General features: G+C 41.7%; 3 protein-coding genes, 4 non-coding genes and 1 pseudogene across 12 annotated transcripts; 4 read left to right on the top strand and 4 right to left on the bottom strand.

The window, feature by feature from the left end:
• Window positions 1-31,496: 31,496 nt before the first annotated feature.
• Window positions 31,497-295,560, top strand: LOC124621879 (von Willebrand factor A domain-containing protein 8). The gene is made up of 33 exons (XM_047147344.1): window positions 31,497-31,982; window positions 32,144-32,339; window positions 54,295-54,375; window positions 61,658-61,899; window positions 82,575-82,742; window positions 83,309-83,473; window positions 85,019-85,177; window positions 89,664-89,885; window positions 93,493-93,699; window positions 106,158-106,318; window positions 117,530-117,705; window positions 123,633-123,742; window positions 135,099-135,292; window positions 136,086-136,290; window positions 143,523-143,671; window positions 157,253-157,409; window positions 165,838-166,018; window positions 175,034-175,239; window positions 187,871-188,022; window positions 197,329-197,564; window positions 203,501-203,703; window positions 207,864-208,031; window positions 208,821-208,960; window positions 225,880-226,192; window positions 234,432-234,565; window positions 247,498-247,682; window positions 249,023-249,222; window positions 254,581-254,736; window positions 259,749-259,857; window positions 262,549-262,669; window positions 276,272-276,461; window positions 287,947-288,185; window positions 295,213-295,560. Exons 2-33 carry the CDS (start codon window positions 32,150-32,152, stop codon window positions 295,319-295,321), a joined length of 5,628 nt encoding a protein of 1,875 aa, XP_047003300.1. The 5' UTR covers window positions 31,497-31,982; window positions 32,144-32,149; the 3' UTR covers window positions 295,322-295,560.
• On the top strand, window positions 36,008-36,124 carry LOC124623318 (annotated as a pseudogene).
• A 35,111-nt stretch (window positions 295,561-330,671) lies between the features above and the next one.
• On the top strand, window positions 330,672-508,673 carry LOC124622082 (protein cramped). Of its 2 annotated transcripts, none has more exons than XM_047147659.1 (16): window positions 330,672-330,968; window positions 331,326-331,622; window positions 365,900-366,193; window positions 375,508-375,711; window positions 389,108-389,298; window positions 391,670-391,900; window positions 396,817-397,045; window positions 411,392-411,693; window positions 412,904-413,086; window positions 437,557-437,673; window positions 452,022-452,207; window positions 474,259-474,577; window positions 476,067-476,330; window positions 500,637-500,743; window positions 502,875-502,985; window positions 508,179-508,673. In XM_047147659.1, the coding sequence occupies exons 2-16, from the start codon at window positions 331,328-331,330 to the stop codon at window positions 508,287-508,289; spliced, it is 3,144 nt and encodes a 1,047-aa protein (XP_047003615.1). In that variant the 5' UTR covers window positions 330,672-330,968; window positions 331,326-331,327; the 3' UTR covers window positions 508,290-508,673. The 2 variants fall into 2 exon arrangements, with proteins under 2 accessions (XP_047003615.1, XP_047003614.1); XM_047147658.1 differs by having other exon boundaries at window positions 476,064-476,330.
• Window positions 430,525-430,599, bottom strand: Trnal-caa. Its single transcript has one exon. It is a non-coding gene; the product is annotated as a tRNA-Leu (tRNA).
• Window positions 508,674-560,919: 52,246 nt separating the features above from the next.
• On the bottom strand, window positions 560,920-1,149,627 carry LOC124622161 (glycine receptor subunit alpha-3). Of its 5 annotated transcripts, none has more exons than XM_047147803.1 (11): window positions 1,149,554-1,149,627; window positions 829,047-829,175; window positions 778,538-778,611; window positions 773,861-773,960; window positions 720,628-720,782; window positions 707,875-708,003; window positions 682,785-682,928; window positions 633,132-633,361; window positions 606,384-606,524; window positions 579,047-579,247; window positions 560,924-561,800 (listed from the first exon to the last, which is right to left on the bottom strand). In XM_047147803.1, the coding sequence occupies exons 2-11, from the start codon at window positions 829,100-829,102 to the stop codon at window positions 561,696-561,698; spliced, it is 1,335 nt and encodes a 444-aa protein (XP_047003759.1). In that variant the 5' UTR covers window positions 829,103-829,175; window positions 1,149,554-1,149,627; the 3' UTR covers window positions 560,924-561,695. The 5 variants fall into 5 exon arrangements, with proteins under 5 accessions (XP_047003761.1, XP_047003759.1, XP_047003760.1 ...); XM_047147802.1 differs by having other exon boundaries at window positions 560,929-561,800; window positions 579,047-579,238; window positions 707,850-708,005; XM_047147801.1 differs by having other exon boundaries at window positions 560,930-561,800; window positions 707,850-708,005.
• On the top strand, window positions 658,367-658,441 carry Trnat-cgu. Its single transcript has one exon. It is a non-coding gene; the product is annotated as a tRNA-Thr (tRNA).
• Window positions 662,453-662,525, bottom strand: Trnav-aac. Its single transcript has one exon. It is a non-coding gene; the product is annotated as a tRNA-Val (tRNA).
• Window positions 662,684-662,756, bottom strand: Trnav-cac. The gene has a single exon. It is a non-coding gene; the product is annotated as a tRNA-Val (tRNA).
• Window positions 1,149,628-1,151,071: the final 1,444 nt, after the last annotated feature.

The following is a 1,151,071-nucleotide window of genomic DNA, read 5'->3' as shown; positions in this document are numbered from 1 at the left end:
CGTCAGTTTGTTTGTTAGCGATGCTCATCATAGTTCCTATGCTGATTCTGTCACTATGACGCCATCGTTTGCTTGGTTCCTAACAAGGAGGTGCACCAGTATGTATTAAAGTGTGAGATCCAACTTAGGTTAAAATGTTAGATGTTGTTCAGTATCACAAGGTATCTTGTGCTACTAGTGCTTAGACTGAGGCATGATGTGACATGACTGGGTGACTCCTGTTCCTGGTTGTTGGGAGTCAGTCAGTTCTTGGGGGGAGGACGACCTGGCAGCTGTGCAAATGCAGCCCCTACACTGCAATGGACAGTGACTTGCCAAACAACAACAATAATCACAACAATCATAGCAATGGCAGTGCTCTGTACTCCCATCTTGCTCATAAAGTCATGGAAACCCCAAATCAGGATGACCAGATGTGGGTTTGAACAATTGTCCTCCCAAACACATGAGAGTGCTATGTGCCCTAATCGCTGGCGACTATAACAACTGTAGGATAAGGACATACTACATCTGTGTGTCATTCCCAGACGCCTCCTGTGGACATGAGTATGGATGTTAATTGTGTGTCTCCAGTGCTTACAAATCATAAAAAACTATTTATCTAAGTGCAAGTGAGGTACAAAATGCTCTGCCTACAAGTGGACAATGATGCAGCCATGATTTAACTGAATCAGTAAACTTATTTGGACTTGAGGTCTGCAGCGTTGACTACTGGTACACGACATTTGGTAATTTACAACTAGCAGCATATTTCAATTTTGGGGCAATTTATTGCTCCCACTGTTCATAAGCCTGTGGTTTGTTATTTAACTTTCTGGTAGCGGATGATGCTGGCACTACAAATTTATTTGGGATGATATTTTCAATGCTTTTGGTTTCTGCATGTCAGATAATGTGCGCCTTTTCACAGACAGAGTCCCTTACCAGCAGTTAGATTGCTTTTGTTCTGATTTCTTGCCTATTTTCTCTGATGGATTAGGTTGTGCCACTAATTATGTGGCGCACATTACCCGGAAACCTATGGTGCAGCTGCACTTTTTCCGTGCTCGCCCTATTCCAGTGGCTTAGCGTGATCAAGTGAAATCGCAATAGGTGAGGCTGACGTCGTTACAGGTCATACAGCCTATTACACTGAGTGAGTTTTCTACCCTCCCACCCATGACTGTTAAAAAACCAACTGGTCATCTTTGGCTCTTTGGTGACTATGTTTCAGGTAACGCTCAATCTATCAGTGACACCTATCCTTTGCTGCATCCAGACGAGTTAATGGCTAAACTCGACAGGGGCCAGTTTTCTCCAAAACTGATTGATCTTAAATCTATTTCCGTTGGATGAGGTCTCTAAACACCTCCTTGTGATTGACATGCCCTTTAGTTTGTACCAATATTAGCACCTCCAGTTTGGATAGGCTAGCACCTCAGCGATTTTCCATCATCTTTTCGCTCAACTGGTGATGTCCATTCTGTGGTGCACCAACTGTCTCAATGACATCATCGTGATGGATGCATCCACAGAAGAACATTTACGTAATTTATGCACCTTGTGTACCATCTTACGTACTGCAGGGTTGAAATACAACTTGGCCAAGTCACACTTTTTCCATCCATTGTGTATTTCAGGTTTGAGGTTTCCCAGGATGTCATCAGTTCGCCACGGTCACAGCCCTGCCTCACCCTACATATGTCAAAGAACTATAAGCATTTTTGCTAAAATTGTTTACTATCACAAATTTATTCCAGGTGTGGTCACATTGGATCATCCCCTCCATGAGTTGCTTCACCAGAACGTTCCTTTTCAGTGGACGCTGGCCTGTGCACGCACGTTTACGCTTTTGAAATGTAAATCACATTCTGCTTCTTGTTTGGCTACTTTCTATCCAAAGTTGGGCCTTGCATCTGTCTTGCTAGAACTATGAAAAACAGTTTCGGCCTGTGGTGAAGCATGTCAACGCTAGTGCACTGCCCATGCTTCTGATGGGGCTGGATCCTACTTTTGATCAAGATGAACTCTTTTGTTTTCACTTATATGTTAATGTGTAACTTACAGTGGAAGCGCATCCTATTACAGCCTCCTGGATCACAGCAGCTGTCGCCGCCAATCTGGTTTTGAATCATGTTGTTCACCTCATTCAGCACTGTTGGCCAGACAGGACATGAAGCAGGGCTTCTCATCTTCTGGTAACTATTTTGCCTTCTTTCACCGTCTTTTGGTATTTGATGGTGTTGTTCTCTTGTCTACAGACAGGCTATTGCCTATTGTTGTGGTCCCGGCCACCCGATGGTGGGATGTGTTTCAGTTCCTACATCAGACTTGGGGGCATCTTGTACCAACTTATTGGTCTGTCAGCACACGTTTCAGCACTGCATTGATAGTGACATTGTCTTTATGTCATGGCCTGCTCTGAGTGTTCTACCCAACAGGTAGTGTTATGGGCAATGCTCTCTCTGTGGCCTGCATGCATCCATGTTGATTTTGTGGGGCCCTGACTAAAAGCTTACCAGCTATTTGTGATTCCTCATTTCTCTGAGTTTCCATATGATATCCACTGTACTTCCAAAACTGTTTCTATTGAGGGATTGGCTCGTATGCTTGAGACTGGATAATGGTCCATATTTTGTGTCTCAGGGCTTCCACGATTTCTGCTCCTGTCAAGGCATTCGCCACATGACTGCTCTTCGTTTTTACCCCCAGTCTAATGGTGAGGTGGAACGTTTCGTCTGCTTGTCAAGGTTCAAACAAAGAAGTATATTGTGGAAACCTCCACGACGATGTCTTGAAATGCTTCTTGGGTTCCCACAGGTTTGCGCCAGTGGAGGATCAGAGTCTGGCTGAGATGCTCCATGGTTGCCAGCCACACACCCTCCTGAATCTCCTCATGTCACCCCACCAATGCCTGTTGGCGCAACCATCGTTGTGGTTCACTCCTGGATCCAGGGTCTGGGCTTGGGGTTTTGGCAGATGACTAAAGTGGATTCTGGCCATGGTCCACAGCTGCCGAGGCCACCACCTCTGTATGGTGTGCGCCAGTGATGAGCTGGTTGCGCGACACCATGACTAACTGTGTCCACATGCCACAGCGAGGACCACGGAGCCACTGCCACCACTTCTGCCTTCTCCCTCAGTGACTGTCCCAGCCTTAGCAGGCATCCCTGCTGCAGGGTCAGACCCACCCTCCTTGTGGATGTCGCTGCCTCTGGCCTCTCCTTTGGGGTCCAGTCCCCCAGCGCCTGCTGTGTGGCCTTCCCACATTGCATCACTGCCACAGGCAATTGTGCCTCTGGCTGAGCTGGTGTCTTTGGATACTTCAACACCGGCATCCCCAGCATCCCTGACTGAATAGCCAGTGCCATCTCTGTCAGGATAGTTCCACCACTTTGAGGGACTGGATGTCAAGATCTACCAGTGCCCTTATCACTGGTCATCTTCTATAGTACTTCACGAGGGTGCTGCCGCTGTGCGTCCCCATGGACGTGATACTTCCATCCCTACTTGCTGGTTCCGGTCTGGAATCTCTTTCTACCACTGTTGTCACCACCTGCAGCATCAGCTGCAGAGGCCATGGATGTTTCAACAGCCACCCCGACATTTGCGTCAGTGGAGTGCCCTTTCCCAAAGGAGAATGGATGCTATAAGCCTGCACGTAATGGTTGGACATATGCCGCAGCACCAGGCCACTAATGCCCTCCATTTTGCATATTCCACCAGTGGCATCTGTGTAGGCTGGCTACTTGAGGTCGCCTGTGGTCAGCCACATGACACAGAATGGCACCCACCAAGCTGTCTATCTGAGCCCTCCTCTTTATAAGCACAATGCAGGTGGCACTCGCTCTTGTATTGTGATCCTACTTATTGTCAGCAACAACTAGTATCTGTATCTAGATTTTTTTTATGTTCTCAACTGTTGTTTACTTGCATGTGGATGAAGAATAAACTTTGATTCCTTGTGACTGTGTTGTTGTTTGTGACTTACTGTATGATTCTCAAAGTACTGAACTACAAGTGTCTCCTATTGATGGATTTAAGTCACTGTTGAACAGGATGCACAATTTATTGAAATAAACTCCTCCAAATGTTCTGCTGCCATGCACAGTCGTCTGCCTGACAATATGTTTTTATAAATAGAGAAAGAGAGCACAGCTTTGCAAGAAGTCAACACTGGATATTTATGCAGCGAGATTGTTCTAGGAATAATATCCTCTGGGGTTCTACAATTTCACTATTAAATAAGTGAGACAAAATAACAAAAAAATGAAACTTCCTGGCAGATTAAAACTGTGTGCCAGACCGAGACTCGAACTCGGGACCTTTGCCTTTTGCAGGCAAGTGCTCTACCAACTGAGCTACCCAAGCACGAGTCACGCCCCGTCCTCACAACTTTACTTCGGCCCGCAAAAGGCAAAGGTCCCGAGTTCGAGTCTCGGTCTGGCACACAGTTTTAATCTGCCAGGAAGTTTCATATCAGCACACACTCCGCTGCAGAGTGAAAATCTCATTCTGGAACAAAAAAATGGTTCAAATGGCTCTGAGCACTATGGGACTTAACATCTGAGGTCATCAGTCCCCTAGAACTTAGAACTACTTAAACCTAACTAACCTAAAGACATCACAGACATCCATGCCCGAGGCAGGATTCGAACCTGCGACCGTAGCGGTCACGCGGTTCAGACTGATGCGCCCAGAACCGCACGGCCAAATCGGCGGCACAAAATAACAAGAATTAAGTATCCAGAGTTCTTTATTCAGCACAGATTGCAGTTTACTGGAAACCACATGACCGATTTCACCTAGTACAACACTGACCTTCCAAAATGCATCTTCCATTATTCCCACAGACTGTTTAAGAATCTCCAGTTTCTTGATACTGTTGGAATCCATCTGAAGTTACTTGCAATGTATGAAATTGAATTGAGCACTTTAGAATTGTTGACTACTGATGAGGATCCACTCACAGACACTGAAGGGTCACAAGAAAAATTCTCCAGCACTGACTTCACAGCTTCAAAGTGCTTACTATAAAAAATTTCTGGTTTAGTTCATGTTACCCATTTTGTTATCACTAGCCCCAAAGGCGGAGGTACATCCCATAGCTGCAGCTGTAGCGGTGAACAAGATAAGGACATTTCAAGAAAACCTTCTTCATTGGTTGTTTCAATGTATTTACTTCTGGGAATTTATGAACTGATATATGACTGTCTATGCCACTCTTTGTAATGTATGAGCTGTACATGTAACATGCACTCGATAAAATACATTAAGGGATATCCCCACTTTCAACATTTTTGGAGCTGGATCTGTGTATGTCAGTAGGACTTTATCATCTTTTATGCCATCTGGCCATAGTCCTGTAAGTCCATTATTAATGAATCTAGCAACTGTTGAACTATTTGCTACCTCCAAAGCTTTACAATAACTTAAATAGGGGTTAGATACAGCCTCAGACTTCAACTTGCCCATACTTAGAAATGGTCTACAGCACTCATCATTTCATCAGCAGAAATCCATATAGGTGATCTGTCAATGCAAGCCCCGAATTTTTATAACATATCCACATGGCAAGAATCCAGGAAATTCTTCTTGAGACTGGACTAGTTAACAATGTTGGAGTTGCAGTATTTCTTTACGAAATGTTTAAATCCAGGTACCTGAAGTTTGTTCCATGGTATGCTCCCTGCAACAAATGCAAAACACAGTTCATTGTAAAATTCAGTATTAGATGATGCTGCCTGTCTCTACAACTGTGTAAGTAGAACCTGTTTCTTTGAAGAAATCTGTTGTTTATTCCTAATATGCAGATTGCTTTGTAAGTGTTATTTAGTTTGATGTTTCATTGTACAACCTATATGTTTATCACGTTTTCCAGAAGGCTTTTTTTTCCATCAATGGTTAAATACTTGGTACAGAAATCCACATTTGCAGTTTTAATGACAATGAAGACACAACCAGTGCTATGGTTAACTTAAATGCAGCTGATTTTACACATTGTGAAGTGATTTACACAAGAAAGGAAATCGTTAAGCATAACAGGATTGATGATAGTATGAGAAACACAATAATAAAACTTATTTTTTTTCCTTTCTAACAGTGTAACGAAAATGTAAGGGACACAGAGAAATGTATAATAATTCAGCAATAGTCTTAAACTATGTAAAATTATGTTGTATAGTGTGAAATATGTATTATATCTTAAAATATTTAAAAATTGTAAGTTAAAACTTAGAAGGAAGGCTCCTTTCTGTGTGATACGTCAACATTTTAGTTTTTCATATAACTATATATGGAAGAACAGAGAACATAATTACATAAAATCTGGGCTCTAATGAGATACAATCTTTAAACTTGAACTACATGCATTTAGATTAAAATACTTCTATTAGGACCATAATAACTGTTAATTATTTCACATTATTTGGGACTACAATGTAGAATTGGCAGCACAGCCACAGGTTGTGGTGAGACACTATTGCCAAGGCAAGAGAGATACGATGTTGGGGGTTGCGAGCAGTGTGACTTAGCAGCTGACAGCTTGGTCTGCAGGCAGACAGTGCGACTGTGAGGGTGACAACATGGCTCGTGTGCTACAGCAATGATAGGTGAGTGACATCAACTTGTGGACTGTACCGCTGGGAGATGGCAGGTCATGACCGTCGAATGGGCTCTGAGAAATGCTGACTCACACACAGTGCCCATGTGAACAACGCACTGCCTCGCTGCAAAGCCCATTGAAATCAAAGCATGACACGGCTTGTCCTGACTGGCAGGCAACACTTTGCAGAAACTGACTTTGGCACCTATGGCAGTAGAATGTGCAGATGCAGCATGTTCTGGACGGCACTGCCAGTGTGCTGCTACATCTACACAGTGACATAACAGCAGTGATGTTTTCTCACCTTGGTCACACAGAACTGAACATGAACGAATGTTTTGCAGACTCCCTTAGAACTGAATGGTGCGGTATACGAACTTCTGAAACCAATTTGGGACAGGTGCAAGAGGACGTGTTCTGGTCAGGATGAAGAGAAGAGAATCACAATGGTGTGTTTTGAAATAAAATAATGAAATAAAGTAAACTTGGATTATATTCCGACGTTTTATGTTACAGAAAGGCTCGCCCAAGCATGAATGTAGGGCAAGTCAACCAGTATGGGTGATAATTTAACACAGGACTAGGAAGAGGGAGAGGTGGTTCAAATTTGAGGTAGCTAGTGCTCTCTCAGGGAGACCAAAGACAGAGGCAGATGGAGAGAAGCCACCTGCTCGGTCTGAAAGCTGGAATGTAAGAGAGCAACTCTACTGTTCTCTAGTCTCCAAGGCATGGCCGCAACTATCACACCCCTTTCACAGGTCTCCTGTTGGCAGCAATTGGACGTCTGTGACTGGTTGATTCAGCATACTAGGTGTGATCAAAAAGTAAATGAATTTTTTAAAAAAAGAATCTTTATTTATTCATCACCTTCAGATATAAAAAAATTATGCTGGCGTTTTTCGCAGAGCCTGGAAGCACTTCTGGAACTCAGTTATCGTTATGATGTTCGGCTCCCTCAGGGATTCTGTTTTTATCTCCTTCATGGTTATCCTCAGCCTTGGGAATAGAAAAAAGTCGGAGGTTGCCATGTTTACAGTGGTTGAGGGAACATAACGGTTTTGCTTTTTGCCAAAAAATCACAAACAATCATTGAGATGCGAGTAGGAGTATTATGGTGATACTATTTTCATGGGCGGGTTTGCCACAAATCTGGTTGTTTTCTTCAGATTGCTTCTTGCAAACGGCGCATAACTTCCAGGTAGTATTCCTAATCGACCATATGGCCATCGGCAGAAACTTATGATGCATTGTAATTGAAGAAAGCAGTGATCGAAATTATAGAGTTTTTTTGTCTTGGCTCTTCAGGCAGTTTCCATTTGGACGATTGGACTTTAGTTTCGACGTCATACCTGTGGACCCAAGTTATAACCTTCTTTAAAAGTTCTGGATCGTTGACGAATTTATTCAGCAAAAAAAAAAAAAAATGGTTCAAATGGCTCTGAGCACTATGGGACTCAACTGCTGAGGTCATTAGTCCCCTAGAACTTAGAACCAGTTAAACCTAACTAACCTAATGACATCACAAACATCCATGCCCGAGGCAGGATTCGAACCCGCGACCGTAGCGGTCTTGCGGTTCCAGACTGCAGCGCCTTTAACCGCACGGCCACTTCGGCCGGCATTTATTCAGCAATTCTTGATAAGTGTCTACATGATGTTTTTGGTCGAAATTCAAAAATTTCGGAAAAAAGTTTTGCTGCTACACGTTTTACACCCAAAACATCCGAAATATTTGTTTGGAATGAGACAAGCCTCAGAGATGTGGGTGGTACTGGGAAACGAAATATCTAGGGTGGAACAAATAATAACTTAGGCCTAAACCCATTGTGTTTGTTCTGGCATCCAATGGTTCGTGGTCAGCATCTGTTCACCACTTTGGTACAGCTGCTACAAATATTTCTTAATGTCAATACTCAAGTCTTTAACATGTCTCCAAAAGAGATCACCACAATTACCTTCAACTTGAAAAAATCGTTATGGAACAACAGGAAAAATATCCACTACCCCAGGCCCCAGTAAATATAATGGTCTCTCCTGGTCATCGGATTGTGATGGATGAGAAACATCATGAGAAAGAGCTGAATCGGAGCTTCCAAATACCTATTAGCAAACACTATACTGGCATGCTCAACACAAATATGCTGGTCAAGACAGGCTAATTCAAACAGCTTACAGATGTTCTGGAAAATTTTCACATCAAAATCCTTGCAGTACAACAGATGTGTTTCACAGATGAAAACCATTTGAAGACAGAAAACTACAGAGTATACAGAGGAAAACCTGCTGTTAGAAGAGGTACACTGACAATGTTTTGCACAGGATTTGCGATTCACAAATTAGTCATAGACAACATCGTAGATTTCAATTCAGTATCCGGATGAATCTCTACAATAACCTTCAAATCAGAAAAAAAATATTCACAGTCATCAATGCACATGCACCAACAAACGATCACGACAGAAAGAAACCGCAAGACTTTGAAGAAATAACAAATAAAATTCCAGAAAGACATGTTAAAATTGTATTAGAAGACTTCAGTGCACATCTAGGCAAGGAGAAGAAGTACAAGCAAATCACAGGCCCATACACAAAACACAAACGCACCAGAAAGAATGGGGAACACGTCATGCTTTACTGTCAAAATTTTAGCTTAAAAATTATGTCAAAGTAATTTCAGTAACCAAAACGAAAACTCACAAAGAACAAACTGTATTTTTTCCAATGTAAATTCTTATCAATATGGATACCGAAGAACTTTGGAATCTTCACCCTATTTATTATTTCCTCACCATGTGTTGCACTTATCATTGGTGTAGAACCTCTAGATGAACAGAAGAGAATATGTCGTGTCTATTTAAAACTGAGGGTGAGACCAAATACAGGGCTATTACAAATGATTGAAGCGATTTCATAAATTCACTGTAGCTCCATTCATTGACATATGGTCACGACACACTACAGATACGTAGAAAAACTCATAAAGTTTTGTTCGGCTGAAGCTGCACTTCAGGTTTCTGCCGCCAGAGCGCTCGAGAGCGCAGTGAGACAAAATGGTGACAGGAGCCCAGAAAGCGTATGTCGTGCTTGAAATGCACTCACATCAGTCAGTCATAACAGTGCAACGACACTTCAGGACGAAGTTCAACAAAGATCCATCAACTGCTAACTCCATTCGGCGATGGCATGCGCAGTTTAAATCTTCTGGATGCCTATGTAAGGGGAAATCAACGGGTCGGTCAGCGGTGTGCGAAGAAATGGTTGAACGCGTGCGGGCAAGTTTCACGCGTAGCCCGCGGAAGTCGACGAATAAAGCAAGCAGGGAGCTAAACGTACCACAGCCGACGGTTTGGAAAATCTTACGGAAAAGGCTAAAGCATAAGCCTTACTGTTTACAGTTGCTACAAGCCCTGACACCCGATGACAAAGTCAAACGCTTTGAATTTTCGGCGCAGTTGCAACAGCTCATGGAAGAGGATGCGTTCAGTGCGAAACTTGTTTTCAGTGATGAAGCAACATTTTTTCTTAATGGTGAAGTGAACAGACACAATGTGCGAATCTGGGCGGTAGAGAATCCTGACGCATTCGTGCAGCAAATTCGCAATTCACCAAAAGTTAACATGTTTTGTGCAATCTCACGGTTTAAAGTTTACGGCCCCTTTTTCTTCTGCGAAAAAAACGTTACAGGACACGTGTATCTGGACATGCTGGAAAATTGGCTCATTCCAAAACTGGAGACCGACAGCGCCAACTTCATCTTTGAACAGGATGGTGCTTCATCGCACTTCCATCATGATGTTCGGCATTTCTTAAACAGGAGATTGGAAAACCGATGGATCGGTCGTGGTGGAGATCATGATCAGCAATTCATGTCATGGCCTCCACGCTCTCCGGACTTAACTTCATGCGATTTCTTTCTGTGGGGTTATGTGAAAGATTCAGTGTTTAAATCTCCTCTACCAAGAAACGTGAGACAACTGCGAACTCGCATCAACGATGCTTTCGAACTCATTGATGGGGACATGCTGCAGCGAGTGTGGGAGGAACTTGATTATCGGTTGATGTCCGCCGAATCACTAAAGGGGCACATATCGAACATTTGTGAATGCCTAAAAAAACTTTTTGAGTTTTTGTATGTGTGTGCAAAGCGTTGTGAAAATATCTCAAATAATAAAGTTATTGTAGAGCTGTGAAATCGCTTCAATCATTTGTAATAACCCTATATGTATGTTTGGACTGATTATGATACTAATGTCTCTGCAAAAAGAGCTAGTTCTGCTCGTTATATACTAGATGGTAGATCGTTTACATAAATGAGGAACAGCAGTGGACCTAAAATTGAACCCTGGGGAACCCCATATGTGATTTATCTCCAGTCAGAATTATGTCCCTGGAGTATATTGCTTGAATTACTAAGTACAACAGTCTGCATTCTTTTGGTTAGATATAACATTATCCATTGGTCCTGTATACCATCAATCCCATACAATGTCAATTTATCTAGAAGAATACTGTGATTGACAGAGTCAAATGCCTTAGAGAAGTCGCAGAAAATAGCAGTCGCCGCTATTTTATTATTTAATGCTTTTGAAATCTGTGAGTGAACTTGAAAGTGGCATTCTCTGTAGAGCAACCCTCCTGGAACCCAAACTGTGAATTGCTAAGGTTACTGTTGTTGCTAAGGTGAGATAATATTTTAGAATATACCACCATCAGAATTGATTTGGGAAACTTTTAATATTTATTTTGCATTTAGCGTGAGTACACTATTTAGCCATTAACAGCTGAAAAAACTGGAATTTCTTTAACTTGGAAATGAAATTAATTTCTTCAGTATTTGACAAACAAAGAAAAGCTTAAATATTAAACACTAGTGATCTCTATAGTATAGAGATCCCTGCTAAACAGTGGAGTACACACCAAGAAAAATTTTAAAATGTCTATACCTTAAGATTTAAACGATTTGTTAAGTTGATGATAATTGCACCTTGTCTGTAGTTCTGTGGTCAGATTTTAAAATTGCTCACAAAAAAAAGCTTATCTGACATCGAGGCACAGGCCTGCCATCCTTTATTAGAAGACTAATACTGCTTGTTGGGAATGGAATCCTAAGATTTTTAACTTCTCTGACGAATTGTTCTCTACATTGTGCTTTGGGTAGGCAATGATTAAATGATGAACATCCAAAACATCTGACTTTTTGTATTCACGAGTGTCAGAATTCCTAAATTGTATAGAAGAAAAGCTGTCATGATTAAATGTTATTCTTGATTGTAGAAACAGCTCGGTAGTGTACAGGTATGTTGTATAGGTAAGATGGGTATGTGGGTATGAGGGATTGTGTCCAGATATAATATTTTCCTTTATTTATAGTTGTGCTTCCTATTGCACTTTCCACTGGGATGTGAGTTCTAGTTTTAGTTGTTATAAAACGTTAGTGAGGGGTCTATGTATCTAAGAAGTCTCCAGTTATAGCAGCTTCCATGGCGAACGGATCTACAGTTTTTTTATACAAAATACCTGTGTGGGCTTTAATCCAAAGTAAATAAATATGTAGAGCATTCTGTTATTTCATCATCTTACTCAATAACAAGTTTACTGCTGTTTTTCTCTCAATTCCTGCTCTCTATAACACGAAGACTCCTTTTTGACTCATAGATTATAAAAATCCTTTCATATCTAGGTTAAATAGCGCTTAATTGCTTTCATGATTGTTACTGCTTCTGCCACATAAGAAGAGACTGACGAAGGGAGCTTATACTGTTCAAAGTAACCCATTCTTTGACTTAAGGTGGAACACCAGATGTTACCTACTGATGTGATTCTTGAGCCATCAGTGTATGTGCATAGAACGGTTTGCTCCAGTTTTCAAGGAGGTTTATGTTGGCTATCACATTACGTTTGCTGTCAGAGTATACACTAAATTCCAAGAAATGTTCTGGAGTGGAGGAAGTGCAAGCAAAAAGACCACTGAGATACAGGAAGACTTGCAATAATTTTATATATATGTTTCAGCGCCTGAAAACTTATAAAAAAAGTCTGGAGGTTGATATAATGTTCTGTTATCCAAGATAGCGTGCAGCATTTCACATTCGTTAATTACTGGTAGATAATGAGCGCTATCCTTTCCAATTTATATTTGCTGGCGAGGCGTTGATGCCAAAAGTGAAGAGGCATTTAAGTGTCTCTACTAAGAACGCATTTGTAACAGTTTGTGTCAATGCCCCAAGACAAGTCGAGATAACAGCTATGTACTGAATCATATTACTTTTCTTTCTTTTCATTTCTTTTCTTACATAAAATATATATGTAAACTGAATGTGCAATAACCAAAGGTAAATTAACTAGTTGTATTGTGTCAAGGATAATATTGTGATACATCGTTAAATATCTGTATGAAACAAAGTAAGAAATACGCTCTTCATTTTTTAAATTCATGTATCTTCCCTTTTGTTCCGGAAAGTGGTAGCTTATGGACATATACTTGGATCCGTTATACTACCATTGCTAAAAATGTGTATTTTAACCATCCATTAAAAGTATTATAAAAAATAATTAGAAAAGGAATATTTATTCCCACAGTTATAAGTTCAAATCCTGTCTCTTCATCATTTCACTCGCTGGCAAGAGCCTGCATCAAGAGGTGTGGTGCAGACAAGAATAATTCACACGATATCTGGAGGAGTGTTCCTGCATCAACACTGTCACACTCCAGATTAAACACATTGGAATTAATGTGTAGGTAATGATTCAGACTTAATAGGCATCGATAAAACATGGTTTACTTATACTAAAAATATTGTGCTTCATTTGACAGATCAACAGTTTCAATGGTTGTGGTAATTATTTGGTACCACACACTACTGGAAGCAGCAGTACATAATGCAATTTATATTTATTGACCTTGAATGTAATGATATTAAAGGTCTGTTGATACTGGCATCAGTTAAAGTTCACCCAAGATTGTGCACAGATTCACAAATTACCTTCAATTTTTTTCAGCTATTCTTTCCAATCAATTATTCCAATTATTCAAGCAATTATTAATTCAATTCTATTTCCACATCACTAGTCAATGGCGGCCGTTGAAAGGACGACTTCGAGCGAAATATGAAGTAATCTTTCAATTGCTGAGATAAAAATTTTTGAGATAAATGATTCGCATTATTGTGACAAGGAACTAGTGAAACTTTCGTTTTATTTGTTACATGTCCACAAGACTGGGAATTATAAAACCATTGAAGGAGCAAATTAAAATTAAATTCTGCCTACAAACGAGATGCGCCGGGAATGCTGATTTCGGCAATAAAGCTAGGAAGCTGCTATGCTGAATGTTTATGTGGCTACACTTGGCGCCATCTCTCTGGCAATAGATTATATCTTTTCCTTCAAATTAATATCTTTAACAGAAAGTGCATTTCTACAGAATAGACGAAAATATGTACAAAGTTATCATTAAAGTACAATATAAATCTTTTAAATTATATAAGATGTTCAAATGTCTGTGAATTCCTAAGGGACCAAACTGCTTAGGTCATCAGACCCTAGATTTACACACTACTTAAACTAACTTACGCTAAGAACAACACACACACACACACACACACACACACACACACACACACACACACACATACCCGAGGAAGGACTTGAACCTCCGATGGGAGGGGCGCGCAGTCCGTGACAGGATGTCTCAAACCACGTGGCCACACCATGCAGCAAATTCTATAGACTGTGTCAGATAATAACCAGGTTCAAAAATGGTTCAAATGGCTCTGAGCACCATGGGACTTAACATCTGAGGCCATCAGTCTACTAGAACTTAGAACTACTTAAAACTAACTAACCTAAGGACATCACACACATCCATGCCTGAGGCAGGATTCAAACCTGCGACTGTAGCAGTTGCACGGTTCTGGACTGAACAGCCTAGAACCGCTCAGCCAATCTGGCTGGCTAACCAGGTTCATTAGTGAATATTCACCTAAACCTACCTTAATTGAAAGGTACCAATACAGGCAAAATTTCATTTTTGAGGAGTTTTATTCATAATTTTGTTAAAACCTATTCACAATGGAGTCAAAGAAAATGGCCATTGTTGAAAATTCATAACAAAATGCAGTATTCCAAGATGTTGGAAATCCGAGCTTGGCAACCATTGAAGGTAACGAGCCAACTAGTTAACTAGCCAATGACAACCTAAACAATGAGCTTAGTGTCCCACTACCAATAAATGACGACACTGGTAATATAACAAATCATGATGGCACTTTTATGATGCTCAATGAGACAATTTGTCAGTTCTCACCAGGAAACATTTCTTCAAATAGTGAAACTGAAATGCACAACAGCAAAAACTCTTTTGATTACATGCTCACGACGTCGCGAACGCAAAAACGGGAAACTGTTCATAAAAACAAGGCAAATACTAATGAGACACACGATTTCACACAACTCATGCAACAAATAACACAACAGTTTATAAATCAACAGGAATTTCAGGAAAGTGTAACACAAAAACTTAAGGGTATGACACAGCAGTTCACAAAACATTAGGAAAATATAGGACAACAGTTTAAAAAGCAAAATCAGGCATTTAGTGATTGTGAGAATAGTATTAGTCAACAGTTCAGCGAGGTGAGGAAAACTATACACACTGAATGTCAATTTATATAGAAGAATACTGTGATTCACAGAGTGAAATGCCTTAAAGAAGTCATAGAAAATAGCAGTCACCGGTATTTTATTATTTAATGCTTTTGAAATCTGGGAAGTTGACATAGCTAGGTAATCAACTGAAAGAAGAAATAATTACCAGCAACTCCCACAATATAATTACGTTAACAGAGAAGTATCATCCATAGACGATAAACAGAAACAGCTTGCATGTGAGTTACAACACCTTAGTGAAGCATATTCTCAAATTCAGGAGATGCAATCCCAAGTTGATGTGTTGGTAAAAAATGTTACGGACAGTGTGGCGACATAAATAAAAAAAGTTAAATTTATTGGTTTTTTGAAAAGAGGAAAAATTATGGACATGGAAATGTAAGTCTAGAATTTTTGAAAGGCTTTTTTTACGGATTGTATTGACCGGCTTGAATGCGGACAAATTCAATGCTGCATGTAATTTGCCTGTAATATAATTTACAAGTCTGATTAATTACATTTTTGAATTCTATGTCATTGTTAATTTTATCAGAGTTCTCACCTTAGACATAGAATTAGTCCTTCTGCCACAATATTAATTCATTAGTCGCCATCGATGTTCTTCTCTTTGTTGACAGTGTGTATCTTCCTGAGTCGGCATCAGTTCACTTCACGAAGTCGGTGGAAACCAAGGTATACAATGCTACTTCACTTTAAATAACTCTCGTAAAACTTAGATACCTCTCACTATTTTCTTTATTCACAACACAATAAGACTTGCTCTGCTCGTCGCACAAACCATAAATACTAAAAAAATATGGCTGCCATTCCGCACACACCAAAAATTACGTCCATCTTCTACAAGGCAACAATCGAAAGTGTCTCTTAACTCCTTCATGGAATATGAGACAAAAGAGAATCCAATGTGAACAGTACAAAGATTATAATATACATGCCTCTCAATTTTATCTTTGGCGCAGCCTTTAAGTATTGTATGTCTCTGTGTCGGAATGTGCCATGACAGGATGCATTCGGCAAGCTGCATGATGTGTGCAAAAACTTAACCAAACTAGCATAAAGGTTAAGTCAAAGACCGGAGCAGTTAAGTTTAGAGTGAAAATTTGGCAAAAAAAGAGAAATAAGATGTGTGCAGATGTAAAGGAAATAACTGAAAAAGCTCAAGCAGGGTTGCTGGATAAGGAGAGCACCCTTGCTGAAAATCTAGTGTCAGAGTGCAAGATTTATGTAGATACAGTAAATGAAGTTCTAAAAGAGAAAGAAAGTCCGTTTCTAGCTAAAATAGATACAGGTTTAAAGGAAGCAGAGGAAAGGTTATGCGCCAGTATTGCTAAAATTACAAACATTCCAAAAAACATTTGACAGAAAAAACCTATGCTTTTAGAGAAGTTAGATACTTTCACTGATTACCCACATTATGTGGCTATACCATCGAAGGAAAATAGCGAAGGTTGCAGAATGCAACAACACTAGCTGGCAGCTGTAACTGTCGAGCAAGTGCAGTTCCAATGCACTACGCCACAAGCGAACATAAACAAGCCTGCCACTGATTGCACGGCGTGTTTGTCAACCTTACTTGCAGATGAAGGATTACTTAGGCATCTATAATATGCTGCACAGAGTAGCCATGTGAGGCACGTTGTCATGGTCTGTGCGGCTCCCCCCGTTGGAGGTTCCAGTCCTCCCTCGGGCATGTGTGTATGAGTTGTCCATAGTGTAAGTTAGTTTAAGTCAGATTAGGTAGAGGGTATAATTATGGTCTGATGACCTTAGTAGTTCGGCCCCATAAGATCTTACCAAAAATTTCAAATTTCATCAACAATTTCCGATATTTACCTCTGAAGGGAAAAGAACAAATCTGGTGATCTTTATCAGAGCATTTCGAAATGTTTTACTTCATACCTGGACCAAAGCCTAAAAAATTTGATTTGTTGCTGGATTCACACAGGGTGGCGTCCTGCTATTGGCTATGGTATGGACATGGCGGAACATTGCCACTGCTATGAACAGTTTGAGAGAGCCTTTCTATATAAATATTTGTCTGAGAGACTCAGCTCCATTCAATAGCAAACATGGAAGCTTAAGGAACTATTTTGAAAAATACGTGAATAAAAACAGATGCTGGACGAACCTGGTATCTCAAGTAGATGTGCTGAAAATTTTAAAGAGCCATCTACCTGCCCTCATTAGGGAAAAACTCATTACCATTCTGGAACCTGACACTGAATAATTTCTATCTGTAATGGACTCAATAGATTTGATATATGAACAGAGACCAACACAGCCCAAGCCTGTTAATATGCAGATAGTGCCACAGAGATTTATGGACCAAGAAGGGAAATGCGGATTCGTAGTACACCCAGACCTATAGTAATGGTAATGGTAATCACAATGGCAATGGAGAATGCCATTAATTAAAGGGTGGATATAAAAGAAATGGGTAAAAATTTAACAAAAACAACTACAATCGGCAAGTAGCGTGTGATCAGCCTCTACAATATGTACAATGGCAATAATCAGCCAGTAGCCTGACAAACACAAAACAGTACCAGACAGCCGAACAATCCACAGACAGACGAATTCAGTCAGCAAAGTAACGCACATATGCCATATAACATGCAATGGCAAAGAGAATTTCAGTTGAGGGCCTCACAGGATACTAACTGGCGTAATCAAACAACAACAGCCCAAATGATAGAAGTTACACCTAACCCAGAGACGGATGCCACCACAACGCCAGACAATGTAAACCAGTCATGGTAGGCCCTCATTCTGTCACCTGAGAGGTGACTGGGCACGAGCTTGATTGGCACTTACTTCATCAGATACGACCAAGGTAGTGATGTGAAAGATGATCTGTATCAAAGTAATGAGGTTCCACAGGAATAGTTGAAAGAGGGCAAGGTACAAACTGCTGTTAAAGCCAAAATATTTGACTTTGACGTACCCATTGTGCTTGACACAGGTATAACGACTAATTTGGTGTCACAGGGTTTCTTTCAAGAACTGAAGAAACGTGGACATATACCTACACTGCCAGTGCAAAATTGCAAGGTACAAACTGTGACTGGACAGAAATCGAAAGGATTCAAAATACAAGCTTTAATTCCTGTCCAATGAGGACAGTTTTCTGTAGGATGAAATTTTTTGATAGTAGAGAAATTAATAGTTGACTGTTTAATTGGTATGGATACATTTAGGACATACCAAGTACAAACTGACATAGGTAAGGGACAATGTCATTTCACAGTAAATAACCAATTATTAGCAATAGACCTAATCAGGGAAAGTACTGATATATGTAAAACTGAAGTTGCTCATAACTTTGAGGTCCAATTGGTAAACCCCATAGCTATGTTTATCTACACATACAACAACGAACAGTCGGTAGCAGAAGAGGTAAACGTCGACACAATAAACTCGATGGTACGTGAAAGTTCTTAGCTCAAGAACAGCAAGTGGAACTTAGAGAACTGATACTTGCTCATATATGTCTATTTGAAAAAATTCCAGGTATCAATAAGGACTTTGTGTACAAGATGGAAGTATATCCTCACAAAACTTTTTGTCCTACTTCATACCCTATCCCATGGAGAAACAGGGAAGTAGTAAGAGAAGAAATTAACAGGATGCTTGAATGGGGCATAATACAATCATCATTTTCCCCTTATTGTAGTGCTATTTTGGCTGTGAGTAAGCCAGACAGCAAGGTACAGTTGCTCCTTGATCCACGTAACATTAATAATATTATTGAACCAGTAGGAACATGTCCAGATAATTTAGAGGAACAGCTTATGAAATTACATGATGCTAGATTTCTTACTATAATCGATCTCTGGTCCTCTTAATGGCAAATAAAACTACATGAAGAAAGTCAGACTTATACTTCCTTCGTATGTGGGGGCAGGAGCTTCGAATTTCAAGTATTGCTATTTGGATTGAACATAAGTGCAGGTGTAGTTATCTCTGCTCTGGACATAGTGCTAAGATCCAAACTTTTGAGTAAGATAACAGTATATGTGGACGACTTTTCAGTCACCACACCCACTTGGGTAGAACACTTAAGTTTAATTAAACAAGTATTGAACTGCTTTTCCAGACATAGAGTAACAGCAAATCACAAGAAATCTAATTTTGGAAAAGAAAAGGTAAAATTTTTAGGACACATAATCTCTTCAGAAGGTACACTGTCAGCTCCTAAAAAACTTGAAACCATTAGGAAGTGTCCTGTTCCTCAAAACAAGAGTCAATTAAACGCATACTTAGGCCTAGTCTCATTTTTCTGGAAATTTATCCCTAACCAACTGACGAACAGTGATGCTTTGCTCAATCTTCTCTGTAAGAACAGATCTTGGTTATGGGACAAGCAACGTCAAACTGATTTCGAGAACATAAAGCAAATCTCATTAAATGCTAATATTCTATCTCAGCCAGACATGACGAAGGATATTTGCTTATACACCGACACGTCTTCTCAGATTCTGGGTTCATGTCTTTTTCAAATAGTAGAAAAAGAGGGAAAACTAATTCCTAAAATAATTAGCTTCGCCAGCCACACATTATCCGAAGCTGAACGTTCATATTCAGTTGTGGAATTGGAGGGTTTGGCTGTTATTTGGTCCTTTAAAAAGTTTGAATATTTCCTTTGGGGTAAACACACAAAAGTATACTGTAGCCATCAGTCCCTAACGTTTTTGTCAAATTGTAAATTGCTACACCAATGGTTAGCCAGGTGTTGTTTGTATCTTCAAGAATTCGATTTTGAAATAGTATACATAAAAGGAAACCAGAGCATAAAAGCTGATGCTCTTTCTTGATTACCACAATGCTTAGAGAAATTTAACGATCTTTTAGAGCAGGAAGGTGAAATAAGAGCTATGTTGATGGAAGATAAAACACTCTGACCATGCTATGTCCACATGTGTAAACACATGGAGCAATTACAGTACAAAGACACACTATGGAGTAAGGTAAGAACGAAACTTACACAAAATGGTGAGGAAAAGTTAAGAAGGTTTCTCACTATTCACAATGGTATTCTGTTCCATAGGGACCATCTCAAACCAGAACAATGGCACATGTGTTTGCCAGAGAGATATGTGGATGATTTTATCTTGCACAGACACACACAACACTTGGGGCCATTGTGGCAAGCAAAGGGCACTGACAAAATACCTAAATATTGTTATTTCCCCAACATTAGACGAAGGGTACTACAGGTGGTAAGAAAGCGTATGTCTGCCAGAAAGCAAAACATTTAACATCTCCAAAGACATTGAACTACATCCCATTGTGGCTAAAAAAACCCGTTGACAGATATCTTTGGATGTGGATGGACCCTATCCCAGAGGTAAAGGCGGTGTAATGTTTATAGTAGATCTATATGATATTTTCACAAAATGCATAAAATTGTATGTTGTACAGAGCTCTACAGCCAGTTCACTTATAAGGCCAATCAAACAGGATTATTTTGCAAGAGTAGGAAAACCAGAAGTCATGTTAAGAGATAATGCCTCGTATTTTTATAAGTTGTTAACAACCTTCCCCATACATCAACTGGATTTACACCAGATGAGCTGATGTCCAATTGCAAAGAAATAGATGAGTGGCAGAAATCTTTGCCAGAGATACTGATACAAGAATTATCACTGGAGGATAAAATGAAACAAGCAGGGCTCAACCTTGAAACCTGGGCTAAATACGGGAAAGGAATTTATGATAGCAAGATGAAAGATACAACACAATATTATATAATACAAAAGGTATTTCTTGGAAGACATTCTAAATCCATAAAAATTGGAAAACTGAGTCATAAGTGGCAACTATTATACTCCAGGCTATACATAATTGCTAAATCCCCTACCAGGGAGCATACAGATTGGTACACATGAACACGGGAAAAAACAAGGGCCTTTACCCACACAAAGACTTGAAAACCTTTATATATTGAAAGAAGGGCTGTATACGCTCTAAGTTGTTTATATGTATAATAATATTAGATTTAGATTGCTGGAAAGTCACATTCCAGAATTTATGCTGTTAGTTATTAAGGAAAATTTTGTTTGTATTTTTTATATGTCAGATGTGTAAACGTTAAGATGAGTGGTTGTAACAAGCAAGAATTTTACTTTTGTGTGTGTAGAGACGATGTACTCTAAATACAATGCTTCGCCTTGAACCTAGCCCAGTTCTAAACAAATAAATGAACTTGTGAAATGCACAGTGGCGTGCAATGCAATACACAACTCGCCGCAACACAAGTTATATAAGAGCAATGCAGCGCTTGTGCATTGGGAAACAAGCTGGTCAACAAACTGCAAGTGCATGCGCGCCAGACAGGCACAGCTAGAAGTGTAGGAGCGCCAAAAACAAAACAAAAAAAAATCTGATAACCTACAGCCTGCACTAGCATTTGTAAAAACTTATCAAGTAAACAGAGACATAGAAAATCAAGGGACAGTCTATACTACAACTTCGACTATGTACACAATACACACATACTAAGGTAAGCTAACGGGTTATATACACAGGAAAAGGATGTTAAACTACGAGATACTTACTTAAGTTATGCTACTATATACATTATACCTACATATGTACAAATTTACAGATTTAAGTATTGAAAGTGCACACACTAATCATACTTGATAGAGGAGAAAGGTCTTGCTAAAGGTAATCAAGCCAGTACAGTATAAGTGCCGAACCGAATAAGAAGTCGCACCACACCTCCAATACACTTTATCTTTCAGATTTATAAGGTAAGTAGAGATGCACACATGACATAAAGTAAGTTTTGTGTTAACACAACTGCACACTGAAGTGAATGAATATATGAAGAAACTATTAGTAACCATCCGGCCACCATACACTTATCTATGAAGATTTAGTTTTAAGTTAGTATTAAGTTTTTCTTCCAGGGTATGACGCAACCTAAAGTGAAGGAAGATAAATGCTTGTAGTGTTAGGTACCATATAAATGTAAGAAAGGACCGCACCGCAAGTAAATACAGTTCTGAGTTTATGATACACATGAATGTGATAGTGTGGAAGTATGTGAAGAAGAAAACAGTTGCAGTATGTCACATATCATGATGCTGCACTAAGGTTGAGTTCTACCAAATAATTAAGGGGCCAAAATCTAACTACTGTGAGCATCAACTACCCATGAAAGTGTCAAGCACCTGAATTACATTGAAATTTTTATCCCATTTGTTACTAATGTAAACATTGTTTTACACTCATTATACTTAACATAGTGTATTGATGATACAACTCTGTAAACCTCAGCACATAAAATGGCTATCCTTTATACAATGAACATAACAAGTAAATATTGAGCTGCACTTTCAAACTCTGAATAAGTATTTGATACCATTGGTATCATCATATTTGAATTGTGCTTTGAAACAACAAACTATTTTGTTCTTGGGATCACAGTTAAGTCTATTAATTCTATGCATAATTATCTGAGCGGCGTGAAGTAGCTATTATAACGACTATTGTTTACTTCTCTGATTCTTTTTGAATTGATAAATACGCAATTTATACTATAAATGAACACAGAATCTACTGTTGTATAAATGTTAAATGAAGCATGTATAACCAAACGAGAGTAAAATGTGTACTCATATAATTGGAATCGAATAATGTAACGAAATTGAAATCTGACAAAATGTACTAAAACCAAATGACAAGTAATGACCCTATATATAAAAAGGGAAGAGAATAAGTTACAGACTATAATGTATATAGCGACGATAATGGCATGTCAGCAAATGACTAGGATAAGTCTATTTCGTAATTGTATTTGTATTTCATTATGTTAAGTGTTCAGTATGTGGAAAAGGACACTACAGAATCTTAATGTAATGCAACTGTCTCAAAGATGCTCAAAAACAAAGCGCAAAAACATACGAAACCTGGCTGCCAAGTGTTAAATGTATATGTGTTGAAACAATACGTCGGTGTGCGCGTGGTAAACTAAAAATGGTAATACTTCTTGTAACATGAATTTTCTGTGCTTGGCAACGTTGTAAAAGCAGCAAGGAACTTACCTTGTCGACAGATGTCAGATGTACACCTGGTCTTCCCACTGAATAAATGAGAGCAATGAGGTGAAATAAATTCCTCGGGCCGCTGATATGGAAACCAGTCGTCACCACATCGAAGATTTCACAGAGGATCGCGCCGCTGAACACGAGCTTCACGAATTTGTGCCGGGAAAGCCACTGTAAATGCACGACATGGACACTCTGGCACTGTACTGGACATGTGAGCACGAACTGTGGTGGTGTGCGTGTACTTAGCAAGTGAAACACTGTATGGATGCTGACTTACAATAATGGAACTATGCTGTTACAGCATGCACTTTGTTAGGAGATAAAACTTATAGACACACATCAAAAAAGCTTTGCATCACCTCTGTTCCAAGAGTTCCAGAACCTCTATAGAAAATTGGAATAGACATCAACATAAACATCATTTCTGCCTTTTTTATTGCTGATGAAAACCACACATTGCATATTGTACCACCATACAGTGAGACCTTCAGAGCTGGTGGTCCAGAGTGCTGTAAACACTGGTACCTCTAATACCCAGTAGCACATCCTCTTGCATTGAAGCATGCCTGTATTCGTCGTGGCATCTATCCACAAGTACATAAAGCCACTGTTGGTCCAGATTGTCCCACTCCTCAGTTGCGATTCGGCGTAGAACCCACAGTATGGTTGGTGGGTCACGCCTTTCATAAATAGCCCTTTTCAATCTATCACAGACATTTCCGTTAGGGTTCATGTCTGGAGAACATGCTGGCCACTCTAGTTGAGCGACGTCGTTATCCTGAAGAAAGTCATTCATATGATGTGCACGACGAGGGTGTGAATCGTCGCTTATGAAGACGAATGCCTCGCCAGTATTCTGCCGATAGAGTTGCACTGTCGGTCAGAGGATGGCATTCACGTATCGTACAGCCATTACGACGCCTTCCATGACCACCAACGGTGTACGTCACCCCCACATAATGCAACCTCAAAACAGCAGGGAATCTCCATCTTGCTGCACTTTCTGGATAGTGTGTCTAAGGCGTTCAGCCTGACCAGATTGCCTACAAACATGCCTCTGACGACTGTCTGGTTGAAGGCATATGAGACACTCGTCGGAGAAGAGAACTTGATGCCAATCCTGAGTGGTCCATTTGGTATGTTGTTGGGCCCATTTGTACTGTGGTGCATGGTATCATGGTTGCAAAGATGGACCTCACCATGGGCGTCGGGAGTGAAGTTGCGCATCATGCAGCCTATTGCTCACAGTTTGAGTCGTAACACGATGTCCTGCGGCTGCATTATGCAACATGGTGGCGTTGCTCAGAGTTCCTCTGAGCCATAATCCGTAGGTAGCGTTCATCCACTGCAGTAGTAGCCCTTGGGCGGCCTGAGGAAGGCATATCATCGACAGTTTAGTGTCTCTATATGTCCTCTATGTCCGATCAACATTCCTTCACTCCGAGACGCCTGGACACTTCTCTTGCTGAGAGCTCTTCCTGGCACAAAGTAACCATGCGGACGCGATCGAACCACGGTATTGAACATCTAGGCATGGTTGAACTACAGCCATATAAATTGATAACTATTCAGGATAACTGCAATGGCCGAAAATAAATGCTCTGCCTGTACTGTGCAGGATTATCAAACCACAAAAAGGGAAATAAGCTCAGCCACTGTGCACCTCCATACGACGTCAGTGCACAGTGGGGGTCAATTGCACTGAATCATATTATTTTTCTTACTTTTCTTACACATAGACCATTCGTAAACTGAATGAACTATGAAGCAAAGGTAAATTAACGAGTTGTTTTGTGGCAAGAATAATATTTCGATACATCATTAAATACATGTATGAAACAAAGTAATAAATACACTCTTCAGTTTATTAATTCATGTATCTTCCCTTTTGTTTCGCGAAGTGGTAGCCTATGGACATATACTTGGATCTGTCATACCACCATTGCTAAAAAAATGTGAATTTTGACCATCCATTAAATGTGTTATAATATGTTATTATAAAAGGAATATTTATTTGCACGATTAGAAGTTCAAATCCTACTTGTTCATCATTTCACTCGTCGCTGAGATACTGCATCAAGAGGTTCGGAGTAGACAAGAATAATTTTCACAGTAACTGGAGGAGCATTCCTGCATCAACATTGTCATACTCAAGACTAAACACAATAGAACTAATCTGAAGGTAATGACTCAGACTTGATAGGCACTTATTGAAGATGGTTTACTTGTACTAAAATATTATGCTTCTTGTGACAGATCAACAACTTCAATGGTTGCATTGATTATTTGGTACCACACACTACTGGAAGCAGCAGAACATAATTCAATTTATGTTTATTGACCTTGAATGTAATGATATTAATGGTGTGTTGATACTGTTATCAGTTAAAGTTCGCCCCAGATTGTGCATGGATTCATAAATTATATTCAAATTTTTTTCAACTATTCTTTCAGATCAATTTTTCCAATTATTCAAGCAATTATTAATCCATTTCTGCATCATTATCCAACCTAATTTACACATATACTTGATGCTGACATTAGCATGTACCATGCAACCACACTCAGGCTTGCTCCTAATTAACGCCTTATATATGGTCAATAGAACTTTATAGTTTGCATCCCACCAAATTCTGGTTATAGAACTTATGATTTTCATGTTTTGACGACAGGAATTAATGATGGACTTGATGTGAAGAATACATCTGAGCTTGGAATCGAACGACATCTCCAAGAATTAGGCTGATGGTTTAATTTAGAATGAATAATTCCTTGTGTGCATTTCATTGTGATGTACATGTCGTCTTCAAAAAATTATAACTGAAGACTTTGAAGAAGAAATTTGAAGGCATTTGCATGTAACCAATCATGTACTTTTATCACTGCCTCTATTAGCTTGCCGATTGCGGAATCCTCCATGGAACCAGACGAATATAAGGTTATATCATTAGTGTACACCTGGACGAATAATCTCATCGAGACTGCTTGAGTAATTTGATACTTTTCAATATGGCGAAAAGTGAAGTTAGCAGATTATGTGAAACGTGTAAGAAAATAGTAAAACAAACGGACATAAGTGTGATTTGTGGATTATGGTGTGGGAACTTGTTTCACCGTGAATGTGTTGAACTTACCAACAGTGAAGATCGCCTGGTAAATAGTTCAAAAGGAAAAAATAAGTTCTGCTGTGGTGCATGTGAAGTTAGTTTACACAAAGGACCTTTGAAAATGGCGTCTACAGCAAAATATCAACAGCTTGTTACTGGAACCAGTCATAGCAGCAGTGAAAAAGTGAAGGTAGGTGACGATATAACAGTCAGTGATGAATGCAAAAGTTCTGATCTGCAAGACAACTCACGAAAACAAACCTGTAAAGGACGTGGAGTTGAACTGCTAGAAATAGAAAATAGTGATTGTGATGTAAATAATACGAAAAACCATCTGAGATTAACCAGTGCAGTTGAAGGTTTAACGAAAACAGTAAATCAACTAATAAAAGACAGTTGGAAAACGAGAATACAACTCAGTACAACGATCGCCACAAACTGTAGATTAGGAAAGCTAGCATCACATCTGACAATATCATCTCGCAAAAAAAGGTGGAAAACCCCGAAAAAATATCACACTGATTGCTAAAAATAGCAACATTAAATGTCTAATAGCAAATATAGGGTCGACTACTGAGCCTGTAACACACAGCTCTGCTCCATTTATTCGAAATTCAAATGTAAGTTCGTCAAACCTCCTGTATTACTTGAAAAACAAAGTGAGTGTGCAAACGAAAAATAAATTTAACCACAATAGGCGAGTTGGAACAAATAAACGACAGTAAATCAATAACCCACAGTGTAAACCAGAATTTCTGTGTGAATACTTCCAGTATTTCCTCTTACAAAACAAAAACAGGGCAAGAAAACATTCCAACAACGACAGATGCATTTAACAAATCGGAACAAATAAATAAGCCTACCAATAAAGAGCTTACAGTCCATGAAGCGACAGAAGATCGATGTGTTCGCAATACTTCTTTGAACAATTCGAAAATTGGAGCCAGTATAGATGAAACCAGTCCCTACATCTTCGCCAGACCTTCAGACGAGAAACCTTCACCCAATACAGATACAAATTGTCGTGATGTACAGCGTAGGAAAAGAACTTTTCAATCTACAGATCAGCAAGTATCATTCATAACACGAAAACAACAACATACACAAAGCGAAGCAGAATGCATCTCCACAACCAAAAATGCTGTATGCAACTGCACGAAAGAAAAGTGTAGATGAAGAAAGACCTCAAGCATCTGCCATAGCATCAGTCAGAAATTCAAGTACTAGAGAAAGAAAAAATCAGATAATAGGCACTGGTGAAGAACAAGGAATGCTATATGGCGAGAAAAGAGCATTGTTTCATTTAGTAAAAGTGAAAAACGCCACAACAACTGAAATAGTAACCAAATTCCTTGAGAAAATCTTTCCAGGATATAGAAACTTTCATGTAGAAAAACTGGAAACAAAGGGTGTGAACAGCAGCTTCAGGATTGGTGGAAGGAGAAGGTGATGGACACAACACTATAATCAAGGAATATTGTTGTCAGGCGTTTTTTATTCCGGAGATCGACCAGTGCCCCAGTAAAATAGTGCCTGAAATAATAACCCAAGGCCCCATAATATCGCACAGAAGTAACAGTAGGGATAGTTATAGCAGTTATTAATATACAGTGTTTAAGAACCAAGGTGGACGTACTATCATTCTTTGTAGAAGAAGTCGAACCAGATGTTTTATGTATCTGTGAACACTGGTTAGATGAAGCAGAAGGTGACTATTACAGAGCCATTGAATATTTGGACATGGTAAATTCATGGTATCGAACTACTAAAATTCATGTTGGTGTATCTGTATATGCAAGCAAGACTCTTAGTGTAAAGGAAATAGACTTAAAAAAACTTTTCCACAGACCTAGATCTAGAATTAGCTTCACTAATGTTACAGATATTGACCTTATTATTATCTCTGTGTACCACTCAGCAGATGGTAATTTTTAAAACTTTATAGCACAAATGGAAACCTGTTTGTCCTACCTAACACGTCTTAAGTCTAAAATTGCACTGTGTGGAGATTTCAACATACAAATAGGTGGTGGAAGCACTAAAGAGAGAGTCTTCATGACTTTGATAAATAGCTATGGGCTGTTTGTTGCAAAGCGACTGCCAACAAAAGGCGATGCCTGCCTTTACACAGTTACCACTAACCTCAATATCTGGGACTATAATATCAGTGTAGTTGAACCAATGATTGCTGACCATAGTGCATTAGTAATAGAAATAAGTTTGAAATGCTCGAGTCAACTGCAACCAAGCTCATGGCACTCCAGTTACACATTTAGTAAAAGGATCATAAAAGAAGAAAGACTAAATGATCTTAAAATAGCCCTGTCAAGTGTAAACTGGCAGCAAAAAATTGCAGGAATGGGGGCCAGTGTCTCATTCGAATGTCTGTTCCAATCATTAAAAGCTGAATTTGATGATTTATTTCCAGGAATGCACAAGAAGTATCCTACAGGCAAAGCTAAAGGAAGGGACAAACCTACTACAGGGAAGATGTGGTATACCCCTGAGCTAAACAAATTAAAATGCATTGTGCTAATTTTCAGGGACCGTATGAAAGCAGATAGAGATCTCCCATCTAGAGACCTGCTTCATTGTAACTATGTAAGAGCCAAACGAATTTACAGAAAGCAAGTGGAGGAGGCAAAAAACAGATACAATGACAGGTTGGAATCTGGTAAACGAGTGCAGAAAAAAGCCCACCTCAGCCTTAAATTCCGGTAGCCCTGACACCTTCAATCAGTACTTTGTTAGGATAGTGAAAGACACTATTAATGAAATACCTGACTCGGGCTTAGTCCCCATAAGTAACATGAGAAACATAAGCAGTAGCACTTTTGAAAACTGGAAGGAAGGGCATCCTAAGGATATCGTAAAAATAGTTAAGTCATACAAGAGCTCAGAGAGCGAGGATATCTATGGTACATCTTGCACAATGCTGAAGAAAATTATTCTAGAGTCTGCTCAACCATTATCTATAGCAATTAACAAATGCTTATCCTCTGGTGTCTTCCCAAAATTTCTTAAACTAGCACGGACAGTACCAATCTACCAAAAAGGTTGATCCGTGTGAAGTGTCCAGCTACATACCAATTTCTATCATTCCTATTCTAGCTAAAGTTATGGAGTCTGTTATGAAACCCCAGTTGCAGAATTATTTTAAAGTAAATAAGCTCTTCCAGGACGCAGAGCATGGCTTTCGCAAGAGAAAGTCAACGTTTACGGCAGCACTGGTTTTAGCCAGAACAATAGGCAAGGATTCAAAGACAGAGAAAGTGTGGCACTGACACTCTGTGATCTTAGCAAGACTTCTGACTGCATTTCCCACAAGATACTGCACAATAAATTGATGTGTTACGGTGTCGGAGGTGTTGTTCTGGCAACTTTTCAGTCTTATCTGGAAAACCGGAGACAAGTGGTATCAATTCATGGAGCAACATCACAAGAACAAAATCTGGTCATGGAGTACCCCAAGGGTCCGTCATAGGGCCTCTCCTGTTCCTTATTTATGTCAATGATATGGGTTATAACAACAATATGTTACAGATTTCTGATGACACCACCCTTTTTGCCAAAGGAAGAACTGCTGCAGAATCACTACAAGAAACAGATGTACTCTTCCAAAACATTAAAGAATGGTTCATCAAAAATAAAATGAAAATGAATGAAGAAAAAAAAACTCAACATCTGATATGCACCCTTAACAACATCGGATGCCATGAGAATATAGAGGCTGTCAAACTGTTGGGCTTCATAATAGACAGGAAACTAATAATGAACGAACACAGAGCGTATGTGTGTTCCAAGCTCTCCCATGTAATAGAGCTTCTGAGGAGGCTGAAAGGTGTATTAAGTGACCAATATCTCATAACAGTATATTATGCCCTATTCCATAGCCACATAAATAATGGCCTATGTTATGGGGACATTCTGCAGGTTGTAAGGATGTGCTAATTCTACAGAAAAAAGCTCTCAGAATAATCACATCAAGCAAAAGACAGGAGCACTGCAGGCCTATATTCATGCAGTTAGGAATTATGACAGACTTCAGCCAGTATGTGTTTTTATGTCTCGTCAGCGTGAAAGAAAACCAAGGAGTCTTCAGCATGAGGCAAGATATACACAATCACAATACCCGTAACAAGAGGAGCATCGAAATACCCAGGTGTCGACTGACGGGAACGCAAGACAGCTTTCCAGTGGTTGCCCTAAAGGTGTTCAACTCACTGCCTCAAGAAGTGCAACCCATGCCGCTAGGAACATTCAGAAGGAGAGAAGCACAGGATCTGAAAGAACGCCCATTGTACTCCATTGGTGAATTCTTTAACAGTGACCAAAGTGAATGGACAAACAAATATTGTTTCTATTAAGTATACATGTCTTAATTTTGTGAATATTTTTTAAATGTATATATGTAATTAATCTTGACGCAGTCTGTCCAGTCATGGTTGGTAAACGACACAGATCTAGTAATAAAGTAATAAGGATTGCTCCCTGGAGTAAGTCTCTGGACAGAACCAGAGGTTCTACTAACTGTTTTCGGCGTTCCGTTCCATCATTTATGAATCGATCTTGACCATTAAAGCTTCTGAATTATGGAAAAATAAGTAGCGCCATATGAACAGTACATATATGGCAAGTTTGCACCTGCCACCAATGTGAAAGGGACCTTTCACTTGCTATATTCGCGAGTGCTGTTGAAACGCTTAATCAATGATTACCCACGCATCCCAAATGAGCAGAAACATCGACCAATTGACGAAATATTTTTTTGCGTTATTGAACACGAAGTCAGAAAATTGGAATAAAGTAATGAAATCTCAAAAAGAAAATTGCTGTTAGTTGATGGCAAATTACCACTACGTTCCCAGCATTCAATTTTAAGTTCAGATCCACATGTAAGTTCGCTGTCTATGCTTCGACAGAAACGGCGAAGAGAACTTTAAATACATAGTAGCCAGAATTAGAATAAGAGAAATATCACGTGGCAAAAATTTCGTAATATAGAGGAGATAGTGTCTCTGCCGTCAATGACATAAATGAAAGACAGAATGAAATTTTTTATTGTAGTAGCAGAGAAAGTGTTTAAATACAATATCAGACTCCGCAATCATATGACTTATGTAATAGAAATAAAATGCCTGTTATGTTTTCGCAAGCAGCAAATGTTGCTGCATTTCGTTCCTCATTATTTAGCGCGTCTTTTAGACATTGAGTTCGTGATGTTAAGCTGGCAACAAAGAAGCGGAAGGGTGAAACGAGTTTGTTTTTTGAGCGAGGCTATTTCGAAGTAAAAAGTCCTGATGAAGTATCTTTTTCGTGTCTAGCTGTCAGTTTTGAACGTGACAGCGCAGTGTTTCCGAGAGTAACCAAAATTGACCTTTAACCCTTCTGTCCAACATTATGAAATGAGTGCCGGTAGTTGTAATATGCGACTGATGTAGGTCGACAGCATTAGCTGCGATGTTCTGATTAATTATTGTATTTCGAAGGAATGTAGGTCTATTCAATAAGTGAAATTGTCATTTCATATCCATAGATACACAAACAAAATCCCGACACCAAACTAAGGTTAGTTGAAAATTACTGAAGTACCTTTTCAAGGCTCATTTAATGTTGGTTCTGTACTGCTGCAAACTATGTAATTTATATGGCATCAGCTTCAGATTTGTTTTATAGCTGACCGAGTTGATACATTTGAGAAATGTTAATGACACTTAAATGAATTACAGGGACACATGAGTATTTTAAGGTATGCCACTTGGAACAGATGTAAATTAGGACCAACATTGAAAGAAATGGGTAGGAGTACACGCATTTTCGCATCTTCTCCCGCACAAAGAAGAATTGGAGTGTTATGTCGAATCCTAAGCCCGCCTCATCCAAACAATGTTAGCGCTAGCAACCTTCGTAGAAATTCATCAAGTGGTGAGTATTGTTACATGTGGATCATATAGTTTATAAAATGGAATTGGAAGTTAAGTCCGATTCCTCGCAAATTGTGCAGTAAATTCATACCTCTGACCAATTCTCTTTATGAACCGTCTCATGAGGATGAAGTCATGTCTGTACTATTCTGCTCGTTTATTCACCCTAATGGCTTTGTTGTAGAGGTACAAGTGAAATGAACAATTAGCAGAGCTGCACCAAATTTGCAGTACGTCCATTTGATCTGTCAGCCTCATAAACACTTTTCAAACTTTTAAGATCATTACTGAACAGTCACATTAATTGAGTCTTAGCATTTGTGTGTTGATACTGACTGTGGAATGTTCTAGTTAACTAAAGTTGGATTAGGCTGTTACAGATAGTGCTATAATCAGTGCAATGATCAGTTTTGAAATGTGCTGCCACGGAATCTATAATTTATTTGTCCAAACAGTATTTTTCATTGAGGTGTGGTAGTCTACTTCAGACATTAGGTCCAAGAATGATGAATATGAATATGATCAAGACAAATTATGTAACACACTCTTCATTGCATTTATATAAATTTTCCTCACTGTTCAGTATGGCTATCAGCATACAAGTCTACATTTTTTTGCAATAGCTTGTCAGTAAAATGGAATTTTGAAAAAGAACTGTGGCATGTGTTTGATATGTGACAGAAACTTGTTACCTTATTCATCTGTTTTCCTTATTCCATTCATTCTTATATATTTGTGCCATTCTTTACAATCCAGCAAATGTCAGAATTCTTCAAGTGCTTTTGTTCCTGTTTTTTTGTTTATAAATCTACTGAAGAAATTGTTTAATGTCTGTCACAGATAGCTCCAAGAATTTTTAGATGGAAGTACAAGGGTGGGCTGAAAAGTAATGGATGCCTCCGAATATTTTATGTAAACTCTTACAACTCTTAAAATGAAGCAAACTTTATTAACAGTCTACATCTCTAATCTTCATGTCTACATATTTATTTCTCAACTTAGTCACTCTGGTGACGCACACGTGTCTTCCAATGAGAGTTCGATTAGTTGATACCGCCACAGTAGCATGTTTGACTTTGTTGATGGAGCCACATCATCACCTTTGCTTGCACTATTTCTTCCCTGCCAAAGTGAAGTCCTCGAAGTTGTTCTTTATACTTTGGGAAACATCTTAAAATAGGATGAGGCCAAGTTGGGATTCGAGGATGATAGAGACAGTGAACCCAATACTTCGGATTGTTTCAGATGTTGCAGTGCTCCTGTGGGACCTAGCTTCATCTCCATACATAGCTTTCATTCTTCTATAGATTTCAATTGGAGGCATCTTTTCTATGGTTAGAAACTTGCCTCTAGCACACTGTTTCTAAAACACCAACATAGTTATGCTACACACTGCCATGTTACATGCTACAGTTCGGAGGTCTCTAGCAGCAGAGTGTTGCCACTTGTGTCATCGAAGCAGGAAGTTGACTGAGATAGGTGCTAACCATTTAATACCTCAACCGATATTGAGAACAGAATAAAACATTACTTTTCTGCACTCCCTCATACATAAAATGAGCTCACATTTGCTTGTAGCAGCCCATAACTTTGAATCAAAAGCAGTAACAGTGTAATTTTCTCATTTGTATTTTCACAAGAGAACAGTGACAGTGTAATTTTCTTCTTTGTATTTTCATGAGAGAACAGTGGCATTTATGTGGTAGATTTAATGGCTATTCAGAATATTCATAATTTAATTATGATCATATTTGAAGCCCCGAAAAATTCCTGCATTTAACTTCATGTTTCTAGCTGAGAAAGGTTTAGATTTTAAATTTACTGGTGGCCATTGAAAGTGAAAGACAATGAAGGTGGCTTGCACAAATATCAAATTGTCATGATGTCTACTGTATGAAAGAGGGTAACGTTTTAGTGCAACTGCACAAAACAGGTAGGTATAATGGAATCTACGTTATGTATGCTAGGAAAGATTGAGCACTAGGTTTCTCAATCAGGAATCACATTTATTTGTGAGAAGATAATGTTGTGCCCTGTGTAAGAAGTAGAAACATCCAACAGTGTCTCTTGGCATTTGGCAGTGTGGGATCATGGCCTATGGAGACTGCAGGTTATTGTTACATGATATTGGTGCTTGCATTGGTTGAAATCCCGCCACCATTGTCATGCAAATAACATATTCATGGGTTCAGGGAGAGGGGAGGGAGGGGGGGGGGATGAAGGGCATACTCAATGCCATGTAGGATCTCAATGGCCCTTCAGGACTTCCACCTGAAAGGAAAGATGCATTTGCTCAGCCATTCAGTATCGCAAAGCCTATCACCTATGCCTGGGATCAGGAAATGGGATTCTTTGTAAGGCGACAAGTATTGACAAAGACACTGTGATGATGTCTGGAGTCCATGAGCTGTCAACACGGTGATCATTGTTGGGGCTTCTCTGGACAAGACATCTGATGAAGGTGAGCAGATAATGGGACACACAACTAGAACTCTGGACGTAGGGTTACCATCATGTTGTCGTTTTAGACAAGTGTTGGTTCTGTGTACAGTAGCACAATGGACATATCTGTATGTGGAAGCTCCAAGGAGAAGGAACATTGCTCGATTGCATTTGTCACAATCATCTGGGCCAGCACCTGGTTTAATCGTATGGGTTGCTACACAACACATCACCTTTGGTTCACACAGCTGGTAATGTGGACAGAAGTTGTTATATTGTGATGTGTTAAGGCTAGTGTCAGTGCCCTGTCTTTGACATCTCACTGATATTACTCTTCAACAAGATAACACATAGGCGCATGGTGCCTGATAACAACAGTGTTAGGCTGTTACCCTGGTCAGGACATTATCGAGATCTGTCACCCATTGAGAAACACGTGGTCATGGCATTCTGAGAGACTGGCAGGCTGCCAGTCACTATGATGTACCTGTATGTGCTATCCAAGCTCAGAAGGAATTTTTCACTCTTCAGCAGAGTGCACACTGATATGGAACATCCTCACAGTTTAAAACTGTTTCCAGGCCGAGACTTGAGTTTGGGACCTTTACCTTCAGTGGGCTAGTGGTCTACCAACTGAGCTACCCAAGCACAACTCATGGCCCATCCTCACAGCTTTACTTCTGTCAATACCCTGTCTCCTACCTTCCAAACTTATTTGCTATTGGTGGCAGCAAATCTGCGAGGACAGGTTGTGAGCTGCACTTTGGTAGAACACTTCACTGGCCATGAAAGGCAAAGGACTTGAGTTGAAGTCTTGGTCCAGGACAGTATTTCTTAAGCTCAGATGAGCTCATTGCCCAGCCAGGTTACAGCCATTATTGCTGCCAGAGGTGACAGCTCTGTGTTCTAAATTTTGCACAGTTTATACCCCCATATCACATACAAATTTAAATCGTGTAATCTTTGTACTACACTGTTTACATGTGATAACTAGAATTTCATTATCTATCCTTCCTAGTGTTTCAGTATCAATGGCCAGCAGTGTGTATAAAATTTCATCACATGACAACAATTTTAATGCAGTTTTTTATCTAAATGATGCAATCACCTGAATGAAGATGCTACAGTTTGGTTCTCAACTAGATATAAATGGTAGAGTAGTCGTTATTCATTGCATAATGGATATATAAGGTTTTGAATTTTTTGACATCAATTTTATACCATTGAGGCAATGGCCTTGCCGCAGTGGATACACCGGTTCCCATGAGATCACCGAAGTTAAGCGCTGTCGGGCGTGGTCGGCACTTGGATGGGTGACCATCCAGTCACCATGCGCTGTTGCCATTTTTCGGGGTGCACTCAGCCTCGTGATGCCAATTGAGGAGCTACTCGACCGAATAGTAGCAGCTCCGGTCAAAGAAAACCATCGTAACGACCGGGAGAGTGGTGTGCTGACCACACGCCCCTCCTATCCGCATCCTCAACTGAGGATGATACGGCGGTCGGGTGGTCCCAGTGGGCCGCTTGTGGCCTGAAGACGGAGTGCAAATTTTATACCATTTGTTATGCAATGAGTAATTCAGTTTGATCAGTTAGGATGGGGAAAGATTTTTACATCCACATCTCCATCTATTCTGAGCAAACCACAGTGTAGGACATAGAAAAAGGTTCTTTCCATTATACTGCTCCTTCTATTCTGTTCGGATATGGACTGCAGGGATGAAGAATGCTTAAAAGCATCTGTTCATACCATAAGTAGTTTCATCTTGTTTTGACAGTTGGTACGGGAGCCATATGTCTGAAAACTGTACTGTCCTCCTAAATCATTCAGTGGTGCTTTTTTTATTTTTATTTTTTTATTAGGGGATTCTCCATCCCACCCAGATAATGAGAGCTGTAGGAGACCACAGGATATTAGTGTAAGATCCAAAGCAATGCCCCCCCCCCCCCCCCCAACAGATGAGACTATTAAAATACTAGTAATTAGCTGCCACAGCATTCACAACAAAATTCCAGGGTTTGGGGCACTCTAAAGTAATGGTGCTTACACAATACTTTGTACAGAAGGCTGGCTAAAACCTGAAATCGACACCAGTGAGATTTTTTGAATAAATCATATGTACATATCAACTGGATAGGCTACTGGGAAACGGAGGTGGTGTATTTACTGTTGCGTTTATTGCAGTGGACAAGAAATTCAAATCCACAGAGAGAAAAATTGAAGCTGCATGCTAGATCATGTGAGAAAGACTGCAAGGCTGGGCATAAACTTGTAATTGAGTTCTCTTTTGACTACCAATCTCATCTTCCAGTTGTAACTGGAAACTATAGAGAAAACCTCAAATTGCTACTGCATTTGTTCCCCAGTCATACTGTCATCATTAGAGGAAACTTTCATTCATCCAATTATTCACTTCAGTAATAATAAGGCATTAAGATAGATACTGCAAAATAGTATTAAATGCCTTCTCTGAAAAATACGTAGCACGGATAGTTTGAAGTGTTGTAAGAACACTATCTTTGTACATAATTCTAATGTAATCTACTATAATTAATAAACATGTTAAAAAGCCATCATTGTTTTTGTTTTATCAAGTAGCCTATATGTTTAAGAGTAAATTAAAACAAATTTGAGCATTCTATCAGGTCTGAGACTGTAGATATTGCAATTCTTATAAAACAAAACATCCGTTAAATAAAGAAAAAAAAATACATACATATATTTTTTTTTCATAGAAAATATTAATATATTTTAATAGTATCATTTTTATCTTCAAATATGTATAATAAATAAACTTGCTGCAAAAATTCATGATGTTATCTAAAAGAGTTTTTAAGATAAGCAGTTTTAAAGTTTTGAATACAAATTAAATTTACCATTTCCAAAGGTTCGGAAAACGCAAAACATAAAAACTTTAAAAATTTATAAACAAAAAACCTATAAGAGATACAGCAAAAAAAATTTGCAGGTGTTGTGAGGATGGTATTAGAACCATTTGAGCCAAATTTCATGAAAATCTAAGGAGGTGGGTGTAAAATTTATTTTTTATTGGGTGATTTGATATGGAATGAAATTATTCCATTATGGAAATATATTAGATATGATGGAAACAAATAGGCCTGCCTTTGAGGATATCCACACTGAAACTGGTTACAGTGTCTAGAAGGCAATTTTCATAATGACGATTAGCAAAGTATGAAAGTATTATAACCTTTAATCACCAATAATTGCGTGGATATTCAAACACACTCACTTAGAAACAGTAGCTCATTACATGATAACAACTCAGTATCTCTTATTCGACTCCCGTGCCGTGACATGCGGCCAGCGCCGTTCGTAGCTAGCTGGCGCTCCCGCGCTCAGCCGAGTTGCGGAGCGCCTCTATCGCCGTTTGCGCGTACTGTCGTGCGGCACTGTTAAATGTCGTGGCACTGTCACAACACTTTTCCCCCCTTGAAAAAAAAAAACACTCACTTCCTTGGAGACATGGACAGTGCGGAGACATCCATGGCCTCTTGTGAGGTCCTGAGAAGATCCCGCGCAGAGACAGTAGAGTATGGTCAAAAATGTCCAGGACGGAAGCTCGTGCGTGGAACGTGCCTCCTGGACGAGATGATGGCTGAAAACTCCGGAGCATTCATAGGTGCCGTGGACCTGGGGGTGTGCTCCAGCGAGGTGGGTCCTGGAGAAGGCGGCGTCGCGACTGGGGCCGGTTCCGGCGTACTCGGGAGTGGTAGCGACGTCGGCTGCATCAACACGTACGGTAGATCGGCAGCAGTGACAGGACTGGCTTCTCGGGCTGGTGGAGGCGAAGGAAGGGGTGGTGGCACCGGCGTGGCCACCACTCGTGGGCGCATCTGGTCGTAATGGTGAACAACCATGCCGTCGTCCGTACGAATTTCATAAAGCCGGTGGCCGCGAAGAGCCTTGACCAACCCTGGAATCCATTTAGGGCGAGATCCATACCCTCGTGCCCACACGTCGGTGCCCACCGAGTATTTTCCCGCACTAGGGGGGACAGCACAAGGCCTGACAGGGTGAACCATGTGCAGTAGAGTGCGCGGTTGGCGGCCATGTAAGAGTTCAGCAGGGCTGCGATCACCCAGAGGCGTGAAGCGATAAGAACTCAGAAATTGCAGCAGAGCGTCATCTGTGGAAAAATCACTAAGGAATTTTTTCATCTGGCTTTTGAAAGTGCGGACAAGGCGCCCGACCTCCCCATTCGATTGCGGATGGAAGGGCGGTGCTGTAACATGATGAATCCCTTGTCCAGTACAAAAATCACGGAAGGCCTGTGAAGAGAATTGAGGGCCATTGTCCGTGACGATCGTGGATGGAAGACCTTCTAGCGCAAAGATTTTGGACAAAGCCAGCGTCGTCGCCGCAGTGGTGGGCTACGGACATCGAACAACAAACGGAAACTTCGAGATGGTGTCAATCAACAGTAGCCAATAAGTACCGAGGAAGGGGCCGGCAAAGTCAGCGTGCACCCGTTCCCATGGCTGCGTCGGATCAGGCCACGGAGAGGGCATTCTACGAGGTGCAGCCAGTTGTTGAGCACACTGACCACACCCAGCAACCATGTGGGCGATGTCCAAATCAATACCGGGCCAATAAACGTGCCTGCGGGCCAGGGACTTAGTCCGAGAAATACCCCAATGGCCTTCATGCAACAGTTTGAGAACATCTTTGCGAAGAGAGGCTGGCACCACGACCCGTGGAGATGCGCCATCCGTGGCCAGAAGAACAACACCATCATGAACAGACAGACGAAGGCGCAAGGCATGGTAGTTGCGAAGGGGATCCGATGCCCGGCCCTTGGTCCTGTCCGGCCAACCCCGTTGAACAAAACCGATCACCTGAAGCAGGACCAGGTCCCGCGCAGTAGCCGACGCGACCTGCGAACCTGTAAGTGGAAAACCCTCGACCGCACGACGTTCTTCCTCATCAATGTGGAAACAGAGCAGTTCATCACGATCGAAAACCGGGTCGGGGCCCATCGGCAATCGCGACAATGTGTCAGCGTTGGCGTGCTGGGCCGTCGGGCGATAGTGAATCTCATAGTGAAAACAAGACAAGTATAAGGCACAACGTTGCAGGCGGTGAGCTGCCTTATCCGCAAGCGACGCCGATGGGCTGAACAGAGAGACCAGCGGCTTGTGGTCGGTGATGAGGTGAAACTTAGAACCATACAAAAAAACGCTGAACTTTTTTAGAGCATAAATGATAGCGAGCGCCTCCTTTTCGATTTGAGAGTAACGCCGTTGCGCATCGTTGAGGGTCTTGGAAGCATAGGCGATGGGTTGTTCCGACCCATCCTCATACCGATGGGCGAGAACAGCCCCTAGGCCATACTGTGACGCGTCAGTCGCAAGAACCAAGTGCTGATCCGGACGGAATGTGGCAAGACAAGGCGCCGACTGCAAATGAGCCTTCGGCGGACAAAAGCCTGCTCACACTCGTCAGACCAACAGAAAGGGACGTTTTTACGTAACAGCTGATGCAGAGGATGAGCTACCGCCGCCACGGATGGAATGAATTTGTGATAATAAGCAATCTTGCCTAGAAACACCTGAAGTTCTTTGACCGTAGACGGCCGGGTTAGAGCGTTAATGGCCGCATCGTGCTGACATAGAGGACGTATACCGTCACGGGACAAGTGAAAACCAAGATACACAATGGAGGTTTGGAAGAATTGTGACTTGTCCAGATTGCACCTCAACCCAGCCGAATGCAAAACCCGAAACAGTGAACGCAAATTGTGAAGGTGCTCCTCAGTGGAGGCCCCCGTGACAACAATGCCATCCAGATAGTTTATGCAGCCGGGAACGGAAGCCGTGAGCTGTTCCAAAAACCGCTGAAAAATGGCCGGCGCACTAGCGGTGCCAAATGGTAACCGCTGGTACTGATACAACCCACAAGGAGTGTTGATGACGAGAAATTCCTTGGAAGAAGCATCCAACGGCAACTGATGGTACGCCTCCGATAAGTCACGTTTGGAAAAGAACTGGCCCCCAGCGAGCTTGGTAAATAACTCCTCAGGACGGGGAAGAGGATAAGTGTCAATGAGGCTCTGAGCGTTGACAGTGGCTTTAAAATCACCACACAATCGCAGACTCCCATTTGGTTTAGAAACCACCACGATTGGCGATGCCCATTCGCTGGAGGTAACAGGAAGGAGAATCCCTGATGCTGTTAACCTGTCTATCTCAGCCTTGACAGGTGCACGCAATGCCACCGGAATAGGGCGTGCCCGGAAAAACGTAGGGCGAGCTGTAGGTTTAAGAGTAATGTGGGCTTCAAAATCCTTGGCACGACCCAGACCAGCAGAGAACTCAGACGAAAATTCAGAACACAATCCATCCAGCTGTTGATACGGAATATCCTCAGATATGAGGTGCACATCATCATCAATGGAGAACCTGAACAACTGGAAAGCATCATAACCGAACAGGTTTTCAGTGCCCGCATGATCCACCACATAAAACGTGAGGGGCCTAACAACAGACTTGTAAGCAGTGGAAGCATCAAACTGGCCAATGATAGGAATTTTCTGTTTATTATAAGTTCGCAGATTTCGCGTAACTTGAGACAAGCGAGGGGAGCCCAACTCCAAATATGTGCGAGAATTAATGAGAGTTACTGCAGAGCCAGTGTCCACTTGCATGCGAATGTCTTTATCCAGAACACGAACAGTAACAAACAACTTATTTGTTTGAGAAAGCACACAGTTAACATCCATGTCCGATGCCTCGTCCTCGTCGACAGGAACTTTAGGGGACTGACACACAGAAGCAATGTGGCCTTTTTTCCTACATGAATTACACGTGGCCCAACGTTTTGGACACACGGCCCTGTCATGCTGTACGAAACAACGTGGACAAGAAGGAGGTGCGGAACGAACCTGCTTCTGTGGTTGCTGTTTTCGCTGCGAACGTTGCGGCCCAACGCGACGTTGTTTACGCGAGTGAACTGCCGCCACATCTTCGTTCTCCTGTGAAACAGGCAAATGGTTCGTGTCGAAAGTTGACTGTACAGCGCCTACATCACACCACGCGACTATTTGCGTGCCAGCAGCGTGAGACACTTCAAAGGATTGAGCGATGCTTAGAACTTCTGACAACGATGGGTTTGGCAGTTGTAGGGCACGTTGCCGAACTTCTTTATCAGGAGCAAGCCGTAGAATAGCATCCCTAACCATTGAATCAGCATAAGACTCATGATGAGTGTCCGTGACAAACTGACATTTCCTACTCAGACCGTGTAGGTCCGCCGCCCAAGCCCGGTAAGATTGATGGGGCTGTTTACGACACCGGTAGAATGCCACGCGGGCGGCAACAACGTGGGTGTTTTTTCGGTAATGGTTAGACAATAAGTCACACATTTCTTGGAAGGACAGAGAGGCAGGTTCCCGCAGAGGGGCTAACTGAGATAGCAGCTGATAGATTCATGGGGAAATCCAAAATAGAAGTAACGACTTACACATAGGAGCGTCGACAACGCCGAAAGCCAAGAAGTGTTGCAGCAAACGCTTCTCATAATCCTCCAAATCTTCAGCGGCCTCGTCGTAAGGAGGGAATAGAGGCAGAGAAGAGAAAGACAGACGATGAGTAAGCGACGTCGACAACGGCTGAATAGCAGCCGTCAGCTGTGTTTGTTGTGCCTGAATAGCAGCTGTCAGCTGTGTTTGTTGTTCAATGAGCGCTTGCATAAACTGTTCCATGTCTGCCCCGTCACGAACACAAATCCACAACGCAGTGAAAATATCCCATCCTCGTCGCCAAAAAGTATTATAACCTTTAATCACCAATAATTGCATGGATATTCAAACACACTCACTTAGAAACAGTAGCTCGTTACATGATAACAACTCAGTATCTCTTATTCGACTCCCGTGCCGTGATATGCGGCCGGCGCCGTTCATAGCTAGGCGGCACTCCCGCGCTCAGCCGAGTTGCGGAGCGCCTCTATCACCGTTTGCACGTACTGTCATGGCGGCACTGTTAAATGTCGTGGCACTGTCACAACAGAAAGGCAATTGGAAGAAGTAGGAAGATTGACATGTTTAGTAAATTAGATGAAGAGGCAGCATTGTAGTATCTCATATAGAAATTGAAACATTTAGTTCTGAGCAGTAGCATGTAGGTAACAGTTGTTCAATTTCAGGAGAATAGTTGACCAAGCAATGAATAGATATAGATGTGGTAGATCAGTTCATGATGTGAGGGATACTCTGCGGTACACAATCTCATAAAAAAAAAACTTCTAAAGACTCAGCGACTACTGCTCAGCATGTGTAAATAGAGAGATGCTAAACGAATTGCATTTAATTCTCAGAAGCACAATATATGAAACATTCAATGACTACTGTAGCAAAATCTTATTGAAAGACCTCTCACAAAACATAAAGAAATTGTGTTTATGTGTAATGGCATCTGTGACACCAAAATTAGTGTACAGAGACTTGTGGATGCTGTGGGAACTGAAATTGAAGGTAGGAAAGCAAAAATGGAAAAGTTTAATTCTGTTTTCAAATATTCTTGTACAAAGGAAGATTCAGTAGTAAAGGCCCAGTTCCTTCCTCCACCACTACGGAGCTGTGTGATACAGGTATTAGAGTCAACAGCATTGAGAAACAGCTGAATTTGTGTAATTGAAGGAAGCTCCAACCTAATGGAATGCCTATTAAATTCTGTGTAGAAGTTGTGGCTCATTTAGCTCCTCATTAACCATACTGTACTATGTGTGTTTGAATAGCTCAGGACTTGCCTGCAAAAAGTAAAGTTCCCAGGTCTGAGTCTCAGTTTTCATCTGCCACGAAGTTTCATACTATACTGTAAATCACTCAAATGAAAAGCTGTGCTCAGTGGTTGGAAGAAAGCACAGGTTACACTGGTTACAAGAAGTGATCTGTGAAACTAACATCCAGTGTCGTTAACATCCACCTGTCGTAGAATCTTTGAATGTATTCTGAGCTGAAACATAACGAGGTATCTTTAACAGAATCACCTCCACCATGCCAACCAGCATGCATTTCCAAAACAAAACCCAGTTCACACAACCTTTCTCATATAACATTCTGATAGAGAAGGGAAAATTAATGTGGAGATATTTAAAAAGGAAGAAGTAAGTATATATTTGAAAAAAATCGTAGTGAAAAGAACGCTTACATACTATTTGCCAGACAACAGTAACAACTATTGGATTATTCTGAAACAATTTGTCTTAAAGAGAAGAATAATTTTAAGAAACCACAGGTAAAGAAAACATGCAAGAAGATGGAAGAAAGAAAAAATATAAAAATTCTGCCTTAGAGGTAGGTAGAAAAAGATTTAAGGTTCTAAGTCATCAGCTTCAAAGATAAAATGATAAAGGTAGGGGGGAATGGCTTCAACAGGGATTTGATGAACTACAAAGGAAGGGGAAATATGATTTGATGTATGGGGAATAAATAACTTTGACTCTGGAAAAAGAAAGGGGAAGGCATACACTATGTTGTTGATAAAAGATGATGTTACTGGAAGAATTATGAGGCAAAAGGTCGTCCAGATACTTTATGCATGGAGATAAAAAATCTCCAGCAATTATGGAAGACGTAGAGATGGTCTTTAAGGGAATAATAATGAAAAAGCAACTGGCAGAGATGAGATTCTGATTGAACTCGCCATAACTTTAAGCCAACGAAAGGTGAAAAGACTGCATTTGTGCAGCGACATGTTTGAGAAAGGCGAGTGACCAGATAGTGTCACAGAAATGGTGATGGTGCCAATACCAAAGAAAACTAATGTCACTAAATGTATGGAATATATTACAAAAAGTTGACTAACTCATTTGACAAAAATTTGTCTAAGAATATTGAATAAATATTTGCAATCTAAAGTTGAGGAACAACTGGTTGTAGAACAGTTCAACTTCAGAAGGTGCAAAATTATGAGCTATCCAATTACATTGTTACAAATAATTGGGGCAAAATACGTAGAAAAAGGTCAGGGAATCTGTACAGCTTTTGTTGACGTGGAAAAACCATTGTGAGAATTTGGCGGACTAAACTTTTGGTTTTCCTGAAGCAAATTGGAGTCAACTGAAAAGAAAGGAGGCTAATAAGCAATCTATATATGATGCAAGTAAAAGTAAGTAATGCTGTAAGAGATTTTTTAATCATGCCGCAAGCATCAAAAACTGCATATAACGACAAATAGCGGATGAAATTCATAAAGATAAAATTTGTAAAACTTAAAATTGTGTACCAATGTACATGTAACATATAATATTGTATAGGGCTAAGACATTTTTAACCGAAAGCTGGACACATCTAGCGCAGTTGGAGGTAACCTTCACAAGCTCCTCAACAGTGAAGATGCTTGGACATAGTTCGCACTGCATAAGGTGGGTAAAAGTCTGCTCATGGCCACAATAGCAGTGGTTTACGTTTGTTTCTTGCAGTCTTTTCAAAGCTCTTCACAAGCCCACTCATTTATATGTCCTGGGCAAAGTTCTTCCCTTGATACTGACCATTCTTGCATTTTTTTCTGGCCACATTTCTACTCTGGCTTCTTGTGATGTATTGCTGAGATTTTCTGTGTGTGCAGGAAACTCATCAATTTAAGCCTATAATGGTATCAGAAAAGAGAGTGGACCATAAGTGTAAATGATTTAGTTTTTTCCTTCTTCACATCTGACATTAGTGGGAGTGATACCGGCAATGCAGTATGCTTGTCAGTTGGTGTTGGTCTAAAACAGCCTACGATGATGCAACATGACTCATTGAGTAGTATGTCCACTTGTTTGGCATGATTGGAGTTATACCACACAGGATATGTGTATGCAGCTTAGTAGTGCAAGGCTAAAGCTGTCGTCCTTGCTGTCCTAGGTTGTGCACCCCATGTAGTCGGACAAAACTATTATACCACGAGCAGAAAAATGGGAGGCATACAACCAGCATCAAATGGTAAAAAAGGTTCAATCACCCACTACATCATCAAGCCTGAGATGATCGTATGCCAACAGAATGGGAGACGTTAGTTCAGTACCTACTCAGAACTATGTTGCCAGGTGATACAACAATGGAAGACACGGAGTACCATCAGCATCTTCGCTCTGAATTACTAGAGCAGCATGTGAATAGTAGTGTTGTGATTCCTTACCCAGGAGGAAGTGAGGCTGGCAGTGATGAAGTTAAAGAAGAAGAAAGCACCAGGGCCTGACACATTATGGCAGAAGTGTTGCACCGGATATTAGACCTAGTTGTACCATATATAACAGAGTTATTAAACATATGTTTCTTACAGGGATCAGGACCTGGAAAATCTGCATATCATTGTACTAAAAAAAGAGGAAGAGAAAGCATTAAGAGAACCAAAATCTTACAGACAATTTATTTGGTAAATGCTCTAGGCAAAGTACAGGAAAAACTCTTCTGTTATACTACCTGGCCATGGAAGTTTTCAGCTGCAATAAGAATGTGCTACGATACAACCTTAATTATTATTTTGGGCTGCAGGTCGAGTGTTTGGGCTCATGGAGATAAGGACAGCATGGACTCTATGGCAAGCACAGAGAAGTTTACTCCAATGCCTGACAGGCACGTAAGCCATAAGAGAGGTGTGCACAGTTCAAAATGGTTCAAATGGCTCTGAGCACTATGGGACTTAACTTCTGAGGTCGTCAGTCCCCTAGAACTTAGAACTACTTAAACCTAACTAACCTAAGAACATCACACACATCCATGCCTGAGGCAAGATTCCAACCTGCGACCGTAGCGGTTGTGCGGTTCCGGACTGTAGTGGCTAGAACCGCTCGGCCACCCTGGCCGGCGGCGTGCACAGTATTGGCTCAAAAGAGGTGAGTATGAAAAGGCAAAAGGAAATACTGAGAACAAGAGCCACATTGAGTAAGGAGATAATGGCAAGTATTGATAAAGAATGTCAAGGAATCTGGGAGTGGGTAGAGACAGGGAGGAGAACTTACCAGTTATTTCCTTCTGACCAATACTCTAGCTGTCGGGGTTTGGTCCCTGTCTGAGCTCCTTACTGGAAATATAAGAACGCACCACAGACAGTTGTAAATGTGAAACAGTCACACCTCAGACACATCATCTGAGGCTGTCCCAGTAGACAAGATGTTACAGACCAACAGACCAGGATAGGAATGTCTTTGGTAACACAGCAGTCTGTAACATAATAAGGAATGAGGAACTGTGGCATAAGCTGAACTCACTGATAGTTGAAATATCAGCTTATGAACTGCAAGCCTTCATTGCTGAGAGACAACTAGGAAGAGGCCATACATCATGACAACGAGACCCACCATGGCAGATCATCCACGTACAGCCGCCTTCTGTAAGTAGTGAGGAGATAAGCCTCAGGGAGGACCAAAAAGGATTCCCTGAGACCCTAACAGCCATCTTCCAATTTCTACCCCCTGGGTGGCACAGTAGTACATCCCCTGTGAAACCTGAGTTGTGCTTTAGTGTGTTGGGGGCTAACTATTGAGACAAATGAGAAATGTAGCTTGGTTGTGGTACCAAGTACAGTAGTGTAGTGTAGTTTAGTGTAACGCTGTATAATGTAGTGTTCTATTTTAGTGTTGTCCAGAATTACAAATTATACAATTTACGATTCTGCAGTGGAGTTTAGTAGAGTAGCATGTGTTTTCTCGGTTCCGAATGGAGGTATACATCTACATCTACATGGTTACTCTGCAATTCACACTTAAATACCTGGTAAAGGGTTCATCAAAACACTTTCATACTACTTCTCTACCATTCCACTCTCAAATGGTGCGTGGGAAAAAGGAACACCTAAATCTTTCCGTTCGAGCTCTGATTTCTCTTACTTTATTATGATGATCATTTCTCCTTACGTAGGTGGGTGTCAACAAAATATTTTCACATTCGGAAGAGAAAGTTGGTGATTGAAATTTTGTAAATAGATCTCGCCGCAAAGAAAACTGCCTTTGGTTCAGTGACTGCCACCCCAACTCGCGTATCATATCAGTGACACCCTCACCCCTATTGCACGATAACACAAAACGAGCTGCCCTTCTTTGCACTTTTTCGATGTCGTCTATCAATCCCACCTGATAAGGATCCCACACTGTGCAGCAATATTCCAGCAAAGGACAGACAGGTGTAATGTAGCCTGTCTCTTTAGTGGGATTGTCGCATCTTCTAAGTGTTCTGCCAACAAAGCACAGTCTTTTTTCCCCCTTCCCCACAATACTATGTATGTGGTCTTTCCAATTTAAGTTGCTCGTAATTGTAATTCCTAGGTATTTAGTCGAATTGACAACCCTTAGATTTGTGCAATTTATCACATACCCAAAATTTATCGGATTTCTTTTAGTACCCATGTGGATGACCTCACACTTTTCTTTGTTTAGTGCCAATTGCCACTTTTTGCACAATACAGAAATTCTCTCTAGATCATTTTGTAATTGGAATTGATCGTCTGATGATTTCACTAGACGGTAAATTACAGCATCATCTGCAAACAATCTAAGGGGGCTGCTCAGATTATCACTGAGATCATTTATGTAAATGAGTAACAGCAGAGGGCCTATGACAGTACCTTGTGGAATGCCAGATATCACTTCTATCCTATTCGAAGATTTACCGTCTATCACTACGAACTGTGACCTCTGTGAGAGGAAATCACGAATCCAGTCACACAACTAAGACGATACTCCATATGCACGCAATTTGATTAATAGTCGCTTGTGAGGAATGGTATCAAAAGCCTTCCGGAAATCTAGGAATATGGACTCTATCTGAGATCCCTTGGCAACAGCACTCATTACTTCATGGGAATAAAGAGCTAGCTGCGTTGCACAAGAATGATATTTTCTGAATCTGTGTTGGTGACATATCAGTCATTTACTTCAAGATGATTCATAATGTTAGGGTACAATATATGCTCCAAAATCCTACTGCAAATTGAGGTCAGTGATATGGGTCTGTAATTCAATGGGTTACTCCTATTTCCTTTCTTGAATATTGGTGTGACCTGTGCTACTTTCCAGTCTTTAGGAACAGACCTTTCGTCAAGTGAGCAGTTGTATATGATTGCTAAGAAAGGCACTATAAGGCACTATTGTATCTGCACACTCTGAAAGGAACCTGATTGGTATACGACCTGGACTGGAAGACTTGCCTTTCTTAAGTGACTTGAGCTGTTTCGCAACACCTAAGATATCTATTTTTATGTCACTCATGCTAACATCTATTCTGATTTCGAATTCTGGAATATTTACTTCATCTTCTTTCGTGAAGGAATTACAGAAAACTGTATTTAGTAACTCTGCTTTAGTGGCACCATCATCGGTAACATTTCCATCGCTATCGCGCAGTGACAGTATTGACTTTTTTGCCACTGATCTACTTTACATACGACCAGAATCTCTTTGAGTTTTCTACCATATTTTGAGACAATGTTTCATTGTGGAAACTATTAAAATCATCTCGCATTGACGTCCGCACTAAATTTACCTGTTTGCCAAGTGGACAAAGAGTTGTAAGTAGAATTCTTCTATTCTCTTTTGTTATAAATTATTTTTAAAAATGTGCATCCTCCCCTCCCAAACCATAATGTATAGTTATTCTAACACGTTTGAAATTATGTTAAAATATTATGTGCTGTATTCATGCCAATTAATGTGCAACATTTGGTCTCTTCTATTATCTTGATAATACTAAAGGAAAATTGCAAAAAAAAAAAAAAAAAAAAAAAAAAAAAAACCGTGTAGTGCCTGCTAGTTTGTGCATGTTGTTGATTCTAGCAACTACTTTATGCACTGTGTTCATACAATGTTTCCTGTAAGTGATTGCTTTATTTATTATCACACCCAAGTGTTTTGTGGTAGCACAATGCCGTAGAAGTATTCCGTCTCTGCTACTTATAGTGTTATTGATGGCTGTCTGTTCCTTAGGTGAAAAACATGGGTTTGGATCTTTGAGGGGTTAGGTTTGAGGTTGTTTTTCTTGTGTTAGACAGCCAGTTGTTCAAGGGCTTCTGATAGTTTCTTTCCATTGGTCTCAAACTTGTTTGCAGAGGCTGCAGTGGCACAGTCATCTGTATGTATAAAACTTTGAGTGCCTTCTGGGAGTGGCTGGTCATTGGTATAAATAAGTACTGAAAAACAATAGAGCCAGGAAGCCATTCTTTTGTGTTCTCCACCAGCTTCTTTGCCACTGAAAATTGATAAAGAATCTTTTATTTTGGTGAAAAGTTCCAGTCATTTGTCTCGTGTTATAATCTTTGCTTGGTGCGTACACTTTCCAAAATAGTAATTGGTGGTTGACTGCATTATAAGCAGTTGATAAATTTAACAGAGGCCCAGCACTTCTTCTTTCCACAAATCCATCTTCGCTGTTGATTGGCGACTCCATGGAGTGCTGTGTGCACAACGACCATATATGTTAAATTAAAAGGAAGGTCAGCGTTGGTCATAATATTGATGTTTTATTGATAGCAGAATCGATTTTCGATCACATAGTGATCATCTTCGGTGCTGTACACATTAAACTCAGACACTGGTATCAAGTTATCAATAACCAAAACTGAGAAGCAATCACAATCAATTGTGATCATCTTCAGTGCTGTACACATTAAAATCAGACACTGGTATCAAGTTATCAATAACCAAAACTGAGAAGCGACCAACGCATCTTCACTGTGTTGTGTTAGTTTCAGTACCTGCAGTATGCAACATTTACCAATTATGAAGCTGGCGTATTGCGGGATTTGCAGAGTCTCCATCACTTCTGTGAGGCTGAATATCGTCCTTTCAAGAATTTTATAAAGATGATATAGCAATAAATCTGGCCTATTGCTGTTAAGAACATATGGTTCTTTGCCATGTTTTAAAATAGCTGTGACCCGGAAATTCCTCCAGATCCAGATCTTTGGCATTTTGCAGAACATCAAGCAGTTATTCACTAAAGTGTGAAAACGTTTTTGGCCATGGGTCCACAATTTTTTTATCTTATCCAGCCATATGGCAGCCTTGCACATTTTGCACTTATTGATTGCCTAATATGGTCTGTCATACTGAATAACTTCAATATTTCATTTTTCTCATGTGTGGCCTCATTCTGTTCTGCTGTTTTTGATGTTTGTGTTGCGTTTATCGAGAGGCCTTCCATTTTTTAGCAGCTGATGTGCAGTTTGATCTGATTTTCCATGAGTATGTTTTGTTGTTGCTGTGGGGTCTCTGGCTAGGCAGTTGAGAATTCTTACACGTATTGTAGCTGCTTTGATCCATACCTATTTCTTCCATTAACCTGACAGATTCTCTTTTGCATTGGATATTGATGAAATGAAGAAATATGCATCTGCAAGAGCTTCTGCTCCAAAGGAGTTCCATTTGAAAAGAGTGTAATATTGGTCCAAGAGTGCAGTTGTGTCGGAGCAGGCCCTTTTATGTAGTTAGAACAACATCCTCCCATAATGGATGGTCTAATGCAAGCCCCAATGGTGTTTGTGAAGCGATCATATTCTTCTGGGACTGGACTGATCATTATCAACAGCCAATCAAACCTGTCTCACTTAGCCTTCCGAAAATTATGTCACCTCCTAAACTGTGCTTTTTGTGGTTGGATAGCTGGTAGTATTTGGAACATTATTAGTCAGTGCTGTGAGTTTGGAATTGGACAGACTGATCTGAAACAATGCTAAGCTGCCTTCTCACTCACGAAAAGGAGGTCAAGACTGTTTCTGCAGTGCCTCCTTCTGCTGTTGAACATCAGAAGCTTGTTGTGAATAAGTGGCAGTCAGCTGGATTCTACCCATTTCAGGACAGCTTCACCATGTTAATCCTCCTTTGCATAACCCCACATGTTGGTTACTGTCAAAGTCACCAATGATGAAGAGTGCTTTTTGTTTAACAACGTTTCCTGGCAATTTAGAGCTGAAATTCTGTTTTGGAGGCTTATACACTGAAGTCAGCATGTCCGTGAACTCGACCATGATGTCAGTTCTATTCCCCTCAGTGCTGCATATGTCATCTTCCTGCAACTAATTTCATTTGTGGAACTTTGGGATGTCGGTCTATATGCTTTTCTTACACATGGAGTATGTCTGATTTATTTGATTGATGTAACTTGTGTAGCAGTTGTTCTTTGCAAGATGAAATACTTTCACTGTTCACAGAAATGATGGCCGAAACTGATTCTGATAAAAGCTTTTAGAATCGTTGAAAGGCATTTCAAATCACTGTACTAACTGTGATGCTTCTGGTTGGAGAGAATTAGCCAGCTATAGCTGTTCTCCAGGGGATTTCCTGAGTGTAGTGGTACACTCTAGAAGGAGGCTTCTCTCATGTTACCCAGGATGGGAGATGTGGTGACAGAAGAAATTAGAATTGGGAGATAGGTTAGATGAAGCTGTTTGTTGCTTTTCACATATCCTTTTAAATGATTTAGTTAAAAACTGCTTCCAACAAAAGAATGGCGTGACAATAGAGGAAATGTTAATTACATCTATAAGATTTGCTAATGACATTTTATTGATAAGTGGAAATGAAAAGGCAACTAAGAATATAATAAAAGAACTGAATGCCATCTCTGAGGAATATGGAATGAAAATAAAAGTGAAAAGACCTAGCCAACGGTTTTCAGGAGGCAGCCAAATAAGATGTAGAGTGAAAAATTGTGATGAGTTATTAGAACAAGTTGATAACTTCAGATATCTAGAATGCAAAGTAAGCAGTGAGATCACATGACATCAAGAAACAAAAATAAGGGTAGCTATTGCAAAAGTAGTGTTTTATAGGTGGAGTTTATTTTTGTGCTCCATTAAATAAACAGTTCAGGGAAAGATTAATGAAGTGTTCTGTATAGAGTGTTGCCCTGTATGGTGCTGAATCATGTACACTGATGGATGGAGGAGAAATGCTTAAAAGGCTTTTGAGATGTGGAGTTTGAGAAGAATAGAAGTTGTCAAATGGATAGATAAAATAAAAAATGAAATGACTTAAAAAATGAAGGTGGATGAGAAAATACAGATGCAAACAGTTAAGAGGAGGAAATGAATTTTGCTGGGATATTGGATGAGGAGACATTGATGGTGGAAAATGGGAGGACCTGCTTGGTAAAAGTGCATTTCTAGTGTCCACATTTATTGCACTGCATGATGATGTTGATAACAACCTGCATGATGAATATAGGAACTGGATATGATGAATCATGAGTCAGTTGTTGGTAGCCAGTTAGAATGCTCGTTCTTGATCTCCTGTTGTTCTTAAATAAAGTTAGCTGATGTTTTGTTATATTAGGTTAGAATTTTCACCAAAATTGGAAACAGGACATACAAGTAGGTTACTGCAATGGAAATACTGTGTGGCTAGGGCCGCCCCGGTGGTTAGACCATTCGCCTGGTGCAAGTCTTTCGAGTTGATGCCACTTCGGCGACTTACGTGTCGATGGGGATGAAATGATGATGATAAGGACAACACAACACCCAGTCCTTGAGTGGAGGAAATCTCCGACCCAGCTGGGAATCAAACCCGGGCCGGTAGGTATGACATTCTGTTGCGCTGACCACTCAGCTACCAGGGGTGGACACTGCAATCATGAATGTGTATCTTGGGCTTCACTACATGTCAGTCTACTATAGCAATTGCATTTCTGTATTGAGATTTTTTGGGTTTAACTAACTCACAGGCAAACTATCACATTCCAACCAAACCAAGGCCTTGACTGTGTTACTGGTCTCTCTGAAGCACACTCAGTTTTCTTTCTGCTCTCCACATGAAAAACAAATGTAATCGATTTGTATCTTATGCTGAAAGAAATTGTGAGATTCAGTGATTCTACTGTATACTATTATCCAATTGGCAAACAACACAAGAACAGTAAAGACCGAAGGTGCACTTTTAACCACGTGCTTTATGGGCAGAACACTATCATTGTCACCACCACCACCACCACCACCACCACCACCATCATCATCATCATCATCATCAACAACACCACATATGCTAATCATTCTCTCTATGTTACTCTGCTTCCAATGTCCCTATAATGGTGTACATGCGGGAGCATTAGTTTATCCTACATGCCGCTCTGTTCAGTCTGCCATACTCTTCTGATTGCCCTTCATTGCTCCGCTATAAGGATGTGAAAATCAAGACTATCAAAATATTGAGTTTTGGAGCATTTATTGTATAAAGAAATGAAAGCTTTTCGTTCAGTAATACAATTTTTCATTCTTGCCTGACTGCTTAATTTTGATTTCAGATTTTTAATAACTGATAAAAGAAAGCTGTTGCAAAATGTGTCACTAATTGAAATGTACAGCTCCAAATAAATGTCTTTCATCACATAGTAAACGTGTTCAGCACGTCCACATTTGCTGAACAAATTATTATAACTTTCATTATCATTTTTGCATATTCTGAATTTTAACTATGGCTTTGTGCGTGATATTCAAGACAGTTATGTAACTTTATTAATATTTTTAATTTTTAATGATAACTATAACATGCAGAGTTTTCATGAAATTCACTTTTTTTCCAGATGTGGCTCATATCAAAATAGGCAATGTCTCCAAGCCATTGAGGCCAGCAAAATTAAAGCAGTATGTTCCAGTTAAATACTGTAAGTAGTAATTGAAAGTAAACATATCCGCGTGAGCTTAAATAGAGATATTTTTGTATGCTAGAAAGAGGGAAAAAATATAGACAAAAATCAACATGTTAATTCATAAATAATTAGAATTAGGAAATTAAGATCAGAGCTGAAAACTCGTGCTGTTTTAACCATAAGTGTCATAACTGCACAATATAACTATATTAATATTGGCATTGTAACAAAATTATATTGGCATTATAACATCATAGAGAGAAAGCAACAAAAGTCAGGTTTTCAAAAGCGAATACTCTTTCTTCAGTTTGATAGACAATAAGGAAGATAGATTCTGTGTAAATATTACAAAATGGCAGATTAAATTATAAATAACTCGCATAGAAAAATGGAAAAAAGTTCTTTTGGTGGTGAGTGTCTACCAGTGAAGTGGGTGACAGGAGATTCCCGGAAAATGGTACTCTTGTTTTTTCTTCTTCGTTTACATTTCGAGAGAGTACACTGCAGTCTACTGCCATTCCGCACTGTGAATTTCCATGAAAACTTGTGCCCTGCTGGCAGGGACAGATTTACAGATAGCAGTGTCTTAGGCCAGATCCGTATTGGAGCCCTCCCCCACCTCATGATCCCCTCCACCAGTCCATTAACTTTTTTTTTATATTTATAATTTTTGTATACTTTTTGTTCCCCTGCCAAATTAAGATTCCATGTTACAATGAAGTTACTTAAAAGAAATGTATCATGCAGTCCATATGCATATTCACTGCCAAAATTTTTACATGTATGACAATGCCCTTTTTTTGTTCAGTAATTTGCTACTGATTTCGAGCAACACTTGGATTCTTCATGATGCTCATCATATTGAATGAAATGTAGCTGACTTGTGCAGTGATGACAACTGACAATAAAAACAATGTTCACTTGCACACAAATTGATGTGAAGAACGGCTATACAATAGTTGTGGCCAGAGTCATTAACAACCTTTCAACTGAACTCAGCAATGAGCTAAACATTTTCACAAGATGAAGAAACTGCAACAGTTCCTGAGGCAGTACTGTTTGATTATTTACAACCAGTTTCAGAATAATGTAATGCCATCTTCTACACCTACATCAATACTCCATATGCCACCCGACAGCGTGTGGTGGAGGATACTTCTGTTGCTGCTAACTGATCTCCCTTTCTTTATTCCACTTGTGAATGGCATGTGGAAAGAATGATTGTCAGTATGCCTCTGTGTTATTTCCAATTTCTGGAATTTATTCATCTTGGTCTTTTCGAGAGATGTATGTGGGAGGAAATAATATGTTGTTCGGCTGTTCCTGGAAAGTACTCTCTCAAAATTTCAATAGTAAAACTCTCAGTGGTGCACAACGTCTGTCTTGTAGCTTCTGCCACTGATGTTTGTTGAGTATCTCTTAACACACTCACACTCACTCTCACTAAATAATTCCATGACAAAACCCACTGCTCTTCATTGGATCTTCTCTATCTCTTCTGTCAATTCTACTTAGTAACAGTCCCAGATTGATGGACAGTACTTAAGAATCGATCGAACAAATATCTGGTAAACAACTTCTTTCGAGCTTGACGTACATTTCTTAAAGATTCTTCCTATGAATCTTTGTCTGGCACCTGCTTTTCCTGCTGTTTGTTTTATGTGGTGATTCCACTTAAAGTCGCTCTGGATACTTACTCCGAGGTATTTTATGGTATATACTTTTTTGAGCAATTTGTCATCAGTGGAGTAGTTGCAAAGTAGTGGATTTCTTTCCTGTGTATAGGCAATATGTTACATTTACTTACATTCATGGTCAACTGCTGGGACTGCGCTATTCATCAATCACCTGTAGGTCATTTTGCTAATTGATACTGTCTTCTGGCAGTGCTACTTTCTTATAGACAACCACACCATCTGTGAATAGTCTTAGAGAGCTTCTGACACTTTTTAGTTGATCATTTATGTATACTGTAAACCGTAACGGAACGGCCCTATCACGCTTGAATGGGATACTCAAGAAATTGCCTTTACATCTGTCAGTTTTGTTCTATTAAGAGTGATGTGTTGAGTTCTTTCTGCAAGGAAGTCCTGAATCCAATTGCAAATCTGGTCCGATATTCAGTAAACTCATAGTTTTTTCACTAGACAGCAGTGTGGGACAATGTCAGATGACTTTCTGAAGTCAAGGAACATGGCATCACCCTCAGCACTGGATCTTGCTATGGATCTTGTGGGGGAACAGAGTGCTGCAGAGTTTCGCAAGATCTTCATTTGTGGTCTCCGTGTTGATTTTTATTTTTATAGAGGAGTTTTTCGGTTTACAAAAAATGACCCATTTTCTTGAGCATAAAACATGTATAATTCTAAAACAGACTGACATCAACGATATAGGCCTATAATTGTGTGCATCTGTCCTGTGACCTTTCTTAAAAATGGAAATGACCTGCAATTTTTTTCAGTCACTAGATACCCTTTGTTGCTCCAGCGTACTACGATAAAGTGCTGCTAGAAGGGGAACAAGTTCATTCACATAATCTTGTAGAATTTTACAGGTATCTCATCTAGTCCTGATGCCTTTCCATTATTAAGTGATAGCAGTTGCTTTTCTAATCCATGATCAGATTAGATGAGAAATGATGATTGAAAGGAGAGACCATATTAATGATTTTCTGCAGTGAAACAATTTCAGAAGACCAAATTCAGTATTTTGGCCACCTGCCTGTTATCTTCTGTTTCAATACCTTTATGGTCATTGAGTGACTGAAAAGATGATTTCAGCCCGCTTACTGATTTTACAGAAGACCAAAACCTATTGGGTTTTTAGTCAGATTGTTTGACAGAATTATACTTTCAAAGTCATTGACTGGTTCTCTCATTGATATTCTTATGCTCATTTTCACTTTGTTCACCTTTTGTTTGTCTGCTACATTTTGACTTCTTGAACCTGTGGTGGTGCTCTTTTTGTTTCCATAGCAATTTTCAAACACAGCTATTAAACCGAGGTGGGTCTTTCTCATAAGGCTTACTTGGAACATGCTTGTCTGAGGCATGTTGAATGATACTTTTGAAATTTTTGCATTTATGCTCCACATCTTTGTCTTCAGCATTGAATATTTGTTGCTGGCTACTTAGATGCCCTGCATTTTGTATCCAGTCACTCTTGCTGTGCATGAATATTTTCCTACCTTTCTTGACATTCCTTGTAGTACCTGTACTGATAGTTGATATCATTGCCTTATCATCTCTGATACCTTCCTTTCATTAACTGATTTGATAAGTTCAGGTCTGCTGGTAGCTAGGAGGTCTATGACATTTCTTTCTTGATTTGGTTCTCTAATTATCTGCGCTACGTAAATTTTGGATGAGACATTCAGAATAATGTTTCTAGCACCAGTTATGACCCTCCCAGTCTGTACCTGGCAAGTTTGAAGTCACTCTCTATTACAACAGCGTGATCAGGAAAGTTATTAACAATATTCTGCAAGTTCTCTCTGAAGTGCTCTACCACTACAGCTCCTGACCCAGGCAGTCTATAAAAGCATCTAATTACAATTTTTTGACCGACCTTTGATGCTTAATTTCACTAATACTTCTTCTGCCATACAATAAAGCATAAAAGAACTAAGGCTGTCTTCTACCCTATTTTGTCTGTGGAATGGAAGTTCCATGTCCTCATTTATAAACTAAGATCCCAATGGCAACAACTATCTTGCTTATCTGACTGTACTAACAGGATTTTTCCTGTTAATATGGCCAGACGAGCAAGATGGTGGTTGCTATTGGAATCCTGTGTTCCCTATTTTATAAACTGGGACACTGAACTTTTGTTCCACAGACAACGTAAGGTGGAAGACAACCTTATTTGTGGTAAACCTTATTGTATGCAGGAAGATAAAATTAAGTTATTCTAAAACTGGTCATTAACAATAGAATAGTATTGGTTCAACAACTGTTGCACTTTTCTTTATTTTGTGGAAATGGAAATGTGCAGTTGCGGTGCCCTACAAAAAGAACTCTGTAATGAACCAGACACTAGCTGGCTACAAGTTTGCGTTCTATATTTTCCAGTTTTTTGCAAGGTTTTATTTTTATTTTTTTTAATTTGTGAGTGTGAATGTGTCAAAATCTATGCCTGATGGTTGGTCAAACTATTTAGAAATACCACCTATGGTATCTTATGCATGTTCAGTAGCCTCACTAATAAGCCTATGGATATTATAGCTAATTCCTTATAATTTATGCCCTCTGTTGTGTGAAATGTGCTATCTAGACACTTCTGAATTTTGGGTTTATGCTTTGTAGGTCACTGTTGGGCATATTATCTGTAACTGTTTTCTGAAATTATGATGCTACTGGTGGATGGTCATTGGGCCTAAAGCGCACAAACAGGTGGAACACTATGCAGTGTCACAGAATTGACACTGGCAGAGCACAAGTCATGAGGCATATTTGCAGTCTAACTTCACTATCCAGTTGTTTGAACACAAACATATTATTTGACTTTTGCAAGTGTGTTTTCATTTTTGTAGATGATTTAATTTGTAATAATAACCCAAAATGTACAGTATTGGCCCAAAAATACGCCACCACTGCGTTTAAGCTGCACCCCGAAATTTCGATGAAGAAATAAAAGTAACAAAATATTTTGCACAAAAATAAGCTGTACATTGACTGAGAGGAGAAAAAGTACCAGAAATTTATTTATACTTATATGTAAGTTGTAGGTATGTACTGTAAACATTTCTTTTGTCATTTTATACAATATATTGGCGACATATTTTGTCTTTCTTACTCTCGGCACCATCAGTACCACTATTCATTACTTCACTGTCACTCCTATCATTTCCTTCATTCTCTTCCCACAGTATGTCATCCTGACTGCTATCCAGTGCATTTGATATGCAGCATTTTTTGGACCCTTTAATGATGGACTCTGATGATATTAAAAGGACCATGAAGCAAGAATCCATTTGCACAAAAAGGTGACTGGTGAATTCTTAATCTTACTCTATAAGGACATGGTTTTCTTCCAGGAGCTAAACTGAATACATTTTTCGGCGGTTGTCATTGAACAGTTTATTTATGGCTACATCTTGTACCTACAGTTTTGAAGTCATTCCTCCAGGTACTGTGACAAGATCTGTCTTTTACGCAAGTTCATCTTTTACTTCAGCTGTTAGATATTCCATAATAGCATCCAAAGCTAACAAGGCTCTCTTAGCAAGCAGTGCTCCAGGTCTGTGAGATTCCAAAGAGTAGACAACCCGTCTACCATCAGCTGTGTTATTGCTTGCCCTTTTCTTGGTAGCGAATCACTAACCCCATAGGAAAGTTTTGTTTGGGTGTGGTGTTTCTCTTTGGAATGAGATAAGGGACTAACTCTCCCTCATCAGGTGTAACAGCTAACATCACAGTTGTTCTTCATTCCCACTTTCCCTCAGTGATATACTTTTTGCCCCTTTCATGTCTACTGTTGTATTGCTTGACATGTCAAAAAATACTGGTGTCTCGTCAGCATTGCCAATATGATGAAAAGGGTATGAGTGACACTTTCGCAACTGGGTGATGTAACACTGGAAGTTGACTTGCTTCTCCTTGAAATATGGTGGCATTCTTTGTGCTAGTGTGGCACTTCGTCGGAGAGGCCATTTTTCCGCATAAGTCAACAACACCAATCAATACTTGGCCAAAATTCTTCTTGTGGCGTGTTTAAGATTTTTGCAATTTCCAAGGCCTTCAGTTGTGTAATTTATCAAGAGATGCGCATCCCATATTTCCTCTTGTCGTGCACATGGGAAAGAATGATTACTTCAAGTTCCACATACTTGCCATATTTCGGTCTCCTAAACGATTTTCTCATTGAGACCACCGTCTTCCATTTTTCTTCTGAAACAATCCAACGTTGCACGTTACATTTGTCCAGTCCATACTTATTTCCTGCCTTTCTGTTGGTTGTGGTTTTGTCATAACACACAACTGTAAGTTTGAAGCTTGCTTCATAACTATGCTGAATTCCTTGGCTTGATGATGCTTTTCACTCCGAATGGTAGTTGAAGTTCATATCATCGCTGTTCCAAATATGAGCAATATGGATTTGATACATTTCTCCAGAATCTTATAAATAATGGATAGTTCCAACAGAGCATAGCGAGCTGCAAGTGTAATTAATGTTGCTTCATGCACCTACACTTGGCATTTCATTTAGTGCTCAGCTGGTTTTGTTCACCGATAGTCAACAGCTTTTTCTGAAAATTCTGAGCAGATCTAAAAATGTTGCAAAGCTTTGGTGACACTATATTACCCAGTGCCTGAATGTCTGAACGTTGTTTGCTGTTTTGGAAACACCTTAAACAACACAAATTATGGATTATTAAAAGACACATTGACCTCCACAAACAACACAATATGTAGCACACATGGATAAATAAAATACGTATTTACCTCCACAAACAATGTAATATGGGAGTGCAGTCCCTAGGTATTTTGGTGTGAGCTAAAATGTATATCATCTGGGAGTGGACAAATGTTTTTCAGTATCAGTCATGAAATTAATATCATGTCTAGGAAAGCACTGCAATCTCTACAATCATCTTTGGGTTGAGGAAAACTGCCTTTGACTTCAGGCTGAAGAAGTGTGATCAGTTCTACAATAGTTGTGCAATTGTGTCTGGTTTCAAAAATTACCGTCTGGAGTTTGTCATTTGTCACTAGAAGGGAACATGTACATAGATGTAGCAGTGAAATTTCTTTATGTCTTTAAAACTCCATTATTTATTTTTTGAGGTGTGAATAATTTATTTTTATTTAGGAATGTACATTGGAGCAGAAGAAGTGTGGCATTGCAGGCAGTTAGAATGTCAGTAACCTTACAAGGCCTTGGTCTGATACGGAGATGTATTGATGGCCAAGACCAGTTGATTTCTTGCTGCTTAATAGGTTATTTATGGAATCAAATGAGGTTATGTTTCAGCATTGTGAATGAGTGAGGTGACACAGTGATTAACACATTGGACTTGTACATGGAAGAGTAGTAGTTCATAATATCATCCTCAAATTGCTGAAAGCAAATGGCAGGATGGCTCCTGTGAGTAGGACACAGCAAGTCACCCTCCTCAAGCTATAAGGCTGCATTAGCACAGTAGTATTGCTGAAGAAGACTAAGATAGATAGTCTTCGTGTTGATTAACTATATGAAGTCAGTATTGATTTAAAAATAGCACCCAACTATATCGAGTGGTCTGTGATTCAAATTTAACTGATGACAGAGCACTGATTTCATTTTCTTTCTTTCACAGTAGAGGAAAATATTCCACAGGACATGCTTGCACACCTCCGGTGGATGCTGCAGAAGGATCTTTTGGGCCAAGATATATTTTTGATTGGTCGTCCAGGTCCTCTCCGTAGACAGCTTGCGATGCGTTACCTTGAAATGACATCTCGTGAATTGGAATATGTTGCTCTCTCTCGGGACACAACAGAGGCTGATCTGAAGCAACGCAGAGAAATCAGAAGTGGCACTGCCCACTATTTTGATCAGGTGGGCTGTTAGATAAAGCTGAAATTTTTATACTTTTATTGCATTTACATGGTTCTGAAAATGTGTTAAAAAAAAAAAAGAAATTCTGCCCATGAAAAACAACATTCTAATTGATGTGATGATAAAATGTATCTAATATGTTCTTTATTAACTTTCTGTCCTTATTTTTGAGTGCTGTAGAAGTTCAGTGTATATGTATAAACTGGGCATTTTTAAATTAAATTGATTGTGTTGTATGTTCTTGTTTTCTCATAAGAAAGAGTTATTGGCCTTCCATTCTTGTGTGCCTATGCAATTCTCATAAACTCATGCAGAACTACAAAATCAAACAATACAGTACACTATTTTTGATCATATTGAATAGTTTTTTAAATATACACTAAAAAACAAAAAAAGTTTTGGAATTGATTATGTGTTTATTTTTCATTGTCAGGTTTATGAAATTGTCAGTTATCTATGTACTTGAGGAAATGTTGTAGAAGTACTACACTTAAAAAAAAATGTATTGTGAATGTGGTAATTTTCTTTTGTGTTTGCTCTTCTCTTAACAGAACTGCATAATGTGTGATAATTTTCTAATTATAGGGTGTTCAGAAATTCCCATTACAAACTTCTACTGCTTGCAGAGGGGAGTGACTACATAAGATTTTGAATAGAAACCCATGTCCAGAACCATATTGTTTCTGTGTTGCAGCTGTTTGAAAACATGAGTGCGAGGTAGATATGCAACAGGGTAGTTGTGGTTGGGGCTGCTTGTGTCGAATCGGATGATGTCATTTGAGATCTGTCCTACCTCCCTGAATTGGTTCGAGCACCATTTATGTGTCTGTGAGAGTTATAGTAACACTGTTGAATACACATTTGCAGAATACACCGACATGATCCTTCCAAATGGAGAAGCTCATGCTAATGGAAGAGCTGCTCATTGCCTTTATCAAGATCATTCTCCGCAGTGTTGGACTCCATCGCATACCCTTTTCATCAACAGCTTTGAGGAAGAATATCTTCCTGTCAGCAGACATGACTGTGGTGCTCCAAGGAGATGCCGCACTCCTGAATTGGAAGAGGCCATACTGCATCATGTTGAGGAGAACCTGTCGACAAGTACATGAGCAATTTGTTTGGCTAATAATGAATGGAACTTTAAAACAAGTGATGTACTGGGTCATTCCTATTCAATTACTCGTAAAATTGGTTGCGTTTTCAAATGGTTGTAGCATGGAAATAGTATGTTTCTGGGACATGGGCTCCAATTCAAAATATTATCTACTCACTCCCCTCTACAAATCTTAGAAGTCTGTAATGTAAATTTCTGAACACACTGTATAACAGCAGCTTTTCTCATATTTTCATCTCAGTTGCCTGAAGTAGTTCTGTCCAAATGATATATAATTTTTTCCACTCATTTCTGCACTGCAACGAGTTAATCTTTAACATTTGGCAGTTAATTTTAAAAATGTTCATTCTCTTATTAAAGGCATGTGTAATATGCATGCATCAAATACTGTAGGTATTCTTCCCTAGTACTTTATTTCTCTCATCGGTACTTGTATAAGAACAGTCTGTAGTATACAGTGTGTAAACAACAACTGTTTATGGTGTATCACGTTGGTGTAATGGACGCCAAGATAAAAAACTTTATTAGGACATTTGTGGTCCATCAAGCCATGAAGCAGCCTCAAATTGGCCTACAAAAGCCACCTAAACTACAGCACTTGCATGAAACCAGATGATTTTCAGTATGCTCTCGCTTTCTTATGCCACTGGCTTAGTTCGCCATTTCATTAACAGTATTAACTTAAACTCTCTATGCGGGTAATGAAAGAAAAAAAGGCTTTTGTAAACTTAATGCAAAAACTAATTAAATTTACAGTTTGGTCAAAGATTAACTTTTACAGGCACAGTTGTTTCATAGTAATAAGACAAGACAAACAAAAGATTTAATTGTTAATTTTATGATGTTAAAACTCACAATACTTCAAGGTAAAATTTACACAAACATCAATTTTACGTTTTGTAAGTGTAAGAACAAGGAATTTTTAATATTCTGTGACGATTTTAGCCAAAATCTCTTGTGGCACACATCAGTTGTAGCTGAGGTGACTTTCATGGGCCAATTTGAAGCTGTTTGCTGGCTTGATAGACTACAAGTGTCCTGTATGGATTTGTCCACTGTAACTTCACCTACACCATTTTAGTATGTTGTATACAATTATTGTATAAACCCTGTATATTGCTTTATATCCTCTGTACATTATATGTTAACAAGTTTTAATTTATGTTTTCTTTCCCCATGGCACATGGGTGTAAGTGTATGAATCAGTGTCCTATTTAACAGTTCAGCTTCAAATATCTTTCAGTACTTCATTAGAGTGCCTGTTTCAGAGTATTATTGTTCAACAAGTCATGTGTGGTTTATCTTTTAACTTGTATTTATCAGACCAGAAGGAGAAATTTGAAAAATATTACAGAAAAAATTATACACTATTAAATACAAAAGATAACTGAAGCATTTTAAATGAGTAGAGAAATATGTGTATGAAGAGCATGCTTGCAACTGGACTTCCACATTGACAGTTTGGCCTGAGGTATTAGGCTTTTACAACGTCTTTTGTCTAATGGAGTTTGATATTTTGACAAAATTAACTGTCCTTTATCCTGAAGAAGTTGTAACTTGAACTCATCATTTCAAGTGTAATCTTCATGCTCTGTCATCAACAAAGTAAACTAACTGCAATTTTTTGTTTATTTGTGCAATGGACCTGTTGATTGATGACATTAACTCATCATCAGTAGAATAGAACAGATTTTCTTTTTTTTAATTTGTCTTTCATACAATTGGCTTTGTCAAAGTTTACAGCAGTGTCAAGTTATGAACAATAATCAATTACGTATATAGAAAATAAAATAGAAAATAGCTACTAGCATCTTTAAGAACTAAAAGATTTCCTTTATCGCTTGGGGGGGGGGGGGGTGAGTTTCTAGGTATTCTTCAGTTGAATAGAATTCACTGTATTTTAGCCAAGTTTGTAATATGCTGGTACTGTATGGGCTGAATGTGGTACCTTATTGACAAATTTTATATGGTGGTGTGCCCATGCACATCATTTCTCATGTTGAACTTTTCCAGATTTTCTCTGCCGAGGCATTTGAAGTGGTTTCAATGAAAAAATACACAAGCTAGGGTGCTGTACAGATAATTTGTGTGTTCTTCCCTAGAGAGCTTTTGGTCTATGAGCTGTCCAAGTAGATTTAGTGATTTTTCATTTTTGTTTACCCTTAGATAAAAAATTATTTCTTCAGTTTTTGTTTGGTTTATGCACAGCTTGTTGGCATGACACCAGTCATTAGTTATTTGCATCATTTCTCTGGTGTTAGCTAGCACACTTTGTAAATTCTTGCATGTTGTTGTTAATGTCACATCATCAGCATATAGTATATTTCATGGTATACCATGTGAAAAGTCATTAATGTAGCAAATAAAAAGGAAAGGCCCAAGAACAGAGCCTTGGATCATTCCTCTTTCTATTGGGTTTTTATTGGGAGTATTGCTGACCTCTGCTTATTTGTATAAATAAGCTGTAAGCTGTTGCTTAAATAAAATTTGAGTAAACTGAGTGATTTACTTTCTGTGCTATAATGTTCTAAATTTATGATGATTATCTCATATGATACTGAGTCAAATGCTTTGCTTAAATCAATAAGTGTTCCAGATCTTAATAGCCTTTTTCACACCCTTCATAAACATTATTCACCAAAGCATAACTGCTTTTTCAGTTGATAGATGAGACTTGAATCCAAACTGTTGCTCATTTAAAGTTTTGTTGCTTTCAAGATAGCTATGGATCTATTTATGTATATTTATTGTCTTGGATATGATTGGCACTATTAAAATGGATCTGTAGTTACTTGGGAGGTTTTTATCACCTTTTTTTATACATAGGTAATGTAACTGTGAACTTAGACATTCTGGGAAAATTCCTTCATCTAGTACTCTGTTAGACAGTGAAAGAAGTGGCATTTTTATTTCCTTTGCTGAGCACTTTATGATGAAATTAATGAGTGCAAAATAGTCTTCAGTTTTGGAAGTGCTTAGCTTGTGTATTGATTTATGAATGATACTTGAAATAATTAGTGTCCACATAAATCTCTCACTTGTTTGTTTAGCATGAGCTTTCGCACCTAATGTAGAATTATTGAGTGGAGTGGTAGTGCTGGCAATATCTGCAAAACATTCATTGAGTGTGTCACTGTCAATGGGGATACTGTTTTCTTCATTGATATTATTAATTTCCCTTTTGATGATACTCTAGGCAGCTTTATATTTATTTTTGGAATTTAAAATATCCTCATCATTTGCAGTGCTCCTAGCAGTTTTTAAATGTCGGAGTTTTCTCGTATTTATGCAATTTTTCTTGTCCTGATCAGTTTTATGAGACATATCTTTTAGAATTAATGGCAGTATCTGAGTTTGTTCAGTTGTGGAGTGTACCAGTTGTTGATGTGATGCTACTTATCTGCCATATCAGTTCTATGAGGTTCATTCAAATGAAACCTGGTCAGTGCATCTATTCTTGCCTTACGCGTAAGGTTGCACCACGTAACTGCGGGTATGGTGGCGCCGTCTATGGTAGAGAGACTGACACGTGTGCACTGTTTGATGTTGCATACCGCCAGTGTGGTTTCATGCCGAAGAGAAGGTGGTCCCACAAGTTATCGTCCACTACCGAACATGCAGGCAAAAAAGCAGGAACAATGAGGAGGGATTCGATTTTTGGTGGCGGAGGGGGCTGGAGGCTGTCAAATGTATCGACGGATGAAGGCTGTGTACAGCGAGTACAGTGTTGTGGAATGGCACAGATGATTCCTTGAGGGACGCAAGTCAGTCTGAAAAATCTATGCGCAGTGGTTGCCCCACCAGCTGACCGCAGAACAGTTCAATACTCGAGTGCCGCTGTCTTTGAGTCATCTGTAATGTTATTATGAGGAGAAATACGGCTTTCTGTCGCGTATTGTCACAAGTGATGAAACATGGTGTCCCCATTTTGAACTGGAAAGCAAGCATCAGTGCAAGCAGTGGAAACATGCAACTTCACCCCTTCCAAAAAAATCAAAGGCCATGCACACCAGTTCTGGTAAGATCATGATGTCCTATTTTGACCACAAGAGGTCGCTGCTTGTTGAGTTCCTGGAATGGGGAACTACCATCAATGCTCAGCGTTATCAAGCCACTTTACAGAACTTTAGATGAGCCATCAAGTTGAAATGCCGAGCCATGATGTCCAATGGCGTTATCCTCCTACATGATAATGCCTGCCCACACACTGCCAATGGGGTGAAGAGGACACTGCAGCAGTTTCGGTGGGAAACTCTGGAACATCCACTGTACAGTCCTGACCTTTCACCGTGTGACTTTCATGTGTTTGGACCTATAAAACAAGCTATTGCCGTACATCGATTCGCAACGGATGACAAAGTGTGTGACTGGTCCAGGCCTGTATCCGACAGCAGCCTACTAGCTTCTACAGGGATGGAACTGACCGGCTAGTGTCTCGAGGGGATAAATGTGCCAACAGTTTTGGTGACTATTTTCGATTAAGTGTACTGTGTATAACTACATTTTTGAATTAATTAATTTGTAACCATTACTGTTCACTAGTGACCGGGTTTCATTTGAATGCCACTTATGTATCTGTTCATTACAGAGGGGCATGTCTTTTCTACTATCTACTTAATCTCTGTCAGGAAACTGGGAAAGCATTTGTCGTTACTTTTGTTGTTATTCATTATATGAACCAAACCATTTCCTTTAACTGGTCTATCATATTGTGTACATTGGTTTCTCCTAGTAGTCTATATGTCACTTCTCTTCCTCCAGTATCGAGAGGTGAATTTTTGGTTTAGCCCTGCGTGATCTGGTATTCCAAATTCTATAATGTCACATTCAAGAGTGTCTCTGTGGGTATTACTAATTTGTTATCAAGAACTGAATTTCAGTTTGGTGGACATTTTTTCTCTTTGTACTTATATTTACATTAATATCACCTACAGTTACAACTTTATGCTGTTTGTATTCAGACAACTTATATTGTCTCTCTTTTATTTCCTTGGTATTAAAGTGTTTTGATTTTAATGTAAGATGTGGTTGGGGTCATTTGGAAAAAGGTAAAGGTTATTTAATACACTGTTGGCATTGCGTATATTCTGCATGCATGTAAGTGCGATAATCAGAGATGCTACGCAGGCAAAAATAATAGTAAAAATTGGTACAATTTTCCTTGTAATGGTTTAATTACATTATCCAAAATCATGGCTAGCCCAAAGATAATCAGAAGTAGCATAAAACTATTACTATTATTGCCCAGTAAATTAACTGTTGTGAAGAGAGAGGCGATATAACCACCTGTGTGGTTTCACTTATATCGTACTGGCTTCAGTTTGGTTAAGCATTTACGTGACAGTAATAAATTCAATTGGAAACTCAAAGATATTGTGAAGGAAACATAAGCTTTGTTGCCTACTGCAGTTAAATTTATCCAAGCAATTCTGTAACAATTTTGATAAAATGAACTTTGCAAATATTAATGCTTGAAAATTATTATCAGTATTCAAAGTATATTTTATGTTAACTTGAGGGTGAAGCTCAGTATTTAATATTTTAATTAAATCCCACATAATAGCCGTCTGTGCGCCATTATGACAAATGAAGGCCAGATGAGCAACCATCTACAAAACTCACTTTAAATAATTATTTTCACATAGCTATTTCCCCAGGGAGGGTGAGGGTTTGCATAAGAACAGGAGCAATTCACTTTTTATCATATATTGTAACAGAAAATATGTACATCAAATACTTAGTGTTTTGGAACAGCTAAGCAACTTAATTCTTCAATAGTAGAGACCAAAGTAGTGTTAAATCTTTGAACCAACTCTTTTTAACATTAATGAGACAGGATTTCCAAGGTTACAAAGAATGTCTTTACATTGTTTAGTTATTCTTTGATACTAAAATACATTTTAATTGACATTTTTAGCACAAAAAAATATCATATTAATGGGTTGTAGGTTTATAATTATCTGTGGAAAACACGGATCTATTTCAGACTCTTTCACACAGTGTTCATTGATACACAAAACACTGCAATTAATTGTATCAAGCCAGTATTGCAGTTCATGTGAATGAGGAGGATACTGTTATTAATACAGGAGGGTACTTTGATTTCATTGGGCCTTGCATGTTCATTTATTTTCACTGGGTGATCGAAAGCAGCACAATTATCTGAATGAATTAGTCTGCTGCAGTTCCCTCTTAACGTAGTTTCTACTCTTCCTTCCCTTGCAATGCCATTTTCCATTTAAAAAAAAGAGGAGGAAGAAGAAACACCAGGCACCTTAACATGTACCGAAAGACTATTTTTTAAAACAAGTCTGTTGTGTTTGCAAATTTCATTTATAATGTTGTTTATCTCTTGACACAGAAATTTCTTGCCATGGTAATTTGGACGTTCACCATGTTCAGTATGCAGGGTTTTCTGTAGTCAAGGAGAGGATGCAGATTTATGTGCAGAAATGAAAGACATGGCAGTTTTGCAATAGAGATCTGCATCTCTCTCTCCTACCAACAACCCATAATCATAGCATACCAAACAAACAAGCAAGAAATGCCTTGCCTCACATGCTAACATTCCATATTACTGAAACATCTAATATGGTTTTCCTGCATGTTGCTTGTTATAAATACTGACTGATATAGCCAGTGTAGTCCTCAGTTTGCACGGACTGAAACCAAATAGTCTTTTTCTTGCCTGAGGACAACACACACACTGTCATTATCAGCTAGAATGACAAAAAATTGAGATAAAATGGTGAAATCATTTGTCTAAAAGTAAGAAATAAAATAGATAAGAGTAACATTGATATGACTTTGGATGATGCTGTAAAAAATGTACAGCAAATGAGATGCCAATTCAGAATGCACATTCTCATTCCTATTGTTTGAAGGATTATCTATTGAAAAATTTTTGAGGCTGAAAAATTGTTGGAACTTTTTTGCACACCTTCAGGAATAGGTGATAGAAATATGTGAAGGTCACACAACAGCAGACTGCAAGCTCTACACGGTCCCCCAGACAAATATCCTCTGGTACTCTTTAAGATTGTCCACATATGTAGCTGAGTGGTTGGTGCAGCTGGCTACCATATGGAGAATCTCGGTTCAGCTCCCATTACTGCTGTCATTTTTTCTTTCATGGTTGAATTTGAAGAGGGAGCTACTTGAATGAGAAATAATAGCAGTTCTGCTAAACCAAGGACTGGGAGAGCAGTTTGTTGACCCCCCCCCCCCCCCCCCCCCCCCTCACCCCTCTGTGCCACATGCAGATGATCAGATGATCTCATTGCTTGAGGATGACATGGCAATTGGTTGGTCCTTATTGGATTGCCTGTGGCCAGAATTGCAATGCTTTTTCATTAAAATACCAAGACTCACAATGATCTTTAAATTCTCAATTGGCACCTCATTTGTTGTGCATGATTCCATGCATCATTCAAAGGTATGTAAAATGTTTCTCTAATCTGTTTTATTTCTTACTTTTAGACAAATCATCTTACTAGTTGTCTGACTATTTTTAGAGTTTCGTACCTCAGTTGGTAAAAGCGGAACCCTTAGAAATCACTTTGTTGTCTGCCTGTCCGTCCATCCATCCATCCATCCATCCATCCATCCATCCATCCAACTGATCAGAACTCTTTTTCTCAAGTATGGGTAGACTTATCAAGCTGAAATTTTTCTCCTATGTTAAGATCTACGGTTCCTTGGTGATGTAAAAAATTGAAGCTTCTAAGTCAATGCAGTCAAAAGATCCAGCCATTTATGTCACATATTTTATGTCCTCAAACTCACTCACGAAAACCTACAGTGGCCTTTGACCTATAATCATGAAATTTACCAAGAAACAAGATTTCACACTACAACCAAAGGAAAAAATCCAAAAATTGTTAATTTGCACCTAGATCACACGAAAAAAAGTTATTTGTTATCAGAATGTGTGTCTGTCCATCTGTTAAGATCTCTTTTTCTCGGAAACAGGTGGACATGTCAAGTTGGAATATATGTCACATACTAAGGTCTATGGCCCCTTGGTGGTATAATAAATTTACCAAGAAACAAGATTTCACGCTACAACCAAAGGAAAAAATCCAAAAATTGTTAGTTTGCACTTAGATCACATGAAAAAAAGTTATTTGCTATCAGAATGTGTGTCTGTTCATCTGTTAAGATATCTTTTTCTCGGAAACAGGTGGACATGTCAAGTTGGAATATATGTCACATAAGGTCTATGGCCCCTTGATGGTATAATAAACGTTAGCTTCTAAGTCAATGCAGTCAAAAGATACTGCCATTTATATCATATTTTGATACTCACAAACTCACTCATCAAAATGTACAAGGTTGTTCTCATTGATGTAGAACTGTGAAATTTTCCAAGAAGCTAAGTTTCACAGTACAATCATAGGGAAAAATCTAAAAATTATTGAAACTTCCTGGCAGATTAAAACTGCAGGAGAGCTTGTTGAAGTTTGGAAGTTAGGAGACGAGGTACTGGCAGAAGTAAAGCTGTGAGGATGGGTCATGAGTCGTGCTTGGGTAGCTCAGATGGTAGAGCAAAGTTCCTGAGTTCGAGTCTCGGTCCGCAAACAATTTTAATCTGCTAGTAAGTTTCATATCAGTGCACACTTCTTTGCAGAGTGAAAATTTCATTCTGAAAATTATTAATTTGTAATCGTTACTCACTATATAGTGGAGAAGTTGGGTTTCAGACAGGCGGCACAACAAAAAGACTACTGATCACATAAGCTTTCAGCCAGAAAGCCTTCTTCAAAGTAGACAAACACACACACACACACACACACACACACACACACACACACACACACATATTCTCAAAAATTGAGCTCACATACACGTGACCAATGTCTCTAGCTGCTGGAGCGACTGCAAGCAACTGCGCATGATGGGAGAAGCAATTTGGGTGGCTGGGATAGCTGGAGCAGGGAGGGGGGATGCAGAGCAGGGTACAGATGAGAGCCAGTAAAGTGGTTTTTGTGGGAGCATACATGGACAAGGTGGAGAGAGGGTTGGGAGGTTAGATGGCGAGGAGGGGACGGAAAAGAGGGGAGTAAAAAGACTGTGGATGCGCTTGTGAAATAATTGGTTGTGGAGAACAGAGAAAGGAATAGGTGGGTGAAAGACAATGACTAACAAAAGTTGAGGCCAAAAGGATTAGGGGAACATAGGATCTACTGCAAGGAGAGTTCCCACCTGCGCAATTCAGAAAAGCTGGTTTTGGTAGTAAGGATCCAGATGGCACGGGCTGTGAAACAGTCCTTGAAATGAAGAATGTCGTGTTGGGCAGCGTGCTCAGCTGTTTCTTGACCACAGTTTGTCGGTGGCCATTCATGCGGATGGACAGCATGTTAGCTGTCATGCCCATGTAGAGTGAAGTACAGTAGTTGCAGCTTAGCTTGTAGATCTCATGACTGCTTTTGGAGGTAGCCCGACCTTTGATAAGGTAGTAGGTGATGCTTGTAACCAGACTGGACTAGGTGGTGGTGGGAGGGTTTGTGGGACAGGTCTTGCATCTAGGTTTATTACAGTGATATGAGCCATGAGGCAGGAGGTTGGGAGTAGGGTTGTGTAGGGATGGATGAGGATGTTGTGTAGGTTCAGTGGGCAGCGGAATACCACTGTGGGAGAGGTTGGGAGGATATTGGATAGGAGATTCCTTATTTCATGGCATGAGATGTAGTTGAAACCCTGGTGGATAGTGTGATTCAGTTGCTTCAGTCCTGAGTGCACTGCAATACGTTGCAACAAGATAAAGGTGCTTACATTTAAAAAATGAATGCCCATTATGTTATTTATAGGGAATCATGCTTTCATTAACTCAAACTTTTGACCAATGACATGTTAAAATAAGTTAGGTCTTTCTGAGAATGTAATTAGCTGATCATATCATGTAGGCTTGCTTAGCTTGTATGTATATTAAGCATCTATGAAGCATAACATCCTATAATGTCTCGTGCAGCAGGAGAAGATTAGGTAGGTGGAAAATTATGCCTGAGCCTGTGACCTAAAGTCCAGGAAGTGTGTGTTAAAAGTAGTTAACAATCTGTAGCCACCATGTGTCTAGGTTGCCTTCCAGTGAGACCTGCCATCAGTGCAACTGAATTTATGTTGGGTAGTACAACAAAAATTACTGTTGCATGCTGTGAATGTATGCTGATGTATTCTAAATGCCAAGATATTTGTTGACACTGTCGAGTACATCAAGACGAGTCTTCATGAAATTACAGCCTTCTTTCAACAAGATTTCTTGTGCTCTAAGAGAAGAGTGGCAGTCACATAAAATACCTGTGAAAAGCCGTTTGCTCTATAGATAATAAAACCTCTTAATATAAAGGATGTTGATAACCAAGATGTTGAGCACCCTAAACAAATAACAACATCTTTAATAGGACATAATAGCTCCTACTTCTTGTACATACAAATATATCACAGACAGAGTCATGACCAATTTTTCATGGTGAACTGAAGGTTATGGATTTGGCAGTTATGTTGAGCTGTGTTTCTGTTTATGTATGGATGGGGATTTCCTCATAATACGGACGTACAAGAACAGCTTCATCACACGAATAGTGCATATTTTAGTATAGAGTCCACAGTGAAATTGGATTGGGACAAGAAGTTACTTTTTATGGACGAGACAAATGCTGTATATTTTAAATAGGCCCATAGAGATTTGAATCACGATAGTAATAGTATCTACAACCAAATTTGCAACTTAGTGCTCAACCTCTTTGCATTTACATATGTCTGTCTGTGTATGTGCGGATGGATATGTGTGTGTGTGTGTGTGTGTGTGTGCGTGTGTGTGTGTGTGTGTGTGTGTGTGTGAGCGCGCTCTGCCTTAAAACCCACATCCTTTCGTCTTTCCCTCTCCTTCCCTCTTTCCTAATGAAGCAACCGTTTGTTGTGAAAGCTTGAATTTTGTGTGTATGTTTGTGTTTGTTTGTGTGTCTATGGACCTGCCAGCACTTTTGTTTGGTAAGTCACATCATCTTTGTTTTTAGATATATTTTTCTTACGTGGAATGTTTCCCTCTATTATAACCACATATATATATGTCTGCTTGTGTCTGTATATGTGTGGATGGATGTGTGTGTGTGTATACCCGTCCTTTTTTCCCCCTAAAGTAAGTCTTTCCACTCCCGGGATTGGAATGACTACTTACTCTCTCCCTTAAAACACACATCCTTTCGTCTTTCCCTCTCCTTCCTTCTTTCCTGATGAGGCAACAGTTTGTTGCGAAAGCTTGAATTTTGTGTGTATGTTTGTGTTTGTTTGTGTGTCTGTCGACCTGCCAGCACTTTCATTTGGTAAGTCACGTCATCTTTGTTTTTAGATATATTTTTCCTACGTGGAATGTTTCCCTATATTATAACCATATATATATATGTATATATATATATATATATATATATATATATATATATATATATATATATATATGATATCAATATAATGGAAGGAAACATTCCACGTGGGAAAAATTATATATAAAAACAAAGATGAGGTGACTTACCGAACAAAAGCGCTGGCAGGTCGATAGACACACAAACAAACACAAACATACACACAAAATTCAAGCTTTCGCAACAAACTGTTGCCTCATCAGGAAAGAGGGAAGGAGAGGGGAAGACGAAAGGAAGTGGGTTTTAAAGGAGAGGGTAAGGAGTCATTCCAATCCCGGGAGCGGAAAGACTTACCTTAGGGGGAAAAAAAGGACAGGTATACACTCGCACACACGCACATATCCATCCACACATACAGACACAAGCGGACATATTTAAAGACAAAGAGTTTGGGCAGAGATGTCAGTCGAGGCAGAAGTGTAGAGGCAAAGAAGTTGTTGAAAGACAGGTGAGGTATGAGTGGCAGCAACTTGAAATTAGCGGAGATTGAGGCCTGGCGGATGACGAGAAGAGAGGATATACTGAAGGGCAAGTTCCCATCTCCGGAGTTCGGATAGGTTGGTGTTGGTGGGAAGTATCCAGATAACCCGGACGGTGTAACACTGTGCCAAGATGTGCTGGCCGTGCACCAAGGCATGTTTAGCCACAGGGTGATCCTCATTACCAACAAACACTGTCTGCCTGTGTCCATTCATGCGAATGGACAGTTTGTTGCTGGTCATTCCCACATAGAATGCGTCACAGTGTAGGCAGGTCAGTTGGTAAATCACGTGGGTGCTTTCACACGTGGCTCTGCCTTTGATCGTGTACACCTTCCGGGTTACAGGACTGGAGTAGGTGGTGGTGGGAGGGTGCATGGGACAGGTTTTGCATCGGGGGCGGTTACAAGGATAGGAGCCAGAGGGTAGGGAAGGTGGTTTGGGGATTTCATAGGGATGAACTAACAGGTTACGAAGGTTAGGTGGACGACGGAAAGACACTCTTGGCGGAGTGGGGAGGATTTCATGAAGGATGGATCTCATTTCAGGGCAGGATTTGAGGAAGTCGTATCCCTGCTGGAGAGCCACATTCAGAGTCTGGTCCAGTCCCGGAAAGTATCCTGTCACAAGTGGGGCACTTTTGTGGTTCTTCTGTGGGGGATTCTGGGTTTGAGGGGACGAGGAAGTGGCTCTGGTTATTTGCTTCTGTACCAGGTCGGGAGGGTAGTTGCGGGATGCGAAAGCTGTTTTCAGGTTGTTGGTGTAATGATTCAGGGATTCCGGACTGGAGCAGATTCGTTTGCCACGAAGACCTAGGCTGTAGGGAAGGGACCGTTTGATGTGGAATGGGTGGCAGCTGTCATAATGGAGGTACTGTTGCTTGTTGGTGGGTTTGATGTGGACGGACGTGTGAAGTTGGCCATTGGACAGGTGGAGGTCAACGTCAAGGAAAGTGGCATGGGATTTGGAGTAGGACCAGGTGAAACTGATGGAACCAAAGGAGTTGAGGTTGGAGAGGAAATTCTGGAGTTCTTCTTCACTGTGAGTCCAGATCATGAAGATGTCATCAATAAATCTGTACCAAACTTTGGGTTGGCAGACTTGGGTAACCAAGAAGGCTTCCTCTAAGCGACCCATGAATAGGTTGGCGTACGAGGGGGCCATCCTGGTACCCATGGCTGTTCCCTTTAATTGTTGGTATGTCTGGCCTTCAAAAGTGAAGAAGTTGTGGGTCAGGATGAAGCTGGCTAAGGTGATGAGGAAAGAGGTTTTAGGTAGGGTGGCAGGTGATCGGCGTGAAAGGAAATGCTCCATCGCAGCGAGGCCCTGGACGTGCGGAATATTTGTGTATAAGGACGTGGCATCAATGGTTACAAGGATGGTTTCCGGGGGTAACAGATTGGGTAAGGATTCCAGGCGTTCAAGGAAGTGGTTGGTGTCCTTGATGAAGGATGGGAGACTGCATGTAATGGGTTGAAGGTGTTGATCTACGTAGGCAGAGATACGTTCTGTGGGGGCTTGGTAACCAGCTACAATGGGGCGGCCGGGATGATTGGGTTTGTGGATTTTAGGAAGAAGGTAGAAGGTAGGGGTGCGGGGTGTCGGTGGGGTCAGGAGGTTGATGGAGTCAGGTGAAAGGTTTTGCAGGGGGCCTTCACCTGACTCCATCAACCTCCTGACCCCACCGACACCCCGCACCCCTACCTTCTACCTTCTTCCTAAAATCCACAAACCCAATCATCCCGGCCGCCCCATTGTAGCTGGTTACCAAGCCCCCACAGAACGTATCTCTGCCTACGTAGATCAACACCTTCAACCCATTACATGCAGTCTCCCATCCTTCATCAAGGACACCAACCACTTCCTTGAACGCCTGGAATCCTTACCCAATCTGTTACCCCCGGAAACCATCCTTGTAACCATTGATGCCACGTCCTTATACACAAATATTCCGCACGTCCAGGGCCTCGCTGCGATGGAGCATTTCCTTTCACGCCGATCACCTGCCACCCTACCTAAAACCTCTTTCCTCATCACCTTAGCCAGCTTCATCCTGACCCACAACTTCTTCACTTTTGAAGGCCAGACATACCAACAATTAAAGGGAACAGCCATGGGTACCAGGATGGCCCCCTCGTACGCCAACCTATTCATGGGTCGCTTAGAGGAAGCCTTCTTGGTTACCCAAGTCTGCCAACCCAAAGTTTGGTACAGATTTATTGATGACATCTTCATGATCTGGACTCACAGTGAAGAAGAACTCCAGAATTTCCTCTCCAACCTCAACTCCTTTGGTTCCATCAGTTTCACCTGGTCCTACTCCAAATCCCATGCCACTTTCCTTGACGTTGACCTCCACCTGTCCAATGGCCAACTTCACACGTCCGTCCACATCAAACCCACCAACAAGCAACAGTACCTCCATTATGACAGCTGCCACCCATTCCACATCAAACGGTCCCTTCCCTACAGCCTAGGTCTTCGTGGCAAACGAATCTGCTCCAGTCCGGAATCCCTGAATCATTACACCAACAACCTGAAAACAGCTTTCGCATCCCGCAACTACCCTCCCGACCTGGTACAGAAGCAAATAACCAGAGCCACTTCCTCGTCCCCTCAAACCCAGAATCCCCCACAGAAGAACCACAAAAGTGCCCCACTTGTGACAGGATACTTTCCGGGACTGGACCAGACTCTGAATGTGGCTCTCCAGCAGGGATACGACTTCCTCAAATCCTGCCCTGAAATGAGATCCATCCTTCATGAAATCCTCCCCACTCCGCCAAGAGTGTCTTTCCGTCGTCCACCTAACCTTCGTAACCTGTTAGTTCATCCCTATGAAATCCCCAAACCACCTTCCCTACCCTCTGGCTCCTATCCTTGTAACCGCCCCCGATGCAAAACCTGTCCCATGCACCCTCCCACCACCACCTACTCCAGTCCTGTAACCCGGAAGGTGTACACGATCAAAGGCAGAGCCACGTGTGAAAGCACCCACGTGATTTACCAACTGACCTGCCTACACTGTGACGCATTCTATGTGGGAATGACCAGCAACAAACTGTCCATTCGCATGAATGGACACAGGCAGACAGTGTTTGTTGGTAATGAGGATCACCCTGTGGCTAAACATGCCTTGGTGCACGGCCAGCACATCTTGGCACAGTGTTACACCGTCCGGGTTATCTGGATACTTCCCACCAACACCAACCTATCCGAACTCCGGAGATGGGAACTTGCCCTTCAGTATATCCTCTCTTCTTGTCATCCGCCAGGCCTCAATCTCCGCTAATTTCAAGTTGCTGCCACTCATACCTCACCTGTCTTTCAACAACTTCTTTGCCTCTACACTTCTGCCTCGACTGACATCTCTGCCCAAACTCTTTGTCTTTAAATATGTCTGCTTGTGTCTGTATGTGTGGATGGATATGTGCGTGTGTGCGAGTGTATACCTGTCCTTTTTTTCCCCCTAAGGTAAGTCTTTCCGCTCCCGGGATTGGAATGACTCCTTACCCTCTCCTTTAAAACCCACTTCCTTTCGTCTTCCCCTCTCCTTCCCTCTTTCCTGATGAGGCAACAGTTTGTTGCGAAAGCTTGAATTTTGTGTGTATGTTTGTGTTTGTTTGTGTGTCTATCGACCTGCCAGCGCTTTTGTTCGGTAAGTCACCTCATCTTTGTTTTTTTATATATATATATATATATATATATAAAAATAATCATTACCTTTGTTGACTTCAAAAAGGCGTACGACTCTATCGACCGGAAAACTCTCTTCAAAATTCTAGCAGGATACAAAGTAGACAACAAAACACGGGCTACCATAGAGCAAACTTTAACCAACACGACCTCCAAAGTAAAGTTCTGTGGGGAACTATCAGAGCCCTTCGAAATTCGCACAGGTGTCCGACAAGGCGATGGCCTCTCACCTCTCCTTTTCAATCTGATGTTAGATAAGGTCATAAAAGAATGGGAAACATCACAACAGGGGATAACCTTAGGAAACCTACAGATTAAATGCCTGGCTTTTGCAGACGATTTGGCGATTGTCACGAAAGGTATAAAGGAAACAAAAGACGCTATTGAAAAACTGCACGAAATCGCTTTCAAAACTGGACTACAGTTCTCTTACGAAAAGACACAGCTTATGAGCACAAAGAAACTCTCATCTCTGAACACAAAGTATGGCACGATTTACAAAACAGCAAACTTCAAATACCTCGGTGAAACACTACAAATGAGTGGACATAACAGAGACTCAAATGAAGAAAGAAAGACTAAACTGGACAAGGCATACAAAGTAGTGTGGAATCATTACAACAAGAAGTCTATCTCACAAAAAGCCAAATTACGCCATTACGACACGGTGGTGCTCCCCGAGGCACTATATGCAGCAGAGACCACACTAATCCGAGGGCATTCACGTATCAGACAATTAGAAAAAGTAGAACGGAAAATACTTAGGAAAATATTTGGCGCAACTAACAACAATGGAATATGGATCAAGAAACCTACAGAGGAACTGTACAAACATACGGAGACAATCACAGAAAAGATTAGAAAACGCAGACTACAATTCTATGGACATCTATACAGAATGCCATCACACAGGCTGACCAAACAGATCTTTGACTGGGTAACCACTAGAAACAACAAATGGGTGGCAGAGGCAGAAAACGACCTGAACCAGCTCAACATAACAGCAGACACAATAAACGACAGAATAAAGTTCAGAAACATCATTAAGAAAAGTAAACTACATGAGATACAATGCGACAAACGAACAGGCATAAAATGGACCGAAGAACGAAAGCAAGATCACAGCCAGAAGATGAAAGAAATATGGGCAACCAAAAAGGCAATCAAGATGAAGCCGAAGACACGAAGCCGACAAGAAGCATGGACAGAGGACCGGAAACAGAAACACAGCGAGCGAATGAGGGAAGTTTGGGCAGCAAGGAAGGCAGCAAAAGGAACTGGCCATGTAGTTTAGTCCAAATGCGCTCTTTAAGGGCAAAACACCAATATATATATACATATATATATATATATATATATATATATATATATATATATATATATATATATATATATAAAAATAGAGGGAAACATTCCACGTGGGAAAAATATATCTAAAAAGAAAGATGATGAAACTTACCAAACAAAAGCGCTGGCAGGTCGATAGACACACAAACAAACACAAACATACACACAAAATTCTAGCTTTCGCAACCAATGGTTGCCTCGTCAGGAAAGAGGGAAGGAGAAGGAAAGACAAAAGGATATGGGTTTTAAGGGAGAGGGTAAGGAGTCATTTCAATCCCGGGAGCGGAAAGACTTACCTTAGGGGGAAAAAAGGACAGGTATACACTCGCACACACACACACATATCCATCCACACATACACAGACACAAGCAGACATTTGGAGGCATGTTTGCGGAGGGAATGTAAATAAAACTTAATGGGGTCGTTGTGAAGGTGTTGTGAGGGTGACATGGTACTAGAAGGTGGAAAGTGGAACACGAGGCTGAAATGAAAATGAGAATAAATATGAAAAAATATATGGGGAGAGATAAAGGTAAAATTAGAAAGCAAATGGAGATCTGGTGTGAAAAAAGGCGAAAAAGGGTTGGTTAGGGCTGGGCTATGTTGATCCTGTGGTGAACTTGTGTAGGTAGATAATGATGTGCATAAAGGTTAGGTGGTTGTGTTGCCGCCAAAACACGTTAAAGGGTGGAGAAATTCGGGAAAATTTCGTAAAAACTACGTGAGGATGTATTAAAATGAGTGGTTTGGTGGTGGCAGATTATGGAAATGAAGCTAACAATTGTTTGATGAAGAAATAATGACGTTAAAACCTGTGGGAAGCGGCTAAAAATGATCGGTGATGTGAGAAAAACGGAAATGGAAATAAAGCAAAAGTTATTAAAACTGCCGAAAGGGTTGTTTAATAGCTGAAAGGAACTGTTTGTGGACTGGAAACGGTGGATTTTATAGCAGCAAAGCGGAAAAAAAAATTTTTTTGGTTATGGTTTGGAAGTGATTTACGTATTATTACGTATTATTGAGTGTATATCGACGGGATAAAATTGTATACTGGATTACGGTAAAAAAGGAGAAGGTGAATAGAAAGTGATGGCAAAAACAGAAGGAGGAAATAAGACGACAGAAAAGACTTCGAAATGTAACAGTGACAATAACAATAACGATAACAATAACAAACGTGATTGTTGGCTTCAAATTAATGATATGAATATAATAGAGGGAAACATTCCACGTGGGAAAAATATATCTAAAAAGAAAGATGATGAAACTTACCAAACAAAAGCGCTGGCAGGTCGATAGACACACAAACAAACACAAACATACACACAAAATTCTAGCTTTTGCAACCAATGGTTGCCTCGTCAGGAAAGAGGGAAGGAGAAGGAAAGACAAAAGGATATGGGTTTTAAGGGAGAGGGTAAGGAGTCATTCCAATCCCGGGAGCGGAAAGACTTACCTTAGGGGGAAAAAAGGACAGGTATACACTCGCACACACACACATATCCATCCACACATACACAGACACAAGCAGAAATGTCTGGTTGCGAAAGCTAGAATTTTGTGTGTATGTTTGTGTTTGTTTGTGTGTCTATCGACCTGCCAGCGCTTTTGTTTGGTAAGTTTCATCATCTTTCTTTTTAGAGATATATATATATATATATATATATATATATATATATATATATATATATATATATATATATATAAAAACAAAGATGATGTGACTTACCAAATGAAAGTGCTGGCAGGTCGACAGACACACAAACAAACACACAAAATTCAATATATATATATATATATATATAATGGAAGGAAACATTCCACGTGGGAAAAATTATATATAAAAACAAAGATGAGGTGACTTACCGAACAAAAGCGCTGGCAGGTCGATAGACACACAAACAAACACAAACATACACACAAAATTCAAGCTTTCGCAACAAACTGTTGCCTCATCAGGAAAGAGGGAAGGAGAGGGGAAGACGAAAGGAAGTGGGTTTTAAGGGAGAGGGTAAGGAGTCATTCCAATCCCGGGAGCGGAAAGACTTACCTTAGGGGGAAAAAAGGACAGGTATACACTCGCACCCACGCACATATCCAAATATATATATCCTCTGGAAACTACCCAGTAGATTTCGACAACCACCATATATAACTGCTCAAAATGTAAAATGCTGGAAAAGTATTAGTCTGGACAGGATTATCCAAATTGTTTATAAAAGATTATGAATTTTGTACGTGCAAATTTATCAATTTCCTTGCATGTGATACACACTTCTTCTTGAGCTGTAATAGTAATGTTACACAAAAGCACAGAAAATGGGACAGTACACGCCCACATTTTTCAACCACGGTCATTGTGGCAGTGTTACATGCTATTCTGAGATCTGAATACATTAATTTACGCAACTGCTGCTTGGTAGACATCTTCTTAAGTTTTTAACATACAGACTTGCTCCATAGTATGGATGCCCAACAATTAAGTCTTGGCTGTAACTGAGATGATTGGATCATGGGCTTAAATTTAGTGTGTTTGTGACGGCTCACATTAATTGTCCTGCAGTAGCATTGTGGTGTAACAGATGTTGTCCTACATCTTAGTTTCTCTTTTGTCGTAGAGTGCAGTAAGAGCAGCCATTAAAGGACGAATACTTGTGTTGGAGGGCATTGAAAAAGCTGAGCGGAATGTTCTGCCTGTGCTGAACAATTTGCTGGAGAACAGGGAAATGCATCTTGAAGATGGACGATTCTTAATACCAGCAGATCGTTATGATAAGCTGCTTAAGGTAAAAGCATCATTTGAAAGACTCATTGGTATTATGGATAATGTAAATTTAATTATCATTAACAATACTATTAAACATGCAATTTCATTGTCTTTTTTGTGATAATAATTAACAAATAGACATTCTGTAGCAAAGTAATAGCCAGAAAAAAAAGACCTTACGTATTCAAACTACATTTGCCACATAGGGTTGCATCCTCCATAGGGACGTATGAAAATTGCTTGTGAAGAAATGCGGTGATGGACTCTTCCTTGAATCTGTCTATTTTCAGTGCAGTTTCAACACTGCAAATATTACTCTGGTACTTGTAAGCTAAGATGTAGCACTATTGATGATTCTGGTTTCATGGCTCTGGAACCATTGTGGAGATACTCCAACATTGCCTGCTCTGTCAGGTTTGGATTAATTATTCTTTTGTATTCTGTTAAATTACTTCATTGAGCCTAACATCAGTTATTGTGAAAAGAAATCAATTCATAGTTTTCATTCTGTGGCATCTTGCTAAGATGTATGGGCATTATATCTGATTATAGCCAGATATTATCTTATTTTGCATTTAATTATAGGAACACAGTCAGGAAGAGCTCGACCGTTGGCAGTTGGTGCGAGTGAGTGAAGACTTTCGTGTTGTAGCACTGGGTCTTCCTGTACCACGTTATGTTGGAAATCCTCTAGATCCACCTTTAAGATCACGTTTTCAGGCTAGAGATATAGGAAACCGCAGCTTCAAGGTATGAGCAGAGCAGCCTATACATATGTATCAATCTTTACTGTATCTTTGTAGTAAAGCTTTATTTTCTTTTATTGAATTAATTGCTGTCATATGAATTTAAACAATGGAATGAGTAAAATAATGTCACACTGTTTAGTGGAGACAATGATTAGTAGACAGACACATAAACCAGGTCTTTAACAATATTAGCCAGCTTAAAAACACACACACACACACACACACACACACACACACGCACACACGGCTTTGGCTGAGGTAAACATTAAAGAGACAAGGGTAAGGAAGCTTCCCCAAGAGCTACTCAGAAAAGAGGATAGGAATATAATGAGCCATTTGGGCACTGAAATCACTGACAATAACTCTAGGTGACTAAATACCAGACTATTCCTCAGTAGTATGGTTACTAATTTAATGTGTGTTTATATGTACATGAATTTATTAAATGGAATTTTTTTCTTGGTAGGTTGGATTTTATCTGACAATACAAAAGCACAGAAAAAACATTTTTTTGTTATGTCTTGTAGCTTTGAATGTAGTACATTTGATGTTATTGGGTTGTGGCTCTGTTTTGGTGGCCTTCTGGGACTTAAGTATGCATGGAGTGTACCATATGTTTTGAACATCCTAGAAATGCTAAATTTTATATTTGTTTGTGTAACAGGGCACTTGCAGTCATGAGATATTAAAAAAATGTCCAATGAAATAAGGTTGTGCAGGAAAAATTTAACAACATAATATATGTGAGGAAAAATGGTGTTATAAGATATTAGTCAAGAGAAAAAATTAGAAATGCTGAAGAGAATTTTCAGGCAACAGAGTTCTTGTTGGGCTCAATGTGGTTGTCATGAGAAATGAAGCTCTTCAGAATAAATACATGACATATTTAATACAATTTAACAAGTTTGAGAGTAGAATAACAGTCCAAAGATTAAAATGATCTGACTTCAGCTAGGATGTTGATATCCATACCATTTTCATCAAAATGCATAAAGTATTTAATGTAGATCAGACTGTTTTTTGAAATAGTGCCCCATGGGAAATGGGCACCTGCAAACCAATGTCAGCTTTCATACAGGCAGGTGCAGGGTATATAGCCTAACTACCATGTGGCCATATTGCGTGGCATTCATGCCTTGTTGTGTTGCATGCGTGAGCTGTTTGCCCACCCCCGGCTCCAGGTGCTCGGCTGAGATGTACCGTCATATTAGCTATGGCCCAGCAGTCTGACTGCCCGCAACTGATTTGTTTGCCCTCTTCTGTGTGGGCAATCGAGATATAACAACATGATGTAGATGTTATAAATAAATCAAGTGTACTGATGTAGTCAAATTATCCCTAGAATAACAAGAATGGTATAAAATAGAATTGTTTTTATAACAATAGTATGATGTACTAGTCTCTTATGTTTCCTTTTTATATTGTTTATTGGTTAGGTTTTTGTAATCCTATTACTGTAGATTATGCCTATGATTGGTTTTGAGGATAGAGTGTTAGTAATAATATTGATCATCATCTAATGTATTAACACACTTTAAATCCACAGGAGCAGCTGGAACACCTGAGATCACTGACATCTAATGTAGATCCAGCACAGATATCTCAGCTTCTCTCCTGTTGTCATGCACTGCTCTCACAGGAATCTGCATCGCTTGGTCTGCCAGATTTCCCTGCAGACAACCTACCTGTTGCTGTGCGTCTCTTGGTATGTAGATTTCACAAAGTATCTTTCAAGTGTACCAGAAGGTCCTTCTCTGATACATTATTATTTTCATAGTCAATCAGATAGTATGATGGTGCTTCAATAAGAATATACGTATTTCGAAAGCATATATTTATTAAACTGTAAGACATACAACTAACAGAATCGGGACCTTCAGTATATTAGGACATGTTTCTATAAAACAGGTATGCCTCGTCATATTTAAAGCATATAATTTCACATGTATATCAATAATACTTTACATAATGGTCTATTTTATTGTTTTAAGCTGTAGACAGTTTGCTAGTTGTATTTTTTTTCCATATTTTGCTGCAGATCTGAGGATGGTCATTGCTGACCGCAGCCAATTGTCTGATGACCTACAAGTTTGTGACCATAGATGTGAAATAAAAGAAATTTTTTTAATGTTTCTAATAACCTTTATGAAGATCTGAAGATAGCAACTTAGTTTTACTTATATTGGTTATCTACAATAAAATTTTTATAGCGATCTTGGCTAAGAAGTTCTTCTTCTTCTTCTTCTTCTTCTTCTTCTACTAAGTAATGACAGATATAATTTCATCATGGACATCAGTTTCATTTCGTTGTCATCAGATATCAAGACAAACTGGATGGTAATTGTGATAAAAACAACTAGTACAGAACAACACAGTCAATAAAACAGGCTCCAGCTCAGTGTTTGATTTAAAAGACAAGGCTGAGAACTGGCAATATATACAAATGACAACAGACTCTGAGTAAGTTCAAAAGTTTGGTAGCAGCATATACCACATGCCATGCCAGAGCATTAAGCTCGAGAGAAACTTTAGGGAGTGGTGATGGTGATGGTGGTGGTGAGGAAGTAAGCAGTGGTCCATGGTAAATTATAGTTGCTGTGGATCACTGCAATTTGTGTTGCTTCTCAGAGTGAACCACAGGGCAGAAAGGCATCAATTTGTACCAATATTGTATAGGAAGAAACTGCTGGATAGAGCACATGGTATGGTCAGTCCTGTTCACTATCGATATCTCCTAGCTTGTCGAGGGTGAAGATACTAGATCCCTCAACATGAAGTGGCCTAATTCTAATTGTTCGTCTATGGAGGGTGGGGGAGGTGTGAAGTCTTCTGCAGATCACTGCAGTGAGGCTTCTGCTGACAGTGGCCCTTCCTTATAAACCCCTGGACATGAACTGGAATTACTCAAAGAGTGTATGTTGCTGACATTACGCTAATTGCATTCAGCAACTCTGTGCTGGGTTGGAGTGGCCCCAGCTATTAAGGCATCACTTTTAAGTGAGGAATATAGTAAGGAAAGTTCTGGCAGGATGTAAATAATTTAGGTGTAAAGGATACCACTCGCCAAATAGCAGAATTGGTGAATCTTCAAGAAGAGTGCAAGCTAGGAATGCAAGAGGGAGGGGGTGGCAGGAGCACAGGCTAGGCACGTGACACATGGGTACTGGACCTGATGAGCTGTGGTGTGCATGGTAAAGATGATACAGAGGCATAGATTGGGAGGGGATGACAGAACAGAGGAAGAGGAGCTGTTACATAGAGGGGTATGGGGTCTGAGGGTGGGAGGATTATGTTGTACTGTAGCTTGTCAAAGAATTTCTTATGAAAACAGCAAAGTTTTCATTCAATTTTGTACGTGCCTTTTGATGAGTCAATGCCTCTGCTATTTGGTGAGTGGTCTCCTTTACTCCTAAATTATTTAAGAGGAGTTGCATGATTCATCTTCCAGTCCAGCTCTTATTTGGAGTAGAACTTTTCCCTGCAAGCTTCCTCCCACTGTTCTACCTTTACATACATCTTCTTTTAGTGATACTGTTGGTTCACTGTTTTCCACAGGTTGTTTCTTGTGACAAAGTCACAGCTCTTAAGCTAAATTTATCTATATTACTCCAAAAACAATTGCATTGGGTCCTTGGTTGTGAAGATAAAGGGATTAATAACCCTGCTGTTGAGTTCCTTGGAAACCCCATGATGTAGCACCTCTGTACTCCTGATGATGGTTTTTTCCCAGTTACCATCATCATTATGCTATGCTGCTGGAGGGAAGTGCTGAGGATACATGGATATTGATGGTCGTATGTGTGGATGAACATTGTGTCCTCTGGGTGGAATGTGTGCTGTGCTATAGAATATGGTTACTGGTCTATTGGGTAGAGGAACAAGAGCAATATCTTTGGCTGGTAACTGTGTAAGACTTGATCTCACTCTTGCTCTTTATTAGTGTTGTGTGATAATATTCAGGAAGGTTGCATGTCATATTGCAACCCAATTCCTGTGGTTTGAAATTCCATACAAGTCTTTCACCTATATCATTCATTGAGAGCATCATTTACAGCTACATCTTCAAGCTTAATCTGCAAATCACACTTAAGAACCTGCCAGATGGTTCATCGAACCACCTTCACAATAATTCTCAGTTATACCACTCTTGAACAGTATGCAGAAAAATCGATCACCTATACCTTTCTGTGCAAGCTCTGATTCCCCTTATTTTGTTATGATGATCATTTCTCCCTATGTAGGCCAGCATCAATAACATATTTTCGCATTTGGAGGAGAAAGTTGGTGATTGAAATTTTGTGAGTAGATCCTACCGCAACAAGAAACGCATTTGTTTCAATGGTGTCCTCTCCAAATCCCTTATTGTATCTGTGACACACTCTTCCTATTTGTAGATAATATGAAATGTGCAGCCCTTCTCTAAACTTTCTCACTGTACTCCATTAGGACTATCTGGTAAGGATCCTACACTGCACAGCAGTACTCCAAAAGAGGGCAGACAAGTGTAGTGTAGGCAGTCTCTTTAGTAGATCTGTTGCATCTTCTGACTGTTCTGCCAATAAAACACAGTCTTTGGTTCACCTTCCCTACAACATTTTTTTAAATGTTCTTTCCAATTTAAGGTGTTTGTAATTGTAATTCCTAGGCATTTATTTGAATTTATGGCTTTTAAATTTGACTGATTTACTGTGTAACCAAAGTTTAACAGATTCCATGTAGCACTTATGTGGATGACCTCACACTCTTCACTATTTAGGATCAGTTGCCAATTTTCACACCATATGCATATCTTCTACAAATCTTTTTGCAATTTGTGTTGGTCTTCTAATGACTTTACTAGACAAGATAAATCACAGCATCATAAACAAACAACCTGAGATGGTTGCTCAGATTGTCACCTAAATCATCTATATAAATAAGGAACAGCAGAGGGCCTATAACATTACCTTGGGGAATGCTAGAAATCACTTCTGTATTACTCGGTGACTTTCTATCAGTTACTTTGAACTTTGACCTCTCTGACAGGAAACCACAAATCCACTCACATAAATGATACAGTATTCCATAAGCACGCAGTTTGATTACAAGCTGCTTGTGAGGTACGGTGTCAGAAGCCTTATGGAAATGAAGAAATATGGAATCAATTTGAAATCTCTTGTCTATAGCACTCAACACTTCGCGTGAGTGTGTTTCACAAGAATGATGTTTTCTAAAGCTGTGTTGACTGTGTGTCAATAGTCGTTCTCTTTGAGGTAATTCATAATGTTCAAACACAATATATGCATATCGGTGTTAATAATGTGAGCATGTAATTTAGTGCATTACTCCTATTGTCTTTCTTGAATACTGGTGTGACCTCTGCAACTTTCCTGTTTTGGGAACTGATCTTTCGTTGAGCGAGCAGTTGTATATGACTGTTAAGTGTGGAGCTATTGCATCAGCATGTTCTGAAAGGAACCTAACTGGTATACAGTCTGGACCATAAGACTTGCTTTTATTAAGTGATTTAAGTTGCTTCACTACTCCGAGGATATCTACTGTACTTCTAAGTTACTCATGTTGACAGCTGTTCTTGATTCAAATTGTGGAACATTTACTTGATCCTCTTTGGCGAAGGAATTTTGGAAGGCTGTGTTTAGTAACTCTGCTTTGACAGCACTGTCTTCGATAGTATCTCCATTTCTGTCACACAGAGAAGGCACCGCTTGTTTTTTGCTGCTAGCAAACATTGCATACAACTAGAATCTCTTTGAATTTTCAGCCAGGTTTCTATACACAGTTTTGCTGTGGAAACTATAATAAGCATAGTGAGGCCTTAGCACCCAAAGACAGTGACCATATGTGTGAGTTGTGCTGGAGTAAATGTGTGAGAGTTTTCTACTTTGGAAGGACTTTGTCTGAAAACTTGAATATTTTTACCATTCTTTTTCACTCTGTCTGTCTGCAACTCAATACCTTGTGTAATGATCAGGATGCTGTTCTTTCCATATTGTGGTTATTCCATCCTGGACTTTACATTGTTTAAAAGTAACACTTGAAATTTTTTAAAAATTGGAAATGAAGAACAATAAATTTCAGTAAAATAATTTTGCATTAAACAATAACATTTTATCTGAGAAAAGTTATAGTAAGTTTATAAAATATTTGTTATTTTGATATGGACCAGTCTAATCAACATATGTTTCTCACAGGATACTTTTCCAACTATGACAGCATCTGAGGTGTTGTACCGCCTGTATCCATACAAGAGTTTCCTTCCTGCAGAGGGAGTTTCTGCTGTGGAAGATGTGCTCCAGACATTCCAGATGTTGCAGCAAAAGACTGTTCCTTTAACTGTTGAAACTGTGACCCCAACTGGTGGGGATTCTGCCCATATCAGGTTAGCTGGTGGTTATCACACAACTGATGTTGAGGTGAGTGTTCTAGTTAACTGAATCAAAGTAGTAGCTTTCTTTCTCATTTATATAGTTAAACTTAACTGGAATAAGCATTGAGTGCTATGGTGATAGTTTATTGCCTGTACTGTTTTCATATTGTTTGTAATTTGCTTGTCTATAGTTACTGTTTGCCTTGGCTTGTTCCACATCCTTGAAGATTCCCCTTCTTATTGAGATCTTGGGAGTGTTATGAATTATCAGTGTGTTCACTGATGTCAACATTAAAAATAGAACCATAAATCAGGCAAAAATGGACAGCAACTCAGAAAAGGGAAAGAAGGCCAATACATTATTCTGATTGGGGAAAGTATCAGAAAAAGCATCTGGTTTATTGTAAGGAAGTCCAATAGAATTCTTGCTATTCGCAGTATTTTATGAATGAATTAGCAGATGCTGTTTACAGCTGACACTGTTCTACATCTACATCTCCATCCATACTCTGCAAATGACCGCAAAGATCACGGCAGAGGGTACGTTCCTTTATACCAGGTATTAAGGTTTCCATTCCATTCATAAGGAGCATGGGAAGAACAATTGTTTGAATGCATCTGTGCATGCAGTAATAATTATTCTAATCTTATCCTCAAGATCCCTATGAGAGCAATATGTTAGGGGGTTGTAGTATATTCCTAGAGTAATCATTTAAAGCTTAGTTAATAGACTTCTTTGGGATATTTTAGGTCTGTCTTGAAGAGTCTTCCAGTTCAGTTCCTTCAGTATTTCTGTGACACTTTGGATTAAACAAACATGTGACCATTCTTGCTGCCCTTCTCTGTATATGTTCTACACTGAAGCACCATATCCTTTGTAGATTGATCGCAGTTCCCAAGTAATCTGCCAATAAACCAAAGTCTACTACCTGCTTTATCCTAGACTGAACCTATGTGATCATTCCATTTCATATCCATATATAGTGTTACACCCAGGTATTTGTATGAGTTGGCCAATTCCAACAATGACTCATTGATATTGTAGTCATAGGATACTATGTTTTTTCCTTTTGCAAAGTGCAAATTTTTTACTTTTCTGAACATTTAAAGAAAGTTGCCAGTCTCTGCTCCACTCTGAAATCTTATCAAGATCTGACTGACTATTAATGCAACTTCTTCATTATAGATTACTGCAGCATCTGCAAAAACCATGATTTTACTATTAATATTGTCTGCAACATCATTAATATACAACATGAACAGCAAAGGTTCTAACACACTTCTCTGGGACCCACCCTAAGTTATTTCTACATGTGATGATGACTCTCCACTCAAGATAAGATACTGTGTCCTCCCCACCAAAAAGTCATCAATCCAGTCTAAAATTTCAGTTGATATGTCATATGATCATACTTTTGACAATAAGCGTAGGTGCGGTACTGACTCAAATGCTTTTCAGAAATCGAGAAACACTGCATCTACATGACTGCCTTGATCCAAAGCTATCAGTGTGCCACATGAGAAAAGTGCAAGTTGGGTTTCACATGATTGATGTTTTCAGAATCCTTGCTGGTTGGCATGGAGAAGGTCATTCTGTTCAAGGTTCCTCCGTTAGATTTGAACTCTGAATATGTTCTAACGTTCTACAACAAATCAGTGTCAAGGGTATTGGATGGTAGTTTTGTGGATCACTTCTACTACCCTTCTTGTAGATGGGTGTGATCTGTGCGTTCTTCCATCTACTGGACATGGTTTTTTGTTCGAGGGATCTATGATAGATTATAGTTAGAAAAGGGATTAACTCAGCCACAAATTCAATATAGAATCTGTTACGGATTCCTTTAGGTCCCGGTGCTTTGTTCAGTTTTAACCATTTCAGGTGTTTCTCAACACCTCTGATACTGATATTGACTTCACTGATCTTTTCAGTGTACAAGGATTAAACTGTGGCAATTCTCCTGGGTTTTCCTTTGTAAAGAAAAATTTGAAAACAGAGTTAAGCATTTCAGCTTTTGCTTTGCTACCTTCAATTTCAGTTTTTGTCTCACACTGGAAACCGGAAACTAACTTCGGTGCTGCTACAGCTTTTACATATGACCAGAATTTCTTTGGATTTTGTGAAAGATCATTTGACAATATTCTGCTACGGTAGTCACTGAAGGCTTCATGCGATGTGCTCTTGACAACCAAATGTGTTTCGTTCAGCATCTCTCTGTCTATAGCCCTGTGCTTTGTTTTATACCTATTATGTAGTAATCTCTGTTTCTTTGGAAGTTTCTTTACATTGAATTTATATTATGGAGTAACCCCCCACTATGAACTGTTCTATTAGGTACATGTCTAAACTTGAGCCATAGGTCCTATACATGTTCATGGCCTGTGCCGAACATTTCATTATAAAAATGCATAGTTCGGCGGTGGTATGTACTGATAAAATTTTCTCGGGCTTCCAACCTCCACTGCTTTAAAATTCATGAGTTTTCAGCCAAGTTCTCCTCAGCCATTGTCAGGTGGTGACTGTCGGATGATTGCTGCTTTTGTCCCTATATAGCTGTTTTCATTGTGCGCTTGCCATGCCCGCTTCAACTGTCCAATGGCTACCGTCTTTATTGAGGGTGTTGTCAGAAATTTTTAACTCTATCACTTGTTTTATAACACTGTCCCAAAAACTAGTACTCCGTATAATAACAGATGTCTTAGCAAATGCAGTTCAGTGTCTGTTTTCTAAAGCATGTTCCACCACCGCTGATTTCTCAGGATACCGTAGGTATAAACATCTCTCGTGTTCCACATGGCGCTGTTCAATAGTACGTACAGTCTATCCAATATACAACTGTCACCACCTACATGGTATTTTATATACTCCTGGCATTCTGAGTCCAAAACTGTCTTTCACAGGCCTCATTAGCTGTCAAATTTTAGCTGGTGCCCCAAAAACCGTATTGATTTTATGCTTCTTTAGAAGCTAGCTGATCTTTCCTGTTATAGAGCCATAGAACAGCAAGAACACAAGCTTCTTCATGCCATCCTCGGATGTTTTCTGCTTATGTTTCTTTGACAAAATGGCTTGTGGAATCTGGCAGTTGTCGTAGCCATAAGTGGCTCTGTTCCTTTTGAAGGCTTTCAGCATCTGAAACGGCTTCCGCTCAGTGCACGAATGTCCTCAGAACAGAACTTTTCTTTGGAGAGTGGTGATTGCTGGTAGCATGCAGCTTTTCCTTGATCTTTATCTGGTGTTTATGTCTGCTTACTTACAACCACTAAGTCATTGAGCTTAAGTTCTTTTCCCAGTGATATTTTGGTCATCTGTGTTTTAGTTTCACATGGTAATTAATTACAAATAACTGCTAGTCACTTATGAAATATTTGCTTATTTTATAAGTGACTGATCCCAGTTATCAGTATTTATGTTCAGTTAATATGCAGTCATGGTGTTCTACAATATCCGTAAGGGATAAGCTTAATGTAAAGTCTTATGTACTGTGAGCTATTAATTTTGAGATGTACTTAAAATCACTGTCACGGTTTTGCATATCATTATCATTGCTTGTTACTCATCACTTAGCATAATATTTTCAATGTGGCTGTCAGGCGAGAATAAAATCCATGCCAATGTATTTATTTACAATTTAGGATCACAAAATTTGTTACAGGTGGTTCATGGTAATGGAAATAATGTTCCTATGGCTGCTAGTTTCATCCCAACACCCTACCAGGAGCAGCTGGTGGCGCAGCTTCTGCAGTCTCACTTTGCCTCTGATCTGTGCTTAGTGGGACCCCGAGGCTGTGGGAAGACAGCTACTGTGTCCAGGTTGGCTGGTTTACTGCGATACCATGTAGAGCCCATTGCTCTGTATCAGGTAATAGTTGTCATGTATGTATGTGAAAAGACACATTCTTTGCAGAGAATGTATCATCTAGGAACACACAAAATTTTATGCCTATACAATGGTTTATATAAATTAGGGAACATAAGGACAGCAATAACTACCACAAAACATAAAGCAATCGACAAGACAGCTAAATATGTTGTTATCACAATAGTGCTGCACAAAAATACTACATGCAAATTTAGGGCAGTGTTATCCAATTACCACATGTGCTCTGCTAACAATAATGTTTCTGAGAGCTGGACAGCAGTTAGAGCTGTGTAGGTGAAGGAAGTTAGTGGGATAAGCAGCTTGGCTGAACTGTGTCAAGGCACTATTTATCTGACTGGCTGCAATGGAGAGCCATCTGCAGAGTAATAATACAATTAAACTCAAATTGTCTCTCTTAACACACCATTCGTTAGATAATTTAGACTTAACATTGACTTAGTTCCTCCAACGCTAAACTGTATATCGGGTAACAAATTTCCTTGTGCGAACTTAATTAGCTGCAGGTTTTCAGCTTCTTTCCAGTTTATGTCCATGTGTTGAAGATTCTTTATAAAAATTTGTTGCCAGGTGTTACGAAGTCTTCCTCTACTTCTGTATCCATCCACAGCTTCCCCGACAATGCTGGTTTTGGGAAGTCTTCCATCTTTCGTATGTAGAACATGCCCTGAAGGCTTCAGTTTTCTTTCACCAACAGTTTTGTGCAGACTGTTGCAGTATTTAATAACTTGAAACACAGAAACTGATCTTCCAAATTTTTTTCAAGCATTGATAGTGAAAAATGTTGAGCTTGAGTGCTAAAAATGGAAATGAGCATACGGCATTGTGGGCTGGGGAGTGTGCTGATTTTACTGAAATTTTCCAGTTCTCACATGAATATATGGTCACTGGTAAGATTCAACATTTGGAAAATACAGGATGGACTGTAACAGTACTATGAAAAGTATAGTTTCTACTCACCATATAACAGAGATGCTGAGTCACAGTCAGTCACAACAAAAAGACTGTCAGAAAATGAGCTTTCGGCCAACAGGGCCTTTGTTAAAGATAGAACATATACACACCCTCATGCAAACACAACTCGCACACATGTGACTGCAGTCTGCGGTCGTGTGTGAGAGTTGCATTTGCGTGAGTATGTGTGTATGTATATTCTATCTCTGACGAAGACCTTGGCCAAAAGCTCATTTTCTGACAGTCTTTTCGTTGTGCCTATCTGCAACTCAGCATCTCTGCTAAATGGTCATTGGTAAAATGATAGAGGAATACAGCCAAAACTTTCTGGACATACTTTTGCCATATGGATCACATGTACTGGAAGAGTGCAGAAGTTTTCCCAGTTCTGCTGCTGATGCCTATGTGTGTGTTCCCATTATTACAATTAGGCTGATCAGATTTGGAAGTTGGTCAACATCTTGTACTTTCTTTTGCACTATAATTTCAGTAAACACATTTTCACTGTTTATGTACATTTCGTGCCTTATCACTGTTTTTTACTAAAGTCCACCTCATGTTGGAAGGTGGCTCAGTTTTCAGCCGTTCTGCGCATCTCCCTCCACTAGCCACTGGCAGCCAATAATATTCAGTCTCTTTTCGAGCAGCTACAAGTGAGTTACAGGTAGACAGAGAGAATCTCGCTAGCCGTTCTGCGCATCCCCCTCCCCTAGCCTCTGGCAGCCAATTATATTCAGTCTCTTTCCAAGCTGCTGCAAGTGAGTTACAGCTAGACAGAGAGAATCTCGCTGCTACATGCTTCACTGTTGCTGTACTTCGTGACAACCAAATTATTCATTCAGCTATCAGGTTTTTGTTTTATTATTTTTTTTTTTTTATTCGTGTAGCAGTATAGTTGCGAATCTGTATCTGTAAATGTTTAAGTGTAATTAAAAAAAAAAAGAAGCGAGGTGACGGCAATAAATCTGAAATATTTCACAAGCAGGCGAGAGGGATTATTTACCGCATTTATAATTTTTTTGAACGTGAATTTGAAAGCAGGTCTCCTACTGTTGACATTTGAAGACAAGCACGGACTCTTAGAACCATGTGATATCAACAAGAGAACTGTAAAGAGAATTGCAAACGAAAGTGTCAGAGCTGTTGGAACCGTAGAAAAAGTTGATTTTGTTTTGATTGGAAAGCATCTAAATTGCAAGGAACCTGTAACACAAAGGGATGGTTTTAACAACGTTGTTTTAAAATGCTCCATGTCAATGATGAATGCCTGACATCACAAAAACGTGTTACAGTTTTGCAGGAGAAAATTAGTTTCAATGATAAGCGCTTCATCAATGTAAAGAATTTTAAAAGAGGTTGGTTCCTGATATGGCAAGAAGAGAGTTTTTAGTTCAAAGAAGTAACTTAGGTGCAGCACGAACTACATCCCATATAAAGATTCATGATACAAGAGGATGAGGTAGTTCAACAGTGTATTATGTTGATGAAACATGGGTCAGTTAGAACTGTTCCAGGAAATTTCTGGAAAATGAGTGATGGTACTGGCAGTTTTAGAGTTTTCATAGGAATAGGTTATTGGATAATTATTCTGCATGCTGACTCTTCTTCTGGTTTTGTTTCTGAGAGTAAACTTGTGTTTACGTGTAAGAAAAACAGTAGTGACTACCATTCGGAAATGAACGCTGTCAGTTTTGTGATGTGATTCACAATTCTTGTCATACCTTGCTTCGAAGTCAGTCATTGCGAATTATACTTCAACTGTAACAGAGAAAACACCAAGTATAAACACCAGAAAAGTGGATATTTTTCCCTGGCTTAAAAATAAAAATATTAAGCACAGTATAAACCAGACTCGTGCTGATCTCCTGCAGGTCGTTAATTTATACAAGTCACATGACAGAACGTACAAACTTGACTTCCTTGCACGTGAATGGGGTCACACAGTTTTGCGTTTGCCCACGTGTCACTGTCAGTTTAGCCCTGTTGAATTAATTTGTGCAAAGGATAAGGCTATGTCAGAGGTGGGGGGGGGGGGGGGGGGGACATTCAGGATAACATTCACTAAATCGCTTATGCATGAGGCAGTAGGCAACATCCCATGTAGTGTGGGCAGAGTCTGTGCGGCATGCTGAAAAGCTTCATTTGATGATGGATACAAGCCTTGAACCTATCATCGTAAATTTACCATCATATTATTCGGAAACGTATTCAAATAGAAGTGATGGTCGTATTGCGATGTAGACTTTGGAACAAATTGATAATATTTCTTAGTTTTAAAGACTCGTGGTTTAAAAAATGTGTTTGTCAACATATCAGTTGCATACATAATAATGAGAACTTCTTAGCCTTTTGATTAGGACTTTTATCCTTTGAATTATGCAGATTGTAATGTTCAACATATTGCCCAAGGAGAAGTTAAGTGTCTCCCGCCAAGTTGTATGCTCTAATAACATGCTAGAAAGCAGCTGGAAAAATTCGTCAAAAGTCTGACATTTCCACATGGGAACCCCCGTCATTTTCAAGCCATGAACTGGATAAGGCGCTAAAATGACAGTAACTGTTACTTTTCGAGATATCTTTGGTCTTCGATGTTACCAGTTATCATTCCCTGGAGTTATTCACAGATCATGGTTAATTGTTTGCTTGTTCAATGGATTATAAATGTGGTCTCTCACTGTAATGTCGAACGAGTTAGTTTACACTCATAATGACTGTTAACAGCGAAAACTACAACTTCTTTATGATAGTCTTTCCATTAGTCTTTTTTACCTCTAATTCTTTTTTATGCACAGTGATCATGCTTGAATACAGTCAGACACACAAATACACATACGTTATATACATTTTTAAAAATTCTATTGAGTAGAAGCAGTTGTCAAGCAAATATCATGATTTCAGTTTGTGCTCGAAGTTAATTTTGTTGTGTATTAAATTTTTGCTTATAATAGAATTCAAATCACAATAAATGATAATTATTGCAAGCAGTTTCAATGATCTTGCTGTTAGACAATTGTCATTTTTGAGAAATGTACTTCACGTCTTCACAAATGTGTGTCAGCTGTTCTCGCCTCCCTACTTTATGTGGAGTAAATCTGTGGAGCAATGGACACAATGTCATCAAGACTTGAATTAATATTTCGCTCATGATGACTGGTCAAAATTGGTTTTAATATTTACTATTCCCCTCATAGATTTGAATGTATAATACTATGTACTATAGGCAAATGAGCCTGACTTGTCCGTAGCAATGCAGTTCGCCAACGTGGTCTTTGTTTGCCCGCTCTCTGCTGCCGTGCATGCCCATTTCTCATCACTTCACTGCTCTGCCTGTATGTGCGGAAGCGCTGTCTTACATGACGTGAGCTATAGCCCTACATAACTAGCCATTCCATATAACGAGGTTGACATTAGTTGTAAACCTTGTGGTGTTTCTGCCAGAAGAAAAACCAGATCTGTAAGCACAGAGTGCTCATTCTATCATGCTCATTCTATCATATCTCTATGTTGGAGTTGTACATAGTTTTTCTCATTATGAAATCTATGAGTAATATGAAAAAGAATGATCACAAAAATGGATCCTTGTCTGATACCTGTCAGAATGCTAAAGAAGAACGTGTTCCTACATTCGGTTCTTATGCAGCAACTCAAGTGTAGATGGAAGTTTCTGAAAATATCAAAGAGATGTGACTGTAGGAGTATCAGTATGACTTAGACAAAATTTGTAATTGCAACTAGCTCTAAATATAGAAAAATGTAAGTTAATGCCTATGAGTAGGAAATGTAATGTTTGAATACAGGATTATTAGTGTACTGCTTGACACTGTCATGTTGATTAAATATTTAGGTGTAATGTTGCAAATGATATGAAATGGAATGAGCATGCAAGGATTGTGGTAGGGAAGGCAAATGGTTGACTTCAGTTTATTGGGAGAATTTTAGGAAAGTATGATTCATCCATAAAGGAGATTGCATATAGGGCACTAGTGTGACCCATTCTTGAGTACTTCAGAAGTGTTTGGAATCCACACCAGATCAGATTGAAGGAAGACATTGAAGCAATAGGTTTCAGCAACATGAAGGTATTATGTAGATGCTTTGGGAACTTAATTCGGAATCCCTGGAGGGAAGATGACATTCTTTCCTAGGAACACTATTGAGAAAATGTAGAGAATGGCATTTGAAGCTGACTGGAGAACAATTATACTCCACCAATGTACATTTAGTAAGGACCACAAAGATAAGATGAGAGAATCTGGGGCACGTATGGAGGCACATAGATAATAGTTTTTCCCTTGGTTTGTGAGTGGAACAGGGGAGAAAATGACTGCGGTATAGCCCTGCTTTTACGTTCCCAGAATTAATGTTTTCCCACCGTTTACGACATTTTTATCATTCCTGTCAAATTTCCTATGGCCATAATGGTAATTTGCACCCGATTTTGTGTCAACATATTTATAATTTTCCCGCAATTTACGCAAATGTTTGTGGAGAAAAAATGACACTGGCCATCCAGTAGTGTTTACAAATATTATGTGGTTAAGTTTCTTGACACCAAGGCACTCTACTCAGCGGATTTGAACCAGTAAACATGTAAAAGCTGGAACAATTTGTGCCCTATCTCCCACTGCTGCCAAGCTTTACTTGGCTTGGTGGCTGATGGGAGTAACTAGGTTTGTTTGAATGAAGATATTATGACCAATCACAACCATTTCCAAACTGTCTCTACTGCTCAAACACAGTTTTGTGATCATTGTGATCATCATGACACCTTTGTCGAACTATATTTAGCATGTTTCAGTGTTTGGCCACTTGGAGTGCTAGTTGACACCATCATTCACTTTGTGTTGCCCAAATGTTTTTAGTCTCAACACAGTGCTGGTTATGAATTTTTTTCATGCTGAGAAAAATGTGTTTCAAGGATTTATTCTTGTTGTTAAGTGCAGTATTTACATATGTGTTTTTTGTGATGCACAAACAAACAATGTGAGTGATATTTTGCTTGTGTGTGGTTTTCTACATAACTGAAGAGGCACAATACGTGATAACCTCAAAAAGACGACTGCAGTGAAAGAGACACAGAAAAACACATATTTGCACTTGACAATGAGAAAAAATTCTTGAAATGTGTCATGCTAGCATGAAAAAATACATAATTAGTGCAGTTTTTCATTCTTTAAATGATGAATGACAGCTGCAGGCTTTCAGAAACATTGATTATGATGTATGAAATTGAATCAAACATTCCTACTTCCCAGACAGTTATCAGTTCCAGTTAGATCAGCAGTTTTTATTAGATAGTAAACCTTTATTAGATAATGAACAAGGCCCTGACAAGTCTTTTGAAGGGTGTTATGTTCGTATATCGTACCTAAAGCGCAAAAATGCAAGGGGTTAACTTATACATAACTTTTACAACTTAAAACATTATTTCCCACATTTTACATTTTCCCGCATTTTACACTTTTTTTTTTTTTTAAGTCCCTTGAACCCTTGAAAAGTGTAGAAGTGGGGTTTCACTGCAGTAGTAGTACAGGGTACTACTCCACAACACACCATGTGGTAGACTGTGGAACACGCATGTAAATGTAAATGTAGGTGGTCAGGAAGGAACTCCATGTAGGCTTACAACATTCCACAAATATTCTCAGTGTATATTGTCAATTACTTTTTTAAAATCAGTAAAGTTTAGGTGCCATGGGCAGTTGAGTTCTGTGCCTTGTTCTATTATCAAACAGTGGAAAGTCCAGGATGGAATAACAATAATACTATGAAAAAGATAGGTTGCTAGGCACCTCTGTGTGGTGAGTAGCAGTCTATTCTTTCCATTGTCATTGTTATGATATGTTTCAGAGAGCAAATATTTGTTCAGGGCAGGAACTCCCACTTCGAAAGCTTGTCTGTTCTTCCATTAGTGAACAATCTGCTGTTTCTTGTATCCTTTTTTAGAAGAATGAGGCAAAAGACATCGCTTTTCAGTGAAAGAAACATAATATATCTCCAATTTGTACATTCTATTAGATTCACTTTCTTCAGTTCTCTTCCCACACCGCTCAGGCACTTAAGAAGCTCCTCTTCATGTCTAAATAAAAACAATTCTTAATCAATTATGGGACAGAATTATTGACCAGTACTTACCTTCTGGAAACAAAATGTTATTACTGTTGATACACACGTAAAAGTACATAAACTATCCTAACTTTCAGAACTAATGGCTAATGATGTAGTGAGACCACTACATGTGGGTCTGTCTCATCCTTTTCTTTTAACCATACACAACCTGTCCCTCTCCTCCCCAAGAAAGGAACTAAAAATTCTGAAAACTGGGATTGCGTTGTCACTTTTACTTTTATTGTGTGTATATTAACAGAAGTAAATATTTCAGCTCCTGAACGTAAGTGCTGATCAGTAATTTTATCTCGTAATGTGCTAGTTTTTGTCTGTTTAGTATTCCTTTGATACAGTTGAATCTTACTTCCAGTTTGGTGATGAATTTGTAAATACAAGTTTATCAGATAATTTTAGGTCAGTAGCTCATATTTCTGAAATTTTATCATTTATTGTTAAAATGTATTTATTGTTTCACTTTTAAGATAACTGTAGTAGCATCTCCTTTGGAAAGCAATTGTGCATGTATACTATAAATGCTGATGTGTAACTAAATAAAAGTGATGTTTTGACAAGTTCCATATTCGGTAAATCATTGCGTGGAACCAAATAACTCATATTAAATAAAAAATAAAATAAAGGGGCTTATGGAATGTAAATGTTCACACCCATGTCCACTTCCCCCTGCCTCATAAGTAAAACTTGGGAGAACTTCTATACTTACACAAATTATAAACTCACATAGCTATTTCTAAGTTTTAGTCTTCATAAGTAAAATTCATTCTTGTGTGTATTTCAAAACTTTGAAGTCATGGATGCAAAAATGTGCACTCCTTCTTTAATCGTTGTATAAACATTATGCTAATGCAGAACTTATACTAATAATTTTAACAAATAAAACTTGTCAGATTATTTCCCTACCGACTTTCTATGGCTACATACCATGTGTAGATCATTAGGTCATTCTAGGAAAACTACATGCTTGTGCTGTTGAAGGGAGTCTCTTTTGCGTGGATGGACCCATATCTGAACAATAGAAAATGGAGGGGTACAGTTAACAAATGTCACAGGAAGAAAACCAAATTTGGATTGGGGAGTCTTTAAATATTATGTGTAGCAAGATTAGGTACTTGACCTGCTCCTATTCTTGGCCTATATAAATAATTTACCAGTGACATTGAAGGATTCTTCTCCTGAAGCCAGGAGAATAATGGGAGAGGCTTACAAATGGCTCACAGCAAGCATAATCTTGCAATACTGGTTTTATGCAAGTCCAAATAAACAAAAACCATAGGTAGAGGTTAACGGACACACTGGATGGGACAGCATGGGTGAGGATCCTGGGCATCCATATGAAAAATAAACTGTGGTAGCACTAGCATGTGGGTAGGTAAACCAGAGAGATCAGTTTTACCTGCTTTACACTTAAAAATCACTCTCATTGTGTTGACATGCAGACAGGATTGTTAACATAAGTGGCATACTTCCACTTGGTATTGTCCTATGACGCATCCTTCTGGGGCAGTGCAGTTTCAGTCAAAAAAGCATTTATTTCACAGAATCATATACTAAGATTATTATATGAAGTTGATACCAAACATCCGTCACAACACTGTTTAGGGCCATATGCTCCCTAACAGCATTTGTGATTAATAATAAAAAAGTGAATTTAGGCTGAATTGTGAGATTCACAACCACAATACTAGAGGTAAAAATAATTTCTGTACCTATCATGCATCTTTGTCTAGGGAATTTTGTATTATGGTTCAAAAGTTTTTAACAGGATGCTGGTCGACATCACAGAGGGAACAGTGAAGACACAACTGTTCAAAAACAAGGAAAGAATTCCTTACAGCTACTCCTTGTATCATCTTCTACTGCTTCTTTTTCTGTGTTATGCAAGTTCAACATTTCTGGCAAGTTTCTGGCCACTCCTTTTATAATTGAGTGAAATATTTGGACCCTAGGACCTAAATTCCAGATAACGCTAATGTTCTGTTAAACACTTTTTCAGATTGCAAGTAAATTGTAGCATTCACTGTTGTTGTCACTTTTTATTTTATTTACACAGATAACCAGTTTGGTCTTTACAGCCATCAGCATAGTATTTACAAGAGGTAAATAAAACTCAAGATATCTCAGAATTTATTTATCATTTGTTTTTGTTTTCTTCTTGTAGATTTGATGAAAATTGTAAATTGGTTATGTATACAAATGAAGTAAAATGCAACCAAGACAGAATGCTATGATTTATTTAGGTGTAGATGTCAGTGGTCTCATCCAAACTAAAAAGTGATTTCATTTCATTCTGAATATTTTATGATCATTCAAAACAGATTTCATGATAGGTAGCCCAGTCAACAAAGACCGAAAAAGGGGAAAAATTTGTGTAGTTGCAGATTTTTATACAGTGGCAGGAGGCAGTGCCATGGACAACATATTAAGTCTTGATGAGTGGGGCATGAGCGTGTGGGTGGGGGAGTGTTTTATATATTGAAAATCACTGCTTCTAACAAAAGTGTTTCCCAGGACAATATTAAACTACATTAAATATCCTACAAAAGTTCCTACTAATGTTTCATATTATTAAAAATGACATTTTAATGGCATAAAATTCATGTTTATTGTTAAATGAAGATGGTTAAGTGTAAACATTAAATGTATATACTACATCCAAGCATATTAGAACCATTTCAAGGAATAAATTGTATTCTGCAGGTGTGCATTTATTAGCAATGGGACTATAGGCGCACACATCCCTAGCCCATCATCCACTCACGCCACAGCATCAATGTGCACAGCTCGACTGGTGCCATAAGAAGATCATTTAGATGATGGAATGATGGACCATGGTCTTCAATGATAAAAGCAGATTCTGGCTGCACATAAGTGATGGTCATTTGCATATGCAATGTAGACCCGATGAGCACTATCTTGTAGTGTGCATTTGTCGAAGACACAGTGGCCCCACCCCAGACCTTATGGACTTGGTGCGATAAGCTACAACTATTGTTCAACTTTGTTATTTCTGGAGGGGTGCTAACCAGCACTGGTATGTGCAGGATGTTGTTAGACCTGTTCTTTTGCTTTTCTTTCAACAGGAAGGTGATGTCTTGTTCCAACAGGATATGCTCACTCACACACTGCTCGGGAAAATCGACATCCTCTGCACGGCATACAGCAACTTTCTGGTCACCACGGTCTCCAGACTTGACTACAATCGAGAATGTGTGGGATGTGATGGGATAAGAAGTGACTCGTGCGACTCATCAACCAGCAACCTTGACAAAACTACATGAACAGGTCGAGCAAGCATGGCATAACGTATCCCAGGACAGATTTACCATCTGTATGATACACTGCATGTCAGGTCTACCTGCATTGCCACCCATGGAGGCTACACCACCTATTAATATGGATGTTTCAGTATAGATTGATACCTGTTATCTCAGAACCACTTGCAGTCTGTAAACGTAATCATTTCAGTTACTCCACATGCACTGTTGCACAAGAAATCTTGAGTGGATCTGAATCCTCTAAAAGAGTGTACTAATTTTTTTCCAGCAGTACATTTCACATAAAAACTCAATTAACATCTGCAAATAAGTACACATTTAATAAACTGAAAATAACTCTTCTTTATAAACATGAGCACTGTGAAGATATTTTGTCTACTAACCTAGGAGAACTGGACACAAAATGCTGTGGAGGTATAGTTTGTCTGTAAACTGAAAAGTGAGCAGCACTCATGCTGCGGTAAGTTGCTCTTCCTGAAAGAACGATACCTTTGCCTTATACTGTAATTAAGAATCAATGTCCCCTCTCACTGTTCTGAACAGGGTGCAGAGATTTATATAGATTCTGTCCATATGTGTTTCTGATAACTTGCATCTGTATACCATGTAATGTTAACACACCTTATGGATAGTAAACATCCCCAGGCAAGTCTGCACATTGCACTGCTAGTGATTCAAAAGGCAAGTGGCAGAAGGTTGAGAAACACTCTGTAGTTGCTTCGTGTGATGTAGTTTGCAGACCTATGAAGGAGGCAAGTGCATGGTCACAATCCAGCGACCTGCAGTCCCTCATGCATCTATTCCCCCCCCCCCCCCTCCCCCCTCCATCCCTGCTCCTCATGATCATCGCACCCCCAGAACACAATTTATCTGTTAAAAGGGTTCTGCTGCACTTAGATGTGGTACATATATTTAATATTTGTTATTAACCAATGTTTTTTTACAATAAACATGAGATTTGTAACATTAAAATGCTGCTTTTAATAATTTGCAATTTTTCCAATCCCTGCAATGTGGTAGAACCTTCTTTGCAAGAAATTTTGTCCTGGGAAATATTTTTACTAGAAGTTGTGGCTCTTAAAAAGAAAAGGTTATCTTTAAATGCTCCCTCACCCCCATGTTCACACCCCACTGGTCAAGATGTTTTAGTATGCCACTCATGGCACTGCCTCCTACCACTGTGCAAAGATTTATGGCTAAACAAATTTTTTCCCTTAATTTTCCTATGACTGGACTAAGCACTCATTCAGATTTTCTGCTTTTGTGGATAATCCCCTTCATTATTGGGCTGTTTGAGAATGCCTCCACACTTAACTCAAACTTTGTTCCTGATGTTTCCAAATAAAACAATTTTATTTCCAGTCAGTTATTACTAGTTTATTTTCGAATCACGTTCAGATAGCTGGTCTCATTGTGGACCTTTAGAAGTTGATTAATAGCAGCACGTTCAGCTGTGGGAAGTTACTGAAGATGCCACCTCCAGGCAGATCAAGAACCACAATAGGACTGGTTATCCAAAGAAGACATAAATGTCAAACCTTGTGATAACTGTTGAAGTTGTTCTCAGTTATGGCTCAGGATAAAACTGTTGTATAATAAGTAACAATTACTGATTCTCAGCCATCATATGGATAATTTAAACATATTATGTTTGTATTGTCATTTGTCTGAAGCTTCCACCTTATCTTAAGTAGCTGCCTTGTTCAGTCTGAGATTTTCTATTATTTTGCTTGCTTTGTAAGTGCAACATCTCTAGCTGTTTGCCTTTGTATGTTTGTTAAATTATTTCTTGTTTCACCTTAGCCTATATAATCTTCATGTTCTTAGTCTGAACTTGTTACTTAATTTAACCTTGTATAGATCCTTATTCTTAAATAAATTATCGTAATTTACACTTATGACTTCCATCTCCCTAAGTTTATTTCTGCCTTCCCCCCAAGTTTATTTCTTTTTGAGTTTTTATCCTTTTTTACTCTCTTTCCTTAGAGGTCATGATCACGTTTTATATAGTTTCGTAATGTAGTAAGACTATATGCATTATCTAAGCTGAATATTATATAAAAAGTTGACGTTTTTACATTACAGGACATGACCTCACGTGATCTCATTCAGCAAAGGACAACACTTCCTAATGGTGACACAGTGTGGCAGAATTCCCCTTTGGTAACAGCAGCCTTGGAAGGGAAGTTGGCCATTCTAGATGGAATTCACAGGATTCATCCCAGTACTCTGGCTATTGTTCACAGGTAAGAAGAGTTAGTCAGAACTTTATTATTGAGCGTAGGTTGGTGTGTAGGAAGAAATACAAAAAGGAAATAGATTTTTATATAACAATTCTGGGTATTATTGTTGACTGCAGGGACAGGAGGTATAGAGGCAAAACAACTAGACAGCATATGAAGATGTGAGTTTTGGAATAAGGTGACAATTGTAATGCTAATGTTGGAATGAGAGACAGAGACAAAGAGGGATAGAAATAAAGAGAGAGGGAGAGAGAAGTAAGATGAATTGTTTTTGGTTTTCAAGATGGACACCAACCTGATGACCTTTGTTGTGGAGGGGATGTATCCGACTGCCAACTGTACACCTGGACTAATCGTAAATTACGTTCAGCTTTTTCCCCCACCTGTGTTCAAAGTGTATGTGTGTGTGTGTGTGTGTGTGTGTGTGTGTGTGTGTGTGTGTGATATTTGAACATAGGTGGGGAAAAAAGCTATATATATATGTATGCATTGAAACATGCAGTGTTCAGTAAATAGTAAATGGAGAAGCAACTTATGACTATATTTTTCAGCCTGCTCTGAGATGTGGTAGTTTTGCAATTAGGAATTGGTCCTGTCAATAAGTTCTGTATTCATACTGTAATTCATGACAACAAATGGCTTTTGTATGACACCATTCTTTGAAGTTATTCCTCAAATGCGTCATTATGGAATGTGCTGCCCATGATGACATCTTCCGTGTCCTTCCATTACACTGTCAACTGCTTGTTTCTGTATGCCATTGCATTGTATTAACATCATCAGTATTCTTACTTGTTAGTTTATCAACTAAATCTGCACTTGTGTATGTGTTATCAATGGAAATACTGTAACATTTTCCAAGAAAATTATGAGCAAGCTCCAAACCATTTGAGAAACTATTTTCTCGTCAGTATAAAGACTGCCATAATTTATGTCCTCTCAAGTATTAACAATAAGAACTGAAAATCTGCTACGTTTTGGAGGCATAAAGTGCTCCAACCAAAATGTCCTTTCCAGAGCAGTTGATGTTTTTCGATAGTAATGTACTGTGTGACGTATGTCTTTATGTGCACCTCAGATGTTCCATAATCAGTTCTAATTGGAATAGTTTTGTGCTCACAGTACCATGGGATGTTTTATGATACAAAGTGGAGCATTTCAACAAAAGATGAAACCGCTTTTCATTCACTAGTTTCTAAAGAATGGTGTATGCCATCCATGAAAAGTACTGTTTGTGTCTGCCTTGTGCAGAATTCCCTGAAGAATAAATAGTCCAGTCACTGTCTTCACTTGATCATCTGTGTGTCTTGCCAGCAGTGGACCATTTACCTTGCTGCTGAATTTGGAGTAGGAGCTATAATTTATTGGGTCAGCTGTCTGTTGCTGAAAGAATCTTTTTACAAAAGACTGAAAGGTGCACCTTTATGCCATTCTTACCAGTTAGATTAGATTAGATTAGATTTACTTTCATTCCAATTGATCCGTAGTGAGGAGGTCCTCCAGGATGTGGAACATGTCAGAAAAACAACAATACATGACAAATATTTAAACTAAAACAAATAAGCTAATGTACCATTCCACAGGTCCCAAGTGGAGTGATCGTCATTTTTTAATGAACACTAAGAGTCATTTTACAAATACTATTGCACTGAATTTAAAATAAAAAAGTTTTATATTTATTTATAAGGTAAGAAACATGTAATACAACTACTGTAATACTTATTTACAATGAACACATTACTGCACTGAAATGGTGCAGAAGTTAGATTATACTTACACACACACACACACACACACACACACACACACACACACAAATTTTCAGTGAACACATTACTGCACTGAAATTGTGCAGAAGTTATGTTGTACTTATATACAAATCAGTTGGTTTTCCTCAGAAATTCATCAATGGAGTAGAAGGAGTTGGCCACCAATAAATCCTTTAGGCTTCTCTTAAACTGAATTTCATTGGTTGTTAAGCTTTTTATGGCTGCTGGCAAGTTATTGAAAATGTGTGTTCCTGAATAATGCACACCTTTTTGTACAAGACTAAGTGACTTTAAATCCTTGTGAAGATTATTCTTATTTCTAGTATTGATTCCATGAATTGAGCTGTTGGTTTGAAAAAGTGATATATTTTTAATGACAAATTTCATTAAGGAATAAATATATTGGGAAGCTGTAGTTAGTATCCCTAGTTCCCTAAACAGGCTTCTGCAGGATGTTCTTGAGTTCACACCACATATAATTCTTACTGCACGTTTTTGTGCCCGGAAAACTTTAGCTTGGCTTGATGAATTACCCCAGAAAATAATCCCATATGACATTATGGAATGAAAGTAAGCATAGTATGCCAGCTTTTTCATTTTTATATCCCCTATGTCTGACAAAATTCGCATTGCAAACAGAGATTTGTTAAGACGCTTCAGCAGTTCTGTGGTGTGCTCCTCCCAGTTGAATTTATTATCAAGCTGTAATCCCAAGAATTTAACACCGTCCACTTCTTCTATCTTCTTGTCATCATATGTTAGACAAATACTCTTGGGACACCCCTTACAAGTTCTGAACTGCATGTAGTGTGTTTTTTCAAAGTTTAGTGACAAAGAATTGGCTAGGAACCAGTGATTAATGTCTACAAATATTTTATTGGCTGATCTTTCTAAGACTACACTTGATTTGCTATTTATTGCAACGTTTGTATCATCAGCAAACAAAACAAACTTGGCATCTGGTAATGTTACTGATGAAAGGTCATTGATATACACAAGAAAAAGTATGGGCCCCAAAATGGAACCTTGTGGGACCCCACATGTAATTAGTTCCCAGTTGGATGATGCCTGATAGCTTGATACATGTCTCTTTCCTAATAACACCCTTTGTTTCCTGCCAGAGATATAAGATTTGAACCATTTTGCAGCATTTCCTGTTACACTATAATATTCTAGTTTACTTAAAAGGATATTGTGATTTACACAGTCAAAATATACCAGTTGCCTGCAATTTTTTGTCTAATGAATTAAGTACATTTTCACTGTAAGTGTAGATAGCCTTCTCAATATCAGAACCTTTTAGAAATCCAAACTGTGACTTTGACAGTATGTTATTTGAGATAAGATGGTTATAAAGACGACTGTACATTACTTTTTCGAAAATTTTTGAGAATGCTGGCAACAGTGAAATTGGACGGAAATTTGATGCTATTTCTTTATCTCCCTTCTTAAACAGTGGCTTAACTTCAGCATATTTCAGCCATTCGGGAAATATTCCACTGATAAACGATTGGTTACACAGATAGCTTAATATGTTACTTAGCTCAGAATCACATTCTTTAATTAACTTTGTTGATATTTCATCATACCCACTAGATGTTTTTGATTTTAAAGATTTTATGATGGACATTATTTCTGTTGGGGTAGTGAGGGTCAAATTCATATTATGGAAGTTACTTGAAATGTCTGGTCTGAGGTAATCCATAGCAGCATCTACCGAACCTGACAACCCCATCTTTTCAGTAACAGTTATAAAATGTTTGTTAAAAAGTTCTGCAACACTATACACATCTGTCACCAATGCATCATTTACTCTTAATGCTATTTGTTCCTCTTCATGTCTGGTTCTACCGGTCTCCTCCTTCACTATATCCCATATTGTCTTTATTTTGTTATCTGATATGACTATCTTTTCCTTGTAGTATATTTGCTTTGACATCCGTATTACAGTCTTTAATATTTTGCAGTATTTCTTATAATGTGCTATAGCATCAACATTGGAAATGTTTCGGATTGACAGATACAGTTTTCTTTTTGTTTTACAAGATACCCCTATTCCTCGAGTGATCCATGGCTTCTTTGTAGACTTTGCTCTAACCTTGGTAAGTTTTGGGGGAAAGCAGTGTTCAAATAAGGTAAGCACTTTATTAGCAAAAATGTTATATTTTTCATTCATGCCATGAGCACTGTAAACATCAGTCCAGTGAATGTCTCTGAGGAGTGTCCTAAAATAATCAATTTTTGGCTTACTGATTACCCTCTTGAGCTCAGATTTAACAGATTTTATATCCTGTTCAGTATTAACATTTAACAGAAGGAACTGCATGTCATGGTCTGAGAGGCCATTGACTATTGGTTTTGTAATATAATTTTGTTCATTTGACTTTTCTATAAAGATATTATCAATGGCTGTTTGTGAGCAAGTGGTTATCCTAGTGGGGAACTTTACTGTGGGAATTAAGTTGAATGATAGTGTTACTAACTCAAATAGGTTCTTATTGGGAGAGTCTTTAAGGAAATCTACATTGAAATCACCAGCAACCACTATTTCTTTGTTTTTGGTTGTTAAATGGGCCAGTACAGCTTCAAGGTGGTTTACAAACAGATTAAAGTTACCTGCAGGTGCTCGATATACACTTAATATTATGAAAGATTTTTTGTGAAAATCTAATTCTGTTGCACATGCTTCCATATGCTGTTCTAGGCAAAATTTATGAATGTCTATGTTCTTAAATTTATGACAGTTCCTGATGAATGTGGCAACTCCTCCTTTCTCCATTTCTGATCTACAATAGTGAGATGCTAACCTAAACCCTGTAACACTTAAAAGTTCTATACCAGTGGTCACATGATGTTCAGAGAGGCAGATTATGTCAGCTGGGTTTGAAGACTCTAATTCATCTATGCAGATAGTTAATTCATTAATTTTATTTCTCAGTCCTCGAATATTTTGATGCAATAAAGATAGCTGACATTTCACATTGACTGACTTAAAATTGGATGGAGTTAAAATATCTGCTGACAGTTGAAAATTCTTAACCAATGGCTGTTTATGTTGATGTAATAAGCTGGAATTATGTTTTTTGATTTCTTTCTCAAACTGAAGGTTTGTCTCAGTTCTAACCTCTCTTAAAATTTGTTTTCTTTCTGTCCTCCCTACCCTAAAAAAGGGTCTTTTCTGAATCCTATAACCACTGGTATTTTACCACTCATGACAGTGCCTCCCCCCTTTAACTTTCCTGCTATTTCCCCAGCCAATTTACCCTTCCCCTTCCTGTTGAGGTGAAGGCCATGCCTAGTATAATCCCACCTACTGACAGAATCAACATGAACCACACCAATGTGTGACCCCGCACCCGACATGAGCAGCCGTTCCAGCTCCAAATTAACTCTCTTGACAGAAGAGTTCAAATGAGGTCGGTCATGGCGCCCAAGAACAGATACAAACTCAACACTGGTATGCCTCGATGCTGATGCAATCTTCGCCAGGTCACACTCTATGCTGTACCCAGGATCTCTGTCAATACTGTTACCTGCCCCACCCACTATAACCACGGTGTCTTCCTTAGTGAAATCTTTGCAAAGTGATCCTAAATCCTCTGTCACCTGCTCCAGACCAGCACTAGGTTTAAAAAAATTGGTGACCTGGTATTCTGATCCTAGTTCATCCTGCAAGAGTTGGCCAACACCTCTTCCATGGGAACTACCTAACAACAACACTTTCTTTCTCTTTACTGATTTCCCTACATTCTTACTTTTCAATTTGCTGCTGAAAGTTTGTTGTGCCCTGTCTACACCTGTAACTGCTTGAGGCTCACCAGCTTCTAACTGAAGCAACAGGTCAAATCTATTTTCCACATTCACCATAAAGCTGTCAGACAAAGTTCTAGGCCTGTTCCTCCTGTTGCCTGTTGCCACTTCCCACCTCTCTTTACCCTTCTCCCTCCTTAACCTGTCAAGATCTCCCCTGGCCTTGTCTAACTCAGCCTGAAGGGCAGCAATTTTCCCCTCCTGTTCCAGTATCTTCCTATCTCTACTACAAATCCTACAAAACCACTGATGAGTCTCATTTATTTCCCCTATTCCCACGCCACTACAGTCACCCACATGGAAAAAACTACAGCACCCATCACACCAAAGCCCCGACCTAACAATTCTACGGCAAGTCAAGCACTTTTCACTCATGATAAACGTAATAATTTATTAAGAATAAGTCAGTTAAATTACAGATAAACACGAAAATATGGTTACACAAATTTGGCCTATACGCAACTGTGTGTAAACAAAAACAAAAGTGCAAAGTTTCTGAAACAACAAGTTAAACTTTACGCTACTTTCCGGAAATGCTAGTTAAATAATGAAGAGGTACGCTAAGTTAAATTGCTGGAGAGAGCAAGGAACAACTAAACGAAATTCTATAGATTTGCTGCAGCAGAACGTAAACAGAAAATACGACTGTACGGTCTTTTCGCGTTTTCTGCTATATTAGTTGGCTGGTGAGCTGAACTAGCATGCATGAAAGCATATTGTAGCATCTGTTGTAGTGCTGTTTTGTCATCATATTATTCAGTACCCTTATCACTTTCATTTTCCTCACCATCTGTCTCTTGCCATCTCTCATGGCTTTCAACAAAGACAGCATCACTTGCTAAAAGCACCCATTCTATTTCTGAATTTGACACTGACTTCTTTCTGCCAAAGTATCATCCACTAGCTACTCATAGCAAGAAGAAAACAGTGAGAAAATCATATTTTTTGGCTGTCACTAGACATTTAAATTGGAGTTCAGTCTAGTTGAGTGGGTGTTTTGACTGATGGGAGAGTCTTCATAGATCATGAATATGACATTTCGTAATGATATGGAATGTTTCAGTTTAACATAAGTTTTTTTTTACAGTTACTACTTGATATCTAAAAGTTCATCTGTTGAGTAAAATGAGTTGTCATTCAGAAATTCTTTTAATTTGTTTTTAAATGTTGGTTGGCTATCTGTCAGACTATTAATGCTATTTGGCGAATGACCAAAGATTTTTGTAGCAGCATAATTCATCCCTTTCTGTGCCAAAGTCGGTGAAGATAATCCTTTCTTCTAGTGTTGTAGCTGTGCAAGTCACTATTATTTTTGAATTAAGGTGGATCATTAATAACAAATTTCATATGTGAATACTGCATTTACTCGAATGTAAGCCGCACTTTTTTTCCGGTTTTTGTAATCCAAAAACCCGCCTGCAGCTTAGAATCGAGTGCAAAGTAAGCGGAGGTTCTGAAAAATGTTGGTAGGTGCCGCCACAACTAACTTCTGCCGTCAAATTATGTAGTGCTACACAGGCATGCTTTGCAGGCACAAAGATAAATACTGGCGACAAAACCTCTGCATCAGTAAAAAAAAAAAAAAACAAACGAAACTACTAGAGTGAGACAACAGCAAAAGCGGAATAATATACATATAATGTCATGTTTATATTCGTATTATTCTTATGCCTAATAGTGATACAGTCAGAAATGAAGCACGGCAATTGACAAGATTTTTAAATCTAAGATGACTAATTTCTGTGCAGAATGTAATGTACTACAGAGGTGTCTGCAAACATTTTCAAACGGAGAAAACTTTTCGCTAAACTCTCGTTCAGAACATCTTCTATCATACGCAGTCTATTATCTGGTTCTTGTTGATCATTATCAAAGAAAGCAGCAGTGTAAGTAACAACAATTAGCAGTCTTTTGCCATTGTTTCGCTAATGAGATGATTCCTCTCTCTCTTTTTTTTTTAATTATAAGCGGCGGTAGTGTGCACAAAAGCAAGCCATGCCACGAGCGGTGATAGGTCATGAACACTCGTCATCAGAATGCGATGAACAATGCATGACACAGTACAGTAATGCATTTTCAGCTTAGAGTGAAGTAAACACCTATAACAAAGTGAACGGCACTTATCAGGTCAAAGAAAAATAAGGAATCAATTCAAACCAGACGAAGCACGTGAAAAAGTAATGGTACCGGTATAAATACGGACAGAGCACCTGACGCATAGCAATGGCTACATGGTAAAGCTTAACTGCTAAGCATAAGACTTGAACCAAACTACGGTAGCTGTATCGTCATTCATTCAACCTAAATTGTGTCTCATGTTACAATGGACCAACTTTGTTTTGATTTGGAGGTGCAGCCTAAAACTTTTCTCTCCCCTTGAATTTCGAGTCTCAAATTTCAGGTGCGGCTTAGATTCAGGAAAATTTTTTTTCCTTGATTTCGAGTCTCATTTTTCAGGTGCGGCTTAGATTTGAGTAAATACGGTATATCTATTGCGAAGGTACTGTGAAGATCCTGAGTTCCTTAAATACATGTCTGCAAGGTGATCGTGGATGGGCTGCAGCTACTAATCTGATTACACAGTTTTATGCAATGAATACTTTTTCTCGTAATGATGAATTATCCCAAAATATGATGCCATATTAAAGCAGTGAATGAAAATAGGCCTGGTAGGCTAACTTACTGATATGTTTATCGCCAAAATTTGCAATAACCCTAATAACATATGTAGCCGAATCATTTCAGCAGATCATTAATGTGTTTCTTCCAGTTCAATTTCTCATCAGTGCACACACCCAGAAATTTTGAATATTCTGCCTTAGCAACAGACCTCTGTTCAAAGTCTATATTTATCAATGGTGTTGTGCCATTTATTGTACAGAATTGTATATACTGTGTTTTCTCAAAATGCAGTGAGAGTCCATTTGAAGAGAACCTATAATAATTTTCTGAAAGACATTATTTACAGTTTCCTCAGCTGATTCTTGTTTGTTGGGTGTGATTACTATTTTGAATCATCAGCAAAAAGAACTAACTTTGCACCTTCATGAATATAGAATGGCAAGTCATTAACATATATCAAGAGCAATAAGGGACCCAAGACTGAACCCTATGCGACACAATTCTTGAAACCTCCCCAATTAGAGGACTCTGCTGATTTCTGCAGAGTATCTGAACTGTTAATTTCAAACTTCTGCATCTTCCAGTTAAATATGAATGAGACCATTTGCACATTGTCACACTCATACTGCAATACTTAAACTTATCTAGAAGAATTTCAGGATTCACATAGTCAAAAGCCTACTAGGCACACAAAAGAATACTCCTGGAGTGATTTACCTTTGTCTGTGCATTTGTCCCTATTGGTGTACTGATAATTTTGTTTTAAGCAATAAGTGTACACTGCCTTAGCAAATGTCACGAGATAGTGGGGCACAAATGGCGCAGATGTGTTGTATGTGCACCACACGCCACCTGTGCCAACTGCTGTTGTGTAGGAGACCTTCTGAGAAGGTTGTGCAAGTGATATGTGTAACATGCATTGTCACTGTGAACTGATGCCGTTTGAACAGGGTATGGTGATTGATGCCCGAGGAATGGCAATTTCGATTTCAGCAGTGGTGCAAGGATTTGACTTCATCCATTAAACTGTGTTCAGGGTGTAAAGTGAATGGTTGAATGAGGGTGTCACAGTCTACAACACATGAAGTACTGGCCGTGCAGCACCCTCGATGACCATGACCAACGACATCTGAGATGGATCGTCAATAGTGACAGAAGGGCAACAGTGGAACAATCACAGCTCAATTCAACATAGTATGTGCTAGACATGTTTCCCAGCAGACAGTCCATAAGAACATGGGTTTCTTCGGGTATAGCACTGCACAGTAGTGCAACTGTTAACCCAAAGTAAATGAGCGCAACTGCTTGCATTGGTCACCAATCACCAGGGATGGACCCTGGAACAATGACGTAACATGATACGATTGGATGAATCATGTCAACTGCACTATACCAAAGGGAGACACCGTATGTGAGAGCAGACCGCATGAATTGATGGATCCTGCCTGCCAAGAAGATGTGGTCCACAACAGTGGTGTCTCTGTTATGGTCTGGAGTGCATTTTCCTGGGTATAGAATGGTCCCCCTAGTTGCTCTGGAAGGGACTTTGAATGGTCTGAGGTATTTGAGCTGATTGGGGACCATCTCTGCTCATTTTTGACCTTCCAACAGCCTGCTGGTTCTTCATTGTTTCAAAATGATAACACGTCACCATATCACTCGCACGTCAGACTGAGATGACCACACTGAAGCCCAAATTTGAACCCCATCAAGCATATCTGGGATGTCATGGAACACAGGCTCAACACCATAGATCCTGCACCCATTAACAGACCAGAGTTGATTGCTGCTCTGCAAACAATTTGGTGTCAGCTGCTTCCAGAGGAGTACCAGGAGCTTATAGATGTACTTCCACAGCACCACTGCAGTGCACACAGCCATAGGAGGCCCCATGTGGAATTAGGTGCCTATCCCATGACATTTGCTTAGTCAGTGTACAGTGTATTACATGTAATATGAAGTTCTTTTCCCAATTCATATCATGCTTTCTCTGTCAAATCCCTCCTGCAGTAACCTGGGAGCTTGTAGCTGTTTTCCACTTCCCTTACAAAGCTAATGTTCACTACCTGCTCATGCCTCTTCGGGTGAAAGCAAGGCAGAGCTGTGTTTGAGGACACAACACAGCAGAGATCGCCTGGCAATGTGAACACCGAGTGACTTGTAACAGGTTGGTAAGACATTGCAAGTGATTTACTGGTGAGTCCCTGTACAGTCACGCCATCTGTGGAACCCTACACAGGAAGAGATCATCATTTGACTGTGTACCAACTCACATCATCAGTGAATCTTATTCGTGTTATTTCGTGTACAGGGGCCTTAGTTTTATAACTATAATTCAAAGAATGGAAAATCCAGGATGGAATAATGACAATATCATGGAAAGAATGGGCTGCTACTCACCATACAGAGAAGACGATGAGTTGCAGACAGGAACATAGGCCTTCTTCTAAGCTAGAATGTGTGATGACCACTGTCTCTGGCCACTGAGGCCAGACTGAGATAGTGGTCATACATGTGTGAGTTGTGCTTGTGTGAATATGTGTGTTTTCTGCTTTAGAAGAAGTCCTTTCAACTGCTATCTCAAATGTATAGCAATCTATTCATTGTGCCTTTCTGCAATTCAACAACTTCTTTATATAGTGAGTAGCAACATATCCTTTTCATAATATTGTAGTTCAAAGAACTTTATTGACAGCAATGACTGACATACTGAAAGAATTAATCTGTAAATAACTCTGGTTTTGAAAGTTCCTGACAGATTGAAATTGTATGCCAGACAGAGACTCAAACTCAAGACCTTTGCATTTTGAGGGCAAATGCTTTGCCAACTGAGACACCCAAGCATGACTCATGACCCATCCTCATAGAAATGCTGCCACTCTGGTTTTGATATATATTTTTAGCTTGCAACATTAAGTGTTCTGTCGTTTAAGTAATTTCAGGCTGTTGAGGATTTATTTTGTAAAATATTAAAAATGTTTCAAAGTTTGTAGCCAAATTTTTTTTGCAACAGGTTGGTGCATGATAGAGAACTGACACTCCATGATGGGCAGAGACTGGTGCGACATGATCGGTATGATGAATACAAGAAGAGGTATGGACTAACAGATAGAGATCTTCAGGAATCTGGTGTCTTGCGGATACATCCTGCATTCCGCATTGTCGGTCTTGCTGAGCCTCCTGCTGTTGGTGAGCCAAAAGCTTCCTTCTCTTTGTGGTACTAATACTATTGTTACCAGAGTATCTGTGATGCTATCTCTGTGAGCAGATTAAAAGTAATTTTAATGTGTAGGATTTTATATTTATTGAAACTGCTGGCTTGTTTCTATTAACATGAGCAGGGATGTAATCAGTTAGGTTCTCAAAATTTTTTCTATAACAGATTGCAACTTGTCTTACCTCTCTGCTCACTTAAAAGTATTCTATGTTCATCTTATCTTTATTGTATGGAATTGGATGGGGTCTGGAGCTGTCTGGTGAATTTTATAAGCCAACACTGGGCACCTGATGATGGTAGCATGCTACTGAAACATTTCATGCCAAACTAAACACTGAAACAGACTAAACATTGAAACAGACTGCTTTTTCTGTCAGTGGATCTCTTTTTCTCCTTTTCTCTTTTCATTCATGATTTTCTATGTATCACACTATGCGACTGACTCACCCCTTAATGTGATGGCAGTTTATTTTATATGCAGAATATTCCTCTCTCTTACGTGTGAGGGAATTGTACATCACTAGAAAACTTTTTTATTAATTTTAAAGAATGAAAACTCCATTTAGCTACAACAACAATGTAGGAAAAGGTAGATTGCTACTTACTGTAAAGAAGACTCCTTAAGTTGCAGACAGCAGAGTTAAAAGACACTTAAATAAAGTTATCAGCCACTGCCTTCATCAGTAAAAGAGAAACACATATCATTCATAAACACAAGCCAGCAACTCGTGCACGCATTGCTACCAACTCCAGCAGCTTGGACCGGAGCAACTATCTCATGGGATACAAGCAGCAGTCTGGAGGGAGCAGGGAAGGAAAAGGGGTAGTAGGGTATGGGTGGCTGGATAGATGAATGCTGTATGGTGAATTGTGCAGGGGCTAGAATGCCAGTAGGTGTAGCATCAGGAGGTAGTGGGGCTGGCAGTTAGTGGAAAAGGAGTGGAATGGGCAAAGATGGATGGGTGCAGTGGCAGGGGTGGCAAACAAAGAGGGTGGGGGATCAGAATGAGGAGAAGATGAGAGGACAGTGGGGGTTGAAACTGCTGGGTGGAGGGTATGGGGACAGTAAGTAACAGTAGGTTGAGACCGGGTAATTGTGGAGAATGTGTTGTAAAAATAACTCCCACCTGCACAGGTCAGAAAAGCTGGTGGTGGAGGAGAGGATGCAGATGGCTCGGGTAGTGAAGCAGCCATTAAGCATGTTATGTTCAGCTGCATGTTATGCCACAGGGTGATCTACTGATGGAGTAGGATAAACCCGTGACAGGTCTGGAATAGGAAGTGCTGGATGGGTGGATTTGGGCAGGTCATGCACCTGACTCTTCCACAGGGATATGATCCTTGTGGCAAGGGGTTGTGATTGGGAATGGCATAGGGATGCACTAGGGTATTGTGGAGGTTGGGTAACTTTGTGACAGAACACCATTTCAGGAGGGGTGGGAAGGATCTCATGTAGGATGTCCCTCATTTTGGGCATGATGATAGGTAACCAATGTCCTGGTGAAGGATGTGGTACATTGTTCCAGTCTGGGGTGGTAGTGGGTGACGAAGGCAGCACTCCTTTGTGGCTGGTTCTTGGCGGTTGTGGGAGGATTGGGGGTGTGAGGGGAAACGGCACAGGAGATTTGTTCGTATACTAGGTCGGGTGGATAGTAGGTGTCTGAGAAGGCCTTGTTGAGACTGTTGTCATACTGAGAGGGATAGCTCTTGTCACTGCAGATACGCCATTTGCAGGTGGCCAGGCTGTGTGGTAGAGATTTTTTGGTGTGGAAGAGATGACATCTGTCGCAATGCACATAATGTTGGTGATAGTAGATTTACCATGTGTAGAAGAATGAAACTGGAATTTCCATATAGATGATGCTAGCCATCATTGTAGGGCCCATGAGAACATGTCTGCAGTGCCATCTGCTTTCTGTAACTGTTGACAATGAATGCCAACACACAGTAAGCCAAATTCCATACATCAGTATCTGTTTCAAATCCATAAACATGTTGAATTTTGTGCCTGCAAACTACGATTTGCGGACAGAATTGGTTTTCTGTTATCATTTGATGAAAACTGGTGCAGAATTGCATTGATTGCTTGTTGAAGCATTCGGCGAACAGGTTCTTGGGAAAACGCAGTGTTTCAAGTGGTTCAAAAAATTGAAAAGTGGTGATTTTGATATGAGAAACAATGAGTGTGGGAAACCACCAAAAAAATTCAGAGACAATGAATTGCACGCCTTATTGGATAAAGATGGTACTCAAACTCAACAGGAACTTGCGGAACAATTGAATGTGACACAGAAAGCCATTTCTCTTCGGTTAAAAGCTATGGGAAAGGTGCAGAAGGTGGGGAAATGGGTTCTGCATGAACTTGGTGAAAGACAGCAAGGAAATCGAAAGACCACTTGTGAAATGCTGCTTGCCAGATACCAAAGAAAGTCGTTTCTCCATCGAATAGTGATGGGTGATGAAATATGGATATATTTTGAGAAACCTAAGTGTCGTAAATCATGGGCGAATCAAGGCAGACCATCAACATCCATTGCCAGACCAAATCACTTTGGAAAGAAGTTTGTGTTCGATGGGATCAGAAGAGAGTCATCTATTATGAGCTGCTAAAATCTGGTGAAACTGTTAACACTGATCGCTACCAACTGCAGATGATCGATTTAAATTGAGCATTACATGGAAAATAACTGTAATATGGAAAAAGGCAATACAAAGTCATATTTCTCCATGATAATGCCCCATCACACACAGCAAAATGGGTCAGGGAAACTGTCAAGGCGTTCAGTTCGGAAATACTAGGGCATGCGGCTTATTCTCCAGACTTGGCTCCATCCGATTATCATCTGTTTGCATCTATGGGACACACTTTCACTAAGCAATACTTCAATTTGTATGAAAATGTACGAAAATAGTTCGCTGACAGGTTTGCTTCAAAAGAAGAACTGTTAATTTTTTTTTGCTTAGCATTCATAGGTGGCCAGAGTGGTGGGAGAAATGTATAAATAGCAATGGAGATTATTTTGAATAAAATATTGTTTACCAGTTGCAAACAACAGACATGTAATTGTTGCAACAAAATTCTGGCTTCATACTTTTACACCTGCTATTGTGGACAAAGGTGAGATGGAGCCATCAAGAGGAGGTGGTCAATGTCTATGAAGGTGGCATGCTGTGTTGAGGACCAAATGAAGTGGATGGTAGAGAAAGTGTTTTGGTTGTGAGGAAATAATGATAGGTTGTCTTCGCTCTGGGTACATATCATGAAGATATCATATGAACCTAAACCAAACTAGGGGTTTGGCATTTTGGGAGTCTAGGAACGGCTCCTGTAGATGGCCCATAAAAAGGCTGGCATAGGAAGGTGCTTGCAGGTGCCCATGGCTGTGCTGCAGGTTTGTTTGTATATCTTTTCTTCAAAGGAGAGTCCAATCCCCTATGCTACCCTGCACATCCACTTTATTCTTGCTCCCCAAAATCCACAAACCCAACACTCCTGGACGCCCTGTTGTGGCTGGTTATTGTGCCCCCACTGGAAGAATTTTGGCCCTCATTGACTAACACCTCCCTTAATCTAGCCTTCCACATCAAGGACACCAACCACTTCCTTCTCAAACTCTCCACCATCCACATCCTGGAATGCTACTTGTCACTGTTGATGCCACCTTCTTATACACCAGCTGCCCACGGTCTTACTGCTATTGAACATTGCCTTTCCCAATGTACTTCAGACTCCAAACCCACAACCTCATTCCTCATACACCTTACTAACTTTATCCCAACCTACAATTATTTCTCCTTTGAAGGGAATGTATACAAAAAAAAAGAAAAAGAAAAAAAGAAGAAGAAGAAGAAGAAATCCATGGCACAGCCATGGCCACTTGCATGGTACCCTCCTATGCCAATCTGTTTATGAGCCATCTAGAGGAGACCTTCCTAGCCTTCCAAAATGCCAAACCCCTAGTTTGGTTCATGTTCATTGATGATATCTTCACGATCTGGACTCAGGGCCAAGACACCCTATCATTGTTTCTTCACAACCTCAGTACTTTCTCTTCCATCTACTTCACCTGGTCCTTCTTAACCCAGTACGTCACCTTCCTAGACATTGACCTTCTCCTCTCTGATGGCTTCATCCTCACCTCTGTCCACATTAAACCCACCAATCGTGAACAGTATCTGCATTTCAACAGCTGCCATCCTTTTCACACCAAAAAATCTCTCCCATACAGCCTGGCCACCTGGGATGGCGTATGTGCAGCGATAAAAACTCCCTTGCTCAGTATGCTGATGGTCTCTCTAAGGCCTTCATGGACAGGCACTATCCCTCAGACCTAGACCACAAACAGATCTCTCCCAATCCTCCTACCACACGCAAGAACCAGCCGCAAAGGAGTATCCTCTTGTCCCACAGTACCACCCCAGACTGGAACAACTGAACCCATCCTTTGCCATGGCTTTGATTACCTATCATCACGCCCTGAAATGAGAGACATCCTACTCGAGATCCTTCCCATCTCTCCTAAAGTGGTGTTCCTCTCCCCCCCCCCCCCCCCCCTCCCCTCCAACCCCCAACCTCCACAACATCCTAGTCCATCCCTGTGCCACTCCCAACCCCAATGCTTTGCTACAATGATCATATCCCTGTGGAAGACCCAATGCAAGATCTGCCCAAATCCATTCACCCAGCACCCCAGCACTTCCTGTTCCAGTCCTTTCACAGGTTGATCCTATCCCATCCGGGGCCAAGCTGCCTGTGCAATGTCATTTAGCAGCTCTGGTGGAAACATTGCACAGCTTTTTATATCCACCAGGATGAACGACCACCGCCAAACTGTGGCCAAGAGCAAAGTAGATCACCCTGTGACACAACATGCAGTTGAACATAACATGCTTCATTTCAGTGGCTGCTTCACTACCCGAGCCATCTGGTTCCTTCCCTCCACCACCAGCTTTTCTGACTTTGCAGATGGGAGTTATCCTTACAACACATTCACTGCCATAATTATACCAGCCGCAACCTACTGTAACATATTATCCCCGTATCCTCCACCCAACAGTTTCCACCCCCTCTGTCCTCTCATCTCCTCCCCTTTCTCATCTCCCATCCTCTTTGTTCGCCGCCCTCTGCCAATGCTCTAACCTACACTACTTCTTTTTTACTCCAGTTTTCCCCAAATTCCTGCCCCACAACCTCCTGACGCTGCACCTGTTAGCGTTCTAGTTCCTGCACACTTCGCCAGATAACATTCATCTCTGTGCCCACCCATTCACTACTATTCCTTTCCTTCCCCGCCCTCTCCAGATTGCTGCTTGCATCCCACGTGACAGTTGTATTCTAGTCTGAGCTGCCAGAGTTGGCGGCCATGTGTACATGAATGTGCTTTTGCTTGTGAGTATGACTGGTATGTGTTTCTCTTTCACTGATGAAGGTTGTGGCTGAAAGCTTTATGTAAGTGTCTTCTGATTGTGCTGTATGCAACAGAATGTGTCTTCTTTATTGTAAGTAGCAATCTATCTTTTCTTACATTGTTTGTACTAGTTTTAATTTATTTATTTCAGCCTGAACTTCTATATCCATTAAACACATAGCTACTGGTCTGTCAGATTCATTAGTTAGAACACTGAATTTATGTTTGGCATGGTTTAGTTTAGATACCTATTTGACTATCAAAAATGATGTTATGGTCTCCCATTTCAGGGAGATGCTCAGATGGCTACTGAAGAAAATTTAGTAGTTGATTTCTACTTTGTCCATCTGAGCTGGATCTCCATATCTAATGATCTTAATGTTGATAACAGTTAACTCTGGTTGTCTGTCCTTTCTGTCAAATCCCTTGTCTGAATTAGATGGAATTTCCTTTTGTGCCACTGTGATGGGTAAAAATTTGTGTGTTTGCAGGTTCACAAGGTCGAAATCAGTGGCTGTCGAGTGAGTTATTAAGTTTGTTTCTGTTTCACGAAATGCGACCCCTCTCATTGGAGGAAGAACTACAGATCATATCACATCTGGTAAGTATATTTACGTGGTAATGAATTGTATTAAGTACTTCTTTATGGAAACAGAAACATTGCAGGAGGTTGTTTGAGAATTTGTTATTTCTATCAAAAGTTTGCAGAATTTCTTGTAGTATGTAATCACTCATCCATTTGATGGATAAGTGCAACATATTCTGGAAGTTCCAGCACTTGCATTATGAATGTAGTTATCTTTATTGTGTTTAAATAATTTTCAAGCATATGATATACGCCAATTTGAATTATCAATGGGTGTATCTTTTCAATTCATTTCTGCAATGGGATTTAAGATAGCTGTCATATCCATTACTTATTTGTGGATGTCTGAATTAGAGTGACACCCATTCTAGTTGTATTTTGAGACCAAAAAGTAATCAGCTGGCAGTAGGCTTCAGACATATCATTTGTTCAGGGAAACTCATTGACGAAATCATCGTGGGTTATCAACAAGTATCAGCAGTAACCCAAGAAAATTTCATTTGTGAAATTCAAGGAGAGAGCCTGCAATCACATCATGTTACTCACTTATTTACCAAGTTACTGTGATCATTACCATGCTGTGTAATAAGCACTTGTCACTGGAAAGGATTTCATTATTATAATCATTAGTGCCTCTCTCAATTTTAACCCCTATATTTTCATTGTGCCCTTGCCATTTTTGATATTTACTGGAATTCTCAGTGAAATTTATAGCTTTTAAAGTATCAGTCAGTTGTTTTTTGTTATAAATTGGGAAAAAATGTGTGTGAAAGTTGTGATCCCTATATTGCATATTAATATGTGAGCAGTACCCATAATACTACTTCTACCTTGAAAATAGTATTCTCATTGGTTGTTGTATCTGCATTTTAACTGGTAATCAGGCTTTTTTGTGAAACTCATACCATGTGTCAGAGGACCACTATCCTGCACAATATTAACACCTTCTCTCCAGTTCATTTCACTTTTCTCTCTTCGACTCTATGTGCTGTCATTTTTCGTGTCTTTTTTCCTCTGCCACTCTGACAGGTCCATAAGAGCTCCTGTTCATTATAAGCTGACCAAGAGACAACAATACATGTACTGGGACAGCTGCTACTCCTTCCACTCCAGATGATCTCGTTGCAGGGGGTTGACGCATCTGCCATCCCTCTGCCAATATACTGATAATTTGCCAAGGCACTACCACAAATACTTGGTCCAGCTTCACTTACTAACCAGGCGCAGATTAGTATACCCTCATTATGCAGAAAGTAATCTCGTTTAGGCTATAAAATAAAATACTGGAACAGCAAAAATACCGCAAAAATTGTACACCTATACCTTTGCATTTTTCGTCTTCTCATGGTATTACAACCTGCGCAGGTCTTAGCTTGTATTTTTCTTCTTCTCATGGTGTTAAACCCTGCACAGGTCTTAGCCTCTTCAAGTTTTCTCCATTCTGCCCTCTTCAGCACAGCTCTTTATCATCCTCTGACTCTGAGAGATTTTATACCTTCTTCCTTGTCATTTATCCACTCCTTCCGAGTTCTTCCCCTCTGTCTTCTTCAAGCTGGCCTATATTCATAAGTATTTTTAGTTGTTCTTCCAGTATCAACCCTAAGGACATGTCCAAGCCAATTTGTTCTCCTCCTTTTTAATGTTTTTATAATGTCAGCTCCATGTACAAGATGATCCAGCTCACTGTTCGTTCTAGACTTCCAGAAACCATTGTTATCCTGAACAGCCCTACATATCTTACACAGAACCCTGCATTCAAACAACCTAAGCTGCTGTACATCAGTACTCATTAATGTCCACATTTCACATTTGTAGATTACAACTGGCCTGATCACGACTGTATAAATTTGCGGTTTCATTTGTCTGTTTAATAACCTAGCGACACGAGAAAGCATCTTTTACCACTTAGGGTGCACAGTTTCATTTCAGTTGACATGGAATTAGACATATTAATTTTACATACCAGTTATTCAATGTTCGGCACATGTTCCAAACTGAGACTTGTTGCTGATAGTTTATCCAAGTTATTATTTTCCTTCTTGGTGGAATGCATGTACTTAGTCCTCATTTCATTAAGAGCAAGGCCTCTAGGTAGTGTGCCTTCTTTCAGCTCACCTATTGTTCTCTCTGGTGAAACTCTTCTCTTCTAATAAGTTCTGTGTCATCGGCATATCTGGGTTCACTTTGTGCCTATGTAACCAGGTATTCAAAGCTTTTGAATTCCTGCTTCAAGAGCTAGCTTAAAAAGCATAGAGTGGACATCCCCTTGTCTGACTCCTTTATTAATATCTGATTTGTTGTTGAACTATTAGGCTGAAATCCACACTGATACTCTCCCAGTATCCCTTCTGCATATGGAACTAGCCTTTTGTAGATAATACTGGAGAGAATCTTTTAGGTTACATACAGCAGGGTAATTCCTAGGTAATTTAAACAACAATCTCTGTGTCCTATCTTATGGATTGCTTGGATTACACCTAAGGTCCACTCTTCCAGAATTCTGTCCTGATTCCATATCAATTTGATAAGTTTGTGGATTCACTTATGGAGACCAATTCCCCTATTTTTCAAGTGTTCTGCAGTTATTCCATCAGTTTACCTTCTGTACTTCCTGTAATATAGGTTGTTCTATCTCTGGATCTGCTGTGGAATAGAGTGGCTGCTCGTTCTTGGTAGGTTTGCCCTACAGAATTCCATTGATGTATTCTGTTCATCTGTCCAGAACATCTTGTTTGTCTGTCAGTAAATTTCCCTCTTTGTCCGTACATACTGTTATTATTTGTCTATATTCTTGACTGCCCTCTTTAATTCTCTTATAAAATTTTCTGCTCTCATTCCTTTGGTGCTCTTCCATCTTCTCTAACTTTCTCCTTACGGCTTCCTTTTTTTCCTTCTACATACCCTTGCTGCCTGTATTCTCTTTCTATTATATGATGCCTGGTTTTATCTTATATTTCACTCTGAGCACTTCAGTCTTGCTTCCTTTTTCTGTTCCACTGCATGTCTAGATGTGTCATCATTTTTAAGTCTCCTTGTTTCCCTCATTATTTCATGTACTGTTGTCAGAATAATTTTTTAAAAATTTTTTGAAAACGTTGTCAGCGATCTTATATTAATATAACTGCTCAATTCAGCGGCATGGATCGGTGTAGCCTGCTCCACAGAAGTGGAAGTCCACCTGCTGTTCTGGAGTCTGAAGATGATCCTTAAGGTTTGAAGCTGGTCACTCCTATTAAAAGACATTTGCGATCAAGACTGTTCTTTTAATTATCATAATTTTTTAAATTGAGTTCCATTCTTTGTCTGTATAGTCTTCACCATCTTTTGTTTGTAACTCCTGTCACAATCTCTTCTGATACCCTTAAATGGTAGACCCATTTTTCAGTTGTTCTGTATTTGATTCTTTACTCTGGTACTATTTCCTTTGTCTGTCATAGCAAATTTTTGCTCAATTTGGCTACTACTAGACAATGGCCAGAATTGGAATTAGATCCTTGGAAAGTGTGCATATTTTCCATGTCGGGTGCCCACCTCTTCGATAGCAATTTATAGTCTATTTGGTTTGCTTCAGTTTATTTGCACTATTTTCTAGGTCCCTTTGTAGATATTTTTCTTAGGGAAACAGTTACTTACTGCCTTCAACTTGTTCACAGAAGCAAACTTGACAACCCTCATACTGTTATGAATAGTTTTATCACACAGACTTTCCTAGCCAGACATGCTTCTGAAAGCCTCTTCTTCGCCCAGTTTGGTTTTATAATTGGCAGGCACTGTTATGGAGCTATATCTAGGTATTGTACCACAAACCTCATGTAGCTGACTCTGCTGTTGGTGCATGTACATTCACGAAGGTCACATAGTGGAATTTGTCTTTGATACACAGAGTAAATATTCTGTCATTAAATGGAGTGAAAGCAATAACAGATCTATGCATATCCCTGGAGGCTCAACTTGTCTTTTGTCCTTTCCTGACTAACATAGGGAGAATTTGTGCTTATGAATCTTACCGCTTCCATTCAGCCTGATGTCCTACAGTGCAGCAACTCCCATTCCATACCTTAGCATCTCTTCCGCAATACTATTCATAGTGCCTGCCTGCAGCAATGTATGCACATTCCATTTTCCAGATTTAAGCACTGTTATATCTGTGTTCATGTTCCTTGGCACAATTCTCCTTTGTAAGGATAGTTCTTGTTAAATTTGTCATGATGATAGGCTTTTTACACGGCAGGGGTATCGACTGTGCATTCAACCCTTAACCTGGATGACTGTGCTTTCATTTCAGTGTTAGCTCCCTGAGAGTAGTTGATGACCCAATCTATAGAGCCTCCTCCCCCCCCCCCCCCCTCCGCCCCTCTCCACCCTATGGTATGGGACATGCTTCATATGGCTCCTCTGCTGGGGCTCACAGCATTGATGGCATCACCGCTTTTTTCTTGATATGACCTGCTTTGTGTGTCACCAGTTGGGGCACCTAGCAAGTGTCTATCTCAGTCAGTATGCAATAATAACAATGGCCATCAGCATTTTGTGTGCCTTCTTGCCAGTGCCCATAGCAGCAGCAGCAGCCAGGATGCACAAGCTTATGTTACAACTGGAAATGGAATGGAGCAACAATTGATTTTCAATTGGACACAGGGGCAACCGAGTCTCTGGTTAATGTGGACACCTACTGGCGCATTGGCTCCCCACAACTGTGCCACCTTTCACGGAGTGGTGGTGTACAATGGCCAGTCAAGCCCATTGTGGGGTCAGATTGTAGTCCACACTAAGTATAAACATGTAGCTCGGCAACCACCCTTTTTGGTAGTCAGTGCTTGGGTGGCAACTAACATTTTTGGCTAATCTGCTTTCATGGTGTCTGGTTTCCAAAGACAGTATAAGTGAACCTCATTTCAAATGTGATACTATTCACAGAACTTGATACATTATGTGCACAATACAAGCAACTGTTTGAACTTGTATTAGATTGTGCAACTTGTATTTGATTGTGCAACAGGTTTCTTAGATCATATATCCTTAAAGTAATCAGCAGTGTCTAAGTTTTGTAGACCACACATCCAGTGACGTTCACTATGAGTGATCAAGTTAAAAGTGGAACTTGATAGATTGCAAAGTATGGGAATAATATCCCCAGTGTCATCTAGCCAGTGGGTAATGCCCAGGGTCGTAGTTAAGAAGCCAAGTGGATCACACAGAATTTGTGGTGGTTTTAAGTCTACCGTTAATGCTCAAGGAAATGTCGCTATGTATCTAATTTCTCATATGAAGGAATTGTTGGCAAAATTGGCTGGTAGCCATTATTTTTTTAAGAGGGATCATGTTACTCATATTTTACAAAGCATTTTATCATTAATATGCTGTTCACCATGTGTCATTTAAAAAGTTGCCATTTGGAGTCACCATTGCTCCTGCAGTATTTCAAGAAACCTTTAGCAACTCATTCAAGGTATTGCCAACTGTGTTTTACTGTTTATATGACTTGCTAATTACCATAGCCACACAGAAGAAGCAACTATGCTATCTACAGGCGTTGTTTGAGCAGCTCCAAACCTATGGTCTGCAGTATCGCTTTGACAAATGTAGTTACTGTGAGCCAAGTATAAGATACCTAGGACATACATGAAGTAAAAGAAGGTCTCACACCCACCAACCCCTAATGACATCAAAGAACTTCAATCGTTACTGGAAAAAATTAATTATTATGCAAAATTTATTCCCAGTGTGTCCCAGATTCAACATCCATTCAATTAGTTGTGTAAAAAAGGTGTTAAATTTGTTTGGTCAGAAGTATGCTGGATGAATTTCTCACAACTTAAAAAGTGCCTTGAATTAGCTCCGTATTTAGCACATTCCATTCTGGCAAACACTTCGTGCTTGCCACTAGTGCACCAGAATGTGACATTAGTACAGTGCTGTCACACAAATGTGCCAACAGCATGGAATAGCCCACTGCATTTGCATCTAAAACGTTAAATGAGACAGAGAGAAATTATGTGAAGGATAGATTGCTACTCACATAAAGATGACAAGTTGAGATGCAGACAGGCACATTTGAGCAGTCGGCCAAAATCTTCTTCAGAAAAGAAAATATTTCCCCCTCCCCACCTCTTCCCTCCCCACAGCTTCACAATGCTGCACCTGGCAGCTTTGTCCTGGCACCATCTATTCCCTGCACAATCTGCCAGATGGTGCTGACGTTTCACTATCCCTCCCCCTTTTCCACCCCACTCCAAATTGCTGCCTCCATTTGACACAACACAGTTGCATCCTGGCCAAAGCGGTCGGAGATAGTGGGTATATGTGCTTGCTTATGTAAATGTGTGTGTTTTCTTTTATGATAAGGCTCTATCTGGAAGCTCAAATGTGTAACAGTCTTTCTGTTGTGCCAGTGTGTCATGTTTATGGTGAAAAGCAATCTAGCCTCCTGATAATATTCTTGATGTTCCAACCTGGACTTTCTATCATTTGCCACAGAGGATTTATTCACAAATTCAGAAAGAGTTGTTGGCTGTCACATATGGACCAGGAAGTCTCATGTGCATCTCTATGGTTCTAAGTTTCACCTAAATCACCAATCAGAAGCTCGTCATTTTGCAGTTAAATCCCTATTTGAAACTACCCGATAAGAGGGCACAGAGGCTGCAATGATGAGTGTTGTCCCTGCATAACTATACCTACAAGATCGATTAATGGCACACCGTGCAGCACTCAAATGCTGGCACAGTTTTCCACATGCTATGCTGCCCAGGTTCAGAGTATGACAGGCACGAAGTACTGTGTTTTGCTTAAGATGAAAACCAGAGACACAGACTTTACTAATTCCTGATTACGGCATGCAATGTAACATCAGAAATGGGCTATGATCCATTTCTTCGCAGGGTGGTGTTTGCTGTACAGCAGGGCTGCTAGCACCTGCCTAAGGGCACTGACCCAGACTGACACACCTAGTTTTCATTATGGCACAGACTTAATATCACTGATGGTGTCATATTCTTGGCTCCAGTCGATTCTGAATGCCAGTTGGTAGCTCGTTCCATGCTCTGCACGTGTATTGGCCTAGTGTTGACATGACCATGTACGCACTGTCTGGAACTTACTGGCCTGCACCCAAAGTCAGTTGGCACCTGCACAGTTTCAGTCCTGGGCCATGCCCCAATCACCTCTTGCAAAGAGTGCATGTTGATGTCGAATAATTGCCTTTGATTTATTGAGAGAACTTTTTTAGAAAGTGTGGTTCATCTGTAAAGTAGACTGTGTATACAATACTAATGCAATCCATTCTTCAGTACTGATCGAGTTCTCGGGATTCCCACCAGGTCAGATTAAAGGACAACATAAAGCATTCCAGAGGCTGGCTTCTAGATTTGTTACTGGTAGGTTCAGTTAACATACAGATATTATGGGCGGGAATTCAGATGGAATCCCTGGGGGGGGGAAGGTGACATTATTTATGAGTAGTATTAATGAGACAATTTAGAAAACTGGCATTTGAAGCTGACTGCAGAATGATTCTACTGCTGCCAACATAAATTTTGTGTAAGGACCACGAAGATAAAATAATAGAAATTAGGGTTTGTACGGAGGCATGTGGACAGTTGTTATTCCCTTGTTCTGTTCGTGAGTGGAACAGGAAAGGAAATGACTAGTAGTGGTGCAAGGTATCTTCAGCAATCCACCACATAGTGGCTTGTGGAGTATGTATGTAGATACAAATCAATTCATGGAGTCTGTGCTTCAGGATTTTTGTAAAAAACTTGAACTTCAACATCAGTCAATGCAAAATCAATGCCACTACAAAAATACTGATGGACCGTGAAATATATCAATAATCTTTGTAGTATTGACATTCACACTGTAGTCAGTCTCTACATCTAAAACAGTCTTGTAAATAGTAGGATGCCACATCCAATTTGGAAGCCAACCAGATGGTCAGGACCTTCAAAATCCTGATGCACAAGTTAATGATCAGAGCCAACTCCATGGAATCATTCACCAGCTTCCTTACCATGTGCTGGTCAACATCTGTGAATGGATGTAGTCCAGCCAAAACTTTACGTGACTGCAGGTCCTGCACCCTTCTCAACTTGCTGTGCATGTCTCACCATACTCATGCACGCATGCACGTGCTCACACACCCATCCAACCCCCCCCCTCCCCCTCCCCCCCCCCCCCCCCCCCCCACACACACACACACACACAGAGCCTGCGTTGAGAAGCAACAGCCTTCCAAATCCCCATCTGACCATTCACTCTTAGACTTCCCATTACCAATTATGTAGGTGAATGCTGGGTGGCCACAAGGCCTCGTTTTTGGCCATAGGGGGCATAAAAATGCTTGAGGTTTGCAATCAGTCAGGAGGATCTAGTTAGGCATCAAAATCAGTTCTGCCCACTATGAGACTTACCATCCCCCTCCCCCCTTCCCCTCATCTGCTGGCTGGGTATGAACTAAGTGCCAGGGACAAGCCTGGCTGCTGTTGTTAACAACTTCCACCCTCATGTTAACCATCAACAAGAGGTTGACAATCACTGATGATAGGAGCTGAAGGAGATGGAACTGCTTCCACCTCGTAAACCAGTTCTAGCTCCCACCACCTGCAGTGAACCCCTCACCACACAATCAATGGAGTTTGAGCATTTCCAAACTGAGGTGCCCATGCAGGCTGCCCTCTGTCCCCATCTCCGTCATGAGCAGAATCCACTATCCTGCAGGCTGGGTCAAGATGCACCCAAGAACCCATTGACTGGTTGGAACTTTCAAAAACAGCTTTGGCTTCTGTCTCAGATGATCACATTGAGGAACTATCATGAGAGGCTCTCTCTCTGTAAAAGGGGGGCGGGAGTGGAGAGTTAATGTCCAACAGATGTGGAGTCCCGACCCAGACCAAGTATCAATATGGAAGACAGTCAGAGATACTTGGGCTTCATACTCCAGCTGCAGCTTGCTCTAGCAAGGGACGCTAACACAGCTGCAAGTATGTCATTTGGAGCCATGTGCTGAGGCAAGACTGCCCTTAAATACCAAAACCTGTACCTACCAGTCAGTCGGTTGTTAGTCATTGAAGCTGAAGCCTTCAGTGCTGCTGGATTTGCTCCCTGGACTGTTTGTATAAGCATAAGACAATTTGCTACACTCTGGTCTTGTTTTTGGTTTACTGTTCACTTCATAAACTCTGCCGTCATTGACCTTAGGAACCACATGTTTGTTCCTCCAGTCTCCGTGTTGCTGCCAATGTGAGGTATCGTAAACTGTGTTCTGTCTAAACAGAGTATGACAGAAAAACATTCTGTTTCTATACAGCATAGATTTGTGTTGAATGTCAAAAACTTTGAGATTTTTGGCCACTAAAAACATATTACAAAACTGATTTCACACTTAGAAGGATTTTTAATTTGGCTGCTCGTTTTAAAGGGTCTACAAGTGAACCAGTAGTAATGTGACTTTCTCGCTCCTTCATCTCTTTTTCATGCTACATGAAAGCAAATATTACCTAATGTGTAGTCTTTGTACAGTACTACCTGAGGCTGGAACAAATGAGTTGCATCTGTCACTAAGGCATTGACTACTAATCATGCCATGAAATAATGAGTATCCTGCTGACTCAAAATTCACTATTGTCTTGAAAAGTGCTATTCTTTTCTCTGTTTAACATACGAAACATCCTGTCCCATCCTTATGCTGCTGCCGTTACCACCCTTTTGCCACACAGGTCATGTGTGTTTGAAATATCCAATTGAAGGACTGTCCATCTAGTCTGGGCCTGGCCTGTATTGAGAAGCAATAGCCTTCAAATCCTCATCTGGCCATTCGGTCTTAGGCTTCCCGTTACCAATTATTTAGGTGAATGCTTGGATGTATCCTTAGACAAGGACATGTCCAGCTCTCTTTCCTTCCCTATCCTGTTAAAACATGTCTTCTGTCTGTGATGCTCTTATTGTAATTTACCAATTCATAGAGCAAGCCCATCCTGACCAGTCTGGTCGCATTGTATCCCATCCCTTAAAGAGGCAGATCACATGTAAAACCATCTGTGCCATATATCAACTTTACTACAATCACTGCTTAGCATTTTATGTGGGCATAACCACCAGTCACTGTCAATCTGTTTGAATGGCCACCTTCAACCTGTAACTGAGTGTAAGCATGACTAGTCATTTGCAAAACATACAGGTTAACAATGTGCTCATTGTCTGTGGCCACTACACAGCTTTATTACTTAGCAGCTGTGTCCCCAATTGCACCACCACCAACACACAGCCCTTTTCGTACCCTACATCAGTATCTTAGTCTCCACTAAGACCTGTCAGCCACCTGCTTTTGTCCCAGTTACCTCTCAATTCCAGTGATTGCTTGGGACTACTGTGTTGTAATAACCATTACATTTCTGTTGAGTCCGCCCTGATAGCTGAGTGGTCAGCGTGACGGAATGGCTGCGCTAAGGGGCTCGGGTTCAATTCTCAGCTGGGTTGGGGATTTTTGTCCACTCAGGGACTGGGTGTTGTGTTGTCTTTGTCCTCATCATCGTGTTATGTTGTCTTAATCATCCTATCATCCACCAGGGTGGCGACAGGAAGGGCATCCGGCCACCGCTTCGATTAACCTTGCCAAATCAGAGGATAACCATGCCAACCCTGCGGAAGTGCGGGACACAGACACAAGGAAAGAGAGGGAGAGGGAGAGGGAGAGGGAGGGGGAGAGGGAGAGAGAGAGAGAGAGAGAGAGAGAGAGAGAGAGAGTACATTTCTGTTGAAACACTCTCCAGAAATGGCACAGTGGTTTCTCAGCAGTCAGTAATTTACCTGTGTTTTTCCTCTGTGACCAGATTTAAATGATTTTTGTGGTGTGTGTGTGTGTGTGTGTGTGTGTGTGTGTGTGTGTGTTAGTTATCAAAGGATTCGCTTGAAAAATGGGAACCATGTTCATAGAATTCCAATGCCATACACTTTCTTTTGTGTTTCAATACCTGTTTCTCCATTTGTTAGTGTTCGCAACTGACATCTGTGTGATGGTAATAGCATAATATTGACCAAGCATAGCAGATGACATAGTGGTAAGACACTGGAACCACATTCAGGAAGATGGTGGTTCATATTCCTGCGTGATCCAGATTTATGGTTTCTGTTGATTGCCTAAAACTCTTAATATGAATGCTTTGGTGGTCCCTTTGAAAAAGGACATGGCCGCTTTCCTTCCCTTTCCTGAACTCTATTGACCACTTCATCAGCAAGACTTTATACCTCTATCTTCCTTTCTACACAGTGTTGTGTGATTACTCATGTTATATTTTTGCAATGTCTGAAAATAATAGTGACAATTTAAGAAAGTCTGTAGGTTGAAATTGAACTGAAAATAACATGTCTTTTGCAGTATGGCACACAACAGGCAAGGTTAATGTCTGGCATTATAGACTTTGCACATAAACTACGCAGTTCCACAGACCCAACATTAAGGTCATTAGCAAACTCATTGTCAACACGACAGCTTCTGAGGATAGCACGCCGTCTGTCGCAATACCCCATGGACAGTCAACGAGAGAGTATTCATCGTGCATGCTTGTCTAGGTTAGTGGTTTGCTTTGTCAGAATGTGTGATACACGGGACATGAATTAATATACAAAAATATCTTGGTTGATGTTTAAATAATAATATGTGTTTGTATATATGGGAAATGTATTTCCCAAACTCTAATAGATGAGACAATAACGGAAGCTTGTATATTTGCCTGTAAAGCAGTTGTAATTAAAAATTGCTTTAACAGAACAGCACATCTCTTAACAGTGTCACAAGGTAGTGGTTGTTAGGCATTACTAATATCTTTAATTATTGCATTCAACCACATGACAGTGTTCTTCTTGTTGAGCTGTGCATTTTGAGAGAACAATCTCCCACCTACAAGTTCATTGCAATGGAACAACATTGAAAGTTGTCCCTCCAGAAAAGCATTTCTAACATAATGTGGTCGTCAATTGTCCCACAAATTGTTAACAGTTGTCCTGTCCACACATAAAAAAATAGTCATACTATATTTTTGTAATACTTTAACATAGGACAGCATTCAAAAACCAGTACATATTACTGACATGCAGGTGACACAGATCTTCCTCCAACCACTGCTCATATTGGCAGCATGTAGCAGCAGCCTGATATCTCATTCTTCTGCCAATCATCACAGTATTGGGAACCCACAGACCAGATACACTACTATACCATGGTGCTGCAAGCTGTGTGATCATCCTGAGCAGTGCTTGGAAGAAGTCCTGTGTGGCCTGCATGTCAGTAACATGTGCTGACTTACGGATGATGTGCTGCTACTTTCAATTAGATTGTTATTGAATGACTTTCCTAAATTTTTAGGTTTTTGCCTCCTTTGGCTAGGCAGATATTGGACACAGCACTAACAGAAAATGGATTCCCAATTGAACAAGCTGAAATGGAAGAATCAGCTATTAAATGTGATGTGGATGAAAATGTGGTGCAGATTGGTCAAACTGTTGCACCTCGATACAAGACAGCAGCAAAGACGAAGATTCCAGACATAACATTCTTCAACATCCCTCAGGTAAGCCACGGTGGACCCATTTTCAGTATTGTGTGTAATATGAAGCAGGAAGAGAGGACTTTTGAGATATGGAAATTAGTCAATGATTGTTGCTATAAAACTGCAATCTTAAAAATCTGAATTGTAATGTTAGGAAATGGAGAAAAATAATCAAGCATTTCAAAAATGAGATGATAGGAGAGTCAGGATAATATATAAAATAACATGGGTGAAGGTGAGTAAGAAAAGGTAAGCCAGATGTGGTCATTGGATGGTTTTATAGCCCCTCTGTGTCAGGAGTTGTAATGGCAGAGTACTTCAGAGATAGCTTGCAGAACATCATAAGTTTCCTAATCTATATCTGCATCTGTGCAATTACTTTGCAATCAACACTTAAGTGGTTGACAAAGGGTTCATAGAACCTCCTTCTCACTGTTTTTCTATTGTTCTACTCTGAAACAAATATATAGGTACAAATCAACAAAATATTTTGACTTTCAGAGGAGAAAGTTGATGATGGAAATGTCATGAAAAGATCTCATCACAGTGAAAAAGGCTTTTGTTTTAATGATTACCATGACCGTAAACCCCCACACCTTCTCCGCAATTTCATGGTATTGCTGAATGAGCTGCCTTTCTTTGAATTTTTTCAATATTATCCATGAGTCGCATTTGGTGAGGATCCTTTACTGCACAGCATTCAATGAATTTGAAAATATAATTTAACTGATCAGTCTGAATGAAATGGCAGACAATAGAGAAAAGTCAGAAATACTGAATTCACTCTTTCAAAACTGTTTCACTGTGGTAGGTCATATTATGGTTCTTCCTTACAATCATTGCATGAACATCAGAATAGCGACTTTTGAGTTATATAATTGTGGAATAAAAAATGAATTAAAATTGTTCACTGGTGAAAAAGCATGTGGACCAGATGAGATATCAGTGAGATTCTACCAGAGATTATGTGTAAGAACTTGCTCCCTTTCTAGCAGTAATTTATCATAAGCCAATCGACTGACCATTTTCAAGAAAGGTGGTAAGAAAAATGCACATACTTATATGCCTGTATCGTTGAATCAGACTTGCTTACACATTAGAATTATTTTTGAGAATGGAAATATCTTCTACAAAAATCATCATCAATTACACAAACGGAGATCTTGCAAAACTCAGACTTGTTTACACATTAGAATTATTTTTGAGAATGGAAATATCTTCTATAAAAATCATCATCAATTACATAAACGGAGATCTTGCAAAACTCAGCTATCACTGTTCACTGATGAGGTGTTTAGCATTGTAGACAGTGGTGTTCAGGTTGATGCTGTGTTCCTTGACTTCAGGAAGGTGTTTGATACAGTTTGACACTGTTGTTCAGTGAACAAAATATGAACTTGCCAAGTATTGTACCGTGTTTGTGATTGGACTCAGGATGTCCTTGCAGGTAGAGCTCAACATGCTGTTCTTAGTGAAACTAAATTGGCAGATGTAAGGGTAACTTCAGGAGTACCCCAAGAAAGTGTAATAGGACTTACTGCTTACAGTATGTATAAATGATCTAGTGAATAACATTGGAAGTTGCAAGATCTCTTTCACAAATGGTGCAGTTGTGTATAGGGATGTATCAGTGCCATAAGACTAGTGATTTGCAGGAAGATGATTGGTGCAGGAACTAGTAGTTTATCATGAATGTAAATAAAGATAAAATATTGCTCATAAATACGTGAAGAAATCCCCCACTGTTCTATTACACTATTGTTGACAAATAACTTGATGGAGTAGCTAGGAATAACCATCTGAAGTGATCTAAAGTGCGATGATCACATAAAACAAATTGTAGGAAACACAGATGACAGGCAGAGATTCATTGGAAGAATGTTAAGGAAATGTAATTCACCCACAAAAGAAGTTGCTTAAAAAGCACTTGTTCAACTTATTTCAAGTATTGCTCTTTAGTAGGGGAAATTTACCAGATTGGATTAATAGAAGATATAGAGAAGATGCAATGAAAAGTGGCACGTTTTTTCACGGGATTGTTTGGGTGGTGGGAGAGCATTCTGAAGATGCTCAACAAAATACAATGGCAGACATTACAAGAGAAGCATTGTGCACCACAATGAGGCTTGCCATTGAAATTCTATTCTTCCCATGCACAATTCATGAATGGAACATGGAAGGAAGGCGTGCGTGCATGCGTGTGTGTGTGGTCTCTCTCTCTCTCTCTCTCTCTCTCTCTCTCTCTCTCTCTCTCTCTCTCTCTCAGGATCTCCCAAATTCCTGGACTGATTTCAGACAAATTTGGTAAACTCCCAGCTCCAGTGGTAGCAGAGATAGGGACGAAAATGTTTCTCAGCCCTTGCCATTTAGGTTGCCATGCACAACAGGCATGTTCTGTGGAAAAAGTGTCAAACTACTGTATTGACCTGCACTAAACGTTTTCCAGCCCCTGACCTGTACGATGGCCTTCATGACAGGCGTGTCAAGCGCAAGTAGTATCGGCTTGCTTTATCGACCTGGTGTGCAGGGCAGCCTACACATCAGGGGCAAGAAACAATTTTCCTGCCCCCAATGTGTATGCTGCCCTGCATGAGAGTTGTGTTGGAGTAGTATCAACCTGCTTTGTTGAACTGCAGGGGCTATACCTGTGGATGGGCATGGCTGGGGGAAGGTTGAGATAAGTAATGAAGGGGATGGACACAGAGAGGAGGCAGGAGCAGATGGATGGGGAGGTGGGGAGAGAGCAGGCAAGAGGGGATGGACAGAGGGGGGGGGAGAAGGAAAGGGGGAGTTAGAAACAGGTAAGGATAATGAAAGGAGAAGAACAACAAAGAGGGTGTGGAGGAGGAGGTGGTGGTGGAGGTGGTGGCGGCTGTAGAGATAGATGGGGGACAGAGGAGATGGACAGTGGGAGGGGTAGGAGGAGATGAAAAGATGAAGAGAGTGGTGAATAGAGGCTAGACAGAAGTGGGAGGATGAGGTGGACAGAGAGGCAGAGGGAGGAAGAGGTGGATACAGAGAGGTGGGAGGAGGAGGAGGAGGTGTATAAAGTGTATGTGTTGAATGCACACGTGGGTGAATCCACAATGGAAAGGCTAGTGTACCTATAAATGACAACCAACGCAAACTTGTATATATTAATTGTCACACTATTTTAAGAGAGACCCACAACAACATAAGTTAAATTAACCTAGTCCTTAAATGGCATTTCTTTGGAAAATCTTGTCATGGTATTTTATGTCAGTGTATAATAAATCAGATATGTACCTATCGGCTAGCCAGCCAAATTGCTTAGATACGAGTCTTGTTTACTGCCAATGAGATTACAGTGAACTTGGATATACTGGGTAACTTCTGGCTTTTTCTTAGTCTCTCTCATTTGTGTTGTGTGCATTTGCTATTTCCCTGAAGTTCATGCCATTGTAGTTTTGGCAACTCATATGCAGACTTTACAGCAAATTTCTTGGCCAACATATCGGATAATACTTTAAGGTTGGTCATTTATCAGAAATAACCAGTTAGTTTTTAAAAGATATTTAATTAACATAACTGGAATATTTGCTCATGGATAGGCCAAATGGCTCATGGCTTTTTCATAATTCCACTGTTGCCACTTTTCTTTTGAGTTTTAACATCTACATAACAAGGAATTCGTTAGAGATGAAGCTGTAGTTTTGATTATAGTGGGGAAAGAAATTGGCTGTGGCCCATTTTAAGGAATGTTAATTTGATCTTCATACTGTTTTAAATCATTTAGAAAGAAAATTAAAAGTCAAGCTTTCTTATACAAATTAGAGTGTGCATGCAGTTTGTTCACAAGAAGAAGAGCGAAATATGAGAGAGTTGCAGGGATCAGAATAAGCAAGCCCCACCCTCCAACTCCCAGCACATAGCCTGCCTGAAGGGTGAGGGGCACTGCAGAGGGGGAGGAACAAGCCCCACAAACATCAAGCATTGCTGGCAACACTCTTGCGTTCACATACAATTTGTGCGCCAAACAGCAGTGACATCTGTTAGCTGCCACTGTAACAGCTGTCAACTGCTACATGTTGCACATCTGCGAAAAACAGGTGTAATTAAAGTTAGAGGGTTCATGAAATCAAAATTGATAGTTTCATCTTGAATGATGGTGGTTGTGGCTACTAAATCTGTATCAGTTCTCATAGACAATTCAGAACTAAAGAGAACCAGTCGTAAAATTTATGTTGTGGCAACAAAAAGAGAATGAGAAAATTTTGAACATTTACCCACATGTGTAATGATGAACTGTATTTAAATGTAAATCACTCAGTGTCAGTCTTATTAAGTTCCCATCTGTGCATGATGCATTATTGTTGCTACTTCTTGATTCAGCAGTACCAGTATTAATAATAATTTCATGTATTGTGAATTCAACGACACTGTCGTGCTTCCAGTAATCTCCTTCCACTTGCTGGCCCTTCCTGCTTTGTGCTTCCCACTCATCAACAGTTACTGACAGAAGAGATTCACTTGCAATATTCAACAGATTGTCTTTGGCCATGTCCCTGAAATGTTGTGCTCCCTAAACAACGTTTTACTTTTGCCCATGCCAGTTCTATCGCACTCAAATCACAATTATAGAGTGGCAAGCGGACAACCGTGTAGCTTTTGTCACTTTCCATTTCTTTGATCACATACATTTTTTAGCAGATCTGTGTTATTGAATTAAAGCAAACAGAGCCTGCATCCTCATGCTCTCATTACGGGCAACATGTCTCGTTTGAGCCATTGCAAGATCTTCGTTTCGGTATTGTACAGTGTGGGTGTTTTGTCCACCAGTTTCTTATGAAGTGTTGTCCATCACAGTGAACAATGTTGGAGAAAGACTTGGGAGAACCATATTTGCAAATGTTTGATCATGGTAATCACCTTTTGTGGATGTAGCTCAGAATTTTAGTCGGTTCTCCCAACGAACTCCTTCTTTGATCCAACACTCCAATAGTAAGTCTCTTGGAGGAGTTTTCCCACTGCATAATGCTGACAACATCCTCCTTCCAATGTTTAACAACTGTCATATTACTGTGTATCCAAGTTTCATGCAGGTAGAATATTTTGGTGGCTGTTTCCCAAATGTTTGATTTATACTGTGAAATGCAACCACCAACGAGTACTGTCTCCACACTGTAGCAGTAAAAGCTCTTATTCTGCACTTTTTTCCATGTGAATCCCATTGGCAACAAAATGTTCCACAGAGATGTAACAGCCTGAGTCCAGTCGATTTCCTCGAGTATTGCTCAAAGTTTCTGCAGACTGGGACCTACCTTCTGTACCATGCAGAAGTTTTCAATTTCTTGTTTCAAGACACCCTGTCAAAGTTATCCAATTGGATTTTCCCAGCTGATCTTGGCCTAAGTGAAAAAGAGTTAAAAAATAATGTCAGAAAGTAGGATTAAATTTTATGTAGAATGTATAGTTACAAGTAACAAGGAGAGGTCCCAAGTGGAAGACTGACTTGTTGAAATCACTTATACAGTAGTGTTGGTTATGCTCCCAGATGTCTCATGATGCAGCCGTAGTTAATTGAATAACAATAATGATGGCAGTCATTTCTTTTACAAAAGACCATATAGTGACAGCAGCCACTGCTTGGAATATTGAAAACTCTATCAGCTGTACTAATATGCTTTGTCATTGGACTCATTTATTTTATTTATTAGACTTCAATAAAAAAAAAAAAAAAGGATTTTCACACAGCTGAAGTGGTTTTCTCTTTTCCAAATGTATTTCTGTTATGATGTGGATGGAACAACTCTGTATTTTTGCTTGCATGATCACAACCTTCAGCAAAATATTAATTAGTTTCCTTGCTCCACTCTGTAATGTACTATCCATTGCCTCTCTCTGAGGAGTGGGAGTAGTATTTGATGTTGCCCATGATAGGCCAGGAAGCACTTCGTCACTCAACAGATGTACTACTTATCTACACAACAAAACAGCACACTTCACAATAGCTACATATGCAATGTTCTGTGTTAGATGCTGAGGCTGGCATAGCTGGATGCAAAAAGTGAGCAGACTGAAGTTGACCAACTCCTACTGACTTTTGGTGATTCATAAGTAGGGAGTCCTTGCCCCTCTCTTTGTGAGCAAACTGTACATATTTCAATGGCATTATAGTGTCTCAGAGGAAAAATTTTCCAGTAATTGCACTATTACCTGGGATCACCCGGTTATAGACTTTAACAATCTTACAGAGGCTTCTCCTTACATCATTGAAGACTGTCCAATTTGTACAGCTGTTTATAATTTGACAAGTTACATGAACTGATTGAAAGTGCTGACTTGTTTCACAGTATTTAACATCAGTTTGTAATTAAGTGTAATTTATCTGGGCTTTTTTGTAACTGCATTTGTTTACTGAATTACGATGTAAACTATGACCTCCAAGACAACGACAATAATAATAATAATAATATGCGGACACTTTAACGTAGCAATGTTATGTGGGGGTGGGGAGTTTGAACTGTGGTTGTGAGAGGTACTGGTAGAGGTTGGGACTGAACTATTCAGTGTATGACACTTCCAACTTAAGTGAGCAATAGTACAGCAGCTGTTGCCACTTTGTTTTGGGTTGTGCATTGCTTGTTGTTTTCTTTTCTTATTTTGAAATGAGTGGAGAGACTAATCCTGGTCCAGCATGGGATTTAGTATGACATTCACAAGACCAGAATGTATCAAAGATTCCTATGACAGTGTGTTACTAATAATAATAATAATAATAATAATAATAATAATGTGCTGTGGTTTTATCATTTATCTACTGTTAAACACGAGTTTAAGGGCATATCACCATTCACTCTTGATGGGGGCGTGTGTGTGTGTGTGTGTGTGTGTGTGTGTGTGTGTGTGTGTGTGTGTGTTTTAAAATCTTTTTGCTGTAAAGAAAAGTGAAAGCTCTCAATCCATGCAGCAGACATCTTCTATACGCCATGATCTGAACTAGAAATATATATTTGTAAAACTGGTTTTTGGGTTTGTAACTCGTCACCAGTGGCATCTGATACAGAGGAACAGATACTGTATGTACATTGATTTCTGCAAAATGATAACTTATATATGGCTCATGGTGTATGGAAGTGTCCTTTGTTAAACAGCACCAAGCATTCAAAACATCATCTTTATTTATTTTCAGTATAAGATATTACATTATAGTAATAAATGTCTTTTTGTTTAAACCTTTAGACAGCTTTTTGGAGTCCATTGTTATTATACTTTACGTGTATTTTTTGCAGCATCTATCAGTACTGGAATGGATGCTACAAGATTTCATGCTGGGTGAACACCTTCTCCTTGTTGGCAATCAAGGTGTTGGGAAGAACAAGTTGGCTGATAGGTTGCTCCAGCTGCTGGGCAGACCGAGAGAATACATTCAGTTGCACAGGTACATTTCTCCAGCTTCCTGCAAAGAACTGGGTACAACATTTTAGGAGAACAAGACAATTATCTTCTAACTAAGGCATAATCTTAAGTATTAAACTGAAGGGTGTGGCTTAGCTAAATAGAAGAATGAAAAATAGTATATATATAAATTTCAGTTTGTACTCCGGTTACTTTTGTTCTCTTGAATATTTTCCTTGAATATTTTGTTTTATATTCTCTTGTCTTCCAAACTCTCTAATATTCTCCCATATGGTCCTTAATCGAAGGGGTCAGCCTCTTCCATACTCTTGAGTCATTGAAACTAGAGAGATGACATGTCACATGTAAGAAGAGAATTTTTAATATTAAACGGCATATTTGTGACAATGAACATTTTTGACATTGGACTACCAGCAGTGGACACTACCTGTGAACAGCATGGTCAGTGTTTGATACACAGTTTTAGCATCTCAATAAGCTTCATATCACTAGTGGTTTCCTTTTGAGATGCTACAGCTAATGACAGGGGATATGCATTCTGCATACTTTGCAGTCACTATTCCCTCTAGTTTCATTTATTGTTCTGGAGGAAAAGTCTAGTAAGTGCCACTTATCCTTTATTACTGCAACCTTTGTGCATTCTCTTTAGTGAATGCCATTAGTTGGATTTTAATGTACGATAAAGAGCAAAGATCTTGTTTCTGTCGACTTGATCATGAAGAAGGCATTTAGAGAAAAACCTGGATGCCAAGATGTAACAATACCATAGAAGGAAAGTTGCTACTCACCATATAGCGGAGATGCTGAGTCGTGATAGGCACACTAAAAAGATTCACACAATCATAGCTTTCGGCCATTAACACACAACCACACACACACACACACACACACACACACACACACACACATGGTTTTTGTAGATGTTGAAGCCTTCAATGTTTCTGTACTTACATCGACATTACACAAGCAACCATACATTCTCTTGGATAAAGTACATGATACACCAGTGTTATCACCACCTCACTATCCACTCATGTTGGCATTCATCAAACAATGGAAAATCCAGGATGGAATGTAACAATAAGAGAGAAGGAAAGTTGCTACTCACCATATAGAGGAGATGCTGAGTCGCAATAGGCACAATAAAAAGATTCACACAATCATAGCTTTCGGCCATTAAGGCCTTTGTCACACACACACACACACACACACACACACACACAAAGCGCAACTTGCACACACGTCTGCAGTCTCGGAGAGCTGAAACTACACTGCGAGCAGCAGCACCAGTGCATGATGGGAGTGGCGACTGGGTGGGGGAGAGGAGGAGGCTGGGGCGGGGAGGGGGAGGGATAGTATGGTGAGAGTGGCGGGCAGTGAAGTGTTGCAGTTTAGATGGAGGGCAGGAGAGAAGGTACGCATGGGGGAGGGGGTAAGTAGTGGGAAGGACAGAAATAAAAATAAAAATAAATTAAGACTGGGTGTGGCGGTGAAATGACGGCTGCGTAGTGCTGGAATGGGAACAGGGAGGTGACTAGGTGGGTGAGGACAGTGACTAACGAAGGTTGAGGCCGGAAGGGTTACGGGAACGTAGGAAGTATTGCAGGGAAAGTTCCCACCTGTGCAATTCAGAAAAGCTGGTGTTGGTGGGAAGGACCCATATGGCACAGGCTGTGAAGCAGTCATTGAGATGAGGGGTATCATGTTTGGCAGCGTATTCAACAATAGGGCGGTCCACTTGTTTTTTGGCCACCAACTTGAATACAGTCATGAACCTTTCCTCCAGAAGCCTTAGCCCCAAAGAAATATCAGTGCTTTCCAAAGGTCTCACCTTTTGCCCCACTCCCAAATTCAACCATGCAGGACTAGTTAAAGACCTTCTCTCCTTCTCCCGGTCCCTACAGTGGAAACACTTTTTTGCCACCAACCCGACCAATCAGACTCAACCAAAGACCAATATTGAACCTTGTCTAACTCAGTTCACTCCGCCATCTAACCCTGAGCCACCCCCACTGTCTCCAAACCACCCCCTGTTAACTTTCCAGAATTTCTTATCCTCGAACCTTGCCTCACCATCATTCCCCAAATCCCTCAACATGCATACTAACCTTACACCCACAGAAAGAACCGCAGTCCACCATCAAAAAACTTATCCTGATCTTATAATCCTGCCTGCAGACAAATGCTCCACCTCCGTTGTTTTGAACCGCAAGAATTACTTGGCAGAAGGACTCTGTCAGCTGTCAGATACTTCCTCCTACAAACCATGCCATAGTGATCCCATTCCAGCAATCCAGCAGGATCTCCAGTCACTACTCAAATCCTTAGGCCCATCCCAGAACCTCTCCCCAGAGTCCATCTCTCTACTTACCTCTACCACTCCCCCCACTCCCACCTGCTTCATGCTTCCTACAGTCCATAAACCCAACCACCCAGGATGCCCCATTGTGGCTGGTTACTGTGCCCCCACTGAGAGAATCTCTTCTCTCGTAGACCAACACCTTCAACCTATTACCCGGAACCTATCCTCCTATATAAAGAATACCAACCATTTCCTCGACCGACTCTCCACAGTTCCTTTCCCTTTACCACACGGTGCCCTACTTGCCACTTCCCTGTACACTAACATTCGTAATGCCCATGGCCTTACTGCTATCGAACACTACCTGTCCAGACGCCTTATGGATTCCAAACCAACAACCTCCTTCCTAGTCTCCATGACCAACTATATCCTCACCCACAGTTACTTCTCCTTTGAAGGCATTACCTACAAACAAATCCGCATTACGGCTGTGGGCACCCGCATGGCACCATCATATGCTAACCTATTACGGGGCCATCTAGAGGAATCCTTCCTAAAAACCCAGATCCTAAACCCCTCACCTGGTTCAGGTTCATTGATGACATCTTTGCTATCTGGATTGAAGGTGAGGACAGCTTATTCATATTCCTCCTGAACTTCAACAACTTCTCCCTCATTGGCTTCACCTGGTCCTACTCAACCCAACAAGCCACCTTCCTAGATGTTGACCTCCACCTCAGAGATGGCTACATCAGTACCTCCGTCCATATCAGACCTACTAACCACCAGCAGTACCTCCACTTCGACAGCTGTCACCCATTCCATACCAAGAAGTTCCTTCCGTACAGCCTAGCCACCCGTGGTCGTCGCATCTGCAGTGACGAGCAGTCCTTCTCTAAATATACCGAGGGTCTCACTGAAGCCGTCACTGACCGTAATTATCCTCCCACCCTTGTACAAAAACAAATCTCCCGTACCTTATTTTTCCAGTCTCCCACCACCTCCCAAAGTCACACAGTCTGGCCACAGAGGAGCATCCCCCTCATAACTCAGTACCATCCGGGACTGGAACAACTGAATTACATTCTCTGCCAGGGTTTCGATTACCTCTCGTCGTGCCCTGAAATGAGAAATGTCCTACCCACTATCCTTCCCACCCCTCCTACCGTGGTATTCTGCTGTCCACCAAACCTACACAATATACTCGTCCACCCTTACACAACCCCTGCTCCCAATCCCTTACCTCATGGCTCATACCCCTGTAATAGACCTAGATGCAAGACCTGTCCCATACATCCTCATCCTCCTACCACCACCTACTCCAGTCCAGTCGCTGACATCACCTATCCCATCAAAGGCAGGGCTACCTGTGAAAGCAGTCATATGATTTACAAGCTAAGCTGCAACTACTGTGCTGCATTCTATGTAGGCATGACAACCAACAAGCTGTCTGTTCGCATGAACAGCCACTGACAAACTGTGGCCAAAAAACAAGTGGACCACCCTTTGCTGAATACACTGCCAAACATGATACCCCTCATCTCAATGACTGCTTCACAGCCTGTGCCATATGGATCCTTCCCACCAACACCAGCTTTTCTGAGTTGGGCAGGTGGGAACTTTCCCTGCAATACATCCTACGTTCCCATAACCCTCCTGGCCTCAACCTTCGTTAGTCACTGTCCTCACCCATCTAGGCCCCTCCCTGTTCCCATTCCAGCACTACACAGCCGTCATTTCACCGCCACACCCAGTCTTAATTTATTTTTATTTTTATTTCTCTCCTTTCCGATACTTACCCCCTCCCCCCCTGCGCACCTTCTCTCCTGCCCTCCATCTAAACTGCAACACTTCACTGCCCGCCACTCTCACCATACTATCCCTCCCCCTCCCCGCCCCAGCCTCCTCCTTACCCCCACCCAGTCGCCACTCCCATCATGCACTGGTGCTGCTGCTCGTAGTGTAGTTTCAGCTCTCCGAGACTGCAGACGTGTGTGCAAGTTGCGCTTTGTGTGTGTGTGTGTGTGTGTGTGTGTGTGTGAGACAAAGGCCTTAATGGCCGAAAGCTATGATTGTGTGAATCTTTTTATTGTGCCTATTGCGACTCAGCATCTCCTCTATATGGTGAGTAGCAACTTTCCTTCTCTCTTATTGTTACATTCCATCCTGGATTTTCCATTGTTTGATGAATGCCAAGATGAGTGGATAGTGAGGTGGTGATAACACTGGTGTATCATGTACTTTATCCAAGAGAATGTATGGTTGCTTGTGTAATGTCGATGTAAGTACAGAAACATTGAAGGCTTCAACATCTACAAAAACCATTTCTTATCAACTCCAAGGCAGCACACAAAAATAGTCATCCATATAGATCCCTTATAACATATTCACTTGTATTATGTTCCACTCCTGTGTTGCATCACCTTTTAGCAGGATAAGCTAAAAAAAATAACATTTTTAGTTAGAGGAGTAATAGAAGTTCACCTCTTGACTCTAAGAAGAAATACCTTCGGTTTATTACATCCACATTTTATACAATAATAGTTGCTTTCTTCGACCAAAATACATTTTACTCTCAGTTTTTCAAAGTTCTCATCCTGTTTTGCAGTTAGGTGGCTCTCTTTTACTACCTATGTAACCAGAATTGTTCCCAACCTTCTCATGCACTGATGTGCCAAAAAATTATGATCACCTGCTTAGTCCGGTATTACACTACCATATTTATTTATCAAAGAAATTTGATAGTATAATAGGGAACCTCACTGTAGATTTGATCATAAAAGTCATTTGTCTTCTGTTCACTACAGTGTGAAATGTAACTGCTCAGAATGCTGGCATCGCTACAGCTATTTTACATCTGTAGTGTGTTTGCAAACATGGCTGAAAAGTTTAATTGGTGTGTTCCTTTGACTCTTTTTAAGAATTTTACCTTGATTGAGTGGGGGTGAGCAAGAGGCACAGTCCATGCTATTAATCATGTGCTGGTAGGAAGATCAGATATGCTGCAGGTGACTTCAAATCCACAGTCACAGCTACAGCCATCGACCACTACGTCTAGAAACATCCAAGCAGCTTTTCAGCAAGCCAGAATAGAAGAGGAGGGCACACTCTAAAATGCTGATAACAATAAAAAAATTCTTAACTCTCCATTCTACTTTGTCTAATTTTGAATTTTGGATGCCGCAAGTTAAAAAGTGTTTCATCTTTTTCATACTTTTATTAGTTTTGTAGTTGTTTGTAGTTGTTGAAACACTAAATTATTCAAAAATAAAAATATTTTTGATGCCCATATAGTGTACTAAACATTTATCTTTCTTCAGATAATGCTCTGTCAGTGCTTTATAAATCACTTCACACATTTGTGGAATTGTTTTGGTTAATGTCCACTGTAGTATTCGAGTGCCGTATTGTTAGCTAGAGTAGCTCTCTCCTGTAGTAGGAAACTGCAGTGTTATGGTGAGCTTGACTTCTGAACGTACAGATTTTCTCAGCTGAGTATTCTTTTTTTTAGTATGATGGGCCACTTAACTGAACAAACACTAAAACACACTCTCATCCATTCATAAGTAAATTATGTAGGGCTTGATGTCCTCCACTTGCAGCTCGTGTAACAAATTTTGCTGAATGCTTTTATTATCTTGACATAAAACCCACAGCTTCACTCAAGTATGTTACCCTTTTTTTCTGCTGCTGCAGCTCCAAATGCTCACACAATGCAATTGTGGTACAAGCAACTGCATCACATAATAACAAATTGTTGTTATCTGCCATCTTGAAGCTTGATGAAAAACACGATGTCAGTGTAATACCCAAAGATCTTAGTCACAGAAATTTGATGAATATTTGATCATATTTCTTTGTCAAAGAAATATGATAGGTGTTATGCCATCCATGTAACACAAAACAGCAATTCTGTGTGACATGAGTTTGGCAAATCCTTGGTAGGTTTCTGGAGTATGTGGCACCAGATCTCTGCACACAGATCAAGCAATTCCCGTAAATTATAGGATGATGGTTTGTGGGTGTGGAACTGTCACCCAGTAATGTCCCAGGCATGTTCCATTGGGTTTAGACCAGCCAATTTTCTGGCCAAGACGTTAATGTAAGCTCACTATCATGCTCTTCAAATCACTGTAACACAGTTCTGGCCTTTTGACCCTATCATCAAGCCCAAAGGTGTCATTGCCATCGGGGAAGCCATCAAGTTGAAGCAGGTGGTTCAGAATAATGTTCACATAGTCTCAAGCTGTCCTGCTGCCTTTGATTAGTGTCACAGGTCCCACAGATGTCCAGGTAAATGCTCCAATAGCATAATACTACTCCACTGGCCTGCGTTAGTGGTGCAGTGCATGTTTTGAGCAGCCATTTGCCTGGATGTCAGTGTATCTGGATTTGACCATCAACTTTGTGCAAGAAGAAACATGATTCATCTAGTATCAATGATATCATGTCTCCTGCAGCTATAATTGAGAATGTCATTGAATTAACATGGAAACACACAGTAGGGATCTCCTGCTATGGAGCCCCATGTTCAATAATTTGTGCTGAACGGTGGTCCCTGAAACACTTACACGTGCACCAGCATTGTACTCTGCTGTAACATCTGCCACAGATTTGCTTTATAAGAGCAGTCAAGCCTCTGACCTCCACATTCTCTGATGAGCCATGGACTCCCAATACCTTGTTGCCTACTCTTGGTTTCACCATCCTTCATCCACTTTCCGTAGTCACTGATGACAGTAGCCCACAAATAGCTGTACAGTTTCACCATTTCCTAGATGTTTGTTCCTAGGCATTGACCCATAACAAATTATTGTCAAAGTCACTTATGTCAGTGGATTGCCCTATTGTTTGCACCTGTATCTTCCCCCTGTTTCTCTGCTCTGCTTATATGCTCTCATACTGTTATCACATGACCACAACACCACAAAGTGACATTTGGTCTCACAGTGGCCTGTGGTCATAATGTTTTGGCTTGTCAGTGTTTTTCCCCAGAGCATGTCAACACAAATTCACAATAATATTATGAAAAGTCTTTTTATTTCTATACATTGTACCACCTACATCTCAGATTCCATTCACAGTTATAAAGTCATATTTCAAAAGCAATGTCATGACATTGTGCCCTCATAGTGATGTTCCAAGCTGTTAACTATCCACAATTAACAGACAGAATGTGTCAACCTGAACATACAAGATGCTCCGAAGACATGGTTCTTTGTTTTCCAGTTGTCTACCCTCTTTAAAATAATATTCGTATTTTTTTTAAAATCAACATGCTCACATACAAATTTTGGCTCATTCACAAATAACCATAGCCAGAATGGCTTCACATCTAAATAATCTAAGTACACTGGATCACAACAAGACGTGTACAGTCCAGTGTGGAGATTATGTGACTCATGCTTTCTATCCTTAACACCAGCAGGTCGCATGCCTACTGAAACCAAGCAACGTCTTTAATTTCAGCAAGAGATTGTTCATTTCTAATGTGTAGAAACTTTTTCCCAATGATTTTTACCCTTACACAGCACAGAAAAATACATGTATATGTACTGCTAAAAGAGCCAAGACCATTGTCTCCAATGAAAATACATTTCCCAAAGAAAATGCAAGCTTTCCATATATTCTTGCTGTCCTGTAACTAACATGCATAACTCAAATTGTGTTGCTGTCCACAGCTTTGCTGTCTTTGACACACAAAGGAGAAAGAAAGTGGAGGAGGGGAAGAAATAATCTCATCAAACATGAGAGGGAAGAGTAACATTATTATTTGATAGTAGTGATAGTTTCTCAGATATTGGTGCTGGATGGTTAAGCACAACCCACAAAGTGCCACAACTCCTTCCCAGCCTGTCACTCGAACATGCCATTTCAGTACCAGAGAAATGGAAGGATAAAGTTAGACTTCATTGATAGACAATTCTTATCTTGGTATGAAACTTGAATGATACAGAGCTGATGTGGAGAAATTAAGGCTCCAGATGCAGAGAAGCACTCTTTGCATCTACTTACAAAAGATCTATTTTGTACCTGACAGTGTCTCTGTGCGTAAAGATGTCTGTAAGAAGAACAATCTAATTTATGGAGCAAGATGAAGAGAACATAGCTTTAATTACTACAGAAAAACGTCATTCGTCTCCTGTTTCCATCGTCACAGACTCTAGGAGATGGTAACTGTGTGTTCAACTGTATTTCATCCCCTCATCTCCAAAAGTAGTCATTCAGGGTCTCTTTCAGTATGTTGTCCCCTCAAGACATTACAAGATGGCGGCAAAGTTGAAAGTGTATAATGTGCCTCCACGAAAAAATGTAAATTTCGGTAGTAAAAGGAAAACGTGTGCAACTTGTAAGACTGAAATACAGAAGCTGAACGGATATCCAGTCTACAGTTTACAACAGATGCTCAAAAGGTGGAAATAAGTAAACTACAATCTGAAAAACGCGAGACGCTAATGAAGAAAGAAGACTCGGTCTCGGGAAAATGGAAGAGAATGACTGAAGGAAGTTGTACTCATAAGGTAAAAGATGTGAAAGACAGTGAAAATTTAGTGCAAAAAAACTTTTTTGAAGTGCTTTCTGCTGTGGATTCAGTGAACACGTTGGTAAGGGTTGAAAAATTGGAAAACAAAGTAGGCAAACCGTTGCTCATTGTAAGTAGGTCAAACAGTGAAAATACTGCGTCAGGAGATATTCCAAAAACTCCGAAAATAAGTGCGCCCACCTACACTACCACAGACTTCAATGCAACAAAGGAAACTACGTTAAAAAAGTTATCTCCAGCAAAACTGCAAACTGAAGAACATTTAGAACACGTGCGGCAAAAAAACAACACTAGTCAGGTGAGAAGAAGAATCTTAAATCCTCCGGTTACAAAAAGTGCGAAACACAAAACAATCTGTGTGTAAGGTGATAGTCACGGCCGTGAAATTTCCGCAGTGTTGATGAGAACATGTAGTTTCAAGGCATCTGGTTTCATAAAGCCAGGGGCTCCATTGAGTGAAATAACGGACCTAACAACATCAACTGACGTAGCTAGTTTGAATAAAGACAATTTCGCCGTGTTAATAGGAGGATCAAACGACGTCTATAGAAACGAGACACACAAGGTGATTACAGAAATGAGGAAATGTTTAAATAATTTAACCCACACAAATGTACTCATTGTGAATATCCCACATCGTCATGATTTACCACCCTGGTCGTGTGTGAACCGCGAAATTAATGTTGCAAACGAGTGTATCACTGAAATATGCACTAACTTTAAGAATGTCGACATTGTAGACATAAACAGATTGGAGCAAAGGTTCCATACAGTCCGTGGACTTCATTTAAATACGCCAGGAAAGAAATTACTAGCCGAAAAAATATGTACTCGCATTTCGAAGAAGAGTGAAGAAAAAAGTATAAGTGACAAACAAACAGAGATTAAGAAGTGTTTTAGACGAGTTCCAAGCTGTGCCATCGGCCAAACGCGAATTACCAAGTGGTTCAAACCGATTAGGCAAGAAACAATCAATCAAGTCGTCAGTCAAATGAAAATTACGAAATGGTTTAAACCGAAGAGGACAGATGTAGATGAAGCAAAACTTATACAAGCTCCAGAAGTTAACTCACCTGCTGATTGCCACCAGCGAACAGAACCCACACACAAGAAACATACAGAAAATTTTTTAGGGTAAATGCTGTATTAGAAATGCCATTAGATAAAGAATCAGAAACCGTTTCAACTAAAGTTACTAAGTACCCAGATTTTGCTATACTACACCATAACGTTCAGTCACTCACAAATAAAATTTCCATGTTGGAAGCACTACTCCAGTATGCACTAAACATAGATATAATTTGCATTACTGAACATTGGCGACGAAATGACAAAGTAAAATTAACCTCAATCTCAGGATATAGATTAGCAAGTCATTTTTGCTGAGAGTTTTCCAAACATGGTGGCTCTGCTATCTTTGTGAAAGAACAAATAAAGTTCTGTGATGTCAGTAAAAATTATATTGACTCAATGGAAAAAGACTTTGAGCTTTCCATTACCAAACTGCCAGAGCTTAATTTCATAGTTATTAACATATACAGAGCACCAAGTGGAAACCTGTCAGTTTTCATGAATAAACTAGAGGTTCTGTTGAACAAGATCAGTACACTAAATATGAAGATAGTGCTTTGTGGGGGTTTCAATATTGATTTTTCAAAAGACAGCAGCAGCAGAGATGCTTTGATAAATATGACCAACACATTCAATACGATCCCCACAATACACTGTCCAACAAGATTAACAGAATGTACAAATTCCATTATTGACCAAATGTTCATCTCAGAAACAACTTACAGATTCACAAGCAGAGTACTGAGCATGGGTTATAGTGATCATGAGGCACAGCTGCTTTGTATAGAAATGCCAACAAGTAGCATCAGTTCCGGAAAAGTAGTTGAAAAAAGAACCTTTTCTGAAGATAACATTAGAATTTTTAATCTCTTACTGGCGAAGGAAAACTGGGAAAGCATCGCCACTCAGAAAAATGTTGATAGCATGTACATGAGTTTTCAGAGCATCTTTGTTCACTATTTTAATGTAGCATTTCCGAAAGTAGTAAAAACAGTAAAACCTAACAATAATAAGCAATGGGTAACTAAAGGCATAAAAATTTCCAGTGAGAGAAACAGATTTCTGCAGTACTCTTGTAAGAAATATAGAGTAACCCAAGAATTCGCAGATTATTCAAAAGCCTACAAAAGAATCTATGGTAGAGTAGTCAAAGAGGCAAAAATTATGTGGAATGATAATTTGATAAGAAACTTATCTAAGAAAATGAGATCCACGTGGAGAGTTATAAAGAAAGAAACTTGTAGTTCAGTGCCAAAGAAAAAGAATGTATCATTAACACTAGAAGGCTCAAAAGTCACAGACCCAAATTCAGTTGTGGAAAAATTCAATGAATACTTCACCTCACTAGCTGAAGACCTCATTCAAGTACACTGTCAAGGTCCAGTCTCAAGTTTCTCCAGCAAGTCAGTGACCTTCAATGCTTCTATGTATGTGTATGAAACAAACCCCAATGAAATTATAAGTAAAATTAAATCATTAAGCAATAAAATGTCAAGTGGTCTTGATGAAGTACCTGATTTCATATTAAAAGCATGTGCCCACCACATAGCAAACCCCTTGGCAAAAATTTTCAACCTCTCTTTAAAAACTGGTGTATTCCCAGATATTTTTAAAATAGCAAAAGTTTCACCACTGCTAAAAAAAGGTTCTTCTGAAAAAATATCAAACTACCGACCCGTGTCACAGTTAAGTTCCTTCTCAAAAATTCTAGAAAAACTCTTTTATGACAGGCTTTTAAGTTTCATAAATAAATATGCACCTCTTACAGTACAACAACATGGTTTTAGAAAGTCTAAATCTACACAGACAGCAATTTTCGAATTCTTAGACTGCATTTTAAAATCCCTTGATCAACATAAATTAGCTGCAGGTATTTTTCTAGATCTATCAAAAGCCTTCGATGCCCTGGACCATAACATTCTGCTCGAAAAATTAGAAAGACGAGGAGTAAGAGGTGTATCATATAGCTGGTTGTGTTCATACCTAAAAAACCGCAGGCAGAAAGTAGCACTTCAGTATGAATTCAACAATATGAATAAAACAAGAAACAACTCCTTTCTTTCTAGGGAATTACCAATAAAATATGGTGTACCACAGGGCTCAATCCTAGGTCCACTACTCTTCTTGATTTATGTGGACGACTTAGTTGAATGTATGAGTCCCACAAAAACTGTCCTGTTTGCCGATGACACCAGCATATTGCTCACTGGATCCAGTCCAGAAACTTTGTGGTCCACAGCAGAAAGTTCTATGAAAAGACTCTCTGAGTGGTTCACAAAAAACAAACTCATTATAAATACTGAAAAAACTCTGTGTGTCGATTTTCTTTTAATTCCTCCAACTAATCGAATGTCTATTCAAGCCCAATTAAAAAATGATCCCCTAGAAAATGTAAGTGTCACAAAATTCTTGGGTCTTTGGGTTCAGGAAGACTTAAAGTGGGACACACATATAAATAACTTGTGTAGAAAACTATCTTCTGTGTGCTATGGCCTAAGAATTTTAAAGGCTACAACAAGCAAAACAACAGTACTGCAGGCATACTATGCACAGTTCCACTCACTAATCCGATATGAGATCATTTTCTGGGGATACTCAACTCACAGTGTAAAGGTTTTCAGAATGCAAAAAAAAAGCTTTAAGAATAACTTGTGACCTTAAAAAGATGGAGTCCTGTAAATCCCATTTTACTGAGCATGGTGTTCTAAATGTTCCAAGTTTATTCATTTATGAAACTATCTTGTTCACTAGGGACTACCTCCTGAAAACAGGCAAACTGCTACAGAACAAAAGTGTACACAACTATAGTACCAGAAGGGAATCAAATATACATCAAAAATATCACAGAACAACCACCTATCAGAGGAGCATAATTAACATTGGTGTAATACTACACAATAAGATACCAGAGGAAATAAAAAATGCTACTCATCCAATATTTAAAGCTAAACTAAAGGCATTTCTAATAAAGCACTGTTTCTATTCTGTCAGAGAATTTCTGAATAAGTAACAAAATTAATTGTAGTAGGTACCTAATTTTAATTGCTAATACTATGTATTATTGTAACTTATCATTGACCTGTCCAATATCAATTGTACAATTTGTGCTATATGATAAAACTGGACCAATAAAAAATCAAATCAAATCAATTCTGTACTAAATTTACATTGAAGCACCGCTACAGGTACTCTTTGCTTTCAGCATCATTCAGTTCACAGTCACATGCAGGCTCTGCTCACTGATGAATGACTGTCTGCCTCCATTTATTGACTTCTATTTATTTAGCAAAGAGAACACAACCCAAAAGTAAGCTGCCAAAATAGATACACAACAGGGTACATTACAAGTCATTGACAGCGTGTGTGTGCTGAGAGTGTGTCTAGGACTGGGTGTGTCATTTCACCAGTATGATGCACAATTGTTGTTACTACCATACAGAAGTGTCACAAAATACTACTTTTCACTTGGGATGTTAGTTTTCTTTGCTCTCTGACGTGAACTGTATAACATATTCATAAATGGTGCGTCCCGGTCTTACGTAGGATGTTTGGGTAGGATATTTTCATTAAGTTCTTTTTTATGTTGTCCCTTTGTTCAAACAGAAAAAAATTATGTTGTCTGTGTGGTTACAGTTATATATAGTAAAAAGCCTTATTTGTGTATCTGTGTTCTTTCCTGCTCCTAGGGACACAACAGTACAAACATTGACCCTGCAACCAACAGTGAGAGATGGTGTCGTGATATATGAAGACTCTCCATTAGTACAAGCTGTGAAGAGTGGTCATGTATTGGTTGTAGATGAAGCAGACAAGGCTCCCACGCATGTCACTTGCATTCTGAAGGTATACCCACACTTTTCAAAACAACAATATAAAGTACTCACTGTCACTGTGTTTACTACTTTTGCGTGTTAAATTAGTTCTGCAGCCAGTCTACTAATGGTAAACCCATGGACTATTGGCTTCTATGTTCACTTTACATTGCCAAGAAAGTAATTGGTTACACACCCTTAACACACACTTTACCAAATGCATGCTCTGAAGATTAATGAATAAAAATAAAATGCAGTCTCAGTAATTTTTCTAATTAAAAGAAATAATATACTCAGATCAGTACACAAAAGAAATGAGAATTAACAAACAAGATACTTCCCATTTATGTGGCCTCAGTGTCCGTAGTTGCTGTACAATTACTTAGGTTATTTCAAGCCCATTTTTACAGCTAATAAAAAAAAGTGTCTTTATTGCACTGTATATGTTTCATTTGATTCATTTAAAGCCTTCAGTGGCAGCATATACCTGGAAGCATCATCTACACATACATTTTCCAAATAATCCTGCATTTGACACTAATGGGTATAATTTCACTTTGGTATGCAGCACTACACTTTTCTTAACAGAATGTTGCACAACTGTTTCTTTAAGTTCTCAGCAAAGATCAAAACATTGCTCCACTATTGTTTGTTTATGTTTTGCATGGATAACAAATTATTGCAGAAGCAATGTTTATTTATTTTATCTTCAGGGAATGCAAATAAACATCAGTGGTGCAATATTTTGTCATGTATTATGTCTAAAAATGTGTATTGCTACAAGTCAAACTGACATGCCAAAAATGTCAGTGTCAAATGCAGGACTATCTGGAAAATGTGTATGCAGTTAACACTCCCACATATAAGTAGAAATCAGATGAAAGTTCTACTAAAGACAATGTTTTAAATGATTGAAACACAATGCATGTGGTAAAATAAGTGTGCATTTCTTATAGTAGTTGGAAAGATGTTTTGAAATATCTTCAATAAGAGAATTTCCGTCTACATGGGACATGCTGTCTCACCGTATTCTAGCACATGAAATGTAAGCATACATCAGTGGCCGAATTGTTTCACACATTTGCCTGCTTTTTGCTGTGGTTATACTAATTTTACAAGCATTCTCTGTTTATCGTTCTTCATTGTCTGTCAATATTCATCATGAATTGGTCTTTTTTGTGCTTATGGCATTAGATTATGAACAAAATAATCTAATCACGTAACAGTTGCATTCAGTATATGAAAACCATCATCCTAACTGTCTGATAAACTTGTGCCAGCTGGCTCCTACACCTGATGTTGAACTACAACTTCTTGTCCACCTGTGACTGACAGCAGTTTGCTGATCTTGCCCAATCAAGATAAAAGAATGAGAAGTAGCAGAAATGAGAACAGTGAGAAACTTAACATCAGGATTGATGGTAATGAAGTAGATGAAGTTAAGGAATTGTGCTACCTAGGCAATAGAATAACCAATGACGCACAGAGCAAGGAGAACATCAAAAGCAGACTAGCATTGGCAAAAAGGGCATTCATGGCCAAGAGAAGTCTGCTAGTATCAAACATAGGCCTTCATTTGAGGAAGAAATTTCTGAGATGCACGTCTGGAGTACAGCATTATATGTAGTGAAACATGAACTGTGGGAAAACCGGTACAGAAGAGAATCGAAGCATTTGAGATGTGGTGGTACAGACGAATGTTGAAAATTAGGTGGACTAATAAAGTAAGGGATGAGGAGGAGGCTCTGCACAGAATCGGAGAGGAAAGGAATATGTGGAAAACAGGGATAAGGAGAACGGGCAGGATGATAGGTCGTCAGTTAAGACATGAGGGAATGACTTCCATGGTACTAGAGGGAGCTGTACAGGGCAAAAACTGTAGAGGGTAAAAACTGTAGAGGGCAAAAACTGTAGAGATTGGAATACATCCAGCAAATAATTGAGGATGTAGGTTGCAAGTGCTACTCTGAGATGAAGAGGTTGGCACAGGAGAGGAATTCGTGGTGGGCCGCATGAGACCCGTCAGGAGATTGATGACTAAAAAAAAATTCCTAACCACTCATGGGATCTGTGTAAAGCCTCTTCCATTATCTGTGGTTCGAATGGTCTGTGGTCTCTTGGGCAGTGTTAGCACCCAAACTCCAAATAAACGTCATTTGGCTAGTCCAACAGTTGTCTGTAAATGTAAGAGAAACCAATGCTACTAATGAACCACATCCTGAGGTGGATAATGTATTTATGTTTGTTAGATGTTTAGGAGGTTCCTTTGAAAAATTGTACGTCCGTGTAGCTCTAGAGGGATTGGCAAGGCAACTTAAATCTATCAAGAGTCTGTGAAATGACACACTCCTGATCGAGACACTGAAAGCTACACAATTAAACAAGTTGTTAAATGTCAAACTGTTTGGAAATATGATACTAATTGTGAGCTCCAGACTGGGCTAAGTTTTTGTAAAAGAGTTCTAACATGCCGGGACATTATGGATATAGATACCAAAGAAACATAATACAAATTGGAAAACAAATGTGTCACTGACATACCAAAATTCATGAAAAAGGTTGATGGTGAACTTCAAAAGTCAGCATATTTTATCCTGATAATCAATCTGCCGAAGTTGCCTGAGTGTACTGCATCAGGCATACTCCAACTTAAAGCTGGACCATATGTGCCTAAGCCTATGCGTTGCTGTGTCACTACTTTGGTCACACCACCATGGATTGTAATGGTCAGGTAATGTGTGGAAGATGTGACTTCCCACAAACCATGTATTCAAATGTACTTTCCCACCCATGTGCATCAATTGCTCCCAAGCCCATCCAGTTTGTAGCAGGGAATGTTCTGTCTTCGTGGAAGAGATAGAAATACAACAGATTAGACACCCAAGGCATATCCTATTCTATTGCGAAGGAGGTATTTAAAACCATACAGCCACACACTTCCATGAAATCATTTCCCTCCACATTGAAGTAGACTGTTCAGAAGATTAGTGTTGGCACTGAACTGTGACTATTGTGCAGAGCTCTTCAACCTGCACCAATAAATGCAGCTGCAATTGCACACTTCTGGCCCCACAACCAAGCCTTCCTACCGCTGAAATACTGATGGTTGCCAAGTTAATATCGGAAAGAATAGCACACTCTCATGAAAGACAGTTGAAGAGACCCAGCAAAATGTTTCTGTTAAAATGTCCATGATGCCATCCCCAAAATGCAGGATGGGGGATGAAAATCAACAGCTAGAACGTTCAGGTCTGAAACCATCAGTGTAGGTGACCTTGTTCATGTTTGACGGTTTAGGCGATGACCATACTATCCATGATATTGACATTGACAACAGCCTGAGGTCAGGTTACCTCCTGAAACCACATTTTAAAGTGACTAAGAAGCCATCTGGATTCTAAGATCCAAACAAGGTCTTTCTCATGCAGGTACCAAGGGCAAAACTACAATAGTTACTCAGCCGTGTGTGGTCGTTGCTACGCTTTAAAGTGGAATTGAAATTGCCTCTTGCCAGAAGACAGGAAACTGTCCTGACACCCAAATGAGGTTAGAAAGAGTGAAAAAATTTCTTTGCTACACACTGTGAAGTGTTATTACGACTGTAGTTTACCTGACCGCATGGTGTATCATGAGCTGCATATAATGCAGAATCCAGCTCCCACGTGGAAAAGAGGCAGTTGTATTCTTCATCAGTGGTGGAACTGAAGTCCTAACTCAGCCATTCTGTGGTCTTGGAAAGTTAAAATCCTGACTGACATTGGTGCTAACTCTGGCAGAATAGGCTGCCATAGACTGGGCAGCATCTTGTGGGTTGGTCTGGAGACTTCCATTTCCCACATGCTGTGATGCAGTAAAGAGCTATTGGACACCTCACTCCTCTCCCAGGAATCATCCTAGTGGTCTTCCATATGCGTGATATAACAGTACTCTTAGGAGAACAGTTTACAGTGGACATGAACTGGTGCGACAATCTCTTCTTGCTCTCTCTAATAATTTGGCAACATTTTTGCTCACTACCAAAAAGGCTGCAAGATTCTCTGTAGTTTAGTTGGCACTTGAACCTAAGCAGAGCTGTTGGCCTGGTCCTGATCGCAGAGCGGCATTTCGCCATGGCACAGGCTGCCTTTTCAGCTGGCATGAATACTGCAGAATGGATGCTTCAGTGGCATAATGGGTCATGTGGGTAATATCATCCACCCATACCTGGACACCTTCACAGTGTTCAGACACATTAAGTGGGCTATAAAGTGTCTAGTATGCCCTACTGCAAAACCGTTGCACTGGCTTTAGTTTGGGCACCATCCTATCTGATAGGCAAATCCAAACAGAAAATGATCATGAGTTCAAGTCATCAATCAGTTCCCACTGAATAGTGTCTGAGGGCGGATAGCATAGTGACAGATTAATAGCAGTGAACAACCCAATTGCAATGCTGAAGCACATGCTCCATCCCACCTTTAACAAACATGCACATGAGGATATGAGAACACTCTTCTTTGTTCTACCCCTGGAGCAGGATGTTGCAGAGTCCAAAACACATTGTGTGTGTTAAAATCACCACATAGGATGAAGCGATATGAGAACTGAGTAAGGTGGTCATGGAGAGGCTATTCATGTAGCACCTCATTTGGGGGCAAGTCGAGTGAGCAGATTTCAGCATATTATGCACATGAACATGCACTGCTACTGTGACTGGTTTTTGGCTTATTGTGAGGGAGAGAAGCGAGAAGTGGTAGATGGTGTTTATGCAAATAGTCACTCTTCCTTTAGCTCTCTCTTCACTAATGTCATCCTTTTTGTGGAGACTGTAGCCACATAGCTCAGGGCCATCAGAGAATTTAAATGTGTCTCTTGAAGGCAGACACACAGTGGACTACCCTGACCAATAGACGTAGTTCCTCCAAATGTGTCCTCAACCCATTCAGTTACCAATGAAACTTGGAAGCCTTCTTAACAGTGGCATTTTCCTCCACCTTTCCCCCTGACATTCCTCCGTGTTGAGGAAATTTTGCAGTGGAGGGGAGAGGGATTACTTGACAGACTTAAGGATTCCCTCAGGTAGTCATTGACGTGCATACCATGGATAGTATGGTCATCACATAATCCATCAAACATGACCAAGTAACATACACTGATGGCTTCAGACCTTATTGTTCTATTCTATTGATTTTCATCCTCATCGTGCATTTTGGGAATGGTGGAACAGCTTTTGTAACAGAAATATTTTGCCAGGTCTCTTCAAATGACTCCCATGAGGGTCTGCTATTCTTTCTGATATTTAATTTGTAGGAAGGCTTGGTTGTTGGACCAGAAGTACAGCCTTGCAGCTACATTTATTGACATGAGTTGAAGTGCTCTGCTCAGTTGTCAAAGTTCGGTGCCAACACAAATCTTCTCAACAGTCTTCTTCAATATTGAGAGCAGTGATTTCTTGGAAGTGTGTGGCTATGTGCCCTTAAATCCCTCTTTTGCAATAGAGTAGGGGATGCATTGGGTGACCAATCTCCTGTATTTCTTTTCCTTCTGTGAAGACAGGACATTTATTGTTAGTAACTGGATGGGCTTGGGAGCAATTGATGCACATTGGTGGGGAAATACAAGGGTCACTCCAAAAGAAATGCATACTATTTTTGTAAAAATACAGTTTTCACTCTGCATCTGTGAAAGTTTTACAGTATGTAGATACATCCTTCCCGCTTGTTTTCAAACTTAGTTCAACCTGTTCCTGTGAGTGGCACCATCACAGCATGTCTTCAAGGTGGCTGCTACACTTGACGTTCGTCAGAAGCAACGTGCTGTCTTGAATTCCTGTGCTGCGAAAACAAGACAGTGGGAAACATTCACAAGAGGCTGAAAAAGGTGTATGGAGATGCTGCTGTCGATTGCAATACAGTTAGTCAGTGGGCAAGCAGGTTATGTGATGAAAGTGGGCACAACAATATTGAGGATTGTCCTTGCAGCGGCAGGCCTCGTACTGCACACACTCCAGACAATGTGCAGAGAGTTAACGAATTGGTGACTGCTGACAGATGCATCACAGTGAATGAATTGTCACGCTATGTTGGGATAGAGGAAGGAAGTGTTTGCAGAATACTGAAAGTGTTGGCATTAAAAAAGGTTTGTGCCAGGTGGGTTCCCAGGATGTTGACAGTGGCTCACAAAGAAACAAGAAAAACAGTATGCAGCGAACTTTTGGAACAGTACGAGAATGGTGGAGATGAATTCCTTGGAAGAATTGTGACAGGTGAAGGAACATGGCTCCATCATTTTTCACCAGAGACGAAGAGGCAATCAATGGAGTGGCATCATGCAAATTCACCCAAGAAAAATAAAATTCAAAACCACAACTTCTGCTGGAAAAGTTATGGCTATGGTGTTTTTCGATTCCAAAGGACTCTTGCTTGTGCACATCATACCAAGTGGAACCACCATAAATTCTGATGCATATGTGAAGAAACTTCAAGCTCGACTGAGTAGTGTTTGACCACATCGGCAAAAGCAGGATGTTTTTCTGTTGCACGACAATGCATGGCCACATGTCAGTCAAAAAACCATGGAAGTGATCACAAAACTCAGATGGACAACACTGAAACACCTGCCTTACAGTCCTGACCTGGCTCCATGTGACTATCATCTCTTTCGGAAACTGAAAGATTCTCTTCGTGGAACAAGGTTTGAAGATGATGACTCCCTTGTACACGCTGCCAAACAGTGGCTCCAACAGGTTGGTCCAGAATTTTACCGTGCGGGTATACAGGCGCTGTTTCCAAGATGGCATAAGGCAGTTGAGAGGGATAGAAATTATGTGGAGAAATGAAAATATTGTTCCTAAAGGATGTGTCTATACACTGTAAAACTTTCAAACATGTAGAATAAAAAATGGATTAAAAAAAATGGTGTGCATTTCTTTTGGAGTGACCCTCATACATTTAAATGCATGGTTTGTGGGAAGTGGAGCCACATCTTCCACACATTACCTGACCATTACAACCCTAGGTGGTGTGACCGAAGTGTTGACACAGCAACACATAGGATTAAACACATATGGTCTGACTGTAATTCAGAGTAAGCCTGGAACAATATACTCCGGCAATGTCGGTTGATTGATTATCAGGATAAAAGATGCTGACTTGTGATGCTCATCAGCAGCCCTTTTCATGAAAGCATACAACAGGCTTTCCTGCATTGGCAGAACATTGTCGATATATTTTTTGATGTTGTAAAGGCCTACGATACTACTTACAGTTAAATTATCCTTGGACAGATATGTGAATGGGGTTTTCAAGAATGTCTTCCTGTCATAGGTCCTTCCTCTCACTACACTATTTTACATACTGAGTTGGTGATATCCTCTCTGAGTGCATTGAGCAAGAGAACAGTGTCCCTCAGGCTAGTGTTTTAAGTCTGACTGTCTTTACCGTAGCTATTAATAGTATAATGTCAGGAGTTAAGTGTCCTGTTCAGCGTTCTTTGTTTGTTGATGACTTTTCTGTCTTCTGTTCTTCCTCAGGCAGTACAGCGACAAGTCACTGGTTGCCACTAACTCTTCCACTGTCAGCTGAATGATCAGAGCAAAGGGATTTTTATTTTTCAATGGAAAAGTCAGCAAGTGTTGTTTTTAACCATTTGTATTCAAACTTACAAGGTTTCCACACCTCATGGGCCTGAAAAGGCAGTCCCAAAAACGACTAGGTATTTTAAAATGTCTTATCTGCAGTTCATGGGGAGCAGACCAAACTTGTTTGCTTCAGTTTTACAGGGTCTTTGTGTACCTCAGCTTGATTATGGGTACACAGCTCTGTGGATCTGCACAACCTTCTTATTTATAAAATTATGAAGGAATACAGCTGGGAAAGGGGATCTTTAGAACCAGCCCCATACTGTGCCTTTGCACAGAGACTAACAAGTCACCACTTCACATCAGGCGATGACTCCTCGTAGTGTGACAGGCATATAAAATGCTGTTGCTCAGTCACAAATGGGAAAGTTCTTTTATACTCAACACTGAACTATCAGGTTCTATTGGATTTGCATGAAGGGTTGCCTTTTAGAGGTAGGTGTGGCTGTTTTTAACATTTTACATCAAAGTTGGAGCAGATTTCCACCATGTCTCGTACAGAGGCCCAGAATTGTTTTAGACTTGACAAGTTATAAGAAAGATTGCACTCCAGATTTTACATTTCAGCATCTGGGATCATCATCATCATCATCATCATCCATTCAGACTTACAAGGGGCTATTCATATTAATCCTTCTGCTGTGACATTTTGAAAAAGAATTTGCTAATTTAGAAGTTAAAGAAATAGCACATTCTGTTTCTGTGTTCTTGACATCCTTTAGTTTCTGAGGGTAGGTGCTGGCATATATTGCTTACTGTTGTATAAGCATTGTTCTGTGATTGTGTTAAGTGTGAACAGAGGGCTTCAAATCAATTAAACATTGTATCATGTCTGTTTCAGACACTAGTAGAATCTGGTGAAATGATTTTATCAGATGGCCGCCGTATTGTGCCACATGGTGATCCAAGAGTACAGTCTGCTGGTGCCTCGGTCATCGCTCTGCACCCAGACTTCAGGATGATTGTACTGGCTAATCGCCCAGGGTTTCCCTTCCTAGGAAATGATTTCTTCGGAGCCTTAGGTAATGTAAGCATGCTAATACTGAGTGTAGAATAATACAATGCAATATATTGAAGTGATTTCTCACCTTGTTTTGATCTATGTTGTCACTGTAAGACATATTCTTCAGCGTCTGTATTCTATATGAGAATATTACCATTATATCCTTATTTTCCATTGGTTATTGTGTTCAATTTATCCATGTTTCACATTGGTTGTAGTTGTAGCCATTGTCCACTTACAGGTGGAAAGATTAAGTAAACATGAGTTTTAGAATACTGACAAATATTCATATAGTATTGTCATCATTTTGATGTGTAATGATCAACAACATTCAAAAGTTTAGGCCTAATGTGTTAAGAGAATACAGGTGTAGACTTACATTCTGTTTTACTTAAAGCGATGCCATTATTTGCAATGCTAACCATGCTCCCTGAATCAGTTAATGCCTCAAACATAATCTGAAGTACCTCAATTAAGACCTGGGGCTAACAGATCTTTTTTGGGCATTCTATGTGTTCCTTGAGAAGAACATTTTTTAATAGTTCTGTCGTATTTGTAACAATGATCCTTGGCAGTCATTCTATTGATGACAGTCAGGATCCACTACTCACCTTTTAGTGTTTTCCTCAAATCTTGTTCATGTAGTGCTTCTCTCTTGTCTATTTCTCTTACAGATCTTTCCTTCATAATACCATGAATTTTCATCACTTCATGCAGCTCTCCATTTTTTAATTACAAAGTTCCCATTCCCTACCTCTTCATGGTAGTAATATGGATTTGATTCTTCCATTGTGTTGAACCATATCTCTGTGCTTTGCAAACGTCCAAAGTTTAGGTAGTATTTCAGTGATGGTAAGCATGACAAATGAACAATTGTTATTTTTACTAACCATCATGAAAAGGAAAGAAGAGAAAGAACAGACAATGAGTAGAATAATAGTTTAGAGAATAGTAACAAAGGAAAACATCACAGGGTTGTGGGATTATTAACTATTTGTTCTTAATCTCATCCTCCAGGTTTTTTAACTTATTTGTAGACAAGGTGATCACAAACAGTCTGAAAAGCTTGTAAGGATGTTGTAGGGTGAGATGTAATTGTTAAGAAAAAAATTCAGTATGTTAACACCGCTTCGAAGTTATTAGCATTGAAGTTAGCCAATCAGGCCATTGTGTGTGCAAATTCAAGTGGTTTGCCAAATACAAATAGTGTTAGTTACTCTTATAACATAGATGATATCACACAAGACTTGTAGTCCTTTAGCTATGGTTCAATTCCTGCTACCAACCCATGTCCAATTTTTGAATCATTCTCTTTTCCGATTTTAAGAAACAAAACAAAAATCTCATTTGGTGACCTTGTCTCTGTCAGGCCACTTGAATTTGCATGCACAATGGCCTAATTGGCTAACTTAAATGCTAATTATCTCAGAAATGACACAATTATCAAATTTTTTCTTAGCAATTATTTTTCACCACAACCTACCCTGAAACACCCTTACAAGCATTTCAGACTGTCTCTGACCAACCTGTATACGTATAATTAAAAGTAGTCTGGCTGACTGCTATATCCCCTATGATAGTCAACTGGACTAGTGACTTAATTGGAAATGCTTCTGTGCCTCTTATCACCAGAACTTTCTTCTGGATTAGATGTATGTACCAAATCTTTGTGATTGGTCTACATCACTCAGTTCAGCACACGCTTGCCCCAACTGCATAGCAGCTCCTTTGAAATTCTAATTTTTCTGCATTCTAGCTGTGACCATGACAGTGTTCCCAGAAATGCTCTTAGAAATAATAGCAGAAATGTATTGTCCTTAGGACGAGTTATGGGAAATTTCTGGCTCTGCAGTTTCAAAATATATCGGATCTTCTATAATTTTCTTTCGTTGACTTCCTTCCCATCAATTGACCTGATTTTAATCCTTTGTGTATATACATGACATTTAACTGCTACCTCTGTGTATATACATGACATTTAACTGCTACCTCATAGTGATATTTTTCAACCTGGATCAATTTACTCCCTACTTCAGCTGACACCTGCTTTCTTGCTAAGTATTGACCTCCTAAACTGTCACTGACTACACAGGCAACCTAAGCTATTTACATTTGTCACAGTTTACTGGTGTTCATACTACACTGAGGTGACAAAAGTCATGGGATGCCTCTTAATATCATGTCAAACATCCTTTCACCCAGCACAGTAAAGCAGTTCAATTTAGCATGGACTCAACAAGTCATTGGGTGTCCCCTGCGGAAATATTGAGCTGTGCTGCCTCTGCAGATGTCCATAATTACGAAAGTGCCGCTGGTGCAGGATTTTGTGTGTGAAATGACCTCTCCATTATGTCCCATTAGTGTTTGATGGGATTGTTATTGAGCCATGTGGGTGGCTAAATCATTTGCTCACATTGTTCAGAATGTTCTTCAAACCAATTGCACACAATTGGAGCCCGGTGACATGACATTGTTGTTTGGGAACATGAAGTCCATGAATGACTGCAAGTGGTCTCCAAGTAGCCCAACATAATCATTTCCAGTCGCTGATCTGCTCAATTGGACCAAAAGACTCGGTTCATTCCGTGTAAATGCAACCCAAACCATAATGAGCCACCACCAGTTTGCATAGTGCTTTGTTGGCAAGTTGGGCCCATGACTTTGAGGGTTCTGCACCACACCTGAACCCTATCATCAGTTCTTGCCAACTGAAATTGGGACTTATCTGACAAGGCCACAGTTTTGCAGTCATCTAGGGTCCAACTAATAGGGTCATGAGCCCAGGAGATATACTACAGGTGATGTCTTGCTGTTAGCAAAGGCACTCTCATTGGTCATCTACTGCCATAGTTGATTAAAGACAAAATTTGCCTCATTGTTCTGATGGATATGTTCAGTGTATGTCCCACATTGATTTCTGTGGTTATTTCATGCAGTGTTGCTTGTCTGTTAACACTGACAACTCTGCCCGAACGCCGCTGCTCTCAGTCATTAAGTGATTGCTGGTGGCCACTGCATTGTCCATATTGTGGGGTAATGCCTGAAATTTGATATTCTCAGTACACTCTTGACTCAGTGGATCTTGGAATATTGAATTTCCTAACAATTTCCAAAATGGAATGTCCCATGCATCTAGCTCCAGCTGCGAGTCCCCATTCAAGGTCTGTTAATCCCCATTGTGCAGCCATAATCATGTCAAATATATTTCGTATGAATCACCTAAGTGCAAATCACAGCTCTGCCACTGCATTGCCTTTTAATAAACTGGTGTCCAAAATTAAAGCAACAGACCAGTATTTCCCCGTTCTATGTCTAATTAACGATACAATCATACAAACTGTCAACAGATGTCTGTACGATTGTGTCCTGCATGGAAGGTGGCACTCTGGTCAATGAACAACCAGACCAGTGATGACATTAGGGCACTTATCAACTCCAATAGTGTTTGCTGGGTAGTCCCACATCACAGTTGCTTTGTACACAGTTACCGTGGTGCAGTATGGTACAGAGAAGATGCCTACCAGGCTCTCTGCAGTGGAGGGCCATGGGAAGAATAGAAGCAGGACAGTCGCAAACTGATGTGGCCTGATGGCTTAATGTGAATCGTTCTGTTGTTTTTTGGATGTGGCAACAGTTTGTAGAGATTAAAATTGTACCGCAAAGACAAGGGCGGGGTTGACCAGTGTAACATCAGAAAAAGAGGATCGCTATTTGTGTGTGAGGGCATGATGGTACCGCCTTAGTACTGCACAGCAACTAGATGTGTTGTAGCGAGGCAAACGGTGTACAGAAGGCTTTGGCAGAGTGGCTTTTATTGTTGGAGACCTGCTGTATGTGTATCTCAGACGTTTCATCACAGAAGGGAATGTCTAGAGTGGAGCCTTCAGCATGCAAGGCCAATGTTCTTTTCACAGATGAGTCCCAATTTGGTCTGAACAGTGATTCTCGACGGATTCACATCTGGAGGGAATGTAAAACATGATTTTTGGGACCCAATCATTGTGGAAAGAGACATAGCGAGGTCAGTCCCTAATGTGATGTGGGCAGGGATTATGTTGACCACTCGGAACACCTCTTTGTGAAATTGTATCGTTAAATCAGCAAGTTTTTTCTGCTGTCAAGTATCGTGACGAGATCTTGGGACCTCATGCGCAGTTGTTGCAATGTGCTGCGCGTGCAGACTTCGTATTGCTGGACGATAATCCTTGACCTCATAGAGCATGCATGGTTTATGTTTTCTTGGAAACAGAAAATATTGCACACATGGCATGGCCTTCTCTCTCTCTTGATTTGAATCCCAGAGAGCATGTCTGGGATGCACTACGGACACGGGTTGCATCACCTCAGCATCCACCAACAGCTCTCCAAGACTTGTGAGTGGTGGTGCAGGAAGAATGGGCATTATTGCCTCAACATGAGATTGATGACATCATTCACAGCATGTCCTGTTGTTTGCCACGCCTGTGCTGCTGTCGGAAGTGGTTACACCCCATACATAGTGCATTAACCAGTTGTCGGAATGTGCATGTAAATCCTTAAGTTGGAAAAAACAAAGAATATTTTTGTCTAATGTTATGTAAGTTGCAGTTGTTTAATTCTGTTTTCTTTATATTATTTATACTTTACTATCACGGGATTATACTGTTTTGTGGAAAAATAAATGCAACCTTCCAAAATTTTGGTTTGTTGCTTTAATTTTGGACACCAGTTTATCTTGTATACATGGTACTACTGCCACCTGTGTATGTACATATCGCTATCCCATGATTTTTGTCACCTCAGTGTACATCCCTGTTATGAAGCAGCTCTCCATTTCATTAACTCTGTTTGGAAATAATTTCACACCATCCACTCAAATTTAAACTGTTAATATTTTTCTTCATTGTATCTATTTTAGTAGCCAATGTGTAAGTTTAAGGGGATCACTGCTGTCAGCTGCAATGGGACAATAGGTGGAATCAGCAGCTACGAGTGAAAATGTGTACTGGACCAGGATTCAAACCCGGGACATATCTGAAAGAACATGTCCAAAAAACAAACGCAGTGGGTTCATATAATTGATATGCCTAGCTGGGCAATGGCTCCACATTCTTCAGTGTGGATGCACAAATACATCTGCTCCTTGTGGGAATCTCAGAGTAGCGAACAATGAGAGAATGGACAGGGACTGTGGATAGGTGGTGCTCAGGGGGAATTTGGATCAGCTGTGAAGTTGCTGAGGTAGTCTGTGCAGTTGCAATAACCCTGTGTCCTGGGTGGCACAGTGATTAATGCAACTGCCTAGAAAAGAGGAGATACCAGATTCGAATGCTGGTCTGGTACTCATTTTTGCTCATCGCCACTGTTTCCGGGTAATGTCCTACTGCAGCTGAGAGCAGTGATCCCGTTACACATTGATGTAATTGGTAGCCAATGTGTTTGTAGTTGAATCTATACCAAGCTTAACAGGTTCTGTCTTTGAAATCTGTTCTACCTTAGGAGATAATTCATTTTTGTTTCAGCCTGAACACAGTCTGCCTTTGAAGTCACTGCATTAATTCACTCAATCATCTGAGAAAGCTTTACCTACAATTGTCTGATGCATTCAGCACTAAGGTTCCATTGCTAGTTTATTCTAGCAATAACACCTCAACCAGTTTTACTTTCTCAAATATTTCAATAAACCAGCTAGTCTACAAATGGTAACTATCAGTATACTCAGATACTGCTACAAATTAATTCCGAGGCTGTCAATACTGTCATCTTAGAAACTTCTGCATTTCTATATATAGAACCTCCCCACCAATCTGTTGATGACAGTGGTGATTCTGTATAGAAGAAGTGAAGAATGCAGTCTACCTGAACATATTATTTTCCCTGCAACTCTGGTCCCTCGCCATCTCTTTACTGCACATGAGCACCTGACACCAAGTTATCTACATCTACATCTACATCCATACTCCGCAAGCCACCTGACGGTGTGTGGCGGAAGGTACCCTGAGTACCTCTATCGGTTCTCCCTTCTATTCCAGTCACGTATTGTTCGTGGAAAGAAGGATTGTCGGTATGCTTCTGTGTGGGCTCTAATCTCTCTGATTTTATCCTCATGGTCTCTTCGCAAGATATACGTTGGAGGGAGCAATATACTGCTTGACTCTTCGGTGAAGGTATGTTCTCGAAACTTTAACAAAAGCCCATACCGAGCTACTGAGCGTCTCTCCTGCAGAGTCTTCCACTGGAGTTTATCTATCATCTCCATAATGCTTTCGAGATTACTAAATGATTCTGTAACGAAGCGCGCTGCTCTCTGTTGGATCTTCTCTCTCTCTCTCTCTCTCTCTCTCTCTCTCTCTCTCTCTCTCTCTCTCTCCCCTATCAACCCTATCTGGTACGAATCCCACACTGGTGAGCAGTATTCAAGCAGTGGGCGAACAAGCGTACTGTAACCTACTTCATTTGTTTTCGGATTACATTTCCTTAGGGTTCTTCCAATGAATCTCAGTCTGGCATCTGCTATATCGACGATCAACTTTATATGATCATTCCATTTTAAATCACTCCTAATGCGTACTCCCAGATAATTTATGGAATTAACTGCTTCCAGTTGCTGACCTGCTATTTTGTAGCTAAATGATAAGGGATCTATATTTCTATGTATTCGCAGCACATTACACTTGTCTACATTGAGATTGAATTTCCATTCCCTGCACCATGCGTCAATTCGCTGCGGATCCTCCTGCATTTCAGTACAATTTTCCATTGTTACAACCTCTCGATACACCACAGCATCATCTGCAAAAAGCCTCAGTGAACTTCCGATGTCACCCACAAGGTCATTTATGTATATTGTGAATAGCAACGGTCCTATGACACTCCCCTGCGGCACACCTGAAATCACTCTTACTTCGGAAGACTTCTCTCCATTAAGAATGACATGCTGCATTCTGTTATCTAGGAACTCTTCAATCCAATCACACAATTGGTCTGATAGTCCATATGCCCTTACTTTGTTCATTAAACGACTGTGGGGAACTGTATCGAACACCTTGCGGAAGTCAAGAAACACAGCATCTACCTGTGAACCCGTGTCTATGGCCCTCTGAGTCTCGTGGACGAATAGCACGAGCTGGGTTTCACACGACCGTCTTTTTCAAAACCCATGCTGATCCCTATAGAGTAGATTTCTAGTCTCCAGAAAAGTCATTATACTCGAACATTATATGTGTTCCAAAATTCTACAACTGATCGACGTTAGAGATATAGGTCTATAGTTCTGCTCATCTGTTCGACGTCCCTTCTTGAAAACAGGGATGACCTGTGCCCTTTTCCAATCCTTTGGAATGCTACACTCTTCTAGAGACCTACGGTACACCGCTGCAAGAAGGGGGGCAAGTTCCTTCGCGTACTCTGTGTAAAATCGAACTTTTGAGCGATTTTAATTGTTATTAGCTATGCAATATGTGGAGGTTCACTTTCAAATTCCTGTCAAGTACCAAGGCTGCCAAGTCCATTTCTGTCGTGGCTCTGATGTTCTATAATGCTTTCCCACACCTTTTCAGTAACACTACCTTGTCTACACACTGAATACATCAGTCAACTAGTGGCTGTTCATTACAGTAGTATAAACTTCCATTGCATAAAATCTATCTTTGGGATAAGGTGCACAGCCTCACAGATGATTTTTAATTGTATGTCAAATAATTATAAGTGATTTAAATGATAAGCTTCTCTGTTGTCAAGAGTTGCTTCATTTCACTAGAACCATTACGATTCCGTGTAACTCATTTCTTATTCACCTTTAATCTAAATACCACTTTTAATTCTATTTTTGTCATATTTACACGACTGTTTAGTGCTGGTGTGGCACAGTAGTTGGGCGGCCTTACACTTATCCTTGCTAGATGCCAAAGGCATCGTTTCCTCAGCTGCAGGGGACTTCACTTTAGCATAGGTCAGCCAGTTAGCATGAAATATTTGTAAATTATACACATAAACCTTCTTCATGAATCGCTCTACCTGTTATTGCAAACCAGATCAAATTCCCCATAGTACTGCCGGCCGGGGTGGCCTAGTGGTTCTAGGCACTAAAGTCTGGAACCGCGCGACCGCTACGGTCGCAGGTTCAAATCCTGCCTCGGGCATGGATGTGTGTGATGTCCTTAGGTTAGTTAGGTTTAAGTAGTTCTAAGTTCTAGGGGACTAATGACCTCAGAAGTTAAGTCCCATAGTGCTCAGAGCCATTTTTGAACCCATAGTACTTCCAGAGATTTTTGATGCATTATGAATGCAATCTAAGTTTATAATGCCAAATTTTTTTGTGATATAATTACAAATTAACAGTAGTCAGATTTTTCCTTTACTTGTACTGTGAAACCTTGCTTCTTGCCATATTTCATGATTCTAGGTCAAGAGGGAGCACATTATAGTTCATGATGAGTAACTTTGTGTGTACCAAAAATTACTGTATCTTTTGATTGCATTGACTTAGAAGCTTAAATTTTTTACACTATCAAGGGGCCATAGAGTTTAGTGTGTGACATATTTTGCTCATCTAGATCCTCTACCTGTTCCTGAGCAAAAGGGATCTTGACAGACAGGCAGATAGACAGCAGACAGACAGGTAGACATGAAAGTCTTTCTATAAGAGTTCCAATTGCAGTACAGAATTCTAAAAATGATTTTTTTATTTAAAAAATGTTTTAATACAGAACATTTGTACTATGATAATCAACTAAATGTAAGTTATACTTTAAACAATAGGAACCAGAACAAGAATCATAAAAGAAAGTTGACATTTCATAACAGGAAAAAAATGTAGTATGGGTGCTAAGAGTGATATCAAGGGAAGTGGATCAGTTCCACCTCATTACATTTCAGTCTCTAGGGAGTAGGGAGATGAACTAAAGCTAGTTAGCTGCCACTGAGGACTCTGCCAGATGTTCACAGAGTTGGTTTTGAAGAAACATATTTTCATTTCTTTATTATGCTGAAAGTTTAGGTACTAGAGTAAAAGTATATTCTGTCACCATTTCATGCATTCATTTATTTATGACAGGTGACTTATTCAGTTGTCACGCAGTGGACAATCCGAGCCCCCAGTCAGAAAGGGCTCTTCTGAAGCAGTATGGTCCAGATGTCCCAGATGCTGTCATTAATCGTCTGGTAAAGGCATTTGGGGAACTGCGCTCCATGGCAGACCAAGGCCTAGTGCAGTATCCTTACTCTACGAGAGAAGTTGTCAACATTGTGAAGCATCTGCAGGTAAGTCACTGTTCATTGTACTACTGGTGTGTCACTGTGTATATGAAGTAGTCCAGTAAATCAGCACTATGCTGCAGCTTTGACTGACTGCTTTCAGCTTAATGCAGTGAATAGTTTGTTGTTTCTACTAAACTTTTCTGTGTGTCATCAGGAAAAATCTCCTACTGTGAGACCAGTGTACTTTTTGTACTCACTAGCGAACCAAGCAATGCTTTGCACTTGATAAATATGTGTGGGAAGTGGATATATAGCCTTAACACTTTCCCCCCTCTCTCTGCCCATTTCCTCCTCCAACCTCTCTTTGTCCATCTCCTCCTCCAACCTCTCTTTGTCCATCTCCTCCTCCTTTACTGCAAACAAAGCCTTGATTGGGAATCAAAATCACTTAAAATTAATGGGTAAATCAGTTGGGATTATTGTACACACATCGAAAAAAGTTTTGCGTCACCTCAGTTCCGGAGTCTGTACAGAAAATTGGAATGAAGATCAACATTAACATCATTTCTGCCTGTTTTATTGCTCATAAAAACCACACATTGCACATTCTACGACCATACAGCGAGACCTCCAGAGGTGGTGGTCCAGATTGCTGTACACACCGGTATCTCTAATACTCAGTAGCACGTGCTCTTGCATTGATGTATGTCTCTATTCATTGTGGCATACTATCCACAAGTTCATCAAGGCACTGTCTGTCCAGATTGTCCCACTCCGCAACAGTGATTCAGTGTAGATCCCTCAGAGTGGTTGGTGGGTCACGTCATCCATAAACAGCCCTTGGCAATCTATCCCAGGCATGTTCGATAGGGTTCATGTCTGGAGAACATGCTGGCCACTCTAGTTGAGCGATGTCGTTATCCTGAAGGAAGTCATTCACAAGATGTGCATGATGGGGGCATGAATTGTCATCCACGAAGATGAATGCCTGGCCAATATGCTGCCGATATGGTTGCACTATTGGTGGGAGGATGGCATTCACATATCGTACAGCCGTTACAACGCCTTCCATGACCACCAGCAGTGTACGTCGGCCTCACATAATGCCACCTCAAAACAGCAGGGAACGTCCACCTTGCTGCACTCGCTGGACAGTGTGTGTAAGGCGTTCAGCCTGACCAGATTGCCTCCAAACATGTCTGTGACAATTGTCTGGTTGAAAGCATATGCGACAGTCATCAGTGAAGAGAATGTGATGCCAATGCTGAGCGGTCCATTCGGCATGTTGTTGGGCCCATCTGTACCGCGCATCATGGTGTCGTGGTTGCAAAGATGGACCTCGTCATGGATGTCGGGAGTGAAGTTGCACATCATGCAGCCTATTGTTCACTGTTTGAGTCATAACACAATGTCCTGTGGCTGCACAAAAAGCATTATTCAACATGATGGCGATGCTTTCAGGGTTCCTCCGAGTCACAGTCCATAGGTAGCGGTCATACACTGCAGTAGTAGCCCTTGACAATTCCTGTCTCTCTGTATCTCCTCCATGTCCAAACAACACCGCTTTGGTTCACTCCGAGATGCCTGTACACTTCCCCATTGTACTATTAATATTATCCGCAAGGTCATTAATATACGGTGCCAATGGCCTTGCCACATTGTTAACTTGGGTTCCTGTCAGATTTACGAAGTTAAGCGCTGTTGGGCTGGGCTAGCACTTGGATGGGTCACCATCCGGTCTGTTGGCAAACGGGGTGCATTGAGCCCTTGTGAGACAAACTGAGGAGCTATTGCTTGAGAAGTAGTGGCTCCTGTCTTCGAAACTGACATACGGTCTGGAGAGCGGTGTGCTGACCACATGCCCCTCTATATCCGCATCCAGTGATGCCTATGAGCTGAGGATGACACAGCGGCCAGTCAGTACCATTGGGCCTTCATGGCTTGTTCGAGAGGAGTTAAGTATAGTTTTTTCATTAATATACAACATGAACAGCAGGAGTGCTAACACACTTCCCTTGGGCACACCTGAAGTTACTTCTACATCTGATGATGACTCTCCATCCAAGATAACATGCTGTGTCCTCCCTACTAAAAAGTCCTCAATCCAATCACAAATTTCACTTGGTACCCCATATGATCATTGACAATGAGCATAGGTGCAGTACTGAGTCAAATGCTTTTCGGAAATCAAGAAACACTTCATGTACTTGGTTGCCTTGATCCAAAGCTTTCAGTATGTTATGTGAGAAAAGTGCAAGTTGGGTTTCTCACTTTGAGGTAACGGGCGAATTATGGCACCCTGAAAATATTCTAAGATGTGAGTTGGCATGGCCGGAAGGGCCGCTCGGCCAGCTGGGATCCAGCAGCAAACACGTGATGCTGAATGTTAGCGGGACGAGAGGGGTAGCCCCAGCGCATGGTCCAGCCGCGTGGTTGGGAATTCCATTGTGACACTGTATCGATGAAGGAGACACACTGAGAGTGCCGAAGATGGTGGACTTTGTGAAACCTTAATGGCAGACATTTCACATTTTCTATAGAAATTAATAGTAGTCAGATGAATCATGATACCTCAAAAAGAAACATGTACATTACCATTATTTTCACGACGATTCTGATGGTGTAAACAGATTTTCAATATCTTTATTAGTTTAAAGTTTAGTATCTGATGGTAAATTATAAAAGTAACACCCAGCAACAAATTTCCAAAATTTAAATGCTTCATCCAATTTCGTCAATCGACATGTCTTTAGAGAGCTATTAATGTAAATCTAAATTGGTATAAATTACAGGCAAGTAACTTAAATAGTACATGAGTTATTGGAGGTCAAAGTGGTGGAATACTATCGATCACATCAGGCCATAAGTACTCCACAGTTACACAAAGAAATGGTAGCTGCATGCTTATAAATATATTTATTCATCTATGTCTTTGTTTATATCCAATGTATACTATTCATGAAGAAACTGGTCAGTTATTTACTGTTTGTTAGAAAGCACAGAGACGTTAGGCTACTGGCATACTTTTTCTTGCTATTCCTTTGATATATGTCTATTTAATTTGTTTATGTATTTTATAATGTGTGTTAGAGAGTGTTTATGGTCCAGCCATAGGAATATTTATCTAATTTCAAGTTATTTAAATGTAAATCCAGTATTTCGTATGTGTCTCAATATGTTTGTGAGTGCACGTTGGCTTGGAGACATGGAGGGAGCGCTCTAGCCAATCACAGTGCTCGTTACTAAGAGAGACGTATGGAGGTTGGGGAGGAGGATCTTTTTGAGAGAGGACACGAGGGCAGTTCGGAGAAAGGTGGCAGTGCTGGACTGTACGGCACAGGACAAGGGGGTCTTCTGGATAGTACGGCACAGGACGAGGGGAGTCTTGGACAGTATGGCACGTCGGACGCACAGTTGTGGGAAAGACTTGGAGAGTGTGGAGCAGTTTGCGCGTGATCACGAGAGATAGAAATACTTTGGAGATCCGACTTGTAAACTTGTGAGATTTCCGTGGCTTCTACAGTGAAGACTTAGTGTGCATTCAGAAGTGAATATCTCGCAAACTATGTTGTCGTTCATAACTAATTGCATGCAGTAGGAATCTATTGTTTCCCTGTCATTCAACTTATGTTTTATTTAATTTTTGGACCATCGACACCAATAAGTGTTTTGCAGAAATATACCGCATTCTCAAAAGTACTTCTACTATTGTACTCATCATTTAAAACAGTACCTGCAGATTTTATTTAATTGCAATCTTTCATTTATAAATTTATATGTTACTTTATAATTCACAGTTGCCGAGTTATAGAAACCTCCAACCATTCAATTCATGTGTGAATTCTTATTGTATAGTGTAGACTCAGCAGTATTTGGCATGTAATGTGGCAACTACGTATCCCAGCCCATAGACAACAAAACCAGCCAAAACTATTAATATTGCAACTCTGAGTCGGAGCGAACGTAGTTGAGGGCCATCACACCACCTCATTTCTTTTGTTATTTTCAAAGCCCACAACATGATCAATGTTTTCGAAATCCATGCTGGTTGGCATTGAGAAGGTTATTCTTTTCAAGATACCTTATTATGTTTGAGCTCAGAATATGTTCTAAGATTCTACAACAAATTGCTGTCAGGCATACTGTTTGGTAGTTTTGTGGATCACTTCAACTACGCTTCTTGTAGATGTGTGTGACCTGTGCCTTTATCCCAGAACTGGGCATGGTTTTCTGTTCAAGGGATCTACAATAGATTTTAGGAGAAGAGGTGCTAACTCAGCTGCAAATTCAGTATATAATCTGACAGGGATTCCATTGAGCCTTTGAGCTTTGTTCAGTTTTAATGATTTCAGGTCTTTCTCAACACCACTGGCACTAATACTCATTTCATTCACCTTTTCAGTGGTACAAGGATTGAATTGGGGCAATTTTTCTGAGTTATCCTTTGTAAAGGAACATTTGAAAATGGAGTTAAGTGTTCCAGCTTTTGCTCTGCTACCCTCAATTTCAGTTTCTGTCTCATTCAGTAGGGACTGGACACTAACTGTGGTGCCACTAAGAACCTTTACATATGCAGTAATCTCTGTTCCTTTAGAAATTTCTTTACAGTGACTGTATACTGTGGAGGTCCCTCCCATTCTATGGCTGTGTGCGTTTACCGCATGTCGCTGTGTAAGGCGGGTGACCTTGAGCGGGACTTAGCCGCTGCGCGAGGCTGTTGCGCAACATGCGTCCTAGTATTCCTAGACGCGTGTTGCAGAATAATTCACTTCCGGTCCGCCATTGCTCTCTGGGAGCGCGCTACTTCCTGCCGCGCCCAGGGCCACGCCCTGATAAGCTTATCGCTCTGACGTCATGGGCCTGTCGAGTCTCGCTCGTGAGATCTCCGTTTTGCTCATTCGACTCGAGGCAGCCGCACGAAGCACACAGCCATGCCGTCCCGTCGCAGAAGATACTACAGGAGGCAAAGGATGCCAGTATATAAAACCGTGGATACTTTTGGTTTTGTTCCCAATGATGTTGTTCAAGAAGAGCTACGGAGTGGTCCTATTAAATTTGTAGGATCTATCCAGTACATGGTCAACTATTAATTTAAACTTGAAGCAGGGTTCCTCTACGTGCTCCTGACCTGTGTTGAAAATTTGAAGTTCCTTGTTAAGATATGACACTACTGATTTTCTATCTAGTTTACTGAACATATATATCTTTCTGCTTGCTTTAGTTGTCCTTTGTTCTTTTGTAATCATTGTTGCAAAACCTTGTCATGCTCATTGATATCACTTTGTGTGGACATCCTCAAAGACATCAGGTCTATTTGTTGCCATTAGATTCAATAAATTTCCCTCCTGAAAGTGGGGTGCTTCCTACTTACTAACTAGTTTAGCTCAAGGACATCTGTCGTTGGCCAATGGAAAGCAGAAAAATGGAATATCTCATTCCCAGAATGACATTTCTCTCTTCACTAAATATCTGATTCTAACTGTTCAGACACTTTTCAGTTTTTTTGCCTGTCATTCTTGCTAAGTAAAAATATTTTTCTAACTTTCTGTGAATTTTATTTTACTCATATGTATAGCCATTGATGCTATGACAGTTTTAAGGTAACTGGTGCTGTCCTCTATATTAACTGATTCTAAAAATTTAACCCTTTTAGTTACTAGGAAATCTAAATCACCAGAAAATTAGAGAATTTAACAAGTAAATTTTCTGATGATGCTATTGTAATATGGGCAGATTTCAGTTTGCCATCTGTAGAGTGGTAACGTGATTAAAATGTGAAAGGGATAGGCATTCAAATGAGATTATTCTGCAGATGTTTCCAGAAGCACTCTGCCACTAAATCCTCTGCGGTATCTTTTTATAAAAGCATTCAGTTAGCTTGTTTCACCCATGTTTGATGCTTACCTGACTGCTGCTGCTGATTATGGGATTAGGGACTAATCATCTAAGGTTATCATTCTCCTTTCATCCCCAGGACAGAATCTATGTACTCCATCTGCATCTAGAGTAAATTCTGTGTGCAAGTGTGAGTAAGTTTTCTAAATGTTTGTGTAGCATGTATCTGAAGTGGAATGTAGGTACCAGCCCCGTATTCACACAGTGGAATGTGGTAGACCACCTAAAATCTACAACTGACACTTGAGTTTAATCCGCCGGGCAGATTCGAACTGGGGTGGCGTGCACCTTCCTGTGTCGGAAATGAGTTCTTTAATACAGAAGGCTGTCTGGGTGAGTTTGATGCTTATCACCACTCAAATAATTTCACATTAGGAATCTGAAACAACTTTACTAGATATTGTCCAATTCTTTACAACAATAAATAGTTTGCAATCATTGGTATTTGACGTTGTCTTGCAATAAATATTCCAATATAAATTTAAGACTTCACTGCAATTAACTTCCCATTTCAGCTAGCTTCTTCTTTCTACACAGACAGTATTACCTGTAATAAGTGAGATAATTCTGTACGAAAGTTCTGGTAGAAAATAAATACTTTAGAAGTAAATGAGACCAATTGCTGAAAAGCAGACACGGAGTAGTCGAGGACACACACACACACACACACACACACACACATACACACACACACACACACAAAGAAAACTCATATCAAAGGATCACTCCGTAAACCATCAAGTTTCCATAATTTTTTTGGTGCACCTGTTGATGACTCAACACTTCTGCTTTTTGGTGAGAGTTTTCTGTTACTGGTAAAGTATTTACATTCTACTAGAACTTTTCAACAAAATTTACCACCTGGTGGCTTCCATCCATCCTAAACCTTGTGTCATCCATCCTTTGTTATTATCTCGTAATTTATATCTGCTTTTCCTTTGCTGTATTGTCTGACCACGTTTTTCCTATGCTTTCTGTGTTGTCTTTGCTAAGTACATGCTTCACCAGTTCCAACCAATGTGATTGTGCACAACTTTTGTGACACCCTATAGCTCTGGTTGCAGCCATTGTCATACATCACATCCCTAGCTCATGCATGTGGCATCCCTTCCTCCCGAATTCCTAGCCACCAATATGACTGCCTCATGAGCCGCTAACCATCTAGCCTCAACCCTCATCCCTGCCTTCCACCTCTCTCTCCCTCTATCCATTTCACCTGACACAACCACCATTCCAACCTAGTCCACCTGCCAAAATGCAGCAGTGGTATCATGTCTCCAGCTGGTGCTGTGTGTGTGTGTGTGTGTGTGTGTGTGTGTGTGTGTGTGTAGTTGTGATTGTAACCTCACTTAATAATTGAGGGTAATTCGGGGACCTTGGATGCTCCTGCAATTAAGTAATTTTATACTCCATTTTCTTTGTCCTGTTTGCAAGAATGAAAGTTCTTGTGTGGTATTAACATGACTGATCTACTCATTTCTCTGATTATGGCACGTGATTCATCATCAACCTTACGAACTGGTTCCTATAAGCTCAATAAAAACCCATATGGCTGCCATGTGTACTGTATCACTTGGGTAGTCACATCCTTCATCTAGTGAATACTTCCCCTTTTTAGGGGTTAAGAAATCCCATTCAAGGAATTCTTAAAATCATTGACTTTTTCTCTCGGCTCTAAAATACTAAGACATACTTCCATTCTGTGTGTACTGCTAGCTGTCGTCAATAATTTAGCCAGCCCTCTAAAAGAACTAATTTTGGTCTGAGAATCTAGACAGCAGGCATACTTTATGCTGATATGAAGTACAATTTGCAGTGAGTGCAGTAAACAACTGCCATTGAAGCCTATTACATAGCTTGGATGAGAGCTTGATTTCAGCTGTGGTTGGCTTTGGATGGAAGCTATGCTAGGTCTGGAAGCTTAAAGAGGGAGGCCAAGGTGACCTTGTTGGATAGGAGGAGGGGAAGGTGGTGTTAGGGGTAGTGTTGTATATATTAGCTGTAAGAATGCATGAGAAAGAAACCACTTTAGAGTTATTTGAATGAAAGAGTGGATAGCTTTTCTAGGATGTAGACCCAGATCTGGGGGCTGAAAAGTGGAGTACTATAAACAGATTGCAGCTGTTGGAAGTGATTTTTGTCAGAGACAGTGTTTATGTCAAGGACATGGTGGGTACAGTTTGAAGACTGAACGGTTTAGGATTTAAGGAGTAATTGGCGGAAATATGTATCCAGAGATGGGAAGTTTTAATGTGAGACTTTTAGGGGAATACCAGATGTTAAACAGGACTTGAAGGCAAGTGTGAAGTTCTGTTTGCATATGGCAAGAATATATTTGTGGAAGGAAGGTGGGCACTGAGATATAGGATTAGGGTAAGTGGATACAAGAGATATGACTTAGAGTGTGAAAGAAAAACAAGAGCAGAACAAGGCAAAGAGCTTCTGAAAATTGGCCACTAGGGAAATATGCACAAAATAATTTACTGTAAAATAATGTGACAACAAGAGATAGTTGTTAAATATACCATAAAGATTGTTGAAAAGCAAGTAAGACTACAAGGAGACAGGAGAAAATCACTAGATGGTGAGGAACAGTAGTTAACCCCTTCACCTAAAAGCCCCAGTCATCTCACCTGAGTATATCCGGCAACTTAAGTAAAGACCTTCAAATAAATAAAACTCAACTTATGTCCATTTCAGCACTGCTAAGTGTTCCGCCACTAGAAAGCATCTGGTACTACATTTGTAGAGTGTCTGTCATGTTTTGGTTGAGGTCATTACCACTTGATATTGTCTTTACTGTGTGCAGCTTTGGATACTTGACAACAAAATGCATGCTTTCAGACACTCTTCTGTACTGTTGTTAGGCAATGCTAGAGTGATCCTGAGTTTGTCATTGAATTTAGTGGCTCAAAATATTAAAAAGAATTTAATGTTACTTCATTGGAGACTGAAAGTGATGACATTTTGTCAGTTGAATGACAAGTGCTCACCAGTAGTATGAGATAAATACATCCACCGTGCTCCAGCCAGCTCCTCCAAGATTGATGTTCACAGGAAACCATTGTGAAATACATGGTTAGACTTCGTAGTTACTCAGAAACTAAAAAAGATTAAAAAAGATGCCGAATTTCAGGATATTTCACTTGAAGTCCAGTGCATGAGTATACTCAGGATTTGATTATTGGTGATCTTCAAAATTTTGTAACTCCTTATTTTGAGTTTTAAAAGCTGTCTTTATATGTCTGCATGTAATGTCATTCATTACAGGGTGTTTTTCATTAATAAAAAATGTTACTTTAAGCAATTAATACAGAAAATAAATTATTGAGAAACAAGGAAAAATTATTGTCACAGAGAAGGAGAGGAGATTATTCAGTGATGGAAGTAAGTTGCCAAACAGTGAAAATAGTGTCAAGTATTAAAAACAGATTGCATAACAAATAAAAATATCACCAAATAAAGAAAAGCAATTGCTGGAAAAATCACCACTTGAACCTGAAGGATTTTTCCCTTATTTTTGTTTTTTCCTTTTCCCCCTTTTTCTCTATGTGTGTGTGTGTGTGTGTGTGTGTGTGTGTGTGTGTGTGTCAGCCAAGTACTCTGAATTTTTGAGTGTTATATTTACATGCACATCCATACTCTGCCTACTCCTGTGAAGTGCTTGGCAGAGGATACTTTGCATTGTACCACAAATTAGGGTTTCACCCCTTTCCACTTGCTTATGGAGCACAGGAAGAATAATTGTTTACAAAGGTGGTATGAAAAGTTCTCGGAAGCACCATGAGAGGTCAGCACTAGTGCAACGAGTTGTTCACCTGATATTCATTGGAAAACACGTGCCATGCCTGTAAACACATGCCACATCAGTGCTCGTGGAAGAGAGCTGTGGCAGTGACGTGGCTGTATTGTTGTTCCTGCGCAGTGATTTGGGAAGATGGAAAAAATCAAGATTTCAGCAATGATTAAGTACTTCGTAAAGAAAGGTATGAAAGCAAAGAACATTCATGCTGATTTCCAGAATACATGGGTTCTCTGGTCCTTCACATTCAACTGTTGCCACGTGGACAAATGAATTTAAATTTGGTTGGGAGAGCTTAGATGATGATCCGCAACGTGGTCGGCCAAGATGTGTCACTGCTCCAGAAATCATTGCAAAAATGCACAAAATGGTCATGGAGGATTGCCAATTGAAAGTGTGTGAAATTGCTCATGCTTGCCAGATGTCATCTGAAGGGGTATATCACATTTTAACTGAAGAATTAGAAATGAAAAAATTATCTGCAAGATGGGTGCTGCGACTCTTGATGCTGGACCAAATACGTGTGCTGTCGCCATGGAAAATCACTTGAACTATTGTATAAAATGTTGCCACATTCGCCTTATTCACCTGATATGACTCCGTCAGACTTCCATCTCTTCCCAAAACTGAAAATTTCCCTTGGTGGATGAAGATTCACTTCAAACAAAGAATTGATAGCCAGAGTTGAGAATTAGTTCGCGGGCCTGGAGAAAACTCATTTTCGAGGTGGGATCAAGGCCCTGGAACATCTTTGGACCAAGTGCATTAATATACAAGGAGACTACATTGAAAAACAAAAAAAAGTTTCAGTGAAGTACTTTTTTTCTATTCCGTTCCAAGAACTTTTTTCAAACCATCCTCGTAGATACCTATGTGTTTACTGTAGTCTGATCAGGCGGTACATTTCAGCTCTTCTTCTATAGTAGGTGATGCTAGTTAAATTTAACTTAGAACATTAGGAGATCATATTTGATTTTCTTTCTGCCATGATGACAGTAACTTATGAGGTGAGATAATACAGTGCTTGACTACTGACACCTACAGAGGGCCGGATGCATTAACTGCAGCGAAGCCTGTGCATGAACACTAAGTTTGCGTTTGACAGTTTAATCCTATGGCATTATCTTGTGGGGTAACTGTAGTCACATACATGACATCCTATTATTGCAGAAGAGAGCCATTAGGATAATTACAAATTCTTCACATAAGGCTCACTGCAAACCCTTATTTACTAAACAAAAAATTATGACTGTAATAAACCTCTATATATACAATGTCTTAATCTTTACGAAGAAGAACCTACAAGATGTGAAACGTAGAGAAAATGTACATTGTTACAACACAAGAAGCATCAAACACATATACACGCCTTACCACAGACTATCAAAATCAATAAATAGCTATGAAGTCACAGGGCACAAGCTATTTAATAAGCTGCCACATGCCATACAGGATCTTCCTGAACATACATTCAAAGAAAGACTGCATGAATGGTTTATTGCCCACCCGTTCTATGATATCAATGAATTCTTCAACTGTAAAATGCAATAATCCAACAGATGACCCACTGTACATTTATTGTAATATAAGCTAAAATATTTCAGTAGTCAATACCTTATCACGCTGTATTATAAATTGTAACTTCATTTGACGTTGTCAATTGCTGCAATGGCCTAAAGACAATAAAATCTTTATTATTACTATTATTATAGTATGGTGTTTGACGAAGGTTGTTGTGGAACTGATTAGTGCAACATTCTGTGCAGTACAGCAACATGTCTGCAAGACATCATTTGAGTGCTTACGAGTATGACATCTCACTCCTAGGCAGATTGCTGCAGACCTTGTGATTGCTACCGGTCCAATTGTCTCTGCCAGAGCCATTTTGCGGTGATTAAATCAGGCTGGTCTGCATGCTTGGAAGCCTGTCAAATAGTTCCCATTTCAACCACGTCAGCGTCGAGAAAGAGTTCATTGGTGTAGGGAGCATGTTACTCAGGGTCGGCATCAGTGGTCCAGAGTGAAGAATCCCACTTCACTATGGCAACTGATACTGGCCACTAGCTGGTGTGAGAGAAAGGGTAACATGTTACCCACCACAAAATGGTTCATGAACATAAAGGGTATGGCCTAGATGCCATAGTGTGGGGAGGCATTGTGCACGATGGCTGAAGACTGCTTCATATCCTTGCATGAGGTACTGTTAAAGCACAGTGGTATCGCAGGGAGATTATTGTTTATCACATTCGTCTGTTTAGAGGTTGCAGTAGGTCCTACTTTCTGTATATGGAAAACAATGCCCACCTACACAGGACTGCTGAGGTGTGGAATACACTGGAAAGTGAAGATTTGGAACATATGGAATGGTCTGTGTAGTCCATAGCTGTAAACACTATAGATTGTGCCTGGGGTGCTCTTGGCAGATGTGTTTGTTAATGAACACTGTGTCCTCAAACCGTGCGAGAAGTGAAAACCATCTTGAGAAGGGAGTGGGACAATATCACCCAGTAGTTTGGTAGCCAGAATGAATAACAGTTGCAAAATGTAATTTTATTCAGTAGAAGCAATGTATAGTAGTTGTTCACTTTTCAGCTTTTTTTTTTTTTTTTCTTTTGCTTTTTTTTTCTGGACTGATAGCAAAATTGTTTTTCCCCCCTCATATTATCGTTCAATCAACAATTTGGGCAAATGTCCTCAAAGTGAGGATGCATTCTGTAATACTGTAAAATAATGAAATATATCTCACTTATTTTAATTTTGTCCATTGTGTGATCACAGTTGTAAATTAATAATTTAAGAGTGTACAGGATAGTTCAGCTCAATCACAAAAAACAAAAACTGCATCATTTGCATATATTTTTGTTGTTCAGTACATTGTTAGCTGAATTGCCACTAAAATATGAATGTGTTGTGAAATATTAGTTGCACAATTTAAAATGTAGTAAGGTCATCGAAGGAAGTAATTTAGTATTCAACTGAAATTTTATTTCTGTGCAGGTTTTCCCACACGAGGGCTTGGTAAGTGTAGTTCGCAACGTTTTCGACTTTGACAGCTACAGTCCAGAGGCACAGGAGACTGTCATACAGATACTACAGAAGCATGGAATTCCCATGGGTGCCAGCCCATCAGACATCCGTCTAGCAAGAGAGTAAGCAATTCACTCAGAAGGTGGCTGCATCAAACAAACTGAGAGAAAGTGTCTGTGCTTCACAAGAGAGTTTGAAAATCCATTGCCCATTCTCATATTTCCTACCACCTACTAAGTGTTGATAAAATATTTGCTTTTGTTGCAACAGTTTTTCTGTGTAATATTTCTCTTTGTATCCAGTATTGTGTGAAATGTGTCAATAAAATTTCATAAACTCACTTTTCCTTAAATCATTTTTTACTTTTTTTTCTCTTTTAGCTCATAGTCATAAACCAATTTGATGTAATAACAATAATAGAAAAGTCTTCCATTCAGTACCCAGTAACTTACTTATAAATATTTTGGGGAAACTGATTTTACAAAAATACGTCTCTTATAGCACATAACACCCACTTTTGCCCTGTTTGTGGATGCCATTGGTAATGGCATGGACATGTTCTAAATTCTCCATTTCTCTCATATAAATTTGTGATACCTCATAGTATCCTATATTTTTTTGGCATCTTGTCCAGTATTTGCTTCTTCTTCCCTGTAATTCTGTCACTGCCAATTGTTCTCATTTATTCCTCTAGTTATTTGCCATATATATGAAATTTCAGCTGTCTTTCTGCCGTTCGCCTCCTCTGGTTTTCAGATGGTGTCTGTTTTCCTTTTGCTAGTTTTCAAAGTTAACATTTTCCTGCCTTTTAGTATGTATTTGTCTGCTGCCTGTAAAATGTAAGCCTTTTATATCTTTATTTAATCATTTTAATTTTGGGTATTATTTTCTTACAGATCCCAAAGATCTAACAACCCACATATAACTAAGTGTATGTTCCATTCGTGTTTCTGGTGTGTGGTGCTACACGGATTTGAAGGATGACAAAACACAAAATACTCACTCCAAAGAATAAGTTTTGTTATTTACAAGATTTTTCAGTAAGATTGATAGGGTTTCCAACTGAGTTAAAAGAAAAATTTTGCCTGCTGACCTAATTATCTTCAGATTCTCCAAGCAGTGATTTTGGTCTGTCCCCTATCTGGATTTGAACCATGTTAGTTGGAGTCCATGCAGTGTGCACAAATAAAATCACTGTTCAGGATACCTTAAGAAAATGCCTAGATTAGTATCTGAAATATTTGTATGCAAATTAGAATTGCCAGTTAACTGAAAACCCAAAAACATACCATCCAGATTTTCGTATTTGTAAGTATATTTTTGACTCATATCACAAGTTAATTTATTGATGAGCAAAACCACAAGCATACACAGTGCTGCTCAGTAATTCATAAAAAATTTATTTATAACATAGTACAACTTTAACTTGGTTATATGCCATTCCATTTCTCATCATTATATTACCACTTCTGAACTGAAACGTTCTGTCATAGTGGTGTGTGTACTGATGTTGGCTAACCTGGCAAACTAATACTTGGAGATAAGCAAATGCAAATATGTGTTATGAGGAGGATTTGTATACTCTTCTCCAGTGGCTTATTTTGTTAAGCATTCCCAGAAAAAATGAGTTTGAATTTATGTCAAGTACACAGTTCTTATCTGCCTAGTAAGCTAAATCATAACAAAGAAATTGACATTGTGCAAAATAAAGTGAATTGATTCAAAATATGCTTTTTATAAGAAAAGTAAAGCGGGTCATTTTCTTTAACAAAATAAAACAAACGTTGATAGCTGCAAAGCGTATGGTTACAGTGAACTGACGTCTTCTTGGAATGTCAAAGAATGCTATTCAAGGAAGAAAAAATTAGAATAATTGCACAATATGTCACAGAATATAAATTTTGGATATATTGATGGCTAGCCATATCCATTGTTTGATCTGAATGGCTTGTTTAGAAATTAGATAATAAAAGAATAAAATTTTGAATTTAGATTTGAAATGGAAAATGAAATTTGGAACTTGATGTTCAACTAGATGTATAGTTTTTATTTTCAGACAGTCACTTACTTTCTACAGTCTTCCACATTTACATGTGATTAAATGCAGCTTATCATTCAGTAACTAGACACGACATAGAATGTATGATAAATTTTAAGGAAATATCTTTCATCTATTGATGCCAGTACATGAACAGTAGATGTTTTTAAACTCTGCCATGAAGAAAAAAATTACATTTACTCTAATCAGAACAAATGAGATGTGTCGAGCTTCAAAGCGTTCATAATTGATATTCGTAAAAAACAACTGATTTTACTCCTGACTACCTCTAAATATCAAGTGCTACAAAGCTTTGCGATTAAGAGGGGATTTCTGCAGCTGAATATAATGCATCCTCCGTGCAATATGGCTAGTTTTTTCAGTTACAGCACTAGATAATAAGTGATTTTGTGTAGCATATTTATTCTTTCTGTGAAGTTCCTTAGGTTTAGGGGTGACCATAGTTTTAACTGTTTTCTGTCATGGGCAGACAAAAGTGGAAGAGGTTTAACCCATGACAAGACCTGCCATAAAGCAAAATACCATACAACTACTACTATTCTGTCATTACATGCCAACTAAATGATCAATTGACAACAGTATTTCATTTCCAGAGTGGTTCCAGAAGAAATAAACAAGCCACGTGCAAAAGCGCATGTTGGCTTTTCCTTCCTCCTGTTTTGCTTCTGCAAGTACTTTGTGCTAAAGTCTGCTGCACTTGAAAAATATACACTGTGTTTCAGAAGTGATAGTCAATATTCAGGGATATGACAGGAATGATCATTCAAACAAAAAGTTCAAGTAAACATGGGCTCTAAAATTCTATGAGCAATTCTTGATCTTTGATACTGTGAAACAAATCTCTTCTAATGCAAGCTATTTGCTTTCCTTATTTTGGAAAGTGGTACTATGGACCAAAACAAGAAAAAAATGAACAGTATACATGTGCTGTAAAATGTATACAGTTAGAGGTATGAGCACATGCTCATCTTCACTACTTTGGAACACAACTCTTTTAATGAACAAGTGCTCATACCTTTTAAGGTATGCATTATAGAGTACATGTTTACTGGACATTTTTTTCTTGTTTTGGTCCATACCACCACTTTGCAAAATATGGAACGCAAAGAGCCTGCAGTAGAAGAGATTTGTTTCACAGTATCAAATATCAAGAATTGCTCGTAGCTCTTAAGATATGTGTTTTAGAGCCCATGTGTACTTGACTTTTTTGTTTTGAATGATCATGGGTTCATATCCTTGAATATTGACCATTACTTCTGACATATCCTGTAGAAGACTACATTGTTCTCATTATAAAGGGTCTAATTTCTAAAATTTTAAGTGCTGGAACACACCTCTTCAACCCCTTGTGGTTTTTGAAAACTTGTGATAAAAAGTATAATGAGAAATCATTTTTTACAAAATACTGTTGCGAAATTCAGGTTTTTAAAGCCTAATTTCTTATAATCAGAGCAATAGAACCACAAGATTTAATATGAAAAACAGGTGCTATGGTCTGTCCCTATAGCAGTGCCGCTTTGCTCCCTAGCTGTGCTTGATACATATCGGCCAGCACTAGTCAGTAGTCTTCTTGAGTGTGGCATCATGTTTTCAAATGATGGCCTGCTTAGTGAGCTGAAGTTTTGGGTGTAGGCTTGTGTATCTAGAAATGAAATTTCTGAAAACTTAAATTTTCTCATTGAGATATTCCATACATTAACATGTTTTTCTAGTTACACAGTACCTTGCCCATGCTCCTGTTCATCGCATCACGTTGGTCACCCATTACCACGTTCACTGGTGTAAATTATAGTTACTTTAAAATTTAATACATGTATACTATTTTAAATCTCTGGTGGCGATTTGTTCTAGTAAGTTCGAAAAACTTCCGTTGAGGTGCTGAAACACCATTTTGGCCAAAATTATGCTTCGATTACAAGCATTGATAAACTGTAAACATATGACCAGATGTCAGAATGGTGTCTCCTATTTCAAATTCTTGCAGAATGCTATCTTATTGATCAATAAACTAACAGCATAACTGACAATGTTTTTTGTCACATTATTGTGTGGTAGGAATAATGATAACATTATGCAATATTGCAGTGCCTGTGTTATTCCAAACTATGGTGTAAAGTTCCTTTGGACATGCATGCATGTCAGAAGGGACAGGCACTGTGATGACTACAGCCATCATGAATTACATGAAATGTATTCACAGTTATGAATATGGACTACCACCAGCTGTACCAGGTGTACCGGTATGAAATGAGCGTTAAGATACAAAATGTGTCAATAGGGAACATTTGTTGTGAACGAGCCTTAATTAATTTTTTTTTTTTTGTTGGTATGACATCTGTCAAAGATATTTAGTATACATCAAGTCATGGAACAAACAACATCATATGTTTTCATTGTGTTAACAATGTCGGATTTTGTACCAGAAAGTGATGATATGCGGAAATCATTAATTTTTTGTTTTCATTTGAAAAAAAGTGCTGCAGAGTCGCATCGAATGCTTGTCGAGGCATATGGTGATCATACTCTATCAGAAGCAACATGCAAAAGACAGTTTCAACGGTTCAGAAATAATGATTTTGATGTAAGAAATGAAGAATGTGGAAGACCACCAAAAATGTTCGAAGACGCCGAATTGCAAGCAATATTGGATGAAGATGATACTTTGAGTCAGAAGCAAATGGCAGAAATGCTAAATGTTGCACAACAAACAATTTCTGACTGTTTCAAAGCTATGGGAAAGATCCAAAAGTGTGGAAAATGGGAGCCACATGAATTGAATGAAAGACAGAGTGAAAACTGAAAAACCATTTGTCAAATTTTGCTTCAAAGACATGAAAGAAAATCAATTTTGCAGTGAATTGTTACTGACGATGAAAAATGGATTTATTTTAAGAATCCTAAATGGGAAAAATCATGAGTTAATTTGGGACAACCATCAACATCGACTGCAAAACCAGATCAATTCAGCAAGAAGACAATGGTCTGTGTTTGGTGGGATCAGAAAAGTATGGTGTATCATGAACTTCTAAAACCTAGTGAAACTGTGAATACTAATCGCTACAGACAACAAATGATCAATTTGAACTATGCATTGATCGAAAAAAGACCAGAATGGACCAGAAGACATGGCAAAGTAATTTTTTTACACAACAATGCACCTGCACACAAAGCAAAACTGGTTCAGGATACAATCAAAACACTTGGCTGGGAGCTGCTACCACACCCACCGTATTCACCAGACTTGGCCCCTTCCAACTACCATTTGTTTTCATCAATGTGACACGCGTTGGCTGAGGAAAACTTCGATTCCTACGAAGAAGTCGAAAATTGGGTGTCTAATTGGTTTGTTTCAAAAGACGAACATTTCTATTGGCGTGGTGTCCACAAATTGCCAGAAATGTGGTCAAAATGTATAGAAAGCAATGGTCAGTACTTTGAATAAAATGTTTTTACTTTTCAATTCAAAATTAGTGTTTCATTTTCACAAATAAACGCTCATTTCATACCGGTACATCTGGTATAATGGAATGACGACAATGAAAATTTGTGCTAGACTGGGACTTGAATTCGGATTTCTTGCTTATCGCAAGCGTTCACCTTACCATTTAGTTACCACAACACAACTCGTGTCTAGACCTAAACTTTCATAAGTCGTCAACCATGTGTCAACATCGTGTACTTGTACACCCATTATGTATATTCCCACACAGGGGAGACATTTTACTTGAAAGTTGTTTACCCAGTGTCAGCAGATAACTATGCAGTGCGTGTGTTATTCCGAATTACGGTGTAAAGTTCCTTGGAGCATGCATACATACATAAGATACATAATGGTTGTACGAGTCCAGGATGTTGCCATATGTTTGACAATGCATGGTAGTTTGGGTCAGGCCATGAGTTGTGCACGGGTAGCCAATCGGCAACATGACCGCTCGTGATAAGCAGGAAATCCAGGTTCAGTCCTGGCCCAGTACAAATTTCCATTGTTGTCATTCCATTATACAGCTGATGGCAGTCCATAATCGCTACTGAAATAACATTTCATGTATTTAATGACAATATTATCAGTGCAAGAAATGTTGCATAGGTATGTGATACACATCACATTGAGTTTAGACTCTAGTAACTGGCATGAGAGATAAGGTTTTCAATTAGTTCATTTTTTGCCGTTTTTTAGAGAAAGATAGTAAAATAGTGGTTGTGAATGATATAAGGGCTCATCTCTTCATAAGTAAAACAAAAACAAATTCACTTTAATAGATATAGCCCCACTCTCTATGTTGGAAAACGTTTATTACTTCCATCTGCCAGGAGGTTGATGTTCCACTTAATGGAATATGATGAAAGGAATCCATAGACAGTATGGGATATTGGCATTACCCTTTAAACTGACTGATTCAGTGATTACAGTTATACAGTCATAGTGATAGGAAAAAGACACTCATTGAAGACATGCAGGGAAAAATGGGCTATCTCACAGTATTTATAAATGGAGAAAAATGGGGTAGCGTAAATGAGGCTGGAAGAAAAATATCGATCTACTGAATTCTTATGTTCTGAATGGAAATCCATGCAGTAGGACCAGTTATTGTGTCTGATCTGTCATATCCTTTATATTGGAATGTAACATGAAAAATAATAATTAATAAAGAAGTACAATAATACTTAACTGTAGTAAAAAGTACTGTAAAAGGGGAAAATTAGAGGTAACACATCACATATGGCTCAACTAGATTGAGCTAATGGCCACTATCATATTCTGATGTTGCAAAACAATGCACCTATTGATGAAAATAATGACCATAACAGAATTATAAGTTTTTGAATATTATGAGCCCATTTTCAGATTTTCGTTGGCAGTAGTAGACTGTTTAACCGGGAAGTTCTGTTTTGATTCTAGTTCTTTCTTTTTCTGACCATTTTTCTCACATGAAATTCACATCTTAAGGTGATAACAAAGCCAATATTGAAAAACTGTTGTTGCTGTCTTTGCACCTATCTTGATAAAGATTGTACATTTTACTAATGTTTGGATCTGCACACAGATACGTGATATTGGGATTCTTTTTCCTGGATTAGTGACTTGACTGCATAGGAAAACTATTTGCTCATACGTGAGTCCATGCACATTTTTGGTCCTCCTTGTTGCATTTATTTGGGCAATTGTTACGTCTCCCCACTTATCCACTTTAAATAAAATATTTAGCCTTTAATGTCAAGTTACATACAAATTTATCAATGTGAGTGTGTGTCTGGTGTTTTTTTTTTTGCCTAATGAAACACAGAAACTAACTTCAGGAGTTCCAGATGTTTTCTTTTGTTGATTCACATGGAATAGGTGTCCACTGCTTATACCGAAGATTACTAGACAAGCTTTCTTACAAATCTGAACATCTACTTCGCCTACAGTAACCTTATAGATGTTGGCTGTCTGTCGCCCACTCCTGTCTGGATCATCAGTTTACCTCCACTTCACAGGATACATATTCACACATCCAGACATATAAGAATTTTGAAAAATCATTGTTATTTAGATTTTAGAAATAACAAAACAACTTCTCCTGTGTACCTGCAGGTACAACCTCAAAGCATTTTCTTGTGTAGGCTCAATCTGTATCATGTGATTTTACCCTTTTCACTACACCTTTATAATTACTGTATTCTTTACCACTGTTTTGCTTCTTGTTCTCAACTTCTTTGTGCCAGTTCTTTGGTTTACACTTCCTCTTTTGACTATTTCCATTGATTTTTCACACTTTCATCATAGTTTCCCATTTCTACATCCACCATGTTCATATTTTGTATTCAGTACTGAATGTGCCAGCTGAACACTTCAAACATGCTAAAATAGGTTCATAAAGTGATTAATATTATATATTACACAAGCATTATATTTCGTGTTTACACTTTTATTAATTCCAATGTAATCTTTCTTAGCCCCCAAACCTTTTCAAATTACAGTTAATTTTTTGTTGTTTGTTTATCATATAGCACAGTATTGGGTATCCTGTTACTCAGCTATTCAGCTTCTTTCCTGTGGAGGGAAGCTGGAGTGCAGCAGAAGGTTAGCATATTTTTGACATTACAGAAATCGTATCTGGTGAAATGCAAGAAATTCTCTGCATTGTATTACATCCTAATGTGATAATTAGGGGTGATACCAATGTCAGTTTTGATAATTCCTATACCAGCAACAGATGGTAGCACTTATCTCTAAGTTTTTACATTTGAGGGTTAGCCAGTTTTCCTCCACATGTCTTCTATTGTAGCATTGTGCTTCTAAATGGAAACCTTAGATTTCATGATGCACGCGTTAATAAGACACGCTGGTAGGAATCCAGGTAGGATGTGTAGGAACATCTATTATTTCCTCCAGATCTTGCGAAATTTGGTTAAAGCAAATTTGCTACTCCATTGAAAAAATTATACAATGGAAAATCCAAGATGGAATAACAGCAATGTTGTGAAAAGGGTAGTTTGCTACTCAGAAAATAGAGATGATGTTGAGTAGCAGATCTGTACAACAAAAAGACTGCTATACATTTTATCTTTTGGCAACAAGGCCTTCTTCTAAATTAGAAAACACACACACATTTCACAAGCACAACTCGTACATACATAACCACTGTCTCTGGCCACCTAAGTGCCGGAAGCTTAAATGTATTGCAGTCATTTTGTTTTGCCTCTGTGACTCAACATTACCTTTATATGGTGAGTAGCAATCTTTCGTGCTCCAATGAAAAAGTTTGAAACATAGTACAAGAACATTTGAATGCAAAAAGGTAAATCCATGCCCTTTCATGACAAAAGTGCAGTCATTCATGTCTGCCAAACCTTAATGCAAACTATCTGCAAATTTAATATAATGAATATTATGACTTCTGATTAATTTTTTTTAGCTTAGCTATAGTCTTACAATGGACAAGACACCTATCTTGCATTCTGTGGTTGTATGAGGCTCGTAATTTAACAATAAATATTTGATTTCATAAATAACACAGAAATTGTGTAGGAAAGTAAATTGTGCACATCATTTTCAGGTAAATAGAAGAAATGGAGTCAGTGCCTTAAATATTGTTGTTCACATGAATGTAATTAACTTTTTTTTATCATCTTGTGGAAGTATCATCTTTTGTGAACATAATAGAAAGAACATCCAGTGGAGCCTGTATAGCAGCAAGTAATATGATGGACTACACAGTGACTTAAAGAGTACAAATGTATAAGTGTAATCGGTACAAGTCTCAGTTTTCAGATTGAGAGTAAATTCAAAATTATATAGAAGATGTCATCAGTTTTTTATTAATTACATGTTGTAGTGAGACTACTTTGCTTCTTAGTTATGTGAAGCAATGGGGAATTGTTGCAGATTCCCAATGTCAGCACCTCAACTTACTGGGGAGTGGAGGTTATTGTCTTCTGTTGGTCGACAAGTATCTGTTGAGGAGCATTTTGTGAAGACTGGACGTCCGAGCCGAGTGGCCACTCGCACATATCCCTTGGATGTTGTGCAGGCACGTGGTGCAGTTTTCACAGAGTTGCAGTCATACTGGGCTTTACCTTTGGAGGAAACTAGCATTGTAGCAGGGCTCACAGTTACCAAAGGTGAGTACACCAGCACTACATCTTCAGGGTAAAAAGGCATTTTGATAAAAACAAACCAAAGTAATTTGTAATTTTTCCCTTTTCTGTTCCTTTCCATCTGTCTCTGCTACAATGTTTCTAAAATTAAAAATATTTCTGTATGATCTTCATTTCCTAAGCAGTTGACTTTGCTGCTTTATTTCACCTGGTGGACCTCAGTGTTCTTAAATATACCATATTCTTAAGCTACATTTCTTACCTTCTTGCTTAGTGAATCTGTTTCTCTGACTTTTTGTTGTGTTCCTTTCTAATTTTGTGTCTGGCTTTACTCTCCCTTTTGTTCCTGAGTGCTTTAAGATTGCCACATCCTATACAGTTTGCGTATTGTTTGATAAAATATACCCTAGTATATTGTTAGTCCTATCTGGTATTTGACAAATCTATTTTCTGTTTAAAAAATGGTTCCATTCCATGCTGGGCGCCTGGCACAGCAACTGATTATGAATTTCTTGAAATAATGCAGTCTTTTTAAAGTATTTTCTGTTTGTTTCCTTCTACATACATACATTCTGAAGTCTTATGTTAAAGACAAATGTGTTCTTCTCTGCAGTCTCCTGTTTTATGATGTCTGTCAAGTCAGGCTGGTTGTGTGGTGTGATGTCTGCTGTCTTAACCAAACTTTTCCACTGAAGTATATTTCCTTTGGTGTTTGCCCTACTTTCGTATTAAAATTTCTCATTACACTGGTCTACAAATTTATACTTTGCAATGTTGCATCATTTTTGGTGATTCTCATGTTTTTCTTTATATGTTAAGTTCAATAGTAGTGTTTCCCTCTATCACATAAGGTTTCTCACAAAGTAATGATGAGGATGCTGAAAATTTGTATGAAACACATACTTCCATGAAAGCGTTAGTGGGGGAGGGGGGAAAAAAAAGTGGAAAATAAGACATTGCCAACACTACAATCAAGTAGGCATAAATACAAAGGCATAAATCTTAATATCTCTTTTTTTCACTCAAAGCTCCATTTTGAACTTATGTGCACTGCCTGAGAACTCTCCCTGTGCAACAACCACCAATAGTCAGCTGTCACAATGACATCCCATTGGCCCTGGTACCTTCATTCCATTTTTTTAATGTCTTGATGGAACCTTTCTCCCTGTTCCTTACTTGTAGCACGTTGGTTTTGTGGAAAATAACTGTCATTGGAACCCAGGCAGTGCTTATTTCCCAAAAATTATTTTCATCTTATTTACAGCGTATCCAAGCTGATCTTTTTATACCTTTCATTTGTTTTCAAATGTTTTATCTTTCATTAGTTTCTTCCAGCCGGTGTGGCCGAGCGGTTCTAGACGCTTCAGTCTGGAACTTTGCGACCGCTACGGTCGCAGGTTCGAATCCTGCCTCGGGCATGGATGTGTGTGACGTCCTTAGGTTAGTTAGGTTTAAGTAGTTCTAAGTTCTAGGGAACTGATGATCTCAGATGTTAAGTCCCATAGTGCTCAGAGCCATTTGAACCATTTTTCATTAGTTTCCAAATGTCGGGGCTGATGAAAACTCTTACTTTCAGCATTGTTTCTTATTGATGTGGAAACTTATTTGTCACATACTTGAAACTGTCACTGTCTTCAGGTAAAGCTTTAATAAATTATTTTATAATACTAAATGTTATGTGAAGTGGAGGCAGGAGATTTCACTTGTCCACAAAAGAATCAAATAATATGTTTTCCTTTTTAATGTTACACTTGAATAGATTTTGTAAGTCCACTGCTTGTCTTTTGTATGATTGTCCAATTCACGTAGGATGCTGGACTTCTTGGTACAGCCTCTTTGTAATTAAGCTTATCCAGAATAAATCTTAAAGGATCATACGTCTCTTTCAAATTTACTGAAGATCCAAGAGGTGTGGAAGCACATTTGTTCCCATTGTACCGGACAGCTTTGAGACTTTTTTTGTGAATAATGGATGAAGAATATCCAATCTTGTGCCTCGTGCTGAATTCCCAACTTTAGCATCAGACCAGGGAAACTCAAGCAATATACGAGGTCATCTTCTTTAGAAAAATGAGAAACAAACTCTTTTTCTCTATTTCTGAATCAAGACAGAGAAGTTCCAATGGCCAACTAGCACTTTTACTACAATCTAGAGGATAAAAACTGTTATGTTTTTGGAATGACTAGATAGGGAAAATGATTTTGCCTCACAACATTCCTTGACTCTGTGAAACCAGCAGAACTGTCATGTGTCTCATTCCTTGAAAGTGGAAGCACATCACACATCATTGACTCTCTCTCTCTCTCTCTATCTCTATCTCTATCTATCTATCTATCCATCTATCCATTTAGTCATTTAGTCAATTCTGACTCTTTGTGATCCCATGAACTAAGACACACTAGTTTCTTCTGTCCTGCACTTTCTCTCTCTGACTTTCCAGTTCAGAATCTGTTACTTCTGTGCTGCCATTGGTTCATCTCATCCTTTGCTGCCCTCTTCTTCATGTGTCTTCGATATTACCCAACATTAATGTCTCTTCCATCGAATCATGTTTCCTCATAATCTGTCTGAAGTATGTCAGTGTTTGTTTCAGTTTCAGCCCTTCCAACCAGCAATATGGTGTAATACTGACCTATTCATTCGCTTTGCAATCTGTAGTATTCCAAGAACTTTCCTCCAACACCAAAACTCAAAGGTGTCTATTTTATGCTGTTCAGCCTTTTTTTGGGCCAGGTCTCACATCTATACATCACTAGTGGAAACATAGTAGCCATTACTATTTGGATCTTTGTTTTAAAGTTACGTATCTACTCCTTAAAACATTGTCAAGGTTAGACATTGCCTTTCTGCAAAGTAACAAGTGTCTCTTGATTTTATGGCTGCAGTCACCATCAACAGAAATCTGAGAGCCGAGGCAACTGAATGTAGAAACTACCTCCATTCTTTCTCCTCCTATATGCAATGAAGTGGTAGGTGTAGCTGCCATCATTTTCATTTTCTTGACATTTATTGTTAGAGCGCCTTTGCACTTTCTCCTTTCACTTTCAGTAAGAAGATCTTTAACTCTTCTTCGCTTTCTGCCATTAGTATTATATCACCTGCATATCCAAAATTAGATTATTTTCCAAAGAGTTTTTTCCATAACAGCAAGGTTAGCTATTCATGTCAGTTCCAGAGAGCAGAAATAAAGGCATATGCAATGTATCTTATACACTTCTCATAGTGTAAATCAAGCTTTGGTGATGTTTAACTGAATTTGCTATCTTTGAATCATAATGACTGTGGGATGCTAGGAAAATTGTGAAGCATATACACAGTACTCAATTCCTGTGTTTCAGTTTTGATCTAACTACCTTCTAATAATTATTTTAACTTAGTCTCCCTAAATTTTTGTTGCTTTATATTCTTGTTCTCAGAAAGTAGCAAGGCCACTTGTTCAGAATATGAAGAAAGTAAAGGACAGAAATAGACATGAAAGCTGTCATAGGGAAGAATAGGTTATTCACTTGCTACATTCAACAGATGGAAGCTTCTGTTAGTTCTTACCACACTTTTGTTTTCAGTATCTCCTGTACTCTTTTGTTGGTTCTTTTATGAATGCACTTGTCACCAAATATTATTGCAATTTCCTTTCATCCTTTGTTACTTCCAGAGGAAGAAATCTTGTTCTAAAAAAAATATAATTTTGTATAATTATATTACCCCACCCTGTCAAAGCTGTCACACCTTTGGGTTGCAATATGTCATTTTGATGTACCAAGACAGGCCACACAGAATACACTGTAGTGCAAAACATAAGGACAAAAGAAACTTTCACCAAGTAACATAGCTCAATGAAACTTCAACCATGTATAGAAAACACAGCTACAGTATAGTACGGGAGGTAATAGAAATAAATATGCTATGAGACAAGACAATGATTATACTGAAGTCACCATGATTCCTGATGGTTTGTTGAACTTTACAAAAGGTGGGACATGATTCTTTATATGGTGTGTGGTCATCACTGGTGACAGTCCATGCTGCAACATGCTCCCATGCTAGCCACAGTGTCGTTAAGGAGTTTTAGAGGTAAGGCATTCTATTCCTACACCAGCACAGTTGACTATTACTATATTGTCATTGGTGTGTGTGTGTGTATGTGCTGCCGTATCTCTCTCCAATGCATCCCACATGTGACTGATGGGGTTTAAGTCATGGGAACTGGCAGGCCGAGTATCCTCTTGTTCCGAGAGCTCCTCCACTTGCACTCTTCGATGCGGTTGCACATTGTCAACCAAAAAAATGAATTCAGGGCTGAATGCATCCCTGAAAAGACACACATGAGGAAGGAGTACAGTGTCACAATAATGTTGATTGATGAGTGCACCATGTTCAAAGATTTGGAGGTCAGTGCCCACATGCATTGTAATGCCTCCTCACACAATCACACATGGACCACCAAAATGATCATGCTTAACTGGATGTAACTAAATATGGTTAGAGGTGGGCACATGTAATGCATCCAGAAATGTAGTGTAACATGATCATTTTGTAGGTACAGGTGTTATTATTTGGGCAGCCATAATGTGACATGCGTGTACTGACTTCCAATTCGTCGAACATGGTACACTCATCAGTCAACATTGTTGTGACACTTGCCAATGTGCATGTTTTCAGGGATGCATTTAGTCATGAGTTCCTTTTTAAGGGTGACAGTGCTCAATCACATCAAACAGTACAGGTGGAGGAACTCTTGGAACAAGAGGATATTCAGGGATTGGCCTGGCCTTTCCATTCCCCTGACTTAAATCCCATCGAGAACATATGGGATGCATTAGGGAAATGCACTGCAGCACTTCTGCATGCACCAGTTGCATCTTTCTTTCAGTTACGTTACATATTATACTATAGCACTTCTTTCTATGAGTAGTCCAAATTCCATCATGCTGTGTTGCTTGGCAGTGACACATCATACAAAACTTATTTTGTCCTTAAGTTTTACACACTGTTGTATATCCAGAATGAGTAAGTATTTCGAGATGTGTACCTGAGTCATGTGTTTGCTTATATTTGAAACAGTACGACAGATGTGTGTGGAACCTCTTCTCATGGTCGCAGACAAAAATTGTGGTGTTATTACCTTGTTACAATTTTATCAAGTTCCACACATGTTGTCATCATCGAAATGCATTTTGCAGACCCTTTGCAATACCACAGTAACAAGTTACATAGCTACAGCAAGATTCGGAATCATAATTTTGCAGCAAAAATTTTAAAAATTACTTGCATATATCAGAAAATTTGCCACATTTTCCATTATAACTTAGGGTAAACGAACTCCTGATATATTTACTCATTTGAGATATATTAGAAGTATCCTTTTGAGGTGCCTCACTTTGTAGAATCCGTGAGTTCTTGCTGTAATGAGCTTCCATGAAAGGTTGTAAGCTGAAGAAGGGACATTAGAGATTTAATGCCTTGCTAACATTGACAAAATTAAATGCAGTATGAGATCAACAATGTTTAGGAAGAAGATCATCTGTGACATTTTATAAAGAACATTTATGACATTTGTTTCAATGATTTAGGGAAACAAAGGAGAAACTGTATTGGAATACACAAAATTGTGATATGAACTCCATTATCTTCACTACTGAAAAGTCACTTGGTAACTGGACTCTGAAATTTGATCTTTGACTTTGACAGCTGATGTTTTATAATCAAGACAGTAGGAACATCAGCTAATGGAGAGCTTAAGTAGATCACTGGACATTAAAGCCAGAGATCTAGCTAACAATGTTGTTACAGCTCACACTTTGAAATTGCTTCAGATGTATTTATTATTAATTTCTGCTAAATGTGAATTATTAATACATGTTTGTGGCCATTTTTTTCCTTTTTGGAATGTGTGCCTCTTTTTAATAATAATTAAGTATATTCCATCATTTTTGTAACAAGTATATTATGACATTTTCAGATTCTGAGGACAACATGATGCATGACCATATTCATGCTCTACTGTCGAATCCACTGAGGCTGATGACAATGCAGCCAACAGGCAGCACAATCAGTGAAGTACCCTTGCAAGGTACCATCACACCAGTGAGGGGTGCAAGACCACAGTACACACTTGCTCCCGTGTGCACCACAGGCAACTATGTCCTTGTGCATGAGCAGTCAGTGAGTCATCCTCAATCTCAACTTCTGTAATTTATATCTTTTGTACATGTGGCATTATTGAAGTATTGATGAAACTATTGATTCTATTATACACCTAATTCTTACTAGCAACAAATTCTGTTCCTATATTATCCACTTCTCTAAAGAATATTTGTATCCTATCTGTGCTTTTGTATAATCTGACAGTATTTTGAAAAGTAATGATATCAATATAATAGAGGGAAACATTCCACGTGGGAAAAATATATTTAAAAACAAAGATGATGTGACGTACCATACGAAAGCGCTGGCAGGTCAATAGAAACACACACAGACACATACATACACACAAAATTCAAGCTTTCGCAACAAACTGTTGCCTCATCAGGAAAGAGGGAAGGAGAGGGAAAGACGAAAGGATGTGGGTTTTAAGGGAGAGGGTAAGGAGTCATTCCAATCCCGGGAGCGGAAAGACTTACCTTAGGGGGAAAAAAGGACGGGTATATACTCACACACACACACACACACACACATATCCATCCACACATATACAGACACAAGCAGACATATTTAAAGACAAAGAGTTTGGGCAGAGATGTCAGTCGAGGCGGAAGTCCAGAGGCAAAGATGTTGTTGAATGACAGGTGAGGTATGAGTGGCGGCAACTTGAAATTAGCGGAGATTGAGGCCTGGTGGATAACGGGAAGAGAGGATATATTGAAGAGCAAGTTCCCATCTCTGGAGTTTGGATAGGTTGGTGTTAGTGGGAAGTATCCAGATATATGTCTGCTTGTGTCTGTATATGTGTGGATGGATATGTGTGTGTGTGCGAGTGTATACCCGTCCTTTTTTCCCCCTAAGGTAAGTCTTTCCGCTCCCGGGATTGAGATGACTCCTTACCCTCTCCCTTAAAACCCACTTCCTTTCGTCTTTCCCTCTCCTTCCCTCTTTCCTGATGAGGCAACAGTTTGTTGCGAAAGCTTGAATTTTGTGTGTATGTATGTGTCTGTTTGTGTTTCTTTTGACCTGCCAGCACTTTCGTATGGTAAGTCACATCATCTTTGTTTTTAAAAGTATTTTGAAAAGGATAGATTGCTATCCTCACACACACGTGACCACTGTCTCTGGCTGCCAGTGCCAAACTGCGAGCAACTGCACATGATGGGAGAAGCAGTCTGGTCGGTGCGGGTAAGGAGGAGGCTGAGGGGAGGGGCAGGGGGGGGGGGGGGGGGGGGGAGGGGAGCAGCGTATGGGTGGTGGACAGTAAAGCACCATTTTGTGGGAACATATAGGGATAAGGTGGAGAGGGGGTAGGGAAGCCAGATGCACTCAGAAGGTTAGACATAGCGTGGGATGGGGCAGAAAAGAAGAAAAGTATACAGGCTGTAGATGTGCTTGTGGAATAGAAGGGTGTAGAGTGGGACTGGGAAGGGATAGGCAGGTGAAAGACAATGACTAACAAAGATTGAGGCCAGGAGAGTTACAGGAAAGTAGGATAAATTCCAGCAAGAGTTCCCACCTGCGAAATTCAGGATGTGAAGCAATAATTAAAATGAAGAACGTTGTGATGGGCAACATGCTCAGCAACTGAGTGGCGCAACTGTTTCTTGGCCATAGTTTGTTGGTGTCCATTCATGCAAACAGACAGCTTGTTGGTTGTATTGCCCACGTAAAACAAAGCACAGTGGTTGCAGCTTAGCTTGTAGATCACGTGTCTGGTTCCACAGGTAGCCCTGCCTATGATAGGATAAATGATGCTTGTGACTGGACTTGCATAAGTGGTGGTGGGAGCATGTATGGGACAGGTCTTGCATCTAGGTCTATTACAGGGATATGAGTCATTAGGCAGTGGGCAGTAATGTGATGTTCACTTATGGTTATCTTATAGCCTCTCCAAGGAATCGGGCATTTTAAAAGCATCATCACAATAAATATTTTCACTTATGAAATTCATCATAAATAATTCATCACAATTTGAGAAGAATAGTGATACCAATACCTACAACACTAGAGGGAAAACAACTTTCATTACCCATTATTAAAGCTGTCAGTGGCTCAGAAAGGCATTCAATATGCAGCAGTAAAAATTTTTGATTGTTTGCTCAATGTCATAAATGTTGGAAAGATAGCAAATCAAGTTTTAAAGCTCATCTAAAATCATTTCTCCTGTAGTGGCATGAGGAGGACTAAAAAATAATGTGTTCATTAATGTTAACACTAAACATGTATACGTATCATGTAAACTGACTTATTCCACATCATTATCACAAAAGAATTGTCCAAATTATCAGTTGAACATATAACTAACCAACTAACTAACTACATATCTCAGAACTGAAACACTTTACATAATACCCTACACTGCTGTCAATTGGAGACTATTGGTATTTTATTTTATTTGCTTGTATTGTTTCTCAAAATGATGTAGCTAGATTCAGTGAATTTGAAAGACAAAGAACGTTTATATAGAAAGATCCCTAAAGTGATATTACACTGTCCAATCTCATCAATGTGACCATCTATTAAAAGCCTGAATAACGACCTTGTGCAGTGTGAACCACTGCAAGATGTGCAGAAAGAGAGTCAGTGAGGTTCTGGAGGGTACTGGCAGGATTTCTGTGCTAGGTTTCTCGGTTGAGGTTCCATGGCATGATCGAGGTGGCCCCACAAATTCTCAGTTGGGTTTAAATCCAGGGAGTTCGGTGGCCAAGGGAGTGTGATAATATCATTCGGGTGCTCTTCGAATCATGTACGTACACTGTGAGCTGTGTGACACATTGCATTGTCCCCCTGGTAGATGCCATGATGCAAAAGAACAGACTGCATGTAGGGGTTGACATGGTCTCTAAGGACAGATGCAGACTTGTGTTGATCCATTGTACCTTTCAAAATGACAAGATCGCCCTTCCGACAATTGTTGCAAGGGGTTTGTTTTCAGATATTTCACACCAACATCTGAAAAGGCCACCTGTTGCCTCTCAGTTGATGTCCAGTTGCAGCCTTCATCACCAATAAACAGCAGTCATCATTGGTGCAAGAACCAGGCACCTGCTGCATAGGCCATATGCAGCAACATTCGCTAAACAGTCATTAAGAAGGCACTGTTGATAGCCCCTTGGTTCATCGGGATGGTCTGTTGCTCAACAGTTGCTCATCTATTTGTCCATACACATTTCCACCATGCGGGTTCACCCCTGTTGTCTATGACCCATGGTGTACCACAGTTGCCTTGGTGCCGGCTTTGGATAGCACCAGTTTGCCGTGCATAGTATACTTTAACCACAGAGTTATGCAAACAGTTTACAAACTTAATTGTTTTGGAAAGACTTCCACCATTGGCCCGAAAGCCAATGATCGAGCTCTTTTAGGCATCAGATAAATCACCCCATTTCCGCATTATGACAATGACTGCACCGTTTTTCACATCCCCCCGACACACTGTATATACCCTCCAGTGCTAGTACTGCTGCCCCTGCACCCATGAAGGTTTATTGCTTTTTGATGCTGAACATAGATGGTGGTCACATCAATGTGACCAAACTGTGTATTTTTATAGTGTACAATTAATCTAAGCATGGGACATCCCTGGCTTCACTGTGATCTTCCCTGACCTTACTGGGAGGTTATGCCGTGTGTGTTGCTTAGAGGTGTGCTGGAGTTGTGATGTAGCAATGCTAAGCACACTTCTATGATTGAAAGTCTCTAAGGTGCGAACACATTGTAAACTACACTATGAAAAAAAACACGGCATGATTTGATAGAGAAATGACCAGAAATTGATTGAGGAGGTTGCCAGATTTTGTGACACCTGCAAAGGACAACAGTTTTTTAAGCACATTAATAATACTATCATTTAAGGAATCAACATTAAGGAAATGTTACATAAATTTTAAGAAATTACTTGAAACGTCATTCAGATAATGTAATTTTTTAATATTGTATCATATTTTACACTGTCAGTCACTGACAAATGCTGCAGCCTGAATGGGAAGTTTAGTGTCAGTCACCAATGAGTGACATGGCACCTAATGTATTAATGTACATGACCATATTGACTGTACATTAACTAAAGTCATATGTATTTGAAATACTCAGAACAGCATTAAATAATAGTGATAGTTAAATGTTAATAGTGGGAAAGTTTAATTGATTCCATAGTGAGAATAATGTACTGTTTCCAGTCAAATGGCTTAGTGCTGGTAGACTGGTCTGCGGGTGAGATCCACAAAGTGCCACTTTCCGGCAGCCCAGGTGACCGAGGTGGTGCTGGAGGCTTCTTTGGTCTTGCATCTTCGAGTGTGGGCAATTGGAAGATGCTCCCAGCTCTGCTTCATGACATGCACACTGCTGTAAGTTCTTAGTGGTGTGCTAATTCTTGCTTTAATAAATGTGTGGAGATTCTCCTGACCAAGTTTTCTGTAGAATTAATTTTTTTATTATCATATTGTAAACTGTGTATTACATGCCATAGGAATTACAGCACTTTCAAAAACTTTTAACGTGAAATTAGTAAAAGACCTGAAAAATTCTGCTTAAAATTTTCCACAAGCTACAGTGCAGATGATAAAATCTGAAGACTTTAATGATTCTTTATGTAATTAAGTTAAAACAGAACATTTCTGTCATGAATACTTTGAATTTCAGTAGCTAATAATTATTCCAAACTAACAGAACCTTCATCACTCTTTAAACTAAGATATTTGTGCATAAATACAGGAATAGGTGAATAACACAGATTTATTCTTTGAAAACAACAGCACAAATTCCAAGGAAAAACCTCAAAATCACAACCATGAGAATCCAGATGCTACATTAATGACAGGAATCAGCTATTTTCTTGTTTATCTTATCCTACACATGGCCAGGCAGTAATTGAAGTAGAGCTCTTCTAAGCTAGTAAGGGTTCTGTTCCCTTATCCATTAAAGTGAAAAAATGCTTTTAGTTACATGAAACCTTTGCAGTTTGTTTTTACCTAATGGGGAACCAATGTTTAATCACTTTATTTATAAATCATTTATCATAACATTGATCATTGGTCTTAAATTGAGAGCTAAATCTCCAAAACTTCTTTGTGACTTTTTTGAGCATATGCTGCTTTCTGTATCTCCTGACATTGAAATGCAAATCTTTCTTTCAGGTGTTCTATGAGGAAGGAGGAGAAAGAGCAGAGGTTGTGAATTTTCAGACGTTCATGAGATACAACATCACATTTCCTATGAATGTCATTTCTATACATATACCTTCACCTAACCATTGGCTTATAGAATGTGAAGACAGGTATGCATCACTGTAATTTATAACAGTAATGAAAGTTCCTGGATGGAAAAATATGTAAAATCCGGGAAAGGCAAATGTAAAATCCGGTAAAGGCAAATGTAAAATCTGGGAAAGGCAACCAGTGCATGGCTCACAGATACACATAATAGGAAACAGTTAACACTAGCTTTCAACCTCTTGAAAACACTTAAAACTAGCTTTCAAGCTCTTGCGCTTTTTCTAGTAGGAGTAACACACATACACAAGTGCGCGCGCGCGCACACACACACACACACACACACACACACACACACACACACACACACACACAAATGAACATGCTTGCAGTAGCAGCGAGACTGCAAGCACGTACTATAAGGTGTCTGCATGGTTGTGTGCATGTGTGACTGTGGTACTGCTACTAGAAAAGAACAAGAGCTCAAAAGCTAGTGTCAGCTGTTTTGTATTATGTGCTCCTGTGTGCCACACACCAACTCTTATAATTAACTGGTTGCCTTTCCTTATTTCACTGTAATTTGTGTTGCTTTACATATTTAAATTCTTAGGAGGATATACTGTGCTGGCTAAGACATTAAAGCACAAGATATTATATTCATGTGAAATCTGATTAATTTTTATGAAACTCCAAGTGTATGTGTTTGTGAGTGTGGCTGTGACTGTGACTTTTTGTTTCTTTTTTTAATGCATGAACTGAAAATATGCTAAAAGAAAACTGAAAACAATATCTCATGCTGATAGATTTGATATGATTTAAAGAAGACATTCCATACTTATTTAAGCATTTAGTGACCAGATATTCTATTTATACCCTATTGTAAAAAGGATAGTTGCTACTCACCATATAGCAGAGATGATGAGTCACAGGTTGTTGTTGTTGTTGTTGTGGTCTTCAGTCCTGAGACTGGTTTGGTGCTGCTCTCCATGCTACCCTATCCTGTGCAAGTTTCTTCATCTCCCAGTACGCACTGCAACCTACATCGTTCTGAATCTGCTTAGTGTATTCATCTCTTGGTCTCCCTCTACGATTTTTACCCTCCACGCTGCCCTCCAATGCTAAATTTGTGATCCCTTCATGCCTCAGAACATGTCCTACCAACCAGTCCCTTCATCTCCTCAAGTTGTGCCACAAACTCCTCTTCCCCCCAATTCAATTCAATACCTCCTCATTAGTTATGTGATCTACCCATCTAATCTTCAGCATTCTTCTGTAGCATCACATTTCGAAAGCTTCTATTCTCTTCCTGTCCAAACTATTTATCGTCCATGTTTCACTTCCATACATGGCTACACTCCATACAAATACTTTCAGAAACGACTTCCTGGCACTTAAATCTGTACTCGATGTTAACAAATTTCTCTTCGTCAGAAACGCTTTCCTTGCCATTGCCAGTCTACATTTTATATCCTCTCTACTTCGACCATCATCAGTTATTTTGCTCACCAAATAGCAAAACTCCTTTACTACTTTAAGTGTCTCATTTCCTAATCTAATTCCCGCAGCATCACCCGACTTAATTCAACTACATTACATAATCCTCATTTTGCTTTTGTTGATGTTCATCTTATATCCTCCTTTCAAGACAATGTCCATTCCGTTCAACTGCTCTTCCAAGCCCTTTGCTGTCTCTGACAGAATTACAATGTCATCGGCGAACCTCAAAGTTTTTATTTCTTCTCCATGGATTTTATTACCTACTCTGAATTTTTCTTTTGTTTCCTTTACTGCTTGCTCAATATACAGATTGAATAACATTGGGGAGAGGCTACAACCCTGTCTCACTCCCTTCCCAACCACTGCTTCCCTTTCATGCCCCTCGACTCTTATAACTGCCATCTGGTTTCTGTACAAATTGTAAATAGCCTTTCGCTCCCTGTATTTTACCCCTGCCACCTTCAGAATTTGGAAGAGAGTATTCCAGTCAACATTGTCAAAAGCTTTCTCTAAGTCTACAAATGCTAGAAACGTAGGTTTGCCTTTCCTTAATCTTTCTTCTAAGATAAGTCATAAGGTCAGTATTGCCTCACGTGTTCCAATATTTCTACGGAATCCAAACTGATCTTCCCCGATGTCGGCTTCTACCAGTTTTTCCATTCGTCTGTAAAGAATTCGTGTTAGTATTTTGCAGCTGTGACATATTAAACTGATAGTTCGGTAATTTTCACATCTGTCAACACCTGCTTTCTTTGGGATTGGAATTATTATATTCTACTTGAAGTCTGAGGGTACTTCGCCTGTCTCATACATCTTCCTACCAGATGGTGGAGTTTGGTCAGGACTGGCTCTCCCAAGGCTGTCAGTAGTTCTAATGGTATGTTGTCTACTCCCGGGACCTTGTTTCGACTCAGGTCTTTCAGTGCTCTGTCAAACTCTTCACGCAGTATCGTATCTCCCATTTCATCTTCATCTACATTCTCTTCCATTTCTATAATGTTGTCCTCAAGTACATTGTCCTTGTATAGACCCTCTATATACTCCTTCCATCTTTCTGCTTTCCCTTCTTTGGCTAGAAGTGGGTTTCCATCTGAGCTCTTGATATTCATGCAAGTGGTTCTCCTTTCTCCAAAGGTCTCTTTAATTTTCCTGTAGGCAGTATCTATCTTACCCCTAATGAGATAGGCCTCTACATCCTTACATTTGTCCTCTAGCCATCCCTGCTTAGCCATTTTGCACTTCCTGTCGATCTCATTTTTGAGACGTTTGTATTCCTTTTTGCCTGCTTCATATACTGCATTTTTATAATTTCTCCTTCCATCAATTAAATTTGTCCGCCCCTGGTAGCTGAGTGGTCAGCGTGACAGACTGTCAATCCTAAGGGCCCGGGTTCGATTCCCGGCTGGGTCGGAGATTTTCTCCGCTCAGGGACTGGGTGTTGTGTTGTCCTAATCATCATCATTTCATCCCCATCGACGCGCAAGTCGCCGAAGTGGCGTCAAATCGAAAGACTTTCACCAGGCGAACGGTCTACCTGACGGGAGGCCGTAGTCACACGACATTTCATTTCAATTAAATTCGATATTTCTTCTGTTACCCAAGGATTTCTACTAGCCCTTGTCTTTTTACCTATTTGATGCTCTGCTGCCTTCACTACTTCATCCCTCAGAGCTACGCATTCTTCTTCTACTGTACTTCTTTCCCCCACTGCTGTCAATTGTTCCCTTATGCTCTCCCTAAAACTCTGTACAACCTCTGGTTTAGTCAGTTTATCCAGGTCCCATCTCCTTAAATTCCCACCTTTTTGCAGTTTCTTCAATTTTAATCTGCAGTTCATAACCAAAAGATTGTGGTCAGAGTCCACATCTGCTCCTGGAAATGTCTTACAATTTAAAACCTGGTTCCTAAACCTCTGTCTTACTATTGTATAATCTATCTGATACCTTTTAGTATATCCAGGATTCTTCCACGTATGTAACCTCCTTTTATGATTCTTGAACCAAGTGTTAGCTATGATTAAGTTGTGCTCTGTGCAAAATTCTACCAGACGGCTTCCTCTTTCATTTCTTAGCCCCAATCCATATTCACCTACTATGTTTCCTTCTCTCCCTTTTCCTACACTCGAGTTCCAGTCACCCATGACTATTAAATTTTTGTCTCCCTTCACTATCTGAATAATTTCTTTTATCTCATAATACATTTCATCAATTTCTTCATCATCTGCAGAGCTAGTTGGCATATAAACTTGTACTACTGTAGTAGGCGTGGGCTTCGTGTCTATCTTGGCCACAATAATGCGTTCACTATGCTGTTTCTAGTAGCTTACCCGCATGTCTACTTTTTTATTCATTATTAAACCTACTCCTGCATTACCTCTATTTGATTTTGTATTTATAACCCTGTATTCACCTGACCAAAAGTCTTGTTCCTCCTGCCACTGAACTTCACTAATTCCCACTGTATCTAACTTTAACCTATCCATTTCCCTTTTTTAAATTTTCTAACCTACTTGCTCGATTAAGGGATCTGACATTCCACGCTCTGATCCGTAGAACGCATTTTCTTTCTCCTGATAACAACATCCTCTTGAGTAGTCCCCGCCCGGAGATCCGAATGGGGGACTATTTTACCTCTGGAATATTTTACCCAAGAGGACGCCATCATCATTTAACCATAAAGTGAAGCTGCATGCCCTCGGGAAAAATTAAGGCTGTAGTTTCCCCTTGCTTTCAGCCGTTTGCAGTACCAGCACAGCAAGGCTGTTTTGGTTAGTGTTACAAGGCCAGATCAGTCAATCATCCAGACTGTTGCCCCTGCAACTACTGAAAAGGCTGCTGCCCCTCTTCAGGAACCACACGTTTGTCTGGCCTCTCAACAGATACTCCTCCATTGTGGTTGCACCTACGGTATGGCCATCTGTATCGCTGAGGCACACAAGCCTCCCCACCAACGGCAAGGTCCATGGTTCATTGGGGGGGAGGGGGGGGGGGGGGGAGTCACAGGTAGGCACAACAAAAAGACTGTTGAAAAGTGAGCTTCAGCTGCCAGAGGCTGTGGCCAAGTGCCTACGAGTTGTGTGTGTGTGCGTGCGCGCGCGCGCACGTGTGTGTGTGTGTGTGTGTGTGTGTTTTTTGATGAAGGCTTAGCTGGCCTCTAGCTAATCCTATATGCGACTCAGCTTCTCTGCTACATGGTGAGTGGCAACTACATTTCCATAATGTTGCTATTTATACCCTAGATATACAAGATGTTTTCAAAACTCTTTTCCATATTTGGAGAGGTAATAATATGGATCAAAACAAGAAAAAAAATGTCCAATAAACATGGGCTCTGAAATGCATACTTTTAGAGCTTCAGGGGCCACTCAAAAATATGGGAACACTGCAAGAAATGCATCCTTGTACATAAATGCACGTGCTTCCCAAGCCTGCAGGGTGTGCTGTTTTGTTTGACCAAGAACAGCACTTGTAAAATGTCCTCAGTGCTTTGCAAGTGTCAGTCAGTAGGAGAACAGTATCCTGTATAGTTGTGAGTGGATTATGTCTGAGCTAGATGAATTCAAACATGGGAAAATTGTTGACGTTCATATGGTGGATGCTTCTGCAACCAAGGTAGCCAAAGTGTTTGGTGTTTCATGAGGCACCATATTGAAGATTTGTACTGCATACAGGGAAAGCAGAAAAACATCATCCTGTAAGTCACAACGTAGATGAAAGTCTGTGTTGAGTGATCGTGATGGATAATCATTGAAAAGAATTGTGACAAAAAATAACAGGATGTCAACTCAAAAAAGTCACTACAGAACTGAATGTCCTTGTGAGCAATGGGGATGAATTGTCGTATCTCTCCTGGCCAACTGTCCCCATATCACAAAATTATTGAGTCTTTGTGGTCTACTACGGAGAGATGCATTCGCGATCGCTAACTACCTCCATCATCGTTACCAGAACTTGCCACAATTTTGCTGGAAGAATGGTACAAGATTACCTTAAAAGCCATATGGGACTTGCATTTATCCTTCTAAGATGACCAGAAAGTTTTTGGATACCAACGGTTTTCCTACACCGTATTAGGTATGGTAATGTGTTATGTTTTTAGTGTTTCCATATTTTGTCCACACCTCTATAAGTATTTGTTTATCTTCACTGCTGTCAAAAACATCTCTTCTACTGCAACTCTTGTTATTATGAATGACCTACAGAAAGCAGTAAACAAATGAGAAAGCATTATTCTGTTATTCTTAAAAAGCAGAACTTCTAATGTAATCTGCTAGGTATCACATACATCCTATAGTTGTGTGTCATCAATAAAAGTAGTGTTCGATGTAGTGTCCGTTCGTAGTACGTCATGCTTCTGTCCAGTGTCTTAGGGAATCACACTCTCTCTGAAAAATCCATGTTGGTCACAGATGCACTGACAGGTGTTCTTGTAGTGTTTTCACAATATTAATGGGGAATACATATATCAAAGATTCCAAGAGTCCCTACAAGCAAAACTCCAAGAGATTAAGATCAGTGGAATGAGTTTGCCAAGGTATTGGACCTCCCAAACCAGCCCTTTCACAGAAATATTGAAACACAAACTGGTTCCATTAGTTCAAACGTATGCGCTGCACTTACCCAGAACTGTAACCACACTAGCAGATGTTTATTGCATGCTGTATCAGTGTATCCTCATTTGTGTACTGCATTCTGTAGGTCATTTGTAATAGCAAAGAGCTTGTAGTAAAAGAGATGTGTTCCACAACAGTTACTGTTGATTAACAAGTGCTCATACTCTTAAGGTATGCATTTTAAAGCCCATGTTTAGTGGACTTTTTGTCTGGTTTTGGTCCTTACTACCACCTCTCGAAATATGGAAAACTTTATTTTTAACACCTTGTATATTGTGACAGGAATGTGTTGTTTTCATCTGTTAGCACTGAGTCAGTTCCAGTTTTCACTAAGAGTTAGCACCACAGAAGATTTAGCAGCCATTGCTTATAATTCTCCCTGTAATGCCAACGTGTGTACTGATGTCTCAGCATCAGGGGTCAGGAAGAATATTAAGAAAGTGACAGTTACAATGAAACATTAGTTATCATGCAAGCAGACTCTGCATCTAAAGGTGATGAGACTATGAAGGAGTAAAACTAATATCATCCACTTCAGTTATCATAACCCAGTTATCATGTTATCTTAAGCAATTTTTGTCTTATTTTATTTCATTTCTTCCCTACATCTGTAATGTAAACTGAGATTGAGATCTTTGGATTTTCCAAACAACAAGTGGATGGTTATTTTTTAATTAACTTCAACATTCAATTTTGAATAATACTTCCATATATTCTCAACTTCATGGTCCAATAACTTAGGAAATTATATAACTGCATGCCCTTGCATTCTGCATACTCAACCACAACTTTTTCCTTTGCATGTCATGCTACAGCTATGATTCAAATATCTTCTGCCAAAACTCTCAATACAATGAAAATCAAAGATACAAGTTAAATATGAAAGTAGATGAATATGATTTTTGTGAGTTAGCGAATAATAATAATAATTTTGTTTTAAGTATATCATAAAATTATTGCAATCACTTACTTGTAAGAAAATTAGTTTTGTAAAATGAAATAATTATTTTGAAACCTTGTAGATATAATAAGCAAATAAAAATTACTAAGTCTGGTTTTGGAAGCTACAGGATGTCACTCTTAATCATTATTCACACAAATTGTACTTTAAAAATAAATCTATGATGATTTATCTGGATTTTTACATATGAATATGATAAATGAAACTGGTCAATATCATGCCATGACATAAAATGAAGAGACCGATATCTACTAAAATAAACTCTTATACCTTTAATATACTGCAGCATACATTTGCAACTGTTCTTTGCAAACTGTCTTGCTGTGTGTAGCAAAGGGTGACTACATAGAACTACCATCCTCCAACCTCAGTTGCAGCCCCTGTTTCCCCTCCCCCTCTCCTGCCCACTCCACCTCCCCCCCCCTCTCTCTTCCTCCCCCCCAGCCCCCCTTTTCTCCTTCTCTTCCCCTCTTCCATAGTCAGTTAAGTTATCCTTCCACAGTATATTTCTGGTTGCGCAACATCTGACTGATTTGTCCTCAGTTAACCATGAATGGCAGACAGTGGTGGGTTTTCGTTAATCTAGGATGAGGGTGAAAATGAGAACAGGCTGTGCAGACTGCTCCCTTATTCCTTAGCAGTAGTTATGAGGTGCTGTCCAGTGTTAATGGTACAACTGAGTCAGTGTGGGATACCTCATCTGCTGGGCTAATGGCCTCAGGGAAATAGGAGGTAGGTTGGGAAAGAAGCCCATTGTCCACTCAGTATGTTTGGTGGGAGCTCTCATCCAACAACTGAACGCTTTGCTGACAGCCATTGAATGCACTGGAAGCAACCAGATGCAAATCATAGATCATGTTGGCATAAATGACACTTTGGTTCTGTGACCATCCTCAGTTCCTTCTGGTGATTAGCTGCATTGGTGAAGGTAGCTAGCACTGCCTGTAGGCTGCAAGCAGGGTTCACTATTTGCAGCATCATACCCAGAGTTAATTTTGCTCCTTTGCTTTGAAGCCAATTGAAAGTTTTAAATCATAGGCTCATATGATTCTGAGATAATCTCAGATGTGAATTTCTCAATCTCTGCCTATCAGGTGGTGAATTGTAGGGTCCCCTCCTTAAGTCAGGCATGCACTACACAAAGGAAGTGGCTAGTCATATAGTTACAGTACAAGGGGTAGATACATGGCTTCTCATTTACTATCTGTTACAATTTGCAGAATAATCACAGAAGGTGCTATATGAAGAAAAGCGTATGGTGTGATTCCTTTTAATTAAATTGCAGTCAGCTCAAGATGGATAACCTATAGTAACAGATCCAAACAGCAAAAAGATCCAAAATTTTCAAATTAGTTAGCATAGAGGAGAGCATCAGTGGTCATAGGACTGTGAGAGCAGCAATGGTTGTGGGCGTTGCAAGGAAGTCAGCTGCTGCGGAAGATGGCCACGCAAACAAACATATTATGGCTTTTCTTTGTTTTTAGTTAGAGGAACCATTCCTTAGGATTGATGATGAGTTTCCGCCACAATCAAAGATAGAACAGCACATTACCCCCAGAGAACTTTCTTCCTTGTAGATCAGAAAGAGAAAAGTGTAGTAGCCACCAGAAAGATCACGGGAGGCGCACATTGGCACGGCGCTTCACAGACCGCAAGTAGAGTCCCGTCCACCAGAGGGCACGCGAGAATTCGGACGCGACCTGTGCCGGCAGGACAACAACAACAACAACAACAACTCCGGCAGCACGGGCCGTGCCCAGTCAGTGAACATCGGGCAGGCCTAGGACACAGTCCCGGTCTACGCTAAGTGAAACGTGAACAGTGTTACAACACAATTGGCGACGAGTAGGGTCGTTCTTTCGTGTGTTGCGTCATTGTTCCGGTTTCGCAGCTTCTCCACGGCATGGAGGATTTGGTGCAAATTTTGGTTGCGCAGCAGACGGAACTCATGGCCACCATGAAACAAGTGCTTCCGGCGTTGCTCTCCACGCCGTCTGCTCCGGCGCCGTTCCCTCCTCCCTTTCCCCCATATGACGAGACGGCGGAGGATTGGGACACATATGAACATCGCCTTCGGCAGCATTTCCAGGTGTTTCATGTTGCCGATGCGGAGGTATGTCGTGCTCTCTTCTTGTCTTGGATATCTCCCTCGCTGTATCATGTTTTGCGGCAGCTAGCGCCTTTGCAGGAACCCTCGTCCTTGTCTTTTGACGCATTGTGTTCATTGCTGTCTTCATATTATCGCTGCCGCACGCATGTTGTGGCGGCTAGGGTTGAGTTCTATCAATGCAAGAAACAGCCCCATCAGTCTTACCGGGCGTGGGCCACTACCCTGCACGGTCTCAGTCGCAAGTGTCATTTTGTCACGGAGCAGTCGCAAGAGTCGTACGCCCACATTATGGTACGCGACGTCATTGTTCGTTCGGCCCCTGATAGGGAGGTCCGGCAACGGGCCCTGCAGTTAGAAAACCCTTCCCTCGAGGAAGTCCTGTCCATTGCTCAATCGTATGAAGTCTCTCACGCAGCAGGTCTACAGCTGGAAGCGTGGTGCGACGTCGCGGAGGTTCAGGGCGGCGTGGCCACGTCCACTGTGTCAGGGGTGGACGACGTGCGAGCGGTACAATCCAGCCGTTACGGCCGCTCCCGCACGGCGCGTAAACAGAATTCCGGCCACCGGCCCCTGTTGCCGTCCTGTGTGTCGTGCTATATACATCATGATCGGTCAGAGTGCCCCCAGTGTTGGGCCGTTTGTCGCCAATGTAATAGAAAAGGTCACATTGCTAAAGTTTGCCGCTCAGCCTCAAAAGAATCGAAGGAAGCAGGTACAGAGGACATGGACGTTGTCATTCAGGAAGTGTCATCGGGCCAGGCTCCCGACGCATCGGCACGCAACTCTTTATCGAGGTGTCGGTTCAGTCGCGCCGGTTACAACTGCAAGTCGATACGGGCGCGGCAGTTTCATTGTTGAATGCACAAACTTATTCCGACCTTGGATCACCCCTGTTGGCGCCAGTTTTCCGGCGTCTACGCGGTTATGGTAAACAGTTCATTCCCCTACTGGGTCAATTCACTACCGACGTGACTTACAAATCAGTCACTCGGCCTATTACTTTTATTATTGTCAGTGATGCGAGCTCAGCTAACCTTTTTGGCCTGGATGCCTTTCAAGCTTTCGGTTTTTCTATCGCTGACACCATACAGTTGGTCTCCGAAGACATTCCCTATCAATCATTGGAATCTTTGATCTCCGACTTTCCAGATATTTTTGAGGAGGGCCTGGGGCGTGTTTCAGATTTTGAAGCTCACTTAACGTTGAAGGCGTCAGCTCGCCCGCATTTTCTACGCGGGAGGCAGATCCTCTTGGCTCTCCGCCCTGAGGTAAAGGAAGAGCTAGACCGGCTGACAGCCCTAGGGGTTGTTCTTCCCATTTCTTCCAGTGAGTGGGCTTCACCCCTCGTTATTATAAAGAAGCCCTCGGGAAAATTATGTCTTTGTGGCGATTTCAAGGCCACCATTAATTCCCAATTGGTGGTGGACACCTATCCTTTGCCTCGTGCTGATGAATTGTTCTCCTCCGTGGCGGGAGGCCATTATTTTTCGAAAATCGATCTGTCGGAGGCTTATCATCAGATACCACTGGATGAGGACTCCAAACGGTTGGCGGTAGTCAACACCCTGTTTGGCCTTTACCAATACCAGCGGTTGGCCGTTGGAATATCCAGTGCCCCGGCGATATTCCAGCGTTATCTTGAGCATGTCACGTCGACAATTCCTCATTGTATTAATTACCTGGATGACATAATTGTCACAGGCCACAGCACGAAGGAACACTTGCACAACCTTCGCACCCTCTTTCTCAAATTCAGGTCTGTGGGCTTGTGTTGCAACCTGCATAAGTCAACCTTCTTTCAATCATCCATTGAGTATGTGGGCTACACCATCTCTCGGCACAGTATCCAGCCACTAGGCAGTTTGGTCCAAGGTATCATCAACCTTCCTCGGCCCGCTTCGCTGAAAGAGTTACAAGCTTTTTTAGGCAAGATAGCCTATTACCACCGGTTCATTCTCAGGGCTTCCAACATAGCCCGCCCCCTGTACTGCCTTCTGCGCAAGGGTGTTCCTTTTGATTGGTCGCCTGCACACGAGTGAGCGTTCACCTCGTTGAAGGGCCTCCTCACGTCAGCTCCTTGTTTGGCTACTTTTGATCCCCATAAGCCGTTCGTCCTGGCTACAGATGCTTCGCAGTATGGGGTGGGGGCGGTCCTGGCCCGTCGCAACCCAGATGGTTCCGAGCAACCACTGGCGTTTGCGTCTAAAACGCTTAGTCCCGCGCAGGCCCATTACTCCCAGGTGGAAAAAGAGGCTTTGGCCATTGTCTACGCTGTCACCAAGTTTCACCCTTTCTTGTATGGCACGAAGTTTCAGTTAATCACTGACCATAAGCCGTTAATATCGTTATTTGGCCCCGCCTCTCAGATTCCGGATAGGGCGGCCCACAGACTACAGCGCTGGGCCTTGTTCCTCTCTAAGTACCATTATGACATACATTTTCGCCCTACCGGACAGCATGCCAACGCCGACGCTCTTTCCCGTCTTCCGGTGGGCCCGGATCCTACGTTTGATCGAGAGGAGATTATGTGTTTTCATTTGGATGAGGCGTCCCGCCAAGCGGTTGATGGCTTCCCGATCACTAGTTCTCGAGTCGCCAGGGAAACGGCAGCTGACCCGGTTCTCCGGCAAGTAGTTCGCCTCATTCAGCAGGGGTGGTCATCCCGCCCTCCGGGCCGGGCCTCGGACCCTCTTCGTACTTATTTTCTTCTACGGGACCGCCTCTCGGTCTTGGAAGGCATTCTCCTTCTGGCTACCGATGATACAGCTCCTCGCGTGGTTGTTCCTGCAAGTTTACGACGGGAGGTCCTCATGTTATTACATGCGGGGCACTGGGGTGTTTCCCGTACTAAAACCTTGGCTCGCAGACATGTGTACTGGCCCGGTATTGACAGAGAAATTGAGCATTTGGTGGCCGCCTGTTCCCAGTGTGCGAGCCAACAAGCATCTCCCAGGGCAGCGTTCTTTTCATGGCCGCCGGCAACCCAAGCGTGGGAACGTGTTCACATCGATTTTGCGGGCCCGTTTCTCAACGATTTTTGGCTCATTGTCATTGATGCTTATTCTCGATTCCCATATGTGGTTCGCTGCTCCTCAACCACTTCAGAAGTTGCAATCCAGGCACTAGCGAAAACTGTTTTCTGTGGAAGGTCTGCCAATCACCCTGGTCTCGGACAATGGACCGCAGTTTATTTCGCAGACCTTCCAGGATTTTTGTAGGCGCTTCGGTATTCGGCACGTTTGCTCTCCCCCCTTCCATCCGCAATCGAATGGGGAAGCCGAGCGCATGGTGCGCATATTTAAGACGCAGATGAAAAATTATGTGCACGAATTTCCTGCGGAGGAAGCATTGACGTTTTTCCTGACGGCATACTGGACCACACCAATGGGAGAACGCAGCCCCGCAGAGCTCCTCCATGGGCGTCAACCTAGGACTCTGCTGCACCTCCTCCGGCCTGGTCCTCGCCAGTTTTCACAAAACGGAGTACCTGGCTTTCCACTGGGTATGTCGGTCTGGGCCCGTGGGTTTGGTCGCAATCCACGTTGGATACCTGCGGTGGTCCTGTGCCGAAATGGCCGCCGGCTCTATACCTTGCAGGCGGGGGACCGGGTGGTACGTCGTCACCAAAATCAGCTACGTCCACGTTCGGGCACCCACCCTCCGCCCTCTAGGACACCGGCGTCCCCATTGCCGGCACCTGTGTTGGTTTCACAGGGGACGTTGCCTCCTCTCCCCGCTGTGCCTCTGCCGCACTGCAATGGTTCTCAGCCTTGGCAGCCTCCAGTAGCTCCAGCACCGGCATCGCCATCGTTCGAGATGCCCCAGCGAGAGCCGGCCCCCCTAGCAGGCCCGGTTTCTCAGGAGGTTGGTTCACCTGTGGTCGTCCCTTCCCCTTCGTCCCCGCCACTGGGTCTTGCCCCTCCCGGGGTGGAACAGGATCCAGAGTTCGACAGCTTGTCGCCCGTTCTGTCCCGGGCTCTGGTTGTGGGACGACGGGGGCCTCTTCGTGTGGGTCACTTCCAGCCGTATTCGAAGGTTCCGCCTCGAGGGTTGGCAGATCCCCTCGACTCCGGCCATCCAATGGATGTGGTCATCGCTCCTGCTCGACGCTCCACCTTCCGACGCAGTGGATCACAGTGGCTTCACCCCCCGAAGGAGGAGGAGTGCAGTAGCCACCAGAAAGATCGCGGGAGGCGCACATTGGCACGGCGCGTCATGGACGGTAGTTGCCGCAAGTAGAGTCCCGTCCACCAGAGGGCACGCGAGAATTCGGACGCAACGTCTGCCGGCAGGACAACAACAACAACAACAACAACAACAACTCCGGCAGCACGGGCCGTGCCCAGTTAGTGGACATCGGGCAGGCCTAGGACACAGTCCCGGTCTACGCTAAGTGAAGTGCGACGTAAACGTGAACAGTGTTACAACAAAAAGGTTAATGTGCTGTTAGTAAACTGCAGGGCCAAAAATTATAAGATCTCAGATTTAGTATCACTTATTAAAGTTAATGATGCTCGGATAGTGTCAGAAACTGACAGTTGGTTTAAACTGAACAGGAATAGCAGAAAAATCCTAAATTGAGATTTGGATTTTTATCACAAGGATAGGTTAGGTGTCAGGTAGTTATAGATCAAGGGGTATACACATGGCTGGTAATGCATTTATTGCCGTAAGGAATTCAGTAATATCTAGTAAGGATACAGAATGTGAAATAATGTTTGTGAAGTTAAGCCTGAAAGGTGAGTCAGATGCTTTTATGGACTGCCTGCATCAGAAGCTATAGTGGCAGAGCCCGTCAGTAAGAACATGCACAATATTCTGGAATGAATTTTCACTCTGCAGCACGTGTACTGAATTGAAACTTACTGTCAGATTAAAACTGTATGCTGGCCTGGAACTTACCTGGGGTCTTTGCCTTTTGCGGGCAATTGCTCTCCGTACTGAGCTATCCAAGTAGGAGATAGGTATTAGCAGAAGTAAAGCTGTGAGCACATGTCGTGGGGTGATGCTTGGATAACTCAGTTGGTAGAGAACACTCAATAATGAAAGGCAAAGATACTGTGTTCAAATCCCAGTCTGGCATACGGGTTTAATCTGTCAAGATGTTTCATGCAGAATATTGTAAGTTTCCTGATCATGTTGTTTTAACAGGATGAGAATTCAGTTTACCGAATGGGAGGGTCATGCCATCAATCTGGTGCCAGAGACAGGATTGTCCTGAATGTCTTTTATGAGAATTACTTTAGGCAGTTAATTAGAGAACCAAATCATGAGGGCAATGTCTTAAACTTCCTACAGCAAAAAGATCCAAAATTTTCAAATTAGTTAGCATAGAGGAGAGCATCAGTGGTCATAGGACTACGGGAGCAGCAATTGTTGTGGGTGTTGCAAGGAAGTCATCTATTCACTTGGACAGTGACCGTAGTGGCCTTGAAATGGAAGACAGCATGGAGAAGGCCAAAACACTGAGCTTGGTCTTTCGAAACTGCTTCACTGTGGAAGATTATAATACAGTTTGTCCTACGAACAATCCTGTAGGAGAAACATCCGCAGCAGAGCATTGTACCAGAGGTTGAAAATACCGCTTCAAATGTAAAGTTATTTTATTATTACACGACCAGTTTTGGCTATTATAAGCCCATCTTCAGGTGTTGTAACTTGGTGCTGTGGCCCCCGAGTGCCGTGGTGGATGTGTACTAGGCACGGTGTGCTACGTATGAGCGTCGAACAGGGAGTTAGGTAGCACACCGTGCCTAGTACATGTCCACCGCAGCGCTCGGGGGCCACAGCACCAAGTTACAACACCTGAAGATGGGCTTATAATAGCCAAAACCGGTTGTGTGATAATAAAAGAACTTTGCATTTGAAGTGGTATTTTCAACCTCTGGTACAGTTTGTCCTTTCAGTCATTGCACGATATTGATATAAGTCATCAGAGAATAGAGAATCAGTTAAAATCACTCAGTAGTGGAAAGGTGCCTTGAGTGAATGAGATACCTGTGAGATTCTAGAAAAATTATGTGAAAGAACTGTCTCCTCTTCTATCAGTGCTTTATCATAAACTGCTCGAGCAACAAAGGGTACCTAGTGATTGGAAAAAAGTTACAGATTATTCCGTTTCAAGAAGAGTGGTAGGACAAATGCACACAATTATATGCCTTTCTCACTTGGCCTTTGCCAGTCTGTTGTAGAATTATGGATCATGTTTTATGCTCATGTATTATGACATTTTTGGAGGATGAAAATCTCCTCTATAAAAATCAACATGGACCCCACAAACAAGATATTGTAGAACTCAGTTCACTCTGTTCTTCCATGGGATCTAAAGCACTGTGGGCAATATTGCCCTTATTCATACCATGTTCCTAGAGTTCAGGAAAGTATTTGATACCGTTCTGGACTATTGTTTTGTAATAAAATAGATTTCAAAGTATCAGACTAATCTCATTAGATGCAAAACATCCTCACAAGTAGAACTCAATACATTGTTCTTAACAAAACAAAACAAAACAAAATCAACAGATATAAAGGTATTTCAGAAGTACTACAGGGTAGTTTAATAGAACTGTTACTGTTTACAATGCACATAAATGATCTAATAGATAACTTTGAATGGTCCTGAAGGCTGTTCACAGTTGACGCAGTTGTCTCAACAACTGGTGCAGGGACTGAAAGTTGACATTGAATATAAATAAATGTAATGTATTGTTCACAAATAGGTGAAGAAATAGTTAGTGGTCACTTACACCATCGGCAACACATCATTAAAAATGGTAACTACTGTAAAATACCTAGGAGCAACCATATGGAACAATCTTAGTAAATGATTCTGATATCCCGGCCTGGCACATTCGAATGCCCGCCAGATGGTGTGGAAATCAATTATGGCTGTTAGGTGGTGCAGCTGTGTCTGCATACGCTGGTGTGTCCGCTGCGAGTGCCACTGCCTAGACACACCCACTGTGCTGGCCTGATTGTGATTCCTCTGTGCTATGGTACTGATCTCACTATGTATCATTATCTTGGTTCTGAATTTGCTGTGTCTTAGTTTTCCAATCTTGATTTGCTAACTGGACTTGTTATTCTGTCATGCCATCTCTATTGCCTGTCTTTCTCTCATGTTGTCCATCTGTCAGTTTTGGGGCTCACTGTCAACACCCTTGGCCACTCTTTGCTTGTTTTTGAGTTGTTCCCAGTTTTGCCTGATTCCAGTCACTGTAATGAACTCATAAAACAAATAGTAGAAAAACAGATGACAGGCTGAGATTTTTTGGAAGAACAGTAAGGAACTGCAATTCATCCACATTTGTTCGACCAGTTATTGAGTATTAGTCATCAGCTTCAGACCCCTACAAAGTAGGATTAATAGAAGAGACAGAGGTGGTCAAATGAAAAGTGACGCATTTTGTCACAAATGCAGATACAGGCACTAGAAGAGTGATTGTGCACATCACAGAGAGATTTACTATTGAGGTTCTGAGAGTGTATGTTCTGAAAGAGTCAAGAACCTTATTTTCTTCCTCTCATATACATCTTGTGAAAAAACTACAATGAAAAAATCAGAAAAAGGAGAGGTAATATGCTGGATTACCAACAGTTTTTGCTTTGCACCATTCGCAAATGGAACAGGGAAGGGAGGATCATGTAATGATGCCAGAAGTGCCCTCCACCACACGACGTAAGACTTGCAGTGTATAGATGTAGATAGCCTTTGGAGAGCCACTACTTTATTTCACTTAGTTGTTTTAAAATTTATTATGACTTTTACCTGTATTTACAAGCATGTCAATATGTTATGTTCCAGGAGATACGTGCTAACATCATCTTCACCTTCAGACCCCTGCCCAAGCCTGCTGTCAGAAATTCAAGAAACAGGCTCTGCAAATGTATACACTGCAGCATGTGGTTATAAGACAGTGCCATCAAATATACTATCCCAAGCACTGGGTCAATCACTATCTGTACCGTCACGTTTGCTTGCACAGTCTGGCTCAGCAGTCACACTTGCTGTTGGATTTCCAGATCTTTCTCAGCAGGAACTGTACACATGGCAGTCGAGCAACAGCAGATCCACACGCAGTCTGGGACATCCTTTAATATTCTCTGAGCACGGACAGGTACTGCATATTTTCTGTATATCAGTACATTATGTACAGGACACCATAACATATTGTTGTTGTATCAGTTTACTAGACTAACCATGGTGGTAATATTTGAATCTGAATTATACACGTGGTCTTCCATATATTGTAATTTTTAAAAATACAGTAATTACATCAAATATAACAATATTAGAGAGGGAAGTTGCTACTCACCATATAGCAGAGATGCTGAGTCATGATAGGCACAACAAAAAGATTCACACAATTATAGCTTTCGGCCATTAATGCCTTTGTCAGCAATAGACAGACGTACACACACGCGCGCGCACACACAGTCACGCAAATGCAACTTGCACACACGTCTGCAGTGCAAGTGCAAGTTGTGTTTGCGTGAGTGTGTGTGTGCATGTGTGTATGTGTGTGTATTGCTGACAAAGGTCTTAATGGCCCAAAGCTATAATTGTGTGAATCTTTTTGTTGTGCCTGTCATGACTCAGCACCTCCGCTATATGGTGAGTAGCAACTTTCCTCTCTAATATTGTTACACTCCACCCTACATTTCCCATTGTTTGTAATAAAGTCAAAAATTCATCAAAATAAAAAGATTTATTTTTTTATTTTCATCTATATATACACTCCCATTTAAGTCCAGAAAATTATATCAGGCGCTGCACAGGGTAGCCGCGTGGTCTATGATGCCTTGCCGTGGTTCGCGCGGCTCCCCCTGTCGGAGGTTCGAGTCCTCCCTCGGGCATGGGTGTGTGTGTTGTCCTTAGCATAACTTAGCTTAAGTTAGATTAAGTAGTGTGTAAGGCTAGGGACCAATAACCTTAGCAGTTTGGTCCCACAGGAACTTATTACATATTTCTAAATTATATCAGGCATATGTCCACCTCCACAGTCTCGGCAGGCAGTTACTTAGTCTGTGAAGTTCATAATAACTCTTAAGTTGGAGAACTGTATGTGGTTTGTTCTCGTAGCCCTTGGAATTCACATAATGCCATAAAAAGAACCCACATGGAGTAAGGTCACAAGATCTGGGAGGCGATTCCAGTTCACCATAAAGTGAGATCACAGACTGATGGAGTAGGGTTATTGACTCATGGGATGTGTGACATGTGGGCCCGTACTGCTGAAGGCACATAGTGGCTGTATCCACTTCATGCAGAGCTGGCCAGAAGTTGTGTCTGACCATTTCACGATGATGCTCACTGTTAACTGTTACTGCATTACCATCAAAATCTTCAAAAAAGAAGGGACCGATCACGATCACACCACCTGCTCATAAGCCACACCAGGATGTACTTTGCAGTGGATGCATGTGGATATCTTGGGTCACTCTAAGGTTATCTTGACCCCAAATATGGCAATTTTGTTGGTTAACGAACTCACACAGGCGAAAATGTGCCGTATCACTGAAGATCATTCTTTTTGGAAATTATTGTCCTCTTCTTGTTTTGTGAGAATCCATTTGATGAAATTTGTCCATTTAAAATTATTTGTGGATTTAAGACATTGTGTCAACTGAATCTTCTATGGGTGCATATGAAGATCCTTTTTCACAGTTCTTTGCAAAGAGGCTGTCGAAATTCCCAGTTGTTGGGAATGATGTTCGAATCGACTTGTGAGGCCTCACAGCCACACTATCCTGCACCAATGTTGTGGCTTGTTCCTTACAAACCATACAGTATCATCCAGGTGATTTGATGGTTGCAACGGGCACTATTCCCTCAAATTTCTTTTTCAACCACAGAACTGTTGATGTTATAGGAGAATTATTATGTCCGTAGATCCCACGAAGTGCAACAGTCTCAGCATAGCAGTTGCCAATTCCGTAATGAGTTTTCACAATGATAATACTTTCCTGTTTAGACAAGAGAATAGAAGCTTTCAAAATGTGGTGCTACAGAAGAATGCTGAAGATTGGATGGGTAGATCATGTAACTAATGAGGAGGTACTGAATAGAATTGGGGAGAAAAGAAATTTGTGCCGCAACTTATACCTCCATTGATATTAAAAGTAATAAATACAGTGCTGTAAACGAGAAAAAAAAATTATCAGTCAATTTAAAAACTGCATAATATATGAAAGCCCATGTATTTGTATATAATTGTGTTCATATGTGACATGTCTATTCAGTCACACACAGTAAACTGACACTCTGATTGAGATGCTGAACTTGTATCCAGATCAGACATTGATCACACCCTGTGCCGTCTTTCATGTTGCAGAGCCTAGTGTCACATATGTGTGAGTTAAATGTAGTGTAATTAACTGGCCCACCCATCCCACAACCATAGCTTGTATCCAGATCAGACATTGATCACACCCTGTGCCGTCTTTCATGTTGCAGAGCCTAGTGTCACATACGTGTGAGCTAAATATATTGTAAGTAACTGGCCTACCCATACCACACCCATAACTTGACAAACAATATAAGTAAGTATGTTAAATTTGTATTATGTCATGGCCCTCTCCTTCTTGTTGCAGTGTGTAGTACCCAATGATGGAGCAGTAGTCTCCAAAAATAGCCATTCTTATAAAATATTATTTACAACTGAAAAGGATTTCTCGATCTTATCAATATGACCCTCTGTTGTTCACGAAATCAGACTTTGACTACTATAACTCTTATGAAGTACTGGTATAATTAAAACATATAACTAGTCAGATTGACACATTAGTATAAAATCTTAGAAAGTGGATCCAAACATAGATTAAAAATAACATAAGGAGCAGGAAACTAGAGTTATGGTAAAAAAGTGGCATCTTCTTTGAGGAAGGCTGAAGAGAAAAAGAAAAGTTTGCATGGGACGGTTTAAATAAAAATGTGAGTGCAGAAAAGTCAATAGTAAGTCTGCTTTGTAGCTTCTGGGCTATCTATGTATTTCCAAATTCATTCAAATTTTTCTGTTGGTTGTGTTTTATTTGTGGTGCCATTACACATGGTGATCTTCATAATTACAGTATTCTTCACTGATAGACATTAAAGCTCAATGAAAAATTATCATTTTACATTTTTAATTCATTCTTGGTTGAAAATTTAATCTTTGTTGAACTTCAATCATTAAAAACTGAATCAGTATTGGAACATAAGATGGATCAATTCATAATGTGCCACCGTCACATTCCTCAAATAGTCCATTCCTGAGACAAAGCTGTTTGTAACATGGCTCCAAGTTACAGTACTGGATGATTTCCCACTCAAGCACTTAATGGAGCCATGAAACATGCATGCACATAAAAAAAAAATGATTTTACACTGCCTACTCAGAGGCAGTTTATACACGTAGCACATGCAACAGACCCTGTGCTGTCAGAGCCCCAACAGCCTTGCTGATCAGTGTTTCAGCAGGAAATTATATGCTAGCAGTTTTGAACCAAAATTAGTATCCTTCATAGGATTATATGCACACAATTGCGCAGCACAGGAAATAACAGATGACTCATGTAACCACATTTTAAGTATTGCAGATTTGCGCGAGAGTTTTATTTATGTGTTATGAAATTCTCTCACAATATTATTGACAGAGATTATTTGCTTTACATTGTTAACAAAGCTTGCCTAAAACTCACTTGGTGTTATACTTTCACAATGACATAGATCACTGGGGAATCAGTCAGACAATCAGAATTCATTTGGATTATGGTTACAGACAATCTAGCTAACTTTATGTAATTATTGTGGTCCTGTTTTATGCTCCTGTCACTAATTTTGGGTCCAATCAGTGTGCCTTTATAGTTGACTTGTCTCTCATGTTTCAGTGCATTTCTGTAAAGTTTACATACGAAGAATGGAAATGGAAAACATTCTAAGTGTCATTTTTCACAAAATGCATTTTCAGTGCTACTGTGTTCTAAGTATTCTGTTGCACGTCCCTATACTTGACCCAGGTATCAAACCATGGAGAAACTCTTTCAAACTTGCATTAGTGGGTGCCACCTAGTCTTTGTGATAAGCTGTGCTTCCCTATGGAGTTGCAAATTTTGGAAAATATGAGGCTTGGTGAAATTTCTTGCAGATTAAAATTGTGTGCCAGACCAAGACTTGAACTTGGGACCTTTTGCTTGTGTGGGCAAGTGCTCTCCCGACTGAGCTTCCCAAGCATGGCTGATGACCCGCCCCCACAGCTTCAGTTCTGCCAGTACCTTCTCTCCTACCTTCCAAACTTCGGTCCGGCACACAGATATGATCTGCCAGGAAGTTTCGTATCAGCACACACTCTGCTGCAGAGTGACAGTTTTATTCTGTGAGAAGTGGTTTTTGTTGACTTCAGTTCTACTAGTTAAAACTGTAATGTTGTACTTATGTACGTGTATTATCACAAATAAAATGTATTGTCTCAGTATTAATGGTGCTTGGAACAAAAACTTTCTTCCTACTATATTTTGTCAAAAAATTTTGAGACCTTGACAGTGTACAAAATTTCAAGTTGATTCTAACAAAGAAGAAAACGGCAACCAGCCATAATTAAGAACACTATTTATTTAGACAAATGGCTCTGTTACCGATTTTGAACTGACTCGTTGATCTTCAGAGGGCTGTTCGCATTTATATTAATTTCGTTGTTGTAGTTTATATTACTTTTGTTGTTGTTTACATTAATGTTGAAAAAAACTACAGCCAACAACTAATGTAAACAACAACAAATGTGAACACCATCTGAAGATGAAACTATCTGTTCTAAACAGGTGTACATAAATAACACTATTAACAGTGGCTGGTTGCTGTTTCCTGCTTTGCAAAAATCGGCTTGTAAAAGCTTTTGTATTGGCACTTAGAACCAATCAGTTTCCTGCTATGATGTGAGAATGTTCTGAATAAAGTATGAGGTGTGATCAAAAACTACAGTGAATGAATTTTTTTAGCTGCAACTACTGATGCTACAACTATTTTATGTAATATGTCTGACAGCCTGATCCGTTGAGACACGCAGTGCCAAGTGGGAACGCATTCTGACTTGTCAGTCACCATCCAGAGACGTTAAAGTGAGGTTATGTTTACTGCAACTGTCACATGTCATAGATTTTGAACAATGCCTGAACATTAAGTTCTGTCTCAAGTTGGAAGAAACAGCCAAACAGACTCGTGAAATGTTGAAATTGGTGTATGGAAATAATGCTGTAACTCTGAAGACTGTTTGCAAATGGTATGACCAATTTAAAAGTGGAAATGAGTGGATAGAAGATGAGCAACATTTTGGACGTCCATTAAACTCAAAAACAGAAGAAAATGTGCAAAAAGTGGCAAAAATTGTTTGTTCATAAAGATGAATAATTATTTGAGAGCTTACTAAGGAACTTAGCTTCCTTCTTCCCTATGACAATGAGTCATGCATCTTGCATGGGCCCAATAATTTACTAATAAGATGAATGAGTGCAAAATTTGTTCCCAAAGTTTTGGGTGATGAACGGAAGGAAAATTGTGTGTCAGTTTGCACAGAGTTATTGTTTACAAAAGACAAACTAGTGCTTGAATTAGTGAGATAACATTTTATTCAACATCACCTCACAATTTATATTGGAATAAAGTAATACACTACAAAAAAGAAGCACATGTTGCTGAATAGAAGCCCTGCACTTTATCAGTGGTATGTGCATGGTGCAGCCTTAAACCATTCACGAACACACACATCCCTGGTTCTCCTCACATGTCAGAATTTCATGAAACTAATGCAATGTTTTCATGTGCTCTGCTTCTCAACCTACAATTGTCATTGCATGACGATAAACATTTTTCAGGTAGGCTATTTTTCTAGCACTAGAGCAACAAGCTGTGATCTGGGCATAGTGGTACATGCCTTAGATTCTCCTTGCATGCTCTCACAAAAGACACAAACCACATAAGCATAATTGGGTGTGGCTGCAAAAACTTTCCTGAAGATAGCTGAAGTGTCTTCAGTAAACCAGTAGTTCAGAAATATGAGTAGTTTCATGCCACATCATTGATCAACTTTTCTCAGTTTGACATGATTAAGGCCACACAATTTGTGCAAGATCATACAATATCAAAACTGCAAAGATGATCCATTATGTATACTGTTGCAAAACAAGAATCTGGAGGCTAGAGATTGCAAAGATTTCACAAAATTTGTTAGCAACTTATATTGGAAGCCTGATAGGAGTTCAAAGTCATGTAATCATAGTGCAGGAAATGATTTTGACTTCAGCAAGGAAATTACCAGAAGTAATTAACGAGATGTAGAAATTATGTGATGGACAAGCCAGTGTACTGAGCTTTGATGCTACTCACAAGTGTCAGTGTAAATTAATTCAGTAGATTATTGCAAATGAATGATGCAATTTCATTGATGTTCCATGATGGCACTAAAAAAATCTATATAATACTCTGCAACTTTAGAGTCACACAGATAAATCACAAAGATTGTATCACTAATGCTCAGTGTGTTGCCCTTTTTATTCTCAGAGATCAGCTGTATGACCTAGTAGATCTCACACTTGATATAAAATATCCCTATCAATATGTTTGGAAGTAATGTTGAATTGCACTCATAAATCCACTTATTTCTAAATAAAGGCAGATGAAGGAAAAATTATGAAAGGTTCAGTAGAAAAATAAACAGCAACAACATTTTTTGGAGGATGTGGATACCCAGAAATGTACCTTCTAAAAAATTAATGAATAGTAGCCACTTTAGCATTTCTTAATTAAATTGATAGGACGTGTTAAATGGAAAATCCAGAACCGACAGAATATAAATACAAAGCTGTACAAGCATACATGACTATGAGAAAGATAGATACTGCCTTTAGAAAAATTAGTGACTTTTGGGGAAAAAAGTTGGTGCACAAATATAAAGAGCTTAAATGTTGAGCCAGTACTGTCAGTAGAAGGAAAGACTGAAAGATGTAAGAAATAAATAGAGGGGCTGTACAAAGTAAAAATAGTTGAAGACAATATTATGGATATATTGATCAAGGAATCACCCTCTCCCCCTTCCCCCAGTGACATTAGTATAGAGAATACATATAACCTTTGACAGGCTTGACTTCAGTCTGCCATCAGCAATGGAGGGTGAATCTTTGGGAATGCCAGCCAGTAATGTTGATGAAACATCAGAAAAGACATTAAATAAATGTTGGTCAAAGGTCCTGAGACAAACGCCAAATGGCAATACATCAGCAAGTTTCTACCAATAATCAACTATTTTGTACCGAGCGAGGTGGCACAGTGGTAGCACACTGGACTCGCATTCGGGAGGACGACGGATCAATCCCACGTCCGGCCATCCTGATTTAGGTTTTCCGTGATTTCCCTAAATCGCTTCGGGGTGGTTCCTTTGAAAGGGCACGGCTGACTTCCTTGCCTAATCCGATGAGACCGATGACCTCACTGTTTGGTCTCTTCTCCCAAACAACCCAACCCAACCATTTTGTACTTCCTGAAAGTATTTGTGTGAAGTATAACTTTGCGCCGAAAAGAAATATGAATAATGAACAGCACATACAGGAAGAAACCTGAAGTTTTTCTGCAGTGATGCTTCTGAAGAATTCTGAAAATGATATTGGTAGCTCAGATAATTAATGTAGAGATTCTGGATTGAACTGATAGACACAACTTGACTAAAGGTAGGGATAGGTTGATAGGGCACATCCTAATGGGGAGGGGGGGGGGGGGGGGAATAGTCATGTAGGTAACGTTGGGAAGTGGAAGTGGGTGGGGAGCAAGGCTTGATTGCAATAAGCAAGTTTAACTGTATGTTGATATGAGGAGATAGGCTAGATTAACATGGGGAGCTGCACCAAACCAGTCTCCTGACAGAGATAACAACAACAGCACCAGCAACAACACAACACATTCCTATGATAAAAAATATTGTAATGTGAAGCATGTACATTAAGAGTGTTTTCAATTAGGCCATGCACACATTGGGACTTAGCCAACTGAGGGAAGCCAGGGCAGGGCAGGACAGCAAAGGAAGTACTTTGCAACACATTGTGCACCCATATTGGGAGGCATTGTCTCACCCACCCCGTGAGAGCATGTGGTCTGTATGCCACCCGTCAGCTGTGTGGCCTTCGCACAGCAAGCTGTTCCAGACACTGTGCTGCCTTGCCCTGTTCTGCCCCATCCTCCGCCTGTTGCATTTACACCTGTGAGTCACAAAATCCTGCCCTGCCCTCTGTTAGTCACCCGCATCCCAATATTTGCCTGGCAGTAACAGTAAAAACCCCATAGTGCTCCTAGCACTACTACTATTCTTTACATAATGTTCTTGCTTTTTTTTTCAGGTAATTAGGAACATTCCTGCATCACAAGCTCCAGAAGATCTGGCAGATCCTAAAAAATCTGTGCCTGGTGCAACGGGCTTTCTCGAGGTGACCGACATTGTGAGCAGAAAGCAGAGATACATTCCTATTCCACAGTGAGTGTTAGATTATATAAACCACACATTTTGGAAAAAAATGGTCACACATTATCAGAAATTCAGCTTATGATACTTGAAGTTATCTCCAGCTCATTATTTCCCTATCTTTCTTATTCTTCGTCTTCTTAATATTATTGTTATTGTTGTTATTATTATTATTGCTGCCTGCCATATACACAATTCTTCATTATGCTATTATTCCATGATCACACCATAACACAGGGGTCTAATGGCATAAAAAAAAGTTGGGATTAAAACTGGCGAAGTTGCAAACAAATATACATTAAACAAATTTATCTGTACTGTAAAGGCAAATAATTACTTCCTTGTCCAAGATACCAACATATTTGGTTGTGCATCCCATGTAACAACTACATGAAATTATTCTGTACAACAGGCTTATGAGGTAGTATTTCAATTCTGTTGTCCTGATAATACTGTGTTTACGTAATGATTCGAAAGGGATGTCATTATAGAAGAGGTCAAGGAAAACCATAATACAATTACAATTTTAGCTACGTAGGATATTTTGACAGTCAGAGCTTCTTTTGTTACATTCTATTTAGCAACAATATTTACCAAAGTGCAAAGATTTATATTTTCAGCAAACTATGTGAAGGGGCAGTTGGGTCATAAATCAATACTGGACTTGAAGAAACATTTAGCTCTGGCCAGGATGATGTAGAACTATAGCACAAGTTTAAAAGAAATTTGACCAGGTGCTGGATAGATATGTACTTAGTAAAACCATTTATGATTGAAGGGACAGTCCATGGTGTACAGTAACTGTAAAGAAACTTCTAAAGATAATATTATGAAAAATATAGTTGCTCCTCACCCCCCACCCCGGCAGTGTAGTTGTTTATGAAGCTGATGGCCTCTTCTTTCAATGAAAATTTCTGTCCTCTGAGCTCAACTTTTAGCTGAGGGAACAAAAAAAGCTTGCTTGTGGCTAGATCTGGTGAGTCAAGCAGTCCAAACAGCAAGTCATGGAGTTTCCCCAGGGCAACTGATGGGGTGTGAGATGGCACAGAGTGAGCAACTGTGGCACCCAGAGTGCAGTCAGTTTTCTCATCCCTAAATTTTCAGTCAGTATGTGACAAACATGTTCTTCAGATATGCCCATAGCTTCTCATATCTCTCACGGCATAATTGATGGTTGTCTAACGCGATTTGGTGAACTTGATCGATGTGATCATATAGAAATTGACAGGGAAAAATAAGAGGAGTGGAAGAAGATAGAAGTATTAAGATTAAAAAGGGGATAAGGTAGGGAATCAGTTTTTCTCCTCTGCTGTTCAACCTGCATAGAAAAGAAGGAAATTCAAGAAAGGTCCAAAACTGGGATTAGTGTGCAGAAGGCAAGGATATCAATGATATCATTCACTGATGACTGGTAGTGAAGGAGAACTGCAGGTGCTGTTGTATGGAATGGATGCACAGCTAGATCAGAATATGGGGTGAGAGTAAAGCAAAATAGTCGAAAGTGTTTCAGGGTGTATTTGACCCGGAACAACTGGGAGATCTGGAAAAAACCCAGGAATTTTTAATCGGGGAGAAAACTGGGAAAAACCTGGGAATTTTTTAGAATTCCAGGAATTTTTCATTGTTTTAGTTTTCAGTTAAATTTTTGTAATTTTGACTGGTAAGAACCAATACTTTAACAAAGTATATTACTGTATCCTGCTACTGCAGACTAATACTGCAGCATTAAAATATGAACGAGAGAAAAAAATGAAAATATAACTGAAATTGCAAAGGAAATGTGCCATGTAAAATAACACAGTGCTCGTACAAGTGTCTGCCAACAGCAAAGTGTGTCAAAGGCTTTTGGAAGACTATGCAATGCTTCATAACAACAAATTGCCTCCGGTGAACGTGATGTCACAACTTCTTCTTCTTGCGTTACGGCCTCTGTAGGACCACGGGTAGCCCCTTCGTGGACTGCATTTTCCTCTTCTTCTCCCAGAACCTCTTTATTCTTTCTCTTCTTCTCTCCTGCTCTTCCGTTTCTCCTGTCGGCTCCACTGGTGACACTCTAATCTTTTCCTGTATTCATCTCTGTCATTGATCTCCGGCATATTGGTCGGTGTATATTTGTTCCTCCAATTTTCCTTTCCTTCGACCTTGATTCCCAATTCCAACCAGTCCTTCTGAAGTTCAACAACCCACTTGGTTCCTGTCTTTCCCCTTGTCCTCCCTGTTGTTTCCCACTCTCTCTTCGTCATTCTGTCCATACTCATCCTAACTACATGTCCAGCAAACCTTGCCCTTTTGAGTCTGATTTCCCCGGATATTGTTCTCATGTTCTGGTACAATTCTTCCCTAGGTCTTCGCATCTACCTCTCTCCACCTCTTTTGGGACCTAGTATTTTTCTCTCTTCTTTCTCCAGTTGTTCTGCTCCATTTCTTCCTAGCGTCATCGTCTCAGCAGCGTATAATACTGCATTCCTCACCGTTGCCTTGTAGTGGCGTATCTTTGCCTCTGTGGATATATTCTTTTTATTGTACATGTCTCTCATCATGCAGAAGGCTGACCTCATCTTCTTTATCCTCTCTGTTATTCCCTCCTTGCTCCTGTTCCTTCCTGTTATAAATTCTCCCAGATATTTAAATTTGTCCACCATTTGCACACTGCCTTCCGGTGTTTCCCAGTCTGCAGTGGTATTTAACGTCTTTGTCTTGTTATAGGCGATCCTCAGTCCCACCTTTCTGGCTACCTTACTTTAGTTGTCGAGTTGTGTCTTTGCATCTTCTTCCGTCTCACTTACTATTGCTATGTCGTCTGCAAAGGCTAGGCAGTCCACTTGAGCCCTGTTGTCCTTTTTGTCCCCCGCATGGGTCTTTGGTATTCCTATTTCCTTGTTTATTGCTCTTCACTGCCTGATCACTTCATCCAGTGCTATGTTGAACAACAATGGTGAGAATCCATCTCCCTGTTTAACACCAGTCTTGATCTCAAATTCTTCTGACAGTGCTCCTCTGAATCTCACCCTTGCTTTTGTGTCTGTCAGAATTTCTTTTATGAGTTCTTGTGTAATGTTAACATTAGACTCATTTAATCAGTTATGAGTGGGCTCATGCACAAATACGGTTGAGTCTTGTATGAGTAGTACCTTCTCCCACTTCTGGCTACAGAAATGTGACTGTTGGCTGTGTAAGCAGCAACCAGCCACATGGTACCTGGATGAATTTTACTGGCGCGCCCAAGCTGCCAGAGTCACACTTGCGCAGCAGGCCTGGATCTAAAGGGGGGGGGGGGGGGAGGTCAAACCAGGCGGCAGTTTCGGGGGGGGGGGGGGGGGGGGACAAATTCATATTCTTGAGGAAAAGAACCTTGTTTCACAAATCACCTAGAAATAAACTTTCCTGCAGATAAAATGGGATGGAGCTATACGAGCTGAGCGGAATAAAGCCGAACTGGTGAATGCCAACTGCTGCTTGTTTATGTGGTTGATTCAGTTTTCGAATGTTCACCGTTGTTATGATTACTAGCGAAATCCATAGATTCAGACTACTAGAGTGGAAATAAACAACTAACAGGAATAACAGGTCAGAAAGATTACGTATTATCTTCTCAGTGTATCCAAGAAAGTGAAATTGTGACAGAATATTTTTGGCCAGATCGCTACACTAGACAGGGCCAGTTGGCTAGCAGCCGCTTAAGTTCCATTCTGAGAGTAGCGCGGAAAACGCATTGTACGAACACATAATAACACCTAACCGGAGAACAATCACTGGATAACTAAACCGATGATTGTGGTAGGGTTAGTAAAGTTAACCGGAGAATGAGTTTTGACAGTGGTAGGAATAGTTACAGAATTAGTGATGACAAGACTGTTTGTTAGAATGTGAAAGGAGAAGAAACGGGGACATCACACAAATTATGGAAGAATATGACGATTCCAAATTTATACAAAAATTTCGTTCTGCTACTTTTCGGTCTCGTGCATGAGAAACTGGAGTGTATGAATGAAATGTGAAACTATTTACTAACTTAAAGCTTTTTGCTTGTAGTAGGCTAAATAGGTATTTCGTGTTGGTATTTTGTGAATTTTATTCTGTCGTATTATAAAGATGATCATTATTGCCAAAACAGTCTCGCTTATTTGGTGTATGTTACAACTGCTGCAATATTAGAAAGGACTATTTTGTTTTATCCAGCACACAGTGACAAAATAGACGTAATCAGATCGAGAATCCACACCAGTCTTGGGTACTGTTTGTATTAACAGCTTTTTCAGTATTAAACAATGACATTTCTATTTTTCAGGTAGCAAAACATTTGACGAACTTCGATGAGGTAATAGTTCTTTCGCTGAAAGGAAAGCATGCCATGTAAAGCTGTAGCAGGATTAGAGAGGAAAATCGCTAGGACCTAAGGACTGAAGAAATGTGTACTGTCTTGCCTGTCTCTTGTCTTCACCGGTTTTAGGTATCCTGTATTTAATTTTAAGTCACACAGAAGAGCAAGTTATTAACTAATAAGCAATAAAGAGTCCAGATTTTCTGAAGAGTTCTTGTTCTCCTGGTTACAAATAATCCTATCCAATATTAATCGACTGGGAGCAGGAGAGGTACTACATTTTAATTTCCACTGTCCTTACATATTTTGATGGCATCCAGTACAAAATATACACGTTTGAGTTCCACAGAGCGAAATCCAGTAACGTGCAGTATAAGAATGTTGTTTCAAGAGGCGTGGCACTGCACTGTACACTTAAGACCAAATAACGTGTCTTACATTTACTCGAATATATGTATTATGTATCAGACTCTTCAGGAAGATGTGTGCTACAAAATCAACTTATTCTTGAGAAGTCTTTTTTTTTTTTTTTTTTTTTTTTTTTTTTTTTTTTTTTTTTTTTTCAGATCTATCTGAGTTATAGTGGGGCAGGGGGGTAGTAGTGTCCACGTGGCCCGTGTTTACATTTAGTGATTTTTCTGTTTCCTCTTCGTTTACTGCGGTCACATCAAATGAAAACAAGACGGATTTGTGTGTCCAGGAGCTATCAAGTGAATTATAATACATTCACATAATTACGGAAGGCTAAAATATGTTACTAGTTTCAGATTTTATTTTATTTTCACCTTTCTGACCATCAAGCATTAATCACCTTGCAGAACAATAAACCTATTTTTGTCGGTTTGCTAAAGAAATTTGGTTTTTATTAAGCTTTCCTGCTGAAGCAGTCAATTTATTTGAAGCAAAGTGTTTAATTCCACTCTGTTGGCTAGTTTCAACTGTTTGCTGCATTTCAGGTGCACATTGCCATCTTCTAGCACGTACGGCATTATGCCATAATAAAGAACCGAACATAAGATAATACAGTACTGCTACTCCAAGAAAATTTATGTCCCGAAAACCACACTGAAAAGCTTCACATCAGGTCGAGGCCTATGTCATTGGGAATCTGGACGTACGAATGTGCATTTTAAAGCAAACTGTGCATTTTAGTATGGTTCACGAAATTCCAACACTCTTGGAGTATCCTCTGATGTCCTGTTTCTTTTATTACATTATGTAAGATCTTTTAATGTTTTACATATATGAACATATGCTCTTCCTACGTCACCGTAGCTGCGCAAGCGTGGTGATGCCTCTTATGTTACGCTCTCTAGCAACTGCTGAAATGAATCTATTTCTAACAGGTCCCAGGAAAATATTGCGAATTGTTGTTCAAAAAGCGTGATTTTCAAATTAAATTTCCTTTTACGCAAGATGAACTATTTTTAAGAATGTACAATGAATTTCTTAAATCACAGAGCGTTTGCTCTCTCTTAAAAATCAACTCTTTGATGACAAGTCATTTAGAAGAATTTCGAGCCCAGAAGATCAGAGATTTATGTCGGTATTAAAAATTTTACTGGCATATTTGTGTGATGTATCTTAATGTGTAACATGCGCTAAACAGATCAACATTATATGTGAAAGCTTAACTTCTCTTGTAGCTTATTAATCTTCAATACAAATATTATATGTGAAAGCTTTGATTTTCTTGTAGCAACACTATATATATTAATGTAAACCATTAACTTTTCCTGTTGGTGGAATCTGAATTTATACTTTCGTAATATGAAAATATGCAGCTTACCTGTTGCTGCACATCAAAGATCTTTCCAAAACGTGTTTCTTCCCCCTGAGTTTCGTTTTCTAAAGTGCCAGGAAATTCTACGCTGATGTATAAAACCATATCCATTCAAAGGATAAGTTTAACAGTTCCGAGGGAAAGTATAGTGTCACTTTTAGGACGGAAAAAGTGTATTTTCACCCTGGAGAAAACGTATTTTTAATCGGGAGATCCGGAAAAATACTGAGAATTTTTTTCCTTGTCATGTGTGTGAGACCTCACACCATTGGACAGTAGGCACCACCTCGTCGAGGGAAGGGTTTTCTAATTGGAAGGCCCATTGCCAGAATTCCTTATAGCATTGTGAACCATGTCATCTGCATTACATTCTTTTGATGTGGGTGTGACAAAATGGCACTTGAGACTAAGGCCATGGTGAATCACAGCCCAGACACAATAAGACTGATGGGGCTGTTTCTGGCGTTGGTAGGCTTCAAACCTAGCGACCACAACATCTGTGCAGCAGCAACAGTAGGCAGACAACAGTGAGCATAAATTGTGAAAAGACAATGAAGAAGGTTCCTGTAATGGGGCCAACTGCCACAACATGTGGTAAAAGGCGGGAGAAATCCATAATAAAAACAGTGCACAACATACCCCCACATCCGTCACATATTCGTATACATCCGAATTTTCCACCACCTCAAACAGCAGGAATGTAGGAGAAAACACAGCTGGAGGAAAAGGTAGAGAGAGCAATGCTGGCACAGCTTGTCACATGACCGTAAGAAGTTCAGTCTGCTGTTGCATCAAAGTTTGAAGCAGAGCTTTCACATCATAATAAGAAAAACCCAATGTGAAAAGCCATTGCACAATGAAACACATGAAAACCCAATTGTATCCTTGTTGCCAGTGTGTTCTGTCTACAAGACACACAGATAATAATGATCACAACACTTTATTACTTCAAGAATATAGGTACAGCAAAACACTTGCCACAGAGTGGCTGGCATACTACTTCAAGGCACATCGGCTAAGAGTAAACATAGGACTGCCAGGCCCAACTCTATAAGCCCTCAGCTGGCTGGTATACTGTCACCACAGAGAGGCTGTGCGTGCGACTGAAAGTGGGGGCCTCTGCCAGTGCTTGTGTCTTACGATTTCTGTGGTGCGCTGTACAGCTGCTTGCCCAGATCGTGGGATGGAATCTTACGTGGGTCACTACTGGTTTATTTGTTTATTTTCTTTCTGCAAAATTGTTATGCGTCAACCTCTTGTGTAAGTTATATGAACTTTGGGCACAAAATATTTTTTCTCTCTTTCTTTATTGTTCATTTCCAACTGAGAATTGCCATAAATCGGTTTTCCTAGTGTGTTACTTACAGTTTTGCTGTTTTTGTGGGTGTTTTTCCCCCTTGTTTGTATTGAGGTGTCGCACTTATTACTTTCATCATTTTCATTGCATGTGCATTTTATAAGATTTGTTCACCAAGCACAGAGTTTCTGCCACCATTACCTGTTGTTATAGTTTTGCGGTGTTCATTTGTTTTGTGGTGTGTTTGTTTTAGATGTGACATGCATATTTGAAGTGCAACATTCACAAGATGCTTATTTGTACACCAAGTCATGTATTTTTCTTGTGCCAACCTTAAACTTCAAAAAATAATACTTAATGTAAAATTCAACAAAGTTTGTTTGGCGTATAAAATAATACCCAGCTTTGCAATCATAACTGTAAACAACATGACATGTGCAGCACAGTGAACAAAACATAAAGCCAAAATCATGTGGGTGAAGCAAGAAATCTGGTATCTTTATTTCAAAAAACAAGCCTTGAATGTTGTACTATACAGATTGCATGTAGAACTAGCATATGATATAAATTATAGATGATTCTTTGATAAGTTAATGCACAGGGTTAAAACATATGCAGAACCATAATGGAAAGAAAACCGATAATCCAACAAAATAAATGCACAAAAATGGTAAGTCACACAAATGCCCATCGTCACAACATCAATATAACAAACAAACCTTTCACAAAAGGGTGATTAATCTAACAGACATAAATTTATCTCAACAGGAATGCACCCTGCTTGGAAAGGGTCCCAAACATAACATAAACAGTGGTGTCCCACAGAACAATAGAGAGTATCGTGGCAGAAACTGAATACATCAAAAAGAAACAAGAGAGACTGAACACATCTGAATTCAATGCAACTTAACAAGAGAACTATTCACCACAGAAATAAAACACATAATCCAAGAGAACAAAACTACCTTAAAAGAAAAGATAACAACAACTGAAGATAAAATCTGCAGAAAGGTACACAAAAAATTAATGTAGGAGAATGCCATTATCACAAAATCTGATAAGAGCAGTTCAACTGTACTCATAAAAGAAAAGGAATACGTTGACAAAACATTAAAATTCATCCAAAGCAACATCACATGATTCAACAAACCGATACTAAAGAAACATGCATGTTTCTCCTACAACTTCAGAAAGCAATTCCAATTCAAAAGCTAGCAAAGTAAAGCTCTGTACCTTTTGTGTATGTATCTGTCGATGACGCAGCACTTCTGCCTTTTGGTGAGTTGTCCCCTTTAGTCCTAAATAATTTGTTATACAGAAAATTCTGAAAAACTTAGAAACAAGTTTCATAGACATGCATGTTAAAAAAATGATACAGAAGGACTCTGAGGTCCATCCCTCTAAAATCATTGCCTAAAATTCACAAATCAAATATCCAGTATGTCCACTGATAAGCTTTACCAATGCACCGACAGACTACTTAGCCAAGCAGACACACACAATGCTACAAACAATATACAAAAAGATTAAAAACAGAAACGTAAAGAAGCCAAGTGACTTAATAGAAAAAATAAGAAACGAAAACGTACCAAACACAGAAATATTAATTTCATTTTACGTGTACACACACATTTCAACAGAAAAAAACCACCAACTTCATGGAAAGAAAGTTAAGAGTACAAGGAAACATCCCTGCAAAAAACATACAAGAAATATCAGCCATAACCAAATTCATCACAGGATAAAACTACTTCATATTCAATAACAAGTTTTACTCTCAACTAGACAGACTATGTATTGGATCCCCAGGCTGTGCCTTCTAGCTGACATTTTCATCAATCCCACAGAAAATGAAATCTTCAACAAAACAAATAAACCAAAGCAGTACAAGATAAAATATTGGTATAGATATTTAGACAATATAATTTGTGTAATAGACGAATCACAGTCTTATATAAAAGAATTTCACAAGGACATAAACACTACTCACCCACAAATACAGTTCACCATTGAAACATAAACAGTTGAAAAACTCAATTTCTTAGACCTCTCCATACACAGAGAAACAGCAAACATGAGTTCACAATTTAAAGGAAACCAACAATTGTGAGCACGGTCATTCATAAACAGCCTAATCACCCCATACCAGTTTCATATGCTTACTACACAGACTGAACAAAACATGTATAAGTAAACATGACTACACAGAAGAACTGAGCAAAACAAAACAAGTTGCATAAGGGAATGGGTATGATGCAATGACAGTACATAAAAAAAAACAATTAAATACAAAAACAGGCAACACATAATCTGGTAAAACAAACACACACACACACACACACACACACACACACACACACACACACACACACAAAGCTAAACATCACAAACATCAACAACACTTCAAATCCTAAAAAACATGTAACAAAACAAATGAACACGGCGCAGCCACAGTGCTTGGTGAACAGATCTTACAAAACGCACGTGTAACAATAACAGCAAAAGAAATAAGTGTTACCTCAACACAGACAAGGGAGAAAAATACCCCAACATCATTAGCTGTAAATAACATGCTAAATAACCTGATTTATAGCAGTTTTCAGTCAGAAATGAACAATAAGCAGAAAAATAAAATAAAAATAGTTATTTACAGATGACAAGCTGTAGATTGTTTATTAGATTTAAAGCTACCAGCATAAACAATGAGTAGCTCATGCAAGGTACTTAAACACGTGTATATATTCACTTTATTTCCAAACTTACTATAAAACTAAAACCTTTAGACATATTATAAAAGAATGACATGGCAATTGTTGATGGTGATAATTCTTCATTCCTCAACTCATTCAATTCATATGTGCCTCAAGTCTGTACTGTATGCCGACTAATGTAAAATGCTCGATAATAATTACTCATTTTACAACTGCAAATATTTTGTGCCAAACATTCATATAACCACACAAGGAGTTAACATGTAACAACAATTTTCAGAGGAGCAGGGAAATTAGAACTGTAACATTTATGAGATGATTTAGTCATTCATCTCAATAATAGGGGATGTGAACATGTAACAATGAGCTCTAAAACGTATGAGATTAACTAGTGAGTAAAGATACCCCTTTGCAGAAGATGATTATAAATTCTGTATTCTTATCAATGCACAATATTTCATTAAACATTGAAAAATACAGTATGGAATGCAACAGTATTATGAAATGTTTTTTTGACAAAGTCCATGTTGATCGAAAGGTTATTTTGTGTCAGTCTTTTTGTTGTGCCTAACTGCGATTCAGCATCTTTGCTATATGGACAGTTGCAACTATCCTTTTCAAATATTGTTACATAATGTTTTGTTTTGAGAGTCATTGACATACAGGCATCAGAAACATGTTTGGTGTACCAAAAATGGTGCCCAAGACACTGGACTAGCATTCAGGAGGATGAGGGTTCAGAGTGTTCTTTGGCCGTCCAGATTTAGGTTTCCCAGGGTTTTCTATACAAGTTAGGCCATTTCCGATGATGAGTCTTATGAAAATTCCAGGGCCAATTTCCATTCTCATCATGTTCCCATCGGAGTTCATGCTCTTTCTCTAATGATCTTCCTTTCCTTCCCTTTGGTATATTTGAAGATGGCCGCAAACTGACCTGAAGTAGTACACCCTAATATTTATTGTACGAAGATTAGGCACCTTCAATTGTGCAAAAATGACCCAGATGATGCAGAGAGAGAGATAGAGAGAGAGAGAGAGAGAGAGAGAGAGAGAGAGAGAGAGATATTGAAACCTAAAATGTGACACAGTTTCTTGTGTACTTAGCTTGAAATCCTCAATATTGCTGGCAATTGTTGATGGTGATAATTCTTCATTCCCTTTTGCAGAAATAGTCCAGGATTATTCTTCTCTCATTTTTGTACATACTTTTGAAATAAATGTTCACATTCAGGTCACATATTTATCTCTTTTATTAACAATTTTGACTTCCAGCAACTCGTATGCTTATCACAATTGCTGCACTTGACTACTCCCCACATTGGCCTAACACTGGCTCTTATACAGATTCGTGACACGTAACACTGCCTAATTATTTTAATCTTGTTACAATTCCAATTTTTCATAATTTATTATGTAAGAATTTTGTTAAAATTAATTTAAATGTGACAACATATTCAGCAGGATGAGCAAAAGATTTTAAATAAATTGTTTTTCAAAGCTAAAAGTTTTTCTATCATAAATTTCATTAAATAAATCATTCAAAAATTAATGTAAAAATATGTAAGTTTTGATTTAAAACAAATTGGCATTCCAGTTACCTACTGTAATGTTGACTACATTCTCAAATCTTTATCACGTTATACAAGTAATGATGCTCCAGTGTTAATGATTTTGGTGAAGATACACAAACTTCGTAAATTATGAGTAAGTTCTTCTAAAATAATCAATTATTGATAATAATAATTAAATGGATAGATAAAAAGTCTACTCACCAAGCGGTGGTGGGGGAACACACACACAAAAGGATTTCACTATTACAAGCTTTCAGAGACAGTAGCTCCTTCTTCTGGCAGAAGAGTTGAATGGGAAGGAAGAGGGGTGAAGGAAAAGGGCTGGAGAGGTTTAGGGAAAGGGGTACAGTACAGAAAAACCACCCAGAACCCTGGGTTGGGGGAGACTTACTGGTCGGGATGAGAAGTAAAGACTGATTGCTCTCCCCCGACCCAGGGTTCTGGGTGACTTTTCTTAACTGTACCCCTTTCCCTAAACCTCTGCACACCTTTTCCTTCACCTCTCTTCCTTCCCTTCAAATCTTCTGTCTGAAGAAGGAGCCACTGTCCTTCTGTATCATCCGTTTGTGAATATGACAAGAAGAAAATGTATTCTGGAGTACGATCACATTTTTGGAAAAAAAAAAAAAATGCTCTGATCCACTCAACAGTTCATAAAAAGCCAGTTTTTAAAGGTTTGAGGGGAACAAAACTTCAACATTCATCCTTGTTAAGTGCGAGCAAAACAGCTTCCTGAGTGAAACTTAATGTGATTCCTGGAAATTCCCTGTGCCCAAATTGTTACTCAAAAATATTTATTGTGAATCCAGAACAGAATCATGTAACCTTGTTAATGACATTTATATTCCCATTGAGGAAGCTATTAGCAATTTTGACTTTGCATGTTGAAATTTAGAGGTATCTCCTGCTTCGAAAATAAGAAAATTGAGTAGCATAAACAGAAAAGCAGCTATATAAAGCAAGGTGCAATGAATTTCAGACTAAATAAGAAAGGACTTAGAATCACACTTTAATCATTTAATTAATAATTCTGTTAACATATTTCTTCTGTAGGTCAGTTATCTTCCATTATAAAGTGATTAGTTTAAGCCAAAAATTAAGACATAGTCACGAATATATGTTCACCCAAGAAAGTTACAGTGTATTGCAGTGTTTATTAAAGAGACATATTATGCCCTTCACTTGGTGAATCTCGGTCTGTTACATAACAAAAGACATGAAGATGAAGTAACTTTCCCTGGCTCCTGCATTTTTTTTATAGGGCAGTAACAGTCTCTCCTTTGATGGCATGGCTGTATGCATCCAATGAATTGCCAGTATATATTGCTGCAACCAGTGAAAGTGGAGTTGCTACACTTGATGCAGGAGGCTGTATTCGTCTTTGGGAAACATCACTAGTTAGCCTGGCAAAATCTTCAGCAGCATGGAAAGAGATGATAGGACCAGGTAAGTGGATAACCTTCAGTTTGGTTGAACACTGTTAAAAATTTTTATTGTATGTTTTTCTCTAAAGTATTTTATATGTACTGTAGTACTATGAAAATGTTGACAAAAGTTTGCTCTAATTTTTAACAATCATGCAGATTGAGGTCTTAAAAATAAAAAATATATATATAAAAATCCAAAATAGAAACATTCAACTCAATAAAATCTCTCTTATCTTTTTGCTTAGTACAATTTTAGGTGGTTGATTTATCATCTTACTCCCAAAGCAGAGAACTTGGCCCAACTCTTTTATATAATTGTTTTGAGAAAAAGGAAAAAGAAGAAAAGATGGAAGACCACATGTATTTAAACTTTATAGAGTATAAGTTCCTGTGCTTGCATCCTTTTACATGCAAAAAATTGCTTTTCTCATTCAGCTTTAACAATACAGTGAACTTAACTCAAGATCCTCTTCCTCTATTAACAGTGTATTTGTAGTGGTTTGCTGCAGATTGAAAAACTGTGGTGACTAGCTCCATGGAGCTGCACAGATATTATGGTAGTGTGTACATGACATGGAGTCTTGTTTTCATTGACTGTGCTTAATGTGTCCATACTGAGTGATGTGGCGCAGGGGCTACACACTGGACTCACATTTGGGAGGATGACAGTTCAAACCTGCATCCAGCCATCCTGACTTAAGTTTTCCTTGATTCCCCTTAACAGCTGCAGGCAAATTCTGGGATGTTCCCGCTGACAAAGGGCATGGCTGATTTATTTCCCCATCCTTCTCTCAACTGAGCGTGTGCTCCCATCTCTAATGACGTCTTTGTCGACAGGCTGTTAGACACTAACCACCACCACCACCACCTCCTCCTCCTCCTCCTCCTCCTCCTCCTCCTCCTCCTCCCCCTCCTTCTCCTCCTCCTCCTAGTCTGTCCATTGTCTCTATTTCTTAAGCAGGAAGCTAGGACATTAATTAAAGGTAATGAAACATCTTACATAGAATAGAATAGAAGTTACTTGTCTCGTAACATACAATTTCAAGCCATTGACTTAATGTACAGGAGGCTCACCAAAACACTTCAAACATTAAAGAGTGTAACCCACATCATCATTCCTAATGCTTTAATACATGAGAGTTTTCCAGCATCACGATTATGATTGTTGGAGTGTCAAGTCAGCTTAAATCTGTTAGTCAAGAACATTGCCTAAGAACATGCATAACTTAACTGATAAAGAGTTCATTACAATACACAACTCACCTCATGTTATTGTAAGCCTTACATCATTCTAAATACAATGTTGTGTAATTTGTTTTTGTGAGTTGGCTTAAAACATTATAAAGCCTTTTTCAACAGGTAGGGAACACCTACAGATGACACTAGACCGACCTAGTAATAAGGATGTCACTGCACCAAAGCATGGCAAAGTTGATGAAACTGGGGCTCCTCATGTGGGTGGTAACACTTGGGCTGGAGGCACTGGTGGGCGTGATACAGCTGGCCTGGGTGGTAAAGGAGGACCCTATCGGCTAGATGCTGGCCATAATGTGCATCAGGTAAGTCAGTAGCGGAACTCTCTGTGTAAGACTGGATCTGTAAGAGAGCACAATGAACTCTACCTGACAAAAGAAGTGAAGCACACATAAGGGGAGGAGAAAATCTAATGAACTTCACAGTTTGAGAGGGTACATTACGCTATTGCAGTGATTCCAAAATGGAGACAAATTGACAGAGAATGTGGCAGTATAGGCCCACTTATCAGTATGACATTACACCCCCTCTGGCCGGGATATGTGCATTGCTTCTGTTGGGAAGTGTGTTAGAAACCCATTGTCTCTTGTCCTGAGGGAAGCTGGCCCACAGCTGTTGTAATTGTCATCGGTATCCTGGATACTTGTGCTGGGACACAGTTTGAATCTGAGCTGACCCCACACATATTCTATTCATTAGATTTGAAGATCTTGCTAGCCATGGGAGTATCTTAACAACTGTTTCAGCATCATGATCAGCCTCATCTTAATGCTGCTGTTAGTCGTGTTAACATGGGACTGGAGAAGGTGCTGATGACAGAGGGCATGGCTCACGTTGCAGTGATGCCAGTAGGGTCTATCAGTAGATCGGCTTTCATTAGACATGGCCTGCACCTCATTAGGTATGGGAAGGGGAGGCTGGCAAAGCTTATAGGTGACAGTGTAGTGCATCGTGGGAACACTCATGGGAAAATTCCTGTAGTAGTTGGTGTTACAGCTGCATCTTTTTTTAGATTGAAGTCAGCTGATAGGTATCCCTGCTTAAATGAAGTCCCTCTAACAAAGGAAACAAAGGAATTACCTTCAAAGGAGGTCAGGAATCCAAGCAGTGGAGGAATTAGCATATTTCATCAAAATAAAAGAAATTGTAGAGATAAAGTTAGTGAACTGCCTATAGATGTTGACTTTGACATTGGTGGCATATCGGAGCATCAGTTAAATAATTTGACAATTCGGAGGCTTCCTTTACTGGGATACAGATTAAGTGGCTGTTTTTCGAGGAGTTCTTTGCAGAGTGGGGGAGTGGCCATGTAGGGGGGCGGGGGGTAGACGTATTCCATTTGACTCCATAGGCATATCACAGCACAACACTGAATAGGTATTTGAATGCTGTGCAGGGTGAGTTGAATTTAGTGGTACTAAACTTCTAATTGTTGTTGTTTATAGGTCCCCTAACTTTGACTTCAGAGCATTTCTGCCCAAGCTACAGCTAGAGAGGGTTCTTTGTCCGCTTTAAAGGAAGTACCAAAAATTATTTATTTGAGGTGACTTCAGTATTAATTTTGTATGTGACTGTGCAAGAAAAAGGATGTTGGAAGATCTCCTAAATTCATATGATCTGATTCAGATCGTGTTTCTTCCAACCAGGGTGCAGGGGAACAGTGGCACTGCCATAGACAATATTGTTATTCATTCTTCATTACTAGATGGCCTTTCTGTTAGTAAAACAGTGAATGGCCTTTCAGACCATGAAGCACAAATTTCAATGCTAAAAGCCTTTTGTAAGGCTTTTGTAAATATAATTACAAACTATGTAGGAAAGCTAATCCAAAAGGCAATAGAGAGCTTTTTAAATCTCGTTAAGGAACAAGGTGGTGGAATGTTTGTAGTGCCGATAACATAGGTGACAAATATAATGCTTTCCTTAATGCATTTCTCATGGTCTTTGAAAGTTACTTTCCATTAGAGCATTCTAGGGTACTAGCAGTAAAAGACAGCCTGGGTGGTTGTCTAATGGGATAAGGATATCGTATAGAACAAAGTGGGAATTACATCAAAATGTTAAAAGTAGTCACAATCGAGCTACAGTAGCCCATTACAAACAGTATTGTTATGTGGTACACAAATAGAATAGCTAATTCACAGGATAAAATTAAAACTATATAGTCAGTCATAAAGGACCTGTCTGGTCAGCAGCACAGAGTCAATGATACAAAGTCAGTTCATAATAAAAATATTTCTGTTACTGATCAAGTCAGATATATGTACAGTATTTAACATTCACTTTCTGAGCGTTGTTGGTGAATTAAATAAAAACTTAGCTTTTACAGAGAATCATAACTCTCTGGAAAGTGCCCTTCTGAGACTGATGTCTGCAATACTCCTCTGTGATACTGAGAAGAGGGAGATTGAATCAATAATGAAATCTCATGGATATGATGGAGTACCTAGCAAAATATTGAAGTACTGTGTTGCACATGTTAGCCCTGTTTTTAGCCATATTTGTAATTTTTCCTTTAAGAATGGTCAGTTTCCTGAACGATTAAAGTACTTGGTAGTAAGGCTGCTTTATAAAAGGGGAGAAGGAGATAATTTAGACAGCTTTAGACCTCTTTCTATGCCATCGGTGTTTGCTAAAGTAATTGATAAGGCTGTGTATGTAAGGATAATTGATCATTTTATTTCACATAATTTGCTGTCAAATGTATAGTTTGGTTTTAGAAGTTGTTTAAAAACCAAAAATGCTATTTTTTTCTGTGAGTTACTGGATGGGTTAAACTAAAGGTTTTGAATATGAGGCACCTTTTTTGATTTAACTAAGGCATTTTATTGTGTTTATCACAAAATATTGCACCAGAAGTTGGACCATTATGAATACAGGGAGTAGCTCACAATTGATTCACTTCTTACTTAAACAACAGACAGCAAAAGGTCATTATCCACATTGTTGAGAATGGCTGCAATGTGGGGTCTGAGTGGGGCATGGTCAAATAGGGGATGCCTCAGTGATCAGTGCTGAGGCCACTCCTTTTCCTTATTTGTACCGAAACAAAGAAAGTGGTATAAGCATGCATATTAAAATACAGAGATACGTAAACAGGCAGAATACAGTGCTGCTGTCAGCAACACCTGTATAAGGCGACAAGTTTCTGCGGCAGTTTCTTAGACCAGTTACTGCTGCTACAGTGGCAGGTTATCAAGGTTTAAGTGGCGTTATAGTCTGTGCATGAGCGATGGGACAGAGCATCTCCGAGGTAGCAATGAAGTGGAGATTTTCCCTTACAACCATTTCATGAGTGTACCATGAATATCAGGAATCCGGTAAAAACTCAAATCTCTGACATTGCCACGGTCAGAAAAAGATCCTACAAGAACAGGACCAATGATGACTGAAAAGAATCATCTGTTACGACAGAAGTGAAACCTTTCCACAAATTGCTGCAGATTTCAATGCTGAGCAATCAATAGGTGTCAGCGTATGAACCATTCAGTGAAACATCATTGATATGGGCTTTCAGAGCTGAAGTCTCACTTTTGTACTCTTAATGACTGCACAACACAAAGCTTTACGTCTTGCCTGGGCCTGTCAACACCGACATTGGACTGTTGATGACTGGGGACATGTTATCCAATCGGATGAGTCTAGTTTCAAATTGTATCAAGCAGACAGACGTGTACGAGTATGGTGACAACCTCATGAATCCGTGAACCCTGCATGTCAGCAAGGGACTGTTGAAACTGATGGAGGCTCTGTAATGGTGTGAGGCATGCGTAGTTGGAGTGATATGGGACCTCTGATACATCTGGATATGACTCTGACATGTAATACGTACGTGCCCCGTCCGAGTATGCATCATCTCCGTATCCTTTACACTCAACGTCTGATGCTGTTTGTGTTCCTCTACCAGAAGTTGAAACAACATTAAACATGAACAGCACTAATGCACTCTTGTGAGTGTTCTACCTGTCATAGAGAATTGCAACTGTAAATCATTTACACGTCTACCAGTAGTGATATGTGTACAAAGTGACAGACATCCTTGAGTTCTGGGCGCTTCACTTTTTTTGTCAGGCAGTGTATATGATTCCTATAACTAAATAAAACATAGGGATGATTAGGGATTAATACTGTTTTTAAATAAAATCAGCAGAATGAATAGAGATAAATGTCCATCATATAATGGAGACATTGCGCAGTGGATTGGCTCATACACTAGAACTGGAGCCCAATATCAGAGCTAATAAACTTCTGTTCTCATTCTTCCACGTGAATGTACACTCAGACCTACATTGCTATGGCCCTGTAACTTGAGTGGTATGAGATGAGGAAAAGAGGGGAAAGGAGAAGAAGATAGGAATATACCACCAGAGAAAGCTCGCCCTACTGCAGCCTGGAATGCTTGGCCCCTTAGCTTAACTCTCATTGTGTTGCCCTAAAGACAAGTGTGTTCTGTTATTTAATATATTCTAACTCCCTGCTGTTGTGGGATTATCTTCTCAGGTAGTACACCTAAAGTGTAAATAAAGTATTAATTCATTGGAAGCAAGCAATAAGAATATTGAGTGAATTAGGTAAGTACACACCTTGCAGAGACATTTTCGAGGATCCTGAAACACTTGATTTAAGTTCCCATTACATTTACTCCTTAGTGTTTTTTCAATGAAATTCAGTTTCAGCAGGACTGGATGTTACCTCCTTATTGAGAGTGCAGTTACGTGCTCTGCAAAACTGTTCAACAGATTTCCACCTAATGTAAAGCAAGAAACTTGGAATCCAACTGGTTCAAAAGCAAATTAAAAGCACACCTAATTAACCATTATTTGAGCATATTGTCATAATCTCTATATTCAAGTAGCAGTATTGATTGTAAAGCTGCACGATAAGTAGTGATGTGTTGTAAATCGAACTCTTATTTACAAATGTAGGTAACTATATTCTTTGAAAATACCAGTGTAATCAATGAAATACTAAGTTACCAATAGGAGATAAACAGCAACTATGTAACATAACTGAGGAAGTGGCAGCTTTTCTCAGTGTAGCAACTTTCTCTCTGATTTATTCGATTTAATTCAGGTAGCATAAACATGAAAAACATTAAGCAAACTATTGATAGTTTATTGTTAATGCACTGTTCAGATTCAGTTTCTTAATGCAGTGTTCAGATAAAGTTTCTATGATTTGCCTCTCATTTGTTAATATATACCATGACTCAGTCCTCATCCAAGAAGGTTCTCCTTTAGTAACAACTTTGAAACCATGTTATTGTGTGGAGGAGTGGGGAAGGAGTTGAACTCTTTTGAATGGAGACACAATTTGAAAATTGTGGCTTAGTATACCGATGTATTAAAAAGACTTTAATGATGTTTTACATATACTAACATTAACTAGAAATTTAGCTTAGTCAGTTGTAAAAGTGGCTATTGCAGTGGCAAAAGCATTTACTTCAAAATTTAAATGGTCAATATTGCAAGGTTTAAAAGTGCTTCTCTGTTTCTACTTTTAGCAAGAAGTTAATGTTTAAATCCCCACAAATTATCAGTTCCAATTTCATACAACTTACTTTGTTTAGCGGTAATTTGTATTTATTGAAGAATAATTAATTTTTGAACCTGAATAGTAGTACTAATGATAATAGGCTAAGAACTATAATTTTGTTCTGTTAGGTTAGCCAAGAAGAGAAAGATGCAGTACCAGAAGAAGTAAAGAAGGCTGCCAGAGAAATGGCCCAGAAGGCATTCAAACAGCGGCTAAAAGAGATTCAGATGAGTGATTATGATGCAAAACTCTATGGACAATTCTCAGAGGCAATAGCCCCACAGGTATGTTCCAGATAAGAATTACATCAAAGAAATAGTTAATTAAGGTTTCAGATTTGTACTGAAAGGAAGAAAAAATTTAATTATTGATAGTATTTTCTATATACAGCATGTCCAAAAAAATGTGTACACTGTTTTTGTGGCTGTAAAATTAATATTTATTGAGATTTAAAAAAATCAAAATAGTATGAAAAAATGTAGAAACCACATATTTATAGAAATTGTTCAAATTATTGGCCATTGTGGTCCAGACACAGCTGATAACACTGACTGATGGAGTCTAACACTTTCCTGATAGTTGCAATTGGTATATTTGTCTTCAGTGGCTACTGTCAGCTCATTGATTATAGCTGGTCTTGTGCTGTAAACATTGTGCTTCATATGTCCCCATAGGAAAAAGTACATATGGGTCAAAGCTGGTGACCATGGAGGGAACTCTACTGCCTCCTTATCGAATATACTTCATTGTCCTATCCTTCTGTCCGATAGGTGTTTGTCAAGGTAACCCCTTGTGTCATGATGCTAGCCGCTAGTCGGGAGGGGGGGGGGGGGGGGTTGCTCCATACTGCTGGAAATACCATTTTCCATCCCATAACGTCTGTGTGATGCATGACACTGGTGTATTCATGTAGTAAGTACAGGTAATTTACAACCAGTCACTGTATGCTCAGAAAAGAAAGGTCCAATCAAACCAAATGTTGGTAAACCACACCACACTTGTAACTCCTGGTAGGTTCAGAGGATGTTCCCCTGCCTTGTGAGGATTCTCAGCTACCCAGTATTTACAACTGTGATGATTGAATGAACCATTCGACTTAAAAGTGACCTCATCACTCCAAGCAACCGTATACGGGAATTTTTTCTCCTGTGCACATCTTGCTTGATACCACTCACAAATGCAATTCTTCAGTCAAGATCAACCTCATTCAGAGCATAGAGTAATCCAGGAATAAAACTTCTCCATCCGAATGGAGGACTATTCCACAATCTTTTGCCAATTGAGAGATTGTCATGACATTTTTTCAGTTACAGGCCACATGTCCCGTGGATACACACCCAAAACCACAAACCCCTCACCTGGTTCAGATTCATCTATGCCATCTTTCTGATCTGAATCGAGGGTAAGGACACCCTATCCACAATCCTCCAGAACCTCAACATCTTATCTGCCAATCACTTCACCTGGTCCAACTCAACCCATCAAGCCACCTTCCTAGATGTTGACCTACTCCTAAGGGTACATATATCAGTACCTCCATCCATTTCAAACCTACAAGCCACCAGCAATATCTCCACTTTGTCAACTGTCACCCATTCCATAATAAGAAGTTCCTTCCACACAGCCTAGACATCAGTGGCTGCCACATCTGTAGTGATGAGCAGTCCATCTTGAAATATGCCAAGGGTCTCACTAAGGACTTCCCAGACCATAATTACCCCCCCCCCCCAACATTGTACAGAAACAGATCTCCTGTGCTTTATCTCTTGAGTCACCCACCACCTCTCGAAGTCCCACCATCCAGCATAGGGGAACATTCCCCTTGTGACTCAATACTGCTGAACTAGAACAACTGAATCACATTCTCTGCCAGGGTTTCAACTACCTCTCGTTTAACCTTGAATGAGGAATGTTGTACCCAATATCCTCCCCTCTCCTCCCACAGAGGTATTCCACTGCCAATGAAACCTGTACAATATTCTCATCCATCCCTACACAACCCTTACTCCTAACACTTTGCCTCATGGGTCATATCCACATAACAGACCTAGATGCAAGACATGTCCCATGCATCCTCCCGCCACCACTTACTCCAGTCCAGTCACAAGCATTATCTATCCCATCAAAGCAGGGCTACGTGTGAAACCAGTCATGTGATCTACAAGCTAAGCAGCAACCTCTGCACTTCATTCTACATGGGCATGATAACCAACAAGCTTTCTGTCTGCATGAATGGCCACTGACAAAGTGTGACCAAGAAACAGCTGAGCATGCTGACCAACACAAAGTTTATCTTAATGATTGCTTCACACTCTGTGCCATCTGGATCTTTCCTACCCAAACCAGCTCTTCCAAACTGTCTGACCACCTGACTGCACCTAGCTGCCCTACTGTCTCTCCACCCCGTCCCTGTATGCTCCATAAACAGCACTTTACCATCCCCCACCCTTACTTTTCTGTCCCTCCCTCTTCCCACCCTAGCACCCTCCTTACCCCCACTACCCCAACTGCTTCTTCTGTCATGCACAGTCGCTCGCAGCCTGGCCTCGGCAGCCAGAGGCAGTAGTTGTGTGTGTGTGTGTGTGTGTGTGTGTGTGTGTGTGTGTGAGAGAGAGAGAGAAAGAGAGAGAGAGAGGTGAATTTGTGTTAAGTGTGTGTGTATGTTTTCTATTTCAGAAGAATGCCTTGTGGCCAAAAGCTTACATGTTTAGTAATCTTTTTGTTGTACCTGTCTGTGACTCACTGCCTCAGCTATATGGTGAATAGCAATCTGTCCTGTTCAAAATAAAACTTTTCCATTGGACGTGCTTCAAAATGTGATGGATGCTCATTTTTGGAATTTGTTTCACAAGCTGCTTGCCACATAGACTTTCTAACAGATTGCTGAAACCTTTCAATGACTTCTCTTTCCCTTGTGGAGCTGGTGGATGATCATGGTCTTCTGGAATGGTGCTCATGGGCCTTCTGGATAGTTCCTTCTTCCTCAAATTTATCTCACAGATCAGTGGCATTGGTTCATCTCATTGCAACTTCATTCTGAACCAGTTTTGCACTTCAGTTACAGTCTCAGTCTTTCTGCAGCACTTCAGAAAGGACTTTTTTCCTTCAAGGCTCAGCCTGCCTTCAGCCAATTTTCAAGCCATCACACCTGTAAAAGAAAAAAAAATACTGTAGTTATGAGCTATAAAAGAATATATACCTGTACGTTTTTGGGACCCCCTACATGTGAAACGTTATGTAGCAACTGTTACAGAATTGATTTTATTTTTTGAGAGTGGACTTAATGATGTGGAGCTGAACAAAAACTTTAATGATGTGGCTCTGAAAATAACCACTGGTATATCGTGTTTTTTGGCCTTCATTCGAAACGATGGCTTAATTGGCTTAATTCCATTCTGCGCGCTAGTCTGTCCTGTGTTAACATCTTCGTCTCTGCATAATTACTGTAACCTAAGCCCACTTGAATCTGCTTACTGTAGTTAAGTCTTAGTCTCCCTCTACAATTTTTAACCCAACTTCCCACATACATTTGCTTCCATCAGTTACCAAACTGATGATTCCTCCATGCCTCAGGATGTATCCAATCAATTGACCACTTCTTTTAGTCAAGGTGTGCTATTATTTCTTTTCGCCCCAATTCAATTCAGTATGTCTTCATAAGGTATCTGATCCACTGAGGCTTTATTCTCTTCTTGTCTGTACTATTTATTGTTCACATTTTCCCATTTTCAAAAACAGTTTTCTTGCTATGGCCAGTCTGCATTTTATATCCTCTCTACTTTGACCATCATCAGTTATTTTGCTGTCCACATAGCAAAACTCATCCACTACTTTCAGTGGCTCATTCAGGGTGTATATGCCCCAGGACAGATGGGAAATCCAGAAAAAATCTGAGAATCTTTTTTGTTCAAGAGAAACCCGAGAAAAGAATTTTTTCATATTCTGGGAATTTTACATTGTTTTAGTGTTTTTTTCCCCAGCATTGGCTAGTAACAACTGATATTCTAACAAAGAATTTTAGTTTAACCCTTTACTGCAGAATAATACTTCAGCAGTGAAACATAAACGAGATAATAACACCAAATAAAACTTTAGTTACAAAGAAAATGCGCCTCTTGCAACAATGAAACACAGTGCACACACAAGCATTTTTTAACAGCAAAATGCCAAAGGCTTTAGGAGAAAAACTATGCCATACATTGTGACAACAAACTGCTTTCGATAAATGTGACGTCACAACTGTTTACATTTATAACAGGTCGCGGGAAAATATTGCAAATGGTAGTTTGAGAAGCATTACTGTCAAAGCAAATTTCCTTTCACATTAGATGAATTATGTTATGTGTGAGAATGTGTGATGAATTTCTTAAATCACAGAATGTTTATCTCTCATTCAAAACTTAACACTTTGAGCACCAGTCACTCAGAAAAATTTCAGGCCCAGCAGACCAGACATTTGTGTCATTACTTAAAAATTTACTGGTGCATTTTTGTGTGATGTATTTTAAAGGGTAACACACGCAAAGGGTAATGCCCTATCGTCACAGCTTTACTTCTGCCAGTATCTCGTCTCCTACCTTCAAATTTCACAGACGCTCTCCTGTGAACCTTGCAGAACTAGCTCTCCTGGATGAAAGGATATTGCGGAGACATGACTTAGCCACAGCCTGGGGGATGTTTCCAGAATGGGGATGGGGCGTGAGTCGTGCTTGGGTAGCTCTGGTGGTAGAGAGCTTGCCCGTGAAAGGCAAAGGTCCTGAGTTCAAGTCTCGGTCCGGCACACAGTTTTAATCTGCCAGGAAGTTTCATATCAGCGCACACTCTGCTGCAGAGTGAAAATCTCATTCTACACCCACACTATGTTTCTAAATTGTGAAAATAAAACAACAAACTTGTTATAATCCTTTACCAATTTTACTGCGACAGCTGTGCAGAGCAAACATGATATTGCAGCTCTTCAGTTCTGTAATAACTGGCTTGGATGAGCACATTTTCTAACTTTGTTTTCAGTATAGATAGGATATTTTGATTTCTGCACAAACAGCTAATGAAGAAGAAGAAGAAGAAGAAGAAGAAGAAAAAGGTTAATGTCCCTTCAATGATGAAATCGTTAGAGATGCATAATTAGCAATTTCTTGGTATTTACTTAATCTACAAACTGTAAAGGTATAGTTGATTGTTAGATTTTGTTGCATGAATGAGGCATCTTCTAAAAACATGTTGTATTTCTTTTGAATAGTATAACTTTAAAATTAAATGAGTCAGAAAATTTTCCAATATAGTTTCATTTTAACAGGTTCGGAGGCTTAGAGTCATCCTGAGTAGTCTGCAAGCAAAATCCAAGGAACGACAATGGCTGCGCCACCAAACAGCTGGAGAACTTGATGATAGCAAACTCATAGAAGGTGGGATTAGCATATTGACCTGTAAATACACTGACATCACTACATTTTTCTGAATTACCATGTGCGCTAGTGACTATAAATTGCAGATATGGAAAACTGTACTTTTGAAAAACATACCGGGTGATCAAAAAGTCAGTATAAATTTGAAAACTGAATAAATCACGGAATAATGTATATAGAGAGGTACAAATTGACACACATGCTTGGAATGACATGGGGTTTTATTAGAACTAAAAAAATACAAACGTTCAAAAAATGTCTGACAGATGGCGCTTCATCTGATCAGAATAGCAATAACTAGCATAACAAAGTAAGACAAAACAAAGATGATATTCTTTACCGGAAATTTTCATTATGTCCACCATCATTCCTCAGCAATAGCTGTAGTCGAGGAATAATGTTGTGAACAGCACCGTAAAGCATGTCCCAAGTTATGGTGAGGCATTGGCGTCAGATGTTGTCTTTCAGCATCCCTAGAGATGTCGGTCGATCACGACACACTTGCGACTTCAGGTAATCCCAAAGCCAATAATCGCACGGACTGAGGTCTGGGCACCTGGAAGGCCAAGCATGACGAAAGTGGCGGCTGAGCACACGATCTTCACCAAACGACGCGCGCAGGAGATCTTTCACTCGTCTAGCAATACTTTTTTTTGTTGTAATAAAACCCCATGCCATTCCAAGCATGTGTGTCAATTTTTACCCCTCTATCTATATTACTCCGTGGTTTATTAAGTTTACAAATTTATACTGACTTTTTGATCACCCGGTACTTTCATGTCACTATTTTCCTTCCATGGTTTTGTAAGTAATCCACTCCTGTATGGCTAATATCTTGGTTATACTGCTCTCAAAATTGACTATACAAGTGCAGTGGAGAGAAAAAACTATCGAGGAAAAGAAGCACTAAATTGCTGCAATAACATTGTTAAAGAAATAATGCTGATGATTTTACCTGGTTTTCTAATGCTTCATATGCTGCACTGGACAGTATTCTAGCAATATTCTTACATTCTGTAATGATGTAAATGTTTACTTTCAAACATACTGATCCAGTTATGATACATAGATATATGCTGCTTCCTGCCTTTAATTGATTCATTTGAAAAGTTTTCTTTGCTAGATTAGGTTTTTATTCTGAGAGGGAATTCTGTTTTCTTGACATATTAATTTTGTTTAGTAATAGAAAATTGTCTGACCTGATATCTGCTCTTTGATAAATTTGAATAAGTAATGACAACCATTCACTGTGCGGTGCTAGAACTGACTTGTAGATAGACACATAAATGAGAACTATAACATGGCAGCCCAGCTTAAATTTTCTTCAGCTACAGACATACAAACATAGCTACATTATTAAGGCACTACAGCCTGACTGAAGGAACAAACTGTTTTCAGAGAAGGAGAGGGGGCTAAGTAACTGTGGGGAGGGAGGTGGTGCAAGGTGCGGAGGGACAAGGGCAGATAGAAATGAAGATGGACTAATAACTAATGAGAGAATGAGGCTCGGCAGATCTTGGAACCAAAAATGGTTTGGGATAAGTGGTTCTGGTATATGCAATTCAAAAAAGTGGTGTTGGTTGGAAATAGGTGGAGGGTTCCAGATGATTTGGATCAACTCATTGAAACCAACATTTTTGTGCTCAGTGTCATGTCTGCCATTAGCTGGTAAACCTTGCCCCCCATCATAGTTTTGCTGTGGCCAGTCATCTGAATGAATAGGGCATGGTTGATTTATGGCATCATGGTGGTGATGGTGGTGGTAGTGGTTGTGGTGATGATTGAAATGAAACACTATGCCTGAGTATCACCAAACGAAGGCATTGGAGCCAGAAACTTTGACAGAAAAATACTGATAGGTCCAAAAGAAAAAATGGAGAGATGGAAATTATACATGGAAAATGGTGTCATATTTGAAAACACGCAAAAGTCCTGTTATAATCAAAATTTTTGCAACCACAGCAAAGCAAAAATTTTCAGAACATCAGGAAAGTGTTTCCTATTCAGTATTGTTGCCATATTGTGTTGAGAGTCATGGAAAATTTGGTTAATGTTATATGGACTTCAATGACAATCTAAAAACAACAATAGAAACATTTTTGAGGTGATATAATTGATTAATTGTTTTCACTTCCTCATATCCACATAGATGAGTCTTATGAAAGATTCTGTAAACTGTTTATATGGATGTTTCTGTTAATGTATTGCCGACTAATACCATATCCTTAAAGCCTCTCCGTTATATATACTTTCCTACTTTTCAAATTGTCACCCAAGTAATCCATAAGAGAAGATCCTAAATACTTTTCTTCATATTTTGTGACAGTATTGAGTAAATTAAATAATTTGAATTTACTTTAAATCAGTTTTAGGTTTACTCTGCATCAAACTGGAGATGCTAAAATTCCTCTTGTAATTGCACCAGTATTAATTTCTATCATTTTATGAGTGGTACTACAATATCTATTCTCTCTCTCTCTCTCTCTCTTTCTTTTTCTTTTTCTTTTTCTGATCATAAAAGTGAACCAGTATGATTTATCACATCTATTATATCACACTGACTGACATAGTTGTATATGTAGTAGTTTTCATAGTTTTAGGACTGATTCTGATTTGAAGCTTTTATCGAAGCTGAACTGCATACAGATGCCTATTTGAAACATCAGTGTACATTAAAAGTTTTATTCTTAGGTCTTACTGGTGAAAAGACAATTTTCAGGAGACGAGCAGAGAAGGAACCAGAATTAGGAACACCTCAGTTGAAACCCAAAAGACTCAAGTTTGTTGTTGATGTCTCAGGAAGCATGTACAGGTAAACCATTGTAATACGTCTTGCATGTAGTGCATATTCTTACCAACAGTCCACACTGCAAATGTGATTTTAATTTGTTCAACCAACTGTTGTACTTTTCAGCCTTGACTCTGTTTTGGCCTGAAGTTGCTTTCATAAAGTGGGCTTCATATGAAAGTCACATGTGGCTAACAGATCATTAAATTAATTACTACCTGTAATTTCAGTATAACACACTGCGCTCTGTGGTCAGAAGAGGCAGACAGATTTCTATAATTCACATTTACTGCATCTGTGTATCTGTATTTATATGTTGTATAAAGTAAGAATTTACGCTTAACTGCTGTGTAATTTTTACTGAGTTAAGTGTATTGGAATATATGTTTTGTCTGTGCTATATAGTCTATGTTTTAGATGTTAAGCTTATGTTTTTCTGCTATACAAAATGTTAATAAGTTGTATTCATCAAAGTAAAAATATTTTAAACCACAGTTCATGAGACCAGCATTCACTGCCCTGCAATAATTGATGGACGTTGTTGCTTATCTCAGTGCCATATAATTGCCATTGATTCAAAAACTTGTGGGAAGGAAGGATTACAGCACATACCACATCTTAATAAAGACGTTCCTAGTACATGAACAATTATGTAGATGCAGCATGTGAGAAACAATAGATAAACAAAGCTTTAAGCACTAGATCCATCACATTATGTGTATGTCAGGAATATGACAAATGCACAAGGACTGTAGAATTAACAGAGAGATGTCACACTCTTAAGAAGACGACGCTTGTAGCGAAGCCTCATTATGACATAACTAGAACATTATTCATGCATGGTTGTACACATATCAAAAGATATTTTTTACTTCCAACAGGTTAAATGGATTTAGTTTGATGTAAAAGTTGAATGAGATGATTCTATTCAATTTGAAAAAGTCTACTTTTCTTGCCATGGTAGATTTGACTAAGACACACTTACTATAAGGAGTAGAGGGAGACATGTGATGATTCTTCTGATGTAAAAGAATGGTCACTTGAATGAGGCATGTCATGGTCTCAGAGGGTCAATATATCAGACGTGGAATAAATATGGCTGTATAGCAAAGAACTGTCTGAGTAAAACTAAGAATGTCCGTAAGTCACAGGCAAAAGCAGCAACAGATACGGCATTCTTCATGACACCAGCATCAGATGTTACCATTGTAACAGGCAGTTGCGCAGATATTCTGATGTATCTACATGTATTTAAAAGCTCCTATGTGATTTAAATTCATCCAAGGGAATCCTTAGGTAATAAGTTATTGCAGCAACAAGGAAAATATACATGTAGAAGGAATCAGTTTCACACATGTTTATGTCCTTGTTGGTGTTGCAAAGAGAGAAATTTAAATTACTGGTGTATTTTAAATACCAAAAGCGAGTACAAATTTGCTTCCATTAAGTAGAATAAAAAAAAATAATGTGTGTTTCATTTTATTTAAATAATAAGATTGTCACACTCATGAAGTAGTGCATAATCTTGTTGCCACAGTACTGTTAACAATAGAATGTGTAAACTGGGTGGACTGTTGAACTGACTCATTGAAGCAAAAGTCAGCATTATTTTCAGATGGCAAAAAGAGGCTGGGATATTTGCAATCTGATGCAATGGAAGCTCAATGTATATATTTGTCAGAAGGTGTTATATGAGGGACACTCAGAAAGTAACACAATAATTTTTTTCTCCCGTGGTATTGCTGCTATAATGTAGAAATTTCATGATGATATAATTTGAAGTTTGCACTTTTTTATGTGCAGCTCTAGCACAAGAAGTCTGAACTACAAAACAAAAATGGTGTGCATGTTACTGTCATCAGCTTGTGAAGAGCAGCGAAATGTAGTTCAATATTTGTGGGCCAAAGAGTACAACCCAAGTGAAACTCACAAAGACCTGCCTGGCTCGTATGGGGACAACTGTATGGTCCATAGCAATGTCTCCAGCTGGTGTGCATTCTTCCAAGAGGGCTGTGTGAACCTTAATGATTCGCCACAATCCAGGTGGCTGGTAACAGCTACAAACCCGCAGATTGTCAGAGCCATTGAGGCAGCAATTTTGAACAATTGGCATGTGCAACTGCAGAACTCATCACAGCAGTTCAGCATTTCCTATGGTGTGGTGTATGATATTGTTCGTGACTCATTAAAATTTCATAAAGTTAGTGCTTGCTGGATGCCTAAGAATCTGACAGGCGACTACAAGGGCCTGCAAATGATGACAAGCTTGGATCACTTAATGTGTTATGCCACAAAAAGACTTGACTTAGTGAAAGGAATCATTACTGGCGATGAGTTGCGGGCATACCACTACACACCCAAAACAAAGCAGGCCTCTATGGAGTGGAAATATGCTGGTTGCCCAGTACGAAATAAATTCAAAATGACTCAATCTGCTAGAAAAGTGCTTATGACAGTGTTCTGGGATGTGTGTGGTATGTTTTTAGTGGACTTTATTGAACATTGGACCATTGTGAATGCTGCAGCCTACATTAAAAGTTTGGTTAATTGCGTCATGCACTTCGTGACAGTCATCACAACATTAATGCTCACAGTGTCAAACTTCTTCATGAAAATGCTCACTGACATGTTGCTGGTCCTGTTTGTGAGAAAACTGCCAAATTTGGGTGGGAGGTGCACCAGCATCCGCCATACAACCTGGGCCTTGCACCATCGATCTTTCATCTGTTTGGTCCCATGGAGAAATTCCTGTCCAGCCAATGCTTTCCAATAGATGCAGCAGTGAAATCATCAGTCTGTAAATGACTATACTCCAATCAAATGAACTTCTATGAACAGGGCATATTGAAATTGGTACCACAATGGGAGAAATGTGTTAAGAAATAGGTAAAAGATATAAGTTCATTTGTGATTTTTTTTGTTTTGTTACCCATTCATCTTTTCGGTAATAAACTTATTGTGCGTTACTTTCCAATCTTCCCTCGTATATAAAGCAGCTGTCAGCACTCCAGTGTAAAGTACTTAGAAAGCTAGCATACCAAACTTACTTCCAGTCTTCTATCTCTTGAGCTAAGAAAATTTTTGAATGATTTCAGCTGAATCTGTGTGAACCAAATGAATACATTATCAGCTGGAGTAAGTAGATACTTCTTAACAATAATGAATGATTACTGGAGAAGTTTTTCTGATAAAGTTAAAAACGAGAATTAGATGCTACAGGTCATTCTAATTCTTAAGAAGACTGTTGAAAACAACTGGAAAAAGGATTCATATCTTATGCACCCATAAAGGAAAGAAGTTTTTAAAGACACTCAGACAAACTTCCTGAAACTGAAGGAGTTAACTTCAGACAACCGTACTTCATGCCCTGTATTATGTGGACACTACATCATGGCAGTTTTAGGTGGAGAGTGTTTTGAATAATGGTTACGTAAGATGCCTGCAGAGATCGGGCCTAAACTACCACTGCCAATCCCAACAACCAATTGCGCTGTAGCCATTACCAAATGCTTTATGTACTGCAATTTGCTTTGCATTTTGGATTGCTTGTACTTTTTTCCCCTTATCTTGAAATGACTGAAGGGACTAATCCTGGTGCATAAAGGGATTCTAATGCGACTGTCACCACAAGAAAGAGAATCGGCAATCTCTATGACAGTTATGTCAGTGCTGTTTTCATGGAAGCACAGAATGTGGACACAGGATGGCAGCCCTTGGAGAGAGAGATGGGGCTTATTCCCCTGCACTGCTCCTCTCACCTCAGTCAGTCACAGTTCTTGTTTGTTTATACTCATGGCCAGCTGCCACGATAAACTGTCCACATAATACCAAAATGTTGTTGCCAATTATTGCAACAAAACCACTGCCGAGAAGGGCAGTGCCTACTCTTTGAATTCAACTTATGCACAGAATTCTGGGCAATAGGGTCATTTCAGCAATGTAGCTCCTCAACAGATCACCTACAAAGATTCTTTGGAAGATGATGCTCAAAGAATAATGATCATAAGGAAAGAACTTTGACACTGAAGCATATTTTGCTAAAGGGGCATTGCCTATCTATACAAAAAATGAGTTTAAATGTCAGGCTCTTCAGGCCAAGGAAAGTTGTGTTGAAGGGCTCCTTGAATTGTGTTCCAAACATCAGAAAACACACAAGCTAGTAGTACTTAAGCTTTAAAGGCCACCATCAGGAACTATTTTGAATTTTACCAAACAATAAGAAACAGTTTTAATAATGTTATGCAGGCTTAACTACAGAATCATTGTTTGTGGCCAATTTAATGTTTATTTTCTATTATTTAACACCTACTGAGAATATTTAAAGTTGTTGATGTCCAATTTTGGACTATTTCCCACAGTAAAAGTCCCCGTGTTGATTGAAGGAAATAGTCCAACACTCATTGGCAGTTCACTTTTTGACTGAACTAGCTATAGTGACTTAGCTGTAAAACTGATAACTAGCTATGAAACTTCCTGGCAGATTAAAACTGTGTGCCAGACCGAGACCCGAACTCGGGACCTTTGCCTTTCGCGGGCAAGTGCTCTGCTGTGAGGACGGGGCATGAGTCGTGCTTGGGTAGCTCAGTTGATAGAGCACTTGCCCACAAAAGGCAAAGGTCCCGAGTTCGAGTCTCGGTCCGGCACACAGTTTTAATCTGCCAGGAAGTTTCATATCAGCGCAAACTCCGCTGCAGAGTGAAAATCTCATTCTGATAACTAACTGTTTATCTGACTGTGATAGCTGTAAAAATGATAGTTAATGGTTTATCTGATCGTGATAGTCGAATGTTAATAATAAAATGTGCTAACCAGCTGGGTTCAGAACACATGAAAATGTATCACAGGATCTGAACAACGATTAATTGTTCTTGGTGCTTAGAAAAAAATGGGAAGAACACTTAGAAGATACTTGTAGAGCAGATGGTGTAAACGGGGAAATTTAATGCTCTCTTCAAAATATTGCTGAAGTGCTTTGTCCTTTGTCTTGTTTTCCCTTGAAACAAACAAAAGTTAGATTAAATAAAAGCAGGTACCAGGAGTGAATAATTAAGGGTATTGTTCTCGGAATAGAGAGCCTTGCCTAATCCAGATATGAGCAGCAAGAGATGAAACTCTGCTACCACTAGTATTGCAAAATCTACTTGTCTGGTATCAGAAAAGAAAAACGAGAAACATATATACTTCAAGCATAAACCAAAAATAATCCATTAAATTTCGGGCATGCAGCTGCGCAAATAAAATTTCCTCCTCTGATATTTTGGCCGCGTATCGTCCGGCCATCCTCAGAGTGAGTCACAAGACTAACAACAAGATGCCAAGTGCGGCCTTATATGCTCCACTGTGGTGGTACTGCGCATGCGGGTCACAGATGCTGGTTGGTGGCAGAGACATACGCTTACACATGCGCCGCCTGTGGCGAAGGCGCACAGACATTTGATTCGCTTATCGATGTATGATCGGCAGCGATGACACGATGACGACTTCTTTGCAGTTTAATTACTCCAAGAGCCGGATTCCATGCTATGTCCAAATTAAAACCATTTTCTCTATTTATTAAATTATTAAATAATCTAATCTCTATACCTTCCTTGAAGACAGATTCCCAAAAAGAAGAGGTGGATGTTAAAATCTTCACATCACTGTAATTCATAGAATGCCCTGTATCAATACAATGTTCGGCCACAGCTGACTTGTCTGGCTGTAATAAGCATGTGTATCTTCGATGCTCTACACACCTCTCATGAACGGTGCGTGTTGTTTGACCTATGTACGACTCCTCACAATTTCCACAAGGAATCTGATACACACCCGCTTTACGAAGCTGTAAATCGTCCTTCACAGAGCCGAGTAAAGCTGCAATCTTCGTGGGGGGCCAGAAGATCACCTTAACACAGTGTTTCTCAAGAATACGGCCTATCTTCGAGGAAAGAACACCCACATGGGGCAAAAACGCACTAGATCTGAAGGAATTACTATCTTTTTCCCTATCACATACCTGCTTTTTAGGTTTTGCATCGATTGCTCTAAGAATTTGTTGCTGAGAAAATCCATTTGATTTAAAAATACTCTTGAGGTATGTGAGCTCTTCTTGCAGATTGTCTTTATTGGATATACAGTGCGCCTGATGCACTAAGGTCTTAAGGACACCTATGGTCTGTGAAGGGTGATGGCAGCTACTGGCATGAAGATATAAATTTGTGTGTGTTGGTTTCCAATATACGGCATGCCCTAATGTGCCATCACCTTTACGGCGAATGACAACATCCAAAAAGGGGAGGCAGCCGTCTTTTTGTATTTACATAGTAAATTTAATGCTAGCATGGATGGAATTCAAATGCTCAAGAAATCGATGTAATTCATCCATCCCATGGGGCCATACCATGAATGTGTCGTCCACATACCTCCAGAAGACCGTAGGTTTAAAACTTGCTGAGTCCAGTGCCTTGTCCTCGAAGTCTTCACGGAAGACAGGCGGCGCATGTGTAAGCATATGTCTCTGCCGCCGTCCAGCATCTGTGAGCCGCATGTGCAGTACTGGCACAGTGGAGCATGTAAGGCCGCACTTGGCATCTTGTCGCCAGTTTTGTGACTCACTCTGAGGATGGCTGGACGATACGCGGCTGAAATGTCAGTGGAGGGAATTTTATTTGCGTGGCTGCATGCCCGAAATTTAATGGCCGCCGCCGCGAGAAGTTGAAAATGCAATCCACAAATAGTTTGTGTCATTATTAAATGAGAAGCAAATAATAATGGCATTGTGAATTATTTTTAGGCCTCAGAAAGCAACTGTGGTAAAAATGACAAACGGAAATAATTGGCAACAAAATTCAATAATTACTTCATCACCGAAAACATTGCGTCCACCAATAAACAAACAAAAATGGATGCTTTAGCTTTACTTCCCCAGACAGTGCATGCACCACTGACTACAATTAGTAGACATAGCTCGTGGTTTCCTTGCTGGTGAAGGCTGTGTTCATTTATCAATCGGAAGTAACCTAGACTTCAGGATACACTACAGATAAGTCTTGTCATTGCAACCAAAATTTCAGGACTGGGGGGGGGGGGGGGGGGGCAGTACCACATTCTAGCCAAATGTTTACATACTGTATCTTCTTTCTGTTTCATAATCAACTACTAAATAACATGAAGAGCTAACTCCAAGGCAAAGTGTATAGGCAGCTTATTTACCTCCCAGTGTCACATTTCCCAACAGTTTACTGCAATGTATCATACTCAAAAAGGCATTTTGGAGAGATCTTGAATGCGATGTATGTTAGCTTCACTGCATGCTTAAATTTTTTAGTATTTTCCTTCAATGTTCTGTGCACTCAAATCATGATCATTTGAGTTTGTGAGTTTGTGTGACGAAACAATGATGTTTCCATGACGTCACCGATCTTGTGCTGTGACTGACTGACATGAGCAACCGCCATGGTAATTTACACACCGTATTTCTCATATTTATACTTGTGTATTACAGAAATATGCATTTTAATTGGTGTAGCACACACAGCCATTCAGCTGCATTGTACATTGCTATGTTAAAATTGCATGTATACCTGTGTCTGGATTTACACTGTTTTTGTTGTCAATTCATATTTACATGGGTCTGGGGGCACCAAATTCCTTCACTTTCTTCCTGATCACATGCTCCAAAATTTAACCTGATAAACTGCACCCTGAATTCATATTGCATTGTTTTTGAACTCATAGTATGCTGATGTTTTTAGCAAGAAAGTAAAACTCACTTAACTCATGCATAATACAGTCTGAAAAAGATACTTGCTAATAAGGCATGTCCGGTAGCAAGGAAATTAAAATAATGGGACATATTTCACACAGGGGTATGTTTTGCACACGTTTCTATGTAGTCATTTTGAAACTCTCTCTAAGTGGTGATACTTATGTTACTGTACACTAGTGCATTCTGGTGAGACATTTGCAAACTAATTAGAATAGTGTATAGCATAGCCAGTGGCAGAAACAAAAAAAAAAAAACCAGTCTAAAAACTATCAAAACAATAATACTAAATGGAGATTAATGATGCATCAGAGCATAATAGAGATATACAGAGAAAGGTATTTGATAGCAAAGTTTCGGCAATTCTGTTCATTCCCATATGATGTGAGCAATGGAACATGAAGATTGTGTGTAGGTCGATAGGACGTGCTTAGGCTGAAACACCGGAGTCTTCAGGACACCCATAAGAGCTGTGCTCCAAGGAAGCCACACCCCCAAACCTCTGCTATGCAGAGCTAAGCAGCATTTGTAGTTGAAGTCGTAGGACTAGCTACCACCTATTAGAAAAACATTGCTTGATATCATGTGTTAACAATTCCAAAAATGTTGCTGGCGTTGTTGAAATATGTGTGGGAAATGTGAAATGGGTTCTGATGATTTAAGTTTTGTAGTATGTTATTGAGAAATTTATTTTAATATATATTTTGGAGTGGCTCCACCTCAGAACCTGTTATTACAAGCCGTGCCAGATTCAAAAGAAAATTTGTAACAGCTAAACTACAAGTGCAAATAGAACTTGATAACTGTGTGTGTGTGTGTGTGTGTGTGTGTGTGTGTCACAGTCTGTTAGGAAAGTGCATTATGGCGGCTCTTGTGAACGCTAAATACACTATGACTTAAACTTCTGCCTTCCATTTTGAGACCTGAATGTGTAATGAAGGACCGGAAATAATACATACATCTCGATTGATAGAAACATCACTACACAAATTGTGTAGTAGTTGTGACCCATATGCACAATAACTACTACTTTACATTTTGTAGTGCTGTGTTGGGTCAAGAGAAGAAGGTAAACTTACATGGTCCATTCAGTATGATGTTTAATTATAATTGAATTTTCCCCTTATACATTGCTTGACAAAGAAAGAAAGCACCCAGAATGGGAGGAGGAAACAAAATCATGGTCTGTGAGGATATGTGGAGTTATTACAGTGGTTACAGAATCAAATCAAACCTACAAATAACTTGGCAATGTAAATCCACTCTGGCCTGGATACATACACTGATATTTGATGTTTGTGCTGTTCCTACTCATTTTCTTTTGGGGGTAGATCTGGGGATCTTGTTGGCCATGAGGTTACCTTGACATAATGCTGACAGTTCATAGAAGCACATGCTGTGTGCACACGCATTGTACTGTTGAAAAATGATAACAAATTTCTGTTGCATGAGAGATGACACATGAAGGTGCAGGATGTTCACGATGTACCATTGTTCCGTCAGACTTTTGTCAATCACTACCAGCTGTGACCTCAAGTCGTATCTGATGGCATCCCAATTCATGACACCAGAGTAACACTGTTGTGCCTCTCCAAAACAAAACACTGTAAGACTGGAACTTCTCCCCAGGCCATTGCCATACTTGCTGGCAGTGGTCATTCAGGGTAGTGCGGAACCATGATTCATTACTAAATATGATACAGTGCAACGCCATTATCAGCAGTCCATGCTTCCCAGTCGCGACATTACTCCAAACACAGCCATTTATCTGGTGGTGTTAATAGCGGCCTATGCATAGGACAGTAATTCCCTTGTCCAGTTGCAGCTAGTCTCGAACCAATGGTGTTGGATGATGTAGAAAGTTGCAGGGAGTCCATTAAATGTTCTTGGATTGCAAGTGCAGATGTAAAGGGATTACAATGTGCTTGGTACACAATATGGCAACCCTTCCTTGTGGTGGTGAGACATGGTCTACTGGACTCTTGATGATGAGGGTACTAGTCCTCACATTCCCGTGCAGTTCAACATCTGGCCACTGTCATGTCTGAATGCTCCACAAATCTGCATATTGCACAATTTGGGCACCAAGTCAAGTGGAAACCCACAAAGAAGACACGTTCAAACTCTGTCAAGGGTTGGCACCATTGTCTCATACAAGTACAGTGCATCACCATGTCTTACACATTGATAATGCAACCTCTGATGCTGTTCATGCCCTTATGTATCTTGCCAGGCCTTAACAATGCGGTAGCTGCTTTACCTGTTACAGAGAATTGTATGAAAAGGATACAGTGCTACTCATATGGGGGCATTGAGGTGCATCCAGGCACAACAAAAAGGCTGCTGCACATTTGAACTTTCAGCAAAAATGCCTTCTTCTAAAGTCGAAAACATACACCCATTTAGACAAGCACAGCTCACATACTCATGACCACTGTGTCTGGTAGCTGAGGCCAGACTGTGTAAAGCAACTGTGCCTTATGGGAGAAGCAGAGAAGCAACCTGTAGGTGGTAGGGGTAAGGAGGGGGCTGTGGCATGGAGGGGGAGTGATACAAGGGCAGAGGTATGAGAAGACATAGTGCTGCTTGTGGGAGCATGCAGGAATGTGACAAGGACAGGGACAATTAGGCCAGGGGGGTATTGGGAATGTATATATATTGCTAGGAGGGTTCCCATAAGCAAATTTAGAAAAGCTGGTTTTGATAAGAAGGATCCAAATGGTACAGGCTGTGAAGCAGTCATTGAAGTGAAGCACATTGTGTTGGGCCGCATGTTCAGCAACTGGGAGTACCAGGTGCCACAGTTTGTCAGTGGCGTTTCATGCAGACAGCCAGCTTGTTAGTTGTCATCCTATGTAGAAAGCAGCACAGTGGCAGCAGCTTAGTTTGTATATCATATGATTGCTTTTACAGGTAGCCCTACCATTGATGGGATATGTGGTACCTGTGACTGGACTCAAGTAGGTGGTGGTGGGAGGAAGTATGGGACAGGTCTTGCATCTAGTTCTATTGCAGGAATGTGAGCCATGAGACAAGGGGTTGGGAGCAGGGTTGGAGTAGGGATGGACAAAGATATTGCATAGGTTCAGTGGATGGCACAATACCATTGTGGGAAGGATAGTGAGTAAGGTATTCCTCATTTCAGGTCACAATGAGAGGTATTGGAAATGCTGGTGAAGAATGTGATTCAATTGCTCCTCACCCCTACCATTCTCTGCACTCGTACCTTCTACATTCTTCGTGAAGTCCTTAAACACAATCACCGAGGACGCCCCCTTGTGATCAATTACTGTGCCCCCACTAAGAGAATCTCTGTTCTTATGGAGCACCTATTATCTGTAATATAACACCCCCCCCCCCCCCCCCCTGCGCCACAAATCTGCATATTGCACCACTGTCTCACACAAATACCCCCACCCACATAAAAGACAACAATTGTTTTCTCCACTGACTCTCCACAGTTCCTGTTCTTTTACCACACAGCACCTTCCTCATCACTGTTGATGCAATGTCCCTCTTCCCTAACATCCTTAATGCCCATGGCCTTGCCGCTATTGAACACTGCCTTGCCCTTTAGCCCACTGTTTCCAAACCTACAACCTCTTTGCTGATCATCATGACCAACTCCGTCCTCACCCACAATTACTTCACCTTTGGAGGCATAATCTACAAACATATCCATGGTACAGCAGTGGCCCCTGCATGGCACTATCCTATGAGAGTCTATTCATGGGCCATCTAGAGTAAGCCTTCCTAACCGTCCAGAATTCCAAACCTCTCACCTGGTTCAGATTCATTGACATCTTCATGATCTGGACTGAGGGTGAGGACATTCTATCCACACTCCTTCAGAATCTCAACCCCTTGCTTCACCTGGTCCTCCTCAGCTCAGCAAACAACCTTCCTCAGCATTGACCTCCAGCTCAAAGATGGCTGCAGCAGTACCTCTGTCCTTATCAAACCTACCGACCACCAACAATACCTTCACTTTGCAGCTACTACCCATTTCATACCAAAAGGTGCCTTCCGTACAGCCTTGCCACCCATGGCCACTGCATCTGTAATGACTAGCAGTCCCTTCACAAATGTACCAAGGGTCTCACTGAGCCCTTCACACATTGAAATTACCCTCTCAACAATGCACAGAAACAGATTTCCCAAGCTTTGTGTATCCAGTCACTTACCACTTCCCACATTCCCACTTCATGGGCACAAAGGAGCACTCCTTCATGACTCAGTATCACCCAGTACTTGGACTTACTTTCAGCAGAAGCTGAATTCAGATTCTTGTTCAGCTCTCCAGATATGGATTTTCTATTACTTTACATATTTTTCCATCTAGAAATTTCCATTATTGTTATGAATTGTAAAACATTGTTATATGTTTATAAAACAGACATTTGCAGAAAATGCTTAAAATCTTACCTCAACTGGTATTGCAAAGACACATTAATAATTTGATATGATATTTAACCTTCTAATTTATTTTCAGCTAGCATTACACTAAGGTGACAGAAGTCATGGGAAGCAATATACACATATACAGATGGTACTAGTAGTATCATGTACGGCGGTGGTAGTATCGAGTAAAAAATGTATAAAAAGGCATTGCATTAGCAGATCTGTCATTTGTATGCAGGTGATTCATGTGAAAGGGTATCTGATGTGATTATGGCCTCACAACGGGAATTATCAGTCTTTGAATGGAGGATGATAGATGGAGCTAGATGCGCGGTACATTCGATTTCGGAAATCATTAGGGAATTCAGTAGACCAAGATCCACAGTGTCAAGAGTGTGTCAAGAATACCAAATTTCAAACATTACCTCTCACCACGGGTAATGCAGTGGTTGACGCCCCTCACTTAACATCTGAGAGCAGTAGCATTTGTGCAGAGTTGTCAGTGCTAACAGACAAGCAACACTACTTGAAATAATTGCAGAAATCAATGTGAGATGTATGATGAACATACCCCTTACGTCTTGTGGCAAAATTTGGCATTAATAGGCATACAAATACCTTTGCTAACAGAACAACATCATGTGCAGTGCCTCTCCTGAGCTTGTGAACATATCGGTTGCACTTAAGATAACTGGACAATCATAACCTGGTCAGATGAGTTCCAATTTCGTTTGGTAAGAGCTGATGGTACGGTTCAAGTTTGTGCAGACCCCATGAGGCCATGAACCCAAGTTGTCAACAAGGCACTGTGCAAGTTGGTAGTGGCTCCATAATGTTGTGGGCTGTGTTTACATGGAATGGACAGGGTCATTTTGTCCAACTGTACTGATCATAGACTGCTAATGGTTATGTTCAGTTACTTGAAGACAATCCACAACCATTCATGGATTTCATGTTCCCAAACAACAATGGAATTTGTATGATGTCAATGCGCCATGTCACTGAGCCACAGTTGTTCGTGATTGGTTTGAAGAACATTCTGGACAATTCTAACAAATGATATGGTCACCCAGATCACACGACATGGGACCTAATCGAGAGGTCAATTTGTGCACAAAATACTGCACCGTCAACACACAATTGTGAGCAGCTATATAGGCAGCATGGCCCAATATTTCTGCAGGGGACTTCCAATGACTTTGTTGAGATCATGCCACATCGAGCTGCTGCACTATGATGGGCAAAAGGAGGTCCAACATGATATTGGCAGGTATCCTATGGCTTTTGTCACCTCAGTGTGTGTCATCCTAATGTTAGCATGTAAATGACTACAGTTAGTTCTTCACTTTAAATAACGAAGACATATTCCACATGTGCATAAGTAATAGAGAAAGAAAGAATTCATATGTATTGATCTTCTGTAAGTACTTGGAAGGAATTAAAGTTAAACCTGTGGCTAAAACTTTATCTTTTCATTACAGGTTCAATGGTTATGATGGCCGTTTAGACAGAGAGATTGAGGCAGCTGTAATGGTGATGGAGGCATTTGAGGGTCATGAGTCCCAAATACAGTACGACATTGTTGGTCACTCAGGTGAAGATGCAGAGATTATGTTTGTCAACCACAAATCCCCACCAACAGATAACAAGAAGAGATTGGATGTCGTCAAGGTAGTGTACTTTATTTTAATCTTCCTGGTGACAAAAACTGTTCTATTCCTAGTTTTTCAACTTGCATTGTAGCAACACAAAGTTCACAAATGTTTGTTTTAACCAGAGAGCCTGTAATATCACAGACACCTTGTTATATTGTCTGTCCTCATATCCCAAGATTAGGGTGCAAATTAAGTTCAAACTTGTAGTAACACTGTTCACTTTTACGTCGCACTTCACTTAGCGCAGACCGGGACTGTGTCCTAGGCATGCCCGATGTTAACTGACTGGGCACGGCCCGTGCTGCCGGAGTTGTTATGCCGGCAGAGGTCGCGTCCGAATTCTCGCGTGCCCTCTGGTGGACAGGACTCTACTTGCAGCAACTACCGTCCATGACGCGCCGTGTCGATGTGTGCCTCCCGCGATCTTTCTGGTGGCTACTGCACTCCTCCTCCTTCGGGGGGTAAAGCCACTGTGATCTACTGCGTCGGAAGGTGGAGCGTCGGGCAGGAGCGATGACCTCCACATCCATTGGAAGGCCGGAGTCGAGGGGATCTGCCAACCCTCGAGCCGGAACCTTCGAATACGGCTGGAAGTGACCCACACGAAGAGGCCCCCATCGTCCCACAACCGGAGCCCGGGACAGAACGGGCAACAAGCTGTCGAACTCCGGATCCTGTTCCACCTCAGGAGGGGCAAGACCCAGTGGCGGGGACGATGGGGAAAGGACGACCACAGGTGAACCAGCCTCCTGAGAAACCGGGCCTGCGAGGGGGGCCGGCTCTCGCTGGGGCATCTCGAACGATGGCGATGCCGGTGCTGGAGCTACTGGAGGCTGCCAAGGCTGAGAACCAGCGCAGTGCGGCAGAGTCACAGCGAGGAGAGGCGGTAACGTCCCCTGTGAAACCAACACAGGTGCCGGCAATGGGGAAGCCGGTGTCCGAGAGGTCGGAGGGTGGGTGCCCAAACGTGGACGTAGTTGATTTTGGTGATGACGTACCACCCGGTCCCCCGCCTGCAAGGTATAGAGCCGGCGGCCATTTCGGCGCAGGACCACTGCTGGTATCCAACGTGGATTGCGACCAAACCCACGGGCCCAGACCGACGTACCCAGTGGAAAGCCAGGTACTCCGTTTTGCGAAGACTGGCGAGGACTAGGTCGGAGGAGGTGCAGCAGAGTCCTAGGTTGACGCTCATGGAGGAGCTCTGCGGGGCTCCGTTCTCCCATTGGTGTGGTCCGGTATGCCGTCAGGAAAAACGTTAATGCTTCCTCCGCAGGAAATTCGTGCACATACTTTTTCATCTGTGTCTCAAATGTGCGCACCATGCGCTCGGCTTCCCCATTCGATTGTGGATGGAAGGGGGGAGTGCAAACGTGCCGAATACCGAAGCGCCTACAAAAATCCTGGAAGGTCTGCGAAATAAACTGCGGTGCATTGTCCGAGACCAGGGTGATTGGCAGACCTTCCACAGAAAAGATTTTTGCTAGTGCCTGGATTGCAACTTCTGAAGTGGTTGAGGAGCAGCGAACCACATATGGGAATCGGGAATAAGCATCAATGACAATGAGCCAAAAGCCATTGAGAAACGGGCCCGCAAAATCGATGTGAACACGTTCCCATGCTTGGGTTGCCGGCGACCATGAAGAGAATGCTGCCCTGGGAGATGCCTGTTGGCTCACACACTGGGAACAGGCGGCCACCAAGTGCTCATTTTCTCTGTCAATACCAGGCCAGTACACATGTCTGCGAGCCAAGGTTTTAGTATGGGAAACACCCCAGTGCCCCGCATGTAGTAACGTGAGGACCTCCCTTCGTAAACTTGCAGGAAAAACCACGCGAGGAGCTGTATCATCGGTAGCCAGAAGGAGAACTCCTTCCAAGACCGAGAGGGATGACCACCCCTGCTGAATGAGGCGAACTGCTTGCCGGAGAACCGGATCAGCTGCCGTTTCCCAGGCGACTCGAGAACTAGTGATCGGGAAGCCATCAACTGCTTGGTGGGACGCCACATCCAAATGAAAACACATAATCTCCTCTCGATCGAACGTAGGATCCGGGCCCACCGGAAGACGGGAAAGAGCATCGGCGTTGGCATGCTGTCCGGTAGGGCGAAAATGAATGTCATAATGGTACTTAGAGAGGAACATGGCCCAGCGCCTGTAGTCTGTGGGCCGCGCTATGCGGAATCTGAGAGGCGGGGCCTAATAACGATATTAACGGCTTATGGTCAGTGATTAACTGAAACTTCGTGCCATACAAGAAAGGGTGAAACTTGGTAACAGCGTAGACAGTGGGCAAAGCCTCTTTTTCCACCTGGGAGTAATGGGCCTGTGCGGGACTAAGAGTTTTAGACGCAAACGCCAGTGGTTGCTCGGAACCATGTGCATTGCGATGGGCCAGGACCGCCCCCACCCCATACTGTGAAGCATCTGTAGCCAGGGCCAACGGCTTATGGGGGTCAAAAGTAGCCAAACAAGGCGCTGATGTGAGGAGGCCCTTCAACGAGGTGAACGCTCGCTCGCATGCAGGCGACCAATCAAAAGGAACACCCTTGCGCAGAAGGCAGTACAGGGGGCGGGCTATGTTGGAAGCCCTGGGAATGAACTGGTGGTTATAGGCTATCTTGCCTAAAAAAGCTTGTAACTTTTTCAGCGAAGCAGGCCGAGGAAGGTCAACGATACCTTGGACCAAACTTCCTAGTGGCTGGATGCCGTGCCGAGAGATGGTGTAGCCCACATACTCAATGGACGGTTGGAAGAAGTTTGACTTATGCAGGTTGCAACGCAAGCCCACAGACCTGAATTTGAGAAAGAAGGTGCGAAGGTTGTGCAAGTGTTCCTTCGTGCTGCGGCCTGTGACAATTATGTCATCCAGGTAATTAATACAATGAGGGATTGTTGACGTGACGTGCTCAAGATAACGCTGAAATATCGCCGGGGCACTGGAGATTCCGAAGGCCAACCGCTGGTATTGGTAAAGGCCAAATGGGGTGTTGACGACCGCCAGCTGTTTGGAGTCCTCATCAAGTGGTATTTGATGATAAGCCTCCGAAAGATCGATTTTCAAAAAATATTGGCCTCCCGCACAGCGGAGAACAATTCATCAGCACGAGGCAAAGGATAGGTGTCCACCACCAATTGGGGATTAATGGTGGCCTTGAAATCGCCACAAAGACATAATTTTCCTGAGGGCTTCCTTACAATAACAAGGGGCGAAGCCCACTCACTAGAAGAAATGGGAAGAACGACTCCTAGGGCTGTCAGCCGGTCTAGCTCTTCCTTTACCTGAGGGCGGAGAGCCAAGGGAATCTGCCTCGCACGTAGAAAACGCGGGCGAGCCAATGCCTTCAATGTTAAGTGAGCTTCAAAATCTGAAACATGCCCCAGGCCCTCCTCAAAAATATCTGGAAAGTCGGAGATCAAAGATTCAAATGATTGATAGGGAACGTGTTCGGAGACCAACTGTATGGTGTCAGCGATAGAAAAACTGAAAGCTTGAAAGGCATCCAGGCCAAAAAGGTTAGTGGAGCTCCCATCACTGACAACAATAAAAGTAATAGGCCGAGTGACTGATTTGTAAGTCACGTTGGTAGTGAATTGACCCAGTAGGGGAATGAACTGTTTACCATAACCGCGTAGATGCCGGTAAACTGGCGCCAACGGGGGCGATCCAAGGTCGGAATAAGTTTGTGCATTCAACAACAACACTGCCGCGCCCGTATCTACGTGCAGTTGTAACCGGCGCGACCGAACCGACACCTCGATAAAGAGTTTGCGTGCCGATGCGTCGGGAGCCTGGCCCGATGAAACTTCCTGAATGTCAACGTCCATGTCCTCTGTACCTGCTTCCTTCGATTCTTTTGCGGCTGAGTGGCAAACTTTAGCAATGTGACCTTTTTTATTACATTTGCGACAAACGGCCCAACGCTGGGGGCACTCTGACCGATCATGATGTATATAGCATGACGCACAGGACGGCAACAGGGGCTGGCAGCCGGAATTCTGTTTACGCGCCGTGCGGGAGCGGCCGTAACGGCCGGATTGTATCGCTCGCACGTCGTCCACCCTAGACACAGTGGACGCGGCCGTGCCGCCCTGAACCGCCACGACGTCGCACCGCGCTTCCAGCTGTTGACCTGTGGCGTGAGAGACTTCATACGATTGAGCAATGGACAGGACCTCCCTATCAGGGGCCGAACAAACAATGACGTCGCGTACCATAACGTGGGCATACGACTCTTGCAACTGCTCCGTGACAAAATGACACTTGCGACTAAGACTGTGCAGGGTAGCGGCCCACGCCCGGTAAGACTGATGGGGCTGTTTCTTGCATTGATAGAACTCGACCCTAGCCACCACAACATGCATGCGGCGGCGATGATATGAAGACAGCAATGAACACAATGCGTCAAAAGACAAGGACGAGGGTTCCTGCAACGGCACTAGCTGCCGCAAAACTTGATACAGCGAGGGAGATATCCAAGACAAGAAGGGAGCACAACATACCTCCGCATCAGCAACATGAAACGCCTGGAAATGCTGTAGAAGGCGATGTTCACATGCATCCCAATCCTCCGCTGTCTTGTCATATGGGGGAAAGGGACGAGGGAACGGCGCTGGAACAGACGGCCTGGAGATTAACACCGGAAACACTTGTTTCATGGTGGCAATGAGCTCCGTCTGCTGCTCAACCAAAACCCGCACTAAATCCTCCATGCCGTGGAGAAGCTGCGAAACCGGAATGACGACGCAACATGCGAAAGAACGATCCCATCCTCGTCGCCAATTGTGTAGTAACACTGTTCACATTTACGTCGCAGTTCACTTAGCGTAGACCGGGACTGTGTCCTAGGCATGCCCGATGTTAACTGACTGGGCACGGCCCGTGCTGCCGGAGTTGTTGTTGTTGTTGTTATGCCGGCAGAGGTCGCGTCCGAATTCTCGCATGCCCTCTGGTGGTCGTGACTCTACTTGCGGCAACTACCGTCCATGACGCGCCGTTTCGATGTGCGCCTCCCGCAATCTTTCTGGTGGCTACTGCAAGAGTGATAGAGCCAGGTGTAAGTGAATGGTTAACACAGTATTTAAGTAAAGATCTTGTGGTGCTGTTGATGTACTAAAGTATTAATTGGGATTTTACAATTGCATTTTTTTTCCTGACGCTGATTCATATTAAAATAGAAATATTGACCCTGGAGCATGATTTGTTTTAAACACAAGAATGTCTCTCCAGGCACGAATATACATGACAGTACATGTAACTTTAGTACAGATACCAGGCCAAATTGGCAATATGTAAACCAGTTCATAGTGAGTCGTAATTAGCACTGTTACTGTCAGTTCGAATGTAGTCTGTCTAGCTTTCAAGGTTAGCACAGTGCATAGCTTGAATGAGCAGTATCATTGGCATTGAACACAAAGTGCTCATACGGTGACAGCAGCTTTTAAATGCTGCGTAGCGCACCATATGTCGGTGCTGCCCTCTGATGAGAGACGGTTCCCTATCACGTGTTCACCTCTGGCTGGATATTGATGTCCCTACCTAACACCATACCTGTGTCCATTCCATCCTCTCCCCGTCCACTTCAAGCCTGGGTATGGTATCTGGCTGTGGTACATAACTATGATACATACGGTCTCAGGGGGTATGGTCTAAGGGGGCAGAAAGGCATTTGTTAGCATGATACTGAGGCTTGACTGTCTCAGAGACCAGCAGAGTTAGTGGGGAGGCTGCAGTTTGTGCACCTGTTGGGTATATGGCAGTGGATGGAGAGGTAGAGGCAACCAAACCACTGTGACCATACTCTATTTTTGGATCGCCATTGGGGGTCTTTCCCAATGGTGATCTCATTCATAAGGTGGCTGTGAGAGATTACCAGTTGACTACACATGCCTGGGGGGTGCTTCATGTGAGTCTGAACTTATCTAATGTGAGGACGTCTGTGATGCACTATGCACTTGGTGCACCAATGCTTTTTCCGTTTCATGTTCTGTATGAATTTCAACTTGCTGGGGAAGTGTAAACGCTTAGATTATCTGTAATATCTGATTGAGATAAGGGCCGTGCAATTTTAAAGCTTTGCATACTACAGAATGATATGATGAATAAGAGAGTCTGGATGTGGTGCCTGACATTATCTACATCTACATCTATGTGATTACTCTGCTATTCACAATAAAGTGCCTGGCAGAGGGTTCGATGAACCATCTTCATGCTGTCTCTCTACCGTTCCACTCTTGAACGGCACGCGGGAAAAACGAGCACTTACATTTTTCTGTGCGAGCCCTGATTTCTCTTATTTTATCGTGATGATCATTTCTCTCTATGTAGGTGGGTGCCAACAGAATGTTTTCGCAATCAGAGGAGAAAACTGGTGATTAAAATTTCGTGAGAAGATCCCGTCACAACGAAAAATGCCTTTGTTTTATCGATTGTCACTCCAATTCACGTATCATGTCTGTGACACTATCTCCCCTATTTCACGATAATACAAAACGAGCTGCCCTTCTTTGTACATTCGAGTGTCAGACCGTCAGCGAGAGTGCACCGCTAGTTCCTGCTACTAATAAGACGAGTACACCGTTCGCTTGTTACATATTTTTACGAGCTCCAAACAGGAGCGACTTATTTTCAGTTATCTGTGTAGTTACTAGTTTATTTTTGTAATTTCTTGTGTGTTCAAGTGCTTACTAGGAACAACCTTTTATTTCAATAACAGTGTAGTGTACAGTACCAATTGTTGCTATCGACCTTTGTATCGACTCTCGTGTCGTGCACGGTTTTGTTTGTTTGGGTAGAACAGCTCAGAGTCGGTTAGACCATCAGCGAGAGTGCACCGCTAGTTCCTGCTACTTAATAAGGTGAATACACCGTTCGCTTGTTACATATTTTTATGAGATTCAAACAGGAGCGACTGCAGTAATGGATAGGAACTGTGATTGTTGTGTACAGATGCGAGCTGAGCTGGCGACCCTTCGCTCACAGTTTCAGGCTGCATTGGCTTCTGTCAGGCAGCTTGAGGTTGCTGCCAAGGGGCGTCACTGTGGGGGATCACACGTGGGGATGCGAGGGACGTTGAGCACATCCCACGTGTGCTCCGATCGGTCCACTGCTGTGACCTCCCCAGGTACTGCCTGCACTGAGGTTGACTCCTCACCCGTGGTCGAGTGGGAGATCGTTCCAAAGTCTGGCAGGCAGAAAAAAACTTTCCGAGGAGCCGATCGTAGGGCCATCCCAGTTCATTTGACGAACAGGTTTTGGGCGTTACCTGAGTACATTGTAAACATGTAAAGCTGCATTTACATCTTAATTCCTGCAAATTTGTTACCTCTGCCTTGTAAGATTAATTCACACTTTTGCACATTTGATAAAAATTTTCTGCCACAGTTTGTGTCTGCTGGCTGTAGAATGCTATAAGTAAGTCCAAACTTCCACAAATAACACTGTATGTATCAGCTGCTGGGTGCAGCTTAGGTGGCAAAAGAAGCACATCTAGTACAGACTGTGAGAAAAAGAAAGTTTTATGGCTGTGCATGTCCTTTTCCTTATAAACTTCAAAATGTTGCCACAATTTCTTGATGTAGAACTCCTAGTTCTCTTTGCCATTCTCAAACGGTGAGAAAGCTGGCAGCCGCATAGTAGGCAACACCTATGTTGTAATAAGTTTCTGCTGTGGTTGCAAGCTCCAGTCTCACAATTTCTGTTGTCGCACCAACTGTTTGTTCTCTTTTTCCTATAGCTGCGTTATTTACAGTTCATGCAACATCATTTGTCTTTGCCACAGTTGTAAAAAGTCAGTATCTGATCCATTATTTGCTAATCCACACATAAAGTCCAATTCACCTTATCCCTAATGAAATATCAGGTTTGGGGGAATGGCTTACTTTAAACATCCACATTTCATTATGCCTCAATGAGTGAGACTGCCGAAGTGGCAGTCTGTAAATCATCTCACAGCAAGTTGTTAATACCAGAATCACTGTCAATCCAAATAATATCCACAAATGTAATGCAGGTAGATCAGTGGTTTGCATCTGTGGGCAGTTGGGGCAATAGCTTGAGTAACCAGTACGAAGGGCTCAGTCTTCGAGCTGGCTATTAACAGAAACATGGTGCCGCACAGAACTCCCGTCCCCCTTCCTCTATACTTGGTGTGACCTATCCCACCATGACCAGTAGTGTGCTGTTCACTGGCCAAAGCCCACCACAGGTGGTGTGTTCGTCTTTGGTGAGAAATTGATATTGTTGTGCAACACAATAACAATCACTTCTCATGTACATTCTGAAATGCCTGTTTTTCTATATGTAAATCGTTCTTTGAGGTTATACTGGTACCATTATACTTCACATTCATTGTGTTCTTCCATTACCAAATCAGTCCTCCAAAGCTGGCATTTCTGTTCTGGCTGACTCCTAATTGTTAAAACAGTAGTTTTGGCAGTATATGCATAGACACAACACAGAACATCTGCTCGTCTTGGCAGTTCACTATTTCAGCAATATTCGATTCTGCCAAATGAGCTGTGTTGTAAAATATTGTGAAAATCAGTCATTTCTTCCATTATATTCCCTAGAATACTCTGTTCATCTATAATACTACAAAACTGTAACAATTACATAATTCATTGCTTCAGCTGCATACATTCAAATTATTTGTACCAGTTGTGTTCTGTTATGAGGTGAAAAGTAAGTATCAATAAATAAGTATCAGTAAACCCCCATTAAGAAGCTCCCTTTAAAATCTTGTCCAGTGTAAAACACTTCTTGATTCAAGTTCTGTGAAAGATTCCGGAAAAGGCTACACAAAGTGTTTCCTATTTAAAGAGTCCCTCTCCCACATAAGATATGTTGTTTCTCCATCAGTGGAAAATTATTATATGGCTGTGGGAGCCTCACAAAAGGTGGTTAGCAGGTGATGGACATCTTATGAAATAGCACAAGGGAAAGGGTGGGTTGTTGTTAATAGTACCCCTCACTGATTGTTACACACTGGGTGAGGTGGCACAGTGGTTAGCACATTGGACTCTCATTTAGGAGGATGATGGTTAAAATCCTGGTTTAGGTTTTCTGCGATTTCCCTAAATTGCTATGGGCAAGTGCTGGGATGGCTCCTTTGTAATGGCACAGCTGATTTCCTTTCCCATCCTTGCAACATTCTGTGCTTATACTCCATCTCTACTGATCTCAGTGTGAACGAGATGTTAAACCCTAATCTTCCTTCTTTCCTTGGTTGTTACTTTCCTGAGTTCCAGTTGCTGACTGCATTCTTCATACAGCTAACATAGTGTGAGCTTTCCCATCACCCACTCATTTGTGACAAACGTGTGTAGCCACTGAATAGTTTTGCCATTTGTACACAGTAAAATGTCTAGAGTTTTGTGTAATGGCTGTGCAAAATAGTAAGCAAGCATTTTCGTTGGTCAAAAAATTGCAAATTGGCCAAAAAATTGCAAATTATGTGGAAGTACAATGAAAATAAGACATTCTCAAAGAGAGAGTGTCTCACATGAATGGAAGTACACTGAAAATAAGACATTCTCAAAGAGACTATATCTCACAGGATACCATCTTTGACAATACAAGTGAAAGTTCACATGTAGACGGACCTTCAACTATTGCTTCATAGTATCGGAAAGTAAAAGTCATGAATTGTGCTGAGCTGAACATGTTTTAATTCAGTGGATGTACCAAACTGGATTTGCATCTATTACTCAAAGTGACAAGTCATGATGTTCCTTTCTGGTAAAATGTTGTTTTTAAAAACGTGGCAGTACTATATGAAAAGGGTGACATATTTAGTGTAGGAAAATTTTGAATGACTTATGAGCTCATGCCATACAAGTCTTACATTGTACAAAATGAAACCTGCCATGGTGGGAAGCCTAGAAAAGACAATTTAACAATACTCACAACAGTGCTAATAGAAAAGAGAAACTAAAGTTGTTTGTCACTGGTAAAGCTGCGGATTCTTGTTGCTTCAAAAACATTTGTAAACTGTCACGTTACTACATGAATTAGTGACAAGCCTGAATGACAGGAGTACAGTTTGTCACATGGCTAATAGAGTTTGATCACAAATGACCAATCACTGGAGTGTGAAGATGAAATGGAGATGGAATGCAAATCAGTCCTGTTCCTCTGAAACAATCAGTCTGAATGTTGTCTGATCACAGACTCATGCTTACACGAAAAACTGAATTGCCTGATGTTGTTAACTATTGGCTGTACCACATAGAAAACTATGCTTAAATGCCAGTGCAGACAGAAGCAACTGACGCTTCATCAGTTTTTTAAATGTGTGGTTTCTGAGCTACAAAAAAGCATTTTTATGTCTGGGATGCTTTTATGTATATTGCATTTTCAAGTTCTGTATACCTCTTAAATGCCAAACACAAGTTATCTGAAATGATGTTATCTCATTAATATATATGGATATTTTCCCTCCTTCCTCTTCTTCTTTTTCTTTTTGCTAATTTTCTTCTTTTCAGCCTATAGCCAGAAGTTTGAAGTTGTTGCAATGTTTGCTTGTGTGTCTGTTTTATGGACAGTTATCATTATCTGTATGCTTCTGTTGTCCACATTCTTTTATAGATTGTATGTTGGGTGGAAGTTATGATCCGAAGTGAAAGATCATCTAAAATCTATGCTCAGGTCACCAGGTGTGGCAACCCTTGATCATTACACATTTCCTCATCTCATGCCTGAGTTCATTTTTCCTTCAAGAAGCAATTTATTTAATATGCTACCAGTCAGTTTTTGCATTTTCAAGTTTATTATGCTTATAGTAGTAATTGACGGTATTGTATAGCTCTTAAATGCCAAACACAATTTCTCTGAAATGTTGCTACCTCATTGACTCATGCTTGATTCTTTGGTTCCTGTGTGTGTCACTGTAGTGAAAGAGTTTCTATGTCATAAACTGTTTAAACAGTTGAACTTAAAAAAATATTTTTCTGGTAATATATCCTATGTTGTTTTTTCTTGTACCATAAATGTGGTATGGAATATGAAATTGTTACACAGACACACACACACACACACACACACACACACACACACACACACACACACACAACCACGCACACAGAGTCACTGTCGTCGACTTGGGCCCAGAGACAAAAGTAGTTGTGTGTTGCTGTGGGTTTTTTCGTCTGTATCTGATGATGGATTTAATCTGATAGCTTAACAATTTCCCAAAATCTACTTTTGAGTGTCTCTTTTTGTAGATCAGTACTTTCTGTGTTTCGTAAGTAGCGACCTATCCTAATTATATTGTTGTTATTCCAACCCACCAACCCAGATTTTCCATTATTTGAAATCATACTTGTGCTTGTCTTGAATTTTATTAAATTAAATTCAAATGCCATGTTATACTAATACTCAGTGATAATGGATATTTCAGCAGTAGTCATGTTGTTTGGTCCACTGCTTCTCATTTCATATTAACAACTGAGGCTGAAAAGTTAATTGTTTGAGCTGTTACATACTGTTTTTCATTCCAGACAATGCATGCACATGCACAGTTCTGTATGTCGGGAGACAATACATTAGAAGCAACAAAGCAAGCTATTGACTCACTAGCAAAAGAGGACTGTGATGAGGCAATAGTTGTTTTGTTGTCAGATGCGAACTTAGAACGCTATGGCATACCACCACAGAGGTTTGCTGCTGCCCTCACATCAAATGCTGATGTCAATGCATATGCCATCTTCATAGGCTCTCTTGGTGACCAGGCTGAAAGGTGAGCTACAACAAGCATTTATTTGTATGAGAATAATAAAGTTTAGTGTGAGATTTCATAATCATATTCTGAAATTGCTGAACTAGAAGAAAATTTTTAATGAAAAGGATGTAAAAGTTTAGTTCTCAGATTTGCATAACTTTACAATGCAATTTGTTTTTGTTAAACTTTTTCAGATACTATAATTTTTCTATTGTCTTTATTTTTCTTACTTGGTCAAGAGATCCTCATGCTGTATGTTTGAAGCAATTCTTGTGACCTCTTGTAGGTGTCTCAGTGTTGTGAATTCACTATGTTACTTCCCAGTGGGGAAAGCTTAGACTAACTTAAGGCTGGGTCAGTAGCAAGGGAATAATAAGGTTCAGTTCCTCATTCTTCCATATGATATGCTCGGAATCATAATGAATTGCTGTTTTATTCTTATGTAGGTGCAATGTAATCTCACAAGGGAATGGTCAGATTTATGATGTTTTAATTTTGTTTTCCACTTGCAGTTAAAGTCACATAAAATTCACATGCCAGATTTCAGCTACAACTGATCTGAAGAAAATCTCATTTCAATGCTTTGTTAACCCTCAAGTGGAACGTTTGTGCATAAAGTGCACCAACCACAAAGAAAGTGATTTTGCGTTGCTCCATTGTTGTTACACAATTTGAACCCATACCAATTCCTTCATTATTGCTTCAATTAACATGTTGTGTTGACATATGTCCAAGTGAGTGGCAGTAACACAAAATATAAAATATATGATATGGTTATAATAAAGGGAAACATTCCACGTAGGAAAAATATATCTAAAAACAAAGATGATGTGACTTACCAAATGAAAGTGCTGGCAGGTCGACAGACACACAAACAAACACAAACATACACGCAAAATTCAAGCTTTCGCAACAAACTGTTGCCTCATCAGGAAAGAGGGAAGGAGAGGGAATGACGAAAGGATGTGGGTTTTAAGGGAGAGGGTAAGGAGTCATTCCAATCCCGGCAGCGGAAAGACTTACCTTAGGGGGGAAAAAGGACGGGTATACACTCGCACACACACACACACATATCCATCCACACATATACAGACACAAGCAGACATATTTAAAGACAAAGAGTTTGGGCAGAGATGTCAGTCGAGGCGGAAGTCTGCTTGGGTCTGTATATGTGTGGATGGATATGTGTGTGTGTGCGAGTGTATACCCGTCCTTTTTTCCTTTTTTCCCCCCTAAGGTAAGTCTTTCCGCTGCCGGGATTGGAATGACTCCTTACCCTCTCCCTTAAAACCCACATCCTTTCGTCTTTCCCTCTCCTTCCCTCTTTCCTGATGAGGCAACAGTTTGTTGCGAAAGCTTGAATTTTGTGTGTATGTTTGTGTTTGTTTGTGTGTCTGTCGACTTGCCAGCACTTTCATTTGGTAAGTCACATCATCCTTGTTTTTAAAAATATAAAATATAACTAGATAAACTAGATATAACTAGATAAAATATAAAGCAAGGTAGACAAGAAAAAACTTTACGATCCCTTCAAGAAAGTGACCCAGATTATGAGCCATCAGCACAATCTAACAATGAGGCAGTTGTTTACGAGAAAATTAGTAATGGAATAAGCAGTTGGCTGGGATATACAACTGCACTGTTTAATGCTTCAAGTCGTCCGTGGCACCAGAGTGATATAATAAAAGATTTACTTTATTATTGTTTAATAAAACAGTGCATTAGCTCATATTATGGAAGTTTATTTTACTGTTGTTTAATTAAACTAACATTAAATTATGATTTGCTCATACATATTTACCCTGGTAACATAAGGACAGCATATTCTTTATATGCGTACAAAGTGCGCCATGTGACTGCTCATGTTATGAAAAGCAGCACACCCACTCGAGAGTTAAAAATTAATATTTATGTATTTTGTCTATCCATTAATTTCATGTAAGCATTTGAAAATGCTCTGTTTTGACTTACCTTGAGCTTCAAAATATGTTCTCAACATTAATTCTCACTGTGCAGGCGGGGGAGGTCTGAGAATGTTTTAGTATTTGTTGTAGACATTCACAATAGCTATCCACTGAAACCACCACAGAAAATAAGTGTGAAAATTATAAAATGTGTAAAATATTATTATGCTTTTGGCTGAGCATTTAAATAGTGCAGACATATGGTTAGAAATGACTGAAATACTTGATGTTACAAACGGCAGATTCAGCAAAAGAGAAGAAACAAACTGAACATCAATATTCTCGTGGAAAGTGTATGAATGATAGTGCTACATTTATCACCTATCTCAAAAAGAGTAAGAAATGTCCACATATCAGTACCGAACAAGAGAAATTTTATTTTGCTTGTTCTGAATGTGAACTGTATTAATGAAAAAATGAAATTGCACATCAGTATAATAGTTGATTGGAAATAATGATGATGTTGAATACAGGTTTTTTAAGCTTTTTTCTGAAGTCAGTGAAAAGTCATTTAATATCACCAGTACAATCTTGCGTGACTGGGCTTGAGATATTGCCAACAATACAGGCACAAATGAATTTCCAAGTTCTCCAAGATGGATTCCATTCATCAAGGAATCTCAAAAATTTATGTCAAGGAACATGTTGAAAGAAAAGAAGTCATTCAAATTGAAATGATATAAGATTTTTTCCGTAAATAATGTAAGAGACCTGGTTTTTGTCAGTCTCATGTTTCCAATGCAGATAGTCTAGTTTTGAAAAAGAAATGCATGCTAAAAGGCAAAACTAAAGGAGGTAACCGATGACTAAACAACCCAAGTCTTCACTTACACATTCCTACACAGAAGTGCATGTGATCAGCCTAGATGGATCACTTGTGAAAAGCTGAGGCGGAAGACTTACTGAAGTGTGTAAGAATGGAAAAAGAGAACATTTCTCCAAGTATTATCTTTTTTGTCTCTGTCCACTTGTCCTTACAGATTCTTGGTCAAGTCATGAAATTTCTGAATCATTATGAGCTTATTTTAGAACATACCCTGACAAAGAAGTACAATATTTCGGATTTCACTTGGCATGATGAATGTACTTCAATCATTAGACTGCGAATTCATTCTGTTGGTGAAAGATCTTAACAGAGAAAATTATTGTGTACAGATCACTGCAGTTTCCATCCTACTACCATGTCAATATTCTTAAATTACAATCGCTAATGCACGATCAGTTTTCCTCTGCTTTGTTTAAAAAACTGATTAAATATTCATGCCCTAAAGTGTGCTGACATTAGGCTGGATGCATTCCTAACTCCAGCTCAGTTTTGTGTAGGAACGTCAAAGGCATTCTGCAAAAGATGAGCACATAAAATTCCAATTTAAAAACCATTTTGTTTGTGACAGGTAACAAACCTATGCTTTCTGTTGATAATGGGCATTGCATGAAAGACATCATGAGCAGTGTTTGTTTGGTCTGACGGCAGCTACACACTGCAAAAACAAAATTGCAAAAAACTCTGCTGAAACACCAGAGAAAAAAATCCTGAACAACTCTTTGGAGCAACACTTGGTGGAGCATTGCATCAGTATTTCACATTTTTACAATACTTGAAACGAATAAAATTAATGTTGACGTGATGAGAATCTTGTATTTATTTGTACATACTCCTTACCGGTTTGGAAAAAATTGTTAGCTACATGTATTACTATATTGAATTCCACCCACTGCATTTTTCTGTCAGTGTGTGAAGGTTAACATCAGGAACTGTTGTAGGGATTTTGATACAGTTTACACTAACAGATAGAATGATTCATGAAGAAGATTTTTGTATGTAATCTATGAGGTGTGTTGAATAAGTAAACAAAACTTTTTTTCTTGGCCAATTTTGGTGGAAAAAATGTGGAATTTGTTGTGGGACATCATGGAAAATTCCGACTTCAGCCCCTATAGTTTCATGAATTTTTGATACGCAGCAGCACTATATGTAGCCTTTGAAATGGTGTCTGTAACAGAACTGTGTTCCAAGCAGAGAGCTGTCACTGAGTTTATTTTGGCAGAATACTGGAGCATTGCAGATATTCATAGGTGCTTCCAGAATGTGAACAAAAGCACAGTGAGTTTTTGGGTGGGGCATCCGTTGTCATTGCAACAACATTGCGCAAACCTGTCTGATATCCCACATACCAGCCAGCAGCACACAGCTGTGACTCCTGCGGTGTTGGAATGTGGCCACAAAAATACAAAAGTATTTCTCCTTCTCTATGACATTGCAAGGCCTCACACAAGTCTGCACACCAAGAGGAATTCACAAAACTTCATTGGACTGCTCTTCCTCATCTGCCCTACAGCCCAGATCTCACACCTTCTGACTTCCATCTGTGTGGTCCAATGAAGGATGCACCCTGTAGGAAGCAGTGCATGGATAATGGAGAGGTCATTGATACAGCAAAACATTGGCTCCAACATCGACCAGTAGAGTGGTACCTTGTGAGCCTACAGGCCCTCCCAATAAGTTGACATGAGGCCATCGCAAACAATGAACTCCATACATGAAAACATAAAGTTTACCATGGAGATAGAGAAAGATGGTTGTCTGCCATTTTTAGACATCTTGGTGTGACGGAAGAGGGATGGCACACTTGGTCACTCGATGTATAGAAAGCCCACTCATACAGACCTGTATCTACAAGCTACTAGTTGCCACCATCCAGCACAAACAACGGGCATTCTCAAAACCTTGATCCACCGTGCCCATACTATCTCTGACACCGACAGTCTTCAAGTGGAACTGGAACACCTAAAAAAAGTATTTTTGAGGAATGGCTTTTCACCTAGCCAAGTGAACAGAGTGATGAAGACCTACAAACGACGGAACAAGGACAAAGAAGAGGCCTTCAGGTCGACTGTTTATCTACCATTTATTGGGAATATTTCTTCACAGAGAGGCAGAATATTGAGAAAGTATCAAGTGAGAGTAATCTTTCGCCCTCCTTCCAAAATTTCATCACTGGTGGGATTTGTTAAAGATGACCTGGGCCTGCGTAAACCAGGTGTTTACAAAATTCCGTGTGATTGCGGGAAATCATATATAGGGCAAACAACACAAACTGTGCAGGAACGCATTGTGGAACACCAACGGCATACTCGCCTTCTCCAACCCACCAAGTCCGCAATCGCCGAACATTGTATTTCCACAGACCATTCCATGAATTACGACGACACAAAAATTTTGGCCCATACATCAAACTTTTGGAGCTCGATTATCAATGAGTCTGTGGAAATAAGATTGTCTGACAATGAGACTCTCATCAATCGAGATAGTGGTTATCAGCTAAACTCTGCTTGGAATCCTGTTATAGAGAAACTTCGTAGCCGACGTAGTTATCTGCATAAAGATGGAAATCGACCTGATACTGATACGCCAGGCTTTCACAGTGGAGGGCGTGAGGCGCAGCGCACGTTATGAACGCACACACTGAGCAGCGCATGCGCAATGTCACCTCAGAAGGCTTTAAATAGTGGAGCTCAGCGCGTACTCGCCAGTACTACTACAGTGGCACTCACCTGAAGATGACTCTGCACCGAAATATCATGGCAGGACGTTACTGATATCCGGCAGTTCTCCTGTGTTTTTATGGAACAATGGAGGCTATGTTGAAAAATAGGTCTTTATAGCCAAAAGAGTGGGGAATAATATGGTGTCTTGTAATCCTGAATAAAACCAATCTGCTTTCAAAAAAAGATGTTGCATTCCTTATTGAATGCTCTTCAAATTGCTACTGCATCAGACAGGAAAGGAAATGACAAGTAGCAGTACAGGGTACCCTCTGCCACACACCGTACAGTGGATTGTGGAGTATCTTTGTACATGTTGATGTAGATGAAGAAGTTGTCCAGCCATAGCTGCTTAGTGCTACCAACGCGAAAATGGAATGGGTCACTAGTAAAATATAAATTGCATTTCTTTATAAAATTGAGTTATATTGTGATCACTTTTAACTAGTGATTCTGTGCTCACTTCCTAAAACAATAGGAGCAGTGTCAAGAGAGCTCTGTGTCACTGTGAGAGAATTCAGGGTGGTGCACCAAGCAGATTGAAATGCAGAAACAATGTGAAAAGTGCCATGTTTCATAAATTGTTTTGAGTAGCTTCAGTGCATATCCACACTGAAATTTAACATCTGAATTCGAAGTGATCTTTGCTGATAGTGATGAAAATACTAAGGCAGGTTTTTACATGACAAGTCTGTTATTCTGGGGTCCTACTCTGTTACATGACTTGCCAGATTTCTTCCTTTATTACTGGCTGATAGGAATTTACCACTGATTCATTCACCCAGCATAGACTGTAACAATGGTTTCTGAGACTCAGTGGTCTATCTTACACCCTAACTTCATTGTACTCATTTGCAATATCATAATTTTCTGCTGAATTATAGTTTCTAACAGTTGAATGGATGGAAAAAATGTACGCCATGGTCACTTGACCACAACGTTGTCACTGGCATTCCTTACATTATAGCAACTGTCTTTTATGAAAACAATAAACATAAACAAAGGAAGAAAACCACTCACCTGCAGCTTGTTAATGGATGGCACACTATATGTATAAAACCACGTGCATTTCATGAAAATCATTTGTTATTTTCATCGGATTATTGATAGCCATTGAACCATACTCTCAGTAACATCAGGTTCAAATGATTGAACACAGTGGACCTAACAAAATGTCTGCAGTCTTTAAATATGAAAATTTAATGGCATGTACAATGCTCACTCATTTTACTTAACTCGCTGTAAAAACTGTAAGTGATTCCAAGAACTGGAAAGGTAACAGTTTTGATCTGCTAATATCAATTCACATATTTCAACAACATTGGGGGACTTGAAATCTTCTATATGTTATACTGTATTTCATGTTAAATTTTTCATTGACTATCACTATTTCAGTGAGTGAATGTTTGTCATTACTGTAGAGAAAAATATTTGTCATTGGTTCATAGCCAATTTCACAGTGTAACATGTCCTACATATTAAACTGAGCCAAAAGGAAAAAAACTGATTTAAGGTATATTTCCACTGTGTTTCAGGTTAGTGAAGCAGTTACCTTCAGGGAGAGCATTTGTCTGTCTTGATCTGAAGAACATACCCCAAATCCTGCAACAGATATTTGCTTCTTCTTTACTAAGTGGCAGATGATAAAAAGCCTTACAACGTTAGTTTGAATTAAACAGAACCATATTTGTAAATCTATGTAAAAATAATATGCATCCAAACTTTCATGATACATGTAAGTGATATATTGCTCTGCAAGTCCTGACACACTGAAAGCTGTAATTAATATTGTCACATAGTTCCTTGTTACACTGACTTACTCTTATAGTGTACAGGCTTATAACTTTTGTAAAATTGTTCATAATAAATTCACATACTTATTACCCTTCTCTTTTACTATAGTGCTACCATTGCCTTCAACTTCATCTTTCATCTAAAAGAAGGATGTCATAATTTCCCATCATCCTTTCGTTACCCACAATTTGTTCCTTAAGAAATCTGAAATAAGCTTATTTTACACACGTACCTGTACTCCAGTTACTACAATATCTTTTCTAGTCACGTAGGCTATCTGGAAAATAAATTCAGTTTTGTGGGAAGTAGTGGAAGTAAGTAGGTCAGTGTGCTTAGAGGAAAGCCACAGGACTCTCTGTTCACCTACAGTAGTTTTGTAATTAAAATTTCCACCAAATGTGAAATCTGTTATGTAATATGGTTTTTAGTGTAAATCATTTAAAGCTGATGATATACATTGCAAAATTAATGCTGCATACTTGCCAAATTTGATGAGTGAAAGTATTGTGAATCAATAGTGGTGTTCGTGCACGAGTGAAGGGACAAATGTTTATGAGGAGGGAAGTATCCATATATTCATCTGTAACCAACAACAAACCTGTACAGAAAATTGATGAAAATATTTGTGAAAAACAGTCTAGACATGTCTCGATGCAGTTTCCACCTCTTCACTACTATGAAAAAGTTGCTTAGCTCTCGATGCTTTGAATCTGATGATAAACTTCAAGGCATGGCTGAAATTTGAGATAAAACAAGTAATTTTAAGATATTATCTAATCAGTTTGTTTCACATAATCAAATGTTTTATTTTTGGCTAATTTAGGTTATTTACCAGACTGTCCTCTTACAATAAATTGTTAGATGTTTATTAATTAGCCTCTCAGCATGTTTACCATGCATCTGGATTTGTCAATTGAAGTTATAAATCTACAAGTACTCTTTAGTTACACTCCTGGCCATTAAAATTGCTACACCATGAAGATGACATGCTACAGATGTGAAATTTAACCAACAGGAAGAAGATGCTGTGATATGCAAATGATTAGCTTTTCAGAGCATTCACAAGGCCTATCGTGATTGCGGTTTATCGTATCGCGACATTGCTGCTCACATTGGTCGAGATCCAATGACTGTTAGCAGAATATGGAATCGGTGGGTTCAGGAGAGTAATACAGAACGCCGTGCTGGATCTCAATGGCCTCATATCACTAGCAGTCAAGATGACAGGCATCTTATCCGCATGGCTGTAACGGATCGTGCAGCCACGTCTCGATCCCTGAGTCAACAGATGGGGACGTTTGCAAGACAACAACCATCTGCACGAACAGTTCGACGACATTTGCAGCAGCATGGACTATCAGCTCGGAGACCATGGCTGCAGTTACCCTTGACACTGCATCACAGACAGGAGAGCCTGCGATGGTGTACTCAACAATGAACCTGGGTGCACGAATGGCAAAACGTCATTTTTTCGGATGAATCTAGGTTCTGTTTACAGCATTATGATGATCTCATCCATGTTTGGCGACATCCTGGTGAACGCACATTGGAAGCGTGTATTTGTCATTGGCATACTGGCGTATCACCCAGCGTGATGGTATGGGATGTCATTGGTTACATGTCTCGGTCACCTCTTGTTTGCATTGATGGCACTTTGAACAGTGGATGTTACATTTCAGATGTATTACGACCCATGGCTCTACCCTTCATTCGATCCCTGCGAAACCCTACATTTCAGCAGGATAACGCACGACCGCATGTTGCAGGTTCTATACGGGCCTTTCTGGATACAGAAAATGTTCGACTGCTGTCCTGACTAGCACATTCTCCAGATCTCTCACCAATTGATAACATCTGGTCAATGGTGGCCGAGCAACTGGCTCATCACAATATGCCAGTCACTACTCTTGATGAACTGTGGTATCGTGTTGAAGCTGCATGGGCAGCTGTACCTGTACACTCCGTCCAAGCTCTGTTTGACTCAATGCCCAGGCGTATCAAGGCCATTATTACGGCCAGAGATGGTTGTTCTGGGTACTGATTTCTCAGGATCTATGCACCCAAATTGCGTGAAAATGTAATCACATGTCAGTTCTAGTATAATATATTTGTCCAATGAATACCCGTTTGTCATCTGCATTTCTTCTTGGTGTAGCAATTTTAATGGCCAGTAGTGTAAATACATATAGTAGTGGGCACTTACAAATTGATGATTCTCATTACGTAATGTACCTACTAGGATATCTCATTACATATCTACACAATTATCTATGAATAAACATGCCAACTCTCCCAGCATATGTCTGCATATTACAGAAATACACCCACTTTCTTCCAGTTTCACATTATACATCGTATTTTACATTTTACGTGAATGAAAAAGCGTATTATGATTATGTGCATGAATTCAATAAGTGTTCAGGTATGATATGCTTATTTACTAATAGTTAGGTTTTTTTCCTCATTACATATGTCCTTTGCATTATTTTGAAAGCATTCTTCCACTGAGTAATATGCTAAATGTTTAAATCATACCTCTAATACTACATTAAATTTAAAAGAATGAGATTTTTTTACTGATTGTAGCAGTTTATTGTATATCTTCAGACTTATGTGTTTGTGGTTGATATGTACCAGTGATAGCCTTTAATACGTGATTCATCTAGAAAGCAGTTGTTTCTTGTACTGTGCATATGTTCATTCAGTCTCAGAGAAAATTTCAGTATATTTTCTTTAAAAATGTAATGTACCTGGATAGATAAAAGACCTACACGCCAAGTGGCAGCAGGAGAGCATACACATATAAAGGTTAAGAAAATTTGCAAGCTTTTGGAGCCAGTGACTCCTTCTTCTGGCAGAAGGGCTGAAGGGAAAGAAAGAGGTATGAAGAAAAATGACTAGCTAGATTTGAGAAATGGGGAGAACTTGGAAAAGTCACTCAGAACCTTGGGTCAGGGTAGACTCACCAGGTGGGATGAGAAGGAAAGGCTAATTGTTGGGGACTGCCCTGGAGAAGATTTGAAAATGTGAGTGAGAGCTTAGAGTTGGAAGATACAGTAATACACAAGACAGAGATTACTGACAAAACATAATTAATAAGAGCAGAAAGCTAAAATGCATTGGATTTAGTAGGGGTTCGTGGAGGGGAGGGGGGGGGGGGGGGAGACAGGTCAGAAAATAAAAGATACAGAAAACTGAAAGGGAATTAAGAAACGAATATTTACTGAGAAGAAATGCCGAGTCCAGAGAAATTAATGTAAATTAAGACCAGGTGGGCGGCAAGAACCAAGCACATGTTGTGATGCCAGTTCCCAACCACAGAGTTCTGAGAAGCTGGTGTCTGGGGGAAGAATCCAGATGGTACATGTGGTGAAAATCATCGAAATTGCAACTGTCCAGTTGTACAGCATGCTGTGCAACATGATAATGTATGTTGCCAGTATACACCTTCTATCTATGACCATTCATCCTGACTGATAACTTGCTGGTAGTTATGCTGATGAAAAGCCAAATAGTGTTCACATAACACCTGATTCGCAATGTGTATCATTTCACAGGTGGCTCTGTCTTTGACAGTATATGATTTGCCAGTTATGAAAACGGTATAGGTGGTGGTGGAAGGGCATATAAGGTAAGTCTTACAGTGGGCATGGTCACAGGGGTAAGAATCATAGAGTAGGGAAATGGGTGCAGAAAGGGGGGGGGGGGCAAAAAGCTATTGTAAGTACGATGGGCAAAATGTTGGGCTGAACAGACCTCATTCCAGGGCATGATTTTAGGAATTCATAGCTCTATTGATGTAGCTAATTAATGCAGTGAAGGCCAGGACAGTACTAAGTGACAAGAAGTGTTCTCCTAAGCTGCTTCTTGGAGGGATTAGTAGTACCAAGCTTGGATGTGATGGCCCGAAAAATCTACTCCTGAACTTGCCCAGTGGAGTAATTACACCCAGTGAAGGCTGAGGAGAGGATGGTGATGTTTTATAAAGAGTCTGTGTATGAACAAATACATTTGCCTCAAATGCCAAGGCTTTATGGGAGGGAAAGTTTTATATGTACCAGAAGGCAACTGTCAAAATGTAAGTACTGTTGTTTGTTTGTAGGTTTAATGTGAACAGAAGTGTGTAGCTGACCCTCAGAGAGGTTGAGGGCAATAACCACTGTGGCAGAGTCTCATCTGTGAGAATGATAATAAGGTCTGGATTGATTTTCAGGTTGTGGGTAGCTGTGTGTTCCTTAGGAGTGATGTTGGACTCACTGAGGAGGGCTTTGGGAAAGGAAGGTAAGGCCGGGTTGGATGTGAATAATTCCATAAATTTGCCCATTGTCTTTAAGGGCACCAACTGCAAGCAGTACCTCCACCGTGACATCTGTGATCCATTCCATATCATAAAGTGTCTTCCATAGAGCCTCACAAACCTTGAACATTGCATCTGCAGTGGACAGCAGGAGCTGTAAGGCATACCAATAACCTTACCACAGTATTTATTGATAGACAATATCCTATTCAGCTCGTCCATAAACATATCTCCCATGTCATCTGCTCACCTGACGCCAATAACCCTGTTAACCAGGTATCAACCAGCACTTCTATAACCATCCAGTATAACCCTGGCCTTGAAAAGCTCAATTACATTCAGCGTCAGAGCTCTGACTGCCTTTCATTGTGGCCCGAGATGTGATGCACACATCACCCAAAGTAATGTTCCGCTGGCCATCCAACCTACAGAATATCCTTGTCTATCCATACTCCAATCTTTCTCCCAACCCCGGACCCCATGATCATTCCCTTATGGTCAACCCAGGTGGAAGACATGTCCCTTACATCCACCCACCACCTCCTACTGCAGCCCAATCACAAGCATATCAAACCCCATAAAAGTCAGGGCCATGTGTGAAAACAGCCATGTTGTACAGGGTGATTTTTTTCCACCATGTACAAACCCTAGGTACTGACTGATGAGAGGATACAGAACAAAAAAAGCTCTAACAAACTTATGTCTGGAAATGCATGGTTTCTGTGCTAGAGATCATTTATTCAATCATACATTGTTGCAGAGACTGCAGTCTAATATGCACTGTACCATGCAGCCACAGGTACAGTATGTATTGAAAATGGTTTCCATGTGCCTCAACACATGCATGTATGTGCCATTGCATGTTCTGTCTCACACATTCACAACGGCCAGCCTGCATCCAAACAGTGCCGAAGGCAGCATGAATACACTGTTCCATTGTCTCCACATTTGGAATGGGCTTTGCATACATAATACTTTTGTGATGGCCCCATAACCAGAAATCGCATGGGTTGGGATCCAGTGAACGAGCAGTTTGTGCAGCTGGACACCCTTATCTCATCCATCGATCAGGGAAGACACGATTGATATGTGTCCAGACATTGACAGTGAAATGGTGAAATGGGCTGGAGCACCATTGTGTAGCAGCTAATAATCCTATGAATCATCAATGGCACTTCTTCGAGCAGGGGAGGCAAAGTCACCCACAAGAAACACTGATAGTTCCGGCCTGTTACGTGACATGGAAGGAAGACTGGCCCAAACATATGGTCACCAATTATCCCGGCCCACACATTCCAGCTGCACCAATGCTGATGATTCCCTGTCACCATACCATGGAGGTTCTGCATACTAACTCACAGATGACTGTTAATGAAAGTTGAAGGTGGCCTCATCTGTGAATAGAATGGATGACACAAGTTCCAAAATTGTGGTTGCCTGGTGAAGAGACCAGTGACTATACTGCTCCCAATGCCGAAAGTCTTCACTAGTAAGCCCTGTGCATGCTGCAAGTGATAAGGGTAGTAACAATTAACACAGAGAATGTTCCACATGGTCACCAGGCTTACCCAGTACGGGTAGACCAACTGCCTGGTACTGGCATGGCAGTCACCTTCCACAGTATTAATCACATTTTCCTCCAAGTCTGGTGTCCAAACATTTTTGGGACATCCTTCATGGTTTCCTGCTACCTGAAACAAAACTGACTTAGACAAACAGCAAAACACTGTTGCAAGCATTGAATGCTGTGGTTGTTGTTGGCGGGGGACAGGTCTCCTGATACAACCTTGCTGCTCCCTGCCCATTGCCATTTGTCTTTCTGTAAGTAAACAGCATGTCGGCAAGCTCTCAATTCTAATACAGAACTGTTGTATACAATGCTGTATCACATCCACTACAAGGTGAGTCAGCAGGAGAAGTGAATCAGATGCAACATTGTCAATTACTACGGCAGGAGAGGGCATTAGGGCATGACATGTGATGAACAGTACCACCCTGTAGGAGGAAACCATGCATACTGTAACTGTGGCTGCACGGTACAGCATTCTCTGGAACAAAGTATGATTGTATAGATGGTCTCTAGCATGAAAACCATGCATTTCTAGACATAAGTTCATTGGACCGTTTTTTGTTCTTTATCCTCTCATCAATCAATCCCTAATGTTTGTACACGGAAAATATCACCCTGTATATCAACTATGTTGCTAATACTGTGCATCATTGTGTGATGGCATGACAAGAACCAACTGTTCACCCACATTATTGGCCACATGGCAAACCGAAAACTTGACCACCCAGTTGCTGAACATGCTGTGCACCACAACACTAGAGACTTTAACAGCTGTTCACTACATGGGCCATTTGGATACTCCCTTCCAGCTCAAGTTTCTCTGAACTATGCAGGTGGGAACTGTATCTCCAGTGTATCTTGCAATCACCTGACCTATACCTCTGCTGACTTGTTTCGCACTTCACCTTCTTTCTTCTGCCCGCATCACATCTTGTCCATTCAGATCACGTACTTACACTAGTTTTCCTTTCCCCACTCATGTGGTTTTTCTCTCTCTCTCCCTCCCCCCCCCCCCCCCACCTCTCTCCCCACACCTTTCCCCCACACCATTTTTCCACCCCTCTCCCTTACACTCTCCTCTGTTTGTCTCCTTCTTCACCACAACTTTCCTTTCCTCCTCTCCCTCCCCCCTGTTCCCCCTCCCTTCTCTCCATCTCTCTGCCCCGTATACATTCTACCCTATGAACTCTAGAAAAGCTAGTGTTATCTGTTTTCTATTACATTTTCCCATGTGCCACACACCACTCTTATATAGGTAAGTGGCTACCTTTCGCTTATTTTACATGTTTCCCATTTAGGAATTTCAATAACTGTTATACAAATCCAGACATATTATTAACATGAAATCTGGACAATGTCAAGAAGAGATAAATGTGTGACAGCTGAAAAATTATTTTACTATTTTTCTTTCAGCTATTGTCTCATTTGTCTTTGCAAATCGTAAATATACAATATATGGGACCAAAAGTACATTCTAAGAAAAAAAGAATGATGCACAACAAAGGAATTATCCAAATCAGATGGAAATTGGTAGGTGTGTGTGATGTACATGTACAGACAAATTAATGATTATAATTTCAGAAAAATTGGATTATTTATTCATCAGAAAGAGCTTCACAAACTGAGGAAATCAATAATGCATTGGTCCACCTCTGGCCTTTATGAAAGTAGTTATTCAGCTTGGCATTGATGTATAGAGTTGTTGCAAGTCCTCCTGAGGGATATTGTGCCAAATTCTGTCCAACTGGCACATTAGATCATCAAAATTGTGAGCTGGTTGGAGGGCCCTGCCTGTGATGCTCTAAACATTCTCAATTGGGGAGAAGCCTGGCAACCTTGCTGTTAAAAGCAAGTTGTGGCATGCACAGAGACAAGCAGTAGAAACTCTCACCGTGTGTGGGTTGGCATTATCTTGCTGAAATGTAAGTCCAGGATAGCTTGCAATGAAGGAGAACAAATTGGGGCATAGAATACCCTCTATGTACCACTATGCTGTAAAGGTGCTGTGGAGACAACCGAAGTGGTCAACTATGAAAAGTAAACATCATTCCTAGTTGTTAGGCCATAAGTTGGGTGACAAACAGTCCCGTTGGCATCCCACAATTGTCTGGAACGTCTACAGACAGGTCTTCAGCCTGGAATCTCATCGACTGGAGTAACAATGTCCAGCAAAGATATGGGTGGAATTGCCCAGGATAGTGGCGGGATACCAACCTGACTGAACCAACATACGGCCTGACGACCAGGAGTGATGGTCTGGGGTGCTGTTTCTTTCCGTAACAGGACCCTTTGGTTGTCATCCATAGCACCCTTACAACACAGCGGTATGAAGATGATATTCTATGCCTCATTTTGTTGTCATCCATGGCAAGCCCTCCTGGGCTTACAATACAATGCACACCAGCACACAACAAGAATTTCTACTGCTTGTCTTTGTGCTTGTCAAATCCTACATTGGCCAGAAATGCCTCCAGATCTCTCTATATTGAGAACCTTTGGAGCATTATGCACAGGCCCCTCCAACCAGCTTGGGATTTTGATAATCTAAGGTGCCAATTGAACAGGATTTGCTGAGCTGAATAACTGCTTGCATAAGGGCCACAGATGGACCAGTGCATTATTGACTTTCTCAGTTTGTGAAGCTCTTTCTCTTGAATAAATCGTCCAATTTTGCTGAAATTGTAATAATTTATTTGTCTGTACTTGCACATCAAATCTACCAATTTCCATACCATTTGGATAATTCCTTCATTGCACTCTTTTTTTCTTTCCCTAGAGTGTGATCATTAACAGTTATAATAATCAACAGGTCACACATAGTTTTTTTTTATTAAGACTATGAAGTTATACTACATGAATTCTTTGATGTAATAGTGGCTGTTTTCCACTATTTTGTTAAGGAAAATTCCGCTTAGGGGGGAAAAAAATATTTATTCAACAGAAGTTTCCAGTAAGAATGTAAGTTAATAACTGAGAATATTGTAGGAACTTCTTCAGGGATCTTGAGTTCTTACACTCATATTTACTTGAAACTGCTCCTCACTACTACCTCTACCTCTTTTTTTTTCTCAATCACTACCATTTAAATATTTTAAATTAAATTTCATCAAAAAAAATCAGTTAAAATTTTTGTTATATACTTTTATCTGAATAGAGTGTCCATACATACATTCAGTAAATTATTCAGATTTTTTGTCTCATAATCATAATGTCTTAGATACAAAAGTTATGTATGTTCTCATAATGATCTAACAACTCAAACTGAATAAGAAAGCTACATACAGTAAATTGGTATAAATTAATAACAATTTTTGCTTTATTCCATCCCCCTGGTTGGCATAATTTTTTATGAGGTGATACTTAGACAGCCTTTATTCCCTGTTTGACAACAGCTGGCAGTAGGGTTGGGCAGCCACTACCTTTCACTGGCTGCATCCTACTGCCCTGTTTCCTGGATACTGCAAACATAATAAATCAAGAAACAGTATTACAACATGTAAAATATCTAAAAGCCTTATTGTAGACTTATTATAAAGAAGGTAGTTTATTTCCATTTAAGGGAGGTACAGATGTGGTGAACCGAGATGAAAAATGATCGTCTTTTCATGGCTATAAAAATCGCACAACTGAAAATTTAGTGACATGTTATTACACATAACACCCTTATAGATGAATAAGATGTAATGAATGTGGCTCTACACTAATATTTGATGCACTGTTACTTGAACAAATCAGAGTATCAAGTATAATACCACATTATTGCCTGGTATGGAAAATTCCATGAACTTGGTTTTCACTAGCTTTTAGAAAGCAATTCATCACTAACATAAATTGAGAACTGTGTCAAAAATATGGTGTACCACTTATCTCAATACCTTAAAATTTCATTATTGTTTACAAGCAAAATGTTAGTGTCAGTTCTTGGCAGCATCAGCTAATGCTTCTGTCTAATTTCTTTTCTTCTCATACAGCATAGTGCTTTGTCCACAACTTTACCTCCAGGAACCATTAAATATGCTTAAATGCTTACTAATTCAACCAAAATCTCTTAAATTACAATACTGAGCTCATTATTTCCTACCATTTATTAATGATATTTAACATCCTGACATCTTGAAAACTGTCTCAACTGAGTATAAAATTCGACAAATCCAGACGTAATTCTGTCCTTTTTAGATGCACAGTAGTACAAAAAAGTAATACCATTTACCTCCTCCTGGCTTAGATTAAAATGGGGCTAGTAAGCTTCTTTAGTAATGACACTTTAAATTGAAATTGCTTTACACTTAAATAAGATTAGATTCAGTTTTCATTCCATAGACCCAAAAATGAGCAGATTGTCATGGGTGTGGAACAAATCAGAAAATATAACATAAAAAGCATAAAACATTAGCATATAACATTCCCTACACTGATCATCTGTCAGGAGACTGACAAAATAGTTGAATATATTACAGTAAACTGGAACTGCTAATATTTACAGAATTAATACACTGTCATAATGAAACATAGTTAGGCACTTTTAATAAATTAATCATACACAAAATACTTAATCTTGACTGTTGTGACCAAGTGATATCTAACCGACATTTTTATGTAAGCTGGTCTAAGAGTCACTGTTAAGATATTCATCTATAGAGTAGAAGAGGTTGCCTATCAAAAAGTCTTTCAAACTCTGTTTAAACTGTGTTTTATCTGAAACTAAGTTTTTAATGGTTGCTGGCAGTTTATTGAAAATGTGTGTTCCTGAATATCAGGCCCCTTTTCGGACCAAGGTAAGTGATTTTGGGTCTTTTTGGAGATTGTTCTCATTCCTGGTATTGGTACTATGTATTGAGCTATTGGTTGGAAGTAGAGATATATTACTTGCAACAAATTTCATTAATGGATAACTATACTGAGAAGCAATAGTTAGAATACAAAGTTCCTTGAACAGGTTTCTAAATGTTCTAAATCTACCCATTTATTGTCAAACTTTGACATATATTTGACATTTTGGAAGATTATTTCTATTTACTGTGCTCCAGGTGGTGGGAGGGGGGAGAGACAATGCTACATATGAACAACAGGCAGTAAGAAAATAGGTTGGTACTCCAAAATTAAAGAAAGAAATGAAACAATAGACTGTGGGAAACTACAAAAGAAAGATGACAGATACCAAAGATTTAAACTGCTTCCACCATCACCAGCAGAATAAGTGATCAACAGGATGGGTAGAGAGTTGTTCGTCAATCCTACAGAACTATGACTGCTAGCTTTCCCTTCCAAAACACAAAGAAGTTGTTATGGCTCCCTTAATGGGAACCTTCAGCACTGGCAATTATTTCCTCTTACTACTTTCAAAAATGTAAAAGAACCCAGCATCTGAACTGTTTCATGGACGAAAGATAAAGCAGTAGGCTCATACTCAAATATAAATGAAACAGTAAATAGTTTTACTTCATATATAATTATAGCTACCCTTCCTTGAATAAAATGCTTACAAACCCATTAAAAATGGCCAGCTACACAAATGAGATACTGAAATAAAACTATTGCTTGAACATATTACTTCATCAGGAATGTGTAGTTGACTATGGACGCTAGGTCATTTCATCATGCATACCACTCTTTCTTTATCCTGGGTTATCAAGTTTCAACAAAAATGCTAGGAACTACAACATCTCCTACCTGTGCTATGTCTACTTACTCAGCAATGAGATCCTCACTCCATAATTATAATGCCCTTTTCTATACTCCTTTCGCATCCATGGTTGCTGTGTTACTCCTTTTTTGTACCCTCAAATCCTTTAATTGCCCTCACTCCAGTCATCATCTCTCTTGTTTTCACTACTAGGGTAAGGCCCTAATATTACAACCTCCCCCTCCATTTTCCCTGTTGTACACTCTTAAGACTTATTAGTAATGCCATTTAAACTCAATGTGCCACTCTAACGTTGCACTTGGAGAAAGTAATTTGTGAAATGAAAAGGAAAGGCAAAAGTGTAAAGCTAAATGGGAGAACACAGTTATTGGGATATGCCGATGACATTGCAGCCATAGCGGAGTCAGAATAGGAGATCTCAGAAGTGTTAGAAGACTTATAAAAGAATGCCAATAAGATTGGAGTGAGGATTAATACAGAGAAGACTGAAATGATAGAACTATCCAAACAAGCACATAATACTGCCCCATTACAGGCTGGAATATGGAGAATAGCCAGAGGGGAAAATTTTAAATACCTTGACACCTGTTTCAATAGGTATAATAAGCTCAAATAAGAAATTAATTGATGTATTGTCAATGAATCAAAAACTTATTTCTCTCTGAAGCTGATACTATTACCAAAAACTGTGCCAGTTAAGACCAAACTTAAAGCCTATAATGCAATAATAGTAATCATGTTGTTAATTGGGACAGAAACCATAAGCACCACAAAAATGGTGAAAAGAGTCTGTTGATTTTGAACAGAGAATCATGAGAAAGATCTTTGGACCAATCTGTGAAGAGAACGCCTGGAGATGTAGGGATAACTGGGAACTGTGCAGCCTGATAAAGAACTGAACATAGTGCAGAAAATGAAAGCATTGAGAATAAGCTGATCAGGGCACATTGCCAATAGTCCGGACATACGCTGGACAACCTGATGGAACTAGTTCAATTGGAAGACCAAAAACGTGATGGGAAGATGAAGTGCAGAAGGACTGTCAACAGATGGGTGTCCATGAGAACTATCCTATGTGTGCAAGAACTCCATCTATGGATGAACATTGTAAGGTTAGCACAGTAACCCGCTGGGCTACCACCTAGACATCAGGCGCCAGCCAATGTCTCTGTCATCGCATGACTGGCACGTATCACGTGACAGTCACATTGTGTTCTCTACTGCGAACTGTGGCCACCAGGAGGAAATACTGTGGCAGAGCGGCCATGCCTGTCAGCTGTGCAGGTGACTGCAAGCACCAGTTCTGACATGCCATCCACGTATGCAGTTACTGCCCGGCAATGCCTTCAGTCTGTTTTCACTCATTGTGCTGTGTACTATTAGATAGAACTTGCTGTCAGAATGAAATTTTCACTCTGCAGCAGAGTGCGTGCTGATATGAAACTTCCTGGCAGGTTAAAACTGTGTGCTGGACCGAGACTCAAACTCAGGACCTTTGCCTTTCGCGGGCAAGTGCTCTACCATATGAACTACCTAAGCACAACTCACAGCCTGTCCTCACAGCTTTCTTCCACCAGTACCTCGTCGCCTACCTTCCAAACTTCACAGAAGCTGTCCTGCGAACCTTGCAGAACTAGCACACGTGGAAGAAAGGAGCACTCGACCGCGAAAGACAAAGGTCCCGAGTTCAACTCTCGGTCTGGCACAGAGTTTTAATCTGCCAGGAAGTTTCAGAATTGTGCTGTGCCTGTCTTGCCATGTGGCTATGCCATACATTGTATCTGTTGTGAACTATTGTCCTATAAGGTTGTTAAATATACCTGTTCCAGAGGTACCAACTCGTTTTCTTTCTATGTTGTGAGTTACAAGATAACTGGCAATGATTGTGGGCATTTTTTATCTTTGTTACATAACCATGGGCACAGTGCAAATGGCTACCTTAACTGGGCGTGTTGATGGAAGTTGTACCACAGCAATTTATGCAACAGCAGTTAGAGGGACAGAAACATTAGAAGCCCCATTGCCCACGTTGCTCTTCTGGCCATCAGCTGCAAATCCGCCACTCTTTCAACCTTAAGACAAAATGGCAGAAGAGTGAGAAGTATACAAGAAATGCTTCTGGCAGAACTTTGCTGCATTCCTTGTAACAGATCCAGTTGTGGTGAAATCACTTTTCCTGTTGTGTATCTCACCAAGTACATACCAGCTTTTGTGGAAACTGGCCACTCTCAATCAACTGGCACACCTGGCCTGTGATGAAATGTTACTCTATTAACTACACAGTTTTACTGACAATGCATTGCGTCCTGTGTAGAATTTAATCAGTGTCTTAAACAGCCAAATCAGTCACACTGCGCATGCCTGGCTGAACTGCAGGACTCAGTAGGAAATGCCACTTTGTGACTCCAGTAAATAAGGTATCATATGCAGAGGTGATGATCAAGGATGCGATCATTTGGCCAGCTCTGGATGATCAGAAAGTTTGATGATTTGAGGACCTTACCTTGGAGGACTTTTAAAGATTTTGAAGTTCCCAGGCCACGAGCTGTCAATTAGAATTCTGGAGTCAGGTAACAGCCAGCTCATCAGACCTGGGAGAGAAATCCAATTTTGCCGACACAGCAAATGCAGCAACAATAGAGTACAAACACCGCCAACTCTGGATCCATCTCATAAACATGGAAAGAAGTCTTTACCCTTGACTGACACTCATTTCCATTGTGCCGGATTGTTTTCAAACACATGGCAGAGAAATCTGCCTCAGCAGGTGAGAATAGTGCAAGGCATTGCAGAAGAATGGACATCTCACATCTGTCTGCCATGCTCTGAACAAAATACATTTGCCTTGACAGGACCTATTGGACATTAATGAGATTTTGTCAGAGTATCTCACCACAGTGTTGTAACCTAAAAAAACTGGCCACCATGCTCGATTTGCACAATAAACAAGTTCAGCTATAGGTTGACACCAATACCTCTGCACCAGTGTTAAACTATAAAATGTATTTCCAGCTGAGAGAACGGCCCCTTCAATCCACTGCCATTTGGTGGCATGTGGCAAACAACTCATTCCATTCAAAAGAAAACTCAAGATCATGGCACCATATAAAAATGTTGTAAGACACTTCACCTTTCTTTTTATTCACAGCATGGATATGGAAAATCTATGCAGCCTTGATGCTTTGTCTTCTTTTGCATTTTTCAACTGTGACTCTGTCCACCTGGTTGCAGAACAAGTATAATTTCAGGGAATGAAAACCTTCAGTAAGGAGTATGCTCATATTTTCTCTGGCCAATTGTTCATTGGAGACAAGGGTATCAGCAGGAGTGCCCCAGGGAAGTGTGATAGAACCACTGATGATGCCGTGATGTACGGTAAGGTGTTGAATTTGAATGACTGTAGGAAGATACAAGACAACTTAGACAAAATTTCTAGTTGGTGTGATGAATGGCAGCTAGCCCTAAATGTGGAAAAATGTAAGATAATATGGATGAGTAGGAGGAACAAACCTGTAATGTTTGATACAGTCAAGTCATTTAAATATCTGGGTGTAACATTGCAGAGCAATATGAGGTGGAATGAGCATGTGAAAACTGTGGTAGGGAAGGCAAATGTTTGACTTCGGTTTATTGGGTGAATTTCAGGAAAGAGTGCTTCACCTGTGCAGGAAACCGCATACAGGACACTGGTGTGACCTATTCTTGATTACTGCGTGAGTGTTTGGGATCCATACCAGGACTGAAGAAAGACAGGGAAGCAATTCAGGGCGGGCTACTAGATTTGTTACTTGTAATTTCGAACAACACATAAGTTTTACAGAGCTGCTTCGAGAACTCAAATGGGAATTCCTGGAGGGAAGGCGACGTTCTTTTTGAGAAACACTATTGAGAAAATTTAGAGAACCGGCATTTGAAGCTGATGAATGATTCTACTGCCACCAACATATGTTGCACATTAGGACCATGAAGATAAGATATGAGAAATTAGGGCTAATACAGAGGTGTACAGACAGTAGTTTTTCCCTCCCTCTATTTGCAAGTGGAAAGGAGTGGAATGACACCATGCATTTTACAGTGGCTTGCAGAGTATCTATGTGTAGGCTGCATAAATTATCTAGATGAAGGGGACTAAAACAGGAGAACACCTAGGGAACTTACAAAGGCTGTTCCACACCCTCCAGTTCGCAGGCCTCAAATGCAATCTTGAAAAACCTCTCTCTCTCTCTCTCTCTCTCTCTTTCTCTCTCTCTCTCTCTTATTCTTTCAACCACCAATGGAATACCTAGGGCACATCATCTATCTCTTGCAAAGGCATTAAGCCTACACACAAGCTGGTCAAAGACATCATCACACTTCCTAGCTCCACAAATTTAAAGGAGCTCCAGTTTCTCCCCTCTTGAGGAAAAAAGTATTACAGAAAATTTATTCCAGGTGTGCCCTCAAGTGTGATGCTGCTCAATAACCGGTGGAAGAAGTGTGTGCCTTTTGTAGTTGGAGCCATGTGAACAGGCTACTCCAGAACCTGAAGCAGGCCCTCCTATCACCACCATGTCTCATCACATTTCAACTGGGAAAAGGTAGTAGAGAAACAACTGAAAGATGTGGAAACGAGTAAGTCACCAGGTCTGGATGGAATCCCAACTCAGTTTTCAAAGAGTACTTTATGACATTGGCTCATTACTTATCTTGCATCTATAATGAATCTCTCATGCAGTGCAAAGTCCCAAGTGACTGGAAAAAAGCACAAGTGATCCTTGTGTATAAGAAGGGTAAAAGAACTGATCTGTTAAATTACAGACCAATATCCTCAAGGATATTATTTGCTGCAGAATTGTTGAACACATCTGAGTTTAAGTATAATAAATTTCCTTAATACCAAGAAGCTTATTTCCCCAAATCATCATGGTTTTATAAAGCACTGCTTGTTCAAAACTCAGCTTGCCCTTTTCTTGCGTGATGTACTGTGAGCTGTGGATAAAAAGCAACAGGCAGATTCTATATTATCAGATTTCTGCAAAGCATTTGACACAGTGACCCATTGCAGACTATTAAGAAAGGTATGAGCATATGAAATAGTGTCTTAGATATGTGAGTGACTCAGAGCTTTCTTAAGTAACAGAACCCAGTATGTCATTCTTGATGGCGAGTGTTCATCAGAGAAAATGGTTATTGTTAGGCGTGTCCAGGGAATTCTGATAGAACCGTTATTGTTCTGTATATACATAAATGATCTGGCAGAGAGGGTGGACAGAAATCTGCAGTTGTTTGCTGATGCTTCTGTGGTATACAGTAAGGTATCGAATTTGAGTGACTGTAGGAGGAAATGAGATGACTTGGACAGGATTTCTAGCTGTGGAGGTGAATGGCAGCTGGCTCTAAACATGGAAAAATGTTAATGCAGATGTGTAGGAAAAAGAGACTCATAATTCTCAGATACAGCATTAGTAGTACCCTGCTTGACTCAGTCATGTCATTTAAATATCTGAGCATAATTATGTAAAGTGATGTGAAATGGAATAAGCTCATGATTACTGTGGTAGGGAAGGCGAATGGTCAACTTTGGTTTACTGGGAGAATTTTAGGAAAGTGTGATTCATCTGTAAACAAGACAGCATGTCAGATATTGGCGTGACCTACTCTTGAGTACTGCATCAGTTTTTGGGATGCTCACCAGGTTGGATTAGACATAGACCTGCAAAGAACTTCAGAGGCTAGATTTGTTACTGGTAGGCTCAAACACCTCCTCCCATGAACCATGGACCTTGCCGTTGGTGGGGAGGCTTGCGTGCCTCAACGATACAGATAGCCGTTCCGTAGGTGCAACCACAACGGAGGGGTATCTGTTGAGAGGCCAGACAAACGTGTGGTTCCTGAAGAGGGGCAACAGCCTTTTCAGTAGTCAAAGAGGCAACAGTCTGGATGATTGACTGATCTGGCCTTGTAACACTAACCAAAATGGCCTTGCTGTTCTGGTACTGCGAACAGCTGAAAGCAAGGGGAAACTACAGCCGCAATTTTTCCCGACGACATGCAGCTTTACTGTATGATTAAATGATGATGGCGTCCTCTTGGGTAAAATATTCCGGAGGTAAAATAGTCCCCCATTCGGATCTCCGGGCGGGGACTACTCAAGAGGACGTCGTTATCAGGAGAAAGAAAACTGGCGTTCTACGGATCGAAGCGTGGAATGTTAGATCCCTTAATCGGGCAGGTAGGTTAGAAAATTTAAAAAGGGAAATGGATAGGTTAAAGTTAGATATAGTGGGAATTAGTGAAGTTTGGTGGCAGGAGGAACAAGACTTCTGGTCAGGTGAATACAGGGTTATAAATACAAAGTCAAATAGGGGTAATGCAGGAGTAGGTTTAATAATGAATAAAAAAATAGGTGTACAGGTAAGATACTACAAATAGCATAGTGAATGCATTATTGTGGCCAAGATAGACACAAAGCCCATGCCTACTACAGTAGTACAAGTTCATATGCCAACTAGCTCTGCAGATGACGAAGAAAGTGATGAAATGTATGATGAGATAAAAGAAATTATTCAGGTAATGACGGGAGACGAAAATTTAATAGTCATGGGTGACTGGAATTCGTCAGTAGGAAAAGGAAGAGAAGGAAACATAGTAGGTGAATATGGATTGGGGCTAAGAAATGAAAGAGGAAGCCGCCTGATAGAATTTTGCACAGAGCATAACTTAATCATAGCTAATACTTGGTTTAAGAATCATGAAAGAAGGTTGTATACATGGAAGAATCCTGGAGATACTAAAAGGTATCAAATAGATTATATAATGGTAAGACAGAGATTTAGGAACCAGGTTTTAAATTGTAAGACATTTCCAGGGGCAGATGTGGACTCTGACCACAATCTATTAGTTATGAACTGTAGATTAAAACTGAAGAAACTGCAAAAAGGTGGGAATTTAAGGAGATGGGACCTGGATAAACTGAAAGAACCAGAGATTGTACAGAGTTTCAGGGAGAGCATAAGGGAACAATTGACAGGAATGGGGGAAAGAAATACAGTAGAAGAAGAATAGGTGGCTTTGAGGGATGAAATAGTGAAGGCAGCAGAGGATCAAATAGGTAAAAAGACGAGGGCTAGTAGAAACCCTTGGGTAACAGAAGAAATATTGAATTTAATTGATGAAAGGAGAAAATATAAAAATGCAGTAAATGAAGCAGGCAAAAAGGAATACAAACGTCTCAAAAATGAGATCAACAGGAATTGCAAAATGGCTAAGCAGGGATGGCTAGAGGACAAATGTAAGGATATAGAGGCCTATCTCACTAGGGGTAAGATTGATACTGCCTACAGGAAAATTAAAAAGACCTTTGGAGAAAGGAGAACCACTTGCATGAATATCAAGAGCTCAGATGGAAACCCAGTTCTAAGCAAAGAAGGGAAAGCAGAAAGGTGGAAGGAGTATATAGAGGGCCTATACAAGGGCGATGTACTTGAGGACAATATTATGGAAATGGAAGAGGATTTAGATGAAGATGAAATGGGAGATATGATATTGCGTGAAGAGTTTGACAGAGCACTGAAAGACCTGAGTCAAAACAAGGCCCCCGGAGTAGACAACATTCCATTAGAACTACTGACAACCTTGGAAGAGCCAGTCCTGACAAAACTGTACCATCTGGTGAGCAAGATGTATGAGACAGGCAAAATACCCTCAGACTTCAAGAATAATATAATAATCCAAATCCCAAAGAAAGCAGGTGTTGACAGATGTGAAAATTACCGAACTATCAGTTTAATAAGTCACAGCTGCAAAATAATAACGCGAATTCCTTACAGACGAATGGAAAAACTGATAGAAGCCGACCTCGGGGAAGATCAGTTAGGATTCCGTAGAAATGTTGGAACACGTGAGGCAATACTGACCCTATGACTTATCTTAGAAGAAAGATTAAGGAAAGGCAAACCTACGTTTCTAGCATTTGTAGACTTAGAGAAAGCTATTGACAATGTTGATTGGAATACTCTCTTTCAAATTCTGAAGGTGGCAGGGGTAAAATACAGAGATCGAAAGGCTATTTACAATTTGTACAGAAAGCAGATGCCAGTTACAAGAGTCGAGGGGTATGAAAGGGAAGCAGTGGTTGGGAAGGGAGTGAGACAGGGTTGTAGCCTATCCCCGATGTTATTCAATCTGTATATTGAGCAAGCAATAAAGGAAACAAAAGAAAAGTTCGGAGTAGGTATTAAAATCCATGGAGAAGAAATAAAAACGTTGAGGTTTGCCGATGACATTGTAATTCTGTCAGAGACAGCAAAGGACTTGGAAGAGCAGCTGAATGGAATGGACAGTGTGTTGAAAGGAGGGTATAAGGTGAACATCAACAAAAGCAAAACGAGGATAATGGAATGTAGTCGAATTAAGTCGGGTGATGCTGAGGGAATTAGATTAGCAAATTAGACACTTAAAGTAGTAAAGGAGTTTTGCTGTTTGGGGAGCAAAATAACTGACGATGGTCGAAGTAGAGAGGATATAAAATGTAGACTGGCAATGGCAAGGAAAGCGTTTCTGATGAAGAGAAATTTGTTAACATCGAGTATTGATTTAAGTGTCAGGAAGTCATTTCTCAAAGTATTTGTAATGAGTGTAGCCATGTATGGGAGTGAAACGTGGATGATAAATAGCTTAGACAAGAAGAGAATAGAAGCATTCGAAATGTGGTGCTACAGAAGAATGCTGAAGATTAGATGGGTAGATCACATAACTAATGAGGAGGTATTGAATAGAATTGGGGAGAGGAGGAGCTTGTGGCACAACTTGACTAGAAGAAGGGATCGGTTGGTAGGACATGTTCTGAGACATCGAGGGATCACCAATTTAGTATTGGAGGGCAGTGTGGAGGGTAAAAATCGTAGAGGGAGACCAAGAGATGAATACACTAAGCAGATTCAGAAGGATGTAGGTTGCAGTAGGTACTGGGAGATGAAGAAGCTTGCACAGGATAGAGTAGCATGGAGAGCTGCATCAAACCAGTCTCAGGACTGAAGACCACAACAACAACAGGCTCAAACAACACACAAGTGTTACAGAATTGATCCAGGAACTCAGACTGGACTCCCTGGAGGGAAGGTGACATTCTCTTCGAGGACCATTATTGGGAAAGTTTAGAGAACTTTACAGAAGCTCTCCTGCGAAACCTGCACAAGAAAGGCAAAGGTCCCGAGTTTGAGTCTTGGTCCGGCACACAGTTTTAATCTGCCAGGAAGTTTCATATCAGCACACACTCCGCTGCAGATTGAAAATCTCATTCTTTCATACAGTACTTCATTATAGGCAGGTGCATCATCTGCAGAAAGTCTGAGATTACTGTTGATATTGTTCACAGTGTCATCGATATAGTAAGGATCCCAAGGATTGCTGAGCGCACCTGAAGTTACTTCTACATCTGAAGATAACTCTCCATCCAAGATTACGTGCTGTACCCTCCCTACCAAAGAATCCTCAATCAGATCACAAATTTCGCTTGATACCTTTAAGATCAATTTTTGATAATTAGCATAGATCTGGTACCGAGTCAAATGCTTTTTGTAAATCAAGAAATTCTGCATCTATTTGTCTGCCTTGATCCATGTTTTTTTTAATGTGAGAAAAGTGTGAGTTGGGTTTCACATGATTAATGTTTCTGAATCAATGCTAATTGGCATGGGAGAGGTCATTCTGTCTGAGATACCTCATAACATTTGAACTCAGAATATGTTCCAAGATTCTGCAACACATGGATGTCAAAGATACTGAATGGTAGTTTTGTGGATCACTTCTGCTACCTTTTTTATAGATGGGTGTACCGTGCTTTCTTGCAACTACTGGGAATGGTGTTTTGTTCAAGGGATCTATGGTAGATTATAGTTAACACGAGGGCTGGAAATTCAGTACAGAATATATGATTGCCATTGGGCCCTGGAGCTTTGTTCAATTTTAACAATTTTGGCTGTTTCTCAATGTCACTGACACTAGTGTCTATTTCACTCACCTTTTCAGTGATACAAGAATTAAATTGTGGTGATACTCCTCTGTTTTCTTCTGCAAAGGAACATTTGAAAATAGAGTTCAGCATTCATGTTTTCGCTTTGTTACCCTCAGTTTCAATTCCTGTCTCATCCACGAGTCACTGACCAATAGCTTCAGTGCCACTAACAGCCTTTATGAATGACCAGAATTTCTCTGAGTTTTGTGAAAGATTTTTCAGCAATATTCTGCTGTGGTAGACACTGAAAGCCTCACGCATTGATCTCTTAGAAGGAAACATATTTCATTCACCAATTCTCTAGTTATAGCCCTCTGCTTTGTTTTATACCTATTATGCAGCAGTCTCTGTTCCTTTAGGAATTTCTTTACAGTAACTGGTCTCTCCCATGACAAGCTGTTCTGATGGGTAAATATCTATCCACTGCATAGTCAACTATTCTTTTGAGCTTGAGTCATGTTCCTCTATAGGCTGCTGGCCTGAGCTAAAATTTCAGATTTCTCAATGAGATATGACACTACTGCTTCTTTATCTACTTGATGGAACACACAAATCTTTCTACTTGTTATAGTTGCTCTTTGTAATTTGGTAATTATTGTTGCTACAACTGTGCCATGGTCATTGATATCAGTTTTGTTGTGGACGTACTCAAAGAGGTCAGGACTGTTTATTGTCATTGGATTTAATATAGTTCCACCATGACTGGGGTTCCAAGCTATCTGTTCTAGGAAGTTTTCACAAAAGGCATTTAGTAAAGTTTCATACACAGGATGTCTTGTCATTCCCACAACTAAGAAAACTATTATTAGTTCAGTTGATGTTGGATCATTAAAGTCTCATCCACTGAGTACAATACGACTGGGGGTAGTAGTAGTAGTAGTACTAGTAGTAGTAGTAACTTTATTCATCGGTAGATCTCTTTTTACAAGGATATAGGACATGTCAAAGTATTTACAATTTTAGATCAATTTAAAATAAGCTAATTTGTATACACATATATTTACAGACTTCTTATTAGAGACAATCATTAGATTTACTGCTGGTATGCAATACTTTTTTACAGAAAACTTATTAAATAATGTAATGCCACATTGTTCACTCATGTCTCACTATTAGTCACTGCACACACTCTACACACAAAAAAAATTTGTTTCATAACACATCGTTCACTACACAAACACACACACACACATACACACACACACACACACACACACACACACACTGGTGACCTCTGGGCCATTTTCTGTACCGCAACTTCCCATTTGCTATCCTGAAAAACAGAGTCAGCATTCCTCCATAATGAGTGAGATGTTGAGCTCAGAAAGAAGAAGAGGTGTTAGTATTGTGCCATGCATAGCTTGAGGGTATGTATTTCTAGAAAGGAAAAAAAGAACGAAAAAAAGCATAAAGTGAAGGTGTTATGTGGAATGTTGCATATTTTATAATCATTATTGTTATTATTAGTATTTATTTCTGTAATATTTTTGTCAAACCCATACTCTGTTTCAGCTAAGTAATCCTTAAATGTATGAAATGTATTGCATAATAGGTACTTTTTAGCAGCCTTTTTAAATAAGTGTATTTTTGCAATTTCTTTAATCTCTTTTGGTAATTTATTGTAAAGTTTTATTCCTTGGTAGAAAATGCTGTTTTGAGTTTTATGTTTATTTTTTCTTGCCAAATGTATGTTAAGTCTATTTCTTGTTGCATGGTCATGGACAGAGCTGTTTGTGCAGTAATTTACCAATGTTATTTTTGATGTGAACAACTGACTGGTAAATGTATTCACATGGAGCAGTTAAAATCCCCAGTGTTCTGAACAGATCTTTACAATGAGCTCGACTAGTATTTTTGGTTATTATTCTTATGGCTCTTTTCGGGATTTTGAAAATTGTGTTCATATTTTGCTCATTTGTTCCCCAAAAAAGAATGCCATAGCTAAGAATTGAGTGTACATATGAATAATGAGTAACTAAAAGACACTGCATGTTACACACTGATGATAGGATTCTGATGGCATAACATGCTGATGACATTCTGCTTGCAAGTACCTTTGTGTGTTCACACCACTTCAACTGAGAATCAACATTCATTCCTAGAAATTTTGCATTTGTTACACAGTCTATAGAGGTGCCATCTACATTTAATTTAACATTGTCATTTTTTCTCTTCAAACTGAAATTCATGACATTAGTTTTCTTTATGTTCAATGTCACTTTATTACTTATTGACCAATCATAAACTTCCTTGAGAGTTTCATTTGCTTTCTCGGCAAGGAGTTCTCTTGTTTTCTCAGTGACTGTAATATTGCTGTCATCAGCGAAGAGGAGTTTTTCACAATGAGTATCACTACTGGGAAAGTCATTGATGTATATCAGGCACAGTGTTGGTCCTAATATGCTGCCTTGTGAAACCCCTATATTAATGTATTTTGGATCTGATAGGTGTTTTACTAAATGTTTATATCTATCTGAAGTATGTGTTATCTATACTCTTTGTACCCTATCTGTTAGGTATTATCGAAACCAGACATTAGCTACCCATCTCATTCCTAATGCTTCTAATTTATTTAATAGGATCTTGTGGTCGACTGTATCAAACGCCTTAGTAAGATCCAATAATATGCCTGTGACACACTCATCTCGATCAAGAGCATCAAGTACAACTTTTGTGAATTCTACTATGGCTGACTCAGTTTTTTTGCCACTTTGGAAACCAAATTGTGATTCGCTTAAAAGATTGTATTTATTCAGGTAATTCATTAATGTGTCTTTCATAATTGCTTCTACACTAATGGCCATTAAAATTGCTACACCAAGAAGAAATACAGATGATAAACGGGTATTCATTGGACAAATATATTATACTAGAACTGATATGTAATTACATTTTCACTCGATTTGGGTGCATAGATCCTGAGAAAACAGTACCCAGAACAACCACCTCCGGCCGTAATAATGGTTTTGATATGCCTGGGCATTGAGTCAAACAGAGCTTGGATGGAGTGTACAGGTACAGCTGTCCATGCAGCTTCAACACAATACCACAGTTTATCAAGAGTAGTGACTGGCGTATTGTAATGAGCCAGTTGCTCAGCCACCATTGACCAGACGTTTTGAATTGGTGAGAGATCTGGAGAATGTCCTCGCCCCATGAACCATGGACCTTGCCATTGGTGGGGAGGCTTGCGTGCCTCAACGATACAGATAGCCGTACCATAGGTGCGACCACAACGGAGGGGTATCTATTGAGAGGCCAGACAAACATGTGGTTCCTGAAGAGGGGCTGCAGCCTTTTCAGTAGTTGCAGGGGCAACAGTCTGGATGATTGACTGATCTGGCCTTGTAACACTAACACTAAATGAAGCAGGCAAAAAGGAATACAATCGTCTAAAAAATGAGATCGACAGGAAGTGCAAAATGGCTAAGCAGGGATGGCTAGAGGACAAATGTAACGATGTAGAGGCTTATCTCACTAGTGGTAAAATAGATACTGCTTACAGGAAAATTAAAGAGACCTTTGGATAAAGGAGAACCACTTGCATGAAGATCAAGAGCTTTGATGGAAACCCAGTTCTAAGCAAAGAAGGGAAAGCAGAAAGGTGGAAGGAGTATATAGAGGGTCTATACAAGGGCGATGTACTTGAGGACAATATTATGGAAATGGAAGAGGATGTAGATGAAGATGAAATGGGAGATATGATACTGTGTAAAGAGTTTGACAGAGCACTGAAAGACCTGAGTCGAAACAAGGCCCCCGGAGTAGACAACATTTCATTAGAACTACTAACAGCCTTGGGAGAGCCAGTCCTGACAAAACTGTACCATCTGGTGAGTAAGATGTATGAGGCAGGCGAAATACTCTCAGACTTCAAGAAGAATATAATAATCCCAATCCCAAAGAAAGCAGGTATGGACAGATGTGAAAATTACCGAACTATCAGTTTAATAAGTCACAGCTGCAAAATAATAACGCGAATTCTTTACAGACAAATGGAAAAACTGATAGAAGCCGACCTCGGGGAAGATCAGTTTGGATTCCGTAGAAATGTTGGAACACGTGAGGCAATACTGACCCTATGACTTATCTTAGAAGAAAGATTAAGGAAAGGCAAACCTATGTTTCTAGCGTTTGTAGACTTAGAGAAAGCTTTTGACAATGTTGATTGGACTACTCTCTTTCAAATTCTGAAGGTGGCAGGGGTAAAATACAGGGAGCGAAAGGCTATTTACAATTTGTACAGAAAGCAGATGGCAGTTATAAGAGTCGAGGGGTATGAAAGGGAAGCAGTGGTTGGGAAGGGAGTGAGACAGGGTTGTAGCCTATCCCCGATGTTATTCAATCTGTATATTGAGCAAGCAATAAAGGAAACAAAAGAAAAGTTCGGAGTAGGTATTAAAATCCGTGGAGAAGAAATAAATACTTAGAGGTTTGCCGATGACATTGTAATTCTGTCAGAGACAGCAAAGGACTTGGAAGAGCAGCTGAACAGAATGGACAGTGTCTTGAAAGGAGGGTATAAGATGAACATCAACAAAAGCAAAATGAGGATAATGGGATGTAGTCGAATTAAGTCGGGTGATGCTGAGGGAATTAGATTAGGAAATGAGACACTTAAAGTAGTAAAGGAGTTTTGCTATTTGGAGAGCAAAATAACTGACAATGGTCGAAGTAGAGAGGATATAAAATGTAGACTGGCAATGGCAAGGAAAGCGTTTCTGAAGAAGAAAAATTTGTTAACATCGAGTATAGATTTAAATGTCAGGAAGTCGTTTCTGAAAGTATTTGTATGGAGTGTAGCCATGTATGGAAGTGAAACGTGGACGATAAATAGTTTAGACAAGAAGAGAATAGAAGCCTTCGAAATGTGGTGCTACAGACGAATGCTGAAGATTAGATGGGTAGATCACATAACTAATGAGGAGGCATTGAATAGAATTGGGGAGAAGAAGAGCTTGTGGCACAACTTGACTACAAGAAGGGATCGGCTGGTAGGACATGTTCTGAGACATCGAGGGATCACCAATTTAGTATTGGAGGGCAGCGTGGAGGGTAAAAATCGTAGAGGGAGACCAAGAGATGAATACACTAAGCAGATTCAGAAGGATGTAGCCTGCAGTAGGTACTGGGAGATGAAGAAGCTTGCACAGGATAGAGTAGCATGGAGAGCTGCATCAAACCAGTCTCAGGACTGAAGACCACAACAACAACAACAACTGGAGAGTGTGCTAGTCAGGGCAGCAGTCGAACATTTTCTGTATCCAGAAAGGCCGGTACAGAACCTGCAATATGTGGTCGTGCATTATCCTGCTGAAATGTAGGGTTTCACAGGGATCGAATGAAGGGTACAGCCACAGGTCGTAACTCATCTGAAATGTAACGCCCACTGTTTGATGTGGCGTCATTGGGAACAAGCGGTGACCGAGACGTGTAACCAATGACACCCCATACCATCACGTCAGGTGATACGCCAGTATGCCAATGACGAATACACGCTTCCAATGTGCGTTCACTGCGATGGCGCCAAACACGGATGCGACCATCATGATGCTGTAAACAGAACCTGGATTCATCCAAAAAAATGACGTTTTGCCATTTGTGCACCCACGTTCGTCGTTGAGTACACCACCACAGGCACTCCTGTCTGTGATGCAGCGTCAAGGGTAACCGCAGCCATGGTCTCCAAGCTGATAGTCCATGCTGCTGCAAACATCGTTGAACTGTTTGTGCAGATGGCGGTTGTCTTGCAAACACCCCCATCTGTTGACTCAGGGATCGAGACATGGCTGCACGATCTGTTACAGCCACGTGGATAAGATGCCTGTCATCTCGACTGCTAGTGATATGAGGCCATTGGGATCCAGCACGGCATTCCGTATTACCCTCCTGAACCCACCGATTCCATATTCTGCTTACAGTCATTGGATCTCGACCAACACAAACAGCAATGTCACGATATCATAAACCGCAATTGCAATAGGCTACAATCCAACCTTTATCAAAGACAGAAATGTGATGGTATGCTTTTCTCCTCCATACATGAGGCATCACAATAACTTTTCACCAGGCAACGCTTGTCAACTGCTGTTTGTGTATGAGAAATCAGTTGGAAACTTCCGTCATGTCATCATGTTGTAGGTGTCGCCACTGGTGCCAACCTTGTGTGAATGCTCTGAAAAACTAATCATTTTCATATCACAGCATTTTCTTCCTGTTGGTTAAATTTTGCATCTGTAGCACGTCATCTTCGTGGTGTAGCAATTTTAATGGCCAGTAATGTATTATTTTTGAGAATGCTGACAGTAGGGAAATGGGCCGGTAATTTTCTCTGTCTTCTGCATTACCTTTCTTAAGCAAAGGTACAACTCTTGCCTGTTTTAACTGCTCTGGAAATGTCCCTGATGTGAAGGATTCATTTATTGTATTTGTTAAGGGGTCTTGTATAATCCCTATGCATTGTTTCCGTACACACATTGGTACTTCATCTAAGCCTACTGACTTTTTATTTTTTAGTTTTTGAATTGTAACATCATTGTATGTAGTGCAACATTATTTACAGGGGGACTTATGTACTAGTGAACTGTGTTACTGTCTTAAGTTTTTGGTTTCATTAGGAGGTGAGCCAATAAAGGATCCAATCATAGTTTTATGTCCACCCCTGATACTGAGCCTTGCCCAAACAATCCTTCATGCAGTTTCAATTTCCATCTTCTGGATTCGAGTTATTTATCTACTGCAACAAATACACTACCTCCATTTCTACATCTACATCTACATCCATACTCCGCAAGCCACCTGACGGTGTGTGGCGGAGGGTACCTTGAGTACCTCTATCGGTTCTCCCTTCTATTCCAGTCTTGTATTGTTTGTGGAAAGGAGGATTGTTGGGATGCCTCTGTGTGGGCTCTAATCTCCCTGATTTTATCCTCATGGTCTCTTCGTGAGATGTACGTAGGAGGGAGCAATATACTGCTTGACTCCTCAGTGAAGGTATGTTCTCGAAACTTCAACAAAAGCATGTACCGAGCTACTGAGCATCTCTCCTGTAGAGTCTTACACTGGAGTTTATCTATCATCTCCGTAATGCTTTCGTGGTTACTAAATGATCCTGTAATGAAGCATGCTGCTCTCCGTTGGATCTTTTCTATCTCTTCTATCAATCCTATCTGGTAAGGATCCCACACTGCTGAGCAGTATTCAAGCAGTGGCCGAACAAGTGTGGTGTAACCTACTTCCTTTGTTTTCAGATTGCATTTCCTTAGGATTCTTCCAATGAATCTCAGTCTGGCATCTGCTTTACCGACGATCAACTTCATATGATCATTCTATTTTAAATCTCTCCTAGTGCGTACTCCCAGATAATTTTTGGCATTAACTGCTTCCAGTTGCTGACCTGCTATATTGTAGCTAAATAATAAGGGATTTTTCTTTCTATGTATTCGCAGCACATTACACTTGTCTACATTGAGATTCAATTGCCATTCCCTGCATCATGCGTCAATTCGCTGCAGATCCTCTTGCATTTCAGTACAATTTTCCATTGTTACAACCTCTCGATATACCACAGCATCATCTGCAAAAAGCCTCAGTGAACTTCCGATGTCATCCACAAGGTCATTTATGTATATTGTGAATAGCAACGGTCCTACGACACTCCCCTGCGGCTCACCTGAAATCACTCTTACTTCAGAAGACTTCTCTTCATTGAGAATGACATGCTGCATTCTGTTATCTGGGAACTCTTCAATCCAATCACGCAATTGGTCTGATAGTCCATACGCTCTTACATTGTTCATTAAATGACTGTGGGGAACTGTATTGAACATCTTGCAGAAGTCAAGAAACACGGCATCTACCTGGGAACCCGTGTCTATGGCTCTCTGAGTGTTGTGGACGAATAGCGCGAGCTGGGTTTCACACGATCATCTTTTTCGAAACCCATGCTGATTCCTACAGAGTAGATTTCTAGTCTCCAGAAAAGTCATTATACTCAAACATAATACGTGTTCCAAAATTCTACAACTGATAGACGTTAGAGATATAGGTCTATAGTTCTGCACATCTGTTCGACGTCCCTTCTTGAAAACAGGGATGACCTGTGCCCTTTTCCAATCCTTTGGAACGCTATGCTCTTCTTGAGACCTACGGTACACCGCTGCAAGAAGGGGGGCAAGTTCCTTCACGTACCCTGTGTAAAATTGAACTGGTATCCCATCAGGTCCAGCGGCCTTTCCTCTTTTGAGCAATTTTAATTGTTTCTCTATCCCTCTGTCGTCTATTTTGATATCTACCATTTTGTCATCTGTGCGACAATCTAGAGAAGGAACTACAGTGCAGTCTTACTCTGTGAAACAGCTTTGGAAAAAAACATTTAGTATTTCAGCCTATAGTCTGTCATCCTCTGTTTCAGTACCATTTTGATCACAGAGTGTCTGGACATTTTGTTTTTATCCACCTACCCCTTTGACATAAGACCAAAATTTCTTAGGATTTTCTGCCAAGTCCATACATAGAACTTTACTTTCGAATTCATTGAACACCTCTCACATAGCCCTCCTCACACTACATTTCGCTTCGCTTAATTTTTGTTTGTCTGCAAGGTTTTGGCTATGTTTATGTTTGCTGTGAAGTTCTCTTTGCTTCCGCAGCAGTTTTCTAACTTGGTTGTTGTACCACAGTGGCTCTTTTCCATCTCTTATGATCTTGATTATCACATACTTATCTAACACAAAAATCTTCCTACCTTTTTTAATACTTCTATTTACGGCAGAAATCATCGATGCGGTAACCACTTTATGATCGCTGATTCCCTGTTCTGCGTTAACTGTTTCAAATAGTTCGGGTGTGTTTGTCACCAGAAGGTCTAATATGTTATTGCCACGAGTCGGTTCTCTGTTTAACTGCTCAAGGTACTTTTCAGATAAAGCACGTAAAAAAATTTCACTGGTTTTTTTGTCCCTGCCACCCGTTATGAACATTTGAGTCTCCCAGTCTATATCCGGCAAATTAAAATCTCCACCCAGAACTATAACATGATGGGGAAATCTACTCGAAATATTTTTCAAATTATCCTTCAGGTGCTCAGCCACAACAGCTGCTGAGCCAGGGGGCCTATAGAGACATCCAATTACCATGCCTGGGCCTGCTTTAACCGTGACCTTCACCCAAATTATTTCACATTTCGGATCTCCGTAAATTTCCTTTGATACTATTGCACTTCTTATCGCTATAGACATGCCTCTCTCTTCACTGTCCAGCCTGTCCCTGCGGTTTACATTCCAATCTGAATTTAGAATTTCATTACTGTTTACATCTGGTTTCAGCCAACTTTCTGTCCCTAGTACTATGTGGGCATTGTGACCATTTATTAATGAGAGCAGTTCTGGGACCTTTCTATAGATGCTCCTGCAATTTACTATTAGCAGATTAATATTGTTATTCCCTGTTGCATTTTGCCTACTCCTACCTTGCCGCGTCTCAGGAGGCGTCTTGTCGGGCCTAGGGAGGGAATTCTCTAACCTAAAAAACCCACATGTGCACTCCACACGTACTCCGCTACCCTTGTAGCCGCTTCCGGCATGTAGTGCATGCCTGACCTATTCAGGGGGACCCTACATTTCTCCAACCGATAGCGGAGGTCGAGAAATTTGCACCTCAGATCTCCGCAGAATCATCTGAGCCTCTGGTTTAAGCCTTCCACTCGGCTCCAAACCAGAGGACCACAGTCGGTTCTGGGAACGATACTACAAATGGTTAGCTCAGATTCCACCCTGATGCGAGGCTTTCCACCTTTACCAACTCCATCAACTGCCTGTATGAACTGAGGATGACCTCTGAACCCAGATGGCAGGAGTCATTGGTGCCGATATGAGCAACAATTTGCAGTCGGGTGCACCCATTGCTCTCTATCGCCACTGGCAGGGCCTCCTCCACATCTCGGATGAGACCCCCCGGCAAGCAGACAGAGTGAACACTGGCCTTCTTCCCCGACCTTTCCGGTATTTCCCTAAGGGGCTCCATCACCCGCCTAACGCTGGAGCTCCCAATCACTAATAAACCCCTCCCCCCGTGTGCCGGCTCGGACCTTGCTGAAGGAGCGGCCACATGTCCACTCACAGGCAGAGCGGGCGATGCCACATGGCCAGCCTCCACATTGATCCTCCGCCTCGTGCGCCGCTGAACCCGCCACTTCGCTTGGGGAGAGGGTGGCCCAACCGTGCCCGGTACCCGCAAAGATGTCTCGACAGCAGGGACAGTGGGTGAAGCATGTAACACCTGGGATGTACAATGTGACACACCAGACTCCCCACTGCCACTACACTCCGAGGCAGCAGCCTGAAGACAGCCGACCGCAGTCATCAACACACTCAGCTGTTCGCGAACAGTGGCCAGCTGCTCCTGCATCTGTACACAGCAGTCACACATCCTATCCATCCTAAGAAATCAATTTACTGTAGAGAGTTAATCAACCTTTAACTAGACTGCTAATTCACTAAAGGCGGCTGATAGTTGACTAAACTGTGGTTACTAGACACTTCTTGTAGAAAACAATGAAAATAGCACTACCTGTCTCTGGACTGTATTCAAAACAAACACTAGCACTACCGGCACTGCGGCTGACGAAAGGGACTCTGTGACTGTATTCAAAACATGAAATCTATGGAACACTATTACTAGCACTCGACAATTAAAGTTTTCTAAAAGCAAAAACACACGGAAGAAGAAGTGACAAGTAAGAAAAATACAGTTACCACTTAAATTAACGTAGCTCACTGCACAGCAGACGTGAAGCAGACGGCAGTTAGATGACACTGACACTACTGGCACTATGGCTGACTAAAGGGACTCTCTCTGACTGTATTCAAAACAAACACGAAATCTATGGAACACTATTACTAGCACTCGACAATTAAAGCTTCCTAAAAGCAAAAACACATGGAAGAAGAAGTGAGAAGTAAGAAAAATACAGTTAATACTTAAATTAACGTAGCTCGCTGCACAGCAGCCTATACACTCTTAAATGTCCTGCAAAAATCTCACTGCTGTCACCTTTGGGTTTTATGCAGCTTTCTGCACCTAGTATTATATGATCCCCATTGCTTTTCAGTAGTGCTGACACTTTGTCTTGAAGCAAAATTTGTGACTGGATTTAGAATTATAGAAACTGATGAGAAGCCAGATCCTTCTATTTTGGAATGGAAGATTATGGCTATGTGAGGTATGCTAGAACACCTCATATGGAAGAGAACATGTTATAGGTGATTTGTGAGAATCAAGCCACCAGTATTCAGCACAGCGCACAAGCTCTGAACACAAATTAAAAGGCCATCTTTAGAATCTTACACGAACAAATGTTGCACTTGTGTCATTCAAAGAAGGTGCATTGATTGAAGTCAACAGGCTTTTCATGTCGAATGAAGTTAGCAAATAGCTTCCTACAGCACTGTGCAGAAAACAAAAAATTTTTTGCTTTCACAGTCTCTGCATAATTTGATTGGACCTATGTACTTCCCATAAACTGAACAGAGTAGTGTATGAACATTTCTTCAACATTTTCTCTCACAGTTCCTAGAAAATGTTTCACTAAGAATTCTTCAGTTTTTGTTTCAACATGATGAGACACCAACACACTTTTTACTCTGTGTTAGGATCCATATTGATGTTCATTTTGTATAACAATGGATTGGTCAGGGTGGTCCTATTCCATGGTCAGCTCTGTCATCAGACATGACATCGATGGGCTTCTTATAAGGCATTGGAAGAGTCAAGTTTATGAGACTTTGGTTGACAGGATAGTCACAGCCACAGCATGTAATACAGTTAAAGGTCCATTGCCTTACACTCTGTCATGATCACATTGGTCAACAGTTTGAATTATACCTGTAAGGGAAGAGTTCTGCATTTGTTACATAGTGCACTGTACACTATCAGAACAAATTGAACACACAGTGATGAAAGAGTATGTGAATTTCATTACATCGCTCTGTGTTTTGTGTTGTACATTTTGGTGATTGCGTTTTACAGTCTTTTTCACTGTTGTAAGGGTATTGCCATTGAAACAAGAGCATTTGTGGTAAAAAATCAAATGAAACATAACTATGTTATTACTGTGTGGTTACAAAGCTCCCTTACGCCAATATTGTCCGAAAATATCCATGGAAAACTTCTGAAACGTTTTTGATAGAGTTGGAGTTCACCCTGCATAAAGACAAAACAAGCAGCAAGAAGGGGCCAATGAATGAATGGTAGATGATTTTCTTATGGGAATGCAGGTACAATATCCTTCACGGAGATATAGGCAAGTCAATGACTGTCTGCAAAATTATATTGTTCCTCTCTTTTTGAATCTTATGTCAAACTTTACACTCTAAAGCCTGGATACACACAAGGATGAAATCATTGGATCTTATGCAGCATTTAATGCAATGCAGTTTCTTAGACTTTATCTCTGAAGCATACAAGAATGTATTATGCTTTTATTAGATTGCCTACAATTCTCACTTCATAAATAAAGCGATCTATTGTATAATTTTTTCATAATGCGAGAATGTTGTTTACAATTTGAAAATAAAAGTCTTCAAAGGTTCTTAGTAATAGAGATGTGGGTATTGTGTTTGGAACTACATAGAAAATAGTAGTATACCTTATATCTGGATACTGAATTAGCATTAATAATCATTTTTCAGCAAAAAAGATCTATAGCAAGTACAGATAAGTCCAGAAAATTGTAATTGGGGGGGGGGGGGGGAGGCGTGACCACCCCCACCCCCTGAAGCTCACAGATTTCGGGGGGGGGGGGGGCCGAAATCTGTGAGCTTCAGGGGGTGGGGGTGGTCACGCCTCCCCCCTCCCCCCCCCCCCCCTCCCTGCGTCTTGCACCTAGGTGTGGGTGCCCTTGAGAATCAGGTTCAGGATCAGCATGACTGACTGAAATTGAATTCTGACATTGAATAACTTGTTATTTTCAAACATTCTGTATGTCTGGTAAAACTCTACTTTCTTTGTTTCTGCTTTTCCCAAATTTCCTCGTTCATGTCTCCATTTGGTCTGGGCTTTCAACTGTGCTTTTCATCACAGCAACTGCTGTTTCAAATACTGCCGCTCACAGTTTCATCGTTATCATAAACTCATGGATAACATCAATCGCTGTCGTTTTACATGCTAAATGTAATTGTTGATATCTTTTAACGTCTTGTTCTTTGCCCAGATCGCGTTATTAAATATTACCACCAACATTCGATTATATTGAGTCCGAGGATCATGAGCTGTATTTATCATTGACTCTAGCGTACTCGCGGTACGTTTTGACAAATTTATCTTGCGCTCAGTCTACGCATCTTACATCGTTTGAATATTAATATTTTTATTCTTATATATTTCTTAAAAATAAAGAGGAATCTATAGTTTTATTTGGGATTTAGATGAAAATTTGCCGACAGCATCAGCACGCAACAAGGGACTGGACGAAGATTTCGCAATCAGAGTCATTATAAATACTTATTTTAAGACGCGCGCTCTCCTGGGGGCGGATTCCACTCTTCAGTCGTTGCGAAATAGTTCCAAAATATTTTTCGTGCATTTTTTATTGACTCTTCTGTTGAGATAATAGCGATGGGAGGAGGAAAATGACAGCAATTTATATCACTGCTGTCAACTTTGGTTTAACCTACAGTTATACTGCGGTGTCAAAGGGAACCGTAACAGGTTTTGAGTATTGCATTGTTTACTTTGTGGTAAAGAAGTGGTGGGCTCTTTTTTGAGCATACGGAAAATAGATTTTTCTTGTAATGTGAGCTTCAAAATTTGGGACATTTGCACCATGACGTTGGCAGCTGTCCACTGTTTTTGAGAGGGACTATGATTTTTCCCGTACTGGTGAACAAGGGGATATTGACATGATGTAGCCCTTGTAAAAGTTTGTTTTCGCCGTTTACAGAGGAGTGTTGTGTGTTAGTAATCGTTGTACGAATGTGCGTAACTGCCAGCAAGGTAAGATTTTCTACTTTAAGTCAGGAAAAAGGAGATAAACGGTAATATATAAGCGAGTGTAATTACAGACCCGCCATTTGCAAGGAATTTGTTTTGGCAGTCAGTAGCTTCGTGAATTTTTGTGAATTTGATTTTAATACGCGAATTAGTAATATGTGTTACTCGAAGAATATGAAAGCCGTAGTTTCATTTTTCAACTGACTATTGTATTGTCAAATAGCTATAATCTTGTAAACATTTGTAGGATTCGAAGATATTCTTCAGGTCGTTCATCCACGGCTTTGTAGTTATGTTGAAAGTTCCTAATTTAGAATTCATTGCATTCTGCGTGTTGCTGCTATTGCCCTAAATTTCTAGGTATGGATGTGTGTGAACAACTTGAAAAATATGATAGAGACTGTAGTGCTTCGCCAAACGCTGCCACTCCCACAGAGAAGAGTTCTGAGGGTGACTACCCAACCGAAGAAACTGAACAGCTGGGCTCCGTTACACTTAGCCAGGAGTCTGATGGAACACCCACAGGTCTGCAGATACGGTCCAGTGCGCGAGTATCAAAGAAGATGCGACTTGATTCCATTCCGCAGTCAGTTCCTGTTGTCTCTGTGGCGCCTGTTTCTGTACCTTCTGCTTCTGCTGTCGCTGTCGAAAAGAAAGGTACGCCGTGTTACATTCGCAGAATTAAAAAAATATTTAATGGCATACAAGCTAATTTCAGTGACGACTTCAGATTGCATCCAGGTGATTTGTTGCAAGCCTTTTTATCTGAATTGTAAGGGTCATTATGCTGGATTGTGTTTTTGTTGCCTTAAAAAAATAGATCCGTTCTCAATGTCATTGCCGTTGCCGGGTTCACTAGTTAAAGGACGCCTATGTAGAAATGCTCTGACTGCAAACAGATTTGGAAATGATGACTGCTGTTCAGTGATTATCAATAGAAGTGTGACATGGGATTGAGACTGTGTAAAATGAAGTGGGTACTCTATACTTGTAATTGTATATTTTGACATCTGTGAAACATTTCTCTTTCTTAGTGCATTTTTAAAAGCTGTATCATATGCCATGGCAACATTATGATCTACCATCCATCAGTCACCTTTAAGTGTGTTTAGAGTCTTGATTGTGAGGGATCATTGTTACTAATAAATGGTTTTGTAATCTTGGTCACAACACAGATAACTTGTGCTAAAATGCACAATTGTCGTCAGTTCTGAAAGAAATTACTGTGTCTGTTGTGCATCATTTTTGAGAGTCTTCATGTTGCGCTGTGAACACTTTCCCGACATTTTGAAACTGTACAATGTGATTTATTTCTCATGATGGTACAGTATTAACTAGCAGAGTGGCTGTGCCATCACCTCATATTCCATGATCGTGCAGTTATGGACTTTTATCATATGTCTCTGCGAGTAATAGTTGGTGTCATTTATCAATTGCATTTTTTAAAGCAAGCTACAACAAAAACTCTAAAAATCTTGTTTGCTATAATGCATTTTTGGTTGAGATGACGTGTTTTAATGGTAAATTAACATTTTAATCCCAATCGTAACTGCAGGCTACTCTGTAGTGAGTCAATTGAACCTACTGATACCAGCTTTGACTTGTGATGCAATGCTGCTGTGGTTTGTGGCATCATACACATCCATATGGAAAAAAGATAGAACATTGACAGTATTTGTTTTGTATCTGTAATTTTTTTTCAGTGTACGTTTTGGCGACACTTTGTATGTTAGGTTGAATTGTGATAGTTTTGTTCTGTATTTGCAAAGCCAATGAATGTAAATACAAAATCTTTGCTGTGGGGACATACTAATCTGTAGCATAGCCAAGGTTGTAGGTTCAGTTGAAAGAAAAAGAGTTGGTGAAACCAATGAAAGTTATGCCATGAGAATAGCTACGATACTTGTCATCTACACCTAACATACATACTCTGCAACCCACCATACAGTGCATGGCAAGGGGTCAATGTACCACTACCACTCATTTCGTTTCTTATTCCATTGGTGGATAGAGTGAGGGGAGAAAAGATTGTCTATAAGCCTCAATATGAGCCATAATGTCTCTTATATCATCTATGTTGCTCTTATATGAAATGTATATTGGCCGCAGTAGAATGTTTCTGCGGTCAAGTTGAAATGCCGCTTCTCTAAATTTTCTCAGTAGTGTTCCTATAAAAGAATATCACCTTCCCTCCAGAGCAAATGTTTTGCATATTTGATTTCGGTGAGTCGCTTATGCCCACCAGTTTGATGAGGTCATTGATCAGAACCAACAGGCTATTTTGAAGACCTCATCGAAGCCTATTATTGCTAGCGGAACAGGTAATTACAGTGTATTTGAAGCTCACTGATAGATAACCAATAAAAGTAACAAAGCAAGAGAATCGATGTCTAAGTTACATTAAAGCTGACATTAATTTTGTTCTGGGCTTAATGCTGGTGAAATTTGTATACACTATAGAATGTATGATGGTGTATCATCATCTCTAAAATTTTCTAGTCTTTTATAGGATGTCTTTGTAACAAATGCCTAGTTAATTTCTTCTATCCTCCTACCATCTCTGAGTCCATTTCTGTCCAATGTATCTCACTTATGCACTGCTTCCTGCACTCCCTTCAACCATTCGGGTGTAGGCTTCACATCAATCACAAGCTTCGGTATCCTGTATGTGCCCAGGGTTTCTTTATGTGCCCATATCAGTCCAGTCTTACCTTTTATCTTTCTTTGCAAGTGTTCTTCGTATAATGTTTTCATGATAGTTGTTTCTTATTCTGTCCACAGTTGCGTCTTGTGTGCTGCTCCCCAGAAATTTATTTTCACTTGCTTGTATTTAACTCTTTCCTTCCCTCCATCAGCCATGTCTCTACTGCATATGTCAATACTTAAGTGTAGTATGGTAGTATATCAGTCTCTAGGGATATTTCTTTGCCTCTGATCATGTTTCTGATGGCTCACACTTTATACTCTCAGTCACTAATTTCTTTATAATTTTCCACTCTGCTGAACAGCATTCCCCAGTCGTGAATTTTACCACTTTCTTCAGATTTCTGTTGCTTTCCACTCAGCCTAATCCGCTTTGCCATCTCCTGGTCTCCTAGTTGTGATAAATATGTGTGTTTTTGTGCTGTGCAAAACATCATTTCATAATATTATACTTCTTCCTCTAGTGCATCTGAACTGCTGTTGGGCTTCCTTTTCATGCTTCCATCATATAATCTCAAACAGAATTGCTTTTTTCTTGTCTTCTCCAATCTTCTATGCTACTCTTAGCTGCAGATGAACAATATTAAAATGTTTATACCTAGATAGTTATTTGAAGAAATAGACAATAAAATATTGTGAATAAATTATTTGTGGATAAAGAGATTATTCTTTTGTATCAATACCAAAAAGTAATTGGTAGACTATTTTTTGTGTGGAACTTGACTAACGTAAAACAAAGTAGACACACATTTTCTTCGGTTAATTCTCAATCTGCACTATACACAACCAACTAATGTTTGATTCTGTGATTCATCTGCATACATAAATTCTCTGCAAACCATTGTGAATGGCATGACAGAGGTTAATTAGCAAAGGCATTTTTAATTGCCTATGAAGTGGGGGAAGAAAGCTTAAATGTCTCTGTGTGTACTGTAATCAGTGGAATCTTGTCTTCAGTATCCCTGTGGGAAAGATACAGAGGGGGCTGAAGAATATCTACATCTATATTCAGAAAACCACTATGAAGTGCATAGCAGTGGGTACATCCCATTGTACCAGTTATTAGTTTCTTCCTGTACCATTCACATATTGCGTGTGGGAAGAAAGATTGTTTGAATTCTTTTGAGCTACTGTAATATTTCTAATCTTCTCTAATAGTGAGCCATTGATATTGCTGTCATAGGATACTACATTTTTTCATGTTGTGAAGTGCACAAGTTGTACGTTTTTGAACATTTAAAGGAAGTTGCCAATCTTTGCACCACTTTGAAGTCTTATCAAGATCTGACTGAATATTTATGCAACTTCTCACAGAGAGTATTTCATTACAGCTACATCACCTGCAAAAATTAATCATTTAATCCTAATTTGTGAAATTTTGTAAGTCATCTTTCATGAGGTAATTTGTGTTTTGTCTTAATCCTCTAGGATCCACAACAGTTAATATTAATTGTAGGTTGTTCTTACCAGAGTATTATTTACAGTTACCAATATGTTGGAGGACAAATGTACAACTTTTAGCATTTTTTCATTTTTGAGTTCTTTTTTACAATGCGTTACACATATATAACATTGGGATTCAAAGTAATGATATCGGCATGGGTAAGAAAAATGTATAATCACACTTTTGCATTCTGAATTAGTTTATTACAAAATCTCATACAATAATGTAACAAGAAACATACTTACATACATTTCTTTTAGTAGTGGAATCTTCTGAAGCAGTTTCTGTCTTTGTTGAAGTACAGAAAAACTTTGCATTTTTCGCATTGGACAAAAGTATTCTGTTTCTTGCAAATTTTGCACCTTCCTTGTGTGTTATTCCACTGGTGAAAGTGGACAATTTTGTCCTTTTGGCATTCTAACACTGGTGTTATTGTAGTAACAGGTTTCTTGAATTTTTTGGACTTATCTTCAGTACTTTGACGTCCCGTATTGAATTTTCTTTGTCCAGCAGATATCAATGCACTTGCAACATTAGCTTGAAACTACCTGAAAGAAACATGTTTTTCAGACAGAGCCTTGCAGTCTTCTCTATATTTCAGCAAGCTATTGACAACAGCTATTGTTGTTGCATGCCAAAAGATATACAAATACCATAATCTGGATTTTATGGGACTTTTGTATAGCAATGTCAACATATCGTGAAGATCTACTCCTCCAATGTTACAATTGTACATTTGAACAGTGGATGATCTTGGGACAAGAATATGTTCTTTCTTAGTCCTATCCTATCTTTTTGCCATGTCCTTTCGCTCTACACCTGTTAGCGAAGATAAAAGTGTAACACATTTGTTATTGTACCATTTCACAATGATGAACTTGTCCGTTGTGTCAACTTGTGAAGCTGTAGTACTGTCCCCTTGCGCTTTCATCTGCTTTTCGTCGGGAAGAGTATATTGCTTGAATCTTTCAGCTCTTATTGTGCCTGTATAATAAATACCCCTCTTCAGTAGTATCTCACAACATGATACGATGTGAGGAAATTGTTTGCATAAACCCTAAAAAAGGGACTGTCTTCCAGTGCTGCAGTTAACTTCATCACAACTTTGAAACCAAGAATTTTTGCAGATACATGCTTTGTTGCCTAAGGAGCTGCACCTTGGTAATTGTCATAATCATACAAATATCCTGAGGAGCCCACTTTTTGAATCCCTATCTTCTTGGTGTATTTTGTATATATTATCGAAGACCACTGAATACTTTGAAAGGGATTATTATTTCGCCAACAGACTGAGTCTCCTGGGCAGTTTTCTCAGGCAAACTTTTGAGAACAAAGTAAATGTGAGAATAAAGTAAGCCAAGGTCGAATTTTCCGTACGTTATCTTCTTTCTGTGTTAGTTCAGTAACAATAAGATTGTTCTGGAAATGCAACAGAGATACTAGTTTATGAAAGCAACTTCGAGCCATTATATCAGAAACCAGATTATACGCTATGTGTTTTTCCCAATAACAAGGCACACTAGGCATTTGAGCCAAGCTCATTCTCAAATAAATACCCAAAAGCTGCTCCAGTCAGCTAGGGTAATGTCAGTAGTTGTACTCAATTTCTGAATACTGTAAATATTAGTTTGTCAAACACACAGTTCCAGCATTTCACATGTCACAAGATATCTGAAGAACTGCAAAGGGGTGAGCACTTCTTCAGGTTCATCTTCTGGAAGCTGCACATATGGATGAATTTCTGGAGTAAAGTCATCATCGATCCAACACAACTCTGTATCTTGTGGAACATCCTCAGGATTTACTGAATCAAAAACAGCCAACTCTTGCAACACCTCTGGAGTAGAATTTTCTCCACTGTCATGATACGTGCTACCATTAGTCAGAATTTCATCATCATCCTCATCATCAAGTTCAGAAAAATCACTTTCATCGGGATTATTTAGAACCTCAAAAATGTCATCAGTTGTTAACTGGAAGTAAAAGAAAATGCCTAAATGTCACAATATGAACATCCATAAATACAGCCCTAAATGTCCACTGGTGCACATATGTAACATGAGTTCATTTCAACATTCCTAGAGTATTTCAATAAGCAGAACCAAAAGAATAAAAATAACTGGTCCACTAGTACTTACTTAAAGAGAAAATATTTAATATATACTGATTAAAAACATATTATCCACACAAACAGAGGATCCCACATACCTTGTGTGACATGATAGCAACCAACTTCTGCCCTGGAGCACCTAAGAAGCTACAGACATGGTCAAAAATAATATCTCTACAGTAGTTCCAATTATTCCTCATAGAATGTGCTGCATGGCTTGTACAAATGTGTAACAGTGGGCATTGGTGTACTAAAATTGGCTGAAACCCATATAAAATTGCCGGCCACGGTGGTCTCGCGGTTAAGGCGCTCAGTCCGGAACCGCGCGACTGCTACGGTCGCAGGTTCGAATCCTGCCTCGGGCATGGATGTGTGTGATGTCCTTAGGTTAGTTAGGTTTAAGTAGTTCTAAGTTCTAGGGGACTGATGACCACAGAAGTAAGTCCCATAGTGCTCAGAGCCATTTGAACCATATAAAACTTATGTTACATATATGTAACCAGAGGTACTAGAGGGTTAAAAAGTCTACCAGTTTTACGTGTGGAGTTCACATATGAGGTAGTCATACCTGGAACTGGTTGTGGGAAACTGTTACTAAGGACACCATCAGATATTGCTTCTTACGTACAGATGTATGGGATGTAAGATGCTATAAGCTTAAAGTTTTTTTTTAGTATGATGCAAGTAACAGAGGTACTTGAAAATGCCCAAGGGGATGAAGTTACCTAACTGTTAAATCATGAAATAAAGTTATTATTTCAGAACAAAACAGCCTGCATGGGGAAAGACTTCCCTCAAGAAACGCATAGCAGTTGTAGACTCATGTCTACAAAAAGACTATTGATACAAAATACCTACAGCTGAGCCTTTGTAATCATTCCATTTCACATCCTTACAAATTGTTACTGGCATTTGTCAATGAAAATAATCAATTTTTTGAAAATGAATGTATTGGATAGATACAAAATCTGCTCACCAAGTGGCGGCAGGAGAACACACAAATAAACTGTAATACCTTTTTGTGTGTGTCTCCTCCTGCTGCCGCTTGGTGAGCAGATTTTTTATCCATCAAATTATTTACACTGGTATTTGTGTGTGTTGACTTATTCTAATTGTGGATCACTGACATTGATTTACATTTGTTCATTTTGTGAAGGGCACGAACTTAAATTTCTGAGCACTTAAAGCAAGTTGCCGATCTTTGCACCACTTTGAAATCTAATCAAGATCTGATTGAGTATTTATGTAGCTTTCTCAGACAGTGTTTCATTATAAGTAACTGCATCATATTTGTTAATACACAACATGACAAGCCTGGATCCCAACACACTTCCGGGAGGCATGCTGAAAGTTACCTAAACTGTTCTCAGTGACTCTCCATCCAAGACAAAATGCTGCATCCTCCATATCAAAAAATCCACAACTCAGTCATAAATTTTTTTTGATATCTCATATAACCATATTTCTGTTCATAAATGTTCCTGTGGTACCAAGTCAAATATGTTTCGAAAAGCAAGAAATACTACAGCCACCTGATGCCTTAATGTATAGCCATCAGGATGCTGTGTGAGAAAAGTGCAAGATGGCTTTGACATTATTTGTGTTTTCAGAATCTGTGCTGGTTGTCATAGAGGAAGGCATTCTGTTTCAGATACCTCATTGCATTTTCTGTTTGATGAATGCTGTAGGATGTATGTAGGAATGTGTGTCATTGGCTCAGCTCTAGACAAAATTTTTTCTGTCACTTACGTAAATTGATATAGAAATCTTTCTTTTTCTTGCCTTTACTCCTTTGTGTTGTAATTACCTGGTGGTGATTATGGGTTCTGGAGTATATTGTTGTTGTTGTGCATGTACTGGTTAATTAATAAAAAATTATTTCAGAATGCTTTCGCATTTATATTAAAAAATGCTCAAGAAAAGGTTGTGGGCCCAGGCACAGGTGTGAAGATAAGGCTTTACATATGTTAAGATCGAATTGTGCGTGGAAATCCAGAGCTAGTTCGGAAGTTACAAGTGTGCCAATTATTCATTTTTTGTCAGTTGACCATTCGTGTGTGCAAACTGCTGATATTCTTTTTTTTTTTTTTTTTTTTTTCACTCAAAGTTAAAAATGAGTGGTGCAGCCCCAAATGGACTTCCACCGGTTGGAAAGTTGATCGTATGTGAAAATTATTTGACATGGAAATTTGTCATGAACAGATATTTGGTCCATGACGAACTGTGGGATGTTGAAAACTTTTTCAGATCCGACAAGATTGTTGGAAGAACAGAGACAAAAATGCGCATTCCCAGATTATTCTTTATGTGGAAAAGATGAAATATTTCGATATAAGGGACACAAATATGGCAACAGAAGCCTGGACGGCCTTGGAAGACTCAGGACTTGCACACAGAGTGGGCTTGCTTAGAAAATGAATCACAGCAAAAGTAGATAAAAGCAAGTCAGTGGACGACTACTGCAGTCGAATGTGACACTTGAAAACAGTGGCAGATGTGTCAAGGGAGATTTTATTAAAGTGAAACTGCTACAAGTCATCAGATCCGAAGAGGTTAACGGAAATAAAGAATTGGCTGTGTATACAAATAAGCAGAGGCCTGCAAAACATTATTAAATGCTGAAAGTGCAACAAGCTGAATCATATTGCTAAGTATTGTTCTAGCAAGGACGGAAAAGGAGGAAGCTTGTCAAATAATAATGAGGGCTCATACGTATTTAGGAAACAGTCACGACAAAATAAAGCTATTCTTGCAGCTGATGTTAAGCAGTCTCACGGAAAGGATATGTGGTATTTAGATTCCTGTGCCTTGGTTCACATTACTAATGATGGAAGGAAGCTTCATAATGTTAAGTCATATAATACTCCAGTGGTCAGTGTGGGAGGTGATATCCTAGTAGCAGAGACTTCTGGAAGTGTTGATTTGACCTTCTATACGGGTGATAAAACTGTAGAAGCAGAAGCATCTGATGTCATTCATATCCCAAACTAACCTGTAAATTTGCTCTCTGTCAGTAAAATTGTAAGCAAAGGGCATGAAGTGACTTAACAAAAAAGGTGGATTCATCTACAATGCAGAAGGTGAAGTAATTGCCAAAGTAGTGCCTAAGAGTCTCCTCTATTGCTGGAATACAAATGAAGTGAAACACTGCTATTATACAAAAGATAGTGGATTCTCATGCCATCGCAGGCTAGGACATATCAATCATGAAAGTATGCTGAAATTGTCAAAGGATGCAGCGGGACTAAATGAAGATATTGTGGTTAAGTATCCTTGTGAGTTGTTCATCATGGGAAGACAGTTACGTCTTCCATTCAAACTTAGCAAAAGGTATTGTAAACACATCTTAGACATAGTACATTCTGATTTATCTGGGCAAATAGAGACACCGTCAATTGGTGGAAATCATTATTTTCCCTTATTCATTCATGACTTTTCAAGATTGAAGTTTGTTTATTTCTTGAAGAAAAAATCAGAGGTCACACAGATGTTTAAAAACTTCAAAGTCACAGTGGAAAAGAAAGGCAGGCAGAAATATTGAAGAAGTTGCAGTCTGACAATGGAAGGGAGCATGTCATTGATGAACTAAAAAGATATCGTCCACCAGCTTACAGAATATTACAGTCCAACAGCAAAATGGTGTTTTCGAGAGATCTAATAGAAAATTGGTTGAAAAAGATTGTTCCGTGATGTTCGGTGCTAACCTACCAAAGGAGAATTGGGCTGAAGTTGTCACTACAGCTGAATACCAGTCAAATCGTTTGCCAGCCACCACACTTGGAGATAAGACACCAATGAACTTGATCATAGGAGAAAGCCTTGTTTATCACATTTGAGAATTTTTGGATGCAGTGCAATGGTTCACATTCCAAAACCCCATTGCAGGATGTGGGATAAGAAGTCGCAGAAGTTGACATTTGTAGGCTACTGTCAGGCAACCATAGTTTATCAATTTTTCAATAGGTACACTGGATAGATATTGTCAGCAGGGATATAAAATTCCTGGAGGATGAGAATTTTTCAAGTTCAAAGACAGAGGAACGCAAGACCACAAATGCCGTAGGATTGGAACAATGAGGCAGTTCGTCGGGACTCAGTACTTCGCAACTAAGGGAGAAATTAAATCAAATGAACCCTTATATGGCTTTGACAATGATTCAGTAGAAAATGAAGCTCAAAAGACTAGGGTCATGAGAATCAAAACATATTTCAAGAGATTACACCTTGAAGGTCAGAGAACCAAACCCCAAGACATGGCCTGATAATGTTACTATTTGAAAGAAGGACTTCCAAGTGAATACATTGATGTCAAAGAGGCCTTGGAACTGACAAATAATGAAGAGTGGAAAAAACAAAAAGAACTAATTCTCATGTCTAGTTCGTAATAAAAAATTAAAGAAGTAGAGCTGCTCATGGGATACTAACTACTCAAGAGTAAGCGGGTATTAAAAGCCTGGGACTAGCAGTATACAAGAAATGTTTAAGACACGTCTAGTGGTGAAAGGATGCGCTCGAGCTCAAGGTTTTGATTATAAGGAAACCTTCGCACCAGTGGTCAAGCATTCATCCATTAGATATCTTGCATGTGGCAGCTCGAGAGAACCTGGAGATTGATCATGTAGAGATCACTACTGCTTATCTCTGTGCAGACTTAAGTGAAGAAATTTATGTCATTCACCAGAAGATCTTGCAACCCCTGGAACTGAAATCAAAAAGTGTTGAAGTGTTAAGAAAACTGAAGTTGAACAGATCAGACACTGATCCATGTGTCTATTTACACAGAGATGGCACCAAACCAGTCTGATAGCTTTATATTTTGATGATATACTATTATTCTCAAATGACAGAAGTGTTTTGGATCAATTAAAAAGTTCTTTGAAGAGCTTTTGTGAGATGGCCTTTGAAGCAGTTGAATCAGATGATATCAGTGTACCCTAAAAATGTTATTTCAGAAAGCTTTCACGTTTACATTAAAAAATGCTCAACAGCTTATCAATTCTTTCACCTCTAGCAACAGCTTATCAATTCTTTCACCTCTACTAATGAGAGAAATGTCAGGTTTGCTGTTTGGCTTTGATGTCCAAATTAGCTTTAGGGTAGGTTGAATTTAACTTTAGAGTAGGTTGAATTTAACTTTAGAGTAGGTTGAATTTAACTTTAGAGTAGGTTGAATTTAACTTTAGAGTAGGTTGAATTTAACTTTATGATAGGCTGAAGTTAAAGTCAGGCTGAAGTTAAATTTTGGTCTATAACTGGCTAGATAAGTAAATTAAAGGATCAGAAGAAGGCAAGGACTCTGTCTAGTTAAGTACTGTAGTATTCAAACCAACCTTCTGATTGAGAGCAGTATTACTTGCTTTTGCAGTATAACAAATGTAAAATAAAGAGTTTCGTATCCAAACAATGCCAACATATGAAAACACTATGTCTAACTAGGCACACATAAGAATGCAGCCAACAGAGACTCTAAATTGCTATACCTTCCTTATTTGTCCCAAGATTACTGACGCTATGGGATGTTTGAGTCAATATAATTATGAAATTATTGTGTGTTTGTAGTGCTACAGGGTGAGTGAACAAAGTAAGATCTGTATGACTGATAACAACTAACATAAAAAAACTGAAAGTCAAAAGTCTCTTAAAACAGCGACATCAAATGGCTTGTATGATAGTGAGTCACAAGTGGGGCTAAAGTTTTAATTATGATCTCAAAAAAAAAAGAAAAGTTATGTAATTAATTTTTTAGAGGTACATGCCTGTAATCCGTACACAGTTAAGTCCCCACACCACTGTATCGTAACTCTGCACTCGAGGATCCAAAACAAAATGGTGCACCCCATCTGCACTTCAGCCAGTAGGCTGTGCCATTTTGTTCTCTCTCATCTAGTATCATGATACAGTACTACGGCATGGAAATTCCAGTTTGTGCAATCACTATAACCATTGCACACAAATAAACAAACAAAAAGTCATTAAGTGATTTTATTTTTTCAATGTGATAATCATAACTTTATGACTATCCCTTGAATACCATCATCATTGATCCTACTTAATTTCACATTGAAAGTTCGAAAGAAAAATTTATGCCATTTGCATATTAGTTGTTCGCATAAGGTTGTTTGATTGAAAGGAATTTGGAGAGGTTGAAAGAATCAGCCAACTAGTTTGTTCCTTCAACCTCTCCAAATTTTGCTGCCATTCAGTTGACGAATTTACAGCCATGTTTAATATTTTTGAATGGAAGTTCCAAATCAGCATAAAACATTTTGAGCAACATAAAACAAATTTGTAGGAATCAAGCTGTTCAGTGATCAAGAGAGGTTTACAATGAAATTGATACATAGTAGACAGAGAAATGTTGAACAAATTTAAAGTGACTCTCAACCTATCTTGTCGCCGAGTCTTTGAAGAATGACATTGGAGCCTTTCACTTGACTCACTCAAGATATGGAACACTACTGCAGATTGTGAGCAAGGGTGGTCTTCTCAACATTCTTTTCCAGTTGCAGGAATTATCCAAGCATGACCTTGAAGCCCAGATGACGGGCATCATTTTTATCAATGTGTACTGCAATCTGCGGTTGATTACATCCTGTTTCCTCAGTCTCTTCAACACATTGAATAAGGCTTACAGGCATACACAGTGCACCAAGGGGCTCCTTCTCAGTCCTGGTTTCTAATTCCTTAAGGGGCACCATTGTTCACTTACATTTGAACTACTGACAGTTGACAACCTCTGCTGTTCTGTGCTTGGATCCTTCTGACATGTGACACAGCAGGCTTCTCAAGGTATGAAGTTTGTTGTTCTGGCTCTGTTTCGGTGGAAGACAGCCCCCTACGGGGATGAATGCATCACTCTGACTCTCTTTAGCCCTTGCTTCCTCTGTACAATGCCCCTAAACGTACCGCTACATCTCAATAACGGTTGAGCTGACAAGTAGTGATAGGTTCTGTATTTTCTGTGGAGGAGACTGTATTTAGAGAGGAGGATAGTAGTTGTGTTACGTTTGGTATCTTTGGTTCATGACACTCAGCTGTTTGCCCAGCACACCATTCGCAGCAGTATCCAACACTTGACAACAATCGGGGATGTTTCCAGCTTGTTACAAACAGTGCTTGCTTGTCCAAGAACTGCACTCACAGCAGGGATGCAGTGTACCTGGTACAAGGTTGATGCAAACATCAAGCAAATAACTTCAAATTAACATCAGTGATTTGCTTTTAATTTTGGGATTCTTTGCTTTACAAGGATTAAAAGTTCATTTGCAAAACTTAAACCACAGCTCTCAAGTTGGTGTTGTAATAAGATAAACCTGAGATAAAATTTACTGATTGCGTGAAGCTACTCAGAATTTTGTCTCGAACTTTTGTTTTATTAATGTTTCACTTACATAACGAACTCTAAAATGGTGGAAATTTATGACAGTAATAGACAACATTAATTATTGTTGAAGGGGGAAATTAACTGGAACACTACACGCTGTTATACGTGGGTAGGCTGAAAAGTAATGCACACATTTGTAGAATACAAACAGAAACAGTTAGGAAGATTGGGTAAAACTACATTAAAGTACAATTATTAGGTTTCAAAATTACATACTTACATTTTAACCTAGTTACTGTTATGACTAACAGATTTCTCCCAACGTGTAACAATTTTTTTCATTCTGTCACTGAAAAATTCTTCTAACTTTTCTCAAATTCAAGACTGGATAGTTGCCTTCACATCATGTCTGAGGTGTAATGATTACCCCTGCGGTCTCTCTTGAGTAAGGAAAGAAATAAAAATCACAGGCCATGGGATCGGGGGAGTAAGGAGGGTAAGGAATCGCTTCACACTTTAGGTGTCTTTCACATAGTGTCTTCCGTTGTGCATGAGGTGTCCGAACAAGCGTTTTCATGTTGCGAGATTATTGTTTAATAATGAAGCCAACACATTCCTTTGGATGTTCCAGTATGGTTTGTGATATGCTTTTGAATGATTTGCCAGTCATCTTGAATCAAATTGTAGGTGAATTTGCAATGTTTATAATCTGTGCCAGTGATCAGACCCTGTGTATTTCATCAATAATCATGGCTTTTTCAGGCTTGCAACCAGAAAATTTTATTATCTATCAGTTTACAGTAGACATATCAACATCATCATCACCATAAACAACATTTAAACACCTATGAATCTCAGCAGTTGTAACTATATCAGCAGTTAAAAATTCAATAAGAGCACATTGTTAAACTCACAGTGACATAGCACTAAAACACATCTCCATACTTCTGCCACTCAAAATACACCAGATGAACACAATATATTCAAACAGTTCATGCAAATGGATGGGGAAGTTAGCTTCCACATGCCTCATGGCAGTTTCTCTTAAGTCATTTTGTTCACATTCTAGAAACATGTGTGCATTACTTTTCAGGCTACCCTTATAATACGTGTGAAACAAGATGTTACACCACACCAGTCAGCTTTGTAAGAACTATGTCTACGATACAATCATAAACTTTAAAACACTTCCTTTGAACAAGAAAAAAAATATTGCACTAATCGTGTAAGTATCTGCACTGATATTGTTACCAAAATTCATAGGACACACAACAGTAGCTCCGTTCAAATTTATGTATACCAGACACGGCCAGGAGAATAATGGAATGGGCTTATGGCTGTTCACAGCCAACAGCTTGGGCTCACATTATGTGGATTCCAAATAAATAAAAATGACTTCCAGATACCAAATAGTGGAGATGCTGAGTCGCAGACAGACACAACAAAAGACTGGTAAACAAGTGCCATGTGTGTGTGAGAATTGTGCTTGCATAAGTGTGTGTGTGTGTGTGTGTGTGCAGTCTAACCTTTCCGTAATATTGTCATTATTCCATCCTGGATTTTCCATTGTTTGATTTTACAGGTACCAAAAATAGATGAACAATCAAACCCGCACTCCTTTAAAGAATCAAACCCCCATGCATAAAACAGCTTCAGACTTCTGATTACTTTACAAATGGAATTAATATGTTAAATTTTTGACTTTAAGTGTGCAAATGAGAAAAAATTTAGAAAAGGTTTGAAATTATGTTTAAAATTTTGTTGGAAGCCAGTAAGTGCTCTCATTATCAAACATTGAATGAGTATAGTGTAGGTAATTTGCACTCATCTGTAATCTAAAGCCAGTTTTTAATGCATCTCAAATGTTTTTGACATCAGATCTCCTGAACTATTTGTTGTACAGTTATATAATTTTCCAGGTTCATTTAGTGGTATATATAGATACCAACTGCAAAATGTAATATGAATAGAGTTGTTAATGAAGAAATAGTATGAGGGTGAATCAATTAAACCGGAATCCTTTTTTATAAGTGTATTTAAGCTTCAGAAAAATTTATACACACAAACTTTCTTTTCGACACTGATGGGGAAAAAAGTCGTAGCACGAAGAAGGAATTGTGTGACATAAACAAGAGTTGGTAGATGTGTTTCTACATGTGAAAGATGATGCAGATCAGCTTTGCTTTAAATAAATACTGTAGTGGTTGTTGAAATCTCCCCTCCCTCCCTGCCCCACCCCTTCGTCCTACCACAGAAGCAAGGAATGGGGATACTCTTTGGAGCAGGGGTAGCTAGGGCACAAGGGTCCTGGAGTAGAAGGTACTAGGTACAAAAAATGAAATTTACTGTACTGATAAAATCATATTTCGGTACTTAAACAGTGCATACAGTTATTAATAAAAACAACATACAATTGGGGCATTAGCCACATTACATAACAATATATTCCAGTTTTCAATTTAATTCAGAAAGACACTACTATTCAGGGTTATTAAGTTTCAAATGGCCCAAGCCACCTTTAAAAAAAATAACACAAGCTAACAAGTGATTCAAATTCAGCTGGCCTTGAGTTACTGTTTAATTACAAGACAATAGGACTTAATATTCTTCACAGTCATCAGCAGTCTTATCTAAAAGGATCATTTATGATTGTCTGTTCCAGTTGGCACTAGCTGCTCTGTGGGAATAACTACATAAGTCATAGAATCATTCAAATCAGCAATGGCTCTAAATGTCTGTTGTGTTGCCATTCATGAACAGCTTTCCAACAGGTGAATGCTTCCCCACATATCACTCATTACACAACAATCAAAATACTAAAATTTTGTTCAAGGTGCAGCCGCCTTAAAACCCTTAACTCGACTTCCCTACTTGCACCGGAAGTAGCCGCTTAAATTGCAAACTACATGCACCATAAAATAAGGTAAATTTACCAATGATCTAAAAGATTGTGCAGATAAACAAAACACAGTGTTTCATGGCAATTAGCCAAAATTGAAGGCACAGTCTGAATCGGCACAAGCCATTTAAATTTTCAAACTAAATAAGTAGTTAAATAATGGAATTCCCACTGTGCTCTAACTGTTTTAACAGCTTACACAAACAGATTCAATTGTAAGTTTAACTTGGAGCTTAGCATTCTTTAAATTCTCAAATGAATTTATCAGTTTGAATTGGCACTAGCCGTTTAAATTTTCAAACTAAACGAGAAGTTTAATACTGAAATGCCCATGGTGCTAACCATTTTAATAGCTTACTCAAACATATTACATTTTAGGTTTAACTCTGTGCTTAGCTATCTTTATATTCTCCAATGAATTTACCAGTTTGAATTGGCACTGGCCATTTTAACTTCAAAAATACACCAAACATTTTTAAATCTGGCCCTTGGCCACACATATCACCAAACTTTTTTTTTTAAACAACTTCGTGGCTCTAACCGCCAATAAATTTAGCTTATTAACAATTTTCTTGAGGAATGTCAGGTGCTTGGGAGTTTCAGTTCAAAGCACTATTGGAGCTAATTGTCTAACAGGACATCCTCAAACATAGGCCTTGATAGACACAGCATGTGAAAACAATACTTGCATTAACCAGTGGCTTCAGCAATGATGACACACACCAGTACACGTTAGTCCAACTGTTCCCATGAAATGATGTGGACATTAGCTGCTTGATACTTAATCATAAATAAGGTTATGACTTATCAGTGAAGAAGCCGTCAAATCCTGCAGCATAACAGGTGGGAGGTTTTAAAAGTATACAATGGTAACAATTTGAACATAAAGGAGCGATTGGAGGTTAGACGTAACTATTTTACTCTAAAACAATGCATATGGCAGTACTGCCAGAACATGTTAAAGATTGCCATATGAATAACAACAGAGAATATCTCAGCTAGGGGGCTGTAGCCACTCGCATGTCAGCCAATAGCTCATATGCAAAACTTCCTTTGTTAAAATAGTTCTCTGTCCTATGTTGGTTCGGAGGAAGGCAATGGCAAACCACCTCACATTGTCCTCTGCACTCCCCGGAGTATGGGACATCATCATCATCATCATCATCATCCTATGTTGGTCTCAAATGTTTAACTTGAAAAATATACTCAGAACAATTCAACACTAGCTCAGATGTACACTGCTTGTTAATTTTAGTCACAGTGATTTCATGTGCCCGCTAAGATTCAGCTCAGGAGCATACCCCAAGACTGCCATATTTCTAGCTAAATCTGCATCAGATTCTGTACAATCAATGCCTTTCAGCACGTAACAATGTTGAGGTTTATGAAAAATATGTGATAAATTCTCCAGGAACAATAACTTGACGAGGATGTCACCACGGATCTAGGAGTAGTAGTTCCTGCTTTGCACTCTCAAACCTTCGGGACTCCAGTCTTGATGGATTATTCCGTCCTCACTATACAGTACCACAGCAAACCACCCTGCTCTCAATGTTCGTTCACTCGCGCCCTCCACATTTCCACAACCCAACTCCGCTGCACCGTATCACATGCCATGTGCTATCTCATCCACTGCTCGCTGTGTTTCTTCCTCTCACAATGGCGCACCACTGTCCTCCTTAAAACCGCACCCTTGCAACCTCTTGCTCCCCCCTAGTCATGCAGCCATCATTGCGACTATCACGGATGTGAATTGATTGCTAAAGAAATCAGTGGCACGCATCAGTCATAAGTGCTCGTTACAGCATAGTTACCTTTGAGATTGGATGTGGTAAGTTGATGTTAGTCACGAATACCTTTAAGGCGATAAAGACTCCATTGTCAAACCTCACTATGTTTGAATGATGTCACGTAATAGGGTTACGCGAAGCTAATGTTTCTTGCGATATTGCAGAAAGACTTGGCAGGAATGTAGCCACTGGACATTATTGCTGACAGTGGTGTTCATGAGAATGTACAGTCGTATGAAGACCGGGCTACAGGTGGCCATGTGGCACTTCTGGGAGGGAAGACCATTGTGTTCAGCAGATGGCTCTGGTACATCGTACTGCATCTCCAGCAGGAGTTTGCACCACAGTGCACAATGAACAGTTACATATTGGTAACTTCAAGGACAGCTCCAAACCAGACACTCAGTAGTGCACATTCCATTGACCTCCAACCACTGCCATTTGCGACTTCAGTGTTGTCAAGCTAGAGCTGGTTGGAGGGCAAGGTGGAGGGCTGTTTAATTTCGTGGTGAAAACTAGCTGTGCCTTGGTGCCAGTGGTGGCTGTATGTTGGTTAGTAGGAGGCTGGTTGAGAGCCTGTAACAAACCTGTCTGCGTGCTAGACACACTTGGCCTGCACCTGGAGTTATGCGATTTCCTATGATGACAGGAGCACTCCTGTGGTTATCCCATGCACCCTGACTGCAAATTTAGGTGTCAGTGTGGTGATTCGACCTGTTGTGTTGCCATTCATGAACAGCTTTCCAACAGGTGAATGCTTGCCCACTTATCACTCGTGTAACCCAACGTGCTCCACAGTGTTGACGTATTGCCTTGGCCTGCTTGATCACCAGATACTGTCTCCAATTGGGCACATGTGGGACATCATTGGATAATGACTGCAACATTATCCACTAAAAGCATTACCCATCCCTTTATTGACCGATCAAGTGAAACAGGCATGGAACTCCATCCCACAAACTGACATTATCTGGCACCTGTAAAACACAATGCATGCACATTTGCATGCTGAATTCAACATTCTGGCAGTTACACAGGTTATTAATGTACTAGCATTTCACATTTACAAAGGCTTACATTAACCTGTATTCTTCGTTGTTGTTAATCACTTAAATATGTCATGTAGACAAATGTATTCCCAAAATTTCATTATTATACATTAACTATTTTTTGGTGCTGCAATTTTTTTGTCCTTCTGTGTATATAGTCTCCTGAAAAGGAAATGCTTTACTGTCTTCGTATATATAGTTAAAGGCTACCCAGCTATTGACCTTCATCTGTGCGAATGTGCACAGGTTGCTCAAACTCTTACGGTAATCGCCAAAGTGTGCGCGAGTAATGAGTGGTTGGGCAAATGTCTATAAGGTACAATACATATGTAGAATTATGGACCGTTGGGAATGTGAGTCTCACGGGAAGCGTGCAAGGGATAAGTCCCTGCAGTCGCGCTATTCATCTGTGTCTTGGTGGCTCAGATGGATAGAGCGTCTGCCATGTAAGCAGGAGATCCCAGGTTCGAGTCCCGGTCAGGGTACACATTTTCAGCTGTCCACATCGAGGTATATCAACAACACCTGTCGGCAGCTGAGGTTTTCAGTCATCATTTATTCCAGGGAAAAGCTGCACGGTCATCAACAGTAAATGTTCTTTCAAGAACAAGTTACTGTCTTCGTATATATGGAAATACTTTTTTCTCAGCAGACAGGCTGTCACTTAATCCAGTTTCTGAAAAAGAAATGTGACTGTGGTAGCAGCCAGTTGCACATGACACCTTCAACAGAGCCATTGTCATCAAATCTGTGTCCTCCGGCTGTTTCCTTTAACGGTCCAGACAAATTAAAATCACTGGATGATAAATCTGGACTTGCAGGAAGGATGTTGTAGTGTGGCCCAGAACAATTTTTGACTTTTTTTGTTGAGTGTGGGCAGCTGGTGTTGCGTTGATTGTTTTGATGAAGCAGGATCACATCCTGGGTTGTAATTGTGTGCCTTTTCTGGTGATATGCAGGTCTGTTATGATCCAAAAGTTGGCAATGGTATGCAGCGTTCTTAGTGTGGAAATCAGTGGGAACAAATCCTTTAAAATCAAAAGAGACTGTTGCAAGAACCTTTCTCAGGGTGAGATGGTTTTGGCTTTGACGAATGCAGATGCGCCCTTTTGTGACCATTCCAGGCTGCTTTTTTCAATTTCGGGTTGTTATGGTGCACCCTTGTTTCATCACAGGTGACAGTCTGGTGCAAAAAATATTCCTCTTCAGTTTTTTAAGCATGTTAGTAGCCTTTTTTTTTCCACACATCAAGACAATGCAATTTGTGTTGTGCGGTGAGAAGACAAGGCACCCATCATGAGGACTTACCAAAATCCAAGGTTGTCAATAATGATCACTTGAGCACTACCGTAGCTTACACCAACCTCAATAGCAATTTCAGAAATTGTATTTTTGACGATCATCTTCAGTAAGCTGTCTAACAATGTGAATGTTCTCCTCAGTCATGCTGGTCCTAGGACATCATTTACCTGCATTCTCAGCTGTTTCTGTGCCTAGTAAAACTCTTTGGGCAATGGATACACTTCAGTCTTTTTCAGAATGTTGTCTCTGAACTATACCATAAGTCTCTTCAAAATTTCAGACGGTTTTATGCCCTATGTTGCGAGAAACTTGATTATAATGCATGGTGCAACATCTGATGATACCTCATGCTTGGACATTGTGATTCTGACTAAAGAACCAGTATAACAACATTCTAGTTATGCGCAACATTCATCGTAAATGAAAGCAACAGTGAACAGAGATCACACTGCTCTCTGTGTACAAAAAGGTATGTAAAACAATTCCAGTTTGTATTTGATTTGCCATCATAAATTAAAAACATCATGCCTTATGCGGCAGTTTTACTACACAAACAGCAAAAATATAGTTGGCGATAAAAATATTAAGTGCTCTAATTCATAAATACTGGCTGGCTATAGTTTGGGTATTTGTGCACCGTTTGTCACTTTCCCTGGAAGAGTATACATGGTTCCTATCTGTAATACATGTATTACTATGTTAAAGATTTAACATATGATTCTATCTTTTAGTGACTGAATAGGTTATGACAGCATTTGAAGTTTTTAAATTCAGTCCATAATTATCAGTGTGATCCATATAAACGTGAAATACTTGAGTCATAACATTTGAACCAATAATGGGACATGTTTGCAATTCTGGGAGACAGTAACACACAATTGGAAGATTATACAGGGTGTCCCACTTATCTTCACCACCCTAAACAATTGGTTGTCCAGATGAAAATTACGAAATGTTTCAAGCAAATGTTTTATAGCCGTCAGGGGGACATCAATCAGCATGATTGCCTTAGTTGTAGCTGTGTTTTTTACAAAGACTTGAACAGCAGTATGACTTTTTTAAATGGCACCCTTATTTTTTTATTCGGTAATTCATTTCCTCTTCTAAAGACCCATTCAAAAATGTATCACAGTGTTATTAATTACATAACACAACATTGACTTTGAGACCAGGATCACGAACTTGCCCACTTGCTGGAGTTGTCAGAAAACAAATGAAAACCAAGTAAAACATAACACAAAATTGACTTTGACTCTCCCGTACCATTGCCCAGGAGTAGAACATTCAAAGGTGCTTAAAGTGGTGACCCTGGACACCGATACACTGGTACACTCGTTGAATGAAAGAATTATTAACTGCTTCCAGTGTTGCCTGCTGAAGAGAATCACAAGCAAGCACGATACATTCCTGCATGTCCTCTGGAGTTGTTGGAATATCGCGATAGACGTCGTCTTTAATGCATCCCCAAAGAAAAAAGTCCAGAGGATTCAAATCAAGAGACATAACAGGCCGAATACCTGTTCCTCCTCGACCAATCCATCTGGCAGGATACCTTTGGTTCAGAACACGACGTGCACGCAAGGTGTTATGTGCTGGACATCCATTGTGTTGATACCACATAAGCATTCTGGTTCTTAGCGGCACTTCATCCAGAAGAGGAGGAAGAATTCGTCTGAGGAAGTTGGCATACGCTGTGCCGTTTAGACTACCATTGATGAAATAAGGGCCAATAATTGTAGTACCATGCATCCCACACCAGACGTTAACTCTCCATTGATGCTGATGTTCCACCTTCCTAAGCTATTGTGGATTGTTGCTGGACCAATAATGCATGTGCCTTGTATTTACCTCTCCTTTGTTTGAGAAGGAACATCCATGGGTATATAGAATCTCAGAGAAGTAGTTCCAGTTGGTGAGGATTTGCTGCTGTGCACACTGACAGAACTTTACATGATTCTGGAAATCATTCCCATGCAATTTTCTGATGTAGGTGTACATGGTAAGGATGGAACCGGTGATTTGTAAGAATATGATGTACACTGGTTTTAGGAATGCCAATCTCGTGTTCAAGCTGTTGTGTGCTCACATGTGGATTCATAGCAACAGAAACGAGAACAGTAATTTTGGCAGCTTTGTCTGTGCAAGTGCTATGACGATTGCGTTGTCGTGGGTTGAAACTTCCCGTTTCCTGAAGGGTCGCAACAAGACGAGGAAACATCCGTCGGGAACGTGGGTTCTTGTCGGTTATCGCTGTCTGTACAGTTCCGCTGCCTGCGTAGCATTTTGCCTACCTTCAACAACAACAATAAAAGAAACATTATCTCGATGCAAATTGAAGGAAGGACCGCCTTTACTGTATGCCTCCTCTACACAACAGTATTTAAAAGAAATAAACTACTGTACTAAATGTACCCGTACATAAGAAAACAGATTGCAATTACTGTTTTGCTAACTTACATTTCCCATAGATGAGTAGCATTTCTACGTTATCTTCGTGGGTGTACATTCTACTCGCACAACCCTTCAACTGACAGTTGTTTACGGAATGGCGTCTGTGCATTCTACTTATGTTTACATTTGTCCTCTGTCAACATCAGTACGTGGATGTGTTCCATTATCCCGAGTACCTGCACTAAGTGCTGGGAGTGTCAAACGTCAATGTTGTGTTATGTTTCAGTGAATGGTACACTGTGATAGATATTTGAATATGTTTTTAGGAGAGGAAATGAAGTATCAAATAAAAAAAAATACAGGGTGCCATTTAAAAAAGTCATACTGCTGGTCATATCTTTGTAAAAAACAAAGCTACAACAAAGGAAATCATGCTGATTGATGTCCCCGTGATGGCTAAAGAACATTTGCTTGAAACATCTTGTAATATGCATCTGGACAAACAGTTATTTAGGGTGGTCAAGATAAATGGGACACCGTGTATGTGTATATACATACAAACAAAGTCCTCACAGTAAATGTTGGAAGTGCCCTCCACCACGATCGAAGTACGATTGTATTCATCTCACCACATACCATGATGTCCTGTGAATGGTATCTTTGCCAATGTTGCTTATTTTGTGTGTAACGGCCTCAGAGTTCTGCAGTTGTCTGTGGTCCATTTTTGGGCACTTGGCTTGTAAGATACCACCACAAGAAAAAAAAACTGGAGGGAGTGAGGGCTTAGGTCAATTGGCCGGGAGGTTGGGGGACATAAATTTCTTGGGATTTTCTATCCCCAAAGAAACTGGTTACAAGTTGCACAGAAGTGTTAGACATATGACTTGTTGCTCCATCTTTTTGGAAATAATCTTCTGTAAGTTCAGCGTCATCCAGGTGCTCCACAAACTGAAGATGCCAGTATAAACTGTAGTATCTATGGTCATATCAAAGAAAATGGGACCATCAATCGTGGAAGCTGAGACCATGCACTACTCTCCAAGCTGTTCATCATGCAGTGGTGTTTCGTACGAGGATTTACACCTGCTGTTTTGTGTCTTGATGTAACTTGATGGATGGAGCCATGACTTATCTGTAAACAAAGATATGTAGAGTGTGTCTGGACACTGAAAAGAAACCCTCGATAACATCAACAATAACACGTTCTGTTCTCATGATTTACGATCCTACTTGCCGGTCATCTTCTGTCTTCAGGAAACAAAGCTGCATCCCCATGACCGCTTTGTTCTCCCCCATTTTCAGTCCGTCCGATTTGATCTCCCCTCTGTTGAAGGCACTCCAGCTCATGGAGGACTCATGATTATTCTCCATGATACTCTCCATTATCACCCAATCCCCTTAAACACTTCCTTCCAAGCTGTCGCTGCCCGTCTTTCCCTTTCTGGATATACCTTTTCTCTTTGTACTGTATACATTCCATCGTCCACACCAATGGCACGAGCTGATCTCCTTCATCTTCTTGGTCAGCTTCCACCCCCCTATTTGCTGGCTGGGGACTTCAATGCCCACCACCCGCTTTGGGGATCTCCACATCCTTGTCCACGTGGCTCACTATTGCTAGACGTCTTCCACCAAGTGGATCTAGTTTGCCTCAACACTGGGGTCCCTACATTTTTGTCTGCCTCCACGACAAATTTCTCTCATTTGGACCTTTCGATTGGTACTGTTCGGTGCTTCGAATGGTTCGCCCTTGATGATACACACTCAAGTGACCACTTTCCATGTGTCCTTAGACTGCAGCCTCAACTGTCATATATGCGCCCGCGACGCTGGAAGTTTGCCCAAGCCGATTGGACACTTTTTTCGTCTCTAGCGACATTCGATGACCGTTACTTTCCTAGCGTCGATGATGAGGTCACACATATTACAGACGTTATTCTTACAGCTGCGGAACATTCAATACCATGCACCTCCGAATTGCCCCGGCGCCCCCCAGTTCCTGGTGGAACGAGGCATGCCGTGACGCAATACGTGAGCGGCGACGTGCTCTTCGTCTTTTCCACCACCATCCTACTTTGGCCAACTGTATCCGCTATAAGCAGTTCCGTGCGCGATGCCGTCGCGTCATCCGCGATAGCAAGAAGGAAAGCTGGAAATTCTTTATTAGCTCATTTAACACCTTCACTCCCTCCTCGGAAGTTTGGAGTCGCATTCGACGGTTATCAGAGGCGCGCCTAGTTTCTCCCCCGTCTCTGGGCTCACCGTCGCGCATGATACATTAGTGGACCCCGTCGCAATTTCTAACTCATTGGGTCAACACTTTGCTGGGATTTCGAGCTCTTCAAATTACCCGCCAGCGTTTCTCCCGAAGAAACGTGCAGCGGAAGTGCAACCTCTTGCTTTCTTCTCTCAAAATCGCGAAAGCTATAATACTGTTTTCTCCATGCGGGAACTCCTACGTGCACTCTCTTCTTCTCGCTCCTCCGCCCCAGAACTGGATGGTATCCACGTCCAAATGTTGCTGCATTTATCAACCCATAGTCTGCGTTACCTCCTTCGCCTTTATAATCGAATTTGGACCGACAGTACTTTTCCCAGACAATGGCGGGAAGCTATCGTCGTTCCTGTTCCGAAACCTGAAAAGGACAAACATCTCCGCTCTAGCTATCGCCCCATTTCTCTCACAAGTAGTGTATGTAAGGTTTTGGAGTTTATGGTGAATTGCTGTTTAGCTTGGTGGCTGGAGTCCCGCAGTCTTTTAACACCTGCCCAATGCGGATTCCGAAAGCATCGTTCTGCAGTTGACTATCTTGTTGCTCTCTCCACTTATATCATGAACAATTTTCTCCGGAAACACCAAACAGTAGCAATATTTTTTGATCTGGAGAGAGCATACGATACCTGTTGGAGGACAGGCAACCTCCGCACACTGTTCTCTTGGGGCTTTCGGGGTCGGATGCCCCTTTTTCTTCGCGAATTTACTTTGCAGCTCTCTGACAGGTGCCATATGAAATGCATAACTCCTGGCTCAATTGCCACAACAATTTCTTTGGAGAGTACTCAAATTGTCTTCGAACATTAATAACCTCTGCACTCAGTGATGGTCTGTATTTACCACTGTCATTGTTTGCTTCACTAGTTGTCTCTGGCTTCCTTACAATCAATAAAATTGTTGCCTTTATTAGAACGCCATGCACATGCAATTATCTCCAGAATGCCAATTGTGTTTTAACCATCGAGTCTGTCTTCAAGTATGTTTCCACAATAAAATCCCACTCCCAAAGTCTGTACTGCATGTTTCTGCCAGCTAAAGACTGTGAATGTATCGCTAATTTGCTCGTTATTGTCATGTGACCCAAACTACACTCTCACAGATTCACAAACTGCGACCAACGAGGCCAAGAACGGACAACACAAGACCAGCAAGCGCAGAAACAACCACCAACTTGCCAAGAACAGGCAGCACTTCTGATTCTCCCAAAGCTACTGAGGACATTAAAACAACTTTCTCGTTCTAAGAGTTATCGGAGGGAAATTATGAGCCATTGAAGTAGTTCAGGCTTATATGGATGACCTGGGGTATCCTTATGAGCCATTACACACAATATAAACAAATTGGCAAGGATACACTTCACAGGATGTTGCCAAACATGGTGAAACAAATACAGTTGTGCATCAATACTGATGGATGATGTGTCCAACATTTGCTATCTGGACTTTGTATGTACAGTAAGTAAGTAAGTATGTATGTATGTAAGTAATCTCCCAGTTTTGCTGCTGCTGCTGCTGCTGCTGCTGTTGTTGTTGTTGTTGTTGTTGTTGTTGTTGTTTTCAGTCCAAAGACTGGTTTGGTGCTGCTGTCCATGCTACTCTATCCTGTGCAAGGTTCTTAATCTCCAAGTACCTACTGCAACCAACATCCTTCTGAATTTGCTTGGTGTATTCATCTCTTGGTCCCCCTCTACGATTTTTACCCTACACGCTGCCCTCCAGTACTAAATTGGTGATCCCTTGATGCCTCAGAACATGTCCTACCATACAATCCCTTTTTCTAATCAAGTTGTGCCACAAATTCCTCTTCTCCCCGATTCTATTCAGTACCTGCTCATTAGTTACATGATCTACCCATCTAATCTTCAACATTATTCTGTAGCACCACATTTCGAAAGCTTCTGTTCTCTTCTTGTCCAAACTATTTATCGTCCATGTTTCACTTCCATACATGGCTACACTCCATACAAATACTTTCAGAAACGACTTCCTGACACTTAAATCTATACTTGATGTTAACAAATTTCTCTTCTTCAGAAACGCTTTCCTTGCCATTGCCAGTCTACATTTTATATCCTCTCTACTTCGACCATCATCAGTTATTTTGCTCACCAAATAGCAAAACTCCTTTACTGATTTTAAGTGTCTCATTTCCTAATCTAATTCCCTCAGCATCACCTGACTTGATTTGACTACATTCCATTATCCTCGTTTTGCTTTTGTTGATGTTCATCTTATATCCTCCTTTCAAGACACTGTCCATTCCGTTCAGCTGCTCTTCCAAGTCCTTTGCTGTCTCTGACAGAATTACAATGTCATCGGCGAACCTCAAAGTTTTTATTTCTTCTCCATGCATTTTAATACCTACTCCGAATTTTTCTTTTGTTTCCGTTACTGCTTGCTCAATATACAGATTGAATAACATCGGGGACAGGCTACAACCGCGTCTCACTCCCTTCCCAACCGCTGCTTCCCTTTCATGCCCCTCGACTCTTGTAACTGGCATCTGGTTTCTGTACAAATTGTAAATAGCCTTTCGCTCCCTGTATTTTACCCCTGGCACCTTCAGAATTTGAAAGAGAGTATTCCAGTCAACATTGTCAAAAGCTGTCTCTCAGTCTACAAATGCTAGAAATGTAGGTTTGTCTTTCCTTAATCTATTATCTAAGATAAGTCATAAGGTCAGTATTGCCTCACATGTTCCAACATTTCTACGGAATCCAAACTGATCTTCCCCGAGGTCGGCTTCTACCAGTTTTTCCATTTGTCTGTAAAGAATTCGCGTTAGTATTTTGCAGCTGTGACTTATTAAACTGATAGTTAGGCAATTTTCACATCTGTCAACACCTGCTTTCTTTGGGATTGGAATTATTATATTCTTCTTGAAGTCTGAGGGTATTTCGCCTGTGTCATACATCTTGCTCACCAGATGGTAGAGTTTTGTCAAAACTGGCTCTTCCAAGGCCGTCAATAGTTCCAGTGGAATGTTGTCTCCTCCTGGGGCCTTGTTTCGACTCAGGTCTTTCAGTGCTCTGTCAAACTCTTCACGCAGTATCTTATCTCCCATTTCATCTTCATCTACATCCTCTTCCATTTCCATAATATTGTCCTCAAGTACATCGCCCTTGTATAAACCCTCTATATACTCCTTCCACCTTTCTGCCTTCCCTTCTTTGCTTAGAACTGGGTTGCCATCTGAGCTCTTGATATTCATACAAGTGGTTCTCTTATTTCCAAAGGTCTCTTTAATTTTCCTGTAGGCAGTATCTATCTTACCCCTAGTGAGACAAGCCTCTACATCGTTACATTTGTCCTCTAGCCAGCCCTGCTTAGCCATTTTGCACTTCCTGTCGATCTCATTTTTGAGACGTTTGTATTCCTTTTTGCCTGCTTCATTTACTGCATTTTTATATTTTCTCCTTTCATCAATTAAATTCAATATTTCTTCTGTTACCCAAGGATTTCTACTAGCCCTCGTCTTTTTACCTACTTGATCCTCTGCTGCCTTCACTACTTCACCCCTCAGAGGTACCCATTCTTCTTCTACTGTATTTCTTTCCACAATTCCTGTCAATTGTTCCCTTATGCTCTCCCTTTGGTTTAGTCAGTTTATCCAGGTCCCATCTCCTTAAATTCCCACCTTTTTGCAGTTTCTTCAATTTTAATCTACAGTTCATAACCAATAGATTGTGGTCAGAGTCCACATCTGCCCCTGGAAATGTCTTACAATTTAAAACCTGGTTCCTAAATCTCTGCCTTACCATTATATAATCTATCTGATACCTTCTAGTATCTCCAGGATTCTTACATGTATACAACCTTCTTTTATGATTCTTGAACCAAGTGTTAGTTATGCTCTGTGCAAAATTCTACCAGACAGCTTCCTCTTTCATTTCTTTCCCCCAATCCATATTCACCCACTATGTTGCCCTCTCTCCCTTTTCCTACTCTCGAATTCCAGTCACCCATGACTATTAAATTTTCGTCACCCTTCACTACCTGAATAATTTCTTTTATTTCATCATACATTTCTCCAATTTCTTCGTCATCTGCAGAGCTAGTTGGCATATAAACTTGTCCTACTGTGGTAGGCGTGGGCTTCGTATCTATCTTTGCCACAATAATGCGTTCACTATGCTGTTTGTAGTAGCTTACCCGCTTTCCTATTTTCCTATTGATTATTAAACCTACTCCTGCATTACCCCTATTTGATTTTGTGTTTATAACCCTGTAGTCACCTGACCAGAACTCTTGTTCCTCCTGCCACTGAACTTCACTAATTCCCACTATATCTAGTTTAACCTATCCATTTCCCTTTTTAAATTTTCTAACCTACCTGCCCGATTAAGGGATCTTACATTCCACGCTCCAATCCGTAGAATGCCAGTTTTCTTTCTCCTGATAACAACGTCCGGTGATCCGAATGGGGGACTATTTTACCTCTGGAATATTTCACCCAAGAGGACGCCATCATCATTTAACCATACAGTAAAGCTGCATGCCCTCAGGAAAAATGACGGCTGTAGTTTCCCCTTGCTTTCAGCCGTTCGCAGTACCAGCACAGCAAGGCCGTTTTGGTTAATGTTACAAGGCCAGATCAGTCAATCATCCAGACTGTTGCCCCTGCAACTACTGAAAAGGCTGCTGCCCCTCTTCAGGAACCACATGTTTGTCTGGCCTCTCAACAGATACCCCTCCGTTGTGGTTGCACCTACGGTACGGCCATCTGTATTGCTGAGGCACGCAAGCCTCCCCACCAACGACAAGGTCCAATATATAGATTGAATAACATCAGGGATAGGCTACAACCCTGTCTCACTCCCTTCCCAACCACTGCTTCCCTTTCATGTCTCTCGACTCTTATAACCGCCATGTGGTTTCTGTACAAATTGTAAATAACTTTTGCAGTCAACCGCTGCCACCTTCAGAATTTGAAAGAGGGTATTTTAGTCAACAGTATCAAAAGCTTTCCTTAACCTATCTTCTAAGATAAGTCGTTGGGTCAGTATTGCCTCACACGTTCCAACATTTTTACGGAATCCAAACTGATCTTCCCCAAGGTCGGCGTCTACCAGTTTTTCCATTCGTCTGTAAAGAATTCGTGTTAGTATTTTGCAGCCATGACTCATTAAACTGATAGTTCAGTAATTTTTCACACCCGCCAACACCTGCTTTCTTTGGCATTGGAATTATTACGTTCTTCTTGAAATCTGAGGGTATTTTGCCTGTCTCATACATCTTGTTCACCAGATGATAGTTTTGTCATGACTGGCTTTCCCAAGGCTATCTGTAGTTCTGATTTCCCAAAATTGCAAATGTGTCCCATCATTGGTTCAAGTGTTATGACTCATTAAAGTAGTTTGGTTTTATATGGAACACACTGTGTTAAATAGTGAAAATAAAATTTTCATACTTTGTCAGTTCTGTCCTATGGTGTAATCTTCTAGGGTATTGCAGCAACAATGAAAAAAGTGCTATACTACAGACTTTAGATCCTTACACTTACCTGCCAATACATATACTACCTAACAGTGTTTGTGGTTAATGACAGCAGTGAATTTAGGATGAATTCAGCGATTCACAAGTTCCATAATACAAGAAGTAGAAATAATTTCTGTGTAGACTGTGTATCTCTGTCAAGAGTTCAAAATGAAGTTTTATATTCTGGTGCAAAAGCTTGTAACAGAGTGCCAGTGGACACCAGACATCAAATTGAAAATTCCCAAAAATTTTAAAACAAAGTAAAAGAAAAACCCCTTCCCCCTCCAGTGCTCACAAAAAGAGACTAAGGATTAACAAGGAGCGGTATGTGAATTGGCCCACTCTGCTTGTGGGAAGCTTGTTTTCCTCAACTCAAGACTGTAAAAGCATGCTGTTGTCACAGTGGTAATTCATCCAAGTAGCATCATAAAGAAAGTACTATTACTGAACTGGTGTGACATGGGTTATGTGTCAACTGTGCACTTGGTTCATACAGCTGCTGACTACACAGCTAACTCAGCAGTGGAGTTTTTGCTGCAACTTTGCTATGATATTCTATGATCTCAAAGTCTGCTGAATAGGTGCTGAGACAAATACGCTATTGGAATAGAGGTTTCAGATTTTTGCCAGTTTCTGCCAACTGAGAACTGGAGTGAAACTGTTGAAGGTGGAGTGCTTCAGTTATTTAATAGAATAATAAGTGAAGTGGGACATAGATCTCACATATAACATCCCATTGAATCTCAGTTTAATTTCCTGTTAGCAATGTCTTAAATGAGAACTCGATACTTTGTTTTGCAAAATATGCAGCAGATTTTGGTGTCAAGTGTAGCAGAAATATTGGCACAGCTGAGCTAGTTAATGAAATAGAGTCTTTCAAATTCCAGTAGAAAGAGCTAATTAAGGAGCATTGACACAGCTTTCCATTTAGGTATTGTGAAGCTTTTTTTTAAAAAGTATAGGTTATGAAATGCTTGTTCAAACCTCAAAATAGCTATGAGGATATTTGCAACAATTTCAGTGATTGCATCATTTTGTCAGCACAGTTTCAGCAAGTTACAGATGGTAAAAAAGCCACTTAGTCGAGTGTAGGTGGAGTGGAGTGTCGAATTCAGCTGACGTGCCAATAGAATACGACACAGCTGCTTAATTTGACTTCAATGACATAACGAATGAGTTTGCTTTGCCCAAAGCCACGGAATGGAAACAAAAATTATAATAAAAAATAATTCTATTCTGATTATTTAAGATTAAATGAGATGACTCACAGAAAGGCAGAAGCACTGCGTCAGTAGGTACACAATCAGAAGATATAGAGCCGTGCTAGCTTTCGGAATGCACTTCCTTTTTCAAGCTTGTAGGGGAAACACACACACACACACACACACACACACACACAGTCACTTTGAACGGAAAAACAACCTCAAAACCTCTCCCATCCACTTCAACTGGTCCTCCTCCACCCATTGTGCACCTTCTTTGATGTCGACCTCCTCCTCTCAAATCACTCTATCCACAACTCGGTCCACATCAAACCCACCAATCACCAACAGTACCTCTACTTTGAGAGCTGCCATCCCTTCCACACCAAAATATCCCTCCCGTACAGCGTGGCAGCCACCCACGGTAGGTGCATCTTCAGACATGAGAAATCCCTCAACCAGTATGCTGAAGGCCTTACAAAGTCCTTCACAGACTGGCAGTACCCTCTGCCCCTAATTCACAAATAGATCTCCTGTGCCATATGCTCACACACACCTGATCCTCATAGCCACCTCAAGAACCAACCATGAAGAAATGAAGAAGTGACCCCCCCCCTTATGACCCATTACCACCCCAGACTGGAACGATTGGTCCATGTCCTTCGTCAGGGGTTTGGTTGTTGATCATGTAACCCTGAAATGAGGGACATCCTACCAGAGATATTTCCAACTCCTCCCAGATTGGTATTCTGCAACCCACTTGAGCTCCACAACATTCTAGTCCATTCGTTTTCCACTCCCAACCCCAGTCCCCTGCCACAGGGATCATACCCCTGTGGAAGACCCAGATGCAAGACCTCCCAACCCACTCATCCAGCACCCCCTACTCTGGTCCTGTCACAAGCTTATCGTACCCCATTACAGGCCGGGCCACCAGTGAAAGCAGCCATGGTACATAGCAGCTCTGCGGCAACCACTGCACAGCGTTTTACATTGGTCAACTCGAATGAATAGCCACTGTCAAACCGTTGCCAAAAACATGGTGGACCACCCAGAGGCACAATGTGCAGCAGAGCAAAACATCCGAGATTTCAATGTCTGCTTCACAACCCATGCCATTTGGTCCTCTCCACCACCACCAGCTTTTCTGAGCTGCACAGCTGGGATCTATCCCTACAGCATATCCTTCACTCCCGTAACATTCCTGGCTTAAACATAAGGCAACTCACTGCCCCCCCCCCCCCCCCCCCCCCAAACACCCTGCCCAACTATTTCTAACCAGAACTCTATTCTAATATTATATTTTCTTCTTGTTTGAATTGCCTTTGGACCACGTTTCAATTCCATACGAGACTACACTTCACACAGTTTGCTCCAGAAAAGATTTCCTAACACTTAGGATTATATTAGATGTTAACAAATTCCACTTTTCCACAGATGATGTTCATGCTATTGCCAACCTGCATTTTATTTCTTCTGTACTTCGACCATCATCAGTTATTTTACTGTCCAAATAAAAAAAACTGTATACTACTTTGTGGCCCATTTCATAATCTAACTCCCTCAGCGTTGCCCCCCCTCACCCTTCCCTTTCAGTTCTTCTGTCAGAAAGAGGAGCCAGTAGCTTCAAAAGCTTGCATACATATTACCTTCTATGTGCATGCTCTCCTGTTGCTTGTGAGAAGATTTTTTTATCCAACCAGTTACATTATGTTTTCAAAAATTGACTACTTTCATCAATATCTCCTTAGTTATCAAAGGATTTCCACTAGCTCTTGTCTTTTGTCCATGTAATCCTCTGATGCCTTCAGTGTTTCTACATCTACATTATTACCCTCAAATTCACAATTAAGGGCCTGGCAGAGTGTTCATTGAACCACCTTAAGGCTATTTCTCTACTGTTTCACTTTTGAAAAGTGCATGGGAAAAACGAACACTTGTATCTTGCCGTGTGAGCTCTGATTTCTGTTATTTTATTATGATGATCATTTCTCCCTGTGTAGATGGGCACCAGCAAAATATTTTCACCTTCAGAGGAGAAAGTTTGTGGTTGAAATTTCAAGAGAAGAATACACTGCAATGAAAAATGCCTTTGTTTTAATGATTGCCATCCCAATTACATGTACAATGAAATAGACACACAAGTGCTACACAAGACCTGTGAAATACCTCACCAATTTGGGAAAAGATTTAGCTTAACACATATGTGACAGTGATTATAGGGGGGAAATAAAGAAACGAGAGAGTCAGAGAAAGAGAGACGTGGTTGATAAGTTATAACTTGTCTATTGCATCTATAATTCTTGTCTGGTATTACAGTCTCTAATGGTACTAAAAAATAAGTGAAGCAAAGTGCATCTGATGAATGAACTGAAGATTCAACATTTATTATTGTGGATCTTACATAAGGGAATGGTACATCCTCCAGTTACATGTTACGTGTATTAGTAATAAAATTTTCTGAAGTACTTCTGCAAGAATGCTTAATTTACACAACTTTTGTAAATGTACTTTCAGTTTTTTTTTTTTTTCTTCACTGTATTTAAGAATGTGCTCCTGAACTTGCGTAGAGACCTCACTCTCATTCCAGTAAATTTTAAATTATCCTTGTGCTGCCCATCCCCATCCTATTTCCTGGAGGCCGGAGAAATGACTAAAATGTCTTTTCAGATGTTCCATTGATCTAATGAATAGTTACTTTATATGAAACAAATGTAGGACAAATACATAATTCCCCGTTCAATTTATTTTTCAGGTGAGTGTAGTAATAATGACTTTTACACATGCACAGTGCAAAAATTATGTATAAAAAAGATAAAATATTTTCATGTTCCAGAGTCAGTCTCTCTCTCTCTCTCTCTCTCTCTCTCTCTCTGTGTGTGTGTGTCTGTCTGTCTTTTTTTTTAATTACATTGTGTAAATATGAAGCACACAAGGCTCCCAGACTAACATTTGTCTTCACTTGCAGCTATATCCACAAATGTCACAGATCAAAGTAAAGATGATGATAAGCAAGATGGTAAACAGACCACAGAGCCGAAACCAAAACGGAAACCATCTGAACTGTGGTCACCTGAAGATAAGAATACATTTTTTGAAGCACTCAATGAATATGGAAAGGATTTTGATGCTATCCAAAATTACTTTGCTATGAAAGCAAGGAAACGAGGAAATCCTGAACTAGCTAAGAACAAGGACCAAGCAAGACATTTTTATTATCGAACATGGCATAAGGTTTCAAAACATCTGAAATTCCCTGAAGGTAAGACTTTTCTTTACTCTGTTTCTGCATTTCTAATTAATGGAAATTAACAATTAAAACGATAAAACCGAAAAGCTATAGTAATACAGTTTAGAAGTGTGGATCCTTTTTATGGTTGTGGATGGACTGAGGTTTGTCTCAGGACTTCCTCAGAGAGAATTCCATTCTGAAATTTGCCTCACACAGAGAGAATTCTCAGGATATTTAAATATAAATTATTTGACAAGGCTCTGAAATTGTTCTTTTTAGAGCGTAATAGGACTGTGCAACATTTGTTTCGATTTTATTGATATGGTAACCTAACTGGATTATTTCAACATCCTTTTTTAGAGTGAGGGGGGGGGGGGGCAGATGGAAAGTGGCTAAAGGGGCTGCGTAAAGAATGAAAAACGTAAGGATTAATTCTTTTGTCAGTTGACATTGAAATTTTATGTGAAATTGTTAGTTGAAAGTAATTACTAAGTGGGATGTAAGGTGAATGTTGTAACTAGATGTTTGTACTGACTGACTTTCTAAAAATGGAGAGAACAACTTGTGGAAGATTCAGTTCTTTCGTTTCTTCTCTAATTGTGACATACTGTTTAGGAGAGGTTATTAAATCGGAAAATCACTGCCTTCATAAGGTGACTACTTCTGAATGCATTTTTCTAGCAAATGTGTTAAAGATTTGTGTGCATTTTATATAACTTATATTTGCAGCAGGTTTGCTGTTAAGTTTCCAAGTTTTTAATAATGCAGGCATTGATGTGGGATATTGCTCCAGTAGCAAATATAAAAATCATTGCAGGCCGTGCGGTTCTAGGCGCTACAGTCTGGAGCCGAGCGACCGCTACGGTCGCAGACTCGAATCCTGCCTCGGGCATGGATGTGTGTGATGTCCTTAGGTTAGTTAGGTTTAATTAGTTCTACGTTCTAGGCGACATGACCTGAGAAGTTAAGTCGCATAGTGCTCAGAGCCATTTGAAAAATCATTGCAAGACATGTAATTCATTGAATCTGGTCCACTGGAAATGATCATTAGTTATTATTGCTTGAAAATAGTATTACTTGAAAATCTACCTTTTAAAGTAACATGGTTAATGATTTAGATAATGGAAATTTTTTATCACTTGTTCTATTGAACAAACTTTCATGAGGCATGTCCCCTCGTAGGATGAAAGGAACACATTTGGTCAAACCATTGCAGAATGTTACAATAAAAAATTGGAACAAGCTTCCTCTTTCATTATTACTAGGGCATATATTTGTTTTAGATTCGATGTAGATCAGGAAATCCAGTACTCCACACTATGTGTTATCATACCTTAAGTACCCCAATTTTAATGTAGTGTACCCTGATGTAATCAAGATTAGGGTCATTAGAAATAGAGCACATGCTTGCCGTACCTCTCTCCCTAGTACATTTGCACATGCTGTCATACATTTGAAGGTTTTATTTTGAATCAGATACTCTTGCTCTTTCTGATTTTTTGTAAGATTGGTAAATAAGGAATATGTATTTAAAAATTTCTTCCATTAATATTATTTAATTATTGTGTGCTTGATCGAGAGTTAACTATCTCATAACTATTGAAAGGAAAGGTTCTGTAAGCTTTAGGCTGACTCAACAATAATAATTGTGTAATATCCTAATAGCCTAGATGTTGACTGCTGTAAGTTCAACCAACAAATCCTTTATGGCCATTTTCTTATTAATTGAATACAGGAAGTATAATGGTGCACTAATACAAACATTAATACAAAAATTGTCTGTGTGCATTGCAGTTTATTTCTTCAAATGGAAAATGTGTTATGGCATATTGTTCTCAGATCTGTCATAAGACAATAATGGTGCACTAATACAAACATTAATACAAATATTGTCTGTGTGCATTGCAGTTTATTTCTTCAAATGGAAAATGTGTTACAGCATACTGTTATCAGATCTGTCATAAGACAGAAAAGGAGTAAACATGATGTACATATTATTTCACATATACTAGAATGGAGATGTGGTCACAAATTGATGAAAGAAAAATGCAGTACTCCACTATGAATAGTACACACTAAAAACTTAAAAAATCAATATAATGTTTTAAGTCAAATTGTACATGATCATACCGAATATAAGGTGATACTGGTGGTAGCAAAATCACCTAGGATTGAGCAGAGAGAAAGTCAGCTTCGTGAGTTATTGTAGGCGAAAGATAGGTCCACGAGATGCAGGGGAACTCATCTAAATGGGGTGTACAAAAATATGAGAAAACCTTGAGAAATGCTGGATTGAACATGTATGCAGATGGTAACTAAGCCTACAAGTTGCACTGTTGCATTTGGCCACTAATGGAACCTGTCCAATGTCATCAATACATTGCAGTTGTTAGTCATGACGAGAACAGTGTTCTGTGTAGTTGTGAGTGCATAATGTTTGTGCTTTCTGGTAGGTGCTTCAGTAAGAAGGGTAGCCAAAGTGTTTGGCATTTCAAGAGGCACCGCACTGAAGATTTGTAGTGAATATGGGAAAACAACATACACTACTTCTCAACACGGATGAAAGTATTTGTTGAGTGATCAGGACAGATGTAATTGAAGAGGATTGTGATGAAACGAACAGGTCTACAACTGCAAAAGTCAATGCAGAACTAAATGTCGTACTTACAAAAACTGTCAGCACACAACATGAAGGGAGCTCAATAAGCTAGCGATTCCAGGGTGAGCTAGAATTCCAAAACCACACTTCAATGATGCAAATTCCTGTATTGGGAAAACATTGTATCATAGCCATAAAACCTGGACAGTGGAGCAGTGGAGAAGTCGTTGGATCGATCAAGTCTTTTTGTCACATTGTTTCGAACTTCTGGCCAAGTTTACGTCCCAAGAGGGAAACGTGGTGGAGGAGGTTTGGTGGTGATTTGAGAGTCCTGTTGTGATAGTCCCCACTTCCATGGTTACTCTGCAAGGATTATGTGACCATTTTGGCTGATCAGGTACAATGTTTGTTTCCCAGTGGTCGTGCTGTGTTCAGAGATGACAGAGCCCCTGTTGAAACAGCACAAATCTTCCAGGACTGGCTTTGTGGGCAAGAGAATAAATTGTCGCATCTCCCCTGGTCACCAGTTAACAGACCTCAATACTGTTGAACCTTTGTGGTCTGCTTTGGAGAGAAGGATGCGAGATAGCAACTCACCTCCATTATCATTATCTAAACATGCCACTATTTTGCAGCAAGACTAATAAAAATTCCTTTGAAAACCATACAGGACCTTTATTTATCCATCTCAAGATGACTGGAAGCTGCTTTAAATGCCTATGGATTTCCTACACCATGTTAGGCATGGCAGTGTATTATGTTTCTCGTGTTTCCATTATATTTGTCCAGACACTGTAGTTTTCACGGCAAGGTTAGGCAACTTAGTTTCCTTTCTTTGCCTCAATTTTCATGTTGCATACCAAACATATGTTTCCTTGTTTAAATCTACTGCATCACACTTTTGTACTTATTTAAAATCAAACAGTGGAAAATACAGGATGGAATAATGCCAATATTATGAAAAGGATAGATTACCATTTATCATATAGTGGGGAGGTTGAGTTGCAGATAGGCACAAGTAAACTTTCGGCTAAAAGTCCCACACACACACACACACACACACACACACACACACACACACACACACACACACCTCAGGGGAGACTTACTGGACGGGATGAGAAGAGAAGACGGGTAGTTGGGAACTGCACCAGATGAGATTTGAAAACCTGAGAGCTTAACAGTGGAAGACAGGTAATATGTGCGACAGAGGTTACTGCTGAAACATCGTGCGTGAGGTAATAAGAGGGAAAAGCTAAGTATGTGGTATGTAATAGACGGGGACAACTTAAAATAGACAGATCATAAAATGAAAGATGTAGAAACTAAAACAGAGTGAAGAAAGTAGTAGTTACTGTGAAACAATCCTGAGACAGAAGAAATTAACATACGGACTCATGGTGATGCTGACCTTTTAAAATTCCTGGAATCTCTAAATACCTTCTCCCAATTAAATTTCTCTTGGTCCTATTCTGAATCCTATGCCACTTTCTTAGATGTTGATCTCGTCGTCACTGAAAGCCAGCTAGTACTTCTGACCACTTTAAACCTACTAACAATCAATATAGTGCTTAGATTTTGGCAGTTGCCATCCTTTCCATGTCAAGTTTCCTCTCCCATACAGCCTTGTCATTCAAGGAAAACTTATTTGTTCAGATGCAGACACCACCATTCTCATCTCAGCCTTCACTGGACATAATCACCCCAACAGACTAATAAAAAAGCAGACTTCCTGGGCCATGACATCCAATTCTGGTACTGTTGATTCCTCTAAAAAACAATTGCAGGGCACACCATTTGTCATTCAGTATTATCCTGGTCTTGAATGTGTCAGTCAGGTACTTCGACAAGGTCATGACTTCCTAAAATCATGCCCTGAAATGAGATCCATTCTGTCGGAGATTTTGCCCACAACACCTAGAATAGCTTTTCGTCACCCTCCCAGTCTCTGCAATATTCTTGTCAGACCCTGTGCTCCTTCTGCACCCATCTCCCTAATCTATGGCTCCTACTCCTGTGACCGACCCCGCTGCAAGACTTGATGCACCCTCCTCCCACTATCTCTACCAGCCCTGTAACTGGCGAAACATACACTATCAAAACGAGAGACACCTGCGAAATGGCACATCAAATACCAGCTGTTACGTAAATACTGTTTGGTGTTTTACATCGGCGCAACCCTTGCCACAGTGGCTACACCGGTTCCCATGAGATCACCAAAGTTAAGCACTGTCGGGCGTGGTCGGCACTTGGATGGGTGACCATCCAGGCCACCATGCGCTGTTGCCATTTTTCGGTGTGCACTCAGCCTCGTGATGCCAATTGAGGAGCTACTCGACCGAATAGTAGCGGCTTCGGTCAAGAATACCATCATAATGACCAGGAGAACAGTGTGCTGACTCCACGCCCCTCCTATCTGCATCCTCCACTGAGGATAATACGGCAGTCGAATGGTCCCAGTAGGCCACTCGTGGCCTGAAGACGGAGTGAGTGAGTTTTACTTCGGCATGACTACCGCCAAGTTATGAGTTAGCATGAATGGGCATAGGCAGAGGGTATACACTGGCAACACACAATATCCTGTTGCAGAACAAGCTCTGCAATATGGTAGTCATGGCTTTGGTGCCTGTTTCACCACAATTGCCATCTGGATTCTTCCCCCAGACACAGTTTCTCAGAACTCCACAGGTGGGAACTAGCACAACATGACCTTGGTTCTCACCAACCACCTGGCCTTAATTTACATTAATTTTTTCTGTCTCAGCATTTATTCACAGTAACTACTCCTTTCTTCTCTCTCTCTTAGTTTTCTACATCTTTCATTTTCTGATATGTCTTTTTTTCCTCTGTCGCCCTCCCATATCTGCTACTTATAGTGTACTTAGCTTTTCACTCTTATTACCTCATGCAAGATGTTTACCAGTAATCTGCATCTTGCATATTACCCTGCCTTCCACCTTTAAGCTCTCAGGTTTTCAAATCTCATACGCTGCAGTTCCCAACAATCAGTCTTTCCTTCTCATCCTGTCTGGCAAGCCTCTCCTGACCTGGGGTTCTGGGTGACTTTTCCGAACTCTACCCCTTTTTCCTGAACCTCTCCAGTTCCTTTCCCTTCACCCCTCTTGCTTCGTCTTCAACTGTTATGCCAGGAGAAGGAGCCACTGGCTCTAAAAGCTTGCATAAGTAAAACCTTTTTTTATATGGGTGTTCTCCTGCCACTGCTTGGTAAGTAGGTTTTTATCCATCCAATTAGATTATATTGCCAAAAATTGATTGTTTTCATGTAATAGAGTTGGTAGCAAATAAGTAATAAAATTAAACGTCATACATGCAGACAGCTTTTTCATGCATCTCAGTATTTGTGATATTATGTGTCCTAAGCTGTGACAGGTAGGTAGTTCTTACTCCACACTGATTGTTGCCTGACAGTAAGGGATATTTTACAAAGTTTGGTTGAAATCGGTCCAGTGGTTTAGAAGGATATGTGGAACCTAGACACAAATGTACATCCATTTTTATAATAGATATGGATGGATTTCTTACTTGTCTTTTGTATGAAAAATGTTTTTTGTGTCTTTATTCTAATAACGTCCAATTCTTACAGAAATTCACGTTTGGTAAAGTTTTATATGATTTATATACATTTTTACGATTAATGCATACAAATGTGATAATTTTTGCTTAATGAAGTAGGGAAACACAAATGTAAAATATATTTTTAATATAATTTTTGTTTCAGTTGTGTTTGCGCCTGTTATATTTCTGTTAAAGTAGAGTGTGCATTTCTTGCGTTATGAGCTGCTCCTGGTGATGACATACAGTTTACTTTTCTCACCTGTGATTTTTTTACACCAGTATGTGTTTTTATTTGGTACAATCATAAACTATTTGATGTAATACAATGTATTGATTCTTCAGGTTATTGGTATGTTTGAGGGCGTGCTGGAAAGTAATGCCTCTGAATTTCGTATTTTGTAAAGTTTTACATGTCATACATTTTACCCAGTTGTCTTTCCCAATTTGCTGTTGCAAGTTCCAGCCCTCTGCTGCTAAATGGCTCAGAGTTGTAGTTTGTAAGAGTGCATTGTGCAGTGTAAGTGTGTCGAGACATGAGAAACAGCGTGCAGTAATCGAGTTTCTAACCGCAAAAACCATGCCTCCAGTGGAAATCTGTAGAAGAATTAAAGTTATGTGTGGTGGTGGTGATATAGTGATAGTAATGAAGCAAATGGTGGTCCTGACCTCAAAGAGTGTGAAACGCTCGTATCGGATCACTGTGTACAGTAGTCAACGAGAATCATCGGAATCAGGTTGATGAACTCGTCAGAGAAAGTCTACAGATAACACAGACACAGCTCTCAGGAAAGTGTGGCATATCATGAGAGTGTGTACAAGCCACTATTGAAGAACTGCAGTTCAGAAAACTGTGTGCATAGTGGTTGCCTCGAATGGTTTACTGCATACATGAAACAGAGGAGAAAGGAGTGTGAGGGTGATGGATTCCTTAGCAACATTGTGACAGATGATGAAAGCTGGGTACACTACTTGACCCCTAAAACAAAAGAACATCAACAAAGCTCCACCACAAAGGATTGCAGATGCCAAAAATATTCAAAAGCATACCATTGGCAGGTAAAGTCATGCTCAGTGTGTTCTGGAATGCTAAAGGTGTGGTGCATTAGGAATTCATGCCTAAAGGCACCACCATAAACTTTTAAAGATACAGTGAGACCCTCATAAAACTGAAAGCATGCATTCGAAGTGTTCCTCTACACATGGACCACCACCTTCTTCAGCGTGAATTCCAAATCACATACAAGCATTGTGACATTTGCAACAATCTGACATTGATCGTCCTACATACAGTCCCAACACCGAGCAAGTTGGCGCAGTGGTTAGCACACTGGACTTGCATTCGGGAGGACAATGGTTCAAACCTTCATCCGGCCATCTTGATTTAGGTTTACCGTGGTTTCTCTAAATCGCTTCAGACAAATGCCGGCATGATCCCTTTGAAAGGGCACAGCCGACTTCCTTCCCCATCCTTCCCTAATCTGATGGGACCAGCGACCCAGAGGTTTGGTCCGTCTCCCACAAACCAACCAATCAATAGTCCCAACTTTGCCACAGTAATTCTCATCTGTTTCCAGAACTGAAAAAACACCAATTATTACACTTTGATAGTCATGAAATGGTGCAAGAAGAGGTGAGGTTGCGGCCCTGCCAACAAAGTTAAACATTCTGTAGTGATGGTATCAACTAACAGGTCTCTTGTTGGGAGAAATGTGTTCGTCACCAGTGTGGCTATGTTGAGAAATAAGTGTGCGGATATGAAGAATAAAGATGTAGGATGTTAATAAAGCTTGCTTTATTTAAAAAGCTTTAAGAGTTTTCACATAAAAATCCAGAGGAATTACTTTTCAGCACGCTCTTGTATCTTTCATACCTATATACTATGTTTTCCTTTCATCCATTAGTGTGTGCATCTTTTTTCTAGTAATGTGTGAAATAATACATATCCTATGTTCATTCCTGCATTGTTTTACAACAGATCATATGATGGCAGTGTGCCAGTATGCATTATCCATTTGAAGAAATTACGTGTGTTGTAGACTATAATTTTTGTATAATTTCTGATTGAAAGTATAAGAACCAATATCAGTAGTAATAAAATGAAAACAAAAATACAGTTTTCAGTTGTTCCTTCAGGAGGAAATCAGAAACTCATCACTGCCATTTGTTACCTCATACCAAAATATATTTCAGTTGTCATATTATTTGTACTGCTCCAGTAGTACTTGTTCTACAGTTCTAAAAAGATTGTGTGGGATACATAGGGAAGGCATTAGAGTGAATAATGAACCTTGCCCAATATTTAAAGTATGAAAAATTCAGGATATAAACAAAGTGAGGTAACACAATGCAAGAAGCCAGATTTATTTATTTATTTATTGCAGGATTAGGGTTCAAGTCTCCATCCAACTGTACTGATTTGAGTTTGCAGTATTTTCCCTGAATTACGCTCAGTAAATTTCAGTTTTGAGTTCAGTCAACCATGTTTATAGACTGTAATATTTGTTGTTTCTCTTCTGTACTGAACTGTTTCTCATTTTATCTTGATTTTGTTTTTTGCATTGAATGATTAATACTAAGGTGGTTTCTTCCATACTTTTGTTAATAGCTGTAATTGTAACCTTCTGAATGTTTCAGAAGCATTATTGTATTTGTGATAAAGGTAACCATATATGCAATGTAGTATTGGTGTAGAAGACTTAGTACCCCGGTACATTAGCTTAAGAAACCATAAAGTAAATAGTTTGGTGTGCCACTTGCTTGCTTTTCTTTTCAGTGTTTTGTATCCATCCTTACTCGTAACATGCCGCCAATCCCAACCCCTTTGCTTGTCTAATCACTATATTATAAAAATGACATACATTTTAAAATACTAAGTTAAGCGTCGGATTATTTTTACAGGTCCCCAAATAAATTTAATAGCTTTCCCTTATTGCAGTAATAATATGATAGTGTTTATGACTGCTTTTGTGATACTGAAAGGTTGTGTTTCCGTAAAGGGTTCCAAAATTTTCCACAAGATGGAAAAGATAATTTTTGCTTTTATCTTGTGATATAAATGGTACTACAGACTAATGTTTGTTATAAATGGTGTGTATATTCTCAAGTAGTGGTATCAAGACTACACCTGTGAATGTTCGCATATTTTATAATTTGAACAATTCCTTTCCAGGAATTCAAAAAGTGACTCAGGAACTTTATGCTCTCATTAACTATGGAGAGATGCGCAAAAAGTTAAGTTGCATTACTGAGAAGACATCTGTGAAATTGAATGAGCTAATTAGCAAAGGTCACACCCTGATACGGCTCCGTGGAAAGACAATTCGTATCCGCACTCCACTGTGCCGAGCTCTGCGCAGGCTTAATCATCTTGATGGTTTGTCTTTATTTTTCTAATTTCTCATTTTACTACATTACTGATTACATATTTGGTTTAACAGTGCTGTAGAATTTGTTTGGGATCAATCTTGATTACTTTCTTTTAATGTCAGCTGTGTTTCAATTATGTATGTTCTGGGTTGTGTCTCATCCTTCTCAGTAATGGCTCAGATCTTTTTCGTATATTTATCAAACTCTAAAAACTTAATAATGTAATGTCAGTGTCATGTGCGTATATTATTTTGGATGTTGCAAGAGATGGATAACAATTTTTCACTTTTAATCTATTTTGTCCATTTTCACTTATTGCACAAAGTCCTGACCTCAGTCTCTGCTAACCCACTGCACCCACACCCACTACCCAACATTCTCCCCTTCCTCTGTCTGATCACTCTCTCCCAGTACACACTTTGGCACCGTTGTCGTCATGCTCAGTACGAACTCACTAATGTCAATGCCCATGCATCCACTGCGTCTTTCCCCCTAATAGGTGCTTTCTCCCCATCCTGTGTGTGGATCACTGTTAAACATGCTAAGTAGTAATGCTAAGTATGCCAAGTAGTAAATTACTGCTTTTCATCTCCAGATTGACCCACTCCTTTGCTCACATTGCCCCTTTCGTAAACTAACGTGTGTTATTCATACTCCCTCCCTCTCCCCTCCACTGTTGACAAATATCCTCATGTTACAGAACTATCCTAAACCTCTCAGCACCATATCTTCAGCCTTTTTAGTACCCATACCTGCACCTTAACTAGGTATTGCAGAAATAAATCTTCATGACACAGGCATCCCAGAGTCACCTCTGCCTCCTCTTCAAAGCACTATTCCTGTGCTTCCAGCTACTTACATCACATCTCCCAAATCAAAACCCTTGCCCTCCATCACCTGGAAGAGGACTCCCCACACCACTTCCAAAAATTGTCAGATTTATTGACATCCTACTCTCACCTCAGAACACCATTACCATTCAGTGCCTGTCCCACTCCATTGGACCCTCTAATCAACCCCAATTAGTACCTAGACCCATCTTACTGACCTTTTCCATTTACTAAACCCTCCAAAACTCCATCCAGCATTATATAAAATCCAGAACCTAAACAAATCCAAGACACTGTTGCCAACGTATCCACCAAAAACCTGAAGCCTCCAGAAGTTTCGTTCCTATCTGAGGGCCTCACCTTCAGCTTCACACACAAGTTCAACCATACTGGACTCATGAAAGACTTACTCTCCTCCTTGTGATCTCTGCTGCAAACACATCATTGCTACCAGTCCATCCAACCAAGCCAATCTTTCCACTGAATGTCTCCCTCATCATCCCCAATGAAACCCTGCACATCCACCTTCTAAGTGCATCCCCTAATCCATAAATCCAACAATTCTGGATGTCTCATTTAGCTGGTCACATTCCCACTGAAAGAATCTCTGCTCTTGTCGACAAACCCTCCAACTACTTGCTCATAGCCTAGCACCGCATATGAGGGATACAAATCACTTCCTTCACTAACTCTCAACCATCCCCACCCCACTGCTACTGGGACAGCACCTCCTATACATCAACATCCCTTGTGCCCATGGCCTTGTGACTATCGAACACTACCTCTCCCAGTGTTCTGACTCCAAACCCACTAGCGCATTCCTTATACACCTAGCCATATACATCTTCTCCTTTGAGGAGAAGATATGTAAACCAATACATATCACAGCCTTGGGCACCTGCATGGCCCCCCTCTATGACAATCTGTTTATGGACCATCTGGAACAAAACCCCTTAGCATCCCGAACCCGTATCTGATTCAGATTCTTTGGCAATATCTTCATAATGGAGGCCCAAGGCCAAGACAACCAACACAGTTTCTTTTACAGCCTCGACAATTTCTCTCCTATCCACTTCACATGGTCCTCGTCAGCCCATTGTGCCACCATCTTGGCCACTTATCTCCACTGCTCCAAGGGCTCCATCCATACCACTGTCATCAAGACCACCAATCATCACTACCAGCATTATAACAACTGTCAACCATTCTACATCAAAAAATCACTCCCATTTGGTTTGGCCACCCATGGATGCATATCTGCAGTGATGAGTATTCCTTTGCCCAGGATGTTGAAGGTCTTACGGACAGGTACTACCCCAGAAACCTTGAAACCTTGTCCGCAAACAATTTCCCATGCCATATGATAACTCCCCCTGCCTTAACCTCCTTCCTCCTGCCCAGTGTGACCCCTTGTAGCTGCAAACAGCCTGGACATTATTGATGGTGTCAGAACACAGATGGGGGTTAGTGATTATGCAGTAATCAGTGACTACAGTTACAAAAGTTAATAAATCGGTCAAGTATATTAGGAGAATGTTTCTGCTAGAAAGAGCAGATGAGCAGTAGTTAGTGTCTCACTTACACAATGAATTGGAATCATTTATTTCCAGTATGATGGACAAAGATGAATTATGGGGAAAATTTAAACAGATTGTAAATTGTGCTCTGGAAATGTATGTGCCTAGTAAGTTGGTTAAGGATGGAAAAGACTCACCATGGTTTAGCAATGAAATTTGGAAAATGCTGAGGAAACAAAGGCTGTTGTGTTCTCGGATCGAAAGACAGTGTGCAGATGACAGATAAATGTTAGTAAAGAATCATGCATCTGTGAAAAGATCTATGTGTGAACCACACAACTGCCACCACCATCATACCTTAGCAAATGATCTGGCTGAGAATCCGAGAAAATTTTGGTCATTTGTAAAATAGCTAAGAGGGTCTAAGGCTTCCATCCAGTCACTTGACGACCAGTCTGATGTGTGGCAATTGAAGATAGCAAAACAAAAGTTGAAGTTTTAAATTTCCTGTTTAAGAAATCAACCATTTGGGAGATTCGTACAAACATACGATTGTTTGACTGTTGCCCAGAGTCCTGTACAGACAAGATAGTAATAAGCATCCCTGGTTTAGAGAAACGACTGAAAGAGTTGAAAACAAATAAGTTGCCAGGTGCTCTTCGGCATGGGCCTTTACTTTGTATTTATCGTGAATCTCTCACACAATACAGAATCCCAAGCAACTGGAAAAGAGCTCGGGTGACTCCTCTGTGTAAGAAGGGTAAGAGAATGATATCTAAAATTACAGAATGACATCCTTAATATCAACTTGCTCCAAAATTCTAGAACGTTTTTTGAGTTCAAATATAATAAATTTCCAAGAGACCGAAAAGCTTAGAACCGAGTGAGGCGACGCAGTGATTAGCACACTGGACTCGCATTAGGAAGACAGTGGTTCAAACTCCTCGTGGGCCATTCTCATTTATGTTTTCTATTAATTCTCATAATTGCTTCAGGCAAATGATGGGATGATTCCTTTGAAAGGACATGGCCAATTTCCTTCCCCATCCTTCCCTAATCAGAACAAGTGCTCCTCCCTCTAATGTCAACAGGACGTTAAACATTAATCTCCTCCTCCTCAAACCTAACGTCCATTAATCAGCATGGTTTTGCACTTGTGAAACTTACCTTGTCCTTTTCTCACATGATGTACTGCCAACTTTGGATCGAGGAAAACAAGCAGATTCCGTATTTTTACATTTCCAAAAAGCATTTGACATGGTACCCCACAACAGACTGTTAATGGAGCATGTTCACCAGAGACAATGTTATAGTCTGAAGTGCCGAGGGATGTGTGACAGAAGTGCTATTGTTTTCTATATACATAAATGATCTGGCAACAGGGTCTGCTGATGACGACTACATCTACATCTGAATGCATACTCTGCAAACTACCACAAAGTGCATGGCAGAGGTTATGTCCCATTGTAGCAGTTATTAGGGATTCTTCCCGTTCCGTTCACATATGGAGCTTATGGAGAATGATTGTTTGAATGCCTCTGTGCGTGCTGCAGTTGTTCATATCTTGTCCTCACAATTCCTATGTGAGCAATATGTAGGGGGTTGTAGTACATTCCTAGAGTCTTCATTGAAAGCCGGTTCTTGAAACTTTGGTAGTAGAGTTTTTCAGGGTAGGTTACGTCAGTCTTCAAGAGCCTGCCAATTCTGTTTCTTCAGCATCACTGTAACACTCTCTCATGGGTCAAACAAAGCTGTAACCATTCGGCTGCCCTTCTCTTTATACATTCAATATCTGCTGTTAGTCCCATTTGATACCATCGCACACACTTGAGCAACATTCTAGAATGTGTCACATGAGTGATTCGTAAGCAATCTCCTTTGTGGACAGGGTCCCAACACACTTCTTTGAGGTACACCCAAAGTTACTTCTACATCTGTCAATGATAGAAATCCAAAATAGCATTCTGTGTGCTCCCTACCAAAAACTCCTCTATCCAGTTATAAATTTCACTTTTAGCCCATATGACTGAACTTTTGACCATAAGTGTAGGCGTGATACTGAGTCAAATGCTTTTCGGAAGTCAAGAAAGACTGCATATACCTGACTGCCTTGATCCAAATCTTTCAGTATGCCATGTGATAAAAGTGTGAGTTGGGTTTCACATGATTAATGTACTGATTGACATTGAGTGGGTCATTCTGGTAAGATACCTCACTGTGTTTGAGCAAAGAATATGTTCTAAGATTCTAAAACAGTTTTATGTCAAAGATATTGGACCATAGTTTTGTGGATCACCTCTACTACCCTTCCTGCAGACGGGTGTTATGTGTGCTTTCTTCAAATTACTGGGCATGTTTTTTTGTTTAAGGAATCTATGATTACAGTTAGAAGAGGGGCTAACTCAAGTGCAAATCCACTATAGAATCTGATATTGATTCCATTGAGCCAAGGAACTTTGCTCAATTTTAACGATTTCAGTTGTTTCTCAACACCATGACACTAATACTAATGTCACTCCTCTTTTCAGTGGTTTTGTGGAGTAAATTGGGGGCAATTCTCGTGTGTTTTCCTTTGTAAAGGAACACTGGCAAATCAAGTTAAGCATTTCAGCTTTCTCTTTGCTGTGGGGTTTGGGAAGGTGTCGAATTTGAGTGACTGTAGGAGGATACAATATGACTTAGACAAAATTTCCATTCGGTGTATTGAATGGCAGCTGGCTCTACATGCAAAAAAAGTGTAAGTTGCTGTGAATGAATGAGTAAGAAAAATAGACCTATAATGGTAAGGTACAGCATTTGTAGTGTCCTGCTTACCACAGTCAAGTTGTTTAAATACCAGTGCGTAACGTTGTAAAGTATTATGAAATGGAACAAGCATGTGAGGATTTTAGTGACTTTTGTTCATTAGGAGAATTTTAGAAAAGTGAGATTCATCTGTAAAGGAGACGACGTTGCAAGATACTGGTGTGACCTATTCTTGTGTACTGCTTGAGTGTTTGGGGTCACATCAGGTTGGAATAAAAGAGGACGGCCCTCATGCCCATGGTCTTATCACTGTTGAACACTACTTTTCCAAATGCCCTTCAGACATCAGACTCACTACTTCATTCTCATACTGCTTACAAACTTCATCCTAACTCTCAAATACTTTTCCTTTCAGGGGGGTTATACAAACAAATCTGTGGCATAGCCATGGTCACCCCCATGGCACCCTCTTATGCCAACCTCTTTACAGACCATGTAGAGGAGATCTTCCTAGCCTCCTAAAACACCAGACCCTTGGGCTGGTTTAGGTTCATTGATGATATCTTCATGATCTGGACTCAGGCCCAAGTCATTGACCTTCGTTCCATCGCATCCCGAACACCTTCTTCCCTATCTCCTTTGCCTGGTCCTCCACAGTGCAGCATGCCACCTTCTTGGATGTTGATCTCCGACTGTTTGATGGCTCCATCCACACCTCTATGCGCATTAAACCCACCAACAAACTACAGCACCTGCATTTTGACAGCTTTCATCTCTTCCACACCAAAATATCCCTCCCACACAGCCTGGCCACCTGAGGATGGTGTTTCTGCAGTGAAAAAAACTCCTTTGCCCAGTAGGCTGAAGGTTTCACCAAGACTTTAAGAGAGAGGCACTATTCCCCAGACCTAGTCTATTAAAAAATTCCTTGTGCCATTTCCCCATATATCCCCAATCCTACCACCACCACCACCAACACTTCTACCCAGCCACAAAAGAGTGCTCCCCTTGTCACCTGATACCATCCTGACTGTAACAACAGAACCACATCATTTGCCAGGGCTTTGATTACCTATCATCATGCCCCGAAATGAGGGACATCCTACCCATCGTCCTTCCCGCCCCTCCTAAAGTGGTGTACTGTCGCCCACTTAACCTCTGCAACAACATAGTCCATCCCTGTGTCACTCCCTATCCCAAACCCTTGCCACAGGGGTCATATTCTTATGGGAGTCCCAGGTGCAAGACCTGCCCAAACCACCATCCGAGAACTTTCTATTCCAGTCCTGCCACAGGTTTATCCTACCCCTTCAGAGGCCAGGCCACCTATGAAAGCAGCAATGTTGTACACCACCTCTGTCGCAATAAACGCTCAGTTTTTTATATTGGCTGTTCACCAGGATGAATGGCCACTGCCAAACTGTGCCCAAGACCAGAGTAGACCACATCTTGGCTCAATGTGGAGCTGAACATAACATGCTTGATTCTGGTGGCTGCTTCAGTACTTGAGCCACCTGGATCCTCTCTCCACCACCAGCTTTTCTGAACTGCACAGATTGCAGTTATCCATACAACACCTTCGCCATTACTGAAATTATCCTGACCTCAACATACAGGAACCTACTGTCCCCATACCCTCCACTGTCCTGTCACCTTGTGTCTGTTCTCATTTCCCACCCGTTTGTGTGCCACTCTCTGCCAATGCACCTTCCCATCCTCCCCCCTCTTATTTTTCATTCCCCGTGTCTCCCCTCCCCATCTCATCTCCCTGCCCACAGCCTCCAGACACTGCACCTGTCGACAGTCAGTTCCCTGCACTCTCTGCCAGACAGCACCCTACTCTCCCCCACCAATTACCCTGCTACTCCTTCCCCTTCCCTGCACCCTCCAGATTGCTGCTTCCATTCAATGTGACAGTTGCATTCCAGTCCAAGCTGTCGGATATGGATGTTGTGTAAGTGAGGAGTGCTTGCTTTTGTGCATGAATGTGTGTGTGTGTGTGTGTGTGTGTGTGTGTGTGTGTTTGTGTTTGTGTTTCCTTTTCTTGCGAAGGCTATGGCTGAAGGTTAACGTGAAGTGTCTTTTCATTGTTCTTGTCTGCAGGTTAATGTGTCACCTTTACATAACTAGCAGGCTTTTACCTTATATTGTTGATATTCCCGCCTGTAGTTTCCATCGTTTAACTTCCTAGAACAGGTAGCTCAGGAACCCATTCACTGTGGAAAATCTGTAGACTCAGCTATAACAATAGACCTGTCTTCTTTGAGGATGTTCATAATGAAACTGACATCAGTGACCATGAGGCAGTTGTAGCAAAAATGATTACTAAAGTACAAAGGACAGCTAAAACAAGTAGGAAGATTTGCAGTTTAAGTGATTTAGATAAAGAGGCAGTCATGTCCAATCTCAGAAATGAACACAAAACCTTTACCTCTAGGCAGAAGCATGTAGAAGAGTTGTAGTATTGTGCCTCAAATTTAAAAGAATAGTTAACATCGCACTGGATAGATAAGCAAGTACAAGGTGTACAACTTTGCTTCCATTGTTTTTTCCCCAACATTTGATGCTTTAATTAAACAAATTGGTTACACATGTATCATTCAAAGTATTTTCCATCGCTGGCCACTACTTTCTACCATCTTTCGGGCAGTGTACGAATCCCGCGTCGAAAAAATTGTTCATATTTTGAAGTAATCCACAAATCGATCCAATGTGTGACTTCTTCATGAGGTCAGAAGTGTTTGTCAGCCAGGCCATGCGCCATTGATCTAAACAGGTGATAGTCAGAGGGAGCAATGTCTGGAGAATACGGCAGGTGGGATAGGACTTCCCATTTTAACATTTCCAAGTACCTTTTGACCTCTTTTGCAATTTGGGATTGAGCGTTGTCATGCTGCAAAATCTCTGTATTGTGCCTCTCGCTATATTGCTGCCATTTGTCTTTTAATGCTCTGCTCAAATGCGTAATTGGATTCGGTAATGAGCACCTGTGACTGTTTCACTTGGTTTTAACACCTCATAGTACATGATGCTGAGCTGGTCCCACCAAATGCAGAGCTTGATCTTGGAACCGTGAATATTCGGTTTGGCTGTCGACGTGGAAGCATAGCCGGTATATCCCCATGATTTTTTGCGTTTAGGGTTATCGTAATGAAACCATTTTTCGTCCCCGGTCATAATGTGATGCAGGAATTCCTTCCGTTTTTGCCTCGGAAGCAACTGTTCACGAACACAAAAACACCATTCAATGTCTCTTGGTTTCAGGTCACACAGGACCCAAGTTCCTTCTTTCTGAATCATGCCCATAGCCTTGAGACATTTTGAAATGGCTTGCTGTGTCACTCCCACTAATCGTGCCAATTCTTCTTGAGTTTGATGTGAGTCTCCAATTCTGTATCTTCGAAAACATTCTCTCTTCAACCTCTATGCCGGTCTAAGACGTTAAAATCACTGTTCTTGAAGTGTTGAAACCAATGTTCCATTACTATAAAAACTGCAGACATACTTTCACAATTTACTTGTCACACTGTTGTGAAGGTGAATGGTATAGATATTCTCTGTGGCATTGGGCAGTAGCTAAGAGAGCTAAATTTAAACAAAGCTCAAGGGTGTGCTTGGATCCTCTCAAGAGTCTGTACAGAATTTGTAGCTGAGCTAGCTCCCATTTTTACTGTAACATTTTGTAGATCCCATGAACAAAAACCTGTGCACAGTGACTGGGAAAAAGCACAAGTCACTCCTGTCTATAAGAAGGATAACTATGACAATACGGTGAAACCTCTATATAACGCTTTTCAAGGGACCACAAATTCTGAACACTGTATAGAGGAAAACACTATAAAGATGAAGGCTTCCAAATAATAATTATAGGGCACTACTGAAGATCGGGATACCACTAATCAGCTTTGACAAATGGTGATGACATTTTAAATTCTCACAAGACTGTAATATGATATTCATTCCAAATGATCAATGTATCAAATGATTAGTTTTTTGTAATTAAAACATGGAGCGCGGTAGGTGGATGGGTGAAAGTAAATAGATCAGTTTGTTCTGTAAAAAGTTATAACAGATTCTTAAGATATGACATCATTGTCCAAAGCTGACAGGTGGTATCCCATTCTTCAGTTGACCCAATTATAGAATATGAGCCAAATTTTGTTTATACTGAACATATTACATAAAAACACAGTAAATGGTACAGATCAAAAAATTAAATTATAAAATGTAACTAAAATTTGCACAAAACTCTAGGAACCTATGCAATCTGAAAATTACATACCTATGATTTTTTAAAATATTCAAGCAAGCATGTTTGTTTTCTATTTCTCCCAGACTCTATGGCAATCATTTCTTGCTCCAAATGAGCAAGTTGAACAACTGTTCTGTCCTCAACTCTATGGGCCATCATATATCTCGTGAATGTTTCAAAAGCTTCAGCTGCCTTAGTATATGAGGGCACAGGGTCATCTTCCTTGTCACTGTCACTTTCACTACCACTATTATTCTCCAAGATTCTCTCTGCAGTCAGCTCCTCAATACTTTGTACTCCTGTGGTTGCCACATTGTCATCCACAGCCACAAAGTCCTCAACAGTGACAGAATCACTGCCTATTAATTCCTGCCGCTGACATATGAAACATGCTGAGTGTGGGCTTTCCGAGCCGGTGCAAACTGTGAATCCACAGAACGGAAAACGATGCGTCTACATCCAGTCACTTAAACATTATAAAGAGGTAAATAATTGACCTTGGTTCCAAAAATGTGAGCGTTACCTGAAGGAAATTGTAATATAGAGGAAATGCAGTAAAGAGGAAAATTTAACATTGTTTATATGGACTTTTAGTCGAGACTGAAAAAACAGACGTAACATAGAGGAAAACATTATATGGAGGAACGTTATAAGTAGGTTTCACTGTATTATGAAAAGGGTAGTCGCTATTCACCATTTAGTGGAGGTGCTGAGTTACAGGGGTACAACAAAAAGTGTGTGTATGTATTCTGATGAAGGCCTGTTTGGCCGAAACCTTCTTTTGACTGTTTTTTCGTTGTGCCTATCTGCAGTTCAGCATCTCCACTATATGGTGAGTAGCAACTATCCCTTTCATAATATTGTCATTATTACATCCTGGATTTTCCATTAGAAGGGTAACTATGTGATCCACAAAACTATCATCCAATCACATTGACACTCAGCTATTGAAGAATCCTGCAGCATATTCTAAACTCAAACATAATGGGGTATTTCAAATAGAAGGATCTCCCCCATGTCAACAGACATGGCTTTCAGGAAGCATTGACGTGTGAAACATGATTGTCTCTTTTCTCACTTAACATCCTGAAAGTCGAGGGTCGAGCCTTTCAGGTAGGTACATTATTACTAGGTTTGTGAGAAGCATTTGTCTCAGTATCACACCTCTTGTCAAAAGTATGATTGCATAGAATAACAAGCTAAATTTTTGACCGAATTCAGGATTTCTTCGCAGTTAGGTCGTCAACAGATGAAGTAGTAACTTCAGGGATGCATGAGGGAAATTTATTAGGACCCTTGCTGTTGTTATATATTGGTGACCTCATGGAAAATATTAATAATACTCTGAGCTAACCCTCCCCCCGTCCCCTTGATAAAATTTCGAAGTGGTACAAGACAAGAACTAGCATTTTTCTTTAATATTCAGAAATGTAAACATTATGTATTTCACTAAATAAAAAACATAGTATCCTATTACCACAATATCAATTATGAAAATCAGAATCAGTCAATTGACACAGATACTAGTGCATAATAATTTGTAGGTGCATGAAATGGAGTGATCACATAGGCGCATTTGCAGATAAGACAGGTGCCAAACTTCAGTTTGTTGGCAGGATACTGGAAAAATTGCAGTCTACAAAGAAGACGGATTACAAATCACTTGTGTGTTCCATCTTAGAATATAGCTTAAGTGTTATGGGAGCTGCACCAAATAAAATTAAAAGGCTACTGAATATATATAAAGAAATGTGACACAAATGTCACTGGTATGTTCGGTTTATAGGAGTGCACTAGGAAAATATTGAAAAACACGTATTGAGAGACTGTTGAATGTACACGCAAATCATCCTATGAAAGCCTTCCTATCTATGTATGCAGTTGTGTGAAAGAACAGTTACATTAGTAGCGGTACTAATGCTGTGGAAGGAAACCTCATTTCACCACATTTAAACAGGTTTTCAATTACTGCATACTTTGAGTAGTTAGACCTACTTTAAATAATTTTTGGAATCCAAACTACCATTAACTCAGATGATTGTACAGTATTTCTGCCTATCATTATCACATAGCTAGTGATGCATAACCTGTGGTGTACAGCTATTTATATTTTTACCGTGATTGGTCTGCCATTATTCGTGTACATAAGCCAGCAATAGATATCTTGCCCTGTAAACTGAATGTGGTGCATGCAATATGTCTATTGGTGATGGAAAATATTCAGCACACAGTACAAGTGACCAAACTCCAGTGCCCTAGCTTCACTGTCTGTGAGATGACCTTCCCATTACAGCACCCCTTCCTTCATCTGCACACTATGATCAGATCTAATTCTCCACCTTTTACAAGATTTACTATGGAGGTTCTCCTCTTTTATGTGTAACCCAACCTCTTTTTTTTCTGTTGTTGGTCCACTACACCTCATATGTCATTAACCTAGCCATTTATTTCCAATTATCCCGCACTCATTTTTTACTCATTATTGTTTATACCTTGCTTTGTTGCTTGCTCCTAAGCAATGACATATTTATACAGGGTTGCCACAAGTTCTGGAAATCAGGGAATATCACAGAATTTCAAACGTGTCAGGGAAATATCAGGGAAATTTGGAAAAAACTCTAGAAAAATCTTGTTTTTGTCTAAGTAGATGAAATGATTTGTTTATGAGATGTCGTGCATCGTTGCTGGCTGGGTGTCGCTTCCCTACTCCCTCATTCTTACTGCTGCTGCCATTCCTACCACTCCCCTCAGCTTGCAGTCAGTGCTGTCATCACTTCTTGCCACTAGCCTAGCAGCTGTCGATGAGGCAGGGAGGTGTGAGGAGTGGTTTGTTTGGATCTGATTCTCAGAGATTGTTGATGCAATGGCCAGAGATTGTGGTCAAGTGTGCATGAGTTGTGTCTGAGAGATTGTGTGATTGTGTATGTGCTCATTTTCTGACAAAGGCTATGGCCAAACATTTAGTTGTGAGAGTGTGGTTCTCTTTTTCTACATGCATGTCTGCAGCTCAGCGATCATCTTTATGGTGAGTTGCTACCTGTCCTCATTAGTACTTTGTCTCAGAGTATTTGCGCAAGTTATCTGTTGCATGGATTGATCACTGCACTTTTATTTCATCAACATGGTGTCTGTGACACGTGAAGAGCTGTCCATTTCTGCCGATATGAAACCCATCATTTCCCACTAATGTGCAAGTTTATATATTAGAAAGTATGAATGATAAGAAGATGAAAATTGTGGCAGTCGCTAGCGGTTTGTATGCTATGTACACGTATATGCCGTGGAAGAAAAATCATATAGTACCTGTAAAATAATAAACATAACACAGTGGGTAATAACTGACAATAATGAACATAGTAGAACCAACATGTTATTGGCAGTCACCTATAGTGTTGGTTTACACAACTCTTCCCCACCTTATACACTTCTTCCAAGACACTTACATTTTTCTGAGGTTATTTCTAAAATCAATGAAGGCATTTTAAATATGTCTTGCAACTCCACCAAATGTGTCTCGTTTTATTGAAATAAAATAACAACAGTGGTCTTAATGAAACACACTTACCATTTGGCTTGCTTCCTCCCCCTAAAACCAGTTCATTACAAAAGATGCTGATATTAGTACTTAAAATTTTTGCTCACGTGGGGGAGAAATAGAAAAGTCCTTACATTTTTTTTGTCAACTTATGTCTTTACTTACCAGTACTCTTGATCTCAAAATTTATCAGGGAAAAAAGCTAAAACTTGTCTTGAAATCAGGGAAATATCAAGGAATTTCAGTTGGGGAAACTTGTGGCAACCTTGTTTATAGCTCTTTCCTTTCCTTCCCTTCCTTCCACAGTCCCAAGGTTCTTATATTATGTTCTCTCTCTCTCTCTCTCTCTCTCTCTCTCTCTCTCTCTCTCTCTGTAGTGTGTTATGCATTGTATGCTGTATTGTTGAAGACATGTAGTTATAGTTATTAAATTACACATCATAGTCAACAGCTGATTTAAAAACTTTAATGTAATATTCCTTCTCATTGATTCTGCTTTTGTATTAGATATTGTCTTGTTGCAGAACTTCAGGATGAGTTGAAATTGCCTAACCGTGTGATAGTGGAGTTGCGTCCTCGTGACAGCAAATCGTGGGCCCGTGTGCAGTCTGTTGCACAAAACCCTCGGGCTCGCACTAGTTTACCTCTTCAAAGACGTCTCTCCACACTAGTCAACTACCTTCAGTATAGGTGGCGACCAGAACATTTGAAGCATGTATCCTTACTCATGCATCATGATTAAAATGAAAGTAATATTGTTGCACTCCATATGAAAGGAATCTCAGTGTTGATGGTTCTTTTTTCTCTTTAGACTCGTGTAGTTTCGCTGCACTCGAAACAGCAGTATACATAACTTCCATTGCAGCATTATTTGTTCCTCATTATCTGCCAAAATATGTTCTGGTGCAGTACACATTTACTGTTGGATAGTCAAATTGCAACATGAGGAAGTAAATGTGTATATGCATTTAGCAAGAACATTACATGATTAAATTTGTAGCTAATCTGGGGGTGTAAAAGTTGTGAAATTTAGTACAGAGATCCGCAATCCCTGACAGTAACAAAGATTGCAAGGGGATGTCGGAGATATGCACAGCTATGAGGTTTGACACATCTAGAAATGTAAAGGCTTCTGTCCAAATTACTAGCTATGTGAGCTGGAGGTGATCAGTCTGTGTACCCAATGTCACCTCGCACCATCACACCAGGTGCTGGGCCTGTATGATGATGATAATGACTAATGCAATCTGGTAATGGTTGTTCTCCTCAGAAATTCTAGACACGGATATGTCCATTGTGATGCTAAATGCAGAACCTATACTTGTCTGGTAAGGTGATGTGGTCCCATTCCTGTGTCCAGTGTTGTTGTAGGGCATGCCACTGCCAAAAAATTGTTGCCTTGATGGAAGTCTTTGGTGCTCCAAACATCACACCCGTTTCCTTGCTCAAGGTATGCGATGTTACTGGACTATCATGCACAACCTAATGAACAATATGTCTGTCCTTCTGTCAGGCACTATAATTTGGATTAAAATTACTTTGTAGCGACACTTCTCATGTTGGAGATCTCCATCTATGTCGTTCTCCAATCAGAGTGCTAAACGTCATGCGTGAATTTTTTGCCATTGCCAGAGTGCCACAACAAAGAGTCAGTTCACTTCCAATTGCTTGTCTTGCTTTTTTCTTGTTGTGTTTGGATCCCAAATCTTGGGTCCTGCCCTTTTACCTCACATTTCATCGCACATGATAAACACCCCCAAAACAACACACAAAATAATGGCGATGAAATAACGCATGTTTCGTACGCACCACTACTGGATTCTTTCACCCAAGATGCGACTCGGCTTTACATATTCAATTATCATCACATAGATTGGCCTACAGTTTGAAAACTTCATACGACATGATGTGAAATCGAATTTTTTGGAGGCAGCAAATGATTGTTGCTTTTAAAGGTACACAAATTTAACAACAGAATCTAAAGGTCTTCTGTAGTGCAGTGGTAATGTTAATAAGAGATACAGAAGGTTGTGAGTTCAAATCCATTCAGCCAATATAACTTTTTTTATTTTTAAATCTTTTATCAAAATGACTTTGATTGTTATTATTGTCAATTAATAGGTTTCAATGTTTTTGTTTTTAACATTTCGTCGCATCATTTTCAGCATTGTATTAACTTTATTTGTTCTTATTTTTCTTCATATCATTCTTTTTTTCATTTGGAATGTACCTGTATTGCCTATAACCTGTAAATGAGTTACAACCAGTACTGGTCATTGGTAAGTATTGCGTCAGCTCCAGTAGCAAAAATGGGGTGTTACAGTTCACTTTTAGTGCTGAAACTGAATTTTTTGTCTTGAGTTTACTTCTGCAGGTCAGCTTTAGTTGCTGTGAGGAAAGCAAGCATGATTAACAGTTCCGCCGCAGGTTGCTGACAACTGTTTTCTCGAGTACATTGCTTATCAAGAGGTTGCAGTTAGGACACAAGTGTAAATTGAGGGCTACAAAATGCTTTGCCTGCTGCAGCTCAGTCATTGGTCATTTAAAATCATCTGTGGACAGAGAAACTTATGTTCCTGTTGTATCTGATGGCAACAGCTTTCAACACATGTTACATGTACAGCATTTTAGCACATGTGAAGTGATCAGCCGTGTTTGCGTGTCACCTTTAACTGAACGGTAGGCAATATGGCAACACTGCAGGACCAAGGGACGGGCATCAACTATCAAGTAATTTTAAAGGAACTATAGTCACATGGGTCCATCTGGCATTGTATTGGGTACAGCCCTTCTGAACCCATTGATTCCATATTCAAATGACATTTGATAGGATCTTGACCAAACTGAGCAGCTTACTCCCAGTTGACTGTCAGGTGTGTTTCTACACCACAGTGGCAATAACTTTGCTGCCAACTTTTAGGTCACTCGACCTTGAGCTACTGGTCAGCCACTTACAATCTTGAGATAAACAGAACATTGAACATTCTTCTTCCTACCTAGAATCTCTTGTAGTAAACTTCTGAAGTGACAGTTTGCAACACTGTCTCTCACTGAAACTATGTTCATTTCCTTAACACTTACCTCAGAGAGATCGTCTTCTCTCTTCAGTTAATGCAGAAGAACTATCACAGCCAGTTGCAGATTATTGCAAAGAAGAAGAACCTCTACTGAGGTTGGCACCTCCACCAGAAACAGTCATCAGCACTCCTTCCATAAACCTCAGTGAATATTTGACGTCTTCAATACTCTGCCTCAGTGCCTATGAGGAACGCCTAGCTAACTGGCCTTCGGATCCGGCTACAGTAAAGACTGCTGGTGTGAGTATATTTATGTTTCTGAATATTATTTTGTTTGAGAAATCACAGTTATAGAAAACTTAATTTATAATAATTAAAATCATCCATGAATATTTGAAAGGTTGGTGAAATTTGTATTTCTTTATTAGAAATCATTGTTAATTTTATAATAAACCATAATTTTAATAAGGTAGGTAGAGTGAGTCTGCGAAGTCACCTCTGCATCAATGGTAATTGTGGCACTGTCGGACAGGGAAGAACTTCTTTTCTTATTAACTGTATTGGAAAAAGCAAAAGTGGAGGATTCATTTGTATGATAGATGCTCGATGTCTTGAATTAGAAATAGCGTAGAAAACCTAAAAGTTTATAATTGGTGTTGAAAACTTTTCAGAAATATGTGCTGGATACATGAAAATGTGAAAAGACAAAAGTGCAAAGATAATTATACATGGTTGCTGCAGGTATATTTAGATGATAAACACTTAATTTACTTTACACTAAGATGAAAAAAGTCATGGGACAGTGATATGCACATACATAGGTGGCAAATCACGTTCATTAGGTATAAAGGGTTAGTGCATTGGTGGAGCTGTCATTTGTACGCAGGTGATTCATGTGAAACAGTTTCCAACATGATTATGACCACATGACGGGAATCGGCAGACTCTGAACACAGAACGGTAGTTGAAGCTAGACACATGGGAAATTACATTTCAGAAATTTTTAGGGAATTCAATATTCCAAGATCCACGGGATCAAGAATATGCAGAGACAACCAAATTTCAGGCATTACATCTCACCGCGGACAACTCGGCACCATTTGCATAGAGCTGTCAGTACTAACAGACAAGCAAATCTGTGTGAAATAACTGCAGAAATCAATGTGGGACATGGTTTAGTTTCCATTTATTTCCAAAATACTGAGGTTGATTATGTAGGGTGTATCCATTAAGACAGTGCAGCAAAATTGGCATTAATGGGCTACAACAGTAGACGACTGATGAGAGTGCCTTTGCTAACAGCATGATATCACCTGCAGTGCTTCTCCTGGACTAATGACCATCTTGGATGGACGCTAGGCAACTGGAGAACCATGGCCTGGTCAGCTGAGTCCCGATTTCATTTTGTAAAAGCAGATGGCATGGTTCGAGTGCAGTGTAGACTCCACAAAGCTATGGACCCAAGTTGTCAGGAAGACTCTGCGCAAGCTGATGGTGGCTGTATAATGGTGTTGACTGTATTTACATGGAATGGATTGGGTTCTCTGATCCAATTGAACTGGTGGAAATGGTTATATTCAGCTTCTTGGAGACCATTTGTGGCAATTAATTGACTTCATGTTCCTAAACAGTGCTGGCATTGTCACTGGTCACAATTGTTGACAATTGATTTTAAGAACATTGTTGACAATTCGAACAAATGATTTGGCCGCCCAGGTTGCCAGACATGAATCCCATCAAACATCTTTGGGACATAATCAACAGGTGAGTTTGTGCACAAAATCCTGCACCAGCAACACTTCCACAATTATGGGTGGCTATGGATGCAGCATAGCTCAATATTTCTGCAGGGGACTTCCCAACGACTGGAGTCCATCCCACGCTAAGCTGCTGCACTACACCAGGCAAAAGGAGCTCCAGCATGATATTAGGAGGTATCCCATTACTTTTGTTACGCCAGTGTAGAATTACCAGAATTATTTTGAACTACATTAGGAATATTTGTCGGTGTATAATGTTTTATGTATTCTGCGATATTCCTCACAAGCAGCTGCCTTGAGGATATATTGTGGGGATCCTCACAGGCAGCTGCCTGGAGGATTCACAAAACGTGATCGGGCGACAGACGTAACTGACACACATTAAATGTAACTGCCTGGAAGGCCTGAAAGTCACATCAGTACATTGTTTGTCATGAATTGGTAGTCCCCAGAGACTCGCCAGCCATTAACATATGTTAACTAACTGTAGATTCGTGTGCTTGAACACACTTCTTGCTCTATTACACATTAGACGTGCAGGTATATGTAATAAATACCAGGTATTGGGTGTACTTTTCGCCCTGCTTTTTAAAGAAATGAATTAGGAAATGTTAATGTACACCTGAAACACACATGTAATGCAGAACCCTTATGGGGGCGAGATGGATCATTTTTAGCGTAGTCAAAGTTTGTGTCTCTGAGTAAAATATGTTTTACACAGTTTTGTGTACATCCATGCTACAAACTACTTAATCAGGTATATTTTAGCACCTTTTTATTTGTAGCTAAACAGTTGGATCTCTTACACAGGAGGGTGATTTCATGGAAGTCACAATTTTCTGAAATGCTTTAGAGTATTTAATCAAAAGTTTAATTGTTCCCAGATAAAGCATGCCCATAAAAGAAACAAACTATCTTGTTTGTGTCTCTCAGTATTACTGAAATAAAAAAACGATAGACTGAAAATGTTCATGCCTACCTCAGTTTTTTCTTCTGCTCGTTTTCTCCATTTGCCTTTGTCTCCATTTGCTCTCTGTAATTTCTCTTGTGTTTAGCTCTTGCTCACAACCTGTTGATTACCACTAGCTCATTATTTTTACTTCGTAATTTGAATCTTGGCTGTTTGTGTCTATTTCAGTTTCCATGGATTTCCAACATACTGAGGTTCATTATGTAGGGTGTTTCATAATTCATGTTACACACTTCTAGATGTTGTAGAGGGGATGTAGTAGATAAAGCTTTACAAAGCAACTTGTGTCTGGAAGTGTCATCCTGTGATACTACAGAGCACTAAATTTATAGTTGCTGGCACCTCTAAATATACGTACTTGCAGGATGGTTCCATGATGATGATGATGATACAAATATTCTAGGATAACAATAAAAACAAGCTATTAATGACACAAGCAGTTAATTGGATGGATAAAAAATCTACTCACCAAGCAGTGGCAGAACACACACATAAAAAAGATGGTTGTAATTGGCTAGCTTTCGGAGCCAGTGGCTTCTTCTTCAGACAGAAGGGTTGAAGAGGAAGGAAGAGGGGTGAAAGAAAAGGACTGGAGAGGTCTAGGAAAACGGGTAGATTTTGGGAAAGTTTTATGGAGAAGGATTAATTTATCCATTTGGCGGTAAGGGTCCTTGTAATGGAAACGAACAAGCCGAAAGTTATAAGCGAAAACCGTTCTGATACCTCTGACAGTGGAATACATGCATGGGCACTGTTGTTGATAAGTTTGAGGGGTAGGCTAATTTCTAAGGTGGTAGTATGGACCAAAACAAGGAAAAAATGTCCAGTATACATGGCTCTAAAATGCATACCTGAGGAGCTATGAGTACTTGTTCATCTTCGCTACTGTGAAAAGATCTCTTCCATTGAATAAGTGCTTATAGCTCTTCAGGCATCCATTTTACAGCCATGTTTACTAGACATTTTACTACCACCTCTGAAAGATGCCTATCCTACAATCTGAGCACCAACAGTACCAGTAATGTATTCAACTGTCAAGAGGTATCGGAACAGTTTTTGCTTACAACTTTTGACTCATTCATTTCCAGTTTAGAGACTGTTAGCTCAAACTGTTACATTTACCCTTCTCCATCAGCCTAGAAATTTTGTAACATCATCACGGAAACACCCTGTATATACATACATTTACACATGTCAGTGCCTATACCTTGGATGCTCTGTAGCGTCGTTGGATGACATTTCTTGGCATGGTTCCATGTGTAAAACTTGGCCTACTAAGTCCCCTCTACAACCTCTAGAAGTGGGTAACATCAGTGATTGTAAAACACCCTTTATATGTTTTGGAACAAATTGTTCTTTCCTCAAGTTCATGTACATTTTGATTTTATTTACCATTTTCTTGATGGAGTAATCATGCTCTTGGCAATAGACGGCATTAAATTAACCTTGAGGAATGGATTTGTATGCGTGCTAGATCTTGAACAGTCTTGTTTCAAAATCTGCTTCTGTCGCCGGTGAGGTAACCAATTTTCCATACAACATTGGATGAAGGCATCCCATTTCAGACTTCTCCCTATGTTACAGCCATCAAACAAACGTAGTGCATCTCATTTCTGCGATGAGTAATGTCATTTGTTATCACAAAGAGTGCACTTCTTATCAGCACCTTCCTCAGAGTTTAGAGGAAGGATGTAGCCACTGGAGCTACAGATTTTGTCTACTACAAACTTAGGATGCCTTTATTTCACAAGGTTTCTTCTTGAATTGACTGGCATAATTTATTTGAGGACTTTATTTATAGTAGTTACATTCTCAGTATCCCTGTAAGATCTTGCTGTTGTGTTTTCTACTGTCTGCAGCATTAAGTATTGCTCAAGATGAGAAAGTTTCATTATTGATGATGCGTTTTCGGTGTGACTATGTGAATGGGTATGTTCATGTCATGCCAATGTTGACTGCTTCCATAATTATTTAAGAAAATTTTTCAAAAATTATTTCCTCTGCGATATTCCCCCTTTTTGCTTAAAGGTTAAAAATTTCGTTTTTTTATAGTTTACATGTGCCCCTGGGAAATGTTATTTGTTGTGGTTTTCAATTTATTTAGTCACTAGCATTTTTTAATCATTTAAATACTTTTAAAGGCAATTCGAATGTTTACTTGGAAATATACTCCCAGCACTACTAACAATATTGTTTTTCCCATCTCTATTGCTTTAAGTATGCAGAAAGTGCATGGTTTTGTCTTCAGCTGAAAATTGTTCATATAATGCTTAATGCAATTTTTTTTCTGTAGCTGAAGTTATAGATTTATGACTTAACAGGGTCTGAAGTATTTGAGAAGGACATAAAAATCGAAAGCCAAAGTATCAAAATGCTAACCAAATGTATTTTTTCTTTGTCAAACTTAATTTGCATGATGTGATTCAGTTTTGCTATAACTAAAATAATTTTTATATTGTCCTGATACTCCCATAACTTTTGCACAGGGTGCAAAGAAGGCAGCAAAGCGAAATACAAAACAAAAGGATGTGGCTCCAGTCGTTTCAAATGCTGCTAGTCAGTCGGATGAAAGGCAGTCGGCATCTGTATCAAATCCTGACCCAGCAGGCATACATGATGAGAATGCCTGTGATGTCGACAGTGGACATGATTCACCTGCACCCAGTAGCCCCACACACATGGCTATTAACAATATTCTGTCATTGCAGCAAGAGGGTATGTGTTACTAAATTACATGACTAAAACTTTAAAATTAGTTGGACACCTCAAACAAAGAACTATATACTAAAGTGTCAGTATGTTGAGATATTATAATAATTAAATCTTGGATGTAAATTGCTCCTGGTAGTACTGCAAAGCATGGCACTAATCACAAATTGTGAAAAATAGCAAAATATTAAAGAATACAGAACAGTTTAATTTGTAAGACCTTTTAACTTATATGTAACAGATTATATTGTTAAGACATGTTAGTCTGCACTGAGCATTCCATGAGAAAGCATCTGCAGTTTTTGCAACTGTTTTCACATTAACATATTGAAAACAATTTCAGCAACTGATATTCCTCCTGGATATAAACAATGCAGAGCTAACTAATGCTGTGCTACCAACTGACTACATTTGAATAAAGTAAAAGCATCCAGACTGAGTGGATTTTTTTGTGTGTGTGTGTGTGTGTGTGTGTGTGTGTGTGTGTGTGTGTGTGCGTGTGCGTGTGCGTGTGTGTGTAGTCACCATACTAATGACCAATCAGTGACAAGGTCCACAAATCACATAAAATAGTATCTTGTGCTGAGGTGAAATAAGAAACATAGACTCAAAATTTTGCTGACCAGGTGCAGGGAACCCCAGTGTTTCATGGTTCTGAGATGTAATGACAACTAAACACAACAAGAAGGGGTTCTGGCAAACACCCATGAACACAGTTAACCATTTAGTCCTGAAAGGTGTAGAAACAGTTAGGATGATTTCTGATACTGCTTCTGTTATCCATAACAGAAGACAAATGCCACGATATACTTGTGGAGAGGGCCACTTGTTACCTCACTTTAAAAAAAGTAGGAAATATTTCACTTTCCCTTCTTACAGAAGCTAAATTCCTTGCTGGCTGAAGAGGGAGCAAATCTAGCAATAAATTTTGCGACATCTTGAAAATCAAATGAAGTATTCCTCAAAGTGCTTAATTTTTAAAAAACCCTCCAACTGGTGGAGAAAAGCAGTTTGATCCCTCACATCAGACCATTGAGGAAATACAGTTGCCTAAGTAGTTAACACAAACATTTACTGAAGGCCTTTCAAGAAAATGGCCATTAGCCTGATATCCACACTCTAGAAATCTCCTCCCCCCTCCTATCACGGGTGTGCGTGTGCACCCCCCCCCCCCCCCCCCCACACACACACAAAACACACACCTGTTTGACATTTTTCTTCAGCAAGGAGAAGGCATGCAACAGATGAGTCATAACACGTTCAAGCAACTACATGGATCGTGATTTAATGGATGCCTCTTCTTATTAATACAGTCTTCCTACTCATTAATTATTAAGTATTTTGGTGGCAGTTATGAATAAGAGTGGTAGCCCAGACCATGTTTTAAGTGTGTCTCTTTGCTGTTACTAGTAACACGTTGACTTCCACTTAGTAATAGATGTTTCACCACTGGGCCAGGCACACAGGCATGAGAATCTGCTGTGGCAGTTGGTGGCCACATGGTGTCAGGTGTGCAGTCCTGCTGTGGCCGCCACCACCACACAGCAGCCAGTGTGTTAATCATTGATTATGGCGAGAGCACATTGGCTCCAATGGTCTAGTTTGCAATGTGATCAAATTTATTATGGAGCACAGTGTATGAATTAGGAAGGCATACACACTTGAAAATTTGTGCATACATTGTTCAGCTTGAGACATCAGACTGATCATAGAAGTTTACAGAATAGAATAAATTCTCTGTGATCAGTATTGAGTTGAGGGGAGAAGATAATTCTGAGCTAAAAATCTTTTTGGTGGAGCTAATTAGAATGTACCTTAGACATCCATAATTACCGATTTATTTCTTTTCCAGTGTAGACATTTGATGTGCTACCTAACTACTGTAGCAGGTCATTTTACATTTGCTATTACATCGCAGTTCTAAACCACTGTACATTCTTGGGTCAAATGGTATCAGGGTAGCAGTTAGCTATGTTAGACTGCCGTGTTAGAATACTTCACATTTTATGATGTAGTGGTATGTGGGTGTAAGCTTGAACTTATATACTATTGCTGCATCTTAAATTAAGACACAAAATATTTGTGTAATTAATCCTTGAAGAAGCTAGTGAAAGCCTCCTACTGTATACTGTTTAAGGCACTGGTTGTCATTTCTGGAATAAGAGGGAGAGATAGCTCATAGTAAACTCAGTTTCACTGCGTACAAGGGGGCTGGGGCTAGGACCACATATCTCCCCCCCCCCCCCCCCCCCCCACACACACACACACACACACACACCCCTGCACACCTGACGAAATCAAATTAAAGATCTTAAACTCATTTTCTCCTCTTATTAGGATGATAGGATCCCCAAATCTCCGACCCTGCAAATCGGCACTATCATTCTGGTCTTGTATTGAACACCGATTTGATCAGATGTGCATAAGTACATTAAGTAGAAAGCAGGGAATCTCCGTTCACCTCTCCTTTCCTCATAAGTGCATGTCTATATTTTTCTTCACTTCAAGCTACCATTCTTGGTAGCCACCATTTCAGTTCCTTTAGGCCTTGGAGACAGAATCCCCAAGATTACTATTCTGCAGGTCTCCATGACCACCAGGGATTTGTACTCATGACAACGTAGTAATAGTATTTAATAGCTCAGAAATTTAAGAATAATGTCATATTTTTCCGTTGGAGACCGAGAGTGATGACATTTTGTCAGATGACTGACAAATGCACGTCAGTGGTACAAGCTAGCTACGTCTCCTGTGCTCCAGTCAGTTCCTCCAAGGTTTCCACGTAGAGAAAACCATGTGCAATACACAGTTTGAATTCATATCCATGCAGAACTGAAAAATGACTCAAGTTTCTGGATACTTCAGTCAAAGTCCACTGCACGAGTATACTCAGGATTTTATTAATGGTGATCTTCAAAAATTTAAAACTTATTACATTGAGCTTTAAAAGTTATATTTATGTGCCTATAAATAATATCATTCATTACAAGACATTTTTCGTTAATAAAAAATAGTATTTTGTGGAACAAAATTTATTAAAATATCAAATTGCTCAGGTATTTCTGTATTCCAATCTTCTCTTACCGTATTTACTCGAATCTAAGCCGCACCTGAAAAATGAGACTCGAAATAAAGGAAAAAAAAATTTCCCGAATCTAAGCCGCACCTGAAATTTGAGACTCAAAATTCAAGGGGAGAGAAAAATTTTAGGCCGCACCTCCAAATCGAAACAAAGTTGGTCCATTGTAATACGAGACACAACTTAGGTCGAATAAATGACGATACAGCTACAGTAGTTTGGTTGGAGTCGTAAGCTTAGCAGTTAAGCTTTACCAGGTAGCCATTGATATGCGTCAGGCGCTCCGTCCGTATATATAAGGGTATCCTTCCTTTTTCACGTGCTTCGTCTGGTTTGAATTGATTGCTTATTTTTCTTTGATCTGATAAGTGTGGTTATCTTTGTTATAGGTGTTTACATCACTCTAAGCTGAAAATGCATTACTGTACTGTGTCATGCATTGTTTGTCGCATTCTGATAATGGGTGTTTATGGCCTTTCGCCGCTCGCAGCATGGCTAAAAAAAAAAAAGAGAGAGAGAGAGAGAGAGAGAGAGAGAGAGAGAGAGAGAGAGAGAGAGAGGGAGAGAGAGAGAGAGAGAGAGAGAGAGAGAGAGAGGAATCGTCTTTTAGCAAAACAGTGGCAAGAGACCGCTATTTGTTGTTACTTACACTGCTGCTTTCTTTGATAATGATCAACAAGAACCAAATAATAGACTGCAGATGATAGAAGATGTTCTGAATGAGAGTTTAGCGAAAATTTTTCTCCGTCTGAAAATCTTTGCAGACGCCTCTTTAGTTCATTACATTGTGCACAGAAATTAGTCATCTTAGATTTAAAAATGTAGTCAACTGCCGTGCTTCATTTCTGACTGTATCACTATTAGGCATAAGAATAATACGAATATAAACATGGCATAATATGTATATCCTTCCGCATTTACTGTTGTCTCACTTAAGTTTCGTAGTTTATTAGACAGACAGGATTTAAATGAGATAGCAGCAAACACGAAAGAATACATGGCAAAATGTTTATATTCACATTATTCTTATGGTGAAGAGAATACTGCATGTAATTCACAATTCATAAAAGTTCCTATTAGCAACCATCTCTTCTCACAGGTAGGAAAAAATTCAGAACGTAGAGTTGGCCATATTGACGAACATCCCAAACAGTCTTGCGAGTCGGATTTTCGTAGTTCATTGAAATGCTGCTACATTCGAAGATGAACAATATGGAATTTGTATTTACTTCATTGGATAATGTAGGAAATGCAGTGGTCGAAGCTTGGGGCGGAGGAAAAAAAAGCTCGTCTTCCACCTTTTTTTAAATTTATTTACTGACGCAGAGGTTTTGGAGCCAGTATTTATCTTTGTGCCTGCAAAACATGTCTGTGTAGCGCTACATGTATTCGACGGCAGTAGTTTGTGGCAGCACCTACCAACATTTTGCAGAATTTCCACTTACGCTGCACTCGATTCTAAGCCACAGGAAAAAAAGTGCGGCTTCGATTTGAGTAAATACGGTAATCGATCTCCTCCTCCCTCCACACTCTGCCCCTTCCTCCTGCGCCCCCCCCCCCCTCCCGCCCCTTTTCCCCTGTTCGTCACCACCACCACCACCACCTCCTCCTCCTCCTCCTCCTCCTCCTCAGTGGGAGGGTGTTGCTTTTTCCTACAACATTATCATTTTCCCCGGTAGCAAGTAGTATGTGTTGCAAGTTGAAATTGATCCAGGCGCTTAGGAGGAGATGTTGAATGTATGTCTGTATGACATTTATTGCACATAGATGTGATTCCCCTTGTTTTACACCAAACAATTCCAGAGAGGATGTAAAATATCTGTGGTGTTCAGCTGTGTGGTTTAATATTAGGTTCAGAAACTCGTTGATAAAATTATTAGCTAACTGCAGTGCTCATTCTCATGAATTGGTTGACACACTGGACTGCACAAATAAGAGGAAAATTGCACTTCATACCTTTTTAAGTATCCCAAGTCAACTAAATACAGGAAATAAATATCAACAATTGTTTTCAAATGTTTGTATGTCACAACTTCTCATCCACACCCTCCCACTCCTACTGGTTGGAGGAATCTTACTCCCCCTATATTCTCATACAAATGAGAAGTCATGTACCTAGCAAATGTGATTGAAGTCACTCCAAGTGTTTCTGGGATATGCTTCAATGTCGTGTCCTTTTCCTTTCCTCCCTTGCAGGATGTATGTGGTGCTAAACCCAACAGTGCTTCTGTCCAGATAGTAAGTAATCAGTTAACACCTGATTGTTTAAAACTTGTGATTACTTTCCAAACTTGTGATTTCTTTCCAATTGATTTTAATGTGTAAATATTTGACTTTTAGCATGTAAACAAGTAGTAGTTTAGAAAATGTTTGAAATTATGTTCAGGGCTTGTTGGAGGTCACTAAGTGCTCTCTTCAAATGCTGCCTGGGTCTAGTTTGGTAATTAGCACTACATTTTAAGAAAGTTTTTCATGCATTTGGGTGCTTATGAATGATGTCTCCTGAACCGTGTGTCATACAGTGATATAATTTTGCAAGCACATTTAGCTGTAATTGTGGATATTATCTGCACAATGGTATACTGATAGTATTAAGTAAAAATAAATTAAAATGTGATGCCTGATATGGCAGTTTTACTGCGTGAATGAAGAAAATGTAGTAAGCGATAATATTATTTTCCTTTCATCATTTTGTGACGGGTGTCAGCGAGAAAATGTGATGTGAATGTTTGAATTTATGTATAAAGTTTGTTGCAAGTTGCTATGTGCTTGCATTCTCAGATACTGGATGAATATTGTCTGGTTATTTGCATTTGATATGTTTTGCTTCTTTTTCATGATCACCCACAACCCAATCCCTTTGGGAGGTAGGTGGTGGTTCTTACTCCCACAGCACTTCTTTCCAGATATCAAGTGATAAGTGTGTAAAGTTGGTTGAAATAAATCCAGTGGTTCAAAAGTAGAAGATTTTGAACATACAAACCTACAGACACAAATACATAATTTTTTATATTATTATGAAAAGGATAGATTGCTACTCACCAGATAGGGGAGATGATGAGTTACAGACAGACATCTTTCAGCCAAAAGGCCTTCTGAAGTAGGAAATACTCACACATTTATACAAGCACAATTCACCCACATATGACCCTTGTCAGGAGCCAGAGATTGGCTGTGCATGTGGGCTGCGTGCCTATGAATGAATATATGTTTAGAAGAAGGCCTTTCGGCCAAAAGCTCAAATATATAGCAGTTCTTTCCTTGTGCCTGTCTACAACTCAACGTCTCCGATGTGTGACGAGTAGTAATATATCCTTTTCATAATATTGTCTTTACTTCAAGCTGGATTTTCCACTGTTTAATACAAGTTTGTGATATGCTGGCGAACCCACCAGTGCTTCTCAGCTGCAAAAAAAAAAAAAAAAGGGGGGGGGGGGGGGGGGCGGGCGGGGGGAGGGGTTCGGGAATTGTACGTGTGTTCAATCTACTCATCCATTCTTTCTCTGTCTGTCTCCTCTTCCCCCCTCTCTTTGTGCGTCTCCTCCTCTTCCACCCTTCCCTTTGTGCGTCTCCTCCTCTTCCACCCTTCCCTTTGTGCGTCTCCTCCTCTTCCACCCTTCCCTTCCCCCCTCTTGCTGTCCATCTCCTAGCCCTACCTCCTTTAATCTCTCTCTATCTCCTCCTTCACCTTCTGTTAATTTTCGTCGGCTCCCCCTCTCTGTCCACCTTCTCTTTACCTCTCTCTCTATTATCATAAGCCTTTTCTATTGTTACTGCAAATGGAAAGTTAATTGGGAAATGAAATCACTTAAAATGAATGGTTAACTTGTTTGGGCTCATTTGTATAAGGGGTACTGGAGAGACCTTTCCAGCTGCTGGGACTGTGAGGATAGTAACCTCATTCACAGTATTTCTCATAGTTTTAATCTGTGATTGGTCAGGATAACAAAGTTTTTGATGGTACATACTTGATAGCAGTATTCTAGTCATAAATCGATAATCCATAAATACAACTTCCTTTTTTCCTCTTAAAATTGACTGCGAGGAAGAAAACATAACAGAACACTGTTGAGCATACAACTTTTGTTTAGGATTTTATATAAGGTGATAAATATGTGTGGAGGAAACAATTTGTGTAATGTTTTAAACGTCCTGCCATGTAAGTTAAAATTTGACTGCCAAAAACATTTGTGGATTTTGCTAACAGCCTTTGTATATCCTATCTGATCTTTTATTACAGTATTGTAGAATAATTTAAAGTAAGAGCATTTAAAGATTTTTGGTAATGGCCCTAAACTACGACTTTACTTCATATGGGGAGAGAGAGAGAGAGAGAGAGAGAGAGAGTGTGTGTGTGTGTGTGTGTGTGTGTGTGTGTGTGTGTGTGTGAACTAGAGTATTGTGTAAAAATTTGAAGTAGGTCTGTCAAGAATTTGATATTTGTAACAAAGTTAAACTAAGACTTGTCTTTTATACAGGGTGTCCGAAAAGTCTTTCCCTGATTACATAAATTGATAACTCAGGCTAGAAGTAAGATACAAATATGAAACTGGTGTCTAATTGTTTACAAACTATCAAAGTTTTTTTTCACACATCAGTAAACTTCCACATGAGCACACTTGGTAGCACGTAGCACATCTAGGCAATATTCAATTTCTGTCCACGCATTAGCCAACATCACTGGAGGAATCGATTGAACGACTGTGGTTATCCGTTGCCGCAGGGTTACAAGATCTGGTACATGTGTTCGGTAGACCTCGTCTTTGACATAACCCCATAAAAAGAAGTCTAATGGGGTTATGTCAGAAGAGCATGGAGGCCAAACCATTGGCCCATCACGACCAATCCGTCGCACAGGAAAGGTCATATCGAGATAGGCACAGACGTCCAAACTCCAATGAGGCGGTGCACTGTCTTGCTGAAACAAGACATCGGGGTGATATTGAAGCAGCTGAGGAACAGCATATAGTTGCAACATGTCCAGATAACTGCAGGTTTGATGGTAGCCTCAGCGAAGAAGAATGGCCCGATAATTCGATCGTGCAATAGCGCGCACCAAACATTCACCTTTGAACTGCCTCTGGTGCACTCCATGACCTCGCCAGGGGGTTGTGAGCCCCAAATGCGCACATTATGGCGATACCTGACAAAAAAGGTCACTTCGTCGGAAAAGGCAATTCGTCTGAGATAACAATCATCGTCCTCAATACGTGATGGCATTTCGACTGCAAAGTCGTATCGATGTGTACTGTCATTGGGCAACAAAGCCTGAACGATTTGCACTTTGTATGCACGAAACAATGAACGTTTGTGTAAAATGTCGTGGAGAGAGCTTTTTGGCATCTGTAATTCTCGTGAGGCCCTGCACGCTGATTTCTTCAGACTTCGCAGAAAAGACTGCCTTATAGCTTCCACCCTGTCTGCTGAGGTTCTTGGTCGACCAGACCTCGGAAGGTCAGCAACCAATCCTGTGTTCTTGAACCTCTCGTACCAGGCTTTAATGCTCTTGACATCAGGTGGATTCCTTCCAAATGTTGTCTGGAAGTGTCTCTGCACTGTGGTTGGTGATCGTGTCTCATGGTACCACAGGACACACTGTGCCTTCTCCTGATTGGTTAACATGGCTTCTTGGTCACTGCACCTCATCCACTACTTATGTACTGCAAACCTAAAACAGAAAAAAAACTTTGATACTTGTAAACAATTCTACACAAGTTTCATATTTGTATCTTACTTCTAGCCTGAGTTATCAATTTATGTAATCACGGAAAGTCTTTTCGGACACCCTGTATAACAGTATAGATAGAGACTAAGGGGTTAAGCCACTGATGTGTCTGATAGTTGTACATGTTGTTTGGGCACTGACACAAAGAGCATTCTGTGTTCAGATGTCTTTTAGTATACAACATTTTTGGTGTGTATAACACTATACATTCTAAGCAACTTGTTCAACAATTTGCAGATAAAATGTCTTGTCATGTTGAGTCTTATCAGACTGAAGCTGTATCCAGTTACAGGAGCTACCAGTGATATGGCCATGATTTTATTCTACGAATTGAGTTTGGTGTTTAGCACTACTTTTAATGTTGTACCAGAATTGTCTGGGCATTTTAGATGAAAGTGTTTACCCCCCAACATCAGTGACTGCATTTGGAAAGTTGTACATGGTGTATAAATAATTTAAAGTTGTTGTTGTTGTTGTTGTTGTTGTTGTGGTCTTCAGTCCTGAGACTGGTTTGATGCAGCTCTCCACGCTACTCTATCCTGTGCAAGCCTCTTCATCTCCCAGTACCTACTGCAACCTACATCCTTCTGAATCTGCTTAGTGTATTCATCTCTTGGTCTCCCTGTACGATTTTTACCCTCCACGCTGCCCTCCAATACTAAATTGGTGAGCCCTTGATGCCTCAGAACATGTCCTACCAACCGATCCCTTCTTCTGGTCAAGTTGTGCCACAAACTTCTCTTCTCCCCAATCCTATTCAATACTTCCTCATTAGTTATGTGATCTACCCGTCTAATCTTCAGCATTCTTCTGTAGCACCACATTTCGAAAGCTTCTATTCTCTTCTTGTCCAAACTGTTTATCGTCCATGTTTCACTTCCATACATGGCTACACTCCATACAAATACTTTCAGAAATGACTTCCTGATAATTAAATCTATACTCGATGCTAACAAATTTCTCTTCTTCAGAAATGCTTTCCTTGCCATTGCCAGTCTACATTTTATATCCTCTCTACTTCGACCATCATCAATTATTTTGCTCCCCAAATAGCAAAACTCCTTTACTGCTTTGAGTGTCTCATTTCCTAATCTAATTCCCACAGCATCACCCGACTTAATCCGACTACATTCCATTATCCTTGTTTTGCTTTTGTTGATGTTCATCTTATATCCTCCTTTCAAGACACTGTCCATTCCATTCAACTGCTCTTCCAAGTCCTTTGCTGTCTCTGACAGAATTACAATGTCATCGGCGAACCTCAAAGTTTTTATTTCTTCTCCATGGATTTTAATACCTACTCCGAATTTTTCTTTTGTTTTCTTTACTGCTTGCTCAATATACAGATTGAATAACATCGGGGAGAGGCTACAACCCTGTCTCACTCCCTTCCCAACCACTGCTTCCCTTTCATGTCCCTCGACTCTTATAACTGCCATCTGGTTTCTGTACAAATTGTAAATAGCCTTTCGCTCCCTGTTTATTTAAAGTATTTGGAAAATATCTTCAGAATGCACTCACGTGTTGTACTTGAGGGTAATCGCGCAGCACTTTGGTAGTTGACTCCACAATTGTTGCAGTGGTTATGAATCCTATTGTGAATGCCAGAGCCTTATTTCGGAAACTTCTTGTGGTTTCCATGAACCTGTACCATATCTTATTTCATCAATTGATGACCCTTAAAAGATTATATTAATCCATCAACAAAGACTGTAGCTACTTGTCTATTGTGCTATATAAGGAAGTTATGAACAGTAACCATATGGCAACACACTCTTCTCTTTGCGTGGTATCAGTTGCCAAAATTTTGTCTCGGTATATCAAACCATTTATGAGATACAAGGGTGTTATGAGTATTTCATTGTCACTTTATGATCTAGGCATATGAGTGGAAAAATATATGATCCATTTTCTTGAGAATGGAATGAATCATAGATTCCACCCCAAAGTTTAAAGAAGAGTTCAAAACATTAACTACATTTGGTATGCAGCAATATGTGACCTAACATGCACCAATGACAAATTCATAGTGGCCTCTCTTCTTCATTGCAAACTATTCAATTTTATTGCTGTAGCTTGCTTAATTTTGAAATGTCACAGTAACCATAATGATTAACAAAATGATAAGCCATTCATCATGAAGCTGACAAAGAAAGCTATTAGATATGTGAAAATATTTTTTTTTTCTACTGAATAATTTCTTCAAATCCATTTGGGAAAGATTGCAGATTGGTCGACTTTCACATTTGCCGCCCACACAATCGAGCTAGCCTGCCGGCTGCCTCACCGCTCCCTGGCTCCACTGTACTTGGGTATGAAGCAGCACTGTGGCAGCTGCTCGACATGCAGTTCTGTTGTGCTCTGTTGCGCTGCTCCAGTGTAATCTCCGACTTACTCCCAGTGTTCTGGATAGGAGTAGTCAGTTGAGCTTCATTTCCAGGTTCCTCATTAATTGGCTGGGCTTAAGAACTACAGAACATCGTGGCTTATCTGTAAGTCCTTTCTGCTACTTCAGTGCATCATACTCATAGAATTCTCTCAAAAGGGGATCCATAGAAATTCTATGTCATCTGTGACTGCCATGCACCGAACTTTGTCTTCTGATGTAAAAAAACATATCCAGATACTTCAGTTGGTGAACCCAAAGGATGACACAGGTTCCTCTCTGATTCAACTATCATCATCCATTGTATTGATGCCTTCTGTTCTACGTTGGATTCTTAGTGATGGCAAATAAAGTTCCACAAAAACCTTGTGATGGCAAACATCAGTTTAGAGACAGTAATGCAATCAGATTATATTCTGTATCTACATGATTACTCTGCAAGCCACAATGAAGTGCCTGAACTATCGTCAAGCTATTTCTTTGCCGTTCCACTCTCAAACATTGTGTGTGTGTGTGTGTGTGTGGGGGGGGGGGGGGGGGGACGAATAATTAAATCTGTATGTGCAAGTTATAATTTTCCTTACTTTATGATGATGATTATCACGTCTTCTTATGTAGGTGGGTGTCAATAAAATATTTTCACACTCTGTGGAGAAAGCAGGTGATTGAAATTGTATGATGATGTTGGTGTGGCACCCTTCCTTGTTCTACAATATTTCTGGAATTTAGAAACAGTGGGGATCACAGAGGACCAAACAAGAAATCTGAATATGGATGAACTGGCCTTACTGCAAGATTTCTCAAAATTAAACTGCTTTGCAGACAGAAGAAGAGTGGTTTCTTTCCCCAAAAGGCCCAATATTATGATAGCTAATAATCTTCAGCAAGCAGGCAGAGAAGAGATTTATTTCAATGGAAAAAAAAATTCATGAAGGACAGCAACCTGAAACACATTTATGAGGCACAAGTGATAGACCACATCAAAAATAAATATGTAGAAGTTACCCAGACATTGTGTGATACATTTTATCTGCAGCGTGCAGTAAAGAAAAGGGGGGAGGGGGTTACAAGTCATAAAATGAGGCATTGTATTAACAGTTTATCACATGAGAAGAATGCACATTCATTGAATGAAACTTTAGAAATAGATCTTAATTTACTCCCTGACATTCTTTCAATACTGAGATTCCATCTATATCCATTGGCTACATCAAGCAAGCATTTCTTATTAGTTCTTCACAGAAAAGATGAGATCTCACAAGATTTTTTTACAAAGTAATCATAGATCAACAAGGATCAATTACAACTGAAATGTTCAGCATGTAACCATATGTACAAATTATTTTATGATGTGAATGTAAAATGACTCATTTCACATAGTTATGATTTATCGTGTAAAATGATCCATGGAACTGAAAGGATTACATGCTGCTTCATTTGGCTACCTTTTGAGCTTACCTGCAACACATTCCTTTTTGCAAGACATGCTGAAAGAACTTGCTACAAAATGAATTTTTCTTGAGCTGCTTTACTTGTTGAAGATAACATGTACATAGCTGACATTGCTGTGATTAACAGTGCTTGATTGCTCCGGTCAATCAGTAAATGAGGTCTGCCTGGTCTTTGTTTAACTTTGGTTGTGCCTTCGTGTTTCCTCTTGGGAATTGTATCACCAATGATCACCTCAGGCTGATTTAGAAGGGCTGAAATCTCCCTGATGGATTTGTTACTGACGTGACAGCCAATGAGTAATCCATGTTCGAAGTCACTGAGCACTCTTGACTGACCCATTCTGCTGTTACTGCTTCTCTACTGACAACATAATGCTCCATGTTTGAAATTGCTGAGCTCACCTGACTCAGGGTTTGTACGTTTCTTGAAAGTGCTTAAAAGTACGTAATTTCAGTATTGTGCAATAAAAGTCGTCAAAAGTGATTATTTTGTCTTTTTTAAAATTATTATCCGTATAAGCCCTATTTTTGTCTTTGGAATTATATTCAAACTTAAGGTTAACTTGTTGAGGTTAAAGAGTGTGGGGAGTGGGGGGGGGACTGCGTGTACAGGTCGAAGGCCTAGGCAGTTATGGGGGTTGCTCAGCTGTGTGATATGTTGGGCAGGAGGGATAAAGTCTCAGGCATGTAGAGTAGAATGGTAGTGGGGGTTATTGCAATTACACGCACTACTGGCAGCTGACACCCTTTGCTGTATGATGTAAACTCATTGCTGCAGTGCCGGCAGTCGGAGATACTATATGTTAGCATAAATGGTAAGGGGCACAGAAACCTTAACCAAATAGTACACCTGCGACAAGGAAATATCTGTGACAAAGTATCAGTCTGGCATTTATCGGCCATTTCTACTTGTAACAAATGTTTGGTGGAAAAACTGCAGAACAGGTGTATTTTTTAAAATTGTGATTAAAATGCCTGGAAAGTGTGTGTTAAGCCAACTATGCCATGATAAGATGAATATAAAAAATGGCTATTGCTGCCAAAAGACTTTCACAAAGGAAAGTGTAAGATTTGCCTAATGGACATTGGTATAGTGATGATGGGAGAAGCGGCCTATAAGTCAAGACCCCTTCTTTCCCTCCAGTCAACGTTCATCATTTGCCTCGCCCTCTCCTCCTGTCTTTTCTCTCCAACCAACAAATGATTCTACTACTTCTCTGTCCATTTTTCCCTTGCCCACCTCAACAACCACCCCCTCCCCCACCCCTTTTTCGGTTCACTCATCTTCACATTTCTTGTCACTCCCTCTGTTATCAACCCTTGCTCACCCTCCTCCTACCCACGTCTTCTACTATCCCATCCCCACCCCTTATCCTGTTACATCTTCTCACTCAGTTCTTCCACACATGCCTCCAACAATCAGATTTATGCTGTCATTTCCATTCTCTCAGGTTCTTCTCCCCTCCCCCCCCCCCCCCCCCCCCAAATGCTCCTCCGTCATCTGACCTATGCTCTTACCGCTTCCATACCGTACCACCTCTGCTTCCCTACCCTGACCTTCTCAACACCACTCTAGATTCCCTAGGAGCTAAGTTTATAACAGGATTTCCACTGTTTCTCTCAGTCAATTTTATTGCTGCACCTCATGAAAGTAACTTTTAATCTATCTGAAATTTCTCTGTCTGTTGAACTTTTTTGTCCCCCTCTGCAGGAAGCCCATTGGCTGCGCATAGTCCATCACAGCCAAGTGATAAAAGCAGTGTATTCACCGAGGCAACAGATGCAGATGTCATGGAGTGTTCGCCACCAGCTGAGCAACTTGATAACAAAGAAGACCTCTCCAAAGTAATAGAAAGTATGTCTGAGGTAAGCTCTCAGAAAGATTGCAATGCTGCAGTGGGAGAGCAGACAGAGTCCAAAGAGGATTCCTCCAAAGCCACAATAGAAAAAGTTCGTGAAGGATGGACACAGAAGGATGCTCATGCTGTTACTATAGGAGAACTTTACCTAATGGTAGGTGTACAAAAATTAACATTATCTTTTTGTCTCTGTGAAAGGTATCTCTGTTGGGTATTTGTTGCTGGGCCAACTCGGTACTCAGATGACTAAGTTTTAGACAAAAATCATTTGTACTTAATTCTGTGTGTAACTTGTAGCACATGATTATTGTGACACAATAACAACCCACTTTTTCTGCACTATTGGATAAAGTTCTCTTCCAGACATATCCACATCTTAGTCTTCTGCTGTAAACTTGGTAGTTTTCTGCAGATGGTATCAACTCATCTGCCAGTGTATCATGATGTAAGATATTCTTATGATCCATTTATTTGTTGTCCTGACTCTCTGCATTATTACTGTCATGTATCTTTCTGTTGGATGTTGGGCACAACGCTCATTTTTGGATGTTTTGTGTGTAAAATCAGTGTCTCATTGTTTGAGGTTGGCACATTGTAAGCTTCTCATTTCAGTCACATTAGAAACTTACTTTAGAATATTGATTTCGGTTTGAAAGAAACAACTAATTAAATCTAGTTAAATCTTTAGGATTGTTGATGGAACAAAACAGTGACATCAATTGGGAGGGTTGTAATGACAGTGTATTATCGATGTTTTCCAAAAATTTGTAGTCAGTATTTACTGAATACAGCACTTGTCATTGATACCAATTAACAGTATCATGAACTTCACATAAGACTGAAGTACCGTATTGAATCTGTTATGTAGCTATAATACCATATTTTGTGATTGTAATTAAGTCTAATTGAGACCAAATATGTTTCACTTTATTTTGAAGTATCTTCAGGGGTCTTTTTTCCTTAAAATTTCAGTGTGCCAGGATCATGAACAGTTTTCCTGCTTTAACTTACTACTATTTACAGTATTAATTATTATCTGTTTTTTGTCTCTTATCTCGTTCTTCTATACACACATGGTAGATTTTAGCACACAGTTTTAACACTTTATAAATAGGAAATGTGGGATTGAGATGATGACATTTGTGAGGGTAAGAGGTGCATCACAGTATGCATTTATGACAGAATGACTGTAAAAATATAAATTGTAATTAAACAGGAATCAGGAAGGAAGCATAAAAAGGGAAAAAAGATACTGTGGGAATGTAAAACGAAAGGATGATAATAGGACTAAAAAGGAATTTTTACGGTGCAGAAGAGGAGTTTAGTAGTGTAACATAGTACTATAATAATTATTTTCTTTTCAGTTTGGCAGTGAAGGTAAAATACAGTTGGAGTACTGGTGGGAGGAATCCACACCTTATGTAAAGGTTGAACCTGCTACTGAAGTGGAAAGTGCAGTACAGTCTTCCATATCTGCAGGAAGTCCAGTGACACTAATCTTACAGAAGCTTCTGTCGATTGCAAAATTGAACTACAAGAAGAGCAAGGTTAGTCCTAAAATATTCCATTCTTACTATATCAAAATCATTCGTATTGGTAAATTATGTGCTGTAAATGCCTTTCAAAAGGGTTAGTTTACATGTGCACAGAGTGGTTGTTTTACTTGTGTGTACGTGCGTGCGTGCGTGGGGGGGGGGGGGGGGGAAGGAGGAGGAGGAGGAGGAGGAGGAGGAGAACATTAACTATGTCCATATTTGTACACACAACTTGTGTGGCTGGCAGGGAAAAGGGGGTAGAAGTAAATTACTGTGCTATTCAAAAAATTTTATAACTAAGCTGTTCTGAAAGTCAATTTGCACTCACATAGATTTCAGTGGGATAATTATTGTAGGTGTAATTCACTGATTAATCGTGCATTACCTCTAGGAGGAAAGGTAAAATTTGTATTGTGAAATAATTCAACTTATGGCTTATGTAATAATGTGATGGAAGCAGTAGCTGTAAGATGTTTTCAGTCTCTGTGTGAGAACGTACATAATCAGTAACACGGCATTCGGTGCTAAACAAACTATACAAGGTGCTCAGAAACAATCTGAAATGCTTGTAAGGGTGTTGCAGGATAAGCTGTGCTGAAAAATAATGTTTAAGAAAAGAAATCAATACATTGTGCGGTCTCAGTGTTAATTAGCATTGAAGTTAGCCAATCAGGCCATTGCACGTGCAAATCCTAATGGTCTGCCATGTACAGCTAATGTCAGTTATTCTCATAGCATAGATGATAGTGCATGAGACTACTCAGTTTGAGCCTTAGTTCTGTCTCATGTCCAATTTTTGTACCACTCTCTTGTTTGGTTTTAGGAAACCAAATGACGAACACGTATGAAGACACTGTCTCTGGCAGGTCGTTTAAATTTGAACGAACGGCAGCCTGATTGGCTAACTTCAGTGCAAATTAACTCAGAAATGGCACATTGTGTTAAATTTTTTCTTAACAATTATTCCTGATAACAATCTAAAACACCCTGCAAACTTTTCGAACTGTTTCTGGATATAACAACATTATTGCATGAATAAAGGTTTTTGTTTTAGCTGTCTGTCTGACCCACCTGGCTTCAACCTTTGTTAGTCATTGTGCATCACCCACCTATCCTCTTCCCTGTTCCCACTCTGGCACTGCACAGCCACTATTCCACCAATGCACACACAGTATTTTTACATCTCTCCTTTTCCACTCTCCCCCCCCCCCCCCCCCCCTCCCCTCCTCGCCCTGCGTATAACCTCCTTACAGCATCTGCTATCTGTCCCTCTCTGCTATCCGTCCCTCTCCTCGCCTCAGCTGCCTCCTGAACTCCACCAACCAGATTGCTTCCCCCATCATGCACAGCTGCTCACAGTCTGGCCTTGGCAGCCGGTTTTTGAAAGAAGGCCTCCATCCAGAATTTTCCATTGTTTGATTCCGTCCAACAGTTCTTTATTCTATCAAGGCAGTAAAGTGTCTAACAAGCAGCAATTACCAAAGCAATTGTTCTTGACATTTGGATCAAGTATGTCATAGATCAGCCCTTGTGTAAAGGAGGCATTAGGAGTTTCAGATTGGCAATTTGCATAGGTGTGCAACAACTTCATGGACCTCAAAGTGAACATGTTTAATCAAGAGAGTTTTATGTAGCACTGTCTGTATTTTAATTGAAGTGGAAGGAAGCAGTACCCATGTTTGTTTATGACATTCTTAAAAGTACAAGACACAGCCTGCATTCAAAAAATGTGTTTGTAGAAATGAATTGCTGTACACGAAGTAGTCTGAGAGAGGCAGTACATATAGATTGGCTAATTAAAACACTTGGCTGTCGAAACCACATGCTAAGGAAGCCTATTTAAAGTCATTGGCTAAATGCGGGCAGGCCATTCATTAAAAAAACTACAGCATTGTGCTGTGCATTCCTTGTAGAAGTGTCATGGTCCCAGCCAACAGCAGGTGTTGGATGAAGTCCATGACATCACAACGAGGGATGCACAGTACAATGTAAGGTTATACAGGAAATACACTGCACCATGTCTGCTGTGCCTTGTTTCTCATTTCTTCACTGTAACCATTCGTCACTTCACTCCATTTTAGTTTTCTACATCTTACTTTGTCTTACCCGTCTATTTTTCACTGCCCCCATCTCACCTCTGTTATGTACAATGCACTTAGCTTTTCACTCTTATTAACTCATGCATGATGTTTAAGCAGTTATCTCTATCTGCATATTGCCCTGTCTTCCACCTTTAAGCTCTCAGGTTTTCACATCTTATCTGATGCAGTCCCCAACAATCAATATTCCCTTCTCATACTATGCAGTAAGTCTCTCCTGACCCACGGTTCTGGGTGACTTTCCTAGACCTCTCCAGTCCTTTTCCTTCACCCCTCTTCCTTCCTTATCAATTCTTCTGCCTGATGAAGGAGCCACTGGCTCTGAAAGCTTTCCAATTATAACAGTATTTTGTGTTTGTCTTCTGATGCCGCTTGCTGAGTAAACTTTTTATTATCTAATTAAATAAGTTACAGTTTAAGATTGGTATGGAAAACACTCACTCATCTGATACAAAATAGGTGTTCTTAATTGCTTTTACCCAATTGCTATTAATATTTATGATACTAAGATGCAACGTATGGTTGCTTCCTGCTTGTGGCATATTTTTTCAGAGCTTTCAATTTAGCATAATGAATGAGATGACAAATCTTACAGATGTTCTTGTCATTGCGTAGAGAGCAAACAGCAAAATTTGGGAAACTATTGTATCTGAATCAGCACAGTGATTCAAGGATTTTTCTCTTTCTGTTCTTTTTTTTGTTATTGAACACTCTGTTTCCATGAAAAGCATAAAAATTCTACTCAAACTAAAACATTTTTTTTTCCAACCTTGCGTCGAAGACAGAATACCTCCACGAGCTATAATAAGTATCCAGTCTGTATTTTGCTTTCCTGCGTCACTTTTTGCTTCTGGACAACCCAGTAATTTATCAACAGATTGGCACTTTAAGAATGGAATATAGCCTTCAATGATTTCACTTTACCTGGAGGAACATCAGAGATTGCAGAGTCGCTGCACACTGTTATCGCTTCTGTTATCAAACTTTTTTTGAAGTTCACAGCCTCTGGCATATCTCTTATTAGCGCTTCAACAACAATATTTGCACAGCTTAGTGTTGAGGATTATCAGGGGTTCAGAGTCAGTCAATTTCATATTGAGAATATGCTGAATCTAGCTCATCGGTAACTGAAATGTACCCGACAAATAAACATCTCCTCTGTATAAGGAAACATACATTGTTCCTTACGTCATGTGGTATAAGGTTTTATATCATCCTTGTACTTTGGAAAGCAATCTTCATTTAGTCTGTAAATTGATATACACCTGACTTTAATACTTAAAAGGCATTTCAAAAGACAAAAGAGAGATTTTATTGACGTAGTGAAACTTTTTGGAAAGATAACAGCCATCCTCTATCATCAACTTCATTGCTGACCATATGTCTAAGAATATCTGTAGAATACTGTCCTCAGTTATAAGATTCATTTCAAATTCCTGTGCAGAGCTGAACGTACCCATTTTGGAAACTTTAAATCCAAGACATCAGAGATATTGTTAATGAGTTCAATGAAATTACTTTGATGTCTCTGTGAAGAACATATTTCAAGGTGCAAGTTGTTGGTCATGAGAATAGGTGTGTTACTTCCTTTCATACTTCCTTGTTCACTAGTTAGCTGTAAGTTTGCTTTGGTAATGTTATGTGTTTTTCAATGTTTAAAACTTATTGCTGCTTTTTGTTATTTTGGAACCTTCATGTTCTTGACCTTGGAAATGGTTCTGCAACAACTTGAACAAATGTAGTATACCAAAGAAAACCCTAACAACCTTTGATCTTTTTTTAGGTTTGCAAAAAGTTTTGTTTTTATCTATGCACACTTACTTTCAAACTTTTATAATTTTATTCCACTTGTCTTGCATATCACCGCTACAACTTGTATTACTGATTTTTTGACAGCCGTGTTAGTCTTCTGAAGCATACTGCTATCAGGGTGGCTAGCAATCCTTGAATCCTTGAAAACCAGGAATTAGCCATGAATCTTACATAACCTTGAAAAGCTGGGATATTCAAATGAAGTCCTGGAATTTAAAACATTCTACTCAGTTATTACTGTTGTTTAATAAATAATAGTCATTATTTTCTTTTCTTATTAACAGTTATCGTGCAGCTGGCATTCTCTTATGGTGCTTGCAGAGGAAAGGGAATATGCAGGCGCACATTATATTGCCGGTTACTATGATTTTCCGCAGTGTTGAATGTATATTTACAGCTCCCGTAAACTCCTATGAGGTCTGCACGCTTCGTAGTTTCTGCTTTGATTGCTAGATAGCAGTAGCGGTATCGGCAGAAAACTACTTCAGTTTTGAAACCTTCCTTATTGTTTCTTGTTTCGCGGGCATTAGCTGACGTTCAAATTGCCTATGTTTCAAAATGTGCAGTGAGGAGGAGAAAAGTTTGCAGCAAATGATTTACACAAGTCCTTGATGAGTCTGCTTATGATGGAAGGGAACCATTTGATGATAATTCAGATTACAAATCATCTGAAAAGAGCTTTATTTCTAGACTTTTTGAGGATGAGTTGCTGCATACGTTTATCATATTATTTTCACAGACTGGTGTGTTGTTCTGAAGGATACTCAGCAGGTATATCAGCAACTGAATCGGAGCATATGAGTCCAGTTAGTGTAAAGTTGGACTGTGTATCTCTCAATGTTTCAGTTTATATCACACTGTACTCCTCTGTGAACGTTAAGTTTTGCTTTGATCATGTGTTCTGTGTGTTTCTGTAGACATAAATGTGCTGTATCACATGTTTGTGTATGTATTTCAGTATTATAACTATTATTAAATTGGAGTTTCATCTGTGTAGTCAGGTTTAACACTAGCGATACCAAAACATGTTTATTTAAAGTAGAAAGTCCAATAAACCTAAAAATTTTGTAAAATTCCAACAACATATTTGAAAACCAAATTGTAACTTCCTAAAAATCACCTATTTTAGCCAGTCTACGTCTACATCCATACTCCGCAAGCCACCTGACGGTGTGTGGCGGAGGGTACCTTGAGTACCTCTATCGGTTCTCCCTTCTATTTCAGTCTCGTGTTGTTCGTGGAAAGAAGGATTGTCGGTATGCCTCTGTGTGGGCTCTAATCTCTCTGATTTTACCCTCATGGTTTCTTCGTGAGATATACGTAGGAGGGAGCAATATAGTGCTTGACTCTTCGGTGAAGGTATGTTCTCGAAACTTCAACAAAAGCCCGTACCGAGCTACCGAGCGTCTCTCCTGCAGAGTCTTCCACTGGAGTTTATCTATCAACTCCGTAACACTTTCGCGATTACTAAATGATACTGTAATGAAGCGCGCTGCTCTCCATTGGATCTTCTCTATCTCTTCTATCAACCCTATCTGACACGGATCCCACACTGCTGAGCAGTATTCATGCAGCGGGCGAACAAGCGTACTGTAACCTATTTCCTTTGTTTTCGGATTACATTTCCTTAGGATTCTTCCAATGAATCTCAGTCTTGCACCTGCTTTACCGACGATCAACTTTATATGATCATTCCATTTTAAATCACTCCTAATGCGTACTCCCAGATAATTTTTGGCATTAACTGCTTCCAATTGCTGACCTGCTATATTGTAGCTAAATGATAAGGGATCTTTCTTTCTTTGTATTCGCAGCACATTACACTTGTCTACATTGAGATTCAATTGCCATTCCCTGCACCATGCGTCAATTCGCTGCAGATCCTCGTGCATTTCAGTACAATTTTCCATTGTTACAACCTCTCGATATACCACAGCATCATCTGCAAAAAGCCTCAGTGAACTTCCGATGTCATCCACAAGGTCATTTATGTAAATTGTGAATAGCAACTGTACTACGACACTCCCCTGCGGCTCACCTGAAATCACTCTTACTTCGGAAGACTTCTCTTCGTTGAGAATGACATGCTGCGTTCTGTTATCTGGGAACTCTTCAATCCAATCACGCAATTGGTCTGATAGTCCATATGCTCTTACTTTGTTCATTAAACGACTGTGGGGAACTGTATCGAATGCCTTGCGGAAGTCAAGAAACACGGCATCTACCTGTGAACCCGTGTCTATGGCCCTCTGAGTCTCGTGGACGAATAGCGCGAGCTGGGTTTCACACGACTGTCTTTTTCAAAACCCATGCTGATTCCTACAGAGTAGATTTCTAGTCTCCAGAAAAGTCATTATACTCGAACATAATACGTGTTCCAAAATTCTACAACTGATCGACGTTAGAGATATAGGTCTATAGTTCTGCACATCTGTTCGACGTCCCTTCTTGAAAAAGGGGATGACCTGTTCCCTTTTCTAATCCTTTGGAATACTACGCTCTTCTAGAGACCTACGGTACACCGCTACAAGGAGGGGGGGCAAGTTCCTTCACATACTCTGTGTAAAATCGAACTGGTATCCCATCAGGTCCAGCGGCCTTTCCTCTTTTGAGCGATTTTAATTGTTTCTCTATCCCTCTGTCGTCTATTTCGATATCTACCATTTTGTCATTTGTGCGACAATCCAGAGAAGGAACTACAGTGCAGTCTTCCTCTGTGAAACAGCTTTGGAAAAAGACATTTAGTATTTCGGCCTTTAAGGCCCGTCCACACGCAACAATCTGTCTGCACAAATGTCTGCGCACATCACATCTGCGCAGACAGATCGTTGCGTGTGGACAGAAGATTTGCACCAACCTGAGGTGTGTATTGCAAACCTGGAAATTGGAGTTGGAGGTTTGAGCGAAACCTCTCAATCTGTGGGTTCAAACCACATCTGCGCAAACAAGTTGGAGCGTGTGGACAGGAGATCGTCGCAAATCTGGCGCGAAACAGCTGTTTGCTCGGTCTAGTGTTTGTATTTGTGTGCACAGGGCATTAAAATGGCTGATACTCGTCAGTGTTCTTGAGAGTATGTAAGTGAATTCATTGAAATATATATAGAAACCACCCACATTTGTGGAAGATTAAAGTAAAGAATATAGAGACCGAGACAAAAAGACAGCAGCATACAATGCTCTAATTGAAAAATTGCGGGTATTATTTCACTCAACTCTTGTTTCGATATTGCAGTTGAAAATTCCAAATCCTTGTAGCTCCTTCCTGTTGCTAGGAATCTTAATGTTACCGCCAGCCGTTCATGAGGAGAAATTGCTCTTCTCTATACAAGTATTTTTTCTCGTAATATGAGGGGTTACAAGCTTTAAGTATAAGTTTCGACATCCATCTGCAAATAATTTCGCCAGTTGTTAGGTTCGCCCTGCAACTCTCGCAGTAAATTTACGTGAGAAAACTGCTTTCGCTTTAGCAGCCACTGTCTGCACCATTTTGACCGCTTTCTCTGTTTCCTGCAATTGGTCTGAATGTTTTTTGCAACACAAGTTGCGAACACAGACCACAACAGAACTTCCTCCATTTCTATATTTCAAAAAAACTTAATTAAATTTTTGACGTTTACTGGGAGTGTAGTCGCTTGCCACTGATATTTCTTTTGTATGCCGACAGATGACGGGCGAGTAATAGATTGGGGTTTGTGTCGTGTGAACACACATCATTTGCAGCGATCTTTTGCATGTACAGACATCTGCGCAGACAGATCGTTGCGTGTGGACTTGGCTTTAGTCTGTCATCCTCTGTTTCAGTTCCATTTTGGTCACAGAGTGTCTGGACGTTTTGTTTTGATCCACCTACCGCTTTGACATTAGAACTTTACTTTCGAATTCATTGAATGCCTCTCGCATAGCCCTCCTCACACTACATTTCTCTTCGCGTGATTTTTGTTTGTCTGCAAGGCTTTGGCTATGTTTATGTTTGCTGTGAAGTTCTCTTTGCTTCCGCAGCAGTTTTCTAACTCGGTTGTTGTACCTTGGTGGCGCTTTTCCATCTCTTATGATCTTGCTTGGCACATACTCATCTAATGCATATTGTACGATGGTTTTGAACTTTGTCCACTGATCCTCTACACCAGGCTGTTCCATCTCGTCAGCTCCGTTGAGAGCCGCGGAGCGCTCCCTGCTCCAGGGAGCCGTGTCGCTCGCTGTGACCATTCGAGTGGGCCGGCACACCGGTACGTGGCACGGCTGGCTGAGGTAGGCAGCAGGGCAAGCGTTTTGATGTGCCCGCTGTGTCTTACAAGATCGACAACCTCATACTCTTGGCTGCTAAGACGTGGGACGTGCTACACCAGGAAATACGATGTTCAGGAAATAAATAAGAAACAACTGTTTCACAAGAAATTGCATACTAAATTTATTGGGCCTCTGTAGCTTGACATTTTCTTTTCATTACAAGATCGGAAATATCAGATGTCAAAGTGTTCGCAGCATTAATGGGGAGGATGGCCTTCATTGTTGCCACCTGAAGAAACGATCGTTCCTTACTGTTACTCTTTTCATTGCTGAGAAAAGCTGCTCACAACAATACGTAGATCCTAACATGCACATGTTCTGAGCGGCATTGTTGTGAAGCTTGGGAAATGTTTTTTGCTGTAACGATACCATCGTGACAAATCCAACGTGTTGTAGCACCTCTCTTTTAACAAAGTTGAATTTTGCAAATCAGTAAGCTGCAATTGAAGTGACGATGACAAGTCATCGGAGGAAACTGAGAAAGGAGTGCTGAACACCTTAAGTTCCATTTCCAAACTAGTGAGGTCTCGGAATCGTGTTTCAAACGACGTGATGAGCTGCTTTAACTTTGCTTGGTAATCGCCGAAAGTAGTACCTTCAGGTAGTTTTAAAGAAGCAAGACGATTGAACATCTGTCTGGAGCTTATCCCACGGCAAATTCATATTGTCCACTGATTCACAAACCGCTTCAAAAATGTCACGTCCTGTTGCGGTGTAATAGAGTGGTACCACATCCAAGAGTTCTTCAGTTATGTGCAGCTCCATGTCGACACCACGCACAAAGACTGCAAGCTGAGCACAGTCCGATATGTCAGTGCTTTCGTCAAGTGCTAGCGAAAATGCAACAAAGCTCTCCGCCTTTTTCCTGAGCTGTATCTCTAAATCCGCTGCCATGTCCAGGATTCGACAAGACATTGTTTGCTTCGACAGGCAAACCGCTTCAATTGCCTGCACCTCCCTTGGAAACAAACATTCTGCAACTGCTACCATGCACGATTGTACGAGTGGTCCCACCCAAAACGGCTTGCCACTCATCGCAATGATGTGAGCGACCCTGTAGCTTGTTCGAATTGCAGATTCAGTAGTGTTTTCTCCGCTCTCCTTCACCTGAAAATTACAAACGCATTACAGAACATGAAATGTGTTGCATGTTTTGATACCTTCCGTATTATGAAACCGTTTTTAAACTTACGTCTCCTGGTATGTCGTTCTTAAGCCTGGCTACCAGTTCTCTGCGTGCAACGTCTTCTACCTGATCGTAGTGCGCTGCGTGAAGACGTGTATAATGTCGTCGTATGTTGTACCGCTTCGCAGAATTAAATACGTTATGACGTACAAGACACTGCGGACGAACATCCCTCTCAATGAATAGGAAGGTATCCTCCAATAGGGGTACAGGGCTCCCGTGGCTAGTCATAGCTGTCATTGAACACGGATTATTGCGTCAGTTGCGGCTGCATGCGGCCAGGGGGCAGTGAGTTCGCTTTCCCCCTCCACGCGGGCTCCGAGCTGCCGCAGTGAGCGTTCCGGAGCGCTCCGGCTACCTGGCGCCCGGCTGGAACAGCCTGCTCTACACTATCTGTACTTGAGACAAAACTTTTGTGTTGAGCCGTCAGGTACTCTGAAATCTGCTTTTTTGTCACTTTTGCTAAAAAGAAAAATCTTCCTACCTTTTTTAATATTTCTATTTACGGCTGAAATCATCGATGCAGTAACTGCTTTATGATCGCTGATTCCCTGTTCTGCGTTAACTGTTTCAAATAGTTCGTGTCTGTCAGTCACCAGAAAGTCTAATATGTTATCGCCACGAGTCGGTTCTCTGTTTAACTGCTCAAGGTAGTTTTCAGATACAGCACTTTAAAAAATTTCAATGGATTCTTTGTCCCTGCCACCCTTATAAACATTTGAGTCTCCCAGTCTATATCCAGCAAATTAAAATCTCCACCCAGATCTATAACATGGTGGGGAAATCTATTTGAAATATTTTCCAAATTATCCTTCAGGTGCTCAGCCACAACAGCTGCTGAGCCAGGGGGCCTATAGAGACATCCAATTACCATGTCTGAGCCTGCTTTAACCATGATGTTCACCCAAATTATTTCACATTTCGGATCTCCGTCAATTTCCTTCGATACTGTTGCACTTCTTATCGCTATAAACACGCCTCCCCCTTCACTGTCCAGCCTGTCTCTGCGGTATACATTCCAATCTGAGTTTAGGATTTCATTACTGTTTACGTGTGGTTTCAGCCAACTTTCTGTCCCCAGTACTATGTGGGCATTGTGACCGTTGATTAATGAGAGCAGTTCTGGGACCTTTCTATAGACGCTCCTGCAGTTTACTATTAGCACATTAATATTGTTATACCCTGTTGCATTTTGCCTACTCTTACCTTGCCATGTCTCAGGAGGCGTCTTGTCGGGCCTAGAGAGGGAATTCTCTAACCTAAAAAACCCACATGTGCACTCCACACGTTCTCCACTACCCTTGTAGCCGCTTCCTGCTTGTAGTGCACGCCTGACCTATTCAGGGGGACGCTACATTTCTGCACCCGATAGCGGAGGTCGAGAAATTTACACCCCAGATCTCCGCAGAATCGTCTGAGCCTCTGGTTTAAGCCTTCTACTCAGCTCCAAACAAAAGGGCCGCGATTGGTTCTGGGAATGATACTACAAATTGTTGGCTCAGATTCCACCCCTCTGCCAACCGCCTGTACGAACTGAGGATGACTCCTGAACCCAGACGGCAGGAGTCATTGGTGCCGACATGAGCAACAATTTGCAGTCTGGTGCACTCAGTGCTCTCTATTGCCGCCAGCAGGGCCTCCTTCACATCTCGGATGAGACCCCCCGGCAAGCAGACAGAGTGAACACTGGCCTTCTTCCCCGACCTTTCCGCTATTTCCCTAAGGGGCTCCATCACCCGCCTAACGTTGGAGCTCCCAATAACTAATAAACCCCTCCGCCCGTGTGCCTGCTTGGACCTTGCTGAAGGAGTGGTCACATGTCCACTCACAGGCAGAGTGGGTGAAGCCACACGGCTAGCCTCCACATTGACCCTCCGCCTTGTGCGCCGCGAACGCCGCTGAACCCGCCACTCCCCTTGGGGAGAGGGTGGCCCAATCGCGTCCGGTACCCGCGAAGATGTCTTGACAGCAGGGACAGTGGGTGAAGCATGTAACACCTGGGGTGTACCACGCGATGCACCAGACCCCCACTGCCGCTACACTCCGAGGCAGCAGCCTGTAGACGGCTGACCGCGGCCATCAACACGTTCAGCTGTTCGCGAACAGTGGCCAGCTCCTCCTGCATCCATACACTGCAGTCACACATCCTATCCATCCTAAGAAATCAATTTACTGTGGAGAGTTAATCAACTTTTAACTAGACTGCTAATTCACTAAAGGCGGCTGATAGTTGACTAAACTGTCCTCGGGTAATGGCAGCTACCTACGACATCAGCACCGTATGGACTAGGGAGAGATCGTCATTATTATTGCGAACTCATGAGATGTAAAAGAAAATATTGTACACCCTCTTTGAAGTGGCAGTCTCAATACATTTACATCTTCAGAACTGTCATTCTTGACAATGCATTTTCAATGTAATTTTTTTGACAGTAGAAAGTTTGCCTATCTTGCTCATATTGAGGACAACTTGTCTAAGATCATCATTGTCAAAATCTTCTAAATTCATGACGGGCATCTCATGACTGTGATGTTTCCTTGGTGATCTGAAAACTGGGCTTCCACTAGCCTGAACAGAGAAATTACCTCCATTGCCAGTTATATGAATGATTCTCAAGCTGACGCCACTCACTTGTGCAGTGCGATCCTGAGATCTGACATCATCTGTGTGAGGACTATCGTTTTCTGCTTTGCGGTTGAAGAAAGCAAGTGCCCTATAAATTATGTCTCTTGTTTCTTCATGGAGAATTTGTTGCTTACCACCACCATCAGCCATGACAATCTGCAAGAAATAGAATAAAAATTCATGAAATAACTCACTAAAATCACATGTAACATTTGCACTGGCCAAAATGTTCATGACAGACTGCTCAGAAATCAAGTGAACGCTCATTGGCTGTTGGGGACTGCATGACATCAGGTTTTTAGTAAGAGCCTAAACTCGACTGCCTTAGAAAACTCAAGGCTGAATTACAGCTTTTATGACGTCAGGTCTTGAGTTGGCAGTGAGGCAGCAGATTCATATACAGATTTAAATCAAATTCAACTTGTGCAATTGTGTTTTCTCATATAATTAACCACAATTTAAATGGTTTGCATTCATTGTCCTTAAAATACCATTACAAGATTTCCAGTAGCGGTACATTTGAAATTCAAAAAGTAAACGTATAAGGACAGAGATTATACTGCTCAGTGTTTGTCATACATAGGATACATGTATAATGCATTAAAGCAGTTTGTAATTACTTTTTGCATTACTACATGATTTAATATTGCGTTCATTCATAATATACACATACATACATAAAGAAGAAATGGTAAAATCTACATGACAAAATATGTTGTATAAGGTTCCTTTAGTAAATTACATTTTAAATTAATATTGGTACCTATGCCAATAAACACTTATTATTGTCCTTAAACACTTCAGTTTTCACTTGTTTGTCTTTTACCTATTACTCTAGTCTTGAAAGGGAACAATTTTTAATACTGAAGTGTGTCACTATCACCACAGTTGTATAAATATTGAAGCTTTCCTAGGTCTTTTTGCAGCTACGTCACAGTCAGCTTTTTTTGTGATTTTGTGGACTTTCTCTTCAACACCAGATTTTTTTTTCTTTTGGAATAGTTATTTAGCAGCATATTCACCCAAATGTGTAAGCTATTGCCAGAAATTTCCATTACAAATTTACCACATGACGGGGGTTATTTTAGAGTAATTCCAACCTATTGAAAATCAGTGCCTTCAAAAATCCCTTGGGGGGGCTTTCAAAATTGACAAATGTTGTCCCATATTTGTGTGAAACAATAACCTGAGATATTTGGCACATACAGATTCCATTTTCAGATGAGAATTGGGAGGTGTTGTGGGGCAGCAAGTTGAAATAATTAATTATTGCCATCTTATTCACACGAGCCTGACAACCAATTTTGTGGTCAGCCCGAAAGCGAAGGGAAATGTACTGACCTTAGTTTCCATCTTCACGGCCACATTCTGGTCCATCTCACTGAAAGAAAAGTTTCTATTCTCCTATTTCCTTGCGTGTTCAGGATTATGATTTTAAATAAAAGTATAAAGTTGCAATCAAAATTTATATTACATAAAGTTTCTCACATACAACACTAGGAAATTCACTATGTTCAATTGAAAACATGTCTTTCTGTTCTAACAGCACATTTAGCAGTTAGAGGCGACCTCTACGGTACGCTCCTACCGGATTGTCGTTCACCCTGACTAAAAATACTCAACTGGAAGTTTGCAATAAATGTTCAAAGTTAATGCTCACCATAAAAGTGGAAATAAAGTCACCACTTGCCACGCGGAGTTGTAATTCACATGGACGGCACACTAACAGTTATTTTGGTGAATTTTAAGCGATCCAGGATGGTGTACAGTCCTCGGGAATTCACTATCTGTTTTTACCGCAAAATACGCGCTTTGTCACAGTTCAGGTCTGATGTCATCCAGGGCAGAGCGCGGTCCGACGTTTAACAGTTGTGGATCTTACAGTAGCTGAATGTGCAGTGAAGTTCTCTACCGCCTCGCGGGCTGTATTTATATAAGTGCCAGAGTGGACGGCCAAGGGAACATCTGTTGTCTACGTTTATCTGCATACTGCAGCAGCCTCAAAACGACCGCTTTCTTGGGCACATAATCTTCAATAACATATTTACAAACTACTTCAGAAACTTCTTAATTTTTACTTGGTTACAGTTAAGTTGTTTGAAGTCACAGAAAAGTTTCAGCTTGCTAGAATAAAAACTTTGCCTTCTAGAATTTTTATAGTGGAACTAATGGTAGATTATTACCACTGAACCATACCTTTACTAGAACTTACATCGACTGATATTAATACTACAATTCTTTATTTTGGTATAGCTCTATCATTTGGTATGTTTTATCATCCACTTTAACCAAAATTCTCTATCATTAAAATTACAGGTACTTAATCCACAGCAATTGAGTACATTTCAGTTACAAAATTGGTTTTTACTTAATTACTCAAAAACTATAAGAGGTAGCTTAACGTAGTCTTTGTTATCAGATTTGGGGTGAACTGAAGCATAAAATAAATTTTCATGTTTCTAAGTCCAGTATTTAGCGTCTCTGATTGTTCCTAAAAATGTGCATTCTGGTGTCAGTTTTTGTTCTATGGTTTTGGAAATCTGCACCACTTATTCATGAGTTCTAAAGCAGGGACAACCGGGAGTCCAGGAAAAACCTGGGAATTCTTTCATCCGGAAGGAAACTGGGAAAAACCCGGGAATTTTTTAGAATTCTGGGAATTTCACGTTATTTTAGTTTTCAATTAAATTTTTGTAATTTTGACTGGTAAGAATTGATACTCTAACGAAGGATTTTACTGTATCACACTACTGCAGAACAATACTGCAACAATGAAACGTGAACGAGAAAAAATATGACAATAAAACATAAATTGCAAAGGAAATGTGCCATATACAACAACAAAACACAGTGCTCACACAAGCATTTGCCAACAGCAAAATGCGTCAAAGGCTTTAGGAAGACTATGCAACGCTTCATGACAACAAATTTCCTCTGATGGGCGTGACGTTACAATTGTTTATATTAGATTCGTTTTAGCAGTTATGAGCGGGCTCATGTGCATGTGCAGTTGAGTGGCGTACGAGTTGTATTTTCTCCCCCTTCTGGCTACAGAAAAGTGGCTGTTGGCTGTGTAAGCAGTCGCAGCAAGCAGCTAGATGCAACCGGAAAAAAATTTACTGCCGCGTCCAAGCTGCCAGATTAACACATGCGCAGCAGGCCCGGATCTATGAGAGGGGGAACAAACCGAGGTATCTGACCCAGGTGACAGTTGTGAGGGGGGGGGGGGGGGGGCAAATTCATATTCTTGAGGAGAAGCGCCTAGCATCCAGTGCACGTTGGTCTATCGATTATTCATATGATTTTGAAACGCATCCTTTTTGGTTTTTTGACACACTCTGTAAGTTGATTTCTGAATGAATCGTATGTTGATTTTTGTATGCGTGCATAGTGTACGTGATGACTATCAGGGTAATCCTAGTCGCAACTAGAAATAGACTTTCCTTCAGGCAAAAGGGGACCGGGCTATACAATCTTAGTATTGCCCCGGTTCGAAAATATCGTAGATATGGGGCTGATGCGCAGAGCAGTCCGAGTTATAGTGGGGAAGTGTGTAGTCTCCACGTGACCCGTGTTTACATTTAGTTATTTTGCTGTTTCCTCTTCGTTTACTGCTCTCACTTCAAATGAAAACAAAACGGATTTCTGTGGCTGGGAACTATCAGGTGAATTAAAATACATTCACATAATTATGGAAGACTAATATACGTTATTAGTTTCAGACTTTACTTTATTTCCACTTTTCTGACAGTCATGCATTAATCACCTTGTAGAACAATGAAGTTATTTTTGTCGGTTTGCTAAATAAATTAGTTTTTTATTAACCTTTTTACGCTGAGGCTGTCAGTGTGTTTAAAACAAAGTTTTTAGTTCCACACTATTGGCTAATTTCAACTGCTCGCTGCATTTTAAGTGCACATTTTCCTCTTCTAGCACGTATGGCATTATGCCATAATAAAGAATCAAAAAAGAGTTAATACAGTACTGATACTCCAAGAAAATTTACATCCTGAAACACACACTGAAAAGCTTAATATCAGATCAAGGCCTACTTCGTTGGGAATATGGATATACGAATGTGCTCTTTAAGTATACACTTCAAATGTGCCATTTTAGTGTCATTCTTGAAATTCCGATGCTCTTGGAGTATCCTCTGATGTGTTGTTTCTTTTATGACAGAATGTAAGATCGTGTAATGTTTTACACGTACAAACATCCGCTCTTCCTGCATCATAGCAGCTGCCAAAGCGCGGTGGCGCTCTCTGACGACTACTAAAACAAACCTATTTCTAACAGGTCGCGGCAAAATATTGCGAATGGTGGTTTGAAAAGTGTTACTTTGAAAGTAAATTTCCTTTTACGCAGGCTGAACTATGAGCGAGATGGTACGATGAATTTCTTAAATCACAGAGCGTTTGACGACGAGCCATTTTGAACCCAGAAGATCAGACATTCATGTCATTATTATGAGCAAATTGATGTAGTGCTACGGGAAGCTCTCTCTCCTCTGCGGTAGCTAATTTATTTGTGGAAAGCTTCAAGGACAAGTCACTGGACTCGGCAAAAAATTTTACTGGCACATTTATCTGATATACCAGGTGATCAAAAAGTCAGTATAAATTTGAAAACTTAATAAACCACGGAATAATGTAGACAGAGGGGTAAAAATTGACACACATGCTTGGCATGACATGGGGTTCTATTAAAAAAAAACTAGACGCAGGAAAGATCTCTTGCGCGTGTCGTTTGGTGATGATCGTGTGCTCAGCCGCCACTTTCGTCATGCTTGGCCTCCCAGGTCTCCAGACCTCAGTCTGTGCAATTATTGGCTTTGGGGTTACCTGAAGTCGCAAGTGTATCGTGATCAACCGACACCTCTAGGGATGCTGAAAGACAACATCCAACGCCAATGCCTCACCATAACTCCAGACATGCTTTACAGTGCTGTTCACAACATTATTCCTCAACTACAGCTATTGTTGAGGAATGATGGTGGACAAATTGAGCATTTCCTGTAAAGAACATCATCTTTGCTTTGTCTTACTTTGTTATGCTAATTATTGCTATTCTGATCAGATGAAGCGCCATCTGTTGGACATTTTTTGAACTTTTGTATTTTTTTGGTTCTAATGAAACCCCATGTCATTCTAAGCATGTGTGTCAATTTGTACCTCTCTATCTACATTACTCCATGATGTATTCAGTTTTCAAATTTATACTGACTTTTGATCACCCGGTATGTTAAAGTGTGACACCCGCAATGAAGATCAGCATTATATGTGAAAGCTTAGCTTCTCTTGCAGCTTATTAACCTTAGAGACCAATATTATATGTGAAAGCTTTTCTTTTCTTGTAGCAACACTATGTATATTCCAGAATGAGATTTTCACTCTGCAGCGGAGTGTGCGCTGATATGAAACTTCCAGCAGATTAAAACTGTGTGCCCGACCGAGACTCGAACTCGGGACCTTTGCCTTTTGCGGGCAAGTGCTCTACCAACTGAGCTACCGAAGCACGACTCACGCCCGGTACTCACAATTTTACTTCTGCCAGTACCTCGTCTCCTACCTTCCAAACTTTACAGAAGCTCTCCTGCGAACCTTGCAGAACTAGCACTCCTGAAAGAAAGGATATTGCGGAGACATGGCTTAGCCACAGCCTGGGGGATGTTTCCAGAATGAGATTTTCACTCTGCAGCGGAGTGTGCGCTGATATGAAACTTCCTGGCAGATTAGAACTGTGTGCCCGACCGAGACTCGAACTCGGGACCTTTGCCTTTCGCGGGCAAGTGCCCTGCCAACTGAGCTACCGAAGCACGACTCACGCCCGGTACTCACAATTTTACTTCTGCCAGTACCTCGTCTCCTACCTTCCAAACTTTTTTCATTGCTGTGTGAATTTGCCTTATGCTGGTGTGTAAGTAGTGTGACCTTGAAGTGGACTTAGCCGCTGAGCGAGGCTGCCGGGCTACACGGGCCCTAGTATTACTAGGCCCGTGTTGCTGGAAAATCAAGATTGCGCATCCCCCAGGCTGTGGCTAAGCCATGTCTCCGCAATATCCTTTCTTTCAGGAGTGCTAGTTCTGCAAAGTTCGCAGGAGAGCTTCTGTAAAGTTTGGAAGGTAGGAGACGAGGTACTGGCAGAAGTAAAATTGTGAGTACCGGGCGTGAGTCGTGCTTCGGTAGCTCAGTTGGTAGAGCACTTGCCTGCGAAAGGCAAAGGTCCCGAGTTCGAGTCTCGGTCGGGCACACAGTTTTAATCTGCCAGAAAGTTTCACTATGTATATTAAGTTAAAACATTAACTTTTCCTGTTTGTGTATATGCGCTACTTAACTGTGATGTTGCTATTAGCTGATTACATCACGTGTCCTGTGGTCTACATAACTGCTGTCATCGACTGGCAGGATCATGTGACATGAGTTATGACTGGCTTACAAAAGCACATCTCAGTCTGGACTACAATGGTTCAGAAAGTAATATGCGGTGTTTGGTGGAATTCGAATTTATACTTTCGTAGTATGAAAATATGCAGCATACATGTTGCTGCACATCAAAAATCTTCCCAAAAGGGGTTTTCTTCCCTGAGTTTCGTTTCCTAAAGTGCCGGGAAATTCTACGCCCTTGTATAAAAACATAACCATTCAAAGGATTGACAAGTTTTACAGTTCGGAGGAAAAATATACTGTCACTTAATAATACGAAAAAAGTGTGTTTTCATCCGGGAGAAAGTATATTTTTAACTGGGAAATCCGGGAACTTTTTTTTTTTTTTTTTTCTTTTTCTTTCCCCCCCCCCCCCCCCCTTCCCCCTTGTCCACGTATACACCCTATAAAGACACCTTCTGACCAAATTCTGGCTTTCTAGCTTTATTATGTAGTGCCACTTATTTTTCTCTGTAAAATGGTATTTTGATGTAAACTGTTAAGTCTAGAACATTAAGACTTCATATCTGAAACATTATAACACTAAACTCTATTTTAGCGAAGTTTTAAACGTAAGTTTTGATTTTTAATTTCATACTTAATTTTGGTGCAATACTTGCGCACTACGTGCAGACAAGTTAAGGTGACGTGGCGCTACTAGCAGTGAACTGGAGTAAGTCCCGACACACTCGTTCGCCTCTGTATCTCACACATTATACAGCGCTTGCTTTGCTTCAGTGTATTTTAGACCTCCACTGTTCAAACTTTGAAGGTAGCTTGCTTCTGCCGCCAGTTGAAAGGTATGAGCTGAATCCTTCGTCATAAGTTTTTTACATGTCACATATGGTAATCTGTTACATGTCTTAAAGCAACGCATATCCAGCAATAATTACAATCACTTCTAAATTACAGGATTCCATATACATTTCTACAGCTTCTGCTATTAATTCATCAGTTTCCACAGAAAGATAGGGATCAATATTTACACCCTGTAAAGAGGATACATTAATATCCTGAATAATGTCAGACCCATTCAGAGATTTGACTTGCTTAGACTGAAATTTTAACAAAATTTTTACTTTTAATTTTCTTTCAGATTCTACAGTCTGCTAAACTTGACACATTGTAATTACAACCACTCATTCTTATATATTTTCCAAATCTCTGTTTTAAATTATCTTCCTGGAATGTTCCTAACATTCCATAACATCCCAATGTTGTAAGCAAGTGCAGAATGACTGCAAGTACTTGATACTTTCTTGATCCATGGTACTAATGGTATCAGCATACTTATCTCTTAAATGAACCCTCTTTTTAGAATGCTTAACATTAACTGCATCCACCAATTTTTTATTATTTGTAACCATTCTGCAGTGCCCTCACCATCAATCCCTACTAATGTTGATACAGCAACTATTATTTTCTCATCAAACAAAGGCACAAGAAGACTAATGTTTTGCCTTTCTTAAACTATTTGGATAACAAACACTGAATGAAAGGGTAGGAGCATCATTTACAATTTCTAGTTTTTGTTTCTCGTATATGGGTTGGATGTGGTTGAAGTTACATTGTTGTATGTTATTTACATCTGACACAGATGGCTAAAGATAGGTATTATTCTTTTCATTCAATCTTTTTGAGTAAGTGAACTGTATCAAAAAGAAGAAAACTGGTTTACAGCTGTGAAATGGACGACTTATGTGAGCGTGAATTGTTGTATGGCTGTATAATGTTTATGTACCTTGACATTGACTTTATTATTATCAGCAATGACAAATATAACATTATAACCACTTTCATGAAGTATTCTAAGGATATTCACCATTGTTGTGTGTAAAAATTCAACATCTAAGTTTTTTTTTTTTAAGGAACTAGTGTCACAAAATTTTTGTTCTTAGACAAAATTGATTTAATCATTAATGTCTGAATGGTAGGAGCTGCTTTCATAGCTGTTGAATTACTGGCCATCCCTACCAGTCTATTGTCCTTGTATGTAATTTTTGGCTTGACAAATATTTCGCCCAGTAAAAGGCATGCAAAATTTTCATGTGATTCAAGGGCTTCATACTTAGTTAGCAAATATTTTTAAGAGACTTGTTTATTCCACTGCTAATGCCTGATTAATTAAACTTTTCAAATAATGTGGATGTGGCAAAACAATAATTTTCACCTTCCGCAAAATTTTATAAGCTACTGGGAATGAAAAGTAAAAACCGCATGCAGTAAGGAACAACAGTTCTGAGGAATAACTCAGCTGTTCGGATGGGAGGCATTGCAGTTGCTCATTTATGAAATTAAGACCTTCTTCGTCTTCTTCTTCTTCTTCTTCTCCTCCTCCTCCTCCTCCTCCTCCTCCTCCTCCTTTTTCATTTTTTTCCATGCATTCAGCTAGTAGCGTCTGAATTCTGCGTGTGTTTTCCTTAATGCTAATTTCTTTGCTTAATGCTAATTTCTTTGCTCTCAATATTTTTCACCACAGTTAACTAGTTGTACAATTTGGCATATGTATTACAAAGAAGCTGTGATCCTAAAATCCAATTAAACCTAGTAGTGTGTATGTTAACATTACCATACACTATGTGAGTTTCAAAATTGTTAAAGGTCAATACATTTCTAACTGAAGGGTATTAATTAAATTCTAAAATCATAAAGTATAAACAATCATTGAGCTTTATAATTAGCTAGTCATTATGGTTGAATCTGCCTTGATTACAAGGGTCGTTTGAAAAGTTCTTGCAATCACCACGAGATGACAGCACTAGCGCAATGAGTTGTTCACACAATATTCATTGGACTGTTACCTGCAAACACGTGTCACAACAATGGTTTTGGGAGAGAGCTGCGGCAGTGTCATGGGTCTGTCGTTCCCGCATAGTGGTTTGCGAAGATGGAAAAAATTGAGATTCAAGCAGTGATTAAGTGCTTCGTAAAGAAAGGCATGAAAGCAAAGGACATTCATGCAGATTTCCAGAATACAGTTGGAGACTCTGCTCCTTCATATTCAGCTGTTGCCAAGTGGACAAATGAATTTAAATTTGGTCGGGAGAGCTTAGATAGTGATCCGCACAGTGGTCAGCCAAGGTGTGTCTCTACTCCAGAAATCATTGCAAAAGTGCACAAAATGGTCATGAAGGATCACTGATTGAAAGTGCGTGAAATAGCTTGTGCTTGCCAGATGTCTTCTGAAAGGGTAAATCACATTTTAACTGAAGAATTAGAAATGAAAAAATTATCTACAAGGTGGGTACCGCGACTCTTGACACTGGATCAAAAACACGTGCCATTGCCTTTCTTGGTGGACGAAGATTCACTTCAAACGAAGAATTGGTAGCTGGTGTTGACAATTACTTTGCAGACCTGAGGGAAACTCATTTTCGAGATGGGATCAAGGCACTGGAACATTGTTGGACCAAGTGCATTCATCTACAAGGAGACTACGTTGAAAAATTAAAAAAAAGTTTCAGTGATGTAAGTACTTTTTTTCTACTCCGTTCTGAGAACTTTCCAAACCACCCTCGTATTTTTAATGTCGTCCAAATTCCAGAAGTTGTCTTCTGAGAGTATATATATATAGGGAAACATTCCACGTGGGAAAAATATATCTAAAATCACAGATGATGTGACTTACCGAACGAAAGTGCTGGCAGGTCGATAGACGCACAAACAAACACAAACATACACATGAAATTCAAGTTTTCGCAACAAACTGTTGCCTCATCAGGAAAGAGGGAAGGAGAGGGAAAGACGAAAGGATGTGGGTTTTAAGGGAGAGGGTAAGGAGTCATTCCAATCCCGGGAGCGGAAAGACTTACCTTAGGGGGAAAAAAGGACAGGTATACACTCGCGCGCGCACGCACACATATCCATCTACAAGCAGACATTTGTAAAGGCCTTCTCCCTTAAAACCCACATCCTTTCGTCTTTCCCTCTCCTTCCCTCTTCCCTGATGAAGCAACCGTTTGTTGCGAAAGTTTGAATTTCGTGTGTACGTTTGTGTTTGTTTGTGTGTCTATCGACCTGCCAGCACTTTCGTTCGGTGAGTCACATCATCTTTGTTTTTAGATATATCTCAATTTTGAGTTTTTCGTAAACTGTATGTAAACTTCTGGGTCAGTGCCCTCGGGCACATCAGGGGAGAACAAATACGTCAGTAAATTTGCAAATAGAAATCCAACTTTTGAAGAGGAACTGCCATCACAAACCTAAAAAAGAATAAGCCCATCTTCAATACCAAAATCCATGCCTTTTGTACTGTATAAAAATATTTTGTAAGCTATTAATAATTACTTACCATCACGTCGAGCTACTCTGATTTCCCAAATAATTTGATCCTCAGGAAAATGTTTGATGCAAACACCTGTTCTTTGTAACTATCGGGTTTTTCCTCAGAATTTTTTTTCATCCAATCTTCCTCTTTCCTTCATCAGATGGGGGAAAAGAACACTGGTACATGTTCCCCTTTATAACAACTGCACTTGCAGCCAGGGACACAACAGATTCTAGACATTGTACAAATAGAAAAAACCAGAAACTTCATATAAATACATGCTCGCCTGCACACTCCACGAACTCGCTGAAACAGCTGATTGTCTTCTTCCCACCAGTTCTTTGCTAGGGCCTGTATTTAGTATGAAGGCAGTGTCCCAACTATAGCATTATCATAAGGTTACTGTCTTGCTTCTGGTGGAATGAAGCTGAGCTCTTGGCTGGAAGTTATATGTGCACACTGTTCTTACCTCCATGTTGGTCATTTTCATAGTAACAAGAATCAAAGATCTGTTTATTTTGAAACTTTCTTCTTTCTTATTAAAACTGTCATTTGTTTATGAATTCCCATGGGGTCCCTGAGCAAACAGGTTGTAGTTTCTCTCCACAGTGAGAACCTGCATAGGGGCAAATTTAAGAATTTTACACATTGACATATTTTGTGATCTTTCTAAGGCTTCTAAATGTTTGTTACGTGAAACACTCCTTGAAAGTATGCCATTATTGGAAGATTTTCAGCACTATGGAATCCTTCAGGAGTTCTGTCCTTGGCCCACTGGTGTTCCCCTACAAATCATGCAAATTCAATGTTTTTTTATAAGGCTAACATTCTGTAACAAAATTTCTGCAAGTCTAGAGGCTTTATGCCGAGAAATTGCTTTCATTGTTAATTAATGCAAACAAAACAAAATACATACAGTTTTATTGTTGTTGTAGAATTTCTTGGTAATCTGAGAGGAAGTTGGCTACTTTAGATACTTTCACCTTGCTTTATGTTATGGAGTTGAGCTAATTTAACCATATCAAAGAAAATTCTGTTAATTGTTTTGTAAATAAATATTCATCAAATTGTATGCATAATGCCCCTCACGTAACTTCTGTTGTATCCTTTATGAGTTTTTAAAAAGTTCATATACTTAACATTTACACCTTAAGAAGTGCCATTCTTGACAACCTTGCAAACAATGAAAATATGCCATTATTGCAACACAAGAAGTAAGGCTGACCTGTATAGTCACCTAAAGAATACAACTCTGGTATGAAATAGTGTAGATACAGTTGTATTATAACAGACCATCAGAGTTAAATCTTTATATAATGAAAGTGCATTTTAAAGTAAAATAAAACTTTTTATATTCGGTGGAATTTTTTCATTTAGAGAAGATTTTTAAGAGAGACTCATTTTATTTCTTGCATTTCTCATTTACTGCAGTCTTTGTTTTCGAATTGTTATGTTGCAGACAGTAATCCATATATTGATAATTTTCTTTGCAATTATGTCTTAACGTTTTCCTCATCCTAATATCAAATTGCCACAAGTAGGTCAAAGAAATTTGCATATAAAGAAATAAGTGAGCAAATAAAATGTTAGAGGTCTGCACTATTGTGTAAATTATCCATTTCTGAAAGAAGGTAGTACGCAAACCTGTCTGCCTTTGTCATTACAATTATGCCTTTTGAAATAAAATGGTTAGAAATAAAGACTGACTTTTTAGTTCATTTATTAATTGTGCCGTTAATTTTTATCCTGACAATATTTTATCTTGCTGGCATTATACTTACAGGTAGCATGCCCCTGTGGACATATATGTGGTCTCCCAAACAAACTGCCAACAGTAACTAAGACAAGGTTGCCACAGAAGACGAGACCTGTTGTAACTACTCCCGTTGACAGTGCAGAGGTAAAGAGACTAAAGTTCATTGAAGAGATTTGGTTATGTGTCGTAGTTGAATCATTTTTTAAATTTCTTTCAGGACTTAAAAAGCTTAAAATTGTGGCTAGAGGTTCCCCATATTGAATTTGGCTTCTGAGATACAAAGCCATGAATTTCACAGTTCACAAATTCAGACAAAATTTGTCATCACTATAGAAATATTTTTTATCAGGCTGAGGAGGAGGAGTAGGAGAAGAAGAAGAAGAAGAAGAAGAAGAAGATGATGTCCATGGAGGCATCAGAATAGTCTTCAGTCTGGTAGGTCTTGGTACTGTGTCAACTAACGGGGGACCTCAGCTGTATCTTACTTGTGAAGGCAATTGGAATTAGTTTACAGGCTCATGCTACTGCCCACAAACTATTGATCGTAATACAAAAGGGATGTTATCATGTAAAGTGGTACAAATATGTCGTTGAGCAATGATGGAAGGTTTCCTGGAATGACCTTGCTGTTCGGTCCCCTCTCCCAAATCAACGGACCAACCATGATTTGTTTCAACATTGATGAAAATATTATTCTTCAGTCCAACATGTGCTGCTATGTTAAGTAAGGAGACAGAATAACTGACCTTACTTTACATCAGGAGACAAAATTAAAGTACAGCTGGTAGGTGCATTGAAATTATCCACATCCCTGCTGTGCTTAACACTCGAGCAGGCACACTGTTGTAAAAAGTACAACAGCGGCAGTTTTTATGCCTAATCGATGCCTTAACCTTGAGCTATTGCGCCATTGCTGCCATGTATTCCATTGTTGATGTTTTCTCGACAATGTTAAAGTGCCTTCAGTTCATTTGGTTAGCTTTCTCAGTTTGTTTTCTGAGTTGTAAGCAACAACATGTTGAATGTTAGAAAAAGTACAACGCGTGCCTGCGCCTGCTGGTATGACAGTTGCAAGCTTTGTTCCAGCAGTCAGTGTCCAGAGGAAAGTTTACTAAAAAGTTAACTATATTTCCTCACTTTTTTATTTTTGTTATTTTTTAATGCACATTGAACGTTACTTTGGTTACACCGACATCTGAATGATTTTATTCATTTCATTTCATTTCATTTCTTTGATGTTTTGTTGCAATTCAAAGGGTGTATCAGATGAAGAAATTTGCAAACTGCTTGAAGAAGAAGATGATGATAAAGTCTATCTAAACTTTTCAGACTTGGGGGAAAGTAAAGTAGATTTGAGTGATGAAAACACTGAATAGGATGATGGCAATGAATCTGAACTGAAGGTGAGGATGGTGGTGATCCTGAAGAGACTGCAGATGTATGAGGGTTCTTTATTGAAAAAGAGTTTCACATTCGTGTAAAACTGAGTGTGGTAAAACATCAAAAACCAACAGAAAAAACATTGTGCAGATTCCACCAGATCTGAAAAGAAAGGTGATGGGTATAACTGATGAAGTTAGTGCTTTTTCGAAAGTAATTGACCTTGACTTTATTGATGAAATTGTAAACTATACAAATATCTATATAAATAAACAGGGGAAGACAATCAATTCTCGCGCAAAAGGGGTAATAAACTGACAAAATAATGGCTGTGTTCGGGTTTTTTTAGAAAAAGAAGAAGAAGAAAATGCCATCATGTTGATATGCTGGAACTCTGGGCAGCAGACAGAACTGGAATGCCGCTGCTTAGGACTGCAACGAGTTAAAATAGGTTTCTATTTTTTCTAAGCTGTATGCGATTTGTTGATATGGAAATGAGGAATGACAGGAGAAAAACTGATAAGTTGGTTGCAATTCATACAGTATTGGATCCTTTTGCTGTTAACTGTCAATGTTCTTACAGCCTGATGAAGTCACCAAGATAGATGAAATACTTCACTCCTACGGAGACCGCTGTAAATAAATTCAGTACATACCCAGCAAAACAATATGGGCCAAAAAGTTTTTCTCTGTGTGATGCCCAAACATTTTATTGCAGTAATCTGAGGTTTATTGCATCATGTAACCAAGACAATGTCGGGTATCTAATGCTCCTGAGGACACCATGAAAAGATATGTGGTGAGTATAGAAAATTCTAACTGGAACATTACAACTCACAATTGGTACACAAGCTACCTCCTTTCTGAATATTTGCTGCAGAAGGCTATCACTTGCATTGGTACAATGACGAACAGCAGACACGAAATTTTTCCAGAATTTCTCCCAAACAAAACAAGGTACATTGGAAGTGCAATGTTTGGATTTCAGTAGGATAAGACCTTGGTTTCATATGTTCCTTTAAAAACTATGCTATCACAGTTTTATATGCCGTACATGACATAGCGACAGTTGATGAAGAAACACACAAACTTGAAATCATAATTGAGTTCAACATGACAGAAGGTGGAGTTGACATTGTAGCTAAAATGTGTGCCTGATACTCCATTTCAAGAAGTACAAGGAGATGGCCATTGGCTACTTTTTCATTTTTCTGAACATTGCTGGAATTAATTCGCAAACAAATTGTCTGTGAAGAATGTTATGAAAGTGAACATATGTCAAAAAAACAGGCTACATTGTTATTTAAAGAACTAAAAGAGTAAAACTTTTTCTTATAAATGTGGAGGATAGTGAATATGAACTGTTTTCTTGAAAAAATACATTAGTTTGTTTAAGGCAAGTTTATTTTACTGACAAATGACTGTGTTGTAAATTTTACAACGTGCGACTACTCGTGTGACAACAGTAGGCGCGCCTACCGGAGGTTTAACCTCTGATAACAGTTCCCCTTTCTCTCCCCACCTTACCAACTTAAATTTCAATCATCATTATTTTTTTAATTGACAGTATTTCCTTGTTTACTCACCTTTTATCCCCTTTTTTCTCCCCCTCCCCCCCCCCCCCCCCCTCTCCATTCTCTTTATTCCGTTACTTTTTCTCTCCCCCTCCCCTCCTCCATTCTCTTTATTCCATTACTTTTTCTGTCCCCCTTCCACCATCCTCCTCCTTTTCTGCTTCCTCTGAATCCATTTTTATTTTCACTCAGTCATATCAACATGGGACTGAAGCTGGCATGTTGTTTGCCAATAAACCTACTGTCTCGCAGACACCTGCTAATTCAAATTTACCTTTCCTTGTCGTCAAAGTAGGTGGGTCCCTCACAGCTTTGGGTCTGAGTGACCTACCCCTCCTCCTAAACCTTCCAGAAGTTAGTAACAGTTCCTTCCACTTCTAAAGGTATGTGGAATTTCGCTTTTAATGGCAGCTCATTCTGTATAGCAGAGTTGATCAGTGTCTGTTGCAGGGAACCACTGTGGTGATGGGACGAGATGACTGCAATGCTTCTAGCAGCTGTCTGGGGCGATGATGCTGTGGTAGATAGTATCTACTCAGGTCCACTGTAGTGAAGCAGCCAGCAGCAAGTGCTGTCGGCAGTGTGGGAGGTGTAAATCAGTCGGCATAGCCCATGTCGAACCCAGGATTTATGGAGACGGTAGCACAAGGTGCTTATGTGCATTGAATGGCCCCCTCGGATTGGACCTAATTCGATGTCAAGGAGAGCATCAGACCAGTTGACACCATGACCAGGCCCATGACTGCATTTAGTAGCCCATGCGGAGACTTTTGGCTGACACTGAGAGTACATCAGTGCAGAGGCTGCAGTTGAATTTAGGACTGAAGTTGAAGTGCATGATGGAACTGGCTGTAGCCTTGTCAGAAGCCCATTCTGATTTCAGGACAAGTCCGATGTCAGGAGACAAGCTCCCAGTGCGAGTCATATTCGGCTGGGCTGTAGGTCAGATACACTCGTCCAGACTGTGATGTGACACAAAGTCCTGCTTGTTGTCACATATGCCTGAATATCGCTGCCCCAGGCAGTGATGTGATCAATGTGGCCCATTGTAGGGCAACTTGAGGAGTGCGGGTTGCCCAGGTAGCAGTATTACAGTGACTCACTTGCCTTTCATGGCTCGTCTGAGCCTGTGCCTCAACAGTTCATAAGGTGTGCTAGTGCACAACACTACTTGTTACTGGATAAATGAATATGAATGTACCATTTCAGCTCTTCAGATCTAATATGCTTTGAATGAGAGATTGAAATTTATTCTGAAAACTTGTTAGTCAGTCAGTCAGTCAGTCAGTCAGTCAGTCAAAGTCATCATATTATGGTAGAGGTTATGAAATGCTAAGGAGAGAGAATTGCTGTACAGTACTTACCTTCAGGAGGCAAAATGCTAGGTACTGTCAATACACACAAGTAAAAGTAAAAGTAAAGATCCTGTGTCGCTTTTAATTTTGTGTGTGTTTATCAGCAGTACTAAGCATTTTGCCACCTGAAGGTAACTGTTGACTAGCAGTTCTGTCCCAGTAAGAAATAATTAAGATTAGCCCTCATAAATATGATATTGTAAACAAGTCAGTGCACCTGTGCACAAATTGGCCTTTATGTGCAAATTGCACAAGCTGATTTTCAAAATACATCCCCAACTACATTCTTCATATTAGGCCTCCTGTGGCAATTGTCTGTCTCTTCGGTTCAATAAATTGCTCAGTGCGAAGAAAATTTTCTCATGTAATTAGATTATCTGTACTGTAAATGATTATTAAGTGATATTGGAAACAATGTCTTTCCTGAGGAGGAAAATAAATTAATTTTTGGTAAAAGTAGCCTTTTGAAATAACCATTCATGTCGGGAAATATTTTTTTGGTCTTGTAACAAAATCTTTTTTCTGGACGTATGAGTTAACCATCATAACATCTACATATACAGCTACATCTTTAAGGGTTTCTTCCTTTTCCATTCACGTATGAAGCGCAGGAAGAATGATTGATTGAATGCCTCTGTGCATGCAGTAATTGTTGTTGTTGTTGTTGCCTTCAGCCCTGAGACTGGTTTGATGCAGCTCTCCATGCTACTCTATCCTGTGCAAGCTTCTTCATCTCCCAGTACATACTGCAGTCTACATCCTTCTGAATCTGTTTAGTGTATTCATCTCTTGGTCTCCCTCTATGATTTTTTTTACCCTCCACACTGCCCTCCAATACTAAATTGGTGATCCCTTGATGCCTCAGAATATGCCCTACCAACCGATCCCTTCTTCTGGTCAAGTTGTGCCACAAATTTCTCTTCTCCCCAATTCTATTCAATACCTCCTCATTAGTTATATGATCTACCCATCTAATCTTCAGCATTCTTCTGTAGCACCACATTTTGAAAGCTTCTATTCTCTTCTTGTCCAAACTATTTATCGTCCATGTTTCACTTCCATATACGGCTACACTCCATACAAATACTTTCAGAGACGACTTCCTAAAACTTATATCTATAATCGATGTTAATAAATTTTTCTTCTTCAGAAACGCTTTCCTTGCCATTGCCAGTCTACATTTTATATCCTCTCTACTTCTACCATCATCAGTTATTTTGCGCCCCAAATAGCAAACCTCATTTACTGCTTTAAGCCTCTCATTTCCTAATCTAATTCCCGCAGCATAACGCGATTTAATTAGACTACATTCCATTATCCTTGTTTTGCTTCTGTTGATGTTAATCTTATATTCTCCTTTCAAGACACTGTCCATTCCGTTCAGCTGCTCTTCCAGGTCCTTTGCTGTCTCTGACAGAACTACAATGTCATCGGTGAACCTCGAAGTTTTTATTTCTTCTCCATGGATTTTAATACCTACTTCGAATTTTTCTTTTGTTTCCTTTACTGCTTGCTCAATATACAGATGGAATAACATCGGGGATAGGCTACATCCCTGTCTCACTCCCTTCCCAACCACTACTTCCCTTTCATGTCCCTCGACTCTTATAACCGCCATCTGGTTTCTGTAGAAGTTGTAAATAGCCTTTCGCTCCCTGTCTTTTACCCTTGCCACCTTCAGAATTTGAAAGAGAGTATTCCAGTTAACATTGTCAAAAGCTTTCTCTGAGTCTACAAATGCTAGAAACGTAGGTTTGCTTTTCCTTAATCTATTTTCTAAGATAATTCGTAGGGTCAGTATTGCCTCACGTGTTCCAAACTGATCTTCCCCGAGGTTGGCTTCTACCAGTTTTTCCATTTGTCTGTAAAGAATTCGTGTTAGTATTTTGCAGCTGGGCTTATTAAACTGAGAGTTCAGTAATTTTCACATCTGTCAACACCTGCTTTCTTTGGGATTGGAATTATTATATTCTTCTTGGTGTCTGAGGGTATTTCGCCTGTCTCATACATCTAGCTCACTAGATGGGAGAGCCAAGCCTAACAAAACTCTACCAAGGTTGTCATTAGTTCTAATAGTATGTTGTCTACTCCAGGGGCCTTGTTTCGAATTAGGTCTTTCAGTTCTCTGTCAAACTCCTCACGCAGTATCATATCTCCTATTTCATCTTCATTCTCTTCCATTTATATAATATTGTCCTCAAGAACATCACCCTTGTATAGACCCTCTATATACTCCTTGCACCTTTCTGCTTTCCCTTCTTTGCTTATTACTGGATTTCCATCTGAGCTCTTGATATTCATGCAAGTCATTCTCTTTTCTCCAAAGATCTCTTTAATTTTCCTGTAGGCAGTATCTCTCTTACCCCTAGTGATATGCGCTTCTACGTACTTACATTTGTCCTCTAGCCATCCCTGCTTAGCCATTTTGCACTTCCTGTCGATCTCATTTTTTAGACGTTTATATTCCTTTTTGCCTGTTTCATTTACTGCATTTTTGGATTTTCTCCTTTCATCAATTAAATTCAATATCTCTTCAGTTACCCAAGGATTTCTATTAGCCCTCGTCTTTTTACCTACTTGATCCTCTGCTACCTTCACTATTTCGTCTCTCAAAGCTACCCATTCTTCTTCTACCGTGTTTCTTTCCCCCACTCTTGTCAGTCGTTCCCTAATGCTCTCCCTGAAGCTCTCTACAACCTCTGGTTCTTTCAGTTTATCCAGGTCCCATCTCGTCAATTTACCACCTTTTTGCAGTTTCTTCAGTTTTAATCTACAGTTCCTAATTATCCTAATCTTATCCGCATGACCCCTATGTGAATGATACGCAGGGGGTTCTTGTATATTCTTAGAGTCATAATTTAAAGCTGGTCCTTAAAACATTGTAAATATATATTCTCGGGATAGTTTACGTCTATCTTCAAGAGTTTTCCAGTTTAGTTTTTTCAGTATGTCTGTGACACACTCCCATGGATCAAACAAACCTGTGACTATTTGTACTGTTCTTCTTTGTATACGTTCAACATCCTCTGATAGTCCTATTTGGTACAGGTTCATCAAACTTGAGCAGTATTCTAGGAAGGGTAACACCAGTGATTTGTAAGCAATCTCCTTTGTAGGCTGATTGCATTTCCTCAGTATCCTATCAGTAAACCAAAGCCTGCAACCTGCTTTACCCAGGTAGCCTTTACCTTTAATTTCAGTTCCTGTCTCATTCGCTGGGGACTGGAAATCAGCTTTGGTGCCACTAAGAGCTTTACATATGACCAAAATTTCTTAGTATTCTGTGTAAGATGATTCGACAATATTCTGCTACAGCACTCATTGAAGGGCTCACATTTCCAGACTCATTGATATTATAGTCATAGGACACTATGTTTTGTTTTTTTTTTTTTTTTTTCATTTTGTGAAGTGTCCAGTTTTATATTTTTGAACATTTAAAGTAATTGCCAGTCTTTGTGCACCACTTTGAAATCATATCAAGATTTGACTGAATATTTATGCAGCTATTTTCAGGCAGCACTTCATTATAAGTAACTGCATCATTTGCAAAGAGCCTGACGTTACTATTAATATTGTCTGCAATGTCATTAATATACAATGTGAACAACAAGGGTCTCAGCATGCTTCCCTGAGCTACAACAGAAGTTACTTCTACTTCTGACAATGATTCTCCGTCCAAAATAACATGCTGCATCCTCAATCCTGTCACAAGTTTCACTTGATACCCCATATGATCATACTTTAGAAAATAAGCATAGGAGTGATACTGAGTCAAATACAGTTTGGAAATCAAGAAATACAGAATTTACATGGTTGCCGTGATCCTTCTTGTAGACGTGTGTGATCTGTGCTTTTTTCCAAGAACATGGTTGTTTGTTCAAGGGATCTAAGATAGATTATAGTTAGAAAAGGGGGGGGGGGGCGGCAACTCAGCTACAAATTCAGTATAGAATCTGATAAGGATCCCTACGGGCCCTGGAGCTTTCTTCAGTTTTAACGATTTCAGCTGTTACTCAGCACAACTGACACTAATATGTATTTCATTCATATTTTCAGTGGTACAAGGATTAAATTGGGGCAATCCTTCTGGGTTTTCCTTTTAAAGAAACATTTGAGAACTGAATTAAGCATTTCAGCTTTTGCTTTTTTACCTTTAATTTCAGTTCCTGTCTCATTCGCTGGGGACTGGACATCAGCTTTGGTGCCACTAAGAGCTTTACATATGACCAAAATTTCTTAGTATTCTGTGTAAGATGATTCGACAATATTCTGCTACAGCACTCATTGAAGGGGTCACATGTTGTTCTCTTGAGAGCCAAATGTGTTTAATTCAGCATCTACCTATCTATAGCCCTAAGCTTTTTTTACATATATTATGCAGGGAAAAAGAAGAAATGCGTTTATGATATTACAAGAAAATTATGCAACCCTGCTTGTGTTGTGTGATACAGAGGGAAGTGTTATGTACTGCCTATAACCTGCTTCCTTGTATCCTATTCTAAAGGATGTTTCAAAAAGATTCATCCAATTTCGCAAGAATTTATTTCTAACATGAATGGAGATGGACTCAAGGTAATAAATTAAAAGTTATTCATAGGACTAAACAGTTTATATTTTCAAAAGAACTGTTTAATTTCCAAAATTGTATTTTTTACATCCGTGCACATACAACCTCGGGGTACTTTTTACAGTTGCATTTAGAATATTCAGTGTTCACTCTGCTGCACAAATGACACATATCCTAACCGTAGTAAAGCATGTCCAGAGTTACTGCATTAACTGCTGTTGCTATGCATAATTGCGGTTCACCTAGAGTTGTTGGAAGGGGTAGCACATAGATGGAGTATTTCTCAAACTCCCACAAAAAAGTCGTATACTGAGAGATCAGGTGATCCAGGAGGAGGCCAGTGGTGTAGTGAGAGATCCATACCCCCTTACAGCTGTCGGTCATTGAAGCACCTCATTGTTAAGGAATGCAGGTGCCAGTGGAGGAGTCCTTTGTCCTGTTAAAAAAGGATTTTTTTTCTGCATTTTCTCCCAACTTTGAAAAACCTAACATATCGAAGTGTGTGACTCCTGTAACCATCTTTTACAAAGAATAATGGATCTTAAATCTTTTCTTGAGAAATGGTGCAAAGGACATGGAGCTTCGGGGGAAAAAAAAAGGTGGTGTTTGGGGAAACTTTTTGGCTAGAACATTTGCTTTAAAAAAATCCAAGTTTTTTTCCCAAAATGGCCTTTGTTTTCTTCTTTTGGCTGTATTTAAGCTTTCAACAATTGATCGTTGTGTTAAGAAGCAGCAGCATTTTCCTGCCGGTAAACTGAATATGTCTCTAAGGTGTTCCTCAACTTTGTTTTTCTTTTCTCTCCCAATTCGATAGTTACAAAATCAGTAGATTATAAATTTTGACCTATCATGAGCATTCGTAGCTGTTCTACCAGTATTTTGCAACACTACTGATAGAACCGACAAGGCACTAGTGTAGAAGCAGATCAGAAAATAACTCTATTTGTACTTTCGGAGAAGAATTTTGGCATGGTCTAATTTTGCTGACAGGTTTTGTTTTCCTAACACTGTATATCGCCAGACAATTGCCAGCATAAATAAAGAGGTGAAGGGGTGTGGGGAAAGAAGCCTTGTCTCCCTCTGGCAGAGAACTAGTCTACACTTTTGTTCTGCTAAAGCAGAACTAACATAGGGATTGCCAATACCTTCTGGTGTTATGAGAGTCATAATCTAAATCCGTGATGGACCACAATTAGTCTTTTCACTCATTTCAGAATAAGAAAAGAAAACGACGGCTACTACACAATTGCTTGCTGCACAGTGTTGTAAACAAGGTACTTCAGATCTGACCTCTAGTGGTATTTAATGCAACCCCAGTTCAGAACTCCTGCCACATAACATTACATATTAAAAGTTTCTACATTATATCAAATTTTGAACTTCAGCTAGCAGACAAACGTATGTGTTTCTTTGTTCTAAGATGCTAGGTCTCACGGCTGAGTACTACATTGCATTACATGATGTGTATCTTATAAAGACCAATCTGCCATCCACAGTTAGTGTGACACTTTGTTATACCCATATCTTTCTAAGATAATGTGTCACACCAAGATGATGTGCAACACCACAAATCAAAAATTTGACATGTTTTCAGTATTTATGTACAAAAAGTAAAGTAAATTCTAACGATCTCTGATAAAATAGTTCATTTTGATACAATTTGCTATGAAACAGCGTTGTTGGGTGATTTTGCATTTATAGAAAAATGTGAATTTTTCCAGTCGTTAGAAATTATCCTCTGTCACCAAATTTAGGATAAATTCACAAAATTCTGCGTATTATTGTTGTTTACCATCATAAAGGAATTGTAGTAATTGAACCTTGTATTGTCTGAAACTCAAAGACAGCCACAAAAACACACCAAATGTACGTTTCTGGATTGCCTAAGTCTCAGCTGGCACAATGAGTAGACTTCTGTGGGCTGTGTGTAAAGCTCTGTTGAATGCACTCTGTTTTGAATGAGTACATAACAGATAGGGGCGGCGAGGGGGGGGGGGCTGTATGGCTTTCACCTTATACGAACATCCCGTGTTTGAAACTGCTGATGCCATCGTGAAGTGCTTTGAGCTGTAAGAGGGGCATTTGTTCTTCAAAGAAAATCACACACACAGTTGTAACTGAAACGCACCTGTAAAATGGAGAACACAGGACATTTTTTCCAAACAATGAGTCTTTTGCACCAGACTTGTTCTCTTAATAGAATGGAACTCCTTCTGTTGTTTTTTAACACTATCTTGTTGACTCTATGCACATCTTTATTACTAAGCGACTATCCCAGAAGCCAGTACAGTATTGTCAATAGTTCGAGTCTCGATAGTTCAAGTTCCCAATAATCCGAGCCTCTTTTTTTAAAAGGTTGCAACGATCTACTTTCTTTTTTTTACTGACATGATAAATAATGAAAACATCATTGCAAAAGATAGATAGGGAGAGTACAGCTCAGTGACAAAGCAGACGACAATGCAATCAACACCGGCGATTAGCTCGCTGCCCTGTTGCACAAACATCTGTTGTCAGTATGGCACGAAATACCCCGACTGCTGCCGGCTGCTACCGATCAAAACAGGGGAGTTCATAGGCTGCTGTAGTTCCCAGTACCTGTACTGTACAGTGTGTGTTCCGTTGTACACCTTACAAAGATGAGTGCTGTAACAAAAAAGAGGAAATTTGTGCCTTTGCGTCTAAAATTAGAAGCACTAAGACGACTTGACAAAGGAGAAACAATAAAAAAACTTGCTCTCGAATATGGTGTCGGTGAAGTTACTGTTGGTGGCTGGTGAAAAATCCGACTTAAAATGGAACAGTTTTCTTCACAGAAATGCTCACACGAATCTCTCAGTTGAAGAAGTATAAAGAAGTCAGACTTCGAAAAAACAAGTGAGGCATTGTTCATGTGGTTTACCCAACAGAGACAGAATGGTGCTCCGATTTCTGGCCCAGTCTTGCAAGAAAAAGCTTCGTTTTTCTGAAACCAGCTGCAGGAAGGAGATGACAATTTCGCCGCTAGTGTGGGCTAGCTCGACAAGTGGAAGAAGAGGTATGGAGTGCGTCAACTAGACGTATGTGGAGAAAAACTCTCTGGTGATGCTCAGGCAGTTTCAAAATTTATCGTCGAGTTTAAAAAAATTGTAACTGACGAAAATTTGTCTAATGAAGAAATATATAACTGTGACGAAACTGGGCTAAATTATAAAATGTTACCAGAGAGAACACTTGCTTCTTGTGAAGAAAAAAGTGCTCCTGGGCACAAAAAAAGCAAAGAGCGGCTCACAGTTATGGCAGCTTCAAATGCAACTGTAAACCACAAACTAAAACTAGTTGTGATTGAGAAGTCTGCCAAGCCAAGAACATTCAAGAATGTATGCATCTCAGCTCTTCCGGTTGTCTATACACATCAGAATAATGCCTGGATGAATCAGGAAAACTTCAAGAACTGGTTTTTTAACTCATTTGTACCTGACTGCAAGAATTTTTTAAAAGAAAGGGGACTGCCATGCAAAGCAATTTTCCTCATGGATAATGCGTCCTCAAATCCAAGGGCAGGAGAATTGCAGTGCGATGGTATCTGTGCCTTGTTTTTCCCACCAAACGTTACCTGTCTCATTCAGCCCATGGATCAGGGCGTTCTGGAATGTCTAAAAAAAAAAGTATCGACGGCGATTGCTACAGTCAATCCTGCATTCCGAAGACAACGAAAGCATTGTAGGAGCTTTGAAGAAAGTGACTTTGAAGGACGTCGTGTACTGGATTAGCGAATTTTGGAGCGAAATAAAGTCGGACACAATTTCTAAGTCATGGAGGAAAATTCTACAGGAAAGTATGCCAGACATAGAAACTGAAGATTTAGCAGATGAGGAAGATCAACCATTGTGTAATTTAATCAGAAGATTGCCAGGGTGTGAAGAGGCAGAGGAGGTGTAAGTAGGTGAGTGGTTAAATTCGGACGAACAGTTGGAAGTGACAGACTCTTCTATAATTGACATGGTTAACATTCCATCGCAGTGTGAATGTGACGAGGATGACGAGGCAGAGGCTGCACCGATGATGAGTCACACCGATGGCTACGCTGCTCTCGAGGCCGCCATGTGCTACGTGGAACAACAGCCTAAGGCGACACCAACGACCTACTGCTCCTGAGACGATAGCGTGACATTGCCGCGAGGAAACATTGCAGCTTCACCAAACAAAAGACACTTCACTATTACTTGTCTAAATAAATAATTATTGTTATTCTGCCAATGCAAATGTATGTGTAAATACTTTTATTTTAATAAAGTTCATATTTTGACCTGTATTACTTACAATATCATAATATTTCTGTTTCCCATTTAAATTTCGATAGTCTGAGTTTTCCATAGTTTGAGGTGGTTCCGGTCCCATTCACCTCGAACTATCGAGACTCTACTGTACCGGTTGGTTGCCTATCTAATGGCTTCCGGGGGTAACAGAAACTTGATTTTCAGTATTTCACATAATTACTGACCAAATTCAAAATTTTAAAATGCTGTCATAATGTACTCATTAAGAGGTATATCTTATGTTAAAAATTTAACACAATAAGACAAATATTACAGTCAGAAAATGTGTTTGTCTCGAGGCATTTAATTGATGATGCGAAAATACTCTTAAATTCATTCATCCAGTATTTCAGAATAAGAGCACTTAGCAACTTCCAACAAACTTCACATATAAACTATCTCTGGCTGACACCCCCCACCCTGCGTGCACGCTCTCTCTCTCTCTCTCTCTCTCTCTCTCTCTCTCTCTCTCTCTCTCTCTTTCTCACACACACACACTCACTCACAAAATGATGAATGGAAAAAAGAAAAGTTTATCATTTACTGCCTTTTGACAGTTAGTGCAGTCATACTTTAGCATCAGGCGTGATGTTTTAATTTGTTACTTCTTTACCATAACGCTATTCACGGTACGCTTTGTAGACAGTATTTACATACATTACTGAAAGAACCTGCAAAATGATATCATTGTATGAGACGTAATCCAGGAGATGTGATGTCATAAACATTGAGATGTGTAAAAAACTTGGTATTTATAAAATGGAGTGCAAATTGCCAAGATTATATTCATCCAGTGTTTCATAATAGGAGTGCTTAGTGGCTTCCAACAAACTTTAAGTATAATTTCAAACATTTTTCTAATCTTTCTATTGCTTACATACTTGATGCCAAGCACTAAACATATTAACTCATTTGTAAAGCAGTCAGAAGTTTGAAGCTTTTTCTGTAAATAGAGCTTGATTCTGTAAAGAATTGGGGGTTTACTAGTTGGATTACAAACGTGTAAGCTAGGTGCACCAGGGTGACCTCTGTTGGCAACCACATGAACTGCCAACTTAAAACTGTCACCAAGGTAATCTTTTAGTTTCAGTGCTTAAGTTAAAATCTACCAGTTTTAATTATCGCAGAAATTCTTTTGAAATCAAATTCTTTTGAAATCAGATGTTCTTTAAACACCCTGTGTTGTGAAAACAAAAGTAAAAAGAGTCATGTTTCTCTTGAGCACATTCAAATAGGTAAAGTAGAGAAGAGTTGTTTTTGTTTAGCAGATGGTTTATTTAAATCTTGCATGTGGTTTTAATTGGTTAACTTTTTACAGCAAAAACACAGTACAGGGTTGTTGGTACCTGAAGCAAGTGTGTCAAGGCCTCACCTGCTTGCAACTACAGCAGGTGTGACCAGCTTGCACGATGGCGTTTTCCGCAGACCACTGTTGGCACCATCACGATACAGAATGCTGCCAAAGCACGGCTCGGGTCTTGTAGATACCAAACCTCAATTAGAAGTAAGTAATGAACAAATGTCCTGCAATGTTTGATATATCCATGTGAATTAATCATAATTATAAAATTTAAAAAAACACAGTGCATTTGTAAACAAAGTGTTTGCATATTTTTTACTTTAAGTCAGCTTGTAGCATTTTTAATTTATTTGTATCTAAAATGACTCATGAGGCCAAACACTGGTAGGAAATTTACTCTCTACCTGCCCCCAATTTTTTCTCATTATCTTGGGTATTACAATGATTGTAATGAACAGCATGTTAACCTTGCAACCACAACTGGGCAAAATTTACTTGAATTAATTAATAATTTTCTTAGTTTTCCTCGTGGTGTCTATGAGATTTCTGTTCTCTCCAACACTTTTTAACCCGCTCTTGCACCTTACCCTGTCTTTCCAACTCACACCCTCTAGTTTCCTCCATATCCACATTTCCGACACTTCCAGCTTTCTTTCCTTATCTTTTTGCAGTGTACAAATATCTACACCATATGAAACTCTAATCCGTATACGGGGCGAGTTACCTAACATTACCACTGAAAACATCTCCCAAACCACAACAAACACTTGAATAACCAATTCCACAGACCAAAAGTGAGAATGGGGGTTTGTGGAATTGGTTAATACCAACCATTGAGAAATGCACGGAAGTATGATTTTCCACACATACTTACTTTAAAAAAAAATTGAAACCTGTTGCTATTTTTAGCACAACTGAAAATAGAAAAAAATACTTAATAAGTATATATAATGTTAATAACATTTTACATTGTAAAATGTTAAGTACATCTGGAGTAATTTGTAATGCAAAGTTGATGCTTGAAACCTCAGATGTTCAGTCACTTCTTGTAACAGTCAAGATCTGTAGGGGTATCTGTTCGAAGACTACGATGTTTACGAGTTTGGCTGTCTCAGTGTCTGCATGTAGCACTTGCTGAGTTAGTCCTTGTACTCAGAATAACTGTAGTACACTGTGTTACCAGACGTCTGTGATAGTGTGCTGGACACAAGCAAGAATAGAACTACGCTCAGTAGGAATGTGAAGAGGTCGCAAGTACAACAGTGTGTACAGTGTTGTAAGAACTGTGAAAATGGTGTATTCTAACTCTGAAAAGGCAGAGATGGTACTCATCAATGGCGAGTGTAGACAAAAGGTGACTACAGCCTGTAGTTGTATGCAGAAAGATACCTGGACAGACATCATCCAATGCGCCACACATTTGAAAGCATTGTATGCAACCGGTACGGTCACAACTCGCAAATCGGTCCATAACAAACCCATTATACGAGAATCAGGTTCAGTTGGTGTGTTAGCTGCTGTTGCTGCAAAGCCGCACGAGTTCATGTGACATCGCTAGATGCAGTGCAATGTGTCACAGTAGTGTAATGCGCATACTTTGTCACAAATTCCACCTGTATCATGTGTCGCTGCATCAGCAATTATATGGAGATGACTCTAATAATTGAGTGAATTTCTTTTTATGGGCATTAACAGAGAATGCTTTGCAGTTCTACCTGTTTACCGATGAAGCAGGTTTCACAAACCCCGGTGCAGTGAATTTACGAAACAATCATTACTGGTCCGTGGACAATCCTTGCTGGCTTCGACAGGTAGAGCGACAGCAACCGTGGAATTTAAATGTGTGGTGCAGAGTACCAGTGTAATGAGCAAGATCCATCCACCAACTCCCAGGTCATAAGCGGATGAGGGCAGAAAGGCAGCATGGGGGGACAATCCATGCTAATGTCAAGCTGTGAGGGCAACATACTTGTGTTCACATACACTTTGTGCTCCGAGCAGCATTGATACTGCTGTCTACTAGCTGCTGCTGTAACAACTTTTGGCTGCTACATATTGTGCATACATAAAAGTAAAAACTGTGAGAGACGTAGTAAAAATTTACAGAATTTGTGATATTTCAATTGATAGTTTCGTGTTGAATGATGGTGTTTGTTGCTACTAATTCTGTATAAATTGGTGATTTCATGTTGAATGATGAGGTTTATTGCTACTAACTCCAAATCAGTTATCATAGCTTGAAATTAAAAAGAACCAATAGTAAAACTTACATTGTGGCAATCGGAAGGAAATGAGTATATTTTGAACATTTATTGACGTATGTAATGCTGAATTTGGGTAATGCTGAATTTTATGGGCACTTAAAGCACTCAGAATCACTTGCATACTCATCATCTGAGCATAATGCATTACGGTTGATACAGTTGATATTCTCCGATTCAGCAGTATTAATAATAATTTCATGTATTGTGGGTTCCGAATAATCTTCTTCCAGTTGGAACTTCCTGCAGTATACTTCCCAGTTCTCAGCAATTATTGACAGAAGGGATTCACTTACAGTCTTCTGAAATGTTTTACTCTCTAAACAACTGTTTTACTTTTGCCCAAGCCAGTTCTACTGCATTCAGACCACTGTAACAGAGTGGCGAGCAGACAATTGTGTGACCTTTCTCTTTTGTTGATTTGTCAAGCACGTGTTTTTTAACTGGTCTATGTTCTTGAATTAAAGTGGACAGAACCTGCTTTCTAATGCTCTTATTACAGGCAACATGCTTCCTTCGCAGCCATTCCTACGTCCTTGCTTTGGTATCGTGCCATGTGGATGTTCTGTCCACCTATACGCTCTTATCAATCACAATGACTGACTTTGAAGAAGATTTGGGAGAATCATATTTGCAAAACACTTCTCAGAGTTTCCAGAATTCATTTGACCACAGTAATCACCTTTTGTAGATTTAGTCCAGAGTGGTATTTAGGCCCCCTCTGACAGATCCCTTCCTTGATCGAACACTTCCATAATAAGACTTTAGAGAAGTTTTCCAACCCTGTAACTCTGACAACATAATCCTTCTGACAGCATTTACCGACCTTCATATTACTGTTTGTCCAAGTTTCATCCAGACAGAATATTTCTGTGGCTGTTTCCCTAATATGTTTCATATCTACAGTGAAATGGTCTGCCAGTCAGTAATGTCTCCACACTCTAGCAGTAAAAACCTCTTATTCTGCACATTTTTTCCAAGTGAATCATATGGAGAACAAAATGTCCTGTGGAGATGTCCAGCTGATCTCTTCCTTGACTATTGGTTGAAGTTTCCTCAGACTGGGAGCGATCTTCTGCACCAAGTAGAAGTGCAAGTTTGTTGCAAGTGCCCCCACCCTGTTGACGTTGCCCAACTGGATTTTCCCAACTGATCTTGGCCTAAGTGAAGAGAATTTTAAAAAAGTAAAAAAGTTAAATTCCATTTTATGCAGTACAGTTACAAATAACAAGGAGAGGTCTCCAGGGGAAGTATCGACTTTTTGTAACCAGTTACATTATGTAGGTTATGCTCCCAGGTATCACAGGATGCAGGCCACAATTAACACTTTGCCATCCGCAAGTCTCGTACAAATTTATTCGCTTGGCGCCAGCAGCACTAATTCGGATTACTTGGCTTGTCGCCAGCCATTTTTGACATTATCGGGAGATTACAAATTGTTACATTTTACTAATCTCATCGTTAGTTCTCACAAGTTCTCAACCCTGTTCCCCTACTTTCATGAAATTTCGAAGTAAATACAGATTTTGTTTGTTTCATGTATTTCTTTATTTGCATTGTCTTTGGTACTTAGTATTTCTTTATCATCAGTCTCCAAGATGTAACGCAAATCCACAAGACTTGCACATTAAAATTGTTGTTCTTTTTTTGCAACATACATGGCTGTTTCTTTGTTTTCATTTATTTGTTTTGGAAATACGTTGGCATATAACTTGATGTTTCTGTATGTGATTGGAAAGTCTGTCAACTGGATCACGATGAGACATATGCGATGTAGTGGCAACCTCCAAGTTTTGCTCCGCGCATTCATCATAAATAATCATATCGTCTCTTTTGTCTGCCATGACGAAAGGGCAGAAGTACTTATAAAAACAAAGGACTTGTTGACGTGTGTAACTTACTGTTATCTAAACAAAACACCAACAAAATGCAAAAGATACTAAAGTGCTGTCGCTGCCCACTGCGCGGTACTATGCACATGACACCACTGTGGTGTTGCCGGCCATTGACTGTTATTTCGTGCATGACACCACTGTGGTGTCGCCAGACGGCAGTGTGTTAATTGAATAAAAATACTGTGTGCAATCATATATATTAAGCTGTAAAGGAGAAAAAGGAGAAATTTGACATGCGACAGGGCTCATGCCCACTGCCTTCAGCACACCAGTCAAGTATCTTAACCATTATGCTACAAGAGGGATTCTGAATAATAAACTTTGTTATTGCATGTTCAACCATCTACTAGATGATGAGTAATTCTTTTATACACAAAATAAAATGACCACTTTAAAGGAGTCCAGACAAAGCAGAAGGCAGTAACAAAGCACTCTCAAAGAGAAAATTTTGAACTGGAATTTACCTCTTTTTGCTGTGAGTTTCTGGTGGTTTCCCAGGTTTATCTTTATAAAAGCTGTGAATTCCTTTCACAGAGCTGAAGCTTTTCCCTATGTCAGCTAAGAGAAAGGTTGGAGCAACTCTTTATTTTTGTTCACCTGCTCACAACATTCAGTGACATTATTAGTTTTATTGCTCCCTATGTAATGTACTAACCCTTGTCCTCCCCTGAGGAGTGGCAGGAGTAGTATCTGGTGTTGTCTGTGATGTGCCAGCAAGACTCATCAAGAGATGTATTACTTTACTATTTAACACAACACAGCTCATTAGTCACTTCATAGTATACGAGATTCTGTATTAGAGCCCTGAGGTTGGCAGCGTCTGGATGTGAAATATGAATGGATCAAAGTCAGCCGACTTCTGACCAACTTCTTCTGGTTCAGTGCTAGGGAGCCCTCATTCTTCTCTTTGTGAACAAATTGTACACTCTACCCTTCTGCTTGCTGCATACTCTCCTATGACAGTTTCCAGGTAGGTGTTAAACAGCCCATGTGAAGGTCAACATCCTTGCTTGACTCATCGTTGTATTCCTATTCCTTCCATTAGTTCTCCACTAACCCTGAATGTAGCCTTTAGCTTAAGGTACAGCTCCTTAATAAATATTCTTTGTCTCCAGCTGACACAGTTTTTTCATGGGGTACACACGAATCTACCCCACCTAACCCTATTGAAAGCTTTCTCCTGGTGATGAAAACTGCTTGACTCTTCCTATTCTTTTAAGTGTACCTCTTTACTAGGACTTGTATTAAGTCTGCATATGGTATCAGACTGAAGTCCTAGGTTTCTAACATTTCTCCTTTTGTTTTTCCTTTGTAGGGGTACCAAGATCGTTTCCAAGAAATCATTAGACCACTCTTCATTCAAGAGTATTTCCTCGCATATTCCGAAAAACACAGTAGCTCTTTCTTTCCTTGTCCATCTAAGGTTTTTGGTATTTCTGTTGCCAGCTTGTCAGTTGCTATGACCTTTCCAATTTTCATTGCCATAAGAGCTGGTCTCGGGGTAGTGTCTGTGATTACTAATCAAAATGTCATTGGTCACAGTTTCAAACCCCACCACTGTTTAAATTTTGAACAAAAATTATCAGCAATGGCGGGCAAAGACTTCCAGTATAAAAAGTCACCCTCATTCATCTAGCGGCCTTGTTAAAGAGGGCAGTGGACTGGAGAGAAGTTCAGGGCACTCTCTTGCCTGTGGGGTGGGAAACTGCCCCTAAAGGCAGAAGAATCAGGAATGAACAACAGCATGAGGATGCAGAAGGCAATGGAAACCAGTGCATTAAAGACATAATGTGTATCCTCAGGACCTGTGCCCTGTAACTGAAAAAGTATCATGATGATTTCTCCATTGGCAAAAGATCCCACACTAGTCCCCCACACAGATCTCCAGGAGGGGACTGCCAAAGGGGGGGGGGGGGGGGAGGACTATGAGAAAAAGATTGAATAACCAATGAAGAAAAATGCTCTACAAGTCGGGGTGTGGAATGTCAGAAGTTTGAATGTGGTGTAAATCCTCATTGCCAGTTTTGTAAAGACCTTGTCGCTACTTCTGTGGAGGCAGGATTGCCGCTGTTGTTATGGTAGGCTGAATTTGTGAGTTCGTGAAACGGCTCCTGGTGTAGTACACCACTAAGACAGTTCTCCCTGCCATAATTACACAGCTGTGCCCCAGGGTCAGGTAACAGGATAGCAGAACGTAGGTTCTACAACACTCCAACAAATTAGTAACAAAGTCACACAAATGAGTTGGAAAGGTTTACTTACCTTTGTGACTTAAACGACGTTCCCTGTCTTATGTCAGCCCTGGACGATGTCTATAACCAAGCAGGTGAGAGTTGCTCTTCTATCTTCTGAGTAGGCTTCTGTCCTTTGTCATCCAGTCATTGGCAGATCGTACTCAGGTGGCAATTCGCCAAGGTGAAGTCAATATCTTCTTCCTCAGCACCCCCTGTGGCACTGGTGGAACTCAAGCAAGTGGTGAGTCGCCATCGCACTGGCACCAGCTTGCATCTTTATGCCTGTGGTGCTTTTGCCGTGGCTGTGTCATGTTCGGACAACACAGCAGTAGGGAAGCTACAAAATCTGAAAAGGAGAAATACTGAGGCTCATTCTAAATACAGTGAAATTCAGTAAAGTGAAATGGAAGGGTAATATCAACAGCAGCAGAGAATAGTATAATGGGAGTATGATTAACATCTACTTGGAAGCTCTCATAGGAAAGGGGTAGAGTATACAGTTTGTTCACAAAGAAAAGAGTGTGAGGGCTCTCTAGCTTTGAATGAGAAGAAGTCGGTCGATTTCGGGCCACTCGTGTTTTGCATCCAACCTCAGTGGTTTAATACAGAATTTTGCGTTTATAGCTACTGTGAAGTGACTGATGTGCTGTGTTGTGTCACATAATAATGTAATACATCACTTGATGAGAGTTGCTGACACGTCACGAACAACACCAGATACTCCTCCCACTCCTCAGAGGAGGACAAGAGGTAGTAAATTACATAGTAAAGCAAGGAAAATAATTAATAATGTCACTGAATGAATAGGAAGCTAGGATAGAGAGTGAGTTACTGTGAAGAGTTAAATGAAAGGGTTATTTTCATCAGAATTTACAACCAACCATTGCCAACAACAATAGATCAGGTATACATGCCAATGTTGCAAGCAGAAGATGGAGAGAGAAAGTATATGAGGATATTGAAGCGTACTTCAGTATTTAAAGAGAGATGAAAATCTAATATTCATGGGGGATTTCAATGTGGTTATAAGGGAAGGAGTAGAAGAACGGGTTACAGGAGAATATGGACTTGGTACTAGGAATGAGAGAGGAGAAAGACTAAGTTCCGCAATAAATTTCAGCTAGTAATAGTGAATACTCACAAGAGGCGCGGCATACTTGGGAAAGGCTGGGAGATATCGGAAGATTTCACTTAGATTACATCATGATCAGGCAAGAGATTTCGAAATCAGATACTGAATTGTAAGGCGTACTCACGACCACACACAGACTCAGATCACAATTAAGTAGTGATGAAAAGTAGGTTGAAGTTCGACTAGCCAGGAACAATCAGTGCACAAAGAAGTGGGATACAGAAATACTGAGCCATGCGGAGATATGCTTGTACACTACTGGCCATTAAAATTGCTACACCAAGAAGAAATGCAGATGACAAACGGATATTCATTGGACAAATATATTATACTAGAACTGACATGTGATTAAATTTTCACGCAATTTGGGTGCATAGATCCTGAAAAATCAGTACCCAGAACAACCACCTCTGGCCGTAATAACAGCCTTGATACGCCTGGGCATTGAGTCAAACAGAGCTTGGATGGTCGTATTGTGATGAGCAAGTTGCTCTTCCACCATTGACCAGACGTTTTCAATTGGTGAGAGATCTGGAGAATGTGCTGGCCAGGGCAGCAGTCGGACATTTTCTTTATCCAGAAAGGTCCGTACCGGACCTGCAACATGTGGTTGTACATTATCCTGCTGAAATGTAGGGTTTCGCAGGGATCGAATGAAGGGTAGAGCCACGGGTCGTAACACATCTGGAATGTAACGTCCACTGTTCAAAGTGCCATCAATGTGAACAAGAGGTGACCGAGACGTGTAACCAATGCCACCCCATACCATCACGCCGGGTGATACGCCAGTATGGCGATGATGAAGATACGCTTTCAATGTGCGTTCACAGTGATGTCGCCAAACACGGATGCGACCATCATGATGCTGTAAACAGTTCTTAGTACATGAAAAAGACCCAGAATATGTTTCGATTATAGCTACAATGTTAAAGATGTTTAAAACTTTAGGATGATTAATGAGCCTGAAAGTTCACTTTTTGAGCAGTCACCTTGATTGCTTCCCAGACAATATGGGAGATGTTAGTGACGAGCAAGGAGAGCATTTTCACCAGGACATTAAAGTGATGGATAAATGCTACGCAGGTTGCTAGAACACCAACATGATGGTGGACTACTGTTGGTCACTTCACCGAGAAGTTCAGCAAGTGACTCATTGTAGAAAAAGCCACACAAGAAGCTTCAAAGAAAAAAGAGAAAGAAAATACAAACCAATTCCAGCTGACAAGTGAAACCTCTATTAACTCATATCATTGTTTTAAGTAGCTTACTGTAAATACAAACCATGCTTATGTTGTAACAAAGCGTTTCATTAATTTCCTCATTTACTGTATAGCATAGGATTTTTATAGTATATAATAAAAAGCATATTGCTCGAAATCTATGGGTGATACAAGAAAACTAAGGCTAGATTTGGATTCAGCTCATAAAAATCTATAAAGATCAGCTATCAAAGTAAAAAAAGTTTTTAAAAAATCATTGGCCCATGTAATGAGAGGGGAAAAAAAAGGAATGTGGATAAGCTACTATTAACAGCATAGTGAACGCATTATTGTAGCCAAGATAGACATGAAGCCCACATCCACCACAGTAGTACAAGTTTATATGTCAACTATCTTAGCAGATGAGTTGGAGACTGAGGAAATGTATGATGAGATAAAAGATAGTTAAGGAAGCCAAAAACGTAGTAGTCCTAGGGACTGGAATTCAATAGTTGGAAAAGGAAGAGAAGGAAAAGTAATAGGTGAATGTGGACTGGGGGAAAGGAATGAAAGAGGAAGCATGTGGTAGAATTTTGCACAGAGCATAGTTTAATCATAGCTAACATCTGGTATAAGAATTATTAGAGAAGGTTGTATATGTGGAAGAGACCTGGAGGCACAGGATGGTTTCAGATTGATTATATAATGGTTAAACAGAGGTTTAGGAATCAGATTTTAATTTGTAAGACATTTCCAGGGGCAGATGTGGACTCTGACCACAATTCAGTGGTTATGAGCTGCAGATTAAAACTGAAACATCTGCAAAAAGGCAGGAATTTAAGAAAATGGTACCTGGGTAAACTGAAAGAATCAGAGGTGGTATAGGATCCCAGAGGGAGCATTATGGAATGATACACAAGAACAGATGAAAGAAATACAGTAGAAGAAGAATGGGCACCTTTGAGAGATGAAATAGTGAAGGCAGCAGAGGATCAAGGAGGTAAAAAGATGAGGGCTAGTAGAAATCCTTGGGTAACACCAGAGATATTGAATTTAACTGATGAAAGGAGAAAATATAAAAATGCAATAAATGAAGCAGGCGAAAGGAAACACAAATGTCTAAAAAATGAGGTTGACAGGAAGTGCAAAATGGCTAAGCGGGAATGGCTAAGAGGACAAATGTAAGGGACTAGAAGCATATATCACTAGGGGTAAGGTAGACGCTGCCCAGAGACCTGTGGAGGAAAGAGAACCACCTGTATGAATATCAAGAGCTCGGATGGAAAACCAGTCCTAAGCAAAGAAGGGAAAGCAGAAAGGTGGAAGGGGTATATTGAAGGTCTATACGAGGGAGATGTACTTCAGGGCAATCTCATGGAAATGGAAGAGGATATAGAGGAAGATGAGAAGGGAGATAAGATACTGTGTGAAGAATTTGACAAAGCATTGAAAGACCAAGTCAAAACAAGACCCAGGAAGTAAACAACATTCCATTAGAGCTACTGATAGCCTTGGGTGAGCCCATGACAAAACTCTTCCATCTGGTGAGCAAGCTGTGTGAGACAGATGAAATACCCTGAGACTTCAAGAAGAATATAATAATCCCAATTCCAAAGAAAGCAGGTACTTACAAGTGTGCTAACACAAATCCGTTATGGAAGAATGGAAAAACTGGCAGAAGTCAAAATTGGGGAAGATTTTGGATCCCGGAGAAATGTAGGAACATTTGAGGCAATACTGACCCTACGACTTCTCATAGAAGATAGGTTAAGGAAAGACAAACCTACATTTATAGCATGTGTAGACTTTGAGAAAGCTTTTGACAATGTTGACTGGAATACTCTTTAGAATTTTAAAGCTGGCATGGGTAAAATACAGGGAGTGAAAGGCTATTTACAATTTGTACGGAAACAAGATGGCAGTCATAAGAGTAGAGGGGCATGCAAGGGAAGTAGTGGTTGAGAAGGGAGTGAGACAGGGTTGTAGCCTATCTCTGATGTTATTCAATCTGTATATTGAGCAAGCAGCAAAGGAAACAAAAGAAAAATTTGGAGAAGGAATTGAATTCCAGGGAGAAGAAATAAAAACTTGAGGTTTGCCAGTGGCATTATAATTCTGCAAGAGGCAGCAAAGGACTTGGAAGAACAGTTGAATCCAATGGACAGTATATTGAGAGGAAGATATAAGATGAACATCAACAAAAGTAAAATGAGGATAATGAGATGTAGTTGAATCAAATCAGGTGATGCTGAGGCAATTAGATTAGGAAGTGAGACACTTAAAGTAGTAGATGAGTTTTGCTATTTGGGCAGCAAAATAACTGATGATGGTCGAAGCAGAGAGGATATAAAATGTAGACTGGCAATGGCAAGAAAAGAATATCTGAGGAAGATAAATTTGTTAAAATTGAACATAGATTTAAGTGTAAGGAAGTCCTTTCTGAAGGTTTTTGTATGGAGTGTGGCCATGAATGGGAGCGAAACTTGGACGATAAACAGTTTGGAGAAGAAGAGAATAGAAGCTTTTGGAATGTGGTGCTTCAGAAGAATGCTGAAGATTAGATGGATGGGTCACATAAGTAATGAGGTGGTACTGAATAGAATTGGGGAGAAGAGAAACCTGTGGTACAACCTGACTAAAGAAAAAGGAATTGGTCAGTAGGACACATTCTGAGGCGTCAAGGGATAACCAGTTCAGTACTGGAGGGAAGCATGGATGTAAAAATCATAGAGGGAGACCAAGCGATGAATATAGTAAGCAGATTCAGAGGGATATAGTTTGCAGTAGGTACTCGGAGATGAAGAGGCTTGCACAGGATGGAGTAGAATGGAGAACTGCATCAAACCAGTCTTTGGACTAAAGACAAGAACAACAACAACATGCTAATCAACATGTATCTAATTGTCATTTTTATGGAAGATACACATCATCTTATTTATAATTACATACCACATACAAAATCCAGTTTGCATTACAGATATATAGTAGATCCTTAATTACTGATCACTTAAAAGGATTGTTAATTAAGGTTATTTAAAAAAATCATTAGAAATTATTTTTTTGTCATTATGCATTTTAAGCTTCTCAGAAATGCTCACGGAACATGTACATTTGTTTAAAAATTTGCCATTGCGAGGAACGAGATGTGACCTCCACACATGGCAGGGAAGCATTCAAACACAGAGCCACATGGCCCATCAAATAATTGATCTTGCTTTATGGTATTAAAGATGCAGAGAAAACTTCAAAGTCGTTTCCCTCATTAGAATTGTTTTGAACTGTTTTGGCTGAAACCTTCATTTACCCGGTGCATGACGTCTACACATTGCTTAAAATGCTCCGCTCAAACCTGAAAATCATGTTATTGCTGAACCCGAAGATTCAACATCACTCTCTCCAACTCCACAAAATTACATCGGAAGGTTCAACCATCCTTGACCCCTAAGATATGTACTTGCTACTGATATGGTGCATCTAAATCCAATAAAAACTTGTGTTTTCTATCTGTCACTACTCCTACTAGACTAGATTCCATCTCTACATCTGTACTTGTTGCATCAAAATTTACAGGGAACTCTGTGCAGTGGGATATGAGGCTCCCTCTTGCATTTTAACACGTGCTTATTTGTTCCTTGCATCCCCTTACTGTTCATACAGTCTTATTGGTGGTGTCCACCTACACCACACCAAATCTGCTTCACTGCGATTGGCAACATTGTATTTGCACATGCCCCATCCTCCAATGTCTGTAGCACTTTATGTTAGCAGAAAATACTCACCTCTTATCCTGTGTTGCTGTTGCTACATCAATTTATTGAAACTCTGGCTAATCTGACCACAGAGTACAAATCCTTCGCAGTGGTGGTGGTGGTGGTGGTGGTGGTGGTGGTGGTGGTGGTGGTGTGTTGGGGCTTATGGGCGCTCAACATCGAGGTCATCAGCGCCCTGACACACATTAAAAGGAATGAATGTGGACAGACCTAAGAAAACTAAAGCACACACTCAAAGAAAGCAGGAAAAGATGGAAAATGCTACATAAGAAAGTAAAACCTAAGGAAAGGGGAAACATAGCAACAAGAATGTCACAGGAAATTGTTATTGGCTGGCCACTTACATAAAATATGGGCGAGCTTGTCACACAGTGAGCAAATTAAAATCCTCTCCCTAAAATCTTTGTAAAAACATTTGACAGGGCACAGAACTTTAAAACTTTAACCACATTCGTCCGAGTGTTGCCTAAAAGAGACGGCAGGTCCGCTGGCAAGTCAGCCGCGACCCGCTGGTCAGAAAATAAAACGCAATCCAATAAAACATGGCGCACAGTGACCTGGACGCCGCAAGCACCACACATTGGAGGGTCCTCTCGCCGGAGCAGGAAGCCATGCGTCATAGGGCTGTGGCCTATTCGAAGCCGAGTGAGGAGAACCTCGCCCCATCGATGGGGCTGAAAGGAAGTACACCACACACGCGTTGTGGGCTTGACTATACGGAGCTTATTGTCAGTCACTTCCAGCCACTCATCCTCCCACTGACGCATGACCCGTGAGCTCAACAGCGAGGTGAGTGCGTGCAAGGGGATAGCACACTGAGATACTTGTGGGGCGAGACACGCCTCCTTGGCTGCGAGATCTGCCCTTTCATTCCCAGCAATGCCAACATGCCCCGGAACCCAGCAGAAAGCTACAACCTTCCCCAGTCGCTGTAGTCGGAGGAGGGCATCCTGGATGGTCTGGACAATTTTGTCTGCCAGATACAAACGTTGCAATGAGTGAAGGGCACTGAGTGAATTGGAACAGACAAGAAATTTAGGAGAAGAAGAATGTCTCATGTGCTCTAGTGCGCGCGATAGCAAACAATTCTGCATCAAAGACAGTAAAAGCCTGAGGCATTCGGACCTTGAGGACACGATATGGAAAAACAACTGAGCAACCAACAGAATCCCCTTGTTTCGACCCATCCGTAAAAACAGCTACATAGTCGTGGTGCTCAGATAAAATGGCAGAAAATGCTGCATTAAAAACGGTGGCAGGAGTGCAATCTCTCTTGTACTGCAATAAATCTAAAATCACTCCGGGCCTCTTCAGTAACCAGGGTGGCAGGCGGTTAAAACCTTGGATTTGGGGTTGTACAGACTCCACACCGAGGGACTCTAGTACACGTTGCACACGGATCCCAAACGGCAACGTAGCCCGGGGACGGCGGGAAAAAAGGCGGTCCAGAGGTGGATGGGCAACAAGACGTTGAGCAGGCGAGCTGGGAGCTGCAAGAAACTTACAAGCCTGGCGCACCAGCAGGAGCTGCCGCCGGATGGTAAGTGGCGGTTCGCCAGACTCAGCACAGAGGCTGGGTACGGGACTGGTCCAATAAGCACCCGTGGCCAGTCGGATCCCAGCATGGTGAACAGCGTCAAGGATCCGCAAATAAGATGGCCTCGCTGACCCATATACTGTGCACCCATAGTCCAGCCGTGAACGCACAAAAGCTCCATAAAACTGTAGGAGACGCGCCCTGTCCGCGCCCCAAGACCTGTGGCTGGGACACTTGAGGATGTTCAGTGCCTTCAGCGTTCTGGCTTTGAAGTCACGTAGGTGTGGCAGCCATGACAACCTGGAGTCAAAAATTAGGTCCAGAAACCGCACTGTGTCTCTAAAATGTAGGACAGTATCCCCCATATGCAAGGCAGGCAAAGTAAAAAGATGATGAGAACGATTAAAATGAACACAAACACACTTATCGGCAGAAAACCGAAAACCCGTCTTTGCAGCCCACTCCTCTAACCGCCGCACTGTTAGCTGCAACTGATGGCTCACGGTTGCAACACTGGAGGAGGAACAGAAAACAGCAAAGTCTTCCACAAATAAGGAGCACTGTACTGGACTCCTCACTGTAGACGTTATACTGTTGATGGCTATGACAAAGAGGGTAACGCTTAAAACACTGTCCTGGGGGACATCGTTCTCTTGCTCAAAGCGATCAGACAGTGTGTTACCAACGCGGGTCCGAAAAAACCGCTGAAACAGGAAAGACGGAATGAAAATCGGGAGGCAGCCACGAAAGCCCCATTGATGCATTTGTGCAAGAATACAGTGTCTCCAAGTAGTATCATATGCCTTACTGATATCAAAGAAGATACCGATACAGTGATGCTGACGGAGAAAAGCCTGCTGAATAGCCGCCTCTAGGAGGGTCAGGTTGTCGACCGTGGACCGAAATTTTCGGAATCTACACTGAAAGCGGCTAAGGAGCTGTCTGGTCTCTAACAGCCAGACCAGACGCCGGTTAACCATCCGTTCCAGCGTCTTTCCGACACAGCTTGTCAAGGCGATACTACAATAACTACCAGGACATGTGCGGTCCTTTCCTGGTTTGAGGAGAGGGATGAGAATTGCCTCCCTCCACGAGGTGGGGAACACTCCTGTCTGCCATATGAGATTAAAACATTCGAGGAGGATTTCCTTTGACGCCGCTGGCAGATGTCGAAGCATGGAGTACCGGATGCGGTCGTAACCTGGTGCAGTGTCAGAAGTCTCAGTAAGTGCCGATTCAAGTTCCCACATGGAGAAAGGGGAATTGTAGGCCTCAGAACAGTTCGACCGAGAGTCCAAGGTCGCTCTTTCGACAGTCGCACGGTAGCGACGAAATGCTGGATCCTGATTTGCAGTGGCAGTACTTTGTGCAAAATGCTCTGCCAGCGTCTGAGCAATGGCTATGGGTGTCGTTTGGAGGCATCCCTGGTTCAGGACTGCAGCGATTGGTAAATGGCTGTGTTTACCGGAAATCCTCCGGATGGCTTCCCATACTCTTGTGGAACAAGTGGAACGGTTGATGGAGTCCAGGAACTCCTGCTATGACCTTTTCTTGCTCTTTAATGACACGGCGTGCCCTGGCTCTCGCGATTCGAAAGGCAGTAAGATTGACCGCTGTTGGGCAGCATTTAAATCGGCGAAGAGCCGCACGCCTGTCCCGGATGGCTGAACGGCACTCTTCTGTCCACCAAGGCACAAGGCGCCGCTTAAGAGTGCCAGAAGACTGTGGTATGGACAGGTCAGCAGCATGATGGACCACAAGCGTGATGTGATCCACCCATTCCTGTACGTTATTGTGGCGGTCAAAGACAGCCAACCGAGTGAACAGTGGCCAGTTAGCCCTGCCAATCATCCACGGTGGTGGCCGCTGCTCCAACAATACACCATCCAGGAGATGAATGCGGATAGGGAAGTGATCGCTGGAATGAAGGTCGTCAATGACCTCCCAGTGAACAGAGTTGGTGAGGGTTGGAGAGCAGAAAGATAGGTCAATGGCTGAGAATGACCCTGTAGCAGTAGAGAAATGAGTCGGAGTACCTGTGTTGAGGATGCACAACACTTGAGATGTTAGGAGGCTCTCCAAAATTCGACCTCGAGCGCAAAGAGAAGTGGAGCCCCACAGGACATGATGGGCATTTAAGTTCCCCGGAGGAGAAATGGACGGGGGAGTTGGTCGATAAGATCTGTGAGAGCGTCTAAGGTCATTGCATCCAGAGGGGGTAAATAAAGGGAGCAAACGGTAAGCCTCCAAGGTGAATGAATTTCAACTGCAACTGCTTGCAGGTCAGTATCCAGGGGGAGAGCAGAGGAGTGGTGGTCATTATGGACAAACGCAGTGACTCCGCCTTTGGCCCTGTCTCCAGTCAGGTCATCTTTGCAATATGACATATAGCCCCTTAGTACAGGAGCATCGGATGGTTTTAAATGCGTTTCCTGTAAACACAAGCACAGGGGGCGTTGCCGTGCTAGGAGGTTCAGTTCTTCCACATGTGCCCGGAATCCATTCATGTTCCACTGTATAATGGGAGCCATCTATCAGGGTGGGAGGACCTTCATTCTCACTTTCTGTCGGGGAGGAGAGCCCACAACAGGTGGAGGCTCAGTTTTGGGGCAAGATGATTGCCCCAGTCTGACATCAACCTCCATTACCTCAGAAGAGGAGTCGAGAGAGAGACGTCGGAGAGAATGACATCCACATCAGGAGACTGTATAACTGCAGTCTCCTTTAGTGGGCGAGTCTTCACCTTTGTCTTTGGCTTCGATGTTCTGGCCTGAGGTGGCATTGGAGCCAAAACCTCAGAAGCAGTAGGGGGTGTAGCAGTGCTGGGCAGTGCACAAGACTGGACCCGGGAAGGGGCAGGAAGTTTCATGATGTCAGCTACCAAGGCCTGCTCAGAAGGCCGGGGGGGGAGCAGCAGGCTTCACAGGAACGGCAGCAGCACACGTACATTGAAAAGCGCAGGTGCTAGTGCTGACAGTAGCAACCTCCGTTTGTGTAGCGGCATCGGTATGAACGGAAGAAAAGGAAGCAGCGAACGTGGGTGGCTGCATGGACTTGTAGATTTTCTTCACCTCACCATACGGGGTGCGTTTTGTAGTTTTTAGTTCCTGGATCTTCCGTTCCTCAAGGAAAACTCTGCATTCCCTACTCCACACAGGGTGATCCCCAGAGCAGTTGACACACTTGGGAGGAGAGGAGCAACCAACTCCCTCATGGGCGGCTTTACCACAATTCCCGCAAGTGGCTTCCCCTCTCGACTGAGAGTAGTGTGTCCTAAGTGTTGGCATTTAAAACACCGCATGGGGTTGGGGTAATAAGGCTGTACATTGAGACGTAGGAAACCTGCCTTCACATGCTCTGGCAATTTGGTGCTGTTAAATGTAAGGATAAATGAGTCAGTCTTTATGAGAGCACCATCCACCCGTTTCATAATGTGTTGCACGTCCACAATTCCTTCCCGGGACCATTCAGCCTTCAGTTCGTCTTGGCGAATGTCAACGAGATCTCTGCAAGTCACAACACCCTAGCTGTAGTTCAAGGTGTTGTGAAATTCAGTCTCTATCGCAAACTCCCCAAGAAATTGTGCCTTCTGAAGGTTCTGGACTTGCTGGAAGCTAGATGTTTCAACCAACAAGGTGCCATTTCGCAAGCGCTTTACAGATTTTAATGTGCCAGCAATACCTTCTAAGCCCTTCTGTATATAAAATGGCGAAACTTTTTCAAAACTCCCATCTTTTCTTTTAATTATGAAAAACACTTTCTGCGAAGCAGCATGCGTTCTGTTACTACTACCTGAATCAGGAGGACTGGCTACACGAGCCCTCTTGTTGGATTGGGTGTTAGAACCCACCAGCGGTCCACCCTTTCCGCTGGCAGGAGAAGAATAAAAGTTCGAGGGTTCCATCTCAGTCCCACGAGCAGCTAGGGAACTAGAAGTCCACCTAGACAGAGCCCCGCGTGCCTAGGTAAGCCTTATACAACTGGGGTGTGGCAGGTGCCCCAGAGGTTGCCTGCTTGCGACTGTTCCACCCCAACAGCCATGCATCTTATAGGCGCGCAGCACACCGTAAGATTGAGGGTTTTTTATAGAGGTTTACCTTCCTCGCAATCCAGGCAGTCAAGCCAAGATTACCATTCCCCACAGCACACAACATTCCACCGCCGCGCCATGCAGTGGTCGCTGAAGCATGAAGCATGTCCGGGGGTTACGGTGACAGGAGACTGGTGGCACTGACCAGTCCCCAGCTCAAGACCCCGGGGTCGCCAAGCCCGTACTCAGCAAATGAATGCTGAGCCCCTGGGGGGTCCTTCGCAGTACCCATTCTCTCCCTTCTGGACATATTGTGTGTAAAACCACTTAAAAATGTGTCCAGTGCACTGTTCCTCTTCCAGGAGTGTGGCTTCATTTGCCTTGTCACTCTTTTCTAATTCATCCCTCTTCTGACACCAATCGGTAATGATATGGGCTGAGAGAGGCTGCTACCGTACAGAGGTGGTGGAATGTTGAGGTAGTGGTGCTGGCTAGAAAATCTCGGCTTCAGGGTAAGAAATCTTTATTCTGCCTTGTGTTACAATGTTCGAAGTGCTGCAACGTGACGGACATGCCATATTGCGGGTGTGCGGTGTGCTGGCTCCTCCATCAGCTGCAGGAGCTGTGGCAGCGTGCTGGACTGTTGGCTTCAATCAGCAGCTTATACCTCAATTAGCACTGTGAGGCTGTGAGCGATAATTGCTACTGATGCGAATGTCTGGAGTGATTCTTGTAGAGATTCATTGCTACCAGAAGAGGAGCTCACCTATGGTGCGAGTGGGTGGTGGTGTAATGCCGTGGCCTCAAACCGATGTCCTCCAAGGCAGAAGTTAGGCTGCTGCTGTAGAGCGTGAAGATGGCTTATCGGTGGTACTGCTCCATGTCCATGGGTGTGGACTTAACCATTTGAGCTTGTCTGTTGGGATGGTTGCCCAGACCGGTGTTGGCTGCTCAGTGGTCTCACAGTGTGGGTTGCCTGGCCGTGGTGTCATGGAGAATGTTGCCAGATTGTGCATAACTCTGCTAGGATCAAAGGGGCTTTATAGTGGTTAATGGCACATGGTTAATGGCACATTAGCTGTGCTGATATGTTGCTTCCAGGCATGCACAGATCAATACCTTCATGTTTTGTAGTCCAATTTTGTGGAAACTCGTCTTAGATCACTTCATAGTTGCACTGGTTTTCTGCGATGTTGCCAATTGTGCAGCTTGGGGTGGCTGTCTAATGGCTTGTTTATGAAATTGCATATTAGTCCTACTTTAGGCTTGCCTCGCATACTACCGCTGTGGAGTTACTTTTCTCACATTAATCCCCAAAATTAGCAATGGGGTTTCAATTCTTTCCATCTCTCCTTTGTGTGGGTCATTCACCATCTCCGTGACATTCTTTTTGCTGTTCCTTCTCATGCACCAACCTATCACTTTTTTGTACCTTAAGTCATTGCTGCCATCTCTATGCAACCAACCCAAGCTTGTACTCCATCTCTAAAGACCTCATTGTTGACAAGAAACTAAATCCTAATCGTGCTTAGACTTCTTACAAATCCTTTAAACTCATTCTGAAAACACCACCTGTTATCAGTAACTGTTGCAATGGTTCTTTTCCCATCTAAGCTGAGTTATCTGAAATTGTGACTATGCAATCTTTACTTTTGACCAAATGTCTACAATAATTTTATTTTGGAAATTTGTTTCTGATGAAAATTGTTTACTTTATGCTACGTTTCCTTCAAGAAATTAGTTTTATGCCATAATCTTAAATGTTTAAAGGTTCTGCATTTTCATTAAAAAAAATAATTTTCAACAGCATTCAGTGGGATTGTGGTATTGATGAAACATTAAGCAGATGTATCTTGCAAAACACTCTTTAGACGATTCATTACTATTTGTGTCTGTGTGAGTTTTGTTTCTTCTTTATGCTTTAACATAATGCTGTTTAACAACTTACCACATTTTCATTTTAAATGGCTCACAGTGTTTGACATTCAATTAGCATTTCCCTTTTAATTCAAAAAATTCTAGTTCTGAAACCCGGACACATAGCCACAATAGATTTTCTGTTTAAACTTTTCAAATTTACTCTCGAGGAGAGCCACTGGCAACAGTGTAATACTTTTGAGTGCAGGATCTTAAAAGCCTTATTTACACTAGAGCGGATGGATGTGACACAGGGGTAAGATTATGCAGACAATCTGCTAGTATTCACTGCCATTCAATTCCGTCTTGCATCTATGAATAAAGTGTTTATATGATGGAGGGAATGGGAGAGAACTCAAGAGCAATTGCTGCATTATGGACGTCTGTCTCCCTTTTCTTAAAATGTCACATGACACAACACACATCTGAAAGACTTGGTGCCATGTATACAATTAAGATAAAGATGGCCAATGATTCCTTCAGTTCAGATGCACACCAACCTCGAACTGTTACGGTAATGGTGCTTATGAGCAGGGGTATGTGGTGTAAGTTGAGGTGTAGGGACTGACAGGAAGTGTGCTATGTTAGTCCATGCAGTTGTGGTGACCATTGTGTCTGGATGGCATAGTGGTCAGATATTTTCAACTGGCCTGTTGATATAAATCAGTGCCCACTCGCAGCTAATGTCTTTTAGTTCCTTTTTTCTTGATTCATAGTGGCTGCAGGCTCAAAATGGCGTCTGTTCTTTCTGACTTGTCTGAAAGAGCAGACACCACATGTATAAGTATACAACCTATCTCACAGGTCACCAGATAAAATCTGGTATATAGTATGTTGGAGAGAGATTGTGTAATGGAAGGGGAAAAAGTCATTAATTTGAGTATTACAGCAAAAGCTTCTGACATAATTTATTTTTCTGTAATATAGTTACAGCTATGCAAGCCACGAGAAGCAGTAAGGGTTTTGTATATTTTTAATTTTATATCAGTCAGTGTAGTAGATATCCATTCATTTGTGCTTACATTCAAGGAAATTTATTGTGCTGTTTTTTTGTAATTAAAAAAGCACAACACCTTGTGCTTCTTCAGTGTTCCTGACAGATGGAAGCAGATAATGAATTTCTCACTTTCTAATATCCCCAGTTGTACATTTGAGTACTATCCAATTTCTTATCAAGCATACTTTTCGTTGAAATGGTTCATGGGTGAACTATGTCAACATGAAATACGCTTGGAGAAGCTGAGGAATCACAAACTTCTTTTTGTTGGGCCTTTTGTTTTGTTGATCTTTTGGATCCCACAAGCACCTAGATATTTACATTTTTCTGTTGGCAACATTACATACTTTTCTGACTACTCTATCTCTCTCGCCCAGATAATATACAGTAACAAAAGCAGTTTGCACTCAAATCAGCAGACTGCAAAGTAAATGCTCTCCGTGCTGCTGACATTGAGGTTATTGCCAAAATGGAAAGTGCAACAACTTACTTTGATGTCTGGCTGGAAGACAAATGAGCAGAGTAACACCAGGAGCACCTACAAATGTGAACAAGAAGTGGCCAAATGCTGTGTGCTCGTGCTTGCGTAGCATTTAGACATTGCAAAATGCAAGTTGCTTGTATTCGCTCCGCTACAAACCAAGCTTAAGCTCCATGACGTTATCACTTTAAGATATTTAATACTTAATATTACTCAGTGATTGTAATGAATGTCCTTGTCATTGGAATAAGCCTTCACTAATCTGAAGCTATTTCTAGCCACAGTAAAGTTGTACAAAAATGGAAGTTGTGATGGAAGCCTTGTACCATAATAATTCTTTACAGCTTATGACAGCAAAATATTATGCCCCATAACAAACTGAACGATTTAACTATTCGAAATCACGGTCAAGAAGGGTCATCTTAGAGTTACTGCTTGCAGGTTGAATTCATTTGACAAAAAATTATGTTGCATTTTTATAAAATCTTTATTAATTTACGACTAACTCACCTAAGTTAAAATAACACATGCAGAAAAGTTAGTGAACAACTAATGGATTTCTGTAACCAAAATAACTCATTTAGTTAGAGGATTCTAACTGCTGTGAACAATGTGTATTAATCTTAAGCAAAGTAATTAATTCTCACTTATCATTATTAATATTTTATGAGAGCTTTTTACATGTGACAGGCAACTTTGTATTGGTGCTGTTCAAATACAGTTAACATTTCAGTACATTTAGACTTGTGCCTGCTATAGTTGCTTCTTCCTTCCTGAATTTTCCAACATGCTTTCATTGCAGAAATTTCAATTACGATATTGCAATCGTCGAGGGAGGTCAGTTCGCCCCAAAAATGTGGTGGTACAACGTATGCTTCCACTGCTACCAAAGGCTCCAAGTGGTCATTCTGTGGTAACTCTAAATGTCATACAGCAAACCAGTCAATTACCTGGTGAATTTTTGCCTTTCACTACAACAACACCCACGACTGCAGTTCAACATTCTACATGTCATCCTGTCCTCCTCAAGCCACAACCACAACAGACAGAAACAGTGTGCTTGCCTGATCTCACAGCTGCAACGGTTCCAGTTACTGCAGTTACCACACCAGCAAGCACAGGTGAGCTGGAAGACTGACTAACTGTACTAAATAAGAGGCCATTGCATTTGATAAAATGGTCTCGGGACTTCATTAACTACATAAAATTTTCTGTACGAAAAAGTAAATGTGTGATTATATGTTTTAGGTGAATAATTAGCTACAGCCCTATACTCTAATATATTTGTACTTTTTCTGTAAAATTTTTTAACCTGAGTATTTTTCCCCCATTTAGTGTAGCATAATCTCATGTCTTCATATTGACTGTTTGGTAGTACTTGTTATGTATGAGTTGTGTGAGAAAAATGATGAGACTGATTTTTTATCTACCAAAGTTCGTATTTTTTTCAAGCAACAATATTGCCCCCTTCGAAGTAGTTCCCTTTAGTAAGTATACACTGGGGGAGTTGTTTGTTTGTTCCCAGTCACAGTACTAGTCCTGAAAGGCTTCAACTGGTAGGGCCTGTAACATGTTCATTACATTCTTTAAGTCATTTTTCAATTTTAGGAAAAAAAAGGTCACAAGGACTCGGATCAGATGAATAGGGAGGCTAACAGGACTCTCTTTTGGCTTGAAAAATTCCATGATGGAAGTAGTTGTATCATAAGGGGCATTGTCATGATGCAGCATCCACTTGTCAACAATATCTGGTCTTGCTCAATTCACCCTTTTTCTGAGCCTTTTGAGGCCATCTTTGTAAAACACTTGGTTGACAGTTTGGCCAACAGTAACAAATTCTTTATGCACAATACTCATACTGTCAAAAAACAGATCAACATTGGTTTGATTTGCTCATTCAAGCTCTTTTTGCTTAAGGAGATGTCTCAGTGAGCCACTCCTCACTTTGCCACTTCATCTCCAGATCGTATTAAAAAATGCAGGATTCGTCACCTCTCGAGATAATTAATTCACATGTTTCTTCGATTGCCCTTCTGCTCAGTTTTGAAGTTTTTGGCACCATTTTGCCACAGAAATTTTGCATATGCAAATCTGTTGTCAAAATTTGGTAACCTTTATCTTTATTGTTAATTGTCTGTCTCATCTGACAAGAGTACACATTCGATGTTTTCATTGGTTTTTTTAAGTTCATTTTCAACATGCCATCGAAAAACTTGTGTTGTTGATAAAGTATGTTCCCCATACGCCTGTTTCAACTTTTAAAAAATCACACTTACAGATACCCCAAGTTTAACACAAAACTAGATTGCATAACATTGCTCTAAATTCTGCTGTTTCATTTTCGTAACACACAACAAAGACACAACTTCACTATTGGTGCTCTCATGTGATGGCTTTACGAAGATGAAACTTGGACTGAACATTTGGAAGGGATGAACACACCAGTCTACACAAACAGATCACCCACGGTGTTGTCAGTACCATTTTTCTCACACACCTCACACAAAATAAAATATGGAACCAATCCATTAATTTTGAACATGTTTTGTTGAAAGAAAAATATGTATTTCCTTTTGGTGTGTCATATGTATTAAACACTTTCCTCAGCAGACATGTGTGCAGCCCTCCCTGTGGAACCCACAGTTCTGTCAGCAGAGCCCACTCCAAACACAGATGATTTGTCAGGTCTGTTGAGTCTTGATCTCTCAACACCACCTCCAACACCAGCACCTGTTTCTGCATCATCACCTCTTATAACAATTGCAGATGGTATTGACATAGCAAAGAATGATCACCAGTTGTCACCAACTACTACTGCATTACCTAATGGATTTTCTGATGAGTGTGATCCCACTGCACCCACTGGCTTTGGGGGTAAGTTTCAAGTAATGATTAACTACAGTATTATGCTCTAATATATTTATTTTTATAATTCTTTTTAAATTAATACTAAAAATTTTTGTCTATTGTCAAACATAGTCTCATAATCATTGTGTCCCCAATAGTACAATGTATTGTTGAGTTTATGCACAGTATGAAAGTGCTACATAAAGGAAAACATTTAAAATTCGTATTTGAAAATCTGTAAAAACATTAGATAACTAACATTGTGATGGAATACATGTTTTCCTTTCTTGAGGAGGAGGAGAGATCTGTTAGAAACAGCAGTTTGTGATAAGTTCAGAAAGAATATATGTAAGACAGATGCTTGTTGAGTCAGTTGTGTATAACTGTTTATTCTGAGTGCATCGGTGCCTATTTATTTTTGTATATCGTAATAACAATTAATAATAGGTTCTCAAGTCTTATATTTCTTGATCAACAAATTTAATGCGTGCTTGTGCTTGGAATATTATGCTACTGGCCATGAATTGGTGCCAACATTAAACCCTTACAAAAAGAAGTAGCATTAAGGAAAGCAATCTATATCGCAGTGCAATTGATCTAGGACATGACAGATACAGACATTTTAAGTAACGTTTCACTTCAACCACCAACAGTCTCACTGCAAACCTGTATTGATGGTTTTTCACAACTATAACACATGGATTCTGGACAATCCATTTATGGACGTTACTAGTATTGAGCATTTCATTTCTGGTAAAACAGGTTACATCTGAGAGAACTACGCACACAGGAAGGCAGGGATCAATAGTACAAAACTGCAGCACCCACTGAATCGGTACATCAGTGGTGTGAAGTTAGTAGGAGTTAAAACTTGCAGTGTCTGTTAGTGGTCATGGTATAGCTGCTACTCTCACATACCTTCTCATGTAGTGCTTAGCATTCTGTTAACTTTGCATGCCACTGATTGAGTGTTGGTTTCAGACTGAGCGTCCATGTGAGTAATCACTGCTTCTTCTAAGATGCGAATGTAGTTTATTATCCCTCTTGTTGGTTTTATTGTTCTACCACTTGTCGCATCTCTTTTAACCACTGGAACAGGTTGTGAAACATGGTATTCACTGAATGTCTCTTATGTGGATGCATGGCACAAAACATTCCTTTAGCAACCGTATATTTTCTTTTTATTTCTTCATTCTTGGAAAAAGTAATGTTTGCTAAAATTCAGTAACCAGTAAATCACCATTTCACTAGGACTGGCTGACCGTACATTTCAACTTGTAAGTATAGATTTCAGCCCCACAAACCCATATCAGAACTGACCATGTCCAATGTTCACATCATGCCATCTACTGTGCATTTGTTTTGTTCCACTGGTTTTGTAGCTTTATACTCCATTCTTCTAGAGAAACTGATACATTTGCCCTTGTTTAGCATCACTGAAAATTAGTATGATAATAAAACACCCCGTAGAAGAGTATTGTTCAGTCATTTTGAATTTGGTTGTGTGTATTTGGTACAGCTGTTGTAGTATTCTGCAGCATATCAATTATTTGATTTAATTTCTTGACTTACAGAAGCTGTTTTTAACTTAAATTGATACAAAGAATATGTCATTAATGATTGAGGCTGTCCTAAAGCTTCACAATAAATTTTTTTTATAGTCCAGTCCATGCATGATCCTTCTTGCCTTTTACTATACTAGCAATATTTTTTGTCGCGTGCACGTGTGTTTGTTTGTGTGTGTGTGTGTGTGTGTGTGTTTCTGTCCAACCCACAATTCTGCAACAAAGTTAAGGAAGGGCTAAATTGTCACAAAGTAGCCAGTTATTTGGTTAGTGATTGTATTTGACTGCTTCCTAAGGAGGTATAAACGACTGTTGATTCCCCCCAGATTCAATAGTAATATGGTTCACCCAGAGAAGATTTTTGACGAGTTAAACATATTTATAGTCCATCAAGTTCAGCATACATTACTAACACTCATTTGGTTGGAATTGACAGTGTTAAATATCAGTGGTGCAGATTATTAGCATTCATATTGAGGCTCTGATCATTCATATGTTGCATTATTCCTGTTACGTCATTAGCACAGTAGACTCCAACCATTTATTCTCTCTGCCACAGAATAAGATTGTGGTGTCGTTTGCATAGCTTACTACATGGAAGTCATGGGATGTCATTAATATGTGTATGGGGGCAAAAAGGATCCATAATAGAGCATTGATTTGCATCTTGTATTACTGATTTGCTGGCAATTAATAATTTATAGTCTTTTATATATCAATTCTGTACACTCGTGGGGGCCCTACATGATATTAGGCAGTTGTACCAGTTTCTTTGTATAAGCAGTACACCTCGTGAAGAAGGTACTGAGATGAGGCAGGATGACATTTCAGATTACCCAGTGTGCAGTTTGTAACTTACTTCTTTTATTTTTTCATACACTTATTTGATTATACTTTTATTTAAGGCAGTTACTTAGGATTTTCCTATAATACCACAATTAATAGAGTTGCCAGGAAGTTTAAGTATTTGTTTAAATGTCCGCCCCCAGTAGCTGAATGTTCAGCGTGACAGATTGTCGATCCTATGGGCCCTGGTTCGATTCGCAGCTGGGTCGGGGGATTTTCTCCGCCCAGGGACTGGGTGTTATGCTGTCATCATCATCATCATCATCATCATCATCATCCTGTCATCCTCATCGACTGCAGGTCGCCGAAGTGGTGTCAAATTGAAAGACCGGCACCCGGCAAATGACCTGCCCGACAGGGGCCCTAGCCATACGATTAAATAAATAAATTTAAAAAAAATGCACACTTTAGTAATTGCACTGTATATTCCATCTTGTCCAGTTGAGCATGTATTTTTAGCACTGGTAACATATTGAGTGCTTTCTGATCATCCAGCACCACAGCTGCACACATAGAAGGTGATGTATCGTCGTGACACACATTTTTAATTGCATTCAGAATTTTTTCCCTTTAGTCTAATGCTTACAGATTCACTGTCCATCTTCATGGTGCTTTTACAATATCTGGCAATTAATTCTCAGAACACCTTATATTCACTCATGAGCAATTGAATTGCAGAGACTTATGTACCATTCTGTAAGACCCCGTTTTTTTCTGAGTGTGGTGGTGGTTGTTCTGATACGTTGCCATGTCATGGACTTCAAGAAATATAACAGTGTTGTGTAGCCATTCTAATTTAAGATGCTTATCCGCCATCCGCAACTTGTGAAAATTTATCTGAGCTTGGCCTAATGTGCGTGTATCTCACGCGAAGGAGTTTTATTTGCATTCAGTAGGACTGAAGTCAAGTGACCTAGGAGGCAATACTTGGTACCTCAATGTACAAGTTAAGACATAATTATAGCATTTATTTGTAATGATCACATATCGATCGTACCACGGATGTGGTTGGATTCCAACAACTGTACCGATATCAGAGTTATGTAACTGCTATACAAAGTAAATTAGTCCAGGCAAAACAGCATTTATTTTTTGTAACTGACATGTCTCAACACCCAACTCTTAAGTTACATCATTAATCTGTAGAGACAGAACTGACTTCCATCAGTGATAGTCACATTTAATAGTAAACTCTTGTGCAGAGTGTCCATAGCCACACTGATGCACTATGGACTGTGGCAGTTCCAATCCTTGCAGGCTGTTTACGGCACAGAGTATTTCGATATGACAGTTTCTAACTTCAAACTAACTCTGCTGAAGGAATTTGTCAAAAGCAGGTGACTGTTCACACTAGACAAAACTCACTGAAGACTGCTCGCTGAAGACAGTCGTTCAGTCTGCTGGATCACGGATTATATTGCTACATGGATTGCTACACTGAATCCATGAAATTGATTGCTGCCGCTGCAGATCATGTGTTCCTTGGCTGTTTGCATGTCCAAGCGGAATGATGTCATAATTGCATCGGGTTGCCGTTCGTGGACGTGGCAAAGTTCAGCTACGTGGGTGGCATCTGCGAACAACCGCTGCAGCTCACACGGCTCCTGTCGTTGCGTGATGCAAGCTGTGTGAAACATCACTACAGGGGAGGGGAGGCCATGTCAGCAGGGGTAGTAACTTGGGACACCACTCCCCTCACTGAGAGAGAGAGAGAGAGAGAGAGAGGGGGGGGGGGGGGGTGAAGCCTCTTCTTCTTCTTCGGCTGCTACCTTTGGTGTTGGATGAAGTCCATATCAACCCCGGCCTCTGCACTAACGCTGCTGGGCTTTACTTTCATTGGCTCACGTGATGGTAGGACTTCGGCACTGGGAGGCTGCTACTCTGTTGAATCTCCTCCTTCACCCTGCAAGAAAAATAAGTTATTGACACTTGTAAGTGAGAGGGCTATAATTACTGGAAGGGAGAACCTTCTTGACATGGGGTCGGAGTTGATTGGTGTGTTTTCAAGATGTGTCTGCATCTGCTATGTATATGATATACCGTATTTACTCTAATGTAAGCCGCACTTTTTTTTCTGGTTTTTGTAATCAAAAAAACCGCGTGTGGCTTAGAATCGAGTGCAAAGTAAGCGGAAGTTCTGAAAAATGTTGGTAGGTGCCGCCACAACTAACTTCTGCCGTCGAATATACGTAGCCCTACACAGGCGTGCTTTGCAGGCACTGGCGCCAAAACCTCTGCATCAGTAAATAAATTTAAAAAAAGGTGGAAGACGAGCTTTTTTCTCTGCCTCGAGTTTCGACCACTGCATTTTCATACATTATCCAATGAAGGTAAATACAAATTCCGTATTGTTCATCTTAGAATGTACCAGCATTTCAATGTACTACGAAAATCCGACTGGAAAGTCTGTTTAGGATGTTTGTCAATATGACCAACTCTACGTTCTGAATTTTTTCCTACCTGTGAGAAGAGATGGTTGCTAATAGGAACTTTTATGAATTGTGAGTCACATGCAGTATTCTCTTCACCATAAGAATAATACGAATATAAACATTTTGCCATGTATTCTTTCGTGTTTGCTACTATCTCATTTAAATCCTGTCTGCCTAATAAACTATGAAGCTAGTGAGAGAACAGCAAAAACGGAAGAATATACGTATCATGTCATGTTTATATTCGTATTATTCTTATGCCTAATAGTGATACAGTCAGAAATGAAGCACGGCAAATGACTAGATTTTTAAATCTAAGATGACTCTTATTTCTGTGCAGAATGTAATGTACAAAAGAGGCATCTGCAAAGATTTTCAAACGGAGAAAAAAAAAAAAAAAAACCTCTCATGCAGAACATCTTCTATCATACGCAGTCTATTATTTGGTTCTTGTTGATCGTTATCAAAGAAAGCAGCAGTGTAAGTAACAACAAATAGCAGTCTCTTGCCATTGTTTCGCTAATGAGACAATTCCCCTCTTTTTTTTTATTGTAAGCGGCAGTAGCACGCACAAAAGCAAGCCATGCTGCGAGCGGCGACAGTTCATAAACACACAGTATCAGAACGCGACAAACAATGCATGACACAGTACAATAATGCATTTTCAGCTTAGAGTGATGTAAACACCTATAACAAAGAGAATGGCACTTATCAGATCAAAGAAAAATAAGCAATCTATTCAAACCAGATGAAGCACGTGAAAAAAGGAAGGGTATCCGTATAAATACGGACGGATCACCTGACACACAGCAATGGCTACCTGGTAAAGCTTAACTGCTAAGCTTACGACTCGAACAAAACTACTGTACTGTATCATCATTCGTTCGACCTAAATTGTGTCTCATATTACAATGGATCAAATTTGTTTCGATTTGGAGGTGCGGCCTAAAACTTTTCTCTCCCCTTGAATTTCGAGTCTCAGATTTCAGGTGCGGCTTAGATTCGGGAAAATTTTTTTTCCTTGATTTCGAGTCTCGTTTTTCAGGTGCGGCTTAGATTTGAGTAAATACGATACTTTGCGTAGCACAGACTGCTGTCCCTGGGGACCCTTTTTTCTATACCAAATCTCTGCATATGAGACCTTGGCATTGACTGCACACTATCGTTGTCTGTTGCTGAATCTGCAGGTGGCAGTGTTGTCCTAAAGGCGTGACGCTGTGAGGGACAGGAGGGTACTCATCGTTCAGTCATGCAACATCTCCCCCAGAGATGCATCGTTATGCGGAGTGCTTCTCTAAGAACAGAGAAATTTTAGTAAAATGTTCTCCAATGCGTAGTCACTTCTTTGACTGTCGAATCGAACCGTTCAGCAACCTTGTTTGATTCAGAATGAAATGTCAAGCTACAGAGGTGCTGGATCCCATGGGCCATGCAAAAAAGAGTCAAACTCGTGGCTCGTGATCTGGGTGCCATTGTCTGTCATGATGAAACTTCCTAGCAGATTAAAACTGTGTGCCCGACCGAGACTCGAACTCGGGACCTTCGCCTTTCCCGGGCAAGTGCTCTACCATCTGAGCTACCGAAGCATGACTCACGCCCGGTACTGACAGCTTTACTTCTGTCAGTATCTTGTCTCCTACCTTCCAAACTTTACAGAAGTCTCCTGCGAACCTTGCAGAACTAGCACTCCTGAAAGAAAGGATACTGTGGAGCCATGGCTTAGCCACAGCCTGGGGGATGTTTTGAGAATGAGATTTTCACTCTGCAGCGGAGTGTGCACTGATATAAAACTTCCTGGCAGATTAAAACTGTGTGCCTGACCGAGACTCGAACTCGGAACCTTTGCCTTTCGCGGGCAAGTGCTCTACCATCTGAGCTACCGAAGCACGACTCACGCCCGGTACTCACAGCTTTACTTCTACCAGTATCTCGTCTCCTACCTTCCAAACTTTACAGAAGCTCTCCTACGAACCTTGCAGAACTAGCACGCCTGAAAGAAAGGATACTGCGGAGACATGGCTTAGCCACAGCCTGGGGGATGTTTCCAGAATGAGACCGAGTCTCGGTTGGGCACAGAGTTTTAATCTGCCAGGAAGTTACATATCAGCGCACACTCCGCTGCAGAGTGAAAATCTCATTCTCGAAACATCCCCCAGGCTGTGGCTAAGCCATGTCTCCACAGTATCCTTTCCTTCAGGAGTGCTAGTTCTGCAAGGTTCGCAGGAGAGCTTCTGTAAAGTTTGGAAGGTAGGAGATGAGATACTGGCAGAAGTAAAGCTGTGAGTACCGGGCGTAAGTCATACTTCGGTAGCTCAGATGGTAGAGCACTTGCCCGGGAAAGGCAAAGGTCCCGAGTTCGAGTCTCGGTCGGGCACACAGTTTTAATCTGCCAGGAAGTTTCATCATGACAGACAATGGCACCCAGATCACGAGCCACGAGTTTGACTCTTTTTTGCATAGCCCATGGGATCCAGCACCTCTGTAGCTTGACATTTCATTCTGAATCAAACAAGGTCGCTGAACGGTTCGATTCGACAGTCAAAGAAGTGACTACGCATTGGAGAACATTTTACTAAAATTTCTCTGTTCTTAGAGAAGCACTCCGCATAACGATGCATCTCTGGGGGAGATGTTGCATGACTGAACGATGAGTACCCTCCTGTCCCTCACAGCGTCACGCCTTTAGGACAACACTGCCACCTGCAGATTCAGCAACAGACAACGATAGTGTGCAGTCAATGCCAAGGTCTCATATGCAGAGATTTGGTATAGAAAAAATGGTCCCCAGGGACAGCAGTCTGTGCTACGCAAAGTATCGTATTTAATCTTTTGGAGTCTGTTTGTAGTAGAAAGTTGCAGCCATAGAAATAGTTATGGAATTTTTTGATGGTGAAATAAGGACTTCCTTTTCAATTTGAGAGTAGCTGCACATTCACAATCATCGTTTTGCATTCAAATGCAGTGGGCTTGCCTGCTGTGCCCACCCTGTGGGCTGACATGTACCCAGTCCCAGTGTCTGAAACATCTGTGGCCACCATGGGTCATAGTGTACCAAACACTTGGAGTCCTGGAGGGTCCCTATCAGTTACTCGAATGCCCGTTGACATTCGTGTGACCAATCCCAACATTTGCCATTCCTAAGCAATTACTAAAGGGGCTCTGCAATCATAACTGATGTAAGAAAGAACATATTGTAAGGTTGGATTTGTCTGGGGACAGATCAGCAGTGTTTCTTGTTGTTGGAAGCTTGATGCCAAGCAATGTTCTGGAGGTGTTTGGTTGTGGGATGGATGCCGTCGACTGATGGGATATGACCGAGGCACCCAATTTTGTCCTGGAAAACAGAATACTTGTCCGTGTTCAGCGGGAGGCGTGGCTGATCTAAGGTGTCCAGTAACTCGTCCAAGTTGTAGATATGATCCTCAACGGTGTTTATGGTGACAATAATGTCATTGAGGTAATTGGTGGTTCCTGGAACCTTGTAAATCAGATGCTCGAGATACCTATGAAGTAATGCTACAGCTGAATTGATACCAAAGGGGAGTCATTTATACTTGTAAAGCCTTAAGCATGTATTGACTGCCACCACCTGTTGACTCTCCTCATTGAGAGGCAATTTCAGATATGTGTCTGTCAAATTGATGCGTGGGAAGAATTGTCCCTGACCGAAATTCCTTCTGGCCCTGAAATGGGGCATGTATCTGTGACAGAGGTTGCGTTAACTGTAGACCTGATATCCACACATAGACAAAGATACCTGTATGGCTTCTCAACAATGACAAAGGGGTTAGCCCACAGATTGTTGGAAATAGGTTCGATGATGCCATCCTCCTCCAGCTGGTCCAACTCAGGTTTAACTTCGTCCCATAAAGCATAATGAATGGGGGGGTGCCTTACAAAAGTTAGGGAGTGGGTCAGGACACAAGGTGATTTGCTCTTTGTAGTATTTGAGTCTACCATGGAACAAAAAAAAAAGCTCTCTCTTCATCTGTGACATGTATGTGATTTGCTAAATCTCAGACCATGAAACTAAGCATTTGAAACAGATCCAGTCCAGTGGTGTTGGCATCTGTACTTGATAGTGTTACTAGAAGTGGAACCTTCACCTGTTTATTTTTTGGCCTTTGATTTGAATTGTCTGATCACTATAACTTGTTAGCATTTCATGTATTTTGAACAACTGTGGGGACCCACTTAAACCATATGTGGCTCCGTTTGGTAGTTTTAGAGGAACCAATGTCAAGTTGAAACAGAATTACAGGTACATTGAGTTCAATAGCCACTAACACTGCTTTACCACCTTGAAAAAGAATGCTGTACACATTATTTTCAAAATTTTCATCATTAGAATGGAACCTATTCACCATAATCTTGACATAATTCATGCAAGTAGAGTATTTGATGATGTGGCATGATATCTGTAAACAAACATCTGCCTTACGATCAAGTTTCTGACAGTATAAGCACTTCATGCATTTGTAGCAGCATGACTGTAGTATAAGCACTTCATGCATTTGTAGCAGCATGACTGTCTACCATGAGCTATGAAGCACTAAGCATAAGATGTGACTTAAAAAAATGTCCAAAGGAATTTGATTTTGCCCTATTCCGGAGTGCTGTTAGAGACAGCTTCGACTATGCCGTCTACCTCCAGCCAGTATCACTCCTCCAAAAACTGTCTGAAAAACCTCAGTTCTTCTGTGTTAGATGCTTTCTCTGTCTATTTAGTTTATTACAAGACTTGAATAACCAGTAAACACTCGGTAAATTGTGGGATTATCGTAATGCATAAGAGCATTACGCAGTCCTGTGTCCGGAGTATGAATGATAAGCACATCTTTGACCATTGTATCAGCATAAGACAGAACACAGTCCTGATTTTCGCACTTGAAGTGACAGTTGCGAGTGTGACCGTGCGATATGGCAGCCATTCTTTAAATGACAGTACATATTTCTTTTATGCCCAATAAAATTTATGGCATACTGCTGCAACTAAAGTTTTATTCTGAAAACATTCAGCTAGCTTTGGATGCGCTCATGTAATCTACAATCTAAACTGCTACCACTGTGCTGCTTTCTACATGGACATGACAATTGACAAGCTGTCTGTCCGCACCAATGGCCACTGCCAAACTGTGGCCTAGAGACAGCTGGACCACTCAGTTACTGAGTGTGCCACCCAACACAATGTGCTTCATTTCAGTGACTGTTTCACAGCCTGTGCCATCTGGACCCTCTCTACCAACACAAGCTTTTCTAACTGTACTGATTGGAACCTTTCATGCAGTATATTTTGTGTTCCTGTAAGACCCCTGGCCTCAACTTTTGCTAGTCGCTGTCCTACACTTACCTCCTTCCCTGCACCCACTCCAGCAATGCACAGCCTTCATTCTGCCATCGCATCCACTAGTAATTTTCCCCTTCTCAACTCCTCCACACCCCCCCCCCCCCCCCCAAAAAAAAAAAAAAAAAAAAAAAAAAAAAAAAAGAAAAAAAAAAAAAACTACCACTGGACCTAGGTGCCCTCCCCAGTCTCCACTGTCACTTGTTCCCACAGACAGAACTTCATACCTGCACAAGATTCCTGCTCGCATCAGGCACAGTTTCAGTTCACAGTCCAGAGACAGAGGGTGCACCCACCCTGTGTGTGTGTGTGTGTGTGTGTGTGTGTGTGTGTGTGTGTGTGTGTGTGTGTCCTGCTTCAGAAGAAGGCCTGTTGGGGGAAACCTTAAATGCATAGCAGCCTTTTCGTTGTGCCTATCCGTGTCTCGGTGTCTGCTCTACATATTGAGTAAGAATCTATCCTTTTCATAATAGAGTTTGCAAAGAGAATCACCACTATGTTTACTATGAACAATTGCTGCCCAGCAGTAATTAGCACCATGCAGTAAGCACATTGTATTGTATCCTTGCCAGTGTGATCCACTTGGTGTCATTGAAGTATATCCACTTCAAATGCTGCTCATGAATGCCCTTGTGTTTGGTAATACCTGGTTGACTATGAATGATATGTACAGTTGTCGTCTTGAAGGGAGTTCCCATCATTATTAATCACACACTACCAACTGCATCACTCTTGTTACGGTTATGGTATTGCTCATGCCATGGATGTGGTTGGTTTCCAACTACTCTTTCAATCTAATAGTTTTGTAACTGCTACACAAAGTAAATCAGTCCGGGTACAAGAACCTACTTATTGTAAGTCACAAATAAATTAACACTGAACTCTACTTACACATTTAATCTCTATGTACAGAAAACAGTTCTATGAGAGGCATGGCAAAGTAGCCTGGCTACTGCAGACAGCCTCTGTGAGCAACTGGAGTTCAAACTGCTCGTGGCCTCGCCATGGTGGATGCTGTGCTGAACACTACTAAAATGGAGGCGAGGCCTACCCGATGGGGCTAGGAGTGTGGGACACAACATATTCACTGATGACAAACCAGTTTTGAGGCTCATACAACAATGAAAACAACCAGTTATTGACAGAAGTATTTAATATGAATATAATAGAGGGAAACATTCCACGTGGGAAAAATATATCTAAAAACAAAGATGATGTGACTTACCAAACGAAAGTGCTGGCATGTCGATAGACGCACAAACATACACATCCCCCTAAGGTAAGTCTTTCCGCTCCCGGGATTGGAATGACTCCTTACCCTCTCCCTTAAAACCCACATCCTTTCATCTTCCCCTCTCCTTCCCTCTTTCCTGACGAAGCAACCGTTGGTTGCGAAAGCTTGAATTTTGTGTGTATGTTTGTGTTTGTTTGTGTGTGTCTATCGATCTGCCAGCACTTTCGTTTGGTAAGTCACATCATCTTTGTTTTATTTAATATGATAGATAAAAAATCTGCTCACCAAGCAGCGGCAGAACATACACATAAAAGACGGTTGTAATTGTCAAGCTTTTGGAGCGAGTGGCTCCTCCTTCAGGCAGAAGGGTTGATGGGGAAGGGAGAGGGGTGACAGAAAAGGACTGGAGAGGTCTAGGACAAGGTTTGGGAAAGTCACCCAGAACCGTGAGTCAGAGGAGACTTACCATACGGGATGAGGAGGACAGACTGATTGTTGGGGACTGCATCGGACGAGATTTGGAAACCTGAGAGTTTAAAGTTGGAGGACAGGGCCATATGCAGACAGAGATTACTACTTAAACACCATGCATGAGTTAATAAGAGTGAAAAGCTAAGTGCATTATTCATAACAGAGATGGAAGGGGGGCAGTGAAAAATAGATGGGAATGTTAATGAAAGATGCAGAAAATTAAAACGAGGTGAAGTAAAGAGTAGTTACAGTGAAGAAATGCTGACACGGAAGAAATTAACATAAATTAAGGCGTGGTGGGTGGTGAGCACCAAGGATGTGTTGTAGTGCTAGTTTCCACCTGTGGAGGTTTGAGAAACTGGTGTCTGGGCGAAGAATTCAGATGGCGCGTGTGGTGGAATGTGCACCGAGGTCTCGAATGTCACATTGTAGAGCATACTCTGCAACAGGATATTGCGAGTTGCTTCTATACACCCTTTGCCTGTGACCATTCATCCTAATTGATAATGTGGTGGTAGTCAAGCCGATGTAGAAGACCGAACAATGTTTACATAACAGCTGTTGTAAGACGTTTCGTTTCACAGGTGGCTCTACCTTTGATAGTATATATTTTGCCACTTACAGGGTTGATATAGGTGGTGGTAGGAGGGCACAACAAAGTTGTTATCTGCAGGGGTCAGCAGTACCAGGATTGGATGTGATGGTCTGGGAAATCTGCTTTTTAACTAGGCTACTGGTGTACTTATGTGTAGTGAAGGCCGAGGTGAGAATGATGGTGTATTGCTATAGAGTCTGCCTCAGATGCCAAGGCTGTATGGAAGGTAACGTTTGTCATGGAAAGGTCGGCCACTGTCAAAATGTAAGTATGTTGATTGTTGGTAGGTTTTAATGTGCACAGAAGTGTGTAGCTGGCCTTCGGTGAGGACAGGATCAACATCAACGAAAGTGGCATGGAACTGATTGGGAGAAGGTACTCAGGAATTCCAGCAGGAATTATAGCAGGTCAGCCTCACCATGAGTCCATATGGTAAAGATGTCATCAATGTATCTAAACTAAATCAGGGACTGAATACTTATGGATCCCAGGAAAGCCCCCTCCAAGTGACCCACGAAAAGGTTGGCATAGGGAGGAGCCATCTTGGTTCTCATGGCCGTACCCCTGATCTGTTAGTATGTACGCCTCTCAAAGGTGAAGTAGTTGTTGGTAAGTATAAAGTTGATTAAGGTGAGTAGGAAGAATGTCATAGGTTTGGAATTAGGTGAGCGCTAACTGAATAAATGTTCAGCAGCAGGCAGACCATGTATGTGGGGGACGTTGGTATAGAGGGAGGTGGCCGATTATTAACTGAGTGAAAGCTGCTTATTCTTGGGAATAAGCTAATATTCTTAACAAGAAATGAGAGTAGGGAATTATATATTGAGAGGCGAATGCAAAATACCCAGACTTGTGAACATGGGTCAACAAGAGGTTTGTGAACTTACACCACTTACTGCCCAAACTGCCTGTTTCCGAGCCAATAATATTCTTTTAGAATGGGAAGAATTACCCCAAATTATGATACCATGTGACAAAAGTGAATGAAAATAAATAAAGTAGACTAATTTTCGTGTCAAACTATCACCCACTTCAGATATGGTTCGAATAGTAAAAATGGTAGCATTAAGTCTTTGAACAAGATCCTGAATGTGGGCCTTCCATGACAGCTTACTATCTATCTGAACACCCAGAAATTTGAACTGTCAGTTTCACTAATCCTATGCCTATTCTGTGAAATTAAAATGTCAGGTTTTGTTGAATTGTGTGTTGTTGTTGTTGTTGTTGTGGTCTTCAGTCCTGAGACTGGTTTGATGCAGCTCTCCATGCTACTCTATCCTGTGCAAGCTTCTTCATCTCCCAGTACCTACTGCAACCTACATCCTTCTGAATCTGCTTAGTGTATTGATCTCTTGGTCTCCCTCTGCGATTTTTACCCTCCACGCTGCCCTCCAATGCTAAATTTGTGATCCCTTGATGCCTCAAAACATGTCCTACCAACCGATCCCTTCTTCTAGTCAAGTTGTGCCACAAACTTCTCTTCTCCCCAATCCTATTCAATACCTCCTCATTAGTTACATGATCTACCCACCTTATCTTCAGCATTCTTCTGTAGCACCACATTTCGAAAGCTTCTATTCTCTTATTGTCCAAACTGGTTATCGTCCATGTTTCACTTCCATACATGGCTACACTCCATACAAATACTTTCAGAAACGACTTCCTGACACTTAAATCTATACTCGATGTTAACAAATTTCTCTTCTTCAGAAACGATTTCCTTGCCATTGCCAGTCTACATTTTATATCCTCTCTACTTCGACCATCATCAGTTATTTTACTCCCTAAATAGCAAAACTCCTTTACTACTTTAAGTGTCTCATTTCCTAATCTAATCCCCTCAGCATCACCCGATTTATTTCGACTACATTCCATTATCCTCGTTTTGCTTTTGTTGATGTTCATCTTATACCGTCCTTTCAAGACACTGTCCATTCCGTTCAACTGCTCTTCCAAGTCCTTTGCTGTCTCTGACAGAATTACAATGTCATCGGCGAACCTCAAAGTTTTTATTTCTTCTCCATCGATTTTAATACCTACTCCGAATTTTTCTTTTGTTTCCTTTACTGCTTGCTCAATTTACAGATTGAATAACATTGGGGAGAGGCTACAACCCTGTCTCACTCCCTTCCCAACCAGTGCTTCCCTTTCATGTCTCTCGACTCTTATAACTGCCATCTGGTTTCTGAACAAATTGTAAATAGCCTTTCGCTCCCTGTATTTTACCCCTGCCACCTTCAGAATTTGAAAGAGAGTATTCCAGTTAACGTTGTCAAAAACTTTCTCTAAGTCTACAAATGCTAGAAACGTAGGTTTGCCTTTTCTTAATCTTTCTTCTAAGATAAGTCGTAAGGTAAGTATTGCCTCACGTGTTCCAACATTTCTACGGAATCCAAACTGATCTTCCCCGAGGTCCGCTTCTACCAGTTTTTCCATTCGTCTGTAAAGAATTCGCGTTAGTATTTTGCAGCTGTGACTTATTAAACTGATAGTTCGGTAATTTTCACATCTGTCAACACCTGCTTTCTTTGGGATTGGAATTATTATATTCTTCTTGAAGTCTGTGGGTATTTCGCCTGTCTCATACATCTTGCTCACCAGATGGTAGAGTTTTGTCATGACTGGCTCTCCCAAGGCCATCAGTAGTTCTAATGGAATGTTGTCTACTCCCGGGGCCTTGTTTCGACTCAGGTCTTTCAGTGCTCTGTCAAACTCTTCACGCAGTATCTTATCTCCCATTTCATCTTCATCTACATCCTCTTCCATTTCCATAATATTGTCCTCAAGTACATCGCCCTTGTATAAACCCTCTATATACTCCTTCCACCTTTCTGCCTTCCCTTCTTTGCTTAGAACTGGGTTTCCATCTGAGCTCTTGATATTCATACAAGTGGTTCTCTTATCTCCAAAGGTCTCTTTAATTTTCCTGTAGGCAGTATCTATCTTACCCCTAGTGAGACAAGCCTCTACATCGTTACATTTGTCCTCTAGCCAGCCCTGCTTAGCCATTTTGCACTTCCTGTCGATCTCATTTTTGAGACGTTTGTATTCCTTTTTGCCTGCTTCATTTACTGCATTTTTATATTTTCTCCTTTCATCAATTAAATTCAATATTTCTTCTGTTACCCAAGGATTTCTATTAGCCCTCGTCTTTTTACCTACTTGATCCTCTGCTGCCTTCACTACTTCATCCCTCAAAGCTACCCATTCTTCTTCTACTGTATTTCTTTCCCCCATTCCTGTCAATTGTGCCTTATGCTCTCCCTGAAACTCTGTACAACCTCTGGTTCTTTCAGTTTATCCAGGTCCCATCGCCTTAAATTCCCGCCTTTTTGCAGTTTCTTCAGTTTCAATCTGCAGTTCATAACCAATAGATTGTGGTCAGAATCCACATCTGCCCCTGGAAATGTCTTACAATTTAAAACCTGGTTCCTAAATCTCTGTCTTACCATTATGTAATCTATCTGATACCTTTTAGTATCTCCAGGATTCTTCCAGGTATACAACCTTCTTTCATGATTCTTGAACCAAGTGTTAGCTATGATTAAGTTATGCTCTGTGCAAAATTCTACAAGGCGGCTTCCTCTTTCATTTCTTAGCCCCAATCCATATTCACCTACTATGTTTCCTTCTCTCCCTTTTCCTACTGACGAATTCCAGTCACCCATGACTATTAAATTTTCATCTCCCTTCACGACCTGAATAATTTATTTTATCTCGTCATACATTTCATCAATTTGTTCATCATCTGCAGAGCTAGTTGGCATATAAACTTGTACTACTGTAGTAGGCATGGGCTTTGTGTCTATCTTGGCCACAATAATGCGTTCACTATGCTGTTTGTAGTAGCTAAACCGCACTCCTATTTTTTTATACATTATTAAACCTACTCCTGCATTACCCCTATTTGATTTTGTATTTATAACCCTGTAATCACCTGACCAAAAGTCTTGTTCCTTCTGCCAGCGAACTTCACTAATTCCCACTATATCTAACTTTAACCTATCCATTTCCCTTTTTAAATTTTCTAACCTACCTGCCCGATTAAGGGATCTGACATTCCACGCTCCGATCCGTAGAATGCCAGTTTTCTTTCTCCTGATAACGATGTCCTCTTGAGTAGTCCCCGCCCGGAGATCCGAATGGGGGCTATTTTACCTCCGGAATATTTTACCCAAGAGGACGCCATCATCATTTAATCATGCAGTAAAGCTGCATGTCCTCGGGAAAAATTACGGCTGGTGTTTCCCCTTGCTTTCAGCCGTTCGCAGTACCAGCACAGCAAGGCCGTTTTGGTTAATGTTACAAGGCCAGATCAGTCAATCATCCAGACTGTTGCCCCTGCAACTACTGAAAAGGCTGCTGCCCCTCTTCAGGAACCACATGTTTGTCTGGCCTCTCAACAGATACCCCTCCGTTGTGGTTGCACCTATGGTACAGCCATCTGTATCGCTGGGGCACGCAAGCCTCCCCACCAACAGCAGGGTCCATGGTTCATGGGGGGGTGTGTGTTAGAAACTGTAAAAACTGAGTCTTACTGTGATTTAGTGTTAATTTCCTACAAGCCATGAACTTAGGTCATGAACTGCACTATTTGAAACCAAGCCAATGTTGCATACAACATCCTTTACTACCAAGCTAGTGTCATCAGCAAACAGAAATATTTTAGTTGCCCGTAATACTAGAGGGCATATCATTTATACAAACAAGGAACAGGAGTAGCCCAACACTGATCCCTGCGTCACCCCCCACTTGACCATACCCCACTCAGACCCCACATAACAGCCATTCTCGACATTGTGAATAATGACCTTTTGCTGTCTGTTGCTAAAGTAAGAGGTGAATCAATTGTGAGCTACTCCCGTTTTCCATAACGGTCCAACTTCTGGAGCAGTATTTTTTTATCAATACAATCAAATGCCTTAGTTAAATAAAAAAAAATATATGCCTAGAGTTCAAAATCTTTTGTTTAACCCATCCAGTACCCTCACAGGAAAAGAGAATATAGCATTTTCAGTTGTTAAACGACTTCTAAAGCCGAACTATACATTTGATAGCAAATCGTGTGATATAAAATGATCAATTATCCTTACATACACAGCCTTTTCAATAACTTTAGCAAACACTGACGGCATAAAAATAGGTCTAAAACTATCTACATTATCCCTTTCTCCCTTTTTATAAAGCGGCTTTACTACTGAGTACTTTAATCATTCAGAAAAGTGACCATTCCTAAAGGAAAAATTACAAATATGGCTAAATACAGGGCTAATAATTGCAGCACAGTACTTTAATATTCTGCTAGGCACTCCATCAAAGCCATGAGTCATTAGTCATCAGTGATTTAATTATTGACTCTATCTCTCTCTCTCCTCTGTTTCACAGAGGAGTATTTCAGACATCAATCTCTGATAGTCATTTGCCAAGAAAGTTATATGATTCCCTGTGGAAACTAAATTTTTAATTAATTCACCAGCAGTGTTCAGAAAATGATAGTTTAATACTGAACGTATATATGATTTATTGGACACAGAAATATTTTTACTGCGAACTGACTTTATATCGTCGACCTTGTGCTGTTGACCAGACACTTCCTTCACAACTGACCATATGGTTTTAATTTTATCCTGTGAATTAGCTATTCTGTTTGCATACCACATACTCTTTGCCTTCCTAATAACATTTTTAAGAACCTTACAGTACTGTTTGTAATGGGCTACTGTAACTTGATTGTGACTACTTCTAACATTTTGATGTAATTCCTGCTTTGTTCTACTAGGTATCCTTATCCCACTAGTCGGCCACCTGGGCTGCCTATTACTGCTACTAACCCATTTAGAACATTCTAATGGAAAGCAACTCTAAAAGAGCATGAGAAATTTGTTAAGGAAAGCATAATATTTATCATCTATGTTATCGGCACTATAAACATCCTGCCACTCTTGTCCTTGACAAGGTTTAAAAAACTCTCTATTGCTGTTGGATTAACTTTCCTACATAGTTTGTAATTAAATGTGACATTTGTTTGAGTACTAAAGCCTTTAAGTGTTAAAATTTGTGCATCATGGTCTCAAAGGTCATTCACCCTTTTACTAACAGAACACATTCTGTATCAGATCATATGAATTTATGAGATCTACCAACATCCTTTTTCATGCACCATCATATACAAAATGTATATTGAAGTCACCACATCTAACTAATTTCTGGTACTTCTTACAAAGTGAATCAAGAACCCTCTCTAGCTTGAGCAGAAATGCTCTGAAATCAAGAGTTAGGGTACCTATAGACAACAACAATTAGAAGTTTAGTTTCACTAAATTCAACTGCCCCTGCACGACATTCAAATATCTGTTCAGTGCAGTGCCATGATATGTCTATGGACTCCCCCACCCTGCAAGGAACTCCTTGAAAAACAGCCAGCTAATCTGTATCGTGGTAAAGGAAGCCTCTGAATTGTCAAATTATTAAAGTGGTGCTCTGATGCTCCAATAATTTGAGAGTCAACATCTATAAGCAGTTCACAAACTTTATCTCTAATACCTCTTATATTTTGATGAAATATGCTAATTCCTTCTCTGCTTGGAAACATTATATCCTCTGAAGGTGGACCTCTAGTTAGAGGGACTTCCTAAGCAGGTATACCTATCAGCTGACTTAAATCTAAAAAAGGTGCAGCTCTAACACAAACTCCTACAAGAATTTTTCCATGGTGTAGACCTTCACTAACATACTCCTTTCCTTCAAGTGGTAGATCCTTTGTCTGCTAGAATATAATGATTTTGAGGTATTGGTGGTGGATAAGTTGGGATCACAGTCTGAAGTGTTCAAGGCAGTGCTCAATGTCAGGTTTGCTGTTTAGCCTCAGTATCATATTACATAAGCATACATCACATGAGAATAAGGACACCACCTGGGCATCCGCTCTGTTGACAAGTTGCACATCATTTCACAAATTTTTCAATGTAACCTTGTTCTACTATCATCAAGTAGCAATGTATATTGTAACACCTTCGCAGGCATGCTATCTTTTTTTGTGCATTGTGTCCAGTGGCATTGTTCATTGACATGTTCCTTGTGATGTGTGATTTTTAGAGGTGCATTTGTGGTTCATTGGTTTCTGTATCCTTGGCCAGGATATGGTTCTGGTTAGTAAGACTGCTGACTTTTTGATGTCTGAAAAGCGATAGTCCACTTTTGTAGACAGCGATAATTGAAAACATGCTTTGTTGTTAACAGTTTTCCCCTTACACATGGTTTGTGCTTTACACAGTGGCACATGGAAAGCTATTGCCTGCATAAGCCTGAAGAGAGAAGTGTCCCAGGTACGAGATAACCATGGTATTCTCGCAATCAAATGCGTGTATGTTATGTGCTAGTCTGGCATGCCAGCAGTCAGACTGAAGTGTGATAACCTTGTCCACATAACATACCACGCTATTCCATTTTCTGTGGTGACAGAGAGCTATTTCCAAACACAAATCTTCTGGCAGATTCTGTTGCTCACGAATTTTCAGACTATTCAGTTGCTTTGACATCCATGTTTTTTGGACATTTGCTATGGTTCTTCTTCTTTTTTTAAAAGGCATTCTGAACTTCATTCTATTTTTCCTTAAAAGAATGTAGCTATGTTGCTGTGTAAAGGATTTTCAGATTCTTTATATGTCATTTATAGATCATACTTTGCAGAAGCGTCTTAGTCTCGTGACATATTGATGTAGTACCTTTTGATTTTTTTCTTGATAAGGCGTTAATAATCATAACTTTATTTTATGCAATTTGAATATTATTGAAGCTGTGACTGACTTAAATTCATAAAATATAAAGGAAAAACATCTACTTTGATTCTGTGATCATATAGCTTCCTGTATATATAGTTATCATCCATTGATTATATATATATATGGAAACATTCCACATGGGAAAAATATATCTTAAAACAAAGATGATGTGACTTACCAAACGAAAGCGCTGGCACGTCGATAGACACACAAACATACACACAAAATACTAGCTTTCGCAACCAACGGTTGCTTCGTCAGGAAAGAGGGAAGGAGAGGGAAAGACGAAAGGATTTGGGTTTTAAGGGAGAGGGTAAGGAGTCATTCCAGTCCCGGGAGCGGAAAGACTTACCTTTTATGGGGAAAAAAGGACGGGTATACACTCGCGCGCACACACACACACATCCATCCACACATATACAGACACAAGCAGACATATTTAAAGACAAAGAGTTTGGGCAGAGATGTCAGTCGAGGCAGAAGTGCAGGGGCAAAGATGTTGTTGAATGACAGGTGAGGTATGAGTGGCGGCAACTTGAAATTAGTGGAGATTGAGGCCTGGTGGATAATGGGAAGAGAGGATATATTGAAGAACAAGTTCCCATCTCCGGAGTTCGGATAGGTTGGTGTTAGTGGGAAGTATCCAGATCAGATTCTGAATATGGCTCTCCAGCAGGGATACGACTTCCTCAAATCCTGCCCTGAAATGAGATCCATCCTTCATGAAATCCTCCCCACTCCACCAAGAGTGTCTTTCTGCTGTCCACCTAACCTTCGTAACCTCTTAGTTCATCCCTATGAAATCCCCAAACCACCTTCCCTACCCTCTGGCTCCTACCCTTGTAACCGCCCCCGGTGTAAAACCTGTCCCATGCACCCTCCCACCACCACCTACTCCAGTCCTGTAACCCGGAAGGTGTACACGATCAAAGGCAGAGCCACGTGTGAAAGCACCCACGTGATCTACCAACTGACCTGCCTACACTGTGACGCATTCTATGTGGGAATGACCAGCAACAAACTGTCCATTCGCATGAATTGGACACAGGCAGACAGTGTTTGTTGGTAATGAGGATCACCCTGTGGCTAAACATGCCTTGGTGCACGGCCAGCACATCTTGGCACAGGGTTACACCGTCCGGGTTATCTGGATACTTCCCACTAACACCAACCTATCCGAACTCCGGAGATGGGAACTTGCTCTTCAATATATCCTCTCTTCCTGTTATCCACCAGGCCTCAATCTCCGCTAATTTCAAGTTGCCGCCACTCATACCTCACCTGTCATTCAACAACATCTTTGCCCCTGCACTTCTGCCTCGACTGACATCTCTGCCCAAACTCTTTGTCTTTAAATATGTCTGCTTGTGTCTGTATATGTGTGGATGAATATGTGTGTGTGTGCGCGCGAGTGTATACCCGTCCTTTTTTCCCCCTAAGGTAAGTCTTTCCGCTCCCGTGATTGGAATGACTCCTTACCCTCTCCCTTAAAACCCACATCCTTTCGTCTTTCCCTCTCTTTCCTTCTTTCCTGATGAGGCAACAGTTTGTTGCGAAAGCTTGAATTTTGTGTGTATGTTTGTGTTCGTTTGTGTATCTGTCGACCTGCCAGCACTTTCATTTGGTAAGTCACATCATCTTACGGGAAAAATATATTTAAAAACAAAGATGATGTGACTTACCATACGAAAGCGCTGGCAGGTCGTTAGAAACACAGACAGACACATACATACACACAAAATTCAAGCTTTCGCAACAAACTGTTGCCTCATCAGGAAAGAGGGAAGGAGAGGGAAAGACGAAAGGAAGTGGGTTTTAAGGGAGAGGGTAAGGAGTCATTCCAATCCCGGGAGCGGAAAGACTTACCTCAGGGGGGAAAAGAGGACGGGTATACACTTGCGCGCGCGCGCACACACACATATCCATCCACACACATACAGACACAAGCAGACATATGTAAAGACCAAATATGTCTGCTTGTGTCTGTATATGTGTGCCAGCGCTTTCGTTTGGTAAGTCACATCATCTTTGTTTTTATTTTTATATATATATATATATATATATATATATATATATATATATATATATATATATATATATATATATATATATATATATATATATATATATATATATATATATATTTTTTGCAAATAAGAAGAAACTGAAGGTAGTTCTAACAGGTCCAGTCTCTTCCCTTTTGTTTCTGACTGAAGTACTGTGAGGCTCTCATGGGTGCCATTCAGTATGTATTTGTTTCTGGTGTATGTGGTTAGTGATTGTGGAGTTTTCACAGTGATTTAGTCTAAACACATAAACACATAAGTGTGTTGTTTGACAGGTCCTTCATCCCCCCCCCCCCCCCCCCCTCCCACACACACACACACACACACACACACACACACAAAATGATTTAACATTTACAAGCTTTCAGAGTCAGTGGTGCCTCCTTCTAGCAGAGGAGTTGAAGGGGAAGGAAGAGTGGTGAAGGAAAAGGACTGGAGAGGTTTAGGGAAAGGAGTACAGTTCAGAAAAGTCATCCAGAACCCCGGGTCAGGGGGAGACTTACTAGATGAGATGAGAAGGAAAGACTGATTGTTGGGGACTGCGCCAGACGAGATTCGAAAACATGAGAGCTTAAAGGTGGAAGATGGGTAATATGCAAGACAGAGACTCCTACTAAAACATTGTGCACGAGTTAATAAGAGTGAAAAGTTAAGTGCATTGTATGTAACAGAGGTGAAAGGGGTTCGCCGAAAAATAGATAAGTCAGAAAATGAGAGATGTAGAAAACTGAAATGGAGTAATGAAAGGAGTAGTTACTGTTAATAAGTGCTTAGATGGAAGGAATTAATGTAAATCAAGGCCAGGTGAGTGGCGAGAACCAAGAACATGTTGTATCCTGTTTGGGGAGGTGTTGTTTGTAAAGGAGAATATTTTTAATTAAGTATACAAAAATAAGTTGATAATTTTTTTGTGACACTGTACCTATGTATGATATTCTTGTATCAAATCTTTTCTGTGCCTTTTTCTTCTGTTTAGTACATTCATTACAAAAATTGAATTATTTTCTAGTTTCCTGTAGATTTCAAAATTTTGGTCATGCTGCTCATTGACAATCATTGAGTCTAGAAAATTTAAAGACTGACCAGTTCCATGTTTTATTCTGAACTTTATATAGTTGTGAAATGAATTAAATACTGAAAGAAGTTCAAGTTCTTGTTTGTTGCCAATAAATGAATTGTACAGTCAACATAGCTTTTGTAATAATTATTTAGGGAAATCCATTTCTTTTACTGAATTGTGGGCCCCTCCCCCTCCAGATAGATTTAGTGGAGTATACAAATTATGTTGCACCAGTGATACAATTTGGGGGAGGGGGAAGGAGAGTGGAGAAACTCAAGTAAATTTCTCCAAAGATTTTGCGTTACTGTCTTCTGTCTTGTCATAGCAGTAGGTAATTAGGTGTGTTTGATTTGTTGTCCCAGTCTTTGGCCCAGTAAATGCAATTGATAGCTTCCTCCATTTCCCATTGATTTCAATCAGGGCTTGGTCTTGTATGTGTCCCCCCCCCCCCCAACCCCCACCCCCTCCCTCTGTGGTTCTAGAATTCATTAGCTTATGCTTCAACTAGAAAATCTAACAAGCAGGAATACTTCAATTTCTGCATGCTTAATAATTATATGTTGACTTGCCTGTTGCTTGACAGTAAATTCTATGTTTTTCTCTGCAAGTTTTCTGTTAATAAGTAGCTCATAAAACCCGTTACAAAATATTTATCTTAAAGTAATGTTTGATCTCTCATAGGGAGGCATTTTTTATGATTGCAGTCTATACTTACACTTAGTAATAAAAATACGCTACATTGCCAGTGAAAGTTATGTTTTGTGATAGCTGGGACCACATTTAACATTGTAAAATAGTAGGTAGTGATAATGGCTTCTTGTGTAATACTTGCACTATACAGGTGTCATTTGCATACAAGGGCGTACTGTAAGAAGTAATTTTTTTTTTTTTTCATTCCACTCTCTAGTCATCTTTAATATCATGGGTTGTTATTTTTAGGTGGCCTGCTTCCAGCAGATGATGTCTTGGAGACGTCTTCAACAAGATCACTGCCCAGTCCCACAAGGATCCTTAAGGAGGATGACAACCAATGGCTTAATTCTGAGGTAATAGTAATTGCCAATTTCAAGACAGTGATTGTAAATTTTATTCAAAGGGTGTCAGACTGTCATGGCATCAGTCTCATTCTTGTATCTTTGTGTGTGATCATCTTATCTTAAATGGGTTTTATTCAGTTTTTTCCCTAAATAGTATGTATCATGCTTAAAGCTGCAGATTGTCAGTTTCATGTTTGGAGTAACAAGCAGATAGAAATTGATACTCCTTGAGTCTGTAATTTGAATTTTTCTCCTCATATTGTGACTTGTATTTGATTTGGTTTTATTCATTAACTATGTTACCCAGTAACAAAAATAATTACAACCTGCACTATAGTCCTGTGTGTTTTTGTGTGTACACACACACACACACACACACACACACACACACACATGCACGCACACACACGCACCGTTCAAGCACAGGCATGGGAAGTTATGAGCACTGCGTGATGATGTGGAAGAATGGATTGGAAGCAAAGGCTGCACTGTATAATAATGTGGGATATGGATTGCGATGGGGAGATAGAACAGAGGGTGTGTGGGTGTGTGTGTGTGTGTGTGTGTGTGTGTGTGTGTGTGTGTCTCCATGCATGCAGGGCGGGTAAACCTGTTTGAAATGTGTGAAAGATGACAGTTTTGTACTGTAAATGTAAGTCCAATATACGCCATGAGGCTATCTCAAGTAGCAATATAGCTCTTACAGTGACAAGTGATGCTGTTAATAATTGGGTCTGAGTTGTGTAGGAAATGAATGTCAAGTCTTCTTCCAATACTGCCGACCAAACAGCATCTTGAAACAAGAACTGTGAGCAGCAATGCGCTTCCTGAGAGCATTCCAGACATCTGTGCATTCCAGACAACCTCTGAAAGATTCATTTTGAGAGATGAACTAGTCACACATTTGAAGGCTTGCACAGTCACAAGTCCCAATCATAAAATAGCGAGATTTATGTCCATTCCTACACAAAGTAGTAGTCTTGTCCAAAGACATCCCTTTCACAGTTGTTTACACATCTAATCTCACTTTGTGAGGTAGACTAGAATCTACCTGTGAAGAGGATTTTAAGTATAGTGTACATTTTGGCCTGCCCACTGAAAATGCTCTCTGTATGACGAGCCACAGAGATATGACTTGACTCTTTGCATACATATTACCTTAATTAAGCAGTCTTTTGTGTAAGATGGTAGATAATTTTGACACTTGCACCACAAAGAACAAACTAATTGGGATTGTCTTTCAGTCGTTTTCCTTACTCACTGAGATGTGCCTCAGTGGGAACACACTGGGTTCATATTTGAGAGAGGGGTGGTTCAGATCCCCATCCAGCGATCATGGTTTAGGGTTTTCATGATTTTCCCAAATTGGTTAAGGTGAATGCTGGGAAGGTTCTCTAGAAAGGGTATGGCCAGTTTCCTTTCAAAGTCTTAGCCTGTGCTTTATGTCTAGTACCCTTATCATTAGTGAGATACTAGGCCATAATCTTTCTTCCTTTTATTTTTGCATTGACAGAAGTTTAATATCAAACATTGGCACTTTATTTTGCTTAGCCTTCTAGCTTTTTAGAAATTGTTAACAGAACTGATTGGAAAAAAGACAAACATCATTCCACTTAGCTGTCTCTTTATAAGCTTGTCATGCATCCAATTTTCCTTTAAGTCACATGCCTAGGCTATAAACCAGATTCTTCTCTTACTGTCACAGCTGCAACTTTTGCTTTGCACTCAAATAGATAATTTCCTACTGTGTGCAGTTACTTAAAAGAGATTGCAGGACCAGTTTAGAGTTTTTCTTTTGATAGTCATATGCAGTACTATTTGGCCATCCATCATGAGAGAGAGAGAGAGAGAGAGAGAGAGAGAGAGAGAGAGTGAGTTTGGGGAAAAGGGGGGGGGGCAGGTGGTGGTGGTGGTGGTGGTGGTGGTGTAAATCATGTAAGTGGGACAGTATGTTGCCGTACATTTCACTGAGAAAGAGTTCTGTAATTTTAAATTTCGTTCATTCAACATAATAGAGTTCAGTCATGACCCATAAAACATGCAAATAACTTGCGTCATTTGAATGGTATTTTTTTAAGCGTGTTAAGTAAATTTCTGGGCATGAGGGTAAAATTAAATTTTTGTTTTTTCTTTAATCCAGGTTGCTGATTTCTCTTTGAGCAGTTTTCTTGGCCACCTAGAATCTCCAATGAAGAATCCATGTGTTGGAACAGTTGTTCCAGTTGGAGAAGAATCACGTATGTCATCAGATGTAAGTATTCGTGTCATTCTGTGTATTCATATCTTTTTGATTACAAACAAGAGGGACTTGAAAATGCAGCATTTATTTTTGGCAAAATTAGCATTTATTTTTGGCAAAATTAGCATCTATTTTTGGCGAAATTAGCATCTATTTTACTTCTGTGAATGATTAGGTATATAAACTTAAAAATTTGCCATGCTATGTTGCTGAAGATGAAACTGGCTTAAATAGTGATTTAAGATAAAATAATAATAATAATAATAAAACAGAATGGTTTTTATTCTCTATAATAAGTGGAATGTTTCTTATGCAAAAACTTCAACAGTTTTGTTCCAAAATGGTCTGCTTTAGCATATGGTTTGAGCTCCGAAATAAAAAACTGCAAGTGCAACTTCCTTGGCACTACAGTAAACAACTTCGCGTACTGTGTAACATTCCATTTGGAATTTGGGGGTGCATAATGAAAACATCACATTGAAACATCACTTTAATTTTTTCTTCACAGTATTTGTTAAATGAAGGTCGTGTGATTGTGGGAGAAGTAGCATGTAATGGGATTCATAATTCGAAGTTGATTTCAGAAATTACTAAACTCTTATTCAAATTGTAAAAAGTCTTGTGCATATATACTGTAGAGTTCCTTTTGAAAAACAAAAGCACAGAAAACTAACATGAAAAAACTGAAGCTAATAATGTGGGACTTTCATTGACATTTTTAGGAAGACTGAGAGAACAACAAAATTGAGTTCTTCACGTTTTCCAATTAACAAGAGAGATAACCCAATGAACTCCGCATCCAAGATGCACAAAAAAATCAATTAACTGTGAGCTCAAAACATTACACTGGCATTTTCAGACTGCGCAATTAGAATGAGATAACAACCAGGAAGTGACAGATTAGAAGTGTAAGTTCTACAAGGGTTGAATGAAAATTAATGCCTCCACCTTCGTTAATTGGGTTTGGATGGGAATATTTTAATAAATCAAATGCAGAAATGAGCCTTAAAATGTAATCTTTAATTACCAATATTCACTTTTCCACATAATCACCAGCCAATTGGATACATTTCTGCCGACAATGGACAAATTTTCTGAAGCCATCACGGAAGAAGTCGACACAACTGATGTTTCGTCTCGGAGTCGTAATTGTGTACCCAAGTTTCGTCTCCTGTCACTATTAACTGGAAAGAGGCGTCACCTTCATTCTCAAAACGCGAGAGGAGTTCCTGGCAAATTTTCAAGTCTGTGTGCTTCCAGTGTACCCATTGTGCACAGATCTTCCGATAGCCAAGCAAAGCATTAATGTGACCCACACGTTCTTGTGAAATGCTGATTGTGCTTGCAGTTTATCCCTGAGTGATATGACGACTGTCCTGAATCAGTCTGTCAACATTTTGCTTGTGAAACTCGGTGGTTGGTGTCACAGGACATCCAACTCTTTGCTTGTCATGAAGGTCAGATGTTCTCGCCTCAACATCTTTAAACATACTCGCCCAATGACGCTCAATACTCACATCAACACAATCACCATAAACTGCTTTCATTCTCTGATGAATCTCCTTTGGGGTGACACCTTCTGCTGTCAAGAATTCAGTGACTGCACGTTGCTTAAATCGCATTGACTGACCGAACTTCTGTGTCAAAGCCATATGTGACGTGTATCCTATAGACCATTCAGTAGTCCACAGACTCCAGAGCATTAATTAACTTATGATTGCTCTAGTATGTCATTGCATTTGTTCGTAGGTGCGTTCTCTTCCCAAATTTGGCTGCACCACACATTGTGGTATATCAGTAACTGAAAATTGATTACTTTTTTAATATTTATACCCAGAGAATAAAAAAAAATTCAAACTATACCTGATAAAATATTTCATCTTTAAAAATCCACAATAAAACGGCATTTATTAGGTAAATTTGTATTTTTCTATTTTGAAGCACAGTTCACGTCTATATTTGCCTTTATCACAAATGTGAATTTTTGAGGTCCCTACTAATGAATTGAAACCATGGATTTAACAACATAATTGTTTTTGAGCTACAGCTTAGGGTACTTTCTTATTCATTTTTTTATTACAAAATGTTCCTACAAAATGATTTGTCAGTATTTTTTTGTGAGTTACTTCTCACAGGAACTCTCACAGTAACTCTCACAGTTTGGTACAATCAGCAGACATGGAAACTTGTAACACTTGAGACAGTATACACAAGGACATAGATATAAACTACCCAAATTTCATTGCTACAAGGACAACAGTCCTAAATCATGGCTTTAGTTTTTATGATTCTCATATTTGCTATTGCTGTGGACATTCTTTCAATTAGGGAGAATAACACACAGCATGCTGAGTTGCTGTCTCTCTTTTTTCTCATTCTGTAGATTACTTCTCTTATCACTTTTTTCCTTACTTTTTGTCATTTCAGTTGGTGTAATATTTGTAAAGAAGAGAGGAAATTGCAGTATGTCCACTGTTCTTCAAATACCTTTGACTATGGTCTTAACTGTAATATCCTGTCGTAATATCCTATAACAATAATAATCCATTGTTACATCACTTTCTGCACTCAGAAATTCATTGTTTCATAAGCTTCAGTTCTGCTATCTTGTCACACCTATTTGAGAAATTTATGAGCAGTTTGTAACTGAAGAAGCAAATCTGTCTTCTCTATACAGACTGCCTATGAGTCACCTGTGATGGAACAGGTATAAAAGTCCTGGCAGCTGCATATGGTCTTAGACAGCTTTGTACATGTGACGTAAAGGAGCATGTGTCCCAATTTCCACAATTTCGATTTGTGACCATATTTGTAATACCCAAATGCTGCTTCATGTGCCCGTTTAACATTGCCTAAATCAGTCATGAGCAGGAGGAGGACTGCTGCTCCTATTCCACAAATGAAGCAGTGTACAGGTATTACAAATGTAGTTGTAAGCTGAGATTGTGCACCTGCACCTTTCAGGTATGGAAGGAACTATTGACTATTCACCACACATTCTCTGTAAAAGAAATAGCCCAGAATATTCTAGTCTCTTTTCTTTATGAATACAGAATTATTTGTCTTTCTGCATGTGCTACAGCAGAAGAGAAAAAACTATGGAAATTAAGTATCATACTTTGCTTCCAGTAGGTTTCCAGATGGCTGGTATTTTCCCCTGGAAGCAGTTTTCTAACGGAGGAAAAGGTGTGAATGTAACACTGAAGCAGCAAATAATTGAAAATAACCATTGAGTCATGTTTAATTATTCCCAACATGATGAACGGATTGACCAGTACTGGCCTCTTAAAGGAAATAACTCAGTACTCCTCTTCTTCACACTACAAGGCAGGTCCTCCTTAAACTAGGTCCTAAGTGACCTGGATCTCCCTACTGCCTCTGGCTAACCTTCCCAGCTATTTTATTCTCTCCTGTAGAAGAAAACTTATTCAAAGGCAAGGAGTGCTGTTGTTTATGTATTGGTTGTATTAGGAGTGATCTCCCCTGAATATAAGCACTGCCCAGTCCATTTCTCCTTAGAATGTAACAAATTTCTGAATAGATGTTCCCATTTTGTGCTGTAGCAGCCTTATTGGCTTGTTTGTCGCTGTATGTTAAAAATCAGTCTTGTTGATCATCTATGTTTCCTCTTAAACTTTTGCTTCACTTTCATATAGTGACTTTATATGGTGTCATACTTCCCTCCAACTTCTTTTTTGGTTGATTGCTCCTTTTCATTTGTTCAGAAAAATTTTGTGCTTGTTGAAGGTTTATTCAGTTTCGTCTGCCAGTGATTTGTCACTGGGTAGTGAGGTATTTTTCTGTGAATAATACTATTTTCTCTGCTTGATAACCTTATGCCATGATGTGTTGTACTGGGGGACCTTTTTGCATCACTTCCTTTGTCGACCAGTTAGCTCTGAAGCCCAGTATGGTGAACTGTTTTTTGTAATGTGTTTCTCCCAGTTAAGCTTGAAAGGAGCTATGATATCTGCTCACCTCAGTTAGCTTCAGCACATTAATCCCCATAAAGGCAAAAAAAGTAGAAGAAAACCTTTCCTGATTTCTCCCAAACTGTTCAAATTTATGTCGGTATTACTTGATTTTTCAGCAATCTTTACAGTATAGTCTCTCTCTCTCTCTCTCTCTCTCTCTCTCTCTCTCTCTCTCTCTCTCTCTCTCTCTCTCTCACACACACACACACACACACACACACACACACACCTTTCTTCCACATATTTTTCCTACAGTCCTACTTAATCTTTGGTATTGCTCCCAAAGACCTTACATTAAAAGTTCCCATCTCTGGTTGCAACCCATCCTTTCACCTATCCCTCCTTAAATTCCAGAGTGATCAGTCCTTAGCCGTCCTCACATTGTTGCTTGCTTAATACATTGGCTCTACCAACCACGACTTTCAATAGCTTCAGTCTCTCATTAAAATCCTTCACCTTTCAGTCCTTGAATGTGTTAGCACAATCAGTGCAACTCTCTTGTAGTTAGCCATAAATTTGTACAAAATACGTCATACTACCAAGAGAATCTTCAGCTTTTTAGTCAAAAAACTCGAAATTACTGTATCTCTTTCCACCCTCACATGACCACTATCCAGAACACTGCCATCTCTCGCCACCAGCAAACAAGCATACTCTGCCCTTCTTATTTACCCTTCCAACCATGTACAGTTCTCATCTGAGCCCAACAATAATGCTAACCCAACTCCAACATCACACAACCCTGACCCCCATTCAGTCCTTGATATGTAATGTAGATCTCTCTCCAATACTGAGACATTGATCCTTTCCAAAGGCCTAACCTTTAGCTTCCACGCACAAATTCAAGCACACTGTCCTTGTCTAAGGTCTCCAGTCAGTCACCAGTCTATCCTTCTCTCCTCCCAAGAAAGCTGCTGTTAGTTCTGCAAGCTGAGATATGTATCACTTTTACTTTCATATCGGCAGTACTACAAATTTCGCCTTTCTGGTGAACTATCATACAACTAAATTGTATGATTGTTATTTACAGTGGACACAAAGTGTGGATTGGAAAGTGTTATCAGTGAAAATATGAAAAAGTAAGACACCAAGATAATGGGAAAAGAAATCATTTCATTGCATCTGATATTGACAGCAAACAAGTTTGCTAATATATTGTAATTAACATTGTAAAACTGTCTCTGGACATCTAATATACAAGTGTGTTACTTACTTTGTGTTAACTTTGCAGGTGGAAGCACAGTTGCAGTGTTTGATGAGTGAGAATAGTGTGGATTACATGGCAAAGTTTGCTGACCTGGCTGCTCAGATAGCATCTGATGGAGCTGTTAGTAAAAAATGAATGTCTCTGGTAAAGTTGCACAAACTAATGTAAGCGGATGACAAGTGTGCCAGAAGAAACTTTGCTTCAGAAAGTTAAAGCGTGTGCTCTTGAGTGTCCCATTCATCACAAAGTGCCCATGCTTAATTTATTCTCTCTTCGCACTACTTATCAGAGGTGTGTGTGTGTGTGTGTGTGTGTGTGTGTGTGTGTGTGTGTGATTTTTGAGTTATTTGTTTCCGTGAAAAAGGAATTGTCTGTGTGAATTTAAATGTAAGTGCATCGAAATCATGTAGAAGCAGAAGTGCGTTTTTGTACTGTCTATTTTACTATAACCTTGGCACATTTTTGTGCTTTATTTATTTTATAAACATAAGTTCATTAATAGTACAATGGCAACTCATTTTTACATCATATTATTTGATAATTCTTCTCTCTCTCTCTCTCTCTCTCTCTCTCTCTCTCTCTCTCTCTCTCCCCCCCCCCGTCTCTCTCCCCCCTCTCCCTCCCCCTCCCCCTCCCCCTCTCTCCCTCCCCCCTCTCCCTCCCCCCTCTCCACCTCTCTCCCCCCCCTCTCCCCCCCTCTCCCCCTCTCTCCCCCCTCTCTCCCCCCGTCTCCCCCCCTGCCTTGTCCCCCCCCCCTGCCTTGTCCCTATACTTTTGCCCCTCTCTCCCCTCCACATTCCCTTTATTTGCAGCAGATAGTGGCAATTCGGTTCATAACATCAAGCATTTTGTTAACTTTATCTGGTTGTTTGCAAAATTCTTATCTCATCACAAAATTGAAGGGCATAGTTAAAATTTGATTTTATTTCGTTTTCATTATGTGTATGTTTGTGAAGAAGGATAACAAACATACTTTTTTGCATATTTTAGTTCATGTTGTGTAAGATTCATCATTATAGCAACTCACATTTGTGTGGCTACAAACATGTCATAAGCATTGGCAGTTTTTTTCCCTACAAAATCCCATAAACTTTCTCTTGTGTTTCCATCTTGGAGGATACATCCAAATTTATTAAACTAACTATATGAAATTCAGAAACATTTTTTTATACGTAATCATTGTGTGGGTGGGAATAAATTGTTTTTATTGAGTTTGAAGAACATATTGCAAATACACGGTAATTATAGTTGTTCACTCTGCTGACTTATGTGCCAACATAAAGTTTCATTACAGTCAAATCCAGTGAGCTAGAGAGCTTAGGCTTGGGCACTTAAAATCTCAAGTATAGCCTTAACCTTTCAGTTTCTCAAACCTAAGAGACATATTAATATGAGGCCCAAACCTGCCAGGCACTCTCATCCTCGCATGGAAACTAGGATGTGCCACCAAGACCATCAGTCAACAGAAAACTTGCTCTGGGTACTGACATCTGCCAAGCAGTTCAAATATCTTGGCTACAGTACCATCAGAGGTGTGATGGAGGAGAAAACTAAGAAGACATGCTATTTAAGAGCTTGAAATCTCCAACTTGAACTACATCTGATAGTTTGAAGGCCAAAGATTTGCATTAACTATATTAATAAGACTCATTCTGAGTCACACTGGCAAGCTCATCATTTTCATTCAGCACAAGCCTGGTAATCACATCCATAATAAACAATTTGGGGACACCTCAATTGAATTTTGTCGTCAAAGCAGTTAAGTCTTCTCCAGCCCACCCCAATACCCAGTGTCTCTCTCCACTTCATCTGTTAAATAAAGAATTATCCCTTCCAAAGTCTGATAAGGAATGTATAAGCCAGGCTGTCAGCAAATATCAACACAGATGAGGCTCAGATAAATGTGCAAGCATTTCTACTAAACTGAGCAGTACCCTGCTGATGTTTTATCTGTCCCAACAAAAATAAGATTTATTTACACTGAAAAACTGGACTTGTAACTCATTACTTCAAAATACCTATAGCAACAGATATTTGTCATCTTGCTTGGCTCAAGAGCAGGACTGTTGATGTATTGATCTGAAAAGGGCTGGCTCCCTAATGGGCTTCACAATAGCTAAATTAATGAGATACTATGCTTTATCTGTAGCATCCTTAGGTGATTGACAATAATGACCCAGTTGAACTTAAAAGTGAATGTGGATTTTATGATTATTGGTCCCTGCGTCACTGACATCATAGGAGCTAGTCACTCTCTCTCTGTTAGATCATATAATACAATCCTATGCATGGGACTTTCTTACCAGCACCTGCTTTTAAGGGCTGGATGGAAACCTGCACTGAACATGTACGTGCTGCATTAGCATATTTGTAGCATTGCAACGAGTTAATCCAATCAGTAGAGCATCCCCAAACCACAGGCTGCAGTGGTATCATGGGGCACTTTTCTCAAGGATTTCTTAACCACTTGCATGGTGGTAGTTACAGCAAAGTGAGAAATCCGTATCAGCTGCTATTTATGTGCCAAGTCGACTACCAATGTCTCAATTTCAGTGAAGAAGGTAATAAAGACTTCTACTGACTCAGCAGTGTTTGACTGATGTAGTACCTATGACAATACTGTGATTAGGGCAGTTCCACATTGTATAATAATGATCTTTGTTACTACTTTGACCCACAGTGTCTACATGAGACAGGAATTGGTTGATAGGTGCTGTTGTTCCTCCCACACTCAACAGAGGTGACAATATTACGCCAGTATGCTGACTAGGGCATTTTTGTCAGTAAAGTATTCTATCAAGTTACTTTCTCATCGGGTTGTATCTTTCTTTGGTACTATTCAAAGTTAATAAAAGGTCATATTGTGATTGACTAAATTATCCAACTGCTTGTTACATAAGTGTTGCCTGAAGATAATTATACCCATTCTATCTCAGTGTATAGGACCACCACCTATGGATGTGCGCTATGAACTGCACTTCAGAATTGTCAGAATCAGACTAGCACACAGTATTCTGCTGTCTTCCAGTCATTGCCTGCACTAAGCCCTCATCATGTTTCACAATGTTATCTATTGTTAACAAATACACCGTTACTGAATAATTACGAAAAATAGAGAAATAGGCTTACTCAGTTACTTGCAGCTGCAAATTGTCACAAGTTGCTAAATTGTATGTAATTGTAAATGTGTTTTTGTGTGCAGAATTCCCAAAAGGAAAGGCAGTTCCTGCTCACATAATAAATGTCACTCTGTGAGTTGCTGTTGATTACCATATAATGATGTAAATGTGATCACAGAGCCTCCACTGCTTCTACCCCTTACCACACAAGGCCTAACAACTGAAAGCTGATAAAGTTGTTGCATGGTGTCAGTTTAGAAAGTGAAAAATAGAAAGTACAACACAAATTCAAAGTAATTCATGAGGACCTGACAAGCTTTCCTTGTTATTTTGTGCCTCTTTTCCATTAACCTTTTGACATTTGGGTTCGAGGGAGGGGTACTATATTTCACAAGGTTGATTAGAAAGAGACGCTGTGTGCAGATTTTCGAGAAGTTTTGCTCAATTTGAACCAGCTGTGTCTTGCTGAAAGCAAATTTCGAGCAACAAGTGTCTTGCAGCATTTTTTTTATACATCCAAGAGGTTTGTCAATTTACTGATCCTTCGCTTGTGTTTCATTGGTTTTACTTTTTTAAGCATTATGGTATCCTCCAGTACTACTACTGTATGATGATGTGATTATGTACAAACTAAAATAATAATGGCAGTTGGGTGTGTAACAACTGTTTAGTGGATGTTATCAAAAAGACTTTGAATACAGATCAAATGCTTGGAGTGTGTGTGTGTGTGTGTGTGAGAGAGAGAGAGAGAGAGAGAGAGAGAGAGAGAGAGAGAGAGAGAGAGAGAGAGAGGGGGGGGGGGGGGGGGGGCAATGGGAACAGGTATACCAATTTTCAGTTTCTTCGTACTACCCGAGTGTGTCCACATAAAGTCGACTGATGAACCTTTTTTTTTTTTGCTTAAGGCTCTGCAAGACTTTTATTTATTATGTTTTAACATCACACTGTGTGTGTGTGTGTGTGTGTGTGTGTGTGTGTGTGTGTGTTTAAGACTGCAGATTCATTTTTCATTATAATTGTTGTTCCAGTCATTACGTTGTCATTAAGGTGTGTGATATACACGAGTAAAGTAGTGACCTGTATAGTGCCAGTACTTACTCATATGCTGTTATCATTGGAAGTCACCAATGAATCTGTGCAGATTTTATTGTTGTATGTACAAAGTACAAGATTAAAGTATATACATATTATACCTTTTCATAAAGCTTTACACTTTGCACATTTAATGATGGAAAACTGTTATTTTTGTATATTATTCATATTAATATAATAATTCAGGTACATTTGTTACACTGCATAATTTATTCTGTGTCTTGTTTTGAATATTCTGTTTGACATTCAATGTAAAGCAGCTCTACTTCACAGCTTATAATGCTGTGCAATATTAGTTGTTTAGTCTCTAGCAATGTAAAATCACCAAAACTTTTAGACTGTACATTCTTTCTCTTACATACCAATTATGCTGAGATGGATGTAGTCCCATCTGTTGTGTACCTGAGGTATAAAAGAATGACTTTGTAAGAGTGAAATTGCTCGCTAAGTTTAGATTTGTACTTTTGTAAATTTGTGAGAATACTTCTGTATTAAAACATAATGTGGTACAGTTAGAAATTTGTGTGAAAAACACTATGCTCTGCAACATGTGTTCATTAGGGTAACTTTTTGCATAATTTTGTTAAATATGTAAGCAACAGACAGTTAAAAATGTATACAAAGTTACAGTGTCATAGCCAGTATTTATTAAACTGTGTGTTCTTTCTTTCCTGTCTTTCTTTATAAAGGTTCTGGAAAGAAATTTTTAAGGATGGCACATTTCTGTGATGAGATATTGTAACATTAGGTCAGTCTTAAATTGCATCTATATTAAAGAAAGTGAATGAAATGACTGTCAACTGTATTACCAGTTTCAGATTTCTGGAGACTTTTCAAGATACACAGTTCCTCCACAGAGAATTTCATAATCTACATCTGTAACCTGTTTTCACGTGGAGAATTTTCAGTGGTAAATTTATTGCATAAAAGATCAATATTAAACCTTTTCACACATATGTAGCCTGAACACTGCCAAGTTTAAAAACAGCTTATGCTGTGAAATGTTAAATAAGAAATAACTGCTCTAAACTAGTAAATTGTTGCCTCGACAAAATTTTTATCTTATAAACTTGGGTGGGCTACAGATAAATATGCCTTTAAACGCTCACACTACAGATGATGTTATTATTTGTTAGAAATTTTCATTTTCTTTTGAGCTACTGAGGCATGTTCCATGTTATATTTAGGTGGCAAAAGTAATTATTCTCCAAAAACTTGGATCATTGTAGAGTGTATTAATGGCATAAGTAGCAAAAATAAAATGCCAGTATGTACCACATGTATTAAGGGTCGATTGTTGCAACATATGAAAATGCACATGTGGTGACTGGTCACTAGTTCACAATGTGTTATTCATGTTAAATATTCATATTGCTATAGCTGTAGGGCACTAGTAAACAGCTGAATTAAACAAATTTGCTGTTGCTTATAGCACCCCAGTTTTCCTAGTGGCCAAAGCAACTAACAAAATGAAATGAAGAGCAACTATACTGAAGAGCAACTATACTGAAGTCCCAGATGTCAGCCAGGGTGCAGTCTAAATTGCACCCTTTCTCATGTGATCAGTAGGGTTGAAGTCATGTGGCCTCATGAGTACACAAATAATGACCTCACTTTCATGGATTGACAGCATGGTACATTCTCTGATTTTGGAAGGTATTGGCATATTAAATGTGAATAAAGGAGAGCATAATCTGTTAAAAGATTCTTCAGCTCCTTGTATGTATTTGTATGCTTTGGAGGCAGTGTCCATACCAAAATACTCTTACAAGAAAGTGGTCTGATCTGACATGGCTAAACCTAACATGAAATTTTACATCATCATCATCATCATCATCATCATCATCTAAGACTGATTATACCTTTCAGCGTTCAGTCTGGAGCATAGTCCCCCTTATAAAATTCCTCCATGATCCCCTATTCAGTGCTAACATTGATGCCTCTTCTGATGTTAAGCCTACTACTTCAAAATCATTCTTAACCGAATCCAGGTATCTTCTCCTTGGTCTACCCCGACTCCCTCTACCCTCTACTGCTGAACCCATGAGTCTCTTGGGTAACCTTGCTTCTCCCATGCGTGTAACATGACCCCACCATCTAAGCCTGTTCGCCCTTACTGCTACATCTATAGAGTTCATTCCCAGTTTTTCTTTGATTTCCTCATTGTGGACACCCTCCTGCCATTGTTCCCATCTACTATGACCTGCAATCATCCTAGCTACTTTCATGTGCGTAACCTCAACCTTATTGATAAGGTAACCTGAATCCACCCAGCTTTCGCTCCCATACAACAAAGTTGGTCGAAAGATTGAACGGTGCACAGTCTTGGTACTGACTTCCTTCTTGCAGAAGAGAGTAGATTGTAGCTGAGCGCTCACTGCATTAGCTTTGCTACACCTCGCTTTCAGTTTTTTCACTATGTTGCCATTCTGTGAGAATTTGCATCCTAAGTACTTGAAACTGTCCACCTGTTCTAACTTTGTTCCTCCTACTTGGCACTCAATCTGTTTATATCTCTTTCCCACTGCGATTAATTTCGTTTTGGAGATGTTAATCTTCATACCATAGTCCTTACATTTCTGATCTAGCTCTGAAATATTACTTTGCAAACTTTCAATCGAATCTGCCATAACAACTAAGTCATCTGCATATGTGAGACTGCTTATTTTGTGTTCACATATCTTAATCTCACCCAGCCAGTTTATTGTTTTCAACATTTGATCCATAAATAATATGAACAACAGTGGAGACAGGGTGCAGCCTTGTCTTACCCCTGAAACTACTCTGAACCATGAACTCAATTTACAGTCAACCCTAACTGCTGCCTGACTATCTATGTAAAGACCTTTAATTGCTTGCAAAAGTTTGCCTCCTATTCCATAATCTCGTAGGACAGACAATAAATCCCTTCCAGGAACCCAGTCATATGCCTTTTCTAGATCTATAAAGCATAGATACAATTCCCTGTTCCACTCGTAACACTTCTCCATTATTTGCCGTAAGCTAAAGATCTGGTCCTGACAACCTCTAAGAGGCCTAAACCCATACTGATTTTCATCCATTTTGTCCTCAACTAATACTCGCACTTTCCTTTCAACAATACCTGAGAAGATTTTACCCACAATGCTGAGTAAATAGATACATCTGTAGATGTTGCAATTTTTTCTGTTTCCATGTTTAAAGACTGGTGTGATTACTGCTTTCGTCCAGTCTGATGGAACCTGTCCTGACTCCCATGCCATTTCAATTATCCTGTGTAGCCATTTAAGACCTGACATTCCACTGTATTTGATGAGTTCCGACTTAATTTTATCCACCCCAGCCGCTTTATTGCACTGCAATATATTGACCATTTTCTCCACTTCCTCAAATGTGATCCTATTTCCATCATCATTCCTATCCCATTGTACATCAAAATCTGAAACATTACTCATCGTATTTTCACCTACATTGAGCAACTCTTCAAAATATTCATTCCATCTGCCCAAGGCATCAACAGGATTCACCAGCAGTTTTCCTGACCTGTCCATAATACTTGTCATTTCCTTCTTACCTCCCTTTCGAAGACTGCTAATTACACTCCAGAATGGTTTTCCAGCAGCTTGACCCAAAGTCTCCAACCTGTTTCCAAAGTCTTCCCAAGATTTCTTCTTGGATGCTGCAATTATCTATTTGGCTTTCTTTCTTCAACATACCTTTCTCTGTCTACCTGAGTTCTAGTATGTAGCCATTTTTGATATGCCATCTTTTTCCTTTTACAGGCTGCCTTGACTGTGTCATTCCACCAAGCTGTTTGCTTCATCCTACCTTTACACACTACTGTTCCAAGACATTCTTTAGCCACTTCTAGTACTGTAACCCTGTACCTTGTCCATTCCTTTTCCAATGACTGTAATTGCCTACCTTCAACTAACTGGTACCTTTCTGAGATCACTGTTATGTACTTGCGCCTGATTTCCTTATCCTGAAGTTTCTCCACTCTTATCCTCCTACATATGGACCTGACCTGCTGCACTTTTGGCCTCACAATACAAATTTCACTGCAGATTAAATAGTGATCAGTGTCATCAAAGAATCCCCTGAATACACGCGTGTCCCTCACGGCCTTCCTGAATTCCTGATTTGTTGTTATATAGTCAATGACAGATCTGGTTCCCCTGCCTTCCCAAGTATACCGGTGAATGCTCTTATGTTTAAAAAATGAGTTTATGATTACTAAGCCCATACTGGCACAGAAATCCAAGAGTTGTTTCCTGTTCCTGTTGGCCTCCATATCCTCTCCAAATTTACCCATAACCTTTTCATACCCTTCTGTTCAATTTCCAATCCTGGCATTAAGATCACCCATGAGCAGAACACTGTCCTTGTCCTTTACTCTAACAACTATGTCACTGAGTGCGTCATTAAAACTATCCATCTTATCTTGATCTGTCCCTTCACAATGCGAATATACTGACACAATCCTAATTTTCTTGTTAGACACTGTCAAATCTTTCCACATCAGTCGTTCGTTTACATGCCTTATTGCAACTACGCTGGGTTCCATTTCTTTCCTGATGTAAAGCCCTACACCCCATTGTGCTATTCCTGCTTTGACTCCTGACAGGTAGACCTTGTATTCTCCCACTTCCTCTTCTTTCTCACCCCTTACCCGAATGTCACTAACAGCTAAAACGTCCAACCCCATCTTACTTGCAGCCTCTGCCAACTCTACCTTCTTCCCAGAGTAGCCCCCATTGATATTAATAGCTCCCCATTCGTTACCATTAGTTTGCCGAGTCGTATCTTAGGAGTCCCGGGTTTGTCAATTGGAGGTGGGGCTCCATCACCTCCAAAGGTCAGAGGCATTTTGCTCTGATTGTTGCCAGCATCATATTTAAAGTACCAGGGAAGCAGGTTGCTAGCCTTACTTGCCACGGGTCCCATTGGGCTTTACCCGTAACGGTTGAGGGACTAAACAGTGGATTTGGTAGTCTGTGCCGCCTGAGCACAAAGGTGACCACGACTCAGAAGATGTCCGAAATGCCCAGCCTTATTCCAAAGTAACTGGTATCCTGACTGTCAGGACCACTTACTTGGCCACTCATACGTTGCCCGTGGTTCATGAACTAGGACATGACAACAGGACCCCCCCCCCCCCCCCCCCCATAAAACTATGTAAAGAATAGCATATGAAAAAACTGTTATTTATGAAGCTACATAACTTTTTGTGCACTGGCTAATTTAATTAGATTTTGCTACTCAGCATTATCTGTAAGTTATGGTAAATATTTGAGTTGTGAAATATGCACTGGTTTAGGCAATTTAAAAAGCTTATGAACCGTTTTATACATCCATATTGCAGTACCTTAATTACAAGCACAAGCCTGATACTGAAATTGTGGTAAATTACGCAAAAATCTTAATTAAAGTCATAATCTATTACTGAAGGGTGTCACCTGGTTCATAAAAAATGGAGCAACACAAATGTAGTAGTCAAAATTGAAATCCAACAATCGCTGTGGACAAATCTGCAATGGAAATTTAGTATGTTCCTAACCTTTAATGTTAATTATTTCACAACTTAATTAGCTCTGTCAAAACTGAAATATGTTACCGAGAAGTTGGAATGCCATCTTTCTCATGGTATATTTTAATTTATATGGGGGTTAGCTCAGCAGAAATGTCTCATGATGAAATTTCGTATTATTTCTAATTAGTCATATCTTGTGATAACAGATTATCCAGCAATACTCAATATGACATTAGAAGTGGCACACTGAAAATAGTACCTTGAGTGATAAATCTAAGGGGGAAAGTTAGTTAATGTTTTGAAATTTTTTAACACCTACCATATTTATGTTAGAAAATGTATGAAAATTGAGAAATAAGCAAAGGGGAAAAAATTAATATTATCACGAGTTGAAATCATAACAGATGGACAAACTGTTCAGATGTACTCTCAATTCTTATCTACAGAATTCTTTTCAAGAGGACAAATGTACTAAATGTGAACTATGGGAAAAGCACGTAGAATGAGTATAGTAATTGGACTTCTTGTAAAAAATATATTCGGAACATTTGGAATTTAAATTATAGCATGTCAGTAAATTTACCAATCTGTTATGCATATAAAAAATAACCGTGATAATTATTGCATAAACAGCTCTGCTTATGACCATGAAACAAGATCTGGACTGAGCTTACATTTGCCAATAAAGAAAAACCTCAAAATGGCATTTTCTACCAAATAATAAAATGTAGAAAAAATTGCCTAAGAGGATTAGAGAGATTATCAAAATCAACTTATTTCAGATGGCACTTAAAAAGTACCTGTTAAGCATTATATTCTGTACAGTGAAGGGTTACTTAGGTAATACAGAGTAAGAGTGTGAAAATGTAACACAAGTAAATAATAACACCACACATCTTTTATTTCACAACACATTTGCAGGTTCATGCTGAGTATTCTACATTCAACATCTCACTACTTATGAAGTAGTGCCAACTCAATTTTTCAGGCAATGCAGATGTTGCAGTGCATAACGTGGAAACCAATAATAATAATAATAATAATGATAATCATCACCACCATGATTGTCTTTGCCAGCTGAAAGTGAACAGCAACTGATGGTGAGAAACAAATGAACAGTGTAGCATTAGCTCTTTAAAGTATGGAATAACTTTTTTGCAAGTACTGATAACCAAGGAATATTGTCTACCAAGAATAACCAGAAGGTTTGTGCCTTCTTTATGTTGGCAGCCCTGCAGCCAAGCGACTAGCGCGAGGTTTGGTGTTCTCGTAAAGATAAGTTATTTTAGATTATAAAACACATAGATTAGTACTGATTACGTGGTAAATAAGTGTATTAGTGTGCCGTTTAAGTGTACCATTAAAGGTTTCATTTCTCATTACGTAATATAGCAGAAAACGCGAAAAGACCGTACAGTCGTATTTTCTGTTTACGTTCTGCTGCAGCAAATCTATAGAATTTCGTTTAGTTGTTCCTTGCTCTCTCCAGCAATTTAACTTAGCGTACCTCTTCATTATTTAACTAGCATTTCCGGAAAGTAGCGTAAAGTTTAACTTGTTGTTTCAGAAACTTTGCACTTTTTTTTTGTTTACACACAGTTGCGTATAGGCCAAATTTGTGTAACCATATTTTTGTGTTTATCTGTAATTTAACTGACTTATTCTTAATAAATTATTACGTTTATCATGAGTGAAAAGTGCTTGACTTGCCGTAGAATTGTTAGGTCGGGGCTTTGGTGTGATGGGTGCTGTAGTTTTTTCCATGTGGGTGACTGTAGTGGCGTGGGAATAGGGGAAGTAAATGAGACTCATCAGTGGTTTTGTAGGATTTGTAGTAGAGATAGGAAGATACTGGAACAGGAGGGGAAAATTGCTGCCCTTCAGGCTGAGTTAGACAAGGCCAGGGGAGATCTTGACAGGTTAAGGAGGGAGAAGGGTAAAGAGAGGTGGGAAGTGGCAACAGGCAACAGGAGGAACAGGCCTAGAGCTTTGTCTGACAGCTTTATGGTGAATGTGGAAAATAGATTTGACCTGTTGCTTCAGTTAGAAGCTGGTGAGCCTCAAGCAGTTACAGGTGTAGACAGGGCACAACAAACTTTCAGCAGCAAATTGAAAAGTAAGAATGTAGGGAAATCAGTAAAGAGAAAGAAAGTGTTGTTGTTAGGTAGTTCCCATGGAAGAGGTGTTGGCCAACTCTTGCAGGATGAACTAGGATCAGAATACCAGGTCACCAATTTTTTTAAACCTAGTGCTGGTCTGGAGCAGGTGACAGAGGATTTAGGATCACTTTGCAAAGATTTCACTAAGGAAGACACCGTGGTTATAGTGGGTGGGGCAGGTAACAGTATTGACAGAGATCCTGGGTACAGCATAGAGTGTGACCTGGCGAAGATTGCATCAGCATCGAGGCATACCAGTGTTGAGTTTGTATCTGTTCTTGGGCGCCATGACCGACCTCATTTGAACTCTTCTGTCAAGAGAGTTAATTTGGAGCTGGAACGGCTGCTCATGTCGGGTGCGGGGTCACACATTGGTGTGGTTCATGTTGATTCTGTCAGTAGGTGGGATTATACTAGGCATGGCCTTCACCTCAACAGGAAGGGGAAGGGTAAATTGGCTGGGGAAATAGCAGGAAAGTTAAAGGGGGGAGGCACTGTCATGAGTGGTAAAATACCAGTGGTTATAGGATTCAGAAAAGACCCTTTTTTAGGGTAGGGAGGACAGAAAGAAAACAAATTTTAAGAGAGGTTAGAACTGAGACAAACCTTCAGTTTGAGAAAGAAATCAAAAAACATAATTCCAGCTTATTACATCAACATAAACAGCCATTGGTTAAGAATTTTCAACTGTCAGCAGATATTTTAACTCCATCCAATTTTAAGTCAGTCAATGTGAAATGTCAGCTATCTTTATTGCATCAAAATATTCGAGGACTGAGAAATAAAATTAATGAATTAACTATCTGCATAGATGAATTAGAGTCTTCAAACCCAGCTGACATAATCTGCCTCTCTGAACATCATGTGACCACTGGTATAGAACTTTTAAGTGTTACAGGGTTTAGGTTAGCATCTCACTATTGTAGATCAGAAATGGAGAAAGGAGGAGTTGCCACATTCATCAGGAACTGTCATAAATTTAAGAACATAGACATTCATAAATTTTGCCTAGAACAGCATATGGAAGCATGTGCAACAGAATTAGAATTTCACAAAAAATCTTTCATAATATTAAGTGTATATCGAGCACCTGCAGGTAACTTTAATCTGTTTGTAAACCACCTTGAAGCTGTACTGGCCCATTTAACAACCAAAAACAAAGAAATAGTGGTTGCTGGTGATTTCAATGTAGATTTCCTTAAAGACTCTCCCAATAAGAACCTATTTGAGTTAGTAACACTATCATTCAACTTAATTCCCACAGTAAAGTTCCCCACTAGGATAACCACTTGCTCACAAACAGCCATTGATAATATCTTTATAGAAAAGTCAAATGAACAAAATTATATTACAAAACCAATAGTCAATGGCCTCTCAGACCATGACATGCAGTCCCTTCTGTTAAATGTTAATACTGAACAAGATATAAAATCTGTTAAATCTGAGCTCAAGAGGGTAATCAGTAAGCCAAAAATTGATTATTTTAGGACACTCCTCAGAGACATTCACTGGACTGATGTTTACAGTGCTCATGGCATGAATGAAAAATATAACATTTTTGCTAATAAAGTGCTTACCTTATTTGAACACTGCTTTCCCCCAAAACTTACCAAGGTTAGAGCAAAGTCTACAAAGAAGCCATGGATTACTCGAGGAATAGGGGTATCTTGTAAAACAAAAAGAAAACTGTATCTGTCAATCCGAAACATTTCCAATGTTGATGCTATAGCACATTATAAGAAATACTGCAAAATATTAAAGACTGTAATACGGATGTCAAAGCAAATATATTACAAGGAAAAGATAGTCATATCAGATAACAAAATAAAGACAATATGGGATATAGTGAAGGAGGAGACCGGTAGAACCAGACATGAAGAGGAACAAATAGCATTAAGAGTAAATGATGCATTGGTGACAGATGTGTATAGTGTTGCAGAACTTTTTAACAAACATTTTATAACTGTTACTGAAAAGATGGGGTTGTCAGGTTCGGTAGATGCTGCTATGGATTACCTTAGACCAGACATTTCAAGTAACTTCCATAATATGAATTTGACCCTCACTACCCCAACAGAAATAATGTCCATCATAAAATCTTTAAAATCAAAAACATCTAGTGGGTATGATGAAATATCAACAAAGTTAATTAAAGAATGTGATTCTGAGCTAAGTAACATATTAAGCTATCTGTGTAACCAGTCGTTTATCAGTGGAATATTTCCCGAATGGCTGAAATATGCTGAAGTTAAGCCACTGTTTAAGAAGGGAGATAAAGAAATAGCATCAAATTTCCGTCCAATTTCACTGTTGCCAGCATTCTCAAAAATTTTCGAAAAAGTAATGTACAGTCGTCTTTATAACCATCTTATCTCAAATAACATACTGTCAAAGTCACAGTTTGGATTTCTAAAAGGTTCTGATATTGAGAAGGCTATCTACACTTACAGTGAAAATGTACTTAATTCATTAGACAAAAAATTGCAGGCAACTGGTATATTTTGTGATCTGTCAAAGGCATTTGACTGTGTAAATCACAATATCCTTTTAAGTAAACTAGAATATTATAGTGTAACAGGAAATGCTGCAAAATGGTTCAAATCTTATATCTCTGGCAGGAAACAAAGGGTGTTATTAGGAAAGAGACATGTATCAAGCTATCAGGCATCATCCAACTGGGAACTAATTACATGTGGGGTCCCACAAGGTTCCATTTTGGGGCCGTTACTTTTTCTTGTGTATATCAATGACCTTTCATCAGTAACATTACCAGATGCCAAGTTTGTTTTGTTTGCTGATGATACAAACATTGCAATAAATAGCAAATCAAGTGTAGTCTTAGAAAGATCAGCCAATAAAATATTTGTAGACATTAATCACTGGTTCCTAGCCAATTCTTTGTCACTAAACTTTGAAAAAACACACTACATGCAGTTCAGAACTTGTAAGGGGTGTCCCAAGAGTATATGTCTAACATATGATGACAAGAAGATAGAAGAAGTGGGCGGTGTTAAATTCTTGGGATTACAGCTTGATAATAAATTCAACTGGGAGGAGCACACCACAGAACTGCTGAAGCGTCTTAACAAATCTCTGTTTGCAATGCGAATTTTGTCAGACATAGGGGATATAAAAATGAAAAAGCTGGCATACTATGCTTACTTTCATTCCATAATGTCATATGGGATTATTTTCTGGGGTAATTCATCAAGCCAAGCTAAAGTTTTCCGGGCACAAAAACGTGCAGTAAGAATTATATGTGGTGTGAACTCAAGAACATCCTGCAGAAGCCTGTTTAGGGAACTAGGGATACTAACTACAGCTTCCCAATATATTTATTCCTTAATGAAATTTGTCATTAAAAATATATCACTTTTTCAAACCAATAGCTCAATTCATGGAATCAATACTAGAAATAAGAATAATCTTCACAAGGATTTAAAGTCACTTAGTCTTGTACAAAAAGGTGTGCATTATTCAGGAACACACATTTTCAATAACTTGCCAGCAGCCATAAAAAGCTTAACAACCAATGAAATTCAGTTTAAGAGAAGCCTAAAGGATTTATTGGTGGCCAACTCCTTCTACTCCATTGATGAATTTCTGAGGAAAACCAACTGATTTGTATATAAGTACAACATATCTTCTGCACAATTTCAGTGCAGTAATGTGTTCACTGAAAATTTGTGTGTGTGTGTGTGTGTGTGTGTGTGTGTGTGTATGTGTGTGTGTGTGTGTAAGTATAATCTAACTTCTGCACCATTTCAGTGCAGTAATGTGTTCATTGTAAATAAGTATTACAGTAGTTGTATTACATGTTTCTTACCTTATAAATAAATAAAAAACTTTTTTATTTTAAATTCAGTGCAATAGTATTTGTAAAATGACTCTTAGTGTTCATTAAAAAATGACGATCATTCCACTTGGGACCTGTGGAATGGTACATTAGCTTATTTGTTTTAGTTTAAATATTTGTCATGTATTGTTGTTTTTCTGACATGTTCCACATCCTGGAGGACCTCCTCACTACGGATCAATTGGAATGAAAGTAAATCTAATCTAATCTAATCTTATCTGGCAGTCCTGAGTTAGGTTTCCTGTTGTTTCCTTAAATTACCTCTGTCACTGAGACATTCAGTGCTTGCTTGATTTCAGAAAGGCAATAATACCGTATGCATTAGGTCCCAATCATGTCTTCAAATGAGTTGGAGTCTAATCTTCACCATATTGTACCTGATCCTCACCTAGCTGTAGGAACGAATGCTGACATCACAATTAAATACAATGCTTAACCCCCTTTTGTTGAGGCAAAAGAAGCACCTTTCCTATAAAATAAGTTACGTCAGATTCAGTTCCTCATCAGTGCCTAATTGGAAAACAGTCTGTTTTCCTTTTATTGTGCTTTTCCTTCCAGTGTGTGTCTGTTTGCTATGGAACATCTTTCTAGGAGATTTCCGCAATCTTTTTGATCACCTTGACTAGTAACTTGAATAAGACATTTTTCTAGCTTAATTTGGTAAACAAGCGAGAACTAAAATTGTTGAGTCCAGCTCATGAGAAGTATGTTCCACACTCATTATAATAATAAAAATTGTGTGGTTCATTCTGATGATAATTGTTCAGCCAAGCCCCACTAAAACACTGTGTGATGCTTCTCACATGAATATTAAAATCCTTGGTGGTGCCTTCAGTTTGTTGCAGTTTTGCCTGGTTTGCATGAGTGAGTTGTGATGGTTTGCCTTCTTTATTTCTTCGTTGTTTGTTCTCGGTGTTGACGTACTTTGCTGCTTCACTGGCTGAAAAATGGGTTGTGGAAGTACAACACTGACTACTTTAATTGATGTAGCTGACAGGTGCACATTTGTGTTTCACTGTATTTGACTTTCACTGTTCACAACCCCCAATAATGCACAGTTATATGGTCAGTGCACTATTGTTTAATTTTCAATAAACCTCATTAGTAGGTTGCAGTTGAACATCCACAAGCTGCTTCAATAGTTTACTGTTGTACCTTTACGAGCAGTAAAAACCTAACCACACAGTTCACAAGTCTTGCAGAATATTGCGGTACGTATTGAACAGACACTGTCATTGTTTTAACCCACGGCCTAATTGTGTTACTCTTATTTCACAGTTTTGATACATTGTTGTTGTTCTAACCAACACAGGTTCCTCATCTGAAACTCAGCTGTGGACTGACTGTCTCAGGACCAAAAATCAGGCCCTTATATATCCTCACAATAATAGGTGCTGAATCTACACATTGTTCGAAGTTTAATGCACAGAAATCACAATTAAAACTTAACTCATTAAATTAACTGAATACATCGAAAAATTCATTCCTTGTAACAGTTTCTTCTACTACAAGGGTCATGCCAAATTATTTGTTTAAGTGATGAAATTAACAAATATCATTACATAAACAATGCTTTTGACAAAACTATTAATTACTTTGGAATTAATTAAGGGCTGGCTTTGCTAACATGTGTTCGAATAGAGCCAAATAAATACTTAAAGAATGCTATTGTTTCATCTCCCAAATGTTTATAATTAGTACAGAATTCATATTTGTTTATAAGTAAACAACAGAATTTAAGTTACGAAACAATTACTGATTTCGTCCTATAGCAAAAGATACTAACTTGGAATAGTCAAAATAAATCAGAAAATCAATTACATACAGAAAACTAAGCACAAAATTAGATCTGGTGTTATATTCTTTAAGACTGAGGGTCAGTCTTTCACTTCTGTGAAAATGCAGATTGTCCTTACATATGTCAATGGTAATTATTTTTTTTTCAATTTTAACTAAACGAATTTAAAGAGGCAAATGGCAAAGCAAGAGGGGAAGTAAAATTATCCCTGCTTGCTTCATCACATAGTGAGCTAGAATTAACCAAATAGTCCATAATAATGTGAAGACAGTGACACTACCAATAATTGTGTATTCACTAAAACTGATCATAGCATCTGTCAATGCTTGCCTTGCATTTTGTCTGTTATGGGCATACCATCAGCAACTTTGGTCACTCAAAAACAAAATAAAGTACAACCAGACCATATAAATACCAAATGCTCATTCTGAACATTTCACTGAAGATCATCACTACTTACTTTAAAACAAGTAACTGCATAAGCTTATAATGTAAAATGAATGTATAGTTAAATCACTGGTAAATTCTGGACGCAATAAGTTACCATTTGTTTACCACTAGAGGAGTTATTGTAAAGTCAAGAAGAAAACTTTATTTCCACAAAGGCTGTTCAATTAGACTAAATTATTTTATTTTAGTCTATTCTGCATTACCAGTCAGTTTTATCATTTGTGCAGTTTTCAGTTGCATCTGTTACATAACAATGAACTCGAATAGTACACCGCTCAAAATATAAACTCTATACAACTAAATACTGTAGATCAGGAAAATCAGTAATCTTAAACGGTTTGCTAGCTAACATTGGCAGCTACTGAAAACAAGTGAATAGCATGTAATATGTGCTGATTTTCCCACAAATGACTCGACCAGTACGAAGGTTTTTTTCTTTGTGGTCGAGCTGTATAAATGCTTACAATGAGATAAGTCGATTCCTAAGTGCTGTCTTGGAGGAGTGAGCTGTATGTGTTGCAGTTATGTTTGGTTAATGCAGTGACCATTATTTGAATTCACTGTCATTTCCAGAGCACTTTGAAACCAATCAATTTCCAGCTTATGTTTTTATTTTTTGTGTGCTCTCTGTGTAGCAGCATAGTAGTCTGCATCAAAACGTCTCAACGTAAAGACAATAATATGGTGGTAGTGCCACTCTATGCATTATTTGCATCACACACTTAATAATAACGACAGGTTATGGGCCCAGCGCATGACACTGGTGAATGTTTTTGAGTTCAACCAGAAAAAGAACACTATCGGAAGTGATGAAGATAATGTACAAATGATAAGTTCAACAAATTCCTAAATAGTTTTAGCTATTATTTTGAACTTTGCTTTCCACTCCATAAAAAGACAGTAACAAAAAAGGATCTGAAAATAAAATGGGTCACAACAGGGATACAAATATCTGTGAAGAAAAAGTGATTACTTCATGAAATATCTAGACAACACACCACATCCCCAGAATTTGATTCCTATTTTAAGAATTACAAAAAGATTTTAACTTAAGTCAAAAAAGAAGCAAAAAGAATGGCAAATAGTTCCTTCATAACAAATGCACAAAATGGGACATTGTAAGACATGAAACAGGAGTAAAATGGAGAGAATACAATAATATCAAACTGAACAAAAACACTTCTGTAATATCTGATCCCCAGTAGATAGCAAATAATTTTAACTCGTATTTCTCCGAGGCAGCTGAGATTCTGGTGAAGCAAAACTTTCAATATGCTGTCACTGCAAATCAGATTAAAACTGTCCCTAGTAACAAGTCTCTCTTCCTATACCAAACAGATGAACAAGAAATGCTAAAAACAATAGGGGAGCTAAAATCAAAATTTTCCTCTGGTACTGACAACATACCAGACCATATCATTAAATAATGTGCACCCTTAGTAGTTAGGTCCATGGTAGACATATGTAATAGTTCACTTTCTCAGGAAATCTTCCCAGAAATGTTAAAAATAGCTAAAGAGAAGCCATTGTACAAAAAGGGTGAAAAAACAGACATAACAAATTATAGGCCAGTCACCTCTACTATCTGTTTTTTCTAAAATAATTGAAAAAATCTTTTATAAAAGACTCGCAGATTTCATTGAAAAAAATAAACTATTCTCAGCTACACAGCACGGTTTCCAAAAATGTAAATCCACTGAGACAGCTATTATCGATTTCTTAAATGAAGCTTTAAATGCATTAGATAAAAAAGAACACATAGCAGCAATATTCCTAGACCTTTCAAAAGCATTTGACATCATTAACCATGGTCTATTGCTTAGAAAGCTAGAAAATGTTGGTGTCGGAGGCCCAGCCTGTGAGTGGGTAAAGTCATATCTACAAAACAGATACGAAATAGTTGAAGTCTTGTACTAAGAAGGAAAAAATTTAACTTCCTATCAATAAGAAAAACTGTGTGTTAAATACGGTGTGCTGCAGGGTTCCGTACTGGGACCAATCTTGTTCTTGCTGTTTGTAAATGACCTGGAATCATCCAGCCCTAACTATAAGTACATTAAATATGCCAATGATACAAATATACTTATCAAAGGAAAGACCCCAGAAGAGCTCCAAAATGAAATAAAAAAGAGCACTTCACATGTATCAGAATGGTTCGCAATGAACAACTTAATAATAAACTCACATAAAACAAACACTATGCATCTACACACAGTGCAGAATAAACAGCCTTTAACTGCAACCATAGAACTGTTAGGCAAAAGACTTGAAATTGTAAATAGCACCACATTTTTGGGAGTTTGGATCCAAGATGACCTAAGATGGTAGAAACACACACAACACCTATGTAGTAAATTAAATACCATTTGTTATAGTATAAAAATTCTTGCTGGATGCACATCAACGCAAGCCATAAAAAATGTGTGCTATGCCCAAGCAGAATCACTACTAAGATATGGTTTAATTTGCTGGGGAAATTCACCAGCCAGCAAAAGCTGTTTTATTGCACAAAAAAGAATTATAAGAGCCGTGGAAGGCTCAGCACCTCGATCTTCATGCAAACCCTCGTTTAAAAAGCTTCATATTCTTCCATTACCATGCCTACACATCGTAGAAACAATCATGTTTATAAGGAAAATCGTATGTGAAAATAGCAAGATTGCTAGAAAAAACCAAAATATCCATACATACAACACAAGGAATAATCAAGATTTACATATGCAGTTTTCACATACAACACTAAAACAAAAAGGACCCTTGCAAGCAGGAAAAAAACTGTATAACAAACTTCCTAAAAAAATTAAGGCAGTAACTGGCATGCATAAATTCAAAACTGCAGTGAGTGACTACTTGCTACAGAATTGATGAATTTTTATCTACAGTGTAAATATGTGAAAAGTTTAAATAGTTTATACTATGAAGGCCAAAATAAGAAATTTGTACATGTAGATTCATCTGTGCATTATATGTGGTCTATTACATGTATGTGTGTGTCTGTATAATCAAGGCCGAAAGTATGAAATGTGTGCGTGTAAAATTTATTTCTGTATTTGTGAAATGTTATTCCCATATGTTAGAGCCATATTGCTATATGCTGAAAACCATACAACAGTTTTTCTGTTAAACTTTATTGCAAATTATTTGACTTGTCCTATATCATTATGTACCCCTGTACAGTGTATGATTCACAGGACCAATAAATATACAATATAATGTATCTGAGGTTCTGCAATAGCTGACCATGAAGAAAACAATTGAGAATGATGGAAACGTGTATGAAGATTGATCCCCTGCCCAGCAACAACTATTTTGTTTGGTCAGTCCATGTTCATTCACTGATATGGCATTGTGGGGCATGAGATGTCATAGAACCTGGCTTTGGAATAAATTATGATCAATTGGATGCAGAGAGAAGGAAGAAAAACAAGACAGCTTTGCCCATCATTCTAATCCAGGTCAAAAACTGCTGCGTAGAAACGACTGGTACTCTTAAACTTGTGAAGGAAGTGTGGGACAAGCTCATGAAGACGTACTACAACAGTGGCCTACTTAAGACTATATCCAATATGAGAGACTTAGTAAACATCAAGAAAAAAGACTATATGGCTATGGACAGCTATGTAACGAAGATACTGGCTGCCAATAGATTACTGAAGCAGTGGAGCCTCATCTTTTGATAAAACAGTTGCAGGCTTCATGCTTGTTGGGCTGCCTCCGGAGAAGTATGAAGGTCTCATAAGTGGATTAGAAAGAGAGAAATACAGATTGACCAGGGACATTGTTATCAACAGATTAGAGTTAGAAGAGAAGCGTCTGGAACCACATCCAGAGTCCACCAAGGGCCGAGAAGAAGCCAAAGCACATTAGTCTAAGATCCTGACACAATCTGACCTTCCCTCATTTAATTTCCTAATAAAATGTATATATTATAATGTATAAATAAACAAAATGTGTCACGATTCCTACCCCATATCTGCGCACAGCTGTTTTTAATTAAAGATCATGTAATTAAATTTTTTTGAGTATTTACTTACCCTCATGCAGTTTCTTAAAAAAAATTGCCATCAATCAGAAGTAATAAATGTAAATAAAACACCAAAGTCAGGTTGATTAACCTTTTGCAGGCAGTAATGAAAGGTTGTCAGGTCCAAACAGGGAAGTGTTTAGGAGTCAATTACCCTCATCAAGATTCCTGATACCATCATATATAGCAAAAGTGAGCCTATCCTAGGGCTTTCATGGTTTTAAGTTTCAATAATTGAGCACGAGAATGTGGCACAGGGGGCTGAGTACAGGTCTGACATGCCAAAACCTCAGAGAATTGAGCTAGCTCTTTATTCAGGTGACACAGCACTCATTGTATGCAGTCTCAGTGTGCACATAATGAGATGTCATCCGCAAGGAGCAAGTGATAACCTTGGATGTTGGACAACCAAATGGCGACTCAAGATGAACACGGCCAAGAGCCAAGCCCTAGTCATCAACAGGAAAAGCTCTCTTCAGCTTTAGTACCATTTCCTATCCTGTGAGGCCCATACCTTGGTTATGAACTGGGAAATATCTCAGTGTGACCCAAGATTGGCACATGACCTTGGGACCCCACATCCACGAAGTAAGAGGGAAAAGCGCTGGGTCACCTACGCATGCCGTACCCAATCTTAAACCCAACAACGATGCTATCTACTCAATGCGGACTAACACTACACTTGGCCCTTATTAGGCCCATTTTAGAATACACTTCTGTTGTGTAGGGCAATGCTGCCCACGTCCACACAGAAATACTACAGAAAGCGCAGAATAAAAGCTCTCTGTCTTGTCCCGCACTTTCTCAGATACCTCCCCACTAGGGACCTTCATGAGCAGGCTGGTGTCCCTATTTGCACGCAATAAATAGCAATAGTGTAACAAGACTGGCACCTGGAGCAGACACACCAAAAAGAGCAGATTTAACAACCGAATGAAAAGAGCAGTTAAGCAGCAATGCACTACAAGCGCTGGAGCTACGAAAGGATCAAGATGTAGAGATCTGCAAAAGTCACATGGTACATGGTACGGTGGGAAAACACTGAATGTAGAAATATATACGAGAGAGAAAGATGCAGAACAACTGCTGCATGTGAGACAGCTGCTGAGTAAAAGATATAGAGGGCATGCTCATTTCTCTGTGTAACCAGAGTCTGAGATAATGAGTAATTCTTTTCCCGTAGTTTTCTTGCAACAACTACTTCTGCCTAGTGACTGGCATGTATAAAAACATTGTGAAACGGTTGTGTATTGCATATATGAAGTGTAGAAGCATGCTCAAAAGGCAAATCTGCACTCAGCTAATAATCTTACTTTGGATTCCATATGTGCAAGTCGAAGATGGGCTCTCGAGCATAGTATGAGAAGAAAAATATTGACTGTTACCGAAAAGAATCTTGGTTTGTCACAACAAGAATATAAACCATATTCTTTGGAAAAAGGCAGAATAAGGACACATAAAGGAAGTCATCACAGTATTATTAAAACTATTAGAAATATCATTAATCTGTTTGATGACAGTATTGACAAAAATGTTTTATTTAATATTTCTGCAGGTAAAGCGACATCATCCAATGTTACTGGTTTCCTTCTTACTGCTAAGTAAGTTGTAAGTCAACAAAAGTTAACTTTTCTTTCTCAATGTGATTCTGTTATAGGAAGATTTGAGAAACAGACATCATGAAACAGAATTCTTAATTCTACGTCACATTGTGTCTCCAGATCTTAGGTGAATAAACAGGCAGTACTAAAAATGGAACGAGGCATCTGTGGTAAGCTACTGTCAATTAGCCTTGATAAAAACTAAGTGTAGAACATCATTTAACATTACCACTACTACCAGTGCTGCTGCTCTTTTCTCGTGTACTGCTGAAATGCTCCTTCTCACACATCTTTGATAAAATAACTGCATCTGTTCTCATAAAACTTTGTTTAAGTAATACATATTATATTTGATTGCTATTTAATGCTTTCAGTCGAAGATTCTGAACATCAGAGTCGTCAAGGATTTGAAACAGTATTCTGTATATAAATACAGGGCCTCTGCAACCCAGTCCGTTTTTTGGAAAATCTTAAGAATTATCATTCTAAGAAGGCTTTGGTACAGTTCTTAGCCTATTATTGGGAAATGACCATATGGCATCAATAATGAGAACTAAGAAAGTCTTCATAACCATTGGAGTTCATTGCTACTCTTATCAAATAAATGAAAATCATGTTGTAAAAACTGAAGAAATTAATTATGACTGTCAACATGAAGAAGCAGATATGTGGATTGAGTTTCATGTTAGCAAAGTTTTAATCACTTTACTGGCCAATGTGCATAAACTTTCTGGATCTGAAATTTGGTTGACTGGTTTAGATGCTAAGACAAAAAACAGTATAGGAAGGCCTTCTCTGTATCAACTGCGCAGAATTAGCATCAAAGTCAGGATCTCCATCACGTCAAAGACTACCAACATTCCACACATTTACAGGCTGTGATTATACCACTGCTTTCTGCAATAAGGGAAAATGTGAGACCATTTCAAATATTTGCAAAAATCTAATCTGCAAAAAAAACTTTTGCATTATTCACAGATGACTGTACGGATAAATGATGATGGCGTCCTCTTGGGTAAAATATACCAGAGGTAAAATAGTCCCCCATTCAGATCTCCAGGTGGGGACTATTCAGGAGGACGTCGTTATCAGGAGAAAGAAAACTGGCATTTTACAGATCGGAGTGTGGAATGTCAGATCCCTTAATCGAGCAGGTATGTTACAAAATTTAAAAAGGGAAATGGATAGGTTAAAGTTGGATATAGTGGGAATTAGTGAAATTCGGTGGCAGGAGGAACAAGACTTTTGGTCAGGTGAATACAGGGTTATAAATACAAAATCAAATAGGGGTAATGCAGGAGTAGGTTTAATAATGAATAAAACAAAAGGAATGCGGGTAAGCTACTCAAACAGCACAGCGAACGCATTGTTGTGGCCAAGATAGACATGAAGCACACACCTATGACAGTAGTACAAGTCTATATGCCAACTAGCTCTGTGGATGTTGAAGAAATGTATGATGAGATAAAAAAATTATTCAGATAGTGAAGGGAGACGAAAATTTAATAGCCATGGGCGACTGGAATTCGATAGTAGGAAAAGGGAGAGAAGGAAACGTAGTATGTGAATATGGATTGGGAGTAAGAAATGAAAGGGGAAGTCGCCTGGTGGAATTTTGCACAGAGCACAACTTAATCATAGCTAACACTTGGTTCAAGAATCATAAAAGAAGGTTGTATGAATGGAAGAAGCCTGGAGATACTGACAGGTTTCAGATAGATTATATAATGGTAAGACAGAGATTTAGGAACCAGGTTTTAAATTGTAAGACATTTCCAGGGGCAGATGTGGACTCTGACCACAATCTATTGGTTATGAACTGTAAATTAATACTAAAGAAACTGCAAAAAAAGTGGCAATTTAAGGAGATGGGACCTGGATAAATTGAATAAACCACAGGTTATACAGAGTTTCAGGGAGAGCATAAGGGAACAATTGACAAGAATGGGGGAAAGAAATACAGTAGAAGAAGAATGGGTAGCTTTGGAGGATGAAGTAGTGAAGGCAGCAGAGGATCAAGCAGGTAACAAGAAGAGGGCTAGTAGAAATCCTTGGGTGACAGAAGAAATATTGAATTTAATTGACGAAAGGAGAAAATATAAAAATCCAGTAAATGAAGCATGCAAAAAGGAATACAAACGTCTCAAAAATGAGATCAACAGAAAGTGCAAAATGGCCAAGCAGGCATGGCTAGAGGACAAATGTAAGGATCTACATCTACATCTACATCTACATTGATACTCCGCAAGCCACCCAACGGTGTGTGGCGGAGGGCACTTTACGTGCCACTGTCATTACCTCCCTTTCCTGTTCCAGTCGCGTATGGTTCGCGGGAAGAACGACTGTCTGAAAGCCTCCGTGCGCGCTCTAATCTCTCTAATTTTACATTCGTGATCTCCTCGGGAGGTATAAGTAGGGGGAAGCAATATATTCGATACCTCATCCAGAAACGCACCCTCTCGAAACCTGGACAGCGAGCTACACCGCGATGCAGAGCGCCTCTCTTGCAGAGTCTGCCACTTGAGTTTATTAAACATCTCCGTAACGCTATCACGGTTACCAAATAACCCGGTGACGAAACGCGCCGCTCTTTTTTGGATCTTTTCTATCTCCTCCGTCAACCCGACCTGGTACGGATCCCACACTGATGAGCAATACTCAAGTATAGGTCGAACGAGTGTTTTGTAAGCCACCTCCTTTGTTGATGGACTACATTTTCTAAGCACTCTCCCAATGAATCTCAACCTGGTACCCGCCTTACCAGCAATTAATTTTATATGATCATTCCACTTCAAATCGTTCCGTACGCATACTCCCAGATATTTTACAGAAGTAACTGCTACCAGTGTTTGTTCCGCTATCATATAATCATACAATAAAGGATCCTTCTTTCTATGTATTCGCAATACATTACATTTGTCTATGTTAAGGGTCAGTTGCCACTCCCTGCACCAAGTGCCTATCCGCTGCAGATCTTCCTGTATTTCGCTACAATTTTCTAATGCAGCAACTTCTCTGTATACTACAGCATCATCCGCGAAAAGCCGCATGGAACTTCCGACACTATCTACTAAGTCATTTATATATATTGTGAAAAGCTTATCTCACTAGGGGTAAGATAGATACTGCCTACAGGAAAATTAAAGAGACCTTTGGAGAAAAGAGAACCACTTGTATGAATATCAAGAGTTCAGATGGAAACCCAGTCCTAAGCAAAGAAGGGAAAGCAGAAAGGTGGAAGGAGTATATGGAGGGTCTATACAAGGGCGATGTACTTGAGGGCAATGTTATAGAAATGGAAGAGGATGTAGATGAAGATGAAATGGGAGATATGATACTGCATGAAGAGTTTAATAGAGCACTGAAAGACCTAATTCGAAACAAGGCCCCGGGAGTAGACAACATTCCATTAGAATTACTTACAGCCTTGGGAGAGCCAGTCCTGACAAAACTCTACCATCCGGGGAGCAAAATGTATGAGACAGGGGAAATACCCTCAGACTTCAAAAAGAATATAATAATTCCAATCCCAAAGAAAGCAGGTGTTGACGGATGTGAAAATTGCCAAACTATCAGTTTAATAAGTCATGGCTGCAAAGTACTAACGCGAATTCTTTACAGAGGAATGGAAAAACTGGTAGAAGCCGACCTCAGGGAAGATCAGTTTGGATTCCATACAAATATGGGAACACGTGAGGCAATACTGACCCTACAACTTATTTTAGTAGCTAGATTAAGAAAAGGCAAACCTATGTTTGTAGCATTTATAGACTGAGAGAAAGCTTTTGACAATGTTGACTGGAATACTCTCTTTCAAATTCTGAAGGTGGCAGGGGTAAAATACAGGGAGCGAAAGGCTATTTACAATTTGTACAGAAACCAGATGGCAGTTATAAGAGTCGAGGGGCATGAAAGGGAAGCAGCGGTTGCGAAGGGAGAAAAAATAAATACTTTTAAGGTTCACCGACGACATTGTAATTCTGTCAGAGACAGCAAAGGACTTGGAAGAGCAGTTGAACGGAATGGACAGTGTCTTGAAAGGAGGATATAACATGAACATTAACAAAAGCAAAACGAGGATAATGGAATGTAGTCGAATTAAGTCGGGTGATGCTGAGGGAATTAGATTAGGAAATGAGACACTTAAAGCAGTAAAGGAGTTTTGCTATTTGGGGAGCAAAATAACTGATGATGGTCGAAGTAGAGAGGATATAAAATGTAGACTGGCAATGGCAAGGAAAGTGTTTCTGAAGAAGAGAAATTTGTTAAGATCGAGTATAGATTTAAGTGTCAGGAAGTTGTTTCTGAAAGTATTTGTATGGAGTGTAGCCATGTATGGAAGTGAAACATGGACGATAAATAGTTTGGACAAGAAGAGAGTAGAAGCTTTCAAGATGTGGTGCTACAGAAGAATGCTGAAGATTAGATGGGTAGATCACATAACTAATGAGGAGGTACTGAATAGGATTTGGGAGAAGAGGAGTGTGTGGCACAACTTGACTAGAAGAAGGGATGGTTTGGTAGGACATGTTCTGAGGCATCAAGGGATCACCAGTTTAGTATTGGAGGGCAGCGTGGAGGGTAAAAAACATACAGGGAGACCAAGAGATGAATACACTAAGCAGATTCAGAAGGATGTAGGCTGCAGTACGTACTGGGAGATGAAGAAGCTTGCACAGGGTAGAGTAGCATGGAGAGCTGCATCAAACCGGTCTCAGGACTGAAGACCACAACAACAACAGATGATGCTGACATTCTCATTGATGAAAAAACTGAGGTGGTTTAAGTGTTTGCTGCTCTTATGTATGGCATAAAGTAGTGCAAAAGTGTTAATGATAGAGATTTTGTATTTTCCAAACGAATTATAAAGAAAAAAAATGAAAAATTTATGAAAATATTAACAGCTTCAAATAAAATATGATTCCACCATTCTGGAAATCAGTAAACTAAAAAATTTTTCATACAGCATATGTAAAATTTATGTGGCATAATGCTACTGACCCTTATTCTGTAAAACTACTTTCTGAATCTTGTGGGTGGTACATGAATGACTATTTAAAGCCAGTCCTTGGGGACTGAACACCCTTAAAAGTTGGCAAAATTTTACAGTTACCGACAGGGATAGTAATGACAACAATCCCTCAGAATTTGATTTCAATATTTCAGCTTGTGATGTATCAGGTTCTGAATAAACATCAGTATTTGAAGGCTGTGTAATTTAAATTGTACAATAAATTAAATTGTTTTTGTTGTCAATTGGTTTTTAAAATGTTGATTTATTTCCTCAATTTATCAACCCTATTTTATAAATAAGTACATAAAATTTGAAAGATAAATTACTATATTGTGTATTTATGTAACGGAAATTATTGTGTGCTTCAAAATGTGAAACAATGAGTATAGATTTGCTTTTAGAGTGTGATTATACATGCCAGTTGCTTGGCAGTGCTTCAGTAGCAGTTGCAAGAAGACTATGGGAGTTTTGTGACTCATTGTATTGGACTTTGGTTACAGGGAGGAATGACACTGGCTAGTCTCTTTTACTTGGTGATTGTTAGACACAGAGTTGTTATTCTGTATCTTTCTCTGTCGCATAGGTATGCATGTTCAGTATTTCTCTATTGTTCCATGCTCCCATACTCATTTGTTGGAACTTACACCTGTGCTGACCCTAAGATAGGCCCATTTTTGCTAGGGCAACCCTGTACCATCATGTTAGCAATAAAATTATCCACATTTTAAATGTGATTGTATAAGGAAATTTGATAAGCGTAATTTACTTCTACACACTTACCTGTTTGCACGTGATAAACTTTCATTATTGTCTGGGAGAGTTAAGGAACCTTGCTTTGATGTTACATTTACTTTTGATTGATAGCAATTGTCTTAAGAAACTGCATGAGGGTAAATATATATAAGAAAATGATTAGACAATTTTAAATTAAAAATAGAAGTGCAGAGATATGGAGCAGCAACCCTTGTATGCTTTGTTTATTTGTATATTATAATTCATAAAATGTACATTTTTGACAATATAATTTAATTGGATAGATAAAACGTCTACTCACCAAGTGGCAGCAGAACACACGGAAGAAGTGACTTTTCTCACCCTGTCCAGTAGGTCTCCCCTCAATCACAGTTTTGGGCGACTTTTCTGAAATCTACCCTTTTCCTAGACTTCCCCAGTCCTTTTCTTTCTCCCTTCTTCTTTCCCTTCAATCCTTCTTCCAGCTTGCAGAATTTTAAACTTATTTTATGTGTGTGCTCTGCTGCCACTTGGTGAGCAGATTTATTATCTATCCAATTACATTATAAAATATACATTTTATTATGAAACTTGATGAGGGAAGGTCAGTTTAAGTTGGGGTATTAGACTACATACAGGTCAGAAACAACACAGGTTTGTCTGGAGTTGCTACAAGATCATAAACAAAACCAAAAAGGGGAAAAGAACATGTTCAGCAGAAACAGACTGTTTCTTCTGTGATGAAGCACACCACATCTCCAAGGAATGACCACATTTCCATGAAAAACAGGTAGGGGCTTTTCCGAGCAAGCAGAGTATTCCCAAGAAATCAGCATGCAGGGTAAGTAGGTGCTAGCTCAGCAGTGCTACAAATGATTCAAACAGTGAAGACTCATCAAGTGTAAGTGTGAAGAGCCGGCCACATTGGCCGAGCTGTTCTAGGAGCTTCAGTCCGGAACCGCGCGACTGCTACGGTCGCAAGTTCAAATCCTGCCTCGGGCATTGATGTGTGTGATGTCCTTAGGTTAGTCAGGTTTAAGTAATTCTAAGTTCTAGGGGACTGATGACCGCAGATGTTAAGTCCCATAGTGCTCAGAGCCATTTGAATCATTTGAAATAGTGGCTATGAGAATGAGTGGAAGAGGTGCTGATGGGAAAGTGTGGGTTCTGGATTCCGGAGAGGCACATCATGTGACTTGTCACCAAAAGATGTTACAGAACTTAGAGATGGGTAACTTTGGAGAAGTGCAACTGGTTGAAGGGAAAGCTACTAAAGTGGCAGGTAAGGGAAATGTTATCATGAAGGCAGTAAAATCAAGTGCTTCTAGTGAAAGAACTGGATTGGAACTTGATTGTTAAATGGAACTAAAGACTTGAATGCAGAGAAGTTTGCCCACAGTACACTGAATGCTACGTACAAAGAAAAAGGTACTACTGAAACTGGTACTACTGAAACTGGTACATAGTGATGGATGTTGCATTAGACAGACTTCCTTGGTTGAGCACATTATTATGCTACATACCTGAAAAACCCCTCAAGGTATTCAGTAGTGAAAGTGCTAAGCAGAAAAATGATGTGTGTGAGTTTTTTTGTGGAGTTTAAGGTATGTACAGCATGTGAGACAGGGAATAAACTGCAGAGTTTCCAACTGGAAAATGTGAAACTTGCTGTATTTGGACAGGTTACTCCTGTAACCGAAATATCAGATCCGCAGATGATTCTAAAGGAACCAAAACCAGTCATATGAATAAACATTTTGCAATCAAGACGGATTAAAAGTTACATTGTAAAATCACTGATTGCAGCTATCCTATCAGACATTATGTCTGTTTTTGCCAAGGTTGTTGTGACTGAGCACTTGAATTACTGAAAACTGTGCGCACATTGGGTACCAAAAACATTGATGGATGTGCACAAAACCAAATGTTTGGATTCTGTATTGACTTTCCTTGTGTGGTACTACAATGACAGTGATTATTTCTTAAGCCAAATTGTTACGGGCAATGAAACATTGGTGGCCTACATCACAACAGAATCAAAGCAGCAGTCCATGGCATGGCAGCATTCAGATTCACCCAGAAAAGTGAAGTTTATACAAACAATTCCTGTCCGGAAAATCATGTGCACAGTTTTTTTGGACAGAAAAGGAGTATTGCTTGTGGAATTTCTGCCTCGTAATGAGACAATCAATGCAGCAGCTTACTGTAAGACATTGCATAGTCTGCGCTGTTCAATTCAGAACAAAAGATGTGGCAAGTTGGGCAAGGGCATCGTTTTGCTGCAAGACAATGCCCGTCCGCATGTGGCGAATCAGACCAAAGATCTCATCACATCTTTTCAATGGGAAACTCTAGATCATCCTCCGTACAGCCCCGATCTTGCGCCCAGTGACTACCATCAGTTCCTGCACTTAAAGAAACACCTGGGCAATCAGTGTCTTCAAGACAATGACGAAGTCAAAACAGTGGTGATGCAGTGGTTAACAAGTCAGGCAGCAGACTTCTATGAGGAGGGTATTCAAAAACTGCTACAACATTATGACAAGTGCCTCAATATTGACAGAAATTATGTAGAAAAGTAGATCAAGATACAGGCTTTCACATAAAAATAAAATTATTGAGATATCTTAGCACATCTTTTTTTAATTTCAAAATGGTGCTTACTTAAAAAAACACGCCTCGTATTTGGCTGCAAAGTCTCGACAAGCATATTGACATCTGACAAACTCAGGGAATGAGCAGAAGAATGTGTTTATCTTGGAGTGGAAGCAAGATCAAAAGGATATCACCTGTGGTGCCTTGGACAGAGACAAAGACCTCTTGCTACTGGAAAAATCTCATACGAAGCCTGGAAGCAGAAAGAATTTGTTAAAGAAGATTTGAAAATTCACAAGTTATTTGGCTGTGGAGCCTTGACAAGCACATTGACATCTGACAAACTCTGGGAACAAGCAGAAGAATGTGTTTATCTTAGAGTGGAAGGAAGATAAAAAGGATATTGCCTGTGATACCTTGGATAGAGAATAATCCTTTTGAGAAGAGAGAATGTTCCTTCTGGAGGCTACAGTAAACGAAGAACTGTGTCTTCTGGGGCAAGCAAACACAAAACAGAGTACAACAGCTCATCCACACAGCAATGAGTTGACAGCAGTTAGTTAGGCTTCCTGGATCTATCAACAGATGGTGATAACACACCACCAAGGAATGCAAAACCAGTAGCAGATGATACAGATGAGTCAGCAAGCATTTGAGGTGATGGGGGCCAATCTGATGTCAGAGAAGAAGGTAGATACAAGGCATGTTTTTTAGGTAAGTACTGTTTTGGAAAGAAAGTCTTTTCTTAGCAGTACTTTCCTCTACTTTTCTACATAATTCCCATCAACAGTGAGGCACTTATTGTATCATAAAACCAACTTTTGAATTCCATCCTCATAGAAATCTGCCTCCTAATTATACAATCATCGCAACCTGGTTCTGTACCAGTTGCATAAAGCGCACTTCTTGACACTTGAGGAAATGCTCCACTTAATGCCAAAATAGTAAAGTGTCTGTTCTCTCTCACTGTTTCATCAAATTTCTGCACCAAATCATCAGTAATGACTGAAGGTAGCCCGCTTCATTCCTCATCATACACATTTGTACAGCCATCTTTAAAAGCTCTCGTCCATTCCCATACCACCCCACTGCTCATGTTTTCTCCATACACATCACTGAACTGATGATGAATTTCAGTACTTTCATGCCTTTAGCATAAAGGAAATGAATCACAGCCCATATTTCACACTCGGCAGGATTCTGAATTGGAGGAAGCATTTCAAATACTCACAAGTAAGCGTAAATATGCCAAATGACTCTGTGGTGTCTGTGGCTTGCAACAGAATGTGGTACACAGCACTTATGCCCCAAATGCTGACCACCGAGCTGCAGTGGTGATGTGTGTGTGTGTGTGTGTGTGTGTGTGTGTGTGTGTGTGTGTGTGTGTGTGTGTGTGTGTGTGTGTGGAATAGGATGCAGTGTTGGAAAGTGAAATTTCCAGTGCAAATAACAAAGTCTTTGTCTCTGTGAAACTAAAAAACTGTGGTTCATGTGTCTTTGCATGTTCTTCAGTTACTGTGTGTCAGGCAAATCTGTTTGATCCAACATCAGTAAAAGAGGCCTCAGCCTCAGTTCTCAGGGACAAATGGCATGCAGCTATGGAGTCAGAGACGAGTAGCCTAAAACGCTATAATCAGTCGCACAGTGAGGGGAGGCAAGGAGGTCTATCATGCTCTGGGTGCCACTTGCAGAGGGGCACCAAATTGTCTGCAATACAAACAGATTTTGTTGAAAATATATTATTGTTAGAGTAAATTCTATGTATTATCTTACTATATGAGTTTCTGAAGGGGCTGTGCCAATAAAGTACACTGAGTGCCAAGGAGGGTGGAGTGGGAGATGGGGTGCCAATAAAATATTAGTCCTGCGGGGCTGATGGGGATGGGAGGGAGGGGGGGGGGGGGGGGGGCACCAATAAAGTATCACTCTCCAGGTGCCAGTTATGTTTGCTAAGCCATTAGGTAAAATACATGGCAAGTTGTTGACAGATCAAAAGCTGGTCATGTTATAGTAAGCAAGTGGATATTTACACTGAAGTAAAACAGAGAAGGTGATATTACTAAATTTGTAGTAAGGTTAGTAGCTTTGGGTTATAGCCATAGCCAGATATTTGAAGTAGATTATTGGGAAACCTACAGCCAAGTGATGAGGCAAAGTAGCTTGTGGATTCTGATAGCAATAGCATTAATAAGGGGGTGGAAAATCAAACACATTGATGTAGACACTGCTTATCTGAATAACCACATAAGTGGCTTCGCTTTCATGCAACAGCCAAAATCGTCTAATGGGGGGAATAAAGTGTGTTTATTGAACGAGAGTTTGTATGGGCTTCACCAGGCAGCTAAGGATTGGAATGATTTTTTGCTCTGAGATGATAAATTTATGTTTGAAGTAATGTAAAAATGATCCTTGTGTATTCTTCTCTAATAATTTGATCATTAGGGTTCATTTTGATGATGATGGTGTAATAGGTGAGGAAGAGAGGATTGTAACATTCAAGGATGTTTTTGAAATCTCAAATTAACATTAAAGAAATGAATGGCATATTGCTTATTCTAGGACTTGAGAGTGAATAGTCTCAAGGGCAGGTAAAATTAAACCAAACTAGCTACATTCAGTAGATGCTAAGAGAATTTAAAATGCATGACTGCAAGGGCATAGCTACACCATATACGACAATAATTTTGTTTTAGAGGAGGATGGTAAGTCAACTGACCAAAAATTGTACCACAAGGCATTCGGTTGTTTGCTGTATATCTCATGTGTACTCAACCTGATATTGCCTTTATTGCAGGAAGGTTGGGTCATTCAATTCTATGCCATGTGTTTCTCACAGAGCCAGAGTAAAATGGGTGTTTTACTATCTGCAGCGAACTAAAGATTTGTATTTATGTTTTGAAGCCCGTTGTTCTGACACTAGCGCATTCAGTGATGCCAAGTGGGCAAATGACCCACCTGACAGTGAGTCTATAACAGAGTACACAGTTGTGTTAGCTGGAACAGAAATCAGCTAGAATGGCAAAAAGAAATCCATTGCGGCAACCTCCACAGTAGAAGCTGAAAACATTGCCATGTTTGAAAAATGTAAAGAGGTGGAACGGTTTGTAGATTTTCTACATGAGAAGAAGTGTTCTGAATTTGTTAGACTGCACCTGCAGGTCATTGCTGACAGCACAGGTGCCAATGAGATTGTGAAGAAAAAAGGTGTGTCAGAAAGGAGCAAACACTTCAGGGTATGCTCTCATACAGTCAGGCAAACTGTCTTATATGGCTTTCTTAAGTTTAAGTATAACAATGAAAATAATCAGGTCTTTAAATATGTCTGCTTGTGTCTGTATATGTGTGGATGGATATGTGTGTGTGTGCGAGTGTATACCCGTCCTTTTTTCCCCCTAAGGTAAGTCTTTCCGCTTCTGGGATTGGAATGACTCCTTACCCTCTCCCTTAAAACCCACTTCCTTTCGTCTTTCCCTCTCCTTCCCTCTCTCCTGATGAGGCAACAGTTTGTTGCGAAAGCTTGAATTTTGTGTGTATGTTTGTGGTTGTTTGTGTGTCTGTCGACCTGCCAGCACTTTCATTTGGTAAGTCAAATCATCTTTGTTTTTAGATATATATTTCCTACGTGGAATGTTTCCCTCTATTATAACCAAATGAAAATAATCAGTTATTGATAAAATCGTTTAATTGGATAGATAAAAAATCTACTTACCAAGCGGCGGCAGAATACACACACAAAAGACAGTTGTAATTGACAAGCATTCGGAGCCAGAAGTGACTTCTTGAGGCAGAAGGGTTGAAGGCGAAGGAAGAGGGGAGAAGGAAAAGGACTGGAGAGGTCTAGGAAAAGGGGTACATCATTACAGGAAAGGCACCCAGAACCGCGGGTCAGGGGAGATTTATCGTACAGGATAAGAAGGAAAGACTGATCATTGGGACTGTATCAGATGAGATTCAAAAACATGAGAGCTTAAAGGTGGAAGACACGGTAATATGCATACAGAGATTACTGCTTAAACATCATGCATGAGTTAATAAGAGTGAAAATATAAGTGCAGTGTACATACAAAGGTGGGAGTTGGGCGATGAAAAATAGATGGGAAAGACAATGAAAGATGTAGAAAACTAAAACAGAGTGAAGCAAGGGTAGTTACAGTAAAGAAATGCTGTGACGGGAAAAATTAATGTAAATTAGGACCATGTGGATGGCAAGAACCAATGACATGTTGTAGTGCTAGATTCCACCTGTGGAGTTCTGAGAAACTGGTGGCTGGAGAAAGAATCCAGATGGCGTGTGTGGTGAAACAGGCACCGAGGACATGATTGTCATGTTGTAGAGCATACTCTGCAACAGGATATTGCAAGTTGCCAATATATACCCTCTGCCTATGCCCATTCATTCTAATACATAATTTGGTGGTAGTCATGCCGATGTAGAAGGCTGAATAGTGTTTACATAACAGCTGGTATATGACAGGTGGCTCTCCCTTTGATCATATATGTTTTGCCAGTTACAGGGCTGTTAAGGTGGTTGGTAGGAGAGTGCATAGGGCAAGTCTTGCAGCAGTGACAGTCACAGAGGTAGGAGCCATAGGGTAGAGATATGGGTACAGAAGGAGCATAGAGTCTGACAAGAATATTGTGGACATTTGGAGCGCAACAGAAAGCTATTCTAGGTGTCGTGGGCAAAATTTCAGACAGAATGGACCTCATTTCAGGGCATATTTTAGGAAGTTATGGCCCTGTTGAAGTAGCTGACTAACACATTCCAGAACAGGATAATACTGGGTCACCAATGGTGTGCCCCGAAGCTGCTTTTTGGAGGGATCAGCAGTACCAGGATTGGATGCAATGGCCTGGGAAATCTGCTTCTTAACTAGGCTGGTGGGGCAATTATGTAACGTGATACCACATACTTATACGTTTGTGACTATTACAGCGCCATCTATCACAAAGCGAAAAAAGTGGTCCAACTAAAATATTCATATTTCTTTACATATAATTATGTGCAGCGAAGGCTAAGGTGAGAATAGTGGTGTATTGCTGTAAAGAGTTTGCATCTGAACAAATATGTTTGCCTCGGTTGCCAAGGCTGTATGGGAGGGAACATTTGATATGGAAAGGATGGCAACAGACAAAATGTAAATACTGTTGTTTGTTGGTAGGCTTTATGTGGACAGAACTGTGTAGCTGGCCTTCATTGAGTACAGATCAGTATCAAGGAAAGTGGCATGAGTTTCAGAAAAGGACCATGTGAAATTTAATTTGGAGAAGGTAGTCAGAGTTTCCAGGAATTTTAGCAGGTGAGCCTTACCATGAGTCCATAAGGTAAATATGTCATCAATGTATCTAAACCAAGCCAGGGGGTCAAAATTTACGGATCCTAGGAAAACCACCTCCAAGTGACCCATGAAAGGGTTGCCATAGGAAGGAGCCATCCTGGTTCCCATGGCGGTACCCGTGATGCGTTTGTATGTCTGCCCCTCAAGGTGAAGTAATTGTTGGCAAGTATAAAGTTGATTAAGGCGAGTAGAAGGATTTCATAGGTTTGGAATTAGGTGGGCGCTGACAGAGGAAATGTTCAGCAGCAGACAGGCCACGTACATGGGGGATGTGGGTAAAGAGCGAGGTAGCATCAATGATGACAACCAAGGTGTGTGTTGGGAGTGGAATGGGCACAGATTTCAGATGATCTAGGAAATGTTTGGTATCTTTAATGTAGGAAGGGAGTATTTGTTCTATGGGCTGCAGATGTTGATCATCTAAGGCAGATATTCTTTGGTGGGCACTTTAAAGCCAGAGGCAATAGGACAGCCAAGATGATTGGGTTTGTGGATCTTAGGAAGAAGGTAAAATGTTGGTGTGCGTGTTTTGGATGGGATGAGAAGTTCTATGGATTGAGGTATTAGTCCTTGTGAGGGGCCTGAGGTTTTAAGGAGGGACTGCAGGTCAGATTGAATTACAGGGATGGGATCTTGATGGCATATGCTGTATATAGAGGTGTCAGACAACTGGCATAGACCTTCACTAACATACTCCTTTCGATCAAGTACTGCAGTGGTAGATCCTTTGTCTGCTGGGAGGATAATAATGGAGTCATCAGCTTTTAGGGAATGCAGAGCCTGGAGTTCTGCCGAGGACAGATTAGGGACCTGAGCAAGGGTTGTGAAGTAATGCTGGATGTGAGGAATTCTTGGAAGGCTTGTAATGGATGATTTTGAGGTAGTGGTGGTGGATCAAGTTGGGATTGGGGTCTGAATTGTTCAAGACAGGGTTCAATGTCAGGTTCGCTGTTGGAAAGGTTTTGGGATTTGGTTGCAAAGTGTTATTTCCAATGGATATTAAATGTGAAGGAAAGTAGGTCTTCATCAAAGCAGCATGATCAAATACAGATTTGGGGCGGAAAGTGAGGCCCTTGGATAGTTACAGAGGTTGTCGTTGCAGTTTGAAGTTGGCTTGGCAGATGATACCATTCAAGGAAACATGAGAGGCAGATAGCTGTAAGATTTTGTAGAAGGAGAGAAGTCTGGTAGAGTGGAAATTGGCTGATGAGGCATATTGGACACAGATCAGCCAGGTAAGAGCAAGAGATTTCTGTATTTGGAACTGAAAAGGAGCCTGGTGTAGGGTAGGATTGCACCCAGAAACAGGGACTTTCAATGTTAGGTTTCTTTGAGTAACTCAAGAAACAAGCAGGTTTCAAGAAAAACGCTTTGCCCGTACATCTTTTCTAGTACTGATTTCCATGCTCTTGGACAGGTCCATTTTTATTTGCATATAACATTTCAATTGTTATTTACAAATTTTCAGTCTACAATTTATGATGGTTCATTACACAGGATGGCATTCTCCCAAACATCTTTCACCAATTTATTCGCAAACTTGACAGATGTTTTCTTTCCCACCATCCCCTTACCTTTTTTATATGTAATTCTTCACGTTTTTGTACATTTGCTTTTCGGCAAACCGTACTGACTGACTTTTGTTGCCCTCATTCTCATATGAATTTTTCTAATTTTTCTGACTTTTTTCCTTGATTTTCTTCCGTTTTTCTGTCTTTTCCGCCCTGTGCTTATTTAATTATTTGCCATTCCCACGATTTCTAACTCTCCATGCTGCCCTCTCTTGCCATGATGAATCTCATCTCATCTTACATCCATTCTTTTTGAAAACATGCTTTTGCACTATTGAAATCTGCTTGCCCCTTGGAGATGCTCCAAAAGGCCTAACATTGAATGTCTCTGTTTCTGGATGCAATGCTACCCTACACCTGGCTATTTTACGGTTCCAAATACAGCAGCCTCTTGCTCTTACCCACCTAATATGTGACCTGTATGTCTCATCATCCAATTTCCACTCTACCAGACTTCTATCCTTCTACAAAATTCTACAGTTATCTGCCTCTCATGTTTCCTTGAATGGTATCATCCACCAAGCCAACTTAAAGTGCAACAACACGCCAGACTTGACCTCAGAAAGCAGTTCCAGCTTCTCCTAAACTACCTGAAAAGTGGTGTTTCCCTTCCTGTCCCTCTGCAGCTCCCTAAACAACCACACCATCAGCCACCACTCCTCTCCTACAGACCGAGCTTGGCCAACCTCCTTAACATCTCACAGCCTTCACCACTGCCTCCCAGACCAAGAATAACCCATAATCCGAAGAACCAGTCACAGCAGTACAATGCCCTTAACTGCTCATTTTTTTATTTTATTTACATGTCAAGTTCCATAGAAACAAAAAGGAGCAAATCTCCAAGGTCATGGAACACGTCAATACACACAATTACAAGTTAAAAGTAATAACACATGAAAATAAAATATTTATGAACCCAAAAAAAGTCAGTCCATAAGTTTAAGTAAATGCAATCAACAATACAACAAGAATCAGCTTAATTTTTCAAGGAACTCCTCAACAGAATAGAAGGATTGACCCATGAGGAAACTAGTTTCAATTTGAAAGTGCATGGATTAATACTAAGATTTTTGAATTTGATTGGTAGCTTATTGAAAATGGTTGCAGCAGTATACTGCACACCTTTCTGCACAAGAGTTAAGGAAGTCCGATCCAAATGCAGGTTTGATTTCTTCTGAGTATTAACCGAGTGAAAGCTGCTTATTCTTGGGAATAAGCTAATATTGTTAACAAGATATGACTTTAAGAAATATATACATTGAGAGACCAATGTCAAAATACCCAGATTCATCTAAAGCACCTTCCCCTCGTGAATTACCTATATTATTTAAGGGTCTCTGTTTCAGCCCCAAACCTGCATTTGATCATGTTGCTATGGTGAAGGACCTACTTTCCTTCACGTGTAATATCCATTGGAAATATCACTTTCCAACCCAATCCCAAAACCTTTCCAACAGCAGACCTGACATTGAACTCTGCCTTGAACAATTCAGACCATGATCCCAACTTGATCCACCACCACTACCTCAAAATCGTCCCTTACAAGCCTTCCAAGAATTCTTCACATCCAGCATTACTTCACAACCCTTCCTCAGGTCCCTCCAATATGACCCTAATCTGACCTCTGCAGAGCCCCAGGCACTGCATCCCATAAAAGCTGATGACTCCATCATCATCCTCCCAGCAGATGAAGGATCTACCACTGCTGTACTTGACTGAAAGGAGTATGTCTGCCATAAGTATCCCACCCCTGTGATTCAAACTGACCTGTCGTCCCTCCTTAAAACCTCAGGCCTCTCATAAGGCTAACACCTCAATCGATAGAACTTCTCATCCCACCCAAACCTCGCACTCCCACCTTTTACCTTCTTCTTAAGATCCACAAACCCAATCATCCTGGTCGTCCTACAGTTTCTAGCTTCAAAGCACTCACCAAAGTACATCTGCCTTAGCTGATCAACACCTGCAACCCATAGTACAAAGACTTCCCTCCTACATCAAAGATACCAACCATTTCCTAGATCATCTGAAATCTGTGCCCGTCCCACTCCCACCACACACCTTGCTTGTCACCACTGATGCCACCTCCCTCTATACCAACATCCTCCACATACATAGTCTGTCTACTGCTGAACATTTCCTCAGTCAGGGGCCACCTAATTCCAGACCTATGGCATCCTTCCTATTCACACTAATCAACTTTATACTTAGCAACAACTACTTCACCTTTTTGGGGCAGACATACAAACAGATGATGGGTATGGCCATGAGAACGGGGATGGCTCCTTCCTATGCCAACCCTTTCATGGGTAGCTTGGAGGAGGCTTTCCTGGCACCCATAAATATTTAGCCCCTGGTGTGGTTTAGATACACTGATGACATATTTACTGAGTTGCTAAAAAGTCCTGGAATCTCTGAATATCTTCTCCCAATTACATTTCACATGGTACTACTCCGAATCCCATGCCACTTCCCTTGATGTCGATCTCATCCTGATCAAAAGCCAGCTACACACTTCTGTTCACATTAAACCTACCAAAAAACAACAGTACTTACGTATTGTCTGTTGCCATCCTTTCCATGTCAAATGTTCCCTCCCATTCATCATTGGTATACGAGACAAACATATTTATTTGGATGCAGACTCTTTACAGCAGTACACCCCCATTCTCACCTCAGCCTTCACTGCACATAATTGAACCTCCAGCCTAGTTAAGAAGCAGATTTCCTGGGCCATCACTCCATCCTGGTACTGCTGATCCCCCCAAAAAGCAACTTCAGAGCACACCATTGGTGACTCAGTATTAGCCTCGTCTGTAATGTGTTAATCAGCTACTTTGATAGGGCCATGACTTTCTAAAATCATGCCCTGATATGAGATCCATTCTGTCTGAAATTTTGCCCACCATACCTAGAATAGCTTTCAAATGGCTCAAATGACTCTGAGCACTATGGGACTTAACTTCCGAGGTCAACAGACCCCTACAACTTAGAACTACTTAAACCTAGCTAACCTACAGACATCGCACACATCCATACCTGAGGCAGGATTCGAACCTGCGACCATAGCGGTCGTGCGGTTCCAGATTGTAGCGCCTAGAATCGCTCGGCCACCCCGGCCGGCGAATAGAGTTCCATCACCCTCCAAATCTTCACAATATTCTTGTCAGTCCCTATGCTCCTTCTGCACCCATCTCCCTGCCCTATGGCTCCTACCCTGTGTCTGTCCCTGTTGCAAGACTTGCCCTATGCACCCTCCTGCACCTTAACAGCCATGTAACTGGCAAAACTTATACTATAAAAGGGAAAAACACCTGCAAAACGACACATCATATACTAGCTGTTATGTAAACACTGTTCAGCCTTCTACATTATACAACTACCACAAAATTATCAATTAGGATGAATGGACATAGACAGAGGGTGTACGAGGTTTGTCCAGAAAATACATATAAAAGTAGAATAATGTCTTTATGTTACAAGTTGCAGTCACCGCCAGGTGGGACTACTGCTGTAATCAATCCCATCAACACTCAGTTCGAGTCAGAGCACTCTGCTTGAAGGTGGGAGTGTGCAGCAGCTTGTTGACAGTTACCCTTTTTCACCTGCCATCGGCATGGAGCTCTCTCTGATTGAGGAACAGCGCGTCAACATCAAGTTTCTTGCAAAGCTAGGCAAGAATGGCCGTGAGATTTTTGAGTGTTTGAAACAGGTTTATGGAGACAATTCTCTGAAGGAACCAACTGTGAACAAGTGGTTAAAAAGGTTCCGGGATGGCTGAGAAGAAGTGAACGATGACCCTCGCCCAGGATGCCCATCGACAGCGAGTTCTGATGCAAATGTTGAACGAATTCGGCTTGTGTCCTTAAAGACCATAGATTGACAGTCAGAATGATTGCTGATGAGCTGTCAATCCCCAAAATAATTGTTCACAAAATCCTGGCACAAAAACTTGAAATGAAGAAATTGTGTGAGAAAATCGTACCGAAGCTCTTGACGCCAGAACAGAAAGCAAAGAGGGTTGAGTGCTGGGAGGATTGGTTGGAAGCAGAAGAACGAGGGGACTTTCTCAACCGAGTCATCACTGGAGACGAGTCCTGGTTTTACCAATTCGATGTGGAGCTCAAATCTCAAAGCAAGGAATGGAAACTAGCAGGAGAACCGAGAACAAAAAAGTTGCGAAAATCAAGGTCCAATGTGAAGACAATGTTGATTGTTTTCTTTGATTCTAGGGGCATTGTTCACAAGGAATTTGTCCCTCCCTGCCAGAGAGTGAACGGAAATTTTTATGTTGAAGCTCTGACACGTCTCAGAGCTCGTGTGGCCCGAGTTCAACCAGAGTTGGCAAAAGGGGGCAGGTGGATCCTTCATCATGACAATGCGCCCACTCACACATCGCTCATTGTGCGTGAGTTTTTGGCCCGAAGCTCAATCACCGTGACAGACCACCTGCCTTATTCACCCGATTTAGCCCCGTGTGACTTCTTCATGTTCCCAAAATGCAAAATGGTGCTTTGTGGGTGGCACTTGGGAGATGTGGAAGCCATCAAGGTGGAAATGACACGGCAACTGAACAACATCACAACTGAAGACTTTCAGCAATGTTATCAACAGTGGAAACGGCATTGGCAGAAGTGTATCGCGTCTCAGGGAGAGTACTTTGAAGGAGACCATATTGTAATACCTGAATAATTGTAAAATAAAGTTATTATTCAACTTTTATATGTATTTTCCAGACAAACCTCGTATACTAGCAACTGACAATATCCTGTTGCCGAGCATGCTCTACAAAATGGCATTCGTGACCACGGAGCCTGTTTCACCACACATGCCATCTGGGTTCTTCCCCCAAACACCGGTTTTTCAGTACTCCACAGGTGGGATCTAGCACTACAATATCCTTGGTTCTCGCCACCCACCTGCCTTTAATTTATGTTGATTTCTTCCTTCTCAGTGTTCTCCTCTGTAACTACTCTTTGCTTCACTCCATTTTAGTTTTCTACACTTTTCATTGTCTTTCCTGTCTATTTTTCACCGCCCCTACCTCCCACCTCAATTACGTACAATGCACTTAGCTTTTCACTCTTATTAACTCATGTTGTATGTTTAATCAGTAATCTCTGTCTGCATATTACCCTATCTTCCACCTTTAAGCTGTCAGGTTTTCAAATCTCATCTGATACAGTCCCCAACAATCAATCTTCTCTCCTCATCCCGTATAGTAAGCCTCCCCTGAACCACAGTTCTGGGTAATTTTTGTCAAATGTACCCCTTTTCCTAGACCTTTCCAGTCCTTTTCCTTCACCGCTCTTCCTTTCCCTTCAACTCTTCTACCTCAAGAAGGAGCCTCTGTTGTTAATTATAACTGTCTTGTATGTGTATGTTCTGCTGCCGCTTGGTGAGTAGATTTTTTTTTTTTTTTTATCTATCCAATTCATTAAGTTCAAGTACATATCAACTTAGCCCACCTGGTTAGCCATGTGGTCTAATGCACTGCTTTCCAAGGGGGAAGGTGTGCCGGTCCCCGGCACGAATCCGCCCGGCGGATTAGTGTCAAGTTCCGGTGTGCCGGCCAGTCTGTGGATGGTTTTTAAGGCAGTTTTCCATCTGTCTTGGCGAATGCAGGTTGGCTCCCCTTATTCCGCCTCAGTTACACTATGTCGGTAATTGCTGCGCAAACACTGTCTCCACATACGCGTACACCATAATTACTCTATCATGCAAACATTTGGGGTTACACATGTCTGGTGTGAGATGTTCCCGGGGCTACACTTGTCTGGTGTGAGATGTTCCTGGGGGCCGAACAGCACAGTAACTCTGCATTCAGTGTGGGATGGAGGTGGAGAGAGTGGACTCCTGTAGCCTGTTGTGGGGTTGTGAACCACTGAAGGCTATGGTGGCGACGGAGCCTCTCCGTCATTTCTAGGTCCCCAGTTCAATACAATACAATACAATGTATCAACTTATATCAATGTGGCAGACATTTTAACCAAAGGTCTCAGTGATATTAAAACTGACAGATTCAGAGACATGTTAGAATTAAAATAAGTATTATTTCCTGTTGGACAACCTACCAGTTAAGTTCTTATATTTAATACTGGAATTTAGCAGTGTTAAACTATTAAGTTATTCTCTTATGATGTCCTAAGAGCTTGTATTGCAATACTGTTTGATTAATGCAGTGACTATCATTTGAATTCAGTGCCATTTGCAGAGCACTCGAAAATCTAGGGATTTCCAGCTTATGATTCTCTTTTCTGTGTGTGCACTTTGGCGCATCGTAGTAGTTCACACCAGAACATCTCAATGTAGAGACAATAATGTGATGGTAGTGCTGTACCATACATTGTAAGTGTGTGTTTATCTGCAATATAGTTTTAACGGTGACAATGATATGTGTGTTATAATTCAATCACCTATCCTCATCCACTCCAATTAAAATTACTATAGTATGCAGATATCTCCAATTTGCTCCATAATCATCCAAAAATTCTGTCCAGCTCATCATTGATAGTAAGAGAATAACACAATACAGTAATTCACTGATTTCCTGAACAAAATTGTAATCTGTAAATACTAATGACTTTATAAAGAAAGCAGAGCTATGAGCTGTGAGAGAGGACGGAACATTTTATCTCATATCGACAGAGAATAAATAAAACAAATGGGCATAAAATAGAAATAAAAGCTTTATGTATTCCATTTTTATGTGCATACATGCAACTTTGTATGTAATACAGACTACAATCTATAATTTCATTTTAACAAAGACAGATATGAAATAAGGCAATAACTATAATTTTATATAAATTAGAAGTATTCTTCATATAAAGATAGAGGAATATTTTTAATGCGTTCTTTTCAGTCATCCGTCATTAACAGAATGACTTGGTCCTTCAAAACTACCTTCGCATAATTTTTTAGATGTCTAACAGAATTTTAAAAAACTGATGTCTGATCACCACATAGTTCATTTTTAGATTATCACAGTATTATCATGTTCCCTTTCCTGTACAGGTTTTCTTTCTTTCAAATGAGGCTGAACATATTTTTATATTTCTTGATGCACAGTAGTACCAGATTAGAAGAAAAATTTCTCTATGGCTTTGTTAAATATCAGCAGTAGACACAAATATATTGTGTAAAGAGTGTGTACCTTCTATAGCACATTGGTCCCATTGTATATGTTAACTCATTGGCATCGGCAGAAGACAGTCTTGTTAGTATCTATGTAAGCTTAGGTTATTTAGTTAAGATAACCCAAAAGTGTGGTTTTTCATGAGATTAAGAATCACCGTGTGATATTGGGTTTCTTGCTGTATGATTTCATTTAGTGTGCACATCATTTCAGAAGCTCCCTTTTATTCCATGGCAGTGTTATGTTTTAAGATGTTACATACACTGAGAAAAATTATGAAACCATAAATTTCAAAATATTTTATTACTATGTATCTGTGATAGCTATTCAGTTATCCAGTAAATAAATCTATCAGGATGGCTGTGTTAGTCTGTTACATAGACATAAAGAATATCCCTATTCACATACCATCTTTAATCACCTTATTGTCCACAGGACATTAAGCCCCTACATTCCTTTCATCCTTCTGTCCAAATCAAGCACGTGTAATATGATTATTTCCACATGAATTAAAACCGATCAAATAATAAAAAATATGAAACAGAGTCTGCTTAAGTTCCTTTTAACACCTCATGAATTAAACATCTGTGCACAAGTAAACAGTTTCTTCTATAGTTTGTGTTCAGTGCAGTTCTGAATAAGTGTGAATTTTAAAAAAATCTAAAAAACTAAATAATACACTTCTGATAATATTTGTGGAAATAAAGGAGAAACAGCTTATTTGCCAACAAATCAGAAAATGCCGTTGGGGGTTAGATTCAATTGGAATGACCAAAGTAAAGTATTTCTCTCTTGTATAATACTGCAGTTTAATTAAACAATGTTTGCAACTTTGCGTAACAGTTCTCTGTGTTGTTAGTATGAAATATACAATCCTCAGTGCAGGCCATTAGTGACTGTAAAACTTTCAGTATTTTGAATGGCTTCTGTTCATGTCTTTTCTAGTATGTAAGGAACAATGTTTTTAGCAGCATCAACATCATGTGCTGCAATTAGACAACACACTGTTTTGTTACTGGATCCCATTTCTATGAAGGAATTGTTAGTGCTGAGAAATTAACAAGACAAGGCAAAACAGGTGTTAATATAACATTAAAACTGTTTGTAACACAATCGCTTAACAAACAGAAAAAAATACGTGCTTGCTTTATTTCTATACAGCACAAGTCAAAATGGTCTTTACATTGTAGGAATGATATAGTAATTTACAGAGTTAACTCACAGAATCAGTAGATTGTCATTTTGTAGCAAACAGCCTCCGCTTTGAATCACTTAGTGCATCGGTACGCCATTCCATCGCCAGGAGTGTCAGTGTAGTGCACATTTAAAATTGCTTCTTTCTGTGGAAGGGAGCACGCTCACTGTGTGTTTTGGTTTCACGAAACAAACTCTGCAACAACTGTTCAGTGTAAATTTCACATGAAATACACTAGAGTACCTCCAAGCAGGCCTACAATTTACTCTTGGCACAAGAACTTTGTTGGGACAAGTTGTTCACTACGATGTGATAAATCACCAGGTCGCCAGCATGTTGAGAATTATGTTGAACAGGTTAGGGAGAGCTTTGTCTGCAGTCCACAAAAATCAACGCAATGTTCATCTCACAAGACTGGCATTCGACAAAAGGCTGTTTGGAAAAATGGTACACCACCTCTTTCCGTCATAGAAGTTTGAGGTTTCCTTGCTAATTGCTTCCCAGATCAGTGGGTTGACCATGAAGGGCCAATGGCATGGCGACCTCGCTCCACAGACTTGACACCATTGGATTTCTTTCTCTGGGGTTTCATTAAAGACCGTGTGTATGTTCCTCGGTTACCAAACAATTGAGCTGACCTAAAACATGGAATCTACACTGTCTTTGCACAAGTTACACCCAATTTGCTGCAATGAGTGTGGGAAGAAACTGACTACCCATGGGATGTGTTTTCTGCATCACAAATGATTGTCACATCAAACCAAAATGACACTTGACACTTCTATGTGAAACTTGAGGTTGTTTGCTACAAAATGACACCTATCTCAATAAATTTTTGTTTCGTTTCAAAGTTGTAAAGTCCTTTTTGAATCACCCTGTTTTTCAGACAATTTTTTTTCCATCTTCTTTTCTTGTCTTTGTCTTCATGTAATACCACTGTATTCTTTGAGTTGTCTCACAGTACAACCATTGTACAGAATGTACTTTAATAGGACCAAATAAAAATCATATCAAGTCAGTTCAGCTAATTAGTCCCAACAGAATCGAATTTAGGTGAAATCATAGTAAATGTAACATTGAGATTTGCAGATGAAGTAGCATGCTTTACACTTCTTTAGTTTCTAGATTATAGATCCTATATTTTAGTTGTTTAGAGATAAAATACCAAAAGGACATCACACACACACACACACACACACACACACACACACACACACACAGAGACAGAGAGAGAGAGAGAGAGAGAGAGAGAGAGAGAAATGCAAAATAAGTTATGCCCTCATAACCAAGGTGAAAGTATAAGGAGAAAGGGGACTTCTTATTTTACGTACAAGAATAGGATGAGCTGGAAGCTAGTTATGAAATGCTACAAGCAAGATCTGAAAACTAGAGAATGTAGAAGTTGTAGCAATGACAATTGATGAGCAACAGGGAAGGATAAATGAAGCAGGAAAGAAGTACACATATGTATGAACAGGTAAAAAGAGACAGAGAGAGAAGTTTGGGAAATGAAAAGAGGAAAAGGAGAATAGAAAAGGATATTTCACCATCCATCTTTCTCCTCCTCTTTTTTTCCTTCAAGTTTAATCATCAAGTGTTCTTTCTTTCCCTTGCACTGACTGCATCTCCAGCTTCTGTTATCCTCTTTTCTATTGGACTTCCAGTTTAATGTTCATTGTTTACTTTTTACCACCTCTATCAATATTTATTTCTTCTGTGCTTCTTGTCCCAATTTATCTGCCCTTATTTCCCATTTATTTTATTTTCTCAAAAAGGAAATGAAGGTATTTTTCAACTGGGAACTAGGATCTGCAACAAAAACAATGACCTCTTCATTTTGAGAAGCAGCAGTAACCTCCTACATTGTGTTTCACTTGACATGAAATTTCTAGAAGAGCAGAAGCCCATTAGATAATCTCTTGTCTTCATATTTTATAGCTCTGTCATTACTGACCCAAAATTTTTCCCAAAATTAATAAACTAATATCCACTGAAGTATCATTTTATTTTCAGAGGGCAAATGAATATAACTGTGAAATTTTAGAAAAAAGAGTTTTTATATGGATGAACCAATTTTATTTCACTGAAGAGTGTAGAAGCAGTTATTGAGAGACTGTGATTGTTTCAAGAGACATAGTGCTTAAGAGAAGAGAAGAGAAGAGAGGAGGAGAAGAAGAAGGAGGAGGAGGAGGAGGAGAGATGATAAGAGAAGTTGACAGGAGTTGAGGGAAGGAGACACAAGAGAGAAGGAAGGAAATTTGGGTTTCAGCATCCTGTCGACAATGGGGTCATTAGAGATGGAGCACAAGCTTGGGTTGTTTTCAAGGATGGGGAAGGAAACTGGCCATACCCTTTAAAGGGCACCATCCCAGCATTTGCCTGGGGTGATTTAGAGAAATCAAAGAAAACCTAAATCTGAATGTTTTGACACAGATTCGAACTATCGTCCTGCCAAATGTGAGTCCACTGCATCACCCCACTTGGTTAGAAGAGAAGAGGAGAAGGCAGAAGAGAAGAGCAAAATGAAGCAACCTCCAACTTTTCATTTTCCCTTCTAATGTTTTCTACTTATTTTTTATCACTTCTGTCAATGTTAGTCTTTTCTAAATGTCTTGTCCGACTTTACCTTCCCTTATTTACCATTTATTGACTACCTTGTCAATCACTAATAACTTCGCACATTTTATATCTTATGTAGTGCACTATCGTATCAAATCTATCCTTTCCTTTGTATTGCAATATGCCTCTCCTTCATTTACTATTCGTTGGGAAGACACTTTTCATCTATACTGTTTTATTAAGTTACCCAGGCCAGGTGAAGTTCTATATGTTTACCATAGTGCAAAATTCTTTTATGTCTATTTGTATTACTGGCAATCATCTGACACCTTTTGGTCTGAAAGGCAGCATTTTACAAAACCTAGTACTGCTTGCTAATACTCCACTCATTGTCTGGCACTAGCAGATTTAAAACTATATGGGTACTTAAATTTCTGATTTTTCTTCCATTGTTCTAATTATTACTATCATAATCTCTTTCAAATTACACTCTCCTGCTATTTAAATAGCTAGGTGAGGGAACTATTACTGAAAAGATACTGCTGATATCTTCGTGAAAACAAAATGAGAAATTTTTCAACAGAGATGTAGGATATACAAGAAAAACCACGACGTTTTCATTTTGAGAAGCAAAATTGACCTCCTACATAATGCCTCACTTGACAAGAAGTTTGTAGCAATACAGAAGCACATCAGAATGTCTCCTTCCTTCATATTTGGTTTCTCTGTTGTTACTTATTCAAGATTTTTTCCAAAATTAAAGACAACCATTATCAACTGAAACATTATTCCTTTTGGAGAGTTAACAAAAATAAATGTGAAACTTCATGTAGTACGATTTTTAAGCAGATAATTTAATTTGACTTCAGCGAAGGGTGTTGGAGCAGTAACTGAGAGACTGTGAATTTGGTTATGAGTGTCTCAAGAAATATGGGGCAGAACTATGAGAATCCATAATATAATAAAGGAAAGCTAATATCTTGTTTGCACATTAATTTCATAAATGTGCAATGTCTTAAGTTGAATATGAGATGATAGATGTGCTCATTCTTTCATCTCTGTAACAAAAGTGAGGGGCTTTTAGGTAATGCAATAATGGACTAAGCTAGTAAGGCAAGAAAATACATTACTGTAAGAAAGAATGATATTACACACAGGTGGCAAATCAAAATAAAATTGTATAATGTTGCATACTATTATTAACAGTAGTATACAAAATTAAGAACATTAAGTTTTCATAGGGGGATGCATCAACAAGAAGTGGTCATAATATAGTCAAACAATGGAAAATACAGGATGGAAAGTAACAGTATTATGAAAAGGATAGTTGCTACTCACGATATAGCAGAGATGCTGAGTCGCAGACAGGCACAACAAAAAGCCTGTCACAAAATAAGCTTTGGGCCAACAAGGCCTTTGTCAAAAGTAGTGCGCGCAACTCACACACACATAACCACAGTCTGTGACAGCTGAAGTCAGTGTGGTTTCAGCTGCCACAGACTGTGGTGATGTGTGCATGTGAGTTGCACTTGCATGTGTGTCTGTCGTCTATTTTTGGCAAAGGCTTTGTTGGCTGAAAGCTTATTTTGTAACAGTCTTTTTGTTATACCTATCTGCTACTCAGCATCTCCACTATATGGTGAGTAGCAACTATCCTTTTCATAATATTGTCAGAATAAAGTCGAATTTACTGTGTGGGTGAGATTGTGCCCTGCATATTAAATTAAGAGTTAACAGAACCATTCAAAATACAAATGTCCATTCAGTGCTAGAGACTGCCTAGTCTGCTAATTTGAGAATTGAAAACATGAGAAAGAAGCACATACACAAAAGTGAAGAAGGAAAAACTAAAAAGTGGAAGTGAAAGATTACCTCTCTCAGGTAAAGGGCTTATGGCAACTACTTGAGAACTGTGATTTCGAATACAAGATCTGGGATCTTTTAGTTAATGGCATCTGTGGAATTATTTTGAGATACATTAGGAGGTGCTGTCTAACTCCCTTCCCTACTTCCTCGATATCAATTTCTCCATTCCATATTCGTTATACATGATGTAACTTTTTGATATCACCAGTATCGAGATACTATACTAAAGCCTGAAGATCAATTTAAGGTCTGCAAGATTCATACATGCACAAAGCAAAATACTATATTCAAGATGTTTGTCATAATGGTCTAACGTAGGCTGTTCTAGCTCAAATGCCAGCCGGCAGGCAGCTGGGTGGACACGGGTATAGGTGGGCACGAGCCTGCAAACAGCTGATGCTCTGGTTGTCCAGCAGCCAGGCCATAGCCTAAACGATACTAATTCACTGGTAGAATGCATAGAGACATTGGTAGCCATGCATGTACCGAATGTGTGCACAAATGGGCCATGTAGTAGGTAACCTGTATCAGTTACGTGTGCTCGCAGCAAGCTGTGGGGCACCCAGGTGCCTGTGTCCTATGGGGTACATTGGAACCACCTAATCTAACAGATATGCACGTTTTTCACTGTGACATATGTAATCCAGCAGATGTGTTCAGTAACCAGAAGAATGAGTTAACACTTTTAACAGAATGTTCTTAAACCGGAAAGTGAAGGTGAAACATTTCTTGGTAAAGTGATAACTAGAGAAAAAAACTGGCTTCCACTAATATAGTCATATTTGTTAATCAAAACATGAACAGAACTATAAGGAAAATTTGAATGAATGTCTGTGTTTTATGCAACACAATTTTCTTCTTTTTCTGATCCCTCACTGATTAGTGTAATATGCACTGCAAATTTCTGACACGACAAATCAAGGGGTAAAATTTCTAAAGGCATTAAGAAAGGCATTCTATGTTATATTGTACTTATTGATCCTGCACACCAACAGTTCACTTCTTCCAACAACAGAATGTGAGAACTTTGCACAGAAACTACAATATTAGTTCATCTCCACCTACCTCGTAATCCTGACAATGGATTATTTTTTATTGTTTCTTACACTTGATGAAACACTCAAAAAAACAACAGTTTAACACAATTGAAAGCATAATATAACTCTGGCTGAGTCTTGAAGATCTGTTTAAGGACTGTTTTCTGAAGTGGGAGGACATATGTTGCTATATAATCTAACATTTTCCTTGTAAAATCAGTCATACAATCTTTTAAACAAACCTAATTTTGTAGGTCATTCATCCAGATGTTGTTTAAGCAGACACAGACATTATGATAATAAATAAAATTCCAAGGAACATGCCACCAGCTCTCAGAAAATTTGAGTTCCAAAGTGGTGGTTATTGTAATGATGCTATCATATTACATGTTTTATGTTATAATATTACATGTTTTCATAGTCTTTTGCTTCTTATCTATATACTAGAAGAGACTGCAAGACAAATCTCACTCACAATCTTTAAAAATGCATATCACAGGAACACTTTGATTTTATATAGAGTGCAACACTTTTCAGCTATATTCTCATCTCAAACATTTTCTGAACAGTAACCAAAGAGATTTCTTTATTCACACCACTGTAGAACAACCATAATTTGAACATAGGCTTGAAAGATCAGTAATTTAGAGCTACAATTATTTACATTGATTAAAGGCACAATATTCACTACTTATCACATTATTTTAATCCTCATAATCTGGCTTATCACTCTGATAAAACATCTTTCAGTATCACAGCCAGTGACACATTGCAGTGTGCTCTTTAGACATTCATGTCTGTGCAGAAAGGGCTACAAGCCTTTCCTCCAGTTGACTTTTTCAATAAACTCTGAAATAGTGAAAGAATCTTGTCATCACTGAGTGTTAAGACTTCTTCAGCAGCAATATGGGCCAGTAGAAAACAACAAACAGCAGGAAGAATGCTGGAAATATTGTACGTGAATGCCTATCAATCTCTCTCCACAGTACCTGAAAAATATGAATGTATATTAGTGATTATGTTTGTTTGTGGTTGATGTAACTGATACAGAGAATCATCTACTGCTGTTACTATTTTCTTGTATTGTAGTGAGATATTTTAAGAAAATTTAGGGCATCATATAATGTTTTCCTGGTTAGATTCAATACTGAAATTGACAGTCCTTCCATATTTCTTTAAAATTCACTTATTTAAGATGTGACAAAGTTAGTACTTTAAGATCTTCTTAATTTGAACCAGAAATGTTTCATTTCCCATAACAAACATGTAAGTACCAGTCAATTTAATGTGGTTACTCTAAATCAAATCCACAGTCGTCCATGTGATATGTTGATGGCTAATGTTACAACAAATGTTTTGATTTAACTAATGGTACATGGTGAATTTCTAACAATTATAATGAAAAACATTTCTATGGCCTACATTCTGTAAAACAATGCTAATGGAATAAGAAATTATAGATTTACTTGGTGTGTCAGATATGGGTACAGTTTTAAGCTTTTCATGAAATAGTCTATCATCTTCACCAGGAACAACTTATTGTCATGCCAACAGCAGCAATCATGACAGTTAGTTGTCCTTGATTAAGGAAACAGACTATTTCATCAAAATGTCAAAACCATTCCCAGATCTGATGCGTCAAGTAAACTAAGAATATTTTATACAAGGATGTCGCCCGAGAAACTTTGATCTCACTGCTAACTGAAAATGCTTTATTGTAATGTGTACATAAATTATATCAATGTGTGCAAGTCAACTAGTGTAATTTATCACTAGGAATTTATAAGTGGTGTTCAAAAAGAAATGAGCCGGAGTCTGGAATGCACAAACCAGTGACAGGAGGGTATTATCGTGGCGTGTGTAATGAGGTGAGGTTGCCACCAGAGTGTGGAAGTTCACAGCCTGTCATTAGAGGGCACACATGCACATCACATGAATATATAGAGCTAGCAGCAGCATGCATCAATCATCAAACGCTGTCAGTCGCATTGCAAACAGTGACATGGAGGTGTCAAAAGAAGAGCAAAGAGGTGTTGTTCGTTTTATGACAATGGAAGGAGTAGGAGGAACAGACATTCAACGACAAATGTCACAAGTGTACGGTGAACACTGCATGACCCTTTCAAGGGTCAAGGTGTGGCACAAGCGCTTCAGGGAAGGATGGGTGTTGTTAGCACGGTCTGGAGCACCGCACTGCATGAGCGATGACATTGTCCAGCTGGTGGATACACTCATTACCCAGGACCATCGAGTGACAGTGAAAGCCATAGCTGCCCTGGTTGGATTGAGTGTCGGAAGTGTTCACACTATCATGAAAGAACAACTGCACATGTGCAAAGTGTGAGCCCAATGGGTGCCCCACAGGGATCAACCACACCAGGAAGCATGTTGACTCTGCTCGGGAAGGGAATGTGTTCCTGGCAAGAGTGGTGGCTGGATACGAGTCATGGTATCATCACTTTGAACGAGAATCAAAAGGACAAGGTCTCCAGTGGAAGCATCCAGGGTCACCACCATCAAAAGCAGCCAAGGCCATCCACACGAGTGCAGGAAAGGTTATGCTGACGTTCTTCTTTGACCAAGACGGCCCCCTTCTGATTCACTTCCTGGAGCATGGGACAACAGTGAATGCCCAGCGTAACTTGCAAACCTTGGCCACCCCTTGCCAAGCGATCAAATCAAGGCAACCAGGCAATCTCGCCTGTGGGGTCATTCTGCTCCACGACAAAGCAAAGCCTCATACGGCCAAAGCAGTCATGGCACTCCTGCATAAATTCAAACGAGATGTTCTCGGCCACCCTCCATATAGTCCGGACCTCTCTTCCTGTGATTATGCCATTTTTGGTCCCCTTAAAAAGGCTCTGAGGGGCAAATGATTCACCTCGGACGATGATGTCCAGCAGTACATGTGGAACTGGTTAACATCACAGCCCCGGGAATTTTATGAGACAGCCATTCATCACCTTGTGTCTCAGTGGGACAAGTGTCACAACAGCCAGGGTCAATACTTCTAACATGCAGATACTGGTTTCTGTAATTATGCCTCTGGCTCATTTCTTTTTGAACGCTCCTTATACAGGGTGGTCCATTGATAGTGACCGAGCCAAATATCTCGCGAAATAAGCATCAAACGAAAAAACTACAAAGAACAAAACTCGTCTAGCTTGAAGGGGGAAACCAGATGGCACTATGGTTGGCCTGCTATATTACATATTCGTGTAGTATGTAAAGAAATATGAATGTTTTAGTTGGACCACTTTTTTCGCTTTGTGATAGATAGCGCTGTAATAGTCACAAACGTATAACTACGTGGTACCACGTAACATTCCGCCAGTGCGGACGGTATTTTCGTGATACATTACCCGTGTGAAAGTGGACCGTTTACCAACTGTGGAAAAGGTCGATATCATGTTGATGTATGGCTATTGTGATCAAAATGCCCAACGGGCGTGTGCTATGTATGCTGCTCGGTATCCTGGACGACATAATCAAAGTGTCCGAACCGTTCGCCGGATAGTTACATTATTGAAGGAAACAGGAAGTGTTGATCCACATGTGAAACGTCAACCACAACGTGCAACAAATGATGATGCCCAAGTAGGTGTTTTAGCTGCTGTCACAGCTGATCTGCACATCAGTAGCATACAAATTGCGCGAAAGATGGGAATCTCAAAAACGTTGGTGTTGAGAATGCTACATCAACATCGACTGCACCCGTACCATATTTCTATGCACCAGGAATTGCATGGCGATGACTTTGAACGTCGTGTACAGTTCTGCCACTGGGCACAAGAGAAATTGCGGGATGATGACAGATATTTTGCACGCGTTCTACTTAGCGATGAAGCATCATTCACCAACTGCGGTAACGTAAACCGGCATAATATGCTCTATTGGGCAACGGAAAATCCACAATGGTTGCGACACATGGAACACAGTGACTTTGGCAGGTTAATGTATGGGTGGCTTTATGGGAGGAAGGATAATTGGCCCCTATTTTATCGATGGCAATCTAAATGGTGCAATGTATGTTGATTTCCCACATAATGTTCTACCGATGTTACTACAAGATGTTTCATTGCATGACAGAATGGCGATGTACTTCCAACATGATGGATGTCTGGCACATAGCTCGCATGCTGTTGAAGCAGTATTGAATAGCATATTTCATGACAGGTGGATTGGTCATCAAAGCACCATACCATGGCCCACACGTTCACCGGATCTGATGTCCCCGGATTTCTTTCTGTGGGGAAAGTTGAAGGGTATTTGCTTTCGTGATCCACCGACAACGCCTGACAACATGTGTCAGCGCATTGTCAATGCATATGGGAACATTACAGAAGGCGAACTACTCACTGTTGAGAGGAATGTCGTTACTCGTATTGCCAAATGCATTGAGGTTGACGGACATGATTTTGAGCATTTATTGCATTAATGTGGTATTTAGAGGTAACCACGCTATTACAGCATGCATTCTCAGAAATGATAAGTTCACAAAGGTACATGTATCACATCGGAACAATCGAAATAAAATATTCAAACGTACCTACATTCTGTATTTTAATTTAAAAAACCTACCTGTTACCAACTGTTCATCTAAAACTGTGAGCCATGTGTTTGTGACTATTACAGCGCCATCTATCACAAAGCGAAAAAAGTGGTCCAACTAAAACATTCATATTTCTTTACGTGCTACACGAATACGTAATAAAATTGGGGGTTCCTATTTAAATAAAACGCAGTTGATTTCCATTTGACCTATGGCAGCGCCATCTAGTTTGCCAACCATAGTGCCAACTGGTTTCCCCCTTCAAGCCAGACAAGTTTTGTTCTTTGTAGTTTTTAGTTTGACTCTTATTTCGTGAGATATTTGGCCCAGTCACGATCAATGGACCACCCTGTATATAACAAATACTAATACAAAACTGCAATAGTAAGAAAGAAAAAGAAACAGAAACAAGTAAAAAATAAATGTGTGTAATTGGAGGTAACCATTTCTAGATATTGCCTCTCCCTCCCTCTTCTTCCTGAATCTGGAGTAAAGATATTTTATTAATTACAGAACTTCATACACTTCTGGAAGTGATTTCCCATTGTTCCACTAAACCTCTAATTTATCCAATTATTCTTCTAGTGTGACATGTCTTGAACCTGACCAACACATATATACAAGAAATCTTCAATTTTAGAATCCCCCCCCGCCCCACCTCTCCCCACTGGACAAATCTTTGCAGATGCCCAAGACCGTGCCCTATAACGAACTTGACAGTCATGAAAACTGAGGGAAGGGGCAGTGTGCTGAAGAAAATCATGTGTGCCAGCATCAATTAAAACACTCAAGTCCAGTCTGTAATTCTTAAAATCTGGTTATCAATTGTAGGATTACAATTAAGTGCACCAAATGGATATGAACTGGAAACTAATTACTGTTGAACTGGAAACTAATTACTGCAGAACAAATATAAAAGGTGTAGCTCTTTCTGTTGACAAAAAATTGAAACTAAGTTACAAAGTTATAACTTTAAATGATCTTTGTATAGAAGCAAACTTTGAGTCTGCAGTGGTGTTGTTCCCAAAACTAGAAATAATTGTTGTCTCTACATCATCTTCCAAACTACAATAAAAACTTGTTTGTAAAAACTCTTGAAGAACCAATAAAACTGTAACATAGGAGTAAAAACTGCAAAGTGTTAATGTTTGGTGACATTAATATAGACATTACGTATCAAAGTGAGACAATAAGCTACTTATTAAATACATCAACTTCATTCAATTTATACCGTATAAATGACTATCCTACCAGATTTACAGCATGCATGGATAACGTAATATGCAGCTTTCAATTACACAGAATGCAATCAAATACTACTGATCTAGCTATCTCAGCTCATGAAGGGCTGTGGTATAGACTATCTCTAAATAATAAATAAAATAAAATAGAAAGAAACATTCCACATGGGAAAAATATATTAAAAACAGAGATTCCATGACTTACCAAACGGGAAAGCGCTGGTAGATAGGCACAATAAAAAACACACAAACACACACACAAAATTTCAAGCTTTCGCAACCCCCGGTTGATTCGTCAGGAAAGAGGGAAGGAGAGGGAAAGATGAAAGGATGTGGGTTTTAAGGGAGAGGGTAAGGAGTCATTCCAATCCCGAGAGCGGAAAGACTTACCTTAGGGGGGAAAAAGGACAGGTATACACTCGCACACACACACATATCCATCCACACATATACAGACACAAGCAGACATATTTAAAGACAAAGCCCAAACTCTTTGTCTTTAAATATGTCTGCTTGTGTCTGTATATGTGTGGATGGATATGTGTGTGTGAGCGAGTGTATACCTGTCCTTTTTTCCCCCTAAGGTAAGTCTTTCCGCTCCCGGGATTGGAATGACTCCTTACCCTCTCCCTTAAAACCCACATCCTTTCATCTTTCCCTCTCCTTCCCTCTTTCCTGACGAAGCAACCGGGGGTTGCGAAAGCTCGAAATTTTGTGTGTGTGTTTGTGTGTTTTTTATTGTGCCTATCTACCAGCGCTTTCCCGTTTGGTTAATAAATTAAATAGCTGTTCCACTGAAAGTGGAAGACTAATCTGAGTCATTAATCATCACAAATTAAATCAGCAACTAAAAATTCACCCAAACAGGCTATGAAGGCACAACGGTACTGACTGGCCACTGTGTCATCATCAGCTAAAAAGAAAATTAAACTTTATAAACTGGACTATAGCAATCTTGCAGGATATGAAAGCAAATGAGTCAGCAACTGCATTAAAAAGACACTAATGGAAACCTTTAGTGAAATCTGTCCTACATATTACAAGATTCACTGCAAATAGAAACCATCTACTAAATCTAAACGCATATGGAACTGGTATACACCACAACTAAGCAATAAGAATCATGACACTCCTGTGCTATTATATGTTAAACAACAGTATAGCTTATAATGAAATGTTCACAACAGTAACAAGGCATTATAAATAAGAAATCAAGTTAGATAAATGTGACTCAAATGATGAACGTATTCTTAATGCAGAAAACTGACACAAGGCAGCTTGGGAAGTCAATAAAACAGAGATAAATTGTCAAGAGAAAACCAGTGTTATAACTGCACCACCAGATACATTAAACACACATTTTAACAAACCCCTCTCAGGCATCAAGGTAGAGGAATATGTGAACAAATACATAGCTCTACTGCAAACTAAAAACAATAATACAAAAGGTAGTCTTAGCTCAACTAATGAAACTAGTAGACAAGTCGATGAAACAATAGATAACACACAACCTGCGAACTTCAGTTTGTTATGGAATCTTGGACTTTATCACCAAACAAATAAAAAAAAAAGAAATTTTAATACCACCAACAGATATTGTAAACAAGATATTAGATGGAGATGACTGCCCAGAATGCTTGAAAATCTCTATAATTAGGCCTGAAAAAAAGTTGAAAGAAGAACTGCAAGGAAAATACTGGGACCTATAAGTAACAGTGATGGTGAATACAAACTAAGATCAGAGAGCTCTATTTGTAAATATAAAAGCTACCTGATGTAATAGGGAAAAGAAGACTGCAGTTTTATGCACACACACACACACACACAAAATAACAGACTAACCAACCATATCTTCAACATACTAAACGGTTACAATACCAAACCTACATGGTTCACTGAAATTGACAAACAATTTGAAAAATTGGAATTAGAATGAATACTGGAGTGGGGTGGAGCCAGGAAGAAAAGGAATGACACTTTCAAAGGATGAAAAATGTCTGGGAGCAACAAAAATTAAATGCAAAGAAGAGGAAACAAATGCTGATTTCTCATACCATTCATAGCGATTGCTCAAAGAAGTAAGTAATAAATCTGTTTATAAAAAGTGAAAACCACATCACCAGACAATTACCGATCCATTCCCACTTGTCTCAATAATGTCTGAGGTAATCTTGTATTGTATGCAACAACAGCTTAGCCAGCATTTTCAACACAGTTTACTCATTTTTGCACAGTACGGTTTCTGTCTGGCCTCTCTACTATTAAAACAGTTGAAAGCATTACAGCAAAAGTGTATAACTGCTTTGAGAATAAGTCAGTCAGTTCTGCAACAGTACTTGCCCCAGTAAAACCTTTGACCCAGTCCCCATAACGTGCCAATTAAAAAGGTAGGTCACTGTGGAATAAGAGAGAATGCTTGTAACTTACTAAAATCCCACATGAGTAACAGGAAGCAGCTTGTATGTCTAGTCAATTGAAAATCAGATTGTCTACCAGTCATAAAAGGAATGCCTCACAGCTCAATTTTGGGCCATTTTTATTTTATACTGTATATTTGAATGACCAGACCACAGTATTACTGTGGAAATCTGTGTTCTACATGGATGATACTATACCAACTGCATATGGCAGCAGGATAGAGGAACTACAACCATATATAGTCACACTAATACGAGGGCAGTTCAATAAGTAATGCAACACATTTTTTTTCTCGGCCAATTTTGGTTGAAAAAAACCGGAAATTTCTTGTGGAATATTTTCAAACATTCCCGCTTCATCTCGTATAGTTTCATTGACTTCTGACAGGTGGCAGCGCTGTACGGAGCTGTTAAAATGGCGTCTGTAACGGATGTGCGTTGCAAACAACGGGCAGTGATCAAGTTTCTTTTGGCGGAAAACCAGGGCATCTCAGATATTCATAGGCACTTGCAGAATGTCTACGGTGATCTGGCAGTGGACAAAAGCACGGTGAGTCGTTGGGCAAAGCGTGTGTCATCATCACCGCAAGGTCAAGCAAGACTGTCTGATCTCCCGCGTGCGGGCCGGCCGTGCACAGCTGTGACTCCTGCAATGGCGGAGCGTGCGAACACACTCGTTCGAGATGATCGACGGATCACCATCAAACAACTCAGTGCTCAACTTGACATCTCTGTTGGTAGTGATGTCACAATTGTTCACCAGTTGGGATATTCAAAGGTTTGTTCCTGCTGGGTCCCTCGTTGTCTAACCGAACACCATAAAGGGCAAAGGAGAACCATCTGTGCGGAATTGCTTGCTCGTCATGTGGCTGAGGGTGACAATTTCTTGTCAAAGATTGTTACAGGCGATGAAACATGGGTTCATCACTTCGAACCTGAAACAAAACGGCAATCAATGGAGTGGCGCCACACCCACTCCCCTACCAAGAAAAAGTTTAAAGCCATACCCTCAGCTGGTAAAGTCATGGTTACAGTCTTCTGGGATGCTGAAGGGGTTATTCTGTTCGATGTCCTTCCCCATGGTCAAACAATCAACTCTGAAGTGTATTGTGCTACTCTTCAGAAATTGAAGAAACGACTTCAGCGTGTTCGTAGGCACAAAAATCTGAACGAACTTCTCCTTCTTCATGACAACGCAAGACGTCACACAAGTCTTCACACCCGAGAGGAGGTCACAAAACTTCAGTGGACTGTTCTTCCTCATGCACCCTACAGCCACGATCTCACACCGTCGGATTTCCATATGTTTGGCCCAATGAAGGACGCAATCCGTGGGAGGCACTACGCGGATGATGAAGAAGTTATTGATGCAGTACGACGTTGGCTCCGACATCGACCAGTGAAATGGTACCGTCAGCATTCTGTGCTGCTCTTTGCCACGTGTCCAGTGTTTATGTGCCTTAACCTAGATATGACTGTTTCCTTCAGGAAGCATTTTTACAGAGGAGCTTAAAACCACTTATCCTACTTGTTTATCCTACCTTGCAACAGATGGCATTAGTATACACTTCAAACAGCTGACCCTTGTTTAAAACAATATTTAGCTTTCATTGTTGGCTCACAATTATTCTGTGTGCATGAGAAATCTTGGTTTGCTGAAAATGGATTATCTGCCTGAAGTTCAAGTTGATGGGTAAGTATAACTTCTCCGTGTGCTTAAGTATTAGAGATATAACTGTACACATATTCTCTCAGAATGTCATATTAGTATAGTAAATGATAAATGGATATTTGCAATTTGAATATATCCTCAGTGATTGCCAGTTAAAGCACATCCTTCTATAGGGACATTAGCTTTATGCATACAAAAATCAGACACAATGTTTTATGACATTTCTCTTTTGCTCCAACATAATTACATGTGCTTGTACAATACTTTAAGAACAAAAGTATGTACTCTGCTTTAAGTCACTAACATTTAGATAATACACTCTTATGCATATTTATCATCATTCAAATTTTTGAATTTTTGTTGTTTGTTGTATCAGAATCGAGAAACCAAATTTACGTTTTGTTGTTTCACTAAAAACCAATATAAAAATTCTGCTTGTGAACATTTGGTTTGTAAGCCACACTTTTTCAATAGGATTGGTATTATTTCATTATATGAAAATCAAATGCAGTAGTAAGAACTAAACACTATTAAAGGTAATGATGATATAAGCAAAAACTTACACTTCCTAGACTTTTTGTTTTTTTGCATGGAATGGTTGATATCGGATGAACTTTATGAAATTCTGGAGAGTACTGATGATGACTTGCCTGGAAACGGTTTGGATGTTGCTTTTGTAGCACTCATGAGTGCTACAGATGATCTGACAGATGAAGATTCTGATCATGAAGAAGCACCAAATATTAACAATGTTCCAGCAAGTCAGTTGAAAGCTTCAGCCACAATTTGTGATAAGGATATGTCTAACAATATAAAAATTCTGAAGCCATCAATTTTGACAAATTATGGGGGTATTGATTGTTTAACTTTGCTGCCTTACACATCCACTGCTGCAGTGTCCTATGCACACCAAAAAAATCAGCCACACCAAAATGAAGAAAATCAACTAAAACATCTCATAAGTACAACTGGGTATAACAGACACTTCCACCTACAAACAAAGAATGTCCACAAATGAGTACTGTAAAACATTCATTGAGTGCACCATTATAATATTTTGAACTATTTTTTTACAGGGATGTTATAAGAATGATGGTGAAATACACCAACCAATTTGCTACAAAGAACAGTTTTGGAGATTGTTCTGAAAAGGAAGTGAGGTGCTTTTAGCTAGTTTGCTTCTTAGTGGTTATGTCAGGGAAAGACATGTATTGGGAGATGTCAATTGATGTACACAACATTTTAGTTTCTAATGCAATATCCAGGGACCGCTTCAAGTTCGTTATGTCAAGTACTTACATTTGCTACAATGATCAACTTGATGGTACTGAGATATTTTCTAAGGTTCAGCCTCTTATAAGCTTGATAAAGGAAAAATGCAGAGAACATACACCTCACGTGCAAAACCATTCAGTTGACAAAAGCAGAGTTCCTTATTCTGGGTGTAAGGAGCAAAACAGTTTATTCAAGGCAAACCTATAAGATATGGGTTTAAGTTCTGGTGTGTAGAGTGAAGTAATTGATATCTGATATGGCTGGAACCATACCAAGTAGCTGGTACATTGTCAGAAAAATATGCACACAATGATTTTGGATATGGAGTAGCCATGACATATGTTGACCAGCTGGAAGAGCTGCCGTATAGACTGTATTTTGATAAAATATTTACTTATTTCATCTTCTGTGTAACTTGCATCTAAGAAATATCCAGGCCAAAGGTGCAATAAGAACCAACCAAATTGGTAAAGATTGTAATCTACAGAAGGGAAAAGAAATGGAAAAGAAACCTAGAGGGACAGCTGACTTCAGATCTAAGAATTCAGTCAGCATGTTAGTGGCTTCATGGGATGATAACAACATGGTAACAATGGCAACTAACTTTGATATTATAAGCCCAACTCATCCAGTAATGCGATATTCATATCAGCAGGAAAGATGGATCACAATTCAACAATCAAGACTCATTTACCATTGCAATAAGTTTATATGTTGAACTGATAGAGCTGATCAAAATATTTCACTCTATAGAGTACACGTCAGAGGTAAGAAATGGCATCTCCCCATCATTGCACATTTTGTCAGTAAAGTGAGCAGAACACATGGCACCTCTACAGCAAAGATGCTGGTAAACTGGCCCACATGACGTTTCGTCAAAGACCTGTCACTGCAATTCTGGAACCAAAATGTGGTGTTGCTATGCAAAGAGGAAGACCATCTACAATGGCAAAAACTGATTATATAAATAACAAGCTGGAACATTATATTGCAGATTTTCCTCTGGATCCTGTTTTGGAAAAGAAGAAACGATGTCACTGTCACCAATGTAAATAAATAAATAAAAATCATTAAATTCAGTGTACCAGTTCATCTTTCTTGTTTCATACTGTTTTATTCAAAATTGTAAGACAGTATTGATCTGAGGATTAAATGCTGACAATGTGTTAAGTGAATATTAATTCAGCTGAAGTTATTTCAGAAGAATGGGCCATTTTTTCAAAAGCTTTGCAAATAAAAAGTTTTAAACTATCATATAAATGTACTTTGATTATAATTAAGTGATTAATTACTGTTTTCATTAAAATACAAACAAAAATAAGTCAGTCTTATCTGGTTGAAGCTGACACTGTTTCTTTAAAATATTTTATTCACAACTCTTAAAAAGAGAATGTGAACTAAACTCACAATGAAATTGATATGAATAACTGTGGTAACAATCAGCTCAAATTCCATGAGTGATATGGTCACACAAAGAGAAACGGACAGGTTTTGTTTCAGTAATGACATTACATCGTGACATCTGATGTGGATTCTGAAAACATTGATCACATAAATGCAACTCACGCTTTTCTCACATGACATACTGAAAGCTGTGGGGGAAGGCAGACAGGTAGATGCAGTATTTCTTGATTTCTGAAAAGCATTTTACTCAGTACTGCACCTATGCTTATTGTCAAAAGTACAATTATATGGGGCACCAAGTGAAATTTGTGATCGGATTTAGGATTTCTCAGTAGGGAGGATGCAGCATGTTATCTTGGATGGAGAGTCATCATCAAATATAGATGTAACTTCAGGTGTGCCCCAGAAAAGTGTGTTGGGACCCTTGTTGTTCATATTGTATATTAATGGCATTGCAGGCAATATTAATAGTAACCTCAGACTTTTTGCAGATGATGCAGTTATCTGTAATGAAGTACTATCTGAAAGAAACTGCATAAATATTCAGTCAGATCTTGAAAATATTTCAAATTGTGCAAAGATTGACAACTTGCTTTAAGTGTTCCTAAATGTAAAATGTGCACTTCAAAAAATGAAAAAACATAGTGTCCTATGACTATAATGTCAATGAATCACTGTTGGAATCAGCCAACTCCTACAAATACCTGAGTGTAGTATTCTGTAGGAATGTGAAATGGAATGATCACAAAGACTCAGTTGTGGGTACAGCAGGTGGTAGATTTCAGTTTATTGGTAGAATATAGGGGAAGTGCAATCAGTCTACAAAGCAGATTGCTTACAAATCACTCATGTGACCAGTTCTAGACTATTGCTCAAGTGTGTGGGATCAAGGATGTAGCCAAAGGGGGGATCCAAGAGGTCTGGACCCCTCCATCACCTAAACAAAATTACCCTAGTTGCCATGTTGTGAAATGGAAATATGTAAGGAGCCATCAGAGAGTTTCCACTTGCAGGCATTGCTGCAGCAACACAGAGTGACCCCGAATTGGGTATATACCCATCGACATGTGAGCAAGGCACTCAGACATGCATGTGGTAAATACGGAAATGTGCACTATGGTGATATTATGAAATGATCCAAACAGGACCAATGTGTTGTTATTCTCTTCTTGGCATCCATCAGAAAATAAAGAATGTGTGTGGAGTAGAATGTGTGTCACAGACCACCATTGTGGAGTGGTTGACAATGGGCGCTGCTGCTTCATGATAATGCTAGTCCCTATATCAAAATGTCACATTGCAGAAGTTACACCTGCCCAAATGGGAGACACTCAAGTGCACACCCTGTGGTACTGATCTCTCCCCCATGCGATTACCATGTCTTTAGTCCCTTGAAAAAGAACTTGAAAGGTCAATTATTCCTGTCAGATGAGGATATACAGCATACAGTTGCGCATTTATTCACACAGCAGGACACAGCGTTTTACCAGAAAGGTGTCTTCAACCTGATATGTCAATGGGATCATTGTGTCAATGCACAGATGATTTTGCCTGAGTGACATACCAATTTTGGTCTGTACAGCCTTCGAACAGTAATTTCTTGATCACCCCCTTCAACAAGGTCATCAACAGATTTAAGATATCAATTGCACTATTGGCTATCACCTTTCCCTACTGTATTTATTTATTTCTTACTCCATTGATCCATCTGTGATAAACGCACAAGGATATAGAGTGTGTCAGTAAACAATCAATACGAAGGTAGTAGTAAAGCAGTCAATCAGACAAAAGTAATACTACATGTTTGCTATACACAAATGTCATAAGAGTGACAGATTACACCAAACATTACACATACAAAGTGAAAACAAATTAAAAACCAGTGAAAATGACTATGAATGTTACATGGGTATGGTACCTACATCATTGCTCAGACTTAAACTATGGTGTATCACACTCAAAATATCTGGTCCATACACCTAGGTGGTTTTTTTCATTGTGGCTAAAATACTCTTCTAAACTGTAAAATGACCTTTCCAGAAGAAATTGCTTCAGATGCTCCCTAAAGGAGGAATGGTTATCATATTTGTTTTTAATATCTGGAGCGAGAGTCTGTCGCCAACTGTTGTACATTGTTGGCCTTACTCGAGTTCAGTTGTTATTTTGTTAATCAGTTTAGTTCTTACTTGTAGATGAATTTAATGTAAGTACTGCAATTTATTGTCTTTGTATTGTGCTCTATTCTGATAGTTTTTTAGTTTGTATATGTTTGTAACAAGAAAGAAGAGGAAAACTGATTGTGATTCTTCCACTCTTGTTATGGTAAGTTAAAGATACTCGTATGGATGCTTTACTGAAATAGTATAATTACCTACCTACAGCATTTTAATGTTAGCACTGTAGTCATTATTTGGGGTTGCAATACTTCAATATTTTACGAGGATGTGGAGTGGTATACAGTATTACAAATAACATTAATATCAGTGCATAAAAATACACTTGGGTTTGTGTATGTCACCCAAAAGTCTTGTTGATCAACAAAAATAGAGTCAAAATGGTGAATGTTACATTTCTTTAAAAAATCTGCTAAAAATTCTATCATTATTTGTCCAAATGGTAAGATATTGCCCAGTCTGGCCACCTGGGTGGTACTCAAATTATGAAAACCGTTCCAATACAGAATGATGGGGAAGGGTTGGAGAGCAGAAGCGGTATGTGATGACAGCACATTCTATAGTTCATTTGTTTCTAAAATATCTTTTCAGTGGGCTGCTTAAATCTGTCCACACCACCTGTGACCTGCAGCTCCGCCTCTCCTTTCATCCAAAATTTATTTACACTTTTGTAATGTCACAAGAACTGAAGCCACAAATTCCCTGCACCATCACACCTTAAAATGCAAATACGACAATGCAAGTGATATGACTGGTACTTACTCTGGTCTCCAAGCTAGAATTAAATAAATCAACCCTCTTGCTTTGTATATTCTGCATGCAGCTGACTTCTTAAAGTTATAAGGAACCCCTTGAGTGTGAGGTCGCAAGTTCTTCAGGCTCATTTGAAAGTAATGAACAATTACAACGGGAAAAATATTAGCTGCTAAGGACTGGCCATGTGCATCATGAGGGTGACGGGAAATGAGTGTCTGGGAGGTGCAGAGATCAATCTTCTGTGGGATGTATTTATTTGACCTCACAAAATTGACCTCATCAACGTTCAAGAAATGTTCAAAACAAACCATTAACTTGCACTATGAACACCAAATGGAAAATAATGTGCCCTGGTGACTACAAAGGTTCGCACCATCAAGATTGAAGGCGAACTCCTTGGTAGCTACAAAACGTGCAGTATGTTCAGCTATGTATCCACTCTTAAAGAGTTCATATAGAATCATTTTGGTGTTATGTGGTGATTGAACTGATGGACTGTGATAGCATAACTGAACGTGAAACAATCTGTTCTCCAGCTACCATGAAACTGGTTATCCTTTAAGGTGTCGTTGCAGAGAGTATGGTAATGTGTTTTATGGCCGTGAACAAAGAAATATCAAGAGGCTGGAATTGTTCCATGATTCCAGGTGGGAAGAACTGCAATGTCACACAATTTTTGGGTCAACCAAAGCGTCCGATCGCACCCGTCGGCTTTGACCCGTGACGTAAGGCTGTTGTGGTGTGTGTCGTCACGACGGCACGGAACTTAGTTTGTGAGAGTGGCGTGTATGTAGGTGTCGTTTTGATGTGATCGGTGGTGTGTTAGGTGATGTTTTTGGTTTAGTTTGCGAGTGTGGCGTCGTGTGTGAATTTTGGTAAATTGCTTTTTTTATGTCTTTGGTAGGTATGGATATGACTGACGGGGTCAACAGTTTTCGGTTGTCGGCTATGATGGGGGACAGTGCATTGTCTCTAATAAAATTTCTTCAATTATTCGGATTTTTGGATGAAGTAGTGAAGTGTTCAGCATGTCGTGAAGAAATGAGGCTTACTTAAAGTTCCGGCGTCTTGGACCAGGGATGTCTGTATGTGGAGATGTCGTAAGGATAACAGGTCAATTATGGGATCGGGAGCTGCTGTTGAGCTATATAGGTCAAGGGAAGTGTCCGATTCCAGAAGATATTGTGTTTGGTGGTATTTGGGGAGTTTTGTGATGTCGGTTTTTTTCGTCGTTTTGCGTATTTATGGGGTCGGGAGCTGCTGTTGAGCTATATAGGTCAAGGGAAGTGTCCGATTCCAGATGATATTGTGTTTAGTGGTATTTGGCGAGTTTAGTGATGTCGTTTTTTTCGTCGTTTTGTATGGCGGTGGGTGTCTAAATTTGTTTATATTTAGTTTGTCCCCACCCAAAAGCCCCCTATTTCCCGCGCTTGTCCCGTTAGTGTCATTAGGCTTTTTGTGAAATGTGTGTGTGTGTGTGTGTTTTTCGATGTATTTTCGTCCTCATAATGTCTACGTAACGACTTTATATGCGCCATATTGGAATCGTGGTTTATTGTCGTTTCCGCCATATCTGTGACGTCATGGGTCAAAGCAGATGGGCGGGATCGGACGCTTCCGTATTTCCCAATTTTCAGTTGGGATAGTTTGCTCTAAATGAGTATGATTTTTCTACACAGACCACGAATCAAGCTAAACCAAGTTATTTTGGCCAACTATTGCAGTGCTCATACCATAGTTGTAGTTGTAGTTCTCTTTTGCCAATTTTCCCACTCTTGCTTGCTATGACATAAAGAGTTCCAACTGGCCTTGCAAATCACGCACACGAGAAAGAATCGTAGGGGGCAGAGCACATCCAACTTCTCGCAACACAATAAATAACTTTCCAACCTATTTACCATCCAGATTAACAGCGCTGTCAGTGTCGTCATTTAAGTTCAAGTGCTATGTTACAGCCATTATGGACATTGCAGCAGCCATGGTCATTGCAAATTTTGGTGATAAACATCTTAGTAAATTAGCTTACTACGCCTATTTTCACTCATTGCTTTCATATGGCATCATATTTTGGGGTAATTCATCACTGAGGAATAAAGTATTTATTGCACAAAAGCGTGTAATCAGAATAATAGCTGGAGTCCACCCAAGATCATCCTGCAGACATTTACTTAAGGATTTAGGGATATTCACAGTAGCTTCTCAGTATATATACTCTCTTATGAAATTTGTTATTAACAACCAAACCCAATTCAAAAGTAATAGCAGTGTGCATAACTACAATACTAGGAGAAAGGACGATCTTCACTATTCAAGATTAAACCTAACTTTGGCACAGAAAGGGGTGAATTATACTGGCACTAAAGTCTTTGGTCACTTACCAAATAGTATCAAAAGTCTGACAGATAACCAACAAGTATTTAAGAAGAAATTAAAAGAATTTCTGAATGACAACTCCTTCTACTCCATAGAGGAATTTTTAGATATAAATTAAGAAAAAAAAGAAAAAAAACAAAAATATTAAAAATAAAAAAAATAAAGAAAACAAAAAGACACAAAAAAATAAAGTTGTTATATTAACTTAAGTATGTTGTTAAATTAACCTAATTATGTCATGAATTGGAAAATTCGACTCGTTCCACATCATTACGAAATATCGTATTCATGATCCATGGAACTAGTATTAATCTAATCTAATCTAATCTAATCTAATCTAATCTAATCCACTGCAGAGAATGTGAGCATACCTTCTCCCGGCCCGTGGTGTGGTCCCGCCAAGACGTCTGCAGCAGTGGTCGGCCGCGCATGCGCAGTACGGACCCGACTGAGCTGCGCCGGCTCGCAGCAGCTGAAGACGCCTGTGCCTGCTGCCCGGACTGTTGGCCGGCCGAGCCCGACTCCACGTCCCAAGCGGACATGCACGGCGATTTCTCCATCGCCTGGATGCGCTGCAACCCGTTAGACTTTTCACGGGGGCATTGTAAACGTCTCTCAGGAGAGAACAGGGATCACAAAACGAATGTCAATTTGCGCATTGCATTCGGGATCAAAACTGCATAGTACGAAAGGTTTATAAGCTGCGTAAAACGAAAATAAGTCCATCTGATGTTCTACACAAAAAACGGTAATTTCCAAGAATGATTGTCTATCGACGTTGCTGGGAACAAACGAACATATCGAACGTGCGATCGCAAATCGATCATGTGACTCCGGTGGCGGGCGTTGTGATCAATTATTTGTGATCGTCGTTTTTATCTGTTTTCCGTCGTTCCCTTACTTGCTCTAAATTACATCCCTCCGCCAATTATTTGTGAGTTGCTAGGAAAACCCAGACGATTTATGTCATTAGTGAGTGGGATGTCCGGTGTTCTTGATGATTCTACGGCGGATTCTCTCACATGGAAGAATCTAATTCCATGTTTATCCAGCGCAGAAAACTGTTCGACTTTTTGTCGCAAGTATGGAGTACTACCGAGCGAAGAAAGAAGGCACTGTGTAGACTGTGGTGGTGCGAAGTGTGTAAAACTTCGTAATAACAGTTTCGATGCTGAAATACTGTTACAATTTCAATGAGGACAGTGCGGAAACGAACGAGTATCAAGAGGAATACATGGTTCGACTCTTCCAAATTACCCATCCAGACCACCGTAATGGACTTTCACAGGGCGATAAGACCAACGACGAGTGAGGTAATTGTCTCCTTTGCAATTACAATTACTTTTGTAACGTTCTTCTTTTGTCGTTCTGTAGCGACCACCGTAAACATACTAATAACGCCAGAGTCACATGATCTATTTACGATCGCACGTTCGATATGTGTCGTTTGGACCCCACGATTTCGATAAGCAATCATTCTTGGCAATTACCCAGAAAACGAATCATACGAGTTTGCTTGGATAAGTCTGGTAATAAACAAGGTCACTTGAGTACGAGGGTAATCCCAAAAGTAAGGTCTCCTATTTTTTTATAAGTGCGTAGATCTGTTTATTTCTACAATGGTTCAAATGGTTCAAATGGCTCTGAGCACTATGGGACTCAACTGCTGAGGTCATTAGTCCCCTAGAACTTAGAACTAATTAAACCTAACTAACCTAAGGACATCACAAACATCCATGCCCGAGGCAGGATTCGAACCTGCGACCGCAGCGGTCTTGCGGTTCCAGACTGCAGCGCCTTTAACCGCACGGCCACTTCGGCCGGCTTTCTACAATGGTTTACAGCTTGAACATTTAGCTATTTTTCGACATAATCACCATTTCTGTCGATGCATTTTTGTAGGCGCCGTGGCAGTTTTTGTATGCCCGTGTCATACCAGCTCGCCGCCATGCTGTTCAGAAAGTTATGAACTGGCGTGATTGTCTCAGGTGTAAAGTGGTATGCCCAGGTTTCGTCACCCGTGACAATTGAGTGCGGAAAGTTGTCCTGTTCGGCTGCAAGGCGGTGAAGAAATGCGCGGGAAGCATCAACTCGTTTCCGCATGTGGTCCTCAGTCAGCATGCGTGGCACCCATCTTGCGCACACCTTCCGCTAGTTCAATGTTTCCGTTATTCTATGAGCGGTGCTTCGGGAAACCTCAGGAACCAACGTGCAGAGACCATCCAGGGTGATACGCCGATCTTTACGCATGCTTTGCTCAACATTCAACACTGTCTCCTCAGAAACTGAAGGTCTCCCGCTCCTTTGTTTTTTTTTTCTTTTAAGCTGATAAGAACAGATACTACACTTTTTTTGGGGGGGGGGGCTCCTTCCTCCCCTATAGCCCTACCTTTTCCTCTCCAAAAATGCCGCCATCCTCTAGTGTCGACGCAGCACACAAAGCAGGGCGCTGTTAATAGCAAGACTTATTGCCATAAACCGAAAATAAAAGCGGAGGAATACTCTGCTATGCCTCAGGGGGCGACGACACACTACTCAGAAATACACCTCTCTCTGCAGGTGTGAAGCAAGTGATGAGTTTAGAAACTAAAAAGGAAGAAATAAATAAAGACAGAAATGAAGGCAAATTAAAAACTGTGACGGCAGCACACACAAATGAAAACGAAACTGGCGAGATAATCCCATCGCCCATAGAATTAACGAAGTAATAATCCTCTAAGATAGATTACGTGTTTTCTAATTTTCCAATAATTTTTCATACAAGGTTCACACAATTCCCATGTTACCAATTGCCATATTATCAGTATCATAGAACAGTCGACTCTAGTGATGCCCAGAAGGCTAATGTCAAATCTTGGGTATAGGCAAGTCAAGGGTAGTTTGAAAGTCCGAGTGACATAGATCCAGGGGTAAACTCAGGCAATTCCTGGACGAGGTGCCTTGGTCAACCCGGAACACCTTGTGATAACCATGAACCATTGCAACTTTCAGAAATCTTGCAAAAGTAGTGGTATAATTCCGGTCAGATTCCGCCAGGCGATGCTGGCTCCACAGGTAGTCCATGAAAGAGACAGCATCGGTGAGGGAAAGGTCATAGATCGTGAAAATGGTGTGGCCCAAGAGCCACACCATTGCGTTACGTCGTGGTCGGGGGTTGGTCTGAATATCAGGGGTAAGGAACCAGTCGATTGACACATTGTCTGGTGTCGTCCCACCAATCAGCGCTAATAGCGCACGTGCAAGGTCCCACACTTCTGTGACGTGAGGGCCGTCGTGAATTTCGGTCCGACCAGCTGCAAACTCTCTACACCACTTACGAACATTTTTGACATCCACGCACGACTCACTTCCGCCAATTGTCGATGGATTTCAATCGGAGCAGTGCCCCTTGCGTTCAAAAACCAAATAACTGAGCGCAATTCGCACTTGGCGGTAGCATCCAACGGGAGCTCCATTCTCAACGGCTGCCAAGCCGAGACTGAGCGCCTCAGCGCGGCGTGCGCATGTTTACACACAACGCGTGAAGCACTCTTCATAACAGTGTGACCAACTGCCACACAAACAGAGTTCTGTACTTATAAAAAATTGGAGACCTTATTTTTGGTATTACCGTTGTACAATACAAATGAGGCGCTGAGAGACATAAGCACACTGTCTTTGACGCCCCCCCCCCCCCCCCAACTAAGTGAATATCAGAGAAACCAGTGAGACAGCCTTTCATGAGTGTTCAAATATATGTTCAATGTGGGCCTCCAGTATAGATAAACCATAGCATAAACAGATGTCAGAAGCACGAATAAATGCTGCAGTCTCACAATTGACGATGATGCACTTTCTGGTTCTCAGCGCCTCAAATGGATTACTCTATGATAATATCCAAAACTTTATGTACCGTATCTCATTCAGAATCCCACAAAATAGATTTATCTCTCAGTATAACTACACTCCTGGAAATTGAAATAAGAACGCCGTGAATTCATTGTCCCAGGAAGGGGAAACTTTATTGACACATTCCTGGGGTCAGATACATCACATGATCACACTGACAGAACCACAGGCACATAGACACAGGCAACAGAGCATGCACAATGTCGGCACTAGTACAGTGTATATCCACCTTTCGCAGCAATACAGGCTGCTATTCTCCCATGGAGACGATCGTAGAGATGCTGGATGTAGTCCTGTGGAACGGCTTGCCATGCCATTTCCACCTGGCGCCTCAGTTGGACCAGCGTTCGTGCTGGACGTGCAGACCGCGTGAGACGACGCTTCATCCAGTCCCAAACATGCTCAATGGGGGACAGATCCGGAGATCTTGCTGGCCAGGGTAGTTGACTTACACCTTCTAGAGCACGTTGGGTGGCACGGGATACATGCGGACGTGCATTGTCCTGTTGGAACAGCAAGTTCCCTTGTCGGTCTAGGAATGGTAGAACGATGGGTTCGATGACGGTTTGGATGTACCGTGCACTATTCAGTGTCCCCTCGACGATCACCAGTGGTGTACGGCCAGTGTAGGAGATCGCTCCCCACACCATGATGCCGAGTGTTGGCCCTGTGTGGCTCGGTCGTATGCAGTCCTGATTGTGGCGCTCACCTGCACGGCGCCAAACACGCATACGACCATCATTGGCACCAAGCCAGAAGCGACTCTCATCGCTGAAGACGACACGTCTCCATTCGTCCCTCCATTCACGCCTGTCGCGACACCACTGGAGGCGGGCTGCACGATGTCGGGGCGTGAGCGGAAGACGGCCTAACGGTGTGCGGGACCGTAGCCCAGCTTCATGGAGACGGTTGCGAATGGTCCTCGCCGATACCCCAGGAGCAACAGTGTCCCTAATTTGCTGGGAAGTGGCGGTGCGGTCCCCTACGGCACTGCGTAGGATCCTACGGTCTTGGCGTGCATCCGTGCGTCGCTGCGGTCCGGTCCCAGGTCGACGGGCACGTGCACCTTCCGCCGACCACTGGCGACAACATCGATGTACTGTGGAGACCTCACGCCCCACGTGTTGAGCAATTCGGCGGTACGTCCACCCGGCCTCCCGCATGCCCACTATACGCCCTCGCTCAAAGTCCGTCAACTGCACATACGGTTCACGTCCACGCTGTCGCGGCATGCTACCAGTGTTAAAGACTGCGATGGAGCTCCGTAGGCCACGGCAAACTGGCTGACACTGACGGCGGCGGTGCACAAATGCTGCCATTCGACGGCCAACACCGCGGTTCCTAGTGTGTCCGCTGTGCCGTGCGTGTGATCATTGCTTGTACAGCCCTCTCGCAGTGTCCGGAGCAAGTATGGTGGGTCTGACACACCGGTGTCAATGTGTTCTTTTTTCCATTTCCAGGAGTGCATAACATATATTGGTGTCCGATCTAATTTTAGCATATAGTGTGTGAATTTGCATATCTGTGGAGTGTGCTACCACCTAGCGGTAATTATGGCAAAAGTAGGTGAAAGTCTGCTGCAGTGTGCACCCACCTCATGGCACTGACGTAAACTGGTAGTGGCGTACCTTGCAGATGATCAAATCCGTATGTATTTGGCCTGTAAGGCAATTACGTCACCCCAGTTGCGCATACACAGAACCTGCTTAAAATGTGCACAAGTGTAGGTGTGCTCACGACCCTGATGCAGTGTTTCACAGAGTCTAGTGGTGCAATGGGTAGCACAGTGCGGTAGATTTAGTACCACATATTTCAGATTACCGCATGTACATTAAATTTAACAGCATTCAAAGAAAAGAACCAATAAATCCACAAGGTGTCAAAAGTTAGGTTGTTCACGTGCTCTTGTGCTCTTACATAGCAGTCGCCACTGATTATACTTTGGGAATATCAACAAATAGTGGCCATCACCTTACCAGCCGACAAAATGGTCTTTGTCTTCTTTGGTGGACTTTCACCGGAACTTATCCTTTGTTTTGACTGCCGTTTTTGCTATGGTGTGTAGTGACGGATCCGGTTTCATCAACAGTCACAAGTCGGTGCAAAAAGTCTTGCCGATTAAGATTAAAAATCGCCAGATACTGCACTGAAACGTCGTACTGGATGCGCTTTCGGTCGAATGCGGGCGATTGCAGCACCCACCTCGCACACAGCTTCTTCAAACTCAATTCTCGCTGCAGGATATTACGCAATCGTCCAGTTGAGATGCTTAAAGTCTCAGCAATCTCACGAATGTTTATTGTGCGGCCTTGCATTAGCATATCATGGATTTTATCAATCATTCCTTTTGTGGTGACCTCAACTGGGCGACCGGAGTGTGCTTCGTCTTCGGTGCTTGTCCGACCATCTACATTTACATCTACATGATTACTCTGCAATTCACGTTTAAGTGCTTGGCAGAGGGTTCGTCGAACCACAATCATACTATCTCTCTACCATTCCACTCCCGAACAGCGCGCGGGAAAAACGAACACCTAAACCTTTCTGTTCGAGCTCTGATTTCCCATATTTTATTTTGATGATCATTTCTACCTATGTAGGTTGGGCTCAACAAAATATTTTCACATTCGGAAGAGAAAGTTGGTGACTGAAATTTCGTAAGTAGATCTCGCCGCGACGAAAAACGTCTTTGCTTTAATGACTTCCATCCCAATTCGCGTATCATATCTGCCACACTCTCTCCCCTACTACGTGATAATACAAAACGAGCTGCCCTTTTTTGCACCCTTTCGATGTCCTCCGTCAATCCCACCTGGTAAGGATCCCACACCGCGCAGCAATATTCTAAGAGAGGACGAACGAGTGTAGTGTAAGCTGTCTCTTTAGTGGACTTGTTGCATCTTCTAAGTGTCCTGCCAATGAAACGCAACCTTTGGCTCGCCTTCCCCACAATATTATCTATGTGGTCTTTCCAACTGAAGTTGTTCGTAATTTTAACACCCAGGTACTTAGTTGAATTGACAGCCTTGAGAATTGTACTGTTTATCGAGTAATCGAATTCCAACGAATTTCTTTTGGAACTCATGTGGATCACCTCACACTTTTCGATATTTAGCGTCAACTGCCACCTGCCACACCATACAGCAATCTTTTCTAAATCGTTTTGCAACTGATACTGGTCTTCGGATGACCTTACTAGACGGTAAATTACAGCATCATCTGCGAACAACCTAAGAGAACTGCTCAGATTGTCACCCAGGTCATTTATATAGATCAGGAACAGCAGAGGTCCCAGGACCACGTTTAAATTCTTTAATCCAAAAGTAAATCGTCTTCAATGATAGTGCAGAGTCCGCGTGAACTTCATCCAGTTATGTGCTGATCTGTGCGGCAGTCCAACCCTACAAATGAAAATGTTTAATAACATACGAAACTCTGTTCCCTACATTTTTGATCGCTGTCGACCCACTGAACAATTCAGACGGCTGTCAATAATGAACTGTACGTTGTACATCATTGAAATTCTTTATACGATCCTTGGAACAATCAAGCTTACCAACCACGAAGGTGCAACAAAATTGTTCCAGTCTTTCATGCAAATTCACCAGACTTATCAAACAACTCTCATTCTGCCAGACAGAAGACCATTCCTGAACGTGAACGTTAGTGGACAAATTGTAGTGCTAACTCACAGATTAGGACCAACTGCGGCAAATCCCAGTCCGAATTACAGAAATGTTTTCTAAAATACGAGGTGGAATCCAAAATTTTCGGGACTGGTGCTGCCATCTGGAAAGCGCACCGCTAGGTGACGAGAGCTGCATAGCTGGTGAGTCAGTGTGCGGAGTGTTATTCAGCTGGGAGGACATGTTGCGTGTCCACAGTGGTTTCCATAATACTCTGTGTTTGGTGTGTGGCGATTTTACGATGGCACAGCGTGTTGAAGTCTGCACGGACCAGTGTGCGATTTGTGTTTTTACCAGTGGGGGGGATGTCTTAAGGGGATAGTATAATTACATATGTTACTAGCTTGGACCGTGGCGTTACCCATGGTTAAACAGTTATTTATAAATAGATGTTAATGCCGAAACTCACTATTCACGCGTATGCACTATCAGAAAAGCCATTCCCTGTTATATCTTTAAAAGTACATTATAGGTAAAATCATCTACATACAGGTATACGTCGGCTGTCCGTTTGGCAGAATGTGGCCGAGCGTTATCTTGCTGCAGGATGACACCTCTTCACAGTTTTCCACGACGTTTGGATCTGATTGCAGGTTTCAGTTTCGCACGCAACACATCACATCCACCATACAATGCAGACCTGGCTCTAAAGCCTCGTTTACGCTGGGGCGACGTCTTGCAACATTGCGGCATGCTACGGAAATGTGGCGTGCGTCGGCTTGTAGCATGCTACAAAAGGCAACATCTTGCGGCGTATGTTGCATGCGGCAGGTTAATTTATACCAAAGCAACAGAATTTGTGCCACACGTGTGTCGGTCTTGCAGTATAAAGGATGATAAAGTGATCGCAGCGGCGGCCTACTTGGCACTTGCACATGCAGCTAACAACGGAAATGAAAACCAAAGAAAATGAAAACGGTGGTGGAAGAGAAGAGTATTTAAAGAAAGTCCACGAAATAGTCCAGGAGATAGTGTCGGAAGTTCCATGCGGCTTTGATTCATTGGGAGAGTGCTTAGAAAATGTAGTCCATCAACAAAGGAGGTGGCTTACAAAACACTCGTTCGACCTATACTTGAGTATTGCTCATCAGTGTGGGATCCGCACCAGATCGGTCTGACGGAGGAGATAGAGAAGATCCAAAGAAGAGCGGCGCGTTTCGTCACAGGGTTATTTGGTAACCGTGATAGCGTTACGGAGATGTTTAATAAACTCAAGTGGCAGACTCTCCAAGACAGGCGCTCTGCATCGCGGTGTAGCTTGCTCGCCAGGTTTCGAGAGGGTGCGTTTCTGGATGAGGTATCGAATATATTGCTTCCCCCTACTTATACCTCCCGAGGAGATCACGAATGTAAAATTAGAGAGATTAGAGCGCGCACGGAGGCTTTCAGACAGTCGTTCTTCCCGCGAACCATACGCGACTGGAACAGGAAAGGGAGGTAATGACAGTGGCACGTAAAGTGCCCTCCGCCACACACCGTTGGGTGGCTTGCGGAGTATAAATGTAGATGCAGGTGTAGTATCCTAGGAACTGGAAGCAGACGATGGTGGGTTATTTAGTAATGTGTGCTTTCGTCCCAGGCGCATTAGTCCGCGCCATACCGTTGCCCAAAGTTGGCCTAACGGTAAATGTTCGCACAGGTACCGGGCCGGTCACCACCCTCTGTCAGGGCCCAGGGTGGGATTTTCAGCCCCCAGCTCACCCGACTCTGCCGTACGACTGCTGCGGTATGACTGCCACACTACTTCCCCGCAAGCTCGCAAGTAAACGGATGACGCACCTTAAGCCGTCGGCACACGGACCGTACTGTCGAACGTTAACGTTGAGCGTGCCAAGTTCAACGTGCTGCTGAACACTCAGGAACGATGCGACTCGTGCATACGGTACGTGGGCCCCAACGTGGTATACGCGATCGCAACGCACTCCAGCGGCAGTTGAGCGATGTTTCTAGTTCGTAAATCACACTGTTTACTCAACGGGCGCGCGTAAAATTCCCACGTTAGCACTATTAAAACGCACATTTCCTCCATCGTCCACGAAAAGGAAAGTACCATGTCCAATCAATAAGGACAGAGACATATAAAAGTTCCATTACAAACAGTGTGTTACAAATTTGGAATACTTATCCGCATAAGATAAACATTATTTCATCATTCCCGCATTTTATTAAAACCCCAAGGTCAGTCTTACTCAATCACTGTTCCTACCCAACAGCAGAATCTTTGCAACATGTGAATTACGAAGCGAAAAAGAAAAGGAGCAAAATATCTTTATGGAAGTAGCGCAAGCTGTCCTGTAGATTAAGCCAATCGAACAAAGGCACCCCTCAAAAAAAGGTGAACTTATATTTACATAATATCAAATATCATAGTATATACTTATATTAAACTAATAATGAAGTATCAGAACCTAATAAAAACGCTAATGTTAAGAAATGAAATACGGTAGTGTCAAGAAGCGAACCACCGCCCCAATTATCAACTAAATACCAGACAGTTACGCTACTCATTACGCTAATCCAACAACACGCAGACACTCCTCGCAATTAATCCAAGTATGTTACCCGTTGCAGAAAACGTTATCGTAGATACGTTACTAATTGAAATTTAATTATAACAAATTGTACAAGAACAATGCGTTTTGGGTGGATCATCCTTGCGTCACTGCCTTCAAATAGCCTACTCTCATAATACGCAAGTTACAATAATTCTTTTGCCATGAATATGATGTTTCTCGTTATTTTATTGGAACGAATCACAGAATTAACAACGGGCTTTCCAATGATTCTCAATTTGCTGGTGCACAGAAACGGCATATATACATATAGGCTTGAAATGAACGCCAATATGGCGCCTCACAATTCTGTACTGAAGGAAGACGGCGTGCGTGTGACGTAGGTGGCGTTGTGCCATCTCATTGGTCAACGCTCAGACCCACGCTCAGAATATCTGACATGCCAGATATTGCTCTGCACGTTCGGAAAGACTCCCGAACGTGCTATTCCACGCTATGACGTCAGAAACTCGGCACGCTCAACGTTCAACGTTCGGATGCACGGTCCGTGTGCCGACGGCTTTAGACGAGAGCAGCAATGACAGCATGAGAATGATGATTTAGTTCTAAATGTTTTGAAATGCTTAACTACTACATAACACCTTTTCAAAATTAATAAGCAAACATATTAATAGTAAGACTGTATTAAAAACTATCAGTGTTCGGCTCCACAAATTTAAATTATATGTAAAGTTTTACTCCAGTGCGTGGGAAATAAACATCCTAGGTTGGGATGCATAAACTAAAGCCAGAGGAGGGTATGGTCTGATGCAGAGGGGGGAAAATCCCCCCCATCCTCCCCTGCAAATCGCACACTGGCACGGACCTTCGTCAGAGCGCATCTGATGATCCAACCTTCTTGTCACAGGTTACCACCTGCGACGAGAGCTGGATTTACAGTCATGACCCAGAGATAAAGCATCAATTGGCCCAGTGGAAGAGCCTGGGCTCTCCAAGACCCAAAAGAAGCGAGACAGGTGAAGAGCAAAGTGAAGAGTATAATCATCGTTTTCTTTGATACCCAACCAAACAGTGAATTCCGCGTACTACTGTGACGTTTTGTGACGGCTCCATGAAAACGTGTGGCGATGACAACTCGAGCTTTGGCGTCAAGGGAACTCGCTGCTGCATCACGACAAGGCGCCCTGTCACACGTCCTTCCTCACCAGGACCTTTTTGGCAAAAACAAAATGGCGGTTGCAGCCCACTCACCGTACCCGCCAGACTTGGCACCTTGCGACTTCGCGCTATTCTCAAAACCGAAACTCAAGATGAAAGGCGGTCGGTTCGACACTCTAGAGAGGATTCAAGAAGCATCGCTGGCGGTGATAAACACCCTCAAATAACAGGACTTCCCGAAAACGTTTGAACAGAGGCAGAAGTGCTGTGACCGGTGTGTACGTGCGGATGGGAACTACTTCGAGGGTGATGGTGACCATTAGTCCAAAGGTAAGGTTTTCAACAGATGGCAGCACCAGTCCTGAAAATTTTGGATAGCACCTCACAGTTATTTGAAGCCGTAATTAGGAACATGACATACTTTCTATGTAGTAATTAACGGAAAACCAGATAAAACGTGTTTCCTGTTGGCATGTTCATTGTCGTGGATGGACAATTGCAACACGTCAGCTTCATCTGCGTTGTAGGCCTGTGTCATAGAGTAAATATCTCTGGAGTGAGCACTCACATGCGCAGAACAGATTTTGTGTTGTCAACATACATTGCCGGCCTGGCCACGTGATCTCGGGACGTCGTGTGTTTGTTCGTATAGCGCCCCGTATATTTAGAATGTCACTACATCCCTAGTACAGACGGATTCTTTTCGTACGAGTCGTGGATTATTTATATATGTTGCGGAGACATTTTAACAGTATCCATTTGATACCGGGAATAAACCAGCTACGTAACTTTTAAGGGCAAGTGATATTACATTCAGCTTCTTTGCAATAGGTGTAGCTCAGATGCACTCGATCTTTGGTAGTTTTTGGTATGATACCGCACTTTATAGTATTACAGAGCCTGAAGTACATTTTTGCAATGATAGTCCTGCAAAACGACTTGACAGTACGTTAGTACTTTCGCAAGTGTCCGAGAAACACCGAATTTACCACACATTAGTGATTATATCCCTGCTAATTTGTCCTTTTTTTCTTGTATTTCTGCGTATTTATTTTCTCGTTTTTGCGACCTAAAGCACAATTTTTCTTACTGGTGGCACTTTGAGGTATTTATTGAACGCATTTTAAGTACTTGCTCCCAGTTCATTAAATAAATAGTAGACGGAGTAATCTATATACATAATTGACAAGTCACTGATAAATGCATGGAGGATAGTATTTACTGAAACAACTAACCTTTCCCTTTCCTGTTCCACTAGCAAATTTACGAGAGGAAGCGATTGTTTGTAAGCTTTTGTACGAGCCGTAATATCTATTATATAGTCATAAAATCGTAGAAATATAGGTCTACAGAATCAAGTCTTAATTATAATGCGTCTCGAAATTTTTAAACGTATACAGTTTCTCTTACTAAAATGAAAACTATAATTAGAGCTATATGGAATGTACCCATGAAAAGTTACTATCCCTCCTTTTACATATTTTTCTCTCCATCTGTAGCAACAACGTAATTCACCATCGCTATTACACTATCAACAAACGGTGAAACACAACAAAAACTCTTGGTATTATAAACTTCAAACGCTGCAGAAAGTACACAGGCACAGCAAAATCCCGAGATCACGTGACAATCCTGGTTTAATGTTGACAACATGCGCAGAACGCAATGCTCACTCCAGAGATATTTACTCTATGGCCTGCGTCAAAGACAATTTCCCCTATTAACGGGCTTTAATTGTTTATAAAATGGTTCAACACTTGCAATGCCAGCACTTAAACTTTCTCTGTGCTTCCGATAGGGGTTTTCACAGAGGTGAACGCTGTGCACATGCAGATCAGGGATGTGGTTTGACCAATTCAGTTTGCTGTCAATATGCAAGACTAGGTATTTTGAGGTATCCACCCTGGTTATCACCCGCTCGCCTATTTTTACTACTACTTCCTCATCTTTGAATGTTGTGTGGAACTGAATGTAGTTTGTTTTAGTGTAGTTTAAAGAAAAGCCATTAATATTAAACCAGTCCACTGTTTCACTTAAAACCTTATTTGCTGATTCCTCAAGTTCATCCACTGAATGATCAATAAGTAGTGTAGTGTCATCAGCAAAAATGGTGAATCTACAATATTCTGTAGAGAGAGGCAGATTATTTATAAACACAATAAAAAATAGGGGGCCCAGAACTGAGCCTTGGGGCACTCCACATGTGATGGTACCCCATTCTGAAGATAAGGGGACTCCATTTTGACTATTCACTACAATTTTATGTTCCCTGTTTGACAGGTATGAGTCAAGCCATTTCCCTGATGAACCACTTATACCGAGATGAGCTTTCTGTAAAAGAATCTGGTGACTGACACAGTCAAACGCTTTTGTTAGGTCACAAAAAATCCAAACCACCTTTAGCTTTTTGTTGACAGATTCCTGTGGTCCAACTGAACCGATCTTTGACTGTAAACTGTTACGTTCGGCTACTTGGAGACCATTTGCAGCCATTAGTGGACTTCGTGTACCAAAACATGTCATCGAGCCATAATTGTTCACGTTTGGTTTGAGGAATATTCTGGAAAGTTCGAGTGAATGAATACGCCACCCAGATCGCTCGAAATGAATCCCATCGAAAATATATGGGATCTAACCGAGAGGTCAGTTCGTTCAAAAAAAACCTGTACCGCAAATACTTCCACAATTAGGGACGGCTTTTGAGACAGGATGGCTCAGTATTTCTGCAGGGGACTACCAATGACTTGTTGCGTCCATGTCACGCCGACTTGCTGTACTAAGCCGAGCAAATGGAGGTCCGACACTGTTTTAGGAGGTGTCCCATGACTTTTCCTACCTCAGTGTGACGACGGTTACAGATTTTGAACAGCCAATCAGTGCTAGCGTCGAAACCTGTTTGCCGTATTTTATCTGGAAATCTTACAGCTGCGGCCTGAAATTGGCCTGTTCTTACAGAATTCCGACAGAACGTTGCTGTTGCTATCAGGTGTACAATCATCAATCCTGGTATAGTTGCCGGTTTTCATTTTCTATCTAGATCGTCTTTATTAGCACAAAGTCAGGAGTCAGATTCATTCTTAATATTGTATAAGGTCGACTTAACACTAGAAAATTGTCATAACACTGTGGGCAACAACACAGGCTTACATTTTATCAACCACTCTCGTTTTATCTTCTAATCTTAACGGTTTACAGAAACTCCCAACAATAATCTTGGTTACTGTGTTGTAGTGTATGACACTTTAATATACTTTTAAGCGATCACAGAGATGGAAGTAAACACAACTCGTGATTTGGGCTTCAGCAAGCGAACTGAGCAGGCTCTTCGACCTTACTGCGTACTTTTGACCAACAATGATTCATACGTTACTCGTTATTAGCCATGGCTCAAAGATGAGGAGGGAGGGGATGCGTTCAACATCTTCTTTATACATACAAATTAAGCATGTGTATGGTTGTGCTCGCAAAACTCGAAAATCAGTCGGTAGATTGGCTAGACATTTTGAAAGGACCTTGCATTCGAAAACACTCATGTTTTTGTATACTAGTACCGAAATGGCTCTGAGCACTATGGGACTTAACATCTATGGTCATCAGTCCCCTAGAATATATATATATATATATATATATATATATATATATATATATATATATATATATACGGGGTGTTCAAAAAGTCTCTCCGCAGTGCCGTATGATTGTTAGCCGCGCATGCCGTATGATTGTTCGCCTGCCTGGGTACTCTCCGAACATTCCACTGTTTCGTTTATCTCAGCCTGCGACGGTAGTAGCGTTGGTGTGTGTCGTTACTTGTTGACGTGAACGTTTAAGTTTAGTTCCTTTGTTCGTTTGTTTCGTTTTTATCATTGTTAAAATGCTGGCCATTGAAGAACGTGTATTTTTAGTCGAACAAGTGTTCAAAAGCTGGCTGTAAATACACAGTTTCAGATCGTCAAACATTTAATTCAGTTTTCCCGGAGACAACACTCCCACATCGCGATACTGTGCGAGATTTGATTAACAAATTTCGAAGTACGGTTTCAGTGACGGATGTACCGAGAAGTGGTCGTCCTAGCGTCTTCTCTGAGGATAAACTACTCGATATTTCCGATAAAATGGCCATGAGTCCGAACAAGTCAGTAAGAAAACTCACCCAGGAGATCGATGTTAGTGTCGGAACGGCCCACACAGCTGTAAGGAAAAAATTAGAACTTTTCCCATACAAAGTGACAGTCATGCAAGAACTGAAAAATACAGATCATGGCAAGAGACTGCATTATTGTCAATTGTTCAAAAATTTCGTTCAACTAAATGGAAGCAATATTCTTAATGAAACGTTTTTCACTGATAAGGCGTGGTTTCATTTATCCGGGTACATGAACTCGCAAAATTCTCGTATGTGGAGTATTGCAAATCCATTGTGTTACAGAAGAAATGTTACAGCTTGCGTTTGGAAACATGATTAGACGAAATGAATTGTGTATTCAACATAGTGTGCTATATATGAAGGGGAAATGTTACCAAACTCTCGAAAAGTTCTTGACAGATTTACTTAAAATTTTACACGATATGCTACGGAACATTCAGAAGATCAATAGGCTATACCGGGTGGTCCATTGATCGTGGCCGGGCCAAATATCTCACGAAATAAGCGTCCAACGAAAAAACTACAAAGAACGAAACTTGTCTAGGCTGAAGGGGGAAACCAGATGGCGCTATGGTTGGCGCGCTAGATGGCGCTGCCATAGGTCAAACGGATATCAACTGCGTTTTTTAAATAGGAACCCCCATTTTTTATTACTAGTACGTAAAGAAATATGAATGTTTTAGTTGGACCACTTTTTTCGCTTTGTGATAGATAGCGCTGTAATAGTCACAAATATATGGCTCACAATTTTATACGAACAGTTGGTAACAGGTAGGTTTTGTAAATTAAAATACAGAAAGTCGGTACGTTTGAACATTTTATTTCGGTTGCTCCAATGTGATACATGTACCTTTGTGAACTTATCATTTCTGAGAGCGCATGCTGTTACAGCTTGTTTACCTGTAAATACCACATTAATGCAATAAATGCTCAAAATTATGTCCGTCAACCTCAATGCATTTGGCAATATGTGTAACGACATTTCTCTCAACAGCGAGTAGTTCGTTTTCCGTAATGTTCGCACATGCATTGACAATGCGCTAACGCATGTTGTCAGGCGTTGTCGGTGGATCACGACAGCAAAAATCTTTCAACTTTCTCCACAGAAAGATATCCGGGGACGTCAGATCCGGTGAACGTGAGGGCCATGGTATGGTGCTTCGACGACCAATCCACCTGTCATGAAATATGCTATTCAATACCGCTTCAGCCGCACGCGAGCTATGTGCCCGACATCCATAATGTTGGAAGCACATCGCCATTCTGTCATTCAGTGAAACATCTTGTAGTAACATCGGTAGAACATTACGTAGGAAATCAGCATACATTGCACCATTTAGATTGCCATCGATAAAATGAGGGCCAATTATCCTTCCTTCCATAATGCCGCACCATACATTAACCCACCAAGGTCGCTGATGTTCCACTTGTCGCAGCCATCGTGGATTTTCCGTTGCCCAATAGAGCATATTATGCCTGTTTACGTTACCGCTGTTGGTGAATGCAGCTTCGTCGCTAAATAGAACGCGTGCAAAAAATGTCATCGTCCCGTAATTTCTCTTGTGCCCAGTGGCAGAACTGTACACGACGTTCAAAGTCGTCCTCATGCAATTCCTGGTGCATAGAAATATGGTACGGGTGCAATCGATGTTGATGTAGCATTCTCAACACCGACATTTTTGAGATTCCCGATTCTCGCGCAATTTGTCTGCTACTGATGTGCGGATTAGCCGCGACAACAGCTAAAACACCTACTTGGGCATCATCATTTGTTGCAGGTTGTGGTTGACGTTTCACATGTGGATGAACACTTCCTGTTTCCTTAAATAACGTAACTATCCGGCGAACGGTCCGGACACTTGGATGATGTCGTCCAGGATACCGAACAGCATACATAGCACACGCACGTTGGGCATTTTGATCACAATAGCCACACATCAACACGATATCGACCTTTTCCGCAGTTGGTAACCGGTCCACTTTCACACGGGTAATGTATCACGAAAATACCGTCCGCACTGGCGGAATGTTACGTAATACCACGTAGGTATACGTTTGTGACTATTACAGGGCCATCTATCACAAAGCGATAAAGTGGTCCAACTATACCATTCATATTTCCTTACGAACTCCACGAGTATGTAATAAAAATGGGGGCTCCTATTTAAAAAAAAAAACGCAGTTGATATCCGTTTATCCTATGGCAGCGCCATCTCTCCCTTCAAGCTAGACGAGTTTCGTTCTTTGTAGTTATTTCGTTTGATGCTTATTTCGTGAGATATTTGGCCCGGTCACGATCAATGGACCACCCTGTATATATATACGGGGTGAAGCGAAATTCGCACACTCGGGCATCGCAGCGTGACTCCCCACAAGCCAGCGATAAAAAATGTCTGTCACAAAATTTCGTACAGCGAGTACATCCAGCAGGAAAAGGACATTAAAGGGTGGCAGTCTGGCAACACTGTAACCATATGTATGGTAGCTACCTCTGTCAGCACATCCTAATCGTGCTGTACAGTGGGTGCAGGGGATAAAGTCGCTTCAGGAACACTCTTCTGAGTTTAAACACTTCCGCTGGCCACCACACTCCCCAGACATGAACATTATTGAGCACATTTGGGATGCTGTTCAACGTGATGTTCAGATGAGATCTCCACTCCCTTGTACTCTTACGGATTTCTGGACAGCCATGCAGGATTCATGGTGTCAGTTCCCTCCAGCGCTACTTCAGACATTAGTCGAGGCCATGCCACGTCGTGTTGCGGCACTTCTGCGTGCTCGCGGTGGCCCTACACGATATTAGGCAGGTGTAACGGTTTTGGCGTTTGGCTGGCGCGTTACGATACAACCACACGAAGCACAACACAGTACTGCGGGTTGCCTCCGTGTCAAGGCGCCCGCAACTCTGCGGCAGCCCATTCTGCCCGCGACAGCCAGTGCAGTATTGGGGACGCCACATCCGCCGAATGCAGTGCTGCAGTGCCGGCACTGTTCGCTTCTGCGACCCGCGTGATACTAGCGTCACCTTCTAACATTCCTACGCCGCACGGCCTTTTAGGACGCCGCCCAGCACCCTCCAGCAGTGCGAATTGCAGTCTCGACCTCGAAGTGTCGATTTGACATCGACAGTGCAGCCAGTTTATTCACCAGAGGGCAGCTCTGACCAGTGATACCTAAGACACCGCCAATGCCTCCTACTCTGACATGTCTGTGGCCGTGTTTCTTGATAGTGACAGACAGATTACTCAGATTGTAAAATTAAAGAACTGTTATTGTGCTGGTTTAGATTAGATTACATCAATTATTCATTCCATAGACCCATGAAAGAGGGAATCCTCCTGGGTGTGGAACATGTCAGATAAACACATTACAAAAATGTAATTAGAAAAATTTGAGTTTCATTAATGTTAATGATCCTCAGTCAATAAACAATAAAATTATGTACATGAATTAAATTTAAACTTCTAATATTTACAGGTTTAATACTTACATCTGCTTTAATTAAATACGTCATTCAGACATTTGCTAGTTTCTTGGCTATTACAACCAAGTATTGTCAAAAATTAAAGTAAATTATCCATTTCAGTGATCCTCAGTTAAGAACAGTCAGTTTATGTACGAGATTTAAAATTAAACTTCCACTATTTACAGACTTAAAACATACATCTGCTTCCCATACATCCATCATTCACACAGTAGGAACTTGGCTGTTACAACCAAGTATTGTCAAAAATTAAAGTATAATAAATTTTCATTAAAATTGTATACTGCACTTGTTGAGAAACTCATGGATGGACTAGAAGGAGTTGGCCACCAAAAATTCTTTTAAATTATGTTTAAATTGTGCGTTGTCTGAAACTAAACTCATAATGGTTGCTGGTAACTTATTGAAAATATGCGTTGCTGAATACTGGACTCTTTTCTGGGCAAGAGTAAGTGATTTTGAATCTTTATGTATATTGTTCTTATTTCTAGTATTGATACTGTGTACTAAGCAGATAGTTGGAAAACGAGATGTATTATTTACAACAAACTTCATTAAGAATAAATATACTGAGAAGCTGTGGTTAATATGCCCAATTCTTTGAATCGGTTTCGACGTGATGTACTTGGATTCACACTACTCATTATTCTTATTATACGCTTCTGTTCACTAAAATTTTTTCTCTGTTTGTGGAGTTACCCCAAAATATGATACCATATGACATAATGGAGTGAAAATAAGAAAAATATGTTAGTTTTTTATATTTATATCTCCTATGTCTGACCTCATTCGCATTGCAAACACAGACTTGTTTAGGCGCTTTAGCAGTTCGTTAGTATGTTGCTCCCAACTGAATTTATTATCAAATTGTAATCCCAAGAATTTTACACTCTCAACTTCTCCTATTTCCATGTCATCATGTTTTACACACACACCAGAAGGAAATCTCTTGGAAATTCTGAACTGCAAATAGTGGGTCTTTTCAAAGTTTAATGACAGTGAATTGGCTATGAACCACTTATTAATGTCAGTAAAAATTTGATTAGCTGCCCTTTCTAAATTTTCATCAGTTCAGGACGATACTGACATTACCTTTACTCGGAAGCTGTTTCAATTACTGCCTACTTCCCATTTTAGTAATAAAGTTGTGTTGTTTTTGAAATAAGACAGTCTCGGTTGCTGTGCAAGGCATTCAGCATGGAACGGAACCAATTTTAAGTTGTGTTGTTTAGTTTTCTTCTGTGCGTGCGTCGACTACAACGGGGGATACTACATGCCCGTATTATTATTGTGCTATGCCTTTGTTTTATCTCAAGGCCTATATTTCCACAAGACAGCGGATGAGCACCTACGCAACGTTTTATGTTCCTTTTCAGGGCCGGGGATATCCCTACTTTCTTGGCTTGCCCATCCTTGAGACTTATTTAATGGACATATACACTGATGGCTAAGCAGCTTATGTCCACGAATCAGCATAGTTTTAGAAAGCATCAGCTTGTTCTTTTCTCACATGATGTACTGAGAACTATGGACGAAGATCAACAGGCAGATTCCACATTTCTAAATTTCCGGAAAGCATTTGACACGATCACCCGTTGCAGACTGTTGACGAAGGTACGAGCATATGGAGTAAGTTCACAGATATGTGAGTAGCTCGAAGATTTCTTAAACAATAGAACCCAGTACGTTGTCCTCGACGGCGAGTGTTCATCAAAGACAAGAGTATTGCCAGGAGTGCCCCAGGGAAGTGTGATAGGACCGCAGTTGTTCTCTGTATACACAAATGATTTGGCGGACAGGGTGTGTAGCAGTCTGCGGTTGTTTGCTGATGATGTCGAGGTGTACGATAAGGTGTCGAAGCTGAGTGACTGTAGGAAGATACAAGACGACGTAGACAAAATTTCCAGTTGGTGTGATGAATGGCAGCTAGCCCTAAATATGAAAAAATGTAAGTTAATGCAGATGAGTAGGAAGAACAAACCTGTAATGTTCGGATACAGTATTACTAGCGTCCATCTTGACACAGTCAAGTCGTTTAAATATCTGGGCGTAACGTTGCACAGCAATATGAGGTGGAACGGGCAGTAATGATTTACACCAGTGACAGTGTATGAGTGCGCTAAAAAAAAAAAAAAAAGTGCTGTGGTAGAGAAGGCAAATGGTCGACCCCAATTTATTGGGAGAATTTTAGGAAAGAGTGGTTCCCCTGTAAGGGAGACCGCATATAGCCGGCCGCTGTGGCCGAGCGGTTCTAGGCGCTTCAGTCCGGAACCACGTGGCTGCTGCGGTCGCAGGTTCGAATCCTGCCTCGGGCATGGATGTGTGTGATGTCCTTAGGTTAGTTAGGTTTAAGTAGTTCTAAGTTCTAGGGGACTGATGACCTCAGATGTTAAGTCCCATAGTGCTCAGAGCCATTTGAACCATTTTTTTTTCTTTTTTCTTTTTTTTTTTTTTGTAAATCGTTACTGCCATGTACCCACTGTTCGCCTAAATGGACTGGCAACCCCTCAGACACAGATGCATCACGGGTTTGCATATGTACAAGGCGTTGCCTTCCCAGGACTCTGTCGATCATAACAAGGACGACAGACGTCAGGACAAGCATCACCAGAGATCCTTCGTGCCTAGGACCTATTTCCTCCGCCGTATCACGTGCGTGGAACTGGATCGGCACGAATTCCTCCGCGCCCTTGCTACCTAGGACGACGCAAGCCAACAGTCCGCTCCGCCGGAACTCTGGGCCAATTTATGCGCCGGCTCTTAGCAGCCCATCAGTGAGTAGTCTCCGCAACGGAATCTACGACTTTCCAGCCATATTCCGAGACGTACCTGTCGGCCAACTACGCCGAGTGCTCAACTTCCGTCGTTAGCGATTGTCAGTGCCATGGTCTTCAAGGCCCACTACGGTTATTCACCGCGTGTTCAAGGCGTAAGCCTCTTAATGTCTGAGAAGTTATTTTATTTTTTGAGAAGAGTTTTCTTTTGTTATTAAACCTCTCTACTGTGGTCGCAAGAAACCCTTGTTCTTGTTTACCTGTGTCTTATTATTTCTTATCAAGCATCTCCCCGTGGGAGATACAGCAGTTACCACGAACATCAACTTTTGGTTTAGTAGTGAGGTCAGTAACACTCTTAAGAATTCTGAAATCTTCAGAGCCCATTTTACAGAGTGAATTGCTGAAGCCATGGAACGTGAGGCGATATTGGGACATTCCTTCAAGAGCATATGTATGGGAATTGGATATACGCCCTAATCTCTTTCTCTCTCCTGTCTGTCCATCTCCTCCTCCTCCTCCCTCTCCCTCTGTCCATCTGGTTCTCCTTCCCCCTTTTTCTATCACCTCCTCTCTCTGCAACGGCCGCTACCTCTCCTTCCTCTGTCCATCTTCTCCATTGAGCTATCTTTCATTCGTATACCTCTGTCCATCTCTCCCCCCCCCCCCCCCCATCCCCCCTCCGCCCTTACCACACGCTTTGGTTATTGTAAATATACTTCCAGATTATGTAGTAGAATTCTAGTCGTAACCGATATTCCAGAAATAAAACTTTCCTGTTTTCTATTAAAACTGTTTGTGAGGTAGAAAACAGAACAACACATCGTTCTGTACACAAATTATGTTGAAAAATACATGTAACAGGGAAAGAATATACATGACAGAAAAATATTGCTAATGGTTGAAATGTCCCGCTATCGTAATTAAAACAGCCTGCGACGAAGGAAACAATGCCGCCCATATTTACAGCAGAGCATTTTCCTTCTCGCAGTCGGTTGTAACAGAAACCTTGTACATTGTTGTTTAAAAGATATGTAATGGTTCAAATGGCTCTGAGCACTATGGGACCCAACTGCTTTGGTCATCAGTCCCCTAGAACTTAGAACTACTTAAACCTAACTAACCTAATGACATCACACACATCCATGCCCGAGGCAGGATTCGAACCTGCAACCGTAGCGGTCGCGCGGTTCCAACACAAACACTTAGTCATTTCGAGACAGGTGAAAATCCATGAACCCGCCGGGAATCGAACCCGGGATCCCATGCTCGGGAAGCGAGAACGCGACCGCGAGACCAGAACTTAGAACTAATTAAACCTAACTAACCTAAGGACATCACACACATCCATGCCCGAGGCAGGATTCGAACCTGCGACCGTAGCAGTCGCACGGTTTCGGACTGCGCGCCTAAAAGATATGTAGTCTATGTCAATCCGCATAGAGCATCGTTTAGTATTTGATCGGTCAACAACGTTTCGAGATTTTTGTTAACACCGTATCACTATTACATATATCGTACTCAAGAGCCAAAGAAACTGCTACATCTGCCTAATATCGTGTAGGGCCCCCGCGAGCACGCAGAAGTGCCGCAACACGACGTGACATGGACTCGACTAATGTATGAAGCAGAGTTGGAGGGAATTGACACTATGAATCCTGTAGGGCTGTCCATAAATCCGTAAGAGTACGAGCGGGTGGAGACCTCTTCTGCACAACACGTTGCAAGGCATCCCAGATATACTCAACAATGTTCAGATCTGGGAGTTTGGTGGCTATCGGAAGTGTTTAAACTCAGAAGAGTGTTACTGGAACCGCTGTGTAACAATTCTGGACGTAAGGCGTGACGCATTGTCCTGCTGGAACTGCCCGTCTGAATGCATTATGGACATGAATGGATGCAGGTGATGAGACTGGATGCTTATGTACGTGCCACCTGTCGGAGTCGTGTCTAGATGTGTCAGGGGTCCCATATCACCCCAACTGCACACACCCCACAACGTTACAGAGCCTCTTCCACCTTGAACAGTCCCCTGCTGACATGCAGGGTCCATGGATTCAAGAGGTTGTCTCCATACCCGTACACGTCCGTCCACTCGATACAATTATAAACGAGACTCGTCCGACAAGGCAACATGTTTCCAGTCATCAACAGTCCAATGTCGGTGCTTACGAGCCCAGGTGAGGCGCAAAGCTTTGTGTCGTGCAGTTATCAAGGGTGTACGAGTGGACCTTCGACTCCGAAAACCCACATCGAAGATTTTTTGTTGAATGGTTCGCACGTCGACACTTGTTGATGGCCCAGCATTGAAATCTATAGCAATTTGAAGGACTGCACTTCTGTCACCTTGAACGATTCTCTTCAGTCGTCGTTGGTCACGTTCTTGCAGGATCTTTTTCCGGCCGCAGAGATGTCGGAGATTTGGTGTTTTACCGGACTGCTGATATTTACGGTACACTCGTGAAATGGTCGTACGGGAACATCCCCACTTCATCGCTACCTCGGAGATGCTGTGTCCCATCGCTCGTACGCCGACTACAACACCTCGCTGAAACTCACTTCAATCTTGATAACGTGCCATTGTAGCAACAGTAATCGATCTAACAACTGCGCCAGACACTTGTCTTATATAGGCGTTGCCGACCGCAGCGCCGTGTTCTACCTGTTTACATATCTCTGTATTTGAATACGGATGCCTATAACAGTTTCTTTGGGGCTCAGTGCATATTTATACACTATGAATATTAAAAAATATATATCCTATATTCGTCGAAATGTTTATCGTAGCAATGTGAAAAAATTCGAAGTAAAGTGGCGAAGTTCCTTTTGAAATTTTTGGTATCAATGTTTACCCTTTATACATTACAAATGTACTTAGATATTATATGTATTAAAAATATATAGCCTAATGCCCGTCTGAATGTTAGAGCATCGTGACCGCGCCGTTTGAGGCAGCGTGTCACGGACTGCGCGGTTTCTCCCGCCGGAGGTTCGAGTCCTCCCTCGGGCCTGGCTGTATGTGTTGTTCTTAGCATAAGTTGGTTTCGGTGGTGTGTTAAGTCTCGGGACCGAAGACCTCAGCAGTTTGGTCCCTTACGAACTCAAACACATTTGAACATTTTTTTTAGAGCATCTCGTAGAATTTAAAGTGACTCTGTTAAAAACGTTTCGACATTCTTCATAACAATTTTCCCCCTCTATTCATTATATATACCGTGTATTTATATATTATATTTATCGAAAATATACACCGGCAGTCTATAACTGTCCAAATGTCTACAAGGGAACTGTGTAAAAATCTGAAGTATATCGGCCAAGGAAGTTTCGAGATTTTCGGTAACAACATTTTCTCTTTAGATGTTACATATTTATTTATAAATTACATATATTCAAAAATAGATGCATAAAAACATATACATATTCACATGCAACGTTGTGTAAAGATTTCGAAGCAGTCGACCGGCAACCTTTCGAGTTTTGGAAGCACAGACATACGAAGGCTCAGTATAGCCAGTGACCGTTTCTACAGCAGTGGCAATTTGTGCTTTGGGCCCTTATGGAAGTGAATATAAGAGAAACCAGTGAAACAGCTTTTAGCAAATGTTCGTTATAAAGTATAGGATTAGAGTACTCACAGAGCTCGCTCACAATAAGATCAACAGATGTCAGGAGCGTGCTTCAATCTCAAAATCTACGGCGGTGTGTTTTAGGCTGGGGATGGGAAAATTTTTCGAGCTGTCGATATATATTTTATCGATTTTTTTTGTAAGACATAGATGTTATTGAGACGAAAATATCAGTATTTTGCTACATTGGTATTTTTGACCCACATCCATGCGAGAGACGTCTCGAGAGTGTAACATTTCCGCTATGTGTTCTTCTCAAAAATATTGTACTCAACATAAACATAGTAGACAACAAGAGTCCATTTTCCATTAAATATCAGTTGAGTAATGTGTGTGACTTTTGTGCCGAGTCTACTTTAGTTTTACAGTACGTCTATCTTTTCTTGACTCAGGAACTTAGGGGGTAGGGAAAGCGCACATTCTGCCTCATGGGTTGGAGCAGGGAGTGGTAATTTCCACCATTCTTATACAGTGCTGTCACCAAACGTGTTCGTTTTACACCTTGTACCTATCATTTGTACTGGTAGAAATGAGGCACGGAAGTAACAAACTCTCCTGGATATGCAGTACAGATACATTCTGGTTCAAATCCGGTGCTCATTTATAGTACTGAATATCAAATTAAACTGAGCCCTCGTAAGGCACTTACTGTTGGAGTGCAAAGGTTGGTAGTAGGTGGAATGGGCTACAAATCTTCCGATGAGAAATATACGAGGAGCGTTTGAAAAGTCCGTGCAAAAATAAAAACTACTTAAGTGTTTGGGGTAAACCTTTTCTTATTTTTCGACATAGTCTCCTTTTAGACTTATACACTTCGTCCCCTGTTATAATATTTTGATCCCTCCCGAATAATAGGAATTGTCCACGCCTGCAAAATAGCTATTAGTTGCTGCAATCACTTCCTCGTTTGAATAAAATCTTTGTCCCGCCAGCCATTTCTTCAAATTGGGGAACAAATAGTAGTCTGAGGGAGCCAAGTCTGGAGAATAGGGGGGATGTTAAAAGAGTTGGAATCCTATTTCCATTAATTTTCTGACTACACCTGCTGAGGTGTGTGCTGGTCCATTGTTGTGATGGAAAAGAACTTTTTTGTGGTCCAATTGCCGGCGTTTTTCTTGCAGCTCGGTTTTCAAACGGGGAATAATATGCACTTGTAATACTTTTACCCTTTTCCAGATAGTCGATAAACATTATCCCTTACGAATCCCAACGCCATAACCTTTCCAGCTGAAGGACTGTCTTCGCCTTTTTTGGTGCAGATTCTCCATTGATAACCCATTGGTTAGATTGCTGTTTGGTCTCAGGAGTATAGTAATGTATCCATGTTTCATCCACAGTGATGAAACGATGCTTTAAGTCCTGCAGATGCTTCCTGAACGGCTGCAAACCATCCTTGCAACACTTCACACGATTCCGTTTTTTGTCAAGCGTGAGCAATCGCGAAACCCATCTTGCGGATAGCTTTCTCAAGTCCAAATGTTTGTGCAAAATATTATGTACCCTTTCATTCGAGATGTCCACAGCACTAGCAATCTCACGCACCTTAACTCTTCTGTCATCCATCGCCATATCATGGATTTTATCAATGATTTCTGGAGTCATAACCTCCACAGAGCGTCCAGAATGTTCAGCATCACTTGTGCCAATATGGCCACTCCGAAAATTTTAAAACCAGTTATAAACTGTTCTAATCGAAGGTGCAGAGTCACAGTAATGTTTATCAAGCTTCTCTTTAGTCTCCTGAGGCGTTTTGCCTTTCATAAAGTAATGTTTAATCACCACACGAAATTCTTTGTCGTCCATTTTTTGACAATCACTCGACTTCCTTGATTCATAGGAATGCCAAAAACAAAGAAATAGACCAATATGGCTGAAACTTGGTGTGCGTTCTTTCCAAAGATGCTACTAACTAAACATGACCTCGATACGCGCCGGTGGCGCCATCTCTCGGACTTTGAATGGACTTTTCAAACGCCCCTCGTAGTGTCTATGAGTCAAGGAAAGATAGACAAGAAATATATCACATTCGATATTTAATATTTCATATTGATTGACTGAAATATCGATTACTTACATATTAGCGACTTGTATACTTCTTGTAATGTTAAAATCAACATTTAGCTATATCGATATTTTTGGATGTACCTACTTTAGGCCCCTACAGTTCTCAGCGCCTCATTTAATGATATGTTCATGGAAAAATGTAGAGCGATTAATCTTGAGTTTATTAGGAAGTCCGCAGTATTTTGCGGGAAGGAAGGAAAATTGGGTTTAACATGGATCGTGTTAGGGAAATCACGGAAAACCTAAATCTGGGAGGCCGGACGCGAGTTAGAACAGTTTGTCTCCCGAATGCGAGTGCAGTGTGATAACCACTGCGCCGCCTCGCTCCGTTATGTTGTAGGAAGCGCAGGTGTTGGCGTACATACCATGGGCAGCAGGCGTGGCAGGTTGACGCCGCGGTGCGACTTCTCTCGCTGGTAGCGGACCTCCAACACCTTCACCACGACAAACTCGCCCAGGGCCGCGAAAACAAACACCATGCAGCCGGCCATCCAGAGGTCCAGCGCCTGCGGGCACACAACCATACTTGTACCTGTCATACACTGAAGCGCCAAAGAAACTGGTATAGGCATATGTATTCAAATACAGAGCTATGTAAACAGGCAGGATAGGGCGCCGCGGGCGGCAACGCCTATATAAGACAAGTGTCTGGCGCAGTTGTTAGATCGGTTACTGCTGCTACAATGGCACGTTATCAAGATTGAAGTGAGTTTGAACGAGGTGTTATAGTCGGCGCACGAGCGATGAAGTGGGTATTTTCCCGTACGACCATTTCACGAGTGTACCGTGAATATCAGCAGTCCGGTAACATATCAAATCTCCGACGTCGCTGCGGCCGGAAAAGGTCCTGCAAGAACGGGACTAAACACGACTGAAGAGAATCGTTCAACGTGACAGGAGTGCAACCCTTCCGCAAATTGCTGTAGATTTCAATGCTGGGCCACCAACAAGTGTCAGCGTGCGAACCTTTCAACAAAACATCATCCATATGGGCTTTCGGAGCTGAAGGCCCTCTCGTGCAACCTTGATGACTGCATGGCACAAAGCTTTACGCCTCGCCTGGGTCCGTCAACTGTAAACATGTTGTTTTATCGGACGAGTCTCGTTTCAAACTGCATCGAGTGGATGGACGTATACGGGTATGGAGACAGCCCCATGACGCTATGGATTCTGTATGTCAGGAGGGGACTGTTAAAGTTCGTAGAGGCTCTGTAACGGAGTGGGGCGTGTGTAGTTGGAGTGATATGGGACCCCTGACACGTCTAGATATGATTCTGACAGGTGACACGTACGTAAGCATCCTGTCTGATCACCTGCATCCATTCTGACGTACTTGCGCAATTCCAGCAGGACAATGCAACACCTCACACGTCCAGAATTGCTACAGAGCGACTCCAGAAATACTTTTCTGAGTTTAAACGCTTCCACTGGCTATCAAATTCCGCAGACATAAACATTATTGAGCATATCTGGGATGTCTCGCAAAGTGCTGTTCAGAAGAGATCTCCACTCCCTTGTACTCTTACGGGTTTATGGCCAACCCTGCAAGATTCATGGTGTCAGTTCCCTCCAGCACTATTTGAGGTATTAGTCAAGTCAATGCCACGTCGTGTTGCGGAACTTCTGCGTGCTCGCGGGGCCCTACCCGATATTAGGGAGGTCTACCAGTTTGTTTGGCTCTTCATTGTATTTAGTCCACATTGGAGTGAGATATTGCTCTGCTTCCAGCATTAAAAACAGTTTTGTACACAATAATTCATAACTTGAAGTGCACTAAACATAAAGTGTCAAGCGACCTAAGTTTCCACTGCAAACTCTCCAAATTAAGTGATGTAGATTTCTTAATTTCGAAACATCCCAATAACTATGACCAATGTAGGGAAATGAACCACTTTATTATCAAACCACAATGTGAGACTATAAAGTATGAAAGCACCGAAGTTTTCAACCAAATAGATGACTTGATAAATATTATGAATGTGACATTGTGCGTTTCATTACTTTTGTGCAGAAACAAAAGATTTACCAAATCACCAATTTCAGAAGTAGATGTAGCTTTGCTTTATTTGCATAAAATGTTTTTATAGAGGTGCAACATCATAGTCTGTTTACCAATAACTGCGGTTCTATGTCTTTTTTTCGGCAAAGTTCAATCCAACTGCAGATATGTACAGGATTTATGTCTATTGGACCAACTCGTTGTTGTAAAGTATTCACGAAAGTTGTATACTTTCGCAGATTATTTCGAAACATGCTGAAACATTTTTTTGTATCTGTCATTGTAAAAGTTTTTAGTCATAAAAATTAGCTATTCTATAGATTTCAGTTGATATGATTTATTATAAATGCCACATCATTCAAATATTTTTCCGAATGTGATTTATGTAATATTTCATGGAAATTTATTGTTCACTAAACAGAAAACTATTACTTTGTTCTGACAATGCACTTAACTTTATTCTAAATAGGTCAATGCTTTGTAAAGGCTACATACACTGAGGTAACAACAGTCATGGGATACCTCCTAAGATCGTGTAGGACGTCCTTTTGCCCGGCCCAGTGCAGCAACTCGACGAGGCATGGATTCAACAAGTCGTTGGAAGTCCCTTGCAGAAATATTGAGACATGTTGCCTCTATATCCGCCCATAACCGCGAAAGTGTTGCCGCTACAGGATTTTGTGTACGAACCGACCTCTCGGTTATGTCCCGTAAATCTTCGATGGGATTCATGTTGGGAGATCTGGGTAGCGAAATCATTCACTCGAATTTTCCAGAATGTTCTTCAAACCAGTTGCGAACAATTGAAGCCCGGTGACATGGCACACTGTCATCCATAAAAATTTTGTCGTTGTTTGGGAATGTGAAGTCCGTGAGTGGCTGCCAATGGTCTCCAAGTAGCCGATCATGAACATTTCCAGTCAGTGAGCAGTTCAGTTGGACCAGAGGGCCCAGTCTGTTCGATGCAGCAGAGCCCACACCATTATGGAGCCAGCTTGTACAGTGCTTTGTTGACAACTTGGATCCATGGCTTCTTGGGGTCTGCGCTACTCTAACTCTACCATCAGTACTAATCAACTGAAATTGGTACTCATCCGATCAGGCCACGGTTTAATGTTCTCTGGGGTCCAATCTAAACTCATGCTCATAAATTAAGGATAATGCTGATACATGGTGAAACAACGCTCTGGTGGGCGGTTTGTGGGTTTAAATCACCTCGGGGTATGACCATGCGGTGCATTTGACCTGCGATCGTCGCATGGTGGTGCTGGCAGCAGTCTGCATATGCAGAGGTTTGTTGGTGCATGTCAGAGTACGGTGCAGCGAGTAAGTGTGCAGAAGTTTTCAGACGTGCTAATGGTGACTGTGCCGGCCGCTGGTGGCCGAGCGGTTCTGGCGCTACAGTCTGGAACCGCGCGACCGCTACGGTCGCAGGTTCGAATCCTGCCTCGGGCATGGTTGTGTGTGTTGTCCTTAGGTTGGTTAGGTTTAAGTAGTTCTAAGTTCTAGGGGACTTATGACCTCAGCAGTTGAGTCCCATAGTGCTCAGAGCCATTTGAACCATTTTTTGAATGGTGACTGTGTGTTGCAAATGGCTCACGTTATGTGGGGTAGAATACTAGGGCGACTGGAGGCTGGTCAAACAGCAGATCGTGACACGGGCCCTTCGTGTGCCACAAAGTGTGACCTAAAGATTATGGCAACGATTCCAGTAGACAGGAAACGTGTCCAGGCGCTACAGTACGGGATGTCCACAGTGTACAACACCACAAGAAGACCGATATCTCATCATCAGTGCCAGCAGACAGCCACGGAGTACTGCAGGTAGCCTTGCTCGGGACCTTACCACAGCCACTCGAACAGTTGTCTCCAGACACACCGTCTGTAGACGATGAACAGACATGGTTTATTCGCCCAGATACCTGCAAGGTGCATTCCACTGACCCCTGGTCACAGGAGAGCCCGTAAAACCTGGTGCCAAGAACACAGTATATGGTCATTGGAACAGTGGTCCCAGGTAATGTTTACAGACGAGTCCAGGTATAGTCTGAACAGTGATTCTCGCCGGGTTTTCATCTGGCGTGAACCAGGAACGAGATACCAACCCCTTAATGTCCTTGAAAGGGACAAGTATGGAGGTCGTGATTTGATGGTGTGGGGTGGGATTATGATTTGTGCACGTACACCCCTGCAGGTCTTTGAGAGAGGAACTGTAACATGTAACAGGACAGGTGTATCGGGACGTCATTTTGCACCAGTATGTCCACCTTTTCAGGGGTGCAGTGGGTCCCACCTTCCTCCAGGTGGATGATAACGCACGGCCCCACCGGGCTGCCATCGTGGAGGAATACCTTGAAACAGAAGATATCCGGCGAATGGAGTGGCCTGTCTGTTCTCCAGACCTAAACCCCATCGAGCACGTGTGGGATGTTCTCAGACGATGTATCGCTACACGTCTTCAAACCCCTACGACACTTCAGGAGCTCCAACAGGCACTGGTGCAAGAATGGGAGGCTGTACCCCAGCAGCTGCTCGACCACCTGATCCAGAGTATGCCAACCCGTTGTGCGGCCTGTGTATGTGTGCATGGTGATCATATCCCATATAAAACTTACCAGCCAAAACTGTCCAATAAATCGCGGGTCTGACCTGCGGTGTGAGGTCTTGCATTGTCATGGAGAAGGACAATTCTCTTTGTCAGCACGCCATGTTTTTGTTTTGAATCGCTCTGAATAGCTTTCTCAGGCTTTGGCAGTATGCTTCTGCATTGATAGTGGTTCCTTGTTGCATGAAGTCGACCAACAAAACACCATTCATATCCCAAAACACCGACGCCATGATTTTGCGCTGGGACAGAGTCTGTTTGGCCTTCACCTTTACAGGCGAGTGTGTCTGCCTCCATTCCATGCTCTGTTGCTTCGATTCGGGCGTGATATGCGAAACCCATGTTTCGTCTCCAATTACGATCTGATTCAAGAAGCCGTCACCTTCTTCGTGATAACGAGTCAAGAACTTCATCGCACACTCAGATCTTTGGTTTTCGTTGTCCTCTGTTAGGAATTTCGGGACCCACCGGGAGCACAGTTTCCTAAACTTAAGGTGTTCAGAAACAGTGTTGTAAAGCACTGATCTCGACACGTCAGGAAATTCGTTTGAGAGACCTGTTATTGTGAAGCGTCCGTTCTCACGAATCCTAGCTTCAACTGAAACCACCAAATCGTCTGTAATCAAAGAAGGGTGACTGGTGCAGTCCTCATCATGCACGTTGTCACGGCCATCTTTGAATTCCCATACCCACTTACGCACTTTGCTTTCACTCATAACAGTATCACCGTACACTTCGCAAATGTGTCGATGAATTTCTGCAGAGACAGGTTCCTTGCTGACAAAAACCGTATCAATGAGCGAATCTCACATGCGGCGGGCGAGCTGATAGTCTTAAACATTTTAAAAGCACAGAACAAGAGCCGTACAGGTTAGCTACAGAGCTGTAACTGAGCAAGTTGTTCCCGAGACATGCCAGTCCACGACGCCCGCGCTCGTTGTGGTATGAGCGCGAACTACTAGTGTCTACAACAAAACGGACGTTACTTAAAAAACACGCCTCGTAAAATAACGTTTACCATTATTTTATTCCTTTGATTTTTTGCACGTATCAAAACGTAAGTTTAAATAAAATTGTTAATAATAGAAAAACAGTATGTCATTGTAATCATTAATCTGTACAATTCATTTTGTAGAATGTACTAGAAGTTAATGTTTTAATATATGGATTCGAATAAGCACCAAATTATCTTTCAATAGTTGGCAGTCAATACGTGCAGTAGTCTTTGTTTCAGCGAGCCTACAGCATGACTTCTTGTCTCATAAAGGCGCGAGTAAAAAGCTCTCTTTAGTGCTAACAATCTGAACGAAGTATTTTTACTGTTGTGCCACGTCAAAATGTGAAATAAAACATGTGCTGTCATATCGTGAAAAAGTGTGTTCATTTGTTAGGAGAACGTCCGACGCCTGAAATCATCGTCCAGCAAAACGATGAGCATTGCATTAAAGATATCCAAAATGATGAGAACATCTTTCTTTAAATTATTATTCATCGAAATTTTTACTAAGTGTTCTCTTTCTTTGAACTCTAAAAATTTATTACATTAGCAATTTATGATGCTAGACGTGTACGTCATTCAGATACAAAACTGTAAGACATGTTTTTCACGTAATTTTGGAAACTGGATCATTTAATCTCCCTCCAGTCTCGCCTGTTGCTTCCCAACCGTGCAGCCTGCTTCGGCCGACAAAGCTCCGCTGGTAGTGGTTCTGGCTCAATGAACAGGCAACACAGCGAACCCGTGGAACAACTGTGATTGGCTGACGCAACGCTCCTGCCAATCGACTCACTGAAATGTCAATTACAAATTTATTGTATTCGGACTGATCTGCCTGCAGACTGGGCGAGAGGAGGTAGGAACACTAGATTTAACATCTCGATGACGTCACTCAACAGCGGAAAGGCCAATGCACCTGACGGATACCAATACGATTCCACACAGAATATGCGAAAGACTACTGCAGCTCCTCTTACAGCAGCACTGTGCCATAGGTCCCTGGAGGGGCGAAGTGTTTCTAGTGTTTGGAAAAAAGAGACTAACGTTGTTCAAGTTTTCAAGAAACGTTGTTCTTCTACACTATTTACAATAGTATGCCAACGCTGACGTAACTTTTCGATTCAGGGACTGTAAAAACCAGGTGGTTTTAGACAAAGAACACGTCGAGCTATGTTCGGAGCGCGTTTTCATCTAAAAAGCAAGCTCCTTGAAGGTTGTTCCTTAGAGGACGAGAAAGATGAAAACTGAGGGCGCAAGTCCAAATGAATAAGCTGGTTGCGGAATTACTTCCCAACCCAACTTCTGTTCAAATGGTTCAAATGGCTCTGAGCACTATGGGACTTAACATCTCAGGTCATCAGTCCCCTAGAACTTAGAACTACTTAAACCTAACTAACCTAAGGACATCACACACATCCATGCCCGAGGTAGGATTCGAACCTGCGACCGTAGTGGTCGCGCGGTTCCAGACTGAAGCGCCTAGAACCGCTCGGCCACAACGCCGGCTAATTGATGCCGACCAAGCAGATTAAAACTGTGTGCCGGACCGAGACTCGAACTCGGAACCTTTGCCTTTCGCGGGCAAGTGCTCTACGAACTGAGCTACCCTAGCACGACTCACGCCCCGTCCTCACAGCTTTACTTCTGCCAGTACCTCGTCTCCTACGTTCCAAACTTCGCAGGAGAGCTTCTGCAAAGTTTGGAAGGTAGGAGACGAGGTACTGGCAGAAGTAAAGCTTTGAGGACGGGGCGTGAGTCGTACTTGGGTAGCTCAGTTGGTAGAGCACTTGCCCGCGATAGGCAAAGGTTCCGAGTTCGAGTCTCGGTCCGCAAAACAGTTTTAAACTGCCAGGAAGTTTCAGTACAGAGTAAATTTGGTAACAGCTGTACTGCACGTGATTGTAATTTTGGTTTCTGGCTTGTAGGATTATTTGAAAGTGCATCCTGACCAGTAACTAGTTGTCAAGTAAATAAAAGTGAAATTTGTAACTTTAATTGTTTTCCTTTTGTACGAATTTCATATGTTAATTACGTTGTTTTGAGCAAGGAGAACTATCAATAACTTCCACAGGTAAAAGAGTCACTGTACGCGAATTTTCAGTTTGATAGCATTAGCCATTAATTATTTAGTTAAAATCCACAATATGGCGGCTAGTGAGAACCAGCCCTTGTAAAGTTCGAGTGCTGCTACTTCGTTAGAAGCTCCACTCCACCACGCACAGTGGGTGAGAACTAGCCGTTGCAAGGTTTGAGTGCTGTCACTCCGTTAAAAGTTCCCCTCCACCACGCGCAGTGGGTATCAACTGAATGGCCCATCGACGGTGCCTTCCGGATACAGGGGTGGATACAGGCCCTGCCATAATCCTCGCTAGAGAGTTAGTAACATGCACTCTTAGGCAGTCTCCTCTGAAACCTAATTAATAAAACTGCGACCACACATCGCCAACTTCATTCTTTGCCTACGCTTCGTCCGGATCAGATCGTGTTGGGGACGAGTTGTACTGTATAGAACCAAGAAGATGGTTCGTTACAAAAATTGTTCAAATGGATCTAAGCGCGATGGGACTTAACATCTGAGGTTATCAGTCCCCTAGACCTGTAACTACTTAAACCTAACTAACCTAAGGACATCACACACATCCATGCCCGAGACACGATTCGAACCTGGGACCGTAGCAGCAGCGCGGTTCCGGACTGAAGCGCCTAGAACCGCTCGGTCACAGTTGCCGACTGGTTCGTTACACTGACTCGTTAGCGTATGGTATAAAGCTTTGTTCCGATACAGACGTGGTTAGCAAGTATTGGCGAGCCGAGGAAGTGAAGCATTCCTCTGCGCAATAAGCCATGATTGACGGAATATTAGTTTCACCAACAGTGCCACGATATTTATAATTCACCGCCCCCGAGGCCGCAGCAACGTCTGTTGCCGCCGCTTCCTATCCAGAACTTGCAGCCAAGCCAGGTAAATAACATACGAGATCTGTTAAAAAAATTCCTGAACATTCGTAATTTCGCACCAATGGTGTGTTGGAGCGAAATGCTAACATAAGGAAAAGAAAGGAGTGATTGAACCCAGACAAAACAGCAGCTACCCGTACAAAGACCTGCGCGCATCCAGAAAACATAATGTAATGCATCTGGTGGAACAGCAACGTTGTGGTGTGGAATTGCTTCCGCAAGGTGTGACATCACTGGTGACATTTTTACTGTCAACAAGTGAGACGCGTTGCAGACGCAGTTCAGGAACAACGACCGGGAAGGCTACTCCAAGATATCTCCCGCCCGCTTTCTACTAGACTGTGCTACTGACAACATGACTCGTGCTTATGATGTTATTTATCTACACTCCTGGAAATGGAAAAAAGAAGACATTGACACCGGTGTGTCAGACCCACCATACTTGCTCCGGACACTGCGAGAGGGCTGTACAAGCAATGATCACACGCACGGCACAGCGGACACACCAGGAACCGCGGTGTTGGCCGTCGAATGGCGCTAGCTGCGCAGCATTTGTGCACCGCCGCCGTCAGTGTCAGCCAGTTTGCCGTGGCATACGGAGCTCCATCGCAGTCTTTAACACTGGTAGCATGCCGCGACAGCGTGGACGTGAACCGTATGTGCAGTTGACGGACTTTGAGCGAGGGCGTATAGTGGGCATGCGGGAGGCCGGGTGGACGTACCACCGAATTGCTCAACACGTGGGGCGTGAGGTCTCCACAGTACATCGATGTTGGCGCCAGTGGTCGGCGAAAGGTGCACGTGCCCGTCGACCTGGGACCGGACCGCAGCGACGCACGGATGCACGCCAAGACCGTAGGATCCTACACAGTGTCGTAGGGGACCGCACCGCCACTTCCCAGCAAATTAGGGACACTGTTGCTCCTGGGGTATCGGCGAGGACCATTCGCAACCGTCTCCATGAAGCTGGGCTACGGTCCCGCACACCGTTAGGCCGTCTTCCGCTCACGCCCCAACATCGTGCAGCCCGCCTCCAGTGGTGTCGCGACAGGCGTGAATGGAGGGACGAATGGAGACGTGTCGTCTTCAGCGATGAGAGTCGCTTCTGCCTTGGTGCCAATGATGGTCGTATGCGTGTTTGGCGCCGTGCAAGTGAGCGCCACAATCAGGACTGCATACGACCGAGGCACACAGGGCCAACACCCGGCATCATGGTGTGGGGAGCGATCTCCTACACTGGCCGTACACCACTGGTGATCGTCGAGGGGACACTGAATAGTGCACGGTACATCCAAACCGTCATCGAACCCATCGTTCTACCATTCCTAGACCGGCAAGGGAACTTGCTGTTCCAACAGGACAATGCACGTCCGCATGTATCCCGTGCCACCCAACGTGCTCTAGAAGGTGTAACTCAACTACCCTGGCCAGCAAGATCTCCGGATCTGTCCCCCATTGAGCATGTTTGGGACTGGATGAAGCGTCGTCTCACGCGGTCTGCACGTCCAGCACGAACGCTGGTCCAACTGAGGCGCCAGGTGGAAATGGCATGGCAAGCCGTTCCACAGGACTACATCCAGCATCTCTACGATCGTCTCCATGGGAGAATAGCAGCCTGCATTGCTGCGAAAGGTGGATATACACTGTACTAGTGCCGACATTGTGCATGCTCTGTTGCTTGTGTCTATGTGCCTGTGGTTCTGTCAGTGTGATCATGTGATGGATCTGACCCCAGGAATGTGTCAATAAAGTTTCCCCTTCCTGGGACAATGAATTCACGGTGTTCTTATTTCAATTTCCAGGACTGTATATTTGACGATGCTGGTGCTGATTTTGCATTTAACATTTGACGATGCCACTATGGCTGCAGTACATTAGGACTTTGTTTTTATAAAACAGATCTGATGATGGTCATTATAGACCGAAACCGGTAATCTGTTAACAAAACATTTGTGACCATAAACGTAAATTAAAGGAAATTTATTGTATATACGGGTCACTGTTTTATTCGCGACAATGTCGCAGCTTGTGTCACAATTAAGTGCCTGGCAGAGGGTTCATCGAACCACCTCCACGCTATTTCTCTACCGTTCCACTCTCGAATAGCGCGCGGGAAAAACTAAAACTTAAATATTTCCGAGCGAGCTCTGATTTCTCTTATTTTATTACTACGATCACTTCTTCCTATGAAGATGGGCGTCAACAAAATATTTTCGCATTAGGGGGAGAAAGTTGGTGATTAAAACTTCGTGAAGAGATCTCATAGCAACCAAAAAGTTTTGTTCTAACGACTGCCACCCTAATTTTCGAATCATATGTGTGACGCTCCCTCACCTGTTTCACTATAATACAAAACGAGCTGCCCTTCTTTGAACTTTTTCAATGTCCTTCGTCAGTCTTGTCTGGTAAGGACCCCACACCGCACAGCAGAGTGTAGGCAGTCTCTTTACTAGATTTGTTCTGTGCTGCCAATAGAAGACAGTCTTTGGTTCGCCTTCCCCTGAAAAGTTTCTATGTATCGTTCCAATTTAAGTTGTTTGGAATTTTAATCCCTAGGGATTTAGTTGAATTGACAGCCTTTAGATTTGTGTGACTTATAGTAGAACAGAAATTTAATGGATTCCTTTCAGTACTCATGTGGAAGACCTCATAATTTCCTCAACATGTAGGTATCTCGTCTAAATCATTTTGCAATTGGTTTCGGTCTTTCAACGACTTTACCAAACAATAAATGACAGCATCATATTCAAAGAATCTAAGAAGGCTACTCAGAATGTAGAAGGCTTATCAAATTTCTTGGGAAGCCCCAGATATAGATTCTGTTTCATTAGATGACTTTCCATCAATTACTGCGAACTGTCACCTTTCTGACAAAGAATCGCGAATCCAGTCGCACAACGGAGACGATATTCCGCAGGCAAGCAGTTTGATCAGAAACTGCTTCTTTCATTCTGGAACTCTGGAAATATAAAATAGCTTGAGATCCCCCGTCAATAGCCCGTACTACTTCTTGTGAACTATGTGCCAGTTGTGTTTCACAAGAACTACATTTTCTGAATCCGTTCAAAATGGCTCTGAGCACTATGTGATTTAACTTCTAAGGTCATCAGTCGCCTAGAACTTAGAACTAATTAAACCTAACTAACCTAAGGACATCACATACATCCATGCCCGAGGCAGGATTCGAACCTGCGACCGTAGCGGTCACGCGGTTCCAGACTGAAGCGCTAGAACCGCACGTCTGAATCCGTGTTATGCGTCAACAGACCGTATTCTTCGAGGCAATTCATAATGTTCGAACACAGAAGTAAGTTACTATCCTACTGCAAATAGACTTTAGTGATATTTTCCTGTAATTCAGCGGATTACTCCTATCTCCTTTCTTGAGTATCGTTGGGATCTGTGGAACTTTCCCGTTTTTAGGTAAAGATCTTTCGTCTACTGAACGGTTGTATATGATTGATAAGTATGGAGCTATTATATCAGAATACTTTGAAAGGATCCTAATTGGTATGCAGTCTGGACCGGAAGACTTCCATTTATTATGTGATTTTAGTTGCTTCGATAACACAGAGGATATCGGCTTCTAAGTTTCTCATGTTGTCAGTTGATTCTGATTAGAATTCTGGAATATTTACTTATTCTTTGATAAAAGAATTCCGGAAAATCGTGTATAGTAGCTCCGCTTTAGTGGCACTGTCATAGTAACAATTCCGTTGCTATTATACAGTGAAGGTATTGATTGAGTCTTGCCGCTGGTGTACTTTACATACGAACAGAATCTCTTTAGATTTTATATCAGATTTCGAGACAGAGTTTCGTTGTGGAATCTATTAAAAGCCTCTCGCATTGAAGTCCGCGCTAAATTACGAGGAACAGTAAAACATTGTTAGTCTTAGAGATTATGCGTTCTTTTAAGTATGGCATGTTTTTTCGTTGCTTCTGCAATAGTGTTCTTGACTTATTTTGTGTTACATGGGAGATCACTTATTAATTTACTAGCGAGATCCCTGCGTTGCCAGGATACATATTTATTCTAGTCGTCCACTAGTCCATCACTTCTCTCTCCTCCTCTTCTCTTTCTGTTTCCACTTCCTCCTCGTCCTCTCTCTGTTCATCTCATCCTCCCACTCTCTGCCTACCTCTTCCTCCCCCCCTCTCTCTCCATCTCCTCGTCTTTCCTTTGTCTGTCTGTCTCGTCCTTTCCCCTTTCCGCCTTCTTCCCCTTACTACGTGCATTACCTACCTGACGTAATAATGAGAGCGGTACTTTTCAGGTATGCCATTTATTGTAATAAATGTGACAGTCTGATCTGTGATAAGGTGTTCCCTGATATTTGTAGTATCGTGGTATTACTTCGCATTTTGAGTTATTGCGATACAGAGCAGTGTTTTCTAGTGGTGACTTGATGGAACCATTGTCAATAGTCAAACGACTGTACCGAGGAGCGATTAGAGGACCTGCTAGACAGCTGCGTTATGCGGGTTGCATGCGAATCAGGCGAAATGCAATTCAGCTTTTTCGGATACTTTGGAATAGAACTGTACATACATACATACATACATACATATGTACCTACATCCATTTGTATCACATGTACGGATTTGATATGAATCTCTCAACTTCCGTGGATAGTATTTCTATGAATTTAAGCAACTTCTGCTCTATCATACATAGTCTGACAGGAGTGTAGATGTTAAGCTGGTTTGTTGAACCTACTATCTGGGTGCTCGCTTATTTCCTGCTGTGCAATTATTCCAGCCACGGACGTATACCGAAACGACACTCACATGCGCGGAGGTAAGAGGTGGATCGAACTGCCAATTGCCGGCAGTGTAGCAAATAACCACAACCACCAGGTGACCTAGTACTTACGTAACGTAATAACGTCAGGTATCCAAGTAATGCCCAGTTGTTCAGCGTGTTCGCAACACCACCACACTGCACTGAATCTCGCGGTAGTCAGTGACCGTAATGCTCTGAGTCGTCGGTGTACCTACGATTTTCCGTTTGAAGGACAGATGTGGTATTTTTTGGGGAGCCTAACTTGGCCGCGCATTAATGGACTGTACGCCGGGCGATCCGAATGGTGACCCACATGGAGCGCCGCCTGCTAACGAGGAAACCCGACGAGGGAAGCCTGCGATCGGCACCGGAAATTGCGCCCTTGGCGGCGGTAACGCCGCTCCCGGCGGCTTCTGACACACGCCAAGAGAGAGGGGGAGGGGGAGGGCCCGCTGGCAGGAAGCACACCACCTTCGCTGAAACTCCCATGCCTTCGTAAGCAACACGTTGCGGCGCGTAGCAACAAAGACTACGCTAGTGGTGAGCAAAACCAATACAACCAGCTGGCCATTAAAATTTCAATACCGGGAAGGTATTTTACTTATTGAGCGCGTACAATAAAGCTGGAATAATACATAAAATTTGCATTTGATTTGCGGGTATATAGACTGCGAGATGTATTGATTGGTGCATAAGTTCGTATCGTTCCTCAATAAGTTTAACAAACACAGTGATACACATAACAAAGCTTTAATCATCACTAATACACCACTGGCCATTGAAATTGCTACACCACGAAGATCACGTGCTGCAGACGCGAAATTTAACCGACAGGAAAAAGATGCTGTGATATGCAAATGATTAGCTTTTCAGAGCATTCACACAAGATTGGCGCCGGTGGCAACACCTACAACGTGCTGACATGAGGAAAGTTTCCAATCGATTTCTCATACACAAGAGCAGTTGACCGGCGTTGCCTGGTGGAACGTTGTTGTGATGCCTCGGTAAGGAGGAGAAATGCGTACCATCACGTTTCTGACTTTGATAAAGGTCGGATTGTAACATATGGCGATTGCGGTTTATCGTATCTCTACGTTGCTGCTCGCGTTGGTCGAGATCCAATGACTGTTAGCAGAATATGAAATCGGTGGGTTCAGGAGGGTAATACGGAACGCCGTGCTGGATCCCAACGGCCTCCTATCAGTAGCAGTCGAGATGACAGGCATCTTATCCGCATGGCTGTAACGGATCGTGCAGCCACGTCTCGATCCCTGAGTCAACAGATGGGGACGTTTGCAAGAAAACAACCATCTGCACGAACAGTTCGACGACGTTTGCAGCAGCATGGACTACCAGCTCGGAGACCACGGCTGCGGTTACCCTTGACGCTGCATCAAGGAGCAGCCTGCGATGGTGTACTCAACGACGAACCTGGGTGCACGAATGGCAAAAAGTCATTTTTTCGGATGAATCCAGGTTCTGTTTACAGCATCATGACGGTCGCATCCGTGTTTGGCGACATCGCGGTGAACGCACATTGAAATCGTGTATTCGTCATCGCCGTACTGGCGTATCACCCGGCGTGATGGTATGGGGTGCCACTGGTTACACGTCTCGGTCACCTCTTGTTCGCACTGACGGCACTTTGAACATTGGACGTTACATTTGAGATGTGTTACGACCCGTGGCTCTACCCTTCATTCGATCCCTACGAAACCCTACATTTCAGCAGAATAATGCACGACCGCATGTTGCAGGTCCTGTACAGGCCTTTCTGGATACAGAAGCACATTCTCCAGATCTCTCACCAATTGAAAACGTCTGGTCAATGGTGGCCGAGCAACTGGATCGTCACAATACCTCAGTCACTATTCTTGATGAACTGTGGTACCGTGTTGAAGCTGCATGGGCAGCTGTACCTGTTCACGCCATCCAAGCTCTGTTTGACAATGCCCAGGCGTATCAAGGCCGTTATTATGGCCAGAGGTGGTTGTTCTGGGTACTGTTTTCTCAGGATTTGTGCTTCCAAATTGCGTGAAAATGTAATCACATGTCACTTCTAGTATAATATATTTGTCCAATGAATACCCGTTTATTATCTGCATTTCTTCTTGGTGTAGCAATTTTAATGGCCAGTAGCGTATATTTTTCTTCGTTATTTACAGTAGTCTGCCAATGCTGGCGTAACTTTTCAATTCCTCCACTGCAGAAATCACGTGGTTTTGAGGAAAAGAACTCGTCGAACCATATTCGGAGTGCATTTTGATCCGGAAAGCAAGTTACACAGAGCGCGGAAAAGGTGAAAACTGACGGCGCAAGTTCAGGTGAATAAGCTGGGTGCGGAAAGACTTCCCAATCCAATTACTGCATAGCGTTTTTTGTCAGTCAAGAAGAATGTGGGAGGGCGTTATCGTGGATTAGCATCACTTGACGCAGTCTTCTTGGTCTTTGTTCCTCAATTGCGGCTGCAACACGTCTCAGTTGTTGACAGTAAATGTCACCAATGATGTCACACTTTGGGGAAGCAATTCGAAGTGCACAACACCGTCGCTGTTTCCCCAGTTGCATAACATTATCTTTTGTGGATGCTTTGGGGCCTTTGTATGGGGGAGTTGCTGCTTCTTCTGGGCTCAACTGTTGTCTTCTTTCCATTATTTTAACATAAAGGTACCATTTCTTGTTACCAGTAACGGTACAGGATAGGAATGGTCGGTGTTGTTCACAAGCCAATTGATGACGAGCAAGCAGAGATGCACACCTTGCCACCTGTTAATTTTTGTGATTTTGGCTTAAAGCATGCCGTATCCGTACACCCGATGTTTGAACCTTCCCTATTGCATGCAAACGTCGCTCGATCGAGGAATGATCACAATTCTCCAGTGCGCTGACGTGGATCATTGTGGATTAATGCGTTTAAATGATCTTCACAAACCTGGAAGGTCTTCCTAAACGTGGAGAGTCACTAATGTCAAGAAGATCCTCCTTAATCGAGCGAATGGAAAACCATTTTCTTGCCGTGCCCTGTCCAGTGGCATACAAGGCGCAAATGTTTCTGACTGCCTCCGCTGCTGGCATCCCTCTATTGAACTCAAACAGAAGCATACGTACCGATTTCTCCACTTGGCACTCCATTTTCTAGCTTCCACAGCTCCGCTCACTACCTCCAAATACAAATGCAAAATATAAACTCAAATAGCAACAGTAAACTACAAATAAACAATCACAAGTCATAAATAGATTCATAGCATCCGGAATACCAATGAAAGAGAAAAACGCTACGACTTATGCACCAGTGTATTGTATAGAGAGCAGCTACCTCTGGGGACAACATGGCGAAAACCTGCTGGACATCGAGCCGAACTAACCTTGTATTTCAGATACCATAAGAGGTGTCAGCCTGAGACTGCGCCATCTTTTCTCATATTAATTCATCTCTTAATGGCCATATACTGATTTGGGAATTAATTAACTCAACTTATGATTAAACGGATTCTTGGACATCGACGAGTGGTTGCGTCATCCATCCGTCATTTGACTTCGTCTACTTTTGTATTGTCGCCTGGAAATGCTAAAAGTACTAAATAAACATTTTCTTGCGTGTGAGAAGACACGAAGTGACAAAAGCAAGAAATCCAATGCGCCCTAACATTCTACAAGATTTTATTTTCAATAACAAATTTTACTTATAAATTTGTATCAATTTACGTAATATGTGTGATGGGTTTCAACGTCTGCTGTTATTTATGTCCTATTACGCAGCAAGGAATTCAAGAACACATGGTGTGATTGACCGCAGCTCTTTTTTCTAGGCAAAAGTGGGCTAGGGCACTGTCTGGTGGGTTGCCATAACTGCTTTATCGTCCTGCACTTCATTTCAACCCCAAAATTTTAGGTTTGCCCATAAGTCCTGGCGTTTTTCTGTAAGTGAAAATTTTATGTGAAAAATGTTTCGCAATGTTTTGAATGTTATTCGACAGAAAATTACGTGCTCTACAAAACAGTGCGTTTAGTTTTTGTATACTGATATGCTTTGATGAGATCTTTTCAGATCATTCAAATGGAGTGTCACATGGACACGAAAGAGCATTTTGGACACCTGCTTTTTGCGTGTAATCGAGGTGCCAAAGCCATAGAAGCTGGCTGAGACATTTGTGAAGTATTTGTCGAAGAAGTGATGCCTCTTAGGACGGCTCAGAATCACCCAATTCAATAAAACAATACCGATCGTCGTTATTTAGGTTTCGACGATACACTACGTCATCTTCAGGCCTGCTTCAATCGAGTAACCTTCAGAATCAGTTTAAGCGATTTAAGGACGTAAATTTCGACCTCAAAGACATGCACGATCTACTACGAATTGCTTGATCGAAATCAAACAGTGAAAGAGGAACTTAATGTCTAACAAATGCAACGAATCAATAACGTTATCCAGCAAATCCGATCTGATGGGTAACATGGCGTTCTCCTACAACAGGACAAGGCCCTCACATCACCAAGGAAGCCTTGAAACGCTTGGTTGTGGCGTGCTGCCACATCCTCCGTATTCTCCTGACTTATCGCCTACGGATTTCAATTTCCTCCGATCCCTCTCGAAAGCAATGCGTTGCGTATCGCTCAGTAATGACGTAGAATTGAAGGCTTGAGTGGACGATTTCGTCGAGCGGAACCCGGGTGATTTCTACAGTTGGAGCATTGAATAGTTTGTTGAACTAAATGAAAGTGTATAATTCCAAAGATCTCTCAAGTCTTAAACATCGAAAATGTACTGTATATCTGCAGACCGAAGTGACGAATGAAAGCGAGCTGAGACGTGAATGGGAATTTGGACTGAGGAGGGAGGCGTGCTAGGGTAGTCCGTCCAGTTATGCCCAGCCACTGTGCCAGGGTGGCGTAGTGGTTAGAACGTCTGCCTAGTGAGCTGAAGATGCGGGTTCGAATCGTGGCCTTGGTACTACTTTTCTTTTGTTCAAATGGTTTAAATGGCTCTAAGCACTATGAGACTTAACATCTGAGGTCATCAGTCCCCTCGACTTAGAACTGCTTAAACCTAACTAACCTAAGGACATCACACACATCCATGCCCGACGCAGGATTCGAACCTGTGACCGTAGCAGCAGCGCGTCTCCGGACTGAAGCGCCTCGAACCGCTCGGCCACAGAGGCCGGCTTTTCATTTGTCGCTTCAGTTTGCATTTATACGTCTTTGATGTTTGAGGCTTGAAAAAGTCTCTGCAATTACGAGATGCGACAATAAAGTAATGAGACTGATGCGAAAAAAAAGAATGTTGCTTACCGTTTTAGTCAAGTTTAGTGTTGTCTCCTTCAAAGTAGCTCCCTTCTGAATGCACACACTTTTTCCAGCGCTTCTGCCATTTCTGGAACTCAGAAGCTGTAATATTATCCAATACCTTCGTCACCGCTATTTGGACATCTTGTGTTGTTTGAAAATGGTGTCCCTTGACCGCCGTTTTGACTCTTGGAAATAGAAAAAAGTCGCACGGAGCGATATCTGGTGAATAAGGTGTCTGTGGTAGTACTGAAATTTGTTTTGAAGTTAAAAATTGCTGTACTGACAGAGCAATTTGGGATTGTGCATTATCGTGATGCAGAATCCAATTATCAGCAATGTTGACACGGACACGAAGAAATCTTTTACGAAGTCTTTCTAAAATTTCTTTGTAGTAATATTGGTTAACTGTTTGTCCAGGAGGCACCTACTCTTTATGAACAATTCCTTTGGAAACTAAGAAGCACACAAGCATGCGTTTCACTTTTGACTTTGACGTGCAAGCTTTTTTTGGTCTGGGTGATCCCTTTGAACACCATTGCGAACTTTGGCGTTTTGTCTCTGGATTGTACTGAAAAAACCAACTTTAATCACCAATGATAACCCGTTTCAACAATTCTGGATTGATTTCCGTTTGCTCTAACAGATCGGCTGCCACATTTTTCCGTATTTCTCGTTGTTGTGGTGTGAGATTTTTGGGGACTATTTTTGCACAGATCTTTATCATACCAAGATCTTCAGTTACTATTAGACGAACTGTTTCTCGATTGATGTTCAGTTCTTGTGCAATCAGTTTGACGGATAATCTTCGATCAGATCGTACGAGTTCACGCACCCTGGCCAGGGTTGACATCTGTCCGTGAGGTTAATGGTCGTCCACTGCGGTCTTCATCTTGAACATTCGTTCTGCCTTCACTAAACATTTTATGCCAACGAAAACCTTGAGATGTTGACATAACCTCCTCTCTAAAAGCCTTCTGAAGCTTACTGGACGTTGTCGTAACATTTTCACCCAATTTAGCGCAAAGAAAATGGCATACTGTTGCACAATATTATGTGGTTCCATTTCCGTGATGAGAGACACAAACACGTGTTAACTTATTACAGCACAACTCACGACTGAGCAGTTGCATCGATGTGCTGCTTGGACCAGAAGCAGCTTATAGAGCAAGGTCAAAGATATTGTGCCTACGCAAGCCTACAGGGTTGCCATGTCTTTCAAAGAAAATCAGTCTCATTACTTTATTGTCGCACCTTGTATATAGTAAAAAAAAAAAAAATAAACTGACCAAAGTGTTCAACCATGAACTTCAAGTGGTGTTATGTGACGTCTGCCCAGACCAAATGAGGAGAACAACGAGGAAAAATTGGAAATAAAATTTTAAAAAATATAAAAGATGTGAACAGGAGACCTAGTTTTAAATTCCAGCCTTTGTACAAATTTTTATTTGTAGCTTCAGTCTGCATATGTACACCTTTGTTGTTTGAGACATCAAAAGGTCTTTGTAATCATATAGTTTCATTTTGATTAAAGCACCTATGCCTGGGTTTCACACAGGATTCCCCATTTCGTTCGATACTGAGGTGCTATTCCAAAACAGTTGGAGAGTTTCTGCAATGGTGTTGGAGTTTAGGTGGAATGCGAAGTAGGCGGAGGGGTGAATGGTAATTTTGACTGAGGAAGGAAGCGTTCTAGGGCAGTCGATGCAGCCGTGCGAAGTCACTGTGCCAGGGTGCTGTAGTGGTCCGTGCATCTGCCCAATGAGCTGGAGATCTGGGTTTGAATCCCGGGCTTGGTACAAATCTTCACTCGACGCTTCAGTCTATATACATACAGCTTGAAGGTTAAACTTTTTTTTGGGTCATCAGTCTTCTGACTGGCTTGATGTGGCCCACCACAAATTCCTCTCCCGTGCCAACCTCTTCATCCCAGAGTAGCTCTTGCGACCTATGCCCTCAATTATTTTCTGGATGTATTCTAGTCTCTGCCTTCCTCTACAGTTTTTGTCCTCTACAGCTGCCTCTAGTACCATGGAAGTCATTCCCTAATATCATAACAGATGTCCTATCATCCTGCCCCTTCTCCTCGTCAGTATTTTCTACGTATTCGTTTCCTCTCCGATCCTGTGCAGAACCTCCTCATTCCTTACCTTATCAGTCCACATAATTTTCAACATTCGTCTGTAGTACCACATCTCAATTTCTTCGATCCTCTTCTGTTCCGATTTTCCCACAATCCATGTTTCACTACCATACAGTGCGATACTGCAAACGTACATTTTCAGAATTTTTTTTCTCAAATTAAGACCTATGTTTGAACTAGCAGACTTCTCTTCGCTAGGAATCCCCTTTTTACCTGTGCTCGTCTACTTTTGAAGTCCTCCTTGCTCCGTCCGTCATTGTTATTTTGCTGCCTACGTAGCAGAATTCCTTAACTTCATCTACTTCGTGACTGTCAATCCTGCTGTTCAGTTTCTCGCTGTTCTCGTTTCTGCTACTTCTCATTACGTTCGTCTTCCTTCGATTTACTCTCAGTCCATATTCTGTTCTCATTAGACCATTCCATTCAGCAGATTATGTAACTTTTCTTTACTTTCCACCAGGATTGCAATTTCATCAGCGTATTGTATCATTGATATCCTTTCATCTTGAATTTTAATTCCACTCCTTGAGCCGTGCACGGCTCATGTTCATGCCATTTATTGTTTGTCATCTTCTATTACGGTACTGCCGCCTCGTTTTCTTATTCCATTTACTGGCGTTACTAACTTCCTGCCCTACTTGCTCATGAGTGGCAGCAGCAGCGTGTATCGATAAGTACGCTGTCGTGCCATCTATGGAGCTATTCTATCGCTTGTGCCTTTGTCCCACATCTTGCGCAGGGTTGGCGTGGTTAAATCGGATTTGGAATGTTAATGTGAAGGGGTGGCCAGATGCCCTTCCTGCCGCCACGGAATCAGAGAACCCCATCTGTCTGCGTTGAGTTAAATCATGGAAAAGTGCGGATGTGTTTCAAATGTCTGCGAGTCGTGTAACTGATACGGGACGTGGGGACCAGCCCGGTATTCACCTAGAGGAATGTGGAAAACCGCCTAAAAACCACATCCAGACTGGACGGCACACCGGTCCTCGTCGTTAATCCGGCGGGCGTTAGTCCAGGGCCGGCGCGCCTACCCAAGTCCAGGAAGCAGCGCTCTCGGCTAACCTGGACGTACCATCTCTGGAGCGACCGATTGTATTTCCTGGTCGTCGTGTGTCAGGAGTTCAGTTTGGAGTTCAGTTGGAGACGGAGCAGGAGAGCGCTTGAGACGCAGTAGCATTGCAGTTGGGGGCAGAGCCCCAGTGAGGTCCGCACAGCCAGTAAGAGGAGGGACGAGCGTTGGTTGATCGTTTGGTCAGCCGTCTCATCGACGACGTCTAGTTGTGTCGGTACCTTCCTGTGCACAGACGTCGGTTGTGTTACTTCTGCATGGTTGGGTCGGAGGCAGTGTCTCCAGGACGTCGTCCATCCGAAGGAAGATAGTCAGTTGGAGATGAACCAGCAGTGCAGTCGCGACGGAGCAGCAGTCACGGACGGACCAGCAGAGTTCGATGGCTGAGGCGTTGTTGGTCGTTGTGGGCGCCAATATTCTGTGTGTCGTTGTACTGAAATCTTGTGGTTGTTTTGCTGGTTGTGTCGTGCGGAACTGATTTGGTTGATTGGTCGGTCGGCTGTCTGTCGGTTGGGCTGCCTTTTGATTAAGAGATTGTTGGTCGGGCTGCCTGTCTCGCCTAAATGGGCGTTAGTATTACAATTCCAGGCGGACCCATGGAACTTCGGAGCGCTGTTCCATGTCTGTTACATAGTAACTTCCTTGTTGAGCTTTAGTTATTTGGTTGATGTGTGGCCTTCAGCTGAGTGTTATATATCCTGAATTAATGTTCTTGTGTTATCCTTAAGGCATGAGATTGTTGTTCTTATTGGGGCCTTCAGCCGAATTTTACATCAAATCTTTTAAGGCCTTAAGCCGTTAAATTATTGTGTTGATGTGTGGGCTTCATCCAAGTTTTAATATCTCTTAAATTAATGTTCTTGTCTTGTCCTTAAGGCATACGGTTGTGATGTTTTCGTAAGGGGCCTTCAGCCAAATTTGCTTCAATTATTTTAAGATTAGGCCTTCTACCATTGGAGTGAAACACTTCTTATTGCTTAATATGCGGCCTCCAGCCGAGTTCCATTAAAATTAAAGTGCTAAGGCCTTCAGCCTGTTTAGATTGAAGATTTAGAAAGTATTCTTGGACGAAACCTCCAGAAGAAACTTGTATTTCAATTTTGCTTAGGCCTTGTGTCTTGGATTTTGAATGTGGCCTTCAGCCGATCTAAAGTTAATCAAGGAGGTCGATTAAAGTTTTGAGTGTTTTGCATTCTTGTGTAATACTTTGTGGAGACAAATAAAGTTTGTATGTTGATTGCAACTGACAGCAACCTCATTTTGGCCCCTTTCCACAACATAATCCGCTCTGTCCTGCTGGCGCAGGCATTTCACTCCTGAACCTTTCTTTTATTTCCATCGTTTCTTTTTCGATGTACAGGTTGAACAGTTGGGGCGAAAGATTGCATCCCAGTCTTATACCCAGTTTAAGCACTTCGTTCTTGGTCTTCCACCCTTGTTATTATTCCCTCTTGGTTCTTGTACGTACATATTGTATGTTACCCATCTCTCTCTGTAGCTTACCCCTATTTTTCACAGAATTTCGAACATCTTGCACTATTTTACTTTGTCGAAGGCTTTTTCCAGGTCGACAAATGCTATGAAAGTGTCTTGATTTTTATCCAGTGTTACTTAAACTTACATGTCAAAAGAAATGCTAGAGCTTATGGGCCATCCCAGCAATTGAGCTAAGGCCTAAATGCGTAAGGTTCCGAATTTTACAGAATTTGACTTGGTTCAAATGGCTCTGAGCACTATGGGATTTAATCAGTCCCCTAGAACTTAGAACTACTTAAACCTAACTAACCTAAGGACACCACACAACATTACAGAATTTGTTGGAACTATAAAGGATATCTGGTTGAGCAGATGCGTCCAAAAAAAAAAAAAAAAAAAAAAAAAAAAAAGACAGGTACGTTATCGGGACATTTCGTTTCATCTACATCTGCATCTACATGGATACTCTGCAAATCACATTTAAGTGCCTGGCAGAGGGTTCACCGAACCACCTTCACAACTTCACAATTCTCTATTATTCCAATCCCGTATAGCGCGCGGAAAGATGAACACCTATATCTTTCCGTACGGGCTCTGATTTCCCTTATTTTATTTTGGTGATCGTTCCTCCATATGTAGGTCGGTGTCAAGAAAATATTTTCGCGTTCGGGGAACAAAGTTGGTGATTGGAATTTCGTGAGAAGATTCCGTCGCAACGAAAAACGCCTCTCTTTTAATGATCCTGTATCATTTCTGTGACACTCTCTCCCATGTTTCGCGATAATACAAAACGTGCTGCCTTTCTTTGAACTTTATCGATGTACTCCGTCAGTCCTATCTGGTAAGGATCCCATACCGCGCAGTAGTATTCTAAAAGAGGACGGACAAGCGTAATGTAGGCAGTCTCCGTAGTAGGTCTGTTACATTTTCTGAGTGTCCTGCCAATAAAATGCAGTTTTTGGTTAGCTTTCCCCATATTCTCTATGTCTTCCTTCCAACTTCAGTTGTTCGTAATTTTAATACCTAGGTATTTAGTTGAATTTACGACTTTTAGAATAGACTGATTTATCGTGTAGCCGAAGTTTAACGAGTTCCTTTTAGCACTCATGTGAATGACCTCACACTTTTCGTTATTTAGGGTCAGCTGCCGCTTTTCACACTATGCAGATATTTTTTCTAAATCTTTTTCAGTTTGTTTTGATCTTCTGATGACTTTATTAGTCGATAAACGACAGCGTTATCTGCAATAGTAAAATAGACGTTACTACGAACTGTGACCTCTCTGACAGGAAATCACAAATCCAGTCACATAACTGAGACGATATTCCATAAGCACGCAATTTCACTACTAGCCGCTTGTGTGGAACAGTGTCAAAAGCGTTCCGGAAATCCAGAAATACGGAATCTATCTGAAATCCCTTGTCAATAGCACTCAACACTTCATGTGAATGAAGAGCTAGTTGTGTTTCACAGGAACGATGTTTTCTAAACCCATGTTGACTGTGTGTCAATGGACCGTTTTTTTCGAGGTAATTCATAATGTTCGAACATAATATATGTTCTAGAATCCTGCTGCATATCGACTTTAACGATATGGGCCTGTGTAATTCAGTGGATTATTCCTAATACCTTTCTTGAATATTGGTGTGACCTGTCCAACTTTCCAGTCTTTGGGTGCGGTTCTTTCGGCGAGCGAACGGTTGTATATGATTGTTAAATATGGGGCTACTGCGTCAACATACTCCGAAAGGCACCGAATTAGTATACAGTCTGGACCAGAAGACTTGCTTTTATTAAGTGATTTGTTTCACTACTCCGAGGATATTTACTTCTACGTTACTCATGTTGGCAGCTGTTCTCGATTCGAATTCTGGAATATTTACTTCGTCTTCCTTTGTGAAGGCATTTCGGAAGGCTGTGTTTAGTAACACTCCTTTGGCAGCACTGTCTTCGATAGTATCTCCATTGCTACCGCGCAGAGAAGGCACTGATTGTTTCTTGCCGCTAACATACCTCATATATCACCAATTTCTCTTTGGATCTTCTGCCAGGTTCCGAGACAAAGTTTCGTTGTGGAAACTGTTATGAGCATGTCGCATTGAAGTCTGCGCTAAATTTCGAGCTTCTGTAAAAAATCGCCAATCTTGGGGGTTTTGCGTATGTTTAAATTTGGCATGTTTGTTTCGTCGTTTCTGCAACAGTGTTCTAACGCGTTTTATGTACCAAGGAGGATCAGCTCCGTCGTTTGTTAATTTATTTGGTATAAATCCTCAATTGCTGCCGATACTATTTCTTTGAATTCAAGCCACATCTGGTCTACACTTATATTATTACACTACTGGCCATTCAAATTGCTACACCAAGAAGAAATGCAGATGATAAACGGGTGTTCATTGGACAAATATATTATACTAGAACTGACATGTGATCACATTTTCAAGCAAATTGGGTTCATAGATCCTGAGGAATCAGCACCCAGAACAACCACCTCTGGCCGTAATAACAGCCTTGATACGCCTGGGCATTGAGTCAAACAAAGCTTGGAGGGTGTGTACAGGTACAGCTGCCCATGCAGCTTCAACACGATACCGCAGTTAATCAAGAGCAGTGACTGGCGTATTGTGACGAGCCAGTTGCTCGGCCACCATTGATCAGACGTTTTCAACTGGTGAGAGATCTGGAGAATGTGCTGGCCGGGACAGCAGTCGAACATTTTCTGTATCCAGAAAGGTCCGAACAGTACCTGCAACATGCGGTCGTGCATTATTCTACTGAAATGTAGGGTTTCGCAGGGATCGAATGAAGGGTAGAGCCACGGGTCGTAACACATCTGAAAAGTAACGTCCACTGTTCAAAGTGCCGTCAATGGGAACAAGAGGTGACCGAGACGTGTAACCAATGACACCCCATACCATCATGCCGGGTGATAAGCCAGTATGGCGATGACGAATACACGCTTCCAATGTGCCTTCACCGCGATGTCGCCAAACACAGATGCGACCATCATGATGCTGTAAACAGAACCTGGATTCATCCGAAAAAATGACTTTTTGCCATTCGTGCAACCAGGTTCGTCGTTGAGTACACCATCACAGGCGCTCCTGTCTGTGAGGCAGTGTCAAGTGTAACCGCTGTGAACGCCGGTCAACTGCTGTTTGTGTATGAGGAATCGGTTGGAAACTTTCCTCATGTCAGCAAGTTGTAGGTGTCGCCACCGGCGTCAACCTTGTATGAATGCTCTGAAAAGCTAATCATTTGCATATCACAGCATCTTCTTCCTGTCGGTTAAATTTCGCGTCTGTAGCACGTCATCTTCGTGGTGCAGCAATTTTAATGGCCAATAGTGTGATCTGGAAAGAGTGGAGATTGTCTCTCAGGAAGGCGAATTTTTATCTGTTGATTTGAATACGCATATTTCTCGCTTATTTTTCGAAGATTTGGGGATTACAATATTCAATCTCGCTACGACAACCCTGTGTTCACTTATCGCTGAGTCGGTTTTGATGCTCGCTATTTACTCAGGATTATTTGTTGTGTCCGCAGAGTCCGGTCGGATAAAAAATGGTTCAAATGGCTTTGAGCACTATGGGATTTAACGTCTGAGGTCATCAGTCCCCTAGAACGCAGAACTACTTAAACCTAACTGACCTAAGGACATCACACAGATCCATGCCCGAGGAAGGATTCGAACCTTCTACCGTTGCGGTCTCGCGGTTCCAGACCGAAGCGCCTAGAACCGCTCGGCCACAGCGGCGGGCCCATGTTGTACCAGATGGTTGGCGCCGCTGGCGTACCTTGACGTAGGCGACGGGTGGGATGTCGGACTTGAGGCCGGTGAACATGGTGACGAGCGTCAGCATGGAGGTGACGAGCAGCGTGACGCGGCCCGGGATGGCGTCCAGGCCGATCCAGAAGCTGAACCACGACAGCATCACCACCAGCGAGCTGGGCGCGAACGTCTGGATCAGGTGGTGCCCGATCTGCCGCTCGAACCGGAAGTACAGCACCAGCCGCGAGAAGTTCGCTGCAACCGACCACCAGCACGCGGCTGTCACTGATGAAGCTCTGTACAGGGAAAGCACGGCCGACTTGCCAGTGGCCGCCATTTTGGGCCCACTGCGCCGCTGGTGATACATTGACTATAGCAGCATATTTAGCCATGCATATTAAAGAAATGCACTGCACCGTCTAATTCACTGCTAAAACTGATCAGTGGCTTCAAACGGAGCATGTCGGATATTTAGCAACAAAAAATCTCAACAAATTTAAGCTAAATGAGTCGGAAAGCAATTGTTGTGGCGAGCATGAAACACGGTTTTTTTCCTGCTATCCTTTACTACGAGGGTAATCCCAAAAGTAAGGTCTCCTATTTTTTTTTTCAAGTACAGAACTCTGTGTAGCAATTGGTCACACTGTTATGAAGAGTGCTTCACGCGCTGTGTGTAAACATGCGCACGCCGCGCTGAGTCGCTCAGTCTTGGTTTGGCAGCCGTTGAGAATGGAGCTCCCGTTGGATGATACCGCCAAGTGCGAATTGCGGGCAAGTATTCGGTTTTTGAACGCAAAGGGCACTGCGCCGATTGAAATCCATCGCCAATTGACGGAAGTGTATGGTGAGTCGTGCATGGATATCATACATGTTCGTAAGTGGTGTAGAGAGCATGCAGCTGGTCGGACCGAAATTCACGACGAACAAAGGAGCGGGACACCGTCAATTTCTGAGGAGACAGGGTAGAAGGTTGAGCAGAGCATGCGTGAAGATCAGCAGATCGTCTTGGATGATCTCTGCACGTTGGTTCCTGGGTTTCCCGAAGCACCGCTCACAGAATTTCAACGGAAACATTGAACTAGCGGAAGGTGTGCGCAAGATGGGTGCCATGCATGCTGCCTGAGGACCACATGCGGCAACGAGTTGATCCTTCCTGCGCATTTCTTCACCGCCTTGCAGCCGAACAGGGACAGCTTTCTGGACTCAATTGTCACGGGTGACGAAACCTGGGCATACCACTTTACACCCGAGACCAAGCAACAATCACACCAGTGGCGGCATCCATCTACGCCAAAGCCGCGGAAATTCAAGCAAACACAGCCTGCCGGTAAAGTCATGACAACTGTTTTTTTGGGATCGGAAAGGGGTATTGTTGGTCGACTTTATGCCCACTGGGACCACAATTAACGCTGACAGGTACTGTAAGACTCTGAAAAAACTCAAACGGGCTATTCAGAACCGGAGAAGAGGAATGTTGAGCAAGGGCGTACACATTCTCCATGACAACGCTCGTCCACACATTGCTCGGCAAACCGTTGCTCTCCTGCAACAGTTTCAGCGGAACATAATCACCCACCACCCTATAGTACTGACTTTGCGCCCAGTGACTATCACCTGTTCCCTAGGTTAAAAGAACATTTGGCCGGAAAGGGATTCAGCTCCGACGACGAGGTGAAAGAAGAGGTTCATAACTTTCTGAACAGCGTGGCGGCGACCTGGTATGACGTGGGCATACAAAAACTGCCACAGAGTCTACAAAAATGCATTTACAGAAATGGTGATATGTCGAAAAGTAGCTAAATGTTCAAGTTGTAAACTGATGTAGACCATTGTAGAAATAAACAGGTGTATGTACTTATAAAAAATAGGAGACCTTACTTTTGGGATTACCCTCGTAATATCAAAAACAGATTTCGCAGTTCTTGTTACGGTATCGAGTTTGAACACCTGTTTTCGTAATTAGCGTTAAATTGGTCCTATCCGATAGTCAGCATGACGAAAGGGAACCAATATTAGTTCGCAAGAGCAAGGAAACATCCATCGCTAAAGTAAAGCTCTGTATGGACATACTTCTTGTTCCTGCTACTCGGTACTACGAAAATGCATCCAATCACTTTTGTTATACGAAATAAAGCATTGGATTCAAATATATATGCGCGGTATCTTAGTAAATAGATCCGATAAACATGCCTATATGATTACGCATGCTTTATATTTTTGTTAGATCTATCTCATAAAATTTTGTCCGCGAATTGTGTTCTAATAAAACTAGGCCTCCAATCAAAAGTAGGCTGTAGGAAACAGTAAGAACTGTATTCGTATTAAGACAATGTAGATTAGCGGACAGGTTGCAACAGTAATAATAGTCTCCTCATAACGTTAATTGTTACTGAAAGAAAGGTCGTAGGTTCGATACTTGGCCTTTTTTTTGTACGTTATATCGTGTGGAACAAAGTACAATTTATTATTGTGAGCATCGTAAATATAAGTTTAAACCATCCTGTACAGTCAATCACGTCAAATTTTTTACCAGTCATGATAACTTTATACGGCACCATCTTTTTAAATTTTTGCAGATGCTCAAAAACCGAACTACTGAAGCACTCAGGTAAGTCTAAATAATTCACCCCTGATTAGAAACTTTTAATACGTCACAAACTCGGTTTACTTTCCGACGCAAACGAAAACTTGAGAACTGTGTCTATCAGATATTAAATTAAAACGCAGAAACACAAGAATCTAAACTATCAAAGCACACATATGAAATTATACAATTCACTCCTGGCTAGGAACTCGTAAGAGACATAAAATCTGTTACTTCCCTGTTGCTGCTTCTGTCTCGGATAGCTGGTGCTACCTGAGTCGCAGTAATCTGTGCCAGGTAGATTGACCACCAGAGTGCGTTAATGTTGTTCATGTTTTGTGTTGTTATGAGGCCTGGTAGGCTGTATAAAGTACATGAACAGCGTCAGATGTCGTGTGTTCACTGTACAGGACAGGGAGATGCCGTGTACATGTGTGAAACAGCTTGATCAGCACCTGACAAGAGACTGAAATGGGCCGCATTGTGAGTCGGTCGGCAAGTCGAATCGTGTAATATCCAGATTTGTAGGACATCTACATCTACATACATTCTCCGCAATCCACCCTACGGTGCGTGGTGGAGTGTACCTCGTACCACAACTAGCATCTTCTCTCCCTGTTCCACTCCCAAACAGAACGAGGGAAAAATGACTGCCTATATGTCTCTGTACGAGCCCTAATCTCTCTTATCTTATCTTTGTGGTCTTTCCGCGAAATATAAGTTGGCGGCAGTAAAATTGTACTCCAGCCAGCCTCAAATGCTGGTTATCTAAATTTCCTCAGTAGCGATTCACGAAAAGAACGCCTCCTTTCCTGTAGAGACTCCCACTCGAGTTCCTGAAGCATTTCCGTAACACTCGCGTGATGATCAAACCTACCAGTAACAAATCTAGCAGCCCGCCTCTGAATTGCTTCTATGTCCTCCCTCAATCCGACCTGATAGGGATCCCAAACGCTCGAGCAGTACTCAAGAATAGGTCGTATTAGTGTTTTATAAGCGGTTCCTTTACAGATGAACCACATCTTCCCAAAATTCTACCAATGAACCGAAGACGACTATCCACCTTCCCCACAACTGCCATTACATGCTTGTCCCACTTCATATCGCTCTGCAATGTTACGCCCAAATATTTAATCGACGTGACTGTGTCAAGCGCTACACTACTAATGGAGTATTCAAACATTATAGGGTTCTTTTTCCTATTCACCTGCATTAATTTACATTTATCTATATTTAGATAAATCTATGGATAGATCTATATTTAGCTGCCATTCTGTACACCAATCACAAATGCTGATTACAATAGTAAGCAACACATTGCTGCTCCTGAGACCATCACGTGCGATCAGAACATAGATAGTTTGACAATACCTGAGCTACAGGGCAAAATTTATTGAATTAGCAGCACATATACAACTGAATTAAGAAAAATACAAGCAAATGTAATTCAAGATGTGGAAATGTTCTCGTCTACAAGACTAAAATCCCATCGTTCCAGTTGGCCGACACTCTTCTTAATGCGGCCTGCTTCGAATAATTACTGTTGTCGATGTTAATAACTGTTACTGTTAATGTTCATAATTATTGGTGTTAATGAAAAAGCGTAATCACCATTTAGAACCGCATCTTATAGCATGCCGAGTGTTCTCGATTGAAATGCAATATTTATTCAATATTCATCTATATGTATCATATGTAATTTCAGTTCTGGCGGCAGTGCGTCATGCATTACAGTAGCTTTATTCCTTATCGCATAATTAACTCTCTTTAGAAGAAGCGTGAACAATTCTGGTGACATTCTAAGATAGTTAAAATTATTTCAGCAAGGATGCTGAGCAACCGAGCTGACGTCTTTTCTTCATCCAGTCACGAATCGAAACACGTTTCTTATTTTTTTCATATGCAATGATTCCACACAAGAAGCTGTAACTCCAAAACAGATCGTGCCAAAACTTTCATTTCAGACACGACTCAGGAACCCACAAAACGACGAAACTGAAGTGTATACTGCTTTCGCCGTGTCTGCAGTCAAACATGAAACGATCTGCGTGCAAAAAAAAAAAAAAAAAAAAAAAAAAAAAATTGTTCAAATTGCTCTGAGCACTATGGGACTTAACTTCTAAGGTCATCAGTCCCCTAGAACTTAGAACTACTTAAACCAAAGTAACCTAAGAACATCACACACATCTATGCCCGAGGCAGGATTCGAACCTGCAACCGTAGCGTAGCGGTCGCGCGGTTGCAGACTGTAGTGCCTACAACCGCTCGGCCACCCCGGCCGGCATTTGCGTGCAACTCATTCCACGCAACGAGTGGCGCAACCAAGCGTCGTCGTGTAAACTAGGCTTAAAGGTCAAGGCTGGTAGCGACTAAGGAAACTGTGACGACACAGATATACGTCTTGTGTATTATCACTCCTGTGGCAGTATCATGGTACCATTTTTTAACAGCGCAATGCTCGTGTGCACACGGCATGTGTATCTATGAACTGTCTGTGTGAAACAGAGATATTCCTGTGGCCAGCAAGATCACCAGATCTATTCTATCGCTATCGCTTGCGCCTTTGTCCCGCATTGTGCGCGGGGTTAAATCGGACTTGGCATATTAATGTGAAGGGGTGGCTGGATGCCCTTCCTACTGCCACCCCGTACCCCCCCCCCCCCCCCCAGAACGGAATCAGAGTACCCCATCTGTCTGCATCCAGTGTAAATCATGGAAAAGTGCGGATGTGTTTCAAGTGTCTGTGAGTCGTGTAACTGAGGCGGGACATGGGGACCAGCCCGGTATTCACCTAGAGGGATGTGGAAAACCGCCTAAAAACCACATCCAGGCTGGCCGGCACACCGGTCCTCGTCGTTAATCCGGCGGGCGGATTCGACCCGGGGCCGGCGCGCCTACCCAAGTCCAGGAAGCAGCGCATTAGTGCTCTCTGCTAACCTGGTGGGTTAAGATCAGCAGATCTGTCCCCGATAAAACGTGTGGGTCCAGCTCGGACGTCAGTTCCGTCCCATTCCCAGTATCCACGTTGTTAAGTAACAGTTACAACAATTTTGGGCCGGCTTGCCTCAGGAAAGGGTGCAACGACTTCATGGCACCCTTCCAAACTGAATCAGTGTCATGCATCCAGGCCAGAGCTATGCAACGTCATACTAACAAACGGGCCCAAACTGCCCTCTTCTTTGTGAATTCCACTCGTTTGGTAGTCATTGAAACAACTTCGAATGCTCTCTCAAAACGCGAAGTTCCATTCCGTCTTCTCCTCCTCTTCTGGGTGATTCACTTTTTTGTCAGACGGTCTAGCTGGTAAGCCACTACAAACAACACTGAAACGCCATTTCTGAATGAGAACAACGGTGCGAAATCTTCCCTTATACACAGAATGTAGATGACATTGCGCCTGCTTTTTGCGGCTGCCCTGAAATTGATAATCATTTACGTTTCAAAGTACTAAATTTGCTGCAAGTCAATTTGATGTTTGTTCCAGTTCGCCTTGATTGTGTTGCAATTTTCGTGGCCGACGGAATATTTCGCAGGTTTAGTAGCACCTGCCTTGTGCCTGCATATTCTTCCTTGTATTAAAATCAATTTGGGTGTGTTAAGTGTGCTCTTAGATACTGAAATTTATACATTGTGTTAAAAGTTCATTCTCCTGTAAACAGAGGAGTATGGTCTTGCTCAGACCATCTACATCTACGTGATTACTCTGCTATTCACAATAAAGTGCGTGGCAGAGGGGTCAATGAACCACCTTCAAGCTGTCTCTCCACCGTTCCACTCTCGAACGGCACGCGGGAAAAACGAGCACTTAAATTTTTTTATGGGAGCCCTGATTTCTTTTATTTTATCTTGATGATCATGTCTCCCTATGTAGGTGGGTGCCAACAGAATGTTTTCGCAATCGGAGGAGAAAACTGGTGATTGAAATTTCTTGAGAAGATCCCGTCGCAACGAAAAACGCCTTTGTTTTAATGATTGCCACTCCAATTCACGTATCATGTCTGTGACACTATCTCCCCTATTTCGCGATAATACAAAACGAAGTAGGCTGTTTAGGTTTTTTTATTGGTAACGCCACCTCTGTATAAAAATCACTGGCTGTGCTGTGTGCAGTCTGTGTCTAGTTTGCATTGTTGTCTGCCATTGTAGTGTTGGGCAGCGGCAGCTGGATGTGACCAGCGCGTAGCGTTGCGCAGTTGGAGGTGAGCCGCCAGCAGTGGTGGATGTGGGGAGAGAGATGGTGGAGTTTTGTAATTTGAACTGCTATATATATTATGACTATCAAGGTAAATACATTGTTTGTTCTCTATTAATATCAGTAGTTAGTGCCTTCCGTAGTTTGAATCTTTTATTTAGCTGGCAGTAGTGGCGCTCGCTGTACTGCAGTAGTTCGAGTAATGAAGATTTTTGTGAGGTAAGTGATTTCTGAAAGGTATAGTTTAATGTTACTCAGGGCCATTCTTTTGCAGGGATTTTTGAAAGTCAGATTGCGTTGCGCTAAAAATATTGTATGTCAGTTTAAGGACAGTCATGTATAATTCTTCAAAGGGGACGTTTCATAATGTCTGTGACACTATCTCCCCTATTTCGCGATAATACAAAACGAGCTGCCCTTCTCTGTACTTTTTCGATGTCATCCGTCAGTCCCACCTGATGCGGATCCCACACCGCACAGCAATACTCCAGAATAGGGCGGACAAGCGTGGTGTAAGCAGTCTCTTTGGTAGACCTGTTGCACCTTCTAAGTGTTCTGCCGATGTACCGCAGTCTTTGGTTTGCTCTACCCACGATATTATCTATGTGATCGTTCCAGTTTAGGTTATTTGTAATTGTAATCCCTAAGTATTTGGTTGAATTTACAGCCTTCAGATTTGTGTGACTTATTGCGTAGTCGAAATTTAGCTGGTTCCTTTTAGTACTCATGTGAATAACTTCCCACTTTTCCTTATTCAGGATCAATTGTCACTTATCGCACCTTGCAGATATATTATCTAAATCATTCTTCAAGTCGTTTTGATCATCTGATGACTTTACAAGACGGTAAATGACAGCATCATCTGCAAACAATCTAAGACGTCTACTCAGATTGTCTCCTATGTCGTTAATATAGACGATCCTATCACCGGTATTCGGTCTTCCTTTCAATAATCTGGAAGTCGTTTCTTTACCTGTTGCATGTAAACTTCTGACGTATTTCGCATCCTCGTCCTGGTTCAGTAATACAATGTCCTTTGCATAGTTTACTTGCCAGTAAAGTCATTTAAAGTTTCCAGAAGGTTTCATCATCTGAAGACGTCACAAAATCCGAAGATAACATTGTTGTTGTACAATAAATAAAGTGTGGCACAACGGGGTAATCGGGTTAGTGCGAAACGGTAGGTAAAGTAAGGAAAAAGGATATTTCAATGACGCAAGTACTTTCCCAACAGCCTGTGTACACAGAATTGTATGAAGAATATATTCAGTGACGTGTACGAGACATTTACGTAAATCTAGCCGAGTACCTGGCGTCGTTTTGGGCACTTATTTGAATGCAATCTTCTACTAGTCCATCTCCTCCTTCCTTCTCTCTCTCTCTTCCCTCTCTCTCTCTCTACATTTCCTCCTCCCCCTCTCTCCATCCATTTTCTCCTCTCCCCTGTCTCCTTCAACCTCCTTCTGTTTTTGTCCATCTCCTCATCCTTCCCATTGCAGTCACCTCCATTTCCCTCCCTCTGTCCGTCTGCTCCTCCCCCTACGTGTGTTCAACTCCTCCTTACCCCTCTCCATGTCTCCTTCTCCACCACCATTCTCTGTCCATCATCCTTACTCCAATATTAGGATGGTGGATCGAACCTGTACAGTATTTCTTTCCAGACAGCAAGTAATATATGTACCAAGTTTGGTTGAAATCGATCCATGGACTTATGAGGAGCTTTTCAACCGCGACTTCGCCCCTGTACGTATAAGTTTCGCATATATTTAATGTATGTCACACATGTTTGTAGACATATTTTACTTGTATTTCTAGCGAATTGCGCCCTGCAGTATCGTTTTCACACACTTCAAAGATTATGACGCTGTATTTCCTGAACCATGTGTCGTACAGCGATATAATTTTGCAGGTACATTCAGTGGTACACGTGGAAGCAGTCTACAAAAGATGTTGCTAATAGAATTAGCAGTAAAAATAAATTAAAAAGTAAAAATGAAAAAATAAAACTAAATTAAAACGTCATGCATGATGCGGCCGTCTTTCACGCATGTAAGTGTTTATGACATCATATCCCTTTAACTATACGTCATACAGTGTTATAATTTTGTAAGTACATTTAGTGGCATACGAGGTGCGGCAATAAAGTAATGAGACGGATGTGAAAAAAATGTTGCTTACCGTTTTAGTCAAGTTTAGTATTGTCTCCCTCAAAGTACTTCCCTTCTGATTGCACACAATTTTTCCAGCGCTTCTGCCATTGATGGTAACATTTCTGGAACTCATCTTCTGTAATATCCCCCAAGATCCTCGTCACAGTTTTTTGGACATCTTGTGTTGTTTGAATATGGTGTCCCTTGAGCGCCGTTTTGACTCTTGGAAATAGAAAAAAGTCGCACGGAGCGATATCTGGTGAATAAGGTGGCTGTAGTAGTACTAAAATTTGTTTTGAGGTTAAAAATTGCTGTACTGACAGAGCAGCATGGGATGGCGCATTATCGTGATGCATATCTTCAGTTATTATTAGACGAACTGTTTCTCGATTGATGTTCAGTTCTTCTGCAATCATTTTCACAGATAATCTTCGATCATATCATACGAGTTCACACACCCTGGTCCACTGCGGTCTTCATTTTCAGCATTCGTTCTGCGTTCACTAAACATTTTATACCAACGGAAAACTTGAGATCTTGACATAACCTCCTCTCCAAAAGCCTTCTGAGGCTTACCGGAAGTTGTCGTCGCGTTTTCACCCAATTTAACACAAAAAGAAATGGCATACTGTTGAGCAATATTATGCGGTTCGATTTCCGCGACAAGAGACACAAACACGTGTTAACTTATTACAGCACAACTCACGACTAAGCAGTTGCATCGATGTGCTGCTTGGACCAGAAGCAGCTTATAGACCAAGGTCAAAGATATTGCGCCTATGCAAGTCTGCAAGGCTGCCACATCTTGCAAAGAAAATCAGTCTCATTACTGTATTGTCACACCTCGTATGTGGATACTACCTGCAAAATGTGTCTCGATTCGAGTTAGTGATGAACAAGCGATAAATTAAAACGTCATGCCTGATGTGGCAGTCTACTGCACGAACCACGAAAATATAGCTAGCAATAAACTGTTTTCCTTTCATCGTTTTGTTGGAGTTGCCATATACAAAAAAATTGGTAAAGTTTTGAAAATATGTACGAAGTTCGTTGCTAGTCATTAAGTGCTCTCATTCTCAAATACTGGATGAATAAAGTCTGAGTATTTGCGCCTTGTGGGCTACATTACTTTTTCACCCCCCACCCCCACCTATGATAGGTAGGTGGTTCGTATCCCACAGCGTTTCTTTCCAGACAGTACGCGACATGTGAACCAAGTTTGGCTGAAAACTATCCAGTAGCTTTGGAAGAAATGTCGAACATATGTATATACACTGCTGATCATTAAAATTGATGCACCACGAAGATGACGTGCTACAGACGCGAAATTTAACCGACAGGAAGAAGAAGCTTTTCAGAGCATTAACACAAGGTTGGCGCCGGTGGCGACACCTACAACGTGCTGACATGAGAAAAGTTTCCAACCGATTTCTGACACACAAAGGGCAGTTGGCCGGCGTTGCCTGGTGAAACGTTGTTGTGATGCCTCGGTAAGGAGGAGAAATGCGTACCATCACGTTTCTGACTTTGATAAAGGTCGGATTGTAGCCTATGGCGATTGCGGTTTATCGTCTCGCGACATTGCTGCTCGCGTTGGTCGAGATCCAATGACTGTTAGCAGAATATGGAATCGGTGGGTTCAGGAGGGTAATACGGAACGCCGTGCTAGGGCCCAACGGCCTCGTATCACTAGCAGTCGAGATGACAGGCATCTTATCCGCATGGCTGTAACGGATCGTGCAGCCGCGTGTTGATCCCTGAGTCAACAGATGGGGACGTTTGCAAGAAAACAACCATCTGCACGAACAGTTCGACGACGTTTGCAGCAGCATGGACTATCAGCTCGGAGACCGTGGCTGCGGTTACCCTTGACGCTGCATCACAGACAGGAGCGCCTACGATGGTGTACTCAACGACGAACCTGGGTGCACTAATGACAAAACGTCATATTTTCGGATAAATCCAGGTTCTGTTTACAGCATCATGATGGTCGCATCCTTGTTTGGGGACACCGCGGAGAATTCACATTGTAAGCGTGCATTCGTCATCGCCATACTGGCTTATCACCAGGCTTGATGGTATGGGGTGCCATTGGCTACACTTCTCGGTCAACTCTTGTTCGCATTGACGGCACTTGGAACAGTGGACGTTACATTTCAGATGTGTCACGACCCGTGGCTCTACCTTTCATTCGATCCCTGTGAAAACACTTCAGCAGGATAATGCACGACCGCTTGCTGCAGGTTATGTACGGGCCTTTCTGGATACAGAAAATGTTCGACTGCTGCCCTGGCCAGCACATTCTCCAGATCTCTCACCAACTGAATATGTCTGGTCAATGGTGGCCGAGCAACTGGCTCGTCACAATACGCCAGTCACTACTCTTGATGAACTGTGGTATCGCGCATGGGCAGCTGTACCTGTACACACCATCCAAGCTCTGTTTGACTCAATGCCAGAGGTGGTTGTTCTGGGTACAGATTTCTCAGGATCTATGCACCCAATTTGCGTGAAAATGTAATCACATGTCAGTTGTCGTATAATATATTTGTCCAATGAATACCCGTTTATCATCTGCATTTCTTCTTGGTGTAGCAATTTTAATGGCCCGTAATGTATATTTTTATACTATGTGTGATGTGGATATATGGATTAAATGAACATTGGCAATTTAAAATGATAATTTATTGCCCGTAAAAATAGAGCACTAGCAGTTGTAATTAGTTTGTTCAGACACTCCTTTTGGGATCTGGGTGCCCCGCAGACAAAGCAATTCATTCAGTCGGCCGCAATGCAAACTGGCGCAACGACCTGAACGAGCCTAATAGCTGCCCGCTTTGTTTGCAGACGCAAATCATGGCCGAAACCCGAGACGGGCGCCCACTCTGCCGTCCGCTGAGCTGTCGCCGCGTGCGCATGCGCCAGCCAGCTCCCACACCAGGGCTGCCACCATCACAGCCACTGCGCCTACTACTGTAGAGCAGATGTGGCTCAAATCCAAAGAAATAGTGTCGGCAGCAACTGAGACATTTATACCAAATAAATTAACAAACGACGGAGCTGATCCTCCTTGGTACACAAAACGGGTCAGCACACTGTCGCAGAAACAAAGAAAACAACATGACAAATTTTCAACAGACGCAAAATCTCTGAGATTGGCGATCTTTTACAGAAGCTTGAAATTTAGAATGGACTTCAATGCGAGATGCTTATAATAATTTCCACAACGAAACTTTGTCTTGAAATCTGGCACAAAATTCAGAGATTCTTATCGTATGCGAAGTATGCTAGCGGCAAGACACAATCAATGCCTTCTCTGTGCGATAGCAATGGAGATACTGTCGAAGACGATGGTACCAGAGCATAGTTGCTAAACACAGTCTTCCGAAATTCCTTCACCAAAGAAGAAGTAGTTCAAATGGTTCAAATGGCTCTGAGCACTATGTGACTTAACTTCTGAGGTCATCAGTCCCCTAGAATCTAGGTCTACCTAATGACATCACACACATCCATGCTCGAGGTAGGATTCGAACCTGCGACCGTAGCAGTCGCGTGGTTCCGGACTGAAGCGCCTAGAACCGCTCGGCCACCACGGCCGCCCGAAGACGAAGTAAATGCTCCAGATTTCGAACCATGAACAGCTGCCAACATGAGCAGCGTAGAAATAGATATTCTCGGAGCAGTGACTCAACATAAATCATTTAAGAAAAGGAAGTCTTCCGACCCAGATTTTTTTCCAGTTAGGTTCCTTTCGGAGTATGCTGATACAATAGCTCCATACTTAATCATATACAACCATTCGATCGACAAAAGATCCGTACCCAAAGACTGGAAAGTCGAACAGGTCATACCAACTTTCAAGAAAGTTAGTAGGAGTGCTCCAATGAATTACAGGGCCATATCATTATCGTCGATATGTAGCAGGATTTTGGAACATATATTGTGTTCAAACATTTTGAATTACCTTGAAGGAAACGGTCTATTGACACACAGTCAACACGGATTTAGAAAACATTCTTGTGAAACACAACTAGCTCTTTACTCGCACGAAGTGTTGAGTGCTATTGACAAGGAATTTGAAACTGATACCGTAATCCTGGATATCCGGAAGGCTTTAGAATCTGTACTACACAAATGGCTTGTAGTGAAAGTGCGTGCTTATGGAATATCGTCTTTGTTATGTGACTGGATTCGTAATTTCGTGTCAGAGAGGTCACAGTTCGTAGTAATTGACGGAGTACACCGATAAAGTACAAAAAGAGCAGCACGTTTTGTATTATCGCGAAATAGGAGAGAGCGTGTATCTGAAATGATACATGATTTGGTACGGACATCATTAAAACAATGGCGTATTTCGTTGCGGCGAAATCTTCTCACGAAATCTCACTCATCAGCTTTCTCTTCGGAATGCGATAATATTTTGTTGACGCCGACATACATAGAAAGAAACGATTAGCATGATGAAATAAGGGAAATCAGAGCTCGTACGGAAAGATGTAGGTGTTCGGTTTTTCCGCGCGCTATACGAGATTGGAATAATAGAGAATTGTGAAGGTGGTTCGATGAACCCTCTGCCAGGCCCTTAAATGTGATTTGCAGAGTATCCATGTAGATGTAGTCATAGTACAACCATACGCAATCTGAGAATGCTCTCGACGCCGTTATCGAGCGAGTTGGCGTAGAGGCAATACACTGGACGCATATTATGGTGGACGGCGGTCGAATTCCCGTCCAGCAATACAGTTTCATTTCTCGTGACATCCCTAACTCGTTTACGCGAATGCCGGGATCGTTCCTCTGAAATGGCACTGCAGTATTTGCTTCCGAAACCCATGCTTGCGCTCCATCTCTAATGACCTCGTCGTTGACGGAGTGTTAAATCCTGATCTTCCTTTTGTCCTTCCCGAAATAGTCGGCGGAAATCGCTGGGTAGATAGTAATCCAACGGCGTAGACCAGTATCAATTGCTTTCTCGTAGCTGCTAACAAAAGCTACCTGAGTACGCTCACACCATACTGAATACGTCGATATCAACAAAAGCAGAAATGATACGCAGAGATAACATTCAGTTTGATTGTTAAACACAGTTTGTGTCAGTACACAGAATTTATAATACGAGGGACACTCCAAAAGAAATGCACTCTATTTTTGTAAAAATACAGTTTTCATTCTGCATGTGTGAAAGTTTTACAGTGTGTAGATGCATCTTTTCCACTTGTTTTCAAACTTATTTCAACCTGTTCCCGTGAGTGGCGCCGTCACAGCATGTCTTCAAGATGGCTGCTACACTTGACGTTCGTCAGAAGCAACGCGCTGTCATAGAAATCCTGTGCTGTAAAACCGAGACAGTGGGAAACATCCACAAGGGGTTGAAAAAGGTGTATGGAGATGCTGCTGTCGATCGCAGTACAGTTAGTCGGTGGGCAAGCAGGTTATGTGATGAAAGCGGGCACGGCAATATTGAGGATTGTCCTCGCAGCGGCAGGCCTCGTACTGCACACACTCCAGACAATCTGCAGAGAGTTAACGAATTGGTGACTGCTGACAGATGTATCACAGTGAACGAATTGTCACGCTACGTTGGGATAGGGGAAGAAAGTGTTTGCAGAATACTGAAAGTGTTGGCATTAAAAAAGGTTTGTGCCAGGTGGGTTCCCAGGATGTTGACAGTGGCTCACAAAGAAACAAGAAAAACGGTATGCAGCGAACTTTTGAAACTGTACGAGAATGGTGGAGATGAATTTCTTGGAAGAAATGTGACAGGTGATGAAACATGGCTCCATCATTTTTCACCAGAGATGAAGAGGCAATCAATGGAGTGGCGTCATGCAAATCCACCCAAGGAAAAAAAATTCAAAACCACACCTTCTGCTGGCAAAGTTATGGCTATGGTGTTTTTCGATTCCAAAGGACTCTTGCTTGTCGACATCATGCCAAGTGGAACCACCATAAATTCCGATGCATATGTGACGACACTGAAGAAACTTCAAGCTCGACAGAGTCGTGTTCGACCACATCGGCAAAAGCAAGATGTTTTGCTGTTGGACGACAATGCACGGCCACATGTCAGTCACAAAAAACCACGGAAGCGATCACAAAACTCGGATGGACAACACTGAAACAACCGCCTTACAGTCCTGACCTGGCTCCATGTGACTATCATCTCTTTGGGAAACTGAAAGACTCTCTTCGTGGAACAAGGTTTGAAGATGATGTCTCCCTTGTGCACGCTGCCAAACAGTGGCTCCAACAGGTTGGTTCAGAATTTTACCGTGCGGGTATACAGGCGCTGGTTCCAAGACGGCGTAAGGCAGTTGAGAGGGATGGAAATTATGTGGAGAAATGAAAATATTGTTCCTAAAGGATGTATCTACACACTGTAAAACTTTCAAACATGTAGAATAAAAGATGTATTTACAAAAAAATAGTGCGCATTTCTTTTGGAGTCACCCTCGTAAATATAATCTGAAATGTACTGACGACCAGGTGATTATGATTTCAGAAAAAAATTGCGTGATTGAGTCAAGAGAAAGAGGTTCACGGACCGAGCAAGTCAATAACGCGTTGGTCACCTCTGGCCGTTATGCAAACAGTTATTCAGCTTGGCATTTATTGATAGAGTTGTTGGATATCCTCCGGAGGGATACCGTGCCACATTCTGTCCAATAGGCGGGTTAGATCGTCAAAATTCCGAGCTAGCTGAACGGCGCTGCCCATAATGCTCAATTGGGGAGAGATCCGGTGACCTTGCTGACCAAGACATGGTTTGGCAACAACGAAGACAAGCCGTAGAAACTCTCGGCATGTGCAGGCGGGCATTATGTTGAGGAAATCTAAGCCCAGAATGGCTTGCCATGAAGGGCAACAAAGCGGAGCGCAGAACATCTTTGACGTATCATTGTACTGTAAGGGTGCCGCAGGTGACAGCCAAAGGGGTCCTGCTATGAAAACAGGTGGCACTCGAGACTATCACCGCCCGTCGTCGGACCGTATAGCGTGGCGACACTCGCGTTGGTATCCCACAATTCTCCGGAGCGTCTCCAGACTCTTCTTCGGCCTGGACTCTCCTTGACTGGAGTAGAGTTGTCTTCAATAATTTCTTCATGTATGGGTCGACAGCCTCAATGGATTGTCAAAATTATGGAACCATTTTAACTACCGTAGGCTGTCAGTTTTCCTCCTATAATGCACCATGCATATTAATTACCTTAGGCCTTCATCAAATGTTTGATATTGGTGTTGTGTATGTCGCATTTTTAAAAGAGTGGAACTGACAGCCTACAGTACTCACAATGGTTCCATCATAGACGAGGGCGTTTCAAAAGTACGCGGAAAAATAAAAACTACTTACGTGTTTGGGGTAAACCTTTCTTATTTTTCGACTTAGTCTCCTTTTAGACTTATACACTTCGTCCAACGCCGTTCTAATTTGTTGATCCCTTCCGAATAACACGAATTGTCCAGGTCTGCAAAATAGCTATTACTTGCTGCAATCACATCCTCATTTGAATAAAATTTTTGTCCCACCAGCCATTTCTTCAAATTGGAAAACAAATAGTAGTCCGAGGGAGCCAAGTGTGGAGAGTAGGGGGGATGTGAAACGAGTTGGAATCCTATTTTCAATAATTTTACGACCGCAGCTGCTGAGGTGTCTGCTGGTGCATTGTCGTGATGGAAAAGGACTTTTTTTGCAGTCCAATCACCGGTGTTTTCCTTGCAGCTCGGTTTACAAACGGTCCAATAATGATGAATAATATGCACGTGTAATAGTTTTACCCTTTTACAGATAGTCGATGAGGATTATACTTTGCGAATCCCAAAAGACAGTCGCCATAACCTTTCCGGCCAAAGGAATGGTCTTCGCCTTTTTTGGTGCAGATTCTCCCTTGGTAAACCATTGTTTAGATTGTTGTTTGGTCTCAGGAGTATAGTAATGTATCCATGTTTCATCCACAGTGAGGAAACGACGCTTAAAATCCTGCGGATTCTTCCTCAACAGCTGCAACACTTCACATGAATCCGTTTTTGGTCAAGCGTGAGCAATCGCGGAACCCATCTTGCGGATAGCTTTATCATGTCCAAATGTTTACGCAAAATATTATCTACCCGTTCATTCGAGGTGCCCACAGCACTAGCAATATCACGCACCTTAACTCTTCTGTTATCCATCACCATATCATGGATTTTATCAATGATTTCTGGAGTCTTAACCTCTACAGGGCGTCCAGAACTTATACCCATATCGCCACTCCGAAAATTTTTAAACCACTTATAAACTGTTCTAGTCGAAGGTGCAGAGTCACCGTAATGTTTTTCAAGCTTCTCTTTAGTCTCATGAGGACTTTTCCCTTTCATAGAGTAATGTTTAATCACCACACGAAATTCTTCTTCGTCCATTTTTTGACAATCACGCGACTTCCTTGATTCACACGAATGCCAAACAGAAAGAAATAGACCAATATGGCTGAAACTTGGTGTGCGTTCTTTCCAAAGATGCTACTAGATGACGTCGATACGCGCCGGTGGTGCCACCTCTCAGACTTTGCATGGACTTTTCAAATGCCCCTCGTAGAACTGTCTTCCAGTGATGAGCCCCGTTTCGACGTGAGCCCCGGGGACCAGCAAGGCGTATCTAAGGACGACAGGGCACTGGTGGGATACCAAACTGACTGTCGGTCGCCATAGTCCCGACCATCAGGAGTGATGGTCTACGATGCCATTTAATTTCGTATCAGGACCCATTTGGTTGTCATGCGTGACACCCCTACAGCACAGTGGTACGTCGACGATCCACGCCCCGTTTTGTTGCCCTTCATGACAAGCCATCCTGAGCTCACATTTCAGCAAGATAACGGCCGCTCGTTCACCGGGAGAGTTTCTACTGCTTGTGTTCGCGCTTGGAGCATTATGGGCAGGGCTCCCCAGCCATCTCGGGATTTTGAAGACCTAACGCGTCATTGGGCAGAATTTGGCACGATATCCCTCAGGAATACATTCAACACCTCTATCAATCAACGACAAGCCAAATAACTACTTGCATAATGGCCAAAGGTGAACCAACGCGTTATTTAAACTATATATGAAGATAGTATCTGTTCCCGGAAGAACAGATATCATTGATGACCGTGCAGCTTCTCTAGAATGAAATGATAATTAAATCGATACCCTAGCATTTATATGATGTATATCACCGCCTGTTTGCAGCTAGGGTGTCGATTTAATTATCATTTCATTCTAGAGAAGCTGCACGGTCACCAATGGTATCTGTTCTTTCGGGAACAGATACTGCCTTCTTACACTACTGGCCATTAAAATTGCTACACCAAGAAGAAATGCAGATGATAAACTGGTATTCATTGGACAAACATATTATACTAGACCTGACATGTGATTACATTTTCAAGCAATTAGGGTGCATAGATCCTGAGAAATCAGCCCCCAGAACAACCACCTCTGGCCGTAATTACGGCCTTGATACGCCTGGGCATTGAGTCAAACAGAGCTTGGATGGCGTGTACAGGTACAGCAGCCCATGCAGCTTCAACGCGATACCACGGTTCATCAAGAGTAGTGATTGGCGTACTGTGACGAACCAGTTACTCGGCCACCATTGACCAGACGTTTTGAATTGGTGAGAGATCTGGAGAATGTGCTGATCAGGGTAGCAGTCGAACATTTTCTGTATCCAGAAAGGCCCGTACAGGACCTGCAACATGCGGTCGTGCATTATCCTGCTGAAATGTAGGGTTTCGCAGGGATCGAATGAAGGGTAGAGCCACGGGTCGCAACACATCTGAAATGTAACGTCCACTGTTCAAAGTGCCGTCAATGCGAACGAGAAGTGACCGAGACGTGTAACCAATGGCACCTCATACCATCACGCCGGGTGATACGCCAGTATGGCGATGACGAATACACGCTTCCAATGTGCGTTCACCGCGATGTCGCCAAACACGGATGCGACCATCATGATGCTGTAAACAGAACCTGGATTCATCCGAAAAAATGTCGTTTTCCATTCGTGCACCCAGGTTCGTCGTTGAGTACACCATCGCAGGCGCTCCTGTCTGTGATGCAGCGTCTAGGGTAACCGCAGACACGGTCTCCGAGCTGATAGTCCATGCTGCTGCAAACGTCGTCGAACTGTTCGTGCAGATGGTTGTTGTCTTGCAAAACGTCCCCACCTGTTGACTCAGGGATCGAGACGTGGCTGCACGATCCGTTACAGCCATGCGGATAAGGTGCCTGTCACCTCGACTGCTAGTGATATGAGGCCGTTGGGATCCAGCACGGCGTTTCGTATTACCCTCCTGAACCCAATGATTCCATATTCTGCTAACAGTCATTGGATCTCGACCAACGCGAGCAACAATGTCGCGATACGATAAACTGCAATCGCGATAGGCTACAATCCGACCATTATCAAAGTCGGAAACGTAATGGTACGCATTTCCCCTCCTTACACGAGGCATCACAACAACGTTTCACCAGGTAACGCCGGTCAACTGCTGTTTTTGTATGAGAAATCGGTTGGAAACTTTCCTCATGTCAGCACGTTGTAGGTGTCGCCACCGGCGCTAACCTTGAGTGAATGCTCTGAAAAGCTAATCATTTGCGTATTACAGCATCTTCTTCATATCGTTTGAATTTCGCGTCTGTAGCACGTCATCTTCATGGTGTAGCAATTTTAATGGCCAGTGGTGTATATAGGTAAAATATGGCTACCCGGCCATTGACCTTCTTGTGTGAACGCACACACTATGCCCCAACTGGTACGGGACTTGGTAGATTAATCTGCCACAAGAAATGAGTGTGTTGGGCAAACATCAATTAGGTGCGCTACGAATGTAGTGGTGTGGACATTACGTTGGGAATGTGGGTCTCACGGAGAGCGTGCAAGGGATAAGTCCCTGCAGGTGCCCTATCCTCTGTGCCCTCGGTGGCTCAGATGGATAGCCGGCATGGTAGCTCAGCGTTTTCGGTAAGAGGGCTGCTAGCCCACTGTAATAAAAAAAAAAAAGAACTGAGTAAAAAAGAATCAACGATCAACTTGAACGGATGTCTTGTGACGTCCGCCCAGACGAAACGCAACGAACAATACCGAATAAAATGAGAAAAAAAAGATGGATAGAGCGTCTGCCATGTAAGCACGAGATTCAGGGTTCGAGTCCCGGTCGGGGCATACATTTTGAAAATGTCCCCAATAATGTATATCAATGTCTGTTTGCAGTTAGGGTGTCGATTTAATTATCATTTCAACTTGTTATTGGGTAGCTTAATTTGTGATGCTCTTTATGTAGAAGAAATCATCAAACTTTTCTGAAATTGTAATCATCTGTTTGTCAGTACATGTATGTGTCTAGCGATTACCGTCCCATAATTCCTTCGTGGTGTCCTTTTTTTCCTTAGAGTGTAATAAATAGAAAGAAAGAGAAGACAGGACCAACAATGATCAACATAGGAATGCGACAAGGGTGGTGCCTTTCACTTGCTATATTCAGTACATACTTAGACGACGCTGGTAGTGGAAACGGGAAGTTAAAAGAGCAGTCTGGCTGGTATCAAGACATACACAGATATAAATACTCTGCAATTGCCTATGGCCAAGTAAATATGCAAAGGAAAGAAAATGATTTCCATTTTGCAATACATCACCTAAGTCAAACATGTAAAGCTGTCATCTAAAATTTTCAGGATAAAAAACTCAGTATTGGCCTTCAAAGTGAAATTTGCTCTAAGCGCTTAAATAGTGCTAGATGGAAAATCGATATAACAAATGTCACATTTTCAGCTGTTAGGCTGTGACAGTAGCTATGAATTTGACATTGACGTCACCAGTATATTAAATAAGTTTCAAATGATATGTGACACAATACATAGGAGGCTGCGTGACATGACAAACAATGGTACGAAGCCGAAATTTAAGAAATTAGTTGCTACCTTTATAGTAGCATGTAAAATGTAGAAGCTAGTTTTGGACAGTAACTAAGAAAGGTAAAAGTAGAATACAGTCGACAAAAATAAAACTTTTAAGGAAAGTAGAATGCTGTACCCTCAGAGAAGAAACATGAGTACAAAACAATATTGTGAGTGAAGAACATATAAACAGGGTGAACACCAATAAAACCGATAAACTGCAGAGACGGGCTCCTGGCTGTAAATGAAGGGGAAAAGGTCCTACGAGCATGTGTCCGGTAATGCACCGTTACCACGGTAAACGAATGAAAGTTGTTCTGGCCACGTGCCGTGTTTGTAGCCCACAGCTGACGTTTATGCAGACTGATGATGGCAATTCTGGTAAAGGCATCTTCTCGGTAAAGAGGACTAATGACAGAATCCCAGAATTGTAATGCTCTGGTGCAAAAACATCAGTCTGGAACCGCGGGACTGCTACGGTCGCAAGTTGGAATCCTGCCTCGGGCATGGATGTGTGTGATGTCCTTAGGGTAGTTAGGTTTAATTAGTTCTAAGTTCTAAGGGACTGATGGATGGCCTCGGACGTTAAGTCCCATAGTGCTCAGAGCCATTTGAACCATTTTTTTGCAAAAACCATCTACAAAATCCATCCCGTAAAGGGAAATCAGCTGCTGATAAACCTTGCAGTTATTGTTCGTGATAGGAGTAGTAGTGGTTGTCATGCAGGGTACACATAATCATACTTTGGCTTACACAGTGCTGGCGGGCCAATTGCCAGGAGCTTGTACTAGGGTTCGTCTCAACATCCTGTAGAAGCTGGTCCTTCATATCTGATGCACGCACAGTCCGTCGCCTCCCTGCACGTTCGTCTGTCTGAAAGTACCCACTCCGTCTTCAGGCCACGTGTGGCCTACCGGGACCATCCAACCGCCGTGTCATCCTCAGTTGAGGCTGCGGATAGGAGGGGCGTGGGGTCAGCACACCGCTCTCCCGGTCGTAAGGATGGCATTCTTGAACGAAGCCGCTACTATTTAGTCGAGTAGCTCCTCAATTGGTATCACGTGGCTGAGAGCACCCAGAAAAATGGCAACAGCGCACGGTGGCTGGATGGTCACCCATCCAAGCGCCGGCCACGCCCAACAGCGCTTAACTCTGAAAGTACCCATGATCACACAAACTCCAAATAAAGGGCTTGAAATGTGCGTGACGTGGTTGGCGTCTGTGAGGGTAATTGTACTGGTACAGCCGTGCTGACTCTCGACCGTTTCCGTCTGTTTGCCGTACACAAACACCCTCTCGGCTTGTTCCCGACATAAATACCGGGCAATTCTGTTGTTTACAGTACACTGCGTCAATCACAAACCTGCAATACACGGCATGTGATCCGAGGAACTTTGATTTGTCAGCGCCATCTACCGTGGCAACGGTGCACTTCCAGGCCACATGTTCATAGGATCTTTTTCCTCCATTTGCAGCCAGGAATCCGTCCATGCAGTTTGTCGATTTTATTAATGTTCACCTCATATACTGCATAAACGAATGAAACAAAGCATGGATGGATAAAATGGAAATAACATATCAATAGAAAGGACAAAGACAGGTTAATTAAACAGAAATCCGTCCATGCAGTTTGTCGATTTTATTAATGTTCACCTCATATACTGCATAAACGAATGAAACAAAGCAAGGATGGATAAAATGGAAATAACATATCAATAGAAAGGACAAAGACAGGTTAATTAAACAGAAATTAATTATAAACAAATAGGAAAGAGAGACGTAGGACAATCGAGGAACAGATCGCCTCAGTGAAGAAGAAACGGGCTGCAAGCCTGTTCTGTCCCCCCGCCTCCCCCACTTCGTTTTTCCTCTCCTCCCCCCCCCCCCTTTTTCCCAAATCTGTCCAGGTCCCCCCATCTGTCGTTGGGTGTGGTGTGTCATCTTCGTGCCAACTTTTTAGGGCAGTGTTTCAAATGAGTGTTAAGTGTTGTACGTCTTTTCCGAAGTGTTGCGAACGGAAATCATCTGGTCGCTGGGTGTGATTTTTATATCTCTTGCGAACAGAAACCAGACTGTCGCCGTGTTTTTTTTTAATTGTATGTCTACTATTTTAGCTGTCTGCTTCCTGTGTATTTTATTAGCATCGCCAACCCTTTGTTTTATCTTTTAACTTCCACAATTTTCCGCCATTTTACAATTTAAGTCACTGTTTTTATCGCCTGCTTTCATTGTTTATTTTCTTCTTCGTCTGTTTTAAAAATGCTGTAGGCTGAAGAGCGGCGTACTAAGCTGCTGTCAGCCCCGAAACTCAATAAAGGAAAAAAAACCTGCTCTGTGAAGTGAAGAAGAAGAAGAAAAAGAAGTAATTTCTGCTTTTGAATGCCAGGATTCATATTCATTGCAACTGCTATTTCGATCATTCTACATTTTAAAGTTATTACGCGCGAACTGAGATAGAATATAGCTGTAAATACAATCACTATTCTGAACTACAAAGTAGTGGACCATAAAACAGATAAATGTCCACAAATCCACCACAAAATTTCAACAATAATTCGTCTATAATCGTTCTCTCGTATTGGCTTGCTTGACTGTAAGATTACTAACTAGATCTGTTGCACTTTCGTACAGTTCAGTCAACAATGAGCGGTGACTGCAAACCCCAAGAAGCACTGAAATATCTTGCTGATTATACAGCATTTAAATGCATGCATATTCACAGTTCCTTGTGTCCAGTCTGATAGAAACTTTTTCCGGATGCAGATTACATCGCCGGTAATGACTGGATCTCCGTAACCTCCGCAGGTGGACTCTCACTTCTCCTTCAACTGACTGGTTCAATAAAATAAAAGAGTTTGAAGCGATACTTTGCAGTTTTCATGGGCCACGTGTAGCTAAGTGTGACGGAGTGACACAAAAGTTAATTTCTATACTAAACTCAAAGATTCCCGAAATGCATCACAAAGTAATTTCTCTTTCTGTAGAGATAAGAATCTTCATTAGAGTAAGGCATCTAAACACAAAAGCTGAAACAGAAAACATAAAAAACTTGCCGCGAAGAACAATCTTCAGTGGGCTGCGTCGTCAACTTCCTGAACCACAGTGAGTATTCATGAAAAGAGTAAGATGGTCTAACTCTTAATATTAAATCTTTGAAGATGGCTTTTATTATACCATACAAGTGTTTATCTATTATTATTTTAGATTTAAGTGGATGCTTAATAATAAGCGGCAGCACTTAACAGCACACAATTCAGGACGCTGGTGTTACAAACTCTGGCGGTGGAACAGTACCACCGATGACTTAATACGTGTTAGCCAATAGCAGCGCGACCCACGGAGTGGCAATCTGATAGTTTCCAGTTGCCTTGGGAACGACCTGCCACGACAACCCGTTTGCGAACTTGTGGCCAGTACGGCAGCACGATGCACGTTGCAGAGCATGCATCCACGTCTGTGGTGACCACACACCCAGTTAAGAACCGTGTCACGCCTTATGTAATGTCCAGGGAACCATAAGAAACGCGGTGATTTTAATTTTTGTCTTTGAATAAAAGTGTCAGTTTTTCATTTAATTTTTGTCTCTGAATAAAAGTGTCAGTTTTTTTCGTCTCAGGGAGTATTTCTTTCAGTTATCTTCTGTACAATATTTCAGTTACCCTCTGTACTATACTGTAATAGTTCTTTCTACGTATGGTCCAAGAATCATCGATCTAGGTAACTTGCCAGTGAGACATGATGCGCTACTCACTATCGTCTTTAAGTTTTGGGCATGCAGAGTAGTATTGTCAGTAAACCATAATCGAATGCTTATCAGAAAAATACACTGATGAGTCAAAACATTATGACCAGTTCCTTAGTAGCTTGAAATGATAATTAAATCAAGACTCTAAGCTGTCGACAGGCGTTGATATACATCAACATGGACAGTTCAAAATGTGTGCGCCGACCGGGACTCGAACCTGGGATCTCCTGCTTACACAGCAGACTCTTTATCCATCTTTTTTCCATTTTGTTCGTTCTTGATCGTTGTGTTTGGTCGTTGCGGACGTCACATGACATCCGTTCAAGTTCGTTTGTTCATCCTTCTACTCAGTATTTTATTGGAGAGGCCAACCAGCTCTCTGACCGAACACGCTGAGCTACCGTGCCGGGGTGCCCCTGCCCATTACACTCATTACTTGCGGCAGAAATCTTACCGACTCCCATAAGAGTTTGGGCAATGCTTGTGGACCCAGCACAGAAGAAGCTTAGGGTCTTAATTTAATTATCATTTCATTCCAAGAGAACTGCATGGTCACCGATGGTATCTGTTCTTTCGGACATGTCCATATGTAGTGTGTGGACATTACGTTGGGAATGTCGGTCTCACGGGGAGCGTACAAGGGATAAATCCCTTCAGCTGTACTGTCCTCTGTGCCCTCGGTGGCTCAATTGGATAGAGCGTCTGTCGCGTAAGCAGGAGATCCCAGGTTCGAGTCCCGGTCGGGGCACACATTTTCAACTGTCCCCGTTGATGTATATCAACACCTTTCAACAGCTTAGGGTCTTGATTTAATTATCATTTCATTCTAAGAGAGCTGCATGGTCACCGATGGTATCTGTTCTTTCGGACATGTCCGAAAGAACAGATACCATCTTCATAGCCTTAACAGCTTGTTTGTCCGTCTTCTGAACGAAATACACCACTGATTCTGCGTATTAGGAATTCGACAGTTCGTTGGTAGGTTTGCGGAGGTATGCGGCCTTCGGTGTCTACGCACAAGTCATGTAATTAGGATAAATAACGGGCCGCTAATTTGCGCACGCGATGATGGCAACCGATGCGGATTCTATAGGACTTCCATTAGGTGAATTTGGTCGCCGAGACTTCAACGAGAGTTCACTATAACGCTTCTCAAACCACTGTAGCACGGTTCTAGCTCCGAGGCACGGACAATTAACGCTGCTGAAATAAGACGTTGCCGTCGGGGAAGACATTAAGCACGAAGTGATGCAGATGATTCGCAGCGTGTCTTCGATTACAACCACAGGTCCCATGCAAGCGCAGGAGATTGTCTCCCGTAGCATAATACTGCTCCCACCATCCTGCATTAGTGGCGCGCTGCACGTTTCGAGCCGCCGTTCACCTCGATAACGGCGTTTGTGGAGACGACCGTCGATCAAACGTAACAATGTGTGATCCATCCGAAGAGCCGACGAGTTTCCACTGATCGACTATCGAATCCCGTTGGTCCCGTGCCAACTGTTATCGTAATTGACGATGTCGTTGAGTCAACATGTGAACACGTAGGGATGGTTTGCTGCGGAGCTCAGCAATGTACGACGAACTCCAAAACACTTGTGCGTGGACTGTGTTGTGCTCTCTGGGCAGAGATGCCACAGATCACAATCTGTCCTACTTTGCAGAGCAAACAAGCCTCCGAACGTCACGTTCAGTAAAGGGATCTCAAGTTGATTCCGTATTTCTAATTTTCGGAAAGCTTTTGACACCGTTCCTCACAAGCGACTTCTAATCAAGCTGCGGGCCTATGGGGTATCGTCTCAGTTGTGCGACTGGATTCGTGATTTCCTGTTCCCCAGGGAAGCGTCCTGGGACCTCTGCTGTACCTGATCTATATAAATGACCTGGGTGACAATCTGAGCAGTTCTCTTAGGTTGTTCGCAGATGATGCTGTAATTTACCGTCTAGTAAGGTCATCCGAAGACCAATATCAGCTGCAAAGCGATTAAGAAAAGACTGCCGTATGGTGTGGCAGGTGGCCAGTTGACGCTAAATAACGTAAAGTGTGAGGTGATCCACATGAGTTCCAAAAGAAATCCGTTGGAATTCGATTACTCGATAAATAGTACAATTCTCAAGGCTGTCAATTCAACTAAGTACCTGGGTGTTAAAATTACGAACAACTTCAGTTGGAAAGACCACATAGATAATATTGTGGGGAAGGCGAGCCAAAGGTTGCGTTTCATTGGCAGGACACTTAGAAGATGCAACAAGTCCACTAAAGAGACAGCTTACACTACACTCGTTCGTCCTCTGTTAGAATATTGCTGCGCGGTGTGGGATCCTTACCAGGTGGAATTGACGGAGGACGTCGAAAGAGTGCAAAAAAGGGCAGCTCGTTTTGCATTATCACGTAATAGGAGAGAGAGTGTGGCAGATATGATACGCGAGTTGGGATGGAAGTCATTAAAGCAAAGACGTTTTTCGTCGCGGCGAGATCTATTTCCGAAATTTCAGTCATCAACTTTCTCTTCCGAATGCGAAAATATTTTGTTGAGCCCAATCTACATACGTAGGAATGATTATCAAAATAAAATAAGAGAAATCAGAGCTGGAACAGAAAGGTTTAGGTGTTCGTTTTTACCGCGCGCTGTTCGGGAGTGGAATGGTAGAGAGATAGTATGATTGTGGTTCGATGAACCCTCTGCCAAGCACTTAAATGTGAATTGCAGAGTAATCATGTAGATGTAGATGTAGATGTAGACCGTCCAACCATTTAGCGCCTAGTGGTAGTTTCGCTGTCCTACCTCTTCCCGTAGATGCTTACGACAGTAGCACGTGTACATTCGACTAGCTGTGCCGTTTTCGAGGTACTCGTTGACAGGCTCTCCGGAATAATGATCTGCCCTTTGTCAAAGTCGCTGATCTCAATGGATTTCCGCATTTGTGGCCCATATCTTCGCTAGGGTGATCCTCTTTCCGCGTGGGCCGGCCGCGGTGGTCTCGCGGTTCTAGGCGCGCAGTCCGGAACCGTGCGACTGCTACGGTCGCAGGTTCGAATCCTGCCTCGGGCATGGATGTGTGTGATGTCCTTAGGTTAGTTAGGTTTAAGTAGTTCTAAGTTCTAGGGGACTGATGACCACAGCAGTTGAGTCCCATAGTGCTCAGAGCCATTTGAACCCTTTCCGCGTCTGCTCCGCTTACATACTTTTGTGACCGCGTCACGTGACCGCAACGGCACATGGCGGCATCCAACGCCGCGGTGAGCAGTGGTCAAAATGTTTTGGCTTATCAGCGTCGAGGGTTAATTATAATTTTATAATGAAACATAAACGCTGCGTTATAGGCTTTTTATTCAAATACTGTGCTATTGGGTTTAGAAAAAATCGCTCCTGTGAAACACAACTAGCTCTTTATTCACATCAAGTGTTGAGTGCTATTGACAAGGGATTTCAGATCAATTCCGTATTTCTGGATTTACGGAAGGCTTTTGACACCGTACCACACAAGCGACGCGTAGTGAAATTGCACGCTTATGGAATATTGTCTCAGGTATGTGACTGGATTTGTGATTTCCTGTCAGAGAGGTCACAGTTCGTAGTAATTGACGGAAAGTCATCGAGTAAAACAGAAGTGGTTTCTGGCGTTCCCCAAGGTAATGGTTATAGGCCCTTTGCTGTTACTTATCTATATAAACGATTTGGGAGACAATCTGAGCAGCCGTCTTCGGTTGTTTGCAGATGATGCTGTCGTTTATTGACTAATAAAGTCATCAGAAGATCAAAACAAACTCTAAAACGATTTAGAAAAGATATCTGAATGGTGCGTAAAGTGGCAGTTGACCTTAAATAACGAAAATTGTGAGGTCATCCACATGAGTGCTAAAAGGAACTCATTAAACTTCGGTTACACGATAAATCAGTCTAATCTAAAATCCGTAAATTCAACTAAATACCTAGGTGTTGCCTGCCGAAGTGGCCGTCCGGTTCTGGGCGCTGCAGTCTGGAACCGCGAGACCGCTACGGTCGCAGGTTCGAATCCTGCCTTGAGCAGGGATGTGTGTGATGTCTTTAGGTTAGTTAGGTTTAAGTAGTTCTAAGTTCTAGGGGACTAATGACCTCAGAAGTTGAGTCCCATAATGTTCAGAGCCATTTGAACCATTTGAACCTAGGTGTTACAATTACGAACAACTTAAATTGGAAGGAACACATAGGAAATGTTGTGGGGAAGGCTAACCAAAGGCTGCGTTTTATTGGCAGGACACTTAGAAAATGTAACAGACCTACTAAGGAGACTGCCTACACTACGCTTGTCCGTCCTCTTTTACAATACTGCTACGCGGTCTGGGGTCCTTATCAGATAGGACTGACGGAGTACATCGAAAAAGTTCAAAGAAGGGCAGCACGTTTTGTATTATCGCGAAATATGGGAGAGAGTGTGACAGAAATGATACAGGATTTGGGCTGGACATCATTAAGAGAAAGGCGCATTTTGTTGCCTCGGAATCTTCTCACGAAATTCCAATCACCAACTTTCTCCTTTTGTCACCGACCTACATAGGGAGGAACGATCACCACGATAAAATAAGGGAAATCAGAGCTCGTACGGAAAGATATAGGTGTTCCTTCTTTCCGCGTGCTATACGAGATTGGAATAATAGAGAATTTTGAAGGTGCCAGGCACTTAAAGATTTCATATTTGATGAAGGTGAATACGAAGGTTTCGGGTACAGATGGTAGCAGATGCATGTTAGTACGTCTTGTTGAAAGTGATGAAAAAGTGTTTCCGGCCGGAATCGAATCGGGGACCTTCTGCGTGTTAGGCAGACGTGATAACCGCTACACCACGAAAACTGCTTCTGTGCACCATACTTCATAGATAACTTGTAATGAGGTTGCCATCGTAACTTAAAAATTCAAAAAATGCGGTACTTGCATAACGAAGCTACATGCAGCAGATCCACACATGGCGTGGCTCACTGCAGTAGAATACGACATAGGCAGGAAAATACTGTTTCCGCCAGGGATCGAACCGGGGACCTTCTGCGTGTGAAGCAGATTTGATAACCACTACACTACGGAAACGACGGACGCGCTGAGTCCATCCTTGTTCACTCGAAATTGCCGCAATCTGTCTCTCGTCCGCGCATGCACACACGATAGTTCTTTTGACAGCCTGAAACCCATCACAGTGACAAGTGTAGACAAGTGTAATGTGCTGCGAATACATAGAAAGATAGATCCCTTATCATTTAGCTACAAAATAGCAGGTCAGCAACTGGAAGCAGTTAATACCATAAATTATCTGGGAGTACGCATTAGGAGTGATTTAAAATGGAATTATCATATAAAGTTGATCATCGGTAAAGCAGACGCCCTAGATTCATTGGAAGAATCCTAAGGAAATGCAGTTCGAAAACAATTGAAGTAGGTTACAGTACACTTGTTCGCCCACTGCTTGAATACTACTCACCGGTGTGGGATCAGTACAAGATAGGGTTGATAGAAGAGATAGAGAAGATCCAACGGAGAGCAGCGTGCTTCGTTACGGGATCATTTAGTAATCGCGAAAGCGTTACGGAGATGATAGATAAACTCCAGTGGAAGACTCTGCAGGAGAGACGCTCAGTAGCTCGGTACGGGCTTTTGTTAAAGTTTCGAGAACATACCTTCACCGAAGAGTCTAGCAGTATATTGCTCCCTCCTACGTATATCTCGCGAAGAGGCCATGAGGATAAAATCAGAGAGATTAGAGCCTACACAGAGGCATACCGACAATCCTTTCCACGAACAATACGAGACTGGAATAGAAGGGAGAACCGATAGAGGTACTCAGGGTACACTCCGCCACACACCGTCAGGTGGCTTGCAGAGTATGGATGTAGATATAGATCACAGCCGAGGGCTCAAGAAGTCTTCGGGGTATTCGGGAGGGTGTCTGCCGTAGCACCCTGAACGAGATAGCGACGTTTCGCACAGTCGTTATTGTAAGTAATATCACCAGAAACAATCACTTTCTCAGCAGCAGTCATTGCGAGCCCAGCGGCAAGGCACTTAAATGTTATTTTCAGAGAATCCATGTAGATGTAGATGCAGACTGACCACCCGCACCTGAGGTGCACAGTAGCACTCTATGAGTCCGAAGTATGGTTGTGGCTGTGATGGTGGGAAACGACGGCCGAGAGTGGATTTCCTGCAGGCACAGTGACCGCAGAAGCGCGGGACGTTTAATTAGGCTGTATGTGTGAGTGTGTGTGTGTGTGTGAACGCGCAGGTCGCGCGGCCAGGAAGCCGCTCGTTGGCCGCGAATGAGCAGTCGGGCGGCGCGGCGCGGCGAGGTCCGGACAGCCCGTGCGCATGCGCTGCACACGGGACGGCCAGCTGTTCCGAACACGTCACGTCTGGCCGCCTCGCGTTACGTAAGCCGGCGCCCGCGCGTGCCGCCCAGGTGAAGGACAAGCACTGCTCGTGTCGCGAGCATACACCGCAGTCTCCAGCCATTGTGAGCGCCATATCTGAAGAGACAACGAGCCAGGTGGCACGGTGGTTAAGACATTGAGTGCTGAATCAACGCTGGTTTACGATATTTCCCCCCCGTCTCTCGATCATTTGAGATAGGACGTCAAATATTTAAAAAAACTATTTTAAAAAAATATTTTCATTTTGTAGAGCTCATCTTTCTCAAGAGTTTGATGTATAAAACATGTACAGGGCGATCAAAAAGTCAGTATAAATTTGAAAACTGAATAAATTACGGGGGGGGGGGGGGGGATTAGTGTTTAACGTCCCGTCGACAACGAGGTCATTAGAGACGGAGCACAAGCTCGGATTAGGGAAGGATGGGGAAGGAAATCGGCCGTGCCCTTTCGAAGGAACCATCCCGGCATTTGCCTGAAGTGATCTAGGGAAATCACGGAAAACCTAAATCAGGATGGCCGGACGCGGGATTGAACCGTCGTCCTCCCGAATGCGAGTCCAGGGTGCTAACCACTGCGCCACCTCGCTCGGTAATAAATTACGGAATAATGTAGATAGAGAGGTACAAATTGACACACATGCTTGGAATGACACGGGGTTTTATTAGATTTTATTAGATAAAAAAAATAGAAAAGTTCAAAAATGTCCGACAGATGGCGCTTCATCTGATCAGAATAGCATTAATTAGCATAACAAAGTAAGACAAAGCAAAGATGATGTTCTTTACAGGAAATGCTCAATATGTCCACCATCATTCCTCAACAATAGCTGTAGTCGAGGAATAATGTTGTGAACAGCACTGTAAAGCATGTCCGGAGTTATGGTGAGGCATTGGCGTCGCCTGTTGTCTTTCAGCATCCCTAGAGATGTCGATCGACCACGATACACTTGCGACTTCAGGTAACCCCAAAGCCAATAATCGCACGGACTGAGGTCTGGGGACCTGGGAGGCCAAGCATGAAGAAAGTGGCGGCTGAGCACACGATCATCACCAAACAACGCGCGCAAGAGATCTTTCATGCGTCTAGCAATATGGGGTGTTTCTAACAAAACCCCATGTCATTCCAAGCATGTGTGTCAATTTGTACCTCTCTATCTACATTATTCCGTGATTTATTCAGTTTTCAAATTTATACTGACTTTTTGATCATCCGGTATGTTCGAGGAAATGTAAAACATGTTATTTGGTCTTGCGAATGCCAAAGTGCAATGCCACACCTTTTCACACATTTTTCTATCGCGCGTTACTGTACTTCCACCTGTGGAGTTCAAAAGTGTGTATTTTGTAATGGAAGGTAAATGTCCTGTGGTGCCTCTCCTGCTCTCAGTCGGCCGGTTTGACATCCTACAACCGTTAACGAAAACTCAATTATTAGTATCTTCAACTTTTGTGGTCCTGTCTTCCTCAGTTGCGTGTAATATTACGTTATATTGATAATTTTTACTTATGGACCGTCTGACAGCAACTGAAAAAAAACACAATTTTAGCGCCACATCCGTTTCGCCTTTATTTTCTTCAAGGCATCATCGGTGGCCTGGAATATATACATATGTTTGTTATTTAATTTACATTTTTGTCACTGTCCCTATAGGTTATAAGCAGTTCTGGTGCTTGGTATTTCCTATTGAGTAGTAATGTTTTGAACTGTACTTACAAGTTGCATTTTTGGTGTTGTTCTTCTTCTTATGCATGCCAATTTGCGGTTTTTCCACATTCCACAGCACTATGAAATGAACGCTTGTTTCAAAGCAATGTTTTGGTTTCTGTTGCCGACTGTCATATGTTTTTGCCAAACATCGAATGTTATTGCCAAACTTTTGAGTGTAATTATTGAAGTATCTGTCATCTGTTCGTGTATGCATTTGTGTGTGTTTGTGTGTTATGGTGTGATATAATTTTTTCTGTCTGTGTGTGTGTGTGTGTGTGTGTGTGTGTGTGTGTGTTATTGTGTGGTTTATATTTTTTTGTGGGCTCTGCTTATATGTGTGTGTATAAGCAGAGCTCAATTACACTCGAAAGTTTGACAATAACATTCGATCTTTGGCAAAAACATTTGACAGTCGGCAACAGAAACCAAAACATTGCATTGAAACAAGCGTTCAGTTCATACTGGTGTGGAATGTGGAAACAAACCGCAAATTGGCATGCATAAGAAGAAGAACAACACCAAAAATGCAACAGGTGCGTAATATGTAAGAAATCGTCCACGCAACCTGTAAGTACAGTTCAAAGCATTACTACTTAATAGGAAATACCAAGCGCCAGAACTGTTTATAACCTATAGGCACAGTGACAAAATGTAAATTAAATAGCAAACATATGTACATATTCCAGGCCACTGATGATGCCTTGCAGAAAATAAAGGCGAAACGCGTATGGCGCTAAAATTGTGTTTTATTCAGCTGCTGTCAGATGGTCCATAAGTAAAAAGTATCTATATACCGCAATCAAATATTAGTGTACGGGATTATTTGTGACCCTGAGAATAAGAGCTTTTCAGAAAATTTGCACTCTTTATGGCCAATTAACTAAAAATTTTCTTTTTTGTGTGACATAAAAAAAGGGTTTGGTGCTGAGCACTATGGGACTTAACATCTGAGGTCATCAGTCCCCTAGAACTTAGAACTACTTAAAAACTAACCTGAGGACATCACACACATCCATGCCCGAGGCAGGATTCGAACCTGCGACCGCAGGTCGCGCAGTTCCAGACTGAAGCGCCTACTACCGCTCGGTCACACCGGCCGGCCTGTGTGACATGAAATTAACTATAGGAAACAAAACCAGTAAGGACAAGAGACAAGCAAGACAACACCGTTTTCTTCAATTCTTAGGTCCCAGCATTACTTTCCCTCTGTCTTGCTACAGCGTTACACGGCGTGATTTCCTTTCTGCGAAAGAATCTATTCCCTCATGAAAGCTCGTCAAACGTTTTGCTACATGTTGTTGTTGTTGTGGTCTTCAGTCCTGAGACTCGTTTGATGCAGCTCTCCATGCTACTCTATCCTGTGCAAGCTTCTTCATCTCCCAGTACCTACTGCAACCTACAGCCTTCTGAATCTGCTTAGTGTATTCATCTCTTGGTCTCCCTCTACGATTTTTACCCTCCACGCTGGCCTCCAATGCTAAATTTGTGATCCCTTGATGCCTCAAAACATGTCCTACCAACCGATCCCTTCTTCTAGTCAAGTTGTGCCACAAACTTCTCTTCTCCCCAATCCTATTCAATACCTCCTCATTAGTTACGTGATCCACCCACCTTATCTTCAGCATTCTTCTGTAGCACCACATTTCGAAAGCTTCTATTTTCTTCTTGTCCAAACTGGTTATCGTCCATGTTTCACATCCATACATGGCTACACTCCACACAAATACTTTCAGAAACGACTTCCTGACACTTAAATCTATACTCGATGTTAACAAATTTCTCTTCTTCAGAAACGCTTTCCTTGCCATTGCCAGTCTACATTTTATATCCTCTCTACTTCGACCATTGTCAGTTATTTTGCTCCCCAAATAGCAAAACTCCTTTACTACTTTAAGTGCCTCATTTCCTAATCTAATCCCCTCAGCATCACCCGATTTAATTTGACTGCATTCCATTATCCTCGTTTTGCTTTTGTTGATGTTCATCTTATATCCTCCTTTCAAGACACTGTCCATTCCATTCAACTGCTCTTCCAAGTCCTTTGCTGTCTCTGACAGAATTACAATGTCATCGGCGAACCTCAAAGTTTTTATTTCTTCTCCATGAATTTTAATACCTACTCCGAATTTTTCTTTTGTTTCCTTTACTGCTTGCTCAATATACAGATTGAATAACATCGGGGAGAGGCTACAACCCTGTCTCACTCCCTTCCCAACCACTGCTTCCTTTTCATATCCGTCGACTCTTATAACTGCCATCTGGTTTCTGTACAAATTGTAAATAGCCTTTCGCTCCCTGTATTGTACCCCTGCCACCTTCAGAATTTGAAAGAGAGTATTCCAGTCTACATGAAAAATCAAAATGTCGTTGTCTAATACTGAAAAAGCTTTTAATACGAATTGTGCATTGTGTATTGAACAGGGGACCTAGAAACGACGGAGAGGCTTCGTCCCGCCGTAGCCCTCAGTGATTCACAACAGGCTACAGCAGTCCACCCACCCCACCGCCGCCCCACACCGAACGCAGTGTTACTGGTGCGATTCGGCCCCGGTGTACCCTCCCCCCACCTCCTTTCCCACAAGGAACGTCTCATACCATAATCCGTCGGGCGGATTCGTGCCGGGGACCGGCACGCCTTCCCGCTCGGGAAACAGCGCGCTAGACCGCGGGGCTAGCCGAGCGGGCTAAGACGAATAGTATCCAAGAGTGGTGTGGTTTCTCGATTTGATTACATTTATAATGTCACCGTCTGCTAGATAAAACGAAATAGGCATTTCTAATACTGCAGCAGTCGTAACACTCGCCAAATAAGCGAGACGGTTTTGACACAAATTGCCATTCTTATATAAATACGACGACAGAATATAATTTCTGAAGTATCGATATTGAATGCCTATTGGCCTACTACAAGCAAAAAGTTTTATGTTAGGAAATAGTTTCACATTTTATTCGTATGCTCCAGTTTCTCAAGCACGAGATCGAAAAGTAGTAGTACGAAATTTTTATGTAAATTTGAAATAGTCATATTCTTCTATATAATTTGTGTGATGCCTCCGTTTCTTCTCCTTCCTCGTTCTAGCAAACAGTCTTTTCGTCACTAATTCTGTAACTATTCCCGCCATTGTCAAAACCCATTCTCTGGTTAACTTCAGTAATCCTGCCAGAATCACCGGTTTAGTTATCCCGCGTTTATTGTCTGGTTAGCCGTTCGTACAACGCGTTTTCCGCGCTATACCGAGAACAGAAGTTAAGCGGCTGCTGGTCCTTAGTAGTGAACCGATCTGGCAAAAATGTTCTGTCAGAATTTCATTTTCTTGGATACACCGAGAAGATAAAATGTAATCTTTCTTACCTGTTATTCATATTAGTCCTTTATTTCTACTCTAGTAGTCTTAAACTGAAGAGGGGCAGCAGCCTTTTCAGTAGTTGCAGGGGCAACAGTCTGGATGATTGACTGATCTGGCCTTGCAACACTAACCAAAACGGCCTTGCTGTTCTGGTACTGCGAACGGCTGAAAGCAAGGGGAAACTACAGCCGTAATTTTTCCCGAGGGCATGCAGCTCTACTGTATGATTAAATGATGGCGTCCTCTTGGGTAAAATATTCCACAGGTAAAATAGTCCCCCATTCGGATCTCCGGGCGGGGACTACTCAAGAGGACGTTGTTATCAGGAGAAAGAAAACTGGCGTTCTACGGGTCGGAGCGTGGAATGTCAGATCCCTTAATTGGGCAGGTAGGTTAGAAAATTTAAAAAGGGAAATGGATAGGTTAAAGATAGATATAGTGGGAATTAGTAAAGTTCGGTGGCAGGAGGAACAAGACTTTTGGCCAGGTGAATACAGGGTTATAAATACAAAATCAAATAGGGGTAATGCAGGAGTAGGTTTAATAATGAATAAAAAAATAGGAGTGCGGGTAGGCTACTACAAACTGCATAGTGAACGCATTATTGTGGCCAAGATAGACACGAAGCCCACGTTTACTACTGTAGTACAAGTTTATATGCCAACTAGCTCTACAGATGATGAAGAAATTGATGAAATGTATGAGGAGGTAAAAGAAATTATTCAGGTAGTGAAGGGAGACGAAAATTTAGTAGTCATGGGTGACTGGAATTCAAGAGTAGGAAAAGGGAGAGAAGGAAACATAGTTGGTGAATATGGATTGGGGCTAAGAAAGGAAAGAGGAAGCCGCCTGGTAGAATTTTGCGCAGAGCATATCTTAATCATACCTAACACTTGGTTTAAGAATCATAAAAGAAGGTTGTATACGTGGAAGAACCATGGAGATACTAAAAGGTATCAGATAGATTATATAATGGTAAGACAGAGATTTAGGAACCAGGTTTTAAATTGTAAGACATTTCCAGGGGCAGATGTGGATTCTGACAACAATCTACTGCTTATGAACTGTAGATTAAAACTGAAGCAGCTGCAAAAAGGTGGGAATTTAAGGAGATGGGACCTGGATAAACTGACTAAACCAGAGGTTGTACAGAGTTTCAGGGAGAGCATAAGGGAACAATTGACAAGAATGGGGAAAAAATACAGTAGAAGAAGAATGGGTAGCTTTGAGGGATGAAGTAGTGAAAGCAGCAGCGGATCACATAGGTAAAAAGACGATGGCTAGCAGAAATCCTTGGGTAACAGAAGATATATTGAATTTAATTGACGAAAGAAGAAAATATAAAAATGCAGTAAATCAAGCAGGCAAAAAGGAATACAAACGTCTCAAAAATGAGATCGACAGGAAGTGCAAAATGGCTAAGCAGGGATGGCTAGAACAAATGTAAGGATGTAGAGGCTTATCTCACTAGGGGTACTGCCTACAGGAAAATTAAAGAGACCTTTAGAGAAAGGAGAACCACTTGCATGAATATCAAGAGCTTTGATGAGAACCCAGTTCTAAGCAAAGAAGGGAAAGCAGAAAGGTCGAAGGAGTGTATAGAGGGTCTATACAAGGGCGATGTACTTGAGGACAATATTATGGAAATGGAAGAGGATGTAGATGAAGATGAAATGGGAGATATGATACTGCGTGAAGAGTTTGACAGAGCACTGAAAGACCTGAGTCGAAACAAGGCCCCGGGAGTAGACAACATTCCATTAGAACTACTGACAGCCTTAGGAGAGCCAGTCCTGACAAAACTCTACCATCTGGTGAGCAAGATGTATGACACAGGCGAAATACCCTCAGACTTCAAGAAGAATATAATATTTCCAATCCCAAAGAAAGCACGTGTTACCAGATGTGAAAATTACCGAACAATCAGTTTAATAACTCACGGCTGCAAAATACTAACGCGAATTCTTTACAGACAAATGGAAAAACTGGTAGAAGCCGACCTCGGCGAAGATCAGTTTGGATTCCGCAGAAATGTCAGAACACGTGAGGTACGTTTCTATCATTTGTAGACTTAGAGAAAGCTTTTGACAATGTTGATTGGAATACTCTCTTTCAAATTCTGAAGGTGTCAGGGGTAAAATACCGGAGCGAAAGGCTATTTACAATTTGTTCAGAAACCAGATGGCAGTTATAAGAGTCGAGGGGTATGAGAGGGAAGGAGTGGTTGGGAAGGGAGTGAGACAGGGTTGTAGCCTATCCCGATGTTATTCAATCTGTATATTGAGCAAGCAATAAAGGAAACAAAAGAAAAGTTAGGAGTAGATATTATAATCCATGGAGAAGAAATAAAAAATCGAGGTTCGCCGATGACATTGTAATTCTGTCAGAGACAGCAAAGGACTGGGAAGAGCAGTTGAACGGAATAGACAGTGTCTTGAAAGGAGGGTATAAGATGAACATCAACAAAAGCAAAACGAGGATAATGGAATGTAGTCGAATTAAGTCGGGTGATGCTAAGGGAATTAGATTAGGAAATGAGACACTTAAAGTAGTAAAGGAGTTTTGCTATTTGGGGAGCAAAATAACTGATGATGGTCGAAGTAGAGAGGATATAAAATGTAGACTGGCAATGGCAAGGAAAGCGTTTCTGAAGAAGAAAAATTTGTTAACATCAAGTATAGATTTAAATGTCAGGAAGTCGTTTCTGAAAGTATTTGTATGGAGTGTAGCCATGTATGGAAGTGAAACGTGGACGATAAGTAGTTTAGACAAGAAGAGAATAGAAGCTTTCGAAATGTGGTCCTACAGAAGAATGCTGAAGATTAGATGGGTAGATCACATAACTAATGAGGAGGTATTGAATAGAATTGGGGAGAAGAGGAGCTTGTGGCACAACTTGACTAGAAGAAGGGATCGGTTGGTAGGACATGTTCTGAGACATCGAGGGATCACCAATTTAGTATTGGAGGGCAGCGTGGAGGGTAAAAACCGTAGAGGGAGACCAAGAGATGAATACACTAAGCAGATTCAGAAGGATGTAGGCTGCAGTAGGTACTGGGAGATGAAGCAACTTGCACAGGATAGAGTAGCATGGAGAGCTGCATCAAACCAGTCTCAGGACTGAAGACCACAACAACAACAATAACAACAGTCTTAAACTAGGGATTTCGCTAATAATTATTACAACGCCGATCATTGGCACACCCAGTCAATCTCATAAACAGTCATCAGCATTCACCCATTCGAGTTTTTTCGGCTCAGCTCGTACAGCCCCGTTCCCTTTTGTCTGCCGGAAAGTTTATTCCCCAGGTAGATACATCACACACACTATGCACGCATTCAAAAATCAACTAATGATTCGTTCGGAAATCAGTTTAGAATGTGTTCAAAAATGTACAAAAACAAACTGGGATGCGTTTCAAAATCATATGAATAATCAATAGACCGTCGTACGCTGAATGCTAGGCGCTTTGCGAAAAAAGATTTTTTTCCTTCAAGAATATGAATTTGGCACCCCCTGAAATTGCCGCTCGGGGCGGATACCCCACTTTTCGAAGAAGCTATCCCGGCATGTGCCATAAGCGAACTTAGGGAAATAACGGAAAACCTAAATCAGGATGGTCGAATGTGAATTTGAACCATCGTCCTTCCGAATGCGAGTCGTGTATGCTAAGCACTGAGCTACCCCTCTCGGTCTTCTTGGAGCGTACAGAACGCCTCTCTCGAAGCGTCTATGATCTGAGTTTGCTGGGCATCTACGAAACGCTCTCGCGCCTACAAATCGATCCCGTGAGGAAACACTCCACTCTTCGTTCCTTCTTCTTTACTTATTCTGTTCATACAACATGGTACAGATCTTAGATAGGTGAGCATTACGCAAGAATTGGTCTCACAAGTGTTCTGTAATTCACTTCTAGGTGAATGAATTAGATATCCTTAAGAGCCTTCTTCCAGAGAAGGCACTTGTTGGCAGGTGTAATACGAGGGCCTATCGACAAGTAATGCAACACATTTTTCCTCGGTGAGTTTCGGTTGAAAAAATGCAGAACTCGTTGTGGGGCATTGTGGAATATTTCTGCTTTAGCCATCTACGTCTACATCTACATGGATACTCTGAAAATCAGATTTAAGTCCGTGGCAGAGGGTTCGTCGAACCACCTTCACAATTCTCTATTATTCCAATCTCGTATAGCGCGCGGGAAGAATGAACACCTATATCTTTCCGTACGAGCTCTTATTTCTCTTATTTTATCGTGGTGATCGTTCCTCCCTATGTAGGTCAGTGTCAACAAAATATTTTCGCATTAGCAGGACAAAGGTGGTGATTGGAATCTCGTGAGAAGATTCCGTCGCAACGAAAAACGCCTTTCTTTTAATGATGTCCATCCCACATCCCGTATCATTTCTGTGACACTCTCTCCCATATTTTGCAACAATACAAAACGTGCTGCCTTTCTTTCAGCTTTTTCGATGTTCTCAGTCAGTCCTCAGATACACTATAGTTTCATGAAATCCCGAGTGGTGGCGGCACTGTTCGCAGCCTTCAAAATGGCTCTTGTAACGGAGGTGCATTCCAAGCAGAGAGCTGACACTGAGTTACATTTAGCGGAAAGCCAGAGCGTCGCAGATATTCAAAGGCGTTTGCAGAATGTCTACAGTCGGTGATCAAAGGCACGGTGAGTCGTTGGGCGAGGCGACTGTCATCATCGCAACAACGTCGCCCAAACCTATCTGAAAAATTTTTTGGAAATTTGTGGTAAGGTCTTATGGGACCAAACTGCTAAGGTCATCGGTCCCTACGCTTACGCACTACTTAATCTAACTTAGACTAACTTACGCTAAGGACAACACACACACCCATGCTCGAGGGAGGACTCGAACCTCCGACGGTGGGGCAGCCGCGCGGACGGTGATAAGACGCCTGAGACCGATCGGCTACCCCGCGCGGCAAACCTATCTGACCTCCCACGTGCCCACACAACTGTGACTCGTGAAGTACTGGAACATGTGAACACACTCATTTGAGATGGTCGACGGAGCATTCCGCGCTGCACAACTGGACTTCTCTGTTGGTAGTGCTGATACGCTTTGCACCAGTTCGGGGTACTCAAAAGTGTGCACCCGCAGGGTTCCTCGCCGCTTAACAGAAGACCATAACGAGCAACGGAAGACCATCTGTGAGAATTTCCCAGCCCGTTAAGAGCCTGATCGTGAGAAATTTTTGTCGAATATCGTCATTGGCGATGGAAACATGGGCTCATCGCTTCGAACCGGAAACAAAACAGCAATCTGTGGAGTGGCGCCACATCAACTCTCCTCCCAAGAAAGAGTTCAAAGCCGCACCCTCAATCGACAAAGTCATGCCGACGGTCTTTTGGGACTCTAAAGGGATTATTCTGTTTGATGTCTCCCTCATGAGTCCAATGACCAACTCGGACGTGCATTGTGCTACCCTCAGGAAACTGAAGAAACGACTTCGGCGTGTTCTACGCTATGTGATCAAAAGTATCCGGACACCTCGCTGAAAATGACTTACAAGTTCGTGGCGTCCTCCATCGGTAATGCTGGAATTTAATATAGTGTTGGCCCATCTTTAGCCTAGATGACCCTTCCACTTTCGCAGGCATACGTTCAATCAGGTGCTGGACGGTTTCTTTGGGAATGGCGACCCATTCTTCACGGAGTGCTGCATTGAAGAGAGGTATCGATGTCGGTCGGTGAGGCCTGGCACGAACCCGGCGCTCCAAAACATCCCAAAGGTGTTCTATAGGATTCAGGTCAGGACTCTGTGCACGCCAGTCCATTACAGGGATATTATTGTCGTGTAACCACTCCGCCACAGGTCGTGCATTTTGCACAGGTGTTCGATCGTGTTGAAAGATGCAATCGCCATCCCCGAAATGCTCTTCAACTGTGGGAAGCGAGAAGGTGCTTAAAATATCCATTTCGGCCTGTAGTGCGATAGTGCCATGCAAAACAACGGGTGCAAGTCCCCTCTATGCAAAACACGACCACACCATAACACCACCGCCTCCAAATTTTATTGTTGGCACTACACACGCTGGCAGATGACGTTCACCGGGCATTCGCAGTACCTACACCCTGCCATCTGATCGCCACATTGTGTACCGTGATTCGCCTCTCCACACAACGTTTTTGCACTGTTCAATCATCCAATGTTTACGCTCCTTACACCAAGCGAGGCGTCGTTTGGCATTTACCGGCGTGATACCTCTGTAAAATTTCTGGAAGTATGTGTACGGAACGATTTGAAGTGGAATGATCATATAAAATTAATTGTTGGTAAGGCGGGTGCCAGGCTGAGATTCATTGGAGAGTACTTAGAAAATGTAGTTCATCAACAAAGGAGGTGGCTTACAAAACACTCGTTCGACCTATACGGTCGCAGGTTCGAATCCTGCCTCGGGCATGGATGTGTGTGATGTCCATAGGTTAGTTAGGTTTAAGTAGTTCTAAGTTCTAGGGGACTGATGACCTCAGAAGTTAAGTCCCATAGTGCTCAGAGCATTTGAACCATTTTGAACAGAACTTAACAGAATATCGATAACAATTTTCCTGATCATGATGTTGTAATAGGAGGTGACTTCAGCGTGCCAGGTATAGATCGGAAGCGCCATGCTCTCAAAACTGGTGCCAGAGACAGGGATTCGTGTGACATTGTTCTATATGCCTTGTCCGAAAATTACCTTGGGCAGATAGTTAGAGAACCAATCATGAGAGTAATGTATTAGATCTCCTGGCAACAAACAGACCTGAATTATCGAATCAGTTAAAGTAGAGGAAGGTGTCGTAAGGGTGTGATGGCATCTATGACAACCGGTCTTACAAAGAATGTTAATAAAGGGTAGGAAGATATTTTTGCTTAGCAAGAGTGACAGGATACAAATTCCAGAGGGGATTTATGTGTGTGTGTGTGTGTGTGTGTGTGAATTCCTAAGGGACCAATCTGCTGACGTCATCGATCCCTAGACTTACACACTACTTAAACTATCTTATGCTAAGAACAACACACACACCCATGCCCGAGGGAGGACTCGAACCTCTGGCGGGTGGGCCGTGCAATCCGTGACATGGCGCCTCAAACAACGCGGCCACTCCGCGTGGTATGGTTTAATAGCCGTGTTAGAAAACTACTACATAAACATGGAGCACTTCATCCCAGATTCAAGAGAAGTAAAAACCTAGTTGGAAAACAAAAGCTGAACGAAGCGAAAATGAGCGTAAGCAGGGCAAAGAGAGAACCGTTCAATGACTTTGAAAGTAAAACTTTGTCAACCGATCTGAGTAAAAATCCTAAGAGATTTTGATCGTATGTAAAATCAGTAAGTGGATAAAGATCATGTATTCTTTCACACAGTAACCCTACTGGCACCGAAATGGAAGATAACAGAGAGAAGGCCGAAATACTGTTTCACCGCTGAAGATCGTAACACGGTCCCCCCTTTCAGACGTCACACAAACGTCGAATTGGGGAAGATATTAAGATAAATGATCGCGGAATAGAAAAACAATTACAATCACTTAGTACTGGAAAGGCGTCATGACCAGATGAGATACCTATAAGATTCTACAAAGATTGTGTGAAAGAACTCGCTCCCCGTCTAGCAGTAATTTATAGTAAAACACTTGAGCAACGATGGGTAACTAGCGACTGGAAGAAAGCGCAGGTCATTTCCGTTTTTAAGAAGGGCCGTAGGTCAGATGTACACAGTTATACACCTACGTCGTTGACGTCGGTCCGTTGAAGAATTATGGAACATGTTTCTTGCTCAAGAATTACGACGTTTTTGGCGAATGAAAATCTTCTCTATAAAAAGCAACATCGATTCCGCAAACACAGATCCTGCGAAACAGCTCGCTCTGTTCCTCCACGAAATTCACAGTGCCGTTGTTTCCATGTGCCGTGACTTCAGGAAGGGATTTGACACCAGCACGCACTGCCGTTTACTGAAGCAAATGCGAGCTTATCTAGTACCGGAGCAGATCTGAGACTGGATTCAAGACTGTCTTGCAGACAGAAGTCGGTCTTAACGAAACAAAATCGACGGATGTAAAGGTTATTTCCGGAGTAGTATAGGGAAGTGTGGTAGGACCGTTACTGTTTACGATATATATATGGTTGGATGAGCGTTGTTTCACACTATACATATACTTTCTACTAGATCATGTATATATATGATCTAGTAGAAAGTATATATATATGTATAGTGTGAAACAACGATCATCCAACCATATATATATATATATATATATATATATATATATATATATATATATATATATGGTTGGATGAGCGTTGTTTCACACTATATATATATATATATATGGTTGGATGAGCGTTGTTTCACACTATATATATATATATATATATATATATATATATATATATATATATATATATATAAGCGTCAGTTGCTCTTTAAGGGTGTTCGCAGATGATACGGTTATCTATAACAAAATAGCAACGCCAGAAGATAGTAACGATTTGCAGAATGACCTCCAGAGAATCGATGAATGGCACAGGCTCTGGCAGCTGGCCCGGAACATGTAACATATTGCGCATACATAGGAGAAGAAATCCTACTGCTACACTATTGATGACAAACCGTAAAATATCTATGAGTAACTATCCAGAGCGACCTTACGTTGAATGACCACATAAAACAAATAGTGGGAAAAGCAGATGTCAGACTCAGATTCATAGGAAGAATCTTGAGGAAATTTAACTCATCCACGAAGGAAGTGGGTCATAAGGTGCTTGTTCGACCGATTCTTGAGTATTATTCATCTGTCTGGGGTCCCTACCAGGCAGGACTGATAGAGGAGGTAGAGAAGATCCAACGAAGCGGCAGGTTTTGTCACGGGATCGTTTAGCCAGCGGGAGAGCGCTACGGAGGTACTCAACAAACTGCATTGGCAGATGCTACAAGAAAAGCGTTGTACGTCACGGAGAGACATACTATTGTAATTTCGAGAGAGCACTTTCCGGAAAGAGTCAGACGACGTACTACTTTCTGCCCACATAGGTATCGCGTAATGACCACGAGGAGAAAATTCGAGAAATTAAAGCCAATACAGAGGCATACCGACAATCATTCCACTCTATACGCAAGTGGAACAGGGTTGGAGGGCACAGTTAGTGTTACAAGAAATATCCTCTACCACACAACATCTACATCTGCATTTATACTCCGCAAGCCACCCAACGGTGTGTGGCGGAGAGCACTTTACGTGCCACTGTCATTACCTCCCTTTCCTGTTCCAGTCGCGTATGATTCGCGGGAAGAACGACTGCCGCAAAGCCTTCATGCGCGCTCGAATCTCTCTAATTTTGCGTTCGTGATCTCCTCGGTAGGTATAAGTAGAGGGAAGCAATATATTCGGTACCCCATCCAGAAACGCACCCTCTCGAAACCTAGACAGCAAGCTACACCGCGATGCAGAGCGCCTCTCTTGCAGAGTCTGCCACTTGAGTTTGCTAAACATCTCCGTAACGCTATCACGCTTACCAAATAACCCTGTGACGAAACGCGCCGCTCTTCTTTTGATCCTCTCTGTCTCCTCTGTCAACCCGACCTGGTACGGATCCCACACCGATGAGCAATACTCAAGTATAGGTCGAAGTATAGGTCAAGTATAGGTATGATCATATAATCATACAATAAAGGATCCTTCTTTCTATGTATTCGCGATACATTACATTACGTGGCTTGCGGGGTATGATGTAGATGCAGATGCAGATACAGGGAAAGCTGCAAAACATCATTCGCTAAATCACAACGTGGATGGAAGTTTATGTTGAATGACCGTGACGGATGGTCACTGAAGAGGCTTGTGACGAAAATTAAGAGGATGACAAAAAAATGGTTCAAATGGCTCTGAGCACTATGGGACTTAACATCCAAGGTCATCAGTCCCCTATAACTTACAAGGGAACCTCCCCATTGCACCCCCCCCCCTCCCCCTCAGATTTAGTTATAAGTTGGCACAGTGGATAGGCCTTGAAAAACTGAACACAGATCAATCGAGAAAACAGGAAGAAGTTGTGTGGAACTATGAAAAAATAAGCAAAAGATGCAAACTGAGTAGTCCATCCGCAAGATAGGCAACATCAAGGGCAGGCTGAACTCCGGAGCGCCGTGGTCCCGTGGTTAGCGTGAGCAACTGCGCAACGACAGGTCCTTGGTTCAAGTCTTTCTACGAGCGAAGAGTTTAATTTTTATTTTCAGTCAATTATCAAAGTTCAGACACTCACACATAATCAACTTCGCTCTCCAAAATTCCAGCACATGTTCAGATTTGCTTGGACATATGCAGGATTTGACGGTCTACACATGGAAAAATTTGAAAACGTTAGAAACATATGTTTTGACAGAGCACAGGGAAAAGTGTGCGACTGTGAAACTGTTGGATTCATTTGTTACAGTTTATGTGACAAACTCTTATGTTTTCATCTCTTTTTTGGGAGTAATTATCACATCCACAAGAAAACCTATATTGGGCAACGTAGAAGAATCTTTTTACCCATTCGCCAAGTGTACAAGTTAGGTGGGTCGACAACATATTCCTGTCATGTGACGCACATGCCGTCACCAGTGTCGTATAGAATATATCAGACGTGTTTTCCTGTGGAGGAATCGGTTGACCTATGACCTTGCGATCAAATGTTTTCGGTTCCCATTGGAGAGGCACGTCCTTTCGTCTACTAATCGCACGGTTTTGCGGTGCGGTCGCAAAACGCAGACACTAAACTTATTACAGTGAACAGAGACGTCAATGAACGAATGGACAGATCATAACTTTGCGAAAATAAAGAAATTAAAATTTTCACATGAGGGAGGACTTGAACCACGGGACCACGACGATCCTGAACTCAGAATATCCTTGATGTTGCCTATCTTCGCATGGACTACTCAGTTTGCATATTTTGCTTATTTTTTCATAGTTCCACTCAACTTCTTCCTGTTTTCTCGATTGATCTGTGTTCAGTTTTTCAAGGCCTATCCACTGTGCCAACTTATAACTAAATCTGAGGGGGGTGCGATGGGGAGGTTCCCTTGTTAGACTCACTTAAACCTAACTAACCTAAGGACATCACACACATCCATGCCCGAGGCACGATTCGAACCTGCGACCGTAGCGGTCATGCGGTTCCAGACTGAAGCGCCTAGAACCGCACGGCCACACTGGCCAGCTAAGAGGATGACAGCTGCAAAACTCACTGCAGAACTAAATGCCGCACTCGCGAGCCTTTTCAGCATCAAAACAACACGAAGGGAGTCCCATAAGTAGGGAACAACATATCGAGCTGGAATTCCAAAACCACTCGCCAGAGATGCAAATGCCTGCAACAGGAAAACGTGGTGCCACAGCCATAAAACATGGACTATGCAGGAATGTAAGACTGTCATTTGGTTGGATGAGCGTTGTTTCACACTATTTGCAACATCTGGACGAGTTTTCGTCCCAAGAGTGAAATATGATGGGGGTTCGATGATGATTTGGACAGCCGTTTTATGGTGTTCCATGGGCCCCATAGCTACTGCCAAGGAATCTGTGACATTTTTGGCTGATCAAGTCCATCCCATGGTACAATGTTAGGCAATGGTGATATTGTGTTCCAAGAGGACAGGGCCGCTGTCTTCACAGCTCGTGTCGTCAAGGACTGGTTTTGTGAGCACGAGAGTGAACTGTCGCATCTTCCCTGGTCACCACAATCACCAGATCTCAATATTACTGAGCCTTTGTTGTCTTCTTTGGAGAGAAGGGTGCGTAATGGGTACCCTCCTCCATCATCGTTATCTGAACATACCACTATTTTTCATTAAGAATGGTACAGAATTCCCTTGAAAGCCATGCAGGATCGGAGCCGTGTTTATCCACTCTGAGATGACTGTAAGCTGTTTAGAATGTCAACGGTTTTCGTAAGCGATATCTAGCATTCCAATATATTGTGTCTTTGGTGTTTTCGTATTCTCTATATCTACGTCTGGCTCAAGGTTATGCGGAATAATGCTTTACCTAGTTTCATGCTATGTGTTGTGAGCGGTTCTCTAGGTAGTTTCGCGTACCCAAGTCAAAGACTCGAATATGAGACGCAATATACACACATCAAAAAAAGTTTTGCATCACCTCGGTTCCGAGAGTTCTGGCACCCGTACAGAAAATTTCCGCCCTTTTTATTGCCCATCAAAACCACACATTGCATGTTGTACCACCACACAGCGAGACCTTCAGAGGTGGTTGTGCAGATAGCTCCACACACTGGTACCTCTAATACCTAGTAGCACGTCCTCTTGACGGATGTCTATATTCGTCGTGGCATACTATCCACAAGTTCATCAAGGCTCTGTTGGTCCAGATTGTCCCACTCCTCAACGGCGATTCGGCGTCGATCGCTCAGAGTGGTTGGTGGGTCATGTCGTCCATAAACAGCCCTTTTCAATCTATCCCAGGCATTTCGATAGGGTTCATGTCTGGAGAACATGCTGGCCACTCCAGCCGAGCGGTGTTATCATCTTGAAGGAAGCCATTCACAAGATGTGCACGACGGGGGTGCTAATTGTCGTCCATGAAGACGACGAATGCCTCGCCAATATGCTGCCGATATGGTTGCATTATCGGTCGGAGGACGGCATTCACGTATTGTACAGCCGTTACAGTGTCTTCCATGACTACCAGCGGCGTATGTCGGCCCCACATAATGCCACCTCAAAACAGCAGGGAACCTCCACCTTGCTGCACTCGCTGGACAGTCTGTCTAAGGGGTTCACCCTTACCGGGTTGCCTCCAAACACGTCGCCGACGACTGTCTGGTTGAAGGCATTTGCGACTCTCATCGGCAAAGAGAACGTGATGCCAATCCTGAGGAGTCCATTCGGCATGTTGTTGGGCCCATCTGTACCGCGCTGCTTGGTGTCGTGGTTGCACACACGGACCTCGCCATGGACGTCGTGAGTGAAGTTGAGCATCATGCAGCCTGTTGCGCACAGTCTGAGTCGTCACACGACGTCCTGTGGCTGCACGAAAAGCATTATTCAACATGGTGGCGTTGCTGTCAAGGTTCCTGCGAGCCATAATTCGTAGGTAGCGGTCATCCATTGCTGTAGTAACACTTGGGTGCATGAACGAGGCATCTCATCTACAGTTCCTGGCTCTCTGTATCTCCTCCATATCTGAACAGCATCGCTTTGGTTTACTCAGAGACTCCTGGACACTTCCCTTGTTGAGAGCCCTTCCTGGCACAAAGTAACAAAGCGGTCGCGATCGAACCGCGGTATTGACGGTCTAGGCATGGTTGAGCTACAGACAACACGAGCCGTGTACCTCCTTCCTGGTGCAATGATTGGAACTGATCGGCTGTCGTACCCCCTCCGTCTAATAGGCGCTGGTGATGCATGGTTGTTTACACCTCTGGGCTGGCTTAGTGATATTTCTGAACAGTCAAAGGGACTGTTTCTGTGATACAATATCCACAGTAAATGACTATCTTCAAGAGTTCTGGGAACCGGGGTGATGCAAAACTTTTTTTGATGTGTGTGGTATACCTTTTCTAACCGGTTAGGAAGGTTCGGCTAAGGAAGTGGGAGTGTAGCCAAGCTGGCGGCGTGCAGACTCACCTTCCCTCTCGGGCACGTATCCGTCAGTCTCCTCGATCTGCAGCGGCTGGCCCACGTTGTACTGCAGCAGCTTCAGCTCGGGGTTGAGCATGATGGGGTCCGCGTCCGCCCACCGTAGTCGCAGCTTCTGCATGTTGTACGAGACTGCAGCAACACAGGCCACGAGTTATCACTGCCCGGCATACGGGAACACTCATAGTCAGTTAACAGCACACTGGCGGGACCAAGGCCATTCAACATTTACTCTCTCAAGAATGACAACGTTTTCATTTACAACTGGTGTCGATCATAGATCATCGTAGCATGGAAGGGCAGCTCGTTGAAGTCCGACACGTAAGAGAGCTGTACGAGCCCACAGTGTAACTAAAATACACTCATGTTCAGAAAAACAGAACACCTTGAAAGACTACTAATAGGAAGTTCGTACTCACAGGACATGTACATTAGTATGTTCTGAAGAAATGATTAGCATATGTCACCTCGGTTAAGCATGCGTCCTGTAGTAGGACGGGATCCACCATGGGCACTGATAAGTTGTTCCATGCGTGATGGCCTCGACGTGTATAAGGCGAAATGGCGTCTTGTAGCATAGCCATACATGCTGCATTCACCTGGTTCCAAAGTTTTTCTGTGATGGTTGGCATTGGGTCTGAGATTGCTGTACCCATCGTTTCACCATATCCCACAAATTGTCGACTGGAGACAAATGTGTTGATCTGGTAACATGGTTGACAAGGGCAAACGGCTAACATCCCGCGACACCAAGAAGGCGCGTGTTCGTGCAGTAACGTGTAACCGTGCATTGTCTTGCTGAAAAATGGCACCTTGGGTGTCGTGCAAAAAGGGTACGGCTACTGGACGCAGGATGTCATTCACGGATGTCACGCTGGTCACAGTGCCCTGGACACGCACCAACTATGATTTGTGGTTGTACCCAATAGCAGTCCACACCATAAGACCTTCAGCTGGTGCCGTATGTCTTGTGCAAATGCAGTCACTGTGATGCCATTCCCCTTGTCTGCGGCGAACCAAAATGCGGCCATCATTTTCAAACAAGCAGAACCTGGATTCGTCCGAAAACACTATCTGATGCCATTCCTCTCCCCAGTGACGTCCAGTCACCATTGCCGTCTAGCATGTTTCTGCACATTCGTTAAAGATAGGTGGAGAAGTGGACGACACTGGCGTAACCAAGGCCATAATAAGCGGTGACCGACTGTCATCCCTGATATTGTACGTTGTGCTACGCAGTTCCACTGTCGCGCTGTGGCAGAGGAGGACGCAGATCTGTCCTGCAATGCTATTCGGATGAGGTGTCAATCTTCTCGGGGAGGGCTGTGTGGTGCGAACTGACTGATCTCGTCGTGTTTTACGCCCTTCCGTTGCACTGCCAAAACCCTTCGTCCCACAAGAGCAGCAATTTCTTGGACGGATGCATCACATTCTCTCATACCAATAATGCGCCCTCTTTGAAACTCAATGATTTGATGGTATGGTTCGTACGTACGTCTGCGAGGCATCCTGCATATCTGCTCGAGCCACACTGATCGATTACCTTCGGTTTATAGCCATAACGAGACCCATGGGTACATTTTACCAATAGGTGGTGTTGCGACGCGATATCGATGTTGACCTTGAATCCTTAGGCCAAAGTGGTTCAAATGCTAATCATTTCTGCAAAACAAAGTAGTGTACATGCTCTGTGAGTATGAACTTTCTTCCTCTAGTTTTTGTACGTCCATCCTTGTGACTGGAGGTCTGGGGGACTTCGGCCATTCATTTATGTAAGAAACTGAAACACCTACAGCTGTTCTTATGATGTCATTTATTGTATGCCTACCAGTTTCAGTGCACCATCTTCAGACCTTTGCTGATGCTGAAGGGGGTTAACACCATCCGTATACATGATGCAATACTGACCAACATCTATAACTGGTTTTTGCTGACTACCTATAACCAAAATGTTCTCTCTCCGACCATCAACTATCAACTGACCCTCTAGTTTTCCAAGGTTTAATTTTTTTCTGAATATGAGTGTGTGTTTAGCTTGGTGACAGTTTTAGATCCTTGATGCCATTATCCATTGATGAGCAAAAGTATTATGATGAGCTGCTTAACAGCATGTTGGTCTATTTTTGGGATGAAATACAGCAGTAGTTCTGCATGATGGGTTCGACAAGTACTTGGTAGATTTACGGAACTATGTGTGAGCCGTTGTCGGCTCGTGTTAATGCCATTTTTTCCTTTGGGCATTTTGTCACCATCGAGTGGCGTCTTATTCCTCCCTCAGTTACTATCTGAATGAGTTGCTCATTTGGCTCCGTCAGTGGCAGTAGCAGCGTTTATAGATACTGGTACTGCTGTAATTTCTTTGGTGTGGCAGTTATATTTCCGTGCCATGGTGTGTGTGGCAGTTGGTCGGGCACGGAGTAGCAGTCGGGGATGGAGCAGTAGTCGCGGACGAAGTAGCGTCGGGCACGGGGCCCCAGTGAGGTGCGGACAGCCAGTACTTGCTGACCGGTGGCGACACACATGGACTGTCCGACTGAAGAAGACTGGACCAGGAACGAGCGTTGGTTGGTCGTTCAGTCGGTCGTCTCATCGGCCGATGTGTGTTTGATCTTTTGACTGTTTGTGGGTGTGGGCAGTTGGTCGGTTGCGGTGGAGCAGCGGAAGTCTCTGCGGCGTGTGATCAGGCCGGAGCCACTGGCGGCGTGCACACACTGTCGGAGTTGTGTGGCACTAGCTGCGAGAACTGCTAAGTTCGTCGCGCACCGCACCTGCATATCAGTGAACCTGTCATCAAAGCTCAACCATTGTGACATGTCTTCGTTGATTACTAATTGTTGCATCCTGGGCTGTCCTTGCAAGCAGCAATGTGATGGTGCGTTGGAGTCGGCAAAATTTTGCACCCATCTCCCTATATGGTGTTTAACCTTCGAAATGATTATAATTTATTAGTAAAGTGCACCAGGGCTATCTTCTGCCTTGTGGCCGTTGACGTTCCGGTTACCTGCCCTGGTCGTTACCGTACTTTGGTGGCAGTGTGTTTTCCTTGCCGTGTTTATGCTGTCCAGCACGGCATGTAGTTTGACAGCTTGGTGTTGTTCTCCTTTTCTCTTTGAGTGTTTATTGTGCCTTGACTGTGTCTTATACGCCAATTATTAAGACATAATCCTGCTGCGATCTTCGTCTTAGCTGGTACTTTGCTTGTTATGCTGTTGGTCGGGTGAAACGGAATTGATTAGGCGGTTGGTTGGTTGTCAGCCGTCTGTAGGTCGTGCTGCAAAGCGATTGTTTAGTATTACGCTTGGCTGTCTGTCTCACCTAAACTGTGATTGGAGTTTCCTCCCCTGGCCAACCCTTGGAACACTTCTGAGCACCACTGTTTGTTGTTTGTGATTGTCATTTTATATGGTCGCAGGTACTTTGCCAGGCCTTCAGCCGTGTATTAATATTGTTTGTTTTATGTTTTTGTTTGTTTTATGTTTTATGTTTTCGGCCTTCAGCCGAACTTCGTAACAACTTTAAGATTAGGCCTCAAGCCGTGTTTCATTTAAAATTCTTGTTGCTCTGTATTTAGGCCTTCAGCCGAGTTTGTTTCAGAATCTGCGGCTTTAATATGTAAATCCTTGTCTGTAAGGTTTTCTTCTAATTCTTGAAACAGCCTTCAGCTGTGGTCTGTAAATTTTTATCTTAAGGTTTTATTTATTTATTCTTGAGTAATTGTTTGGGGCTTGAGCTGATATGATACTTCAAGTTTTCTTAAGGTGTTTTTCTGTTGTACTGGGTAAAAGCTTATCCTTAAAGTCTCTCTTTTATTATTTAAAGAAATTTTTTTTAATTGGGCTTTCAGCCGAAGAATTAACTTGAATTTTCCTTGATATGGCCTTTAGCTGGAATTTGTAAATGCTTGGCTTTTAATGAATTTCTTAGCTGATCTGAAATATTATTTCGGTCTTTAGCCGAGAAGATATTGTAATTATATTTAAGCAAGGCCTTCAGCCATTACTTTAAATCCTGGTGTTTTAAAAGCAATCATTAAAACTTATTCTGGAGAAGTTACTTGGGCCCTTAGCTGTGAATTGATCTTGTTATTTTAAGGAGAAAACTGTGCATTGGTTTGAGCAATAAAGTTGTGTGTGTTCCTGTATAACTAACAGTAATTGGCCTTGGCCCCTTTCCACAACCCGATCCGCTCTGTCCTGAAAAACCAGATTTCAATGTGGCACCAGATGTCTATCCACAGGTTGCACAATTCCTGTGGCTGTGACATCTCAGATTTGTTCCATAGGGTTCAGATCAGGCGAATCTGGTGGCCAAGAAGTCAGTGAGAGTTCACTATCAAGCTCCACAAACCGCTGTAGCACAAGTCTGGCCTTGTGATACGGGCAGTTATACTGGTGGAAGATGCAGTCGCCATTGGGGAAGACACCAAGCTTTAATGGATACAGGTGGCCTGCAATAACGCCCATATAGTCCTCAGCTGTCATGGTATCGTCGATTACTACCACTGGTTTCATGGAAGCCCAGGTGAATGGCCCCCACAGCATTATATGGCCCCCCACCAGCATGCGTCCACAGTATGGTGCATTTTCGGCAACCGTTCGCCAGGATGACGGTGTGTCCTGACACGACCATCGGCCTGGTGTGACGAGGAACGTGATTCATTAGGCCAGCTGACGTATTTAGATTGGTACATGATCCAATATTGATGGCGCCAGGCTCAAAGCAATCGTATTTGACGAGTCGTTGGGTCGAGGTCATCTGGTATGGATCTCATGGTTGCCAATGTGCGGTCAACTGTGTGCTCCCAAACACTTGTACTTGCACCAGCATTGTGCTCTGCCGTCATATCTGCCACAAATCTCCACCTGTCCTGGTTTAGAATGTGTATAAGACTTCGATCTCCACGTTCTTTGATGACCTTGTCGCCTACTCGTTGTTTCAACGTCCTTCAACCACCTTCCATAGATTCTCATCTGCTATAGATGCTCACGATTGCTCAGATCGACGAAATGTTACCGCTCTAAGTCCACTCCGTGTGTTCGCTTACTCACTTACTTCGCGCACCATTCAGTTGTAGTGGTCAAATACACTCCTGGAAATGGAAAAAAGAACACATTGACACCGGTGTGTAAGACCCACCATACTTGCTCCGGACACTGCGAGAGGGCTGTACAAGCAATGATCACACGCACGGCACAGCGGACACACCAGGAACCGCGGTGTTGGCCGTCGAATGGCGCTAGCTGCGCAGCATTTGTGCACCGCTGCCGTCAGTGTCAGCCAGTTTGCCGTGGCATACGGAGCTCCATCGCAGTCTTTAACACTGGTAGCATGCCGCGACAGCGTGGACGTGAACCGTATGTGCAGTTGACGGACTTTGAGCGAGGGCGTATAGTGGGCATGCGGGAGGCCGGGTGGACGTACCGCCGAATTGCTCAACACGTGGGGCGTGAGGTCTCCACAGTACATCGATGTTGTCGCCAGTGGTCGGCGGAAGGTGCACGTGCCCGTCGACCTGGGACCGGACCGCAGCGACGCACGGATGCACGCCAAGACCGTAGGATCCTACACAGTGCCGTAGGGGACCGCACCGCCACTTCTCAGCAAATTAGGGACACTGTTGCTCCTGGGGTATCGGCGAGGACCATTCGCAACCGTCTCCATGAAGCTGGGCTACGGTCCCGCACACCGTTAGGCCGTCTTCCGCTCACGCCCCAACATCGTGCAGCCCGCCTCCAGTGGTGTCGCGACAGGCGTGAATGGAGGGACGAATGGAGACGTGTCGTCTTCAGCGATGAGAGTCGCTTCTGCCTTGGTGCCAATGATGGTCGTATGCGTGTTTGGCGCCGTGCAGGTGAGCGCGACAATCAGGACTGCATACGACCGAGGTACACAGGGCCAACACCCGGCATCATGGTGTGGGGAGCGATCTCCTACACTGGCCGTACACCACTGGTGATCGTCGAGGGGACACTGAATAGTGCACGGTACATCCAAACCGTCATCGAACCCATCGTTCTACCATTCCTAGACCGGCAAGGGAACTTGGTGTTCCAACAGGACAATGCACGTCCGCATGTATCCCGTGCCACCCAACGTGCTCTAGAAGGTGTAAGTCAACTACCCTGGCCAGCAAGATCTCCGGATCTGTCCCCCATTGAGCATGTTTGGGACTGGATGAAGCGTCGTCTCACGCGGTCTGCACATCCAGCACGAACGCTGGTCCAACTGAGGCGCCAGGTGGAAATGGCATGGCAAGCCGTTCCACAGGACTACATCCAGCATCTCTACGATCGTCTCCATGGGAGAATAGCAGCCTGCATTGCTGCGAAAGGTGGATATACACTGTACTAGTGCCGACATTGTGCATGCTCTGTTGCCTGTGTCTATGTGCCTGTGGTTCTGTCAGTGTGATCATGAGATGTATCTGACCCCAGGAATGTGTCAATAAAGTTTCCCCTTCCTGGGACAATGAATTCACGGTGTTCTTATTTCAATTTCCAGGAGTGTAGATCATGTGGACACAGTTGCATAATGTCTGGATCGACACAGCCCTCCCTGTTTCCTCAAAAAATGTAGCATGCATTTCTGTTGCATTATCCTCAGGGTACATCCACTATCTGATCGAATTATCTCGACACTTATTAGTGGACATTAACATGAGATGTGTCCACCCTTAGTCTTTATAGCGGCTTCAACCCTGCCGGGGGCGTTTACGGCGAGGTGTCTGAATGTCTGCAGCCTATTCTTCCCCAAGAGCCGAGACCGAAAGCAGTAGTGGATTGGACGATGGAGTCTGAAGCAAAGTCGAAGTTTTAACCTATCCCAAAAGTGTTCCACTGGTTTCAGATCGGTAATCTGAGCAGCCCAGTAGTCTTCTTGAATGTTACTGTTCATAAATCGATTGCCTCACAGAGTCTTCTTTATTGTAAGCTGCATTGGCATGCTGATAGAAACAATCATTGTCTCCAAATTGTTTCTATGCTATGCACAGTAGACAATGTTGTGAAATGTGTCCATAGCCGTCCACATTTAGTGTTTTCTTAAGCGCAATAATGGAACCACACCCTAACCACGAAAAACACCTCCATATCTTTACAATCTGCCCCGTGTCCGCCACCGTAGCTGAGTGCACTGGCTTGTCATGCTGGGAGCCCGGGTTCGATTCCCTGCTAGGTTGGAGATTTTCTCAGCTCAGGGACTGGTTGTTTGTGTCGTCTTCATCATCATCATTTCATCCTCACCGACGCACAAGTCGCCGAAGTGGTGCCACCTCAAAAGACTTGCACCAGGCGATCAGGCCTACCCGCCGGGAGGCCCTCGCCACACGACATTTCATTTCGCCTCCTCCGTGCTTCACTGTTGGCGCTACAAATGATAGCAGGTAATGTTCTCCAGGCATTCGCCAAACTCAAACCCAACCAACGAACTGCCACAGGGTGTAGCGTGATTCTCACTCCAAGCCATCCAATGTCCAATTGCGACAGTCTGGACGCCATCTCAAGCGTACTTACAGGGTGTTTCAAAAATGACCGGTATATTTGAAACGGCAATAGAAACTAAACGAGCAGCGATAGAAATACACCGTTTGTTGCAATATGCTTGGGACAACAGTACATTTTCAGGCAGACAAACTTTCGAAATTACAGTAGTTACAATTTTCAACAACAGATGGCGCTGCAAGTGATGTGGCGCTGCGGTCTGGGAAACTCTATAGTACGATATTTTCCACATATCCACCATGCGTAGCAATAATATGGCGTAGTCTCTGAATGACATTACCCGAAACCTTTGACAACGTGTCTGGCGGAATGGCTTCACATGCAGATGAGATGTACTGCTTCAGCTGTTCAATTGTTTCTGGATTCTGGCGGTACACCTGGTCTTTCAAGTGTCCCCACAGAAAGAAGTCACAGGGGTTCATGTCTGGCGAATAGGGAGGCCAATCCACGCCGCCTCCTGTATGTTTCGGATAGCCCAAAGCAATCACACGATCATCGAAATATTCATTCTGGAAATTAAAGACGTCGGCCGTGCGATGTGGCCGGGCACCATCTTGCATAAACCACGAGGTGTTCGCAGTGTCGTCTAAGGCAGTTTGTACCGCCACAAATTCACGAAGAATGTCCAGATAGCGTGATGCAGTAATCGCTTCGGATCTGAAAAATGGGCCAATGATTCCTTTGGAAGAAATGGCGGCCCAGACCAGTACTTTTTGAGGATGCAGGGACGATGGGACTGCAACATGGGGCTTTTCGGTTCCCCATATGGGCCAGTTCTGTTTATTGACGAAGCCGTCCAGGTAAAAATAAGCTTCGTCAGTAAACCAAATGCTGCCCACATGCATATCGCCGTCATCAATCCTGTGCACTATATCGTTAGCGAATGTCTCTCGTGCAGCAATGGTAGCGGCGCTGAGGGGTTGCCACGTTTGAATTTTGTATGGATAGAGGTGTAAACTCTGGCGCATGAGACGATACGTGGACGTTGGCGTCATTTGGATCGCAGCTGCTGTTGGATCACCTGCTGCACTAGCTGCGCGTTGCCCTCTGTGGTTGCCGTACGCGGTCGCCCTACCTTTCCAGCACGTTCATCCGTCACGTTCCCAGTCCGTTGAAATTCTTCAAACAGATCCTTTATTGTATCGCTTTTCGGTCCTTTGGTTACATTAAACCTCCGTTGAAAACTTTGTCTTGTTGCAACAACACTGTGTTCTAGGCGGTGGAATTCCAACACCAGAAAAATCCTCTGTTCTAAGGAATAAACCATGTTGTCTACAGCACACTTGCACGTTGTGCTTACTGCAGAAAGACGACGTACAGAATGGCGCACCCACAGACTGCGTTGTCTTCTATATCTTTCACATCACTTGCAGCGCCATCTGTTGTTGAAAATTGTAACTACTGTAATTTCGAAAGTTTGTCTGCCTGAAAATGTACTGTTGTCCCAAGCATATTGCAACAAACGGTGTATTTCTATCGCAGCTCGTTTACTTTTCATTGCCGTTTCAAATATACCGGTCATTTTTGAAACACCCTGTAGCATTGACTACAGACATGTGTTGCTCATGAGGAGCCGCTCGACCGGTGTATCCAGGTTTTTTTTTAATTCCCCAAACCACAGTCATTGTGCTACCTGGACTGCTTGTACCACTTTGGAACTCAGTAGTGATTCTTTCCTCTGGTTTAATGCGAATTTTTACAACCGCCTTCCACAATGCTCGACAGTACCTGTCCGTCTGTACTTGAGATCTACCTAGGCTTTGTTTAGCTGTTTTTGTTCCTTCGCATTTCCACTTCACAATCGCGTCACCAACGTTCATCCTGGGCGGCTTCAGAAGGGTTGAAATGTGTCTATTGGATTTGTTACTCAGATGGTACCCAATGATTAGCCTGCGTAGTATGAGCCGACTTTTCAGTTTGACGATGCACTCCTCTGGCTTCGATGCATGCGTTGATTTGGTTGGAAAGCTGTCAGAGTCGTTGTACCCTCTCCTGAGCCAAGCTGGTCCTCAACTGTTTTCACTGGTTCTTGATATCCTGTACGCTGCCACTGACATGATTTCTTCGTATAAGTCGTTCTGTTGGAGACAGATCTAGGGATCTAGTTGTCCACAGGAGAACTTCAACATCACGCGGGCAGTTCATAGAGACACGTGCCATGTACAGAGGCGCATTGCCCAGTTAAAAATGGCACCACGATACAGTCACATGAGTGGTAACACATGAGGACTCAGGATATCGGTGTTGAACCGCAGTGAGTTCCTTCAATCAGTAACAGCCGTCACCTGAACCCATACCTGATGGCCCACTGCACCGTTAAGTCAGGATTAACACCTCTATGCCTCTCTAAAACATTGAAGGGATATGATCTCCCCGGGTCACCACCATGCCGACATCGATCATCTGCGAGAGTGTAGGATTATGATTCGTCGCTGAGTACAATGCGACGCCATTCATTAGCCGTCACACACCACTCCAGAGGCAGCCATTTGTGTTGTGGTGTCAACGGCAGCCTACACATGCGATGGTCTGTCTGCTGCTAGTCTACAACTGGTACGGGTGCCAAATAATGTTGCAGGGAGCCCATCAAGCATTCTGGGAAGGTAGGCGCAGATGTAAAGAGGTTACGATGTGCTTGGTGGACAATACGACGATCATCTCTTGTGGTGGTCAGACGTTGTCTACCGAAATCTTGACGATGAATATGCCTGCCCTCATGTTTCCCTGCAGTCGAACACCTTGCCACTGTCACTTCCGAACACTCCAGAAAACTGGATATTGTGTGATTCGATCAGCCGGCCACATGGAGGCCACTACGAGTGGCCATAAAATGTCTTGCTGATAACTATGTCTCACACGAGTACGCGGCGTCTCCGTGTCCACAGTCACGCTGTTCACGCCTGGTAACAATACTAAACACTTACAGACTCTGGTGGCCACTCTACCCGTAGCAGAGCATTGCAACTCTAATCATGGTGTGTACGTATACAAAGTAATATTGATATCAGACAATGCTTCTGGGATGCTTCACTTTCTTGGTAGGAAGTGTATATCAAATGCCTCCCTGAAATCATTGAATTAACTTGGGCTTCATTGTCTGCTTTCCTCTGGACCTCATGGACGTACAGACCAAACTGAGTTTCACATTTTACTTACGGTGAAACTTTCATACTGGAATCGTCGGGTCTGCCTGTTTAGCGGTACATTGCGCGCCTGGAAACAGAATATGTCGCGGGATCGAATGTCTGTTGGAAGACAAAATATTTCAGTCTGCGTTTAATGCGGTCCTCACTTCTCAATAATGTCATTATTCGCCAGGAGTGACATGTGATTCGGACTGCACGTCGTTTAACTGTAGGTCTCCTTCCCCAATATGTTTACTGGGGCAGCTTATGGACGCGAAAGTCGCCGAAGTGATGTCGAATTGAGATACCTGCACCAGGCGTTGGGGCCACACGGAATTACTGTTGTATGAGGGTGGTTTGATAAGTGTGGTTTCGATAACAACTCACCTTACTGCACGATAGAGCCTCCTTTGAGGGATATACACCTGGTCCAGCGATTTTCATCGCGGCGGAAAAATGGGTTATGTCCAACTCTGCAAAATACTCGTTGGCTGCAGCTATCACTTCCTCATTTGATGAAAATTTCTTCCCAGCAAGTCAAAGTTTCACTTTAGGGAATAGGAAGAAGTCACTTGGAGCTAAGTCTGGTGAATTGGGTGGATGAAGAATTAATTGAAAGCCCAGTTCATGCTCTTTCGCCATTGGTATGGCTGATGTGTGAAATGGTGCATTATTCTGGTGAAAAAGCACTTTTTTGAATGCCAACCTTGATCCTTATTCAGCCAATGTTTCAGTAATGAAGCATATGGTTCTGTAATTTTTCCAAGTAATCTATGAGGATTACATCTTGGCAATCCAAAAAAACAGTGGCCATCAGCTTACCAGGTCACAAATTGGTCATTGACTTCTTCAGTGCTCTTGCACCAATACTTGTCAATTGTTTTGACTGCAATTTTGAATCTGGTGTGTAATGATCAACATCCAAGTTTCATCAACAGTCACAAATCTGCGCAACAAGTCTTGTGGATTGCGATTAAACATCGCCAGAGGTCGTGTTGAAACGTTGTGCCGGATATGTTTTTCGTCGACTATGAGGAATCACAGCACCCGCTTCGCTTACAGCTTTTTCATAACCAACTCTCTGTGCAGGATATTATGCATTCTCTCAGTTGAGATGCCTAAAGTCTCAGCAATCACACGAATTTTTACTCGGCTCTCTTGCATTACCATATCATGGATTTTGTCAATGGTTTCTTTTGTGGTGACTTCAATTGGACGGGCCGGCCGCTGTGGTCTCGCGGTTCTAGGCGCTCAGTCCGGAACCGCGCGACTGCTACGGTTGCAGGTTCGAATCCTGCCTCGGGCATGGATGTGTGTGCTGTCCTTAGGTTAGTTAGGTTTAATTAGTTCTAAGTTCTAGGGGAGTGATGACCACAGATGTTAAGTCCCATAGTGCTCAGAGCCATTTGAACCATTTCAATTGGACGGCCAGAGTGCGCTTATCTTAGATGCTTGCCCAATCACTTTTAAATTTATTAATCCAAAAGCAATGACGGTCTTCAATGATGGTGCAAAGCCGGCGTAAACTACATCCAATCCTGTTTTGATTTGTGTTGTACTTCAACCCTTCAAATAAAAATGTTTAATGACAGCACGAAACTCTGTTTTCTCCATTTTCAGTCGCAGTCGACACACTGACCAATTCAGACGGTTGTCAATAATGAACTGTAGGCTACAGAGTGTCAATATTGCTTATACGTTCCTTGGAATAAGCAAGCTTATCAATCATGAAGGGCAACAAAAATGTTCCATTCTCTCCTAGAAATTCACCACACTTATCACACAACCCTCATACTGGAATTAACAGGCCGAAGGTTTCAGACAGCTGACAGGGTATGTTCGAATCGCTCTAAGAGTACAATGCTGTCTGCCGAAGGCAAATACCTCAGCTGCAGTTGCCGACCAACATCCGACATTAGTGCAGCAGAACGAACGATGCTGTTTCAATCTGGGTATTCACGTAAATATTGGTAGAACACACGTGGAAGCGTGAATAGAGCAACTGTGAACGACTGCACAATTTTCGAAATGAAAAGTCCAACCTATATTGCAAGTGTTATAGAATACTCACTTTATTGATCTCTCACGAACAACAGTGTTTCCCTAAGTTCTGTACAAGAAACGTCAGCGGGTCTGCATATCCACAAACTATTCAATGGACCATATATTTGCTGGAGCGTTCACAGTGCCTATTGCGTGACATTTGTCCTGCCAGTGTGCTGCAACTAAATCCATTGGTTTGCGAGAATAACAGCGATATTCACAAAGAAATATTTACAATACAACGACATTTACTAGCGTTTTATGAATTCACCTTAGAGAGAGTGCACATCTAAAACATTTTTGACAGTTCAAAGAAAAACAATACCACAGTGCGTCGTAATGTTTTAAATGCAGATTGCTGTTTTGTTTCATCCTCAACATATCCTCCTATAACAGACATTAATTTTATGGTAGAAATAAATACAGGGTGCGGCAGAACCGACTAAGCAGATTTAAGGAGCAATAAAAAGTAAATTGGGTGTATAGAGAAAAAATGTTTCTGTTTTCTAAATTAGTACAATGTACCATTTTATATTCATTTAGTTTTGAAAATAATGTCCTCAAGACGGCGGCCGTTAGCATCAATAAATTGTTGTAGGCGATTCCTGAAGTTTCGAGCAGCTCTTGCACACATATCGCGGAGTATGGCATTCACTTCGTAAATGATCCGCTCTTTTAACTCTGGTAGGGTGTGGGGGCGGCTTTTGGAAACCTTTTCCTCCAGATATCCCCAAAGAAAGCAGTCACAAATGCTCAAATCTGGTGACCGCGCAGACCACGCGACATCACCCCTCAAAGAGACGAGGCGTCCTAGAAACATTTCTCTCAAAACATCAAGTGAAATTCAAGATAGCTCCATTCTGTTGGAACTACAGGTCATGTTCTTCAACAATCTCGTCCATTCTGGGTTTCAAAACATTTTGCAGCATTGAAACATAACGTGTGGAATTCACTGTCACAGTCAGTCCTTCCTCCTCAAAAAAGTAAGGGCCTACAATGCCAAACTGTGATATGGCACACCACACTGTCACTTTAGGAGAATGTTGCGGTCTTTCATCAATAATTCGGGCATTATTTTCGGCCCAGTAGTGGAAGTTTTGCTTATTCACGCACCCACTAAGATGAAACTGTGCCTCGTCACTACTGGAGAAAGCTGCATTCGGAGGGATCTGAGGAAGTATTTGCTCACACAGATTTTGACGGTTGTCGTAGTCTGCTGGGCATAATTCTTGAGCAATCATTATTTTGAAAGGATGGAACTTCAACTCGCATTGCAGAATCCTTCTGAAATCCCCAATGCAACACCAAGTCGAGCAGAACGTTGCGGCCAATGTTGAACTGCTGTTATCACCCGCTGCACATTTTCTGGCGTACTGATGGGTTTGCGTCGGCCATGTGTATCTATTCTCAGTGTGTTACCAGTTTCCTCCAATTGCCGAACCCAGGACCGAATTTTGTTTGCATTAGGAACGCCATTGTTGGGTGGAATGCTGAACTGTCACCGAAAATCTCGTTGTGTAGCGATCACATATCTGCTGTTTTCATACACTACTGGCCATTACAATTGCTACACCGCGAAGATGACGTGCTACAGACGCGAAATTTAACCGGTAGGAAGAAGATGCTGTGATATGCAAATGATTAGCTTTTCAGACCATTCACACAAGGTTGGCGCCGGTGGCGACACCTACAACGTGCTGACATGAGGAAAGTTTCCAACCGATTTCTCATGCACAAACAGCAGCTGACCGGCGTTGCCCGGTGAAACGTTGTTGTGATGCCTCATGTAAGGAGGAGAAATGCGTACCGTCACGTTTCCGACTTTGATAAAGGTCCCATAGTAGCCCATCGCGATTGCGGTTTATCGTATCGCGACATTCCTGCTCGCGTTGGTCGAGATCCAATGACTGTTAGCAGAATATGGAATCGGTGGGTTCAGGAGGGTAACACGGAACGCCGTGCTGGATCCGAACAGCCTCGTATCACTAGCAGTCCAGATGTCGGGTATCTTATCCGCACGGCTGTAACGCATCGTGCAGCCACGTCTCGATCCCTGAGTCAACAGATGGACATGTTTGCAGGACAGCAACCATCTGCACGAACAGTTCGACGACGTTTGCAGCAGCATGGACTATCAGCTTGGAGACCGTGGCTGCGGTTACCCTTGACGCTGCATCACAGACAGGACCGCCTGTGATGGTGTACTCAACAACGAACCTGGGTGCACGAATGACAAAACGTCATTTTTTCGGATGAACCCAGGTTCTGTTTACAGCATCATGATGTTCGCATCCGTGTTTGGCGACATCGCGGTGAACGCACATTGAAAGCGCGTATTCGTCATCGCCATACTGGCGTATCACCCGGCGTGATGGAATGGGGTGCCATTGGTTACACGTCTCAGTCACCTCTTGTTCGCATTGACGGCACTTTGAACAGTGGACGTTACATTTCAGATGTGTTACGACCCGTGGCTCTATCCTTCATTCGATCCCTGCGAAACCCTACATTTCAGCAGGATAACGCACGACCGCATGTTGCAGGTCCTGTACGGGCCTTTCTGGATACCGAAAATGTTCAACTGCTGTCCTGGCCAGTACATTCTCCAGATCTCTCACCAATTGAAAACGTCTGGTCAGTGGTGGCCGAGCAACTGGCTCGTCACAATACGCCAGTCACTACTGTTGATGAACTGTGGTGTCGTGTTGAAGCTGCATGGGCAGCTGTACCTATACACGCCATCCAAGCTCTGTTTGACTCAATGCCCAGGCGTATCAAGGCCATTATTACGGCCAGAGCTGGTTGTTCTCGGTACTGATTTCTCAGGATCTATGCACCCAAATTGCGTGAAAATGTAATCACATACCAGTTTTAGTATAATATATTTGTCCAATGAATACCCGTTTATCATCTGCATTTCTTCTTGGTGTAACAATTTTAATGGCCAGTAGTGTATTAAGCGCGAACGGCAAAACCACAATGTGCACCGGTCCAGACCACTGAAATGGGGTCAACGACTGAGCAAAGGCAGACCACGTGCAGCTGCCTATCTCCACCACAGCCCCAGCAGTAATCGATAGAAACCGCTTAGTCGGTTCCGCCGTACCCTTTACGAGGTGCGTTCAGTAAGTAATGCAGCACATTTATTTCTCTGCCAGATTCGTTGAAGAAATGTGGAATCTGTTGTGGGACATCATGGAATATTCCCGCTTAGCCTCGATAGCTTCATGCAGTTCCAATATGTGGTGACGCTATCTGTAGCCTTCAAAATGGCATCTGTAGTGGCAGTACGTTCCAGGCAAGGAGCTGTCATTGAGCATCGCAGATGTTCATAGGCGCTTGTAGAATGTCTACGGAGACCTGGCAGTGAACAAAAGCACGGTGAGTCGTTGGACGAGGTGTCTGTCGTCATCGCAACCAGGTCGCACAAACCGGTCCGATCTCCCGCGTGCCCGCCGGCCTCACACAGCTGTGACTCCTGCGATCCTGGAACGTGCGGACACTCTCATTCGAGATGATCGACGGATCGCAATCACCTCGCTGCACAACTCTATGTCTCTGTTGGTAGTACTGACACACTCGTCCTCCCTCAGGGTGTAACGATCAACTCGGAAGTGCATTGTGCAACCCTCAGGAAATTGAAGAAACAACTTCAGAGAGTTCTTCGAAACAAAAATACAAACCAACTTATCCTTCTCCATGACAACGCAAGGCATTACACAAGTCTGTGCACCCGAGAGGAGCGCACAAAACTTCATTGGACTGTTCTGCCGCATCCTTCTTATAGGCTGGATCTGGCACCTTCTGACTTCCATCTCTTTGGCCCCATGAAGGATGCACTCGAGAGGAAGTAATAAGTGGATGATGAGAAGGTTATTGATGCAACAAGACGTTGGTTTCCACATTGACCAATAGCGTGGTACCATGCAGGCATACAGCCCATCCAAGTAAGGTGGCATACTGCCGTTGAAGTATGTGTTGAAAAATAGGGTTTTGTACCTAAAAGTGTGGGGAACAATATGGTGCAACGTACACTTGAATGATACCAACCTGTTTACAGAAAAAAAGTGTTGCACTGCTTATAGAACGCCCCTCGTAGTCAGTTACCTACCTGGAAATGACCAGAATGTTGTAATAAATATGTATAACGCTGAAACTTCCTGACAGATTAAAACTGTATGCCGGGCCGAGACTTGAAATCGGGACCTTTGCCTTTCGCGGGCAAGTGCTCTACCAACTGAGCTACCCAAGCACGACTCATGACCCGTCCTCACAGCTACAATTCTGTCAGTAACTCGTCTCCTACCTTCCAAACTGCACACAAGCTCTCCTGCCAACTTGCAGAACTAGCACCCCTGGAAGAAAGGATATTGCGAAGACATGGCTTAGCCACAGCCTGGGGCATGTTTCCAGAATTAGATTTTCACTCTGCAGCGGAGTGTGCGCTGATATGAAACTTCATATGGTTCGAATGGCTCTAAGCACTATGGAACTTAACATCTGAGGTCATCAGTCCCCTAGACTTAGAACTACTTAAACCTAACTAACCTAAGGACATCACACACATCCATGCCCGAGGCAGGAATCGAACCTGCGACCTTAGCAGCAGCGCGGTTCTGGACTGAAGCGCCTAGAACCGCTCGGCCACAACGGCCGGCTATGAAACCTCCTGGCAGATTAAAACTGTGGGGACGGGTCGTCAGTCGTGCTTGGGTAGCTCAGTTCGTAGAGCACTTGCCCGTGGATGGCGAAAGTCCCGAGTTCGAGTATCGGTCCGGCATACAGTTTTAATCTGCCAGGAAGTTTCATATCAGCGAACTCTCCGCCGCAGAGTGAAAATCTCATTCTAGAAACATCACCCAGGCTGCGGCTAAGCCATGTCTCCGCAATATCCTTTCTTCCAGGGGTGCTAGTTCTGCAAGGTTCGCAGAAGAGCTTGTGTGAAGTTTGGAAGGTAGGAGACGAGGTACTGGCAGAAGTGAAGCTGTGAGGACGGGTCATGAGTCGTGCTTGGGTAGCTCAGTTGCTAGAGTACTTGCCCGCGAAAGGTAAAGGTCCCGAGTTCGAGTCTCGGTTCGCCATACAGTTTTAATCTGCCAGGAAGTTTCATATCAGCGCACACTCCACTGCAGAATGAAAAATCTCGTTATGTATAATGCTGTTTAACTGACATTTTCGACATCATATGTGTTTAATAAGGGCTATGAAATACTTAATTTGATAGCAAAAAAATTTGCTGCCACCTTTAAAAAACTTCATATTGAAATCAGAGATGATGATCAGGCGATTACATCAGGACGGTACTTAAACAGGTTTTGTCGTTTACTGTTCTCTGGCATGATATGTTTACTAATTTTTATGGTTGTATTTGATTTTTTTCCACCTGGCACGATCATAGTTTCCGATTGGTTACTTAACCCTTTAAGAACGAGTATTGACATATTGCCAATAATTGCATGTTTTCGCAGCGAGATTCGTTTCATCTGGTGCCAAACATAGTATTAGTCCGTAAAAACTTTGCATAGTATGAGCTCCACTTTCAGCCACACTATTTTATTTGGGGAGACGCGCAGATAAGAAATTATCTCTTCACGTTCTGTCATTGTCACTGTTGGAGTAAAATCCAAAAGAAGGAAGAAAATATAGACAGGACAAAAAACTAAAGATCGGAATAATCGAAGATGGTTTAATCCTTGCGTTGGTGAATATGATGATGCTAATGAGTTTGCGTTATTTACGGTACTCAGCGCGGGTGCATATGTTTGACCATACCCGTAAATGTACAGTTTTCAAGCACTTAAAAACTACACCGAAAGTCGAAGCATGAGTTGCTCGATGCACTAAAAGGGACTGACAGGGTGTTAGGTCCCCTGGTGGAGATTTTTGAATGGAAGGAAGAACCACACCATCGGAATGGTATTTACGGATGAAACGGCAAGGCGCGTAATTTCTGAACACAAACGAAAGAGGCAGTGATCTATGCAAAAACCTTGGGTCCTTGTATTACGTCGTATTGATCACAAAACAGTTTTCATCTTAGAGTGGGTCTTCGTACCGAGAAGAATGCAGGAACTACGTGACTTGAATATCAGCATCTCAGTCTTGTAATGCTTTCAGCTATTTATGTAACTGTCAGAATTTATAACAGAATAAGACAGTAAGTTTGTCCTCTACCTGAACGGCAAGCATTGTGTTATTTTACTTAATGATTTCTTGCGAAGATCTGCCCTGTGATGGATTGTACTGTTTCTCGGATTATGCATTTGGGAGTTGTCATTACGCGAATGTTGCACTACAGATTCTTTACTGAAAACAAGCACTTTCGAAAAAGCAATGTCAGCAGATTTATTCTATTTAATTTTCAGTGTAACATATTTTGCTATCAGTAACTTGTCTCCTGGAAGAAACTGATTTTGCAAATAACGGTCGTTTTTGGTCAATTATGCGAGCCTTATTGAGTCTCTTCCCATTTTTGATAAATTATATACAAACGAAAGTCCTCTTAAGATCAAAAGATGGTTATTATTCAAGAAAAGACTCATTCTTCATGTGTTTAGTTTGTAGCAGAGTCCCATGGTTACATAATAGAGCTACCAATGTTTGGTGATCTGTCCGCAGAAATAGATACATTGTGCAGAAAATGGAAGAGAAACTGAAGAAAGAAGAGGTGATGTTGAGTTTGTTAGGTATTTTATTGGCAGCCAAACGGATTGACGGGAGAGAAATCTGCATCCTGACAGGTAGCTGCTCAGCAAAGGTAGGTGATAGAAAAAAAAAAGCTGACCACAAAACTCGAAAGCAGATACAGAAACCGCAGTTTGTCCTTCGTTGCACTGAGCTTCTTGTGTGAGCAGTGAACATGTGTAATATTATTCAGATATCGATAGGACCTATTCTAAAATTTAGCTGTGAAAAGTTACGAGAAGTTGCTTTTCTATATTTTCAATTTACTTTTCTTTATAATGAGCATATGTTGCACAAACCTAATATCGGGACAAAATGTCGGAATTTATTATACGTTTCGTAAGTGACATTAGGGGCAACATTACAAAAATTTACGGCGGGTTACCATAACGTGACATAACGTCACTTTCCAAGTAAAATCTTCTTTCATAAAATCCGGTGAGTTGACGGGTCGTGTGATTGAAGCAAGAAAACTTCTTGATGATACCAGTATCGGAAGAAGACTGTGTTGTATGATATTGCACGAGTTACGTTCTGAAAGTAAGTTTCGTCATTGTTTTTCACACGAAAACTTTCTTGCCAAGCCCCGCGGGGTAGCCGTGCGGTCTAGGGCGCCTTGTCACGGTTCGCGCGGCTCCCCCTGTCGGAGGTTCGAGTCATCCATTGGGCATGGGCGTGTGTGTTGTCCTTAGCGTAAGTTAGATTAAGTAGTGTGTAAGCCTAGGGACCGATGACCTCAGCAAATTGGTACCATAGAACTTACCAAAAATTTCCAAATTTTATTGCCAAAAGCAAGTACACACTGGTATCATGAGCTATACAACTTGCACTATTTTTATTACATGAGACGTTTGTCGCAGCGTGCAATTAGTTTGAAAGAACCGCTCAGGTAAAACTCGGTGACCTGCGATGCAAGGAATTGTTGCACAGCTGCTCCAACTCAGCGTTGACTTGGAAGTGATGTCCTTTCAATGAAGGGACCAGATGAAAGTCAGATGGGGCAAGACTGCGGCTGCAGGCCGAGTAATCCAGTACCTCTCCTCTGAAGCAACGAATCTGATCTGTTAAGAATCTCGCTTTGTGTGGAAATTGGAAATTTGTGGTAAGTTGTATGGGGCCAAACTGCTGAGGTCATCGGTCCCTAGGTTTAAGCAATACTTAATCTAACTTAAACTAACTTACGCTAAGGACAATACACACTCCCATGCCCAAGGGAGGACTCGAACCGTTACAAGGCGCCTAAGACCGCACGGCTACCCCCGCGGTGCGCTGCGTGTGGTTTTGCGCTATCGTCCAAGAGCGCAACACCTATACTCAAGAGCCCTGGTCTCTTTCATCGAATGGCAGAACTGAGTCTGGTGAGGGTGTCGCAATAGCGTACTGCACTGATTGTCCCTTGCTGGAGGAAATCAAGGAGAATCATATCTTTCGCGTCCCGGTACGCTGTGGTAGTAGTCTTTCCTGTGGAGGGTGACATTTCGAATGTTTTCCTCACTGGTGACCTGGAATGCTTCCACGTCATTGAGGCTGCATTTGGTTCTGTGGCAAAGTGGTGCACATACGAGGGGGCGATTGAAAAGTCCGTGCAAAAATAAAAACTACCTACATGTTTGGGGTAAACCTTTTTTATTTTTCGATATAGTCTGCTTTCAGACTTGTACACTTCGCCCAACGCTGTTCTAATTTGTTGACTCCTTCCGAATAATAGGAATTGTCCATGTCTGCAAAATAGCTATTAGTTGCTGCAATCACCTCCTCACTTGAATAAAATCTTAGTCCCACCTGTCATTTCTTCAAATTGGGGATCAAACAGTAGTCCGAGGGAGCCAAGTCTGGAGAATAGGGGGAATGTGAAACGAGATGAAATCCTATTTCGATTAATTTTGCAACCACAACTGCTGAGGTGCTGGTGCATTGTCGTGATGGAAATAGACTTTTTGCGGTCCAATCGCCGGCGTTTTTCTTGCAGCTCGGTTTTCAAACGGTCCAATAACGATGAATGATATGCACCTGTAATAGTGTTACCCTTTTCCAGGTAGTCGATGAGGATTATCCCTTGCGAATCCCAAAAGACAGTCGCCATAACCTTTCCGACCGAAGGAATGGTCTTCGCCTTTTTTGGTGCAGATTCTCCATTGGTAACCCATTGTTTAGTTTGTTCTTTGGTCTCAGGAGTATAGTAATGTATCCATGTTTCATCCACAGTGACGAAACGACGCTGAAAGTCCTGTGGATTCTTCCTGAACAGCTGCAAACCATCCTTGCAACACGTCACACGATTCCGTTTTTGGTCAAGCGTGAGCAATCGCGGAACCCATCTTGCGGGTAGCTTTCTCATGTCCAAATGTTTATGCAAAATATTATGGACCCGTTCATTCGAGATGCCCACCGCACTAGCAATCTCATGCAACTTAACTTTTCTGTCTTCCATCACCATATCATGGATTTCATCAATTATTTCTGGAGTCGTGACCTCCACAGGGCGTCCAGAACGTTCAGCATCATTTGTGCCGTTATGGCCACTCCGAAAATTTTGAAACTACTTATAAACTGTTGTAATCGGATGTGCAGAGTCACCTTAATGTTTACCAAGCTTCTCTTTAGTCTCCTGAGGCGTTTTGCCTTTCCTAAAGTAATGTTTAATCACCACACGAAATTCTTTTTCGTCCATTTCTTGACAATCACTCGACGTCCTTGATTCACACGAATGCCAAACACAAAGAAATAGACCAATATGGCTGAAAGTTGGTGTGCGTTCTTTCCAAAGATGCTACCAACTAAACAAGAGCTCGATACGCGCCGCTGGTGCTACCTCTCGGACTCTGCACGAACTTTTCAAACGCCCCTCGTATGTTTTGTCGCCTGTGATGATTTTGAACAGGAACTCATTTCTCTCTCGCGCGTACCGCATTAAGTTCAAAATGGTTCAAATGGCTCTGAGCACTATGGGACTCAACTGCTGAGGTCATTAGTCCCCTAGAACTTAGAACTAGTTAAACCTAACTAACCTAAGGACATCACAAACATCCATGCCCGAGGCAGGATTCGAACCTGCGACCGTAGCGGTCTTGCGGTTCCAGACTGCAGCGCCTTTAACCGCACGGCCACTTCGGCCGGCCCCGCATTAAGTGATTGGTGCTTATTACCATTCTTTCACTCTTGTGATCCTTGGCCGGGGTTTTCGGCACCCATTTTGCAGTCACTTTGCGGTAACCCAACACATCACGACGCATGTGATGGGCCTGAGTGCAGCCAATACGCAGTGTGGATGCCACGTCTGAGACCGTTGTACGCCTGTCCATTAACACCGCGTTCTCTATTCTGGCAACATTGTTTTCATTCGTGGATTTGGAAGGACGCCCACTTCGACCTTCATTTCCACACTGTACCTTCCTTCTCTGATCCCACGCACAGGTTACCGGGTTCGATTCCCGGCGGGGTCAGGGATTTTCTCTGCCTCGTGATGACTGGGTGTTGTGTGCTGTCCTCAGATTAGTTAGGTTTAAGTAGTTCTAAGTTCTAGGGGACTGATGACCATAGATGTTCTTCTCTGAACATGCAACACCAGCGACTAACTGTTGGACTTGACCTCTTCACTATAAACAGTCTGTTGGCGTTCGTGGGTGACGGACATACTAGCCCCACATGCTCATTCATACCGGATAACAACACGCAATTCCTCTGGCGACCACGTTGTCAGTACATGTCCGTGTGCCATCGTGGTGTGGACACGTCGCTCTGCTGCTACTCTCTGTTCTTTGGCGCACTGCGAATGTGTCATCCCTCTGCCGATGCCCCTTTCGTCGCTGATCCAGCAGCGGGTGTGCATTCATATGGCGTTTGTTTGTGTCACCTGGTGTCCCGTCTTCTCTTTCAGAAACAATGACGACAATTACTTGTGGAACGTCTCTCGTACAATGAAATCTATAGCACCAAATAAACGTTTTAAACCTTTTATTTATGGACGGCGCCGCAACTCGCCTAAGCTTCTGAATGCCTAACTCTTTACGTTCTTCATTTCCGAACGACGAGGGATAAATTATTATTGAAAAGCCCAAAAGTAATTAATCATTTTACTATTGGATTTGTTTTCGGAATGTAGATACAGTAGCAATTTCTTTTCCATACGTGTGTAAAGCCTAGTTTACACGACGACACTAGGTTGCAGGCAACTGCGCTAACGGCCTCTGCGCATGCGCGCCGCGCGTTTGCGCAACTCGTCGGTGAAACTAAACAGTTTCGGCGTGTTCCAACTTTGGCGACACTGGTTGCATGAGTTTCGAGGTTATGTGTGTTCGTAGAGTGTAGACAAACTGAAATATAAAGTGGGGAACGGAGAATAATGTTCGTCTTTTGGATATCTATGCTTTGCACAGGTGTTTATGGGATTTCAGTGATGCTGATAACAAAAATAAACAACATATTGCTGCTCCTGGAACAGAACGTAAATGGTTTGACAACATCTGAGGTGCAGGGCAAAATTTACTGAATTAGGAGCACATAAACAACTAAATTAAAAAATATACAAGCAAATATAAGTCTAGCTCTGGAAATGCTCTTGTCTACAAGACTAAAATCCCATCGTTCAAGTCGGCCGACTCTCTTTTTTTAAGGAATATTGTTGACAGGAGGGAAGGCTACACAAATCAAGAAGCTACAATCTTTATTCAATATTCATCTATTTTAAACGTCGCACAGTGCTTCCCGTTCACATATGCTTGAATTTTGAAATAATGCCACTGTACAGATCTATCTTCAAGAGAATAGTTTGCAAAGCATTCTCTTTTTTAATGCGGCCTGCTTAGAATAATTACTGCTGTTAATATTAATAATTATTACTTTTAATGATTATTGGTGTTAATGAAAAAGCGTCATCACCAACTAAAAATACATCATATAGCATGCTGAGTGTTCTCGATTGTAATGCACGCAATGTGATATGTAATTTCAATTCTGGCGACAGTGCTTTATGCATTAGAGTATCTTTATTCCTTATCGCATTAGTCTATTTAGAAGAAACGTTAACAGTTCTGGTGACATTCAAAGATAATTAAAAGAACTTCGTGGGTCTTCCATTACCAATCGAGCTGTCGTCTTTTCTTCATCCAGTCATGAATCGAAACACGTTTCTTATTTTTTTCTTATGCAGCGATTCCATGCAACAAGCTTTAACTCCACCACAACTCGTGAGACGTGCAACTGCCAAAACTTTCACTTCAGACACGACTCAGGAACCCACAAAACGACGAAAGTGAAGTACATACGGGTTTCGCCGTGTCTACAGTCAAATATGAAACCATTTGCGTGCAAGTCATTCCACGCAACGAGTGGCGCAACCCAATGTCGTCGTATAAACTAGGCTTCACACAGAACGATTTATAAATTACAACGTACAAGAACAGCAGTTTAATGCAATAGGTATTTCTAACTTTGACAATATCGCTTCTCTGGACACATCCACGAAAAGAACGAGAAACAAGTACTCAGTTTTCGCGTTCCGTGCTCACATTTACTGACAACGCTGTCTGAGCGTATAGTGGCGCGCGCTCACGCGGCAGAATGCTACTAGAGGCCGCACCGTAATTAAAGGGTTAAGAGACCTTCCCAGCAAGTATTCCCCGTGCGCCCCGCCCCGCCAGATGACAGCAGAAAGCATATTGCAGGCTTTGCTGGTGAGACTGAGACAACCCGCGTGTACTCACAACTCTCGATGTACATGGGGCAGACCTGGATGTCCATGGGGTAGAGCTGGAACTCCATCTGGCAGGCGATGATGGCGTGCATGCGCGCCGCGTAGCGCACCGTCTTGTTGCGGAACAGCGTCACCGACGAGAACTCGTGCGTCAGCTTCGCGATCTCTGAAAACACACCGAGTAACGAAACAGCTCCAGCGGGTACTCCAGGTCCACGTCGGAATGCCAGAACAATGATCTCACAGCATTTTGTACTCTAGGATTCCATTGACACAGCACCACGTACCATCGTCCAAAATATATTGACAGAAAAAAATCCCAATTAATATAGATTGAAACTTCTTTATTTAAATGTGTGAGTCTGTACTTAAATTGCAGAATGACTGAGAATATGAAACTTCTACGTTATTTGATTCCGATACAGCTGAGTAAAACTGAACGTACTGAGCCTACTTTCTCTTTGCTTTTTCTTATCATGTCAACACTGACCCACAATATTCTAGCGCAACGCAATCTGACTTCAAATAATTAATTCAAAAGAACGGCGTTGACTAAAAAGAAATTGTAATAATAACCTATACATTTCATTAAGCACTTACTTCTCAAAACTCTTCATTACGCGAACTACTGCAATACAGCGAGCGTCAATACTGCCAACTAAATAAAAGATTCTAACTACTAAAGCCACTAACTACTAATAGGCACGTCGTTAGCAAAGGAAAGATTTTGTTGCAAACCATATAATGTATTTTTTTATCTTAATAATGTGACATCCAGTTCTAACACGAATATAAACCGTCATTGACATATAGTACAAAGGCATATAACCGTGAATAATATTCAATCTCCAGGTCGAACATGTACAGATCGTTAGCCTTCGCCAATACGTCAGACCTCTACGCTCCGTAAATGCTAACTTCTCACATCCAACATCCATAGCTGCTGGCTGTTCACCTCCAACTGCCCAACAGTACTTCCACCACTGCTGGGCCTAACTTCCAACTGCCCAACACTACTGGCGATTTATTTCCAACAACGAGTCCAACCAACCACAGAATCTCTTAGAAAGAAAGCGCAGTCAGAGATCCAATACAAAGCGCTACACAGTGCTGCCAACACAGAAACAGCCCACTTACAAGATTAATGAAATTTCAGGCATACGCTTGTCTGAGTAAAGTATTTAAGTGACTAACGTTGCAAGATCACAGGATAGTGTAAGCACGAGATAAGCCATTGCAAATGTGAAACGGCGGTACAGTAATAATTAGTGCAGTCACAAAAATGTTGACCGCAAGCATGCAAACATGTATGCATTGTGTCGTACAGGTGCCGGGTGTCTGTCCGTGGAATGGAGTTCCATGCCTGTTGCTTTTGTTCAGTCAATACAGGGATAGTTATCGCTGGTTGTGGATGACGCTGGAGTTGCTGTTCGATGAGCCGGCCGGGGTGGCTTTCAATGGCTAGGCGCTACAGTCTGGAACCGCGCGACTGCTGTAGTCGCAGGTTCGAATCCTGCCTCGGGCATGGATGTGTGTGGTGTCCTTAGGTTAGTTAGGTTTAAGTAGTTCTGAGTTCTAGGGGACTGATGACCTCAGAAGTTAAGTCCCATAGTGCGCAGAGCCATTTGAACCATTTGAACCACAATGGATATATACTCGTATGTAACAGATAGCATCTGATGATGGCAGCATGCACCGAAAAGCGTCGTGCCTTTTAATATTGGAAAATAAACGTGATTGACGGCCGGAGTGGCCGAGCGGTTCTAGGCGCTACAGTCTGGAACCGCGCGACTGCTGCGGTCACAGGTACGAATCCTGCCTCGGGCATGGATGTGTGTGGTGTCCTTAGGTTAGTTAGGTTTAAGTAGTTCTAAGTTCTAAGGGACTGATGACCTCAGAAGTTAAGTCCCATAGTGCTCAGAGCCATTTGAACCATTTTTGCTGTTCGATGACGTCCCATACTTGGGCACCTGGAGACAGATCTCGTGATCGAGCAGGCCAAAGGAACATGTCGGGGCTCTGTAGAGCATGTTGGGTTACAATAGTGGCACATGGGCAACCATTATCTTGTTGGAAAACACCCTCTGAAATGCTGTTCATGAATGGTAGTGAAACAGTTCGAATCACGATGTTGACGAACAAATTTGCAGTCAGGGTGCTTGGGGTAACCGTGAGAGTGTGTCTAGGCCGTAGACAAGTTGGTTGCACGCGCTCGCTTGTCTTCATAATGATTACAAGACCATCAATGGCGCCGAGGCAGTCGGACAACAAATGACAAAAAATGTTTTTCATGTAATGCAACGCAAATTATTGTCGTGTGATTAACACTTTTTCGAGGATGAGATTTTCACTCTGCAGCGAAGTGTGCACTGATATGAAACTTCCTGGCATATTAAATCTGTGTGCTGGACCGAGACTCGAACTAGGCCAGGAAGTTTCATATCAGTGCACACTCCGCTGCAGACTGAAAATCTCATTCTGGAAACATCCCCCAGGCTGTGACTAAGCCATGTCTCTGCAATATCCTTTCTTCCAGGAATGCTAGTTCTGCAAGGTATGCAGGAGAGCTTCTGTGAAGTTTGGAAGGTAGGAGACGAGATACTGGCAGAAATAAAACTGTGACGACGGGGCGTGAGTCGTGCTTGAGTAGCTCAGTTGGTAGAGCACTTGCCCGTGAAAGGCAAAAGTCCCGAGTTCGAGTATCGGTCCGGCACACAATTTTAATGCGCCAGGAAAGTTTCGTTTCAGTGCACACTCTGATGCAGAGTGAAAATCTCATTCTGGAAGTGTGTAGTGTGTGAACAAGCTGTGGCTTCCACCCCATTATGTCAGATATTACCGCTAGTAATTGAAAAAATGTATTTATTGGTTACTTATGTAATGAGTAACCAGTATTATAGACTTACGAAATAGCAACAATAATTACGATCTCCTAAAAATAATTCAATTTAATGAACGAAACACAGTTGAACTCTTTTGTTTTTACCTCTCAGAAAATTACATTTTACCACTCTTCTAGACCAAAGGGAAGAACCCTACTGATTATGATGAGTGAATCTGTGGGTATCAAAATATGTTATGTAAATGGCCATATGTTTTGATTGCATTGGCTTAGAAGCTCACATGTATTACACCGCCAATGTACCATAGACATTAGTGTGTGAGTAGAGGGACAAAGTAAGAGAAGGTGCATTTTGTTGGTGCAGTTTGCCTATATCAGGGGCAGGTACGCTCTCAGGGGCAAAGCTGCCCCTGATGTAGGCAAACCGCACTAACAAAATGCACTCGCTCCTGCTTTGTCCTTCTACTTGTGTGACATAAATTTGAACTTTACGCATCTACCCATTCCTGACGAAAAGCAGTTTTAACAGGGGGACGGACAGATAGTCAGTCAGATAGCAAATGACAAATTTTTTTCTATCGTGTGATGTAATCACATATTAACAGTTCTGGCCTTTTTTCCTTTACTTTTTCAGTGAAACCCTGCTTCTTGCCAAATTTCATTATTCTACGTCAACAGGAAGTACCAAAATGTGTGACGTAAATGGCCGCACCTTTTGATGACACTGACTTAGATGCTTCAGTTTTTTACACCGCCAAGCAACCTAGTCCTTAGTATGTGACAAGTTTTAAATTGGTACGTTGACCCATTCCTGTGAAAAAGGATTGTTAATGAACAGACAGACAGCCAGACGGACATACAGCAAAGCAATCCTACAAGGGATCCGTTTTTACCGACTGAGCTACATAACACTAAGTAAAGGAACTGAAGTCAGTGGTAAAAGTGCGTTGTAGGAGACAGTTATTACTGCGCCGGGAGACAATGCCCAGTCAATCAAACCACACACGTAAGTCTTCATACATCCATATTTAAATTGGATGATGGTGGGACATCAGCTGGTATAATTTTATTACAAATGAAACTCCTCCAGCAGTACTTAAGATTTCATATTTATTTGGCTACTAGTTTTCGACGTTGCATCAATGCATCCTTCAGGCCTGTACACTTTGATGAAATCAATTGTGTGTGGCTGAGTATTAGAAGTCCGCGGTGAGACCAATACGTGCTCCACATGGATGGCCAGTCGTCGTTGGTCTCGTTCTTGCAGATCTGTTTCCGACCACAGCGATGTAGGAGATCTGATGTTTTACCGGATTCCTCATATTCACGGTTCACTCGTGAAATGGTCGTACGGGAAAATCTCCACTTCATCGCTACCTCGGAGATGCTGTGGCCCATCGCTCATGTGCAGACTATAACACCACGTTCAAACTCATTTAAGTCTTGATAACTTGCCATTGTGGCAGCAGTAACCGATCTAGCAACTGCGCCAGACACTTGTTGTTTCATATAGGCGTTGCCGACGGCAGCGCCATATTCTGCCTGTCTAAATATATCTATATTTGAATACGCATGGCTATACAAATTTCTTTGGTGCTTCAGTGTATTTTGCATGTCTGAAAGCTCTATTAAATATTACGAAACTTATTCGCAGATTACGAATACATCTGACATCATATGTGCTAGGTATGGATATAATCTATTAGTGACTCATAAAAATTTGTGATTGACTGGGACTCGAACCCGACTTTCCCGCTTATCACGAGCGGTCGGGGAGCGTGCACGGATAGCCGAAGCTGTTAAGGCTGTTCGTGACATGCGAGAAAGTCGGGTATGAGCCGCCATCCGCCATAAACTTTCATGTGTCGCTATTGTGTAGTAGATCTATATCTAATACAGCTTATGTCAAGGAATTCACTGTCACCAAGTTAATTTCGAAAATATTCCGTACAGCTGAAGGTTGTCAGCTATGTCAGTTCCTTCAGACATGCAAAATAAAATCAGTTTAACTGTCCTAACAAAGCGCCTAACCAGTAGGATTATGTGGTTAGAGACTAACTGCACCAGAGACTGAATAGCATCTTTATGGCAGAAGATCTCGGGTCCCAATGAAGCACAGCCCTTGCTATGGGGCTTATTTAAAACTTTGGATTTCGGAGAAAACGCCCTACTGCGCAGAGGGCTCAATTTTTCATGGCCAAACTGTTCTCACTTGCGCAGTTTTGGGTGGGCCGCTCAATTACGTTATTTCGCCAGGCGCTTGCTCCTTCTCACGGCCAGAACAGTTTCTCTGTCGCCGCTTTGGCGTATTCATGCGTGAAGCACTGGACATATTTAGCACAAAGAGCTCTCTTACAACGGAAAACGCCGTCTCTGCGAAAATTATTAACTTCTAAATTAATTGCAATTACGAGCAGCAAGAATCATGGACAGTAGCTCTGTACTAGGGCACCGTTACTGTCTCTCGTCCGCCTTCACAACAAACACAAAATCACGAATCAAATTAAAGTCAAAATTAGTTACTTTATATAGGAATAATATTGGTAGTCTCAAAGGATTGTTAATTTCTTATCAACTTAATTCTGATGTGGCAATAATAGTCTGTTACTCTGGAGGGTGTGGCATAACAAGCACAAACTCGGAATGTGGAAGGACGGGGAAGGAAAAAGGCCGTGCTGTCTCTAAGGAATCATCGAGGTTTTCATCTTAGTGATTTATGAAGGTCAAGGAAAGTCTGTATGGCTGGTCAGTGATTTCGACGACCATCCTCTCGAATAAGATGCCAGTTTCTTAGCCACTGCATCACCTCGCTCAGTACCGAGAAAGAAGTCCTCCGACTAAAAAGAGCGCAACATGGAGATGAAGTCTTTCTCTTCTGTTGTTCATCGGGTATGACTGAAGAAAATAAACGAAGCATTCATAAGCCTGATTAAAATTCAGGGTGAAACGATATCAGTGATGAGATTTGGTGATGGTATTGTTGTCTCTGCTAAAACTGAGGAGAATTACAGGAGCTGATGACTAACGTCAGAAAAGAGATTACCAACAAATTTGTGGACCACATAGGAGTGAAAGAATACTGCTACCTGCGTAGCAAAATAATGCACAAAGGACATAGAGCGAGAATGTTACAAATAAACTAACCTAGGCAGTCGGAGCATTTCTCTCGAAACTGCAAGTATCAAACACAAGCCTTAATTTGAGACTGTGTATCTGGAGCACTACGTTGATGAAAGTGAGTCATGGACTGTGAAGAAACCGGAAAACAAGATAATCCTAACGTTTGAGATGCGCTGTTACAGAAAGAGAAGGATACGAAAACTTAAGTGAACCGTTAAGAAATAAGGAGCTTCTCCGCCGAATCGACATGGAAGGGAATAGTGGAAAATATGAACTGTATGATACGTGTTATGACATCAATGTGTAGCTACTGTGCTAGTATTGGTAGCTGCAGGAGGCAAAAATGGCGGGGAAGAGCTGAGATTAAAATGTAGAAGAGTTTGAGTACCAGTGCTGTTCTTAAATGAATACTTTGACACGGGAGAGAAAATCGTGGCGTTGTCACATCATACCGATACCGGTCAGAAGAGTGATTTTGGGTGGGGGGGGGGGGGGGGCGGAGGGGGGGCAATGTCTTGAATGGAACTTCACGAATCGCTTGTTTTCCTGTAAGGTATACAACTTACACGAAGACCTTTGAGTTTCTTTAGACAAATATCACTTTTGAGAATATTAATGTATACGAGAGACTGCAGATTCATCGCTAAATCAGCCGTATTCACTGTGACAAACACTGTGACTGTGAATTACGGACAGTGTTCCTATGAAGTTCCATCACCTTATTTAAGTCTCGGCCAGTTCCGTGTGGCTGATTTTGTCCTTACTACATGCTGTTTCTTGTGAGCAACACAGAAGGTGCTGTGCTAACAAAGGGACAAATTTAAAGGTTTACAAAAGTCAAAGCTGCAACAGAAAAACTATTGTAAACAAGAAAACGAATGTTTACACAATTTACTAATGAGCAAGATATAATGTAAACAAAATGCCAATGATAAGGCATAGTTTTCATTGGGTAGCGTCATTCTTCTCATATCCACTATAATTTCTAACAATACCATCAAACAGCTTGTGCGATGTACGCGATCTTCATATTTGCCAGTAAACCCTACCCACGGTCTGCAGCAGTTTTATACGCGAAATTGCTCGTATTGCTGAAGAACTATAAAGGTTTGAAATAAATATTTAGTTTCTATTGACAGAAAAAACTCACACCTTATTGAAAAGAGTTAAGCTGCTACCTGTTCAAGCCGACGACTTCCAGTTTCACAATACGCACTACAAGACAGCGTAAAATTTTTCCGCCCAGGCCGGCCGTTGTGGCCGAGCGGTTCTAGGCGCTTCAGTCTGGAACCGCGCGACCGCTACGGTCGCAGGTTCGAATCCTGCCTCGGGCATGGATGTGTGTGATGTCCTTAGGTTAGTTAGGTTTAAGTAGTTCTAAGTTCTAGGGGACTGATGACCTCAGATGTTGAGTCCCATAGTGCTCAGAGCCATTTGAACCATTTTTTCCGCGCTCTTTCATATGTCAATAGCGTCTGCTGTACAGTGATGTCTGCAACTAGGACTCTACCAACCAGTTCCTCTTCAGTTTCTACTAGTTTGCCAATGATCTTTTGTAAATCCATAGATTAAAAAAATGTATAGGAGTGAGATCTAAGGGATTGTACTGAGCGTGGAACAAGACCTCTGCTTCCAATCTAATAAGGAGGGTGTCTTTTGTGCAGGAGCTCTCATTTATATCGAAATTGGATGTTCACCATGTTGAATGGATATATCTCACGGAAATAAGTGGTAGGACTACTTTCTCCAGCAACTGTAGCAGTATGTTTGGAATGAACATTAGGTAATCTTCACCATTCCAAAAAGTGTGGCAGTAATTTGGGTCCTCTTAGGTTGCCTTGTACAGTTCCAGCCCACAAGTTGTTAGAAAACCGTTGCAGCTGATAAGAGCCAAGTGTGGCACATGGATTATCGTTGCTCAAGACAAGGCTATTACGACAACCGTAAACACCACCTTCATTGAAAGAGGGGAGGAGGGAAGATTAGAATTTAACGTCAGTGAGGTCATTAGAGACGAAGCGCACAAGCTCGAACTACGAAATGATGGTGAGGATATTGGGCATGCCCTTTTCAAAGAAACCAACCTGACATTAACCTGGAGCGATTTAGTAAACCATGGAAAAGCTTAATCTGAATGGCCGTATGGAGTTTAGAACCGTCGTCCTCTCGAATGCGAGTCCAATGTGCTGACCACTGCTCCACCTTGATTGCTGTGGTAGAAAGAGGCGTCATCCATGAACAGTATGAGCAGTCAAAGTTCGGCACTGTGGTCTTGCACGAGATAATCCTATAACTGGAATGAACTATGAGTTCAAAATCATTAGCCCCCATCGCTCCCTCGCCTTTTTTATTGCTGCTCCACTGGTACTTTCGACACTGTACTCTTCGAAATGTACATTCCACAGGAACATTGGAGGGTGCTTATTGATGAATCTTCTGCCTCATTATTCAGTACCATCTCCTCACATTCTATTGTGAGAACAATTCGCTATCGAGAACTTGGCCAACGCTCTGTGAGTAGTATGAGCAACTGCTTTCTCGTTAGCTTATGTCCATGGAGATATCTTCCATTTAGGACTACTCCTGTTGTCAAATATTGCTGCGTTTCTAGCCCGTATCATACACTCCTGGAAATGGAAAAAAGAACACATTGACACCGGTGTGTCAGACCCACCATACTTGCTCCGGACACTGCGAGAGGGCTGTACAAGCAATGATCACACGCACGGCACAGCGGACACACCAGGAACCGCGGTGTTGGCCGCCGAATGGCGCTAGCTGCGCAGCATTTGTGCACCGCCGCCGTCAGTGTCAGCCAGTTTGCCGTGGCATACGGAGCTCCATCGCAGTCTTTAACACTGGTAGCATGCCGCGACAGCGTGGACGTGAACCGTATGTGCAGTTGACGGACTTTGAGCGAGGGCGCATAGTGGGCATGCGGAAGGCCGGGTGGACGTACCGCCGAATTGCTCAACACGTGGGGCGTGAGGTCTCCACAGTACATCGATGTTGTCGCCAGTGGTCGGCGGAAGGTGCACGTGCCCGTCGACCTGGGACCGGACCGCAGAGACGCACGGATGCACGCCAAGACCGTAGGATCCTACGCAGTGCAGTAGGGGACCGCACCGCCACTTCCCAGCAAATTAGGGACACTGTTGCTCCTGCGGTATCGGCGAGGACCATTCGCAACCGTCTCCATGAAGCTGGGCTACGGTCCCGCACACCGTTAGGCCGTCTTCCGCTCACGCCCCAACATCGTGCAGCCCGCCTCCAGTGGTGTCGCGACAGGCGTGAATGGAGGGACGAATGGAGACGTGTCGTCTTCAGCGATGAGAGTCGCTTCTGCCTTGGTGCCAATGGTGGTCGTATGCGTGTTTGGCGCCGTGCAGCTGAGCGCCACAATCAGGACTGCATACGACCGAGGCACACAGGGCCAACACCCGGCATCATGGTGTGGGGAGCGATCTCCTACACTGGCCGTACACCACTGGTGATCGTCGAGGGGACACTGAATAGTGCACGGTACATCCAAACCGTCATCGAACGCATCGTTCTACCATTGCTAGACCGGCAAGGGAACTTGCTGTTCCAACAGGACAATGCACGTCCGCATGTATCCCGTGCCACCCAACGTGCTCTAGAAGGTGTAAGTCAACTACCCTGGCCAGCAAGATCTCCGGATCTGTCCCCGATTGAGCATGTTTGGGACTGGATGAAGCGTCGTCTCACGCGGTCTGCACGTCCAGCACGAACGCTGGTCCAACTGAGGCGCCAGGTGGAAATGGCATGGCAAGCCGTTCCACAGGACTACATCCAGCATCTCTACGATCGTCTCCATGGGAGAATAGCAGCCTGCATTGCTGCGAAAGGTGGATATACACTGTACTAGTGCCGACATTGTGCATGCTCTGTTGCCTGTGTCTATGTGCCTGTGGGTCTGTCAGTGTAATCATGTGATGTATCTGACCCCAGGAATGTGTCAATAAAGTTTCCCCTTCCTGGGACAATGAATTCACGGTGTTCTTATTTCAATTTCCAGGAGTGTATATTAAATGCACGTTTACAGCTTCCTGTAACGAATGACAAATCTTCGACCATCTGTCACGAAAAGTAAAGAGTGGTAAAGTGCGCCGTGAACACTTAATAGACGATGTATTGTTTTTTAAGATAGCGCCGCAGTGTCGACGAGAAAGGCAGTCATTTGTTATGAAACTTTATTAGTTTATGAACACGTGCCTCACACGTATTTCTCAGTCAATATCTCTTATCGTCAGAAATATTTATTTGTGATTATTTTTTCTGGGTCTCGAATTATTGAATTCAGAATTCTCTACATTCTGTATAGTTTTCATACCAAAGCTTGGGGCACCATCTACAATTACGAAAAATATAGTATACAATTTACTGTTTCGTGTAAACCAAAAATGTACACATTAACGTATTTAAGCAAGTATTGCAACAATTGCAGCTCCTTTTGCAGGGAATTCTGTACAACAAAATCTAGGATTTAGAATTCGAAGGGCCAGATATTTAGACAGTGGTGGCTTTAGTGCTCAAGAAAATATTGTCCGAAATTGCTTTTTAAGTATTAACGAAATACTTTTAAATGAAAAACAAACAGAGCAGTGTATTTTGATTCCGTATCAAGGTGTCAGTTATATTTTTCGTCTATACATATTTTGACTACAAAGACTATTAAATGTATAGTTTCTATCTGTTCGGTAATATTTATTTCTGTTTACAAAGTGCTCTAGACATTACTCCTCAATCCTGTCGCACACATCGGTGCCCTCAGGTTATTTAGTGTGCGAGGGAAGTTTTTGAGCTGACGCCAGTCTCAACTGACTGTAAGCAAAAGATTTCAAGCCAGCAGATGCTGCATAGAAAGGTAGGGCAGAGAGTGTCTTACTGTGAGCAGTTCAGTGAAAGGGTTGTTCTTATCACAATCGGCAGCAAACCAACACCGACAAAGATAGTTCAGGTATACATGCCGATGTCCCAAGCTGAAGATGAAGAGATAGAGAAACTGTATGAGGATATTGAAAGGGTAATACAGTATGTAAAGGGATATGAAAATCTAATAGTCATGGGAGACTCGAATGCAGTTATAAGGGAAGGAGTAGAAGAAAAGGTTACAGGAGAATATGGACTTAAGACAACGAATGAGAGAAGAGAAAGACTAATTCAGTTCTGTAACAAGTTTCAGCTAGTAACAGCGAATACTCTGTTCAAGAATCACAAGAGGAGGAGGTATACTTGGAAAAGGCCGGGTGATACGGGAAGATCTCAATTAGATTACATCATGGTCAGACAGAGATTCCGAAATCAGATATTGCATTGTAAGGCCTACCCTTTAGCAGAGATGACTCAGATCACAATATAATAGTGATGAAGAGTAGGCTGAAGTTTAACAGTAGTTAGGAAGAATCAATATGCAAAGAGGTGGGTTACGGAAGTACTAACAAGGGAACCTCCCCACCGCACCCCCCTCAGATTTAATTATAAGTTGGCACAGTGGATAGCCCTTGAAAAACTGAACACAGATCAATCGAGAAAACAGGAAGAAGTTGTGTGGAACTATGAAAAAATAAGCAAAATATACAAACTGAGTAGTCCATGCGCAAGATAGGCAATACCAAGGGTAATATGAGGTCAGGAGCGGCGTGGTCCCGTGGTTAGCGTGAATAGCTGCGGACCGAGAGGTCCTTGGGTCAAGTCTTCCCTCGAGTGAAAATTTTACTTTCTCTATTTTCGCAAAGTTATGATCTGTCCGTTCGTTCATTGACGTCTCTGTTCACTGTAATAAGTTTAGTGTCTGTGTTTTGCGACCGCACCGCAAAACCGTGCGATTAGTAGACAAAAGAACGTGCCTCTCCAATGGGAACCGAAAACATTTGATCGCAAGGTCAAGGATCAACCGATTCCTCCACAGGAAAACACGTCTGATATATTCTATACGACACTGGTGACAACATGTGCGTCACATGATAGGAATATATTGTCGAGCCTCCTAACTTGTACACTTGGCGAATGGGTAAAAAGATTCTTCTACCTTGCCCGATTTAGGTTTTCTTGTGGATGTGATAATCACTCCCAAAAAAGTGATGAAAACATAAGAGTTTATCACATAAACTGAAAACAAAGAAATAAACTTTTCACTCGAGGGAAGACTTGAACCAAGGACCTCTCGGTCCGCAGCTACTCACGCTAACCACGGGACCCCGGCGCTCGATTGATCTGTGTTCAGTTTTTCAAGGCCTATCCACTGTGCCAACTTATAACTAAATCTGAGGGGGGTGCGATGGGGAGGTTCCCTTGTAAGGAATGACGAGGAACGGTTGAAGTTCTCTAATGCTACAGATACAGCAATAAGGAATAGCTCAGTAGGCGGTGCAGTTGAAGAGAAATGGATGTCTCTAAAAAGGGCCATCATAGAAGTTGGGAAGGAAAACATAGGTACAATGCAGGAAACTGCGAAGAAACCGTAGGTAACAGAAGAAATACTTCAACTGATGGATGAAAGGAGAAAGTACAAAAGTGTTCTGGGAAACTCAGGAATAGGGGAATACAAATTGCTGAGGAATGAAATAAATAGGGAGCGCAGGTAAGCTAACTTCGCTGGGAAGTGCTCTACAAGAGCACTTGTTCGCGATAGGCAAAGGTCCTGAGTTCGAGTCTCAGAGAGCACTTGCCCGCGAAATGCAAAGGTCCCGAGTTCGAATCTCGGTCCGCCACACAGTTTTGATCTGCCAAAAAATTTCAAGCAACTACTCTACTGGAACTGATCGCTAAACTCTGAATAAGATATGAGGGTGGCTGCACTCACCAGACACCTTGGCGTTGAGGATGTAGGGGTCGGGCTGCCACAGGTTGTCCACGAACTCGGGCGGCAGCGTCACGTAGTCGTCCCCCTCCTCGAACAGCGCGTTCGGCATATCCAGCCTCGACTCCATCCACTTCTGGCGGACGAACATGTCCACTCTGCACACAAATACCGTACCTGTAGCTGGCTCAGCGCCTCATTACATATCAGCTTTTGACCTGATTTCTATACCAACATCGACAATGCTGTCCACTGAAGGGCACAGCGTCCAAGGACTTACTCGTGGCTTAAATAAGAGAAAGACATTCTCGATAACAAAGTACTATCAAGGCATTAGGACTACCTTGAGAGCATGGCTCACCTCTGCAGCTATAAAACTCTAAAACTCGTTGTGACTACATTGATGTCCCATCGTTTCCATGAATCAAAGCCGAAAGCCACTCTTACAGGTTCAGTATTGATGTTAGGAAGAACACGCAAAATTGTTGTTTATTGAAACACAACTGGTTTCTCGGTTTAAAGCAGCATCATCAGGTGCAACCTACACGGTAAAAAGCAAAGTAGTGTCACCACATTTTGTGGATATTAAAATTAATAAAGGAATGTCTAAAATATACTTGTAACGTTAAAATACCATAGGTATGCCCGTCGCTCCTAGTCAAAATTTATTATTCAGAGATTATCGTCAATACCAATACGCGCGAAAGATTCTTTACAGAGGAATGGAAAAACTGGTAGAAGCCGACCTCGAGGAAGATCAGTTTGGATTCTGTAGAAATGTTGAAAAACGTGAAGCAATACTGGACCTACGACTTAGAAGATAGATTAAGGAAAGGCAAAGCCACTAGCATTTGTAGACTTAGAAGAAGCTTTTGACAATGTTGACTGGAATACTCTCTTTCAAATTCTGAAGGTGGCAGGGGTCAAATACAGGGACGAAAGGCTATTTACAATTTTTACAGAAACCAGATGGCAGTTATAGGAGTCGAGGTGTATGAAAAAGAAGCAGTGGTTGGAAAAGGAGTGAGACACGGTGGTAGCCTATCCCTGATGTTATTCAATCTGTATACTGAGCAAGCAGTAAAGAAAACAAAAGAAAAATTCGGAGTAGGAATTAAAATCCATGGAAAAGATATAAAAAATTTGAGGTTTGCCGATGGCTTTGCAATTCTGTCAGAGACAGCAAAGGACCTGGAAGACCAGTTGAAAGGAATGGACAGTGTCTTGAAAGGAGGATATAAGATGAACATCAACAGAAGCATAACGAGGATAATGGAATGTAGTCGAATTAAATCGGGTGATGCTGAGGGCATTAGATTAGGAAATGAGAGGAATTTGTTAACATCGAGTATAGATTTAAGTGTCAGGAAGTCGTTTCTCAAAGTATGTATAAGGAGTGAAGCCTTGTATGGAAGTGAAACATGGACGATAAATAGTTTAGCAATGAAGAGAATAGAAGCTTTCGAAATGTGGTGCTACAGAAGAATGCTGAAGATTAGATGAGTAGATCACATAACTTATGAGGAGGTATTGAATAGAAATGGGGAGGAGTTTGTGGCACAACTTGACTAGAAGAAGGGATCGGTTGGTAGGACATGTTCTGAGGCATCAAGGGATGACCAATTTAGTATCGGAGGGCAGCGTGGAGGGTAAAAATAGTAGAGGGAGACCAAGAGGTGAATACACTAAGCAGATTCAGAAGGATGTACGTTGCAGTAGGTACTGGGAGATGAAGAAGCTTGCACAGGGCAGAGTAGCACGGAGAGCTGCATCAAACCAGTCTCTGGACTGAAGACCACAACAACAACAGTGAAGGTGAAGTGTATTTGAGGCTGCGACAGAAATTGGTCTCATTGTCATTGGCAACAGAGAGTGCCAAAGATCACACGTTGCTGGCTTCCCTGCATCGTGACTTTTGAATGGAATCAATTTTTCACTCTGAAGCAACCACAAAATTATCGTTTCAGTTATTATTCCACGTTTACAGCACGTCAATAAAATGATAGGTACAGCAATAAAATGTACATTCTTTTCCAAGGAACATTGTCGATGTTCACTGCTTATACGACGTGGCAAATTTGTTGTGCCTCCTCTCGTTTTTAAGCTTTTAAAGCAACTGCAGTGTTGTACTTTATTGCCCTCGCAGTTCGTAAAATACTTCCAAACTAGGAACAGTACCATTCCGTAATACAAACAAAGTCCTGTAATGATAGCCGACCGTTGTGGCCGAACGGTTCTAGGCGCTTCAGTCCGGAACCGCGCTGCTGCTACGGTCGCTGGTTCGAATCCTGCCTCGGCCATGGATGTGTGTGATGTCCTTAGGTTAGTTAGGTTTAAGTAGTTCTAAGTTCTAGGGGACTGATGACGTCAGATGTTAAGTCCCATAGTGCCCAGAGCCATTTGAACCATTTGAACCCAGCCATGATAGTGAGACACTACGCCTTGCACGCTGCACATACACGCGTACCATCTAATAAGCCATGGCACACCATGTCACACGGCAACAGTTACATCATTGTCTCTGCAGTAATGTACCGATTCTTATATCAAGTGTTTGTTGATAATATCTAAGAGTACGTTGTTATTAAAATACTGCTCATCGCTTTTCCCAATTTCTGTAATAAGCCAATATCTAAAAGCAATGGAAATTTTACGAATAAACAAATTTATCTAAAAATTAAAAAAAATTAGTACAATTCCTATGGCATGTTGATATGTCGGTTTCTGCCCCAGTTATTACTAAAACATGAAAAAAGTCTGTTAGAACCGAGACCAAACAAATACCAAAAAATAACGGTTATTCAGAATTAAAGCTCCGATATCGGTATTAACTGGTCGGGTTTTCACGTCTCTATACGACACGCTTGAAGAAACTTTTGGACACTCTTCCTCGCAGAACTGGGACCATTCTCAACGCTAGAGGCGCTACCACACGGTATCGTGTGATGTCTTCTCGGGTTGACTAATTTAGTTGTCGGCTTTGCTTATTACACGAACTAAGAAGCAATTGTGCACTCATAATTTTAAGTACAAAACGAATTACTATGAAGCGCCAAAGAAGCTGGTATAGGCATCCGTATTCCTATACAGAGATGTGTAAACAGGCAGAATAAGGCGCTGCGGTCGGCAACGCCTATATAAGGCAACAAGTGTGTCGCGCAGTTGTTAGAACGCTTACTGCTGCTACAATGGCAGGTTATCAAGATTTAAGTGAGTTTGAACGTGGTGCTATTGTCAGCGTACGAGCAATAGGACACAGCATCTCCGAGATAGCGATGAAGTGGGGATTTTCCCGTACAACCATTTCACGAGTGATCCGTGAGTATCAGGAATCCGGTAAAACAACAAATCTCCGACATCGCTACGGCCAGAAAAAAATCCTGCAGGAACGGGACCACCGATGACTGAAGAGAATCGTTCAATGTGACAGAAGTGCAACTCCTCTGCAAATTTCTACAGATTTCAGTGCTGGGCCCTCAACAAGTGTCAGTGTGCGAACCATTCACGAAACATCATCGGTATGGGCTTTCGGAGTCGAAGGCCCACTCGGTGTTCCCTTGATGACTGCACGACACAAAAGTTCACGCCTTGCCTGGGACCGTCAACCCTGACATTGGGCTGTTGATGACTGGAAACATGTTGCCTGGCCGGACGATTCTCGTTTCAAATTGTACCGAGGGGATGGACGTGTACGAGTATGGAGACAACCTCATGAATCCTTGGACCCTGCATGTCAGCAGGGGACCGTTCAAGGTAGTGGAGGCTCTCTAATGGTATGGGGCGTGTGCAGTTCGAGTGATATGGGACCCCTGATACATCTAGACACGACTCTGACAGGTGACACATACGTAAGCATCCTGTCTGATCACCTGCGTCCATTCATGTCCATTGCGCATTCCGACGGACTTGGATAATTCCAGCAGGACGATGCGACACCCCACACGTCCAGAATTTCTACATAGTGGCTCCAGGAAACTCCCCAGACATGAACATTATTTAGCGTATCTGGGATGCCTTGCAACGTGCTGTTCAAAAGAGATCTCCACCCCCTCGTACTCTTAGGATTTATGGGCAGCCCTCCATGATTCATTTTGTCAATTCCCTCCAGCTCTACTTCAAACATTAGTCGAGTCCAAGCCATGTCGTGTTGCGGCACTTATGCGTGCTCGCTGGAACCCTACACGATGTTAGACAGGAGTATCAGTTTCTTTGGCTCTTCAGTGTACGTTTGGAGCAAAGTATTGTATGATAGTGAACAATGGACTGTGGTAAAACGCGAACAGAAGAGGATCGATACATTTGAGATGTGGTGCCACAGAAGAATGTTGAAAATTAGGTGGACAGATAAGATTATAAATAAGGTGGCTTTTATCAGAATAGAATATCTGGGAAACACTGACGAGAAGATGGGACCGAATAATAGGACATGCGTTGAGACATCAGAGAATAACTTTCATTATACTAGAAGCAGCTGTAGAGGGTAAAACTTATAGGGGATGACAGAGATTGAAACACATCCAACAAACAGTGTTACTCTGAGATGAAGAGGTTGGGACAGGAAGGGAGTTTGTGGGGGACAGCATCACACCAGTTAGGAGGCTGATGACTCGGGAAAAACCGGATAACCATCACCAAAATTTAGATATTCTGGTGCCGTGTAGCCCTGTAATGTGTATCAAGTCGCACCTACCCTCTATAGGTGTATGACTAACGCGCAGTAACAGCTAGTGCTAAGTATCCACTTGAAGAAACGCACGTCACGATGAAGAAGTTTTTTGTTGACTATGTACACCATACATACATTGCTTGAGCGTCCTTCTTTCAGAGTGACGTTCAGATGGGAATTCTCTGTATTCTCCACTCTGACAGAAGTTTTTCTGAAACGTCAAACCCAGAGACATTTCTGAGACGTGTAGACCACATAGAGAATTCTCAGCAGCCATCCGGTCCAACTACAGATTCATAATGCTTAAGGAATCACAAGTTCAGTGCTAGTAGAGATGTGCCTATAAATCAATTAATTAAAAAGTCGATGTAATAATGCGATAATTTTTTGCATTAAAACAAATTTTTCCTGGCCAAATGAAACCACCGATAGCTGGCGTAAGTAGAGGACCATCAAATGGTGGAGGCTGTAAAATTTACACAATCACCAGTCATTTAATTCGCAATATACTCAAAATGTCGAAAATATGTGGAAGTTCCGAGGACATTACTTTTAAAGTCAGAGCAACGCCAGCACTTATGGATACTAGCCCTATCCGCATTCAGAGAACTGAAGCCAGTACAGGGTTACGAACCTTGAGCGCCGGGAGGCCGAGATGTCCTCTCGGCCGAAGGCAGTAGGAACTGCCACCTCCAGCCAAGTTGGCTACAGGGACCTCTTTGTGTCATAGGAGGCACACTATTGTCTTCCGTCCGAGGTTAAAAAAAATTACTGAGAGACGCTTCCACAGCCTCATTTTATTGCAGTTCTTAGTTGGCTAGAGAAGCCGTAATTAGCACTGGTGCAGTACTTGCCGTCTATCACGATACACATGTGTTGGTTTCCACGATCTTGGAGCAACCATGTGTAAATTGAGTCAACTTAGTCAGAATTTTCTCGGTAGAATACACGTGGTGCCTTTGTACATCATTAAGAAGCAAATCGCGATTTGCACCGCCTGCATCCGGCAATACGGTTTCACCGATGTTGGAGCTATAAGCTTCGTCTCACTGCTCCTGTCTGTGCGCTCGTGTTACTTGACTCTGAGTAATCGTAATTTCTTGAGTGATTCTTTACATCTTTGATGTACAGTTAGATCGCTGCACAGCAAGCCGGCGGTTCGCCGTACAGCCCAGAATTGTGGATTGAGTGAATCCCAAGCTTTGAGACAAAAATGTCTCGCATTTATGTATTTTTATCAAGAATACATTTGCTTTAGTTTCAATTTACTCCTTGTTACTAGTCTTCAGTTTTCCCCTGATCCTTTAAGTTACTGTCTAGGCAAGAGAATTCCCTGCAGTAGGTGATGAAGTCTAATGTCTCCCGAAGATTATCTAGTGACACTGTCTTACCTGTTGATACGGAAACAGTAACAGGCAGTTCACCTCACTTGTTGTTGTTGTTGTTGTGTTGGTGTTCAGTCCAGAGACTGGTTTGACGCAGCTCTCCATGCTACTCTATCCTGTGCTAGCTTCTTCATCTCTGCAACCTACATCCTTCTGAATCTGCTTAATGTATTCATCCCTTGGTCTCCTCGCCTCTCTCTAAGATTTTTACCCTCCACGCTTCCCTCCAATACTAAATTGGTAATCCCTTGGTGCCTCAAAACGTGTCCTACCAACCGATCTCTTCTTCTAGTCAAATTGTGCCACAGATTACTCTTTCCGCAATTCTGTTCAATACCTCCTCATTAGTTATGCGATCTACCCATCTAATCTTCAGCATCCTTCTGTAGCACCACATGTCGAAAGCTTCTACTCTCCTCCTGTCCAAAATATTTATCGTCCATCTTTCACTTCCATACATGGCTACACTCCATACAAATACTTTCAGAAGACACTTCCTGACAGTTAAATCTATACTCGATGTTAACAAGTTTCTCTTCTTCAGCAACGCTTTCCTTGCCATTGCCAGTCTATATTTTATATCCTCTCTACTTCGACCATCATCAGTTATTTTGCTCCCCAAATAGCAAAACTCCTTTACTACTTTAAGCCTCTCATTTCCTAATCTAATCCTCTGAGCATCACCCGATTTAATTCTACTGCATTCCACTATACTCGTTTTGCTTTTGTTGATGTTCATCTTATATCCTCCTTTCAAGAGACTGTCCATTCCGTTCAACTGCTCTTCCAGGCCCTTTGCTGAATTACAATGTCATCAGCGAACCTCAAATTTCTTCTCCATGGATTTTAATTCCTACTCCGAAGTTTTCTTTTGTTTCCTTTACTGCTTGCTCAATATACAGATTGCATCGGGGATAGGCTACAACCCTGTATCACTTCCTTCCCAACCAAATGGTTCAAATGGCCCTGAGCACTATGGGACTCAACTGCTGAGGTCATTAGTCCCCTAGAACTTAGAACTAGTTAAACCTAACTAACCTAAGGTTCAAAAAATGGTTCAAATGGCTCTGAGCACTATGGGACTCAACTGCTGAGGTCATTAGTCCCCTAGAACTTAGAACTAGTTAAACCTAACTAACCTAAGGACATCACAAACATCCATGCCCGAGGCAGGATTCGAACCTGCGATCGTAGCGGTCTTGCGGTTCCAGACTGCAGCGCCTTTAACCGCACGGCCACTTCGGCCGGCTCTTCCCAACCACTGCTTCCCTTTCATACCCCTCGATTCCTATAACTGCCATCTGGTTTGTGTACAAATTGTAAACAGCCTTTCGCTCCCTGTATTTTACCCCCTGCCACCTTCAACTCACTTACATTCCGCCAAACATCTACAGACTTAGCAAACCCGCACGATCTACGCTATGGTCTCAAATTTATGAGGAAATATAGGCAACTATACATGTTACGATATACACTAGTGACAGAAAGGAAAAACGCAAACACTGCATCTTCAAACATTAAAAATCATAAATTGTGACAACCTGCTCCTGTCTCTCTTACCCAATACAGGATGAAGTTGCCACTCATACTGACAAAAGGGTTTGCACAGCGAGACATCGACTGGACAGGAACTTGTCGGTTCAGTTTCTCTTTTGTGAGAGTGTCAGTTCTGTAAGGTATGCGCGTCTGTAGGTCCTGGTACACCAGTCTATAAGCAAATGTTTAATTAGACACATATTTTTCGAACACCCCTGGTATAGAATAAATTCACGTAAGATAGCTTGGAGATTCTAAATTACTAACTTTGGGCTTCATCCTATTGAAATTCAGCACCAAGACAGCATTGTAAGAAACTCTCGCACTCAACTAAGTGGCACAGGGAATGGGGACGTCTGAAGCAACCCTCGCAAAAAAATAAAGAAAATGAGTGTAAACTTTACTTCAGCCGTGGTGCAGCAGTTCGAGTTACATTTGCGCGAATATCCTCTTCGCCCCATATATCGATAGTGATCATCTCTTTGATTGCAACCAGTAAGTGGGATGGAGGGGAGTGGATGTTGAATAATGCTCGCTTGAGCGACAGCGAGAGAAAGGTTGGATGGTGTTCGTTGAGACGGCGTCAGCTCTGGTGCCCTCCTAGAACGAGGGTGAGTCAAATGAAAATCTTAAATATTTTTTAAAATATTATTTATTGTGCAGAAGTGGTACAAAGTTGTATCACTTTTCGACATAATCTCCCCCACGCTCAATGCAAGTCCTCCACCTCTTACAAAGTGCATAAATTCCTTTAGAAAAAATTCTTTTGGTACCCCGCACAACCACTCATGCACAGCATGGCGTACGTCTTCATCAGAACTTAACTTCTTTCCTCCCATTGCGTCTTTCAGTGGTCGAAACATATGGAAATCACTTGGGGCAAAGTCTGGTGAATATGGTGGACGAGGAAGACACTCAAAATGCAGGTCTGTGATTGTTGCAACTGTTGTAGGGGGAAGTGTGGGGCCTTGCATTGTCATGTTGCAAAAGGACACCTGCTGACAGCAATCCACGTTGCTTTGATTTGATTGCAGCCCGCAGATGATTTTTTAGGATATCTGTGTATGATGCACTGGTGACAGTGATCCCTCTAGGCATGTACTGCTCCAAAATGGCGCCCTTTTCGTCCCAGAAGAGAGTCAGTATAACCTTCCCTGCTGATGGTTCTGTTCGAAACTTCTTTGGTTTCAGTGATGAGGAATGGCGCCATTCCTTGCTCTCTCTATTCGTTTCCGGTTGGTGGAGGTGAACCTAGGTTTCGTCTCCAGTAACGATTCTTGCAAGGAAGCCATCACTTTCTCGTTCAAAGCGCCGAAGTTCTTCACAAGCATCAACACGTCGTCCTCTCATTTCAGGAGTCAGCTGTCGTGGCACCCATCTTGCAGACACTTTGTGAAACTGGAGCACATCATGCACAATGTGGTGTGCTGACCCATGACTAATTTGTAAACATGCTGCAATGTCATTCAGTGTCACTCGGCGGTTTTCCTTCACTATGGCTTCAACTGCTGCAATGTTCTGTGGAGTCACAACTCGTTGTGCTTGACCTGGACGAGGAGCATCTTCCACTGAAGTCACACCATTTGCGAACTTCCTACTCCATTCGTAGACTTGCTGCTGTGACAAACATGCATCACCGTACTGAACCTTCATTCGTCGATGAATTTCAATAGGTTTCACACCTGCACTACGCAAAAACCGAATAACAGAACGCTGTTCTTTCCTGGTGCAAGTTGCAAATGGGGCGGCCATCTTTATACTGATACTGCGACGGTATGTGTGCATCTGTACTATGCTGCCACATACAGGCCATTCTGCACACTGTTTGTAGCACGCTTACCAACGGCCCGAAATTTCGATTTGTTATTACAGATTTAAGGTCTTCATTTGACTCACCTTCGTAGTAGTTGTGTACTAGCTATGGACTTGAGTGGCGAACGGTTGGAGTACGCCTGTAATGTGGTGTTTTGAAACGCGTCGCGGCCAGAGGGTTAACTGGCCTGGGGCGTAGCGGACGGGAAGTTCTACTGCACATCTTGGGAGGAGCCAAGGCCATTGTGATACAGCTTGATGACTTCTCAGCTGGATCGTGAACATTCTTTAGCTCCGGCTTGACTTGTCGGCTTGTTGCGGCGACTTCCTTCGTTTGATGGTGACCCCTGATAGATTTTATTGCGAAATTGTTATTCTTATGGGGAAACCTACCAGCCTTACGCACTCTCGTTCACTGCCACAGTGAGGAAAAAGGAGGAAGTCCGGGAAACAGTTGAGTGTGGTTGTATTGTCTTGAACTGGGGACCTAGAAACGACGGAGAGGTTTCATCCCCGCACTAGCCTCAGTGGTACACTACCACAAAACAGGCTACAGCAGTCCACTCACCCCACCGCCGCCTCACACCGAACTCACGAGGGAACCTTCTGGAAGGTGCATCGAGTTATGAGCCTGCTTATAAAGTGGGTAGGTACCTATCACACCCTAAAATTGTAGGTGCCAATGCGGCCACCTTTTTGAAATATTGCCTGTTAAAGTTTGGGCAGCTCTTTATATACAGAAAAGTTTCACTATTGTGGCACGTGAGCAAGTAGCCGAGTGATAGCCGGCACGGTAGCTCAGCGTGTTCGGTCAGAGGGTTACGTGCCCTCTGTAATAAAAAAAAACTGAGTTAACCGATTATCAACGAACTTAAACAGATGTCTTACGACGTCCGCCCCGAGCAGTCCGCAACGAACAAAATGATATTTAAAAAAAAAAAAAAAAGTGACAAGCGAGCCAGACTCCCGTCCAGGAGACCCTGTTTCGAGAACGGTCTATGCCACTTTTGTTTCCTTTTTTTCAAATACCTGTTTTAATTTATAATTAATCATAAACATTCTGCAAGGAATTGATTAAAAAGAATTACAAGCCTCTATAAAATTACAAATTGAATGTCGCATTTTGTTTCAATCTTTTGCGTATTTTTTTTAAAATTTTAACAGGAAATTAATCGTAATGTAATTTCTTGATATATTTTATTATTGTTCAATTTGTTTTCGCCGTATTTTTAATTTTGTTCCGTTGAGGTAGGGAATATTAAAAAAAAAACAACGAATGAGGGATTAAAAATATGTTTCATTTAATGGAAAGTTAATCGATATTTCCTATATTTTGACGAGTACATTCCTACGGAAGATTCCTTTTATAAAAATAATCAAGAGATTTGTACTTTCGACACCACGAACATTGTAGGAATGCACATTCATTTTTGTCGCAATAGCATCTGTATTTTCTCAAGTCCGCAGTAAACGCCACTGCATTCGCCTACTCGCTCACTTGCCACAATAGTGAAAGTTTACGTATATAAAGAGCTGCCCAAACTTTAACAGGCAATATCTCAAAAACGAGGTCGCATTGGCACCTACAATTTTAGGGTGTGATAGGTGCCTACCCACTTTATAAGCAGGCGAAGTGAGAGCTCATAACTCGATGCTCGTCCCAGAAGGTTTCCTCGTTAAGGTTATCGTGCGGTTCAGCCCCCAGTGGACCCCCGGGAACGTCTCACACGAGACGAGTGTGAAACGGCTCTGAGCACTATGCGACTTAACTTCTGACGTCATCAGTCGCCTAGAACTTAGAACTAATTAAACCTAACTAACCTAAGGACATCACACACATCCATGCCCGAGGCAGGATTCGAACCTGCGACAGTAGCGGTCGCTTGGTTTCAGACTGTAGCGCCTAGAACCGCACGGCCACTCCGGCCGGCAGACGAGTGTAACCCCAATGTTTGCGTTGTAAAGTAATGATGGTGTACGCGCAATCACTGACATAGTGTAACTGAGGCGGAATAAGGGGAACCAGCTAGCCTTCGCCGAGGCAAATGGAAAACCGCCTTAAAAATCATCCACAGACTGGCCGGCACACCGGACCTCGACACTAATCCGACAGGGGGATTCGTGCCGGGGACCGGCACACCTTCCCGCCCGGAAAGCAGCGTTAGACCGCACGGCTAACGGGGCAGGCTGAGCGTGGTTACCCAGGCGGTAATAAAATTTGACATGATATTGTTCAAGCATTTAAAGTGTGCTGAGCGCAGATGGGTTTGGTGACTGAGATTGTCATAGTAGTTAAGTTATTACCTACTTGTGTAAAATACTAGTCGGAGCCGTTGATAAATTTATTTTTGCAAATTTGGACAGGTTCCTTTTAAAATGTGTATTTATTTCTTATGAGACTGTGCGTATATTTGTTTCATCTGTTCCAATTTTATAATTGTGCTTGTAAATCCGAAAGCTAGTACTGATAACTGACGAGCGTTATGTATGTCATCGCTCCGTGGTCTCTTGTTACTGCTACGTGTTATTATTCCATCACCTGATGCCAGTAGCTACGCCCGCTGGTTCTGAGCGTCATGCCTGCGTCTGCTATTAATGTAATTCCTGAGACAATGTGCAGCCTTACTTGTGTGTTATATTCAATTCCTTAAGCGGCTCACAAGGTAAGTCATGTAATGGAATGCTGTGTAACCTTTTAACTGGCTTTTAATTTTGTTAGTGTCTTGCAATTTTGATTTGGTCACTAGTGAATTTTGTCACTGTAAGAACTCTTTAGCTTATAGCCACAGTAATTTTGTGGAGTTTAAAGCTAATTGAGCGTATCAAGATTAAATGAGAAGTTGTGACAGTTTTCTTCTGTAGCGGTTGCTTTTGTGAGTCCATTGTCGACGTGATCAATTGAAGGTGTAATTAAGATGGTTTATCTTATGGAAAATTTTATCTGTAATAAGTGTGTTTTAAAGTATTATGCATTTATCAGCTAAACCAACACCTCACCACTCCACAACCCAGCTCCCGCCTTCCGCACCATTTCATTACTGTTGAAAGCAAACAGCAAATTCATGAGAGTACTTTTAATCCGTCGTTGTAACTACAAAAATGAGTGATTTTTTCACCAGAAGCGTTTCGCTTTATTGAGGTAAAGCATCATCAGAGGTATGTAATTAAGTTTATTTGCGTTTTGATTTGCTTTTTAGATCGAAAAACAGTTCGTTAAGAATAGGTTGGCTTTTACTTACGGTGTTTTTTCGGCTGCTTTCTTGCTTACGTTGGGAAATGCCGCCTCCTAGCACATCGTTGTTTTTCTGGGTAAGACACTGATAATTTTTGTCTACTTTTTAGATGTTCTGCAACACTGCATTTCGCACAACACACTTGTATGCACACCACTGTATTCTGTTTGTTTTCGTACTTCAAGTATGTGTTGATGTTTGTGTTTTGTAGTGTTGCCAACATAACCTTTCCATTACTTTGTCTTTCACCTACAAATATTCTTTTTTAAATTAGATCATTATATGATAAACAAAAAAAAATGGCATACAATGACCTACCACAACAAATTCACTCATAAAATAGGAAACATATTCGAAAATCAAGGCATAACCATGCTCACAAAACAAAAAATTCCATACAAAAGCACATCCCAAAACTAAAGTCAAAACTAGACGGATACTAACAATCTGGCATTTATCAGCTCAGTTGCAGAGATTGTAAGAAGATATAAGTTGGAATGACTGGCAGGACATTTGACACAAGGTATAAAGAACCCATCAGAGCATTTAAATACGGTTCAAGTCATTCAACATTTGCGGATCATCTAAAAGAAGAACATCATAGACCAAGCAATATTGAAAACGATATGAATATCATAAAAATCAGTAAAGACAGACATCTCCTTCCTTTCCAAGAAAATTTCCACATACAAAAAGCATTAACACAAGATTAACAGTTGCTCAATGACCAGATAAATATTGGAAACCAGACTCCATATAGAATAATTGATGAAAACACATGAAAAAGAAGAGAGACTTTTCCATTCTTCACCCCCTGCCACAACCCACCCCCCGACTTACAGTTCCATTTCACCTCTCGTTCCTCACCTTCTCCGTTAACACACACTCCATCACACAGCTATATACTTATGTCCTCTCAGTCCTCTCATCACAGTTTCTCCCCCCCCCCCCCCCCAAAAAAAAAAATCTTCATCGCTATTCCTTCTCTACTCTTACACAGTATATAAGTACACAGAAACATACTTAAATAGAATTACACACATACGATATCTGATTTAAAAAAGAATATTTGTAGGTCAAAGACAGCCGGCCGCGGTGGCCGAGCGGTTCTAGGCGCTTCAGTCCGGAAACACGCGCGACTGATACGGTCGCAGTTTCGAATCCTGCCTCGGGCATGGATGTGTGTGATGTCCTTAGGTTAGTTAGGTTTAAGTAGTTCTAAGTCCTAGGGGACTGATGACCTCAGATGTTAAGTCCCATAGTGCTCAGAGCCATTTGAACCATTTGTGAAAACTGTCGTTTAAAACACGAAGATTAGAAGAAAACTGAGATTAACAGCAACACGAGGTGGCTGGCTATAATTTACCAAAAGCACGGTTGACCCAGACACGACAACATATGAAAAACCGCATTCATGGAACATGTCGGACAATTCACAAAATTTTAATAATCGTACCACATTCGTTTGATTGCCAGCTGAAATAGGCGGCAAATCTGTCGCGAAAGAGCTGCTGCCCTTTGGTCCGAAAATAAAACGCAGTCTTGTGAAATGTGCGACCCTCTATAACGCCTTTTTTTACAATTTGTCCTTGTGCTGCGAGAGATCGTCCATTGGCTATTGGAAACATCGTTCGTAGTACGCATTCCCATTCCGAACCATAACGTTCATGAGATAGAATGTTCTTCTTTCCTTACCGAATTCCAATTAAAGGGGTCGGTGGAAGAATGTGCTACCCCTCAGTTTCGCAAAGCTTATTCCTATCGAAGTAACTTGTGTTTTTGGAACCACGTACTAGTAACAGCAGTACCATTTGTATCGCTAAAAAAGAACTAGCACTATACTGTTTTACTACCTGTATTTATATTACTGTCTTGGAATTTAACCAACGTTTATTAAGAAATAACCCAAATTAATCCCTCTTGGGTTAACACTTATTTCCCACTCGAGGACTGGACGTTTAGAAAATGCTACAGCGCAGCCACGTAAACAGTACAAGCGTCTGTATGTTTATCTGCAGATATCAGTGTGAAGTGCATTCCTGGAAGATTTCCAATCAGGGGTCTGTCCCTTGAAGGTATTGCAATTTTCCAGTACACCTCTGTATTTTTTTTTTCTCAGAGAATTAATAACAGGTGTGGTCATTGCTGTATACGATTTTAACAGTAACTGAATTTTCCACCGGCGATTGGCAGAACGTGACAACAATATCAAATAGTTAACACTTCCCTATTTTGCTTTGCAGAGCATTAGGAAATTGTTCCGTATTTAATATCTATGCATGGTGTTCATTAAAATACGCAGCCATATTTTTCTGTCCATATGTGAAGGATAACCTCAGGAACTAATGTAGGGCTTTTGATACGGTTTTCCTTAATAGAACGATTTATGAAGAAGGTTTGTGTATATTGCTACATATTACAAAAAAGATCGCCGACTTCGGATACTTATTGCCACAGAACACCGTAAAACGCACTTGTTACGACGTAGAAACAGAGGACGACAGCAGTTCTCCAGTTGGCGTGGCAGTAAACTTTGAATACGAGAGATATGGCGCGGAAATCCGTACTATTGCTTTTCGAAATACTAATGTTAGATGATAATATTTTTCATTTATGCTTTATGGGTGGGTCTGGTATTCAAGTGTATGTATTTGTAAAACCCAATAATGCAATTTCGACCGTGTGGTTGTTACCAAGTGGAAATTATGTTCCTGATTACGACCGTCTTGTGCGTATTGCACTCTTCGAATTGTAACATAAATATGTTGCTCGTATTCTGCTTAATTTTTGCATTCATCCGTAATATTGGCTGTAATAAATGGTTCCATATTCGTTTTTCATTCATATGAAGTAGAAACTGGTTTTACCTCATGGTATTCAGTGAACTCATGTCTGTTACTGCTTGCGAATCTGGGTGTGAATTGCTCGATTTAAATGCATACTGCTCGTATTGTACGTTATTTTGCTTACTATCCTTTTTCCGTTATCTCGCATTTAATGGAGGCCACCGAAATTTGCATTGATTTCTACTAAAATGTACTGCTTGTGGTAGGTTAATAACGTGTGGAAACTTTTCCGTAACTACTAACTACTGGCGCATTTTTAGCATTTGCGGAGAAGAATACTCTAGTCACCAAGACTACGTGGCATAGGGCCTATTTATATACATCTACATCCATGCTTCGCAAGACACTTTGAAATGCACGGCGCTCAGTGACAAGAGACAACACCATTCAAACCAGAATAACATACTCATTCCGTGGCATAATAAAGCTGAATATCAATACTGTCAAAACATGCTAACATAGAGTTCTCCACTAAATGAGAGAAAGTATGGAAAACAAATGAGAAGAAAAGTAACGTATAGTCACAATGAATTTAAATCGAGGAGTTCGCACGCAGATTCGTAAGCAATAACAGATACACATAAATTCAAAAAGCATCTTCTACGTGAAACAAAAACAAATTTGGAATCATTTACGCCACCCTATATTACGGATGCGAGAAGAACGCAATTACAATATGAATAACATATTTACAATGCATTTCGAAGAGTGCAGTACACACGAGAAGACGTAATCAGAAACATACTGTGATGAAACCAACTTCTACTAACTATGAAACGAAAACAAACATGGAATACTAAAAATCAGCCAATAAGAAACGGAAATGATGGACAGATCAATTTGCAGCGCTCCAAGTAGCGTGGCAGCGAACCAAGGGCGTATCACGAGAAGTCCCTATGTGAGTTTCACCCCCGTGCGAAGCTGGGTGCGTCCCTAGTTGAATATAATTTTCTTAATTCAGTTAATAACCATACTTAAATAAAGACAGTTTTGCATTATTGTTGTAATAAAATCAGAAACAAAGTGTCTGTAATGAGGCGTGGGTAATTTTGCGATGATATTAGTACATCTGACACTAATTATAAAGGAGCGAAGAAGAAAATGCGGAAACGCAGAGCACCCAATCCTCCAATACATTGCACAAACCCAAAATCATAATAAGATACACATCTACAGTTTCTGAAATGGCTAAACTGCGACAGTAGTTCTTATACGCTGTGGCACCAAATCAAAGCGAGGGTGGATGTGTCCCCGAGGTACCGCCTGGCAGGCTGGTGCAATACGACTCCACATGTCATTGCTGCTGACGGCTGTAGAAAGCTAATGGACCATTAACCAGTAACCCTACATCCTCAATCCTAGACCCGTCTGGCGAGCTGGCATTTTTCACGACCAACGGATGTACCGGGCACGCCGCCAGCCAGCCAGTAGCCCAGGGAGACAGCTCGATTCCATGCAGTGGCCCGACGCAGGAAACTTGTTATTGCAACAGGTAAACGCGTGAGAAAATACTGACATCAGATCTGTTCTCCTTACTTGCGCGATCATTATTGACGTGCGCAGTAACATTACTCTTTTCCAAAGTTCATTATTGATTTTGGCATATTTTCTTTCTGGGATATTTAGAACTCAGGAAATTATTCGACAGGTGTAGTTTATTTCCACGAGTCACATAAGTTTCAAGGGCAAAGCCTGTTTATCAAGTGCTCATTCTACGACGAATATAAGACTCAGATAACATGATAATTTAAGTCCGGTTTCAACGAGAATGAGCACTTGATAGTGAGGGTCTGGCCTTGGCACTTGTGATTGAGAAATAAAGAAATACGACTGTAGCTGTGGCAGAGCCATTGCTGCATTGCAGCTATGGATCTTGCACAAAATTGTATCTAAAAAATGCAGAGGAGTTAGAAAAAATGTTTCGATACTGTGTTATACCATATTATGACAGATATCAGTATGTATCCCCCAAGAGTACCACGGAGATTTCAACAGAAGCAATAACGACATCTTTTAACCGTCTACAACTTATGTAGAATCAACGCCCTCCATTTTACACGTTCCCGAAAAACCAATCGCCTACTTATCATTCAGAACTGTATCTGTAAAATAATTATTTTTTAAATTTATCAATGGCTTTTGGACATCACCCATATAGCAAGCCTCAGAATAATCTTTAACATTTAAATGTGAAACAGCCCGAACAGTTGAAAAACAATTATCCGTTACGTTCATTTAATCTGAATACGTCAGTGATCTGAGAAAATAAAAATACGTTCATTCACATGAAAAGAGTGCAATAACACAAATCATACACCGAGGTTACAAAAGTCAGGGATAGTTACACGCCCATGTACAAATGGCAGCAGTATCGTGTATACAAGGTATAAAAGGGCAGTGGATCGGGGGAGCTGCCATTTGTATTCAGGTGATCCACGCGAAAAGTTTCCGACGTTATTATGGCCACACGACCGGAAATAACAGACTTCGAATGTCAAATCGTAATTGGAGGTAGACAAGGGTAGTCATTCGTCCCTAAATATCGAGACTTCACCATTATAGACCTTCTTGTCCCGGCATCCCGAAAAGACCGAATTTTGTCCCGATTCTGCAAAATACTGTTACGAGCTTACTTTCTTAAGTAAACCGAAAATCCTTAAGGCCAATGCCAACTATTAAAATTATGCGAGTATTTCTTTTCTATTCCTGTGCACAATGGCACCGTGGAAAGAGTATTTCCGCTGATGTCGGCCCAGAGGACCGATTAAGGAAATCGACTGCTGCCAGGGACTTTGGAATTAACGCCAGTTTAACTACAAGCTGTCTTGCATGGAGTTTTATTAGTACGTATAAGGGAAAAAAGACTTGCTGAAAAAGGTAAACTCTTCTGAAAAATGTGGTGCACCAACTACTTCTGCCGCAAGTTCCATGTAATTTTGTTCTAAATAAAAAGTAATTATGTTGAATATATTTTTTACTTCATTTCTACACCCCCATCTGCTGACCGGTATGGCCGAGCGATTCTAGGCGCTTCAGTCTGGAACCGCGCGAACGCTACGGTCGCATGTTTGAATCCTGCCTCGAGCATGGATGTGTGTGATGTCCTTAGGATAGTTAGGTTTAAGTAGTTCTAAGTTCTAGGAGACTGATGACCTCCGATGTTAAGTCCCATAGTGCTCAGAGCCATTTGAACCATTTTTTGAACACCCCCATCTCAAAGTGTCCCGGCGAGGTCCCAGCTAGATACGGAAATCCTAACCAATATACATGGGATGCTTCATTTCGGAAATTAATATTCTGAGATCCTCAGTGTCAAGAGTGTGCCGAGAATACCGAAGTTCAGACATTACCACGACGGACAATGAAGTTGCCGACGGCTTTCACTTAACGACAGAGAGCACCGGCGTTTGAGTAGAGTTGTCAGTGCTAACAGACAAACAATACTGCTTGAAATAACCTCAGAATTCGTGTGGGACGTACGACGAGCGTATGCGTTAGGACAGTGCGGCGAAATTTGACGTTGATGGGCTATGGCAGCGAGTGTCTTTGCTAACAGTACGACATTGCTTGCAGCGCGTGTCCTGGTCTGATCACCATGCCGGTTGTGTTCTGCTCACTTGATTATCGATTTCCGTTGATAAGAGCTGATGGTAGGGCTCGAGTGTGGCGCAGATCCCACAAAGCATTGATTCAAGAGGTCAACAGAACACTGTGCAAGTTGGTGGTAGCTCCAAATGGTGTGGGCTTTGTTTACGTTAAATGAACTGTGTCCCCTGGTCCATGTGAACCGATCATTGGCTGGAGATTGTTATGTTCAGCTATTTAGAAACCATTTTCAGCCATGCATGGACTTCATGTTCCCAAACAACTATACTATATGCGCCATGTCACCGGGCCACAATTGTTAGCGATTGGTTTGAAGAAGATTCTGGACAATACGAGCGAATGATTTGGCCATCCAGATTGCCCAACATGAATCGCATCGAACGTTTATGGGACATAATCTAGTAGTTAGTTCCTGCACAAAATCCTGCACTGGCAACAATTTCTGCAATTACGGACATCTGTAGAGGTAACTTTGCTCATTATTTCTGCGAGGGACTTCCAGCGGCTTGTTGAGTTCATATCACGTCAAGCAGTTGCACAAAGCTGGGAAAAAGGTGGTCTGACACAGTATTAGAAGGTATCGCATGTCTTTTGTCACCTCAGTGTACGTATTCATTTACTACATTATAATGTAAAAAATAAAAAAAAAACAGTCACTTTTCCAGTATTCTTATTTGACCAACTTTATAAAATCGTTTAGATGTTTATACATTTTTGTCTTGGGTTGCTAAAAATGTGGTAAAGCACGTCACAGATAATCAAACGCTGTATTACGAGGGCTATTCGGAAAGTAAGGAACGATCTGTCGCGAAATGGAAAATACAGTGAAATCAGTAGAAGGTTTGCACAGATGCGTTGGGCACTGTGTCTAGTACGCCCGTCGATCGCATCATGTCGCTCTTTTCAGTTATGAGCTCACAGTGAGAACGTAAAGATGGCTAGAAATTAGCGTCTCCCGCCAAGTATGAGGACCTGGCGAAAGATTTTGCCTGAAGCTATGCAGTCCACATAACATAACTGTCATGCGGTTCGTTCTACACGACAATTCTCGGCCGCACTCTGCAGGTGAAATGAAGATGCTCCTGCAGCGTTTTCGATGGGAAGTGTTTGATCACTCACAATACGGCCCGTAACTGGCTACCCCTGAGGTTCATCTCTGCTCAAATGAACCGCTGGCTATGAAGACAATATTTTGACACAGATAATGCGCTGCAGTCCACAGAAGAAAATTGTTGAATAGCACTGGCGGCTTTCTTCTATAACGACGGAATTGGAAAGTTGGTACAGCGCTGCGACAGATGTCTAAGTCTGAGCGGCGACTGTGTAGAGAAGTAGCTGGAAGGTGTAGCTAGCCGTTGAAAATAAAAGTTTCGATTTTCACTGTGGTTTCCATTTCACAACCTATCGTTCCTTACTTTCCGAATAGCCCTGGTAGTATCACAGTTTCTTGATATGTACTGTAGCAGCCAACGAAAATGTGGTTAACATCTTTCTCACTGCCACATTCTCATGAAGAAGATGTGATCATGTTGACATGGTAGAGATGTTGCTGGAATCTCAAGTTCAGTTGTATATTTAACTTCGGTAGCAAGGACGCGATGGGAGATAGGTACCAATGCGGCATAGTTTTCCCCTTTCATTTCATAAGACCGATGGAAGTTTTCTTTCCCTCGGGCCCTGCTTCTAAAGTTCTAGCGGCATGCAGGACATTGCCAGGTAGGACTTCCTCATATTTCGCTGAACCAGTGTACACAGCTTCCTTCATTAGAGTACCCACTTCTTTATTTCGCTATTCGCCTTCAAATAGAACATGGTAACAGTCTTAGTTAGGCGAGAAAGCTCCTGAAGTGCTTCAATATTGCACTATACTAGATAATTTTTGATGTTGTTGAGTTCGTAGCATTTTAATAGCAACAGTAATGTGAGTATGATTAATGATTGTTTTCTATTGAACTTCTGTTGCTTACCGGTATTTCAGTAGTGAAATCGCTGTAAGTTCTACATTGGGTAGAGGCGCTTCTTCAGAGAGCTCGAATTTCCAACATCGATTAGTGCAGCCGTCTACAAATGTATTTCATGCTCCGTCTTTTTGTTTACACCTATCTGCGTAAATCTGTCTCACAGATGGCCACGCAGCTAAACTGTCAGTTACAATTTCCTCATTCAGTGAACCAAACATCTGGTACTTTCATGTTAAACCAGTATCTGTCTACATTCCAGTTAGTAGTGAGTTCTCTAATCTCCGTTAGTAAAATGTATAAGAAGTGGAAATTTTTCTGTAGGAATTTGGCGGTGACGTAATAGTTCTGATGGCATTTCAGTTGCTTCCACCAGCAAAGCATTAGTCGGTGTCGATTCGAATGCTCCAGAGCAGACTCTGATGGCTTTATACTTGCATTTATCTAGTGTTCTGTGTTGAACCGTGGCAGACGCACCCGCAGTCCACATTGGAATCTTACTACAGCGAAGTATGTATCACCGTAGATTCTCGGGTCTGTTCCCCAACAAACGCCTGTTAAGAGCGAAGTATATCTGTGGCGCCTTCACAGTTTTGAATTACATGTTTAATTTGATGTTACCATGTTAGGTTATGCTCATTGTAAAACCTTAAGTACATGACCACCCTTTTGATAGGGAATATAATTGGTTCTAATCTCACGTTTCTTATTTTGTTAAACCCATGTCTCGTGTATACGCACACAACTGATTTGTAAGGTGACATGTCGAGGCAGTTTTCATTCAGCCATTTATTAAACACTGTCACAGCGTTATTCATCTGCTGCTGACACTATTGCTACGAGTATAAATGCATAATCATATGCATACTGCAGTACTTGAGCACTTGAGTAAAACATTGAATATAGGTCTGATGTAAATTGACTGAACAGCAATGGTGACAGCACCGGGATTTGTGATAGCCCTTTGCTTCTTCTCCTTGGCTCTGCTGTTTCATTGTTCCTCGTAATATTCAGGCTTGTATCCGTCAACAAGCGGTGTAGCTTTAGATGAATGGTAGTGTCGTGCCATGAAGAGGATCATAAGAGCACAATCATAAGCGTGTGATAGCTATATACACTGCTAGCAAATATTGTTACTGAAGATGAGTTGTATATTACTAACGATACTAGCGTTTCAGTTGTGCCTTTACTCCTTCTAAAAATAGGTTTTCCCAACTAGCCGTGTTTAATGCTCTCAGTCCATTGTTCTAATTCGTGTTTAATCATATTTTTATTTTAAAAATATTTAGATACTATTTTATTTCATATTTTGACAGATATCAGTATGTATTCGCCAGGATACTACGAGGATTTCAACATAACAGTACTTTTCAACTGTCTCTAACCTTACACAGAATCAATACTCTCTATTTCACACGTTTCCGAAAAACAAATTACCTATTTACCACAGAGAACTGTTCCTGTGAAATAAATTTTATTTGAATAATTTTTTCTTGTAATGTTCCAATCGGAAATGATAGACCTGTCAATCTCTTAAGAAGGCACACCGTCCAACTGCGTTTTCGACCATTTAGTAACATCAATTTTTCCGGCCACTGGTTTGGAGGAGTTACTTTCTCTTTAAAAACTGATAATAATGCCGTACAGACAGTTGATGTTAGGTTACGAATAAATTACGCTTGTAAAAATTGCAACACCATGATTTATGCGGGTTGATTCAGCTGTTCATCGTAGATATTTCCTTAACCGTTTAAGATGTTGTAATTCTGATTTCACACAGATGAACTGTGAGAAAGTTCTCACTAAGCTACGTATAGACTCTTTTCCAGGCTATATTAATGACAGAGATATCGGTATCAACTCCGCTTTTTCAAACTGGACTATGCTATTTTGCTGTTAGTATCGTATTTCTAAAAGATTTGAATTCACAGCGTCACTGTAAAGTGAGGATTACGTTCTTAAGTATTCGAATAAGAAAGGCTCATATTCTTAAAGTGATGTAATGATGCATTAAGTCAAGTTTGTTATTACTTGGGTTGTTTCCATTTTGTAAGTAATGCTTACGTGATGTTCCATTGGTTTGTAACATGCAAAACGTTTCCTGTGGTCACTTTCGTGCATAAGCATTTGTTATATTGATGAAAATGTCTTCATCCCATCTTTTGATTAGGAACTGGACTCATTTTATTGGCTGGTATGTATTTGCCTTCATTTACCTCTTGTTAAATCTGACAGTGTTCTTTACAATAGTTTCCCCTTTACGTGAAATTTTCTGTAAAATTTCAGATCTGAAGAAGGCTGATTTGCTCAGCCAAAACTGGTAACCAAAGACTTCTATAAGATTGCGAGCTGGGCTATTGAAGGATTTTATATAAAAGTCCTTTAACGTTTAATAAGTTACCATTAAAATTTTCAAAACTGGTGCCGACATTTCCCGCGCAGCCTGTATCACGCAGTCTTAACCCTTTGGGTCCCAACAATACAAAAAAAACTTAAAATTTTCACAAAACTGCCCTTTATCACAGTAGTAAGATATGAATAGAAGAAAAAATTGGCAAAAAGTATATAATCGAATATTTTAGTGAGGTGGTTTCATTTTAGAATATAATTTTAAAATTTTTCACAAAATTAACCTTCATTATCATACTAAGCAATGAATACAAGAAGAAATTGGAAATAAGTAGACATTTGTGGAACCACTGGGACATACGGTTTTCAACCATCCATCATTTCATGAAATATATTTGAAAGCAATTTCGCATTTTTCCTACATGCATCCCCACATTTCGAAACTTCTGTGGACTCATAATGCCTAAAATAAATTACAATCCTAAATAAAAAATGAGTCTAAAATTTTATAAATTTATGTAAAAAGTAAGTACTGCTCCAGTCGCTTCATTTTGAATCCACTCGTAACAGCAGAAGTACAAACTGAAATTTGCAGCGCGACAACTGTTGAACTACATGAAATAAAGTCGTCGTAAGTTCTGAACGGTTTGCGTTAAGACGTCCAAACTGCACGGTTGGCCGCGAGGCATGATGGGAATTAGTATGCGCATGCGCACACGCTTTGTTGTTGTCGGCCATTTCCACGTGAAAGTGGCTGGGTCAGCACGCCTGAGCATATAGCGCTTGTGAAGGCCTGCTATGCGAGCAATAACAGCCCAGATGCGATTCAAAGGAAGTTTGCGACAGAGTTCAAGCTGAAGACAACTGGTCCAAGTGTGCTAACAATCAAGAATTTGATTCAGAAGTTTGAGAGACCAGATAGTGTCTGTGGTGACAGCGTTGGCAATGCCGATCGTCCAAAAAGGGTGAAAACGCTAGAATACATCGAGAAGACACGCGCTCAAAATGGTTCAAATGGCTCTGAGCACTATGGGACTTCACTTCTGAGGTCATCAGTCCCCTAGAACTTAGAACTACTTAAACCTAACTAACCTAAGGACATCACACATATCCATGCCCAAGGCAGGATTCGAACCTGCGACCGTAGCGGTCACGCGGTTCCAGACTGAAGCGCCTAGAACCCCTCGGCCACTCCAGCCGTCAGACACGCGCTCAGCCTCAGGAAATCGGACGAGCTGCACAAGAGGTGGGAATCAAAAGGGAGACACTGCGACAAATTGTTGTTGAAGACCTGCCTCTCTTCCCATACAAAATTCAAACCCATCAGCCATTAAGCCCCAGGGCCATCGAACAGCGGTTCTGTTTCGCCAACGCTATTGTCCACGAACAGGTCTTTAAGGTGAATATGGTTCGGCTTAGCGACGAATCCCACTTCCATTTAGATGGCTTTATCAGTAAGAAAAATTGGCAAATTTGGAGGACTGAGAATTCGCATTTCGCCATCGAGAAGTTTCCTCACCATCAATGGATGACAGGGCAGTGTGCAATGTCCATTCACAGAATAATCGGTACGATATTCCTTCATGGCATGTGAAGGTTTTGGAAGATGATTTCATCCCCATTATCCAAAGTGACCCTGATTTCGGCCAGGTGTGGTTCTTGTAAGACAGAGGTCGGTCTCATCGAAGCAGTAGAGTGTTTGATGTCCTGAGGGAGCACTTTGGGACCGCATTCTGGCTCTGGGATACCCAGAGCACTCACGTAGCACAATTTTAGCGCCGACTGTTGTTTTGAATGGTTCTAGTGACTGCTTTAATGGACTACATTCGTACTTTAAGGTACCACTATATGCCTCCGTCTTGGAATAGCATCGATCGTTTCATGCGAAAGGCACTGATACTTCAAAAGCAGTCAATATAATGGCAGTTTCAGGCAGAAACCTCTGGTACTCAAAGTATTAATCGAAATCTGAACCAGCGTACCACTAGCAACTACCATGCAATGCCCGAGGTGAAACCTTAAAAAAGGCGACGTGGCATGTATACGCGGAATTACACAAGTGCTTAGGATGGACTTAACTGACAGCCGGTAGTTATGAGGGATTCAATGGCGCCATTAAAAGCTCAGCAAAAGCATTTTTACCAACGACGTATAGCAAATAAAGTTTACCGGAATGAGAAGGAAAATGCGAAAGCCAACAGCATGCGTTTCTTGAGAGAGGTGACCGTGAGATTACAAACGACCTGCTTCTGCATGCCGGGCGGTGTGGCCGAGCGGTTCTAGGCGCTTCAATCTGGAACCGCGTGACCGCTACGTTCGCAGGTTCGAATCCTGCCTCGGGCATGGTGTGTGTGATGTCCTTAGGTTAGTTAGGTTTAATTAGTTCTAAGTTCTAGGGGACTGATGACCTCAGATGATAAGTCCCATAACGCTCAGAGCCATTTGAGCCATTTTTGCTCCTGCATATCCCAGACAAAACACGGCGAAAAAAATGCATGGAAACCATCGAGTCGCTTGATTTCTAGACATCTAGCAGAAAGGCATTGGCGCTTCTTCGAAAACTAGGCGTAGCCAATAAAATAAATCATAACACCATACGAGGTGCGAATATAAAGTAATAAGACTGATGTGAAAAAAATGTTGCTTACCGTTTTAGTCAAGTTTAGTGTTGTCTCCGTCAAAGTAGTTCCGTTCTGATTGCACACACTTTTTCCAGCGCTTCTGCCATTGATGGTAACATTTCTGGAACTCATCTTCTGTAATATCCTCCAAGACCCTTGTCACAGCTTTTGGACATCTCGTGTTGTTTGAAAATGGTGTCCCTTGGCCGCCGTTTTGACTCTTGGAAACAGAAAAGGTCGCTCTGAGCGATATCTGGTGAATAAGGTGGCTGTGGTAGTACTGAAATTTGTATTGAGGTCAAAAATTGCTGTACTGACAGAGCAGTATGGGATGGCGCATTATCGTGATGCAGAATCCAATTATCAACAATGTTGGCACGGACACAAAGAACTCTTTTACGAAGTCTTTCTAAAATTTCATTGTAGTAATATTGGTTGACTGTTTGACCAGGAAGCATCCACCCTTTATGAACAATTCCCTTGGAATCTAAGAAGCACACAAGCATGCATTTCACTTTTGACTTTGACATGCGAGCTTTTTTTGGTCTGGGTGATCCCTTTGAGCACCATTGTGAACGTTGGCGTTTTGTCTCTGGATTGCACTGAAAAAAAAAAACTTTTATCACCAGTGATAACATGGCTCAACAATTCTGGATTGATTTCCGTTTGCTCTAACAGATCGGCTGCCACATTTTTCTGTGTTTCTCGCTGTTGTGGTGTGAGATTTTTGGGGACCATTTTTGCACAAATCTTTCTCACACCAAGATCTTCAGTTATTATTAGACGAACCGTTTCTCCATTGATGTTCAGTTCTTCTGCAATCATTTTCACGGATAATCTTCGATCAGATTGTACGAGTTCACGCACCCTGGCCAAGTTGACATCCGTCCGTGAGGTTGATGGTCGTCCACTACGGTCTTCATCTTCAACATTCGTTCTGCCTTCACTATCCATCTTTTGCCAACGAAAAACTTGAGCTCTTGACATAACCTCCTCTCCAAAAGCCTTCTGAAGCTTACTGTAAGTTGTCGTCGCGTTTTCACCCAATTTAACGCAAAAAGAAATGGCATACCGTTGCGCAATATTATGCGGTTCCATTTCCGTCACGAGAGACACAAACACTTATTAACTTATTACAGCACAACTCACGACTGAGCAGTTGAATCAATGTGCCGCTTGGACTAGAAGCAGCATATAGACCAAGGTCAAAGATATTGTGCCTAAGCAAACCTGAAGGGTTGCCATATGTTACAAAGAAAATCGGTCTTATTACTTTATTGTCGCACCTCATATATATCTCTGCAAGTAGGACTGTAGCCCATATACAGGTGACGTGCAGAATGCTGAGGGACAAGGTTCATGCAAAAACAATACGATGTGACCTTGTCTCCCTCGAGACAAACAGTTCCCCTTTAGACCAGTATGCCTCTGAAAGTGCCACTACGAAGTCAAGGAAGCGTTTAAGAACTGAGAGACATCAGTGCCCGACGGGATATATCGGGAATTCCGTCTTCACTGCACGAAGTACGCCAAAAAATGGCTTGCGCAGTTATCAGTTTTATATAAATACGATAGCAAGAGGGGTATACCACAGAAAATGAGAAATTCAAAGATCATCGCATTGCTTAAGCTGTGAAAACCAAGCGACCTACCAAGGACGTACAGGCCAACTGCATTGCTCGGCATTGCACAGGGAGGTCAGAAACGGGTTGAAAAGCTGGTAAGGGTGCTGTAGAGGAGGCTGTGGCGAGAAATAACTGTTAGGAAAAAAATTCGGTACATTGCACCGTTTCCGAGTTAATTAGCACTGAAGTTAGCCAATGAGGCTGCTGCACGCATCAGTAAAAGCGGCCCACCAGAGACGGTGTCCACAAAAGTGTTCTTCGTTTGGTTTTCTAAAGCCAAACAAGGGAGCAATACAAAAATTAGACATGGATCAAACCCGAGCCATAGGCTAAGCAGGCTCGTGCGCTATCATCTACGCTATGAGAACAACAGGCACTAATTGTATCTGGCGGGTTGCTTGAATTTTCGCATGCAATGGCCTAATTAACTTCAATGCTAATTAACCTAGAAATGACGCAACGCATCGTTTTTTTTAACTATGCACGAGCATACAGGATTTCGACCTGCTAGAAGCTGCACAGACCACGTACTGTGACAACTCTTATAGAGACAAAAGCCTGAAAACATTGATTGCTTTGGTAGATTTAACTGCAGTTTATAACTTTCTGGACACACAGGCTGCTGCAAAAATTAATTTGGATAATTTCACGTAGTCGCTCCATCTGTCTTATTGAAAACATATTCTCGACGATTACCGGAGGAAAGATTAGCTTCGCCTAAACAATTAAGAATGGGCTGCCACAGGGCTCAGTCTTTGCCCTGATCTTCTTTGATCTTTATATTTTCCACATTTTGAGCATACAATTCAGGAAAATCAGCTACGAGATCGACTGTGCTAATGCTGTACAACATGAATAATTCGAGGCCACCAAAGAAAGTTTTTTTTCCAAAGAATAATTTTAAAATTCGCTTAAGAAGTTATTTAAGAATACTTATTTATTTTCGGTCACCCAATATCATGCGGACTGGTGTTATGGGTAAGTTTTGCCTTTGTAACCAAGGAGAGTCATACATACAACCTAAAAAATATATGAAATAGAGCTTTCATTTACATTCTCGGCCATTTTTTTCTGTAACCTTCTTTGCATTCTCAATTCTTCGAATCTTCAGCAATTTGTGAATCTGAGGACCAACAAAAATACAGGTTTCCATTTTTCCTGACTGATGGTGGGAAAATTCATAGAAATGTACTTAAACTAAGATCCATCTTGTGGAAGAGACCTTACAAACTGTGTCATCAATCCCAATTTGGTATGTAGCGGTGGAAGCAATATTTTCTTGCTATCTGTGAACAGTTCGTGAGAGAGGTTTTTAGATTGACGTACAGAAGTCTTCGACTTGTCTCAACTTATCACTCCACTGCTTTTTTTTGTGCAGTTACTCCACACACATAATGAGCAAGAGGTTTTTGTGTACCTCTCTTGCTTTTCTAATAAAATTTCCATAATAAAAAATAAAACTTCTTCCATTGTGAAGCAACAGGACGTATTAGAAAATAATTAAGAAGAATCACTGAAGTCGACATATTTTTCGCTGGAGAATTCAGCAACTGTATTGATATTAAAAAAAATTGTAAATTTTTTTTCAGGCCCAGTTGCACAGTGTTTACAAATCGACTAGTTTCGATCTCCTGGAGCATCTTCAAGATCTATGTAGTTGCATCAGCAGCGCATTGTGTCGATATCGGACAATACATCTGAATACAGTAGTTCCGACATAGACACGACGAGCTGCTGACGGAATTACATAGATCTTGAAGATGACACAGGGAGACCGAAACTAGTCATGCAGTAAAAATGTGCAACTGAGACTGGAAAATAATAAGACATACTTTTTTTTAAACGAAGAAGAATTTTGAAATTCGCTTAAAAAGTTATTTAAGAATACATATTTATTTTCGGTCACCCGATGTCATGCGGACTGGTGTTCTGGCTAAGTTTTGTCTTTGTAACCAAGGAGAGTCATACAGACAAACTAAAAAGTGTGTGAAATTGAACTTTCATTTGCATTGTCTGCCATTGTTATCGATGTATCGCCATGCATTAAACAGTTACAGTAATTTGTAACCACCGTATCTATTTTGCACTGACCTGTATTTAGTAGTACAATAGATAAGAATTGGAAGGTGGGTAGACAACATTAGAACACGTGCAGGAACAACCCTGATGTGTATCGCTGAAAAGAGCAAAATCGGAGAAGATCATATATGGCTCTGAGCACTATGGGACTTAACTTCTGAGGTCATCAGTCCCATAGAACTTAGAACTACTTAAACCTAACTAACCTAAGGACACCACACACACCCATGCCCGAGGCAGGATTCGAACCTGCGAGCGTAGCAGTCGCGCGGTTCTAGACTGTAGCGCCTAGAACCGCTCGGCCACCTTTTTTTTATCTCATTTTGTTCGTTTTAGTTCGTTTTATCTGCTCAGTGCAGACGTCGCAAGACACCCCTTTCAGTTCGTCGTTGATCCATTAACTCAATTTCTTTTTATTACAGAGGGCAGCTAACCCTCTGACAGAACATGCTGAGTTACCGTGCCGGCACACCACCTCGGCCGGCTCGGAGAAGATCGATGAGGATCTTAACGGCTTGTGAAGTGGAGAGGAAGCATTGGATGTTCTAGGGCTAATAATGACGTCGAGTGTGTGGTTTTTAAGGTTAATGTATATGAAGGTGCTGTTGAATATAATGATGACGGTCCTAGTAGAATTTTGTAGTTAGTTAAAAAGAACGACCACGAAACCAGCACAATCCAAATATCAACCATTTGACGAACTGCAGATGTGCTGGCCTTGGGCGGGTGCGATGGAGGAACATTGTCCGCTGGGGCAGAAAGCCAGAGATAAGGAGGCTCAGCTGCGAAGGGTGGGGGGGAGGGGAATGGGGCTAGAGTCAGCCAACAGTATGTCTGCCGCAGCGGCAGCCCACATGCTAGACCTCTTCAATGAGGCAGATGGCGGGTACATTCCTGCATTTCATCGTTCACTGAAGCGTCGTCTTTAGTTGCGGCAAACTGTACAGTTCCACTGCTGCCTATCGTAGCACACTGGTAGAGACGGAGGTCATGTGATCAACATCGAGTCACAATCTGACATCTAAAGTGCGGGGCATTTACGACGGCAGCCGAGTTTAGGTTCGTTGTGCGCATCTGATGTCACAAAACACAGTCAGCCAATGAACACAGAACGACGTTGCCAAGAGCTCGACTGCAGTGCAGAGCACGGACGAGTGTCTTCAGTTTTAGTAGAAACGTTCAGTCATAAATACAGTAATTGAATAAAAGCAATGTCTTGATAGCAGACTTTCTTTTATAGAAAGTTTGGAAAAACCAATCTTTATACCAATTGCTTCATATTCTATTAATTAATTAAACCAAACAAGCAATAAGCCTCCAAATTCAGGCGACAGCGAGGAAAAGTGTCTTCGACGAAACGTGAGTGATTCATAGTCATACCAACAGTGTTTGTCGGTATTTTGCGTGATAGTTTAAAGTCCTTCGGGAGGTCTATTGCTCAATGAGCTGCGTTAGCGTAATGGTTAAAGTTTTTAGCTGCCAAGCAAAAGGTTTTGAATTCAAACCTTCTTCGGTGCTTAATATTTTCTTTATTTAAAAACAATATCGAAGTGCCTTACTTCATGAATTTTATTCGTTTGAATGTAATTTTTTGAATATTTACTATTAAAAACAGTCTTGATCACGATTTATTTATCAAGGTGACTGGTTTCGACCACTACTGTGGTCATCTTCAGACCTACAAATTGTATACAAAACTCTAATTAGAGGGCTACATACATTAAAGAAAATACATAAAGTTATAAAGCTATGAAATGTTGAATTACCATTGAGTAGGAACCTCTTTCTGTTGGAGAATCACTACTGGAGAAACCAGTGCACATCTTACTATATATAATGGAGGCTCCACCCACTTCTGACTGCAGGATGTCATTACTAACCAATGAGTTATAAGTCGAATTACAATTTAAAATTTCTTAGTTAAAAGAACATTGTCAAGAATTAGAAATAAATACACACTAAACTTAGCTTACTAAACAGCTAACGTCAATTAAGAAGCGTTAAAAATATTTAAATATGTAGGAAAAGTGAACTTCGGTTTGGCAGTACATGGGTTGCCCTCTCAAGGCCTGTCAGTGAACCATTTGGAACCACTGGTTGCCATGGTGAAGTTGGATGCCGTTGCAAAGATGAGGCAGCAGGCTTTTTTCGCTGAAGTTGTTGTAAAGTCGATAGTCGAACTAGTGGTTGCCATGGTGAGGACAAACGTCAGTGCAAAGATGTGGCAGCAGGCTTCTTTCTAACGAAGTTGTTGTGAAAGTGGAATGGCGAAGACTGTCGCGTCAGACGATGTATTATTGAGCAGCAACATGTCATTATTGAAACGATTTTTAAAGAGTAAGCTACAATAATCTGTAGCTGACATGTATACAACATGCTGCACAAATACGATACGAAGTAGTTGTCCGTATACATGAAATATTATCTATGAAGTTGATATGTAGATTACATGTGCCAATTTTTTAAAGGCATTGCTATTCCTCAAGTTATATGCCAGTCTTATAAGCAAATAAAAATGAAAGAATTTAAAATTATAAAATTATGAGCCATAGTGTCAAAAAGCATGTGAATTAGCAATATGCAGTCTGAAAGCATATAAGCAAAAATTCTAAAACAGATAGTCAATCATAAAATAATGTTTGGTAAAATACAATTACAATGTAAAGATAAAATATTTGCTAAAAGTCTTAATAATTTTAAAATTTTTAAAAACCTTTTAAACCGAAGGACAAAAGAGTAAACATTGTAAAGCAGATCATCGAAAAGCTCAAAGAAATGTTTGTCTTTGAACTGAAGTTGTTCGTTTAAAACAGATAATGGATTACTTTTGTGAAGTGAAAAGATTTCAATTCCTTCTAAGGTATTTAGCAGTGGTCCTTTTGGCACAGTATGTAATATTTTCAAATTGCTAGAAATGCAACCCTCAGAATGATTGTATCCATCAAGATGTTGACCAAATATTGATTTGGTATGTGCAGTACCAGTAGTATGTTCTTTGAAACGTGTTAAAAGGTTACGGCCAGTTTGGCCAACATACTGTTTCTCATAGTCATTACATATTATTTTGTAAACACCTGACTTTTGGTATATATTTGAGTCTCCAATTGTGTGTTTCAGTTTCATCTGTAGGGGTTTATTAGTTTTAAATGCTATTTTCACGCTTGTGTTCTTAAATAATTTATTTATTTTATCTGAGATAGGTCCCATGTATGTCATTTGTGTAAATCTCTTCTTGGAATTTATAATGGCATCATTTGTTTCTTGTAATTTTTGATATAATAGATCAACCTGATGGGAATTATAATTGTTAGCAACTGCTATCTATTTTAATGTATCAATTTCCTTTTGGATTGCATCATGTTGGAGAGGTAATTTCAGTAACCTATGTATCATAGTTTTAAAAAATACCATTTTGTATCTTGATGGATGGCATGATGTAGCATTTATTATTACATCGGTTGATATGGGTTTCCTATAAATAGAAATATTATGTTTTCCATTCTGATTTGCAATTGTGAGGTCCAGGAAATTAATACTATTGTTACTTTCGTGTTCTACTGTAAATACAAGTTTTGGATGTAAATTATTTAAGTTGTTAGCGAAAGCATCAATTTCTTCCTTAGAGCCATTATATAATAGCAGTGTGTCACCAACATATCTTTTGTAGTATATAATTTTATTTGTTATTTCTGGATTATTTTTGAAAAATTGGATTTCAACGTAGTTGACAAAGATATCTGCTATAGTGCTAGCCAGGGAATTCCCCATTGCAAGTCCCTCTTCCTGTATGTATATTTTATTATTCAATGAAAAATAATTAAAATCAACAGTAATTCTTAACAGTTCGATGAATTCTACTATTTCTTTGGGGCTCATGATTTTGTGATGCGTTAAGTTATCATTAATAATAGAGATAGTCTCTTGAATAGGTATATTCATGTAAAGATTTGTGATGTCCAACGATGCGAACCTTGCGTTTTTTGGAATATCCACATCATAAATTAACTTAGTTAATTCGAAACTGTTTTTAATACTATAATTTTCTTCATAAACGTAAAAGGATTTTAAGACTTGATTAAGCTTTTTGTTCAGGTTATAGGAGGGACTGTTGATATTATTAACAATTGGACAAATTGGTAAATTTGGTTTGTGTAATTTGATTTGCGATCTCAACTTAGGTAATGTGGGGTTCATAACTCTAAGTGTTATTTTATCTTTAGGTGAAAGTAAAGAGTCACTATCATGAATCAACTTTTTAATTTTTGTTTGAAATCTTGAAGTTGGGTCTTTATTAACCTCAGTTATTCCATTAGCATTAAAAAATTGTAAAGTCTTAGAAACATAATCATGTTCGCTAACAATGACAAGAGTATTCCCTTTATCTGCCTTGAATGCAATAGCTTTATTAGTTATTAACTTCTGGTTGATTTGTTATACAAGTTTTAATTCATTATTATGTTTATTTTTATCTTTTTCATTAGTAATGACATTCTCAGTTTTACATGCAATGTTACATATTTCAGACCTACTAAATTGTATATGTTTTGCAGCAATCTTTACATCAGCAATCATACGTTTAATATTTGCATTGCTCAATCAGGTTGATCTGTTATATCAAAAATTACAAGAAACAAATGATGCCGTTATAAATTCCAAGAAGAGATTTACACAAATGACAAACATGGGACCTATCTCAGATAAAATAAATAAATTATTTAAGAACACAAGCGTGAAAATAGCATTTAAAACTAATAAACCCCTACAGATGAAACTGAAACACACAATTGGAGACTCAAATATATACCAAAAGTCAGGTGTTTACAAAATGATATGTAATGACTATGAGAAACAGTATGTTGGCCAAACTAGCCGTAACTTTTTAACACATTTCAAAGAACATACTACTGTTACTGCACATACCAAATCAATATTTGGTCAACATCTTGATGGATACAATCATTCTGAGGGTTGCATTTCTAGCAATTTGAAAATATTACATACTGTGCCAAAAGGACCACTGCTAAATACCTTAGAAGGAATTGAAATCTTTTCACTGCACAAAAGTAATCCATTATCTGTTTTAAACGAACAACTTCAGTTCAAAGACAAACATTTCTTTGACCTTTTCGATGATCTTCTTTAGAATGTTTACTCTTCTGTCCTTTGTTTTAAAAGGTTTTTTAAAATTTTAAAATTATTAAGACTTTTAGCAAATATTTTATCTTTACATTGTAATTGTATTTTACCAAACATTATTTTATGATTGACTATCTGTTTTAGAATTTTTGCTTATATGCTTTTAGACTGCATATTGCTAATTCACATCCTTTTTGACACTATGGCTCATAATTTTATAATTTTAAATTCTTTCATTTTTATTTGTTTATAAGACTGACATATAACTTGAGGAATAGCAATGCCTTTAAAAAATTGGCACATGTAATCTACATATCAAGTTCATAGATAATATTTCATGTATACGGACATCTACTTCGTATCGTATTTGTGCAGCATGTTGTATACATGTCAGCTACAGATTATTGTAGCTCACTCTTTAAAAATCGTTTCAATAATGACATGTTGCTGCTCAATAATACATCGTCTGACGCGACAGTCTTCGCCATTCCACTTCGCAAAAACTTCGTTAGAAAGAAGCCTGCTGCCACATCTTTGCACTGACATTTGTCCTCACCATGGCAACCACTAGTTCGACTATCGACTTTACAACAACTTCAGTGAAAAAAGCCTGCTGCCTCATCTTTGCAACGGCATCCAACTTCACCATGGCAACCAGTGGTTCCAAACGGTTCACTGACAGGCCTTGAGAGGGCAACCCATGTACTGCCAAACCAAAGTTCACTTATCCTACATATTTAAATATTTTTAACGCTTCTTAATTGACGTTAGCTGTTTAATAAGCTAAGTTTAGTGTGTATTTATTTCTAATTCTTGACAATGTTCTTTTAACTAAGAAATTTTAAATTGTAACTCGACTTTTAACTCATTGGTTAGTAATGACATCATGCAGTCAAAAGTGGGTGGAGCCTCCATTATATATAGTAAGATGTGCACTGGTTTCTCCAGTAGTGATTCTCCAACAGAAAGAGGTTCCTACTCAATGGTAATTCAACATTTCATAGCTTTATAACTTTATGTATTTTCTTTAATGTATGTAGCCCTCTAATTAGAGTTTTGTATACAACTTGTAGGTCTGAAGATGACCACAGTAGTGGTCGAAACCGGTCACCTTGATAAATAAATCGTGATCGAGACTGTTTTTAATAGTAAATATTTATAAGACATTGATCACTACTGTTCCCGTAATGCATTCAAAAGTAAGTAATTTTTTGAAATTTCTAGTGGCAACTAAAATCGACCATACGGAAATTATACGCTATGGATTTTTATCTTTGCAAACTCTTCAAAATTTTGTGCAATGGTTTACTACATCTAATGCTGCACAATAACTGTGTTGAACATATAAACAAATTAGGTCATTAATGGGGAGGGGGGAGGTATCAGTCAAGAAGATGTGTAAAAAACAAATTTTTGGGCCAAATAGTCAAGAAGATGTGTAAAAAAACAAATTTTTGGGCCAAATAGTTTTTGTGAAATCGTATGATAAAGTGTGTCAAAGCAGTCGAAACACCATGTGTCTGCACAGGCGAGCAGTGCAGTATGACAAAATCGGGAAGCAAATCTCTGTAGCAGCGAAAGGGTTAATGCGGCCGTGGTGGCTTTACTTCATAAACTGCGCCCCCCCCCCCTAAACGTAAGTTTGCTGAATGTACTATACTATGGTGCTGCTTCTCTTGGCGTGTGCAACTGGCAACGCAGCAATCTCCCGCATCTGGGCGGGCATGCGCAAGTGCCAAGATAAAAGAATTGAACTATAGGTCACGATCGCTCGTCATACGAGTTGCTAAATGCAAATAACCGAAGACATGCACATTTGACTTGATAGCACACCAACTTTTGTTCACTAAAGTGCAATTACAGGGAAATTAAATCAAATTTATGACTGGACTTTTTGGTAGGATGGGGACTTACTATGTTACCTTGGATGGAGAGAGACCGACAGATGAAGTGTTCCAGGAAAATGAATTGGGACAGTTCTCGTTCATATTGTACATTTATGACCTGACAATCTTTATAGTAACCTCAGACTTTCTGCAGATGATGCAATTATCTATCATAAGATAGATCTGGAAAAAAAAGACACACACTCTCAGATAGAGTTGATAAATGATGTATCGTCATGCATTAAACAGTTACAGTCTGCTTTCTCTGCAACTTCCTAATATGTTTGTTGTACTAAGGATCCATCTTGGTGCAACAAACATATTAGGAAGTTGCTGAGAAAGCAGAGAATTTTGCACACTCGTTTTAAACGTAGTTACTGCCCCACTGGCAAACAGAAATTATGCGAAATGAAAGCAGCTGTCGAAAGGACTATAAGAGATTCTTTTAACGAATTTGAAAGCAATATTTTATCTGCAGATTCTAAAAATAACACCAAAAAATTTTGGTCGTACGTATAATCTATGAATGCAACAAATAACTCCACAACTTCTCTTGCTGACAGTACGGGTAATGTAACGAATGATGATAAACAGAAGGCCGAAATTCTAAACCTAGCTTTCAATAACTCGTTTACGGTAGAAGACTGCAGCACCATTCCTCCTTTCAATTATAGAACAAACGCAAGGATGGCTGACATAGTGTTTAGTGTATCTGGGATTGTAAAACAGTTAAGATCCTTAGACACCACGAAGGCATCTGGTCCCCGTAAGATTATATGTTGACTATGCTACAAATATAGCACCATTCTTATCCATCACCTATCAGAGATCACTGGAACAGTGGAAAGTTCCACGGGACTGGAAGAAGGCCCAAGTCATAGCAATCTAAAAAAAGGATAGAAAATTGGATGCACACAATTATCGGCCAATTTCACTGACATCGATTTGCTGTAGAATCATAGAACATATTTTGTGTTCAGACATAATGTCCTTTTCTATACCCTGAGAAGCTCATCTGCAGAAACCAGCACGGTTTTAGGAAAAAGCGGTCATGTGAGACACAGCTGGCCCTCTTTGTGCATGATATACAACAGGCTCTAGATACCGGCTCCCAGGTTGATGCCATATTTCTCGACTTTCGAAAGGCGTTCGACTCAGTTCCGCACTGTCGCTTGCTCCAAAACTTGCGCGCTTACGGTCTGTCCGATGACATATGCGCTTGGACAGAAATCCTGAATGGGGTGACTTCAACAGAAACAAGGGTAACTTCAGGTGTGCCCCAGGGCAGCGTAATAGGTCCACAACTTTTTGCGATTTACATAAACGATCTGGTTGATGGTATTGACAGCGGCATTAGACTGTTTGCCGATGATGCTGTAGTCTACAGGAAGGTAGTATCACACGAAAGTTGTGAACGAATCAACGAGGATTTGCAGTAAATAAATGCGTGGTGTAATGACTGGCAGTTATCTCTCAATATTAGTAAGAGTAACCTACTGCGTATAACAAGACGAAAATCCCCATTAATGTACGAGTAAAAAATAAATGCCCAGTCTTTGGAAACGGTAACATCCGTCAAGCATCTTGGTGTGACTATTCGAAATGATCTCAAATGGAATGATCAGATTACACAAGTAACGGGCAAGGCGAACTCTAGATTGCGGTTTATTGGTAGAATCCTGAAGCGATGCTGTCCTTAAACAAAGGACATTGCTTACAATACGTTAGTTCGTCCAGCATTAGAGTATTGCTCGTCTATATGGGACCCTTACCAGTTGGGCCTGATTCGAGAGATTGAGAAGGTCCAAAGAAGAGCGACAAGTTTCGTGTCTGGTACATTTAGCCATCGCGAGAGCGTCACAAATCTCATAGAAAGTTTCAAGTGGGACCCACTTGCAGATAGACGACGCGCTAAACGGAAGGGGCTGCTCACTAAATTCCGAAATCCGATCTTCGCTGAGGATATAGAGCATATATTATTACCACCGACTTTCAAATAGCGCAATAGTCACCATTCAAAGATAAGGGAAATTAGAACTCGTACTGAGGCGTTCAGACAATCGTCTTTCCCTCGCGCGATCCGCGAGTGGAATAGAGGGGGGGGGGGGGGGGGGGAATATGACTTTGGCGCGAATTGTGCTCTCCGCCACACACCGCTTGGTGGCTAGCGGAATATATATGTAGATGTAGATTTTAAAGTGGTGCAAAGATTGGGAACTTGCTTTAAATGTTCGGAAATACAAAACTGTGCACTTCACAATACACAAAGTTGTATCATATGGCCACAATACTAGTGAGTCAAAATACCAGTTAGGCAACTCATAGAAATACCTGGCTGAACATTTGGTAGGTATGTGAAATGTAATCATTACATTAGCTCAGTCATAGGTAGAGCAGGTTGCAGGCTTCGGTTGATTGGCAGCATACTGGCGAAATGCAGTCAGTCAGCAAAGAAGGCTGCTTAAAATACAGTTGTGTTTCTCATCTTCGTTTACCGCTCAAGAAAATGGGACCTAGAACAAATCTGACTGACGGGCATAATAAACGCCTACAAAGAAGTGCGTCATAAATGGTCACTCGTTTGTCAGACACGAATGAGACCGCCACGGCAATACTGAAAAACATTAATTACCAGTTATTTGAAGTCAGGCGTTAACTATCCATCGAAAGACTACTTACTAGGCTTCTAGAACTAGTATTAAGTGAAGAATCTAGGAATATACAAGGTGAGCACAAAGTCTTGCCCTGATTGTAACAATTTATTACAGAATAACCGTTTGACATAATAATTTACATTTGATGACGTTACATAGGTTAGTGTTACTAGTTTTTTTAAGACCATTTACGTTACTAAACCTCAGCGTGTGCTCCCTTGGTAGCTTGGAGAATGTCGAGGTGGTATTCCAGTTTCCGCCAGGCGTTTCGTAACATGTGTTCTGTCACAGTACCCGCAGCAGCTTGTATCCTAGCCTTCAGTTCGTCGACGTCAGCAACTGGTGTGACGAAGACTCTGTCCTTGATATAGCCCCAGAAAAAAAAGTCAAGTGGTGTAATGTCTGGAGAGCGGGGTGGCCAGGGTGTTGGAACGTTCCTTCCAATCCACCGATCCCGAAATGTTTCATCCAGGAAATCACGCACTATCAAAGCGCAATGAGGTGGGGGGGGGGGGGGGGGTGCTCCATCTTGCTGGAAAAGTATCCGTGGTTGATATTCTTGTAACTGTGGGGCAATGAACTGTTGCAAAACGTCTAAGTTAATGTTAGCGGTGAGGGATTTTTCCGCGAAGAAAAACTGTCCAAAAACCTTGTTATGCAGGTGGCCGCACCAAACATTCACTTTTTCGCTGTCTCGCTGTAACTGTACAGTAGCATGTGGAGACATGCCTATTTACCATTACACTGACATGAAAGGTGGATTCATCGGTAAAGCAAATGCGATTTAAGTAATCGTTAGCGCCCTCAATCCTGTTGAGAATCTCAGTTGCAAATTCAGCACGTGTCAGCAAATCATTCGGTTGCAAGGCCTGCACGATTTGCACTTTCTAAGCATGCAGCCTAAGCCTTTCATGAAGAATCTTCACCACACTTGCTTGCGGTATTTCAAGTTCACGTGATGCTTGACAAGTTGATTTAGACGGACTCCGGTGAAACGACTGCCGAACACGATCAGCAGTTGCATCACTCACACGAGGCCCGCCACTTCGAGGACGATCTTCAACGCTGCCTGTTTCGTTAAACTTTGCACCATAAATGTGCAGTTACGAAGTCGCCCTCAGTTCTAGCAGCACGTATGAATAGTTCAAACTGAAAAAAATTATCTACCACCTTAAAGCCGTTGCGGAGGTTTGTGTGTGTCAACGATCCACTGAGTTGTGCTGCCAGGGACTAGGCTACCCATGACAGACAGCTCAGCTGGTGAGATTCCAGACGAAGTGTAATTCCCCTAAGGGGCTCCCTTCTTTGGAGTATGTGTGTGGCAACTACAAGGAACCTTAACTACGACTGAAATTACTTCCCTTACTTGTCCCTGGACTCTTCTGTTTCCTTTCCTATTGGACTCCCTTGTCAAACTCCTGCCTTTTAGACCCCAGCGGTGTTTGGTTTAGAGACTCGCGGCTGTCATCTATTTTCCTCTTACTATCTACACTCAGAGGAGAAAGGGCTCTGCGAGCAGCAGAGAAGGCAGCCCACCAAGGGAAAGGAGGTCTCGAAGGACAAAACCTTGGTTCAAAATGGGTCAAATGGCTTTCAGCACTATGGGACTTAACTGCTGAGGTCATCAGTCCTCTAGAACTTAGAACTACTTAAACCTAAGGACATCACACACATCCATGCCCTAGGCAGGATTCGAACCTGCGGTCGTGCGGTTCCAGACTGAAGCATCTAGAACCTCTCGGCCACAACGGCCGGCAACAAAACCCTGGTTTTCCGGTTTGAAGGTTCCTTGGTGAGATTAGCATTATGCCTCGGCAGTCTCTCTAGAGAAACTGCCCACAGTGTTCCACGCGGAAATATCCGCTACCAAAACGTGCGCGGAGAAGAATTTGCGTAGGTGCTACAAGGATTGTAGCTTTTACATGTATTCAGATAGCGAAAAAGCTCTGGAATCTCTGTCAGCACCTGCAACGAGATCAAAGATCGTTGCAGAGTGCCACTTAGCCCTTGGGAGGCTAGGAAAAAGGAACAGGGCAAGCCTGGTGTGAGTCCGCGCTCACTCAGTAATGAGTAGCAATGAAAAAGCTGATGGACAAGACATGCCCGACGACTTGGTTTATTCGACCGGAACCCGCCCTAACCATGACTAAGGCGATGGTGAGGTGACAACTAGGTACCTGAATGAGGAGGCAGCACGTCGAATATCGGACTACGATCAAAAAACAGAAACATGGCAACCTATTGGTGCCGAAGCCATGCTTCAAGAAAAGTTCTGTACATCTACATCCAAATGTGTGTAAATTTCAAAGGGACCGAACTGCTGAGGTCATCGATCCCCAAACTTATACACTACTTAAACTAACTTATGCTAAGAACAACACACACACCCATGCCTGAGGGAGGACTCGAACCTCCGGCGGGAGTTGCAGCGCAATCCGTAACATGGTGCCTCAAATCGCTCGGCCACTCCACGCGGCACATCTACGTCAAAACTGAACACCCTGTGCCACTACCAGTCATTTTTTTTTGTTTCACTCGCAATTAGAGCGAGGGAGAAACAACTATCTATACAGGGTGGTCCATTGAAAGTGACCGGGCCAAATATCTCACGAAATAAGATTCAAACGAAAAAACTACAAAGAACGAAACTCGTCTAGCTTGGAGGGGGAAACCAGATGGGGCTATGGTTGGCCCGCTAGATGGCGCTGCCATAGGTCAAACGGATATCAAATGAGTTTCTTTTAAAATAGGAACCCCCATTTTTATTACATATTCATGTAGTACGTAAAGAAATATGAATGTTTTCGTTGGACCACTTTTTTCGCTTTGTGATTGATGGCGCCGTAATAGTCACAAACGTATAAGTATGTGGTATCACGTAACATTCCGCCAGTGCGGACGGTATTTGCTTCGTGATACAACACCCGTGTTAAAATGGATCGTTTACCAATTGCGGAAAAGGTCGATATCGTGTTGATGTATGGCTATTGTGATCAAAACGCCCAACGGGCGTGTGCTATGTATGCTGCTCGGTATCCTGGACGACATCATCCAAGTGTCCGGAACGTTCGCTGGATAGTTACGTTACTTAAAGAAACAGGAAGTGTTCAGCCACATGTGAAACGTCAGCCACGACCCTCAACAAATGATGACGGCCAAGTAGATGTTTTAGCTGCTGTCGCGGCTAATCCGCACATCAGTAGCAGACAATTTGTGCGAGAATCGGGAATCTCAAAAACGTTGGTGTTGAGAATGCGACATCAACATCGGTTGCACCCGTACCATATTTCTATGCACCAGGAATTGCATGGCGACGACTTTGAACGTCGTGTACAGTTCTGCCACTGTGCACCAGAGAAATTACGGGACGCTGACAGATTTTTTGCACGCGTTCTATTTAGCGACGAAGCGTCATCCGCCGACAGCGGTAACGTAAACGGGCATAATATGCACTACTGGGTAACGGAAAATCCACGATAGCTGCGACAAGTGGAACATCAGCGACCTTGGCGGGCTAATGAATGGTGCGGCATTATCGGAGGAAGGATAATTGGCCCCCATTTTATCGATGGCAATTTAAATGGTGCAATGTATACTGATTTCCTACGTAAAGTTCTACCGATGTTACTACAAGATGTTTCACTGAATGACAGAATGGCGATGTGCTTCCAACATGATGGATGTCCGGCACATAGGACGTGTGCTGTTGAAGCGGTATTGAATAGCATATTTCATGACAGGTGGATTGGTCGTCGAAGCACGGCCAGCACGTTCACCGGATCTGACGTCCCCGTATTTCATTCTGTGGTGAAAATTGAAGGATATTTGCTATCGTGATCCACCGACAACGCCTGACAACATGCGCCAGCGCATTGTCAATGCATGTGCGAACACTACGGAAGACGAACTACTCGCTGTTGAGAGGAATGTCGTTACACGTATTGGCAAGTGCATTGGCGTTGACGGACATCATTTTGAGCATTTATTGCATTAATGTGGTATTTACATGTAAACAAGCTGTAACAGCATGCGCTCTCAGAAATGATAAGTTCACAAAGGTACATGTATCACATTGGAACAACCGAAATAAAATGTTCAAACGTACCTACGTTCTGTATTTCAATTTAAAAAACCTACCTGTTACCAACTGTTCGTCTAAAATTGTGAGCCATATGTTTGTGACTATTAGATCGCCATCTATAACAAAGCGAAAAAGTGGTCCAACTAAAACATTCATATTTCTTTACGTACTACACGAATATGTAATAAAAAAATAGGAGTTCCTATTTAAAGAAACTCAGTTGATATCCGTTTGACCTAAGGCAGCGCCATCTAGCGGGCCAACTGTAGCGCCATCTGGTTTCCCTCTTCAAGCTAGACTAGTTCTTTGTAGTTTTTTTCGTTTGACGCTTATTTCGTGAGATATTTTTCCCGGTCATGATCAATGGACCACTCTGTATACCTGCTTATGACTCCTAATTTCTCGTATCGTACCTTCGTGGTCCTTACGCAAATGGATGTTGGCGGCAGTACATTAGTTCTGCAGTGAGCTTCAAATGCCGGTTCTCTAAATTCCTCAAAAAGAAAGTGGCTCTCCCTCCACGGATTCCAAATTGAGCTCGCGAAGCATCTCCGCAATACTCGCGTGTTGTTCGAACATAACGGAAATTGCTTCGACGTCTTCATTTAATACGACCCCATGCACACTCCAAACACTCGAGTAGTATTCAAGAATAGGTTGCACTAGCGTCCTATGTGCGATCTCCTTTACAGATGAGCCTCAGTTTCCCCAAATTCTTCATATAAACCGAAGTCGACCAGTCGCCTTCCCTGCCACGGTCCTCACATGCAAACTCTCGTACCATTTCGTATCGCTTTGGAACGTTACGCCCAAACATTTAAATCACACGAGTGTTTCAACCAACACACTACTAATGATGTATTCGAATTTTACGAGTTTGTTTTTTCTATTCATCTGTATTAACTTACAATTTTCTACATTTAGAGCTAGCTGCCATTCATCACACCAACCAGAAATTTTGTCTTATCCTCCTACAGTCACTCAACTTCGACACCTTCCCGTACACCACAGCATCATCAGCAAACAAACACAGACTGCTGCCAACCCTGTCCGCCGCATCATTTATGTATACAAAAAATAACAGCGCTGTAACAAATGGCAGCTCTCTTAATATACACACATCAAAAAAAGTTTTGCATCACCCAGATTCCCAGAATTCCTGAAGATAGACGTTGACTGTGGATATTCTATCACAGACACAGTCTCTTTGACTGTTCAGGGATGTCACTAAACTCGACCGAAGATGTAAACAACCATGTATGAGCAGCGCCTATTAGACGCAGGGGGTCCGATAGCCGATCAGTTCCAGTCATTCCACCAGGAAGGAGGAACACGGCTGGTACTTCAACCATGCCTAGACGGTCAGTACCGCGATTCGATCGCGTCCGCATTGTTACTTTAAGCCAGGAAGGGCTCTCAACAAGGGAAGTGATCAGGCTTCTAGGAGTGAACCAAAGCGACGTTGTTCGGACATGGAGGAGATACAAAGAGACAGGAACAGTCGATGACATGCCTCGCTCAGGCCGCCCAAGGACTACTAATGCAGTGGATGACCGCTACCTACGGATTATGGCTCGGAGGAATCCTGACAGCAAAGTCACCATGTTGAATAATGCTTTTCGTGCAGCCACAGGACGTCGTGTTATTACTCAAACTGTGCGCAATAGGCTGCATGAAGCGCAACTTCACTCCCGACGTCCATGGCGAAATCCATCTTCGTAACCACGACACCATGCAGTGCGGTACACATGGGCCCAACATCAGCCCGAATGTACCGCTCAGGATTGGCACCACGTTCTCTTCACCGATGAGTGTCGCATATGCCTTCAACCAGATAATCGTCGGAGACGTGTTTGGAGGCAACCTGGTCAGACTGAACGCCTTAGACACACTGTTCAGCGAGTGCAGCAAGGTGGAGGTTCCCTGCTGTTTTGGGGTGGCATTATGTGGGGCCGACGTACGCCGCTGGTGCTCATGGAAGGCGCGGTAACGGCTGTACGATACGTTAATGCCACCCTCCGACCGATAGTCCAAACATATCGGCAGCATAGTGGCGAGGCATTCGTCTTCATGGACGAAAATGCGCGCCCCCATCGTGCACATCTTGTGAATGACTTCCTTCAGGGACCGAGCGAGGTGGCGCAGTGGTTAGACACTGGACTCGCATTCGGGAGGACGACGGTTCAATCCCGCGTCCGGGCATCCTGATTTAGGTTTTCCGTGATTTCCCTAAATCGCTCCAGGCAAATGCTGGGATGGTTCCTTTCAAAGGGCACGGCCGATTTCCTTCCCCGTCCTTCCCTAATCCGATGAGACCGATGACCTCGCTGTCTGGTCTCCTTCCCCGAAACCACCACCACCACTTCCTTCGGGATAACGACATCGCTCGACTACAGTGGCCAGCATGTTCTCCAGACATGAACGCTATCGAACATAGATTGAAAAGGGCTGTTTATGGACGACGTGACCCACCAACCACTCTGAGGGATCTACGCCGAATCTCCGTTGAGGAGTGGGATAATCTGGACCATCAGTGCCTTGATGAACTTGTGGATAGTATGCCACGACGAATACAGGCATGCATCAACGCAACAGGACGTGCTACTGGGTATTAGAGGTACCGGTGTGTACAGCAATCTGGACCACCACCTCTGAAGGTCTCGCTGTATGGTGGTACAACATGCAATGTGTGGTTTTTATGAGCAATAAAAAGGGCGGAAATGATGGTTATGTTGATCTCTATTCAAATAGTCTGTATAGGTTCCGGAACTCTCCGAACCGAGGTGATGCAAAAGTTTTTTTGATGTGTGTAGATACACTATGTGATCAAAAGTATCCGAACACCCCCAGAAACATACGTTTTTCATATTAGGTGCATTATGCTGCCATCTACTGCAAGGTACTCTATATCAGTGACCTCAGCAGTCATGAGACATCGTAAGAGAGTAGAATGGCGCGCTCCGCGGAACTCACGGACTTCGAACGTGGGCAGATGACAGAGAGCCAGTTGTGTCATACGTCTGTACGCGAGATTTCCACACTCCTAAACATTCCTAGATCCACTGTTTCCGATGTGATAGTGAAGTGGAAACCTGAAGGGACACGTACAGCAGAAAAGCGTACAGGCCGACCTCGCTGTTGACTGACAGACACCGCCGACAGTTGAAGAGCTTCGTTATGAGTAATAGGCAGACATCTATCCAGACCTTGACATGGGAATTCCAAACTGCATGAGGATCCATTGAAAGTACTTTGACAGTTAGGCAGAAGGTGAGAAAACTTGGATTTCATGGTCGACCGGTTGCTTATAATTCACACATCACGTCGGTAAATGCCAAACGACGCCTCGCTTGGTGTAAGGAGCGTAAACACTGGACGATTGAACAGTGGAAAAACGTTGCGTGGAGCGACGAATCACTGTACACAACGTGGGGCAGGGTGTGGGTAAGGCGAATGCCCGGTGAACGTCATCTGCCAGCGTGTGTAGTGCCAACAGTAAAATTTGGAGGCGGTGGTGTTATGGTGTGGTCGTGTTTTGCATAGAGGGGACTTGCACCCCCTGTTTTGCGTGGCACTATCAGAGCACAGGCCGAAATTGATGTTTTAAGCACCTTCTTGCTTCCCACTGTTGAAGAGCATTTCGGGAATGGCGATTGCATCTTTCAACACGATCGAGCACCTGTTCAAAATGCACGACTTGTGGCGGCGTGGTTACACGACAATAATATCCCTGTAATGGACTGGCGTGGGCAGAGTCCTGACCTGAATCCTATTTAACACCTTTGGTATGTTTTGGAACGCCGAGTTCGTGACAAGCCTCACCGACCGACATCGATACCTCTCCTCAGTGCAGCACTCCGTGAAGAATGGGCTGCCGATCCCCAAGAAACCTTCCAGCACCTGATTGGATGTATGCCTGCAAGAATGGAAGCTATCATTGAGGCTAATGGTGGGCCAACACCATACTGAATTCCGGCATTACCGATGGAGAGCGCCACGAACTTTTACGTCATTTTCAGCCAGGTGTCCGGATACTTTCGATCACATATCACCTATAATACAGAGAAAGCACGGTATGTTGATTAGAATATTAGTGGCGAGTCCCTCGCATCGTATAAGTACTCAGGGGAGTATGGTGGATGGTACAGTACTTCCCAGTCCCATCTACCGAACAGAGCAGCCACAATTGCGCTGTATGCGCCTGCGCATTGTCGTGCAAAATGATGGGTGGGTTTGCACAGAAAGTGTCTCCGCTTCTTTCGCAAAGCTGGTCGCAAGTGATGCTCCAAAAACGAACAGTAATACGACTTAAGTCCTTGTGACTTTGATTTAATTCCGAAGACGAAGGAACCACTTCGTGGCAATCGCTTCAGAATTGTTCCAGAGATTCGACAGGCAGTAGACCGCTCCATTTGCACCAATAACAGAACAGGCTCTGCTAACGGTATACTACGCCTTCCACATCGCTGGCAACGGGTTCTACACAACGCTGGTGACTACTTTGAAGGACAGTAACAGGTGCAAACATGTAACTCTTTTGTATCGGCTGTGAATAAATAGTTGCCACTATTTAAGTTCCAACCCACGTATAATGTGCACCATTCACAAATACATTTTTTTTGCACCACTCCATTGTTGTTTCACAATTGCGTGCCCATGTCTGTCCCTTCATTATTGTTTCAGCTAACAGCGATAAAGTGTGTTGTCATATGTTCAAGTGAGAGACAATAACATAAAATCAACAGCGAGTTAGGCGAGAAAAAATTTGCGATCCGTGCAAGAAAATGAAACAGATTATGAACTAGCAGCACAATCCTACAGTTAGGCAGCTGTCTAGAGATAATTAGCAATCGAACAAGCAGGTGGCTGGGATCTGACGCAACAGCGCTGTTTCACGCTTCGAGTGGGTCATTACTGTGGGGTAACACCTGTCCGTGCCAACAACGTGATATAATGAAAGTTTATTACATTATTGATTGATGAAACAGTGCTTTAGCTCATATTATGTCAGTTTATTTTATCGTTGTGTAATTAAACTAAGATTAAGTTGTGATTTTGCTCATACATATTTACCTTGGTAACTTAAAGAGAGCCATTCTTTACATGTGTACAAAGTGTTATCAAAAATGCACGCCCGCTCGATGGTTAACAGCGCCAAACAAAAGTAGCTTCCTTCTCAACATCAGAAACACAGCAGAAAGGGCCTGTTCGACTTTACTATACTAACGAGGAGAACACGGTAAGTGCCATAACCCGAATTCCCAGATGCTTCGGTTAGTGGAAGAGGGGTCAAAATAAGCGAACACTTGTCTCGGGTTATCCGTAGATGATCGCTCCTGAAAAAACAACAGCTAATGTTTTCGAGGTATTTTCCAGGAAATGTATGTGACTTTTAACGCATGCTGTTCTCGGACGACAGTGGATTTTTTAATTTTGCACCCCGTTTCGAACTTTTATTTTTGTTTTTTTATTTTTATACTCGTCTGTGTAGAAGGATATTACACGAACGTTTTCCAGTATATATTGATAGAACGTTGTCCTTATTCGTCTACTAATAGTACATCAGATGAATGAATTGAAACAAATGAGAAAATCATTTAACATTGTTTTCGGTGGAATTCCTGTAGTGTATCTTGATTCACAGTCAACTGCAAGCGCCAGTTTAATGAAAAGTGATCCGCTACTCATGGTTTGCCGCGAGTTTACTGGCAAAGCGTGAAATCATCAGCAATGTTGTCCGCCTCCGTAGCGTAGCGGTAGCGTTACCGCCTACCACGCAGGAGGCCTGGGTTCGATTTCCGGCAGGGGACTAGGTGTTGTGTGTCCCTCATCATCATTTTCATCGTCATTGACTCGCAAGTCGCCAATGTGGCGTCACCTAAAAAGGACTCGCAATACGGCGGCCGAACTCCCCCGAATGGGGCCTCCCGGCCAACAATGCCATACCATCATTTCCATCATCAGCAATGTTAACGACGTGTCTTTCCCGACTGAGATTCATGCGAAGATGTATCACTGTGGCAAAACTGTCTTCGTGCGATACTCGTGATGTTCGAGTATGTGTTTCGAATGTTTCTACGATAGGTTTCATCTAAGAGAATGCACCAAATCTTTCGAAGTATAAACATATGAATAAAATATTAAGGCTTATACTACAAACGCATACATTATATAATACATGTGTGACACTTATAGTGGAAACCAGCTGTAATTTTGCAATTACTGTACCACCTTGTATCCTCTAACTTGATAAGAAACATCCATGTAGTAAACTTATTTGGACACGGGTAGATAAGTGAAAACAATAAAATAAAATAATTAAAAACATTAGTCGGATTTCGAACACAGAGCGCAAAATTAAAAAGCCCCGGAGCGAACCGCCAAGTTACCATTTTGTCTGATGACATCACACCGTAAAAGGCAAGTAAAGTACCTCGAAAATACATCTAAATCTTTGATCGTCGTTTCTTCAAAAACATTTGAGTATCTACGGATAAGTCGAGACACGAGGTCGCTTGTTGTGACTCCTCCACTAGCCGTGTTCTCCTCCCTCGTAGAAAGACGAAGAGTAACGGTGCTCTCAAACGTTCAATAATATTGTCAAACCTTCAATATACCGATGTCCGAGGGCGCATATTGACATATTGTCAATACCAAAAATACTGACGAGGAGCACTGATGACCCTCAAAATACATATATGTCTATACACACTGAATGTCTGAGGTCAAGTACTGGCGGTTTGACAATACTCTTCATTCAACTGTTGACAGAGCGTCATGAACCAGCCATGCGGCGTCAGTGTGCATTGTTTACGTTTTCAATACGCCTTTGTGCATATCATACCTCGGATTCAATTTTTCGAGTAGTCTTTTAACACAAAACAATTTTAATAGGGCTACGCAAGGGTAAACATAGCACTACAGGATGGTCAAGGGTTTCCCTATGACACTGCTTAATTAACTAATTTGATAATATGGTAAAGGTTGGTGAGTTACATAGCAGTTTGGAAAAATGCTTCCATTTCGAAAAGTACGTTATATAACTGTAATGACTGGTAATAAGTCTGCGAAACGCATGTCAATTTCATGAGGTTTTCACACGTGACTTGGGCGCAGATTGGAGCAACATACAGGCTTTATTTCAGCACATTGGGATCACGAAAACAAAACCACAGAAAAAACGATACCGTAATTTAAAGTTTAAGCAGTCTACTTAACTTAGTAGTCCGGGTGTTTACATTAGTGATGACGTACTACATCAAAGAAACAAGAGATGGCGCTGTCAGATTTTTCTACCTCAGTAACAGAAGTATTTCAAGGAGTTTACGTCAGTCGTAGAATTAAGCGCCGCAATCTTATCTTTACGAATGCAGACTAACATTGCATTTGCTTGGCTAGTATATAGGGAGTTATTGATTTCGCTTTGTGTATTAAAAGCTTAATGAAATTTCTTTGCTTCATTCGATACCGTAGTTTCATTTACAGGGTGATTACAATTAAAGCTAAACTTTCAAAACGCTGTAGAAATAACACTACTGCTCAGAATGAGGTCAAATTGCTACGGAATATTATCAGAGAAGGGGGAAAACGAATGACAGAAGAAAAAAAATAGTGTGAAAAAATAAATCAAGAGACGGCGTTGTATGTGACAGAATGAGTAAATGAAAACGCCTGTCATGCGCATGACCCATTGAAGTTGGTATAAACACGCTGGGTACACGGCTTTTCCTCCTTTCGCGTCTGCGACGTTCGCGATGACTGTCTCAATGCAGGATCGCGCTCTGCTTGTAAAGATGTGTTACGAGAATGATGACTGTGCACACGTCGCTTTGCAGAAATTCCGAACACTGAAGGGTTTCAAAAAAGGCGTTGGTCCAATGACTGCCGTGTGTCTGGAGAAACTGATTCGGAAATTCGAAAAGACGGGTTCTTTTGGTGTGTAACCTGGTAGAGGGAGGAAACGAATTGATTCGACGTCAGTGCAAGCAGTGGCCACAGCAATGCAGGAGGAGACGAGTGGTGGTGTGCAAGCGTGTAGTGCACGGAGAATTGCCCGGACACTGGACACATCTGTGAGCACTGTGCGAAAAATCCTACGAAACAACCTTCTTTGCTACCCCATTCAAAATTACGCACGTGCACGAGTTGCTTCCTGTTGACCTGCTACCAAAAGAGACCTTTGCTTTAGAATTTCTTGCTCGCATGGAAGTGGACAACGATTGGCCGTGGAAGATTTTATGCACAGACGAAGCCCACTTCCATCTGACAGGATATGCCAATACACAGAATTATCGAATATGGGCAACGGAAAATCCACACGCAAATCAACCAGAACCACTTCATCCTGAAAAGGTCACTGTGTGGTGCGGGTTTACGGCATCATTTATCAGAGGTCCATATTTTTCCAAAGAGACGGGTGCTTCCGGTCCTGTTACCTGTACCGTCACTGGTAAGTGCTATGAGTGTCTTTTGCGCAAACACGTCATTCCAGCTCTCCAACAGACTGGATGTGTGGATGGGATCATTTTTATGCAAGATGGCGCACCTCGGCAAATTGCAAATCCAGTTAAGCAGCTGCTGAAGCGTCATTTCGGAAATGCTAGAATTATCAGCCGCCATTTCCCTGCCGGCCGGTGTGGCTGTGCGGTTAAAGGCGCTTTAGTCTGGAACCGCGTGACCGCTACGGTCGCAGGTTCGAATCCTGGCTCGGGCATGGATGTGTGTGATGTCCTTAGGTTAGTTATGTTTAATTAGTTCTAAGTTCTAGGCGACTGATGACCTCAGAAGTTAAGTCGCATAGTGCTCAGACCCATTTGAACCATTTTTGAGCCATTTCCCTACAGCCTGGCCGTCCCGATCACCTGATCTTAATCCGTGTGACTTCTGCTGTGGGGCTATCTGAAAGATGTTGTGTTCGGTGTTGCGATTGCAAACCCAGCTGCATTGAAGGCACGCACTGCGCAACACATTCTAAACGTGACTCCGGAAACACTTCGATCAGTTGTGGAGCATGCTGTCTCTCGATTTCAACTTGTCGCAGAAAACGGTGGACAACTTACTGGACGTATTTTGCGCCAGTCACACGGAAATTAATAACCTGATTTTATTTTGATTGATGCTTTTCATGCGATTTTTGGCCTCAGGACAATTAAAAACCGATGTTTCCCATCCGATGTGATATGACCTTGCCGGGGTGGATGGGCTTACGTAAATAACAGTATCACACCTGTATACCCATGCACACTGAGTATTACAGTTTATTTAACGTCAAACGTACACCTTAGGCATTGTTGTATGATTCATTTGCCATTTGTAGTCGACCACTATTAAATTATGATGCTTACAGCGCCATCTATTGCTACATTTTGTAACTATTTATTTTTCTTCTGCCGTACGTTTTACCCCCTTCTCCGATAATATTCCGTTGCAATTTGACGTCATTCTGACCAGTGGTGTTATTTCTACAGCGGTTTGAAAGTTCAACTTTAATTATAATCACCCTGTATATTTGACTTCTTGGCTAGCAAAGTGAGCCTATAAGAGTTCGGTTTTTGACCAACTGAGATACGGAACCCTGTTAAGCGATCTATGCAAAGGTACGTTTTTAACTTCCGTTCTGACACACGGGCGTATAGTTAGTAGCCAATACAAATATCGATACACACAGAAAGGCAAAAATATACTGCGAAGAAATGAAAGTGCTGACTAATAGGAACATTTCAAGATTTAGTAGATGCTATACGCAGACTGAAAGGATGCTTACCGAAAATCCATGTCTTCGACGTTTATAGAGTTGATATCGACTACGTAAATGCTGAATTCCACACTGACAGGTTGGCCTTTGCGAGAAGGCGGACGGATCTCTGAAACAGACGAACAAAATTTTCCTTGAGAAAACTTATGAGCATATCAAATTCTGTATGCTATTTATAGCAATCAAGCTGGGGAATTTGTAATTATATTGTGGGGCGGTGGGTGGAATTAATTGTTGTTTAAATATAAATAGAATGTTATGTAGAAAAGATGCATTTCTCTGCCGATGCACCAATTGTGGGCGGCTGGTGGAATTAATTGTTATATAAATGTTCCTATTGTTTATGCTGTCTTTTGCCGTTCTCAACACTGGCTCTCTAACTACAATATTGGCAACCAGAAAGTGATTAGCAAAACGTGAAGCCTGTAATTAGAATTCCTAGTGCCCACTTCATCTGAGAAATACACTTATAGCTACAGCTTATAGCTCTGAGGAATTAGGAGATTGTCTGGGATTCATAATCAAAAACGATCCTGTAAAAACGTTCGCTATATTCTGAAAGTCACAGATCAAAAAAAAAAAAAGAATCCACACAATCCAACTACCAGAGCAGTTCAGAGTCTAATGCGCTGATGCAACTATAACTGTCCAAATTAAATTTTTAAGTGAATGCTCGCCATAATTTGATGATAATGTTCATCAAACGCCACGCTAAATAATGGTAGAATGTCTGTCCCGCGGCGGCACGTGAAAATACGACATACGCAAACTGAAGATAGATCATTAAAGTCATCCCAGAAAACACTTCACTCGAAAATGATTTCATGGTTACGCGTATCCCGAGTAACTTAATACGGCATCCGAGGCTGTTTATAGCAATGATACCGACGCGACGCCACTCCCGACGCAGATGGTGTGCTATTCAGCGTCTGGAGAGAACTGGGGCCTTCTCTCTCGCGCAGCGTTCTTATATATAAAGCCGCGGTGCGGACGGCTAAGGGAACGCCTGATCAAATCTGCTCTCCCGACTAGCCGCTGGGCTAGTAATGCACCACTTTAAGTTATTGAATAAATCATTGCTTCCTTGCTGATAGCCTATGAAGCTCTCAATTTAAATGTGCAATCAGCGCACAGGTAAGTAATCATAATAACAGTCTGACGTGGCTAAGTAAAATATTTTGGTTGAGAGAATTAATTTAATTACACTACACGCGGTAGACGAGCTCTGAACTTGCTCTTTGGAGATATGCTATCGCTATAGTTTTATATTTATTCAATTGAAACTTCTCACATCTTTATGATTATAGCGGATCTCCCTTCTACTTAAATTTAAACATCCTAGCCTTATTTATGCGCCTACTTAATCTATCTTGCTTCCATAATTTCTAAGACAAAAACCAGAAAATTATGAATTTCAACTAAAATTTTAATTTGTGAGATCCAAAATACTGTTTCTACTATATTATTATGAAAAAGGAATCTAAATATAAATTTTTAAGTTTCTAGCTCTTTTCTGTTGCGCCAATGATTTTTACAGAAAAACGTCCAAATTTTGAAAATGGTTAAAGTTATTGAACTGATATTCAACGCATATTGATTTAGTATTACTCCTGACATGCTAGAAACGTTTCAGGTTATTTACTTGATTTTTAAAGTATTGCGCAACATTTATGACGTCAGAGCTAGTTACAGCAGACTAGGCTGGCACACAATGGAAAGACTGATGAGAATTTTATAAGGCGTGAGTAGGCTGCTTCCCTACAATATCTAAAGCAGGACCTCGTGATTGGTAAGGATTTGCATTTCTGGCCTCCTTGAACCTCGACTGACCATCACTGCCTGTCGAGGGAGCTTAGGTGTGACGCCTAGACTTCGTGTAATCTTTTCAGGTTTTCACAATCTTTGAATAAAAATCTGCAGTAATGGCGACCGTAGACTTCCAGTATAAGGAGTCAACCTCATTATGCCAAGGGCGTTGTCAAAAACGGCGGAGGAGCAAGCAGGGTATTAGGACAACTTCTCGCCCTTGGAGCAGGAAGGAACAGCAGTTAGAATTACAGGAGAATGTGGGCTTGGGAGAAGGAATGAGAAAGGACCTAGACTAATTGAGTTGTGCAATAAATTTAGGTTTGTAATAGCGAATACTTTGCTCAAAAATTACAAGAGGAGAAGGTATACTTAGAAATGGTCTGTATATACGGGAAGCTTCCACCTGGATTACAAAATGACGAGACAGAGATTCCGAAATCAGATATTCGATTGTAAGGCGTATGCAAGAGAGAGTCCGCAAGAATCACTGTGGAACAAAGTACGACACCGAAGAACTGAGGCATGCTGAGATGCATTTCAAATTTCCTAAATCAGTAGATACTCCGACAACGAATACCACAGAAGGCAGTTCAGTTTATGATGAATGGACATCGCTAAAAATGGCAATCACGGAAGTTGGACAAAAAAAAACAGAGTATCTAGGTAAGTGGTAATAAATCTTGGCAAGCAGAAGAAATGCTTTAACTGATAGTCAAAAAGATGAGGCACAAAAATGTTCAGGGGAAAACAACAATACAGCAACACAAACCACTTAAATGAAATAGGAAATGGAGAAAGACAAGGCGAAATGGTTGCTGGAAAAATGTGAAGAAGCCGGAAACGAAGTACTCATTCAATATGTAGAAAAGTTACAACAACCTTCGGTGAATTTAAAAGCATGGAAGTGAACATTAAGAGGGCAGCGGGAATTCCCCTGTTAAGCGGACGGGAGAGAGCGGATTGGGGGAAAGAGTACACTGAAGTCCCCTACGGCGGGGAAAGGGGGGAGGGGGAAGACGAGGAGGGGGAGGAGGAAGAAGGGGGTTGGAACAGTTCGATGATGTGATAGAAGAAATGGGAACCGATATGGAAGACATAGGAGATCCATTATCAGAGTCAGAATTCAATAAAGCTTTGGAAGACTTGCGATTAAATATGGCAGAAGGTATAGATAATATCCCTCCAAAATTACGATTGTTCAACTTGGTGTGTAGAATCTATGAGAATGGAGACATGCAATCAGGCGTTTGGAAAAATATCGTCTATACTATCCCAAAGATAGTAAGTGCAGATGAACACCGTCCGAACAGGCTTCAAGGCCCAACGGTACCGACCGGCCGCCGTGACATCCTCACCCCTTAGGTGTCACCGCATGCGGATATGGAGCGACATGTGGTCAGCACACTGCTCTCTCGTCCATTGTCAGTTTTCCTGACCGGTTCCGCTACTTCTCAGTCAAGTAGATCCTCAACTGGCCTCACAAGGGCTGAATGCACCCCCTTTGCCAAAGGCTCTCGGCAGACCCGGTCAGTGACCCATCCAAGTGCTAGCCGAGCCCGACAGACCTTAACTTCGGTGATCTGACGGGAGCCCGTGTTACCACTGCGGCAAAGCCGTAGCCAGTGCAGGATCGGTGCGAAAAATATCGCACAGTCGCTTAACTCTTCACACAGCCACGTCGCTAACACTAATAATTTCCAGAAGAATGGTACAAAAAATTGAAGAGTTGTTAGATGACGATCAGTTGGGCTTTCGGAAAGGCAAATGCACCAGAGAGGCAGTCCCGGCGTTGAGCTTAATGATGGAAGCAAAACTTAAGATAAACCGAGACACGTTCATTGCATTTGTCGACTTAGAAAAAGAGATGGACAGTGTAAAATGTGCAAGATACTCCAAATTCTGAGAAAAGTAGTAAGTTATGGAGAAAAACGGGTAATATACAATACCAAATGAAAACTGCTCCTATCGTTGCAAAAAAATGGCGAATATAAGCTGGGTAGAATAAGGGATGTAAAACAAGGGAACTAGCTTTTCGACTCATCTGGCAGCTTCAAAAACATTTAAGTAAAAAGCAATGATACATCCTCGCTTTTTTACTTGTTGGGATTAGCACCCATGTCGCGTAATATAATGCGTCGTATCAAGTAAAATAACGTCGATAAATGATGTCACATTATGTACACTGAAGATGGAGGGCTTAGAAAGGAAAGGAACTGATGATAACAGCTGCATCCACAGTTGCCGTCCATGTTCTCCGTGCTCGCTAATTTTAGATTCCCACTGGGTGTCGAACATAAGTGTGCATCTGCGCTGATGATTGTGGATTCACAGCAAATCGAGGCATATCAGTTATATGAATGGGTAGTGTCTGTTCTTCCGGATATGAATCTTGCTGTCGCCTGGTACGTGAATGTACATAGCGCTACCTCGTTAGGTTGTGGTTCGAAACCCATTTCCTTATTTCCGAATTGTTAGGATTACAATCGCGTTGTTCTAGTGATTAAAGCGATCGGAATGCATATTCACTCAAGCATGTAAATATCATCTGGAGACTGCAGATCGTCTTCAGACAACAAAAGGTATGACTCTTTTCCTCCGTTACACTTGAAACTAATGACTGATGCAATTAAGTAATAACGGTAAGGGTTTCTATTAAAGCCTGTTCAGCGTTGAACGAATTCAATTCTAGCTTTGATAAAGGTGAAATAATGACCAGGTTTTAACAACAGTAAACTGAGTTGTTTTTTTAAAGTTTCCTAATATAGAGATCAGTCGCATTTTCCTTGAGATATCTCCGTTGTTGCTGTTTGTAGCGTTTGGCTGGACAACTTTCTCTTCGGTTTAGAGCAATATGGTGAATGACACAGAGGCACTCACCTTTGACGTAGTCCTCTGGCAGGACGACCCTCGGCTTGATAGTGTAGTTCTTCACACCACCCGTGCACCTCACACTGAAACAGTGCAAAAAACGCAAAACTACAGTCTAATGCACAACACCATCCATTGCAGCCATAATACAATACCGTCCTTATATATCGAAAATTTGACTAAAATACATCATTCGAAATTCTGAGGCTATCAACGGTACAATACAATAAGCGAAAGGTTATATACAACTTGTTCAGAAACCAAGACTGTAATTCAAGGACATGAAAGAGACGCAGTAATTGTGAAGGGAAGGAGAAGAGACTGTTTTTCATGTGTAATTCTTATTGATTTGTCCACTGAGCAAGCGTCGTTATTAATAAAATTCTCGAGCTTTCAACAGCTGTTCCAATACTCGTAGGTCGGAATAAAACTACTGACTGTCTGATGATTTCTAAAGAAAGGATTACAAGGTACAGCATCTTTCCAAAAATATAGCTATTTTCACTCAGATAGGACAATATACGCATTTGGGGACATAAAGCAAAATAAGTAATTTGTTGCACTTTTTGCGACTATTTGTGAGATTACTATATTTTGTACTTTTCCGCTTCTGTTCCACGCTTAAGCGCCCCCCCCCCCCCCCTCCACCACCCTCAATCCCCCATTTTTATCTGTGTTTTCAGTAGCTTAGACAGATTTTCTTTTCTTTTCTTGAACATGATTTATATTTTATTTAATCAGAATCCACAATGGTCAATAAGTATGAAAATATAGTTTATGGAGATCGCCGGTAATTATCCATACCACCAGCAACAATGGACAACCAAAGCAAAAGTAGTCAGCCTCATCAACAATGGTCAACCTGCCGCTCAGAAACCAAAAAAATTTAAACAATGATGTTGCAACAGTTGAGACCTAAATCGGTTTGACCTGACATAAATTTAATTGTTCCTATCTATCGACTGTGTATTTTCTTGTTGCCCTTGTTAATGTTTTACCAGAACGGATTTTTACAACAAAATCACGCCGAAGATTAAGAAGGAGAAGTTGTGTGCACTTTCACAAGAAATCAAGACTTAGTTTGTCGGAACTGATGGCATCATTCTGCGATGTGTCGTCTGTGATGTAAATTTTGCAATAGATGATAAGAATAAAGGAAATAGAGTAAACCAGCACATCCAGAACAACAAATTTTTGAAGTACGTTGAACTTCGCAAGTCGAAACCTAAGCAAACTACTCTGATACACGCCTTCATTTCAGGATCTGAAAAGCAGTGGTCATTGAATGAGTTTAGGGTGGATCTTGATATAGAATTAATCCAGTCAGGAATTCCAGTCCATAAGATAAACAATCCTGCACTCAAATCATACTCGCAAAGGTCAAAATCGTATGAGAGCTCTCTGAGAAAATGTGGCATACACCTACTTTATCGGAACGTTTTAGACAAAATGAAAGAGGCGGTCAGCAGTGGTTTTAGGTGAAACTACTGACGAGCTGGAAAGATATACTTTGAATACGTCGGTGTTTCCATTGTTTGGTGAATGGGTAAATGTTTCTAAAATGCACCAACTCAAGAAGACAGATGCCTGCACGATGTTTCCATTGTTTGGTGAATGGGTAAATGTTTCTAAAACGCATCAACTCAAGAAGACAGATGCCCGCACGGTAATGCAATCATTTAGCGACTCATGTATGAACCTGCGTCCAGGGGGCATACAATACGAAAAAGTCAGCCTTGTAGGAAGAATTACTGAAGGGTAAATAACTTAATTGCTACTCTGAAGAAGATTCTGATAAATGCTCACACCGAGCGAGGTGGCGCAGTGGTTAACTCACTGCACTCGCATTCGGGAGGACGACGGTTCAAACCCGCATGTGGCCATTCTGATTTAATTTTCCCGTGATTTCCCAAAATCGCTTGAGGCGAATGCCGGGATGGTCCCTTTCAAAGGGCATGGCCAACTTCCTTCCCCAATCCGATGTGAACGATGACCTCGCTGTTTGGTCCCTCCCCCAAATCAACCAAGCAACCTAAATGCTCTCAGTCGTCAACTTCTACATCAAGAAATGGCAGGGCTCTACCTTCCACAGTTTCCTGTCATCACAAGGTGGGGCACGTGAATGTGCGAAGACTGAGATAAGTCAGTACTTCATATGTGCCCTAGACTCAATCGACGCAGCAGCCATTAAGGAAGCCCAACAATTAGTCAACAACAAAGACCTACAGTTGGGACTTTTTGCAGTGTATCGCTACAAGTATTTGCCTGATGCGACTTAGAAGTACGGAAAGGAGGAACAGTGGAAGAAGTTGTTGAATGTTAGGCACATCCTTGATGGATTTGTTAAAGACAAATTCGAATTAAATTTGCAGACAATCAGATGTGGAAACCTTTGAAACTTTTATCGAACGTCCTTTCTGGCTGCTGAAAAGATATTCTCCATTGGTTTCTGTAGATGTCGAGCTAAGTTTCTCCATATGCAAGGAGCTATTTGGCTTAAAGTGCCAGCAACTTAGTGTCAAAAACATTGAATGATCTTTGTAATCCGGTATAACAGAACCCTGAAAATGGGACAAAGAAAGTTAATGTAGTTGCTTTAAACCCAATAAAGTAATTTCATCCACACCTTTTCTGCACATTTTTGAATTTATTTTTAGAACCTTTCCCCTCTTTTCCGACCATAATTTGCAACTTAAAATCCTTTCTCTAATAATAAGTTATTTGTGTGGGTCAATGGCCTGGTGCTTTTCACTATGTCACCACTTCGACGACTTGGGTGTCCCTAACATACACTAGTAATTCTACAGTAAAAGGCGACCTACTATTCAATGTGGAATCCGAACCATTTTTAACTGATGCTCCCACTGCTCTGCAAAGTAGCATTTATCTTTGATTTTCATAGGTATCCAAACGATGCCTGCATCACTTACCAAATGCACACTCCTTATCTTGGTCAATATTATTACAATTTAATGTAAGCTCAGGTGCCTCTTTTATAGTGGATCCCACGGCAAGGATGCAGAGGACTTTACTCACTTTCCTCAATAATTCCACAAGTGGAGCAATCAAACCACACAAAATAAAAACATGTCCACCAATAGTAACTGTGCCGGTGTAAGCCATTGCCAGCACACCGGCCAGCAAAGAGGTTGTGAGAAGATCGATAATAGGCGCTGAAGCAAGTGCGTCTATAAGGAGAGAGGTCAAAGACAGACTCGCAAGTAACGCGCCGCCAACACCCTCTCACCCGCAAGTATTTAGATCACCGCCGCGGACTGGAGGGTCCAGCCAGTCAGTCACAGTTCCACGCAGTCATTCAGTTAGCAGCTGAGCTATCAGTCGCAGCTCAGTCAGTCACAGACAGTCAGCCCAGTCACAGACACAGTCAGTCACAGTGTCTAGGTCAGAGTCAGTCAGTACCTAGTGACCAGAGTAGTGTACGTAACAGGATTTGTACTTCACCTGCAGTGAGGCTAATGTGGACCATTATGGAAGAGCTTGTACAACAACAACTTGCTTAAAGATAAGTAGCTCTCTGTTTATGTTAATAAACAACCCTGTTAATACATGGGTGCAGCTGTGTTATAGAAAGAGGATACCAGCTACCAAACAACATCTTCTCCTTGCTTCCAGTGGTACAGGACTCTACAGTGGCAACGACGACACAAAAGTAACGACCATTCTGTCTTCATACCATCCGTATAGCTATTCAGAAACAAGAAACTTTTGAGATGTACATGTTTAGCACACAAATTATGAATACACACTATGAAAATGCCTAGTGCAGATAGTTGTAACTAATCCTCGCTTAATGTGGCTGCACTGTAATTCTGTGTGTAACCTGCCCTAAGGTTTGAGGTAATTGTCATTAACGGAATGATGGGGCGTTATGGAGCTCCGAAACTTTGACACAAGGATTCAAATTCGCATAAATTCGTTGGAGGATGATTGTTATATAGACACAGCGTAGTGTTTATTATAAACATGTTCCCGCATAGATATGATAAAAATTTGTCAGTATAGTCATGTGGTGTAAATCTAAGAAATGAGACTTGTTAATCTATGTAAATAAAAATGTAAATCTTCGTTTGTTCAGAATCGTTAATCTGTGAAGGCTCTTGATCGATTTCTTTGAAATTTTATCACAATGTATTCTAATAGAGGCGTGTTTTTACGTACCTAATTCTTTAATATATGGTGTATAATATATGCATATGTAACTCAGTAATTTTTTGTAATTACATTTCCCTATTACTAAATTTTTGTAAATTTATCTATTACATGCATTTAAAAAATAGGTAAATAAAAACACGTTTGTACCACTGTCAAAATTTCAAAGACTTTTGGAGATCTGCAATTAGCAACATCTACATTTTCTGTATAATTACAAACATAGATGTTCGTTTCTACAAAATCTCAAATCTCTGAAATTTCTTCATGGACTGCTTCGGAATTTTGACACAACGTTGCATACGAATATGGGCGTGTTTTAGGTGCGTAATTCTTATATATATATTATTGGTTTATGATTAGAATACTACTATTGCTACTACAGAAATTGAATTCGTAATAACAATAAACAAGTCTCAAGGTCAGAGGAAGGGGAAGAGAACATGGACAGATGGTTCAAATGGCTCTGAGCACTATGCGACTTAACTTCTGAGGTCATCAGTCGCCTAGAACTTAGAACTAATTAAACCTAACTAACCTAAGGACATCACACACATCCATGCCCGAGGCAGAATTCGAACCTGCGACCGTAGCGGTCGCTCGGTTCCAGACTGAAGCGCCTAGAACCGCACGGCCACTCCTGCCGGCATGGACAGATGGATGGGAGGAAATGGACATAGGGAAAGACGGAGAAAGAAAGGGGTGGTGGACTCCGAGAGGGGGAAGGGGGAGAGAGAGGGAGCAGCAAGAGATCGACAGAGAGAGAGAGAGAGAGAGAAGAGAGAGAGATGGACAGAAGATGAATAGAGAGAGGGGGAGGAGTGTTCGACAGGGAGAGGGGGAAGGAGGATGAGATGGATAAAGAAACGGGGAAGAGATGATGGACTGAGACAGGGGAAAAAGGGGATTAAGACGTATATACGACTCCCATACATATTAGAAACGCCTGCATTCTTATTTCTTTCTTTTCCATTTAACCAGACTTTACAGAAGCTCTCCTGCGAACCTTGCAGAACTAGCACTCCTGAAAGAAAGTAAAGCTGTGAGTACCGGGCGTGAGTCGTGCTTCGGTAGCTCAGTTGGTAGAGCACTTGCCCGCGAAAGGCAAAGGTCCCGAGTTCGAGTCTCGGTCGGGCACACAGTTTTAATCTGCCAGGAAGTTTCATATCAGCGCACACTCCGCTGCAGAGTGAAAATCTCATTCTGGAAACATCCCCCAGGCTGTGGCTAAGCCATGTCTCCGCAATATCCTTTCTTTCAGGAGTGCTAGTTCTGCAAGGTTCGCAGGAGAGCTTCTGTAAAGTTTGGAAGGTAGGAGACGAGGTACTGGCAGAAGTAAAGCTGTGAGTACCGGGCGTGAGTCGTGCTTCGGTAGCTCAGTTGGTAGAGCACTTGCCCGCGAAAGGCAAAGGTCCCGAGTTCGAGTCTCGGTCGGGCACACAGTTTTAATCTGCCAGGAAGTTTCATATCAGCGCACACTCCGCTGCAGAGTGAAAATCTCATTCTGGAAACATCCCCCAGGCTGTGGCTAAGCCATGTCTCCGCAAGATCCTTTCTTTCAGGAGTGCTAGTTCTGCAAGGTTCGCAGGAGAGCTTCTGTAAAGTTTGAAAGGTAGGAGACGAGGTACTGGCAGAAGTAAAGCTGTGAGTACCGGGCGTGAGTCGTGCTTCGGTAGCTCAGTTGGTAGAGCACTTGCCTGCGAAAGGCAAAGGTCCCGAGTTCGAGTCTCGGTCGGGCACACAGTTTTAATCTGCCAGGAAGTTTCATATCAGCGCACACTCCGCTGCAGAGTGAAAATCTCATTCTGGAAGCCATTTAGTAATATAAATGCGAAGCTAAAGTTGTAATTTTTAACTGAAATGAGTAGAGATTGTGCAATGCGACGAATACAGAAAACGCTGAAGGTATAACCAAATGTACACTGCCTTAATTCTAATCGCAATTCTCAACTGGAATAAGCCATTATCGTTTCAACAAGATGGATAACAGGCAGAACATGTTCCATATAGATCTTCGAATAGGACTGCATCGGTAAGAAAGTATAATACCACATTTGAGATCAGCAACGAGAGCGAAAGCTAATGGAAAAGAGACAGAATTGTTGGAAAGATTTTGGGAAACTGCGGTGCATCTGTAAACATGATAGAGCGACCAATTTTACAGAAAAGCTCGAGAGTTTGGCCTCCTTATCCAGTAGTTTTGATACCAGACGTCAAACGAAGTGGGTGAAGGATACATCAATGGCACAGGGAATTCTTCCAGACAGGTTAAAATGTACAATTGTTAAACCACTTCACAAGAAAGGTGAATAAAGACAAACTTAAACAATTATTGCCCAATTTCCTTACCGACATTTCTTCCGAAATATTCCAAAAAGTAATATACTCAAAAGCAGTCGTACCCTTAAGTACAAACAATTTACTTTGCATATGACAGTTTGGATTCCACAAAGGTTAATCGACTGAGAGTACTATTTATACATTAACTCATCAAGTAGTCAGAGTCCTAAATAATAATATATAGGCAGCTGGTATATTCTGCGGTGCTTACAAGACGTTTGATTGTGTAGATTACATTCCTCCCTCAGAAAAACTAAAGTTTAATGAAGTTGGTGGCTTTATGCACAGCTTTTTTTGAATCACACATAAAAATCAGAATGCAAAAGGCTGTGCTGATTAAGTCAGACAATGTCGGCAAAAATAGAAAATCTTAGTGACTGAGGAATGAAATCACTAACGGAGTCCCATAGGGTCCAATTTTGGGTCCACTCCAATTCCTTATCTATGTGAATGACCTTCCATTTAACAATCTAAAAGCAAAATTGGTATATTTTTTACAGACGATACTAGTGTTGTTATAAATCCCATAAGAGAAAAAAACAGAACGCTTGGTAAATGGTATTTTCCAACGCATTATTTAGTGGTTCTCTGAAAATGGACTCTCCCTAAATTTTGGATAAAAAACGACACTACATTCAGTCCTGTACAACAAATAGAGTCACACCAACAATTGATGTAGCACATTATAACGGGTCAGTAAGTAGGGTAGAATGCTCCAAATTTTTGGATGTACGTATTGATGAAAATGTGAACTGGAAAAAGCGTATTACGGAGCATCTCAAACAATGAAGTTCTATTTTTGCTCTCCGTATAATTCCCAATCTTGGAAACAAACATATCAGCCTCCTGACATGTTACGCATATTCCCATTCAATAACATCTTACGGAATAATTTTCTGGACTAACTCATCACTTAGAAAGAAAGTATTGACTGCACAAGAGCGAGCAGTAAGAATAATATGTGGTGTTCACTCACGGACGTCATGTAGGTACCTCTTCAAAGAGCTAGACATTTTAACTGCGGCGTCACAATACACATATTCGCCAATGAAATTCGTTATAAATAATTCTTCACAGTTTGAGAAGAACAATGAAATCCATAACTACAACAGTAGACGGAAAAATGACCTTTCTTACCTATTGTTAAACCTGTCAGTGGCTCAGAAAGGACTTCAATATGTAGCAACAAAATTTTTTGATCATTTGCCCAATACCACAAAATGTCTCACAGGCAGCGAAGAGAGTTTTAAATCTAATTTAAAATCGTTTCTCCTGGACAGCTCCTTCTATTCAACTGACGAATTTCTGCTTAAAACCCAGTAGCCAATAAAAAAATTAAGTGTACTTGCATGAGCAGGACTAAAAATAATAATGTGTTCATTAATGTCAACACACATAGTTTAGATAAATGAATCGTTCAAGTAATCTACAGAACATTTATCTAAGTAACTAACTAACTCACTGTGACAGTAACTGCTCAGCATATACCATATGTGGTCGGCCGGGGTGGCCGAGCCGTTCTAGGCGCTACAGTCTGGAACCGCGCGACCGCTACGGTCGTAGGTTCGAATCCTGCCTCGGGCATGAATGTGTGTGATGTCCTTAGGTTAGTTAGTTTTCAGTAGTTCTAAGTTCTAGGGGACTGATGACCTCAGAAGTGAAGTGCCATAGTGCTCAGAGCCATTTGAGCCTTATACCATATGCAAATGATCAGAGAATGTGAATGGAAATCTTTGGAAAAGTACAAAATGAAATAATGCAAGATAATGGTTAAAATAAAGTTTCTTCATAAAATTTTCCATCTTAAGGTGAAGTAAAAGTCGTGGTCCGAACGTAAATCTTTTTTACCACCGCCGATAGTACACTGTTGTTGTTGTTGTGGTCTTCAGCCCTGAGACTGGTTTGATGCAGCTCTCCATGCTACTCCATCCTGTGCAAGCTTCTTCATCTCCCAGTACCTACTGCAACCTACATCCTTCTCAATCTGCTTAGTGTATTCATCTCTTGGTCTCCCTCTGCGATTTTTACCCTCCACGCTGCCCTCCAATGCTAAATTTGTGATCCCTTGATGCCTCAAAACATGTCCTACCAACCGATCCCTTCTTCTAGTCAAGTTGTTTATTTTTTTTTTATTTATTTATTTATTGTTCCGTGGGACCACATTTAGGAGAAGTCTCCATGGTCATGGAACGAGTCAATATATGAAATTATAACACGATTGTAGAAACAGATAAAATGAAACAAGTCGTTAGTTTAAATAAAGAAAATCAAGAATGTAACACTGGAATTTGCTTAATTTTTTATCTCTTCCAGGAGCTCCTCGACAGAATAGAAGGAGTGAGCCATGAGGAAACTCTTCAGTTTAGACTTAAAAGTGTTTGGGCTACTGCTAAGATTTTTGAGTTCTTGTGGTAGCTTATTGAAAATGGATGCAGCAGTATACTGCACTCCTTTCTGCACAAGAGTCAAGGAAGTGCATTCCACATGCAGATTTGATTTCTGCCTAGTATTAACTGAGTGAAAGCTGCTAACTCTTGGGAATAAGCTAATATTGCTAACAACAAACGACATTAAAGAAAATACATACTGTGAGGGCAATGTCAAAATTCCCAGACTATTGAATAGGGGTCGACAAGAGGTTTTCGAACTTACACCATACATAGCTCGAACAGCCCGTTTTTGAGCCAAAAACTTCTCTTCTCCCCAGTCCTATTCAATACTTCCTCATTAGTTACGTGATCTACCCACCTTATCTTCAGCATTCTTCTGTAGCACCACATTTCGAAAGCTTCTATTCTCTTCTTGTCCAAACTAGTTATCGTCCATGTTTCACTTCCATACATGGCTACACTCCATACAAATACTTTCAGAAACGACTTCCTGACACTTAAATCTATACTCGACGTTAACAAATTTCTCTTCTTCAGAAACGATTTCCTTGCCATTGCCAGTCTACATTTAATATCTTCTCTACTTCGACCATCATCAGTTATTTTACTCCCTAAATAGCAAAACTCCTTTACTACTTTAAGTGTCTCATTTCCTAATCTAATTCTCTCAGCATCACCCAACTTAATTTCACTACATTCCATTATCCTCGTTTTGCTTTTGTTGATGTTCATCTTATATCCTCCTTTCAAGACACTGTCCATTCCGTTCAACTGCTCTTCCAAGTCCTTTGCTGTCTCTGACAAAATTACAATGTCATCGGCGAACCTCAAAGTTTTCACTTCTTCTCTATGAATTTTAATACCTACTCCGAATTTTTCTTTTGTTTCCTTTACTGCTTGCTCAATATACAGATTGAATAACATCGGGGAGAGGCTACAACCCTGTCTCACTCCTTTCCCAACCACTGCTTCCCTTTCATGCCCCTCGACTCTTATAACTGCCATCTGGTTTCTGTACAAATTGTAAATAGCCTTTCGCTCCCTATATTTTACCCCTGCCACCTTCAGAATTTGAAAGAGAGTATTCCAGTTAACATTGTCAAAAGCTTTCTCTAAGTCTACAAATGCTAGAAACGTAGGTTTGCCTTTTCTTAATCTTTCTTCTAAGATAAGTCGTAAGGTTAGTATTGCCTCACGTGTTCCAACATTTCTACGGAATCCAAACTGATCTTCCCCGAGGTCCGCTTCTACCAATTTATCCATTCGTCTGTAAAGAATTCGCGTTAGTATTTTGCAGCTGTGACTTATTAAACTGATAGTTCGGTAATTTTCACATCTGTCAACACCTGCTTTCTTTGGGATTGGAATTATCATATTCTTCTTGAAGTCTGAGGGTATCTCGCCATCTGAGTTCTTGATATTCATACAGGTGGTTCTCTTCTCTCCAAACGTCTCTTTAATTTTCCTGTAGGCAGTATCTATCTCACCCCTAGTGAGACAAGCCTCTACATCCTTACATTTGTCCTCTAGCCATCCCTGCTTAGCCATCTTGCTCACCAGATGGTAGAGTTTTGTCATGACTGGCTCTCCCAAGGCCATCAGTAGATCTAATGGAATGTTGTCTACTCTCGGGGCCTTGTTTCGACACAGGTCTTTCAGTGCTCTGTCAAACTCTTCACGCAGTATCTTATCTCCCATTTCGTCTTCATCTACATCCTCTTCCATTTCCATAATATTGTCCTCAAGCACATCGCCCTTATATAAACCCTCTATATACTCCTTCCACCTTTCTGCCTTCCCTTCTTTGCTTGGAACTGGGTTGCCATCTGAGTTCTTGATATTCATACAGGTGGTTCTCTTCTCTCCAAACGTCTCTTTAATTTTCCTGTAGGCAGTATCTATCTTACCCCTAGTGAGACAAGCCTCTACATCCTTACATTTGTCCTCTAGCCATCCCTGCTTAGCCATTTTGCACTTCCTGTCGATCTCATTTTTGAGACGTTTGTATTCCTTTTTGCCTGCTTCATTTACTGCATTTTTATATTTTCTCCTTTCATCAATTAAATTCAATATTTCTTCTGTTACCCAAGGATTTCTTTTAGCCCTCGTCTTTTTACCTACTTGATCGTCTGCTGCCTTCACTACTTCATCCCTCAGAGCTACCCATTCTTCTTCTACTGTATTTCTTTCGCCCATTCCTGTCAATTGTTCCCTTATGCTCTCCCTGAAACTCTCTACAACCTCTGGTTCTTTCAGTTTATCCAGGTCCCATCTCCTTAAATTCCCACCTTTTTGCAGTTTCTTCAGTTTCAATCTGCAGTTCATAACCAATAGATTGTGGTCAGAATCCACATCTGCCACTGGAAATGTCTTACAATTTAAAACCTGGTTCCTAAATCTCTGTCTTACCATTATACGAGTATAATCTATCTGATACCTCTTAGTATCTCCAGGATTCTTCCAGGTATACAACCTTGTTTTATGATTCTTGAACCAAGTGTTAGCTATGATTAAGTTATGCTCTGTGCAAAATTCTACAAGGCGGCTTCCTCTTTCATTTCTTCCCCCTAATCCATATTCACCTACTACGTTTCCTTCTCTCCCTTTTCCTACTGACGAATTCCAGTCACCCATGACTATTAAATTTTCGTCTCCCTTCACTACCTGAATAATTTCTTTTATCTCGTCATACATTTAATCTATTTCTTCATCATCTAGTTGGCATATAAACTTGTACTACTGTAGTAGGCATGGGCTTTGTGTCTATCTTGGCCACAATAATGCGTTCACTATGCTGTTTGTAGTAGCTAACGCGCACTCCTATTTTCTTATTCATTATTAAACCTACTCCTACATAACCCCTATTTGATTTTGTATTTATAACCCTGTAATCACCTGATCAAAAGTCTTGTTCCTCCTGCCACCGAACTTCACTGGCCATTAAAACTGCTACACCACGAAGATGACGTGCTATAGACGTGAAATTTAACCGACAGGAAGAAGATGCTGTGATATGCAAATGATTAGCTTTTCAAAGCATTCACACAAGGTTGGCGCCGGTGGCGACACCTACAACATGCTGACATGAGGAAAGTTTCCAACCGATTTCTCATCCACAAACAACAGTTGACCGGCGTTGCCTGGTGAAACATTGTTGTGATGCCTCGTGTAAGGAGGAGAAATGCGTACCATCAAGTTTCCGACTTTGATAAAGGTCGGATTGAAGCCTATCGCGATTGCGGTTTATCGTATCGGGACACCGCTGTTCGCGTTGGTCGAGATCCAATGACTGTTAGCAGAATATGGAATCGGTGGGTTCAGGAGAGTAATACGGAACGCCGTGCTGGATCCCAACGCCATCGTATCACTAGCAGTCGAGATGAAAGGCATCTTATCCGCATGGCTGTAACGGATCGTGCAGCCACGTCTCGATCCCTGAGTCAACAGTTGGGGACGTTTGCAAGATAACAACCATCTGCACGAACAGTTCGACGACGTTTGCAGCAGCATGGACTATCAGCTCGGAGACAATGGTTGCGGTTACCCTTGACGCTGCATCACAGACAGGAGCGCCTGCGATGGTGTACTCAACGACGAACCTGGGTGCACGAATGGCAAACTTCATTCTTTTCGGATGAATCCAGGTTCTGTTTACAGAATCATGACGGTCGCATCCGTGTTTAGCGACATCGCGGTGAACGGACATCGGAAGCGTGTATTCGTCATCCCCATACTGGCGTATCACCCGGCGTGGTGGTATGGGGTGCCATTGGTTACACGTCTCGGTCACCTCTTGTTCGCATTGCTGGCGCTTTGAAAAGTGGACGTTACATTTCAGATGTGTTACGACCCGTGGCTCTACCATTCATTCGATCCCTGCGAAACCCTACATTTCAGCAGGATAATGCACGACCGCATGTTGCAGGTCCTGTACGGGTCTTTCTGGATACAGAAAATGTTCGACTGCTGCCCTGGCCAGTACATTCTCCAGATCTCTCACCAATTGAAAACGTCTGGTCAATGGTGGCCGAGCAATTGGCTTGTCACAATACGCCAGTCACTACTCTTGATGAACTGTGGAATCGTGTTGAAGCTGCATGGGCAGCTGTACCTGTACACGCCATCCAAGCTCTGTTTGACTCAATGCCCAGGCGTATCAAGGCCGTTATTACGGCCAGAGGAGGTTGTTCTGGGTACTGATTTCTCAGGATCTATGCACTCAAACTGCGTGAAAATGTAATCACATGTCAGTTCTAGTATAATACATCTGTCCAATGAATACCCGTTTATTATCTGCATTTCATCTTGGTGTAGCAATTTTAATGGCCAGTAGTGTATTTTACATTTGTGTGAGGTATGGCATTTAGCAGGGAATAAGTGTTTCGTGAGGCGGTATTTCTTGACCATGACTCAATACCACAGCACCTTAAGCATGATTTTATGGACTGTCAAACGAAATTCGCAACTGGATTGAGGATTTCTTGTAGGGAGTACTCTGCGTGTTATTTTGGGTGGGATGTCATCGACAGACATAGAAGCATGGTGGCACAAACTGATCATCCAGAGACATAAGAGCTTTTGTGAATGGTCCATTGATTTGGATGTCGGCAGATGTTAACAAAAACGAAAACAACAAACAGTGAATTGTAAAGTCACGAGTGAAAAAAATCACATAATACAGATGATTATGAACAATCTAAGATTGACAAGATGACTTTTCAGTTGTGCATGATGTTTAATGGTTCAAGATTTTAATTGTGCATTACTTAATGTGCCCATATTTTAGCTTTCAATTGTTTAACAGGTGTGAGCACTGCGAATTTTGAGTGTGTTGCGTTACTTAGCATGGTGATTAACAGGTAAGTGCCTCAGTGAAGTGAGATATTGTAAGTCTACAACCAATCGGCCATTTATCAGGAGCTGGTTGATGTTCAGTCTGATAGGTGAGTGACGGCTAAGCTGTGGACAAGGTCAGGTAGAGCGAGATAAAGGCTGTGGGAGTTTTAGAAGTCGTTGCAAGCATTTGCGAGTGTATTCACAGCTGGCCGCGGTGGTCTAGCGGTTCCGGCGCTCAGTCCGGAGCCGCGGGACTGCTACGGTCGCAGGTTCGAATCCTGCCTCGGCCATGGATGTGTGTGATGTCCTTAGGTTAGTTAGGTTTAAGTAGTTCTAAGTTCTAGGGGACTTATGACCACAGATGTTAAGTCCCATGGTGCTCAGAGCCATTTGAACCATTTTGAGTGTATTCACGTGGGGCGTTGTTTAGTCTACTGGGGAGGGAAAGAGCGAGTGAGGTGGCGCAGTAGTTAGCACACTGGACTCGTATTCGGGAGGACGACGGTTCAATCACGCGTCCGGCCTTCCTGATTTAGGTTTTCTGTGATTTCCCTAGATCGATCCAGGCGAATGCCGCGATGGTTCCTCTGAAAGGGAACGGCCGATTACCTTCCCCATTCTTTCCTAATTCGAGCTTCTGCTCTGTCTCTAATGATCTCATTGTCGACGGGATGTTAAACACTAAATCCTCCTCCTCCTCTTCCTAAGGAAGGAAAGGGGGAGGGAGATTAGCACCCCACCTCCACTCTACTAGAGGGATCTTCTGCTATCTGCCATGTTCGAACTTTAGAACCACTGTGAAATTGGTCTACTTGATCTACAAGACGTAAATTAGGATTAGGTACCACGAATTCTTTGTATCGACGAGACGCATTCATTGTACCTTCAAGTGCATTCGTGTGACCGATGTTGTGGAAACTGGAATATCTGCCTCTGATTCTACATTATCACTCTGCAATTCACAGTTAAGTGTCTGGCAGAGGGTTCATCGTTTCACCTTCAAGATATTTCTCTACCGTTCCATCCTCAAAAGGCGCGTGGCAAAAACGAGCACTTAAATCTTTCTGTGCGAGCCCTGATTTCTATTATTCTATTGTGATGATTATTTCTCCCCACGTAGGTGGGTGCCAGAAAATATTTTCACAGTCAGAGAAGAAAGTTTGAAATTTCACGAGAAGATCCTGTCACAAGGAAAAACGCCTTTGTTTCAATGATTGCTACCCCAAGTCATGCATCATGTCCTTGGCACTTCTCCCCTACTTCGCGATAGTAAAAAACGAGCTTTTGATGTGCTCCGGGCAGTCCCATCTGATGCGGATTCCACACCGCAAGTAAATGCTCCAGAAGAGGGCCGACAAGCGTGGTGTAAGCAGTCTCTTTAGTAGCCCTGTTGCACTTTCTAAATGTTTTGCCAATAAATCACAGTCTTTGGTTTGCTTTCCCCACAGCATTATCTGTGTGATCGTTCTAATTTGTCATTTGCGTTATTTAGAATGAATTGTCACTTTTTGCACCTTACAAATGGATATATCCTTTTTCAATTGGTTTTTATCATCTGATGACTTTGCAAGACGATAAATGACATCAACTGCAAACAATCTAAGAGGACTGCTTAGATTGCCTCCTACTTCGTTTTTGTATCTCAGAAACAGCAGAGGGCCTACAACATTTCTTTGGAGAACGCCGGATATTCCTTCTGTTTTACTCGATGATCTCCCGTCACTTACTACCAACTGTGACGTTTCCGACAGGAAATCACGAATCCATTCGTCAACTGAGGCGATACTCCGTAGGCACGACATTTGATTGCAAATAAAGAGCTGGTTGTGTTTCAAAAGAAGGATATTTTTTGAATCCGTGTTGACTACTTGTCAATAAATCGTTGCCCTAGAGGAAATTCATTGCATTCTAACACGTTGTATGTTCCAAAATCCTACCGCAAATCGATGTCAGTGATATAGGTCTGTAATTCAGTGGGTATTGTTTTGACTTGTGCTCTTTTCCAGTCTTTAGGTACGATCTTCCGACGAGCGAGTGGTTGTATGTGTTTGCTAAGTGTGGATCTGCTGTGTCACCATACTCTGAAGAACAACCTAACGGGTATATAATACGGACCGGAGGCTAAGCTGCTTTGCTACACCGACGATATCTACTTCTGTATTACCAATGTTAGCAGTTGTTGTAGATTCGAATTCTGGAATATTTACTTCGTCTCTTTCGGTGAAGGAGTTTCAGTAACCATGTTTAGTAACCCTGCTTTAGTGGCATTGTCATCAGTTCAAAATGGTTCAAATGGCTCTGAGCACTATGGGACTCAACTTCTGAGGTCATTAGTCCCCTAGAACTTAGAACTAGTTAAACCTAACTAACCTAAGGACATCACACACATCCATGCCCGAGGCAGGATTCGAACCTGCGACCGTAGCAGCAGCGCGGTTCCGGACTGAAGCGCCTAGAACCGCTCGGCCACAACGGCCGGGTCATCAGTCACATCACCATTGTTATCGCTCAGTGAATATACTGACTGCATGTTGCTGCTGCTGTGCTTTACATATGGCCAGAATATTTTTGGGTTTCCTCAGATTTCGAGGCAGACTATGTTTATGATTCCTGAAACTAAGCAAAAACACCTATAGCATTGCTGTGCAGAATGGAGTACAGCTATAGACATGATCTAAAGGGCGATTGCTAGCAGAAAGTTGGTGCAATGACTGGAAGAAATCACGTGTTTGTATTCTGTCTAGAGTCGGCATGAAAGCCATTTAATACAGAATCAATAACTCAAGCCAGAAGACACACATATAGTGACCAACAAGTATTATGAAAGCAACGACATACACCTAAGCTAAGCATCAAGTATTCAAATAATATTTCTAGTTAACAATATTAATAAAATTAATGTTTTATTAATCAGTCAGTTCTGATAACCTACTTCTCAATTATAATATAAAATTTCCTGTTATTCAAATTTGGTGCCATTTAGAACAAACGTGATGGTCTGAGCGGATGGGACTTAAGGAGACGCACAAATTGAGGTGGCCATGTACTTCGAAATAATTCCCTTTATTTCTTACTTGCGTTTTTCGCGATGTTGCAAGGTTTAGAATTTTTGTATATACAGGGTGACACTGAAAAACGGGAACATTTCCACAGTCCAATAAGTGGTGAAGGAAAGAAATTGCATTCATAGTAATTGAAACCTTACAACTTTGCCATTTACGAAACATTGATGGCATTTATCATTTTTAAAAAATGACGTCCTTTAGATGGCGTCCTCCTGTACTTATACATTCGTGAAATCTGCTGTTGAGATTCTTCATTGACCGCTGCAACATCTCAGCTGGGATACTGTGGACTGCATACCGAATTCTCTGTTTTAACTCATCCAGGGTTCTTGCTCGAGTCGTGTAGACTTTGCTCTTGAGGTACCCCCACAAGAAAAAATCACAAACGGATAAATCTGGCGATCTAGGGGGCCAGGGAATGTTACCCATTCGTGAGATCACACGGTTGCCAAACAATTCTCGCACATATGGCACACTGATTTCCGTGCAGTGTGTGACGTCGCTCCGACCTGTTGAAACCAGGCTTTTTGAACGTTGGAAACTTGTTCAATCCAGTGGTAATGAAAGTTCGTAACATCTCCACGTAACGATCGGCATTGACAGTTATTGTGTTTCTCTGTTCATCTGCGAAAAAATACAAAAAAGGTTCAAATGGCTCTGAGCGCTATGGGACTTAACATCCATGGTCATCAGTCCCCTAGAACTTAGAACTACTTAAAGCTAACTAACCTAAGGACATCACACACATCCACGCCCGAGGCAGGATTCGAACCTGCGGAAGTAGCGGTCGCGCGGTTCCAGACTGAAGCGCCTAGAACCGCTCGACCACTCCGGCCGGCGAAAAAGTACAGTCCGATAATCCCATGTGATGGAAACACCACACCATACTGTCTCTTTACTAGCGTGTCAAGGGCGCTCATGAACCTCATTAGGATTTGTGTTTGCCCAGTAACGGTAGTTCTGTTTATTCACATAACCTGTGACACGGTAATGTGCCTCATTTGACATCCACAACTTGTTTAGAAATTCATCGTCATTGCTTATTTTTATTATCATTTGTTGACAGAATCCTAATCGTAACCGGTATCGTTGTCCTTTAATTGTTGCACCATCTGTACCTTGTACGGATGAAATTTTGAATCAAAATGAAGAATTATGCGAACACTCTCCAGGGACATTCCAATCACTGCTGCTTGCTTAGGAATTGAGCGCCGTGGGCTCCGTAGGACAGACTGGCGTACAACATCAGTGTTTGCTAGAAAACGCACGCTTCTTGGTCGTCCTGTTGGTTTCTTCTTGAAGGTAGACCCAGGCTCTTCAAAGTTAAACATTTTATTTATCGCGTGTTTCGACGGAACAGCGTCATGACGTCCTAAATTATAAAAACGTCAAACTCTCCCTCCGCGCCGCTACCAAACTCTCATCGTTTTTATAAAACATTTTTGTGGCTATCGCGAGCTGTTGTCCATTCCACTGATCCATGATTACTGAAATGGCGGACTATTTACTCGCTCTCATGAAACGGCAGTACTGCCACCTGCCCATGGCTGCCACTACTCATTTCAAACATTTCCGTTATTCTGTGACACCCTGTACTTAAATGTGGGATACTGTACGCACATTTGAAATGTACAGCATCAAAATGTGCGTCATTTGACGTATATTACTTACACGGTTTGTGAGTTAACTTTGAAAGACGTCTCAAAATAATTACCTAAATGGCGGACTGTTTACTCGCTCTCATGAAACGGCAGTGCTGCCACCTGCCCATGGCTGCCACTACTCATTTCAAACATTTCCGTTATTCTGTGACACCCTGTACTTAAATGTGGGATACTGTACGTACATTTGAAATGTACAGCATCAAAATGTGCGTCATTTGACGTATATTACTTATATGTTTTGTGAGTTAACTTTAAAAGACGTCTCAAACTTACGTATGTGCAAATCGTGAGGACGAGTCTCGGGTTACGAGTCTTCTTCAACCCATGGTACGTTGGCGTGCGTAGTCAACATCAGTCGGCCTGTGACGTGCACGGCAAGTGGCGGCAGCTAAAACGCCATCATTAGCTCTCATTGACAATGACCAAGGAGCACATAGCCTACGGCCGGGAGCCCGAGCATAGTGAATGGGTTGCACAGTAGAGCTCAAGATCTACCTATCAGAGGGCGTAGGGGTGAAAAAGAATTATAGTCTGCGATGCAACAATACCCAGATTTTATTCATCCAATATTTGAGAATGAGAAAAATTAGTGACTTGCAACAAACTTTACACATAATTCCAAACATTTACGAAACTATTTCTTTCTGACAACACCAACAAAATGATGAAAGGAAAAGTGTTTATCGCTTACTACATTTGCGCTACCGGGCGAGGCGGACTCGCATTCGGGACGACAAGGTTCAACCCTGGCGTCCTGCCATCTATAGTCCATGAGACGAGTGATTGGTAGTGACAGTTCCGGCGGGCAGACGGCGCTGTTGCCGAACGCGGCGCCCTGTCTGCTACACGCATTCTCTAGCAGCAGAAATAAAAGCCAGACAAAATACAAGTCGTATTGGTACGCGTGAATTTATTTAAAGTTGATGCTTGAAATATATTAACTCGAAAACTGATAAGAGCTATTTAGTACAAGTATCTAAGATGCTGAAACATAATAAAGTTATTCGTTAAACTTCACAACTGAAATGAAAACTATTTTCGCAAGTTGTTGAACATTAGCAGTTTTGGTTTCCATTGTTAAGTATTAGCATTATTAATTTGTTCTACTACAAGCTACAGAATAATTGGTCAGTGTATGAAGAGTTATAATCTGAAGAAAGTACTCACAATATGATGATCTGGTTGTAGATCGATAGCAAACTCCCTCCTTACATTCCTGAATACGTTGTAGTTACTGTAATGGAAAAACACCACTCACATCACTGTCAGAATCTGATTTGACATTGTCTTCTTCAGCACTACTCGAACTGTCACTGCTCTCTCCCAGATGTATAATTAAATTTTCGATGCATTCTTCCACAACCCCTTCGGTTTTGGCCGCCTCTCTGATGGCACTTGCAGTGCTGTTTACAATTTTAGCCCACTCTCGCTTGTCACTTTATTGATAGCTGCTGGAAGGAGAGTTTCCACTTCAGTGATCGTGAATTTTTTATTGTTTGCAGCAATGTAATTTTTTATCTGCGCCCACACTCCTTCAATTGCATTGAAGTGACAGTGGTATGGAGGAAGCCGAACGATTTCATGCCCGTGCCTTTTAGCAATCTCGTCAATTACATATGTTGGAAATTGGGGTTTCTTTTGTGCCACAATTTCGAGCAGTTCCGCCTTCCTTAAATCTTCTCTGAAATCTACTTTTCGCCGTTTCAACCACTGAATGATATCGTCTTTTTTTGTTGCCAAGGTTGGTGCCTTATCGTGAACAACGGAATGATAAGGCGCATTGTCCATAACAATCACTGATGGACTTGTCAGATTCGTCATAAGCGATGTCTCGAACCATTCTTGAAATACTACACTGTTCATTTCTTCATGGTAATCTCCCGTCTTTTTTGACCGAAACATTCTCAAGCAGTTTGGCACAAAACCTTTCGATGTTCCTGCATGTAAGACAATAATACGCCCTCCTTTGCCAACAGGCACTGCCATTGTCCCCTCGGGCGTTCCATCATTCCAGCCTCTACGTAAAGAATGGCTGGCATTGACCCAAGTTTCATCTAACCACACCATACTTTCGAATTCCACACCCATGATCCTGTGCAGAAATCTACACCGCCATGCAACTACATCTGTCCTTTCCATTAATATTTTGCGTCCGTTAAACAGTGAATAGCCGAAGCCTATGTCTTTCAACACTGTACGCAATGAAAATTTGCTCCCTTTAAAAAGATCGTCTTTCTGAAGCGACACCTGTAATTTAGATAGAGTGGGATGTTCCCTTCTCTTATAATAGCTGTATATATGACGACGAATAGCGTCTTTCTGAAAATCGTCCAAAACTGTCACCTGCTTATTTCTCGGTCGCTTCTTTCCTGGGGTGTGCAGCTTTGTTGTGCCACTCTCGTCACAATCTACACTATACTGTTCTTTCCCTATTTTTACAACAGTATGCCTACTTATTTTCAATGCTGCTGCAGTTCTCTTCACAACCTGAACAACAGGAATTAAGGGCCCACCTTTGTCCTTTTCTTTCTCAAAGTAATCCCTCACAGAGCCCACGAATTCACGGGCCTGGGTGTGTAGCACACTTTTCTTCCTCCGTTTCACTTCTTGTGTTGGGCTGGTACTACCCGCCGCACTAGACATTGTTTACAACGAAACATAAACAAAGAAACACTAAAAACAACAAAAACGGAATAAACTGCGAATTCAACGTCAGATAAACGACGAACGACCGCACCGCCTGCACGCGAGACACTGGTAAGTTTCATAAGCGCGCGCGACCGGGTTTCAGAGCGGCAACGTGGCCCTTGCTACCCGCTCAAAGTCAGGCCGTCATTGGCTGCCTGCCTGCGGTCGCTAGGCAACGGAAAGACGCTACCGAGCTGTCAATACCAAAGACTCGTCTCCCAGACTATAGCTTTCCGTGATTTCCCTAAATCGCCTTGGGCAAATGCCGGGATGGTTCCTTTGAAAGGGCAAGGCCGACTTCCTTCCCCCTCCTTCGCTAATCCGATGAGACCGATGACCTCGCTGTTTGGTTCAAAAATGGTTCAAATTGCTCTGAGCACTATGGGACTTAACATCTGAGGTCATCAGTCCTCTAGACTTAGAACTACTTAAACCTAACTAACCTAAGGACATCACACACATCCATGCCCGAGGCAGGATTCGAAACTGCCGCGGTTCCAGACTGAAGCGCCTAGAACGGCTAGGTCACAGCGGTACCCTCCCCCAAATCAACCAACCAACATATGCGCTGCTCAAGCAGTAAAAATGCTGCACCAAGCAAGATGTTTTAATTTATTATTTCTTTACTATTAACTGTAATCACGACCCACTTTGCAGGCAATATTTATATACCATAAATGTACCTGCTAAATTATATCATTTTACGACACACATTTCAGGAAACATGACGTCATAAACACTGAGATTCCTGAAAAAATGACGCATCGTGTCTGAAGTTTCAGTTTACTACGTCTTTGTTCATCTAACTCTATTCGCAACAGATTTGGCAGACAGCATCCAAATACACCACTGAATGTACCTGCAAAATTGTACCACTTCTTTCAGAAGATAAGGCGTCATATAAAATTGAGCTGCGTGAAAACGAAACTGGGCGGCGAAATTCGCTACGGATACAGGTGAAATATATGTACACATTTGGATGAAATTTGTGAAATAAATGTGACACGAGTGTATGTGGGCAAAGCCACGAGAGAAAAGCTCCGCCGAAAGTCCTGGATCGATGTTAGCCAAATGTGGTACATATGTTAATTACTGTCTGTGAGAAAAACCACCAGTCTACTGTTCGTGTGAGAGACATAATTTGAAGATGCAGAGAGAAGGTGGGGAGGAGGAAACAGACAGAGAGGGTCGATCGACGAGATGGTTGCAGGTAGAATGGAGGAGGAGGTGGACAGAGAAAGGGGGGGGGGAGAAATGTACAGAAAGAGGAGGAGGAGGAGATGAACAGAAAAAGAGGGGGAGGAGATGAGCACAGGTAGAGGGGAGAAATAAGTGGGTAGAGAGAGGGGAGGAAGAGTTGGACAGAGAGGGGGAGGAAGAAATGGATAAAGGAAGGGGGAGGTGAAGATGGATGAAGAGATGGGGAGGATGAGATGGATAGAGATGGGGGAGGATGTGGAGAGAGAGAGGGAGAGGAGGCAAAGGACAGAGAGAAAGGGAGGAGGAGCCGAACACATATAGAGGGGAGGAGGAGGTTGGCAGAGACAGGGGAAGCAGGACATTGGCAGAGAGAGGGGAGCAAGAGATGGACAGAGAGGGGGGCAGGAAGAGATGGATACAAGCAGTGGGGAGGTAGATGTGGGCAGTGAGAGGAGATGGATGGGGAGGAGAAGATGTACAGAGGAAGAAGAGGAGACGATGGTCAGAAAGAGAGGGACAAGGAGATGAACAGAGTGCGGGAGAGGAGGAGTTTACAGAGAAAGGGGAGGAGGGAATGGACAGAGAGGGGAAGCAAGATGGAGACAATAGAAGGGAGAAGGAGGAGGTGGGCAGAAGGAGGGGAAGCAGGACATGGGCAGAGAGAGGGAGAGGAGAAGATGTACAGGGAGAGAGAGTGGAGGAGACAGGCAGAGAGTAGGAGTAGAGGGACACAGAGAAGGGGAGGAAGCAATGGACAAAGAGGGAAGGAGGAGATGAACTAATAGAAGATTGGAATAAATACATACCGAGGCATCGCAAAGGAACTCTCTAGTTAATAAATGCATTATTCATTCAGGTTATTTATGCAGCGCTGCTTGCACTTAAAAGTGAAGGTCTCCTTAACAAGAATAGCTGGCAGTAGTTCGTCTGGAGACATATAAATGATGCATGCAAAGAGGCAGGATAGTTTCAACTAATATAAATATTTTCATTTGTTTCTGACTTTGCCTAATTTACTGCTGTTTTTGGAGCTAGAAAATCTAGTGTGTTTTCCAGATGGCTGTCATGGTGTTAGTAAAATTTGCAAACTATCCCCGGCCGCTGTCGCCGAGCGCTTCTAGGCGCTTCAGTCCGGAACCGCGCTGCTGCTACGGTCGCAGGTTCGAATACTGTCTCGGGCATGGATATTTGGTATTGAAAAACGTAATATATCTTAGCGCGAAAGAATTCGATCTGCCACTTAGACACACAAGCCAAGGTCATTTGAGCAGAATCATGCACTTTTCCATTCATTGCGAAGATTGGTAGTGGAATTCCTTCTCAATGATTACTTTTTTGTCAGACATCGCAGCCGGGGAAACTTACAAACCCTATCCTCAATATTACTCAAATGTGTGGGATTCATACCAAATATGACTAACAGGAAATACTGAACATATTCGACGCGAAGGTCGCCGAAGTGGCGTCAACTCGAAAGACCTGCACCTGGCGAACGGTCTACCCGACTGAGGCCCTAGCCACACGAATTTTATTTTTTTACATATAAAAGATGAGCAGCATAAATGGCCACATATTTGACTTGCAAAAGAGCGTCATGGTTTGTGTCTGGAGTTCGTAATTATTTGCTACTACCGCAGACAGCGAAACAAATACAATCATTTATAGAACTTTGTAGTTATTATAGAAAATTCATCAAAAAGTTTGCTGACATTGCACAAACATTGAACCGTTTATTAAAGAAAGGAGCAAAATTTGAATGGTCTACTGACTGTCATACAGCGTTTGAAACTTTGAAACATGTACTGACATTAGATCCAATTTCAGTATTTCTCAACTTCGAAAAGGAATTCATGTTGTCTTGTGACGCAAGCAATGTGGTGGTGGGATGCGTTCTCAGCCAGAATAAAGACAATAAGAAACACCCAGTTACGTACGCATCCAGACAATTGAGTAAAGCGAAGCGGAGTTATTGCAATATGAAGAAGGAAACTGAGTCGTGGTAAAAACTGCTGTTTTGAAGAGCGCGCCACAGCGCGTAGTGTGAAGCAGTCGCTCTCCGTTTCTGGCGGTGGCGCCGCTGTGGCAATCGGCGCTATGAGCTCGCCAGGGTGAACTGAAATACAATAAAGGAAACAAAAAAAACTCGCCAGGGTCAGTCTCTCGTCCCCAGCTTGCTAGTCTGTCTCTCGTCCGCATTTGTGAGGCAGTTAGTTTCTGTCTGTCGTTCGGAGGGCTAGCATGTCTTTCGTTCGGATCAACCTTTAAAGCCGGCAAAATGAGAGCCTTTCCACTCCGCCAGTAAGAGAACTCAGCGAGTGGTCGCCCGGTCGGGGCTTAGTTCCTGCATCTGAGTCTGCGCGTTAGGCCGCCAGTCTGCTCGAGTTGCTCAGGCAATGGTCAATGGCGGTTGGATCGATCGGTTGGTCGGTCGCGCACTGAGACGCATGATGACTTGTTCGTCTTGAGCGTCGGCGCATGTGAGGTCGCCACGTGAGTCCAGTGGGCCGCGGCGTATAGCGAGGGGTAGTGACTTTGCGGTCGACACGAGAGCAACAGGAGTCAAACCACGACATCGGTCTGGCCGGTGCGAGCTGCGACGCCGTGAGAATGGAGATCGGCGCGCCTTCCTGCGTCCGTTGAAGCAGCTGGCAGCGGACGGTTCGGGAGAGCGATTTGGGGGTGCTGCGCCAGGTCTTCTCGAGAAATCGCAGTTTATTAGAAATTAAGTGATTGGTGATATGTTGTTTCATTTACTCTTGTTAAATTCTACTTGTTTTCTTGGTGAGGTCACCAGCCGTTTTGCTTTGGGGTCGTCCTGCCATTCTTCTCCGTTTGCCCACCCGCGGGAAGGTGGTTGTTTATAAATTGGGTGGTCCGTTTTTCCCTTGTGGAGTAGGGGCGGTTAGAGCAACCTGCGGTTCGGGTTGTTCGGTAATCTCCCTATCAATCCGCCCTACGTTAGTAGCTGCCACTGTCGTGTTTGTCGGATTTGGTGTGTTAACGAATTTATTGCTTGGAGTGTAATGGCCTAATTCCTGAAATATGTTTTGATCTTGCCTATCATCTTGAGAGGCGGTATCCGTGTACTGTCGAGCATCTTAACTTGTTTGGCCAGACTTGTAGAATTTTATATAAGATTGCATTTCATGGGCTTTTTTTTAAATGATCATTTTAGTATATAAAGTTGCCACCCTTTCACTGTAAGACTTTTCTTAGAAGTTAAAATCTAGTAGCACCTTCGGTGGCAAAGATAATATTTTAATTTTTAGTGTTTTGTACCATTTCCATCCCTCCTACGGGGGTGCATAGTTTGTGTGCTTGTGTAAATTGTTAAAACCTTTAGTTTAAAGTAATTTGGTGTGTTGCAGATTTGCACCAGTGTAGTCTTTCAGAGGCTGTTGTGAGCGGTCGTAACTACGGCTGTGTCAAAAGGGAGCAGAAAGGTTCTCCACCCGAAAGCTCATACAGTCAAAACTTGTTTCTTTCTGCCTCTGAATAAATTGTAATTTGATATTTAGATGGTGCTTTCTGATTATAATTTTAAATCTGTTTCTTTTAAAAAAACTTTTAGGCACTATTAAAATGAATAAAATTCCCATTTGTCAAAAGGAATTTGGTTATGATTTCATCAGTTACTCCTTGGCAACTACTTCCATGCTTACATAGTGTGATTAAATGTGTTAATGTTCTTGATGAATCGCTAGTAAATAAAATAAATTCTTAAGAATATTCTTTGAAAATAAATCACGGTTCAGAAATGTTAGCAGTTATCTACTGAATTCCTTACTTCCGTTGTTTTTTTGTATGAGCAGAAGTTTAAAGTAGTAACGGATCATGCCACATTGAAGTGGTTGTCAGGACTGAAAGACCCTTCCAGTATATTGACACAGTAGGCGCTATAGTTAAATAAATCCAGTTATGCAGTACACAATCCAAGGGAGAAGCACAGTAACACCGATGGTTAAAGCACGAAAATTGGAATTGCAAGAACATTGTGAAATAGCAGAGAACACTGGCACAGTATGTCCGATCTGATGAAACAGGTTTGACGATTGCTTCACCCAGGCAAGCTTCAAATAAGTCCTTTTCATCCTGAAGCAGATGGGCGAGCAGGCAGGGTACATCACACTATTTTAACCTTGGTAAGGTGTTCTGGCCTATTTTGACCCATGAGGATTTTTTTGTGGTATATCGTTTTGAAAATATTTGATTTTAATAAATTACCTTCTTGGCTCTTCGTGCTGAAGTACGAGTACATTCTGATAGAAAAAAAAATATTTTGGTGCCTTGGTTTGACATTCACAGAAACAGCACTTATCAAGGAATTTGGGACTTTGTAGACCGTGCGTGTTTTAACCTTCAGTACTGGAGCAAATTCTGATAATATTCAATTTGTGAAAAATGGAATGCGTGTGTGAGTATGGCGGGTATAAAAGAAGTGAAACCATTGTTGTTTTGAACAATGGAGTATCTATTTCTGTGAAAGGATGGAAGGGGAAGCACAAGTCATTGCTTTTTGTTGTAACAAAATCAGTTTATAAAGTGATTCACTTCTACTCAGATCACTTGTTTTCTGCCAGTAGAATTAGTATTTTTTCTCAAGATAATGGCCTCTTTGCAAGACGATGAAACAGAAGACACACTGCTGAACATACCTGATAGTGATGAAGTAGTTTCGGAAGATAAAGATCATGCTTCGGAATGCAGCCCTTTGTCTTCTCTAGGAGATACAGATGAAACACCAGAACAGCAAATGGTAAGCAGTCCAGTTCTGATTGCAAAGGATAAATCAGTTGAATGAATGAAAGAACCAATGCCTCAACTGTGATGACATGCAGCATATAATACAGTTCACCCGAATCGTATTGCAAATGAACACTCAGTTTTCAAATTTCACTTCCTTCATCAGCTGAAAACATTATAATATTTATTTTTTTATTTGTTTTAATCGTAATTTTTTGTTCTCTACCAACATTTTTGATGGAAAAAGGCGTCTTTCAGTTACGACAAACAAAATTAGAATGTACATCCGTAGCAACAACAGAACAAGAGTTTCTTCTAAACTATGAAATAGAATTGAAACTAACAGTATGATGATAGATAATAAAGAAAGAAAAATGTAACCAAATCCCGCACGCCATTCCATGTTCATGGACCATCTGCGTACAGATTCCATGTTCCAAATTGATAAAACATTTCTCAGCGTGTGGAGCTCCATGACGGCGTTCATCCTCTGCCCGGTACTCCCCAACTGTGAGGAGGGTTATCGAAGACACTGCGCAAATAGTTCGCAAAGAGTTGTCGGTATCGGGGTGTACACTCGAGTGTGCTATGACTGTCCTGGAGAAATTGCCAGTAATCAAGCAGCATCTTCTCATCGTCTCGAAAGAGGTAGTATATGGACATGCCTTTAAACCATGTGAGAGCGTGAGTCTTCGCAGGTGGGAAATAAGTATCCTCTGGACAAAGGAGGAGCCGTGGCTCAATTGTGCGAGGCGCGATACGTAGGTAGCAGGCAAGGATCTGCTGCACTAGCAGTCATACCTCTAACGCCGATCCTCATGTTAAACGGTGTTCGCCAGCATCCACGAGGTGGCAACGTGGGCAAAGGGGGAATCCGTCATCCCCATAGCGTGCAGCCTTTGTCGTGTTACAACCTTCCCGTTCACCACCTGCTACTACGCCGCTCGTACCCGCGTGGGGAGGAACGACTCCTGGACCGCTCTCCACACTGCGGGCCACAGGGTCGTAGGGCTCTTCCTCTCAATCATATTGCGAGGGATGGACCTTAGCAGCAGCCAGTAAACGTCTCTCGGCTTGGGAATACGAGTGTTGGGGAGGTCTGGGTGCACGTAACTATATTCAAGAATAAATGCCGAGAGGTGCGAGAGTGAGGGTGTAATGTGCGCAATCGTGACAGGTGGCAGAAGAGACGTCGGCAGCAATTCCTCTAACAGACGTCCTGTGAGGGAAGCATCTTTGTGGGTCCACAATTTCAGCATTGTGCACAAGTATAACGCTGTAGCTCTCGCTCGTACATTTATTAAGTCCCAGTCCGCCATCACGCGGAGGGAGGGTGAGTGTTTCGTAGCGGACTTTGAATAGGTGTCCGGCGGTAAGGTAATATCCAAACGCTGCTTGCAGTCTGTGTGCCATCGCTGTCGATATCGGTAGGACCTGAGCCATGTGGATCATCTTAGTCGCCACGTGAAGATTGAGGTATTCCACACGCTGTAGGACGTCCATCCGTCGAAGTAGGTTCCGGCGAACTTCTGTGCGTATTGCCTGTAGTAATCGTGCATAGTTCATGGCAGCCGTGCGGCGCACATCCTGTGTAAATGTTATGCCCAAGAACCGTATATTGTTGACTAGTGGGAGTGGGGCTAAAGCGTTCTCCTGTAGACCTCTCCCAATGGGCATCGCAGCCGACTTGGGCACATTCATGAGGCTGCCCGCTGCCAATCCATAGCGATTGATCCATTGTATCACCGAGCGTACCTCGTCACCAGATCGGACAAGTAATAGAAGGCCATCAGCATATATCCTGCAGTGAAAGGTGTGATCCCTCAATGACATGCCCGAGAGCCTGTTTTTCAACCCTCCGACAAGTGGTTCGAGTGCGATCGCGTAAAGGATCATGGAGAGTGTGAATCCTTGGCGAACTGACCGTCGGATAGGAAAGGGAGCCGCAATCCGTCCATTCACCAGTACACGGGATGCAGCTCCACGGAAAAAGCGCTGAAAGATGTCGAGAAAGTCAGGCGGGAAGCCCATGCGGGCCATAACGGACTGAAGGAACTTGAGGTGAACTCTGTCGAAGGCGTGGTCGAAATCAATGGAGGTCAGAGCAGCTCTAAGGCGACAGGATGTGGCGATGGCTATGAAATCCCTGCATTCGCTGGTTGCCGTTTGCATGTTGGTCACTCCGCCCTGTGTCATTTCCTCCATGGAGAGGAGTTGGGGAAGAACCTTCTTTATGCGGCTGGCGAGTAGTCGGGCGAAGATTTTATAGTCAGAGTTGAGCATTGTAATTGGCCTGTAGTCCTCGACCGTCCGACCTCTGGAAGGCTTGTGTATCGGTATGAGGAGCACGAATGCAGGTGGCACGTGGGAACCGGGGGTCATCAGTTCTTGGTACATGGCGATCCATTGGGGCATCATTAGATCGCGAAAAGTCCGATAAAACTCGAGCGGCAGTCCGTCTGGCCCGGGAGATTTGTTGAGTGCTCCCTTGTTAAGCGCGTCCTCGATGTCGTCCCGTGTAAGTCCAGCAACAGCGCCGCCGCTGCTGCATTGTCGAGGGTGTGCGACACGTGCTGCAGTATGTTGTGCTCGTCCGCTTCCTCTGTATTCACCTCGTCGTAAAACCGGCGATAGTGAACTGCAAAGGCTTCTGTAAACCCCGCCTGAGTCATTACGACCCTGCCACCTGGCAATATGAGGTCCGTGATCAGCTGCTGTCGGCGTCGGCGACTGTCGAGCACGATATGATGCATAGACGGGTTTCTCCTTCCGCTCGGTCTTGACGTCGCGATCGCACGACGACCCCCTCCAAACGTGTCCTCGTAAGCGACAATATTTTACCTTTAATTCGGCGGCTTTCCATTTGTCAGTTTGGAGATGGTGGTTGGCTGGCGAGTTCGCGGAGCATCGTGTAATAAAAGTCCAATGTGTGACGATGCCACGCTGCGATATCTTTTCCGAATTGTGTTAGCACACGACGAAACGCTGGTTTTGCACATTCCACTCACCATGTTAGAGTCGAAGGGTATCGGGGAAGACGACGTTCGCAATCCATTCATGTGTTGGCGATAATCTGACGGCATTCCGGGGCTTGAAGATGTGCCCCATTCAGCTTCCAGGGTCCTCGGCTGCGCCATATCCGCTGCTGCTGTAGAGTGAGTGTGCATATGAAAGAGCTATGATCGGAGAAGGCCAAAACTCCTGGCGCTAGAGCTCGTGAGACATAAATGCGGTCTAGGCGACTGGCTGAGTGACTAGTAAGGTATGTCGGCCCGGGACGGTCACCGTGCACTGTCTCCCACGTGTCGGTGAGAAGCAGATCTCGAACCAGGAGCCGAAGTTCTTGACAAGTCGAGAAATGTGGGACTTGATCTTTGGGGTGGAGCACACAGTTAAAGTCGCTGCCGAAGATATATTGATGGAAGCGACTGATAAAGAAGGGGGCGATATCCTCCGAGTAGAACAGCGATCGTTCGCGGCGTTGGTCAGTTCCTGATGGAGCGTAAATGTTAATGATGCGCGTGCCCATTGCAGTGATCGCCAGCCCCCTTCCTGACGGACGGTAAGTCACTTCTTCGATGGTAATTCCGTCGCGCACTAGTATTGCCGTAGAGCTGCCATTTCGGTCCGCCGGTGACATATATGTCACATAACCGTAGAAAACGGGGAGGGCCGCTATATACACTTCTTGCAACAGGGCAATGTGAACATCCGAAGAACGAAGCATCACACGCACCAACTGGATCTTCACTGCCGTTCGTATCGTGTTGAGGTTAAGCGTGGCGATACGATAAGCTTGTAGTCGAACCGCAGGTGCTAAGTTATCCATTAAGACTGGAATTACCATGACGCTTCTGACTGTATTGACACCTCCGCATCCCCCCAAACCTCACCTGCAGCCCTTTCTAGAGATCCGGCGTCAATGGCGTGGGCTCTGTTGGCGTAATTTGCATGGTGCCGTCGTCGTCGTGGTCATCCGCCCACGTCGGGGAACTCAAAGCAAGATCGGCTTCCCTAGCATCCTCAGGACATGGCTTGGGTGCTTGCACTCCAGAAGGTGGTGGGCAACATCTGTCCTGCATATCGGCATCCGATTTTGCCACTGTAGATATGTGTGGTTTGTCCTCAGTTCCGTTCGGTGGTGCCACACTGCAGCAAACGGCGGCTGCCTCTGTGGTAGCATCGTCACTGAAGGTGGAGTCGTCGTCCTCTGGAGGCTGTGTCGCATCCCGTTCGGAAGTTGCTCTACGCCTCCGTTTCCGTCGCTTCGGAGAGCGTTGCTTCCTGGTGTGTCCTTCTGTGTCAGACGATGGCAAAGATTCACGACGTTCCAGCACAAAGGCAGCCGTAGGCACAATAAGCGAGTCTACGGCCATGCTATCGTCATGTATCTTGTTATCCGTCGACGGGGGCGGCGGCATCGCAGTTGAATCCGTAACTTGTGGAACGGGTGTGTCGTCGTCGCCCTGTATTGGAGGATGGAGCCGTGAGCCAACAGTGGATGTCGGCCGTCGTGGTGAAGTGGTAGCTGTAGTGAGGGCTGCTGCATAAGTCACGGGAAGCAGCGTCGGCTGCGATGGCGGGTCCGCGTCAGCCGGCGGCAGTTGAGTGATTCGACGTTGGATACATTCGGATCTGAGGTGTCCCTCCTTGCCACAACCAGAGCAGGTCTTCGGTTGCCCATCGTAGATGACGATGGCACGGCAGCCACCGATATTCAGATATGAAGGTACATGTCTTTTAAGTTCTATTCGGACCTGGCGGACTCCGTTCAGCCCAGGATATGCCTGGAATTGCGCCCATTTTTCCGCAATATGATCATGCACCGTGCCGTAGGGCCGCAGCGCTGTCACGACGTCCTCCGCCGGTAGTTCGAAAGGAAGTTCGAAAAGTCTGATAGTGCGAAGTCCCATGCCAGAATAATCGACGTGCGCAGTCAACACATTGCCATCAGAATGGCAGAAACGGGGGCCCTGTTTCGTTTCCCGAAGGATACGTTCACATGTTGCGTCGTTGATGATCTTGACATATACGATACTACTCACAATGGACAAGTGAATGCCAAGAATGTCGGTCGCCGGGATTTTGATTTCTTCTCGTAGAAATCGTTCGACTTCGAGTGCTTTGGGCCGTGCAAATTCGTTGCGGAACGTAAATTTGAGCTTCGATTTTCTGTATTGGTGCGCCATAGTGATCTATATGCTGAGTACGGCACGCGCGAAACGGCCGAATACGATGTAAACAACACGAGCGCTCGCTCCGCGGCAGGAACACAAACAGCGCGTCCTCACCGGAGCACTGCCAAAATTTCACCTGAGCCATCGAGGGCACAGATGATAGTGCGACTCAAGGGACTTATCGCCGGCACGCTCCCCGTGAGACCCAAATTCTCAACTTATAATCCCCACACTATATTTGTGTGGTGTCACCGCCAGACACCACACTTGCTAGGTGGTAGCCTTTAAATCGGCCGCGGTTCGTTAGTATACGTCGGACCCGCGTGTCGCCACTGTCAGTGATTGCAGACCGAGCGCCGCCACACGGCAGGTCTAGAGAGACTTCCTAGCACTCGCCCCAGTTGTACAGCCGACTTTGCTAGCAATGGTTCACTGACAAATTACGCTCTCATTTGCCGAGACGATAGTTGGCATAGCCTTCAGCTACGTCATTTGCTACGACCTAGCAAGGCGCCATTATCATTTGCTATTTATCTTGTGATGCATGTACCGTCAGACCGATGTTCACCAGTTATGGATTAAAGTTAAGTATTCCAACAGATACGCACTATTTTTGCTAGTCTCATATCCCTGACCTGTTCCAAACCTCACGCCAGCCTGCGTGAGCTTAAACGCGTGCATTTCGGCTTGCTCTCATAGTGACTTGGCTGTCTTGCCAAGTCACAACATTTTGTAGTGCCCCTGCCATTATACCGGTTACTAGCGTCAGACAATCCACCGAGTCCCGTAAGAGTTCAGGCAAATCGTGTGCATCCGCACTGAAGAAGGTCATCAGCCGGTTAGCCTTAAACGATATGAAGATGGCATCTATTCTTTCCGACATGTCCGAAAGAACAGATGCCATCTTAATACAGAAGCTTTAGTATCCGACCACTCGCCTGGGCCGGCCGCGGTGGCCGAGCGGTTCTATGCGCTTTAGTTCGGAACCGCGCGACTGCTACGGTCGCAGGTTCGAATCCTGCCTCGGGCATGGATGTGTGTGATGTCCTTAGGTTAGTTAGGTTTAAGTAGTTCTAAGTTCTGGGGGACTAATGACCTCAGATATTAAGTCCCATAGTGCTCAGAGCCATTTGAACCATCTGAACCACTCGCTTGGCCACATACAACCATGTATCACATCCGCAGCTGGTGGGTTGCCACTCTCCTAGGTGTCCCCTACCGAAGCCGGGGACACAAGGCAATCCAAACTCTGGTTGTAGACACCGCCCTATGTACACGCCAGGCCACAACAGCAACATTTCCCGATGTGTACACGGAGGACAACAACATAAACTTTCCTCTGTGTGCAGGCGAGCTTCCGCTGGGCTCCGCGAGAGGCATCATCATCGCTAACCAGCAGCGCGTACAACCGACTGCGCCGCTGCAATCCGCAGCGCTACTTTTCGTCCGCCCGTCACGTGACCCTCACCGAAATCCATTCGCAGGATTACATAAGGCACAACGAGGTCACAACTAGTCGCACTCGCTGCACGCTGAGGACACTGCGCTATTCGTGTGGAGCGTGAAACCGATGGAAATGAGACGCCTGCTGTAGCGTGGCTGTGAGGCCCTCGGTGGATTGTCGACCAAGTGGCGGCTTAAGCAGAACGCAACGAAGAGGCAGGCAGTAGTCTTCACAAGAAGGCTACCGCCAGTCATCATCATGGGAAGCGCCTTTCTCTGGAGCAAGACTGGCCGTTATCTCGGGGTCACCCTCGACCAAAGGCTCGTTTGGGAGCCATACATCCAGGACGTCAGGAGCAGAGCGATTGGCGCCTACGCGTCCTGTATCCTCCGCTCAACCCATCGCCAGCACTGCCTCCCCACCATATTACCCTGTACCTGGCACTGGTACGCCCAGTGCTGGAATACGCAGCCGTGGTCTGGGGCAAGGCAGCTGACACACACAACAACGCGCTGCAGAGGGTACAGAACCGAGCGCTTAAGCTCTCTCTGCGCCTGCCGTGGATCTATTCCACTCGCGTGCACAAGCAGAGTGGCATCCCGCTGCCACGGGACCGATTTCGACAGTCGGTGCACGTATTCTACAAAAGGACTGGACGGTCCGAAAATCGGCTCGTCACAGACCTGGGCCACCAAATTCACCACAGGCCAACCACACGTAGGTCTGGCCTGTTGCAGGAGTAACACCCCATAACGGAGTCAGGACGTCCCCGACAGCATCCCATTAGGACAATTCACACTGAGAGGCCACCACCTCCAGACCCCAGGAACCGCAGGAATAGCCTACACCGCTTATCCTGTACCAACACGAGCCAGGGCAGGCTCGTTTGGACCACCAGCAGCAGCGGTCGCACTCTCACTCCGGGCTCGACGTCGGCTGCTGACTACAACCCTCCAGCGACTGGAATCGACCCAGCAAGGCCCAAGGACACAGGCCACACTACCGACCAGAACTCTGGAAACATAAACGACCAGGACACAGGACGAATCACTGACCAGCTCACCAACCGGACATCGACCAGATACCGATCAGGACCCCTATATGGACTATCATGAGAATCTTTATTTCTAGCAAAAGTGGCTTTACTTTTCAAACTTCACGTAAGAATTTCGTATTGTTTATTTTTCGTGTTACCAATAAAAGTGTTCATTTCTTGTAACCAGTGCACCGACTTATTTATGTTCTTGGCACCTCGCAAGACCAAGACATAAAAGAAATATTGAAAAAGATATTAAGGGTTATTCGATTTGGTGACCGGAAGTCAAGTCTGCAAAGACGCGAACAAGGTAAGCTTGCACCTATAAGGAATTTATGAGAGGAATTTGTGAAGATTTTACCTAATTTATACAATCCCAATACTTTCTGTTACATTTAATGAGCAGCTTGTTGCATTCGGGCAAAGCGGTCCTTTCCGCCAGTTTATGCCTAGTAAACCAGCGAAGTATGGCATTTAGTTTTGGGTACTTTGCGACAGTGAAACAAGTTATGTATATTCAGCCATATTCCGGGAAACGACCATGTAGAGCCCCTGAATGAAGGCATAAGCACTGTAATCGAACTGTGTCCTTTCAGGACATAACATTACCTATGACAACTTTTAAGCTGCGCGGAGTGGCCGCGCGGTTAGAGGCGCCATGTCACAGATTGCACGGCCACTCCCGCCGGAGGTTCGAGTCCTCCCACACCTTCCATAAGCTAGGAAAAATGCTGATGAAAAGAAATACCACAGTCATTGGAACTGTGTAAAAGAATGAGCCTGCCATTCCTCCAAATCTGTTGCAGATGAAGGGCATTCCCAACTATACATCAACAGTTGCTTTCACAAAGGACAGGATGCTAGTATCACACATCCTGAAGAAAAAGAAATGTGTTATTCTGCAAAGCACTCTACACCACGATACAAGTCAGTGATGGCTGTGGTGTCACCGCCAGACACCACACTTGCTAGGTGGTAGCCTTTAAATAGGCCGCGGTCCGCTAGTATACGTCGGACCCGCGTGTCGCCACTATCAGTGATTGCAGACCGAGCGCCGCCACACGGCAGGTCTAGAGAGACTTCCTAGCACTCGCCCCAGTTGTACAATCGACTTTGCTAGCGATGGTTCACTGACAAATTACGCTCTCATTTGCCGAGACGATAGTTAGCATAGCCTTCAGCTACGTCATTTGCTACGACCTAGCAAGGCGCCATTATCATTTGCTATTTATCTTGTGATGCATGTACCATCAGACCGATGTTCACCAATTATGGATTAAAGTTAAGTATTCCAACAGATACGTACTATGTTTGCTAGTCTCATATCCCTGGCCTGTTCCAGACATCACGCCATCCTGCGTGAGCTTAAACGCGTGCCTTTCGGCTTCCTCTCATAGTGGCTTGGCTGTCTTGCCAAGTCACAACAATGGCACCAGTAGTAAATCTCATATTATTTTAAATTACAACACTACGAAAGGAGCTGTGGAAGCACTAGACTAGATGGTGGTGAATTGTACAGTGAAGAGGAAGACAAACAGATGTCCTACTGTTGTGTCCTCAGATATCATAGACATTTCTGCACATAACTCTTGTCTGCTGTTCAACGCAGCTCACCCTCAATGGAAAGCAAACACACTACAGCGAAGAAGACGAATCCTAGAAACTCTTGGCGAGCAGTTAATAAATGGGGAAATGAGGAGATTAGAACGTTTCCATGAGGAAATGCTGCAAGCATACTGTAGAGAGGAGAACAGCGTTTGAATCTGCGCTTCGGACATTAGAAGAAAATGACCCTAGTAGTAGGAAGAGAGCCAGATGTTATTTGTGTGGGAAAACTGATAAAAATGTCATTGAACTGTGCTAAGTGTAAAAAATTCATTTGCAAGAATCATTTACATACACATGAAAAAACTGTTGGTAGCATTTAGGCATAGAGTAGTAAAATCAATAATCACCTTATCATAAGATACCGTTATTGTGTTGTTGTACTATTCTGTTATGCAGTTTGAATGATTAATACATTAATCTATCTAAACTGTAACTTTATTTACGATTCCAGCGTACAAAGGTGTAAAAGTATATCTTCCATTAGCGGAATTAAGTCTTTTTTGGCCCAAACATCTTGAGAGTACATGAAAACTAAATGCCGTAATAGGATTAAGGTATTATGTGAACAGTAATCATGACAACTGGGATGTGTACCTTCAATACATCACTATGGCGTTCAGTTCTAAAGTGCATCCAGCTACAGGTCTTTCACTGTGTGAGGTAATAATATGGCAGGAAAATGCCTACGCGTTTCTAAGTGATACACTCAAAACTTGGAACGAAAGCAAATCAGAAAAAAATTGCAAAAAGGTTATGAGATGTTTGGCAGAAAGTGAAACAAGCAAACACAATTTAAGCTTTAGAACGACAGGAACAGACGGGACAAAGTTTGGGAACGTTGCCACAATATAGGGTCGGTCATTGGGTTTTGGTAATGAATTTGTACACACCTAAGGGCAAAACGAAGAAATTCCTTACATGATACCAGGGACCACACCAAGTGGTTGAAATGACATAGCCCCTCAACGTTAAGACACAAATCCCCACAAAAATTCTATTACTCACGTGCGGCATGATGAGGCATTCAAGGCAGCTGTGAATGCCTTATCACAAGTTCTGTCATGGTCTTCAGCACAGAATACAGAGTGTAAAAGAGTAAAAAACGGACCAGCTAATAACGATCCAGATGCACACAGTATACGTTATGCACTTAACCCACATTCATAAGCAGGGGCATGACTAAATTTCTGTGTTACTTATGAGGGTGATTATAGGCATTGACTGTCTTTTTGGATTATTAAGGGTTATTACGGATTTATTGTTGTGTTATGATCGCGTATTTTGGAGGTTTTACATTTTCATTTTTGTTGGTAAATTATATGAGTGGGCAGAATGAAAATAGTTTGTTTCGTGGAATGAGATTTTCACTCTGCAGTGGAGTGTGCGCTGATGTGAAACTTCCTGACAGATTAAAACTGTGTGCCGGGCCGAGACTCGAACTCGGGACCTGTGCCTTTCACGGGCAAGTGCTCTACCAGCATTTTTTTTTTTTTTTTTTAATTTTGTTCGGTAATGTTCGTTGCATTTGGTCTGGGCAGACATCATAGGACATCCGTTCAAGTTGATCGTTGATTCCTGTACTCATTTTTTTTTATTAAAGTGGGCCAGCGCCTCTCTGACCGAACACGCTGAGCTACCGGCGGCCATCTGAGCTACCCAAGCACGACTCACGCCCCGTCCTCACAGCTTTACTTCTGCCAGTACCTCGTCTCCTACCTTTCAAACTTCGCAGAAGCTCTTCGGGGAACCTAGCAGAACTAGCACTCCTCGAAGAAAAGATACTGCAGAGACATGGGTTAGCCACGGCCTGGGGGATGTTTCCTGAATGAGATTTTCACTCTGCAGCGGAGTGTGCGCTGGTATGAAACTTCCTGGCAGAGTAAAACTGTGTGCTGGACCGAGACTCGAACTCGGGACCGAATTCGAACTGGATCCCGATTTCGAGTCTCGGTCCGGCACACAGTTTTAATCTGCCAGGAAGTTTCAGTTTGTTTTGTGTTCGGATTGTGTTGTTGAACTGTGCAGGCTCTCCTTTCGAAGACGGGAGGGGAAGTGATGAAACAGGGACGAATCACAGCAGAGCAAATGATTCAACACGACTCCCAGTGCTGAAATGGTTATGACTGCGACTTGTGCAATATATTACCTACTCTCAGTTACCCGTACACCAGATACCCGTTGACTGGTTTACTAACAGAACTGAGTTAATAAGCGAGACTAAGATAATGAATTATGTACTAAATTAATAGAAGAGAGTGTAAATGTATGAAAGATTGTACCAGCGCATAAGAGATCAGTTCGATATGGGTTAAGAGGATAAGTTCGGTGGACTGAATGTGAACCATAGTGTCATAGGATTAATTGTAAAACACAAGCCTTGTGATTCAGCTCCATGGGAGTGGGAGGATAATTAAAAACTTCAGTGTAGAATTGTTGATGTAAAACATACGTGACAAGATTGTTCCAGGGAGATACTGACATAGGCAGCTTCAGTATACAGAGTGATCAGAAACACCACGAAAAGCTTTTAAGGGTGTTGCAGGGTAAATTATACTGAGGAATAATTGTTCAGAAGAAAATTCCATACGTTGCACCGTTTCCTGGTTAATTAACATTGAAGTAAACCAGACAGCTCGTTGCGTGCGGAGATTTCAGCGGCGCGCAAGATATAATTAGTGTCAGTTCTCATAGCATTGATGATAGCGCACGAGGCCGCTTTGTCTATAGCTTGCGTTCGATGCTTACTACTGCCCCATGTCCACTTTTTGTGCCGCTCTATTGTTCGATTTTAGGAATCCAAAAGAAGGACAAGAATGGAGACACCGTCTCTGGCGGGCTGCTTCAATTTGCGCGAGCAACGGCCTAATTGGCTAACTTCAATCCTAACTAACATGGAAACTGCGCAACGTAACGAATTTTTGTAAAGAATAGTCTGGACAGCACTATTATCACGAGACTGTAATTTGCATTCACGTTTATGAAGAATAATAAACAGGTTTATTATTAACAACACGTGTTGGACAGTAGTTCCTGAGAGAACCTTCCGTATATTCATACTTCACTTAAATGTGCCTCAAAGAGGGCGCCGTCACCATTTAGTGATTTCACACAGTGACTGCTGAGATGAAAGGCATTGTGATGGATAGGTTTACGTGCCGTGGGGCCTGGTTGCAGGCTGATGATAGTGTATCACAATCTCTTTGCATACTAGTTAGTTTTCCTGTAACTGAGCAAGGTAAGTCGACATATATTAAAAAACTAGAAACCCGCCTCGATTGCGAAAAAAGTACGTAGTGTTAACCTAGGTTTCGGCGTAGATAACTACACCTTCTTCAGAACAATAAAACCTACAAGTGCCTAAGAAGACCTTTGTCAATGATTAAAAGAAGACCATAGCTATACATTTATAAACGAAAAAAAGGGAAACACAAACAGTACATATGTACAAAGTCTAAACCGTTACTTAACTTAATGGTGTAACCTCCACCTCACACCGGCCTATGTTCGATGGGCCATGAACCGCCATAAACTGCAGCTACAAATGGTCGCTACTTACACGCCCGACCCGCTACCTATGCACATGCGCAAGACAAGGGAAGTTACTTGAATGCGCATGCGCATACGAATACGTGAATGTTTATACATGGGTCATGGCTAAATAGCCCTTACATTCCCAACCGTGGATCAACGTATATATAAAAATAGAATGGATAGAATAAGTGACGAGCTAAATAGGAGATGAAGCTTAAAAATAACCGCACACGGTTTCTTATCCTAGGAAAGAAACATATATGAAGCTACCTATGACAACAGGAGGAACTCTTAAAAACTATTCCTAAAGCCAATAGTTAGCCTGGGGGGGTGGGGGGGGGGTGACTGAGGGGACATAAAGACGTCGTGGTAATTAAGATGTAGGGATAAAACGTGAGGTGTTCAACGAGCTAAAATCACCTTCATCGTAAAGGAAATGAGGAAAAAAAAAAGATGAACAGCTTGACCAACCGCGCTCGCCAATCAGCGCACGCATGTGAAAATCCCCAGATCATCAGATTTACAAGTACGAAGAACAAATTAAAGGTGCAAAACCTTCAAAAAATTTTCTGTTTCTTAGTAGGAGTTGGTCGTTAAGGAAATTGTCTTTATCATGTTCCAGATGCTTAAAGATCTGCATTTCTTCCAAAACATCCAGTTTTAAGCCCTTAACCTCGGCATGAAGTAACTCGATATTAACTGGAGGGCTCGGCGCATGAGCCGTTTGCACAAGGTGTTCCTCATAAGTAGAGCCCTTAGTACCGTCACCGCTTCTAGTAGGAATATGCTCTATACCTGAGACGCAGAGCTCGTCCCGTTCGCCTGATGTAAAATTTTGGACAATCCCCGCATGTATTTTTATGTACTCCTGATTGGGAAAGTTTATCGCTCTTATTGTGCAAGGAGTGAATTAAATTCCTATGTAAACTATTATTAGTAGAATAGGCGACTCTGAAATTATAGGCTCTGAGTAAACGCCCCAATTTGTAACTTATATTGCCTATGTAAGGGATAGATATCGTTGCCACTTGTTTGTCATCTAACACATCCCCTAGGGTGGAAGACGTATTATTATTTTTATTTATTTTCTTGTTATACATCTGTCTTACCAACTGATGCCTATAGCCATTATTTATAGCAATATTCTCAAGTGTGACCAGTTTCTACCGCATCTGGTGCAAGAGGGATAGCTGTAACTCTGTGAATATTAGAACGAAAAAAACCCATCTTATGGGCGTACGGATGGGCCGAGTCTGCAGGTATAAGTGAGCCACTATTTGTAGCTGCAGTTTATGGCGGTTCATGGCCCATCGAACATAGGCCGGTGTGAGGGGGAGGTTACACCATTAAGTTAAGTAACGGTTTAGACTTTGTACATATGTACTGTTTGTGTTCCCCTTTTTTCATTTATAAATGTATAGCTATGGTGTTCTTTTAATCATTGACAAAGGTCTTCTTAGGCACTTGTGGGTTTTATTGTTCTGAAGAAGCTGTAGTTATCTACGCCGAAACCTAGGTTAACACTAGGTACTTTTTTCGCAATCTAGGCGGGTTTCTTGTTTTTTAATATACTAACCAACGATTGCTGACGCGCTGCGATGTTGAAGGTTCTTAAGTGGACATAATACGTTCCGGTGCTGCTGGTCGCTGGCTTGTTGCATGTGGCAACATTGTGTCACTGAACTGTTACTACTTCACACGCGAGAGATGCTTGACGAAACAGTTCCACAACACTGCCAATTTCTGTAAGCGAGGTGACATATTTTAGTACTACTTATTGCTTTCACGAGTTCATTTACTTATGTACTTGTGTTATTTGAGAAATTCAGTCCCTTATTCCCTCTATTACCCTCATTTACGTGAAAGAAAGTGGTGCGAGACTATTTTAGGGGTGGTTATTCGAGTCGGACAGCTTCAAAAACTTTTTTTTATAACTATTACATATTTCAGCTGCCGAGCGTTCTTCCGGGTTGTATGGCCGTGGTCCATGGAACTCTTCCATTCCTGACGTTTCGTCCAAAGTTACACTGGACATCTTCCGAGGTGCTCCTAGTTGTGCTAAGTCTTGCCGACTGACGAGTCGGACGTCAAAGAAAGGCCTAAATACCGTGGGAAGTGGATTTCACATGATAGCAGAGATAAACCTTGTCAAGGATAAAATATAACTATCGATCATAGTACGTCAAAGATAAAAACTTCTCATAGATTCAGTAGCGCCACTGTCCACATATCGCTGAGTTTCATAGCTTCTTCTTTTCTGTTAAAATTATCCCTAAGTTTTTATATTTCGTTGGCTCCTCTATATAGCCGTGGATAATAGTTCGTTATAGTACATAAAACTTCAGTTTTCGAAAATTTCACTACGTGATCACCCGACTGAAGAGCCCGCCACGGCTAACTTGTCTGTTTTCCCTAGACGGCAAAGACTTTTATGTTCCTTCAACCGTGTTTTCACACTTCTCTTTGTAGTTCCAATGTAGTTTCTACCACACGTACACGGAATTTTGTATACACCACTTGCGGTAGAGGAACCGCGTTCTTCCATCGCTGTCTGTATCCTTTCGTCGTCCTTAGGATTCCTGTTATTCGGTCGCAAAACTATATTTATTTCCTTACTAGAGTCCCTATTCTTCTCGAAAGCCTGCTTTAGATGTTTTAACTCGGCGTCCGGGTTTTCCGGAGCACAAATCCTTTTAGCTCTGTCGACTAGGCTTTTAATTATACCTTTTTTTGTTGAAGTTTTTATCTTTGACGTACTGTGATCGATAGTTATATTTTATCCTTGACAAGGTTTATCTCTGCTATTACGTGAAATCCAGACCAAGCCCACTTTCCACGGTATTTAGGCCATTCCTCGACGTCCGACTCGTCAGTCGGCAAGACTCAGCACAACCAGGAGCACCTCCGAAGATGTCCAACCATACAACCCGGAAGAATTCTCGGCAACTGAAACATCCGGCAGTGAAAGCCGTCGTTGTATATTACATATTTTATGTAGCATAACCAACAGAATATGAGGGCTTGCGCATCACTTACAATGAGAGTGGTTGTGGCTTTTGCAAACGCGGGCGCGCGCGCGCGCACACCCACACACACACACACACACACACACACACACACACACACACACACGCACACACCTTTAAAAGTCAAGATACGTTCGTACGATTCGTTGATCTACACTGAAGAGCCAAAGAAACTGGTACACCAGCCCAATATCTTGAAGGGCACCTACGAGCACGCCGAAGTGCAGCAACACGACGTGGCATGGACTCGACTAATGTCTGAAGTAGTGCTGGAGGGGAACTAACACCGTGAATCCTGCAGGGCTGTCCATAAATCCGTAAGAGTGCGAGAGAGTGGAGATCTCTTCTGAACAACACGTTGCAAGGCATCCCAGATATGCTCAAGCGGAAGTGTTTGAACTCAAAAGTGTTCCTAGAGCCGTGCTGTAGCAATTGAGGATGCGTAGAGTGTCGCATTGTCCTGCTGGAATTGTCCAAGTCCGTCAGAAAGCACAATGGACATGAATGGATACAGGTGATCAGACAGGATGCTTACGTACGTGTCACCTGTTCAAAATCGTTCAAATGCCTCTGAGCACTATGGGACTTGACTTCTGAGGTCATCAGTCCCCTAGAACTTAGAACTACTTAAACCTAACTAACCTAAGGAAATCACACACATCCATGCCCGAGGCAGGTTTCGAACCTGCGACCGTAGCGGTCGCGCGGTTCCAGACTGAAGCGCCTAGAACCGCTCGGCCACCAGCGGCCGGCCGTGTCACCTGTCAGAGTTGTATCTAGACGGAGCATGGGTCCCATCTGGCTCCAGCTGTACACGCCCCACACTATTACAGAGCCTCCACAATTTAAACAGTCTCCTGCTGACTTGCAGGGCCCATAGAGTCATGCGGTTTTTTCCCATACCTGTACAGGTCATCCACTCGCTACAATCTGAAACGAGACTCTTCCGACCAGGAAACATGTTTCCAGTCATCAACAGTCAAATGTCGGTGTTGACGGGCCCAGGCGAGGCGTAAAACTCTGTGTTGTACAGTCAACAAGGGTAGTCGCGTCGGCCTTCGGCTCCGAAAGCCCATATCGATGATATTTCGTTAAATAGTTCGCCCGCTTACACTTGTTGATGGCCCAGCATTGAAATATGCAACAATTTGCGGACGGGTTGCACTTCTGTAGCACTGAACGATTGTCCTCAGTCGTCGTTGGTCCGATTCTTCCAGAATCTTTTTCCGGCCGCAGCGATGTCGGAGATTTGATGTTTTACCCGGTTCCTGATATTCACGGTACACTCGTGAAATGGTGGTACGGGAAAAACTCCACTTCATCGCTACCTCGGAGATGCTGTGTCCCATCGCTCGTGCGACGACTATAACACCACGTTCAAACTCACTTAAATCTTGACAGCCTGCCAGTGTAGCAGCAGTTACCGATCTAACAATTGCGGCAGACACTTGTTGTCTTATATAGGCGTTGCCGACCACAGCGCCGTATTCTGCCTGTTTACATATCTCTGTATTTGAATACGCACGCCTATACCAGTTTCTTTGGCGCTTAAGTGTATAAATATGTTAGACAATGTAAAATAGTGCAAGAAAAATAGGAATAAGATTCAGGGAGAGACCGATAGTATACGAACTGTGGTAAATAAAAGTGGCCTGGATGAGTGTATACGGCTGGACGTGAATATATGCATATAACCACACCCTGTGACACGTACACCATATGCACGCCTCTTACGTGATCCGCACCGGTTCAGGGCGTAGTGCGGGCTGTGTCAATGTGAGTGGAGCTGTACAAAGGGGTCGATGCTGTTCACAGTGGAGCACCGGGTGTTACGTGACAATACATTCGTGGAAGCAGTGTGTGGTCAGTTGTTTGCTGAGAAGTTTAATGTTGTCAAAGTGCCAGCAAAGAGTGCAATGCAACGCTTGGTCCGAAAATGGCGTCAGACAAGATCGGTTTTGAACAAGCCAAAAAACATTCCGAAAGGCGCCCGTACCAGTCACCAGAAAATGTGGCTGCAGTTCACCAGAAGATGCTTCAGAGTCCTACCAAATCAATTCGACGCCTGTCTCAAGAGACCGGCATATCAGTAGATCATGCGGACGATTACTCACCTGGACTTGCACATGCATCCCTACCGAGTGTCTCTTGTTCATGTATTAAAACCAGTAGATGCTCCTCAGCACCTCCAGTTTTGTGAATGGCTGTTCACTGAGATAATAATGTATGGCTTTGGCATGGAGCTTTCTTTCTCTGATGAAGCCTTGTTTCACCTGAGTGGTCATGTCTACTCAAGGAATCATTGGTTCTGGGCAGCGGAGAATCCGCAAACATCCACGAAACATCATTGCATGATCAAAAGGTTGGGATTTGGTGTGCTGTGTGTGCACATCCCATTATTGGTCCCAAATTCTTTCATCAGACGCTGACGTCGGAGCGTTACATTGCCAACAAACCATCTGTGGCAAAATTAACGGAGGAGGAAAGGACCTCCAGTTGCTTCCAATAGGATGAAGCAACTGCCCATACAGGTGGGCAAACCTTGGAGCACATTTACACAATCTTAGCGCCTAACAGGTTGGTGGCAGAGGTCCATCTGGTCGCGGCGATAGCTGGCCACTCGGGTAACCTGATCTGTCAGTGTGCGATTACTTTGTGTGGGGAGCCCTCAAGTCTAAGGTGTATCCCAACAACCCTCATAGTCTTCAAGAACTGAGGCAGAACATTTATGATGAGACTGCAGCATTCCCAGCAGTCCAGCTTTGATCCGCCTTCAGCAACTTGCTGACCAGCGCCTAGACATGCCAAGAGATGAATGGTGGTCACTTTCAACATCTGCTATAGTCAGGTTAATGCTGTATTTCTTTTCCTCTGCTCTGTTTCGTTGTACGCTGGAACCCCGCTGTCTGGACCACTTTTATTTGCCCCACTCTTTACAATATGTACAAGAATCAAGAAGGAACGATGACAATGGAAGATCAAGGACGAAGTATACGGATTAAAATGGAAGAAAGACAGGGAGGCAGTCTTTCGCCCCGACTGTTAGTCTGTAAATCGAAGAAGCAGGAAGAGCTTAAGAGTAGAATTAAAATTCAGAATGAAATACTCTCAATGATAAAATTTGATGATGACATTGCTACTGTCAGCGAAACAGAAGAAGAATTGCTGGGCCTGTTCGATGGAACGAACGGTCTAATGAGCGAACACTAGGGACTGAGAGAAAACCGAAGAAAGGCTGCAGTATTGAGCAGTAGCACGAATAAAATTAGCGACATACATAACACCAAAATTGAGGAACACGAAGGAATTTTGCTACTTTGGAACCGAAATAACAAGTGATGGGTAAAGCAAAGAGGACATAAAAAGTAGACTAGCACAGGCAAAGGGGGTATTTCCAACGAAAAAAAATCTCTTTTTATCAAAATATCGGCCCATACTTAACACCAAAATTGAGGAACACGAAGTAGACTACATGAAGGAATTTTGCTACTTTGGAACCGAAATAACAAGTGATGGGTAAAGCAAAGAGGACATTAAAAGTAGACTAGCACAGGCAAAGAGGGTATTCCCAACGAAAAAAATCTCTTTTTATCAAAATATCGGCCTTTTCGTATACCGCAGGCGTGCACTGTAGTTCGTCGACCGAATGTTTAAATACTCCGGAGAGCAGCTCTCCGCTACATTCCATTGCAGCTACTAAAGGTGTCGTCATGGCAAGGTTCATCGTACAGCAGTTACTGGCATGTTGTACCAAGTGTTGTCTTCCGTTATCTAGGGAGCAGCCATGTCTTGGACATCCGCGAGTTGCTCGTGATCTTTTTAATTACGAAGTACACTGCAAATACAATTGTTGCATCTGTGCTGTGAATATATTTCACCTTGAGATGCCGGCACTGCAAATCGACATGTTGCATGGTAAGGTCTGTTTACGACATTTGTTACCGTGACCGCATTATCGACCGATGCCTGGTTTCTATGCTATAGTGATTCATATTAATTCATTTTGGGCTCTCTCTAGGGACTGAGCTTTATACTGAAGACATTATTGTTTGTATGAACTTTTATTATTTTGACTTGTGCTGCAGCTCGTCCATTGCTTGTCTAGCGGTTGCTTTATTGTGAGTGATACGTTAGAAAATTTGTGACACAATTATCTCTCATTTATATGTCCATTTCTGAAGAGATGCATTGACAAACGATACTGTCTTTCACTGATCTGTAGTTTCCATGCTGTCCCTTTAACCAGTTACTTACTATGCGATGGTACAGCCTGCTGTACGAAACAAATTCCGACGCCTGGGACAGAAGATCAGCAGGTGAGTGATCCGCTAGGTAACAATGATAGTTGGTAGAATTAATCCAGACTCTTAATAGGAGAGAAGACAGAGACCCCAGCCATAGCTATAGCTATTCTATGTAAAGGTTTTTTTAAATTACCGCTACCGGTCACAAACTTTGTCAACTATTGTATTACTTATTTATTTAGCGACATGTTTCGAGGGAATACCTCATCATCAGGCTAAATGGCATTACAAAAACAACTTTACAGTAAGGTCATACTGATGTTACATGGTCTTTTCGTAAATGCTGTGGTCATACTGCGGAAGAAGAGAGAACTTTGTAAGACGCGATGTCACTTTGGAAGCTGGACTGATGTTTGCACGTAAATGTTTTGTAACGGTCACTCACTTTGTTCTTCTGGCGTGGTAGTCTCGTTGTGATGCGCTGAGGTGTTTCCATTTCCTTGGCTCCCTTGGTCACTTTTCACAAAATGTCACTAACATAGCGCCGGTCGAAATACAGCTCGTTTCGATTTGACTATCTATTTGTCGACCTATGCGGTGTCAGATGTTTACATGTCTTCTGCACGTCTTGTTATCGTATTACAGATGTAGGTTGACATCTGCACTAGATATCCGTTTGGGATCGTGTTTCCATGTTACTGCTATGTTAGTGACAATTTGTGAACGGTGACCAAGACAGCCACGGAAATGGAAACACCTCAGAGCATCACAACGAGACTGCCACGCCAGAAGAACAAAGTGAGTGGCCGTTACAAAACATATTCGTGCAAACATCAGTCCAGCTTCCAAAGTGACATCGCGTCTTACAAAGTTCTCTCTTCTTCCGCAGTATGACCACAGCATTTACGAAAAGACCATGTAACATCTGTATGACCTTATTGTAAAGTTGTTTTTGTAATGCCATTTAGCCTGAAGATGAGGTATTCCCTCGAAACATGTTGCTAAATAAATAAATTCTACATCGGACAGACAGGCAGAAGTTTTGAAATTAGATACAATGAACATATTGATGCTTTAAGACTTCGTAACTTGAACAAATCAGCATTTGCAGCCCATATTGCTGAAGAAAACCATTCTGTCGGAAACATTGGGGACAACTTAAAAATTTTGCATCTAGCAGAAAAGGGAGCCACTATGAATATATTAGAAGAATTAGAAATACACACACACACACACACACACACACACAAACAGCACCCCAGACTATATGGTTGGTTGGTTGGTTGGTTGTTTCGGGGAAGGAGACCAGACAGCGAGGTCATCGGTCTCATCGGATTAGGGAAGGACGGGGAAGGAAGTCGGCCGTGCCCTTTGAAAGGAACCATCCCGGCATTTGCCTGGAGCGATTTAGGGAAATCACGGAAAACCTAAATCAGGATGGCCGGACGCGGGATTGAACCGTCGTCCTCCCGAATGCGAGTCCAGTGTCTAACCACTGCGCCACCTCGCTCGGTAGACTATATGCTTAACGAACAAACAGAGTTAGTTAACACCCCTTTCTTGAAAAATTTCCAAAAATTACTTTCCAGCCTCAAAAGCAAATAATATTAGTACACCTATCTGCAGATCAAGTAGCAAATTTATATGTTACTATAATTCTCATGATGCTAAATGTAATTAGATAATATACAATTTTGTCTATACAGTTCTCATGATGCTAAATGTAATTAAATAATATACTACTTTACCTATACAGTTCTATAAAAAAACCTTTATAATTAATTTAAAAATATCAACTCAAAAATTCAATGTCTCTGTACTAGCGTAAAAGGCATTGTAGTTGCGTAAATGAATACATGATTCTTTCCAAACATGGGACATCATTGTCAAATGTTACTGTGGTGTCACCGCCAGACACCACACTTGCTAGATGGTAGCCTTTAAATCGGCCGCGGTCCGGTAGTATACGTCGGGCCCGCGTGTCGCCACTGTCAGTGATTGCAGACCGAGCACCACCACACGGCAGGTCTAGAGAGACGTCCTAGCACTCGCCCCAGTTGTACAGCAGACTTTGCTAGCGATGCTACACTGACAAACTACGCTCTCATTTGCCGAGACGATAGTTAGCATAGCCTTCAGCTACGTCATTTGCTACGACCTAGCAAGGCGCCATTACCAGTTATATTGAGATTATATTAATGTATCAACAAGAGCGATGTTCTCCAATTATGGATTAAAGTTAAGTATTCCAAGATCTTCGTACTTTATATGCAATTCTCAAGACATTGTCCTGTTCCAGACCTCACGACAGTCTGCGTGAGCTAAACGCGTGCCTTTCGGCTACCTCCGAGTGGCTTGGCTGTCTTGCCAAGTCACTACAGTTACGATATATCATAGCATCTGTGATACTCATATGTTTGTAAGCTCTTTGTATGTATCAAAACATGTGGTGCGTGGTAGAAATCTTCTCAGTGACAAATCTAAAGTGTTTAGTGAGAACAATTTACGTGTGCAACAATAAGAATGCAGTGGGAATGCATTTACATCTGTTGGACGAATGTTATGGTAACAAACACTCCAAACCGACGTTTCACATTAGTCACATGCAACGAAAATCTGTAACGCAACCATCTGTGTGTGGCGTTGTTTATAATTATGTATTATTTATATTTTAGGAAAATTAATCTGTAAAAAAAAAACACACACAACATGTCATAAAGAAAGCGTCTAAACCGTCTGAGGATGAAACACAACGATTCGAAACCGGTAACGGTGCCCTTTGAATAAAGGAACTGAAAGTAAATTTGTGGCTGGTTGCTGTCCTAACACCACCAACATTTGTCTTCAAACAACAGCCACGGTCTCCATCATGTCATCATATGACAAAATTGCAGTAGTACAATAGTTGACAAATTTTATGACTGTTAGCGGTAATTTCAAAAAACCTTTATACATTTCTTGAGACAGTCACGGTCGAAAAATAGTCAAAATGGCTTTAAATTCTTCTTACAGCTATTCTCCTCACAACCAATACTCATGTTACATCACAAAGGGTCAGGATGGTGGGACATGCGTTAAGACGACAAGGAATAATTTGCATGGTACTTGAGGGAGCTGTAATTGGTAAAAACTACAGAACAGGATAGAGATTGGAATATATCCAACAGAATAATAATGAAGGGGGCTGGGTGCAAGTGCTACGGTGAGATGAAGAGGTTGGCGCAGGATAGGACTTCGTGGCGGGAGGCATCAGACCACCCACAAGATTGATGACGCCAACCCCCCCTTCCCACCGCCACCATAAAAACAGGAAGTTTTAGTAGATGTTTGGCACATGGCTGATGGCACTCACTTACCACATGGAGAGCAGCGCGAACAGCAGAATGGCGAGCGCCGTGCAGGAGGCGGTCATAGCGGCGCGGCCCGCATCTGCATCCTGCCGCAGCCACCAGCCAGCGCACACCGGCCAGCGCACCACTCCTCACCTGCAACACCATCACTCTCTCTCACCCCTCCTCACCTGCGTACGCACATCGTGGTCCATGCGCATTGAAAGGCAGGATGTAAGAACATGGACTATGTATATAATCATAAGCACTGACACCAGATAAAAATGGCTATATTTCTGAACTGATATTATGATCATTATTTCAGTACGACTATTAACTGCTTTTCTCCGATCACATCACATTCTGCTGCTAATAAGCTCGCTAGAATATCTAATAGGTCTTGTAATACGATCTAAGACAAAAAAAAGACTCACCACGAAGGACTTATCCGAATGGGACGGAAATTGGTAGATGTGATCTACATATATTGACAAATTATTCACGAGAAAGAGCTTCACAAATTGCGCAAGCCAATAACGCGTTGGTCCAACCCCTGACCCTCATGCAGGCAGTTATTCGGCTTAGCATTGATTCATAGATTTGTTGGATGTCTTCCTGAGGGATATTGTATGAGATTCTGTCCAATTGGCGCGTTAGCTCGTCAGAATCCCGTATTGAGTGAAGGACCCTGACCATTATGCTCCAAACGTTCTCAACTGGGAAGAGACCCGGCTACCTTGCTGGCCGAGATAGGGTTTAGCAAGCACGGATGAGAGGTGGCATGAGCCCCCTCTCATATTTCTATCTTACGATTTTCCTCTCTAATTGCATGCAGTGAAAAGTCGCTATTCCTTCACATGCGGACTTCCCACGCAGCGTCTCTCGTCACCCGGGTGGTCCGGTGACAGGCGGGCTCCGCTGATCTGGAAAGGGTTAAGCTGACGGGTGTGAGGAAGTCGAGTGAATGCTTTGCAGACGCCGACATTGCCAAAAGACACGCCCGGAGGGGTCTGAAGTAGCGGCTGGGCTAGAGGTTCCGTTACTTCGCAGAATCTTAGCGAAAACACTTTCTGGCCGGCTACCAGCGAGGCGTGGGAATGACTTGTGTACCCAGGCAGTTGTGGCGGGAAAATTCCCGCGCTTTCTGCAAAATAGTAACTGTGATTCGCTTGCTCAGGGCATAGCTCCGTGACGTAGCAAAATCAGCGCAGAAATTGGCACCAAGAATCTCCATTGGTGGAATGGTAGTGCTCCGGCAATGGAGTGGAATTTTCCGCCGGTTTTCGAGTTGCTGATTGGAACGTTTAACCACGGCCACTGTCGTGGGGGCGGGAATGTTGTGCGTTCGGCCTGTACGGGTGCTCTAGGTAGTCAGCTCTCGCCTTTCGGTCGAGGACGTCGAAGCAACCAGCCATCGCCTCCGGTACGCCAGATCGTGTTCTGGCAGTTAAGAAGACAGTTTGGTAATGTATGTCCGCAGAACCGGCAGATAGGGATTTTCCTAGGTGGTAATCAGAGCTCAGCAGAGCGCGCCTGTTCGTCTTTTTCTAACTTTGTTCTGTCTTGAGTACCAGCAATTAATGTTGGGTTAGTTGCGTGTCTCTCTTATGATTTGAGTAGCAAGGAATTGGCTCCACATACCACTTCGTCTTAAACCTCACAATCTAGTTTAGGGACAACTTCACCTTCACAGCGTTTGTTTGAGTATCCAATTTGAGCCAATTTGATGTATTATAAATGTTTCATGTGTTTTTGTTTCTTATTTTGTGTTTAGTCTTAATAAATCATATTGTTATTTTGGACAGAACTTTCATTCTGTTAATCGGTAGAGCAACCCATCATTTCTCACTACGTTTATGAAACCTTCCTTTATCTAACTTATTTATCAAATTAAAGTATTGCAGGTGCCAAACTCTTTTCTACTCCACTTGCAGGGTTGATTACAGTCAGTTCGAATATATTTTTTAATCCTTCTGCAACAGCAAAAGTCGGAGTTAGAATAGGGGGGGGGGGCTTAGAGCATCATTTACATATGTAGATTCTAGAATTTAGTGTTAAATACACTGCTAGCCCCGGCACCTCGCATAAAATGGCGACCCTTAGCCTCGGATCTTTCCTGTGAATCACTGATAAGCTAACAGTGTTCTTAGTAGGATCATTCAAATTTTTTTCTCTATTTTTTTTTTAATGATTAGTACCCAAGTTCATTTTCTTGTAGTTCCGCGATTAGTTTTTATTAGCGGCGCATGATTACAGTTTTTGTTTTCAGTGTATATATTTTTTGTTTGTTCATTGTTTTTTCTTTGATGTAGTGTCCGTATCACATCACACTTTGTCGGGTTTGTGTGCAGTTTCTGTACCACAACAAATCGTGCTTGTAGTTACAGCGTTGGAACGGCGTTGTTGAAATATTATGTCTATGTGGAAAAATATTGGGAGTAGATGATTTTTATTGTGAATTTTAGATAAATTTGTTTTTTCATGAATGATCACGAAAAGTAAGGCACGACTATTATCGAGCAAAACTAAAACAAAAGAGGATAGCATAATGAATAAGAGGCAGGTTACTGACGAGGATAGATTCGGAGATGAGATAGGCACATTTTTAGCAGCACAGGACGACGGGGTCATTGATGAGGGAGGTGATTTGGACGCGATCTTAGAGCAACGTCGCGACCGTGATTATGATAGTGAAGTGGAGGATGGAACAGAGACAGGCACACAGGTCAAGACGGTAGCAGAAGTTTATAGTCAAACGAACGAGTAAAGACAGAGGCCAGCTCGGTCACGTCAGAGCTCTAGCGCCCAGGTGTCCAGAGTTACACCACCCATGTGTGACGAGGATCAAAATGATAACATTAACCCAATACTAAGCTACCTACGATCAATGAAAGAAGAAGCTGACGAACAACGTAAGAAGGAGAAGGAAGAAGCTGACGAACAGCGTACGAAGGAGAAGGAAGAAGCTGACGAACAGCGTAAGAAGGACACTCAAGCAATAATTTCGCATATAGGGAAAATTCGTGGGGAATTACTAACAATAAAGAAAGAATGTGGAGAAGCAAAACAAATGTCAGTGGTAGCACAAAAAGTAGCAGGCCTAGCCAAAACGGCAGCAACAGGGGCAATGAAAATCGCAAAAGTAACTTCTTAACTCGCAGGTCGCTTGCGACGTGCGACACAAGCCCACTCAAAATCCCTAGCGTTCTTAAAAACTCAAGGTAATATTGCGGTTACGAACATCACGAAACGAATAAAAGAAGTAGAGAGTCGAATAGCAAATCTAGAGCGAAACGGGTACACGAGCACTGCGCGATCGGATACCAATGATGGAGTACACAGAATTGTGTCTCCGAGGAAAATCTCGCCGTGCTCTAGCCCAGTGACAGAGTACGCAACTAACAGTGCATACACAGAAACAGCGAGTAATAGCTCCAATAATTTCAGCCCACTTAGAAGAGTGAATGCTGAATGCCACTCCCACTGTGATACAGAGGTAGCACATCACAGTTATCAGCAAGATAGATCAGGACACTCAGCAGACGTGCAAGTATCGGAAACGAGTGACAACACTAGTGCGAGGATCAGACAGGATTTTGATCACAATCACTTCCTGTCGATACTAAAATTCCAGAAGTTCAGAGATAATGGAGGGTCGATGCATCCGAAGAGCTGGGTGATGCAGTTTACAAATTCATTACCGTCGTCATGGCCAACCCAGGCAAAATTAGAATTCATGTGTGGACACATCGAAGGCCAAGCCGTGCAAAAGATGCGGGGTGTGGCAGCGACGTGTCGGACTTATCAGGATTTTGTTGGTGCATTCCTGCGGACCTACTGGTCAAAGGAAACGCAAGACAGGATTAAAGAGGAAATAATATTTTGTCCTGAACTGGAAGTGTACGGGCATAGGAGCGCAACGAAATTTTTTGATGATTTACTCAAGAAGAATCGGTTTTTAGATAGTCCATATAGCAACGGAGAAATCATTAAATTTTGTTTTTCCAAATTGCCAGTTAGGTATCAACAGACACATGTCGGGAAGTGTGGATCTGACATAGAAGCATTCAAGAGTCTATTGCGCGAGTTCGAAGTAGTCTTTGATAAACAAGACGCAAAGGACAGGAAGAAGGTGCAAAATAACAAATACCACGGGCCAGCAAGGGAATACAACAGATCGCATAATCGCACTGGTCAGTTAGGAAACCAGGGTTACGGAAATCAAGGTTACGCTCTTCACGGTTTTGAAAACCAGAGACACGGAAACCAGAACGTCAGGGAACAGGGTCATGCTAGACAAGGAAGCGGGGACAGGAGGAATAACGAACGGCAAAGCGACCGTAATTGGAGAGAGCGAAATCAAGGACAACAGGAGAACCAGGAGACTGAAATTAGACCTGCAAATCCTAATGCACGTCAGAGGAGGGGGAGTCTAACAAGGGATTGGCGCTAGTCCATAGGACTCCACCACATCTCTCACACAAAGAAGTTCATGGAATAATAGTAGTTTAAGTAATGTGCATAGTAGAATAGGCAAATATATGAACCGTTCTTCGGGGAACAATAATCGTTGCATTAATAGATTAAGATTGTTAAAGTATTAACACGCTGCGTTGGCTTGTAAAAGAATTTACTGCCGCTAGTCTTTTTTTTTGTATATGTTCGCGACTTCCAGTGTCGATGGAGTAGGAGGCACTACCATTCCATGAGCAATGTTTTTGTCCTTTCCTGTCTGGTGTCCATGTTGAGGGATAATGATGAGTGAGGAGATGTCGCACAAACGGGCGCATACAAGAACGTGCTCCTAGAAGCGTTCTGGGATGTCGTGAAACGCTCCATAGCGGCCATAACCAGTTCGTGAGACGTTCATACAAATGCTTGCAGGCACACGTCAGTACACTGCAAGATTGTGGTATATTGCGTGATTTAGAGTATGAATATGGGCAGTATAGTTTTTTACAGAGATGCGCCAGCATCATTGTCTTGCAAGTCCGGGTGAACCTGTGAGCGTTTGACTCCAATGGTGCCCTAGACGATAGAAATGCGGGCATAAAGCCTACCATGCCATTGTGCTGGTTGGGGATTTAGTATGCTGCTCGTGACTGTCACAGATGAATAACCAAGGAATTATACTTGGAAATTCGTGACATACTGTGTAGCTGGTGTGTGGTGAGCGACGGAATCCTCAACAGGAACCAGTCCTGGCTTGGTCATATTACATTGCCTCTGGAAAGGTGTGCTTTGATCGCGAATACTGCATAACATAGAAAAAGAAGTTGCAATTATAAATTTATTGTCGTGTATAGCCATGGCTAACCCAGTGTCTGGAGTTTCAGTGAGGCGTAATGAAAACTCGGAGGTCATGTCGCACGGCGCGCACATCACTGTCGTCAATAGCGGCGAGCAGCGAGATATCTCAACGTAACAGGAGTTATGTAAGAGTATTGTATAAGGTAAACAAAAAAAAAGAAAAAAAGGCACGATGTACTAGGATAAGATAAACTGTAGGATTTAACAATAACTAGATTAATATTGTGGGGGTTTTCTACCACAAGTATTTGGCGCGCGCCTGTTGGGATGTTATTTTTCAGGTCATCAAATCACAGACCCAAGATGGAGGGACGACCGGCGAGCGAACGTAGAATAGTTGCTTGTTCTTTATAAGCTCAGTAAAACTTCGACCTGCATAATAACATAATTTATTCAAAAGACATAGAATGTAGATCGTTGGCAAATGGTAGTTAATTCTTGAGCATGTCTACTGTCGATCTATATAATTAATAGTAATATTAGTGCAGGCCCGCACATTTAGTTGTCCATCCAGTATAGCGTCACACACCATGTACAGTAATGAGATCGGTCTCTACTCAAATATCAAGATAAATTATTTCCATACACCAAGATTTTTAGATTAATAACTATAAAAGTAAAATAAGAGTGTCTGGAATGACAGACCATCAATGTGTCATTATGTAAATTTATTATAACATAGAAGGTCATGGAAAAAAGTTAGGCATAAGATTTTTGTCAGAACTGTGCAGATGACGGGTATTGTGGCAATGCAGAGGCCAGCCAGAGCAAAAACAAGAGGTCTTCGGCTACCTGCAAGAAGGCGAGCGTCCGGTCCTGCAAGCTGACAGTCACCGGGCCATATACCTGAGGGATTAGGCGGGATCCTCGCCGGGCCACAAGCGAAAGTGAGGCTGGCCATTGACACTGACATGCGACCCACACGCGACAACCTGCTAGCTCTCCGGACGCGGCAGCCGTTTGGAGGGATTCCCTGCGGCAGACCACGTTGTCGTGAGGACACGAAGAAGATCACATATCGTGTCAGAACCTGTGCCTCATGTGCCTCAGGACAGAAAGGGACGCTATATACTCACCTGTTTGGGTTTTTACAACTCACTAGCATTGGCCGATCTGCATACACAAAGCAGTATCGTGCCACACACTCTAACAAAAGAATGATCTCATTTCTAACTTCTCCTCTCTATTTGAGAGCAGTTTTAGCAACCGTCGCTCCTAGTTCGATCCTGTATGGGTGACCTCACACACTTGTGGAGTCACTCCACATGCCATCATCCCTCGTCGAACTGCAATATTGGGAAACGTACTGTCCAGCGAGAGAAGAGACCTAGACTAGTGATGTATCCCAACAAGTAGACCTCAGAGACAATTAATCGACGTGAGGAGAGTCTATCACTGTGTCTTCCTACCGTACTGCCGTGATCATATGCGTGGGTCTTGGTGCAATCTCAACAGAGTACTGCAGATGCTCCAGCACACCCTATTGCTGTTGCAACAACGTAGCAACAACACCCGACGTTTAGCCCTATGTGATGTCAGTACTGTGGAATTTGTGAAGTGCTTCGAATATTTCTAACAATGTGATTTATTGCCTCATTCTCAGCACAGTAGTGAACTTTGTGCAATGTGCACGCACAACTTGATGCCCCATGAACCTTGTTTTTTTTCTTAAATTTCTTTCTCTTGTGTTGTTTTTGTAATGTATGTTATACCTTGTATGTGTTTGTGTTTTACACTGCAATTCTTATCACAAATTACTGTATTGTTCTCCACACCATGTTTTTTTGTATTTTGTATTTATTGTTGTGTGTATGCAAACAGTGTGCCTGAAGTTAACATAAACTGAAGCAGATACCACCACTGTCATTGTGAATGGACCATCAGTTCAGGGAACATTTTGTAAAGGCAACTTGATGCCCCATGAACCTTGTTTTTTTTCTTAAATTTCTTTCTCTTGTGTTGTTTTTGTAATGTATGTTATACCTTGTATGTGTTTGTGTTTTACATTGCAATTATTATTACAAATTACTGTATTGTTCTCCACACCATGTTTTTTTCGTATTTTGTATTTATTGTTGTGTGTATGCAAACAATGTGCCTGAAGTCCACATAAACTGAAGCAGATACCACCACTGTCATTGTGAATGGACCATCAGTTCAGGGAACATTTTGTAAAGGTTATTCTTGCTGCAGGGAGACAGAATGAATCGGAGGCTGTAATTAGATTCTGAAAGCTCACAAACAGATTGTTAACTTAAATAGTATCATGTGTGAGTGAGTTCAGGTTAGTTTAATGATTAAAATTGTTGTAACATCTTGGGAATTTAATTGCGGAGCACTCCAACTCTGATTGTAAAGAATAAATTGCTCCATATTTGGCTCACATGCCCGGGCCATATTTAGAGAGTGGATGTCTGTGTGAATCAGTGTTTGGAAGGGGCTCCCTGGGTATGGATGTGTGATGTGAGTGTTAGTGTTCCATATTAAGAAGGTGAAGTTGGCTACATCATAAATAATCCTCCCTCTATGAGCTGCATTTTTCAGTTGCATTGATTTTCTTTATAGAGTGCAGCATGTGCAGCCAGTTTGCGAGATTGTTCTTGGGCGATTGACTCACTACCTTGCTCCTAAGTGAGCCAACCACTCACTAATTACAATTTAAAATGGCGTAGGGGCTATGAGAGGTGGCATGAGCTGCCTCTCATATTTCTATCTTACGATTTTCCTCTCTAATTGCATGCAGTGAAAAGTCGCTATTCCTTCACATGCGGACTTCCCACGCAGCGTCTCTCGTCACCCGGGTGGTCCGGTGACAGGTGGGCTCCACTGATCTGGAAAGGGTTAAGCTGACGGGTGTGAGGAAGTCGAGTGAATGCTTTGCAGACGCCGACATTGCCAAAAGACACGCCCGGAGGGGTCTGAAGTAGCGGCTGGGCTAGAGGTTCCGTTACTTCGCAGAATCTTAGCGAAAACACTTTCTGGCCGGCTACCAGCGAGGCGTGGGAATGACTTGTGTACCCAGGCAGTTGTGGCGGGAAAATTCCCGCGCTTTCTGCAAAATAGTAACTGTGATTGGCTTGCTCAGGGCATAACTCCGTGACGTAGCAAAATCAGCGCAGAAATTGGCACCAAGAATCTCCATTGGTGGAATGGTAGTGCTCTGGCAATGGAGTGGAATTTTCCGCCGGTTTTCGAGTTGCTGATTGGAACGTTTAACCACGGCCACTGTCGTGGGGGCGGGAATGTTGTGCGTTCGGCCTGTACGGGTGCTCTAGGTAGTCAGCTCTCGCCTTTCGGTCGAGGACGTCGAAGCAACCAGCCATCGCCTCCGGTACGCCAGATCGTGTTCTGGCAGTTAAGAAGACAGTTTGGTAATGTATGTCCGCAGAACCGGCAGATAGGGATTTTCCTAGGTGATAATCAGAGCTCAGCAGGGCGCGCCTGTTCGTCTTTTTCTAACTTTGTTCTGTCTTGAGTACCAGCAATTAATGTTGGGTTAGTTGTGTGTCTCTCTTATGATTTGAGTAGCAAGGAATTGGCTCCACATACCACTTCGTCTTAAACCTCACAATCTAGTTTAGGGACAACTTCACCTTCACAGCGTTTGTTTGAGTATCCAATTTGAGCCAATTTGATGTATTATAAATGTTTCATGTGTTTTTGTTTCTTATTTTGTGTTTAGTCTTAATAAATCATATTGTTATTTTGGACAGAACTTTCATTCTGTTAATCGGTAGAGCAACCCATCATTTCTCACTACGTTTATGAAACCTTCCTTTATCTAACTTATTTATCAAATTAAATTATTGCGGGTGCCAAACTCTTGCAGGGTTGATTACAGTCAGTTCGCGTATATTTTTTAATCCTTGTGCAACGGCAAAAGTCGGAGTTAGAATAGGGGGGGCTTAGAGCATCATTTATGTATGTAGATTCTAGAATTTAGTGTTAAATACACTGCTAGCCCCGGCACCTCTCACGGAGACAAGCAGTAAAAACTCTCACCGAAGAGCGTTATCTTGCTGAAATGTAAGCCCAGGATAGATTGTCACGAAGGGCGTAGAATATCGTCCACGTACCGCTGTGCTCCAAGGGTGTTGCAGAAGACAAAGGTATGCTGCTGAAAAGAAATGGCACCCCATACCATCACTCCTGGTCGTCGGGCGATAGTAAGGATGCCGGCCGGAGTGGCCGTGCGGTTGTAGGCGCTGCAGTCTGAAGCCGAGCGACCGCTACGGTCGCAGGTTCGAATCCTGCCTCGGGCATGGATGTGTGTGATGTCCTTAGGTTAGTTAGGTTTAAGTAGTTCTAAGTTCTAGGCGACTGATGAACTCAGAAGTTAAGTCGCATAGTGCTCAGAGCCATTTGATAGTAAGGGTGATATCCCACCGCCTTCTGGCTCATCTCCAGACAGATCTTCGGCTTGGTATCTTATTTACAGGAGTAGAATTGTCTTCAGCGATGAGTCCCGTTTGAAAATGAGTCCCGAAGACCAGCGAAGACGTCTCTGGAGGCGCCATATGGTCCTACAACCAGGACTAAAGGTCTCGTGTGCCATATCTTTTCAAAGCAGCACACATTTTGTTGTCATCTGCTGCACGCTTAGAGTACAGCGGTATGTCGATGATATTCCACGTCCTGTTTTGTTGCCCTTCATCACAAGCCATCTTGGACTTACATTTCAACAAGATAATGCCCGTCCGCACGCGAGGAGAGCTTTTACTGGTAGTCTCCGTGCTTACCAGACCCTACCTTGGCCATCAAGGTCGACAGATCTCTTCCTAAGTGAGAACGTTTGGAGCATTATGGGCAAGGCTCTTCAACCAGCCTGGGATTTGGCGATCTAACGCGCCAGTTGGGCAGAATTTGACACGATATCCCTCAGGAAGATATCCAACAACTCGGTGAATCAACGGAAACGGCCTTGCCGCAGTGGTTACACCGGTTCCCGTGAGATCACTGAAGTTAAGCGCTGTCGGGCGTGGTCGACACTTGGATGGGTGACCATGCGCTGTTGCCACTTTTCGGGGTGCATTCAGCCTCATGATGCCAATTGAGGAGCTACTCTTCCGAATAGTAGCGGCTTCGGTCAAGAATAGCATCATAACGACTGGGAGAGCGGTGTGCTGACCACACGCCCCTCTTATCCGCATCCTCCACGGAGGATGACACGGCGGTCGGATGGTCCCGGTAGGCCACTCGTGGCCTGAAGACGGAGTGCTTTGTGAATCAACGCTAAGCCGAATAACTGCTTGCATAAGGGCCAGAGGTGACTTGCTCAATTTCTGAAGCTCTTTCTCTTGATCCTTTTTTTTTTTTTTTTTTTTGTTTGTAATCAGATACTTGTCTAGACACATATATCACATCTACCGATTTCCGTCCCATTCCGCTAATTCGTTCTTGGTGCACAATTGTCTTTTTGTGTTTAAGTGTGCAGTATGTAATAACAGTGATAAAATGCTCGACAGGTCACAAACATTTTGAAGCAAGCATGTAGTGAAAGGTGATTCTAGAGTACTAGGCCTGGAATTTGATAACATAATATTCTTTAATTTGACCTTAATATCTCATTCAGGGTATACACATACCACTCTGTCGATGTGTTCAGGATTGACTTACAGAATGGAAAAGGGATCGCAACTATTTCATAAAACCAAGAAAATAGGTTTTTGTTACTTTTATAATGACAGTTTAGTTTTAAATAAAAGTGGACTTGTCACAGGCACACACACCAAGAAGATATTACTACCAAAACACACATGATCCAGGAACTAACAAGTGGCTCATCATTCGGTCCTCTCTCCTTACATAAATAAAACAAATGGTCCCTTAACATAAGAAAAAAGGAGAAAGGAGTACATTGAAATCAAAGACACAATTACATTGGGGTCAAGCCTCGTGTAAGGAGTTGTAAGATGCTGAGGATAAGGCAAAAATGACACAGGTAACTCTCTCATTCTGTCACTCAAATGTACAGGAAGGAGAAAGGCAGCAATTATTTCTACAACCCGCTACTACAAAACTATTCCGAAACCAAGCAGAGAGGGCACCGGAAGGTATCGTGTGTGGACACGCCGTCATTAAAATATGTTGAAAATTAGAAGTCTGAGAACGGAAAGAAATTACCTGCACTTGTAGGTATTCATTATGAGTGAAAATTCTTGTACTACAAGGTGAATAACAGTGTAAGGCAAATATGGCGCTGTACACTACCTGTATGACTACATGACGTCTACGCTACCATTTGAGAAACCATCACGTCAGTGAACATTGTGGCTATCGAGAAAAAAAATCGGTCTGCTCTTGGTGAAATTGTTTTATGTGAACAGCAGCAATAATAGTACTGCACTGGAAATGGAAATGATTGTTTAGCGTCATTGGCCGGGAGGTCCCGTACGGGGCAGGTCCGGCCGCCTTGGTGCAGGTCTTCTTACATTCGACGCCACACTGGGCGACCTGCACGCCGGATGAGGATGGAATGATGATGAAGACAACACAACACAACACCCAGTCTCTGAGCGGAGAAGATCCCCGACCCAGTCGGGAATCGAACCCGGGCCCCTTAGGACAGAGTACTGCACTGATAGAGCATCGCTGACTGAAAAGTCTGAGGAGATTTCCAATGTCATTAAATGGCTTATAGATGATGATAATGCAGTTCGAAAACACAGATGAGCTTACTGTCGTATCTGGAAGAAGGATTCCTATCCTGGTGCAAGTTATTGACGAGGCTGCTGTTGCAACGCATGCCCCTGTTAATGCTGGCACGAGAATTGTCCATCCATTGGTCAACAATATAGAACGTTTTCTGTCTGTCTTACACTGGTACCAGTACAAGATCCAGGCGGGACAACAACTGAAACCTCATTATAAGCAACTACGTTCTGAGTTTGCTCTTCGGTTTATGACACGGATCGAAGTTGATGATTTGTGGCCGGGTAATATTCTATGAAGTGGCGAGGCACCTTCTACACCACAGTGTGTAGCGAATACACAGAACTGCAGAATTTTGGGTACTGTTAAGCTACGTACTGTGTACGAAGAGGCATTGCGCTCGCCATATGTGACTGTGTGGTTTGGATTCACAAACAGCTTCATTCTCGGTCCGTTCTTTTATGCATAGAATACACCCAGAGGCTCTGTCAGGTGTACCGTGACGTCTGTACTTCATCGAGACCTTCTAGTACAGCATGTGATATCTGCTTTGAAAGAGCACAGTAGTGCAGAAAACACTGTTTTCATACAAGATGGAGCAACACCTCACGTTTCTCGCCTACTGTTGTTGTGGACTTCAGTCCAGAGACTGGTTGGATACAGCTCTCCATGCTACTCTATCCCGTACAAGCTTCCCCATCTCTCAGTAACTATTGTTTACTGCATTCGTCTCTTGGTCTCGCTCTACGATTTTTACCCTTCGTGCTTCCCTCCAGTACTAAATTGGTGATCCCTTGGTGCCTCAGAACGTGTCCTACCAAACGATCCCTTCTTCTAGTCAAGTTGCGCCACAAATATCTCTTCTCCCCAGTTCTGTTCAGTACCTCCTCATTAGTCACGTGATCTACGCATCTAATCTTCAGCATTCTTCTGTAGCACCACATTTCGAAAGCTTCTATTCTCTTCTTGTCTAAACTATTTATCGTCCATGCTTCACGTCCATACATGGCTACACTCCATACAAATACTTTCAGGAAGAACCTCCAGACACTTAAATCTATACTGTAAGGTCTGCTTAATGCAACCTTCCACGAACGTATTATCACCAGAAGTTTTCCAGGTGCATGACCTGCAAGATCACCCAATCTGATTCCATTTGATCTTGGGCTCCGATCTGAAGGTCAGTATGCAGGAATACTTTGCTCGGATACCACTGGAACTGTTGCGAGCAACTGTTTATCTAGTCGTTTTGAAGAAACTGTGTAAGCGGCGGTTAATAATAAAATCAAAATTATGCCTTTCTCACTTCGTTGGCCTTTTCCGCCTGCATCCCATTCCTAACCCATTACTTTTATAAACATTACTATACGTCTATTTTGCATGTACAACGCCAGATTTGCACTAGTGGCCAAAACTGGAACTAATTTTTTGCCTGCGTGAATCAGTTCCGTGTTAATGCAATAGAATATCCAATACGTTTCGCTACGATACGATAATTAAGGCCCACACTGGACCTCTGCGAGTGGCTGCGCATTAATTATGACCACCTGGTAATTTTCACAGCTGCTTTAGGTAAGCAATGAACACATGCAGGACCCATCTCGCACAAAGCTATCTAACGGCTAATTCTTCAAGCGCAATGGACAGTACTGTTCCCTGTGATGTGCCTGTGGGGCCAGTTACCACACATGGCTTTAAACGGAGATCGCTCAACTCCTTATTAAGCATTGTGTCTCATGTTGTACTTTTGGAACCTCTTTCACATGGGTTACTTTGAACAGAAGTACGGCACAGTTTGAATTCAGCCGCTCACTGGGCAAGGTTCACGAAGGATTAAAACTTAAGAGCGTGATGTGGACTCGTACACGTAACCTTGCCTTCGCGGGCATTTCCGTTATCGACTGAGCTATCCAGTCCCGTTTCGACACACAGTTTTAACCTGACAGAAAGTCACAAAAGATAGCGCACTTCGCTGAAGAGAGAAGGATTCATTTTGGTTATAACTGTATCCTTACAACGGTTCAGAAACACTAACTGACTTTCCGTTGGCCAGAAACCGTGGAAAAGGCATTATTTCGTAAGGTCAAGGTACTGCAATTTGACAATTTCAATAAATCACAGAAAAGTTCAATTGTAAAAGCCACGTACATAACACTGCTCCATAGCCCAAGTTGACGCTTGACACTTTTTTGCTAACATGCGCAAACATAAAAAAATCATTGATGTCGATGCCATTTATTTGCCAGGTCAAGAAATTTTTACCTTTCGCTTGTCAATAGTAGATGAACATGCATAACTAGTGCAAACTGTTATTTAAATCACGTTACCTATCATCAACACTTGTCACCCTGTGCTTTAGAAGAATCGTTAACAAAGTACTTCGACGTTTCCTATCATACTGTTCATAAAACTACCGTTTATTTATTTATATTTTTTGTTGATTTATCCTGGGAAGATTAATACCATAAGGCCCTCTCTTGCATCTAACTACGCGCATTCATATTTGATCGTAGTTATTACGAGACGTATAAGAAGTCTTACACGTAGTACAGAACCTAACACCTTGAACTAATATGAGAGAGCTAGTAAAAACAGTGATAGCTATTGCAGAAAAATCACAGCTATATTTACTTGTGAAAAGTAGAACAATGAAGATAATTTCTGAGCAGGGAGAGATTTAGACAGTAGCAATGGACGTGAGAGAAGAGATAGGAGAGGGGAACAAAACATACCATTAACGAAGTAAAGTGAAAACAAAAAAGCGTGACTGACTCGAAAGAGAAATTAGAGAGAAGCGCAATTGGGTGAATATCTGAACATGTGTTTCACTGGCTGATAGAGATACATTTCTATATATGTTAATCGTTTAATATGTGCTTCGTATTTCTGGAAGTACACTAAACTTACAGCCGTAGCTTACATCTAAACAACCATTTGTATGGATCCAAAACAAAGAATCCAAAACCGTCGATCGAAGAAACAACATAAAAATATTAAAATTAGGAAGTCAATAAATCCAGCAAGGAAGCTGCAGTAGTTGCCAATAGCACAAAATAGATACATACGTATTTGCTGAAAAACTGGTAGGTTATGTGACTATATCTACAGTACTGACAGAGATGCATTTCCAGAGTATAAAATGTGTAAGCAACGATATAGATTAACATAATGCTGAAATCGACCAGATGAGATGTCAATATTACCTCTGGCTTCCTATCTACAGTGCTGACAGAGATGCATTTCCCGAGTAAAAAATGTGTAAGGAACGATATACGAGGGCTATCCAGAAAGTAAGTTCCGATTGATCGCTAAATGGAAACCACATTGAAAATCAGAAATGTTTTATTTGTAATAGTTAGCTACACCTTCCAGATACTTCTCTACGTAGTCGCCGTTCTGACTTAGACATTTGTCGTAGCGTTGCACCAACTTTCCAATACCCTCATCATAGAAGGCAGCCGCCAGTGCTTTCCGCCAACTCTCTATGCTGGTCTACAGCTCGATGTCTGTACCAAAATACTGTCTTCATAGCCAGTGGTTCATGTGAGCAGAGATGAAACTCAGAGGGAGACAATTATGGGCTGTACTGTGGGTAATCAAACATTTCCAATTGAAAACGATGCAGGAGCATCTTCATTGCCCCTGCAGAATGCGGCTGAGAATTGCCTTGAAGAAGAAACAGCACGACAGTTATGTAATGTCGGCTGCATAGCTTAAGGCGAAATTTCTCACCAGGCCCTCGTACTTGGCGGGAGACACTATTTTCTATAACATCTTTACGCGCTCACTGTGAGCTCAGAAATGAGAAGAGCGACGTGATGCTATCTAGGGTCATACTAGAGACACTGCTCAACACATCTGTGCAAAGCTTTATCGGATTTTCATTGTCGTCTCCATTTCGCGACCGATCGGAACTTACTTTCTGGACACCCTTCGTAGATTAACATCATGCTGTCATCGACCAGATGAGATGTCAATATTACCTCTGGTTTCCTGACGCGTAAAGACGACTATAACGCAAGAGGTGAAATGAGTAACTGGAAACATGTCCAACTAGCCAAATATACATTCTCGAGTCTTAAATGTCGCACACTAAAGTACAGGGCTATTACAAATGATTGAAGCGATTTCATAAATTCACTGTAGCTCCATTCATTGACATATGGTCACGACACACTACAGATACGTAGAAAAACCCATGAAGTTTTGTTCGGCTGAAGCCGCACTTCAGGTTTCTGCCGCCAGAGCGCTCGAGAGCGCAGTGAGACAAAATGGCAACAGGAGCCGAGAAAGCGTATGTCGTGCTTTAAATGCACTCACATCAGTCAGTCATAACAGTGCAACGACACTTCAGGACGAGGTTCAACAAAGATCCACCAACTGCTAACTCCATTCGGCGATGGTATGCGCAGTTTAAAGCTTCTGGATGCCTCTGTAAGGGGAAATCAACGGGTCGGCCTGAAGTGAACGAAGAAACGGTTGAACGCGTGCGGGCAAGTTTCACGCGTAGCCTGCGGAAGTCGACGAATAAAGCAAGCAGGGAGCTAAACGTACCGCAGCCGACGGTTTGGAAAATCTTACGGAAAAGGCTAAAGCAGAAGCCTTACCGTTTACAATTGCTAGAAGCCCTGACACCCGATGACAAAGCCAAACGCTTTGAATTTTCGGCGCGGTTGCAACAGCTCATGGAAGAGGATGCGTTCAGTGCGAAACTTGTTTTCAGTGATGAAGCAACATTTTTTCTTAATGGTGAAGTGAACAGACACAATGTGCGAATCTGGGCGGTAGAGAATCCTCACGCATTCGTGCAGCAAATTCGCAATTCACCAAAAGTTAACGTGTTCTGTGCAATCTCACGGTTTAAAGTTTACGGCCCCTTTTTCTTCTGCGAAAAAAACGTTACAGGACACGTGTATCTGGACATGCTGAAAAATTGGCTCATGCCACAACTGGAGACCGACAGCGCCGACTTCATCTTTCAACAGGATGGTGCTCCACCGCATTTCCATCACGATTACCGGCATTTCTTAAACAGGAGATTGGAAAACCGATGGATCGGTCGTGGTGGAGATCATGATCAGCAATTCATGTCATGGCCTCCACGCTCTCCCGACTTAACCCCATGCGATTTCTTTCTGTGAGGTTATGTGAAAGATTCAGTGTTTAAACCTCCTCTACCAAGAAACGTGCCAGAACTGCGAGCTCGCATCAACGATGCTTTCGAACTCATTGATGGGGATATGCTGCGCCGAGTGTGGGAGGAACTTGATTATCCGCTTGATGTCTGCCGAATCACTAAAAGGGCACATATCGAACATTTGTGAATGCCTAAAAAAACTTTTTGAGTTTTTGTATGTGTGTGCAAAGCATTGTGAAAATATCTCAAATAATAAAGTTATTGTAGAGCTGTGAAATCGCTTCAATCATTTGTAATAACCCTGTATTACGTGTGTTATGCATATACGGATTACATTTTTCAATTGAAAGACAAGCGTTGTGCCTTCACCGTTCAACATTTTACTGTTCCGAAATATTCAGAAAACGTAACATTGTTTTCAGCGGTTTCAAGGAAAGAGGGTAATGAAATACCTCACTGGGGCATATTCAGTTACATCTGGAGGATGACACTTTATCGTGAAATGTTGGTTCACCGATCCATAGGGAGATGCGTTAAGGCAGCGAATGCCAATAAATGATTATTTCATAAATTATGTTAATAAGGTAGATAAAAATATTAGTTTGTGTGTTTTTCTCTCTTTCATGTATGGTGCGACAGTCAATCAACGTACAGTTGACGGCATTCTTCGCCCGAAGCGGCAGTACCGCAAGAACAAAACGTCACTGCCAACATTCGCCTACCAGCCGAAGGCCGATGAAGGGAGAAGACAATGAAAATTGTACTTTACTTGCTGAACCATTTTTTTAAAAAAGAGTAAATGTGAGAATAAAACATGATATATTGTATTGCATGGTGTGAAACAGAAAGTTCAGTGTTTGTTGAGATCTGGTTATGTAAAGATCGATGTATTGTGTTGTTCTGGTTGCTGTCGATGAAACTTATATAAGATCAAAAATCTGCAAATGATTTATGAAGCACTTGAAGACGTATATTATCTCTGAAGAATAAAACTGTTGAAATGTATCGCAATTAACGTGTTGGTCACTTTTGATGCTTTGTAGTAAATTGATGCTAGTAGTAAAAAGTGAAATCTTTCGCCAGCTATGGATTTTGAGTGATTTGAGTTCGAGTGAAGGAAAAAATCACTGTCGAGATAAATTTCAGAAAGATTATCTAATCTAAAAGTAACATCTGGCTGTTTGAAACTATGCTTGAAGTGGGAGAAACCAATACAAATTATTGCCAGATAGTAGATATGAAACGTACCTTGTTGAAAGTACAGGTTGGTCTAATCTGCCAAGTAAAGTGTTGCTTAGAGTTGCTTTTCTCTTATGTTAGAGTTTGACAGTTTACTGTGGAAACGAAACTTTTAATCATAAAAGTTAGTGTCGTGCTGAGCATTGATTGTCATTGGTTGTTGACAAACTCGCAGCTGTTTGTCAGATCAGTGTTGTAAAAGAAAAGTAAGATCTGAGGCTGGAGTACCCCATCGAACATGGGTGTGTGTGTCGCCCTTAGCGTAAGTTAGTTTAAGTTAGATTAAGTAGTGTGTAAGCCCAGGGATCGGTGACCTCAGTATTTACCAGAAATTTCCAATTAAGATCATTAAAATCTTCCGCATTGATTGTAGATTTTGAATGCAGTTTGTTCAGTCATTCTTCGAGTGCATGTAAAAGATTAGGGCAGTGATTCTGGATATGAATTCTGAACGGATTAGTTAATTATGCATCTCAGAGCTGCGACGAGATAATATTTTTTATTGCGTCTGCATAGCAATCAAGATAAACGAGATCGCTAAACGTGGAGAAACTCTGATATTGATACGTTAAATCTTTAACGTCAAGATAAAAGTTACTTCTCCAATCTCCCGCCCGCAAGAGAAAACGCCAAGAGCCTGTGTGAACCCATTATCTTCGGAAATTGTGTTGCAAATGGCCTCAAAACAATTTCGTGGTCGTCCGATCTGGCTGTTAATAAAGTGGCTGTACTCACTATACATCAGTTGACTAAACAGATGTATAAGGTCTCGCCACTGCGCACACTGTAGCATCTCTCCACGAGAACGAAGACTAAACGGTTGACACATTGCCGTTTTACAACACAAAATGAACACGTGTGAGAACACCGAAATTTTTCTTACCAGGTTTCAGTTTCAACACATCGCAGCAAGAACTATCAGTTATTGCTGACATTACAGCTGTAGCGGATAGAGTGAAGGAGTCATGTATGAGTAGTTCAAAAACATCCTATGCAGCATTATGAGTCTTCTAACTCAAAGAGGTGTAAACGTATTAGAAGCTAATTATATCCTGTTGTTCAAAGCTTCTATTACTGTTCAAAAATGGCTCTGAGCACTATCGGACTTAACTTCTAAGGTCATCAGTCCCCTAGAACTTAGAACTACTTAAACCTAACCAACCTGAGGACATCACACACATCCATGCCCGAGGCAGGATTCGAACCGTAGCGGTCGGGCGGTTCCAGACTGTAGCGCCTAGATCCGCTCGGCCACCCTGGCCGGCTCTTTTACTGTGTTGCCGTGTTTCCGAATTAGCTTTGGTTTTTAAACTCTGCCTCTCCAAAATACTATGTTTTCCCTTTTGATATTCTCTACCCAAACATATTTCGACATTAGTGGGTGATAATCCAGCAAGTGAACGAGTTACTTTACCCCGAGAACTTGCACTGGCTACAAGTAGAGGAGAGTAAAAGTCATTTTCGTGTTATGTCTTAAGTAACGTCACGTTTACGTGAATGGTGCACTGTTATAAATTTCTGAACACGTCTTTAGAAGACGAAGCGATTTAGCGAGCGAAAGATGTAGGGTGCTATTAAAAAATTCTAACGAACAAAGATAAAAGAAAGGTGATCATATTGGTTAATGCCACCCTTGTAGATAAAAATACGAACAACTTAAATTGGAAGGAACACATAGAAAATGTTGTGTGGAAGCTAACCAAAGATTGCGTTTTATTGGCAGGACACTTAGAAAATGTAACAGACCTACTAAGGAGATTGCCCACACTACGTTTGTCCGTCCTCTTTTAGAATACTGCTGCGTGGTGTGGGATCCTTACCAGATAGGACTGACGGAGTACATGGAAAAAGTTCAAAGAAAGGTAGCACGTTTTGTATTATCGCGAAATATGGGAGAGAGTGTCACAGAAATTATATAGGATTTGGGCTGGAAATCATTAAAAGAAAGGCGTTTTTCGTTGCGACGGAATCTTCTCACGAAATTCCGGTCACCAACTTTCTCCTCCGAATGCGAAAATATTTTGTTGACACCGACCTACATAGGGAGGAACGATCACCACGATAAAATAAGGGAAATCAGAGCTCGTACGGAAAGATATAGGTGTTCATTCTTTCCGCGTGCTATACGTGATTGGGATAATAGATAATTGTGAAGGTGGTTCGATGAACCTTCTGCCAGGCACTTGAATGTGATTTGCAGAGTATCCATGTAGATGTAGATGTAAGAAATCTGTTTGATAATTTTTTTTTTTACTTTTCTTCTGGACAAATACTTATTTGGGGTGTTCATATACGAGGTCTGTTCAAAAAACTCCGGAAAATTCGTTATTTTCTCTCGTTGGAGCGAATTAGGGTTGGCAACCCTGCACACACCTGTTTTTAATGTGTGATGGCGGAAGTTTCATTGTTGCCTCTCTCTTAGTAACTGCTCAATGGTATCTTAGAACGTTGTGCCGCGCAGTTTGCGAATTTCGAGATGGCAGAGTTAGAGGGGCAACGCGCTTGCATTAACTTCTGCGTGAAACTCAGGAAAACTTTTACCGAGACACACCAAATGATGCAGGAAGGCTATGGTGATGAGCGCCTAAGCCGTACTCGCTGTTACGAATGGTTCACACGATTTAAAAATGGCTGAACGGAAGTTAAAGACGACCCTCGCTCAGGAGCCCTTCGACGTCTAACGACGACACTCATGTCAGGAACGTCAACGAAAGTGTGCGTACTAATCGAAGACTGACTGTCCGAGAGATTGCAGTAGAATGTAACATTTCAGTTGGATCATGTCCTGAAATCCTGACACAGCGTCTTGGAATGCATCGTGTTGCCGCCTGGTTCGTGACACGGCTCATGAGTCAAGACCAGAAAGACCTTCGCCTCACAATCTGTGAAGTGCTCTTGTATAGCGCAAATGAGTACGAGATGTTCCTAATGAGAACCATAACTTTTTTTATTTCAAAAGTTGAAAACTCCGTTGAAAGGACGAAGATTTGCAACGATAGAAAAGATAAAAGGAAATTGGCAGACGGCGCTTCGCGCCGATCCAGCAAGAGGCGTGCCAAGACTGCTTCCAGAAGTGTAAACGGCGTTGTGAAGTTGTGTGAATTGTGGAGGAGAGTATTTCGAAGGAGACTATGCGCAATAAGTAAAAGGTAAGCGTAGAAAAATTGTGTGGATAAGGTTTCGGAATTGTTTGAATATCTCTCGTAAATTAGACACCCTGTATGTAAAAGACGGGGCAGGTAACGTTTTCTCACTTGAGCCCGTATGGAGAGAATACACTAGTATTCTGGGACATCAAGACGTTAGAAAATCTTTACGAAATCCCGAAAGACTTGAAGATTATCATCGCTTAGTACCAAGGCCGTTAGCTCTGTTTCTACATAAATGACTGTAATGCAATACGGATAAATAAATACAAACACCCAGAATCGTGTGACAACGTGATCGTTGGTAAATGCCAGGAATCAATCACAACCGCCAAGTATCTAGCACATTTGATCTGGAGTGTTGTAACGTGAAGCGACCATACAAACCTAATTATTGCAATAGCAGATGCTGGACACATTTATTGGAAGAATCGAATGGAAGTAATATTTTCGCACGAAGAAAGTCTCTTTCGACCAAATACCTCGATACTCTTTGTCGGTGTGGGAGCACTGACAAACTGGAATTACAAAAGATATAGTGAAAGTTTAGGAGGTACTACGCGATTCGTCACGGGTATATTTAGTCAGACAAGAATGTCCCACATTTACTCACCAAACTTACCGTAAACGTTGACAGGCACCTGCTTTGGCACGAAATACCTTTAATGACATGTATTCGTGCGCTGCGGTAGCGACCCACCAGAGTAGCTGAGAGCGCAATCGCACTGCTTCCTGGACTCAGGCCCTGGCGGATTAAATACGACGGCTGGTGTGCCGGCCAGCCTGGATGTGGTTTTTAGGCGGTTTCCCACATCCTACTAGGTGAATACCGGGCTGGTCCCCACGTCCCGCCTCAGTTACACGACTCACAGACATTTGCAACACATTCACACTATTTCACGATTGACACTAGATGCAGACAGCTGGGGTACACTACTTCCGTCCTGAGGGGTATGGGGTGGCGGCAGGAAGGGCATCCGGCCACCCCTTAAATTTAACCATGCCAATTCTGTACTTAACCCTGCCGACCCTGCGCACAATGCGGGATAAAGGCGGTAGCAAAAGAAGGAAAAAGGAAGAAAGATTCGCGCACTACGATAGCCTCAAAAAACCGTAGTCATGAACAACTCTGGGAAGGAACTGTAAGGCATGTCTTGATGGGTTATACGAGCTTTGACTGGAGCCGACCAGTAGGAATGCATGGAGTCTGAGTTCGTTTTGGGAGGCCACGTGGGCCATGCACAAACATTCTTTCCCCCTTCCTGGACGTTCCTCGTAGTACACACTCTGTCTTGAAATACTGAAAGGGGCACACTTAGCCGACTTAGTTCTTGATTGTGATGAGGTTGCTGCTGGCTTTGCACAGTTATGCTGCACTAACGTCATTTTACATTATTTGGCGTTTCAGATAATGGAGAATTAGATTTATGTCCTCGATACTTGTTGTAGCCGTATTTGGCGTTGGGAATTTTAGGTCTTTGTTTGTGCTTTCAATTTGTTTAGAACATGAGCGGAATGATATAAGACGTAATTTATTAAAATAAGTACTTAGCATACGCACGATGTCTGCGTGTGGAGTCTAATTTCAGTTTGTCTTCGTTAACCTTTGTTTAGTCCCATAATTTTATTCCACTGCTGTTTGCTGAAGTCCTTGCCATTCGGAAACTTATCCTTGCCATTCGGAAACCTAAATCACAGCAATCAGATAGCGTTTACTTGCACGTAGGTCACATTCCATTTCAGAGCATAAAACCAGAGTCATAGTCTCTTATGAACAACCATTTAGAGTAATTAACGAAACGCAGGCTTTCAACGTTATAAAAAAGGCAGTGTGCATCAGAAGAACTTACCTCTCAAAATTTCAAGAGCCCCACAACGAGTCAATATGCACTTTTGCTCCTCCAGTTTATCCTTAGCGTAATGACCACGAAGGAAAACTAGGAACTCTGTCATATACGGGGGGTTTCGGCAGTCTTTACGAGCAGGAATATCCATTCAGATTGCTTTCAAATGTGCAGAAAATTATTTTCGTTCTCAGCATACAGGGTGAACAAAAATATGGAAACACCCCGAAAAATCCATACAGATGCTGGCCAGGCGTGCAGATTGCGCTGCTGTATTTGACCGCGAACGACATCTGTCGTCCTCAATACTTTACAGGAGTCAGTCGTGGTCAGAACAGTGTTCTGTGTAGTTGTGAGTGGCTTATGGCGGAGCTCAGCACTCGAAAGTGGGGAAATTGTTGGTTCTCCTGTCGTGGGCGCTTCCGGAAGCAAGATAGCCGAAGTGGATGGTGTTTTAAGAGGCACCGTATCATAGATTTGGCTATTTACAATTTATACAGAAACCAGATGGCAGTTATAAGAGTTGAGGGACATGAAAGTGAAGCAGTGGTTGGGAAGGGAGTGAGACAGGGTTGTAGCCTCACCCCGATGTTATTCAATCTCTACATTGAGCAAGCAGTGAAGGAAACAAAAGAAAAATTCGGAGTAGGTATTAAAATCCATGGAGGAGAAATAAAAACTTTGAGGTTCGCCGATGACATTGTAATTCTGTTAGAGACAGCAAAGGACTTGGAAGAGAAGTTGAACGGAATGGATAGTGTTTTGAAAGGGGGATATAAGATGAACATCAACAAAAGCAAAACGAGGATAGTGGAATGTGGTCAAGTTAACTCGGGTGATGCCGAGGGAATTAGATTAGGAAATGAGACACTTAAAATAGTAAAGGAGTTTTGCTATTTGGGGAGCAAAATGACTGATCGTGGTCGAAGTAGAGAGGATATAAAATGTAGACTGGCAATGGCAAGGAAAGCGTCTCTGAAGAAGAGAAATTTGTTAACCTCGAGTATAGATGTGTCAGGAAGTCGTCTCTGAAAGTATTTGTAGGGAGCGTACCCATGTGTGGAAGTGAAACATGGACGATAACTAGTTTTGACAAGAAGAGAATAGAAGCTTTGGAAATGTGGTGCTACAGAATAATACTGAAGATTAGATGAGTAGATCACATAACTAATGAGGAAGTATTGAATAGGATTGGGGAGAAGAGGAGTTTGTGGCACAACTTGACTAGAAGAAGGGATCGGTTGGTAGGACATGTTCTGAGGCAACAAGGGATCACCAGTTTAGTATTGGAGGGCAGCGTGGAGGGTAAAAATCGTAGAGGGAGACCAAGAGATGAATACACTAAGCAGATTCAGAAGGATGTAGGTTACAGTAGGTACTGGGAGATGAAGAAGCTTGCACAGGATAGAGTAGCGTGGAGAGCTGCATCAAACCAGTCTCAGGACTGAAGACCACAACAACAACAACAACAGGGAAAGCGGAAAAACATCATTCGCTAAGTCACGAAGCGGGCGGAAGTGTGACGGACCGTCATTGAAGCCCATTGTGACAGGAAATACGAGCACTCTGTCAGCACCAAAGGAAGCTGCATAAGCAGGGAATTTCAGGGTGACATTTTATTCAGAGACCATTCATCAGTGATGAAAATGCCCGTAACAGGAAAACGTGGTGTCGAATCTATTAAATATCGACTATGGAGCAATGGGAGAACATCATTCGGTCGGATGAGTTTCGTTTCACACTGTTTTGAACTTCTGGCCGAGTTTACGTCCAAAGAGTGAAACATGGCGGGATTTCGGTGATAATTTAGGCAGACATATCGTGGTATTCCATCGGCCTTAGGTCGTGTCCTACGTGAGCGACAGAAGCGAGAGACAGCATGCGACAGCTTCATGTGACAAAACGCAACCGCAGATGTAGTTACGGATGTGTCCTACGTGATAATCTGTGTCGCTGCCTGTCTCCCTCTGCAACTGGCGACGTTTGAATTGAAACGTGTTTGAATCTTGTCGCTGCAGCATGAGCGACAGAGAGCGATAGCCACGAGTCCTATCAGCAAAGCAATGGAGCGGAGGCGACGGCACTATGAATTGCCTAACATCCGATTTTAAGAAAACTATCCGGTGAAAAAGTTTGATTCTACCGCAACCTGTAGCTTGATATCTTTAAACGACAAAGGTCTGAATTTATTTTCGTTATTCGTCATAGTTACTGCGCTGCACGAAATTGAGTAGACGGCTGCACAAAATGTTTAAGAATTTGCAGAGGTAAAATCACGTTGTGTAGACTTTCCGTATAGTTCATATAAGGCCATACATTATTGCGTATGAAATGTTACTAATATATCTAAATTGTATTTAAAGTTGAGACCGGAATGATATCTCTTTTCGGCCGGCCGCGGTGGTCTAGCGGTTCTAGGCGCGCAGTCCGGAACCGCGCGACTGCTACGGTCGCAGGTTCGAATCCTGCCTCGGGCATGGATGTGTGTGATGTCCTTAGGTTAGTTAGGTTTAAGTAGTTCTAAGTTCTAGGGGACTGATGACCATAGATGTTAAGTCCCATAGTGCTCAGAGCCATTTGAACCATTTTTGATATCTCTTTTCATTCTTGAGATATTGGTTGGTATGTCCGCGGACGGGTCACCCGTGGCGCGTCCGAACCTTTCCTGCGCTTCGGGAATCAAGTGGTCGTAAAAATCGTCGTATCTCATAAAAGGTTTAAGATGTCGAAACGATGAATTTGGAAATGGCGGCACGCAGAAAGGACTATTTTATCATATGATTAACACTCGATACGTATTTGTAAATGCGTGAGCAGAGCGAAAACAAGACTCCCTATAACTTACACCATGAGGTTTTGTCCAAATTTTCATAGCCAAAAAAAGGGGGAGAAACAGTAAACGGGATATCAAAGTGACCAGCATGAGGTCTGGTTTGGCATGAAAATATTTAACTGCTTCAAAGTATACAGGGTAATTAGCGAAAACTTAATTAATAAGCTGAAGAAAAATTGAAATATTTGACGAAAAGCTGCTGTAAATGAAGTGTCAAAAATTTCATCTGTTCAAGACCTAGCTATTCAGCACATAAAAAGATACATTGGTACGGTATTTAAATGTCAAAAAGGCTTCCTTCAAATCAAACACGTTAGGAAGGCAAACGAGGAGTCAGTAAGATCATGCTTTCTGAATAAAACTTGAAATTAAAAAATGAAAGAAATCAAATATTTTATGAAATGATTTGTGTAAAAGAAATAAGTAGATCAGAGAAACGTTCTATGTGCCTTTGAATGATGCTCGAAATCATGTACGGAAAATGAGGCTCACCAAATGTTTACCTAATATTTTTTATTTCGTTACACAAAACGTTTGACTTTCCTTTCAAAAATTTTGTAAGCTTTTCTTTTACAGACTATTTCGAGTAATTGAAATGCTTGGCCTTAACACTGACTGCTGATGAATTACGCTCACAACATCAAATATCTGTAAAATTTCATGGTTCCTTGTAATTTATTAGGAATTAAATGTGTGTGATATACTGGGATAGGTGTGAAGATCAAGTTTTTGGCAAGACCTTAAAAATATACTTAGCGATGCAGTGTAAACAGTATACATAATACTTAGTGTACATAATTGTAACTGAGTCAGTAAAAATACAAGAACAGCATGGAATCAATCGCAGGATCTTTTCTTAATATGTAAGTATGAACTGTATACGGTAGCCCTACACCACAAATAGCTCTTATTCAGTGGTATCGATCTGTGTACTTATGTTGTACTTAGCGTAGTTAGTCATGTAGTAGTCATTCCTCTGCATTTATTGGCTGTTAAAAGTTCTTGATCATGTAAAAAAAAATTCGTATTTAATTTATTGATAAGATAGTCAAATGCTCCTCTGCTCATTCACGTGTATTCAAAGAATTTGGTGATCTTCGTAGTTTATGATATTTATGAAATTCTCCATGGAGATTCTTCGGTTTATAAATTTCATGCGCAGCATTCCTTTTGGCTTTATTTTCTTAAGTAAACCTGATTCTGTAGCCTTACTCTCCAGCTACAGTATTCTACAGGTTAGGGACGCCGTTTTGCGGAAACAGATGGTTGGCTCTAAGCAGCCATCTTGTAGCGCGACATGGTCGCTCGGACGCAGGACACCCAAGCTTTTCCCCCGATGCTGCTGCTTGTCGCCGGAGTGTCGCGTATCCAGAAGTCGCTTGCTGTCGCTCGCTTCTGTCGCTCACGTAGGACACGGCCTCAGTTACACTGCAACGTCGCATTCGTGCCTAGGATTATGTGACCATTTTGGCTGATCATGTCCTTGCCATGGCACATTGTTTGGTTCCTAATGGTGATGTTGTATTCCAAAACGATAGGGCGCCTGTTCATATAACTCGCATCGCCCAGGACTAATTTTGTGACCACGAGGATGAGGTGTCGCATCTTCCATGGCCGTCAAAGTTACCAGATATCAATATTATTGAATCTTTGTGGTCTGCTTTGGAGAGAACGGTGCATGATACCTATCCATCTGCATCATTGTCACCTGAACTTGCCACTATTTTGCAGGACATATAACACACCCTTCAAAACAGCTAAAAATCCAACTATGATCCCTGGAACTTGCAAATCACTAAACTAAATAAAGCATGCTGAGTATACGAACTGCAGTTTTCGCGAACTAATACTAGTCATATCGGAATGGGCGACACAGGATACAAAAATCATTTTCAAATGCGTAAGAAGAATGTTTCATTTCGTATGCATGAGCCACTTCTAACTACAGTCCAATATGTTCAGGCTTATCGATTAATCAATTCCTCGTTATATCACTTTGGAGATATTAGCTATCAAGTGCAGTATGGGCACTTGAAAGGGGTTCCCTTATCACAGTGCCGTACTGTGGTTATCAGAGGCCCTCTATTTAATCAGCTGCTTGAGAACAGTCTCCGTGATACATTAACTGATTGTACTGGCACTCGAGATGAGATGAGATACTTTCACGGTCGTTATATGAGGAGACCTTCTCTCGTGAAATTTTATTGCATATTTATATTTCGTTCTTCTCTTAATTTTTTACCCCGAACCGTGGACATTACGGCATTCAGCAACTCAGTTACGAATCATTTATTTACATGTAAATAGGAAAACGGTTGTCTATGCAATTGACTTAACTCTGCCGGCCGGTGTGGCCGTGCTGTTCTGGGCGCTTCAGTCTGGAACCGCATGACCGCTACGGTCGCAGGTTCCAATGCTGCCTCGGGCATGGATGTGTGTGATGTCCTTGGGTTGGTTGGGTTTGGGTGGTTCTGAGTTCTAGGGGACTATTGACCATAGATGTTAAGTCTCATAGTGCTCAGAGCCAATTTTGACTTAACTCTGTGAGTTAACGAGCATTGCGCTCTCATTTAAATATATGGCCGAAAGAGTCAACCTACAGGAATTGTGAAACGAACCCTGTCGTCCAGGACCGCGTGCCATAAAGGGCGCAGATTCAGTAAGAGATGGGGGAATTCACAGGCATCTATTATCTATTGAGGCCTAAGCGCTGTAGTGTGCGAGTGAGACAGACGAGAACCTACGTCATAGGGAAACCCAGTAGAAGGCTTTTGTGGCCAAGGAGACGCGGCAGTGTTAAATATGGCGGACCTAAGAGCGGCTTAAAGGGAAACATTTATGGAAAATATTTAATTCTGTAGTAGTGCAGGGAATTAAGCCACAGTTATTTTAATCTACCGTCATTCATAAATTTTCATGGTATTCCCAATAAAACTTGAATATTGAACATATCTATAATAGTTTAGCATTTACTGTTAAAGTGAAATTAACAAGTTTTGTAACAAAGACCTGAATGCTAAAATATGAACGTTTTGGTCGATCTTAACGATCGACATTTCATATAGAAGCGCATCATTAAAATGACAAACGTTGTAAATATCAACTCTGTGTCTTTATTTGTTTAAAAGATATAGTTAATTTAAATCTTCAGTATTTTCAATTAAGCGTCAGATCATCATTTCCTCCACACAAAACACATTGAACGATGACAGCATATAACACCTTATTGAATCATTAGGTAATAGAATATTTGTTGTAAAGTTTAGTGCATAATAGTTACTTTTGTTGTTTATTTATTTATCAGAAAGCACATTGGTGCAAGGCTATTGGCCGTGGCATTCAAAGCTAAGAAGGAAATTGTGTTGGTTTTATGTATAAGAATTTAACGTTTATTATCTAATGGATATTATTGTTACTTTATTTAGAACGTGAAAGTGGTCAAGCTACGATTATTTAAATATGTTAAAATGTAAAATAATGTACAATAAGCTGTACCCAATCAGATGGACGGCTTCAGGAAAGGGAACTGCCCTAGTCAGTGGAGCGAAGATGTTCGGCGCGCGGGAAACGCGGTCGGAGACGGGCAGAGGGCAGTTCTGGTCGAGACACCAAAGGGCACAGTTCGGATTAAGACGCGAAAGTGGACAGTCGGTCTTTAGGCTGCTAGGAAGTGAAACGACTTAGAAAATTTCGCGTTGTGTGGTGTCGCGGGACTTAGTCTCTGAGCGGTGAGCAGCCGAGCGCCTGGAGTGAACTCTAACTTCACGTGTAAATATCGAGGTGGAGTATTGTGCTTCGCGATGAGATTGTGATGGATCGAACTGTGTCAAATCGATATGCGCTCTAATGTAACAGTAACTCTAAATACTATCACTTTCGCTATTAATTTGCTTTCTGAATAAATATCATTCTAACCAAATGGCAACTATGTGGCCTACATCATTTATGGGCCGTTAGTTTAGTTCCCGATATTATTATTACTGTTATTATATGCTATATTAACTTCATATTTCGCAAACTTGCCATCAGCCACACAATTTAACCAAAGGGTCACAAATGTCTAATTTAGGACGTGTAATGCGACACGTGCGGTTCAACCCATAGACGAGTTTGAGCCAAGACATTTCGACGAAGAGGAACCGCATGTGAGGCTGAACATCTTTGGAACGTCAGCTCGAAACTCTCACTGAATCTACGAGCACTAGCTCATAAAATTCGATGTAGTAATACGTTAAGTTCAGTGCGTACAAAGTAATTATCATTATGACGAAAATAAACATTTTTTCTTGTTACACTTGTCCACTTAATTATACAGGGTGGATTATCTAAAACTTGCACCGCAGATATTGCGGAAATGAAATTTGCTGTTGATGTGCCGTTTTCACAGAATTTATTCGTAGTTAGGGGGCTCGTATTGTTAGCCAATCAATAGATACTAATAACACTTAGAGAGCGTATTTTTTGCGCAAACATACAATTTTTAAATGGAACAATGCATATTGAGATTAACAGACTAAAAGCGGGGTACATTAGAATGTCAGTGTTGTTTGGTGTAGGATTCCAGTGCGTTTACGAGACATCGTATAGTGCAAAGTTTCCACACCGACACTTGCTTTTTCCGTTCAACCCGCGTAGTTTCTGGGCACGACGTTTTTATGTTTGCTTCCAGCGAGCTTGTGTATCAGTTGAACGTATTGAGTCTTGCTAGTCAGTTAGTGTGTAACAGTCCAAGCAGTAGGTAGTGAGTGGACGATGGTATTTACCAGTGCAGAAAAAGCCGACATGCTTATGGCGTAAGGAGAGTGTAGTAGAAATGCAGTTCGTTCTTGTAAGACGTATGGGGCAAGACACCCTAACAAACGCCATCTTGGCAATTATTTATCAATCTCTTCAACTAGCTACGTGAAAGTGGTGGTGTTAACACCTTTACAACGTAACATAAGGAAACAAGTGACGACAGAGGAGAGTGAAATTAATTTTCTTGCTGCTGCTGCAGTTGATCCTCACATTGGCTCCCGCGCAATCGCACAAGGAAGTAGCACGAGTCAGACAAATGTGCTACCCATTCTCCATCGACATAAGTTCCATCTCTGTCATTCTCTCACCATCAAGAGCTGCATGGAAACGATTTTGAGAGTCGTGTTAACTTCTGTAGGTGGACATTAAGACACGATACTGCAAATGTATCATAGATATTGTTAAGTTCAAAATGGCTCTGAGCGCTATGGGACTTAACTTCTAAGATCATCAGTCCTATAGAACTCAGAACTACTTAAACCTAACTAACCTAAGGACATCACACAAATCTATGCCCGAGGCAGGATTCGAACCTGCGACCGTAGCGGTCGCGTGGTTCCAGACTGTAGCGCCTAGAACCGCTCGGCCACCCCCGCCGGCTTTTGTTAAGTGATAAAGCCATATTTACCAATCATAGCCAGGTAAACTGCCGATACAATCACCATTGGTCTGTTGACAATACCCATTGGCTTCGCCAGGTGAAGCATCATCGTGCATGGAGCGTAGACGTGTGATTTGGCCCGTTTTTCATAGAGAGAAAACTGAACGCGTACAAGTGCCGCAGCCTCCATCTGACCATCTTCCATGGATGCTAGAAGACGTTCTTCTGCAGACTATGAGGAACCTGTGGTAGCAACATGAATAGTTGTCCAGCTCACAATGCAGTGCTGCAGCAAATCTTCACGAATTGTTTCCAAATCGTTAGATATTACGCAGAGGATCTGTATTTTGGCCAGTCCGTTTTCCGGATTTGACGCCTGTAGATTTTTTTTCTGGGGGTAAAGTTGACAGACGCTGTCCACAAGGACACACCAAGTGCACCCGATAATATGCAACGACGTATTGTTGCAGCCTGCTCGGACATCTCCGCTAAAATGCTAGCACGTGTGCAAAAGTCGTTCCATACCAGACTGAAAGCACGTATTGCTGCTGCCGATGGTCATTCTGAACACAATTGGTGATGGTCAACTGCCTCGATACTTGTCAGAATACACATAATTAGTGTGTGCACTTGCATTATTCTTTAGTGTGTGCTACTACAGATATTGTACAAGTGTCGGTGTGTGAATTTTCCAAAATACGATATCTCACAAATGACTCGCACTAGAATTCTGTGACAAACACCACTGACATTCTAATTCGCCCTGCATTTAGTTTGTTAATACATTAGGCATTGATCAACTTAAAAAAGTGAATCTTTGCACAAAACATACACTTTCTAAATATTATTACAATCTGTTGATTGGCCGCTGGGTACCACTCCATTATATGAGGACTGCACATCAGTAGGACTGTACATTTCCAAAATACTTGGGGTGCAACTTTTAGGTGACTCACCTTGTATAAAGCATTAAGTCAGTAACAAACTTGCCAACTTTTAGTTACAAAGGGCACAAAACGTTCATGAACGTTAAAATTTCTGGTCTTACACAGTCTTCTTTTAATTCCCAGCAATTCATTTTCTTTCTTTCGCAGTACTGGGAAGCATTAAATATTTTCAAATTATTGCTGAGGACTCCTATGGGTAAAGAAATGTACTCCAATCGTCAACAAGTGCAAGACGGTACTTTATTATAAAGATGAGTGTTTCGGAATGACGTCCAACAAGAGCGCAAGATCTGCACTGATGATTCAAAACAATGCAACACGGATGCTACGTAACCATAGCCTTCGTGGTCACGAGCCTTGTGTGAGACGAAAACAGCTGTCGGGAAGCTGCCGGGAAGCGTTCAAAGGCCATGAATAATGTTCTCATTACTGAAAAATAAATCTATGAATTTAGAGAAAAACTGAGTACCGATCCTGAGAGCGTGTAATGTGTTGTTAAATTGTAAAGATTTTGCGTTACTTAGGATCAATGTGACTGTTTTTACTTGTGGAGTGCATTTCACCTTATATTTCCACTTGTTTTTTTGAGTTTCATCATGAGAACCAAAAGTGAAGATTTGCAGAAAACTTTCCAGAGAACGACCGTGTTGCCTACGGCCTTAACTCTGAAGTGAGTACAAATATCAAGTGCAGTATTATTACCCTCTCTTTGAGCAGAAATCTGCGCACTTGTGCGCCTCTCTTATCGTGCAATGGTAAACACTTCAGTATTTCAAGGCCCTGAATTTGTTCGACGCCATACATTCAAACTAATGACAGCGTTAGGTCTTTGGTCGCTCCATGAAACGTCCGCTATGAGAGGGACGACGGGAACTGAAAGAAGAAAGAGCCCTGTCCGTATGCGGAACACGAGTAGCGAAGTCCTAGTCGCAAACTTCAGCCATCTCTTTGACAGTGTGGTAAGTGGGCGAATGTTGGCAGTTCAGACCGTAGCGTCTGTTCGAGCTGACATGCGTACAAGCTGCTGCGACTTCATGGCGCGGGGAAGTCCTCAAACAAGAATAACTGCTCTACAGGTCGTTATACAAGCTTATTTCTTCCACCGTGTACGAACTCTAGGGACTGATCGATGAGAGGATACAGGAAGCGAAATGTAGTGTGAGGACGGCTTTGCGAGGGACATTCAGTGAATTCGAAAGTAAAGTTCTGTGTATTGACTTGGCAGAAAAAGCGGTAGGCGGATCAAAACAAAATGTCCAGACACTCTGTGACCAAAATGGTACTGAAACAGAGGATGACAGACTAAAGGCCGGAATACTAAATGTCTTTTTCCAAAGCTGTTTCACAGAGGAAGACTGCACTGTAGTTCCTTCTCTAGATTGTCGCACAGATGAGTATCGAAATAGATGACAGAGGGATAGAAAAACAAAATCGCTCTAAAGAGGAAAGGCCGCTGGACCTGATGGGATACCAGTTCGATTTTACACAGAGCACGCGAAGGAAATTGCCCTTCTTGCAGCGGTGTACCGTAGGTCTCTAGAAGAGCGTGGCGTTCCAAAAGATTGGAAAATGGCACAGGACATCCCCGTTTTCAAGAGGGGACGACGAACAGATATGCAGAACTATAGATCTATGTCTCTAACGTCGATCAGTTGTAGAATTTTGCAACACGTATTACGTTCGAGTACAATGACTTTTCTGGAGACTAGAAATCTACTCTATAGGATTCACCATAGGTTTAGAAAAAGACGATTGTGTGAAACCCAGCTCGCGCTATTCGTCCACGAGACTCAGAGGGCCGTAGACACGGGTTCCCAGGTAGATGCCGTGCTTCTTGACTTCCGCAAGGCGTTTGATACAGTTCCCCACAGTCGTTTAATGAACATAGTAAGAGCATATGGACTATCAGGCCAATTGTGTGATTGGATTGAAGAGTTCCCACATAACAGAATCCGGCATGTCATTCTCAATGGAGAGAAGTCATCCGAAGTAAGAGTGATTTCATGTGTGCCGCAGGGGAGTGTCGTAGGACCGTTGCTGTTCAGAATATATATTAATGACCTTGTGGATGACATCGGAAGTTCACTGAGGCTTTTTGCGTATGATGCTGTAGTATATCGAGAAGTTGTAACAATGGAAAATTGTACTGAAATGCAGGAGGATCTGCAACGAATTGACGCATGGAGCAGGGAATGGCAATTGAATCTCAATGTAGACAAGTGCAATGTTCTGCGAATACATAGAAAGAAAGATCCGTTTTCATTTAGCTACAATACAGCAGGTCAGCAACCGGAAGCAGTTAATTCCATAAATTATCTGGGAGTAGGCATTAGGAGTGATTTAAAATGGAATGACCATATAAAATTAATCGTCGGTAAAGCAGACGCCCGGGATTCATTGGAAGAACCCTAAGGAAATGCAGTCCGAAAACAATTGAAGTAGGTTACAGTACACTTGTTCGCCCACTGCTTGAATACTACTCACCGGTGTGGGATCCGTACCAGATAGGGTTGATAGAAGAGACAGAGAAGATCCAACGGAAAGCAGCGCGCTTCGTTACAGGATCATTTAATAATTGCGAAACCGTTACGGAGATGACAGATAAACTCCAGTGGAAGACTCTGCAAGAGAGACGCTCAGTAGCTCGGTACGGGCTTTTGTTAAAGTTTCGAGAAAATACCTTCACCGGGGAGTCAAGCAGTATATTGCCCCCTCCTACGTATATCTCGCGAAGAGACCATGAGGATAAAATCGAGAGGTTAGAGCCCACAAGAGGCATACCGACAATCTTTCTTTCCAGGAACAACACGAGACTGGAACAGAAGGGAGAGCCGATAGAGATATTCAAGGTACTCTCCGCCACACACCGTCAGGTGGCTTGCGGAGTATTGATTTACATGAGATGTACAACAAAAAGAGGTCTAGTGAACTTATGTCCGGAAATGCATGGTTTCCATGCTAAAGACCGTTTACTCGGTCATACACTGTTACAGAGACTGCGCTCTAGTACGCGCTGTACCACGCAGCCACAGTTACAGTATGTGCTGAGAATGGTTTCCATGTCCCCCAACGCATGCCTGTACGCGCCGTATCATGTTCTGTATCACACGTCCACATCCGCTAGGCTGCATCCGAGCAGTGTCAAAGGTAGCATGAATACGCTGCTCCATTTTCCCCACATCTGGAATGGGCTCAGCAGACACGATACTCTTGAGATGGCGCCATAACCAGAAATAGCACGGGTTGAGATCCACTGAACGAGCAGGCCATGCAACTGGACATCCTCGTCCGATCCAACGACCAGGAAAGACACGATTGAGATGTGTCCGGAAGTTAATGGCGAAGTGGGCTGGAGCACCATCACGTAGCAGCTACGTAACCCTTTGAATCATCAGTGGCACTTCTTCCAGCAGGGGAGGCAAAGTGACCCACACGAAACGCCGACAGTTCCGTCCTGTTAGGCGACGTGAAAGGAAGACTACTCCCAAAATTCTGTCGCCAGTTATCCCGGCCCACACATTCTGGCTGCACAGGTGCTGATGATTCGCTGTCACCGTACCATGGAGGTTCTACATACTATTCCACAGTTATTGAAGTTGATGCGTAAAGTTGGCCTCATCTGTGAATAGGATGGACGACACAAATCCCGGAACCGTGGTTGCCTGGCGAAGAAGGCAGTGATAAAAGTGCTCCCGATGTGGAAAGTCTGTCGCTAGTAAGCCCTAAACACGCTGTAAGAGATAAGGGTAGTAACAATCGTCATAGAGAGTGTTCCACGTCGTCATCTGGTTTACCCTGTACTGGCGAGCCAGCTGCCTGGTACTGTCACGGCGATCGCCTTCCACACCTCTAACCACTTTTTCCTCCAAGTCTGGTGACCGAACATTTTGGGTACGTCCTTTATGATTTCCTGCTTCCTGAAACGACCGTGTCTCAGACAAACGGCGAAACACTGTTGCAAGCATTGAATGCTGTGGCTGTTGTCGGCGAGCATAAGTCTCCTAATACAACCTTGCTGCCAGCCGCCCGTTGCCAAAAAAATGGTTCAAATGGCTCTGAGCACTATGAGACTTAACATCTGAGGTCATCAGTCCCCTAGAACTTAGAACTACTTACACCTAACTAATCTAAGGACATCAAACACATCCATGCCCAAGGCAGAATTCCATCCTGCGACCGTAGCGGTCGCGAGGTTCCAGACTGAAGCGCCTAGAACCGCTCGGCCACAGCGGCCGGCTCCGCCCGTTGCCATTTGCCTTTCCGTAAGCAAACATCATGTTGGCAAGCTCTCGATTCGAATACGGAACCATTGTCTACAACGCTGTATCACATCCACTACAAGGTGATCAAGAGAAGTGAATCGAACACAACATTCCCAATTACTGTGGCAGAAGAGGGCCCCATAAGGAACACTATTACACTCTAGGAGGAAACCGTGCATATTGTAACTGTGGCTGTATGGTACAGCGAGTTTTAGACGGCACACTCTGTAACAAAGTGTGACTGAATAAACTATCTCTAGCATGGAAACCACGCATTCCCTGAAATAAGTTCATTAGACCATTTCTGTTCCGTAGCCTCTCATCGATGAGTCCCTAGAGTTTGTACACGGTGGAAAAAAAAATCACCTTGTATAAGAGACTACAAAACTGGCAAACGTATCACTGTTCCCCCACTTGACTGAATTTCGTATTACACAGTTCAACTTTCCGAAAAACAGTGGCACCTAATGTTATTCTTGCTGTCCTCAGTCCAAAACCCGTGAGTAAGAATGCAGTGACGACTTGGTGACAAATCCAAGCAAATAGCGCGTGAGAGCGCGAAAGCCCGGAAGGCTTGCTGTGAAATTAATGGCTAACATGAAGCACTCCAGTGGCACTGGAGTACATTCGTGAAGACCTTGGTAGCTCGGTGTTAGATAGCGCTCATATCTGAAGGCCGTGCTCAACATCAGATAGAGCACGAGCACCACTGGAGTGCTTCATGCCGGTCGTTAGTGTCGTGACACAAACATCTCAGAAAACTTCCACACATTCATACCCACAATCCACAAAATTTTTTCAGACATACCTTGCACTTATATTTCAATAAAACCAGTAGTTGTTGCTATAAAGCCAGTTGATATTTTTGTATAGCCTTTTGTTACCGCCCAAGGCAGTTTGGAAAGACCTTCGTTACATGCGGTAGATATCAAAAAATGGTCGTATTGCTACGTATGCGTCCAAACATACTTCATTCCTTATAACCAAGTATCTAGCTGTGAATAAATGTTGGTAATCATACGATAAAATAGGTGTCGCTTCAAGACCAGCTAGGGGCTCTATCAGCCTCTCGTCCTTACAAAGATCGTCGAAGCGCTTCTCTTTTGCTTTCATTCGTTTGTAAGGCGATTTACACTGAGTGGCCCCTACTTCACCTCCAAGCAGTGCGTTGTATAATCCTTTGGTGCTAGCTATTCCTGACAACAACCGATTGACGTAGCTCGCTGGTAAGACACCGGACTTGCATTCGGGAAGATTTACACTCAGTTTCCATTCAAGTTGCTTGAGGTGAATGCTGGAGTGCTTCCTTTTAAAATAACACTGCCGATTTCCTTACCCATCCCTTACATACCTCTAATAACCTTGTAGACGACGTGACATTAAAACCCAATCATCTTCCGTTTATTTCTGTCAGCGTCGCTAAAAAAAGAGGTCATACGTTGTTGCAGCGCCCATAGTCTCAGACTGCAAAGTCTTAGGTGCTATGTTAATTTATTTCTAGTGGTTCACATTGATTATTAAAAACATGTGTTCTCAGTTCCGAATATGGACGACCATCGGCTGTGGAATGGAATGGCAACAATGAAAACTTGTGCCAGACCTGGACTCGAACCCGGATTTCCCGCTTATCGCTATTTCTTTCTATTCCTTACAAGGGAACCTTCCCATCGCACCCCCCTCAGATTTAGTTATAAGTTGGCACAGTAGATAGGCCTTGAAAAACTGAACACACATCAATCGAGAAAACAGGAAGAAGTTGTGTGGAACTATGAAAAAAATAAGCAAAATATACGAACTGAGTAGTCCATGAGCAATATACGCAACATCAAGGAAACTGTGGGCTCAGGAGCGCCGTGGTCCTGTGATTAGCGTGAGTAGTTGCGGAGCAAGAGATCCTTAGTTCAAATCTTCCCTCTACTGAAAATTTTATTTTCTTTATTTTCGCAAAGTTATGATCTGTCCGTTCGTTCATTGACGTCTCTGTTCACTATAATAAGTTTAGTGTCTGTGTTTTGCGACCGCACCGCAAAACAGTGCGATTAGTAGACGAAAGGACGTGCCTCTCCAATGGGAACCGAAAACATTTGATCGCAAGGTCATAGATCAACCGATTCCTCCACAGGAAAACACATCTGATATATTCTATACGACACTGGTGACGGCATGTGCGTCACATGACAGGAATATGTTGTAGACCCACCTAACTTGTACACTTAGCGAATGGGTAAAAAGATTCTTCTACCTTGCCCGATTTAGGTTTTCTTCTGGATGTGATAATCACCCCCAAGAAAGTGATGAAAACGTAAGAGTTTGTCACATAAACTGAAAATAAAAAATTAAAATTTTCACTCGAGGGAAGACTTGAACCTATAACCCCTCATTCCGCAGATGGTCTCGCTAACCACGGGACCACAGCGCTCCTTCAGTCCCACTGTCCTTGTTGTTGCCTATCGTCGCATGGACTACTCAGTTCGTATATTTTCTAATTTTTTTCATAGCTCCACACAACTTATTCCTGTTTTCTCGATTGATCTGTGTTCAGTTTTTCAAGGCCTATCCACTGTGCCAACTTATAACTAAATCTGAGGGGGGTGCGATGGGGAGGTTCCCTTGTTAGACCCCTTCCACTTCAGGCGTTGGCCGCTATCACCCATAATACTCCCAAAAATCTGTCTAATCTAAAAACAAAAACAAAGCTAGTACCACAGCCACTTTCACCCTAAAAGTTAACTAGGATGGTTGTTTGCCACCACTTTAGGCTCCACCCACGAACAAAAATTAAATACGCCTCTGAACGTTTTATGAAAGAAAGGAAAAGTACAGGCCTATTACAAATGATTGAAGCGATTTCATAAATTCACTGTAGCTCCATTCATTGACATATGGTCACGACACACTACAGATACGTAGAAAATCTCATAAAGTTTTGTTCAGCTGAAGCCGCACTTCAGGTTTCTGCCGCCAGAGCGCTCGAGAGCGCAGTGAGACAAAATGGCGACAGGAGCTGAGAAAGCGTATGTCTTGCTTGAAATGCACTCACATCAGTCAGTCATAACAGTGCAACGACACTTCAGGACGAAGTTCAACAAAGATCCACCAACTGCTAACTCCATTTGGCGATGGTATGCGCAGTTTAAAGCTTCTGGATGCCTCTGTATGGGGAAATCAACGGGTCGGCCTGCAGTGAGCGAAGAAACGGTTGAACGCGTGCGGGCAAGTTTCACGCGTAGCCCGCGGAAGTCGACGAATAAAGCAAGCAGGGAGCTAAACGTACCACAGCCGACGGTTTGGAAAATCTTACGGAAAAGGCTAAAGCAGAAGCCTTACAGTTTACAATTGCTACAAGCCCTGACACCCGATGACAAAGTAAAACGCTTTGAATTTTCGGCGCGGTTGCAACAGCTCATGGAAGAGGATGCGTTCAGTGCGAAACTTGTTTTCAGTGATGAAGCAACATTTTTTCTTAATGGTGAAGTGAACAGACACAATGTGAGAATCTGGGCGGTAGAGAATCCTCACGCATTCGTGCAGCAAATTCGCAATTCACCAAAAGTTAACGTGATTTGTGCAGTCTCACGGTTTAAAGTTTACGGCCCCTTTTTCTTCTGCGAAAAAAACGTTACAGGACACGTGTATCTGGACATGCCGGAAAATTGTCTCATGCCACAACTGGAGACCGACAGCGCCGACTTCATCTTTCAACAGGATGGTGTTCGGTATTTCTTAAACAGGAGATTGGAAAACCGATGGATCGGTCGTGGTGGAGATCATGATCAGCAATTCATGTCATGGCCTCCACGCTCTCCCGACTTAACCCCATGCGATTTCTTTCTGTGGGGTTATGTGAAAGATTCAGTGTTTAAACCTCCTCTACCAAGAAACGTGCCAGAACTGCGAGCTCTCATCAACGATGCTTTCGAACTCATTGATGGGGACATGCTGCGCCGAGTGTGGGAGGAGCTTGATTATCGGCTTGATGTCTGCCGAATCACTAAAGGGGCACATATCGAACATTTGTGAATACCTAAAAAAACTTTTTGAGTTTTTGTATGTGTGTGCAAAGCATTGTGAAAATATTTCAAATAATAAAGTTATTGTAGAGCTGTCAAATCGCTTCAATCATTTGTAATAACCCTGTATATAGGAAGGGGTACAATGCTTTTATTATATTTTATTTGTTTTTCATTATTTTGTTATGTCCTTATTTGTAGTTTTTTTTATCTTTTTTAAATTTTGTGTTATCTTCTTTCGGGGGTGTCCACAGGAGCCAGACGGCGGGATGTCCTGGTCATCTTCTCGTTCAGCGGGAGTGAAACACCTACTACCCGAGCACGACTCAGTGTCCTGGCAGATAAATACGATATTGCAGTGTCTGCGTTGTTCCGAAATACGGTGCAATATTTCTTCGGACATGTGTGCGTGTTCGAAGATATACTGTACGTGCTTCGGAACAACACAGTAACTGTACCAATCTTCAAAGTGTATGATTATGTTTTGAGCCGCGCGTAGGAGCCGCGCGGTTTGAGGCGTCACGTCACGCACTGTGCGGCCCCTCCCGTCGGAGGTTCGAGTCCTCCCTCGGGCATGGGTGTGCGTGTTGTTCTTAGCAGAAGTTAGTTTAAGTAGTGTGTAAGTCTATTGACCGATGACATAAGCAGTTTGGTCCCTTAGGAGGTCACACACATTTGAACATTTGATTATGTTTTTAAGACCTATTACTACACTTCTTCCGTTACACTCCTTAATCTTATGAATTATGTTTATCAAAGCCTTAAGAGTGTTAATGAATCTGTCTTTAAATGTATATATTGTTTATTATCTGTCAGTCCAACACGTTGGACTTGGAGTCCTTGTCGTTACCTTAGTAGTAATCACAGAAAAAGTTTTTAAATTTTACCATCGTAGACGACGAAAGAATTTACGGATACTTTCGACTGTTTCGAAATACTGGAATGTTAATTTAGTAGCCCCTTGGCCTATACAGCACCTTTAAGGAATAAATGCCGGCCATTGTGGCCGACCGGTTCTAGGCGCTTAAGTCCGGAACCGCGCTGCTGCTACGGTCGCACGTTCGAATCCTGCCTCGGGCATGGTTGTGTGTGATGTCCTTAGGTTAGTTAGGTTTAACTAGTTCTAAGTTATAGGGGTCTGATGACCTCAGATGTTAAGTCACACAGTGCTCAGAGCCATTTGCACCATTTGAGTAGTCCTATATGCGAAAACACAACGACCGGGAGGGAACATGGCGTATACGCCTGCTCTGACGAATGCACATCATAGCCTTTGGAGGAACAATTGTTGCCAGCTAGTTACTTTTACTCTAGAGATTCAATTTACTGATGTTCAGCTCCTAATGTATATTGATCTTTGTCCGGGTAAAGGAGATAAACGATTCGCATTTACTTGTGTTAGATTGATTACCAAAACAATCTCCCATTATTTAACATAGCGGAAGACTTCTCTTGACTGATTTTACTACTTTTCCCACTTTTCCTACCCACTGTGAATTTTCCTTATTTTTTTCCCATTTTTTTTTCCCAAGGCACCTTATCCTCGAGATACTTACTGCCGCCGCCCCAGCCTAGTTGTGCCCCTGCTTTTATAGCTGGGTAATTTTCTTAACTGTGTAATGATTACATGGTTCAGTCACATAAATGTGACCACCTATGTTCGACGTCAACGTGCGATAATCACTCACAGACGGCACTAGAAGCGGCAGCACTAGCATTGGAGGGTATACAAAGCGTCGGTATCATCGTTGTCGTGATGCGGAAACGGAACAACTTCTCTGACGTCCAAAAGGCTTTCTTGCCAGGGATGGAACCATTTCCGAAGCGGCTAAGTTTTTTAAACTGGCAAAATGGAGCTATCCGAAACCGGCGCCGACGCAACCGTGGTGCACCACAGGCCTAGACAACAGGGGTGAACGACAGCTGCGGAGATGTGTATCGACGAATAGACGTGCAACTGTTGAGCAGCTGACCGTTCAGATGGACCAAGGGGCTACCAACAGTGTCTCCTCAACGACTGTTCAGCGAAAGTGGCTGCTCACGGTCTCCGCAGCAGGCTCCTGTTTCATGCATCCATGCTGACTGCTGTTCCTTGATGACGAACGCATTTGGACATACACTGAGTGGCGAGAAGCGGCTTTTTCAGATGAATCGCGTTTTACGCTCCATCGGACAGATGGCTGTTGGCGAATACGGCGTGAAACGTCTGAAAGCAATGAGGAAGGAGCGTTTTGGTCTGGGGAAAGTTTTCGTGCATTTCCTGGATGATCTCGTCGCTCTGTAAGGCACAGTGGATCGACACAAGTATGCATCTGTCCTTTGGGACCATGCTCACCCCTACATGCAGCTTTTTTTTTTCCTCGGTGAGATGGCATCCTCCAGCCTGACAACGCAACGTGTCACACGGCTCGCAGAGTACGTGCGTGGCTCGAAGAGCACCAGGGTGAGTTTCCCGGACTCTCCTGGCCACTAAACTGCCGGAATTTAAACCCAATCCAGAATCTATGGGACCTTCTCAATTGGGCTGTTCGCGTCACGGATCATCAACCGAGAAACCTGGCGCAGCTGGCCACAGTACAGGACTCGGCATGGCTCCACATTGCTATCGGTACCTTCCAGAACTTCACCGACACTCTTCCTGCACGTCTCGCGCTGTAAAATATGGTTCTCAGGCTTTTGACAGCTGGTCACACTAATGTGACAGAACTGTGTATTTTCTACATCTGCATTTATACTCCGCAAGCCACCCAACGGTGTGTGGCGGAGGGCACTTTACGTGCCACTATCATTACCTCCCTTTCCTCTTCCAGTCGGGTATGGTTCGCGGGAAGAACGACTGCCGGAAAGCCTCCGTGCTCGCTCGAATCTCTCTAATTTTACATTCGTGATCTCCTCGGGAGATATAAGTAGGGGGAAGCAATATATTCGATACCTCGTCCAGAAACGCACCCTCTCGAAACCTGGACAGCAAGCTACACCGCGATGCAGAGCGCCTGTCTTGCAGAGTCTGCCACTTGAGTTTGCTAAACGTCTCCGTAACGCTATCACGCTTTCCAAATAACCCTATGACGAAACGCGCCGCTCTTCTTTGGATCTTCTCTACCTCCTCCGTCAACCTGAGCAATACTCAAGTATAGTCGAACGAGTGTTTTGTAAGCCACCTGCTTTGTTGATGGACTACATTTTCTAAGGACTCTCCCAATGAATCTCAACCTGGCACCCGCCTTACCAACAATTAATTTTATATGATCATTCCACTTCAAATCGTTCCGTACACATGCCCCCAGATATTTTACAGAAGTAACTGCTACCAGTGTTTGTTCCGCTATCATATAATCATACAAGAAAGGATCCTTCTTTCTATGTATTCGCAATACATTACATTTGTCTATGTTAAGGGTCAGTTGCCGCTCCCTGCACCAAGTGTCTATCCGCTGCAGATCTTCCTGCAGTTCGCTGCAATTTTCTAATGCTACAACTTCTCTGTATACTACATCGTCCACGAAAAGCCGCATTCTGTATACTACATCGTCCACGAAAAGCCGCATGGAACTTCCGACACTATCTACTAGGTCATATATATATATATATATATATATATATATATATATATATATATATATATATATATATATATATATAGTGAAAAGCAATGGTCCCATAACACTCCCCTGTGGCACGCCAGAGGTTACTTTAACGTCTGTAGACGACTCTCCATTGAGAATAACATGCTGTGATCTGTTTGCTAAAAACTCTTCAATCCAGCCACACAGCTGGTCTGATATTCCGTAAGCTCTTACTTTGTTTATGAGGCGACAGTGCGGAAGTGTATCGAACGCCTTCCGCATATCTTCTTAAATCACACAGTATATCACGACTTGACGTTGTTGTCAATAATACAGGAATCTCTGCAGCAGCCCAGGCAGTTTCTGAGCAACAGTCTGAGACGAGACGACTGGCGAGCAACATAAGTTTGTCCGTCACCAGTCAGAAAAATCTTAGGAAAACCGTTAAATGCAGTAACAACACGGAGCAACGATATCAATCAGAAGGTAGGTCATCCTTAAACATCTGGGATAAATTCTAGTGTCCGGTTCTACTCGTCGCCTTTGAGCCACAACGTCATACCAGAGGCAGGGACACTACATAGAGGCAATCTTTGAATGCAGCGGATGATATTCGTAAACAAAGGAATGTAGCATACTATAAAATTACGATCACAATTCACACGATTATTTACTTAGGTAAGAATTATATCAAAACGAATTGAAGAGAACGGAAATAAATAACGAAACATGAGAGAAACATGTATGCGTGAACTAAATTACTGTCGTAACTGTCGAGTAAGGAAAGCACAGATAACCTTTCAATTCAATACAGCATGGGGTAATTTCTAGGAATGATTGCCTATCGAAGTCTCTGGCTCCAAACGATACATATCGAGCGTGCGATCGGAAATCGATCATGCGACGCCGGTGGCGGGAGTTGTGATCAATTATTTGTGATCGTCATTTTTATCTGTTTTCCGTCGTTCCCTTACTTGCTGTAAATTACATACCTCCGTGAATTATTTGTGAGTTGCTAGGGAAACCCAGACGATTTATGTCGTTAGTGAGTGGGATGTCTGGTGTTCTTGATGTTTCTTCGGCGGATTCTCTCACATGCAAGAATCTAATGCCATGTTTATCCAGCGTAGATAATTGTTCGACTTTTTGTCGCAAATATGGAGTACTTCCAGACGAGAGAAGAAGTGACTGTGTAGACTGTGGTGGTGCGAAGTGTGTAAAACTTCGTAAGAACAGTTTCAATACTGAAATACCGTTACAATTTGACTGCGGGCAGTGCGGAAAACGAACCAGTATCAGGAAGAATACATGGTTCGACTCTTCCAAATTATCCATCCAGACCACCGTAATGACGACAACACCGACGACGAGTAAGGTAAGTCGTCTCCTTTCCAATTGCAAGTTTTTTTGAAACGCTTTTCTGTTTCATTGCTGTAGTGACCACCGTAAACATACAACGCCCGCCACAAGAATTGCATGATCGATTTCCGATCGCACGTTCGATGTGTATCGTTTGGAGCCAGCGATTTCGATAGGCAATCATTCTTGGAAATTACCCAGCATAGCAGTATTATAAAATAGTGTTAGTTATTGAATCTAACGGGACTACCACGAGACGGTGAGGGTTTTGGGTGGAAAGAAACTAATATGTAACACAACAATGGGAAACGATATAAATAATAACGTATATGAAACAGTAGAATGAAATGCGGAGAAATCATAAAAAAAGCCAGTATACAAATAACGAAATTTCACAAAAAGTAACAAATGTTGGACTCCATAACTAGAATTAACCTATAAATGTTAATTCTAATTACCAATTCCAATATTAGTTACTTTTTTACATCACTTCAGATAGAAATTACAAGTGCACATATCCAATTCCATTTCAGTGCACACACCTGCTGGAAAAACCATCTGAAAAGAGAACTGTGCAATGATTGGAGTCGGTATTTAGACTTGACCTCTTATAAAGCGTAATTCTAGTTACCGGTTCCAACATTTGTCATTTTTCCCAGTAATTCAGAGAGGAGTTATAAATGCAGAATTCCTATTACATTTCAGTGCACACACTGGCCGGTAAAAACGATCTAAATAATGAACTATGGAAATGTTGGAATCTATAACTATAACTGTCCTATACAGGAGGTCAATTCTAGCTATCGATTCCAACCATTCAATGGTTCATAATTTTGGACATGTTTCCAGTAAGTGTGTGAACTCGGTTTTTGTAGGATTCATAGAGTTCCTATTCATCTCTGAACTACTGAGAAAAAGTAACAAATATTGTAATGATGACAAGCTTTTGCTTTTTCATGGTATTGCAGAGAGTCGTATCAAATATAGACGAGTAGCACCGTAGTGCACACACTTCTTGCAAAAACGATCTAAATAACAAACTGTGAAGTGATTTAAATCGGTAACTAGAATTGACCTAGTTGCCGATTACAATATATGTTGCTTTTTCGCGGTAATTCAGAGAGCAAGTGCAGCGGACACTTGGCTGGAAAAACAATCTAAATAATGAACGATGGGACGATTGGAATCGCTAATTTGAATAAGCCTATAGCTTAGTTCTCGTTATTGACTCCAGTATTTGTTACTTTTTGTGAATTCTCGTGACTTGTTTTCTGGATTTCCTTTTAGGATTTCTGTGCCGGTTTCTCCACACTTCATGTTACCGTTTCAAATGCGTTATTATTTATTTCATTTCCCCGTTGTTGTGTTACATTTTAGTTTCTACCTGGTTCAAAACCCCATTTTCCTGCGGCAGTTCCGTAATTCAATAATTATTATTATAAGTTAACACTGTTTCACAATATTAGGACTTCACCATGCACTACAGTGTAATGGATTTAAAGGTTCTCTGTACTTTTCTTATTCGCATAAATTACGACAATACTTTATTTCAGATACGTATATTTCTCCTTTTCTGTTTTTATTTATTTTTGTTATCTTCCTTTTTCGATATAATTAATGGTTAAGTAATTAATCGAACTGTGATTGTAATTTTGCCATATGCTACATCTGTTTGTTTACGAATACGATGTGCTGTCTACGAATATTATTGCCCCTCTGTAGCGTCTATGCCTTAAGTATAACACGATTGCTGAAATCCGACGGGTGGAACCGGACACAAGAATTGACCAATCATCTGAGCTCTGCCAATCTGTCGCACCCAAAATAAGGGACAAATCGATCGCACCTTTCTCCGGGCGCATAAGAAAAAATTCTTACAGGGTTGTGTGGTTAACAAATAGGAAGACCTTCGACACTGCAAAAATATATTCGGAATATTTTATTTTGCATACCAGTCATAAAGACTGTCAGTGTGTGTCTGGGGCAATTTGTATTGGGGAAGCATGATTTTTTATAAATGTTGTATTTACATGGAAATCAGAAAACTACAAACTGCAAATGCTGTTACGAAGATTCCGTGTCAAGTGATCTCTATTCAACAGGCGAGTGTATCACCATAACGTCTTGAAACATTTCATCATGCACACATGAGAAATAGTACATTTATGTAAGAATTTCTAATGATTAAAGACGAATTCCAAACATTAAACTGTATTTTTTTCAGAAAAATAATTTCCCTGTCAAATCACAGGGCCTCTCAACCTCGGAGAACCCCAAGGCAACGCCCCGAATGCCACAATCCAGTTACGCGCTTGAATTTCTGCCTCAACGAAAAGTTGCCCACAATATGAAAAAGCAGGCAGTAGCTGCGAAGAAATACGTGCTGTAAGTCAAATTGTGAAGAAATATGGGAATTTAAATTTTACACCCAATGCGTCTCTATAACCACCATCATAAGTTTACTGACTAGCGGAATGTTGAAAGTGAAAGAAGACAGCAGTATTTTCAACAATGATTGAGACATAATAGCCCCAAACGCTTATAATTCCAGTAGTAAAGGTTGAAAATTACGCATTGCTATAACAAGGTGAGCAGTTGTACTACGCTAACATACTGAACAGATGTGAAGTTCGAAATTGATCGACCTTCGATGTTTCATAAATTATTAACGCAGCACATTATAAAAGACAGAGCACAACGTTCAGAACCAACTGTATTTCTCAGTCTGCACTGAGACCAATATACTACTGTAACAGTGGTTTACTTCACAGTTTTCGTCTCTAAAGATTTGACAGTGAAATTCTGCTGCTGTATCAATTGCCTCAATTTACAACGAATCTGCTGTTTATTATAAAACAGTCAGTGGGAAATGCCGCAGACCCACAATGCCTTTCCAATACTGGGATCAATATAGCATTGAGGTAATTGAAGCGCAGAATCTAAAACTGTGCGCAATGATTTTTGTTTGCATACAGTGAATTAATAAAACCCAGTGGAACTTAATGTCTTTTGATGAATTAAGGAATTCTGATTCAACAAATTTAAACAAGTACACATCCGATAAATACTTATTTCTCATAATAAAGTATTGCTTAGTGCCACTAACACCAAAATTAACATTTTGCATTATAAACATTTTAAATGGGGAGACTGACTGTGGATGGATTTATTACAGATGAAGTATAATTTTCCTAAGCAGTTAGAATATTCAGTTCATTGGAAACCATAATCTGACGAGTAATAAAACAATTCTTGCTGTTAATTAATAATACAAACGAAGTCATTGAACCAAGTCTGTTATTACACATGAATTAGAATCAAAGTTGATGACCATGTTAGTTTTTTTGTATTACATAATATGCATGTACTGCGTGGTTCATTATCTTCCAGTTTGCTGTTTTAAGACATAACATTAATGGAATCGGTAATGATATGATCATAAAAATAGACTGCAGATATCTTCCATGTTAAGACAGGTTGTACAATTCAGTATATAGTGGACTGAACAACAAATTTATTACGAATTTGGAAATAATTTTTATAATGTGCCATGTTATTAACTACCTTCATTAGTCAGACATATATCTGAAATGAAGTACATGTTATAACAAATTTTTGTTTGACTAATAGCTATGGTGTGACTGGGTAATACACGAGAATCGAGCAGCCATGTCGGGAATACATCTTTTAGTTACATCAGGTATCATTTATTGTTATAGAAGCTTTATTGTCATAAATGTTAAAGAATTTTTATATTAAATCACTTAATAATGCAGATAGTAATATTTTAACAATTATTGATTACTAGTTTTGGCTGAGCAATCAGCCATCTTCAGATCCATTAATAAAATGAGTGCAGTATCTAATCACAGGATTGGATGTTATTGTCATAGCCAGCTGGGATAATAGCTTGTCTCAGGCGTTATTAACAAACCAGAGGGTAAATATATCAATCACCTGTTACTAGTTTCATTGTATTCATTAAAATAACACAAGTGCAGTATGGGTGGTTGACCACAACAAGACATGCGCACATATAAAAGTCGTACCATCCAACTAGTTTTGAAATAAAACATTAAAACATCTATAAACACCATAAATAGAGTTTTTATCGCTTTTTTCTGTCCGTTTGTGAAGACTAATCTCAGGAACTACGACAGGAACTTTGACACTGATAACTGTTTACCTGGTAGTATATGAATGAGACATCTGACCAAAAGCAAGGAAGATTAATGTTTAACGTCCATGGACAAGACCCTTAGAGACCGAGATATCTGCTCAGTAGTGGTGTTCTCCGTGTGCCAGATATAAGTATACTCCCACAACATGTAAGTAAAGATATCATTGAGACTATTTAAGTACATAATGTACAAAGCGGTGCAGATTTTAGGAAATCCTCTGCTAATACTTTACAAGGTACCATCCACACCTCGAAGTGTATATTGGTACCACCTGTCGAGAGCGGGCTTGGGAAATTAAGATGGCGGAACAGCTGATTAGATTAGTTTATATTAGTTTTTCATTCCATAGATCCGTGCTGAGGAGATCCTCGTGGATGTGGAACATGTCAGTTTTTTTATTTTTATTTTTTGTGTTTTTTAAGCTGAAATAACAATACTAATAGTATGAATATATACAATACATCATTTGTTTCTATTAAAAAATTCGTCAATGGAGTAGAAGGAGTTGGCCACTAGTAAGTCTTTCAGGCTCCTTTTAAACTGATCTTTATTTATAACTAAATTTTTTATGTTTGCTGGCAAATTATTGAAGATGAGTGTTCCTGAGTAGTGGACCCCTTTTTGAACTAAAGTAAGCGCTTTTAAGTCCTTGTGCAGATCATTTTTGTTCCTGGTATTGTATGTATGAACTGAACTGTTTGTTGGAAAAATTGATATATTATTTAGGACAAATGTCACTAAGGAGTAAATATACTGAGAGGCAGTAGTTAGTATACCCAGTTCTTCGAAGAGGTTTCTACAGGACGTCCATGAATTTACTCCACAAATAATACGTATCACACGCTTTTGGACTCTGAAAACTTTTGTTTGACTTGAAGAGTTACCCCAAAATATTATACCATATGACATTATGGAATGAAAGTAGGCAAAGTATGAAAGATTTTTCATTTTTATGTCGCCTATGTCAGCTAACACTCGAATTCCAAATACAGATTTGTTAAGGCGTTTCTGCAGTTCTGTGGTGTGCTCCTCCCAACTGAATTTATTATCAAGTTGTTACCCCAGGAATTTAAGACTGTCAACCTTTTCTATCTGCTCTTCTTCATACATTATGCATATGCTGGGTGGAAACTTCTTACAGGTTCTGAATTGCATATAGTGATGCTTTTCGAAGTTTAATGTCAGTGGATTGGCTTTAAACCATTTATTAATATCCATGAAAATATTATTAGCAGATCTTTTTAGAACTACACTCAACATACTATTTATTGCAATATTTGTGTCATCTGCAAACAAAACGAACTCTGCTTCTGGCAGCATAACTGGTGAGAGATCATTAATGTACACAAGAAAAAGCAATGGCCCTAAGATGGATCCTTGTGGGATACCACATGTAATTTCTTCCCATTCTAATGATGACTGATGACTTAATTCACTAGTCCCTTCCACTGACACCCCTTGTTTCCTGTTAGCGAGGTATGACTTGAACCATTTTGCAACACTGACTGTGACACCATAGAATTCTAATTTATTTAAAAGGGTGTTGTGGTTCACACAATCAAATGCCTTTGACAAATCACAGAAAATATCTGTTGCTTGTAATCTGTTATTTAATGAATGAAGTACATTTTCACTGTAGGTGTAAATAGCCTTCTCGATATCAGAACCCTTCAGAAATCCAAACTGTGTTCTTGATAATATGTTATTTGTGGTCAGATGGTTGAGAAGCTGCCTGTACATTCCTTTTTCTAAAATTTTTGAGAATATGGCCAATGACGTTAAGATGTTTTCGTTTCGATTGGAGGAGAAGATTTAAGTATTTAACGTAACAGCAACCTTAACTAGGCTCTACAGTTAGATCAAACTGAGTTTTCATTAATAGCTTTTGCCGGATCTTGATTTTTCTGTTACTGCAGAACTCTGACGCAAATAAACAAAAAATAATGGAAAAATGAAACTACCAGCTTTCAAACTAATCTAGACCCCGGTTACAACACAGGTTAGTCTCTCACCTCAACCTAAATTCCGTCTTTGAGATCAAATAATTAATAGTATTTCATCACGGAGAATGCAAAAGTATAGATAAATAAAAGCAGTAAAAGTAATTCGTAATATCTTGTCACAACACCAAGATTCGAACTCCAGGAGAAGTGATTAGCAGCATTCCAACATCAAAGGTGCGAACGTGGTATAACAGAGACTTCAAAAGTCGAATGTGAAGAAAACGCCTTCCACAAATTAAGATTTATTTGTGTATTAGAGGCATGAGGGCATGTCTTGTTAAGAGCTGTTCACTGACTACATTATTTCCTCCCATTGCCTACTCATACTTGACACAGAAACGTGTTGCCCACATCTGCTTTATATCGCTAAGAAGTGCAGCTCGTCCACGACTCTCTATAAAGCTCAGCCATCAATTTTTCTGGACAATAACATCCGGAATACAATCTAACTGGCCCACTCAGTAAAAATCATTTCGTCGCTTCGCATGAACTTTTAATTAACAATTGATATATACTCGTATGTAACAGATAGCTTTTGATGATGGGAGCATGCACCGAAACGCCTCGTGCCTTTGAATATGGGAAAATAAACGCGATTGATTAGTTGAATCATGTTGAGTTCGAAGGGGAGATCTGTAGTAATTACTTAGGAGAAGAAGAACTTCTTAACCGAGATCGCTGTAAAGAACTTTACTGTAGATAAACGGTTTCGGTAAAACTAAGTTACCATCTTCAGATCTTCGTAAGGGTTATTACAAACAGCTTGTGCCAGCTGTACTCTAAATCATTTCAATGGATTTCCAGGTACAAAAACATTAAATGACCGATGCATTGGCACGTTAAAATTAAAACCACTATGTCCATCAAGATTCGTCAAAACATCGTTCCCGTAACATAACATGTCATGGTGTTATAACCATTACGAAGATCTGAAGATGGTAATTTATTTTTGCCGAAATCTGTTATCTAGTATAAAGTTTTTTATAGCTATCTCGGCTATGAAGCTCTTTTTCTACGTAAACATGATTGAAGATGAGAAAGGCCTATTTTATAAATTTCGTGATGCATTCGCAGACTTCAACAAGCTCAGTGCAACAATGACGAATTTGAAGTTAAAGTACGGTAACTTCCTCGTGCTGTTTACAGAGTTTTCAAGTGAGATACTGTGAGCTGTATAACTGGCAAGATATTGCGATTTTACTGCTGTATGAGGAAGCTGCAGTGGCCTGGGTCCGCAGCTCGTGGTCGTGCGGTAGCGTTCTCGCTTCCCGTGCCCGGGTTCCCGGGTTCAATTGCAGGCGGGGTCAGGGATTTTCTCTGCCTCGTGATGACTGGGTGTTGTGTGATGTCCTTAGGTTAGTTAGGTTTAAGTAGTTCTAAGTTCTAGGGGACTGATGACCATTGATGTTAAGTCCCATAGTGCTCAGAGCCATTTTTTTACAGTGGCCTGCACAGTAACAGCGACAGGAAGATTGAGCGAACATTCGTAATATCAACCGCACATATCACCTTCACAGTTAGTCAAAGACAGAGTTTAGACACGGCTCGTGCAAAATATAAATAATAAATGTTGTTGTTTTGCAACAAATTTTGGCAAAACCCTTCGGTACGTTAGCAGAACGATATATGAACTGTCCAGGTTGCAGCTGACGTGGGGAAATGCAAAACGTTCTGAGTGTCAAATCTGACATTTGTCATGAAAATGAAGAAACGTTGCATCTCAGTTTGTATGTAACTGATCTGTAGCCAAAACATTGAGAAGGTATGCTGAGATCACATAATTATGCTGCTCACCGCATCACCGCAAAAAAATTGTGAGAAAATAAAATACTTTATTAATAATGTTCTAAGTGCCACAACAGGAAATTGACTGTTGTGGGTGCCAATGAGAAAGTTTTTTCAAGTTGATTCTTGCAAAGAAGAAAACATCCAGCCACTGATAATAGTGCTACTTATTTACTCAAATAGCGGTATTAGAAGTTTCAAACCGACATATTCATCTTCGGATGGCTGTTCACTTTTACACTGTAAGTGGGTTGCTTCTGTGTTGCCAGCGCTGTGTAACACTTCGCATTGGATCTCCGACTGCGCTTTCTTTGTAAGAGACTGTGGCTGGTTGGACTCGTTGGAAGTTAATCGCCAGTACTGTTGGGCAGTTGGAAGTTAATCTCCAGCAGCGATGGAAGTACTGTTGGGCAGTTGGAGGTGAACAGCCAGCAGTGATGGATGTTAAATGCGAGAAGTGTTAGCGTAGGCTAACGATCTGGAAGTATCGGACTTGGAGACTGATAATTATTCATGATTATATATCTTTGTACTGGATGTCAGTGACGATTTATATTCTTGTTTGAACTGGATGTCACATTATTAAGGTAAATAATACATTATTTGGTTTGCAACAAAGTCTTTCCTTTGCTAACCACATGCCTGTTAGTAGTAAGTGGCTTCAGAAGTTAGAATCTTTTATTTAGCTGGCAGTACTGACGCTCGCTGTATTGCAGTAGTTCGCGTAATGAAGATTTTTGTGAGGTAAGTGCTTAATGAAATGTATAGGTTATTGTTAAGACCTCTTTTCAGTCAGGGCCATTCTTTTGAATTAATCATTTGAAGTCAGATTGTAATTTTTTTGAGAAGTCAGATTTGAGAAGTCAGATAGCGTTCCGCTAGAATATTGTGGGTCAGTGTTGACATGATAAGTAAAGAGAAAGTAGGCTCAGTACGTTCAGTTTTACTCAGCTGTTTCAGAATCAAATAACGTAGAAGTTTCAGCTTCTCAGTCATTCTGAAATTTAGGTACAGACACAGTCATTTAAATAAAGAAGTTTCAATATTATATCTGTTGTTACATTAGTTGTTGACAGTTTTTATCCAGCAACTAATATAAGAAACAAAAAACGTAATGAACTGACGGAAAAAAATTAGAACACCTTGAAAGGTGACGTCGATTTTGATTTGATGATGGTTGCAACGTCGTCCACCAACAGAGAGAATAGTGGTGTAATCACCAAATCACCACTGTGATTACTCTTTAATATGAAATGCTTACAGCCAGAGGGCTCAGTTACGAGGGGCGTTTGAAAAGTCTGTGCAAAAATAAAAACTAATTACGTGTTTGGGATAAACTTTTTTTATTTTTCGACATAGTCTCTTTTTAGGCTCACACACCTCGTCCAACGCTGTTCTAATTTGTTGATCCCTTTCGAATAATAGGAATTGTCCAAGTCTGCAAAATAGCTATTAGTTGCTGCAATCACCTCCTCGTTTGAATAAAACCTTTGTCCCGCCAGCCATTTCTTCAACTTGGGGAACAAATAGTAATCCGAGGGAGCCACGTCTGGAGAACAGGGGGATGTGAAACGAGTTGGAATCCTGTTTCCATTAATTTTGCCACCACAACTACTGAGGTGTGTGCTGATGCATTGACGCGATGGAAAATGACTTTCTCTGCGGTCCAATCGCCGGTGTTTTTCTTGCAGCTCGGTTTTCAAACGGTCCAATAACGATGAATAATATTCACCTGTAATAGTTGCACCCTTTTCCAGACAGTCGATGAGGATTATACCTTGCGAATACCAAAAGACAGTCGCCATAACCTTTTCGGCCGAAAGAATGGTCTTCACCTTTTTTAGTGCAGATTCTCCCTTGGTAATCCATTGTTTAGATTGTTGTTTGGTCTCAGGAGTATAGTAATGTATCCATGTTTCATCCACAGTGACCAAACGACGCTTAAAGTCCCGCGGATTCTTCCTGAACAGCTACAAACCATCTTTGCAACACTTCACACGATTCCGTTTTTGGTCAAGCTTGAGCAATCGCGGAACCCATCTTGCGGATAGCTTTCTCATGTCCAAATGTTTATGCAAAATATTATCTACCCGCTCATTCGAGATGCCCACAGCACTAGCAATCTCACGCACCTTAACTCTTCTGTCATCCATCACCATATCATAGATTTTATCAATGATTTCTGGGGTCTTAACCTCGACAGGGGGTCCAGAACGTTCAGCATCACTTGCGCCCATACGGCCATTCCGAAAATTTTGAAACCACTTATAGACTGTTCCAATCGAAGGTGCAGAGCCACTGTAATGTTTATCAAGCTTCTCTTTAGTCTCCTGAGGCGTTTTGCCTTTCAGAAAGTAATGTTTAATCACCACACGAAGTTCTTTTTCGTCCATTTTTTTTGACAATCACTTGACTTCCTTGATTCACACGAATCTCAAACACAAATAAATAGCCCAATATGGCTGAAACTTGGTGTGCGTACTTTCAAAGATGCTACTAACTAAAAATTACCTCGATACGCGCCGGTGGTGCCATCTCTCGGACTTTGCTCGGACTTTTCAAACGCCCCTCGTAGGTGCAAACGTGTGAAGGAATCAGGCAACCACTCCACGGAGACGCACTCGTGCTTCTTACAAACAACTGAGCGAGTTTGAAAGGGGTCAAATTGTGGCCTTGCGAGTGGAGGGATGATCACGTAAGTCGGACATGCTGCGCCAGTTGTGCAACGATGTTGGTATCAGTGGTCACGTGAACATTCTCGCAGCCGTGGACGAGATTCTGTACGTCCATGCAGTACAGGCGCCCGCCACGATCGTCGTACTGTGAGGGCAGCAGTGGCAGACCGTACAGCTACCACAGCACAGACGAGCTTGTGATCCCGGACGTGTCAACACGACTTGCTGTGAACCGGTTATCAGCAGTGATACTATGGGAACCCACACCTCTAACCCCACTCATGCCGCACCTTCGAAGTGCGGCTCGACTGGTGTCGTCAGAGGATCACTTGGAAGATGGAGTGGCACATCGTGATCTTCAGCGATGAAAGCAGATTCCGCCTGCACGCAAGTGTTGATCATTTGCGCATACGATGTAGACCTGGTGAGCGCTGTCTCGTAGAGTACCTTTGTCCAAGACACACTGGTCTTACCCCAGGCCTCATAGTCTACATCTACATCTACATCTACGTAATTACTCTGCTATTCACAATAAAGTGCCTGGCAGAGGGTTCAATGAACCACTTTCAAGCTGTCTCTCTACCGTTCCACTCTCGAACGGCACGCGGGAAAAACGAGCACTTAAATTTTTCTGTGCGAGCCCTGATTTCTCTTATTTTATCGTGATGATAATTTCTCCCTATGTAGGTGGGTGCCAACAGAATGTCTTCGCAATCGGAGGAGAAAACTGGTGATTGAAATTTCATGAGAAGATCCCGTCGCAACGAAAAACGCCTTTGTTTTAATGATTGCCACTCCAATTCACGTATCATGTCTGTGATACTATCTCCCCTATTTTGCGATAATACAAAACGAGCTGCCCTTGTTTGTACTTTTTCGATGTCATCCGTCAGTCCCACCTGATGCGGATCCCACACCGCACAGCAGTACTCCAGAATAGGGCGGACAAGCGAAGTGTAAGCAGTCTCTTTGGTAGACCTGTTGCACCTTCTAAGTGTGAATCGCAGTCTTTGGTTTGCTCTACCTACAATATTATCTATGTGATCGTTCCAATTTAGGTTATTTGTAATTGTAACCCTAAGTATTTAGTTGAATTTACAGCCCTCAGATTGGTCTGGTGTGCGATAAGCTTCAACTCTCCTTCACATTTGGAGGGGATGCAAACCGCGTACTGTAGGTGCAAAGTGTTGTTGTTCTTTTGCCATTCTTGCAACAGGAAGGCATGTGTTGTTCCCACAGAATAGTGCTCGCCCACACATTTCTCGTGAAACTCGACGTGCCCTACAAGACGTGGAGCAACTTCCCTGGCTAGCACAATCTGCACAATTGTCTCCAATCGAGCCTGTGTGGGATATACTAGGGCTATTCGGAAAGTAAGTTCCGATTGATCACGAAATGGGAACCACTTTGAAAATCAGAAATATTTTATCTGCAACAGCTAGCTACAGCTCCCAGCCACTGCTCTACATAGTCACCACTCCGACTTAGACATTTTTTGTAGCGTTGTACCAACTTTCCAATACCCTCGTCATAGAAGGCAGCCGCCTGTGCTTCCCACCAATTCTCTACGCTCATCTATAGCTCGTTGTCTGTGCGAAAATGTTGTCTTCATAGCCAGTAGTTAATGTGAGCAGGGATGAAACACAGAGGGAGCCAATTACTGGCTGTAGAGCGGGTGATCAAACACTTCCCATCGAAAAGGCTGCATGAGCATTTTCATTGCCCCTGCAAATTGCGACCGAGAATTGTCACAAAGTAGAAACTGCATCACAGTTCTGTAATGTGGGCTGCATAACATCAGGCGGATTCTCTCACCAGTACCTCCTACTCGGAGGGAGACGCTATTTTCTATGCATCTTTATGAGCTCACCATGCCCTCAGAACTGTAAAGAGCGAAATGATGTAACCGACAGGCATACTAGAGACACTGTCGAGCACATATGTGCATAGCTTTATTAGATTTTCACAGTGGTTTCTATTTCTTGACCGATCGGAACTTACTTTCCGAATGTCCCTCGTAATTGGAGGAGAAGTAGTGTGACTCGTCAACAAATAACTCTTTACAGAATTATGTGAACAGGTGGAGCAGATGTGGCATAACGTATTCCGGGATTCTCTAACTGTACGATCGACACTTCCCTTGTTGAGAGCCGGCTGGAGTGGCCGAGCGGTTCTAGGCACTTCAGTTCGGAACCGCGCTACCGCTACGGTCGCTGGTTCGAATCCTGCCTCGAGAATGGATGTGTGTGATGTCCTTAGATTAGTCAGGTTTAAGTAGTTTTAAGTTCTAGGGGACTGATGACCTCAGAAGTTAAGTCCCATAGTGCTCAGAGCCATTTTAACCATTTGAACCTTGTTGAGAGCCCTTCCTGGCACAAAGTAACAATGCGGACGCGATCGAACCGCAGTACTGACCGTCTAGCCATGGCTGAACTACAAACAGCACGAGCCGTGTGCCTCCTTCCTGGTGGAATGACTGGAAATGATCGGCTGTCGGACTCCCTCTGTCTAATAGGCGCTGCTCATACATGGTTGTTTACATCTTTGGGCAGGTTTAGTGACATCTCTGAATGTTTCTGTGATGCATTATCCATTGTCAAAGTCTATCTTCAGGAGTTCTGGGAACCGGGGTGATGCAAAACTTTTTTTGATGTGTGTATAATAAAATAGATCACCTTCAGCCGTCCTTTCGTTGTTATTTATTGCATAGCTACCAGTTTCGGTGATTTAGTCACCATCTTCAGGTCTTAACTGACGCTGAGAGGTGAACTCGAATTGTATACACGATTCCGTCAGTGGCCAACATCTGTGAACTGGTTTTTGTAGACTACAGTAACAGCGATGTTGTGTCTGCAACCATCAGCTGCCAACTCAGTTGATGGTTGCAGACACATTGACATGACATCACTGTAACAGTAATCTACGGAAACCAGTTCATAGATGTTGGCCATCGGTGGGATCGTGTATACCATTAGAGTTCGCCTGTCAGCGTCAATTAACGCCTGAAGATGGTCACTGAATCCCCGAAACTGGTAACTAAAAAATGGTTCAAATGGCTCTGAGCACTATGGGACTCAACTGCTGAGGTCATTAGTCCCCTAGAACTTAGAACTAGTTAAACCTAACTAACCTAAGGACATCACAAACATCCATGCCCGAGGCAGGATTCGAACCTGCGACCGTAGCGGTCTTGCGGTTCCAGACTGCAGCGCCTTTAACCGCACGGCCACTTCGGCCGGCGAAACTGGTAACTATATAATAAATAACAACGAAAGGACGGCTGAAGGTGTTCCATTTTATTACATAAATAGCATGAAGGAAGTTTTGGTTCCAAATGCGGTTAATATTGAGGCGCTACGTTTTATTTGCGATAATGCAACTACAAAAATTCAGCATAAGGTTTTTAACTAGCAGAATTGTTACGACCAAATCCATATCATATCCTACAAATTTTAGAACTATGATGGCAAGCACTGCTTGGCACAAGGACCAAGCGCCATCTACTAACGCGTGTTTGAAGGGCTTTCTCCTTGGTTTGTCGCCTACATCAAGTCTAGGGACGTGCAACAGAGTACCGATAACACAATATCGCTGAAAAAAAAAAAGTTTTTGAAAAAATTTCACTCCGAACATTTCACTTTTAGAACGTTTCCACTCTTCAATTATCCTCGAAATATTTTAGTGTTATCTCGCTGGATAAACCCACATAATCATGAGGCTGTTACATGAAATACTCCAGATAGGAATGGCAGAAACCTTAAGTAGTATCTGAACTGGTTAAATGAAGAACACGTAAATTAAAACGAAACTGTACATTACTTCCACAATCTGAGAAATAAGAATACCCAGACAAAAACATGCCGTGGAATATCATAATCATTCAGTCGGTAAACAGCACAAAATTACTAGTAATTTGACCACAGGATAGTCTTCGGTGGGGGACAGAACCTGGAAGCGTCTCGAAGAAGCACTATATATTATCTAATCATCGTCCTCCAAAATTATTTCCGTTATTTAATAAAATATGGTATTATATTTTGGGACAACACACAGTGTATTGTGAAGGTTCAAATATTAATTTTAAGAATAATGGAAAAATGAAGAAAATCTTGTAAACCAATATTCAGAAAACAGGAATTCTAGCACTTCCATGTATGTGTATTATTGATTTCACAATGTTCAGTGTTCAAAATAATCAGCATACATTAAAAATATGTAATGTAAAATCGAAATCTATTTCACAGAAATGAAAATATCGCCAGATAGAAAAAGAAATGCAAGCTGAACAAGTAAAAACTAGCCTCAGAGACGAATATTACGTTATGGGAAAAAAGATTTTCTACACGTTGCCCCAAGAAATTATATCAACTATTTACTTCATTAAGACTTTAAATCAGAATGAAGGCATATTTAAATGACCACTGCTTCTACATCTAAGAAGTCTTTGGCAGGAAGCAAACCATACGCAAATTTTAGGGCTTTAAGGAATTAGAATATTTGTAACAAGATTAAAAAGTAATTTGATGAACTTTCCTCACGTAAACCTTGTAATGAGTATGAATTTCACAAACATTTTACACAAAAATAATTTTTTTATTTGTATTTAAACTGCACCTCTTTCTTGTGCTTGTGTGTAAATTAGTAACATGAAGAAATAGGATGAAAGTATGTACTGTAATACACTACTGGCCATTAAAATTGCTACACCACGAAGATGACGTGCTACAAACGCGAAATTTAACCGACAGGAAGAAGATGTTGTGATATGCAAATGATTAGCTTTTCAGAGACTTCACACAAGATTGACACCACTGGCAACACCTACAACGTGCTGACATGAGGAAAGTTTCCAACCGATTTCTCATACACAAACAGCAGTTGACAGGCGTTGATGCCTCGTGTAAGGAGGAGAAATGCGTACCATCACGTTTCCGAATTTGATAAAGGTCGCATTGTAGCCTATCGCGATTGAGGTTTATCGTATCGCGACATTGCTGCTCGCGTTGGTCGAGATCGAATCGGTGGGTTCAGGAGGGTAATAAAGAACGCCTTGCTGGATCCCAGCGGCCTCGTATCACTAGCAGTCGAGATGACAGGCATCTTATCCGCATGGCTGTGACGGATTGTGCAACCACGTCTCGATCCCTGAGTCAACAGATGGGGACGTTTGCAACACAACAACCATCTGCACGAACAGTTCGACGACGTATGCAGCAGCATGGACTATCAGCTCGGAGACCATGGCTGCGGTTACCCTTGACGCTGCATCACAGACAGGAGCGCCTGCGATGGTGTACTCAACGACGAACCTGGGTGCACGAATGGCAAAACGTCATTTTTTCGGATGAATCCAGGTTCTGTTTACAGCATCATGATGGTCACATCCGTGTTTGGCGACACCGCGGTGAAAGCACATTGGAAACGTGTATTCGTCATCGCCATACTGGCGTATCACCCGGCGTGATGGTATGGGGTGCCATTGGTTACACGTCTCGGTCACTTCTTGTTTGCATTGACGGCACAGTGGACGTTACATTTCAGATGTGTTACGACCCGTGGCTCTACCCTTCATTCGACCACTGCGAAACCCTACATTTCAGCAGGATAATGCACGATCGCATGTTGCAGGTCCTGTATGCGCCTTTCTGCATACGGAAAATGTTCGACTGCTGCCCTGGCCAGCGCATTGTCCAAATCTCTCACCAATTTAGAACGTCTGGTCAATGGTGGCCGAGCAACAGGCTCGTCACAATACGCCAGTCACTACTCTTGATGAACTGTGGTATCGTGTTGAAGCTGCATGGGCAGCTGTACCTGTACACGCCATCCAAGCTCTGTTTGACTCAATGCCCAGGCGTATCAAGGCTGTTATTACGGCAAGAGATGGTGGTGCTGGGTACTGATTTCTCAGGATCTATGCACCCAAACTGCGTGAAAATGTAATCGCATGTCAGTTCTAGTACAATATATTTGTCGAATGAATACCCGTTTATCATCTGCATTTCTTCTTGGTGTAGCAATTTTAATGGCCAGTAGTGTATAATTCTAATTACATGTTATTTAATTTTAGAATAGGTATCCATAATAGCATCATAAATGCACTTTTCATGACACTTTTCAACTGACTTGTGCCGTGTCCTATTTTGCTTTGTATAAAAGTTGATGAAACAGGAGCAATACAGTGCAGTACAAGACAACAATGGACGTGATCGTTTGTCACATGGTCTAATTACATTTTTTTCAAGATTTTCTGGACTTCGTTCACCAGTTAATGAAGACGCAGAATTTTAAGAAGTAAAAAGGAATAGAATGAACTATGCGGATGTTTTGTAGCTTTTAGTATGAGACGACGAGTACAGAAGAGGGCAAGTTTAAACGTTCACCAACAGTGCCGTGGTTGGTGTTACAACGTAAGTGCAGAATGGACAGCTCGAGATATCAAATCGACCGTTGCCTTTACGGGGAAAGAACGTCAGATTCGCATATTGGCCCTGACGGGCCATTCAAGTCCTAACGGCCATCGTGTCGACCTCTGCCAGTTGCGCCTTTCGGAAGTTGTACAGATGGGTTTGCGGTGAGCACACTGCTCTATAGCGACACAATGTACAAAGGGCGTTCAAAAAGTTTTGCACAGTCGTCTCTAATTTTTTTTATTTTTTTGCAGGAGGAGAATGAAATTTTTTGTGAACATACTTGGAACATTTAATTATAAGTTGGCATATAAAAGTAGTTTCTTTTATTTACAGATGAGTCATAATGGACCGTGAAGTAGATGTCAGATTGCGACAACGGTCGGTAATGGAGTTCCTCTTCAACATCGGCGATGACTTTGCCACATCGATTCATAGGGAGTTGCTCCCTGTTTATGTGGAGGACACAGTGGAACGCAGCAGTATCCTGCGGTGGTTGCAGAGGTTTAAATAAGGTGATTTCCCTCTACTGGACAATCCAATATGCGGTAGACCGTCGACGGCTGTGAGTGATGTGAATAAGGAGACCATTGATCAAATCACCCAAAATTAAATGTGTGTGACGACACGACAGCTTGCTGAAATGACTCGTTTGTCGTCGGGTAGTGTGGTATCACTGGTACAGTCACTAGGGTACAGAAAAATCTGTGCACATTGGGTTCCTAGATTACTGACAAGGCAAATGAAATCGATGAGGAAGAATGTGTGCGAGGATCTCATGAAGACCTTTACTGAAGAGTGGAAACAGTGTTTTGACAGCGTCATTACCCAGGATGAAACATGGTAGTTTTTGTCCGAACCTGAGAGCAAAACCCAGTCCATGGAGTGGCGTCATCCGAGTTCCCCTTGGAAGAAGAAACCAAAACTTTCACGAAAAGTCGAAAGGTGATGGCCTTCTTCTTCTGGGATCAGTGTGGTGTCATTTTCATTGAGTTTTTGGAACCTGGCTCCACAATTAACCGGGATCATTACTGTTTGTCATTGGACAAGTTGCGACGTGCCATCAAGACCCACAGACCACAGCTTCAGGGTCAGCTCATTAGACTGCACCATGACAATGCTAAACCACATACAGCCCTTAGAACGCAGGAGAAAATCAGGAAAATGGGTTGGAAAATTGTCAATCCCCTGAATTTTACCAAAATGCATTTAAATCACGGAAAGAACCTTGGGCCAGATGCGTCACAGCTGATGGAGGCTACATTGAGTAGGCTCAATGTATAGCTAAATATTCTAAGTATGTTCACAAAAAATTTCATTCTCCTCCAGCAAAAAATAATAAAAATAGAGACGACTGTGCAAAACCTTTTGAACGCCCTTTGTATAACGTGAATTAGGACTATCGGAGGAAGATTAGAAAGCCGGTCGGTGTGGCGGTGCGGTTCTAGGCGCTTCAGTCTGGAACCGCGGACCGTTACGGTCGCAGGTTCGAATCCTGCCTCGGGCATGGATGTGTGTGATGTCCTTAGGTTAGTTAGGTTTAAGTAGTTCTAAGTTCTAGGGGACTGATGACCACAGATGTTAAGTCCCATAGTGCTCAGAGCCATTTGAACCATTTGAAGATTAGAACCCGTATGCTCACGAATACGACACTTGTGTCTATGATCCGATTAAAATTACTTGATAGTTGACGTCTGTCGCTTGCCGCTACAGTGTTGCTACGCCGCTCGGACATAGGCGACACACAACTCAGGGGGTCACTTCGTAAATACTGTTAATGTCTAACGTGGAGCAATGTTGGAAGCGGCACGAGGTATGACGGAAATGGGGGATGCGTTATCGACAGCTAATTTTAAGTGACCTGTGACTGAACTGCGGCTGACGACGGGTTTTGTAGCCCTGAATTCATGTCCTAACCTAACCACAACCTCGTGAAGTGTGATGTAGGCCTATCCGACAAAGCGGCAAACAACAGTCTGCGGCAGAACTAAAATCACGAACGCATTGTTCGTAGCGTTTAAAGACCATCCTCTACGAGCAAACTCAACAAAGAAAAATTTCATAACATGTTTGTTTGCAAAGCCATCTTCCCAGCAAAATTTCAGTTTTAGCGGTAAAAGCACATTGTAATTTCTCGCTATCATAGGTTACCTAAAACTACCCCCAAAGTGGCTACAAGGGATGCTGTGTTACCTGTGAATGAGTAGTCCTGGTTGGGACCTGGATGCAGAACATGGGCGACACTAGCAGATCCCAAGCGATAAAACAATGATTGGAAGAAAAATAAAAGCAATCAAAAAAGTCAGTACAATGATGAAAATAGCACGGAAAAGTATTACATTTAAACCAATTAACTGAAAAAGAACCATAATCAGTCTTTTGATTATGTAAGGTGGCTATAATTTCGCACCTTACAAGCAATCATCCACATACTTTGGCGTGATCTACAACCACTTTAGGTACTATTTGATAGATAGTACATCGTATATATGAATATTTAAAGGAGACTGACATTGTCACGTACACCTTGTAAATAATTGTTAACGCTTATTGCATGAAAGGTGACGGAGTGTCTTTATTATCATACTAGTAGAGGTTGGAACGACAGTGGAAATGAAACGACACAGGCGGAACTCAAGCCCTGGGTGGAAGGCCCACACAGGTGTGTTGGTCCTGCTTAAACACAGGAAACTGCAAGACGGACGTCGTAGCACCTAAGCACTGGAGCACAATAGAGTCGCAACCGGCCGGACTTGTAGTCGACACGGAAGGATTATGCTTCGGAAACTTCGAAAATCTTGGACGCAGGTGAGCGAAACGAAGAAGCGGCATCTTGGAAACCACGCAGGCTGGGTTATTTCCAAGGATTTTTACTCAGAAGCGTACCATTGTACGAGTATAGGTTTTTCCTCGCAAACGTTCCGCGCTGGACGACTAAAATATGGTTGGTTGGCGTTCAGAAGAATCTGTAGAGAGGGAGAGTATTCCGTGGTTTCGGAAATATGTTTCGTCTTCAGAATTACGAGGGTGGGGAGCCGAGCCTTGCTGGGAAGCCAGCGGTGGAGAGACGAGGTTCAAAAATGTTCAAATGTGTGTGAAATCTCATGGGACTTAACTGCTAAGGTCATCAGTCCCTAAGCTGACACACTACTTAACCTAAATTATCCTAAGAACAAACACACACACCCCTGCCCAAGGGAGGACTCGAACCTCCGCCGGGACCAGCCGCACATTCCATGACTGCAGCGCCCTGACCGCTCGGCTAATCCCGCGCGGCAGAGACGAGGTCATCCGTTGTGAGCGCCCGTGTGTGACGGTCACGCGATATCAGCTTTGTTGCTACGGACGGACTTACTGTCTTTGCTCTCAGTAGAGTTTATAGTTAGAACAGTTAGGCACTGTACTGTTGTGAACCTATACGATTCTGAACTACACCTCCGGGTTGGAAGTCGTCGTTGACTACGCAGCGTTCAGTAACTGAGAGCACCTCCTCTGACTATGCTTACGAAGAGACGTTATCTGAACTCCGTGCTTGTGGCTGGGAGATCACGTTACTCGTCTATAGAACACAGAGAGGAGAAGACAGTATTAGTTAGAGGACGGCCTTCTGCCGTCCTAGTGTTTGAAAGAGTTTTTATTTTGTGACTGAAGTTATTCCATCGACGCAGTCGTGTACGAGAACCAGCACGCCGACGCACCAGACGCAGTACATACGGTGATATCGCAAATTGCTTCGACTTATGAGGGCTATAAAAGATAAACAGCTGTGATCGCGTTAGTTTATTTCCACTGAGGTTCCACACCACCGTAGATCATCTTTGAAAGTAGTATCTTCTAGTGTTTGATACGTGGATGATGTCTGTCACTTCGCGTTATTGATATGAGACCGCGCAGTCATAATAAGGGGAAGAGTTGGGCAATTAATTAGCAATTTTACAGAGGAAATGTAAACTTTGTAATATAAAGGTTTTTTTCTAATCTGCAATAAATATACACTCCTGGAAATTGAAATAAGAACACCGTGAATTCATTGTCCCAGGAAGGGGAAACTTTATTGACACATTCCTGGGGTCAGGTACATCACATGATCACACTGACAGAACCACAGGCACATAGACACAGGCAACAGAGCATGCACAATGTCGGCACTAGTACAGTGTATATCCACCTTTCGCAGCAATGCAGGCTGCTATTCTCCCATGGAGACGATCGTAGAGATGCTGGATGTAGTCCTGTGGAACGGCTTGCCATGCCATTTCCACCTGGCGCCTCAGTTGGACCAGCGTTCGTGCTGGACGTGCAGACCGCGTGAGACGACGCTTCGTCCAGTCCCAAACATGCTCAATGGGGGAGAGATCCGGAGATCTTGCTGGCCAGGGTAGTTGACTTACACCTTTTAGAGCACGTTGGGTGGCACGGGATACATGCGGACGTGCATTGTCCTGTTGGAACAGCAAGTTTCCTTGCCGGTCTAGGAATGGTAGAACGATGGGTTCGATGACGGTTTGGATGTACCGTGCACTATTCAGTGTCCCCTCGACGATCACCAGTGGTGTACGGCCAGTGTAGGAGATCGCTCCCCACACCATGATGCCGGGTGTTGGCCCTGTGTGCCTCGGTCGTATGCAGTCCTGATTGTGGCGCTCACCTGCACGGCGCCAAACACGCATACGACCATCATTGCCACCAAGGCAGAAGCGACTCTCATCGCTGAAGACGACACGTCTCCATTCGTCCCTCCATTCACCCCTGTCGCGACACCACTGGAGGCGGGCTCCACGATGTTGGGGCGTGAGCGGAAGACGGCCTAACGGTGTGCGGGACCGTAGCCCAGCTTCATGGAGACGGTTGCGAATGGTCCTCGCCGATACCCCAGGAGCAACAGTGTCCCTAATTTGCTGGGAAGTGGCGGTGCGGTCCCCTACGGCACTGCGTAGGATCCTACGGTCTTGGCGTGCATCCGTGCGTCGCTGCGGTCCGGTCCTAGGTCGACGGGCACGTGCACCTTCCGCCGACCACTGGCGACAACATCGATGTACTGTGGAGACCTCACGCCCCACGTGTTGAGCAATTCGGCGGTACGTCCACCCGGCCTCCCGCATGCCCACTATACGCCCTCGCTCAAAGTCCGTCAACTGCACATACGGTTCACGTCCACGCTGTCGCGGCATGCTACCAGTGTTAAAGACTGCGATGGAGCTCCGTATGCCACGGCAAACTGGCTGACACTGACGGCGGCGGTGCACAAATGCTGCGCAGCTAGCGCCATTCGACGGCCAACACCGCGGTTCCTGGTGTGTCCGCTGTGCCGTGCGTGTGATCATTGCTTGTACAGCCCTCTCGCAGTGTCCGGAGCAAGTATGGTGGGTCTGACACACCGGTGTCAATGTGTTCTTTTTTCCATTTCCAGGAGTGTATAAGCAGGACCAACGTTTATCATTTAGTAGGATTAGTTGCCTACATCATTCATTTATGTTTAGATTGTAATTTATAGAATCAAGAGATCCTAAGATCTGCTTCAGGGGGTAGTCAGACAGGGCCAAATCTTCATTTTAGCGATTATTATTTTCCGCTCCGCACATTCATTTTACACTCGCCAAGAGTAGCATCCTGGAATTAGATTTAGAAAAACAAAAATAAAAAATCACTGCATTTGACGAAATTCGAAATTTCGACCCTCTACACGCCAGGTTAATACACTAATAACTACTCGATCTTCCCCATGAACCATGGACCTTGCCGTTGGTGGGGAGGGTTGCGTGCCTCAGCGATACAGATGGCCGTACCGTAGGTGCAACCACAACGGAGGGGTATCTGTTGAGAGGCCAGACAAACGTGTGGTTCCTGAAGAGGGGCAGCAGCCTTTTCAGTAGTTGCAGGGGCAACAGTCTGGATGATTGACTGATCTGGCCTTGCAGCACTAACCGAAACTGAGTTGCCGTGCTGGTACTGCGAACGACTGAAATCAAGGGGAAACTATGGCCGTAATTTTTCCCGAGGGCATGCAGCTTTACTGTATGGATAAATGATGATGGCGTCCTCTTGGGTAAAATATTCCGGAGGTAAAATGGTCCCCCATTCGGATCTCCGGGCGGGGACTACTCAAGAGGACGTCGTTATCAGGAAAAAGAAAACTGGCATTCTAAGCATCGGAGCGTGGAATGTCAGATCCCTTAACCGGGCAGGTAGATTAGAAAATTTAAAAAGGGAAATGGATAAGTTAAAGTTAGATATAGTGGGAATTAGTGAAGTTCAGTGGCAGGAGGAACAAGACTTTTGGTCAGGTGAATACAGGGTTATAAATACAAAATCAAATAGGGGTAATGCAGGAGTAGCTTTAATAATGAATAAAAAAACAGGAATGCGGGTAAGCTACTACAAACAGCATAGTGAACGCATTATTGTGGCCAAGATAGACACGAAGCCCACGCCTACTACAGTAGTACAAGTTTATATGCCAACTAGCTCTGCAGATGACGAAGAAATTGATGAAATGTATATGAGATAAAAGAAATTATTCAGGTAGTGAAGGGAGACGAAAATTTAGTAGTCATGGGTGACTGGAATTCGAGAGTAGGAAAAGGGAGAGAAGGAAACATAGTAGGTGAATATGGATTGGGGCTAAGAAATGAAAGAGGAAGCCGCCTGGTAGAGCTTTGCACAGAGCATAACTTAATCATAGCTAACACTTGGTTCAAGAATCATGAAAGAAGGTTGTATACATGGAAGAAGCCTGGAGATACTAGAAGGTTTCAGATAGATTGTATAATGGTAAGACAGAGATTTAGGAACCAGGTTTTAAATTGTAAGATATTTCCAGGGGCAGATGTGGACTCTGACCACAATCTATTGGTTATGAACTATAGATTAAAACTGAAGAAACTGCAAAAAGGTGGGAATTTAAGTAGATGGGACCTGGATAAACTGACTAAACCAGAGGTTTACAGAGTTTCAGGGAGAGCATAAGGGAACAATTGACAGGAATGGGGGAAAGAAGTACAGTAGAAGATGAATGGATAGCTCTGACGGATGAAGTTGTGAAGGCAGCAGAGAATCAAGTAGGTAAAAACACGAGGTCTAGTAGAACTCCTTGGGTAACAGAAGAAATATTGAATTTAATTGATGAAAGGAGAAAATATAAAAATGCAGTACATGAAGCAGGCAAAAAGGAATACAAACGTCTCAAAAATGAAAGGAAGTGCGAAATGGCTAAGCAGGGATGGCTAGAGGGCAAATATAAGGATGTAGAGGCTTAGCTCACTAGGGGTAAGATAGATACTGCCTACAGGAAAATTAAAGAGACCTTTGGAGGAAAGAGAACCACTTGTATGAATATCAAGAGCTCAGATGGAAACCCAGTTCTAAGCAAAGAAGGGAAAGCAGAAAGGTGGAAGGAGTATATAGAAGGTCTATACAAGGGCGATGTACTTGAGGACAATATTATGGAAATGGAAGAGGATGTAGATCAAGAAGAAATGGGAGATATGATACTGCGTGAAGAGTTTGACAGAGCACTGAAAGACCTGAGTCAAAACAAGGCCCCGTAAGTAGACAACATTCCATTATAACTACTGACGGCCTTGGGAGAGCCAGTGCTGACAAAACTCTACCATCTGGTGAGCAAGATGTATGAGACAGGCGAAATACCTTCAGACTTCAAGAAGAATATAATAATTCCAATCCCATAGAAAGCAGGTGTTGACAGATGTGAAAATTACCGAACTATCAGTTTAATAAGTCACAGCTGCAAAATACTAACGCGAATTCTTTACCTGGTAGAAGCCGACCTCGGGGAAGATCAGTTTGGATTCCGTAGAAATATTGGCACACGTGAGGCCATACTGACCTTACGACTCATCTCAGAAGAAAGATTAAGGAAAGGCAAATCTACGCTTCTTGCATTTTTAGACTTAGAGAAAGCTTTTGACAATGTTGACTGGAATACTCTCTTTCAAATTCTAAAGGTGGCAGGGGTAAAATACAGGGAGCGAAAGGCTATTTACAATTTGTACAGAAACCAGATGGCAGTTATAAGAGTCGAGGGGTATGAAAGGGTAGCACTGGTTGGGAAGAGAGTGAGACAGGGTTGTAGCCTCTCCCCGATGTTATTCAATCTGTATATTGAGCAAGCAGTAAAGGAAACAAAAGAAAAGTTCGAAGTAGGTGTTAAAATCCATGGAGAAGAAATAAAAACTTTGTAATTCTGTCAGAGACAACAAAGGACTTGGAAGAGCAGTTGAACGGAATGGACAGTGTCTTGAAAGGAGGACATAAGATGAACATCAACAAAAGCAAAACGAGGTTAATGGAATGTAGTCGAATTAAATCAGGTGATGCTGAAGGAATTAGATTAGGAAATGAGACACTTAAAGTAGTAAAGGAGTTTTGCTATTTGGGGTGCAAAATAACTGATGATGGTCGAAGTAGAGAGGATATAAAATGTAGACTGGCAATGGCAAGGAAAGCGTTTCTAATGAAGAGAAATTTGTTAACATCGAGTATAGATTTAAGTGTCAGGAAGTCGTTTCTGAAAGTGTTTTTATGGAGTGTAGCGATGTATGGAAGTGAAACATGGACGATAAATAGTTTGGACAAGAAGAGAATAGAAGCTTTTGAAATGTGGCGCTACAGGAGAATGCTGAAGATTATATGGGTAGATCACATAACTAATGATGAAGTATTGAATAGAATTGGGGAGGAGTATGTGGCACAACTTGACAAAAAGAAGGGACCGGTTAGTAGGACATGTTCTGAGGCATCAAGGGATCACAAATTTAGCATTGGAGGGCAGCGTGGAGGGTAAAAATCGTAGAGGGAGACCAAGAGATGAATACACTAAGCAGATTCAGAAGGATGTGGGTTGCAGTAAGTACTGGGACATGAAGAAGCTTGCACAGGATAGGGTAGCATGGAGAGCTGCATCAAACCAGTCTCAGGACTGAAGACCACAACAACAACAACAACTACTACTACTCGATGTCATTACACAGCTACAGGTTGTTGCATTTATGACTCTGACTTCCCAGACGCAATGTTTAGTTGAGTCTTCAAAAATTTGGCTTGACGGTAATGTCGTGCGACGCTTATCTAGTGTAGAATAACTGTATAAATGATGCTGAATCGCCTCTTGTGCAGAAGTATCCAGAAATGTTTGATTAGTGCTGCATATGAAATGTTTGTATTTCGTTGCTATCATTTGTTCATTTGTGTGTGTGACCCTAACACACCAAGAAAGAAAGCCGGACAATGAACTGAAAGTGAAGTAATTGTCTTGTCAGTTTGGCAACGGCTAACGGTCAGGCGTGATTTTCAGCGCTCGATAGGAGGAAACCACCTATCAAGACAGCGGAAGGAGATAAGTTTAATAACCCGGACAACTCTCCAAATGAGGATACCCAGAAACAGGACCTGCTGCGGAACAAGATGGGGCCCAATGAACGAGTGAGCCAAGACTCATTAATTACCTTTCGCCATCTTTGACGGCGTGGGTCCTGTACGGCCGCTATGTAGTTCCTCTTTCCAACATTCGCTACTTCTTACATTCGTGAAGGGGGAAAGGCGGCAGAGTGTGTCACAGAGGCACAGATGAGGGCCGGGACGTCTTGTCGCGCGCCTTCAGAAGTGGCAGACGTTTTAATTACCCTGATTACACGGCGGCGCCGTGGCACAGCAGCGGTTGCGTGCTGACTCGTTCCCTGTGGGAACGCTGCAGTAGATGGACCGCTGCCAGCCGACAAACCGTGCGTCACCCGGAAGGACGTAATCTGTAACTCACCAGTCCCAGTTGTAGGCAGTTTTTCTAGCTTTATATCGCTGTAGCAAATATTTATAATTAATCTCTATGCAGAGTGTTTCCGTAAGAGCGTGCAAACATGTAACAGGACATAGAGAATGCTCCACTGAACAACTTGAGATAGGGAACCTGGGCTCGGAGAAGCCAGCTTAAGGAGATATGGAAGTAAACTTGTCTACCGCGTTGTCTAGCATTACTGTTTTCCAGCTTATTTACAACTACACACATGGTCATAAATTAAGGATAATCGCAGAATGTGGTGCCACACAACGTGGCACTACACAAAACTGCCGATAAGAGCATAGGCACAAAGCGAACACACACGACACAGATCTGTAAGTCCACGGTATTGGTGATAGGTTGAGAAAACCGTCCCGAGACACATGTGCTACTAAACGCCACTGTTTCCTGCGCATGTACCCCGACATCAATATTGTTCAAATGGCTCTAAGCACTATGGGACTTAACATCTGAGGTCATCAGCCCCTAAGCTTAGAACTTCATAAACCTAACTAACCTATGGACATCACACACACCCATGCCCGAGGCAGGATTCGAGCCTCCGACCGTAGTAACAGCGTGGTTCCGGACTGAAGGGCCTAGATCCGCTAGGTCACAGCGGCCGGCGACATCAGTATGGGATATGATCACCATGCACACGTACACAGGCCGCACAACAGGTTAGCATACTCTGGATCAGGTGGTCGAGTAGCTGCTGGGGTATAGCCTCCCATTCTTGCACCAGTGCCTGCGTAGCTCCTGAAGTGTCGTAGGGATTTGTAGACGTGCAGCGATACGTCGGCCGAGAGCATTCCAGACGTGCTCGATGGGGTTTAGGTCCGGAGAACAGGCAGGCCACTCCATTCGCCTGATATCTTCTGTTTCAAGGTACCCCCCACGATGGCAGCTCGGTGGTGCCGTGCGTTATCATCCATCAAGAGGAAGGTGGGACCCACTGCACCCCTGAAAAGTTGGACATATTGGTACAAACTGACGTCTCGATACACCTGACCTGTTACAGTTCCTCTGTCTAAGACATGCAGGGGTGCACGTGCACCAATCACAATCCCACCCCACACCATCAAACCACGACCTCCATACAGGTCCCTTTCAAGGACATTAACGGGTTGGTATCTGGTTCCTGGTTTACGCCAGATGAAAACCCGGCGAGAATCACTGTTCAGACTATACCTGGACTCGTCCGTGAACATAACCCGGGACCACTGTTCCAATGACCATGTACAATCTTCTTGACACCAGGCTTTACGGGCTCTTCTGTGACCAGGGGTCAGTGGAATGCACCTTGCAGGTCTCCGGGTGAATAAACCATGTCTGTTAAGTCGTCTGTAGACTGTGTGTCTGGAGACAACTGTTCCAGTGGCTGCTGTAAGGTCCCGTGCAAGGCCACCTGCAGTACTCCGTGGCCGCCTGCGGACACTGATGGTGAGATATCGGTCTTCTTGTGGTGTTGTACACTGTGGACGTCCCGTACTGTAGGGCCTGGACACTTTTCCTGTCTGCTGGAATCGTTACCATAATCTTGAGATCACACTTTGTGGCACACGGAGGGCCCGTGCTACGACCAGCTGTGTTTCTATCCCTCATAACGTCATCAATATGTGTTCTTTGAGCCATTTTCAACACACGGTCACCATTAGCATGTCTGAAAACGTCTGCACACTTACTCGCTGCACCGTACTCTGACATGCAGCAACACACCGCAGGTCAAATGCACTGCATGGTCATACCCCGAGGTGATTTAAACCCGCAAACCGCCCACCAGAGCGTTGTTTCACCATCTGTCAGCATTATCCTTAATTTATGAGCAATAATGTAATAGGCGTACAAGTTAACACGTACTGTGCTGTTTATTTACATCCACATTCTTTACTTCCTGCAAGGAAACAAGGAGGACGAGCCCTTATTACCAGGAAGTCATGATGCAGGTTTTGGAAATTTGTGGTAAGGACTATGGGACCAAGCTGCTGAGGTCATCGATCCATAGCCCTACACACTACTTAATCTAACCTAAACTAACTTACGCTAAGGAAAACACATTCACCCATGCCCGAGGGAGGACTCGAACCTCCGAGGGGGGAGAGAACTGTGACAAGGCCCCCAAGACCGCACAGCTAACCGCGCGGCATGCAGGTTTTGTTTAATTTACTTGTCCACAAGGTGCCTCTGTTATGTCGTATTTACATTGCTCCATAACACAACGTGCTGTAAAGCAACGACAGACCCATTCCTTACTCAGTGCTATTCAGAGACATGCAGTACAATATACGATGGGGCAGTACCGGCACAGCATTTCCTGGTCGCTGAATTGGAATTAGAGGTCCTGCGAAGCCACCTGACCAGTACCCCTTGATTATTTCCTATGGGGATATCTAAAGTAACTTGTGTACGAAACCCCAGTGGATACGGCGATGAAATTAGTTGCCAGAATTGTATGTGCATGTGATGTGATTCGAAACACACCAGGGATATTTGTCAGGGTGCGTCAAAATGTTATTTGCCGATGTCAGGCTTGCATTGAGATTGATGGCCGTCAGTTTCAGCACATTTTGTAAGATACAGTAGATATGGTACGTTCATTGTGTCAATGATGGTATTTGCAGTTAACTAATGTTTTTATTCCTGTTGTCTCCATAAGCTGGCTTTCCGACACCAGGTTCCCTACCTGAAATTGTTCAATGGAGCATCCTCTATGTTCAGCTAAATATATGAACGCTCTTACGGAAACAACCTGTATTCGGGATGTCTCAAATCTTCTGAGTCAAATTGTAATGGTTAACAGTGAGTCCACAACCAATTATATTAATATAGGGAATCAATGGTCGTAAATGCATATTTTTTGTGTTATCTACATACATTGTGTACACCGCATAATAAAGACATAGCTCGTACTAACTGTTCAAAATGACGACCGTCAGTCTTAATACATGCATGGCAACGGCGTATGAGGCTCTGCCGCACTCTTACACTAACGACTTGATGTGACTCCAGAGAAAAATGTCGAGAGGTGTGAGATCTGGCACTTGCACTGGCTACGGGACAGTTCCTCGCCTCCAATCCAACGATTAAGGTACGTGTTTTTCAGTTGCCTGCGGATGTTAACATTGAACTTGGCTGGTGCACCATCGTGATGAAGCCACATCCTTTTTGGGACAACAAGGAGTACAATCTCCAAAAACTGTGTCAACAAACCTCGCAGGAACACCAAGTAATGTGGACCTGTCAAATGGGGAGGCATCAAATAAGGTCTAATTGGCGATCTTGGATAATGTCCGCTCATACGTTGACAGGGAATCTTTGCTGGTGGCCCCTAATGTGGATGGCGCGGGGATTGTGATCACACCAGAAATGTCTGTGGCGGCTGTTGAAAACACCATCTAGGGCGAATGAGGCCTGATCTGTGAACTATATAAACTGTACGAAGTTCACCACTACTGTACTCCAGTGGATAATGCATTGACAGAAGTGAACGTGGGGCTCAAAATACATTTGTGACAGTGCTTGCATACGTCCTTTGTAATAGGGGTGCCACATCTATTCCACCAACACTCTCCACGCTGTATCCCTTGAAGTGCGCATTTTATGAGCTAGTTGACAGGTGCTTTGGGTGGTTGGTCACACAATCGAACATCACCTCAAAGTCTGATGTGCGGACATGTCTTTGGCAGGACTTTAGTCAGCTCTCTGTAGCGTGAATGGTCTCCTCTCTTGGAATCTGTGTAGATAAAATTCTTCCAGTTAGGACGATGTCTTTTGGGAAAGTGTTCCCTGTGCATTCACGCTACTTTATACGGGCACTACATCTGCTATACCATACATTAAATGCATGTCTGCCAACTCTGGTGACCAGTAATGTTCCATCTTTGCATATGTATCATCCACTGTGTACAGTAACACATCTCACCATGGTCACATCAAAAGCTGTCTGATGCAGTGGACCACAGACACCACGGATACTGGGATCTTTGCAAGAGTGTGGCAGAGCTGCATGCACCATTGCGATAGAGACTTTGAGACTGGAAGTCGTCGCTTTGAATAGTTACTATGAGCTACATTGTTGTTATGTGGTGTACATTGTGTACGTCCACAACATAATGCATTTCCAAATTTCAACTTTCTATCCTTTGGGCTGGGCGATGAGTCCGTCAGTCACTCAGTCAGGACATTTCCTTTTATACAGGATGTCTCAAAACTTTTGGGTAAAACTGAAACAGATGACGGTGGGTCCACATGAGATACATGGTTATGTATCTCAATATGAACAGTTGTGGACCCACCGTCACCTGTTTCAGTTTTACCCAAAAGTTTTGAGACATCCTGTATAAAAGGAAATGTCCTGACTGAGTGACTGACGGACTCATCGCCCAGCCCAAAGGATAGAAAGTTGAAATTTGGAAGGGATGTTGATCTCATACTTTCGGTGTCTTTTAAGAAGGGATTTTTCAAAATACCACCCTAAGGTTGTGATATAAGGGGTGAAAGATTTTTTGAAAATATGTCGCTATTTTAAAATTGGAATTACGACAACTGGTATTTGGTTTCTCGATCAGAGATAAAGAAATACGCGTTTCAGCTCTTTTGAAAATTTATCCCTTATTGGGAAGGAACAGTGGGTGGAAATTTTTTAAAATAAATCATTATTAAAGAACTATCAAGGCAGTTTTGAAGCTACAAGTATGAAAATTGATATCTGACTTCTCAGTTACGAATAAAAAACTACATGTTTCAGTGTTGGAAATTCAGTCCCTAAGGGGGTGAAACAAGGGGTGAAATGTTTCGTGAAAATATTTCATTTTTAAAGCATTTTTGAAGCTAAATCTATGAAAATTAGAAATTGACTTCTCAGTTAGATATTAAAAATAACGAGCTTCAGTGTTTTCGAAAATTCACCCCGTAACAAGGTGAAATAGGGCCTGTCTGATTCACTGATTCATAACCGCCCGGCCCGAATCATTGAGGATAGAAACTTGAAATCTGGAAAGGGTGTTGTTCATATACTACAAGCATTATTTCGTAAGAGATTGGACGAAATTCCTCCGCTAGTGGGGGGAAGAAGTAAGGAACGAAAGTTTTTTTTGAAAATTTGCCACCATTAAGGCAATTTTGAAGCTACAATTACGAAAATTGGCATTTAGTTTCTTCATAAGAAATAAAGAAATACATCTTCAACATTTTTGAAAATTCAACCACTACGAGGTAAAATAGTGGGTGAATGTCTGTTTTGAAAATAAACCATTATTGAAACATTTTTCAAGCTACACCTATAAAAATTGGCATTTGACTTCTTGGTTAGAAATAAAAAAATCACGTGTTTCTATGTTTTTGGAAATTAAATCCTAAGAGTGTGAAACAGGGGATGAAAATTACAAGCAAATTTTCTTTATAAAAGAATTTTTAAAGCTAAATCTAAGATTATATGTATTAGGCTTCTTAGTTAGAAATTTAAAAAAAATGTTTGTTTCAGAGATTTAGGAAATTCAGTCCCTAAGGTTTGAAATAGGGGGCGACTGTTTTTATGTAAATATTTAATTACAAAAGCATTTTTGGCACTAAATTTCTGAGAACTTTGTATTTGGCTTCTCGGTTGGCAATAAAAATATATGTGTTTCAGTATTTCTTGCAAATTCAACCCCTAAGGGGTTGGAATGGGGGATGGAAATTTTTATGAAAATATTTAGGTGTATTAACACAACTAAAGAAATACCTGTTAGAGGATTAATGTTTCTATACAAATATCACCACAGGAACCCAAAAAGCAGGATTAATAATGTTTCCGACTCCAGCTACCACACTCGCTTTTTGGTCAGAAGTACATTCGGAAAAGTTCATTCTACTACGCCCTTCATTAGCGTGAAAAATTTAGAAAATGTTGCAATTTCGATTAAAGAAAAACGAAAGGCCTTATCTGTGCAGACCATACAGTCTAGGAGAACGAAGGAGCTGGCGCTTATTAGCGCAGTATATTTTTACGTCAAGTGAAAAGCAGACGTCAAGTTAGAAGGAACAAACTAATCAAAGGTGACTGCGTCCAAGTAGTCCAAGGTAATCCACCGGAAATCTTCGGGTGCCGATGTCCAGGAAACGAATGGTTACATCAAGGGACTCCAGTTTGTGTGTCTAGGAGCACAATCTAGAATACTGAACAGGACGTGGTCAACGTTTATTTTTTCAAGCCAAATTTATAGTTGGACATTTAATTTCTGTAACCTCTAGCGAAACAGAATCTCTGTAATTAATGTTTCTACCATAAATTAACAGAATCATGCAAAATCTAACAAAATCTGAGCTTAAGAGGATTTTTATGCACCCTGTATAATTAATTGTAATTAGAAGAATATACGAAGTGGAGAACAGTTACAACAAAATGATAGCAGTGCAGGTTTGAGATCGATGACTTTCCGGATGTGAGTACCGTTATCGGGTACAAGACCATTTTTTACTTCCGCTAGAGAATAAAATTCTGTAATGATCATGTACTGATGCGATAAGGATTCTGTTCATTAACGCCGATTCTATGTAACATAACTAAAATAAGTTAGCTGTCCTGAAATAATGGAAAAATTAATTACGAGACAAACTATTTCAAAAATCAATTTCTGATTTTTCCTGTTGTTCAGACGCTGATTCAACCAAAATTTTAAATTTCTGAAACTCCAGTAAGTCTTTAAGATTATTATTACTAAACCTAGGATATTTAAGCGCAAAAGCATGGCGAATAAGGTGTTAGACTTTAAATGAAAGTGGTATAAAAAAAAAGTCGTGTGACTAGGGCCTCCCGTCTGGTAGACCGCTCGCCAGGTGCAAGTCTTTCGATTTGACGCCACTTCGGCGACTTGCGTGTCGATGGGAATGAAATGATGATGATTAGGACAACACAACACCCAGTCCCTGAGCGGAGAAAATCTCCGACCCACCCGGGAATCGAACCCGGGCCCTTAGGATTGACAGTCTGTCGCGCTGACCACTCAGCTACCGGGGGCGGACAAAGAGGTATTAAAAAGGTTCCAATTCCAAATAGAAAATATTTGTAACGGAATGCATATATAAATAATTAAATTACAAACCTTCCAAAAAAATTCATTCAAGCATTGCAACTAAGGTACTTCATCACTGACGTACTTCAGTCATTAAGGCAACTACTGAAGCAATTAACATCAATATTTCAGTTTTTCCCCCTTTCTTTCTTTTGAGTAAGATTACGTTTGCGAGTACACGGCAAATTTTTTACGTATAAAAGCAACGTTCTGCATCAACAGGTACGGCGAAGTGCTGCGTGTCTTGTTGCTCTTCTTCGTTGCCAGCTGCTCCTCATCAGGGACTTTGGCTCATCTTTGCTTGATCTTCTGTTTTCCAGCACTTTCGAGTGCATCCTTCATGTCTGGCAAAATGGCTCACTGTATTTCTGTCTCAAAACTTACTCCTCCAGTTTTCCAATGGCTGTTGTGAGGAAGGGGTATCTGTGTACGACAAAGTTCGTCTTGCAGTTCGTGTTTAACTGATAGTTCTTTAGCATTTCTGAGGGCTGATGAATGATTTGGCAAAGCGTCTAAAAATCTGCATACAACCTAAAAATTATTACAGATAAAAATCGCAATTTCAAGAAAGTCAATCATCTAGTAGTTACGGGGGAAGATGTTAAAGGAAATCATATACTTTGTATCTACTCTTGTGGTCAGATACTCAATATACTCAGTCCTGATGTAGCGTATATGTTACATCTGTTCCTTTCTAGTTCGGGAAATTAACTGAACTTGTGCATGATTGCTGCGTGAACCTTACATCATGAGCTTTTCGTGCATCACTTGCTTTCGATTATGCTGGCTCCAAGTAGTTTTCAGCATCTGACTGAAGAAAGAGGTTTATCTCAGTGTTAGCATGGCTTCGCGAAATGAAGATAATTTCTGCTTCCTTTTCGTAATTTTGATCTACAATGTGTTTAGAATATGCTGTAATATGAAAATATATTCTACGATATCGAATAAGTCACAACAATATGACAATTTTTTTTTCGATAAGAACTGGTTCTACATTCGGCAACAACCTATACTTCCAAATTCACGAACGAGAATACTAGAGGAAGAAGAGGGTGAAGAAGAAGACGAGGAGAAATGTGATGCCTAAGACGATGCATTTCCAATGGGCAAATGGCCCAGAACTACATAGCCCGTGTCATCACCAACATCAAGGATTTTTTATGTCACCCATCTATCTGAGATGATGAATAAAACCCAGATGTGAGTTTTCTGGAATGTAAGTGTTTCATATTTGTGCAGTGTTATAAATGCAAAATATATCATTGTAACTCCATAAAAAATAGCAGAATGGACCACAGACGTAGGAATTTCAAAACTTAAGTTACGCATGTCATCCAACGCCAAGGCAACTGTAACTATTTTCTCTTGGCTTGTTAACCATTTGTAACTTTTAAGAGGAGGGTTATGAGTGGCGAATTTTGAGTAAAATCTACACATTTCTCTTGTTACCATGTTAAAATTTACTGATTTTCCCAAAACACAGCGGAGTTTACAAAATGCCCGCTCACTAACATGTTGTGCAGACGCAATTGCGAGAGAATTCTGAAACAGTGGTTTATTAAGTTTATTAAGTGAGGACCTGAGCAAAAGTAAGGTCAGTAGCGTATGAAAAAGCACGTTCTCAGTACAAAATAAACATGTATTGTCTTCAGTTATGTTTTTCTCAAACCCATAGAATTTCTCATTTCATCAGCTATCGAAGACTCTTAAATTCTTTCATTAAAGAGTCTGCAGTTAGTGGAATAACACGGTAGATAATGTAGTTTTGCATAATAAACATATGGCAAAAGATTCTTCTCTTTGAATGCTGCTGTTTGCCACAATCTGTTTTCGATATCTTAAATTGTTCATGAAGTATGAGGAATGTTGTGGATATTTCACTCTGGTATTATTACTGGAGAGGTGCGATCAGAAATGAGTGCGCTACAAAAGATCAGTTTTCTCAAGATTGGTGGTAGATTGAGACCTCCACCAAGTCTAAAGAAAAATTCGATATGTTAGTTGTATTTCATTTGCAGCAACATATTATGTAATATGCTGAAAGGGTCCTGTAGTCCCCTTTCATCATCATTTTATTTGCTTTCCAGTGATACAGAACTCTCTGGCATGCTAGAGTGAATGAATGTGGGTGCATATCATTTTTATATACGGTGGTTTAGTCTGCTGCAGAGAATCAGCGGTAGTCGTACAGAATGGCCAACCCGTCTAGTTTTCAGGAAGGAACTTTGCTCCCCTTGTGTGAAAGTTACCGGTGTTACGTTGGTGGCGGAATCCTCATCTTTGGGTTTTCCAAGCTACGGGGTCGCGTGGGAGACGTTGGAGTGTGTGAGAGGGTCAGTCTGCTTCCAGCTCGCCGAGGGTCTGCAGCCGAAGTCTCTTCGAAGAAGGGTGAGTTGATTTAACCGCGTGGCGCGTTGTCTCATAGAAAGAGGGAAGCTGTTAGATTTTGGCCTCGTGTTTCAACTTATGAAGGTTGTTTTCCTGGATCGCAGTAAGATATGCACTGCTTTTACAGACTTTCAGTTTGATTCCTAATGCAGACTTGACGTTGATCCGTAAGAAGAACGTAGCACAAATGTGTTGCATATGTTGAAGCACCCTCGGTTCAGTGTGAATGTTTGTGTGCCTGCAACTGCGTGTGTATACATCTAATCTTTCCCGAGTCTTAGTAATTTTTACTCCTTTGTGAATTTTCTTTGTCTCATTACCTTATGTCCGTTGGAAATCATAGACGTGGGTTAATATTAGAGTTTGTTGGCCCTCTGCCGTTATCCTTTGTCTATTCAAATGTGTCCTCTGTAAAATGTTAATTGTTCGCGACTGCGTGGTTTGATGTTACTAAAATTTGTCTCCGCGAACCACGTGGGCACACGAGTCTGTTGTGAAACGTATAGCGTTTAACAAGCAATTCTACTTAGTTACCAGGCAACAGCAGTTGTATAGATACTTTACATCAATGTTCTAAGGAATCAGTAATTTTACCTCCAATCTTATCCAGTGTACCGATGTTACGTCTCCGTTACCTACGCCATTTACCTTGTAGTTTCCTTGTTAGCCCATCCATAGCGTATCCATGCGCACATGTCCAATAATTAGTATTCCCTTTTTATTTGAAACAAATGCTTTAGAATAGATCTTGTTTTCAGGAATGTTGCTGCAAGCTGCTCTTATGCACAGTGTTCGAGCACTCTTTATTTTAATATTTGATTCGCGTGAACAATGCCTGGATTATATTAATAATTACATCCCATTCTTTATGAATGCCTTTATAATGATTTTTCTTTTATGAGTTTTTCTTATGAATAAATTAAGTAATTTTCCGACTCAGCCCAACCTATTATTTGTCGTGTGGCTAGAGTTGGTGGCGACCCTATCTTTTACGTTGACTTCAACGTCAGATGGCATTTTATTATTCAAAGTGCGCTTCACGCACTTTACACGTAGCTGATATTTATTCACGCTACTTACAATGCGCCAAACGCAAAGTCATAGCGATCCGTATTTTTCATTCCAGACTGTTTCGAATTTCTCACAGTGTCTTACTTCCATGTAAATATCACAGTAACTATGACCCTTAGTGAAATGATGTGAACATGATGGACCTGACATATAAAGCTATAAGTAACGCAAAAATGAAATCGTTTTGCCATATAGTTTCCATAAAATCGTTTGCAGGGTGTGCACCTCGGTTCTGTCATCGCCGACTGGCCAAAAGGTGACAAACACCATCGGCCTCCCCATCTGAGTAAACGAATGAACTCGCCCAGCGCTTTGGACGAAAGTCGTTCACTGTTCATCGACCATCTTTTCCTGTGTGGACTCTACATATTCTGGGTATTCTGCTGACAGAGTACTAGCGTGGTAAGATAACAGGTGCCCAGTGTCAGAGTGAAATGGCACAGAAACTGTAAATGTACTCCAAAGTTAAAGTGCTTGGGACGGTACGTTTCTTGTGGGCAAAATGTCTAAATTGCACACATATTTACCGTGAAATTCTGTCGGGATGTCGACCAAATGAATCATCTCATCCAGCTATAGTGAAACGGTGCCAACAATTTGACAATTGCCGCATGGACGCGGATGATGCTGATTGGGAGGACGGCCCTTGAAACAGACATCGTCTACAGACGACCATTTCCAGGCAATCGAGGAACTGATTCGCAGCAATGGCCCATTTTCCGACTATGAAGACGTTCACATGACGGTCCTTGAGTGGCTCCCTGACGAAAGAGCCGATTTCTACTGCCAAAGAATTGAGCTGTAAGTAGAATGTCCCAACCGTTGTTACAGAGACCTGGTGACTATGTAGAGTCATGTATCTGTGTCAATTTGAAGTGCACTGGAAATTTCAAGAAAGGGTCCTGTCATGATAATGTGTAACTTTCCTTTTGAAGTCCCCTCACACGAAAAAGTTTTGATTGTATTTTGCGATACACATATAATAATAAAATAATATTTTGTGCTACTTAAACAAATACGAGGACCATATGGAAAGTAATTTACGATCTGTCGGGAAATGGAAACCACGGTTAAAGTCTGATGAAGCTTTGCACAGCTGTGTTCGGTAATCTCTCTAGAACACCTGTCGATCGCGTCATGTCAATCTTTTCAGTTCAGAGTACACAATGTGCATGTAAAAATGTCTAGAAAATAGCATCTCCCGAGTAGCATGAGGGTCTGGTGAGAGATTTCGCCTGATGTCATGCATCCTACATAACACAACTGTCATGCAGTTCCTTCTACATGACAATCCTGGGGCGCACTCTGCAGGGGCAATGAAGATGCTCCTGCAGCGTTTTCGATGGGAAGTGTTCGATCATCCACAATAAAGCCCGGAACTGGCTGCCCCTGAGTTTCGTCTCTGCTCATGTCAGCCGCTGGCTTTGAAGGCAACATTTTGGCACGGTCAACGAGCTGTAGACCAGCGTACACTATTGGAGGAAAGCACTGGAGGCTGGCTTCTATGACGAAGAATTGGAAAGTTGGTGCAATGCTACGACAAATGTCTAAGTCGGATCGGCGACTATGTAGAGAAGTAGCTGGAATGTGTAGCCAATTGTTGCAAAAATAAATAAATATAATAAATAATGAAGAAATAAAGTTATTTTTACAGTGGATTTCATTTCGCGACCGATCGGAACTTACTTTCCGAATAGCCCTCGTATATTTATGTACTTCAGTTGTGGGTTTATGGATAAAATCCATCAAAAGAATGCCTGACAACATGTCATGACTAGGAAAAAACATGTGAGTCCTGATGTAACATATATGATACATGCCTTATCATTTTGCTGATTCACAACAGTTTTTTAAATTTATGATTTTAGTCTTATTTTGTCCCAGAATAAAACACTGACCAACAACATAAACTTTTGTATACAAAATCTATGCATAGGACTGAAGACACTGAAGTGAAATAGGTACTGTGACGGTCCGCTTATATCTGCCGTCCATGCAGCTTGAAATGGATCATAATATTATTTTTTTCTCGTTCTTTTCGTTTTATACATACAAGACATATAATAATAATTATTATTATTATTATTTTGTATCAGCGACAATATTGGGATAGAAACAAAACAAGAGATACGCTCTTCAATTGATTAATTTCTGTAGCTTCAGCTGTTGGTCTCTATAAGTGGTAGCGGGCGGGCGTATGAAGAATTCCGCTCATTAATATTGTTCAAAAATGTGTATTCTAACCGTACAGTAAAGATGTATTATAAAAGTTATTAGCGAGAAGAAATCTATTAATAAGCGCATCTGTTCATCATTTCGCCCCCGCCGAGAATCCTGCATCAAGAGGATCGAAGCAGACAAGAAGAATTTGCGTGAGCAGAGGAGATGCGGTCCGGCACCAGCACTGTCATACCACAATAGCGGTAACAGGAAAAAGAAGTGCATAAATTTAAATGACGAATGATAATCTGAAAATGCATTGACTTTAAAGGTCTGTTGATATTAGTGCTAGTGAATGTTAACTCAGGATATGTGTACCTTCAAATTTCTTTGAATTATTCTTTCCAATGTTTTTAATTATTCAAGCAGCAATTACTAATGAATTTCCATTACATATATTTTATGCCCACCTCCTATTCTTGCCATATTGAAGCTCTTTTTTATTCCGTCCTACTAAGTAATAAGGTTAGGGCGATGTCACAAAAATGATTCTGAGCGTCAGACGTGCGACGCGACAGCAGAATGACAAGGGATATATCAGTAGGGAACGTTCGGAGGCCAATACCATCTACTAAATATGTGAATTCAACGCTAAATATGTGAATTCAACGCTGTACGAGTCAGTCGTTATATGGTATAAGTCTCAGGATGACATAATGGTTTATGTTGCATCCGGCCAAATTATTTAATGAACCAATTACTTAGAAGTATAGGCAGGGATTTACAAAGCGCAACAGAAGTCGAGTTTTCCCAGCACTTCGTCGTTCGCGCTGGTTGTTTTGGAAGGATATGAATTTTCGGTTTATCACGTGTAATGAAAGATTTTTATTTATTGTGGAGAATGTTACGTGGAATTGGAATAGACGTTTATTCCTTGGAATATACAGGGTGGGGCAAATAAAAGTGGCCCAGATGTGTGGATGCGATTGGACGTGAACGTATGCACATAACCATACACCACGTGTATGCTTGCCAGGTGATCCACAACGGTTCAGAGCGTAGTGCGGGCTGTGTCAGTGTGTGTCGAGCAGTGTAAAGGAGACGACAGTACTCACAGTGGAGCAGTGGGTGTTCGTTGTGGAAAATTACGCGACAACAAAGTCGTGGAAACGGTGTGGTCAGTTGTTTGCTGAGAAGTTTAATGGTGTCAAAGTGCTAGCAAAGACTGCAATGTAACGCTTAGTCCGAAAATGGCGTCAGACAGTATCTGTTTTGAACAAGTCAAAAAACATCCCGAAATGTGCCCGCACACCAGAAAATGTGGTTGTAGTTCCCCCATAAAATACTTCAGAGTACTACCAAATCGACACGATGCCGGTCGCAAGAGACTGGCATATCATGTCGATCAAGAAGACAGATACTCCACCTGGACCTGCACATGTATCCCTACCGAGCGTCTGTTGTTTATGCATTAGAACCAGCAGTTGCTCCTCAGCGCCTCCACTTTTTTGAGTGGCTGTTCACTGAGATAACAATGAATGACTTGGACATGGATCTGTTGATTATGTCTGATGAAGCCTGGTTGCACCTGAGTGGTTATTCCAGCTCAGAGAATTACAGGTTCTGAGCAGTGGAGAATCCGCAAAACTTCCACGGAACACCATTGCGTGACCAGAAGGTTGGGATTTGGTGTGTAGTGTCTGCACGCATCATTATTTGTCCCATCTTCTTTCAGCAGCTGCTGAGTTCGGCGCGTTGCATTGCCAACATTTTGAAACAATTTGCGACAGTATTAACGGAGGAGGAAAACACCTATAGTTACTTCCAACAGGATGGAACAACTACTCATGCAGCCGACCAAATCTTGGAGCACATTTACACAAACTTCACAACTGACAGAGTCAGATGGCGACCCTGGCTGGCCACCAAGATCACCTGATCCGCCAGTGTGCAATTACTTTGTGTGGGCAGCCCTCAAGTGTAAGGTGTATCGCAACAACCCTCACTTCAAAAACTCCAGCAGAATATTTCGGATGAGACTGCAGCAGTTTCAACAGTCCAGCTTAGATCCGCCTTCAGCAGCTTGCTAACCAGGGAACCAGGGCCCAAATGTGGCAAGAGATGCATGGTGGTTACTTTCAACATCTGCTATGGTCAGGCTATTACTGCATTCCATTTCCTCTGCTGTGTTTCTTTGTACCTTGGAACTTGCTCTCCGGACCACTTTTATTTGCCAGACCCTGATTATGCGTATGTTGGGTAACACTCATTTCACACGACTACATGCAAAACGTGACGTCATTTTGACGTCACATTTAATATCGACAGCCGCATGAACTGCTATCGACTTTCGTTAGCATTCGATGCGGGACTTTCTTGCACTGGTAACAGCTAACAAATGTTGGTAACATCGGAAATATACCAATCGAAAGTGCTATTGGTTTGCAGGAAGTCTTATAAGATGAGTGTTACCCGCGAAACATTTGTGACAAGGAAGAATATGAATGTTATCGCTCTTTGGCTCAAGTGGCTCTGAGCACTATGGGACTTAACTTCTGAGGTCATCAGTCCCCTAAACTTGGAACTACTTAAACCTAACTAACCTAAGGACATCACACACATCCATGCCCGAGGCAGGATTCGAACCTGCAACCGTAGCGGTCGCGCGGTTCCAGACTGTAGCGCCTAGAACTGCTCGGCCACTCCGGCCGGCCTTATCGCTCTTTGTTTCACTCGCAGCAATTTAAGATGTCCTCTTAGATGAAACTTCCCCTTTGAAAAATTAATGAATGACTGTGTCAGTATACCTCTTACGTTATTTGATTTTCAAACAGCTGAGCAGAACTGAATGTACTCGGACAACTCTCTCTTTACTTATTCTGTCCAACATTAAACTGACACACAATATTTTTAGTGCAACGCAATCTGACTTTCAATAATCCCGACAAAAGAATGGCCCTAACTAACAATAACCTATACCTTTCACGAATCACTTACCTCACTAAAATCGTTACTGAAACTACTGCAATACAACGAGCGCCAATACCGCCAGCTAAATGAAAGATTCTAACTACTGAAGGCACTAACTACTGATAGGCATGTTAGCAAATGAAAGATCTGATAGGCATGTTAGCAAATGAAAGATTTTGATAGAGAACAATATATATATATATATATATATATATATATATATATATATATATATATCCGGTATTACAAATTTACTCTTTCTGATGGATACACGTCCAGATCGTCTGCTCTCAAAATTCTGCCATCTCTCTCCCCACATCCACCACTGCTGGCGGCTCCCCTCCACTACGCAACGCTACGCGCTGTTCACATCCAACTGCCCAACAGTACAATAGCAAATATTCCAACAATGCAAATCAGTCACAGACTGCACATAGCACAGTCAGTGATTTTCATATAGAGCGCTACGTGACGTTACCAACATAAAAACATAAACAGCCTACTTACATAAGTTCCTGCCTAACCACACCCCCGGAAATCGCCACGTATTGGGAAATAAAGAGCGAAACATTTGTGAGGAGGTAGAATACGAATGTTATTGCTGCTCGTTTCAGTTGCAGCAATTAAAGCTGTCCTCTTAGGTTCCTGCCTAATCACACACTCTGCAATCGCCACGTATACGGAAATAAACAGCGAAATATGTATTTCATCCTTCGTTCTCTAATCGTACGAAAATATTAAATAACGTCCAATAATGCACGTCCAATAATGCAAAACACAAAACAGACAAACACCGTTTGAACAGGCCTTGAAAGCCCAATGGTACCGACCGGCCTCCGTGTCATCCTTAGAGGCATGTGGTCAGCACGCCACTCTCCCAGCCGTTGTCAGTTTTAGTGACCGTTATGTTGCAGAACACAATTGTATTAAATTCATAAGAAAGTCTGAGAATGTGTTAATGACACAAAGATGAAAAAAATTAGCACATAACAGAATTCGAAACTTCATCCTTCGACTCAGTAAACGACGACATTATTCATTACCAATTTGATTTTTGTGTCATGTCTCTGTTATCATAGCAGCTCTTGAAGGCCTATATCGTTGATACGTTATTAACTACCATTTAATGACATGCCTACGGTACATTTACAAAGCGCCGTTGCCTCGAAACGTTGTACTGAAAGTTGTAGTACAAAACGGCTACCTACGCCAAAATGTATATGGCGCCTACCGCATCGATTGTCGATATTGCCTGTGACGTCAAGCTGACGTCACGTTTCATGAAGTCCTGTGATATGAGCGTTGTTCTCCGAACTGCAAGATTTTAGGTACGGAAGAATTTTTTGTTAGAACAGAGATAGATGCAAATTTAGGACCACAAATACAGTTTTAATCACTATCCGTTCAGCATATTCGGTGATTTTGTGTACTTGGTACCTTTTTCATGGACATTTTATGTGGACCAGGACATTATGTAATTTCTGAAGTGGTCAGGAACGGGAGTCTGGAACAGATAGCAGCTACCCTCCGCCCCCCCCCCCCCCCAAATACACTCCTGGAAATGGAAAAAAGAACACATTGACACCGGTGTGTCAGACCCACCATACTTGTTCCGGACACTGCGAGAGGGCTGTACAAGCAATGATCACACGCACGGCACAGCGGACACACCAGGAACCGCGGTGTTGGCCGTCGAATGGCGCTAGCTGCGCAGCATTTGTGCACCGCCGCCGTCAGTGTCAGCCAGTTTGCCGTGGCATACGGAGCTCCATCGCAGTCTTTAACACTGGTAGCATGCCGCGACAGCGTGGACGTGAACCGTATGTGCAGTTGACGGACTTTGAGCGAGGGCGTATAGTGGGCATGCGGGAGGCCGGGTGGACGTACCGCCGAATTGCTCAACACGTAGGGCGTGAGGTCTCCACAGTACATCGATGTTGTCGCCAGTGGTCGGCGGAAGGTGCACGTACCCGTCGACCTGGGACCGGACCGCAGCGACGCACGGATGCACGCCAAGACCGTAGGATCCTACGCAGTGCCGTAGGGGACCGCACCGCCACTTCCCAGCAAATTAGGGACACTGTTGCTCCTGGGGTATCGGCGAGGACCATTCGCAACCGTCTCCATGAAGCTGGGCTACGGTCCCGCACACCGTTAGGCCGTCTTCCGCTCACGCCCCAACATCGCGCAGCCCGCCTCCAGTGGTGTCGCGACAGGCGTGAATGGAGGGACGAATGGAGACGTGTCGTCTTCAGCGATGAGAGTCGCTTCTGCCTTGGTGCCAATGATGGTCGTATGCGTGTTTGGCGCCGTGCAGGTGAGCGCCACAATCAGGACTGCATACAACCGAGGCACACAGGGCCAACACCCAGCATCATGGTGTGGGGAGCGATCTCCTACACTGGCCGTACATCACTGGTGATCGTCGAGGGGACACTGAATAGTGCACGGTACATCCAAACCGTCATCGAACCCATCGTTCTACCAATCCTAGACCGGCAAGGGAACTTGCTGTTCCAACAGGACCATGCACGTCCGCATGTATCCCGTGCCACCCAACGTGCTCTAGAAGGTGTAAGTCAACTACCCTGGCCAGCAAGATCTCCGGATCTGTCCCCCATTGAGCATGTTTGGGACTGGTTGAAGCGTAGTCTCACCCGGTCTGCACGTCCAGCACGAACGCTGGTCCAACTGAGGCGCCAGGTGGAAATGGCATGGCAAGCCGTTCCACAGGACTACATCCAGCATCTCTACGATCGTCTCCATGGGAGAATAGCAGCCTGCATTGCTGCGAAAGGTGGATATACACTGTACTAGTGCCGACATTGTGCATGCTCTGTTGCCTGTGTCTATGTGCCTGTGGTTCTGTCAGTGTGATCATGTGATGTATCTGACCCCAGGAATGTGTCAATAAAGTTTCCCCTTCCTGGGACAATGAATTCACGGTGTTCTTATTTCAATTTCCAGGAGTGTAACAGTAACACCACAGTATTCTAAACACACATGTCTTCTGCACAAAAACTGAAGCAGATAAGAACTACAGTGAGGACAATCAAGAACTTTTAAGTCATCATCATCATCATCATCAGTTTGACACCCACATTTGGATAAAGGCCTCCTACGGACGTCTCCATGCATTTCGGTATTCTATTATAAGCATTCATGCAACTAGTACATGTTCCTGACAACATGTAGCCACCTGACATTAGCTTTCATCTCACTTTTTTCTCAATCTCTTGGAATGCTGCAGAGAACTGTCTTGGTACGTCCGTCATCCATTAGCCTGACTACATCTCCTAGCCTCATTTCATTTTCATTCCACTCGTAATTACGTCTTTCACTCCAGTGTGCTGGCTGGTCCATTTATTTGCTTTGCTCTTTCTTCATGTAATGTAAACATTCATGTCTCCATTTTTCACTGAACCAGCCTGTTTTTGAGTCGTTTTCGTATTAAAAGTCCATCTTCGGAATTTCTTAAGTCACTGGGTGAAGTGGCATCCAACGACTATTCAGGTTTGTATGTAGAATGTGTGAGATTGGAGACATATCATCAGACTCTCCGAAAACTATCATCCACACAATATCGAAGATATCAAAGGTAGGTAAGTGTGAAAACCATCGTACAACTAACTTAATCATTATTCAAAGTTGCTAATAGCAATAATAATATTTCTGGAAAAGGAAGTTGAGTATCTTTTAGATGACGATCAGTTTGCCCTTTACGAAAGGTAATGCCATCATAGAGGCAGTTCTCACATTGAGCTGGATAACTGAATCAAGGCTTGAGAAAAATCAAGACATGTTCACAGTATTTCTCGACCAAGAAAAAGTGTTCCACAATGTAAAATGCTGCAAGACGTTCAAGAATATCACAAAAATAGATGTAAGCTATAGCAAAAGGTGCGGAGTAGACAATATGTACAAGAACCAAGATGGAACAATAAGAATGTATGACCAAGAACGAAGTGTTCGGATTAGGAATGATATACGACACGGATGGAGTCCTTCGACTGCTGTTCAATTTATATATCGAAGAAGAAATGACGGAAATAGAAGAACGGTACAAGGGTGAGATTAAAATTCAGGGTGAAAGGCTATCAATGATAAGATTCACTAATGATATTGCTATCCCCAATGAAGGTGAAGAAGAATTACAGGATCTATTGGATAGAATGAACAGTCTAATAAATATAGACTGAGAGTAAATCTAAGACATACGAAAGTAATGAGAAGTAGCAGAAATGAGAACAGCGAGAAACTCAACATCAGAATTGGGTATCACGGATTAGATGGTGTGAAAGAATTCTGCTACCAGGGAAGCAAAATAACATATGAAGGACGTAGACAGGACAACATAAAAAGCAGACTATCTCTGGTAAAGGGGGCATTCCTGGCCAAAAGAAGTCCATAATTTGAGGAAAGATTTTCAGGGAATGTACGTTTAGATCTCAGAGTTGTGTGGTAGTGAATCACAGACAGTGAGAAAGTAAGAGAATCGAAGCGTTTAAGATGTGGTAATGTGGTACTATAAAAGGATATTGAAAATTATGTGTTCCTATAAGATACAGAATGAGGAGGTTCTTTGCAAAATCGGCGATGAAAAGAACATTTGGAAAACGCTAACAAGAAGAAGGGACAGGAGCACAGGATATATGTTGAGACAACAGGGAATAACTTCAGTGGTACTGGAGGACGCAATAGAGGGTAAAAAGTGCTGGGAAAGACAAAGGTTAGAATATATATACAAATAATTAAGAACGTGGGATGCAAATAATACTCTGACGGGAACAAGATGAAGAGGTGGCGCAGGAGAGGGCCTCATCAAACCAGTCAGAAGACTGATGACATATAAAAATCTTACAGTCTTAAGTCAAAATTGATAATAAACATTGATAGTAATCAGAATGAGATTTTCACTCTGCAGCGGAGTGTGCGCTGATATGAAACTTCCTGGCAGATTAAAACTGTGTGCCCGACCGAGACTCGAACTCGGGACCTTTGCCTTTCGCGGGCAAGTGCTCTACCAACTGAGCTACCGAAGCACGACTCACGGCCGGTACTCACAGCTTTACTTCTGCCAGTACCTCGTCTCCTACCTTCCAAACTTTACAGAAGCTCTCCTGCGAGCTCTGTGAGTACCGGGCGTGAGTCGTGCTTCGGTAGCTCAGTTGGTAGAGCACTTGCCCGCGAAAGGCAAAGGTCCCGAGTTCGAGTCTCGGTCGGGCACACAGTTTTAATCTGCCAGGAAGTTTCATATCAGCGCACACTCCGCTGCAGAGTGAAAATCTCATTCTGGAAACATCCCCCAGGCTGTGGCTAAGCCATGTCTCCGCAATATCCTTTCTTTCAGGAGTGCTAGTTCTGCAAGGTTCGCAGGAGAGCTTCTGTAAAGTTTGGAAGGTAGGAGACGAGGTACTGGCAGAAGTAAAGCTGTGAGTACCGGCCGTGAGTCGTGCTTCGGTAGCTCAGTTGGTAGAGCACTTGCCCGCGAAAGACAAAGGTCCCGAGTTCGAGTCTCGGTCGGGCACACAGATTTAATCTGCCAGTAAGTTTCATTGATAGTAATGCTTTCTTTTCAGACACATAGGAAGTCTAGTTTTGCCTCTCTGCCAGTTCTGTTCTGTTTATTTCCTTTGGTGTCCGTCTTCTCGTTATATTCAACTGCCCTCAATATAAAAACTCAACTGGGTAAGATGACTGCTTTTTCTCTTGTCATGTGACATACCCTGGGAGGAAAAGCTAGTTGTAAAGTAACTGTTCACTATATACTTCACAATGAGCCCTCGGGCGATCCTGGCGTTGTGAGCCAATTGTAAATAATCTGTTTTTTGTGTTGTGATTAATCAAGTTATTCTCGATTAGGCCTGATAAATGTACAACGGGCAACTGAGAGCGTTAATCTAACTGGATTCTTCCTTATAGCTGTAGCTTGCTATATGCATGTAAGAGCAACATGTGTAACGTAAAAAATTGTATGAATATACTGAAACCCAAACAAGCAAAGATAGGCCAGTAATGGCAGGTTATAAGCATATTACCTCAGAATTTGAAGAGAATCGCCTCGATTCAGCATGTGAAGATATGCTGGTAGGAATAAGATTTTATATAGTTGTTGAGCCCCTGCATGAGAGGAACGAATATGTTTCGCAGTCTGTCGGTGTCTGTGATAAGTGGTTTGGTATCGATTAATGAAGACCAACAGTGTGTCAAAAGCTATTTATTAATGATGTAATAAAGGTCGCTGCGTACTGAAAAAGTTTTCTTGTCCAGTTCTGCAGACTTGCACACAAATATGTGCTACGTATGTAATGCGTGCAGAGGATGCCTCTCGCACGCTCCCACTTTTTTTCTTCAGTGCTCAACAGCATCTTGCGAAAAGTTCTTCGATTTAGACTTCCATCATTGCTCAACTCTGTGAATAAATTGCTAATATGCAAGAGTTATTTTCTTTAATTTAGACTTTTCTTGCCAGCCGCTGTGGCCGAGCTTCAGTCCGGAACCGCGCTGCTGCTACATCGCAGGTTCGAATCCTGCTTCGGGCATGGATGTGTGTGATGTCCTTAGGTTAGTTAGATTTAAGTAGTTCTAAGTCTAGGGGACTGATGACCTCAAATGTTAAGTCCCATAGTGCTTGGAGCCATTTCATTAGATTACTTTTGAATACATTGTGGGAGTGAACAGTGATCAATGTGTTACAAATATTTACTATCAAACACAGTCTTGACCACAATTTGTTTATTACGGTGACCGGTTTCGACCACTACTGTGGTCATCTTCAGACATACAAGTCGTTGAATTACCAATGAGTAAGAACTTCCTTCCGGTGGTAAATCACTACTGGAGAAACCAGTGCACGTCTTACTATATAAAATGGAGGCTCCGCCCACTTCTGATGGAATGATGTCATTACTAACCAATCGGTTATAGGTCGAATAACAATGTAAAATTTCTTAGTTAAAAGAACATTGTCAAGAAAGGAAAATAAACACACACTAAACTTAGCTTGCTCAACAGCTATTGTCAATTAAGAAGCGTTAAAATACTTAAACATATATGATCAATGAAATTCGTTTTGACACTACATGGGCTGCCCTCTCAAGGCCTGTTAGTGAACCATTTGCAACCACTGTTTGCCATGATGAAGTTGGACGCCGTTCCAAAGATGTGGCAGCAGGCTTCTTTCCACTGAAGTTGTTGTAAAGTCGATAGGCAAACTAGAGGCTGCCATGGTGAGGATAAACACCAGTCCAAAGATGTAGCAGCAGGCTTCTTTTTAACGAAGTTGTTGCGATAGTGGAATGGCAAAGACTGTCACGTCAGACGATGTACTATTGAGCAGCAACATGTCTTTATTAAAACGATTTTCAATGAGTAGGCTGTAATAATCGTTAACTGACATATGTAGTACATGCCGCACAGATACAATTTACTGGTGTAATAAGAGACTTCCATTTATATAGATTACATAATAATACTTACAGATCAATACTAAAAATAAACAAAATAAAAAATTGGTAATTCATCGTTTTATAGCTTTATAACTTTTTGTATTTTCTTTAATGTATGTAGCCCTCTAATTAAAGCTTTGTATACGATTTGTAGGTCTGAAGATGACCACAGTAGTAGTCTAAACTGGTCACCGTAATAAATAAATTGTGATCAAGACTGTTTTTGATAGTAAACATTTTATTAGACTTTTATTATTAATACAACGCTTAAAAATCTCATTGATATTTGAGAGTGCAAATTCCACGAAACACACTCTAAGACAAAAAAAAAAAAAGACGCACCATGAAGATGTTATGTACATGTAAAGACAAACAAATAATTACAATTTTAGAAAAGTTCGATGATTGATTCAAGACAAAGAGCTTCGCAAACTGCGCAAGTCAATAACGCGTTGCTCACCACCTGGCTCTTGTGCAGTTATTCGGCTTGGCATTTACAGAGCTGTTAGACGTCCTACTGAGGGATATTGTCCCAAATTACGTCCAACTGGCGCGTTAGCTCCTCAAAATCCCGAGGTGGTTGGAGTACGCTGCCCATAATGCTCCAAACGTTCTCAATTGGGGAGGGATCAGGCGTCCTTGCTGGCCAAGGTAGGGTTTGGTTAGCACGAAGACGAACAGTAGAAACCCTCGCTGTGCGCAGGGGGCCACTATCTTGCTGAAATTTAAGCCCAGGCTGGCTTGCCATTAAGGGCAACAAAATGGGACGTAAAATATCGTCCACGTACGTATGAGCTGTAAGGGTGCCGCAGATGACAACCATAGAGATCCTGCTACGAACATAAACGTCACACCAGACCATCATTCATGATTGTCCGGCCGCATGGAGGGTGACCGTCAGATTGATATCCCGCCGCTGTCTGGGGCGTCCCTATACAAGTCTTAGCTGGTCGTCGGGATTCTGTTTGAAGAGGGACTCATCTCTCAAGACAATTCCACTCCTGTCAATGAGATTCCAAGTGTTATTTGCCCGAGACCACTGCAAACGGGCTTGTTGGTGCACGTAGGTCATGATAGTCGTTGCAAGGAGCGCCGTGAGCTTAATCTATATCTACATCTACGTGGTTACTTTGCAATTCACACTTAAGTGGCTGGCAGAAGGTTCATCGAATCATTTTCATACTACTTCTCTACCATTCCACTCTCGAATGTCGCTCGGGAAAAGATGTAAGTAGGCTGTTTAGGTTTTTATATTGGTAACGCCACGTAGCGCTCTGTATGAAAATCACTGGCTGTGCTGTGTGCAGTCTGTGGCTCGGTGGCATTGTTGTAATATTCGCTATTGTAGTGTTGGGCTGTTGGCTGTTAACAGCGCGTAGCGTTGCCCAGTTGGAGGTGAGCCGCCAGCAGGGGTGGATGAGGGGAAGTGAGATGGCGGATTTTTGAGAGCGGATGATCTGGACGTGTGTCCATCAGAAATAGTATATTTGTAAGAATGGATGTCATGAACTGCTATATATATTATGACTTTTGAACACTATTAAGGTAAATACATTGTTTGTTCTCTATCAAAATCTTTCATTTGCTAACTATGCCTATCAGTAGTTAGTGCCTTCAGTAGTTTGAATCTTTTATTTAGCTGGCAGTAGTGGCGCTCGCTGTATTGCAGTAGTTCGAGTAACGAAGAGTTTTGTGAGGTAAGTGATTTGTGAAAGGTATAGGTTAATGTTAGTCAGGGCCATTCTTTTGTAGGGATTATTGAAAGTCAGATTGCGTTGCGCTAAAAAATATTGTGTGTCAGTTTAGTGTTGATCTGAATAGGTAAAGAGCGAAATAACTGAGTACGTTCAGTTCTGCTCAGCTGTTTGAAAATCAAATAATGTAAGAGATTTATCAGCACAGTAATTCAATAATATTTCTAAGGGGATGTTTCAAAGGGAACACCTAAATCTTTCCGTTCGAGCTCCGATTTCTCTTATTTTATTATGATGATCATTTCTCTCTACGTAGGTGGGTGTCAACAAAATATTTTCGAATTCGGAAGAGAAAGTTGGTGATTGAAATTTCGTAAGTAGATCTCGCCGCAAGGAAAACCGCCTTTGTTTCAGTGACTGCCGCCCCAACTCGCGTATCATATCAGTGACACTCTCACCCCTATTGCACGATAACACAAAACGAGCTGCCCTTCTTTGCACTTTTCCGATGTCCTCCGTCAATCCTACCTGGTAAGGATCCCACACCACGCAGCAATATTCCAGCAGAGAACGGACAAGTGTAATGTAGCCTGTCTCTTTAGTGGGTTTGTCGCATCTTCTAAGTGTTCTGCCAACAAAGCGCAGTCTTTGTTTCGCCTTCCCCACAATATTATCTATGTGGTCTTTCCAATTTAACTTGCTCGTAATTGTAATTCCTAGATATTTAGTCGAATTGACAGCTCTTAGATTTGTGCGATTTATCGTATACCCAATATTTATCGGATTTCCTTCAGTACCCATGCGGATGACCTTGCACTTTTGTTTGTTTAGTGCCAATTGCGACTTTTCGCACCATATAGAAATTCTCTCTAGATCATTTTGTAATTGGAATTGATCGTCTGATGATTTTACTAGACGGTAAATTACAGCGTCATCTGCAAACAATCTAAAGGGGCTGCTCAGATTAACACTTAGATCATTAATGTAAATTAGGAACAGCAGAGGGCGTATGACACTACCTTGCGGAACGCCAGATATCAAATTCTGTTCTACTCGATGATTTACCGTCTATCACTACGAACTGTGACCTCTCTGAGAGGAAATCACGAATCCAGTGACACAACTGAGACGATACTCCATATGCACGCAATTTGATTAATAGTCGCTTGTGAGGAACGGTATCAAAAGCCTTCTGGAAATCTAGGAATATGGAATCGATCTGAGATCCCTTGTCGACAGCACTCATTACTTCATGGGAATAAAGACCTAGCTGTATTGCACAAGAACAATATTTTCTGAATCCGTGTTGGTTATGTATCAATAAGTCATTTTCTTGAAGGTGATTCATAATATTCGAGTACAGTATATGCTCCAAAATCCTACTGCAAATTGAGGTCAGTGATATGGGTCTGTAATTCAGTGGGTTACCCCTATTTCCTTTCTTGAATATTGGTGTGACCTGTGCTACTTTCCAGTCTTTAGGAACAGACCTTTCGTCAAGTGAGCGGTTGCATATGATTGCTAAGAAAGGCGCTATTGTGTCTTCATACTCTGAGAGGAACCTGATTGGTATACCATCTGGACCGGAAGACTTGCCTTTCTTAAGTGATTTGAATTGTTTCGCAACACCTAAGATATCTACTTTTATGTCACTCATGCTAACAGCTGTTCTGGTTTCGAACTCTGGAATATTTACTTCGTCTTCTTTCGTGTAGGAATTACGGAAAACTGTATTTAGTAACTCCGCTTTAGTAACACCATCATCAGTAACATTTCTATCGCTATCGCGCAGTGACGGTATTGACTGTTTTTATGCCACTGGTGTACTTTACGTACGACCAGAATCTCTTTGGATTTTCTACCATATTTTGAGACAATATTTCATCTCGCACTGACGTCCGTACTAAATTTCGAGTTTCCAAGAAACTTAGTCAGTCTTGGGGATTTTGCGTGAGTCGCCTGTTGAAGCAACACCGACTCAAAGGAAGGCCTCGGCGCTTGTTCGTGACGTCACGTCAGCTAGGCACGGCGAACGCCAGGTCTGTTGCTGGCAGAAACGCCTGGGCGTGCTTATCACTATAAATCTCTTATTTTTGGACAAAATGTTTGGTATTGTTTTGGATTCTGCAGTTTTATTTAGATGAAAGATTTTCTTACTATCCTAAAGCTAGATCATTGTTCTGTATTACTGAATCCTGTCGAAACAAACGTAGATCAATATGAGAAGATGCTTTGCCCCATTGCAAGCGTCGGAAATTTTACATTCAAGTAACTATATTAACTTGATCCATTTTGTTATCGAAACTTACCCCAACCCCCTTACAATTATCTCGTTTCTTTTATTTATTTATTTATTTTCGTTTGACATCGTCACTGGAGATGTGAACTAATTTACAAGTATAAATGTCCAACTGTTGCCAGTCATTAGATTACAGTTGTTTTCAACGAAAGGAATTCTAAACAGAAAACAAAATACACTCCTGGAAATTGAAATAAGAACACCGTGAATTCATTGTCCCAGGAAGGGGAAACTTTATTGACACATTCCTGGGGTCAGATACATCACATGATCACACTGACAGAACCACAGGCACATAGACACAGGCAACAGAGCATGCACAATGTCGGCACTAGTACAGTGTATATCCACCTTTCGCAGCAATGCAGGCTGCTATTCTCCCATGGAGACGATCGTAGAGATGCTGGATGTAGTCCTGTGGAACGGCTTGCCATGCCATTTCCACCTGGCGCCTCAGTTGGACCAGCGTTCGTGCTGGACGTGCAGACCGCGTGAGACGACGCTTCATCCAGTCCCAAACATGCTCAATGGGGGACAGATCCGGAGATCTTGCTGGCCAGGGTAGTTGACTTACACCTTCTAGAGCACGTTGGGTGGCACGGGATACATGCGGACGTGCATTGTCCTGTTGGAACAGCAAGTTCCCTTGTCGGTCTAGGAATGGTAGAACGATGGGTTCGATGACGGTTTGGATGTACCGTGCACTATTCAGTGTCCCCTCGACGATCACCAGTGGTGTACGGCCAGTGTAGGAGATCGCTCCCCACACCATGATGCCGGGTGTTGGCCCTGTGTGCCTCGGTCGTATGCAGTCCTGATTGTGGCGCTCACCTGCACGGCGCCAAACACGCATACGACCTTCCATGGCACCAAGGCAGAAGCGACTCTCATCGCTGAAGACGACACGTCTCCATTCGTCCCTCCATTCACGCCTGTCGCGACACCACTGGAGGCGGGCTGCACGATGTTGGGGCGTGAGCGGAAGACGGCCTAACGGTGTGCGGGACCGTAGCCCAGCTTCATGGAGACGGTTGCGAATGGTCCTCGCCGATACCCCAGGAGCAACAGTGTCCCTAATTTGCTGGGAAGTGGCGGTGCGGTCCCCTACGGCACTGCGTAGGATCCTACGGTCTTGGCGTGCATCCGTGCGTCGCTGCGGTCCGGTCCCAGGTCGACGGGCACGTGCACCTTCCGCCGACCACTGGCGACAACATCGATGTACTGTGGAGACCTCACGCCCCACGTGTTGAGCAATTCGGCGGTACGTCCACCCGGCCTCCCGCATGCCCACTATACGCCCTCGCTCAAAGTCCGTCAACTGCACATACGGTTCACGTCCACGCTGTCGCGGCATGCTACCAGTGTTAAAGACTGCGATGGAGCTCCGTATGCCACGGCAAACTGGCTGACACTGACGGCGGCGGTGCACAAATGCTGCGCAGCTAGCGCCATTCGACGGCCAACACCGCGGTTCCTGGTGTGTCCGCTGTGCCGTGCGTGTGATCATTGCTTGTACAGCCCTCTCGCAGTGTCCGGAGCAAGTATGGTGGGTCTGACACACCGGTGTCAATGTGTTCTTTTTTCCATTTCCAGGAGTGTAGCTTCATACATTGAAAATAATGCTGAGTTTTAAACTTTTTTAAACATGCACATTAGAAAAGATAAATATTCCCCTCTTGCAACTGAAAGGAGAAACTTTATAAGATAAAAAAATTTTATTTGATAAAACAAGTACCTCTCTTTTGCCCCTTTTCTGTCCCCCATCCCCTCCACCAACGTGTACAATCGCAAGATATTTCATTAACATTCAGTGCTCCTCACCCCATAGTCAACGAAGATACCTAAAGAAGAGCTCCAATATATTCACAGTTTCTTGTAAAAGCAACCCAGGACAAACGTAACTTCCTCAGATTTACAAATAAGGTAAAGAAGCACAAATTCTGTTGCTGCTGGACCATGAAGATGTTTTTGTATGCCAGTCCTTAAAAAAGGTGGAAATTTAAGTTCAGGAGTACACTATTTGTTAAGAAGTGTAATGAATTGCACAATTAATTGATTGCAGAACTCTCTCAGAACAATATGTGTTGGTCAACTACCTCCAATAGTTTCACATTTTCCTGTGTCAGAGAGGGAGACACCACCATTATGAGTAGACCTGCAACAGACCTGGCGTTCGCCGTGCCTAGCTGACGTGACGTCACGAACAAGTGCCGAGGCCTTCCTTTGAGTCGGTGTTGGTCGAAGCCGCTTATTAATGGTTCTTGTGGTCACTGAGTCAGCAGTTACACGTCGAATGGATGATAATGATGAATCCGGAGCGCTGAGTTCCTCTCTGACGACTGCTCAGTCCTCTCGTCATGTCGCCTCTCTAGTTCGACCGCTTTCTCCCGATAGTGTGACGGATGCTCACTTCTCGGGCGCCATCGATACTTACTTTGGGCCACATGCGGCCCGCGGGCCGTGGGTCGGATACCCGTGGTCTAGATCGACCGCTTCCTTCTTGACGCTGTTTTCGGCCGTGGTTCACCCATTCCTACCAACATCGTCGAATAGCGGCATCGCTTCCGCTCAAATGTCGAACAGTCCGTCGATAACCGCAACCGGCTTCTCTGAGCCCAACAAAACGTCCTCTCTCAGATGCCGACACCTGCGTAATAGCCTACTGTTCACTCGCTTGTCTGTGAGGCATAGCTCCTGTCCAGCCGAATACACGGAATGAAATTCGCAAAGAGTTTACGCCGTGGTATCGATATGTCCTCCGTTTTCTATCCTTGCCAGTGCGCGGGGAAATTGAGCCGCAGCGCCACACATTCAACCATCGGCCACCAAACTTTACAATTTTGCATTTTTCGTCTATACATGTATGAATATCAATTTATGACCAATTTCCATTTTTTTTTAAAGAGCGTATCTTGATTTTTTTTGGCACCGCTTTATTTAACTTTACTCCTACAGCACTTCCAGAGATGTTCTCATTTTGTAAGATCAGTGTACATGATTTCATTGATTAGTGAAGGTGTACATCAGAGTTAATTATCTGGATTATAACAGCACATTACACTTCATGGATTATTTCAGTGACCATACCGTCTCCATATTTCAGTTAAATTTACCTGAACGCTAGATCAGCTGCGAGTATATACATACACTATGTGATCAAAAGTATCTGGACACCTGGCTGAAAATGACTTACGACTTCGTGGCAACCTCCATCGGTAATGCTGGAATTCAATACGGTTTTGGCCTACTTTTAGCCTTTGTGAGAACTTCCACGCTCGCAGGCATACGTTCAATCTGGTGCTTGAAGACTTCTGGGGAATGGCAGCCCATTCTTCACGGGGTGCTACACTCAGCAGAGGTATCGATGTCGGTCGGTGAGGCCTGGCACGAAGTTGGCGTTCCAAAAAATCCCAAAGGTATTCTGTAGGATTCAGGTCAGGACTCTGTGCAGGCCAGTCTGTTACAGGGATGTTAGTGTCGGGGAACCACTCCGCCACAACCCGTGCATTATGAACAGGTGCTCGATCGTGTTGAAAGATGCAATCGCCATCCCCGAATTGCTCTTCAACAGTGGGAAGCAAGAAGGTGCTTAAAACATCAATGTGGGCTCATGCTGTGATAGTAACACACAAAACAATAAGGGGTACAAGCCCCCTCCATGGAAAACACGGCCACACCATAACACTATCGCCTCCGAATCTTATTGTTGGCACTACACATGCTGGCAGATGACATTCACCGGGCATTCGCCATACCCACACTCTGCCATCGGATCGCCACATTATGTACTGCGATTCGTTACTCCACACAACGTTTTTCCACTGTTCAGTCGTCCAATGTTTACGCTCCTTACACCAAGCGAGGCGTTGTTTGGCATTTACCGGCGTGATGTGTGGCTGATGAGCAATCGCTCGACTATGAACTCCCAAGTTTTCCCACCTCCCGTCTAACTGTCATAGTACTTGCAGTCGATCCTGATGCAGTTTGGAATTCCTGTGTGATGGTCTGGATAGATGTCTGCGTATTACACATTACGACCTCTTCAACATTCGGCGGTCTCTGTCAATCAACAGACGAGGTCGGCCTTTACGCTTTTATGCTGTACGTGTCCCTTCGCGCTTCCACTTCACTATCAAATCATCCGCCCCCGGTAGCTGAGTGGTAAAAAAAAAAAAAAAAAAAAAAAAAAAAAAAAAAAAAAAGTGGTCAGCGCGACAGACTGTCAATCCAAAGGGCCCGCGTTCGATTCCCGGCTGGGTCGGAGATTTTCTCCGCTCAGGGACTGGATGTAGTGTTGTCCTAATCATCATCATTTTCATCCCCATCGTCGCGCAAGTCGCCGAAGTAGCGTCAAATCGAAAGACTTGCACCAGGCGAACGGTCTACCCGACGGGAGGCCCTCGTCACACGACATTTCATATTTCACTATCAAATCGGGAACAGTGGACCTAGGGATGGAAATCTCCCGTACAGACGTATGCCACAAGTGACACTCAATCACCTGATCACGTTCGATGCCCGTGTGTTCCTCGGAGCGCCCCATTCTGCTCTCTCACGATGTCTAATGACTTCTGAGGTCGCTGATATGGAGTACCTCGCAGTAGGTGGCAGCACAATGCACCTAATATGAAAAACGTATGTTTTGGGAGGTTTCCGGATACTTTTGATCACATAGTGTATATTCTTCTATTTCTGTCACCACAAATTCTGTATTCGAGCTACGGAACGTGTAATAAAAATTCTTTATTCTAAATGCCACACACTAATCCGTCAAATACCAAACGATACGCTACGAAAGAGTATCTCCGAGATTTTTTTACGCGAAAGGTTAATACCCTACGCTTAAAGTCTCATGCATATTTTTCAGTGAACATTGCTCTCTCACCTTTTAATTCCGTGCATTTGGACTCAAATGCAGCTGCGATATATACCTCTTCCTTTTTATTCAGGACGTTCGTTGCACTTGCATTTATTGTCGCAAACGAAACCAAGAAGAGATACTCTAAAGGTTAAACAGTTATCAAACAAACATCAAACCATTTGTTAAACGAATATGATTGTGCTATTTGTTTCACGAGAGATTTATCTAGCTTCACATTTCAGTTTATTCTGCCCGTTAAAATGTCTGCAGAGGTGGTAGATACACTGTTCACACTCACCGCAAAGGAAGAAAAGGTGCGAACCGAATTAAACTAGTGGTAACCGACCCTGAACAGAACGAGCTTGCCACAACGTAGTGCGCAGAGTACTGTAAAATCATATGTCTCCACTATCTGATGCACATGGTGGTACGTAATTATCGGTTTCATTTTTTCCCATTCTAATTAAAAAATTCTTATCGCAAAATAAACCATACTCACAAACACATGTTGTTGTTGTTGTGGTCTTCAGTCCTGAGATTGGTTTGATGCAGCTCTCCATGCTACTCTATCCTGTGCAAGCTTCTTCATCGCCCAGTACCTACTGCAGCCTACAGCCTTCTGAATCTGCTTAGTGTATTCATCTCTTGGTCTCCCTCTACGATTTTTACCCTCCACGCTGCCCTCCAATAATAAATTGGTGATCCCTCGATGTCTCAGAACATGTCCTACCAACCGATCCCTTCTTCTAGTCAAGTTGTGCCACAAGCTCCTCTTCTCCCCAATTCTATTCAATACCTCTTCATTAGTTATGTGATCTACCCATCTAATCTTCAGCATTCTTCTATGGCACCACATTCCGAAAGCTTCTATTCTCTTCTTGTCGAAACTATTTATCGTCCACGTTTCACTTCCATACATGGCTACACTACATACAAATACTTTCAGAAACGACTTCCTGACATTTGAATCTATACTCGATGTTAACAAATTTCTCTTCTTCAGAAACGCTTTCCTTGCCATTGCCAGTCTACATTTTATATCCTCCCTACTTCGACCATCATCAGTTATTTTGCTACCCAAATAGCAAAACTCCTTTACGACTTTAAGTGTCTCATTTCCTAATCTAATTCCCTCAGCATCACCCGCCTTAATTCGACTACATTCCATTATCCTCGTTTTGCTTTTGTTGATGTTCAACTTATATCCTCCTTTCAAGACACTGCCCATTCCGTTCAACTGCTCTTCCAAGTCCTTTGCTGTCTCTGACAGAATTACAATGTCATCGGCGAACCCCAAAGTTTTTATTTCTTCTCCATGGATTTTAATACCTACTCCGAACTTTTCTTTTGTTTCCTTTACTGCTTGCTCAATATACAGATTAAATAGCATCGGGGAGAGGCTACAACCCTGTCTCACTCCCTTCCCAACCACTGCCTCCCTTTCATGCCCCTCGACTCTAATAATTGTCATCTGGTTTCTGTACAAATTGTAAATAGTCTTTCGTTCCCTGTATTTTACCCCAGCCACCTTCAGAATTTGAAAGTGAGTATTCTAGTCAACATTGTCAAAAGCTTTCTCTAAGTCTATAAATGCTAGAAATGTAGGTTTGCCTTTCCTTAATCTAGCTTCTAAGATAAGTCGTAAGGTCAGTATTGCCTCACGTGTTCCAATATTTCTACGGAATCCAAACTGATCTTCCCCGAAGTCGGCTACTACCAGTTTTTCCATTCGTCTGTAAAGAATTCTTGTTAGTATTTTGCAGCCGTGACTTATTAAAATGATAGTTCGGTAATTTTCACATCTCTCAACACCTGCTTTCTTTGGGATTGGAATTATTATATTCTTCTTGAAGTCTGAGGGTATTTTGCCTGTCTCATACATCTTGCTCACCAGATGGTAGAGTTTTGTCAGGACTGGCTCTCCCAAGGCTGTCAGTAGTTCTAATGGAATGTTGTCTATTCCGGGGGCCTTGTTTCGGCTTAGGTCTTTCAGTGTTCTGTCAAACTCTTCACGCAGTATCATATCGCCCATTTCATCTTCATCTACATCCTCTTCCATTTCCATAATATTGTCCTCAAGTACATTGCCCTTGTATAGACCCTTTATATATTCCTTCCACCTTTCTGCTTTCCCTTCTTTGCTTAGAACCGGGTTTCCATCAAAGCTCTTGATATTCATGCAAGTGGTTCTCCTTTCTCCAAAGGTTTCTTTAATTTTCCTGTAGGCAGTATCTATCTTACCCCTAGTGAGATAAGCCTCTACATCCTTACATTTGTCCTCTAGCCATCCCTTATTCCCATCGCAGCACAATAACTATATTTCCGAGTCAACATAAAAGATAGCAGGCGGACGTGTGTCTCAAGTGTTTTTGTTCGTGCTGTTCGCCGTTGAGAGAGAAAGAGAAAGAGAGAGAGAGAGAGCACTTATTACAGTATCACATCATACACAAAGACCTTGAAGTCCTTTCTTGACTTTAAAGGGATATAGTGTTTTATCACTGAAACACTGGAAATCGAGGAATATGACAGGAACGATTATTCGAAGCAAAAGAGTCTACTAAACTTGGGCGCTATAATGCATACCTTATGAGCTACGAATACTTGTTCAGCAGAAGAGCTGTCCGTCACCGGTAGCTGAGAGGTCTGCGTGACAGACTGTCAATCCTAAGCCCACGGGTTCGATTCCCGGCTGCGTCGGAGATTTTTCCGCTCAGGGACTGGGTTTTGTGTTGTCCTAATCATCATTTCATCCCCATCGACGCGCAAGTCGCCGAAGTGGCGTCAAATCGAAAAACTTGCACCCGGCGAACGGTCTACCCGACGGGAGGCCCTAGTCGCACGACATTTATTTCTTTATTTAGTAGAAGAGATGTGTTTCTTTCCTGTCTTACGCCTGAATAGTGACCATTTCTAGTGGGACACCCTGTATAGAAGTTGTTAGAAGGAAAAGGTAATCACACACAGAGCACTCCCTGTGGAAGACCAGTGACATGGCCGAGGAGGAAACAAAGAGTTCAAGAACCTAGACATCGATGGGCCATTATAGGCAAATGCAAAACTGTGATTGGCCAAAAATGAGACATGGAATCGGTATAGCCTTCAGTAAGGAACAATTCTTGTATTCTGATAAAAGAATTCTGATAAAATAAAAAAGTAGGAATTGGCGGAAATTTGAGCTCCTCTCATCGCAAAAACGACTCCAACTTCTTATTCAATGCGCCAACTTGTGTTCGACTTAGCGTGAGCCCTTATGTCCGTGGAACGGTCATTTTGACACAAAATACGCGGTATAGGGAGGTGTTCTGACCCAAGTTTGATGTGTTCAGCTATCATTAGGATGGCAAATTGAAGTTTAGACCCACCAAAATCTATGTCATTAGAGTCGGAGTAGCAGGCCAGCTTGACAAGGATGTGAAGGGGGAGGGGCCGGAGCAATTCGCAATGCCCTTTTTGAAGGAACCATGTTGTCCTTGTGAATTGTATTTCAGTCACTTTTCGTATTAACTGGCAATGGCTATACAGGAAACCTTGAACAACAAAAGAAGTACTTCAAGTGACTGTTGAAAAAGGGAAGTATTAAAAAAGATGAATACAGCAATATAAGTCATTTAAGAATGAAATAAATATGAAATGCAAGGACTCCAAGACGAAAGCTGCAGGAAAAATGTGAAGAAATCTAAAAATAAATGGTCGTCAAAAGGACCGATTCAGTACATAGAAAAGTCAAACGAATCTATGGTGAAAGTATAAGCAAAGGCATCAACGTTAGGTATGCAAGAGTAATTTCACTGCTAAACGGAGATGAGAGAGCGGATAGGCCTTTAAGAAGAACTGTCTGATGGAATGATAGAAGAAGAAATGGGAGTCGATATGGAATACATGTGGGGAGCCAGTATTAAAGTCAGAGTTTAACAGAGCATTGGAATACTTAAAATCAAATGAGGCAGAAGGTACAGATAACATTCCTACGGAACTTCTAAGATCATTGAGGAAAAAGGCAACCAAACGATTGTTTAACTTGGGTTGTAGTACTGATGAGTAACGAGGCATGCCATTACACTTTCGGAAAAATTACACGCACAGAATCTTGAAGATTTCAAGTGCAGTTAGTGTGAAAACTCTCGCACAAACAGCTTAACATTTCCTATATCCAAGATGCTCACAAGAATAATATAGAGAATGGAAAAGAAAACTGACAATCTGTTTGATGACGATCACTTTGGCTTTCGGAAAGGTTAACGCACCAGAGAGTCAGTTCTGACATTGCGCTTCATGAAGTAATACTTAATAAAAATTAAGACATTTTCACAGGATATATCGGCCTAGAAAAAGCGTTAGACAATGCAAAACAGTGGAACGTGTACGAAATCCTCAGAAAAACAGGAGTAAGCTATAGGAAAAGACGGGTAATATACTTGTAAGGTGTCAGGCAAATGCAACACCTTCCATGAAAACCCTGACATGATAAGCAAATCCGGCAGTATGTCACATAGCTCCGAATAAGTCCTCACATTAAATTAACCAAAGTAATACGATCAACGAGTGAGCAAATGGAATACCACAGACTAACACAAGGACGCCTAAATCCATGTCATACCTTCCCACCGTGAAACAGACGCAGTTCCGAGGGAAGAAACGAGAACAGAAGCTGAGAGCAGAACCGTGTTAAGCTAGAAGGCCCTACGATAAGGGACGGACACCCACGTTGCCAGCCAACCACGACCACCCCCCAGCCCACGTTAAAAGATAGAGCTCTGCAGAAGAACAGTATAGATCTTACGATAACACTAAAAGGGCCACACCAGCTGCAAGTTTTAGCGTGAGACTTTTTCGCGTCTCTGTTACGTTGCAAACGTTAAAACATTGCCCCACCACGAAAAGTATAACGTTTCTCATTGGATAGAAAGAATTTTTGTAGGCAGAGCTTAAGGTTAATATTGAGACCCTGATTGGTCAGATGAAAACACAGCCAGATAGTTTTTTTTTTAACCAGAGAGTTGCTTCCGAGACGGCGAGGTGCGTGGAACTGTGCCACCCGCCCCCCCTGACGAACACCGACAAGGTAATGAACGCACGCGATGCCGCATTTTTGAGCGCATAAGGCTTCACTCAGAACTGCAGAAGTCTCATCTGTTACATCCCCTTTTTACGTAATACTAGTGTCGATCGTCAATTGAAGCTCATGGTATTCACATTTGCTACGTAAGTTAAAATCTGAAACGCGATGATTTTTCTGTTATATAATTATTGAGAAGCCACATCAGCCACTGTAATTTTCGACAAGTTAGATAAGTCATTAAAGATAATTGAGGGTCACTGTAGACCATTTTGATAGTTTTCTCTTTGGTGAAACTTAATTTAAACCTAGATTATAGATGTCATATGGCATAGGTCATCCTTCGATCCATTGTAGAACTTGGAAACCCACTCAAGGAATATTCGTTCACATTTTTGTTGAACGCATTTGGTTTTTATCATCCTGTATTAAAATATTTCCTTTTAACAATAGTGCAATTTATAAACAATGTTTTGTGAGTAGAATAAAATTTCCAGTGGTAAACTTAACTGCTTTTTCGACGTTATTTCACCAGCTAACTAAAAATAGGAAAGCCTTGAACCCCTTCCACTAAATTTAGTTAGTATTAAGATTCTTTTACAGGGAGTGTAGTGGAGCTGACGCTGAAATCATTAAGTATTTGGTTATATCATCGCTAGTCTCACTGAACTCTTCTGAACTCTACATGTCATGTGTGGTCTGGCGTCTCCTTACCAGCAACAGGTCCCAGGTTCAGACTAGTCAATTCCCTAAAAAACACGCTCAGAGCGTCGTTGCGCGAAAGTGGTAGGGAGACACGACTTAGAACAAACAGACACCACGCAGAATGTTAGATACTATATGTACAGGAACCAAGAAGAAACAATAAGAATGGAAGACCAAGAACAAAGTGGTTGGATTAGAAAGTGTGTAAGGCAGGGATGCAGTTTTTCGCCTCTATTGTTCAATCTATATGTCGAAGAAGCAACAACGGAAATAAAACAAAAGTTCACTAGTGGGATCAAAATTCTAGCTGGAGAGATATCAATGATAAGATTTACTGATGAAATTGCTTTCGTGGACTCATTACTTATGAGAAAGTTTTCTGCAGAACCGGCGAGGAGAAGAACACGGCCGGCCGCTGTGGCCGAGCGGTTCTAGGCGCCTCAGTACGGAACCGCGCTGCTGCTACGGTCTCAGGTTCGAATACTCCTTCGGGCATGGATGAGTGTGATGTCTTTAAGTTAGTTAGGTTTAAGTAGTTCTAAGACTAGGGGACTGATGACCTCAGATGTTAAGTCCCATAGTGCTTAGACCCATTTGAACCATCAACGTAGTACCCTACGAAACGCCTTACGGAAATCTAGGCGCGTAGTATCTACCTGGTCACCTGTATCTATTGCTTGGAAGATGTGTATGAACAAAGTAAGCTGTTCTTTACGCGAATGTTTTTTCGTTAACCCGTTCTGATTCTTTGAGAAGCTTCTTTTACTACAGGAACTTCACAATGTTTGAGCTTATATGAACTCTACGGTTATACTACAGAGAGACGTTAGGGTCATTATAATTCCGCCCCTTTAGGCGTTTTGTGAACGGGAGTGATCCGCGCTGTTTTCCACTCATACTGGACTAACGCGAATTCTTTACAGACGAATGGAAAAACTGGTAGAAGCCGACCTCGGCGAAGATCAGTTTGGATTCCGTAGGAATGTTGGAACACGTGAGGCAATACTGACCCTACGACTTATCTTAGAAGAAAGATTAAGAAAAGGCAAACCTACGTTTCTAGCATTTGTAGACTTAGACAAAGCTTTTGACAATGTCGACTGGAATACTCTCTTTCAAATTCTGAAGGTGGCAGGGGTAAAATACAGGGAGCGAAAGGCTATCTACAAATTGTACAGAAACCAGATGGCAGTTATAAGAGTCGAGGGGCATGAAAGAGATGTAGTGGTTGAGAAGGGAGTGAGACAGGGTTGTAGCATCTCCCCGATGTTATTCAATCTGTATATTGAGCAAGCAGTAATGGAAACAAAAGAAAAGTTCGGAGTAGGTATTAAAATCCATGGAGAAGAAATAAAAACTTTGAGGTTCGCCGATGACATTGTAATTCTGTCAGAGACAGCAAAGGACTTGGAAGAGCAGTTGAACGGAATGGACAGTGTCTTGAAAGGAGGATATAAGATGAACATCAACAAAAGCAAAACGAGGATAATGGAGTGTTGTCGAATTAAGCCGGGAGATGCTGACGAATTAGATTTGAAAATGAGACACTTAAAGTAGTAAAGGGGTTTTGCTACTTGGGTAGCAAAATAACTGATGATGGTCGAAGTAGGGAGGATATAAAATGTAGACTGGCAATGGCAAGGAAAGCGTTTCTGAAGAAGAGAAATTTGTTAACATCGAGTATTGATTTAAGTGTCAAGAAGTCGTTTCTGAAAGTATTTGTATGGAGTGCAGCCAGGTATGGAAGTGAAACATGGACGATAAATATTTTAGACATGAAGAGAATAGAAGCTTTCGAAATGTGGTGCTACAGAAGAATGCTGAAGATTAGATGGGTAGATCACGTAACTAATGAGGAGGTATTGAATAGAATTGGGGAGAAGAGGAGTTTGTGGCACAACTTGACTAGAAATAGGGATCGGCTGGTAGGACATGTTCTGAGGCATCAAGGGATCACCAATTTAGTACCGGAGGGCAGCGTGGAGGGTAAAAATCGTAGAGGGAGACCAAGAGATGAATACACTAAGCTGATTCAGAAGGATGTAGGCTGCAGTAGGTACTGGGAGATGAAGAAGCTTGCACAGGATAGAGTAGCATGGAGAGCTGCATCAAACCAGTCGCAGGACTGAAGACCATCACAACAACAACACTGATCTATTTGCTGCGCAAAGTATTCGCGATAAATATGAGCTAGAAAAGACACTAAATCGCCGTGTACGTAAAATGAATTAGTAATTCCGTCATACCCAGCTGTCATGTTCGCTTTGAAAGGTACACATTGGTTGTCAACTTTGGCGTCTCTATTTAAATATCTCTTATTTGCGAGTGTATGCGTCCTTCTAGCGTCAGTATGGTGATTTTGTGACAGAATTTTCGCCAGGATCTGTCTGTGGATGTTATTGCAGGCTTAACATATACTTCTTCATACGAAAGTACAATTTTCCATTTTCTCTACCTTTTACCATGCAGATTCCTCTTGTAACGAGAGCGTGGTAGCCTCTTCTCCGAGTAGTGGCATTAAATCAAGATGGTTCATTTCAGATTTTTATTATTGTACTTGTTATGTGGATATCCAGAGCCCACTTCATAAAACATTTGTACTTCAACGACAGATCTTCTACTTTTGTCGTATTGGTACTTTATGCTCACGGTGCGTGTTTTAAATAGGCTGTCACTGGCTGTATCGGTTCGACTAAACTTGAGCGGTTGACAAAAAATCCATATATGGGTTTATCGATATTACTTTAAATGATGTTAATGTACAGGAGCAATATCTCTTCTCTCGATATATCGATATCAAAATGCCAGTATCAAGTGCCAATATTTATATTTTATATTATTTTTTTCACGATCTACGGTACATATGTGAAGGTGTTCTTTTGAAATTGTAGAAGACCATAATTTTACTTTCACTGTGTGAAGGAGGCTTAATACTTTTTGAGCCTTCATCACGTCCAATCTTTCTCTTTGACTGTGTGAAGCAATTATATGTGGCACAAAGAAGAGGTCCGATTGCACTGGGGGGGGGGGGGGGGTATCGACGGAATAACAAGATTTCCGATGTGAAGAAATAGCGCCCCAGTAGCGTTAAAAAAAAAACAGCTTTAACGCAACTAATGTGCTATTTCTTCACATCGGCATCCTTCAAAACAATTGCTGAAAATAATGAACAAAAATCTAAATGACAAGATTGGTCTTTACAGTTGGCGGAGACGAGTTAGGGGGAATGCTGACGTAATCAGCGCACTACCAACAGAAACTGCAACGTTTAGCTGTACCATTCAATTTTGACACTACACCTGCAAGGTCGCTGTTGTTGGCAGAAATGAAGAAACAGGGAAGTCTACATGGAGTGTTCCGGACAAATCCGATAAGTGATGAAACCGAGCGACGCACACGTCGGAAAATCTTTATTGTGCCACTTACATACAGGATCCATTGTTAGGAAAGCGGTTATCGCCAAGCGTGGACGTGCATCGTTTTCCTTTCAATTCTGCTGTAAGGAGGATTCAGGCTGCTAGTTTGTTGATGTAGAGAATATCTAAAAATAAATCAATATTTAAATGCACAGCTCTAAAACCTCTACATCTACATCTACATCCATACTCCGCAAGCCACCTGGCAGTGTGTGGCGGAGGGTGACTTGACTACCTCTATCGGTTCTCCCTTCTATTCCAGTCTCGTATTGTTCGTGGAAAGAAGGATTGTCGGTTGCCTCTGTGTGGGCTCTTATCTCTCTGATTTTATCCTCATGGTCTCTTCGCGAGATATACGTTGGAGGGAGCAATATACAGCTTGACTCTTCGTGAAGGTGTGTTCTCGAAACTTCAACAAAAGCACGTACCGAGCTACTGAGCGTCTCTCCTGCAGAGTCTTCCACTGGAGTTTATCTATCATCTCCGTAACGCTTTCGCGATTACTAAATGATCCTGTAACGAAGCGCGCTGCTCTCCGTTGAATCTTCTCTATCTCTTCTATCAACCCTATCTGGTACGGATCCCACACTGCTAAGCAGTATTCAAACAGTGGGCGAACAAGCGTACCTACTTCCTTTGTTTTCGGATTGCATTTCCTTAGGATTCTTCCAATGAATCTCAGTCTGGCATCTGCTTTACCGACGATCAACTTCATATGATCATCCCATTTTAAATCACTCCTAATGCATACTCCCAGATAATTTATGGAATTAACTGCTGCTATTTTGTAGCTAAATGATAAGGGATCTGCCTTTCTATGTATTCGCAGAATATTACACTTGTCTACATTGAGATTCAATTGCCATTCCCTGCACCATGCGTCGCTGCAGATCCTTCTGCATTTCAGTACAATTTTCCATTGTTACAACCTCTCGATACACCACAGCATCATCTGCAAAAAGCCCCAGTGAACTTCCGATGTCATCCACAAGGTCATTTATGCATATTGTGAATAGCAACGGTCCTATGACACTCCCCTGCGGCACACCTGAAATCACTCTTACTTCGGAAGACTTCTCTCCATTGAGAATGACATGCTGCGTTCTGTTATCTAGGAACTCTTCAATCCAATCACACAATTGGTCTGATAGTCCATATGCTCGTACTTTGTTCATTAAACGACTGTGGAGAACTGTATCGAACGCCTTGTGGAAGTCAAGAAACACGGCATCTACCTGGGAACCCGTGTCCATGGCCCTCTTGAGTCACGTGGACGAATAGCGCGAGCTGGGTTTCACCCGATCGTCTTTTTCGAAACACATGCTGATTCCTACAGAGTAGATTTCTAGTCTCCAGAAAAGTCATTATACTCTAACATAATACGTGCTCCAAAATTCTAGAACTGATCGACGTTAGAGATATAGGTCTATAGTTCTGCATACCGACAGTATATTTACAATGTGAAGCCGACATTTTTATGTAGCCGTACGTCGATATTCATTTGGTCAATATATCGACACTCCTTCTCGATATGTCAAGAGCCTGTAATGATATTCTTTTGATATATCGGATTACCGATGTTTTTAAAAATATCAACAGTCCTAGAACGAATACAGCGACGTTTTAGATGCTTGAGCACGTTGTTGGACTGATGTTTTTTGTATCCTGCAACGCTCAAGCGAAAATAGCTCGACTATCCTATAAATTAGTAAGCTGTCAAACAATTCGGTGTATCGAATGGCTATCTCTGTCTCGTGAAATGAAGCCCACTGAACACGGTCGCGCAACTCCCAGTCTGGAAGAGCAGGAGACTCCGCTATGTCGCAAGTTGCACGATGTGCTGACGAAGCCGACAGAGATAACTGGGCTGATTGCGACAGGTAAACAAGAGATGAAATGAGAGTCGGTAAGAAGCAACGGCTACGACGTCAGCCAAAGCGACCAGGACAATTCTGGATTATTAATTCGGCACAGGGCAATTAAAAATGCAAACTGTTACTATCACATAATTTATACCGGTTTCTGCGAGAGACATTGCGCCACTGCGATTCTAAAACCACTCCTCTTAAGTTCTGAATTGGAAAATTGAGATGGTGGAACGAACCGGCCGCTCCGAGAACTCATGACGCACCGCGTCCCGCCTCTACCAACGTCCAACTGTCGCTGAATATTGCAACATTAGCTCTTGGGCAAAATATAACTTATTTGCGATTCATTTAAAGTAAGAACAAGGAGTAGAAGTAGCAATAATGGTAGTAGTTACAACAGTACGGCATTTTAATCTCAGGACATAAGTAGTAAAAATTCTCTCTAATTTTAGGTGCAGTTTGATACCTAAATTCAAAGTTCTTCAATCAAAATGAATGTTTTGGTAATGAGTGTTTCGACAGAAATGCTTCTCTTTAGGTACTGAATGAAGTACAATGCTAGTAGTCAGATAGTAACTCAGAAATGTAGATAGTAAGAATTTACGAGGTTAATCCGGAAAGTAAGGTTACAATAACCTTTTGCATTGCAAAAAATGAATTTATTTTAGTAAAATTTACGAGGGTAAGTCAAATGAAAACCTTAAATTTGTAATAACAAATCGAAATTTCACGCCGTTATCCTGTAAGTTGGTAAGCGTGCTACGAACAGCGTACAGAATGGCCTGTAGGTGACAGCATAGTGCAGATGCACACATACCGTTGCAGTACCAGTATGAAGATGGGCGCCCCACTTGCTACTTGCACCAGGGAAGAACAGCGTTCTGTTATTCGGTTTTTGCGTAGTGAAGGTGTGAAAACTATTGAAAACCATCGACGAATGAAGGTTCAGTACGGTGATGCATGTTTGTCACAGCGGTAAGTCTACGAATGGAGTAGCAATTTCGCAAATGGTGTGACTTCAGTGGAAGATGCTCCTCGTCCAGGTCAGGCACAACGAGTTGTGACTCCACAGAACACTGCAGCAGTTGAAGCCATAGTGAAGGAAAACCGCCGAGTGAAACTGAATGACATTGCAGCATGTTTACAGATTAGTCATGGGTCAGCACACCACATTGTCCATGATGTGCTCCAATTTCACAAAGTGTCTGCATGATGGGTGCCACGCCAGCTGACCGCTGAAATGAGAGAACGACGTGTTGATACCTGTGAAGAACTCCTTCGGCGCTTTGAACGAGAAGGTGATAGCTTCCTTGCAAGAATCGTTACTGGAGACGAATCCTAGGTTCACCTCCACCAACCGGAAACGAAGAGGGCGAGCAAGGAATGGCGCCATTCCTCATCACCAAAACCATAGAAGTTTCGAACAGATCCATCAGCACGGAAGGTTATCCTGACTCTCTTTTGGGACCAAAAAGGCGTCATTTTTTAGCATTACATGCCTAGAGGGACCACTGTCACAAGTGCATCATACACAGGTCTCATAAAACATCATCTGCGGCCTGCAGTCATATCAGGATTGCTGTCAGCAGGTGTCCTTTTGCAACATGACAATGCAAGGCCCCACACTGCCCACACTACAGTTGCAACAATCACAGACCTGCATTTTGAGTGTCTTTCTCATCCACCATACTCACCAGACCTTGCCCCAAGTGATTTCCATATGTTTGGACCACGCAAAGACGTAATGGGAGGAAAGAAGTTCCGTTCTGATGAAGACGTACGCAACGCGGTGCATGGGTGGTTGCGCGGACTACCAAAAGAATTTTTTTCTAAAGGAATTTATGCACTTTGCAGGTGCTGGAGGACATGCATTGAGCGTGGGGGAGATAATGTTGAAAAGTGATACAGCTTTGTACCACTTCTGCACAATAAATAATATTTTTAAAAAATGTTTAAGGTTTTCATTTGACTCAGCCTCGTACATGCATTGTAGTATATGTATTGCATTATTTTTCCACATAATTATCATTTACCTCAATATATTTGTCATCCATGGGAGCAGTTTTTTGATTCCTGTGTCTTAGACGTCTCCCGCTGCCTTTCTCAGCCAGATCTTCACTTCGATTTTCACCTCGTTGTCGTCGGAAAAGTGTTTTCCACGAAGGTGTTCCGTGATAGTCACTAGGTACGATATCGAGGCTGTGAGAGGGCTGGTTTAAAACTTCCCAGCCAAACGAACTCACTAACTCCTGTATTGCACGAGCCGTGTGTGGACGCGGATTGTCATAAAGGAGACAGACTCCAGTTGTCAGCATCCCGCGACGTTTGTTTTGTATGGCTCTGCGAAGTGTCTTCACGGTCTCACAGTATCTTGCAGCATTTATTGTTTCACCTCTTTCCAAAAAATCAACGAGCAGAACCCTTTTCCTGTCCCAAAACAATGGCACCACGATTTTCCTCACTGTTTGCAGAGTTTTGAATTTTTTGACTGAAGGAGAATGAGTATGGTGCCACTGCATTGATTGTCGTTTGCTCTCTGGAGTATGTGATCAGCCCAAGTTTCATCTCCTGTCACTACAGAGTTGAGTAAAGCCTCGCCTTCAGTGTCAAAACGCTCAAGAAATTCGTGAGCGGCACTGACGCTGCTCATTTTGCGTGCTTCAGTAAGCATTTCGGACACCCATCGCGCACACAACTTGCGATAATTTAGTCGGTCAGTTACGATTTCATGAACAACAGCTCGTGAAATGTTTGGAGAAACTGCATGCAGGTCGTCAATTGTCGAACGGCGATCAGAGAGAAGATGTTCATTAACTGTCGGCTCAACACCATCAGATGGCTTTCCGCTTCTGTCTGCATCAAGAATATCCGTCCTTCCAGAATTGAAATTCCGTACCCATTTCGTCAGATGCTTTCTTGATATTACGTCCTCTCCATAAACTGAAAGAATTTCGCGGTGAATCGCAGCGGCGTTCATGCTCTTAGCATTTAGGTGCTATTCACAGCGCGCACTTCGCACTTGGAGGAAGCTGGAATGAGAACTCTCATTTCTAACAGTCACCACAACACTATAATTCACGAGCCACTGATTATTGGGAATGCTCATTCCTTCCTCTGGCTTCCTGCCACACGACAGTAATACAACTTTGAGACTATATAGTTATACCACGTTACATTAAGCAACAGGTTTAGTACCTTAGAAAATGAAGATTATAAACAGACGATAAATACAACTATTTAACAAAGTTACTAATTCTACGATGAAATTCATTGATTTAGAGTAATTACTGATTTGCGCTTACACTGCGAAACATCAACATATGTCAATACTTTATTTATTTATTTGGCCTTCACTAACTATCCGCATTTAGCCAGTTAAAAGATACTTATACTGACACAGTATCTTTTAATGAAACACACGAACTGACGGACCTAAAATGAAACTGAAGTAATAACCAGTTTAGCAACAGCACTCTGACAGGATAAAAATACTACTGTTGACGTAAATAATACGAAAACAGCAGTTGAATGGTTAGTGACTGTTTATCAGAACATTATTTGATATATAAAAAAAGGAGACAGCACGGTGACATTAATAAGTAATACCGACGGTAATGCTACGGTCAATGTTTAAAGCAGATTACACACTCGTTTGTAGTGTCTGTCAGTAGGATTCCCTCTCGTGTATCTACACTACTGGCCATTAAAACTCCTACACCAAGAAGAAATGCAGATGATAAACGGGTATTCATTGGACAAATATATTATACTAGAACTAACATGCGATTACATTTTCACATAATTTGGGTGCATAGATCCTGAGAAATCAGTACCCAGAACAACCACCTCTGGCCGTAATAACGGCCTTGATACGCCTGGGCATTGAGTCAAACAGAGCTTGGATGGCGTGTCCAGGTACAGCTGCCCATGCAGCTTCAACACGATACCACAGTTCATCAAGAGTAGTGACTGGCGTATTGTGACGAGCCAGTTGCTCGGCCACCATTGACCAGACTTTTCAATTGGTGAGAGGTCTGGAGGATGTGCTGGACAGGGCAGCAGTCGACCATATTCTGTATCCAGAAAGGCCCGTACAGGACCTGTAACATGCGGTCGTGCATTATCCTGCTGAAATGTAGGGTTTCGCGGGGATCGAATGAATGGTAGAGCCACGGGTCGTAACACATCTGAAATGTAACGTCCACTGTTGAAAGCGCCGTCAATGCGAACAAGAGGTGACCGAGACGTGTAACCAATGGCACCCCATACCATCACGCCGGGTGATACGCCAGTATGGCGACGACGAATACACGCTTCCAATGTGCGTTCTGTTGATATTAGCGCCAGTTAAAGTTAACTCAGGATATGTGTACCTTAAAATTTCTTTAAATTATTCTTTCTAATTTTTTTAAAGAATAAAAATTCGGAGTAGGTATTAAAATTCATGGAGAAGAAATAAAAACTTTGAGGTTCGCCGATGACATTGTAATTCTGTCAGAGACAGCAAAGGACTTGGAAGAGCAGTTGAATGGAATGGACAGTGTTTTGAAAGGAGGATATAAGATGAACATCAACAAAAGCAAAACAAGGATAATGGAATGTAGTCTAATTAAGTCGGGTGATGCTGAGGGAATTAGATTAGGAAATGAGGCACTTAAAGTAGTAAAGGAGTTTTGCTATTTGGGGAGCAAAATAACTGATGATGGTCGAAGTAGAGAGGATATAAAATGTAGGCTGGCAATGGCAAGGAAAGCGTTTCTGAAGAAGAGAAATTTGTTAACATCCAGTATAGATTTAAGTGTCAGGAAGTCATTTCTGAAAGTATTCGTTTGGAGTGTAGCCATGTATGGAAGTGAAACATGGACGATAAATAGTTTGGACAAGAAGAGAATAGAAGCTTTCGAAATGTGGTGCTACAAAAGAATGCTGAAGATTAGGTGGGTAGATCACATAACTAATGAGGAAGTATTGAATAGGATTGGGGAGAAGAGAAGTTTGTGGCACAACTTGACCAGAAGAAGGGATCGGTTGATAGGACATGTTCTGAGGCATCAAGGGATCACCAATTTAGTATTGGAGGGCAGCGTGGAGGGTAAAAATCGTAGAGGGAGACCAAGAGATGAATACACTAAGCAGATTCAGAAGGATGTAGGTTGCAGTAGGTACTGGGAGATGAAGAAGCTTGCACAGGATAGAGTAGCATGGAGAGCTGCATCAAACCAGTCTCAGGACTGAAGACCACAACAACAACAACAATTTTTTTAATTATTCAAGCGGCAATTACTAATCAATTACCATTATATACAGGGCGTTTCAAAAAGAAAGAGCAGATTTCAAACATTTATTTCTCAAAAACTACAAATGATAGAAACACAATTCAAACGTTTCTTGTCAGAGAAAGGTTCAAAGTTTTTCAATGGTCCGCGCAGAAGTTCCATGCAAATCCGCAGTGGCGCTGGCGTTTGTTTGTAGGAAAATGGCGACGACACCACAGGAACGATCATTTTGTGTGCTGCAATTTGCAAAGTTAGAGTCCATTGTTGGTGTGCAACGTGCATTCCGCCGTCAATTCAACAAACAGCCGCCTCGTCATAAGCAAATTTATGAGTGGCATCACAGATTCGTAGAAGATGGTTGCATCTGCAAGCGAAAAAGCACGGGTCGTCCACGCACATCGGATGAAAATGTCGAGCGTGTCCGTGCAGCTTACGAAAGGAGCCCTAGAAAATCCACGGCACGGGCAAGTCACGAACTAAACATGTCTAAAACAACGGTATGGCGCGTTCTGAGTAACCGTCTGCACATGAAGCCGTACAAACTGCAGTTATTGCAAGCATTGCGTCCTGACGACCACAACAAAAGGTTCGAATTTTCAACTGCAATTCTACAGGACATGGAAGAGGACAATTTTGCCGAACGATTAATTTTTTCAGATGAATCAACGTTTCACATTTCTGGTAAAGTTAATCGGCATAACGTACGAATTTGGGCGAGTGAAACTCCGAGGGACGTTATTCAACATGAAAGAGACTCACCAAAGGTTAACGTCTTTTGTGCAATTTCGGTAAACAAAGTTTATGGACCTTTCTTTTTCATGGAGAAAACTATCACAGGAACCATTTACCTGGACATGTTAGAAAACTGGCTATTTCCTCAACTTCAGGAAGATTCAAATCACTTCATCTTCATGCAAGATGGCGCCCCACCACACTTCTCTGAACCTGTACGACGGTACCTAAATAACACCATTCCAGGACGGTGGATTGGAAGAGCAGGAGCACAAGATCAATGTCATCGTCTGTGGCCTCCCAGGTCACCAGACCTTACTCCCTGCGATTTTTATTTGTGGGGGTACATAAAGGACTGTGTTTATGTCCCACCTATGCCCGCTACTCTTCAAGAGGTACGACATCGAATTGTTGCGGCCGTGAATTCGGTAACTAAAGACCAGTTGCGTCGTGTGTGGCAAGAAATGAGATACCGGTTTGATATTTGTCGTGTAACAAATGGTGCTCATATTGAGGTACAGTTTTGATATTTGTTGTGTAACATTTGGTACTCATATTGAGTGAAGGACCGTTGGAATTGTGTTTCTATCATTTGTAGTTTTTGAGAAATAAATGTTTGAAATCTGCTCTTTCTTTTTGAAACGCCCTGTATATATTATATTTTGTGCCCGCCCCCCTATTCATGCCATATTGAAGCTCTTTTTCATTCCGTCCTACTAAGTAATAAGGTTAGGACGATGTCACAAAAATGTTGCTGAGCGACAGACGTGCTACGCGACGGCAGCGTGACAATGGATCTACCAGCAGGAGGCCAGTACCATCTACTAAATATGTGGATTCAACGCTAAATATGTGAATTCAACGCTGTACGAGTCAGTCGTTAAATGGTATAAGTTTCAGACTGACATAATGGTTTATGTTGCATCAGGCCAAATTATTTAATGAACCAAGCCCAAACATTAATATTGATTGAATTACTTAGAAGTATAGGCAGGGATTTACAAAGCGCGCTGTATGTAGTACCTTTTTTCAAGAATGTAACAGAAGTCGAGTTTTTCCAGAACTTCCCGTTTCTCGTTGGTAGTTTTGGAAGGATATGAACTTTCAGTTTATCACGTGTAATGAAATATTTTTATTTAAAGTTACGTGAAATTGGACTAGACATTTATTCAATGCCACGGCACAATGATGATCTATGGTTCAAATGGCTCTGAGCACTATGGGACTTAACATCTATGGTCATCAGTCCCCTAGAACTTAGAACTACTTAAACCTAACTAACCTAAGGACATCACAAAACACCCAGGCATCACGAGGCAGAGAAAATCCCTGACACCGCCGGGAATCGAACCCGGGCGCGGGAAGCGAGAACGCTACCGCACGACCACGAGGTGCGGCCAGACATTTATTCCTTGGAATATACAGGGTGGGGCAAATGAAAGTGGCCCAGACGTGTGGATGCGATTGGACGTGAACGTATGCACATAACCATATACCGCGTGTACGCCCGCCCCGTGATCCACAACGGTTCAGAGCGTAGTGCGGGCTGCGTCGGTGTGTGTGGAGCAGAGCAAAGGGGACGACGGAATTCACGGTGGGGTGTTCGTTGTGGAAAATTACACGACAACAAAGTCGTGGAAACGATGTGGTCAGTTGTTTGCTGAGAAGTTAAATGGCGTCAAAGTGCCAGCAAAGAGTCCAGTGCAATGCTTAGTCCGAAAGTGGCATCAGACAGGATCTGTTTTGAAAAAGCCAAAAGATTTCGAAAAGTGCCCGCACACCAGAAAATATGGCTATAGTTCACCAGAAAAGCTTCAGAGTACTACCAAATCAACCCGATGCCTGTCGCAAGAGACTGGCGTATCATGTCGAACAAGAAGACAAATACTCTACCTGGACCTGCACATGTATCCCTACCGAGCGTCTGTTGTTCATGCATTAAAAGCCAGCCCTTGCGGCCGAGCGCTTCTAGGCCCTTCAGTCTGGAACCGCGCGACAGCTACGGTCGCAGGTTCGAATCCCGCCCCGGGCACGGATGTGTGTGATGTCCTTAGGTTAGTTAGGTTTAAATAGTTCTAAGTTCTACGGGACTGATGACCTCAGATGTTGTCCCACAGTGCTCAGAACCATTTTTTTGCATTGAAACCAGCAGTTGCTCCTCAGCGCCTCCAGTTTTTTGAGTGGCTGTTCACTGAGATAACAATGAATGACTTGGACATGGATCTGTTGATTATGTCTGATGAAGCCTGGTTGCACCTGAGTGGTTATTCCAGCTCACAGAATTTGTTCTGGGCGGTGGAGAATCCAGAAGTTTGGGATTTGGCGTGCAATGTTTACACGCAGCATTATTTGTCCCATCTTCTTTCAGGAGATGCTGACTTCGGCGCATTACATTGCCAACATTTTGAAACAATTTGCGACAGCATTAAAGGAGGAGGAAAAGACCTATAGTTACTTCCAACAGGATGGAACAACTGCTCATACAGCCGACCAAATCTTGGAGCACATTTGCACAATCTTCAGAACTGACAGAGTCAGATGGCGACCCTGGCTGGCCACCAAGATCACCTGATCCGCCAGTGTGCAATTACTTTGTGTAGGCAGCCCTCAAGTGTAAGGTGTATCGCAACAACCCACACAGTCTTCAAGGACTCCAGCAGAATATTTCGGATGAGACTGCAGCATTTCCAACAGTCCAGCTTAGATCCGCCTTCAGCAGCTTGCTAACCAGGGAACCAGGGGCCAGATGTGGCAAGAGATGAATGGTGGTTACTTTCAACATCTGCTATGGTCAGGCTAGTACTGCATTCCCTTTCCTCTGCTGTGTTTCTTTGTACCTTGGAACTTGTTCTCCGGATCACTTTTATTTGCCCCGCCCTGTATATGTATATATTGGGTAGCATTCATTTCACAAGACTACATGCAAACCTGACGTCATTTTGACGTCACATTTAATGTCGACAGCCGCATGAACTGATATCGACTTTCGTTAGCATTCGATGCGGTCCTTTCTTGCACTGGTAACAGCTCACAAGTGCTGTTAACGTCGGAAACATACCAACCGACATTGTTGATGGTTTGCAGGAAGTCTTGTGAGATGAGTGTTACCTGCGAAATATTTGAGACAAGGAAGAATATGAATGTTATTCCTCTTTGTTTCACTCGCAACAATTTAAGATGTCCTCTTAGGTTTCTGCCTAACCACACCCTCGGAAATCGCCAAGCACTGGGAAATAAAGAGCGAAGCATTTGTGAGGAGGGAGAATACGAATGTTATTACTGCTCGTTTCAGTCGCAGCAATTAAAGCTGTCTTCTTAGGTTCGTGCCTAATTACACATTCGGCAATCGCCACGTATACGGAAATTAACAGCGAAATATTTATTTTATCCTTCGTTCTCTAATCGTACGAAAATGTCAAATGACATCCAATACTGCAGAACACAAAACAAACAAACACCGTCTCAACAGTCCTTGAAAACCCAAGGGTACCGACCGGCCTCCGTGTCATCCTCAGCCCTTAGACATCACCGGACGCGGATACGGAGGGGCATGTGGTCAGCACACCACTCTCCCGGCTGTTGTCGGTTTTAGTGACCGGTATGTTGCCGAACACAGTTGTATTAAATACATAAGAAAGTCTGACATTGTGTTAATGACACTAAGATGAAAAAAAATGATCAAATAACAGAATGCGAAACTTCATCCTTCGACTCAGTAAACGACGACATTATTCATTACGGTATGACTTACTCATTTAATTTTTGCGTCATGTCTCTGTTATCACAGCATCTCTTCAAGGCTTATATCGTTGATACGCTATTAACTACCATTTAATGTCATGCTTGTGATACATACACAATGCATCGTTGCCTCGAAACCGTGTACTGTAAGTTATAGTACGAAACGGCTACATATGCCAAAATGTATATGGCGCCTAGCGCATCGATTGTCGATATTGCGTGTGACGTCAAGATGACGTCACGTTTACATGAAGTAGTGTGATATGAGCGTTATTCTCCAAACTTCTAGTTTTTAGGTACGGAAGAATTTTTTCTTATAGATGCAAATTTAGGATCATAAATACAGTTTTAACCATTATCAGTTCAGCATATTCGGCAATTTTATGTACTGGGCACCTACTTCATGGACGTTTTATCTGGACCAGGACATTTGTAAGTTTTGAAGTGGTCGGGAACGGGAGTCTGGAACAGATAGCAGCTACCCTCCCCCCTCAAATAACAGAAACACCACAGTACTCTAAACACACATGTCTCCAGCACGAAAGCTGAAGCAGGTAAGCACTACAGGGAGGACAATCAAGAACTTTTAAGTCATCACCATAATCATCATCATCAATTTGACACCCACTTTTGGATAAAGGTCTCCTACGGACGTCTCCATGCATTTCGGTATTTTGTTATAAACTTTAATGCAACTAGTGCATCTTCCTGACATCATCTAGCTACCTGACATTAGGTTTCGTTTTATTTTTTTCTTAGTTTAAAAATAACAGTGTGGTGCTGCATTTCAAATATGGGGATTGTTGGATGCTATTTTTTTGAAGAGAAAGGAACTGCAGTTACTGAGACATCAGCGCGCTATGTTAAAATGTTAAACAACTTTCTTCCTCCAAAACTTGAAAGGCATCAAGTGAACGTCAGAGAAATATGGTTTCAACAGGACGGTGCCACAGCCCGCACGGCTAGAGCATCCATGGAAGTGGTTCGACAAATGTTCCCAGGACGTTATTTCGAGATATGGTGATGTTTACTTGCCCCCTGGATGTTTAAAATCAAAAGTCTACATGAAAAAGCCTCGCACAATCGATGACCTGAAGAATTCCATTCGTCAGGAAATTGAAGCCATACCGAATGAAATGTTGGAGAGAGCCATGCGTAACTTTCGGGAGAGGATCCAAATTTGTATCCAGCAAGAAGGACGTCATATCCAAGACATTATTTTTCGAACCTAATTAAGTACATACACTCCTGGAAATTGAAATAAGAACACCGTGAATTCATTGTCCCAGGAAGGGGAAACTTTATTGACACATTCCTGGGGTCAGATACATCACATGATCACACTGACAGAACCACAGGCACATAGACACAGGCAACAGAGCATGCACAATGTCGGCACTAGTACAGTGTATATCCACCTTTCGCAGCAATGCAGGCTGCTATTCTCCCATGGAGACGATCGTAGAGATGCTGGATGTAGTCCTGTGGAACGGCTTGCCATGCCATTTCCACCTGGCGCCTCAGTTGGACCAGCGTTCGTGCTGGACGTGCAGACCGCGTGAGACGACGCTTCATCCAGTCCCAAACATGCTCAATGGGGGACAGATCCGGAGATCTTGCTGGCCAGGGTAGTTGACTTACACCTTCTAGAGCACGTTGGGTGGCACGGGATACATGCGGACGTGCATTGTCCTGTTGGAACAGCAAGTTCCCTTGCCGGTCTAGGAATGGTAGAACGATGGGTTCGATGACGGTTTGGATGTACCGTGCACTATTCAGTGTCCCCTCGACGGTCACCAGTGGTGTACGGCCAGTGTAGGAGATCGCTCCCCACACCTTGATGCCGGGTGTTGGCCCTGTGTGCCTCGGTCGTATGCAGTCCTGATTGTGGCGCTCACCTGCACGGCGCCAAACACGCATACGACCATCATTGGCACCAAGGCAGAAGCGACTCTCATCGCTGAAGACGACACGTCTCCATTCGTCCCTCCATTCACGCCTGTCGCGACACCACTGGAGGCGGGCTGCACGATGTTGGGGCGTGAGCGGAAGACGGCCTAACGGTGTGCGGGACCGTAGCCCAGCTTCATGGAGACGGTTGCGAATGGTCCTCGCCGATACCCCAGGAGCAACAGTGTCCCTAATTTGCCGGGAAGTGGCGGTGCGGTCCCCTACGGCACTGCGTAGGATCCTACGGTCTTGGCGTGCATCCGTGCGTCACTGCGGTCCGGTCCCAGGTCGACGGGCACGTGCACCTTCCGCCGACCACTGGCGACAACATCGATGTACTGTGGAGACCTCACGCCCCACGTGTTGAGCAATTCGGCGGTACGTCCACCCGGCCTCCCGCATGCCCACTATACGCCCTCGCTCAAAGTCCGTCAACTGCACATACGGTTCACGTCCACGCTGTCGCGGCATGCTACCAGTGTTAAAGACTGCGATGGAGCTCCGTATGCCACGGAAAACTGGCTGACACTGACGGTGGCGGTGCACAAATGCTGCGCAGCTAGCGCCATTCGACGGCCAACACCGCGGTTCCTGGTGTGTCCGCTGTGCCGTGCGTGTGATCATTGCTTGTACAGCCCTCTCGCAGTGTCCGGAGCAAGTATGGTGGGTCTGACACACCGGTGTCAATGTGTTCTTTTTTCCATTTCCAGGAGTGTATATTTCAAAACTGCATTAAAAAATCCATCACTTAGTGCTTGTTTTTATTATTTCCATCAAACCGTGTCCCAATCATTCAATAGTGAAAACCATGCGCTTCCTCTGCTCCACCCTGTAGTAGCACCCCCCCCCCTTCCACTGCTTGTCATTACGCATTACCAGATGCGACAGTTCGAACATGTATCTAGAAATACAAATTTAGCTTAGCCACTGCCTGCTTGCTATTTGCTGTTGTGCTTCCGAGAAACCTGCAACTATGTTGTCAAGACGCGAGGTAAGTGGAAATTTTGATTAGGCCCAGATAACTGTTTTACTTTCATTGCGCATTTAATACAAAGAAAAGCTGCATCCAGATCAATTACAGTTCAGTTCAAATCGGTTCGGTTTGGTCAACGGTCATCATAGAAGTTGACTAACAATTTGTTAATACATAGTATTTGGCAATTCGTAGATTTTATAGAGTGGTAGGAAAAGTTGGGCTAAATTACAGACAGAAACAAAATATAGAGACCAACTTACAACATGAAGGAATTTTGCTACCTTGAAAGCGTTGGAACAGGCGGCGTATGAAGCAAGGAGGACAGAACAAGCAGACTAGCACAGGTAAAGACGGCATCCCTGTCATTCCATAGATGTCAAAGGTAGGTGGATTGATAACACTGGAAATGAAGAGGTTCTCTGCTGAATTGGCGAGAAGATAAATATATGGGAAACATTGAGAAGAAAAATGTACACTATAATAGGACTTGTGGTAAGACATCAACGAATAACTTCTATTGTACTTGAGGGAACTGTAGAGGGTAAAATCTGTAGGCTCTAATGACTCTTCCTTGGCCACTAGAAAAATTATTAAATATTCCTGATAAGAGCAAAAAGAATAAACAGACAGGCAGTTTCGAAACTTTGCGCTGCAAAATTGACTGTAACTACTGTTCCCTACTCTTACCATGTCCTCTTTCCTTCCTAGCATTACATAATTTAAATAAATCTGTCCTTTGGTGATACCTTTGAACATGAACATTGAAATTGTTCATCAAAAATACTGTGTTTAGAGCTTTGGATCCTAATTACTGTCTTCTTGGTTGAAAAAGAATATATTATTAATTTTGCAGTAATGCAGTCTCCGGAGTGCAATCGAGTGCACCCAAAATTAAAGTTCTTCTCAGCAGCCAGTGTAATAAAGAGCTTTTCAACATCTGCGTCGTAATGTAGCTCTGAAAAATGCTTGATGCTGTTTTTGAAGAGCAAGTTTGACTGATACGATTCTGAACAGTTATGATGCTCTGTGTCGGTACGGCACGTTTCTCAAATCTTCGCTTTTCACAAAAGGGAATCTGTTTATTCCAAAAGACCGTGTTATTAAACAGGTATCGCACTGTGCTACCTAGCATTCAAAATCCTAACTCTTCTGCTTGCTTGCACTTTGTATCGTAATTACTAAGAGAGGAAAGATGAGCATAATACTCACTTCTGAAATGAGAAAAATTTTACCGTTTAAGATATCAGTTACTATTTCATAAAAACTTTGTTCTCAGTGCTCAACTATTGCAGTACATATTCAGCTTCTTACAAGCGCGTATATTGACAAAAATTGCAGAGTTTTAAACCTGGCTGCTTGGTTCAGTGACCGTTTGTCTAAAAAACTAAAAAAATTGTGACTGAGGGCTCGTTTGTTTCAATTTTGACAAAAATTAATATTTCTGATATCTCGCAGCAATGGCGGCTGTTGTTTTTTTAACAGTAGATGTACACCTTTAAAAATACGTCTTTTGCTAGTCAAGTCTACTATAGGGGAAAAAAAACATTAGTAAAGTCAAGGAATACACAACTTTGTTAAAAATCACGGAACGCTAACAAGCCAACGATGTTATTTACAATGCTGCGCTTTCGCAGGCGAAAGCGATATTTCAGGTTATTTATAACCGAGTGTTATTTTCGTTGTTTGTGTTTCGTATGTTCCGGTGAAATTGAAATGTAGTCTTGCTCGATCAAATAGAGACTTTTACAGTATTTTACTGGCAAATAAATATTAGTAATACTGGAAAATGTCTTTCGAGCCGTCGCAGCACTCAGTATTTACAATTATGTCACAGTTTGCATTACGATTTATGAAGTGAGCCACAGCTGCAAAATACTAACGCGAATTATTTACAGACGAGTGTAAAAACTGGTAGAAGCCGACCGCGGGGAAGATCAGTTCGGATTACGTAGAAATGTTGGACCACGTGAGGCAATACTGACCCTAAGACTATCTTAGAAGCTAGAATAAGAAAAGGCAAACCTACGTTTCTAGCATTTGTAGACTTAGAGAAAGGTTTTGACAATGTTGACTGAAATACCCTCTTTCAAATTCTGAAGGTGGCAGGGGTAAAATACAGGGAGCGAAAGGCTATTTACAATTTGTACAGAAACCAGATGGCAGTTATAAGAGTCGAAAGACATGAAAGGGAAGCAATAGTTGGGAAGGGAGTGAGACAGGGTTGTAGCATCTCCCCGATGTTATTCAATCTGTATTTTGAGCAAACAGTAAATGAAACAAAATAAAAATTCGGAATAGGAATTAAAATCCATTGAGAAGAAATAAAAACTTTGAGGTTCGCCGATGACATTGTAATTCTGTTAGAGACAGCAAAGGACCTGGAAGAGCAGCTGAACGGAATGGACAGTATCTTGAAAGGAGGATATAAGATGAATATCAACAAAAGCAAAACGAGGATAATGGAATGTAGTCGAATTAAATCGGGTGATGCTGCAGGAATTAAATTAGGAAATAAGAGGCTTAAAGTAGTAAAGGAGTTTTGCTATTTGGGGAGCAAAATAACTGATGATGGTCGAAGTAGAGAGGATATAAAATGTAGACTGGCAATGGCAAGGAAAGCGTTTCTGAAGAACAGAAATTTGTTAACATCGAGTATAGATTTAAGTGTCAGGAAATCGTTTCCGAAAGTATTTATATGGAGTGTAGCCATGTATGGAAGTGAAACATGGACGATAAATAGTTCGGACAAGAAGAGAATAGAAGCTTTCGAAATGTGGTGCTACAGAAGAATGCTGAAGATTAGATGGGTAGACCACATAACTAATGAGGAGGTATTGAATAGAATTGGGGAGAAGAGAAGTTTGTGGCACAACTTGACTAGAAGAAGGGATCGGTTGGTAGGACATGTTGTGAGGCATCAAGGGATCACGAATTTAGTATTGGAGGGCAGCGTGCAGGGTAAGAATCGTAGAGGGGGACCAAGAGATGAATACACTAAGCAGATTCAGAAGGATGTAGGCTGCAGTACGTACTGGGAGACGAAGCAGCTTGCACAGGATAGAGTAGCTTGGAGAGCTGCATCAAACCAGTCTCAGGACTGAAGACCACAACAAACAACACTATAAGACAACACTATAAGACAAAGATTAGAACATATCCAACAAATAATTAAGGATGACGGGCGTATGTGCTACTCAGGGATGAAGAGGTTGGCAAAGGAAATGAATTCGTGACGGGACGCATCAAACCAGTAAGGGCACCGGAAAAAAACAACATACGTCTGGCGGAGGGATGATGGTGAGGGGGCGGGGGGGAGGCCAGATAGTTTGTCACTTGTTTAGTAAAATGTTCTAGAATCGGTCCTGGGTCAAGTTGACTCTGTTCTCCGTTAGTTTATCTCGTGAAAGCCTCTTCATTTCTATATACACTCCTGGAAATGGAAAAAAGAACACATTGACACCGGTGTGTCAGACCCACCATACTTGCTCCGGACACTGCGAGAGGGCTGTACAAGCAATGATCACACGCACGGCACAGCGGACACACCAGGAACCGCGGTGTTGGCCGTCGAATGGCGCTAGCTGCGCAGCATTTGTGCACCGCCGCCGTCAGTGTCAGCCAGTTTGCCATGGCATACGGAGCTCCATCGCAGTCTTTAACACTGGTAGCATGCCGCGACAGCGTGGACGTGAACCGGATGTGCAGTTGACGGACTTTGAGCGAGGGCGTATAGTGGGCATGCGGGAGGCCGGGTGGACGTACCGCCGAATTGCTCAACACGTGGGGCGTGAGGTCTCCACAGTACATCGATGTTGTCGCCAGTGGTCGGCGGAAGGTGCACGTGCCCGTCGACCTGGGACCGGACCGCAGCGACGCACGGATGCACGCCAAGACCGTAGGATCCTACGCAGTGCCGTAGGGGACCGCACCGCCACTTCCCAGCAAATTAGGGACACTGTTGCTCCTGGGGTATCGGCGAGGACCATTCGCAACCGTCTCCATGAAGCTGGGCTACGGTCCCGCACACCGTTAGGCCGTCTTCCGCTCACGCCCCAACATCGTGCAGCCCGCCTCCAGTGGTGTCGCGACAGGCGTGAATGGAGGGACGAATGGAGACGTGTCGTCTTCAGCGATGAGAGTCGCTTCTGCCTTGGTGCCAATGATGGTCGTATGCGTGTTTGGCGCCGTGCAGGTGAGCGCCACAATCAGGACTGCATACGACCGAGGCACACAGGGCCAACACCCGGCATCATGGTGTGGGGAGCGATCTCCTACACTGGCCGTACACCACTGGTGATCGTCGAGGGGACACTGAATAGTGCACGGTACATCCAAACCGTCATCGAACCCATCGTTCTACCATTCCTAGACCGGCAAGGGAACTTGCTGTTCCAACAGGACAATGCACGTCCGCATGTATCCCGTGCCACCCAACGTGCTCTAGAAGGTGTAAGTCAACTACCCTGGCCAGCAAGATCTCCGGATCTGTCCCCCATTGAGCATGTTTGGGACTGGATGAAGCGTCGTCTCACGCGGTCTGCACATCCAGCACGAACGCTGGTCCAACTGAGGCGCCAGGTGGAAATGGCATGGCAAGCCGTTCCACAGGACTACATCCAGCATCTCTACGATCGTCTCCATGGGAGAATAGCAGCCTGAATTGCTGCGAAAGGTGGATATACACTGTACTAGTGCCGACATTGTGCATGCTCTGTTGCCTGTGTCTATGTGCCTGTGGTTCTGTCAGTGTGATCATGTGATGTATCTGACTCCAGGAATGTGTCAATAAAGTTTCCCCTTCCTGGGACAATGAATTCACGGTGTTCTTATTTCAATTTCCAGGAGTGTAACTACTGCAACCCGCATCTATTTGAACCCAAGTACTGGGCTCAAGCCTCTGTTACCGTCCACAAATTTTACCCACGAGTGACGCAGTAAGAATAATGTGTAAGCCGAGCAGATACGGATGGGGGATTTCCGTAGCAAAGATAGGTGTTGCAGATGGAGAAATCCACTAAGATAAGCGACTTTGCCAAAGGACAGATTGTTATTAACGGAGAACCTGTGAACGAGTATTTCGAAAACGGCGAAGCTAGTCGAGTGTTCACGTGCTCCTGTCCTGAGCATCTTGTGGTCGGACAGTGAAATTACTACGAGGTGCTAAGTGGTTGGACGTCCACGACTGTTCACAGAACATGGGGTTTGAAGGATTGTCTGCTCTGTAAAGTAGGACCGATCACCTTGATCCCTCTGTGGAAAGAACACAATGCCGGTGGACGCACATGTGTTTTGGACCACACCATTCAGCGCATTTGCTGAACAAGGTGCTCCGCAGCAGACAGCCACCCCGCGGAGTGGCCGTGCGGTTTGACGAGCCGTGTCATGGATTGCGCGGCCCCTCCCGTCGAAGGCTCGAGTCCTCCCTCGGACACGAGTGTGTGTGTTGTTCTTAGCATAAGTTAAACTACACTACTGGCCATTAAAATTGCTACACCATGAAGAAGACGTGCTACAGAGCTACAGACGCGTGATTTAACCGACAGGAAGAAGATGCTGTGATATGCAAATGATTAGCTTTTCAGAGCATTCACACAAAGTTGGCGCCGGTGACGACACCTAGAACGTGCTGACATGAGGAAACTTTCCAACCGATTTCTCATACACAAACAGCAGTTGACCGGCGTTGCCTGGTGAAACGTTGTTGTGATGCTTCGTGTAAGGGGGAGAAATGCGTACCATCACATTTCCGACTTTGATGAAGGTCGGATTGTAGTCTATCGCGATTGCGGTTTATCGTATCGCGACATTGCGGCTCGCGTTGGTCGAGATCCAATGACTGTTAGCAGAATATGGAATCAGTAGGTTCAGGAGGGTAATACGGAACGCCGTACTGGATCCCAACGGCCTCGTATCACTAGCAGTCGAGATGACAGACATCTTATCCGCATGGCTGTAAAGGATCGTGGAGCCACGAGATGGGGATGTTTGCAAGACAACAACCATCCGCACGAACAGTTCGACAACGTTTGCAGCAGCATGGACTATCAGCTCGGAGAGTGTGGCTGCCGTTACCCTTGACGCTGCATCACAGACAGGAGCGCCTACGATAGTGCACTCAACGACGAACCTGGGTGCACGAATGGCAAAACGTCATTTTTTCGGATGAATCCAAGTTCTGTTTACAGGATCATGATGGGCGCATCCGTGTTTGGCGACATCGCGGTGAACACACATTGGAAGCGTGTATTCGTCATCGCCATATTGACGTATCACCTGGCGTGATGGTATGGGGTGCCATTGGTTACACGTCTCGGTCACCTCTTGTTCGCACTGACGGCGCTTTGAACAGTGGACGTTACATTTCAGATGTGTTACGACCTGTGGTTCTTCCCTTCATTCGATCCCCGCGAAACCCTACATTTCAACAGGATAATGCACGACCGCATGTTACAGGTCCTGTACGGGCCTTTCTGGATACAGAAAATGTTCGACTGCTGCCCTGTCCAGCACATTCTCCAGATCTCTCACCAATGGAAAAGGCTGGTCAATGATAGCCGAGCAACTGGCTCGTCACAATACGCCAGTCACTACACTTGATTAACTGTGGTATCGTGTTGAAGCTACGTGGGCAGCCCGACCTGTACTCGCCATCCAAGCTCTGTTTGACTCAATGCCCAGGTGTATCAAGGCCGTTATTACGGCGAGAGGTGGTTATTCTGGGTACTGATTTCTCAGGATCTATGCACCCAAATTGCGTGAAAATGTAATCACATGTCAGTCCTAGTATAGTATATTTGTCCAATGAATACCCGTTTATCATCTGCATTTCTTCTTGGTGTAGCAATTTTAATGCCCAGTAGTGTAGTATGTAAATTTAGATGCCGATGGCCTCTGCAGTTTGGTCCTTTAGGAATTCACACACATTTGAACATTTGAGCAGACGACCACTGCGTATTCACATGTTAGCCCAACGACATCGTCGGTTACGAGTGTCGTGGCCTCGGGATCATAGACACTGGACCGTGTACCACTGGAAAAGTATCGGCTCTTCGGGTGAATCACCTGTTTGTTACACCCCTTAGATGGTCAACTCCACAAACGCCGTCATCCAGGCAAACGGTTGCTCGAAACATGTAGCTTGCCACGGACGCAGGCTGCTGGGAGCAGTACTATGCTATTCCAGACATTCTCCTGCACTTGCGATGTCATCATTCAGCAGTATAATTTTCCGTGTCTCAAAGCCAGGATCGTGCTACAGTGGTTCGAGAAGTATGATAGTGAAATAACGTTAATGTCTTGGCCACCAGATTCGCCTGATGTGAATCTGATGGTTCCCATCTGGGTCGTTATCAATCGCCCTTACCGAGTACACAAATCAGCGGCCAGTTATTTGAGGGAATTACATGACTTGTGCGCAGACAGCTGGTGCCATAAAGCTCCACAAATCTAGCAACGAACTGTAGAATCGATTATACGCACAATCTGTCCAATAAGCTATTAAGAAGGTGGTCACAAAGTTTTTACTCGCAAGTGCATATTTGCTTCTTTTACTTCTCCTAATGTTGAACTCCAGTCTCCCATCACAAGTTAATTTTTGTCTTTTTTAACTATCTGAGTAATTTCGCGTACCTCATCGCATACTGAAACTGGTTGAAAAACTGACTGAAAAATTCTCTTCATCATTTGGGGAGCCAGTTGGCATATAAACTTGTACTACTGTGGTGGGTGTCAGCTCTGTCTCTTTCTTGGCTAAGATCATGCGTTCGCTATGATTTTCATAGTAGTTCAACGGTATTCATATTTTCTTATTCATTCGTTCAACTGTTATAATATTTGGAATAAGCTGGATGATCTTCTTTGGAATTTACATATACAATTTAACATGTACCTTCACGCTATTGGCCGTAAGAAATAATATGACTGCTGAATATAAGCGAAAAAGTAAAAATATATGTGAACAGCGTGCATAAGCTTAGCAGGATAGTCAAGACCAGATAAGTAACAGCGTCTCTCTGATGCTATTCTCAAGTAGATTTACTTGATCTACTGAAGCTGGGATTTGTCGATTTCAACCAACAGATTATTTATTTTCCCGAATTGTCTCTGAATACTTAACCAAACGAACACAAGGTACCTAGTTCACCATGCACGGATATTATTGATAACAATATAGTGATGACAATGTAGAGAACAGTCCGCGCTGGTATTTGAAAACGAAATAGTTGTATAAAAACAATCTACTGGGTAAAAAGTATGTAAACCGACAAACTCTGGGAGGTTGGTGGGGGACATCAAAACAAATATTTTTCCCTAATGTCATTTGATCCTATGAGGAGTATTTAAACCGGTAGAGGAAGATTTCTCTGGCGGCAAATTAATTGAACCAACAAACACTTTTCCATTTTTTTATCACCAAGAGACAACAAATTAACACAACCCAATTTCAATTACGGTAGATTTTCAAAAATTACTCCATTGACACGTAAACAAAGGTTACACTGTCGGCTCATGTACTGTCTGACACGGGCAAAAACCCCAGGAGTATCCCGAATTGTTCCTGCTGCTGCTACTATTCGGGCAACCAGATCCTCTTCTGATGCAACAGGAAGGAAAATATATTTGCTTAACAAGAGTGATAGGGCACAAATCGCAGAATATCTGAGTGACCACCATCAAACGTTCATTTCTGAGGAAGAGGATGTGGAACAAAAATGGAAAAAATTCAGAAACATCGTCCAGTACGCCTTAGATAAGTTCGTACCGACTAAGGTCCAAAGCGAGGGGAAAGATCCACCGTGGTATAACAATCATGTACGAAAGGTACTACGGAAACAAAGAAAGCTTCATCATAGGTTTAAGAGTAGTCGAATCATAGCTGATAAGGAAAAGCTGAACGAGGCGAAAAAGAGCGTAAAGAGAGCAATGAGAGAAGCATTCAACGAATTCGAACATAAAACATTGGCAAACAATCTAAACAAGAACCCTAAAAAGTTTTGGTCATATGTAAAATCGGTAAGCGGATCTAAATCCCCTATTCAGTCACTCGTTGACCACGATGGCACCGAAACAGAGGACGACCGAAGAAAGGCAGAAATACTGAATTCAGTGTTCCGAAACTGTTTCACTGCGGAAAATCGTAACACGGTCCCTGACTTCAGCCGTCGCACGGACGCCAAAATGGAAAATATTGAAATAAACGATATCGGAATTGAAAAACAACTGCTATCACTTAGTAGCGGAAAAGCATCCGGACCAGACGAGATACCCTTAAGATTCTACAGTGATTATGCTAAAGAACTTGCCCCCTTTCTATCAGCAATTTATCGTAGATCGCTGGAAGAACGTAAAGTACCTAGCGACTGGAAGAAAGCGCAGGTCGTTCCCATTTTCAAGAAGGGTCATAAATCAGATGCGAATAATTATAGGCCTATTTCGCTTACGTCAATCTGTTGTAGAATAATGGAACATGTTTTGTGTTCTCGTATTATGACGTTCTTAGATAATACAAATCTCCTTCATCATAACCAACATGGATTCCGCAAACAGAGATCATGTGAAACTCAGCTCGCCCTATTTGCCCAAGAAATTCACAGTGCCGTAGACACTGGCGAGCAGATTGATGCCGTATTCCTGGACTTCAGGAAGGCATTTGATACGGTTCCGCACTTACGTTTAGTGAAAAAAATACGAGCTTACGGAATATCGGACCAGGTTTGTGATTGGATTCAGGATTTCCTAGAAGAAAGAACACAACATGTCATTCTTAACGGTTCAAAATCTGCAGATGTAGAGGTAATTTCGGGAGTACCGCAGGGAAGCGTGATAGGACCTTTATTGTTTACAATATACATAAATGACTTAGTTGACAACATCGGTAGCTCCGTGAGGCTATTTGCAGATGACACGGTTGTCTACAAGAAAGTAGCAACATCAGAAGACTCGTACGTACTCCAGGAGGACCTGCAGAGGATTAATGCATGGTGCGACAGCTGGCAGCTTTCCCTAAACGTAGATAAATGTAATATAATGCGCATACATAGGGGCAGAAATCCATTCCAGTACGATTATGCCATAGGTGGTAAATCATTGGAAGCGGTAACGACCGTAAAATACTTAGGAGTTACTATCCGGAGTGATCTGAAGTGGAATGATCACATAAAACAAATAGTGGGAAAAGCAGGCGCCAGGTTGAGATTCATAGGAAGAATTCTAAGAAAATGTGACTCATCGACGAAAGAAGTAGCTTACAAAACGGTTGTTCGTCCGATTCTTGAGTATTGCTCATCAGTATGGGACCCTTACCAGGTTGGATTAATAGAAGAGATAGACATGATCCAGCGAAAAGCAGCGCGATTCGTCATGGGGACATTTAGTCAGCGCGAGAGCGTTACGGAGATGCTGAACAAGCTCCAGTGGCGGACACTTCAAGAAAGGCGTTACGCAATACGGAGAGGTTTATTATCGAAATTACGAGAGAGCACATTCCGGGAAGAGATGGGCAACATATTACTACCGCCCACATATATCTCGCGTAATGATCACAACGAAAAGATCCGAGAAATTAGAGCAAATACGGAGACTTACAAGCAGTCGTTCTTTCCACGCACAATTCGTGAATGGAACAGGGAAGGGGGGATCAGATAGTGGTACAATAAGTACCCTCCGCCACACACCGTAAGGTGGCTCGCGGAGTATAGATGTAGATGTAGATGTAGAGTTGCGTAAACAAGACTGCGCATCTCTCCCCACACAAAAAAGTCCAGAGGGGACACATATGGGAATCGAGCAGGCCATGGGACAGGACAACCTCTGCCAATCCACGTTTCTGGGAATCGTCGGTCCAGGAATCGACGCACACGACGACTGAAATATGCCGGCGCCCCATCATGTTGGAACCACATGCGTTGTCTTGTAGGGAGCGGGACGTCTTCCAGCAATTCTGGCAATGCTCTGGCGACAAAATTGTAATAGTGCCTGCCATTTAATGGCCTAGGTAGCAGATACGGCCCAATTAAACAGTCCCCAACAACACCGACCCACACATTAACGAAGAACCGCACTTGATGAGCGCTAGTAACTGTGGCATGTGGGTTATACTCACTCCAAACATGAGAATTGTGCATGCTGAAGACTCCATCACACCCGAACGTTGCTTCATTGGTAAACAACACAGAGGATGGAAATGTAGGATGCAGTTCACACTGTTCCAGGTATCACTGCGAAAACTGTGCTCTGGGTGGATAATCAAGTGGTTCCAGGTTGTGGACACGCTGTAAGTGAAATGGAAGTAACAATTGCTCTCGAAGGACTGTTCTTACATTCGTCTGATTCCTCCCCATGTTACGTGCAATTGCACGAGTGCTGATTGAAGGATCCCGCTCCACATGCTGCAAGACAGCTTCCTCAATTTGCAGCATTCTTACCGTGCGACGGCGTCCCTTGGCTCTGAGCACTATGGTACTTAAGATCTGAGGTCATCAGTCCCCTATAACTTAGAACTTCTTAAACCTAACTAACCTAGGGACATCACACACATCCATGCCCGAGGCAGGATTCGAACCTGCGACCGTAGCCGTCGCGCGGCTCCAGACTGAAGCGCCTAGAACCGCTCGGTCACACCGGCCGGCGACGGCGTCCCTGTGCAGGTAATCTGCTAAATGACCCGGTCTCACGCAGATGTTGGTACACAGCAGCAAAGGTCGTATGATGCGGGATACGGCGATTAGGATATTGTTGTTGATAAACCCGCTGTGCAGCTCATCCGTTGTGGTGCGTTACGTAGTACGCACCAACCATATCAGTGTACTCACTCCAGGTGTATCGCTCCATTAGTAAACAGAGACAATGCACTACTACACTGGTGGACAGCATTTGCCTACAACTGAAGATCGTAATACGGCCTCTAACAGCTGAAGAGCGTAATACGGCCTCCACCGGTTTAAATAATCCTCATAGGAAAAAATGACATTAGGGAAGAATATTTGTTTTGATGTCCCCTACAACCTCCCAGAGTTTGTCAGTCTAAATACTTTTCACCCTGTATATAAATAAAAATGTATTTTTTCCTTTGTTCAAAATCTTAAACATCTCAAAGTTCTTTACCGACTGCTTTAAAATTTTGACACAACGTTGTATGCGAATTCACACTTATTTTTATTACATATTGGAGCATCGTCGGTTGGATGTAAATAGGGAAATACTGTTATCAAAAACCTTGAAAACTTCTTGACCACCGATTTACTTCAGATTTTTACGCGATACTCCAGTAAACATTCAGACGGACATATTCTACGTATCTTTAGTCTAATATACATCAACTCCGTCCGAACGGCCCTTGAAAATCCAACGATACCGACCTACCGTCGTGTCGTCCTCAGCCCACAGGCGTCAATGGATGCGGTTATGGAAGGGCATGTGGTCAGCACATCTCCCTCCCGGTCGTTGTGTTTTCGCATATAGGACTGCTCAACTGGTGCAAATGGCTCTGAGCACTATGGGACATAACATCTGAAGTCATCAGTCCCCTAGAACTTAGAACTACTTAAACCTAACTAACCTAAGGACATCCTGCCCGAGGCAGGATTCGAACCTGCGACCATAGCGGTCGCGCGGTTCCAAACTGAAGCGCCTAGGTCCGCTCGGCCACAACGGTCAGCTAGGACTACTCGAAACGTGCAGCGCGCCACGAACGCCGTATTACGCTGTGGGAGACATTCTCCTGCGCTTACATGGGATCAGAGATAGTAACCGAAGACACACTGACAGCTGCGATCCACCTGCATCCCTTCATGCTTGATGTCTGAGTCAGAGCAGTGCTACGGTGGTTTGAGGAGCGTTATAGTGAACTCATGTTGATGTCTTGGCGACCAAATTCGCGTAATGTAAATACTACGAAACCCGTCTGCGTCGCTATCATGCGCGTCATCGCGTACGCAAGTCAGCGGCTAATTATTTACGCAAATTTCATGATCTGATCACAGACATCTAATGCCACATACCTCCACAAACCCACCAACAAACTGTTTCCAAAGACTGACAAACAAGCTATTAAAGACGTGGTCATAATGTTTTGGCTTATTAGTGAATATAATATATATAAAGGGGAAACGTTGGCCGCGCGGGATTAGCCGAGCGGTCTGGGCGCTGCAGTCATGGAGTGTGCGGCTGGTCCCGGCGGAGGTTCGAGTCCTCCCTCGGGCATGGGTGTGTGTGTGTTTGTCCTTAGGATAATTTAGGTTAAGTAGTGTGTAAGCTTAGCGACTGATGACCTTAGCAGTTAAGTCCCATAAGATTTCACACACACATTTGAACATTTTTGGGAAACGTTGTTTGCAAAAATCTCTAAAAGATCTAGACCGATTTACTTCAGATTTTTTACACGATACTCTAACAAACAATCAGATGGACTTAGGATACACAATTTTTAAGCAGCAATGTACAGATTTTCTGTTAAAACGAATTGTGAGAAAGACAATGCTTTTCTATTCTGTGAAAATGTGCGTATCCGTTTTCTTTTCCTCAGTTAGTTTTAACTACGATAGAAGCGCATTTAAACCATCACACACACACACACACACACACACACACACACATATATATATATATATATATATATATATATATATATATATATATATATAAGTTAGGAATATTAACAATGTAGTTAAAAGGCACTTACATAAGCCTTTCGGTCACAGCCTTTATCGATAAAAAACAGAGACGCACGATTCACTCACACAAGCAAGCACTCAAACGCACACACGACGGCCAACTTCGGCATATACATGTATAAGATTGTAACAAAACTTGTATACACAACAACGTGCTATTTTGTTTTCCTCCTCGCAGTTGGTTTCAGCAGGATACAGGAAATTTGAATTTGTGTCTTTCTGGCATTTGATTAGAACACTACTACGGGATGTGAACCGTCCGAAAGTTTGAAATCTTACGCATTCGCAGATTAAAACTATGCGAAATACTGTCTTTGAAGCCACTATCCTCACAATATATATAAATAACTTAGTAGATAGTGTCGGAAGTTCCATGCGGCTTTTCGCGGATGATGCTGTAGTATACAGAGAAGTTGCAGCATTAGAAAATTGTAGCGAAATGCAGGAAGATCTGCAGCGGATAGGCACTTGGTGCAGGGAGTGGCAACTGACCCTTCACATAGACAAATGTAATGTATTGCGAATACATAGAAAGAAGTATCCTTTATTGTATGATTATATGATAGCGGAACAAACACTGGTAGCAGTTACTTCTGTAAAATATCTGGGAGTATGCGTGCGGAACGATTTGAAGTGGAATGATCATATAAAATTAATTGTTGGTAAGGCGGGTACCAGGTTGAGATTCATTGGGAGAGTGCTTAGAAAATGTAGTCCATCAACAAAGGAGGTGGCTTACAAAACACTCGTTCGACCTATACTTGAGTATTGTTCATCAGTGTGGGATCCGTACCAGATCGGTCTGACGGAGGAGATAGAGAAGATCCAAAGAAGAGCGGCGCGTTTCGTCACAGGGTTATTTGGTAACCGTGATAGCGTTACGGAGATGTTTAATAAACTCAAGTGGCAGACTCTGCAAGAGAGGCGCTCTGCATCGCGGTGTAGCTTGCTCGCCAGGTTTCGAGAGGGTGCGTTTCTGGATGAGGTATCGAATATATTGCTTCCCCCTACTTATACCTCCCGAGGAGATCACGAATGTAAAATTAGAGAGATTAGAGCGCGCACGGAGGCTTTCAGACAGTCGTTCTTCCCGCGAACCATACGCGACTGGAACAGAAAAGGGAGGTAATGACAGTGGCACGTAAAGTGCCCTCCGCCACACACCGTTGGGTGGCTTGCGGAGTATCAATGTAGAATGTAGATGTAGAACACTCAGTCCATGAGCAGAGAAAATCCCCAACCCCGGTCGGCCGGTGTGGCCGAGCGGTTCTAGGCGCTTCAGTCTGGAACCGCGTGACCGCTACGGTCGCAGGTTCGAATCCTGCCTCGGGCATGGATGTGTGTGTTGTCCTTAGGTCAGTTAGGTTTAAGTAGTTCTAAGTTCTAGGGGACTGATGACCTCAGATGTTAAGGCCCATAGTGCTCACAGCCAATCCCCAACACGGTCGGGAATCGAACCCGGGACCCCGTGATCCAGGGGCAGCAACGCTAGCCACTTTTTTTTTTAAGAAACTTTCCCGGATCCGATGGGAGGGGTGCGAGCAAAGTGGGCAGGGGTCGCAACCCGAGGCCTCCCGTTCCCACGCTGCAGGAACCAAGAAAAGTGTAGGGAACATGGAGTTGAGGCACCATGAACATAGATTATTTATTTGTTTTTCTTTTCGTTCTTTTGTTTATATTGTTATTTATATATTTTTGTCATTAATACCGACGAGAATATCAGGAAACCGAGGAGGAGGGCGCAGCATGACGTCAGACTAATTGAGTTTTTCCGAGGAGAACATTCCTATTACAAGTGAATATATCGATTATAAGTGTGGGAGAGGCAGGGATCAGCTATTCCTGACAGGAACACCTCATCTCCGGGGTGGGTTAAGGAAGACACTGCAGAGGAAATTGGAGAAAAATTGTATTTTGGATTGCGGACAAGTGCACAAAGATGTTCATTAAGGAACTGCCAAAAGTCAAGGATACTTTTCTCGTCATCAGCAAACGCAGTGCACTGCGTGTCCACAAATCCACCTCACGGAGATCGTATTCGCTTGCGGGAAGACGTCACAGTCGACACACAACGGAGAGTCTGCTAGGTGAATCCTGTGAAGGCGTGAAAGGCATACTTGCTTCCCATTGCCTGTAAAGTACCATGCAGACCGGACGTCAGTGTCAAAATAAGGAGCGCACACCGATCGCCAAACGGCACGACAGTCGACGTGGGAAAGCTTCTTCTCAACCACATTCGGTGAGCTGTGCTGCTGAAGGAAACCATACACCGCCTTCGTGGATATCAGCTGCGCCGGCAGTATCACAGTACGGGCGTAGCTCAGTTCAAGGAAAAACTGACGGAAATAAAAGAAGGGCGGCGAGACTTCTGAAAGTTGGATAGGTGCTGGGAGAGAGTGTGGTGCAAGGGCCTCCAGTAATTTGGCTGGTAAGGCACGTACGGCACCACAACGTCATGTGAGAGACAACGAAAAGGGCTACCGCTCTGTCAGGCACATGATACAGACTTAAACCGCGCCTGCACCGCGGGAAGGTGAGGATTTCGTACCTTATCTTGAACGGCAATCTGTGGCAAAAAAACAAACCCAATGCCGCTAGCATGCGGCGGGCTATTGATGGCGGAATAGGAAGAGTGTGTGCCAGATGGGGGATACGGGACGCCAAATATACATTTACGTATTGTATGCGTTGCACAAGATCGAGTGCTCGTAAACGGTGATCTAAGAGCCCAGCCCCTAGTTGTGAAAGTAGACGTCGGCAGTTGAGGGCAATTGTCCGCCGAAGATCACTTGCGGAATCGAGTCCTAAGCATTGGAGAGTATCAACTACACGCAAAAGAGCAGCGCTGCGACAGGCAGTCCCACAACAATAGCCATAGCGCTCGATTTGCGGACGTTACGGCTGCTACCAGAAGCTTCGCCGTAGGTGGTAGCCCACGCCAGCGACTCCCTGACCTCGGCACCACTACGAAGAACGAAGACATCGTCTGCATTTGCAGTGCAGCTGAATACATGGTCACCGACAGACATCACAGAGAGGCGTTGACGGAGGCCGCATAGCAACGGCTCCATGGCGAATGCATAGAACAGGGCAGAGAGCGGGCAATCGTGACACACTGATCGACGGGCATTGCAGAGTACACGAGACGTAGCTCCACGAAGGAGACGCATTACGACGTCGAGGGTAGTATCAGGGTAGCCCATATTGCCGAGCACCCCTTCCAAGAAGCCGTGACCGACTCGATCGAACGCCTGACTGAAGTCAAGAGCTGCCAAAAGTCCAGGCATACGACGAGTATGAGCAAGAGAGATTATGTCACGATAGTGGCAGAAGACAGTGTGTATGTTGTTGGTACCTCCCAAAGAAGTTTAATCGGGGGAAACCACGTACCGAGCTGTCCGTTTAAGTCGCGCAGCCAACAGCCACATGATGATCTTTGTAGCGCTATTGAGTAACGTGAACGGGCGGTAATCGCATATCCGTGAGGTACTCCGAGGCTTGTGGATGGGAATGAGGAAACCATCGAGGAAACCGTATGGAATCGGCACGAAAGGCGACGTAAGGTTCTGACAAATTTCCGTCCATACTGGCGCCAGAAGGGGACGAAATGTCCGATAAAACTCCAGTAGGATGTCGTCAGAGCCCTGCGACATGTTCGTAGAAGCCGACTGGATAGCGCCGTGAACTTCGTTCCTCCGTGACGTTAGCAGTCAGATCCATCTTCGCATCCACGGGAACCGAGCCAAAGAAGAGTCTAGAGACCACTGTAATGTTGGCAGGGCGGTGACGACGTTCAGAGTACAGCGTAAAATAATGTGCATGCAGGGCGGACCCGATATCCCATTTGGTATCAAAACGCTGCCCATCATCAGTCGTAAGAACATTAATCAGATTCCTCCGACGTTGGTTTCGTTCCGCTATGACATATACATAGATGGACGCTCTTGCACAAACCCATCGTGTGTGCGCGCCCTGACCATAGCTCCTTCAAGGTAACGACGAGAGAGAGACATGAGCTGTGCCTCGGCACGATGACGTGCAACAGACGCGAAATTTAACCGATAGGAAGAAGATGCTGTGATATGCAAATGATTAGCTTTTCAGAGCACCTACAACGTGCTGACGTGAGGAAAGTTTCCAACCGATTCCTCATACACAAACAGCATTTGACCGGAATTGCCTGTTGAAACGTTGGGATGATGACTCGTGTAAAAAAATGTTCAAATGTGTGTTAAATCTTATGGGACTTAACTGCTAAGGTCATCAGTCCCTAAGCTCACAAACTACTTAATCTGAATTATCCTATGGACAAACACACACATCCATTGTAGAATGAAGGCTTTCACGACCGTGTGACATGGCTGTTGATATACTTTCCGGGATGTGAGGTCGTGGTCCAAGAACTTTTTTACTCCTTACGTTTCGTCCAGGACTGCGCTGGACTTCCTCAGAGGCGCTGCTCCGCTGAGTCTTGCCGACAGGGTGCCACGAGTCGGCAAGACTCAGCGGAGCAGCGCCTCTGAGGAAGTCCAGCGCAGTCCTGGACGAAACGTAAGGAGCAGAAAAGTTCTTGGACCACGACCTCACATCCCGGAAAGTATATCAACAGCCACACACATCCATGCCCGAGGGAGGACTCGAACCTCTGCCGGGAGCCTCGTGTAAGGAGGAGAAATGCGTACCATCACGTTTCCGACTTTCATGAAGGTCGGATTGTAACCTATCACGATTGCTGTTTATCGTATCGCGACATTGCTGCTCGCGTTGGTCGAGATCCAATGACTGTTAGCAGAATATGGAATCGATGGGTTCAGGAGGGTAATACGGAACGCCGTGCTGGATCCCAACGGCCTCGTATCACTAGCAGTCGAGATGAGAGCCATATTATCCGCATGGCTGTAACGGATCGTGTAGCCACGTCTCGATCCCTGAGTCAACAGATGGGGACGTCTGCAAGACAACAACCATCTGCACGAACAGTTCAACGACATTTGCAGCAGCATGGGCTATCAGCTCGGAGACCATGGCTGCGGTTACCCTTGACGTTGCATCACAGACAGGAGCGCTTGCGATAGTGTACTCAACGACGAACCTGGCAAAACGTAATTTTTTCGGATGAATGCAGGTTCTGTTTACAGCATCATGATGGTCGCATCCGTGTTTGGCGACATCACGGTGAACGCACATTGGAAGCGTGTATTCGTCATCGCCATACTGGCGTATCACCTGGCGTGATGGTATGGGGTACCATTGGCTACACGTCTCGGACACTTCTTGTTCCTATTGACGGCACTTTGAACAGTGGACGTTACATTTCAGAAGTGTTACGACCCGTGGCTCTACACTTCTTTCGATCCCTGCGAAACCCTACATTTCAGCAGGATAATGCATGACCGCATGTTGCAGGTCCTGTACAGGCCTTTCTGGATGCAGAAAGGGTTCGACTGCTGCCCTGGCCAGCACATTCTCCAGATCTCTCACCAATTGAAAACGTCTGGTCAATGGTGGCCGAGCAACTGGCTCGTCACAGTACGCTAGTCACTACTCTTGATGAACTGTGGTATCGTGTTGAAGCTGCATGTGGAGCTGTACCTGTACACGCCATCCAAGCTCTGACTCAATGCCCAAGCGTATCAAGCCGTTATTACGGCCAGATGTGGTTGTTGTGGGTACTGATTTCTCAGGATCTATACACCCAAATTGCGTGAAAATGTAATGACATGTCATTTCTAGTATAATATATTTGTCCAATGAATACCCGTTTATCATCTGCATTTCTTCTTAGTGTAGCAATTTTAATGGTCAGTAGTGTACGTCCACGTCCGCGGCATACAGCATGTCATGGAGTAAAGCCAGTTTGTGGCGCAGGTGAATAGAGTTGACAAGTCTGGAAAGCTACCATCGCCAGGAGGACAGGCGATTCACACACGGGGGAAGGCCCCCACAGAAGGGCGCATCACTGTGATGGGGAGGGAGCCATCGTTCTGTACACCTCCAGAATGTCTATCTTCAGTATCGACGTCGTCCGTCCAGGAGACAGATGTGTCACTGGGCCAGTTCAGTGGAACATTAGCAGAGATGGATCCACACAGGTAGCGACAGACACAGAAAGGGAGGCAACGCATCAGACGCAGGCAGGAGAAGGTCAGTGTCCGGAGGTGGACGCTGACTTGAGAGGGACGCAGGGCAGGACGTCACATCGTCAGGTGTCAGGGCATGAGAGGCTAAGACCTCTCGGCTAATCCCGCGTGGCCCACGAGTTCTGAGTTAAAGCTCGTTGCATGGAATCGCTGCACAAGTAAAAAAAAATAAGAAACATGTTTCGATTCGTGTCTGGATGATGAAAAGATGTCAACTCGGTTGCTCAGCATCCTTGCTGAAATAATTTGTAATGGAAGATCCAAGAAGTTCTTTTAATTATCTTAGAATGTCACCAGAACTGTGAACGGTCCTTCAATATAGAGTTAATTGTGTGATAAGGAATAAAGATATTGTAATGCATGATGCACTATCGCCAGAACTGAAATTACATATCACATTGCAAGCATTACGATTGCGAACACTCGGCATGCTATAAGATGCGGTTTTAGTTGGTGATGACGCTTTTTCATTAACACCAATAATTATTACCAGTAATAATTATTAACATTAACAGCAGTAATAATTCGTAGCAGGCCCCATTAAGAAGAGAATGGTTTGCAAACTACTCTCTTCAAGGCAGATCTGTACAGTGGCAATATTTCAAAATACAAACATATGTGAATGGGGAGCCCTGCTGCGATGTAATAAGTAAATGAATATTGGACCAAGAATGCAGCTTCTTGAATTTGTGTAGCCTTCCCTCCTGTCAACAATATTCGTTAAAAAAAAAAAAAAAAAAAAAAAGAAAAAGAAAAAAAAAGAGTCGGCCAACTCGAACGATGGTTCAAGTGCCTCTGAGCACCATGCGACTTAACTTCTGAGGTCATTAGTCCCCTAGAACGTAGAACTACTTAAACCTAAGGACATCACACACATCCATGCCCGAGGCAGGATTCAAACCTGCGACCGTAGCGGTCGCTCCGTTCTAGACTGTAGCGCCTAGAACCGCAAGGCCACTCTGGCCGGCTCGAACGATGGGATTTTAGTCTTGTAGACAAGAGCATTTCTACAGCTAGAATTACATTTGCTTGTATTTTTCTTAATTCAGTTGTATATGTGCTTCTAATTCAATAAATTTTGCCCTGCAGATCAGATATTGTCAAACTATCTATGTTCTGATCGCACATGACGGTCTCAGGAGCAGCAGTATGTTTCTTATTTTTGTAATCAGCATCACTGAAATCCCACAAACACCTATGCAAAGCATAGACATCCAAAAGGCGAACATTATTCTCCGTTCTCCACTTCATATTTCAGTTTTTCTACACTCTACGAACACACATAACCTCAAACTCATGCAACTAGTGTCGCCAAAGTCGGAACACGCCGAAACTGTCTAGTTTGACCGACGAGTTTTGCAAGCGCGTGGCGCGCATGCGCAGTGGCTGGTAGTGCAGTTGCCTGGAACCTCGTGTCGTCGTGTAAACTAGGCTTAATAAACGAACGTGGAGAACATGTCCGCATGGATCATCGTGTATGAATAAACCATTCCACAGCTCACATTAACGTAACCCGATTTACAGTGCAATAACTTTACTTACATTTGCTATGTCATGTATTACACATCGTGCTCATCACATTCTTCTATGTTACATACATAAAACCAGAAGTCGTACTCGTGATGACTGGGTGTTGTGTGCTGTCCTTGGTTAGTTAGGTTTAACTAGTTCTAAGTTCTAGGGGACTGATTACCATAGATGTTAAGTCCCATAGTGCTCAGAGCCATTTGAACCATTTGAAGTCGTACTCCATCGTAACATGCTGCAGCCTGACAGCTAAAACAGCCGTTACGCCGTTCTCAGAGATGCATATACTTCCAAACATTGTAAACCTATCGACAGGCATGTGCAATTACGTTACACTTATCGCTGGCGTGCCAGAGTTAATTGGAGAACTGTGCACACGGTAATCGCTGACCAAAGGTCACTTAAGGGCATATATATTCTTTACAGTACACGAAAATCATATATGAAAGTACAGAAATCATGAAACATTGAGAGAGAAAGAATCTATTTATTACTGGCGTACCAAGCTTAACGAAAGTTACATACGGATATACGGAGACCTGCTTATTGACATACTGTACAGGTGAGTTACTGATAAACAAATTTAAAAAATATTTTAAGTTTATATTATCCGTGATAGATCAGTGGCACCAGATGACAATTTATGATCAGCAAATCTGTGACTACTGGTCTGACTTCTGTTACATCAAGATGGGTAGGAAGTGATAATAGGAACCAATAAAGATACACAGCTACGAGTACACTTAAAATTCATTGAAACAATACTGAACACAGAAAAATGAGAAAATGTCTTTCTCAGAACCATGTATATGTATTTTACATTAAGCAAAACGCGTAATACAAACCACAAATGGTTCAAATGGCTCTAAGTACTATGCGACTTAACATCTAAGGTCATCAGTCCACTAGACTTAGAACTACTTAAACTTAACTCACCTAAGGACATCACATACATCCATGCTCGAGGCAGGAGTCGAACCTGCGACCGTAGCAGCAGCGCGGTTCCGGACTGAAGCGCCTAGAACCGCACAGCGGCCGGCTACAAGCCACATTATGCAAAGAAAAACGTATGGAACCAAGTAGCAATGTCTGGAAAACACAGGTAAAAATGATTCCAAAACATGCATCAAATAAAAGTGTGGACTAGTACAATCATTATCGTACGCCTTCATTGTGTGGAGACTACGCACAGAGATCAACTTAGTGACAAGACATGTGACGTAAAAGAATGTGATGACCACGATATGTGATACATACACAGCAAAGATAAGTAACGTTATTGCACTGAAAATGTATTTGCGTTAATGTGAGTTGTGGAATGCTTTATTTATACGTGACGATCTATGCAGACGGGTGACGCTCTTCTACATTGGTTTATTTCAGGTGCTTGATAATGGCTCAAGGCCGAAATTAGCTAACAGCACAAGTTTAATAAAGCACAGAACAGCCTACAACGGACAATGTATGCTTTCAGTAAACATTTAGAAGCTCTGGATCCCCACAGAAGCATAAGCTTCATCTTTAATTATGATTGCAGTAGGAACGGGATCATCGTGATTGGACTGCGGATCAATGAAAACCTCTCACCTGGCCGGACGAATAATGTTTCAGGTCGATGGTCGTATCGGGATATGCCGTAATGCCAGCGAACAGCTGCCGGAACACACACAGCGCCGCGGGCATACATTACTGGCCATAAAAATTGCTACCCCAAGAAGAAATGCAGAGGATAAATGGGTATTCATTGGACAATATATATTATACTACAACTGACATGTGATTACATTTTCACGCAATTTGGGTGCACAGATCCTGAGAAACCAGTACCCAGAACAACCACCTCTGGCCGTAATAACGGCCTTGACACGACTGGGCATTGAGTCAAACAGAGCTTGGATGGCGTGTACAGGTACAGCTGCCCATGCAGCTTCAACACGATACCACAGTTCATCAAGAGTAGTGACTGGCGTATTGTGACGAGCCAGTTGCTCGGCCATCATTGACCAGACGTTTTCAATTGGTGAGAGCTCTGGAGAATGTGCTGACCAGGGCAGCAGTCGAACATTTTCTGTACCCAGAAAGGCCTGTACAGGACCTGCACCACGCGGTTATGCATTATCCTGCTGAAATGTAGGGTTTCGCAGGGATCGAATGATGGGTAGAGCCACGGGTCGTAACACATCTGAAATATAACGTCCACTGTTCAAAGTGCCATCGATGCGAACAAGAGGTGACCGAGACGTGTAACCAATATCACCCCATACCATCACGCCGGGTGATACGCCAGTATGGCGATGACGAATACACGCTTCCAATGTCCGTTCACCGCGATGTCGCCAAACACGGATGCGACCATCATGATGCTGTAAACAGAACCTGGATTCATCCGAAAAAATGAAGTTGTGCCATTCGTGCACCCAGGTTCGTCGTTGAGTACACCATAGCAAGCGCTCCTGTCTGTGATGCAGCGTCAAGGGTAACCGCAGCCATAGTCTCCGAGTTGATAGTCCATGCTGCTGCAAACGTCGTCGAACTGTTCGCGCAGATGGCTGCTGTCCCCACCTGTTGACTCAGGGAACGAGACGTGGCTGCACGATCCGTTACAGCCATGCGGATAAGATGGCTGTCATCTCGACTGCTAGTGATACGAGGCCGTTGGAATCCAGCACGGCGTCCCGTATTACCCTCCTGAACCCAGCGATTCCATATTCTGCTAACAGTCATCGGATCTCGACCAACGCGAGCAGCAATGTCGCGATACGATAAACCGCAATCGCAATAGGCTACAACTCGCCCTTTATCAAAGTCGGAAACGTGATGGTACGCATTTCTCCTCCTTACACGAGGCATCACAACAACGTTTCACCAGGCAACGCCGGTCAACTGCTGTTTGTGTATGAGAAATCTGTTGCAAAATTTCCCCATGTCAGCACGTTGTAGGTGTCGCCACCGGCGCCAACTTTGTGTGAATGCTCTGAAAAGCTAATTATTTGCATATCACAGCATCTTCTTCCTGTCGGTTAAATTTCGCGTCTGTAGCACGTCATCTTCGTGGTGTAGCAATTTTAATGGCCAGTAGTGTAAGTCGGTGGCAACAGTATCATGATGTGGGTGACCATTTGCTCCATAAGGCCCTAAAGCCATCTCATTTTGTTGTTACACACTCCAATTATCGTTCTTTTATTTAAAATGAGTTGCATTAAATGTTTGAGATTAAGCCTTCTAGCTGCGCAGTCATATCAGATTTTGTTTTCAGCCTGCAAACTGTAATCAGAATCTCGCTTCTCCCAAGTAGTGATCTATTATTTTATCACTGTGTTATTTTTCTCAGTAACTGAAACGAATGTTCACGAACGAAAGCTTGGTTGCAGCGAGATATCAACCAGTATGATGACACTCCCTCCGTCGTTACTCTCTAGTTAGGCATGTTTCTCTTTGTTGCTGCCTACGCCGTCTCCCCGTCTCTCTTGCATACGCCTAGCGGCTGGTGAATGGATCAGCTGATGAGAGTGGCTGGCATCGTGTCGCGATATAAATAGCAGTGCCGTTGTATTTCTGTACGACGCACCGTGGCCAGGTCAGAGTAGAGACATTAGAGACATTGCCTCGCACGCTGACCCACTGATTAGGTGCGGGTCTCGTGACAGGCCGAGTAGTGATAAACAATCTGACTTAACTTACCATGGCCTGAGATAGCAGTGAGCCCAGAGACATTGTCGACTAAATAGGAATATCAGAGCCTTGTACAGTAATGCAAATATTACAGGCCAACGCGGATGAATGTAGTGCATTGGTATGCATGAATACAGCCATTTGCCTATTATCCATAGTGTATTACTGATAAATGAAGCCTCAGAAGATAAGCGTTGAAATTCCCCGCACGAACCCCCCGTAACAGGAAGAGGACTCACACCACAAGCCACTCACGTTTATATTTCAAATTAACTGAAATGTAGTGACTATTACACAAGGAAACATTTTTTCGCCAAAGTTTCACAAACTTTTTGTTTTGCCCGATATAATTTCTGGTTACAAGCTCATTTTCAAAAGCTCCTATTTGAGACAGGTTACTCGAGTCTTCCGGTGTACTGTAAATCAAAGAATGTACAAATACGAAAAAATTAAGTGCTAGTTTCGTATACATCTGGCTCTTACAGTACGCGTATCACCTGGATCAAGGCAAATATAGGAGCACTACTACATCCAAGGATCCTCTTAATATCAGCCTCTTAACATTTACAGATCTATTTTAATGCATACGAATCAGTATTACAAAACACTTCTAAAGAAAAACAGGAGCCATCACATAAATAGAAGAGTAAATACTACGACTCTGTCCAACCAGATATTCCTCCACGGACCTGGTATGCCGGCCGCTGTGGCCGAGCGATTCTAGGTGCTTCAGTCCGGAACCGCGCTGCCGCTACGGTCGCAGGTTCGAATCCTGCCTCGGGCATGGATGTGTGTGATGTCCTTAGGTTAGTTAGGTTTAAGTAGTTCTAAGTTCTAGGGGACTGATGACCTCAGATGTTAAGTCCCATAGTGCTTAGGGCCATTTGAACCATTTTGGATCTGATATTTCCACTCAGCGGCAAGTCGTTATATCAATTTTGAATATTGTAATAGGAGTAGTTATAGGGTAGTTAATGAATGCTTCGATGCCACTAAGAGTTTAGCAGAATGTATGTTATCCGAACCGTAATATGTAATGGACATAAGTTAGAAAGTATGGTTCTTCTTGATTTCTCTCAGCAAATTAAACTATGCTTCAGTTATAATCCGAATAAACACCATTAACATTATTTCACATCATTTAACTGTAATTAACAGAAAGTTACATTTCGAAAACCTAATATTATGAATTAACATACCGTCGTCAACTTCAGCAAAATGTATAATTTTGTTCTCGTGATTGCGTTATCACATTCCCATAGAAATGTTAGAAGTATCTATGTTGGAATTAAACCAAATACTTAATTAGCGAAATTCGTTACTTTCAGCTTACCTAAAGACAGATTTTTGGAACATTTATCATTCATCTGATGTATTTAACGTGACCTGTGAACTTCATGTATATGTCAATAACGAAACAGCAGTTACATCAGTTGTAATTCCTTTTTCATGACTGTTGTAAACACAGTTGATTTTCAGTCATTTTGATACTACGAACTTTAACCTGAAATTTCGTTTTGGTGTTTCGTACTATACCTCAGTTTTTTGTGTCAGGAATAAAGTCCAACGTGAAATCGACATGTAATTAATGATTTTAGGATAGGTTTTGTCATTGTAACTTCATAATCAAATTTCCACACAAAAGTCAAAAGATCAAATGCTTTGAGAATGAACCAAGATTGTCTTTAATATCGTATTAATAGTTTGTTGTAAATGATTAACTTTTCAATGTAAATCAGTAATGTAATTGTTTTTGACACTAGGCCAAAGAACATACATTGTTAAGTATATACTGAGCGATGCAAAGCATTTGAAGTCAGTCGCTGTTTGGGCAGCGTAATGGCGCAAAATCTGTAGCAGTTACTGTTCTGTCAGTCATGCTGGTAGAAAGCAGTATATGTGGGAACATCTTTTTAAAGGCTTACGTCTCGGTCAGCTCTTGTTCGCATTGACGACACTTTGAACAGTGGACGTTAAATTTCAAATGTGTTACGATCCGTGGCTCTATCCTTCATTCGATCCCTGCGAAACTCTACATTTCAGCAGGATAATGCGCGACCGCTTGTTGCAGGTCGTGTAAGGGCCTTTCTGGATACAGAAAATGTTCGACTGTTGCCCTGACCAGCACATTCTCCACATCTCTCATCAATTGAAAACGTCTGGTCAATGGTGGCCGAGCAACTGGCTCGTCACAATACGCCAGTCACTACTCTTGATGAACTGCGGTATCGTGTTGAAGCTGCATCGGCAGCTCTACCTGAACACACCATCCAAGCTCTGTTTGACTCAATGCCCAGGCGTATCAAGGCCGTTATTACTGCCAGAGGTGGTTGTTCTGGGTACTGATTTCTCAGGATCTATGCACCCAAATTGCGTGAAAATGTAATCACATGTCAGGTCTAGTATAATATAGCCGTTCATCATCTGCATTTCTTCTTGGGGGTAGCAATTTTAATGGCCAGTAGTGTATAAATTGAGGACGGCTGAACTTGGCTAATGGTGCTGTCCGGCCCGCAGCTCATCGCATCTGCTCAGGAAGAGGGCGACGGCGCAGCGAGGGCGTACAACCCTCGTGCAATTGCCGCCTGATTGCGCCGCTATGTGTTGTCCGGCGTGCTGCGCCCTGCGGCGCAACCCCGACCTGGCACAAGGCGGCAGCGATTGAGCTGCGCTTCCCCACTGTGCGGCAGCGAGTCGCCGTCTGCTGCTCTCGTAAAGGCTCTTGCGGCGGGTCACGGCTGCGTGGCGCAGCTTCCAGCACAACTGTGCCACCACAAGTTTGTTGTTTGAAAAAAAGGAACGGAAACAGAAGTGAACGGTCGTTAGTTTGGAAACAGTTACTTCTTTAGGCTGACAACGCTTGCGTAAACAAATAAGGAGAGAGACACCAAGCGAACACACAGTCACGCGAGAAATCACACGCGCTTCTCGTAAGAAAATCTGCGGTTAGTGTCAGACTAGTAGTGGTGTCCCGCAGAAGTTAGCCTGCGAAATATTGAAACTAGAAAATAGAACTGGCCAAGCAATAGTAGGACTCGTGCCCTGAGAGTCCCGTGCAAACTTAATTGTGTGTATACAGCGATAATCATCTAAAACTTATACTGTAAATATTGCGGAAATGGAAGTGCTATTGATGTGTGGTTTTGATATATATGAAGATGATGTATATAAAGATGAAATGGGAGATATGATACTGCGTGAAGAGTTTGACAGAGCACTGAAAGACCTAAGTCGAAACAAGGCCCCGGGTGTAGGCAACATTCCATTACGACTACTGACAGCCTTGGGAGAGCCAGTGCTGACAAATATCTACCATCTGGTGAGCAAGATGTATGACACAGGCGAAATTCTCTCAGACTTCAAGAGGAATATAATAATTCCAATCCCAAAGAAAGCAGGTGTTGACAGATGTGAAAATTACCGAACTATCACTTTAATAAGCCACTGCTGCAAAATATACTTACACAAATTCTTTACAGACGAATGGAAAAACTGGTAGAAGCCGACATCGGGGAAGATCAGTTTGGATTCCGTAGAAATGTTGGAACACGTGAGACAATATTGACCCTACGACTTAACTTAGAAGATTCATTAAGGAAAAGCAAACCTATGTTTCTAGCATTCGTAGACTTAGAGAAAGCTTTTGACAATGTTGACTGTAATACTCTCATTCAAATTCTGAAGGAGGCAGGGGTAAAACACAAGGAGTGAAAGGCTATTTACAATTTGCACAGAAACCAGATGGCAGTTATAAGAGTCGAGGGACATGAAAGACAAGTAGTGGTTGAGAAGAGAGTGAGACAGGGTTGTAGCCTCTCCCCTATGTTATCAATCTGTATATTGAGCAAGCAGTAAAGGAAACAAAAGAAAAATTAGGAGTAGGTATTAAAATCCATGGACAAGAAATAAAAACATTGAAGTTCGCCGATGACACTGTAATTCTGTCAGAGACAGTAAAGGACTTGGAAGAGCAGTTGAACGGAATGGACAGTGTCTTGAAAGGAGGATATACCATGAACATCAACAAAAGCAAAACGAGGATAATGGAATGTAGTCGAATTAAATCGGGTGATGCTGCGGGAATTAAATTAGGAAATAAGATGCTTAAAGTAGTAAAGGAGTTTTGCTATTTGGGGAGCAAAATAACTGATGATGGTCGAAGTTGAGAAGATATAAAATGTAGACTGGCAATGGCAAGGAAATCGTTTCTGAAGAAGAGAAATTTGTTAACGTCGAGTATAGATTTAAGTGTCAGGTAGTCGTTTCTGAAAGTATTTGTATGGAGTGCAGCCATGTTTGGAAGTGAAACATGGACGATAAGTAGTTTGGACAAGAAGAAAATAGAAGCTTTCGAAACGTGGTGCTACCGAAGAATGCTAAAGATTAGATGGGTAGATCACATAACTAATGAGGAGATATTGAATATAATTGGTGAGAAGAGGAGTTTGTCGCTCAGCCTTACTGGAAGAAGGGATCAGTTGGTAGGACATGTTCTGAGGCATCAAGGGATCACCAATTTAGTATTGGAGGGCAGAGTGGAGGGTAAAAATTGTAGAGGGAGACCAAGAGATGAATACACTAAGCAGATCTAGAAGGATATAGGTTGCAGTAGGTACTGGGAGATGAAGAAGCTTGCACAGGGTAGAGTAGCATGGAGAGCTGCATCAAACCAGTCTCTGGACAGAAGACCACAACAAGAACAACACAACAAAACAACTTCAATCCAAACAGTCAACAAAATCTACAATAAACACAACAAACCGTTTTGCACTTACATTCATAGCGACATAAAATTAAGTAGAGAGATACCAACGAAACAAAAAATGACATACATATCACAAACATATGCAGGCAATATATCCAGCAAATTTAACGCTTTACTAAAGAAGACCACAGTTAGATTTGCATACCGCACTGCACACAACCTGAAGACACTAATTAACTCCGGAAATACGAAACTACCATTGCATTCATACCCTGGCGTATACAAAATCAATTGTAATGACTGCGAAAAATTCTATATAGGCCAAACAGGCAGAAATTTCCAGATTAGATACTGAGAACATACCAGAAACAGTAACACAAACCCATTTGCGTTATTTAACCATGTAAAAACTGAAAATCACAACATAGACCAGATTGAAAATTCGATGCAGATTCTCCACATAACACGAAAAGGCCCTAAATTAAACATTCTGGACGAGATAGAAATCTATATACACACCCGCAAATGACTAGAAAATTTTTTGGTGGTCTTGCGGTAGCGTTCTCGCATCCCGCGTACGGGGTCCCGGGTTCGATTCCCGGCGGGGTCAGGGATTTTCTCTGCCTCGAGATGACTGGGTGTTGTGTGTCTTTCATCCTCATTTCATCCTCATTCACCAGCAAGTCGCCGAAGTGGCGTTAAAGAACTTGTGATGCGGCGGCCGAACCGCCCCGCGTGGGGTCTCCCGGCCACCAATGTCACACGTTCATTATTATTATTATTTAAAACATAAAAACTATTTTGATGGTATTATTGAAATTATTAACCACGGATAATTTTATAAAACGAACACCAATAAACAGCTGCAAAGATTTTACTGTCACACAACTCCATAGATTTACAAAAACAAATCTGTAACCATGTAACATCGCTGACATAACTCGAAGTTGTCAAACTTAAAAAGTGTTAACAAGATCTTAACGCTACTGGCCAACAAATAAAAATTCCACTGCCGAGACATTACTGAGCGAATAGTTTATAATTTCGCTTGTACTTTGCTTAAAAAAGCACGTAGTAACATATCTGACAGAACGTAATATGGAAGTCAGTCTTACGCCAAATGTACAAAATAATTATTTATTACGAAAACTCACAGATACATGATCTAAATACCGTACTGTAAGTTGCAGAGTGCTTGAAAATGGCCTTTGAGCCGAAATAGGTCTATAGTGAATGAAAATAAAGTCACAATAATAACAACTGCTACACAAAGCAGCGTTTTGGCTTAATGTACAAATAATGTCCTTACAAGACGTATACAGCGTGGTCCATTGATCGCGACCGGGGCAAATATCTTACGAAATAAACGTCAAACCATAAAACTACAAAGAACGAAACTTGTCTAGCTTGAAGGGGAAAACCAGATGGCGCTATGGTTGGCACGCTAGATAGTGCTGCCATAGGTCAAACGGATATCAACTGCGTTTTTTTAAAAATGGGAACCCCCATTTTTATTACATATTCGTGTAGTACGTAAAAAAATATGAATGTTATAGTTGGACCACTTTTTTTGCTTTGTGACAGATGGCGCTGTCATAGTCGCAAAAGTATAAGTACGTGGTATCACGTAACATTCCTCCAGTGCGGACGGTATTTGCTTCGTGATACATCACCCGTGTTAAAATGGACCGTTTACCAATTGCGGAAAAGGTCGATATCGTGTTGATGTATGGCTATTGTGATCAAAATGCCCAACGGGCGTGTGCTATGTATGCTGCTCGGCACCCTGGACATCATCCAAGTGTCCGGACCGTTTTTTCGTTTGATGCTTATTTCGTGAGATATTTGAGCCCTGTCACTATCAGTGGACCACCCTGTATAACGCTTCAGGCCCAGAAGAATTTAAAAAATTGATTGGATGTTCGGGGCACGTGTTGTTAGCGAATCAACGGATTGTAATAATGCTTAGTGTATTTTTGTGCAAACACACACTTTTTCAAATCAGACAATGCCTATTGACATTGACAAACTAAAAATAATGTAAATTAGAATGTCAGTGGTTCTAGTGCAAATCGTTTACGAGATATCGCATTTTTAAAAATAACCACACAGACACTTGCTTGTACTATGCAACCCACGTAGTTGCTAGGTACGACGTTGTTATGTTTAGGTACAGTGTGCTTGTGTGTTCCTTGAGTGCATTGACACTTGTTGTCAGTGTGTGGCAGTTCAAGCAGTAGGTCGTAAGGGGACGATGTGATTTACCAACGCAGAAAAAGCCGACATGCTCGTAGTGTGTGGAGAGTGTAGGAAGAACGTAATCGGTTCTTGTACGGTGTATGCGGCGTGATATCCCAATAGACATCAGCCATCTCGGCATTTATTTATCAATCTCTTCACCCAGTTACGTGAAAGTAGTAGAGTAACACTCAGACAATGTAACAGAAGGGAACAAGTAGCGAGAGACGAGGGGGAAATTAATTTTCTCGCTGATGTTGCAGTTGATCCGCATGTTACCACCCACGAAATCGCACGAGAAAGTGGCAACAATGACATCGACACAGGTTCTACATCTACATCTACATTTATACTCCGCAAGTCACCCAACGGTGTGTGGCGGAGGGCACTTTACGTGCCACTGTCATTACCTCCCTTTCCTGTTCCAGTCGCGTATGGTTCGCGGGAAGAACGACTGTCTGAAAGCCTCCGTGCGCGCTCTAATCTCTCTAATTTTACATTCGTGATCTCCTCGGGAGGTATAAGTAGGGGGAAGCAATATATTCGATACCTCATCCACAAACGCACCCTCTCGAAACCTGGACAGCAAGCTACACCGCGATGCAGAGCGCCTCTCTTGCAGAGTCTGCCACTTGAGTTTATTAAACATCTCCGTAACGCTATCACGGTTACCAAATAACCCTGTGACGAAACGCGCCGCTCTTCTTTTGATCTTCTCTATCTCCGCCGTCAACCCGATCTGGTACGGATCCCACACTGATGAGCAATACTCAAGTATAGGTCGAACGAGTGTTTTGTAAGCCACCTCCTTTGTTGATGGACTACATTTTCTAAGCACTCTCCCAATGAATCTCAACCTGGTACCAGCCTTACCAACAATTAATTTTATATGATCATTCCACTTCAAATCGTTCCGCACGCATACTCCCAGATATTTTACAGAAGTAACTGCTACCAGTGTTTGTTCCGCTATCATATAACCATACAATAAGGGATCCTTCTTTCTATGTATTCGCAATACATTACATTTGTCTATGTTAAGGGTCAGTTGCCACTCCCTGCACCAAGTGCCTATCCGCTGCAGATCTTCCTGCATTTCGCTACAATTTTCTAACGCTGCAACTTCTCTGTATACTACAGCATCATCCGCGAAAAGCCGCATGGAACTTCCGACACTATCTACTAGGTCATTTATATACACTCCTGGAAATGGAAAGAAGAACACATTGACACCGGTGTGTCAGACCCACCATACTTGCTCCGGACACTGCGAGAGGGCTGTACAAGCAATGATCACACGCACGGCACAGCGGACACACCAGGAACCGCGGTGTTGGCCGTCGAATGGCGCTAGCTGCGCAGCATTTGTGCACCGCCGCCGTCAGTGTCAGCCAGTTTGCCGTGGCATACGGAGCTCCATCGCAGTCTTTAACACTGGTAGCATGCCGCGACAGCGTGGACGTGAACCGTATGTGCAGTTGACGGACTTTGAGCGAGGGCGTATAGTGGGCATGCGGGAGGCCGGGTGGACGTACCGCCGAATTGCTCAACACGTGGGGCGTGAGGTCTCCACAGTACATCGATGTTGTCGCCAGTGGTCGGCGGAAGGTGCACGTGCCCGTCGACCTGGGACCGGACCGCAGCGACGCACGGATGCACGCCAAGACCGTAGGATCCTACGCAGTGCCGTAGGGGACCGCACCGCCACTTCCCAGCAAATTAGGGACACTGTTGCTCCTGGGGTATCGGCGAGGACCATTCGCACCCGTCTCCATGAAGCTGGGCTACGGTCCCGCACACCGTTAGGCCGTCTTCCGCTCACGCCCCAACATCGTGCAGCCCGCCTCCAGTGGTGTCGCGACAGGCGTGAATGGAGGGACGAATGGAGACGTGTCGTCTTCAGCGATGAGAGTCGCTTCTGCCTTGGTGCCAATGATGGTCGTATGCGTGTTTGGCGCCGTGCAGGTGAGCGCCACAATCAGGACTGCATACGACCGAGGCACACAGGGCCAACATCCGGCATCATGGTGTGGGGAGCGATCTCCTACACTGGCCGTACACCACTGGTGATCGTCGAGGGGACACTGAATAGTGCACGGTACATCCAAACCGTCATCGAACCCATCGTTCTACCATTCCTAGACCGGCAAGGGAACTTGCTGTTCCAACAGGACAATGCACGTCCGCATGTATCCCGTGCCACCCAACGTGCTCTAGAAGGTGTAAGTCAACTACCCTGGCCAGCAAGATCTCCGGATCTGTCCCCCATTGAGCATGTTTGGGACTGGATGAAGCGTCGTCTCACGCGGTCTGCACGTCCAGCACGAACGCTGGTCCAACTGAGGCGCCAGGTGGAAATGGCATGGCAAGCCGTTCCACAGGACTACATCCAGCATCTCTACGATCGTCTCCATGGGAGAATAGCAGCCTGCATTGCTGCGAAAGGTGGATATACACTGTACTAGTGCCGACATTGTGCATGCTCTGTTGCCTGTGTCTATGTGCCTGTGGTTCTGTCAGTGTGATCATGTGATGTATCAGACCCCAGGAATGTGTCAATAAAGTTTCCCCTTCCTGGGACAATGAATTCACGGTGTTCTTATTTCAATTTCCAGGAGTGTATATTGTGAAAAGCAATGGTCCCATAACACTCCCCTGTGGCACGCCAGAGGTTACCTTAATGTCTGTAGACGTCTCTCCGTTGATAACAACATGCTGTGTTCTGTTTGCTAAAAACTCTTCAATCCAGCCACACAGCTGGTCTGATATTCCGTAGGCTCTTACTTTGTTTATCAGGCGACAGTGCGGAACTGTATCGAACGCCTTCCGGAAGTCAAGAAAAATAGCATCTACCTGGGAGCCTGTATCTAATATTTTCTCGGTCTCATGAACAAATAAAGCGAGTTGGGTCTCACACGATCGCTGTTTCCGGAATCCATGTTGATTCCTACATAGTAGATTCTGGGTTTCCAAAAACGAAATGATACTCGAGCAAAAAACATGTTCTAAAATTCTACAACAGATCGACGTCAGAGATATAGGTCTATAGTTTTGCGCATCTGCTCGACGACCCTTCTTGAAGACTGGGACTACCTGTGCTCTTTTCCAATCATTTGGAACCCTCCGTTACTCTAGAGACTTGCGGTACACGGCTGTTAGAAGGGGGGCAAGTTCTTTCGCGTACTCTGTGTAGAATCGAATTGGTATCCCGTCAGGTCCAGTGGACTTTCCTCTGTTGAGTGATTCCAGTTGCTTTTCTATTCCTTGGACACTTACTTCGATGTCAGCCATTTTTTCGTTTGTGCGAGGATTTAGAGAAGGAACTGCAGTGCGGTCTTCCTCTGTGAAACAGCTTTGGAGAATGGTGTTTAGTATTTCAGCTTTACGCGTGTCATCCTCTGTTTCAATGCCATCATCATCCCGGAGTGTCTGGATATGCTGTTTCGAGCCACTTACTGATTTAACGTAAGACCAGAACTTCCTAGGATTTTCTGTGAAGTCGGTACACAGAATTTTACTTTCGGATTCACTGAACGCTTCACGCATAGCCCTCTACACCTACCACCTCTCTCACTATCAAGGGTTGCATGGAAACGATCATGACAATCGTGTTTACTTCTGTACACGGGCTAAAAGACAGGATAGTTTAGATGTATCGAGCATCTTGTTTAGTGATGAAGCCACATTTACCAATCATGGCCAGGTAAATCATCGAACCATGCACTATTGCTCTGTTGACAGTCCCCGTTGGCTTCGTCAGGTGGAACGTCAGCGCCTATGGAATGTGAACGTGTGCTGTGGGATAGTGAACCATCAGCTCGTAGCCCCGTTTTTCATAGACCAAACACAGAACGCGCACAAGTACCGCAGTCTCCTTGACAGACCATGTTCCACGGATGGCGGAAGACGTTCCTCTGCAGACTAGCAGGGACCTGTGGAACCAGGATGATGGCTGGTCAACGCTTAGTGCACGAAGGACTACAGCATGTCTTCACGGATTGTTTCCAAATCGCTGGACTGGAGGACGAGGAGCTGTATCTTGGACGGCCCCTCACCTCGTATTTGACACCTGTAGGCTGGAATACTCTCTTTCAAATTCTGAAGATGGCAGGGGAAAAATACAGGGAGCGAAAGGCTATTTACGATTTGTGCAGAAACCATATGGCAGTTATAAGAGTCGAGGGGCATGAAAGGGAAGCAGTGGTTGGGAAGGGAGTGAGACAGCATTGTACCCTATCCCCGATGTTATTCAATCTGTATATTGAGCAAGCAGTAAAGGAAACAAAAGAAAAATTCCGAGTAGGAATTAAAATCCATGGAGAAGAAACAAAAACTTTGAGGTTCGCCGATGACATTGTAATTCTGTCAGAGACAGCAAACGACCTGGAAGAGCAGCTTAACGGAACGGACAGTGTCTTGAAATGAGTACATAAGAATAACATCAACAAAAGAAAAACGAGGATAATGGAATGTAGTCGACTTAAATCGGGTGACGCTGCGAGAATTAGATTAGGAAATGAGACGCTTAAAGTAGTAAATGAGTTTTGCTATTTGGGGAGCAAAATAACTGATGATGGTCGAAGTAGAGAAGATATAAAATGTAGACTGGCAATGGCAAGGAAAGCGTTTCTGAAGAAGAGAAATTTGTTAACATCGAGTATAGATTTAAGTGTCAGGAAGTCGTTCCTGAACGTATTTGTATGGAGTGTAGCCATGTATGGAAGTGAAACGTGGGCGATAAATAGTTTAGACAAGAAGAGAATAGAAGCTTTCAAAATGTGGTGCTACAGATGAATGCTGAAGATTAGATAGGTATATGATGTAACTAATAAGGAGGTACTGAATAGAATTGGAGAGAAGACAGATTTGTGGCACAACTTGACTAGAAGAAGGGATCGGTTGGTAGGACATATTCTGAGGCATCAAGGGATCACCAATTTAGTATTGGAGGGCAGCGTGGAGGGTAAAAATCGTAAAGGGAGACCAAGAGATGAATACACTAAACAGATTCAGAAGGATGTAGGTTGCAGTGGGTACTGGGAGATGAAGAAGCTTGCACAGGATAGAGTAGCATGGAGAGCTGCATTAAACCAGTCTCTGGATTGAAGACCACAACAACAACAGGCTTTTTTTATGTGGGGAAAGCTGATATAGGCTGGCTACAAGGATGTACCAACTACACCCGATGGTTAGAGACGACTTATTACTACAGTCTGCTCGGACATCTCCACTGAAGTGCCGACACATGTGCAGCGGCCGGCGACATTGTAGTTTATCCTACTTCTAGTTTGTTAGTATTAATGGGCATTGTTCCATTTTAAAAAGTGACTCTTTGCGTAAAAAGTACACTAAGTATCAGTGCAATCTGTGGACAGGCTAACAATATGGGCCCATAACTACCAATCAATTCTGTGAAAACTGCACATCAGTAGAATTTTCCATTGTCGCAATATTTGCGCTGCAAATGATTCACCCCTTATATAGTTCATCCAACCTGGAAATAGAGGATATGAACAATTTTTGTCTGTTTTAGATATAAATACTGGCAAGATATCACTCCCGGGAATTCCAAGACCGTATCAAAATAATCTCTACAGTATTTCCTCAGACTAACCCCGACATAAAAAAAAGCGACCAGGGGACTTAAGTTGATACATGTAGATATAGAAGAAATATTTTTATTTACTTACTAAAACATGGCTACAACTTACATTTTATGTTTGCATGCAGTAATGTTCGTCTATTATGCTTCTGACGGATAATGAATGCAATGTATGTTCTAACCGGAAAAAGATATTTTTTATGTGGTGTAATTATACTTGCATAATTTTCAGATATTTTTTTTTTACTTTACTTGGAATCTAAAACTTTGCTTCATGCCAAATTTCATTATTCTACGTCAAAAGGAAGTACCCTATGGGTTTTGATGAGTTTGCGAGTATCAAAATATGTGACATCAATGGCCGAATCTTTTGAGTTCATTGACTTAGAAGCTTAAATTTTTACACCGCCAAGGGACCGTAGCCCTAAGTACGTTCATAGATTTGAATTTGATACGCTAACCTGTTTAGATTACGGATTATGCCCGCAGGGTACTTTTTCTTGTTTAGTTCTTGTTTATGATATCACAAGTCTCACGAGGAGAAAACGGCAAGTGGCATAACCCGATGTCCCCTTCTCTCAGAGCAAGAGGGGTCAAAATAAGCGAAACGTATATCGGCTTATCCGCAGATACTTGACCGTTTCTGAAAAAGCGACGGTTAAAGTTTTCGAGGTATATACAGGTACTTTATGTGTCTTTTACCGGGAGATCTGCTCAGATTAGACGGTGGCACAATGGTTAGTGTCCCGGCTTCTTAGTTTTGCGCCGTGTTGGAAACCCTATTATTACTTCTATTTCTGTTTTTTATTTGTACACCCATCTCTGTAGATTATCACTACACGAATGTTTTCCAATGTGTATTGATATAATGTTGTCCTTATTCGTCTGCTAATTGAATGTTAGATGAATGAACTAAAAAAAAGACAATTACTTGAAATTGTTTTCTGTGAAATCCCCTGTAGCGTATCTTGATTCATAATCAATTGCAAGTGCCAGTTTTCGGAAAAGCGATTCGTTACGCATGGTTTGCCGTGAAATTATTGTTAACACGCGAAATCTTCACCAGTGTTAAAGACGTTCCTATCCCGAGTGAGATTCATACGAAGACATGTTACTGAGGCAAACCTGCATTCGCGCGATGCACGTGGTGTTTGGAATACCTTTGTTTTGAATGTTTCTACGATCGGTATCGCAAAAGGGATTGCAGCACATTTTCCTGAAGATTAAATATATGATTAAAATATAAGAATTAATGTAAGAATTTATATAAGAATTAAGCATCAGAATACGAGAATTTAAAATGATAGGTTGTAGAAATATATCAGCTACCAGTCGCAATAAAAGGTTATTTATTTGTCACACGACCGGTTTCGGGCTTGCCCCCATCCTCAGGTGTTTATACATTCATGTACACGTTTATATTGCTGTACAAATACAAAAAAATGGTTTGCCGTGAAATTATTGTTAACACGCGAAATCTTCACCAGTGTTAAAGACGTTCCTATCCCGAGTGAGATTCATACGAAGACATGTTACTGAGGCAAACCTGCATTCGCGCGATGCACGTGGTGTTTGGAATACCTTTGTTTTGAATGTTTCTACGATCGGTATCGCAAAAGGGATTGCAGCACATTTTCCTGAAGATTAAATATATGATTAAAATATAAGAATTAATGTAAGAATTTATATAAGAATTAAGCATCAGAATACGAGAATTTAAAATGATAGGTTGTAGAAAAATATCAGCTACCAGTCGCAATAAAAGGTTATTTATTTGTCACACGACCGGTTTCGGGCTTGCCCCCATCCTCAGGTGTTTATACATTCATGTACATGTTTATATTGCTGTACAAATACAAAAAAATGGTTTGCCATGAAATTATTGTTAACACGCGAAATCTTCACCAGTGTTAAAGACGTTCCTATCCCGAGTGAGATTCATACGAAAACATGTTACTGAGGCAAACCTGCATTCGCGCGATGCACGTGGTGTTTGGAATACCTTTGTTTTGAATGTTTCTACGATCGGTATCGCAAAAGGGATTGCAGCACATTTTCCTGAAGATTAAATATATGATTAAAATATAAGAATTAATGTAAGAATTTATATAAGAATTAAACATCAGAATACGAGAATTTAAAATGATAGGTTGTAGAAAAATATCAGCTACCAGTCGCAATAAAAGGTTATTTATTTGTCACACGACCGGTTTCGGACTTGCCCCCATCCTCAGGTGTTTATACATTCATGTACATGTTTATATTGCTGTACAAATACAAAAAAATGGTTTGCCGTGAAATTATTGTTAACACGCAAAATCTTCACCAGTGTTAAAGACGTTCCTATCCCGAGTGAGATTCATACGAAGACATGTTACTGAGGCAAACCTGCATTCGCGCGATGCACGTGGTGTTTGGAATACCTTTGTTTTAAAATGTTTCTACGATCGGTATCACAAAAGGGATTGCAGCACATTTTCCTGAAGATTAAATATATGATTAAAATACAAGAATTAATGTAAGAATTTACATAAGAATTAAACATCAGAATACGAGAATTTAAAATGATAGGTTGTAGAAAAATATCAGCTACCAGTCGCAATAAAAGGTTATTTATTTGTCACACGACCGGTTTCGGGCTTGCCCCCATCCTCAGGTGTTTATACATTCATGTACATGTTTATATTGCTGTACAAATACAAAAAAATGGTTTGCCGTGAAATTATTGTTAACACGCGAAATCTTCACCAGTGTTAAAGACGTTCCTATCCTGAGTGAGATTCATACGAAGACATGTTACTGAGGCAAACCTGCATTCGCGCGATGCACGTGGTGTTTGGAATACCTTTGTTTTGAATGTTTCTACGATCGGTATCGCAAAAGGGATTGCAGCACATTTTCCTGAAGATTAAATATATGATTAAAATATAAGAATTAATGTAAGAATTTATATAAGAATTAAACAACAGAATACGAGAATTTAAAATGATAGGTTGTAGAAAAATATCAGCTAGCAGTCGCAATAAAAGGTTATTTATTTGTCACACGGCCGGTTTCGGGCTTGCCCCCATCCTCAGGTGTTTATACATTCATGTACATGTTTATATTGCTGTACAAATACAAAAAAATGGTTTGCCGTGAAATTATTGTTAACACGCGAAATCTTCACCAGTGTTAAAGACGTTCCTATCCCGAGTGAGATTCATACGAAGACATGTTACTGAGGCAAACCTGCATTCGCGCGATGCACGTGGTGTTTGGAATACCTTTGTTTTGAATGTTTCTACGATCGGTATCGCAAAAGGGATTGCAGCACATTTTCCTGAAGATTAAATATATGATTAAAATATAAGAATTAATGTAAGAATTTATATAAGAATTAAACAACAGAATACGAGAATTTAAAATGATAGCTTGTAGAAAAATATCAGCTAGCAGTCGCAATAAAAGGTTATTTATTTGTCACACGACCGGTTTCGGACTTGCCCCCATCCTCAGGTGTTTATACATTCATGTACATGTTTATATTGCTGTACAAATACAAAAAAATGGTTTGCCGTGAAATTATTGTTAACACGCGAAATCTTCACCAGTGTTAAAGACGTTCCTATCCCGAGTGAGATTCATACGAAGACATGTTACTGAGGCAAACCTGCATTCGCGCGATGCACGTGGTGTTTGGAATACCTTTGTTTTGAATGTTTCTACGATCGGTATCGCAAAAGGGATTGCAGCACATTTTCCTGAAGATTAAATATATGATTAAAATACAAGAATTAATGTAAGAATTTACATAAGAATTAAACATCAGAATACGAGAATTTAAAATGATAGGTTGTAGAAAAATATCAGCTACCAGTCGCAATAAAAGGTTATTTATTTGTCACACGACCGGTTTCGGGCTTGCCCCCATCCTCAAATGTTTATACATTCATGTACATGTTCATATTGCTGTACAAATACAAAAAAATGGTTTGCCGTGAAATTATTGTTAACACGCGAAATCTTCACCAGTGTTAAAGACGTTCCTATCCCGAGTGAGATTCATATGAAGACATGTTACTGAGGCAAACCTGCATTCGCGCGATGCACGTGGTGTTTGGAATACCTTTGTTTTGAATGTTTCTACGATCGGTATCGCAAAAGGGATTGCAGCACATTTTCCTGAAGATTAAATATATGATTAAAATATAAGAATTAATGTAAGAATTTATATAAGAATTAAACAACAGAATACGAGAATTTAAAATGATAGGTTGTAGAAAAATATCAGCTAGCAGTCGCAATAAAAGGTTATTTATTTGTCACACGACCGGTTTCGGGCTTGCCCCCATCCTCAGGTGTTTATACATTCATGTACATGTTTATATTGCTGTACAAATACAAAAAAATGGTTTGCCGTGAAATTATTGTTAACACGCGAAATCTTCACCAGAGTTAAAGACGTTCCTATCCCGAGTGAGATTCATACGAAGACATGTTACTGAGGCAAACCTGCATTCGCGCGATGCACGTGGTGTTTGGAATACCTTTGTTTTGAGTGTTTCTACGATCGGTATCGCAAAAGGGATTGCAGCACATTTTCCTCAAGATTAAATATATGATTAAAATATAAGAATTAATGTAAGAATTTATATAAGAATTAAACATCAGAATACGAGAATTTAAAATGATAGGTTGTAGAAAAAAATCAGCTACCAGTCGCAATAAAAGGTTATTTATTTGTCACACGACCGGTTTCGGGCTTGCCCCCATCCTCAGGTGTTTATACATTCATGTACATGTTTATATTGCTGTACAAATACAAAAAAATGGTTTGCCGTGAAATTATTGTTAACACGCGAAATCTTCACCAGTGTTAAAGACGTTCCTATCCCGAGTGAGATTCATACGAAGACATGTTACTGAGGCAAACCTGCATTCGCGCGATGCACGTGGTGTTTGGAATACCTTTGTTTTGAATGTTTCTACGATCGGTATCGCAAAAGGGATTGCAGCACATTTTCCTGAAGATTAAATATATGATTAAAATATAAGAATTAATGTAAGAATTTATATAAGAATTAAACATCAGAATACGAGAATTTAAAATGATAGGTTGTATAAAATTTCAGCTACCAGTCGCAATAAAAGGTTATTTATTTGTCACACGACCGGTTTCGGGCTTGCCCCCATCCTCAGGTGTTTATACATTCATGTACATGTTTATATTGCTGTACAAATACAAAAAAATGGTTTGCCGTGAAATTATTGTTAACACGCGAAATCTTCACCAGTGTTAAAGACGTTCCTATCCCGAGTGAGATTCATATGAAGACATGTTACTGAGGCAAACCTGCATTCGCGCGATGCACGTGGTGTTTGGAATACCTTTGTTTTGAATGTTTCTACGATCGGTATCGCAAAAGGGATTACAGTACATTTTCCTGAAGATTAAATATATGATTAAAATATAAGAATTAATGTAAGAATTTATATAAGAAATAAACATCAGAATACGAAATTTTAAAATGATAGGTTGTAGAAAAATATCAGCTACCAGTCGCAGTAAAAGGTTATTTATTTGTCACACGACCGGTTTCGGGCTTGCCCCCATCCTCAGGTGTTTATACATTCATGTACATGTTTATATTGCTGTACAAATACAAAAAAATGGTTTGCCGTGAAATTATTGTTAACACGCGAAATCTTCACCAGTGTTAAAGACGTTCCTATCCTGAGTGAGATTCATACGAAGACATGTTACTGAGGCAAACCTGCATTCGCGCGATGCACGTGGTGTTTGTAATACCTTTGTTTTGAATGTTTCTACGATCGGTATCGCAAAAGGGATTGCAGCACATTTTCCTGAAGATTAAATATATGATTAAAATATAAGAATTAATGTAAGAATTTATATAAGAATTAAACATCAGAATACGAGAATTTAAAATGATAGGTTGTAGAAAAATATCAGCTACCAGTCGCAATAAAAGGTTGTTTATTTGTCACACGACCGGTTTCGGGCTTGCCCCCATCCTCAGGTGTTTATACATTCATGTACATGTTTATATTGCTGTACAAATACAAAAAAATGGTTTGCCGTGAAATTATTGTTAACACGCGAAATCTTCACCAGTGTTAAAGACGTTCCTTTCCCGAGTGAGATTCATACGAAGACATGTTACTGAGGCAAACCTGCATTCGCGCGATGCACGTGGTGTTTCGAATACCTTTGTTTTGAATGTTTCTACGATTGGTATCGCAAAAGGGATTGCAGCACATTTTCCTGAAGATTAAATACATGATTAAAATATAAGAATTAATGTAAGAATTTATATAAGAATTAAACATCAGAATACGAGATTTTAAAATGATAGGTTGTAAAAAAATATCAGCTACCAGTCGCAATAAAAGGTTATTTATTTGTCACACGACCGGTTTCGGGCTTGCCCCCATCCTCAGGTGTTTATACATTCATGTACATGTTTATATTGCTGTACAAATACAAATAAATGGTTTGCCGTGAAATTATTGTTAACACGCGAAATCTTCACCAGTGTTAAAGACGTTCCTATCCCGAGTGAGATTCATACGAAGACATGTTACTGAGGCAAACCTGCATTCGCGCGATGCACGTGGTGTTTGGAATACCTTTGTTTTGAATGTTTCTACGATCGATATCGCTTAAGGGATTGCAGCACATTTTCCTGAAGATTAAATATATGATTAAAATATAAGAATTAATGTAAGAATTTATATAAGAATTAAGCATCAGAATACGAGAATTTAAAATGATAGGTTGTAGAAAAATATCAGCTACCAGTCGCAATAAAAGGTTATTTATTTGTCACACGACCGGTTTCGGTCTTGCCCCCATCCTCAGGTGTTTATACATTCATGTACATGTTTATATTGCTGTACAAATACAAAAAAATGGTTTGCCGTGAAATTATTGTTAACACGCGAAATCTTCACCAGTGTTAAAGACGTTCCTTTCCCGAGTGAGATTCATACGAAGACATGTTACTGAGGCAAACCTGCATTCGCGAGATGCACGTGGTGTTTGGAATACCTTTGTTTTGAATGTTTCTACGATCGGTATCGCAAAAGGGATAGCAGCACATTTTCCTGAAGATTAAATATATGATTAAAATATAAGAATTAATGTAAGAATTTATATAAGAATTAAACATCAGAATACGAGAATTTAAAATGATAGGTTGTAGATAAATATCAGCTACCAGTCGCAATAAAAGGTTATTTATTTGTCACACGACCGGTTTCGGGCTTGCCCCCATCCTCAGGTGTTTATACATTCATGTACATGTTTATATTGCTGTACAAATACAAAAAAATGGTTTGCCGTGAAATTATTGTTAACACGCGAAATCTTCACCAGTGTTAAAGACGTTCCTATCCCGAGTGAGATTCATACGAAGACATGTTACTGAGGCAAACCTGCATTCGCGCGATGCACCTGGTGTTTGGAATACCTTTGTTTTGAATGTTTCTACGATCGGTATCGTAAAAGGGATTGCAGCACATTTTCCTGAAGATTAAATATATGACTAAAATATAAGAATTAATGTAAGAATTTATATAAGAATTAAACATCAGAATAGGAGAATTTAAAATGATAGGTTGTAGAAAAATATCAGCTACCAGTCGCAATAAAAGGTTATTTATTTGTCACACGACCGGTTTCGGGCTTGCCCCCCTCCTCAGGTGTTTATACATTCATGTACATGTTTATATTGCTGTACAAATACAAAAAAATGGTTTGCCGTGAAATTATGGTTAACACGCGAAATCTTCACCAGTGTTAAAGACGTTCCTATCCCGAGTGAGATTCATACGAAGACATGTTACTGAGGCAAACCTGCATTCGCGCGATGGACGTGGTGTTTGGAATACCTTTGTTTTGAATGTTTCTACGATCGGTATCGCAAAAGGGATTGCAGCACATTATCCTGAAGATTAAATATATGATTAAAATATAAGAATTAATGTAAGAATTTATATAAGAATTAAACATCAGGATACGAGAATTTAAAATGATAGGTTGTAGAAAAATATCAGCTACCAGTCGCAATAAAAGGTTATTTATTTGTCACACGACCGGTTTCGGGCTTGCCCCCATCCTCAGGTGTTTATAGATTCATGTACATGTTTATATTGCTGTACAAATACAAAAAAATGGTTTGCCGTGAAATTATTGTTAACACGCGAAATCTTCACCAGTGTTAAAGACGTTCCTATCCCGAGTGAGATTCATACGAAGACATGTTACTGAGGCAAACCTGCATTCGCGCGATGCACGTGGTGTTTGGAATACCTTTGTTTTTAATGTTTCTACGATCGGTATCGCAAAAGGGATTGCAGCACATTTTCCTGAAGATTAAATATATGCTTAAAATACAAGAATTAATGTAAGAATTTATATAGGAATTAAACAACAGAATACGAGAATTTCAAATGATAGGTTGTAGAAAAATATCAGCTACCAGTCGCAATAAAAGGTTATTTATTTGTCACACGACCGGTTTCGGGCTTGCCCCCATCCTCAGGTGTTTATACATTCATGTACATGTTTATATTGCTGTACAAATACAAAAAAATGGTTTGCCGTGAAATTATTGTTAACACGCGAAATCTTCACCAGTGTTAAAGACGTTCCTATCCTGAGTGAGATTCATACGAAGACATGTTACTGAGGCAAACCTGCATTCGCGCGATGCACGTGGTGTTTGTAATACCTTTGTTTTGAATGTTTCTACGATCGGTATCGCAAAAGGGATTGCAGCACATTTTCCTGAAGATTAAATATATGATTAAAATATAAGAATTAATGTAAGAATTTATATAAGAATTAAACATCAGAATACGAGAATTTAAAATGATAGGTTGTAGAAAAATATCAGCTACCAGTCGCAATAAAAGGTTATTTATTTGTCACACGACCGGTTTCGGGCTTGCCCCCATCCTCAGGTGTTTATACATTCATGTACATGTTTATATTGCTGTACAAATACAAAAAAATGGTTTGCCGTGAAATTATTGTTAACACGCGAAATCTTCACCAGTGTTAAAGACGTTCCTTTCCCGAGTGAGATTCATACGAAGACATGTTACTGAGGCAAACCTGCATTCGCGCGATGCACGTGGTGTTTGGAATACCTTTGTTTTGAATGTTTCTACGATTGGTATCGCAAAAGGGATTGCAGCACATTTTCCTGAAGATTAAATATATGATTAAAATATAAGAATTAATGTAAGAATTTATATAAGAATTAAACATCAGAATACGAGATTTTAAAATGATAGGTTGTAAAAAAATATCAGCTACCAGTCGCAATAAAAGGTTATTTATTTGTCACACGACCGGTTTCGGGCTTGCCCCCATCCTCAGGTGTTTATACATTCATGTACATGTTTATATTGCTGTACAAATACAAATAAATGGTTTGCCGTGAAATTATTGTTAACACGCGAAATCTTCACCAGTGTTAAAGACGTTCCTATCCCGAGTGAGATTCATACGAAGACATGATACTGAGGCAAACCTGCATTCGTGCGATGCACGTGGTGTTTGGAATACCTTTGTTTTGAATGTTTCTACGATCGATATCGCTTAAGGGATTGCAGCACATTTTCCTGAAGATTAAATATATGATTAAAATATAAGAATTAATGTAAGAATTTATATAAGAATTAAGCATCAGAATACGAGAATTTAAAATGATAGGTTGTAGAAAAATATCAGCTACCAGTCGCAATAAAAGGTTATTTATTTGTCACACGACCGGTTTCGGTCTTGCCCCCATCCTCAGGTGTTTATACATTCATGTACATGTTTATATTGCTGTACAAATACAAAAAAATGGTTTGCCGTGAAATTATTGTTAACACGCGAAATCTTCACCAGTGTTAAAGACGTTCCTTTCCCGAGTGAGATTCATACGAAGACATGTTACTGAGGCAAACCTGCATTCGCGAGATGCACGCGGTGTTTGGAATACCTTTGTTTTGAATGTTTCTACGATCGGTATCGCAAAAGGGATAGCAGCACATTTTCCTGAAGATTAAATATATGATTAAAATATAAGAATTAATGTAAGAATTTATATAAGAATTAAACATCAGAATACGAGAATTTAAAATGATAGGTTGTAGATAAATATCAGCTACCAGTCGCAATAAAAGGTTATTTATTTGTCACACGACCGGTTTCGGGCTTGCCCCCATCCTCAGGTGTTTATACATTCATGTACATGTTTATATTGCTGTACAAATACAAAAAAATGGTTTGCCGTGAAATTATTGTTAACACGCGAAATCTTCACCAGTGTTAAAGACGTTCCTATCCCGAGTGAGATTCATACGAAGACATGTTACTGAGGCAAACCTGCATTCGCGCGATGCACGTGGTGTTTGGAATACCTTTGTTTTGAATGTTTCTACGATCGGTATCGTAAAAGGGATTGCAGCACATTTTCCTGAAGATTAAATATATGACTAAAATATAAGAATTAATGTAAGAATTTATATAAGAATTAAACATCAGAATAGGAGAATTTAAAATGATAGGTTGTAGAAAAATATCAGCTACCAGTCGCAATAAAAGGTTATTTATTTGTCACACGACCGTTTTCGGGCTTGCCCCCATCCTCAGGTGTTTATACATTCATGTACATGTTTATATTGCTGTACAAATACAAAAAAATTGGTTGCCGTGAAATTATGGTTAACACGCGAAATCTTCACCAGTGTTAAAGACGTTCCTATCCCGAGTGAGATTCATACGAAGACATGTTACTGAGGCAAACCTGCATTCGCGCGATGGACGTGGTGTTTGTAATACCTTTGTTTTGAATGTTTCTACGATCGGTATCGCAAAAGGGATTGCAGCACATTTTCCTGAAGATTAAATATATGGATAAAATATAAGAATTAATGTAAGAATTTATATAAGAGTTAAACATCAGGATACGAGAATTTAAAATGATAGGTTGTAGAAAAAAATCAGCTACCAGTCGCAATAAAAGGTTATTTATTTGTCACACGACCGGTTTCGGGCTTGCCCCCATCCTCAGGTGTTTATACATTCATGTACATGTTTATATTGCTGTACAAATACAAAAAAATGGTTTGCCGTGAAATTATTGTTAACACGCGAAATCTTCACCAGTGTTAAAGACGTTCCTATCCCGAGTGAGATTCATACGAAGACATGTTACTGAGGCAAACCTGCATTCGCGCGATGCACGTGGTGTTTGGAATACCTTTGTTTTGAGTGTTTGTACGATCGGTATCGCAAAAGGGATTGCAGCACATTTTCCTGAAGATTAAATATATGATTAAAATATAAGAATTAATGTAAGAATTTATATAAGAATTAAACATCAGAATACGAGAATTTAAAATGATAGGTTGTAGAAAAATATCAGCTACCAGTCGCAATAAAAGGTTATTTATTTGTCACACGACCGGTTTCGGGCTTGCCCCCATCCTCAGGTGTTTATACATTCATGTACATGTTTATATTGCTGTACAAATACAAAAAAATGTTTTGCCGTGAAATTATTGTTAACACGCGAAATCTTCACCAGTGTTAAAGACGTACCTATCCCGAGTGAGATTCATACGAAGACGTGTTACTGAGGCAAACCTGCATTCGCGCGATGCACGTGGTGTTTGGAATACCTTTGTTTTTAATGTTTCTACGATCGGTATCGCAAAAGGGATTGCAGCACATTTTCCTGAAGATTAAATATATGATTAAAATATAAGAATTAATGTAAGAATTTATAAAAGAATTAAACATCAGAATACGAGAATTTAAAATGATAGGTTGTAGAAAAATATCAGCTACCAGTCGCAATAAAAGGTTATTTATTTGTCACACGACCGGTTTCGGGCTTGCCCCCATCCTCAGGTGTTTATACATTCATGTACATGTTTATATTGCTGTACAAATACAAAAAAATGGTTTGCCGTGAAATTATTGTTAACACGTGAAATCTTCACCAGTGTTAAAGACGTTCCTATCCCGAGTGAGATTCATACGAAGACATGTTACTGAGGCAAACCTGCATTCGCGCGATGCACGTGGTGTTTGGAATACCTTTGTTTTGAATGTTTCTACGATCGGTATCGCAAAAGGGATTGCAGCACATTTTCCTGAAGATTAAATATATGATTAAAATATAAGAATTAATGTAAGAATTTATATAAGAATTAAACATCAGAATACGAGAATTTAAAATGACAGGTTGTAGAAAAATATCAGCTACCAGTCGCAATAAAAGGTTATTTATTTGTCACACGACCGGTTTCGGGCTTGCCCCCATCCTCAAGTGTTTATACATTCATGTACATGTTTATATTGCTGTACAAATACAAAAAAATGGTTTGCCGTGAAATTATTGTTAACACGCGAAATCTTCACAAGTGTTCAAGACGTTCCTATCCCGAGTGAGATTCATACGAAGACATGTTACTGAGGCAAACCTGCATTCGCGCGATGCACGTGGTGTTTGGAATACCTTTGTTTTGAATGTTTCTACGATCGGTATCGCAAAAGGGATTGTAGCACATTTTCCTGAAGATTAAATATATGATTAAAATATAAGAATTAATGTAAGAATTTATATAAGAATTAAACATCAGAATAGGAGAATTTAAAATGATAGGTTGTAGAAAAATATCAGCTACCAGTCGCAATAAAAGGTTATTTATTTGTCACACGACCGGTTTCGGGCTTGCCCCCATCCTCAGGTGTTTATACATTCATGTACATGTTTATATTGCTGTACAAATACAAAAAAATGGTTTGCCGTGAAATTATTGTTAACACGCGAAATCTTCACCAGTGTTAAAGACGTTACTATCCCGAGTGAGATTCATACGAAGACATGTTTCTGAGGCAAACCTGCATTCGCGCGATGCACGTGGTGTTTGGAATACCTTTGTTTTGAATGTTTCTACGATCGGTATCGCAAAAGGGATTGCAGCACATTTTCCTGAAGATTAAATATATGATTAAAATATAAGAATTAATGTAAGAATTTATATAAGAATTAAACATCAGAATGCGAGAATTTAAAATGATAGGTTGTAGAAAAATATCAGCTACCAGTCGCAATAAAAGGTTATTTATTTGTCACACGACCGGTTTCGGGCTTGCCCCCATCCTCAGGTGTTTATACATTCATGTACATGTTTATATTGCTGTACAAATACAAAAAAATGGTTTGCCGTGAAATTATTGTTAACACGCGAAATCTTCACCAGTGTTAAAGACGTTCCTATCCCGAGTGAGATTCATATGAAGACATGTTCCTGAGGCAAACCTGCATTCGCGCGATGCACGTGGTGTTTGGAATACCTTTGTTTTGAATGTTTCTACGATCGATATCGCAAAAGGGATTGCAGCACATTTTCCTGAAGATTAAATATATGATTAAAATATAAGAATTAATGTAAGAATTTATATAAGAATTAAGCATCAGAATACGAGAATTTAAAATGATAGGTTGTAGAAAAATATCAGCTACCAGTCGCAATAAAAGGTTATTTATTTGTCACACGACCGGTTTCGGGCTTGCCCCCATCCTCAGGTGTTTATACATTCATGTACATGTTTATATTGCTGTACAAATACAAAAAAATGGTTTGCCGTGAAATTATTGTTAACACGCGAAATCTTCACCAGTGTTAAAGACGTTCCTATCCTGAGTGAGATTCATATGAAGACATGTTACTGAGGCAAACCTGCATTCGCGCGATGCACGTGGTGTTTGGAATACCTTTGCTTTGAATGTTTCTACGATTGGTATCGCAAAAGGGATTGCAGCACATTTTCCTGAAGATTAAATATATGATTAAAATACAAGAATTAATGTAAGAATTTAAGAATTAAACATCAGAATAAGAGATTTTAAAATGATAGGTTGTAGAAAAATATCAGCTACCAGTCGCAATAAAAGGTTATTTATTTGTCACACGACCGGTTTCGGGCTTGCCCCCATCCTCAGGTGTTTATACATTCATGTACATGTTTATATTGCTGTACAAATACAAAAAAATGGTTTGCCGTGAAATTATTGTTAACACGCGAAATCTTCACCAGTGTTAAAGACGTTCCTATCCTGAGTGAGATTCATACGAAGACATGTTACTGAGGCAAACCTGCATTCGCGCGATGCACGTGGTGTTTGTAATACCTTTGTTTTGAATGTTTCAACGATCGGTATCGCAAAAGGGATTACAGCACATTTTCCTGAAGATTAAATATATGATTAAAATATAAGAATTAATGTAAGAATTTATATAAGAATTAAACATCAGAATACGAGAATTTAAAATGATAGGTTGTAGAAAAATATCAGCTACCAGTCGCAATAAAAGGTTATTTATTTGTCACACGACCGGTTTCGGGCTTGCCCCCATCCTCAGGTGTTTATACATTCATGTACATGTTTATATTGCTGTACAAATACAAAAAAATGGTTTGCCGTGAAATTATTGTTAACACGCGAAATCTTCACCAGTGTTAAAGACGTTCCTTTCCCGAGTGAGATTCATACGAAGACATGTTACTGAGGCAAACCTGCATTCGCGCGATGCACGTGGTGTTTGGAATACCTTTGTTTTGAATGTTTCTACGATTGGTATCGCAAAAGGGATTGCAGCACATTTTCCTGAAGATTAAATATATGATTAAAATATAAGAATTAATGTAAGAATTTAAGAATTAAACATCAGAATACGAGAATTTAAAATGATAGGTTGTAGAAAAATATCAGCTACCAGTCGCAATAAAAGGTTATTTATTTGTCACACGACCGGTTTCGGGCTTGCCCCCATCCTCAGGTGTTTATAGATTCATGTACATGTTTATGTTGCTGTACAAATACAAAAAAATGGTTTGCCGTGAAATTATTGTTAACACGCGAAATCTTCACCAGTGTTAAAGACGTTCCTATCCCGAGTGAGATTCATACGAAGACATGTTACTGAGGCAAACCTGCTTTCGCGCGATGCACGTGGTGTTTGGAATACCTTTGTTTTGAATGTTTCTACGATCGGTATCGCAAAAGGGATTGCAGCACATTTTCCTGAAGATTAAATATATGATTAAAATATAAGAATTAATGTAAGAATTGATATAAGAATTAAACATCAGAATACGAGAATTTAAAATGATAGGTTGTAGAAAAATATCAGCTACCAGTCGCAATAAAAGGTTATTTATTTGTCACACGACCGGTTTCGGGCTTGCCCCCATCCTCAGGTGTTTATACATTCATGTACATGTTTATATTGCTGTACAAATACAAAAAAATGGTTTGCCGTGAAATTATTGTTAACATGCGAAATCTTCACCAGTGTTAAAGACGTTCCTATCCCGATTGAGATTCATACGAAGACATGTTACTGAGGCAAACCTGCATTCGCGCGATGCACGCGGTGTTTGGAACACCTTTGTTTTGAATGTTTCTACAATCGGTATAGCAAATGGGATTACAGCACATCTTCCTGAAGATTAAATATATGATTAAAATATAAGAATTAATGTAAGAATTTATATAAGAATTAAACATCAGAATACGAGAATTTAAAATGATAGGTTGTAGAAAAAAATCAGCTACCAGTCGCAATAAAAGGTTATTTATTTGTCACACGACCGGTTTCGGGCTTGCCCCCATCCTCAAGTGTTTATACATTCGTGTACATGTTTGTATTGCTGTACAAATACAAAAAAATTATTTGCTCGTGACTAAACAGGTACTAGTGGGACAATTGTAAGTGGCAATATCTGTACTCACATGAAGGTGAAGCATCATTATTATAGTTACGCTGTGGTGACAGTTTTGCCACTTAGTTACACACTTATTGTCATTTTCACGTCCATATTTCAGTTTTATAGAGTTTAGCTGCATATTTCACTTTTACGATGAGCACTCGTGAAATACACCGCGTTTACATACAAACATGTGTGCTGTGGTCAAAGAACTCAGAAGTAGCAGGTGTAAAGATGTTGACCAAAAAGAAACATGTAAGGTATGGTAAAAGAACTTATCCACAAGAAGTGCAAGGGTGTTGTACATATAGAAACTTAAAAAGCTATTATAGACTGCGAAGATTTTTGATACACATTATGAAATTTTTGTATCCACATTTTTGTCGGAGAACTTAGATCTAGGAAGTACAATGATGTCATGTATATGAAATCACCAAAAGCTATTACAAATTAAAAAATGACATCTAGAGTTGTTTTTAGCCACACTGTAGTCAGAGTAGTATCCACTATGAATAAAATTCATTTAAAATGCTTCTTACGGATCAACAAACTAGACACACATATGTTACAGAATAAATATGTGACACTTAGTGTGAAGCCCAGTTGTAATTTTACAATTACATTAAATTAATACTTGTTCCATAAATACGACACCTCGTAATGATGTGGAAGGTGTCAGTTTCACGTAAGTTTTCTTTACACAATATAATTTTTCTTAGCGTTACTTCTTCATATCTAAAAGGTCATCTATAGTGTAGAATGAGTAGTCACCCAGAATTTCCTTTAACTTGTTCTTAAATGCTGGTTGGCTGTCTCTCAGACTTTTAATGCTATTTAGCAACTGACCAAAGATTTTTGTGGCAACATAATTCATTCCTTTCTGTGCCAAAGTCAGATTTAACCCAGAATAGTGAAAATCACTCTTTCTTCTGGTGTTGTAGCCATGCACTTTGCTATTATTTTTTAACTGGGATGGGTTATTAACAACAAATTTCATAAGTGAATATATGTATCGCGAAGAAAACAAATGTCTGCAAAGTGATTTTGGGTGGGCTCAAGCTATTATTCTGATTACACGCTTAATATAATGATATAAAGCCCTTGCTACAGTCGCACGTTCGAATCCTGCCTCGGGCATGGATGAGTGTGATGTCCGTAGGTTAGTTAGGTTTAAGTAGTTCTAAGTTCTAGGGGACTGATGACCTCAGAAGTTGAGTCCCATAGTGCTCAGAGCCATTTTATAATACCCTTGTATCCTCTAATTCGATAACAAATATCCGCTGAATAACCTTTCGGACATGGGCTGATAAAAAAAAACAATAAAAATAAAATAAAATAAATTAAAACTATAATCGAGGACGGGGCGCAAAAATAGAATAGTGAAGATCACCATTTCTTTTATTGTTGTAGCTATGCGATTTGGTATTATCTTTGAACAGGGTGGGTTATCAATAACAAATTTCATTAGTGAATATGTGTACTGCGAAGATACTGTGAATATCATGAGTTCCTTAAACAAATGTCTATAAAGTGATCTTGGGTGGGCTCCAGCTATTATTCTGGTTACACGCTTAATATAACGTCCTTTTATCCTCTAATTAGATAACCTTCTACGAACGTGCGTAGATAAACGAAAAAGTAAAAATAAAAGAAAAGAATTTAAAACTATCGGGTTTCGGATACAGGGCCCAAAAAGAAGCAGCGACGCTAAGCACTGAGCCCACATATCGTCTGAGGATAATGCGCGGTTAAAGCCACATGAAGTACTGTAACAATACCTCGACAACTTCGACCGTCGTTTTTTCAGGAACGGTCGAACATCTACTGAAAATCCCAGACACGTGTTCGCTTATTTTGATTCCTCTTCCGCTGAGCGAAGTTCCTGGGAAATCGGGATATGGCACTTGTCATGTTCTCGTCGTCAGCAGCGGAGCCTTTACGGAAGATAAACTGAGCTGCTGTTAAAAGATTAAAGCATTTTGGTTGAATTGCCATCATAGTGAAACTAGCTACTGCCTGTCAGCTACCCAATGATTTTTGTGAATCCTCTAAGAAATTATTTGGTCAATCTGACATCTGGTGGTGGAGTGTGCAATGTCAGTTCATGTAAGTGTAATGTACCCGTTTTTGCAAGGCCATTTTTTGTCGACTGTTTTTTCGGGTACTGTTAGGAAGAAGAGTTGGCTTTAATAGCCATTTATACAGCCTGACAGCAGTGAAGCACCCAGAAGCGGAGCAGGAAACTAAATGAAACTTCACAGGTTGAGAGGGTATGGGATGTGATCATAAAATCGAGTAAGATTTACAAGGAACTTGGCAATATGAGCCCACTTAGCAGTACGTTACACTCGCTCTGGCTTGGGTGACTCGGATGGGAAAGTTGTCGTAAAACAGTGGTATCCTCGCGTAAGGCAAGATGGCCCCCAACTGTTGTAAAAGGTCCTGGTATCCTGGATATTGGCGCTGGGACGAAAATAACGTCCGAGGTGCATGTGCAATCGAGGTCAGATCTGGAGATCTTGCTGGCAACGGGAAAATCTTAACATCTCGCTGATTGTTCACACAGACTAGTACCATATGTGGACAAGCATTGTCTCGTTGAATAATGAAGCTAAGATTCTCTTGCATGAGTTGTAACACAGCAAAGCAAGCTGATTGTGACGTACCGTTGTGCGGTCTTAGTTCCCATAATCAATTCTAGCTGTGCCCTGAAGTCATATTAGATGGTTCCCAACAGCATGCTGCAGCTCGTGGTCTTGCGGTAGCGCTCTCGCTTCCCGCGCACGGGTCCTAGGTACGATTCCCGGCGGAGTCAGACATTTTTGCTTCCTCTAGATGACTAGGAAGGCAATAGCAAACCACCTCCGCTAGGACCTTCCCTGGTACGGCGGTGCGGGTCTCCCGTATCGTCCCCTACGCACCTCTGAGTATATGGGACCTCATCACAACAGCATGACTCTTGGAGTGACACCTACATCTACATGACTACTCTGCAATTCACATTTAAGTGCTTGGCAGAGGGTTCGTCGAACCACAATCATACTATCTCTCTACCATTCCACTCCCGAACAGCGCGTGGGAAAAACGAACACCTAAACCTTTCTGTTCGAGCTCTGATTTCTCTTATTTTAGTTTGATGATCATTTATACCTATGTAGGTTGGGCTCAACAAAATATTTTCGCATTCGAAAGAGAAAGTTGGTGACTGAAATTTCGTAAATAGATCTCGCCGCGACGAAAAATGTATTTGCTTTAATGACTTCCATCCCAATTCGCGTATCATATCTGCCACACTCTCTCCCCTACTACGTGATAATACAAAACAAGCTGCCCTTTTTTGCACCCTTTCGATGTCCCCCGTCAATCCCACCTGGTAAGGATCCCACACCGCGCAGCAATATTCTAACAGAGGACGAACGAGTGTAGTGTAAGCTGTCTCTTTAGTGGACTTGTTGCATCTTCTAAGTGTCCTGCCAATGAAACGCAACCTTTGGCTCGCCTTCCCCACAATATTATCTATGTGGTCTTTCCAACTGAAGTTGTTCGTAATTTTAACACCCAGGTACTTAGTTGAATTGACAGCCTTGAGAATTGTACTATTTATCGAGTAATCGAATTCCAACGGATTTCTTTTGGAACTCGTGTGGATCACCTCACACTTTTCGTTATTTAGCGTCAACTGCCACCTGCCACACCATACAGCAATCTTTTCTAAATCGCTTTGCAACTGATACTGGTCTTCGGATGACCTTACTAGACGGTAAATTACAGCATCATCTGCGAACAACCTAAGAGAACTGCTCAGATTGTCACCCAGGTCATTTATATAGATCAGGAACAGCAGAGGTCCCAGGACGCTTCCCTGGGGAACACCTGATATCACTTCAGTTTTACTCGATGATTTGCCGTCTATTACTACGAACTGCGACCTTCCTGACAGGAAATCACGAATCCAGTCGCACAACTGAGACGATACACCATAGGTCCGCAGCTTGATTAGAAGTCGCCTGTGAGGAACGGTGTCAAAAGCTTTCCGGAAATCTAGAAGTACGGAATCAACTTGAGATCCCCTGTCGATAGCGGCCATTACTTCGTTCGAATAAAGAGCTAGCTGCGTTGCACAAGAACGACGTTTTCTGAAACCATGCTGACTACGTATCAATAGATCGTTCCCTTCGAGGTGATTCATAATGTTTGAATACAGTATATGCTCCAAAATCCTTCTGCAAACCGACGTCAGTGATATAGGTGTGCTTCTGCAGACTATTGGAATATTGGTCTACCGTCAGCTCGCCGCTATAGTCGCCTAAGAAGATCATCCAGGATAGTGCATAACCGAGATTCATTGCCCTTCAGCAGCAGTCCATGCTTGCCGCACACGGCCCCGCTCCAAACGCAGCCGTTTATGTTGAGGTGTTAACAGCAGCCTACACATGGAACAGTAATTCCCCAGTACGGCTACGGCTAGTCTCTGACCAGTGGTGGGACATGACATAGGATGTTGCAGGGAGTCCATTGCTTGTACGATACGATACTGCAGTGTCTGTGTTATTCTGATGTCATTTATTTATTTATTTAATCGTATGGTGATTTTATAGAATATACAGTTGATATAAGACAAGTGATTTTATACAATATACATATGATACAAGACAAGATTAAACCTTAAAGTCCGTGTTTTTTAACCAATTAATTAAGCTGGGTGAGAGTGAACAAGTCGTCGGGAATTCCAGGGTATGAATGAAGTGGACAAAGTTGGACTATATGTTCAATTGTCTAATCTTCTTGATTACATTCACACATTAACCAGAATAGCACAGTTCGTCGAGGCTGCTACCCCTCCTGAACAAGCTGGCTTCAGACAAGGACGCAGCTGCACCGATCAAGTTCTGGCCCTAACTACCCACATTGAAGCAGGTTTTCAAGGCCATCTGAAATGAACAGCTGTCTTTATCGATCAGAATGTGGTGATGTTTGATTTGTGGGGCGCTAAAGTGCGCGGTCATCAGCGCCCGTACAAACTCCCAATGTTTTCCCAGTTCAATTTTTACACAGTCCAATCTTGCCATTGTCACGAATGATGATGATGATGATAATGATATGACGAGGACAACACAAACGCCCAGTCCCCGGGCAGGGAAAATCCCAAGCCCGGCTGGGAATCGAACCCGGGAACCCGTGATCCAGAGGCAGCAACGCTAGCCACTTTTTTTTTTCATTTTGTTCATTGTTGATCGTTGTTTTGGTCGTTGCGGATGTCACATGACATCCGTTCAAGTTCGTTTGTTGATACTTCCATTCTTTTTTTTTTTATTATTACAGATGCCAACCAGCTCTCTGACCGAACTCGCTGAGTTACCGTGCCGGCATCACTAGACCACGAGCTACGGATATCGTAATCAGAATAACGCAGGCACTGCAATATCGTATCTCTCTGTCGATACCGGGGAAGCGACTTTTAAGTACAACATCTGAGCTGTACGAGAATAATAGATTTTTGAGTACAGGTCGTAGACGTATGGTTGACGACATTTGGAGACTTGGGTCTGGCCGTGAGTCTTGGACAGATAGCCAAATGGCATGCCGACACGGCGGGTCAGCATGTTCAGTCAGGGAGATAGCTGGTCTCTGTAGTATAAACACTGAGTGAAGGGATCAAAAACGAACTTCAAAGGATGTCATGTGACGTCCACTACGGTCAAATACAAAAACAAATAAATAGATAGATAAATTGGTAAGGTAAAATGGAAATGAGCGTGTGGCGTCATTGGCCGGGAGACCCCTTGGGGCGCAGGTCTGGCCGCCTTGGTGCAGGTCTTATTACATTCGACGCCACATTGGGTGACCTGCGCGCCGGATGTGGATGAAATGGCAACACAACACCCAGTCACTGAGCGGAGAAAATCCCCGACCCAGGCGGGAATCGAACCCGGGCCCGTAGGATGACAATCCGTCACGCTGACCACTCAGATATTGGGGCGGATAATTGGTAAGGTGACCACTCGCAATAAGCGGCAAATCCGGGTTCGAGTCCCGGTCGGGAAAAAAATTTTCATTGTCGTCATTCCATTCTGCAGCTGATAGTTGTCCTTATTCGCAATTGCGAATTCATTTAATGTATTCCATTACTTGTTGTCGGGTGGGAGATGTGGCTGTGATGGGGTGACGATGTATCAGGTCAAAACACGGCTATCCTCTCTAGTGGTGATGAGATGTGGTCAACCGGTACCTTAACGACAGATATTACTCCAATCACATTCCCACACAGTCCAGTATCGGGCCGTTGTATTCGAATGCCCCACAAATCTGGATTTGCACGAATAGAGACTTACAATGAGGCCTCTTTCAAACTCTGTCAGGTGCTGATAGTGCTGTGTCACAGGAATACGCGGCGTCTCCGGTCCTCCACAGTGATCGCTCAACATCTGACGCTAAGCACGCAACTTACACACACTACCAGATCTGGTAACGACATTAAACGCCAACCACACTAACGCACTGTTGTGGCCGTTCTACTTATCGCAAGAAATGCAACTCGATTCATCAACGTATCAACCGATAGTGCGTATGAGGTCTGTTCATAAAATTCCGGAACTCTGTCCACAAAATTTTTCTACGCTTACCTTCCACTTACTGTGCATGGTCTCCTTCGAAATACTCTCCTCCACAACTGACACACCGCTCCCAACGCCGTTTTACTTCCAAAACAGTCTTGGTATGCGTCTTGCAGGATTACGCTAAGCGCCGTCTGCGAATTTCCTTTTATGTCGTCTATCGTTACAAATGGTTCAAATGGCTCTGAGCACTATGGGACTTTATATCTGTGGTCATCAGTCCCCTAGAACTTAGAACTACTTAAACCTAACTAACCTAAGGACATCCCACACATCCATGCCCGAGGCAGGATTCGAACCTGCGACCGTAGCAGTCGCGCGGTTCCGGACTGAGCGCCTAGAACCGCTAGACCACCGCGGCCGGCCTATCGTTACATATCTACATCCTTTCAACGGGGTTTTCAATTTTGAAAATAAAAAATAGTCGGCAAGGGCCAGATCTAGAGAGTGTGGAGGATGAGGCAGCACAGTGTTTTGTTTTTTGTGCAGCTGTCACGCACCAACAGGGTTGAATGTACGGGTGTGTCATTGTGATGGAAGAGCCATGAATCTTTTCGCCACATTTCGGGCCGTTTCCTTCTCATATTTTCTCGCAGGCGTCGCAACACCTCCCGATAGTACCATCGATTAACAGTTTGTCCATGTGGCACGAATTCATTATGAATCAATCCTTCAAAGTTAAGGAAAACTGTCAGCATGGCTTTGATATTTAACCTGACCTGAAGGTCGTTTTCTGGTCTTGGAGAACCTTTCCCGACCCACTGTGAAGATTGAACCTTGGTCTCGACATCATAACCATAGCCGCGCGGGATTAGCCGAGCAGTCTAGGGCGCGGCAGTCATGGACTGTGCGGCTGGTCCCGGCGGAGGTTCGAGTCCTCCCTCGGGCATGAGTGTGTGTGTGTTTGTCCTTAGGGTAATTTAGGTTAAGTAGGGTGTAAGCTTAGGCTTACCTTGGCAGGTAAGTCCCATAAGATTCCACACACATTTGAACATTTTTTAATTCATAACCATAGACCCAAGTCTCATCACCAGTTACGATTCTCTTAAGGAACATCTCGTCCTCAGTTGCAACATCCAAAACGTTTTCACAGATTGCGAGGCGAAGGTCTTTCTGGTCTTGACTCATGAGCCATGGGACGAACCTGGCGACAACACGATGCATTTCATGACGCTGCGTCAGGATTTCATGACATGATCCAACTGAAATGTTACATTCTTCTGCACTCTCTAGGACAGTCAGACATCGATTGCCGCGCACAATTTCGTTGGCGTTCCTGACACGAGCGTCGTAGGTAGACGTCGAAGGGCGTCGTGAACGAGGGTCATCCTGAACTTCCGTCCAGCTATTTTTAAGGGGAGTACGTATGTCCTATACCCACAGTGTTAAATTTGCAATATTGATGACCCATTATCTCAGAACCTGTAACAGATAGAGATCTGAAATTTTTGGAATGTATAGAATCACTCCTTTTCTGATTATTGAACCTGAATCAAAATGTTCAGAGAAATAATTAGCTAGTTATGATTTTTGTTGTTCAATATTTTCTTTTAAAAGTCCACTTTTTCTTCCATAAGTAAAAAACTGTCAGAGGTAGAGATGTTTTGGGAGGTTCAGTAGCTGCAGTACACTAAGTGGTAACACAGTGTAAAATTAGATATATGTATCTGTAATAGTTCCTGAGATAATGGGTCAAATAATTTTAAAAATGTCATTTCCGGAAAAATCAAGTTCAAACATTTTATTTGGTATTAACTTACACATGGAGGCATGCCAGCTTCTAGAAACAGCCAGGCCCATAATCAGCATTATCTGGATCCTGTTCTTGAGGATCCTGCAAACCTAGAAGCTTCCTTCTTTTCCTGCCTCTTGCTTCTTTAGTCATTTCCTCTGCTGCACGTTGGGCTTTCATGATCCTAAGTCGATCCATTCGCTGAAAGGCTTGCAGTGTGTTGCCACCTGGAGTGATACCAAGTTCCTCTAGTACCCCAATTCTTCCCTTTATACCACCATTAAACGTTATCACAGCATCACAAACACCCAAGCATAGAGCTTTCCTTCCTACAAAGACATTTTTTAGTATGTGGGTCCAAATTACATTATTGAAAGACTCATTCAGGTTTTGTGTTCGTCCATGGAGACATTTGGAAAGGAGTTCAGGATGAGCTAATTCTCTATATATTGGTTTAATAGCTTCCATCACTGCAGATGGTTTGCTATTTTTGTGCATAAATTGTTCCTCGCTACCCGCTGCCTGAGCTTTGCGGTACTTGCACCATGAATCAGCACCAGGTGGACGAAGACCATGTATAGGTGTATCATCAGTGGAAGATTTGTGGAAGAATGTAGCCCACACTGCTCGTTTCATCCCTTGTAGGTCACGTGTATTGCTTCTTACTGCCATTTCATAATAATGCTGGAGTTCATCAATGTTTTTGTCTGTAAGTCTTTCCATCTGATAACGTCTCTTTTCCTTTTGTCTGCTTCAATTTTCGGAGACGTGTTTCCATCCGTTTTTGAACGTGGACCACACATTCAATCTTAACAATCTGCTTACTTCCATAAGTTTGGCTTTCCACTACTGATGTGTAAGCTTTTGAATCACCATCCCCCAAGTACTCAGTGTAACACACATCTCTCTCCTGTTGTGAACTCTGAACATAGAAACAACTGCAGTAGTCTCCATACCCCCACTAGTTCCCTCATAATTCTTAGCACAATTTGTTTTATGGCTTTCATTTATTTCATCAACTGATTTACACTGATGACAGTATTTAGTTAGCAATTCAATGTCTAAAACTTTACCTGTGTCAACTCTAGTGAGTGTTGCTACTTGAGTATTGCTCGTCAGTGTGGGATCCGTACCAGATCGGGTTGACGGAGGAGATAGAGAAGATCCAAAGAAGAGCCGCGCGTTTCGTCACAGGGTTATTTGGTAACAGTGATAGCGTTACGGAGATGTTTAGCAAACTCAAGTGGCAGACTCTGCAAGAGAGGCGCTCTGCATCGCGGTGTAGATTGCTCGCCAGGTTTCGAGAGGGTGCGTTTCTGGATGAGGTATCTAATATATTGCTTACCCCTACTTATACCTCCCGAGGAGATCACGAATGTAAAATTAGAGAGATTCGAGCGCGCACGGAGGCTTTCAGACAGTCGTTCTTCCCGCGAACCATACGCGACTGGAACAGAAAAGGGAGGTAATGACAGTGGCACGTAAAGTGCCCTCCGCCACACGCCATTGGGTGGCTTGCGGAGTATAAATGTAGATGTAGATGTAGACAGTTGGAACTGCATTTTCTGATGTGTGACCTCTCATCTGCCATGTGCCATCAACTGCCACAGATAAGTCTGTTGTGTTACTTAATTCTACTGCTTCTTTAGCAGCAGCTTTCATAGAATAAACAGCAACAGATTTGACACATTCACCAATTACTTCTGTGTACTTACTTGATCTGATTGGAGGGTTTGGCAAGGTCAGTGTTGCACATAATACTTCAGCTGCAGTCAATCCTGTCCCAATGCACCTCATTCCATACAGGAATCTAACATTGCTCTCAAACAAGTCATTCTTGCACTTTTCATAAGTCCAAAATGATGTCGAGAGCCTGCAAACTTCGCACTGAATATCAAGTTTGTTAGCCAGTCCAGTCCTTGCAGAAGAGTCCTCAAAGATGCTAATTTGCCCACCACAAACCATACATGACACAGCATCTTGCAAAACTTGTCCTAACACACTCAAATCTAAAAGAAAATAACCTAAACTATTTTGATCTTTGCCAATAAATAAATCCTCATGGTCTCCAAGTTTCCTCTTCGAAGCACTAGTAGGCGTGTCCTTATCACGAGTCTGTGAAAAATCTATTTCAGGATCAACACTGGATTCAGATTTTGTGATATGCTGATTTCCATGGAAACGTCGCTTGTTAAAACAACCCTTTCTTTTCGTCACGTTGAAAAGAGGTATAAGAGCGTGTAATAACACACCAAACCACTATGTTTCCAGTTCAAAACTTATGAAACACGACAACCACAAAGTAAATAAAAAAAATGCATGTGCTATACCGCCATTTCTGTTTACACAGTGCAACCAACCTCTTAACACGAACATTAACATGATTTCAAGGAATAAATAGCTGAAAACCACAGCCTTCTAGACTGAATAGTTCAAGAGATAGAGATACTTAGGCAAGTCAGTGCAGAACGACCGGATAATTTTACACACGCACTATTAACTTTGAAATGATAAAAACTACACTTACAATTCGAATTTTTCGACAAAAAATGCATCAAATTATTCAGGAAAGATCAAATATTAATAAGAGATAATAATCCGAAAATGTCACTTTTTGACCAATTCCACCATACGTACTCCCCTTAAACCGTATTAACCATTCGTAACACCGCGTACGGCTAAAGCACTCATCACCGTAGGCTTCCTGCATCATTTGCTGTGTCTCTGTAAAGTTTTTTTTGAGTTTCACCGAAAACTTAACTCTGCCATCTCGAAATTCGCAAACTGTGCGACACAACGTTCTATTCAACACAGCACTCAAACGATAACTAACAGATATACAACAATGAAACTTCCGGCAGTTACACATTAAATATAGGCCTGTGGAATGATGCCAGTCGCAGTGGGTCGCTGTGGTCGAGCGGTTCTAGGCGCTTCAGTCCGGAACCACACGGCTGCTACGGTCGCAGGTTCGAATCCTGCCTCGGGCATGGATGTGTGTGATGTCCTTGGGCTAGTTAGGTTTAAGTATTTCTAAGTCTAGGGGACTGATGACATCAGACGTTAAGTCCTATAGTGCTTCGAGCCATTTCAATTTGAAATTTTATGCCAATCGCACTTCGCTGCATCACACCATTGGCGCGAAATTACGAATGTTCCGGATTTTTTTGAACAGACTACGTACATGTACGAAATCACATTGAGATGCAACTATGTCTTCTGGGTACTTGACTTTTTTTGGCCAGGCAGTGTATTTATATTTAATATCACCTGCCTCGCCGCTACTATCATTAGGTGGTTGAAAATCACATCCCTTTTCGAGTTTCCTTTGTGCTTAATAATGCTACAAATTCTAAAAAGAAAAGAGAGTTTTTACGCTCGGATTGTTATAACATCCTCCTTGCTCAGCAGATTAGACGCGCTCTGACTTCCACACGACCAAACGTACAAATAAATTTGCAGCTGGCAAGCCCGCATCTCGTGGTCGTGCGGTAGCGTTCTCGCTTCCCACGCCCGGGTTCCTGGGTTCGATTCCCGGCGGGGTTAGGGTTTTTTCTGCCTCGTGATGGCTGGGTGTTGTGTGCTGTCCTTAGGTTAGTTAGGTTTAAGTAGTTCTAAGTTCTAGGGGACTGATGACCATAGATGTTAAGTCCCATAGTGCTCAGAGCCATTTGAACCATTTTGAGCAGCTGGCAAACTGAGCCCAAAAACGAGGTTACGGAAGTAGCAGGAATGCACTGTGCAAACTTTGCAGAATCGCAGGAATGCACACACCGGAATCAATTTGTACCAAGTGATTTGCCTTAAGAGCTGTCTATACCGCACTCATCATTATTTTAGACACAAAGGAAAGGACTACACTTAGCACGTCTAAAGCAGTTTCATGTAATATCCACTTCGGAAAAACTTACGGAATGTTACATTACTTACCGCGTATTTCCTCACAAGTTGTGAAGTGGAGGTGAATTATCGTTGGCAGCTGGACACATTTCGAAGGTATAGTCGCTATAAAGTGTACAGCTGCCCACTCAGAAGGGTGGACGCGCACAATACACACACACACACACACAGGACCAGAGTCACCACACGCAAGGACTAGCGCATACTGACCGTCACGGGCGCCAATATTTTCGTAACGTTGAAGCTCTTCGCTTGTTCGCTAATTTTAGCGGTTTTTGGCTCGGGCTCTCTCGGTTCGGCTGACTATCGGAGGCGCCGGACCGCGGAAAGCAGAACACATTCCAGGGACGATTTCCGACGGAGATAGCGAGCGGACAGCGACGCAGCACAAGCGGCACTTCCTCCCCTGTGAGGAACATGGGTTCAAAATCAGCGGCACCGACACCATACAGGTTACACGCTTATAAAGGTATTTGGTAATGGCGACCATTTGTTTAAGAAAATAATACGGAACAGTCACACCAAGCAGTATCTATTACTTCATGTACCTGCGATTCCAGAGATTACACGAAAGATAATAATACACAAAGAATAGCTAGCACTCTAGCAGAGAACAGAAAATAATTATCTGTTATGGTGTGATGTACATGGAATAAAAAGCTGCGTGCTGCGAATCGAAAATCGTGTATCGATCGTCAATACGCTAAGGTCGTCCTCACACGGGACGAAGCAGCTAACGTTAACGTGGATGCGTACGATACATCCGACCTCAGAAGACACAGCGCCGTCGACACGCGGAACGAGCTGGTTAAGGAGAGGTTTACTATCTTTTGGTTCAAAAAATCGATTTTTTTAAAATTGCAGTTTTGGGTCCATAAAAGTGTTTAGAATCCGCCCCTGAAACGGTTTTTCCGAACACGGAACGGAAATGTCTGTTATTCGCGGTTGAACAAAAAAATGCACCTGCCTGAAATCGGCCTTTTTCGCGCACCGGTTTTTTTCTTTCGGAGGACGAGTTATTGTACAGGAGCTTGAGAGGAAACACACAAAATTCAAATGAAAATTTGAACGCGTGTGTTTGGAAGTTAGCCCCCAAGCATATGCATTCTGGTGTGAAGAGTGTGGAGATTGCGACTTTCCTGGCAGTGAGCAGCTTCAACGAAGGGTATTCAGCAATTCTCAAGACCATGACAACGATGGACGTCACGCTGGGACTCTATTCGACGCAGTTCGCCAAGCATTCGAACGACCACCAGATTCAAGCGGCCGAAAACCGCTTGTCACCGGCCGTACGAGCGGCTCTGGAGCAGGGAAGGATGGCCCAGATCGAGAAGAACGCCCTCTATGAGGAAGAGGAACGACTAGTTTATGGACCCGGAATAGCAGATTGAACGTAAGTTGCATGACATTGGATTTACATGTAATCAAAACTACAAACGCGTTTTCTCGAAATGAGTTTTTATTATTTACTGAACCGATTGGCATGATTCTTTGTTCCCGACCAAGCTAACTAAATTTTCTAGGAGTTGTACCACTTTTATTCCGATCCATCAACTATAAATATTTTTATATGGCCGACAAAGTCGAAAAATCGATGAAAAAAACTCCATTTTTTCAAATGGCCGCCATTTTGTTTCCTATGATCCAAATAATTTAAACGAAGTCAAACTGCTAAAGAATCTTATATACTTCGCTAACGTCAACTCAATTTGATTTCAGACGAACCGGCTGACATGTGACATACCGCGCGTGGAGGTCTACTTGGAAATGTTGTTTCGTTCCGACGGCACTTCCGCCTTTGCTCTTCGACATTTACGGTCCAAAAAAATCGAGTTTGTTCAGGAAATATCAATAAACATTGTGACCAAATTTGACATTGATATCTATAACACATCCCGAGCAAAGAATTCTCAAAGAACGTTCTTTTTTCGGGCCAAAGATAGTAAACCTCCCCTTAACGTGATTTGCGCTCTCAGCGCTCTCCTGCGGCCGTTGTCGGCTTTATTTGGCCCGCATGCAACACAGTTTCCTTACGAAAGTAGACGAGCGCAAAATAGCTGCGTTAACTGTGTTAGCGATTGTGGTAGAAGAGCGGAGGAAATCGCGAAGAAAATTCTGGACGCGTCGATGGCTTTAATAGCGAATTGGTGATAGAGTAACACTACATAATGCTGTACAACGATCTGAGACACGTAATAGCAGAAGTTATTCGTTAACTCAGATGAATTTTCATCCCACTTTCGGTCTGAAATTAAACACAGTTAAGGTATAGTGACCAATGATGGTTTCCACATGCGTAATATCCGTATTCTCGATGTTGCATTCAGTACCAACACTCAGCAAAAACGTAATTCGTCAAGTAGATTTCAAGATCGAGATTCATTTATAAATTTCATTCGAATGGAAGAGGATATTTTTTGAAGCTCCTCGCCATCACTAAAAAAAAAAAATATTTAGTGCAAGATACATACATGAGCTCGTCCACAGACCACGAGATGGTATATAAAGGGTGTCCCAAAATAATGGTGGCCGAGCGGTTCTAGGCGCTTCAGTCTGGAACCGCGCGACCGCTACGGTCGCAGGTTCGAATCCTGCCTCGGGCATGGATGCGTGTGATGTCGTTAGGTTAGTTAGGTTTAAGTAGTTCTAAGTTCTAGGGGACTGATGACCTCAGATGTTAAGTCCCATAGTGCTAAGAGCTATTTGAACCATTTGAACCAAAATAATGTACACACTCTTTGAAACAGAATATATCTTTAATTAAAGGAGACAGAAATACAGCCGGCCGAAGTGGGCGTGCGGTTAAAGGCGCTGCAGTCTGGAACCGCAAGACCGCTACGGTCGCAGGTTCGAATCCTGCCTCGGGCATGGATATTTGTGATGTCCTTAGGTTAGTTAGGTTTAAGTAGTTCTAAGTTCTAGCGGACTAATGATCTCAGCAGTTGAGTCCCACAGTGCTCAGAGCCATTTGAACAGAAATACAATTTTTATGGGTAATAATTTAGAAGGTGGCGAAAAACATAACAATGCTTTTGGATTGTCGTCGTTATCGTTAGAACAACGGAAATGGGTGCTAAAGTGTTACTGGAAAACAGAGAACGTGAGTGCGGTACACCGACGTTGGGGAGTTGAATTTGGAGCACCACCACCGACAAGAGTAACAATTACAAGAATCAGAGGTAAGTTTGAAGTCGAAAGAACGGTGCACGATATGTAGAACGGACATAGCGGACGAAAGAGAAGTTCAACAGACAATGAGAGTGTTGATGCAGTAATCCAGGCATACACCGACCCCCGAAGAAATCTGTGAGGCAATGCTCTCGTAAGAGTAGGATCTGGAGAAGCAGTGTTCGTAGAATTTTGCGGTCTCAGAACTTTAAGCCTTACATTCCAAGACTTCTTCGTGCTCTTAACGAGAATGATCCTGGTACGCGAAGCGAATTTTGTGAGTGGTTCATTAACAGATGTGAAGAAGAGCAACGTTTCCAAGCTCGAATTCTGTGGTCAGATGAAGCGGCGTTTAAACTTGATGGAATAATTAAACGTCATAATTGAGTGTACTGGGCCAGGGAGAATTCATACCTAACCGAACAAAGGCATGTTAATCTACCAAGAATAATAGCCTGGTGTGGTCTATCTTCTAGAGGGTTAATCGGGTCGTACTTCCTTCACAACACTGTCACGGGCAACTCGTACTTGGAAATGTTAACTCCTGGTCTTAGGGTTGTGTTTGGAAATGAAGATTATTACTTTCAACAGGATGGGACCACACCTCACTTTCAGCTGGATGTGAGAGCATTTCTCAATCATACATTCCCTGCCAGATGTATAGGACGAACAGGGAGTGTGGAGTATCCCGCTCGATCTCCAGTTTTAACTCCTCTAGACGTTTTTCTGTGGGGTACTCTCAAGAACACAGTTTACGCTGCAAGACCACACACACTGGATGATCTTAGAGAGCTAAATTGAGCAAGCATGTAATACTATTCCGTTGGAAAAAATAAAGTTGGGATGTCGCTCAGTCGTAAGTCGTTGTCGACGGTGTACTGCGATGAACAAACACCTGAAGTCGGACCATGAGGCACCTAACACCACTAAAACTGTATTTCTAACCCCATTCATTAAGGAGATGTTCAGTTTCAAAGAGTGTATACATTATTATGGGACACCCTGTACGTTATCCAGGAAGAATGAAATTTTCACCCTGCAGCGGAGTGTGCGCTGATATGAAGGTTCCTGGCAGATTAAAACTGTGTGCCGGACAGAGACTCGAACTCAGGACCTTTGCCTTTAGCGGGCAAGCGCTCTACCATCTGAGCTACGCAACCATGACTAACATCCGCCCCCTCCCCCCACCCGCAGTTTTAATTCCGCCAGTACCTCGTGTCCTACCTTCTAAACTTCTGCAAGGTCTGCGGGAGAATTTCTGCGAAATTTGGAAGGTAGGAGACGAGGTACTGATGGAATTAAAACTGCGGAGAGGGGTTGTCAGTAGTGGTTGGATAGCTCAGATGGTAGAGCACTTGCCCGCAAAAGGCAAAGGTCCCGAGTTCGAGTCTCGGTCCGGTACGCAGTTTTAATCTGCCAGGAAGTTTCATTATACAGCAACTTTCATAATAGCAGAAACTTGCAGTGTGTAATTTGCGTTTACTTCTAGACACAGAGTAGCAGTCACGATAAGATTTCTGGCCACAGGGGAAGCGTTCCAGCCATTGGCCTTTATAATAAGAAATGCGTAAAATAACATCGACTTTTGAAATACTATTTCTAACAAATGAATAAGAAAGACACAAACTCTTTTAGAATACAAAAGGAAAAATTTTTCTCTACAAAACACGTTACGACGATAGCAACTGCGCTACAGCTTTGATGTAGGAGTCGACTCTGCCTATACGGCATACACATGCTAAAGACTGTATTTACTGTCTACAAATGTCATTATTTGATATTTAATTTGCAAATTGTACGCGAAAGATGCGCTTTCGACAGATCATCACTGTGCAGTAGCATTGAAACGGCATACTTTCGTAGCATACGAGTTACATTTAAACCATCAACTGCAGGAAGCTACTCGCCGATGTATAGTTTCCTGCCTGTTTATTATCACAAATCGTAGCTAAAAAGACGCGTTTTCGAGGGATCCTTAACTTTCTGATGCTTTGAAACAGATTATATTTGTACCACATACTCTATGAGAAAGAAAATCCACCAAATACTACGTTTAACGCCATACAATATGGCGCTTCCTTTGTTCTGTTTGTAACGTAAAACGATGTCGCATCTCATTGACCACGTTCCTCTCCACGAGGGTAAAATCTGGCATTCTAGATTCTTCATTTGACGCTCCGCACTGTAGTGCAAAGTGGAATTCCACGCTATGACGTCACCAGCTCCTCGTCCACGTGAATTACTTCCCGAGAGAGGGTGGCTTAACCGTACAATAGCTATACTTAACTTGCTGCGAGACGCAGCAGTTGTATCGATTAATAAACATTTCTAGACACGACAGAACGCCATAAGAGAGAACAATTCATGCACTCAACTGAATTCCCGAGAAGTCTTACCGTGGGTCTGTGGGAGTTAGATGGAATCCTAGAAGGTTCAAATGGCTCTGAGCACTATGGGACTTAACTTTGAGGTAATCAGTCCCCTAGAACTACTTAAACCTAACTAACCTAAGGACATCACACACATCCATTCCCGAGGCAGGATTCGAACCTGCGACCGCAGCGCTAGCGTATTTCCAGACCGTAGAGCCTAGAACTGCTAGGCCACACCGGCCGGCAATCCTAGAAGGGTTTCCAAAGTTGTTGAGCGTCAGGTGTCATTTGTCTATAGTGTTGAAAGTGGTCCACCGAAAGTTTAGGTGCTGGTCATTCAGATTGTGGATGGCAGTTGTGTGCAGACTCACGCCTGACCACTGTCTCAGATGAATTACTATGATTCGACCCGCAGGCGCCGCAGAAAAAACTGGGCGATTGCTACACCCAATCCAGGAGCTGGTTACCATCAGGCAGTTCTTTCCAGGGAAGTGAGCTAGAAGCAAGGACGTCCCTTGCTAGGCTGTTTCCCATACCTTAGTAACCACATTGTAACGAAATATTAATCTTGGTGGATACCAATGGAAAGATTTTTCGTCGAATTTCTATAACATAACTACTAAGGATTCGCAATGTAAAACATGCTTAGCCTTAGCTGAAATCAGGCCCAAGAGTACTGTGGCGTTAGCAGCACCTACCATGCTAGCGTATAGGGCTACGGTAGACTGGGCCTACGTCGGGTTGCATAGTGTAGGGAGCCATAGCCCGCAGTTAGTTAATTAGTTATTTACTTTGATGTTCCATGGATCATTTGCGCGATAAATCTGTACATGGTGACAGCCAGTCAAGGAATATTTTAGGGAATTGGTTTAAAAAATTTATTTCAAAGGCCCAGTCAAATCTTTCCAAGTTTACTCCTAGAGCAACTTACGCTGTGCCTACGTGACACAAGTCGCTTGCCTTTCAAAACCGAGGCAGTTCTGTCCAGTTAAAGCTGCTGACAAGAGACCCCCTGAGACCTCTGCTGAGACTGCTAGCGAATTCACACCATTGGTTTTAGCCAAAAGCGTCCGTGGGATACAGCTCACGTGTGTGGACGCTGGAGTGTTCTGAGGTGCGGAACACAGTTGCCTCTCTTTCTTGTAATCCAGACCTCGAGCAGAACAGACGTCTTTTCGGAAGGCAGAGCCTCTAGCTCTGCTTTTCACGACCGGCTACCAACGTAAGTTAACATGAACCGCTTCCCCTTCCGTTGCCCATTTCAATTAATTGTTCGGCCTCCTAGACTGGCCTAAACCTGCTAACTTCCGACCCTAGGCACGCCCCTTGTACACCGTACATTGAAATATATCCTCTTTGTTGTGTCTAACATTGGTGACCAGAAGTAGGGTCATATACTTTAACAATCATAATGATGCGGAACGAGTCGTATTACATTCGCATCGGAAGTTAATTTGTAAATATGGCTACACACTGAACATTTATAAATTTTATTTCCTTTTATTTTTCTTTTTCTTTTTATTATCATTGTTATTAAATACACAGTTGTGAATTAGTAATTTTTCTACGGAATAGAAGGAGTTGCCAAGGAAGAACTTTTCAGTTTGTTTCCAAATTTTACTTTGGTGTCTGTCAAACATTTTATATCACTGGGGACGTGATCAAAAATTTTAATTTCGGAATTGTGCTCCCTTTTTGTGCTAAAGACAACATTAATGTGGAGTAAAAAATGGTTCAAATGGCTCCAAGCACTATGGGAGTTAACACGTGGGGTCATCAGTCCACTAGACTTAGAACTACTTAAACCTAACTAACCTAAGGACATCACACACATCCATGCCCGAGGCAGGATTCGAACCTGCGACCGTAGCAGCAGCGCTGTTCCGGACTGAAGTGCCTAGAACCGCCCGGCCACAGCGGTCCGCAATGTGGAATAATGAATGTCATTTTTCCTCCTAGTATTGTAATTCATCATCGTTCCTCTTGAACTGCAGTGGATTTTTACAACAGACTTCATGAGGGAATAAATATACTGTGAAACACTTAGTCAGAATGGCCGATTCCTTAAACAGGTGTCTACAAAATGATCGTGGGTGGGCATCACATAATTTCTGACGCCTCGTTTTCGGGGAATGAAGAATTCCTTTCTTTGATATGAAATACCCCAGAACATAATTCCATATGACATTATTGAAAGAAAATATGCAAAATATGTCATCTTACTGATTTGTCTCTCTTCAAGATTTGCAATGATTCTAAGTGCAAATGTAGCTGAACTAAGTTGTTTTAGGAGTTCCAAGGTGTTTTTTTTTTATTTTAAATTCTCATCAACACAGGGACCTAAAAATTTAGAAGTTTCCACTCTACTTATCCTTTTCTTCGCCGTATGTTACACTTATCATTGGTGTAGTTCCTCAAGATGTGCAGAACTGAATATGCTGTGTCTTCTAAAAATTGAAAGTGTGACCATTCGCAGAAAACCAGTAAATCACACTGTTAAGAACATGATTTGACATTTCTTCATGTTTCCAGTGTGGCCATAAATCTTAATGTGACTACCTGTCTATGTCAGAAAGTAAACGAGTCACCCACTGAAACCGTTTGCACTTATGAACCTTTTTGGAGAATATAATACCCTGACAGGTTTCAGATAGATTATATAATGGTAAGACAGAGATTCAGGAACCAGATTTTAAATTGTAAGACGTTTCCAGTGGCAGATGTGGACTCTGACCACAATCTATTGGTTATGAACTGTAGATTAAAACTGAAGAAACTGCAAAAAGATGGGAATTCATGGAGATGGGGCCTGGATAAAATGACAGAACCAGAGGTTGTAGAGAGCTTCACGGAGAGCATAGCGAACGATTGACAAGAATCGGGGAAACAAATACAGTAGAAGAAGAATGAGTAGCTTTGAGAGACGAAATAGGGAAGGTAGCAGGGGATCAAGTAGGTAAAAAGACGAGGGCTAATAGAAATCCTTGAAGAACAGAAGAGATATTGAATTTAATTGATGAAAGGAGAAAATATAAAAATACAGTAAATGAAGCAGGCAAAAAGGAATACAAACGTCTCAAAAATGATATCGACAGGATGTGCAAAATGACTAAGCAGGGATGGCTAGAGGACAAATGTAAGGATGTAGAGGCTTATCTCACTAGGGGTAAGATAGATACTGCCTACAGGAAAAAAGAGACCTTTGGAGAAAAGAGAACCACTTTCATGAATATCAAGGCCTCAGATGGAAACCGAGTTCTAAGCAAAGAAGGGAAAGCAGAAAGGTGGAAGGAGTATATAGAGGATCTATACAAGGGCGATGTACTTGAGGACAATATTATAAAAATGGAAGAGGAAGAGGATGTAGATGAAGATGATATGGGAGATATGATACTGCGTGAAGAGTTTGACCGAGCACTTGGGAGAGCTAGTCCTGACAAAGCTCTGCCATCTGGTGAGCAAGATGTATGAGACAGGTGAAATACCCTCAGACTTCAAGAAGAATATAATAATTCCAATCCCAAAGAAAGCAGGTGTTGACAGATATGAAAATTACCGAACTATCAGTTTAATAAGCCATGGCTGCAAAATACTAACATGAATTCTTTACAGGCGAATGGAATAACTGGTAGAAACCGAACTTGGGGAAGATCAGTTTGGAATTCGTAGAAATGTTGGAACACGTGAGGCAATACTGACCCTACGACTTATCTTAGAAAATAGATTAAGGAAAGGCAAACCTACGTTTATAGCATTTGTAGACTTAGATAAAGCTTTTGACAATGTTGACTGGAATACTCTCTTTCACATTCTGAAGGTGGCAGGGGTAAAATACAGGGAGCGAAAGGCTGTTTACAATTTGTACAGAAGCCAGATGGCAGTTATAAGAGTCGAAGGGCATGAAGGGGAAGCAGTGGTTGGGAAGGGAGTGAGACAGTGTTGTAGCCTATCTCCGATGTTATTCAATCTAGATATTGAACAAGCAATTAAGGAAACAAAAGAAAAATTCGGAGTAGGAATTAAAATCCATGGAGAAGAAATAAAAACTTTGAGGTTCGCCGATAACATTGTAATTCTGTCAGAGACAGCAAAGCACCTGGAAGAGCAGCTGAACAGAATGGACCGTGTCTTGAAAGGAGGAGATAAGATGAACATCAACAAAAGCAAAACGAGAATAACGGAATGTAGTCGAATTAAATCAGGTGACCCTGCAGGAATGAGATTAGGAAATGAGACGCTTAAAGTAGTAAAGAAGTTTTGCTGTTTGGGGAGCAAAAGAACTGATGATGGTCGAAGTAGAGAGGATATAAAATGTAGACTGGCAATGGCAAGGTAAGCGTTTCTGAAGAAGAGAAAATTATTAACATCGAGTGTAGATTTAAGCGTCAGGAAGTCGTTTCTGAAAGTATTTGTATGGAGTGTAGCCAAGTATGGAAGTGAAACATGTACGATAAATAGTTTAGACAAGAAGAGAATAGAAGATATTGCAATGTGGTGCTACAGAAGAATGCTGAAGATTAGATGGGTAGATCACGTAACTAATGATGAGGTATTGAATACACTCCTGGAAATGGAAAAAAGAACACATTGACACCGGTGTGTCAGACCCACCATACTTGCTCCGGACACTGCGAGAGGGCTGTACAAGCAATGCTCACACGCACGGCACAGCGGACACACCAGGAACCGCGGTGTTGGCCGTCGAATGGCGCTAGCTGCGCAGCATTTGTGCACCGCCGCCGTCAGTGTCAGCCAGTTTGCCGTGGCATACGGAGCTCCATCGCAGTCTTTAACACTGGTAGCATGCCGCGACAGCGTGGACGTGAACCGTATGTGCAGTTGACTGACTTTGAGCGAGGGGGTATAGTGGGCATGCGGGAGGCCGGGTGGACGTACCGCCGAATTGCTCAACACATGGGGCGTGAGGTCTCCACAGTACATCGATGTTGTCGCCAGTGGTCGGCGGAAGGTGCACGTGCCCGTCGACCTGGGACCGGACCGCAGCGACGCACGGATGCACGCCAAGACCGTAGGATCCTACGCAGTGCCGTAGGGGACCGCACCGCCACTTCCCAGCAAATTAGGGACACTGTTGCTCCTGGGGTATCGGCGAGGACCATTTGCAACCGTCTCCATGAAGCTGGGCTACGGTCCCGCACACCGTTAGGCCGTCTTCCGCTCACGCCCCAACATCGTGCAGCCCGCCTCCAGTGGTGTCGCGACAGGCGTGAATGGAGGGACGAATGGAGACGTGTCGTCTTCAGCGATGAGAGTCGCTTCTGCCTTGGTGCCAATGATGGTCGTATGCGTGTTTGGCGCCGTGCAGGTGAGCGCCACAATCAGGACTGCATACGACCGAGGCACACAGGGCCAACACCCGGCATTATGGTGTGGGGAGCGATCTCCTACACTGGCCGTACACCACTGGTGATCGTCGAGGGGACACTGAATAGTGCACGGTACATCCAAACCGTCATCGAACCCATCGTTCTACCATTCCTAGACCGGCAAGGGATCTTGCTGTTCCAACAGGACAATGCACGTCCGCATGTATCCCGTGCCACTCAACGTGCTCTAGAAGGTGTAAGTCAACTACCCTGGCCAGCAAGATCTCCGGATCTGTCCCCCATTGAGCATGTTTGGGACTGGATGAAGCGTCGTCTCACGCGGTCTGCACGTCCAGCACGAACGCTGGTCCAACTGAGGCGCCAGGTGGAAATGGCATGGCAAGCCGTTCCACAGGACTACATCCAGCATCTCTACGATCGTCTCCATGGGAGAATAGAAGCCTGCATTGCTGCGAAAGGTGGATGTACACTGTACTAGTGCCGACATTGTGCATGCTCTGTTGCCTGTGTCTATGTGCCTGTGGTTCTGTCAGTGTGATCATGTGATGTATCTGACCCCAGGAATGTGTCAATAAAGTTTCCCCTTCCTGGGACAATGAATACACGGTGTTCTTATTTCAATTTCCAGGAGTGTAGAATTGGGGAGAAGAGGAATTTGTGGCACAACTTGACTAGAAGAAGGGATCGGTTGGTAGGACATGTTCTGAGGCATCAAGGGATAACCAATTTAGTACTGGAGGGCAGCGTGGAGGGTAAAAATCGTAGAGGGAGACCAAGAGATGAATACACTAGACAGATTCAGAAGGATGTAGGTTGCAGTAGGAACAGGGAGGTGAAGAAGCGTGCACAGGATAGAGTAGAATGGAGAGCTGCATCAAACCACAAACCTGTCACTGGACTGAAGACAACAACAACAACAACGTTTATTTGAGTACATTTATCATGACCTATCAACTAGGTACGGTATTTTATTATTTTTATATGCCATCTTTGTCACATTCTACTCGGACCAGTGCCTGTAAGGAAGCGATCTGTGGGGTATGTGCTTCATTTAATGCTAACTTCCTTTTATCGTCAACAGGATGAATACTCCCTGTCTTGCATGAAATCCATTGTTTGTTTGGCTGCGGGCTAAGGCGAATTTTCTGCTCTCTCTGAGCTTAGCAACAGAGGGTTGAATCGTTGGAATGCACAGAACAATAGCAGAGGGGGGGGGGGGGGGGGGAGGATCGAAGAACAAGGATAGAAATGGTGGCACAGGACGCCAGCGTCTCTGTCTTGGCCTACGTGAATTGGAGCGCGTAGGTGGAACGATTTTTCCCGCCGAATTTGTGAGCGAGTGTTCCTATTGGATGCTGAATGTCTTGGAGGAGGTCTTGTCAGTGAAATTAAATGATCGTAGCCGGCCGCTGTGGCCGAGCGGTTCTAGGTTCTTCAACCCAAGAACTGCGCTGCTGCTATGGTCGCAGGTTCGAATCCTACCTCGGGCATGGCTGTGTGTGATGCCCTTAGGTTAGTTGGGTTTAAGTAGTTCTAAGTTCTAGGCGACTGATGACCTCAGAAGTTAAGTTGCATAGTGCTCAGAGCCATTTTTGGACTATTTTTGAAATGATCGTATGGCATTTATTGGCCGGGATATCTGTATTGCAAGTCTTTTTAGTAGACGCCACTTCGGCAACTTGCGTGTCAGTGATGATGAAAATGATGATGGACACACAACACCCAGTCCCCTGCCGGGAATCGAACCCGGGCCCCCTTGCGTCGTAGGCGGTAACACAGCCGCTGCGCTACGCAGGCAGACGTCTTGTCAGTTGAAACAGGCGAATAGGGGATCCGCAGGGCGCGTTTTTCTACGAGAGCCGATTGGACCGTTGTGTTGCGCCAGGAAGCTAGGCCCGTGATTGGCTGGAACGTGCGTCAAAGAAAGGTGCGTTCTTTCGGGGGGTGTGGAGGAGCGAACGGGAGCAGTGGCAGACGGGGCGAGCTACTGTCTGGGTGTGTTGGAGATGCTGTTGGCCGGTGGGGACAAGCTGTACGGCTGTATCACAAAGCAGTGACGATGAGACGTAATGAAACTGTTTGCTGGCGTACTGCTAGTTAAGTTGCGAACAGAGCTTGTTCGTATTCACAGTTCTTTGTATTAAAATCTTTCGGAATTCTGAAATCTTTGGCACGTGTGTCGTAAGCTAACTTCTTTGCGCCGCCCTGTTTTGGGCTGACCAGAATGTTCGTTCTCTTGCTTCAATAACTGTAACTACTGTCTGCTTTCCTCTCGCTCTGCTCTTGTCCCGTGCAAATCGGTCCTCAAAGTTATAAGTTCATCGGCCCCGAGAGTATCTGTGAATGGGTAATAGCAGCTTTCTCTCTTGTTCTTTGCCCTTGGCAGCTTCTTCTTTTCGGCTGCAGCGTGTTGGATCACACAGAATTTTATAAAATCCTTTCCCTTATTCCCATAGAGGCGCACACCCACCTTGTGTGCTAAGTTATGGTCTAGTCTTCACTTCTTAAGGGACAGTAGCACTGAAGGACACTGGTTGTTACAAAAAATGTTCAAATGTGTGTGAATGCCTAAGGGACCAAACTGCTGAGGTCATCGGTCCCTCGACTTACTCTCTACTTAAACTAGCTTATGCTAAGGATAACACACACACCCCTGCCCGAGGAAGGACTCGAACCTCCGGTTGGTTGTTAAGTAGATCAAATTTCCTTCATTTAAAAGTAACTATTAATAATTTCTAAGGTTTGAATTCAGTCTTACATCAAGCCACCCCCCCCCCCCCCCCCCCCCACACACACACACACCAGGACATTTTCAGATGCACCAGGCAGTAGATTGAGAAATATATGAGCTATGGCTAAACTGTGTGATCGTCTACATTTACATCCACATAGACACATAGATACTCCGAAAGCCACCGTACGGTGCGTGGCGGGGGGTACCCTCAACGACCACTAGTTATTTCCTTTCCTGTTCCACTCGCAAATAGAGCGAGGAAAAGCGACTATCTACATGCGTCTGTATAAGTCCTAATTCCTCGTTTCTTATCTTCGTGGTATGTTGGCGGCAGTAGAATCTTTCGACAGTCAGCTTCAAATGCTGGTTCTCTAAATTTTCTCAGTAGTGTGTCTCGAAAAGAACGTCGCCTTCCTTCAGGGATTTCCATTTCAGTTCCCGAATCTTCTCCGTATCACTTAAGTGGTGTTATAACCTACCAGTAACAGAATTAGCAGCCCGCCCCTGAATTTCTTCGATGTCTTCCTTCAATCCGACCTGGTACAAATCCCAAACAGTCGAACAGAACTAAAGAAAAGGTCACACGAGAATCCTACATGCGGTCTCCTTTCAGGCCAACCACTCTTTCTTAAAATTCTCCCAATAAACCGAAGCCGATCATTCGCCTTCCCTGCCACAGTTCTCACACGCTCGTTCCATTTCATATCGCTTTTCAACGTAATGCCCAGATATTTAAACGACTTGACTGTGTCAAACAGGACACTAGTAATACTCCATCCGAACATTACGGGTTTGTTCTTCCCGCTCATCGGCATCAACTTACATTTTTCTCTATTTAGAGCTAGCTGCCATTCATCACAACAACTGGAAATTTTGTCTACGTCGTTTTTTGTCTTCACTGATCTCCGATACCTTACCGTATTCCACAGTATCATCGGCAAACAACTGCAGATTGCTGCCGACCCTGTCCGCCAAATCATTTATGTACATAGAGAACAACAGCGCTCCTATCACACTTCCCTAGGGTACTCCTGATCACACCCTTTCTCTGATGGGCATTCGCTGTCGAGGACAACACACTGGGTTCTGTTACTTAAAAAGTCTTCGAGCAACTCGCATATCTGTGAACCTATTCCGTATGCTCGCACCTTCGTTATCAACCTGCCATGGCGCACCGTGCCAAACGCATTCCGGAAATCTCCATAAGACCATAGTGTGCTGCGTGTTTCCGTTGCGTTAGGTTAAAGATATTGTTTTACTTGTTTTGAGGGCAGAAATTCCTTCTACAAAGCGCATTCAAAAAGTTTTGCGCAGTCGTCTCTAATTTTTTGCTGGAGAAGAATGAAATTTTTTGTGAACATAATTCGAACATTAACCTATAAGTTGGTATATAAAAGTATTTTCTTTTATTTACAGGTGAGCCATAATGGACCGTCAAGTAGATGTCGGCTTGCGACAACGGTCGGTGATGGAGTTCCTCTTCAAGACCGGCGATGACTCTGCCACATCGATTCACAGAAAGTTGCTCCCGATTTATGGGGAGTGCACAGTGAATCGCAGCAGTATCCAGTGGTGGTTGCAGAGGTTTAAAGAAGGTGACTTTCACGAACAGCAGGCCAAAAGGTAATGGCCTCCTTCTTCTGGGAACAGTGTGGTGTCGTTTTTATTGACTTTTTGGAACCTTGCTCCAAAATTAACCGGGACCGTTACTGTTTGTCATTGGACAAACTGCGACGTTCCACCAAGACCCACAGACCACAGCTTCAGCTTCAGCTCATCACACTCCGCCATGACAATGCGAAGCCCCATACAGCCCTTATGACGCAGGAGAAAATCAGGCCGGCCGCTGTGGCCGAGCGGTTCTAGGTCCTTCAGTCTGGAACCGCGCTGCTGCTCCGGTCGCAGGTTCGAATCCTGCCTCGGGCATGGATGTCTGTGATGTGCTTAGGTTAGTTAGGTTTAAGTAGTTCTAAGTCTAGGGGACTGACGATCTCAGATGTTAAGTCCCATAGTGCTTAGAGCCATTAGAACCATTTGAGAAAATCAGGAAAATGGGCTGCAAAATTGTTCCTCATCCTCCCTACAGTCCGGACTTGACACCGTCTGAAGGCCCACCTGCGATGTAAAACATTTGGTAGTGAGAAAGAACTTATTTCCTGTGTCAGACGATAGTGTAAAAGTCAATCTCAGAATTTTACCAAAGTGCATTTACATCATGGAAAGAACGTTGGAGCAGATGAATCACAGCTGATGGAGGCTACATTGAGTAGGCTCAATGTACAGCTAAATGTTCCAAGTATGTTCACAAAAAATTTCATTCTCCTCCTGCAAAAAATAAAAAAATTAGAGACGACTTTTGAACGCCCTTTGTTCTTTGATTAACCACAGTGTGGGCGTTCATCTTACGGGGTACCACGCCATCGTCAGTGGATGTGTTAAAGGAATCCGTGGTCAGTGGTATTACTGTTACATTTTTGCCCATTTTCAGTCATAAATAGAGGTTAAGATCACTAGTATTCGATCAGAGCACTCCATGCTACCAAACATAAAAACACGGCCGACACCTTATACTAGCAAGAAGTGGAAGTAATTTGAAAGACTTTTCCCCTAACCCCACACGGCATCCAACATCTCTATGATGGTCTCTACGCACAATCACAAGCTTGTATTTAGTTAGGCTAGATCATGCTACACAACATTATGAAACTCTGTAGCAGTATTACATGTATGATCAGGAGAGCAACCAAGATCTAAGGTAAGAGTGGGGGGAGAGGGGGGGGGCGGGCGGAAGAAACCTCATGTTAATTCAGGGATGAATGACGAAATAGTTCTGAGATGTCACGACAGAAGCTCCAGTTAGACGTGTTGATTTAAATTAGTTGGCATTTGATGTTCAAGGAGCAAATCAGCGGCGTTGTCGCGACAATTCCTCTTCGCATGTAGTCGTCACAGCTCTCTACAGTGATAGAAGTTCTCCTTGTATTTACTCTTACAGAAAACACGTAACAAATCTGAAATTCATGTAACGTACAGATCTCTGTAGTGTCTCTAAGCATGTAGAAAATATTTTCTTAATTTTGGTTATGATGGAGCTACGTTTTTTTTTTCCTTGAAATATACGCAATTTTCGTGTCTAGATGGTATTGACAGACACAGTCCTTTGCGTGGTGGAGGTGGCAACACAGTGAGAGCCCACAATACGAGATCACTCGCACTGTCCAGTCCTCTAGCTGTCAAACGCCAGCTACTTCAAAAAAACTATCAAGCGGGAGAATCCAAACGTGAGTAATGTTACTACCGCTGTTTTCATCTGGTGTTGTGTTTACTCAGATATTCCGCGATTGGGAATCCGTTCGCACTCGATGTGTGTTTGGGCTAGCGACAGAATTTATGCTCGTGTGCATAGTTGCATTTGAGATTTCTGCCTGTAGGTGTTTTATACTCAAAATTCCTATCACAATAAAAAATAAATAATTTTTGACAATTTTAAGCGGAAGAATTTGTTTAATAGTTACTTGTGGGTTCTGGACCCATCTTGCATAAACCTAAGTTAAAGATTAATATTATTTTTATTATTCCATAATGCATGTTATACTATTCGTTTCACAACCTCTGCTAACATTGCTGGATTTACTCCTGACAAGAAAAATTTCTTCTTTCTTTTACAGTCTGTTTATAACAAGTTTTGTACCATCTTCATCTACGTCTACTACCATACGGTACAGTGCCTTTTACCACTGCTAGTAATTCCCTCTCCACTGGCGGAATTAAAGCTGTGAGGACGGGGCGTGAGTCGTGCTTGGGTAGCTCAGTCGGTAGAGCACTTGCCCGCGAAAGGCAAAGGTCCCGAGTTCGAGTCTCGGCCGGGCACACAGTTTTACTCTGCCAGAAAGTTTCATATCAGCGCACACTCTGCTGTAGAGTGAAAATTTCAATTCTAGAAACAACCCCAAGGCTGTGGCTAAGCCGTGTCTCCGCAGTATCCTTTCTTTCAGGAGTGCTAGTTCTGCAAGGTTTGCAGGAGAGCTTCTGTGAAATTTGGAAGGTAGGAGACGAGGTACTGGCAGAAGTAAAGCTGTGAGGACGGGGCATGGGTCGTGCTTGGGTAGCTCAGTCGGTAGAGCACTTGCCCGCGAAAGGCACAGGTCCCGGCACACCGTTTTAATCTGCCAGAAAGTTTCAATTCCTTCTCCAGTTAGTCTCGCAAATGGAGGGGAAGAAAAACAGTTATCTATGTGCGTCTGTACGAGCACTTCTTTCGCCTTCGCGGTCCTCACGTGAGGTGCACAATGGTGGCAGTAGAGTCGTTTTGCAGTCAGTCGCAATGTCGGTTCTCTAAACTTTCTCGGTAGTGTTTCCTGAAAATAATGCGTTCTCCTCTGCAGAGATTCTCTTTCGATTACTCACGTACTGATCAAACCTACCGATAACCAATCTAGCAAGACGCCTCAGAACTGCTTCGATGTCTTCCTTTAATCCCATCTGGTCGAAATCCCGAACACTCAAGCAGCAGTCAACAATGGGTTGCACTAGTGTTCTATACACGGTCTCCTTTATAGATGAGCTACACTTTCCTAAAATACTCCCACCAAACCGAAGTCGACTATACATCTTCCGTGCAACCGAGCTTGTGCGCTCGTTCCATTTCAAGTCGCTTTGCAACGTTACGCCTAAACATATAATCGTCGTGACTGTGACAAGCAACACATTAATAATATTGTAATCTAATATTAAAGGGTTATAAATATAAAGTGTATCAATCAGTCGTCATTTTTAGATTTTATTATGCAAATCTAGACTTCGGCTTGTAGCTAGCCATTCTCAGTGCTAAAAATACAAGAAATACATAGTCAGATGCTATAATAAAAAGTCACAACTAATGGGATAACTTATATGGTTTGTATATTACATACCGCTATTTTTCATTCTCAATGCATGTAAGTCCCTGTTGTTCGGGCGTCAGATCAACTCTAATAGTTGTATATAGAATGTGTCTTCTTGTGTCTTATAGACAATCTTTTAAAAAAAGGTTTTACCCATCCGACGTTCCTTAGATGTTTAAAAAATAAAACAACCTACTCACAAGGAGTGAACCTGGAAATTTTCTTATGTATATTTTCTATATTTACCGGCAAATATGAAATAAGTCGGACAGCACTGTAAAGAATTTTACTTATGTTTTATCTTATGACATTCACATGTAAATCCGAAGTGTTTTACTTCTCTAAAATATTATATAAGTAGTTCGTATACAGGGCGCCATACAACCAACCGAAGTGTTCTCCACACAGCCCACCTTCTGTATACAGTAGTATACAGAAGGTGACTGACGCCCGAACAACAGATACTTACATGCACTGAGAATAAAAATTAGCCTTATGGAGTATACAAACCATATAAGCTATGCCATTAGGTGCACCTTTTTATTATAGCGTCTCACTATGTACTTCTTGTATTTTTAGCATTGAGAATGGCTAGCTACTAGCCGAAATCTGGATTTGCATAATAAAATCTAAAAAGGACGACAGGTTGCTGCACTGTATAATTTATAAGTCACATACACTCGCTGAGGGCATCCACTTTCCGAATGGAAGGTAACCTGAATACAGGATTATTTATCACAATCTGAATTAGTTTGAATTTATCCACATTTAGAGGATGTTGCCATTCGTCACACCAAATCGAAATGTTCAAGTCACCCTGCACTCTCCTACGTTTATCGATCGAGGCCACCTTTACATATACCACAGCATCATCAGCAAACAGCCGCAGATTCCTGCTCCCCTGTCTATCAGATCGTTTATGTGTATAGGGAACAATAGGGGCCCAATCAAAGTTCCTTGTCACTCCTAACGATACCTTTGTCTCTTATTGACAATCACCGGCCAGGGCAACGCACTGGATTCTGATACTTCAGAAGTCTTTGAGCCACTCAAGTAGGCCTGAGACGATATTCCGCATGCTCGGACCTCCATAGTTTGCGTTTTTTTAACTCGGAAACCTCTTTTTCAGTAAGCATTTGACCCCACGCCAGAGGCAGGATTCGAACCTGCGACCGTAGCGGTCACGCGGTTCCAGACTGAAGTGCTTAGAACCGCACGGCCACACCGGCCGGCGCGGATATGAACTCCTGCCATGGAATCATCGTAACGTAAGGGCAGCCACTCGCCACGTGGTCTAGCACAAAAGACCAAGTCCATTTCACGAAGACTGCAGTGTACAGAATCTTAATATCACGAAGCAAAAAACAGAGAAACAATGCAGGAGGCGCAGCTGTAGTCTTGCGAGTAAGAATATTTACCCTAATATGAACTGCAACCGACTTCCCGCGTCTAACGGACAGAGATCTAATACCAAATCCAGCATGACAAAGAAATTCTTAGCTTTACGCGATTAACACCGCGAAAAAAAGAAAACTACGAACGCGCTCTAAATGAAGAATTTCTAACTCACGATTATAGCCAACGAAGCTGGAGTTCGCGAAGAACATTCATGCTTACCGATACGGGACCTAGATGTCGCGCCTCAAGCCAGGAGCAGCAATAGACTAGCACTGACCGACGATTCCTGGTCTCCAGAAGGGAGCTGGGGGCGTTATGTAGCGACCTACGCCGGCCAATCATATGGCTCAGAGTTCCCAGGGAGGCTACTTTGCGGCATTAAAAGAGTGAGAAGTGAAATTTCAGATTCGGCGCGATAGCTTGAGAGAGAGAGAGAGACAAGTTTGAGAAGAGGGACAACTGCAGCCAACACCTAGCATTCAAATTGGTCCCACGTGCTCCCCCTAAACGCCTAGGACAGCGATCAAGGCGGGAAAGGTGGAGGCATCGTGGCTACAGGGAAGCTGCTGAACTGTCTGCACAAATAAAGAAAAATATCCTGCACCCATCATCTCTCACTAATCAGCGTGGTATTAATCTAAAAATTTATCTAGCCATATAGGCATTCAACTGCAATTAAAAGAGACAGATGGAAAGTATTCTAGTTACAAGAAGAATAAAATGTGAAAGGTGTGCATAGTGAACGAGAATGAAGCGCACGCCTTTCACCGTAAATGCTTTGACACTTTACGACTAGAAGGATGGTTGTCATCTCTGGATGTCGTCCGCTGAATTTAAGTGCACCAGAGCGATTCGAACTGTCACCCTCAATCGCGAAACACTTTAACTTTCCGAACAAAAAGGATCTCGATTTCATCTAATGGATTAAGGCCGTTTATCTGGCCAGTCCCAGTCTAAATACAAATTATTTGTTGACAAAATTTCGCATTCGCGAAAGCACCGGAAAACAGGCTCATTTGTCTCAGAAAAAAAATTGTTATTCAGCACGGAGGAAAAGGGGTGCAAGGATTATGAAACTCTGGGTGACATGAAATTCTCCTTATAGACAAACTTTCATGCAGTGGACATGTTCATACAGTTTGTATAGTCTGAAACAACTCTGACTCTTACTTAAATGGAAAAACCCTGACATCTCAATACGTTTGGTGAAAGTCGATGTGCTGTCTGTGCTGGCGGTTCTCTTACATTTGTTGTCAGTCGGCAATACAAGTACTTAACCGGAAAAACTGGAAAATCTTGCAGTATAAAATAATATTCGTGTTGTAGTGAAATGTATCAGATACTCGTATGTGTGAGCGACGGTGCAGTTAAACAGCATATGCAATTATCGTGTGGCCTGTTGCAAACCGTGAGCTTGTATACTCATTAAAAATGCACATTCTTGGTATAAAAAGTGTATAATTTCTTCACTGTTGTTGTTGCAAAGCCAAACTAATTCTCATTTCTCAAGCTATCGATTTTTCTTAGAAAATTACGTTATTCCACTGAAAAAGTCTATAGTTACTCCTAATGCGTGGTTCGTAAAAAAATTCCGCGATGTGAACCATACTGCCAAATATTCCATTCTTTTCATGCTATTATTTGCCAAAAACTCATTTCGATACCTCGAACCATTTAGAAGACACAATAGATGTTACAAATATTTCATTCTTGCCGTAGCGTTAGCACATGCAATCAGCAGTGAACGTATGTACAGTCCATTTTCTTGACATTGGAGGTAGAAATTCATCTCCCAAATTTAAAAAAAAATCAGTATGTCAGCTACTTTTCATATGCTGAAATGTATGTTCTAATATGTACCAAACGTAAATTCATAATGACTCCTGTTTTTCATTGTACGTTATTCGAATTTCCCCTATGATCATTAACGAGAAGATGGGCACTTCATCATGAAGCTGATATTTGAGGCTACAAGTAACTAAAGAATCAAAAAAGTTAACAGAATACAGGGTGTCCACAAAAATGACCCAGTTTCAGTGGTGTATTATAACAGTTTAATTTTGACAATCTAAAACATATCATACATGATAATGAAAGTAGACTTACCAAGATCCTCTTACAAATGTTCCACGCGTGCGCTATACATACAACCTAAAATCCAATTCTTCATACACTTTCATTAACAAATCCAGAATAATGGAAGAGATAGCCTTTTCTGTTCTGTGTCTCTGCTCTGGCAAATCATTAGGTAGTGGCGGAACACAGGTACGAACTTTTATAAAGCCGTAAAGTAAAAATATACAAATTACGAATAACCTATTGAAAGAAACAGTTCTTAACTTGCACATGAGAGAGTAACATTTTTTAATGGCGTACCATGTTTACGTTCCAGGTCACAAACCTTGCTCAGTGTGACGAACATCTGCAACCACTACAGCCTGGAATCGCACCAGATACCATTTCACAATTGTTCGCAGCACTTTTAGAAATGTTCAGCTGTCATGCACAGGTCGTGCACTGCTTGAAGAGTGCACACAGCGTCCAGCACTCGCAGCCATGGCAACATAACTTCAACAATTTGTGGCGCAATTGATCGTCGACCTGTCCCTGGAGCAATTCACAAATCGCCAGTACGAAATCACATTCTTCAACCCGAGAGCGGAAAGAGGGACCTCTCCGTATTCCTTCAATGCATCGATACTTGCGAAGAGCGGCATTCTATTACTGTTGTTGCGATAGAACAACTTTATGAGTAAAGCTCTGCTCACCTTGTCCAGACCCATGTAGATTGTCTGCAACTGCATTTTGCACTGATGGTTCTGTTACAACCGTAGGTCGCCGTACCTTTACTTATAACTGAGTCTATGTGAGCATCTCATTTCATATTCTTACTAATTTTTACACTCAAGTATTTATATGGGTTGACTGACTCCAGTTGCCAGTCATTGATATTGCAGTCATATGATATTGGGTTTTTGCGTATGTTTGGTGTATCATTTTACATTTAAGAACATTCAAAGCAAGTTGCCAATGTTCATACTACTTTGGAATCGTACCAAGATTCAACTGAGTACTTGTGCAGTCCATCCCAGACACTACCTTATTACAGGTTACTGCATCATCTGCAATGTTATTAATATTGAAAGGTGGCTACACTGAGCCACAGCGCCAGAGATTGCGCCAAAGAGTATTATTCAGCCGCCTCCACTGGCAGTGCTTGGGGAGAACTCGTAGTAGTCAGTGCTTGTTGAGATGTGCTAGTGAAGAGTGCTTGTCGAGAGGTCGTGGTGGAGAGTTCTTGTTGAGATGTGGTAGTAGAGAGTCGGTGTGGAGATATATTGCAATGATTAGAGTGATTTTCGTCAATACATGAAGGTAAAAGAAAAAAAATTTCCTTTTCTTTTTATTATATCAATGTCTTAAATAATGCGTCATTACAGGTTCAGTCAACAAAGCATCTGGCGTGTGTTCTTGTATTAGAGTGTAATTCTGTGTTTCTTGCGCAATTATTTTATTTCTAATTTTTTTCTATCATGTCAGTATAAATGGTATTTGAAATTTCTTGTCTTGTTGAAGAAGAACCGTGCCAGATGTGTACGTTGAGTCACACTCCCACACACAGAACAATTACACTTGTGCTTTGGTTTCGTAGGTTTTATAGTTGCTGGGGACTTAATTAATTAATTGTGTTAACAGGAAATATTCATTTCATTCTTTGTTGTTGTTCTATGCAGTCAGATTGCGTACTAAAACTAGTCAGGGCCAACCGTTTACGAGACACATCGTAATCGGACATACAGCTACTAAAAATATTTGCATTATATTTAATTAAGCCCCCATGCAATATGCAGCATGACCAGTAAGCTTCCATAGGGCACTCCTGAAGTTACTTATGTGTCTATCGATGACATTCCACATACGTTTTTCATGCTGCATCCTCTCTAACAGTAAATCCTCTATCCACTCACAAATTTCGTTTGAAATCCTATAGCATCGTCTTTTCGTTAATAAGCCATTGTGTGGTACTGAGTAAAATGCTTTTCAGGAGTCAAGATTGCCTTGATACATGGCTTTCAGAATTATTTCATTTACCATTTTTTTCCTTAAAATGCTCCTTTACATCGTAACATTACATGTGTGGAGCTTAATTTAATGTGTTTTCTGTAGAAGTGGAAATTAACAAACGTAATAGCACTCAAAGTTACATTAGGTACATTTGTTTCAAAATATAAAATTAAAATATAAGAAGGCTTAACAACTGACTGAAATATCAGATTTATATCTGCATGTACAGATCTTTATGTTGAGTTCTCATCAAAAATCAGTTAATGTTCTGCAAGGGTTGTACCAAAAGTAAGGTTCCCATATTTTTTACAAAAAGAAAACGTTGTTTATTGCGATTAAGTTATACCTACTTGAAAAGCTTAACTTTCTTGTCTATTTTTCAACATAGCCTCCATTTTTTTCGACACACTTTTGAAGACGGTGCTCTAGCTTTTGTATTCCTAAGAAGTCTCCTGTCAACCTGTTGAGGAAGCATGTGGCCTCTGCTCGGGCTTCATCTTCGCCTTTGAAGCGTTTTCCACCTAAGCGTTCCTTTAGCTTGGAGAAGAGGTGCTAAATGCTGGGGGCTAAGTCTGGGCTGTACAGGGGATGGGACATAACAGTCCATCCAAATTTCTTCAGAAGCTCCTGTGTTTGACGACCAATGTGGGGTCGAGCGTTGTCGTGAAGAAGCACTACTCCATCAGTCGTCCTCTCCGACGATTCTGGATTGCTCGCCAAAGTTTGGTCAATGTTTCACAATGTCTGTCTGAGTTTACTGTCGTCGCAGGTTGCATGCAATCGATGAAGAGTACCCCCTTTCGATCCCAAAACACAGTCGCTGTTACCTTTCCTGCCATCTGCTCAAAAATGGTTCAAATGGCTCTAAGCACTATGGGACTTAACATCTGAGGTCATCAGTCCCCTAGGCTTAGAACTACTTAAACCCATCGAACCTAAGGACATTACACACATCCATGCCTGAGTCGGGATTCGAACTTGCGACCGTAGTAGCAGCGCGGTTCTGGACTGAAGCACCTAGAACGGCTCGGCCACAGCGGCCGGCGTGCCATCTGTGTTTGTTTGAATTTCTATGGCGGTGGTGAAATGGAGTGACGTCACTGGCGAGATTGTTGTTTTGTTTCGGAAGTGTAATGAAACACCCATGTTTCACCTCCTATGATGACAGAGTCCAGCAACTTGCCTCCCCCCCTCACATTCTTGAGGAAACTTGCGAGCACAGTCAAGGCGTTGCTCCTTGTGTCCATCAGTCAGCATCTGTGGGACCCAGCGACCATACACCTTGGGATAACCCAACGTTTCCGTTAAACTTCTTTCAATTGTGCTGTGGGAAGCTTCAGGAATGCATTCAACAAGTTCATAGACAGTGACCCTCTGATCTTTGAGCAGCTCACTGTTGATCTTCTGGACAATCGTATCCGAGACCAGTGGTCTTCCACTCCGTTCTTAATCGTGAACTTCCATGCGACCCTCAGCAAAAGCCCTGATCATTTGCGGACGTGCTGAACGGACATGCACTCTGCACCATAAACCTCAGTCAGTTGCCGATGAATCTCCACGGGCGGTAACTTCCTCGTGTGGAGAAACTAGATTACTGCTCGAACCTCGCACATGGCAGGAGCGGCGATCAACACTTCCACCTCTGACGGCTGCGACGTAGAGAATCATGGACGGGTGGACTCGAGAGTGGGGGGAACCACTGCACACGACACTGTTGTCGGATTTAACCTAGCATCTTTCCTCGAGGCTCCAGATCATTGGGAACCTTACTTTTGGTACAACCTGCGTAGTATGCATCCAGGTGTGAAGTCATAGTTGACACCAAGGGATTGTCATGGAACTGAGAATCCTATCAAATTACTAAAGTTGTACAAATCTGTTGTGAATTTATGGAATCTCATGTGAGAAAGCGCGAGCTGAGTCTCGCTTTACCGATGTTTGTGGAATGCATGCTGACTGGCATGGGGAATTCATTCTGTTCGAGATACTCATTATGTTAGAGCTCAGAATATGTCATACACTAAAAGTATATGTACAATTTTTATTAAGTATTACAAGTTCATAATTGCATGTGTTATTTATTTATACTGAATCACTGTGCTCAATAAAATATTCTTCTGAATTGTTTTCAGAACTCTTAAAATTATTGCTGATAACAAACTGTAACTTGAGTTATATAATTCATTAGGTCTTGGCATAAACCGGAGTGACTGACGTTTGTAAAGACGAAGCAGGTAACGAAATCACATTTGGAATATCATGCATCGGTGTGGATGAAAATTGATGAAACAATTTTTTTAATGATGACTTGAAAAACGTAGTTATTAGAACGTTCGATTATTCCGAGTCTAATATTGGAACCTTTTACTTAAACCTCTTGCTAGTCATCAGATTAGACCTGCAATTAACGCCTCATTTAATCTCATTTAATGCAAATACGTTACATTGGACATTCACTGCAAAACAAAGAAATTACAACACGCGTGTGTGGAAAATTTTCCATCACAATTATATTTTGGGGAGGTGACAAAATAACCACCCCATTACAAGCAAAATGATCTCTATAGAAATTAAAGACTGGTTGAAAACGAGTTGATAACTGTGGATAACACCATTTTCAAAGAAAAAAAAGTTATCAGAAAATATGATAGCAAACTTTAACTACTGTTGGTGTTATTTACTAGTCTCCGCTTTCGTAATGTTGCAACATTGCTCCACACTCGTTGAACTTCGTTTGCGTTTATAAATCGTAATCGAAGTTCCACCGTGAAGACCGTGGCTCATCATTTACATCAGAGCAATCCCCTCGGAGTGCCCTGCGCCATAAAAGGCTTGCAGTTCCTGCCGAGGGTGGGCTGAGACGCCCTTCTTAAATCAATGACCCACTGGACTCGACACGTGTCTTCGTCAGAGTGGCTGAGTTCCACTACTACCCTATTATCAAAAGTAGAGGGTGTTCAAAAAGTCAGTATAAATTTGAAAACTTAATAAACCACGGAATAATGTAGATATAGAGGTAAAAATTGACACACATGCTTGGAATGACAGGGGTTTTATTAGGATGGCGCTCCACCCCATATTGCTAGACACGTGAAAGATCTCTTGCGCGCGTCGTTTGGTGATGATCGTGTGCTCAGCCGCCACTTTCGTCATGCTTGGCCTCCCAGGTCCCCAGATCTCAGTCCGTGTGATTATTGGCTTTGGGGTTACCTGAAGTCGCTAGTGTATCGTGATCGACCGACATCTCTATGGATGCTGAAAGACAACATCCGAGGTCAATGCGTCACCATAACTCCGGACATGCTTTACAGTGCTGTTCACAACATTATTCCTCGACTACAGCTATTGTTGAGGAATGATGGTGGACATAGTGAGCATTTCCTGTAAAGAACATCATCTTTGCTTTGTCTTACTTTGTTATGCTAATTATTGCTATTCTGATCAGATGAAGCGCCATCTGTCGGACATTTTTTGAACTTTGGTATTTTTTTGGTTCTAATAAAACCCCATGTCATTCCAAGTATGTGTGTCGATTTGTACCTATCTACATTATTCTGTGATTTACTCAGTTTTCAAATTTATACTGACTTTTTGATCACCCGGTATGATCATATGAGGTATCAAGCGAAATTTACGACTGGATTGAGAATTTGTTGGTAGGGGGGACGCAGGATGTTGTCCTGTATGTATAAAATATATAGGATGAACATTAATAAACCCGACAAACTGCAAGAACTGATTCCTAACTTGAAATGTAGGAAAAAAGGTCCTATGAATATTTGTCCGGAAATGCATCGTTGCCACAGTAGATGGCGTTGACGCAAGACAGTTCCTCTGACGACGTGCTTTGTGTTTCTTGTGTGTTACAGGCTTTGTGATTGACGCAGCGTTCTGTAAGAAACGGAAGTGTCCGGTATTCATTTTGGGAACAAGCCGAGATGGTATTTGTGTACGGCCAAGCAGTTGGAAATGGTAGAGAGGCAGCACAGCTATACCAAAACAAGATATCAACCACATCTCACAACATACCAAGCCCTTTTTGGGCGTTTGTGTAATCATGGGTCCTTTCAGACAGAAGAACTGGTAAAGAGGCGGCTGACTGTGCATACACCAGATTTGGAGGACTGGGTTCTACGGGATGTTGAGACAAATCCTATTACAAGCTTTATGCATGTGGTCTGCCAATATGATGAAAGCCAGATTACGATTACGTGTATCCTGTACGACATCGCTACTATCGCTATCACCTTTAGTGTCATGGAGGGCACTTTCAATATCTGTTTTGACGTGGATGCGATGCAGCTCTGTACTGTGTTCCAGGACGATTTGTTGCCGTTCTACGTAGACCGTCCATTTCTGGACACATGTTCACAGCCTTTTTCCTCAGTTTCCCTGCAGTTTGTCGGTTTCATTAACGTTCACCCTGCACAAGTAACTTCAGACATGCCCCAGGGAAGCGTATATAGACCTTCGCTATTCATGTAGTATATTAAACTTCTTGGCAGATTAAAACTGTGTGCCGGACCGAGACTCGAACTCGAGACCTTTGCCTTTCGCGGGCAAGTGCTCTACCAACTGAGCTACCCACGCACGACTCACGCCCCGTCCTCACAGCTAGTTCTGCAAGGTTCGCAGGAGAGCTTCTGTGAAGTTTGGAAGGTAGGAGGCGAGGTACTGGCGGAATTAAAGCTGTGAGGACGGGGCGTGAGTCGTGCTTGGGTAGCTCAGTCGGTAGAACACTTGCCCGCGAAAGGCAAAGGTCCCGAGTTCGAGTCACGGTCCGGCACACAGTTTTAATCTGCCGGGAAGTTTCATATCAGCGCACACTCCGCTGTGGAGTGAAAATTTCATTCTATGTAGTACATTAATGACCTTGCAAACATTACTACAAGTAATCCCAGATTTTTCTCAACTTATGCGGTTATCTATAGTGAAGTAATGCCTGAAATCTCCTCGAGATCTGATTCAACATTTGTGCGGCTTTTTTTGAGGTGATCCGAATATTGACGACGTACTTAAATGTTCAGAAATGCAAAATTCTACACTTCGCCAAACGGAAAATAATAGTATCCTGTGACTAAAATGTCAATGGGTCACAGATTGTATCGGTCAACTCATACAAATACTTGGGCGTAATACTTTGTAGGGACATGAAATGGAATGATCACATTGACTCAGTCGTAGGTAAAGCCGTTGGCAGATTTCGGTTCGCTGGTACACCATTAGGGGAGTGCAACCAATCTCCAAAGAAGGTTGGTTGCAAAACTTTCGTGCGACCCATCCAAGAATATGGTTCAAGTGTGTAGGATCCGTACCAAATAGCACTAACAGGGGTACTGAAAGTATACAGAGAAAGGCAGCACGGATGGTCACAGGTTTATTTGAGCAATGTGAGAGCACCGCGGACATGATGAAAAAACCGAACTGGCAGACGCATGAAGACAGACGCAAACTATCTCGTGACTGTCCTCTTACTAAGATTCTACAGCCAGCTTTAATTGATGAATCTAAGAATACGGATACTACAACCACCTCCGTATCGTTCCCGTGTGGATAGCAAACACAAGAACTAATAAAGCGCGCACAGAGGTATTTAAGGAAGTAATCCTCTTTGAAAATTTCAACAAATCGATTTTTTTGTTTAAAGTATTCCCTAGGATTTCTAATTTATTGAAGTGTACATCCAATTTTGACATTGCCCTCACAGTATGTATTTTCTTTAATGTCGTTTGTTGTTAGCAATATTAGCTTATTCCCAAGAGTTAGCAGCTTTCACTCAGTTAATACTAGGCAGAAATCAAATCTGCATGTGGAATGCACTTCCTTGACTCTTGTGCAGAAAGGAGTGCAGTATTCTGCTGCATCCATTTTCAATAAGCTACCACAAGAACTCAAAAATCTTAGCAGTAGCCCAAACACTTTTAAGTCTAAACTGAAGAGTTTCCTCATGGCTCACTCCTTCTATTCTGTCGAGGAGCTCCTGGAAGAGATAAAAAATTAAGCAAATTCCAGTGTTACATTCTTGATTTTCTTTATTTAAACTAACGACTTGTTTCATTTTATCTGTTTCTACAATCGTGTTATAATTTCATGTATTGACTCGTTCCATGACCATGGAGACTTCTCCTAAATGTGGTCCCACGGAACAATAAATAAATAAATAAATAAATAAATAAGTTCGCCAGAAACTCCGTTGTCGAGTTTCGAGGCGATTTATGAAAAACTGTCTCCAAAAAAATTCACAATGGGAAAAAATAGTCGACATATAATTTCAACGATGGCGTAGCAGACATTATGGAAATATGAACTTTTTAGAACTTGAGATCGGACCTGTCTGTTACAACTTCTGCACAAAAGCGGACGAAAAGCGTATCGAGCGAACGGAGCAGCGGATGACAGCAGCGGATGATAGAAACTGCCAAAGAGGCTCGCAGAGCCAAAACGGTCACGAAGAAGAACGAGGAGCATCTCCTTTTTGACCTGGAAGGATTGCTGTATGGTCCAGGGATCGCTGCGTACAGGTTTGTTTAACTTAGCTACAAAAAAAGTAACCTAAAACTTTAAGTGCGTTTTTCTCGAAACAGTATTTTTCAAATTGGCCAGAAACATAAGTTGAGAGTGGTACATACGATTTTGATCGGTATTTGATGCCAGTATTCTATATAAATTCTCTATATGTAGCCTTTTTGCGATAACGTCTAAAACCTACTTACGAATCCTACTTTTGTCTCGATTTGTATGAGAAGAAAATTACATCTGTTTCAACACGTCAACATTTTCTTTGAATTCAATATTTTTTTTACAGTTATCCTATGTATGCTGATGGCAAATATATTGCAAAGCACTGATACGATGTTATTTTGTTACAGGCCCAATAGAACGGCTTCAGGAATTCTCACCAATGACCAATGTTCCCTGTAGCGTGCGTATCACAGTGCGCCACTTTTTATTGGACTGCGTTTTATTTTCCGACCAGCGGGCTGTGGCTGATTTGCCGATGGATGTGTCCTCTGTTTTATGTAACATTCAAACGGATGTGATTCGTGTTTTAAAGTTTTGTGGACTCTCCAACGTTTTTTCCAAGACTTTAGGGAGATGGTTTTAATGTGCTAACAGGGTGACAGGTTCACCAATATTTTATGTAAGTGATCAGCCAGTGAGATTTTCATGTGCCTTTGTCGTTTTACTTGTGTTTTAGTATCCTGTATAGCATCTTTCATTCTTTCCTCTTGTCTCCGCGTGTATGATCCCATTTTAGTCATTTTATCCACATTCGTTTTTTTTTTTTATGTGTGTAAGGGCGCTGATAACCTCGCTGTAGAGAGCCCGTAAACACCAAACACACACACACACACACACACACACACACACACACACACACACGTTCCGGCTGCAAGTGGACCTTCCACCTGGTACAGCGGTTACAGAGAGCGTCCGATGTGGACACAAAAATGACTGCTTGAAGTATAAGGAAGAAAACTGTATCATCAGATCTATCATTGCTTTTTATTGAACCTGAAATAAATCACGAAAATCACCTAGTTTTCATGCGTTCAAAGAGGCCTACCTCCCTAAGGAATCATTCTTCACGCGTCCCCTACGTGAATAGAACGGGTAAAAATCCTTAAACTGCTACAATGGGAAGCACTCTTTGCCACGCAGTCACAGTGATTTTCAGAGTATGAATGTAGATATAGATGAAGAAATAGAAAGCCTCACGAAGAGACACTGTGTAAACTGGTGATGCAGCTGAAATATTTCTGACGTTTCCAGGTCTGTTCCTTCAACCGATCATTAAGAATGTAGCTACAGCTAGGTGGCAGAGGTGAGTTTGGCGAAAGGTTGTCAGTCAGAAAACAAGTTGGCTGGAGAACAGTACCCATACAAATTACAACATAGATATACGTGTGTGTGTGTGTGTGTGTGTGTGTGTGTGAGTGCGTGTGTATGTATGTATGTATGATGTATGTTCTACATCTCCTCCTAAACAACTGCATCATTTTCAACCAAACTTCGAACACGTATCGTTTACTGTTTGTAAAGAACAGTTGTGGGTACGAGAACCATCTACCTGTCTAAGGGGTGGGGTTGGAGTGAAAAAGCAGTGTAGTGCACGACGCGATAATATCCATACTTTGGTCATCCAGTATCTGAGGAGGAGAACACTTAGAGATTTGCAACAAACTTTACACATAATGTGGGAACGTTTACGAAACTTTTTCACGCTGAAAACCATCACAAAATGATGAAAGGAAAAAAAAAACATTGGATCTCACTACATTTTCGCTGTTCGCGCAATAAAAGTGTCACATGAAGCACAACGTTTTGATTTACTGCTTCTTTACTACCAATTGTTTTCGTGATAGATTTTGCAGACAGTATTCAGTTATACTACTGAATGTACCAGAAAAATGACATCATTGTACGACACTGAGTTCAGAAGATATGACGCCAGAAACACTGAATGCGTGAAAAACTACCTCATTACGTAAGACGTTTAACTTTATTACTTCGTTGCTACTAACTCTATTCGCAATACTTTTTGTAGAGAGCATCCGAATTTGCTGCTCCATGTACCTACGAATATATATCACTGTACGACCCACAGTTCCAGAGATATTATGTCAAATACTGAGATGTGAGAAAAACTGCCGTATCACACATAACGATTTAATTTATAATCTCTTTACTAGAAGCTCTACTCGCAAGACATTCCGCAAACAATATCCACTTACGCCGCTAAATTTACTTACAAAAATATATCACTGAACGACTCATAGTGTAGGAGATACGATGTCAAATACTGCCGCACCATATATGACGTTTTACTTTATAATTTCTTTTCTACTAACTATTTACAATGCACTTCGCAAACAGTAGTCACATATACCACTGGATACACTTGCAAAATTACACCATTGTACAGCAGATAGTTCAGGGGATACGACGTCATAAATATTGCGCTGCGTGAAAATGAAACTGCATGATGAAATTTGCTAGACGTACAGGTGACGTATGTGTACAGGTAAGCGTGAAATATTTTAAATATGTTTGAAATACACTCCTGGAAATGGAAAAAAGAACACATTGACACCGGTGTGTCAGACCCACCATACTTGCTCCGGACACTGCGAGAGGGCTGTACAAGCAATGATCACACGCACGGCACAGCGGACACACCAGGAACCGCGGTGTTGGCCGTCGAATGGCGCTAGCTGCGCAGCATTTGTGCACCGCCGCCGTCAGTGTCAGCCAGTTTGCCGTGGCATACGGAGCTCCATCGCAGTCTTTAACACTGGTAGCATGCCGCGACAGCGTGGACGTGAACCGTATGTGCAGTTGACGGACTTTGAGCGAGGGCGTATAGTGGGCATGCGGGAGGCCGGGTGGACGTACCGCCGAATTGCTCAACACGTGGGGCGTGAGGTCTCCACAGTTCATCGATGTTGTCGCCAGTGGTCGGCGGAAGGTGCACGTGCCCATCGACCTGGGACCGGATCGCAGCGACGCACGGATGCACGCCAAGACCGTAGGATCCTACGCAGTGCCGTAGGGGACCGCACCGCCACTTCCCAGCAAATTAGGGACACTGTTGCTCCTGGGGTATCGGCGAGGACCATTCGCAACCGTCTTCATGAAGCTGGGCTACGGTCCCGCACACCGTTAGGCCGTCTTCCGCTCACGCCCCGACATCGTGCAACCCGCCTCCAGTGGTGTCGCGACAGGCGTGAATGGAGGGACGAATGGAGACGTGTCGTCTTCAGCGATGAGAGTCGCTTCTGCCTTGGTGCCAGTGATGGTCGTATGCGTGTTTGGCGCCGTGCAGGTGAGCGCCACAATCAGGGCTGCATACGTCCGAGGCACACAGGGCCAACACCCGGCATCATGGTGTGGGGAGCGATCTCCTACACCGGCCGTACACCACTGGTGATCGTCGAGGGGACACTGAATAGTGCACGGTACATCCAAACCGTCATCGAACCCATCGTTCTACCATTCCCAGACCGGCAAGGGAACTTGCTGTTCCAACAGGACAATGCGCGTCCGCATGTATCCCGTGCCACCCAACGTGCTCTAGAAGGTGTAAGTCAACTACCCTGGCCAGCAAGATCTCCGGATCTGTCCCCCATTGAGCATGTTTGGGACTGGATGAAGCGTCGTCTCACGCGGTCTGCACGTCCAGCACGAACGCTGGTCCAACTGAGGCGCCAGGTGGAAATGGCATGGCAAGCCGTTCCACAGGACTACATCCAGCATCTCTACGATCGTCTCCATGGGAGAATAGCAGCCTGCATTGCTGCGAAAGGTGGATATACACTGTACTAGTGCCGACATTGTGCATGCTCTGTTGCCTGTGCCTATGTGCCTGTGGTTCTGTCAGTGTGATCATGTGATGTATCTGACCCCAGGAATGTGTCAATAAAGTTTCCCCTTCCTGGGACAATGAATTCACGGTGTTCTTATTTCAATTTCCAGGAGTGTATATTTAAGATGTGCGTGCGCGAACAAAGGCACGGGCAAAAAGCTCGTCCTAAACCTAGAACGACTTAAATTTGGTCGACATATATATTAGTGAAATTACAATGAAATGAACACCCTTAGCTGCTTACAAGCGTCGACATACGTCAACGGGAACAGATGAAAATGTGTGGCCCGGCCGGGACTTAGCCGGGATCTCCCGCTTACATGGCAGACGCTGTATCCATCTGAGCCACCGAGGACACAGATGAATAGCGCGACTGCAGGGATTTATCTCTGGCACGCCTCCCGCGAAACCAAACCACATTCTCAACATATTGTCCCGCACTACATTCGTAGTGCCTCCGCCCATTATACTCATTACTCGCGGCGCGTTGCCGATTCCCGTAAGAGTTCGGGCACTGTTTGTGCATTCGCACTGAAGAAGATGGTCAAGTGACCAGATACCATCGGTGACCATGCAGCTCGTTAGATTGAAATTACAATGAAATGAACACCGTTAGCTGCTTACAGGCGTTGACGTATATATATATATATATATATATATATATATATATATATATATATATATATATATATACTCCTGGAAATGGAAAAAAGAACACATTGACACCGGTGTGTCAGACCCACCATACTTGCTCCGGACACTGCGAGAGGGCTGTACAAGCAATGATCACACGCACGGCACAGCGGACACACCAGGAACCGCGGTGTTGGCCGTCGAATGGCGCTAGCTGCGCAGCATTTGTGCACCGCCGCCGTCAGTGTCAGCCAGTTTGCCGTGGCATACGGAGCTCCATCGCAGTCTTTAACAATGGTAACATGCCGCGACAGCGTGGACGTGAACCGTATGTGCAGTTGACGGACTTTGAGCGAGGGCGTATAGTGGGTATGCGGGAGGCCGGGTGGACGTACCGCCGAATTGCTCAAACGTGGGGCGTGAGGTCTCCACAGTACATCGATGTTGTCGCCAGTGGTCGGCGGAAGGTGCACGTGCCCGTCGACCTGGGACCGGACCGCAGCGACGCACGGATGCACGCCAAGAACGTAGGATCCTACGCAGTGCCGTAGGGGACCGCACCGCCACTTCCCAGCAAATTAGGGACACTGTTGCTCCTGGGGTATCGGCGAGGACCATTCGCAACCGTCTCCATTAAGCTGGGCTACGGTCCCGCACACCGTTAGGCCGTCTTCCGCTCACGCCCCAACATCGTGCAGCCCGCCTCCAGTGGTGTCGCGACAGGCGTGAATGGAGGGACGAATGGAGACGTGTCGTCTTCAGCGATGAGAGTCGCTTCTGCCTTGGTGCCAATGATGGTCGTATGCGTGTTTGGCGCCGTGCAGGTGAGCGCCACAATCAGGACTGCATACGACCGAGGCACACAGGGCCAACACCCGGCATCATGGTGTGGGGAGCGATCTCCTACACTGGCCGTACACCACTGGTGATCGTCGAGGGGACACTGAATAGTGCACGGTACATCCAAACCGTCATCGAACCCATCGTTCTACCATTCCTAGACCGGCAAGGGAACTTGCTGTTCCAACAGGATAATGCACGTCCGCATGTATCCCGTGCCACCCAACGTGCTCTAGAAGGTGTAAGTCAACTACCCTGGCCAGCAAGATCTCCGGATCTGTCCCCCATTGAGCATGTTTGGGACTGGATGAAGCGTCGTCTCACGCGGTCTGCACGTCCAGCACGAACGCTGGTCCAACTGAGGCGCCAGGTGGAAATGGCATGGCAAGCCGTTCCACAGGACTACATCCAGCATCTCTACGATCGTCTCCATGGGAGAATAGCAGCCTGCATTGCTGCGAAAGGTGGATATACACTGTACTAGTGCCGACATTGTGCATGCTCTGTTGCCTGTGTCTATGTGCCTGTGGTTCTGTCAGTGTGATCATGTGATGTATCTGACCCCAGGAATGTGTCAATAAAGTTTCCCCTTCCTGGGACAATGAATTCACGGTGTTCTTATTTCAATTTCCAGGAGTATATATATATATATATATATATAAGTTACGAAATGCTGTAGTGGTAATAACCACCTACCTCCTAATTGCGGTGAGTGTGATAACGTGGAGAGAGAAGGGAGGAAGAGGAGATGGACAGAAGCGAGAGGGAAGGAGAAGGTAGGTACAGATAGGAGGGAGAGGTGGACAGAGGTACGGTAGGGTGAAATGAACACAGAGAGGGGAGAGAAGGAGATTGATGGAAGACGCGAAGATGTATACAGAAAGTAAATGGAGGGAGATGATCAGAGAGAGGAGGGGAGGAGGAAATGGACAGAGAGAGCGGGAGGAGGAGATTAACAAAGAGAGGGAGAGGAGGAGATGGACATAGGGGGAAGGAGTAGGTAGACAGAGAGGAAGGAGGAGGAGATGAACAGAGAGGGGGTGAGGAGGAGATGGACTAATAGAAGACTGGAATAAAAACATAACCGACCAACGCCGGGCACTCTGCTAGTTGCTTTTAAGGTGGCGATGCGCCGCTAATTCAAGGGGTCAAATGGTAAACTTCCGATATTAATAACTTAATTATAAATCAATTACTGCCAAAAAGAGTATAATGCCTAGCCCCTGGAATAAACTGTTATGAAGATGAGCTGTTTAATGGATGCATCTGAATTCTAACGGCAATACCCAAGGTCTTCCGAAGGTGCCACATCTTGGCGAACGAGAATCAAAGTTAGTATACATTCAACGACCGATACTCGAAGTTGAAATTATGAGCAACACGTAACATCGTAAGTGTCGTCTTTCATAAAAAGTGTTAGCAATAAAAGGTGTTCGTCGTCAGATTATAATAAAAGAATTTGAGTGTGATATTTGTGCAGGAAAAAAAAAACACCTCGCTTCTGACACATATTGAAAATCACCTGGGTTACATTGCAACTATTGGAAATCATGATCAGTCTAGATTGGTTCGAATTGTTCTATCAACTTTAGCTACGCATTTGGGAGCTATAACGCCTGTGGTACCCCGTCATGTGCTTGCACTGAAACGGAAGAGTGGAAAATATCAACGTTTTAACGCAGGTCCACCCGTCTACAAAAAAAGTGGAAGAAGGCAGAAATAATTCACAGAGATACCGGCTAATGTGTTTCACATTCATCTACTGTAGATTCTTAGACCGTATTCGAAGCTGAAACGTAACGAGGTATCCGAACAGAACGACCTCCACAGGTTCCCAAGGTATCAGTATTGCGAACCCAACTCGCCGTTTTCTCACATGGAATCCTGAAAGCCATGGATTAAGGTAGTCAGGTGGGTGCAGCATTTCCTGAATTCCGAAGAGCAGTTGACTGAGTACCACACCAACGCTTCTTAACGAAAGTACGATCATATGGGGTATCAGACGAAACATGACCCGGTTGAAGATTTCTTGGTAGGGAAAGCGCTGCAAGTTATCTTGGACAGAAAGTCATAGGCAGAGTTAGAAATAATTCCGGTGTCCCCGAGAGTAGTTCATAGACGTAGATGTAGATGCACCGCCTACACTTGGCTGAATGACGTAAGAGTAAAATAATTTACTTGAAAATGAGTATTACCGTAGTTTCAAACATTTATCATCACATCTCGAAGTCTACTCCACCTTGCTGTCTGCAAATGGCTTTCTTCTGAAACCTCCAACCAGAGAGCGATATTGTTTTCGAGAAAGCAGAAGAAAGAACCAGGATGCGAATCAAACTCTGTACTTCACGCACGGGGTGCGATATACTGCGCAGATATTAAACATTTGCGAAAGCAGCCGGGATCGACGCCAGAGACCTGGAGGACGGCCTGTGTCGCCTAAAAATACTGCAGAGAGCTGTATTTTATATGCGTCCCGTTGGCAACTGAGAAGAATGGCTATGAAGAGCGACTAACAGCGAAGACTTCTGCGATATAACTTATAGCTTTATAAAGCCTAACTGTCAGATGTGCCGAGCAGGAGAGAAACTGTCCCACGTACAGAGTGTGACAAACCTTTACGGTCAAAAGTATAGTCTCTATACTTTTGATCCTAAAGGTTTGTCGCACTCTGTACGTGAGACAGTTTCTCTCCTGCTCGGCACACACTGACGTTCCACAATTGAGTATTTGTAGATAAGAAACCAACTTTTGGAAGTGTATAGTTCGGATGGGGCATGCTCTTAAATGGGCAAATCATGGAAGATCCATGTACGTAAACAGTGTATATTTAATAACAAAAACCCGTATATATATATATATATATATATATATATATATATATATATATATACGATAGGGATGGAAAAAATCGACCGGATAAAACCGATACCGGTATTTTACTTCTGATTAGCCAGTATTTTACAATATTTATTTTTTCTCAGTTATAATATGTGTTATTTAATTTTTTACTAATAACCGCTTAAAAAACCGAAATATCAGTTAGTCATAACAGCAGCGCTAAACTTTTTATTTTTTAAACAAACGTTTTTTTTTAATCTTTTACATGACTGCGAAGCAGCATCTGTGTAAATCTGAAGAGGTTGAAAAAAATCAGCCAACCAGTTGCAAAACATAGGTTTAGTAGCTGACCTAGGTTTCGATATTTTTAAAAATATCGTGTTCAGAAGGAGTGGGCCTTGTTGCATCACATGATGGTACCTTACATTAGATGATGCAAAGCGGCTCTTGTCACATATAAAATTGACAAAACAACAATTATCGCAATCCATGGGTTTAGATAGCAGCTTCATCTCTGGCATGATGTACATGTAACTTATTCAAATATATTATCCTGTGACTCCTGTAACAATTTTATTTTGACGGGAGCATCTACCTGTGGGCATTTTACTAGTGAGAATTCATTCTGAAGTACGATAGACGAGTATGTAATATTGCTGCTATCTTAAGCCATAATTTGGAATAATTCATGTTTTGTCAATTTTATATATGACAAGAGCCGTTCGGCTTCATCTAATCTAATGTACCATCATCTGATGTAACAAGGCCCACTCCTTCCGAAGAAGGTATTTTTAAAAATATCGAAACCTATATCAAGGTCTAATAAAGCTATGTTTTGCAACTGCTTGGCTGATGTTTCAACCTGTTCAATCCTTTTTTTTAAAAAATGCCAACGGCCTTGCCGCAGTAGTAACACCGGTTCCCGTTAGATCGCCGAAATTAAGCGCTGTCGGGGTTGGCTAGCAATTGGATGGGTGACCATCCGGTCTGCCGAGCGTTGTTGGCAAGCGGGGTTCACTCAAACGTTGTGATGCAAATTGAGGAGCTACTTGATTGAGAAGTAGCAGCTGCGTCTCTCAAACTGACGTACGGCCGCGAGAGCGGTGGGTTGATCGCATGCCCCTCCATATCCGCATCCCGTGAAGCCTATGGGGCGAGGATGACACGGCGGCCGGTCGGTGACGTTGTGCCTTCATGGCCTGTTCGCGTTGAGTTTTTTTTAATGAGTAATTTTTATGCGTAAAATTTGCATTACTTTGAAATATTGCGTTTTTATAGAGAACGGGATTACAGGGGTTTATTTATTTTAAATGCTGCTGATAAAACCTTCCATCTATCAGTAAAAGAAAACTCCAGCCAACAGTAGAAACAGGTTTTAAGAGAAGTGCAATGCAGGTTTCGTAAAGACAGGTCATGTGCAGAAGCGACATCTGTCCTCAAACAACTGATAGAAAAGAGAACCAATAAGCCAGCATTTCTGCTCTTCCTCAACTATGAGATGCCCACGATAAAGTATGGGAAACACTTACTGACCACAATGTGACCTCTAAATTAGTATAATGCCATTAAATCACTATACGATAGTACTGAAATTAGTATAAACTAATTATTGACGGTAAACCAGGAGTTAAATCAAGGGAGAGATCTCTCATGAACACTTTTGATGTATGTCTCACCAAAGCTTTAAAGGAATAGAATTCTAAAACTCCAACAGGATGGGCCTAGGAAGTACCAAATTTACTAACACCATTCTATTTGCAGACGACCAGTTCTCCTAGCAGACAGTAAGAGCGCTTAACAAGGGAATGTAGTTAAACTGAACAGTGTTTTACAAACTTATTGAATGACTATTTCTGTAAATAAAAGAAAAGTAATAGCAACGATGGGGAAACGCGTAAGAAGAGCAAAAATTATGATAAACAATAACATAAAAAAAGGTAAAACTTAAGTTCCGCGTTCCGATGGGCCTATTGTTCTCAACCGACCGCCGTGTCATCCTCCGCTAATGGCGTTATCGGATGCGGTAGGGAGGGCCTTGTGGTCAGCACTCCGCTCTGGCAGTCGCTATCGGGTTTCTTGACCTTGGAGTTGCTAATACTCTGTCAGGTAGCTCATCAGGTGGCCTCACGAGGCTTAGCGCACCCCATTCCAGTTCTCCCACCAAGGAAATATTCCTGGCAATACCGGGAATCGAACGCGGGTCCCCCCGCATGGCAGTCGGCCGCGCTGATGGCTCAGCTACGGAAGCGGATCACAGGATACGTAAATTCGTTTAAATACCTAGGGAAAGATACATCAATATACAAAACTAAATCTGATGCCCGAAATACACAGAAATACAACGCAATAAATGGCTGTGTATGGAGGTACTTTGGCAGAACTACAGGGTGGCACAGGGGAACGGGAAATTTTGAACGTTGGCAGCACTGTAGCGACGGCAGATGTTCGAAACTTTGCACAATTGATGTGAACGTAGTGCCATTTAGTAATCATGGAGAATTGGACTGGTGCGGAACGTGCAGTAGCTGTGAGAGCGTTTTACAAAAATGGTGATAGTGCGACTGCCGCGCAGAGAACATTTCGACAGCATTACCAGCTTGGACGTCATGGGCGTGTCCCATCTGCGCATGCGATTACAGCTTGGGTGCGTAATTTTGAAGAAACAGGATCTGCCTTGAAAAAGAAACCTCCAGGTGGCATTCCAACGGTACGTACCCCAGAGAACATTGCAGCTGCTAGAGCTGCAATCAAGAGAAGTCCTCGCCGCTCCGTTCGACAGCATGCATCTTCGCTAGGGATTAAGCGACGAAGATTACAAAGAATACTGCACGAATTAGATTTCCATCCCTATAAGTTGCAGATTGTGCAACACTTACATGAACGAGACCCAGCGTCACGTATGGAGTTTAGTAGGCAGATATTGGCTAAAATCAACGAGGACGCGAATTTCCTTGGTAACTTATGGATATCAGACGAAGCCCATTTCCACCTGAGCGGATTCGTGAACAAACAGAATTTTCGTTATTGGGCACAGGACAATCGTTGTGAGTTTCACCAGCGACCACTACATAGCGCCAAGGTCACAATATGGTGTGCTGTATCATGTCATAGTGTTATCGGCCCTTATTTTTTTGAACGTGAGGATGGTAGTGCAGTGACAGTAACATCCGCTCGATATGTTGAAATGCTTCAAACATTCTTTACACCGAGACTGTACGAGCTTAATCTGAACGTCGAAAACATGTGGTTTCAGCAGGACGGAGCCACGTCACACACTGCTCGACAATCGATGGCAGCAGTTCGTCAATTGTTTGGAAGACGCATTATTTCACGTAACGGTGACATTGCATGGCCTGCGAGATCCCCTGATCTTTGTGTGTGCGACTTCTTCCTGTGGGGATATCTTAAAGGCATGGTGTACCGTACACGTCCTGCAACAATCCATGAACTGAAGGAGAACATTGAAAACGAAATCACTGCCATTCCCACACCGCGCGTTCCACAGTTTTCATAACAGGCTGTTAGAGTGTGAACGCCGAATGGGAGCACATCTTACCGATGTCATCTTTAAAAAGTAAAGAGACACTTTTGGACATTTTCATTGTGAAGACATACTGAATAATGGCATACTGAATACATTCACTTTCGTTAATAAATTACTAGTTTTGTGAATTTATTCATGGAAATGACGTTATTTCGAAATTTCCCGTTTCTCTGCGCCTCCCTGTATTAGGTTGTGGTATCGATAGTTCCGATGCCACAGCGTGGGTAAACGCTCGTAGGTTGGCACTACGAGAGCGGACAAACTACGCCGACCACAGCGCCCTCTAGCCGACGCTGTGGAGCTCAACGAGCGACGCTATTTCTGGCCATTTCATCAAGAGCAGACGGCCTGGATACATCGCTTCAACTTTAGAGAGTGTTGGCTCGCTATTGAGACTTTGTACTACTTACGACGGGAATACGGCTTTGCACCTACGTGCTCATCATCGCAGAGTTATGTGACCATTTACTATCTTGTTTTTGCCTATAGTAAACATCTTTAACTGCGGTACCGAAGTGCTTTACCTCTCCTGCTCCTACTCACTTCCTTCATTCGGCCTATTTTGCAGATCACAGAAGGAGACCCACGCGCCGCCTTCCAGGCGGGATACAAAAGTAATACCAGCTTGCGGAAAGTGGTGGCCAAGCCTGATTTTATGTATCCTAACAATAGCTGGATACTATAAAGGAGAGGAACAATGAGTGGAAGCGGCTGAGATCAGACTTATGAGGTCACTTCTTGGATTAATATTAAGAGACAAAAGTGTGAAGTGAAGGCATAAGACAGCAACTAGGTGCGAATAAGACAATGCCAGAAGCGTTTAGGACTATCAAAAAACAGTTGCATGACCACATTAAAAGGATGCCACCTAAGCGCCTACCATGGCAAGTATTATGTTTTAAGCCTTTGAGTACCAGTGGTTTCTGTCTGAAACCTCCATTTCATTAATTTTTTGTTTAAGTGCCAGTGCCTTTCGCATGAAAGCACCGCTATTGCAAGACGGAGACTTATTGTGGTACGAGTGTAATGCATTATAGCAGTCACTTAGAACCTTCAGAGCAAAAAATGGTTCAAATGGCTCTGAGCACTATGGGACGTAACATCTGAGGTCATCGGTCCCCTAGAACTTACAACTACTTAAACCTAACTAACCTAAGGACATCACAAACATCCATGCCCGAGGCAGGAGGTTAGCACACTGGACTCGCATTCGGGAGGACGACGGTTCAATCCCGTCTCCGGCCATCCTGATTTAGGTTTTCCGTGATTTCCCTAAATCGTTTCAGGCGAATGCCGAGATGGTTCCTTTGAAAGGGCACGGCCGATTTCCTTCCCAATCCTTCCCTAACCCGAGCTTGCGCTCCGTCTCTAATGACCTCGTTGTCGACGGGACGTTAAACACTAACCACCACGACCACCGAGGCAGGATTCGAACCTGGGACCGTAGCAGTCGCGCGGTTCCGGACTGAGCGCCTAGAACCGCTCGCCCACCGCGGCCGGCCTTCAGAGCAACAGTTGGCGCGGAGATTGTGCTACGTGACTATAGCAGATTGTGAACGTGGCTTCTTTTGTAGTGGTCATATTGAGGAGAACATTGAAAGTGAAAGTAAGTACATCTATAGTAGTAGCTGGCAGAAGTAAAGCTGTGAGTACCGGGCGTGAGTCGTGCTTCGGTAGCTCAGATGGTAGAGCACTTGCCCGCGAAAGGCAAAGGTCCCGAGTTCGAGTCTCGGTCGGGCACACAGTTTTAATCTGCCAGGAAGTTTCATATCAGCGCACACTCCGCTGCAGAGTGAAACTCTCATTCTGGAAACATCTATAGTTATTGTAACGTGAAACTGAATTTGTACTACTGCTTTTCATAAGTGGTTTCGAAATCAAACTACTGGGGCAGTATATACTTTTGATATCAGTTTATCAAATTTTTAGCCAATTCTTGCTTCTTATTTGGAATTATAATTTGCTTTAGGCATTATGAGTTCATTGAAGTTTTGGATATTGTGACCAGGAAAGTGGAAATTACTTTCAAATGTATATCATGAAATGACGGGTGGTTGAAAACTGTATATCCCAGTGATTTCAAAGTGAAACCATATCCTTAAAACCTTTTTGCTAATTACTTCTCTTATTCATTGCGTAGTGTAATGATATAGTGAGGCGTAGCGCCGTATAACAATCCTGCCTTGGAGGCGGTTAAGTGGGAGATGTGTCTCAGAGCTGGATAGTGACAGATGGTGACGCGAGGCTGGACGCACACGTAGTTTATGTATCAGCCGATACAGGACAATATTGGATAGGGGGACTGTGATTTTAGTTTCGATTGTGCCCACTAGAGTGCACTAAAGTAATAGAATGTTTTTCATAAACTGTTCTAGTATTTTCATAAAGTGTTATTATATTTTTTTGTGTATGTAAAATGTTATAAATGTGTTTTAGCAGTATGAATGATGCGTGAGTGTGATTTAAGGTTAATATGAAGATAATTGTTTAACCAGTTATGTAGTAAGATTTAGTGTGGGAAAATTTCGAAGAAGTATGGATACGGAAAAAGGGGATTTTTTAGAATAGATTTGTAAAGCAAGTTTATCGTAAAGGGAAAGTTAATTCAGGTATAAATAACAATAGTAAATAGCTTTATGCATAAGCAAAACTTCAGCATATTAGATAATTACGTCGTTAAAAAGTGCAGTCGTTAGGTTTACTATGTTGTGATTGGTTACTGATGAAAAGCGCAGATTGACGCGGGAGAATGTTGTTTTGCTATTGGCTGTTGAGTAAACTGACCAATGGTAAAGCAATATTCTTTGCGCGCTTTTCTCGGCTGGTAGAGAAGACTTAGAGTATTCTAGAGAAGAGTGGGAGCCTAGCCATGAAACAGTTCGGACGTGTGTAGTAGTAGTTCCGATGGAAATGATAAGTTGCCGGATCTAGCAGTATTTCATACATCAAACGTATTGGAAAGTGACGGCATAATTATTCCGATGTGTGTGTAGAAATTTCGAAATTTTTAAGTGAATTTTGTGACGAGAAAAGGCATATATTCCGCGTGGCGTATTGAGCAGGTCGGTGGCTAAAAACTGTGACTGCATTTGGTACCGACAGACTTAATATTTGGCGAGCATTCTCAATCAAAAACAATCAGTATTTTTGTAGCTATTACGTTTTCGGGAAATGCAACACCATAAACTTGCTAACGTGTGTGAAAGGGATTATGAGTGACTGTGTTAAGACTAGCACGGGCTTGGCAGTGATACTTGTTCACCTAAGTTTCAGAATATATTAATTGAGGACAAAATTTCCAACCTTTCATTTCGTGTTTCTCCCGAAACGTAGATTAGTGACTTTAATTGCAGCCGGGTTCACGTCGAAGTACAGTAGGTTTCACTCAGCTTTCCTACTGATGATCTGCTGAGACAATGTTCACAGGTTGGTGCAGGTCCGTCGTAAAGGGACGGAAAGAACCGCGCCGCTGCAAAAGGTCAACTTCGTCAAAAGTTTTAAAATTAAATATTTTTTCTTTTATTCGGTCTTGAAGCGTTAACCAAAAGGGAAGACGGGAAATAGAACGGCCAGTAATAAGATGGAGACAACCGTTCTGTTGTCAGTTGAAGCTGCTGACTCAACACGGTCCTCTGTGTGGTCTGTTCCACACGAGGGGTGACTTTATGCTTACGGCGAGTGCAAGCTGTCAGGTGACTAGACCATCACGGCAAATTAAAAGTTCTGTCAGCGGATCGTAACGCGGAGTGCTGAGATTCGCAATTCACAATCTGCTTTTTATTTACGAATGAGGCAGTCTTAACACAGAGTGAGATAATAAATTGGCACAATAACAATGCGTGCATTTTAAGCAAATTGTCGAGCTACCGTGATAGCAAGTGATCAGATTCGCTGCAGTATCAGTGTGTGGGCAGGAACTGTGACTGAAAGACTCTAAGGACACCGGATAAATTAAAAGCTGCTGGTTAACATCAGTTTCTGTGCGACAAACTACTCACTCTATTGGAGAACGTCACTCATGGGGAAACAACAAATATAGTTCAAATGGCTCTGACCACTATGGGACTTAACATCTGAGGTCATCAGTCCCCCAGAACTTAGAACTACTTAAACCTAACTAACCTAAGGACATCACACACATCCATGCCCGAGGCAGGATTCGAACCTGCGACCGTAGCGGTCGCGCGCGGGAAACACAACAGATGTGGTTTATGCGCGACAGAACACTACATATTTCTATATGCCTCATAAGTCATTAGCTAACAGCAAAGCTTAATGAACGACCAGTTCGTCGAGGATGTCCAGTATTACAGCCCCCCTTTTCGCCCGGCCTTAACACCTTATATTTATGGATACGGCGACATTTAAAGGCTTTGGTGTATTCCGCACTCTCCGAAAACGTGAACAATTTACAGAAGACTGTGTCCCATTCATCTAAGAAAATGAGACACTTTTTAACGAATTATGTAATCACAAGCCAAGTGGACCGGCATACGTTTAGAGCAAAGCACACGGGTCGGAAATGGGCTCCACATGTGGATAAATACAAACTGTTTACTTTGTATAGAAGACAAAAGTGATAATGAAATGGTCATTAAATGTTACAATGAGCAGAACTGTTAGAGCACACGGATTTCGCCGCGTTGCTATGACAACGATGACGTCGCTGTGATCTCGTGAGCGCCTCTGAGAGGATCCCACTTGGAATTTGGTAAACGACTGTTTACTCTTAGAAGGGTTGACAAGACGTGTGCTAATTTTACCTACAAACGTTTTCTGTTAGCTGCACGTTACGAACATTTTTTTCAGTTCCACTTTTTGGGGAATGACGCCCATTACAAAATAATCCTCTTTGCTTACAATGCCTGTGTAATTATCGTTCCATGACAGTAATCTTTAAACCTACTTAAATTGGAGGTACGCATTAATACTTTGCAGTAGTTCCCTGTTGTGTAAGAAACAGAGAATAAGATATGCATTTACTGGTACACCGATATAGCACCTATTTTCCTTTATAGTAAACAGGCTATAATAAATAATAGGTCTTTTGCATCACACATATGCATTTTTAATTAGTTTTGCTCTCCGCGAATTTATTCCTTGAGTTATTTAGGGTCATCTGAAAACAAGTGTGGCGCCTTAAACCTTTGAAGTCGCAGATCACTTTTCAAATTAAATGACAAGCAATAATATTACACCCAATATACGTTTAGGGCTCATGTCAAAGGCTCAGACCCTGACATTCACGTGGATATACCGTTTTTAAGGACTGTAAGACGCACTTTTTCCTTAGAAAAATTGCCTCCAAAATTCAGGTGCATCTTATACTCAAAATAACATATACATGTCCAAATGGTTCAAATGGCTCTGAGCACTATGCGACTTAACTTCTCAGGTCATCAGTCGCCTAGAACTTAGAACTAATTAAACCTAACTAACCTAAGGACATCACACACATCCATGCCCGAGGCAGGATTCGAACCTGCGACCGTAGCGGTCGCTCGGCTCCAGACTGCAGCGCCTAGAACCGCACGGCCACTCCGGCCGGCGTAAACATGTCCACTGTTTGATTTAAATTTCCCGCCAGTCTTAAAAATGGCCATATATACGATGCTGTGGGAAATCTATCTTTGTCTGACAACACTGGATTGAACTGGGAGCAGCAGTGCACCGATGCAACGAACGTAAGTTGTGGGGATTCAAAGGTTTCTAACATTTTATCCCTCCCGCACCGCCACCACAAACCCATGACACAGTCTAGCCCATGATGCGTCATTACATTTTACGGTCAGTGAACTTGAACTGAAAGTGATTTGTTTAATCGGTAACAGTACAATATTTTTGTTAGTAGCTTGTTTCGTAATGGAAAAAAATAAAAGATTTTCGTGTGATTCGGGCTACAAATAGAAAGTAATAGCATATGCAGGAGAACATGAATCAGGCTGTCCACCAACAGAAAAAACCGTTCGTGATTGAGGGGCTAGTAAAGAAGAATTGAAAAAAATCAGGAAGGGCAAATGTGCAACTAGAGGACTGAGTGCGAAATGGCCAAAACTAGAAGATGACAGTTTTCAGGGCTTTTAAAGTCACTTCGCTTTTATAAACTAAGAACTTTTTTAGTCTGGCTTTGAACTCTAATAATAAAAACGGTAAAAATGTTATTTTAAAAAAATGATTCAAAATTAAGGTCCGTATTATGCTCCGTAGCGTCTTATAGTCCGTAAAATAAATGGTTTCCTTGGGTTGCTACAAATGAATGGAGCATATTAATAATACCCACTGGAAGGTGAGGGATTAACGTTATAGTGCAATGACAGTAGTATAGTGCCGACAATATGTGAAGAGTGTTACTTGCCATTTCATAGTGTCTCTGTTGCCATCAATGAAACACAGTGAGTGCGCGTGCGAGTTCTCTGAAAAATATGCCCCAGGCAAATTCTATTGTATATCAAACAGGTACTATCACTACATGAAAAAAAAAATTCCGAAATCCAGTAATCATCCCAGAAGTAAACTTCGAAGTATTGTTATCTGTGCCTCTGCCGCTCTCCAGTTCCAAGGATTACTTTTTCGGTCTTATTTTCCTATTGTCAAACAAACGGCGGTCTGCCCCTGCACAGCCGGAGCAGACTTGCAGTTATTCCAAGCATTTCAACTTTAGGCAGCTCAAAAGGCTTCGAAGAAACGCAAGACAGTACAATAATAGATGAAAAGCACCAGTTTACAAAAGCAAACTGGTGCTTTTCATTTATTATTATAATGTTGTTCTACCAAGAACCGACGGAAGATTCTGTTAATATGACAACACAATATGTAAGTGCTGGTAGTAAACAATGAATTTACTTGTGTGAACCACACATTCCATCAGATTCTCATTGCCTATAAACCGTATGTATCTGCACAGAAATCTACTCTCTTCTTTCACAACCGCAGGCAACCCCCAAAAACTAGAAAGGAAAGAGCTTAACGTCGCGAGCTTGGCGAAGTTATTAGATCCGAAGCGCTGGTTCATTAGATGAGTTTGGAGGAGAATTCGCTCTTCGCTTTATCAAAACAACCAACCCTGCGTTCTCTTACCAAAACAACAGGACACCTTCATAAAGATGCTGAATCAGACCTTCTCGAATCCATATCTAGCGTCTTAACGACTTCACAGACTCGCTCAAATAAAATACTGCCTAGGCTTTCACTGCATTTTTTCTTCAGTTCAGACTTCCTTGATCGAAATGTGAAACTATTCAACTCGGAACTGTCGAAGTATCCCTACAGCGCAACAGCAAAGGTCTGAAGTTTTAAACGAAATCACTTAAATTAAAACTAGAAAGTTCTGTTTATTTCACTGTGGGTTCTTGATTAAACACAATTACACGGGAAAACACATACCTTTGCCACTTGTTCACACTACATATATATTTTTGCGACGTAGATTTCCGGTTGTGAATCCATTGTACACCATATTTGACAAAGAAGTTATTGTGTATAATGACATAATCATGAACAGCAAAGAGTCTACAATTATCAAATAAATTAATTGTTAATACTAAATATGCAAAATAAAACATACACAATCGTAGAATACTAAAAAATTAATAAGAGTTAAATCGATTTACAATAGATAGCCGGTCACTGTGGCCGAGCGGTTCTAGGCACTTCAGTCCGGAACCGCGCTGCTGCTATGGGCGCAGGTTCGAATCCTGCCTCGGGCATGCATGCATGTGTGCGATGTCCTTAGGTTAGTCAGGTTTAAGTAGTTCTAAGTCTAGGGGACTGATGACCTCAGATGTTAAGTCCCATAGTGCTTACAGACATTTGAACCATTTTTTGAATGGATAATCAAAAGTGGGTCAGTCAGAGCTATGAGTATTCATCTTGCGAACACATCATTTTTAATCATATGTTCATCTGAAGATGTGGCTTTTAGTGCCACGAAGCCGGTTGTGATCCAGTAATGAAGGACTAAATACAACTGAAGCGGTTATTAATACCCAATATGACTAATCGAAAGTATCTGGACACCCCTGTATAGCGTGGAACTGACCACTAGCTGTCACGAGGGGCGGAACCGCTAGAATAAAAGAAGGCGAGGATTATTGTGTTGTCAGTAAAGAAGCAGTAATAGTAGAACAGATCGATCAGGAGAGCTCAATGATTTCGAATGTGGACCAGTCACTGGATGTCACCTTACAAGGGAACCTCCCCATCGCACCCCCCTCAGATTTAGTTATAAGTTGGCACAGTGAGTCGGCCTTGAAAAACTGAACGCAGATCAATCGAGAAAACAGGAAGAAGTTGTGTGGAACTATGAAAAAAAGTAGGAAAATATACAAGCTGAGTAGTCCATGCGCAAGATAGGCAACATCAAGGATAGGCTAAGCCGAGGAACGCCGTGGTCCCGTGGTTGGCGTGAGCAGCTGCAGAACGAGAGGTACTTGGTTCAAGTCTTTCTTCGAGAGAAACGTTTAATTTTTTATTTTCAGACAACTATTTTCTGTCCTTAAGTCCGTCCGATGCGAGGTAACTGCGCCGTAGTATGGAGACACTACACCTAAACAATCATCGAAACAAAACATATGTTTTGACAGAGCACAGGGAAAACTGTGCAACTATGAAACTGTTGCATTCATTTGTTGCAGTTTATGTGACAAACTCTTACGTTTTCATCACTTTTTTGGGAGTGACTATCACATCCACAAGAAAACCTAAATCGGGCAAGGTAGAAGAATCTTTTTACCCATTCGCCAAGTGTACAAGTTAGGTGGGTCGACAACATATTCCTGTCATGTGACGCAGATGCCGTCACCAGTGTCGTATAGAATATATCAGACGTGTTTTCCTGTGGAGGAATCGGTTGACCTATGACCTTGCGGTCAAATGTTTTCGGTTCCCATTGGAGAGGCACGTCCTTTCGTCTACTAATCGCACGGTTTTGCTGTGCGGTGGCAAAACACAGACACTAAACTTATTACAGTGAACAGAGACGTCAATGAACGAACGGACGGATCATAACTTTGCGAAAATAAATAAAAATTTCACTCAATGGAAGACTTGAACCAAGGACCTCTCACTCCGCAGCTGCTCACGCTAACCACGGGACCACGGCGCTCCTGAGCTGAGACTCTTCTTGATGTTGCCTATCTTGTGCATGGACTACTCAGTTTGTATATTTTGCTTATTTTTTTCATAGCTCCACACAACTTCTTCCTGTTTTCTCGATTGATCTGTGTTCAGTTTTTCAAGGCCTATCCACTGTGCCAACTTACAACTAAATCCGAGGCGGGTGCGATGGGGAGGTTCCCTTGTTAGTAAAAAACTATCACGGACTCCTAACCCTTGTAAAACTTCGCAAGCCGATTGTTGCTAACGCGACGTTGAAGCGCCAAAGAACAACCACAGCTAAAACAAACCATGCACACCTCATGTACTGACGGACAGCATTGCGGAGGATGGTTGCAAAAAATTGCATAAAATCCACGGAAGAAATCACTCGTGAGTTCCGAAGTGCTGCCAGCAGCCCAGTTACCGCAACGACTGAGCGTTCGGAATTAGAAAGAGTGTGGTAAATGTTGGGCAGCTCCTCATAAGCCATATGTTTCTGTAGTCAAGGCTGAGAGACGCTTGAGTTGGTATAAAGAGAGACGTCACTGCACTGTGAATGACGGGAAACGGGTGATTTGGAGTGATGAATCACAGGTATACCTGTGGTAACCCGATGGAAGGCTTCGAGTTTGAAAATGCCCAGAGATCCTCACCTGCCTTCACGTGTAGTGCCAGGAGTGAAGTACAAGGGATGTGGTGTTACAACATGGCGGTATTTTCCGCGGTTATGTTGTGGTCACATGTCAAACTTAAGAAAAAGCTGGAAAGTTATGAACTCATTTTATACACACATCAAAAAAAGTTTTGCACCATCCCAATTCCCAGAACTCCTGAAGATAGGCATTGACTGTGGATATTGTATCACAGACTCAGTCCCTTCGACTGTTCAGATATGTCACTAAACCCGCCCAAAGATGTAAACAACCATGCATGAGCAGTTCCAGTCATTCCACCAGGAAGGAGGTGCACAGTTCGTGTTGTCTGTAGTTCAACGATGCCTAGACGGTTCGATCGCGTCCGCATTGTTACTTTGCGCCAGGAAGGGCTCTCAACAAGGAAAGTGTCCAGGCGTCCCAGAGTGAACCGAAGCGATGTTGTTCGGACATGGAGGAGATACAGAGAGACAGGAACTGTCGATGACATGCCTCGCTCAGGCTGCCCAAGGGCTACTACTGCAATGGATGACCGCTACCTACGGATTACGCCTTTCGTAATTTAGCAAGTAGTTTAGGTAATAAAAACAACATCAGAAGCTATAGCAGTTGCAAGAAGAAACAAGAAATTTTAAAATATATGATATATCTCGTATATATAAAATGATAACCCTCAGTTACTTACGTCACAGTAATCATTGTTTTCTATATAACGTAATGTACTCCACACGAGAGCCATGTGAAGGTTACGCCTCCTACATTTTACTTATGGACTTGGTGCATCATTCGACGGTAATATCACATAATATTTATATTTTTACGCTTTAGTGTGAATTATGTTAAATGATAATGCACTAAAAGCCACCTACTATGCGTTTGCGAAACTTACGTAAGGGAGACCATCACATGTTGCTCCTCCCCCTTGTTCGACCGACTCTTGAGTATTGTATGTCAATCTGAGATGCTTGTCAGGTAGAACTGATAGACGACAGAGAAGATTCGAAAAAGAACGGTGCGTTTCGTCACGGGATCGTTTAGTCGGCGCGAGAGTGATACAGAGATGCTCAACAACCTCCAATGGCAGACGCTACAAGAGAGGCGTTTTGCATCATGGAATGGTTTGCTATTGGTATTCCGAAAAAGTACGTTCCGGGAAAAGTGGTACAACACATTACTTCCTCTCACATACATTTCGCGAAATAACAACAACGAGAAAAGTGGAGAGATTAGAGCTAATATAGACACATCAAAAAAAGTTTTGCATCACCTCAGTTCCCAGAACTCCTGAAGATAGACGTTGACTGTGGATATTGTATCACAGACTCAGTCCCTTTGACTGTTCAGAGATGTCACTGAACCCGCCCAAAGATGTAAACAACTATGCATGAGCTGCGCCTATTAGACGGAGAGGGTCCGACAGCCGATCAGTTCCACTCATTCCACCAGGAAGGAGGTACACGGCTCGTGTTGTCTGTGGGTCAGCCATGCCTAGACGGTCAATACCGCGGTTCGATCGCGTCCACATTGTTACTTTGTGCCAGAAAAGGCTCTCAACGAGGGAAGTGTCCAGGCGTCTCGGAGTAAACCAAAGCGATATTGTTCGGATATGGAGGAGATACAGAGAGACAGGAACTGTCGATGACGTGCCTCGCTCAGGCCGCCCAAGGGCTCCTACTGCAGTGGATGACGGCTACCTACGGATTATGGCTCCAAGGAACCCTGACACCAACGCCACCATGTTGAATAATGCTTTCCGTGCAGCCACAGGACGTCGTGTTACGACTCAAACTGTGCGAAGTAAGCTGCATGATGCGCAACTTCACTCCAGACGTCCATGACGAGGTCCATTGTTGCAACCGCGATACCATGCAGCCCGCTACAGATGGGTCCAATAACATGCCGAATGCACCACTCAGGTTTGGCATCAAATTCTCTTCACCGATGAGTGTCGCATGTGCCTTCAACCAGACAATCGTGGAAGGCATATTTGACCGGCCGTGGACGAGCGGTTCTACGCGCTTCAGTCTGGAACCGCGCGACCGCTACGGTCGCAGATTCGAATCCTGCCTCGGTTATGGATGTGTGTGATGTCCTGAGGTTAGTTAGGTTTAAGTAATTCTAAGTTCTAGGGGACTGATGACCTCAGATGTTGAGTCCCATAGCGCTCAGAGCCCTTTCAACCATTTTGAACCAGAACAGATTTCTATACTACAGCGGCACTGGTTGGAACTGCAAGGGACACTGCAATATCCTAACGGCAATCAAACGGCCGTGTACACGGTGGAGAACAGCAGTCGAATGCCAATACACATCTGTCCGTCCCGCAACAGCTTCGACAGAAGTCGACGCAAACAGTAGTGTGCAAGGACCACGGCGTTTCACCAGAGAGCGTAATTGCCAGCCACCGCAAGCGATCTCTGCTAGACGGTGTGACGTTCCACAGCACTTGACACTGACTTTGGTGTCGAGGCACGCGAGTGAGATCCTCTAATGAGCAATTCCCAGCGGCGGCGCCATCACGTCAGCCGCGCGCTGCTCTCCTGCCTTATGAGAGAAGATCGCTCTTCGCCACTGCTAACGTCTGGTGATCAGACACAGATCTGCGGCCGCGAATTACGCAGCGCAGGCGCCTCGCGCATACATGCACGTTAATGCAAACGTAAAAACCCAATGCCATATAATCGCTTGCTTCTCTAAAAAACTATACGCAGATAAAGCAATTTAACTACACAAGGTGTATTAGGAGGAGTAGTAGTAAATATTTTGCGAAGTGATAGTGTACATCAATTCGAACTCTCTCTTCTCTACATACCGGATGATCTAAAAGTCAGTATAAATTTGAAAATTGAATAAATCACGGAATAATGTAGACAGAGAGGTACAAATTGACACACATGCTTGTAATGACATGGGGTTTTATTAGAACCAAAAAAATACAAACGTTCAAAAATATCCGACAGATGGCGCTTCATCTGATCAGAATAGCAATAATTAGCATAACAAAGTAAGACAAAGCAAAGATGATGTTCTTTACAGGAAATGCTCAATATGTCCACCATCATTCCTCAACAATAGCTGTAGTCCAAGAATAGTGTTGTGAACAGCACTGTAAAGCATGTCCGGAGTTATGGTGACGCATTGACGTCGGATGTTGTCTTTCAGCATCCCTAGAGATGTCGGTCGATCACGATACACCTGCGACTTCAGGTAACCCCAAAGTCAATAATCGCACGGACTGAGGTCTGGGGACCTGGGAGGCCAAGCATGACGAAAGTGGCGGCTGAGCAAACGATCATCACCAAACGACGCGCGCAAGAGATCTTTCATGCACCATCTGTCGGACATTTTGTGAACTTTGTTTTTTTCGGTTTTAATAAAACCCAATGTCATTCCAAGCATGAGTGTCAATTTTTACCTCTCTATCTACATTATTCCGTGGTTTATTAAGTTTTCAAATTTATACTGACTTTTTGATCACCCTGTATATATCACGAAATAAGCATCAAACGAAAAAACTACAAAGAACGAAAGTCGTCTAGTTTGAAGGGGGAAACCAGATGGTGCTATGGTTGGACCGCTAGATGGCACTGCCATAGGTCAAACTGATATCAACTGCGTTGTTTTAAATAGGAACCCCCATTTTTTTATTACATATTCGTGTAGTACGTAAAGAAATATGAATGTTTTAGTTGGACCATTTTTCCGCTTTGCAATAGATGGCGCTGTAATAGTCACAAACGTATAAGTACGTCGTATCACTAACATTCCGCCAGTGCGGACGGTATTTGCTTCGTGATACATTAGCCGTGTTAAAATGGACCGTTTACCAATTGCGGAAAAGGTCGATATCGTCTTGACGTATGACTACGGTGATCAAAATGCCCAACGGGCGCGTGCTATGTATGCTGCTCGGTATCCTGAACGGCATCATCCAAGTGTCCGCACCGTTCGCCGGATAGTTACGCTATTTAAGGAAACAGGAAGTGTTCAGCCACACGTGAAGCGTCAAGCACGACGTGCAACAAATGATGATGCCCAAGTAGGTGTTTTAGCTGCTGTCGCGGCTAATCCGCACATCAGTAGCAGACAAATTACGCGAGAATCGGGAATCTCAAAAACGTCGGTGATGAGAATACTACATCAACATCGATTGCACCCATACCACATTTCTACGCACCAGGAATTGCATGGCGACGACTTTGAATGTCGTGTACAGTTCTGCCACTGGGCACAAGAGAAATTACGGGACGAATACAGATTTTTTGCACGCGTTCTATTTAGCGACGAAGCGTCATTCACCAACAGCGGTAACGTAAACCGGCATAATATGCACTATTGGGCAACGGACAATCCGCGATAGATGCGACAAGTGGAACATCAGCGACGTTGGCTGGTTAATGTATGGTGCGGCATTATGGGAGGAAGGATAATTGGCCCTCATTTTATCGATGACAGTCTAAATGGTGCAATGTATGCTGATTTCCTACGTAATGTTCTACCGATGTTGCTACAAGATGTTTCACTGCATAACAGAATGGCGATGTACTTCCAACATGATGGATGTCCGGCACATAGCTCGCGTGCGGTTGAAGCGGTATTGAATAGCATATTTCGTGGCAGGTGGATTGGTCGTCGAAGCACCATACCATGGCCCGCACGTTCACCGGATCTGACGTCCCCGGATTCCTTTCTGTGGGGAAAGTTGAAGGATAGCTTCTGTCCTGATCCACCGACAACGCCTGACAACATGCGTCAGCGTATTGTCAATGCATGTGCGAACATTATGGAAGGCGAACTACTCGCTGTTGAGAGGAATGTCGTTACACGTATTGCCAAATGCATTGAGGTTGACGGACATCATTTTGAGTCTTTATTGCATTAGTATGGTATTTACAAGTAATCGCGCTGTTACAGCATGCGTTCTCAGAAATGATAAGTTCACAAAGGTACATGTAACACATTGGAACAACCGAAATAACATGTTCAAACGTACCTATGTTTTGCATTTTAATTTAAAAAATCTACCTGTTACCGTTCGTCTAAAATTGGGAGCCATATGTTTGTGACTATTACAGCGCCATCTATCACAAAGCGAAAAAAGTTGTCCAACTAAAACATACATATTTCTTTACGTACTAGACGAATACGTAATAAAAAATGGGGGTTTCTATTTTAAAAAACGCAGTTGATATCCGTTTGACCTATGGCAGCGCTAACTGCTGAGGATAGTAATTTGAAACTTGAAGATTGTGTAAATCTTATGCTGTACATATAGTTTAAGAAGGCTTTTTCGAAATGCCACCCCCAGGGGAGGGGGAGGGGGTGAAATAGGGCATGAAAGGATTGTTCAAAATATGTCTCTATTCAGGCAATTTTGAAGCTAGAACTACGGAAATTGATATTTGGTTTCTTGGTCAGAAATAAAGAAACAAGTGTTTCAGTAATTTTGAAAATTTGAGACCTTATTGAAGTGAAACAGTGGGTGAAGGTTTTTTTAATATAAATCATTATGAAAAAAATTACTAAAGGATTTTTAAAGGTAGAGCTATGAAAACTGGTATTTGACTTCTCGGTTAGAAATAAACAAAAATACGTTTCAGTGTTCTGGAAAATTCAACGCCTAAGGGGGAGAAATGGGAGATGCAAATTTCTACGAAAATATTTCATTACAACTAAATCCAACATAATTTGTATTTGGCTTTTCGATTAGGAATAACAAAAAATACTTGTTTCGGTGTTTGTTTGTTTTTTTAGCCCCTTAGGGGAAGAATTATTTCATTATATTAAATTCTATCAAAATTGATGTTTGACTTCTAAAGAAAGATGCGTTAGGTGATGAAAGTGTTTATGGAAGTATCGCCCCAAGAATTTAAAAGTTAGAATTAACAAAGACCTCTGTCTCCAGCTATCAGAATCGCTTTTTTCTCAGAATTACATTAGGAAAAGCCCATGTGTTATGACCTTAATTAACGTGAAGAGTTTAGAAGATGTCGGAATCCAACAGCAACGGGACCATGAGACTGCAGTTTATCATTCCACGACACTGCTTCTCTTATTGGTCTGGATGCCACGACTATCATACAAATAAGGAATTGATGGGTTCAGCAGGGCCATACTTTAAGCCATGTGCGATCTGAAAGGCCCCACGTGACTAGCTCGCTAGAGGAGAGACGTATTTTTCGCTCGGCTGTGCAGAATCACTCAGCCATATCACATATCTTGAATCAAGAAATGAGGTTGTTTGCAAGGAGACAAGAATCCAAGTAGTCGGTGCGACGATGTCTGGAGGGCCTTGGATAGTCAGGGCTTCGACCTTTTTTGCGGCTTCCCTAGGCCTGGCGGAAGAGAGACTCGTATCGACAGAGGTGCGCCTAACAACATTGGACACACGAGTGGGACCATGTTGTCTTTTCGGACGAGTCCTGGTTCTTCGTTCAGAATTACAATAGACATATGCTTCGGTGTAGGCTTCGAAGAGACCGAACGTTGGCGAACTGCATTCGTTACGGTCATGTGGACCCAGCATCTAAGGAAATGGGAAGAGGGTTCCGTTGGGTACAGAGAACGATGACTTTTGGTTTGCATAGCCGGTAATTTGGGATACAGCCATTTTATTTCTTACGTACGTAGGTCAGTGGCTATGCTCTGTCTTCGAGTTCTCCATACAGTTTTCTTTCAACACAATAACACTAGACCACATGTTGCCCGTGCTGTCCTGATTCACCTGGATACTGCCCTGGTTAGAACGTTCACCAGAACTCTCCTGCACTGAAGTCATCTAGTCATGGGTTGTCACCCCAAAACCTTGCTGCACTCGCTAGACAGTATGTCTAAGGCGTTCAGCGTGACTGGGTTGCCTCTATATACGTCTAAAAATGGTTCAAATGGCTCTGAGCACTATGGAACTTAACATCTGAGGTATCAGTCCCGTAGAACTTAAAACTACTTAAACCTAACTAACCTAAGGACATCACACGCATCCATGCCCGAGGCAGGATTCGAACCTGCGAACGTAGTGGTCGCTCGGTTCCAGACTGAAGAGCCTAGAACCGCTCGGCCACACCGGCTGGCAAATCCGTTCTGGAAATTGGGCGATGAGCGTGTTGGATTGCCATACGGATAATTTGGGTTCAGTCCTCATTAGGTCACGCTGATGTGGAAGGAGACGTGAGAGATACACTCAGGCCCGTGAGAGATACACTCAGGCCCGTGATGTAATTGTGAGTCTATGTGAAGAAGAAGAAGAATAAGGAGCTCTGGCTTCCGCAACCAATGTTAACGGTCGACGGAGTGCTGTTCTGAACACCTACACTGTGTGACACTGATCATTCCCAAATTAATATACAGAGTGTTTCAAAAAGAATGACCTGATTTCAAAACTCAATATTTTTTATAAAAGAAATGGGAACAGTTGCAAAATACTCATAAAATGTTAAAGTTTTAGCTATGCTATTACAAATGCTCTATGCGTCCACTTGTAATAGCACGAACAACATCTAGACCAGAGGTCGTCAAACTGCGGCCCGCGGGCAGCATGCGGCTCGAATCAAGTACTCGTGTGGCCCGCGATTCTCAGCCGTATTTTATAACAATATGCATCTGACAACTAACAGCCGAATCCAAAACGTCAGCTAACGTCAAGAACTGTACTTTTTCTGCCTAGTAACAAAAAAAATACTTACAGAGCGAGTTACGATTTTAAGATGTGCTTAATTTTAATCGATGTTGATGAATTCGTCCATGAGCTAAGTAAAGTTGGTTGCTTACCTCAGGGGTATAGGGGTCAAGTAGCGCGGCCACTACTGTGTTACAGCGAGAAGCGTTTATTGTTTTGTCTTCCAGTATCGATAACTCACGTGTACGAGCGTCTCGTAGCGATCAGCTGCTACGGTATGAATTTTGAGACGGAAGTAACATCGATTTGTGAATGCGTGCTACAGAGACGATCGTCTTCAAATATGATACTTACTTGCAGCGAGGAACATTACATTATAGATCTTATAACACAACGCAATGAGTAGAGGAAAACTGACATTCAAATCATATGTCACAGTGTCGCATATTGAATAGTGCTTTGAAACATAAGTACACTTACTTTTATTAACCAGTTAACCAGACAACACAAGACTTATGTGAGACCTTACCTTTTCCCGGCGAATCGAATGTTCAAATAAGTTACGGGTTCGCTGCCGGGTGACGTCGTAGAACACCGCCGATATTTCGACAGGAGCACACCCTGCCATTCTCAAGGCACAAATGCAAGGAAGAAAAAAATGTGCAAGCAAATTTCTAATATTGGTGCTCCGACATATCGTGTAGCTAAACATCTTGCTAGTTTGTTGAGCTCACTAGTAGGTAGGTGTGAACACCACATTAAGAGCTCTGGAGATTTCTTACGTCGATTGCAGGGATTGCGTTTGAAAGACTCTGATATTTTAGTCAGTTTTGATATGGTTTCTCTTTTCACTCACGTTTCTCTCTCTGATTCGTTGCAGCTAATTGAGGTTAAGTTTGGTGTCGAGTTAACAAATTTGTTTCGACATATGCTGACTTCCACTTATTTTTTATTCAATGGTCAGTACTACGAACAGACTGCTGGAGTTGCAATGGGAAGCCCGTTGTCACCTATTATGGCCAATTTGTTTATGGAGGACTTTGAGGAACGTTCATTGGAGTCAGCGACCTTGAAACCTGCGTGTTTTTTCAGATATGTAGACGATACTTTTGTTGTTTGGCCTCACGGTAGTGAGAATTTAAACCGGTTTTTGGAACATCTGAATTCAATCCACCCGAATATTCAGTTCACTATGGAGGTGGAAAAGAACGGATGCCTTCCCTTCCTTGATGTGTTGGTCAAAAGGAAGACTGATGGTACGTTGGGACATTCTGTTTATAGGAAGCCCACCCACACTGATAGTTGTCACCATCCAGCTCAGCGCGAAGGAGTATTTCGTATCTTGGTTCACAGGGCCCACGTTATCTCGGACCCTGAAAGTTTGGCAGCTGAGCTAGCACACCTCGAAGTCACCTTTCGTCACTATGGTTATAGTGAGAAGCAGTTCAAACGTGCGTTGCGCCTTCAGCCTTCTGTGCAACGGGTGAGTGACGATAGCAACGAAGTGGCACCTAAGTCTACGGCCTTTTTGCCTTACTCACGAAGCATTTCCTACAGGATTGAGCGTATTTTGCGGAAATACACTCCTGGAAATTGAAATAAGAACACCGTGAATTCATTGTCCCAGAAAGGAGAAACTTTATTGACACATTCCTGGGGTCAGATACATCACATGATCACACTGACAGAACCACAGGCACATAGACACAGGCAACAGAGCATGCACAATGTCGGCACTAGTACAGTGTATATCCACCTTTCGCAGCAATGCAGGTTGCTATTCTCCCATGGAGACGATCGTAGAGATGCTGGATGTAGTCCTGTGGAACGGCTTGCCATGCCATTTCCACCTGGCGCCTCAGTTGGACCAGCGTTCGTGCTGGACGTGCAGACCGCGTGAGACGACGCTTCATCCAGTCCCAAACATGCTCAATGGGGGACAGATCCGGAGATCTTGCTGGCCAGGGTAGTTGACTTACACCTTCTAGAGCACGTTGGGTGGCACCGGATACATGCGGACGTGCATTGTCCTGTTGGAACAGCAAGTTCCCTTGCCGGTCTAGGAATGGTAGAACGATGGGTTCGATGACGGTTTGGATGTACCGTGCACTATTCAGTGTCCCCTCGACGATCACCAGTGGTGTACGGCCAGTGTAGGAGATCGCTCCCCACACCATGATGCCGGGTGTTGGCCCTGTGTGCCTCGGTCGTATGCAGTCCTGATTGTGGCGCTCACCTGCACGGCGCCAAACACGCATACGACCATCATTGGCACCAAGGCAGAAGCGACTCTCATCGCTGAAGACGACACGTCTCCATTCGTCCCTCCATTCACGCCTGTCGCGACACCACTGGAGGCGGGCTGCACGATGTTGGGGCGTGAGCGGAAGACGGCCTAACGGTGTGCGGGACCGTAGCCCAGCTTCATGGAGACGGTTGCGAATGGTCCTCGCCGATACCCTAGGAGCAACAGTGTCCCTAATTTGCTGGGAAGTGGCGGTGCGGTCCCCTACGGCACTGCGTAGGATCCTACGGTCTTGGCGTGCATCCGTGCGTCGCTGCGGTCCGGTCCCAGGTCGACGGGCACGTGCACCTTCCGCCGACCACTGGCGACAACATCGGTGTACTGTGGAGACCTCACGCCCCACGTGTTGAGCAATTCGGCGGTACGTCCACCCGGCCTCCCGCATGCCCACTATACGTCCTCGCTCAAAGTCCGTCAACTGCACATACGGTTCACGTCCACGCTGTCGCGGCATGCTACCAGTGTTAAAGACTGCGATGGAGCTCCGTATGCCACGGCAAACTGGCTGACACTGACGGCGGCGGTGCACAAATGCTGCGCAGCTAGCGCCATTCGACGGCCATCACCGCGGTTCCTGGTGTGTCCGCTGTGCCGTGCGTGTGATCATTGCTTGTACAGCCCTCTCGCAGTGTCCGGAGCAAGTATGGTGGGTCTGACACACCGGTGTCAATGTGTTCTTTTTTCCATTTCCAGGAGTGTATGATGTGAAATGTGTTTTTCGAGCACCTTCTAAGATGAAGGCCCTGTTGGCGTCCGTAAAAGATGATCTTGGTTTGCGTAAGGCTGGTGTCTATCGTATTCCTTGCAGTTGTCGTTGCATGTCATATATTGGTGAGACGATCAGGACTGTGGAAGACCGGTGTATTGAACATAAGCGTCACACACGCTTACAACAGCCGAGCAAATCCGCTATTGCAGAACATTGCCTTGACACCGGTCATCCTATGGAATACAACAACACGGAGATTCTGGCTTGCACGTCCAGCTATTGGGATAGTGTTATTAAGGAAGCTGTTGAAATCAGACTGTCGAGCAACCTTATTAACAGAGATGGTGGATTTTGTTTAAATTCTGCTTGAAATCCGGCTCTATCTCTCATCAAAAAACAGAGGGACAGAATTAGGGCTACCTCACCTGTTGATTAATAGTAACAATCGATATTTCTGATGTTGGTTATCTTTGACTGTGTTGACACTTGTTCTGTGTGTGGTGTCTTCCTTGTATCTCCTCTGTGAACCGAGGTATTAGATTTGCTTGCACATTTTTTCTTCCTTGCATTTGTGCCTTGAGAATGGCAGGGTGTGCTCCTGTCGAAATATCGGCGGTGTTCGACGACGTCACCAGCAGCAAACCCTTAAGTTATTTGAAAACACAAGACTTAGTTAGGCAAAGCTGTGCTACGACTGGGGTCGCTGAGGATGCAACGATCTGAAATAGAGAACAACTGACAGGAAGTGGTCTCAATGGTGCCGGTTTTTAACGATCACTACATGGGGGCCAGCTGCCAACTTACCGGAGAGGGGGGGGGGGGGGGGGGGGGGGGGAGGCAGGAGGGGGTCCACTGGTGGGGGCCGAACCGCACAATAATCCTGGGTTCGGTGTGGGGCGGCGGTGGGGTGGGTAGACTGCTGTGGCCTGTTGTTGGGTTGTGAGCCACTGATGGCTACGGCGGGACGAAGCCTCTCCGTCGTTTCTAGGTCCCCAGTTCAATACACAATACACCTATATGTATTATATCTAATGATGAGAGAAGAGACAGGGTGAAACCCTGTGCCGGCATGTAGCTGCGAATAGCATGAAGGGGAACACCAAGCTTAATGCCCCATTCGGCTGACAGATCACCATCAACAGTGTCCCATGTCCTCACTTCATGAGTCACTGAAATTATTTTCCACAAGCAGGAATTTTTTTCATTACAGAGGGCATTCAGGCCTCTTGTCGAACAAGCTTTTTTTAATTACATGCTTTTCACAAGGAAACATATAACAAACATTCCAAAATTCCATAAAAGGCAGAAAATTCTTAGACTTTTTTTTGTAAATAGAACACATTTGAAGTTTATTCCACAATTATCACAAGAAGCCACATTTTTAAAAAAAGCAAAAGATACAAAATGCCATAAAAGGCAGAAAATTGTAACAAAATAGTGAGGTACGCACTCCCGCAGTAAATGAAAATAACTGACTTGTAACATTTTGCTAAATAGAAGAACGTGTCATTCTCGAACTCCTTAACAGAAGAGGACCAGTCGACTTCTTAGAATCCACTGTCCGTAAGGGTTCGTTTATGTATCCAATCAAGACCAACTACGTAGTAAATGAAGATAGTAGTCGTTCTCGAAACAACAGATACCATTGATGACCGTGCAGCTTCTCTAGAATAAATGATAATTAATTGAAACCCTCAGCTGCCGACAGGTGTTGTTGATATACCTCGATAGGGACAGCCAAAAATGTGTGCCCCGACCGGGACTCGAACCCGAGACCTCTTGCTTACATGGCAAACGCTCTGTCCATAATTTTTTTTTCTTTTTAATCTCATTTTGGTCGTTCTCGTTCGTTGTATCTGCTCGGGGCGGACGTCGAAAGACACCCGTTTCAGTTCGTTGTTGATTCATTAACTCGTTTTTTTATTACAGAGGGCAGCTAGCCCTCTGACCGAACACGCCCAGCTACCGTGCCGGCGACCATCTGAGCCACCGAGGACACAGATGAATAGCGCGACTGCAGGGACTTATCCCTTGCACTCTTCCCGTGAGACCCACATTCCCAACTGCCCACAATCTACATACGTAAGATGTAGATATTTGCCCATCCACTCATTACTCGCGCACACTAAGGTGAAGATTCCCGTAGGAGTTCGGGCAATCTGTGCGATTTCGCATAGACGAAGGTCAATGGCTGGGTAGCCATATCTATTAGGAACATTACGTATGCAGATTGTGGACAGTTGTGAATGTGGGTCTCAAGGGAAGCGTGCAAGGGATAAGTCCCTGCAGTCGCGCTATTCATTTGTGTCCTCGGTGGCTCAGATGGATAGAGCGTCTGCCATGTAAGGAGGGGATCCTGGGTTCGAGTCCCGGTCGGGGTACACATTTTCAGCTGTCCCCATTGAGGTGTATCAACAAAACATGTCGGCAGATGAGGGTTTCAATTAATTATCATTTACGTAGTAAATCTTCTCAGAACTGGGAGGATCCATGAACACTCTTCTTAAGAAATTGCCGTGATGTATTCCGAATTTCGTTCGGCGGTGTATCTTCTCGTGTTCTTCGTGTAAGTGCATCCAAAATCGTAGCTTGTCCATTCCATTGTCGTCGCATTTGCAATTCACCGCCATCCCTGCGATCCAATTGATCGCATCGATGTCACATCTGGGTAGAGAATTACCATCCGTGGGAACTCTGTGTAAGTGCTTCGGCTAAGAAGAGCTATGATACGACGTGTCTGAGTCCACACTTCCGTCACCTTCCCACACACTAAACGGTGCAGCCTGCAATATGTGCAGACTGGCGGATCAGCCATGTTTACTACGTGCGATCTGGCCCGTGTCTAGTAGTTGTGATTAAGTAGAACATACCGTGAGGATCGAGTTGCCGAGAAGGACGGGGGAGTGGGGGGGGGGGGGGGGGGGAGGGGGGGAGGGGGGGCAATAGTACGCCAGTGTGTGGGCCAAGCTTTCATCGAGTATTGCCGTTCCATCACGTTCCTGTCGTGATACAGCATTAAGAGACAATAAATATCTCTAACACGAATTCTTTACAGAGGAATGGAAAAACTAGTAGAAGCCGACCTCGGGGAAGATCAGTTTGGATTCCGTAGAAATGTTGGAACACGTGAGGCAGTACTGACCTTACGACTTACATTAGAATATAGATTAAGGAAAGGCAAACCTACGTTTCTAGCATTTGTAGACTTAGAGAAAGCTTTTGACAATGTTGACTGGAATACTCTTTAAAATTCTGAAGGTGGCAGGGGCAAAATACAGGGAGCGAAAGGCTATTTACAATTTGTACAGAAACCAGATGGCAGTTATAACAGTCGAGGGATAGGAAAGGGAAGCAGTGGTTGGGAAGGGATTGAGACAGGGTCGTAGCCTATCCCCGATGTTATTCAATCTGTATTTTGAGCAAGCAGTAAATGAAACTAAATAAGAATTCGGAGTAGGAATTAAAATCCATGGAGCAAAAATAAAAACTTTGAGGTTCGCCGATGACATTGTAATTCTGTTAGAGACAGCAAAGGACCTGGGAGAGCAGCTGAACGGAATAGACAGTGTCTTGAAAGGAAGATGAAAGATGAACATCAACAAAAGCAAAACGAGGATAATGGAATGTAGTCGAATTAAATAGGGTGATGCTGAGGGAATTAGATTAGGAAATGTGAGGCTTAAAATAGTAAATGAGTTTTGCTACTTGGGGAGCAAAATAACTGATGATGGTCGAAGTAGAGAGGATATAAAATGTAGCCTGGGAATGGCAAGGAAAGCGTTTCTGAGGAAGAGAAATTTGTTAACATCGAGTGTAGATATAAGTGTCAGGAAGTCGTTTCTGAACGTATTTGTATGGAGCGTAGCCATGTATGGAAGTGAAACGTGGACCAAAAATAGTTTAGACAAGAAGATAATAGAAGCTTTCGAAATGTGGTGCTATAGAAGAATGATGAAGATTAGATGGGTAGATCACATAACTAATGAGGAGGTATTAAGTAGAATTGGAGAGAAGAGAAATTTGTAGCACGACTAGAAGATCAGTTGGTAGGGCATATTCGGAGGCATCAAGGGATCACCAATTTAGTATTGGAGGGCAGCATGCACGGTAAAAATCGTAGAGGGAGACCAAGAGATGAATACGCTAAACAGGTTCAGAAGGATGTAGGTTGCAGTAGGTACTGGGAGACGAAGAAGCTTGCACAGGATAGAGTAGCATGGAGAGGTGCATCAAACCAGTCTCTGGACTGATGACCACAACAACAACAAATATCTCGCACCGTCGGCTCTCTGGAAATTCGAACTGGCTTACCCCTGGGTCGAGTACGCGTTAGCGACCTCGAACACGAAGGCGGTTAATTCAAAATATTGCCTACTCAGTCTCATCTATAAAAGGCAGAAGTTTGTAAGTGGAATTTTAGAGCACTCTGTACGCGTTTTTCTAGTTTATGGTTTCCAGTGAGCAAACACAGAACAGGAGAGCCCGGTGTGCGGCGGCTGCCCATCCGTTACATCACATCGCGGTGCAGCGCGGATTACGCAACATCCTGCAGCAGCAGCGGCAGCAGCGGCCGCAATGACGGCAATCACCATCAGCCCCGCAGCCCGTGCGCCAGCTAAGCGGCCGCGCGTGCTCGCGCTACTGCGCATGCGCCGTCCCATATCAGGGCTCTCTCCAGATAACGGGCAGTGGGCACTGCAGGCTCTGGGCGAACGCGAACTGCGGATGTCAGTCGGATGCTCTGATCTGCCTGACAGCGGTGAGATAATCTGGTCGGGGTGATTAAGAAAAAAGAAGAGAGATTAGGGCTAGTTAACTTTATTTTCCATGGTCCATTTGTACAATTAATCGTAATGATGTGGAACGAATCATTTTACATTCATATTTTACATTTATACCATTATACATTCATACTATTTAAAAGTTTTTTTTTAATACAGGTTTGAAGAAATAATTCCTACTCACCACATTTTACACACTACATAAAGAGAAATTCTTCTACGGAATACAAAAACTGTCAAGAATAAACTTTTTCAGCCAGTTTTCAAACTTAACATCGCTATGTGTCAGACATTTTATACCAATTGTCGTCAAACTTTTTTGCTTTGGAGCAAAAACTAATGCTGGTGCGGGTGAGGGGACGAATGGGGGGGGGGGGGGACGGAGTGTGGGGGGGGGGGGGGGGGGAAGCAGCGGCACCTCTGGCCGCATATGTACCGATTTTATTATTAATTGATAACCTACGTAAATTGGTATGTTATGTGCCACCAATAGACTATCTTTAGCAAGGGAACGATAAGTTGGCCATCGGCCGCCAAGTACTGATCGTTAAAAGTCACCACCATTCGGAGCACTTCGTTTCGATTGTTCTCTGTTTCAGACTGCTGCCACCTTCAGCGACCCTAAAGTGAGCGTGGGCGGTTTTGAAATAAAGTCGATTAACTGGTCTTTTCGATTATTCATAAGAGTCGATTAACTATTTATGTATTGTGTCTCAATAATCGATTATTTACGATGGTACAGTTTTTCTTTTTAGGTTATAAAGCATTCCACTAAAATTATTTCTTATGATAAAAAGGTTTATTCTACAAAATATAAAGCGATGCGGTCACATTTTAATATCTTTTTTCATGACTGACAATGTTTGCTCAGTTTTATGAAATGTAAAATTACCAATAACTGATTATTCGTGGTAAGTTTTGAAATTTGTAATAAATACTTTAGTTTCAGTAGAACATAATCAACTAAGTAATCAACGTTTTTGCTAAATGTTGTTGTCTGAAATTCACAGCGTAATGGGAAACAGACTATCAGAGTGTGATTGTCATAGAAATGGGTGATTAACCTTCGACTTATTTATCATATTTGCTGTATTTCCCTTACATTTCACGGTCTCGAAATACAGCTTACTTTTACATAAACATTTGCCACCTTTCTGAAAAATCTTTGCACACTATACTTGGTTTCTTTGGTGCCATGATTGTAATTAGCACCTATCTACAGGCAATAACTTGGAAATATGGACATGGCAATAATGCTTGCTTATGGATGGAAGTCCGACTGCCCCATAGGATGGCGGTGAACAGAAGAACATTATTTATTTCTGAAATGACAAGCAAAACACAAGACTTCACCTCGCCACTTCAGAGCCACTAATGTTAGATTGCTGATGTTGGCAGCAATCATAGAAAGGACACAGTCGACACGAAATGTTCGGACTTATGCTAACGGTACGCAGTAAGTCAAAACTCAGCAGATTTTTTAAACAAAAAATGAAAAATTAAAATAATTAATAGTAAGGATAACCGATTATGTAAAATTAATTGGCGTAAAAGTATATCGGGATACAACAATCGATTACTAGAACAATTATGATTCGTAGATTAATTGCAGTTAATCGCCCATCCCTACACCAAAGTTGTGACATTGTAATTGTCTGACGAAGTCTGGTTGTATTGTCTGTGTGAACGGATGATTAACTGATGAATAACGGTAACTGTACTCACATTTAAGTGCATTATGCAATGTGAGACTCGATCACAAATGTTTACTAAATATTTTGGTAATGTCTGATTTCTTCTACTTATTGCGCTGGGCTACTACAGCCTAAATTTACTTGCATATTTCTAGCTATGAAAATGTACTGCGTTTGAAGACGACTGTCTGTATAATGTACGTTCACGAGTCCCCCTGACTTCCGTTTGAAATTTATATCATAGCAGCTGACCAGCTCACGCCCATGAGTTGTCATTACTGGAAGACAAATAATAAAACATCCCCCCTCTCATGTCCTCCAACCTCGGAGTGGCTAAGCTACTTATCTCGCTGTCCATCAGGTACTCGATCAACTTTAATTAGCTCAAATCAAATAAAATTTAGCACATATTAAAATATTACTGTCTCTGTAACTATTTTTGTTTGTTACTGAACAGGAAAACTACCCTCTGAAGAAGCTCTTAATGCAAATTGTATTTTCTGAATTCTGCTGTTAGTTGCTATTTCCATATTATTATAAAATACGGCTGAGAGCCGGAGGCTAAAGGAATATTGTTTTATAGCATTGCGTTAGTGATCAAAAATTTTAGTGGCACCATTGCGGACGCCTTCCTGTGCTAAAGATAAACTTAATGTGGAATAATAAGCATATTTTTTTTCTTCTGGTGTTGTAATTGCGCACAGTATTGTAGTCTCTTTGACTTTCAAGGCAATTCGTCGTCACCTCGTTGAGATCCTGTGTTTTGCCGGTGGTCCCCAACACGATATTTCGACGCCTTAACTCGACGTCTTCATCAGATGTTCCCTGACGTTTTATTCCTGTATCGAGTCTCGCTTGCGACGGGTTGTCGTTTTTGTTTACACGTCGGCTCCAAATGTGGGGGTATTGTGAGAAAACCCTGTTGTGCTGTTTGGTACCCGAATGGTGAATTTGATGTTGTGAGGGACCGTCCTTTTTACGTAAAAGTCTAAATAGAGAGTGTCCCACTCAAACCTTCCTGATTTCAAAGACCCGGGAAATAAAACCACAGGAGATACGACAGTGAAAAATGCATCACATTGTAGAGCATCTCAAAGAATTTATTTTTTTATCATTAATACACCTCTACATGTAGACTTTGGTCGCATACACGTGGTCCTTCACGAATCCGCACATGAAGAAATCAAGTGGCGTAATGTCGGGTGAACGTGGTGGCCAGGCAATGAGTCCTCCGCGTACGATCCAACGAGTGGGAAATTTCCTATCCAGGAAATTGCGAACAGCCGTTGATCAATGCGGCAGAGCTCCATCTTGTTGAAAAATGATGTTAGGTTGCAAGTCTTGTATCTGAGGGTACACAATGCTCCAACATGTCCAGATACACTGACCCATTCCGCAAAGAAGAACGGTCCAACAATCCAGTCGTGCATTATCCTGCACCAGACGTTTAGTTTAGGGCTATCACGAACATATTCAATGACAACGTGCGGATTTTGCGAACCCCAAATTCGAACATTATGCCTATTAACCCATCCTGATAGATGAAAGCTTGCCTCATCTGAGAATAAACATCTTTCCAGGCAGCTGGCATCCATATCAATATACTGCAGCATATCCACAGCAAATTGTTGTCGGCGTGCTTTGTCGTTCTGCATCAAATGTTGCAGAATTTGCACTTTGTAAGCACACACACGAAGACGCTGGTGAACTACACAGTGCAATGTTGATCGAGGTACATCAAGTTGGCTAGATGCTTGACGAATTGACTCACGTGGGCTTCTTAGAAACGTTTGTCTGATGTCCTCTACTGCCTCTCCTGAAACTCAGTAATGTGTACTGCCAGATTGTTCCATAACACTTCCTGTTGCCAGAAACATCCTGTACCATTCCTTAATTGTTTTCACATCAGATGGATCACATTCATACACACAACGATAATTTCTTTGCACGGTAATCGGCGATTTTGTTTCTGCAAACAATAGTACTGCTTGCGCACGCTGCTGTGGAGTCGCCATTTTCACTTCATGCGACCATGCTGCACTCTGGCGACGTTACTTGGCACTTCTGAAGCAGGAATATAAATTCTTTGAGATGCTCTACATGCATTTTTCATTCTCATTTCTACTGTGGTTTTTCTCTCCTGGGTCCTTGAAATAAGGGAGGTTTGAGTGGGCCACTCTGCATAGTAGAATATAGGAACAAGCCATGATAACAGGTTCTTTTACTGAAAAAGCTGAATTCATAGTAGATGTTTTTGAAAATAGTCATACGGTACATTCACCACACTCTTGGGAAGTGAAAGGATAGGAAAAGTAGCGTCAAAACATTTCAAAAAGTCTACATTTTTGCTCGAGAAAGTATATGCATACACATCCAACAATGTTTAGAAGGCAGTAAACAGCTCTTTTTTACGTTACCTTTTGTATTTTCTTTCACTTTAAGTGCTAAATAACGTCGAAAATTATTTTGTTGGATTAATGGATCTAATACTTTCACTGTTGAACAATTTTCATTAAAAAAAAGCGTCCAGTGTTTGGTCTCTCTTGAGGAAAAACACTAGTAGGGAAAAACAACAGGACCTCAGGCAACGTTCGTAGTATGTAATGAAAACTATAAATACATGAAGATTAAAAAGACACAAAAGCACAAAATCTATTACTGTAACAGAAGCGAACGCAGTGAGAATAAGTTAACTTCCGATTTTAGCAGACGACACCATAATCTCCTTTTTCTGCTCATGCGCAATCTGTGGCAAATTCAAGATTTTAGAATTCCACACTCGCGAATGTCAGTTGACCATAGACATTGTAAGGGGTTCACCACCCTGCTGGAGAAATTGTAATTTCGATGTATTGCTCACGCTCTGCCTACGACAGAAAATATCTTTGCTGCAATAGAGTCGCAGGTCAGAGCAGTCTCTGCAGCAGTTGCAGTCGCTCGCTGCTGCTACAGGGCCGTTGTAGTCTGTCGCTGGTACAGTGCAGTTCATAGCCATCTATTGTAAGGTGAATGTTATTATTTTTACTGGCATGTGCGTCGTTAAGTCACTTGTCTGAGATTTTAATATGAATTTGTTTCAGTCTTTTTGTGATTCGTCGGCCCAAGTTGACTCAGATTTGTAATATTCAATTTTTCATATAATGGATAGCAGATCTTTATCAATAATGTAAAGGATTTTCAGAATATAATTTTTACCACTCTACAAAAAACGAAGGAATAATTTTGCCTTAAGTCATTACCAGTCCCGATCCAGTCATTTATTTAAATTTAAATATTTAAGAAATTTTCACATTTAAGAAATTTTCAGTAATGTTTCAGATTTCAAGGTAGAATGGGATAGGAATGATGATGGAAATAGGATCACATTTGAGGAAGTGGAAAAAATGGTCAATAGATTGCAGTGCAATAAAGTGGCTGGGGTGGATGAAATTAAGTCGGAACTCATCAAATACAGTGGAATGTCAGGTCTTAAATGGCTACACAGGATAATTGAAATGGCCTGGGAGTCGGGACAGGTTCCATCAGACTGGACAAAAGCAGTAATCACACCAATCTTTAAACATGGAAACAGAAAAGATTGTAACAACTACAGAGGTATCTCTTTAATCAGCGTTGTGGGTAAAATCTTCTCAGGTATTGTTGAAAGGAAAGTGCGAGTATTAGTTGAGGACCAATTGGATGAAAATCAGTGTGGGTTTAGGCCTCTTAGAGGCTGTCAGGACCAGATCTTTAGCTTACGGCAAATAATGGAGAAGTGTTATGAGTGGAACAGGGAATTGTATCTATGCTTTATAGATCTAGAAAAGGCATATGACCGGGTTCCTAGGAGGAAGTTATTGTCTGTTCTACAAGATTATGGAATAGGAGGCAAACTTTTGCAAGCAATTAAAGGTCTTTACATGGATAGTCAGGCAGCAGTTAGAGTTGACGGTAAATTGAGTTCATGGTTCAGAGTAGTTTCAGGGGTAAGACAAGGCTGCACCCTGTCTCCACTGTTGTTCATATTATTTATGGATCATATGTTGAAAACAATAGACTGGCTGGGTGAGATTAAGATATGTGAACACAAAATACGCAGTCTTGCATATGCGGATGACTTAGTTGTGATGGCAGATTCGATTGTAAGTTTGCAAAGTAATATTTCAGAGCTAGATCAGAAATGTAAGGACTATGGTATGAAGATTAGCATCTCCAAAACGAAAGTAATGTCAGTGGGAAAGAAATATAAACGGATTGAGTGCCAAATAGGAGGAACAAAGTTAGAACAGATGGTCGGTTTCAAGTACTTAGGATGCATATTCTCACAGGATGGCAACATAGTAAAGGAACTGGAAGCGAGGTGTAGCAAAGCTAATGCAGTGAGCGCTCAGCTACGATCTACTTTCTTCTGCAAGAAGGAAGTCAGTACCAAGACTAAGTTATCTGTGCACCGTTCAATCTTTCGACCAACTTTGTTGTATGAGAGCGAAAGCTGGGTGGATTCAGGTTACCTTATCAACAAGGTTGAGGTTACGGATATGAAAGTAGCTAGGATGATTGCAGGTAATAGTAGATGGGAACAATGGCAGGAGGGTGTCCACAATGAGGAAATCAAAGAAAAACTGGGAATGAACTCTATAGATGTAGCAGTCAGGGCGAACAGGCTTAGATGGTGGGGTCATGTTACACGCATGGGAGAAGCAAGGTTACCCAAGGGACTCATGGATTCAGCAGTAGAGGGTAAGAGGAGTCGGGGCAGACCGAGGAGAAGGTACCTGGATTCGGTTAAGAATGATTTTGAAGTAATAGGTTTAACATCAGAAGAGGCACCAATGTTAGCACTGAATAGGGGATCATGGAGGAACTGTATAAGGGGGGCTATGCTCCAGACTGAACGCTGAAAGGCATAATCAGTCTTAAATGATGATGATGATGATGATCACAGATCATATTATGCGTTCTTCAGTAATCAGACGACCAGGTGTCAATAAGCAAAGTCAGTTTTCAAATAATTCAAATCTCAGACAAATGTTGTCCAGTATTAGTAGATAGGCCAGCATTGCACTAAGCTGTGCGATTTACGAGCAGATATATAGACAGCGTTATCCGGCAACACCATCATGAGGTAAGAATTTTTCAGATTGATTTCACAGCGCTATGGTGTAGCGCTGCTAACGTCAAAATTTATCACTTTCATGAGTTAATACATAAACAAAAAAAAATTATCATTTTTATTATTTATACGGGAAGGTTAGAACGCCACTCTTCACGTCTCTAGTGACATTGATATCCTTTTATCACGAGCAATCGATCTTGATCAGAAATTCGCTCACGTAAAACGGCCTTTACCACTGTGCCACCTAGCTCACGGGGTCTCCCCAAGCACGGCAAGGGCACCTTTTTATATTCGGACCACAGGCTCTAATCTACCTGGAACGATGATTCTGATTGTCACAGTAACGATTCGGATACTTTGTCACGTGGTGATGCTTATTATGGACAATGAGGTAAGATTAGCGTTTAACATTTCATTGACGAAGGGGCTAGAGGAGGACGGTGAAGAAAATCGGCCGTGACCCTTTCAAGGGAACCATTCCAGCATTTGCCTTAAGTGATTTATGGAAACGGAGGAAAACCGAAATCTGGATGACGGGCGGGGATTTGACTGCCATTCTTCGAAACACAACTTCAGTGCCTTAACTATAGCTCCATCTCGCTAGGTACAAACTGATCACATTCAAAGGACGAGTCATATCTTTAGCACAGGTAATTTTTACAAGCAGATTAAAATAAGCCACAGTTAGACCTCTTTATAAGAACGGCGGCAAGAAAAGCTTAAGTAAGTATCGTCCACTTTCCTTACTGCCCTATTTTTCTAAAATATTCCGAAAAGTAAAACAGCGGAAAAACCAGGATGGCCGAGAGCAAACTTCCTGACAGTCTTTTTGTTGTGCCTATCTGCGACTCAGCATCTCCGCTGTATGGTGAGTAGCAACTATCCTTTTCATAATATCGTCACATTGCAGAAAGTAACGTACTCAAGAGTAGTGTCTCATTCAAGTAGACACAATTGACTCAGAACATAACAATTTGGGTTTCAGAAGAGTTACTGAGAACTACAAGAATATTACAGAATATTACAAGCCTTAAATAGAAAAATACTATCAGCTGAGATATTTTAAAATTTGTCCATGGTACCTGTTTGTGTAAACCATGACACTATTTTTAGGAAAGCTTAAGGTGGAATGTCAGATCCCTTAATAGGGCAGTTAGGAAATTTAAAAAGGGAAATGGATAGGTTGAAGTTGGTATAGTGGGAATTAGTGAAGTTTGGTGGCAGGAAGAACAAGACTTCTGGTCAGGTGAATACAGGGTAATAAATACAAAATCAAATAGGGGTAATGCAGGAGTAGGTTTAATAATGAATAAAAAATAGGAATGCGAGTAAACTACTACAAACAGCATAGTGAGCGCATTATTGTGGCCAAGATAAATACGAAACCCACTCCTATCACAGTAGTACAAGTTTATATGCCAACTAGTTCCGCAGATGAAGAGATCGATGAAATGTATGATCAGAGAAAAGAAATTATTCAGATAGTGAAGGGAGACGAAAATTCAATAGTCATGGGTGACTGGATTTCGATAGTAGGAAAAGGAAGAGAAGGCAACGTAGTAGCTGAATATGGAATGGGGATAAGGAATGAAAGAGAAAGCCCCCTGGTAAAATTTTGCACAGAGCATAACTTAATCGTAGCTAACACTTGGTTCAAGAACCATGAAAGAAGGTTGTATACATGAAAGAGGCCTGGAGATACTGGAAGGTTTCAGATCGATTATATAATGGTAAGACAGATATTTAGGAGCCAGGTTTTAAATTGTAAGACATTTCCAGGGGAAGATGTGGACTCTGACCACAATCTATTGGTTATGAACTGTAGATTAAAACTGAAGAAACTGCAAAAAGGTGGGAATTTAAGGAGATGGGACCTGAATAAACTGACTAAACCAGAGGTTGTAGAGAGTTCCAGGCAGAGCATTAGCGAACGAGTGACAAGAATGGGGGAAAGAAATACAGTAGAAGAAGAATGGGTAGGTCTGAGACATGAAATAGTGAAGGCAGCAGAGGATCAAATAGCTAAAATGACGAGGGCTGGTAGAAATTCTTGGGTATCAAAGATATATTGAATTTAATTGATGAAAGGAGAAAATATAAAAATGCAGTAAATCAAGCAGGCAGAAAGGAATACAAACGTCTCAAAAATGAGATCGACAGGGAGTGCAAAATGGCTAATCAGGGATGGCTAGAGGACAAATGTAAGGATGTAGAGGCATATATCACTAGGGGTAAAATAGATACTGGCAACAGGAAAATTAAACGAACCTTTGGAGAAAAGAGAACCACTTGTATGAATATCAAGAGCTCAGATGGACACCCAGTTCTAAGCAAAGAAGGGAAAGCAGAAAGGTGGAAGGAGTATATAGAGGGTCTGTACAAGGTCGATGTACATGAGGACAATATTATGGAAATGGAAGAGGATGTAGATGAAGATACGATACTGCGTGAAGACTTTGACAGAGCACTGAAAGACCTGAGTCGAAACAAGGACCCGGAAGTAGACAACATTCGATTAGAACTACTGATAGCCTTGGGAGAGCCAGCCCTGACAAAACTCTACCATTTGGTGAGCAAGATAAATGAGGCAGGTGAAATACCTTCAAACTTCAAGAAGAATATAATAATTCCAATCCCAAAGAAAGCAGGTGTTGACAGATGTGAAAATTACCGAACTATCAGTGTAATAAGTCACGGCTGCAAAACACTAACATGAATTCTTTACAGACGAATGGAAAAACTGGTAGAAGCCGACCTCGGGGAAGATCAGTTTGGATTCCGTAGAAATGTTTGAACATGTAAGGCAATACTAACCCTACGACTTATCTTAGAAGACAGATTAAGGAAAGGCAATAAAGTTTCTAGCATTTGTAGACTTAGAGAAAGCTTTTGACAATGTTGACTGGAATATACTCTTTCAAATTCTTAAGGTGGCAGGGGTAAAATACAGGGAGCGAAAAGCTATTTACAATTTGTACAGAAACCACATGGCAGTTATAAGAGTTGAGGGGGCATGAAAGGGAAGCAGTGGTTGGGAAGTGAGTGAGACAGGGTTGTAGCCTGTCCCTGATGTTATTCAATCTGTATATTGAGCAAGCAGTAAAGGAAACAAAAGCAAAATTCTGAGTATGAATTAAAATCCTCGGAGAAGAAATAAAAACTTTGAAGTTCACCAATGATATTGTAATTCTGTCAGAGACAGCAAAGGACTTGGAAGAGCAGTTGAACGGAATGGACAGTGTCTTTAAAGGAGGATATGAGATGAACATCAACAAAAGCAAAACGAGGATAATGGAATGTAGTTGAATTAAGTCTGGTAATGCTGAGGGAATTAGATTAGGAAATGAAACACTTAAAGTAGTAGATGAGTTTTGCTATTTGGGGGGAAAAATAACTGATGGTGTTTGAAGTAGAGAGAAAAAAAAAATGTAGACTGGCAATTGCAAGGAAAGAGTTTCTGAAGAAGAGAAGTTTGTTAACATCGAGTATAGATTTAAGTGCCAGAAAGTCGTTTCTGAAAGTATTTGTATGGAGTGTAGCCATTTATGGAATTGAAACGTGGACGATAAATATTTTAGACAAGAAGAGAATAGAAGCTTTCGAAATGTGGTGCTTCAGCAGAATGCTGAAGATTAGATGGGTAGATCACATAACTAATGAGGAGATATTGAATAGAGTTGGGGAGAAATTTGTGGCACAACTTGACTAGAAGAAGGGATCGGTTGGTAGGACATATTCTGAGGCATCCATGGATCACCAATTTAGTACTGGAGGGCAGCGTGGAGGGTAAAAATCGTAGAGGGAGACCAAGAGATGAATACACTAAATAGATTCAGAATGATGTAGGTTGCAGTAGGTACTGGGAGATGAAGAAGCTTGCACAGGATAGAGTAGCATGGAGGGCTGCATCAAACCAGTCTCAGGACTGAAGACCACAACAACAACAAGTATTACATCATTAATGGTGTTGTAAGCTGCCACTTCTTTCACAACTGTTTGAGTATAAGCAGTGATCAGAAACATTCTGAAATGCTTCTAAGGGTGTTGCAGGTAGGCTGTTCTGAGAAATAACTATTAAGAAAAAATGCAATACATTGCGCAGTTTCCGAGTTAATTAGCATTGGAGTTAACCAATGACACCGTTCCGCGCGCAAATTCAAGCCGCCCGCCACATACAATTAGCCTTGGTGTTTCTCATAGCGTAAATGATAGCGCACGAGACTGCTTGGCCTTTGGCTCGGATTCGATCCTTACTTCCTCTCCCATGCCCAATTTTTGTATCGCTCTCTTGTTCGGTTGTAGGAAACCAAATGAAGACCACGTTTGGCGACACCGTCTCTGGCGGGGTGCTTGAATTTGCGCGCGCAACGGTCTGATTGGCTAACTTCAGTGCTAATTAACTCGAAAACGGCGCAACGTATCGAATTTTTTTCTTAACAATTATTTCTCAGCACAGCCTATTCTGAAACACCATTACAAGCTTTTTAGACTGTTTCTGACCACCCTTTAAACGAGTTTCATGAAAAGTCGTGAACACATTTTATGCCCTAAAATCAAGGAGGATTTCGAGTGGGAAGGTCCTGTACCGAGCAGATCTTCAATCTCAAAACCATTCTCCAACTAAAACAAAAAAGTAGTACAAACATCACCGTGGTTTTCGTCGACTTTACGAAAGATTATGATTCCATCGACCGCCAAACTCTCTTCTTAGTACTCCAAGGACGAGGTGTCGATTACAACGCACGTACCCTCATCAAACAGACTCTCACGGATACAACCTCTAAGGAGAAGTTCAGAGGAGAACTTTCTCGGAGTTTTAACATCAAATGGGGAGTACGACAGGGCGATGGTCTATCACCCATTCTATTTAATCTGGTGCTTCATAAAGTCATCAAAACCTGGGAATGTACGCTGAGGAATCTAGGAATCAAACTAGTTACCACTGGAGCCGGGATCCGAAGAATCAAGATAAGGTACCTTGCTTTCGCAGATGACATTGCAGTCTTAACAACTCTAGGATGCTGTCATTGCTGTCCAAGCCCAGCATGACACAGCGGTGAAGTCAGGGTACAAATATGGTATGACAAGACCAAATACTTTGATAGCCGCCACTCCAGTAACACCACTTTGACGACTATACATGGAACGATTAGGAGGGTCAAACGCTTTCGTTATCTTAGTGAATGGGTCTACCCCAATGGTAGAGACGGCACCTCCATCTTAGAAAGGCGTAACAAACTCAACGTAGAATACCATCTGTCCCACAATCTGTACAACAAGAAGTGCATTTGGAAGAATGCTGAGGTCTGTCATTACAGAAGTGCTGTCAGCCCACAGTTTCTGTATGCCGCAGAGACCCTCTTGATGAACAGAAAAGGCACGATGGTTGACCTGGAGAAAGCCGAAAGACGTATTCTCAGAAAAATTCATGGTCCTAGATTGTTCACAGATGCAACCTACCGATTAAATCTAAGGACGCTCAAGTTCTATGGGCACCTACAATGAATGAATAACAATAGGCTTACCAAGAAGATCTTCTCATTGGTTAAAAGCTACACGACTGGAAGCCTGTGGCTTAATGAAGTAATAAAGGGCTTGGATTCGGCTGGGATCTCTGATCTTGAAGTGGAAAATCGTTCCAAATTTTGTGCTATGGTAGAGTATTGGACCCCACCACCTACAGTCCCTAAACGTCGCCGGCCGCTGTGACCGAGCGATTCTAGGCATTTTAGTCCCGAACCACGCGGCTGCCTTGGGCATGAATGTGTGTGATGTCCTTAGTTAGTTAGGTTTAAGTAGTTCTAAGTCTAGGGGACTAATGACCTCAGATGTTCTCATAATGCTTAGAGCCATTTGAACCATTTTTAGCCTAAACGTCGGAAGCCCCTTTCACAGGAGAGGAAAGAGAAATTATCAGCATGGCTCAAGAGATATTGGGAACGGCAGAGGGCATCGAAGAAGAACTAGTCATAAGCGCTCCTTAATGCGCTTAAGTCAATAATAACGCCCTAAAAGCTACCCCCGGACAGTATTAGCACACTGGACTCGCATTCGGGAGGACGGCGGCTCAAATGCGCGTCCGGTCATCCAGCTTTAGGTTTTTCATGATTTCCCTACACCGCTCCAGGGAACTGCCCAGATTGATCCTCTGAAAGGGCACGGCCGATTTCCCTCCCCATCCTAGATACACTCCGAGCATGTGCTCCGTCTCTAATGACCTCGATGTCGACGAGACGTTAAACACAAGCTTCCTTTCATTCTTTTTTCCTAAACAGTAAATGTGACCTTTTTGATTAATGATAGACGGCGCGTTACTCGGAAGTAACGCAACTGAATACTGAACACGTGCATGAACTGCTAACCGCATACTACACAACCTACAAGAGTATTAAATCGCACCTTGAAGATCAGATTTGTGCAAGGACAAATGTTTTTGTCGTCTGTTGCTACGTTGCCTAGTGACATGTGAACATTTAACTGGTGTGGTGAATGCAATGATTTGCAGTTGCGCGGTCTCAGCAGCAGGAAATCTCGGATTTGGAGCTACAGCTCCAACGTACCTTGTTTGCTGAAAAACTTTTACAAAACAAGTAGGAAACGCAGTGCAGTGTAACACTGAATGAAGCGCAGTACAAATGTAGCAACGACAACACCGCATGAAAATACGTACACGTGACGGAAATTCGTAAACCCAGGAAAAAAGTGAGAATTAACGAGTACGCGGAGTTGAAATGTAGCACAGATACATCTACATCTACTTCGAAACTCTACAAATCACATTTAAGTGCCTGGCACAGGGTTCATCGAACCACCTACACAATTCTCTATTATTCCAATCCCGTATAGCGCGGGAAAGAATGAACACCTATACCTTTCCATATGAGCTCTGATTTCCCTTATTTTGTCGTGGTGATCGTTCCGCCCTATGTAGGTCGGTGTCAACAAAATACTTTCGCATTCGGAGGAGAAAGTTGGTGATTGGAATTTCGTGAGAAGATTCCGTCGCAACGAAAAACGCCTTTCTTTTAAAGATTTCCAGCCCAAATCCCGTATAATTCCTGTGACACTCTCTCCCATATTTCACGATAGTACAAAACGTGCTGCCTTTCTTTGAACTTTTTAGATGTACTCCGTCAGTCCTATCTGGTAAGGATCCCATACCGCGCAGTAGTATTCTAAAAGAGGACGGACAAGCCTAGTGTAGGCAGTCTCTGTAGTAGGTCTGTTACATTTTCTAAGTGTCCTACCAATAAAACGCAGTCTTTGGTTAGCCTTCCAAACAGCATTTTCTATGTGTTCTTTCCAATCGAATTTGTTCGTAATTGTAATACCTAGGTTTTTAGTTGAATTTATAGCTTTTGGATTAGACTGATTTATCGCGTAACCGAAGTTTAATGAGTTCCTTTTAGCACTCATGTGGATGACCTCACACTTTTCGTTATTTAGGGTCAACTGCCGCTTTTCGCACCATTCAGATATTTTTTCTAAATCGTTTTGCAGTTTGTTTTGATCCTCTGATGACTTTATTAGTCGATAAACGACAGCGTAATCTGCAAACAACCGAAGACGGCTGCTCAGATTGTCTCCCAAATCGTTTATATAGATAAGGAACAGCAAAGGGCCTATAACACTACCTTGGGGAACGCCAGAAATCACTTCTGTTTTACGCGATGACTTTCCGTCAATTACTACGAACTGTGACCTCTCTGACAGGAAATCACAAATCCAGTCACATAACTGAGACGATATTCCATAAGCACGCAATTTTACTACGAGCCGCTTGTGTGGTACAGTGTCAAAAGCCTACCGGAAATCCAGGAATACGGAATCGATCTGAAATCCCTTGTCAATAGCACTCAACACTTCATGTGAATAAAGAGGTAGTTGTGTTTCACAGGAAGGATGTTTTCTAAACCCATGTTGACTGTGCGTCAATAGACGATTTCCTTCGAGGTAATACATAATGTAACAGTGTAATTTACAAGTATCTGATGTACGCAATTTCGTCACGAATAAACATCAACTTGAAGTATCTCACATTCCTTTCCAAACATCTCAGAACCACAAAAGAAATAAGATCATAACATCATAAATCCCTGAAAACATCGCCAGAAGTGAAAAAAATTGCTTGTAATTCACTTGAGTTTACAGATGTCTACAAAAAGAGATGGATACAAATCACGACGTATTCTGAACCAATTGAGAGTATGTACAAAGACACGATATTCTGCACGCCAAATGCTTTCCGGAAACTTAGAAATATAGAATCTGTCTGTTGCTCTTCATCCATGGTTCTCAGTATAACACGTGAGAAAAGGAGAAGCCCAGGAGCGCTGTGAAAAAACCCCCGTGGGAAACAGACTATTTTGTAGCTACACAAATGTTGTGTTTTTTAATTTGGTTACCTAGAGATATTGCAAATGAATAAATACGCATGGTTCAGAGCTAATTTTTATTTTCTTTATCGTCAGCTTCGAAACGAAGGGTTGATGCAAAACTTTTGTTGATGTGTGTACGCCTACAACAGCATCCTGTACTAATTGTCTAAAGCGATCATTTAAATATATCCCGCACAATAATTCCCTAATCGTAACCGAAACCAATTAATTCCTATAGTGCTTTCAAGGCATCTTAAAGTCGAGCCGTCACGTTGAAGAAATTTGCGGCCAATTTATCTTCCATTTCTGGTTTAGCTTCCTGGGACATATTTCCAGAAAAACAACGCCCGTCTGCTCACAGATGCAGCAACAGAGCATTATGTGCAAAGCGTAGATATCGTCTACGCCATCACCTATCTCTCGTCGTTAGAAAAAGCGTGAGATAATCTCGGAGGTGCTCTACGGGACCCAATCCATCTTGGAGTTGTACAGGTTGCGGTCAAATATGTGTTCGAGTTTATCCTGCAACACCTGACGAGCAATGTGAGTAGCTGATGACGTACATCTTTCAATGGCAACATGCATCGTGCAGTAACGGATACCTCTATGATATTCTAATCATTTGATTGTCTCCGCTTCTAAGTACAATTCAGTTTGGAAGTGCTCTTCTGAATGACAATTGTGATAAGTGCAGATAGATGGAATTACCTTTTTTTGTGGATGATGTTCAAGGTGACATCAAGCTGCCAAGCGACCAGTATCAGTCAGCTGAAGAGACAACACTCCAGAAACAAGCGGACCGGAAGGTCAGCCGGGGCTTGCCCTTGTTCTGTCCGGCCACAGACAACTTTACAACATGCTATCAACATGTGATTACAGTCGTGACAAAAGTCCGGAATCAAGGTACAGCTGCCAGATCAAACAAAGCACTGGCTGGCAACTTCGTCTGCTGCATGCGGGCTTTGCGTAACACGCTCTCTATTGACGTGTGCTGAATTAGCACGATAAAAACAGTAAACGTACCCCTGAAAAGCACCTTTCCTCTAACGTTAGTAACAAATGCAGATGCTATTACTTAATACCCATTACACGTAGGCTATGGTAAGCGCTGTTCTTCGTTTTCTTGTGTCTTTGATCCGCATCGGCACAGGATCTGTACGGTTATTAAAGAATTTGGCATGGTTAGTTTCAGGGATGATCTGAAACCCTTCCTGTTGCCACCCTACCCAGATGGAATATGTGTACATAATTGTCTGCGGGTACTCGTGTGGAAGTGGGCGAAATGTTGCGAATCGTGTAACTAAGATCGGACTTGGGTACCAGACGGGTATTCACGTAGTGGGATTTGGGAAACCGTGTAAAAACCACCGGTAGAACAACCCTTATAGTAAATCCTCCATGCGGATTCCATAGCCGGCTCACCACCCAGTCCCTGAAGCGGCGCTTTAATATGCAAAGCTATCCGGGTGGGACAATGATGGAGTTCTATTAACGCCTACATACATTTGTAGACAGTATCAATTACGAGGGCTAGTCGGAAAGCAACTTCCATTTATTTATAAAAGTAAGCCAGTACATTAAGAAGGCTTTTTATTAGATGAAACTTAAAAGCTATATCTGTCAGCTATTATTGTATATAAATTCCACCTACATTAAGGAACAGGTTTTTAAGTGCATTCGTTTTAGCATAATACCGTCTCTGAGCTAAGCCATGCCTTGACATTCTCCTTTAGCTCGTCGTCATCTTGAAACGACTGTGAGCCCATCCATTTTTTTCATTTCGGAAACAGGTGCAAACCACGGCACGGCAAAACAGGAATGTAGAGGGGATGATCAAATAATTCCCGTTGAAACTGTTAAGGGGAGGTTAACTATCTTTTGGTTCAAAAAAATCGATATTTTTAAATTGTATTTTTGGATCCATAAAAGTGTTTAGAATCCATCCATGAAACGGTTTTTCCGAATACGGGACGTAAATGTTTGTTATTAGCAGTTGAACAAAAAAATGCATCTGCCTCAACTCGGCCTTTTTCACGCACCAGTTTTTATTCGCGAATTTAGACTTTCTAGCCGCGAAAAATTATTCTATGTGATTGCCCGAGTATCAAGTGATCAAGGAGCTTACGACGTACTGCGACTTGGCAATCCGACGGCATTCCAGTTCGGTGGAACAGATGAAGAAGACAATTTGGGCAACGTATTTCCACAACTGTTCGACGAATGACCACCCACAACACCAAAATTGTCTGGATGGGGAAACCAGTTAGTGCAAGTGGCGCACTGCAGAGGCTACCGGACATCTGGGCAAATATCAACACCACCAGCCATTCTCCAAAGAAGTTCCAAAAGTGATTCATTCGATCTACGAGGCCCTTTCGGAGGACGAGTTATTGTACCGGTGCTTGGGAGGAAACACACAAACCGCAAATGAAAATCTGAACGCGTGTGTTTGGAAGTTAGCCCCCAAGTATTTGCGTTCTGGTGCGAAGACTGTGGAAATTGCGACTTTCCTGGCAGTGAGCAGCTTCAACGAAGGGTATTCAGCAGTTCTGAAGACCATGACAACGATGGGCGTCACCCTGGGACTCTATTCGACGCAGTTCGCCAAGCATTCGTACGACCACCGGATTGAAGCGGCCGAAAACCGCTTGTCACCGGCCGTACGAGCGGCTCTGGAGCAGCGCAGGATGGCCCAGATCGAGCAGAACGCCCTCTATGAGGAAGAGGAAGGACTAGTTTATGGCCCGGAATAGCAGATTGAATGTAAGTTGCATAATATTGCATTTATATGTAATCAAATCTTCAAACGCTTTTTTTCTCGAAATGACTTTTTTTTTTTATCGCGCGGCATGGTAACTTCAAATCTACTGAACCGATTGGCATGATTCTTTGTTTCCGATGAAGCTAACTAAATTGTATAGGAGTTGTACCACTTTTATTCCGATCCATCGACTACAAATATTTTTACTTGGCCGACGAAGTCGAAAAATCGATGAAAAAAACCCTATTTTGTTTCAAATGGCCGCCATTTTGTTTCCTATGGTCCAAATAAGCGAGGTAAAGCTCCTAAAGAATCTTATATATTGCGCTAACGTCGACTCAATTTTGATTTCAGACGAGCCGGCTGACCTGTGACATACCGTGCGTGGAGGTCTACATCGAAATTTTGTTTCGTTCCGACGGCACTTCCGCCTTTGCTCTTCGACATTTACGGTCAAAAAAATTTCAGTTTGTAGAGGAAATATCTATACACATTTTGACCAAATTTGACATTGATATCTATAACACATCCAGAGAAAAAAATTCTCAAAAACATGCTTTTTTCGGTCCAAAGATAGTAAACCTCCCCTTAAGCTACGTTTGTGTGCTTACGACAGTATGTGGCTTAGAGTTATCGTAGTTAATCGTGATGACATACGTAACTCCACATCCCACGACTTTAGTGCTGAATGGCTCTTCTGAGCTTGTTTGTGGTTTTATAGTGCCCTTTTGCATAAAATTAGTAAGCAGTACTCTTCTTCAGTCCATAAGAACAATTGCCATTAATTTTCATGTACAAAATGTTTGTCGGCAGTAGAAAGGGTTACGTGGCGAGCTAGTGTGGTCCCACCCCTATGACTATTTCTTGACGCCATAGTGACGAATGCAACCCATGATTCATCCACTGTCATATTGTGAGTGAGAAATTCACCTCCTTTTGTATCGCACCATACAATGACGTGACAAAAGTCGTGGGACACTGATATGCACGATACAGATGGCGGTAGTGTCGAGTACTCAAAGTATAAACGGGCTGTACAATGGCGGCGCAGTCATTTGTACTCAGATGATCCATGTGAAACGACGGTTAGTAACAGACCTTGAACGCGTAATGGTAGTTGAAACTAGACGCATGGGACATACAATTCGGAGATCGTTAGGGAATTCAATATTTCGAGATCTAGAGTGTCAAGACTGTGCCGAGAACACCAAATTTCAGGCATTACCTCTCACCACTTAACAATAGAGACCAGAGGCTTGTGCGTAGAGCTGTCAGTGCTAACAGACAAGCAACACTTCGTGAAACAACCGCAGAAAGTACTGTGTGGTGTACGACGAACACTTCCTTAGACAACAAGATCTGCATGAAATAACCGCAGAAGTCAACGTGGGATGTACGACGAACCTATCTGTTAGGACAGTCAGTGATCGATTCACTTGGACCAGAGGACAGCCCACACCATTCTGCAACCACCACCAGCTTGCACAGACCCTTCTTGACACCTTGGGTTCGTGAAATTTTCTCTTAATGGCCTATGGCAGCAGACAAACGACACGAGTGCCTTTGCTAATAGCACGACATCATCTGCATGCTTCTCTCCTGTGCTCGTGACCATATCGGTTGGATCCTGTGCGACTGTAAAACCGTGCCCTGGGCAAATGAGTCCCAATTTCAGTTGGTAAGAGGTGATGGTAGGATTCGAATCTTGCCCAGATTCCACGAAGTCATGGACCCAAGATGTCAAGAAGCTGCTGTGCAAGCTGGTAATGGCTCCATAATGGTGCGGGCTGTCCTCTGGTCCAACTGAACGGATCGTTAGCTGGAAATTGTCGTGTTCGACTACTTGAATACCATTTGCAACCAATCATCGCTTGCATGTTCCCAAACAATGACGGAATTTTTAGGGATGATAGAGCACCATGTCAGCGGGCCACAATTCTTTGCGATTGATTTGAAGAACGTTCTGGATAACTCAAGCGAATGATTTGGTCACCCAGATCGCCCGACATGAATCGCGTATCACATTTATGGGATTTTTGCAAAAACAGACATAATGTCTTATGGGATAACAGCAATCAGTGATTTTATAATGTTACTTAAAATCCGTCTTGATTGCAAATTTTTATTTTTTATTTTTTTTTAATTTTATTATTCATATGACCGGTTTCGGTTCATTCAGAACCATCTTCAGATCTGATATTTCAGTTACCGGAGTATTTTGTTGAGTCCATGCTACGTAGAGTTGCTGCATTACGTCCAGCATAAGGCGACCCCACACGATACTAGGAGGTATCCCATGACTGTTGTCACCTCAATGTAAAATAGGCGGTAATACGGCTCGCTACCTCTTCGTTTTGTGGACATTACCCAGAAGCTTTTGGATGCGTCGTGCACAAAATATTTGATAACCAAGCTTATCAATCACGAGTTCGTAAAACACTATCCGTGATATCTGAGGGAATCCGACTAATAATTCAGTAATAATCTCTATGAATAAAAGTCCGCAGCTCGTGGTCTCTCGGTAACGTTCTCGCTTCCTAAGCGCGGGGTCCCGGGTTCGATTCCCGGCGGGGTCAGGGATTTTCACCTGTGTCGTCTTCATCATCATCATTCATCTCGATTACGGTCGGAGGAAGGCAATGGCAAACCACCTCCACTAGGACCTTGCCTAGTAAGGCTGCGCGGGTCTCCCGCGTCGTTCCCCTACTCTCTGTAAAGGAGTATGGGACTTCATCATCATCTATATATAAAAGGCCAGGTCCTGACTTGTCCCGAATTCCACTCCTAAGGGGATGAAAGGCTTTTTGAAAGTATGTAAGTATTTCACAAGTAAGAGACTTTTGAAGCTAAAACTACGAAGACTGGTGTCTGGTCCCACAGGCAGAAAATAAAAAAACGTGTTTCAGCATTTTTGGAAATTCAACCACTAGGGCTGGGGGGAGGGGGGGGGGGGGGAGCGGAATAGTGGGTGAAAGTTTTTTTTAAAAACAAATAATTACTAAAGAACTACTAAAAAATTTCTAAGGCTACATCTACAACAATTGGTATTTCACTCCTCGATTGGAAGTAAAAGAAGTAAGTGGTTCACTGTTTGTGGAAAAGCAACTCCTAAAAGAGTGCAATAGGGGATGAAAATTTTTAAAAAAATTTTGAAGCTAAATTTATGAAAATTGTTGTTTCACTTCTCGGTTAGAAATAAAGTAATATTTGTTAGGGGATGAAAGTTGCTATGGAAATATCTCCAGAAGAACGCAAGAGGCATTATTAACTAAAACTATGGACTCTAGGTACCAGAATCGCTTTTTCGTCAGAAATATATTCGGCCTTAATTAGCGTGAATAGCTTAGAAGGTGTTGCAATTTGGTGAACAACATAAAAATTCGATTAAATAAAAACAAAAAAAATCTTTGCTGGTCATACAGTCTGTGCGAGCGAAGCGGCAGGCGCTAAGCTCCTTCTGTATAGGTGAACTGACGACGTTCTCTTGTTCTGTCGCTAGCCTCCGCAACAGGTTCATTTGTCAAAACAGATCTACATCTACATCAATACTACACAAGCCACCTGGCCGTGTGTGGCGGGGAATCCTTCTGGTATCACCATCTGATTCCCTCCCCCCCCCCCCCCCCCCCCCCCGTCCTTTCTCTGTTCCTCTCGCGAATGACACGTGTGAACATCTACACACATCATAAAAAAGTTTTCCAATCACCTAGGTTCCGAGAATTCCGGAACCTGTATAGAAAATTGGAATAGAGATCAACGTGAAGATCATTTCCGCCAATTTTATTGCTCATGAAAGTCACACATTGCATGTTGTACCACCATACACAGAGACATTCAGAGGTGGTGGTCCAGATTGCTGTACACACCGGTACCTCTAATACCCAGTAGCACGTCCTCTTGCATTGATGCATGCCTGTATTCGGCGTGGCATACTATCCACAAGTTCACCAAGACTGTCCCAGTCCTCAACGGCGATTCGGCTTAGATCCTTTAGAGTGGTTGGTGGGTCACGTCGTCCATAATCCGCCCTTTTCAATCTATCCCAGACGTGTTCGATAGGTGTCTGGAAAACATGCTGACCACTCTAGTCGAGCGATGTCGTTCTCCTGAAGGAAGTCATTCACAAGATGTGCACGATGAGGGGCGCGAATTCTCGTCCATGAAGACGATGCCTCGCCAATACGCTGCCGATATGGTTGCACTATCGGTCGGAGGATGGCATTCACGTATCGTACAGCCGGTACGGCGCCTTCCACGACCACCAGTGGCGTACGTCGGCTCCACATAATGCCACACCAAAAGAGCAGGGAATTTCCACCTTGCTGCACACGCTGGAGAGTGTGTCTAAGGCGTTCATCCTGACCGGGTTGCCTCCGAAAAAGTCTCCGACGATTGTCTGGTTAAAGCCATATGCGACACTCATCGGTGATGCCAGTCCTGAGCAGTCCATTCGGCATGTTGTTGGGCCCATCTGTACCGCGCTGCATGGTGTTGTGGTTGCAAAGATGGACCTTGCCATGGACGTTGGGAGTGAAGTTGCGCATTATACAGCTTACTGCGCACAGTTTGAGTCATAACACGACCTCCTGTCGCTGCACGAAAAGCATTATTCAACATGATGGCGTCGCTCACAGGGTTCCTCCGAGCCATTATCCGTAGGCAGCGGTCATCCACTGCAGTAGCAGCCCTTGGGCGGCCTGAGCGAGGCATGTCATCGACAGTTCCTAACTCTTTGTATCTCCTCCATGTCCGAAGAGCATCGCTTTGCTTCACTCCGAGACGCCTGGACACTTCCCTTGTTGAGAGGCATTCCTGGCACAAAGCAACAATGCGGACGCGATCGAACCGCGGTATTGACCGTCTAGGCATGGTTGATTTACAGACAACTCGAGCCGTATACCTCCTTCCTGGTGGAATGGCTGGAACTGATCGCCTATTGGACCATCTCCGTCTAATAGGCTCTGCTCATGCTTGGTTGTTTACGTCTTTGGGCAGCTTTAGTGACATCTCTGGTCGAAGGAACTGTGTCTGTGACACACTATCCACGGTCAACGTCTATCTTCACGAGTTATGGGAACTGGGGTGATGCAAAACTTTTTTTGATGTGTGTATATTAGCTCTAATCTCTCGACTTTTCTCGTCGTTGTTATTTCGCGAAACGTATGTGAGAGGAATTAATGTGTTGTACCACTTTTCCCTGAACGTACTTTCTCGGAATACCAATAGCAAACCATTCCGTGATGCACAACGCCTCTCTTGAAGCGTCTGCCATTGGACGTTGTTGAGCATCTCTGTAATGCTCTCGCGCCGACTAAACGATGTCGTAACGAAACGCAAAGTTCTTCTTCGAATCTCCCCTATCTTGAATATCTGTTCTACCTGGCAAGCATCTCAGACTGACATACAATACTGAAGAGTCGGCCGAACAAGGGAGTGGTGGAGGGGGGGGGGGGGGGGGGGGGCGGGGAGCAACATGTGATGGTCCCCCTTACGTAAGTTTCGCAAAACCATAGTAGGTGGCTTTTTATGCATCATCATTTAACATAATTCACACTAAAGCGTAAAAATATAATGTGAAATTACCGTCGAATGATGCAGAAAGTCCGTAAGTAAAATGTAGAGGGCGTAACCTTCACATGGCTCTCGTGTGGAGTACATCACGTTATATACAAAACAATAATTACTGTGACGTAAGTAATTGAGCGGTATCATTTTATGTATACGAGATATTTCATATAGCTTTTAAATTTCTTGTTTCTTCTTGCAACTGCTATAGCTTCTGGTGTTGTTTTTACCACCTAAACTACTTGTTAAATGCCGAAATAAAATGGTTATTTCAAAATAATACAATAGGTTAAGGAGGAAATGACTTCCTCCAAGCGACTTTTTTCAATTTGTCCGATGCTTCTTGTAGAGGGCAGCTCAGAGGTGTAGCGTATATTAAGGCTTGCAGCGAGCTTTTCGTGAAATTAGCTGGCTAATTTTCTAAATGTAAGTGCCAAGGCAAGCGGTAAGATGTTCTCTGTGCTCCGCAGAAGACATAAACGTCGCTGTAAAGGGCTCGGTCTGTATGCGGAAACAGTGAGTTGCAGGGTGGAGTCAGTGTCTTGCCTTACATTTAGGAAATTACTAAGTTATTTTTGCGAAAAGTTGAAAACTTAGCAGATGTTACCTTATTAAAATATTCGACTGTTGTTAAAAATATTTTCTTGTTTAAGGAAACCATAGTGCTTCAAGACATCTGCAGATAGTACACTGAAGCGCCAAAGAAACTGGTATAGGCAGGCCTATTCAAATACAGAGATAAGTAAACAGACAGAATACGGCGCTGCCGTCGGCAACGCCTATGTAAAACAACAAGTATCAGTGGTAGGTTTTCAAGATTTAAGTGAGTTTGAACATGGTGTTATAGTCGGCGCACGAGCGATGGGACATAGCATCTCCGAGGCAGCGATGAAGTGGGAATTTTCCCGTACGACCATTGCACAAGTGTACCGTGAATATCGGGAATCCGCTAAAACATCAAATATCCGATATCGCTGCGACTGGAAAAAGATCCTGCAAGAACGGGACCAACGATGATTGAAGAGAGTCGTTCAACGTGACAGAACTGCAACCCTTTCCGCAAATTGCTGCAGATTTCAATGCTGGGCTATCAACAAGTATAATCGTGGGAATCCTTTAACGAAACATCATCGATATGGGCTTTCGGAGCCGAAGGCTCACTCGTGTACCCTTGATGACTGCACGACACAAAGCTTTACGCCTCGCCTGGGTCCGTCGACACCGACATTGGACAGTTGGCGGCTGGAAACATGTTGCCTGGTCGGACGAGTCTCGTTTCAAATTGAATCGAACGGATGGACGTGTACTGGTATGGAGACAGCCTCATGAATCCACAAACCCAGCATGTCAGCAGGGGACTGTTCAAGCAGGTGGAGGCTTTGCAGTGGTGTGGGGCGCGAGCAGTTGGAGTGGTATGGACCCCTGATACGTCTAGATACGACTCTAACATGTGACACGTACTTAAGCATCCTGTCAGATCACCTGCACCCATTCATGTTCGACTGACTTTGGCAATTCCTGCAGAACAATGCGACACCCCACACGTCCAGAACTGCTACAGAGTGTCTCCAGGAACACTCTCCTGAGTTTAAACACTTTCGCTGGCCATCAGACTCCCCAGACATGAACATTATTGAGCATATCTGGAATGCCTTGCAACGTGCTGTTCAGAAGAGATCTCCAGTCCCTCGTGTTCTTACGGATTTATGGACAGCCCTCAGGATTCATGGTGTCAATTCCCTCCAGCACTAATTCATACATTATTCGAGTCCATGCCACATCGTGATGCGACACTTCTGCGTTCTCGCGAGGGCGCTACACGTTGTTAGTCAGGTGTAATAGTTCTTTGGCTCTTGAGTGTAGTTATGTGGATGTTACCAACACAGCAAAAAATACTTTCCTCTTTCATACTATCATTTTCCGGAAGCTTGATTGCTATGTTTACGAAATATTCAGCACGTCGTTGTTACGTGGTATGTGGAAGGTGTTTCAGTTAAGGTGTTTTTCTCTGTAACTTATAAAATTAAAAGTGAAAGGATTACTTATACATACAATGAAGGCTTTCACGATCGGATGTTTCAGCTGCTGAGAATTCTTCCGGGATGTATGGCCGTGGTCCATGGAACTCTTTAATCCCTGACGTTTCGTCCAAGGCTATGTTTGACATAAATTCCTTTAGAAAAAAACTCTTTTGGTAGTCCGCGTGGAGTACCTCTTTATTCTCAAAAATTTTAGAAAAAGTAATGTACAGGCAGCTTCTCAACCATCTGACCGCAAACAACATATTATCAGGAACACAGTTTGGATTTCTGAAGGGTTCTGATATCGAGAAAGCTCTTCACACCTACAGTGAAAATGTACTTAATTCATTAAATAATAAGTTAAAAGCAGCAGGTATTTTCTGTGATTTGTCAAAGGCATTCGATTGTGTGAACCACAACATCCTTTTAAATAAATTAGAATTCTATGGTGTCACAGGCAGTGCTGCAAAATGGTTCAAGTGATACCTTGCTAACAGGAAACAAAGGGTGTTAGTGCAAGGGACTTGTGAATTAAGTCATCAGTCATCATCAGAATGGGAAGAAATTACATGTGGTGTCTCACAAGGATCCATCTTAGGACCATTGCTTTTTCTTGTGTACATTAATGATCTCTCATCAGTTACACTGCCAGAAGCAGAGTTCGTTTTGTTTGCAGATGACACAAGTATTTCAATAAATAGTATGTCAAGTATAGTTCTAGAAAGATCTGCTAATGATATTTTCATGGATATAAATAAATGGTTTAAAGCCAACTCACTGACATAAAACTTCGAAAAGACTCACTATATGCAATTCAGAACCTGTAAGAGGTTTCCACCCAGCATATGCATAAAGTATGAAGAAGAGCAGATAGAAGAGGTTGACAGTCTTAAATTCCTGGGATTACAACTTGATTTTAAGTTCAGTTGGGAGGAGGCCACCACAGAATTGCAGAAATGCCTTAACAAATCTGTATTTGCAATTTGAGTGTTAACAGACATAGGCGACATAAAAATTAAAAAGCTTGCATACTTTGCTTACTTTCATTCCATAATGTCATATGGTATAATATTTTGGGGTAACTCTTCAAGTCAAACAAAAGTTTTCAGAGTCCAAAAGCGTGTAATACGTATTATTTGTGGAGTAAATTCACGGACGTCCTGTAGAAACCTCTTCAAAGAACTGGGTATACTAACTACTGCCTCTCAGTATATTTACTCCTTGATGAAATTTGTCCTAAATAATATATCTCTTTTTACAACAAACAGCTCAGTTCATACATACAATAACAGGAACAAAAATGATCTGCACAAAGACTTAAAAGCACTTACTTTAGTTCAAAAAGGGGTCCACTACTCAGGAACACTCATCTTCAATAATTTCCCAGCAAACATAAAAAATTTAGTTACAAATAAAGATCAGTTTAAAAGGAGCCTGAAATAGTTACTAGTGGCCAACTCCTTCTACTCCAGTGACGAATTTTTTAATAGAAACAAGTGATTTATTGTATATATTCATACTATTAGTATTGTTATTTCAGCTTTAAAAAAGTATTGTATATATTCATACTATTAGTATTGTTATTTCTGCTTAAAAATGTGTTGTATGTATTCATACTATTAGTATTGTTATTTCAGCTTTAAAAAAGTATTGTATATATTCATACCATTAGTATTGTTATTTCTGCTTAAAAATGTGTTGTATGTATTCATACTATTAGTATTGTTATTTCAGCTTTAAAAAAATGGACATGTTCCACATCCACGAGGATCTCCTCAACATGGATCTATGGAACGAAAAACTATTCTAATCTAATCTTCTTTCCTCCCATTGCGTCTTTCAGTGGTCCAAACATATTGAAATCACTTGGGGCAAGGTCTGGTGAGTATGGTGGATGAGGAAGACACTCAAAATGCAGGTCTGCGATTGTTGCAACTGTTGTACGAACAGTGTGGGGCCTTGCATTGTCATGTTGCAAAAGGACACCTGCTGACAGCAGTCCACATCACTTTAATTTGTAAGCAGGCCGCAGATAATTTTTTAGGAGATCTGTGTATGATGCACTTGTGACAGTTGTCCCTCTATCCATGTAATGCTCCAAAATGACGCCCTTTTCGTCCCAAAAGAGAGTCAGCATAACCTTCCCTACTGATGGTTCTGTTCGAAACTTCTTGCAGACGCTTTGTCAAACTGGAGCACGTCATGCACAATGTGGTGTGCTGACCCGTGACTAATATGTGAACATGCTGCAATGTCATTCAGTGTCACTCGGCAGTTTTCCTTCACTATGGCTTCAACTGCTGCAATGTTCTGTGGAGTCACAATTCGTTGTGCCTGACCTGGACGAGGAGCATCTTCCACTGAAGTCACACCATTTGCGAACTTCCTACTCCATTCGTAGACTTGCTGCTGTGACAAACATGCATCAACGTACTGAACCTTCGTTCATCGATAACTGTCAGTAGGTTTCACACTTTCACTATACAAAAACTGAATAACAGTACGCTGTTCATCCCTGGTGCAGGTCGCAAGTGGGGTGACCATCTTTATACTGATACTGCGACGGCATGTGTGCATCTGCACTATGCTGCCACCTACAGGCCATTCTGCACGCTGTTTGTAGCACGCTTACGAACTTACGGGGTTAACGGCGCGAAATTTCGATTTGTTATTACAAATTTAAGGTTGTCATTTGACTCACCCTCGTAAATCAGTGCACACACCATGAAGCTACAAAATGAATCAAGTCATTTTATCGAAGAAAAAGCGTAAATGAAAAAGTAATGTGTAATTAATTCCTCATCAAACAAAGAGAACATCTTACACTGTTAATCTATCACGCCAAAAGCAAATAGAGATTATATGAGGCGACAACCCATTCTGCGTAACATTTTCGTCGCCAGTACACCGTTGACAAAGTTTCGCGCCCTCGTAACAGAAAACAGTAATATCCGTAAAACGTAAATGCAAAACAGCTACACTTGGCCGTCCGCTGGTCGAGAGCGTTCTGCAGATGATGAGAAGTGCAGGGAGGGAGCAGTAAAAACCTCGTCAAAACACCAGAGATTATCTGGCCGAAGTGTCAGTGCCCTGTACGGACCGCTCAAGGGTAATAAACGAAAGTCAGCTGAGCACAGGGGAGAAGAGACGGAGTAATGATTCTCCTGAGAGTTGCATGTTCAAGTCCCGAGGGGACGGGACGCCAAGTTCAACGCTCTAAAAGCTACGCTATTAGTAATACACGTGGAGGCGGTAGTTACCGAAGAGGCAGGCTACGTAAAGCGTCCGCCCTCCTACTACGCTACGTGTTAAGGTTCATTCGACTTTTCGATCACAATAACTTCGACCGTAACGCATACCATTGTCGATACATTTAGACATTGCATTTGACGGTGAAGCTGAATCTTTACAATATTTCGATAAAATACAGCCAACCCTTGAGAGAATGAACCTTGATAAATCGAAATTGTCGAAAACCTTGAAAAAATTCGATGAATCGATGTGTCTGGAAACACTCGATAAATCGATACAATTGTCATGACAAACCTCACCACAAACACACCATAATTCGAAGTGAGCCGCTGTCTTACACTCGGTACTGCAAATTGTTTCTTCATGTGTTCAGATAATTGTTTTAACTTTACACGACACTTGTTTGTTTTGTCTATAATGCATAACTTAAAAGAGTGCCTAAATGAGCCGCAAAAATGACTTCAAAGATGTAGAAATGTTTAAATTTCCCAAAAAAGAAGTAGGCTGTTGAGGTCGTAGAATTCGAAGTGAAAGAAAAAGATGTAGAGAAAAGTTTCGGGATTCCGTTATCCGCGATTTCGACGTTCCCGAAACAGAAAGACAATTTTTGTGAAAACGTGTCATAAGGAAGGAGGAAGCGGACACAAAGTGAGTTACCGCCATTTGAAGAACGCATGATGAAATGGCTTAGTCATTGTACTCGTAGAGGACAAAACATACCTGTCAGAGGTTATATACCGCCCGCCCAAAAAGTTCAGAGACTGATATTATCCTTTCGTATGTGCGACTTCAGCGCAGCAACTAAGATGGCAGCTTCAACTAACAACTGTAAGCAACAGATGCAACACTTTTTTTTTAATCATCCTTGCTCAGAACTTGGAAGGGCCACTGAGAGCATCAGGCTACATCGGGCCTCTGGTGCACAGTATCATTTTATTTTCATTTTTTTGCTACAGTGTTCCTTATGACTAATCTTTATTCTAACTTATTAACTAGTCTAATTACTAAGTTACAACTGAACTGCATTATGTCAGGTTTTGCAGTGTTGTTAGTTTTTCATGAAATACAGTTCTAAATACTGAGTGAGGATGTGTGAGACAAATGATATAATGGCACAATATGATGATGCAATGAAACAATACAATGAAAGATTCTTAGCGGGTTACCCAGTAAGTAATGCACTGCATTTTTTCTCAGACGAAAACAGTGCTACGAATGCGAAACGATACGTATGTACTATTTGAAGTCTCCTGAGTGAGCACACCAAGTTTCCGTCACTTCCCACAGATAGCGTAGCTGCAGGGCAGTTTAAAAATGGCGTCTGTAGGTGATGTAAGTTACAAGCAACGTGCCGTCATTGAATTTCTCACTGCAGAGAAAGAAACTGTGGGGAATATTCAAAAACGCTTGTGCAAAGTCTTTGGAGCATCTGCGGTCGACAGAAGTACAGATAGCCGCAGGGCACCAAGGATAAGTTCATCAGAAGGTGGTTCAGCGGATCTTCGCGATTTGCAGCGGTCGGGGAGACCATCTGCGGCTTTCACAACTGACGTGTTGTAGCGAGCTGATGTTGTCATTCACAAGGACAGATTAAAGGATGCCATTCGTGGAAGACATTTTGAGGACTATAAGGGGGTGGTTCACACATTGGAGCACTGGCTCCGCCACCAGGACAAGGTTTGGTATCGACAGGGCATACATGTCCATGTTTCGCGCTGGAGGAAGGCCGTAGAACGGCATGGAGATTACATGGAAAAATAGGTTGTGTAGATAAAACACCATTGTTTCGTGTTGTAAGTCTCATTATGGTCAATAAAGAATTCTTGAAGAAAAAAATGCAGTGCATTACTTTCTGGGCTACCCTCATACACAGGCTGACACGCATATAAGCACCCATATAAGACATGGTCGTATGTGAGCGTAACTTCGTATACATACACGCCATCGGCGAGTGTGAAAATATTAAAGGATTAGAGTTACAATTCTCTGTGACAGACAGAACGTCCACCTAGTTCATTAGACACTAACTAACGGTTTAGCGATGTCTTCAGGCGTGGCAGAGTATATAAGGGACGTGAACAGCGTCAGATGCTGAGTGATTACTGTGAAGAACGTGGAGATACTTCGTACTCGTGTGAGACAGCGTTATCAGCACCTGACAGAATTCGCAAGGGTTTTCATCGTGGGTCTTCTTTTGGCCAGCTGGTCGGATCGTACAGTATCCAGATTTCTGGGGAATTCGGATATTACAGTGGCCTGTCGTTATACTGCAGGGAACGTGAAGCCAGGCATATTCGTTTTCACGGTTCTAGTCGACCACATCTGACCACCACAATGGAAGATCAGCGTATTGTGCAACAAGCACATCGTAGCCCCTTGACACCAGTGCCAGACATCCAAGAACAAGTAATAGACAGCACGCAACATTCTGTGTCATTCTACACAGTTCGTCGGAAGCTATCAACAGCCGAATTAGGCGTACGCTGCCGTTCAGGGGAGGTTTAGTATCTTTGGCCCGAAAAAAGCATGTTCTTTGAGAATTTTTTTCTCGGGATGTGTTATAGATATCAATGTCAAATCTGGTCAAAATTTTACTGATATTTCCTCTACCAACTGGAATTTTTTCGACCGGAAATGTCGAAGAGCAAAGGCGGAAGTGCAGTCAGAACGAAACAAAATTTCGATGTAGACCTCCACGCGCGGTGTGTCACAGGTCAGCCGGCTCGTCTGGAATCAAAATTGAGTTGACGTTAGCGAAGTATATAAGATTCGTTAGGAGTTGTGCCTCGCTTAAGTTATTTGGACCATAGGAAACAAAATGGCGGCCATTTGAAAAAATAGGGATTTTTCGACTTCGTCGGCCAAGTAAAAATATTTGTAGTTGATGGATCGGAATAAAAGTGGTACAACTCCTAGACAATTTAGTTAGCTTCGTCGGAATCAAAGAATCACGCCAATCAGTTCAGTAGACTTGAAGTTACCATACCACGCGATAAAAAAAAGTCATTTCGAGAAAATGTCTTTGAAGTTTTGACTACATATAAAATGCAATATTATGCAACGTAAATTCAATCTTCTATTCCTTCCTCTTCCTCATAGAGGACGTTCTGCTCGATCTGGCCCATCCTGCGCTGCTCCAGAGCCGCTCGTGCGGATTTCGGCCGCTTGAATCCGGTGGTCGTCCGAATACTTGGCGAACTGCTTCGAACAGACTCCCAGGATGACGTCCATCGTTGTCATGGTCTTCAGAATTGCTGAATACCCTTCGTTGAAGCTGCTAAGTGCCAGGAAAGTCACAATCTCCACAGTCTTCGCACCAGAATGCAAATACTTGGGGGCTAACTTAGAAGCACACGCGTTCAAACTTTCATTTGAATTTTGTGTGTTTCCTCCCAAACACCGGAATGATTTAGGCCAGGCGGGATGCAACGTCATACTGATAAGTTGGCTTACATTGGCAAGTTCTTTGTGAATATGACTCGATTTTTTAATCACCAAGATAACGTCAGATACGCTCTCTACCTGTGAAGCTTCGTTTCGTTTCCTTCTCCCCTGCTGAGTGTTTTGCTATTTTTATCAAGCAGTGTATGTGGGGCTGAACCAGGTAGGGTGTTGCGATAGTCATAAAATTAAATGTGATGTGTGAATAGTGAGGATATAAAAATAAGAAGATGCTGTAGTACATTTGGGTTTACGAATTAAAAGTTCCATGTTATTGGCATTGTGTGCAGTTCGTCATGTTTGATTTATGCAAGGTTCTCACTAGTCTAACGCAGCAGATGTACTAGTTTAAGAAAGGAACCACTATGAGTCCAGTATGTCATCGTTGCGCCTCTCTCTCCTTGCGTTTATTCCGTCATACGGCATCCGCCGTTATTTATGATTTCGTAAATTTATGTAACTTTTACTTTGTGTCCGGTCACTCTTCCTGTCATTACATTCATCTGTTAACCTAAGGGAGGGGAGTCGTGTGCACCGTCTGTGAACCGTGCAGTATTTTATATTAATGATTTTTAGGTTACGATTCTGTATATGCAACTGAATAAAGGCAATACTAGTTTTGCTAGAAGCGTTTCGCCCTAATTTATTGTGACATCATATGTGTCATGAAATACATATACATTTTCATTTGTACGAAGCACTTCCAACCTACATATTGTGCAGTTGCACAAGTAAATTACACAGAGATCTGACCTATGCACCTTTAGCTCAATACGTTTCTTTTTTCTTACTGTCACTGATGATATTGCTCTACATGTGGTTGTCTGTGTTACTGGTGGATCTGTTGTTCTGCCAGTAGCACAATAAAAAATTTTCATCACAGGAAACAACCTGCACACCCCTTCTTGCACGATCTTAACCAGTTCAGGTTTATCTAGAGTTGCCAAGTGTGAAACGTATTTTGTACTGCATACGGAGAAACATTATAGGCCTATATACACTGCACAACAAAATCAAAGGATCATTTCTTCGAAACCCCTAATTACCTCCCACTTCCACGCATAAGTTTGAAATTTGGCTCAAAATGCCTACAACCTTCAACAGACAATGAAAGTGTTGATGCAGTGATCTAGGTATACGCACAATCCGCGACGAAATTTGTGAGGGAATGCTCTTATGAGACTGGGATCTGCAAAAGTAGCATTTATAGAATTTTTCGGGCTCAGAAATTTAAGCCTTACATCCCAAGACTTTCTCATACTCTTAATGAAGATGATCCCAATATGCGAAGTGAATTTTGTGAGTAGTTCGTTAAGAGATGTAAAGAAGAGCAACGTTTGCCGGATCTAATTCTTTGGTCGAATGAAGCGCCCTTTAAGCTTAACTGTTCAATTAACCGCCATAATTGCGTGTACTGGGGCAGTGGGAATCCATACGTAACCGAGCAAAGGGATGTTAATCTACCAGGAGTATCAGGCTGGTGTAGGTTGTCTTCTACAGTGTATTCTGTCTTCTAGAGGGTTAATCGGGCCGTACTCCTTTGAAAACATTGTCAGAGGTGACTCTTACTTAGAAATGTTGTATATAAATACTCCTAGTCTTAACGACTTTTTTCAAAATGAAGATTATTACTTTCAAAAGGATGAGGGGTCACCTCAGTTTCACATTGGTGTGAAGGCATTTCTCAATCGTTCATTCACTGCTAGATGGTAGAACGAAAAAAGAGTATGAAGTTTCCAGTTCAATTTCCTGATTTAACTCCTCTAGATTTCTATCTGTGTGGTACTATCAAGAACACAGTTTACACTGCAAGACCGCAAAAACTGAATGACCATAAAGAGCAAATTGAGAAAGTTTGTGATGCCATTCCATTAGGGACAATACAGTTGGCATGTCGCTCTGTTTTAAGTCGTTGTCGACGGTGTATTGCCGACGAAAGAGGCCATTTCGAACATTTGCCACCTTAAGGTGGACAATAAAAACATAGTATTGTATTTTTATCTCCTTTAATTAAAGAGATATTTAGTTTCAAAGAGTATATACATTCTTTTGGGCAAAACCCATTATAAACTTCTAGGACTTGAAGAAGGGAGTGAGTACGTAATATATATATATATATATATATATATATATATATATATATATATATATATATATATATATATTTTTTTTTTTTTTTTTTTGTCGTCCCTGTTGGCTGCGCGGTCTTAACGCTCGGCTTTCCGGGCGGGAAGGAGCGCCTGGTCCCCGGTACGAATCCGCCCGGCGGATTTGTGTCGAGGTCCGGTGACCGGCCAGTCTGTGGATGGTTTTAAGTGGTTTCCCATTTGCCTCGGCCAATGCGGGCTGGTTCCCCTTATTCTGCCTCAGTTACACTATGTCGGCTATTGCTGCGGAAACAAGTTCTCCACGTACGCGTACACCACCATTACTCTACCACGCAAACATAGGGGTTACACTCGTCTGGTGTGAGACGTTCCCTGGGGGGTCCACCGGGGGCCGAACCGCACAATAACCCTGGGTTCGGTGTGGGGCGGCGGAGGGGCGAAGTGGACTGCGGTAGCCGTCGTGGGGTTGTGGGCCACTGCGGCTGCGGTGGCGACGGAGCCTCTCCGTCGTTTCTAGGCCTCGGTTAACATACAACATACGTAATATTTTGAATATGAATAGGAACCCATGTCCGGAAACGTACCGTTTCCATGCTGCAGCCGTCTTAACAAATGTTTGCAAGGCAGGTAAGCAATAGGGCAGTCATGGTGGGGGCTGTTACGTCGGATCGACTGATGTCATTTAACGTCCATCCTACATCTCTGACTTGATTCGAACGTCATTCACGTGTCTGTTAGAGCAACATTGTTGAGTACACGTTTGCAGAATACATCGACATGATTCTTCTGTACAAAGTATGGCGAAGCTCACGGTTATGGAAGAGCAGCTCGTCGCCTTTCTCAAGATCATTCTCCACAACGTCCGACTTCATCGCATGCCCTTTTCACCACAATTACGCAGCGGCTTCGAGAGAGGGCATATTGACGTCAGCAGGCGTGATTGTTGTGCTCCAAGGAAACGCCGCGAACTCAAACTGGAAGAGGCCGTACAGCATCACGTTGAAGAGAGCCTGTCGAAAAGCACCAGCAATTTCTTTGGCTATTAATGAGTGGAATTGTAAAACAAGTGATGTACTGACTGTGACTCACGCCTAATCAATTGCTTATAGAAGTGGTCGCGTTACCAGCATGTAGCCGGACGCGGTGGTCTAGCGGTTCTAGGCGCTCAGTCCGGAACCGCGCGACTGCTGCGGTCGCAGGTTCGAATCCTGCCTCGGGCATGGATGTGTGTGATGTCGTTAGGTTAGTTAGGTTTAAGTAGTTCTAAGTTCTAGGGGACTGATGATCACAGATGTTAAGTCCCATAGTGCTCAGAGCCATTTGAACCATTTTTGAACCAGGATGTATTCAGATGGTTGTAACACGGTAACGGTACGTTTCTGGGCATGGGTTCCTGTCTGAAATATTATCTACTCACTCCCATCTCCAAGTCCTAGGACTGATAATTCTAGAAGATCTACAGTGATTTTCCCTGGCTTTCTTTCAAGTTGTATACCCTTAGTATTTATGGCCTTCCTCCATTCTCAAAATCACTTTATCTAATGTACAGTAAAAAAGTAAGGGCAACAAACCATCTCCTTGCCTTACGCCCGCTTTTATTTTAAAATTTTCTGACCGTTCTCCCATAAATTTTACTTTTTATGTTGTGTCGCTGAAAGCTGCCTTAATTACTTTTCTTGCTTCGTTATATAGTCCAAACTCTTTTAAAATGTTGAGAAATGTATTTCTATTAACAGAATCATACGCTTTCTTAAATATCTATTAATTTTGCCACACAACAATTTAATAATTTTTATTGTCTTTAGGTTGATAATGTGGTGTTATTGTTTTATTTATTTGTTTTTGTCAAGTTGATTTACAGTCGTCACTTACTGCTTATTTCGCCTTTAGCAGCGATCTGCATGTGCGAAACATTCCAAGTTGCACCATAGTTTGCACTCCCAATAAGTCACTTTAAAGGTAGCAGGCAGGTGGAGACAAGGGCGTACAACCTCCAACAGGACCACCAAACGCATTGGCGCAGTGTTAAGACGCTATACTCGTATTCGGAAGGACATCGTTTCGAATCCCTCTCTGCCCAACCAGATTTAGGTTCTCCGTGCTTTCCCTAAATCGCTTAAGGCATGTTCTGGTTTGGCTCCTTCGAAAAGGACATGGCCGACTACCTTTCCCGTGCTTCGGCTCTGTCTCTAAAGACCTCGTCGTCAACAGGTCGTTAATCTCTAATATTCTTTTCTTTGTCCAATAGGATAACACCTAGTAAATCACAGCAGAGCTCAAACCAAGCTTTAGGTTAGTGACTGCTCTCTCCTCTTCTATATGATGACGAGGGCAATGCTAAACAAGATGACCTGGGTTCTCAACCGTAACCACTAGGCCGTCATCTGTTTGCTGGTGAAGCCGATCAACAACAGCAGAAAACAACCCATGGAAACACCAGTGCATCACAAATCATAACCTTCAAACGTGGTAAGGCCGAATAATCTCCCTGAAAATGTGAGCGTCGTCGTCACAATAGGGATTAGTGAATTCCATGCGTGTAAACACCGCCTCATACGAGCGGGATAAAACAGGTCAGGCGGTACCTACATACCTCACTCTAGCACTCTCGATATAATAGACATTACAACACGTTTTAATAGGCGTTTGAAAAACATGTTAACTAGTTTATTCGTCACTGTTGTATAAGAAACTTCTATCTTGTGCCTAAACCTTTTTTCAGTTGCATACTTCATAGCAACCTCAGAGGCATATAATCTGACAAGCTGTAGACCGACAGATAATGTTTTCCTTTTCAAAAGCACTGAACGCAGTTTTATAAACGTACAACACCTATCTGTATTTAGCATTACGAAGTGCACTCGTACAATGAGACCGTTTCTTTTCATCTACCACCGAAAGGAAAATCTTTACATATAGAAGTTCAGCCTGTGGATCTTTCTGCTCGCAAAACGTGAAAAGTCGATTGAAATCAAATTTTGACACAACGTTGCAGTCGAATAAGCGCGTGTTTTTGTGAAATTTAAAATTTTCCCGGCGAATTAAATGTTCGAAGAGATTCCGGGATTGCAGCCGGCCGTCGTAAACTTCACTCCATGATATTTCAACTGGACACCTGCCAGTTATCTTAGGTGAGCCATCAGAGAGTGACAGTCTTCGGTGGCTCACCTGAAGATGACTGTCAGGTGCCCAGTTGAAATATCATGGAGTGAAATTTTCGACGACCGGCTGCAATCCCGAAATCTCTTCGAACATGTCTGTTTTTCATATATACAAAATATATAAATGAAAATCAGAGTCAGAAATCAATAAAAGAATTAGTTGCGGACGGAGGGTCATTGGGATGCTTAACTCAGTCTTATGGAGCAGGAATTTAATGAGCAGAACTAAAAAATTAATATACAAATCCATATTAGAGAGTGTGGTTCTGTATGGAACGGAGACCTGGACAATTAACATGAAGCACATTAAAAAATTACAAGCTCTAGAGATGGACTTTTGGAGAAGATCGGCAAGAATCTCCAGGAAAGAAAAGATAAGGAACACCGAAGTAATAAGGAGAATGGAAATAAAAGAAAGAATATATGACGTAATGGATAGGAAGAAATTACAGTGGTACGGGCATGAACGACGAATGGAGGAAGCCAGAATACCAAAATTGATACTGGAGTGGGAACCGGAGGGGAGAAGAAGAAGAGGACGACCTGTGACCACCTGGCTCCAAAATGTACAGCACACAATGAGGAGAATGGGCGCAGAGGAAGAGGACACGCAAGATCGAAACACCTGGAGAAATATTTTGAGAGTATAGTTTAAGAACGTTTATTGTTTGTATTGTCATTTCCAGGTAAATTATTATGTTGGAGATAAGCCTCTGTAATGAGGAAAAGCTCAAAATAATAAATAATAAAAATAGTATAAATGGGAAACGTTGCTACCAAAAATCTCAGACAGTCCTTGACCAATTTACTTAAAATTTTTACGCGATATTGAAATGAACCTTCGGACGGATACAGGCTATATATTTTTAATACATACAATATATATGTGTAATACATAAAAGGAAATCATTGTTACAAAAAAATCTCAAAAATTACTAGACCGATTTACACGTTACTCTAATTAACGTTTAGACGAACATATGATGTACACTTTTTGAATCTACGTAATATAAATATGTTTGTAAAATTACATAACATTGCCATGTCATTAGCAACAACCGCGAAAAAGTTATTGACGAACTACTTCCAATTTTAGTCGTTACTCCAGCAAATATTTGAATAGACAATGTACATCTACTTTTTTAAACAAATATGTACAGATTCTCTGTTAAAACTGACTCTCTCTCTCTCTCTCTCTCTCTCTCTCTCTCTAAAAATGTGCGGTTTATTTTCACTTTCGCGGTCAGTTTTTAACTGCGGTAGCGGGTCATTTAAAACCTTAGGCAAATAGTTTATTCCATTATATTCTTTCTCACAACATGTATATTTTTAAACATAAATCGTATAACATTTGTATTCAAAGAGATTCCGGGCTTGCAGCCGGTCGTCGTTAGCCTCCATCCACGATATTTCGACTGGACAACTGCCAACCATCCTCAGGTGAGCCATCGAAGACTAACGAAGACGCCCTCCGTTCCGCAATATATATCGTGCAGCGAGAATTCCGCGCATGTGTCAAAATCATATTGACAGACGAACCACCCCGCCCGCCGGCAGCGCCCTCGCTGGTGGAACTGCAGAACTCAGCTGTCTTCGGCGTTGTCAATTGCCGCGGCCATCGGAGTACTCTGACGTCTTCGTCTGGAGCAGATCTTAGAGATGACGGTGTACCACGCATTATCTAACTGGTAGCCATTGTCACGGTTCATAAGATTGTCTGTCATGCGAATTTCCACTGATTCTTTTATGACCCGCTATATATTGCGGAACGGAGGGCGTCTTCGTCAGTCTTCGATGGCTCACCTGAGGATGGCTGGCAGTTGTCCAGTCGAAATATCGTGGATGGAAGCTAACGACGACCGGCAGCAAGCCCAAAATCTGTTTGAATATTTAGTTCGCCGGGAAAATTTTAAATTTCACATCAGAGCATTTGTGTTTTTGGCTGATCAGTTTATGAGTCGAATATTACTACAGAATCTGAATTTTCAAGAACAATAAACAGGGTTTAAGATTAGTGAGGCATATGGACAGGGGTGGAGAGGGGGCGAAGAGGAAATGGACATAGCGGTGGGAGGAAACTGACGTAGAGAACGGAGAGGAGGAGATGGTTCAAAAATGGTTCAAATGGCTCTGAGCACTATGGGACTTAACATCTGACGTCATCAGTCCCCTAGACTTAGAACTACTTAAATGTAACTAACCTAAGGACATCACACACATCCATGTCCGAGGAAGGATTCGAACCTGCGACCGTAGCAGCAGCGCGGTTCCGGACTGAAGCGCTTATAATCGCTCGGCCACAGCGGCTGGCGAAAGGAGGAGATGGACAGAAAGAGGGGACAAGGGGAGGTGGAGAGTGAGGGTGGAGGAGAAGATGGAGAGAGAGGGGAGGAGGGGGGAGAGAGAGTGTGTGGGAGAGAGAGGGAGAGAGAGGGGGGGAGAGGAGGTGATGGACAGACAGAGGGGTAAGGAGGTGTTAAAACGTTTGTTTTCGCTTTTCTTTCTTTTTCATTTAACCAGACTGAGCTACAGCAATATGTGGCCTGGCCAGATACATCTAATATTTTAATGAAAACTGATTCAAACTGAGATCTTGCTGTAATTCATGGCCACTTTAAAAAATTCTGCAATCAGTAAAAGCTACTAGAACTATAGCCATTGATAATAATGTGTCTCAATCAGTAGAGCGTAAATTAATTTGTTTATTTCCGTGTAATGTTATAATTTTTTTTACATGATATTTTGTATTAAAAACCCAAGTGTTAAGAAATCTGGATGGTTTTGCGAGATAATTAACAGTGTTGTGTATTACCCCTTTCTTCGTACTACGAATAATATTAGGAAATTAATTAGTTTCTATTGTAATTTGTAATTGGCTACACCAGAGGAAGTGAGAGGTCGCGCGTGTATATTTAACGCTGCAGTTTCAACGTGTAGCGGCGCACGCGGCTAATTGGCTATCAGCTATGGATCTGCTTAGGTGAGCTAGTAGTTTCGTGTAAATATTCACACGTAATGAAGGCACTCGCCTAACGTAACTATACACAGAGCTGCTATTACATTTTGACTTATGGATCGAGATGGCGCAGTGGTTATCACACTGGACTCACATTCGGGAGGAGGACGTCCGATATCGGCGTCCGGCCATCCAGATTTAGGTTTTCCGTGATTTCCCTAATTTGCTCCAGGCAAACGCCGCGATGCCGTGGATGATGCAAAGAACACGGCTGATTTTCCTGCTCCATCCCTTCCTAATCCGAGCTTGTGACAGGTCTCTCACGACAGCAGTGCCGACGGGACGTAATACTCTAATTTTCCTTTCTTTTGTTTTAACTTGTATTTCATATTTCATCCTTTTCGACATGAATTATCTCGTATGACATTTTTGTTACTCTAATTATTAATGATTTTATATGTTGAAGTTTTTATGATTTAGTTCACAAGTCTAAATAGAAAGTCAGGGTAATGATGATGTTTGGTATGTGGGGCGCACAACTGCGCGGTCATCAGTGCCCGCACAAAGTCCCAAATTTTACCAATCCATTTCTTTCACAATCCAATCTATACGCTGCCACAAATGATGATGATGATGAAATGATGAGGACAACACAAACACCCAGTCGCCGGACGGAAATCGAACCAGGACCCCGCGAACCAGGCAGCAACACTAGCCACTAGACCAAGAGCTGTGGACAAGGTCAAGGTAAGATAGCTCTTTCTGAGAATAAAGGTTAGTGGGCGATCGGACGAACTCCACTAAGTCCAGTGTTGACCGTGTAGCAGGCTCGTCTGCAGCATCGAACATTCCTATTAAGCCCTTATCGCCGTAACTGAAATCTGGATGACAGATTAACAAAATACGTAGTCCACATACAGGGCTATTACAAATGATTGAAGCGATTGCATAAATTCACTGTAGCGCCATTCATTGGCATATAGTCACGACACACTACAGATACGTAGAAAAACTCATAAAGTTTTGTTCGGCTGAAGCCGCACTTCAGGTTTCTGCCGCCAGAGCGCTCGAGAGCGCAGTGAGACAAAATGGCGACAGGAGCCGAGAAAGCGTATGTCGTGCTTGAAATGCCCTCACATCAGTCAGTCATAACAGTGCAACGACACTTCAGGACGAAGTTCAACAAAGATCCACCAACTGGTAACTCCATTCGGCGATGGTGTGCGCAGTTTAAAGCTTCTGGATGCCTCTGTAAGGGGAAATCAACCGGTCGGCCTGCAGTGAGCGAAGAAACGGTTGAACGCGTGCGGGCAAGTTTCACGCGTAGCCCGCGGAAGTCGACGAATAAAGCAAGCAGGGAGCTAAACGTACCACAGCCGACGGTTTGGAAAATCTTACGGAAAAGGCTAATGCAGAAGCCTTACCGTTTACAATTGCTACAAGCCCTAACACCCGATGACAAAGTCAAACGCTTCGAATTTTCGACGCGGTTGAAACAGCTCATGGAAGAGGATGCGTTCAGTGCGAAACTTGTTTCCAGTGATGAAGCAACATTTTTTCTTAATGGTGAAGTGAACAGACACAATGTGCGAATCTGGGCGGTATAGAATACTCACGCATTCGTGCAGCAAATTCGCAATTCACCAAAAGTTAACGTGTTTTGTGCAATCTCACGGTTCAAAGTTTACGGCCCCTTTTTCTTCTGCGAAAAAAACGTTACAGGACACGTGTATCTGGACATTCTGGAAAATTGGCTCGTGCCACAACTGGAGACCGACAGCGCCAACTTCATCTTTCAACAGGATGGTGCTCCACCGCACTTCCATCATGATGTTCGGCATTTCTTAAACAGGAGATTGGAAAACCGATGGATCGGTCGTGGTGGAGATCGTGATCAGCAATTCATGTCATGGCCTCCACGCTCTCACGACTTAACCCCATGCAATTTCTTTCTGTGGGGTTATGTGAAAGATTCAGTATTTAAACCTCCTCTACCAAGAAACGTGCCAGAACTGCGAGCTCGCATCAACGATGCTTTCGAACCCATTGATGAGGAAATGCTGCGCCGAGTGTGGGAGGAACTTGATTATCGGCTTGATGTCTGCCGTATCACTAAAGGGGCACATATCGAACATTTGTGAATGCCTAAAAAAACTTTTTGAGTTTTTGTATGTGTGTGGAAAGCATTGTGAAAATATCTCAAATAATAAAGTTATTGTAGAGCTGTGAAATCGCTTCAATCATTTGTAATAACCCTGTATAGTTTGATTTGACTCTCACCAGTGATCTCTTACTTAACTCCTTCCTCTTGACTTTTCCTTTTCCATTCGGTTAACATGTACACTGATCATCCACAACATTATGACCGCCGACCTATCATCAACATAAACCGTTATATGCCATAGCAGTGTCGCATGGCAACGAATGACTGCTAGTCAGACACACGCACGCTACAGGTAGTATCAGTAAATGTGCTGTCCGTGTGTAGAATGGATAAGGTGCGTCATCTACCTGAGTCTGACTGAGGGCAGATTGTGATGGCCCAGAGGTCGGCAGGAGCGTTTCGGAAACTGTACTACTTGTCGGGTGCGCGAGGAGTGCTCTGGTGTCTTCAACACGTGGCGAAACCAGGGTGAAACCACGTCCAGACGCCTTGGGGTTGGGCGGCCATCCCTGATTACAGATGTCGGATGTCGTAGGCTGGGCAGACTGGTAAAACAGGACAGGCGGAGAACTGTGGCGGGACTACACTACTGGCCATTAAAATTGCTACACCACGAAGATGACGTGCTACAGACGCGAAATTTAACCGACACGAAGAAGATGCTGTGATATGCAAATGATTAGCTTTTCAGAGCATTCACTCAAGGTTGGCGCCGGTGGCGACACCTGCAACGTGCTGACAAGAGGAAAGTTTCCAACCGATTTCTCATATACAAACGGCAGTTGACCGGCGTTGACTGGTGAAACGTTGTTGTGATGTCTCGTGTAAGGAGGAGAAATACGTACCATCACGTTTCCGACTTTGATAAAGGTCGGATTGTAGCCTATCGCGATTGCGGTTTATCGCATCGCGACATTGCTGCTCGCGTTGGTCGAGATCCAATGACTGCTAGCAGAATATGGAATCGGTGGGTTCAGGAGGATAATACGGAACGCCGTGCTGGATCCCAACGGCCTCGTATCACTAGCAGTCGAGATGACAAGTATGTTATCCGCATGGCTGTAACAGATCGAGCAGCCACGTCTCCATCCCTGAGTCAACAGATGGGGACGTTTGCAAGACAACAACCATCTGCACGAACAGTTCGATGACGTTTGCAGCAGCTCGGAGACCGTGGCTGCGGTTACCCTTGACGCTGCATCGCAGACAGGAGCGCCTGCGATGGTGTACTCAACGACGAACCTGGGTGCACGAATGGCAAAACGTCATTTTTTTTTTCGGATGAATCCGGGGTCTGTTTACAGCATCATGATGGTCGCATCCGTGATTGGCGACATCGCGGTGAACGCACATTGGTAGCGTGTATTCGTCATCGCCATACTGGCGTACCACCCGGCGTGATAGTATGGGGTGTCATTGGTTACACGTCTCGGTCACCTCTTGTTCGCATTGACGGCACTTTGAACAGTGGACGTTACATTTCAGATGTGTTACGACCCGTGGCTCTACCTTTCATTCGGTCCCGAAAACGTCTGGTCAGTAGTGGCCGAGCAACTGGCTCGTCACAATACGCCAGTCACTACTCTTGATGAACTGTGGCATCGTGTGGAAGCTGCATGGGCAGCTGTACCTGTACACGCCATGCAAGCTCTGTTTGACTCAATGCCCAGGCGTATCAAGTCCGTTATTACGGTCAGAGGTGGTTGTTCTGGGTACTGATTTCGCAGGATCTATGCATCGAAAATGGGTGAGAATGTAATCACATGTCAGTTCTAGTATAATATATTTGTCCAATGAATACCCGTTTATCATCCGCATTTCTTCTTGGTGTAGCAATTTTACTGGCCAGTAGCGTACATTGCGACCCTGCAAAACCATTCAGCGTGATCCTACCCCTTTGGATGTAGCTCTACACCGATTTTTGCTCTGGTGTACAGGGTGGGGCCACTAGGAACCATTCCAAACCATTTGACGTAATTTGAACGTGATTAGAAGCAGCAAAGGGTGTTTATGCTTTTTCAGCCCTCCTTTTTAGCACCCTCCTGCAGCGTGATCAACCAGGGCAGCAACATTAACATGTACGTAAAGAAAAGGGGAAACGGTCTCTCTAAGCCCCCCACTTCGGCAACACCCTCCCATAACCCATATCCCTTAGTCGGGCACCACACAAGGGGTGTCGAAGGGGTTGCTTGCTCTCTGGTGCCAGAACAGCCGCGAAACACCACTCAGCTGAATGAGTGTCCAAGTCTCTGACTGGTACATTTTTAATGTTCTCAACAATGTTGAGCGGCTGGCTCCGAGGATGTTGACGTTTCATATACGAACATGTCGATGTTGCCACTCTCGGTGATCGGGCCACAGGAGGGTGCGGAATAGAGGAGCTGAAAGAGCATAAACACTCTTTGCTGCTGCAGGCCACATTCAGATTTCGACAAATTGTTTTGAGTGATCGTTAGCGATTACACTCTGTACACCAGAGCAAAAATGGCAGTCGTGCTACAGTCCAAAGGGGTGGGATTACGACTTCCTTAGAAAAGGGCTGAATCGTCTGAGGGGTGTCAGCACTGTCAAACGTTGTCAGGATCTTCGTCCTGTTGCTCATCGCACTGGAAACTGTCGTTGTCGACCGTGAACCGGTTGGAATCGAAGTCCCAATGAATGTGGTGGTTTCATTGGCACCCTTGACATCCCCTGAGGACTTTACGTGCCGATTCCGTATTTTCCTCTGCCCTCCCCCCCTCCTCCCCATAAGAAAACCGTGTGATTTGAACGCTGGGTGTCGCGGTTCTATCTTCCATCGCAAAGAGATCAAAACAATGGCTGGAATGCGGGTAAGATGGGATGTGACGACATTCCTATCGTGTGACACGTCCACGATGGCGTTGGGCAGAATTGTGCTGTAATTTGTTACCAATGTGACATCATTAAACCACCTCATAGCTCACATGAACTTTTGAGCTGTGGTCTAGTTTTCGCATGTGTCGACTCCTTGCTGGTTGAAGCATCGCAGAGCCTAATTTAAAATTCGTGTCTCGCAATTGTAGACAGTTAGGAGGTTGGGGACAAGTTATACTTTTTTGTGCGCTGTACACCGTGTGTGAGGTATTCCACTTACCAGTTACACATTGCAGTTCTGCATAAATTCAAGATCTGTCGCCTAACTTATAAATTATCAAAAACCAGCTGGAATTCTTTGCAAACAATAGTCTGTGGACATATTGCCATGCAGGCTATTTCATTTCGCAGCAAGAGAGGTTCTTTAATATTCTGTCTACTTTAAGGTCAGTAGTACTGGTTTACAAGTTTGATTGGATCATCGGATGCAAGTCAAGCATAACCGTTTCTGCGATTGTCAGAAGTAATAAGAAGGAGAAATAAACCACTTGCTTTTATCCTGCAGTTTCTTCTCAGCTCATAAGAAGCTCTTGGTGTAAAATCATGTGGAAACGAAAGTGCCCCTTCTGGCCTTCCACCAAGGGCGCCGGTGTTACTTCGTTAAGAAGATATTCAAATATACAAAGCGCTTTTTGATTTTATACTAGAGAGTAATGTGTGTTGGTGTACGTTCACAGGTTATATTAACACTTCAATCTCCAACTGTTTAATCTCCAATCTCTATTGAGTTCTTATATTTCATTTTCCTTTTACTTTACAGTTGGTGCCATGTCAAACATTATTTAGTTATACGTTCTGTACCTATGTGGATATCATAAAATAATTACTTGATAAAATACAGAAACCGGTCGCTTTTTATGTAGGTTTATTTATTCCATAACATGTTTTGGGTTTTCACTCATCTTCACTTGGCGCAAATACACTCCTGGAAATGGAAAAAAGAACACATTGACACCGGTGTGTCAGACCCACCATACTTGCTCCGGACACTGCGAGAGGGCTGTACAAGCAATGATCACACGCACGGCACAGCGGACACGCCAGGAACCGCGGTGTTGGCCGTCGAATGGCGCTAGCTGCGCAGCATTTGTGCACCGCCGCCGTCAGTGTCAGCCAGTTTGCCGTGGCATACGGAGCTCCATCGCAGTCTTTAACACTGGTAGCATGCCGCGACAGCGTGGACGTGAACCGTATGTGCAGTTGACGGACTTTGAGCGAGGGCGTATAGTGGGCATGCGGGAGGCCGGGTGGACGTACCGCCGAATTGCTCAACACGTGGGGCGTGAAGTCTCCACAGTACATCGATGTTGTCGCCAGTGGTCGGCGGAAGGTGCACGTGCCCGTCGACCTGGGACTAGACCGCAGCGACGCACGGATGCACGCCAAGACCGTAGGATCCTACGCAGTGCCGTAGGGGACCGCACCGCCACTTCCCAGCAAATTAGGGACACTGTTGCTCCTGGGGTATCGGCGAGGACCATTCGCAACCGTCTCCATGAAGCTGGGCTACGGTCCCGCACACCGTTAGGCCGTCTTCCGCTCACGCCCCAACATCGTGCAGCCCGCCTCCAGTGGTGTCGCGACAGGCGTGAATGGAGGGACGAATGGAGACGTGTCGTCTTCAGCGATGAGAGTCGCTTCTGCCTTGGTGCCAATGATGGTCGTATGCGTGTTTGGCGCCGTGCAGGTGAGCGCCACAATCAGGACTGCATACGACCGAGGCACACAGGGCCAACACCCGGCATCATGGTGTGGGGAGCGATCTCCTACACTGGCCGTACACCACTGGTGATCGTCGAGGGGACACTGAATAGTGCACGGTACATCCAAACCGTCATCGAACCCATCGTTCTACCATTCCTAGACCGGCAAGGGAACTTGCTGTTCCAACAGGACAATGCACGTCCGCATGTATCCCGTGCCACCCAACGTGCTCTAGAAGGTGTAAGTCAACTACCCTGGCCAGCAAGATCTCCGGATCTGTCCCCCATTGAGCATGTTTGGGACTGGATGAAGCGTCGTCTCACGCGGTCTGCACGTCCAGCACGAACGCTGGTCCAACTGAGGCGCCAGGTGGAAATGGCATGGCAAGCCGTTCCACAGGACTACATCCAGCATCTCTACGATCGTCTCCATGGGAGAATAGCAGCCTGCATTGCTGCGAAAGGTGGATATACACTGTACTAGTGCCGACATTGTGCATGCTCTGTTGCCTGTGTCTATGTGCCTGTGGTTCTGTCAGTGCGATCATGTGATGTATCTGACCCCAGGAATGTGTCAATAAAGTTTCCCCTTCCTGGGACAATGAATTCACGGTGTTCTTATTTCAATTTCCAGGAGTGTACATTTATATGTTCCACAGGACCACGTTCCTGTCGACTGCATTTTGAATATTGCACCTGCCTGTACCTCCTTGTTTCGTGCTTATATACGTAACGTACACACTTTCAACTGTCACTGGTGCACTGAAGCATCGCAGCATTTTCCTTATGACTGACAAAAATGCAGTTGACAAAAACGTAATTTTGATGAAGATGTAACTGGATTGCGTTGTTTTAAAATGGGATATATACCGAAATGTCTCTTGGTACAAACAAAAATAAAACACACTGAGGTGACAAAAGTCATCGTATACCTCCTTATATCTTGTCGGATCTCCTTTTGTCCATTGTAGTGTAGGATCTTGACGTGGCATGGACAAGTACTGGAAGTCCCCTGCATGTTACCGGTGCAGGATTTTGTGCACGAACTGACCTCTTGATTATGTCCCATAAATGTACGACGGGATTCATGTCTAGCGATCGGCATGGTTAAACCATTGGCTCGAACTGTACAGATTTTTCTTCAAACCAGTCGCGAACAATTGTGGCCCGGTGGCACGGTGCATTATCATACATAAGAATTCTTCTGCTTTTTTTTCTAACATAGGAATTATACAGCCAACCCGTTGCAGATAACTGTTTGGTATAATCGACCTAGGTTTCGACACCTACTGAGGGTGTTTTCATTAGAATGAAATTTTCATGAACCGTAAAATTACATTGCAGGTAATCACTGGTCAGAATTTAGAGCAGCTATGCTCAAGTCAAAAATAAAATAAAATACGTTCCAGCCTTGTCACGCATGCCTAACTAGCAACAACATCTAATTGCTCAGACGTTGTTCCTTGCTAGGCATACGTGCAAATCAAATGATTCAAATGGCTCTGAGCACTATGGGACTAAACATCTGAGATCATCAGTCCCCGAGAACTTAGAACTACTTAAACCTAACCAACATAAGGAAAATCACACACATCCATGCCCGAGGCAGAATTTGAACCTGCGACCGTTCCAGACTGAAGCGCCTAGTACCGTTCGGCCACTTCGGCCGTCTAAGCATTCGTGACGAGGCTGGTAACATATTTTATTTAATTTTTGACTTGAGCATAGCTGCTCTAAATTCTGACCATTGCTCAGATGTTGTTCCTAGCTATGCGTACGTGAAAAGGCTGGAAAGTATTTTATTTTACTTTTGACTTGATCATAGCTGATGTAAATTCTGACCATTGCTTTCCCGCAATGTAATTTTTCGATTAATCAAAATTTCATTCTGATGATGACACCATTAGTAGTGGCGAAACCTAGGTCAGTTGTACCAAACACCTATCTGCAATCCGTTGGCTGTACAATTCCTATGTTTGAAAATTGTATACGGTTGCTGAGAAAAAGCAATGTTTAAAACTATAAAATTCATTCGTTGTTTGGCAACATGGAGTCCATGAATAGCTGTAAATGGTGTCCAAGTAGACGAACACAACCATTTCCTGGCAATGATCGGTTCACAAGACACCACACCTCTATCGAGCCACCACCAGCCTGCACAGTGCTTTGTCCACAACTTAGGTCCGTAGTTTCGTGGGGTGTGCCCCAGACTCGAGCCCTACCATCAGCTCTTTCCAACAGACTCATCTAACCAGGCCGCGGCTCTCCAGTTATCTAGGGTCCAACCGATATGGTCACGAGCGCAGGAGAGGCGCTGCAGAGATGTGTTGTTAGCAAAGGCACCAGCTTTAGTCATCTGCTACCATAGCCCATTAACGCCATATTTTGTCGCATTGTCCTAACGGATACATTCGCCGTACGTCCCACATGCATTTCTGCACTTATTTCACGCACTGTTACTTGTCTGTTAGCACTGACTACTCGCCGGCTGGGATGGCCGAGCGGTTCTAGGCGCTACAGTCTGGAACCGCGCGACCGCTACGGTCGCAGGTTCGAATCCTGCCTCGGGCATGAATGTGTGTGACGTCCTTAGGTTAGTTAGGTTTAATTAGTTCTAAGTTATAGGGGACTGATGACCTTAGAAGTTGAGTCCCATAGTGCTCAGAGCCATTTGAACCACTGACTACTCTACGTAAACACAGCTGCTCTCGCGCACTGAATGATGGCCGTCGGCCAGTATGTTGTCCGTGATGAGAGGTAATGCCTGCAATTTGATATTCTCGGGACACCCCTGACATTGTGGATCGTGGAATATTGAGTAGCGATCCCCGAAATGGAATGTCTCATGCATCTAGCTCGAATTACTATTCCGCGTTCAAAGTCTGTTAACTCCAGTCGTGCAGTCGTAATCACGTCGGAAACCTTTTCATATCAATTACCCGAGTCCAAATGACAGCTCCGCCAATGCAGTGTGTACTCGATACTGCTACTATCTGTACGTGCGCATATCGCAATCCCATGACTTTTATCTCCTCAGTGTACATGACAACTGGTTGACTGTTGTTTTACCTCAGCCCTGGAGCACAGCCACATTTATCAGGGACAAATTGTGGTAAATCAGCCCGCATCTCGTGGTCGTGCGGTAGCGTTCTCGCTTCCCACGCCCGGGTTCCCGGGTTCGATTCCTGGCGGGGTCAGGGATTTTCTCTGCCTCGTGATGGCTGGGTGTTGTGTGCTGTCCTTAGGTTAGTTAGGTTTAAGTAGTTCTAAGTTCTAGGGGACTGATGACCATAAATGTTAAGTCCCATAGTGCTCAGAGCCATTTGAACCATTTTTTTGTGGTAAATCATTTTTCAAAATATAAATACTGTAATTTCTACCAGAAGCGCTTCGCATTGACAATGAACTGACATCATTAGTTATAAATGAAGACATGAACAGATTGCAGCAATTTGGTGTCGAAACGAGTTCTATTGTCTACCTCGCTGTGGTTCTTTCTGTCATGTTCGAAAAGAGTGAAACATTTGTTCTCGCAGAGGAGGTGGAACATGCATTTAAGGGCTTCCCAAAATAATAGACTGATAACACTACACGGAAGCACACACATAAGTAATGGGCACAACTGAAACGTACATCGGTATTCAAAGAAATAAATTTTAATCGACATCCTGAATGAGCGACAATTAATTTATCGGAACTACTTACCTACTTCTTACCTCAGTTATATTTTTGTTGCTAAGCGAAGGAATGACGCCCGCGGAGGTTTAAACGGAATTCTGGTAGCTCCCAGAAGCGCTTCACATTGGCAGTGAACCGAGATCATTAGTTACAAATGGAGAGACGAACTATAAATAGTTCATTCTCTCGTAGTTTATACTTTGAAAGTAGTCGCTATAGCAGGAATACGAAAAATTTACCACTTTGTTAAGAGTTGTAACAGTAGTTTCACACTACGTAAGGATCTTTTTTTGGCATTTCCTTTTTTTACTTAATTACAGTGAGGAAAAATATACGTACTTCATTCAAGAGAGAATTTAAATGTGATAAATATTAACGAAGTAAAGGCCGAATATCACTTAAAGTATAATAGCATGTTGTTCTCGTAAAAAGAAGCTGGAACCATATTATTATACGGGGTGGTTCTTATTAACGCTTAAAAAAACCCGTAGAAACTTATAGGAGGCTGAGACAAGTAGTATAATATAAGACACAGAGAGCTGCAAATGTCGGGAAATTCCCCAAAAATGCAGGACAAATGTTGAACATGTGACGTCACGAGATGGCGTACCGTGCTATGCGTGCAGCAGTTGGCGTGGGCTTGAAGGGATGACTGAGCGATGCAGTACTTGCATTCGAGCAAACGGTGCACACTGCGAACACTTTTGTAAATGTGATCTGCTGTAAAGGTGGATGTTTCAAAACTATTGCCCTCGCTGTAACCAATGGAACCCTGTTCTTATTTTGTGTTTCTTTTCTTTTGACCCTTCTTTTCTTGTTTACAGACCTTATTTAGTAAAGAAACCGTAGGTCATTTACTGGTAACGACGCAATTCGGAAGCTTCCTGTCCTTTACTTGTACGATAGGTTTTTGTTGAACTGTACTCTACTGTAAACCAGCGGACACCGGTAAATAAAATAATAAATCTTAACTCATTGTAAACACACAAGTGTCTAACGCAATGACAAACTTATCGGCTGCCAGACGCAAGACTGGAACAGCTAGAGGCACGCGGTAGAGTCGCTCACGTGGGTCCAGACCACACCGACGGGAACACTTAACTTGGATTGGGATGATCACAAAAAGGTGAGATGATCAGATGCGACATATCAACAGCTTCAACCACCGCACGCGCGGGGAGGTGTGCCATCTGGTGGCGTCCGATGTTCAAAATTTGTCATCCAGTTTTGGAGTATTTCCTCTCACTTGTGACATCATGTGTCTTACATTAGCCGGCCTGTGTGGCCAAGCGGTTCTAGGCGCGTCAGTCTGGAACCGCGCGACCGCTACGGTCGCAGGTTCGAATCCTGCCTCGGGCATGGATGTGTGTGATGTCCTTAGGTTGGTTAGGTTTAAGTAGTTCTAAGTTCTAGGGGACTGATGACCTCAGATGTTAAGTCCCATAGTCCTCAGAGCCAGTTGAACCATTTTGTCTTACATTAAACTATTTGTCTCAGTGCCATCTACGTCGTTTCGGAGGTTTTTAAAAGTTAATAAGAATCACCCTGGATGTAGTTATTCGAATAATATAAAATAATTGTACAATTTAGAGTAAAATTCAATTATTAGAGACTGGCAATATCACGTAGATAGTAGTGAACGTAATGAAAATGCGCTCTCCAGGAGCTTAGTGGATGAACGAATAAAACTGAAAAGTTTCCAACCACTCTAATGAATGGCGTGTCCACAGTATCGTCTCCAGTCTTCTACTTACGTTCGGCGCGTCATGATAGCTGCCTTCGGAGACTAAAGATGAGTGGTGAAGCCGCATGTAGTGTGTGCAGTGGTTGGCAGGTAATTGACATAGACCCAGTCACCTAGGAGGAAGCCTCACAGAAGCCTATCTTTTATATGGCTTCTCATACACTGAAGCGCCAAAGAAACTGGTGAATAGGCATGCGTATTCAAGTACAGAGATGTGTAAACAGGCAGAATACGGCGCTGCGGTCGGCAACGCCTACGTAAGACAAGTGTCTGGCGCCGTTGTTGCATCGGGTACTGCTGCTACAATGGCAGGATACCAAGATTTAAGTGAGTTTGAATGTGGCGTTATAGTCGGCGAACGGGCGATGGTACGATGAAGTGGGGATTTTCCCGTACGACCATTTCACGAGTGTACTGTGAATATCAGGAATCAGGTAAAACATCAAATCTCCGACATCGCTGCGGCCGGAAAAAATTCTGCAAGAACGGGACCAACGACGACTCAAGAGAGTTGTTCACCGTGACAGAAGTGCAACCCTTCCGCAAATTGCTGTAGATTTCAACGCTGAGCCATCAACAGGCGTCAGCGTGCGAACCATTCAATGAAACTTCATCGATATGGGCTTTCGCTGCCGAAGGCCTGCTCGTGTAATCTAATGACTGCAACACATAAAGCTTTACGTCTCGCCTGTGCCCGTCAACACCGACATTGGACTAATGATGACTGGAAACATGTTGCCTGGTCGGACCAGTCTCGTTTCAAATTGTATCGAGCGGATTGACGTGTACGGATATGGAGACAACCTCTTGAATCCATGAACTCTGCATGTCAGCAGGTTCAAGCTGGTGGAGGCTCTATAATGGTGTGGGGCGCGTGCAGTTGGAGTGATACGGGACCCCTGAAACGTCTAGATACGACTCTGACAGGTGACACATACGTAAGCATCCTGTCTGATCTCCTGCATCCATTCATGTCTTTTGTGCATTAAGACGGATAGTTCCAAAAGGACAGTCCAACACCCCAAATGTCCAGAATTGCTACAGAGTGGTTCCAGGAACACTCTTCTGAGTTTAAACACTTCCACTGGCCACTAAACTCCCCAGACATGAACGTTATTGAGCGTATCTTGGATGCCTTGCAATGTGCCGTTCAGAAGCGATCTCCACCCTCTTGCACTCCTACGTATTTATGGACAGCCCTGCATGATTCATGGTGTCAGTTCCCTCCAGCACTGCCGGCTGGGGTGGCCGAGTGGTTCTAGGCGATACGGTCTGGAACCGCGCGAGCGCTACGGTCGCAGGTTCGAATCCTGTCTCGGGCATGGATGTGTGTGATGTCCTTAGGTTAGTTAGGTTTAAGTAGTTCTAAGTTCTAGGGGACTGATGACTTCAGAAGTTAAGTTCCATAGTGTTCAGAGCCATTTGAACCATTTGAACCCTCCAGCACTACTTCAGACATTAGTCGAGTCCATGTCACATCGTGTTGCGGCACTTCTGCGTGCTCGTGGGGGCCCTACAGGATATTAGGCAAGTGTACCTGTTTCTTTGTCTCTTCAGTGTGTATCTACAGCATGTAGGCGATGGTGTGCTTCAGCAAGACGGTAAAAGCTCTAATAAATGTTTCTCGTTCCGTTTGATAGTTGGAAAAATATGCCTGTTCTTTTGTGAATTATGCGAAAATACTTGTCGTACGTTGGTTCCATTGTGAATACTGAAATTATTCTTACATGAAACTGCTCCCATCAAATTCGTACAACATGTGAAGGTCCGAAATACAGCTCCGAAAATCATCCACGTTGCACAAAAGAATATAACTTCTTCCAAACCTAGTAATTGTCTCCCATTGCGACGCATGAATTTTAAATTTGGCTCAAATGTACCTACAAGCTTTCTCTCCACTGGTGAAAAAGAGGTGGCGCTCTGCGATGTCACCCTCCGGCTCGGTGACGCATCAAACAGCAAGGTGTTGACGCATGCGAAAACTAGACCGCAGATCAGAAGTTTATGTGAGTTGTAAAGTGCTTTAATGATGCCACTTTGGTACCAAAATTCAGCACAATTCTGCGTAACGCCATCGTTGACGTGTAACACGATAGGAACGTCGTCACTCGTATTAGCCACGTTGCATCCCTTTTTTTTATCCCTCTGCGATGGAAGCCAGAACCGTGACACCCAGCGTTGAAATCACAGAAATCACACGGTTTTCTTATGGGAGAGGGGCTGGGAGGGGCGGGTGGAGGAGGGGGTGGCAGAGGGAAACATTTAAGACACATCGCCACTTGGAATTGACGCGACATGCCCTCAGGAGGTGCCATAAAGGGCACCAATGAAGCCACCCCGCCGGCCGGAGTGGCCGTGCGGTTCTAGGCGCTACAGTCTGGAGCCGAGCGGCCGCTACGGTCGCAGGTTTGAATCCTGCCTCGGGCATGGATGTTTGTGATGTTCTTAGGCTAGTTAGGTTTAATTAGTTCTAAGTTCTAGGCGACTGATGACTTCAGAAGTTAAGTCGTATAGTGCTCAGAGCCATTTGAACCATGTGAAGCCACCCCTTTCCTTATGATGTTTCCCGCCAGTTCACGGTCGACAACGACAGTTTGCGGTGCGATGAGCAACAGGACGACGATCCTGACAACGTTTGACAGTGCTGACACCCCTCGGACGATTCAGCCCTCCCCTAACAATGTCGTGGGCCTGCAAACCCCATTCATCGTGATCCCACCCCTTTGGAGTGTAGCACGACAGTCATTTTTGCTCTGGTGTGCAGGGTGTAATCACTAAGCACCACTCAAAACAATTCGACGAAATTTGAAAGCGACCTGTAGCAGTAAAGAGCGTTTATGCTTTTTCAACTCCTCTGTTTCGCGTCCTCCTGTGGCGCGATCACGGAGGAGTGCAACATTAATTCGTGCGTAAGTAAAACGGTAACACCCTCGGGGCCAGCCGCGCAACTTTGCTGACCACATTCAAAATGTACCACTCAGAGACTTTGCCACCTATTCAGCTAAGTGGTGTCTCGCAGCTGTTCTAGCGCCTGGGCGCAGCAACCCTTCCCACACCCCCTATGTGGTGTTCAACCAAGGGATATGGGTTGCAGCGAGGATATTGAGGAACTGGGGGGGGGGGGGGGGGCTTAGAGGGACCGTTTGCCCTCTTTTTTCACGTACGTGTCAATGTTGCTGCCCTTGTTAATCACGCTGCGGGAGCGCGACAAACAGGAGGGCTGAAAAAACATAGCCGGCCGGAGTGACCGAGCGGTTCTAGGCGCTTGAGTCTGGAACCGCGCGACCGCTACGGTCGCAGGTTAGAATCCTGCCTCGGGCATGGATGTGTGTGATGTCCTTAGCTTGGTTAAGTTTAAGTAGTTCTAAGTACTAGGGGATTGATGACCTCAGATGTTAAGTCCTATATTGCTTAGAGCCATTTGAACCAATTGAAAAAACATAAATTCGCCTATACTGCTTCGGATCACTTTCAAACTACGTCAAATGGTTTGGAACGATTCCTAGTGGTTCCATCCGGTACTCCACAGCAATAATCGCTGTTGCGCTGCCGTCCAAAGGGATGCGATCACGTTGAATGGTTTTGTAGGATCACGATGTATTAGGAAAGGGTTAATTCATCCGGGGCGTACCAGCAGGTGTCAAAAGTTGCCAAGAAGACCTGACAAGAACGCAAGATATTTGAAGATTCCGTCTTGGACAAAATGCAATTTCCGCTACTTCACTAGCTTACATACACGATTTTGTGCTGTTACATAGTCCTCAGCGGTTTCTCTAGTACTGGACCAACAAAGACATACAAGCTGAGCTACAACGATCAGTTTCACTTACAAATTTTACAGAACATATACATTAGTGCGAATTTGGTTATTGTTTCTCTGTCTGCATTCTTCTTTACAGAAATCGATTTAATACCGTTAGGAATTTCCAACGTAATATTTTGTTTCTGCGACGTATCTTCTGTGAAACTAAAATCTTAGGCTTACAACGGCAATTACTGGTATTTGAGATATTTTTTACCTGTGCTTGTTACAGTTATTAAATTTCTACTTCTGACAAACTGTTGTTCAACTATGTTTATTTCTTTTCAGAATTGATTTGTACGAGAGTGTACATCGCTCTGAATTAGAAAACGTATTACATCGGTTGAAGCCTGTAGCCCATGTGAGTGTAAGAAACACTATCAACCTATCCTTTCTCTTTTTTCTGTTTGATGTTGTTTCGATATTACGAAAATGTTCCTTTTTGCTTTTTCTTCAGATTTTGACGGACTAAATTTTTAAGTACGTAGCTCATGTTGAGAACATCTCATGTGCTCTTCAAAATATTTTAAGGATTCATTCCCTTTCACGTCTCTTCTTTCAACTTCAGAACTCGGCGCTATAATTTTGAAAGATGGCCCGTGAAAAAAGAGTAAATTTTCCCGGTTGAATTGTCAGAAAAGGTACATTAAATTTAGCTCCGCTGAATGACATGTTGTGAATCTGTCGCATGCATGAATACTTTTGGATTTAGAACTAGGAAGGTTATTGGAGGGGGAATGCAGATCTTAAATTTTTTCAGCGTAGAACACGCGACGCAGGCCACACTGTTAGTCTGCAACCCCATACGTCGCTCTTCGGTTTTGGCAACAGGTGTTTCTTAACCCACAGGACAGACGGTGCGTATTCGGAGCGCAGACAGGCCGTCAGGAAGAAACAGATAGGAATTACATGGATTCATTTAATTCATGTACATTCAACATCATAGTTTGTTTTATCGATTACAATTTTTATATTTTAAGATTTATGAAAGAGCTATGGGATGACACGAAGTACAGCCTACCACACGAGGTATCACCCAAATGCCAATATTACTCATCATTAATCATAACACACTGTCCCACCTTTAGCAACATACCACACCTATACACTTGACATATTACTTAAAAAGAACCTTCACTTGAGTTCCTCACCGAGATCATGAAAACCGTGTATATATATATATATATATATATATATATATATATATATATATATATATATATATATATATAATGTAATTTGACCAGTAGTTCTCTTCTGCCAAAGATCGAGGATCACCTCCACCATTTTTCCTGTCTAGAAGTCTCTACAGCTGTATCACGAAACTTGCCTCTTAAGTTGCATCACCCCGAAATCCATCCAATAAAATAACCACTTGAATTAACCTACCACCGTTGCAATTCTAGCTGTTTACAATCCCAGCACAACACTTCCATTCTAATTATGCTCTGTCATCCAATCCTTGGTATAGATTCTTCATTCGTTATTGTAACAAAGCCAGAGGATAGCTTGGAAACAATGTCAGTCTTCACAGACATAGAGGAACAACACATCAACAAGTTTTCGTCAAGTACACCTACATAATGAATTACGTTCATTCATTTTTATTTACGTAAGTACGTAGCTTTCAATCTTGGTTTAAAAAAAGCTTGAGCTGTATTTTGAGAGCGGAATATTGTGTCGCCACCATCCCATCCTGACCTTACAATTAAATAACAAAATGAGGAAAAGATATCACACGTCCACAGATCACATCCCCCATCAAGGCTAAAATACGTAGCACCCGAAAATCATCCATAAACACTGGAACAGCAAAACGGCGTAATTTTTCCATTTGAGCGTTCACTATAAATTCAGTCCACGTATTTGTTCCTTCAAAATTAGTTACAAATTTTATTTTATTTTATTTTTTTTTTTTTTTTTTTTTTTTTTTTTTTTGCTAGACGTTTGAAGTCACCAAAAGATCTCAGTCACTCGTAAAAATTTCATTCAAATAGTTACCATTTTTTTCTAGATCACGCAGTTACCTGAAACTATTAGGGGTATGAATCAAGTTTATTATGAACGTCTAAGTAAGAAATTGAAATTGATTACTACAACTACGATTGCTAAATTGAAATGCGATAGCCATAATCAAATAAATTTTAGCCGCGAGATCTGAAGAGGTTTCCATAACTAATTTGGTAGAGTACTCTGTTTACTTCACGCGGCAAACAGCTCCAGTGTGTCTTTATTTTACAACGCTGCCTAGTGATTGAAACAAATTATATGACCTCATATCAGTATACTCGTAAACAAGCACGGTTGTTGAAAGACGGGAGTGTGAAAAAGGCAACTTCTTATAAAGATAGTTATTCATAATTTTTGGTGGTTTATAAGAAACATACAAAAAATTAGTCAAAGGTAGGGATTTCAGAAGTGCTTGCACAGTTTTATTGCCTCGCAATTAAACGTACAAGCGATATTATTTCAACGAAACAAATTTAAAAAATAAAAATTCCTAAAATAGTGCTGTAGAGCCATGTCCTCACATGTTTTTAACAATACTCCGTTATCATTCGGAAACCGTATTTATTTGCAGTGGTAAACAAAAGCAAAGCTATATCCCATGTGCGAACGGTTTAGTTTTTAAATGTTTTATGACAGATAATAATGTTGCTAGAGAATATCGAACAAATTTAATCTCCAAAGCAGAAGTGATACTGTTAGTTACCGCGACATGGTGAATCGGAACCAACGGAAAGGTGATTCAAACGGCTGTAAGCAGGATTTAGGGTTGTCGAAAGTCTAGAGGGAAAAATTAATTTAAACGAGAAGTAGAACTGCAAATATGTAGATGTGCTGAAAGAGAGCAAGCGAAACTGTCAACAAGCAGGCATTTTGGTGTGTTCGAGGTCTGTGCCAAGCGCCAGCATCCCTTGCTGAGAACACGCCAGCGGCAGCGCCAGCTTCGGCTCTGCGGTACTCACGGGACGGCGTGTGGCGCGCTGTGCGGAGCCGACCACAGCTGATCGACCGCCGGCTGTCGACCGTCGACTGTTAGGCTCCGCAGACGGCCGCGCCGCGCCGCGCCGAGCGACGAACCCCGACCTGCGGCGAGAGCTGCCGGCGCCGCGCATGCGCCGTGCTGCCCACCTCACGCGCGGGCGGTACAGTGGCTCGTTACCTGCGTGCTCGTATACTGTGGAGTACTGCATTTGTTTATTTATCAGGCCTCGCGACACTATGCTGGCCAAAGCCGCTTTGACATTGACAGAGTCAGTACAGTGGAACATCGTTTCTCCGCACTAGGTATTATTGAAAATATGAATACCCGGAATTTTCAGAAACAAGCAAACTAGTCTACGAATTTTTTCAGCCACTTAATAAGATGGCAGGGGTAAAATACAGGGAGCGAAAGGCTATTTACAATTTGTACAGAAACCAGATGGCAGTTTTGAGAGTCGAGGGGCATGAAAGGGAAGCAGTGGTTGGGAAGGGAGTGAGACAGGGTTGTAGCCTCTCCCCGATGTTATTCAATCTGTATATTGAGCAAGCAGTAAAGGAAACAAAAGAAAAGTTCGGAGTAGGTATTAAAATCCATGGAGAAGAAATAAAAACTTTGAGGTTCGCCGATGACATTGTAATTCTGTCAGAGACAGCAAAGAACTTGGAAGAGCAGTTGAACGGAATGGATAGTGTCTTGAAAGGAGGATATAAGATTAACATCAACAGAAGCAACGCGAGGATAATGGAATGTAATCGAATTAAGTCGGGTGATGCTGAGAGAATTAGATTAGGAAATGAGACACTTAAAGTAGTAAAGGAATTTTGCTATTTGGGGACCAAAGTAACTGATCATGGTCGAACTAGAGAGGATATAAAATGTAGACTGGCAATGGCAAGGAAATCGTTTCTGAAGAAGAGAAATTTGTTAACGTCGAGTATAGACTTAACTGTCAGGAAGTCGTTTCTGAAAGTATTTGTATGGAGTGTAGCCATGTATGGAAGTGAAACATGGACGATAACTAGTTTGGACAAGAAGAGAATAGAAGCTTTCGAAATGTGGTGCTACAGAAGAATGCTGAAGATTAGATAGGTAGATCACATAACTAATGAGGAGGTGTTGAATAGGATTGGGGAGAAGAGAAGTTTGTGGCACAACTTGACTAGAAGAAGGGATCGGTTGGTGGGACATGTTTTGAGGCATCGAGGGATCACAAATTTAGCATTGGAGGGCAGCGTGGAGGGTAAAAATCGTAGAGGGAGACCAAGAGATGAATACACTAAGCAGATTCGGAAGGATGTAGGCTGCAGTAGGTACTGGGAGATGAAGAAGCTTGCACGGGATAGAGTAGCATGGAGAGCTGCATCAAACCAGTCTCAGGACTGAAGACCACAACAACAACAATAAATTTGTACAGCCTGTTACGCCTTATGAGTATTATTTTTACACTACTGGCCATTAAAATTTCTACACCACGAAATTGACGTGCTACAGATGCGAA

Source organism: Schistocerca americana, chromosome 7 (assembly GCF_021461395.2).
Source record: "Schistocerca americana isolate TAMUIC-IGC-003095 chromosome 7, iqSchAmer2.1, whole genome shotgun sequence".
Taxonomy (NCBI): Eukaryota; Metazoa; Arthropoda; class Insecta; order Orthoptera; family Acrididae; genus Schistocerca; species Schistocerca americana.
The sequence above is the reverse complement of the archived record's forward strand: the minus strand, read 5'-3'. Positions and strand labels throughout refer to the sequence as shown.

Excerpts from the sequence above, each read along its gene's own strand:
- LOC124621879 (XM_047147344.1), top strand. The coding sequence starts at position 32,150 with ATGAGTATTTTAAGGTATGCCACTTGGAACAGATGTAAATTAGGACCA. Across the intron at positions 117,706-123,632 it reads TGCTGAGCCTCCTGCTGTTG|GTTCACAAGGTCGAAATCAG; the intron begins GTGAGCCAAAAG and ends GTGTGTTTGCAG. Across the intron at positions 226,193-234,431 it reads TATTCTCTGAGCACGGACAG|GTAATTAGGAACATTCCTGC; the intron begins GTACTGCATATT and ends TTTTTTTTTCAG.
- LOC124622082 (XM_047147658.1), top strand. The coding sequence starts at position 331,328 with ATGGATGTGTGTGAACAACTTGAAAAATATGATAGAGACTGTAGTGCT. Across the intron at positions 375,712-389,107 it reads CAGGCTTAATCATCTTGATG|AACTTCAGGATGAGTTGAAA; the intron begins GTTTGTCTTTAT and ends GTCTTGTTGCAG. Across the intron at positions 452,208-474,258 it reads ATACCAAACCTCAATTAGAA|AAATTTCAATTACGATATTG; the intron begins GTAAGTAATGAA and ends CTTTCATTGCAG.
- LOC124622161 (XM_047147801.1), bottom strand. The coding sequence starts at position 829,102 with ATGACCGCCTCCTGCACGGCGCTCGCCATTCTGCTGTTCGCGCTGCTC. Across the intron at positions 720,783-773,860 it reads GTCGAAGACATGGATTTTCG|AGTGGACATGTTCGTCCGCC; the intron begins GTAAGCATCCTT and ends ATTTGTGTGCAG. Across the intron at positions 682,929-707,849 it reads CCCCATGTACATCGAGAGTT|TCTCGTACAACATGCAGAAG; the intron begins GTGAGTACACGC and ends GTGTTGCTGCAG.